Raw genomic sequence first — 956,131 nt, forward strand, 5'->3', positions numbered from 1 at the left:
CAAGCAACTCCAGGAAGCTTTAAAGAAATTCAAACTCGAAATAATCTCCCAGATAAAAGAAGAAATGATAAAAGAAATGAAAGAGATTCTAAATATATCTAAAGAAAACACAGATAAAAAATTGGAGGAACTAAACAAAAAGATAGAATCCCTAGACGAGCAATATAAGAAACAAACAGAATACATAATGCAGATGCACAGAGATATACAGGAAATAAAAAACTCCACTGAAAGTTGTAAAAACCGCCTTAATGAAAGTGAAGATAGAATTTCAGACCTTGAAGACAGGATTGCAGCTAGTGAACAGGAAAGGAAAGATCTTTTGAAAATAACAAGGAACCAGGAAACAACAATTCAACAACTGCAAGACGATGCAAAGAAGAATAACATAAGAATGATAGGGATTAATGAAAGAGAGGGAGACAACATGAAGGATGTCAGGAGGATATTTAGAGAAGTAATAGCTGAAAATTTCCCAAGCATGAGATCAGAAACTGACATCAGGATCAGTGAAGCATATAGAACTCCAAACAGTCATAACCAAAATAAAACTACACCCAGACATATAATAGTCACCATCCCAGAAATCCAACACAAGAATAGATTATTAAAAGCTGTCAGAGAGAAAAGACAAATCACTTATAAAGGAAAACCTATCAGAATCACAGCAGACTTCTCAGCACAAACGATAAAGTCAAGAAGAGCATGGAGTGAAGTATTCCAGATCCTAAAGCAAAATGATTTCCAACCAAGACTGATATATCCTGCAAAACTATCATTCAAAATAGATGGTGCAATATGATACTTCCATGACAAAGAACAGCTGAAGAACTTCATGAACACCAAACCAACCCTGCAAAAAATATTGAAAGACAGTTTAGATACACAAAGGAAAAAACCACTAAGCAAAGCAAATAATTAAACAGAACCGAAAGATAAAGATGCAACAGCAGAGAGATAACATTCCTACAATTAACCAGCATTTAACAGTAATAACCATTAATGTAAATGGTCTCAATGCACCAATCAAAAGAAACAGACTAGCAGAATGGATCAAGAAACAAAATCCAACCATATGCTGTTTACAGGAAACCCATCTAACCCAGAAAGATACTCACAGACTGAAAGTCAAAGGATGGAAAACAATTCTTCATGCAGCAGGAATCCAAAAAAAGGCAGGAGTAGCCATTCTGTTTGCAGACAATGTGAACTTTAAACCAACAATGACCATAAAGGACAAAGAAGGTCACTACATACTTGTAAGGGGAAAACTCCAAGAGGAAGAGATAACTATCTTAAATATATACGCACCAAACTCCAGAGCACCCAGTTATATAAAACAATTATTAACAGAAATGAAAACTCAAATTATCAGTAACACAATTGTAACAGGAGACCTTAATACACCACTGACACCAAGGGACAGATCAACCAGACAGAAAATGAGCAAAGAAATAACAGAACTGAATCACACCTGTGAACAAATGGGTTTGATAGACATATACAGAATGTTCCACCCAACAACATCAGAATACACATTCTTCTCAGCAGTACATGGATCATTTTCTAAAATAGACCATATATTAGCTCACAGAACATATTTAAGCAAATGCAAAAGAGTTGAAATCATCCCTTGCATATTATCGGATCATAGCGCTCTGAAATTAGAAATTAATGACAAAGGATACTGCAAAAATTCCGCAAACACATGGAAACTAAATAACACACTCTTGAGTAATCAGTGGGTCACAGAAGAAATTAAAGAAGAAATTAAACAATACCTAAAAGAAAATGAAAATGCAGATACAACTTACCAGAATCTGTGGGATGCAATGAAAGCCGTTCTGAGAGGAAAATTTATTGCACTGAGTTCCCACATCAGGAAAACAGAACGAATACAAGTAAATAACTTGATGCTACACCTCAAACAGCTAGAAAAAGAAGAGCAAGTCAAGCCCAAAGCCAAAAGAAGAGAGGAAATTATAAGAATCAGAGCAGAAATCAATGCAATAGAGACTAAGAAAACAATCCAAAGAATCAACGAATCAAAGAGTTGGTTCTTTGAAAGAATAAATAAAATCGATAAGCCCCTAGCCAACCTTATTTAAAAAAAGGAAAGAAAAAGCTCAAATTCATGCAATAAGAAATGAAAAAGGAGAAATCACTACAGACCCAATAGAAATACAGAGGATCATCAACACCTATTTCGAAAACCTCTACTCTCAAAAGTTTGATAACACAGAAGAAATAGACAGATTCTTAGAAGCATATGAAGTACCAAAGCTAGATCAAGAGGATATAAAACTGTTGAATAACCCAATCTCTGCTAATGAAATTGAGAATGTAATTGGGTCCTTGCCCACCAAGAAGAGCCCAGGCCCAGATGGATTCACTGCAGAATTCTACAAGAAATATAAAGAAGACCTAATGCTGACACTCCTCAAACTATTCAATGAAATTGAAAGGGAAGCAATCCTTCCTAAGTCATTCCTGGAAGCAAATATTACTCTAGTACCAAAACCTGAGAAAGACCCAACTATAAAAGAGAACTATAGACCGATCTCCCTAATGAACACAGATGCAAAAATCCTCAATAAAATATTGGCAAATAGGATCCAGCAAATCATCAAGAAGATTATACACCATGACCAGGTGGGATTCATCCCAGGAATGCAAGGATGGTTCAACATACGCAAATCAATAAATGTAATCCACCATATCAATAAAGCCAAAAATAAGAATCACATGATCATCTCTATAGATGCAGAAAAAGCCTTCGATAAGGTCCAACACTTATTCATGATAAGAACTTTACAGAAAATTGGAATAAATGGTCTTTACCTCAATATAATAAAGGCCATTTATGACAAACCAACAGCCAGTATCATACTAAATGGCCAAAAATTGAAAGCCTTTACTTTAAAATCGGGTACAAGACAAGGATGTCCTTTATCACCACTCCTATTTAATATAGTACTGGAAGTACTAGCCAGAGCAATTAGGCAAGAAAGAGAAATAAAAGGGGTAAAGATAGGAAAAGAAGAAGTTAAATTATCATTGTTTGCAGATGACATGATACTCTACATAGAAGACCCCCTAAACTCCATTGAAATACTCTTAGATACAATAAATAAATTCAGTAATGTGGCTGGATACAAAATCAATACTCAGAAATCAATAGCATTCCTATACACGAACAACAAAATTACAGAGAGGGAAATAAGAGAAACTGGACTATTCACATTAGCAAGCAAAAAAATGAAATATTTAGGAATTACTCTTACGAAAGAAGTGAAAGACTTATACAGTGAAAATTATAATACACTGAAAAAGGAAATTGAAGATGATCTCAGAAAATGGAAAGACATCCCTTGCTCATGGATAGGAAGAACAAACATTGTGAAAATGGCCATTCTCCCAAAACTGTTATACAGATTCAATGCAATCCCAATAGAAATACCATCAACATACCTTATAGATCTAGAGAAATCACTCCTAAATTTCATCTGGAATCAGAAGAGACCTAGAATCGCAAAGGCAATTCTAAGCAGCAAAGACAAAGCAGGAGGCATCACAATCCCTGACTTGAAGTTATACTACAAAGCAACAGTAGTAAAATCAACATGGTATTGGAATCAAAACAGAGCTGAAGATCAGTGGAATAGATTAGAAGATACAACCACAACTACGAACACACTCAACCACCTTATTTTTGATAAAGGAGCCAAGCAGGTTCACTGGAAGAACGACAGTCTCTTTAATAAATGGTGCTGGAAAAACTGGCTCTCCATTTGCCGAAAACTAAAGCTAGACCCATGTCTATCACCATGTACTAAATTAAAATGTAAATGGGTCAAAGATCTGAATATTAAAACAGAAACACTAAATCTATTGGAAGACAAAATAGGTAGAAACCTTGGAGACATAGGAGTAGGTAAAGAATTCATGAACAGGACTCAAACCGCACGGGAAATACTTCCCAGAATCAATAACTGGGACCACTTCTTATTAAAAAGTTTCTGCATGTCAAAAGAAATCTCCAGCATAGTGAAAAGAAAACCCACAAACTGGGAAAAGATTTTAGTGAACTCTCTCTCAGACAAGGGCCTCTTGTCTAAAACATATAAAGAATTAAAGAAACTCAGACCTCCGAAATTCAAAGATCCAATCCAAAAATGGGCATCTGAGATGAATATGCAATTCTCAGATGAAGAAATGCAAATGGCAAATAAATACATGAAAAAATGCTCATCATCATTGGTCATTAGAGAAATGCAAATTAAAACCACACTGAGATACCATCTCACTCCTGAAAGAATGGCCAGGATCAAGAAAACCGACAACAAATGCTGGAGAGGCTGTGGGGAAAAAGGAACTCTCCTGCACTGCTGGTGGGAGTGTAGACTGGTACAGCCTTTGTGGAGATCTGTCTGGAGATTTCTCAAAAAGTTGGGACTGGAAATCCCATTTATTCCAGCTATTCCACTTCTAGGCATATTCCCAGAAGAACTGAAAGCATCATACCACAGTGATATATGTGCACCTATGTTTATAGCAGCACAATTTGTAATCGCCAGATCTTGGAAACAACCCAAGTGCCCATCAACTGAGGAATGGATAAAAAAGTTGTGGTATTTCTATACAATGGAGTATTATTCAGCTATAAAGAAGGATCACATTGAGATATTTATCAATAAATGGGCACAGCTTGAGACCATACTCATAAGTGAAATAAATCAATCTCGCATGTGTGAATACCGAATAGTTTCCCTAATGTAAGTAATGATTCAAATATATAAAAATATGTGGTAATCATGATTCCCCATTAGGTGGCCTTGAAGCCTTATAAAGTTTTCACTCATTAATTAGAAAGGCTTTATTCTGGGCTTCTTGATATGAAAATATTTGAAGCTAGAGTATATGAAGTTTTACCCAAATATTTCAAGGAAAAAGACACTATGGTAACTACTATTAAGTCAGGTTATAAGGTGGTGAAGTACTAGGTTATTGAAACAGTCATGCTGTGACCTCTATTGTTATATTGTTATGTCCTGTTTTATCTCAATCTCCCCCTTATTGTTTCAAAAAAAAATTATTTAGTCATTTCTTATGTTTGTCTTAATTAAAGAAAAAATTCAAAAAAATTAGGATAAATAGTAACTCTTTTCGATCTCCTATTAACTTGTTTTGAAGTCCTGTAGTACTCCCACGATCTTGTTTTGACTGATTAGACTCTGTTCCATTCTATATGATAGTATCAAGTTTGAAGACATAGGCAACTACTTTGAAGACAATAAGATTCACTAAGATACCCATTCTGGTTTGACTATTGTCTTCTTTGGAAGTCCTGTAATGTTTACAACGCCTAAGTTTTATTGGTCTTGTTCTCTACTGTTTTGTCCAACTTTATAATATCTAATAAGATAGACAATTCTTTTTAAGGAAACAAGGGACAACGTTGATAACCATTGTTGATAAACTTGTACTCTGTTCTACACCATGTGCTACGTCTATCCTTGGTATTGACTGACAGCTTTGTTTTGCCATATTTGACTGTATTCTTCCCCCCCCCCACCAAAGAAAGTAATAAGCACTAAGGAGTAATAAAATCCAAGATGTGTAAATTTTGTTGTAAAAAAGAGAGGGAAAAAAAAAAAAAGAAAAGGAGCTCTAACGGATATAACAGCAAGTGTGTTTGGGGGTGTTAAATAGCTGACTTTATCAATGTTTTTGGAACATTGAACACAGCTGTTTGCAGTCTCCCTGTTTGAATGTCCACCTTGTGTTCTTTGATACTGTGATTTGAGGAACTATTTTCAAGAAAATAGTGTGTAATCTACTAGCAGGTAATTTCTTACTGTTATGGTTTTTTGTTTTGTTTTGTTTTGTTTTGTTTTGTAGTTCTGTATTGCGTGTACCCTTACGCCGCTTTGGTTTGTTTTGTGTTTTTCTCTTTTTCCTCTTAAATAAAAAAAAATGACATTATATAACCATAGTTTATATCCACAATTTGCAAGTTTTCTTAAGTGGAATACCTTGGGAAGTGAATCCCATTTCTATCACACCTGAAAAAAGTCCTTCTTTCTAGTCAGAAGAAATAAGAAACCTATATTTTGTAGGCAAATGCCTACATTAGAGGAACTAACAAGTTTAACCACAATATTTATCTTGTGACTCATTTTGGCTGTGAGAGTTTGACTGTAATAATTATCACTTTCTCAAGAAATACTTAATGAACATAATAAGATAATCCTGTGCACCACTGTACTTTCCTGTTGAATCTTTTTAATCCATTATAGTAATGATAGGGAAAAAATGAAGCTGTTATTAGACTAATTCAAGGCTGAATTTTCATATATTTTGCAAAGAAATGTACTTAGTGACACATATAATTTTAAAGTACTAGTAGTCTGTATTTATTTGTATAATGTGAGTACCTTGATAAGCTCCCACTCCAGTTGACATAGGACTAGTTAACAAACTATGATTAAGCTGACCTATGTTTGGGGGTAAAGAAAAGCAGAGGAAGAGGGGAGAGAGAATTCTAGGAGCAGAAGGGCTCAGGGGCCTTCAGCATAGAAGTGCTTAACAGTCCACTTGGAGTTATAGTCATTTCCATCTTCCCAACATTCCTGCAGCTCCATGGCCCCTGCAGGCACAGAGTTGTTCACTCATGTTGACCTCTAGCACAAAGACCCCTGCAATCCCGCAAAAACCTTGGTGAGCAGGCAGATAGAGGTGGCTAGTTGTGGGGCTGTCCTATCAGTTACAGTTTATCTTTCAATATGACCATTCATTTCTTTTAGAAAATATTTCCCACTGGAAAACTCGTCTCTGTAATTTTAGGAAAGTCTTTATTTTGTTTTTTGTTTCTGGTTTGTGTGTGCCTGTGATTGGAAATGTCCACTATGATTTCCCCCTTAACATCTCCAAGGAAAGACCTCACAGGGAGTCATGCACAAAGGAATTGGGGAAGAAATGGGCCCTTCCTCTTCATGTGTCTCCTTGCAATATATTCATATGTGATACAGGCTGGTTAGATACCCTGAACATCCAAACCCCACAGAAAAGTATGAACCTTTTTGGACAGTAACTGCCAGCCTCTTGTTCATTCATAGCTCAAGTTCTTATGGCTCTTTTTCTCTTTTGTCTCAAACTGTGCCGTAGAAATCTTATATACATCCATGAAGCAGATCTTCTCCCTCAGTTTCCCTCCTGTCATGGTTTATGTTGGTGGCCCCCAGGCCTCATGCATTTGCATTATACATTTGTGATTGGTTCATTGTCTAGTTTGGATTGATGGTGTCAGTGCTACACCCATCTAGAGGTGGAGCCAGCATACAATGTAATGGCAGGAAGAACGTGTGTCTCACTCTCTTGGCAGTTTCCACCTTGCTGTTTGTAGCCACCATGAACTGCGGCCCTGCCATGGCACCCTGCCTTGGAGCCAACTGAGTATGGACTGAAACCTTCAAAAACTGTAAGAAATAAGCCTTTCCTTTCCCAACTTTGGGCATCAGATATTTTGTCTCAGCGATGAGTGAAAAGTAACCAAGACAGAATTCGGTACCAAGGAGTCGGGTCATTTGCTGTGATTATACCTGACCATGTTTTTTGAGAAGCTTTGGAAATGGCTTCTGGGCAGTTTGGAAAGGTGCAGACATGTCCCCTGGATGCATAGAGCTGGAGCAGCTTACGCTGTTCTGTAGAGGAGACTCTTGTCGGTACTCAGGAGATCAGAAGGCTGATAGAAAGCCTGATGGTAAAAACCAGGCATGGGAGGTTTCTGCTGAGAAGGATTGCATTGGTTGTTGGACTCCCCATGATATATGTCATGGCTTAGCAGAAAGTTTGTCTGTATTTTGCTCCTGCCCAGAGACTTTGTCTGAGACTGAGACAAAAGGTAATGGACTGATAAATCTGGAAAAGGAAATTTCAAGGCAGTGGAATGTTGAGGATATGGCATGGCTATTGTCGGGGGCTTTTAGCCAGCTTTATACTGCAAATCAAGAACAAAGAGGCCAGCAGGATAATTTACAATACTGTGAGTTTGGCCAGAAGGAAAATCCCAGGAAAGCTGTGGATTGTAAACACAGAGATGAGACTTTGATTGCTGAGGAGAAACAGACAGATAAGAAAGATGGCCCTGGGGCATCCCAGGAAGCAGCGGGTCTACACCCTTTGCAGCCTCAAAACCGCAAAAGTGAAATAATTTGCTCAGAGGAGAAAGCTGCAGGGCACCATGCTCCAGAATGGTGACAGAGGCCACATGATGTTCCAGAATGGCGACAGAGGCCACATGAGGTTCTAGAATGGTGGCAACATCAAGAAGCTTTTCTTCATAATCAGATTCACAGAGCCCAATGATCCAGGCAATCGACCCCTACAGCCGAGAGAGAAAAACCTGGCTTCTGCTCCAGCTGGCAGCAAACTTTGGTGGAACCCACATGGTGCTGATTTTAGGTGCAAGGAAAATGCACAAATTCTGAGGGTAAGATGGCTTCCACTTCAATTGCAAAGGGTTTGGGAAGCCAAGGACTGTGCTCTGGAGAGGGCAATTTGTAAAGACATAAAGGTGAAGCCAAAAGTGCAGTGGAGACCTCAGAAATTTGGAAAAGCCAGGAATGTGGATTATCCAAGGAAAGCTGCAAAAAGTGAGCAGAGAGGGTTTAGGAGAGAAGATGTGGGAGCTAAAATCCCTGTAAATGCCATGGGGGTGGAATCACCCAAGCCTTTTGGAACTTTACAACCAGATTGCTTCAAATGCTGAGCATGGAACTCTAGGACTTAATGTTTTCCCTGCTGGATGTTGGATTTGCTTTGTTTCCAAAGCTTTATATTCCCCTGTTTGTAACTTTTGGAATGGTAATGTTTATTTTGTGCCTTTGTATTTCAGAAATGTTTAACCTTGTTTTATTTGTTCAGGGGGTTATAGTTAAGAGTTTGCCATAGATCTTGGAGGAGACTTGGGACTTTTTAGCAATGCTGAAACTGTTAGGAATTTGGCAACTCTTGGAGATAGACTAAATGTCTTTTGTATAAAAGATGTACATGAGTGCTGGGGGCCACGGGTGGAATGTCATGGTTTATGTTGGTGGCCCCCAAGCCTCATGCATTTGCATTGTACCTTTGTGATTGGTTCATTGTCTAGTTTGGATTGATGGTGTCAGTGCTACACCCATCCAGGGGTGGAACCAGAATACAATGTAATGGCAGGAAGAATGTGTGTCTCACTCTCTTGGTGGTTTCCGCCTTGCTGTTTGCACCCATCATGAACTGCGGCCCTGCCATGCCACGCTGCCTTACAGCCAACTGAGTATGGACTGAAACCTTCAAAAACTGTAAGAAATAAACCTTTCCTTTCCCAACTTTGGGCATCAGGTATTTTGTCTCAGTGATGAGTAAAAATGTAACCAAGATATTTCCCAACTGTTATCTAATTAAAATGTGAGTTGTCATTTAAGTATGCCTTAAGACACAAAATTCTAGGCAATCTTTCTTCAGTGAAAATATTTTTAGCAAGAAATTGAGAAATGACTGACAGAGGAAAACATTAAGTCAATTCATCCACTAGAGTAGTGATTGTAAGTAGTTAATCATCATACATAATAACATGATACAAAGTTGTAAATTAGGAGTCTAAGGCCTCCTGCTCTGTTAAAACATAATATTCTACCCCACATTCCACCTTGGTAAATTCTAAAATCACTTGGTCTAAATTTCTGGACAATCCCTCCCAGAGCCTGGAAGACCATGGCCAAATACATTTTACTCCAGAACCACCTAACAAGGTAGGTAGCCTTAAGTGAAATAGGTCATTACAGAATCTCTGTACCCAGATGAGAAATTGGAAAAATTCCTTTATATGTATAAATTTCTTTGTTAACCAAAGGAGGATTTTGCATTTTGATGTAATCTATTCCTTCTTTCTAAAGAAACCAGTTCCATGAGTATGAAAGCTGCAGAATGTGACAGCTGAGTGCCTAATATTGTTATCACACAGAGCTGAGTCTGTTCTCAGAGCAGTGGCTGGATGGTGAGAATGGGATGTCAAGTTCTACAGAAAGGGAACGTAGGGCCCTCTGTCAGCTGGGCTCACATCATCCCAGCCCAGCCTAGACTTGAGGTCAGATTTAAGATAGGGCCACCTGACTTAGAGAGATGTGCCGCTGTCCTGGGCTGCTGGCAGGCAAACCAGTGGTAGTAAAGAGATCAAATCTGGAGAAACATTATACTAGGAAGCAGGCAAAGAGTGTTCTCCTAGTTTAGGAGCCTAATGCCAGTTTGGGAAATAGAGCAGCCATAAGGAAGAGCACTGTGAGCCCAGGTTGAAGGGCCAGTAGGAAGCCTTGGTACTGGCTGCCTGTGATTCTACTTACCATTTTTGACCAGGTATGATTAATGCATGGATTATGCATTAATGTTTTCTAGAAATCAGAATTTGGTCCCTTTACTTCTTCTCTAAGAGGACCCAATGAAATCAAGACAAGTTGATGCAGCAAGAAAAAAAAATTTATTCAGTAAATCAAGAAACTGAAATGGTGGACTAGCATCCTAGAAAAAAAAAATCTATCTTAGCACAAGTTTCAAGTTCCTTTTATCTTAAAGCAAGGGGAACCACTGAAAGGTGCTCAGGTTCAGAAAGGATTGATGACTGAAATGTCTAGGAAACACTGCAGTGGTCTGGAATGAGACGTTGCAAAGCCCAGTGCTTGGCTATCTGTCATTCATGATAGCTACTCTTATCTTGTCATGTTCAGCCTTGAAAGGCAAAGAAAGTGATTGGAGATATTTCAGGTGAGTTTGATTCCAAGCTTATGCTGCTAGTTTGTGATAAATATTTCTTAAATTACTAATATGTTTATATGAAGACTTGAGCAAAAACATTCTGACCCAAAGGTCAGGTTAGCAAGAGACACAAACACAGTTTGAAGGTAGAGGTGCCAACCTTTACCAATGTGTTTTACTCATTCATCAGATGCCTGCATGGGCCAAAGTAAGGAGCCAGTGCATTGGATAGAGGCAGGCTCTGAGTCCCTAAAAAGTAACATAGGCAGCCATCTTCATCCTAACTTAAACGTTACAGGTGTCATTGACAGCAAAATTAGTGGGAGACTAATATATCACACAGTTAATGCAACCTCCCAAATTGGGAATTTTTAAAAGCAACTAAAAGTAAGTAAAGCTTCTATTTATATTTCAGGTTTCCCTAAAATTCAGCAGGACCCAGAGGAGCCAAGGAGAAAGTCGAAGTATTACATTTCTCTTGCTTCTGTAACAAATTGCCACAAATTCAGTGGCTTAAAAGCAACACAAATTTATTCTTACAGCTCTGTATTTTGAAAGTCCAAAATAGGTCTCAAGAAACTCAAGTCAAGGCCTGTGTTTCTTCCAGACATTTTAGGAGAGTGTTCCCTTATCTGCTTCCTCCCCCTAGAAGGCTCCTTGCTTTCCTTGGCTCCAGACTCCCCTTCTCTGACCCCTATTTCCCTCTTCACACCTTCTGACACTGACCTGCCTATCTTTTACCAGGACCATTGGGAATACTTGGATTTACCCAGATAATTCACAGTAGCGCTCCCAGGGTGAGAGCCTTAAACACATCAGCAGAGTCCCTTCTGCATGTAAGATGATTTTCAGATTAACAATTAGTGACTTTTTAGTACAATATGATCCCAGTGTTGTACAAAACATACTAAAAATTATTTCTTATTTATCTGATATTCTAATTTAACTGAGTGTTCATTACTTTTGATTTGCTAAATCTGGAACCCTTTGAAGAACTCACAGAAATAGTCTGGAATCATCTGGGAAAGATCTTTTGAAAGAGCTAATGTCCTACAATTGAGCCACTCGAGGATTTTGCTACTGCAATTTACATTACATATAAGACTCATCAATTTTGTAAACTACAATCATAGTATGCTTAACACTTTCATGTTTCCACATTAATAGTTTTCTAATCTCAGTTTTATCTTCTCTGCATTTTTGACATTTATTCAGCTTTACCCATATATAAAATATATATTTTAAACCTGGGATTCTAATCAATGTAGCCAACTGGATTTTTTATTTCATAAAGACAACACCTGTTGCATTAAAAAAAAACAGATGTGTGGCTCATTTGAACTCATTTGCTATTAGAATTCCTCTTTGACTTCAATAAGATCAAGCTAATGCTAATAACCAGCTATATTCCTCATGCAGCAAAACATTCCCAGGGGTCTTTCAAAAAATGCTATAACTTTTCAAACAGCATTATAGCCTGGATATTAAAAAGAGTTTCTACCAAATTGACAAATCATGTAGGTTTTCTTAGCAGTGGTCAAACAGAAGTGTGACTCAGCCCAGAGATTATCTGACATTATTTTCAAAGAGATTTGTATCCTTGATGCACTGCATAATAACATGAACCATATAGACTAACCCTGTAAAACCAAAGTCTTGCTAGCCACATACATGTTATACATTGTCCAATATCCATGTAGAAATCAGTGAAGTGAATTTTATTATATTTTATTTTATTCAATATATCCAAAGTGTTATCCTTATAATATGCAATCAGTATAAGTATTGATGAGATGTTTTTGCATCTTTCTCCCACTAAGTCTTTGACATACAGGCTGTGTTTTACCCTCACAACACATTGCCAGTGCTCTATGGCCACATTCAGGTGGTAGACTTCAAATTAAACAATATAACCTAGATAGTACCATGTATTCACCCAGTCCAGTGATTTTTCTGAACCTAGGAACCCAAGCAATCAGAGACTGCCAGTGCTGATGGAAACTGCAAGGGTTTCCATCACTTCTGAATCCTCCCAATCATCTGAGTATTTATGAAATCCTAAACAGACACCCCATTTGTTTGCACTGTCATTCCCTCAAACATAAAAGATGAATGCTGAGATGCACAAAGGCAATTAATTGGAATCAAGCAATTAGGAGAGAACTGTATGTTAATTTATTTGTTTTCACCTACAGGAAGAAGGAAGCAATAAATTTAACAGCCTAAGGCTGAGGACCAGACAACTCAGCTTACTGAAAAACAAGTTTCCTACCTGCCTCCAATGTGAAATGACTCTTGATCCTGCAAAAAGACTCACAGCATTTTAAGGTGAATTGAAGTCTGAGGGCTTAGCAACCAGGAGCCCAGGGACAGGGAGTCAGATGGTTCCTTGGTTTTCCTAGAAAATGTATCTGAAAGTAAGAGCATCAAGGCTACAGAGAAAGCAAAAATGGCTTGTAGACCCAAGGGAACTCACAAGCCTGAGCTGGCTCTCCAGGAAGGCAATGGCCACAGGCCGGAGCATGTGTTTAATTTTGCTGCTGTTTGAGAATAGGTCTAAGAACTCACTGACATGTCGAGCAAATGCCCCTTTGTCTACGGTTCACATATTGCATTTTTTAGGTTAATAAAATATACTGTAGGAGTTATACTGTTTCCTTGGAACCCAAGCTCTTAAAGCATGAGGGTTTTCAGCATTTACAAGATCACTGTGAACAGACTTACACTGTAGAACATTCCCAAGTGACAACAGGAACAAAACTCTCGTGATACCTATTGGACAGAACAGCTGTGCTCTACAAAAGATAGGCAGATCGAACACTCCAAATACTCCAAATGCACTCCAGATGCCAGTGACTCATGCTCTGAGGCTGACTTGCTCTTGCCAATGTATGTGACATTTGGCCTCATTTTCTATGTTTCTAAACAAGAAAACTGCAACAATGACTGAGCTATCAATAGTACTTTGAATGGTTAGATTTTCAAAGGCCCAACTGTGAGAGGAAAGCACAGATAAATAGCCTTGTGGCTATCGGCTAACATCTCGTTCTGTGTCATCTACCTACTAATAACAGTTCATGTTATATCTAAATTATAAAATGGGAAATAGAAGCTCCTCAACCAGGTAACTGCAGGATTAAAGGTTATCTCCTACTGTCCCAAATAAAGGGATCAATACCAAACCACTAATTCTAGCATCCTGAATACTCATTTTCTTTTTGGAAGATTTCATTTGAAGGAGATATTTGGAGGAGGAAGTAAAGAGATATGACATTCTGCTTTTAGGCTTCTTCTCGTGGCATTATAGTCTCTGAAGTTCATGCTGCTGTCTCTTTTAGGGTGTGAAGAAAGTCACAGACTCACAGAAGTCTTCTGCTGTCTTTGCACAATCCTAATCCTAGAGAGACTACTGATACTGAGGGGCCTAACTCTTAACTCATTCTGGATTTGGGGACTGAAAGCTACTTAGATTTGTGGTTTTAGCACTTTGCCAATGGTTGTGACTACTGGGATTAAATAACCAGATATTGGCCCAGAAGGTGAAAATGACAAAACAAAAAACCAAAATGCAATCTCAAACATCTAGTCCATCACATGCAAGAACAGGTGACAGGTCCTAGTGTGGCGGAACACTCTTGCTCGCCTGGGGGCCAGCCTGTGGTTCCCTGCCAGGGCCAGTGAGTGGGGACGAGGCATGGAATCCTGTCCCAGTGTAGCAGAACTCTCTTCCTCACCTGGGGGCCAGGCTGTGGTTCCCTGCTGGGACCAGTGAGGGGGGACAAGGCACAGAATCCTGTCCCAGCCTGGCGGAACTCTCTCCCTCACCTGAGGGCCAGACTTCGGCTTCCTGCCAGGAACAGTGAGTCCCGCATGTGGAACCCCATCCCAGCCTGGCAGTCCTCTCTCTCTCACTTGGAACAACACTTAAATCTCAAAAATATAGGAAAATGACAAAAAAAGACCAAAATGAAATCTCAAACATCCAGCCCATCCCAGGAAAGCCTAGGAGCCATGTGCGTAGAAGAAAATATGTGCCACATAACTGAAATATGTGAAATAATAGTAACTGAAATAAAGAAGCAACACTGGGAAGCCTTAAAGGAATTCAAACTAGAAATAAACTCTCAGGTAAAACAAGAAGTGATGAAAGAGATGCTGAACATATCTAAAGAAGAAACAGTTAAAAAACTGGAGGAACTAAACAAAAAGATAGAATCCCTGGATGAACAATATAAGAAACAAACAGAATATCTAAAGCAGATGCAAAGAGATATACAGGAAATCAAAAACTCCATTGAAAGTTGTAAAAATCACCTCAATGAATGTGAAGATAGAATCTCAGACCTCGAAGACAAGATTCCAGCCAGTGAACAGGAAAGGAAAGATTTTTTAAAATAACAAGAAATCAGGAAATAACAATTCAACAACTGCAAGATGACGCAAAGAAAAACAACGTAAGTTTGATAGGGATAAATGAAAAAGAAGGGGACAACATAAAGGAAGTCAAGAGGATATTTAGTGAAGTAATAGCTGAAAATTTCCCAAACATGAGATTGTAAAATGATATCAAGATCAGTGAAGCATATAGAACCCAAATAGCCATAATCAAAATAAAACTACATCTACACATACAAGAATGACCATCCTAGAAATTGAACAAAAGAATAGAATATTAAAAGCTGTCAGAGAGGAAAGACAGATCACCCATAAAGGAAAACCTATCAGAATCACAGCAGACTTCTCAGCACAAACAATAAATTCAAGAAGAGCGTGGAGTGATGTATATCAGTCCTAAAGAAAAATTATTTCCAACTTAGGCTGATGTACACTGCAAAATTGTCCTTCAAAATCGATGGAGAAATATGATACTTCCATGACAAAGAACAGCTGAAAAACTTCATGATCACTAAGCCAACCCTGCAAAGAATACTGAAAGACAGCCAAGATACATTTAGAAAAAAACACTAAACAAAGCAGACAATTAAACAGAGCAGAGAGATAAAGATGCAACAGCAGAAAGACAACATGTCAACAATAAACCAACATATAACAATTATAACCATTAATGCAAATGGTCTCAATGTACCAATTAAAAGAAACAGACTGGCAGAATGGATCAAGAAACAAAATCCAACTATATGCTGTCTACGAGAAACCTGTCTAACCCAAAAGGATACTCATAGACTGAAAGTCAAAGGATGGAAAACAATACTTCATGCAACAGGAACCCAAAAAAAAGTAGGCGTAGCTATTCTGTTTGCAGACAATGTGAACTTCAAGCCAATAATGATCAGAAGGGATAAAGAAGGTCACTACATTCTGGTTAGGGGAAAATTCAAAGAGGAAGAGATAACTTAAATATATATGCACCAAAATAATATGCATAAATATGCATCTTAAATATATATGCACCAAACTCCAGAGCACCCAGTTATATAAAACAAGTACTAACAGAAATGAAAAACCAAATTAGCAGTAACACAATTCTAACAGGAGATCTTAACACAACATTGACACCAATGTACAGATCAACCAGACAGAAAATCAACAAAGAAATAAAAGAATTGAATTGCACCTGTGAACAAATGGACTTAATAGACATATACAGAGTATATCACCCCAACAACAACATAATACACATTCTTCTCAGCAGTACATGGGTCATTCTCTAAAATAGACCATATATTAATTCACAGAACATATTTCAATAAATGCAAAAGGGTCAAAATTATCCCTTGCATGCTATCAGACCATAGCACTATGAAATTAGAAATAAATGATAAAAGATACTGCAAAAATCCCACAAACACATGGAAACTAAATAACACACTCTTGAATAATCAGTGGATCACAGAGGAAATTAAAGAAGAAATTAAACAATACCTACAAACAAATGAAAACACAAATACAACTTACCAGAATCTGGGGGATGCAATGAAAGCTGTCCTCAGAGGAAAATTTGTTGCACTGAGTTCCCACATTAGGAAAACAGAATGAATACAAATAAATAACCTGATGTAACACCTCAAATATCTAGAAAAAGAGGAGCAAGTCAAGCACAAAGCCAAAAGAAGAGAAGAAATTATAAAAAAAAACAGAGCCTAAATAAATGCAAAAGAGACCAAAAAAAGAAAAAAGCCAATTCAAAAAATCAATGAATCAAAGAGCTGGATCTTTGAAAGAATACATAAAATCGACAAGCCCCTAGCCAACCATATTTTAAAAAGGGAAGAAAAAGCTCAAACTCACGCAATAAGGAATGAAAGAGGTGAAATTACTACAGACCCTATAAAATTCAGAAGATCATCAACACCTATTTAGAAAACCTCTACTCTCAAAGGTTTGATAACACAGAGGAAATAGACAGATTTCTAAAAGCATATGAAGTACAAAGCTAGATCATGAAGATGTAAAACTGCTGAATAACCCAGTTTCTATTAATGAAATAGAAAACATAATTAAATCCTTACCTACAAAGAAGAGCCCAGGCCCAGATGGATTCACTGCAGAATTCTACAAGAAATACAAAGAAGACCTAATGCCGACAATCCTCAAACTATTCAATGAAATTGAAAGGGAAGCAATCCTTCCTAAATCATTCCTAGAAGCAAATATTACTCTAGTACCGAAACCTGAGAAGGACCCAACTGAAAAAGAGAACTACAGGCCAATCTCCCTAATGAACACAGATGCAAAAATCCTCAATAAAATATTGGCAAATAGGGTGCAGCAAATCATCAAGATCATACACCATGACCAAGTGGGATTCATCCCAGGCATGCAGTGATGTTGCAATATACATAAATCAATAAATGTAATACACCATATCAATAGAGCCAAAAGTAAAATCACATGATCATTTCTATAGATGCAGGAAAAGCCTTCAATAAGGTCCAACATATATTCATGATAAAAACTTTACAGAAAATTGGAATAGATGGTCTTTACCTCAATATAATTAAGGCCATCTATGACAAACCAACAGCCAATATCATACTAAATGGCCAAAAATTGAAGGCCTTTATTTTAAAATCAGGCACAAGGCAAGGATGTCCCTTATCACCGCTCCTATTTAATATAGTACTGGAAATACTAGCCAGAGCAATTAGAAAAGAGAGAGAAATTAAAAGGTGTAAAGATAGGAAAAGAAGAAGTTAAATTATCATGATTTGCAGATGACATGATACTCTATATAGAAGATCCCCAAAACTCCACTGAAAGACTCCTAGATATAATAAATAAATGCAGTAAAATGTAGCTGGATACAGAATCAATACTCAAAAATCAATAGCAGTCCTATACACTAACAAAGTCACAGAGAGAGAAATAAGACAGGCCACACTCTTCTCACTGGCAAGCAAAAAAATGAGATATTTAGGAATTGCTCTCATGAAAGAAGTGAAAGACCTATACAGGGAAAATTATAATACACTGAAAAATGAAATTGAAGAAGATCTCAAAAAATGGAAAAACATCCCTTGCTCATGGATAGGAAGAATAAATATTGTGAAAATGGCCATTCTCCCAAAACTTTTATTCAGATTCAATGCAATCCCGATAAAAATACCATCAACATACCACATAAAACTCAAGAAATCACTCCTAAAATTCATCTGGAGTTAGAAAAAACCTAGAATAGCAAGGGCAGTTCTAAGCAAAGGCATGCAGGCATGCAGTGATGTTGGACAGTTCTTGCAAAGGCAAGGCAGGAGATATCACAATCCCTGACTTGAAGTTATACTACAAAGCAACAGTAGTAAAATCAACATGGTACTGGAACCAAAACAGAGCCAAAGATCAGTGGAATAGATTAGAAGATACAACCACAACTACAAACACACTCAACCACCTTATCTTTGATAAAGGGGCCAAACATGTCACTGGAAGAACGACAGTCTCTTTAATAAATGGTGTTGGAAAAACTGGCTCTCCATATGCCAAAAACTAAAACTAGACCCATGCCTATCACCATGCACTAAAATAAAATCTAAATGGATCAAAAATCTAAATATTAAAACAGAAACACTAAATCTATTGGAAGACAAATTGGGTAAAAACCTTGAAGACATAGGAGTAGGTAGAGAATTCATGAACAGGACTCAAAATCGCACGGGAAATATTTCCCAGAGTCAATAATTGGAATCGTCTCTTACCAAAAAGTTTCTGCACATCAAAAGAAATCTCCAGCATAGTGAAAAGAAAACCCACAAACAGAAAAAATCTTAGTGAGCTGCCCCTCAGACAAAGGGCTTCTGTCTAAAACATAAACAATTTTTAAAAATCAGACCCCCAAAATTCAAAGACCCAATCCAAAAATGGGCATCTGAGATGAATAAACAATTTTCAGATGAAGAAATACAAATGGCAAATAAATACATGAAAAAATGTTCACTATCACTGGTCATTAGAGAAATGCAAATTAAAACCACACTGAGATTTCATCTCACTCCTGAAAGAATGGCCAAGATCAAGAAAACCAACAACAACAAATGCTGGAGAGGCTGTGGGGAAAAAGGAACTCTCCTGCACTGTTGGTGGGAGTGTAGACTAGTACAACCTTTGTGGAGATCAGTCTGGAGATTTCTCAGAAAGCTGGGACTGGAAGTCTCATTTGACCCAGCTATTCCACTTCTAGGCATATTCCCAAGAAGAACTGAAAGCAATATACCACAGTGATACATGTGCACCCATGTTTATAGCAGCACAATTTGTAATCGCCAGATCTTGGAAACAATCTAAGTGTCCATCAACTGAGGAATGGATAAAAAAGTCGTGGTATTTCTATACAATGGAGTTTTACTCAGCTATAAAGAAGGATCACATTGAGATATTTATCAATAAATGGGTGCAGCTTGAGACCATACTCATAAGTGAAATAAATCAATCTCATATGTGTGAATACCGAATAGTTTCCCTAATGTAAATAATGATTCAAATATATAAAAATATGTGGTAATCATGATTCCCCATTATGTGGCCTTGAAGCCTTATAAAGTTTTCACTTATTAATTGGAATGGCTTTATTCTGGGCTTCTTGATATGGAAATATTTGAAGCTATAGTATATTAAGTTTTATTCAAATATTTCAAGGAAAAAGACAGACACTATGGTACCTACTATTAAGTCTGGTTATTTGATGGTGAAGCACTAGGTTGCTGAAACAGTCATGCTTTGACCTGTATTGTTATATTGTTATGTCCTCTTTTATCTCAATCTCTCCCTTATTCATTAAAAAAATTATTTAGTTATTTTTATGGATTTTTTTTAATTAAGGGGAAAATTTTGAAAAATTAGCAGTATATTTTATAGTAAATTTTTTTGATTTCCTATTAACTTGACTTGAAGTCCTGTAATTTTCCCACTATCTTGTTTTGACTGATTAGACTCTGTTCCGTTCTGTATGATAGTATCAAGTTTGAGGGTATAGGCAACTACTTTGAAGGCAATAAGATTCACTAAGATGCCCATTCTGGTTTGACTATTGTCTCCTTTGGAAGTCCTGTAATGTTTACAATACTTAAGTTTTATTGTTCTTGTTCTCTACTGTTTTGTTCAACTTTATAATACCTAATGAGATAGACAATTCTTTTTAAGGAAACAAGAGACATTATGGTAACCATTGTTGATAACCTTGTACTCTGTTTTTACATCATAGGCTATGTCTATTCTTGGTTTTGACTGACAGCTTTGTTTTGCCATATTTGACTTTATTCTCCCCCCCCCCAAAAAAAAAGTAATAAGAAGTAAGGAGTAATAAAACCCAAAATGTGTAAATTTTGTTGGAAAAAAGAGAAGGAAAAAAGTGCTCTAAAAGATACAACAGCAAGTGTGTCTAGGGGTGTTAAATAGCTGACCATATTAATGTTTTTGGTTGGATCATTGAACACAACTGTTTGTAGTCTCACTGTTTGAGTGTCCACTTTGTATGCTTTGATACTGTGACTTGAGCAACTATCTCTAAGATGCTAATGTGTGATCTATTAACTGGTGATTTCTTACTGTTTTTTTTTTTTTTTGGTTCTGTATTACTTGTACCCTTACACCACTTTGTTTTGTTTTGTTTTTTCTCTTTTTACTTTTAAATAAAATTTTAATAAAAAGTATTAAAAGAGATAAAGAAGGCCACTGCATACTTGTACATGGAAAACTACAAGAGGAAGCACTAATAAGTATAAATGTATATGCACCAAATATAGGAGCACCCAACTATATAAGACAAACACTAATGAACATTAAAATCCAAATACACAAGCACACAATTGTAATAGGAGACCTTAACACTCCACTGTCACAAAGAAATAGATCAACTAGACAAAAAGTTGGCAAAGAAATAACAGAACTGGGGGCTGGGGATTTAGCTCAGCGGCATAAGCGCCTGCCTTGCAAGCAGGCAGTCGCGAGTTCGATCCCTGGTACCGATAAAAAAAGAAAAAGACAAAAAAAAAAGAAATAACAGAACTGAATCACATCTGTGAACAAATGAACTTAGTGGACGTTTACAGAGTGTTCCACCCAACCACATCAAAATATAGATTCTTCTCAGCTGCACATGGAACATTCTCCAAAACAGGCCATATATTAATTCATAAAACATTCTTAAGCAAATGCAAAGGGAGTGAAATTATCCCATGCATCATATCTGATCATAGTGTACTAAAATTGGAAATCAATGAAAAAAAACTGCAAAACCTGCATAAATGGAGGAAATTAAATAACATCCTTCTGAACAACCAGTGGGTTACAAATGAAATTAAAGAACAAATAAAGCAATACCTATAATTCAATGAAAATGCAGACACAACATACTGTAACCTATGCGACACAATGAAAGCAGTCCTAAGAGGAAAATATATAGCAATAAATAGTCACATCAAGAAAATGGAATGAGCACAAATAAATAACCTAATACTACATCTAAAGATCCTAGAAAAGGAAGAGCAAGTCAAACCCAAAGCTCATAGAAGAGAGGACATTGTAAAGATTAGAGCAGAAATTAAAGCAATTGAAACAAAAAATACAAAGAATTAATGAATCAAAAAGCTGTTTTTTTTTTGAGAGAATAAACAAAATTGACAAACCTCTAGCCAAACTTATCAAGAAAAAGAAAGAAAAATTCAATTCCATGCAATAAGGACTGAAAGGGGGGAAATTACTATAGATCCCATGAAAGTTCATAAAACCATGAATACCTGCTTTGAAAATCTCCATTAACCTAGGGTGGAAAACACAGAGGAAATGGACAGATTTCTAGAAACATATGAACTATCAAAGGTCAATCAAGAAAGCATAACAATTTTCAATAACCCAATACCAGCTACCAAAATTGAAAATGTGATTAAAAACTTACCAACAAAGAAAAGCCCAGGTCCTGATGGATTCACAGCTGAATTCTACAAGAAATTTAGAGAAGACAATGCCAGTACTCCTTAAACTCTTCAATGACATCAAAAGAGAAGCAATCCTCCCTAACTCATTCCTGGAGGCAAGTATCACTGTGACACCAAACCAGAGAAAGACCCAACCAAAAAGGAAAACTATAGGCCAATCTCACTAATAATCACTGATGCAAAGATTCTCAATAAAATACTGGCAAGTAGAATACAGCAAATCATCAAGAAGGTTATACACCATGACCAAGTGGAAATTATTCCAGGAATGCAGGGATGGTTTAACATATGCAAATCAGAGCCAAAAACAAAAACCACATGATCATTTCAATAGATGCAGAAAAAGCTTTTGATAAAGTCCAACACTTGTTCATGATAAAAACCCTACAGAAACTTGGAATAGATGGTATCTACCTCAATCTCATAAAGGCCATTTTATGATAAACCAATGGCCAATATTATACTAAATGGAAAAAAACTGAAAGCCTTCGCTCTAAATGAGGAACAAGACAAGGATGTCCACTATCACCACTCCTATTCAATATAGTTCTAGAAATATTAGCCAGAGCAATCAGACAAGAGGGAGAAATAAAAGGAATAAAAATAGGAAAAGAAGAAATTAAATTATCATTATTTGCAGATGACATGCTACTGTACATAGAGGACCTCAAAAACTCCATTAAAAGACTACTAGAAGTAATAAATTCAGCTGCATATAAAGCTAGATATAAAGTCAACAATCAAAAATCAATAGCATTCCTGTACAAAACAAAAACTCACTGAGAGAGAAATTGTGGAAATATCAACTTTCACAATAGCATCTAAAAAAAATCAGATATTTAGGAATCAACCAAACCAAGAATGTAAAAGATCTATGTGCTGAAAATTATACTACTCTAAAAAAAAGGAGATTGAAGATGATATTAGAAAATGAAAAGATATTCCTTGCTCTTGGTTAGGAAGACCCAACATTGTGAAAATGGCCATACTCCCAAAACAGTTATACAAATTCAATGCAATCCCAATCAAAATACCATCAACATACAGATATACAGATTTACAACATACAAATATAGAGAAAATATTCCTAAAATTCATTTGGAAACAGAAGAAATCTAGAATAGCAAAAGCAATTCTGGGCAACAAAGGCAAGACAGGAGGCATCTCAATTCCTGAACTTAAACAATACTACAAAGCCACAGTAATAAAATCAGCATGGTACTGGCAAAGAAATAGGCCTGAGAATCAATGGAACAGATTAGAAGATGCAAACACTATTACAAAGACACTCAGCCACCTTATATTTGACAAAGGAGTTAAACATGATCACTGGAAAAAAGATAGCCTCTTTTAAAAATGGTGTTGGAAAATTGGCTTTCCACAACTGAAGACTGAAAATAACCCATGCCTATCACCATACACTAAACTAACCTCAAAATGGATCAAGGATCTAAATATTAAAACAGAAACACTAAATATACTGGAACACAAGATAGGTAGAAATCTTGAAGACATAGGGGTAGGCAAAAAAATCATGTATAAAACACAAACTGCACAGGAAATACTTCAAAGAATCAACAACTGGGATCTCATATTACTAAAAAGTTTCTGCACTTCAAAAGAAATCACCAACAAAGTGAAAAGAAAACCCACAGAATGGAAAAAATTTTAGCCAACAATTCCTCAAAGGACTTATATCCAAAACATATAAAGAACTGAAAAACATCAAACCCCCAAAATTCAAAGACCCTCTCCAAAAATGGGCATCTGAGATGAACACACAGTTCTCAGATGAAGATATACAAATGGCAAATAAATACATGAAAAAATGTTCACCGTCACTGGCCATTTGAGAAACGCAAATTAAAACAGCATGGAGGTTTCATCTCACCCCAGAAAGAATGGCTGCCATGAAGAAAACAACTGATAACAAATGTTGGCGAGGCTTCGGGAAAAAAGGAACACTTCTCCACTGTTTGGAGTACAGACTGGTGCAACCACTGTGGTAATCAGTATGGAGATTCTTCAAAAAACTAGGATTGGAAGTTCCATTCAATCCAGCTATTCCTCTCTGGGTATTTTCCCAGAAAAATTGGAATGGTCATGTCACAGAGATATATGTGCACCCATGTTCATAGCAGCACAACTTGTGATAGCTAAATCTTGGCAACAATCAGAATGCCCATCAACTGCAGAGTGGATGAAAAAAAATGTGGTATTTTTATACAAAGCTACAAAAAAGGATGATCTTGAGGCCTTTATAGGTAAATGGAGGCAACTTGAAAATATCCTCATTAGTGAAATAAACAAGACTCACATTAGTAAATATTACATTGTCTCACTAGTGTAAAAAAATAATAAAAACTGACAGAATAATGTGATCCAAAAAATATAATAGATATTGTGAAAGTGAAAGGGAAGGACAGTGCTCTAAAGAGTATAATGATATATATAGTGTGTAAGATAGATGACCATATTACTGAATTTCTGTTGGAACATTGTACAGAAGGATTTGCACTGTCAATATTTGAGTGTCTAGCCACTATTTATGCTTTGATTTTGTGACTTTGGCAACTATTTTTTAAGATGACAATGAGTAATGTATCAACTAACAATTCTATGATGTTAATTTTTTTGAATTCAGTATTGTTCTACCCTTTGCTGTTCTTCTATTTTCTTTAATTTTCTTTCTTTGAAAAAAAGGAGAGAATAATATGCAATATAACAGCCATTGTTAAATTTCTTTCATTCTGTTTTGAATTGTTATTGCTTTGATTTTGCTGTTTATGTTTTTTGCCTTTTGTTTTTCTTTTCTGACATTTCTAAAATAAAAAAATAGAATGCATGATTTGTAGGGTAATGTTTAGACTAAGGGTGGGTGATTGCTAGATCTATCCAATGATTGGACTAGCATCCAGGAGACTGGATACAATATAAGGGACAGAAAATGGCTTGTATCAGTCTGTCACTTGTTGCCTCTGCTGTACCTTCATCACCATGAACTGTGTCATCCCTCTGCCATGTGTCATCCTCCCTTGCAGCCAGTGATTAGTGACTGTAACCTCTGCAAACTGTAAGCTAAATAAACCTTTTGTCCTTTAACTTTGGGAGTCAGGTATTTTGTTTCAACAATGAGAGAATAGTAATTAAGACATTTGTTAATGACTCTAATAGAAAAATGGATAATATGCAAGAACAGATGGTAAATGTAAGCAGAGAGAAATTCTAAGGGAAAAATCAAAAGAAAGGATTGGGGATTTAGCTTAGCAGCATAAGTGCTTGCCTGGTACCAAAAAAAAAAAAAAAAAAAGAAAGAAATAGGAGGAATGAAGAAAACATAGTAACAGATATAAAGATAATCTTTGATAATTGTTTTCTTAATTAGTTTTCTTAATTAGTTCTAGTCTTATAATTGATTTTATTAATATTAACAACCAAACTTACACATACAAATAATGTAGATAATAAGGAGAGATGAAACATGATCAAAAATGAAATCAGTGAGCTTGAAAATAGATCAACAGCAATTTCCAAATTGATGCAAGGAATGATACCAATAAACAGAAGAGCACAACTAAGAATGATGACAAATTTTCAGAAAGTATAACAAATGCAAAATAGGAAAACCACAAGAAACAAAGAGGGGAGTAGAAGAAATATCTGTGGTAATAATGGCCAAGAATTCTCTAAAATTCATAACAAACAGTCAACCTCAGATTCTAAATTTCAGAGAACATCAGCAGAATAAATATCAAAAATTATGTACAGATATACAATATTTAGACTGTGGAATACAAAAGACAATGGAAAAAACCTTGGAATTCAAAGAGGGGGAAAACTACTTTTGTAAATAAATAAGAATTATAGAGGATACTTTATTAGTCTAAAGCAACCATAGCAATCTCTAAGACCATCTGAGCATAGGATGAAAAATTTTCTGTTGAATATGGGGGGGGCTTCACTAATTTAGTATTATATATGCAGAGAAATTATCCTTTTAAAGTGAAACAGAAGTAAAGATTTTTTACACAAACATAAATGAAGGAAATTCACCAACAGCAGATCTGTCTTAAATGAAATGTTAAAAGATTTTTTTAGAAGCACAAAGAAAAGATAGAGGTCAAAGAATTGAATCCACACAGAGAAAGGAAGAAAGTTGGCAGTATACAAAATCAACATTAAAAGATCAATAACTTTCTATATACCAATAATGAACTAGCTGAGAAAGAAATCAGGAAGACAATTTCATTCACATTAGCTACAAAAAGTGAAGTAAAATACCTGGGACTCAACCTAACCAAGGATGTAAACTATCTCTACAGAAACCTGATGAAATAAATTGATGGAAACACTATAGGTTGGAAAGACCTCCCCTATCCATGAATCAGCATAATTAATACTGTTAAAATGACCATGTTACATAAAGCAATATACAGATTTAGTACAATTCCAATAAAAATACCCATGACTTTCCTCATAGAACCTGGAAAAACAACCTTAAGATGTATACAGAAGCACAGAAGTTCCAAAGTAGCCAAAGTTATCCTGTGCAAAAATACAAAGTCTGGAGGACTACAATACCAGATTTTAAAACACAGTACAATTTCATCTTCATTGCAACCCATGTGAAGCCATGGAGGGTGGCCCCTCCCATTCCAGGTCCACCAGGACCCAGATGAAGTATGCTGGAAGGCCCAGAAAATGGCCCCACCCCTCGCTGCTGCCACAACTGAAGTGAACTGATGGAGATGACCCAGACTAGGGGAAATGCCAGTGTTATGGGTGATACACTGTGCTAGCTTCAAAAGTCTAGAAGCTTAACCAAGTAACTAGCAGTTATCTACCCTGGGGTGTAAAAGACATGCTATTACCTCAATAGAATATTACCCACTGTGGCCATTTGAGAAGCTCAGAAGTTTAATTAAGTGCTTTCCCCTTTTTGCTCTTTTGCTTTTGTCACTTTTGGTACCTGCTGCAACTGCCATGAATGGTTACCCCTCAGGCACACCACCCTGCCTTGGAGCCAGCTGAGTATGGACTGAAACCTCCACAAACAGTGAGCTAAATAAACCTTTCCTTCCAGCCAGCAACACAACATTGTTTCAATCAGGGTTCATAGGATGGTCAAGCCAGACAAGTGGCATAAAAAGTCTAAAGCAACCATAGCAATACAAGCCCACAGGTTGTAAGTTAGGTTGTTACTCAGAAAACTAATACCATCCCCCACATCCAGAGACCAACTTCAGACAATCCCTTCCTTACTCTCTCATTCTCTCTCTTCTGCCCTCTCCTCTAGTCTCCCAAAGTATGTGTGATCATCCTGTGTCCTCCAACCATGCTTCTGCTTTCTCTTCAGTTATCTGTGTGTCTTAGTTACTTTTTACTCATTGCTGAGACAAAATACCTGATGCCCAAATGTGGGAAAGGAAAGGTTTATTTCTTACAGTTTTTGGAGGTTCCAGTCCATACTTAGTTGGCTCCAAGACAGATTGGCATGGCTGCAAACAGCAAGGCAGAAAAAAACCAGCAAAAGAGCGAGACACACCTTCTTCCTGCCATTACATTACATCCTGGCTCCACCCCTATGTGGGCGTAGCACTGATACCATCAATCCAAGCACTAGACAATGAACCAATCACAAATGCATAATGCAAATGTGTGAGGCCTGGGGGCCGCCAACATTAAACCATGACACTGTGTTTTATCCACTAGCCTTCTTAAATATTCCCACCACAGGGTAAAATCATTCTACCAAGGGAAACACTTTGACTACAAGTTAACAATTTGCAATCAGTTCTGTTATATAATTGTAGATTTTTCTTCTATAATTTAAGGTATAAAATATACTTTAAAATTGATATCTTGTCAGTTTCTAAACTTTGCTTGATGCTATCATTATTGCTAATTATACTACTTTAGCTAGGATGTTATAACTGCTGTAATTAGTTGTTCTCCTATCTGTAACAATAGTGGGAAAGTCTGGGGTAATTACTTCAAACAGCCCAGCACTAAAGAACTGGGGACTGAACCAAACTTTTGGTTTGGTTCAGTCTTAATTAACTGAAAAGATAGGATCTCAGAACAGACACAAGCCAAGAACATCCCACACATAGAAGACATCCCTGAGGAACAGATTTTTCCTGAGGAGAATTTGATAATAGTGACATGGCTACCTATTACAGAAAACCACAAGGATTATCACAGAAAACAAAATAAAAATTTTTGAAATAGAAAATGGCAAGACACAGAAGAAAATGGCAAGATGCAATCTCAGAACTCCAGCCCACTCAGAACAAGTCCAAGAGACAACCAGATAGAGGAAAATGGAAGACACACACGAAATTTCTGAAATGATAGCAGCTGAAGTAAAGAAACAAATCCATGAGGCTATTTAGGAAATCAAACCAGAATAATCTCTCAGGTGAAAAAAGAACTGTCAACATTTATAAAAGAATTGCTCAGAAAATCTAGAAGAGAGATTTTTTTTAAAGATGATGTTAGGAAGAGAATAGAAATGAAGAATAATTAATATAGGAAAGACAGATAATGCATGAAAAGGATTTAAAAAGATATCCAAGAAAGTAAAAATGAGACTGATAGCTGGCAAGCCCACTTGAGCAAAATTAAAGATAGATTTTCAGACCCATCATGGGTAGCAATCATGAAAGGAAAGATCTCTTGAAAATAATAAAAGGTGAGGAAATAACAATTCAATAGCTGCAAGAAGATACAAAGAAAAACAATATGAACCTGATAAATGTTAATGAAAAGTGAGGAGTCAACACAAATGAAATAAAAAGTCTATTTGTAGAAATAATAGCAAAAAATTTCCCAAATATGAGAACAGAATCTGATATAAAGTTAAGTAAGGCAAATAATATTCCAAGTGGACATATTATCTACAATCAAACATATAATAATCAAGATCCTAGAAATTCAGCACAAAAACTGAATATTAAAAGCTGTATAGATATCATGTATAGATCTTCTATACAGGAAATCCCATCAGAATCATGACACATTTCTCAACACAAACCATCAAATAAAGAAGAGCTTGAAGTGATATATTTCAAGTCTTGAAAGAAAACAAGTTCCAACTCACACTGATGTATCATGCAAAACTATCTTACAAAATTTATGGAGAAGGGCTGGGGATTTAGCTCAGCAGCATAAGTACCTGCCTTACAAGCAGGCGGTCATGAGTTCAATCTGGTACCGATAAAAAATAAAAATAAAAAATTAAAAAAATTAATGGAGAAATAAGATATTTCCATGACAAGCAATAACTGAAGAAATTCAAACCAACACTACAAAGAGTACTAAAAGATATTTTAGACAGAGATAAAAATGACCACAACTCCCAGAAAACACACAGAAAGAACAAAGAACACAGAAACAACAGAAAGAAGTCATCAAGCAGGACAAGCAATTAAACAGAGGGAAAAAATCACAAAACTAACAAGAGTAAAATAACATAACAATATAAGCCAATACATATCAGTTATCACCATTATTGTAAATGTCCTCAATTCACTAATCAAAAGAAAGAGATTGGCAGAATAAGTCAAGAAACAAGATCCAACAATATTCTGTATACAAGAACACATTTAACTAGAAAAGAAACTGAGACTGAAAGTCAAAGCATGGAAAACAATACTCTATGCAACAGAAACTGAGAAAAAGGAAGGGGTAGCTATTCTGTTTGCAAACAATCTGAACTTCAAACCAAGAATAATCAAATGAGATAAAGAAGGTCACTACATACTTGTTAGGAGAAAACTTCAAGAGGAAGATATAACAATCATAAATATATATATGCACCAAATACAGGAGTACCCAACTACATAAGAAAATATCAACAGACATGAAAAATCAAATAAGCAATAATGCAATTGCAAAAGGGGGCCTTAATACCTCATTTTCACAAGAAGATAGATCAACTAGACAAAAAAACATCAAAAAGGAAATAACAGAACTGAAACAAACTTGTGAACAAATGGACTCAGTAGACATTTACAGAGTGTTCTACCCAACAACATCAGAATACATATTCTTCTTAGTTGCACACAGGATTTTCTCTAAAATAGACCATATACTAGCCCAAAGAACATACTTCAGTAAATGCAAAGGAATTGAAACTATCCAATGTATATTATCTGGCCATACTGCAACAAAATTGGAAATTAAAGACAAAACCTCCAAACTGCAAACTGCAAAAACTGCAAAACCTCCATAAACACATGGAAATTAAGTAACATACTCCTGATCAACCAATGGGTCACAGAAGTAATTAGAGAAGAAATTAATATCTGAAATTAAACGTAAATGCAGATACAACGTACCTGTATGAGGCAATGAAAGCACTCCTGAGAGGCAAATTTATAGTGGTAAATTCTCACATCAAGAAAACAGAATAAGCATAAATAAACAACTTACTATTATACCTTAAGAAAAAGAAGAGCAATGCAAACCCAAAGCCCATACAAGGGAGGAAATTATAAAGATCATAGCAAAAATTAACCCAATTTGAACTAAGAAAACAATACAAAGAATTCACAAATCAAAGAGTTGGTTCCTTGAAAGAATAAATAAAATTGATAAACCCCTAGCTCACCTTATTAAAAAAAAGGAAACAAAAAACTCAAATTCATGCAATGAGGAATGCAAAGGTTGAAATCACTGCAGACCGCCTGGCCAGGGCCAGGAGGAGAATCAGCACTGTTGAGATATGGCCATGGTGTGACTCAGGCAGCTTATTCTTCCGCCCTTTTGGTAAGTGCCCCTGGTGTGGGCCAGGAGGAGAACCAGCACTCCCAATATCCGGCCATGGTGGGACTCAGGTAGCTTATTCGTGCACCCTCTTGATAAGTGCCCCCGGCAAGGGCCAGAAGGAAAACCAGCACTCTTGAGACTGGCCATGGTGGGACTTAGGCAGCTTATTTACCTGTCCTCTTGGTAAGTGCCCCCAGAATGGACCAAGAGGAGGTTCCTGTGAGCTTACCTGCATGTGGGTAAGCGTGGTTCCTGTGAGCTTACCCGCATGTGGGCTGAAAATTAAACGCCCTCCCCAACCCCCATAGCTACTGGGGATAGCTGTCTCAGCATCTCTTTGGGAGGATGACCATACACAGTATAGAAAATATGGGGGATTTCCTTCTATCTTCTGTTTGAAGGCAAAAGTTGTTTTCATTGTTTTGTTTTGTTATGTTTCTTATGCTCTATTCAGTAGTCTCAATTGGTTTTATAATGTTCTGTTTTTGGTTTGATTTTGCTATACCTAATTGACTGGACAACTATTGTGACGTTAACGAGATATACTATAGTACCTATTACTTCCATCCCAGTATCCTAACGTGAAACTCTGCACCAATTTCACTGCATTGTCTCAATTGGCTTTGTTCTGTCTTGTGATGTTGCATTTTTACTACTTTCTAAATAAAATTTTAAAAAAAGAAATCACTGCAGACCTTGTGGAAATGCAGCAGCTCATCAAGGCCTACTTTGAAAATCTTTACTTGCAGAGGATGGAAAACAGAAAAAATGGACAGATTACTAGAAATGAATGACTTACCAAAGCTGAACTAAGAAGATATAAAAATTCTGAATAACCCAATATCAGTTAATGAAATTGAAAATATAATTAAAGCTTACCAACAAAGAAAAGTCCAGGTCCTAATGGGTTCATGACTGAGTTCTACAAGAAATTTAGAGAATATTTAACAACAATAGTCCTCAAACTATGTAATGAAATTGAAAAGGAAGAAATTCTTCTTAACCCTCCCTAACTCCTAAAATTTAATACCATTACTCCTCAAACTCTTTAATGAAGTGGAAAGGGAAGAAATTTTCACTAACTAATTCCTAGAGCAAGTAACACATGGATACCAAAATCAGAGAAAGACCTAACCAAAAAAAGCAAACTATAGATCAAACTCTCTGATTAAGATAGATGCAAAAATCCTAAATAAAAGGAGGAAACAGAATGCAGCAATCCATCAAGAAGATTATAATAGCTAAACCTTGGAAACAAACAAAATGCCCATCAACTGCAGAATAGACGAAAAAGAGATGGTATTTCTTTACAATGCAATATTACTCAGCTCTAAAAAAGGATGGGTTTGAGGCTTTATAGGTAAATGGAGGCAACTTGAGACTATCCTCATAAGTTAAATAAATCAGACTCACATTTGTAAATATTGTACTGTCTCTCAGGAATAAATATAACAAAAAAAAACTGAGAGAGTAATAAAATCCAAAATGTAACATAGATATCCTAATAATGAAAGGGAAAGAAAGTGCTCTAAAGGATATAACTGTGTGTAAGTTTAAGTGTACAAAATAGATAACCATGCTAGTAAGTTTTTGTTAGTTTATCAAATAGAATAGTTTGTACTGTTAGTGTTTGATTGTTGTCTTGTTTTCATGCTTTGATTTTATAACTTGAACAACTACTTCTAAGATAACAATATGTAATTTGTCTACTAGTGATTTCTTATTGTTATTTTTTTGAAATCCTGTATTATTTCTACCCTTTTTTCTGTTTTGCTTTTCTCTCTAAATACAAAAATAGATATATACCATGACCAAGTGGGATTCATCCCAAGAATGCAGGGATAGTTTAATATATGAAATTCAATGAACATGCTACACCATATCAGCAGAGCTAAAAAGGTTTTGATAAAGTCCAATATTCATTCATGATAAACCCCTTCAAAAATTGTAATAGATGATCTTTACTTTAATCTGATAAAAGCCATCTATGACAAACTAATAGCCAATATCATGCTAAATGAACAAAAACTGAAAGCTTCCACACTAAAATCAGGAACAATACAAGGTTGTTTACTACCACCACTCCTATTCAACATATTTCTGCATACGATAGTCAGAGCAATTAGACAAGAGAGAGAAACAAATGAAATAAGAAAATCAGAAGTTAAACTATCATTATTTGTGAATGACATGATACTCTACATAGAAGATGCTAAACACTCTACCAAAGACTTCTAGAATTAATAAGCAAATTCAGTAGCATAGCCAGATACAAAATCAACAGTCAAAACTCAATAGCATTCTTGTACTCAAATAACAAACTCACTGAGAAAGAAATTAGGGAATCCATGTCCTTAACAATAGAATCCCCCAAAAAATGAAATACTTGGGAAAAAGTCTAACATAGAAAATTTAAAAATCTATAATCTGAAAATTACAGCACTCTGGAAACAAGATTGAAGAGGCTATCAGAAAATGGAAAAATATCCTTTTTGTCATGGATAGGAAGAAGCAAAATTATGAAAATGGTCATACTTCCAAAACTGTTATATACATTTAATGCAGTCCCAATCAAAGTACCATCAGCATACCTCACAGATCTCCACAATACATTCCCAAAATTCATTAGTACCAGAAGAGATCTAGAACAAAAGTTATTCCAAACAACAAAGATAAGGCAGGAGGCATCACAATTCCTGACTTGAAATTATACTACAAAGATACTATGACAAAAATCTGCATGATACTGGCAAAAAAAAAAAAAAGACCTAAGGACCAGTGGAACAGACTAGAAAATGTAAACAAACTACAAAAGAACTCAGCAACTTATCTTCAACAGAGTAGTCGAATAGGTCCACCAAAGCAAAAGTAGCTTCTTTAATAAATGGTGCTAGAAAAACTTGCTTCCCACATGCTGAAGTCTAAAACTAGACACATCTACCACTATGCACCAAACTAAAGTTAAAATGGATCAAAGATCTAAATATTAGAGCAGAAACACTAAATCTACTGAAAGACAAAGCAGGTAGAAATCTTCAAGACATAGGCACAGGCAGAGAGTTCATAAACAAAAAGCAAACTGCATGGCAAGCACATCAAAGAATAAACAACTGGGAAGTCATCTTATTAAAACCTCTTTCACATCAAAAGAAATCACCAGTGGAGTGAAAAGACAACCCAATAGGTGGAATAAAATTTTAGCCAGCTGTCCCTCATGCAAAGGACTTCTATCTAGAACACACAAAAACTGAAAAACATCAGATCCTTAAATTCAAAGACCCAATCCAAAATGGGTGTCTAAGATGAATATACACTTCTCATATGAAGAAATCTGAATGGCATATAAATATATGAAAACTGTTCAACATCATTTGTCATTTGACAAATGCAAATTAAAACAACACTGAGATTCCATCTTACTCCAGAAAGAATGGCTATAATCAAGAAATCAACCAGTAACAGAGCTATCCAGAAAAAGGAACAATTCTCTATTGCTGGTGGAAATTTAAACTGGATAACCACTGTGGAAATCAGTGTGGAGAGTCCTTTAAAAACTAGGTTTGGAGGTCCTGTTCTATCTAGCTATTCCTCTTCTGAGTATCTTCGCAGAAGAGTTGAAAACATCATACCACAGCAATATATGTGCGTTCATGTTTATAGCAGCACAATTTGCAACATCTAAATCTTGGAAACAACTCAAACATCCATTGACCAAAGAATGGATAAAAAAGATGTGGTATTTTTATACAATGGGCTATAAAGGACAAACTCAAAGCTGTCATAGGTAAATGGATGGAACTTGAGACCATACTCATAAGTGATATAAATCTGACTCATATTATGTAAACATCAAATTGCTTAGTTTTAAAAAACTGAAAAAGTAAATAAGGTCCAAAATCTACAAACAGATATTGTTAAAGGGAAAGAAACTGCCCATAGGAAAGAACAACTGGGATAGGGGAAAGGAGAAGACAAAGGGAAAAGAAAAATAAATAAATATACATTATACACACACTCATAAGATAGCTAAGGTAATTATATTACTAATTTCTATTAGCTCATTGAAAAGAACAGTTTGTGGTCATACTGTTTGATCATTTTTAAATTAGTTTTTATTTTAAAGAGAATAAAACTAAACAAAATAAAACAAAATAGAGCCAATCAAAACAAAGTAGTGAACACAAGACTTCAAAACAAGATAATAGGAAGTCAACAATAGCTACCATAATGCCTTTTGTTATCTTCAAAATAGCTGTCTATACCATAAGACATAATAAAATCAAACAAAACGAAACAGTATAAAATCAATCAAAACAAAGCAATGAAAATGATACAGGGATTCACAACAAAATAATAGGAAATCAACAATGGCTACCTTAAAATATCTTATCTTTGAAACAGTTGCCCATACTATTAAACACAACAACAACAACAACAACAACAAAAAACAGAATAAAACCAAAAAAAAAAAATCAAGGGCTTCAAAACAAGATAACAGGAAATTAACAATGGCTACCATCTTCCATTTTTAGATGTTTCTTCCTCTTTCACTTTCACAATATCTGTTGTACGTTATGGATCCTGCTAACTCCTTCAGTTTTTTGTTCTAGGGAGACATGATGTTCACTCATGTGAATCCAAACCATTTCACCCAGGAGCATGATCTCAGTTGCATCCATTTACCCACAACAGGCTCATGATTATCCTTCTTTAAGCTGAGTAGTTTTCTAATATATAAAAACGCCATGTCTTTCTTACCCATTCAGTGATTGATGGGCTTTGTTCTGGTTCCTTGTCGCATGGAACATTGTTTTCTCTCCTTTGATTTTCGGTCTATGTATTTCCTTTTGAGTTAAATGTGTCTTGGTTACTTTTACTATTCTCTCATTGCTGGGATAAAATATCTGACATCCAAAATTAAGAAAGGAAAGATTTACTTATTTTACAGTTTTTCAAGGTGTCAGTCCATAATCAGCTGGCTCCAAGGAAGTGTGGCGTGACACAGGGGCAACACTTCAAGACAGTAGCCAGAGCAAAAAGGGGAAAACAAGCCTCTTCTCTCTTATATTGTTCACAGCCCTCACACACACACACAATTTCAGGATGGTGTTTATCACAAAATCTCCCTGCCCTCCTCTTGCACAGGATGAGGATGTTTATAAAGAGCGAGCCCTGGCTCCCTGCCTAGTCTCTCAGTTAAATTTCTAAACTTCTCAAGTTGACACAATGTATCAACCATAACAATACATCATATTGATGAACACTGTTTCTCAATCCATTCTCTCTATGTTTCTTTATATTGGTGAACTGAGGCCATCCACATTAATGGTTATGACCAACATGCACTGGCTTATCTCTGTCTTGCTATTTTCCTGCTGTTGGCTCCCTACTTTCCCTTCTGTTCAATTGCTTGCCCCACTCGGTGGTCTGCCTCTGCCAATGTGATATTATTTTTTATCTGATTTATTTTATAGTCTCATGAAAGAGTTTTTTTACTTCAGTTGCCATCATCCCAGAAATTTCAAAAGTATGACTTGTAATTTCTTCCATGTCTATTTCTCCTGGACTTTTTCTGCGTGGGCTAGAGACCAGAGATTGCCTTTCGATCTTCCATCTTGACGTTTTCCTGATTTCCTCTGGACAAGCTAGTTGTGGGTCCCAGGCACTCCTCACTTTAGCTACCCATCCACAGTATAGGGGAGTGAGTCAGGCTACCTGAGTTTCTCCTAATGTCGGTTACTGGGGAGCTGGTGGGAGCACGGTGGGCTTCTCTGGGGTGTGGCTGGCTGGTCCTATCAGCCCACGTTGGCTACAGGTCTGTGAGGGTGGCCTTCAGGCTTACAGGGCTGGCATTGGCTGCTTCTTTTTCCAGCCTGAGCAATCTGTCCGCGGGAGAGAACCGATGGTGGCCTGCATGCATGTGGGGGCAGGACTGGCTCTGTTTGATCAATTCCGCATACCTATATAATAAAATCTGAACAACTACTTTGAAGATAGCAATATGCAATATCTCAACCATTGTTAATTTCCTGTTGTCTTATTTTGAAATTCTATACCATTGGGTTTTTTTGTTTTTCGCTCTTTAAATTGAAAACACAGAGTACAGAACTCTAGTAATAAAAAGAATATGGTATTGGCCTTAAAACAGATATATAGATCAATGAAGTAGAACAGAGGACCCAGAAACAAACCTATGCATCTGCAGAAATCTGACTCTCAGACAAAAAAGCCAAAAACACAATTGGAAAAGAGGCAGTGTCTTTAAAAAAATGGTGCCAAGAAAACTGGGTATCAAGAAATTAGATCCCTCTCTCTTTCCCTTAATTAAAGTTAATAAAAATCAACTCAAAATGGATCAAAGGCCCTTAATATAGAACCTTGAGCTTTAACACTGCTGGAAGAAAATATATGGAAAACACAGGAAGTAATAGGTAAACAGTACAGAAAAATAATCACAAGAATCAATAAATGAGACTACATCAAATTAAAAAGCTTCAGCCGTACAGAATGAAATTGTGTTATTAGTAGGAAAATAGAACTATAGATCATCATGTTGAACAGAATAAGCCAGGATCAGAAAGACAAGTATTACATATTTTCCCTAATATGTGAAATCTGAAGAAAAGAATGATAGAAGGAAGAGAGAAAAGAAAGGTACACAGGAGGGTGATATGAGAGAGTCATATGATTATAATATAGTATTTATAACTACATGAAAACACCACACTGAAACACAGAATTTTATGAAATCAATAGGCAGTAATAAAATTATTTTTAAAAGTTAGAAGAGAAATAAGTAAATGAAAACTAAAATATTTTGTTTCCTAATTTTTAATTAATCGAAATGATAACTACATGAAGTAGCAATAGTAAAAATCTATTGGGAGATTGTAGCAAATGAACAAATTAAATAAATGTCAGCAATATTACAAGGATAGGAGGGAGAAACTGGGAATTCACTTCTAGAAGATACTCACATTACACATAAAGCAGAGTAATTTTATTTGAAGTTGGACCTCGATTAAATTGTAAACTCTTAGAGCAACCAGAAACTTTTTGTCAAAGAAAGAAGTATAACTGATACCTTAACAGACTAGATTAAAATATAATCATATTAAATTTTCAAATAAAATCATAAAAAGTAGAGGAAATCCCCTGACAATGAAAAGGTTACAAACATGACAACTATTAATATTAATACAAATATATCAATAACATTAATTATGAATTATTTAAATACCATAGTAGCAAGAGAGATGGGGAAGAAGAGGTATCGTTTATGTTGTCTATACAAAACTGACTTTTTAAAAAGTTCAATGTAAAAGATGGAAAGAACACACGAATAAAGAAAGCTGGAGTAGCTATGTTGATTCCAAGCAAAGATTTTAAAATGAAGAAAATTACATAGAATACTACATAATGATAAAGGGGTCAGTTCTCTAAGATAACATACCAATTCTAAATATGAATACACCAAACAAAAGAGCACCAAAATATTTAAGGCAAAAGTTGATACAAATGAATAGAAAGATACAAAATATTTGCTAATAAAGTTGGAAAGTTGAATATTTTCCCATTTATATGTCAGACACACTGAAAATCAGAATAAAGTAGACCTAACCAGTAGGGTAACTTGCTCTAACTACCCCACTCAACAATGACAGAATATGCATTCTTTTCATGCTTAGATGAAATACTCACCAATATTAGTCATATTGTGGGCCACAAAACGTATCTTAACACGTTTCAAAGCCTAGCATCTGTGTAAAATATGTTCTTAGATCACAAAGATATGAAACTAGAAATCACTAACAGGACATAGGTTGAAACATGCAAATATTTGGGAATTTAACACATTTCTAAATGATATATAGTTTAAGAAATACTGAGAGAAATTTTAAAATATTTTAACTTAATGAACGTGAGTATATTATTTATAAACATACAGTATAAGTAGTGATTAGAGACAAATATGCAGCATTAAATGCAAGTATTAGAGATAATAGAATCTATAGAAATTTGACCTTCTACCATAGTAACAATAGAGAAAAAAGAGAGATTTAAGCTAAAAGCAAGAAAGGAAAAAGAAATAAAAATTAGACCAGAAATCAGTAACAAACACATACTTGTGATGCAGTATGACGGAGAATGACTGTCATATTTAGACACACACAGCTGGGTAGGCTTTTTCTAGGAAGGCTGAGACTTTGGGTCTCTAGGAAGCTGGGGAGAACAAGTGTAGCATGGGCTTGTCTTACAGAACAAGGAGCTAGTACTCCCAAACTCTCCAAATTCTCACCAAAAGAGAAGGCTGACCTTCATTTCCTGTAAGTATTTATAACAGAGCAGAGTCAAAGTGAAGCATATGACGTGACAGTTGGAGAGGTTTTTTTGAAATCCACTGTTCACAAATGTTATGACTTCTAGTAATAGGAGCATTAGAAATCTTGGCTAGGTAACATAATAGAAATCATTAGCTCCAAAAAGTAAAAATAACCAGTAGTATTCATTGAACACTTACCATGTGCCAGGAACTGAGCTAAGCATCACATGTGTGTTCATTGTCTAACTTCATGCTCACAATTTCTCTAAGAATGAACTGTTACTCCCATTTTAGAAGTGAAAGCACTTCCTTAGGATCTAAGGCAGTCAATAGTGAAGCCAGGACAATAATCAAAATGTCATGGTTCCCAAGCCTATGCTCCTATGCATTCAAAGTAAGTGGGTACATGTTCTGAGTTGGGCTCACTATATCACACAGTGTCATAGGTCATGGTTTAAAAGCCTTAATCATGGTCACACTGTGAGGGTGTTATGGTTAATAGCTAGCTGTTCGCCCAAAGTCGCATGTCATCATCTGTGGGGCTCTTGGAAAGTGATTGGGTTTTGACATTGTAACTGACTTGCTGTAGGTAGGGTCGGGCCAGATTAAGCAGATCACCAGGCACAGGTCTAGAAGTGGTTAGCACCTTTCCTGGTTGCTCCTTTTGCTGTATGCTTCCTGAATGCCGTGCGGTATGCAGCTTTCCTCCACTCAGGCCCTTCCACTGTGCCATTCTGCCTTGAGTTGTCCTACTGTGGACTAAAACCCCTCCACAAGCTGTTAGCCAAAATAAACCTCTCCTTTAAGTTACGGGTGTCAGGTATTTTGTCCCAGTAACGAGAAAGTAACAATACATACAAAAGGGTATGTCTCAGGCAGAGAGGGAGGGAGCACCCTTCCTATCTTTCTAGGATCACCCAGCATTGCAAAGAGCACTATATGAATACTGTCTCTTGAGAATTAGATTATGGGGATCAGCTTCAATCCTATAGGTCAGGAGAAGGCCAGGTACCTCCATATTGGTGATGCAGGAAGGGAACCTTGTATGCTGTGTACATGGACTTGCTGCTCACTGACCCGTATCAGAAAATGTGCAGTGTTGACTCCTACTTACCTGGTTCTCTCTGTCTCTCTCTCTCTCTCTCTCTCTCTCTCTCTCTCTCTCTCTGTCTCTCTCTCCTCTCTCTCTCTCTCTCTCTCTCTCTCTCTCTCTCTGTCTCTCTCTTCTCTCTCTCTCTCTCTCTCTCTCTCTCTCTTTCTCTCTCTCTCTCTCTCTCTCTCTGAAATGCAGTAGATGACAGCTTGGCCCTGTGAGCTTGTTCAACTCCTATACTTGACCATGGCCCCCTAAAGTTATATTTCAGCCCCTCTCCCTGTTAGCAGCTATCTACTCCAAAGAAAGGGGCACAATGGAAGCCTCCAGACTCTACCCATCAGAGGATAGTTTCAGTTTACGGCATTAAAAATGTGGTGACATCAAGACACCAGTTCAACTCGTATTTCTTGTTTTATTTTATTTAAAAGAAAACAAAACAGTAAAAGGGTACCAGTAACACAGAATTTCAAAAAAAAAAAAAAACAGTAAGAAATCACTAGTTAATAGATTACATATTGTCATCTTAGAGATAGTTAAGTTACAAAATTAAGCATACAAAGTGGACATTCAAACAGTGAGACTGCAAACAGTTGTGTTCAATGACTCAACAAAAACTTAGTAATATGGTCATCTATCTTACACACCTAAACACACTTGCAGTTGTGTCCTTTACAGCACTTTCTTTTCCTCTCTTTTTTATAATAACATTTACACATTTTGGGTTTTATTACTCTCACAGTTCTTATTACTTTCAATTCATATTTCTTAGGCATCAGTCCTTACTCAAAAGAGTCCAGAGAACAGCCCCTTTGCTAAGTGAATGCTGTCTTTAGGTGGGAAGTTTCCATGTCACTCCAGTAGCACTGCTACCTGCCGGGCACCATTCTGACATGAGTGCTATGGAGAATACAATGTATTGCATCTACCACAAAAGAGCCATCTGACAGAGGTCACTGTTATGTTAATACGTGATACTTGAGCAAAAGCTCCTGAGTGCTACCTGGGGAGCATCGATGACCTCACCCAGTATTTCACCTGTGCACCCAGGGAAACACAATGTGCAGCTAAAACACCATGGAGAACAACAGAAGGCCGTATCCAATGGCACAGGTGAAAAAGTTGGGTCCAGACAATAAGAAAAGGAAGCAAAAGAACAAACAGGAAGTTATGTGAGCTGGAAGGGAATGCAAGTACCTGAGGTTTAAGGCATCACAGATTAAAGGCACAATGGTGTACTACATGAGCTATATCAGAGAGCAGAAACCAGACAAGGTCCAGGTCCCAGGCTGGAGCCTGAACCAGTACTGACTTCATGCATGGGGCAGAGAAAGACAGAAGGTTGGCTGAGGCCTGAACACTGTCGAGGCCAAAGGAGCAGCAGTAGAGTTGAGAACAACCAGAGCCAAGTCTTGCTTCTGTGCTCACAGACCCTAGGCAGGTTCAGGAACTTGGCCACGTTCCCAAGCCACGTTCCCAAGGGGGCTCTGCCCCTGAGCAGCTGTTTGACCGTACATGAGAAGTTTGGATGAGCCCAAACTCTCAGATCAATTCAAGGAAAGCTAGAAAGTTCCTCCCCCAATTCAGAAGCCATCTTTGCAAACAATCCTATTCAAAGTTCAGAACAGAACAAACTAATATCAGGAGAGACACCAAAACTGATGATTCTTCTAAATCTAGTAAGAAGTGCCTTAACATTGGTCTGATTACACCTCTATTCTTGCAGGAGGTGGAAATAGCCACACTATTTTCTATTTGTAGGGACAGAGGTATGCAATGTGACAAACAAAAAGCAAAGAAAATTTCTAGCCTCAACTCTGGCCCTGCCCTGAAGTTTGCTCCTATTGTGCCAGGTGTTTGGGGAATCCTGAGATTATAAAAGGCAATAAAGGAGACAAAACCTCCTGCCCTTCCAGTACTTAACATTTTAGAGGCATTGTAAATGGCAGATAGTGTGTCTATGTGTAATTATCATAAAGTTAAAATAAGGTCATGTACCAATGATAGCTTGAAAAGAAATGTCCACAGCTGGTACATAATCTCTTTATCTGGGACCCTACAAATATGAAAGGTTGGTGGTTGAATGCTGGAAACTGATGATGACCCCCAGTACATTCTCACTGCCACCAACCACAGCTTTCCCAGAATTCTTCAAAGCTACTGAGGCACTCTAAAGCACATCTTTTTCAGGTGGCTTCCATCAGACTCCCAAAAACTATTCTTTGTTGACCAAAGAAAAAGAAATTGGTTTTTTGCCCATTATTTTTGTAGAATTATTTTGTAGCCTTTCTTTATAGATGCTTCCATTTACACCCTGTAGATTTTAAACAAAGAAACCTAAATAGATCTTTCAAGGCAAAGCCAACTGGTGTGATGGAAAGTTATAGTTTAAGCACAAGCTTGTAACTGAAACATGCAGCTCACCAAAGAGACCAAGTACCAGTTGCCAGTGGAGTCCAGAAGATGAGCTAGTTCTCACAACACTTCTGCTTCCTTACTTTCAAGTGGCAGGCACTTTAGTGCAATGCAGCCTCAAAGTCTTACACAATGTGTCTGGCAAATCACCAATCCAAACAGCCAGCAAGGAGCTTGCCTGAAGGTGATCCTGTTGGCAGTCACACGATTCTCCTGCTACGCCTTTCTGCTTCGCTGTACTAAGGATTCCAGGTCTGGGACCCACAGTTCCAAGAGAAGAACTGCAGCAAGCTGAGGCCCACCCAACAAAAGCCACATGTGTAGGTAAGCAAGACAACTCCACAGCACCCAGGCTTCCACCCACAGCCCCCTCTTTTGTTTGCTGAACTCTGTGGCTCAGCTGTGAATTACAACCTAAACTTCCCAACAGCCAATCAACCTCTGTGTCCCCTTCATAAATGTTTATGCTGCTCCTAATGACAGTGGTAGACTCACCTGAGCCCTGCCAGCCAGAAAAACAGCAGTGGTAGGAAATCTTGCCATACCAATGCTTCTGTGTTTCACAAAAAAATTCTCCTTCTCCGAAGGACTTGGATAAGACCTGCAGATGTCTCCTTGTCCACTCATGGCAAAGCCAGACACAGACACCCTCACAAACACACAGATTCCCCTTCTGTCTCATCAGTGACTTGCTGTTTATCCCTACTAGCTGGTCTGGACAAAATGCCCACTAACTTGGCTACACTGCTGTCAGGATGCTCTCCAAAGGCCCCTGAAATGAGGTTTGCCCTTGAATGATCCCTCCTAAGAATGAGCTGCCCTCAGAGAAAAGCATCTGTCACAGTGCTCCTGTTCTCCAGTGCTCAGTCCTTTCCAGCCCTGCTTACTCCTCCTTCTCATTAAGGGAAAAGCATTCTGCTGCCTGACCTTGGGGAGCTTGGAGATGGCATGACCAGAGAACTACTGTTATGGTATGGTCTCTCCAGGGTGCCTTAACAAACACCATACACCCAGTACCTTATAAATTATAAATTTGTTTCTTGTAGCCTTGGGCACTGAAAGTCCTAGGTCAAATTGCCAACAATTCAGTAATAGGTAAGGCCTGTTTCCTAGTTCATAGGTTGCACCTATGTCCTCATTAAGTGGAAGGGGTATGGTGGTGAGGTAGGGGGCTCTTTTTTCCAGTCCTGGGGATTGAACCTAGGACCTTTGCATTAAACTATATCCCCCAGACCTTCTTTATTTTTTATTTTTCATTCTGCAACAGAGTCTCACTAAATTGCCCAAGTTAGGCTGGAATTCACAGTCTTCCTGCTTCTGCCTCCCAAAGCGCTGAGATTACAGCTGTGTATCACCAGCTATAGGGCACTAACCCTATCTTCAGGGTTCCTGACCTAAGTTGAGATTTATTTTTTATCTGGCACTGCTAACTCCAATCTCCCACATTCCCTTTCAGTTGCTCTCTTATTATTTTGTTAATTTTGTTTTTTGTTTTGTTTTCTTGCAGTACTGGGAATTGAACCTAAAGTATGAGGGGTTTTGTTAATGACCACACCACTTCATGCAAGTTTCTTCACTTCTCAGAGCTGAATTTGCTCCTGAACTCTACATTAGATCCCTTCCACCCAGGAGGAATGAAGGACAGGCCAGGCCAGCAAACCAAGGCCAGCAAACACACAGCAGCATGCATGCCTCAACCTCCTCTCTCAAGATGGCTAGTGGCCACCGAGTTTGTCCTGCTGCAGAGAGGATGGGGCAAAGCCATCATTGAGAGCCTGCTCACTACCAAAAGAAGAAACCAACCAGGTAAGCTGAAAAGCTGCGCTTTGTGATCCCAGCAAGAGATTCCTAGGTGGCCAAAAAAGGTGCAATAGGCTCTATAAGCAAGTTAAAATATTGTTTTAAAATCGCTTTACATAACAATTCATTGTGGCTGCACCAACTATCAACTGCTGCTTAATCAATGCACTGTCTCTGCTAAGATCTGTGGGGAGGCACAGTTCTAGAAGATGCCTTGAGATGGACAAACGTAACTCCTCTTATATGGAAGCCCAGCAAAACCGGGAGGCTTGCCAAATTTAACATGTAATAGGGTTACAAAATTGCCTTGAGATAAGTCAGCACAGGAGATTTATTAAGGTTTCCTATAAATTTGAATTTGAATAATCTCACCTGCAGTGAACTTTCCATTCAAAGTTGCTTTCTCTCTTGTTGCACATAGGCCCTCAAACTCATCCCCACCTCACCCCACAGTGGCACCCCCTTCTCTTCTCAACCAGGGACTCCCCTGTGAGACGCCATGTCCCTGGCCAGCTAGAAACACCCTCAGACATTTCTCAGGGAGCTCTACTTCAAGTCTGCACAGATAATCCATCAGGGACTCAAGAAATTCATTCCAAAGTCTAAGACATAGGAACCTCACCTATTCAAATTTAAAAGGCACAATATTCCTCTCTAACCTAGCTTTTCTACCTCTAGAAACTTACCCTGAGGAAATGTGGTCCAACAAATGCATATATAATAATGTTCATCAGAGCACTGCTGAATTCCAAAAAATTGGAAATGATTTAAATGCCTAGCAATGTTGCATTAGTACCTAAGTCACCACCAATGACAAACTACATAGCCATTAGAAATAATATATACACTATAATAAAATCCATATTTAATAACACAATAATGCATACAGTTAAGTGGGGAAAATGTTGTAAAGGTTCAGTTGCATGGATCTCCCACCCAGGGAGGTTGACTGCTTATTCATCAAGAACCTCAGCTGCTGCCACCATGCCCTAGTTTCCTGAGGCCACCTGCTGCCCCAGCCAGCAGAAGCAAGGGCTGGGCTTGGACTCAAGCCCTGTTGCTCTGGTACCAGGTCCACATCAACAAAGCAACACAAGCCATGGCCCTTCTTCCCACTTCCAGACCCAGGAGAAGCTCTGAGCTGCAGAGTAGGAGCTGGCTTCTCCTTTGAGGTTACCACCTAGCAGGCTGGTAACAAAGCACAGAAAGGCCAGGGACTGATGTCCTGTGAAGCATATTTTAGCCAATAAGAAGGAGGAAACCAGAAAATTAGATTGGCTAAGAAAATCTCTCTTTTCCAACCCCCAGCCAGTTCTTCTGACATAGGGGCCCAATATAGCCTCTCAGAAAACAGTAGCTATACTTCTTATAAAGTTTTGATAGCTCAGTAATTTGAGGTTTTATCTTCCCTTTCTTCTTACCTTTCCTCCACCGTCATTGCCCTGAAGTTGTACTTCTCAGTAAAGTCTAAGTAAATAAACTAGATAACTAGTTATAAACTAGTTAAAACTAGATAAAAGAAAAATAATTGAATAGTATGTGTGTATACATACACATCTGTGCAAGAAAGAGAATTATAGGCAGATGATTTTTGCTTTCATTTTTTACTTTAAATACTTTTCTTATTTTTAATAATAGATATACTCAAACATAATATTTAAAGTTTACTAGTTAAAGTGCTAGCCACTGAAAATCTTGCCCCTCTCCCCAAGGTTAGTTGACCGCAAAGTTAGAAGAAACAGTCTCTGAGATTGCCCTCATATTTGACACCAATGGCTGATTTGGGAGATTCCCGCACCCCAGGTTTGATAATTCTCTGAAGGATTCACAGAATTTGCTGAAAGCTATTATAGTCAAGGTTATCATTTATCATAGAGAATGGATACACATTAAAATTGGCCAAGGGAAGAGAGAGGCTTATGGGCAGAGCCGGAAAAGGGCCAAATGTGGAGCTCCTTTGTCCACTCCCTCTAGAATGAGAGACAGTGTTCCTTTCCTGGTATCAGTGTGTGACAATATGCACAAAACACTGCCACCTAGGATTACTAACCCAGGTCTCCGTGCCAAGAGATTTTATCAGAGATCCATCCCATAGGCACAATTGACTATCCGTGAAGCTGATCTCAATCGCCAACCCCTACAAAAATCAGTTGATAAAACATGATCCAAAGTCCCCACCTAACACTGTATTAAACTACAGTTGCCTCCAGACAAACAGACACCCCACACAGACATGGCACTGCAAAGGCTTAGAGATGACCACCCAGATACTGGGCAAAGACCAGACCTCACTTGGGACAAAGTTAAGTTCTATACTTCAGAACCCCTGTAGAATTCTTCAGTGGTCCTCTACTGCCTTCATGGTAAAGATAAATGTCTTAAAGACCTTGCTGCTGCTGCTTCCTCCGAATGCCCACTCAGTCCCTCGTTTCACCTGCACTTCTCTGCTCTCATCAGTCTGCTCACCCTGCCTCTTGTCTCCAGGCACCCGCACAGCCTGCATCCTCCACGCAGAGCACATAACTATCCCCAGTCTCTGCTTTGCCACCCGGAAGGGCTGCAGGTCTGTGCCTGGGACTCCTACACCCGCAAAGCTTTCTTTTTCCGATGGACCATCTCTCAGTCAGCAGCCCTCAGGAAGTGGTTTTCTGTTTTGTTTTGTTTTTGTTTTTGTTTTTGTTTTGAAATATTGTTTCTTTGGGGAAAATAATACCAGGAATAAAATCAGAACTGGTGATGGAGGTAAATAATCTAAGAAATTATTTTATTTGCTAAAAAATGGAACTTTGGGATAGATTAAGGAGTGAACTATCTAACGTAGCAATACTTCATATAACACTTTTATTCTTTTTCAAGGAAAGTAGCTCATGAATAGATTCAATAAGATGTCTTACCCCCGTAAACAAAATTATACACTGAGTTAAAAATGAAACTAGTGATATTTGAAAAAACAATTAAGTTATGGTGTGTTATGCAGAGAAAACAGGCAACTATTAAATACCTTATATAAAACTATATTTATTTGTGCTTTTGACTCACATAACACCTGTACGTATTTATGAGGTGCAATCTGACATTTTAATGCATATATACACTGGGTAATACTCAAATCAGATTAATGAGCCTATCTATCATCCTAAACTTTAATCATTTCTTTATGGTGAATGTATTCTAAATCTTCTAACTATGCTTATATTACAATGTATTAACTGCATTCACCCTACCCTGTTAAAGCACATTAGAATTTGTTCCTTCTACCTAAATATAACTGTACCTGGTAAGCAGCTTCTCCCCAGCCTTTGTTTCCCTGCTAGCCCCAGTCTTTAGTAACCATATTCTGTCAACATCATGACATCAACTTCATTAGTCTGGGTATAACTGAAATCACGTAGCATTTCTTTTTGTGCTTGCCTTAGTTTATTGAATATAATATCCTCCCATGTCTACCCATGTTGTCACACATGACAGGATTTCATGGTTTTTATGCCTGAATGATGCACACTCCACATAGTGATATACCATATTCTCTTTATCCACATGTTTGTTGATGGACACTTAGTTTGATTCCATTTGCCAGCCACTGTGAATTGTGCTTCAGTGAACATGGAGGTGCAGGTGTCTCTTCACCTGCTGATGTCATTTCCTTTCGGTCTATACTCACTCTTGCAACACAATAATGATCATATACATAGTAGTGGTACTTATAGCTTTTCGAGGATCCTTCACACTGTTCTGCATAATGTCTGTGCTAATTTACATTCCTACCAACAGTATGTAAGAATTCTCCTGTCTCTACGTCCTCTTTGCTCTTTTTTGTCTTTTTAATAATAGCCATTCTACCAGTATGAGCTATTATCTCATAATGATTTCAATTTGCATTTCCTGAGGGGTAGCGCTATGGTTCGGTTCTAGCCAAAGGCTAGTCACCAGCCTGTGGCACTACTGAGAGTCAGTGGAACTTTTAGAAGGAAGGAGCTAGTGAAGGGAAGTTGGGCTCTTCTGGGGCTACTTTTGAAGGAGGTGTTAGGGCCGCAGCCCCTACCTCTTCTTTTCTTTGCTTTCTGATAGCAGTGAAACAAACTGGCCTTCTCTGCCACAACTCCCTCCGTGAACTATACAGAGCCACCACAGATGCAAAGCGACAGGGTCATTGACCGTAGAGTGAAACCTCTAAAACTGTGATCAGCCGAAACATTTTCTCCTTGTGTTTATCTCAGGTATTTTGTCACTGGGACAGAACCCTGTCTAATACAGTTAGTGATATTGAATTTTTTATATATATTGACCACTTGTATATCTTTTGAGAAATATCTATTCAAGTCTTTAGCCCCCCTTTTTAATTGAGTTTTTTGTTTGTTTGCTTGTTTGTTTGACTGGTTGATTTTTTGCAAACTTAAAAATGCATTTTGTGTTAGATATTGACCAAAACACTTTCCAAAGAATTTTCCAAATAGCTTATTTCTCCTCCTAATTACCCATTGAAGTTAATATTATAAATATCTTGCATTTCCTTCCATGGAAACAGATACCTGGAAAGATGAAGTCACCCAGGCTCACATGGCTGTAAGATATGAAGCCATTGTGAGCATCTGAATTCTGGTCCTACAGTAAGGACGCAATGCACGAAAAGTGCAAACTTCAAAACACCATGAGATGAGGTTAATTTGTTCAATACTGTACTCCCTGCTATTAGCATAGTCTGTAACAGCAGAAAGATACACAGCAAAGGTTTATTGTTAATTAGGAGGACTCAACATTTTTGAATGTCCATTCATTAATTAGACAGTTGGTCTAATATGTGGTACAGTCAATTGACATTTGAAAACAGAAAACTGCTTATCCAAACATAAGGATTCTATCACTTGAGGACCATTTTATGGATGTGAGGGAAAGCAAATAAGTTAGAGACATGAGAAAGTGATCCACAGAAAGAAAAAGTTTGAGAATAAGAGCTGGCAGATGACTTTCTGGGATGAATAAGTTAAGATACAATTAAATAAGTTTCCTGTTGAATTCTTGAATGTGCTGTCAGGTTCATTACTCAGTGCCTTGAAAGCTTAAATTGAAAGAATTCAAGAGTTTAAAAAATGAAAGTGACCTAGGAGGTCATTAAATTTAGCTTTTTCATTTTGCCTGTGATTTTCATAAAAAGAAGCCAAGATTTAGCCATGAGTGACTACTTAAAAAGGGTTATTGCTCCCTGTGTGGAAATTACCTCCTTTGTCTCCTCAGGGCATCCTGTTTGAACCCATCCCACAAGGCCCTTCTTTACTGCTCGCCGCCCCACACGTGTTTTTCTGCACTCTGCAAGCAATTGAAAGCCATTTAATCTCCTTCTAGATCCCACAGCACATGGTTTGTAGTATCCTTTGAGTCCTTTTGAATGCTTAGTACATGCTTATATATATGTTAGGTATGTTAAGTATGTGTTAGGAATCAACAATTATGTGTTGCATAAATGGCTCAACCATCCACGTTTCGGGAACTGTCATGCATACCAGGCTTCATGTCCCATGACATGAGAGCTCAGGTCTTGCAGGGATACGGCTTTGTGCTTATTTTGTCTGGTCATCTAGGAGTAAGTAGCCACAGTGGTAAAGACCATAAACTTTAGAGCAATCTTCCTGGATTCACTGCTTTCCATCACTAGCTGACTCACTAGCTGGCATCCACTTCACTTTGCTCTCCTCCTTTGTCTAAAATGAGACCAATAATCACACTATCTCATGGGGTTTTATGAGGAGTAAACAAGTAAGGAGTAAACACTATTTTAACTTAAAATAGTATTTAGCACATACCAAGTCTTCAACAGCTGCTAGCAAATCCAATTGTTAATTTCTTATTACTCTGCCTAGAATAAAATCTAGTCTATAGCAAGTACACACCACACAATAACTGCTGCCAGTTCCCTTGCATCTAAAAATTTTGTCACTACACTTCACTATAGAAAATTTCTAATTTTCAGAAGAATAAAGAATTTAGAATAGGCTGTTGAAACTGCTCCACAGACAGTCATCAAATAACCAGGAAAATGGTAGAAAGGCTTATCTATGCAGGAGAAATGCATATAACTACTACAGACTCTTAAAAATTCCATAAAGTTGAGTGAGCAATTAAAACACATTAGGGACCAATTCCATATTTGCTCCAGAACCAACTACTGTAATTGTGTCACTATACTAATATCATCATTTCCATTTAGTAGAAAGAGTTTCTCAGGTCATAAACACAATGGCTTTTCATTCTGCCATAGCCAACTGCGATATGCATAACAGAGACCTAATGAACCAGTCAGCTTAATCAAAGCAAAGAATTTTTTTCTAGAAGCTTCTGTCGCATAAATTATATAATCTAAACTTAAGCTTATGGCACAGCTCAAACACAAGGCAATATACACTCACCTTTATAAACATCTGGCTATGAACATTTAAAATGCACTGAGCCAAATCCTTTGAACTCAAGAAAACAAGAGTTTCCCCAGAGTGAGTCATGGAGGGGAATATCAGTTATGAGGCATGATTAACCTTTTTTGCCCTATGACCACATTTCACTGATGATGAAAAAAGAATCTACTTTCTAACCCTGGTATCAGTGTCTTTATTCTAATTTTAGATATTAATCTCAGCCTCTGTGGTACATGACAAGAAATCCAAATTTTATCTTGTTTTCTTTCCATCGTTATTGTGCCTGTTTACCATATGTTGGCAAATAGTCTAAACATCCAGCTTTGTCAACAGCAGTGGGGGTTTGGAAGATCTTCAGATTTTCCATTTCTTCTGCTTTGCATAATCTTTGACAGAATAAATGTGTGGCTTCAAGGTCTTTGTGTTCAACCTGCTAAGTCTGCTTGACAAGTGAGCTGCACTTATCTCCAAAAGGGAAAAGCAGAAGTCCTTGTTAGAACTAGCTTCTTCCATAGGGCATTTATGAAAAGAAATGAGACCATTTAATTCCATTGTTAAGCCGTGTGATCAGGGTGACTGCCTTCTTATTCTTGGGGAGGAAAGTTTCATCGCCAGAGATGTTCTTGATGTATTTATGTCTGAATTTTATTTGAAGGTGAATCTTTTGTGCTTGTAAAAAGTTTCATTTTTCTTCCTTGAAGGAAAAGAAGCTCTGCTGTAAAATTCTGTTCTTTCTAAAGAGGAAGGGCTGGCACCTGTTGTGTGTAGTATAAGAGAGATCCGAACTTCCTGTGAATACAATGATTTAGTAATAGTAGACTAAGGATGCAAATGAATAGCAGAATAATTTGAGACACCCTGAGGATACATCAGCACAAATGGTTAAATAAATTATGGCAGCCATACAATGTGATATCAAACCATCTTAAAAGGCGGAGGCAGTTTTTATACTGATGTGGAATGTTTTCCAAGTCAATATATTAAAATATTAAGTGAATAAATGCAAAAAGTAAGCTCTCTCTGTGAGTCGGTGCTGTGCACAGGCCACTGTGGAGAAATCCAGACACCAGCCTCTTCCCATGAGTTGGTGGCACTCACAAACTGAAGGGAAGGAGAACAAGAAGCAAACAAGAAGCCAAGTGCTTCCTGCAAGTTGACAACATGTGTGCCTCCTGGGAAAAGAACCAGATGCCAGCCCTTTTCAGCACCCAGGCTGGGAAAGAAGACCTAATGTCGCCCCCGCTCCCCACCCATAAGTGATCAGCTGATCCAGAGAAACATAGGCTGCAATGATAGTGATTGAGGTAAAATACAACTTAATGTTGAGTGTTCAGTGTTTGCAGGCCTAAAGCCTATAGTCTGATCATCTATTCAGGGGATAACAATACATAAGGTAGCACCTATTAAGGATCACCCTCTGAAAGTCGTAGCCATTGTTAATACCCTATTATTTTCTTTTGAAGTCCTATATCATTTTCATTGTTTTGTCTTGTTTGATTTTATTATATCCAATGGCATGGGCAGTTATTTTAAAGATTATAAGATATATTACGGTAGCCATTTTGGCTTTACCATTATCTTGTTTTGAAGTCCTTTCTTTTGTTCTCTGTTTTGTTTTTATTAGTTCTATTTTGTTCTGTTTTGTTTGATTTTTACTCTGTCTGAAGTTAGGGGCAGCTATTTTGCAGACAACAAGAGGCATTATGGTAATCATTGTGGATTTCCTATTATCTTGCTTTGAAGTCCTGTAACACACTGGTTTGTTTTGATTGGCTTTAATCTGTTTTATTTTGCTTGGTTTTATTCTCTTAAAAATAAAAATTACAAAAAATAAATTCAGGCCACAAACAGTGAGTACCACATGCTATCACTGTGTGTGCATAACGTGTGCGTGGTTACATAACATTATTCTTACATATGCATAGTTTCACTGGATGAATCCATGGAAATTGATAGCAATGATTGTCTCTGGGGAGGTAACCCAGGGATTTAGCTCACTGTGGTGAAAAGAAGTCTTGCTTTTTTACTTGCATACTCTGCATATTTTACTGTAATACAGTATTTTATTCTTTTTTTTTTTTCTTTTGGTACCAGGGATCAAACTCATGACCTTGCACTTTCCAGGCAGGCACTTACACCACTGAGCTAAGTCTCCAGCCCTATAATATACTATTTTTTGGAAAAAAAAAAAAAAAGCCCACATTTTTTTTTTAAATTGAAGGTTGATTCTATTTTAAAAATTAGAAAAATTATCATTCATATGTAAAAAAGTAACAAATCATGGCCTGTACAAGGATTAACTTCAAAAGGATTTGAGGTATAAATGTAAAATACATAAGTGTAAAATTTGGAGAACAAAATATTGTAGAAAACAATCAAAAGCTGGGGATAGGTTAAGGGTACCTAGAAATGGCACCAAAACCATGATCCACTTTAAAAATTGATAAATTAAACTTCATTAAACATTAAAAATTGTGCTCATCAAAGATTTATCAAGAGAGTAAAGCAAGCTATAAACAAAAAGAAAATATTCACCAATGGCATATTCAACAGTGGACTTTCATCCAGCATATAAAAAGAATTCTCAAAACTCAACCATAAACAAGTAATTCAACTGAAAAAAAAAGTAAAAGACTTGAACAATTTACCAAAGATTTTTTTTAAAGAATAAAAAATAAACACATGAAAAAAATTTTAACATCATCAGCCACTGGCCAAATTAAAACCATGGTGAGAGAGACCAGGCCTGGCTGGTGAGTGTAACAGCAGAGGCTGGGACTTCTGCCCAACCTGCAGGAACTTTCTCCCTGATGTGGGGACCAGAGACCAGGCTGGGCTGGTGAGTGTAACAGCAGCAACTGGGAGTTCCGCCCAAACTGTGGGAACTTTCTCCCTGACCTGGGGACCAGGCCAGTTCCCCACCGGACCAGGGAACAGGACAGATCAGTGACTGTAGCAGGAGCGGCTGGGAATCCCATCCAGCCTGAGGAGACACTAATCCTGGCCTGAGGACCAGGCCGTGGTTCCCTGCCAGGTCCAGTGAGTGGGGCCATCGCAGGGAACCCCATCCCAGGCTGGCGGAAATCTCTCCTACACCTAGAACAACATTTGAAGCTCCAAAATACAGGAATATGACAAAATGGAAGACCAAAATACAACCTCAAATATTCAACCCATCCCAAGAAAGCCCAGGAGCCATGTGCATAGAAGAAAACACATGCCACATAACTGAAATACCTGAAATAATGGTAACTGAAATAAAGAAGCAAGTATGGGAAGCCTTAAATGAATTCAAACTAGAAATAATCTCTCAGATAAAAGAAGAATTGATAAAAGAAATGAAGCAGATGCTAAACATAGCTAAAGAAGATGCAGTTTAAAAAATGGAGGAACTAAACAAAAGGATAGAATCCCTGGATGAACAATATAACAAACAAACAGAATACAACAAACAGATGCAAAGAGATATACAGGAAATCAAAAACTCCATTGAAAGTTGTAAAAACTGCCTCAATGAATGTGAAGATAGAATCTCAGACCTCGAAGATAAGATTGCAGCAGTGAACAGGAAAGAAAAGATCTTTCAAAAATAACAAGAAATCAGGAAATAACAATTCAACACCTACAAGATGACGCAAAGAGAAACAACATAAGGTGATAGGGATAAATGAAAAAGAAAGGGACAACATAAAGGATGTCAAGAGGATATTTAGAGAAGTAATAGCTGAGAATTTCCCAAATATGAGATTAGAAACTGATATCAAAATCAATGAAGCATATAGAACTCCAAATAGTCACAACCGAACTAAAACTACACCAAGACATATAATAATGACCATCCCAGAAATTGAACAAAAGAATAGAATATTAAAGGCTGTCAGAGAGAAAAGACAGATGACCTATAAAGGAAAACCGATCAGAATCACAGCAGACTTCTCAGCACAAACAATAAAGTGAAGAAGAGCATGAAGTGATGTATATCAGATCCTAAAGGAAAATGATTTCCAACCTAGGCTGACATACACTGCAAAACTGTCCTTCAAATTCAATGGAGAAATAAGATACTTCCATGACAAAGATCAGCTGAAAAACTTCATGATCACCAAGCCAACCCTGCAAAGAATACTGAAAGACAGCTTAGATACATTTAGGAAAAAACCACTAAACAAAGCAGACAATTAAACAGAACAGAAAGATAAACATTCAACAGCAGAAAGATAATATGTCAACAATAAACCAATATATAACAGTTCTAACTATTAATGTAAATGGTCTCAATACACCAATTAAAAGAAACAGACTGGGAGAATGGATCAAGAAACAAAATCCAACCATATGCTGTCTACAAGAAACCCACCTAACCCAAAAGGATACTCACAGACTGAAAGTCAAAGGATAGAAAATAATACATCATGCAACAGGAACCCCCCCCAAAAAGCAGGGGTAGCTATTCTGTTTGCAGACAAAGTCAACTTCAAGCCAATAATGATCAGAAGGGATAAAATAGGTCACTACATACTGGTTAGGGGAAAACTCCCAAGAGGAAGAGATAACTATCTTAAATATATATGCACCAAACTCCAGAGCACCCAGTTATATAAAACAAGTACTAACAGAAATGAAAAACCAAATCAGCAGTAACACAATTCTAACAGGAGATCTTAACACACCACTGACACCAATGTACAGATCAACCAGACAGAAAATCAACAAAGAAATAAAAGAACTGAACTGCACCTGTGAACAAATGGACTTAATAGACAAATAGAGAGTATTCCACCCAACAAGAACAGAATACACATTCTTCTCAGCAGTACATCGGTCATTCTCTAAAGTAGACCATATATTAACTCACAGAACATATTTAAATAAATGCAAAAGAGTTGAAATTATCCCTTGCATGCTATCAGACCATAGCGCTTTGAAATTAGTAATTAACAATAAAAGATACTGCAAAAATCCCACAAACACATGGAAACTGAATAACACACTCTTGAGTAATCAGTGGGTCACAGAGGAAATTAAAAAAGAAATTAAGCAATGCCTACAAACAAATGAAAATACAGATACAACTTACCGGAATCTATGGGATGCAATGAAAGCTGTCCTCAGAGGAATATTTATTGCACTGAGTTCCCACATCAGGAAAACAGAACGAATACAAATAAACAACATGATGCTACACATCAAACAGCTAGAAAAACAAGAGCAAGTCAACCCCAAAGCCAAAAGAAGAGAAAAAATTATAAAAATCAGAGCAGAAATCAATGCAATAGAGACTAAGAAAACAATCCAAAGAATCAACAAATCAAAAAAGTTGGTCCTTTGAAAGAATAAATAAAATCGATAAGCCCCTAGCCAACTTTATTTAAAAAAGGGAAGAAAAAGCTCAAATTCATGCAATAAGAAGTGAAAAAGGTGAAATCACTACAGACTCAATAGAAATACAGAAGATCATCAACACCTATTCCAAAAACTCCTACTCTCAAAGGTTTGATAACACAGAAGAAATAGACAGATTCTTAGAAACATATAAAGTACCAAAGCTAGATCAAGAGGATGTAAAACTGTCGAATAACACAACCTCTGTTACTGAAATTGAAAATGTAATTAAGTCCTTACCTACAAAGAAGAGCCCAGGCCCAGGTGGATTCACTGCAGAATTCTACAAGAAATACAAAGAAGACCTAATGCCGACACTCCTCAAACTATTCAATGAAACTGAAAGGGAAGCACTCCTGCCTAAGTCATTCCTGGAAGCAAATATTACTCTAGTACCAAAACCTGAGAAAGACCCAACTGAAAAAGAGAACTACAGACAGATCTCCCTAATGAACACAGATGAAAAAATCCTCAATAAAATATTGGCAAATAGGATGCAGCAAATCATCAAGAAGATTATACATCATGACTAAGTGGGATTCATCCCAGGAATGCAACGATGGTTCAACATATGTAAATCAATAAATGTAATCCACCATATCAATAAAGCCAAAAGTAAGAATCGCATGATCATTTCCATAGATGCAGAAAAAGCCTTCGATAAGGTCCAACATTCATTCATGATAAGAACGTTACAGAAAATTGGAATAGAACATCTTTACCTCAATATAATAAAGGCCATCAATGACAAACCAACAGCCAGTATCATACTAAATGGCCAAAACTTGAAAGGCTTTACTTTAAAATCAGGAACAAGACAAGGATGTCCTTTATCACCTCTCCTATTTAATATAGTACTGGAAGTACTAGCCAGAGCAATGAGACAAGAGAGAAAAATAAAAGGGGTAAAGATAGGAAAAGAAGAAGTTAAATTGTCATTGTTTGCAGATGACATGATACTCTACATAGAAGACCCCGTAAACTCCATTGAAAGGCTCTTAGATATAATAAACAAATTCAGTAATGCAGCTGGATACAAAATCAATATTCAGAAATCAATAGCATTCCTATACACTAACAACAAAAATCACAGAGAGAGAAATAAGAGAAGCCACACTCTTCACACTAGCAAGCAAAAAAATGAAATATTTAGGACTTACTCTTATGAAAGAAGTGAAAGACCTATACAGGGAAAATTATAATAAACTGAATGAAGAAATTGAAGATGATCTCAGAAAATGGAAATATATCCCATGTTCATGGATAGGAAGAATAAACAATGTGAAAATGGCCATTCTCCCAAAACTGTTATATAGATTCAATGCAATCCCAATAAAAATACTATCAACATACCTTACAGACTTAGAAAAATCACTCCTAAAATTCATCTGGAACCAGAAAAGACCTAGAATAGCAAAGGCAATTCTAAGCAGCAAAGGCAAGGCAGGAGGCATCACAATCCCTGACTTGAAGTTATACTACAAAGCAAGAGGTAGTAAAATCAACATGGTATTGGAATCAAAACAGAGCAGAGAATCAATGGAATAGATTAGAAGATACAACCACAACTACAAACACACTCAATCACCTTATCTTTGATAAAGGAGCCAAGCAGGTTCACTGGAAAAATGATAGTCTTTTTAATAAATTGTGTTGGAAAAACTGGCTCTCCACTTGCTGAAAACTAAAACTCAACCCAAGCCTATCACCATGTACTAAATTAAAATCTAAATGCATCAAAGATCTGGATATTAAAGCAGAAACACTAAATCTATTGGAAGACAAATTAGGTAGAAACCTTGAAGACATAGGGGTAGGTAAAGAATTCATGAACAGGACTCAAACTGCACAGGAAATACTTCCCAGAATCAATAACTGGGACCACCTCTTATTAAAAAGTTTCTGAAGTCAAAAAAAAATCTCCAGCATAGTGAAAAGAAAACCCACAAACTGGGAAAAGATCTTAGTGAACTCCCCCTCAGACAAGGAAATTTTGTCTAAAACATATAAAGAATTAAAAATAACTCAGACCCCCAAAATTCAAAGACCCAATCCAAAAATGGGCATCTGAGATGAATACACAATTCTCAGATGAAGAAACACAAATGGCAAATAAATACATGAAAAAAATTTCGTCATCATTGGTCATTAGGGAAATGCAAATTAAAACCACACTGAGATTCCATCTCACTCCTGAAAGAATGGCCAGGATCAAGACAACCAACAACAACAAGTGCTGGAGAGACTGTGGGGAAAAAGGAACTCTCCTCCACTGTTGTTGGGAGTGTAAACTGGTACAACCTTTGTGGAGGTCAGTCTGGAGATTTCTCAAAGAGCTGGGATTGGAAGTCCCATTTGTTCCAGCTATTCCACTTTTAGGCATATTCCCAGAAGAACTGAAAGCATTATACCACAGTGATATATGCGCACCTATGTTTATAGCAGCACAACTTGTAATTTCCAGATCTTGGAAACAACCCAAGTGTCCATCAACTGAGGAATGGATAAAAAAGTTGTGGTATTTCTATACAATGGAGTACTACTCAGCTATAAAGGAGGATCACATTGAGGTATTTATCAGTAAATGGGCACAGCTTGTAACCATACTCATAAGTGAAATAAATCAAACTCGCATGTGTGAACACCGAATAGTTTCCCAAGTGTAAGAAATGATTCAAATATATAAAAGTATGTGGTAACCATGATTCCCCATTATGTGGCCTAGAAGCTTTATACATTTTTCACTCATTAATTGGAATGGCTTTATTTTGGGCTATTTGATATTATGGCCTGTGATGCAATCAACAGCTATTTTGAAGAAAACAAGACATCATAATAGCTAGTGCTGATTTAATACCATCTTGTTTTGAAGCCGCACCAAACTATGGCTCTTCTGTCTCCATTGATTTTATCATGTTGTATTTTGCTGGATTTTATCGTATGTGGTAGTATAAACAAAAATTGTTATAGGCAGAGAGACAATATAGAAACCATTGTTCATTTTTCTGTTAGCTGGTTCTAAATACTCTACAATGCTTTCATCCACTTGAATGGTGTTACACTGTCTTGATATGTTTGATGCTATAGCATATGAAGTTATATTCAAATATTTCAAGGAAAAAGACACTATGGTAACTACTATTAAGTTGGGTTATTTGGTTGTGAAGCACTAGGTTGCTGAAAGTGTCATGCTTTAACCTGTGTTGTTATGTTATTATGCCCTCTTTTATCTCCATCTCTCCCTTATTCATTAAAAAATTATTTAATTTTTTAAATTTCTAAGGGGAAAAACTAAAAAAAAACTAGAAGGATGTATTATAGTAACTTTTTTGATTTCCTATTAACTTGAAGTCCTGTAATATCCCCGTTATCTTGTTTTGATTGATTAGACTCTATTCTGCTCTGTATGAAAGTATCAAGTATCAGAGTATAGGCAACTACTTTGAGGGCTATAAGATTCACTATGATGCCCATTCTGGTTTGACTACTATCCTCTTTTGAGGTTCTGTCTACAATGTTTAGGTTTTATTGGTCTTGTTCTCTACTGTTTTGTTCAACTTTATAATGCCTAATGAGATAGACAATTCTTAAGGAAGCAAGAGGCATTATTGTAACCATTGTTGATAACCTTATACTCTGTTTTTACAACATGTGCTATGTCTATACTTGGTTTTGACTGACAGCTTTGTTTTATCATGCTTGACTTAAGTTTCTTACAAAAAAAAGTAATAAGATCTAAGGGAGCAATAAAATCCAAAATGTGTAAATTTTGTTGTAATAAAGAGAGGGGAAAAAAAAGTGCCCTAAAGGATACAACAGCAAGGGTGTTTAGGTGTGTTAAATAGAAGACCATATTAATATTTTTGATTGGATTACTGAACACAACTATTTGCAGTCTCACTGTTTGAATGTTCACTTTGTATGCTTTGATTCTGTGACCTGAAACACCATTTCTAAGATAATAGCATGTAACCTATTAACTGGTGATAGCTTACTGTTTTTGTTTTTGTTTTTTGTAGTTCTGAATTACTTGTATCCTTACACTGTTTTGTTTTGTTCTGCTTTATTTTCTCCTTTTCCTTTTAAATAAAAAAAACATGATGAAATATCACTGCGTGTCTATTACAGTGACTGATGACACCAAACGTTGGGAAGGATGCAGGGCAACTGTAACTCACACACAATACATTTACAAAACAAAGTCACTCTGGGAAACAGTTTGATAGTTTCTTATGATATTTCACATTTACTTACATATGGACTCAGTAATCTCAGTAATCATTTTCAAATATTTGCCCTAGAAAAAAATGAAACAAACATTCATGTAAAAATGTATACACAAACTTTATAGTGGCTTCATGTCTGATAGCCAGAAGCAGGAAATAATCCAAATGTTCTTCCTTAGCCAAACAAATAAACAGAATGCAGTACATCCTTCAACATACCATCGTTCTACAATAAAAACAAAAGGATTGGAGACAAATTAGTAATACATGGAACAACTACAATTCAATGAATTTTAGAGTCACTCTGCTCATCAAAAGAAGCACATTTCAAAAAAAAGAGATGTGTATCTGTGTCAGAAGGCATGCTGTGGAAGGATCATCTTGGAAAATACTGGAACTGTTCTGTTTCTTGTTTATTGATTATATAAAGAGACATATTAAAGCTCATAAAACTTTACAACAAAATAAAATTTGGAATTTTATTGTCTGATAATTTAATTGGAAAAAAACACTGTGGTTTCTACCTTCCAGAAGTGGTGGAATAGCTTGGTAGAACTAAGTTATTGTTGCAGTGTTCCAGTATTACATATGAAATAACAAAAACTGAGTAGAAACCAACTGTGATGAGACATAGATACATAATAGAGGAACCACTGACAAAGTAAAATAGAAATAGTAACAAAAGTCTAAAAAAGAATCAGAAGAAATATTCTATTAATCCAACAGAAGAAAGGAACGGAGAAAAAGAGAAATCAGAAACAAGATGAGTAGAAAACAAGTAGAAATTTTTTAGCTAAACCCAATTACATTAATATTTATATTAAATGTACAAACATTTTTTTTGTCTTTTTCTTTTTTATCGGTACCAGGGATGGAATTTACGACCACACACTTGCAAGGCAGGTGCTTATGCTGCTAAACTAAATCCTCAGCCCCATATATTAAATGTAAATGGACTAAAAACACAAAGATTTTAGACTAGATAAAAGCTAAGACAAAAGTATATGCAACCTATAAAGGCTACATTTTAATATAAACACATAAATAAGTTGAAAAGGAAAAGATGAAAATAAAGCACATCATGTAAATACTAATCACACAAAAATTGAAGTATTTTGAAATAAATTTCTAAACAGGAAGCACAATTAAAGATTAAAAGGATCACTTGAAATGATTTTTATAACAATGTATCAGGGAGTTAAAATATGATTACTTATCATAGATTTAGAATATATAGCCTAATAATGCTATAAAATACAAGAACAAAACCTCATTAAGTCAATTTTTAGAGATAAAAAAACTTGTGACTGCCTTCAAAATATGTATTTTCCATATATCTGCTAAACTTTACAAAGTTAAAGTGTGATTTTTGTGTTAAAATTATTGAAGTTTTAAGTATTTCCTTAAATAGTGAAGGACAACCCTTATTTATTACCTAGCACAATTATATAATTTGCTGTTAACGGGACTGGCTCATTGGTTAAGCAGATTATTATACAGTATTAGAGTCTTTAGACAATACACATAAGGGAACTTTCAAATAAAAGTTAATTTTTTTGAAAATAAAAAAATACCTGACAGAAATAATGAAAGAAATAGACAAAGCCACAATCAGAACTTTGGTGTTTCTAATGCCCATCTTTAACTAATTTAGAGAACAATTAGAAAAAAATTCCCAATATGTGATATCTCAATGGCTATAAAATTCTCTGACCAGTCTGACATTTATAGAACACTGAAGCTATGAAATATCCATCTTTTCTAATATATGTGGAATATTCATGAGGATAGAATATATATGCTGTTGTCTTAAGCAAATCTCAATTAATATAAAAGGATAAAACTTTTAGTTTCCTTAGATCAAGGATCATCTTCAGCCTACATTTAACTTTTAGAAACAATAAAAAGGTGCTAAGGGGAAAAACATTTATTGTGCTCCTCTCAAGCCTTGTAAGGTGAAATATAAAATACATCTCTCTCTCTCTCTCTCTCTCTCTCTCTCTCTCTCTCTCACTCTCTCACTCTCATATCAGGGCCTTTACATTGAGCTACATTCCCATGTCTCCTTTTTTTAATTTTGAAGATGGTATCATTAACTCTTGAGTTGTCCAAGATAGATTCAAACTTTCAGTTCTCCATCAGTCTCCCAGAGTACTGAGATTACATACATGCACCACTATGGTTGGCTATAATTTTCATTTTTAAAAACTTCCTTGAACATTATGCATAGAGAGCCCTCACTTGTGTAGTCTTATAACTGAGAATTATATATATATATATATATATATATATAATTTCCATGCAAAAGCAAAGACTGCCACTACCATTACTTAGTAATTTATGACTGTTCAAAATTGGGAAGGGCAGTATTTGATTTAAAAGAATTGAGTAAAACAACTTCCTTTCGGGGCTGGGGATTTAGCTCAGCGGCATAAGTGCCTGCCTTGCAAGCAGGCAGTCGTGAGTTCGATCCCTGGTACCAGTAAAAGCGAAAAAGACAAAAAAAAAAAAAAAAAAAAACAACTTCCTTTCAAAGCCATCCGAAACAACATAAAGAATGAACTATAGAATAAATATTCCTTAAAAGGAATATGAAAAGAGCCACAACTCTAAAATACAAAATGATACATATCTGAAAAGTACTGTAAAAGACGGTCTCAAAGGGGAAAGATTGACAAGGACACAGTTTCATACTGTATTACTCACAAATGTCTGTGAAAGCTGGTGCTGCTACAGTCCTGAGGGACTAATCTATTCATCAACTTGGTACTGGATCTATGAAGAGGTTAGAGCATCAGAAAAGAATACTGGCCAGTAGACAGAAGAGGTTTGTATAAACGAGAAACCAAGACAGAGATCACTTCCATTAGCAGACAGCAACTCAGCTGCAAGAGATTCAGATTGCCAAGGAAAAAGAAAGAGGAGGCAGCCCTTGTCGACTACAGAACAGAGAGGTTAAAATTGGTGGCTTTTTGAAAACTCCACAGAGTGCTTTTTGGTTACTGAAAATTGGAAAATATTTTTATCTCCAAGATGCCACAGATAACCAGGTTTTCTGATAAAAGGTCAAAAAAGAGATATAGAGACTCAAGATAACAGCATCAGAAGAAAATAAATTTTAATAATTAAAAGCCATATCAGAAACAACCAAAATTAGGATTCAGAAACAACAGAAGCAAAATAAAATACAAAAACTAAATAAAGCTACAACTGCATTCAGTTATACAGAGTATCTAGTATCAGGTTAACTTTCATATTTGTTACAGTAATTTTAAAGTCTGATAATTTTTTAACATTTAAAAGTACTGAAAAGCAACAAAATTCAGGAAAAAAACTGAAAGGAACTTAAGTCTTGGAAGAAAGAACTCACATTAGGTATAATTCATGCTTTTTTCTTTTCCTCCAAGGGTACCCAGTCTCCATGGTGAGGATCAGGTAGATCTCAAGCAGAAAACCATCACCCTAATGACCACGAGAGCCAGAGAAGAAATTTGGAGTTTCTGGGTGATTAAAGTTTAAGGAGAAAACTGAATAAACAAGGGAGGTACAGAATGGGGAGCCCAAGTGTCTGAGTAATCTTTCCTCCAAATGAGTGACCGGCCCTGAACCTCAGTGCTACTAAGTGAGACTCAGTAACAGGAAGGGAACAAAAGAAGGCTAAGGAGAAGATCAGAGATTCCTACAAGAAAGCTTGTAATTTTAATCTCATCAAGTTAGAAGGACTTGATAATCAGGTCAGAACCTCTGTTGAAGCACCAGAAAGGTTACATTGAATAGAAAGCCCATGTTCCAAGAATAAGAAGTTTCATTAAAACTGAAATAAATTATTCTTAGTCTAAAATCAATCCTGAAAAAATAAAATACAATAAAATAAAGTCTGTACAATTTTAAACTTGTTGGTCAGCCGTCAAACTGCTTTCTGTAACAAAACCAAACAATCTTCAGAGAAAAAAATAGCAAAATCCTGACTCTTTACAAAAGCACAATGTCTACTACTAATAAAAGTTATAGATAGATAGATAGATAGATAGATAGATAGATACATAGATACATAGATACATAGATACATAGATAGACAGATAGAAAAAGGAAATGGGATTCACAGTTAAAAGGAGAAAAAAAAACGGTGAAGAGAAACAGAGCCATAAACCCTCAAGTGTTGGAACTGGCAAAAAACTACTTCAAAACGGTTAAAATAAATATGTTAAAAGAAACTAAACAGCATTTTTCAACCTTGGCACTATTGAAATTTGGGGCTGAGTAAATTCTTAATAGCACAGAGATCTCTTGTGCCTTGTAGAATTTTCACTACTATCCCCAACCTATACCCACTAAACATCGCCCTGTCCAAAAATACCTTCTGGCGTTATTAAATGTGGGAGAAAATAAACATAATATCTATTTTTTGTCAATGTTGGAGATTGAATCCAGGGCCTTACAACTGCAAGTCAAATGCTCAACTACCATGGGTACTGCCGGTACCGATACCTAATTTTTTTTAAAAGAATGATACAGTCATACCTTGGATTGTAACTATTTTGTAACTTATTGAATTTGATACTTAACACAAGTTGATGTGAAATTTTTGTCCCACTATTCATTTATTTGGCATGAAAGCTACAACTTGTTAATGTCAATGTCCTTGTGACTCACTATGTCTTCCAACCAAAACAGTGTATTTATTACCCTTTGGTTTTGTACTTGTTCCATCTCCCAGAACCAATTAACATTTACCAGGATACCACTGTATTATTAAAAACATTTTGGATGGGATAAGAAATTAGCCTTAAAACAAAAAACAAAACAAATCAAACAAACAAGTGAAAAGCACTAAATTTGAGTTGGGTCAACAAAATAAACCTAAAACAAAAAGAGGGAACAAAATTTCAAAGCATGACTAGAGATTCTGTGGCCTTTTAGTCTGTACTACACTGTCTAATATATTTATAACTGAAGTCCCTGACAAAGAAAAAGCAGAAAAATATTTTTGGGAAAATATTAATGCAAAATATTCTGTATGTGATAAAGGAAAATAACAATTTAGCAATCCAAGAATTTGTGACTCTCAAACAGGATGATTACAAAGAAAACTACACTTATAGATTACAAAGAAAAATTATAGTTGAGATACTGAAAACCATAAGCAAATTTTTAAAAATCTTGAAAGAAACCAAAGGAAGGCATATTATACACAAAGAAATAACAAGAATGACAGCTGAATTCATATCAGAAATAATAGAAGCCAGAATACATTTGAATGACATATTCAAAATGCTTAGAGGAAAAATATCTCCTACTAAAATTCTGTACCACATGAAAATAACCTCCTAAAATGAAGGTGAAATGAAGGATTTTTCAGATGAATGAAAAAAATGAGAAAACAATAGCACACACACAGTAAGAAATGCTAAGGGAAGATTTTCAGACTGAAAGGTAATGAAACTAGGCAGAAACTCAGCTTTATAGACAGGAATGCAGGCTACTGGAAATGCTGTGTGGATAAATATGAAAGACTCTGGAGAGAGGAGTGTAGCTCAGTGGTAGAGAACATCTTTAGCAGCTCCATAGTCCTAAATTCAATTCCAACACAGAATGATGATAATAACAAAATGCTTATTTTTTTAAATTATTTAAAATTATAACAAAAATGAAAACATGATATTGTATGTTTATAAAATAGAGAGAAGCTGTCATGGTTTATGTTTGTGTCCATAGGCCTCATGAGTTTGCAAGGTGTATTTGTGATTGGTTCATTGTCTAGTGCTTGGATTGATGGTGTCAGTGCTCCACCCACCTAGGGGTGGAGCCAGGATGTGATGTAATGGCAGGAAGAAGGTGTGTCTTTCTCTTTGCTGGTTCGAGCTTGCTGTTTGCAGCTGCCATGAACTGCAGCCCAGCCATGCCCGCCTGTCTTCGAGCCAACTGAGTGTGGACTGAAACCTCCAAAAACTGTAAGAAATAAACCTTTCCTTTGCCAACTTGGGTTTTAGGTATTTGTCTCAGTGACGAGTAAAAAGTAACTAAGACAGAAATTTGGTACCGAGGAGTGGGGTCGTTTGCTGTGACTATACCTGGCCATGTTTTTCAAGAGGCTTTGGAAATGGCTTGTGGGCAGAGTTTGGAAAGGTTTGGACATGTCGCCTGGATGCATAGAGCTAGAGCAGCTTAGGCTGTTTGGTAGAGGAGATTCTGGTCAGAGCTCAGGAGACCAGAAGGCTGATAATAGAAAGCCTCATGGTAAAGACCAGGCTTGGGAGGTTTCTGCTGAGAAGGACTGCATTGGTTGTTGGACTCCACCTGATGTGTGTTATGGCTTGGCAGAAAGTTTGTCTGCATTTTGCTCCTGCCCAGAGACTTTGCCTGAGACTGAGACAAAGGGCAATGGACTGATTAATCTTGAAAAAGAAATTAAAAAGCAACCCAACATTGAGGCTGTGACATGGCTATTGTTGGGGGCTTTCAGCCAGCTTTATGTCTCAAATCAGGAGCAAAGAGCCCAGCAGGATAATGTACAATGCTGTGAGTTTGGCCCGAAGGAAGATTCCAGGAAGGGTGTGGATTGTAAAGACAGAGTTGAGATTTTGATTCATGAGGAGAAACAGAGATAAGAAAGATGGCCCCAGGACATCCCAGGAAACAGGTCCCCACCCTGTGCAGCCTCACAGCAAAGATGAAAAATTTTGCTCAGAGGAAAAAGCTACAGAGTGCCAAGCTCCAGAATGGCGACAGAGGCCAAGTGAGGTTCCAGAATGGCAACAGAGGCCACGTGACATTCCAGAATGGTGCAACACAGAAAAGCTTTTCATCACAATCAGGTAAACAGAGCCCTGCGATCCAGGCAACTGACCCCTACAGCCAAGAGAGAGAAGAGCCTGGATACCACTTCAGCTAGCAGCAAACCTGGGCGGCATCCACAAGGTGCTGATTTTAGGTGCAAGGAAAATGCATGAATTCTGAGGGTAAGACAGCTTCCACCTTGATTGCAAAGGGCCTGGGAGGCCAAGCAGTGTGCCCCTGAGAGGGCAATTTGTGAAGATGTAAAGGTGAAGCCGAAGGTTCAGTGGAGACCCCAGAAGTTTGGAAAAGCCAAGAATGTGGAGGATCCAAGGGAAGCTGCAAAAAGTGAGCAGAGAAGATTTAAGAGAAAAGCTGCAGGAGTTGAAATCGCCAGAGGTGCCCTGAGTGTGGAATCACCCAAGCCTTTTGGAGCTTGCAACCAGATTGCTTCAGATGCTGAGTGTGAAACTCTAGGACTTAATGTTTGCCCTGCTGAATGTTGCACTTGCTTTGTTTCTAATACTTTATATTCCCCCATTTTTGACTTTTGGAATGGTAATGTTTATCTTGTGCCTTTGCATTTCAGAAATGTTTAACCTTGTTTCATTTATACAGGGGCTTACAGTTAAGAGTTTGCCATAGATCTATCTTGGAGACTTGGGACTTGGACTGTTCAGCAATGCTGAAACTTAGGACTTTGGCAAATCTTGGATGTGGACTAAATGTCTTTTGTATAAAGGATGTACATGAGTCCTGGGGGCCAGTGGTGGAATGTCATGGTTTATGTTTGTGTTCCCCAGGCTTCATGAGTTTGCAAGGTGTATTTGTGATTGTTTCATTGTCTAGTGCTTGGATTGATGGTGTCAGTGCTCCACCCACCTAGGGGTGGAGCCAGGATGTGATGTAATGGCAGGAAGAAGGTATGTCTTTTTCTTTGCTGGTTCGAGCTTGCTGTTTGCAGCCGCCATGAACTGCAGCCCAGCCATGCCCGACTGTCTTGGAGCCAACTGAGTGTGGACTGAAACCTCCAAAAACTGTAAGAAATAAACCTTTCCTTTTCCAACTTGGGCTTCAGGTATTTTGTCTCAGCGACGAGTAAAAAGTAACTAAGACAGAAGCACATGACCACAGTATCACAAAGACTAAAATGAGTGAAATTACACAACTTTAAAGTCCTTGCTTTTAATTTTAAGTAGTGTGATAAATTAAATTGTTTATCCCTAGAGCAACCAAGAGGAAAAAAAAAACACTTCCATACAGAAGTCACTTAAAAAACTGATAGAAGAAATGCAATTGAATTCTATAATGTGCTCAACACCAAAAAAAGATGGAAAAGTAGAACCAAATTATGAAAAAGAGTCAACAAATAGAAAATAAGTAAAAGCTATAGATTTAAACTCAACCATATTGATAGCTACATTAAAAGTAAATGAATCGGGGCTGGGGATTTAGCTCAGCGGCATAAGCGCCTGCCTTGCAAGCAGGCAGTCATGAGTTCAATCCCTGGTACCGATAAAAAGGAAAAAGACAAAAAAAAAAAAAAAAAAAAAAGTAAATGAATCAATGCAAAGCCATGGATTGTCATTATGGACTGCAAAGCAATATTCAATAATATGCTGTTAAGAAAAGACCAGCTTTATCAAAATATATACAGATCAAAAACAAAAGGATAGAAAAAAAACACTTCCACGCATACAAAAATTACACTATGTCTTTGTCTACTTCATTCACCAAAGCTGGCACTGTGCATTTTCTGGATCTTATCCAAAGTCAAAATGACCATGAAAGGTAAATGTTTCATGTAAGTTTAAAACATCAAGGTAGTTAGGACATGACAACAGAAAACATTCATAAAAGAAGATTTCCAAACAGTTCAAACGTTGGCAAGAATGATGGTGCCTTAGTTACTTTTCTCACATTGCTGGGACAAAATACCTGACATCCAAAATTAGGGAAAGGAAAATTTATTCAGCTCACAGTTTGTGGAGGTCTCAGTCCATAATCAGCTGGCTTCAAGACAGGGCAACTTCTAAACTTATCAAACTGATACACTGAATCAACCATTATAATATCCTAGAGCATGAACAGCCACCCTAAGGCATGTCCTTTATGCTCCAGGATGTAGAACTGCTGAGTTACTTAGTTAAGCTCCTAAACTTCTCAAGTTGACACAATGTATCAACTATTGCAGATGGGATAAATGTGTTTAAAGGGAGAGTATTCTGAGGAAGATTAATGGTAATGTGTCATTTACTATATTTTATTTTTAAAATTTAAATACTTACTGTATTTTTTAATCATGTTTCATACTTGAAGCAGCTAACTTATAACAAATAAAGGCTTATTTAGAGGTTCGTGGTCTAGGTGGTCCCATTTTTCTGGCCTCTGACGAGGGTTGGAGATGCATCATGAATTGGTTGTAATGCATCATAGATGGAGAATGTTCAGGAACTGTTGGAACATGAGAAGAGCAGAGAGGATGCCTGCAATCCTAGTGCCCTGAGAGGGTGAGGCAGGAAAATCACAAATTCAAACCCAGTCCAGATACTTTAGAGACTAACCAAAATCCTATTTCAAAACAAAAATAAAGAAAGAAGAAAGAGACGAGTTGTGGAACAGGCTTGCTCCTTTTATAACAATCACTTCATGAGAACTCAAGAAGTTGAAAAAAGTTCCAGTGGTCACTCATAAACTACTTCAAGTCTGCAGAAACATAAGGACCTCCAATAAGGTTCCACTGTGCAAAGGTTCCACCAGCTTCCAACAGCATCACCTTGGGGACAAAGACTTTAATCATAAGGAACCTTGGGGAACTTTCAGACCACGTCCAAACCCTAGCAACAGTGCCAAAAAGTGCCACCATGGGGCACACAGCACAGCTGCCAAGCCTCCATGGAGATGGTGACTAGAACAGACTATTTTGTACATAATCAATGCTATCAACTCCTAAGTCTGAACTATAGACTACAAAGATGACTACAGAGGATACGCACTGAGGTAGTGCAGTTTATTTATGGCCAGTAGGAATTATGAAAAGAGCAGATGCACACATCAAAAAGACTAAGTGCCTGAAATGAAAAGATCTCCAAAATATGTCCTTAATGGAAGAAAAGCAAAATGGAGACCAGTTTCAGAATATTGTTTTTCTTGAATAAAAATTAAATTATACATGTATGACATTAAAACATTTTAAACCAGGCATGGTAGTGCACACCCATAATCCCAGCACTTGGGAGGCTGAGACAGGAGGATCATTGCAAGTTCAAAACCATCCTGAGCTACAACATGAGCTCAAGGCCAGGCTTAACTACATAGCAAGACCCTGTCTCAAAAAGAAAAAAAAAATTAAAACATTTTAGACTCTATGAAATATGTGATTTTAAAATATCCTGCAATGTGTATGTATGTGTATATATACATTAATAAATATACATATTTATACACACATATTTTAGGAAATACATATATACATATGCATAAAAAATGGTTACTTCAGGGAAATGGGGCTGGGATCAGGAATGAAATAATGACTTACTTCTTACAAGCTTTTTCTTGTTGTTTATTTTTTACTTAAATTGTGTGCTATTAGCAAGACCCCAGTGCTATACTCCAGAGGTAAGTCCTGGCTACTGTGAAGTCTGGAGGTTTTGAACTCCTCTCAGCCAGGTGCAAAGACCAATCATAGTTTAGGAGTGTGCCCCAATTAACTGCATAGGTCCCAGAGGTTCTGAACTCTTGGGAACAAGGTTCCCATGCCATACAACAGAAGTGTGTTCCATCTAGCTGTTCGGGTCTCAGAGGTTCTGAACTCCATGCAGCCAGGCACAAGGTACTGGTGTCACCCTCTGGGGATACATCATGCCTAGCTTCACAGGTGCTAGAGGATCTGAGCTCTGCTCAGCCCAGCATCCCAGCATAATCCTTTGGGGGAATGACCATCCAACCTCACAGATCCAAGAGTTACTGAACCCTGCCGAGCCCAGAACCCCAGAGCCATTCATCAGGGAGCAACCAGCCTCACTGATGGATGTCCTGGAGATTTCAGGCTCTGCTTATCACAGCACAATTCCCCAGCACCGTAGTTTGGGGTTGCACCTCAGCTAGCAACATGGATATTAGAGGATCAAAGCTCTGCCCAACCCAGCATCCCAGTGCAATCTATTGGGAGGGTACCTGGCCAGACACACAGGTTGCAGAGGAAAATGACAAAATGAAAGAGCAAGATGCAGTCTCAGTTCTCCAGCCCACCAAGAATAAATCAAGGAGGCGCTGAAAATTGGAGACATTGGACATTGCAAAACTCAACTTTCTCAAATGATAGCAACTAAAGTAAAGAAACAACTCCATGCAGCTATAGAGGAAATCCAATCAAAAATAATGTCTCAGGTAGAAAAATAAATGACCAACATTATGAAAGGAATGTGGAGTGTATCTAAAGAAAATGTAGATTTTAAAAAGATGAATATACCAAAATAATGGAAACCTTGAATGAACAATATAAGACACAATTAGAATTCATGAAACAGATTCAAAGGGATATTCAGGAAATTAAAAATTCCATTGAAAGCTGGCAAAAGTGCCTGAATAAAGCTGAAAATTGACTCTCAGACCTTGAAGAAAGGATGAAACTAATGATCATGAAAGAAAAAAATCTATTATAAATAACAAGGAACCAGGAGACAATTCAACAGCAGCAAGATGATGCAAAGAGAAACAATATAAGACAGATAGGTGTCAATGAAAAAGCAAGGATCAACACAAATGACATAATATTTACTGAAAAAATGGTAGAAAATTTTCCAAGCATGGGAAAAGAATCTGATACACAGATAAATAAGTCAGGCATAGAGAACTCCAACTATGCATAACTAAAATAAATCTTCATCCAGACATATAATAATTAAGATTCCAGAAATTCAGCATAAGAACAGAATACTAAATGCTGTCAGAGAAAAGAAACACATCACCTATGAAGGAAAACCTATCAGAATCACACAGACTTTTCAACACAAACCTTCGAGTCAAGAAGATCTTAGAGTGAAGTATTTCAAGTCCTAAAAGCAAACAACTTTCAACCCAGGTTGATTTACCCTGCAAAACTATCTCTGAAGTTTGATGGAGAAATGGCATACCTCCATGAGAAAGAACAACTGAAGAAATTCAACTCACCAATAAAAAGGAACACACTAGCAGAGTGGGTTAAGAAACAAAATACAAAAATATGATATACAAGAAACATATTTAACTCAAAAGGAAATTCATAGACTAAAAATCAAAGGGTGGAAAACAATACTCCATGCAACAGAAACCCAGAAAAAATTGAGGGTAACTATTCTATATGCAGAAAATGTGAACTTCAAACTCAGAATGATCAAAAGAGATGAAGGTGATCCTGAAGAAGATGGCAGCTTGATAGGTAACTGAGTGGAGAGCCTCTCTGAGAAAAACAGCTCAGATGCAGAAATTTGGCAACATGGAGAGGGCTGCATGAGCGGAGAGGGATTCTCACAACCCAGGATGAAACAGGGAAAAAAAAAGTGGGGGAAGAGGAAGGAAAAACGCTTGTGGAAGGCTAGAGCCAGACGCACTCATTGAGACCAGTCCCACACTGTGCTGGGCATGCCCTGGAGTTGGACTATTCATGCTCGCATTGAAACTGCGGCTGCTGCAATCAGGAGTTGGTGAGTCCTGGGCCCTTGGCAGGAGTACGCAGCATAGCGTGGAGTAGAGCCAAGGTGGAAAACTGCATTAAATCGCGGTGAGTGCTGGACATTGGGTCCCATGGCAGGTGGTTGGCTGGAAGACATATTGGAGTTGGGCAGGATAGGTCTGAGTCCGGAGCCACAGTGGCATCAGTCAGCTGTCCCTGGCCCAAAGAGGACTGGTGGGACCTGCTTGGGCTGAGTCACACCCCTGGTCAGGACCCAATAGCCAGGGATGAAACTGTCCCAAAACTGTGCTGTATGCAAAGCACAGGCTTAAGATGCTGAAGGCAATCACCGGTTGACTGGCTCAGAGGAGAGGAGATAGCCCACAGTCCCTGAGTGCACCTCAGATAACAGCAAACTGGAAAAGGCAGCAAGCCCCCAGCCAGCACTCTTCAGAAAAACCTTGAGCAATACAGAGAGGGCCTGAGACCTCTGCCACACACCTGTCTGACAGAAACCAGAAACATGACAAGAGAAAGAAATAAGAAAAACCTCCAGTCACTGATCCTGGGAAAATAAGTCCAGGAGAAGTAAATACAGAAGAGACCCAGTGCAGCAATCATGCAATATTGACAGGGCAGGTTCTTAAGCCACTGAGCTAAATCCCCAGCCCCCTTTCATACAATATTGGCCACAACATCAGCAGACATAAATACCTTCATGACATCATAGATGAACTTAAAACTGAAATTCTAATCCAAGTGAGGCAAGATATAAAAAAATTAATAAAAGAAATGCTAAGGCCCTCTCAAGAAGACACATGCAAGAATGGAAGAACCCAGAAAAGGAAGAGAAACCTTTGGTGAAGAATATAAACAAAATCTAGAAGACATGAAACAGATCCAAAGAGATTACAAGGAAATTAAAAACTCCATTGAAAGCTGGCAAAATGCCTTTACAGAAACTAAAGTTAACCTTTCAAAACTTGAAGATACATTTACAATGTGTGATCATGAAAGAAAAGACCACTTAAAAAAACAAGGAACCAGGAAGTAACAATTCACAAGCCAGAAGATGACAAGAGGATATATAACTTAAGAATAAAAAACATGAGTGAAGAAGCAGGAGTAACCACAAATGAATTACAAAAGCTATTCACAGAAATAATTAAAGAAAACTTCCCAAGCATAGGAAAAAGAAATGATATTCAGATAAATGAGACATACAAAACTCCAACCAACTACAACCAAAATAGATCTACACCCAGATATATGATAATCAAGATCCCAAAAATTCACCACAAGAATAGAATATTAAAAGCAGCCAGAGAAAAGAAGCAGATCACCTATAAAGGAAAATCCATTAAAATAACAACACACTTCTCAACACAAACTATCAAGTCAAGAATAGACTGGAGTGAAGTAGTCCAACCCCTGAAAGAAAATAACCTTCAACCCAGATTGATGTACCCTGAAAATCTCACTCTCAAAATTAATGGAGAAACAAGATGTTTCCAAGACAAGAAAGAACTATGGGAGTCCATGGCCACCAATCCAACCCTACAAAAAATACTGAAGAACATTCTAGGGAGAGATAGAAAAAAATACCAGGATTCCAGCAACAGTGGCAGAGAGGCCTCAATGAACAGGGCAGACAGTGGAATGTAGGAGAAAAGGGGACAAATAGTAGCAGAAAAATAGAATAGCAGAGATGAGGCCGAGAAGGTGGGCTATAAACTCTAATATAGATAGCCTTGGTACACTAACAAAAAGAAACACAGGCAGAGTAGATCAGGAGACAGGATCCATTGAGATACTCTGAACAGAAAATATACTGAACCTGAAAATGGGTTAATAAACTGAAAGTCAAAGATGAGAAAACGGTGCTCCATGTGACAGGGAACCAGAGAGAAATAGGGACAACTTATCCAGCAGCTGCAGATAGGCTGGAAAGTCATGACACATTTGTACAGTAGACAACTACTCAGCTATAAGGAAGGAAAACCTTGTGGCTTTAGTAAGTACAGGAATACAGCTTAAGATTAAGCTTAGGGGTAAAAAAAGGCTCAATATCACTTAGATAGATAATGGGTTGCCCCCCCCCAATCTAAAAACTAAAGGAGTTAGTGGGACCCAAAATATACAAAGCACCCTGAGAAAGGTAAAGGGGAGGAATTGCTTAAAAAAGGAAGGCAGAGGACATTGTTAATAGTGTATCAGGATTTAAAAGCCACATTGGTATTATCACTCTGTTTAGTCTGATTCTATTTTGTTCCAGTCTATCTACTCATGCTGGAATTGATGGCATAGACAGCTATTCCAAAAATAGCAGGACATACTACAATAAATATCCTCAACTCCCTATTAACTTAAACTGAAGCTCTGTATTACTTACATTGTCTTACTATGACTGATCTTATTTGAATCTGGTTTGTTAGACTGCTGTTTTGTCTTGAGTGATTTTATTTGAATTTGGTATGCTTGATAGTATCAAGTCTAAGAGTAGAGGCAACTACTCTGAAGATGACAAGATGTAATAAGATATCCATTCCAGTTTGATTATTAACTGTTTTTGAAGTCCTATGTCTCCAATGTTGTGTTTCTATTAAAATTGCTATGTAATGCTATGTTCAATTATATTATGTCTGATGATGTAGACAATTCTATTGAAAATAACAAGAGAAAGCATAGTAACTACTGTAGATAACCTACTTTTGTGGTTATATGTCTTTTTCACTTCATGTTTTTCTAGGAATTTGTTTTGATCTGTTTTTCCCTCTGATACAGAAAGGATAGGTATACACGTAGAGATTCACACATGTGGAGAATCTCTAAACAGTTTATGGGAACAGATTACATAATGCATGATGTAATGAACAGATACTCTAAAGAAGAGATACTAAGATACCCAGTGCTAATTCTGTAGCATTATGATATAAAATCTAGCAATACTATTATTCACTGTTCAGAGTGATATTAGTCTAGTCTCTTATGTTTAATTTCAGCATACATATAAATATATGGACAGTACTTAGAAGAGAATGAAAGACATTATAGCAACCATTGTTGATTTCCCTAATGTCAGGTCTTGAAGACCAAAAAGGCTTCATCATCCTGTTCTGATAAGATTAGTTCTATAATGTTCAGTACGTATTCACTATGTGTGAAGATGGGGATAACTCCTTTCTGCTGGTGAACACCGCGGAGGAAGCATCGTCAGTCTCTCTTCCAACTGCTGTCATGTCTAAGTCAGAGTCTCCTAAGGAGCCTGAACAGCTGCGGAAGCTCTTCATTGGAGGGCTGAGCTTTGAAACAGCTGATGAGAGTCTGAGAAGCCATTTTGAGCAATGGGGCACACTCACAGATTGCGTGGTAATGAGAGATCCAAACACCAAGCGTTCCAGGGGCTTTGAGTTTGTCACTTACGCCACTGTGGAGGAGGTGGATGCAGCTATGAACGCGAGGCCACACAAAGTGGATGGAAGAGTTGTGGAACCAAAAAGAGCTGACTCAAGAGAAGTTTCTCAAAGACCAGGTGCCCATTTAACAGTGAAGAAGATCTTTGTTGGTGGCATTAAAGAAGACACTGAAGAACATCACCTACGAGATTATTTTGAACAGTACGGAAAAATTGAAGTGATTGAAATCATGACTGACCGAGGCAGTAGAAAAAAGAGAGGCTTTGCTTTTGTAACCTTTGATGACCATGATTCTGTGGATAAGATTGTCATTCAGAAATACCATACTCTGAACGGCCACAACTGTGAAGTAAGGAAAGCCCTGTCAAAGCAGGAGATGGCTAGTGCTTCATCTAGCCAAAGAGGTCGAAGTGGTTCTGGAAATTTTGGTGGTGGTTGTGGAGGTGGTTTTGGTGGCAATGACAGTTTTGGTCATGGAGGAAACTTCAGTGGTTGAGGTGGCTTTGGTGGCAGCCATGGTGGAGGTGGATATGGTGGCAGTGGGGATGGATACAATGGATTTGGTAATGATGGAAGCAATTATGGAGGTGGTGGAAGCTACAATGAATTTGGCAGTTATAACAATCAGTCTTCAAATTTTGGACACATGAAGGGAGGAAACTTTGGAGGCAGAAGCTCTTGGCCCTATGGTGGTGGAGGCCAATACTTTACCAAACCACGAAATCAAGGTGGCTATGGTGGTTCCAGCAGCAGCAGTAGCTATGGCAGTGGCAGAAGGTTTTAAATACTCCAGGAAACAAAGCTTAGCAGGAGAGCCAGAAAAGTGACAGGGAAGCTACAGGTTACAACAGATTTGTGAATTCAGCCAAGCACAGTGGTGGCAGGGCCTAGCTGCTACAAAGAAGACATGTTTTAGACAGTACTCATGTGTATGGGCAAAAAACTCGAGGACTGTATATGTGACTAATTATATAACAGGTTATTTTAGTTTCTGTTCTGTGGAAAGTATAAAGCATTCCAACAAAGGGTTTTAATGTAAACCTTTTTTTTTTTTGCACGCATGCTGTTGATTGCTAAATGTAATAGTCTGATCATGATGCTGAATAAATGTGTCTTTTAAAAAAAAAGATGGGGATAACTATTTAGAAGAAAACTAGAGACAATATGATAGACAGTAAAGATCTCCAGTGGAGATGTTTTGAAACTTGTGTTTCTTAAAATTGTTTCCTAATGATCTGTTTTGTTCTGTTTTGTTATGTTTAATCTTCCCTCTTTAAAATAAAATTTTTACAAAGAGTAAAAAAGAAGAGATGAAGGTCACTACATACTTGTTAGGGGAAAACTTCAAGAGGAAAAAATTACAATCATAAATATGTGTGCACCAAATATGGGAGGACCCCAACTATGTGAAACAAATCTTAAAACACATGAAAAACCAAACAAGCAATAATACACTTATAATGGGGGATTTGAACACCCCATTGTCACAAAGAGACAGATTAACCAAACAAAAAATCAACAAAGAAATAACAGAACTGAATCAAACTTGTGAATAATGGACCTAGTAGATGCGTAGAGTATTCCACCCAACAACATCAGAATACACATTCTTTCAGCTGCCTATGAATCATTTTCTAAAATAGACCATACATTAGCCTACAGAACATGCTTAAGAAAATGTGAAGGAAATGAAATAATTCCATGTATTTTATGTGACCATAGTGCAATAAAATTGGAAATTAATGACAAAGAAACCCCCAAGAACCCCATAAACACATGGAAATTAAATAACACTCTCCTAAACAACCAATGGATCACAGAAGAAATTAAACAAGAAAAAAACAATATCTACAATCTAACAAAAATGCAAATACAACTTACAAGAACCTGTGGGATACAATAAAACAGTCCTCAGAGGAAAATTTATAGCACATCAGGAAAATGGAACAGACACAAATAAACACCTAATGCTGCAACTGAAACCTATAGAAAAAGAAGAGAGAAAAAAAAAAGAAGAGCAAGTAAACACAAGGCCAACAGAAGAGAAGAAATTATAAAGATCAGAGCAGAAATAAATGCAATCGTAACTAAGAAAACAATACAAAGAATTAACGAATTGAAGATTTGGTTTTTTGAAAGAATAAATAAAACTGATAAACCCCTAATCAACCTTATCAAAAAAAAAGGAAAGAGAAAACTCAAATCCATACAATAAGAAATGAAAACGATGAAATCACAACAGACCCTGTGGAAATATAGAAGCTCATGAATATCTACTTCAAAAACCTTTACTCTCATAGGTTCAATAACAGAAGAAATGGACAGATCCTAGAAACATATGAATTACCAAAGCTGGATCAGGAAGATACAAAACTGATGAATAACCCAGTTAATGAAATTAAAAGTGTAATTAGAACCTTATCAACAAAGAAAAGCCAAGATTCTCATGGATTCAATGATGAACTCTACAAGAAATTTAGGGAAGATTTAATTCCAACAAATTCTTCAATGAAATTGAAAGGGAAGCAATTCTCCCTAACTCATTCCTGGAAGCAATTATTACTCTAATACCAAAACCAGAGAAAGACTCAACCACAATAGAGAACTACCGGCCAATCTCTCTAATGAACATAGATGAAAAAATCCTCTGTAAAATACTAGAAAATAGAAAGCAGAAAATCATCAAGAAGATTATATACCATGATAAAGTGGGATTCATCCCAGGAATGCAGGATGGTTCAACAAACAAAAATCAATAAATATAATACACCATATCAACAGAGCCAGAGACAAGAATCACATGAACATCTCAGTAGATGCAGAAAAAGTTTTTGATAAAGTCTAACTCTCATTTAACCCCATGAAAAATCAGAATAGATGGTCTTTACTCAATCCAATAAAAGCCATATATGATAACCCAATAGCCATCATCTTACCAAATGGACAAAAATTGAAAATTTTCAACCTAAAATCAGGAATAAGACAAGGTTATCCATTGTCACCACCCCTATTCAATATAGCTCTGAAAACATTAGCCAGAGCAATTAGACAAGAGAGATAAATAAAAAGAATAAGGATAGGAAAGGAAGAAATTAAATTGTCATTATTTGCAGATGACATGATACTCTATATAGACAGCCCCCAAAACTCCATTGAAAGACTTCTAGATGTAACAACCAAATTCAGTACTGCAGCTGGATACAAGGTCAGCACTTAAAAATCAATAGCATTTCTGTATGTAAACAACAAACTCACTGGGACAGAAACAAGGAAACCACACCTTTCACAATAGCACCCCCCAAAAATGAAATGCTTAGGAATCAGCCTAACAAAGGAAGTAAAAGATCTATACACTGGAAATTACAGTATTCTGAAAAAAGAAATCAAAGAGCATAAAGTGCTCTTTCTAAAGGAAAATGAAAAGCCATTCCTTGTTCATAGTTAGAAAACAAACATTGTGAAAATGGCCATTCTTCCAACATTGTTATACAGATGTAATGCAATTCCAATCAAAATTCCACTGGCATACCTCACAGATCTAAAGAAATTATTCCTAAAATTCATCTGGAGCCAGAACAGATCTAGAATAGCAAAGGCTCATACTGAACAATAAAGGAAAAGCAGGAGACATCACAATCCCCAACTTGAAATTACACTACAAAGCTATTGTAATAAAAATCAACATAGCACTGGCATAAAAACAGACCTGAAGATCAATGAAATAAATTAGAAGACACAGCCACTACTACAAACACACTCAGCCAGCTTATCTTCAACAAAGGGTCCAAACCTGTTCACTGGAAGAAAGATAGTCTCTTTAATAAGCAGTGCTGGAAACACTTGCTTCCCATATGCCAAAAATTAAAAATGGACCCATGTCTGTCACCATGCACTACAGTCAAAATGGATCAAAGATCTAAATATTAAAACAGAAATTGTAAATCTGCTGGAAGAAAAAGTAGGTAGAAATCATGGAGACATATGGGTAGACAGAGAGTTCATGAACAAAAATCAAACTGCATGGTAAATACTTCCCAGAATCAAAAACTGGGATCTCGTGTTATTAAAAAGCTTTTTCATGTCAAAAGAAATGTTCAACAGAGTGAAAAGAAAACTCACAAATTGGGAAAATGTCTTATCCAACTGTCCCTCAGACAAAGGACTTCTGTCTCAAACATATAAAGAAATTTTTTAAAATGAGGCCCCCAAAACTCAAACACCCAATCCAAAAATGGGCATCTGAGATGAATATACACTTCTCAGATGAAGAAATACAAATGACAAATAAATATATGAAAAAATGTTCAGAATTATTGGTCATTAGAGAAATCAAAATCAAAACAACACTGAGATTCTACCTCACTCCAGAAAAAATGGCCAAGATCAAAAAATCAATCAATAACAAATGCTAGAGCAGCTGTGTGGAAAAAGGAACACTTCTCCACTGTTAGAGTGTAGACCAGTGCAATCACTGTGGAAATCAGTGTGGAGAGTCCTCAGAAGGCTAGGATTAAAGGTTCCGTTTGACGCAGCTATCCCACTTCTGGGCATTTTCTCAGAAGAACTGAAAACATTATACCACTGATATATGTGCACCCATGTTTATAGCAGCATGATTTGTAATAGTCAAATCTTGGAAACAATCCAAGTGCCCGTCAACTGAGGAATGGATTTAAAAACATGCAATATTTTTAATCAATGGAGTCTACTCAGATATAAATAAATATAAATTTGAGGCTTTTGTAAGTAAATGAATGCAGCTAGAAACCATATTCATAAGTGAAACAAATCAGACTCACATGTGCAAATACTACGTTGTCTCCCTAGTGTTAGAAATTGAACAAGTAAATAAGATCCAAAATCTACAATAAATATTGCACAAGGGTAAGAAACTGCTCAGAGGGCAAAAGTAACTGGGATGGGAGAAAGGAGGAAAGAAGAAAGGGAAAAGGAAAAAGATAAAAATTTGTGTATCTGTATACATAAGTTAGCTAAAATGATCATACTACTAATTCTATTAGTTTCTGGAAAAGAACAATTAATACTCCTATGATTAGATCAATTTTGTGTGTCTCTGTCTGCTAACTTAAGCAACCTTTTTGAAGATGGCAATATACAATATTACAACCATTGTTAAATCCCTATTGTTTTGAAAGCCTTTATTGTTATTGTTTTGGGTTTATTTTTGTTGTTCTTTGGCTCTTTTGCTCTTTTTCTTTTCTGTCTTTTTTTTTCTCTTTAAAAATAAAAAAATTTATTATTTCACTAATTGTTTTAAATTCAGCAGTTTTCTGGGGTATGGTGGCACATGCGTATAATCCTAGCACTTAGGAATTTGAGGCAGGAGGATCACCAGGAGTTCAAGGCCAGCCAGGGCTACATAATGAGTTCAAATTCAGCCTGAGCTACATAGTGAGACACTGTCTCAAACGAACCAAAAAATTAGTTAATTAATTCAGTGATTTCTGTTGTAATACATTTGACTGGAAGAACTTGTAGAAAATTTTAGGACAAACCCACCACTTCAAAGTAAAAAGATAAGGCAACTAGAAGGTTGAGAGTCAATTTGGAAATTAACAGTTATCCTAAATGCCAGAGACAGAGTAGAGGTGGTCTGAAGAACACACATCTTCTTGTTACACTATAACACATTTATACACGTCTATATAACGTGCCAACATAGTACCTACAAGTAAGCCAACAAGTATTAAAAGTATGCAATGTCCAAGGGAATTTCTTCTTTAAAGATCCTGATAGGAATGTGAGGCAGAAAACTGTCTGGCAGTTTTAACAGAGTTATCATATGATCCAAGAATGCCCCCAGCATACACCAAAAAGAAATGGAAACAAGCCTGCACTAACACTTGCAAAAGAGGGTTCCAAGAAACAATACCTATAACAGCCAAGACAAAACAACTCAAATACCCATTTTATCTAGCAATAAAAAAAGGGAAGAACAACATGGCACAATGTGGATAAACCTTGAAAACATTGTTTGAGTAAGCCACAAAAAGGACCACAAACTATGATTCTATTTACTTGAAACATCTGGAATAGGCAAACCTAGAAAGACAAAAAGAAGTGGTTGCTCAGAGCTTGGGGTAGAAAGTTAATGAGCAGGGGATGTGGAGTTTATTTTTGAATTGATAAAAAATACTCTAAAATTGATTGTGGAAATGATTGCATAACTTGTGAATATATGGTAAGGCACTGAATTGTACAGTTTAAGTAGGTGAGTGGTGTCTTAAAAGTCTTAGTTCCATAACTTCAAAGGGCCGGGGAGAAGGTCCAAGAAATAGGAGTTCTTCCAAGGAAGAGGTGCCTGTCTCAGACCAAAGCCCTGAGACTTGAATGAGCAGCTCTATCACCATCTTTCTGCCTTGGAAAATGGGAAGGGGATGGAGCCGGAGGGAAGTGGTGGGGAATGACCTTTTAGAAGATCAGGGAGCCACACTGAGAAGTTAGATCATGAGGGGTTTGAGCTCCATCTGCAGATATCAAAGGATAAGACCAAAGACCAGCCCCAGATAGGAGATGCCCGACCTTTCTTCTCCTGGCACACGGGTTCACCTCTCTCTAATGTTACTCTCATTCACCCTCTCTGACATCTACCGTCTTTCCACATTCATCTTTCTAGGTGCTTACTGAGTAGTTCCATGTGCCAGGCCTGTGCTGGCTGCTGGATTTCTTCCAGCTGGTCCTCTCTTGCCCCACGCTTCGATTTTCATTTCCACTTCAGAAGGGACATCATTTTCCTTTAGGATCCCACAACCAAAAATCCTTAGATACAGCCCAAATCATTGACAAGCAGAGCCCATCTTTACAACACACCCCAAAGGTGTGAGGGGCATTATTCAACTGGTGACATGTGTAAATCCAAGTAATGACAAATACATAATGGATGGGTCTGCTCCTCCACAGGGAATTTTTTAAATTGTTATTTTCTCCCAAATATATATCTTTCCCATTAAAAACCAACAACTGGGGATTCTCCCATGAATTTAACACTCTGTTTAAAATATTAATTTTTGCAATGAGGATGAAGAGTAGAAACATATATTAGATTTTTCTGGAGTCCAACACATCTAATCACTTTTAAATGTATCTACACAGTTTTAAGAAACACAAAAATACATTTTTCAGAGACAATCTTCTCTAATTCATTCTCTAATTCAAATACTCCATTTACCAGCACTTGGTCTAAAGTGCATACAAAATGAACACAATGGCTTAGCTGTATGATTTTGAATAATCTAAGGCTCTATAAAATGAGAATAATGTCACATCCTCAATAGAGGTATCTGACAAATAAAATAAAAAATATATGGGAGCATTTGGCTTATGTTTGGTTAGTTGTTAGTTTAGTTCATTTCTCCAGTAAAGGTCGGTGAAGGAAGGAGGAAGAACTGGAATCCAGGACCACCTGGCTCTAGAACTCTTCAGAACCATGTTACTTTCTGCTGAGCAGATAAACCCCTCAGTGCAAAGCCCAGCATTTGGGAAATGCTTAGTAAGCTGTAGTTCCTGCAATCATAAGCCTGGCCCTACTCTAAACAGGATTTACAGCTGTATAAAAATAAACACACCAAGATCCCTTAATAGCAACAAAATTTGCTCTAAATGATGAATTTCTCTTTTTTCCCTTAATTTCATAAAATTAAATAAACTGTTGGGAAGCAGAAAACAATTGCTGAACATCCTAAATATCAATATTTTAAATTTTAAATACACATTCTGAAGGATGTGACTCCCAAGAGGAAGCTAAGAGTGTTGAAGGGCTTTGGTTTGAAGTCCACAACCACCTAGACTCTAATGCAGTAGTGCTCCTTAGATAAGTTCCCATGCAGGGAAATAATGAAATCAGCTCTGCAATTTCAGCCTGCCAGTTTCAAGGTAGACAACAATCATAAAGAATTAAACGTCACTTAGCGTTTCTCCACTGGGTTGTTACAGGCAGATTTCAATTACTGTGAACAGGAATGAAACCTAGTAAGAAAACTTATAATAGGAATTTTAAGAGGAAACATTTAGTTCTTCAAGGGTCAGAACCCTAGGAACTCAGTGGTATAGATTATGTCCTTTCCTCCCTCTAGAACTCTAAAATGTTTCCCCTGACAAGTGTCTAGCCCAGTGGTGGTAAGCCTATGGCACTTGTGCTACAGTGGCCACGTGAGCCAAGTCACCCCAGCATGCTGCTAAACGTCAGATATCAGTTGTTTTTCTCTAAATTAAAACTTCAGTATTCAACTTTAATTGCAGTGTTAACACTTTGCAATAAATAAGTGGGTTTTAGGTTGCAATTTGGGCACTTGGTCTCTGAAGCTTTCCCCATTACTGATCTAACTCCACATGGCTACTGTTTACCCAACACTTACATTCTCCCTTAGCTATGAGTTTTCTTTCTGTGGTTTTGGTTGCACACTCAACCAAAAATACAGTGCAGGACAAATTATTGAGAGACAGAGAGACAGACAGACAGACAGACAGAGACAGAGACAAAAAGGAGAGCACATTCACATAAACTTTACTAAAGCATATTGTTATAATTATTCTTTTGCTATTAGTTTTCATTAGTCTCTTCACCTAATTTAGACGTTAAACTTCATCATAGCATGTATGTTTTTTTTAAATAGAGTATATAAAAGATTTGGTACTAATCAATGCTTCAGACATCTACAAACAACTTGGAATATATCTCTGGAGGATAAGGAGAACAATTGTGCTATATGCTAGATGGTGCTGTGTTAAATGCCCCCCCAACATGGTTCTTAGCACCAAGTCACAGTGCTGACTAAAGTCAGAGCCCAGATTCAGACTTGTGCTGGTCTGATTTCAGCACAGGTGTCTCTGCTACCTACCCCAGAGCACACAGCTGCCTGTTTAGCCTCACGTCCTATTATTAAGTAACACTTTTTAGCAGCATCCAGAGCTTTCCTGCCACTGGCTTTCTGCCTCTCTTGTTCTCTCTGCAAAAATACCACCAGACACTTAACCTTTCAAAAGTCAGTCCTCCTCCAGCATAGCATTCACAGCTCACATACCTCCTCTAGAGAGACATTTTTCATTCCTCCCTGAGTCTCTTAACCGTGCCCACACCTGCGTTTCCACACCCGTTAACACCTAGCAGCTGTCTGCATGAAACCAGAGGGTGTATGGAAGCTCTTGATGTCCTGGGTAGTGTATGGTCCTTCCTGCTGGGGTTTATGTCTTGGTTCTGCACCTTGCTGACTCTATGAGTGTAAATGAACTCCTTGGGTTTCCAGCTGTAAAGCAGACAGTCATTCCCACATGGAAGGGCTCCCAGGAAGTCTTGGTATAATTATTCTCCTCCTCCTTTCCCACTGGAAGCACTCATACTATCTGCCTGCAGAGGACTTAGATGTTTTCCTTGGGGCCTGTGTTAAGTTGTATGCAAATCAGAGATGAAAGCTCTGTACCTCGTCATTTGTTTCCTAAGCAGTCCAATGTATAGTGTACTAAGACTGCATCTATTACTCTCTCTCAAGCTGAACTAAATTCACATCTCCCTGGAACATGGAAAGGGATACTGAGATACCTCTCTAGTCTTCAGTCTGGCTCTCATAATATACATTTTTAATGCAATAAGAATTATTCAGAGTTATTAACTCTTAGAAATAGTCTTTGCAAAGAGCTTCTAAATCTTTAGCAGGAAGCTGTGTTTACACAGATATTTATTGAGTTAAAAGCTTTCAGTGCATATCGTAAACAACATTTCCCAGCATAGATCCTATTATTGCTCAGAACAGACCAAATTTAATTTTTCATATTCTGTTCTTAGTTATTAAGGATGCATCATCCTACTCTGGTATCTCTGGAGCTACCAGCATAAAGAAGGCAAATAGAGAAATAAAAAGAGCATGATTCCCGGATCCTTGGTCAACATTATTACTCAGTCACAGTGGAACCGTAAGTCAATAAATTCATTGAAGGCTATATTTCCCATCAATAAATGGGAATAATAATAAGATGGTCCTGACAGACAGCCATGTTGTAAGAACTCAATCAGAAGTTATATGCATGCAAGAAATAGAATGTTGGCAGTAATTATGGGAGCTGATTATTACAGATGTTCACCAAACACAGCTTGGAATTTCCTGGATATTTAATCTCTAAAGAAACCTAATTATGTAGTCTTTAATATTTAGTAAAAGAAAGCTCAGTAGTTTTTTGAAAGAAATTTTCACTCCATATACTCAAAGGAATTTGTCCTCTGGATATACATGGGAAGCCAGCAGTTCCCTGCCAAATGATGCGTTTGGGACCATTTTGGAGGAACAAAGATGTGCTCCTGAGAATGCTTCACCTAGGACACATGATCAAAGTTGAGGGTGTAATACCAAATTATCATTCAGGAAAGGGATTCCTGAGCAGCTGGGCTTCTGCTCCTTGCAGAGGATTTTCTCAGGCTTCAGAATTTCTCAGTATCAGAGAATGGCTTCATTAGGGATGGATCTGCCATGTGACTGGAGAGAGAGCCACACAGAGAAAGAATATTCTCCAGTTGTCAGCCTCACCTATTCATAAGACAGAGCATCAAAGATCCATGATTTCCTATAACTGTCTTATTTGACAAGCTAGCAAGAAATTAAATCTTTGCTAGAATATAAAAAGAGAAAAATGCCTAACTAAAGATTTCTCACCAACAGAAAAATCTCTACCTAAAATATGTTCTTGCTCCAAAGCAAATTATTGAGCCATAATTTATATCAATGAGCACAATTCTCATTTACCTAATGTTCAAATACTTAGCAAATATCTGTTGGGCATCTACTATGAGTCTAAATAATATTATTGATGAAATCATACATTAAAAATAATAACAAACTTGTCTTTCTATGAGTCAAGAAACAATTGTGGATATTTATGATCTTTTTAAAAAATACTGGCAAAAGGCCTGGGGCGCAGCTCAGTGATGGAGCATTTGTCTAGCTTGTTTAAGGACCTGGGTTCAGTTCCATGCAGTGTAAAAAAAATACTGGCACACTCATGGGTGTGTGTGTGTGTGTGTGCGTGTGTGTGTGTGCTGAAACCTCTCTAAGCTATGTGATCCACACTGCACTCAGGCATAGCCTTTTCACTATACGTGCTGCAAACAGAATCTTTCTTCTGGTTGTGGGTGGTTGGTTCTTCCCCTTTGCCAATGTCACCGCCACATAGTGAGGCAACACCAAGGGGACTCAGTGTCCCCTTCCTCCCAAAAAGGAAAAGCTCTTCCTTTGCCCAACAGTGGTTTCATATTTGAAGACCAGACAGAGAAGCAGCCTCTCATGGGGTAAGGCATTGTGCTGAACTAGGTCACCAGTGGGCTCTAAGGCATTCATAGGAGGATTTCACTTACCTGGATTCTCACACAGGTTCAAGGCTGACAGAGGTGTCTGTGGGCCTGGAAGAAAGATAGGAAACCTGGTGATGCCAACACATAGGAGAAACAGAATTCTCTCACACACACATGCACACTGGGCCTTGAACAGCAGAGTCCTGGTGTCTGCCCTTGGGAAAAGAAAAAGGTAATTGTTGTGACTTGGAAGACCAGCTGGAGTGGATGGAAATGTGCCTAGTCATCCAAAGAATGATGGCCAGTGTGCACCATCTGAAATCAGTGCAGGAGAGGAGGACCATTCAGGCAGGGAAAGATTACACATGCTGGCAAAGTGGGGATTTCACTATTGGTCGGCCACACATCCTTGGGAAGAGCAAATTTGTACCAGACTGTCAAGTTTCAGTTAAATATCACAAACATGTGCCTGCATATCTCAGATCTTCTTCTGGTCTGTCTAAACTGCCTCCCTACGCCCTTATAGCCTTACTGAAATCATCAGCCTCTCTGCTGGGCAGTGATGGTGATGACTGCTTCCTAATTCCCCCATCATCCATTCTCAGAAGAGCAGTGAGAGGAAACACTCCAGACTGCAAACCTGGCCTCACCCACCAGTGCCTTACAACAAAGCCCATAGGAACCTAGGTAATTTGAGAATAAAGGTAGACTTTTCACAAGAATAATAAGATACTGCTTGTTTCTCTTGCTTCATTGAGGGGAAATTTTTGTGCTGGTAATTTTCTGGACAATGTTTCATGCCTGTATCTTGTACTCTGAACAACTACTGTGAATATAACAATATGCGATATATTGATTACTGTCACTCTCCTACTAGCCTGTTTTGAAACCATTTACTGTTATTATTTTTTCTGTTTCATTTAAAAAAAAAAAAAGAACTATAAGGTACTGACCTCGTCTATCTTGCCAACCTCTCCAGGATTGCCTTCTTGCAGACCCACTCAGCCCTTGGTAATCCCTCTTTGGACTCTCACTTCCCAGCCTGGCAGAAGCCTCATCCACTCTTCTCTCACTTTGCTCATCTTGCTTCTTCTCATTCTTAAAGCCTCTGAGTCACATCCATAGAGAATCCCCTCATCCTAGGGTATCTTCCCTTTGAACTTGACACAATGATGATCTTTATCTCTATCTCATGGCTGCTGCACTGTGTAGATGGGGATGGTCCTATGGGGGGCACAGTTTGGACTCCTAATGGAGGCTCAGGAGCACTGAAGGAATGAACATACTAAAGAAGGCAGGCTGAAGATCACTCAAGAAGCCAGATCCTGACCAAATCTACACAAATACAGGAGCAGATTGAAGGCCATGGAGGAAGTGCCCATCCTAGACCAACCAGCTCCTCACCTCCATCTAGGGCCAGACTCATCACAGGTAGTTCCCTGAGGGAGGTCAGGGACTAGGACACGTGAAACCCTCCTTGTCCACTCTGACTGCTGTCAACATGAGGCCCGAAATCCTGCTCACATGTACCGTCCTCTGATTTCAGAGCCTCAGTCACATACTCATGAAATGTACTATTTCAGAGTGTCTTCCCTCACAAATTGTCGTCTGGTGAATAATATGATATAGTCCAGGCCCTCACAGCTTGGGAGTTGGGAACTACATTTCTGAAAGTCATTTTTCCTTTATTGACAGACACCTCAGAACAATCTTTCACTTAGACTATAAAATATTGACATGCCAGCATTTTGATGCTGAGAGCACATTATAAGGAAAAATAATACAGCAGGAAGACCTTTGATTCATTCAATCAGCTAGACCCTCCCCCTTATCCACACCACCCCCCTCCACACACACACTCAGGATCTGACACCTCCAGGGCAATGCTTCATGCCAATTCAGCGAGCCTGGCAAAGCTCACTGGAGAGCCCAAGGAAAATGGACTAGTCTCACTCCAAATATGACCCACAAACTCTAAGCAGAAAATACCAACAATGCTTTGTTTCCACACAAAACATAGCCCCTTGGGAAATTACACTTAGATGATTTATGGAACATGGGTCTTTAGCCGTATTATACTTTGCAATGCCGACAAAGACAACAATAATGTATAATTGATTCCACTTGGATCTCAGCAAGTCAATAAAGAACTTTGTTTATACATAATTTTGTTGGGCAAATCTCCCAGATGGTACTGAAATGTTGCATTTTTAAGATGTTGAGTTTGGTCCAGGAGGAACATAAATTATAAAGATAATGTGTCTTTTGTATCATTACAGTCATCTAATTGTAATCACAATTATAGTCACCGAAACCTAACTACATTCTATTTCGGTATTACTCTTGACATTTTTAAAGCTTCATTTATTTAAGAGGCAAAGGTCAAAATAAGGAATCCAGAATCCCAAAGCTCCACCTGCTATGCAAGGGCAGTTTTATAAATTAAAACCTATCATGAAAATAAAAGTTTAATATTCTTATAATAGGAATTGGCAGTACAAATATAAACTTTTCAATAGGTTTTAGGTTAACTTTCTCAGTATACAGTAAAAAGCTTTGTCAAGGTTCCTGGGAAACTGAAACTTTCATTTCTGCCATAATTTTTACTATACAAAACATGTAATTCATTCCTCTATTAAAGATAAAAATTATGTTTTTCTTTCTCATTGTTGCTTCACCAAAAATTATTTGAACGTATTATTATAAAATTGAGACAGCATGATTAAAATATAGGTATTTGCTTATGAAATGGCTCTAGGAGACCCTGATGGGTGTACCTCCCAGGCTGGCGTCCGGTGCAGCTGAGACCAGAACATTAGCATGGCCCATGTGACTCCCTCCCAAAGGAGCAACAGGGTCTGCATACTAAGACACTGTGGACAGAGAAAGCAAACAGTAGTTTCCAAAATGAGCCTCAGATGGAAAATTACCCAGGCTGGGGCTCCAGATTGCAGACATTCATTTATAATTGAGCTGCTTCTCCAGAGAGCAACCCACATCACCTGCTCCAGGTGAGAATCCCCAGGGATTTAGGTATCAAAGAATGGATAATAATTCTCTCAAGGAATGGCAGGAAACCCAGGTGGCTTCTGAACAGACTGGGAGGAGGCCAGGGTCAGGAAAGAGGACACAGAAGAATGAATGAGAGCAGAGGTTCTTGAATTTGACTTTGGTCCTAAATCACCTGCAATGTGGTTGAGCTCAGACCGCAGTGCTGAACCCGCAGTTCAGAACCACCAGTTTGCGACAAGACCTGGGTACTTGCATTTCTACTGTGTGCTAGAGGCTGCTGGTGCTGGCCCAGAAATCACACAGATTGCAGCAGCAGCTTCTCTTTACTCCACTCTTGTCCTCAGCCCAAGGGCATCAGCCTCTTGTTTGAAATGCACAATCTCAGGCCCATCACAGGTTTATGGATTCTGAATCTTCAGTGAACAACACCCTCCAAATAACTACAAAGGTGCACATTACAGTTTGAGACGCACCATATTAGAGGATGCAAAGACTCCGATTCCATGTATAGAGGGCTGATGATAACTGTGTATGCAACATTCATGAACACTGCTTTTGGAGGGAGAAAATGGGATGTGGTTTTCTTTTAACTCCTAACTTACTCCTGCTCATTCCGTCTGCCCCCAAGAAAAATAAATTTTGCATATGATGCAAGTGCAAAGCATGGAAATGAATACAGAACTGATTGTACCAACAGAACAATAGCTGTCTGTCTTTGAAATGTACCCTAACCTTGTGGCCAAGAGCAAGGTGGCAACTGTCTTGATTCCAAGATCAAGGAATCAAGACAGTTGCCACCTTGCTGTTCCCACAGTGCAGTTTAGTTCATGATCGTATGTGCAATAGATGTACAATAAATGTTAGTGAGTTAACTTAGAGCTGCTGTCAAGGAACATGTAGTAAAAATACGCAGCATTGGTTTGTGCTATAATGGTCCTCAATTGTCCTGCCCTACTCATTGCTGTCTTCATACCAAATGCCCTCACCCCCAGGATACACTTAGAGTAAAGTTCAGCCTGTTCCCAGCTTATCGCACACAATAAAGTCTCTCTGGAAAGACTTCTGGCTCTATTAGCAGGGAACCTAAATGTTAGGACCTCAGTTCTTTAGAATAAGAGGAGGAAAACTTTCTTTGACAAACGGTTAATATTTTAGATGTAGCAGGCTATATAGTCTAAGGTGCACAACTTCTCAACTCAGCTGACGTAGCTTGAAATCATCTATGACAAGACACAAACAACGAAGCATAGCTATGCTCAGTAAAACTTTATGGGCACTGACTCCTCTCATGTAATTTTCAAGTGTAGTGAAATGCTATTCTTCTTTTGAATTTCTTAACCATATAAAAGTCATTTCTTGTCTTGTAAGCAGTACAAAAAAGATCATGCCAGATTTGGTCGATGGGTGGTAGTTCCGAGTGCAAGCAGAAGGTCAAAATCATGTCTTGTCTCTGTCTTTAACTAGCACTAAAACTACTTGACCTATTCTGGTGTTGATCTCAGGGGGCTGATATCAATGTCAAATGAGAAAATACTAAGTGTGTGGCCTGTAGTAAATGTCCAGTAAATGATAGTGATCCTAGTGGTTGTGACTAAAATGAAGAGTAAGCCAGTTGAGATAAAGGTCAGAAAATGACTCCAGTCAGGGAACAGGTACCATTTCAATAAACATCAGTGGGAAGAGAGACTTCTTCAGAGGACAGTGGGCTAAACTGGCTTTGTAGACAGTAGGCACCTGCACAGTGGTCACCAGGAAGCTGCCAAATAAACATCCAGCAGAGCCAAGTGGGCATGATGGCACATGTCTACAGTCCCAGCATTCTGGGAGGCTAAAGCAGTGAAGCTCAAGTCCAGCCTTGGCAACTTAGTACCTTAGTGGCAACCTGTTTCAAAAATGAAAAATATACGCATAAAGAGTTGGAGATGTAGCTCAGTGCAAAGACCTGACGAAAGAAAGGAAGAAGCAGGGAAGGAAGGAAGGAAAAAAGGAAGGAAGGAAAACAGTTAAATGAACTGTAACATGTCAGAAAGTGTAACAGAGTAAAGAGAGAGGTGCTACTCTGACCAGGACATGCACTACTCCAACATTTCAATATGAGAGACAGTCAAGAAGTCCCTAAGAAGGCTAGTCTTTGAGTCTGGGTTCTATTTATAAGCTTTAAGAATAGCTGGTTTCACTATCTAGAATATACTAGTTAATCAGTCTGAAGAAATACTTGCTATGTGTCAGGTACATATTCTGGGCTGTATTATAAACACAATGTAACCAATTTTTTAAAAGATAGATAAGCTAGATAGATGATAAAGATAGGTAGTAGATAATGACAGATAGACAATATACATAAACTACCTCCTGAGGCCTCTGAGTCAGCTGTGACTTAGCTGGTCACCTAGGCGCCTCTCCTTCCCCTGGGTGAAGCTGTAACTGGCTTTTCAAACGTACTCACTTGGATCCTGCACTGGTGACCACACCAAGGGGTGGACTCTTGGTGTTCAAGAGAACTGAGGCCATTTGCAGGAGCAGGCAGCTCCTCTGGTGGTCAGAGTACTCAGCTCACTCACTTTGGTGGTTTCTGCCTCTGATCTCATCTTGCCTCCAAGTAGACACTGCTCTCTGTTGTCCCTATGATCCCAGGCTGTTTCATTACATGCCTCTGTGCAGTGCTCCAACCTCCAGACCTGCAGTGACACAGATATGACTCTGGTAACATGCCTCCCAGCAGGCACATCGTGCTCATCTGGGTAGAGCCTCTGGTGTTTTACTTCAAATACCTAAACCTGAAACTGGAGAACAAATAATGGGCTCTACTTGTCACTGTGGTTTTAATTAGAGTAGGAAGGCTTGTTCCAGGCTGGCCACCCACATACAGAAGTGATCTTTGTCAATGTTCTCACATTGCAATTTCACATGCACTGATAATAAACGTTTCATTTTTAAAGATGTCTTGCTTTCTTAAGTACAATCACTGGCCATGTACTTCACCATGCATTGTGACCCCACCTATATCAATTTGTATTTTTGGCCGCCAAGGGGCAGCCTGTGCCAAGCACAATAACTGTGTCCTTGAAAAGGTTCATGTGTTCAGAGGTGGAGCTTTTGGAAGGTGATCAGATCGCGTTGGCGTAACTTCATCAATGTATTAATCCCCTGAAGAGTGTATAGCCAAAGTGCTGTTAGAAGTTAGACTGCAGAGGGCACAGCCTAGAAGGGGATCTTCTTGTCTCCAGCCCCTTCCTCTCCTTCTCCTTGCCCTCTTTCTCTCTCCTTCCTGACTGTCATGAGGTGAGCAGCTTTTCTCCTCCGTGCCCTTCTGCTGTGATAGTTCTACCTTTCAGCCAGACAACCGTGGACTGAAACCTCTGAAACGGAGCCAAAATAACACTTTCCTCCTTTAAATTGTGTACAGCAACCTTTTTGTGCCAGCAATGAAAAGTTAACTAACATATCCCAAAACCACAAGTACAGGGCAGAGGACCAGGGCTGCAGGAATGCATGGCCCCTGTCCACTTCTCTCCCTGTTCACAGTTCATGGGCTACATCAGGCCACTCAGCCACCTGCATGCATTAAAAAGAATGGATCTGCCTGCAAACCACCTAAAGCCATCTTTCACCACACACACACACACCACATCTGGGAAACACTGGCCTATGCTGAAGAATAAATAACCCATCAGCTGTGCTTCCTTTTCCCACTAATTTTGTAATTCAATTTTTAAAAGTCAACTTTGCTTGATATGAACCATCTTTTACATACCTAATAGATAAGCATTACTGTTTTAACTTAAATCTCATTTTGGGATTACACCACCTGGATCCTGTCCCCCTTATACCTTTTAAACTATATTCTCTTGGAAATAGTGTGACATTTTAGCTGAACACGTCTCTTTTTTTTCCAACTGTAAATGAGCGTTTTATGCCCTCCAAAAATCAAACTGATATTTTTACTGTTATGATTTTATTATGCTGCTTTATAGGGTAGTTTGCTTTTGTGAAGTTAAAGAAAGCAGTGAAGTGGAAACTAGTAACAAATAGGCCATATTGAAATTGGGCTCCACAGTTTAAATTTTCCACTCATTTAATTGGGGAGAAAAGTGTGTGTTTGTTTAGATATCTAATTATTGGGAAAGGAGAGGTTCATTTGTCTAAGTTAATATCCCTTAACCAAGTTAAAATTAGCATACATCTCTTTAATTACTCCTTGGAGTGACAGTTAATGTATCAGCCCCTTGCACAGACCCATTTACCACGCTTCCCATCCACCTAATCGAGGAACAGGAGTGGAAGGCAGGAATCCTGATCACCTGTGTCCCCACACACTGCCCTCCTACCGGAGGGACACCCCAGCTCCCTGAGAAGAGTCCAGTGGGCCTTGTCCATTGCTGACTCAGAGCCTTCAGGGCCCCCGTATGACCAGCCTCTCTCAGTGCACTCAGCCTCTTTGACTTTCTTGTGGTCTCAGGAAGCACCAAGCCTGGTTTCCAAGTCAGGCTCTGCCCTTCCCCTTCTTGGCCTTGGCAGCTCCAACGTAAGGCTTCAGCTAACCCCACACACTATGAGAGGCTCCTTATTTTACCCATCTGTCCCAGCTAACCTGGATTGTCAATTGGACTGCGTCAACAAACTCTGGGAGACGTAATTGGTGTGAGGACCCTAACCTCATCAATGTGTTAATCCATTGTTGGATTCATAGCTAAATGGGATAGTAAGGAGGTGGCATCTATTTGGAGGAACAGGGCCATAGGAGGTGTGACCTTGGGGAATATATCTGGTCCCTGGCCCCTTCCTCTCTGATCCTTCCCTGCGCTCAGCTTCCATGGTGCCATGAGTTGAATGGCTTTCCTCTACCATGCCCTTCTGCCATGATGCTTTTGCCTTGGGGCCAGTCAACCTCTAGGTCAAAAACAAACCTCCCCTTCTATAAATTTGGGTCAGATATCTTATCCCAGCAATAGAAAAGCTGACCAACAGATCCCTAGCCAGATCCCCCCCCCCATCATTACTTCATCATTTACATTCCCAGCCTCACCTCACTCTTAATGAGGTCATGGACTTCCCAAAGGCAGGGGCCTTTCCCATCCTACCCCTCTAATTCATGCATCTTTGATGCACACATGGCTGCTTCATGCATAGATCTCTCAGGAATTGTCTATTGAATGATTAAAAGAACAAATGATGAGCAAGTGAGTGAAAGTTGAACTAATGAAGGCGTGCAAGCTCTCCTCTGTGGCATCACAGGAGAGGGGGATTAACACTCAAGTCAGAAGCCACATGGTAACTTGTCACATGGAAGCCACTGTGGCTCCTGGGCCTGCTTTCCATGGATGCTGGGGATGGAAGGCATCTCTAACAGTGGAGGACTATGCATTCATTTCTAAGTGCATCATTAGGAGGTTCCATTCATTCACTTGTGGTTTATTATTTCCCTAAACAAATATCTGTGAGTTCGACAATGGAGAAATGGTTGAGGAAATAATAGAATTGCAGTGTGCTCAGTTACTATGTAAAATGATGTTTATACAGAGCTTATAACAACATGAGAAATTGCTTATGATGTAATATTAACAGGAAACAAAGTAGTTTATGCCTTACACTGTTAGGTGGAGGCTGTGATTACCAATGTACTTTTTTAAAACCAGAGAATTCTAATATTATGCTGCAAGAAAACAGCAAGAATGCTGCTCATCTCTGGATGATTAATTTAGGATGTTTGTTACTCTTAGCCCTTCTCCCTACTTACTGGATTTTCTGCAGTGAACATATACTACTTTTAGAATATAAAAAAATCATAAACTTTTTCCGTTAAAGAAGAGGACTTTAATAATCACTGCGTCCACACTGAGCTTGAAATTGCAGTTTTCCTGTTTCCCAGGGAGAAGCCTTGGTGACATCAATGTCCCAGAGGTAGTCCGTTTCTAGAGGGCTGTGGGGCCCGAGCTGCGAGCTGCAGAGAGTTTCTGCCGGCTCAGCAGACTTCCCCAGGCAGCCACTCCTTCCCAGTCCACATACCTTTCTCAGTGTGAGGACTGAGTCAGTTCCAGGCCAATAAGGATTGGGGAGAACAGGAGAGAATTGCTGCTCCCACCCTTCTTTTTAATTATTTAGGCCCATACACGGAGCTGCCTCTATGTTACACTTACAAGGTGTTTGGAAATCAATAAGTAATTAATATATGGCCCTCTTAGAAATAGGTATTATTTTCCATCTCATTAAAATGCAATGTGAACTTGATCCATGACTGACCCTGGGATACAGTTCTATTCTGGGGCCCCTGGGATTGGGTGTCCAACAGGAGATGGTAGGGATGGAAGAGAAAGCCCTACAAGGCTTGGCTCAGTAATAAAATCAACAAGGTCACCAGCAAAGAGACCACTCAGTCACTCTTGGTCTAGTAGCGTGGTTATTATGTAGAACTTTTTCAAGGTCCTATAGTGTGAGTTTATTTCTGGAATTACAGTAATCAGTAATAATTATTAATGAGTATATAGGAAGGGTTTTTCAAGATCCTGCTAGAGGTCCTTCCATAGCCAGAAACACATAATGATACATGGCATTAATGTGCATGGAATCCCATGTTGCATCTTCTTAATTGTAAGCCCAAGCCTATGATGTTTCACTTTTAAAGAAAAACCTTTGACGTTTAATAGCAATATGGACACGTAAACATAACCGTCACAGGGAAAACATTCACTTTTAAAACCACTTATTGAAACAGTCATTTGAGTTCACAAACACATGATAAAACTGTATCAAAATATTATCTCAATAGAAGAGCACTGGAACACAGCTACCCCAAAACTCTCAGGGCATATTTCCTTTGATTTCTGAAATGCAGCAACTAAACTGCCCCTTATTAAACAGAATGTGTCTGCTTGTCACTAAGCATCAAGTCTCACCATCTCTGAAGACCCTCTTCCCTCACTTCACCGCCTTCCTGAAGGGTAGTGACCCTTCTCTAATACCGGTGTATGCAACGCTCATTAGAGCTAAGCATGCGCCCATGACACATCTGCCCTCCCCAGGTGAGAAGCATATCCCCTTGGAAAGCAGAAAATCCTCAGCTCAACTGGATTCAGCCGGGGTCTTACAGGTGCACTGAGCTGGTTCCTTTGCAGACAGGCCTCTTGCTGGGCATCTGTCCTGTATCTCATGTTGGTGCCATGTTTCTCTGTTCAGTCTGCTATCCCAGGGAAACTGAACCTGGCTGAGATCAGTTTTTAAAAATTCCTCCTCCATACAAATACTTGTGAAGAAACTGGTCTGAAAACAAAATGTGATGTATATTAGAAAAAGGAGCCAGGCACAGTGGTACATGCATGCCTGTAATCCCAACTACTCAGGAAGCTGAAGTAGGAGGACCTCAAGTTTGAGGCCAGCCTGGGAAATTTAGTGAGACCTTGTCTCAAAATAAAGTGTTTTAAAAGGCTTGGGATTGTAGTCCGGTGATAGAATGCTTGCCCATCATGCACAGTGTTCTGGATTCCATACCCGATTCTACTGAAAAATACTGTAGAAAGCCAGGGGTGGGAGTGGGAAGGAGTACAGATTCATTCTCTAACTTGTGTACACACTTACAAAGAGCCTGTGCCCAAGAATAGTTATTACTACGTGGAAAAGAAAACTATTTGGAGAGCTGTAATAATTGTATTATGGCATAAAGGAAAGTTTTAGGTAGCATGATTTGCCTGCCATTATGTTATTTGTACTGTACAGATTCAGAATTCCAGAACCAGGTGTTTTATGAGAAATCATTTCAATTCTGAAAATGTGACTGAACTTTTCTTAAATATATCAAAAATGGAACAGTCTACGATCATACACAATTGAAAACAAAGCATATGAGGTAGTAGATGTATATGAATAGCAACAGAAATTTAATAGAACTGTATCAAAATTTGTATCTTTATATTATTATTTGCATCTGAGAAAGATGCAGTGGGCAATGCTGAGCCCATGTGCAGATGAGTAAATGAGTCAGTGGGGTTTGAGGCTGGTGGCATCACCTTGTTCAGCTCTGTAGGTTGTGTCCCAGCAACTACATACAGACAACTGGTATTCTTAATAGAGGATGATGTGAAAGGCACTGGCTTCAGTGACATGCTGTCTAACCCCCACAGATGCAGAGTTCTCCATAAATGATCACCTCAAAGAAGTAGAACCCACATTTGTGTCCTCAGAGAAAATAGCCAAGAAGGAAAGTTCCAGCTCTTACAACGAATTGCACAGGGCTAGGGTGTAGCTCAGAGGTAAGCACTCATCGTGCCCGTTGTGCTGGGTTCAATCCTCAGCACACAAAAAACTAAAACAAAATGTGTGTGTAGTCTAGTAATCACAACAGCACGCACTCACTTCCGTGTTTTACATTCAACCCTTACAGTTATGAGTCCCTCTTTACCTCAGAGCTTCACATGTGCTGCCAGAGACCCTGCATCCAGGAGAGAACCAGATTCCTCTACCTTCCCTCTCCCTGCACCAGGCAGTGCTTCTTGTTCCACTTTCCTACTCCTGGACTCCTATATTTCTTCGAGTCCAGCATTTATGGATCAAAATCCATGCTGCCCCCCAACTGCGATGGAAGTTTTTCTTAGTTTCTCTCTCTCTCTCTCTCTCTCTCTCTCTCTCTTTCCCTCCCTCCCTCTCTCTCTGTCTCTCTCTCTTTTTCTCTCTCTCTCTCTGAGTTTCGGAATCTCTTTTGAGAAAACCTTCAGCACTTCCTCCCCTGTCATAAACAATGGGTTCCTAACTCCAACCAGCAAAACACTAAATGCTTTCTCCAGAGCTGCCCATTCTAATAGCCTGGAACAACCTCATAAAATATGCTCTTATTTTGAGCCTAGAAAAAGAAATCCAATTCCAACAGACAACTCAGAAATGATTTTTTAAAAAGTCTTGCAAACAGGACAAAAATGAATATGCAATGAGTTGACACCTATTATTGCCTTCTTTCTTATTCTTGACAAAATTTGTTTTCTGTTTGACACATAATTGAACACATATACAAGGTGAAGTGTGATGATTTGATGCATGCATACAATAGATAATAATAAAATCAGGATAATTAGCTTTTTTCATATCTCTCATTGCTTTATGTTTGGAGTCTATGAACTCCTGTTATTATGCTTAAGACTGTCCAGCTGGGTAGGGATAGACAATGCCAACCTTCACAGCACACAGCCTCTGGGAGGCCCCACTCCGTAGCCAATCTCATGTATCACTAGAAATTTTTTTTGCTGATTGTTTCCTGCCTCCTAATAAGTACTTACAACTATCTTACATTCATTGAATTATTTCAAGAATTTGAGTCTGGTTTTTTTTTCTGTTCCAGAAAAGAAAGATGCTCAGGCAATTTAGAAATGAGAAGACAAGATCCAAGAAAAAAGAAAAGTTACACAGAATTAGAACCACTTAACCCAGAGAAGAAAAAGCCTGCATTATGGCTCACTAATTCCAGCAAATTTATTAAAGATATTTGACATAGGATACTGACCATCTGGTTCTCCTTTCCAAGCACAGAGAGGAAATGATTTTCAATTGCCTCAGGAAAGATTTCGGTTGGAAAATGAGGAAGCCTTTCCAGGTGCTGAAGGTCATTACATGCTTACCGCTCAGAGATAGCATGACCTTTTGGAAATGATTCAGGGAACTAAGTTGTCTACCTCAGCCATTTTAGGAACAATATGGCCAGGAAATGGGGTGCACAACATTACCTCTCTGAAATACTCCCCAACCACATTTGTCATTGGCCAGTGCCTGCACTTTCGGGCTTCCAAATATTGTGACCATGTAGCTAGTGTATACTCTTCTTAGAGAAAGAAAGGGAGATTGAAAAAGTGTGAATATCCATGCAAAGATCTGGTTTTGGCCTCCCTTGATTGAGAGCAAATCCTAGTGCCTGAAGCGCTTAAGCCCTACACCCCAGTTTCATGACTGGAGCTATCTGTCAGTGGAGATGAACAGCACACTGAGCCACCTTCCTTACACATCAGCTGTGCTTGTATTCCTCCAGAATCCCCTTGTCTGGGCATGGAGATTGTTTCCCTAACTGGCCACAGGCCGAGACTAGACAAGTCATGAGACCCTTTCTCCTGGATACTATGATTGGTCCAGAGGTGGGGTAAGGTGTACTAAAATCAGTATATTCTAAGTTAGAGCCTTCACCCTAGAGTGGGCTATCTGTCAGCTTCATTTCCAAATGTAAGTCTGCAGCACAGCCATGTCCCTGGGGAATCCCAGAACCTGTGAAACTGACTGTAAACATATTGGAAGAACACTCAAGCTTTAGAATCTCCCTTTATATAGGCCCTACCTCTGCTTTTTCACATCCTTTGGTCTTTATGGTAGAGTACTCCTCCCCTCCCAATATAGGGAAACTGAGGCAGGAGGATCATGAGATTGAAGCCAGCCTGGGCTACATAGTTAATTTAAGGTCTCTCTAAGCTACACAGGGAGACCCTGTCTCAAAAACAGAAGAAAAAAAGAAGAGGACAGAGTGAGAATGAGGATGAGGACAAAGATGAAAAGGAGAGGAAGGGAAGAAGAGAAGGAGGAAGAGGATCAAAGCACAATGATACAAGACTGTGCTACACTGCACCAGAAAATGATAGCAATAACTACTCACTCCTTAGAGGAAAAAAAAACAGGAAAAACAGCCAGAAATATAAGGAAGAAGAGAGGCTCTGGGAATATGGAAGGAGGTAGGGGACTACCCTGCATGGAGCAATGGAAGGTCCGAGGGCCTCTTGGGTCTCAGATCAGCACTGTAACACATGTGCTGAACTCGCCCTACTCCACAAAAGTGACTTCCCCATTACATCAAACTCAGAAAGGCCTGCTATGTGGAACCGGTTTTGGGGGGCAGTGAATCAAGAAGGGCAGAAGTCACAGTTGGGCTCTCCAAAAGGTACATATAAGGAAACATCACAAAAGGCAGAGTTCAGAACTCAGAGGTAGGATATGAAGAGTTCTGGTCAGATTCCCTCACAAGGGAGGCTATATATGCTTTGTAGAATTCTAAGAGTAGCTTTTGATTTCTAGTGGGCCTGGAGCTGAGACAGTAGGAAATCACCCAAAAAGGAGTTCAAATGCTGAAAGGAGACCCTGGAGGCATTATGCTTATTTTGTGCTTTCACAGCAGAACCAAACAAAGATGGAAATGGAGATACAGGGCTCACACACAACTCCACAGTTAAAAACACAACAGCAGTGAGCACATTATATTAACACAGATGTAAGTGAGAGGAAAGCTCTGCATACCCAACTTACCTTAGTAGTCAGAGCTGCCCCGTGGTCCAACTGCTTAGCACTGAGCTTAGGCACTGACTAGTCAGGAATAGGCACTCTGCAAATTTGAATCCCTGGTTTGCATGCAGGAACTGGATGGGAAATTTTAGTGGAAACTGTATTAACTATCAATTTTCCTTTGTTTGGGAATCAAATGGCCTGATCTGCCTTTAGTCAGAACTGCATTTTCTTTTGCCTGAGAAAGGCTGCAAATAAAAATCATGCCTGTGTTCCTTTGGGCTTGATCTTGTTTCTAGCATTTCTGGACCCAAGAACTCTGTTATGATAATAGGATGGGAATCTTAGATGTTATTAGTTGAATGTCCTTGGATCTAGAGCTCTCAAAAGGCACCTGTGTTACAAGGGAATACATAGTTCTTGTTAGTCTATATGACATTAAAATGTAGAGCAAATAACCACTTCGAGTGTAATGATTTATTCTAGTCTATGAAAGGTGTAAGTAAATAATTTATCCTCTAATGAAATAATCTAGGATATAGACAGGAGCATCCACTAAGAACAGTGAAGTCCCTTCCCATTCTGCTCAGAGTGTCCTATAACCAGAGAATGAGAAAGAAGAGGGAAATTTTTCCCTAAGTCTATCAGGAGCTGAGCAGGAGCCAGCAGGAAACAGGAACTGTGGACAGGAAAATGTGAGTAAACCAAATGCAATTATTACACCTAAACTGTGGAACAGAAGGAAGCTGCTTCCAGAATGAAATTGATCAGGACTAGAATTGCAGAGAGCACTGCTTGGAAAAACAAGCTACCTCTTTAGCACACTAAGCTTATTCTGAAACTACTTTACCATTACATTTTAACAAAGGAGATTTAATATGAGAGAAACTACACTTCCATTAAGTCTTCCCAACACCCTGGATTCATATTTACTACTAATGATGATTTCCAAAAGCTCATTCCTGCAATCAAGAGCAGGCAGCACAGCGGGCAAAAGGCTGTGCATGGAACAGTCTCCACAAATAATTGCCTGTCAGCTCAGCTCCTTGAAGAGAAACAGCACTGGATGGTACTTGAGTCTGCTGCCCAACTTGAAGACAGAGAGAGAACATAGGCTCAAGGAAAATGCTTTTAGACTTTCAGAGTTATTTGAAATGTAGGCTTCTTAACCACCAAGCAGTGGTTTAGAAGAATGAATGGAAGTCTTGAAAATTTATATTAGATTTTTATATGTTTATATTATATGTATTTTTCTGGGAAGAGGATCTACAGAGGGGGATATTTCCAGTAACACTCTTGGACAGAATCTTCTACAGTGATGGAAATATACTACAGCTGCATTGTCCAAACTGGTGACCAACAGCCACATGTAGCCATTGAGCACATGAAATGTGATTCATGTGATGGACTTTTTATCCTATTTAATTTTAATTAATTTAAATTTAAAAAGGCAAAATGGAAAGAAAAAGAAAAAGGAACATATTCTCAAAAGAGTGAATTTTAACTTATGCAAATGGACAATTGTTTTGAAAAGATTTACTCAGCCACATGTGTCTAAAAGCTGCCATATTGGTTGTCCAGCTGTTGGCCGTTGCTTTAAAAGCTTCTATGTCCATGCATATGCAGTGATATCACTGAACTTTTGTGATGTTCAGATTTGGTATCTCAGACTTTGTTTCTTTATGTCACTGGAATCAACATTTCTGTCTCCCTGAGAAGGCAACAAGCTATGTACATGGTGACTCCCTATCCCAAACCTCCATCCCAACAAAGGAAGGTCAGATTTCCTTGGCAAGAACAATGGTGTCCAAAGTCTCAGACTAGTGCCCCAAGTTTTAGCCTCCAATCCTGGAACAGAGCACCTGCTTTTGTAGTGTTCCAACATTTATCCAGGCCAGAATAGCAAGCAAGGTGACCTAAATGTGCACCTCCATCATTGGTATCCTCCAGTGACAAGAAGAATTTTTCTCAAGCAACACTAAATTCCCAGGGTCGTGGAAACTCTTTCAAATACTACTCCAATTCTTTCCCTTTTGCCATCTAATAGTTTTCTCAGGGATCCCCAGTACAGCTCTGCAAGCTGGCTGGTATAAAACAACAGAAGTATATTCTCTGATGGCTCTGGAAGCCAGAAGTCTGAAATCCAGGCACCAAAAGAGTTGATTTCTTTTTGGGAACTTGGAGAACAAAATCCATTCTGAGTCCCCTTCCACCTTACAGGGGTTCCTTTGCTCCAGGCTCTGCCTCCATCTCGACATGCATTTGCCTCTTGTGTCTCTCCTCTCTGAATCTCTATTTACAAGTTTTCCCTTTCTTATAAGGACAGCAGTCATTGGATTAAGGTCCAAACTAGCCCAGCATGACCTCAACTTAACTTGATTACAAAGATCTTATCTGCAAATAAAGTTATTGTTTTAGTTACTTTCTGCTTACTGGGATGAAATTCCCGACACCCACAAGTTAAAGGAGAAAAAGTTTATTTTAGCTCACTGTTTGAAGACATTTCAGCCCATAGTCAGCTGGCTTTAAGGCAGAGCAGCATAACTGGGGGACAGGGCAGAGGAAGACCAATCCATGGCATTGCAGGCCAGAAGAAACAGTGAACCTCTCTTCCTCTCTTCATTCCATCCAGGCTGCAAGCCTATTTGTTGGTGCCACCCACACCCAGACTAGGCCTTCCTATTGTCCACACTAGAACTGTGCTAAACCAATCAGTGAACTAATCCAGTTATCACACACCCATGATCCAGTATCACACAGCCATGATCCAGCCTCCTCCCAAAAGCCCCACATATGATTGCCTGAGGCTTTGAGGCATATAAGTCGTAAGTTATATTCTCAGGTACCAGAGTTTGAGACTTAAATATGCCTTTGCAAGGGAGGTCAATCCATAAAATCACAGTCATCTCTGGAACAGAATCCTTCCTCCAAGGTAGGACACATCTGACCAGGTATGGCTTCACGTCTGACAATATGTGTGTGTGTGTGTGTGTGTGTGTGTGTGTGTGTGTGTTTGTGTGTGTGTGTGTGTGTGTGTGTGTGTTTCTATTGTAGTGTTTTTACCATGACAAGAGTGTCCTCTTTATAACAAAGGGAACAGGGCCTAACCAGTGTGCACCATCACTGAGACACTGAGTCTTCCTCCCCAACCCCACCACCACCACAGCAGGGCAGCTTCTGGGCAAGGATTACATCTGTTACATCTGTGACTCTGGAGCTTATTTGCAGAATAAAGTGGGCACAGGGGTGTGTGCGATGCATAAAGTTAGAGAAATTTGATTTACTTCCCAAATCAGATGTTCAACTTCTTTTTTTTCCACTGTTATAATTAGTTTACAGAATTCTATGTATGATTTTTTAAAAGCACTTCCTGACCCCATCATGTTTCTCTGATAGTTGTTAAGCTAGGCAATAAGTAGGTCAACAGTTTAAGCATCCACAAGGATTTTAGATCAACTACTCACCAAAGAATTTGGCACGTATTCTGTCTTGTTTTGGATACCATGATGTATCCACTCTGAAGGTACACCTATCCAGCCAATTCCTCAGGATATGCTTTGCAAAATCAGTGGTGATCAACAACTTAGTTTGCCTTGGCACAGATCTGTGCTCACTTGCCTGTGACAGACAGCCTAGAAGTCAGTTTTGATACTAGCAACAGAGCACTGAGAATGACATGTTTTATACTATAAGAAATAATGCCAGGTGTCCTTCTGCAGATTTGTGTCCAGTGGTCGGCATGTGTGACGTGACATATTCTTCGGTATATCTTCTTAAGACATATTCTATCTATTTCTGTTGGAATCTGCCTTTGATTACAAGTTGATTATTACCATGAATAGAATCACTTGTACCCAAAACTCAAGATGTTTGGGCTGATGATGTAACAGTTCACAGATATCTGTAATGCTGACAAAAGAAGTTTTCTTGGTTCCTACTCAGAAGACCTGTGTCAGTTTCATGGCAAACTTTCTTTTCTCTCCTGCAACCATATCTGGATTCTTTTCCCTCATGATGTTGAATGCTCAATTCAGTAGCTCTTCATATGTGTACTTTCTCTCTCTCTCTCTCTGCCTGCCCAAGCAGGGCCTGTCTTGTTACTGAATGAAATACCATCATTTTTTTTCCTGTCTTCATCTTCTAAAGCTTCATCTTTTTTTAGTATTTCATTCCCATCTGAGAACTTGACATTCTTCTTCTTCTTCTTTTTATTGCCAAGCATAATATCAAGGACATTCTCTGGTTCAGCTGGCTCTTGAATATCATTGTCAGTCTTAAGATCCTTTATACCCCTTTCTGCTTCAGCAATATCAAATATCATTTTTCATTTTTTCCTTCTTTTTCTTTTGATTAAAGAAATTCAAGTCATCTGGATCATCAGAAGCATCTTTCTTCCTACTGTCCTCTTCATCAACTTCCATATCTTTGTCTTCAGTTGGTTCTGGTTCTATTTTTTGTTTCTGAGGGCTAGGTTTCTTCTTCTGGGCATCCCCTTCCTCATCTAACATCTTCCTCCTCCTCCTTCTCTGCTTCTTCTTCCTCCTCCTCTTCTTCCTCTTCCTCCTTTTCTTCCTCTTCCTCATTCTTCTTCTTCTTCTTCTTCTTCTTCTTCTTCTTCTTCTTCTTCTTCTTCTTCTTCTTCTTCTTCTTCTCCTTCTTTTTCTTCTTGCTCATAGTAGGAGTTCAGATGGACTTCACACAGATCCATGCATCATATTTCAAGTGACATTGAACAAGTTCACTTTTTTAGTCTGAATTTCTTCCTTAGTCATGTGTGAATATAATGCTTCCTTTGTAAGGTTATTTTGATGCTTAAATAATGTGCACATGGAGCTTTTAACAGATAACTGTTAAATGTTACTTCTAAATCCTTCTGTTTGTATTTCCTTTTCATACTTCCATAACCTTAGGGGCCTTATAATATGAAACATGATTTCTATTTAATATAAAGACACAGACAAGTAAGAAGGATACTTTAAAATATCTGTAATTCCCTCATCCATAGATCATTATTATTTAATTTGTGGCATGTTTCTTTAGTCTTTTGAAATACATATATTTATACATACTATTTCTGTAAAATTTATTTCATTCTGTACATATTTGTTTTGTAACTTCTTTAACTTAGGAAGATACTATGCTTTCATATTTAATTAAATGGTATTCTAAAACCTAGTTTATAAGGCTGCAGAGTAATCTATCATGTGTGTAACATAATTTCTTCATTGACTACCCTCTAGTCTGCCATTTGGATTGTTCCAAATGTTTTACTGTTTTAAACACTGTGGGAAACTTATTGACAGAAGAAACTGTGCAACTCTGATATTCCATTTTGAAAAAGTATAAGAAATAGTACTACTTAAATCTACTCTCTGAATGACTATTTTATTTCTTACTAACTTCCTGCTTCCTCTTCCTCACAGCTGATAACCATCTCTCTTTATTTCATAGAGAGAACAGAAACCATCAGAAGGAAACTTCTTTATGATCCCTTGACCAACTAACTCCATAACATACCTACCTCTGTGCCCACACACTGTTTGACCTCCTGCCCTCACACAAGCTCAGCTCAACCCTTACATCTCAGCATTAGACCCACATTACTTGCCTCCCAATGCATTGCAACTGTGATTGGCATGTTCCTCCCCTGTATCTTAGAAGTTTTCCTCTTACTAGGTCTAGAGCATCATGAAAACATGATAATTTTTCTTTGATGTTACTTTCCTATCACTATTGTAATAAATAACCATGAACCTAGCAGATTAAAACAAGCATTTATTATCTTACAATTCTGGAGGTCAGAAATCCAAAATGGGTTTAACTGGGTTAAAATCCAGATATCCAAGGTTGCATTCATTTCAGAGTCTCTATGGGAAAATGTATTTCTTGATCATTTTCCAGCTTCTACCTGGCCCCTGAATTTCTCCATATCACTTGGCTCATGGCTCTTTCTCCGTTATCTCCCTCTTGCTCTGAGCTTCCTACATCGCAAGGGTAAAGATGCCTATAATCTGGCTGACCTGGAAGATGCGAAATAGCATCCCCATCACACAATCCTGAATTTAATGATATCTACAGTGACTCCTTTGCCATGTCAGGTGACACACAAGCTTTGGAAATTCAGACATGGAAAACATGGAGAGTCATTATCTTGCTGATCACATTCCTACCCCGGCTGGACCATTATGTCAGTGTCCTGCTTCTGATGAGGTTACTAGTTATTTCCACATTGCCACATCCAATGGTCAGGTCCCAGTCCTGCCATGAGACATGATACAATGAGATATGGTATTATTTCTTTCATGAAATGCTAACATTTTTAGGATGCCACAAGTCTCTGGTATCCCCCTTATTTCAATTTCATTGGCTGCTCTTTCTCTCTCTCTCTACATCCTCCCTTTCCTCTTGACCACTAAACATATATACTAGGAGTCACTTCAGATGCATCCACTTGCTGGTGACCTCATTTAGCTATATGGCTTAAATATTTACTGGGCACATTCAGATTTCTATTTCCTGTCCCAACCTCCCCTCTTTAGTAATCTCATTAGTACAATTTCTCACCTGACATCTTCCCTGGGATTCTTCTCCAATTCAACTTATTCAATACTGAATTCAAGGTCCACGTACTCTCCGCTTGTGTAACCTGTCATTCTCCCCTCATAAAGGGACAGTGCACCAAGGTGCTCAGCTTGATGATTCTTTTCCTCAAAACTGCATCAAGTCCATCAGCAAATCTTTAAGGTGCTCCCATTAGCTACTACCTTAGACTGATTCTTTTACCCTTACAATCCCCTCATTCTGTCCTTCCTTTCCTGAATCTCTGCAGATCCTCCTAGCTACCCGAATGGTGGTCACCCTGCTTCTAGTCCCACCCAATGTTCTGTTTCCCATGCAGAAGTCAAAATGGTTATTAATATCCTAAATCAGAGTATGTTGGAATTGTACTCAAACCCTTCAATCTTAGCTCAGGTGAGTAGTCAAGGGATCTCAGGTGGGTCGCAGGGATCACAGGGTTTTTCTGATAACAATGAACATGAAGAGGACTCTGTGAATTTGTATACGCACATCACACATCCCAGGACTTTTATTTCCTTCTGCTCCTTGCTTCCTCCAACTCATTTTTTTTTCTTCAATTCTGTTATTGTGATCCCTTTTTCCTTCCTTCCCTCTTCTCTCCAATTCTTATTCCCTTTTCCATTTGAAAAATATCTCCCTACTTCCTATTACCTATCCTTTACTTTGTTTTTCACTTATATTTTGGATTTCTCATGTAAGAGAAGCCAAATGGTATTTAAACTTGTGTGTCTGATTTATTTCATCTAACATTATGGTCTTTAGGTGCATCCATTTACCTACAAATACCTCATGTGCATCCTTATTCGTGGCAGAACAGTACTCAGTTACGTATAAGTACAAAACTGGGAAATGTAGATCAGTGGAACAGGATAAAAGAAGCAGAATTAACCCCACACATATTAAACTATTTGATCTTCAACAAAGGGACCAAAAGCATACACTAGAGGAAAGACAGTCTCTTTAATATATGGTGTTGGGAAAATGGGACACCCACATACAGAAGATGTGAGCCTAGGCCTATATCTCTCACTATGTACTAAGCTGACATAAATATTGATCAAAGGTCTAAATGATAAAGCACAAATATTTAATCTACTGGGAGATAAAACAGGTAAAACTCTTGAAGACATAGATATGACTAAGGACATTCTGAACAAAATACCAATGGCACAAGAAATTATAGCAAGAACCAAACAATAGATTGATATCAAATTTAAAATTTTATGCACATCAAAGGAAACAACAGAGTGAAGAGACAGCCCCTTCAGAATGAAAAAAAAATTTTGCCAGCTATTCTGCAGATAGAGGACAAACATCTAGAATACATAAAGAACTCAAAAAAATTAGTGACTGCTCTACACATATGTTTGTCCTTTATTACTTGGACTTAGTCATTTATCCTTTGGGATAGTTCCTTGCTGGGTTTGTAGCAGGGCAGATCATTTCCCTGCCTCTGTAAGTTTGATTTTAATGATCTTACTTACCTTGGCTCTGGATTCTCGGTGTCTCTGCTGACTGCACAGTCTTTAAAGGCTGAGCTGACTTCCTACCTTCCTCCCTCCAGGTGTGTTCCCTTAATTGCACAGCCTCGAAGGCTCATCCATTGTTTAACTTTCAATATCCTAGTATGTTTGTTAGCACTATAAGACTGAGAGCTAAGCTTCCTAACTCAGTGGCAGTAGCAAATGTGGTCCCACCAAGGGCACCTGGGCCTCTGGCTAAATCCCTCAAATTCTTAGGTGAGCAATGATGCAGCCAGGAGTGGTGCAATCTACATAGAACCTCTCTGAGATCTGTGGTATTCTGTGTGTATACAAGTGTAGGAATGCTCCCTCCATACTGAAAGATATGCACATCCTAATCCCCAGATCTGTTGACTGTGTTAAATTACCGGACAATGGAGGTTATAGAGGTTGCAGATTAAATAAAGATCATTAATTATTTGGCTTTAAAAATTGGGAGGCAAGACAGACAGAGTGGCACACATCTATAATCCCAGCTACTCAGGAAGCTGAAACAGAAGAATCACTTGAGCCTACAAGTTGAGAATAAACCTGAGCAACATACTAAGACTTTGTCTCATAAATAAATAAAAAAATAAATAAATATTGAGATGCTATGACTTGTATCTAAATATTCCCCCAAACCCTCCATATCTTAGGTGGAACCTTTCAGAGATGGCTGGATCTAAGGTGCATGAATATCACACAATGGTGTGTGATACCTAAATTAATCCAGTGATTGGTTTACATAACTCTGAGTGTGAATGACAGGAAAGCTCACCCTCCATCAATAGGCTTGTGGCATGAATGGAATAAAAGGAAAAGGGAGGCTTGCTGCTGGCTGCTTTCTGCCTGTCCTGCCATAGACCATTACACTGCCACCTCCCTCTGCCATGTCTCCCGCCTTAGAGCCAGTCAGCTATGAACTGAAACCTCTACAAACTGTGAGCTAAAATAAACCTTTCCTCCTTTGACTTTGGGTACCAAGTTTTTTGTCTCAACAAGAAAAGTAACTAAGATAGGAGATTATTCTGAACTATCCAAGTGGACCCAATGTAATCACAAGTGTGCTGGACTGACTAATGATCCCCAAAATTCATGTGCACCAGAACCTCAGTATGTGACTCAGGGTTAGGGTTAGGCTGTGGATAGGTATATTTAATCTGTTGCATATGACTGGAGAGTTTTCTCTACACCATTTATTGAAGAGGTCTTTCCTCCAGTATGTATTTCGCCTCTTTGTTAAATAGTTGAATGTGTTTGGAGTTGTTTCTGTATCCTCTATTCTAGTCCATTGACCCTCATATCTGCTTTTGTGTTTTTAGACCTATTTTCTTTACTGTTTTTGTCATGAAAGGATGTTGCATTTAGTTAAAGGTTTTTCTGTATCTATTGATATAGTCACATGGTTTTTGTCCTTGCTTCTGTTTATGTGATATATCTACATTTATTGATTTTCTTGGATCCCTGGGAGAAAGCCTATTGGATATGATGCAAGTTTTTTTTTTAATGATGTGTTGCATTCTGTTTGTCAGTATCTTGTTGAGGATTTTTGCATCTATAGGAATTGAAGACATTGGTCTACAGTTCTCTTTGTTGACTGGATCATTGTCTATCTGGTTTTAAAATCAGGGTAATGCTATTTATGGAAATGATTGTAGAAGTACTGTTTCTCTTTCAGTTTCGTTAATGAGCTTAAGGAATATCGGTGTTAGATTTTCCCTGAAGTTTTTAAGAATTCAGTAGTGAATTCATCTAGACTTGAGCTTTTCTTACTTGGTAGGTTTTTACTGTTTTTGTAACGTGAGCATTTGCAGCTATAAATTTCCCCTTAAGATTGCTTTTATTATGTCCCATAAATTCTGGTATGTTGTACTCGTATAATCACTTATTCTAGGAACTGTCTTTCTAGACATTTCTTCCTCGTTTCCTTTTATAAACCACTGTTTATTTGAGTATATTATTTAATTTTTATGCATTCACTTAATTTTTTTCTTTTGTCATTTTTAGTTTCATTGCCATGTGATCTGATAGTATGAATAGTGTAATTTTAATTCTTTTACATTTACTTAAACATGCTTTATTGGCTAACATGTGGTCTATTTTGGAGAAAGTTCCATGTGCTTCTGAAAAGAATGTTTATTCTGTTGTTGGATGAAACACTTAGTACATATGTATTAAGTAAATTTATTCAACAATTTTGTTTAACTCTGCTATTTGTTAATTTTTTATCTATTGATCTGTGCATTTGTGACTTGGGATATTGAGGTCCCCCACTACAGTTGTAGTGACGTTTACCTGAACACTACAGTTGTAGTGATGTTTACCTGATCTTTTGTTTTTTATGTAATTTCTTATATCTTTTGGATCTTTTCTTATATCTTTGTATCTTTTATGTAATTTCTGAAGTATATTTCTGTAGTGTTTGTTTTATGAAGTTGGATATACTGATATTCAGTATATGTATGTTTATAATTCTTATCTCTTCCTATTGAATTGTTTCCTTAGCCAATATGTAGTAATTTTTCTCTCTTCTGATCAGTTTTGAAATTCACACTGTTTGCAAATAGAGTAGTTAGCCCTGCTTGCTTTTGAAATCCTGTTACCTAGAATATTGTTTCCATCTTTTTTTAGACAAAAAGAGAGTGATAAATATATTTCTTGTATACAAAATACCATTAAATGTTGTTCCTTGATCCACTCTGTCAATTTTCACTTTTAACAAGGAAATTGAGCCCGTTCATGTTGAGAATTATTAATGAAAGATATTGACTCATTACTGTCATTGCATTATTTATCTGTGCTAATTCTCATCCTTTTCTCCATCTATCTCACTGTTCACCCTGCCTCCTGTATTCAACCTATTAAATATTTTGGCATCATTAGTTTCATTGTCTCTTTTTAGAAAATCCTTGATAATTTTTTGGAGTATTTCTTTGGTGGTAGTGAATTTCACCAAGTGCTCTTTGTCACAGAAAGACATTACTTTACTATCAGTTTTGAAAGACAGTTTTTCAGGATATGTCAGTATAGGTTAGAAATTTTTGTTTTCCTCTAATGGTTAAAACACTTCACTTGAAGCTCTGGACTTTAAGATATGTGTTGAGAGATTTGCTATAATTGTAATGAGTTTATATTTATAAGTAAGTCATTGTTTTTCTCTAACAGCCTTAAAGATTTGGTCCTTGTGTTGGATAGCTGGGATTTTGACCATCATATGTTGTGGAGTTGGGGAAAATGTATTTTACTGTTTTATTTTTTGTTTTTGGATATTTTGAGTTTTATTTGCCTCACATATCCGTATGTTAAATTCTCCATATTTTGAATTTTTCAGGTTTTTAAATACCATTTGTGCTATTTTTTGATTTTTCACTAACCCAAATCAATCATAGAACAGTTTTCTTTATGTTATCCAGCAACTGTTGCATTTGTTTTTCATATTTTCTTACTGTTTTTAAGATACCTCTGAACAACTGGTCTTTAACAGAAGCCTAATCTTCTATCTTTTATACACTTGTCTTCACTTTAGCCACTTCTGCCGCTTTCATACTTTCAGTAGAATTTTGAATCTCCCAAACTTCTGTTTGGTCCCTTTTCATAAACTCTGATTCTTTGCTGAACTGGTCATTCATGTATATTTCATTTAGGTCAGCTAGATTTTTATTAGTATCTTCTGAAAACTCACTGATCATTTTATTTACTAAGTTCATTATCTGTTTAGTTAAATCTTCTTTGCACTCTTTTAGCACCTATTAATCTTATTTTTGAAATTTCCTGTTATTCTCCCAAATAATTTGGCTTCCTAGCTTTTAGTCCTCACACTCAGTGCCCCATGAATCAGCTTTGGGGAAGTTGGGAGTTTTGGGAGGCACTTTTCTACCTTGTCTTCTCACATTTCTATTTTTTGTTATTGTTTTGTGTTTTCCTTTTTTGTGCTGAGGTTTATGAGTTGATTGTAGTTAAGGCTGCAGTGCTAGTATAGAGACCTCTTTAGTTAGTGTATGATTTTCAGTGATTCACTCTGAGTTTGGCTGACTACAGACCCTTGCTTCTGTTTCAAGATTGAACCACTTCCATTTATTTGGGAGGGGAGGCTGCAAGGTATTTGACCCAGCACCCAGATTTCCAGGAATGGGTTGCACTATTGTTATGACACAAAGGCAATACAGATATTAACATACAGAAAAATCAATAATGGCAACAACTATATCACCTTGACACAAGCAATAAAATCATCAACAATTATAGTATCAAAGACAAACTAGATATTGTCATGCCAGGAGAACTAGTAGTATATCACCTTTACCATGGAGAAGAGATCTATAATGATAATACAAATCCTAAGACGAATCAAGTATTCATATGCAGTAGACATCTACTAAATGCAACAACTATAGCTCCACTAACAATAGAACATATTCATCAATAATAGTACAGAGTTAACTATCTAAAGGTTCATTAAGCTTAATGACTAAGGATAAAGAGATAGGGGTCTGGAGATTTAGCTCAGCGGCATAAGCGCCTGCCTTGCAAGCAGGCAGTCGTGAGTTCGATCCCCGGTACCGATAAAAAGGAAAAAGACAAAAAAAAAAAAAAAAAAAAAAAAAAAGAGAGAGAGATAGGAACCTGAGGAATAAAAAAAATAGAATTTGAAAAATTAATCAATAGAAGATGAGAGGGAGAGAAAAGTAAAGTAAGGGGTCCCCTTGAGGTGTAAAAGGGAATAAATACTATTAGAAAAAAGTAACAAAAAGGACCAATGAGAAAAAGAAAAAAGTAGAGAAAAATAACAAAGGAAAAAAGAATTGAAAGTAAAAAGGAGGGAAAACCCTAACCTACTCCCCAAAACACAATGAAAGAAGAAAAAACCTATCTTTTATGTTTATTTATTTATTATGTAATTCAGGCTGGCCTTGAACTAACTGTGTAGCCTAGCTTTACCCTGAGAACATAGCAATCCTCCTACCTCAGCCTTTTGAGTGCTGGGATTATAAAAGCCATGTCCACCACCCCAGCTCCTCTGTCCTTTTGAATGAGTGATTTCTCTCTAGGTTATGCAGTCTTGGAATTCAGTAAGTCAATATTTGCTCCACTTAACTTTACAAATCATGGGTTTTTGAGATGTCCCCCTTCTCCAGAGGCCCTTCTGCCCATATAGCTCAGACTGTGACAAATGTCCAGTGTCCTTACTCAATTGATAGATGACAAAAGCAATCAGTTCACTAGTCTCCTCTGGGTGTAGATAGCAGGTCAGGGGATCAACCAGACTGTTTGACTTAATTCTGAAATTTTCAGATCCAGCTATCTCTGAAAGTTGGGCTCACCAGGCCTGGTTTCTCACCATGGAGGCCAGGGCTCATGTTCTTCCTGACCTCTGTTTAACCTTTTCAGAGGTTCTATGTTTAGCCCACATCCTCTCTGCAACTGTCTCCCTTGGCTGTCTCTCCCTCAATTACTGTGGGAGGATAAAACTGGAAATCCTAAAATGAGGTTGTTCGAAAGTTGTTCTGTGGCTCAGTCTTAAACAATTTACCCCTCCAGAAATGGTATCTGATTAAACACTCTCTGGCAATACAGGGAACACTGCACTGGGTTTCGTCTCCCATGCTAGCCTACCATGAAAGAGCCACTTTCTAAGTAAATCTCATGCTGCTTTTGTAGTTGCCAATAGCTGTGGGCTTTTGTGAGGGCTAGCACTGCTAGCCCAACCCATTATTTCTCCTGCAGCTGCTGGCTATCTAGAGCTTCCCTTCTCTTCTGGAACATCAGCCTCAAGCATGACCACTTGGTCGGTCACTCTGCTGCCCTGTGCTAAGGAAAAACAAAACACAGAGTAGAGTTGGGCATGGCAGATGGCTGTAGCCAGGACATGGGCAAATGCCATATAGGGGCACATTTCATTGCAAATTCTATCTGCCATGAACAAGGAGAGATCAGTAGTTTTTCTGTTTGTTTTAACCAAACTGCACGTGTGTGTGTGTGTGTGTGTGTGTGTGTGTGTGTTGAGATCAAACTCAGAGGTCCTCTATAAAAGAGACATATCCCCAGCCCTGTATTCCTGTATTTCTATTTTTCTTTCTTTCTTTTCTTTTCTTTTTTTCTTTTTTTTTTTTTTTTGTACTGGGGATTGAACTCACGACCTCACACTTGCCAGGCAGGAGCTTATGCCTCTGGCCCCTCTTTATTTTTCCACTTTTTTTTTTAGACAAGGACTTGCAAAATTGTTTGAGCTAGCCACAAACTTGAATTCTTCTTGTCTCAGCCTCCCAATTAGTTAGGATTACAGGCAATACTACCATACATAGCTTAACACAATTTTTTAACAAAATTATTTTTAAGCAACAAAATACTACATTTCTGTAAAATCTTCTTGAGTTCTCTCTGATGCTTGACCATACATCTGTGAACACATTTGCATTAGCTACCATGCATTGGCTACATATTCACCATGTTCACCAAGGTAACTACATTCTAAAGTGTTTACTTCAAGCAAATAGAACCTCTGGAGAAGAGCACGGCCTGATTCTTTCTGGCTTTTGCAGCGCATGCCCTGACACTATTACTGGTCCATAGCTTGGCTCAGCATGTCATTGCTTATCAATGAGGGCTCTAAATAGGATGTTACCAGGAGGTGTCAAACCTGCCCTGGCTCGTCGGTATGATCATGGGTCCATGGAGACTCAACCTGATGCCTTTGCATCTGACAGGTCATTTATAAAGAATTGACTTGATAGATTGAATGCTTTCTCCTTGAAAAATGGAGATGAATACAAAAGTACTGTGCATCCTGAAGCAATCTACATTTTACAGAGATATTAACAAAAGCTGAGCCCTTCCCACTTCTACTTTGTATCGTTGGCATCTGATTTGCCTCCCTAACTCTCCTCTTTTTATCAAGATCTACAATCCACAACCTAAACCTGTGGTATGAGCATATGACCAGGGATGTCAGGAATGTCTGCCATGGTGATAAAGATGTCTAAGGAGCTTGAGGGTATGTCATGGTGAAGGATGGGTCAGAGACAGGGAATGGTAAGTGTTTGTTTCAGGACGGGTATTGGATGCAGGTGTAAGGACAGCTTGTCACAGGCAGAAGGAAGCAGCAGCCTGGAGAGCTGCTAAGGTCAGTCCCATCATGAAACCTTTCCACCTCCTGTGTACCAACCAAACAGCTGCTCACTGTCCTCAGTGCTTGGGCTTTGAGCTAATATTGAGGATATAATTGGGTGAGACCCAAGTTCTGCACATTTCCATTGTTTCTCAGTCCTTGTATTACCCTCTATCAGCATCACCATCTCCATCAATCTTCTGACATCAGCCAGGGGTGGGAAAAGGAACAAGCATGAAATGGGAATGTGTCTCAAAGAGGAGCAAACATGATACCAAGACAGGAAAGGAAAGGGGCAGTAAGTGGGGACCGGGTGAAACATTTGGAATCAATTGTAATGAGTGTCTCAGAGCCAACAGTACCCAGATGGTCTAACAGCAGTCACACAAAGCCTCCAGAGAGAAGAAGGCTTTAAAAGGGATCCAAAAGCAGACAGAAACACAACATGTAATCAAATGGCTTCACCGGCAATAACAATCATAACTTACATTGACTGAACACTTACTCAATGTCAAGGTCTGTGCTAAGCATTTTTAAATGGACCACCTCATTTAATTTTCCAGTTCCACAGTTGATTCCATTATCTCCACATTCCTGTTAAAGAAATTAACACATGAGTAGGTCAGGTGACCTGCTCAAAGACTTAAGCAATATCAAGATAAAGACAAATGTAGGGAGAACAGATAACAACCTGCAGAAATCTACATAGAAAGCTGTAGCTCTGGAGCTGGGTCACCGTGGAAACATGTGTGGCATCACAAGGAAGGGAAGCAATCATCAGCACCACCAGGCAGATGGTTAGAAGCTGGCACCAAAATATCATCTGGTTATGAAGCATACCTGATTCCTCAATAAAGAGGGTGGGAGAAGAAGTGGGAGAAAGATGGGCAGGCTGCTCTCACTCCTAACTTGAGGTGACAGATTCCAGGCAGTAAGGTCTGTGCCTGTGTGACACAGAGCAGCAGGAAGACAGTTTTACCCCACACTTCAAGCCCACACTACAGCAAAACGCTAGCCACATGTCAAGAGCCAGCATGAAACGCACACCTCTGGTTGTGCAACAGCAGATGAGGAACCTGGGGTAGTGGTGCAGCCACTCTCACTGGTCATCACTGAGCCTCCTTCCAAGGAATTTCATTTCCCTGGATATTCTCCCCTGGTACATAGCTAAAACAGCAAGCACTACTAGCAAGAAAATCCCACAACAGAAATCCATGTCTGGTAGTCCTGGGTGACTGGCCAGTATATACCAGTGTGACGATGAGCAGAAGTGGGCAGGACACTCACTGTAATTGTCCAAGGATCATACCACTCCCAGAAGCTACTTTTAGGGAATATAAATTTGGTCAAGAACAATTCCGCTCTTACATCCCTCAGCATCCAATCACATAATATTTCCACATGCTTGTCTAATTCCCTATGCCAAATATCAGATTGAGAAGTTTATATGCACAATTCTCCTGCCAATTCTGGACATGAGATTATGAGCTCTATTTCACCAAGAAAGAAATAGACTCATTGAATCAGAGCGGCTATATGTTAAGTGTTGTCCACAGCACAGTCACAAGAGGTATTGTTGTAGACTTCTCCATGAATAGAGCCTCTGAAGTTGTGCAGTGTACAACCTGTGTAACATACATAGGACCCCATGTAAGAAAGATTGCATCACTTGCCAAATAGCCCCTGCTAGGAAGCACTGAAGTGGAAACCTCACCTGTCTGCTGCAAAACTTGACGCCTACTCTTCAGCCTCCTTGCCACCACAGCCTGGGGAAGGTACTTCAGAAATGCCCGATGATACCACAGTGTTCCAAAAGAAACACGTCTTAACTCTTCCAGTCCCTTGGGGATGTCACTGAGTCATCTGGTTTCATAGCTTAAAGGATTTGCACATGAACCAAGGAGAAACCAGACCCAGCCACAGGGCAGTATGAGTCATGATAGGCAAAAAGAAAGAAGCAAGAATCAGAGACAGGAAGTGGGTGGAAGAAATAAGCAAAGTACTTTGCAAGACAATGAAACTGAAGCTGTTTAAAGGTAAACAGATATCAAAAGAAAAAGCAAAGGGATACAGGAAAAATGAGCTAGATTATGAAAGAGGAACCCACGGCATTCCAAGGGTGCAGAGCCCTATGGTAGCAATGGTTTCTTTGCCTGTGGCTCCCAGTAGATATACCTCCCTTAGGGCCATTTCTATGAGCAGAGTGACATGATCAGAGATGTGCAAGGCCATCTGGCTACCCAGCCACAGTCCAAGTTTCATCATTTTGGCAAGAGCTTCATGCAAAATTCAGCCTGACTGGTAGTGTCTGAGGGTTTTGGCTAGTGAGTCAGTGAGAGCAGATGCCTGGTGTTATTGGCCACCTGGAGCACCATCTGCAAGGACAGAGACTCATAGGTCCCTCCACTATCCAAGGATTCTCCCAGTTCAGGAAGTTCCCCTCTTGAAATTGGGGCCCATTGCCCTGGTCATCTCAAAGCCTGGACTCTGTACTTCCCCCACCACACACATACTTCATAAATCTCTTCTCCAACATCATGAAAATATGCAATTAATTAAAAACAGTGTCCCTGACTCCACCATCTGACCTTGTTCCAAACAAGCCTCCAGCCTCCCACCCCAATAAGACCAGTCTTACAAAGGTCACACTTCAGCTTCATGTGGCCAAAACAGGACTTCTTCCCAAATATCCATTCACCCTTCCATCAACCTTGCCATAATGCACTATTCTCTCTTGCTGAAATGCTTTTTTGGCTTCACCCATCTGTGCTTCCTCCTGATGTTCATCATGCTCCCTCCAAAGCCCTGTGCTGGCTCTTCCCCACTATGTAGGCAGCGGATATTTGGTTCTGCCTGGGCCCTTCCTTTCTCTTTGTGCAGTCCTCTCCATAATCCCACCTCGATCCAGGCTCCACATATCAGTTAATGGACTTAAACAACTCCTACCTCATCTTCTCTCAATATTCCAGACATCTGGACTCAGCTGCCTGTGTATGTGACTCCTCGGATGGACTCCTAAGAACGGCATCACATCTGACAGGTAAATAAAACCATTTTTCCTTCCCTCACCAATAGCCTTTGCTTTCCTTTGCCTCCTCCATCTTAGTAAACCCCATGACCCCTACCAGTTTTTCAAACCCAAACTCCAGGAATCCACAAAACAGCTCTCTTTAGCCTATTCATCCTTCCTTGCAGCCTATTATGCCTTCACTCAGATCCAGATGATCAGAAGATTTGGAAAGTCATTCTCAGTTCCAGAGACCTTCAGCCCGTGGGATCTTTCTGCTTCCACATATAGTCCTTCAGTCTGCTCATAAAAAGAATTTTTATTAAAGTCAAAATATGCTACTCTTAGCTTAAATCTCGAGGCTTCTCACTATACTGAAAACAAAACCTAACCCTTAATTCTATCCCCTCTCACCTTTTCTTACTTCCTATCTCTGTCCTGTCCTGCTATCCCCTTGCCTGTGTATCACCAACCATGAGACAGTTTCTTCTCTTTCAATATGTGGAGGATAATCCTCACACTGCATGCAGCCCATTCTCTTTCCTTGCTCCACAATTCATTCTTCTAGAGAAAGTAGGTAGACATCTTTGAGACATCGGTGAGAGTTCATGAACAAAATTCAGATCATATTGGAAACACTTCAAATAATCAACAATTGGAATCTCATTTTATTAAAAAGCTTTTGCACATCAAAACAAATCGCCAACAGAGTAAAAAGAGAACACATACAGTGGGGAAAAATTTATCACGTTGTTTCTCAAAGGACTTATATCTAGAACACATAAAAATCTGAAAAAAATCAGACCTCCCAAATTCAAAGACCCAGTCTAAAAATGAGCATGTGAGATGAACATGCACTCCTCAGCTGAAGAAATACAAATGGCAAGTAAATATATGAAAAAACGGGGGCTGGGGATTTAGCTCAGCGGCATAAGTACCTGCCTTGCAAGTGTGTGATCATGAGTTCGATCTCTGGAACCGATAAAAAAAGAGAAAGACAAAAAAAAAATATGAAAAAACGCCCAACATCATGGTCATTCAAGAGATGAAAATAAAATCAACAATGAGATTCTATCTCACTCCAGAAAGAATTCTTGCCATCAAGAAATCAATCAAGGTGCAGGAGCTGTGGGGGGAAAAGAACTCTTCTCTATTGTTGGTGGGAATGCAGATTGGTGTTACCACATTGGAAATTCACATGGAGATTCTCAAAAAACTAAGAATAGGAGTCCCATTCAACCCAGCTATACCCTTCTGGGTGTCTTCTCAGAAGAACTGAAAACATCAAACCACAGTGATATAATTCCACCCATGTTTTAAGAAGCACAATTTTTAATAGCACAATGGGTTGGAAACAACCCAAATGTCCATCAACCAAGGAACAGATAAAAAAGATTTAGTGTTTTTACAGTGCAGTACTATTCAGTTGTAAAGAAGGATAAACTTAAAAATTTTATAGATGAATGAATGCAATTTGAGACCATACTCATATGTGAAATATATTGGACTCACATGTGTAAATTGTCTTTCTGATGTGAGAAACTGAAAGAGTCATTAAGTTCCAAAATGTACAAGAGACTCTGAAATGGGAAGAAATTTTTTCAAAAGGAAGAAGGATCTAGGATAAGAGAAAAGAGAAAGAGAGAAAGGGAAAAGGAAAACATACAAGTTAGCTATATTACTGGTTTCTTTTAGTTCATTAGAAGAAAGGTTTGTGCTAATATTATTTGGAGAATATTTTATTCCCACATCTTGTGCTCTGAGTAACTACTTTGAAGATATAAATATGCGACGTATTTACTGTTGTTATTCTCCTATTACACTGTAATGAAATTTTGGTTTTTCCATAAAGTAAAAAAATTTACTCTTCCAACTTATCTTTTATGTCCTCTCTCAGTATATACTTTCTGTTACACACACACACACACACACACACACACACACACACTTCAATTCTCTGAAGATCCCTTATTGCTAGCTCATTTGCTTTCTTGTTTACTTTTTATTTGTTTTTGTTGTTGTTGCTGCTGTTCATATGTCAGTTTAACCACTATACTTGGAACAGTGACTGAGTACAAAAGCCACTGAGAAGCATTTGAGAACTAAGAATGACTAATGCTTTAATTGATCTAAATAAAGGATAATTTGAACTTAAAGATCTTTCAAAAGGGGACATTCAGAGCTCCACTGAGTGACCTCAACAAGCCAGGGAGTGTCGGTGCACAACAAAGGGCCTGCTAAAGGTCTTCAAAGCAACCACAACCAGCCAGGGAGCTGCAGTCCACCACATGGGACCTAGTAAAGCCTTGCCCAATGACCCCAACCAGGGAGGGAGCCTTGGTGCACCAAGCAGAACCAAGTAAAGCCCCACCCAGTGACCTCAACTAACCAGGGAACATTGAGGCACTGTGCAAACCATGGCTAAGGCTTGCCTGAAGACTCTAGCTAGCTGGGGAGCCTCAGTGAGCCACACGGAGTCAGGGTAATGCCCACCCGTGAAACCCACTCAGCCAGGGAGATTCTCTATAGTACAGATAGCCATCACCAACCCAGAAAGCAACTTGGACTTTGCATTGAGATGCCCTGGGAGAGCACAGGAAAACAAAAAAAACAAAAGAGCAAAAATGCAATCTCAAACCACTAGCACATACCAAACAATCCAAGAGACATGAACATAGAAGAAAGTGTAAGTCACACACCTGAAATTTCTGAAATAGCAACTGAGGTAAGGAAAGAAATCCATGAAGCTGTAAAGGAAATCAGATCACAAATAATCTCCCAGGTAAAACAAGAAATAATAAATGTAATGAAAGAAATGATGAGTACATCTAAAGAACACATAATTTAAAAAATAGAAGATCATTGGAAAATGATGGAAACCTTGAATGAACCATATAGTAAAGATTTAGAATGCATGAAACAGATTCAAAGAGATATCCAGGAAATCAAAAATTCCATCAAAAACTGAGTAAAACCACTTAAATGAGAAGATAGATTTTTCAGACCTTGAAGACAAGACTGTAGCTAGTGATGAGGAAAAGAATGATCTTTTAAAAATAACAAGGAATCAATCTTGAAGACCTAAAAAGCCTTCATCATCCTGTAATGATTTGATTAGTTCTATAATATGCAATATGTATCCAATGTGTGTGAAGATGGAGACAACTATTTGGGAGAAAACTAGAGACAATAAGATAGACAGTGAAGATCTCTAGTGGACTTGCTTTGAAATCCACATTTCTTTAAATTGTTTCTTTTCTTTTTTGTCTTTTTCATTTTTATCGGTACCAGGGATCAAACTCACGACTGCCTGCTTGCAAGGCAGGCACTTATGCCGCTGAGCTAAATCCCCAGGCCCTAAATTGTTTCTTTATGAACTGTTTTTTCTGTTTTGATATGTTTAATCTTACCCTCTTTAAGATAAAAAACAATTGTGTAGGACTGATAACCATATTACTAAGTTTTCATTGGATCATGGAGCAGAACTGTTGACAGTGTCACTATTTGAATGTCACTTTATATGCTTTAATTTTTTAACCTGAACAACTATTTCTAAGATGGCAATATGCAACTTACCAACTAATAATTTTTACTGTTTATTTTTCTGCAATTCTGTATTATTTCAACCCTTTTTTCTCCATGTGTTTTTTTTTGTTTCTATCTCTTTAAATAATAATAAAAAATAAAAAAAATAAGGAATCGTAAAATAACAATTCAAGAGTTGCAGGACAATGCAAAGAAAAACAACGTAATATTGATAGGTGTAAACAAAAAAGGTGTTAACAAAAATGATATAAAAAGACTATTTACATAAGTAATAGCAGAAAATGTCCCAAACGTGAAAAGAAACTGACATATAGATAAATGAAGCATATAGAACTCCAATTAGCCATAACCAAAATAAATCTATATTCAGACAAACTATAACCAAGATCCCAGAAATTCAGCATAACCACAGAATGCTAAAAACAGTTAGCAAAAAGAAACAGAAGGAAAGCCCATCAGAATCACAACAGACTTCTCAACACAAACAATCAAGTCAAGAAAAGCATGAAGTATTCCAAGTACTAAAGAAAAACAACTTCTAATCCAGATTAATGTACCCTGCAAAACTATCTTTCAAAATTAATGGAGAAACAAGATACTTCCATGACAAAGAACAACTGAAGAAATTCCTGATCGCCAAACCAACCCTATGAAAACTACTGAAAGTTATTCCAGATGAAAGATATTCTAGATGAACATGAAAATGCTTATGATTTCAAGAACAGCAGAAATAAACCAAGCAGAGAAAACAATTAACAGAGGGAAAAGATAAAGAACTAACAGCAGAAAGAGAACATGACAGAAATAAGCCAATATATATATATGTCGGTTATAACCATTAATGTAACTGGCCTCAATTCATCAACTAAAAGAAACAGGATGGAAGAATGGGTCAAGAATAAAAATCCAAATATGCTGTATTCAAGAAACCCATCTCACCCAAAAGGAAATTCAGACATTGAAAGTCAAAGGATGGAAAGCAATACTTCATGCAAATGGAACCCAGTAAAAAAAAATTAGCTATTATGTTTGTAGACAATGTGAAGTTCAAAGCAAGAATGATCAAAAGAGACAAAGAAATTCACTACATACTGCATAGGGGAAACCTTCAAGAAGAAGATATAACAATCTTAAACATACAGTCACCAAAGATAGGAGCACCTGACTATATAAGGCGATTATTAATGGACATGAAAAATCAAATAACACAGTTATAACAGAAGACATTAACACCCCACTGGCATACATAGACAAACTGACTAGACAAAAAATCAGCAAAGAAACAACAGAATTGAAACAAACCTGTGAGAAAATGGACTTAGTAGACACATACAGAGATTTCCACCAAACAACATCAGAATACACATTCTTCTCAGCTGCACATGGGACATGCTCTAAATTAGACCATGTACTAGCCCATAGAACATGCTTAAGTAACTGCAAAAGAATCAAAATTATCTCTTGCATATTATCAGACCATAGTGCCATAAATTTGAAACTAATGATAAAAGAAACCACAAAAACTACATAGATGCATGTAAATTAAATAATAACCTCCTAAAAATCAATGAGTCACAGAAGAAACTAAGCATTATCTACAAGCAAATGAAAATGCAAATACAACTTATCAGAACCTGTGGGACACAATGAAAGCAGTCTTAGGAGGCAAATTTGTTACAGTGAGCACTCAATCTGATAAAAGTTATATGTGATAATCCAACAGCCAATATCTTCCGAAATGGACAAAAACTGAAAACTTTCAACCTAAAATCAGGAATAAGACAAGGTTATCCATTATCACCACTCCTATTCAATATAGCTCTGAAAACATTAGCCAGAAACAGGAGAGAGAAATAAAAGGAATAAGGATAGGAAAAGAAGAGTTAAATTATAATTATTTGCAGATGACATGATACTCTGTGTAGAAAAAACCCAAAACTCCATCAAAAGATTTCTAGAATTAATAGGAAAATTCATAGTGTAGCTGAGAACAAGGTCAACACTTATAAATCAATAGTTTAAAAAATCAATAGTATCCTTATACATGAACAACAAACTCACTTACAGAGAAATTAGACAAACCACATCCTTCACAATAGTATCCAAAAAATAAAATACTTGGGATTCAGTCTTACAAAAGAAGTAAAATATCTATACCTTTATAATTACTCTGAAAAAAGAGATCAAACAGAATGTTAGAAAATAGAAAAACATCCCTTGCTCACGAATAGGAAGAATGAGCATGGTGAAAATGGCCATACTCCCAAACTGTTACACAGATTTAGTGTAACTCTAATCAAACTACCATCAGCATACAATTAATTTTTAAACAGAGAAGACCTAGAATAGCAAAGGCATTTCTGGGCAACAAAGGCAAGGCAAGAGGCATCATAATCCTGAATTGAAATTATATTACAAAGTTACTGTGATAAAATCAGCATGGTACTGGTAAAGAAACAGACCCGTGGATCAATGGAACAGATTAAAAGATGGAGATACAACTATAAACACACTCAGTCACCTTATCTTCAACAAAGGGGCCAAACATGTTCAATGGAAGGTAGCTTTTTTTTTTCAATTTTATTTAAAAAAAGACTAAACAAAATCAAAAATAGGTAGAAATAATATATACATTCAGAGAAAAAAATAAACAGTAAGAAATCACCAGTTGATGTTTACATATTGTCGTTTTACAAATAGGTGGTCAAGGTACAAGAGTGGAACATGTAAAGTGGGAATACAAACAGTGAGATTGCAAACAGTTCTGTTCAACTGTCCAACAAAAACTTAGTAACATGCTTGTCAATCCTATACACTTAAACATACATGCAGTTATCCATATCTTCATTTATGTTGAGATTAAATGAACTAAAGCAGGTTAAAATCTTCTGAAGAAAGAATAATAGTATTGCTGGATTTCACATCATGAAACACTGTGATCAGCACTGGGTACTGTAGTGTCTTTTTTTTAAAATTTAACTTAAAGAAAGACCAAACAAAACAGAAAATGAGGAGAAATAATACATAATTTCAAAGAAAAAAATAAACAGTAAGAAATCACTAGTTGATGATTACAGATTGTCTTCTTACACATAGTTATTCAAGATACTAAAGTGGAGCATATAAAGTGGGGATTCAAATAGTGAGATTGCAACCAGTTCTGTTCAACTATCCAACAAAAACTTAGAAATATGGTTATCAATACTATACACTTAAACATACATGCAGTTATCCATATCTTCAATTATGTTGAGATTGAATAAAGCCAAGCAGACTAATACCACTCTGAACAAAGAATAACACTATTGCTTGGTTTCACATTATGACACTCCAGGATCAGCACTAGGTATTGTACTGTCTCTTTTTCTTCAAAATATCTGTTCATTTCATCATGTGTCATAAGATCAGTTCTCATAAACTGTTTATAGATTCTAGACATGCATGAGTCTTAACATGTATTTCTATCCTTTCTATATTAGAGGGAGAAACAAAACAAAGCAAGGCAAAACAAAACATATTCCTATAAACACATGAAATGAAATAAACATATAAGACCATTGAACAAAGAGTTCTACCATGGTTCTTATGTTGTCTCTTGTTATCTCCAATAGAACTGGCTATATCGTCGGACATAGTATAATTGAATATATCAGTACATAACAGTATTAATAAAAACACAACATTGCATATAGTATAAAATTTCAAAAACCAGCAGTTACCAAACCAGAATGTGTATCATAGAGTCTTGTCATCTTCAGTTGCCTATATTCTCGGACTTGATACTATCAATCATATCAGTTTTGAATAAAATCTTCTCTGCCTCATTTCTGTTATGCACTTTTTTGCCATCAGTTGTCTGCTTATCTTCTTCATTCTGTTTTCTGCTGCATTCATTGAGGCCTTTCTGCCACTGTTTCTGGAATCCTAGTACTTTTCTCTCTCTCTAGAATGCCCTGCAGTATTCTCTGTAGACTTGGATTGGTGGTTGCAAATTTCCCAAGTTCCTCTTTGTCTTGGAAGCATCTTGTTTCTCCATTAATTTCTAGAGACAGTTTATCAGGGTATATCAATCTGGGATGGAGGTTATTTTCTTTCAGGGCTTGGAATATTTTGCTCCAGGCTCTTCTTGACTTGATGGTTTGTGTTGAGAAGTCTGCCATTAGTCTGATGGGTCTTCCTCTGTAGGTTATCTGTTTCTTGTCTCTAACAGCTTTTAATATTCTGTTCTTCTATTGAATTTCTGGGATCTTGATTATTATATGCCCAGGTGTAGCTCTGTTTTGGTTGTAGGTGGCTGGAGTTCTGTATGTCTCATATATCAGAGTATCATTTCCTTTTCCTATGTTTGGGAAGTTTTCCTTAATTATTTCTGTGAATAACCTTTGTAGTTCCTTTGTTTGTACTCCAGCTTCTTCATTCACATTCTTTATTCTCAAGTTATAGATCCTTTTGTCATCTTCTAGCCTTTGTATTGTTACTGCTTGTTTCCTTGTTATTTTTAAAAAGTTTTCCCTTTCATACTCCCACATTGAAAAATTGTCCTCCAGTTTGGATAATCTATCCTTAGTTTCTTTCAAGCAGTTTTGCCATCTTTCCACAGAGTTGTTAATTTTCTAGTGATCTCTTTGAATCTGCTTCATGTATTCTGTATTTTTTATATTCTTCATCAAATGGTTCTCTCCTTTGTTTGAATTCCTCCCTTCTGTCTGTGTCTGCTTGAGGGGTGCTTAGTATCTCTTTTATTAATCTTCTTATATCTTGCTTTATTTGGCTAAATATTTCTCTTTTGAACTCATCTATGATGTCCCAAATATATCTCTTTATGTCCACTGGCATAAAGACACTTTGTGTCTGATACTGCATGTTTGCTGTTCTCATTCTCCTTTGTATTTACCTGTGCTGGGTCCATGTCCTCAGAGTTGGGGCCTGGGGACTTTTTGTTGTTGCTTCCTCTTCCCATCTATTTTGCTTCTTCCAGGAGGCCCCAGTTTCTTTCTTTGTTGGTTACAATTCTTCTGAAGTTTGCTGGCTAGATGACCCTTCACTCTGCCTGTGCTAGTGAGTTGCAGACAGGGACAGTGTATGCTGGACCCTCCCTTCCAGATCATTCAAGCACTGTGGCCTGCACTGTATTACTTTGGGCCACCTCCCCTCCAGGTGGCAGCAACTAGAATGGCGGCGGACTTTGCACAGCCTCCCCTCCCGGTAGGCAGTGCCGGTGGATGCTGAGTTGCTCCCAGGCCTGCAGCGACAGGTCTCGCCAGCCGCCCTGGAAGATAGCCTTTTTAATAAATGGTGCTAGAAAATCTCTTTCCACATGCCAAGGACAAAAACTATACTTCTGTTTATCACCATGCATTAAACTAAAGTCAAAATGGATCAAAAATCTAAGTATTAAAGCAGAAACACTAAATCTACTCAAAGACAAAGCAAGGATAAATCTTGAGGACAGTTATTAGATGGAGAATTCATAAACAAAAATCAAATTGCACAGGAAGTACTTAAAAGAATCAGTAAGTGGGATTTCATCTTATAAAATAGTTTTTGCATAGCAAAAGAAATCATCAACAGAGTGAAAAGGAAACTCATAGATTGGGAAAAAATTTATCCAACTGTTCCTCAGACATAGGACTTCTATATAGAATATATAAAGAAATGAAAAAAAATCAGGCTTCCCTAATTCAAAGACCCAATCCAAAAATGAGCAGCTGAGATGAATACACACTTCTCAGGTGAAAAAATACAAATGTCAAATTTATGAAAAATGTTCAGAATCATTGGTCACTAGATAAATGCAAATGAAAACAACACTGAGATTCTATCTCACAACAGAAAGAATGGCCAAGATCAAGAAAACCACCAGTAACAAATGCTGGAGGAGCTATGTGGAAAAAGGAGCTCTCCTCTACTCTTGATGCGAGTGTAGACTGGTGCAACCACTGTGAAAATCAGTGCTGAGATTCCTCATAAAGCTAGGCTTAGAGCTTCCATTTGACCCAGCTATCCCACTTCTGGGCATTTTCTTAGAAAAGCTGAAAACATTATATCACAGTGATATATGTGCACCCATGTTTATAACAGCATGATTTGTAGTAGCCAAATCTTGGAAACAACCCAAGTGCCCATCAACTGAGGAATGGATTAAAAAAAAGATGTGATATTTTTATACAATGGAGTACTACTCAGCTGTAAATAAATATAAATTAGAGATTTTTGTGGGTAAATGGGTGCAACTAGAAAACATAATCATAAGTGAAATAAATCAGACTCACATGTGCAAATACTATATTACATATATACTATATTGCATATATACTATTTATGTATACTATACTGTATACTGCATATATACCAGACTATATTGTCTCCCTAGTGTAAAAAATTGAAAGAGTAAATATGATCCAAAATGTACAATAAATATTGCGTAAGGGTAAGAAACTGCTTAAGGGAAAAAGTAACTGGGATAGGAGAAAGGAGGAAAGAAGAAAAGGAAAAAGATAAAAATTTGTATGTGTGTGTGTGTGTGTGTATATATATGTATATATATATATATATACATATATATACATATATATATACATATATATACATATATATATACATATATATACATATATACATATATATACATATATATACATATATATACATATATATACATATATATACATATATATATATATATATATATATATACAAGTTAGCTAAAATGACTATATGACTAATTCTATTAGTTTCTGGAAAGAACAGTTAATACTCCTATGATTAGATCAATTTTGCATGATCTTGTCTGGTAACTTAAGCAACCTTTTTGAAGATGACAATATGCAATATAACAACCATTGTTAAATCCCTACTATGTTGTTCTGAAAGCCTATATTGTTATTGTTTGGGATTTATTTTTGCTGTTGTCTCTTTTGCTCTTTGTTTTTCTTTTCTGTCTTTTTTTTCTCCTTTCAATAAAAATGTATTATTTTACTAATTGTTTTAAATTCAGCAGTTGAATCAAAGAAATTATCAAGGAAGAAATTACAAGTTTCTTAGAATCAAATGCCAATGGCAGCACAGCTGAGAACCTGTGGAACACAATGAAAGCAGATCTAAAAGGAAGTTTATAGCTGTGAATGACCACACTAGAAAAACAGAATGAGCCCAACTAAATAACCTACTAATGCATTTCAAGGTCCTAGATAAACAATAGTAATCCAAGTCCAAAAGGTATACAACTGAAGAAATTATAAGATCAGAGCAAAAATTAATTAAATGAGGCTTAAAATAATACAGAGAGTCAATGAGTGAAAGAGTTAATTCTCTGAAAGATAAATAAGATTGATAAACCCTGAGCCAAACTTAACAAATGAAAGAAAGAAGCTGGGCATCGTGGCTCACACCTGTAATCCCCAGCCAGGGAATCTGAGGCAGGAAGATCCATAAAGTTCGAGGCTAGCCTGGGCTACAAAGTGAGTTTAAGGCCAGGCCATACTGCATAGCAAGAGCTTGTCTCAAAAAACCAAAAAGAAAAAAGAAAGAGAGAAAGAAAGAAAGAAAGAAGTTTAGTATCAATGAAATTAGAAATCAAAAAGATGACATTATATCAGACAACACTAATACTCATAAGATTATAAGGATCTTTGAAAACTTACATTTCAATAAATTAGAACCTCAAAAAAACAAATTCCTAGACACATATGAATTACTAAAACTGAGCCAAGAAGATATAAAAACTCTGAACAGATTAATAAGAGAAATGAAATAGACACTGATAGCAACCTACCAAGAAAAGCCCAGTACTCTTATTATTTCATCACTGAATTTTATCAGAACTTAGGGGAAGAACAAATACTAGCACTCTCCAAACTTCCCCACAAAGTTGAAAGGGAAGGAACGCTGCCAGTCTCTTCCTTGATACCTTGATGCCACAACCAGACAAGAACTCAATAAAACGGCCAATTTCCTTAATAAACATAGATGCAAATATCCTCTACAAGTTACTTACAAACAGAGAGCAATAAATCATTAAAAAGACCATATACCACAACCAAGTTAACTTCATTCCAGGGATGCAACGATGGTTCAACATGCTTAAATCAATAAATATAATACATACATAAAAATAAGAATAAAATTCACATGATCATCTCAATAGGTGCAGAAAAATTCTTTGCCAAAACCCAACATCTATTCATGATTTTAAAAAAAAATCTGATGAAATAGGTGTTGAAGGACTTTACCTGGAGTTCATAAAAAGCCTTCTATGACAAACCTACCACCAACATTGTACTAAATGAGAAAAACTTGAAAGCATTCCTCTAAAATCAGGAACAAGACAAAGGTGCCTACTCTCAATATTGCTGCTCTTTGATTCAACTGCTGAATTTAAAACTTTAGCCAGATTAATCGGGCAAGAGAAAGAAAGAAAAGAAGTCCAGCAGGAAAAGAAGAACTCAAACTAGCCTTACTTGTATGTCCCATAATCCTTTAGAAGACCCAAAAAATTCCACCACAACTCTACAAACTAATAAATTCAGCAAAGCAGCAAGATATAAACTCAATACACAAAATCAATAGTGTCCCTGTACATCAACAATGAACCCACCAAGAAAAAAATCAGAACAATCCTATTCTTAATAGCTTTTTAAAAAACCTAAGAGTTAATTAAGGAAATGAAAGGCTTCTATAATGAAAACTGTAGTGCTCTCAAAAAAAAAAAAAAAAAAAAAAAAGACTGAAGAGAATGTTGGAAAATCCTCTATTCCTGGATAGGCTGAGTGAATATTGTCAAAATTACTGAATTACTATGAAAAAATATATAAATTTAATATAGCTCTAATCAAAATACCAAGATCACTTTTCACAGAACTAGAAAAAAACAATTCCTAAATTTATACGGAACCAGGAAGGGACCCAGAATAGCCAAAGCAATTCTGAGCAAGGAGAGAAGCAGGAGGCATATTGTCCTGAATTTTAAGTTTTATTACAAAGTTAAAGTTAAGCAGCACCATACTGGCACAAAAGCAGACGTGTTGACCAATGGGATAAAAAGAGCATGGAAAAACAAACTCCAGGAACTTTCACCCATAAAAGGAGAACTCTTTTTAACAAATGGTTCTGGGAAAACTATTTATCAACATATAAAAGATTGAATCAAGATGCTTGTCTCTCACACTGTACTAAAATAAGATCAAATGGATCAAAGACTTAGATATAAAACAGAAACACTGAATCTGCTGGGAGAAAATATTGGGGAAACTCTTGAAGATATAGGCATAAACAAGGACTTCCTCAACAGAACTTTTAATTGTACAAGATATAATACAAAGAATCAACAAATGGGATCATATCAAATTAAAAGCTTCTGCACAGCAAAAGAAAGAGCCAACAGACTGAAAAAACAATCTATATAATTGGGCAAAAGTTTTGCTAGCTACTCCTTGGACAGAGGACTAATATTTAGAGTATATAAATAACTGAAAATTTATAGCTCCAAAATAAAATGCCCAATCAAAAAGGGGCAACTGAAATGAATAAGCACTTCTCCAAAAGAAATACAAATTGTCAATAAGTACATGAAAAAATATTCAGCATCTTTGGCCATTAGAGAAATGCAAATCAAAACAACAGAGATTCTATCTCACTGGGTATCAAGGATTCAAAAAAACAGATGTTGGTAAGGTTGTGGAGAAAAAGGAAACCTCCACATTGTTGGTGGGAATGTAAACTAAAATAATCTCTATTGAAGGCAGTATGGAAGCTCTTCAAAAACCTAAAAACAGAAGCTTCATCTCATCTATTTATACTTCTGGGTATCTCCCTGAAAGAGTTAAAGCCATATTACAGCAATATATTCAATGCCTGTGTTTATGGCAATGCGATTCACAATAATTAAATTATGGAAGTAGCTCATATACCCATCAACAAATGGATAGATACAAAGAAGTTACATATATATACACTATATATATGTATAAAATATATAACAAAAAGGTCATATATATATGTATATATATATATAATTTATATATAACTCTGCCATAAAGAAGCCTAAAGTCATTTGTAATAAAATGGATGGATCTTGGAACAATAATGTTAAATGAAAAAAATCAAACACAGAAAGTTAATTATCATGTGTTCTCTAACATGGTGAGCCTGAAGTCTAAATAATGGATAAAGGGAAATAACAGTGAACTGGTAGGAAACAGAGAGGTAACTTCTGTGGCGATGGGAAGGGGATCTGAGGAAAAAGGGAGGGTGGAATAGTAGGGGAGAATTACAGTGATCAAGATGTGGTGTGTATATTTACACCAATTTCCCAAGATGAATGTAATTACTGTATAGTACCATTATTGAGAGATTACTGAAAATTAGGAGGCAAGGACCAGTTGAAAGGAATGGACTTCAAGGCATGTCCTTGAGAACTATATCTTATCCTTGGCATCTTTTTCTATGTGTTTCTGTCACTTTCTGCTCGTTGGCTGTTAAGTAGTGAACGGCTTTCCCTCACCACATCCTGTATGGTGGTGATTCTGTCTCACCACAAATCTAAAAGCCATAGAGCCTGCCAACCATGGACTGAAATCTCTGAAACCATGAACCAAAATAAGCTCTTGTACCTTTAGTTGTTTATTGTCAGGTAATTTTTCACAGCATCAAAAGCTAAACTATCATGCTCATCATTGAAATTAGAATGTTTTATATTGCAGTTTCAGCCAGTGACACTGGGAATGCGGATAGAAGAAGAAATAGGCTCAGAGTATAATTAGAAAACTTAAACTTCAAAGAAATGTTGATTTTAACCTTCACTTTTTAACTTTTGTAGCTGGCCACTCAATGCCACGTAATGAATAATAGCTTTACAATTATGCCATTGATCAACTACCTAGGTTTTCTTTCATCAGGATTTGGATGTTGGTCAGTCATTTTTCTATAATTGTATGTCACAATTCTATTTCAGTAAGAAAAGGCCCAATTTGAAGCACAAAATATAGGTCTTCAATTAAGACATTAAAAAAATGCAACAACCCAAGAAGTGCATTTGAACCTTCATCAGGCAATAATCCAGAAGTCAGAGTGGTCCAGGCAAAAGCAGTGCTATTCTTGTTCAAATGAACAATCTCTTTGTGAATGTAAAGAGAACAGCATAATAAGAAAAAAAAATGTCAGTCTCATCACTTGAAAAAAATGAGATATTTCCTCCCCAGAAAGAGCTTTTGTCCTTTGGCGTCCACTGGGACTCTTAGACCCTGTACGAGCACTAGTTCTAGACTTCCTTCTTAAAATTCTGAATTTGAAACCCTAGAGCATCATATGGCACTAAATAATAACCCTCCGCACAATACTGTATCCCATAGGAGGATTCTGTAACTTACGGATGACAGTTATGATAAAGCAACCAATCTATTCCTCCCTGTGTGAAATCTTGCTCCAGGATGTGACCACTCCAAACTGGATGAAGGACAGGGTAAACTATTGTGTCAACAACTAGGGTCCTATTTAAAAGGATCTGAGCTATTCATCATCTGTATCTTATCTCCCATCTCCTGGCATTTAGCAGCCTTCCTTGCTACTCTAGTCCGGCTCTCATCACCCCTTTGAGGTAAGACTTAAACAACCTTACTTTGCCCAAACTCGACACTCTGGATCAGCATCCTCTGTGCAGTCTTACCACTGTAGTCAGTACCTTTGTTCTAAAGCACAAGTCCAATCACAGATGGGTGAAATATTAGTCACATTACCATCACTGGACAAAATATGCAACACTTAAAGAAGGAGAAATTTATTTTAGCTCACAGGTTTTAGAGGATTCTGTTAATGGTTGGTTGACTCCAAGGCAGAAATGGTACGACAGAAGGGCTTGGCAGGGAAACTGCTCATGTCATAGAAGCCAGGATGAGGTGGGGGGGGACCCTTTTAGCAATAATGCAGCCTTCCAGGTTATGCCTCAGTGATCAACCACTTCTGACTAGGGCCCAGCTCCTAACAGCACAATCAGTTATTAATTCATCAGTGGACTAATCCTCTGATGAGGATAGTGCTCCCATGATCAAATTATCACCCAAAAGCCCCATCTTGAATCTGAGAGTTTAGGGAGATATAAGGTCTAAACCATAACAGGAACCCACAGAAGAGGTGATCAGAAGACCTTACCGAGGCTGCCATAACCTTTTGCCTCCCTACCCTTCTCTAAGCACATTTTCTTTCCTGCATTATCTCCCTGCCCAGCTCCCTCTGACTCATCCCTTAAAGCAGAGCCTCGTCTCCTCTGCTGAGTCTTCCAGAACCTTAGACTTTGTTCCAGGACTCTCTCCATTGGTTCATGTTTCTCCTTCAAGGCATTTATTGTCAGCTCTGCTTCCAAACTCTATCTTTGTACATACAAGTTTCCTTTCAAGTGCCAAAGAAACCCTCCAATAGAGGGAAAGAGAGAAACCAGAGTTCAAGGAGTGAAATTTTTAGAGCCCTGGGAGTAGTCTGAAGTATGGTGCATTCACAGGGACCTGCTTAGTATAGAACAACAGGGGATTCTCAGAGCACTCTAGCCACAATTTATAACCAGCTAAATTGCTCTAAAATGGTAATTGTGTGATACTTGATTCTTTTTTTTATTCCCCCAAAGTAATAATTTTCCAAAAACCTTTGTGCAGGGCCCAAGCTCGAGACTCTACTGTATTCTGTCAAAGAATTCTTTCCATAATGTTTGCATTTACTGTGGAATATGAATGATTCATAACTTGATTATCCCCACCTGTCAAATAATATGAAGCTTTATTTCATCTTAAAGATTAATTTTAATCTTAAATTAGTTCCTTAAATTAGTAGAATATTTAAAATAATCCCTTTTCTATTTTAATAGAGATTAACAAGCACTACTCACGATTTAAAATTTTATCTTTTTGCACTATTAATATCTTGAGTTAAATATTTATTATCAATATTAATGAAAACTACAAATTATTAATTGTACCTAAATCATAGTCAAGTCAAAATTTTCCAAATTAATATGTAATATTAAAACAAACATCACTCTTGAGCTCATAACATAATTACAGAGATAGTCAATGTACAATTTATCTAGAATATTCACTCAACCATATTATAATGTATTAATCTGTAGGGGAAACTCAGCTGCCAAAACTGTAAGTTTATACTTGAGCACCTAGAATAAATTCTTTGCTCCTCTATCCACTGTAATAGCAAATGACAGTGACAAAACTTCTGATGTTTGCTACTTGTACTGGAGTGCAATTATGAAAGGACTAGGCCATCATAAAGACCAACAAAAAGCAAAGATTTTGGGGAATTCTGAGTGCAGCAAGTGAAATCAGGATAATTTCTGAGTTACTTTCTCATTACTGGAACAAAATGTACGACACTCACAAAGTAAAGAAGTTTATTTTAGATCACATTTGGAGAGAGTTTAGTCTATAGTTGGCTAGCTCCAAGGTAGGGCAACATGGCAGAGCAGCATGGCAGAGAAGCAAAGTTCATGGCTTGACAAGTAGGAAGCAGTGTGCCTTCTTTCTTCTTTCCCTTTTTATTCCACCAGTCTGCAAGCTTCATGGTTGGTGTGCCACCCACACCCAGGGCGGTCTCCCTGCTTCAGTAAATCCATCATCAGTAAGTTCACACCCAGACTATGCTACACAAAATCAGGGAATAATCCAGTATCACATATCCGTGATCGAGTCTCCTCCCCATTGCCCCACCTATGAGTGCATGAGGCTTTGGGGTGACATCTAGGAGCCATATAGATAGATAGGTTTTGTCCCCTTCAAGAACTGGTAACTGCAAGAGGTCCAGAAAGAAGGTCAGAGGAGTTGAAATAGCTGAAGCCCTGTGGACTCATGAACTGCTTTGCAGAGTTCTTTTCCTAAACAGGGCCTGCATGGAGCAGAAAATTCAGGGAGTGGGAGCAGAATTGATAAAAACAGGGATAGCACAGACAGGGAGAAGAGGAGCTCCAGACCCCAGTGGAACAAGGTCTGGATGTCAGAAACTCAGAAAGCAAGCTGCACCAACTCAGCAGAGAAGGGAGCCCTGCAGAGGCAGGACAGATTTCCTGAGCATTCTCTAATTGGAAAGTTCTGAAGAATGGATTTCACTTAAAAATGAACAAACAAGTGTGAGGATCAATTCCCACACAAAATGACTGCATAGGAGAAAAACAGTAAGGGGCAGAATAAATATCCTTACAGACAGTCAAAGCATGACAGAAACATGAGATCACACACAGATCAAAACTAAATCACTAAAAACAATTACTATTTAAGAATCAGCTAAAACAACACAACACAAAGGCTAAATAACATTTACAGAAATGCAAAAACGAGATAACATAGTTCATGAAAGAATTGTGTCTCCCTAAAATGAACATCACTAATCTCTATTACAAATGCACTAAAAGAACAAAAATCAAAGAAAAGTTTGTATCAAAATTAAAGACTAAATTCGAAGGAATGCAAAGATGTTAATAAACAAGAGACAATGTCTGAAAAGAAATAGCAGATTAGAAATGAAAACAATTTTAAATTAAAAAGAAATAAAAAATGTAAAAAAATATTTGTGAAGAAGAAATGATTATTGAAGATAGGCAAAGAAGGATTAAGCATGCAGATAATAGGAGTTCTTCAAGAAGATAATCAAAGTAAAGAGAGGAAACAAGTATTAAAAACATAATTCAAGAAAAATTCCCTGAAATAAACAGAAGAGATATGAGAGTAGTTATTGAAAGAGCATACTGCACATTTGAGACTGCTGACTCAGAATGACCAATAGCAAAATGTAGTTTAGTAAAATTACTGAGTTTAAAATATAAAAGCAAATAAACAAAAACTTTGGGCATTAATGGGGAAAAAAAGAACATGGAACTTACAAGGAAAAGATAATTAGTTAATCTTAAAATTTTACCTGCAACATTTTACACCAGAAGAAAATAGAGCACATCAAGAATCTGAAAGGAATGATAAACCAAAGATTTTATAGTCAGCAAAATTGGCTGTAAAATATGCACACAGATTAATACAGACTTCCAAGAATAGTGAGCCCTTCTCATTAGCTCTTCCTGAGGAGTCTAAAAAGGACGAGCCTCAGGTCATTGGTCATCAGCACTGGAATGGTGGTGATGAGTATAAAATACAACTTTCCAAGATGAAGTGAGCACCAACAAAGAAAGATTGTGGGAAGCAGAGGGAGTGTACTCTGCAATATACACACAGACACCTCTCTTTTAGAACGGAGAGAGAAGGGAGAGAATATATATTCCAAAACAATTTCAAACTCACTCATGGTAGCATTAGTACTATTATTCTGAGACTGTTCTGTATTCAGCTTGCACAATGACAAGGCATTATTAATTAATCATTCCTGATGTCACTGGCCACCGGGATTCTTGGTATTGAAAAAGAAGGTATAGTGATGGAGGCATATCAGATATCACCCCCCGCTTTATAAAAACAAAGAAAGAGGAGGAGAAAAAGATGAAGATGAAGACAACGAGAAGGAAGGAAGGAAGGAATGGAGAAAGGAAGAGAAAGCAAGCCAGTAAGGAAGGGAAGAAAATATTTTACCGATAAACAGTAAAGAGACTGGAGAAGAGGTTATTCAAATCTCTGTAGTATTGAATTTGGAATGGATGATTAGCATGAATGCAGAAAAATGATTTATCTTTATTTTGATTTCTGGAAAGACCTAAAAACAATAACTATTCTTATGACCCTAAGCACCCCTAGAGCTCATATGATCATCTTGAAATGCAGTTTCTCACTGAAAATCAGTGCATCTTAGAAAAATGACTGACTTCAGGTGAAGATAGAAAACACTTAAGTGATCTGAAATATCTTTTAGTTCTTGTTGGCACTGAAGCTACTAGGTACCACTAGGGTAGTGTTCCCAAGAGCCCAGAAGCCAATATGGAATACCTTCCACTGATGAATGATGAAAGATGGAATGATGATCTTCCACTCTGACGATAAAAGCCAAGAACAAAACCCCACCCAATATATGTATAAATCCATAATTTTACAATGTCAAAAAAGGAATCACATTTGGAGGATGACAGAAAAAATATTTCTTATCTGGAGAAAAAGAAACTGGAAAGGAAGAATCAGCATCATCCTTCTGCTTTTCCTATAGGCATTATTCCACTGGGGAATCAAATAGCAGGTGAAAGGAGTGTCTCCTTTAAAATGTACTCCAATTAACACATAAAGAAAAGGCACACTAGAAATTATCACATTGCTTAACAGATAAACAGATTAATCATTGGAGCCAGCTAACCTCACAGGATGGCAGAGCAGCAAAGAGACCTGACAGATTGCAGAAAGGGGCCAGGTGGGAAGTGGCTTAGCCTCACAGCAACCCTTTCTCACTGTGCACACTGATCCCCTTTGGGATTGGGGCCCATCATGTCTTTTCCTCCCACCAGGCCTCATCTCTGAGAGTTTCCAAGTCTTTAAATGGACACACTAGGGATCAAGCTATGAATTTGGGGGAAACAAACTGTATCTGACCCATAACAGATATACACTTGGGTGACAAAAAAATATATTAAAAAGCAAAAAAAATGTTATAAAAGTCAGGATAATTATAGGGCTCATTGGGCTGGAGATGAGCTGTGATTGGGACAGTAGTATGGAAGGGCTTTCTGGGGTAGATGCAGTTTTAGTTCTAAACTTCCTTTCAATAACTCATGAAACCATCACTTGATATGTGATGTTTTCTGTGCTTGGAAACAATGAAAAATTCAAAAGAAAAACTACTCACACATGTAAGTAGTGGCTCATATGTGTGATCCCAGTGTAAATTTAAGCCCAGTCTGAGCAGTTTGATGACTTGTCAAGATACTATCTCCAAAGGCGGGGGCGGCGCAGGACTGAGGAGGTAGTCCAGAGCAAAGACCCTGGGTTAAATCCCCAATAACCACTCTCCTCGAAAAAGAATGAAATAAGACAAAGAAACAAAAGAAAGATGGGATGTAGTTCAATGGTAAAGCACCCACCTAGCATGCACAAGGTACTGGGTTCAGTCCCCAGTTCTTTAGAAAAACAAACAAATCACAATCAAAAACCAAGGTAGAGCCTAGAGAAAATTTTGTTTTTGAAAGCTGAAACCTAATTTGTCTCACCTTCTCTTACATTATATGAAACAACTATTTCAGCAAAACAAAGAAGTGAACATAACCTCTAGGAACATGTGTCTAGTGCCAGAATAATATTTCACCAGCTCTGTGTTGCTTTTCCAGTCTGTAGAATGAGAAATTTACGCACATAGCTCCTATTCCCAGGATTAAGCCAAGTTTCCTCAACAAAACAAAAATAGATTTGTCTTTTATCTAACCCTGACTGTGAGACCAATGGTCTGAGATTCTTTAATTTCCCCCCAGATCCCATCACTCTCAATTCTTCAGTGTCTTTTTTCTGAATCTAGAACCTGAGCATTGTACTTTCTCTGTTCTTGATTCTAAATATGATGTCCCCAGATGTTCAGAAGGCTCTTTCTTCCCACTTATGTTTCAACTCAAAGGACACCTCCTAGATGCATTCTTTAAGTGCTGAGAGTGTAGTAGTTCAGGAGCAGAGTGCTTGTCTATCATGTGTGAGGTCCTGGGTTCTATCCCCAGCACCGCAGAATGTAAAGTCTTCACATATGTGCTACATACACTTCACACTCTCCCATAGTGTACACACACGCATACATATCACTCACCACACCATACAAAACCAGTGTGGGAGGTCTTTTTCCCATACTGGTTGATTTTCTCCCTTGCATTTAATTATCTTCCATGAGCTACCTGGTCTATGTGTTTGTTGGCTTATTTCCTGTACCCTATGGAGGATAAGCTCCCTGAGGGCATGAACCTTTGTCATTGTCTCATCACCTTTCTCTGTCACACCCCATCTTTCATCTCCTCATGTCTGTGAGTTACAGACTGTACCCTCTGTCCATACAAATCCTGGGGAGCTTGGACCTGGGGTCCTGACTCTCTTGGTCTCAGTTAAGGACCTTCTATCTGCCTTCCAGCTCCACAGTCACCCTCTGTTGTCATTTGCTTTCAGGATTCAGCCTCTTACAGAATATGTTTAGTCAGGTTCTCTAGGAGTAGAGACAGAGGTGGGAAATTGTGTTTAGCCTTGCATCAAGGGCTAGGTCAGGAGAGAGGAAGGAGGAAGCAAGAGACAGGGAATGCCAGCATGAAGTGATTATCCTAAAATCTAGCTTTACCTGTCCCATCTGCAGAGAGGAAGTCTTTGTCCTGCGACTGCCAGCCTGTCATTGGCCTCGAAATGTGGTGCAGTAGAGCAAGATCTCCCAAAGGGCTGTTAACCCACTGCTACAGGGGATGGCAGCACTAGGAGACAAGTTCTCTATGTGATGTGCCATCAATATCTACTTTGATGAGTTTACCTAAGTACAAGCATTCACAGGACAGTTGACATCAAGCATCCTCTGTACCCTCTGCCAAGCCCCTGGTGAGAGGAAATAACAAAAACTTGGTCTCTGAGTGGCAAATAAGAAATATGTAAGAAACAGCCCAAATCAATATCTCAATTTCCTGCTGTGGCAGTAAGTGCTCAATGAATGTTACTTCTCAGCTGTAGGTGTGCCGGTTGTCTGTTGCAAGGAACACAGAGCTCTGGGCTTCCCTCTTGCCTACTCAGGCGCCCCACAGCTGCCCTAGCCAGTGTGCCAACTCATCTAGCTCATGGGCATTCAGCTCAGTGAATGGGGTGAAAGTGATCCCCTTTCCCTGCAAAACCCTGCCCTGCTCAGCTCCCTCTTTTACTCCTTTCTCAGCAGCAAGATCTGGAGGTACATATTTCATAGCCCTAGGAAATCCCACTCAAGTGGTGCTGTTCTTGCAGAATTTCTCTGTTACTATTTTTGCTTGCAAAAGGAAGAGACAAAAATTACAGATGCCTAAAATATAGCAGGAGCACCTGTTTCTTAAGTGTTTTATTCCACTGATTAAAAAAATTAAATGAACTTCAGAAAATTAAGATCTGATTAAAACTGGATTCATCAAGAATAGGAATTGTGTGCACATTGTGATTCATCTAGAGGGGGGCTTTTGTACAAATGTTGGAGCATCCAAGCTCCAACATGCATGTCAGGGGACACATATGGGTCAGGGCAGAAATCAAGAACCAGGAGGTCCAGGCATTTCATTTCTAGGGAGTTATCTCCTTACATGAAGAGTTCCTAAACTGTACTGAAGTCAGCCTGGCCCTGTACTCTCTTGGTCTCTGTAAGAGAGTGAAAACTGTTGAAGAGTAGGTATAGCCAGTGCCTTGGGCTCTGGGTCAGAAGTGGTCTGTATTCAGACAACCCTGGTAGATTCTGTAGCCTGGATTCCTTTTACTGCCATGCCTCCTCCAGTCCAGCAGAACAGCTTTCTAATTCATGTGTTATTGAGCATGCCACTTCCTGCTTTAACACCTAATTCAGCCTGTTTATAAGTCAGAATCCAGGTGGCTTATCCTGATATCCAGGATGCTTCAGGAAGCAGCCCTCCACCCAAAATCTGAGATCCTTTTAAGGATGTGGAACCTCAGGGACCTGTAATGAACACACAAATACATGTATACACACATACATAAACACAAACACATGTGCACACACATAGTTACACTGTCCAGTCTGTATCTTAGCCCATTGTTTGTTGCTGTAACTAAATTCCTGGAGCCAGGTAATTTACAAAGAACAGTTAATTATTTGGTTCACAGTGCTAGAGACTGGAAAATCCAAGAACCTGGCAATGTCATTCGCTTAGCATCTGACTGTGAACTTGAAAGAGCTTGCATGTTTCCACTTCTATGACACTTCTGGTGGATATAGATCCCACGGTTCCTCTCTTAGGCCTGTCTTGCTTCCTCTTTGCAGTTTTACTTAGATGGTCCAGGTAGTTTCCAAACTTCTGGGGTCTCCATTGCACCTTTGGCTTCACACTCACAACTTCATACACTGCCCTCTAAGGGGCACACTGCCTGGCCTCCCAGACCTTCTGAAATCAAAGTGAAAGCCTTTTTAACCCCAGAACCCTTACATTCTACATGCACCTAAAACCAGCAGCAAGTGGATACTGCCAAGGTCTTCTGCCAGCTGGAGCAGTAGCCAGGCTTCCCTCTCTCTTGGCTGTAGGGATTGTGTGCCTGGATCACTGAGCACTCTGAATCCAATTCTGAGGAACAAATTTTCTATGTTGTCACTATTCTGGAGCATGGTGCTCTGTGGCCTTCTTTTCAAAGCAAAGTCTTTCATTTTTGCAGTTTTGAGGCTGCAAAGGGTGGAGACTTGTTGCTTTTTGGATGCCTTCAGGCCATCTTTTCTATACTCCTGTTTATTCTCAGCAATCCAGATTTCTTCAGTTCTATCTTTCCAGACCACAGCTTTATTGGAGCTTCCTTTCTGGCCAACTTACAATGTTTTAAATCATCCTTTTCAATTCTTTGCTCTTAATTTATAACATAAATCTGGCTAAAAGCCCTCAACAACAGCCATGCCACAGCCTCAACATTTGACTGCCTTGAAATTTCTTCTACCAGATTAATTTGTCTGCTATGCTTAATTTTAGTTTTAAGCAAAGTCACTCAACATGAGCAAAATGCAGACAAACTTTCTGCCAAACCATAGCATACATCATCAGGAGTCCAACAACCAATGTGGTTCTTCTCAGCAGAAACCTACCAAATCTGGTCTTTACCAGATTTCTGGTCTTCTGAACTCTGACCAGAATTTCCCATGCAGAACAGCTTAAGGCATTTCAGTGCTACTCTTTTAGGTGCCATCTCTGAACCTTTCCAGACTCTTCGCACAAGCCATAACCAAAGGCTCTTAAACCACATGGTCAGATATAGTCACAGAAAGAACCCCACTTCTCTGGTACAAAATTATGTCTTGGTTACTTATCTTTCATTGCTGAGAAAAACTACCCAACATGGATAACTAAGGAAGGAAATGTTTATTTAGCTCACAGTTTGTGGAAGTTTTAGTACATAATTGGTGGTTCCCAGGCAGGGTGGCATGGCACAGGGGCAATACACCAAAACAGCAGAAGACAGTAAAAGCATCAAGAGCAAAAAGCGGCGGGAACAAGACTGTTTTTCTCCTTTGTATTGTACACAGGCCACACCCCACTCCAGGGCCAGTATAGCACTCAGGCCATCTCCTTGCCCTCCTCTTGCATAGGCTTAGGATGTTTAGCAAGTAAAGACTCTGGACCCCTGCTGAGTTGGTTATTTATAAAGTTCTCAAGTTGACATAATGTATCAACCATTACAACAACTAAGTAATACTGTTCTCTTTTTTAAAAAAATTCAACTATGTTTTCACTTTAAGAAAAATATTAAGCAAATAACAGTATAGGTAATACTGCATTGGTGAAAATCTTGAGGCTATTGAAAGAGTGACTTTTTTTTTTGGATATTTACCCCATTTGTGTGAATCCTATCTTGACACATACACCTCCACTTCATTGTTGCCAGCTCCCAGGAATGGGCACAGCTCTTTGCTATCACTGTGTCCCTAAAGCCCAGCACACAGTCTACCATGCCTAATGACTGCCCTGAGCTGGCCCTGTGTGTACCAAGGCCTTTCTAACACCTGGCACATCTTTTACCTGACTCAAAAGTGATGTTCTCATTTTCTGCAGTCCTTGTCCTTGGATGATGTCCAAGTAGGGACAGTATGTTTCCTCGCTGCATCTTACTGCTGGCACTCACTTTACTGGTTGAGCTTGGATTTCTGAGGCAGCCATGCAGAGCCTGTCTTAGAGCCCAGGCAGAGGAATTGGGGAAGACAAAGCTCAGCAATAGCATGCAGAAAGCTTATCTAACAAAATTTTTAAGGTTTCATCTTGTCCTTTTATAGGAGTAAGTCTTGCATGATGCCTAGCTTTCTGGGGCTTCTGTAGCTTCACTAAAAGGTTCAATGGGATTAGTACTGGTTTTCCAGCATCACTTGTCTATACCCTTGCACAGGACAGATCAGTGGGTCTCCAAGACAGGGGACAAGAATTTGTATCATGCTGACAGTTCATGCCTTGCATGGACTGCAGCACCCAGTAAGAATACTGAGTTGCTCTAATTGCCTTGGTTATTCACTCACTCACTCACTGTTTTGTTCAGTAAAAATTTACTGAGATCCTAACCATAGTAGCTAACCATCATGAGGGACTCTTCACTTAGCAGCTCAGTCTGAGGAGCATCCATCCCTGCGAAGAGGAAATCTGGATGCCTGAGCTGTAGCCTGGCATCCCCATTACTTCCTCACCTGTAAGGTGAGCACAGGGCAACATCCACCTGTAGATTTATTGCTAAGACCAAATTCTTATAGTTGGTGAAATGTCTGGGTCCAGGGGCTAGAGGTGTAGCTAATGATAGAGTGAATGCCTAGTATGTGGAAAGTTCTTGATAAAATCCTTAAAAAGGAAGAAAGAAAGAAAAAAGATAGAAAGAAGGAAAGAAAAAGAAAGAAAGAAAGTCTGTGATCTGAGATGAATGTGATTAGGGTCAATCTTGATTCTGTTTTTTTTTTTAACTATGGCCCTGGGCAAGTTACACAGAATCCTCAGAACCTTAGTTTCCTCTTCTGGCAAATGGAGACAACTTTAGTACGTAACTGGTGGGTGCCAGAGCATTAACCAGAGCGAAGCTTAGAGAGCTCTCAGTAGTTTAGTGGGCACATTCTCAGTGATTTTGCTATTAATGTATGTTTTTAATTTTATAACATCAAAATTCTACAGTACTTCCTGAATTTAACTTTTATGTCCTGCCAACTTATATCCTAGACTGCACGATCCGTCTTCTCTACTGTCACCAGGCAGTTCCCCAATGCACAGATTCTTGTCACGCTTTACCCCTGGGTTGTAGTCTTTGTCCTTCACCCTCCAGTCCTAAATCTTGCTACTCACTCTCCTTTAGCTGAAGACACCGATTGCTTCACCAGCGTGGACCGTTTCTTACAACATTCTCTCTGCTGCAACGTCACCATCATGTTCCCCCTTTGCTTTCGGATGTCACTTCTTGTTCACTTTTCCTGAGTTCTCCAGTTATGATGACTTGTTATCTTTCTGGACACACTAAGGCCCTGCTTATGTTTGTGGAGAGGCAGGGCTGCAGGGGTAGGAGTTGGGGCCTATTGGTTGCCATCCTGTACCTGTCCACAGGGGTATTTCCTAGATGTTTACAGAATCACTGTGTGGACTAAGGGGTGGGAACACAGTAGGCAGTCACCTGACTCCTCTCTTGAGTTGCAACTTTGGCGCACACACAGGGACCCTGCAGGCAAAGGGGTCAGGCAGTGAGAATCAGAGAGACTCCCATCCTCCCAGAAGGAAATGTCAGACAAAGAAGCCAGGCCTGACACCACCTTCAGGGAAGATCTGTGAAACTGAGCCTACACCTGGTGAACACTTGTTTTGTGTGCCAAGACAAGAACAGAATGTCTCATGACACTGTGAACCTCATACAGAATAAATAGTAGCTTTGAGAAAGAAAAATTCTCAAAAAAAGAGCAGAGTCACAACTGGCTGGGTGGCCTACAAAGGTTTGCATTATGACTCCATGGCTGCTTGTACAAGAGACTTCATTCCAGGTGAGGAATTTGATGCTGTAGCAGTTTGAACCATCTGATGTTAACAGCAAGACATGAGTAGAGCCAGCATCGAGTGCTGTAGTTCACAGTCTGGTTTTTGCTTTTGGGAGGTGTTAGGTGAGGATGAGTGACAGCAGGAAGCTTCAGCAGCTGCTGGGCATGCAGGAATCTACAGGAAACCAGAAAAAAGGAATGCTAGTCATGTTTGCTGAGCACCTAATATTTGCCAGGAGTGTCTTGTTGGATCTTTCCAACTATGTCTGCAGTTCAAGAGTGGAAATTGAGGATGACAGGTTAAACCATCTAGTTATAGTGTCATAGATAGGTAGAGGCTGAAGTAGAGTCCTGTCCATATCCATCTGACCCACTGTCTGACATAATCCCAACTTGTTCTATTGTTACTGTATAAATCCAGCCCAAACTGCCTTAATAATAATAAAAAAAGTCATCCATGACTCATAACTGAAAAATCCAGGGGGCAGATGGAGTCTCTCTTCCCTAGATCTAATAAAAACCTTGAATTAGGGTCAATGGATAGGTCCTTGAATTTCAGTGTTAGGGCTAGAGATATGGCATTCATTGCTTGACTGGATCTAGGCCATATGATAACACTTAAAGGTGAGGGATCTGCACCCTGCATCTCAAGGAGCAGGAGTGAGGAAGGAGGTATTTGAGTTTTCTGGAGCTTCCATAATAAATATAGTTTGGGCACTTGGACAGTCCAAAACTCCCAGGTGAAAGTGTCAGCAGGATTGTTTTTCTCTGAGACTTTTCTCCTTGGTCTGTAGGTTTCTTACAGACTCCTCATGTGGAATTCCTCTGTGCATGTGTCCCTGGGGTCTACTTGGGTGTCCAAATTTCTTCTGATAATGATACCTGTCAGCTTGGGTTAAAGCTCATTCTAGTGATCTCATTTCACCTTAACTACATGTTTAAGGGCCCTAAATCCAAACAAAGTCACATGCAGAGGTTAAGCGGATTAGGGCTTTGATACACGAATTTTGGAAGAGTACAGTTCAATTCATAATAGTGGATCCCCAAAGGACAATTGAGATAAGTTTACCCAAAGAAGCAGACAAAGAACAGAAAACCCAACAGCCAATAGGTATCCAGTATAATTCCCAACCATCACTTCACATGCCAAGTAACAGGGAGAAGGAAGTATCTTTCCCTCCTGAGTCTAAATTGAAGAGGCTGCAATACCACAGTCTACAGCTCAAATAAGGGATCTTTGAGGTCATCTGCCACCAATCCATGACAATAACAACTCCATTTATGAGCATGGACTTTGACTTCTTCAGTTTCCACTTCTTTCGTCATAATGTATCTTTTGGACACATAAAGCATATTTATAATACTGTCTTAGCAGTTAATTCCATTAGTCCTGTTATTTCTGCCTCTTTTCCTCATTTTTCCCTCTGGTTAAAAGCTGTATTTTCCTGCACCTTTACTTGACATATAATTTTTTTATTGGATGCTGAGTTTTTGTGAATTATACACTGTTGGGTACTGGATTTCACTGTATTCTTTAAAATAATCTTGGACTTTGCTCCAGCATGCAATTAAGTTACTTGGGCTTAACTTCATCCTCTTGAGCTTTATTATTTACCAGAGCAGCCCTTGATTTAGAGCTGAATTAGGCTTTGTGTGGGAATATAATCCTTGGGAAGCCCTTGCCTGATACCCTATGTCATGAGGTTTTTCTACAGGGGCTACAGCGGACATATAACACTGTGTGGGCCCTAAGCATTTTTCCAGGCCTGGTTCTTTCTGGTGCTCTTTTAGCTGTCAGCCTCACGGAGCCGCACTACACATATGCATGGGTCAGTATTCAGCCAGACACAGGGCCACTCTTCTGCAGATCTCTGGACTTAAGTCTGGTGCAAATAGCTCTCACTTTCTGGGATGCTGACCTGCACATGTTGGCAGCCTTGAATTCTCTGATTCCAATATCTATCTCATTTCAGTGAGTTCTCATCCTGTGCTGCAGCCCAGTAACAGTCTCTACAAAGCAGGCCTGCTGGCACAAGGGGTACCTTGTTTTTTCCTTCCAGGGATCAAGGACCTATATTACCTGATGTCCAGTAGGAAAATCATGTTTCTTCTGGAGTCCTTTCCATAGTAAGCTTTGCTATCATTATTTCACAAAATCTTCACAATACCCCAGAAGGCAAACTTTTAAATATGGGGGCCCAGAGTGGTGGTCAGGTAACTTTCTAGAGGGACAATTGCCAAGGTGTGAAGTAAGTCTGGATTGTCAACGTGATAAATCATGGAGGGTGACTGGGTGGTGAGGGTGCTACTTCATTAACGGATTAATCTATTGATAAGCTTATAGATGAATGGGCTATTAGGAGGTGGGGCTTATTAGAGGAAGTAGGTCAAAGGGTATGAGCCATGAATGGTGTACCTTTTCCCTGGCTTTCTTGCTGTCTCTGCTTTCTGACTGCCAAAGGCGAACAACTTCCTCTGTACATCTTCCACCATGTTGTTTCTGTCTTGAAGCCAGGGATCACAGACCTTGTGGTGGACTGGCAACTGGTGGTCAATTTAACACCCAGATGAACTGAATCAGCATGATTCTGGGTGTAGAGGGAAACCTAAAGATTGTTGCCAACATAAAAAGGAGAACTGAAGAGGAAAGTGTGGTGCTGTTCGTTCTCCTGTTGTCATGGGTTCTCCTGCAGAAGCCTGTCAAGCTTCTTTCCTGATATGAACTTGGCTGTTCTCATCATCAGAGGAACTGCAGATCTTGTTGTTGCTGAGGATGGCCCCAGTTCACTTTAGGGGAGCTCTGGTCCTTACTTTGAGCATTGCTTCCTGGCTCTAGTGCAGAACCTTCAGCCTACTGGTTCAGGTCCTTCATCCCACTGGCAAAGATTTCCTAGCTTCCATCACTGACTTTAGGTCTTTCCAGTGCAGATCCTTGCAATAGACTTGCATGAGTCATTGTTGTGGGCTCTAGGTCTCCAGATGGACTTGTGGGGGACACTGTCATGGGCTCTAGATCTTCAGTTGGATTCATGCAGCACATTGCAGTGGGATTCAGGCTCTCAGCTGGATTCCTTGGGTCTTAGAATGTGCATAGATCTCCGGCACTTCCTCATTTGACTCTTTGACTGTTATAAAATAATTTTATAAATTATGAGTCCTGTATTAAGTTTTAGATGCAAACACTGACTACAACAGACCCTGTATCAAAATAAACCTCTGGGACCGTAAGTCAAAATAAACTTTTCCTTCTTTAAATTGTGTCAGGAGTTTTATCTCAGCAAGAAAAAGCTGACAGAAGCTATCCAGTACAGTCATGGACCCTGAGGCCCAGTGGTGGGCATCCGAGAGTACACAGCCCCAAGATGCAAGGCCTTGCAACCTTTAATTTCAGGATGCTCTTTTTGCAGGTGTTGTGGTCCCCAGCTCCAAAACTAATTGCTTTGTGTGTACAGTGTGGGAAGGACCACTTGATCTGTATTTATATTCACTAGCATATTTGCCCATGGGGCACCCTGACACAGCATATAGCATCCTCTATTTAACCAAACTACTTGAAGTTTGATGCCCAGGATCTGCCTTAATAATCTTCATGGAGAATGCTGATGAGTACCCTTTGGGTATTGAGGCAGAGCTCAGGCTATTAGCATGAGGCCAGTCCTGGTAACTGTTTTAGATTTTAAATCTCAAGTCTCTCTTTTCTCCATACTGACCTTATACCATTAAAAAAAAAAAAAACACCTAGACTGAACAATTTTGCCTGATCTTTTATTTTAAAGAAAATAACAAATGTGATGACAATTCATTTCTAAAAACCCACCATACATTTCTAAAATACAAGGGAATTTTCCATGATAGTATAACTTTCATATCTCTAACAAAGTAACCAATAATTTAATATCACCTGATATTGGTCTATAGTTCAAATTTCCCTCTTGTCCTAACATCTTTTAGGGTTGGATTATTAGAAGCAATATCCAGTTAGGGGTTGAACTATTGATAGGCAAAGCTCTATCCTGGAAGCTGCTTGCTGCTCTCACCCCCACACCTAGTGCATTTGAATGCTATATTTCTTTTCTCTTTTAAAATCTAGAAGTTTTTCCCCCACCTACTGCTTGTTCAGTAATACAAGAGATCAGACTAGTGTCATAGAAAGTTCTACCTTCTAGTTTAATCCTAACTACATTTCTTATGTCTTTTCATTTGCTTCTCAATCTCCTCTCTTTCTGTAAAACCAGGTCACACATTTGGGTGCTGTGAGCATTGTGTATTGTGACCACATGCCTGATCATCAGATGATCAACAGATTTGATGCCCAGATCTGCCATTGGGTCAGAGGGCCAACAACCAGCTGCCTCACAGCAAGACCATGTTCCTCCCCTTTCAACTGGCAAGCAATCTGTTCTCAAACCATTTTGGGGTATACAATCTTTTTTTTTTTTTTTAACTTTTAAAAGCAAAAACAGAAAAAAAGGATAGGAATGATACAGACTTTCAAAAAAATTATATTAACCCCAGTTAATATATTGTATATTGTTATCTTAGAAGTAGTTGTTCAGGTTACAAGATTTAGGGACAAAAAATGATCAAACAATCAGACAGTGAAAGCACAAACTGTACTTTTGGATGAACAGAGATCAGTAGTATTGATCTTGTGTGTGTGTGTGTGTGTGTATATATATATATATATACATATATATATACCTATATATATGTATACCTATATACATATAATCTTTTCTTCTTTTCCCTATTGGGGTATATAATCTTTATATCTCTGCTCTCTTCTCATCTGTTCCTCTCCCAACATGTTCCTATTGACTCATAGAGCCTTTTGGCACCTCTACCTAGCAAGATTTTTGCTGAATTTACCTCCTTGGGTTTTCATGGTGAATGCGTAAAATTTTTTTCTTTCAAATTAAAAAGCTGTCCTAATTTAAAACCATAATACCATAATATTGATTCACAATTCTGCCAGATCTTTGTGGGGGTTGCTAGTCTGATCTTCTATTAATGACCCACTGGCAACTCCAGCATTCTTGGGTGGTCTGTGGGGCCTGGCTTATTGCCCTGTGGTTACATAAGCTTGGAACTGGTGTCAGCTCTGATTCCAGGAGCCTTGAAGGTTGTAGCCAGTTGGCACAGATACCATGCCTGGCAGGTGTGGCTTACAACTGTGGCCAAGTCATGTGAGGAGTTCAAAGTGACACCTGGCCACAATGCCCAGGCCCTTGGAATGGGCCAGTCCTGAACTCATGCAAACACTCTATTGACTTGATTTAGAGCTGCAAGATGACACTCCAGGCTGACCCAGCCAAAGAATACTGATGAAACTTCTTAGCGCTTTAAGGACAGTGGCCACATGCCCAAGTTCTCAGCCATGCCTGAATATACACTGCAAAGTTGGAACCAAAACTATATTGTCTCAAACACAGGGGTTATATTCCTCCTGGAGTTTTAAAAGTCTGATCTATAAATTTATTGTTACAAAAGTATACACATTCAGCATGAGTCATTTATGTATGCAGCACATCATTTTTATCAGGGCAAAAGGGGCAACTGTTCTAGAAAACATGAACCAGGAGGTTAAGAAAATAAAGAACCTGGAGGGAGTGTCAGGCGAAGGGCAGGCTGGCCACACTAATGCTGTCTTACACACAGTCACATTATCTCCTGGGACACCCAGGATGACCCAGGAGGTTGGTATTGCTACCCCTAGTTGATGTGTAGGAGGAACAGTAGAGTTTAGACATAGGAGAATGGTCACACTGCTGGCCTCTGCTCTTTCACTACAACATGCTATTTCCCTCCAGTGTAATCTCACAAACAGAATTGAAAGGGGGAATGGAAGAGTGTGAAGTGTCACCAAAGTTCGTTATTCTGATTTTCTTTGCAGAATTCTAAATCCCTAGCAAGACCTGTAAGTCCCTTCTGTCTCTGCAGCCTACTTATCTCCATGCTTTAGCCATACTGACCTTTCCTATTTATCTTCACGCTTTGGTTATATTGACCTTTTTGTTCCGTGAAGAATTTATGTTCCTTCCTATCCCTCTGCACATGCTATGCTTCCTCTAATTCACCTAATTGGTTTCTGCTTATCTTTGAAGTCTGGGCTTATAGTTTTTCAAGCTAGCCTCTCTCGACCTAGAATAGGTCAGGCCACCATGCCATTCATCTTGGAGCACCCTACTTCTCTCTTTAGCACCTTCATAGTCACTTCTCCTTTGAGGGGTCTGAGTCATCAATCCACAGCCACAGGATCTGAACCCCTGGGATTTCTGATTTCCACAGAAATCTTTTTGCATGCTTGAAACTGTGTGGTACGTGAGGCTAGGCTGCTTTCTTCTAAGGGATTTAAAGCCCTTATCAGAAATAGAAGGCCTGTAACTTTCTATACATCTGTGGCACCCACTATCTTCTTGGCCCTCTCACGTAGAAAAGTGGAAAGCTCCTTGGTCATCCTAGAATGTTTATTTCTACTGTAATGTGGGAAGGGTGCTGAGACTCCCTGGCTCAGGGTGGCTCCCGGGGGAGGTGGCCTTCTCTAACAGCAGTGGAGGCCCTGCTGCTACTCCTAGTTTATATGAAGACTCTGGCCTTTGCAGAGTCTGTGGCTGGCGCAGGTAACTCTCTTACTGGTTTCCCATCCCCAATTCTACCCAAAGGAGAGCTGCATCCTTTTTACCTTTGTTTCTTCACCTCTCAATGGTTTCCAGGCTACCAGAGTTGCTCTTGTTTCTTGAGGAATGAGAGGACATCCAGTTACTACAAGATGGAACTATCTTTCCTCTGTCTAATGGGCTGCCTTCATTTTGAAGCTATATTCTTTTCTTTTATCTTGGTTTTAAAGTATTCTTTTTGAAATTATAGTGAAGTGGGTGTGTACTCTTCCTTTGAAGAAATCTCAAGTCATCCACTGCTACTTGCACAGGATCTGGAGTCCCAGGACAGCTCTCCTATAGGGTGAAAATGACATTCACAGGAATCCTGCCACCTTTCCCTGCCAGCCCATCTCCCCAACTTTTTTTCCTTCTCCATTTCAGCAAGCTTGGAGTCCCACTGAAGTGGTGAAAGTTTCTGCAAGTTCAGGGCCTGGGATTTCTGGGTTGCCGCTCTTTCTCCTGGCCTCTTTGCAGTAGCCTAGCTGCAACCAGTTAAAAAGTCAATGCTGAGTTTACAGGGTCTGCCACACTCCCTGGCTGGCACCTCCATTTCTTCCTAGTCCTTTCAACAGAGTGCCAACCTGTGTCGCTGTACTTTTTCTCTCTTCAGACCAGGAATTAAACCCAAGGCTACATTCCAGCCTTTTTTTACATTTCGAGATGAAGTTTCACTAATAAATTCCCCAGGCTGGGCTCGGACCTGGGGTTCACCTGCCTGCTGCGTGACTTGCAACGCCATAAGATCACTTCTCCAGGCAACGGGAAGGTTCTCTTCAAATCTGTAGAAAAAGAATGAACCACGTGCTCCAAAAGGCCCTTCCAGGGGACCCTCTAGGTTCTGCACCGGGACGCTCCACTAGGGTGGAATCTGAACTGGGAACTTTGCATTCTTCAGTGTAACCACGTGCGACGCGAACTGCACGCTTCCTAAATCCCACAGGATCCCCCTCATCATCCTCCCGGATCCCAGGGCCGAGGACGCAGCCCTCTCGTCCGGTGCGATCCAGTTCCGAGGGTCCACAGACTCTGGGAACCCGCAGGTCACCGGGCAGCGCCGCCCGGCGGGTCTGCGGGCACAGCCGGGGCGGCGGGAGGGGGGGGGCCGAGGGCTCCGGACCGGCGTCGGCGAGCTCCAGGGCGGGCGTCCCGCCTCTCGTCGGCGCTCCCGGCCTTTCCCATCCGGCCCGCGACGCTCCGCCCGGCCCGTCCCACATGACACCGCCTCCGCCGCAAACTTTTTCCTCCCCATCCTGTCGCGGCGCGGAGGGAATGGAAAATGGCGGCCTAGGCGCGGAGTTTCCTGCCCGACCGGCGGCGGCGGCGGCTCTCGGCGGCGCCGACCCCGCGTGGCACCATGACGCGCTGGGTGCCCACGAAGCGAGAGGAGAAATACGGCGTGGGTGAGCAGCGCACCGCCCGCCGTCGCCCTCCCCGGCTCCGCTCCCCAACTTCCCGGGCCGCGGCGGGCGGGAGCGGAGCCTGTTGCCGGCGCAGGGCGGGGAGCGGGCAGCGGGAGCGGGGCGGGCACAGCGCCTCGCCGGGGAGTGCGCTCCGGCTGCGCCCTTCGCCCGGCGCTACCCGCGCTTCTGCCGGGCCGGGGGCTGCGGCCCCTCCCGAGGGGCTCCCTCCCACATCCTGTTCCCGGGCACCGCGGTGGCGGAGCGTCCCTGAGTCCCGCGCGGTCACTAACTCTGCCCGCGGCCAGGGCCGTCCGTTTTGGTGGCCCCACGCGTGGAGTCCCGGGGGGGCGGTCATTGTTCTGCATGCTTCATGGTTTCTTGGGTAAACTTGTGGATGGACAGTTTTTATATCACAGTGGTCAAAATGAAGATCTGTTGGTCTCCCGTGGAGAGTGCCCGTGCGACCTGCGCTGGCGGGTGACCCCTTCACGCCCCTTGGTGGGTGGGCCCTGGATGGACGGGGACCCGCGGAGCGCTTCGGCGTCCCCGAGTCTCCTAGAACATTTGGGGAGGGCGGGGACCTGGTTTTAGGCAGCTCCTTTTTGTCGTTCGTTTTGGAGGCGGGTAGAAGGGGGTGAAAGGAGTAGGGTTGCAAGTTTACAATTCTACCCTAGTACGCATTCCAGAGAGTGAGGCTTTTCTTAAAGGCAAAACAAACAGACCCCTTGGGTGCTGCTGCGTTGTCCTGCTGCCCTGCTCACTAGGCTTTGCAGCCCGGCCTGGCCTGCCCAGGCTTGCGGGTTTCTGTCTCCTCACAGCCTGCCCACCGCGTGTCAGGTCTGGGCCATGCCACTCTCTGGGATCTCAGGACCATCCCAGTTCCTGTTAGTCTCACTGGTCTCCTGCCCCACACGCAGAGGAGTCCTTGACTGCCTTACCCAGGCCACCCTCTGACTTGGGAAGCATTTGTGAGTTTGTCTCTTCTTTTAGGTGCCCTCACACTATCAGGAGCCTGCCTTCTCCCCAAATATTTTGGCCACCTCTCTGCTGACCTGTGCAAGTCTAGCTCCTCAGACTTTTGAGATGCTTCTTGGGTGATCTTTGGCCTTAGGACTCACTCTTTTATGTGAACACTGGTTTCTTATTTCTGTACATGTTAGTGATGGTGGCAGTGGGAACAGCCCTGGGACAATTCAGATGTCTTCTGGCAGCATATTTTTCATTTGAGAATTGAGGGGCCTCCTTGCTTCAGGAGTACTGCTGACTGCTCCCTACTTTGCAGATGAAGAAACTGGGGAACTGAACATTCCTGAAGGTCCAGCACAGACAGGAATGCGTATTGCTTGCATGTTGCACTCCTGATAGGCTTAGTCTTGGGTACCACATGGTGACAGAAAGGACCTTGGCATCTGCATCTCTGGAAGGAGGGTGGGGGTGCTAACAGTGGGTGGGCCCTGCCATGGGGATCCTCTTGAGGGAACATTTAGAGGAGAGAGCTCATGACCGACTGTAGGGAACTGAGCACAGAGAGATGGACAAGGAATTGGAGCTGGCAGGGAGAGGCAAGAGGTGGGAGCAGAGTGGAAGCAGTATCCCATATTCCTGGTGCAAGCAGTGAGCAGCTGTAGCTCTAGTAGGTGGTTCCTGTGTGACAGGGACTGTCATCACTTGTATTTTACAGTGGTAGGGGAAGGCACATTGCTTGTCTGTGCATATGCCACTTTTTTCGGTGTAGCCTCAATTTGAGCGTTGGCTGCTGGGGGTTCATAGGTGTGTGCACCAGCTACCACCATTCCCTGTGCTCATCAGAGGAGAGTTAACTTTTGGGATACCGTATTTTGAAAGAACCTTGATATCCTTCCTCAACTTCCAGGGGGAGTAGGATGGTATTGACGAGCACCTTGTAGTATGGCTGGCCTAATCTGGAAAAGACCAAAGGACAGCTCCCAGATGCAGCACATACATTCTCTGCACTGAGGATTTGGTCAGCCAGAGGCCAGAACACGGCTGTGAACTTTTCATTAATTCACACACCCTTCAGAAGTATCTGTTACTTGTGGTTGTGACTTTTAGCATCACATCTCTTATACTTTTGGTTTTAAGAAAACTATATTGGAAAGTTCCAAAGGAAAAAAGGCTATGGGGTAGTTTTGCTAGGAAATTTTAGCAAAAGTGTGAATGTGTGCAGTGGAGAGGAGAGTAGGTTTGTGTTTCCCTTCAGGTGGAGATAAGATGGCTGAGATAGGGAGAAATGGCAAGACAGCATCAGAAGGCATTTGAAGACTAGAGCCCTCATCTGCTAGGGCAGTGAGGCCAGATCTTCTGATCAGGAGAGCTGAGGATCAACCTTGGAGATCATTATCTGGGAGTTTGCACTGGGTGGACTTTAGTGTTTTTCAGGACAGGTGCTGACTGGAGAGGACATAGGTGTTTGGATGTAGTTATCTAGTCTAGATAGATGATTGGCTCTTTCAAACTAGGGGAAAACTACTGAAGATCCTGCTTACCAAGTTCAGCATTTTTTGGGGGGCCTAACAACAGGGCTGTGTTTCCCTCCCAGGACTCTGGTGGGTGAGCTACTCAGGCCTCTTGGCCCATGAATGAATCACGAGGGGAAAGAAAATGATAAAACTCCATCTCATTTAGAAACATGAATCACAGCTCATTGTTTGCAAGTACTTGGAATCTGTTAGAAGCATTGTTTGTAAATGAGACACTCATTTATTTATTTATTTTCTAAAATCAAGAGAGGAGTAAACAGCTGATTTGTGACTCCTTGGGAAAAGACAGGAAATGCTATTTTCCTTGATTGTGCTGAGGGCTGCCCCCCAGAACTTAACCAGCTGTTTTGTTTCCCTACCAGCTTGAGTTTGCTGGGTCATGTTTACAGACCTGGCTTATTAACATACATCTTGCATATATCTTGACTTAGCAGTCACATTGGAGGGTTCTTTTCCATCACCTCATGACTGGGCAGAACTGTATATTCCAGTATCAATATGATTAATTTCCTATGGATCCTTTTCTTAAAATTAGGTAAACAGATGCAAGTATGTTCTTAGAGACACAGTTGGGCGCAATATACTTATATTTCAGTGACAGTGCAGAAGTAAAATAATGATCTTAAGGTTTTCTCAGCTTAATCCCTAGACTAGTGATGGCTAATCTCTTAGAAATGAATGCCTACACTGCAACCCAAAACCCACTTATATATTGCAATGTACCAACTCTGCAATTAAATCTGAATACTGAGGTTTAGTTTAGAAAAAAATAACTCACATTAACATCTTTTATCTTAAAAAGAAAAAAACATGGCTGCCACAGATTCGCCTCCTCTGTCTTAGACCCCGTGGATATGAGGCATTACATGGCAAAAGGGGCTTTGTAATTTATGCTTAAGGTTATGAACATGAGGGTGGGGAGGTTATCCTAGCTTCTCCATGTGAACCCAGGGAAATTTGGCCTTGGAAAATGGAGTGAGAAGAGAGATGCTAAGAAGGGGAGCAGATTCCAAGTTAGGGAAGGATTTGATGGCCGTTGCTGGACCTGACGGAGAGGACTTCACTTGGCAGGACCAGAACTAGATTCAAGGAGTAAAGGGTAGCCCAAGACAGCAAACACAGGAAATAGGACCCCAGTCCTACATTCAGAAAGAATTGGAGTCTTGCCAACACCCTGAATGAGCTTGGAAACTGATTTCTCCCAGAACTTCTCTTTGGCCAAAGCTTTGATTGGAGCCCCAGAGACTCTGGGTATCTGACCTGTAGAAATGTGAGATAGTAGTACCTTTGTGTGGTTTTAAGGCTGAGGTTATAGTGATTTGTTATGGCAGCAGTAGAAAACCAATGAAGATGGAATGGAGAGCAGCTTGTTATTAAGTTTGTGGAGCATTCTCTGTATTGAACCTAGTATTCCATTGTCTGGCGTCATCCAGCTAGAGGTCTCAAATGGGATGGGTATTGGCGTGTGTGGAGGTTCTGCTTCTCATTCTTAGGTGACCCCTCAGCACATTGCTGTCACTTTCTTAGTCTCGGTTTTCATGTCTATGAAGTAGAGCTAAGTCTGTCTGCCTGCTACAAAGATATACCAGGATTCATTGAGATAATGTTGGCAGGGTGCATATTTGAAATATGCCAACCACTCAGTGGAAGTACCAATGATTTTTTTATTTGAATAAAGCCCAGAGTTTAGAAATTCAATGACAAGTGACTTTTGTTTGGATTTAACAGTCACAGTGCCTGAGATAATGGTTTGCTTCAAAAGGTGATTTTTTAAATCCTTATTGTGTTTGCCCCTTGATTGGGGGAGGTCACATTTTCTGTGTGGAGAACTTGACATGGGTGTGTTCTTATTGATAACAAGTATAATAAGTATCATCATTGAGTGATGACACTTATTAGTATAAGATAATATCCAAGGAAATTTGGAAGCGAATAAGTGCAAGAGTGATATCTTTTTTGAGTAACAAGCCAGTTGTTAACTTTGGGAAAGAATTAGGTTTGATCGTAAGTAAATACAGATGCAGGTATTATCATTCACTGGAGTTGCAAGAAAAATAATTTAGAGCAGATTATATTTCTACAAATCCAATTTTACTTTGGAAACAAGCATAAAATTTTTAAATTTATCATTGTACCAGGGGTTGCCTAGAATATCAGACATCTGATGTGGATCCTTTTGGGGTGTGTCTTTCCCTTGTTCACTCCACACCTATGTGGTTGCAGGAAGGGAAAACAGGAAGAAAGACTGTGTTGAGTCCTTTGCTGAGTGGTAACGTAGCACTTGAGCACATGTTCCCTTTCTCTCTTCTTTCATTAAATTGTATATTCAGACAGTTTTAGTCACATGCCGTCGTAAAAAATAATACAGAGAGGGTCCCATGAATCCTTTATCAATTTCTTTCAATTTTACGTCTTCCAAAATTGTAATGCAATCCTAAAAGGCAAGGATACTGACATTGATAGGCAAGATGCAGAACATTCTCTCTTGAAGACCACAGATGCTGTCCTTCTTGTGGCTGTACCCACCTTCCTATGACTTCTGCCTCAAATCCTGGCAACCATTAATTTGTTCTGTATATTTTGTCACAGCTATTAATCTGTCTCTGTACTTGTGTTGTTTTCCGAATGCTCCAGAAATGGAATCGTAGGATATAACCTTTTCGGGCTGGCTTTCTTCCTATCCAGCATAACTCTGGAGATCCTGTGGGCTGTTGCATCTATCCGGTCTGTTCCTTTTCCTGGCTCAGTAGCGTTCTCTAGTATGGATCTGCCACAGATTGTTTAGCTCTTCGTCTGTCAAAGGACATCTGGGTTTTGGCTATTACAGATAACACTGCTATGAACATTCATGTACAGGTTTTTACTGAACATAAGTTTTCATGTCTTTGGGATAAATGCCCGGGAGTGCAGTTGCTGAGTGGTATGATATTTGGATATTTAGCTTTTAAAGAAACTGCCGGAGTTTTCCAGAATGGTTGTCCCAGTTTATATCTTCACCAGCCATGCGCGTGTGATCCACTTCCTCAGAATCCTCATCATCTTTGTTATTAGCCTGTCAGTCTGTCTTAGCCAGTCTGCTGGGTGTGTAGTGGTCACTGGAGTTTGTAGCTCTCAATGTCTTGGTTTATTTGTAAGATGAGAGAGCATATTTGTGGCCAAGCTGAAGTACAGGAGGCAGTTGCTGAAGGTAGTGCTTGAGGGCGGGGAAGCAGGCGCTGTGTCACTGAGCTATGAAATTGTCCAGGGTATTTGGTAGAGGGATGTGCATCCACCTTGAAAAGGAAACATCCTGGTTGGGGGCAGGAGTGGGCAGAGCCAGCATTGTGCCAATTAACAGTGCTTTACATTTCAGTGATTCAGACATTCGCTTTCTGCAATGCTTCAATGTGGCAAAAAGGTCTTGAGGAAGGAAAGGATTGAGGAGGTGACCCGTTAGGGGCCAAGAGTTTGGGTTTTAGTACTGACAAGACTAGTGTTCATTTGTGCAACCTAGGGCTCAAAGCTTGGTTTCTGCTTTTCCCAGGAGAGAGAGAATGCTTGGACTTGCCCGTGAATTTGAGCTGATGGGAGGTTTGCAGGAACTAATATACCTTCAGGCAGTTTAGAAACGTTGTTAGGCAAATAACAGTGTTATTCCAAAGTTTGTTTTTATTAGTATGGTGGGTGGCACCTTAGGGCTGTCATTAAATCTAAGTGCCTAGTAGGTGTGTTCGTTTTCAGGGGCTGCTATAACAAAACTATCACAGGCTGGTGGTTTAAACAATGGAACCCCATTTCCTGACAGTTCTAGAGCCTGAACTTTTATGATGGGTATGGTCAGGGTTGGTTTCTTCATCTTGTCTTTTCTTCTGTGCATAGTTGTGTCCTGCTGTTTTTTCCTTATAAGGACACTAGTCCTGTTAGGTTAATATCCTCCCTGAAGACCACATTTTAACTTAATCACCTCATTTAGTGCCTTAGCCACTGTCATTCTGGGCCACTGAACTTCAGAGATTAGAACTCCAATGTGAATTTGGGGTGCAAACAGCTGAGCCCATTACAGCATGACTATGATAATATAAGATGTTTCATCTGTGGTTTCCCTGTCTTTGATCTCCTGTAGGGGTTTGATTTCCCTTATAAGGTTGCAAGTTTTGGGGGCTGCAGGGATGCCAGGGAGGTTAGGATTAGGGCTCACAGCTTAAGCCTCTCCTTCTGTTAGATTCTAATTTGCTTCTGTGTGGAGACCTAAAATGTCTCATAATCAAGTTACTGTGAGAACAATAATGGTCAGGTAGTTTGAGATCCAAACAGGAACTTGAGCGCTCTTTGAGATTGCTGATGCTCTGAGAAAGAGTTCTGCTTTTAGATCATTTGCATTGAGTTTTGAGCACTACCATGCCCTGCTTGGATTTATTTCTGGTTTCTTGGTTGACCAGGTGTGCTGTGATTCGGGATCCCAGTTTGGTAGACTGGCAAGGGCAGTCTTTGGAGGTGTCCAGTTCTGCCGTCCAGAACTGTCCTGCCATACAGTTCTAGAGAGCAATCATCCTTTAGGCTGGCTCCTCTTGCAAATCATACCATACATTGCCCTCAGTGGCCTGAGACAGTCATATGAGCATTTCAATTTTAGGGGCTAGTTGGGGAAAGGAGGGAGCTTAGATTATGTCATATGACACTGGGCTCCTTGGTCATGTACAAGCAGTGTTGGCTCAATACTAGGAGTCATCCACTTACTGCATGCAGGTGGGAAACTTTGTACCCACAGGGAACTCCCTGCTTTCAAAGCGCAGATGGTTTCACCCAGACAGATGTCTGTCAGCTTGTTAAAATTTTCATTTGAGTGCCTTGAGGGAAAAAAGTTGCTGTCTCTTAGCATATGGCTTCTGCATCAAAAGATCCCAGGTTTGGGATGATGGAGCTCTGTTTAAATCCTAGCTTCATCTCTTATTAACCAGGTGACCTTGGGAGAAGTGTCTCCCTTCCTTCCCACCCCTCCTAGGTTTTCATTGTAAGTTGGTGACAATTCCAACCTCTCTGGACAGTTCTGAGGATGAGACAATACAGCATAAATCTCTGGTGTGTGCATGCTGGCCGCCAGTTTGTTTCCTCCTTTATTGATTGTTTTATGAATAGAAGCCTGTTGCTACTGCTATCCCTGTATGTTTGCAAAATGAAGCTGGGTGAGGAGCAGTGTTTGTTGGCTTCCCTATTCATAATTTTAACATCAGTTTTGAAGTCAGGTCAGGGACTGCAGTTCTTGTGATTTCCAGAAGCTCCTGAAGGGACCAAGTGAAGGCTAAGCTCTGATTCCTCCTTAGATGAATCTCTCAAGAATGTTACTCGTTCTTTGGAATAGTTTAGATCTGTGCCTTGCTACTGTATTTCCTCAGGAGTGTGGTACAAAATTTATAAGCCACCTTGAATGATATGTTCAGCTTCATCAGATACTTTACACTTTTATAAATAACTGGCAATCATGATTTCCTTTCTCTGAATTAGGGTTAACCAGCTGCTGAGAAAAAGACCCCTAATATTTGGCTGCCTTCCTACTGAAAAGTTCCGTTTTACTTTGGTGATCTTGACTAAGAGGGTGGGGGAAGAGGGCTGGTCTCTTCTCTGCCAGGCTGTTCTGGGGATTCCAATCCTTCCAGTCTGTCTGTACACAGTTTCTCCCTGGCTGGGGATGAGGTGGTGCCTGTTATTTCTGCTCACGATCCTTTGCCCTAAACATAGTCCCTGGACAGACGTACAGCAAGCTGGCTCATGAATGTAACCAAGTTGTGTGACATGTAGGAAGAGATCTACTGCACCTGATCCTATTGGTGATTATTTTTCATTAATCAAGAAGCTTGTGGGGTGGACCCTTGAGCATTTTTGGCATTGAGCACAGGCACTGTATGTGTTCTTGCCTTTCTGTTCCCATTTTCATAGCTGTTGACTTCTTTGGACCTTAGAAAATATTGTTCTAAAGCCTGCAGCTGAGAACTGTGCCTTTGTTTCTAGGTGTTTGTGTTTGTCTCTTTACAGAATAATGTCTTTATATTCTGAAGTAGCCCTTATGACCAAGCAGGCCTTGAAAAAGGTAATAATGTTACTAATCAGTGAGAATTACAGTGTTTAATCAGGAGGGCACCAAGAGCACTGCATTGGGAGGGTGCTTCCTTGTCTGCCCCCTTGGATCCTGCAGCCCCTCACCAGGGCACAGGTCAAAACAGCACCAGTTCTTTGAGAGGCTGGTGAGCCAGGATACACGGGAGAGCTTTGGAGGGAGAGAGCACTACTCAGTGTTAGGTTGACCACACTAAATTACTATGTTATCAGTGTTAACATCACAGGGAGAAAAAACTTATGCCTTCTGATGATTACTTAAGTTGGAAAAGGACATTGTGAGCTTCACTTTCCCTAAAGTTTTATAGCTTTTGTTTTATTACTAGTGAAGTTGTCCAGTGATTGGGGTAAGCAGATGAGTACTCTACATAAGCAGCTGAGTGGGGCAGATGCACTAGGTGTAGAGATGGGTGGGGATGGAGAGCATGTGTCCCAGCCTCTGCTGTAAACCGTATTGTTTGAAACCACAGATGAATGAAAGGCAACTGGACTTTTAGATAATTGCTTCCCTCCTCTGCTCCTTGCTTCCTTCTGTACCTCCTTCCTCCCTTCCTGTTTGTGTGCTAGCTCTTTTCTTACATTTTGCTGATTCAGAGCTCCCCTCAGGAGGCTTAAATTCTGGCAGGGTCCACAATTCTTTATCTGAAGTCCTTGAGACCAGTGGTGTTTCAGAATTCTGGTTTGTCATAGTGTGGAGAGACAGATGCTGGCCTTACATATTTTGAAATGTCACTCTTCCTCCCAGCCACTGGTCCAGGTGCTATGCAGAGTCTTAGCTGAGCACTGAGTGTGTGAACATGCACGTTATGGGCAGATGGTCCATACTGAGCTGCTTTTTCTGCTCAGGCTAGAGTTTTGCCATTGAATGAATTCTCATCATGTTTTGGAGCTTTGAGGGGATTTCAGGGTTGGGGATAATGAACTGTGTTCATTGCCATGTTTTCATGGCAAAATAAGCACATGTAGCTTTTGTGTTATCAGAGTCCATCATCTGTGCCTGGCTCCTGAATTCTCTGATTCAGATTCTCAGACTCTAAGTGGCTCTTGTCAGCCTGAAACTCCATAAAATGCCCTTCCTGGCCTTTCTGTGCTTATTTCCTGTTGTCTTCCTGTCCAGCTGAGTGCCTGGCTTGTCCTAGGTCATGGTCTGTAACGCTGTCTGTCGTCTTGCTTTCTCCTTTCAGCTCTTTGGTGGCTGAACCTCCTTTGGCTTCTTTACCCTGTCGCCCCAGGCCAGGAGAGACTAATCCCTTTGTTTTGGGCCTGGGCTGTGGGGACAGGTATGAGAATGAGGGCTCAAGCCCCGTAAGAATGAGCCCGAGTAACCTGGCCCAGGAGTCCTGAGTCAGAAGGAATGAGGAAGGGCTGGAGGTAATGTAAGTGTGCAAAACACACCCAGTGGCAGGTAGGGGGTTGGGATCAAAAGGGCAGGGGCCTGCCTTCCCTAGAGCTCGTGGAGCTGGGATTTCCCCTTTGACTCTGTTGGTTTTCCTAACTAGAGTCCTCTCACCAGGTGCAGGGGGACAGAAGTCAGTGGCAAGGTGGCTGAGTTCTCCTCCACAGGACAAGGTTTCCCTGGGTCTGGAAGGCAGAGACCGGTTCTGCCTGGCCCTGCTGTGCCCTGCCCAGTACTGTCTAACTCTTGTCAGATTCTGCCCAGCTCTGCTCACTGGTACTTCGTGCCGCCTGCAGAGTGTGAATATGAAATGACACCAGTGCAAAGAAGCGAGTCGCATCTTGAGATAACCAGGGTACTTACTATGGGGACTGCTGTCACGTCCTGTGGCTTGGACTTGCTTCCTCTGTCCGACTGCCCTTGATGAGTGACTTTGGCCCTTGGTGCCTAGCTTTGACACTTGTCGAACCTGCGTGACAGAACTTTTTACCTAGTAGAGTTGCTTGAGAGTTATATGAGTTCATTCATGCTGAGTGGGCTTCTCAACCGTGTCATCGTTGACATTCTGGGATAGGTAGGTTTTTGTCATAGGGAGCTGTCCTGGGCCTTGCAGGGTGCCTGCCAGTGCCAGTTTTCTCTTCCAGCTAGAACAACCCCACTGTCTCCAACATTGTGAAATGTGTTCTGGGGGCAAGATGGCCAATTCACCAGTAATCAGTGAGTTGTTGTATTATTTTGTTCTGTGTCACTTGACAGCAGTCTCTTCTATATACAGATGCTGACACCTAGATAAACCCTTTCTGAGTTGAAAATCCGGTTAAGGTGAAAAGACATGGAACACACCTGACATACCCAATGTCCTGGTTAATCTACATGTCACACAGTGGAGTACCAGTTATTTCCTTTTATAATCATGGAGCTGACTGGGACTTGTGGCTTTCTGCCGCCATCCAGCATCACCACAGAGGATCAGGTCATATGTATTAGCCCCGGGAAAAGATTTAAATTCTCAGGGATGTATGTCACTTTCACACCTTTTGTTAAGTTAGAAAAAGAAAAAAGCCCTCAGTTGAACTCCTGTGAGTCAGTGGCCTTCTGTAAGATGGAAGTTAGAAATTTGAATGGCTTGATCCTTGAAGGGTGTGCGGAAGCGGAGAGGACTTTGTAGAAGGAGACCAGGAAGCCAAGAGTGACTTGGGGGCCCTTCGGTCAAGCTGCTGGGTTAAGGGTTCATAGGAGCTGCCTATTTCCCTTTCTAAAAGATAAGCACGAGTTTTGCTAGAGGTCAAGTCTGAGGAATGATGTATAGATGACCAGGGCAGTGGTGGAGCTTGCTAACATTTCCTGTAAGAAATACCATTCAGACTGCCTGGAGACCCTCAGGAGTATAGAACTCCAGCTGGAATAAAGGCATATACCAATCCTCTTTTTTTTTTTTTTCCTAATTTTTCTAAAATAATAACTTATCTTTTTTAACATAATTGACTTTATCAGGGGCAAATAATGGTTTAGCAGGTGGTAAATGTGTTTATTTTTCTTCCAAATTGCTGTGTTTCTATTAACTTCACAAGATTTATTTCAAGTCTTTTCAACGTCATGTGTGCTCAGCTGCCCATTTTTCAAAGGCAGGAGTGTGTCTTGGGTCCTTTAGGCACTGTGACAGGCTGCTGCATTTCTTCAGATTGTTTTTGGGGGCCATTCCTGTGAGGACCAGCCGGGCGAGACCAGGGTGAGGTTTCGGTAAGGATTGGGAGCCCCACTGTGGACTCCCAGTGGATAGAAAGGAGGGGACTTGGATGATGACCCGAGGCTTGCCCTGTGATTGTTTGCATACTTAGGCACTGTGGCCACCAACCTGTGGTTCTAAGGAGCCCAGTGCTACGTGTTTTGGTGGGCCACAGTACATGGCAGATGATTTTCCGGCTGCCTGGGAATGACTTTATTTCTATCTGCCCAGTTTTTCTAGATTCAGATTTTCTTTTTTTCTTATGTTGTACAGGTATCTTTTTTTTTTTTTTTTATTACACTTGTTAGTAGCACATAATGATTACACTTATTGTGGGAAACTGTTACAAGTATATAGCACATGTTAATTCTTTGTTCATTCCCTTCTGCCATTCCTTTCTGCTCCTTCCAACTCCTGGTCCCCTTTCCCATTTATAAAAGCTCTATTTTCATTTGTTTGCTCAACTTTTTTTCCATCACCTTTCCCTGCCGGTCCGTTCCTTCATTTCTTGTTCCCTACCCCATTTGAGGGAGATTTTTCCTCTACCCTCCCTTCTTCCCCAGTTCCCCTAAAGTCAGGCTAAATTGCTTTTGTTTCTTTGTTTGTTTGTTTGTTTTCGTCTCACTGGACTGGGTGAGAAGCTTCCCCCGTGGTGCTCCCTGAAGTTTCATAACTTGCTTCTACTCAGGGTCCCTAAGGAGGAGGATGCCTTTGCCTTAGAGGACTCACCTCAGGGCCAAGGGCTGAGTTTTGACCTTTTTTCCACACACACAACCTGATGTGGCCCCTCCTCACATTGTTGAGTAAAGGGCAGGTGACAGATTTCATCTCAACAAAATGTCTTCAGTGGCTGAGAGCTGCACGTCTCCTGTTGGTGTGTGCTGTTACTATGTCCTTGGATGGGTCCCCACTTCCAGGACTGTGGCTGGACCAGCAGAGGAGTCCAGGGGGCACTGGATCAGTGCCTTAAAGCACCCTCCAACGAGTCTGCACAGCTCTCTGCAAAGGGACTCTGCCTGGTCCTTGATGTATAAATACTTGGTAACATTGGTGCATTTGGTTGTGCATCTGTACAACTTAATGGATTTTTCAGATAATTTGAGGATATCACTAGCATTTTGTGACTTTCTTGGTCCTGGAATTTTTCCCTAAGTATTTTCCTTTGGCATTGTTAGAAGATCACGTTTGGAGTTCCTTTTAAAGATAAAAACATTTCCTAAGTTTGGATGTTGGCATATTTGACTGTGGTATCTTGGAGGGAGGAAAGAAGGAAAACTGGGTTCACAAAGAAGGATGGTGGTTCAAGTCTGGCTCCAGTTCTTAGCAGCATTGGGACCTTAATGAGGTTCTGAAGAGTGTTACTCTCTGATCGCTCCATAGTGAAAGTTCTGCCCTCAGCCTTTTCTGTCCCTAAATGAAAAGCCAAGGAAATCAAAGGAAATAATGTGTGCTAAAGTCCTTTGTAATTGTATTGAACAGCTGAAAGGAATAGTCAGAAGTTTCTGTTCAGTGTTCTGTGGCACACTTTTCCTGCTGAGGCCTACAGGTGAGTGCTGGGGCCATTTCAAATCCAGAGGTAAAATTATTGAGAACATATAGGTCCTCCTATAGTCACTAAAAGACTGTTTAGAAAGGTGAAAGCCAGAGAACAGCTTAACGGTTTCTAAAATAGTTAAACATAGAATTACCACTTCACCTTATAATTCCACTCCCAGCATTTCCCGAAAATAAGTTAATTCTCAGACGCTCAAACAAACAGTTTGCACAGTCGTTCAGGCCAGCACTATTCACAGTACTCAAGAGGTGGAGACAAACCAGATGTCCATAAGCGGGTGAATGGATAAATAAAATGTAGTGTATTTGTGATGGAATACTACTCAGTGATGAAAAAGAATGAAGCCCTGATTCATGCTGCAACATGAGAGAACCATGAGAACAATATGCTAAGGAAAGAAATCATCACAAAAGAACCTATACAGTAGGACTCAGTTTCAATGAAGCGTCCATTTACATGAACAGCAGGTTGGTGGTTGCCAGGGACTGGTGGAAGAGGAATGGGGAAATGACTGTTTAATGGTTATAGAGGATCCTTTTTTGTTGCTATTTTTTGGTATTTTGAGACAGGATCTCACTATATAGTTCAGACTGTTCTTGAACTCACTATGTAGCCCAGGTTGGGCTTGAGTTTATGGCAATCCTCCTGCCTTACCCTCTTGTATGCTGGGATTACAGTGTGTGCCACTATGCCTGGCAAGGTTTCTTTGGATGTAATGGAAATGTTTTAGAGCAAAGAACAGATGTGGTTGCACAAGCTTGGGAATATAGCATATTCCTTATTTAACACTGGATTAATCACTGTTTGGACGTATGACCCGGTGCTGAGACTTACAAGGAGTTTTTATTTTATTTATTTTAGGTGTAATTCTGTATATCTTATTTATAGAGCCCTGATGTCTTTTTTTTCTATTATATACCTTGTTTTTATAGTGCTGTAATTTTTGCTGACCGTATTGTCTAGTACAGTACTGTAGTTTTATGTTTTGTTACACATTACAGTACTTCATGTAAGAGTTACGCAAATGAAAGCCAACTCATCAAGTTGGAGTTTCCTTGTTCTGAATATTGTAAGGTACATATTATGTACAATTCTTCACTTAGTGACCAGCTCATTTAACGACAGAGTTGTAGGAACAGAACTTGGTCATTAAACAAGGAATGTCTGCACATTTACTAAATGTTACTGAATTATGTATTATGATAAAATTAATGTTATAGAAGCTTTACATCAGCTTAAAAATGTGGAAACTACTCTTAGCTTGTGGGCAGTAAGAAGCCAAGCCCTGGGTATGATTTGGCCTGTAAACCATAGCTTTCTAACTTCTGATTTAGAATCTTAAGGTCTTTTAATTTTAAAATAAAGACTATTACTTTTGTAATAATATTGTATGATATTGTATTATTGTATAATTGTAATAATATTGTATGGTACTTATTGAAAGAATGCAAACAGTAATGGAAGGTATAAAGCTGTAAACAATGCAAACAATCTCCCACTCTCCAAATAACCTACCATTCAGAAATAACTCATGTTCTGGGCACATTAGTGCTCTGTATCATATGCTTGTATCATATGTTGAAATCTAATTATAGGATGGTGTAGTTGGGACATGGGGCATTTGGAAGGTGAGGAGGGCTTAGTGCCCTTATCAAGAGACCCTAGAAAGCTCTTTTATCTCTTCTAGCACATGAAAATGTGAGGAAGAAGGGACACTCAGTTTTCTGGTGCCTTGATCTGAGACTCCCTAGTCTCCAGAACTGTGCTTATAAAATACCCAGTTTATTGTATTTGGATATAGCAGCCCAAATAGGCCTAAGGAACCATGAAGGAAGTAAAGAAATAGAGAATCAGGGACTCTTAGGCCTGTTGGGAGCTCACTGCCTTCTGTTTGATGGGGTGGAGCTGATGGGCTGGGCTAAGGAGCAGCATCAGTGGACATATCTGTCCAGAGCCTTAAGAAAGGCAGGAGACCCTTGTGATATTGGAGATGGGGAGATGGAGATGGGGGCGGAGTGCCTGTTAAAACTTGTGTGAAAGGTTAAAAAACAGTGAACGGAAATCCAGTTCTTTACAATTCCTGCTTCTCCAACCATGTTGCCTCTAGATGAACAGAAAATAGAATATCCATTTTGCAGTTTTCAACCAACAGGCGGTTACCAATGGGGACCAGATGTGGTCAAGGGCTCTAAAACATTTGTCTGTACAATTTCCGCCTTTGATCTCTGTGATTTATGGGCAGGCAGTTAAAGGTGGGATTAACATGGAATGAGCTTTCAGAGTGAAAAATCTAAGTCCCTGGAAATGAAGGATTGCACAAAGTATTTCTTAAGGACAAAGTTTGAATAATTGAACACATAGCACAACATTAATACTGTTTCCATTCTTAAAATTTGATATGTTATTTAGCTGCCTAAACCCATTGTTTACTTGTAAATATGTGCAGCAGCTTTGCAGTTTCTTCTGAAATGTTTCACCTGACAGCTTTTTGTTCTTAACCAAAATTTACAGAATTTTGTTTTTAACCAAAATCAATTTTTACTGTGTACCCAGCCTCTATCAGTAACCTGTTAATGATTCGTTTTAGGATTGGGGATGCATCACTGACCCAAATAAATGAAGTGTTGCTGCTGAGTCTTGTTTCCTGTTTTAATTCACATTTCTTATTTTGTACCGTCTGCCTCCCTAGGTGGTAGGCGCTGAGGATGTTCTTGGGTATGTTTCCAAACATGCATACATTTGCTGTGTGCAGTGGGTGCCCCTTGTCCAAGGTTTTGCTTTCTGTAATTTCAGTTATGTGTGCTCATCTGAGATCTGAAAATACTAAAAGGAAAATTTTAAGTATTTCCTAAGTTTAAAATAGCATACCATAGTATATTGTTATGATTGTTCTATTATTATTGTTGTTAATTTCTTAATGTGCTCACTTTATTTACTTATTTATTGGTGCTGGGGATTGAATCTTGGGCTTTTACCTTTTTAAAATTTTTTTTTTTTTTGTCTTTTTCCTTTTTATTGGTACCGGGGATCAAACTCATGACCGCCTGCTTGCAAGGCAGGTGCTTATGCCGCTGAGCTAAATCCCCAGTTCCACCTTTTAAAATTTTTTTATTTTGAAACAAGATCCTATTAATTTGCTAAGTTGCCCAGGCGAGGCTCAAACTTGCATTCCTTTTACCTCATTCTCCCAGTGCTGGGGTTATAGGTGTGTGCCATCACACCCAACTTACTGTGCCCAAGTCATAAATTAAACTACCATAGGTAATTATGTGTAGGGAAAGTAGTACATATAGGAGTTGATACTGTCATGGTTTTAGGCATCCACAGGGCCCTTGGCACATGTACCTCCCACAGAAGTACGTGTGTGGAGGAGGATCGGAGGCTTTGTGCAAATGAATCTTAAACTGAGGGCACAGCTTAGATGAAGACACATTGTTAGGGGGTCTTTTGCACACACTTCTAAAGCGTGGGGCCATTCCTTCTTTCTTGAGAGGACAGGAGATGGAAAGAACACCAAGAATAACAAAGCAAGATGACTCTTAAGTATTAGATTTCCTTAACTGCTATTTAGAAGGGAACTCCTGTGTTTTCCTCAGAGTGAATTGAGGCTCCTCTTTCTCATGGGAAATAAATGAGAATCCAAGGAAAGCTGGGGGCCATAGGTAGACTGCTGACAGTGTCCTGAGGATTGACACCATCAGAGAAGGCTGTCTGAGGGCATCTGTGAGGGACGCTGTGACCTGGAATGAATACTATGGTGATTTAAAATCAAGGATCATGAAGTCACTACTGGCCATCTGCATGCACAGAGATGTGAAGGATCCCTGAAGAACTAGGGCACTAATTTGGGGGCTGAAAAGCTAGGCCAGGGCATCAAACTCTGGAACACTGGAGTCTAGGGAACCATAGTTGACAAGATTGGAGATCTTGATGAGGTTGTCTCAAGTCACGGTGTAACATCTGATGGGCTTGCTGGTGGGCTTAGGTTTGGGCCATGAACAGTGAGTTCAGGCCCAGAAGCGAGCCCTTGACTGAGTTTGAATCCCTGAATTTCTGTTTGACTTTTAGCCCATTAGTTAACTTCTCTGAGTCTAGGTTTGTACATATATAAAGTGGAGAAGAACAAACAGTACAATACCTGCCTCCTACATTGGGGGAGGAATGATGTGGTATGGGGTGTTTAGCTTCCTACCTGGCACCCAGTTACCACCTGATGAGGTAAAGGAACACATCCCAGGTACAGTGCAAACCTGGAAATCAATTTCTTGTGACAGGCCTAGCCAAGGTTTTTGTCTTCTGTTGAGGGGGAGGGGAAGAGAAAAAAGAAAAGAAAAGGAAAAAAGTACTAAAGAGCTGTTAAGTAGAATTTTTAGATTTCCATCCAGATTAGATGTTTGTTCTCAGTTCAGAACTACTTACAAGTATCAGTCTGAATTGAGCTTTTCAAGGAAAGTAGACGAAGAAAAAAATAAAGTATTTTTCAAAGTATTTGCACATAGTCACATCTCAAAGAGAAACCACAACGCAACTACTTATGCTTGCAGTCCCATTGGTGTGCCATGTAATAAACAGACTAAACAGTCTACAGTGGAACAAAGGGTATTACAGGTTAAATTGTGCTCCACTTTCTGCAAAAAAAAATTGGGAGTCCTAACACTTGAGTGTCTCACAATATGACCTTATTAGGCAGTTGGTGACTGTTGTGAGTTTAGATGAGGTCCTACTGCAAAAAGAGATGTCAGGATATCCAGATCCCAAACTGAAGAGAGTAGATTTTATTGGTGTAAGTCGCCAAATTTATGGTCCTTTGTTTTAGCAGACACAGGAGATTAATACAGAGGATTAGGGTTGGAATGCAGCTGAGAAGCCTAAAAAGAGGTAGCCATTGGAAAGGAGAGAATTGTGAACTTTTTAATGTCCTTCCTCTCATGAGACTTTGTCCCATCTCTGATCTCCAAGGAAACTAAGGCACCAAGAAATTGTACTCTGTTTCAGTTTGCATCATTTTTGAAGAAAATGTTAGCAAAATCTGGTGTCTGACCTGCTCTTCTTTTTCAGTTTGGATTTGGTGTGAATTTGTTGAGCAGCACTTGAGGTGAACAGAATAATTAACTGCTGTGGCTCCAAGGGGCCAGGCCTTGAAATGTACCTTGGAGAGTCTCCTGGTGCAGTTAACTGCTGAGTATAGGAGTGGATGCTGTCTTCTTTTCCCAACTAAGAGAATGTTTGAGTAACTGTTCATTCCATCAGGCCTTCTTTCAGCTAGCACTGAGTCAGAGCTGCCTAGGTGGTGCCACCCTTCTCAGGGAATAAGGTCACCTTAGTCTGTGGGGCAGGGTGCTTGACTGTCTAGTGGGAGAGATGGCTTGGGACAGGTATTGTTTCTTCTCTGCCCTGTGTGTTCCTAGAGAAGTAGCAACCTGGGAATTCTGCTGTGAAAACAAATGCTATTACTGAGATCTGAGCAGCAGATTGTTTCTGGCAGAGGGGTCTGTGTGTCCAGGGCTCTCAGGAGAAGTAGAGCACCCTCCTGGAGAAGGTGGAAACGTAAAACAGGAGTGGAATGTAGATGTTTGTACCACATTCAGAATGAAGTTTGAATGTGAGGAAGGAGCCAGCCAGTGCTTCCTAGGGAGAATGAAGGGGTGCAAGAAGAGGTGGGCTGCGGGAGCTTATTTCACCAGGGCTACGCATGTTCCAAGCTGTACCCTGACTTTCAGCATGATTGGTTGCTGAGAGCTGTGTCCTTAGGGGCTTCATGGAGATGAACTTGTAAACTTGCCCTGCATTGCTAAGTCTACAATTCCCAATTTACCAGAAACTGAGAAACTGGCTTCCTTTCTTTTCTTCCATTTATAAGCATTATTTTGCACAATTGTGCAGCCAGCATGGCCCTGAGCTGTGGGCTTTGATCTATTGAGTCTAGACTGGTATTGCGGGTGAGTATTTAATCAGGTCACTTTCTGAGGTCTGGCTGTGGGTGTTTAATCTCTGGAGGCATTTTCATGAGTCTTGTTTGAGGAAGGCTTCTCAATCTAGAATGACTGCAGGAAGGAACACATACTGAATATGAAACCAATGTGTCTGGTGGAAGGAGCCAGAATTTCTATACATGTATAGATTTGTCAGGTACAGGTGAAAATCCATGGAAGCTGATTTGCATCAGAATTGATTCTGCACTGTTTCAGGTCCTGTTATGGGCTATGTGGTCCCTGGCCTGGAAGCCCAGAGGGTTCAGAGACTGCAGGGCGGAGTGGCGGGGGTTGAGGATGCTGGTTACAATCTTTTGCTGGTTTTATAGTTTCTAGAATTTACTGGGCCCTCCACCCTTTGGTTTGCTCATCTGTAGACTGGAGGTGATGGTATATTGGTAGCCCCTTTGTGTTGTCATGAATATTAAACAGTAACACTAAGAGTTCTTGGACTTCTCTGTAGTATAGTCTGGTAAGGAAGTGAATAGCCAGGGGGATAGTTGTGAGCCTGGGACTACAAGGTGCTTGGAGCCTGGTGTTCAATGTGGGTAGTAGTGGGGAGATCCCAGTGATCCTTAGAAGATAATGAGGATTTGAACTCAGCAGAGAGGGAGTAAAGACAGCAGCGAGCATGTGGGAGATGCTGGGCTGCAGTCAGATGCCTCTCCAGATGGGCCAGGGCAGAGCCAAGAGCACACAGGGTGGATGGGGAAGCAAGGGAGAAGGCACAGATGATTAAGATTATGAATCAGTTGCAATATTTAAAAAAACCCTTTGTAAAGTGAACAGTTCTATGGCATTTAGGACATTCACTGTTTGTGCAACTACCACCTGTATCTGGTTTCAAAACATTTCTGTCATTCCAGAGTCAAACCCTGTACTCACTAAGCAGTTGCTTCATGTTTTTCATCCCCTAGCTCCTGGCAGTCACCAAATGGTCTTCTTTCTCTGTAGATTTATCCATTCTGGATATTTCGTATAAATGCAAATTTTAAAATATATCGCTTTTGTTGTCTTGATTCCTTTCATTAATGTAATTTCAAAGTTCATATATATTGTAGTATTCCTTTTTGTGTTTGAATAATGTTCTATTATATAGGTAGACCACATGTGTCCATTTATCTGTCCAAGAACATTTTGGTTGTTACTATGTTTTGGCCACTATGACTAGTACAGCCGTGAATATTCATTCACATGCACAATTGGTTTGAACCCTTTTTCCGTTCTTTTGGGGTTAGACCTGGGAATAAAATTGTGGAGTCATGTTCATTCTGTTTCCTTCAGCTGCACAATTCTTGAAACAAGAGTGAAGGTTGCTCAATCCAGGACGAGCCCAGTCCACACTAGGTTTCAGCCTTCACTTCCATAGCCTTCCCCAAGCTCTGGGGTAGTTTGGGAGCTGCCCCTAGGTTGTCTTCCTAGTAATTTTCTTCCCTAAGTATTCTTCCTCATGTTTTGTTGTGTATCCTAGAGAATAGGCAGGCACCTTCTCCTTCATTTCCTCCCTGGCTGGGGGTCTGGGGATTCTTATATTGTCTCTGAAGACCTGGCAGAGTTAGAATCTGGCCTGGGTTCCCTTGCCTTCTTTTCAGGAGCTCAGGCCCATGCAAATTTTGCTAAGGTTCTCATCTAAAACACCAAAATACAAAGCTGCCTACACTACGTGCATTAGCCCCTGCAGGGAAGTCCTGGGGGATGGCCCAAGGCTCTGGGTCTCCAGAGTCCCAGATCTTGCATTTTCCCTCTGAGTCCTTGGCTCTGTGTCCTATTCCTGCCCATCTGGAAATTGGAGTGTTTTTTTAGTGGTTGAGATGTTTGACCTGAGCATAGGAAACAGAATCCAAACAGATGTATGTTTATATCTTGTCACCTCCTCTGTTGGCATCTGAGCCTGTGCATCATGGATGGTGTCCAGAGGAAGCCAGTTTATTTTGGAATTAAGAGTTCTCTTGGGCTAGTTACTGTACACATTCTTTTGTAGGAGGCCTCCTTATGTCCTTGTTATGGGTACAGAGCCCCTGTCTTGTCTGGTGCTGTAGGAGTGAGCAACTTCAGTATTTGGGGTTGGTGCACAGTTCCTGCATTTCACGCAGAAATTTAATGGGAGAAGGATGAAGGCAGTCCTTGGTCTCAGCTTACGTCTTGGCTTAGGCTGAGTGTGTTTAGGGCCAGGGGTGGCTCCTGCAAAAAGGAGGCAGGTGTGTGCTAGATACAGCAGGGCCTGGTGGTAGGACTGTGATTGGAAAAGGGAGAAGTGGAAGATGCTCAGGAGGGAAAGGCAGGCCCACTGTAGACAGATCATTGTGAGTGAGTTCCATGTCTTTATTTCTTTCTTTCACCAGTGTGTGATGAGGAGCCCTGGTGGGCCTGACATGAGCTAGTATGTATAAAGTACACAGAGTTTGCCTGATGCGTGTAATGAGATTGGTGAATGGTGACCACAGGAACAGAATACCATGCACACTATTGCCTCAAAACAACAGGAGTGAATTCTCTCATAGTTCTGAGGCCAGAAGTTTGAGATCAAGATGTTGGCAAGGCTAGTTCTTGAGGGGACTCAGAGGTAATCTGCCCCTTGCTTCTTGCCTAACTGTTGACAGTGTCCCTCTTTGTCCATCAGCTTGTGGCAGTGTCACTTGAATCTCTTTTTCTGTTTGTATGCTAATATTTTTCCTGTGTGCCAACATTTTCTTTCCTAATCCGTTGGATTAGGGAGTACTTGTTTAGTAAGCCCTCATCTTAGTTGATTATACCTGCACAGACTTTTTTCCAAGTAAAGTCACATTCATGAGCACCAGGACTTAAGGTGTGCATATAACCCTTTAGGAGATATAGTTTAACCCACAATAACTAATATTTTTTTTTTAAATTTTATTTAAGGAGAAAAAAGAAAAAAAAAACAGAAAAAGGTTACAAGTTATACAGAATTTCAGAAAAAATAAACAGTAGTAAATCACTAGTTAATTACATATCGTCATCTTAGAAATAGTTGTTGAAGTTACAAAATTAAAGCATACAGAGGGGACCTTCAAACAGTGAGACTGCAAACAGTTTTGTTCAATGATCCAACAAAACTCAGCAATATGGTTATCCAATCCTACACACCCAAACATACATGCAGTTATATCCCCCAGAGAACTCCCCTCCCTTCTTCCATACAATGACAATTATACATCTTGGGTTTCACTGCTCCCACAGTTCTTAGTACTTTTTTTTTTGAAGAAAGTAAAACCAAATGTGACATACCAGGACAGAGTCAGTCAAATCAAAAGGATGGACATAATACATAATGTAAAAACAAAATACAAGGTGAATGGTGACCACAGGAACAGAATACCATCAACAATGGTTACCATAATGCCTCTTGTTATCTTAAAAAGAATTGCCTATATCATCAGTTATAATAAAATTGAACAAAATAGTAAAGAATAAGACCAATAAAACCAAAACATTGGAGACATTAGAGGACTTCAAAAGAAGATAATAGTCAACCAGAATGGACGTCACAATGAATCTTATTGTCTTCATAGTTGTTGCCTATACTTTCAAACTTGGTACTATCAAGCATAACAGAATAGAGGAAAATCAGTCAAAACAAGATGGTGAGAGCAATACAGAGTTTCAAAGCAAGTTAATAGGAAATCAAAGTGGGTTACTATAATATATCCTGCTATTTTTATTTATTTTTCCCTTAATTAAAAGGATAAAAATGAAAAAGTAGATAACAAAAAGGAGATTGAGATAAAAAAGAGGGCATAACAACAAAACAGCGCAGGTCAAAACATAGCCATTTAAGCAAAATAGTGTTTCACCACAAGATAATCTCAACATAATAGTAGTTACTATAGTGTCTCTTCCCTTAAAATCTTTGGGTATAACTTTGTATACTGTAGCATCAAACATATCAAGACAATGTAAAACCGTTCAAGAGAATGACAGTATTACAGGGTATTTAGAATCAAATAACAGAAAATGAACAATGGTTTCTGTATAATCTCCCTGTCTACAAAAGTTTTTGTTTATATTATCACATATAATAAAATCCAACAAGATACAACACGTTAAAACTGATGGAGACAGAAGAACAAAAGCTTGATGGGACTTCAAAACAAGAGGATATTAAATCAGCACTACCTATTATGATGTCTTGTTTTCTCCAAAATGGCTGTTCCTACCATCCAATCTTCTCTGCCTCATTTCTGTTGAGCTCTTTTTCTGTCATTAGTTGTCAGTTTGTCCTCTTCCTTTCGCTTTCTGCTTCATTCATTGTGGCCTCTCTGCCATTGTTTCTGGAATCTTGGTATTTTTCATTTTTAGAGTATCCTGCAGTAATCTCTGTAGAGTTGAATTGGTGTTTGCAAATTCCCCTAGTTCCTCTTTATCCTGGAAGCACCTTGTTTTTCCATCAGTTTCTAGGGACAGTTGTGTAGGGTATATCAATCTTGGCTGGAGGTTATTATCTTTCAAAGCTTCTTTGTATTGCTGTTTGTTTTCATGCCCCCCCCTTACAAATCTGTCCTCCAGTTCTGATAATCTATCCTTAATTTCTTTCAAGCTGTTATGCCAGCTTTCAACAGAGTTTTTAGTTTCCTGGTAATCTCTTTGAACGTGCTTCACGTATTCTATGTTTTCTCTATTTTCTCCATCAAACAATTCTCCCCTTTTTTTCTGTTCTTCCATCCCACCATCTGTTTTTTCTTGGGTGGTGCTTAGCATTTCTCTAACTATTCTACTTATTTCTTGCTTTATTTCATTAAATACTTCATTTTTGAACTCGTCTATGAGGCTCTGGAGATACCGCTTTATGTCTATAGGTGCTGTGTCTGATACTGCATGTTTTCTGTCTTCATTCTCTTTTGCATTTACCTTTCCTGGATCAGTGTTCTCAGGATTGGGGACTGAGGACCCTTTCTTGTTGCTCCCTTTTCCCATACTTTTTGTTCCTTCCATACAAGCGTCTGTAGGAGGCCCAGTTTTTTTTTTTTTCTCTTTGTCCTTTGCAGTTTGTTTAAATCCCTCGGCTAGGTGTTCCCGCCCATTGCAGTGTACTAGGGAGACACAGACCTGGGCAGCCTCTGCTGGGCCCGCCCCTCCAGGTCAACCTACTGGAATGCTTCACTGCTAGGGTGCACCGCCAGGCTCAGGGACCTGATTTGGGCTAGCCTACTGGATCTTAGTCCGCGTCGTCACCAGGCTAAGCACTCCCCACCATTCCTGCTTGAGAGAGGAATATGTGACTAAAGTCACTGCAGGGCCCTGTTCCGGCTAGTCTGCTCGTTCCCAGTATGTCCTCTGTTGGAGCCTCCTAGTCTATGAAAGGGTCCCCATTTCTCTCACTCACCGCAGGTCGATGCAGGGCTCCCTGTCAGTCCTGCTCTCAATGCCCTTTGGTTTGCGATTCCAGCTCTCAGAGCTTTCTCACGTCTTTCTCCCTGCTGTGCGGATTGGGACGCAGGATCGGCAGCAGGAAATTCAAATCGTGGCTTCCAATGGCACGGGATCCAGCTTCCGCACGAGATTTTATCTGTTCCTGTTATAGCATCAGGATTGCATTTCCAGTTGGTTTCTCTCAGCTTAGATCGTTCCTGGGTCGGCAGGGTACATCTCCCCTCGCGTAGGACTCCTCACACGGCACCGCTGCTGGATTCTAAACTGGTAATCTCAGAGAGCCTCCCTGGCTGCTGTTCTTTGTCTGCCATGTTCTCTCAGAAGTCACAATAACTAATATTAATATTCAAAAGAAATAGATCTAATCAAAGGCTGTGGAGCAGGTGGAGGACTTTAGACCTGGGTCAGTGCTGACTCTTTGCAGGGAGAATGCTTCAGATGGGTCAGGCTTTTGTGATACTGACTACATTCTGGGTTGCATAGCAAAGACTGACAAGTTCTTTCATCTGGGCACGTGCCTGGTGCTTCCTTTAGCTGAAACTGAGCATTTCTAACTCTGGATGTCTGGGCTGGTAGTTGCATTTCATGGAAACTTGAGGGATGATGATGGGAAGTAGGAGAAAGTTATCCTGTATCTCAGAGGGCCAGGTAACAATGGAGGCCAACCAGAGCAATAGAAAGAGATTCAGACAGCTTCAGAGATGATGCCAGTCTTGACTGATGAGCAAAGATCCTGGAATATCAATGACCCAAGACAAATGGGAGCAGCTCAGATTATGGTGTGGGAGAAATGTAACACTGTGTTCTCCCTGGGATTCACTTCTGGGCTCAGATTTGGAGAGATCGGGGTAGAAGTCAAAGGGAGAAGTTCCTTTCCTGGGCCACACCTGCCTCCTGTTGAATAAGGGCAGTCAGCTTTCCAGGATTTCCCACTACTTTTGCTTTCTTTAAATGGAAACCTGGAATAATAGAAGGGGAATTCAGCACAGAATTCATGGTCTGGAACAAGACTTTCCTGTCACCACAGGAGCCAGTGTGTCCTTAACTACTGAGTGACATGACTTTACCTCTCTGGGTGTATAATGAGTGTAAAATGCTAAGTCCTGTACCTGGTACAGAGTATGTGGCAACCATTAGCAGCCAAACCAGCCCCAACCCAGCTTTGTTTCCAGAAGTTACTAGAAAGGTAATAGAAATAGAAAGATGTTAAGTCTTTTGTTAACAGAATGGGATAAAAGTGAGCTGAGGATGACTGTTCATGGAATATTGGTAGAACAGGATGACTGGGCGATCCTAAGTGTTGAATTTGTGGATTCTGAAAGGACAAGGAGCTCTAGAATCAGTGTTCACAGACATCTTGACTGTCTGAAGCAACAAGCCTAAATGTATCAACCGGTTGGCGAGATTTCTAGAAAAGTAAAATTGACATAATTGCAGCTGTCCTGGAGGAGCTTTTGAACAGGAACTTTTGAACAGTGCACATCTGTGAGGTTTGAAGGAAAGAAGACACACATACCAGCACCCATGCTCTTCAACGTATGGATGAGTGTGTGTGTGTGTGTGTATGTGTGTGTGAATCTAATCTTATGGTACCAGAGGAAGCAAAGCCACGTGGTACAGGTTCAAAGAACCAGAGCTGAGCTGAGTGTAAGGAAACGCTGGAGTGAATAAGGATTGAGTGTCTCTTGGGTTGCCACTCTTGCTGGTGGAAGGGCCACACGGGCCACCGACTTTGATACATGTGGTGGGTAGGACTGCAAAATCTGATGTAAATCTAGTTCTTGTTCTCCAAGGCCATTGCTTTCTTCTCTACCCACCTGCTTCTTCCTTTTGTAGTACTAGAGATTGAACGTAGGGCCTCTGAACTGAACTACATACCCAACTCTTGGTTTTATTTTAAAATTTGGAGACAGGGTCTTGCTAAGGCACTAAGTTGCCCAGCCTGTATCTGAACTTGCAATCATCCTTCCTCATCCTACAGAGCACTAGGATTATAGGCATGTGCCATCATGCCTGGTTTCAAGTTCCTCTTTTCTTCTATGATTCAGTTTGGTTATAGCTTATCTTGGGGGAGATTTCTTAGCTGTAGATACTGGGATCTAATGTTATACTGAGATCCTTGTACACTGTTGCCTTTGGTTCCTGGACAGCATTTCCTCTGGTGTATGTAGTATGTCTTAATTATTTTTATTTTTGCTGAGACAAGATATCCAACCACTTAAAGGAGGAAAGTTTATTTAGCTCACAGATTGTAGAAGTTTCAGTCCATAATCAGCTGGTTCCAATCAGCGTGGAATGGTAGACAGGCACCGCAGAGGAGAAACAGTTCATGGTGGACAGAAGGAAGCAAAGCAACAGGGGATGACCACAGCTCTTTCTGTCCCTTATATTTTATCCAGGATTCTTGAGCTCTCAGACTGTTAATCCTAGTGTCCTTAAGCCTAGCATTGTACCATGAATCAATTCCAGCATCCCATACTCTAGATCCAGTCACCTCTGCAAAAGTCCCACCTATGACCACATGAGGCTTTGGGGGCATGTTGAAACACAAGCCATAACATAGTATATGTTCCTTTTTCTACTTTCCAAAGGGCAACTGAGATGTGATTGAGGGAGTGTCTGGAGGCATCTTTTGGCTGGAGTAGCAGAACATGAGGACTTTGATTTTGGATAGCTAGAGGAAAAGAACTTGCAGGAGCCAGGGAACTGTCTATAGTTTGGGATTTTGTGGGGCCATGAAGATGTGTTGCTGCTTCAAGTATGTTGAGGTGAAAGTGCCACTTTAGTTTGGGCAAACAAATGTTGCTGATAAAGATGGTTCATGTTCTGTGTTCTTGCTGCTGTGCAACAGACCCCAGCACATGTAGCATGTCAGGGCAGCCTGTGCACCTGACGGGTGAAGCTTTTTCTATAGGAAGCAGCAAGCAGCAGAATTGGTTCTGGCCCTCTTTAAGGGTGTTGCTCTTGCCAATGTAAGAAAGGTAAAGAAGAAGGAGGCCCCTGGTCAAAACCGACTTGGGCTGTTTTATATCCTGTGGAACACTTAAAGTTATGCAAGGATTCTGGATACACCTTCATGCTTTCTGGGTTGTGCACGTGCATTTTCTAAAGGTGTCCTGTTCTAGGTGCCGGGCTGGGGGTGAGGGAAGTAAGAGGTGGAGGAGGCACAGTCTTGTTCTTGGGGTATTGTGAGTTGGTGTAGCAGTGCAGAAGGAGACAGTTCCAGGATGAGTGATATTTTATCCAATCGTGGATGATGATATGCTTTGCTGTGCTTCCCTCTGTGCTTTGCAGGAAGCAGCTGGCATGCTGGGGATTAATTTGAACCTTACCAATGTGAATTTATTTGCAGCCTTCTTCTCATTTGTGAATGTGAAGCTCTTTTATTTATTCTTAAAGTGATGGTGTTTATTACATGTAGGCCCAGAATTTACCTAGAACATTTCTGTTGTCTCTATTCGAATATAGATCCTGTTTTTTTAAAATGCCATGAGAAGATGGAACAGACCAATACCTGCCTTATCATCCATACTTTTGAAAAAGGGCACTCTCAGAATTACCTATCAGAGTGACGTGTGTTTGTGACAAGTGTGGATTCTCAGGGTGGCCTTGAGTGGGTGTCACATGCTGGCGAACTATTCCTGTCTCACCATGATGACTCTGGTGACTCCCACCTTCAGAGAAGTCACGCACCATTTGATTCAGTTTTTCATAATCATAGCACTTGATCACTTTGGATCCAAACTTGATAAATTCTACAAATACCTGGGTATGAGTTTTAGCTTTATCTTAAGAGAAATCACTGATACCTGAAATGGAACAATAAATTGGAGCAGCACCGGGCAGCCATTTTAAATCCACATTGCAGATTTTTGGACTTTCTTTTTCCATTTAAAAGATGAGTGTCAACTTTATTTTTTCACCTGCGGTGCATCCAGTCTTGTACATGGCTCAGTGGTGTGAATAGCAGAGCCTGTTTGCAATTTACAATTTGTTTTTTTTTTTGTTCAGTTTTGTGTTATCTTCTTGATGGAGTCTGTCTGATTATAGAGAATATTATATGACATATAATATGATCATAAAGGTCACGAGAAATTGAAAGATTTTTTTTGAAATGTAGACTATTGTACCATAATGTTTTTGTTTTTTTATCTAGCATTTTCTCTTAAAAACTCCTAAAGGTTTGAAGAGCAGTTATAAATATTAATGCGTTCTGCTGGCTTCTGGTTGGTGACTGTGCGGCTTTAATTTACAAATATTTGTGGGTGCTGGACTGGTGCTGCTCACTGCAGAAGTGCAAGTTGGAGATCATTGTTGCTTTATCCTCCACCAGAATGATAGGGCTCAGACCCTTGTTTCTGGTTTGCATCCTAGTGTGAGGGCCTGGGGGATGAGATTCGAAGCTGCTTCTTTAACAAGGCCAGAAAACTTTCCTTGTCCTGATCTGGCCTGATCGTAGCTCCTGGCAGGCTTCATCTTCTGTTTTGCAGTTGTACCAGAGTAGGCCCTGTCTTTGAGGTGTCAGAGAGACAAGGTGTGGTGGACAGTATCTAGAACACATCTCTGTTATCCGGCACCTCCTCTTCCCTTTCTCTTTCTCTTCACTCTCTCCTGTCTTCACCTGATTGTGCCCTGTCCCTCAGACACTTGCCTTCTTTATTACTTAGGTGTCACTGCTGTGTGTTGCCCCCGACATCTGTGGAGCACACTGTGTGGTGCTGACCAAATGACTACTGGGCTGTCATTTTTGCTACTAAATCTAGAAACTCCAGAAGGACAAGGATGCTATCTCACTTATAAAGAATATAAAAATATACATGTAAAATTGGAGATAAGTGATTGAACCTACTGGGAGAAGCAGATTCCCGATATTTTCCCTGGAAAACACACTTCTTTCTTCTTTCTTTTGTTATTGTGTAAAATATACATGCCAAAATGTACTACCTTAACAGTTTTAGGTGTATAATCAGGGGACAGTAAGTGCAGCCATCACTACCCTCCATCTCCAGAACACTGTTCATCTTGGAAATCTGAATCCATAACCCTTAAACACTAACTCCCTTATCTGTTCATTGTTGATAGACGCTTGGATTGCTGACTTGTGTTAGCTATTCAAGGATGTACTAATACCTACTCAAGATCCTTATCTCAGTTCTTTTGGGTGTGTATGCAGAAACGGAATTGATAGTTTGGTAATTCTGTTTTAAAGTTTTTGAGAGGAGCTGTCAAATTTTTTTTCCTGTCTTTCTTTTCTTTCCTTTTTAAATTTTTTTCGCTGACAGGGTCTTGCTAAGGCACTAAATTGCCTGGACTGGGCTCACATTTGCAGTTCTCCTGCCTCAGCCTCCCAGAGTGCCAGAGACCTGTACCACTAGGCCCAGCCTGCTGTATGTTTTGCACAGAGGCTGTATTATTTTACATTTCCACCAGTAATACAGAGTTCTAGTTTCTCTACACTGCTATTTTATAACACTCATTATTGTCTTAAGTGTTTGGTCTTCAAGTATCACCTCTTGCCTGCAGTCTTTATTTTTGACACATCATTCTAATGGTTATGAAGTAGTATCTCCTTACAGTTTTGAGTTGCATTTCCCTAATGCTTCATGACATTGTGCATTTTTTCTTGTGAGTGCTGGACATTTAAATATCTTCACTGGGGAAATGTCTGCCACCCCTCCCTTGCGTGATACTAAAGATTGAACGCAGGGCACACACATGCTAGGCAATGACTTTAACACTGAGCTACATCTCCAGCTCCTTCCATTTTTAAATTAAGTCAATTTTTTGTTGAGTTATATGAATTCTTTAATCTGGATATCAATGTCTTGTCACATAAGTGTTTTCCATGGTGTTGCCTTTTCTCTTGATTGCTTATGTTATTTTATGCACATAAGTTTTTAATTTTGTACAATAGTTTATTTTTCTTCCCTTGCTTGTGTATTTGGTGTCATTGAAGAAATCATTGTCAAATCCAGTGTCATGAAGTTTTTCACCTGTGTATTTTAAGAGTTTTACAGTTTTTAAGTCAAGTTTTAACCTTATCTACCATCCATTCTGAGTTAATGCCATGAATGATCAAGAGTTCCACTTCTTTTTTTTTTTTTTGCTTGTAAATATCCATACCATTTGTCGAAGCCATTTGTTTGGGGTTTCCTGTTGAATAGTCTTGACACCTTTATTGAAATCATTTGATCTTAGGTGTGAAGGATTGCTTCTGGACTTCGGTTAGTTTATGTGCTTGTCTTTATGCAGTGCATGCTGTCTTATGATTTCTAAGTCTTTGTGCAGCTATATAACAGTTTGTGCAGCTATATAACAAAATACCTGAAACTAGGTAATTTACAATTGTATGAGTTTATTCCATGCAATTATTTTTTTAATACTTTTATTTTTTATTTTTTTATCAGTACCAGGGATCGAACTCACGACTGTGCACTTGCAAGCAGGCACTTATGCCGCTGAGCTGAATCGCCAGCCCCTTATTCCATACAATTATTAAAGTAGGAGGTCATTATTATTATTTTCTGACATAGTCATTATTTTTAAAGATTCAGCCTCCTCATATTGTTGCATTGGTGACTAAGTTTCAGCACATCAATTTTGGGATTGTAACTGTAGCTTTGTACTAAGTTTTGAAATTGGAAAGTTCTTCTTCATGAGTTTTTTAGCTGTTGAGAGTCCCTTGAGATTTCATATAATTTTTTTTAACTTTGCACATAATTCTGCGATACTTCCTAGTATTTTGACTTTCAGTAAAATTCATCTCTCAGTTTTCTCCTCAGTGGCAATAATTTTGTTAAACTCTAGTAACCAGCCAGGCTAGTATTTAATATTCTCTGGTAGAATTTAAGTTCAGAGAACTGAATTCAGACTAGACTAGTATTCTCTGGTAACCTTTAGCTCAGGAAACTGGATTCAGTATTTTGCTGTTCCTCTTCTTAAATGTTTTGGTTTGGTATTTTATAATCCCAGAAATCCAATGTCAGGTCTTTCCATGCGGGGTCCCTCTCCTAATAGCAGTGATGCCCATAGGCCTGAGAAAGAGCCTGCCTTACTTGGTTTTTTTGTCCTGTGTGGGCTGTGCCCAGTGGCTGGCCTGGGAAGCAGCCTTGGGGAGCTGGTGGCTAGATTTACTGTGAATTAGAGCTGGGTTTGGGAGTGGGGTTTGGAAGAGCAGGTTTGGAGGAAAGATGAGGAAAATAGGAAGCGCACTCTCTAATGCCTTTCCAACCTTTGAAAGTTGCACTAGAATGATAGTTTTGCTTTGCATTATTTAGTATATATTTACCAAATGCCAAAAGAATGCAGGCGGTGTGTGAGGCCCTGGAATACAACATGAACCAAGGGAAATGTGGGAGAATAGCAAGCTAGTGGACAGCCACAGGAAAATGTGATAAATTAGCAAGAAGTTTACACCGTGAATTAAGCATTGTGTATAGGAATGGTGGTATACTGTGCATATCTACGGACTTATTGGCTTGCCTCCTTCAAAATTCTGGCTTAATTTAATAAGAAATGATTGACAATAATTTTGGGTCAAACAGTCATAGAAAGAAGAAAGCCATATAACCATTCTGCTTGTTCTTTTAAATCACAGTGTTTCCCCAAATTAGATAACAGAAGGAATCTGGGGCATTTCATACTCAGTATTAATTTTCAAACTACCTTTGTTAGTAAATAAACTCTTCAGTTCAAATAAATCACAGCACCTCCTTCTGTCATTGACTAGTGTTTGTATGATTAGTTTATCAGGTAAGATTGACTAGTATCGATAAGAACTAGAGTTGAGATAACGAACAGTAATAGTTGACTGTATTATTAGGGAAATCAAAAGTGTCTGTTAAATTACATAGACTCTATTATGTCTCTCTGTAATTTCACCAAGATAATTCTTTTGAGGGTGATTAAGTGTAACCATGAATCCATACATACAACAATGCCATCAGATGGATAAATAACCAAAGTAATTATCAGCTGTACATTTATAGTTTTCTGTCATAGAGTTTCAGGGACCCGCTGGTTCAGAGTAATCTGCATGGTCATTGTCTGGGAAGAAGACATTCCCTGTAAAATTTTCTCAGTTGGTTCATCTGCCCTGCAGTCTTGTCAGAGGGCATTTCAATAGTTTTCACATTGTTTTTGTTTTTATCTACTGGGCAGAGGGACAAAGGGTTTGGTGCTGTATATTGCGCTGTCATGAAAGGCAGGTGCTGTCTTAGTCCCTCTTACTATAATAGAGTGTCACAGAGTGTGTAATTTATAAAGAAAAGGTACTTATTTTTCACAGTTCTGGAGATAGGGAAGTCCAGGATTAAAGGTCAGTGTATGATGAAGTTCTTTTAACTGCACCATAACATGGCAGAGGGCGTCAGATGGCAAGGTGGGAGTGTACTCAGATCTTTCTTTTTCTAAAGCCACTGATGCCATCAAGACCCCCCCCCCCCACCATCATGACTTCATCTAACCTAATTGCTTCCCAGAGTTCCCCTAACATTTGAATTTGGCGATTAACTTTGAATGTGGGGTACACATTCAAACCATAGCAGATGCTGTACTTTATAAAGAAGCCCCTGAAAGAAGCAGGAAAAGACGCTATGCTTTGCAGATAGATTGTCTGTCTTTAAATCCTACTGAAATATGCTCATTTTGACTCTAGTCTTTTTTTTTTTTTTTTTTTTTTTTTGTCTTTTTCCTTTTTATCGGTACCGGGGATCGAACTCACGACTGCTTGCTTGAAAGCCAGGCGCTTATGCCGCTGAGCTAAATCCCCAGCCCCTTGACTCTAGTCTTTTAAAACGCAAAACTAAAAGAAAATCAGCTAAGTAACCCAACAACAAGAAAATCTTGCAAAGTCTCAGGCAGCACGTGTGGATTTTAACCCATCTGCGTAGGTATAATCGCCTTTTCTGGAAAGCTATTCTCCTTTCAACTTGCCTTTGTAGGTGGGAGGCTGAGAGTTGAAAGTCCCTAAAGATCCTGTTGCACTGTTCTCTGTGTATCTTTTAAGTGGCTTTATGTAAAGGGTTGTAAGCTCCTGCTGAGAAGAGGGTTTTGTGTTTGCACTCTAATGTTTGGTCAGTTTCCAAGTGCTTCCTGAATCTGGAGAAATGAGCATGGGAGGAGATGGGCTCAGCTCTTTTGAATTTATTTGCAGTGGAGTGAAGTTAACTTCAGTTTCAGATTGGAACTGTGCACTGGATTCATTTGGGATCACATTGGCTGATGATGATATAGCAGAAACAAATCTTGGAAGACCTGCATGCATTAGAATAGAAGAGTAATAGATGGAGCCTGCTTCTTATTTCTGATATGCAGGAAGTTGCCTTAATGGAATGAGCTGGCCTCCAAGGATTAGTCCTCTGGGACCTGGGATTTATGATGAAGCACAGAAACATCATTCTGCTGATTTTTACTGTAAATACACTCAGCATTACAAAAATATTAAAAGATAACCATGATCTGTCCTTTTGGGAAGCTTCTAATGGAAGGTAGGGGACAGTGGATAATTTCTCTGGTTAGGCATTTATTCATACCACATTTCTTTCCAGAAGATGCTTAAGTCGATCACATGTTTTGCAACCTCAGTATAGATTTAGTTTTCTTGATACTTGTGATTTTAATTATTATTCTAAAAATTGATTTATTTTTCTTGTTCATCTAAAAATGATCATTAAAAACAAAAATTAAAAGATTTAAGACGTTCTTGATCCTACTTGCTTCACTTTCTTGGAAGGGCTAATTTTTCTGTGGTCAAGAGCGTGAGTTCTGGAGCCAGACTGCCTAAGATCAGATCCCACGTCTGGCCTAGGAGTAGCCTCTGCATGCCCTCAATTTCTTTCTTTGTACAATGGGGATAATGATAGTGATTGTAGCATAGGGTTGAGGTGATAGTTATATGAGTTAGCATATGCAAGCATCTCCTAAGTGTTAAGCTTGCATTTATTTAATGGATTTTGGCTAAATCTATGTGCTTAGTGCATATTTACCAAATGCTGAAAGAATACCAGCGGTATGTGAGGCCTGGAATACAACACGAGCCAAGGTAGATGTAGGAGAATAGCAAGCTAGTGGGCAACCTCAGGAAAAAGTGTGAATTAGGTAAGAGGGTGAAAGGACACAAAGGAGGCTTCCTGGTTTAGTGGGTATTTTGAAGAAAAGGACTTTGGAGTGATCTAGTCTTGGTGCTTAGACAGGTGGGTAGTCGCTGAAGGGCTTGGAGTGATAGAGGACACCATCAGATTTTGTTGTAGGAAGATCTCTTGAGTAGAAAGGAGAAAGAAGAGTACATCTAGGAGCTTGTGGCAGTAGTTCTGATGGGTAGCCGTGGGAGTGGCAGAAGCAGATAGAATTGGCACGAATGAGTTGAGGATGAATGACATGGTGTCACAACTGACTAGCTGTGAGGGGCTGTGAAGGAGACGTCCAGGCCTCTGAGCTGCTGGTCTCTGGAAGGTCCAGCCTTGGAGAAGCCTGAGTGCTGAGGCAGCTGCCATGTGCTAGGATTTGAGGAAGTCTTTGCTGCTTGAGACCTGCAAGAACCAGCTCACGGTGACAGGGCTTGGCAAGGACGTTTCTGGAATGTGCAGATATGGCGAGGAGACACTTGAGTTCTGGAGAAGTTTACAGAGATGAGTGGTAGCAAATAGATGGTGATAATGCTCTGGACAGTGCTTGGGCAGGAGGTGTGGAAAGAGGAGAAGCAGATAAGGAGCATGGGGCAGTAGAGGTGAGGCCAAGGACTCTCGACATGAAGGACGAGGAGGAAGGAATCCAGAGCTGATGCCCAGGGAAAAGGAGGGGGTGGTGGGGAAGAAGGGAGATGGGGTATCTGTTGTTAGGACAGCATTGATCTTGTGGATATGATTCAGTGGCATGGTGGACCTGCTCCGGGGAGTAATGTGGGCTCAGACCTTTGGCTGAGACACGGAACACAATGACTGGAAGGAGATAAGGGTCCAGGGGAGCTCTCAGGGAATGAGGTGAGTGGTTGTGGGACTGGAAAAATAAAAACCAAATCCTGGATATTAGTGGCTAATAATTCTCAGTGGCTGGAAACATTTCCCATCCCACAGTTTCTGTGGCAGGTAGCAGGTGTAGCCTCACTGTGTCCCTGGTCAGTCGTCTCTCTTTGCATTTAAGGTGCAGGGCTGAAGTCTTCATTGACCTTTTTATAAACTATCGCACATTGATTGGCAGTTACATGTTGGCTGTGTAGGGGGGTTTGGCAGGCTTTGGTGGAGGCACAGCTAGGATGCACTGACCCTAGGAAGGGTTGGGTATGTTTGTTTAGGCTGGAGGCTGTTCTTTTGCCCAGCAAGTCAGACATCCAGAATCCATTTAATGTGACCGAGACCTCCCCTTCTCCCCTGACTGTTTCCCTCTTAAAATTGAGCATTTGCCTTAGCTGGGATTCACTGCATTCCCTCTGATCCTGGCCCTCCCTTTTCAGGCAGTATTAGGGGTCCTGCGGGGGGAGGTGGGCCCACCTCTTTGCTCCTTGCCTGGCCTTCTGGGTCACTCTGCCCCTGCTCACTTATTCATCTCAGTTGACTCCTGAATAGTGTATTGAATATGTATTGTGTGCTGGTCTCTGGGAAGCTGTGGTTAACACATTCTAGCTCCTGCTTCCATGCAGCCTCCTCTCTGGACAGCTCCCAGACCATGCAGTGCTTTTGTGCATTACAGAAAGGCATCCCCTTGGGTGAACGTGCTGCAGGGAAACGTAGCTTGAGCTGGATTTCAGCTCCTACTTGCCCCTTCAGCGCTGAGTCTTTGTGTGGCGAACCGCCTACCAACTGCTCCCAGCAGTCCTGAGTGCTCAGGTGGACAAGGAGTGTTCCTATGATGGATCTGGCCTTGCAAGGCCCCTCTCCCCAAGCTCTGTGAGCTTCCCTGCTTTATTTCAGAGGAACGCGAGCAGAGTGGAGACATGGATGAATCTCTGTATGACAAGAGCGTGGGGTATTGAATGTCCTTTTTGTGCTGTAACTATAAATTCATGTTGGACAGGAACGTGTAGGAATTTGACTGATGGAGCAAGGATCTGGAGAAGAAAAGTATTGCTAGAAAATATTTCACCTAAAAAGGACTTTATGACAAGGTTTGCTTGTGACAAGCATTGTGTGGTAGTGGATGGTATTTTGTGTGACTTCCGTTTTGGCATGTCTTGGCTGGTTTTATGAGAGCTATTCAGGGTGTCGAGGGTAGGGGGCACCAAGGAGGAGAAGCTGTGTCTAGCAGGCTGTGGTGGCTGATGTTCTAAAGATGTGGCATAGAGCTGTGCAGCCATACAGTGTGCTGCTGAGGACACCCAAGTGGGATCAGAAGGCCTAGGCTTTTCAACACCTGACTTCTTCCATCTTCTGTTCCTGTGACTTTGAACAGCAATTTAACATGTTTTTGAAGCCTCAGTTTTTCCGTCTGTGGAATGGAAATCAATATTAATCCATCCCTTGTGACATGCCCTATGGACCATGTTATTGGCTGTTCGATGGTAAGGGTTTCCCAGCTTTTCTTACAGTTTTGGCTGGTTATGCCTTATTTGGGGACCTGGTTTCTAATTAAGTCTTTCTTATATCAGTCTTGCCTTCTTTCTCTGCTTTAAGCACCCTAGAGAGGTTATTAGTTTGTGACCTTTGGGTGTAGGAATCCTGTATTGTTAATCTCCAAATGCCCTGCAATGCTTGCCAGAGGATCCTGGATGGTAAATTCAGTGTTTATTGGGTTGAATTGACCTAGGAATCTGAGTCTGTTCCGTGGGGTTAGCTTTAGTCTGGATATGACGTGAAAGGCTGTGTCTCCTCTGGACTGGGTTCTGTTCTTGAGATGAGTGGAATTGTTATTTCCTCCTGTCTTAAGGGCTTTCTGAATAAGGCACAGGGCCTTTGACACTGCACAGTTGTCACAGCTCCTTTGAAGACAAGAGGAGTTGGCTACAGAGAGGGATGATAAAGCCTGCATTGTAGGGGCAGTAAGAGAGTCACTCTTTGTTTAAGATGTGCAGGAAGGGTGTTTCCAGAGCACAGGGCACAGAGGCCTTCCAACTAGGTGGCAGTGTACCCTCCTTCCTCCTGGTGTCGTCGTCAGTGTCTGTGGGCAGAAATAGGGTACTCACTGCGTAGGGTAGATTGGGGCTTAAAAGACAAGTTTAATAGAGTTTCTGGTCTCATTAAGTACAGAATTAGTTTAACTGTGGTTATTTCCATGATTATAATAGTGGTTAATGGTAGTAACAGTGATGGTGGTGGTGGTGACATTGTTTTTTATAGTAGTATTTTTATTGGTGATGAGGGCAGAGGTGAAGGTGGTAGTGTGATGGCTTGGTGATGGTGGTGATGGTGGTTTTAATGGTGTTGGTTTTGGTGTTGGTGTTTTCGTAGTGATGGTGGCAGTGGTAGTGATGGAATATTGTGGGTGATGTGATAGTGATGATGGTGGTCGGATGTTGTTGTTGACGGTATGGACGTGGTGAGGATGATACACTATTGATGTAGCCTTTCTCTTCCATGATGGAAACCTCTGGAGCACAGGCCTTGTGGGAATTAGTGTAGGTGGTCCTTGTCTGTGCTTGGGAATTTTCCTGGTCACTGTTCTGGCAGAAGAAATGTTTCTCTATGTATGTTGGGGTTGGAGGGTATTGTGGCTCCTCAACAGGCAGCCCTGATACTACTGCTCAGAACACATATAAGTGGTCAAGTAAGGCAACAGAGAATTGCAGGAAAATGAGTGTTTTCTGTTGTCAAATCTGATGAAACTTTAAAAGTTAACAATGAAATAAAGCCAGGAGTGGTGGCGCATTCCTGTAATCCTAGCACTTGGGAGTCTCAGGGAAGAGGATCACTGCAATTTGGAGACCAGCCTGGGCTACATAGTGAGCTGAAGGCCAGTCTGAACTATATAGTGAGACATTGTCTCAACAAACAAACATGAAACAAATGAGAAACAGTGAGATGTTTGGTAATTTTTGCTCAGTGCATTAAAAAAGTAATCCCGAGTGATCTTGTCTGTTTGGGGTGATGGTAATGTACTGTGGTGTGCATTTTTAGGGCTGCGTTCTCGTCTGCCCTCCCTTTATTCTCTCTTGCTTTTGTCTTGTTCAGCAGCAATTTCCTAAGCAAGCAAATAGGGCTTTATAGCCTCTTGCTAAGTATTTCTACTGTGGTGCAAAAGCAATTTTATTATGTGATGCTGTATTTTTATAGTCAATTGAAATGACTATTAAAATATAACATTGCAAGTTTGGGCTCATGGCAGCTCTACTGAAAAGCCCTGCCCTTGCAAACTAGGGCCGCCATGTCCTGGAAAGAGAAGACCTTTGGGAAACTGGAGCCCGCATTCTGGGCCCAAGGCCTATATGATTACAAAGGCCCCATTTAGAAGGGTCCTGTGCTTAGTTCAGTGCCTTAAGGTTGCAGGTTGAACGTCTTTCTTCTTTTTTGATGTGGTGAAATAAACATAACATCAGCTTGCCTGTTTCAGCCATCAGTTTTTTGTTAGTTGTATAATTCGTTGGTGTGAAGCATGTTGACATTGTTGGGTCATCACCACTGTCCATCTTCAGTGCTTTTTCTTCTTTCCAAGCAAAAACTGTACCCATTAAACAGTAGGTTCTTTCTTCTTCCTACCTCCCATAATTGGCAACCAGTCTGCTTTCTGTCTGTGAATTTGACTGCTGTAGGGATCACATGTAAATGCAGTTTGTGTCAGGCTTATTTCAGTTAGTACAGTGGTCTAAAGCTTTATTCTTATTGTATCATAATTTTCTTTTTAAAACTGTGTAATATTCCATTACATGGATATACCATATTTAGTCTCTTCATCTGTGATAAGACATTTGAATTATTTGTACTATTTGCCTATTCTGAATAAATATATGAACATCGATATGCAGATATTTGTTGAAGTCTTTGCTTTCACTTTTTGGCATATTTTCTAGAAATGGAATTGTTGGATCGTATGATGATTCTATGCTTAATTTTTTGAGGAAGTATCAAAGTTTTTTCCACAGTGGCAGCACTATTTTACATTTCTACCAGCAATGCACATGGGTAATTGCTACAGATTCTTATCAATACTTGTTATTAGTAATAAGATAGCCATGCTATCTTTATATTCTTCAGTGAGAAACTTTGCACTTTTTCTTTGCATTCGGTCCTTTGCATGTGGCCTTTCTTGCTGGGACAGATACTGATATGGTCTGGTTGAGTGTTCTGTGATACCCTATCTGTGTTCAAGAGCAGAAAGTTTTCAGTCAGGTGTGGTGGCAGATGACTGTGTTCCTGGTGGCAGATGACTGTATTGCTACTTGGAAGGTCGAGGCAGGAAAATTGCAAGTATGTGGACGGGTTGGATAACTTAGTAAGATCCTGTCTCAAAATGTAGAAAAAGGTTGATGATGTAGCCCGTGGCTTCTGTCCCTAGGAAGGGAAGGAAGGAAGCGTGATAGAGTGAGAGAGAGCGAGAGTGAGAAAGAGAGAGACAGAGACAGAGAGGTATTTTTGAGCTAAGAGGTTTCTCTAGAGAGAAAGCAGGAAGTTTGGGCTGGAATGGTTCACCAGGCTGATGGGGAGGATAGAGGCCCTGACTTATGTTGTCTGGGGCTTTAGGCAGTTCCTGGGTCTGGGGTCCAGTGGCTTTTTTTAGCAGTGAATTGCAGGCAGAGCATGACTCGACGGCCTGGTCTGCTGATTTATTAAATACTTCTCTGTGAATCTGTATTCATGCCGGGTTGTCCCCGCTGCATAAAGTTTGTGATTGAATCTTTGGCCCTCTCTCTACAGGCAGCCCACCCACACACAACACTTGGAATTATCACATGATGTCTTTTTCCCTGTGTTTTTGTACCCAGTCCAGGGAAGGCAAATTTATCAAGTCTTAACTAAGGAAAGATTTGTCTTATGTCCTCCGGGAACTTAAAGCCACACACTAGCTGTTTCCAACAGCTGTGCCAGAGAGCAAGGGTAGGGTCTGCCTTGTCTTCGTGCCTAATAAAGCAGGCAAGAAGGGCAGGTATCTAGATCTGGCTAAATCAGGACCTTAGCTGTCTCTCTCCAGGCTGTGCTGGTACGGGCTCTCCATGCCTTGTTCCAGCTCCTGCTTCTCCCCAGCAATGTGTCTGGGCCATACCCTGCCATCGCTCTCCAGGGTTGATTGTCCCTCTGGATTAAGAGGCCAGGGTCTGCACTGCTTCGCTGGGGCTTCAGGACTCTAGCCAGCAAGTGTGCGCACACAGCCAGCAGAGAAGCCTTTACCATTCTGCAGTGTGGCCCTCTTCCAGAGTTTTTGGAAGCCTGTGATTACCCTGAAGGAGTTGATGGGGGAAGGGCTTTTGCTGGTCCTAGCCTGTAGGTTCTGAGAGCAACCATGGACCTTCTCAGGCTGAGGCCTGGCAGCCTACAAGTGTCTTTCCCTCTGTCGTTCAGAAGTGACTGCTCTTTGGTGGTCCATCTAATTGAGGGCCAGGAGGTGACAGGCAGGGGGGGCAGAGGTGGTGGTGGTGGTGCAGGAGGCTGCGATGTTAGTAGTGCTCCTGTCCACTTGCATTGCTGCAAAACAGGTCCTTACCTTATACTCCAACCCTACTTAAATTTAAGCTGCTGAATATTGTGTGCAGTCTGGCAGTAGCCCCTGACGGGGTAAACCTTCATATTTACTGTCCCACCCCCACCTAGTGGTGCTATCTTCTCTCTCTTGATCTAGTTTCACAGAGCAAGAAACCAAGCCTCATAGAGCTCCAGCTACTTGTGTGAATGTACAAATCAGAGGCCTGAGCTGAGCTGTGTTTTATTCCCATGCTAAGTGTGGAGCTGGCCAGCCTTGAAATGATACTGTATAATGACGGCCCATGGGGAGCAGTTAGAAGTGTGGAGGGGCCCTTTTGGTTCTCAGGTGCAGTGCACAGGTGTGTCTGTCTGTTGTTCCCTGAATGTGCAATGGAAAAAGGACAGATGGGTCAGTTCTGTGGTGTGAAGCAGGCTGGGGTCAGCACAGAGGGAAGAGGCAAAGTGCTTTGTAATCTGACAACCAGCCACGTGGGGTAGAATGAAGCTAGAAACTGCTTTCCATGCAGAGAGAGAGAGAGGAGGGTTACAGGGAGAGCTCCCTCCAGTAGCCTGCGCCTTCCTTCATTAATACCCTGTGTGTGCCTTGCTTTATTGTTTTCTCAAAGAGGGCTTGATTGTTTTTTAATCTTCAATTTTACTTTTTGTCAAAACTAAGTAATGTAACACTGCTGAGGAAGAATTTCAACTAACTACAAAAAAGCCAAATGTTTCCTTGGTGATAAGGGAATCCTTCCCAGTGGCTGCCTTTTGCTGCCTTCTTCCTTGGATCTGCAGCAGACAGGGAAGTCACCCTCTACCCTTTGGGAGTTTTTGCTGCCCCCGGATGCCTTTGCAACGCATAGTTCTTCAATAAATTGAAACCCCTTTGATCCTAGAACTGCCACTGGCTGAAACCATGTTCACAAAAAAAGTTTATTGTGGAAGGTTTGTTGTGGCCTTATTTGTTAATAGTTATAAACTAGAAATAAATAACCCAAATGTCCATCCATAAGAGAATGGATAAATATGTCGAAAGAATGGTATAGTATTCAGCAATTAAAAAGAAAAAAATGCATGAATCTCCTAGTATTAGGCAAAAGAAGCCAGACATAAAGAAGTACATATAATTCCACCTGTATGAATTCTAACAATTGACACAAATTTCATCTGTGGCAATAGAAATTAGAAAATGATGCTTGGGAAGAAAATTTACTAGCGTGGGCATGAGAGTACTTTCTGAAACTCTTCTTACCTTGGTGCACATGGCATATGGAATTAATCCAAAATTTAGGCAACTGATCACCTAAGATTGTGCATTTGATTTTATCCACTGGAAGTATATATATGAATATAGGTGTGCAGATGGATCTGAATATATTTATAAATGTATAAATATTGTTTGTTGCATGGCTTACAGCATATAGGTAGAGCTATTGGATGCCCTGTCTTTGTGTTTTACCCATACCTATCACTTCTTTTACTGAGTAGTTTTTAACTCATGAGGTTTTTTGGGGCTTCAAAAGCCAACCACATGGAGGTAGGTTTGAAAGGAAACTGCCAGCACATGGGGACCACGGGAGGGGCACTGTGTTTTTTTAATTTGGGCGTGGTGTCTTTGTCCTAGTTTGAGTAGATACTGTTCACGGATGATGAGGTCATTTTGACTTAGATGACAGGAGGATGGGGTGTGTATAGTTGAAGAGAGACCTTCAGGACCTTGCTTGATAAGGAAGGTTTTATCTAGAAGGCTTGGTCTTTTGTGTGCCATAGCATTAATACACTGCAGTGTGGGAATAAGGCTCTAGTGATAGTTTCCTAATTTCAGTGGTTTGGGGATCCTTATCAGATTGGCACTGCTTAACTGTTGCTGTTTCTGTCACTTGGACCTCTTTTCTGGAAGGTTATTGGTGGGTGTTCCTGGGACAGGAGACCTCTGACTGAGCTGCTAGACCTTGTTTTCAGAATATTTTTTAATATTCTGAGTATTTTCAGAATTATTTTCAGAATTTCAGAGGCAGACTCTCTATCAGCTCTGCCTTTGCAGTCTCTAGGAGCCCCAGGAGGGTGTGTAGTTTATTCAGGAGGCTGTGGAAGTAGGTGCCCTGGATGATCTCAGGTACTGCTTGGCCAAGTGATGTCAAGTGTGTTGTATTTCTTGGTTCAGTGGTTGACCTCCAGGACATCCTATCTCTTTAGACCTTTTGAAGTTGTCTTTGCTGGCAGAGACCCAGGTTTGATAGTTTCTAATATGAAATAAAGGCAAACAAAATCATGTTGTTTTCCAATGTATATAGAATCCAGGTGATAGTTTTGCCATCTTGAGTTCCTGCATTGACTTATTAATAAACATTTGTGTCCCTTTGGGTGCCAGGCATTGTGAGGCACGGATGCTGAAGTGAAGAATGCACAGGGCAGCTGTGAAGGTGGTTGGTGCAGACAGGAGAGGGTCAGAAGCCCTGGGGAATTCCACGGGAGCTGTTTCTGCAGCAGGAAGCTGGGGTAAGACCCTCAGTGAGTGCTGCAGTTCTGTGACATATATTCCTGCTCCTGGTACTGTGCACCTGTTCTGCGATGGGCACATCTAACCGTGATCAGCAGCCAGTGGCAAGTGTCCAGGGCATTTTGTTGTGTGTGAGGATGTCTTACTGTAATAGGGAAGAGTTCTCAGATGGCCTGGAGACCCAGGCAGGCACTAGTAATCTCTGAAAGAGGTCACATGGGGGTGCCTTCGTGGTTCAGTCTGATGAATTACTCAGTTTACATAGTGACAGAAGTTTTCCCCAGGTTGATCACTGGCTTTGTGAATTGACCACATACACACACACGTATATTTTTTGGTACCACATGCATAACATTTGCCATTAGGAAGAGCAAATTATCTTCTTGAATTTTTCTTTATTTTTCCCTTTCTTTTTTGACTACTGTTAATATTAGGCTTGATTGGCTTGATACCTGTGTAAAAGAAGAGAAGAAAATATATTGCAGATCATATCATCTGCAAGTTTTCTCAGAAGCCCAGGAAGAGGAGATGAGAGGTGATAAAGTACCTTTTCACCTAGTATCACAAATAAGTGATTCTAAGCATAGTATTTCTGTTCTTTCATTGTCTTTTTCTCCTGTGTGTTCCCTGTGTGGAGACTCAGCTTGAAGCTGCTATTTAAGGTCACCCGGGCTGTGCATGTTTTCATTGCACTCTTTATAGAGAACTTTTTGGCTGGTTGTGGGGAAGTGAAGGTCCCAGGCCAGGTTTTTATGGTGGAGTAAGTTGGATGCTGTCTGCTCAAACGTTGAAAGTATTTGCCTGCTCCTGGACCCCAAAGGGGATCTCACTGGGACCATCATCTGGAGTTTCCTGGGGTTGTTGTACTCCCTGGCTTGTACTTAGCTGAAGAGTAAGTGCTTTTTCACTAGTATATATTTTCCTAGGTTGCAGTAACCTTTCTGTCTTGAAGAAGGATGATTAAAGTGATTAAATCTTTCCCCTATCTTGTTTTTGCATCTCTTTGTTGCTGAGCAGAATTCAATGTAAAAGTAGATAATTTTCAGGTCAGCCAAGTCTTTTCTTATTTGTGGGTGGATTTGTAAAAACCCATCAATAAAGGAAGCCAGCAGCTTTCTATTCCAGAACTGACTTTGTGAAAGACAAATATGTAGGAAAGTGGAACCTTACTTTTGCTGCTGTGGAAAAGCAATAAAGCCAATACTCAGCACCACCCAGGGTGTTTCCTGCAAATGCTGAATGTTTTGGCACTGAGACCTTTTGGACTAGATAGAAATAAGATAGTTTCTGGCTAGTTGTGGATAAGGTGTACAGTGATATTTTATTCTGAAGAAAGATATTAAAATGTCTTTGAATTGTGTCTATCAGTTCAATTAGAATTTGAGAAAAGGCTCTTTTCCATTTTTCTTTCATACTCTTATCTTCACCGTCCTCCCACCTGATTCCATCCAAAAGGCAGAAAGAAATATTGAATAACAAATGGCAGTTCCTTTATCCTGCCATGCCCCTGCTCTGATTCTTTAATTATTTAGATGAATTCCTTGATTCTAATATCCAAACAGTGAATGAAAAATGGCCGCAGGGGAATTTATTGGCAGAGTAATAATCTGTGTTCCTAAGAAAAAAAGATATACAGACCCACAGGGGTTACCTGGTGACTTTGTGGAACTCACACATACAGAACCATACCTGGAGGTATTCTTTTACCTTGAGTTCATTTCCCCTGGTTTCCCCTTGTGCCTCTTGCCTTTGAACCTGATGTGTTAAACTGGGAGGAGGGAGGCTGCTGAACTCATTGGAGTTCATATGTGGGAACCACTGAGTGTTTCACAGTTCTCACTGGCAGCAGATGCTAAATCCAATAAGGAACATTCTTTGTTTACTTTAGCATCCTTTATATTTCTTCATTGCATATTTTATTTTTGTAAAATTGTTGAAAAATATGCATAACTTAAAAATTGCCCTTCTAGCCATTTGCAATTGTGCAGTGCAGTGGCAATAAGCACATGACATAGCTGGGCAACTGTCTCCACCACTCACTTCTAGAACTTTCCTTCATCCCTAGTGAACTGCATCCATTTCCCTTTTCCTAGCCCCTGGCAAACACCGCTCTTTCTCTATGAATTTGACTATTCTAGAGGCTTCATGTAAGTGGAATCATGCAGTATTTGTCTGTTTGTGTTTGGCTTATTGCATTCAGCATAATGTCCTCACTGTAAAATACTAAAATTTCTTTCCTTTTATGGTCAAATGATATTCCATTGTATATATCTATCACATTTTGTTAGTTCATTGTCCTATTAGTGGACACTAGGGTTGCTTTCACCTTTTGCCTATTGTAAATAATGTAGCTGTGAATATGACTGTGAAATACCTGTTCATATCCCTCCTTTCGGTTATTTTGGGTGTGTACTCAGAAGTAGAATTCCTAAATCATATAGTAATTCATAGTTTTCCACAGTAGCTATACCATTTTACATTCCCGTGAGCAATTTCTTTACCTAATTGCAATTTCTTTACCTAATTGGCAAGACTTTTTTTTTTTTTTGGTAGGGGGTGAATACTAGCAATCTTAGTAGGTATGAAATGATAGTTCTTTATGTTTTTTGAACAGACTGTAGATATTTAGCATTGTTTTGTGTGCTTATTGACCATTTGTATATGTTCTTTAGAGAATTGTTCTCTCTCCACTTTTATTGTTCTTTACAGAAATTCTTTTTACATTCTAGGTAGCAATCAATTTACCAGATAAAGGATTTACAAGTATTTCTTCCATTTTGTCAGTTGTCTTTTCACTCTGTTAATATTGTCTTCTAATGCATGGGAGTTTGTGATTTTGGTGAAGTCCAACTTTTGTTGGCTGTACTTCTGGTAAAATAGTCAAGAAATCATTGCCAAATCGAATGTCATGTTTTCTTCTAAGAATTCTATAGTGTTTGCGTTTATGTTTAGATTTTTCATCTGAGTTATTTTTAGTGAATGATATAAGGGTCTAGCTGCCCCCTTCCCTCCCCAGGGATATTTAGTCTTTTTCAGCACAGTTTGTTGAAAATTCTGCCCTCTCCCCATTAACTGGTGTTGGCACCCTTGTTGAGATCAGCTGACCTTCCATGTGAGGGTTAATTTCTGTTCTATCCCACTGACCTGTGTTTGTCTTTGTGCCACTATCACACTTTTATTACTGTAGCTTTATTATAAATATTGAAATCATGGCATGTAAGGCCTCCAACGTTGTTCTTCCTTTTGGTTATTGTTTTGGCTATTCCACTGTCCTTAATATGTGTGGATTTTTCTTTTTCTTTGAAAAGCATTGCTGGAATTTTGGTAGGCATTGCATTGAATCTGTGGGTGGGATTGGCATTTTGGCAGTATTATGACTTCCCCTCAGTGAAACATGGATGTCTTTCCATTTGCTTTTTAAATTTCTTTCAGCAATATTTTGTAGTTTTCAGTGTGCAGATCTTTTATGTCTTGGTTAAATTTATTTCTAAGTAATTTCATTATTTCTATTTCATAGTTACAAAACATGAGAGACAACACTTACTTAGTAGCACTGTTAGAACCAGTCTCTGCAAATTTTCCGACCTTCCCCTTTCTTCCCTTTTGTCCTGCCTTCTTTCTACTTCACTTGCAGAAAGTAAGACAGATTTTGAACTTGAAGAACTCACAGTTGGGAGGTGGGAGATAGAGAGGTCAGGTGAGGAAGGATTGCAGTGTGATGTAGTGAGTGCATAGATTTTAGCAAACAGATTTTAGCAAATAGATTTTAGCAAACATAGTTTGCAGTTCCAATTGAGTGATACTTAATGCTGATTGGTGCATGTGGCCCTTTGTGAATGTTAGTACCCAGTTCCCACTAGTACTGTTGGTAGTGTGGGTTGTTGTACTATTATTCATCATATAAGTTGACTTTGTTATTTTGTTCTCCAGTTTCACCAAGCCCTGGGTATGAGTAGCTAACCTTTTCCCTAGGGTCAAGTTCAGGGGATGTGTATACTGTCTTATTCTTTCTAACCAGTATTTGTGAATGGTTCAGTGTGTTCCTTCGAGGTCTGGCTTTGGGGCTCTGTTTCCTGACGGTGTGTCCGGCTCAACTTTACTCTCTAACCCCAGTGGCAGCTCAGAGAGAACTAGAGCAGGGCTGACAGGGGCTTGAAAAATGCAGTGTATATTGCTGGTACAGAATAGGCAGATAGGTAGGGTTTGTGAAACGCAAGGTCAGACAGGTGGTCCTGGGCAGTGAAGGCCTCCCAGTAGGAGCACCCTCAGGTCCCAGACCTCTTCCTTTAGGGGATAGTCTATATTTTCTGCAGTCTGAGAAGCATGCATGCCCTTGAGCATCTTTGCCAACCAAAGACAGGACCAAATGAACGAGGCTACAGAGCCCCTCATTTCCACAAATTGATTTTTAAAAGAATTTAATTAACTTGTAAGTTACTACTTGAAATCCTGAAGTCATGTTTCAAGGGTGTGTGGGATAGCTTGAAGAACTCAGAGGCAAGTCAGTTTAGAGAAGTAATGGGTACTCAGCCCACAAAGGCTAAAAGGAGATTCTATGCACATGATAGTGCGTTGACTGATTGCATTAAAAGACCCTAAACAGATCCTAGAAAGCCGGTATTTGTGTCTCTCTTATTGATTGGAAAAATCTCAGTCACTTACAATGTTTTACAGAGGACAAGGACATTTTAAAGAGGAATAAATGATAAAGGTTTTCTTTCATGGTATTGCAGAACCACACAAGAGGGAGTACATTGTGATCTGGTTAAATTTACCTGCAAGGCATGGTGTTAGCTGCTGTGGGAAAGTCCATGATTAATGTGCATTTACCTCCCTCAAGGAGTTAGTGATCTGGTGGGAGAGACAGATGCATACATAAGCCAACTCTGCAAGGTCCTAGGCTGGTGCAGAGGTAATAGGAAAGTTCAGGAGCAAGCATTTACTTCTGGTATGTGTATAATGTTTTGTTTTTGTTTTTATTTTTGGTGCAGGGGGAGAAAGAATTCAGTTAGGACCTGGACAAAGATGCAAAATTAAGATGAGCTTTGTAGACTTGCAGTAGTGGTGGTTGTGGTAGTGTGAGAGGTTGGGAAGAAGGGCATTCCCAGTGGCGGAAGAATAATTTTTGGTTGTCTTTGGAGGGAAGGTGGAGCCAGGAGGGTAAGTGGGGTGTAATAGAATTGCTGGGTGGGTTAAGATCAGATTCCTTGGGGTTTGGAACACCGTGCAATCATTCCCTTCAGAGAGCAGAGGGCAGTGGCATTGCTGCTGAGTGAGACAACAGAGAGGTGGAGGGTGGAGGGAAGCGAGTAGAGTTTCTCTCTATAGCTCAGAGGGAGGTGGTGAAGAATTGGGCCAAGCGATGTGCCTGGTAAGACAGCATGGAAGGGAAGACGGAGGGTCCCAGGGCTGCTGTTGGCTCGCTGTGTCACTTTGGGTATATCAGCACTCCTCTGCAGGCTTCTGTGTTTTAATCTGTTGAGTTGATAGGTGTTTTTTCTCATAAGAATAGTGACGTAGACTTTTTTTTTTTTTTTTTTGGCTTACTCACAGTTGCTTTTCATGAGATAGGTTTTTCTGTACCAATTAAGATGATCATTCTGTTCTTTATCCTTTATGAATGTGATAAATTGCATTACTGATTTTGATTGTGATATAGGAGAATGAAATTCTTGACCTACCTTATTCTATATCTGTTCATGCGCTCTAAAATTGAAGAATGAATCTTAGGAATAATGTAGGTTAGGAGCAGAAATATTTGAAAGAAAGCTTCTGTCGGAGAGAAACAGAAGGGCTCCCTAACTGGGTTGCCAAAGATTCTGTCTTTTCTAGGGATTTTTATAGAGTAAAACCTTGAGGTGAGCTGGGGCTAAGTGGGGAAAACTGGGAACTCGCAAGGCAGGTGGGCATGATGTGGGACAGAGCTAGGGTCAAAGAATAAACTTAATTGTTCAGATAAAATTGACCAAATCAGGGACAAATGTAGCAAGCAATCATTCTTTATCTATCAGTGATTTTTCCTGTAGGGGGTTGGGATGGTGACTGCTGGCTTCTCAAGGTGATCCATACCTAATCCCTAATGTTTATACTTAGGATGTGGTCGCATTTGTTTTGCCTTCTGTTTTGAGATCTGGCCCACAGCAAGAAGTGTGCTTCTCCTCTAAGGTCACAAGACATTTGATCTTCTGTGCCTGCTTCTTTGAGGGCCCAGCCCTGTCTGACTGCCTATGATATTTGTAACTAGATCAGCTCCCTGTAACAATTGGTCAACCAGCCTTTTCTTTTTTTTCCTTATAAGGACTGAGTGGTTCATTAGCAGAATGTTTTAAGACATAGGAGATCCTTAGGAATGGAGCGTGAATGCATAGGGGGATTTTGACAGAGAATTCCAAGCTGAGCGATATCACTTCCAGGGGAGCCTTTGGGAGGACAGCCTGAGGCCCAAGAGGGCTGTGCCTGACTGTGGCTGAGGGCTGAGAAGAGACCATCTGTATAGAGGTTAGAAACCCAGCCTATATCCAGGCTGGCCTCTCACTATACAGCTCCTCCAGTGGATGCTTGTAGATGGTAGATACTGAGCTGTTGTAAACCCTGAATGAAGGAACTGGGGAAAAAGTATGTATCTATCTTACTGTACTGCTACAAGGGATATTTTACTTTTGAACATACGAATTTTTTACCTCATTGCCTTGTTCCAGGAACATGCTCAGCAGGCATCAGTCAATACTGCTGTATCACCATCATTTTTCTTATATCACTCAAGAATAAGCACCATAGTTTCGGATACATCTGGGTTTGGATGCCAGCAGACAAGATCCTGCTTCTGTAGGAGTGCATTCATTAAACCACAAAATATGACTTTTAAATAATTTTTCACATATCTCTTTGTGTTAGTTTTCTATTGCTGCTATAACAACAACAACAACAACAACAAAACTATCAGAAACTGTATTTGTTTTAAAACAGCACAAGTTTATTCTTGTCCACTTTTAGAGATCTGACGTCCTAAAATGCAGGTGTGTGGGCGGAGTGGAGGCTTCTCCAGAAGCTGGGGGGAAGCACTCCATTGCGTTTTCGGCATCTAGAGCCTGCTGGGTTCCTGGCTAGCTTTGCCTCCTTTCTTATTATGCTTGGACCTCACTTCCTCCTGTCTGGACTCTGTCCTTGCTTCCTCTCTGTTTTGAGGATTTTTTGATTTCTTTGGGTCCACTTGAATAACCTGAGATTCACATCCCCATCTCAAGATCCTGAACTTGATTACACTGTAGCATCCTTTTTGGCCCTGTTGGGCGAACTGCTGACAAGTTTTGGGGATTTGGGTGGGCATGTCCTTGTAAAGCCATTATTCTGTCTTCCCTTCCCATCCTTCCTGTTAAACTCTTGTTCTGTTGAGTCTTGTAATTTGTCTTTATATCTGGGAAATTTTAGCCATTGATACTACCTGGTACACAGGGCCAGGAATAGGCAGCTAGTGTTGGGGTGCTGACCCTGTTCTGTGATTTAGGGCCCTTTGTCTGCCTCACTTGGTTTTTTTAAAATTTCATTTATGAAGTTATGTATCTTTAGGCTGATTTCATAGTTCAGCTGTAATTTTTGAATCCATGTGTGAGATTTTTATCACCTTTTTCACTTTGTGCTTCTGGAATGAGTATGGGATAAAGTACTTAACGGTGGAAGGGAAGACATTTTGTGTATGTTCTTTACCAGTTTATAGGTGCCTGATGTATTTTTCAAGAGGTGATTCAAAGATACAGTGAATGTTTAAATTAAAAAGAACAAAATGCTTTTCACAATACAATACACATTGCCAGGAATGACAGGATAATTCATTTAAAGGAAGGGGCATTTTAAGGGAGACATTGACCATGGTTTTTGATTACCATTCATTGAGCAAACATTTATGACAGTCTCTGTCAAATAAAAACCTGGGGGTCCTCATTGACCTTTTTCATCTAATCTGGCACCATAGAACTTCTGCCTCATCCCCAAACTCAAAATGATCATTAAAGATAAAACAATTTTGAACTGATTTAGGAATCAAAGCAGCCATGACAGCACACTACAGATATTCATGAAAGTGGTCATCAAACTGCTCAGAAAGTGGCAAGAATGATGGGGTAAGCATGTTCAAAGCATGGTGGAGAGTAGTTTGAGGGTGTTTAAATGGCAGTGTACATTGTCTTAAAAAATTTGACCACCCACTGTAGTTTTTGATCTTATGCACTTGCCATGCTCATTTTATTTCATTATTATTATTTTTGATATATATTTTTTCCCTGTATCTGTAACAGAAAAGGCGTATTAGTGGGATTGTATTAAGGATGGTGATAAATATACTTATGGTTACTAAAGGCTTAAGAATATGGTTATGCTTAACTGGGGAAGTTTAGCATATGCTCAGGGCTTACCTTCTGAAGTTATTTCCTCTCAAAGACTCATCATAAACTGCTAAATAAACTCTATAACAGCTAGTAACCATCTCTTGTCAGTTGAAGACACTTACATTTTATGCATTTGGAGAAAATGGAATTTTTTTGGATATGTATGGCTTTTGGTATTTTAGAGTTTTTGTGAACAGGTAGCAATATCTTTGCTTGAGTTTTTAAAAGGGATTCTAGAACATATATAGTCTTCTTAGTAAGGGCCTTCAGCGTGGAGTATTTACTGTGGGCTCCATTGTGTCACCTTCCCCAATGATACTATTTTCTTTAAGAGACAAAATACACAATTCTGTGATGTTGGTTTTGTTATTCTTTACAGCCTGAGAAGGTGGTGACAGGGCACATGGTGTACTGTAGGCTACACAGGTGTTCATGGGTAGAGGTATTGTCCTGCTCATCTTGTCTGACACTTAGAGACTATGAACATGAGTCCTGTGGAAGCTACAGGGTTCCTGAAATTCTAACCTGCTTTGCAGCCTGGAACAGCTCAAGCAGTTTAGGTTTACGAGGCTACCTTTTGCACAGCTAAGCGTGGCTCTGTTGCTGAAGCTGGAGGCATGCAATAGTGAAAAGTGTGTGATTTTTTATGTGGGCACATCTTAACACACAGTCTGAAAGGTGATGGACTCATACAGAATAGGACACAAAAGTAGCAAAATGTGGGGTTGTGAGGAGCAGGGCTGAAAGAGCAAACACATTATTGCTTGGCAAGTGTCCCTCCTGGGAAGCCCATTGGGTGAGGGAGGGCAGTCTGGGACAGACTGGTGTGGGTCAGGCTGGCTTCCCCTTCAGCAGGAAGAGGCCCAGGGAAAGGGAGTGTGTGGTGGGAATGAAAATGAGGTCAGGTAGTGGAGGGTTTTGTTGCAGGAGTTTGCAGGTAATATTGTAAGAGAGAGCTTTAGAGATGCAACCCAGGAAACTTAGAGTAACCTGGTCTGGCAGGGATGTCCTGCATAGACAGGCAAGAAATTTGATCAGAGGTTTAAAGATGAGTTTTATACTGCATGCTGCAGTTTTTCAGGTATCATGACTTGTGCAGGAGGGGTGTGTGTGTGTGTGTGTGTGTGTGTGTGTGTGTGTGTATGTGTATTTAAATTATAAGTAAGCTGCTTGAATATCTTTTGTCACTTTGTGACACCCTTTACAAGTGTGAATTGCTTTTTCTGAAACACCGGAGGACAAATGCAGCTGAACGATGCATAGTTGAGATTGCAGACGTTTGTTGGGTATCATTAACAATTTTAAGGATTTCTTTTTAATTTTAAGTTTTGTAGTGCTGGTAATTGAACTCATCACATGCTAGAAAAAGCTCTTTACTATTGACTATATTGCCCAGATTTTAAAGATTCCTCCTTTAATGGGGATGCTGTTTTGTTTTCTGTGATTTTAGTGTCACCAACTGGCTTAATATCAACATTGATTATATACTCATCAATTTGCTTTCCAAAAATATGGTTTTGGTGTAGTTGGTGGGAAATTAGAAAAAGTCTATTAATGGAAATAAGAGACAGCATCTGAAGTTAGAATGCTGTTAAGAATATCCTTCATATTATAAATACTGACTTATATGGAATACTAATTCAGGCATGTGAAGCAATGAAATTTGGATACATAGTATGGGTCAGCCTATAGGGCATTATAGTAAGTGACAGAAGTTAGACATAAAAAGTCAAATACTATGTGATTCCACTTAAATAAGTTGTTAAATTCATAGGGACCCAAAGTAGATTAGAGGTTCACAAGGGGCTCTCAGAGGGAGGTTTTGGGAGTTTTTGCTTATGATTATGGGGTTTGTGTTTGTAGTAATAAAAACATTTTGGAAATATATGGGTGATTGATGTACAGCATTGTGAATGTGACTTAAGCACACTAAATTGTACTCTTAAAAGTGGTTCAAATAGCAAATTTTGTTTCATTTACATTTTGCCACAATAAAATAATTTATGGAAGTCTAGTGTTTTTGGTGGTTATGAATTTGTCCAGCTTAACACTAGCAGCCTTTTGTGTGGAAGCAAAAGCTAATTGTGTGGGTGTCAGACAGGATGATACAGGGAAAGACTGAATGTATTTCGATATTCAAAATGGTAAAAATAAATAAAAACAACCCAGCGTTGTCATTTCTACTGTTAATATATTCCTCTGCTTTTCCAACAGCATTTTATAACTATGATGCCAGGGGAGCAGATGAACTTTCTTTACAAATAGGAGACACAGTCCACATCTTAGAAACGTATGAAGGTGCGTATTATTTTGATGTCTTTCTTCTTTTGCTTTGGGCAGTTGAAATACTTCTTTTCATGAAAAAAGTAACCAGGCAAAGTGTTTTTTTGTTACAAAGAGGTAGGTAACTACTTTCTCTTCTTAGGATCATTTCTTGCAGAGGGATGCCATTTCAGGTAAGCACAGTAAGGCAGGTGTCCGTTACTTAAATATGACTTTATGGATATCAACTTAAAACTAAAAATTTCCATTTTTAACACCTGCAAAAAACTTTCCTTATTTCTTTGTTTTGCAAGTGTACATAAATCTTGATTGTTAGTAATCAGCTTATTGATTAAAAAATAGATTGAAGGTATTCTGGTTTTTAGTTTGTTGTTTTGATGTGTTTGATGGGAATTGTTAAGTTTTTGGTGCTCTCACTTTGATTTGTTAATAGCGCATTTCAGAGGAACCATGATTGTCATTTCTTACTTCCTTTCCTCTTGCATTTTATCTGTGACCCCCATTTTCTCAGGAGTGAACAGACTGTCACAATTACGTGGCACATAGTTGAATGAAGCAATTGTTATAGTTAGTTGATATACTACTGGTTACAGTGGCTTTTTGGTGGCCTTAGTTTTTGCGGACAATTGCCTTTCATATTTAATGTTTTGTAAGTTGTTTGAGAGGACTATCTTTCATTTTATATTGTACTTAGGATGGCTTACAAAGGAAGTAGTCATGAGTTTGACTTCTTTTATAGCATTTTTCTAATCTGTAAATTGTGTCTTACTGTTATTGGCTTCATTTTCTGCTTGAAACAGTGATTCCCATATATGATATGAATAAAAAAATAACTGATTAATCAAAGGATAATATAAAAATAACTGATTAATCAGAGGATAAATAGCAAAAGTGTTTTTAGACCAGGTTTAACTAAGCTCTTCCAAGTGGGAGAGGAAATTGAAGACATCTTCTAGTAATCAGCACATTGAACCTTAAACTCAGTTTTTAAAAATCACTTTGCACAGGGATGAGCTGTGATGAACTTTTGTGTACCAGAGAAGTTGCAGCTGGCTGCAGTGTCCTGGGAAGACGCCTCTGAGAAGCATAAACCTGTTGACAGGCCATGTTTGTGGTCCTCATTTCCCTATCTGAGGCATGCCAACGCAGAATTCCATTCCATTTGTACCTTTTATCTTAAGAAAATCTCATCTGAAATTAAAAGAATTCTGTTAGTGGCATATGCCTGCAAGCAGCCATAGCTATACAAAACAGAGCCGGTCTTTAAGCCAATGAGTAGTTGTGCAAGGCACTGTCTGCCTTGCAGTTTTGACAGCTGACAGTTGAATTTTCTTATCTACTCTTGGTGCGTATTGCCAGTGGCTCAGAGGAAACAGATAGAAATTAAGTAGAGGTTAAGGATCAACCTTCTCATCTGAGACACTTTTCTGATCTAAGGGAAGTGCTCTGATATCTTTTTTATCTTTGCCGCTGGTCAGTTGAACTTGTAATCCTAGGTAAGAAACACTGGGCAGTGACATCATCCTTGAATAGCTAATGATTTCCTGTGGCGCCTAGGTTTGTCAGAACTGCAGTGTCTTATTCCATGCTTCAAAAGGAGAATGTGCTCTTTAAAGTACCATTTTTAGGCTTGTCGATGGTCCTTTGTTATATACTTAACTTAAAAATAATCTGATAATGGTGTTTGATTTTTTTAGCTCACATAAGGGATCTTCTGCAAACTATCATTTGCAAGCTGGTCTCTTACTAGATTAAAACATTTCAGACTTTATAGAAACTAATATAAAATGAATTTTCCGTCTTGACAGCTAACTTTCTGGTTTTAATCAGAATCTGATCAGAGAATTGCATTGAGGGAGCTAGTTTCATCTTTGGAAAATTTGGTGTCTTTATTGTTATCAAATAAAAATGGAATAATGTACTTCCATTTGTTTTCCTGAGTCTGTCTTGTGTTCAGTTTACATTTCATAGGATTTATCTTAGAGTTTAAACTCCCCTCTTAAAAAAATATTTTCTGTTTGCCAGCCTTGATTTTCTTTTTTTCTGTGATCCTCTGGGACTACTACTTTAGCTTGTTCCAAATAATGTAATTTCTAGATGGCCACCCTTACCCTGACTTCTCCCCTTGCTCACTTCTTTTAAAAGATAATTATGCTTGATTAAAGAATACATTTACCTTCACATTTCTTTTTCTTGGACTCATGAAAACTTAAGAGCACAGAGCAAAGAAAAGGCACCTTCCAGGTCTCTGGGGGGAGGAGGGTGGGAAGATTTCTGAAGGGTGATTCAGTGTGGGCTTCTCCCTTTACGCAGTGTCCAGAGCCCGCTCAACAGGGCACATGAGGCTACATCCTCGGTGTATGATTCTGGTGTGCCTAGGGCAGTACCAGTTTGCTATCTGCTATTTCTACAAAGGTCCTCAGAGACTGGGTGTGAGGGAATCTGTAGGCTTGGCACACAGATTAGGAAATTATTTTTTTGATTTAGCTATGATGTTTGAACCTAATTTATTTAAATTTTTAAAAGTCATTTCTTAAAAAAAAAAAAAAAAAAAAAAAAAAAAAGAAATGGGCTGTGGCCTGCCTGTCATCCCCTCTTGGGTAGCTGTCTCTTGTTGGAGCAGGTTTGTTGACAAGGTGGAGGCTATTAGCAAGCCCTGCTCAGGACAGTTCAACCAACCAATCTGTTAATTCTTGCTGAGAATCTCTTTGTCCTAGCCTCATCCTTTGGGGTCAGCTGGCCATTGTGTCACAGCCCCTTATTCCCCACAGTGACATCCTCTTCCTCTCATATTGAACTTTGTCATACATAAGAGTTTGTGGTTTGCCTTAGGAGCCCTCTGGGTTATAATCATGGAGGGCAGAGATTGGGTCCAATCTGTTTCTGTATTTGTGTACCTGGTAATGTTCTGTCTGGCACATAATGTGTGGGCTCAGTTAGATGAGGGAACAACATATGCAAAAAATTGGGGGAACAGAACTGTGTGGGTTTATATTTTGTTTAGAAAGGCCATTAAAAAAGACACCAGAGACTACTGACATTATGAGTGAGACCAAAGACTTCCTCCACTCCCTAAATTCTCTTTTGTTTAAAGTGTTTCTGCCCTATTTGGGGGTGCCTATGCTTTGTTCTCATTCTGTGTCTCACAGTTTTACTTAGGCTATACTCTCTAGTGTGTTCCTCCTGTCTGTGTCTCTGTAGCCTGTGGCTCTAATTGCTTATCATCCATGTTCCACATTTTGCAAAACACCCTTCCCCGTTATGGGGGTTCAGATTGTCTGTACTTCCTGCCACCCTGGATCATGCTACTTGAGTATCATAAGTTACTTTTAGTCCTCCTGGGTGTGCAAATGTCTTTGGGCTGTCTTCCTAGGAGGCAGTTGGTTGCTAGTTTCAGGTGTAGGGACTCTCAGTTTGGTGAGGAGAGCCTGCTACACCCTCACTGGTAGCAGTAATCCACACTCCACCTTTAATTGGCAGGGAACTGCTGTGTCCTATAGCATTCTGATTTCTCCCACTTCTAATAACTATTCTATGTTTTAAGTTTTCATTTTTACTTAAGTTTTATCATCTCTTTGTACATGTGTATGTCTTCCGGGTTTTTTTGTACATTGTTATACGTTTTGCTTTTTGTTTTTACTTGGCAGCTGACTTATCTCTGTGGTATCTCCTTAACATATTCTAGGACATTAATCCTTTGTCAGTTGTAGAAAAGAAAGGACATATTAATGCTGAAAATGCAAGAAAGGATGGGATAAAGGACAATCCTTTAAAGTGAGTGAACAAAGCTTTTGAATAACTTACTTTCCCCTTGCCATTTTGCTGTGAACACTATGGCATACATAGGACTGATTCAGGGCTGGCATATGTAAAACCTTTGCACAGTAGCTGACTAAGTGACTTAGCAGATAACTCCTCAGGTATGTTCTCGATCCACCCTTGCAACTTAATATATACACTATCCCTATTCAACCTGTTTAGAAACAGGAGTATGTTCAGTGTTCTTAGCTAGGTCTTAGCAAGTCCTTTGCAAGGGTCCTGAGAGTTCTTGTCTTCTTGTATGAGTTCTTTGAGGATAAGAATCCTTTGAGGATTTTATTTCTGGCTCATAATCATCTTATTCACCTCTGCTTGTTAAAATGACTACTTCTTGAGAGGGTGTAAGGCCAGTTGCTACGACATCTGACCATTTTCATTTCTGCCTAAACTGGTTTTCTCATTCATATGTCATTATGACATAGGCTTTGGCTTTTTGATTGTATATACAACCCAACATTTGGTGACTGTTTGGGGATTTACCCAGGCTATGTTATCCAAGTAATCTCTGCAACTCTTTATCAGGACCCTTTTTGTCCAGTGGGGTGAAGTTGAGATTTGTCTCTGACATTTTGGTTTGTTCTCTGGAAGTGAGGAGACCTGGAGTGCCTTTCAGATATTTGGGGTTAGAAAACATCTATCAGTCATTATGCCATGTAAGAGTCCATTGGGTATTTTGTTATTGGCCATTGACCCCTTGGCATTTCAGAGAGAAGTCATTGCACTTAGCCTAATGGGTGGTTCCAAGGGTGGGGTCAGATCTGGCCTCCTCGTGAAACAGCTCTTCCATGCAGCATTGGATGTGAATAGTTCTAGTGTGTTTGTCCTTCTGGTCTCCCATTTTCTTTGTCTCTTGATACGGAAGGAATAGGAAGTTGAACCCAGACCCGAGGGCCTGAGTGCTTGGTCTCTGACCTTTGCTTCCTGTTGTGGTGTGAGTCTGCCACAGAAGAACTTTGTGAGATCATAACTGCCCCAGAGCTAAGCTCTTCTGAATTGAAGGAGGAAGTTAGCTCTCAATAGATTTTCTGTTTAGGGAGCTCTGAATGATATGAGGATGCTCGTGTGTAGAGAGACCATGAACCAGGATGGGTAGAGGGAGTGATAATTGGAAAATGCATATACAGGGAGCCTACTCAGGGATGCTAGTTAGAAGGATAAGCATTTTTGATATTGGACTTAATTTCTGATTGCTCTTCAGGGTCAGGTGAGGCAAATATAAATGAAAGCAGAGAGGTCCACCTGTGAAATTGCCAGTTATCACTCAGTGTTAGGCTTATTAAATTCAACTGACTCGTGCAAAGCAAAGAATTTTACATACTATACTATAAGGATATTGCAGGCCCCTTTGTGTCTCCTTGTGCTAACTGTTTCAACTTTGTCTCTGTTTAGGGTGGTACAGAGGTTACACCTTAAGGAAAAAGTCTAAGAAGGTAAGACCTTCTCTTTAAACACAATGCATGTTGTTTCATAAATCAAACTGTGAGAAGAAATCAATTCTGTCTCATTTGTGTCTGAGAGTTTTACTTCTATATCTCTTTCTCTGACAGTAACAGATATATAGGTTGAAATGTGATGATCTTGAATTGTATTCTTCTGAACAATATATGTGTACATAGAAATTGCAGTTTTGGTCCATGAATGGGTTGTTGGTCTGTTGTTTTGAAAAGTGTAGTCCTTTTTGTCCTAGTAGAATTTTGTATCCTCTTTATGCATTGTGTAAAAGAGAATGAGCTGAGCAGGATGACTTTGGAAAAATAAAATGTTGCTAACCATTTTCAGTCTTTTATTATCCTTGATCAGTTTGTGCATTTGCAAAGCTCATGTATGATCATTTCTTCCTTGTTTGTAACTGATTTACACTCTTCAAATTGAGTCGCAAAAAACTCCTGTTTCAGGGCATGTGTGGTTCTTCAAATATCTGAAAGTGAAGCCTGTCATTGTACCTCAGATCATTGTGGTAGACACTCCTGTCCGCAATACTGTATAGTTTTAACATTCTTAGCTTTGCAAAGCCTAATTTTGGCTCTTCTGTTTTATTCTATGGCATTATAACTTACAATTAACATCCATGCTAAGTTGTGGTTAGGCTGTCCATGTTACCTTATACGTTTTAATATCTAAATATGCTTGACAGATAGTTTGTTTTACTTTGCCTATCATTATCTCCATTTCAAGCTGGACTCTACCATGCCTGAAGTAAAGCTTTGGACAGTACCATGGCTGTCCTGTTCTACCTTTGTCAAGGCCAGGTTGTGCTGACAACTGGAGCTCTGTGAGGGCTGAGAAGCTGCTTGGAAGTCACTTGGAAGGGGTATAGTCATATTGAAGTTCTAACGGAAGAGTCACCATTGGGTGTACTGGTCATGCAGACATGCAGATTGGTGTAAGGACCTCTTACTTTGGCCTTGCTGAGCTCCTACTGGGCTGTGAATCTCTCTGCATATGCAAGGTTATGCAGCTTTAGAGTGTGGACAAGATAGCTCTCAACAGAGAGTAGAATAAATTTCTCCAAGGAAATTTTTCTTTTCATATTAAATTTCCCTATTTATAATTAAAGGTATATTCTTGTGCAGGAAACTCTTGAGTTCCTTCTGGGGAATCCACAGTTTAAGACTTTAATGAGGCAGAGATTAGGGTTATGGGCTACCAACCCCTCCCTGTAGTCCACCTGTAACAGGACAGAAATGCCGCTTCTCTGGTAGTGTGCGCCCCTAGTGGGCTATTAACTTCCTTGGGGTTTGTATTTGGCGTTTGGTATATCAGTTTCCCCAGCGTGAGATCTCTCTCATTTTTCAGGGTCTTCCCTTAAGCCACAGACCTATCCTGGACCAGGGTACCTAGGCCTTATATCACACGGACACAGTGAAACTGTGGAGTGTGGTTATTTTAGTAAGACTCTCAAGGCAGATAAGGGAATTGAAGCCTCACAGAGGTTGTAGTTCTGCAAGGGGCTCCCAGAAGTGGCATGGCCCTTAGAATTGTGGACTCTTGAGTGTTCTGCAAACATCGTTTGTTTGTGTAAATGCTTACAAAGGTGCAATTGATCCTGGTAACATAGCCAAAATTGTTTATTTCAAACCTTTAGATATGTCCAGTCTCATCCAATCACTCTCTCTTCTGGCTTTATGATTTGGAGTGGATTTGTTTATATTGAGGGAGCATCTCTGCCTGTGGACTTGTTGGGGGCAGGGATTGGCATGTTTGTTTATCCTCCTTTGGGTGTACACCTATTGGCATTATGGAAAGTTGCCATCTGTATCTGTAGGCTGTCCTGGGATTGGAGGCACCTGGGATATATGGGACTGGGTCTTTTTTTTTTCTTTACTCTTTATTTCCTATTCTATTCCTCCCCTTTTTGTAATGGTACTTTTTTTTTTTTTTTTTAACATAGAGTCCAGCCACTTTCCTGGTAGGCAACTGGGATGAGTGGTACCTGTTAGCTAGCCCTGTTCAGCCCTCTTGGTGCTCCATGTCCTTCCAAGCATGATTGGCAATCTGGGTTTCTGGATTTCCTGTGTAGATATTTGGGGAGCAGATGCCAGAGGAACCTAGTTAGAAGCTCCTGTTTCCACAGCAGATGTGTTGAAGCCATAGTGTACTTAATGGATTTTTGCTGTGTGCAGTAGCTCTCTTGCAGGAAAAGTGGTCTGTGCTTATGCTGCCCAAGAACTCAGCCTAGTGGCCCCATTGTGTGCCTTCTTTGCATTTACTTTTGCTTTTTTGTAGTAAGCATGTTATTTTGGTTGCTCAGGGAACAGGGCCACTGTTCTTGGTAAAACTTCTCCTGGCGATTTACAGACTGCCTGACACTGTACATCCTGTGGAGAAATTGTCTTCTGCAGGCAGTGTTCACCCTGGAGGTGTATGTGTTACACTTCGGAGGTGCAGAGCCCCATGTGAATGTAAGCTCTTGTGTTGCTCCTACAATTGTGCTGAGTGGATAGAATTCACACCCTCTTCTCGTATTTTACTATTGGTCTCTCTATTTGGAGATTTATGAGATTATGGAGATTTACTCAGTGGTGTAAGTCAGTGGTCAGTGCAAAGTGATAAGCAATGGCTTAAACCAACTTTCGATGACTATCTTACCATTTTGAAAGGGGAATACTGTCAGAGACCATCATCAAAAAGTGTTATTTTTAGCATCAGTTGGCTTTTGATGTGCCTGTGTAAAGGTCAGCACTGGCAATGAGGGCCAGCTTATAGACAGAGAACTTCTTGTGTCTTTGTAGAATTTTTCCTTTGCGTACACATTGTCTCTGTTTTCTTCTAAGATGCTTGCAGACTGAAATGCAAACTGAGTTACTACTGTATGTGGGGCTTAGCATAAGGCTTGTGAAATTAGTAGTGATGTAACCACTTCTATCCCTACCTTTTGGAGGTTTATTTGATTTGTCATCAATATGTATGTTGAAATAAAAACTGCATTTTTCCTTTTCTCCAAGGGTATATTTCCTGCTTCATATATTCATCTTAAAGAAGCAATAGTTGAAGGAAAAGGGTAAGTCTGTTTTTCATGTTTAATGAATCACAGTAATGTACTTGGCATAGCTGGTAGATATAGGTAGCGTACTGTTAAGAGGTTTAGATAACAGCTGTGATTGAGATGGTTCAGGAGCTTTAGGGTAGGAGGGGGAAGTTGTGATCGAGAGCTGTGTATATTGCTTTGGCCCTTGAAGAAGTCTGAGGCCAGCACCATAGCTGCAATCATTCTTCATGAATTTAAGGTTGATTTTAGAAATTGTTGGCCTGGGTGTTCTGCTTTCTCTCTCAGCTACCCCCATTTGGCAGAGACTCCATAACCCCCAGCTCTGAGTCCATTTTTCTAGCCAAGACTTAGTGTGCTATGATACAAATGCAGTTTAGAGGGGAAGCAACAGTTGTTAAATTAAGACATGTATGAATTTACATTCCATCTTATTGTGATGTATGTTTCTTAGAGGTCATCATCAAATGATGTATAAGATCATTATAAGGACATTTGTAGAACAGGAACCCATTAGGCAGGAATGGCAAATGAATAGCCAGGTGTGAACTTGAAATAAGGAACAGTATAATGTTTTCTTTTTTGGTCTCTGCTACATCTTCACACTCAGTTAAATATGTAAATTATAAAATTACTAATCATATGATTACTGCATAATGACATCTCTTTGGCTGATTACAAAATTGCCTTTCCAAGCACTGTACTTTTACCATATGAAAAGGATTTCTTAGGCTCTATAGTCCCATGATGCATAATTAAAATGAAAATAATTTAGAGGTGTGAATAGTGTTGGCCTGCAATATGGTCTTTTCTTTCTTTCTTTTTTTAAAGACAGGTAAAATGTTTTGTATGCAAAATTCTAGGGGGAAGAAAAAGAAAGTTAAAACTTTTACCCATTGACAGAAATATGGGCATCAAGTATACACTTAATGTTTGGTTTACTAACTTTCCTTATTGCTAGGACAAAATACCTGATACCCGCAATTTAAAGGAGGAGAGGCTTATTTTCGTTCTCAGTTAGAATTTTCGGTGCATAGTTGATCTGATCAAACACAGAAACAGCGTAGTGGAAGGGCCTGCAGTGGAAGAAAGCTGTTCATGTCTTAGGAGCTAGGAAGTAGAGAAGGAGGAGAGGAGCTGGGGAGGCAGATACATTCTTCCAGCTTATGTCTCCATTAAGCCACTTCTTCCAGCTAGGCACTGCCTCCTAATAGCACATCCAGTTACTAAAACTCCTTGATCGATGAATCTATTAATGTATACAGCACTGCCCTGAACCAATCACTTTCCAAAAGATCTGCCTGTGAGCGCATCAAGATTGGGGGTATATACTAGGTCTTAATCAGAGCTATGTTCTCTATATCTGTTTTAGAATCCTTTTACAGATCACCTTACATATAACTAATAGTTTTGAAAGGCATTGTGATCTCTATAAAATAATATGTGTAAAAATGTAATTATAAAGTGAACAAGTAGTTACTTCCATTCTTAATTAGTAGAGCCCCAGTCACCCAGACAGACTGGCAGACTGGGACACATTTGGTTCCTGTTCCTGAATCTTCTGGTCTATGGTGTCCTATTGTGGGCAGATGGACAGAGCCGTGGTGAGACAGGCTGGAAATGTTGTGTTGCTTGTGCTGTGGGTTTCCTGTCACTGCTTCTTATTACCTGGCTCTGATCTCTCTCCCACCCAGCCTGCTTCTGTGTTCTCCAAGTTCACAATCTCATTCCTCTTGCAGAATGTCTCTCTCACATTATCTCTTCATGTGTTCCTTTTCTTGTAGGATCCTGTCCTCTGTGTTCTGTGTCTTTCACGGACTCTGTCTTGCTTGACCTTTGTCTGTCAGGACTCTGGCCCTCTTTCACTATCAAACATCCTCAATAATTGTTATGTGTCTGTTGCCACTGATTCTATGCCTTTAGCCCCTTAACAAACCTCTTCTGATATTGTGCTGTCATTTCCAGGCTTTGCATTTCACGTCCAGCCCCTTAGCATCAGTGCTCTATTATCTTCTATTGATACCTTGCTACTCAGGCACTTTGGCCCCTTCTTCCCACTGCCCACTGCTCTTAGGTGCTAGGCTTGGCTTTCTCTGATTTCTGCATTGTCCCTCCCTGTTGCCATGGACTCTGGTTCTCTATCTTGAGCTGGATCTGGTCAGGCTGGTACATGGGTTGGGACCTACAACACTGCCCTGTCTTTGGTTATCTTCTTTAATTGTGCAGAAACAAATGACCAGTGAGAGTCACCACCATTGGCTGAGCATCTACTATCTCACTCATTCTTTTTGTTTTTTGTTTCTGAATTTTAATTTTTATGCTGGCAAAAATTATATAGTAATACCTTGGTTCACAAACTCTTCTGTATGCAAACAATTTGGTTCACACACAAAAATGTTTGACAGAATTTTGCTTTTGTTTGTGAACTTCACATCAGGTGACAGACACAACCACAGCCATCTTCCCTACACAGCCAGCCCAGTTGCTGACGAGTGTTCCCACACTGTGACTAGAGAGCACCTTCTCCCTGAAGGCTGTGTAGAGATGATGTGTAGACTTTATCGAGCCACATTCGTATCAACATCCTCACTGGGAAAGCTTGGTGACAGGTTTAGTTGGGGGTATTTTTTCACATCTCCCAGTAAATCTGGTGTTGTCCCACCAGAGGGAAATGCCTAGCAGCAGTGTAGCATGTAGTTGAGAGTGGTCTTTCATGTACTCTTTTCCCAGACATTGGTCCAGACATCCCCACTGAGACCAGTGTTCATCTGAGAACTCCTCCACCTTCAATATTGAATCTCAGTTGGGCGCCAGAGTAAGGGTTCTTTCCACAGTTCTATACCCCAAGTGATCAAGGATGTAGAGGCCTTCTGTGCTGGCTGACTTCTGTTCCATTCAGGATACACGGTGGATCCCTGGGGTCAGGTAGCCTAACTTGGAAAATTACAGATTTAGTCTCTCAGCCTGTCCCAAATTGTCCCCCTGTGATTAGCACAGGGCCTGACCCAGACTACTACCTAAAAACAATGATGGATTGGATAAAAAGCCAGTGCATATGTAGGTAGTTAAAAAGAAGTTGAGGCTTAAGTCTTTGGGGTAGAGAGAAAGGGCCAAGGATAGTCAGAATTGAGACTGTATAAAATACCTATGCATACTTGAAAGCTATAACGTCTTTCACATTTTGCCAAAGATAACTGCTTCCTGCATTCTCGTAGGAGTTTTATGCATGATGGAAATGTAAAAATAATCTTAATCCAAACCTGCATTTTAATACCACACAGTCTAGTTGTAATTTATAGTCTCTCTAAGATAGATGGATTTGCATGTTACAAATATACTGTACTTTTTAGACCTGGACATTCTGAAGACTTTTAATGGGTATTATTTGCTTCCTTTATCTTACCTAGACATATGAGGTAGTTGACTTCCGTGTGGGATAATGTGTGAAAATGCTCAAGCTCTGAACAAATAATACTCGTTATTCTTAAAATTTTTGTATGTCTGACCATAGTCTAATTGGTGTATTTTCTTTCCATTTGCTTAAATACTGCACTCCATGGATTGGGAACGTGTTAGCCGCCACTCAGTGGTTAATGAAGCAACAAACTCAAGTACTTCTTCCTTTCTTCTTTCCTCATCCCAGGCAACATGAAACGGTTATCCCCAGTGATCTCCCGCTCATACAGGAAGTCACCACCACCCTCCGTGAGTGGTCTACCATTTGGAGGCAGCTCTATGTGGTGAGAAAATGGGATGCTCATTCAGGCTTTCGACTGGTATTTGTAGAGCTGACTGTATCAGTGGGATGTTTGTCCTTGCTTGGAGAAGCTTAAGAGAATTTCTGGCACTGAGTCTTACAAAGGGCAGAGAAAGCATTATGTCCATTACTCCAGCACTGTTGGGGATTGTATGCCCTTTGACCTGCGTTTTATTAGGCACTTACTATGATGATGAAGTGTCATATAGTACACTCGAGGTAGAAAGGGAGTACCTTGAGATGGAAAGGGAAACGTGATTTTTTTTTTTAAGCTTCTATTTTGATAATGAAATTAAAACCTACACAGAAATGAGTGGTTTTGTGTGGCTCCCATACAGAGTTTTTTTTTTTTTTTTTCTTTTTGCCATTGGCTGACTGTAGATAATGTCTCTAATGTTTTAAGAAAAGTTACATAGTCCTCTGGGTTTAGCTGTATTTGTGATGAAGTAGAGAAATATCACAGATTGTAGCTTTGTGTGCAATTGTCCAGCTCTCTTGATGGTGGAAGTCTTATTAATGCAGAGAGCTTGGAACTCTGACATCTTTCATTTCATATTCCCTTAGGGCATTTCTTTGCACATAAATTCATATTTTCAGAAGATTACCTTTTGTTAAGCCTGTATTTCTATTCAGTGTTGATTTCTCATATGCTAATGTTATTATCACCAAGCAAGGGCTGTGGAAGGAAGTCGGTACGTTAATTTCTTGGGAACATAGAAAACTTCCTAAAGTCCCACAGCTGTTCGTTGGGCAGGCTTGTTGTTTTTGATTATACAGTGGTTTCCTATAAATGCACAGTAATAAGCAGTTGCAGTAATTGTTCATCAAATGCACTCAAAAACCTAAAAGCGTAAAGTTAGCCATGAATGTTTTGGGTAAATCTGAGCAATTTCATAGTCAGTGTTTCATGTTCAACTTAGCAATTTTTAAACAAAAATATGGCAGCAAAACAAACAGGAGTTTGATGCTGACTAATATGTGAGTGGACACAGCTTTAGCAGTACCATCCAGGAATAGGCATGCTTAATGATCACCTGGGTTTCCTTTTACTATTTTACATTTGGCTTTATTCAAAGCCAACCCACAGAGGTTTATAATTTTTTATATGCAGTTTTTTGCTGTGCTCTGTGGTTATAAGAAGGCAGCAAGATACTAAAGATTTTACATGTTTGTGATGACTTTAGGGAAACGGATTAGTAAGGGGAAAAGGAACATAATAGAAGAAAATGAAAGTAATTTTGCAATAAATCATTAATTTTTATTACATAGTATTCATTTAAGAAATTAAAATTAGGACTAGGAGTATAACTCAGTTGTACAGCATATGCCTAGTATGCATAAGGCTCCAGGTTCAAACTCCAGAACCACCTTGGCTACCCTTTGCCCCAAAGCAAAATTAGAATAATATTACAAATATTAGCTCCTGAAGTGCAAAACAGCTTGTTAGGATGCTGAATGATGGGTGAGTGCTAAGGATCTTAATCCTAGAAACAAGGTCAAACAGTAGGCTCCTGCTTCAATGTATGGAATGGCGGAAGCCATTTAAAAAAAAAAAAAAAAACAAATAGCAGTGACCACATTTTACTTTTTTAAAGGAACTGCGGTGATCAAATATATTATTAGACTCCACCTAGATTTCTTTTCATGGAAAGAACAGCTGGGTCATTTTTCCTGTAGGTAGCCCCTAATCCTGATAAATTGTATTCCTACAAATGTAAAATTTTTGTTTTTTCTTTTTATGATTTTTATCAGAATATGTAAAAGATGATAAGAAGCATGACTTTTGCATCTTACTTGAATTTGAATTTTCCTTTTGGCACAACTGTTCTGAGAGCTTGTAGATTGGAATTTGGTGTTTTGCATGCAGAACTCTGTGTATACTCTATGGGGTACAAGGCCTCAGGGAAAGGAGACCAGTATGGGGCAATTTGTGTTGCTCGTGGGACATCTAGGCCCCAGAGTCTAGTTCCTCAGAGTGCCAAGAATGGCCCACAGTTTTGTGAAGATTGTCTTCAGGTTATCAGGGAGGCAGAGCTTTAGGCTGGAGCTGATTTAAAGAGAGCTGTAAGCATTGTCTTTGTAGCTCAAAGTCAGGCTTTGAGATTCAAAGTCCAGCTCTTGTTGTGCTCAACTTCCTGATTCAGTGGTATTTATGTACTTGGGTATTGAATGGAGTCATGATGGTATGAATTCTTATTCTTTTAATCTTTTAATATCTTATAAGAACCAAATTATATATATGTTCCATTTTATACTGAAGCACTTTTTAATTTGACTTTAACTAAATCCTATGGTATAGTCCAGATACCACATATATATATGAAGAAATGTCTGTTCAGTATGATTTTCTTCCACAGTGTTACTTTATACCCCAAATTCCATAATTGCCTTAATGTTTTTCCTGTTCAGCAAGATAACAGGGAGATGTTTCGAAGTGTGCGGCACATGATCTATGACCTTATTGAGTGGCGATCACAGATTCTTTCTGGAACTTTGCCCCAGGATGAGCTCAAAGAACTGAAGAAGAAGGTCACAGCCAAAATTGATTATGGAAACAGGTTTGTTTGTTTGAAAGATGATTTTATGCTTAAATTACCCAGTTTAATAACATGCACATAAACCTCCAGGACACCAAAATTATATTTTATCATAAAACAAAATTTCTAACATCAAAATCATGGCATAGTTTTCATTTTAAAAAGGATGAGATATTTTCTGTCCTGTTTTTGAAAACCAGGAATTCACTGAATCTGGTTGAAACCTGTTCGTTTTGTCCTCACAAGTGGCTGCAGCCTGGGTAGCTTGTCATTTTCACCGTTTCAGAAGGGTCACTATAGTGATTTCCTTCAATGAGGTAGCAGCGTTTACTTGCTGCTCCGTGTGTACTTTGAATCCAGACATGGAGATATCTTGTACACTAATGGGCATCACATTTTCTTATGTGGACTGCCTTAGTTCTGACAATTAGAGTAGGCATTAGAGGTGTCTATTTAATTGTTCCCAGGGCAGGCATGCCAGATTTCACAAACAGAAATACAGCCATGCTACATTTGAATTCATATGAACAACGAATACTTGTTTAAGTATGTCCTTTGTAACTGTTTTCATTAGGCATCCACCAGGTCCACTTGAATTCTTTGAGTGACAGTATGCTCAGTACCGCATAGAGTATGTTCCAGTGTTAGCCGGGTGCTATCAGGAAAAGAGCTGCTCTGATCCTAATCGTTCTATAACCAGAATGAGGTCATGCAAACAAAGGCCTTCAAAAAAATTTTGCTTTTTTTCTTATCAGGTGACAGACACCTGACCACAGACATCTTCCCCACACAAACACAGCGATCTTCCCCAAAATCATAAAATGAATTGTTTGTAAACTGAGGTACCACACACACACAACACACACACACCCACACACACACAGAGGCTTTGAGATCACTATATTACTACAATAGATGCCCACATGTCACTTTGCACTTTCACAACTCTAAGGTTACCATGGATAAGTTTCTTTGAACCAACAAACTGCTCGCCTGGGAGATAAGGCCCTATAAAAGACAAACAGGTAGAAAGAAGTTCACAAACCCCACTGAAAGAAATGTATGCATAGGCAAAGGGGCCTGCCTTAATCTAAGGGCAGTCCAGAGAGCCAGCCAAATTGTATCAAGTTCCCAGCAAGGAGAAGAGTCCCCCACATTTGGAGAGCTGAAGGCAAAGGCCCTTGGATTTGCCATCCTTCTGGAGCCTGCTGCCCCCTCTTTGGGGTAGCTTTCTGTCTTCTGCTGTTTTCTGCTTACAACGAAAGTGTCTTTCTTTAAACTCCATCCCTTTAATTCATTACTGGTGCTGAGTTTAAGCTCTCGGTTAGCTGCTGATCCCTGTGGAGCAGTGGTACTCATTCCTGGATGAGACACACTTAATACCTTCTTGGTTATTCCTGTAAGTTGGAGCTCAAAGAAGCCTCAAAAATGATCTCTTCACGTGGTTCCCAAACACTTTTAATGTCTGCAGTACTGGCTGGAGATCTGTCTTTGTTTGAATTAGACTATATTGGATCACAGGCTAGAAAACTTTGGGTTTTGACCATCATTCCCTGTTTTATATACCGAGATGTGGAGATTAGAGTAGGAAAAGGGTTTGCCTCTAACTAGTTACCTGAAAGGAGCCCTGGTTAGACTAAAGTGTCTTCATATAAAATCAGAGTTAGCACATAATTTTGTTTTCTAGTCATTCCTTTTTTCTGTTGTGAAAAGTTTTTAAAAGGCATCTTATGACCCATATGAAAGATCTGAAGTAGGTATATTATAGGAGGAGGTTTTGGGGTTTGTTGTGTTTGTTTCTTCCTAGCAGGTCATCTACTGCTAGCTACATGGTATTAGATGTCACAGTATAACCTATTGCAAGAACTCCTGCTTAAAACACAAAGCTTTGGGTCTTTGATTTTATTTTCTATTGAAGAATTCCATTTTTGAACTTGTGTTCCAAGACCACCTGCTTATTTTGGTTGCAGGAAACTACCTAAGTACATTATGTCATGGAAGAATCTAGTTAAGAAAGAGTTTCCAAATATAATTTACTACTTCAATAGGAAATATAATCCTTAATAAGATTAATATTTTGTTTGAAGACGTCAGTTCTACTCCATAATCTCTCTAAAGCCTAAGGCTCCGTGTATATCTTCCTGTTCTTCATTCAGAAAACAAAATAGTGAAAAGTAAAACCTTAATGTTAAATGTTTGATCTGAAGATGGATAAATTAAACATTGAGTGGTTTGTGTCTTATTAATCACTTGCTTATTATTAGCTTTGTTTTTTTCACTTGGCGGAGAGGAGTTCTGGAAGTTATCACCTTTGAGAACATAATGAAAGTCATGGACTATCCCTCTAGACAAATGCACATACTTAATATACACACAGCTCACACACATGAACACAGAGCCACAGACATACTCAGTCATACACATGCATACACATAGGCATACTCAGAGCTATAGACACATAGACACAGCCACACACTGTTTTGCTGTAATTTCAGAAGGGGTTCTACTATCTTCTTTGTAGACCATTTAAGATTTCATGGATCAGTTTTTATTGGTGTTGGTTCATCTAGTGGTGAGATGTACTTGCATGACAGAAACCCATTCCAGATTTAGAACCAGCTGCATGCTGCTTGTTGAGAAAAGCATGTAAGATGGTTAGTGTAGGCCATGTTCAATGATGCCTTGAGGGAGTTTTCATGCAGCGTCCAGGCTCTGGGTCCTTTACGGGTTGGACAAGATAAATAATTCCTTGGAGTTTAGGTTTTCTGCTTTGTGTGGTGGGTTTGATTAGGTTTCCTGTTAGGACTGACATCTTTAATGGAGTCTAAATCTTTTTGAACTTCAGGACCTTGTGGCTAGCCCTTCCAAAGCCAGGTGCTGTGTAGCTAAATTCACACTACCATTGACTCTTGCCCACACCTGCCTGCCCTGGCTCTGATGAGCCCACAGTATCCATCCCACCAAACCAGCACTGACTCTTATGGAGAGGAGCATGGCTGGGGAAAGTCATGTTTGGGCCAGAAGACTTTACACATTAGTAAAGCATTTTAGAGGCAACCAGTGAGACTCTACAAGGTTTTTTTTTTTTTTTTTTTTTTAATGTCTTTGTTTTCGTAAGAGGCACTCCACAAGTATTGTAACTATTCATGCTGATTTTATGGCAGTGCAGAAAACCTGTGATTATTTGTTTAAAAGCCCAGGTCCAGTGGGGTCTGTTTCACCTTCAGTAAAACTTACTCAGGAGATATAAAGAGGAAATAAAGAGAGATTTGCAGTTGTGTTCCAAGTGGTGTAGTGACGCTGCTTGTCAGGAAACTTACCTCTAGCTTTAGGGCATGTATCCTCAAGAGTAGCCCAAGTCTAGCTTGACTGGAAAGTTTATTGGTGATTCAACTTTTTACTGAAACTTGTGACTATTAAAGATGTTCTCTGATTGCATTTATCATTCTTTGACAAGGTTCTTTTTCCTCTGCATTACAGGTAGTTTGCTTCTATAGACTTGTCAATAGCAGGAATACCATATAATGGCAGAATATGAGACATCTATTCTATGGTTAATTACTTGCCCTAAAGTCTGCATTGTTTTTAAATAAAAAATGAGAACACACCACCGTAACACAAATCTTCGTTTCTTGATATATAATTGCCTTTTTTTTTTTTTTTTTTATTAATAAAGACTGACCAAGCCAGGTGTTAAACACCTATAATCTCAGCACACAGGAGACTGAGGCCAGCCTGAGCAATAAGTGAGTTTAAGGCAGGCCTGAAATACATATTGAGAGCCTATATTAACAAAAAATAGTAAAGTTACCTGATAGTTTTATTTGATTTGGGGAATTGGAGAGAATGTTGCCCAAAAAATGTTCACAGTACAGAATGGACAGATTTATTAGCCAGATGTTGCTTAGGTTTTAAGTTGGCTACTATATTTAGCCATCTGGCCAGGAAGTTGCTTAACATTATTGTAGATAACAGCCATATGTTCCATGTTCAAACATAATAGAACATCTTTATTGAAAATCTTCCGGTGGCTTAATGAAGGGATTAGAGCTCTGACACTAGACAGAAGGAAAGTCTTGATGGGGATCCTGCTAGGGATGGTGGTGCATATCACTGTGTGATGTATGTGTCCCTACATCAGTTTTTCTTTCTTTTTTCCCTCCCCAATCCAATGATGGTCTCACAGCCAGCAACTTAATGTGGGCCTACAAGTGAATGTGCATATAAATGAATATGTGTACACAAACATGTTTTTGTTTAGATAGTATGCTTTAACTGTCCATAAGATTATGCATGTGACTTCATGTATATATGGATATGTGCACATAACCACATTTTATGTAAGTATATAAATAATATGCTTTAAGTGTCATACTTTTAATAGTTACTAGTAATGCATATTTCTCATGGGCTTTATAGTCCTGTAAGGTTTCTTGTTAGAAGATGAAGTCATTATTTCATTGGAAGTAAAAATTAAGAATGTTTATATTTCTCCAGTGTGTCTCATTTTCAGTAAATTGTGTTCCCTGTGTCAAAATTGCATTCCCTAATATCTTTTTTTCATGTTTACATCTGGTCAATGACTGGGGGTTGAAGTTGTGCTAGAAAATTCAAATCTCTTGGTTTGTGTTCATAAAGTTCTGAATTCTCGTTCTAGAATTCTTGATTTGGACTTGGTGGTTAGAGATGAAGATGGGAACATTTTGGATCCAGAACTAACTAGCACAATTAGTCTCTTCCGAGCTCATGAAATAGCTTCTAAACAAGTAGAGGAAAGATTACAAGAAGAAAAAGTAAGTTCAGCTCTCAAATATGCTGTTCAACTGTGAACCACATTTTCTCAGCAATATTTCTCAGCTTTCAATATTAATAAAATATCAAGGGAGCCCAGAATTTTCACTAAAAAAACCTGACAAGGAGCAATGGCACAGTGTGTTTTAGACAGCAATGCATGGAATGGAACCTGGTGCTGAATGCGGGAGCAAATTTCATCCCTGTGTGAGATGTGTAAACCACTGTGCTTCATTGTAGAAGACACGATCTTAGTGACCTTGACCATGTCCTCATTTGTCAAGTGGGAGATGATACTTGATTCTGAATTTCTTGTGAAACAGTGGTAGGGGGTGACATAGTCCAAGCTGGATGAGGGCAAAGAACTCATATTTGATTGATCTTTTTATCTTTTGCATTATGCAGTGCTATTATGTGAATAGCAGATATTTAGAAATTAATGGTTTGATTGAATCATCTATTAATTTAGCAAATGTTTATTTGGCATCTGTTGTATGTTAGGTTCTGAAAACATAGTGATGAATAAGACAGAGATGTCCTTGGAGGATTTATTCTAAAGACAAAACCAAAAATTAAGCACCTCCACATATAATCATCATTCCAATTAATTGATTAAACACCTGAAAGTTTTATGCCTCTGAAAACACTGAGCACAAGCTCATACGGGAGTGTGACCACACACAGGGTACTGGTTTTTATCTAGATTTGTGTGATTTGAGAATGTGAAATACAGAAAGGGATGTGGCTGCAGGAGTGGCATTGCTAGTGGAACCTGTGAGTTGAACCCTTTTTTAATTCTATAGGGAGTAAAAAACTCAAAGGTTATCTGTGAATGTTGCTCCTGTTGACTTTCTTTCCATTTATAGTCTCAAAAGCAGAACTTGGATATTAACAGACAGGCTAAATTTGCTGCCACTCCTTCTCTGGCCTTGTTTGTCAACCTCAAAAATGTGGTGTGTAAAATAGGAGAAGATGCTGAAGTCCTCATGTCTCTTTATGACCCTACGGAGTTCAAATTCATCAGGTGGGTGACTTCCATGGTTGCATCTTTGCTGTTTGATTGTGGTTCAGAAAATGGCACCAGAATCTGCTGAATGCCCATTCTTACTGAGAGCCCTTGAGACATTTGGCTTCTGGCTGCTCCTCAACCAATTCAGGGAGAGCAGGGTGAAGGTGGCTACCTCAGGCTCTGGGCTGGGTAGAAGCCTGCTTAAGTGAAAGTTGCTCTTTGCATATAGAGTTACCAAAGATCTCAGGGACACTCTTGCGGTATTTTAAGGACCCAGCTAAAGGTTGAAAGTAGATACTGTTTCTTTCCTATGTTGTTACCATAGGACTTTATACTGTGAGATCCCCTGCTTGTCACCATTCTCATTTTCAAATTTTTGATCAAAATGTCATTTCTGTGACTTTTGTCCTGTTGATATTTCTCTCAGTGGATAGGTGGAATACAGTTTGTAGAATAGTCTGTGCTTCACAGGCTCACAGTTAGCATCTGCTGAATAAAACTGTTGTGAATCCATTGTTTTCGCTTGGCCTTCAATATAATTTTCTCTTTCTCTAGATGGAAAAATTGCAATTAAACTGTACGAGAAATATGTATGTATAGGTCATATATCCAGTGTCCTCACTTGTGTTGTTCAGGATTAGTGTATGACTGACATAGAATGAATGGGTAAATTTATTCTCACTTCTGATAAGGACATTATTTCTTCTTGACATGAGATACAGTTTATGTTTTACAGCATATTTTGTTTGTTGTAAATTCTGAAATAAATATACATAGTGATGAATTTAATACTGTTGTCATTCTCAATTCACAAATGGCATTTCAAAGGTTATTACTTGAAAAGCCTGTTTGTGAAGGGTTCCATTACAATTATAACCCAAGACATTTGAAATTAAAACCTCCCTAGGTGTTTGTTCATTACTTGTTCACAGATGAGTTGCTGTATTTTATATTGTTGATATTTATAAGCTTATGGTTGCCTGGTATAGGTAAACCTCAGCGGTATTAATTATAAAGCAATGTGGATGTACATGTGTTTCCCTGTTACATCTGGAAAACTAATTTGCTTTTATTTCCTCTTTTTTAAAGTGAAAACTACCTGGTTCGCTGGTCAAGCTCAGGATTACCTAAAGATATAGACAGATTACATAATTTGCGAGCCGTCTTTACTGTAAGTGTACTCACAGATACTTGGTTGTCTTTCACCCCGTTCTAATGACTGTTTCAGGGACTTATCGCAGAGGTTTTTCTGCACTCATACATGGGTGCTGGGGATGTCTACGATACAGATTACTCTAGGATTAATAGTGCACTTTCTGAAAATACAAGGTTTTAGTTTCCATTTAGAATCTCTTTGGCAGGTGGGCATGGTGGTGCCTTTCTGTAATCCCAGATTTCTGGGAGACTGAGGCAAGATACTCACATTTTTAAGTTAGGCTGAGCAAATTAGAAACATATTGAGACCCTGATGGCGGGGGTTGGGGTGGTGGGCTTAGGACATAGCTCAGTGTGAAGGCCCTGGGTTCAGTCCCTAACAACACTAGCAAAAAAATCTCCCCCAAATAAAAAACCCACAACAGAGATTTACTGTTACCATGGAACTGTCTCCTCAATTTGTAGCTTAAGTTCACCTAAGTTTAATTGACTATTGTTACTCAGTTCCTTTCTGTTAAGTGAGTAACATTAAAATGCTAAAATTGGAGAAGACTCTGTTTTTTACTGTCCTTTTTAGTTGGACTTGTATTGAATAATGCTTCTCCAAAATAATTTATGGAAATTAATATTTCTAGGACCTTGGAAGCAAAGATCTGAAAAGGGAGAAAATCAGTTTTGTGTGTCAGATTGTTCGAGTGGGTCGTATGGAGCTAAGGGACAGCAACACAAGAAAGCTGACCTCTGGGTTGCGGCGACCTTTCGGCGTGGCTGGTAATCTATTTCTCTCTTTTTCCTTGAAATTCTCACATCCTAACTTTCACTTTGAATAATAAGCACTGCTATTGAATGTTGGACAGTGAGTACCTTTGATTTATAAGCTTTCCTAGTAGAAAGAAAAATTATCTCTTTGTTCTTTTTTGTATGGTTTCAAGTCAGCCTGCTAAATGATGATTCGGTGCACAAGTTTCATCTGTAAACCTTATATTTGATTTTAAAGCAGGTTCCATCTTTCTCTGGGGAGACCTTGACCCATTCCCCAGCCTGTGGGAAGGCTAATCATTGGCGGGTTTCAGGCTTTCAGGAGTTGGCCATTGATTTTGCCACAGGTAGTGGAATTGGTGCAGTGGCAGGAGGTGCAAACCACGAAGAGGCCACAAGCAGGTAGACACAGGGCCTCTTTACCCTCCGTATTTCTGCTTTACTTTCAATGGCAGTGGAAGGAAAGTAAGACATTGTTTTTCTCCTTTGAGGAAAATTAAGTGTCCCTAGGAAGTTCCGTAGTTGACGACTTTTAGCATCTCACTCTTTTTCATAATTTTGGGAAATAGTTTTCTCACTATTTTATGGTTGCAGTGGAATTTATTTATTCTTGTCCTTTCTCAGACATTTGGGAACCATACTATTTGAATAAATATGTCGGCACAATTCTTGAATCTTGATATATTGCAGGATTTCTTATATGAATGACAGGAAAACATTATTTACTTTGCTGATCAGGAAATTCAGAACTTAGTCTCCCCCCCCTTTTGGGGGGTATACTGGGGATTGAACTCACGACCTCACACTTGCCAGGCAGGCAGGCGCTTGTGCTGCTGAGCTAAATCCCCAGCCCTCCTTTCTTTTAAAAGGACTTTCCTTTTTAGTGATTCTATTTTTAGAGAACTTTTTAGGTTCAGGTAAAATTGGAATAAAATATCGACAGTTCTTGTATGACCTTGCCCTGTGCCCTGTCTCCTGTTGTGAACGTTGCCTACCAGTTGGTACAATTACGGCAATCGGGACCTACAGTGGCATATCACTATCACCCAAAGTTCAGGGTTGCATGAGTGTTCACTCAAATTGTGTGGGCCCTGTGGTTTAGACAGATGAACTGTATGTATCCATCATTATAGAATCACATAGAGTGATTTCATTGCCTTTAAAGTCCTCTGTGGTCCGTTTAGATATTTTAGAAAAACTACATCAAATCATTTAAATGAATGATTTCTACTTTATAAAATTTAAATAATAAAATGTGATAAGCATTGTGAGGCAGAAGCACATTAAGTTGATTTCTGTTTCTTAGTACTAATTAGTATGCTATTGCAGTGATTTTATTATTTATGAGTAAAATCTTGAGGGTATGTTGCCCTATTGAGGTCCTTTGGGCTTTGTGCTGGGGAAAACAGTTACATTTTTATCACTTGTTACCTCTATCAAGTGTTCCTCTGTTTTTCAGATCCTGTAGCATCTTGCATGTATATGTTGAGATACCTATAATTTTTCAGGAACTTTCTCTTTCCTACCTCTGTGGTATTTGAAGAAAATATTTTGTATTTTTCTTGGGTGTATAGGCTTCCCTGAAGTAATCAGAGAAATCTTTGACAAGATTTGTAAGTTTAGTATCTTTCCAACACTGGTGCTATGGATTCTTTGATTATTAGATCACCAAGAGAGATTACAATGATAAATTACTATGAGCCACAACATTAGATTGTTAAAAATGAAGGTGAAGTCTGGTCTGGACACTGGAAGTTTCCTCTATCTTTTGATCAAAATAGAGATTTTCTAGCTTGCTTTGGTTCAGTTTTTATGTTCCAGGAAGTCTTAGGGAGGAAGGCATGAGAGGATTTGTTATCAAAGTTCCTTATACTGCTGCCATGGCCTCTTGCTGTTATGAAGCAAGAAGAGAGGTCAGGCATTAACTTGAAGTCTCCTAGTTTTTGGACTTCTCCTGGTGTTGTGGAAGCCCAGGCTGGCCGCCCTAATAATACTTTGTTCCTGGAGGCCTTACATTGATGGAGACATCTGGGTCACTGCCCAGTCCCTGGAGCTTGGATCTCTAGTTGTGATGTTACCACCCTTTTGTCCCCTCATTTTGGATGACCATCTCTTCTTCCCTAATTGCTTTTCTCTAGATTGGCGTTTGGCTCCTTCGTCTTCTATCTTGTGTCCTTGGTACCTAACAGCCTTGGGGTTGCTAGAAACTGGGTCTGAGTGCTATCCCTGCTGACCCATCTTTGTCCAAATACTTTGGAGCATGGCCTCTCCCCCTGCAGTGCTCTGCTCTGCTCCAGCTGCAGCGTGGGTCCTTGCTCTGCTGTGAGATTGGGAAGTCCCAGGTGAAATACTGCGGAGACTCTTGGTTGCCTTTGCCTTCTGTTTTGGTGTATTTTAGGCCTGGATTTGTTAGCATTGGTTCCCAGGTCCCTGATTATGGACCTCTGCTCCTTTCCACCATTACAGCTGCCCAGCAGTTGTTTGCTTACTTTGCTCAGTGAGACCTCTGGATGGTGAGTTCCCATTTATTCCTGGGTTCTAACACTGAGCACTGTGTCGCCTGTGGTCTTCCTGGAGAACTAGTTTTCTGAGACCTGCTTAACTGATGTCTTTCTGTAAATTCTAAGTTAGGAAGTGAGCATTCTGCTTGTTTAGTGGCTAGTTGCCTATTGGTCACTTGGTTTGTAGGCTGCTCTGCCTCTCTCGTTAGGTGTTGGCATTCAGCACCAGGAATTAGATTCTTCTTCCACAGTAGAGGCTCTGACTCTTACAACACATCTTTCAACTGTACTTTTTGTCTCTTGTTAACAAGGAACACTTCTCACATCTGAGAAGGGTGATCAACTTTTTGGTAATCGTATTCTACATATTTGTATGCAGCTCCAATTTCCACATGCAAATTTAATTCTGAGGCTTTCTCTAGAATGATTTCTGCTTGTCTGTGTCAACAGAGCCTAGTTCCTTCAAATGAGAAAGTGTTTGTGGGTCTTTAAACCTATAGATTTTAGTTTTTTTATTGAAAATAAAATCACATTCTTTTAAACCTTTTGATAAGAGTGATAGTTGTAAAAAAAATGGAAATTTTATTGAAAAGATAAGTATAATTAAATAAATACATCATTCCTAATTTTACATAGTCAGGGTAGTACCTTATGATTGTTCTAGTATGTTTCCTTCTAGTTTTTATATGCGTGCGCAGGCATACATACATGTGCATATTTTTGCAGTACTAGCAATTAAATCCAGGGCTTTATGCATATTATATAAGTGTTCTGCCATTGAGCTGCAACCCTAATCCTTTAAGATTTTTATTTTGTGACAAGGTCTAACTAAATTGCCTAGGCTGGCCTTGAACTTGTAATCCTCCTGTCTTAACCACTCATGTAGCTAGGATTTCAGATGTGTACCCTGGCTTTGGTGTGTTTTTATGGTGTATAAATTTTATAATGAAAATCAATATGTCATACTAAGGCTTGAAGGGGGGCTTTTTCAGTGGCAGAGCATATACTTAGCACACCTGGGCTCTTCAACCCCAGCTGCTGAAGGAAAAGGAAAATAAACACCACCCTAAAAAACCATCATTTATCATACTATTTCCCTTTTGTTTTGTTGTTTTTTTAAAATTAGTTTATGTGTCTTTTTACCAGTTTAACTACTTTTAGGTATAATTAAGGGTATTAAGTTTATATACCATCTATATGTTTACTTTTTACTTTCTAAGAATCTTTACATTATGAACATTTCATTTTGTTAGGTATTATTCAAGAATTAGGGTTTTTGATGGCTGCAGTCTGCAGCTATGTCATTATCTCAGCAATCTTTTACTTTTGGTCTCATGGGCTTTTTAGCTGAAGGTGTGCAGTGAGCACTTTTGAACATGAATGGAAGCACCAATCCCTCCCTGCTGGAGGAAAGCTCCTACTGGTGGCATTACTGGTTCAGGGGCAGTGTGGTTTTGTACTATCTCTGGCTGGGGCAGTAGGTTTCTTACTTTCTCGTGCTTCATGCCCAATTGCTTTGAGCAAGTTGTCCTGACATATTGTCCCACCAGTTAGATGGAGCCATCTGACCTCTTTCTCTGCAACATGTTTCTCGTGGTTTCCCTTCTGTGTTCCTGTCTTCATTGTTCTTGGCCCTTCTTTGCTATTGTCCTGGTACCACCACTGCCTTCCCCTCCTCTTACTGTATCAACCGAAGCCCCCATGTCTCCTTGACCTTCCACATGGTGTGATCATGGTGGCTGTAGCTGCACTCTCCACTTCTGTCAGGTTGCCCCTCCTACCTGAGCATAGTTAGCTGGGCTGTTATTCTGGGCTTTTATGTTGGCTGTTATTTTGGGAAATCCCCTCCAGATTGTTTATTTTGTCCTTTGGCAGTGGGGGCCTGGGCACAGGCCTTCGTGCTGGCTGACGGAGCAGTGAGGAGTGTTCCGTAGACGGTGACTTCAGGACTTCCTCCAGAGCCTGGGATGAGTGGGCCTGAAGAGTCCACTGTTAGTTACTACTAGTAGGACAAATGCTGTTTTCAACATAGGGTGTTCAGGCAGAAGCTGCCTTTTTTCCTTACTTTCTTATTGTCTTCCTGCAAATGGTTACTGAGACTGCAAATATCCAAGAGTTGAGTCCTGGAGATTTGGCATGGGGGTCAGATGATTGAGGAGACACACAGACCACTGGTGTGAGAAGTTGTGTCACAGAAGAAAAGGGCTGTATGCACTCGTGTGGACCACCCAATGGGCTGGCATGCAATGGATGCTCAGTTAGGTTCACACTCACTTTGCCCTGACTATAGCTGGTTGAATAACTGCTGCTAATAAGAGCTGTGTATAGTGATTCTGTAGTGGTGGGAGGAACGTGGGCTTGGGTTTGTGGAAATCCTGGGAATGGGTGAGTGCTGGATTTAGTGCCAGTTGCCTGCAGTAGTGTTTGAGATTGGGAAATTCTTCAACCAGGTGAGTTGAGGTCTGACCATTTGTCTTTGAGAGGCCATTTCTTGATGTTCTAATGTTTATTTGGGATACTTTGGCCTGGATCTCTGAACACATTCATAGACTCTTTGGCTTATGGTCCTATTGGTTCCACCCCCATGCCAAATCTCCAGGACTGGAGTAGTGTGCCAGCTTCCCTCAGCACATACTCTGCATACACCTTGGACTCTACCATACCAAGCAGGAGACCCTGTATGGCTTTTTTCACCTTGCAGTCCACCACTCCTTTTGATGGGTGATAGTGCAAAAATGAAAATTGTCCCCATTTTCAATATGTGGTACTAGTCTCTAGTAAAGTTCATGCAAAGAGAAGAAAGCAGGTGCTCTTCAACCAAATATGGTTGCATGGATACACAAGAGGCAGAGCTTGTGTCCTGCACCTTCTAGAATTATTCTTGGGTTTTGTTGCTCTTGTCATTGCCAAGGGTAAAAAGAGTTTTGTTTAAAAAGTAAAAGTAACTCTGGGTTAATCCCTGGATGCCATCAAGTGGTAACTTCTAATCCAGACATGATGTAAAGCCTATCAGCCTTTCTTCTGATTTCAGTGAGCTTGGACTACGCAAGGGATGCATTTGTGAAAGCAGCTTAATTAAATGGAAAGAACCTGGGCACTAGAGACTTTGTTAGCATTGTGACTTTGGGCATGTTGTTTTAATTCTGCCTGTGACCTTGGTTTCCTCAGCTGGAGAGAGAGTAGGTTGCTGAGGGTCAGTGTTGAGTGACCCCCTGAATTGGCATTCACAGACATATGTGTGCATGGGATCTCTTGGAAAATTGTAGCCACATGCTTATTGTGCTGTTATTTGGTGGTGTTGTGTTATTATGAGTAGGGGAGCCACTTGCCACATGTGGCTACTTGAATTTAAATGAATGAAATAAAAGTAAAAATTCAATTCCTCCACCATGCTTGCTATTCTTTAGGTGACCACCACTGCAGAACATTTCCTTCATCACGGAATGGTGTATTAAACATCACAGCCCCAGAGTGACAACTGGATAATTGGCAAAGGAAATTATTCAGTGGAACTCTGCCATTTGAGCTCCATCCCATCGGGGCCAGCATGTTCAGATGACTTAATTTGTCTTTCAAACATGGACGCAATTTAGACTTGAACAGTAGAAAATTCCATCATGTGGCATATGCTATGGTTGGCCAGAAGATAATCTCATGTTCCTTGTTTTTTTTTGGTTGGTCTTCTGAGTATAGCACTTAAGTGAAAACAGTCTTTTTTCTTTCTTGTCCTTAGTGATGGATGTAACCGATATAATAAATGGAAAAGTAGATGATGAAGATAAGCAGCATTTCATTCCCTTTCAGCCGTAAGTATGGAGCAATACAAGTACTTAACTAGATATACTGTGGACATCCTCTGTTTGTAACAATTATCTTTGTAATTAAGTTTCTGCATTGAATCTAAGTTGGGATGGATTATTTCACAGTAGTGAAAAATCTGTTAAGTCACTGTCTTAGCCCATAGAGTTTGGTAGTTACATAAATTCAGGGTTAAAGTTTATTTATAATTGTGGGGGTAGATACTCACATGTGTTCACTGAATTACCTTAAAAGAAGAATAATTACAATTCTGCCTTGAGTGGGAATGTTTCTTTACATAATTCATTTATCCTAGTAACAATTTACCTTTTGAAAATATAATACTTGCAAAAATAGGTTGCTATTTTAGAAAATAGAAAATCAAAATAATGATGATTTTTTTTTTTTTTATAAAGCAAGAGATAATACTTTAAAGCATATATGCATGCTTCTGATTTTCCCATCTTGAGTTTTGCTCAGAGTGGACAGTATGTGTATTTTTTTTTTTTTTTAAAGTATTGCTCCTTCTGATGAGTCTTCAGAGAGGTTCAGGAAACATGGAAAGAAGTACTTGGGAAAGATGTACTAAACTGATTATCTGATTTGAACCTAGAACCTGTGGATTAAGTGGAAAGAATTGGTGTTTATTTCCTGGTGATTGAAGCAAGAGGGTTCCTCGATCGAGGTCTTTTGCCAGTTTAGGATCATTCCTATCTCGAGAAGAAGGAATTAGAATTTGAATGTTTTAGGTTAATGGCAAGAGACAACTTTCTCCCTAGGGTTGTGACATCTTGGAAGAAGAAATAGAGTGAGTTAGAGTGACCTGTCACAGTGCTCTGTGTTCTTTTTGCTTTTTATTTTGTTTTTGTAGCAGAGATTTCAGGCTTGAAACAAATTTTATTTTTAGAAAGTTTATGCCATTTTCAGGTTTTGGCTAAATGGCTTTGGGGACAGCATGTTCAGATGACTTAATTTGTCTTTCAAACATAGAAGTACTCTAGACTTGAACTGTAGAAAATTCCATCATGTGGCATATGCCATAGTGATTGTCCTAGAAACCCTGACTTTGGGAGAGTTCAGAAGATAGGAGATTGATTTACCCAATCTGTCTTCCGGAATGAATTATGCCATCAAGTGTCTCTTAACATGGACCAAGTGTGGCTTTCTTCAAAGCAAGATGATCTGTATAGACAGCCTCTTAAGGCTTTTTGTATAGCTCAGGAGAAAATTTTGCAGTCCTCTTGAAAGGAGAATAATAAAACTCTGCATTATCTAGCTTGAAGCTAGTTTGGAGCTGCATGTGTTTCACCTTAGAAACTGGAGGCAAAAGATGCTATGTCACTTACATGCTTACACTTTAATTTTCTGTCTGATATGGTAACCACTCATCCTGTGTTGGTAGTTTAAATTGACTAAAGTGAGAGAATTAAAAATTCAGCTCCTTAGTCATATCAACCCCACTTCAAGTGTTAGGACCCCGTGGGGCCAGAGGTTACCATATTGGACAGGGCATATTACATAGCAGATTTCCATCACTGCAGAAAGTTCTGATGGATAATGTTGCTGTGTACTGTCATCCAGTGAAGGCAGAGGACATTCTGTAGAATCTGGACATTATAAGGAGAGGACATTCTGTAGAATCTGGAAGCTCTCTCAGCAAATAAGGGGAAACTTCCATCATTTTGGAACCTGGACAAACACTGAAATAATAAATACAATATGCCTTTGTGAAATTGTAATACAAAGTTGCTTCTTTGGCCCATGAGAAATAATGCAGCCCTTCTGCTGTTTGGAATACTCTATTATATATTGGACTCTGAGTTTGTTGATGCCCTAATGTGCCACTAAGTTGAAATTGCCAGTTGCTTGCTAGTGTCTTCTATGAAAAAAATCAAGGAATAAAACCTTTGGGTGTTGAAGAGTTAAGGAATATATCAGTTGAAAAACACTGATTTTTCACTGATCATGTATTAAACCTTTTGAAATCACATGGTTGTTGCTACTGTCTTCTTGTACCTTGTAGTGAATATCCACTTTAAAAAATAGTATATGCTTATCTCTTATGTAATTTGTGACTTCTTGCTCTATTAAAGAAAGTCTAATATACAAATTAATATTTGCAATATTGGAAGCAAAAGAGCAGCATGATTTTATAGTAAAATAAGCAATGAAACCAGTTCTTTGGGAAATGTCATGCTAATGAAACCGTTTTTTGCTCCATTAAAACTGATTTATTATCTCACAGGCTTGGTTTAGGGGAGGAAGCATAGTGCACCTCTCTCTCTTTCTCTGTGTCTGTCTTTTTTTTTTTTAAACTTGGTGAAGTAAATTAAAATGGCCCTCAGCTCACTTGAGTTATGTGGCTCCAGTGATGGATAATTTCATTCCTGCTTCCAGAATTGATTTTAAATGTTATGGACATGATACATGTTTTCTTACCCATTTCCTGTTGAACTCTGTGGAGTGCCATGATACTCCTCTTGGCATGCATTGCCTGTTTGGCTTCTTGGTTCTGTGTAGTGCAGCCTCTATGAGCGGTTCCTGGATCATGACCCCTGAAAACACTGAAGATTTGCATTCCTGACCATGTCCTGATTTCAGGTTTCAGACCTGATAATTATTAGTTGTGTTCTCCAAAGATGGTCCCGCCCTCTCCCATGTAATCATTTGAGGCTCTTTTGAGTACACACTCTCATGGAACAGAGTAGAAAGCATCCCCAAACTATAAGGTTCAAGGGAGCTTCTTTTGGGAGGGGTAAGGAGCCTATAATTTGCTTTTTCTTCATGCTACTTGCTCCTTGACCTAAAACATGGTCAGAATTATTGACATGAGATTAATGGCCTCACATACTCTGGAATGGTAGGCCTTTCAGCCCCCTTCCTTTCCAACCAGTCCCTTGTTTAGTTGTTTATAGAACTGGAGTAGAACCTGGTGTACCTTCCTGGGAAGTGGGTCGCCCTTGTTTGCCTGACTTCTCCCTGGTGTTCAGCATTTTCCTGATTGATGCTTTTCCCTGTTTTTCTTGTTACCTATCCTGCCCTTTGTCGTGCGTTGACTCATGACGACTCTCTCCCAATGGTGATGATACTGTCTTGTGTTCCCTTGTTACTGTGACCCATGGGTCTTGTGCCTCTTTGTCTCCTGTGGTCTTGGTCGTCCCGTGCCCTCCAGGCTCGCATTGGACGACGCCATTCGACACAAGCCGCTGAACATGTCATCCCGTTTTTCACCCAGGGTGGCAGGGGAGAATGACTTCCTTCAGACTGTTATAAACAAAGTCATCGCTGCCAAAGAAGTCAACCACAAGGGCCAGGGTATGTATATTATTGTTCAGTTTTTCATCTATATCTGTTCACGTGAATGTGGGATAGTGCTCTCTGGCTTGCAGTTTAGCTTGATACTCATAGTGATGATGATGGTGATGACAACAGTGATAGTGCTGGAACGTGTGCATTGCTTGTCCCCGTGGCACAACATGTGCGGATTTTCTTACCTATCACCTCTGTAAGTGCTGCTGAGAGCCTCTTCTAGATGAGAAGGAGCCTTGTGGTATGTGACTGAGTATTTGGGATGAGCACAGTGCTGATAAAACCGGGACACAGCTCATACTGTGCTGCCTCTGTCTTCTCTAACCCTGTCCCCTCATCCTAACCCTGTTAAAAATGCTTGACTACAATCTCTGCCCTCTGGATATGGCTCTGCCTTACTGTACGGAAGAAGCAACTCCCCTTGTCCCACTGAGTATTCTTTTCCCTTTTGTCATCACCCGTGTCCTGGGCCAGCCACTTTGTTTGCTGGGTTTCCCTCTGTACCCCTGGGGAAGGTGGCTTCAGTTATGTAGACCATTCCCTTTCGTGTTCTATTATCAAAGTGATTTCTCCTCCTTCATTCCCCGTCTGGTGCGCATCATTTTTAATCCTGCACTGACACGTCCGAGCAGCCGACCTTCTGCCAGCAGGGCTAATGAATCAATCACCTCAGATTGGTGACAGTTGGCACTTGGGCTGCTCCTGGGCTGCCAGAAAGCAACTGTTTATGGAGGCCCCGCCTCCTGCCTGAGGGGAAGTCACCTTCAGAACGTCAGGTGTCTAACCCTGCCATTAACATTGGTGGGAAACAGCGCGCATCAGTCCTTGACCGCCTGTGGAAATGCTGCAAACTCCACAGAGCTTTGGAGCATGGGTCTATTGCAATGGACAGTCACCTGCAATCTCTGGACTTGCAACAGTGTTGAGTCGGAGGAATGTTCTGCAGAACTGAATCCTTCTTAGGGCTGTGCAGGTACCTTATCTGCTGTGAACAGTCCCCCTCCCTGGCCAATAATAGCAGAACATACCCCACCCAGAATGATGATGAACTGTACCCTCTGCAGACGGATTTTCAGCTGACCCAGGCACTTAAATCATAGCCATCTGCATCTGCGTGTTGAATGAAAATCACGGGGAGGTCCAAGCAGAGCTGTTTACACTAGAGCTGTTTTCAGGCTGACGCTAGTCTCTGCCTCTGGCTGTGCCTCAGTCCTGGAGCAGGGCCCTTGCATCACCAGTGCCCTTGCAAGTCATCTGTGCATGGTCAGCCTTTCTTAGAATCACACAGGAGAACTGTGGATTGGTGTCAGGCCTGCAGGAAACGGCTTAGAAAGCGGCCCAGAAATCTGCTGGGCTCATGGGTATCATAGGCAAAAACCGACTAAGCCAGGGAAGGATGGGGTCCATGTCCACATTGCCTTTAACCCTGGGAAGAAGTGGGGGGGGTTTTCAGATCTGTGATAACTGATAAGACAGGAATGTTGATTGCATTGCATTTGCAGGAAGCCCACCCAGTGCATTCCTGAGTCAAGATCCCCTGGGCTCCTCACTGGCTTAGCTTTGCCTCCAACATTATCCTTGCCCCTTGGTTTCCTATTAGGGTAAATCTAGGTCATTCCAGGAAGAATTAAGAGAGAGGTGGCCCAGGAAATGCCATACAGAATCTGCTGTTAGGTGTACCTGGGGTCTTGCTTAGTGAGGCTTCAGTTTCTCTATTGGAAGTGACCCAGGCTCAGCTTCACGCTGTTTGTCTATCAGACCATACTCAAATGCCCTGAGACCATATTCTTCTCATGTAATAGGTCTCACCTGAGCTCATTCTGTGCTTGGCCCATTCTGGTTACACTGACAAATTACCTGATCACCAATGTACCCAAATTATCCTGATCCCTGGACCCAGAAGTGCTACATGTTTTGTTCCCATGAAGCTACCAGGCCATCACATCAGATCCTGGACTCAGGCTATGGTCCTGCTGTCTCTCAAATGCAGTTCCTTGGAGTGGGCACAGGCCTGCAATTCCCTTGCCACTAATGAGGGCTCAGAGGAGTCCTGTGAGTTCCAGATGCAGATTTGAGTGTGTCCCTTCAGCTTGATCAGGACCCTGAGAACACTTCCTACTTGCACAAGTCTCTGAGGGACTGTGGATTTAGTGTTTGATTATTGCAGTGAAGTTAAGTCTGTGGTGGAATGTTTATTGTTTCCACCCTGTGTTTTAGCACCCTGTGAGTGCCTGGCACACAGTGCTTATTAGGTATTTCTGAATACATTGAGAGTCTCACTGGATGGCCAAGAAAAGGCACTTTCACTAGCTAACAAAAGACAAAATGTCAGTGACTTTTTAACTTTCTCAACCATTAATAATGTTGATCTTTTGATCTTTGTGAAGGGAAAAGACATTTCTAGGACATCTACTACAAGATAGGTAGCCTGAGGATAGAGCAAAGTGGGTGTGGGGTCAAAGCAGGCAGAACTGCTGTAGTGATGTCCTTTGTATGCACCATGGGACATTTCCTGGCACTGCTTAGAATGCAAGTTGCTTGTGGCCAAGGTCTGTGGTTTTCTCATTTTTCTCCTACCAAGTACAGGGTCCTGAGCTAAACAGTGATGAATGACTGGCCCTGTGTTTGTGGAAGTATCCAGGGAGGGAGCAGCTGTACATACAGATTTACATGCTGGCACAAAACAATTACAGATATATCTGGCTATAAATAGATATGGTGAAACAAGTATGGCTAATATGCAGACATATGCATAGACAGAAATACGTATTTTACACAGGCACATATGCACATGTGCACAGATATGCACAACACATATAGACACACACAGACACACTGATATCCAGCCATATATAGACACGAGTAGAGAAACACATATACACAAACATAGGTATGTGCATACACACAGATATGCACACCACACACAGACACATACAGACATGCATTGGTGTACACAGATACAAAGTAACACAGACACATATGAACACAGATACACTCAGGAGCACACACACACACGGCACACATACAGACCCACATATTGATGCTGTGACGGGCACCAGAACAGAGTAATTGGGGAACAGCAGCCTGGGCCACTCACCCACAGTCAGGGACTAAGCACCCTGACCTGCCAGCCTATGATGACACCTCTTCATTGATATGTGGGTGACAAGCACTGCCCTTGAAAATAATCTGCAGAGCTAAGCAGCTGCTTTGTCTCCTGCTTTTGGTGTTGCAAGTGTCTACTTTACTCCTTCTTGCTCCCTCTTATGTCAGGGCTTCTCAGGAGTATTTATTCAGGGCAGCTTTCCATTTGTCAGTCTGTCCACTTGGCAGACAGGAGAGCCCAGGTCATACTCTCTCCAGGACATCCTCTGTGTCTTGATTTAGAAGAAGGCAATCTCTTTTCCCCCTGGTTGGGAAGGGCTGAGTGTCAGGCAGAGCATTTGCTCCTCCTTTGCTTCGACAGTGTCACAGGGGATGGCTCTGCAGGCTGTGCTGTGCCAGGCTGCGTGGAGTTAGCCTGCTAGTGCCCTGAAACCCCGTGCTCTGTTACTCACCTGGGCAGTATAATGCTGCTTAGCAACCTGAGACTGCCCTGGGTTTAGGGAGCTGTGTATTTGCCTCTAGAGTCCTCCTGTTGTCATCCTTCGTGAGAGGCTGCAAAATGACAGCCTTCTCATTGCACTCCCAGATAAGGGCCACCTTTTCCTGTATCTTAAATGTATGTCAGTTCACAAGAGCTGCTTTTCCTTGGCACATGTGGGAAGTACTCACTTGCCCCTTGGATTGGCTCATCTGTCACTGCTTACCCCCACCGAGATTCATATTGCAGCTAACCAGGTGCAACTGTTCATTTGCTCAAATTTCTTAAAATGTTGAATTGTGAATGAGAAGTTGTTCATTTATCAAAATTGCTTCCATGAAAAAACTTCCTATTAAAATGTTTATTTTTTTAAATGTGACTTAGGTATTCATTGTTTCCCCAGGTTTGTGGGTAACATTGAAATTACTTCCTGGAGATATTCATCAGATTCGAAAAGAGTTTCCCCATTTGGTGGATAGGACCACAGCTGTGGCTCGCAAAACGGGGTTTCCAGAAATAATCATGCCAGGTAAGAACTGACTGGTTCTGGGCTGTGAAGCATGCGCTGATGTAGGCAGCCACTGAGATTAATGTGTGTAGAGTAACATGTGTGGCTTCTGGCAAGGAGAAGGGGCTGGGTGTGTGGTCCGTGACGTATGAACCCCAGGGTTATAGAGTACTTCAGTGGGCGAGGCTGCGCCTAGGCTGGTGGGATGTGCACGTTGCTCCCTGTAGAATCAGCTTTCCCTCTACTATCATGTGGTTAGAAATGGACACCTAACAAACATACAAGAAGACATCTGATCAAAAGAGAAAACAAGGGTTGGAAAGTGAGCTGTCCAACATGAAGCCTGCCATTGCGTAGTAGAAGTTGTGGAAGATAATGCTTTAAATGCTCATGCTTGGTATCTGCTCAGTTAGTTAGGTTACCAAACTAATGTTGCTCTGACCCAGTCACAGATTTTAAGCTGAGTAAACTGATCAGTGGAGTTCTTGTTAACAGTAATCTCTCATGTATAATACTTTCCAGTTTCCAAACAATATTCATATTAGTAATCCCACTTGATCCTTAAATATTGGGGAAGCTAGTTGCTATTTATTTATTTGCTATTTATCATTTGTACACTTTTTGGTTTGTGAGTAATGTTCACATTAAGACTAAGTTAGTCCACATAAGTCATCTCGGGAGCCTATAAGTTGGTATTGAACTGATTCCTATCAAAGTTAGCCCACAGCCTGAAGTCACACAGACAATGAATGGTAGAAATGGGCTACGCTACATTATTAGCCACAGTCACATACAGCCTTCTTTTGCAGGCCTCTGCTGTGGTTTGGTGGCGGGGGGGAGCACACTGGAAGACTCACTGGCCTTATTTTCTTGAAACTCTGAGACACTGGGGCTGTCATTCCTTTCTTTTTTCTGGGCTCTTGTGGGCTGTTGATTATTCTGCTGGTGAATGTGCACTAGCCTTACCTGAAAAGGAAACGAAGGCCAGCCCGCCCCAATGAGACTCTGGGGTGGCTGTTGCTGCTGCTGCATCTATCCAGCCAATTAATTTAAGCCTGTTAACGAAAGTGGACTAATTTGTGGATTTTTTTCTTCGCATTTGGACTTGAATTACAAATTTATAGATGAAGCAATTGACACTGTGCATTAATCTGTGTGCTTTAGGATGTCCTCAGATTCTAAGGGGAAACCTAGAAAACTTCTGTCACACTGATGGAGTTTCCTTTTCAATTGATGGCCTCAGTAAGCCAGAGACTATTCCATTATCCCATGATAGATTCCTAAAGAACATGTACAGCTGCACGTTGTTTGAAGGTTCCACGTGGTGAGAGCCAGCGGAAGGTCCCTAAAAGGGATTCTGGCTGCAGTGAGTCAGCGCCATTTTTGTTGTCTGTGTAGTTGGGCTGTGGGCACCATAACACAGCGTGGGTAGTTTCAACCCCTCAACGTTAGCCCAGCAGAACCTGTGCATTGCCCTGTTTTGTCAGCTGGCCTTTGGAGAGGTGCCTCTTCCTTAGACTGGGAAAGCCTGTCCTGTTACCTTCATGACTTTTGCCTTCTTATGATTCCCCACTGTTTTTCTGGAGTCTTTCTGAAGGATCAAGGCAGAAAGCACATTTCTCCTTCCAGTTAGAAAGGTGACTGGCGTCCTCTACATTTTCTCTAGTTCCTTCCAAAATGTGAGCCCTGCAACACAAGGAAGCATTTTCTGAGGGCCTTTTGTGAATACCCATCTTGGAGTTTTACCTTTTCTAAGTGAGGTCTTACTTTGGGAATGACCCCAGAGAACCGATCTCCAGGTGAATACAGGAGTGAGACAGTGTTATTGTCCTGAGCCCCTGTTACCTCACTGGTTGATGACATCTTTGGAAAACTTCTGTAACTATTTTGATTATAGTTTTTGCGCTTTCATAGATTTTTTCAGACTGAGATATCATAAAATCTATATGGCTGCCTTTCCGATGAGGGTGTTTAATGGTGGTGGCCCAAGAGGTTAATCCAAGGTGACACTGCTTAGTAGCAGGTCTTGGATGGGCAGCCTTGCCTCCCACTGCCATTCTTTTTCACTTCTCTGGCGGGGAGCATCTGTGGCTGCAACCACATGTCTCTCCAGCAGTCATTGCTGTGGGAGCAACCCACTGGGACTATTATAATAATGACTTTTAAATGAAAGTGTAATTTAATAGTTGGATACATTAAAAGCCAAAATAAAAAAAGAGTAAAAAAATAGAAAAGAAAGAAAACGATAAAATAAGAATACAACAGGAAGTGTTTTCTTTAAGCAGTCCCTGTCCTTTAGACAGACTGGACCCCTTTGCTGCTCTTAATGGACCATTTCTGGTCCCCTGTGCAGAACAGGATCAGGCACAGGAAGGGACCAGAGGCAGATGGCAGATGAGCAGTCATTGGCCCAGTGATGCTTCTTCTAAATCACACTGCTAACGAAGCTTGCGAAGTTTTCCCAATTGGACCATTACCAGGGGCTTCGTATGTTCTTAGTAGGAAGAAACGTCTTGAGTCCATTTGTTGTAAGTTTTTCTCTGCAATTAAAGGCCCATCTTACTTTAAAATGCACAGGTCTCTTTTGCAGTCATCTTTGTGTAGTCCTTATTTAGGATCTTGACAGCAGCTTGCCAGAAGAGAAGGGCTGTGCAGAAAATTTCTCTTATGACCCATCCCTTGGCCATGATCCTAAGTTTGTGGTTTTCATTCTTAATCGGTTTTCAGTTCAACTCCTGAATCATGCATTTTTGAAAGTTCCAGAGGAGGCTGACACTGCTTGTTATCTGCTTGGCTGTGCCACTTTGAGGTGTGATATTCCTTGCTCCTGAGAACTCAGGTGACCACAGCCAGTATGTGACAAGGGATGATAATGTAGGTCGAGATGGGCTGTGAACACAGCCCCTCAGTGGTATTGTGGCCACGTTGAGCCTTCACTGATCTCAGAGGTGCTTAGAAATCTTCTGCCCACCTGAGGAACAAGCAGATGACTAGAGGGTTTGAATGATTCCTACTATTGTACAAATCTGAGGCTGATGATACTTGCTTTTGTTATGTCTCTAAATGCTGAGACTTTTGTAGAAAATACTTCGTAAACATGAAATGTAGTACCCAATTTATAATATTCAGTAGAATAGCTAATATACTAGATCGTGTTTTGTAAAATTTATGGTTATACTGTTTGCAGTCTTGCTGTTTGTATTCCCACTTTATATGTTCCACTTTTGTATCTTGAACAACTGTTTGTAAAAGGATAGTATGTAAACGTTAACTAGTGATTTCTTACTGTTTATTTTTTCTCTGAATGTATGTATTATTTCTATCCATTTTCGGTTTTGCTTAGTCTTTCTTTAAATGAAATTTAAAAAAAAATTATGGTTATAGTATGAGTAACGAATACTTTAAAGGTATAATTTTTCCCCCAGGTGATGTTCGAAATGATATCTATGTCACATTAGTTCAAGGAGATTTTGATAAAGGAAGCAAGACCACGGCAAAGAACGTCGAGGTGACGGTGTCTGTCTATGATGAGGATGGGAAACGACTTGAGGTATTTCTTGTTACAGAGTTATTCTGTAGGGTTGTCCAGATATCCACTGTTACGGAATACGGAATATCCTACAGGGACTGGGTAATTCTGTTTGTTGGGCCAGGCATGGGGTTTGGCTTTTCTGCAGCTTGCCTTGGCATCTCCTGTGTTTTGGTAACCAGATTACCTCCTGGGGTTTTGACAGTGTTCTCTTTTTGTTTTGAGACAGAGTCTTGCTGTGTAGTTCAGGCTGGCCTTGAACTTGTGGGAAGCTTCCTGCCTCAGCCTCCCAGGTGCTAGAATCATGGGGATGTACCACTGTACCTAACTACCTAAAGTGGTTTTTCAGGGTTCTTGTCAGGGAGCCTCATTTACTGGGTTCCAGCATCTAGGGGTCTAGCAGTCCTATTGGAAGTACACAAAGCAGTGTCATCACCATTTTAAGAGTGGAGAAATTGAGACTGGAAGACATTAGCTATTTGTTCAGGATCAGAGAATGAGAGTGAAAAGTAGACCTGTCCCACCACCCCACCTCTGCCCTGTGGTAACCAGCATTTGTTTCCTTTATGGTCACAGCGGTCAGCAGGGTCCCTCCGGGTGGGCCCAGAGACTGTGACTTCCTCTGTGCATGAATCACCAAGCACAGCAGGTGTCCCTTGGGGTGTGTCTGTGTCCTGTGGCTGGAGAGCAACAACTTAGTTTGTGCCTGGTCTCAGCTGTGAGGGTTGTGCTCCCTTCCTTCTGGGGGGCCGTGTCCACTGTCACTGCCCAGTCTGTTTCCCTGGAAGTGGGGCAGTACTCTCTTTGCTTCTGGGGTTTGATCAGTGTGACTTTGCTTCTGACAGTTCCAGTGGCTGACAGCTCTCTATCCTTGTATTCTAGACCCATGGAGTGAATCAGGCCACTGTCTGCAGACCCTGATGTTAAAGTGCTTGGGGAGGAGCAAGGACAGTGTTATCCCCACTCTCATAATTGTCGCAGCTCCAGTGTCTGAGGCCAGAGGCATAGGCTGGCTGTTGTAACAGAGCCATCCTTCTGTCACTGGGAGAACATTACTGTCTCCTCCTCTGGTTCAGGGAGTGAGTGTGGTGGGAGATGGATGCTGTGTCACGTCCTATGAGGTCTTATGTGAACTCTTTATGTCTTCTTTTAAAGCATGTGCTTTTCCCGGGTGCTGGTGATGAGGCGATTTCAGAGTACAAATCTGTGATTTATTACCAAGTGAAACAGCCACGCTGGTTTGAGACCGTGAAGGTATTGTTTGCATAGCCATTTTATCACCTAGGGTTGATTATGAAATGCTCATTTGTTTCCTAAGGAAATCTCTACCTCTTAGCCAGCTCAGAGGGCTGCGTGCTGCTGGTGCCATGCGGGCAGAGTGGCCTCCTAACAGTCAAGTCAAGGTTGCTAAGGAACCACGTTGTCATTTCTTGGAATGCATTTACCCTCATCTCTTTTTGGACATAAAAATAGGACTTTCATGGAGGCAAATGACAGAGTCTTTTGAAGATAGTTATTGTCTTTCTTTTTCCACGTCTGTTTTATGTGTGACATGCTGCCTTACACTAAATGGGAAAAATGGGCATTTCAGTCTATGGAGCTTATTGCTGGGGGCATGGATGCTATGTGTAGGGCATCGATACTGTGCATTTCCATAGTACAGCAGGCTCACAGCTCCCATCAGCCCACTACCAACAGTTTGAATATTGGAAAAGTAGCCCAGGGGTTGTTCTGGAATAACAGAAGTTAGAAGTGAGAATTAGGGAAAATCTTTGCATGTATGAGGTCTCTTTCTTTTAAGATACTGTGACAACAAGACTTTCTTGGTGCAACTCTGTTGGGTGTATAGACACCTTTGTGTTAGCCCTAAAAAGGAAGACAGGCACTTTTAAAACAGAATTTTACAGTAAAAATTAGAACATTATAAAACAAAAGTCCAGCTGTCTAGTCAAGTTATTTTTGTGTCCTTTTAATTGAATTTCAAAAGACATTTTGCCTTTGGAAAAAACATGGAGAGGATTAGATATACAGTATTTCCACTACTGCAGCATAGAAATATTTACAGTTGTACGTGAGGAAAGCTGTTCCTGTGAGAAGGTGTTAGGCACAGTGCTGTACCTTTTTTTTTGGTTCTTCCAGGTGGCCATCCCCATCGAGGATGTTAACCGCAGTCACCTCCGGTTCACCTTCCGCCACAGATCGTCGCAGGACTGTGAGTAATGAAACACTTTTTCCCATGTGGTTTCTTCAAGTGAGAAAACTAATGAAAGGCTCAGGAGGCCACTCTGTTCTGGATCACTTCAGGGCTCTCTGTTGCCCACAGTGAGCTCTCAAGATCTCTGCACCTGGCCCTTTCTACCTTTACCCAATCCTGGAAATGTCATCAGACAGGTCTTGGGAGGGCTTCCTTTTTTTTTCTTGCCCTCCTCTGATAAGGTGCCACTGCTTCATATTCTTCTTTTGCCTTCCACTTTTTTTCTTTTCATACAGGAGATGAAAGCTGGATCCTGGCATATGCTAGGCAGGTGCTTTTCATCTACTGAGTACATTCTCCCCAGATGTGTCTTTTTTAATGACTTATACTATTCTGTCCATCAGAAAAGTTGTTGAGAAATAACCAGTTTATTTTTAAATTTGCACTGGAGACCTTGAAAGTTTTCTGCTTTGCTTAGTGGCCATGGAGCCGGAAGCTTGAACAGAGCTTTCCTCTGGATGTTGGTACGTGATTGACTATGATGGCAAAAGTTGAGGAAGAAACTGGTGTTTTAAATCACTTATCTTTGAAACAGAACTTGTTGTTGATTAACTTTGTCCCATCACGTTTGTTGAATGAATTGCTTGATCAGGGTGTAGCCTTATGCTAGACATGAGGGTAGTACAGATAGAAGACATAATTTGTGTCTTTATTGATCTGTCTCCTTTTGGCAGTGGCTCATATTTGGGAAAATAAGTGACAGTAAGAGCTGGCTACAGTTGTGTGTGTTATAGGGAATCGTTAATAAATGTTGGCTTGTGTAGTTGTACGTGTCCCTGATGACACAGTAGGGGTCACGAGTGGGTAGTCAGTCTTTGGCTCTGTGTCTCCCCTCAAGGATGCCTAAAAGTAAGATTTTTCTAATCATCTCTTAAAGGTATGAATATGTTCTCCCTCTGAAACACAGTACCTGGCTCAGTAGAAGCCTATTGCCTTGTTGAGGTGCCCATCTTCTGTTTCCAGGGTCCTGGGCCCTCCATATGGTGTGCTTTTTCTGGAGAGGGGTACAAGAGAGCAGTCTGGGAGTGAACCTGAGCAAGTGTGGTATTGAGAGCATGTCAACTGTTATAGAGCCTCATAGAAGCCTGGAACTGCTGTTTCTCAGAAGAGCGGGAGGGGCTGTGTATGAGGTCTGCAGAGCCCGGTGCCCCCTGTGATCAGCTGGGAGATGTGTACATACGTGCTAAGGCCAGGAGGCAATGAAGCAAGAGTTCTAGGGCCCAGGGTGGCGGGATGTGTGTATGTGTAGAGGGAGATGAAGAGTGGCAGCCCTCTGAATCATCTTTCCCTGCCTCATCTCATTGCAGCAGTGTGAGCAGGTCAGGGATCCAGTTAAAAAGGCATTAGGGGTCACTTGAAGTGGGAGGAAAAGGGTGTAAAGACTAGCTGCATGAGCAGGTGGTGCCCCACCGTTGCGTATTCATCTTAGGGCCAAGTTCAGGCACCAGCTGCAGATCAGGATCTGTTCAATACACGTGGCATCCTTGATGGCTGAGGCTGCAGGATAATAGTAACTGTCCACAAATACTAGCTAATGTTCCCAGTGTTCTTGTGTGCCTGACAGGAAAATTTTGCTGTATTACTTGGATTCAGCCTGGCACGAGCAGCCTGCATGGTATTGCTGTTATTAGCATGTCTTCTTGTGTTACATGAGAAACTGGCACTAAGAGACCCCATGTCAGTGGCTTGAAATAGTGGTGCTTTGGTATAGACCTGGAGGCCTGTGCTTGAGCCTAATAATCCAGTGTCTTGGGAAATGACATGGCCACTTTTTTTACCTGACTTTCTTTAGCACTTGTTATGTACACAACAAGTGACTCGGTCCATTTCTTTTGCAGAGTTGAGGGCTGAGTGGAGGTATGAGGTTAGTTTGTAGCAATCAAGGAGGAAGTGACAGCCAAGCGTTTGACTTGAAGTGGGCAGAAATGGAGTGTGAGTAGATTGGGGTCAGGTGAATGGGGTGCCTCAGGACACAGGTGTGTTCTCAGCCAAGGTATGGGGGAGAGGTGGTTTTCACAGGATATACAACTTGGGCAAGGTGGGAAGGCTACTCTGATTGAGCTCAGGCTCCTGTGCATACCTCACCCTGAGACAGTGGGAGAGGAGGGACTCCCAGGTCCAGCGAGGAAGGAGGGAGGGGACAAAGTTCAAGAGTCTCAAGAAGATTGTCAAAATCATATGCTCTCTTTCTAGCAAGCTCATTTTCTGTAATTAATAAATTACTCTGGGGCAGAGGGATATCTTCTCTAGCATTTTAATTTCCAAAATCCTTGTTTTTCTTGTCAGTTTTAAGTGCTCATTATAGACAAGATGCTATCACCCAACATACCAAGGCATATTTGCATAATTAATGAAGTCTCCAAGGCCACAGCTTGTGGGGGTTTGGAAACATGCTGAGCATGGCAAATGTGATGCTGACAATGAGGTCTTGGGATTGCTGGTAGTGTTTGAGGGCCTCTCCAGCCAGGCCTGTGTGCAGCTAGTCTGGGCTGGGGACTGTGGGAAAGCACTGAAGCCATATTGGCTTCCAGTAGCCAAATCCAAGTTTCTTTTTTCCAAGCAAAAGCCAGCTAAGGGAAGGAGTGAGGGGATTTCTCACACCCTAGTCTGTTATTGGGTAGGAGAATTCGGTGCTGATGTGGTGACATGATACCTACCAGCTGGCACCTTGGTGGCAATCTAGATGCAGCAGTTCCTGTGTTATGTGAACGTCAGTAGACTCCAGTTCTGGTTTTGGTCTGGAACTGAGTCTCCATAGATGGCAGTGGGCTTAGCTGGGTGGACCCTGGGGAATGGACAGCCCTGGCCGTTCTTCCAGAATGCCATGGTTTGTAGACAAACTATCTGCCTGTAGTGACCACTAGGAAGGCTGTGATGTAGAGATGCAGAATGTCAACAAGAGGTGCCCTTTTCTTAACGTTGCTTCATAGCAGGCTCAGTGGAAGTCATCTTCTAATAGGTGCCAACCTGTGTCTTCCAGATGCAGGCTTCTTTCAGGAGTGCCTTCTTTCAGGGGTGTCTTCAAGTCAACACAAGTTTAAGAGAGGTGTTCTTTGCCATTTGTGCACTGAAACAGTGTATTTGTTTTGGTACCCTTCTATTTTTTAGATTTCTGGTTGCATATATTATTTATTTAGTATTTAGTATTAAGGATTGAACACGGAGCCTCTGCTACTAAGCTACATTCCCTAATCATATATTTTATTTCTATCCTCTCTTGATTTTTGTTTGGTTGATCAAATATTCAACTAATTAATTAGCTGGCATTTATCGAGCACCTACTATTTCCTTGAACTACAGTGGAAAGATAGATGAGGTATGGCATCTTATGCAGTAGGGTCTTAGAATGATTATTTTGAATTCTTGACAGAGCGTGGTTGCATGGTTCTTCCTTGTCTGACCTCAGTCCTTTCATTGCTAAGCAATGAAGGAACTGAATGTAAATACTTTAAAATGAATATATACTTAAAATGTATTTTTTTTAGCTCCAAAATTAAATGCTTCTGGGCTGGACTTAGGTGGAAGTTAAGGAAATGGTGGCAAACAATTTCTTCAGTCCAGTTTTTTTTTTTTTTTTTTTTTTCTGTCCCCACCTGCTTAGCTGTCACTGCCTCATTCAGTAGCCATGTTTCTATCCTCAGATAAGCTGCCCTCTTGCCCACCCCCAGTTAGGACTATCTATCTCTCTTCCTGGAACATTTACATCTTAGCTCATGTGACATTTGCTTTCTCAAACAGAGCACCCTCTAAAGAGGGTGCACTCTACTGCATAAGATGCCATACCTCATCTATCTTTCCATTGTAGTTCAAGGAAATAGTAGGTGCTCGATAAATGCCAGCTAATTAATTGGTTGAATAATTGATCAACCAAACAAAAATCAAGAGAGGATAGAAATAAAATATATGATTAGGGAATGTAGCTTAGTAGCAGAGGCTCCGTGTTCAATCCTTAATACTAAATACTAAGTAAATAATATATGCAACCAGAAATCTAAAAAATAGAAGGGCATAGAAGGGTACCAAAACAAAACATCATTTTGTTTTCTTTATGACCTCAGGGAATGTATTTTGTTCTTAACCCTTTCCCTAACTAGCCTGAATATTTGTTTGTTCATGGCCCTGAAATTACTACATTGCCCAGCTGGCCTCGAACTCAGGTCTTTTTGCTTCAGCCTCCTCATTGCTGGGGTTACAGGCGTGAGCCATTGTGCAGAGCCACAAGTAGCCGTTGCATGTTAGGTACAGTTTATACACTGGAAAATAGCAGTAAAAAATTGTGGGCCAGATCCTCCTTCTCTTCTACAGTACAACCAGTTTCTCTCTCTTTCTCTCTCTCTCACACACACTCACACATACACACACACATGCACGCACACACACAGATACACACACCTGTCAGTGATAAGGATTTTAAAGAAAAGTCAGTCATGTGAGAGGAAAAGGTCTGACGTGCTGCTAATGTAATGTTTTAGTTGTGGTATGAAGGAAGGTCATGAGCCTTGAATTATAGATCCTGGAAGATGAACTTCCTTGCTAAAGGAAAGAAAATTTCACAGTCAAATCTTTTGTCCATCTGTGATTTATATGCAGTGTGGGGTCGGAATGTATTTTCTTTTACTATTTTGTGAACAGTTTTCCTTCCTTGCATCTGTCACTTCCCATGGCACTGGGTCTCTAGGTGCTGTTTGTCCCTCTGCTGTGTGTGTCTGTTAAAGCCACACTGTCTTAATTATTGCCACTTCATATTTACTCTTGGATTCTGGTATTGTGTGCTTCCTTGCCCCTTCTTCTGCAAAATCTCCTTCATCGTATTCTGGAATCAGTATTGAAGGTTCAAGGACAACCTCTTCCATGAGATTTGCACTGGGATTGCTTTGAGTTTATGGATTAATTTGTGTGTAGCAGGTCTTGCAATAAAAGTCTTTCTGTTGGTGATTGTGGTCCACTTCTCCATATCTTTCACCTGAATATAACATGTCAACACAATTTCATAATATTTTTCATAAATCTTTCGTAGCATTTTGAAATGCTATTTTGTTTTGACCATAGTTATAGGTGATTATTGATTTTTTATTACAGCTAAGGATAAATCTGAAAAAATATTTGCACTCGCATTTGTGAAGCTAATGAGGTACGATGGGACGACTCTGAGAGATGGAGAACACGATCTGATTGTCTACAAGGTATGTGTGTCGCTCTTGTGATACTGTGGACATTGACTATTTCAAACCCTTCTGGGCTTCTTGACTGAGCTGCCATTTCCCATGATTGTGAGGAAGTGGCTTGGTAGCTACATTTAAGTATGTAAATGAGGATTTATGATGACCAGCCTTTTTGTTGTCCCTTGTGAGATGATAGGCAATAGCATTTTATTTGCTATATGAAAAGCTGTAAATAGGAGCGAATCTTTAGGAATAAGGGTAGTCATTAAAATACATCACAAAGTAAAAATAAAAAACAAATATGATGGTCAAAAGGAGTATGAATAACAAGTCGTGGAAAAAGGATGTGACTGTTTGTGATGCTCTTTGATATACTGCATAACCAAACCCACAGGCTGAAGCCAAGAAGCTGGAAGATGCAACCACGTACTTGAGTCTGCCTTCAACAAAAGCCGAGTTGGAAGAAAAAGGCCACTCAGCCACAGGCAAGAGCATGCATAGTCTTGGAAGCTGCACCATCAGCAAAGACTCCTTCCAGATATCAACGCTGGTGTGCTCCACCAAACTGACCCAGAACGGTGAGTTTAGAGTAGAAACACGCTCACCTTTGCAGTTCTACCTCAGTTCTACCTTTTCAAGTTGCTTTTGATTGCGGTGGGAGAATTTTCTGTAGGTGCGTGTGCTTCATCTGCTGTGTCCCTCAGTAATGACTTGGACTGATACATTAGGGAGAAGGAGGTGGGATCCATCATAATTTACAGTTCATTCTTCTGTTTGGTCTAAGGGTTAATTTTACAGGGAGACAAAACAGTAAAGACTCCTTCAGTTGCTTTATGACCAGAGGAATTGGTGTGACATAAGGGAAAATGCATGGAATTTGGAGTCTGTAATAATGACCTGGGATTGAACTCTGACCTTTTGTGAACCCTGGAAATGACCTTAAAAGAGAGTCCTCTGAACGTTATTTTCCTCATCTTGACTTGCCAGCTTCCACAGCTTTCCAAGTGTAGGATGTGAAACATTATCTCTTTGTGTCTTCTTCTCCTGTCTCAACTTCTTATGGAGATAATTGTCACCTACCTTTCTTTTGAAAGGTCGGTTTGCATGATATTTTCTAGGCCCCGTGGCAGTGTGAGATAAGACACCATCTGCTGACTCACGCAGACAAAGTTTAGACTAGCCTAGTAGATCACTCATTATCTGCGCCTGGTCCTGCCCTGGCTGTGGTGGGCGGGCTGCTCATTTACCATTACTTGCAACCTCCAGAGTGACATGATCCACCTACACTTCTTTTTATTCAGGGCACACAGGTATTATTGCTGTCACTCCATCTGAAGGAGACAGTGTCTCCTCTGCACAAATCTTTCATTTAAAAACCGTATCCTCCTAATGTGACCATATCACAGCTGTGCAGAGTGACTTTATATTCTCTTGAAACGGAGCTTGAAAATCCAGTTTTTTCTTCCTAACTACCTGATATGGATTGTGATTATTAATGCCTGTCACTATCAAGCATTGCATCTTGGAGGGTTGCCTGCCAGTTATGAAGGTAGTTTTGGGTTGGCCAAGGGATAAGCATCCTTTAGGCTTTGACAGTATAAACAGAGAATGAAAGGAAGCTCATCATTTGGAAGCCTTCACAATACAGTTGAAGTGTTGGGTGTCCCTCAGGTTTGGGCATGTCAACTCAGTGTCATATGTTTTTCAAACTTTCTGAGCCAGCCAGGGTTTTTTCTCTCTTGTTCACAGATATACAAGATAAGAATACTTTCTTGTCACTGACCTTGTACATAAACTGCTTCATGTGTGGGGCATTTAAGTCCCTCAGATGCTTTAAGGTCATTTAGAGTTAGGTGGGTACAAATGCTTTAAGGCCATTTATATACATTTCTGTCCTGTTAGCTTTGTTAGCATGTTTTGCCTGGAGCATCTGTGAAGTGTGCTAGCTTGTAGCTGTGTTGTAATCCCCATGAGCACAGGAAAAGCCTTCCCTGGGGACCTGGATCTGTGTAAGTTGTGGGAGAGGGATGGAGATTACACAGGGAACTTGGAAATTTGTCGCTTAGGGAATGGGTCATCAGTGGTGCAGCCCGTAGCTTGGGACTGGGTTATAGAAGGCACGTCACAAATGTTACTTTCTGCTTGGAGCCCTGGTAGTTTCCATGTGCCTGACATAGTGCAGCTTTGGGCCTCATTTCACCAGGAAAGGGTGACATCTCCAGATGGGTTGGCATCTCAGATATGTGGGATTTTGTTTTTCAATAGCTGCTGAACAAATGCATTGTTTCTGTTTCCATTATGTAGGAGGTCATAGGCTTGCACATGGGTCATGTGCCCAAAGCATACTTTGATATCATTATCTGGAACTTGAGCCTACTTCCCCTTTAAAAACACAGTGTCTGAATAGCACATATGACCCACATATCCCTGGAAAGAGAATTAAACCAGGAATGACCCCAGATGGTATTGATCTTCCTCTCATTTTCTAGCTCCTAGAACCTCATTGATCCCTGGGTGATTCCTCGCTAGAACCCTGGGGAAGAGCACCCTGGTTTCAGCAGCAGCTGTTGCCGGGCAACAAGGAAATTCTAATGTGTTGCACCTCTTTAGACCACAGGAGGAAATTGCTAGGCTTTCATTTGATACCAGTAGTGCTGCCCCTTTTGGGGCTGGTCGCATGTTAGGTTACAAGACACAGCTGTCTCATTGGAATTAAATGATTGAGTACCACATTCTCATTTGAAAGAGTCATTTTTCCAAAATCATGATTTGCTACGGCAAAGTTGCATTACTTAGTGAAAAGTGGTGGCTGAATTATTCATTGAGGTTTGTATTAAATATTTCTGCCCTGAGCATCATGCTGGATGCCATGGGGTATATGATATGTGATTCCTCTTTTCATTTAGCTCACCATAGAATGAGAGGGAAAGGGGTCCTGAAATAGAAAATAATCACGGTCCTGATAAGTCCCCAGGAATAAGGAGAGAGCTTGTCTGACGTGGCTGGCCCTGTAGGGCTAGACAAACAGTTTTCTTCAAACACACTCCTCCTTCTCCAGGGTGTTCTACTAATCTGCCCAGCTGAACTTTGACTCAAATTTTCAATATACAGCTAAATTTTAGCTCAGTCATACCTTAGTGCTACCAACTTTGCCTGAATGGAATCCTGATTATGAGTTGATCTCCATCTAAGAAGCACTGAAGGCTGAGGCTGTAGCTCAGTGGTGGAGCACTTGCTTCACTTACTCAGGGGCCTGGACTCAATCCTCTCTACCACGGCAAAGGGAAGAAAAATTACAACTTAAAAGTTGAAAGCTCTGTTAGTCTCTTGGGATGAAGAGGCTGTTGGAAAAGGATGTGACCTTTCTCAGTATTTTACTTTCATTTAGAAATTAAAACATGTCACACTTAATAAGTGCATTTTTAAATTTTAGATTACCTCTCTGAATAGATTAATTTGTTAATATTTTGGGCTAGGGATTGTGCTGTGTTCCCTCAGATATACAACATTATGCCCGTTGTTTAGATGAGAAAACTGAGGTGAAATTAGCTTGCAGAAGGTATTATAGTTGCTGTGTGACTCAGCTGGCATTTTACTCACACTTCAAGTATTCCATAGTACTTGTGAGTGCTGCTCCCTCTTTGTTTTATCAGTCATATTTGGGTGAGGTCAAATTAATGAAAATGTCACATATTCAGGTGTTCACTACACATGTTCCTTTTGTATGGTTTGATCCTGAGATTGTAGTGGGTGTCTCTGTCCATTGAAATCCTACGACAGCCATGGTAATATTTTTCTTTTCAGCGGTAACTAAGGGTGGTGCTGTTTTAATGGTGATAATTTCTGTAGCTGAAATTAGTTCCAGGTGAATTTAAATAGCAGATTAGATGCACTTTGCTAATGGCATTTTTCAAATAATGGGATATTAATATAATTTCAAGGGAAAATGTGTAGGCACATGTATGCTCCTAGAGAGAGCTTGGGTTCTGTCTTCCCACTTTAAAAAACATCTTTATGTCTTTAACAAAAATCCTTCAAATTATTAAAAAATGCCTTAAGCCTTTAAAACCTAGTATGTTTGATCTTCCGTTTTTCTGTTAAAAAAAAAAATTCAGCAAACAAAAACAAGCACAAGAACTATCAACAGCCGGAGGAGGGAAGCAGGTAGCTCCGTACAAGCAGGGTCACAGTTGTGCAAGGTGATTGTGACTCCGAGGGCTGCCATAGCACACTCACGTGGCAGTTTCAGTACTTGAATTTATGTTAATTGATGCATGTTATTTTATATAAAAAAGGAGACTCATTTTTGGACTTGAAAAACTCACCTCATAGAAGGTGCTAGGGTGGCACGTTGTGGGAGGATGGCCATCTTTTAGTTCTCTGGGTGTCAGCATCTGCTTCTGGTAGATGGGAAGACCAGCCTTTTTTTTAAGGTACCCAGATGGAGTTTTAAAGCTTCTACATGAAAGTCATTTCATGGTAAATGTAGTTGAGGATCATGAATTCAACCACAATAAATGCTAAGTATGTTGCCACCAAGTAATTAAATATTTAACAGGTGAACTTTTGAAAAAGCGTTGATTTTTCATTTCAGAAAACTTACAGTGAAGCTCACATAATGTATGAATAAAAGAGTGCTCTTGTTGGGGGAGGATCTGACCGTGTTCTGTTTGCAGTGGACCTGCTGGGGCTTCTGAAGTGGCGATCTAACACCAGCTTGTTGCAGCCAAACCTGAGGCAGCTGATGAAAGTTGATGGAGGAGAAGTGGTGAAGGTAACAGACCTCTGAGGGACACTCTGTCTTGTCTTGTCCTGTTGTGCCCTGTCCTTTTCCCTCTGCTCCTCTCCTCTTTTCTCTTACTTCTTTTCTTATAGTTATTGACAGATGCAGGCACTGACCCTAAAGTACAGGTTTCTAGTTCTGCTGCCTTTGGCACATCGTGACATGCAACTCTAAATGAATAGAGTATCACTGGGTTGTGGTCTGGAGGGCCATCTCGTTGGCTGCAGAGAAGCGGACTTTGGAGCTAACGTGGTCTCGAATTGTATTTCCTCATCTGATGGGTCCTTGCTGCAGCAGTCACAACAGCTAAATGGGCCTCACTTTTTTCCCATTGAAAGAAGAAGGCAGCACTCAGTGCCTTTGTCACAGGTTGCTGTCAGGGCTGGAGGAGATGTGAGTCTCGGATCTGGCATGTGGAAGATGTCCTGTGTATGGCAGGCTGGCTGACTGGTGATCATTGGTCTTACCCTCATCCTTATCATCAGCCGTGGCTTGTGACTCAGTAAGAGCCTTGGAGAGCTGTGTGTGTGGTAGCAGTGTCACAGCACCGAGAGTCTTGTCGTGGTCACTTTTTTCCTATATGATTTTGAATGTATTTTGTAGGCACCCACATGGGCTCTGTGGACATGTCAGCTGATACTAGCCCTTTTTGCTTAGCACCCACTAAGAGACTGGGCAGTGAGACTAGGACGATCTGAGATCCCTTGGGGCACGAAGGTTCTGCAATTCTGTGTTCTTTCATTTTTTGTTTTATGTTTTTCCCCTAGCATTGGGCTCTCCTTTTTCCTTATGGATCATACAGTGTGCTTTATTGATTTTCCTTGTACATAGGGACATGCATGATGATTGTCACTGTATTTCATGTGCATGCACCAGGGACACTAAGCAGGCCACTGTCATGCAGTGCTTTATAAGCAAGATCTCTGCAGCCTGATTTGTATGGTGCCTGTGCACATCCTCACCTTCTGTGAGAAGTACTTGCAAAAAGAGACTGCCTTATCTCTGTAAAATTAATTACTTAAAATGGCTGTAATTAACCAGCAATGTACTTAACTTCAGTGTGAATTAATTTAGTTGCACTACTTTCCTAAATTCGTTATATAACCATTCAAACATATCCTCACTCATCTTAAAATTTTAATCATCTTTTCAGTCCTGGTCTTCTACAAATGACTTAGATAGTGTTAATTGCCTTTACACTTCACAGGATTTCTGGAAATTCCCCAGTTCAGATGAAAACTGGATGAATAAATGAACATACTTTAGAAGATACACAGTTAATGAAATTTTGTGCTTTTTCATTTTAAGGTCCTTGTGTCACATGAGGAATTGGTTGTATTTATGTTGACCTGCTGTCACATGTACCATGAAAAATCTGGAACCATCTTGTCTCTTCTCCATTTTCCTACAGAATATGTTATCACCTCCCATAATTCATCCCTCAAAGTAGTTTTCTCAACTCTGCCTTGTTCTCATGTGCACTGGTACCACTCATGCAAGGGTAACCTTCTGCTCTTACCTAGCCACACTGACTTTATCCTTCCTTTTTGCCTGTCTACCTGTGTGCCTAGAGAGGTGAACTGATTGTTTCAGTACACAGTTGGTAATGGGCAAGCAGGATGTGAGAAATTCCCAGGTGGGGCAGGGTTCCTATTAATTTATTTAGGGACACTGCTTGATTGTGGTTTTAATTCTTTTTTATTCAAGATCTTTCTTCTGTATAACAAGTAATAGAGAGTTGGCATTGGTTGATAGATTGAGGAAGATCTTTTACATATTTAATAATAGGAACTGTTTTCCACTGAAATGGAGAATGAAGATAGAGATTTTCATCCTACATTGGATGTTCTCAGAGAGAGGGTTGTATATCCAGGGAAGCACTTCTGTGGCTCTGTTTGGGGATAGTGGGCAGGTGGTTGTCCCTGACTCAGCTCTGAGATTCTAGTTCTCTCCACTTTTGCTTCTGGACTACTGACCATGTCATTGGTCTGGGTGGGCCTGGTAGGCCTCCTTCAGGGACTTTGCATAAATTATGATGAGCCAAGGCTTGGCATGTGGGGAGTCTGCTGGCAAGAAGAGTGGGCTGTTAAGCAGATGGTGTCATGTTTTGACCTTTGAAAGATTCACAATCTGAAAATGATGGAGAAAGCTAAACAAGTAACAAGGTGATGAAAAACCAAATAAGCAGAGCTTGTTAAACCCTCTTGTCTAGACTAGACTGCTTGTTAGTCAGGGCAGATTTAATTCCCTGCCAGTTGTATGTGGCATTTTCTTAAAGAAACTAGGGGTGTGCAGCATAGGTGGGGTATAATGAGGACTTGTGCCTTGGAGAGTCACCTCGTCCTGCTAGTTTGGGAGAGCTGTAAGGTTCCACAGTACAATGGTGGGCATGTGGACTCAGAGCTGGTCTGCAAGCATCATTCCTTTGGTTTTGTTTCTCAGTTGTAGGGCTGTGGCACGTAGTATGGTGTGGAACGTCCTTTGGTGTTATGCACAGACTAAAATGTCCAGGAAAACTCTCAACTGCGCATCTTATTTTGATGTTCTTGCTAGGTTGCCACCTCACCCATTCCCCGCTTTTAAAAATAATAGCTTCACTGAGATGCAATTGATATACTCCTAAAATTCATACTTCATACTGTTGTGTTCTACTTGTGTAATTATAACTACTGCCTAGCTAATACTTGTATCACCCTAAAAAGAAACCTCATATTAACGTCATTTCCCACTTTTCCTGCAAGGAATAATCTACCTTCTCAAGATTTGATTATTGTGGTAATTTCATGTACTGTGGAGTTGGACAAAATGTTTTTTTTTTTTTTTTTTTTTTGAGGTCTGGTTTCTTTTTTTGCCTGTGATATTTTCTAGATTCATCCATGCTGTAGCATGTGTAAGGTCTGCATCCCTTCTTATGACTGAGCAACATTCCATTTATGGGTAGACCACGTTTATATATCCATTCATCAGTTGAAGGATATTTTGTTGTTTCTACTTTTTCTGGTTGTATTTATTTATTTATGAGAAGTTAGGGATAATGTTGCGTTGCATATTTGTATATAGGATTTCATGTGAACATAGGTTTTCTTTTCTCTTGAGTATATACCTAGGAGTGAAATTGTTGATTCATATGGCAAAGCTAGGTTTAACCTTTTGAGAAATTGTCGCACTGTTTTCCAAAGCTGTCGCACTGTTTTGTGTTTCTACTAGCAATGAATTCACAGGGGACTCCAATTTTTCCACATCCTTTTCCACGCTTATTCTAATCCATCTGTCTGATTATAGCCATTACAGTGGGTGTAAAGTAGTGTTCATTATAGATTCAGTTTGCATTTTTTAAATGACTGACGGTGATATATGCATGCTTCATTCCGTTTTATGGCCAACATCCCACTTTATGATATTCTTTATGATTTTTTTTTTTGTCTTTTTGAGACAGAGTCTCACTATGCACTTCAGGATGGCCTTGAGCTCACTTTGTAGCCCAGTCTGGTCTTGAAATTCCAGCAATCCTACTGCCTGAGCCTCCCAAGTGCTAGGATTACTGGCATGTGCCACCATGCCTAGCCCATTCTGCCTATTTTTGCTTTCCTCCACTAACAGGGATCACATCACTTACTATATAACCTTTTTCTGTCCATCTTTTGCCTCCTGTTGGTGGGGTGGGGAGTGGGACTTGATGATAATTTTGAAGGTTAGGTTTTTTTCCTTAATTTATGATGCTTTGTCAGCCTCTGTGTGTGTATGTATCTGGTAAAGTTTAGCAGACCTTACAAGTAATTCATCAATTCTTGAATAAATGAATACTATGTGGTACTTTAGTGTATGTATCTCTATAGGAATCATCCTCCTCTTTCATTCTTGGAACACTTAGTTGGTAGAAGGTCCCTTGTTATTCTCAGGTGGAACCTGTCCCTGTCTGACTATCCTGCACTCAGCTGGTATCAGCACATCAGAACCCATCTTCCTAAAACTTTGTCACCAGCCTGATAGAAACCAGCAGGAGGGTTGGGAAGGCCCTCTTTGGGGACATCTTGGGCATCTGCCTGTGGTCCTTTCAGCCCACTTGGCTCAGGGTGGTGTATCTTTGTTCAGAATTCATTCATGTACAGTTTTTATCTCATATACCACATGACTGAAAAAAATAATAAAGTTCAGACATTAGTAGCTCTGTACGTCTCATAAGGGAATGGTGAGCATATAGTCTTGCTAGAGATGCCAATGAGTAGCATGGAGTAGTGAGCTTTGTCATCTGATCTCTGTCTGTGCAGTTCCTGCAGGACACTTTGGATGCCCTCTTCAACATCATGATGGAGAATTCGGAGAGCGACACTTTTGATACATTGGTGTTTGACGCTCTGGTAAGGGAGCCTTCCTTTTCATCTGCTTAGACAGCTAGAAGCTCTTTCATGCTGTAGCCTTTGAAGGGGGAGGGGCTCTATCACAGTCACCTTGAAAGCCGATCAGTTGTAAATCCAATCAAAGGAGAAGCTTTGGAGAAGTGGAAAGAAAATGTCTTTTAATGTGAAACTATAGTTATGCAAATGTCATTTCTAAGATAGGAAGATATAAACCAGGGACCAACTTGACTGAAAATGTTAAGGTTCTTTTCTTGCATAGGCTGCAAAGGGCTAGATGAGGATTCTGAAATGGTTTTCATTATGTTGCTAATGAAAATATTATCGATTATTTTGACAGGTCTTTATCATTGGGCTAATTGCTGATAGAAAATTTCAGCATTTTAATCCTGTTTTGGAAACTTACATTAAGAAACACTTTAGTGCAACATTGGCCTACACGTGAGTCCTCTTATTATCTTAAAACTAGTGCTTCTTTTTCTAGAATGTCAGATATGTATCTTTTTTGTCAGTGTTTATTTTCTGTAACTATAAATTTTCCCCTCAGAACTCCAAATTTATTGATGTTTTTACTATTGTTTGCCTCTTACTATGCTAAAAAAATTTCTAAAATAGATATGTGATACATCATTATAACATGCTGGAATGAATTCCTGTTCCCCTTTATACCTTCTGTTTTGCTTTAAAATTTTTACTTTATGTTTGATGAAACTGATAAATGGATGCAGATTGCCTACCACACTGTGGGCTTCCCAACAAGCGTTTGATGAATGAATAACTGCATGTATCCTGTTTAGAGATTATTGGTTACTTGTACTCTTGAGTATATCTCCTTGTTTTTGAAGGGTGCCTTCTCTCCAGCTTCTTAAGCTTCCATGCTAACTGATTTGGATTCTTGCTGCTTGCCTGGTGCCCTCCTGTTTCCTCCTCTATTTACCCTAGAGGGCTGGTAATGCACAGAGGGAACATCTGCGTCTGGGCCTGAGAGGCAGCTTGCTTTGTGTCCTGCATGGTCCTGGCTCTGCTTGGACTTGGGTTACATCTCTGTCCGTTACAAGCTTGGAGATCTTGGGCAAGCTGCTTAACCTCTCTGGGCTTCATCCAGCTCATCTGAAAAAAACAAAAACAAAAATAAAAAACAACCAAAAAAATGGTGATGGTAGGTTTTCTTGGGAATTTTAATCAGCTATTACATGTAGAGTGCTAGGAATAATGTCTGAAGCTTAGAAAGTATTAAGCAATTGTTAAGTCTCTTTTATTATTAAATATATTACAGTGCATTGTTTGCTCTGTCATTTTGATATTTATTCAAATTTTGTACTGACTATATGGAAGATGAAAATTTATATCATTTCTTTCAGAACATCCCACTTAGAATCATCACAGATAGTGCTATTTAGTGTCTGTATAAACTGAGACAAACTTGTGTGCAGCCCTCTGCTCAAGGTTAAGTTTCTGGCTTCTGGAAGCCAGTTGGTGTTACACACGAGCCCGTATCCTGCTTTGCCTGCGTATTCACTGAAGGTTGGCAGTGGAGCTTCCAGGAGGGCAGACAGCTGCAGGGTGTCCGCTATCCTGGAGAGCAGACTGGACTGGTTTTTTGGTTTCTTCTTCTTCTTAGTCTTTTGCTAGTAAATGTTTAAGACACGTAAGACACTTTGTTCATTTAGTGGAGATAGTAGTTTGTAGACCTTTATAGACCTTGGGGAACGCAGGTCAGATATTACTTTTTGGCTGTTCAGGCAGAACAGAACTGTGCAGGGTTTGTAGAAGTGGCTTGGTGAATGTGGTGTGATTGCTATCTGTGGTAGCTTTAAAAAACTCCTTATCTGAAACATGGCCAAAGAGCTCTTCTTGAATTAGGCTTCCTACTTTAATTTCAGAAATTGAGAGCACACAGCCTTCTTGTCCCTTTGCTGGCATCAGCCCTGCTGTGCTGTGCTGTTGGGTAGAATGGGTGTACTTACTCTCATTGGAAAAAAATGGAGATGGGAGTATTTGGCAAGTTGCTCAATGGGAGAGAAAGTGTGCCATGTAATCTTCAAGCTATGCCGAGACCGAGATAGGAATCAGTATTCTCCCACTGAGACTCTAGTGTGCTGAAAGGATATTTTTATTTTGGAAAATAAGTATCCTTATTATATTATGTTTTGATAAACTACTAACCTCAGGTGACTCCTTAGCAATTGGAGTAAGAGATTTTACTCCTAAAATATCAAGGAAACCAGTTTTGACCCACAGATCTGACAAGTCATGAAGGTTCTTCTGCAGCTGATAGCATCCTTTTGGTATTCTGCGGCCTTGGTGAGATTCAGGTACTAAGTATTGTCACTAGTCTCCTTCTCTTGAAGGCTGTGTTAGGTGCAGGCTTAGAGAGAAATTTTTGCCAGTGGGCATTCTCCAGCTCCCTGCATGGATGATTCATGGAGGATGGAGCACCACGGATGTGACCAGCAGTGACCAAGTACGAAGTAAGGGAGGTGGCAGCTTTGGGGATTGTCCTTTAGAATAATCAGCATGACTGGGCTCCTTTGTGTCCATGGAGCTCCATGTAGGCTCCTCACTGATGTAATTGATGCTTCCTTTGATCTGCCCCTCTAGCTCTTACCAATGATTTGATTTTTTGTAAAGTTATAAAATACCCTGGCAGATTTGTTTTCTGGTTCTGGGCCATTGTCTTCATAACTTATTATTACATTTTATTCGTTTCTTTGATTAATTTATTGGAAGAATCCCCAAAGTATGTTCTATGGAGTTTTTTTTTTTTTTTTTTAAAGAAGTATTAATAGGAATGAAAAGAAAAAGTGTGAAGTTGGGAAAATGAAAGATTATGCTAAGACTTCAGATACTGCCTGTGCTTTGAGAAGCACTAGGAGAGGCATGACCTATGCTGTACTTTCCATTGTTTGGGCTATAACTCGATCTCATAGCAGGAGGATCCCATAGGCTGAGCTTCAGAATACACTCAGACCACACTGATAAGCAGCTGTCTCTGAGAAGATCAGGCTTCCTATTGGAATTCCTGTAGCCTGATCAGTTATAGAAATGCCTAGCATCTGTTCCCTCACCCGGAAAGCTTCTTATTGTGAGTTCTTAGTAAAATAGTTAATCTTAGGTCACCCATGTAGCAATTACAGTTGATCTCAAACTAATCAGAAATGCTGTTAGTGCCTGAGCAGATTACTTTTGTGAACATGATGCATGTTTAAAAGTCACAGTGAATTCTTCAATACATAAAAGTTTGATGAAAGGAGGAATTTGTGTGATATATATTCTCCTTGGTCTGTGTAAAACACAGTGCATGTGTGCTGCTGGATTTTGGAGAATTGTATTTTAGCCCCATATACTTGAACTAAAGCTATATTGAAGTCAATTGAGTCATTCTTGTATAGTTCAGAAGACAACGACTTGAGTGTTATCTTTCTGATAAAAAGATTATTATAGTATGAATCAGAATCAGCAGGAAGTCTAGAAATTTGAACAAAATTAAAAATTGCTTATTTTTACTGTCTTCAACATGTATATATAACACATGCCTCATGTAAAAAAAAATTTTGATTTCAATTTTTATTACTACATATATGCTGTCTTAGTTACTGTTCTCTTTTGCTAAGACTAAATACCCAATACCCAAAGTTACAGGAGGAGGGGCTTATTTGGCTTACAGTTTGTAGAGGTTTCAGTCGAAGGCAGGGTGATGTGGCAGAGGGGCAACAGTTTATGGCGGTGGAAGACAGCAAAACCAACAAGAGTACAGGGGAAATTAAGCCTCTTTCTACCCCTTTTTATCTTATCCAGATTGCTGGGATCAGGGTGCTGCCAATCCAATCAGTGAAGTGATCTGGCAATCACCTAGGCTTAATCCCAGCACCCTTAATCCTACTATTGCATATAAATCAGTTACAAACTCTACATTCAGCTACTTGGAAAAAATCTGCTTTCCATGGCTGCATGGGTTTTGGGGGAACATCTAGACACAAACCATAACACAGATTATATTCATTATGGGGAGTTTCTACCTGAACATTATACATTATTTTAAACTTTGCCTTCCTCTCCCTCCATCTCTTAGTTCCCTCCCCATTTGCAAAAGATCTCCTTGTTTCCTACTGTATTTTGTATTATTGTAGTCTGTTATGTATTTTTTTTTAAATTTTATTTAAAAGGAAAAAGAGAAAAAACAAAACAAAGCGGTGTAAGAGTACAAGTAATACAGAACTACAAAAAAAAAGTAAGAAATCACCAGTTAATAGATTACACATTATCATCTTAGAGATAGTTGCTCAAGTCACAGTATTAAAGCATACAAAGTGGACATTCAAACAGTGAGACTGCAAACAGTTGTGTTCAATGATCCAACCAAAAACATTAATATGGTCAGCTATTTAACACCCCTAAACACACTTGCAGTTGTATCCTTTAGAGCACATTTTTCCCTCTCTTTTTTACAACAAAATTTACACATTTTGGGTTTTATTACTCCTTAGTTCTTATTACTTTTTTTTTTTTGGAAGAGAATAAAGACAAATATGGCAAAACAAAGCTGTCAGTCAAAACCAAGGATAGATATAGTACATGATGTAAAACAGAGTACAAGGTTATCAACAAGGTTGATAACAGAGTACAAGGTTGATAACCATAATGCCTCTTGCTTCCTTCAAAAGAATTGTCTATGTCATCAGGTATTATAAAGTTGAACAAAACAGTAGAGAACAAGACCAATAAAACTTAAACATTATAAACATTACAAGACTTCCAAAGGAGAGTCAAGGAGAGTCAAACCAGAATGGGCATCTTAGTGAATCTTACTGCCTTCAAAGTAGTTGCCTATACCCTCAAACTTGATACTATCATACAGAATGGAACAGAGTCTAATCAGTCAAAACAAGATAGTGGGAGTACTATAGGACTTCAAATCAAGTTAACAGGAAATCAAAAAAAGTTACTATAATATATCCTGCTAATTTTTAAAATTTTTCCCCTTAATTTAAAAAAAACTTAAAAAATAATTAAATAATTTTTTTAATGGATAAGGGAGAGATTGAGATAAAAGAGGACATAACAACATAACAATACAGGTCAAAGCATGACTGTTTCAGCAACCTAGTGCTTCACCACCAAATAACCCGACTTAATAGTAATTACCATAGTGTCTGTCTTTTTCCTTGAAATATTTGAATATAACTTCATATACTATAGCTTAAAATATTTCCATATCAAGAAGCCCAGAATAAAGCCATTCCAATTAATAAGTGAAAAATTTATAAGGCTTCAAGGCCACATAATGGGGAATCATGATTACCACATATTTTTATATATTTGAATCATTACTTACATTAGGGAAACTATTCCTTATTCACATATGCGAGATTGATTTATTTCACTTATGAGTATGGTCTCAAGCTGCACCCATTTATTGATAAATATCTCAATGTGATCCTTCTTTATAGCTGAGTAATACTCCATTGTATAGAAATACCACCACTTTTTTATCCATTCCTCAGTTGACAGACACTTGGGTTGTTTCCAAAATCTGGCGATTACAAATTGTGCTGCTATAAACATAGGTGCACATATATCACTGTGGTATGATGCTTTCAGTTCTTCTGGGAATATGCCTAGAAGTAGAATAGCTGGAACAAATGGGACCTCCAATCCCGGCTTTTTGAGAAATCTCCAGACTGACCTCCACAAAGGTTGTACCAGTCTACACTCCCACCAAGTGTAGGAGAGTTCCTTTTTCCCCACAGCCTCTCCAGCGTTTGTTGTTGTTGGTTTTCTTGATCCCTGTTATGTATTTTGCTCTTCAAATTACTTACACTTTGTGTATCTCATCTGAGAGAAACCATGTAATACGTTTGTGTGTCTAATTTATTTTGTGTAACATGGTTATGTAGCAGAAATTGAAAGTTTTCTGTATGTAATGCTGTATGTAATTGGAGATAACCACTATCTCTGGATTTATTTTCTGTACTCACAAAATTGTATTATTATTATTATGATTTTATAAAATGGCATCATAATAATTGCATATTTACTTTAGAGCCATTTCTCTATGTACATATAGTAAAAATCATTTCATGAATTTAGCAGTTATCACATGAGTATACCATGATTCGTTTAGCCATTTTCCTATTGATAAATGAGTAAGCTGTTTCTAATTTTCAATCATTCTGAAAAGAGCTGCTAAGAGTATTTTTGTCCAGTGTTTTGCAGCCATAGTTTTTATATCCCATGAGTAGTAGCTACTTAGGACCAAAGGTATATGTAGTTTACTTGATAAGAAATTGCCAAGCAGTTCTCTAAGATGTTTATACATTTTGAATTACCACCAGCCATCTGTGGACATCCCATCAGTATTAAGTCTGATTCTTAAATATTCAGCCTTTGTAATGGAGGAAAATTTTATCTGGTGAATTTAATTTGTACTTAGTGACTGATGATATTTAGTACCTATTTATTTTTCATTTGTCATTTATGAAATGTTTTATGTTCTGCTTTCATTGTTTATTTCACGATTTATCTCTTTATTATTGATTTGTAAGATATGTGTAACCAAACACAAATTTGGAACCTTTTCTCCCTAACTTGTAATGTATATGTATTTACAAACAAATTTTGAACTTTTTATTCTCTGCTTTGCTTATCTTTTTTTCCTAATGGTATTTTTTGATGAGCAAAAATGTATAGTTTTGTTGAACATAATTTATCATTTTAAAAAATGCTATCAATTTTAGTTTCATGGCTACAAACATCTTTGCCGAAAGTCACAGCAGTACTAGTATTATCCATTGTTACAGCTTTTGACTGATGCATCTATTTAAATAGAATTAATTTAAAATTCTACTTTCTGAGTTACACTAGGTCTGTTTCAAGTGTTCAGTTGTCACTCATTTGAAGAGTGGCTGCCGCATTGGACAGCTCAGTTACTGATGGCTCCTACCACTACCGAAACCATGTTGGGTACCATGGTTTAAGTAATTGTGTACTTTTTAAGTGTTAGAGTGCAGAAAGTGCATCTAAGGAAATTTAACATCTATTTATGATAAAGTCAAATGGAAAAACTAGGAATAAATGAGAATGTTCTCAACTGATTTGAAAGATTCATAATACAGTTATGGCTCTTTGGGGTTTTTTTGGAGGGGGAGGAGGGGTGTCTTGAGACACAGTCTCACTATGGAGTTCAGGCTGGTTTTAGTATTATGGTTTCAACCTAAGCCCAAGCAAAATCCTGGTGTGCTTTGGTGAGTAAACTGACTAGGTTCTAGCTGAATTAAAAATTAATATGAAAAAATAAAGTGTCTAGAATATCCAGATAGGTTTTCAGAAAATGAATTCCAGACCTAGTATAAAAATATAGACTCAATGCAGAGGAGTATTGGTATAAAGACACAAAAATACCAGTGGGAGAGAATATAGAATACAAAGTGATACAGAATAGACTCGCAGTAGACCTGATGATGTGTAACTATTGTTTTCTTTTAATAAAATAACATCATAACTGGTATTTTTTCCATGTTAGCCATGATAATTTTCCCCTCCGGTGCCTATGTTTTGTATTTAACAGCCATGCACTATTTTGTTGTAGGAATGTATTGTAATTTATTTAAGTGGTTTTCAAATAATGGACATGTTCATTGTTTATATATTTTTCCTACTACACAAATCTGCAGTAAGCATCTACTTGTACATTTGTAATTGCTTCTGTAGAAGATATTGTTAGAAGTGGAATTGCTCATGTGTCTTTCCCATCTTACAAGATGGTGGGTGTAAAGGCTGAGAGACTAGACAATAAGGAGAACAAAGCCATGCCAAGAATGCTGGCGCCACTGGCATGGTTAACCAGAGTGGCAAAAAGCCAAAAAAGGGCAGTCACACTGCAGGTGAATCCCTCTCTTCGTCAGAGGGATTGGTTGATTCTGTCTGCTATGTGTTCTATAAAGGTTTTGTATTAAGAGGAGATAACAGGCTCCAAGGCTGGAAAGAGAAAAGAAAAGGTTCTTCGCATTCTCACAAGGCCAGTTGGTAGTGATATGAATGATCGTACCTAGGTGGTTAACATGTACATGGCAAGCCATTGAGCCTTGACAGAAACCCTTCAATCAACATGTGAAACTAGCATCACTCTTGTGACCATTTGGATCATCCTCACTGGGCATCAAAGAGACAAGACAATGGTTTTCCTAAGGAACAGGCCAGTGGCCTGCTACTGTGACCAGCCTCTTAATTGTGTTCCTCTGTGTAGAACACAACAGAAATTTCTCATTTTTACTTCCATAAAAATTGAATCATTTAAAACCCCGTTACCTTACCAGTGCTTACTTTAAGGAGCAGTGGCTGTAGAAGCCCAGTTACCAGGAGGATGAAATCTTTGACATGAAGAAAGACAAATACCGATTTCAGAGTAGCAGGTTGATCAGAAAGCAGTGGACTCACGAATTTTACCAAAAGTCAAAACCTGTTGCTCAATTCCAGCACTTTGTGATCTACTTTTGCCTTGTCCAGTGGAATTTATCCTCACAAATTGCTCTAGATTTCTCACTTAGAGGCTAATTATGTAACTGATACTTAAAAAAAGAAAAGTGGCTCATGTCAAAGAATTTGAATATTTTTAATTGTAATAGATATAACCAACAGCTATTCTAATACATATTCCTAGCTTACCCTCTAAAAAATATTGTCCCTGTTTATTTCATCAGCAGTAGTCTGACTCTGAAAGTCATGAGCATACTAGGCAAAAATTTTATTTGTTATTTAATCTAAAATTTTTTACGTGAGTATGATCCGTTCTAGTGTCTGGCTCACGCTAAGCAGAGGTTCTGCAGCTGAGCTACATCTTTATTCCTTTCTTGTTACTTAAATTTTATGTATTTATGTTAGGAGTTGGTTATTTAAAAATATTTCTTAATTTTTGTATTTTAAATTTACCTTCTCACAGGCACTGAAGCTTTAACTACATTTGGTATCATTTGACTTTTCTAGTTACTTACATTAGAACAAAATAGAGAAATTTTTATACCTTCATTGTTTTTATTTAAAAAACCCCGCAATTACGAAAGACTGTCTGTGGACTTAAGATAACTTAGGAAGTGATGAATTACAATGAAGTTTCCAATATACAACGTATTTGCATCAATGCTCTATAGTTATATCTTTATTAGGATAGAAAATTTAAGGGTAATTCAGATCAATTTTTATATGTTAAAAATTGTATACTTTTGTTTTGGGCAAGGCTTTTAATGCTTTCTTGTTAGGGAGTTGCTTTCTCAGTTCTCAAATTTTATAAACTATGGCACAACTATAGTAGACAAATGCAGTCTTTATCTTTTTAAAGGAAGCTGTTTGAAGGGAATTATATCAACAAATGTAAAAAAAGTTTTAAAGTCTTTTCATGTATCCATTCATCTTATTTTCACATATTATTTTTATATTTTAAGTAAGAATTCTTAGAAAATACCTTCAAAATTGAAGATTGTTTTATCTTTGAAGATTGTTCTCTAAACCTACTTTTTCACTTGAAAATTCGGGTTTTAGAAAAATCCACTAAAATGATGTTGAGATGATTTTCACTAACACTGTATTGTATCATACCTTTTTTTTTTTTAAGCAAACAGGTAAATCCCTATAATATAGAATTTGCTTATTTGCTGTAAAGGGCATAATTCACTGGCATTTAGAACATTCAAAACGTTGAATTACATGACATTTCTTAGTTCTGGAACACTTTTAGAATATCTTTGGAGAAAAAAAGTGTTACGGGTTTGGTGGCTTCTACTGAAAAATCCTCTTGGTTTTGTTTTACTCCAAGAAAGCTAGTTTACCCATCAGACCCTTTGCTTCCTAATCTGTAAAAAAGGGATAGTACTACCAGTTTGTGTTCTTATGAATATTAAATTAGTTAATACATTTTACATGCTCAGAAAAACAATCTCAGGGTTAGAAAATGCTTCTTAAATGTTCATACTTTGTGCCTGAGAGGTACTTTTGTCAGTTAATCTGATTAGAAAATTTTCTATGAAAATTTTCTATGCATGTATTTATAAGTGGAAATCAAAATCAACTGTTTTGCAAATGTCTTTATCAGTTAAAAATGTAGATGTTGCCTTTTTTCTGGGTGTTAATGTGTTTTTAATGTGTCTTTCTCTTGTGACTAGGAAGCTGACCAAAGTACTGAGGAACTATGTGGACAATGCGGAGAAGCTGGGAATAAATGAGCAGCTGTATAAAGCGATGAAAGCTTTAGAGTACATCTTCAAGTTCATCGTGCGCTCACGGATACTCTTCAATCAGTATGTATCCCAAGAGATGCAGACCATCCTGCACATCTTCCCTTTTCTTTATCTCTTGCTCTTCTCTCTTCTCTCTCTTCTTCCTGCTCCTTTCTAGCATGACAGAGCACTAATAGTTACTCTCATAAAATAGAAACTTTTAATTGCTTCTTCTGCAGCTCAGGGCAGATTCTGAGGAGGATGCACTGATGTGAGGTCTGGACATGTGCTTGTAGGCCACACACTGCTGAAAATATCCATCATCCTGCACACACCGGGACAGGTGTCCATTGGCACTCTGTAGTTCTTTTATATAGCAAATATCCCCAGAAGAACAAACAAAAATGATGCAAGCGACAACAGCAAAAAGTCACTATCCAGGGAAGTTGTCTCAATTGGGAAGGCTGTGAGGCTTCTTCCTTTTCTTTTTGTTTAACCAGAATGTTTTATTTCTGCAGAATTATTCCTTTGTATGCAGTATTCATGTAAAAGGACACCCACGTACTTTAGCTTAGTGAAATTTTAATATTACCTGGATTAATTTAGGAATTATTTTTGAACTTAAGGAAAATTGGAGGTATTTATGATTTCATTACTTTATAGAGCATATTGACATTTTATATATTAATATTTATGATATTAAGAGCTATGGTGCTAAAACAAAGGCACCTCTTTTGGCCCATAGTATTTCACTTTATGATTGCAGAAATGTGGAAATGGACTCTTTTGAACTTTAGCATATTGCAGTGGACTCACTGCTTGTTTCAGAGGATGACTCTGTGAATTACCTGCTCTGAGCAGTATTAGTTAATCATGGTAGGTTGATGCTCTTTGTGTGGTGACTTCTACATACTAAAATGATGTCTTGGTTACTTTTCTCTGGTTGCTTGGATAAAATACCCAACACCCAAAATGAAGGAAGAACGGAAGGTTTATTTAGCTTACAGTTTGTTAAGATTTCCATCCATAATCAGCCAGTTCCAAAGCAGAGAGGCACATAGCAGAGAGCAGCAGTTCATGGTGGTGAAAAACTCCACAAGCAACAAGAGAAAAAGGGAGAGGAGCACCGAATGAAGACTCTTTCTGTTTCTTATATGTATGTAAGCCACACTGAATTGGGTATAGCACCCATACTTACAATCCCAGCATTGGACGATGAGTCTAGATACCCGTCTCCATGACTGCATGAGGCTTTTAGTGGACCTCTAGACTCAAACCATACCAGGTGGGATTCAGGAACCCATGTTCCTCTGAGTCAGAGAATTTCTTATCTTGCCTTTGAAGAGCAGAGTACTCCTGACACATTATCAGTGAAAATGTTGAACTGAAACAGAGTGGACCCAAATCAGTACTTTCCTGTTTCCTTCATACTTTATTTTCATCTGTTTGGGGCAAACATGTCCAGAAGGGCCAAGCACATAGGGAAAGGATTCATATTTACTGTTAACTACACCTTTCTAGAAATAAAGCCATAGAAACCTATTTTTGAGTATGGATAGCCCAGTAGCAGTTGCAGTGCAGTAGCCATCATTGACCTGGGGTCCCAGACCCTTGTTGCTGGTGAAAACACTGAGTGCCTCTGTTCACACTGGATGATGACTTAAACAGCATTCTCTGTGCTACCATTTTGTATATGAAAACCCCAGGGATCGGCCTTTTATCCTTAACTAAGATCTCCTTGCTTGTTTATTGTATCTTTTATAGATAGCTGTGACTTTTTAAAAATTTATTCTTTAAAAAGTTTAAAAGTAAACATAACAAAACAGAACAAAGCAGATCAGAAGAAAACAATGTAAGTGACACAGATTTGAAAGCAAGACAACAGGAGCTCTATAGTGGCTACCATAATGTTTCTTGTTTGCTTCTAGATAGTTGTCTATATCGTCACACACAACATACTCATACAAAACAAAATAGTATAAAACTGATCAGAACAGAGTAATGAAGGTATTACAGGTCTTCCAAATCAGACTATAGGAAAATCAACAATGGCTGCTATAATGTCTCTTGTTCTCTTCAAAATAGCTGTCTCTGTCCATACCTTCATGTATATTGAAATTAAATAATACAAAACAGACTAAGCTGCGACTCTTAGTGTGGACAAATGCTTTCTTTTTCCTAAGAGTCTGAGCCACCTGTGATTTTCACATTGTTAGGATGAAAAGACAAGGTAAATTAGGGTGTTTCCTTACATTTTGTATTATTTCAATAATGTTAATTCTGTGCAGTTGAACTTGTTGGACTCCCCTTCCCCGCCGTCATCTAGTGCCTCGCTTTTATATTTTCCCTAATGATTTTTAATTTCCAATTATTGTAAGCCATAAATCTACACTAGGGTGAAAAATTGAACCTGAAAGAAGGCAGTCGTCCTGTCATGTGGTTTCTTCACGTTTTATTTGAAAAATTTTCATGTTTTGCAATTTGTGATACTCATCTCTTCTCTAATTATACCGAGGATGTCCAGGGCTTCATCATTAAAACAAATATTTATTGATGATCTGTGTTTCTGTTGTAGTAAATATGGTATTAAGTCTTTTGGATAACAGTGCTGCTTGGGAAAAGATTGAGGTCACTCGGGTAGACCAGTGATACATTATTTCTCTGTCTTCCTCTTTCAATTTCAAGTTACAAATGGCTTAAGATCTTAAGACTCATGCTTTATAAAATTGTCTTAGTTTGATTAGTCACATAATTGTTAGGAATATTACTTGTTGTATGCAACTGTAGACTCCAGTTTATGGGGTTTCAACAGATGTGGTTCACTTCTTTTTTTCTCCTGCACTCAGCTTAGAGCTCAGAGGAAGCATCTGATCTTATGAAATTGTCCCACGGTATACGTAGGTTCTTAGCTCCTTTTTGCTGTATACTTTACCATCATAAGGATCTGTTTGTGTATCTTCTAATCCCAAGATGGTTCCTGCCCCTCCTGCATCACATCTACACTCTTAGTGAGGAAGGGAAAGCAAAGGGGTCACAGCTATGCCAGCCCTTTGCCTTCCAAAAGGCCTCCTGTCATTGGCAGAACTATGTCATGTGACTACTGAAGCTACAGGGGATGCTGGAAGGGTATTGTAGATGAGTTGATGACTGCTCAACAAAACTATAGTTACTGGGAGAAATAGGTATTGGGCAGAGAATTAGCATTTTCTTCCTTATACTTTTAATTCAAGCATTATGCTGCCTGAACGCTTAGACCTTCCCTAACCCATTTAAGGTTCTAAATCCTTCTTAAGGAGGCTTACTGGAGCCTTTGTTTCCTATTAGTAACACTCCTGTCACAAGTATCTTTTAAATGTTAAATCACTGGAGCCCTGGTTGATCCTAACAAATGTTTATGCCACTGAGTTACATAAGACTGGGTGAAGTACTCTGTTGACTTTTGCACATAACTCAGGAAACACTCTTAAAGTGCTCAGGCCTGCCTTCTTTTATCTGCTGGACATAGACCAGGATAACTGGTTCCCAGCTAGGAACCAGGAGGAAACATCTTGATCCACAGCTACTGTGAAGTAGATTCTTTGCTAGGGTAACTTGTTTGTCAGAAGAGCTGAGACCTGTCCAGGACACAAAGTGAGGAGCAGTAATCTCTAAAAGACAAGGAAATATCGTAGTAGCTATCACAGTCCCTGTCTCAGCATCCCTAGCCTTTCTAGCCAGTACCTAGGGTTCGTGTTTGTATTAATAGTCATGATCTTTTTTGTCCTTCCACTCTCACATTTCCTCCTTTCTTTCCCTTTTCTCCCCTCTCCTTTGTCCCTGCCTCTGTACATACAGAAGTTTTTCAAACCTGACAGTATCTCAGATTTTAATTGTTTCGTGACTTCATTTTTCCCCCCTCTTAAATATGGATCTTGGCTGCCTAGTAGGATTTTTGAGGGGAAGGTAGGACATACATCCTTTGTGATACGCAGAATGCAATTATAACCACAATTGTGGGTGTGATAAATACTTTTTCTGTTTAAATCTGTGGGACTAAAATTGGTGAGAAGATGTGTTAGTACCTTATTGATTGTTTGGGAGGAGAAAACTCACTTTAAAGTTGTGGATAATAGGGCCGGACTCTTGGTTTTGCTCCTTGTTGTCCTGGTCACTCCAAGTCCTCATTGTCCTGCCTTGACATTCACTCTTACATGAAGGACCTGATTGCAGAGGCATTCAGATTCCTATTCTGAGCAGATTCCTTAAGCAGCAGCCTGGTATCCCACACAGATGTCTAGAATATTGGATTATAACAAGCCTTAAGCAGGCCTTGTGTGGGCTGTTTTCAGAGGTGTGGAAGAAAACAAAACAGAGGCCCTCATTTTCTTACCTTCAACATATTTATTACCTTGGGAGAAAAACAATTGTGCTCACAGCTGGATTGACAAGTAAGTGTATTTTTCCTTTTGCAGTTGGAAAAACTTTTGAGATCTATTATTTTTTTTCTTTCACCGTGGTCTGCTGTGTTTTCATATAATGCAGTAGCTTTGTTAAATTTTGGGATAATTGACAATAATTACTCTTTCAAAGAACAAAGAGGTGAAACTTGGGAGATGCAGATATTGAAACTGATCATAGTTATCTTACTATTTTTATTGCTATGCAATTCCATACTTTTTGTTTTGTTTAAAAGCGCTTTTTTTTTTTTTTTTTTTTTTTGTCTTGAATGAGAACAGAAGTTTAGAAACTATGGACCAAAACATTTGGTTAGTAGGGAACCCACCATCACATTCTTCGCAGCAAAGAGTTCTTCTCCTCTGGTTTTTGTTTATCTGTGTTTTCTATGTAGGCAGATCAAATTAGCTGGAAGCCAGAAAACAGACACATTCCGCATCAGCCCTACTGAATCAGATGGCAAAATCTATTTACATTTGGCTTCTTGCTTTTCTGTGTTTTGTAGTTTTTGCCTGTCATCTGGTGTTAGCTTTGTGAATAATTAATTATTGCTCATGAACAAGTTATACAGTTCTGACTTAAAATTACAGCTTGGGTCACAAAGTGAAAGGTAGTTAAAAGACAAAGATCATGTTATTCCTTGTTAGTGACTATTTATTTATCAAAAAGCAAGGAATAAGAAGGTTTTATTCCTCTATTTATCAATAAGTCTCTTAGTTCAGTCCTTCTTCCTTTTTTTTGTTAAAACCAGACTTCTCCAGTACTCTTTCATCATAGCAAGTTGCTTTAAAGAGATTTATGCAAAAAGCTAACCATTTACATGTAGTAACATGTTAATTAGCCTCAGAAAAACTGATTATTACGTTTTTATCCTTGAGAGGTTCTTGGTAGAAGAATATTAAAGGTTCATTAATTATGCTTTATAGATTATGACAGTGTTATTATAGGGCTAGAAATTTATAATTGTTATGTCTTAGGATTCACTCTTGATATGAAAAGTTTATGATTTTATTACTGGCTGCTGGTGTGCCCATAGATCTCTTTCAGGTTTTTGGTGTCCTGTTCAAAGAATTGGACAAGATAGCAGGAGAATGTAGAAGTTTAACATTTACTAAAGGTCATAATAGAGAGAAAACAAGAGCGAAGACATGTTTTGAAGAACAAGAAAATATGCCCTGGCTGCTGGAGAAAAATGACAGTGGTCAAGGACAGTGGTTCTCGTGTTGTACACTTCCATTCTGCATCAGATGCAGGCCATCCTGTGAAGGATTTGGAAACTGTTCTGTACCTGCATCTGCGCTGCACTTGACAGCTCTCTCTGATGGGCAGGTCCTGTCCAGTTGCCCAACTGCTTTGCCATGCTCTCTAGTCTCTTGCCTTATTTTGATGAGTATTTGCAAACAACACAGTTTTAATTGTTTTATTTTCAACTTTTCTGGGCCTTTATATTTAAGATGTGCGTCTTCCAAGCAGTATATAGTTTTATTTTTATTTAACCCCATTCTGAAAATACTTTAAGCATTTCATTCACTTACATATAATGTAATTAAGAAATATATTGGGTTTGTCTACCTAAATAGCAAAAACTCAGAGTATGTCTCTGAGAAATAATGATACTGATTTGGGAATTACATTGTATTAAAAATAGAGACTATTCCAATGGGAACATGCACATCATGTTAAATTAGTATGGGTGTATTCATAAGGTTAAAGCAAGGAGAGCTGCTTAGAGATGAAAATCAGGAGGATTACACCAGATATTTGAAATAGTAATCCTTGGCCACAGCAATTAGGCAAGTGTAATATGTATTGGAGATTCAACACAGTAATTGCTAGTCAGATACACTGGTGTAAGTACCTTTTTACAGTGTTGGCGTGTGTGAAAGCTTGGGGTTCTGGCAGGGGTCTTTTGTGGTAGTCACTATGGGAAGATGTGTGCTGTTTAATCTCCTGGAGAGCTCATGACTCTCTTTCTGACATGTATGCCACTGTTTTCATCGTTGGAGGAGCTCAGGACCTTACTTTTGCTGAGGATGGCTGTGGTACTTTTCAGGGGAACCCTGTTCCTTATTTTGAGCATTGTTTCTTGGCTCCACTGCAGAATCCTAAACCTACTGGCACAGATCCTTCACCCCACTAGCATAGACTTTCTAGCTTCCACAAATGGCTTTTGGGCCTTCTCAGTGTAGGTCTGTAAAGCAGATTTGCATGAGTCATTGTCGTGGTCTCTAGGGTTCCAGATGGACTCATGGGGGACACTGTCATGGCTTAGGACTTTTTTTTAAAGTTTATTTAAGGAGAAAAAGAAGAAGAAGAAGAAAAAAAAGAAAACGGATACAAGTTATATGGAATTTCAAAAAAAAAACAATAAGAAATCACTCGTTAATAGATTACTTATTGTCATCTTAGAAATAGTTGTTCAAGTTACAAAATTAAGGCATATAAAGTGGACATTCAAACAGTGAAACTGCAAACAGTTCTGTTCAATGATCTAACAAAAACTCAGTAACATGGTTGTCTATCTTATACACTTAAATATACATGCAGTTATATCCTTTAGAGCACTTTCTTTTCCTCTCTTTTTTACAATGACAATTACACATTTTGGGTTTTATTACTCCTATGGTTCTATTACTTTTTGTTTTTGAAGAGAATAAAACCAAATGTGACATAACAAAACAGAGTCAGTCAAATCAAAAGGATGGACATAGTACATAATGTAAAAACAGAATACAAGGTGATCCAACAATGGTTACCATAATGCTTCTTGCTATCTTAAAAAGAATTGCCTATATCATCAGTTATAATAAAATTGAACAAAACAAAAAGAACAAAACCAATAAAACCAAAACATTGGAGATATTGCAGGACTTCAAAAGAAGATAATAGTCAAACCAGAATGAGCATCATAGTGAATCTTGTCTTCACAGTTGTTGCCTTTACTCTCAAACTTGGTATTATCAAACAAAAACAGAATAGAGTAAAATCAGTCAGAACAAGATGGTGAGAGCAATACAGGGTTTCAAATCAAATTAATAGGAAATCAAAGTGGGTTACTATAATATAACCTGCTATTTTTTCCTTAATTAAAATGACAAAAAAAAGAATAATAAAGGAGATTGAGATAAAAGAAAACATAACAACAAAACAGCACAGGTCAGAACGTAACCATTTAAGCAAAATAGTGTTTTACCACTTTTATATCCTGACATAAAAGTAATTACCATAGTGTCTCTTTCCTTGAAATCTTTGAGTATAACTTCGTTTACTGTAGCATCAAACATATCAAGACAATGTAAAACCATTCAAGAGAATGACAGTATTACAGGGTATTTAGAACCAACTAACAGAAAATGAACAATGGTTTCTGTCTATGCAAGTTTTTGTTTATATTATCACATATAGTAAAACCCAGTAAGATACAACATGTTAAGACCGATGGAGACAGAAGAACAAAAGCTTGATGGGACTTCAAAACAAGATGATATTAAATCAGCACTAGCTATTATGATGTCTTGTTTTCTCCAAAATAGCTGTTCATACCATCCAACCTTCTCTGCCTCATTTCTGTTGATCTCTTTTTCTGTCATTAGTTGTCAGTTTGTCTTCATTTTACTTTCTGCTCCATTCATTGTGGCCTGCCTGCCACTCTTCTGGAATCTTGGTATTTTTCTCTTTTAGAATGTCCTGCAGTATTCTCTGTAGAGTTGAATTGGTGGTTGCAAATTCCCCTAGTTCCTTTTTATCCTGGAAGCACCTTGTTTCTCCATTAATTTCTAGGGATAGTTGTGCAGGATATATCAGTGTTGGCTGGAGGTTATTGTTTTTTAGAGCTTCAATTATTTTGCTCCACGCTTTTTGTGATTTGATGGTTTGTGCCGAGAAGTCTGCTATAATTCTGATGGGTGTTCCTTTGTAAGTGATCTGTTTCTTGTCTCTGACAGCTTTTGATGTTCTGTTCTTACATTGGATTTCTGGAATTTTGATTATTACATGCCTGGGTGTAGTTCTGTTTGGGTTGTAGGTGACTGGGGTCCTATATGTGTCATAGATCTGAGTACCTTTTCCCATATTAGGGAAGTTTTCCTTGATTATTTCTGTGAATAGCCTTTGTAGTTCATTTGTTTGTATCCCTGCTTCTTGCTTTACATTCTTAATTCTTAAGTTATAGATCCTCTTATTATCTTCTAGCCTTTGTATTGTTACTGCTTATTTCCTTGTTATTTTTAAGAAGTTTTTCCTTTCATGCTCCCACATTACAAATCTGTCCTCCAGTTCAGATAATCTATCCTTCATTTCTTTCAAGGTGTTATCCCAGCTTTCAATAGAGTTTTTAGTTTCCTGGTAATCTCTTTGAACCTGCTTCATGTATTCTACATTTTCTTTATTTTCTCCATCAAACAATTCTCCCCTTTTTTTTCTGTTCTTCCATTCCACCATCTGTTTTGTCTTGGGAGGTGCTTAGCATTTCTTTAACTATTCTACTTATATCTTACTTTACTTGGTTAAATACTTCACTTTTGAACTCGTCTGTGAGGCTCCAGAGATAACGCTTTACATCTGTTGCTGCCATGTCTGATATTGCATGTTTTCTGTCCTCATTCTCCTTTGCATTTCCCTTTCCTGGATCAGTGTTCTCAGGATTGGGGATTGAGGACCCTTTCTTATTGCTCTATCTTCACATATTTTTTGTTCCTTTATTCAAGCATATATAGGAGGCCCAGTTTTTTTCTTTGTTGGTTACAGTTTGTTTGAATCGCACCGGCTAGATGTTCCTGCCCACTGCAGTGTACTAGGGAGACACAGAGCTGGGCAGCCTATGCTGGGCCTACCCCTCCAGGTCAGTCAACCTGCTGAAGGCTTCCCTGCATTAGGGTGCACTGCCAGGTACATGACCTGGTTGGGCTAGCCTATTGGGTCTTAGTCTGCGGCGTCACCAAGGTTAAGTGCTCCCCACCAATCCCGCTTCAGAGGGGTATGTGACTGAAGTCACTGCAGTGTCCTGTTCCGGCTAGTCTACCTGGTCCCAGAATGTCCTCTGTTGGAGCCTCCTAGTCTATGGAAGGGTCCCCATTCCTCTCACTGCAGATCGATGCAGGGCTCCCTGCCAGCTCTGGTCTCAATTTGTTTCGCAGATTCCCGCTCTCAGAGCTTTCGCATCTCTATCCCTGTTGTGCTGATTCAGATGCAGCAGCAGTGGCAGGAAATTCAAGCCGCAATTTCCAGAGGCACGGGTTCCAGCTTCGGCACTGAGACTTTAGCTGTCCTAGTCATAGTACCGGGATTGCATTTCTAGTTGGTTTCTCTCAGCTTACTTCGTTCCTGGATCGGCAGGGTATATCTCCCTTTGCTTAGGACTCCCCACACTGCACCATTCCTGGAATCTAAGTTGGCTATCTCAGAGAGCCTCCGTAGCTGCTGTTATCTATCTGCCATGTTCTCCCGGAAGTCTGGCTCTAGGTCTTCAGCTGTACTCATGCAAGATATTGCTGTGGGGTCTAGAAAATCCCTTGGCTGAATTTTCTAAATCTTTATAGTGTTGTAGACAGATTTCTTGAACATTGTTATGTTTAACTCAGGGTGACCATCATAAAATAAATGTTATAAATTCTATGTCCTGTATATTGTTCTGCTTGCTATCCCTGACTACAACACACACGTTCATGTCTTTTCTTCATAGTCTTCTGGTTTTATTGCTTTGTGTAGGGTTAACATTGTAATTACATTTAGTTTTGACCTTTTTCATGGTCTCCCCCTCCCCCTCATTCTTCCCCTTTGAGTTAAAATTTTTTTTCCCCTCTGAAAATACTGACAAACCATCTGGTAGATAGGATTTAATTTTCTCCTTGCTGAAAAGAACTTTTCCTTGTTGCTGGTTTTATTACCAGAGAGGTGTCTTATCTCAGCCTGTATTCAGTTCTTTGTGTCCTGACCAAAATAGTGAGCAGGAGATACAGCAGTTGTAAGAAAGATGGAGATTTATGAGAGGAAAGCAGTAGAAATGGACCAGTGAATATTTTGACTCAGACCAGCCCCAGTCTGTTTTAAGTATGAGGTTAATGTGTGCTTGGGAAAGTTTTAAACAGGCAGAGCTCAGAGATGGTGACTGTCAGTAATGGTCACTCCATAGAACTGAGGTTGGGCAGCGCCAGAAATGCCAACAGCAGTGTTTTATGGTTCCATTTTCTCTTGTTTTCATAGAAATTGGAGTGTAGCAACTAACTAGACTCTGTTATTAATTGAGAATCTCTACCCTCACACCAGGATGGGGTGTTTCTGATCTTATTTGGGCCTGGACCAAATCAGCATGCTTACTAAACCCCATGATGGGATGTGGGTCAAAATTGCAATGCTAATAATTACATTGAATAGTAATGCAAAGATCATACTAACCATGGGCCTCCCCTCCGTTATTTTGAAGCAGTTAGGTGTACGCTCTTCTAGCTTAATGTCTAAGGAAGTGTGATAATGCCAGGAGCATATTTTTAGGCTGTGTCAGCATGTTAAGGAAATATGGTGAGGGTAGGCCCATGTCTTTGAGGCTCAAGTCAATATGTTAAGGAAATTGGGTGAGAGCAGGACGCTTTGTGGTTTCCAAGAACTAGAAGGCTCTTTGTGACCCTAAAGCAAAGATGTCTCACTGTTTCCTGCTGTGGTCTGGTTCCCCTTTGGGGGTCAAGGTGCTGGTGACTCTGAGTCAGATTGGCCATATTGGAGGTTTAGAAAGAGGAGTGGGTCTCAGGCAAAGTGTACCTGGGGTCCATTGTTAAGTTTGATTTTGCCTGTGCTGTACACACTAATTACTACCTTAGTATAGGACCAGGTTATTATATCAGGAATTGTGCTTGGGCATAATTTTCACATACCAGAGCCATAAAGTTTAAAAGAGAAATTGTAGAACAAAACCAAGAAGAGCAAAACATTTTGTTTAATAACTTGAACCAAATAATGTTGCATTTTTCATTATAGTTACAATAATTTTTACACACGATAGTCAAATAAGAATCAATTTTTTAAAATAAGCTTCATTTTATGAGAAAATTGTAATTAAGAGTACTTATTACACTCCTTTTTTATGACTAGTTGCACAAACTTGAGGGAAGAATCAGAACTGTAGATATGCAATAGTCATGATTAAAATTTGATGTGAGTTTAACAGTTGACCAGAAAACTTAGTTATTTTTATCACAGCATTTTAAAGGGACAGTCACGACAGCATGGGTCACTGGGCTTTTGTAAATTTTGTGTAACATTAGTATATGTATGAATATATAGAAATATTTAGAATATTTATGTTTATAAATATATCAAAACATTGTCAGAAAATAATAATGACTCGTTTAACCAGAGTTATAGGCCAGATTTAACCAGTTACAAAGTGATAACTTGGAAGACTTTAAAATAAATAAATGTTTTAAGAAACTGTCAAACTAAAGACTTTAAACAATACACAAGAAATTATCTAATAAAATACAGTCTTTGTTGCCTCAGCCAATTGTTGTAAATTTTACTGAGAGAAGATCACTATTTTAAGAAAATGTAGAAAATTAGAATCTGGTTTTACATTGAGGTGTTAATGTTCACTTTTTAGAAAATCATATGTATATGTACATTTAGATTGATTTGGTTTGGTTTTTTTTGAGACAGTGTTGCTGTGTGGTTTAGGGTGCTCTTGAACTCACTATGAAGCCTAAATTAGCCTTGAATGCATGGTGATCCTCCTGCCTCAGTCTCCTGAGTCTTGGGAACATAGTGGTGTACTATCATATCCAGGACCTATGAGTATTTTTAAAAACCTATAGTCAGTTTGTCACAATTTGTCAATATAGTCACAAACAAACTTCCTTTTTAAAGTTTTAACCTTGAAAATTTCCTACAATTTGTTCAGAAACTCTAACTTGCTTAAGTCTTCAGTATTCCTCTGGCAATCAATTGATTGATTTTCCTTCCTTCTCTCCCTCCCTCCTTTTTTCCCTCCCTCCCTCCTTCCTTCCATTCTTCTGTCAGTCTGTCTGTCTGTCTGTCTGTCTGTCTCTCTCTCTCTCTCTCTCTCTCAGTTTTGGAACAATCTAACCCGTTTATTTTAGGATAAAGTTTGTTGTCTTACATTAAAAAAATCCTTTTTTCACCTTGTAATTTTTTAACCTTTTTTAAAAATAAACTATGTGCCTTCATACTCATAACTTTGTTTTTATCTCTTTCTCTCTCCAATTATTGGTTTCATTTTGCCTCATTCTTTTAAATGTACATTTTGAGTGTAGCTCATTGGTCGAGTACTTGTCTACTATGCAAATGAGGCCTTGGATAGCAATGCCCAGGCCCAAGTAAAACAGTAAGACAACAATAACAACAAAGCAAACACAAAATCCTCTGAATTTACATGAATTACTCTCATTAAAAGGGTGTGGTTTATGTGTTACGGTTTTTTCTTATCAAAACATGTTTTAAATTCATTTTGTGATCTTTGTATACTAACTAGAATTTTAAGTTGAGTAACTGCTTTGTAATGAAGACCTGAAAGAAAGCAATTTTGGTTTTTATTTCCAAATACTATTTGTGAAAAATGTGTCAACAGACCCAATTATATATTATCTTTTCTAAAATTTAAGAAATCAGGAGTATTTGAATTTGTATTTATCAATTGATATTTCAGTATTTTAATTAGAAATGATTCAGATGTTTTCTGTCTTTTATTTAAGGTAACATAAATTTAAGGCTTAAATTACTTAAGTTTATTTGAAAAGATTCAGTCCAGTTGCATTCATCTGATTTATGTTTAAAGCAATTATTACTAAATTATGAAATCTGAGATAATCTGTAATATAACTTATTTCTTATCAAGGAAAAAGTAATTTTTTTGTTTTTTTTGGGGACAGGGTCTCACTATGTAGTTCAAGCTTGCCTTGAACTCACTTTGTAGCCCCGGTTGGCCTCCAACTCATAGTGATGCACCTGCCTCAGCCTCTTAAGTGCTGGGATTACTGGCATGTACTACCACGCCTGGCTAACATTTTAAATTTAAGGTGTTCATATACAGACAGCAATGAATATTACTTTGTACTTTCATTTTCTTATTTGTTCATGGGTCAGACTTACACTTGTGTTTCAAACATCCAGCAGAGATAAATGTAATCCTGATTAGCTGTGAAATCTAGGCATAACTATAGGCTGATAATTCTGGATATCTTTCTTTTATTTTATCAATATACTGCTTAGAAAAAGCAATCTAGTTATATGAATTTATCAGTTTACAAATAGACAATTATGTGGAAAGTATATTTATGACAAATGGAAAAAATTAACATCTTCTGAAAGATACTGATCTAATTTATTGGGTAAAAAATTCCCAAAGCAGTGTGGTTTTTCAAAAAACCTCTTCTTTATTCACTCAGTCATTCATTCATTCACTCATATTTTTTTAGGAATTTAGGAGTCAACTTTCAGATGTTTAGATTTTAACTAACATTAGCATTAATAATAAACATCCAAGAATCTTGAATAATTAATATTAGAATAAAGCAGATTCAAATAGAGAAAAGAAGGAAGGAGAAAGTGAAACAAAAAGCCGTTACATGTTTATTTTATGATTGCAGTTTAAGAATTACCTTAAAGGTGTTCACCAGAAACTTTTAAATTAGATGTGCAGGTCAAAGGAAAAAAATTAAGTCAGGTGCATAAAAACAAAAGTATATTAACCAGAAAAAGTCCACAAGATGATACCATGGACTCAATTACATTAAAAAGCACAGGAGAAGTGCCTGCCAGTCAACAGTGGAGAGGCAGAGAGAGTCCTCACCAGTGCTATCCTTTGGAAATCCAGAAGAAACTTACCATGACAGGTTTGAATTAAATTCTGCCCGGTACTGCCACCGGCAGCTTACCTTGACGGCTTTGAATTAAATTCTGCCAGAGCTGCTGCCAATACTCACAGCAAAAATTACCTTCACCTAAACTCATCTCTCAGAGAACAAATGGCACCTGCCAAAAGAGACCCTTAAGGGAAGTAGTATTCACCCAAAATACAGCCCACAGGAGGTCTGCCTTACCTTTCAGGGCAAGATCCGTTCTAGAACTTCCTAAATAAAGTTTAGGAGGAGCTCTGTTAAAAAGGGAGCTCAGTCAGCAAGAGGGAGTTTGCCCAAGAGAAGAATCACCATGTGAGAAAAAGGCAATCCATGGAGATGGAGTGCAGATGGGTTAGTATATGTACCACACCAGAGTCCTCAGGTCCCTATGGAGCTTTTTGTTTTTGCTTGAAGTTCCTTTCAGGTCACCATATATATCAGCCAAAAGAAAAAAGAGAGATTCTTAAGGAAATAATGCTTCTTATTTTTGAATTCCATTGCAATGGGAATAGCAGAGTGCTGCAACCAGATCATGCATTTCTTAGTAAACTATGGACATAAGTAAAGAGATTAAGGCAAAGGGATGTTCTGAAACCAAAATAGGGTGATTACCTGAGCTGTTTGAAACTGTAAGCCCGGTCACATGGTTAGAAAATGGTGACCTCAGTTTGAGGTTGACTAGACAGTTGCTGAGTGGATGTCCTGGTAGAAGTACCGTATTGCAGTAGCTTCTGTTGCAACTTGCCATCCTAGTAACCTTTTGTGACAGTTAATATCAGGAGATTGTGGGCAAGAACTCCTCTATTTTAGTCACTTTCCTTGTCCCTGAGACACAGAGGAAAGGTTTGTTTTCAGTAGTCTTAGGTGGGTGCTGGCTTGAAGGTAGGATCGCATGGTACAGTAGCACAGTGAAGGAGACGGGGAGAGGGAGAGAGAGAGAGAGAGAAAGAGTGAGCGAGCTGGGGAAGGTGATGACCCTTCCAAGCCATATCCTGGGTGACCTGCCTCTTCCCATCAGATTCTACCTCCTCACAGCAAGTTTACAGGAAGCCTGGTAAACCAGTCATTATTGAAAGTTCCACCTTTGAGCACATGAGGCTTTGCGGGGACATCTAGATATAAACCATAACATCTTTTCTTCGCTACTTCTTGCCTTTATTTCCTTGTTTTTGATAAACTTAACACAAGTGCCTGCAGTTTGATCCTTTCTCATTTTACGTATTTCTTGTAAGTTTGTGTTATATATTAATTTTCTCTTTCAGAAATTTTTCTTATGTATTCCTCCTCTTTTTTTCCCTTTTTCAGTACTAAATTTTTTCTAATCTGTTAATGTGTTAGCCAAACATTGTTTTGTTAGTCTTTTAATTATTATCCCAGACAATCCAGACACAACAGTACTTTATATATGCTCTCTCTTATATAAAATTAAGAATAATTTAAAATTAATATAGGGTTTTAGAAGTTGGAAGAAAAGTTCCCTTTGGAGAGGAGGAGAAAGAAGAGAGAGTGATAAAGAAGTATACTGATAATATTTATTGTTCTGAATGATGTTCAAATACAGTATATATATTACAAAAATTTTTGAGCTCATACTTATAACTTGTGCACATTTTGTATGTATGTAAATAATTTTATTAAAGGAAAAAGACAAATTTTGCTTGTTGTACTTAGAGAACAGATATTACTGGTTATTGCTAATATGGCATTTCTTTGATAATGCTACATGTAATGTATAAAAGAGAATACTAACTACATATCCTCCCTCCTCTTGTTTTCGTATTGTCTTGCATTTTAATTCTACAATCACTTTTACCTTCATCAACATTCATGACTGTTCTGTGTGGTCAGCATCCGTTGGACATGCTTTGTGATTGCTCAGTTTCCTACAGTTACATCTTTCTTTTGGTCATTCTCCAGAAGTCAAAGAACTTCCTGTAAAATTTCATTTTAGTAGAAGTTATGGGTAGGCTTTGTTTATATAAAATGATTCATCAGTGTGTTTGAAGAGTGTTTTCATTTCATATGGCTGTCTGGTTGGCAGTGATGTTCTTCCTTCTATTCTCTTTTGGTTTTCATTATTTCTGATGAGAATTTGACTTTCAGACATGTCCTTGAAGGTAAGTAATGTCCTTTTTTTCCCCCTTTTAATGCCTGTAGCAGTTCATCTTTCTGGTAATCTACAGTCTTGCTGTGGATCACATGGGAATGCCTTTGTTTTTTATTTGTCCTGTACTTGCTTTTTGAATTTGTGGGGTTGATGTCTTCCATCCGGCTAAGAAAATTTATGGCCATTTTCTATTGTAATGTTACATTTGCCACTTGTGTCCCACCTTTTCTTCTGGAATCTGAATTGGATGTGTCTTAGATCTCTTCATAGCCCAGAAACTTTTTTCTCCTCTGTGCTTTTGTCTAGTTATGTTTCTGTAATTATCTTCTATTTCACTAATTTTGTCTTTTACTGTATCTACTCAATTCCAAATTTTAGATTTTCCATTTAATTCTTTTTTATAGTTTGATTTCTCCATAAAATGTTCTGTTTTAACTTATGCTTTCTGCATCTTTCTGTTTTCCAGAATTCCATCTTTCCATTTTCTGTGCTTTAAAATATGATTGTTTTATTAGCTAACTACAGAGTCTCTGTCACCTGTAGTTTTGTTACTGATGTCTTTCTTTCCTTCTTTGATTTTACTGTGTGGTCTGGACTTTTGCTGAGTTCAGTAATTTGTGTTTGAAGGCAGGACTGGGTGTATAAATCTGTACAAGTTCCAAGTGATACACTGTCTTTCAGAGATTACTTGTTTTGGCTTTTTCGGCTTTGAGAATGCATGGCTGAACCTCAGACTGTTCTTCTTTAAGACTGTGTTGTGGCCTTGGTAAGCTTCAGACTGAACTTGTTTGGCCCTAGTTTCTCCAGTGATTTCTATTTATTTATTTTATTATTATTTATTATTATTATATATATATTTTTCTTTAGAGTATGGCATGTTGTCTGGCGCTTCTCTCCTCGACATTTGCCAAACTCAAGTCATTTTTCCTGAATATTGATAAAAATTCCACTCTGGTCTACAGAGGTTTTCATTTGCTCTTTTAGTCTTGCATCTGATTCAGCTTCCAAAATTGGTGAATGTCCCGGGGTGGTGAGAAGATTGCACATGTGAATCCTTAACCACATATTTACACTAGTCTGCCAAGTACATTGGCACATGCACACAGAAGTTCATGACTTTGTAATTTTAATTGTTTGGCAATGTTTAAGCAAACCTCTGTTTGGAAACCTTTATTTACAAAACAGTTACTCTAGGTTGTAATTTTCCATTTTACACAACATTTTTTGCTTTACAATGAGACTCATTTAAATGTAAGATTACCTCTAGGGTAATTAATTATCACTTGGTTTACAAAATTTTCTATTGTATTCAAGTTTTCAGGTGGAGTATACTTTTAATTAGGCAGAAAACTAGTTTGTATTAATAAAACATCTGAGTTGCAACATTTTAAAATTCAGATGTGTTGCTTTTCAGTAACTAAGCAAGGTGAAGTAACTGCTAATTATTTTTACATGAAGCTTATTTACAATTAGGGACATATTAGCATTCACATAGCCGGTGTATAACTTTCTGATTATCCATTTATTGAATATGCTTCAGTTCTTGAAAATTTTGCCGTTACTGTTAACTGTAACATGAATGAATTTATATGGTGTCATTTCTCTGAAATAAAGTAAGTTTGAATTTTTTTTTTACAATGTCGTTTTCAGATGGTTATAAAATCATACTAATTTTGGCCAATTAAATTAATTGTTAATTATATAACATTATGAGTTTCAAGATACCAAGCATGCTAGATGAATAGTATTATCTGTGGGGTAAGATTACAGCTGAATTTCACATCTTGTCTACTTTTGTTTTTCTCTGTCTGTCTTTACCTCTTTTCCTCCTTCCTCTCTCTATGTATAATTTTTGTAGTTTTTAGATTTATAAAATGTGTCGTTACAAGTCATATAGTAACAAGTAAGTAAACAGTGCATTATGAGTCTGTGTATTCATTCAGAGACATGCCTCTATCACTGAATGATCTGGATTTATCTCATTACCAGATTTACTTCAGGGATGCATGGATGTGGGGGAGCTGGCCTCTCACTCTGCCCTGCCCCTCGGCAACTGTGAATGACTTGCAGATGTGGGATCCAGCAATGGTGAGGTGTGCTCACAGGTTCCACAGTTGTGTGTGTTTCCTTGCAGACTGTATGAAAACAAGGGGGAGGCTGACTTCGTGGAATCCTTGCTGCAGCTCTTCCGGTCCATCAATGACATGATGAGCAGCATGTCCGACATGACAGTTCGGGTGAAGGTAGGTGCCTGCTATACTCAGGTCCACTTATGTAAGAACTTTTCCCACTGCATGCTGAGAATGGGGGTTGTATGCCCTGCCACCCTGAGCTTGGATGGGGATAAGAGCCTCATCCAAAATGAACATAGTCATGCTCCACGTGTACTCAGTTCTTTTGTCCTTTCTCCCTAGGAGTACCTGAATATGTCCTGTGTATCTCCTGGTTCCTTAGCGAGGGGAAGTTCTAAATGTGCAGGATGAGAGCTGTGTTTTCTACTTAACTTCACAGGGTATTTCAGTATCTGGGACTTTGTGGATGGTGCCACAGTCATCAGGCTGTGTCCTGGCGGTGGTGTTGGATCTTATGCTCCAGCGGCTTATTTCTTATATTGGGGAGGAATTTTGTGGTATCAAAAGCAGGACAATAGAATCCATACTTTTGGAAGTTTTGGGACAAGGCAAACTTACTTTTGCAGAAGGATGTGTTGCTAGAAGAAGGCCAGCAAAGGGCAAGCATCCCGAGTGGCTGTTTATCCGCATTTTATCCCTGATGTGCTGTCATCACTGTGTCCCACTCTATTGGTGGGTGCATGGCCTTCTGATCTAAACAGATTGACTAGTTTAATGACATCATGGATGCTAGGCATAGCAAATTCTTGGATCTGTGTAATATTGTTACAAAGTTGTGGTATAGAGGCACATAGTCCTTTAAGTTTTCAAGGAATGGTGAGACAAGTATCTACATTTTACAAAAATAGTAATTCTTATAAAGTGGACTTATTTTAATTATCTTTTTGGGGGGGTGAAAAGACTTTTTTCCACACTTGAAGAAGAATGATCAATTCAGTGGTCTTAGCATCACCCCACTTCTTATCACATGGTTTAGTCTATTGTCCTTCAGAAGAAAGATACCTTCTGTTCCTGATGATCTGAATGTTCTTCAGGACACTCGCTGGCATGGAGGTGCCCGAGAGAAAGGATGTGGGAAGAGGTCATGTAATAGCCCCAGGTTCCTACATCTTGAGTATCCTTGGTAGGATGACTTTTACAGGTTGACTTATTAAAGAAAGGGCTGTACACTTTTCAGTTTGCTGCCTCTGATAATTCATTGAAAGAACAAGAATCTTCCAAGTGATTAACTTGCACATCTATTCCACTGCACATTGTAGTCTCCTGTTTTCTTATTTTCTTCGTTCCATGCTTTTTTTTTTTTTGTCTTTTCCTTTTTTTATCGGTACGGGAATCGAACTCGTGACTGCCTGCTTGCGAGGCAGGCGCTTATGCTGCTGAGCTAAATCCCCAGTCCCGTTCCATGCTTTTTTAATGTGTAATTTCAGAAAAACATCCTTATAAGTCTTTGCCATGTGCTTTGGAGCAATATGTGAATGGGTTTAGAAGCTTTTTTGCAGTTGCTATGACCAAGGGACCCAGCCTAACGAGGTTTAAAGTCATAACTTCCCTCTAGCTTCCCAGATGGTTGAGCTAGCAGGGAAGGCCCTTAAATTCTTTACCATAATTATTTGATCTTTACGTGAATTTTTTTCTAAAAATCAGTCATCAGTGGTAGAAGCAATGTGGTGCCTATATTAAAGTTCTAGGTTATTTTTGCAACATTTGCCTAACGTTACTTTATTGTCTCAGCGTTAAAATTAGTGGTGTACTTGGTACATTTACTACTCAATCCAGTGAAATTTTAGAAAAACAGACGTATGTTGTGTAAGAATAGATAAAAATTACAGGAAGTTTCTTGCACAGAAGCAATTTTAGATTGCTAGATATATTCTCTCATTACTCAGTTTGATTAGATTTGACTTGTGACTGCCTGCTTCCCTCAAAGTGAAATCACTTAGTAAGTGAAGACCAGGATGATTTTACTTCACTGGGTGTTTTTTGGTAAGACATGAATGAATTCAGTGACTTTCTTACATTGATGCAAACCTTACATTAGCAAGACAGAGACATGGGTTTTCTTTTACATATTGCCTACCTTGCTACTAATTTGGTATTATATTACTTCACAGTAGTTGCTTTCTCAGCATCAGAGATTTTAAGGATTCTCACTGTGGGGTCCTGGTTTTTGTATTGGGTTAATATTTTAGGTTTTGCTGGGTTGTTATAGAAATACAGTTTCGAACTGCAGAGGTAGAGAAAATACTTTTAAGACTGCTATTTGTGAAGGGTTAAATGCTGTTTACCAAACAGTGACCCTTGACTGTTTTGATTTGAGGTTCTGGCCCCTTGCCTTCCTTTGTAATTTGGAGGTTGGAGTGCTCTAATGCCTCTGTGGCTTTAATTTTGGCAACTGATATGTATGATCAGATCATAGGACCAGCCACTATGTGCGAGTCTGAAGGAAACGGGAGATAAAGTTGGGTGGGGCTGGTCATACCTGAGTGGAGAATACCTGAGTGGTGGTTTCACTGACGGCAACAGGCAGTATTGTCCCTCAAGCTTAGGATTCTAGCCAAGCCTTAAAAAAAAAAAGTACATGGTAAAAGTAACGTGAAAGTTCTCATTTTAGGCATGCAGTTCTAAGTGGCATTAAGTACATTCACATTGTGTCTTAACCATCGCAGCTATCTGTCTCCAGAACTTTGTCTTCCTAACCTGTATACTCAGCAGGCTATAAGTCCCATGTCCTCCCAACCCCTGAGGTATTGTTTGGATGGAAACCATCCCCCAACGGCTTTAGGCACTCATAGGCAGGACACTGGGAAGGTACTTTATCATAGGGATGATTTAGCTGACTTGATGTGATGAAAAGGGGCCTGGTTGGAAGAAGGGTGTCTGCAAAGCACCCAGATTCTCCTGAGCAAGTGTCTGGGAAGCAGGGATGAGCTATGGAGGCTGCCTGGTGTCAGAGGAAAGGAAAGCAACATTGATGCTCACTATAGCTTCCTCTCTCCCACCTAAAAGGAAAACCTGTCCACATGTTCAGGCCTCTTTGTGTCTTCTCCCTTAAATTAAATGACTTTCGTTAAAAAAAAAAAAAAAAAGTGTCCCCTAAATCAAGTTAAAAATAATTTGAAAACATTCTAATTTGAGAACATGTTTATCCCACAACAAGTATGGGTGTGAAGCTCCACTGCCCTCCCTTCATTACTGCATGAAGGCCCATGGCTGACTCTCACGTGGGACATGAGTGAAAGTGGTGGACTGCGTTAGAAAAGGGGAGCACGTGGTGGCTGGTCCTATGAGGATTGAGGTGTTTATGTGTCTTTAGGTGTATATGTACATGCATAAATATGCTGTGTGTGTGCACACGTGTGTGCACATGCATATGGGATATGAGTATATAACTACTGTATATGTCTCTTTGTGCATGCATGTGTGTGTTTAGTGTGTATTGCATTTCTGAAGCTGAAAAATGGTTTATGAAAAATGTGTACCTGCATTCTGTGGGAGGCATTTTGATGTTTCCTGTTGTATTCTAGATCCTTTCAGTCTACTCTAGACTAACACTTCTCACTAAAAAATGGCTGCGTGATAGACACTGTGTTTGCTCTCCAAGAGACATAATTTTAATTTCCTTAAAAATAATGCTCTGCATTGAAGAATTGAACTGTATGTATGTGCCTTGTATTCTACCCCCTCTCCCAATTCTTCCTCGTTTGACAGTTTTGCTACTTTAAAGAAAACCATTTCTAAGGCTCACACTGCTGCTTACAAACTTGTAAGTTTAAAGTGTTACTGCTCTCAAGAAAACTTTAGTATGAATGTAGTAGAGATGATGCCAAGTAAAGATCAGATGGATTATGATTTCCCTGTGGATGAGGAAATCAGGCTTCACTCAGGAGCACTGACTGATGCAGAGCCTCACTTCTGGCAATAGCAGTCTCTGTCTAGCACTTTCTCCAAGCCCCTTGGGTTTTCCTCTTCATGTACAAGTTAATTAAGATGAAGAAGAATCTTTTGTACCCCTCAGAGAGTACATTATCTATATTTTATCTTTATAATTGTATTTTTTTTACCTCATTTAGCATCATCTGACATATATCCACTCACACAGATCATAGAGAGACAGATAGATAGATAGATAGATAGATAGATAGATAGATAAAGATATAGTATATTAATTGTCCCTCACTAGTCATGGAGGATTGGTTCTGGACCCATCACAGAATACCAAAATCTGAGAATGCTCAAGTTTCTCGTAGAATAGGACATATGAAGTCTGGGGAGATAGCCCAGTGGTAGAGTGCTTGCCTAGCATGTATGAAGCCTTTGGCTTGGTCCCTGAGTCCATGAAATAAAAAGTCAGTCTTGCTAGTATTTGCATATGTCTTGCATATCACGCCACATCCTATAATCTATCTTTAGGTTAATTGTATTATCTAATATGATATAAATGCTATGTAAATAGTTGTAAACTATTTTGTGTAGGAATAATGACAAGAAAAAGTATCTATTACATTCAATAAAAGCATATTTTTTCCCAAATATTTGTGGTATGTAGTTGATTCAATCCATACCCAAGAGTATAGAGTGCCAACTGTGTATGAAATGTGTACATATATTCTTATGTACACAAACATAAACTTTTAGAACTTTTACCTTTTCTGCCTTTATTTCCTTATACCCATAGGTATTTTTAAGAACTTATTTTTTAAGATAATATGTCACTTCATGATTGTTGTACTTTATTTAACCAATTTTTATTTCAAAGCATTTACATTATTTCTGGATTCCATTTCTGTAAACAGTGCTTTATTAATCCTCTCTGACTGACGTTCTCCATTTATCCCGAAGACCTTGTTCCATCTGGTTTTCTTGGAGACATCAGTTTTCCCAGTGCTCTGAAGTCCTGTGTAAGTCAAGCCAGGCTCTCAGTGTGGGCCTCCTAGGTGAGGAATCAGTGTCTTTCATCTGGTTTGCTGGTGTTCAGCGAGACTAATGAGACCTGGTTGTCTGTTAGAGCTCTGGTTCTCTTTGTGCTTTCTCTTTATTCTGTAATTCTTGGGATAGAGCAACTCAGCTGTAGAACTGTAAGGCGAGGAGCTGTTGCATGTCTGAATACCTGCTTCTGTGACCTTTGTTTTTCTTGACCCTTGACTAAGGGCCACAATGGGGAAGGAGAAGCAAACTCTAGTAACGTCTGCTCCTTCACCCCAGGTGAACCGGGGCCTTAAGAGACCAGCCAATGGGATACTGGACCATCAAAGAGTAATAAGCAGCTTAGATAATTAAGAAGTACTTTGAGCTGAAAGTTTTGTTCAAAGCAAGCAAGGCAGTCTTTTCTTCACACGTGAACAGTCCAGGGAAGTCATGGACTGGTTAGGGCTTTACCTGAAAACTTCTTGGCTTGGATGAGAACTTCCTAGGATGTGCCACCACGTGAACCAGAATATCAGGCAGCTGAGGGCAACAGTTTATGAGCATTCAGCTCTGATAGTGATTAGCTACTCTTGTTTAAGAGTTAGCAAGAGGCCAAACCTTTTGGAGCACTGTCTTCCTGACACAGAGAACAGAGTGGATCCCAGAGTCCAGAATATACAATGTAAGGACAGTGTCCAACCTGAGAGTTACAATAAACTCCTTGGACTATAGAAGCAAAATTCCACAAGTATATTTTACAACTTCAGAGATTTATTCTCCCATAGTCCTTAGAAATCTGAACTCAAGGTGGTGTTGGCAGGGTTGGTTCCTTCCTCGTGCTCTGAGAGTCTGTTTCTTGCCTTGCTGGCCACCCCTTGACTTGTAGGCACATCTCTCCAACCTCAGCCTTCAATTTTACAGGGTGTTTTCTCTGTGTGTCTGTGTGTCTTTTCTTCTTTGAAAGACATCAGTCAAGTGGAATTTAGGGCCCACTCTAGTATAATCTCACGCTGTCTGAGTCTTTAAAAAGACTATTTCCAAATGAGGCTGCCTCACAGGTACCAGGGCTTAAGACTTTCACATATCCTTTTGAGACACATAATTCAACCCACAGTACGAGTCAGCATGATCATGAACATAAGGATTGGTGGCACCAGTCCAGTGGAGGAAAAAGGGCTAGAGAGGAGGTGTCCCTGAGTGAGGTGCCCACAGTCACCTCGACACACAAAGAGTAGTTGACCAGAAACTTTCCAGACCTTGGTGCGCACAGTCACCTGGAGAGCTTATGATGAGGCAGATTGTGACTCCTGAGTTTGTAAAGGGCACAAACTTTCCTTGCTAAGCAGCTCCCCAGGGATGCTGATGCCACTTTTAAGTTGGAAGTGACCGGGTCTAAATTGTCATTAGAGTGTTCTGGCTGCTATGAGTATCAGCAGATAAGTACAGGGGGTCTGAGCTGGTAGGGTTTTTATGGCTAGCTGCACTTGGGCCACCTTCCCAGTATTCTAGATTATTTGGATTTGACAGTTTGGCCCTGCACACAGATGAGACATTTGTAAGTGAAGTCATTGTTCATGTCAGTTTAGTAGCAGCCACAGAAAAGAAGGTGAAGAAAATGTTTTATGGTTTGCTGTTAGTGAACCTTTGGTTCAGAATTCTCCCAGTTTCATTATACTATTTGCTGCTGTGTGGCTATGCAAGGAATTGCACATTCCGGCTGAGAGATCTGAACTCACCAGATGCTGCAGCACTCTATAGTCTTCTCGCTTGCATTGCTGACATTTTTACCTTCTTTGGGGATGAGAGATTCAGACTTAATCTAGAGCCTCTTGGATGGATGCAGGCATCCTCTGGGAGAGATTAACTCAGGACCTGTGTACTGTGCTACATATGCAGCCCTTTTGGCACTTCATTTTGAGACATGGTCCTGCTGAGATGCTAAATATTCTAGACCAAGCTCAAATTTATGAACCTTCGGCCTTGGTCTCTCAGGGCCCCCAGTTGTAATGTAGCCCATGTAGTACAGGTAGAGTAGCAAGTGCTACAGAATTACAACACCGGTAGCAATGAAAACCCTTCCTGTCTCACCATTTTTCTTTAGTAAACCTCTCCTTTGTATTGGTCTTCCGCCCATACTGGTATGTGTGCATGAGAATTTTTATAGTTCAAATACCAATCATTTTTATTTTACTGCTTTTTTATTGTTGCAGCCCAAGCATCTTTCTGTATGCTGAGGGGTAAGCTTAATTATGTCAACTTGACTGCCATGGTAGCACCAAAAGATTGAAGCATACTTTTAGAGTGTATCTGGGGGGATGTGTGGCCTTGGGTATTACAGGGTTCCTGGCCCCTTTCATCTGGCACTGTTCCCTTGCTGTGTCTCCCAGCTGCCCTGAACTGAGCAGTTTTGACCTATCAGCCCCTTCTACCCTGTTGTTTCTGCCTTGGAGCAGCTGACCATGAACTAAATACCCTTAAAACATGAACCAAATTAAAGCTGTGTTCCTTTAAGTTGCGGGGGGTTGGTACTGTGTCCAGCAGCCGGAAAACCGACTAATATACCACATGAATGTGTAGGCGTGATTATATTGGCTGTATTCAGGACATGTCTGAAGTGTTCATTCACTTGCTTAATCAAATTTCTTTTCATTAATTTAATTTTTCTGCTGTTGAGTACTAAGATTTTGCTTTTAGGATTGTAAACCTGCCTTGAATGATTTCATTGATATGTAGTAGATGGTGTTTATCTTTTCCTTTCAACTTGTGACTTGTCTCCTTTGCATTGATTCCAAAATGAGTTACAGGAGAAGCCATTAATTTGTGATTGCAGCATTCTGGTCACTTCCTTGCCATCCTCGCTACTCTGCTCTTCTAATGCAGCTCACTGACAGATAAACTCTCTTTCGACAGTGTAGCTTCTGCTCAGGAACCCAGGGTAGTTTGCTGCTGCTGCATGACCTTGCCCTTCAAATCTCTCTCCATTGGTGTCCCTCCTATGTTTAGGCCCTCCTTGGATCCTGCTTCTGGCCACCTTACAAGGTACCATCCAGTTGTATTCCAGAAAGGTTGAAAGGAGGAACAAGGTAAGGAATTGTAGAGTGGGATAAATTCAGGTAGAAACAGAAGACAAGAAGGTGTTTCTGCTTTCAAGAAGTAAGACATTCCGTTGTGATTGGGACTGGGTAGAGTAAGCAGGGAGGAAACAGTACCCCAAAGAATAGTGAGCCAGGTCTGGGTGAATGTGGATCCCTTCTAGATATGTGGAAGCTACTGAAGAGGGCTGGCTCACCGTTGGCTTTTCCAAGAGACATTTGGCAGGGGGTGCTGTCAGCAGAATGGGTTGGAGAGGTGAACAGAGGAAGTAGGAGGTGAGATACTGTTATATACCAAGATTATGGACATGAGGCAGAGCGTAGTTTGTTCCCTCAGCCCTGCTGATACTTGGATCTGGTAATTCTTGTGCATTGTATAGTATTTAGTAGCATTTCTAGCCCCAAACTAGTAACCCTTCCCAGTCATGATGATCAGAACTATGTCTGCAGAAATTTCAGTATTTCCTAAGTTGGGATTTGAGTGAACTGCTCCTGGTTGACAACCACGTGGCTACAGGATTGCTGCTGGAGCTTATAGAAGGAGATGCAGGCATTTGGTTTAATCTACAGATTATGAGTGGTACATCTGATGTGGAAGGGGAGGAGGGAAAAGGTGGTGTCACCGTCATCTTCCAAATCTTTGACTCAGGCAACTGTAAACGTTAGAGAAGTAAGCGGATGAAGCCTGCAGGATACATAGACTTTGTGTGAATTCTGCTCTTGAGATCCGACTGGGAAATTACTTCTTCTAGAAACCATAGTGTCGTCCTCACGGCCTGCCTCACCACAGGAAACCTGTGTCTGTGTAGTGAGTGTGCTGATCTATGCTTGTTCATGCTTACATTTTGAAAACCGTTTGTGCCACTTCTAACTATATTACTTTCATTTTGGGCTAGGTTCTCATTTTTGCCAGTATCCTATTTCCACCCCTTACCTGTTGTCTACTTAGTGGCTGCTGCTGGCTTTTGGGGTCTGTGCAAATGCAGAGCTAGTTGCCACTGAACACATAGTTACATAATACAGTGGAGGAAAGCACCAAACTCAGATTCCCATATGGTTTGGAGAGAATTTATCTGCTGCTTTTGTCCCAATTGATTATACAGCATGAAATAATCCTAATCCCTTCTATTTGTGCAGCTTCTCAGTCATGAAAGCCTTTTGATGCATGTTATCTCTTAGGATCCTCCCAGCATCACTGTAGTGGCTGTAAAAAATAATAATGAAAAAGCTTTTTAAAGCCACAAGTAGAGAACATAATCGCGTAAAGTCTGTGTTTTAATAGCTAAACTGTTGATGGAAAGATTTCTGTTCCATATCCTCTGACTGTTATCTGGGATCTTCAGATGCACTTGTCTCTTGAAGCTCTTCAGAGAGATGCTAGGGTTATTGCAGACCAGTTTAACAGAAACTGAGGTATCAGGCCCACAAGGGCTAGCATGCAATTCATTTATAAATGCAATTGCTATGAGGGATTGCTGATTCTTTATATATTTTCAGTTTCTATAGTATTGAGCCTATTTTGATTATAAATAGCAAAAACTTTAAATATATTCTAAATAAAAGGAAAGAGATTGCCTGTTGATAGATAGGTTAACTCAGTATTGCTTAGGTGCCAGTTCTTCTCAACATGATCTACAGATTCAATGCAGTTCCAATCAGAGTTTGTGGTTATTGACAAAGTGATTCTGAAGTTTATGTGGAAAAGCAAAAGACCCAGAATAGACAACATGGTATTGAAGGAGAAGAACAAAGTTGGAGGACCAACATTACCTGACTTCAGGTCTTGCTGTAAAGCTATTAGAACAATGTCATTGTTTAGACTGAACTAAAATTTGCTTCAGAAAGAGGAAAATTACTTTTTTCATTTTTTTTTTTTTTTTTTTTTAATCGCTACCAGGGATCGAACTCACGACTACACACTTGCAAGGCAGGCGCTTATGCTGCTGAGCTAAATCCCCAGCCCCGGAAAATTACTTTTTTGACATAGCTAGGAAGTCCAAAGCATTGGGTCTAAGTTTTTCTGGAGTTCATACTTATCCCCTGCTTGGCTAAGTCATCGCTTCTCTCTATTGGTGAGAAAAATGACCACCACTGGATAGATGCTTGTATTTTTCTTATTCTTTACTAATCCCACAGGATGCAAGGTGAGTGTCTCTCATTTTAAGACCATGTCAGTCCTCAGAAAGCACCTGCTCTTAACAATAAGGGCCATCCCTTAGAAGAAAAGACTATTCAGTTGAAACAGAAGTGGAGGCTTTCTCCTGCAGACAGGAGAGAGAGAGTAAGATGAGAACAGCTAGCAGGAGGGCTGGGGATATTTACAAATGCAGCTGAAGCCAGTGCAAATTTGTGGCTTTGTGGAAGTGGGTTCTGCAGCTATTCTTTGGAGCTGTCTACTGAGTTGATGGAAGGGGTTGTTAAAACCTTCATTTAGGAGAAGTGTTCAGCCAGCATGTCAAGTAGCCCAAACTGAGGCGTGGGAGGAGACTGGCTCTTAAATATGCCCATGAAAAATTTTATTGAGAAACATGTCAGCTAGTGCTATGGAATTAGCAAGAATGAAAAAGGAGTATTTTATATATAAACTTGAAATACCATTAGCTCTAGTAAGGTTAGATCAAATATTTTAAAAACTTCATTAAAGCTATTTTGCAGAACTTTTTGATGAAATAAATTATTTTTGTGTATTTATTAATGAAATCATAGATTTTATATAAAGTTGAATTTCTAAAGTTAGTTAACATCCGGGAATCAGGGGGCTGGGCAGTAGGCAGTCAAGCCTGCTGCGTATTTCCAGGGCCGGAGGGATCCTGGAGGAAGAAGAACAGTTTTCTGTTCCTTGCCCCAGTTTTGTTTCCATGACATTATCCCAGGCAGATTTTACATTTGTATATTGAATTGGCTTTCTTTAGAGTCCTGTGCCAGGCAGTATAGTTTTGATGAGAACCTAAACAATATTCTCCATTGACTGTGAATGTGACACTTTGATAGTTCAAGTAGAATTATTTTACCCTTGAGAAATCCTATACATTCAGTATGGTACACTGAATTAGGGAAGAGGTAAAGAAAACAAAAGCTATAAATGACATGTCTTATTAAAACAAAGCAGATTTGTCATCTTCAGAGTTACTGTTTTCAGCATAAATTCTGCTTTTTTCTAAATAAATCATCAAAGGAAGATAGTAGCCTTCATCAGCAGATTAGGTAAAACTTAACAAGGTATAATTAACTGACATTTTCACAGCATTCCAAGAAATGTACCTTCTGACTTTAAACGTTTCATATGATCTGCATTGCAGATAAAAGCAGAGATGCTGTGTCCAAGTCAGCTCTGTCACCTTAGCAAGTATATAAGATACTCAACTTAAAAAGAAAAAAGCTTGTAGTTTCATGTTCGTCAGTGATGGGATGGCCTTGATGCTTTGGTCCTGTCTCCAAGTAGCACACCATAGCAGAAATGCATAGCATAGCTAAACTCCTTTTTTCATTCCTAGGCAACTAAAGAGCTGAGGAGGATTGGGATCCTACTCTTCTCTCTCTTTTTTGTTATTGTGCATCAAACTCTCATGACCTTACACTTTCCAGGCAGGCGCTTTTGCCACTGAGCTAAATCCCCAGCCCCTACTCTTCCCTTGAGGGACATGTTATCAGTGATCCAAAGATCTCCCTCTAGGCTTCAACTCTTTTTTTTTTTTTTTTTTTTTTTTTGCGATAGAGCCCAGCTATGCAGTTCAGGCTGACCTTTAACTCACTGTGTAGCTCAGGCTGGCCTGAAACGTGCAGCAATCCTCCTGTCTCAGCCTCCTGAGTGCTAGGATTACAGGTGTGCACCACTATCTCCAACCAGGCTGTAACTTTTTAAGGCTCCACCATCTCCCTGTTGAGCCACACTGGAGAGCAAGCCTTTATTCACCACATGGACCTTTGGGGCCACTTAACTATAATGTGCTGTGCCTGAGAAATGAGGTGAATGCCAAGTTCTTTTGTTGTTTTTCTTTTAAACAATCCAATGTTCATGTTTAAATGGGAAAAGATACTAATTATGCTTCCTCTTTTTCTGAGCCCATCATCTAGGGCAGGGAATATAGCTCATTCCCCGCCAAAAAAAAAAAAAAAAAAAAAAAAAAAAAAAAAAAAAGAGCCCAGTGTGTGTGATAGACCTGATCTGCTGAAGTGTTCAGTAACTGCATCCTTCAGGAGAGGAGCTTGCACACCCACTCCTTTGGCGGTTTCCCTGCTGGTCTGCCAGTTGGTCTTGCTTGTTCAAAGTCCATACAATGACACAAGAAAAGATCATTAGTTCAGCAGGATGGGTTCTTGCTCCAGACTACATGATACACTTACTGAAACCTGCCCTTTGGGTATGCCCATTATGTCCTGCTCTTTGCCACAGCTGGAAATGTGGGAGTGGGAGGTGACTGTAGGTGAGCTGGGGTGAGGCTGTATGCTCTTTGTGCTTTATTGTTATCACTGGACCTTTCGTAGAATCTGGAGTCAACAAAAATTATAGGATTACTATATTTTAATATGATGTTTCTATTTTTAAATTTTAATTGCTTCTTAACAGCAGGCAAATAATAACAGCAGGCACCAACAGAACAGAACTTGTGACTCTATCATTCAGAGATTACTAGTCCTTTGATTATGGTCATTTATGAATACAGGCTGTACATGGATATACATGGGTAAAATTTTTCTCCGCATGGTATGTGTGGGCATCTTGGCATGTGAATAGGTTGTGCATTTCTGCTGTCGCAGAGAGACTCCAAGGGTGGGCTCAGTTGGCACCAGTGAGTTGGTGGTAAATGGAGACCTCTCTGATAATAAGGACACCGAAAAGGACAACCAAAATGATGAACAAAGATACATTAAGGAAGTATAAATAACCAGGCCTCAGTGGGAACCTTCACTCTCAAGTTCTAAGACCAAGTCTGTTCTATTGGTGTGATTAAGGTCCCTGAAGATCTACTGGCTGTGTCTCCATGGCGTCTCAGCCTCTCCTGTAGCCCTCAGCTCCTTCACAGTCCTCTCCATCCCTGTCGCTTCCCTTCTTCTCACTGCAGTGTGGTTCTGCCTCATCTGTCCCAGCCGCTTACTCCTAAGCTTGGCCTACACTCATCTCTGCCCACTGCCAACTAATAGGCTTCTTATCTTCCCCCATGGCTTGTCCTTCCTTCTTTCCCCCGGGTGTCATCTCGATTGGCATCTCCCCCGCTTATTCCTCTGTAGACACAGGACACATAGGAAGCCCTCACACTTTCCTTCTTGCTTTCCTTCCTTCAATTTCACTGTGGTCTTCAGACTTCCCTGAACAGAGGCGGGATGGTGTGTCTGCACTGAATAGGGGGCTGATGATTCCATAGCGTGGGCCATGGCAATGATTCTTGAAAGAGACCGTTTACCACATCCTCATTAAATTCTCCTGAGAAAGCAACATTAAGTGTTGCTTTTTTTTTTTAAGCTCTTAAGACATTTGATTTCTCCTGGATAGTATTGTAAAGTTTAGTATTTTAATATATATGTGCTTTTAGCATGTAGTTAAGGGTAACGTGCATTGAATTATTTGACTTTATAGTATATTAAGTGTCCATTTGGTACCAGCTCTGGACTCATACTGGCCGGTGGCTATAAATAATAGACAATGAAAGATGTAACGTTCTATCTGCAGGAATGCAAGCCGGGCATTTTACCTTCTGGACAGGTAACAGATGAGGTGGTGGATCATTGCTTTCTTAGGTGTTCAGATGAGAAACTGCAGGCAAGACAAGGACCCAAAGGGTTGCCTACAGCAGAGAGGACTGGTTCTGAGTTTTCAGGGTCCGGCAAGTGTTGAGGCAGGGAAGATTCCAGGGAGAGTACAGAAGGGTGGGGGTGAGAGGGAGAAGGAGAGAGTAAAGAGGAGGCAGGAGTGGATTGTGTTTTGGAGAATACAGGAATCTAGGCACTGGAGTGCAGAGCTGAGGGTGGTGAGGATACAGGGGCAGCCCTGTTCCACCCTGGGGCCTGCTGCTCAGAAGAGGAATGTGGATGTATTATGGAATCTGAGATCCACACCTGGCATACTGAGAATTGACATATAGGTCTATATTTTAATTACATTTTTTAGAAAAGGTTAAAATCTCCTAAGGAAGAAGGGGAAGGTGGGGGCCCCTCAGTATGAAAATGTCATGAGTTCTTAAAGATTTTATCTTACAGAATTTTTCTTTTATTTTTGTCATGGGATAACTTTTCATTTATATTTTTAAGTAAAATATGCTTTTAGCTGAAAAGGCTTTTGTAGAACCTTTACCTGTCCTTTTCAGAGTTTTGTGGCTCTCATTAGAAGCCCTCTTCTGGGGTATATGGCCGTTCCTTGGGGTAGGTCCCCTGGCCCAGTATGACTGGCATTCCATCCCAGGAATCTCCTGCCTCCTGGGCCTCAAGGTCTGGCACCTGCTCCTCACCCCGGGTGCCTCTTCCAGCTGGAGTGTGGATGAAACAAATGGGACATCCTTTATGTATGAAATACATTTGCAGAGCGAGGTGTAGTGACATGCACCTGGAGGCTGAGGTGGGATGGTTGCCGTGAGTTAGAGGCCTGCCTCAGTTATACAGTGAGTTCAAGGACAATGTGAATTACATAGTGAGACTCTGTCTCAAACCCTGCCCTCCACAAAATATATGTTTGGAGAATAGAATGTTGGTCGTTTTCAAAGATGTTGGTCATCTTGGCTAGAGGATGTGGAGCATCTGTTAACCTGATGAGCACTCCGGCCGTAAGCTCTGGGTTCTCAACTCTCTCCCACTCCTGGGAAGTGTAGCTCCCAAGCCTGCTTATGTGGGCTTTTTACTCTGTGTCCAAAGACCCCTTCCAACTTGGCAGGGTGGGAAGAAAGCTAGTTGAGGGGTTTGGGGGTAAGTCTCTTCCTCTCCAGGCACAGTGTGTGGGAGCCACTTTACTCAAGGAATGAGGATGTACATTGTTACTTCTTTCTATAGATGGATCCATCTCTAAGGATGACTCAGTCTGCGTCTAATATTACTCAGTGGCACCAGCTTTCTTTGAGTTAGTGTTTGCATGGGACATCTTTTTTGTCCTTTATTTCTTCTTATATGTAAGCACTACATATTATGTACAACATGCTGTTTGTTGGGTTCCTCAAACTGACTGCCTTTGTTTTTGATTTGGAGTACTTAATCCATTATATTTAAAAACAATGACTTTCTTTACAAAGGTGAATTTTACCTTGAGGTATAATTTGTAGGCACTGAAATGACCACATTTGAAACACAGAACTTAATGAGTTTTGACAGAGTCTTACCCTCTGTGACACATCAAAGTAAAGAACATTCCATCACCAGCGTCATTTATCAGACGTGTTTATTGGTGGTGGGGGGTGTATGTCTTCTATCCTCTCCCAGAGTACCAGTCTCTAGCAGCTCTGGTTCCCTTGGACAGAAACTTTGTATTCCTCTGAATATTCTTGTTTCCATTTGCAAAACAAAGGGAAGGGTTTAAACAGTGTTTCAAGGTTTCATCTGTACTTAATTTCCTGTAATCCGTTCTCTGGAAATATAATGGTCACTTCTAAAATTGGCAATGAACATCAGAGCAAAGCTTTTGGAGTTTGCAGAGGGCAAAGTGTCATCATTTGCATGCACTGGGAAGTAATTTCTTTTAATTGTACACAGGCAGATTTTAAAAAATATGGAGTGTGTAATGCAAGAGTCAATCTTGGGAAGTGTGATGCTTTATTATTCTAAACTAATCATAGCTGGCAGAATCAGCACACCAGTTGTGTGATATTTATGGTCTTCTGCCTCACATTTTTTTTTTTTTTTTGACACTGTGTTAAGTTCAGTGGAGCAAAGTCTCCTTCACACCTCACTTATTCATAATTTGGCATAGATAGTGTGGTGCCTGAGCTGCCGTGTACCTCTTCCAGTTAGGAACGTGGGGCTTTACCAGGTACACAGGTCAGAGGCAGGACTGAGTCATTAGTGATGTGCTGACACAACCTAAGAAGACAGTGTTGTTCAAGAAGTATGGGGCACAGTGCCCTTTCAGTCTCCTCTACCACGGGTCTCCCAAGCGACATTGTCCCATTGTAGCTCAGTAATTCTGATATCTTGCCAGTACCTTGTAAGCTGGGTTGTTAATTTCCTTTGAAAACTTGAAAATAATGGCATTTTTTCTTTTGAAATGTATCAATATCAATCTTCCTACTTTTCTACTAATGTTCTCCTCACATAGTGGACTCTAGGCTTTGATTTGTATTTGTTTTTATGATATAGCTGTTATTTAGCATCTGACTTTCCTAAGGTTTGCTTCACTGCAGCGACATTGTCATGGATATGGAAAGCGTGACATTGCCTGGAGTTGTATAGTGGTGTTCCAAGTCCGATCTGTCATTTTTGGCTCACGGGATCGCTCTCAGCTGAGTGCACTGTGAGATGCAAGGAAACATTAAGTATGTATTTTAAATTCTGTGTCACAGTTTGCAATGGGTCTGCCTCTGGCATCCTGTCTTGAAAGGCAGCTCTTCTAAATTGGTTTTATTTATTGTGTTTGAATTTGCTTTTCAATAATTTAATATTTTGAAAAATGACTCCTTTGATCTTTTGTTATGATTGAGGGTGCTATTAGCCAGCCTGCAATTTTCCCCTCTGCCCTGCCGGTGTCTGCTCATTAGCTCTTGATTGTTTTCATAACCGTCCAGAGCCTAGTGTGATCTGCTTCAACCCTTCGTGATCCTCCAAGGTAGTTAAGTAAGGTTTTGCTTTCTCTGTAAATTAAATATGTCATCTCGATTGGAAATGTTCCTGAACCTTTGTGCTATATTTTGGCAAAATAAATGCTATTTCCAGACAGTCTCAAACCCATCCATTAAAACCCATATTTTTTTTTAATTAGGAGATAAAATTGTTAGATGAGGCAAGCAACTACCAGCTAACTGAAGTTCTCCTTCATGGAAGAAGTGACTCCTGGCACTTTAGCTGTCTGCATATGAGACAAGTTTTGCTATTGATTTGGAGACCTCATGGGCAGGGTTTTGGTGCCTCTTTGAGACCTCCTGCCTTTGTGTGAACTTTCACACTGTTCAGTGCTTTCATGGTATTTCCCTATGTGACATCTAACCCAAAGAAGGGTCAGCCAGCTTTTGCTTGTTCTGTATTTGCTCTCCTCTGTCCACTTTCATCTCTTTTTCAGGAAATCCCCGGTGTTGTCACACAAAAAAAAATCACTGGAATTTTCTCCTGCTCAGTAACAGCAGCTTCAATTGCCATGAATTTTCTGGCCTTGTTTCAATATGGAGAGTGGGGAGGAGGGAGGGTACCTGAGTCCGAGTCAGAATTAGGAGCAATCTTTTCTATTCTATTTTACTATGAACAAGCCAAAATATGGTGTCTTACAAGTTCCTTTAAAATATTATATTTTATTATTCCTTTATTGAGAAATAATTTACATTTTAAAACCATGACCATTTTCACAGCAGGGTTGGAAACATTCTGAAGGTATGAACACTGCTTACTCCGGTCTTCAGCACCACAGTAAGGAGTTGGACCTTTTCTCTCCACTGTCAGCCCCTTACTTCCAGCAATGCTTATTTAATTGATGCCTCCTCCAAGCATAGCATTTTACCTGCTGGAGGGTGAATGGCAGGGAGCCTTTTGCCTTTCCCTGGACTTTTTCTGAGGGTCTACAAAGATCCTCAGGTGTTAGTTCTTCTTTGCCATCCTTTACCAAGAAGGGCTTCCCACCACTTAGACCAGGTTAAGCTACCTGTAGTGAGGAGGGAGAAGGTTTACCCACTGGGAACCAGTTTATGACCTAGGAACCAAAGAGATGCCTTCCTCTCACTCAGTCATCTGCTTCTGTAAGTGGAACTATCCAGTCTTACCTTGGCTTTCTAGGTCCCATGGGTGATGTCTGCCCAGATCTAGAGAGGATAAGTTGAAGCTTCTCTGGGAGAATAAGAGGTGCCAGCGTCTACTTGGCAGGAGTGGAAGGAACTAGAACCTGCCTCGGGCCTCCATCTGCCCAGCTATACATGTCTCTTTGTACCACATGGGGTCCAAAGAGTTCCCCCAAAGAAGGCATGGGGACCCTAACTCTGCTTGCCAGGTAGAAGCAGGTTCTTGACCTTTGTCACTAAAAAGAATTTCAGGGCATATCAGTGAGAGGCACACATTTTACTTGGTAGAGTTAAAAAAAGCACACACAGAGCAAGACAGAATTATGGAGTTAGGGATATACATGTTCTTGGGAGTGTCCTTTAACATGGATGATCTAAGCTCTTTTGGGTCAAAACATTCTTCAAGCCCTTTGGATGTTTTTGTTCATCTTAATTAAATGAAAATTGCCACCTTTTTCCTTATCAGCTAGGTCAGTGTATGGCTTTTAAGGGATTTGGATATGATGGGCCTCTATGAATAAAGAAAGCCAACCTGGCAGGGGACATCAACAAACCTGAGGAGGAAAGAAAGGGAGCTGAGATGTGGATAACCTTGGAGAAGTTTGTCTCCTGAAGTTTCCTTTCTCTTTTAAGATTACACTTTTCTGTATCTGCTTTTTAACCTGTCTTTATCTCTTGGGCCTCACTCTCATGACTCGCTCGGAGACCCTGGCAGCTCTGTCCGTCTTTGTTCCCTTTTGTGCACTTGACTTTGCTCACAGTCTTCTGTGCTTGTTTCTTTGCAGTGCTGGGCTTTAGCCTTCCCTGGTGGAAGCATAGGTCTGCCTCCCTGGGAAACCTGTCATCCAGACTCTGTGTAAGGATCGATCCCCCCGGGGTACCTGTCTGTGAGCCCGTCTGCCTTTCCCACCTGGTGCAGAAGCCACTTGTTTCTCCACATTTGTCTTGGCATCATGTCCTTCCTTCCAGACAGCTCCCAGAGTTCTCTGCAAAGGACTCTCTTGGTAATAAACCACACGGAGCAGCATGTCTCTCTTGTTCAGCTGTGGGCACAAGCACTTCATGGACAAGTGAATATGAGTCAGTGGCCCGGAGATCAGAAAATTACCCCCAGAAGGCGCCTTCCAGGGCACAGGAGGAGATGTGAAGTACCTGGTGTTGTAGTGTATGGTCCAGTAGCCTGCCCAGGTGACTGCGCGGGTGTCTCCTCTTGAGTGACTCTGTGCCCTGATGCTTGGAGTCTCACCTGCCCTTGCTGCCTTCATTTTTCACTCCTGCCCTGATTGCTTTAATTTGAGAAATCCTGGGCCTATTAAAGTGTGAGTTAATCATATAAGTAACTCATAAAGTGAACTTCAGAGTGAAGAAGTATGCTTCCTGTGATAGGTAATAAAGCAGAGTGGAGTAATTTGAATTCTTTATAATGGGTGTGATTATAAATGATTTCCCTATTTACTCATATAAAAGGCTAAATGGAAGATGATTAGTGAGTTTTGTTTTCTGTTTTTCCTAAGGTGATTTCTTAATCTTCCTAACAAATTCCTGTGATACAGAGAGGAAAAAGAAAAACCCATTAAAAGTTACTGAAAACCTTTAGAAGCTGTTTAAAGCTTTAGAGGGGAGGAATCTGGCTGTCTCTTTAGTATATTATGGCAGAGGAGTGAAAACAAATTACAGACAACAGCTATGCTGTGCTTTGTTAACCCTGGGTCAGCATCGCCAGAAATTGCTCTAACCACACTATTGTGCTGGTGATGCTTGTCATAAATACGGTAATGAGGTTTTTCATGTAAAACATGTATAATTTTCCATCTTTTGCTGTCTCATCCCTAAAAAATTAATATTCTTAGTGGTTTTAAATCCTTCTGAATCTCATTATTACATATCATCTTGTAATTTGATGATTAAAGAATTTTTTTCTACCTCTTTTTATCCTTAAATCCTTCATCCAATAATCTCTTGTCTCTAATTGTGGGGATCTCATGACTTAAAATTAATTAATCTTTTGTTGGTAAGTGACTGTTACATATTGCAGTTGAGAAGATAATATATCAAGCCAATTTTAGTTAAATATGTGTATGTTCTCCACTAGGTTTGGGTTCAGGAGTTCTCTAGGTACCAAATTTTAATTATCTTTGACTTTATTTTTGTTATGTAATGGGATCTGGGTAGAAAACAATCTCTTACCAGCACGCCAAGGAGTTAAATGTCAGTACTTGGAAGGCCCTTTCTTACATGGACCTCTGAGCAGTAGCACCCGGGTTGGAACTGTCTCAGGGTGTCTAGATACTTTGTTTTGATAGCCTAAATGGAAAAACATTAATGCAAGTAAGAAAAACATCAATGCAGGTAATTCCCTCTGTGAGCCAGTGTGCTGTCTGACAAAGCTTTCCTGGGACTGGAGCTAGAGATGTCATGTATTGTTTCTTGTGTCATATGTCAATTGGAACAAAACAAGTTAATAATTTTATTTTTTATTTTTTTATTTTTTTATTTTATTTTATTTTTTTTTGTCTTTTTCATTTTTATCGGTACCGGGGATCGAACTCATGACCGCCTGCTTGCAAGGCAGGTGCTTATGCCGCTGAGCTAAACCCCCAGCCCCACAAGTTAATAATTTTAACAAAATATTAGTTTTGCCATATGTTTCCAAAGAATTTTCATGAAGAATTGGGTGGGCAATAAGAGTGTGTCCTTTGTAAATTATTCCTTTCTCCCATGATGGTCTTTTATTGCTCTTACCCCCAAGACATTCTAGGATTACACAGAATCTAAGAAAGGTAAGGAAAAGAGCCAGGATTGACTAGCATGCAGGTTCTCTCAGTGAAAGATAATTGATCAGAAGCATCTTACCTCCTGAAAACTTGGGATATTGGGTATCTCCACCCAGGGCAGCTGCCAAAGTTATCAACACTGTGTTAGCTTGGAATGGAACCAAAGACGAGAAACCTTCTTCCTTTTGTTCCTGGTTTATTTCCTCTCCTGTCATCTAGTCTCTGCATTCTAGCTTTTGTTTTTCTAAATCCAGATTCTCCCTTATATATTGCAATTAGGAAGGTACTGTATAAGCCCCCTTTCCCTCTTTTTACACGCTGGTTTCTACAACCAGAAGGAAGCCTTGGGCTTGCAATGTGGGGAGGGGAAGAGTCAGTGGTTATTTAGGTTGGGGGACCAGTAGAAAATCAAGGATTCTTCTTAGCCTTCTGCTTTCTTTATTGTGTGGTTCCTTAGATCTTTTTGCACACAGTGGCTTCGTGAGACAATAAATATTAAAAAATGAATAACTCTGTTTATATCAGGCAGTAGCATAAGCATGGAATTCTGTCAGTGGACAGAGGATGCGGTGAGATTAATACAAGTGGGCCTTCATCCTCTAATCACGTTAAAGAGACAGTAGAGAACTGTGTTAATGCATCAAGATAAAACAGCAAAACCAATTCTTCTCATTGTCACTATCATTTTAATTAAGAAAAGACTCCCTGAATTTATAGGAAGGCAGGAGCCTTACTCTTCATAGGGAATGGACTTTAATTTTAAAGGTTTTGGTCTTTTTTAAAATTACAGTTTCCTTATTTTATCCCAACAAGGTGAGGGGTGTAACTTGTGCCAACACATTTGAGATACACTAGTGGTCTTACGTATATTTCCTAGCCCTTGTATCTAAATTTTGAGCCTTTTCAGTTTTTTAAGAAGTCTTTTGGTGATCTTATACATTCATTTGTTCATTCAGTAAGTATTTCCCAGCATCAGGTAAAGCCCAGATTTTATGGGAGGTGGTGAGGAGGCAGAAAGATACATGTCTTTGCATGTGAGGAGGTGGTAAGCCAGTGGGAGATTCAGAAGGATGCAGGTGTCTGGCCCTCTCCATCCTGGATAGTGCTGAATTGGAGGAAATGGCTCTGCAAGTCTCCTGACCAGATCTGGATAAAGCTCCCTTAGTTCAGGAGAGAAAAACTCCACTTTGTCTCCGAATATAGTTGTCCAGCAAGCTGAACTTTCGTATTTCCCTGAAACTAGTCCTTCAAAGTTTGGTAGGCTTTTAAATCCCTGCAACACTTTTTTTCCCCTTCATTTTTATTTACTTTAAAAAAACAGTGAAATATTTGTCTTACATCTCCTTGTTGGTTTGGCGTGGTATCAGAAGCTACCTGGACAAATGATTTAAAAAGAAGCAAGAAAATTTAACATATATTTGGCACTTTCCTGCTGGCATGAATACAGTTGTTGGGTGTCGTTTTAAATAGCCTTTGAAAGGTCACTTTAAAAATAGAATAATTGACTGTTTTGTAGAAATCATGAAAGATCATGAATATATACCCAACAGATAAAAATTTTAAAAAGTCATCCACTGTTAATATTACCTGAGTATTTATGACTTTGGAGAAATTTTCCCATGATTAATAAAAGGTGCTATAGCTTAAGCACTTTAAATTGGTGTAAATGATGATCAGGGTGTGTTGGTAATGATGAATATGCTAGTATCAAGAGGTGTGCATGTGGGAAAAGTTAATTCAGAATAGTTTTCAAGATGGGAGTGTACAAAGTATTTCTAAGTTAATGTTTATGTACTCTAAATATGAGCAATATAGGAATGCACAGTTAAATTAGTAATGTACAGTGAGCACTTAATCTCTTATCTGTGTGCATAACAGTGTATGTATGTGTGTGTGTAAGTATATATATATGTATATATATATATATATTTGAGGTTATCAAAATGTAAAAATCTCTCACTATAATATGAAACCTTCATTACCTTCAGCCTCACTTCATTCACAAGGACAAACAGCATTTCTCTTTGGCTGACCAGGTGGGAGTGGATGTGGTGGAAGATGTTTATAGTTGGCTACAGAACCACTTTACGGCAGTATTTAGAGCGCCTTGTCCAGTAAATGCGTCAGTGAACATTTCCTTAAATGCTGGCCTTCATTCATGACATGTGTATGGCAGATTCAAAGTATACCTGTTAGAATTAGGGGAATTTTCAGGAGTTAGGTTTGTAATTTTAAAAGCAGCATAAGAAGCTGTGGCCTCTCAAGTGGGTACTGAGTTCTGTGATGGAGCAGTGAGTTTGTTGGTCAGTGTGTTATGACACTGAATGTGAATTGACTGAGACAGAAAAAATCATGCTGGGCTGAGAATGTGGTGCTCACGGGGGCAGGGCTGCCTTGTGGACCCGTTGAGGAAGGGGAATGTTGACCAGGGGATTGGTGCCCCTGTCTCTTAGAATCCATCGTGGTTTGTAAGAATCTCTGAGAAATCCTAGGTGCTCATTCTTTCAGAAACCAATCAGAGATTACCCCGAGTCATTGTTACTTTCATCGGTGAGACACCACACTCAACACCCTCAACTTAAAGAAGTTTACTTGGACTCGTGGATTTTAGGAGTTGCGTTCTATAGGCACCTGGCTCCGAGGCAGAAACTTCTTTTCAGAGAGGTTTACTGGAGGAAAGCTGCTGAAGTCATCGTGGCTAGGAAGCAGAAGCAGGGGGAGCAGGCAGGGAGAGAGAGACACTGGTTTCCAGGGCATGCCCCCGGTGACCTACTTCTTTGTCTAGACTCCACCTCCTAACATTACACCCAGCTTTGTACATTTTAGTGGACTAATCCACTGATTAGTGCCCCTCGGATCCATTCACCTTCCAGAACCTCTGAATACACAAAGCTACTGGGGGATATTCTAGATCTAAACTGGAACACACTGTAGTGGGGTTGGGGACTTCCTGAATGTTCAGGAACCTAATGAAGGTTAGCATTGACTTCATTCACTGTCCCCCAGCACCTCCTCTTGCTCCAGTATCCTGTGGGGTTTGGGATTGCAGCCAAGCCATTGCAAAGCTACCCTGATGAAATGCAAGTACTACACCTAGCTAGGAACTGGCATCTTTGAGAAAGCCATGTATGTAAAATTGAATGAAAGTAATTTTCATATTAATTGATCATTAAATAGATAAATGAGGCTTTGGTTGCAAATGTAAATCTTGAAAATAAATGGAGAACTGCATCCTGAGATTTTTCTTCACGTCTTTATTTTTACACATTATGGTCAAATTCTAACTCTTTCAAGATCTAGCGCTGAATTATTTAATTTTCTCTGATGATCATTTCATTTTCCAATAAATGTAATTATTTCTTGCCATTGCTTTTGTATTTAATTTCAAAGTTTTCTCTGATTTGCTCTGAATCATTTTTTACAAATGCAAACTGAAAGCAAACAGGTTTTCTCCTCTAATGTTGGCAGTCATCAGTATCATTGTAAAATTTATTCCAAATTTTATTTAACTTGATGACGAGTTAGCTGCCATCCAGTGGCCCATATTTTTTATTATCATATTTTCAGGCTCATTGTGAAATCATCAACTACCAAGTCTTTTATAAATTGGATGTTGAGGCTCTTGTCCTTTTCACTTATTATTGCTCAGTTTATACCGTCATTTCTTATGACATTTTCTCTTCAGTCAGTTTTGTAAGCAGGTACATTCTTCTAGAGCAGAATTACAGTTTTTGCCTTATTAAAAACAAGGATGTGGTTCCTTATCTGTATTAAATATACTCATCAGAGCTTTTTAAAAAAAATTTTTTTTTTTTTGCTGTTTTGTTTGTGCTCTTGCTTTGGTTGAAATTAATCTATCACTTCTGTTCCTGTATCTGAAAATAACTGTGATTATGGTACTTTTTGGATAACTTGTTTGGACTGTATAGAGGAAACTGAACATGAAAGGTATGCTTTATTTCCTGTAGTGTTACCCAGAAAAATGAACTTGAAGCAAGGTTCTGGGTGAAGTCCATTTACATTCATTTTTGTTGACTTTACTGTGAGTCTCACGTTTCAGTGTATCACACTTCAGAAGCACCCAGCCTGAAAGAGACTTAGAATCCTGTGATTGCAGAGTGGTTTGTGACTGCACCTCTTTCAGAGGTCAAAACTTCTATTACAAAGAAAAAGGAAAAAACCCTGTATTAAGAAAGTTCCTTTCCCAGGGGTCAGCAGCCTTGTTGAGCAATCTTTGTGTGGAATATAAAGTAATGTTTTCAGTTAACCAAGTACATTCAGGTTGAAAAAGTGGATAAGTGAAAATATATGGACTGAAGACTTACTGTCTGTTGTAGTCAGGGGTTGTACATGAGAACAATTCAGATCAAAACATGGAGTTTATAATATTTTTATAATGGTCATCAGAAGTTAACACAGGAAAATGCAGGAAATCTATCCGCAACACCAACGACATAAATTATTTAAGTCAAGAGCCTAAACCCCACGGCAATGTCCCACATGAGTCCAGATAAAAACCCAGAGCTCAGGACAATGCCTCCACGAGTCCAACTGGAAGTCCAGGGCCCACAAGAAGGACTCACGCCAGTCTCTTTTACGGATTCGTGCCGGGAAGACCCAAGGGTCAGCGGTGGAAGCCAGAAAGTCCATGCTAGCAGGATGAAGGAGCTGTGCTAGTGGGATGAGGGCTCTACACTGGAGCTGAGAAGTCACACTCACAACAAAGAACTGGCTGTCCTGAAAGGAACCACAACTGTCCTCAGCGACACGCAGGCCCCGAGCTCCTCCGACGACAAGCACAGTCAGGAACATGCCAGGAAGCAGCGTGACGAGTTCACCCTGGAGACCAGGCAGCACATGTCTTCCCCTCCGGAGCCAGGAAGCAATGCTTGATGTGAAGACCAAAGCTTCTCCAGGAGAACCAACAGCTCAGACAGCAGCTTGTAGGAGAACTAACAATGCCTCCATAACGCCTCCATAACGCCTCCATAACGCCTCCATCCCTCTCCACACCTCTCTTCTTCTCCACCTATTTATCCTGGCAACCCTTCTCAGGTGGAGCATCTTCTCTCAATGCATGCTGATGTAATCCAGCTGGCGTTAAGTTGACCACTAGTTATCAAACCATAACACTGTCTTAGAATGGTACCTGAGCATTTATTGGTTTTGCCTAACTTCTATTAATTAAGACTGAGGTTGTGGAACACCTGATCCATTCTGTTCTCCAGTTTTTCCTGAGTGTCCCACCAGGGGTACAGACAGTGGGGAGGACCCCAAAAACTGGATGCAACTTTCTTTCCAGGTGTGTATGGCCCTGTTCTGAGTACTCAGGTCAGCTCATGCAGGGCTGTGATGGAAAAGTGTCCAGAGGTATGGAGATCCAGTGTCCACTTGGCAAAAAGAACTGTTATCCAAAATCTGGCTTTTTATTTTCCTGGCTTGTGATGCTAAAATGTTACCAGGTAGCTAAAAGTAGCTTGCCAGTCATGTTACTGAATTTTGATTGTTTCCTCTCTTTTTGGAGTTGGACTTTCAAGTTCTTCTTGTCTTGAACAAAGAATTCAGAGTGAGAAAAAGTGATGGCAAAGCTTATTTGAAAAAATAAAAGTGATGAGTGAGAGAAATTGGCTTTGTAGAGAAAGCTTGGTTTGAGTAAAAGAAGAAAAAGCAAGATAAAAGAACATCCTGGAGGAAGCAGGGTGGGCTGTTGTGAGGAGTAACTACAATAGCAAGAGTAACCACCTCTTCTTGATGTTCGTGTCCCTTTTCACTGTACCAATCTCAAGGAAACCCATGAGAACTTTAACTACAAACCTGAGAGATGGTGCTGGGATCCCATCCCTTAGGCTGACAGGTCTAGGCCATGTTACTGAAAACCTCGAGTTCTCACAAAAAAGTCCCTGTTCAGGGCTTTGGGAACTGTTCTTCCCATATGTCCTGGATTTTGTACTTCACAGCTCATATCTACTTCCCCAGCTAGCTCTGCTATGCCCCGATGTAAGAGAGAGAGGCTGGGAGCTCTGGGGGAGGAACCTCAACTTCTGTTTTTCACATCCTCCAGTGGACTGCATTAGGCTCACCTGGCATCCAGGGACGGCTACTTACAGCAAGTCAGCTGACTGCCAATGATCATTCCACCTGCAGGTCACCTCCACAGCAACACCTACACTAATGGCATATAGGGGCCCTATTGCTGACTCCAAAAATTGGCTTTACAAGGAGACTACAGACATGATTAGGTGCATGTCTCTGTGTATGGATTGGGAAGTAGGACAGAAGGGAAAAGGTGGGGAGGGACAGCATCTACCTAGCTTCTCAGGAAGGTGGGAGCAGTGTATGTCCCTGGAGCAACAGGGGTGGAGCAGCAGCCAGGTGGTGGGCTCTACTTTGCATGTGAAGGTACTTTGTGTGTGTGTGTTTTATTGAGACATGTACTCACTGTGTAATTCAGGCTGGCTTTGACCTCATGGTAATCCTCCAGCTCAGCCTTCTGGGTGTTGGGATTGTAGGGGTATGCCACCACACACAGTTAAAAGAGACATTTGAAGGGAACATAATCACTGATGGATCTTGAACAATTCTTACTTCAGACTGTTTTTGATGAGGTCATCAGTGTGGGTCATCCTTGAGTGAGTTAATGTCTTTATGAGAAAGGTAGGATACAACATAGGCTTGCAGGAAGACCCTGAGTCAAGATGGCTGTCTGTGTGCCAAGCAGAGGCCTACAGAAAAATCCTTCCCTCACACCCCTGAAACAAGAAACAATCAATGACTGATGTATGAGCCACTCAGAAGGTGGTGCTCTGTTATGGCACCCAGCGCAAACTAGTGAAAACCGAACCAGACTCAGCAGGGTGCTTGGGTGTGCTTCCAGACCTCCTGTCTCTTTTTTCCTCTTCCTCATCCTGCACCCTTGTTGCCTCTGGTCTCTGGATGGCTCTCAGCATCTCTTGTGACTTGCTTCTGCCAGTATTTCTTTCTCTCACTGCTGGTCAGTCTGTCAGTCCTTCCTGTGGGCTTCTCTTCTTGCAGTCGTTGTCAGTGTTCTGTGAGCCCTTGCCTGTGGCCCTTCCCTCAGTAGTGTCTGGCCCCTGGCCCCTAGCAACGGCTCCTCCAGATAGTCAGAACATTTTCCTGCTGCCTTTTCTTCTTTCACTTCTTTGTACCACTTTGCTTGTTTCTATTTCTCTGGTTTCTCTGGCCTCAGTCTCCAGCTCCCCAGTTAGTTTCATTTTTTTCTGGAGCAGCAGACATTGAGGAGTCTAAACTCTAGATCCAAGATGATAAGAGCTAGCTTCCCCCAGCCCGGAGTTTAGGCCATCTGTGTTCCCTGGGCCTGGATCCCACCCAGGCCTCTGCCTTTGCAGGTCCTAGTAGGATCTGGTGGTAAAGATGTCATTCGGCCCAGATGTCTCCTGGGGTGCTAGTGCCTAGGGCTGATATCTGTCCTTGGTGATGGCCAGTGTTTCCTGATCTGCCTTTCCTTTGTAAGAGAGAAAAACTGACCTGTGGAAAAATTTTTAATTGCCTTACCCTGAGCTTTTCTTTCTCTGTTTTGGCAGTATATAAAATTCTTTGCTGTACAGTTCAGAATACTGCTTTGAAAAAGTAGGCCTAATTGAATCTGGACTAATTAGAGTGGTGGCATTGATAGTGATTTGCTTAGGAGGTATTGTGATTCCAGTGTACTAGGCAGTGGCATCAGAATTCATTGGTAAGGTGACAGATCTCAGTGACATAATTGAATGGTAGTCTGAGGCGTCCTGATGTTTCCTAGTTGTGTCCATCACTGTTGGAGACCATTGTGTGGGTTGACTACATGCTGCAGCTGAGGGCCAGACACTGACTCAGAGAGGAAGTGAAGATCTTGCAAGAGGACATTTTCATTTCTCCTCTAATTTGTTTTTACTTGCACTGAAACATATATAACATGAACTTCACCATTGTAACCACCTTAATGGGAACAATTTTGTGGTACTGAGTACAGTCACAACCTCCATAGACATCATCATTATGTCATTCCAGAACATTTCTGTCTCCCTGCAAGGAAACATTGTCCCCTCAAACATCTGCTCTCTTTTCTGTTCCTGTGGGTCAGACTCTTCTGTGTATTTCATTTAAACAGCACCATAAGAGGTGTAGCCTTTTTTGCTGGCTTTTTTTTTTTTAATATTGTTATACAGTGTTTTAAGAATTTCTGTTTTGTCTTTTTGAGATAGGCTCTCACTAGGCTGCTCAGGCTGTCCTTGAACTCACTTCATAGCCTAGGCTGGTCTCACGCTCATGATTATCCAGCCTCAGCCACCAAGTGCTGGGATTACAGGTGTAAACCACCATGCCAGGCTCATTTAACACATTTTTAATTCTGCGGGTTACATACCTAGGCGTGGACCTGGTAGGTCATGTGGTAACCTAATTTGCTAAGAAAGGACACTCTTTATATTATATTGTTCTATCTCTCCCAAGTTTCTCCTTGGGTTATGAGGTTGCTCTGGAACTTTTCCATGTATTTTTGTTATTGTTTTTAATTGTACTGGCCACAGTTTGCATAGTGAGTGTCCCCAAAAGCCTACATGTTAAAGGCTTGGCCTTGGACGGCCCTGTTGGAAGGTGGTAGAACTTTCTGAGAGGTGAGACTAGTGGGTGATGCTTAGCTGCTTTGGACTGTGTCTTAGAAGGGGTTGTAGGACCTTGGAGTTGTCCACTTTTCTTTTTGCTTCCTGGCCATGAGACAATCAGCTTGGTTCACCACATACTCCCTTCACCTACCACTGACTTTGCTATCTGGCACTGGACCGGAAACCCGAAGCAATATATCTACCCATTCTTAGTGTGAAACCTCCAGAACGATGAGCTAAATAAATATTTAATCTTTTTAAAAATAATTTGTTTTTGAATTTAAGTTTATTGGTGCAGTTTAGGTATATATAAGGACCACATTCATTACAGGGAATTTGTATATGTATAGGATATATATCTCGATTTTCCTCCCCATTCCTGTGTCATCTTATCAAGCATCCTTCTCTTTCCCATTCACAAAGCTGTTTTTATTTTATCCTTTTCTTTTTTTTTTTCTTTGCCTACCTTCTCCCTGTTTCCCTTTTCTTTTGAAAGGTTTCTTCCAACTTCACAAAAACTCCACCAAAAGACTTCTAAATTTAATAAGCAGAATCAGTAGAGTAGCTGGATAACAAGTCAGCACTCAAAAATCATTGGCATTCCTGCACACAAATAACAAACTCATTGAGAAAGAAATTATGGAAACAACCCCCTTCACAACAGCATCAGAAAACCTGAAACACTTAGGAATCAAATTTAACAAAGGAAGTAAAAGATCTTTACTTTGAAAACTACCGTACTCTAAAAAAGGAAATGAAAGAGAGTATCAGAAAATGGAAAGATAGCCATTACTCTGGGGTAGTTTATGGTTAATACATTGTGTCAACTTGAGAGTTTAGAACTTTAACCAAGTAACTCAGCTATTGCTCCTAACTTTGTAAACATCTTTAGCTTGTGCAAGAGGAGAACAGGGAAATGGTGTGAATGTTACACCCATGGAGTGGGGGTGGGTGGGGATAGCCAGCTTACAGTATAAGGGAGGAAAGAGGCTTGCTTTGTACCCCTTTTGCTCTTGTTGCTTTTGCTATCTTCTGCTGCCTTGGTGTTGCCCCTGTGCCATGCTACCCTACTTGGAGCCAGCTGATTGGGGACTGAATCCTCCATGAACTGTGAGCTAACAAACCTTTCCTTCTTTAATTTGGGGTGTCAGTTATTTTGTCTCAGTGAAAAAAGTAACCAAGAGAGTGGGAAAAGTGAAAAGTAACCAAGACAGTGGGAAGAGCCAACAGTGAAAAATGGCCATACTCCCAAAATTGCTATACAGATTTAATACACTCGCAATCAAAATACCATTAGCATACCTCACAGAACTAGAGAAAACAATCTGAAAATTCTTTTGGAACCAAAAGAGACCTAGAATGGCAGAAGCAATTCTGGGCAATAAAGGCAGGGTGTAGGGTAGCACAGTCCCTGACTTGAAATTAATATTATAGAACTACTGTGATAAAATCATGAATATGTGAAACAAACTAGAAGATACAGAAACAACTCTAAAAGTACTCAGCCACTTGATTTTTGACATAGGAACCAAACACATTCACTGGAAAAATAGTGTCTTTAATAAATGGTGCTGAAAAAACTGATTTTCTACATGGTGAAAACTAGATCTATGTCTATCACTATGTACTAACTTCAAATTGAAATGGATCAAAGATCTAACTAACAAATGTTTACTCTTAACAGGTAAGAGACAAAAAACTCTTCCATGGAATGATGGCTGGATGAGCAATGCAGTAGCTTTATCTGTACGTTGAATACAAGGCTGTCTTTCACATTTCCAAATAGTTAAGGACATTATGAGAAGACAAGGCTCAGGGAACCAAGATACATGCTGTTTGTCCCTGAGTAGTAGAGAACATCACCTAGAAGAGTGCTAAAGATGAGGGTTAAAGTATAGCAAATCAACCCTGAGATTCTAGAAACTATATGGATCTATGCCTGTTCCAGGAGTGCAAGGTATCAGAATGCAGCATTCCTAATCAAAGAGCTCATAATCACTATTAATTTAGAATCCCTAAATCTTAGAATTCTTGGCATGGAAGATTCTTAATCACAGGTACCAGGAGTTTTGTTCATTTTGTACTGTTGTAACAGGACAGCTGAGACTTGGAATAATGAGCAGAAATTTATTGATTAGTAGTTGTACCTTGGTGACCTGAAGAAGGTGCCAGAATCTGGCAAATCCTTTTTTTATTTTTATTTTATTTTTTTTTATTTTTACTGTGTGTCATCACTTTGCAGAGGAAAGATGAGGGAGGGTGAGAGGATGATACCAACCCTGCCTATGAAAGTAGAGCCCTGGTAGCCTAATGGATCCTTAATGTTGTTTCTCTTAATGCTGTCACATTGGTGACTGAAATACTTAAACATGAACTTTTGAAGGGTCATTCAAACCGTAGCACATGGGATTAGGACTTGAATAAATTTGAATTTTGACATGAGCTGCAGGGCAGCAAGATGCAGATGGACTGGGCCATACTTATCTGGGGAGTGACATAGTATCGGGCCCCTCTTCACCTGTGCAGCACCTCTGCCTATTGGAGTTGTCTGTATGCCTTGCATGTCCTTGCTGAGGACTAGGACCATGGGCTGGCATGGGAGTACAGTGAGGCATTTGCTGTGGTTGAGGAGGTTGGTTGGATGTGCCTTGATTCAGCGGGCTCACTCCTTTCTGCATCATTTCTTTCACCCATTTCTGTCCCTGAAAGGATCCATTTTGTTAGATTATTCAGAACACGAATAGAACACAAGTGTAGCTGGTTATATCCTCTACTTGCCAGTTTCAGAACTGCATCGCTATGGTTCAGGCCCTTCAGATGCAGTGGAACTGGACCATTTTCCTGCCGTCAACTTCTGAATTTCAAGTGTTTTATTGAAAATCTCTATCATTTGGAAGTCCTCTGTCTCTTGGGAGCTGTCTAGACAGGTAACCAGTTTTCACCAGTTGGGAAGCAGCTTTAGAGGCCTTTTCACAGAATCGCTGCCCTCTTCTTTAAGCTCTTGGTACATGATTTAGCTGGCATAGCATTTTAAAAGGAAAAAGAAAAAGTAGTAATTTAACTCAGATTTGTTTTTACTAGATTTCTGTAATACCCCATTTAGCCTGCTTTAATTCCTGAGGCTTGGATTCTGGTTGGTTAAGAAAAATGCAGTAGTTCCAGAGATGAGGGAAATATTCTTGTTGTGATGTGGTTGGTCATTTGTTCCTTTCTCTTGCATCTTTTTGTTTCTTGGTTCCTGGTTCTCAGTCTGTAACCTGCTAGATTTCTGCCTTTTGCTGGGTCACCATCACTCTTTCCTGACCATCTGATGTGGTAGCTTCCATCCTGGTCCTTTTGTGTTGTTACTGTTCATTCCATCCTTGATCACATTTGTTTTGGTTCCCCCTTCCTTCAGCTCTGGAGACAAGGGGATGAACCAGGTAAAGGCGCCCATTGCACTTCCACCAGTAATTCTTAAGGGGTTACAGAAGGCATGTGACAAGAGAAAGGGTGTTTACTTAGCCTGGAGCTGGACACACAGAAGTGGTGATCATAGCCAAAGTAGAACAACCTTTTGATTGCCCAGAGCTTGCCAGGCTGACCTAAGGGCTGAGGACTTACATGCTATGGGGACCCATTTGTGACAGCCACACTGGCCAGGAAGCTACTGGGGTGTGTGTGTGTTTGTGTGTGTGTGTGTGTGTGGATGTGTGTGTTTGTGTGTGTGTGGGTGTTCTTTAGTGGACAGGATCCTGAGATCCTAAAGGCATCAGTGAAGACTACATTCTTCCCTGTGAAACCCAGGTGTAGTGGTTGTGTCAACTTGAGACCCACGGCTAGGATAGCTCATCACTTGGATGGTATAAAAGGAAAGGAGAAAGGACAGATGAATTCCAGTCTTTGGAGGAGCTCCAGTCTTCGCCTTCCACTTAGATGTTGTGTCCTGGCTTCCAGTGTAGACTCTTTGGCTTCTGCCTTGGGTCTTTCAGCATTCCTGCATAGACTCTTCAGCCTTCTAGTGTAGACCCTTCGGCCTGCTGGTGCAGACTTGTATGGGACAGTAGGGCAAACTCTCCAGACCTTGGATTGAATCCTTCGGCCTCTGGCAGGCAGATACTCTCTGCACACTTCCTCATTCGGCTCTTTGGCTATTTTAAGCCAATTTTGTAATTTCTTATACATTTGTATATCTTGTGTTATATTTGTTTTTTGTAATAAAACCCTAACAAAGACAGACTTTGGTAACAGTGAAATGCCGTGGACTATAAAGATAGAGCTGAGACCTCAATTGCTGTGAAGAAACAGAAAAATATAAAAGATGACTTGTGGGCATCACAGGAAGAGGCACTGGGTCCCTAAACTTTGCAGCCTCAAAATTGCAAAAGTAAAAGGCTTTGCTCAGAAGAGAAAGTTGCAGAGCTCCATGTTCCAGAATGATGGTGAAGATCACATGAGGTTCCAAATGGAGGTAGCTGCACCAGGTACCAGAATGGTGGTGATATAGATAATCTGTTCCTTAAAATAAGGTTCAGAGTGTTCAGTCATCCAGGCTCTTGGCCCCTACAGGCAAGAGAGAGGAAAGCCTCACTACTGCTCCAACTGGCAATAAACCTTGGCAGTGTGCACTTGGTGCTGATTTTAAGTGCATGCAGAATGCATGTGTTCTGTTTTAAAAGCCTCCACCCTGATTCAGAAGGCCTGGGAGGCCAGGCAGTGTCCCTCAGAGTGGGCAGTGTGTGAAGCTGTGAATGTGAAGACAGTGGTGCAGTGGAGACTCCAGAGTTTGGAAAAGCTAGGAATGTGGTTTGTCTAAGGAAAGCTGCAAGGAGAGAGCAAAGCAGGCCTAAAAAAGAAGCTGTGGTAGCTACAACCAACAATAGAGCCACGGGGGTGGACTCACTCAAGTTTTTTGGAGCTCCCAACCAGATTGCTTCAGATGCTGAGCAAGGAATGTTTGCCTTACTGGATTTTGGACTTGTTTTGGTTCCAATCCTTTGTATCTTATTTGTACCTTTTTAAATGGTAATGTTCATTTTGTACCATTGTCTGTTAGAAGTGTTAAACTTTGTTTTCATTTGTACCAGGGGTTTACAGCTATGAGTTTGCCTTAGATCTTGGAGGAGACTTGGGGCTTGAGCTTTTCAGCAGTGCTAAAACTGAAGATTTTGGCAATTCTTAGAGATAGACTAAGTGTTTTTTGCATAAAGGATGTACATGAGTCTTTGGGTGGCCAGGGGTGGAATGTTATGATTTGTGTCTGGGCATCCTCTGCCTTAGCTTACTTATGAGCCTTATGCAGTCATAGAGGCAGCTGGATCTAGCATTTGTGATTGGTTCGATGTCTAGCACTGGGATTGGCAGTGTGAATGCTGCACCCTTCCAGGGGCAGGTAGCTGGCATACAATATAAAGGCAGGAAGGAGCTCTTGTCACTTGCGGCTGCCATGAACAGTTCTTCTTGTGCCATAGCACCCTACCTTGGAGCCAGCTGAGTATGGACTGAAATCTCCAAAAACTATAAGCTAAATAAATCTTTCCTTCCCTAATTTTGGGCACCAGGTATTTTATCTCAGCAACAAGAGAAAAGTAACGAAGACATCAGGGCACTTCTCCCTGGTGTTGGTACTGTCTCAGGGAGCCCAGCCAATAGGCTGTTATGAATGAGACTTTGAGCTGAGTTCATTAAGATATGTTAGCAGGTTTATACTTTCTTCATTAATTTTTTTGTTTAGAACTTAGTGATGGATAGTGATGGGTATCTGTAGGATCAGTATTCCCAGCAACTCAGTTGACACATGGGGTTGAATGAACTACCATGGGTTGACGGGAGAGAAGAGCAGTATTATTTTTAAAGACCAGAATCTGTTTCAAGGAAGCTTGATGGCAAAGGGGAAGGATTATTTTAGATTTGAAATAGTTAAGATGTAGATAGTCTTAATTTAATAGGATACAAAGAACTGGAGCATTTGTCATTTTTCTTTTTGTTCTGGATTCCTACAATTTGTGCACCATAAATAGTGCACACAGGAATCCCTTGAAGTGTTGTATGCTTTATCCTCACCAAGCATCCATTTCTGGTCACATGACCCGTCTCATCAGGACCCCTTCTCTGGGGTCTTCTGACATTACCTTTTTTTTGCTTGTCAAGATTATCTGGTATTTCTAAAGGTTTTTGGCTCTGTCTTAAGAAAGATGGAACACTTAAATCTGAGCAGAGAATTTGTGGGCCATATATATTTTAGCTCAAAATCTTCAAATGAAACAATTTTAATATGCATTTTCTGTAGAAATATTAATAATTGCTTCATACATTATTCAAGAAAAAATTATTTTGTATCACCAATAGCTCTCCTAATCTTACATAAAGATATGGTAATGGATTTAATTAAAATAATTATACTGAATAATGTAGCCTGAACTTTACCCTAAAATAGTGTCTATTAATCATCATCGGTAGTAATATTTTTAGCCAGAGAAACACTTACAACATTAAACTGATGCTACATGCAAAATGCATTTTTTGTTGTGTTTTACGGTTTATATTAAGTTGGCATTCTCATGAGATGCATGACAATTAAATTTGTTTACAGTATAAAATTTATTTAATTTCTTTAACCTGATCTATTTCAGCAATTAAAAAGTTTTAGCATTTTCTGCCCTTTCATACTCCTTTTATGAGTTTTCTTTTTTCCATTTAAAACTTTAGTTTCAATGGGTTTCTTGTCCATTTGATTCGGTTTTGACCTTACTTTTCTTCCTAAGAGTTATGATTGCTGAATGCCATGAGTACCCCAGTTGCTTAGATATTAAGAAATGAACCCAATTTTAAGACATCCAGCAACATGAATGTCTTTTAATCTAAGTAGAAATAGCTTCACCACCAGCCATGATTCTCTCTAATTTTGTTTGTGGTATCTTTCCATGGATTGCTGGCTTTGAGGTAGTGCTCAGTGGTGAAAGCCCTATTGCTTTTCATATGCCTGAGTGTGTATGAGACTCAGGTATGGCTTCTGGTTGAGTCTGTGGGCCAGTGTACATGCATAATTGCCCTAAGCTCATGTGCGTTTAGAATTGGACTCATCTACCCTCAGGAAGACATACGAATACTTCATCAAGTTCAAAGAAAAACTCTGAGAATGCCACTTGGGCATACTAGGCAGGATAGCTATGGGAAGATTCCAGCAGGGGAAGCCTTTGGAACCCTGACCCTTCCTTGGGACTCTGCCTGTCCTGGTTAACGCAGTATCAGATGTCCTCATGACACAAGTGAGAGTAGACTATAAAGACTTATCTTGTTTGTTGCTGTCTGCTTTACTCTTGTGAAATGATATTTATGAAGTTGCTGCAGGCAGATGTTGGATACAGTATAAAATGCATGAAGCCAATTTGTACCTTAACCTCTGGTCATCCACAAACTGAACAAGACACTTGGAGAGATTGAGCAATTACTAAATGTCATGATAAACATTGTCTAGCTCTTTCAAACCAACTTTGAAGTGTTTGACACAGAATGTTTGGAATCACTATAAAATTATTTCTATTTAATTCTCTTTTCAGTTTCACCTTCCAGCAGATAATTGGAAACTCTTGGCATTGATGGATAGGGTTAACACCTTTAAAGAACAGCTGTCACACCTATAATTCTGTAGGTAAAATCAATGCATTGAAGTTACTTTTCTGCATTTTGTCCCCTGGACTACCAAGTGTTAAGCTTAGTGGTGAAGACTATAGATGTGGTGCTTTCATAGGGACAGTGTTAAACCAGCCATGGAGGTAGACCTCCCTTAATCTAGCAATGGGAAGCTGAACAAATGACCTCACTGTTTTGTGCCTCCACACCTCATCTGTGAGTGAGGCTGATCATGAGTTTCCCTCTAAAGCTCTTCTTGAGCATTTAATGTTTCAGTATAGTGGAGCACCTAGAAACATGGCTGATGCTATTCACATTTTATAGATTAGGAAACTTGAACTTGTCTGAATTGACAAATATGTAAGTCTTACACATGAGAGTCAAAACACATTTTAGCATTGTTGGAGGCATTTTGCATATTGAATAGTTGTGGATGTACTTTCAGGTAATATATTTTTGATCATTAAAAAGTTCATGGTCTAATTATTCTCATGAATATGCACTTTCTTATTGGACAACTCACTGGCTTTCACAAAGGTATAGTGTAATCATGCTGTGGAAGAGTTGCATAAACCCTTGTATTCCTCCACCCAGTCCTGGAAGACTCTACCCCTGCCCCTGGCAATTGATTATAGGTTTTGGTCTTTCCATAATGTTATAAAGTAGAATCAGATAGTATGTGGTCTATCAAGTGTGTCTGATTTTATCTTAGTGTATGTGAGATTCATCACCTGTGTAACAGTGATTTGTTCTTTTATGGTACCAAATAGTGTTCCATTGCATGAATTCACCTCTTGAGGGGCATTTGGGTTGTTTCTTGTTTCTGCTGAATACAAATAAAAGTCCTGGAAAATTTCATGTACAGTAGTTTTTATGAACACAAGTTTTCATTTCATTTGATTAATCTGACATTCAGGAGTGCGGTGTTTAGGTTTTCTGGATCATTCCTGTCTCATGGTAAGGAGCTGCCAAGCACTTTTCTAAAGTTTCTCCACTATTTTTGCACTCAGACTGGCAGCATATGCAAACAGCACAATGGTATAGTGTTTGTTTTGAACAATTCTAGTAAACATTAGTGGTATCTCATTGTTGGTTTAGTTTATATTTCTCTGATGACTTATGATACTGAGTATCTTTCTGAATGCAGAGTTGCCATTCTTGTATCTTTTTGGAGAACTTTCTTTTCAAAACTTTCATCCTCCTTTGAAGAAGGTGCAGAGAAGATGGTTTTCCTCTCTCAGAGTGTAGCTCTTTTTTGTTATCTAAGTGGTGTGTTTCAAAGTGTCTAGGCTTTTTGTTTTGGGTGTTTCCTTTTATAGATTGTGCAGTTTAGTACCACATGGAAGAAGTCTTTGCTTAACTCAAGGTCACAATATTTTTTTCTTGAGTTTCCTAGTTTGACATTTTTCACTTAAAAACACTGTGGTATGTAAAGTTAATTTTTGTCCAGTGTGTGAGGCATGGAATGGAATTCATGTGATGACCATGTTGAGGCACTATATATTTTGTTATGTAGTCATTGACCATATATATGTTCAGGGTAATATTTTTAAAGTGAGTTTCTGCCTATTTGCTTTGGAAAATAGCAGTAAAAATTACTTATATAATAGATACTATATTTTCCAGGGTTAAAGTATTACTTTTTTCTCTGAGCTTTAATGCAATTCTTTGAACTATCCTTCATGAGTGAGGTTTAATTCATGGAGATGGAGTTCAGCCTACTATGTGGAATTACTTAAGGGTCACTAGAGAAAGTGGCAAAACATAGTTAGATTATTTAAAGTTCATAACTTTCTGTAACAGGATATAACAAAACAGATTCACCAAATTGAACTTTAATTCTAGCTCAGTTCAGTACTAGCTGTGTGATCAAGGGCACAATATAATTTGTGTCTGCATTTTCAAGTTCTTTATTGAACACTGGTAACTCACCAGAAAAGAACTGTTAGAATTAAAGATAAACTATTGCAAGGGTCTTAGCATAGTGCATAGCAGTCAGTAGGACCCATTACTCTGTTGAGCATGTGTATTTCGTGGGAGGACATGAACTTAGGAAGTAATATCACTAAAGGACAAAATGATTCATAACTGTACCAGGAAATACTTTTGGAGTAGAACAGAGGTTTTAATTGTTGACTGTGGAAGCACTGTGGTGGATTTCATGCAAGAAGCTACCTCTAGGTAGGGCATGATCTGCATTTTTTTAGGAGACTTGAAATAACACGGAGGCTTAACATACATTGTAACTGCTTGGTCTGCAGATGATAAATGTGTTTTTGTTAGTATTACTTTTATTATTATTATAGACAATGCAACTGTGTGACAAATTATGAATTTTTGTGGATTAGAGATTTTTTTGCTGTTTTCTTTGTGTTTGGCCATCACCTCTCATGAACTGATCTTTCTCCTCTTGACATTACGATTTCTTCATAAGAATTACGGATTTTCATTAACTCCCACTAATCTGCATTTGGCTCAGCCTTCATTTTTCTTGGTTTGCAGGGTGCGGCATTGAAATACTTGCCAACTATCGTCAATGATGTGAAGTTGGTGTTTGATCCCAAGGAGCTCAGGTAACTGTGCATGTAAGGTAAACGCTCGCCATTCATAGCCTTATGGTGCATGCAAATAGTTTGTGTCTTGTCTGCATAGATCAGTGTGCCCTGATTATTCTAAGAAAGGAAAGGTAACAAAAGAATAGCACAGTTCCTATGTTTTGGGGCTTGTTTGTGTTTATTTATTTTTAATTTTTTAATGTTTTATTTTGAGACAACGTCTAGCTAAATCACCAAGTTGTGCTGGTGGTATCTGTGACACTTTGCTAATTTTGACTATATGGAAAATGAATTGGCTATCACCCGCCACAGTGATTTCTTTAAAAGGTAATTTAGAGCCCTGTGGCCTATTATTATTGATAACATAAATCTGGCATTTTGTGCATGTTTGGGTTTGGATTTCAATGTGTAGTTTTGATTTTGTTTTAATTTGCAGCAGCTGAAAAATTTAACATGGGAGCAGCACATGATAGTCCATGCCTGGAATCTCAGAATTCTGGGAGGGTGAGGCAGGAAATTTGCAATTTCAAGCCCAGCTCGTATAACTTAGTGACTTTTCTAGACTGTCTCAAAGTAAAACATTGTACAAAAACCAAACCAGACCCAAACAAACCCTAAAACACAGAAGCCATACTACTCTTCTGTTATCTCCCCTTTCCTTTAACGCATAAGCTTTGCACTTCATGTATGGATATACAGGAAAACATTTTTGGAAAATAGTAAACACTTCATTTTAGTTAGTGAATGTGGAAGAGCTACAGTGGATTTAATACAACAACAGTCTTATAGGGTACAGGTCTTCATTTCATTCTATGAGACTTCGTTAGAGTTAAAGGAGGAAAAGTGCATAGATGATTAGAACACAGTGAAACACTTAGTCTGCAGGTGATAAATGTCAGTTTCTGTTAATACTACTTTTACTGTTAATGTTTCCAAAATGAGTGGCTACAGGCCTTAAGAAGAAGGGTTGAAAGCTGGCCTCTAAGATGAATTAATGAATACATCTATAAAAAGATGCAAACAACTCCCAAAAACATAGGAGGAAGATGTTCATTATGCTTTCAGGCAGAGGAGGGTGATTGGGAACCAAACCTTTTTTTCTCAAATGTGCCGCTCATATCCTAAGTTGTTCACACTCAGTGTTTGATGTGTTGTCTCTGGCTATCACTACTTTTGGAGAAGCACTATTGGGATCAAGTTGGGGAGCGGCCTTATTAACTATTAGATTGATCTAACAGCAAGTCCTCATCTCCTTTTGATTTTGGTTTTGGTTTTGGTTTATACAGTGAACCACCCTTAAAGTGTGAACCAACACTATTCGTACCAGCTTGAGAAGCTCACCTAAACATTAGTAAAGTAGTGTGTGACTCTGAATGCTTATTAAACTGAACCCAAAATGGATTCTTCCTGTACTTGATGGCCACCCTAGATTTCCAATGTATGTTGTGTACAATTTTGTACCATTATAAAATATGCTGATTTAAAAATATGGTCATATAAAAATGTATGTAAATTATAGAATGTACTCTTAAAGAAGTAGAATTACTTGGCTTTACATTATCTTTAAAGATTTTTAATAGGTATTACACATTTGCCCTTCAAAAGGCTAAACCAACGTTCTACAAGTGCCTGCTGAAGTCTGTTTTTTAAGTCTTTGCCAGTACTAGGAATTAGTATTTAACCAAATCATATCAATAAGATTGATGAAACAGTCTCTTACCATTTCACTATGTATTTCTTTAGCTGCTAACAAGCTTGCTTCTAATATCCTTCAGAGGTCTATTGGCCATTTGTAAAAGTAAAGTTTAAAAAAAGTGTAGTGAGATGCTATTTTTGTACACAGTCACCTGTTCAGAGTTCTAGGTATGTTTTTGATATGTTTATAAGGTTGTACAAGCATTTTCACAGCGTGCAGTTTTAGGACACTTTTATAATCCCAGTTAAATCTGTTGTGTTATTTCCAGACATTTCTCAACCCTGTCCCCCACTCTAGGCAGTCACTAATCTGTTTCTTCTATCTAGTTATGTTTTGTATTCTATCTTCTATCTGTAAAGTTATATAAATGGTATCCTATTATATGTGGCTTTAACCTAGCAGCATATTTTGAAAAGTTCACTCATGTTACAGAAAGTATTGGTGCTTCCTTCCCTTTTCTTAGACGAGTGGTGCAGATGAACTGCATTTTGTTTATAAAGAGTAATGCCACTGTGAGTCATGTGCAAGTTCTGCTTGGATGCATTGATTCAATTTTTAAATACCCGGACCCTAGGAATTAGAATTGCTGGGACACCTGGTAATGATTTAACATTTTGAGGAGATTTCAAACTATGTTCCAAAGTCAGTGTACCATTTTGCATTCTCACCATTACACTGTGAAGGTTTAAATTTCTTTATATCCTCACCAACTCTTTGATTATCATTTGCATCATAGATATTTGTTAGTGATTTTGGAGTAAAAAACAGCATTTTAAAACAAACTTTTGGGGCATGAAATTTTGTCAAGTACGGTATAAGGGGTGTTGTCTCATATGCCAGTGGCATTTCATGACAATTTATTGACCTTATGTTTCATTATTGTCTTGGAATGGCATTAAATCATTTTGCTATGTATGTCTGATTTATTTTTTACTTACATTTTTCCTAACAGCAAAATGTTTACTGAATTCATCCTAAATGTGCCGGTGGGTTTGCTGACCATTCAGAAGCTCTACTGCTTGATTGAAATTGTTCATAGTGACCTTTTCACACAGCATGGTGAGTGGAACCTCAAGAATTATTAAATTGTCACATTATCCATTGTCTGAAAATTGGGACTCTCTGAATTCTGTCCTTACCATAAGGAGTGGAGCTTGCACCTAATTAAAACAATTTCATTGCAAGACAGGGCAACTTAGCTTTTAAGAGAATAGTAATTGACACATAGCCTAGGTAATAGATCATTGAAAATGAAGGCAACATCTCGTAGTTTATAATTTAGGTGCACACCAAAGCTCCTGTATAATCAGCAGACATTGTAGCCTTTACAATGTGTGATTGTCTATCTTGGGGAGGCAATCACTTGCATCCATTGAGATGATTGCAAAGAAAAAAAATTCAAGTTTTCTTTAAATTCAGAAGTAATGGTTCTGTGCTATTCTGAACTCTGCTTTCTTTAGCAAGGGTTCTTAAGACCCTGCTCAGAGTAATAAAAATTCTAATGATTCTTCAATTCCTTTATCCTGAGGAACACCTTACATATTCTCTCATTATCTCCCCACCATTTTGATTAATCATTTTCTTTCTATTTGGCAGATTGAATTAATATTATACATATGTCATGCAGTTTTATTGAAAGTTTAAAACTATTGCATAGTTCCACAACCTTTCTTATTTATTTGAGGTAAAGATGGAGTCGATAGAGTGATATCCAGACTGACTGGTTCAGATTAACTTTGTTCATTTGTGCCTAGACATCTCACTGTTCCAATCATCTTCTTCAGTTCCATGCACAGTGATGTTTGTAGTTCTTTTGGCTTGGAAAGTCCTCATTGTGTCACTGCTGGCCAGGCTGAGAACTTTTTACATCTGATTTAGTGCTTGGTACTTTCTTGGCTTCTGGATGTTTCTGAGCTAATCTTATTTCTTGACTTAACTTTATAAAATGAATTGTACACTTGTTGCTAAGGTGTATGTTGAAAAAAATACCAAGACCTCACATCTGGGTGGGAACATTCTTCTCAAGAAAAACTATCCACCAAGATGTGGGTGGCTTTCTACAACCTCTCCCTACAAATCTCTCTTTGGTCAAAAGCCCATTTCTCTCTCCCATAAAAGAAAGCCAACCCTCCCCCATTGCTTTGGACTTGAAGAATATGAATCTGCCTTCAACTGTTAATCCCAACTATCCATATTTCAGGTTTTCAGTGGAGGGCTCGGTCCTGAATTGTCTGTTGTTTAGATACCTTCCACCCTGGGATATCCTGATACTTTAGGAAAGTCTGCTAAGAACATGTTGTATAGAAACGCTGCTGCTGTCTTTGCTTCCATATAGACAACACAATCACACCTTAGTTGTCAAAATCAACTCATGCCAAATTCATTTTTGAACACCAAAAAGTTCGAGGACTGAGCATATTTTTCCCATAAGAAACAAAGTAAAACCAAAAAATTGGTTCTGAGACCCCGAAATCACCACTTACAGATTCATTTTTTGAGGATTTTAACAATTTTTGCAATGATTTCTTTACCTCAGTTGTGGTTCTCACAGTTTCCTTTTAGCTTTACTGCTGGCATCACTGACTTTCTCTGGAGCTATGATTACCGTAAGTACAATTTTGTATATAAAGTGAAAAAAATGCACGATAATGAAGGTTTTAACCCACGAACACCAGCACTGTGCGTTGTCTGCGTGAGAGCAGTGCTTAGACTGAAGCCCACTCCTTTATGTCTTTTGGGACTCACTCTCTGCCTGGACACACTTTTTGAAGTTGGATTTTCATTTGAATTAGCCAGCAAAGTTATGAGCACTGAGTGGTTTCTTTGGATCTTTGCTGTTTGAGTCATGGGAAGTTTGAGTTTGGAGCCATTTGACTTTATTTTATAGTAAAACATATAAAACCCTCCAGAAGCTTTATATCTAGGCTTTATCAGGTAGATCACTGACGTTTGGTATGTCCGCCATCCAGTGCCAAAGATGCACACATACAAACAAAACAAACACAGAAATGAATCATCACCACCAGTACCATCATAGATGTCTTTAATTAAATTAGTTCTATTAGGCTCCCTCTCACCCAAAAAATACCAGGGAGAGATTTTGCAAAGAATTATGAAATTGATTATAGTAGAGTTTTGCATTGGGACTGCGTATATCATAGTAAATTATGGTCTTAATCAAAGAGATTGACACAAGGGAAATGTTTAAAGGCAAAATCAGGAAAATTACCTTGGGTATTTGAAACAGTAATGCTTGGCCACAATGGTTAATAACATATATGGTCTTAGTTCAGTGTTGAGCAGACAACTGCTGTCCTTGTAGCAATACTCTGAGTAAGTTTACAGTGACATCTTTGCAAGTTTATGGTCTTGAACTTTTTTGTGATAGTTATATCAGGAAATAGTATGAGCCCATATTCTGCAACATCCCCTCTATATTTTATAATAGACTTGATACCAGTGGCAGTTTGTTCATTTTGACAACTTTCATGTTCTCCACTTTTAATCAACATTATTCTTTGAAAGCCTCATTGATCAACTATTCTGTAGTTAGGGTCTGATTTTCTGTGTATACTAGGATGAACTGTTTTTGGTTGTGGTATTGGGCTCAAACTGAGGGTGGAAGTGGTTAATGACTGTAAGTCACTGTCAAAACCTTTTGAGACACACTTGAGCCTCAGAGATGTAGAAAGAGTAGTCTCATGTAAAGTTTACCTGGAGAATACTTTTTTTTTTTGGAGACTGGCTCTCACTATGTTGTTCATGTCAGGGTTGATTTGAGTGCTGGGATTATAGGCAGGTGCCACCATGCCCAGCTGGAGTATCATGTTAAAGTCAGTTCTGTCTCTTCTGTAGGCAGTAGGGTATCATCTTTTAAGTGCAAGGTTAGGTGATTTTGTTATTAGTTGAACAGTTTTGATTCAGAACAGTTAGAAAGTTTAAAAAGAAAAATGTAAAACCACCAAGAGCAAAACAGATCCTATTTGTATAGTACTGTGAACCAAAGAAACTTAAGGTTTTTCTTTTCACAGTTTCTGAACCAGAAAAATCTTTTTCTTTTTACAGTTGTATCAATTTTTACCAAGGGTAATCAAAGAAGGACCAGGTTGGTTATGAATTAAGTCTACTTTTTTTTTTTTTTTTAGAAAAATCATATTTGTGTGTACTTGTGAGAATCTTCCATTTTTATGACTCAGATTATAAATGCCTTTAAAAAGAATCAAAACTATGGATGAGCCAGGTGCAATAGCACAATGCCTATAATCTCAGCACTGGAGAAGCTGAGATAGGAAAATTATTTGCAAGTTCTAGGTCAGATACATAGTTTATGGCCAGGCTGTACTACTTAAGGATAACCCATTTCAACCCACTCCCCTCACCCCCAAAGACAAATAAAAAACAAATACCCCAAATAAATAAATGAAAGACAAAACAAAACTGTGACTGACCAAAAATACTCAAGAGTCATGGTTTAATTTTGATGAAAGACTAGTAACCAAGAAGAAGATTCAGTTATTTTATGGTTTACAGCTTTTCAAGATAATAATCATAAATGGTTACATTACATTAAGATCATCTGACCAAATTTTACATAATCTTTATTACATTTATATCAGTAATATGTATCAAACATTACTGTTAAATAAGTCATTTATTGAGCCAAAGTAACAAGCCAGATTTAACTAGTTTTGTGGTCATTCAGAATACTTTAAGACAAATAGTTAAAGAAGCTCTAAACTTTTTAGATTTTTTTCCTAAGTGATCCAAAACTGAGTAAAGGCAGCAAAAAAAAAAAAAAAAAAAAATTATTTATATATTAAACAAAACAGAAAAAAGGAAAGAAATAACAGAAGTTTTTAAAAAGTAAGAAATCAACACTAGTTAATATATTGTGTATTGCTATCTTAGAAGTATTTCAGGTGACAAGATCTAGGCATAAAAAACGATCAGACAATCAAGGACAGCAGCATTCTTTTTGATAAACTAACAGAAGTAGTAGTATGGTTGGCTCACATATACATACATACAGGTATAGGTGTAATCATATAATCTTTTCCTTTCTTTCATTTTTCCTTTCCCCTATTCCAGTTGTTCTTTCCTTATGAGCTCTTTCTTTTGCTTTTGTTATTACAGTATCCATTTTTACACTTTAGGTCTTATTACTCTTTCAGTTTTTATTGTTATTATTTATTTTTTACACTAGGGAGATAATATGATATTTACAAATGTGAGGCTGATTTATTTCACTTATGAGTATAGTCTCCAGTTGCCTCCATTTATCTACAAAATCCTCAAGATTATCTTTATAGCTGAATAATATTCCATTATATAAAAATACCACATCTTTTTTATCTATTCTGCGATTGATGGGCATTTTAGTTATTTCCAAGATTAGCTATTATAAGTTTTGCTGCTATAAACAAGTGCACATATATGTCTGTGACATGACCTTTTCAGTTTCCTGGGAAAATAACCCGAAGGAGAATAGCTGGAATGAACAGGACTTCCAATCCTAGTTTTTTGCGGAATCTCCATGCTGATTTCCAGTGGCTACACCAGTTTACACCCACCAGCAGTGGAGAAGGGTTCCCTTTTCCCCACAGCCTTGCTGACATTTGTTGTCAATTGTTTTCTTGATAGCAACCACACTTTTCTATAGTGAGATGGAATCTCTGTTGTTTTAATTTGCATTTCTCAAATGACCAGTGATGGTGAACATTTCTTCATGTATTTGTCATTTGTATTTCTTCATCTGAGAAGTGTCCATGTTCATCTCAAATGCACATTTTTGGATTGGGTCTTTGAATTTGGGGGGCCTGATATTTTTCAATTCTTTATGTGTTCTAGATGTAAGTCCTTTGAGGGACGGCTGACTAAAATTCTTTCCCATTCTGTGCGTTTTCTTTTCACTCTGTTGGTGATTTCTTTTGAAGCACAAAAACTAACTTTTTAATAAGATGAGATCCCAAGTGTTGATTCTTTGAAGTGCTTCCCGTGTGGTTTGTGTTTTGTTCATGAACTCTTTGCTTACCTCTATGTCTTCAAGATTACTACATAAATACCTTGTCTTCCAGTAGGTTTTGATCCTGATAAAGCATAAACTCTGTATTTTCTAGGCCAGTTTTGTAAATTTCATTAAGAGCATTTTAAGAAATGCTCATTAGTTTGAACATAGGCAATTAGATTCTGGTTTTATGTGAGTGCATTAATGTTTAATTTTTAGAAAATTTTATAAATAAGTTCTTAAAATCATTGCTGACATATTCACGCACAAATTTTCCTTTATAAGATTCAGTGACTTGTCTAGTTCTTTGTGAATTTTCTGAAATCTTCATTTTGGGCAGACTGTCCTTCCTTCTTCTTTTCCTTTCTCTCTGCCTCCCTGCCTGTCTTTCTACCTTAGGAAAAAATTCTTATTTTATTACACATACTCTTTTTTTTTTTTTTTTTTGTCCAGAAAATTCTCTTTAAAACTTTTCTCACCAAAAATATTTATCTTCATACATAAAACTCATCTTTTCTGCCTTCTTTCTTTTCTTAAATTTCTTTTTAAACAATTTCATTAACTTTTTTATTTTAAAGAGAATAGAACCAATCAAAACAAACCAGTGCAAAAGATACAAGACTTCAAAACATTACAAAATCAACAAAAGTTACTGTAATGGCTTTTGATGTCTTCAAAATAGCTGCAGATAACTTCATATATAGTGAAAATCAAACAGAGCAGAATAGAATATAAACAGTAAAAACAAAACAGAATGCAATAAATGACTTCAAAACAAGCCTATGGTAAATCCAAAATTGCTACCATATTATATCTTGTTATCTTTGAAATAGCTGCTCCTGCCATTGGATTTAACATAATGAAACAAAACAAAAGTGAATAAAACCTAACCCAACAAAACAATGGGTATGATATAGGACTTCCAAAACAAGACCATAGGGAATCATCAATGGCTGCAACTCTCAGCAGGAGATCCCCCTAGATGCTACACTGCATACCACTATCCTCTGACCCTATGATCAGACCACTGGCCCTAGACCGGCAAAGTTAGTGAATCACCAGAGCACCACAGGTATCCAATTGCATTTCACTTCAATAGGTATCATCACAGCCTGCATTTCTCTGGATCAGCTGGTGACTTATGGTGGGGGGTAGTGGCATGAGGTTAGTACTTCTTTGCCAGCCTGTGGGTCAGAGGCGCTGAGGTCTGTCTGTTCCCTGTCTGGTGGCAGCTCATGCATGGTGCGGGTTCCCAGATGGGCTTGCTTATTGATGCAGCTTTGTTCTCTCCACCTCCAGTCCGCGAATGGTGCTGACTCATGGAGAGAAGCTGGAGTCTGTCTGTTCCTGGTTTGCCAGCAGCCCACACATGGCGCTGGTTCCACACAGGGTTTGCTTGCTATGTGGTTTTGTTCTCTCTTCCCCCGTCCATGAATCTCCTTTCTTAAATTTTTATCTGAAAACATTTCATTAAGGAACTTCAAATTTAAAGTTTTTTTCTCAATAAAAATATATCTTCTCACAGTTTTGTCATCAAAATACTTCTCATTTTAAAATTTTATTTGTATATAAAGTTATGTACGTTAAATAGAAATTTTAATGGTTAATAACGTTGATATTTGATGGATACTGAGATATGAAGTAGTCCTGAATTGTGTTTTTCATCAGTAAATTAAGAAAACATATTTGTTAAAAGGCCCACACATATAATCTGTTAAAAATAGTTTAAAATACTGAGAAAAGTTAAATTTATTCTTAGAAATAATTGTCTCATTTATAGTTACCTAATGTATTTTTTCTTCAATTACTTGTGAAAACTGAGAAGATAAGCATAGCATCGGTATTTTACACCATTTCTTTGTAAAGAAGAGCTCTAAATGTTAATTCATTTACTAGATACACAGGAAGCAGTAGATATTGTATTATAGTCTTTTATAGCACATTCTTAGGTCAAACTTAGGCCTTTATGATCTTAACCATCCAATAAAGACAAATGTAACCCTTCTTATCCTTTTTTTTTTTTTTTTTTTTTTTTTTGTCTTTTTCATTTTTATTGGTACCAGGGATCGAACTCACGACCGCCTGCTTGCAAGGCAGGTGCTTATGCCGCTGAGCTAAATCCCCAGCCCCAACCCTTCTTATCTTTGAAATCCAGACAAAAGTGAACTTATTTCGACAATAAGTTTTGGTGCATAGTAACAGAGGAATGTAAATTTCTCACTTTATAAAAAGTTTAATTCAAATTATACTAAAATGGAACAAGATAAGGTCATCTCTCATATGGCTAAACTTTTAAGGTTTTCATTTTTAGTTTAAGGTTTTCTTATTAATAATGTAGACCAAATTTTTTAGGCAAAACAGTTCCCATGGCAGCATGATTCTAAAAAGTTTCTCTTGTCTCCTGGTCCCCCACTTTTTCAGTCTCAAATGAGTGTAGTAGTTAAGTCTTAGACATTTGCATTTTTGTTAGAATGGTCTGAAATAAACTTTTAGGCAAGTGTAAATCCAAAATTGTTTTCATAATAGTAGTAGTCAGCAAATTCAAAATAGGAAAGGAAAGAAAATGGTGGGCAAAGTACTTCTTAACCTTGTAATTGTACTTTGAGAATTATCTCCTGATAAGAAATTCTTAAACTAGGCACACAAGTTAAACACCGTAATGTGTTACTATGAACTCAATTATATTAGCACAGGAGATGGGTGTCGTGATGTAAGCCTGTAATCCCAGCACTCAGGAGGCTGAGGAAGGAGGATCATTGCAAGTTCAAGACCAAGGTGGGCTACAAAGTGAACTCAAGGCTAGCTTCAACTGCATAGTGATACCCTGTCTCAAAAAGATAAAAAAAGGCCAAGTAAAACAAAGCAAAACAGGGAAAAGAACTATTGTAAACAATAGTTTACAGTGGCCCCAAGAGGTCCCTCCCCCCACCCCGCAGAGCTCTTTCTAGGAATTCTTAGGGCAGCTTACCTTGACCAGTTTGAATTAAATTCTGCCCAGTGTTATTACCCAAGGAAAGCAAAAATTATCTTTTCCTCAATTCATCATGCAAAGACCAAATGGCAAGAACCTAAAGAAACCTTGTGTTATGGTTGATTCATTGTGTTAACTTAGGCAGTGTAGATGTTTAAGAGACTAAGCAGGGATCCCAGATTCTTTGTTAATAAATATCTTCATTCTGTGCAAGAAGAGGGCAGGCAGATTTTGTGAGTGCTACACCAGCCCTGGAAGAGGGGTGGTGGTGGCCTGTATATAGTATAAGGGAGGAAAAAAAGGTTGTTCTGTCCCATTTTGCTTTGGCTGCTTTTGCTGGCTTCTGTCTTGAAATGTTGCCTCAGTGCCATGCCACGCTGCCTTGGAACCACTGATTATGGACTGAAACCTCCAGGAACAGTGAGCTAAATAAACCTCTTCTTCCTTTATTTGGGGTGTTGGGTGTTTTGTCCCAGCGAGAGAAAAATAGCCAATATACCCTGTTTAGAATACTTACAGTCGATTCTCTAAAGCAGGTCTACCTTATTTCTTAAGAAATATTTCAAAACATCCCAACGAAGTGAGCAGGGAGCCACTCTTTCAGTGGGGCTCAAAAGGAATAAAGACTGACCAGGCCAAGAAAGGCCTGCCATGGAAATGCAGAGTACAGAAGGGCCTATTTAATAGTTGTTGGTTTTCTTTGAAGGTTGGTGTTGTATTCTTTCCTTTGTGGTTGCCAGTCAGCAAACCAATCAAATGCTACAAAAAGTGCGTACCAAAGGATTCTCCAAAGAATAGTTGATTTGGAAGTGGCAGAGCTTTGCATGCAGTGAGTGCGTGTACCATAGTAAGTGATGAGCATATTCAAAGAGGTTGATACAAGGGGAAGTTTCTAAAGGCAAAATGAGCAGGGTTATATCACATATTTTGAATAATAATCATTGATCACAGTGAGTAATAACAAAACGGGCAACAGTCCAAGGCTGAACAGAGAGCTGCTGTGTGGATGGATGTTCCTGTAGAAGTACTTTTGCTACAAACTTGTTGTGACATCTTTGCATGCTTGTGCTTTTGGTAGAGTCTCTTGTGATTATTAACTGCAGTTACAGGTCTGAGCGCTCCCAGCACAACTTTTTCTGCCTTTATTTTGTTTATTTGTAGATTTATTGACTGATCGTTTTGGGTTGATATAGGCAATAATTATACTTTATTTAGATGATTTCCTAGTTCTTCCGCATTCTTATATTATCACATATAGTAAAATACAATAAGATACAACCTGCTTGATGGGACTTCAAAGCAAGATGATATTAAATCAGCACTAGCCATTATGATGTCTTGTTTTCTCCAAAATAGCTGTTCCTACCATCCAATCTTCTCTGCCTCATTTTTGTTGAGCTCTTTTTCTGTCTGTTGTAAGTTTGTCTTCTTCATTTCGCTTTCTGCTCCATTCATTGTGGCCTCTCTGCCACTGTTTCTGAAGTCTTGGTATTTTCCTTTTTTAGAATATCCTGCAGTATTCTCTGTAGAGTTGAATTGGTGGTTGCAAATTCCCCTAGTTCTTCTTTATCCTGGAAGCACCTTGTTTTTCCATCAATTTCTAGGGACAGTTGTGCAGGATATATCAATCTTGGCTGGAGGTTGTTATCTTTCAAAGCTTGAATTATTTCTCCCCATGCTCTTTGTGATTTGATGGTTTGTCCCGAGAATTCTGCTGTAATTCTGATGTGTGTTCCCTTGTAAGTGATCTGTTTCTTGTCTCTGATGGCTTTTAGTATTCTGTTCTTATATTGGATTTCTGGAATTTTGATTATTATATACCTTGGTGTAGTTCTGTTTGGATTGTAGGTGGCTGGGGTCCTGTATGCCTCATACATCTGAGTATCTTTACCTTTTGCTAAATTAGGGAAATTCTCTTGGATTATTTCTGTGAATAGCCTTTGTAGTTCATTTGTTTGTATCCCTACTTCTTCTTTTACGTTCTTAATTCTTAAGTTATAGATCCTCTTATCATCTTCTAGCCTTTGTATTATTGCTGTTTGTTTTCTTGTTATTCTTAAGAAGTTTTTCATTTCATGCTCCCACATTACAAATCTGCCCTCCAATTCAGATAATCTATCCTTAGTTTCTTTCAAGCTCTTATGCCAGCTTTTGATAGAGTTTTTAGTTTCCTGGTAATCTCTTTGAACCTGCTTCACATATTCTATGTTTTCTCTATTTTCTCCATCAAACAATTCTCCCCTTTTTTTTCTGTTCTTCCATGTCTGTTCTTCCATCTGTTTTTTCTTGGGTGGTGCTTAGCATTTCTCTAACTATTCTACTTATATCTTGCTTTATTTTATTAAATACTTCATTTTTAAACTCGTCTATGAGGCTCCGGAGATATCGCTTTATGTCTGTTGGTGTTGTGTCTGATATTACATGTTTTCTGTCTTCCTTTGCATTTCCCTTTCCTGGATCAGTGTTCTCAGGATTGGGGACTGAGGACCCTTTCTTGTTGCTTCCTCTTCCTATACTTTTTGTTCCTTCCATACAAGTGAATGTAGTAGGCCCAATTTTTTTCTCTTTTTTGGTTACAGTTTGTTTGAATTGCACCGGCTAGGTGTTCCCGCCCACTGCAGTGTACTAGGGAGATGTCACAGACCTGGGCAGCCTCTGCTGGGCCCGCCCCTCCAGGTCAACCTACAGAAGGCTTCACTGCTAGGGTGCACTTCCAGGCACTGGGACCTGGTTTGGGCAAGCCTACTGCGTCTTAATCAGCAGCGTCACGCAGGCCAGACACTCCCCACCAATCCTGCTTGAGAGGGGAATATGTGGCTAATGTCACTGCAGTGCCCTGTTCCTGCAAGTCTGCCCGGTCCCAGTATGTCCTTTGCTGGAGCCTCCTACTCTATGAAAGGGTCCCCGTTCCGCTCACTCACTGTGAGTTGATGTAGGGCTCCCTGCTAGTCCCACTCTCAACTCCGTTTGCAGATTCCCACTCTCAGAGCTTTCACACGTCTCTCTCCCTGCACTGCAGATTTGAACGCAGCAGTGGCAGCTGGAAGTTCTAATTGTGGCTTCCAGTGGTGCGGGTTCTAGCTTCTGTGCCGAGATTTTATCTGTTCCTGTTATAGCACCAGGATTGGATTTCCAGTTGGTTTCTCTTAGCTTAGTTCATTCCTGGGTCGGCAGGACCCCTTGCTTAGGACTCCTCGTATGGCACCATTCCTGGATTTTAAGTGTGGTATCGCAGAGAGCCTACGTAGCTGCTGCTATCTATCTGCCATGTTCTTCTTCTTCTGCATTCTTGTTGTGTGTTCATTATCAGTTACTAAGAGTTGTCAGTAAATTGTCAGGGACTTGTGCTTGATATTATTAAGGGTTGTCCAGGACGTCTTTATATATATTAATATATATCTTAAAATAACAGTTGCAAAAGTCTATTCTGTGTGTCATTTGAGGAAGGACCTAAAACACAAAAAGTTCAATAAAAGAATTTAACATAGAAATTTTTTTTGAGTATTTCAAGGCTCTACTTTTCCTTTGTGGAAACATGCTGTTCCTATAGCTAGTGAAAAAACTTGAGAGGAGTCTCACTACTTATTTTTTGGTGATGATTTCAGTCTTGGTGTTTGGCCATTGTTTATCTTCCTTTTTACTGTGTCAATTTTTGTATCACTGTTATTCTATGAGTCCTTATTCTTCTCTTCTCTGAGTCTTTTTATCAGCAACTGCCTCAAATCTGGCTTCACACTTATGCTACACATAAATAAATACTTAGCTCTGTTTTATAAGGAGTTGTCTAATATTTTGAAATTAATTCATTTATCTTTTTAAGTACAAAGTTAGGCTTTTGATCATAAATAACAAGTTTTACCCAACGTAGTAAATGTGATTGTATGAAATCCAGGAATCCGAAATTATCATAGGCTAAGAGAGCTGAAATTAGACTGAAACTTCACGTCTTACAAGTAGTTGCAGAATTTCTCTGTTAGTAGCAGTTGTCCAACTCATAATCAGCAACCTAGATGTGCTTCTTAACCCTCAGTGGCCGTCTAGAATTCTTTCAATACCTTGGCCAATATGAAAATTGTCCCCTTCACCAGCTTTGTGTTTTATGAGTCTTTATAGGTAAGGTTAGCATAGACAGACAACTGCTGTCTTACTTCCTTGTCAGGAAGTATTTATCAGCCAAAATCTTGTGGTTGGTCTGTTCTTACAAAGATGTTATTACTTTTGCAAACTATTCCATGCCAAATTTGGTATATATATTTAAAGTCAAACCATTTTCTGATGAGAAATTATGATTTTCATGCTTTGTCCTGTTCCTTGTTAATTTGTAAAAAATATAGTTTTCTTTGTTCTGTTTCCTGGCCCTAGTGGAATGAGTCAAATTAACTTTCCATGTGTCCCGATGTTTAGAAATTTAAGAAGTAGAGTTAACCGTGTGTGCTACTGAATATGCTAAACCTTCATGAACCTGTTCTACGATGTGGTCAGAATGCATCTGTAAGCAGGTCTTTGGGGTTCATTTGTAGTTTTCTCCAGTGTAAAAGTGGGGTTTCTAGATATGCTACTGCATTTGTATTGTCTGATTCACTAAAGAGGACTCCTAGTTTTGTTCTAAAGCATTTAAGCCTCTCTAGAATTCTCTTCTCTTTTCTCTCCAATCTCCCATCACAGACATCCTCCTTCTCCCCCATGATCAAGTCATTCAGATCCAAAGCATCTATAGGGGCTGGAGATTTAGCTCAGCGGCATATTCGCCTGCCTTGCAAGTGTGTGGTCATGAGTTCATTCCCTGATACTGATAAAAAAAGAAAAAGACAAACAAACCAACAAAAACAGCATATATAGCCAAAACTGAGCCCAAAACTTCACCTCCCTTAGATCAAATGAATCAGAGACACATGTGGCTGTCATGTGTCATTTTCTGCTTGCCATCTGGGATTTGGAATGTCCATGTCCATCTCCTTCCTTTAACATATATGCATTGAAGGAGAACAGGAGCCTTGGATAGTTCCATTGTCAACCAGGAGTAAAATCAACGTAGTTATAGACCAGGAAAAAGGCTTTATTTGGGGTTAATTAGGATTGCTATCTTGGGAAAACAGATCCAATACATTTTGAAAATGTACCCTGAGTTTTATAGAAATGCAGCTATATTTATATATTTATACCCCTAGGAAGGTTGGAAAATACTCATTAGGAATTGTGATAGATGCTGTCAAAAATCATGCTGTCTTATAAGGAAGGAATTGGGTGTGTTCTTATTCTCTGGGTAGTTTGGAAGAAGGGGCCTGTTGTGTTTGAGATCAACAGAAGTGACAAAAAGTTACAGGAAATTGAGGTTTGGCTGAGTTCAGGTTTAGCAAACTAAGGTTAGCTTGCATGGGGTGGGTCTCATAGGGTGAATATCTGTAACCCAGTTTAAGGATTCACCTGCACACTCTTTGAGACCATATTTGATAATGATCTCAAATCTATTTTAAGTGCCTGGAATAAGTACCACTCCATTATGAATTTCTCCTTTGTCACTGTGTCTTCTTGAAACCAGAGCCATTCATAGCTGCAGGAATCTCACTTTAATGGAAATGAGAAGTAGATGTATGTGCAAGAGGCTGGCAGTGATTTCTGACCCTGAATAGCTGCTCTGCAGAAAATCCTTCCTTTGCCAGATGTGGATTCTAGAAGCCAAGGATTACAGTGTCCTGGCTGTTTCCAGCCTCACCTTCACACTTGTCTCTCTTTGAGGACATGGAAATGGAAGATGCGTCTAGCTGATTTTGTTAGGCTATAACAGGAGATACATCTTTTGGCACAGAGGATTGTGTTTGCCCCAGCCTATGTGGATCTAGCCCAAAAGAGAACTCTGAGTGCTATCACTACCATCCTCTGCCCTTAGAAGAGTTCAGCCATCCTCTCCTATTTTCATTTGCCCTCAATGATTACATTAGATCTGCTCACATTGCAGAGGGTGGATTTGCTTATTCATGCCCTTCATTCAAGTGTGAAACTTTTCTGGAAATACTCTGACAGACTCATCAGAAGTAATGCTTAACCAGCTACCTGGGTGTCTTGTGACCCAGTCATTTAACATGTATAATTAAACATCACAACGCATTTTCTCTGAGAAGCACTCTTATTCTTCCTGTGCTCCTCCTGCTACCTCTATACAACTGCCCTGTGAAATCATTGTGCTTCCTTCTCCATGACCTACTTACCCGCTGTGCCTGTCCTTAGAATTTGAGCTCCTGATTAAGGAACTTTTGTTTGGATTTGCTGTGTTGCCAGGACCAATAGCTATCCAAGGACTCCCGTTCTCCTTCAGTGCATATATGTTAAAGGAAGGAGATGGACATGGACATTCCAAATCCCAAATGGCAAGCAGAAGATGACACATGACAGCCACATGTGTGTCTGATTCATTTGATCTAAGGGAGGTGAAGTTTGGGTTCAGTTTTGGCCATAGATGCTTTTGGATCTGAATGACTTGATCATGGGGGAGAAGAAGGATGTCTGTGATGGGAGATTGGAAAGAAAAGAGAAGAGAATTCTAGAGAGGCCTAAAATGGAGAGTCATCTGTGAGCAGCCTTAGAAACCTGGATGGTCCTGACATACTGGTTTTTCAAGGGTATGAAACTATGATTGGGGTGGCGGTGAAGAGAGATCAGATTACTCTGTCTCTCCATTCAAGAGATCTTTTTGTCAAAATTCCAGAAAACTTCTCAGACACAGAAAAGTGGAGAATGCTGAAAATGCACCATTATATACACATTGCCCAATTTCAACAATTATGAATTTATGTCTTTATGCTCTGCCCCCATATTCTTAGTGCAAAGCTTAGTCTTCAGAGCATTTTATTAGGGTTGTAATACTCAGAGAATAGCATTGTTCCTGAGTCAGAGAATATGTACAGGGGCTGGTCTCCTGCAATCCCCTTGGACATCCCATTCCTGCTCTTGTGCTAAGGGGAAGGGCCTTTGACTCATTAGCATGCTGTGCAGGAAAACCTATGAATGGGCAGTAATGGCTTCTGAGCCTACTCCTGTTATGTGACCTGACTGCTTGAAAGCTGGCTAAATAGATTATGTGCTGCAGAAAAAGATGACTCTTGCATATAATCTGTGGTGTGGAGTGAGCAGACTCCTAAAGCAAGATACAAAGAGAAAGAAAAGTCGACCCTTCGTAATTTGTGCATTTGTTGCTTTTTTTCCCCATGTGATTATGTTGTTGTCCACATATCTGACAAAAGCTGTGAAAATTAAAGCTTAAATCCTATTATAGAAATGAAAAGTTTCAATGTAATTAAATTAAGCACAGGAACACTGAGGTTTAAGATTTATGCCCATAAAATGTTTTACATTAATCTTATCGAAGTTGGAGTAGAGTGAATCAGCATTAATTAGTATTAACTTTTAAGTTAGTTTATCACATTGGCTATACTTGCAAGAAGGCTTTGAATAAAGGTGAGTGACCTGATGGAACTTGTACTCGTATTTCCAAGGCCTCCTTTCCTGCACTGCTGTAAAACTGAGACCTTTGGGAGGTTTAGTTCAATTAACCCTGAATCAGTTCTTTGTTTTTTAAGATGTAATCTTTCCACACTGTCATGTTGACAAGGACTTGAACAACTAATAGGTTTTATTTCAGAGATTATTGTCTACTTTTTATTCTGTCTTTTGTTTGTTTTTGTGGAGGAGTATAGGACTTAAAAAGTGGAAGTTTGCAGGCTACATAATAAAGAATAAAGTTTAAAGGTTTAAAGAATAAAGTTCAATCCAATAGTAGTAGAATATTCCTGATGGATTCTTTTTGTAAGTTTGCCATTCCTTGGTAGCTGTTTGGTTTGTTTGTTCGTTCATTTTTTCGTCACTTTCATTTTTTCCTGGTGGTTGGAACTTAGTGGTAAGCAGGAATGAGAAATGTGCTATTCCCTCAAATCCTGGAATCTTGTGATCTTTTCTTCACTGTGACAAATAGGCTTCTTTTGGACAGTGTCCATTAGTTAGCCTTTTGCAGTTTCATTCATGTTTCATTTTTTAAATGAAGGCTATAGAGTTTAAATTCTTTCATTTTCCTTTTTAAGGTGAATTATTCTTGTAGTTAGACAGCAGTCAAATTTTCCATGTTAATGGTGAGGACATTAGTTATAGCACCGTTATGAAGTCTAGGGCATAGTCTCAGACCACGAGTGGGGACTTCCTTTTAAGTCATATTCCTTTTTCTGTAGTGATTACGTCTGTAAGAGGAAATTTGTGTCTCTCAAAATTGTCCTGTTAATCAGTTTCCTTTACTTTAAGTCATAGTCAAGAAAAGCTGAATATTTAATTCAGACTTATAATAAAATATAGCTTATAATCTCTCTGACTGACCAGTATGCAGCTGCATTTTTGTAAACAAAATAATATCTCTTGAGCTTACCCACTGTAGAACATAAATCGTAATCCCAGAGGTACTTTAAAGTAGTTTTATTAACTTGATGGATGTTGTACATAGAGAAAAATTGGGGTTGGGGCTAATTTTGCCACAGTCACTTATTGTACCAATCGTATAGCATTCTGGAATACTTTAATTAGATAGCTGTGCTGATGACTTCTAATGAATGCTGCCAGCTGTGAACCCAGAAGAGTGACTCTTTTCAATACTAGTGGAATATAAACATCATTTTCTTTTCTGTTTTTTCATATCTTCCAAAAACTTTTATTCTTTATCTATGATATGGTACCTTTTCATCTCATTCTGTTTATCACTGTATTATAATCTTTTATTATTTATGTTTTTGAAAAGGCCATTTGTTTAAACAGGTAGTATCTTAGAAATGCCTTATTGGATCCAGAGAGTCCACTGAATTTCAGTTTCTTAAAACTCAAGTTTAGTTTTCATCCTATCATAATTTATTAATCACCTACTAGGTGTTCAGGACTATTTTTTTTTAATTTTAAAAAGAAAAAAAGAATAAAAACAATCATACAGAATTTCAAAACAAGATAATAGGAGATTAAAAATGGTTAATATATTGTGTACTGTTTTCTTCAAAGTAGTTGCTCAGATTATAAGATACAGACATGAAAAATGGATCAAACCATGTAAGTGCAAACCTTTCTTTTTTGGTATTATAATTATCTATCTTGTATATATAGCTCAGGACTATTGGTTAGTAAAATTGATTCCTCTGAGAGTCTTCAGCATCATCAACTTAAAAATGTAGAATTGGAAGAGTAAATGTTTCTTTCAGATTACAGAGCACATCAGAGTTAAGCAAGAAGCCTGGTGGGTGGGCATAGTGACATACAGGGAGCTGTCCACGACCTTGGTGCTGATTAAGGAGTTGGCTTGTTCCACAAATACATCATGCACTGTGTTTTTAAACTGTGTCATACACACTGCATGATTAATGTATTGTGAGAACTGAATTACTTCAAATTCTATGTGAAACAAGATAGAATACACATAAATGGATAAACTCATGCATAAATTAAACATAAATCATATAGTGAGTGCCATGTCCATATGCTCATAGAGTATTAACAATTTTTCTCTCTTCTTTCTGTGTGGAGATGCTAATCTATGAGCAGATTTGCACTGTTTGCAATTCCCATCTAGTGTAAACTTCATCATCCTCTTTGGACTCTCTGTTTTTGGCTAGTGAATGAATGACTTCTATACCCATTGCTTGATTTTGAGTACAGAATCCACCATTCTGAGATTACCTCGACTGTGCCATTACTTATTCTTTACACACTTGGCATCAGGACAGCAAGTTTTTCAGCTCTTTAGTCCATCCTTCCTTTTAATCTTCAGAGCTTAGCTGTGTACCTCTGTGATATATTGATTGGGACAGTAGGAGAAGCCCCAGGTCAGCTTCAGTCTTCCGTGTTTTGTTTCCCTCCATTCTTCTGCTTCTTCATAAACCTCTCCTGAGGGCACACCGATAAGGTGGACCATGTCACATTTTTAAACAGACAGTTCTCATTGTTAGGGCAACCAGGGTGTATATGACAGTGACCACGATTTATTTATTTACTTATTTATTTAGTACCGGGGATTGAACTCACAACCTTGCACTTCCCAGGCAGATGCTTGTTCTGCTAAGCTAAACCCCTGGCCAGACCACGATTTTACTTCTTGGTTACTGTCATTTTCCTGGTTAAAAGAGTGCATACTTAATATATAGCCCTGTATAGTCTTTGTTTGTTTTCTTGTCTTCCATTTGATGAGATTCTCTTTGTGGCATGGGAGACCTGTAGAATGTCTTCTGACCTTGCATAGCCACCTCTTTGGCTTGTCCAAACATTTAAACAATAAATTTCCTTGCCTGACCAATGTTTAGCACATTTTTTCCTGGTTTTTAACTTAAGTCCGCTTTTTAAAAATTATTATTGATTAGTTGATTGAATCTAGAGCTTCATGAGTGCCAGGAATGCACTAGACCACTATATCTTTAGCTTTTTTTATTTTGAGATAGGATCTCACTATGTTTCCCAGGCTAGCCTTAAACTTGTGATTCTCCCAGCTCAGCTTCCTTAATAGTTGGGATTGCAGACATGCAACACTGCATCTTGCTTTTTTTTTTCCCGCACTATTTAAAAATGGGATTCTTCTATGATGTTCCTCTGTTGGTTCTTCCTTCACTTACACTGACACATTATGTGTTACTTAAGTTCAAATGTATATTTGACCCCTGTTATTAGTTTTCCAAACCAAAGCATACAGAAGACCTGGTTGTCCCAAGCTCTTCTTCTGAAAGGTGGCTGCTACTTTGCAAGGCCTGTGGGGCAGCGTTCAGAAGACCTGTCTTTGGGAAACTTTTTCTCCATTGTTCCACAGTCTGCATATTGCAGTGCCCTTCCTTCCAGCTTTCATTATCTTTTCTACTTTCTCTGTCAGCCTCTCAATTAGAATTCTGTGACATTGGGGTACCTCAAGGCTGAATTGCAGATTGCCACATTTCTGATCATTTCAGCATGTGGCTGAGTAGCACTGTTCTGATCAGAATACTTTAAAAGATGTTACCTGGCTGGCAGGAGTAGAAATGTTGTGCAGAGCACTTGTGTTTATAATTTTACAGAATAGGAAACTAACTTTCAGAAAGGAAAAGTGATGTACTAAGAATGACTTCATATTTATTTCTTCTAAGCACTATTAACTTTCATGGCTTACTACATTAAAATGATTCTTGGGAAAATTATTTCACATTTGATGTGTAAATGTGCCTGAATAATATAACCTTACATACATGTGCACTTGCATGCATCATTGCCCAGGGGCTGTAGCTAATTTTGGCTCAACTTCTGCTTAGCAGTGCATTTTGTGAATGTGCCTTTCCTCCTACTCCAAATTCCTACATCTGGACAATATGCAGATAAGTAGATAGTTTCTGTGACCCCTTCCAGTGCTGGCATTGTCTTTTTTGCATTTATGCTGCTTAAGAACTTATGTGGAGTGAAAAAATCACTTGAACATGTTGAAACATGCGTATGAGATTCATAGATGGTTGAAAAATAAGATGATTGTCCATAAAAGATGAATAGCAAGCATTCCCCATTTATATGGCTCTTACTGTTTAATTCTCATTAAAAGTGTTATTCTGGCTCTCAGTTCTGTGCAACACATACTAGGTTATTAAATGCACTTTATGGATCATTTGTTTAATGTGACTAAACTAAAAATTAAGAAGCACATTACTCAGTGTTCATAAAAATGAATGTTTTAAATGGACAAATTCATTCCATTTTTGTATTTTACTTTAATGTAGAATTGTAATGGGGTTACAGACAGATATTCTGCTTGGACATTTATAAGCCGATGATGCCTGTTGAATACCTTTTATGAAGATTAATATTTTTTACTCTGTGCCCATTACCAGACCATCAATCATCCTTATTTTGGCCCTTCCAGCTGAGGATGAGCAGATGTCGAGTGATTGGAGTCTGTAATCATCGTAGATCACATTGGGGAAGCAGGGCATACAAGGTGGCTGAAGTGATACCCATAGCTGATTTGCATGGAGTCTGGACCTACTGAACTGCCTGCTCCTTTTCTGTCTGCCATGGCTGAGTTGCCTCAGTTGCTTTCTGTGCATAGGAAAGAAAGCAGTAGAAAACTGCTAATTTTAGTTTTTGTTGCCCCTGTGGCTTAAGTTGGTGCTAACATTTATTAAGAAGTCCTAAAGCCACATACATGTAATGGTGTAGCTGGTTAGGGAAGGCTGTGGCTTTAACTTAAAGGAATCAGTTAATTTTAGTGCAAAATCACACATTTGGGTTGTTAGCATGTTTCTCTGCATATTTAGAGTGTGCTCTCCAAGGGAAACAGTGTGAACCATGAAAATATTCTAGATGCCACATTAAAGAACATATAAAGCAATTGCTGAAATTTGTTTTGATAATAAGTCATCTAAAATATCATAATGGGAATTTAAAAATTTGGCATGCTTTATACTCCATTTTTGCATCAAACCTATGAAATCATCGTGTATTGTACACTTACAGAACATCTCAGTTTGGATGCTGTATTTTCCTCAGAAACTTGATTCTTACTCTTTAATAAAATTTGCATTGAAAAATTAGATCCACATACTCAAGTTCTTTAGTTGTTTTTTAGTTGTTTAGTTGTTCTTTAGTTGTTTTCAGTAACTCAAGTCAACTGTGCTTTTTTTTTTACATTTGAGTTTAAAGTATATTAATTAAATGAAAGTAAAAATTTTATTCTTCCATGATACCAGCTAAATTTCAAGTGCTCAATGACTACCGTATCAGATAGCATAGTTGTGAAGGATTAATTTTTCTTAGTGTATGTTTACTCAAAAGGATAGACTTTTGTACACTGTTATTTCTATTGATTTTAACAGCTACCATTGATTGTGTGCTGTTTGCTAAATGCACACCTGGTATCATTTAGTTCTCAGAATAATCCTGAGAGATTTGCAGTAGTCCCACTTTGCAGATAAGAAAAATTGAGACCTACAGCATTTAAGTAAATTGCTTAAGATCTATAGTGAACAGTGAGCAGACATATCAGCATTTTTTGATACATATGAATGAAATGAATCTGATTATTGGCTTTTCATGGTTTGAATCAGTTTACTAGACTTCTGACTAGTTTCATAGTTTTCAAAAGGTTATGTGTGATTTTTTTTTTTTTTTTTTAATCAGTACTGGGGATCGAACTCACAACCGCATGCTTGCAAGGCAGGCATTTACGCCAAGTTATGTGTTAGTGGTTTGTTTAAGAATACGTTTTTCCTTTAAAACATAAAGTCTTTTTTTAATTAGCCATGTGATTTATACCTAATGAGATTATCAGTGCAACTCTTTATGTAGAATTTACATTTTGTGCATGGGAAAGGATATTTAGTGGTTCATGTTGTGACACCCATAATCTGATGGGAGTTCCTCTTTCATAGTACAGTACTTTGCTGCAGGGAGGGATATGGGGTGTGGGCTGTGCTGATGTGGTGTGCTTTTCTCAATGCTCCTAGTGTTGCATCTTGTTATAAGATAAAATTTGAGAGGCTTACTGTTATTCAAACCTGTGCCCTGCCACTTCTTGAAGAAACTTAGTCTGAAGACTGTAGTACAGAATAAGAGAAATGCTTTCATAATTGGGGTTTTTGTGATACTTGTGTTAAGTTCTTGCTGTCCAGGATAGAAACTGAGTGGATACTATGTGTGTTAAAGTCATCCACATGCAGTAGGTGTGTGTATGTATGTGTGTGCACGTTTGCACATATCTGGCTGAGTCTAATTTCAGTTGAAAAACCTGACTTTGAATAACGTCGTTGTTTGTGTATTTAATAGTCACTATTTATCAAGAGCTGAGCACTAGAACTGCTTTCTTACACAAGCTTTAATATGACACCTTAAGCATGTAATTATAAATTAAAACCAAATCAGCACACATATGCACACATGCCTCTGTATGCACCTATTTGCTATCATCTAGATTGGCTTGGAATCTTTTTAGTAAAACTGGATTCCCAGAAACATTAGACAAGGCCTGTTAATGATACATTGTACTTCAGTTGTCTTTCAAGAACAGAACTCTGCTGCTCCAGACTGGGGCTCTCCTCACCATTTAACAGGTGTGAATCACCATAGTTCACAGATAAACAACAAGTATGAACAAAAGTAAATACCTACCAACTATCCGCAAAGGAAGAGGAGTCTCTTCTCCATATTGTGACTATGAAACACACACACACACACACACACACACACACACACACACACACACGAGAGAGAGAGAGAGAGAGAAAGAGAGAGAGAGAGAGAGAGAGAGAGAGAGAGAGCTAATGTCAGATGTTGGTTTTATGCTACAACTGTTTTCTGCCATCGCAATGAAGAAAATAGACAACTAAAACAATGAGTGTTTCAAGTGCCCAGGACCTTGGCCTTTGAGGCCTATTGTACGTAGATGTATGTGGAGAGGCCTACAGATAATGGGTCACCAGCACATCAGACTGTGTGACTCATGTGGCCTTTGGCTTTAGTCCTCCAAGCTTCTCTGAAGGACACTGGGGATTTGCCTTTCTTTCTCTAGGGGGCTGTAATGGGGTTGTGTGGACGTGGTAACAGGCAGTGCTGATCCTCTTTTTTGAAGACCTGTTTGAGATCCCTGACATGGGCAATGTGACATCTGACTCTGAAGGAAATGTACGGTCTGGCTGCTTAGTCTTGGTAGTCCTGTCTTGTCCTGTGGTCATCTAGAACTCTGTACTGTCAGAGATTTCTCATGCTATTGGTGCTGCGGCAGGGGGTTCTTTCATAGTGGCCTGTTAGGTTGCTTTCTGCAACCTCATCCATCAGGTTTCGTCTCATTTTATCTTCTCAGCCTACACCTGTCCTCATTTCCTGCCCTGGATGGATGGGTAATGAAGGGTGAGATGCAGTTGGCTATCAGTCCATCAAAAAGATTGCAACAAATCCCTTTTTTAAAATTTATTTATTTTTACTTAGGGGCTTAGTGAATGGAATGCCTTTAAAAGTACCAAATTGGCAATGATGGTTCCAAAGGTAATTTTTTTTTTCTTTTTTGTTTTTTAATCAAGAGAAGCTGGATAACAAAGTTAACAGTCCGTGGTGCTGAGTGGGTGTTGGGTAGCAACACCCACTCATATGTATATGATATGTAGATATCACCTCCTTCACCATGGAGTAATTCTGACAAAATGAGACCAAAACACACCCAATTAACTCTGAGAACAGTACAGTACATAACTGCCTGTCCAGCATGACAAAGAAGTGGTACTGTAATGAACAAATGTAAGCCAGGATGTCTGGGTATCACAGCCTGAAGAACCAGTTCCCTTTTTCTGAATCATTCATGAACATACCCTTCCTTCAAACCTTTATTGGACAGGCCTTCTATTCTTTTTAGGTCCCTGCTAAGCTGGCTTCAAAACACATTGTTGATAAGCTTATGTCATTGGTGTTTCCTAGTCACATTGTCAGGGATTATGATCCCTGCTAGCTCTTAGTGACATTAACTTCTCCTTCAGAGATGCATTGGAAATTGACATGTTCTCTAGAATGGTGGCAGTGATAGGGATGGATGTGGCTTAGGGCTTGCCATATGTTGAGGGTGAGATATAGAGGCTAGGTATTTCCAGAAGGGAGAGATTACTCATCTGGAGAGTCCAAATGGGGACCATATGGAAGGAGATGGCAGGGCTGGGCATGGATATGGTTAGTCAAGTAATCTTTTTAGTCCACTGAACCAGCACAGCTGGGGGGAGAGGAGGAGTTGGAGTGCTGCCCTGCACTGGATGTTGTATGCAGATAAGGACAGTAGATCTAGTTACTGAGGTTTGATGTAGCTTGTGGATACTGGAATTGCACAGGAAGAGCATTGGGGTTTGATATATTTGTAGCAATAGCAGTCAGTGTGTTAGTATTTTCTAACCAGGTTTAGTCCCATGACTTCACTTTCTGGTGTGGTTTCCCTTGGTTTGGCCTCATCTCTAGGTGATTCTCACTCTGCCACAATCTCCTGTAGAGATAGCACATTGCAGCCTTTTGAATCACTTCATTAAAGTTCAGGGTCTCCATGAGGGCTTCAGGTTTTTCATGGGTTTCACAGTGAGAGTTGGGTGAGAAGGTTAGGGAATTGGTTTAAGGCCTCCCTGACATCAAAATGCCAGGCACAAAGGGGCCCTCCTGGTCCTTCAGGCAGCCTCACCTTTGTGCTTTGTGTTTCTGACCTCCTGCAGGATTCCAGAGGTGCAGCAGTTAACATCTTGTGCTTTACTTGTGCCCAAGGATTATTGTAATTGTGAAGTCAGCAAGGAAACCCATATATTCACATACTCTTTGGACAAAATTCCTTCTGGAAATGAATAAATTGAAGGAAAGTTTGAAAAAAGCTTTGGCATAATCTACCTACTTATAGCCTACTGGGAAACTGAATAGCAGAAGAGTTTTTGTTGTTTTATGAATCTTTTTCCTTGCCTGTGCTTTTTTCTCAATCAAGTCTTTCATTACTGTGTTGTCCTTGGGAAAGTTCTGAGTATCCTTCTGAATCCTTACAGGAGCCATTTCAATGTTGCTGGTTTTTTTCTTACATAAAAATGTCAGGAAACGTAAATACAAGCATGCTTTTCTATATCATTAATGCTGTAAGTTCTGAAATGTACAATCCTAAAACCCAGCTACAGCTATTTAATGTTGCAGAGCACTGCTGCTTCTCTCCTGCTTTGCATCTTGGAGGAAGTAGCCATGGCCATGCTAATGTTAAAATTAAAACTGTTATTGGAATCAGGCCATGTTGGGAGAGTGGCTGATGCGAGTTATATTGGATTTCCCATTTGTAAGAAACAATTAGGGATTTCCTTTCATTTTTAATCTTACTTGTATCTGTCTCTTTTTTGCTGTTTTATGTTATGAAATCTCTTACTCTGTTCCTATTTAAAGAAAGGAAAACCCAAACCTTACTTGACTTGGTCCTTGGCCTCCAGTGTTCCTTTGTTTTGTAGATGTGGTGGTGTTCCTGCATCTGAAATTGCCATTTCCTCCTCCCTCTTTAGTCTAGTCTACACACTTACTTGGAAAGGGATCTCTGTGTATTTGTCACATCCCAGAGCTGGACGACTTTTGCCTAGAGAAGCAGACCATGTCTTGGTTTTTCTAGGAACAGACTAAAAAATCTACCATTAGAATAACTTTTGGTATGAGAAGTACTTCATTAAATATAACAAATCAATGAATTTACAATAGAAAATAACATAAAATCTGTGCATATATTTGTATTTTTATGTACTCCATGTTATGTATGTATATGTGTATTTTTATATGTTGTATATGTTTATGAATTACTGGTTCTGTATTTGTATGGAGGGGTATGTATGTATGTATATAGGCAAGTACGTATGAATGTTTGCATAAATTATTGATATAGCAATAGAAATGATACAGTCATATAATTGGCCCTCTGCAGTTGTCAGTTTCCATGTTGGAGAATGTGAATGCAAAATGCCTGGAGAAAAGTGCACAAGTTTCTTAAGAAATACGCATTGTGCCTTGGTGGCTGTCCCACTGACTGGCAACTCTGTGTCCCACAGACTGCAGAGAGATCTTGCTTCCCATGATGACCGAGCAACTCAAGTACCATCTGGAAAGACAAGAGGACCTGGAGGCCTGCTGCCAGCTGCTCAGCAATATCCTGGAGGTGCTTTATAGGAAGGACGTGGTGAGTGATGTGCTACTTGGCCTGCTGCCTTCTAGGATTGCTCCGGCAGCTACATTCTGCCATTTGCTTAAGCGCCAGCCCATGTGCCATGTGCCACAAGGTTATACAAGATTTATTTGAACAGTATTGGTGGATGTCTGTAATCCTGGTGCCCCAGGAGACCGAGGCAGAAGGAACACTATTGCAAACCATGCCTGGGCAACTAAGTGAGACCCTATCTCCAAAAAACAAAAACGCTAGGGATGTAACTCAGTGTGAACATCCTGGGTTCAATCCATAGTATAGCAAAGCAACAATAATACTGGCCTGAATTTTCAGATTTAGTGTCTTTTCCCTCGATAATGGTAGAGTTGTATACTATAATGGAGATCCCTCTCCACAGGCCTTATTGTGGTCTAGAGGAGCTCACATTTGTAATCCCAGGGAAAAGTTATTTGGATTCCAGTAAGTCCTTCCAGCATACCACTTCTGGTACAACCCACAGCAAGAATAAAGAGATAATCACATACCTCTAGTGGTGGGGAGCCAAAGGGATCCTAATTCCAATCAGAACAATAGCTAACCAGAGTAAAGGCCTCAAGCCAAGGCCAAACCCAGCATTTATTAATTTGTGAAGAAGGATGTGGCTATGGGATGAGTGACTATGAGAAAGGCAGGAAGTACGTGAATACTAGGAGCTGGGCTAGTTAGGAGGTGAGGTAGCACCTCTGCAGTATGCAGAGAGAGAGAGGTATACAGGAAGAGGTATGCATAACACACGTTGCAGAAGTGTCTTGTGTTTTGGGGTTGGTACTTCAGCTTTGATGTGTAGGCTTCAAGCCCTGAGGCCTCTTTCTTAGGCTCAATTCCAGCTGACAGTGAAGCTCACTTAGCTTAGCTCATGCAAACTAGTTGAAAGCTGTAGGTGGGACATCATTGATTTGTGGGGTTGCTTTAAAGACTACTTATCAGCACCTGGCTAGACCCATTTAGATTGCTTAAAGCCACTTGGGGGCATAAGGCAATATCCTAGCGAACTCTTCACATAAATACAAGAGTCAGGGCCAGATTTAGCCAAAATGGAGACACTTGTTCTTCATTCCAGGAGAGCCATATTGGTGGTCCTCCAGGAACCTTAAGTTATCTTTGTTTGTGTATCATGATTATTGACAGTATTTATCATTCTGCATTGAAATCAGTTCCTTTTGGCCTATCTCTTCTTAGTAAAATACTCCAGAAGGCCTACATTTTAATTCTTTTTTTTTTTTTTGGTCTTTTTCGTTTTTATCGGTACCAGGGATCGAACTCACGACTGGCTGCTTGCAAGGCAGGCGCTTATGCTGCTGAGCTAAATCCCCAGCCCCTGTTTTTTTTTTTTTTTTTTTCTACATTTTAATTCTTAAGATTAGATAAAAGGATTTGATGCTAAAACTTGGCTAATTACCTCTGTTTTTCTTGCAAATCTTATTTTTTATTAAAGTAATACAGGCACAAAGCTTCCTTTCTCCCTTCTTCCTTCCCTTCTTTCTTTTCTTTCTTTTGAACTGATGGTTCTTCTGAGAGTTTTAAAGGGAAGGAAGGAAGAGGCCCCAAGTGCATTTTTAGCTCTAGAATTTTCTTTCCCATTTCTAAATTATTGTGCTTGTTCCTTTGTCTCCTCTTTTGTGATCAGAATTTGCTGTAAGCACATATAAAGTCTTAGCCTCTGCTTCCTGTCCACAGCCCAGCATATTTGTTTATACACATATGTATGCACACATGTATGATGCCATTGGTTTCCCTTGTGTGTCTAGAAAGGTGGTAACTGAATTCTGCCTATCTTTATGCCTGGCCCTGGTGGGTTTTAAGTATACAGGATGTGACAGGAACTCCCTCATTCCTGACCTGGATATCTTTCTGCTCTACACTCCGAGACATGCTCTTCGTCTCCAACATTGGCTTATTCTCTCCAAGCCTACTTAGTGCTTTTGCTGAAAGGGATCAGATTCAGTCTATGTATAATGATGACTTCTGCTTTTCCAAACACCATCTTTTTGGGAAGGGTTTGGAAGGGTCACCCAAGACCAGCCTCTGGGGTCCCATTCCAGGCACTTCACTTATCCTATTTGGAGAAAAGATCAGGTAAAAAGCTATAGGCCAAATCTCTGGGAGGAAGTTAGAACTGCAGGGAAGAGCCCTAGCACACCTCTAATCAGGTCCACATTCATGGAGATGAATCCAGTATCCTACTAATAGGAATGCTATTTTACAGCTAGAAAATTACACGGCAATGTGAGTTTGAAGTAGTTTACTAAACGATATTTGAGCACTGTGCTGTATGTGACTTAGTGATTCTTAACATGCAGAGCAGTGTGGAGTTACTTATCTGTTCATGTTCCACTTACCAATGCCCAAGAATCTTTAGAAAATTGGTGGTCTAATCAGAGTTGATAAATAATATATTGTTTAACTGGGTTTGATTTTCGTTTTAAGGTTTACTTAAATTATGATGATGATATAACACATTATCATAATGGACTGTGATTAATAAAATGCCCTTTGCTTTCTTGGTGAAGGCTTTTGCTTTTGACAAGTACCATTTTTCTTCTCTTAAGGGTTATAATTGATTTACTGTTTATAGAGTAAGTAGATCCAATCACTACCGTTGGGCTTGCATGCCAGCGATTGTCTTTGGTGTTGGTTTTCATTGTTGTGTCTTCCTCCAGGGCCCGACGCAGAGGCACGTTCAGATCATCATGGAGAAGCTGCTTCGTACGGTGAACCGAACTGTCATTTCCATGGGGCGGGATTCTGAACTCATCGTAAGTGCTCAGTGGCATATGCTTGGGTGCTTAACTGTGGCTGAGAGCATCTTCCTGGGAATGACATATATTCTCGAGCCCCAAATTCCATCTGGTTCTTATCCAACTGCCATTAAAATGAGCTTATTTTCTGAAAATATAGTGAGCTAGTCACAACACAATCTAAGTATAGAAAATATTCTTATTTTCCATGATTCTGGAAGCAAGTATCAAAGTTGGAGGGTAAACATTTAGTAATAGATTTCTTATTACTTGACCTCTGGAAAAATACCCATTTTCTTCTAAGTTCTCATTTCTGCTGGCAGTTTTTTTCTTTATGTTTACATTTAAGGTGTTATTAATAAAATTTTATGAAGGACCTTAAAAAGTAATTGAGGAATTACAATGTGGCTATTTTATTGTCTATTTGAATGTGTTAAGGTTGTTTCTCTAATGGACAGTAGTTATAACTGGAAAACTATTAATTTTTGCAAGAATGTTTTAAGTATAATTTAGCTAATCTAAGTTCAGATTATGATGTGTTTTCTCCTAAAGTCTTAACAATTCCTTACCCCTAGTGTTTTTAAATTTGATTATTCAGGTGAAAGACTCACACATAGGTCCCATTTACCCTTTGTCATTTGTTGTATATATTACCATCCTACTGACCTTGCTGAATGGCCTTTGTGAGGAGGGCGACTTTCCTAGTCAAAGAACAGAAAGGACATTCAGTATTTTCACTGGCTGTCAGACAAGGCATGTTGGTCTTTCATTGTGTGTGACCTCGGCTATTACTAGATAGCTGGGAAGTGAACAGCTAAGTGGAAGCATGTTTTCTTTGGACAGTTTGGAGATGAGTTTCCAGAGTGCAGCACTGGGTTCAGCTCCGTGTCTGTGCCTGGTGTCCTAGGATGATGCCATTGGGAGTCAGGCAGCTACTCTTGAGTGCACAGAAGGCCAACAAGCATGGCCTGAATTTATTTCTAGCTAGTGAAATAGTCTAGTTCTTGTCTCAGAGTTCAGGACATGCAGTGATCTGAGTTTTCCTGAATGTCTCTCATTTAAGTTTCAATTATCATGTATGTTCAAATTAGGAAACAAAATATTTTCATGAACTTCATTTGCAGTAGACTTTTCCATTATTACATGCATGTAAATATTTCTGCTTCTACATATTCTGTATTGTGCCCATTCTTTGAGAGGAGACAGAGTCCCATGCAGCAGTAGTGGTAGCCCTGGGGGTACACCTGAGGTTTGGTGTTCCTGGTGCACCTGCTCATGTGGGAATTAGGACAAATGGTTCATGGTGTGTGGCTTGGAGGTGCACCAAGTGTTGTGTCTTTCTGTTACGATCCTCCTTGGAAAGGTCTGAATTAGAAATGCTAGAGAGGCGAGACACAGTGCCACCTAAGGGGTTACAATGAGTGAGTGAGGGCCATCTGGAAGTATTCTGCAGGAGAGATGGCAGATATGGAGACAGAGAAACTGATGAGATAGTCTTGTCTCTAGTTAGGGGAGTGTAGTCCTGCTTGTGGTTATGGTGGCACAGTCCTATCTTTGATTAGGTTGACATGGTCCCACTTCTGGTTGGGTGGGACAGTTCTGCTTCTAGTAAGGGTGCATTGTCCTACTTCTGATTAAAGTGTTCTGCTCTTGGTTAAGGGGACACAGTCCTGTCTTTTGCTGTAATCCAGGACCTGGCACATGCTAGGTATATGCTATACTACTGTGCGATCTCCTCAACTTTTTGGTTAGGGATTGCTTCCTAGGTTGTGTTCACTTGATTAATAGCCCACTGACCAGCAGTTAAATAAGGGAGAAGAGGGCAAAGAAAAAGCTGATAAAAACTTAGACAGGTACTTTAGAATATGAAGAGATGATGAAACATGCTAATAGTGTGATCAAAAGGTAGAACAGAGCATGCAGGACATAATACTTCTTTTCAAACCACGTAGTCCAGGAAGTCTTTGGGAAATTTCTCCTATCTCAGTCATGAGGATAACAGTAGCAACAAAAATAGAAATTCCTCATTGAGTACCTATCTATGTTCTGGGCTCTGTATAGCTAGTAAGTAGAGTCTCATTCAGTACCTGTCCTCTCCTGCATATGCAGCTACAGAAAATGTCCTAAAGACAGAAAAATTACTGGAGTCCTTCATGCAGCATGGCAAAACTAGTGCAGAGCCTGGGCATGGTGCCAGAGTTTGCTCCCAGTCTCTGCTGCAAGACTTAAGACACACGGTGCTTCTGAGTGTGTCCCATTCAGCAGGTGACAGAGAGCCATGAATTGTTTCCTGATCTCTGCTCTAGTTAGGGAGGCAGTTTTCCAGGGAAATAAGCTCCTTTCTATGTTCTACCTTGTGTCATTTGTATTGGACCAAACTCCAGGGTATCTAGAAGGTAGAAGGGCCAGACCAAAAACTGAGTGCTCATGTTATGAAAGCCCAAGAGTTTGGGGATGTCTCAGCTTTGAGTGCCCATGTGTTCTAAGGAACTTTTAAGAGATGTGAGACATGGGGACGATAGTGAGTTCCCATCCTCAGTCTTACCCAATGGGAGCCATGTTTGTATTGGACGATTGGCGTGAATCTAAAATAGTGTCAGGGCCTCAAGGAACTCTGCCTAGCTCCACATCCAGAACCGTGCTGCAAAGCCCCGGCCCTCCGAAACAGAAGTTTAAAGAGACAAGAAGTATATTGAAATCTCAAACTGATTCCTCTTCAATTCTAGCATCTATATTACTTATAAAGTTTGTAAAACTAAGCTGCTATTAAATCTCAAAAAAGAAATAGTCTGAATAAAGTATAATTATTTAGTTGGTGATGACATTAAGATACTTTAAAAATGACATTTGTTACATAAAATGTAGGTTCTTTAGAAGGATCATTCAGTCATCCACCAACTCCAAGTTCTCTTTGGAAGTGAAGAGAGTAAGACTGAAATGCTTTCCCTGGTTAGTATGCTTAACCTTGCCCTGCCAGTTTGCAGCAGATGTAGATGAATGGATTAACTTCTTAATGTCACTATTGCTCTGTGAATTTAGATTAAAGGAAAATCAGCACAAAAACAGCCCTAACAAGGTGGACAAAACCTTAATCAGTGCATCTTCTAGGATGGAAAAAGAGCAGACAATACCTTCAGATCTATTTTGGATTAGCTATACCATTTCCTTGTAACTGGGAAATTTCAATCTTTATGTGTTACTCAATTTTGCATAAGTGTATTGGATTTTATAACTGTGAATCAGCTGGAAAGTTCTAAATAATTGCTGAAAATGGATTTTTTAAAGTGAAAGTGATTTAAACACTTTTGAATAGAGATGGTTCCCCAATTACATTTATTCCATAATATTGACAACAGTAATGCTAGGAATGTGACCTGTTGCCATCCTGGATATGAAACTAATTGGGAATGCAGTTTTATATTTCTGTTTGCCCTGTCTGGTTATGTGTGCAATAGAGAACCAGGGTTAAGCTGTGATACACAATGAGGCGTCTTTTATCTGAGTCTGTAATATTTATAATAATTATACTTTAACTCAGTTACATGTCATTTGTTCATTACATTTGAAATGGTTGTGGAAATGTATTTCAGGCATAGTCCCACGAATATCCCATGATTCTAAGTATTTTATTAAAAAACAAAACAAAACCTCAATAAAACTCTACTTGTTGGATGACCAAGAATCAAAGGTCTTTTTCTGTCTATTCCACTGTAGTCTAATTCTGTGGTATACTTAAGTAAACTACTTAGTTTTATATTACGTCTGATGTCAGATTATTTCTGTTTCCTATATGAAAGGCCACTGAGGCCCTCATAGGCAGCATTGTTCATCAGTATGTGCGGTTTGTGGCTGGGGTAGGGACCCTCTGTTGTGTGCAGGTGGCCAGAGCACCCATCTGGTGGAGACCTAGTGCCCCTCAGTCCCGGCGTCTTTGCTGCAGTAACACACAAAGGATGGATGCTGACAAAATGGTTAACACAGGAATGTTCCCTCGCCTTTCATATTAACTGTGTTGCTTCCTTCAAGTGATCAGATTTATAATGTTACTGGATCTCTTAAAAATGTAATCAAGTAGGAAGGATTGTTAAAGTTCCTTGGCTGGGATACACACCAGAAGACTGAAAATTGCTAATTCAGCAAAGTGGAAATGTGGGCCTGTTCCAAGGAAAATCCTTAGAAGCAGAATTAGAGAAGGGAAAAATTCTGCCTGGACTCTGGAGTTACTCTTGTGACTACTGGAGCCTAGTGACTCATGGACTCAAGTAATGGACACAGTTTTGTTTTTACTCTGGACAACTGCTTTTGGGAACAGTGGTCCTTTGAGGGAGTTCTTCATCAGGATGACACCGTCATTACTTGGGAGTTTGCTGTTAATGAAAACTCGGTGTTTGCTCTGAGACCGGGTGATTTATAAGGACCTGACATGCTTCCTCATTTGGAAAATAGAGAATTAGAACAGGTTTTTGAGTGAATTGTGCCTTTTTTACTACAACTCATAGCTATTTTCGCAAAGCTATTCATTCTCCTGCACGAGATGTTTATTCTCATGGAATTTAAGTATGAATGTGCTCTTAAAAGTTGCTTTTTTGTTTTAAAGGTCAGTTGAAACACGGAAAATACATTATAAATGTTCCAAATGGTCAGCGTCTAGCTTTTGTATACACATACAAAGTGTGTCCAATTACCCTGTTTGTAAGTCTACATGAGCCTTATAAACATTAAGCCTTCAGAAAATATTCTAACACATGTTTATCTGTAAGTACTGATGCCTTTTTTTTTTTTTAGTTGATACAGCAATTTTTCTTACTGTATTCCTGTGGCCCTGAGAATTGTTTTCAAGTTGGTCAGCAGAAATAAAAATCATGTTATCGTGTGGGTAAAATTCTTGCATATTCATACCACATTGCAAAGGTACTTAATTATGGAGCAATTTATAAGGTAATAAGCAGCTTTCACATGACTGTAAGCTGCCTAAATATACACTACACATTATAGGATGATTAGTTTATGCCAATTTAATGAACAGGCTGTTATTTCTGATCTTTGCATCATATAACTGTTTACTACCAGTGAGTAAACTGGCCGTATACTTAGCCTCTCCAAATGTGCTCAGGATAGTTTTTATAGTTAAAAGAAGATATGTTGGTTTGATAAGTGGTTGTTTTGATACTTAGGCAACATTGCACTCATGAAGCTGCCTTGATTAGTAATCAAGTTAAATGATACTTGCTGATAAAAATGTTCCCAGTCCATCATTGGTGGGTTCTGTAAATGTGCCCTATTACATACAGCATGAAATGGAAAAATTTATGACCCTTTGTTTCTAGTTCTTGCTCTCTCCTATGAAAGACAAAAAGCAAAATACTTATTGGACAATAAGTCTTGTAAGTTTTCGTTAATGATTGTGTCTCTTTGTTATGGCATGTTTGCAGTGATCTTTCAAGGAAAATGATGTTGTGAAGCATTCTCCTTGTTTTCATCAGTGAGTAGGCCACTGTCACTGATTCTGGGCCACGGCTCCTTACCCTTTATACCTTGTTGACCTGGCAACTCAGCTCTATAGACAGACAGTATAGCAAAGCTGCAAGATGCACAAGAAACTTCTGCCAGTTGCTAAAGCTCTTTCTGAGGTAGCACAGTTTTCCTGGACTCCGGTTTCCTCCTATTTACCCAGATGGCTTTGGGAAGAATGAGTATCTGAGATCCAATGTGCAAGGCAGTGGTCCTGGACTGTTTGGAGCTGAGTCACACACTTGTGGTGTGACAGTGAGCTCTATGTTTAGTAACCGATGTCCTTGGTTATATCTAGGTGTTATAGGAGAGGATCTCTGCAGTGGTACCAGTAGGTGGCTCACAGCTGATTATAGAATGAAGATGGAATACTCCCCCTACCTACCCTGGGATAGCACACTGGGCCTGCTTGCTTTTTCAGCACACGGCGATTGCTTTATCTTCTTCTTTCTTCCTGAGGAGCATGTGAGGGTAGCAAGAGCCTCATGTTCATGTCTGCAGTGCCCCTTCCTTGCAGGTAGATTGTGTTGTTACAGACAAGGAGTGGGGTGGGGAGGAAGGAGGGAGGCACTTCCTCCCATACGCAGCCTAGGTGACACTGCTGTTTCCCTGAGGATACTGGAGCAAGGCTGGGCTGTTCTCAACAGGCAAAGCAGGGGCTCAGCCAAGATGAGGTCCTTGTCTCTCACCTGAGGGTGAGAAGAGGGAAGAAAGGAAGAAGCTCGCCCTAGGGCTGGAGACGGGCTTGATGTCACTTGAAGAGAAGCTGCTTGTTCTGGACTGTGGGAGGATTTGCATAGCAACAGAGGATGAGTTTAGTTGTATCCTTTGAGTTTCTTTAAAAATTAGACTTCAGTAAAGTGCATCATGCTGTGAGGCTCATCTCAGTGACCAGGTTCATGCCAGAGCACAGCAGTAGGCAGGCCTGAGAGCGCTGCCCCTCTGGAAACTGTGGACAGTGCCTAAGCCACACAACGCTTTGACCTGCCTAGGATCCATTGTAGTGCCTTTCAGCCCAAATACGCTTTTTGCTTTATTTTCTTAATTTTATTTTCCCAAAATATTAAGGGCATGAAGTAAATTTGATAGCCACACAGAACATTACCTTTGCTTTTTTATTTAAAAATTAATAAAGAACCTAATGACAAGTATAATAATTTAATCTCTATACGTAATGCCATGTGTACATCTACATGTGAGGGGACACTGTGTGTTCCACCTTGGTTTTGTATCAAAGTTTTTACTTAAATCTTTCCAAGAGAAGGATCACTATCTTTTAGTGACACATTGCAATTAAACTATGAAATGATTTTGAAAACACTGTTTTCTGTTTGGGATAATACTATTTTTAGAGCTGAATTAATTTTTCTTCAGTTTTTTTTTATTCTAGAAATATAAATCTTTTTACATTTTGGTCTAGACTGATTTGAAATGGAGACTCTTCTGTAATATGATGTCCTCTCACTTGGACAGATGTACAGTACTAGTTAGAAAGCTGCTTATATACCCTTGTTCAACACACTGAGATGGTTGGGATTTTTAAAACATAGGAGAGATAACTTGTTGCAAACATTTTTATAACTTTAGTTAAAAACAGTATAAAAACATGAAACGTTTTCAAATTTTTCATTTTTCATCTACATGAAACAATTGCACTTCCTTCATGGTACGGGATCAACTTGCTTGTTCTTCTTGCACAAAAATATCTCTCAGTTCTGTTTCCTGCTCTTCAGGGATTTGAATCCTTATTTAGTATTTCACTAAATAGGTATGTTTGTGTGTTTTAAATTAAACATACCTCTCCGTAGAATGTGTGTATAGTGTACTGTTAGTTTTTAAGTCCTGAACTGACTGCTGATCACTGGGTTCCCATAGAGCCTAAACCCTAAAGCTAAATTAAAACTGCTGTTGAGTCAAAAGGAACATGAACTGCAAGAAGGAGCTCTAATCTGAAAAAAGCAGGTTGAGATCCTCTTACCAAGGTGAGCCGCCTTGGTGTTTGGCATCTACTCGGCCTGGTATGCCTTTCTGTACACACATATGAAACTGCTGGACAGTAACTTGAAGGCTAGGTTTTCTGGTATGTTCACAAACTATTCAAAATTTAAGTTGTACAAAAAAAGGCAAAATAAGATCCCTACTTCCTATTGTGAAAAGCAAAAAATTGATAGACAAAGTCAGAAATAGACTAGGGGATTTTGATTTCTATAAAAAGATACTTGCAAAGGTGCAAAGAAATGAGTGAAAAAATAAAGGAACTAAGATTTACATAGCAATGTGTAATCAAGAGAGAATTCCAAGTGTTCCTGTGGATTTAAAAAATACCTAAAAACATTTGATTCACAGCTTTCCCCTAAGTATGTCATTTAGTACAATTTACTAGTAGGTTAAATGTAGATGACATTAAGTCTGTCTGTTGGTAGCAGCTAAATAAAACACAGTTTCTCTTTGAGATGGTCAGATCTTGCACAGTTGTTACAAAGCATAACGAATTATATAAAACGTTTGGCTGTGCTAACAGGGCGAACAATGTCAAGGATTGATCTGCAGAAACACTTTCTGCCATGGTGTGGGAGCCTGTGATTTATTGGTGACTGAATTATCCACTGTGTATCTCTATGTGTGTTTTCAAATTCTTGCCAGAATTTATCATTTGGCCTTTGGGTACCAAAAGATTAAAAACGAGATCTAAGAAAGCTTAATGTCCAATAGCTCTGACCCTGTCAACTTGCAGTTATTAAAGGCATGTTCTGACTTTGGGGACTCCTGGCTGGTGGCTATTTGGAAAATGAGGAGTAAACATGTGATTGGTCTGGAGATGAACTAGATGCTAAATTTGAGGTGTCAATGTGACACTGAGATGTGGTCACTTGGTTTAGCGCTACAGCACATGAAGGCAAATATACATAGAGTCACATTTTAGAGATTATTCATGGTCTCTGACCACTTGAAAAAATTGTGCTTTCTCCGGAATTTGATGTGCTGAAAATTGCACTCGCCCCCTGCTTATTTGCAAAATGAAACATAAAAATGAAGTCCTTTGCAAACATAAGGCTTGCTTTTTCTTCTTGTAATTTAAAAAAAATAATAAAGGCTTGGAAATAATTATGAGTTTTAGCTGTGTACAGAGTGACAGCCTGATACTTGTAGATCTGGGAAGGAAGGGGATAGAATTTACTTATCATCCTTGACTATATAAGTTTCTTTTCAAATTTTTACATCCCACATCAGTGAACTGCAAAGAACAGCTGGCAAGGCGTAGCATTTACTACCTTGCTCTGTTAATGATCTGTTGGTACAAAAGGCCTTTTTGGTACGCAGGGCGAGAAGCAGGGAGTGCGTGTATCTGCACCGCAGTTAACTCCAGTGGGTTTAAAGACAGCCTTGAGACTACACATCAAGAGTTTTAAAGGAACCAGAGTTTCCATCTTCCGTGCTTTTTAGACTCAGTTTTAGATTTTTGCTTGGGCGTTGAGGAGGAAGTCTCCTGAGTGTAAGGCGAAGGTGCGACCTGAGTTTCCTCAATAGGATGCAGTTTCTTCAGTACAGGCTGGAGTTTGTCTTCTTGCTGCTTAAAATCCAGCTCCACACTAGAAAGACAAAATGAAAGAATTTAGTGCTCAATCTTTCCAGTATCAAAATTCCCCTTGGGGATGGCAAAATTCAGCAATACCATACCAGGGTAATGATCATTCATCATTTGTTTATAGTGTAATTTTATGACAACATTATGCAACTGGTAACATTATATTTTTGCTCTACACTGCTGTAGAATGTTTTAAACAGGCTAATTTTCTTTGGAAAGTAACTTATTTTCATGGGTGAATCTTTAAAGTTTGGTTAATGTACGTGGTCTCCAAGTGTATAAGTATTTAAGGTATCAGTTGAAAAGAAAAGTGTGAACTACAAATAACTTCACTGTTTATTCGTAGACTGTCCCCATGTGCTTTATGGAATAAAATAGATAACCCAAACAGGTGTAGGTAGAAGTCACCTTCTTACCTGGAGAACGCAAGCTTTGCTTCTGTCCAGCCTGGCACAGGGCTGGCAAATCTGTGTATCTCCCCTGAAGCCATTGTGAAATGACATGACCTTGTCTTACATTCTCCTTGAAAACCTTATTCCTCTAAAAAGCTCCTAAGAGCCATAGTGTCAGACCTATACTGGGGAGAATAGTATGTTTATCCAGTCAACACCATTGATGTTATGGAGTTGTTATCAAACACTGTTTTTCAGGTAGCAGCACAGATAGTCTATTGAGTAAGAACTTTACAAAAATATAATTATATCACTGGAACCATAGTGTGTAAACATGTAGCTAGGTGGGAGAACTTTTGCCAGGAGTGATGTTTGTATTAGAAAGATGAGAGTAAAGATGAGTTAAAAAATAGTTGTTATTTCTTAGTAAATTTCTCTGAAGAATGCTGTCAGCTTGTGTGGAGTCCTTCCTTCTTGCCATGTCTTTAGAAAGGTACATTCTAGGTCTCCCATCTCTTACTCTTAATGATGTTTCTTGGCATAAGGTATACCCTTTCTCCATGTGCTATTTTTCTTTGGTGATCCCAGCATTGGGGAAGGTTTTCTCCCTTCTTGCTTATCCCTACCCTTCCAAGAACCCCTGTGGTTTGGGGCAGGATGTTGCTTCATACCATGCTTGGGAGAACTGTGCTGTGTCCTTTTCCTTATCTGCTCTGGACGCCAGACTAAATGTCAGTAGATTTCAGTAAAGTCTTGGCGAGGATGATAATGCATGAGCTCTTAACATTTTATAAACATTGGAACCATAAACCATTTATAAACACAAAATCCTGTTGATTTAGAGAACCATTAATCCTATCCAAATTTTGACATTTTGGGAAGACAAAACAGCAAACCTGTATTGCCTAGAGTTCTAAATATAAGTTCAAGCCCCATCTCATGGACCATTTTATATCTTAAGCTCAGTGCTTCATTTTTCTTATTGTCAAAGACTGTATAACATTACTCAAAAATTAAAAAAATATAGTGTAGTTTATGGCAGTGACCCTCTGTACCCAGAATGACTTACTCTTTTCCCCACTTCATAGGCTGTGTTTTGATGTACCATAGTTTACAAAAATAAGACAAAACCTCAAGAACTCAAGTATTGCTAAGGTAGACTGTGTGATGATGGCCGTGGAGTCCCTCGTAGAGGCAGCTGCGAGGAGTGCAGGCCTTAGGATGTGCTTCATATCTGAAAGTTTCACACCAGCTCTGTGAGGCAGTGCCACAGAGAGAACATATGATTTCTACCCTGGTTTAGGAGGTAGGAGTGGGGACTCAAGTTCAGTCCCTTACTGCTCTTTAAGCTCTATTCTTCCACTTCAAGGAGAGGTAATATTTTTTTTTTCCCTTTGGGAATTGTAGTTTGTGATAATATCCCCCACTTCCCAAAGAAAACTATATGATGCAATCCAGCTATCTTTTAATTTTTACTTATCTGTGGATCACTAATTTTATAATGGGAACAAGAGCAGACTCATAAAGATATCTATTCTTCTACTTGAAAAGTTAAGCAGGAAGCTAACCATTTAGGTCGAGTCTGTAAGATGTAGTGTGTTGAGTACAGAAGAGACATTTTACCAAAGTGCTTGGTGAATACAGAAAGCGCGCCCTTCAGGTCACAGCCATTTCAGCCTGTCCTAGATAGGTTTGAGTTACACTGATTACGGACAGTGCTTAGATTTCCTAGGCTAATAATACTATCCTGGGTACCTGTCATTATTGAATTCCTATTAAGCAGCTACACTGAGAATCTTGTTATTAACCAATTTATCACATCGCAGAACCATATAATCACAGAGTAATCTAATATGAGTTCTTGTTAAACTTTATCTGTCAAGTGGGTTCCTGTTTGCGCTCCCCCAATACACTTCTCTGGGAAGCTACAGCTGGGGTGCTTTGTTAAGTGGAGGGTGACCTGAGCCAGGTACCCCCCAGGACATGCCTACAGGAGAGGTCAGTAAGTTGACAATGAGCCACACTCTTTCCCCCCATCTGCAGCATTCAGATGGCAGTGCATCTACTTTTAGGATGATGTCTGCTTCAGCCAGGCACACTACGAGGGGTGTACATTGGCTATTAGGTAGGAATAATATGCAAAATCGTATGGCACTGTCTGCAGGGGAAGAGGTACACCGGGTTACTAAGGGTCTGAAGCAGACAGCTCACTGGATAGGGCACCACCATAAAGTTAAGAATCTGGTCAGCTTTGGCTGCCACAGAACAAAAATCCCTGTGGTTTTATAGCCAAGTGGCCAGTAGAAAGTGATACCTGCTGTCCTTGTGAGAAGAGAAGATCTGGACATTCCTGAGCACTTGACACTTCTGTGCATAACCCTCATTCCCTGATGGCCACCAAGTTGTCCAGATAGGGCCTAGGGTTACCTACCCAAGCACCAGTGTTCTGTGCTATGGCCTCTCACCTTGACATCAGAGACCAGCCTCTGCCTGCCGCCTGGACATGTTGATAGGGACAGTGCTGTGCCAAGTGTTTTCTCCTCGTCTCCTTCACAGTCATCCTTTGCCTACTGAGAAAACCATTCCTGGCTCTATGGATGGCTGGCCATTTGCAATTTTATTGTCTCCTATTTATACTGCTGACTACCTTCCCACAGATCCTCTGTCCTCTATACTTTCTGAATTCCTTATGTGCATTAACCTTGAAGAATTACTGTATTTGTTTTTCTATTATTTTGCCTCTATTTTCCCAAATGTGGGTGCCATGATCAGGGAAGAGCATTATCTGTTCCCAGGACTCAGAGAATCACCTGAGTCACTCAGCTGCCTAAGTCATAGATCCAGAAGGAATACACAGAAAGAAAGCCTTAAAGGCAAGCCTGGTCTGTCCTGGTCTCCACCTGACCCCTGCTTTTTCTTGCACAGCTCCATAAGAATTGTTCTGGAGGAGCATTGGGTGACTGCTGTAGGTGGAACCTGCAGCCTGGCTCCACTCTGTCAAGCGCCATAGGGCAGAATACTGGAACATGTTCTGTGAACACACACTGGGATCTTTTGGTGCCTGGTTCCTGCATTCTCTGGTTTCCTTCTCCCTCTTGTTGGTGTCTATAAGGGCATCATTGGTAGCATCAACTGTTTATGCCTGCAGGTAGCCAGCTCTTGGTATTATGTTTTGGGGAGCTAGACATCTCGTTTTATTCCTTTTGCATTTTTCCTGTGAACTGGGGAGACTATGGGTCCAAGTTCTTGTTGTTAATGTGACGTGGCTGGTCCATCTGTCTTTCTTTCTCTTTCTCTCTTTCTGTCTCTCTCTCTCTCTCTCTTTCTCTCTCTCTCTCTCATGTTGCTTTGAAGTGTCATCAAAGGCAGCATGCCTCTATCACATGGTTTGGACCTGCTGTCCCAGGGTGGTACGGCAACCAGACAGATGGGAGATCTGGGCTCCAGACCCTATTGTCTTAGAATTACCTGTAACCACTTGAGTCTCACTGTCTAGTAGTACTTGAGGCAGGAGACCATTGGTGGGCTGCGCAGCTCATAGATACCACCCAGTCTTCTTAATACTCAAGCCAGTCTTTTTAATACTTAGCAGGGGAAGAACCCTTGGAAAAAGTGCTGACTCATAATTTTAAAGCACAAATCTGAGGACTGGGGCTAAGCCAACCTAATCTGGACACTACATGTTCTCCCCTAATGCCCGAGTCAGATAAAGCTTGCAGATTGTGTTGGGAGGACAGAAAGATCCTTGGGCTGCTAGACATATTTATAAGACATGAACTCAGGAAGAGCTATTATGGCCAGACGTATCACTTGTCTCCTTGTCCTTGTCACCATTTTCCTTTCTGAACTGTCTAACAAAACGCTTTGTGTTAAGAACACAGGAATATGAGTGGAAACCCTGTGGCCGCGCACACCACTGCAAAACCTTGGCCACATTCTGTGACACATCGTGATGATTAAAGCAACTGGGAGTAGGTTTAATTTTTGTGGTTAGTGTTTTGGTGTTAAATGTGGAATTTAAAGAGTAAAGACTGTCTTAGAAAATTACTATTTTGCACATTTCCTGAGAAGCAAAAATTTGCCTTAAACCTCAGGCTTCTCTTTTACTAGGAACTGTGCTGTGTTTCATACTGAAGCATCTCCAAACACTTCCCTGGATGCTGCAGAACAGGATTCTTCTTCCTTCTCCAGTTTCTCCTCAGTTTATGGTTGCTCCTATAAATACTTAGCCTGTGCACATTTCCTTCCCATCCTGTCACTAACTCCTCAGGTTAATTTAAGACGAATGTATTAAACAGTCTCTTCAGTCATTTCTGTGTAGCACTTCAGAGTTAAAAGCAGATGAGTTTAGCTTGCAAGCACCTGCTTGTTTTCTAGAGTGAAAGAAAACCTGAAGTCTTTGATTTCTCCATCCAGGGAAGGCCACGTGGCTCTGTGGGCTGGGGATCTGAGGCCTCCACTTTTAATTCTCTTTGAATTAGATCACAGAGTCCCTGGTGCTAACTCAGGCTCTGTACTGACTCACATTCTACCACTGTGGATAAAACAGCTCACCTTGGGGGACCCAAGTTCCCTTGGTTGTGAAATGATGATCGAGATTCCCTACCATTCACAGGGTAGTTCTGAGGAGAAGCCACGTGGGGCACAGAGAGCATGGCTTTGGATAGGACAGAGAATGTCCCCATCGCACAACCCTTGATGTTAACTGGCTCTCTCTCATATGTGGGGGAAGTTTGGCATGTTCTTTCCTTTTGACTTCCTTTTATTTATTTGTATGATCCTGGCCGCCCTGTAATGGAGGAACCAGGACCCAAAGTAGCCACCAGTTTTTCCCAAACACATTTCTATTAGACAATCTGAGGGGTACTAAGGACTCCAAATGTCCAAATCTTATCTTTCCCCTCATCTGCATCTGTGACCTTTCACACATAGCTGGCAGGCACTGTTCCTCCAGCAGGCCAAGCCTCATCCCTGACAAAATCCCACTCATCCCTCCTGCACCTCCTTCTGCTGGGTCCAGTAGATTTGTGCTCAAGAAAGTCTGCTGTGTCCTTTCCCTTTGGTCACACTTGTCTGTCCTAGTCCAGAACCTCACCATACTTGCTTTGGCCACTGGAAGTGCTGATTCTCTGTCTCTGTCTGTCTGTCTCTCTCTCAGTGACTTGCTCCCAATTTCTGGTTGCCAGAGTCACCTCAGGAAAACTAGAAAATTCATTAGATTTTTTGCTTATCTTTCAAAACTGTCACCTGTCTTTCACTGCATATAATAGAATAATCAAGTTCATCTAGTTGGTTATTTACAAACAACCCTTGAAGGAACTGGCCAGTTTTCTCCTCATTTCTACTGGGAATGTCTTTTATTGGATGGCAGTGTTTTCTCCCAGGTCTATAAACTCCATGAAGTAGCAACCATATTGAATCCGTCTTTTGGATGTGGTACATTTAGCACAGTGCTAGACGCAGTGTTTCTGTGTTTATTGAATTGAAATAAACTGATGGACTATACCAAAGCCCCTCACTTCTAATCTCAGGAAACTCGGTTCTATTTTCTGTTTTACATTTAACAACTGTTCAATTTATAGAATTCTACCTATACAGTTTATTATATAATACGTATATATTACATGTCTATATTTCTTTACATATATATTCAATATGTATCTTACAGCAGAAAAGGATTAGTGATGCATAATTACCAGGTTTTTAATACTCTAAACATAGAAATGATCCAATACAACTTTGTATCATTTCCTCAGCACTACTGCATGTAGTAGTTACATAATCATATAATTGGTGCATATTTATAGAATCACTATAAGTTTTAAAATACCAGAAATGGATGGTTAATCATTAATGCTAATACTAGAACTATAATATCTGTCCTCTTTTCCTGCTGTACAATGAAAAGGAAGTTATTACAATATTTTTTCAAATATTAGTCAGATGTTATCATTTATATTATGAAGTATCCAAATTTTATAGATAGTATTAGAATTAGATGGTGATCTTCCTGAGTGCATCCTAGAGTTGTTTCACCATAGTGGAGGTCTTGCTTAACCAAAATTCCATCCTGTTTTCTCTATATCTGGTGTCCAGTCCTTGTCTGACTGCCCAACTTTCAGGCTAGGTTAGATATACATGAATCAGAGAACTAAATCTTACTCATGACAACGCAAATGCAAATTCATTTTTATAACTTCTGCTCATAATAACTTCAGTAGGAAAGAAACCAGATGACTAACAAGATTATTATATGTGTATAAAGCATATCTTATGCCATCCTCCTAGAAGCCACAAAAATAAAACACTATAATTAGAAAAGATCATTAACTTATAAAGTAAAACCAGTCAATATACTGCTGTCCCCTCCTGTAATGAAGAGCATGCAGCTTTCTTTACTGCATTTTACTGCAACTGCAGTAAAATGAAGAAAACAGGAAACTAGTATTGTGTCCACAACTGGTTCCATTGAGCCCCTCAGGTGCTAGGACTCAGCCATGACTTTGGGCATTAACTTTGCTTCCCCTTCTCAGTTTGAAGATGAATATTCTTTAATTCACTGAGGCAGATGGCTTCTGGAGTCACTGCGCTGGCGCAGACTTCCAGGTTGCCTCTTTGGTGTGCTGAGAAGTTGCTCCTCTGTCTTAACACTAGCTGAGAGAACTGTTTTGACAAGTGGCATGTAATCATAGTGTCATCACACATAGAGAGCCATTAGCTGCTTGTGCATGTTGTCTGGGGTTGCCACAGACTCCTCATCTCCCGCCTCCCCATGTGCTTCCAGGATGTTACCTTTAGAAGTGAGTTTTTCAAGAGGTAGGGAAAAAGGCAGCCAGACAGACCCGAAACCACTACATCCTCATCTGTAAATTCCCCAGGGAATTTGATTAGACATAACTCGGCATGACAGTAAGGCTGACATCTGTATTTAATTCTTAGAAAAGTATCAATTTTTTCATCTGAAAATGAATTACATTTATTTCTCCATGAAATGGGTAAGTTTTCTTCCCTTACTGTTTTGGACATTGGTGAAAGGCTCCTTAACTTTTTACCTTTGGACATAACCAAAGGCAAGTGATAGTGGTATAATTAGCCTTTCTCTGCTCACTAAATTTTAAGTATGTAATTGCTTTACAAATAATATGTTGAGATTAGTAATCAGTTTTAGAGTTATAATCAGTTTTAATAGCATCTATGTAAAGGCGGTAAGGTGTTCCTGAAGGGTACTAAAACAAGTAAACCTTAAATCTTCATGTATCAGGAGAAATAATAATAAATAAAATAATAGATTTTAAAAATTCTAATAGAATAGAAAAGTAGCTGGGATTATTAGCTTTGGGAATTTTCAAGGAGTATTTTGATGCCTGTCAAAAATCATTCCTTTTTTATTGATTTCTAATTTACTTTATTAAAAATATTTCCTTATGCTGGCGGAATGTTGTATAAGGCATTATCCAGGGATTCTCTTTCATCTTCCCACCCTGTCCCTTGCTGTATTTTCTGAGAGCAGAGTGCTAAATACAGAAGTGTTTCCCCCACACCATTTTGTGTTGTGGAGGAATTTAGTATGCACAACTGGTTGTAACTGAATCAGGACTGGAAGGGCGCTGCCACCCTATGATAATCACTGGATTACAAAGGCTGCAAAGACACTGCTCACAGAGGCCCTGGACAGGCTAGGATGGGCACTGCTTTTGCATACAAATGCAGTCACCTCTCTCAACAACAAGACTCCATTAGTCACAAGGCTCTCCTTTCTGCTGGCTATCTTGTTGGCACCACTCTGGCCAGGTCCCTTCATGCAGAGCACTCAGACGCAAGTGCCAGATCGTTGCACCTGTTCATCTGAAAAACTTTATATTCTATGTTCTGATTGGGGCTGCAGTTATCATTTCTCTGCATTTGTCATTCATTTTCCTAATATTAGGGTATTTTCCTCATCTTTCCTAACACTTCCAGTCATTTTGGTAAAGAATGTGCATAACTGAGAAGCTTTCTACTTGAGATGGAGTAAAAAACTGTAGTGTTCTAGAACATTCCACAGCTGCTGTAAGGATGTGTAGCCAGGCATCCCCTTCCTTCCTTGGAGATGCTCTGGCTGTTCTTCCCATTGTTCTTGCCAGCTTTTCTTTACCCAAGCCAAGGGAACTCTAGAGAACACATCTAAGTACCCCCACTTTGGCATTCCTCCACAGTGACTTTGGCTCTGTGTCTGCATTCTGCCAGGAAAAGCTTGCAGACTTTCTCCCCCACCTCCTCATCTGCCTTTTGGGCCCGTGCATCTGTGGTGCATTCCTTCCATACCAAAGGCTGCCCTTGGCCCTAGACCCACTGTTCCTCTCCTTCCCAGGCTTATGGTGGGATGTGTACAGGGACATCACCAGTCAGATTCAGATGCCTGCCCATCACCTGGTACCTGGAGCACAGGCTCTCTCCCCTAGGAGTCTCTTGAAAGCTGCTTGTTCAATAATTGTATATAAGTATAAAAGCAAAGGATTCAGACATTTTACCAAAAAGATCTTTTGAAATCCTTGACCATTAAGGCTCCTATAAAGATGACAGAAGTATGACGTAGCCAGGACATTCAAAAGCTCTTTCACTTTCTGTTGTAAACAAAGTGATAAGCAGAATACAGCATTCCCATCCATTTAGTTCCAAGCCCATTCACTCCATGATTATTAATGTCACTTGAGGCCACCTGTATGGTAGCCTTAATGATACAGAATTGAAGAAGGTATCGACAGTATTTCTTGGAGAGTGCATTTGTTCATGTCTTATAACCAGCAATGTAAATTCTAATATTGCAGGAAAACACTTTAAATTCTGGGAGCGATAGTCTTTAATGTGTTTTTTCCATGTTTGCTTTTGTTTTTTTTTTTGTACTACTAAGGATTGAACCCATTCTAGTACATTCTAGGCAAGAACTGTCACTGAGCTATACCCCGAAACTTTCTTTAATTAACTAAGTCACCATTATAATTGTGTTTTAACTCTTGCTTCCATCTCTAAAATCTTTTTTTTTTCCCCCATGAAAATATACCAATTCAAATTTAGGCCATTTTCTTGCAGTATAATTTTACAAATTAACCATTCCAATAAAAGAGGGAAAGGATGGATTAGCCAGTGTTATCTTTCATTGTTCCTTTCTGAAACAAAGTCTGAACAAAAGGTGAATCAGCCCTAGTGTGACTCATCAGATTAGTCTGACAAAGGAGCTACTAAGATAACTGGAGACAAAAGATTTCAAGTGCTTATTAGCAAAGATTATATTAGTAATTTATCCTTAAAACATTTTCTGAACTAATTAAAGCATATTTTGACAGGAAATATGGATTACAGGCAGAAAAGTTTTACATAAAGAATATGGCAACTTGAAAACCTCTTCATCTCTTTTCATTCTGACTTGCTTCTTAGTTTGAATATCTCAATCAGTCTAGATCACAATCCAAAGGTTGTCATCTCAGGAAAAAAAACATGAGTATGTCAGCCATTTCCAGTTATCAGAAATAGCCTTTTGGTTCGTGGGGTTGCAGTGCCTTAGTGAGCACAGCCATCCATTCTTTGCAGAATATAGAAATTGATTTGCCAGTACAGAAATGGATGTTTTGTGGTAGAGAAATGCCTGTGACTCCATGATTTTACCCCCATATACACACGCCATTAAAATTCTCAGATCCATTCCCCCTGCATAATTCAAATAACCTTCTTTTGTTTTTTCTGGGCTGGAAAGGATCCCTGGGTGCAGCTCTGCAGGACTCTAGCCTACAATAAAGGGTGGAAGCCCAGTCTCTACCTCTGGGCACCCAGATCGGAATGGTAGGTTCTGACAACTACCAATGGTAGGTTGATGCATCCTACCTTTCACTTGTGGTACTAACAGCCTTTGCCTGAAATTGCTTCAAGACCTTTTGTCCTTTTGTTGTTTTTTCCAAGTCCTATATATGTCCATGACAGAATCATTTTTTACGGAGAAATATGTACTGCCATCCATGGCAAAGGTACACATTTATTACCGGGCTGTGTTTATAAAACTGCATACAACTGGGTCTTGAGTGTGGCACCCTTTTGGCTTCCTCAGCAAAGTGTTACTGTAAGCACAGGTACTCTGATTCTGCTTCAAGAAGGCAGTTGAGCTTTGAGTGAAAAGCAATGTTTAAATGCAGGACAGAGGAGGTCAATTGCATTGACCTCTAGGGCTGCCTGCCTGCCAGCAAGCAGGTATGACAAATTACAACATGGGGACACTGGCAGCTGTCATGGCCTTTCTTGTGCTCCAGCTTTTGGGAACACCACACCTGTGTGGCATTTAAAGATTTCTTTATTCTGAAACTCTTTTAACCTCCTCAATCCCAAGGTACTCTAGGTTTCCAGGTTTCCAAGGTACTTCAGGGAGGGAGAAAATGTTGCTGTGGGGATTCACAGCAAATTTCCTGAGTTTGAAAATGCACACCTTTGTACCCAGAAATCTAGGTGCTGAAGCCAGGTTTTCAATTAACTGCAAGGAGTCTGACCTTGAGATAAACTTTCCCTGACTCCTGGGTTTATCTGTGTATAAGACATACTGTTTCCCTGTTCCTCCTAGTATTCCAGTCTTCAGTATTTGGGAGGGATTATAGAAACCCCTTTAAGTGAAGTGCTTTGTTAACCACCACTACCTTTTCCTTCTGTGACACTGCTGACACCTGCACAAGGCCAGATGCTCCTGAGAAACAGGCTTCTTTCATACTGACCATAATGCTCTATGCTTACTTTTTGAGCTATATGCCTGCCAAAATGTTTTATCTGCAACCCAGACTTACTTATGCCATTTGTATTCTTTGTGGAAATGATTTAATTATTCAAGTTTACAGAAATCAATGCAGTAAGAAAGAATTGTTATTTCCATGAATCTTTGGGAAGAGTAGTTTGCTGATAAATATTGGGTACGGTAAAAGTAGGCCAACTCAGGTATGCTTCCAGAAGGAATCCAAAGTCAGGTTCTGTCACAAGGAATTTCTATACATTAAACAAAGGAAAGGTATTGTGATTCATGGGAGACAACTTGGAACTCCAGTTGAGCAGTACTGCGTTCAATTGAAACACTGAAGTCTCACTGCAGAATAACAGCAAAACTGTAAATCAGGTAGACTGAAAATTTTTAGTTTCCATGATTTAAGTTAAAATAATTTGTTTATGTCAGGTACATACTACTTTTGATAATTTCCTCATGGGCTGGGTTTTCAATTAACTGAACATAGTAAACTTTCCCTCACTGTATCATGTTTTTAGAAAACTCCCTTTTGTCTAACATTACTAATTGCAGTCAGAGTAACTGTTAAACTTCAGTTATTTCCAATATAAAATGATAGGAACGTTGGGAATCAGAATCTGATGAGCAGTGTATATTCAACTTGGTGGGAACAGTAAAATCTTACAGAAAACTAGTTGCAAGACTCATTGAAATAAGGACTTCGGAGTACAGGGGGGTTCCAGTTGCAATGTCACCATGCAGAATGGCCTGGAACCTCCTTGCTAACTTAGTAACTTCTGTTTGCAACAGAACTTTGGGTGTTATGGGAATTTTTTATGGATGTTACTACTCTTGAGTATTGTGGTTTTAAATTAATTTTCTGGAAAAGAGACACAAAACTCCACTTTTTCTCTAGCATAACTTCTCTAGTACAGTTCCACATCTAATTAGTGCAATGTAGGTTTTTGTCAGACTCCAGAGGCTTCATCTCTGTTCAGTGTCTGAAGATGCATGGCACCCTATCAATAGTCCTACAGTTGTGTCTTTAGTGGACCAGTCTCTGTGAGTAGACATGCACTTCCTGTTTCATGCAAAATGACCACAGCCCTCCTTCCTTCTACCTGGTGATTCCTCCTCAATTTCTGCAAATTCCTGTGGGCTTCGGAGATTCAAAATTCTTTTGGGCAAGAATCTAATGACTGAGGTGCTGGGATTCAGGCAGAATACTCATTGAGGCAATTCCAAATAGTAACCACTCCAGGGTATTTCCTGAAAGGATAAATTCCTGTTCTTCTCAGACTTCTTAAATCACTTTTAATATCACATGAACGTTCTCTGGAAAGTTTTGTTCATTTCTGTTTTGTCACATTAAAAGGTTAAATGTGCTTTAGCTCCTTAAGTAATAAAAGTTAGACTCATAGAATATTCCTGGCAATTTACAATACCTCCTCTTTCCTAATTTTTTTTTTTTTTTTTTTTTTTAATCGGACCAGGGATCGAACTCAGGACTACCTGCTTGCAAGGCAGGCGCTTATGCTGCTAAGCTAAATCCCCAGCCCCCCCGCTAAGCTAAATTCCCAGCCCCCCTTTTCCTAATTTGTTGATGTTAGTGAAGAGTTAATTTTAGGTCAGTGTCACAGTCCTTCACTGGTGATTCAAAACTCTCTTCTGTAATGTGAAGGTAGCTAAAGCTTCCCACCAAGTAAAAGTCAATGTCTTGGAGCCTAAAAGTGGGAGTTCTTGAAGAAAAATCTTAGCAAAGTTGCATGATTTTCACCTCCACACTGGCAGCAGCCAATAGTAGGCAATGGCTTTATGTGTTAAGCAGGGCTACTGCAGAATCCTTGATTTCTGTCTGCTGCCAGGGGGCCCTAGCAGTTTGCATGTGCCTTTCACAAGGCCTTAAGATGGGGATGGTTCCAGTAAGGCAGGCTTTCCAACATCAGCCCTCTCGATATTTTGGACCTGATCATTTTAGTTATAGGGGCTGCCCTCTGCAGCATAGGATGTTGGCTGCAGTCCTAACCTCTACCTTAGATACCAGCAGCACCTCCTCAGTATTGACAAATTAGAGTATCTCCCTTCAAGCTTGGAAAGGTAATCCCTGGGAGGTTATCAGAATCCAAAGGAATTTGCAGAAATTGAGGAGGAATCACCAGGTGGAAGGATAGAGGGCTGTGGTCATTTTGTATCTTCACCCTTAAACAACAACTTCTACTATAAGGAACTGACCACTGTGGCAATGGATGCCCATATATTCTTGTGGCTTCTTCTACTTGTCCCCATACAAAGCCTCCAGGGAACCTTGTTCTTTCTCAACAAACCTGGGCCTTGTGTGGCATACTCTGCCTGTGTTTGAAGAGGGGCACAGCCATATGCATGCCTTTTCTCAGGTGACAAGATGATGGGGCCAAGATTGAGTGGTCTAAAGCTTTTCTGTTCCCCTCATTTGTCTTCTTGATGCAGAGGATAGAAACCTTGAAGATTTTTTTTTAGAGGGCTGTTCGTTTTTGAGAGAGAGGTGGGGCCCCTTTATGCATTTTAATTTTAGGTATGTAACCTTTCAGCTATAATTGTGTTTTGATAATTTGGCAGACCACTAATAAAACCATTTTTCTCAGAAGGCGATAAATAAATGGCCAACAAGTATACGCCACTGTCACTAACCATCAGGGAAATCCAAGCATACTACCCCTCTCTAGTTAGAGTGACCATTATCAAAAAGATTAAAACTAGCAGAAGCTTATAAGCATATGGGCTAGGAGTGTAAATTAAAATAGCCATTAGGGCAGATAATATGGCAGTTCCTCAAAAAGCAGAACTTAATGTACCCTGTGATCCTAGCCACTCCGTGACTTGCGCAATGTCCAAAGGAAAGGAAACTAAAATCATTGGGAAACACCTGCAACACTGTTTGCAGCAGCCCAGTTACACCTGAGCCCAGGTGTCTTCTGTCTTAATTTTTTTTTTCTGTCTTAATTTTTAAAACTGAACAGAAGTATAACAAATTCCACTGCTGTCATACTTTGTGAAAATTGCATTTTTGAAAAGTTAAAAAAGCAACCCCTTAGAGGATTTTCATATTTTAAAATACTACATTATTGTGCAAAGCCTAACATACCTTTGCCTATAGAAAGTTTCTGCTGTATACTTGATGTTGGTAATAAAAACAAGCTTCACACTAAAAATACAAAACAAAACATAAAGAACATCTGTGCAGGCTCCAGAGAGGGGATTCTGCCTCAGGGGATTTAAGTGCCATAATCCCTGTGAGTTCCCAGGATCTAACTGCACATGTAGTATGAGCAGCCTCGGGGCCTTCTGTGGCATTCCTAGCACATCCAATGTCATTTCAGGCCTTGGATCTACGCCATCTAAAGGGCACAGAGTACAAAGTACAGTGCTCATGGCTAATGATTCCAGAGGAGCAAGCTGTTGAGCTGATAGAAGCTCTTCAGACTAAGACGGTATATTTGCAAGGTGAATGGTTTAAATTCTCCTTTATCCATGGTCCTATACCTGAAGTAGAGTCTTTAGAGATAGCTTAGAATTATGGTCAAAGAAGGTCCTTTACTTTTTTGCCTGATAGAATCATCCCAGATGGCCCCAGATGGTTCTTGCATTTGTGGGTAAGCATTATTTGTCACTCAGAATAAAAAAAAGTGGGAAGAGGAGAATGTTAACATACCTATAGATAATACATGCACTGTTCCTGCATGTGTCACAATTAGCTGTGTCTTGCCCCGTCCGATATGAAAGCCTACAAGATAAGAACAGGAGAGCATTACAAGCGGTGACTGGGGGTCGCTGGCCTCACAGAGCAGATGCCTCAAACCAGATGCTTTCCCGATGCCAAGCTTGTCATGGTTATGGAAACCGATTATTGTTTCCCAGTTTGCTTCTGTCATTGCCTTTATTATACGCAACCAATGCAGTACCTATAGCTTCGATGATATTTAAATTAAATTTATAATGTTAACATAGGCTACTAAATGAAGTATATTATCTAATTTTGCTGTACGTACAGGGAATTTAGGATGTTTCAGTTCAGCTGCATATTTATGATGTTTTAAAGAAACTTTGAGGGGAAATCAACCTTAAGTTGTAGTCTCCCCCACCTCTTGTCTTACTAGAATAAGCGTTGGGCAACTGTGACCGAAGGCAGTGCCTGATATGTTCAGCACGGTGAGTGGGTTTTATGTTTTTAAACACTTGAAAAAAATGAAAGAATAGTATGCATGCCTGTGTGCCTTATGGAAATTATCTGAAACTCACATTTCAGTGTCTATCACTAAAGTTTTAAATTTTGACAGTAAGTAGAAATACCTATACACTATCCTCAGTTTTGCCTCTTTGTCTACAAATTCTATAGTGTTTTTCTATCTGGCTCTTTAGAGAGAAAGAGGAAAAAAAAAATCCTCATGGATAATAGAATATCATTCGGCCATTGTCCAGACTTCTGATTTAGTTTCTCTGGCTGTATTCTCTGGTGAGTTCTGTTGGCCCTGTAAGACCAAACGAATTAGCCTTTGTGTTTTTGTACAGAGTTGCTAACTCTTCCTCTCCGCTTTAAAAAAACAAACCCTTGGAGCATTTTTGTATCATAGCCTTGAATGTTGTAGAATTATAAAAGTTTGATGGGGAGAGGTTTTTTGATCAGGTTAAAATTGACTGGAATATGTTTTAGAACCAGTGTGAGGGTACAGTATATATTTAGCCAACTACTTGGCTCTTTCCAATTTTTCAACGCACAGGATATTTTTTCTGTGTATTATTTTGTACTCAGGACAAACAGGATAACTCAAGTCTGTTAAATTTGTGGCAGAGAAAAGCTTCCATTTGAACTGGCTTGTAATCACTTTGGGGGCAAATTTACAGACAGGGAGTTGCTCAACAAAGTAACAGTATGCACAGAGGTTTTCTGTCAACACCAATAGTCAATATTTTTTTATCACTTTTGCTATGTACACTTTTCTTGTATGCATCATGGGTTTTAAATTGAAACTAGTTTTTGTTTCCTCATTATATTTTGCATTACATAAACATTTGATGAAAGGATTGTCGGCACAGTGCTGAGGTTGTCTCAGTGGGCTTCAGTAAACTTGGACATGACCTTTGAATGCTATGCAGTTTATTTGTTAATCAGGTGACCATATACTGCACCAGAATCTTGCCAAGAGTTTCCTGTGATTCATTATATTTGAAATAGAATTGGAATCATACCATGGCTGCCTTTATTATCCTTTTTCTTTTGTCACATCCCATATTGGGTACCTTTCGATATCCATGCTCCCTTTTGGCTTTGCTGAATGAATGACTAACTTACTTGTATCTCCCTCTTGCTCCACACCACCTGTGATGAGTTTCAGTTCTTTGTCCTTTCCTTGGGATGGCATGTCTCAAGAATGCAGACTTCCTGACCCTACCTACCTGGCTCCAAATTTGTCCAACTCCTGTTCAGGTTCCTAGTTTATGACCTTGCCTTTTCTCACTCTCCCAAGCCATATACATGCCTCATGTCTTTCTTCATCAAGTGCATTATACTTGAGCTTGGCCACAAGTTCATTTGTGACCAAGGCTGACACACTGAAATGAAGGTGAAAGACTTGAAATTCAATCCTAGCAATGATGTGAATGTGTTGTTACACTTTTGGCTTGGTTGCAGATGAGGTGCTTGCTGCCTCTCTATTATGTTGTCCTGATGTATGCAAGCCAGTGGGTGAAAGACTACATGATAGTCACCTACGTATGTTTATGGCATCCAAACTTTAGGTGATTAAATAAGGAAAAATCGGGGGCATTTCTTAACTATTATTTGAAGGCTTTCTTTCAGTGACTTTCAAATACATAGCCCTTCTTGCCCTAGACTTGAGGCCAGTCTCTGTCATGCCTTATCAACATCAACACCCCCTCTTTGCCCATTAACCTTAGAATTTTTTATTATCTCACTTGCATTAGAGCCTCGGATCTTCCAATTAATTATGCTATCCTTATTTTATAGAGGAGAATACTTCAGGTCCAGGGACTCATTATTCTTTGACCCCAGGCTTCTGATGCTTCACGTTGTTTTGCTTGTACCATGGGACCTATGTTTTCTGTGCTATGTAATTGCGGCTTAGGATAGTCAGTGCATCTGGAAATAACAGGCCAAAGGCTTCAGGCACTGGAGAGTCCTACGAGGACCTTCATCCTCAATAGTATAGTGCCTCAGTGTGAAGTTGTCTTTGTAAAGCCCTTGCTGAAAAGACTATTAAAATCACTTTGTAAAATGCATCCATTTCCCTCATTTTAGTAAGCAAGTAGTTGTGTCTCCTGTCAGACATTCTTCTAGCTACTGAGAATACATTTTTGAGCGAAGTAAGAGTGCTTGTACATGTGAAGTTTACAGCAGAGTGAGAGGTAGGTGGTCAACTCCTAAGTATATGAATAGAGGAAGGAATGAATGGTAGATCATTTTGACACTGCTATCACTGTTAAGGAAGTAACTATGAAACCATTTGAAGTGACTTTGGCTTGGCATCTGACGTGAGACCACACTAATATTGAAGCAGTCAGTCACCTGATGACCCAGGGTTAAGTGATGCAAGCAGGACCGTCCATCAGATGTTAACCCCAACTCCTGTTAACATCCAGCAGTGAAAAAGACAGTGGCATGTGTGTAGGACACTGTGCTTAGAGTGCCTACAGTAGCTGGAGCAGATGGGAGTGGAAGGAGATGAAGTTGGATCATTGAAAATGGGAAAGGATTTGGATATTATTTTAAGTTTAATGAGAATCCACCATGGAGTTTTTCTTACAGGTGTCTAAAAATATGAAAAGGAAAATGCCTCCTCTTACCCCTTTTGCAGCACAGAAGTCGTTCTATTTCCTTTCTTCTGTTTCTTATATTTACATGCCCACCTAGCTTCCTTCTTCCTGAGAAAATGGCTTTCTCTGACTGATGTCTATTGACAATAAACAGAAGAGTCATAATGCCCACACTGATGGAGACCTATCTGGGGTCATGCCTATTGCAGCTATTTGGGGGAAAAAATATAATGGCAATCATGTTTCTATAGCATGTTTCTGCATGGTAAGAAGTACATGTATTACCATGAGCCTTTCTTAGAGATCATTCAGTAATCCCTAAGGTGTGTGTGTATGTGTGTGTGTGTGTGTGTGTGTTTAAGATCCTCTGTGATTGTAGTCCAAAAAGTCAGTGAGAAATTAACTTGCGGATGGAATTTAAAATGTTGACCCATGTCATATGGCTGACTCAAAGGCTGCTGCCACCAGTTAATGTCAGTCACACTGTGCCTGCTAATTTTTTATTAAGCACAAGAGTATTCTCAAAAGAGGGCTTAAAACTGTGTAATCCATTGTGCTTATTGCTTTGATAATCCATCTAATTGTCCTTGGAGCTTCAAGCTGTAGGGTTTGGCTTCACTGGTAATTTTATGGTCACATTAATAATTGGGCTGCTGCATCTGAATGAATGGGCACTTCAAATATAGATAAAACAGTTAAGTTCTCCTACGGGCAGGGAACACAAAGTACTGTTCTGGAATTTCCCTAGTTTTTCCTTCTCAACTTACAAACATGTCACAAAAAGCAGTACTAGAAATAATTATCTTTCTGTATTACCATTGCTATGAAAAACAACAATGCAAAACTTTCAAACTACTAAATCAGATATTTCTATGACAATAAGGGAGAGCTATCATGTGGATTATAAATTTAGAGATATAAGAGCTTAGTTTGTTGAACAGAACCTTTTTTAATAAAAAATATATTATTTTTCTTGGAAGTTAATTAGTAACTTGTAAAGCTTTCTTTCCTTTTCCTTTGAGGAGCCCATACCTTATTTGCTACCGTACCTGATATTAAACTGGTACTTTGTGAATGATCAGTTAATACTAATTTCATAAAATCGTCCAGTCAGTCTTTGTGTTCTGTGGAAATCCAGAGTAATAACGTATTCTATTGGAAGATTTTCCATGGTCTGCAAAAAGTATAAATTGTGAAAAGTTCTAATCCTTATTTTTCTGCCAATTCAAGAGCCTCTGGATTTCAAAGCAGTCAGAATTGACTCATTGTAGTTTGAGTATTTTTGCCTCAGCAGTGGGAGGTGGACGGCACCTAGCATTCAACACCAAAGACAGTGCCAAGAATTCAAGGTCTGGGCTTTGGTGTTTTTCTCTTCTGTTCTTTTTACCCTGTAGCTTCCATTTCTCTAGAGTACAAATTCTAACGTAGGGACCAGATTAGGAATTTTGAACATACTCTTTGAATGCTCCACTGTCAGACTGGGCTTTCTTAAAAGTTAAACTAGACATGGTTTATAAAGTTAATAGGAATATAAAGAACATGGAGAAGGAATCGATACCTTTTTAAAGTAGTAGGGATTTGGATAAATTAACTGTCAGATAGTGGTGGTGGAGGTATCAGAAAATAAAACAAGTGTGGTTTATAGAACACAGCTTAGAATTCAGGGCATCCCCATTCAAAGACGTTAGAGCTGCCTGCCTGCGATAACCTGGGCTTCACACATTAACTGAGCATGCTGCTAACACGTTTCTGTACGTACTTCATGCTTTTACAGCAGTCTGCTCCAATTCCTCAGATGCCATTATTAAAAAAAATACTGAATATATTTATATATATGCATACGTATCTTCTTACTTGGAAACGTGTCTATATTTCTATAGCTATATTTCCACAGTTACTAGAAAAAACATTGGTGACAGTTTCATGAATATGTCTTCAGTTATTCCTTTTACAAATCATTAGCAAAAGAGAGGTCAAGAGAATAATTTGTAAAAGAAACGAAGGCAAGGCACTGGGCAGAGCTGGTGCAGTGGTTCTTCCACACACCATGGCACAGTGATAAACGAAACAGGCTGGCTGCTAGCTTCCCCTTGAGCTGCACCACAGTCCTATGGGGGAGGCAGAGATCTGAGGATCCAGGGACAGGGGTGGCAGACTGCTGTTCTTCTGAGAGCAGCAGGGAGAGCAAAGTTAGCAGAGCCATGGGTGGTAGCAAAGGTTCTAAGAAATGTCAGAGAAAGGTCACTGAGATCTTCTTTTGTGACCACTTGTTCAGTGTCTCTGAGACCTTGAATAGGACTGAGAAGCCAGAATCGCAGCACTGGGTAAACACCACAAAACAAAGCAACACATTAATTGTTTGATTAAAAGGTCAGAAAAGGAAAGAAAAACAAAACAAAAAAAAGAAACCTCTCTCACATTGCAATGCCCAGCAAACTTATGCACTCTCAGAGGAGAATCCTTGGCAAGTAGATCTTAACTTTCCAGTATCTAACAGTAATTACTAGCGTCAGTTTACTGGATTGGCTGGATTAGGGTGTTCATGCAATCACAGTGTTGCCTAATACACAAATACTTTTTTGTTCTTAGTTTTGATTTCTGCCAGGAATGTACCCTAATCTTTGCCTGAGCTACACAGGTATCACTCAGCTCTATGATTTTAAAGTCCCACCAGGTGGTGGTGATAGCAGGTACCCATAGTCCTAGTTACTCAGAGGCTGGGTAGGAGGATTTTTTGAGCCCAGGGGTTCACTAGCTTGGGCAACACAGTGAGACCTCATTTCAAAAACAAAATATCTAAAACTCTCAATTAAAAATTCTCTTCTTACCTCCCTGTGTGACTGCCTGGAGTGTCTGCAGTGTGGCTGCAGAATTTAGAAACACACCCTCCCTCCTCTTCAGTGCTACATGTGTGTTTTTGTGCAATTGTGCTGTCTTCTTACCCTGAAGCTCTCTGCACAGTGCAGGGGGCAGTAAGTGACCCTGTGGTCTTTTAAGTGGGATATTAATTTTCAACAAGCTCACGATTTCTAGTATGTAAGCAAATGACATTTTGGGTAATGCTAAAGTAGAGTATGTTACTCTAAGCACAGTCTTCAAAACAGGGTATCAAAATTGTCATCTGAATTAACTCAAAGGTGGTTTCCTAGTCCTTTTGGGTATGGTTCTCATCTAGGGACAAGAGTCATTGTAAAAATGAAAAAGGCAGTCTTTTCCTCAGTGATAATTTCATGTTGTTTAATTTATTTTCTTAATTCTGATTTCCCCTTTAATTTTGATCTCTCTTGTTTTATGCTTCACTGGTAATCAATAGTAGTTTTTCCTTGTGAATTCTTACCCACTGTCTCTTTTTGATAACTAAAATATTATTTATTTCAGCATCTAAAAGGGCTTTGTCAGTTAATAGTCTCAAAGTGATATTAATTGGAAGCATGAAATGATATCTCTAACTATTGGGGAAAGAAATTTCCAAAGTAGAGCTCTTAAGTTTTAAAGGTGTTCTTAGCAATAGATCTTGATTGTTCCTAAATCCATATCCTCTTAGGAATTTGATAGATCATGTCTTGGAGGTATAATTGGTTGATCTGTCAACATACCAGGTGCTGTAATGAATTTTGACTTTCCTAGTATATCCATGGAAACTCAGTTACATATGTTGTAAGCATTTGTGCTATTAAGTGCTAGGATTTGGGACCATCCAGTTAAGGATTTTAAAAACAATATGAAGAGCTGGTGGCTCTTGCCTGTAATCCCAGCATTCTGCGATGATGCTGAGGTAAGAGGATGGCCAAGTTCAAGCCCTGCCTGGAGAACGTAGCAACTTACTGACACCTTGTTTCTATATAAAAGCCCTGGTGGAGGATGTAGCTCAGCGCACAGCCCCTGAGTTCAATCCCCAATACAGCCATCCACCAAGTGAAAAAAGTAGATTTTCTCAACCATGTCTAAATTCGTGGAATTCTGATGCAACCTGGCAGTGTTATTTTCACAGGTGATGGAGTGGTCAGCTTCTCCTTCCCTCTGTAGCTGTTAGGAGCTATTGTTTAGCCAGAGCCCAACTTGCCAAGCCAAGCCAAGCAGCTTTGTGATGCTTGCTGGCCTAGGAACTCCAAGGCGACAGAGTAACTGTTGGTGGTAAAAGCTGAAGTTGTGTTTTGCAAAACACAAAGTTAAAGTGGCCACCAAATTTGGCAGAGTTGTTTGAAGTACCCCATTTTCTCGTGCTTTGAGGATGTCTACGGGGTTTGATTATTGATGCCTACAACAGCTGTCGAGCTTTATAAAACTCACTGGGAACATCTGCATTACCTGCTCTACACATGGCCTTTGGGTGGCTTTTAGCTACCTTCCTCCACTTGCCTTCTTCTGTCATAGCCTGAGCTGCACTCAGAATAGCTTGATGGCCTTCTTTTCCTACTGCTGTCTGGCATCCCAGTAAGAGAAGAAAGGGCCAAAAGGGCCAAAAGGTTTGCAGATGCATGGAATGAATGAGCAAATGAAAAATAAAACTGAAAAGTAAGTTCGTCTTAGCCAATCTTTCAATGTTGGTTTGAACTCTGTTCCACTGACATTTAACAGCGCTTACTAGGCAATTAAAAAAACTCTAGAAAACCCACTTTATGTTTTCTACCTAGTAGCCTGTATAGGAATAGCAGTATATCGTCAAGTCACTTTATCACAGTTACCAAATGACATGTGTTTAGAGAATGTTAACTCAGTTATTAGATACTCTGTCACTCTGGTTTCTCCATTTTCCATTTCTTGGCCTGCAAATACAAAGTTAGGTGGAAAGGCCATTCTTTCCTAGTAACTATGTTTTCCTATATTCATGATTGTTTTGTGGGAGATAAGGTCCTTACAGAGGTCAAACACTTCTTTTTTTTTTTTTTTTTTTTAATTTTTTTCTTTTTTAATCAGTACTTGGGATTGAACTCTCCACCGCCTGCTTGCAAGGCAGGTGCTTATGCCACTGAGCTAAATCCCCAGCCCCCAAACACTTGTTTTTTGCAGACACTCATATTCCCCCAGAATATGTGTGTGTTGCAGACATTTTAGCATATAAAACACAGTCTGTTCCTGGTTTATTACACAACAGAGATCTGCTTTTGGGGGTCTCACATTAGGCCTCAGAAGGAATATCCTTCTACGAACCTGATGGTAGATTTTATAGCATCCTATGACTGAGTCTCCATATAGTTTAAGGGATTCTGAGGTTGAGTACAAATCTCCAATAAAAACAATGCTTAGGTGTACACCCCACTCACGGGTTGAGGTGACCTTTATTATCCGTCTGTCTTGTCTTTACTTTTGTTATATCATAGGATGAATTTTTCAAAATCACACATATTTCTTTCCTCCAGATGCAAGAATAAAGATGTCAACCTTTGAAGGACTGTTTTCACATGCACATCCCATGCAGTCTTAATAAATCTTCAATTATCCTGCTTATTTCTACTCTGTTCCTACATTTCAAGGAACTTTGCTATGAAGTCACCCAGAGATCAGCCATGCTTGTCAGCACTTGCCCTGCCTCATGTTGGGTGAATAAAACAGAAACCTTGCCCCAAAGACACTTAAAATCTAGAAAACATGTTTTTCCAGGATGAAGGAATTGCTTGTGTGGTAAAGAAATTAACCTGATGTCACTGAAAAGCCTCACTCCTGAGGTACTATTTCCAGTGCTCATGGAAAAGCATTCTTCCTAGGTAGCTCAGCACACTGACAGCCCTTCGTGAATCTCATGCAGAACACTTCACAGCGGACTCCGCTCTGATGGGGCTCCTGTGACTCCAGCTGAGATCACATCTTTGCTCATCTTCACAGTCTGAATCTGCTGCTTTGTACCTTCCCATGACACACTCTCGTTCATTCATTACTGGCAGAAAGCAAGTACCCTTCCTGCTCCTATCTCCTTTCCCTGCTTCAAACTTCTGTACAAGTCCCTGTGAAGTACGTCTTACAGTGTAGTTGGTAATTTTTCCTTCTCTGTCTCCCTTTACTAGATTATAAACACAAGAATGAACTGCTGAGATTTTTTTTTGTCCATGTTTCCTACTGAACTTTTACAGCCTGAGGTTAGGGGTATAATAGATAATAAATGCATAATGATTGGATAAATGAATGAATGAATGAGTGAATGAATGAGCATCTGCATAAAAATCCTTCTGAATTAACAGACAAAATACCCTTTTTTGTGAAGAAGAAAACAAGGTTGTCAGTTGTATGACGTTCCCATCTGGGTACTGAGCATCTGTCTAAACAGGATTTGCATTATCCCATTTAAAAATTTGTCAAGCAGGTGGAGAAAAGGTCAGTCATCTTCTGTCACCCACACCAACTTATGAAAATAAATGGCTTACTCTTGCACCTCCACCAGTTTCTTCACTTGCCTGGAAAAGGTCACTGCCTGAGCCCAGGAGCAATCCTCTTGCCTGTGTTTCACTGAGAAACACCCTTCGTGAACTCGGTTGCATTCTTTAGATAGTGTTGACAAATTAACTTTTATTGGCCTAGCAGCTCCCCAAAAGTGGTGACACTAATTCTGGGTAGGCTCTGGCTACTAGGGTAGCTCTTAATGCGTATTTTCCTTGAAACGAATTAATGTGAAACAGTAATGGAGGTGAATGGAAGAGCATTGTAGCTAGTGTGGGGCTCAAACCCTAGTGGCTGCTCTTTTCTCCAGAGGGAGTACGAGTCAGCTGGTCTCCCTTGCTTCTGTGCTCAGTCCTCTGTCTCACTTCCCTACTTTCTTTGTTTCCTAAAGGCCCTGGCCATCTCTCTGCTTGCTTGGTAAGACACAGAGCCATGCATGATGAAGAAAAGAAAATGTATTAATAGTATTACTGCCAGAAATGCATGCATATTTGGATAGAGGCAAACAGAGATGAATACTATTAAGGAAGGATTGTTTTTTTCCTGTCGTGTTTTTATCGTATTTCTTAATGTAAAATCATAATATTCAAAGGTGAAAAAGTAGTTATCACCTCATGTGTGAAGTGCCTGGCTATAATATAAACTTGGAAAAGTTTATAATTTCTTTCACACATATTCATGCAAACAAAGAAATACTGAGTATCCAAATGAAGATAATATTGGTACAAACAAGACACTTATCCCAGAAGGAAATCAGGAGTAGGTATTAATAAGAAAGACAGCTGTTTAGAGCTGAGCTGAGGCCAAGTTGATTAAATTGATTAAAACTTAAGCGATAATTTGTAAAAAATTAATGAAAATTTATTTTGGTGGCATTGGCTACTATACTAGAAAGAAATATGTTAATGCAAATTTTCCATCTAGGGTGTCATTTTTCTCCTCCTGAAGTACTACCACGCAAGGTATAACTTGTGGAGGTTTAGATGTGGAAATATTAATATTGTGCATTTTCCAGTCATTCTCATAGTAAATATGCACAAAGGCTTCTATCTTTTATTTAGAGTTTCTTTTGATGTGCTTGTTTTAAATCGGCTTAGTTAACAATTTTGAGAACTTATTGTTCTTGACTTTGTTTCTAATGCCTGACATTGCCTTTGTTTTTATAAAATGTTTCAGAGCTTGTGTTGCTGAGGTTAACAATCTTTAAATTTTGTTGTGATTATCTGTAAAATCCTTGACGTCCAATTATGAAATTTTATCTGGGGAGACATTCTTATACTATACCCATATGAGAAACTGATTTAAAAAAGAAGTTTTTTGGTTGAAGTGTATATTCTTTTTAAATTTCATGATTTCCAAAGATCTCAGTTCGTGTGCATGAGCAAGCCTTTAAAATACTTTTCTATCGAAAACGTCACCTGAATTTGTTGTTCATATGAATTTGGGATCAACTTCAGAAAGTTAGGTAGGTACTTGGTGGTCACTTGCTGGGCCATTTGTGCTCTAAAGATTCTGATAAGCTGGTTTTGTAAGCAGACTGCTCATAAGTGAGTTTGGTGTCCTGCTACTCAGGTTACTGGACTTTAACAGCACTGGCTTCAGTTTCTCTGAAACTGTCCCACACAGGGACAGCCTCTTAATAATTATCAATTCTTAAAAGTGTACTTTATCCCTGGGGTCCCTCAGGGTGGTTCCTGCTGCCTGTATCCCTGGCCATGTGGTGGCAGGGCCCTCTGTAGTACTGCAAGTGAAAGGAAGGACCCAGAATTGCGGTAGCAAGAAAACAATGCGTATTTTTGTCTTTGTGTGTGCAGTTACTAGGTTCTTCATTTTCAAGAAAGTTAGAAAATGCATGTTCAACCCTGACAGACCTAGATGTGAATTCTGGCTTTGCTGTTTCTTTTGACCTGAGGGAAAATATTTAAGCACATCGAAGCTTTAGTTTCCTGACAGACTCACTCCTACCTGGAGCTGTTACTGTATGGACTAAATTACAGAATACTGAATGGCTGGCACATTGTAGGCAGTCAAAAGAGGTAACCTTCACAGTTGCTCTGCTAGAGGATACTCGCTGTGCTGGAGTGTTTCCTCAGATCCAGTGAGAAATAGAATGCAAACCACTTTTACATAGTTTATCAGAAATTGCATGGGGCTTTTAAAAGTATTTGAAAACTAGAACTTGCATTTCATCTTTTTTTTTTTTTAAATCCAGATTCTAGGACACAAATCCATAAATTCCATAAACGTTCATGTCATGCCTTGAATTGCTCATTTTATCTGTAAATGGGGTGTCTGAACCGCCTAGTGGCTTGGTTGTGAGGTTCTTTATTCACTTACCAACTTGAAAGGCTAGGGAGGTATTTGAAAGCTATTTTGGCATTCTGCACAGGCAGATTATTTAAATTACATTTTCAAGTATGTGTGATACCTACATGAAGCCAAAAGCTAGAATGTGAAATGTGTTATACTTTGCCTTATTTTTCATATTAGGTATGGGAAGGAATATTTTTTTTTCAAGAACTTAAGAACAGTATTTACAAAGTTATCTAAATATAAGCTATAGGAAAGGTTCACTGTGACCCTGTAAATAAATGAAGAAAACGTCAGAAATGATATGATACTCCACTTAAAAGATACAAAAAAAAAGTAATAACTAGCGTTGGACTTTAGGACTTAAATATTCTATCCCAAATCTATAAAAACCATGAGTTGTAACAGTGGTGGGGCTGGGGATTTAGCTCAGCTGCGTAAGCACCTGCCTTGCAAGCAGGCGGTCGTGAGTTCGATCCCCGGTACCGATAAAAATGAAAAAGACAAGAAAAACAAAAACAAACAAAAAAACCCAGTTGTTTCCCTGAAAACTGTTCAAGGATACAACCTCGACGGATGAAGGCCAGCAGCTCTGGAACAGATAAGGAATTGATGAAATGTCAAGAGGAGAAAAGGAAACAGAACACGAGGATCACTGTACTCTCTGAAGGAGCTCTGTACAGAGGGCTTTTCTCTTCTCTTCTCTGTTAACTTTTACGATTATATTAAGATGGCTGAGATTGTGATGTTTTTATACTTTACTGAAGAATACATTCTTCAAACAGAACAGAACCTATGAGATCCCTTTGGCATTTGGACCCCTCTTCATTTCATGTCAGAAAATGTAGTTCAGAGCCTAGACCAGGGTGAACTGGAATTAAATCCAGGTTTCAACTTCCTTGCCTGTGACTACAAATAAAGGCATCTTGTATTTCTTTTAGATGATGAACTCAAAGCATAATGTCTTCACTTCGTGATCCTCACCTCTCCTCACCTGCTGAGGTGAATCAACCTTATAATAAGGCCAGAAAATAGCACTTAGTGTGTTCAAGCCTGCACCCTTGTTTAACCTCTCTCCATCTTTGCACTTGGAGAAGTAAGAAAATAACTACTAGAGGAAAGGAGTGACTAAGGGCAGGAAACTTTGGGAACTGAGATCCTTGTCTCTTATTTCATTTAATCTCCAAGAGCAACTCCTGGCAGGCACTTTTGGACTCCATTACGGAGAAAGCGGCTGAGGTTCAGAGGGGTGGAAAACTGTCCAAGCAGTGGGAGGCAGGATCAGCGTAGGGAGGCAGGATCAGCGTAAAGATCCTAGCTTTGGACTGGTTGACCCAGTCATTCTACTCTGCTCTCCTTCTGAATCTCTTTCCCCAAAAATTAAGAAAGCAGGTGACCAAGAAGCTGGCCTTAAATGTTTTGAGTGTAGTAAATGTGGAGAGAGAGACTGAAACATTTATTAAGAACATTAGAAAACCAAGTGCTGACATTTCCATCTGTGCAAACAGTGAGTGAGAAGGGACAGAGAGCAATTGGAAGGAATAAGAATCCTTTTACCTCTGAGTGCTGATTTCTTTCTGCTGCTTGTAATGCCCTGCTTTTCTGTGATACATCATGCCAGATATGGAGAAGGCAGTACTCTCCATCCTAGAGATCCACTATGATGGTTTTTAGGACTGCAGAGACCAGGCAGAGACTGTATGATGCTACCCACACCCTCTCGTCCAAATTTGGCCATTCCCCACTAACCAGGTGGAAGACTCTGATCTCAAGTGGATAGATTTTGGCAGGAACAACCAATCATCCTTCTAGACAGCACATAGCCAAATTGGGATGGGATTGCCTAACTGTGGCCAGTGTTTCCCTTGGCTCTCAGGGTAAGGAATCCAGGGAGTTAATAAGTCAGAATCTAAAGGAAGATCCTTGTGATTCCTCAGCGTTTATGCCATAGCTGCTGCAGTGATGCAAAATTCTCCATGTGCTCCTTTCTGCTCTGTGACTTAAACAAATTAAACTGTCCCCTTATGCTTCTTCCATTATTGTGATGCAGTATTTATTCTGTTTGGGTATGGGTAATTAGAGCAAATTCAGAGAGATTTTTCATACCCTGGCAGGTCCTTCTGCAGAATGCTTGATTGTGAATGATTTGTCAATATTAAGACATGAAATAAAACAAGTATATCATTCCTATCCATCCAGCATCAGTATCTAGGTTAAAAGCAAATCACATATCCTGTAATGACCTTTTATTTTGACAGTGGCAGAGTGAGACCTTTGTTATGGTGTTGAGATGTTGTCATATAAATTTATATGTGTGCTGTGTACACACACACACAGGCACACACACTTTAAAACCAAACCCCAAAGGCTGTACAGGTTGGTAAATAATAAGCATATACTTGAACAAAATGAATGTCAATGAACTGTAAACCTCCAAAGGCTAGGTCTGAATTCATGCTATTCTCACATATTGTTCATTGCCTGGTCCAGAGACCAGCACATAGGAGACATTTGGTACAAGTCTTCTGAATGTAGAATGAATGAAGCCTCGCATGTATGATAGTTACATACCCTGGAGTGCCTCTGCCTATATTCTTACTTGGATTTCCATTGAGCAAATGGCTCACTTCACTTTCACACCATGTAATAGGAGACCACAAACTATATATAACTCATGACCCAAACCTGGCTTCCTGATTTTTATACATAAATTTTTATTAGAATACAACCATGCCCATTTGTACATGAATTATCTATGGATGCATTTAGAATACAATGGCACAGTTGGATCATTAGGACATAGATTGTCAGACCGTTAAAGCCTCAAGTACTTACTATCTGGACCACTATAGAAAATGTTTGCTGATTACCATAGAAGAGCTGGCTTTAGATCCCCCAGGAAACACAGGTTCTTATTTCTGAAATACTCGTGTCTGCACGTGACCCTTTCTATCTCTGTGGTTATTCCCCTTCTGTAGTGACTGAAAGGAAAAGTGAAGTTGAGTAAACAAGATAGGATACTGCACTGGGTGTATATTAACTCTCATCCCTATTCCCTTATGTCTTGGGTGCTGCTCTCAGAGCCCCTGAGGGAGGCCTCCTATGGCTTTTTTTTTTTTTTTTTAAACCACTGTGTGTTCTGAGCTAAGGGAAGCTGAGCCCAAGGCACTGAGAAGCCACCTTTACTCTGTGAATTGTCCTCCAGCCTTCCGGGAGAAGTCCCCATGATGGGGCAGCAGGAGACTGTGAGTCACTGGGTTTGTACCTTTCCTACAAACCATTAGATATCTTGGGTCGTGTTGATACGTTATATTTCTTTTTAAGTCTTGGTCCTGCACTTGTTCTGATTCAGCATAACTACAAAGCTCCCAATGCTTCATGGTTTTGTTTGTCTCTACCTGTTGGAGGTAGAGGGCCTGGCATGGCCTGAATCCTTTTGGCCCCCTACTGACACTATCCCCTTTCTGTTTTACTGCCTTTGACTGTAAGCACCCCAGGAGCTTCTGGCAGAGACCTGACCAGTAATAGAACCTGCTTCATTCTGGTCAAGGTGGATGTTAATCTTGTACTGGATGCTCTTTAATGTAGCTTCCAGACTGGTTGCAGGTCTCCAAGTAGCAAAATATTGTTAGACCCTAAATCTTTGGGGATGAGACATAGTAGAAGCAAGCCAAGTTGTCTCTAACCAGGGTGTTGTTACTGCTACCACACCAAAGTGGCTAGCAAGTCTGCCCAGCAAGCACTGATGGCCTTCAGCCAGTTGGTCTATAGCTGCCCTGCCCAGGCAGCCCATAGCCCTATAAGGAATTACCAGTGTTTATAAGATTTCATTGAATTTTTAAATTCAGTGGTCCAGTTGCCCATTTTTAGCCTTTAATAACTACAGTACCCACTTATATAGATAGCCTACATAACTCCAAACTCCCTGAGACAAGAATAATATCGAGAGCTCTGAAATAAGCAGAATAATTCTTGGCATTCATGCTAGCTGACTGATCAGATGCTGTCTGCACTGCATAAAGTATGGAGACATTAGAGAACTGCACACACATTTTACAAAGGACTAAAAGCATGGTTTTGAATACTTTTTTGCATTTCTACCTACTCACAGAATGCATCCCATTGAAATGCTCTTAAAAGGACATGGCTTTGTTCAGTACCCACTCTGTGCTGGTTATAGGTAGAAGCTTCTAGATGCAATATTTAGACTTCTCTTCCTATTTGATGGAAGACAAATTGAAGCTTACCATGGTTAAGTAACATGTATGAGATGTAAAGTTTCTCAGTTAAGACCTTCCAGAAGTCTCCATAAGCAAGTGAGATTAATGACAGGATATCATATGAAAAATAATTTGGAAGCTACTGAAATTTAGTTGTGGCTAGTGACACAGAAATCCTTCTACCAAGTAAGGACTACTAGGAATAGCTTGGCGTCATAACTCGATAGTGAAAAGATGTGCTGTTTATAAGATTACACATTAAATAAATTCAATATATAGAAATAAATCTTAATGGCTCAGGGCCACAAGCAGTGCAGGGAGTGCTGGCATTGCTTACTCTGACTTAATACTGTACACAAGAGTAGTCTTGGACCCTCACAGGCCCAGGTTAAAGCCTAGTCTGAGTGGTATCAAATTCTGAGAGCAAGATTTATCACATGGGTTCAGACTCATAAGCTCCAACCTTCCAACCTGCACCAGGATTCTTCCTAATGCAAGTGAAATTCTGTATAATGTCCTTCCATGCTTGACTGAGGGTTTTGGATGGGAAGAGGAATCGATTCTACCCAGCTTCTGAGCATTTTCTGTAGTTAATAACTTGTAGGCTTTAGAATCTTTTACAAGGAAAACTGTATTTTAGTTCAGTTATTCAATTCCTGTTCATTTCACAGAAAGATTATATAATAGCCAGGCATGGTGGTACACACCTGTAGTCCCAACTACTGGAGAGGCTAACAGAGGAGGACCAAGAGTTTTAGGCCAATCTGGGAACCTAGAAAGATGCAGTCTCTCAAGACAGAGGATGTAGAATGGGCTCAATGCCTAGTATAATAAAAAGAGAAAAAAAGACTATATAAATGACTATGTAATAATCTACATAGAGTGTACTTTCTTGTATTCTACCTAGAAATACAACTAAAACATGTATTTACTTCCTAGATAAAATATATAAAGTTAAATCATCCTTCTCAATTGACTGTCCTGAAACCTGTCTTTCAGCGATTGGTTGGGTGCCCAGAGGAACAGAGTGATAAATTTTCCATATTTGATAGCAGACAGAAATTAGGAGTTGTTGCAGTATTTACACCAGGGAAATGTCCCTTACAGTGAGTGGTCGGAGATGCCCAGCACAACACTGGCTGTGGCTCATTGGCCCACTCCCTGGGACACTGTGGGACCCAAGCCTGGGCGAGTGTGAATCGTGAGCTTGCTTCTGCTCTGCCTTCCTTAGAGACTTCTGCTTTGTCTGAAATTCTGATGTGGAAAAGAGGTGAGAAATTTAGATGTTCACTAATGACCTTGGGAATGGACAGAAGGAAGAAGTATTAAGATGGACTCAAAGTTCGAAACCACTTCATTCATTGTAACCTGGACCCAGAGCACTCAAACAGCAAAGTAGATAGAAAGATTATCTGCATCAATGTGGGAATCCACCTTGCACAGACCTTCACTTCGGTTTGTTTTGTGTCAGCAGCCACTGAACCAGGGACCGATTTCAAAGTCAACCTTCCTTCGCCTTGGTCAAAGTTCCCGAGTCCTCAGGTGACTGGGAGCCAGACACTGCTATGATTTGGGGATACCAGAGTGAAGGACTTTTCATGATGAGGGACATGTTCTCTAGCTGCTTTGTTTTATCTATCTTGCTACTGAGCACTTGAAATGTGGTCAGTGTAATGGAGGAACTGAATTTTCAACTGTGACTAATTTGTAATTAATTGGAGTTAGAGGTTTCAGTTGCCGCAGTGTCAGACATAGAAGCCCTGCCACTTTTAGGGACAAGAATGGGTAGCATCCTATGGGCTAGCTTACTAGTGTGTGTGTTTTGGGGGGGCTATATCTATTATACTGGATTCAGACATGGGCCTTTCAATGGTTCCGAGACTTGCAATTCTAACTACTGTGTCATTGACCAGCAAGACCAATGCTTACACCACATTGGCAGATAAAAACCTGTGCACTGGCCACTGGGCAAGCACACAAGAATATCACTCACATAATCCTCATTCCTTGTCCTCATTCTTGGTTACAATGATGTCCTCTAACTTAGAGGTGAAAACGTGAGTCACTCAGAGATACAGCCCTTGCCTAAGTCTTCAGACACATAATTCCCACCCAGACACACCTTACTACACTAGAAGTTACACTTAGTTGGACACAGTCTTAACAGAACACGGAGGACTCTGAAAACAATCTTCCTTTCCTTGTTCCAATACAAGAACCTACATAAATAATGTGGTTTTCTTTTCACTGAGTGTTTATCACAGGACTTTCCCCATGTGAGTTTGCATATTAACATATACATGTGGTTTTACATCATTTATTGAATTTTACTTCATACCTGTTTATATTTGTATCTGTTTTGCTGTGTGCTTTAAATCACTGCTATCTATGTCAAAGTCAGTGACAGGGTCACTGTTTGGGCTTTTAAATTCTTGCATAGGAATGTGGTCTGTTGATCAACAAATTCCTAGCATAACCCTTGTCTTCAGTGTGTTGCTTTACGTTATGTACAGATTCAAGTATAAATGATTGAAATGGGATGAAAATGGATATGTAAGCCCAGGATTGAACAAGGCTTTCTGAAAATTCCCTAGTATTAATTACCTACCAATCTTTAAATTATTTAACATTTACCTACTAATTCTTACTTTTTAATCACAATGTAATTTTACTGTGGAAATCAGAGTTGAGCAGTAGTAAGATATGTTCATTTTGTAGACAAGCCACCTACACTTGGCTTTTGGAACAGCCAGAAGCCAAGGGCAGTACCCCTGCCAGACACTGGATCCACAGCCTTACTTTTTGTCATGGAATATACAGACCTACACTTCTACTGTGCGCTTGTTTCGTGTCAGCAGCCACTGAAACCCTCCCACCCCCTTGTTTGCAGTAAGCACAAAAAATTAAAATTCAAAAAAAAAAAAAAGATGTAGAGCAGTCCTCTTGAGGAACTTTTGCTCTGATACTATATTACCTGTATTACCTGGCTTATTTTCTCCACACTGCTTGCTACCTTAACCACCAAAGTAAAGATCACATAGGGCAAAAGGGCACTGTTCCTCAGCCTAACCTCAAAACACAGTCTGGGGGAAAACCATTTTTAAGGAGGAGTGGTAAAGAGGACTTGACAGGTCAAGTTCAGAGGTTGATGAGCCATGGGTACTGCTTAGAGAATCGGACACAGAGTAGTGTTGGATGTGTCATTCTTAACCCATTATCTGGCTCACAGCTAGGGTGGGTGGCTGGCTGGCTGGCTGGCTGGCTGTCTGGCTAGGGAGCTCAACAACGTGGTCACAGTTTCAACTTCAAAATATGGTCAGATCTAGCTAGGTTTTACCAATGCTAGTCAGTGTTGACTATAAACTTGGTATTGTTCTCTCTGCAACTCAACTGGACATGCAGGGCACCCTATCAGAATAGGCATCTGTCTTTTCTAGTAAGGGACACTCTTTTGTATTTCAAGAAAAGAATGAAAAACATTGTCTGTTATATAAAACCTTATGCAGCCTCATTGTCAATGTCATTCCAATTACTTATTCGCGTTTAAGTCAGCATTCACTTTTCTCAATACCATCTGAAATTTTTTCTCTTCTGTAATGATTCCTAAGAGGCAAACATTATCTTAAGTATTTTGGACTGGCATATGTATTATGTATTATCAAGATCATAAACTCTTAGTTTTACTAGATTGAAAAAGAAAGGTTCACCAGTTCATTCACAATATGGGTATGGTTTAAATCCAAGGCCAGACAGATGCTTACTAACCAGAAGTATACCATGAGATGAGGATGCCATGAGGGAAGCTTAGTCTTTCAATACAGTCTGACCTCTTGCAATCTGCTGTTTAGTATACAGCTTATCTGCAGAATTGCTGACTTTAGTCTCACTATGCACTTGAGCTTTGGGGCTTCATAGATGGACACTTGGGTGATGAGGTATAGAACATGTAAGACACAGTGTATATACATACCCTTCCCGATGGGCTTCTCCTTTCTCTAGCTCCTGAATGACTCCCAAGAGCACTTTGATGGTCTCCTGACTTGAACTGATTAAGTTCTCCATCATCTGAAGCTGTGCCTTGAGGTCCACCACTTCTGTGTGAGGCACAATTTGTTGGCATTCTTCACCTTCAGCCATGGCCATGGCACTGGGCTGAATCTGCAGGGGCTGCTCCTTACATTCCGGTGACTGACACTGCACTGGGGGCGAGCGGGCCAGTGCAGAGCTGGGGGTTGCCTGCAGTCCATTGAGATGTGTGGCTCTCCTCTGCTCCTCATCTGCAGGGCAGAGGGACCACTGGCTGGCTGCAGCAGAGTTCGACAAGCCAGGGTCTGGGGTCCTAGCACTGATGACAGGTGTATATAAGGTGGCCACCTCTGTTTTAAACACCCTCCCGTGGGCCAGTGGAGCAGGCTCTTCTGAGTCTGGGGTCCCCCCTTCGGACTTTGCTCTCCTCTGCAGTTGGTGCACAGCCTCTTCCGAGAGAGGCTGTGAGGAGTTCTGGAGTAGAGCCTCTGCATGGCTGAACACATCTGGGTCTTTGCAGGGCTCTGCACAGTTAAGCCCAGGGAGCAGGTCCATGGCGTTCACATGCTCATTGGAATGGAAAACCAAGGCCGTTGTCTTGTATATCCTCCCCGCGCTGCAAGTTTGGATCTCTTCCATGGGAGCAGCCTGGCTCTTCTCTTTCACATCTGTTAGGAACCCATTGTTTTGGCTTTTGAAGGGCTCTGCAGCTGGGATGTTTTTGAGATTCCCTTTTTTTCGGTCCAGAGGAAATGTCTGGTAACACTTCCTAAGGTCTGGTGAGGTCTGCACACCTGTGCTCTTGGTGACGTTGGGAATGGAGCGGCGTGCGGGTACCGTCATGTACTTGCGATACGCTGCTCTGCAAGACACGGGTTTGGCCTCTCGCTTCTCGCCCAGCTGTCCCGAGGAAAGGTGTGTGTCCCTCTGCTCATTCTGGGCCTCACAGATATCCTTAAAGCGCACCTGCAGGGCTTTGTTACGCTTTTTAATCTGCCGATTTGGATCCAGGGCATATTTCATCTCCAGGGCCAGGCAAGCAGCCGGCTCCACTTCACTCTCGGGCGTCGGGAGTGTGCATTTGCTGGTTTCCTTACTGACCATGGTTCCTGCATTCAAAGACAGCAACAGAGGTGTCAGTGGATCAGAAACATATGAGAAAACACAGGCAGCAAGGACTTCTAGCCAAAATTATGACTGCCGGCTTCCTAATTATTTTTATGCAGGTGAGGTCGGCCTTTATGTTAAGTAAAATCAGACAGGCGAGAAGTTGCTGGCAGGCACAGCATGAAATGCTTCTCAGATATTAAAACCTATGTGCGTTTCCATGTGGGATACATTTGTTTTTCTTTTGATATTAATGCATGTTTCCCCGTTAGACAAACCTGGTTTACTATATTCATCTAGAGGCCCCATAATAATGTCTTGTCTTCTTTGCAAATTGTCTTTTTATACGTGTGTCTCTACTTTGTACGCTTTACCAAATGCAACTTACTTGGTTTGAGTTTTTACTACTTTTTGCAGATGACGTGATTAACCTATTATTGGAATCAAGAAGTGCTGTTTTAAGGACTTATTGAAGAATCTAGGTCCTAAGCAGATATATCCGGAGAGCCTATGAGGAGGATCTGAATCAAATATATTTAGGTTAGCCATCGTGGATTCTGTGGGAGCTGGCCACAGTCCTGCACTGAAATCTTTCAAGGGTACATTGTGGAGGGTTGGTTTGCTTCTCATGGGTTAATACCAGTTGGAAAAGGAACCTGGGTTTCCCTGCATCCACAAATACAATGGTAGCGACTCTTTTTTTGCTCCCATGGAACAGAATTTGAAAATACTTCTAAAAAAATTAAAAGAAATTATTTATTCTAGATTCAAGTTTTGTGTTTTGATCATAGTCTTGGAAAATGAAAACAATGGTAGTTGTTTCCGTACTTAAATCCTGAAAGAAAATAAAATCATGAGGCTTTATGTTAATCACGCAAATTCATCCTGGGCTGAATTATTAAATGCAGCTAAAAAGATGCAGGTGGCCAATGATTCCTCTCGGGGAATACCAGTGGGGTAAAATGCCTTCACTTTATTAGGCAGATTCACAGCTGCTTATTGCACATGGAAGAACTTTCCTGAGGGCTAAACTTAAAGCAAGAAAGCACAATTTTTTAAAAAAATCTTACTGTTGTCATTGGTAAGCTGCCCTTTGCTATACCCCTTGCCTTTGAGAACATTACTGTGAGATGGGAAGTATTGGAGATGTAGCTACTGTACAGGGCTCTGGCATGGCTAGTATCCAGAGAGGAAAGGTTGCAGTCACAAGTGGTGACTGCAGTACTCCTCAGCCCAGGGTTGTTAGATCTTGTATCCTTTTCTGGGGGCCCTGAGAACTGAGCCTGGAGACTTGTAGTAGCAGTTCTTGAGAAATGCCACAAGGACTCCAAAACGGTGGCTACCACTCATGAGTCAGATGCTATGTTAGGGCTCTCCTTAAGATATCCCTAAAGATCAGTACTATGCTTCCTATTTCAAGAGGGAAACATGCGGTCAAACAGGCTCTGTCACTCATTCAGTATCACACAGTAAGCACAGGCAGGAGTAAGACCCTAATTCATCCGACTTAGAATCCACACTCTTTGTAGACCCAGGTGTCCAACAGAGGTCCAACCTCTCCTCATGTCCTTAGTCTTTACTGAGTCAGCACTGCAGGCCAGTATGAGGTAGCTTGGTGTAGGGGAAGAAGAGAGGAACCTGTGGAGCCCCTGACTGCAGTCTGGGTCCTCCATAACTGACCCTGGCATCTAGAGCCAGTATGGTCCTGCCCCCATGCAGGCTGCCACCAGTTGTTACCAAGTGAAAGGCTTTACAGAAAAATCAAGTTCTTCATACTGTGCAGTGAACTAACTGGTAATAATGTAGAAGGATAACAAGAGTAATTTCTGTAGGATTTGATTGAGTTTAGACCATGGTTTCTTAATCCTGCACTGCTGATATTTCAGTCCAGACCACTCATAGTTGGAGGCACTCTTGTGTGCAGTGTAGGATATGCAGCAGCGACATCTCTGGCTTCTAGCCACAGGAAAGAAGTAACATGCTTTCCTCCCTGCGGCTACTAGAAAGGACTCCAGAGTTTGCCAAATGAGTGCAGGGGGCAGACTGTCCCAGTGGAGACCACTGCCTTAGCTATTTCCATCCCAGATGCCTAAGTTCCACTATCTCTCATGTGTCCTGAAAGTCAAGGCTCTTAGAGAAAGCAAAGCAGGTCTTTGCTTCTTTACTGGGGGCTATGCATATCTCAAGCTTCTATAATTTGAAACTACACCAGCAGGTCAGTTTTAGCGTGAAAAGGAAAGGAAAAAAACCTAGAGATTTATCTATATCCTGGCTCTGTTCTGCAGAAGACTAAATTGTATATAGTGGGTGGGACAGGCCAAGCTTGCTAGAAGAGATAATAAATAGCTATCTTTTAGAGTCACTTATCCCTATAGGCTAAAAAGATGCACACAGATGAACTTGGTGTGGGGGGCAGAGTATTGGAAACTAGGGGCATATTAAGAAAATTAAATCTTAACTCTCATTCTTATCTGGTATTCATTCTTGAAGCTGCCTTTGCTGTCCAGGTATGTCAGAATGTATTGTGCCATCATTGTGCACAGGGCCTTCGTACTAGGGAAAATTTGAAAGAGAGAGCATTTTTACAAAAAGCAATTTACTAGTAATTTTTCAGCCTTTTCCCTGCCACTACTAAAAAATGTGTGTCTGAATAAGTTTGTCCTACCATGCTATTCATCATCACGATTTGCCAGGAACTGCACTGAAATAATTTTCTTATATCACTCTACTGGTTTGGAAAGATATCCTGAGTGTTGGACCAACCATTGCACCCATAAAACAAGTCAGAAGAATTAATTGCTAGTGGCAAAATAATAATAGTAATAATATTCTAAAGCTTTTTTCTGCCTTACAAGTATTTTTATGTACTTAGGTACATAAAAATAATTCTTAGTAAAAAAGATGACAATGCTTAGGACTTTTAATCAGCCTCATTTGTTGAAAGTAGAAGTAATTGACTTGTCCTGATTTCACTGATAGGGAAGACACCAAGGGACTTCTGCAGTTGATTTATTTTGGCCTCAGATGAGATTATGACTTTCTTTTGATGGCTGAATGGAATTTTCTTGGACATTAGGAACAAGGTAGACACATCATTATAGGGCATCCACTTACAGTGTATTGGGAGGATCAGGCTTATAGTAATCACCATTAAGGAAATTATTTGTCTTGAAATTAAACGGTACATTCTCAGAAGACTATCAGATAAATGGAATTGTCTCAAATTGTTTCATTCATTATTCCTTCATGCATCCATTCAGGAAATGAAAGTAAGTGTGTTACAGTGTTGAATTAACATTCTGTACGTATGTGGTACAATTCTGTGTCCTAACTGGATGCCAGCATTCCTGTGTGCCTCATTTGCATTTTCTTATCTGAAGATTATAATACTCTCACAGTGGAAAGATTAGCTCCATACTGTAGACTGAGATACTGAGGCATAAGAATTTTTTTTTTTTTTTCCGTAAGTTACTTGGAGTCACAGGGCTAATGGGTTGCACACATCCACAGTGTCATGGAAATCCATGCAGCAAAATCTTCAACCTGAAATGAATCATGCTCAACTTAAATAAGCATCACATCGCTGATATTCATCCAAGTTATTCCTTGGCCTATTCCCATGATACTTCTGGGTTGGTCATGCAAGGACTTCCAGGTGATCTCTGAATACATCTGGACTTAAAGCACAAACAGGGCTACTTTGAGGTTTTTAGTGAGCAAGAAACCCCAGTGGCACCTGTGGTTGTAGTGTACCTTGTCTGGGTCACACCTAGAACCATGGATTCTGGTCCTTGTTCTTGATCTCCTGGTTGTAAATCAGCATGAGATCCTGAAGTTTATTTTTCATACAAAAACTGTGGTTTAGAATTCACTGGACTATGTGGTCTTGGGTGAAACTGGCTAGTCATGGTTGTGCCTATCTGGCATAGGGAGAACTATATGTTGAGGAGCTGTTTGGAATATAAGTATCTTAATTACTCTCAAATGTCATAATCAAATGTGAGTTGTAAATATATAAGCCCTGTATTTTTAGATTAGTGATATAGTTATCTTTGTATGTGGCTTTAAATTAATACCTTGTATAAAAAGTGTTTATCCCAACTTAAAGGAGTGAAAAATAGAAGGAAAAAAGGCCCCACAATAGCATTAAGTCAATTATGGTACACATTCACTTGGTAGAGCCATTAACAATAATTATAAAGAAAAAAGTCTTATGAAATAATGTTAAGTGAAAGAAAGCAGCCTATCAGATTTTACTGGAAAAATGATGAATAAATGTGGCCAGTATTTTGGGATTAAGATTGTGCATCTGGAGAGATGTTTGTTCATGTTTCCCAATTTTGGGGTGTGGGGTAGAGAAAGGCACAATGTTTTATTTCACCAATTAAAAATCACGGGGCAAAGGTAATCTGCATTTTAAGTGGATCGCTGCAAAGTCTGTGAGAACTTAATTCCAGAAGAGATAAAAACAGAATGATTAGATTTGTACAGTCACCAGAGCCATCTTTTATACTTTTGAGGAAGCCCTGAACAAAGAAAACAATTTTTAAATGATAGGATATGCGTGTGTCTATCTTACCCTAGGTTTATTCTTTTACATGTGTCCCTAGTTGTGTAGATATATTGAGTGTATGTTTAATAGAAGATACGTTAATATTTAGAAAACTTACAGATAGGAAGGAAGTTGCCATTGGTTTTAATTAGGAATAAAGCAGACTTGACCTGCATATATATAGTCTGCTGTTCATAGGATTTCACTGGTTGACAAGAGAGACTCTTATTTGAATTCTATCCATTCTTAAAATGTTAGCACTAATTCCCAGGATCCCATTCAGGTCTCATGATATGTATGTCATGATGCAGTGCACTGCTAGGTAAGACTGGTAAGAAGGGAAGCATCTCAAAACACTCTTACCCTGTCAGTGGGTGGAGTTCAGAAATTAGGCAAGCAATCTAATGAATGTGGGAAAGGACTACATGAAGTTTATTGGTTTTCCCTGCCCACTGCTGAGACACCTTGGAGTGAAAGATGCTGGCAAGAATTCAAGATTAATTGGGTCGGCACTTTATCCCATATGCCGAGGGAATGCCTGAGCATCATCAGGCTGCTCTGAGTGGGGCTGGGGTAGAGAATGAATGTATACACAGCTTCCTGCTGAGAAAAGGAGGAAGACAGACCCTCAGTCACCCAATGAAGTGGAGACCTGTTTCACTGCCACAGATCACTCCTCAGAAGTGAAAGTTTTTTCCTCATGCAGAGCTAACTGCTACAGATTCTGTACTGTGTCTTACATTCATTATCCATGTTAATTTTCTTTCATACACTACAATGATCTTTTGTCAGTCATGTGTTCTCTTCTTCAGAGGTCACTGATGAAGAAGCCCGAAAGGGGCAACCAAAGTTCAGGTTCCTCTTGCAAAGGGAGCAGTGGTGGGACGGGATGTCTGCTCAGGTTAAGAGCCAAGGCATACCAGAGCACCAGGGAATTCAGGCCCTGTTTCCTCAGTGTGTGGAATGTGGCAACAGAGCCCTCGTCACTAAGAACTAATGCTCGGCTGGCCTGAAGTCAGGGATACCAACACTCCTGCAGCTTACAGGCAGATTTTGAGGCTGAAGAAAACCCACCTTAAGTTCTGCCTTGGTTCATTATCTTTGATTTCAGAACATATATTTAACCAACAGAAAGCATATGATCAATGACAGTACGAGATAATGTAAACTGCTGCCATAGATGCACTGGCTGGCCTCTTAAGAGTGGAAGCAAAGGGAACAAACCATCTGTCTTAGGGGTGTAAGTGGAGGCTTTAGAAAAGCCAGAAATGGCACCATTTAATGGGCAAGTCTTGTCTCTTCATTTATAATTCACTGTTTACTTAGTTTTGGATTGATGTTAACCTTTGCTTATGCAGTGTCCAAATGAAGTCTAAACTAGTGAAAATAAATTAGCAAAATTTTGTCATTGGCAAAATTCAACAGGAAAATATACCTTCTCCAAAAGAGACATACATGTACAATATTCACCTTAATGACCAGCAAGAATTACATCTCATCCAGGTCATCTGCACGATTAGTAAAAAGAACCGATTTCCCTTTTCCTCTCTCTTTGCCATCGGCATGACAGTTAGAACATGAATGAGCTGAGCATAGCTCGTAAGTACACTTAGTGAGTACCCCACTTGCCTTTCTGGATATGTTCTAAGTAATGAAGTAATAATCATCTGGTCACTTAGGCCTCACAGTGGGTCAGCGCTTGTAGGACACTGAAGAGCTGGCCTCCTTACATATTTCCTGATACTTTCACTCCAATTGGGCTTTGCCTTGTATTGATTATGCTGAATTCACACCATCATCATTTTTATTTACTAAATGACATGTCTTAAAATTAAAGTTAGAACTATTTTTCCCCCCAAAAATGACATAGGTGAGAAAAATATAGTCTTTTCTGCTCATCACTTAAATCTCAGGACACCATATTGGAACACCAGGACAGGATTTCTGCTTGAAGGTAATTACTCGGTACAAAATTATTTAGAGTTGCTCAGCTGAAATCATTTGGAGTAGAAGATACAATCTGTCTTTCTGGCAAGGCCATGTGAGTGCCATTTATTACCAGCAAAAGGATCCCTCCTGTATTTTCCTTGGTTTGGCCAAGACTGTATAGTTCTGGGTTCACTGCAGAGACAGTTAAGCCAAGAAAAAAGCCATACACATTTCTTATAATCAGCCTGTATTTATAAACTGATAGGTGAATGTAGACAAAACACTCTCCCCAAGAGCCCTTGTGCACAGTCCCAACAAGGCTACAGTGAATTAAGTGTTTGTGATCTTCCTAGCTTTGATCTGTTTTTATCGGCTCTGGTCAAATGTAGAAACACTGTCAGTTTGAATTCTCCAGCTTTTCTTTTGATTCATAAACTGTAAATGATGCAGGAGTGCTTTAATTTGGAGTGGAACCATAGACCATGAATTCAGACCCACAATGTGAAGTAGAGAAACCCTTTTCCCCCTTCTATTGGAGCTGACTGGTAAGCAGGTAACCTCAAGAATACTTCATCACCACCCCGAAGCAAGTTGTTGTCAGTCTAGACAAAATTTAGGGTAGGCAGAGGAAATGAACACAGTTAATCACTGGGATCTGGAAACTGGGGGAATGACTGATATCTAGTAACTGCAGGTGTGCACAGGGCAAAGTTTTAGTATTTAAATCCAAAATATCATTGTTGGTGAGGAGGAGGAAGAGGAGAGAGAGTGTCTATATGTTATACTTAGATTTTGACACTCTAACAGCCGTAATAATTTATCCCTTAAAACAAATCCCACCTCTTACCAGTCTTGGTGTTATTTCTATTCTGTCAGGCCAGTTGGTTAATCCTTTCCTTGACCAACAGCTACTGTGAATGTGTGTTCTCTGTGTATAACAATAATTAGCTACTCTCAAAAAAACACAAAGCTGCAGACTTCTTCCTTCATGAGGTCCCGGTCTGTTGTCTTTAAATGTTTGTCTCATTCTGCATGAAAACCTTAGCAGTGGCTCGTGTAGCATGGAGGACTGCATTGTCTTTCTTGTGAGCTGCTGAAACACAGCACAATGGTCATGACCAGGGAATGGTTCTTCCTCAATCAGAGGCACCACTACTATGTTCACATCAGCTGAGCTTGGAGCAAAAGGTACCCAGTGTTAAAAGAAGGACTGAAGTGACTTGCAGTGGGATCAAGAGAATAATTCCCGAGTGAGAATAGTGCAGTGTCTTGCATTATATTCTGAAGATGCTTGTATGGAAACTACCAGTAGTTTGCTTCATTTATTCCCTAGTTTAGTCCCTCCTACCCAGCCATCACCACAGCCTACTGATTTTGGTTTTCTTGTACCTTCTGTTTATTTCTTCCTTTCTGTCCACGCTGTTGCCACTCTGATCTTGGTCTTTTTGCCTTTCTTACCCTCTACTTTCCATCCCACATTTGGCCTGTCTTAAGCTCTGAGTGCACACACATTTCATCTCTGCCAGGCACTGAAATGAGCTAGTATAGTAGCACTTCCAAAAATCATGCCTTTTTTTTTTTTTTTTAAGGTCACCTTTTCTTTTTCCCACAGTTGTTGTCTCTGTAGGTTTCTCATCACTACTCAGAATACCTCCTTCTGGTGAAATTATTCTCTAGAAGAACTGTGGTCAGCTCTATTACATCTCCAATTCTGTTGGGTCACTTTCCAGGATTACTGCTCCTGTATAGTTTCTCTTTGATGGTCCAGGTTTCCTCTTGCCACCTGGCTTTTCCAGTCCTCAGCTACGACCTTTATATGCTTAGAGAATAGCAACTGCTTGTCAAGAGTAATCAAGGCACTATACTGAGCACTGAAACACTGTTAGCAGTGTGTATTCCAGGTGGAGAGAGACACACTTCATGGATGCCTCCAGCTTCTAACTTCAGGACCACCATGGACATATAAGATAAGAGGAGCTGATGGTGCTCCCTGGAAGGTGAAAGCAGCTTCACCTTGAGGCTAGTGGGAAGAGGCCTCAAAGACAGTTTGACTTGTGTGTGCATGCTTGCTGTTCTGAAGAAAAATACAAGTGTTGTGGGATAGCGTCCCCCCAACCATTCCCTCTCTCCTAGGCCCAGTTATCCTTCAATTGTTGGTTGATGTAAGAATGTGGTTAGTGTCCTTACAGTGGAAGCCTTGTCCATGATATGTCAAGAAAGCTTAGGAAGTATGTGCACTATTAGAGGTTTTCAAAGATGCTTTCTATATTACCTGGACCTCACATTAGGTGCAACATAGCAAAACTGAGAAATTTAGGAATAGGAAAGGAGAAGAAAAACAGTTTCACTCCCCGCTTCCTATGGTACAAGGGATCGAACTCAGATGCTTCCTATTGAGTTGGATCTCCAGCCTTTTTTTAAGAAGTTTTTTGTTTTTTAAATTGAGACAATGTCTTGCTAAGTTGCCCAGAAATAGCCTTGAATTTGAGATTCTCCTGCCTCAGCCTCCTAGATTGCTAGGATTACATGTACCACCATGCCTGGATCATTAAGTTTGATGTAAACCATATCCTCTGAATCTTGGTAAAGCTAACTGCAGTTTGGTTATTATTATTATTATTATTTTTTTTTCTGCACTGATGGAAGAGAATGAGATGATACAAACATCAAAGTAAATGTTAGGGGGATGAGGAAATAAGGAGAGAAAACAGAAGGGAACACTAGCCTGATGGAATGGCCCAAATGGACAGACACACAGGCACATGCACAGACAGGCAGGAAACACTTAGGAAAGACAATGCAGGTAAAGTGTAGCATATCCTGTTTTCCGATTACATTGGGAAATCGAGGAGAGTTCTGATGGCCTTGAAGCACCACTGTCAACTGTTGGGCTATGCTTTATGGCAACTACAGGAACACTTTCTCTTCCTGTCCAGAATGAAACTCATCACTTCATCCTGGGGCAGGACCCAGAGCAAGGCTAGGGCAGGCATCCCAGCACACCATGAACTCAAGTGTAAATTTAATGAAGAGTCAGTGTAATATTCCTGTTTGCCTCTATCTTTCAGTCTCCCCAGCCGTTTTGTTATTTCACAAGGATTATGGAAAAGGGAAAGAGAAAGAGAGAATTAACACTGTAGTTTCTGACTAGAAGGTAACATTGTAGTGAATAAGCAGGACTGATAATCTGTGAAAGGATTTTCTGCAGACTCCAAAATCTTAAAAAGTTTTTTTTTTTTTTTTAAGTTTCCATAAATCATTCCCAAACCTCTTCCCAAACCTTCTACGCTTTGATTTTTTGTAAAACTTTGGAGGAGGAGGTATGCGTTGAAATACAGGAATATTACATATTTTGTTTGTTTTCTTGTGTGTTTAAAGAAAGGGATGCCTGCCTGAACACCAAGAGGATGGATGATCTTCCATAGGAAGGAGAAAAACATGTATTTTTGTTAAGGACTGTGTTCCTAGTCTGGCTCTCTGGAAGAAACACTTGTAGACCAGGAACAAATCCATTAAAAAAGAAGAAAGAAAGATAATATATTGGCTCCCCATGCTAGCTCCAGTAAACCAGAACTTCTGGGGATGAAGACTGGGTGGCAGTAGCTTTTTTTTTTTTTAAACTCCTTTAGATAATTTTAAGAGCACATCCCTGAAAAAGAATCATTAGGCTGTGTGTTTTATTTTTCTTCCACACACCCTCATTCTCGTCTACTTCTTGCCGTATTCCTAAAGATCAAATCAGTATGTGGCACATAAAAGTCACAGAAATGCTTATCGGATGAAGGGCGAACTGAATGAATGAACCAGTGGAGAGTACTGGCCCCTTGCGTTTTTTTCTAGAAGGTGAAACACAGGCAGGTGATGGCTTTGTCACCAATACTGACAGAACTCACAAGAGGAGGACCAGCAGCGTGTCTCCCATGGCCTTGCATAGTCTGTCCTGTACTGCAGCAGTCAGAGCAGACTCACATCACAATAAATTGTGGGGCAGGTGCAGAGGTGGAATACTGCATATACTCATGCTTAGGATTTATAATTTATTTTTTTGGTTAGTATTTCTAGTTGGGTATACAAACTGTCTAAAATCCCATCTCTTTCTAGGAATGATGTTGGCAGGACAGTTCTTTAACCATGGTCAGGAGGCTGAGATGTGTTATTTAGTACATTATTAGTTTTTTCAGTGAATCACTTACTTTTGGATTTTATAACATCAGGAAGTTCATCTGCTTAGCATTTTCACAGTCTAGGATGTTTCTTTGACCTGGTGATTCCTGGCTGCAGTCTTTAAAAACTATAGTTAAATGACCAACTGGTTGATTTTGTGTTCTGTCCCTTTCAGACTGCTGAGGAAGTAACAGAGCCTCAGAGGGTAAAAGATGATAATAAGAAGTAACACTTACATAATGTTCACTACAGGTTAGGTCCCACTCTGGACTTCGCATATTTTTAGACACTGGAGTCTCCAAATACTCTTGAAAAGACAAATTACCCATTTCAATAAAGCCAGGGAAGCTGAGGCATAGGTGGTCAAGTCATGTGCCCCAGGGTCACCCAGCAAATTACTGGCACAGCTGGAATGCAGGTGAGGCCAGTCTGGCTAGGAACCTAGGCTCTCTGGTATTCCTTTTGGAGTCATACTGAGAACTCAGGAGGTCAGAACCCATGAAACCTGAGTATTGGGCCCTGCTGATGAAGTAGATGTTGACAAGGATATCATACTTGGAATTATGTTATACAGGTAGATAATGCTGTGTTATTATAAATTAGCTGAAGAAATAACCAACAAGTTTTCAGCTTTGAATGGCACATTGAAAATTGTATAATTGTTCTAGACCAGTGATGGCGAACCTTTAGGAGCTTTCAATGATAACAAACTGCCAGCTGCAGCACTCATGCTATAGGTTCGCCAGTACTGTCCTAGACTTAAAATCACTCGGGCCTGTTATCTGTCACTTCTTTAACTCTTTGAGTACAGAGTTAGAATTGACACTTGTGTGTACAGTTTAAATCATTACCAGGAAAGAACTGATGTCACTAAGCAGTGTCTACTACTCAGCATTTGATCCTGCCCTTGTTTTTTAAGGAATAACTGCAGAATAAGACTGGGAGCTGTTTCCATGGGTCTCAAGTTCTGTCTTGAAGTCAAACCCTGAGTATTTTTGCCACCTTGACAAATATAATAAACACAGTAAAGTCGAGATACATTTGGGGAAGGGCTAATATTATACATGGAGACAGATATAAATGGCAAGAATTACAGAAATCAAATGGGGATACAAACTATTTCAATAAAGCCATTGAGCCAACAACTACCATGAAAACAAACACAGAATACATAATTGAAAAAAGCAGTTACCATCGGGCTCTTAAATGGCCCGAGAAATGAAACGAAAAGTGTCATGAAAGTGAGAAACTGATTATTTTCAGAATTTAATTTCAAACTCTACATTTACATATGTGGCACACCAAGAACTCTTTTTGACACTAGGTCCTGGCTGTATCATCCAAGTTATAAGGATCTCAAATTCATAATCATCTGGACACTAATCATTTATGTTATAAGAGCTCAAAAAGAAAAATAAGGGAAGACTCTGTATGTACCACTGTAGTACTGATTTTTTTTTAAAGTGATTAATTGATCTGGCTCAGAAATCAATTAGGTTGATGTCACAATGTCAAAGTGAGATTTGAGGTCAAGGCTGACAGGCAGAATTTTGGTGTTTCTGACTGGCCTAGTGAGCTCTCTAGTTTTTTCATAAAGTTCTAGCAAACATTTCTTTAATCTCAAAATCGCAGCATTTTGGTTATGTGAGTATTAATCTCTGATGCAGCACCATGTTGTTTTTCTCGTCCTGCCTTGTTTGTTTCATTTACTCTAAAAATGTACCACTAAATTTATAGTCTTTCTTTCTTTAAAAAACTGAGCTTTGCTGGGGATTATAGCTCAGTGGCACAGTGCCTGGCTGGTAAGCAAGAGGTCATGAGTGCGATTCCTGACACACACAAAAAGAAAAACAAACAAACAAACAAACTCAGCTTGTACAAAAGTGAATTTTTACCAGAAGAAATTCAAGAGGATGAGTTTGGTAGCAGAAAACCCAGTCCTTTGGTACTGTTTATTTCCTTTCTTTCCACCACTGTCTTTGTGGTTCTAGGGACTGAAACCAGGGAGTGCTGAGCTACATGCCCAGCTGTTTTTATTTTGCTGAGACAGAGTCTCATTAAGTTGTCAGACTGGCCTCTAACTTGTGATGCGTCTTACCTCAGCTTCCCCAGGTAGCTGGAATTTCAGGGGTAGAAAAACAAAAAACAAAAAAAAAACCCCTTAGAAATGGAGATAATAGTCATTTCCTAATTAGGATTTCCTGAATTTCTAGCAAAGTCAAGGACTGAGCTTACTGTTAATAGCCTCATTAAATATCTATAAAGCACCTGTTACTCAATAGTACTATGCTTTGTCTTTTAAAAGATTTCATTGCTTTCTGAATCCTTTGGTCCTTTTTTATTTCCTATTTGAAAGCATTCCCCACAGAAGTTCTGCAAAGTAAGAAATGATGAAAAACTTATTTTAAAAATATTTTCAGTTGAAAACTCATACTCAGATTTCAAATTGACCACCATGTTCCTTTCTGTCCCCACCCTTGCTAGCTCCTAGACTCGTTTCCATTAAATTAACTTGCTGACCTTGGGCAGCATCTGCAAGTCCCTTCTTCCCCAGTTGCCACGTTACAAGTATTTTCCAACTGGGATGTTCGCTCATAATTGCCCCTTATTCCTACCCCGGGTGCCACCAGTTACCTCCACCATTAAGTTACTTCTCATCTGTGGCATCTTCTCAACTCTCCTCCAGTTCCTTTTACCTGGCTTATTTCTGGATAGTAAGCCAATATTCTGGTAGTGTTCGTTCTCCTTCAGAACTTTCAGTAAACAAGCCTCTCTTGTTCTGCTTGATTTCTCCTCAAACTGGCTTCAGACTGTCTTCACTCTGCTTCCTCACTCTTCCTGTGCAAGTACCTTGTTCTGAGCCTCCTACCACTTCGGCCCTAGGACCATCCATATGCTGGGTGCAGGGGCCCCAGCTTGATCTTCACCCTGCAATCTAGGCAAGACATCATGTCTTGAAACCTCATGGCCTGAGAGTCCAGCCTGTAAGTCTTCAGGTGCTTCCATCGTTTATTCTCCTCCCGGACTGTTTCCTGAGTGTCTCTCACTCAGTCTCAAAAGACCTTGCTTACTGCCTTGGCCATTGCTGTCACTGCTCAGTACATCATTTCCGTGAATGACAAATCCTTTCCAAACAAAGCCATCTGTGTATCAAGCCACCTTCTGTATGCCTGCCCCATTTTAGGAGACCAGATTTTATAGTTCCACTACATTTCCAAGGATGCTAAAATCACTTATTGCAAAAATAAGCAGATTTAGTGAAGCAAAATGCAGACAATATGAAGCATGTAGAACCTAACCACTAAGAACATATGGAAGAGATTTTTTTAAAGGGCAACTGACCAGTACAGAATACTTTCCTGGAAATGAGTGTGCAGGGACTCATATCACCAATGGAATGATCTAGAATTACAAAGACTGTTCAGTTTCATCAAGGCTGCCAGGGGATGAAACATACTCCGATGGAGCTGCTCAGCAGAGCCACTGAAAACAGGCCCCCATGCCACGATCCTGCACTGTGTCCCTTGTCTCTGGAGCATTTGCCCAGAGAGAAAGTGACTTTTATTGGCAATGCTGCTTGTACTGTTTTCAGCATTCCATACACAGTCTCCTTTGCGTGTGTCTTATATGGAATAGTTTACTGCATTTCATTTTATGCCCAAGGCTAGATTATCAAGGATTGAATTGGAATTTTCCATAGTGACTACAATATAAACTTCAACCAACATTTGGACATGCTGTTATGATATTTTAAAAGTTTCTTTACTGCAGTATTGGCTGAAATAGTGTCACTTATGTGGATGTACACAGTGTAAAGATGAATGTCTGGCCTTTTTCTTTCTCAGACTTCCTAATATCAGGATGATATGGTAAAGAGACATGTCTCTAGATGGACAGTACTTGAATTATCACCATGTACTGTATAAAAGCAATATTCACTGATAATGACTTTGGAAAGAGTTATTTCTAAATCCATCTGAAATATGATGGTAGGCAAAAGGTTTATAGAGTAAGACAGACACATAATTCCTTTTTGTCCCTAATAGCTGCTTTTCGGTATTCACTGTCAATTGCTGGGAATACGTAGGCAGTAGAAAGACACAAGGCTTTGGGTCAGTGTTTTGTTTTAATTTAGATAGTGATTGATACTTTGATAGTACTGTTAAATACCTCAAGATCCTTCAGCTTACTCATGGTTTGAATGAAGTCTGGAGTGGGTACAATTCACATTTAAGTCCTGATGACTTTAAGCAGAGAGGTTCTCTAAAAGAAACTGTTAGGACCAGGAGATGTCTCTGCGGTTACAGGGTGCCTTAATCTAAGAAGCAAGATACTTAGTTGACTGGAGATATCTTAGTGTTGTAAGGATCTCAATGTATATATTTTCAGATATCACCCAAAGATTAAAACTGTCCGTCAGTCTGGCTTGCAGAAAAATAGCACAAATATTTTCTAAACATCTTGTTTTTAAAAATTATGATGGGGTCCCTGCTACTAGTTTGAAATATGTATTTTGTCTTTAATGTGTAAGATAGATACATTATAAAAATAACTGATTAAAATCATGAAGTTTACTCTATTTGCATTGATTAGCTCGAGTGTGGTAAAGGCTTCTCAGAATGTTGGTATTCGAACTTCATGGGAATGCACGTGTTGTCAGGTAATATCAATCATATTAAAGTTGTGCTTTAAAATATTGAAGGCACTTCATAATGTTATGAAATATTAAAATCAAATATGTGAGGAGACTAAAAAGGATCTGCTTCATAAATTATGTCAGCTAATTTTGGGTTGGAGAATGTAGATCTCAGTGGAATTATGGAGGATACTTCACATTTATGAACAAGCTGCTTAAAATATTGGTGCGTGTTTTATCTAGGGAGCCCCTGTAACCTCCTCATTCCCCACATGATCATGTTTGCCTTCGCATGTACAACTGGTGTGCTTATCCAAATGACTGTTAGGGTAGCATCTTTCATGTGTATCTGCTCAAATGTCTGATGGACTGGCTCAGCATCTTAGGATAAAAATCCCTAGTGAAACCTACTGCTCTTCTGAGTGAATGTGTGTCCATAGAACTGCTGCTTTGTGATATGGCTGTGATCACATTTGTATCATTCTCTGGGAAACAACCCAGCCCCAACATGAGTCTGCCTCTCTCTGAGAGAATTCAGTTGTTTCTCTAAATGAGACAGCCATGGGTCGGAGCAAATAAGAGAATACAAATGTCCAGCCACTTAAATAAATCTGTCCTACTGCTCCACTGTGATCAACTGTTATATGAGAATATTTTTATTTTCTGCTTATTTCATTGTGTAGGACCCTTCCTTTTAGATGGATGTATTTCATGTACAAGTCTTCCACTGCATCATTTATTATTATTTTTTAAAACAAAATTTCTCAGCAGAGGGAGAAACAAAGGACAAAAACTTATCTATGCTCTCACAGGGCCAAAACAATTGTAGCAAAATAAATAAACAGATAAATACATCAAGTAATGGAATATCCAGGGCTTTGTAAGCTTGTTGAGCTAATGTGGAACTTTGTAGCTTCAGCCTTGTAAGCCTATTTCTTTATTAATAAGGTTTCTCAATAGAATAATGGATCTGATTTAGTAAAAGTTTCAAAGTCTTAATTACAATAGTAAAATAAAAGTCACAGCAACTAGTAAAGTTTAAAGCCATGCTTTGCTTTTCAAGGGCATCCTATCTTTTAGAGGTCTTTCCATTCACTATAGAAATGAAACTGAATCACCCTATCATTTTAAGGAAATGATAGATTTAGTAAAGAAACCAAAACTCTGTAGATAACATAATTTATGCTAAATCATGTAATTAGTGATAGCTGTGCTAGACTTTTTCCTCCAAATGTGCCTTTGATAAAACGCATCATGAGAGCAGTGCCATCTAATGTAAGTAGTAAACATGGATAGTAAATTATTAATATCTGGTGAGGCATGCAGATGGCAGGACTTCCATATTTTTCCTTGAGCTGCTTGTGCATGTTTGTTAATCACTCTTGCAAAAAAAAAAAAAAAAAAGAACCGCAAAGATAAATATGTACTTTGAAAAGTAGCATTCAACAGGATGTGAATATAATAAATAGCACAATGTGACCCCCTCTGCCTAGTAAAATGATGGGAACTTTCTGCACAAGCTGTAGCATAAGCTATTTTAGTAAGGTTATGCCATTTTCATACATGCACTACTCATGAGGAATGGCCTGAGTCTTGTGATTTGGGTGGCATTTTTAAATCAAGCCCCCAGCACAGTAACCTTGACAGCTCCCTGTATGGTATATGGAAAGGTAACCCCCAGGCAAGTCCTTGTGCAGAGGAAAACCTTCAAGCCACTGACCTCGACCCTCTGCTAGTCAGAGCTAGCTAGCGATCTTCTGAAATGATCACTTGGTTGCTAGCCAAGGCAGGGCTTACCCAAAGTTCCTTCCCACTCTTGCCAGTTTCACCTCGGGATGCTTGGGCAGAATTTCAGCACCTAAGCAGACAAGGTCAAAAATAAACTGCTTCACTGCTGCTTCTGGCTCAGGGGCCCAAGAGGGCATCCAGCCCCTCAGGAGAGACCTGCATCAGGAGAGGAGAAACAGGGACCTGTGCCTTGATAGGGAGATAATTTTCTCCCTTATTTACTCCAGGGGCAACTCTCCTCCCCCACTCCTGGCATCTCTTTATCATGGGCTCCATCTCCCTGTGGCATATTTCTGGGTAGTAGAATGCTGAGGTCACAGGGAGAGACTCTGAGCAGTGGAGACGCCAGCCAGAAAGAACCCTGAGCATGAACCAGCAAGACGCAGATTCTTGCTCTTGACTTTGAGTTCCAGTCCCTGCCTGGCCCCTCGCTGGCCCAAGGCTCTCTCCTCTTTCCTGCTCCACCGGCTTGCCCACTTGCTTGGTCTGCAGCGTTGGTTGGTTTCCCAAGATTGTGCAGATCAAACTACTGAGTGCCAGGGATCCGGGAGTCCGCAGGCGCCGACCCCAGCCCGCAGCCCCGTAAAGGTGCCAACTGGAGCAAGCTAGGAGATGGACATTTCACGTGGGATCTGATTTTTCTGCTGCTAGCGCTTCATCTGGGAAACCGGCGCCTGGGGTCCTCTGCTCCGACTTATCCCCTGCCCTTCCCCCAAGTTAATCAGCCATACTTGGCAGTTCGCTTTAGTTTGGAAAATACTTAAAAGCCTCGAAATGTTCTGGGGAGACGACTGCCCCTGGGTCCCCCCCAGTTCTGCCTCACTAGGGTTGTCGGGCGTTCGTTCACGAGATTGTGGCGTTTGTGTAGAATCCACATCACGTACACGCATCCCCGCTCCTCGCTGGCGCTGGCCAAAGTTGCCAGACGCCCCTAGGCTACCACGTCGCTCCAGTTGCAGTTGCATAACCTTGCCCCCTGCCCACTGCCGACCTCTCGGTCAGCTCCTGGCTGCTCAGGCGGGTTCTGGCCCAGGCGAAGCCGGTTTGAGGGCAAGTGCGTGCACCTGAGCTGGGGTCGGTGTCTATCCCGGCGGTGCTCTGCCCACGGCCAAGTGCAGCGGGCGCTGGGGCGCGGGAGGAGGGAACGCGGGGCTCGGCTTACCTTCCGCTGCTTACAGATAAGTCGAGGTCGGTGCAGCGCCTGGCTCGGGCATGTCTCGCCGCGGACCCTGGCAAGCCTGGCGCGGCAGGAAGCACTCGGGGCAGGGCATCCGCGGCAAAGCTCGCCCGGCTCGCGTGGCGGAAGGCTCGGCTCTTGGTACTTGGCCGGCTGCGCTCCCGCCGCCCGCCCCCTCCACTACCGCCGGCCCGGCCCGCCTGGCCCGGCCGGCCCCCGCGCCGCAGCTCGCGTTCCTCCGGCCCGGCTCAGCGACGCCCGCGGGGAGGTAGCGGCTCCGCCGGCTTCGGGGACACCCGCGCGCTCGCTCGTTCGCGGCGCGGCGGAGCCAGCCACAGCCACCCGGCTCGATGCTCCTCCGATGTCCTCATTTACTGCAATTGTCTTCGGCGAGATCTCAGAGCCCGGGCTGGGGGACGGGAGCGGGGGCGGAGGGGGGAGGGAGCAGGAGGGAAATCCTTGCCACGCTCCTGGGTCCCAGCTACTCCGCGGAGCCCGGCGGCCAGAGGAGAGGGCGTCCGGAGCCGCACGCCAGTCTGTCGCCTGTGCGCTCCGCTAGCACCGAGGCGGGCGGAGCCCCGGGCCCGCGGAGGCGGGGCGGGGGCGGCGCAGGGCCAGGCCGGGGCGCGCGCGTAGGGTGGGGGATCTGGCGCTAGTGGAGGAGCTCCCTCCCGCAGACGCCCGAGTAGGAGCTGGAGAACGTGGTGGAAGGAGCTGCAGCTGGCTGCTGCCTGCGCGCGGGGCTCCACGGCGGCGCGTCCTCGAGGTTTTCGGGCTGCAGGCGGCGCTGCGCAGCCCAGGAACTTGTTGAGTCTGTCCTGGAGCCGCCTCCAGAGCCCTGGCAAGCAGGGGACCCTGTGTTTTCTCTTAGGAGGGGTCTCTGGGGCCTGGTTTGATGTCTTCATGCGGTGCGCGCTGACCTAGCCTATAGGGACTTTGAAAACTGGAGGCTCCAGAGACTTAGCTGGGGAGTGTGGGGAAATAGATACTGGCTCCTTTAACTGTAGATTGCTTTTTTGTGGAGGCTGTAGTCAGTCTCTTACCTGTGTTGGGTCAATCTGGAGTCTGCTCCTCCAAATGAGGACTTAGAGGCAGACTAACTTCAGTGCTCTGAGGATAGAATGGGAATACTGTGCTCGGAGTACTCCAGAGCGGGCACCACTGCTGCTCCTACGCAGAATTCTCCTGTCCATTTGCCACATATACCACCCACATGCCTGAAGCCACAGGATACTTACTGTGTTTGTTAGGGGCAGAGTTGAGTTATTTTGGGCAAAAGATCTTTCCAGGCTATACAAGGCGCCTACACAAGAATACCCCTATCCACAAGTCCAGAGTATTGTGTCATCTGAGCTCTGACCACACAGCCTATGGTCCTCCTGATGCCTGGAAGTCTCTAATACCTGGGCCTGGGACTATGGATGTGGCAGACTCAAGTCTTCAAGTCCCCTAAGTTTCCTTTCAGAGCATTCTTGAAAGTAACTACATTTATTAGTATGAATATTTGCAAGGAAAAAAACAGAGAAATGTTGGACCCAAGAGCAGTGATGGGTTGGGGAAGATGAATTTGAAAGACAAGTGGTTAAGGCCCTCTGCCCCAACTTCTGCAGACATGTCAGGGTTCTCACACTTTTACCTGTGTATCCTTGAGTCCCTGCCCTGAGCACCAACCCTGTACCCCTGTGACCTAGCCAGGCTGTTGTTCCATCCTTGGTCACTGAGCTGAACTGAGCTTAGCACCCTGCTTTATGTAGTGTCTGTTCTTTACAAATGGCTTTATATGAAATATTTTACTATAAATAAGCACTTTGGCATGATGTGTGCAGTCATTAGAATATCCTCCCTTTCCATGTCTCTGCAGCCTTTTGAGTACTACCCTCCCTTGGAGATCTAGAAATTCCCAGGGAGTCCATGCCTTCAAACTTTGGCCAGCCCTCTTTTTTTTAAAAAAATGTCTTAACTGAATCCAGATCTCCTAAGTCTGATTCTCATCCCTTTTACTTTTCTCTGTGATGAAGGAAGCAATTGGGAACAGACTGAAGAGGCCTATCTGATTATGCATGAACAGCCTGCAAACCTGCAGCTGCTTCTGTTACCCAGAAGGCTATCTAGGATTTGGGGACATTTAACACCAGATGGCAGTGGTTCCTGCTATTGACCCCCTTTAAATATTCCTTTTGTAGATGGGCTTTTGCTACTGTAGGCTCCAGGGGTTTTCAGGAGGATAGGGAACTTTCTATAAAACTTGTGTTACTGTAGATCCATAGAATCTAAATCTGCCTTCCATCTCTTAAACATTCCACTGTAAATAAAGCTCTAAGGAAACCTGGAAATGGTGCTGGGGTAATAGAAAACTAAAGTTTTAAGGTCCATAACTGGAAAAGGTTAAACAAAAATGCATGTGCAGAAGGGCAGCATCAGCCAGTGGTGGCACTGTGAGGTGACAGGAAAAAATCTCTGAGGAAGGTGTTTTTTGAGATCCCCCTGGTGTATGCATCTAGTAGGAAAATGAAACACTGTAATTGGCAGGCTATAAAACCCACTTATATGAAGAGGAGGATTTAATTGAGCTTTGTAGCCTCATCAGGACTGTTTTGAGTTGTTCAGTTGCCCAGTAGACTTCACTTGCATCACTATGTAAATCATTGGTACCCTTTCTCTTTTCTGAAAAATTCATTTACCTGTTGTACTACCAAAATACCAGTCTTTAGCATCACAAGTTAGAATCATGATGATAATTTTCTCACCAGACCTTTGGCCACTGATGGGTGTTCCAATGGATGACTTCCTTGCACCATCATACTTGCATCTTTAAAACAAAAGGCGTTAGAGGCTGACGAAGGGTAAGGTAGCTATTTCCCATCCACAGACCTTCAGTGTGTTATCATTATTTTAGTGGACAGAATAAGTGTATAATTTTAGAGTGTAGAATAAAGTTTTTTAATTCACCTTCCTCAGAAAAAGGAATGATATGATAGTAGAGTCATTGTAGGAGTCAATAAACTTTAAATTAGTTTCTTACATTTTGTTTCAAATTTTTGCTTAAAAAATGACAGGCTTGCAAAGGGAAACCTCCTAATAGGGATTTCCTAAACACAGAAGATTCTAGAGATAGAAATAAAAGGAAGAACAAGGCAGCAAGCTGGTCAGAATATTCCAGTCTTCTTTTGCCTTCTTGGAAGTATAAATGGGTTGTTTGCACAATTGCTGGAATTCCAATCCCATATTATACTATGTTCTGAGCCTTGATTTCCACAAAACACCAAGAATATACAAGTAAAAGATATTCAAGACTGTTCATAATAATTTTGTTTGTATTAGTTCCAAGCTAAAAAATAACCCAAATACCTATATACATATATAGGAATGGATAGACATTTTTGGTTTATCCATACTGTAGCAGCAGTAACAACAAAATCATTAGCTACTATACATGCACAGTACGGAGGGCTTTTAAAAACATTGTACAGAACAAAGAAGCCAGACTCAAGAATATATATCCTTTGATTCATTTAAGATGAAGTCTAAGAATGCAAAAAGACTCATGTGTCAGAGTGGTGGTTGCTTTCAGGGAATGGTATTGACACAAGGCCATGGCACCTTCATTGGTGCTGGATTGTTTTGTGTCTTGAATTTGGTACTGTAGTCTCATAGTTGTATGCATATATAGAACTTCATCAAGTTCTCTTGTTTCAGTTTGATTCCATTTTGTTTGAGCATAGCCACTGAGTCATTGCAGTGTCTACACTCTAGTAATTCATCCCTTTAAAGGAACCAGCTTATCAGTCAGTAAGATTAACTTGTATCTACTGAATTCACTTCCTCTCCAAAATCTGAGGTAAGGGAAAAAGAGAGATGTTTGCAGACCAGCAGCTGCCATGGATAAAATGTCTTAAATAGTTCTCCATGAAGCTGTTGATGGACCCTTGCCTTCCTTACTCTTAGATGCATCCAGGCCACAGAGTTCATGTGGAAATGATTTCCCCACCTTCCTGCTTTAATGTTCTGGAGTGACTCTAGGTAAGCCTTAGACTGTGATAAGCAGGTTATATCCTTCACTTTAGAAGCTGCAGTAACCATCAACCTGGGTACCATTCTACAAAGGAGAGGGAACTCACATCCAGTACACCTGTAGGGTCAAGATTAGTAACATTAGAACGTTTTACTTTATCTTTCAAGAACAAGAGGGGTAGAGTGTTCAAAAGGCACTCCAGCCAGCCCCCATCTTTGTCTGAGAGACCTGTGAGAAGCCCTTTAGGGTGATTCCCTTCATCATACTGGACTCACACATTCACTGTCTGCTTTCTGGACTCCTTCTTATAGTCTCCCTTGTATAAAGTTCCCTGCCTATGACTCTACCATGGTCTTGGTATCTAAGTTTTATTTCTTTCCATAAGATACAAAGCTATGTTTCTGTGTGCTGACCCATTCTGTAGGATGTTTCTCACCCCTAGTTTTCTTTTCTTTTTATAATGAGAGACTAGGGATGACTAGAGTTAGTCCCAAATACAGTTTGGGAAAACTTGAATGTTACAAGGATTGGTTGAAATCCCTGGGTTACTATACTATTGTGAACATAATTTTCTATAAGGAATGGAATTGTTTCGTTTTTAAAGAGAACAAAAGCGATTCTAGGTTCTCTTTAACATACCATAGAACAGTAGTGGTGACCAATGAGAATGAGCAGAGGGCGAATATATGCTTCTGGCTTCCCCTGCTACCTTCAAAACTCTCATGTGCAAGACTCTCATCAGACATAAAGACTTCTACTCCAAAGTCAATTGCCTCTTCTTTCTCCTAGGTTGACTCACCAAGGAAATAAACACATACACTCCATTTTATTGACCTTAATTTGGTCAGTCTGTGAGATGAATTCCATAGGGTTTTCTTAGTATCCAGTGGTTTTCTTATTATCCAGGTCTAATCTATTAAGGACCAAACCTCTTCAGGCAGAGGTGGATGGCTAATGGGCTTTTCCTAATCCCTGCTCATAATGCCACCCATCTCTCTGAGCCTGCCCAAGCCAACTTCTCAAAAAGAAGCTCATATGCCCAGGCCAAAGAGTGATACCTTTGACCAGAAATAGGTTAAGAAGGGATAAAAACTGCTTTCAAATTCCAGTGTCCTGCTAATCCACATTGTATATGTTAAGGCTGTTCACTGCCCTCGTTTTTGCAGTCTATCCTAGCACATGAGAGGTCTAGGTTTGGCTTGAGGGGTTACAAAGAGGCTTCAGGTGTTCTTACAGCTGTGTAGTATGGCAGATAATTGTCTTGAGGTGTTTGCAATCGGAATTTCCTTGTTTGCCCTTTTTTCTCACCTTAGAAGTCATAGAAATGGAGGCTGGATGGGAGAAAGAAGATGGAATAGACAATGGAAGCCTGCTTAGAGTCTGCCCTTCCCCTGCCTCATATCCTGTTTGGATATGAAACTAATATGATAATCCACCTTTGCTGTAGGCCTGCAGCATGACAGGCGTAAATGCATTGTGCATTGTTGTCTTTTGTTCTTACAAGACAAATAGGAAGAAAAGTGTGGAAAACTTTCTCCACAGATACAGATCAGATAAGGCCGGCAATTTTTCCAAGCTTACACGGTTAGGAAACAGTGGAGCTGAGATTCAAATGCAATTCTGCATGTTGTTGCAAAACTACCTGCTCAGGTTTATTATTTTTGTCTGTTAATTTTGTCCCATTTGAACTAAGCATTACTTAGCTATTATGGTGCTAATTGAGGAGTGGCATTAAAACTACTGGAATCCTTTCCTGATTCTTACCTGGCTCTAAGCAACCTCAGGTAAATATGTCCAAAGTGAATGGCATCCCTTCAGGTACTTACTGGACCTGTTGTGGGCTTATGGGCTCCCAAAGAGTAGATAATACCTCTGGCTCGTGTGTGTGTGTGTGTGTGTGTGTGTGTGTGTGTGTGTATTTACCTTTTTAGCCATATCTTCTCACTGTATCAATTGCACGTTAAAATAAAAATGGTCACTGCAACAGGAATAGATCATAGTGATTTTGCATTTCAGTAGCATTGCATGTTTCTCCCACATAATTTCCATGTTATTATCACATATTTTCTTCATTGAATAACAGCTATTAAAGTGAACTGACACATACATACCACAGAAGCTTGATTCATGTTTTTCTGGTGCCTGGTGTAAGGACACAGTGTTACTATGGCCTTTCAATTGCCCTGAACTATCTGTGAGTGCTCTCTTGGCTGAGCCTCTGTCACTATGCACAGGACAGGTGCTCTTATTTTTAAATAAGATGCCTAACACGTTGTATATAAAATTCTAATTATCTACCCTTGACAATTTATACTCTCAGTTCAGTGAATTATTTTGCTGATTTAGGTTACCAAACTTTAGATACTGTAATTGCTACCAGGAATGTGAATCCTGCATGGTGTGGTGAGTTCCTAAGTATTGAAAGTCAGACTTTCACTCTTATATGCCAATTTTCAAATGGGATGAGTATCCAGTTTTTTTTTAAAAAAATATATCTCTAGTTATTAAATTCTTATTAACCGATAGTTATTAATATAGTTGATAATCTCTAAAGCTACACGCAGACTTTCAGCTTTATGTTTTTATCAAAATTTTTTTCATATTATTTAATCCTTAGGGAATTAAATAGGTCATTACTGTAACTCCTCTGTTCTGTGGACTGCAGTTCTTTCTGTTTCCAATTTGCCTAATTCATGTTTTGGCACATTCTACAGTCATGTTGTACTCTAAATATGTATGTGACTTTACAAGCTACTTCCTAGGTGTCAATCGATTAGTACTGTTCCACCTTTAAGTAATGTCCAGGAAATAATCCAAACATGTTAATACATTTCATAAGCAGTTTTCATTTCCTCTAGAATTGAAAGGAAAGCAAGCCATTTTGTTTTTAAATTTTGCTTAGTATTACTTGTTCTTTAAAATTAATAAAACAATAGGGTTTGTAGTTTATAACACATATACATAGAAAGTTTTTCATAGTTATATCAGAATCAGAATCTGTGTATGTCAGCCAACACAAGTCTCTGAATTTTTCCCTTGGCCTGGAAGGAGACCTCTGAGCAGTTCCCCACGACTTCCTAGGTCTTAGGGGAGGGTGTTGAGTTTCCTTGAGACTCATTTCATTCATGGCAAATTATACAGAACTTTTTCGTATTTGTGTACATTGATTGATTATTTCACTGGATTGAAGGAAGAAATTTGAAACTGTTTTTGAAAACAAATGTAATAGGAATTTGGAAATTGAGTCACAAAAATGATGCACTAGCATTACTACAGGAATCTATTACTGAAATAAAGGAAATTTAAGTTCATTTTGTGCATTTTCTGCATGAACACCAAATAGTCATTTCAAAATTTGTTAAATATTAAGCATGATACCCTATGGTAGAAGAGTTAAAAAAAAATGAGGATTTGAGAGAGTATGATCAATTGTGCTATAAATGGCTACTTATAGCACCAATTCAGCCTGTCATCACTGCATGTTGTCTTCTTGGTACCTATCTTGAGTTTAGATTTCTCTCCCCCCTTGAACATGGATCACCACATTCTGTTTGATCAGCATGTACAAATGTAAAATTACTCTTCTGTTAGGATATTTCAACCTATGTGTACTCTCCCCTGAAGTTCTAATAGAAGTTGAAATTTATTGATAATGTGTTTTCTTCACTGAATCTGAGTATGAAAATGAAGGAATTAATTTTAATGGTGTTTTTTGCCCTTTCCCAGAGGAGTAAATATTGTCACATGAAATTGCTGATGATACTTCCGACTCCCTTAAAATAAAACTTGTGATTCTCTCACACCATGAAAATAGTAAAGAGCCAACATCTTCACCTGCGGATTCATGAGTTATTGGCTGTTTCCTTTTTGGTCCCTGGGTGTTAATGAACATTTTCGCTTCTGGAGTTTTCTCTGCTGCTGACTCTACTGTGGCTAAAAGAATGTGGTTCTGGCTGCCTGGCTGATTCTCTTGAGTCTCAGATCTAGGAGTTTCATATTCTGTCCCCAGTATTGTAGGCAAATTGAAGGTAATTAATTTGATATTTTAGACAACTTCTCTTAAGTAAATAGAGCAAGCAGATTGGAGTTGAGCTTTGCCAAGCCATAAGTTGGTCGACAGCCCCTCCTGTTTGAGCAAGTGGCCAATTCCAGTGCTCCACTGCACAGAATGTGTCCTGTGGTTTGGGGGCCAAAATGCCTTTATTCATTAGGCTCATGTAGAGCGTGTTGTGGAATTTTTACTTTTCCAATGGAAGTATATACCTTGTTAATATTTAAAGGAAAGTTTGAAACATTGCTGAAATGAAAGCAGCTTAAGTTGTGACACTTTTGACAAGTGCTGAAATGAGGAAGATGTTTGTCATGAAATTTAAAGAAATTCTATTTAAGCAGAAATAATATTTGCATAACATGTACAATGCATAGATCTCCTTTAGACCTCCCTCATTTTTACTTCTTGACATGCATGCATAATCTTTACATTTGAATACAGACCACAGTCCATACAGTGGGCCCTTGACTAAGAACTCAATTCAAGAGCTGGTTGTAACTCAGGTTCTCAACAAAGACTCGGGGCTCCTCTACCCAGCTTTCAAAGTCTCACCCCTGTGCCTCCTCCACAGCAGATCTCAGTGTCCTTAGAGACACACTGGCCCAGGATTTCTCAGTTAACGCCATGCTGGAAAGCATGTTGTAATGTTCTTTCCAGAACTCCTTCAAGGGTTAAATCTGCATCTGAGACCATCTGGAAGCACAGGAGGCTGGCATTCAGGTTATAACTCAAGACTTTGGCTGTAAGTTAAAACTAAAATTCTGGTCCTAACCTAAGTTGTTTGTATCGGAGGCTGATCATAACTTAAGAGTCTACTGAATTTCCTTTTTTGTAAGAGATTAAAAGAAAACAATGAAAACAAAATAATAAAAATGATACAGAATTTCAAAACAAAATGATAGGAAATTAACAGTGGTTACTGTATTACATATTGTTGTTGGTCTACTGGATTTTAAGAGGTTTTGATCTATAATTACCTTTTTAAGCAAACTTGCTATATGAAAGTGTGGCTTCCCAATAAGAGAGTTGACAGATTTTACTATATAAAAATGTTCATTTTGAGTAAGGCCACCTTCTCATATCAACTGCTACCCTTGCATTTAGAGGGATTCCATTTGTCAAAACTTATTTAATACACGACTTTATACAAATATACTATTGCACTTAATGTAATCATATTTTTGTATGTATGCATATATAAATTTACTTATGTGCTCTTTCCAAAATTGTGATGAATTTCTGTAAACTATAGATAAGTAGAAACATGAAGTTGATGTGATTTGGGTCCTGATGCAGAATACAGGTGACCTGGGTTATTCAAGCCCCCCTTCTACCTTCTGGATTAGTGTTTATTTAATGGAAAGCATTTCAATAAATAAAGAGGTCAACATAGCTCCTAAAGAGCCCAACACCATACTAGATGCTTTGCATGGTTTTTTCTTACTTTAGTAACCTTGATTTACTAAATATTTTGTTTAAAATGTGTGCCAGTTTTTCACCTGGATAAATGAAAAGTTTTGATGTGTTAGCTTCTGTGCTGTGAGATACAAACAGATTGGGAGAGCAATTTCTTCTTTGTTCATCTTTTTCTTTTATTTTGTTTTATTTTGTGGTATACTAGAATTGAACCTAAGACCTTCCCACTGAACAACATTCCTAGCCTTTAAATTTTTTTCCCCAGTTTTGTTTTAAAAAACGTTTTAGATGGGAATAGTCTCACTAAGTCACTAAGGTGCCCCGGCTGATGTTATTCTTGTGATACTCCTGCCTGTCATCCAGTGCTAGGATTTCAAGCGTGGTCATCATGTCTGTTTGTTTGTTCTTTTATAGCCTGGAGTTCCTTGGGAAAATCGACATCAGAATCCTCCCTCATTGTCTTCCTTTAAATGAGCTAGTGCCGTTTATGACATTGTGTTCTTCTGTATGGGTCATGGAACTAAAACTTAACAAAAATTAGTATCTTAGTCTTTCTAGAAGTTTTGTGGAATCAGGTCATTGTTAGTGTCATGTGTCAGATGGGTAAACGAGCAAAGTCAGTGAAAATGACTGAGTCAAGAATCTCCAGTAGAAAGTCCCCCAAGAAGTTACTGGTCTTTTGGAACTGACTCCAGACATACCAGATAAAAGTGTCCAACTTTTGATGAGGCAAAAGATGGATGTGTTAGGGCCCTGTTTTAAAGTTTACCTCAGTGAACCAATATTACATTTGGAAGACTTGAACACCATGTTCTCTTTTCCTAGGAAAGCAGAAGAATATTGATTCTCGCACATGTTGAGGATATACATGTTTCTCAAATGTTGAGATTGTCTTTTATCAGAAACTCACTGGATGTCTACCTACTGCTTGAGATTCATTTATAGCAAGTGAAAATTTGTCATAAAGAGTTGACTATAAATATTTTGAACTTCGGTGATGATAATGGTCATAATATCAAAACCTATCTCTGCTATTGAAGCACTGAAGCAGAAAAACACCTTAAACGTTTATTTGTTCAACTGAATAAATGGCTGAGTTCCAATAAAACTTTATTTACAAAACTAAGAATTGAGTTAGATTCAGTCCATAGTCTAATTTCTTGACCACTTTTTCTTTTCTTCGCTTTGCTTTTGAGACAGTCTCACTGTGTCATTCAAACTGGCCTTGGACTCATATGTAGCCCAGGGTGGCCTCGGACTCATAGCAGTCCTTTCTCAGCCTCCTGAGTGTTGAGATTACAGGCATGTGTTACCGCACCTTGCAGCCACTTGTTTATGTCATAAGTTATTTGTAGGATTTTAGTACTGTAGATGGACCCTGATTTTAAGAATGAATTAAAGCATTTGATTCATCACAATAAAGAGAGTGCTTTTGAATTTTGCTTCTTGTTACCCTGGATCCTAGCCTAAACCTGCTGCAGTTGGGATTTGAGCAGAATTATAATAGTATATCACATTAGGGATTACGCCTGGTGAAGGATATGGTGGTGGAGGCATTCATCTGTTAGTATTTGGATAACAAGTGATAATTCTGTGTCCCGAGAATCACACTCTAGGTGGCGGACCCCTCCCCCCCAGGTCCACCAGTTTCAACAACAACAAAAAAAATTGAGCATAGCAAAATCTTTGTCATCGTGAACCAAAAGAATTTTGCTTTACTTATGATGAAAATAGTGTACTGTAATTCTTGGAGCCAGAACACAATTAATCCTTTTAAAGGAGTTTGCCCCTCGAGGACACAAAATAACGCTCAGTGATTAATATTGTATTTTCATCTCTGGCTGATTTATTTAAATGCCTCATGTATCCAAAAAGTATATTTGCTGTAGGGCACGTGCGCACGCATCTGTGTGTCTATAGTGCATATATATATTTGTTCTGATGATGTGAAAACAATCGAGGTAGTTAAGTTTCTATAATTGTTCTTTATAACCACAAGAAAAGTGATGAAATATTAGCTCCTTAGGAATGTTTTCACTAAAATAAGAATCAATATCAGTCAAATATTCCTTTCATGTTATGTTTAATGATGTAGACTTGAATATTATCAGGGAGTCAGGATTATATGACCCTGTATCTTGTTAAACATGCCAAAAATGTCATATAGTGATTATCAAACTTACTAGATGCCATTATGTGTTGTCACCCCATTTTAGGGTTTATAGGTATTTTGTTATCTGTTAGTGATTTTCAGTATTCCCTAAGGTCATAAGACAAACTTAATTTATGTAGCAATATCTTTGGATTGGCTCTCATTGAGATTATGTAGCTCCTGCATTAATTAAAATTAGTTTACTGTGCATACTGCTGTAACATACTAAGTAGTAGTTATTGCAGTCTCTTTTAGGTGATAGTTGTATGTTTACTTGACAGTGAAATATATAAAATACATTGCATTTTTCTCAAATGTGTTTAGCCGAAGGAAGCATTTTTAAATTTATTTCCTCACTCCATTACACTTGGAAGCCCTGAAATTCTTCCATAGGAAGTTCTTTAGTTTTTATTTTGTTTTGTTTTTCCCTTTAACCAGTGAGTAGCAGCTTTGTGAATCTGTTTTATCTTCTTTATATTGAAATTTTACTTGCTGAGTTAGAACAGTCAACTCATAGAAGTAAGAGTATTGAACTTGCCTTTGGGAGTTTAAAGTGAAAAGTCAAGCGTATATAAGCATGTTTTGGGGCCTGACTTGGATGCTATAAGAGAAAACAAAATCTGAGGCCTTCTTGTGTTGAAAATCTCATTTGAGTTTGAAGATTGGAAAGGCAGGCAAGGCCCAGGTGAGGCCACCCTTAGAGCAGAGTGGCAGAGTGAGAGACGCTGTGGTCCTGTTCTCATGCAGACAGGAGGGTTAGGGTAGGTCTCATCTCCAGAGTCTGAACAGAAAGCTCAGCACTGTGATGCAGTTCCCATTATACTGTTAGGAGAAGATGTTATCAAAGCCATTCTTTTTTTCGTTGAGTAGTGCTGCCTTCATTTTAAAATCATGGATTTTAAAAAAGAGATGTAATAAAAGCATAAGAAAATGATTCATATCCATAAGTACTCTCATCAAATATGGGGTAAAAATAAATACTTCTCACAGTGGGGCAATGAAGTATACATGTAGAGTTTACAGAAAAACCTTGCAGTGTCCCAAGGATTGGGATAGCAATTCCCAATGCATTTGTTCCGTCTTGTTAGCATATGACTCAAACACGAAGCACTTCCAAGTAGGGAAATTCAGCTAAGAGTGGAGCTTACATATCTCGCTGTTTGAGTTCACCTTAGTAGGGCTGCAAGATTTTGCAAATTCCATGTGCCCCATATTCCTAGGACGCGGTGACTTGGAGTAAGGAGATCTCATACTTGCTTGCTGAGCCCTGGAGCTATGTTATAATTCTGTCTTCATAATCTCTTGGATGCATTACAGTGCAATGTTCCCCCACCCCCAATCAGGAAGAAAAGATGGGATTTCTGGTCTCCATTTCTTGGTTCCCTCACTGAGAGAATGAAATTTTTTATGAAGTCTTAAATTTGGTGGTGATTGCTCCATTACCTATGGAAACTACTGTAAAGACCTCATTCAGCTGCCATCAACACGAGCTGTGGGTATCATCGGTGCTGCATAAGGTTGCCCTGGTGCTCATCCTGGGAAGAATAGTTCCTGCTTGTCTCTGCAAATGACTCCCACTGAAGCTATGGAGAGGCAAGGAGTCGCATGAGATGTTAGACAAGCTGTAAAGGGACCAGGGCCTGAGAATTTCTTCTGAAGGATGTGAGACCACATGCATTTGGATAATCATACGAACAGAAGGGAGCTTTCTGTGATTACTAGGAAATAATTCTCTGGCTGACATCAGGAAACAAGAATGTGTATTCACTGGCAGCAGTTAGGCTGTTTCTTTTCCCCTCCTTTTCAGTTCTGTATGATCTTCAGGTATGTTCATCTTTCAGTCTGGCCTCTGTCCTGCAGCCTGCATGGTGCAGGTCATTGTCTGCGAGTGAATTTTGTCTTTTATCTTCTCTGTGTCTTTTTCCCAAGGAAGATTCTCCAGTCTCTTGCAATTTAAATCCTATGTGAATTACCACTCTTTCCTGCATTTTTCTAGATTTTCCTAAATGTTTAGAAAAGAATAAAACTCCAACTATTAGTATTCTTCTGTGTCATTACTATGTGACAAGTGATTTAATGACTTAAATATAGCCAGCATTTTATTTTGTTGTATTTTACTATTTCTTTTCTTTTATTATTATTACTTTTTAATTTATTGAATATGTTACATGAGATCCACTCTCATCACAGATTTTTTTAAGTGCACATTATGGTATTGTTGGCTCTAAGCACAGGGTTATGCATGGCAGATCTCTAGAACTTATGCAGCTGAAACTTTATGCCACTGTATAGGATTACTTAAAGCTCCAGCTGGGCTGTGGAGCCCTGTATGCTAATTGTGGGAAGGTTTGACTAAGGAAAGCCAAGAGTAACTGGCTAGGTAGATGGGGTTTTTTTTGTATCATCAGACAGTATATTTCTCTGAATGGGTTCACTAGGTGGATGGGCTGATAGGTCTCAGATAATAAAAGAATAGTATTATTACAATACTTCTAATAATCCTCTAAAATACTCCTGATAAGCATTTACTCTTTAACAAACAAAGCAACTCTCTCCTATTTTCTAAACATATCCATTCCCATTTATCAATTTAGGGTCTGAGGAAATGACCTGGTGAGCATCTGGCATTCGGTACAGGAAATACAGTTGCCTGTATGCATTTCACTATTGCCATATTTGCATTTACATTTCACAGCTTTTGAAGACACTGATATTTTAATAGAAATTATGTTAGATAATTGCTCAAATAAGAAAAATTCAGGTGTCATTATTCTTTAGAAACACCAAAAAGAATGCATGTCCTTTGAGAAAGTGACAGTGACAGAGCAGGACTCCTGTTGTCCAGGCTGCCTCTCCACAGGGGCCTTGAATGTTTCCTGGGATTTGCAGAAACAGAGCAAGCAGGTTCCAAGAAAAGTCTGCCCTTCCTAGAATCTGCAGCCATTGGCCTTTTTATGTCTAATCTCGCAGATCTATGGAATCTGGCTGCATCTTGTAAAGTACTGCACTCTAGCTATCATTCTGGAATTTCTTAATGGTGCCACTTAAATCATGGATGTCCAACCTTTTGGTTTGCCTGAGTCACACTGAGTGACAAGAAATTTTCTTGGGCCTCACACATAATACATAAATGCATATAAGTAATGAAATTTCCCTTAATTTTTAAAAAATAAATATTACCAATATTAATGAAATGTACATCATTATAACAATTTCATGAGTAAAAACTGATACATTTTATACTTCTGTAGCACAGCTATTAAAGAACTTTAACTTACTAAATTGTTTTATACAAAACACAGCAAGCTTAAGTTTAATAACTAAGAATAATCAACATGTCTTCTTAATAATAGGAAAAGACCATCTTCATAGATACACACAAGTAAGTGGTTGAAATGTAATGGTTTTACTTACCATGTCACACATGTTCATGTGACCTCTGATATAAGCAGTTTCCATTCCTCTGAGTGGCAAGGGAAGCAGAGTTAGCACAGCACTGAGCTCTACAGAAATGTTGTTGCCTATGAAGGTTCCACCTGAGAACCCTGGAGTCAAGTTATGAGAAACATTGCTAAGAGTCACACCATAATGTTAAAGTTTACATTCTTGTGGAGCTGCATTACTAAATTGTCAAGGGCCACATGGGGCCTGTGGACAGTAGATTGAACATGCCTATCAGTGATTTACACCTGCAAATAAAATTAGATTTACTCTTGAGAATCAATTTGTTGCCTTCATGAAAAAGTTAATGCTTTTGAGAATAAGCGTATTCTAACAGCCCCCAACATAAGGTGGTTCAGCTTACAAGTTTTAGACTTTTCAATGGTGGAAAAACAGTAATGTATTCAGCAAAGACGAGGCTTCGAATTAGGACTTTTTCTCAGGCTATTACTGTACAGTGAAATCTTTTCTTGCAATGCTGAGCAGTGACTGCAAGCACAGCTCCCACTCTGCCCCTGGAGGAATAGCGCAACGACGGGTGCTCCACACTGTTCCATAGTGCTGTGCCGAGGAGTTCGGTAGGTTAGGTTTGGGGAATGGGTGATAGGACATGACCCTACCCTAAGCTGAGGAGCACATATACTACAGAATTACTCAAAACAATTTGTCTTTGCATTTAACTCCATTCCATGTCATTTTTAAAAATAGGCACCACAATTGAATGTACAGTATAGGTTTGGTTACGTGCATTCTTTAGATGACACTGAGGATAATATTCTTAAAAAAAAAAAAAAAACATTGTCTAATTCCAATTCACTGACTTTCTCAGTGTTGTCTATGAAGTTGTCTTCTGTTATGTACCTGCTTGAGTAAAATACTAAGTTATGTTAGGAATTTTATATCATCTGGGTTTTTGTGCTCATGATAAAAAATATGTTCAGAAGCAAACTTATTCTAGACTACTATGCAACAACACTGGCTGCATTGCAAAAAAAGTCAGAATTCATTTTTACACATTAACTTGTATTTATGTGTATTTGAAGGAGTATGCAAATGTGTGGGACAATCCATACAGAATTTGTGAGTATGCCTCTGTTCAAAAGTAAAGAGCCTTTCATGTCATAAATATTCAATCCAACAGGTGACACTAACTGTGGAAAACAGTGCTTCTAACTTCCAGACTCTTCCTTTCAATTTTCACTCATCCCTTCTGTTCTTTCAAACTGCCGGCATGAGTTAAGCCTCTTTCTGTAATGATTCGCAATGCCTAGCAATTCCAAAGCTCTTACTGCCTTTATCAGTATTCTAGATATTTCTGCAGGCTTTTCTCCAATGAAGTATGAATATCCCAAATCTATAATTATATCCTTCCTTGATGGAGGCCTTTCTGTTAAAGAATTGGAAGGTATTTTGTTAGCTGGCTGATATTTTCCAAGTATTAGTTTTGCTTCCATGTCAGTTTCTTGAATCTCATTTCTCTGACAATTTCTTGCTTAACCCAACTTTAGAGCAGTTGGTTTCACTTTGAAAACAAAACTCTCTTATTGAAAGGTTTAATGCTTTATGTAAAGAGTAAAAAATAAAGTAATACAATAAATGGAAGTACTAATTATCTTCACTGAAAATACATCTGTGTCCATTGCTCCTGGTGGAAACATGATTCTAAGATATTCCTTACAAGGTAAATCACATCACTGTTCCTCCCTTATCCCTGCTGACAGTTTGTCTTCTCACTTCTTCCTGCTGCTTGTGTGTACACATAAAAGTTTTTGTATGCATGCATATTTCATCTTCATGGATTTCAAGAAGCTCAGAACATTGTTGGGAGGGGAAGAGAGAGAGAGAGAGAGAGAGAAAGAGAGAGAGAGAGATTTGCTTTCTTTAAAAAATAGAATACAATATTCACATTATTCTGCAAGTACCTTGATTTCATTGACAATGTAACAGGCATCCTTGTAGCTTCATAGAATCCCAGCAGCTCCATAGATACAGATCTTTGCATTTTGTTTCTTCTGCCAAAATATTCTTTAAGCATTCTTCATCTGTTACACACTGAAGGCTATGATTTCTCCCTTAAGCTTTTGAGATCAAATTTATTAGTACTAATTATCTTCACTGAAAATACATCCGTGTCCATTCCTCCTGGTAGAAACGTGATTCTAAGATATTCCTTGCAAGTGAGGTGTTTCAGACCATTGTTAGCACCAAACAGCATCTTAGAGATAGGAAAAACAAAAAACAAACTAGACGATTACCTTTTCTTTTTATTCATAGAGATGATATATTCTGATGCTTTGGAAAGGTTTGTATATCTCGAATGTTCCCAGGAAAATCTGATTTATTCTTCAAAGTACTTTTGTGTAGCGAAGATAGAATTTATATGATTTGGAGTCATATTTTGGAGTGTTTTCAAGCTTTTTCTAGGAACAGTAATAAGTTCTACATAAGGGAATTGGTCACATAAGATTGAGCAACACCAAATTGAACAAAATGAAAAATGTTTCTTTATAACAGAAACTTTGTAGGTTCATGTTATACTATGAATTTCTAGAAGAGGCAATCTTAGGACTAAGCTTTACAATGTTTTCTAACTTTCCTTACCAGCAGACTCTTTAATTGCTTCTTAATCAGCAAACTATGGTCAGTGTTCCAGGGCATTACACTATGAGAAAGAGCACCCCTTTGGTTGTGTATTTCATTAGGGCCATGAGCTTTCTCTTGTTGAAGGTTTTGCCTCCTTCCAACCAGTCAGTAGCTCATCACTGTCAAGTCTTTGTATCACTTCAAATCAAAGTAGTTCATGCATGTGAGAGACTGAGTACTAATAGTACATACAATTGGAAAAATAGTAGAAGATACTCAGTCTACTTTCAGCTGTAGTCCTTCAGAGCCTCCTGAACCACAGCTGCATCCCTCTGTCCCCTTCTGATGAGGTCTCTACTCCTGTATGTCTCAATAGTTAATAATCCTCTTGCATTTCTTTTTAGTTTATCACAAACTTACAGACTCCCACCAAAGTTTTAAGTTTTGCCTACTTTTATCCTTATATGAGCAGTCAGAAAGAGTATATTTTTCTGAAACATACTTTTTACTTACAACACCATGGGTTTTGCAGTTTACCCATGTTGTTGGGTACTGGTGCAATTCATTCATCTTCCTAACAAAATAGCATTCCCATTGTAGAAATATATCACAACACACCTACAGATATTGTTGGTGTCTCTTGTGGAAACAGTAATATCACTATCCTCCATCTATCTCTATGTGTGTGTGTGATTGTGTAATGGAACTATAGGGCCATCACTTTCAGGTGAATGCTTACCCAAGGTAAGAGAGCCCTCAGCCACTCAGATTCCTTTTTCAGAGTATGAATTCTCCTCTTGTCCTCATCCAGCATTATACTGATGGTATTACATTTCTGCATGCACACATACAGCTTCTATGTTATGAAAACACATTGCTAAATGTAGGCGTTCAGCCTGGAAACTGTCTCCTCTCACCCCAGGAGCAGAGCACACACATGTGTGGTCAGCATGCTCTCATTTTTCCATTGTATGTGATTCCCTGCAAACTGAGTCCTATACCAGTTCCCTAGAGGTCCCTTTCATTTCCTGCTTGGCTGTTTCCTTCTTCTATGACTCCTCCCATCATTTGCCTCAATGTAAATCCTTTATGAGTAAGGGGAATCGAAAAACCCTAATGAATTAATGCTGTATTGTCTCCTGTGTGTCGCAGGAGGAAAGTGGCACGTGTAAAGGTCAAGAAGCTGTGCCTGTAGGCTTCCCAGTTTTTATCCTTTCTCTCAGTCCAACTGGTCTCTGGATTTTCTGTGGGATTCAGAGAGGCTGGGAAATAGCAAGGAATGAAGATATAGGTGACCCCTCCCTATTCACCCTCATGTCACTGTGGGATGGAGCAACTTGGTATAGCCCTGGCCTCTCTAGATTGCAACTCCAGTGACAACGCATTGCATGTAGCCAACTTAAGGTAGAGCACAAGCCACAGCTAAGTTGTGAATGCAGCATGAGTTCCTCCTAGCAGGAATGAGTGATGAAGACTGGGGACACATAAGCTGTGCTTTTGTTTTTAGATTCTGAAAGAGACAAGATGGCTTTGATATAGCTTTTTGACTGATAGGCACTTTTTGTAACCAAATCTTATTCAGAGACTTTAAATATGCTCCTATTATGTAGATTTCAAGATAAGTTGAATTATAGGAGAGGAAGAACAACTCTGTGTACATATGCTATGATTAATGGACATTTTTAAATTAGTCATATTCCAACTTTACTATAGCAAAAATAAGCAAACAATTCAGAAAACAACAAAACCGAAAACAAGAAAATAGTATTCCGACTGAGAATAGAATTTCCTTCTTATTACCGTAGACCTTATTCTAAAACTGTATGACTGTGGTTTCGGTGTGGCCCCAGATATTCTTTTGTTTTAGCTGCTGAATTATCTAACTGCTCCTTCCATCTGAAATGTACACTGATGATGTTGATTCCTACGAAATGTGTCTTAGCTTTGACAGAGGCTTTATTCATGGTGAATGAGTATAATAGAATCAGGGTCGGCTGTGGAATTCATGAATGAAATTGCTTTCTAGAAAGTATGCAATCTCACATACCCTTAGGCACATATCCTTGGAAGACAAAAACCCCAAATCCTTTAGACTCAATCACTTGGGAACTGATAGAGCCCTCTGTGAAGGTATTATTTGTTCTACAGACTCTTCCAGTACTGAAGTTAGCAAGTCGCTATCTGTGAGCCTGCCTGCCCAGCTTCATATAGAAGTGATAATTCAAGACACAGAGAACCTGCGAGTCTATGAAACCTGTCAGGAAATGTGTGCTGCTAGCACTCCTCGGGCAGAGAAGTTACTGCACATCTTTAAGAGCATTGCCAGTCAATTCAGAGAAGATTCCCACTGCTGCATCAGAGGGGTTGAGCTCTTTCAGAGCAAACTCATAATGGTAGTAATGTCTGGGTGGCTTACCTCACTTTTCTCCCTGCTAGAGGAGGACACCCTTGTTCCATCTGGCAGCAAAAGTTTTCTTTGCTTTCTCTTACACTTAAGAAAAATGCCTGTTTTTGTGGAAGCCTTCTATATTTTCTGCATTGGAGAAGGAAATGTGTCCTGTTCCCTTCGAAGCTAGTTCTGCCTATGTCTTGCAAGGCTGAATTCTTTCATGGTATTGGACTTGCTAAGCAACATTCATTAGTCCCACGCGCCCTTGCATCCTCTGTCCTTACCTCCTCTGCACTTCATTCTTCTCACCCCTGTAGTATAGAGATGCTGCATCTATCCTTTATTTTCACCCCATCTTTCTGTTTGGTGCTGTTTTAATTGTGTTCACCATTTGGCTCCTCCCAGATAGTTTCCAAACTGCTGCTTCTACCTCTGATCATACCTACTGCCCGCTTACCTGTCACATCTGGGAACTGCTCTGTCTCGTGCCTTTAGAGAAGCCCTCATCCTCTCCTAGGCATTTGGTTACCTCTTCCTTCTCAGTGGTAGACAAACATTCAACATAGAAGTCATTACTGGAGAGTTACATCGTATTTGAAAGAACTAGAGGTCTGCTTCAAACCTTGTTCACATTCCAGGTTTTCTGTTTACACTGTAATCCTTTATTTATGAACTTAAGTCCTGCTTTCCTTTTCCTCACTGAACACTTGTTTTGTCTTTTTTTTTTTTTTTATTAAGGCACCATCTCTCTGTGCAGTTTAGACTGGGCTTGAGCTCACTTTGTAGCCCAGGCCGGTCTTGAACTTGCAGTGAACCCCCTGCCTCAGCCTCCCAAGTGCTGGAGTTACAGGCATGCACCACCATGTTGAGCTAACATTTTAATTGTCTTCTGAGGACATTTCTCGATTTCCTTGTCCCCCCAATCAAATATTAAGTGATTCCCTTAATATTTTTCTTTCAATTCATCACTTTTTTTCTCATTCTCTCCTTGAACAAATCTTGACCCTCCATGCAAATTTTTATGTGCATTTCCCATTATTTAGGCACTGTCACCTGCACTTGATAATTGGGTTTATATCTAATATACTATAAGGACACTTTTCTCCATGGGACTGTTCCATTTTATTAACAACTGTTTTAAATTGTAAATTTTGTCAGCTAAAAGCGTGTTTCTCATTTTTAAAAAACCTTTTGTAAGGTAAACAGACTCCTGCTTCCCAGTGAGGGAGAAGATACATAATACCAAGAAGAACATCTTCCTGCCTAAAACATTTCTCCATTTAGGCATTTCCTTAGGACTAACTCACATAGTCAGTGTTACTGAGTCAAAGGAACATGGGAATATGTGTGTGGGAGATTTGAAGAGTAAAAGTGGAACAACAAAATATAAGTGTAAGCTAAAAGCTGGAAATAAAATGCCATTTATAAATCAGAAAAACATTAATTTTTATGTATCAAATGTTATGGTTTGTCATACTTGTAAATGACATGTTACCTTGACTTTATGCCATTTGTGGATTTCAGTAAATGGTTATAGGCTTGCATTTTTCCAAGTATGTTTGAATTCTACCAGTTTACTTCCTGGTAATGCTTCAAATCCTCTTTTGTCAGCTATCCAATTACCTAGTTCTAAAGCACACACCCAGACTGGGTATTACTCTGAAGCTACCTTTTAGTAGTGATAGAATTCTGGTTTGTTAATTTCCTGAATAATCTTTCCTACTGCTGGAAGCTTTTTGATGCCCAGAAACATGTATTCAGACTGTCCTCGGACAGAGGCATTTATAGAATTCTTAGGTTTTCAGAAAGAAACGTTCTCCAGGAAATGGCTCAATTGAGTCATGTTATTTGAGGAGCATTTTGAAGGAGGAATGGCTTATATTGATTGGCAGGAAAAATCATACAGGGCAGTGGCCTCTAAGTTACAGGTTGCATCTCACATTTTCTTCTTGCTGTCTGTATGAACCACAGGGTTTTGGTTCAGGTACAGTTTACAATATAGCTCTGATCTCCTCACCTCTGCAGACAGGTGCATACTGGCTATCATTTTCTTCTTTCCTCCACCTATTGGCTGTAGGAGGATAGAGGGAAGGAATGCCAGTTCATTCATTTTTCACAATCAAGTGCTCTTCACATGACCCCATTTTATGCACTGGCATTCAGTGCTGTACCGCGTAACTTTATTCCTTTTCCTCAGGGAGGCTGTACTTAACAGAAGTGGGAGGAAGGGGACACTAGAAGGAAAAGACCAGGAGCGTCCCTAGCTTACAGATCTCAGGACACTAACTAAAGACCAGTTTCTCTGCCAGTGGGATGCCTGCATACACCATCTTCTCTTACTTCAGCCCACGTTGGTCTTTGATTTCCTGATTAACAGATGAAAACTGGTTTTTTAAATTGGATTCTACACATTACTTCCACGAAACTGCATAGCATAAGTGGTTTAAGTAGTTTCATGCAGAGTTTTATTTCATTAGCGATGCTGTGTGTGGATTATAATTCTCATAAACTGTAATGTGCTACTTTGTTAAAACCAAAATGATGCAGACCCTACTGGGTGTAGTGCGGCCTTCTGAGTGTGGTGTGCTTTGCTAGGGGCTCTGAGTGTCTAAGGATTTGTTGTCCTACTCTTAAAAAATAACAAAGACACAGCTTCTGTAAGTATTCCCAGTTATTAAAGTTTGAGTTCATTTAATAGTTTATCTGTTGGGCAAACCATATGGAATAATGGCAAAATAATACTTTAGATACATAATGCTAACATACTGGCACTTTGAACATGCTCAAATATGCTATTTTGTATTGAAAATAAAGTTTTCTTGTAGCAAAACATTTATTTGGGGAAAAATGCTACATGGAAAGCATTTTATGTGTTATAAAATTCTGGAATATAATTACTCTCATTAATCTAAGAGACTCCTCATTAAGATATTTGAATGGGGATCTCCTTTATAGAACTACAACCATAATTTGACTTAATATTCAGTAGTATATATGAAACTGTACAATTGAAAACATTATGGTTTCTAAATAGAATCTGCTAGTGTTCTTTTTATATCAGTGAGGAGAGACAGAAAACGTTGGTTCAAAATGGAATTAACAAGTCATAATATGTTTAAACTGTAAGGCATCTTTTTACATTTTTTGTTAGCAGTGGTAAATTGGGAAATCATTAAATGACAGAAACTGGTGGCTTTCAGAGTTTGCTTGCCAGAGTCAAGACCAAGACAGAAATCTTCTGACTTCTAACCCATCTAATATTTATTCCATTGAAATTATGATTATCAAATTTCCTATGAGTCAAGAAAATCACCTTTGCAATGACCACCTATAGTTTGTGCTAAGATAACACAATGTTGTTTTAAAGTTCTCACGACTATGTTCTCTCCACAGTTCATATAATATTGAATTCAGTCTTTTCCTTTTTTTCTCTCTGTTAATTCTTAAAGTAAAAGCAGCATTAAAGTTTATTTTAGTCCTTTTGTGCTGATACAACAAAATACCCGGGACTGGATAATTTATAAAAAACAGAAATTTTATTTCTCACATCTTGAGGCTGGAAGTCCAAAACAAGGGGATGACAGGTTCATTTGTCTGGAGAGGGCTGCTCTCGGCTTCCAAAAACAGTCTTTATGCTGCATCTTCTGCAGGAGAGAAGGGCTGTGTCCTCACTTGGCTGAAGGCCAAAGGGCAAGTAAAGCAACACAACAGTATGAGTCCTCTTTTATAAGCTTACAGATCCACTCACCAGAGTAGCTCTCCTGGCCTCATCACCTTTTAAAGACTGTACCTCTTCCTACTATCACATTGACAGCATGCTGGAGGGGATCTAAGTGAATCTACTCAGGTCTAACTACTAGTACCTTGTTCATTTAATTCTCAAAAGTGGAATCTGCTGACCTGTTTTGAGGTGCTTTGTTTTACATGAAAATAGGACAGAAAGGTCAAGAAGTAACCTTAGTTCATGTTAGTTGAGCTGGACTTCCTGACAGTGCTCAGCAGGTCTCAGGAATGTGAATATAAACTTCAGCATGTGTTGGAAAGGAAGGGTCTGAGCAAACCCTTGCTATTTTAGGATTCCGAAACTTTTCATCAGCTTCTTCAACTTCTGTTGGTCTCTCTACTTCCCTTTTGGTGATTTTGTTGTGGTAGTGCTAGTCATGTTGCAGCTGGGCTTTTTTTTCTTGTACAAAAACCATTTTAGTTGCTGTAATATATACGTAACATAAAATATACCATCTTCACCTTCTGTAAGTGTTCAATGAATGAGTGTTAAGTATAACTTACATTTTTTATGCCACTAAACCTCCAGGACCCTTTTCAATTTGCAAGTCTGCAATTCTACCCAGAAAACCATTCCCCGTTTGTACCCCCCACCCCTTGCTTACAGAACCAGTGTTCTAATTTCTGTCTCTGAAAAATTTGAGTATTTTAGAACATCTGGCTGATTTTGACAGGTTTTCTTCTGTGGAGTCTCCTTCTTGTCTCATGTCTTTTCATCACTGAATATGACTCCTTCATGTAGCCTGCTTTGCATCTTCCATTCCTCACTGTGCACCATGGCTCACAGCATAGTCTCAGCCTACCCCTGGAGAAGGTGTAGGATGTGGTATAGTTATATCTAGATGTGCCCCAAAGTGTCATGCATTCGTAGGTATGGCTTTGGGGAGGGAGTGGGATCATAGGGATGTAGTACTCCACAGTACTCCACAGTCCACTGCTAAATTTATAACTAAATATAAAACCTACTTGGAGGAAGTGCATCACTGGGAGCATGGCCTGGAAGGGTATTTCTCCTTCTCTCCTCCTTTGATCATTCTCTGCTTTCTGCTGCCTTGACATGAGCTCATTCTCCTCTGCCATGCTACCTGGCCTTGGAGCTAGCTTACTATAGACTGAAACCTCTACAGACTGTGAGCCAAAAGGAACTTGTCCTTCTTAGAGTTGTGGGTGTTGGATATTCTGTCTCCGTGTTGAGAAAGTAAGTGAGACAGATGGTGCTCTCTCTGACTTTCATCCACACAACCCTATTAACTTCACTCCTGCACCAGCTACTCACATCCTTTGATTTGCTGCTCCAGAGCTCACAGTGAATGATGGAAATGTTGAAATGTGGGTATCTGGAAAGTATTCACAGTTCAGGTCAATCTCCCTTGTTGGTGGTGTCCCTGTGGACAGCACACATGGTCACATTTTTGGGAAAGTAGAATTACAGGAAGGAATCAGAGTCAGAGTATAGTTCAAGATGCTCTCTTGTGTAGAACCTGCGATTTATGGCCTGTCCTTACTTTAGTGGGTTTTCTTCAGTTATCCCCTTAATTTAATATAGAGTTTAGTACTGTTTTAGTTAGAAATACTGCCACTGACCATTTGGAAGGGTTTTCTGCATCCTTGGATGCTCAGATTTTCTGTTTTGTAAAGTGATAGTGGTGTTAGCCTCACTCAAGAGGAGAGTGGAAAAATGTTCATTCAGTGTGTAAACTCGCTTGCTGAATAATAAAGTGCTATTATGGGAGTGTGTTGGATGGAGACTCTTTAACTTAATGAAATCTGATCAGGGAAATCCAGTTTCAGTAGCATCATGCATTGTTTTTTGTCCGCATTGTTTTCAGACACAGGTGCCGGGAGGTAGATTGCCTTGCCTGAGCCTCTAGGAGTGGCCCAGGAAGATTACAGATGTTAAATTTTATATACACTGAAATTTCAAGCATTTATTTTTGCTTCAAATTTATGCCTACCAATGGCCTGTTAAAAGTAATTGTGTAATTAGCTCAAAATCACCCTTTCCTCATCAGTCTTTCTCATCTCTAAAAACAGCACTATATCACTGCTGCTTACAGTCTCTGAAGGTAAGCTTGTAGGAACTTCAGAAGTATTTAGCATATTGGGTATGCGAGATTTAAGTAGCTCTTTTGAATTAGATTCCTTATGATATCCAGGCTTTTAGAAAAATATTTAGATTGCTTTTGGATTCTCATGCAAACATTGTAAACAAATTTCTTTGGGAGGTGAATTTTGTGGTTTCCTTATGTAGAGACTGCTTTTATTCAATTTTATTTCCCCTATTTTTAAAATAATTAACTTTATAGTTTTGTTTTTCACAAAAGATGCAAAAGTCATTCTGCTTATTCATGTGTGTCCCTCACTGTCTTTCTCCATCGTTATTCTCCTACATTTCAGCAGTGTATTGGTCACCACCAAGAATTTAACACTGAAAACGTCTCTGACTTTATAAAATTGTTTATGTCACTCAGTGATCTCTAAAAATTTTAGGATCACACAAATCAGCATTTTTCAAGGATTGTTGAAAATAGCTTAGGGGCTGGGAATATAACTCAGACGTGCAGTTCCTTCCTGGCAAGCATAAGGTTATGAGTTTGATTCTTGGTGGAAAAAAAGAAGAAAGTAGTTTAGAAATATATACAAAAGCAATTTAACTATTAAATTCTGTACTTACTAGATAGTTAAAATCACTTATGTTCATTAATATAATCTTCTAATGTCTTTTAACTTAATGATATGTAGTATTTAATTCTGGATTTTCCTGAGCTTTCTAATTTCATTTCAGTGATGTACTTCAATATCTATTTATGAAATAGAATATTAATATTATTCTTTCTTAACAAGAAACCAGAAGGAAGACACAGGGTATCAGATATAACCTTCTAATAAGTCCCTTGCTTCTTTGGGAGTGATGTGTCTATTTAACTAAGTTGCATTTTTTTTTTTTTTTGTTTTTATGAAGTGACATTTTTAATGGCATTAGTCCCTTCTCTTTAGGCCCCATCCATTTGTTTATCTCAGCACTGTGTCCTTGTATGTGGGCTGGACCAAGAAATCTTCTCTGGCAATGAGAGTCAATGTTGATTTTGTTCCTTGTCTCACTCAGCAAGGAAAAAATACTGTGAAAAGATCCCAAGCTGAGCTGCAGGATAAGAAATGCGGTGACATGGCCCTTTCTGCTTGGTTAATTTCTAGGCTTTGCTAAGAAGAGCCAATCTAAATAAGTTAAAAAGCTCCCAGCACAAAAGAAGAAATTGATATTTTCTTGATTTGTATTTATAACCATAAGATTTGCCTGAATATAGTTTTTAAAATATTTACTTATTTACTCTTTGTGAATAATCCATTGTTTTTCCCATGAGTCATCAATTACTTAATAAGACTAGATCCTATTTTAATTATATCCAGAAACAACTTTAGACCATGTTATTTAAGATGAAGAAAACCTATTTAGAAATTCTAATGTTGAATGTATTACCTCTGGCTTAAATTATTTGAGTAGAATTTTGAAATATGAATTTAGGAGTAAGGGTGAAGAAGAAAACACGAAATAAAAATTCCTTTAGGCTCAAAAAGATAGCATGTTTAAATACCTTTTAATGAATCTGAATGTTATCTGGACTCAGAATAGAAAGAAAAGATTATGTTTACTCAGTAAACTAGAAATAACACAATAATTATCACTTGTTCTTTTGAAATCTACTGTTTACTAAATTACTGTAATATACAAAATATATTTTTAAAAAATATATCCTGCGATTCACGTTTTCTACCAGTTAACTGTTTTCCTATTAATAAATCTGAATTAGAGGGGTTTGGAAGTGATATGTTGTTATGTGTCAGAGGTATACAAAGTCACTTATGAGGAAGACAAGAATCATAATTTATTACAAGGAACTCATGTAATCGAGATTTCTAAGTGCTAGTCTGACGGTGTTTCATAATTTTGTCTTTCTTAGGGATGTAGAAAATGAGTATATTTTAGTCAACCCAGTAAGAACTTCCCTACTTGCCCTCAGTGCATTTGGGCACAAATGGCCCACAGTGACTTACAGGCAGGAAGAGGGCAGTTTGTACTTGGTGTGGCCCCTGGCTTGTGAGGTCTTACGTTTCCCCTGAGATTCCTTCTTTTAGATCCCAGAGACCTGACATCATGTAGAGTGTAATAGAACCTCCATTTTTCTTTACTTACATTCTTTACCAAGTCTTGTTACTCCAGAATGCTAGGAATCTAAAGAGAAGTTTCATTAGTTCTATCTAATGTACACATCAGGTTGAATTTAGAGAAGTTAGCCTTTTGATTTTTAGCAGTTAGAAATACAGCTTAGAAAATTTCAAGTGTCTTTTTCCCCTTTTCACTCTATAGTTTCCAGGAACAGAATTTGTGTCCAAGAAAGTGAAAATGAAAAACCAAATAAAGAGTTATATTCATGAGAATTAGTGCACAGGGTACGCTTATTTTTGAGTGAAGATTCAAGTTTTTGGAGTTTCCCTAATAAGCAGTTTTTCCCCCATTTCAGTGAGTATGCTCTTGGACTGCAGTAAGACTGGATTTGCAAGGAGAAGGCTTACGCATAAGACATACAAACTTTGAAAGTAAATAAAGTTGAATAATGATTTAGCCTGCTCCTGGTCCTGACTACAGTGATTCTTGACATTTGCTGATGGGTCAGACATAAGAAGAGGGTTGGCTGACGTTGCCAGGCAGGCCCTTTGGCCAACTGAAGTTCCTCAGAACCCAGAGCCTTCCTGTCCCTCCTAGTGCTGCTTTCTCTGCCTATGCCTAACCACACTGCAGGGCTTAGCTGTCAGGCTCCTGATGTCACAGCCATTGTGATGCCACAGCACTTCTACTGGAATTTCTTTCCCACCCATCTCACCTGCCCCTGGCAGCTATCTAAGCCGCATCATGTTGTGTCACGGCAGCTGTGGTCTTGCAAAGTTGCTCCTTTGAAGATTGTTTCTCATTAGATGCAGGGGCCGGAAGCATGGGATACATTTCTATTCATATTCCAAGCCCCATCACAGACTTACCTTAGAGCAGAGAAGAATGCAGGTACTTTGGAATAGATAGATGAGTAAATCATTCCCAGAGTATATGTTTACGCACCTCCCACATGCAGCCACCCTTCTCCCTTAGGTGCTACCCTGCACTTGTCACATTCTGCTCTAAAGAACAGTTGGGTATTCTGATACCCTAGCCAGACTGGCTCTTCACTTCTGCACTTAGCCTTTAGTCTGGTTTCTTGCAAAGACAGTTTCCATCCTTGTAAATTGGCAGCAATGTTAGCAACTTGAAGATAGTAATCCCTCAGTATCCATGAGGGGTTTGTACCAGGAGAATACCAAAGCCTGTGAATGATCAATGATTATTTTATGAAAAATAATGTTGTGTCTGTGTATAACCTACACACATTCTCTAATATGTCAAAAAAACATCTCTAGGTGTCTTTTAATACCTAATGCATATAAAGCTATGGAAATAGTGGTTATTCAATAATATTTAGAAGAAAATAACAACGTGTACATTTTCAGTACACATCTAGTTTGTTTCCCAAATTTTTTCTGTTGGTTGATTGAATCTGTGGACATGGAACCTGACGTTCCAGAGGGTAACTGTACCTATCTTTAATATTTCACAAATAAGCAACCTTTCCTGCCACCCATGAGGCTGATATCAAATCATAGAGTGAGCAGAGTTAAAGTATTTTGGCTTGTGACTTCCTGCTTTCCTGACTGGCTGTAGATGAATGTGCTCTTGCTAAACATTTCAGAACCTTCGTAAGCACCACACCAGGGCTGCTGGCTCCAAAGTTACTGGAAGATTCACTTTGCTTTTGTTCTGTTGGACACTGGCTGGCAGAGAGACCACTGGGCATAATGAACTCTCAAAAGCTACATAAACCCATTAACAAAATGAATATTTTTATTCCCAGATGCTAGATTACCATGTCCCCAGTGTGCTTCTGGTTAGACACAAGGAAGCTCTGTGGACTGGGCTTAGTTTTGCCTGTATGTTTTACCTGAGGCTTATGAATATCCAACAGGACTGACCCACCTGAGTCCTTGTAGTTGACAGCTCACCATGAAGCTGGAAATGTACACTGGGTGGGACAGGACCTCAGTGTTACTGCTGACTGATAGACTCACTTCTCATGGTGCAAGAAGATCAGATGTTTTTGTGGGGAGAATCACACAAGTTTTCAGCCATATTACATTGTCATTATCATTGTAATTATTATTTTTTAAATTGACAAAGTTATATATGAGGTAGAGCACGATGATTTGACACATACATACATTGTGAAGTGGTTATCAAGCTAATTAGCATATACCTCAGATACCTATTTTTTGTGGTAACACTTCAAATTTACTCGCAGTAGTTTCCAAGTATATATATTAGTAGCTAAATCTGGGTGATGTACCATAGCTTTCTTAAACTGACTGCACTTGCTTAAGTGAAATTTTATATCCTTTGACCAACATCATCATAGTACTCCCATGCCCCAAGTGCTGATAACTACTATTTTACATTCTACTTGTAGACCCTACACTTAATTAGGCCATTCAGTGTTGTCTTTCTGTGCCTGCTTGGCTCATTTCACTTAGCATTATGTGCCCCATGCTTATCCATGTTGCTAAAAATGACAGCACATACTCCTTTTTGAAGGCTGAATAATATGTCATACTGTATATACCCTCCATTGCCTTGATCAATCCCTTTATTGATAAACAGGCTGTATCCATATCTTAACTACTATAAATAATGCTGTAATAAACATGTAGGTACAGATATGTCATTTATACATCATTTATAAATCATTGCATAAATTTCTTTTGGGTGTAGGTGGTACGAAAAAGAGGTTGTGTGCAATGTGTAGATAGCCTCACAGGCCTAGACCATGGACCACATTAGTGCCTCAGTTTATTTATCGGTTCATTCATTTTTACTGACAATGCCTTTATTCTAAATATGAGGATTTTCCTATCAAATTTTCATGTAGTAATGTTGGAGGTTTCTGATTCTTTCAAACAAATGCCTTATATTGACTATTTCAGTTTAACCGATTGGCCTGAATTTCTCCTTTTTTTTTTTAGCATATGATGACACCAAGGCAGCTACTTTAAATTCAGATCAAGTGGGCTTCATTTCATTATCTTGTAAGCTTCTTGTTAGACAGGAATGAAGAACATTCCAGTTTGCAAACTTTTAACTGTGTAGACGGATAATTAGCTTGTGAAAAACATACTCAATTTTGCAAACAAGTACTGATTTTGGAAAGTAATTAAAATTAGTCATTATGGTACCACTTTGTGGATTTACCTTCCACTGCACGCTGTTAAGATCTTGTCTAAGCAAGATTAATAAAAAATAAAAAATCTTGACTGAACATCTGTTGCAAAATGAGTTTCAATTTACATCTTCTCTATGTGACTTCTGATTAAAGTTTTAAGTTCAGGTAGCAGGAAACTGATTTGATCTGTTATGATCTCTTTGTAACTTCATGTGTGGAGCAATTAACTAAAATGTCTATGATTGTCAGAAGTAAAAATAAACTAAAATATATGGATTTTTTTCAAGCAGATAAGTCTCAACGTAGCAGTGTTCTGTATTTTCTAATTAAAATTATGACAGTCACCAATATAATCAATGTTAAGTGTATATTTTATTATTATGTAATGCAGATCTAAATTTCAATATTATTAGAGTGGCTTCTAATACTTTCATCATTTTAAGGCTATGTAAAAATACTGTAGAAATTGGAAATAATGAATAATGTCTTTGTGACATTGGATACATTGATATATATTGAAATTGATATTCCTTTAAATATTTTCCGCAGTGAGTGGATATCTGAGAGATTTTTGTTCACAAACCATAATGTGAAAATATCTACAATTTATACTCCCTGTACAAGAGACTGTTGATGTTACTCCTTGTTCCAGATGTTCATTTTAAGAGACTAATTAATATCAGCTTTGACAAGGGAAAATGATGTGTAAATTCAGCTGCCAATAAGCCCCCTTTCAGTACACTCCCAAGAGAATGGGCTCATTTTAAAGGTATTAAGTCAGTGCCCATTACACAGTGTACCAAGCAAGAATTGTAGAAGATATTACCTGTTAAGCTTTGCTCTATTACATCTTGACTTTACATAATTATATCTTTTGGGGAACTACTTACTCTTACCCTGTTAACACAGATATAAAAATATCAGAATGATGTGTTCTTGATGCTCCCTTTTGGTACTGATCCATTTGCCCTTCAATAATAAAACTCATTTTGTAAAAATATTCATATTTATGCTTCTTTAGCTTGGTAGAGTTTATTACTGCTGGTCCCTAGGTTAAACTGCTTGCTGAACATAATACCTAGGGTCTGTATTAAGCTAACTTTCAAAATAATAGTTAAAAATTACCTCCTAAAGGCATGTCCATTAAAAACACTAATTAAGCGAAGACTTTGCTGTCATTGTTATCATTTTACCTTGTTCTGATAGTGCTACTTCATGCAGTAAGGCTGCAAATAAAAGGAGACTGACTACAATTAGAAAAGATAATCCAAAAGGATGGATAAATGTTAATTTATTAGAAACCTTCCTCAAAATAAAAACCTTCCCCTTAATCTTGTTGATAAAAGAAAATTTTATAAATTCAATTGCAAAAATATATTTACCAAACTCAATTATATATATATATATATATATATATATATATAATATACAGTAGAACGCAAGTAGTAACCAAAATAACAGAAGGTATATAAGATCAATATGATGAAACTGCAAAATATTCCTGAGTGGCATGGAAACAAGACATGCCCAAATAGAGAAACAGTTTATGTGTCTAAATGGGAAAGCTGATATTGTAAGCCTCTTCAATTAATTTAAAAATTCAGTGAGCTTCCAATTAAATCCCTGTGTGATTTGTTTCTCTCAAAACATGGTCCAGTCATTCATGTGAAGGAATAAATGGTTATGAATACTCAAGAAATATGAAAAACAAGAACAGAGAAGTAAGGTTTGCAGTATTCAATAGCAAAACCATTTGAAAGCTGCAGTGTTTAAAGTATTAATTAAATTGAAAGTTCATTTCTTTCTATGTGTAAAAGTAAGAAGAAATTCTCTAAAATGTCAACATTAATTTTGCACAGCTTATAGGAAATTGCAGTTTGAAATGTATGTGCATACGGGGCTGGGGATTTAGCTCAGCGGCATAAGCGCCTGCCTTGAAAGCAGGCAGTCGTGAGTTCAATCCCTGGTACCGCTAAAAATGAAAAAAGCCAAAAAAAAAAAAAAAAAAGAAATGTATGTACATATGGCTAAGGTTAAGTAAAGATATACAGTGAAATCCACCCTTTCTAGTTCTCAACTTTAGCCAACTTATATAGTTATGTAACCATTACCATAATCAATATTTCTCTTCTAAACATATCCACCAGACTCTATTGTCTTTGTTCACTCTTTTATCATTTATTTTGCCTTTTCAGGATGACACTGAGTAGGTTTATACAGTATATGGTCTCTTTCACATAACACAGTAAATTTTGAATATATGAGTTTTTATTCCCAAGTAACATATCCTTATATGGATATGCCACAATTTTTCTGTTTCCTACCAAGTAAACATTGGAGGGTCTCCAGTGTTGGACAGTTACAAATAAAACCACTACAAATACTTGTATGGAGGTCTTGGTGTGGACATAATCTTCCCTTTGTCTTGTGTAAATACCTAGGTAGGATGGTGCCTTTGTATGGTTGGTAAATATTAACCATGAAGCTGCCAAATTGTGTTCCTGGAATGGCTTTACCATTTTGCCTTCAGATTAGCAGTGTAGGAGATTTTCAGTTGTTTTTTCATATTTTAACCATCTTTGTATGGATAGTAGTAGTAACTCGATGTGGTTTTAATTTGCATTTTCCTTTTTATTAGTAATATTGAACATATTTGCATCTGTCTTCGACATTTGTGTTTCTGTTTTGGCGAAGTGTGTTTTCAAGTTTTTCGCCAACTTTTTTTATTCTTTTAAATTGGTGTTGAGAATTCTTTATTCTGAAAACAAACCCTTGATCAGATATTTCGTAACTGTTTTCTTTGATTCTAGGCTAGTCTTTATAGTTTCTTTAGAGTCTTTTAAAGGCTAAAATTATTTGATTTTTGTAAAGGTCAATTTATTTTTTTGTTCATGTTTTGTTGTCTTAAATATATATGTCTGTGTAAGCCAAGGGTACAGAGGTTTTCTTCTGATACTTTGAAAAATATCATTGTTTTACATTTTGCATTTAGATATTCGATACGTTTTTCAGCTAATTATTGCAGCGTGATATCAGGTGGTGGTGTGCGAACCTTTTAGAGCTTTCAGTGATACAAACAGCCTCATCAATTTAACATTGATGTTTTTCTTAGTACCTTTGTTAAATACCAATTAAGCATTTGATGTGGTCCATTTTTTTCATCTGTATGTCTGTTCTTTGCACTACCAATTTTCTTGGATTCTGAGGTTTTATAATCTTAAAATCAAGTAAGTGTGTCCTTTGAATTTGTTCAAAGTTGCCCTTTTTCCCTCTGTTTTCTTTTACTTTCCTTATATATTTTATTTTACTTTTATTTAGAGAAAAAAAGCAAAATAGAAAAAAGTGTAGAAATAATACAGAATTTCAAAAAAAGTAAGAAATCACTAATTGATTAATTCCATAGTATTATCATAGAAGTAGTTGCTCAAGTCACAAAATGAAAGCATAAAAAGCGGACAATCAAACAATGACAGTACAAACCATTCTGTTTGATGGACTAACAAAAACTTAGTAGTATGGTTATCTATCTTGTACACTTATACACAGTTCTATCCTTTAGAGCACTTTCTTTTGCTTGCATTATCACAATACCTATTATACACTTTGGATCTTATTATCTTTCAGTTTTTTATTATTTTTACATTAGAGAGACAATATGATATTTACAAATGTGTTTATTTCACTTATGAGGATAGTTTCAAGTTGCCTTCATTTACCTATAAATGCCTCAAGAACATCCTTTTTTATAGAAAGATAATATTCTCCATATATATTTTAGAATCAGACTGTTAATGTCTACATAAGTTTTGCTACTATTTTGAAATTGTAGCTCTATTGCCATTTTAAAGATCTAAGCTATGAGCATTATATACTTTTCTGCTTTTTGTGATCTTGATTCTCTAATCCAACATTTAGTATATTTTTATATTTTACCATCGCCATCACTACCACCACCGCCATCATTATAGCCCTTTGTTCACTTCTGTAGCCAGGTACCATGCTAATCTCCTTAAATAATAGCTAATTTAACCTCTCAAGAATCTCAGATTTCAGAATCAGCATTTCAGTTTTACGGGTAAGGAAACTAGGACTCAGGAAGGTTACACCGCTGCCCACCTTACACAGCATTCCTATTCTTGGTCATGATAATTCGAATTGCGCCCCTGTGGATTTCAGTCTTCACTTCTGAACTAATTTTCAAACATGCACTTCCATAACTCTTAACATAAGATAAAACTTATTAACTGAGGATAAAAGGGGCAAGAGTTATGTTGGAAATCTATATTTGGTAGCGAAAAAAAGACCTTTGTACATTTGTATTCTTTAACAATTTCGCTGTGGCGTCTTTGTTAAGGACAGGATGCATCTGTGCAGTGAATGATCCAATTCTATTAACCATTCTTATATTTAAGAAAAATGCATATGATGAAATTTTATATGCAAAAAATAAAACTGTCGACTTAAGTTAGCCCCTCGAACATTTTGCTGTGTCAGTATATCTGTTTAAGTCTCTTTGCAGTAGCCCTCCTCTCAAGTGTGAGTTAAAATATCCAAATCATTGCTTATAGTCCTGTAATTATATTCAGTAGTAGTTCAATTGATTGGAAAACAGTTCCTCTCAGAATTGCCTTGGCAGTCTGTAATCACTCCTCTTTATAATATTCGTAAGACTGTATCTTAATTAATTGTCAGTGTCTGTTTTCTCACTAGACTGTCGGTAGACATTGTTTTCTCTTATTTTTATTTTGGAATTTTTTATACAGATAGAAATATTGAAAAATACTCCAATAAAACCTGCATAGACTCACTGCTTGTTCATATTGTACTATGGTAGTATTACTTCCTTCTCCACGCTGCCCCTGGCCCAGCATGGGTTTATATAAAGGATTAAAGAAAACTTCTAGACCAAAAGTTGATCACGCCATGGTACCACATCATGGTACATCATCCCTTATACTTTTATATATCCCTCAAGGGTAATATTGCTACATTGTCACAATAATATTGATACTTATGAAAATAATTTTTATTCTCTAGTGTGATGTAATATTTACTCTTAGAAAATTTCCCATTGACCTTTTTTCTTTTAAAGGCTCCATATCACTAATCTATTCTTTTCCTTGTGATTGCACATTTTTCTCTAAAAATGTTACCTAAGTGAGAATGTATATTTGGCATCCCATCTCAACAGGTGGCTGAGGCTGTAGTTAGGGTGATACTTTCAGATTATCTAAATGTCTTGGTCCTGATGGATGTTTCACTTAAAGGTGTCATTTCTCTTTGAGGATCATTGCTTGGATTCACATTCTGTTAGGTGTAGAAACTTATCTCCTCCTTCTGTGTTCCTTAGCTTGCAGATTCAGCTTTACCTCTCAACTTTACCCAGACCTGATATGTGCATCTCAGGTTGTTTTCCTCCCTCATTCAGTGTATTATGATTCTTTGCTGTCATTGTTCATTTTGACACTCAGCTTGTCCCACCTACTTCGCATGTGGTGAGGTGAGCCTTAATTCTCCCTCATTTTCCTGATATGGATCTGCTATTCTTGAAGACAGCTGGCTCCTTTGTGGTTATCCAAGTATGGCCCTTTCTTCATTCCTCTGCTCCCGACTCCCAGGAGCTCAGTGCTTCCAGCAGGGCATACCCTTGACTGTTCCTTGAGTGCTGCACTTTGTCCTACGCTGCCCTCTTTAAATCTTACCTTTCCTCCTTGTCTCCTCCTTTTCTTGAGACCCCTTGCATCTTAGGAATCTGAGGAATGTTCAGTTTTGTGAGTGCTGTGGTGAGGGCAAGCAAGAGATGGCAGAGGCACTTATGGGACATGTGTCTATTTCAGTGCTTTCTTTACACACCTGCTAAATACAGGACTTTATCACTGCGGTCATTCTTGGGTCCCTGCAGACTGAGTTATGCTGCATCGTAGTAAATGATTTCGAAAACAAAACTCAAAGCTTTTACTGCCACATTCACTTTGGTACTTCACACATTTTTAAGCAGAAAAGCTTGGGTGATCTATTGTGATGTGTAATATTTGAGCATATAACCTTATACATGTGTGTATACTATGTATAAATAGACATTTTGTAAGAAATGCCTTCTAGCAGATTATGTATGTTCTTTTATGGAACAGTCTCATATTTCAAAATATATGTCCTCCCTATGATTCGTTGATTCTTCTAATCCCTTGGTGTGTGATTATTCCTCCTTACTAGATCATCCAGCCAATGTGAATTTCAGTTTAAAGACCTTTTTATGACATCTACATTGTATTTTACCTAAGAATGACCTTTAATCTGTAGTGTGATAGCAGTAGTGTCCCTTTCTATACAGAAGTTCATTATAAAAGTGTGCAGACTTATTGATCCTGTCTTCAATAGCAGGAGTTTATTAAGATGGAATGACTCTTGTTTTTCTTACATAGTGTATACTGATAATATCATATGATTAGACTTGGAAATCCTAAACTCTGAAGCTCTCTTACCTGATTTATTTATTTATAAAACAAAATACAGATTTTTTTTGCCTTACTATCTTGTGTTATTATGAAAAGAATTACATTAAGAAGTTGTATACAAAGTACATATGCCTTATTGTACTATAAAGCACAATTTTTATATTTTTATCCTTTATAATAAAGGTTTATTATATTGAATAAGGAGCAAATAATTGTTATGGGTATGTTAATATCTAAATATTCCCTTTTGGTATATGTCCTAAAAATGGCTTCCTACAATTATTCCCACTTTAAAATTGAAATTGACTTTACTTCAAATTAGATTTCTTTCTTTGTTGTATCTGAAGAGACATTAGATATTAGCTTTCTCTGAGTTCAACCAACCACTCAATTTAGATTTAAAACATGTTTTATTTTGTAGCTATTAGTTGAAAATAGTGATGTTAATGTAGTTTGCTAATGTAGTTTATCAACTGTACTGTTTTCAGTTCTGTGTTTCATACTACATACATTTTTATGCTATAATTCTTTAAGGAAATCAATATTTTAGAAGGTATGTGCATGAAAGTTAACTGATATTTTCAATAAAAACATCATAGGACTGAAATCACAGCCTCTTATTTTATTGTTGTCTGTAGGTCTGAGGAAGTTCAAACCATATGAGGAAAACACTCTTTTTCTTTGTTTCTTTAGCTGATTTTCAAGACAAATTTCAATTATTTACCTTTCTAAACTGTGTACATCTGGAATTATTTCACATTACCCTTTACTTTTACTTGGAAGATCAACTCTCAATTATATTACCTTTTCTTGTATTTTATTCTCATAACACTGCTTTGCACTACTGGTTCACTGGCTTAAATGTTCCTCCTAAAACCATTCAGAATTCACCAAACTGTTTAACTTCCCACCTTCATCACAGTTTTTCTTCAGTGTCGTTTATTAACATATTAAAAACATCACTGAGCAGTTATATTTTCTTTAATTTTAAATGATAGTTATGAGTTAGATTTATTTTAATCAGTTTATTTGAAATTTAAACATTTAAATGAAAATTCCTTTCAAAGTGCTTGTCTTGGTGAAAGAGAACATGGTTAAAAATTCTGCCAAGACCCACCTGGAAATCATCCAGTATCTGTCCATTCTGTCACTGAAATTATCCTTTTATTCCGTGTCAGTGCCTGGTGTCCCCACTCAGACTCCGGGCTGGCTGGCTGTTGCCCCAGCAGTTTCTGGGGTGTGCAGGTCTACCTGAAGATCCTGTTGAATTTTGATGGCTCAGGGTAGTAGTATTAACATTTCCACTTTTGCCGTGTTCCCCAGGAGGCAGATGCACACTGCATGGGGTACAGAATCTCTGTGATTGAGAGCATCAACATGTATCTCGTTATTGGAATTATAGAGCATTTTCATAAAATAATTTCAAATTTTGTGACTAAATTGAGGACTCTTCAAGACTAAGAATTAAAACTCTTGGATTTTGCCTTCTAATTCATGCTTCCATTCTTAGACAACTATGCAGCACTGACAGAGACATTGAAAGCTGTGTCTCATCTTGGTTCCATTCTCCAGTCTGTCTTTTTAAAAATTTGTTAGTTTTCTGTCCACGACAATTATCTTATTGCCAAGCTTGCCTGACACAGCATGACCCCTGCTCCACCACTAGGGCCCCATTTCACCTGCCCCGGCTCTGCCTTTTATCTACCTCTCCTCAGTTCTATCTTCTGTTCTGTGATCACTTCTATTTTTCTTTCTATATGTTCTCCATTCTACCTGTGTTCCCTTCCAGCTTTCCAGTTTTCTGGTACACTGGGGCTCAAAGAGACTTAAAAGTTGGGCTACTGAGAGTTGAGTGAGGGGTTCATGAAATGGGGGTTCAGATGAGGTATTCAGGAATGGTGTAAAGCAGGACCCTAGTCTACACAGATCAGGGGCTCTGAAAGATTTTTAAGGAGGAGAAGATAGGAAATGAATGGCTCCGGGCAGGGAGTGCTGTTTTGCAGGGCTGGTTTTCAAAGTAGTAATATGTTTTCTGCTTTTAATAGTAACATAGGTACATTCTTTCCCCCCTAATGACTAACTAGGCTTTTTTACCCCCTACTCATTTGTGTTTGTTTGTTCCTATGGTATTTATGCCTTATATACCCAAAATGTTTATGCATAATTACCTCCATTTTTTTCTTCAGCTGTTTTCTCATGTTATTACAGTATCATATTTCTTGATGAATGTTTAAGATTTGTATAGTTTCATCATAACACTATGATAGGATTGCTTGATTTAACAAAGAAAACTAAGGACATTCACTTTATTTTGAACTTCAAGCAAACCACAAATATTTATGTGTATATAGTAGTTATTTATTTTTTCTTTTTTTACCAGACGTGATAAATTAAGGTGAGCTTTCCTGTATTTTATCTTGCAGTCCTACAAAATAACATCTTATTTACACATTTCTTGTCTTGGACACATATTTTCAGTGATGCAGAAGACATTTTGAGACATAAAATTTCCTATTTTGAAATACTTTTTAGGTGGGTTGTTAGAAGTAGAATTACCAAGGAGATGAGTGTTTTTTTTTTCCTCTCTCAAGACTTTTCAAACCTATCACCAAATCGCTTCTAAAAAGGTTATAGCAATTGATGCTCTCACCAACAGTGTTTAAGAGTCCTCATTCTCTGTACCCCTTCTAACACTATCATCACTTAAATAGTTATTTGCTATTTTGGCAGACAAATAATGATACATCATTTTCCTCTTTGACTACTAATGAGGTTCACATTTTTTGTTGTTGTTATTTATTAAGTATTCAATGTCCTGGTTCTGAGTTTTCTGCAAAAGGATCCTATCTTATTATGTCCCTGATTTGCATTGCTTTGAAGTCATAGGAATATGCCTTATTTTTATTTAGTTAATTATTTTTATTCAGAAGTTGGGGTTGAAGCTCAATCTCCAGGCTCATGTTCTAAGATGAGCTTTGCAAAATGGCTTGCCACCAGCCTACCTGCCAGCCTACCCATTGTTTAAAAATAAAAGCTTCATGTGATTCCTGAATGCATTTAAAATAAATCAATTAAAGCATAGAGTATAGTAGTTTTCTTCTGAGACTGCAGGATTAAATTTTTCTTTTCACAGTTCTCCCCCATTTTTGTTCCTAATGTATGACTGGTTTAAAATACACTTCTATAAATATTTCTGTATCCACCCTTATAAACCCACTACCACAGAGTATAGGGCTTTGCTGTTTTCATGGTATAGTACTTTCCGTATAGAAACACCAGTTCCCCAAGGATGGTTCTCCAAACCCAAAGGACAGTGAGAGAATAGGGAGCACTTCCACGAATTTCCACAGGCCCATTACCCCTTTTTAGTGGTCCAAGTCCACTTTAGAAAAGAGCTGAAATAACAAGACTGGCTTCCTCTAAGAAAAGGAAAGAACAGGACAAATTGCTTTTGGCCCATTTCCTTAGGTTAAGTAAAGAGGGCATGTGCTTTCCAGGCAGCAGTCCTCTAACTCACAATGATGATGACCGATCCTTGGCCCTTGCTGGGCCTGCTTTAATTAGTCCTCATTGTTGTTAAATAAGGGGGCACTTGACTGCCTTCTCACTGACATGTCTACCCAGAAGACTTCCCAGCTGGCCATTTAGTATGTATTCCTCGTATTTACTTTATGGATATTCTCATGTCTTTTCTGTTTCACTTTTGGTATCCTATCAGTTCCCCTATTCTTTGCCTTGCATGAATTTGTTGGCAGTGCATGACAATTTGCTCCCTAAATTGGATCCGTCCCTGTTATCTGTTCAAGTACAGGGCCTGACCCTGAATGCATGGGCTTTTCTCATTTGTGTACTTGATGCTCATGTCTCAGCATTCTCAAGATGCCTCAGGAATCTTTATTTTCTATTTTCAATTTGATGTTTTAAATTAGATACAGTGCTAGATACATGGTGATTATATATAGGGACTATATTTATGGGGATTATAAATAGCTGACTTGATAATTTCAGTGATTCTTATGCATAAGTCTTCATTGTTGACCTCCTTTGGCCTGAAAAAACTACAGTAATTTGAGTACCTACTGGGTGATGTGGGATGCCATAGGCTACTGCTTCTTTTAGAAATGCTCTTCATCTCACAGGGAGAAAACTGAATGCATTAAGTTGGAATCTGGGGCATAGCATCTTATGAGCCTTTCTTTTCCATCCTCTTCCAACTTTCTCTGATGCCTGTAAGAATGGATAAAGGGAGACTTCAGCTTGTGCTGGTCATCAACAATCTTCTCCAACTTCTAGGAGACAAAATTAAAACACACATCTGGAGAAGAGGGAAAGAAATTAGGTCAGCCACTAGGTACTTGGCTTGTAGCCTTGTAGTGCTGGTTTCACATGCAGCTTTCCCAGGTATTCAGAGGGCGAAACCCCTGTTGTATGGAACAAGAAGACAGTTTCCTGTGATCGAAAGAGGCTTTGGTTCTTACAGCCTCAGCACAGCACCTGATCAATACATGTTATTCAGGTGATTGTCCAGCACAGTTATGTCATGAAGAAGAGGGTATAACAAGGCAGCTGGTCTTGAGCCTGATGGGATGCCAAATATTTATGCATTTCAAAAGTTCATATTCATAAATAGACATTTTATCATTTTACTAATCATCCCTCCAGTGCAACGCAAGTATTATTTAGCTCTTTTCCTGAACATCACCAACTTGGAATGTAAATCTCAGCAATTATCATCATTCACAGATAATTTACATTTCTGGGCGAATGGATGATACCATATCATCTTTATTGTATTTGTTCAATTTGTGTAATGCATCCTTTGAGGACTCATTTGGAAGCATGTATGTGTACTGTAGATAGAAAATGCATTGAAGAAAATATTGGACTTTAACATTTTACAAAAGACATTTAGACACTCAAATATATTGCTGCAAAAGGTAAAGTTAGTAAAAGAATGCAATTTGGGAGCTCATTTACTGGAGGAAAAAATAGCGATACATCCCACACTGTGTGTTACCCTATAATTCTATCAGACTCGTACTGGCTTAATGGGAGAATATATATCCTGTGTTTCTTAAAATGTCATTAACTTAGGAGTACATGTTTAAATGCAAGACGGTCTCTATAGTATTGTTACCCACAGCCTTACAATGAGACATTGCAGTTAATAGCAGGAAGACAGCCATGAAATTAAACACTTTTAGAGACACATGCACACACATGTATGTGCTTAGCTGCTTTGGCCCCTTACTTTCTCCAGATTGTAATTTTTTTTTTCCTTTTTCTTCTTTTCCCCTCCCTCTTCCTTTTCCTTCTCAGTCAGCTCTCTCTGGGTATAAGAAATTCCCATCTCTCTCACTTGACATTCTGATGAGGCTGCCTCTCCCCCCTCCTCCATGCTTCTTCAGGAAAAGAATTGGACCATAACTCATTGTGGAGTCAGTGGTGATTGCTTCTAAATTGGCCATGGGGGACATGGGCAGATTTTGAGAAATAAAAGACCTCTCTTTGCATGGCCCAAGAGGACAGGCTAGGCACACATTTCACCTGATAATAAGGGACACAACTTTCTAAAAGAGCACAAAACATGAGTGGTGGTGATTTCAATCCTATCTTTAGTTTTTGTATATTTAGTTTAAAAATTCAGAGCTTATTTTTGTAGTCTAGACAGCCTTGTGTCCAGAAGCATTTAATGCATCTACAGCAAAAGAAATACAGTTTTCTACCCTTCTCCCACTCCCAAAAAAGTCCTGAGGTTAAATATAAGCAATGTCTTATATTGCTCAACTGAGACCAAGGTGTGGAGGACTCAGGGCTCCCAGCCCAGGCCCCATTATCTCTCCCTGGCAGTGTAAACACCACACTCTCAGTTACAACAACTTTTCTCCTTAAGGATTCTTTGCTCCCCATCTAATTCTATCTTTGATCCATTTGCAGGGCAACTTTGTGGCTTGTATGACAGCTATTTTACGACAGATGGAAGATTATCATTATGCCCACTTGATCAAGACATTTGGAAAAATGAGGACTGATGTCGTGGTGAGTCTCGTTTTATGCATTTCATCTACTAGAGTTTGGAGCCAACTTTATTAGCAGTGAACTTGCCTCTGGTTGATTTCAGAAGACGCTTAGCCTACACAAAGCCTTGTTTCTAACAAGGTATAGTTCTTGACTGCAGAATTAGAATCTCTCACTGCTCTGAAGAATTATCCCAACTGGGAGTCCAGAGAAACCTCTTATCTTTTTGGTCACAGTGTCATCTCTTGTACCTTGAGGTCATTACCAGGTTAGAGATGTTATTTGGTGACAGCTCATTAACTCCTGTCATTTGTAGATTAACTTTCCATAACAGAAGCCTGAGGATTTTTATGACTTTAAACTGCACTCCATTATTTTTGTTGTTGTTGTTGTTTGTATGTTTTTGTTTTTTGATACAGGGTATTGAACTCAAGACTATGCGCTTGCAAGGCAGGCACGTATGCCACTGAGCTAAATCCCCAGCCCTTTACACTCCATTATTAATTAGCTTAAATCATGGATGCTCATCAGCATTTCTCCAAATAATTCTGTGGTCAACATTAGTAAAACTATGATACAACTTAATTAGGAAAAGTACAGTAGGGGAAAATTTATTGCTTAGGAGCTACCTCCCTAATGACCAAAAATTACATTACCATATGGCAGATATGCTCAGTAAGGCTACAGCCAAACTTGTTGGCATGGTTCCCAATCACAAGTTGACTTGAACTCTTGGATTCCATTTCTAAGGACTCATCAGCATCTCACAGATTCTTGTGGAATATACCAAATTGTAGTATTCCAGAATAAGATTTGTTACACTAGATAGAAAGATAGATAGATACATTTCTAAGAACAAAATGAATCCATATCTAAAAATCTTACCAATTTCCTTTAAACAAAAGGCAGCAAAAATGTGTGTCACCTGCTGGGCATGATGACATTCATCTGTGATCCTGGCATTTGAGAGGCTGAAGCAGGAAGATTGATATGATTTGTAGGCCAACCTGAGCTACGTAGTGAGTTCAAGGCCAGCCTAAACTGCATAGTGAGACCCAGTCTCGAATGAAAAAAAAACTGAGGATATACGAGGATATAGCACCTGCCTGGCAAGTGCAAGGTTGTGAGGTCGATCCTTGGTTAATAAACAAACAAAAGGAAATGTTTTGTATATTTGCCAGTGTGTTTCATTTTCTGAATATTAATTGGCAGTTATAGTAGAAGCATATGCAAATATATAACATATACACATATATATTTCATATTGTATAATTCTCTTAAAATACTGGCATATTAAATTAGATTTTACATTTATTAGCATTAAAAACCTTAATTGAAGCTTAAATATTTCACTAGGCTCAGCCTTGGTCAGTGGAAAGAATATATGAAGAATTTCATAGATAACATTCTAAGCTGAATAATAAAGTTTTCTGAATGAGAAAAATTACCCATCCTGAAAAGTAAAGACTTCAATTAATAATTTGACTTTATCAAAACAGTCACATTGTCAAAGCCTCCACAGGCAAAAACTGTTAAAAACATCTAATCTAAACCATTAAATCATAGGGAAGCTTTAGTGTATTGTGAAAAGTGACTGGATAACATGATGTTTAAAAATTACTATAATTCACTGAATTCCAAGTGTGTGCCTTCTCTTCTTGCTCAGAGCAGCGAATCAGATATATTTATTCCATGTTGTAGTCCTAGTTTCCCAAGAAATTCTTTTCCCTTATACACAGCAGTTTGAAAATCAATTATTCGCAGACAATTTGATTTCTATTATAAAATGGCATTTCTGATTTGGATATCTCAAATTCATACTGCAAGGAGAGTAAACCTTTTTTGTTGTTAAATCTGTCAGAACCTCTGTAAAATATGTTCCTATTCATTGACTATAGGTAAGGCATTTGACTACTTTTATATTCTGATAACTATCAAAAAGTATGATCATTTCATGTGAAATAATTGGGAGTTAATTAGTATTTAAACATGAAAATACCCTAAACCATTTCTGAATATTTGCTTCCTTCTAACAAGCACTGGACTTCAGGTTTTCAAATTTATCACCTCTAAGTTTTAGTGAGTTTTTTCCATTTTAAAAAGTCACCACTGTTATCAGCACCAAAGTGATATGCATAGAACTATTACTTTTGTAGCTCTCAAATGTCCCTTGACCCCAAGACAGTGAGAGCATAGGTGGGAAGACTGATCCAGAACAGAATCGCAATGACATGGTCCACGTGAATCTCCCTCACAGTAGAAGCAGTCCTATCTCTCCTTTCAGAGCCACCCATGATCTTCTGACTCTTGTGCAGTAGAGACACTGACTGCCCCATGATGCTGCTTGTCCTGTGTCCAGGACTCAGGGTCAGGAAGGGGAGCAGAACACCTTTCTGCAGTCAGCTCTGGGAACCCTTTTCAGACAGCTGTCTTGGTCTCCACAGCTGGATGTTGTCTCTCCTCTTCATAGCAGCTTACCCACGCTGTCCCAATTTATCGTCAGCCTGAACTGTGGCAGTTCAGGTTGGTGTGTGACATGCAGGATGTGGCAAGGGAAGGTGCTCGTGGGGAGTGTGAGGGAAGGAGTATGATAGCCAGCATTGTTTTGCCTAAGAACTAGTCAGCTGTTGAGGCATGCAAGCTATTAAAAAGGCCTCAGTTCCATGTGGACCAGGCACCAAAGAGTGCTGTGCTAGTGCTGGTCTCCCTATTGTGGGTTTATCACCATGGCTGGGAAAAGGAGCCAGTCTCACTTACCAGCTTCTTTACTGCTCATGACCATTTCCTTGTCAGTGCAGCTGCTTGCACTGGTCCGTGAGTCTAGAGGCTTCACTCAGTGGCAGTTTACTCATGACAAACTGTGTCAGCACCCCAGAGAGCCAGCACAGGCAGACCTACCTCTCAGAGCTCCACGGTCCAGTAGAGACTCTCTCAGTTAGTCAAAGTCCTTCCAATCCACCAAAATCATCTTCGCTCTGAAAGGATGGCTGTGCCAGCAGGCAGGCTGGGGTGACTCAGTGCTTGGGTTCCTTGTAGGCAGAGGGGCAGATGGTGAGGGGAAGTGGCACCGCTGTGACTTGTGCTGGAGGCAGGAGGGTCCCTGGTGTAGCGTGTGGAGAGGGTTTGAGGTACCACAGCACTCATAATCTCCTCTTAAGCCATGCTCAGAAGTTTTTTTTATTCTTTGTCTGCTTGGTTGTTTTCAACCACTTTCTTTTTTTCCTAATTATTTAAAAATTATTTTAATGTATTCATTTGATTTATTTTTGTGAAAATAGGGATTGAACCAGAGACCTTTGCAGTGAACTACTTAGGTTTCCCTAAGTGGCCCAACTGTCCAGTCTGAACTTGAACTTGTGATCCTTTGGCCTCAGCCTCCCAGAGTACTGGGATTATAGGAATGTACCATTACATCTAACTCGCACATTGTTTGTTGTTGTACTGAGTAAACTTATTTTGAGATCATTGTAGAGTTTTACATGTACCTATAGGAAATAACAGAGTTCCAGGTATCTTTAACCAGTTTTTCCCATGAGTAAAATCTTATAAAACTAACAGAACATCAAAACCAGAACTTTAACATTGATGTAATCCACCTAACCTAATTAAGATTTCCCAGGTATTATTTGTATTTTTTCAGATACAGGAAAGCTGAAAGAACAGTACAGGCAAACGGTTAATCCTGTCACCTGAGTTTGCAAGTGCTTCTGCATAAGTGCATCTTCTGCATACCTCAGTGTGTCTCTGTCTGCACAACAAATCTATGAAGATGAGATGCTTCTCTCTATGGGGCTCAGCAAACATCTCTGAGAATGAGAACATTCTTCAGAATTCTTACTTTGAATGGACAACAGTCCTCTCATAACACTGGATTCAACTTTCCTTCTTTCTCTCCTTTCACTAGCAGCTTTCTTAAATCAGAGTTGCATCTAGATCAGCTTAAACCATCTGCTGATTTGAGTTTATGTCTCTTTATGCTTTTCTTTTCCTGAAATAAACCCATCACCTTTCTTTCTTCCTTTCTGCATGGCATTGTTTGTTTATATTTTTGAGGGTGAGATCAAACAAAAGCTTGGCAGACTACCCCTCATTCTGGATTCTTTGAGTACTGCTTCATGATATCTTTCAACTGCTTTTTTTCTACCTACCTTTACATATGTCCTGCATACCAGAATTTTGCCCTAAAATTCAAGTTCAACTTTTTGATAAGAGTATCTCAGAACACTGTCGATGTCGAACACTTCTTTATGTCCAGTCAGGAGACTGGGAATGGTGTGTTGACCTGTGCTGCTGTTTGACCACTGGGTTAAAATGTGGAAACTTCCAGATCACTCCATTGTGAAGAAACACACCTCTTTGCAATTTTCGAGTGATCTTTTGCTGGAAACTGATACCCATGGAAAATTGACAGAGAACACACTCCCCAATAGGTTTTCATCAGATGGATGGAATATCTATTGATAGACGTAGTCTGGAAATGTTATTCCTTTGGCATGGCAGAATGTCTTTATTCTGACCATCTACACATTTTATCTTTAGTCTAAGAAAATTGGGAAGCCATTATAAATGTGGTTTAAGTGCAAGATTGGGAGAATAATCGAAAAGCTCCCTCTGAGTGAAGTGAGGGGATAAAAGGGCAAGAATGGACATAGTAAATGTCCTGGAGTAGATGCCTTAAGAGTTTCCTGTGGCAGTCCAGGTACAAGAACATGACTATTCTTTTGAGATGATGCAGTTAGGAATGGAGTTAAGCTGATAGATTTCTGAGAAGAATTTGCCTCTGGAGTGCACTGATGGTTACTGAGCTGCCCGCTTATTATATAAGAAGCTCTGTGTATAGTCAAACTAAAGTATTCGACAGGAAGAAAATGTGTTTTGTGAAATGATGAAATTTTCACAAAATATCTCTTGCTGTATTGAAGGTCTCAGTATAAGTTTGTGAAGCCTCATCATCCATGCAGGGCAACTGCAGTTGTTTGGACCACCATGGCTAGTGAATCATGCAGCCCCACAAGGAAGCCTTGCAAATCTCATCTCCCCCTGTATGCAGCATTTTGTTTGATCAGCAAAGTCCCAAAATTTAACAGCTGAGCCATGCTAATGAAGTATGGGACTGTGTCTCCTAGAAAAGAAAAGGAGCTGGGGAAAAAATGCTTCTCCTCTAGAATAATGAAAAACAGACCCTGCATCTCAATTATTAGGCTTCAAGGAATGATCAGCAAGAAAGCCAGAAATTCTATGCAAATAGAAATGTGGCTAAATTATAGCACTCAGCAGGCAAAATGTGCAACCTGGTCATCAAAACAGGAAGCTCTTGTGAAAATAGGAAAACTAGGTAGGGAAATACGAATTTTAAAGAATAAAATGAGCAAAGAAGAAGCCAGTTGTATATAAGGGTGCCCCCAGGTGCCTCTGCTTCTCAGGTCTGAAGATTACAGGACTCATGGGCAAGGTTTGGAAGGCAGTTTTGGCCTCTTGTGTCAGAATTGAACATCTACCCCAATTTTTCTTTTGGCCTTGTCAAGGTCCCTAAACTTCTTTCCTGGCCTGGAGGCCTCCCTTGTAAAATGGTAATCAGGGTCAGTTGCTCCCTGAGTTTTATTTCTGGTCCTCACACTAAACTCCTTCCTCCCCAGCAGATATGACTTAAAACAAACCTGTCTGGCAGTTAAGACTGCAGAGAAAGTATGGTACCTTTAAGAATTATCTGACAGTCATCAAATTTAACTTGTATTTCTTTGCAAAGTGGTGCTGGTGCAAACTTTGCCCTGGGAATTGCTTTCCTGGCTGCTTAAATTCCTTTCATCACCTTGGCCTTTACAGCCATTGCACCTAATTATGATTCAGTAGATTAAATAAATGAGAAATATCCACTCACTTGGTAACCTGTGATCACAGCCTTATTTTTCTAAGTCACTTCTGTTGCTTTTTTCTTCCCTTCTCAGCCCTCGAGTCTACGTAGGTTTACTGGAGATGTGTGTTTTCCTAGAAAAGCACAGAATAAGTGGCCAGTCCTCCCTCACAGAAGTTCTCCTACTTTCTACAGGCACACAGGGAGCTCCTAGTATAGGGTATCCCTTGCAGATGCCAAGAACATTCTATCTGCGTGGAAGGAGGCGGGGCAACAAGTCGTTCATTGAACCTTATTGTCTTTTCAGTAGAACTGAGTAGTATAGAGAAATTACCTGTGAGAAGTTGGAGCCATCACTGAGCTCCTTGGCAGGGATGGAACTGCCACATTGAAAAGTTTGACATAGAAGCCACATGTTCACATGTTTTATGTCATGTTGCATATGTGCAGATGGCCAGGATATGCCTTTTTTCTTAATTACATAAGAAAAAGGAATGAATTGTACTATGACATATTCAATATGATGGGAACTATTCAGAATAAGAAATGGATTTAGAGTAAATATAATAAAAAGCTACAATCTACCTGTCCATTAGGCTTTCCTTATAAGCATGTTTCCTTATAAACAGAAAGGATTCTGTAACCTTTAGAGATGGACCTTTTTTAGAAAAACTGTTAGGGAGATATACCCAAGGACTATTTCAAAACATCCTTGAGAAAGCCATCTCAGCTAAGAGGTGCCTAGACAATCACAAAGACAGATTTAATACACAGCTTTCATGAGTACATCTTCATTAGGTTTCAGATATTTTCATTCAGTTAAAAACAATGGAGTCTTTTATAATCTCGACATCATGCCTTGTTAGGGGTGGGTCTAGTTTTTCCCTTTTTCTTGGTGCACTTTTTCAGTGTTGTATTTTTTATTTCAGGATTTTCTGATGGAAACATTCATCATGTTTAAGAACCTCATTGGGAAGAATGTCTACCCTTTCGACTGGGTGATAATGAACATGATGCAGAATAAGTAAGTACAAGGGACTCACTCTCACCTCATTCGTCTCTGGTGGGAACAGTGATGTGGCCGCGGTACGAAGGTGACCAGTATCATTCCCTCCATGAGCAACTAGTTACTGGGGTAATGGATGGGGAGACTGTGGGAATTTTTTATGCTAATGCAGAGCTCCTGCACAATGCACACGGGCCCTGTTCTGAGAGAGAAGCACTGTGAACCAGTATGGTATAGTAGCTTCATCAGCCTAATCATGAACAGAGAGACACTGTTTCCCATCAACATGCCATCTTCTTCTTTTTTTTTTTTTTTTTTTACTTTTTTTAATTTGTTTTTTAACTTTTATCGGTACCAGGGATCGAACTCACGACCTCCTGCTTGCAAGGCAGGTGCTTATGCTGCTGAGCTAAGTCCCCAGCCGCCATGCCATCTTCTTTTAACCATGTTTTTATTAGCTGCAGTGATTCTCTGCTCTATGCTTGGCTTTTAAAAGTCTTTGCATTTTTGCATATTTCAGATTTTTTAAAAATTATGAGCATTTTCTCCATACTTATGAAATATTCAATTTGTGTTTTGCTTATCCTCTCCTTATGAAGGCTGTTGGTTAATATTCTAGCTCTGTGGGTTTTATAGTTTCTGTAGGCTCCAATGACGATCATAGTCTTGGCAAGTGCACGAAGTTTTTAGTTGAATTTTCTTTCTACCATTTTGGTATTTCATTACTGCATTTTATGAAATAATCATTAATTTTCAATGTACTTAAAAGGAAGAATGAAGGTATCATATATAAACCTTATTCAATATTTTTCTGTGAAGACATTGCAAAACTATAATACTACATTAAAACCAAAGAGTGGACTATGACTAGGTCACCAATCTGTACCCTTTGATTTAATTCTAAAATGTGTTCTTGTGTCTACTGCCACCGTCAAGCTACTGTGCAACTGTTACCATGTCACCCTTCTTACCCGTTTAATAATAACATTTACCTTTCACCTTCATCAGCCTTAATCTCTGGGGGTCACTAATTTGTTCTCTTTTTCTAAAGTATTTCTCATCTCAAAAATGTTGCAGGAGTGCCGTTTTATACTAATTAATTTTCGGAGTTGTCTTTCTATACTGTGCTTAATTTCCACCATTTTCATATATCCATAGTTTGTTCCTTTTCATTTCTGAGGAGTATTCGATGTTGTAGTTTGGTCATGATGTGCTTAAACATATCCCTCTTGAGGGATGTGTAGAACTACTATAAATAATAGTGCTACAAATATCTATGCTCAGATTTTAGAGTTAGCACAAGCCTTTATTTCTGTGGCATATACGCAGAGGGCTACAAATGTTATTTTTTATAGTAATTGTACATTAAGTTTTATAAGAAACTATCAAACTATGACTGTACCATTCTATATTCTGACCATCCACAGAAGATGGATGCAGTTGATCCACATTGAGCCCTTATAAAATTTTTTTGGTTTAGCCATTTTGATAGGTCTGTATTGTTTCTCTTGGTATTGTTAAAATTTTATTTCCCTGATAAGCTTTGTATCTTTTAAATGCCTTTTGTCCACCCCATATACAAGTCCATAGCAGCAGTTACCTTTCCGATGGTGTCTTCTGTGACACCAGGGATGACACTGGCCTTGAGTTTCACAGGCTATGGGATTCTTAACAGGCTTCTATCAGGGCTAAGCATGAGGCAGCATCTAAATCAGATGCTGCCATGATTGAATCATCTTTCATATGAAGAGAGCACGTTAGACCAAAGTAAAGAAGCCGAGGAGGGTTGGGCATTGCTGGAGATTCAGCGCTGGCCTGGGGAGCACAGCCCAGTCCTGGTGTCTACTTCTCACCTTTCTACTTGCTGTGCAACTTCAGGTTACACAAGTGGCCCTTCCTTAGTGTTTGAATTCTAATCTAGAAAATGAGGAACTTATTCTTGATGTCTGTTTCTTCTTTCTCTGTTAAGATTTACTTTGATGATTGGCAATTAAGAATTACTTTGAAGTGCTACAAAAGGGTTTTTAATGGACTTCTTTTTCACACAGTGAAAACAAACAAATCAGCAACAATAACAAATGACCCACTGACTTGGAACCATGAATCTCATTGTACTGGGGATCAGGAACTAGGACATCACTTCAGGGGACACAAAGAAGCTCTGAGCATAGCATGAGGAGACAGGGGCTGAGTTCTATCTTCTGCCTCATGACCTTATATGTAAGCTTGACTTTTGGGTCTCCTAAGCAGAGTGCCCATATGGTGATGCTAGTTGTCAGCTCCACCCCTCTGGGAATTGCTGCACCCAAAAGCAAGATGTGACCTGCTCCCTGCAGTTGTATTTCATGGTATCCCTACCCTCGGTGTTCCCACTAAAGTGAACTCATTCTATTTGAGGTGAATGCTCTGTTTACTGATCTATATGATGTTTTTATGATGAATAAAAGCCTGTTTGCAGATTTTACATCCTGGTTGTAGCACTCCCTTTTCCTCTTACCCCATCGAGTCCCCCTTTCCTGAGCACTGTGGGGGCTGGTCCATTACTCCACATGATCAGTAAATGTGGTTGAAATCTGGCAGTGTTTTGGCTAGAATTCCTGCTCTAGGGATCCTGTCCAGCTTTTTCTAGGATGTTCTGCTGTTTCTGGGGCAAGGATATTAACTGGCATTGTCAATTTACAACAGAGAGAATTACCTCCTTGCCCACTGGGCACCTCCTCCAGTATGGCCACTTGCAAAGCTTCAGGTGCTCTATGGCAGATTGGTGTGGTAACTCATAGACCAGCTGCACCTTAAGCCAGAAAGGCAGGCTTTTTGCTCTGAGGAAAGGGACCTCTATGCAGATAGGTCACGGACTGCTCAGTGTCCTCTTGCACTTGTACCAAGTAAGACTTTAAAGGGTAAATTTTGTGTATGGTGTAGCATAGTTTGGAGCAACTGTGTCCTCTGTGTCCTCTTATTCATTGTGCACAGAGGCTGCAGCCCTGAAAGACATCTTGATAAGGAAAGCCACTTAAATGTCAAGTCCTCACAGCTTTTGATATGTTTTACATAAAATGTGCACTGAACTATCTAATCATGAATTTAAGGCCAAGTGCATCAGCATTGTTTCCTTCATTGGCACTTTGTGAATAAGTTGTCTGTTGGCTTGTGTGTGTGTGTGTGTGTGTGTGTGTGTGTGTGTGTGTGTGTGTACGTTCCTCCGAGTGGGTACATTGGTTCTAAGTAGAAGCACTTTCATTTGTAAGCAAACCCACATCCCTTACAGGTGACCCATTCCTCAAGAACAAATCCCCCTGTCAACGTGAACTGGAAAGAGTAATCAAGAGGGAGATGTTTTAGCCATCGCTCAAAGGATGGGTACTGACAAATGTACCCATTCAGGTACCCTCTGACCCCACAAATGGTGTCCTTCAGTGGGATAAACCTTTTGGAGCTACTTGGATTGGTGACCCTTACGTATTCTTTAAAGTCTTTGCTTCAATGCCAATTTTAAATGGATGAACATATGTCATTTTCATGAGGTGTATTCTCTCTTTGTGATGTGATGCATGCTGGCTTCTGGGACTCTGAGTGGGTCACATGTGACATACTGCTTGTGTGACAGGCATGCCGTGGAATTATGCATGCCGTAGTAATAGTGTCCTTGACAGCCTCAACAACCCTCTAGCCATTTGTGTGCCCACTTTACACATGAGGCAGCTGAAGCTCAAAGGGTTGTAATTTGCCAAAGGATACACAGTGGAGGTGGTAGGGCCGGTGTTTAAACCCAGGCCAGCTGCCTGGCACCACGCTCTACATCTGCTTCCATGACACTCTGTCTCAGCTATTCCTTCTTTTTCCTCAGAGAGTAATGGAGGATTTTTATTCTATTGTCTTTAACTTTTTCAAAGGTTTATCTCTTACGTGAGTGTATTTTGAGCATGGAATCCACACCATGGCTGCTTTGTTTTTTCTCATTAGAAGTGATACTTTCTATTACTATTCACTGTACTTGTCCTGCTGTGCATATCTGGAAAAAGGAAAATGTTACAATATTGTGAAAGAATGATTTTCCTGTAGACACTTCATGGGTACCTTACAACAATGTTCCTATGTCATTTACTGTTTTCATTTTTCAACCTGTGACTGAATAGGTTAGCAATGTACATAATGCTTGCTAGCCGTGCCTTCTCCCTTTTGCTGGCATGGATCAGAGACTGTCCTGCCTGGGATTCCCAGAAGCTTCTGGAGTCTATGTTTAAGTTTTAATGGCAGAGCTGTACATGCAATTTTACCACCCATGGTTTAGAAATTGAGAAAATCGCCCTGTATGACCTTTTAAATTTTTGTGTGCTTTTTCAGCTTTGTCTCTGTGAACATGCTGTTCCCCAATACATGAGGCTTGTAAAATGTAATTAAAGACAGCATCCATTAGATGGGGTGCAGCAACTTGTAAATCAAGAATCCAAGGTATAGGACTGAATGAGCATCCCGAAGGACAGCGTTTGCTTGGCTGCCGTGTTCAAGATAATGACTGACTAGCAGTGGCCTGACATTATAACTGTACTCAAGGATATGCTATTGCCATATGGCAAGATGACATTTAAGATAAGCGCAGTTCAGGAATGGTAGAAGTGCGTTTGTGTGTTAGCCTCAGAAGTGCTTTATCATCTTCCTGGATGGGTGTGAATGTGAAGTCTCCTTCAAAAAGCTGAGGCCATACTGGAAATGCAGACCTCCCCCATCAGCAGCTGAGGGCAGTTGTCTGTCCTGGGTCTCACATTAGCTGCTTTTTCTAGATTTATGGTTCTTGTGCTCATAGCACAGTTCTGTAGTTATGCTCTGGCTGTCATGGGTTCTCACCTGCTAAAAGGGATGTGACCATTTGCATAAATGTTGGTGTCTCTTCTAGTCTTAGGCTTTTGGTTCAGACATCTGGATGCTCTTTGTATGTCAATAATCTACTAGAATTTTCACTCATAGGTATGACCTGATACCAAATTAGTCTGTCAGGTTAATTCAGTTTCTTCTTCCTTTCCAAGAAAACATTTCTTATTAACTGCTTTATTTTACTTGAGAAGGACATTTTTGGAACATGTGTTGGGTAGAGAAAAGGTAGTGCTAAATGTAATTTTCTGCTTTTTTAGAATTAGACTTAGATCTTCATTTTGACTACATAACAAGTGACAAAGTTTTGGCATGTTTGTCAACTATTCAGACTTGCAACAGAGTTTTGAAAAATTCAACTCCTGCAAGTCAGATTCTCTGTCTTCTCTATCAACTTCCTCACACAATGCGCTTCTCATTGAGGATGAAAATGAGTGAAAGCAATGTGTCACATCCTCAGACCTGTCATAGTTTACAACTATGATTTTCATTCATTATCAAGTGTCCTTTTATATCAATGTAGGTTTTATGTCTTGGACTAACAAATGTTTTCCAGATTGAGTTGAGAACTAAAGGAGAATTTTAGACTTTGTGGTTTACGTCCTACATGCTTCCATAGACAACTTGCTATGTGTTGCAAGTAAGGAGGAAATACGGAGCTTTCTAGAAGGTAGGACACTCACACCTGACTAGAGGATAAAGCAAAAAGGAAAATAAGACACTTAACATAAAATTCTGGTTAGATAGTGAGAAGTATCCTAGCCCCACCTCAGAGAGACTGACTACTCATAGTGTAGATTGTCACCTGTGAAGCATTGAGCAGGTGATAGCGTAGGAAAGGAATCAATTGGGGAAGCAAATTTCTGCCCACAGCAAATGGAAGAGATGATTCTTTCCATTTTGACATGCTTACTGGTTCTCAATCAGCACGTAGGCTATAGTGATAGTTGTCTATAAGTGGACCTGTCTGGAAGACTAGCATATGAAATGGAATGAATTTTATTGACCTGTTCATTTAGTCTTGTCTAGTTGTCGACCATGTCAGTATTGGAGATCATTAGCTTAAATGTGTTGTCTGATATCATTATCTTTGGAATATTGAGTCAACTTGTCTTTGTCTTTTTGTACTCTGATATCTCACATTTTCTCCCACTTAAAGTTTATGTTTACTTCGTATGTCTATTTCTTACTCACTTAAAAAAAAAAAATGGTGACCATGTGGAGACTGTCCTAGCACAGCCCACGGTGATGTTTGTGACCTCTTCAAAATGTTAGATTCTGCTACTTGACCAGGCTTTCACTAGAGCCTGGCTCCTTTATATATGGCCGCCTCCTTCTCCTCATCCTCCTCCTTCTCTTTGTCCGGTTCCATTTCCTCCTCCTTCTCCTGCTTCTTGTCCCTGCTTTCTTCATCTTCTTTCACTTCCTCCCTCTATCCTGCCCCCCCACTAATGATGCACAGATCTTTTGACCAGGAAGCATTTTCCTTTGTATATTAATGTATTGCCCAATATTTTTAGCAACTGAACTTACAAGATATGTATTGACACACACATTATTACATTTCATGAGGTAAATTTTCCACGCCTGTTTTTGTAACTTAGTGATTTCTCTCCTTTTAAGTATAATACATTCCCCCCCTCACAAACAATATCCACCAGACATATCAGAGTCCAGAACTGCAAGCTCACTGATTTTTCTGCCAAAGTTAATTTGGCATATAGTCCAGACAAGAAAGAGCCATAGGCCTTAGAAAGGAATTCCACCTTGGAGATGTCAGGTTTCCTAGGAATAAATCATGCTACTGCTCAGAAAACAAATTTTCAGGGTTGGCTGTTTGCAGGCATCACCATTTGGTTTCATGGCTGGGGAAGAATTTTAGCCTTTAGCAACACTGTGCCAAGAGCTTAAGATAGGAGAGAGGGAGGTGAGATGCTCACATGTTGGGGAAACTGCCTCCAGGGCCATGACCCTAATCACAGCCTGAGGTTGGCTAGAAATGAAGGTCAATGTGTTTGCTTTCCGTTCAGCCTCCCTTCAAAGAAATACTTCTCTACTCCCCAAAAAAGGGCACACAGCCGAAAACTCCTTGTGTAATTTGAAAGTCTGGTTATACTGCATTTAGAGCTCTGCAGACTCTTAGATTATGATTTTCTTCAACATCTTTTTCCCTTTCTTTGAAGACTAGGATTTTAGCTGATGTTATTACTTAATTAATTTATGTTTAAAATTTCTTGGTTTACTGTTTGAAGTTTTACACATCTAACAGTTTGACGCTTTTAAGTTCACCTAAGAATTATTTTTCCTTTGAAACAACCAGAAGTTGTTGACATAAACACTGTCACAACATAATAAGCTAAAGACCAAAAGGCGAAAAAACACCCATATTGTTTTTCAGGGAAGAAATAGAAATTCAAAGTCAGAGTAATGAAAGCTTTCCGGAATGACAGTTTCCCTAGAGCTCAATATGCCTGCATTTTGTCCCATCCTGAGACATTCTGTAGTCCAGGGACCCAGTTTGCAGGCACTGAGACCATAAGGTCTGTCCCCTAGGTAGAGTGATCTGAACTGCCCTTGCATACCTTTCTGACACATCTCCTAGAGAAACTCAGGGGACATTTCTTTGAAGTTGTGTTGTCCATCTCATTGCACCATGATTTAAGACAGATAATGTTTTCTATTCAATAATAGGACTCTGGATCTCCTAGCACAAAAAATATCTTACATGCACTATACTTTGCTATGGCCATCGATTTATTTTTATCCCCAAAGGATGCTTTTGAGGAGCAAGTATTGGCATCTCTCCCCCTGTAGCTCTTGGGCCTGAATGTGATAGTAGAGAACTCTAGCAGAGACAACTTCCCCAGCAGTAGGAACTCTCAGACCATCATAAGCTACCTCTGATATTTTATTTATGTTTATGGTGTTTTCATAAATTATTTCTAATAGGTCTCTTAACAGTTACTTTATGGCATATGTGCTTTTGCTCTTTGCTTTGTAATTAAAACATAATTTCCTGATTTTACCTGCTTGTTTATAACCAATTTCTTGCACAAAGCTTAGATATTTTATACCGTGTGTTTGATTCAAATTGCCTCTTTATTTAATTCTGAGATGAAAAATCAAACTGCTCTCAAAAGGAATGGCAGTGATGAAGAGCTCTCAGGCAGGACTCTTATTTAGGGATGCCAGCTTTAGAGGAAAGTTTTAAAAGGGCAAAATCTGTTTAAGAATTCTCAAGACTGTGTGCAGCTCCTTGTGAGCTCCTGGCTGTTGTGGCTGTTGCTGTCCTGAAGCGCTTCACGCTGAAGGATGCACTTTACTTTATGAGGAACGAAGCTAAGTGTCATCCCTATTTTATGCATGAAACATCTCTCAATGCCAAACAAAGTAGAAGAAAAACATTTCATTAAGGCCATAATCCAGGTCCTTCCATCCTAAATCCCCAGGCCCCTACGATTCCGAGATTTAGATGAAACCTTTGCAGCCTGAGACCCTTTGGTGTGAGCTTCTGTCCTAAGACTAGACTAGGAGGAAAAAGCAGCTTAATGTCTTAGATCTCATTTTGGCAGCTCTCAGCCAGAAGCAATTTTGCCCCCTAGAGGACAAGTGGCCAAGTCCAGGCATATTTGTCTTCATAAATCTGGAGGAAGGAATGCTGCTATTACTTACTAGATGAAATCAGCGAGGCTGACAAGCATCTTTGAATACACAGCATCAATGGAAATAATCATTTAATTTGAAGTGTCACTAGCATCTCCGTTTTATGAATGGAGACAGAGTCTTAGAGATGCTAAGTAACTAATAGAAATATATGTTATTCATTATGTTAACTCTCTTCTGTTTTTCCATTCTGCTTTTCCATGCAACCTGAGAAGAACAGTGCCCTTTAAAATTAATGATAGCAGCCATGCACTGAAGATGACAGCAGTGACCTTTGCTTGTCAGGGTGGTGACTGATCATTGGAGGCAATTTTATCAAGATCTTCTGCTAGATTTTGCAGGTTTGCAGCAGATTCTTGTGGATCAAGGTTACTGAGTTACAGCTGTAGGTTGCAAGCAGGATACACATTGGAGTCATACTGACTCAGGTTTAGCTGTCAGGGCTGACCCCTAGTACCTGGCAGAGAGGATGTGTACAGAAATATTAGCATGTGTTTCTTCAGTGCTTACTTTCCAGTCTGCATGTCCTCTTGTGCAGAGTCTGTGATGAGAAGAAGCCACACGCTTCTACCTCTCCAGCCAGAGGTAACCTTGAGCCAGAGGTTACAAGATGGAGCAAGCCAGAGATTTGTGAGTGTCTAGTCAAATCCCCTCTCTCTTGCTTGTTAGCCTTGTTGTGTTTGGCAAATGTGCCCCAAGCTGTAGCTTCCTCGCTGTAAGTTGGAGACAGAAGTGTGAGCTTGCTGAGGTGTGGTGGGAAATAAACAAGATGATACACTCAGAGCTTTTTGTCTAGAGCCTGACCTGAAGTTACTGTCCAACAAACAGTGACTGAGGCCTTTTCCATTTCTGTGAAGATAACAGCAGATCGTGCTTTCTCCATTCCTTAGAATTCTGGCCGTAGATAATAATTAGAAGCATAAGCAATTTTTTCTAGATTCAAAATACTTTATACACATATTGAAAAAATGTTTTACAAAGAAACAAAAACTTTTTGTTTTTATAAATTCACTTCAAATTCAAATTTTAACTAATTTATAGGAAATTAAGTCAACCAGTGTTGCTTAGTGTCTTTATAAAAGTAGCATTGGAATTGCTTTTAGGTGTGCTGGCACTCTGGCAAGCTTACAGTGTCATGCAGTTGTCTTTGTTCTAAAGCCCCCATATACAAAATTACAATCCCATCTGTATCCTAGTGCATTAGAGCTATGGATCTCAGAGATATAACCCAGGGGTGTGATTGGCAGACCACATTGAGAACCCAATTCTTCTGATCTGTCTAATGCTAGTACCTGTTATGTGGGTTGTGACGCTCACCCCATCCACAAAACTCCTTGGGAAGAATAGTGAACTAATAAGAGTTTGGCACAGCGAGGCCCCCAGTGCATGCTGACTCCTATTGTCATGGTGGTATTGACTATGCTGGATTTGGTAACAGTGTCCCTGTCAGAGAACCATCCACCCTTCTTCTCTCCTTTCCTCCCTCCTCTTTCCCTTCTTTCATCCTTCCTTCCTTCCCCTTTCCTTCTTTCCCTTCCTTTATTTTTAGTAGGCACTCATCTCATTGATATGTTCTCATGAGGTCTGTGTAGCTTCACCTTCCATAGAGCAGGCTATCTCACTTCACAAGACTTCAGAGAAAGATCTGCTATTGTGCAAAGTGGTTTATTACACTTCTGTGCTTAGATGCACGCACAGTGTTCCTGCTGCTGGAGCTTTCTGTATTCTCAGTAATACTTGAATCGGTCAGATAATTTTTCTTTATTTTAACCAATCTGGTAGTATGTGGTAGGACTGTATCAAACTCACTTTTCTTCAATATCTGATTAGCTTGAGTATCTATTTCATTTATTTATGATAAATAATTGTTGTTGTTTCCTCTTCAGCTCAGGCCTCTTGTTCTTTTCTCCCCTCTGCACTCTAGGTAAGAACTTTGGAACCGGTATATGTGTTTCAGGCCTGTTTCACTGCTCAGTAGCTGCAGTATTTTTCTCTTTTTAGTAGGACTTCTGTTGGATAACAGTTAAAATTCCTTCTGAAAAATTTGCAAAAACAAACCAAATAGACTTACCTGCTAGTGACTACCTGCTAGTCAGGTAATGTTTTAACATGCTTCTAAAGTGAAATCTCCACAAAACTCCATATTTTATAATGAAATCATTTTAAAAACAAATATGAATTGTACCACTTTATCAGTACACTGCTGAAATTGAATAATGTCTCCATCTTTAGTAAAACAGACATACTTTAATTTTAAAATTAAATTCACATGTGTATTACATCTTCAGATATACTATATAAAGGAATTATACTAATGTTTAATGTAATTTCTTTATACACGATGTTAACCAATTTGTTACATTTTCTAACCATTTTTACTTGCATAATATCTGTGTGGCATTTACGAAGTTTTATATGGAATTCTGTACATTTATAATGTGGCTACTTGTGGGAAATCTCTCCTGATCATTTTAGAACTTGCACAATACATAGTAACCTTGCTTGGAACATAGTAGATGCTCATTGTTAAACTAAATAGGTAAGTAGCTACCTGTCTGAAAGAATGTATGTCAACAGGAAATATTCTTTATCACAAAATAAATTGAATACCTCTGGGAATACCTGTAATATTTTGGTAGCAGTTGTAGCTCAGGAGTTAGATGCTCTTACCTTTTTATATTTGGATCCACAAAAAATTAATTCCAGATGTGATTATACAAAGAATAGCTCTTATGTTCTTGATGGTGTTGCTAATAGCCAGTACACTTCTTTAATTGAAAGTTGTTCTAAAGTTACCATCAGAGCCTATAAAGGAGACCGTGTTTTTATGTTCAGCCCAGCATGCTAGCTGCAAGTCCAAGTCCGTAAGCTGCAGAGAGCTGCTGTGTGTTGGGGCTTGCTGTTTGGTGGTTAACCTTTCCAATAAGACTTCAGAGAAGGGTTTTTACTTAATATTGTACCTGTCAAATTCCCAGAGCTGCAAGTAAATTGAAGATACAAATTATGTTGTAAAGTGAAATATTTTGTGTTACTCTACAGTTTGGTTGATTTAGGAAAAAAATGAACTCTGACAGCTTGATCTTTTCAGTTCAGTGGATTCTAATGGTCCAAAACAAAAGCCCGGCACCACAAGGCTCCTCTTCTGTTGTTGCTTGTCAGAGACAGTGCTGTAAGTTGCTTTTCATACTGCAGACCCAGGGTCCACTGACTCTGTGCTGTGAGCACACAGGCTCTCAGGACAAGTTGGACAGTGCTAACTGTTAATATTTGTCCTTGTAAATATTAACATGCCCACAAGGGAAGGGGTGCTTTCCTTGTCTGGCTGCAGGAGTAGCTGCTTAGCACCTGCCAGTTTTCTCAACACACATCTACAGAAAAAACTTTCTTTCCCACTTGCTGATTTGCTCAGGGACATGGTTTTGTTTGGGATACAGAGAGAGGGTTGAGGTAAGGATAAATGGGTCCCTTTTCCTCTTCTTTTTCCTGAAGTATGCTACTCAACCGTTTCTCCTAATTCTTTGTGTTATAGGGAAAATACTTAATGAAGTTTCCTGTAAGAGCTAGAGGATCCTAAATTACCAACCTAGATTCCTCAACTATGATGCAGTGGAGCAGGAAGTGGGTTTTGAAAAGATGGACAGAGCAGTGTTTTGCAAGGCTGGGCTCCTTTGTTGGTGACTGAATGTTTAATACCTTCCCCTTTGGGTTTGCTTTACAAAAGGGTCATTGGTCCCTCATTCCTTTGTTAGGATTCTTCCTTTGCCTGATGTGAGGAGGGTCCAGCTGCTGTGCAGGCTTTGATTGGCTGTGGCTATGGCTAAGGCTCTTCCCACTGAAGCCGCACCCCCCCCCATCCCACTCTAGTTCTCCCAAGCCAGAGTTGATTCCTTGCTGTTCAGCACCCTCCCCTCAGCTCCCAGATTTAAGGGTCAGGAATTTGATTTGCTTCTTCAAACTGAATGTTATTGCCTGACTAAAGTAAATGACCATCTCATTCCCATGTGATGCTGCAGCCTATTGTGTGAGAGGTGTTTTTAATTTGCTATTAACCTGTGGATGATTTGAAATAAAATATAAGAAGCAAATTGAATAGTGGACACATTTCTTTATTTTTGATATTAAACCTAAAAATTGAACTGGGTTCAAAGAAAGTAGAGTGTTTCTCTGTTATGAGATGCACTTGGAGGTAAACATGAATTGCATGTAATTCTTGGGGCTGGCATTTCTGAGCAGCATTCAAATAGGGTGAACAGTAGGCTCTCCAGTAGGCTCCATTCAGTGTGTGATGACATTAATGTCTCAGGCTGACCAAAATGGTAAAGAAATGAAACATTCTGCGTATCATTGATGCTCTGCCTCTAGGATGGATTTAGGGTGTTTTTTCAGCTTTTTAAAGAAACCATATCTGCATAGATAAGTGTGTTAAGGTGGGGACCCCTGACTGAAGAGAACTGTGAAGGGAACCACTCTATCAGGGTTGATTTTGAGATGGAAAGGTGCTGGAAACTTAAAACCAGACTAATGACATCACTGAGTTGGTTTTCTGGGAGACTATTTGGGCTTCTGTGTAAAACACAGGGTGTAGGAATCATTATGCCTGCCAGGGGGCTGATCAGAAGCCTTCACAATAATGTGGATGAGAGATGGTTTTCTCGTAGGCCGAGCTGGTCTTTGGGGAAACGAAAAAATAGGAGATTTGGGACATGTTTTGCTGGCAGGACCAAATGGACCTGTTACAAACTGAATTGAAGAAATGAAGAGAACAATTAAGGAAAACTCTTCCCATTTGTGGTCTGAGCCTGCAGTGATTGGTAGAACTTTTAATGGGATCCAGAAGCAGCTTTGCAGGGTGAGAGTAATCACAAGCTCTGCTGTGACCTAGCTCAACCTTTTTACCCCATTATCACCCTCCTAAGAAGGAGTAAATTAAATTTAAATTTAATTAAAAAGAGAAATTAAATACTAGGAAATCAGATTTCGTGGAGTAGGGTATACTTCAGAGGGCCACAAACAGTATGATATCTCAAATGTTTTTGCTGCCCCCTCCCCAAGGACCAGTTATCTGGGAGACATTACCCCACTGAGAAAGCATGGCCTAGTTTATTACCAGGACCCAGGAGACAGCCAGGTAGAGAAGTTTAGGTAGCAACTGGAAATTCAAGGCTCAATTCAGAAGAAAGGGAAGGTTGGAAGATTACAATTCTGGGTGTCATTAGCATTTAGATGATGATACAGAGACCACCTGGGGAGGAGGTATAGGTAAAGAGCAGAGGCAGGTGGCAGAATCCTCAGGGGATTGACAGTTGAAGCTAAGTCAGCAAAAAGACAGAGCAGCAGCCAGTGATGGAAATAAAATCAGGAAAGACAATGATGAGTTCCCAAGAGAGGGCCTGCAAATTAACAGAAAAGTGGACCCAAAGGTGTGGCTGTGTAAGGGTCAGTGCTGGTGCTAGCCAGTGCGTTCCCCCTGGAGAAGCCACTCTGCTGTGTGTCACAGAGAGTATGGAACAGGGGAAGTGGGCTCACTAGCTGTGATGCTTGGAGATGGCGGAAGGAGGTGTGTAGGGAATTTGCTAGCAGAACAGTTTGTATATACTTCATGTTTACTTAGGGAATAATCTGGTGAAGGGAGAAGCAGATGATGGGCAGGGTGGGGAGGACAAGGAAAGCACTGTAGTTCAGAGAAAATAATGGAAGGCAAGGACTGGCTTGGATGGGAACAGGACAATCCATTCATATGGAAGAAGTGGAGAGAACATATGTACAGAGGTGTTTGGATAATGAGAAAACATTCTATGCCCTTTCTGTTTCCTCAAGTATGCAGTCAGCTCATTAGCAAAAAGAGGGGCAGGAAGCAACTTAAGATCAGGGTATATCTGTAGAAGGTGCTCGTGCTATCACAAGCCCTATGCCACCTTCTCCGCTGTGTCCCACACAGAGGACAGCCTGGCCATGAGGGCCCTGAGATGCCTGCTGCTGTGTTACATAATGACCAGGAGAGCCTCACGTATACAAGACTCTAAAACGATATATTGCTTTAAATAACTCCTGCGAAGTCATCCTTCTGTGCATATTTCCAGATAGATCTTGTCTTTTAAGCTTCAACAAACCCTAATAGCCATCAAAACCGTCTGGTCTCTCAAAATAGCTCTCCAGACTTCCTCCCATGCAGGTGCGGCATGGCTGTTTTGACTCCTAGAGAGGCTGGACTGGGATGGGGGACCAGAGCCCAGAAGGGAGTTGACCTCTGTCAAAGTCCCATCACCATTGTGAAACTTCTCTGCTTAGTTTGCACAGAGCTTAAGAGCATTCCTTTTTGGCAGTGGGGCATAACTGTCTGGTTGCCAATTCTCTGCCCTCAGATCCCAGTTCTGTGGTGCTCTGGCATCTCCCTTCCATCTGCACTGTGCTCCACCTTTACCGTCTCCTTTCAGAATTTCTTGAAGACTTGGGCTCCTGTTCTTTTTCTTGTATCCCATGTCTTTTGTCTCCCTCACCCTCTACTCCTTGTGGACTCCTTTACTCCTTGACTCCTTTGTTAGCAGAGGCTCAGGATGTACCATGGTTCCTGAGTATTTCAGGTCCCAGCTATGATTTACTTCACATGGACAGGTCTCCATCCCTTTTAGTTTGTTTAGAAGTATAGAATATACACCTCTAGTGTGAGCTTCTTCATCAGGTTTGGGAAATCCTGAAAGCAGCAAAAAGCTTGAAAACCAGATTCTTCCTACATGATTCAATTAATCTTTGATCACCATGCAACTATTTTATCTCCAGTTCCTCTACTGAGCATGTTTGAAGGGAATCTAGAAATCACATGGTAAGCGTTATGGGCCATTTCCTATTGCTGACTTCATCTTCACGGTTCCTCAAAGACATAAGATGAATGTCTGTGGGGCCAGAGAGCAGCCAGTCAGCTTGCACAGGGCTTGGAGAGCTAATAGACTGGATGTGTCTTGTTGATGACATTCATACACAAGAAGCGCCTGGTCTCTCTGGTCCAGCTGGAAATATTAGAGCTAACCTAAGGGCTTCCTGTCTCAGCCATGTCTCTGGAGAGGTAATCTCAACTGGAACATGTTTAGTTTCCCTTTTAGAAAAGAATGTTAGTTTAGAAATATCTTGTTACCATGAGTGATTCTAGTAGCCATTTGAGCTTTAAAAATTTCTGCACTTACTGTAAAAGCACTGCATAAAATCAGACACATCATTGGCTGCTAATCAAAAAATTTGATAAGGTGGATGTTATTAAAAATTTAATACATACATAGCTTGCATACTTTGTTCTGATTTATAATACATAAATGGACATCTGTTTCTTGTCAAGTTGTTCTTCCTGGTTGTTTATTGATTTGATTTAACATAGGTGTTCCCATCAGTCATGACTGTCAGTTTGACTAGGATAAGAGAGTCCCAGGGAGGTGACTGGATCTCAGGAGCCCTGTACTCATTAGTTGATTATCTATTGATCACAGCTGAATGTGCTGAAATGAGGTGGCGCCCCATTAGAGGGGGCAGGTCACCGCAGGTGGGCCTTTGAAGGGTGAATCTACCAAGGCACTGGCTCCTTTCTCCCATCCCCTGCTTCCTGGCTGCCATGAGCTAAGCAGCTCTGCTCTGCCCCACGCTTTGCCACCAGGTTCTTGGCTTGAAACCAGATAATCAGGACTGATATTTCTGGAACTGTGAGCCAAAATAAGCCATTTCTTTCTTTAAGTTTTATGCTAGACATTTTGTCCCAGCAGTGAGAAAGCCAATTAATATCATAAGCATTTCACATGGCCTTTTTGGTTAGAACATCTACAAGGACCTAATTTTGGTACTTTTTAAAGTCAGATCTGAACTAGAAAAGCAGTTGAACATCATTCAGATTTTTATGACTCTCCTAGTTGTCTCACACCCATCTGAGTTGACAGCAGCTTTTAAAATGAGTCATCTTTTTAATATTTTCAAAGCTTTTGAGTTCATTTTTAAGCAAAAGTCAACTTTCTTTTCATAGCCATGACTTATTCTACATCTGATTTCAGTAAATAAGATAGTAACAACAGATTTAATTGATAAGAAGCAAACAAGGACAGTGCACACAGTGTGTCCACATATTTCATGTGTATGTAAGCATTTTTCAGGCACAGAGCTAAACGTCACTTGAGAGCTATTCAGTGAGACCTCACGGTGTCATTATTATGTAAATTTTTTAAAAATTCAAAATGAAAAATTAGGTTCTCGTTGGTCAGTGCTAGGCATAAGCAATTTTATCTCTGTGTCCCTTAACGCAGCCCACTTACTTTTAGAAGGAAGATACCTGAATGGCATTGTGTTTTTCTATCTTCAAAAATCCACCCACGTATTTAAATTAGCATGAAGTGCAGTTCTGTTAATTGTGCAGCTGTGGTGTTTGCTATTATTCATTATCTCCTTTCCAAGATGACAGGTTGGGAACTCCCAGATTCTCAGAAAGTGAGATCAAAATTTTGTAAGATCTGAGGGAAATAATCAATAAAAGAACCAGAAGTAGAATTCAGTGGACCAGGTTTTGTTCTGTCTTTTCCACTGCCTCTCACTCTGATACTCTGAGGGAGAAGTAGGTGAGAGTGAGAGTTTGAGGTGATAGTTCAGAAAATTATAAAAGAAGGCCAATTGAACTTCAAAGATTTCTATTCTTTCTTAACCTTAGGACATTGAGCCAGCACCCGCAGGCTCCCTGGCTGGCAGGGGAGAAGAGAGGCTGGGTGAATTAACAGGTTCGGTCCTTTTTTCTCTGGGTTTACTCCGTACTTGCAGCACTGTCTCAGGAAGGAATACAAATCCACACACATGGATTCTTCACAATACAGTAACATTCCTGTTGCTGAAAACAGCTTAAACATACACAAATTGTTAGATTTATGAGTGGATTTCACACAGATTGTCATCAACATTAACCAAATTTGCGTCAAAGAATTTAATATTTACTAAGCACTTTAACCCAAGCCACACCCTTTATTTATGTCACATGGTCATTTTGCAGCTGGGGCAGCTGACTAGCTAATGGCTTCTTAGCCTACACAATATCTCAAGAGCTAATGAAACAGTAATGAAATCAGGTTTGCATGGCTCCAAGGTCCATGGCCTCTTTTATCTCCAGTTTTTTTTTTTTTTCTGTTTTTCTTTTTACCTCTGTTATAACTACTTTACTCGTTTTGCAGTGATTAGTGGGAAAAACAAAAGGGCATAAGATCATCTAGTACTGTGTAACTGCATGAGCAAATGTTTTCTCCTGTGTTGTTTTGAAGTGGAGTTTCTATTCCAATCTTAACCCTTTGCCAGTTGAGTGAATGTTTAGGGATAGACACAGGACTAAAATTGAGATAAGTCTTTTGTTCACTATTGGGTCTGTCCTCATCTTTTTATAGTGTGCTTTGGAAATGGTGGAGAATGCAAGCCCTCGGCTTAGCATGCTCAGGTCCAGACTTTTGCTGGACTGCAGCTGCGGAAAGGAGCTGGAGTTCCCTTCCCTACCCTCATACACTCAGGAAGAATAGGAGAGCATGGCAATTTATAAAGGATTATGAACATGCAATAGCAATATTTGTTTTAGGCCATCACTTCTCATTCGCCCACTGTGTTAGCTTTTTCATATCTTCATGTAATAGAGTTCTAAGACAGTGACCTTAAAATTGAATCAAATGTCATACTTTGAGAACACATTCATTTTTAAAGAAACTTTTGTGATCTTGGAAATTCATTCCGTGTATTTTTACTTTTTAAAAAAGAGAGAAACCTTTGTTCTTTGAGTAAAATGCCCTGCTAGTGAGTTATCTTTATATATATATATAAAACTTAGACAAAAATATCCTGCATTTCACACAGCACAGTATTCACTAGTTCTCATCACCTTGCATTCAGACAGCTTTCAGGCACCTGGAAAATTGAAGGGCAGGATGAAGGGGATTCACTCATCCTTGACAACTGCAAGGGACAAATTTGACAATTTGTTCATTGTTCTTGCAAGCACTTAGTCTCTTCTCTTGCTAAGCACTCTGACATCAGAGGATTCAGGGAATAGATCAGAAATCAATAGCTGTAGAGGCAAATTATGTGCTGGTAAGTTAGGCTGTACTAGAAATGCAAAATAACATTAATCTTCAATGTCTTCTGAGCATTTTAATATTGCCATTGATGGCTATACTGGTTTATAATTAGAGATATCTTTCTTTTCATTCTTTCACAGCAAGTGAGGGAAAATCAAGAATATATTCAGCTTTTCTATTTGTAAAAGAGTGCAAAGAATTGAAGATCACTTCATTCTCCTGATTCATATTTTTTGAGTTACAAAAGTAGCAACACTGTTTACTTTAGCAAGTTACTCCCTTGGAATTTATAGTGAAGCCATATTTAATATAATTCCATTTAGCAAGTATGTGTTTTAAATAACTGCCTTGGTTTCCTTGTTTGGTTTGTAAAGGAGAAAAGTCTTTGTGCTTCCCATGTGGCTGGAGATGGATGTCACCTGACACAGTTTTATTTTTTAAACTGAAAAGTGGATTTTTAAAACATCCTTCAAGAAATAAATTTATAAAACTCTAGCTTTCCTAAAATATGTTGCCAAAATCATAATTGGTAGGAAGTTAGCAAAAAAGAGGGATTAGCTCGTTGAGCCATAGCATAGCAAATTGTCATGGTCTCCAGTAGTTTTGTGGCTTGTTGAGAAAGTGATCCAGAATTTAGTATGTATAAGCACACACCGCAACACTGGAGCACCTGCAGGTAAAGATAGTCTTTGCACAGAAGAATCTGTGATACGCTGGCTCTTGACTCTGCTGGAGGAGCATTCAGGGACATACTCCTATAAGGATGGGGAGGGAGATGTCACCCTACCTATATGTGTGTTCCAGTGAGCTGAGTTGTTGACACTTTGCAGGCACGTGATGGCCTAGAGAAGCTCTCTCCACTTATCAGGGACTTTCTTTTCATCTTCTGACCCAGTGCTTTGCTAGGATTGCTGTGGATAGAACCTTAAGAATCCATGATAGTCAAAGGCTTTCAGAAAATACTTGGAGCTCACTATGTGTGGTCTCCTCATGTAGTTCATGTTGGCCTTAAACTCATTATGTAGTCCAGGATGGCTTCATGTCATGGCAGTCCTCCTCCCCATGCCCAGTTTACCTGAAGCAATTCTGTGGACACAGCTCTAATTTTATTTCAAGAGCTAGATGTCCACCCCACCGTATGCTGATACCAAATGAATAAGGCAAGTTTTGATTTAGGTCAGCAGGTACCACCTTAGCACTTTTGGGGCCCGTGGTCTCGTCCCTGAGGTTCAGAATACAGGAATGAGGAGGGCACTGAGTACCATGTGGTTTAGTGATTATATGTTACTATGGTTGATTTATGGAATATTTTGAAGCTTTTGGCTTAGTTGTTTGCTCATGTGTGAGTGCTCACTTACTCTGGAGAAAGTCCTATTTTATGGGTGATATATAAATAAGGCAGGCTAGCTCACTGGGACAGGGGAGAAATGCTTGCTGTATAAATGTGCACACCATGCACTGTGGTATGTTTATAGGGTCTCCTGACATAAGACCTCAGCGGACGCATCAGGTAGAGTTGATGTGGGATGTGGGTTTTAAACAGAAAACAGGAAATTTTCTTTACAGTTCGTGGACTTGAACCCAGGGTGTTCTGCATGCTATGCACGTGTTTCACCATTGAGCTACACTCCACCCCGATAATGGAATTCGATGGGCAGAGGTCTAGGGGTTAGTTCTTGTGTTTTAGGGGAGATGTGTGTGTGCATATACCCAGGGGTTCATTATAGATTCTCTCATGGAATTGGTTGGTAATCTAGCAGGGGTGAAAAGATGGACTGCAGAATTTAGCAAGATGCATCCTTGGCGGGCCCTCAGGCCAGATCACCGGGGCTCTTTATGACAAACTTTGGATGTACAGTAGGAACTGTGAAATTATTTCTCACTTGGTGAAAGGAGTACACTGGTTTCTTGTCATTGCTGTAACAAAGTTTCCTAAATTCAGTGGCTTAAAACAACATACTTTTATTCTTTATAGTTCTGGGGATCAGAAGTCCAAGATGGTTTCAGCAAAATGAAGCTTTCAATTAGCTACATTCTTCCCAGAGAGTCTCAGAGCAAATCCATTTTTTGGACCTTCCCTGTACCTAGAAGCTCTCTGCATTTCTTGCTTATCGTAATGCTCAGTATTTGTTATACTGTTCCACTCTTAGCACTGATTCTCTTTCCTCTTTTTTGTAAGGACCTCCGTAATTTCATTGGAATCACTTGGAAATTCCAAGATCCGCTCCCCATCTCAATGTCAGCTTATTAGCTACGTTGCTCTCCCTGCATGTAGTATAACATAATCACAGCTTCTGGGGTGTAAGACATAGGCATCTTTGGGGTCCATTTTCCTGCCTTCCAAGATAACCATTGCTTTTCTTGCTTCTCTCATGTATGAGAGTATAGAACAGGACTCAAAAGTACAAACTCAAAAATGCTTCCAGAATGCGTAGTTGGTATACCATGAATGCTTGCTCTCCTCTCTCCCTCTTCTTTCCTGCCACTGAAACTGTCCCAGGAGATAAAGTTTATGCTAGCAAGTCCTTGTGCAAGGTTGATAAGGAGATACTTTCCCTTTCTGACAAAGCAACACCATCCAGTCTTTAGTGGAAATGGTCTTTCTGCCTTTGAGTTGCCTAGAAAAATGTGATTTCTTTCTTGAAACAACTGAATTAGAGTCTCATTAGCTAAATTCTTAATCAATTCTAGACTTTTCCACACCTGTTAACCGTTACTAAACCATGACACTACCAAAATAAAGTCAGCATGACATTTCTCTGGTAGTTATAAGACTTTTACCTTTTTACAAGACCAGTGCCATCATTAGATTTGGTTAGAATAAGCAAAGTTGTATCTATCATAAATAGGGATAGTTAATATCTGAATGGATATACCATTCTTCCTTCTTTTGCTTCCTTCCTTGATTTTCCCCTCAGCCTCTTCCCTTTCTCCTACCTTTCTTTTTCTTGCTTTTTGGGTTTACAGGTTTCTATGTGAAATCTAAGGGGGAAGAGAAAGCATTCTCTTTCTTCCAAGGAATAAAAGGATTGTTTCTTAAAACAGCATGCCTGTTCAAAAGAGTTTGAGGTAGTCTGTCTTTAATTGACATTTTTATTTCATCAGTTTTATTGAAGTATAATACACATTTACTAAAATTCATTTTTTGAGTGTGTGGATTATTTTCAAAACCTAGTCAAGATTACACTAGGGGAATAAGTTTCATCTGCCGCTGCCCTTTGTATGACTCAGTGGAAACATACGAAGTTTGTGATGAAAATCCTAAGGAGCATCCTTACTGTGATTCTGATCCTTTGGTTGATAAAATCAACATGTAACTGAAAATCATTACTTTATTTCAACTTCCAGTGATATTCTGTTCATCAGCACACCACATCAAAGAGATCTCAGAGTTTCTGGGCCTGTAGGGGCTTTGTGTTTGGCTGCAGTGACTTCTTGCAGCTTTCTCCTATATTTTTTCCTCCTTACGGAAAAAACCAGAGCCTCATATAAGCTGATTTGAATGAAATTCTGTGGTCCCATGATGTAGTGGGGGTGGTTTCCGACTAGCAAGACAAGGCTGATTTTCCTAGTCTTATGCTTTGTAAGTTATCAGGCATCAGCTTATTGCAGTATAATTGTTATCAGAAAGATTGAGACTTTGGCCACCAGATGGTGATCTGACCAGGAAGATATAGTGGTAGGAATTGTTGCAGGCATTAATTTGGAAAGACCAAGCCAAGCACAAAGAAGGGCACCGGAGAAAAGCTACACTCTCCTCTCTTTCTAGCACCCACCATTCTCTTCAGTCACTTTTTAATGTTCTTCTCTTTCTTGTGTCTTTCTTTGCTCCTTTAGTAGACAAGATACAATTGGCTCCCTATTCTTTTTACTGCAGCTGGCTCCTAAGAGCGAGCTGTGTTCTGGTGACTTCCGGTGTATTTTATCCATTATTTCTTAATGGAAGATGTTTTTATAAGACAGATGATAACCAAGCAGTATGCCTGGTGGTTATGGGCAGCTTCTAGAGCAGCAACAGTTAATCAGAAGCTTTTCCAACTGTTTCTACACCCTCTTGCCTCCTCCTGTATAAAAACAAATAAATGGAGAACTTTGTAAGAAAGTTTTCCACAAAGGAACAGTGTGTCCCCTAAGTTTAAAACGTGACAGTAAAGCAGAACAGTCCTAGGGAGCTGTTTGCAAAGACAAGAGTGTGAGCCCTTTGCTTAGCTCCTGGAGTCCTCAGGGCTTCTGCAGCTTCACACTCACTAGGTATCACTCAGCTGCCTTGAATTGTTAAATCATCATTTTCTCCCTGTGTCTGTGCCTCTCATTCCTGCTCTGCACTTGGGTGGGACTGCTAGGTTCCTGGTCTGCCACCAGCAGTGACTATTGGAAGTAGTGGTCAGACAAGGGAGAGGAGTGGACTGCATAGGCAAGAAAGCCAGTGGGCCTGGTGCAGCACTGGCCGTGGCTGAGCCCAGCCTTGCAGCTTGACCTGATTTCTTCCCATGGAAGTTACAGAAGCCTCCAGAAAGCGCACTGCCTCCTCCACCCTCACAGGGAAGAGGAAAAGCATTTTTCTTCCATTTATTACATTATTTAGTTAGAGAAGGAGTAAGCCATCCTCTACCGAGTCTGAAAAATAGAATAGTGAAATATCCAGGTACAGTCCTACCACTGGTGCGACTCTATTGTTTGGTTTCCTGCAAATCTATTTCCATACAGTATTTTACTTTCTTATAATCCTAATATAATATCATCTGCATGCTGCTCTTTTTCCTTAACGGTGCACCATGAGTATTTTTCCCTGTTACTGTAGAATTGTCATTACCAACATTTTTACGACTGCTTAAGAGTTTATCCAATCATAGGTAATTTACCAGCATCTTCTCTAATTTTTGTACATTTGGTTGCTCTCCAGCAACTTCTGTTATAAGTAACATTGTAGTGGATGTATTTATGCATCTGGTTTATATTTGGATTATTTCCTAGGTTTCCTTCCCAGAAATGAGATTATTAGGGCTTGATATACATTGTCAAAGTGATTCCCTAAAAGGTTTTTACTAATTTTATTGTGTCCTTACCAGATTCTAATGCAGTGGTACCTCAGTTCACAAACCTAGTTCCTTCCACAATTAATTCATCCCAATCATGAAGAGATCCTGTGACTAGAATCGTGGGAAGAAAAAAAATTTGTGAACCGAGGTACCAGTGTATTACTCTAAACCAGAAAAGTGTTTTTTAATAGTCCCATCTTGATTAACTTTGTGCTTCCTCAGTTATTTGCAAAATAAAAGTATATCCCACCCATTTTCTTTTTTACTGCAGTTTCTGCTTTGAAACCATTAATGTCCTTTGCCCATTTATCTATTGAATTTTACTACTGTTTCTTAAGAAATCTATCAGTATTTTGTGTAACTGTCATATAAACTTAGTTATTTTTTTTTGTGTGTGCTGGGAATCAAACTTAACATCTTGTGCTTGCCAGGCAGGCGCTTACGCCACTGAGCTAAATCCCTGGTCCTAACTTATTTCGTATTTCCACAAATATTTTTTCTGTGTTAATGTTTGCCATTTCACTTGGCTATGGTTTTCTAAAATTCACTTTTGTGTTTTCACATACAAATGTTTAACTTACAAATCTCCATCACCTTCTTTAGATTTCTCCAAAATTGCCTCTTCTCTCAGCAAATGTAATATTCAGTTTCACATTTTACTATTTTATCATCATACATATAAACTTCTAGTTTATCTGGAATTTGATTCTCGGTGATAAATATATCAAAACTAACTTTTTAAATCTCAGTGGTTTATTACATCACTAATTATGAAGTAATCCATCTGCATAGTTTAAAAGTGATTGCTTCAATTACATTTTTGAAATAATGGTAACATTCCAGGCAGTCTGTTGTTTCAACAATATAACCCATAATTCTTGCATTAGGACCACATTAGACTGCTTTATGGTATGGATTAAATACCTGATAGCACTTCTCCTTCATTACTCATTTTCTGTGTGAAATCTATCAAAAGTAGTTTTTTTTTCAAATTCAGATTGGATTTGCTTCAAAGCTTACTGTAATATATGCACGTCCTCTAGTGCTGAATTTCATACTCAATGTACTTGCTCCTTTCTTTGGATAGGCAGTCAGGTCAGTGTGTATTATGGAAAACACGGAAGATGAAAAAGAAATGGACTCATTGTCCCAAAAGGACCACTGCTGACAGTTTCACAGAAAGCTTCCCAGTATTGCTCATGTTTTCGCTTTGTATGCTTTGGTGGTATTAATATTGCTCCACAGCTTATTCTCAGCTCCGTTTCACCTCCAGTGTGAAGGATAGACAGGAACACTCTTTTGGGGTCCCAGACATTCCTCTATCTCTTTCCCAAGAAATTGGGTCGAGAAGTGAGGCCTGTGGAAAGAGTGCCATAGCAAAGAGTGCCATCAGTCCACCAGGGTCATGCAGGCCCCTGGGCATTGGTGGTCTTTATAAAGCACCTGGCAGGGCAGCATGGAGGCACGTGGGGGATTTGAGGATAGATACTCTTGAATGAATATGAGTCAGCCGCCCTGGCATGGTTCTTCACAGTATGTTATCTGTCAAATGGTGTCTTTACAACAAGCAGTTACCTGAAAGACTTCCACTTGGGCTCACTGAAACTTTGTAATAAGCAGATTGTTTCTTGAATCGATATCACTGGGCTTCTGTGAGCCTTGTTGCATCTTTCTGCTTTCAAATCATCCATTGGAAGCCAGGACAGGTGTTTCCCTCCGAGTAGCAAGTGGTCCTAACACACCCTTTTCCAGCCAGTATCACACTGGACTTGGCCCCACCTTCCCTGCATCTTCCAGGTAAAGCACAGTGAAGACCTCTATCTCATTCTGTCTTCGGAAAGCAAGTGAGGACCCTTTATGTATCTCTGCCTTCCCATCTGTGGTCATTTACTTCTGGCTTGAGGAACATCTGGGTCTGCTGGTTTTGAATTCTCTTATAATCGTCTGAAAATGTCTTTGGTCTTTTTTGAAGAAGATTTCAGATTTTAGATTTGATCCTGAGTTCATTTCCTTCAGCATCTCAGCAAATAATTATTTTACCACTTTCATCTTTTATTGTTTTCATTAAAAACTGTGTATCTTTTGTTCCAGGGAATTTAATCCAAATTTTTGTTTTTATTTTTTATTAAATTTGTATTAAGGAAGCTTTCTTACAACCATCATTCAACTTCAATTACTGTCAACTATGGCTAAACTTATGTTTATCATACCTGCCTTCTTTTTCGTTATTTTGAAGAAATTTCAGGCATGTCATACCATTCACAAATATTTCACTTATATCTCAAAGTAAGAAATTTTCTGACACCACTATTACCCCCTTAGAAAATGTTGACCTATGTATATTTTCTCTAGTTTATTCAATTAGGTATCTAAACAAGGTCCACAAACTGAGTGTGGTTGTCATATGTAGGATGCTTCTTACAGTCTTGAGGTTGGCTCTTCCTCCTGTCTCCCTTTTCTAATTTTGATACCAATATTTGTCCTATAGGAATTTCTCCATTCTGGAATTTTAGAGTGGATCTCCCTGCATGTTCCTGGCATCATTTACCATGTTCTTCTGCCTGCCATATTTACTATAAATGGATCGAGCTACAGAACCTAGACTGTCTTGTTTGGTGATGGCTTTTTGGCAGCCACACCTGACAAAGATAAGGTGGTCTTCCCATCACATTCCACCAGGGAGCATATCATGTTTGCCGTCTCAAAATGTGGAGTTTGAGTTGTGGCTTCAGGTGTTATTATTCATCTGTTTACCGAGATTCATTTAATATAGAGTAGTTTTTCACTGAAGGGATATTATAGTAGCCAGTGATGATTATTGATTATATCCATTATTTCCTTTGGGGTTACAAAATATGTTCTTTTAATTATGTTTTCCTACCTGCGCTGGAATTTATAAAGTAGAATATTCTGCCACATGGTATTTGGTTGTCCTTGCAAATAGTTCTTAAAGGAAAGCAAGTATATATATTTGCCTCTTTTCTTTTATGAACTTAGTTTTCAAAGTTAATTGTTTTCCTAGTTTCCTGCAAGAATGGTAAGTGGGGGTTTCTTAATTTAATATTTTCATGAATTAGCATGTGTTTCAATATACTGCAGCAATCATTCCTACCTTGGAAAAACGAGAGGCTTTTCAGGTAGATTGCTGGATCCTTCTCATGCAGCCCAAATGGTCTTAAATAATCACTTTGCTTTCACATATGACAAAATATCTCAGTGTGACCTGTGCATTTTCTGTTCCAGATGTGGAATAAGCCAAGAAACTGTAGTTGCTTTTGGTAGTAAGCGGTGCTTACGTATAATCAGTGCACTAAGTGTAATCCTTGTAACTGAGTTACTCATTGTTCCCCAGTCTTTTAGTGAGCCTTACATTTTCAATAGCAGCAAGCAAAATACACATTCATACTAAAATAGACTTCTGTTGTAGGATTATGCAGATTTTACATATTTTATTTTGTAATTCATTTTTTTCTCACTGAAAATCCTTGTCCCTGATGATAGTAACAATTACATAGTTTTGTCTATACATCCAAGTCTGTGTCTATCTTTCTGTCTCTGTCTCTCTGTCTCTCTCATATATATGTATATATAGATACATTTCTAATTCACAGCATGTAATGTACAATACATGTAATATCTATTATATATATGCATACATAAAATTGTTTAAAAATGCCAATACCAGTTGTGTTTGCAAAGTAACAAACTGAGATAAAATCAAGGGGAAATAATTTGAGGGGGATTTAAGGCAAAGTGTCTTTTACTGCAGTAAGTTTTTTTTAAAAGCATTTACTACATTTTTTATCACACCTATAGCTTATAAAAGTCTGCCTGTGACTGGAGCCATTAATTTGATATTCAGAATAATTTCATTTTGTTTTTTACTTTTAGTGATTATACATTAATTATTTTTGTTGTAAGTACGTGACTCAAAAAGTACAAAGGTGTTTTTGTGTAACTTTTATTTCCTTTTCACATTCTCTATAGGAAACCATTTTATTAGTTTATTGTTCATGTATGTATTGTTATTTAACTTTCTATATAAATAAGTACATAATGTGTCTCTTCCTCAGGGTTGGGTTTTTTTTTGTTTTTTTTTTTTTTTTTTTTTGGTCTTTTTTTTTGGTCTTTTTTGTTCCTTTGTAATAGGGTCTTGATATGCACTTCAGGCTGACCCTGAACTCACTTTGTAGCCCAGGCTAGCCTTGAACTCACAGCAATCCTGCCTCAGCCTCCTGAGTGCCGGAATTACAGGCATGCACCACTATGCCTCCGGCCTCCTTTCCTTATTCTTAAGAAGAGTTAAGTTACAGGAACCGGTGTGATCCCTGCCCTCCCTTCCAGCCTTTGTCTATTTTTCTTGCTTTTGCTTGTTAAGGAATAGTCTGATCTTTGTCAGCTCCTCAATGTAAAAGCTTTCACTTTCTGATTAAGGCTTTTATGTAAGAGGGCGGGGGGAGAAATAAAAGTTAACTTATAAATACAGATTTTATTTTATTTAGATTTTATCTAAATTTATGTTCTGAACAACAGTAGAGAGACATTTCTCATCACTTTTTATCGTGGCGTGGGAGTTTATTATTATGTTTCCAAATTTTTATATTTGTTGCCAATCTATCAGGTGAGAAATGTCATCTGAGTATAATTTTGTAGTTTGCGGGTGTGTGTGTGTGTGTGTGTGTGTGTGTGTGTGTCTTATTGGTGTGTTTGTATGTTGCTTGAACCTCACATTTTGGAGAATCCTTACTCTGTACCTCTGTTTGTATTCCTCATCCCCATTCCCTTTCTCTTCCCCTTGTGGAGGTCAGCTGCATACATATTAGATCTTTTCATCACATCGCAGAATTATATATCTCTCATGTTCTTTTTAAAATTTCATTTTCTTTTTTATTTTAATCTTATTGTCTTTTGGAGATATATGTTGTAGTTGTGTTTTTCCTTTTTTGCTGTATAGTCTACTGGTAAACCTATATATTGTGGCTGCAGTTTCTATGATGGAGCATTTTGTTTGTTTGTTTGTTTGTTTGTTTGTTAATTAGAAAATAAAATCATCTGACTGGTCTTTCAGTCCCTTAAATTCTCTTGATACTTCTGTTTCTGTACGTCTGTTTCTACTGACTTTTGTTGAAGAAGTAAATCTTGGTTTATAGTCGTCCATAGGTTTCTTTTATTCCTGAGTTTTTCTGATGTGAACATCAGAGATCTAGTATAAAAGGAAAAATACAGAGCTAATTAAAAGTATTGAGATAGTATATTAAAACAGACAGCATCCAATTTTTCTCTATGTGGTCTGTTTATATTTTGCATATTTACATAACACAAGGCAATTCTTTTCTGTGATATTCAAGTGAAGGTGTTTATTTTTAATGGAAAAAAATTTTTAACTGTATTTTTAGAAAGTTTTTCGTGTTCAGATACTTGTGGATTTCCTTAGGGTTATGAAATATAATAAAGAGGAAGCCTGTATATCCTTCACTTACTTTTCTCCAGTGCTAACATGTTGCATGAATGTGACATCCCAACCAAGAAACTAGTTGACACTTTTTTGTCCAGAGCTACATTTGTCTTCCTCACCTTGCCTGGTTCCTGTTCATGTTTAATCACCTCTGCATCTTTGTAATTTTTTTATTGTAGGACTGTTCTTTAAATGGGATTATGCAGTAGACATTCTTTTGAAATTAGCTTTTTCCATTCTGCCTATTTCCCTTGAAATCCATTCAACATATAGCAATAGTTTTGCCCCATTGTGATTGTTTTTGAGCACCATCCAACAGAATGGTTGGTGTTTTTTGTTCAATTTCATTTTGCCTTACCATTGAATATGTGTGTGTGGGGGGGTCTATCTGTGCAAATAAAGCTACTATGACCGGTCATGTATCAATTTTTATACGTGGACATAAATTTCCATTTCCCTGGGATAATAGGAGTACAGTTGATAGGACCTATGGCCAGTGCATTTTTCTACTTGTAAGCATCTGGGACCCAGGATGTCCTAGTTACTAGGGCTTCAGTGTACACACTGTGCCTGGGACCTTGTATCCCTGTCACTTCCAATGCAGGCGTGACACAGCCTTCGTGTTCCTCACTCAGGTGAGAAGAAAGAGACATCACTTGTCCTCCCATCTGAAGCACAGTGGCTGAGCAGCTTAGGCACAATATGAATGTCCTTGAAGATCTCTTAGGCATGGGTAAAGTAGCTACACTAGTAGCCCTAAGGTGACTATCAGAATTAGAGATTTAGAAGTTGACCTTGTTGACTGTTCATGTATGCCAGCTACATTCCTTCTTGCCATTGTTCTCTTCATCTTTGGGGCATGCAGAGAATATGGCAGTTGGCATGCTTAGCCTGAGGCCTTAGGGACCCTAACCCAAAGAGGTTCATTTTGTTCCTTTGTTTATTTTTGGAAACAGGGTCTCTGCTGTGTCGTTTAGGCTGGCCTCAATTTTGCATTGTTCCTCCTGCCTCAGCCACCCAAGTGCTGGGATGACAGGCATGTGCCACCACGCCTGGCTCATGCTCATTTTATTAGTTTGAGTTCTAGAAATCCTAGTGTGGAAGTCCGCTTCCTCTGTGGGTCCAATGCCTGTCTGTGTCACTGTGGCCAATGTGAGGGTCATAAACTACAACCCTGTAAAACAGCAAGTGCCAGAGGTGAGGGACTTGCCAATGGCCAGCAGTGCCTCCTTTTGGTCAGTACTTCATGAAAACTCCAGAGGCAAAGGAATTGCTCAAACAGGGCTGCTGGCCCAGACTGCCCTAGGTCTGTTTCCTGCCCTTAGCTTGATTCCCATCCTTAGCAAAACAAATTCACGTGCTCAATTTTTACACTGGATTCTATTGTACTTTAGAAGCCTAAATAAATCTGGTGTGGTGGCACATGCCTGTTTCCCCAGCTATATAGGAGGTGGAGGCTGGAGAATTGCAAATTCAAGGCCAGCCTGGACACCTTGGTGAGATCCTGTCAGTGGTAAAATGCCTGCCTATTATGCTACTGTGTACAAGCTACTTATCTTCTATGTGTCAGGCCCTGGGTTCAATCTGCAACCCCTCCCCCACAAAGCCTAAATAAAGAGAACACAGGATAGATAGGATTTTTAGTGACAAGCCAAGAGAAGTGAAATGTAGCCCATAAATAATCTGTTAGGCAAGGGTTGATTTGCAGTAGGAAGTCCTGAGGGAGGAAACAGGCTCTGTGTGGCTTCCTCCCACCTTCATAGTGAGCTCCCCCCAACCAGGGCTGTGTACCAGGCACCAAGCCAGGACCACCCTGGAACAGCAGCCTCTGGCTTCACAAGAACACCAGAAGCTGCAAATCATTGGAAAGTCTGTGTGTCCAAAGTGGATATATTTCATCCATGATGTGAGCTGAGTCACAGTTGGCCTCTGACAGTATTTCTGATAGACCTCTGATTTTGGACAGTTTTTTTTATATGCATCTCCAATCTGATCACTCCAGCTTTCTGAATTTTTTTTTTTCCTTTTAGAATGCTCTGTAAAATATATGATGGACCTTCATGTCTCTCTGGAAATAGCATCAAGACTCTGGGTTCTATTCACCTAGTGTGTCAGCCCCAGGGAATGAAGTTCAGAGTTTTGCCTGGGTCCACGATTCTAGAGGTTGAGGTAGCTCTTCTACTGATTGAAAGGAGTCACTTTCCTAGTCATTTCTGCAGCAAAGTTCTGTTGTGTACTTCACAGAACACAGCTGTGTGAAAGGGTGCTACCTGGCATTTATGGGTCTATGAGTCAGCAGTATAAGTCATGGGGGCTTCAGGATAACATGCCTAAGATAGTGAAAAGCAGGTCCATGAAGCAATAGAAGTCATGCTGCAAAGAAAAGAAAACTGTTAACTGAAAAATGCCAGGTGTATGATTACTCTCTGTGACTCATCTGTTCTTAGGTGCATTGTTACACACATCTTTTTGTGATTTTGCATTCCTGTTGATTGGTTAAAGAAACAGCATGGCTAGTTGTCAGGTGTGCTATGATCACATTTATTTAAGAAGAAATAAAGTCATTCACGCAGCTCACCCTAAGTGATGGGCTTTATGTTTTGTGCTTTCCGAGGAAAAGCTGCCGATGATGTGAAGTGACATTCCACCCGCTGAGAGTTGATATTGGCAGACAAATTTCATGCCCTGTCTCCTGGTCACCAGTTTGCTGCCTCGGAGTTGTTAGGGATATTAAAAACAGACATTGAAAGTCTCAACTTGACAGGTTCAATTTGTAACATGAAAGACTCAGAAACAAAGCAAAGGCCCAGAGAGCTCCCAGCCAAACTCTTTGCCAGAACTCTGCAAGGCAAGAGAAGAGAGGGTCTGTTAGAGGAAAATGTTGGAGTGAGCCTGTGTGGGATGCCAGAGGGCTATGTGCTTGGCGTTGAGCAGAGTCTGTGGTAGCCAGAGTCTCAAAGCTCAGGAGTCATTGGCATCCTCTTGGCTGCCCCTGCTGCTTTGAGTCCTCCAAGAAGCATGGAACTGGCAGAAGTGGCCTGTTTATCAAAGCACAGTGCACTGCAGCTGGCATCTAATCTGTTATATCACAGGAGAAGTTATTACAGGTGGGAAAAGAAACAAGTACCCACTTTTGCAGAAAGAAACCCAATGGCCTGAGGGTGGCTGCTTTCTCTCTTATCTATGGCTCGAACCCATGCGAGGCCATCATTGTCTGTGGCTAGACCTTGGGTAACCCCAGGTTTCATGTGCTGCTTGTCTCCTCCCTTAGTGCACAGTCCAAACTGAATTCAGTCTCCCTTCTGCATGACATAAAAGTGACTCTGCCATCAAAGTGAACATATGTCTCTGGCCATAGCTTTCTTCTCCTCGTTACCACCTCCAAATAGACAGGATGTCCTCTCTTCAGCCTGCTTTTTGAGGGATAAGTTTTAGTTCATGATGTACAGACAGAAGGATAAGTGCTTGCCTGCTAGTGACCAGCCCTTCTGAAACTAGCCAACAGGTTTTGTAACCACACTGCCATCCATAAAGAATGTTGATGACACACAGTGCATATTTTTGTGATGATTTTGCAAACAAAATGGAAACCAAAAAAAAAAAGGAAAACTCTTCAATTTTACAACCTTGTGAAGACAGAAAGCATCTTCTCTTGCCAGAGCTCATTTGCACCCATTCCAGCTTCCTGCCCACAGCAAGCCTTCCCCGTCATCTGGTCTACCTGCAATATTCAGCAGTCTTGAGCTCATTCATTTCTCAGGAGAAGCTATCTAGGGGTGGTACCAGGGATCTGCAGTATGAAAACCTCTATGTGTTCTTACTTTACCATCCAGCAGAGAAGTGGGTGTCCACTTCTCTTAGCTTATCTGCCCTTTATTTTCATTTTCCTTGCGGAGATCATTGCTATTCATTGTAAGGCTTATCTCAAATATACTGGTAATGGCATGGATAGTTCGTATTTATAAATTGAAATCCCTTTTCCCCAAGAGATCATTGTTTTCACCATGTTTCATTTTATGTGTTCCATTAAATAAGGATGTGATGTACAGAACCATGATGAGAAGGTTTTGGTACCAGGATGAGGAGCCCCTTGAACAAGCACAACTCACAGCTGTGTGTTAATCGAGATTCACAATTCTTGCCTGCCTCCTAGAATGCCCACTGTAATATCTATGTCTAGCTATAATAACCATAATATCTTTTGTTCTTAACAAAAAGTTTTAAGTGTAAGTAAGGTGTTGACAGCATGAAAACATGAAACCAGCATTGTGATAAATATTTGCTTCTTCCCTTGTACACTGTTAATTTTACTTTTAAATATAACAAAACTTAATGGGATTGACTGTTTTGGGTAGACAAGTTCTGGCTCTCTCACAGCATTCTATGTAGTTTTGGGCACATTTCATAACAACCATTGGATTTCCTTTTCTCATCTCCAAAAAGACTGAATGTTGTACCTGCTATATGATTCCCAAGGTTTCCTCTCATTAAAAAATTTTGCATGGCATTACCTTTCTAAACCTGGCCAAGTATATGCCATCTAGCAGCAGATTTTGTTGTAGAAGGTTGCCCAGCTAATTTTCACATAGATCTTTACAAACCAAAGAAACATCTCTATTACCATGGAAGGGAGAAGAGGAGGATGTGGTGCCTGAAGCCAGCCCCTTCTGCAGTGTATGGCTGTACCTGCCCTTCTACACCAAAGCCCCCAAAATGCAGGCCTTTTATTTGCATATCATTGCCCAGAGAATTAATTCAGACTGTGAGAGAGTTTACAAAACAGACAGTTGCTCCACAGTTGAGTTTGCTTTTTCTCTTTTTATATGGCTGCTTAAGCCAACCAGAAACCTGCCATTTGAAGTGAAGTTTGGTAAGCTTCATGGAATGCTACATTGAGGCTCTATCAATGAAAGGTGAAGATTCTTCCCAAATCTGTGTTCTTAGGCCCAAATTCAGCACCTCCCAGAAAAGAATTGTGCAAAGGTTGTTCTCTCCTCCATCCACCTCAACACTTAACTTCCAAGTGCCTGGTCCAGAAAGATCAAGTGTATGCACTACCAATCCCAGCACAAGTGAGAGCAGAGAAGAGAGGCTAGCAGAGGTGGCCTTTACATGGTATGCATACAAGGGGGCAGGAAGCACTCCTGATGAGAGACGGGCTGGGGCAGCTGTACCTCAGGATGCATGAGGAAAGAGAGCAGCTGTCTTTACACATCCTACAGATCCCTGCCAGCTGGGCCTTATGGGAGGTGTGTCTAGTCAGTGGCTAGAGGTATTGTCATCTGTTTCCCCCAGGACAGAGACATGGCCAAGTGTTCTAGACTGCATGCTCTGGCCTTGTATGAGGATGGCCAGGGGTGGAGGAGGAAAGGCCAGCAGAGAGGGGAGGGCAGTAAATCCCAGTTCACAAGCCAGCAGCAGCTGCGAGGATACAAAGGAGGACTGAATGCAAGCATGCTTGGGAGTTAGAACGTTCTGCTTTGCCAGCTGGCTGGTTGTGGAAGGCAAGCCAGACCAAGGGGAGCTGTAGCTGAACATGATTATCAAAGACAAAAGGGAGGGGGGTTGCTGGAAAGGACACGCCTAGTTTGCAATGCCTCCAGAACAGTAAGATAAGCTGACCAGCTGGAATGTGGTACTGCAGTCCACAGCTCAGAAGCAAGTGGTAACTAGAGAACCTGGTTTTTCTGAGGGATAATAGATAGTGGATGGGTCATTTGAATTAAGAGTCCAAATTTCTGAGGTATCATTCAATAAGATGTATCATAAGAGAGAGAGTGATGTCCATCGTGGGACCTGCGTTCATGGAGCAAAGGAAAGAGGAGAAAGGAAGAGAGCAGTGCACTGGAGGAGGGCAAGACCTACAAGCCACACGAAAGAAGGGAGTGTTAGGTGTGGAAGTTACCACCAGCTTTTCTGCATTGTAATGCTTCTAAGAATATCAGAGCATTGCTCAATCACATTGTATTTCTTTCCTAATTTTACTGTAATACATTTTTAAACCCTCTGAAGTGATAAATATTGAGAACATAAACCAAGCCCTCAGAGCATTAGTTTGGGAAACCCTTGCAAGGGAAATCAGTTCAGTGAGAAAGGAAATGAGGATGCATTTTTAGAAGAAGGCTGCAAGGATCCTGCAGTGATGCATTATTCAGGCAAGTTGAAGTCAGGGCACCTGCTTCTACCACCCTTCCCCCAGCATTACTGTTGGGATGGCTTTTTCTCTACATCTACATCCACACATTCATTTCAAGGTTTTATATTATCTCAAGAGAAAACAAACACTACCTAATTATCCCACCAAACATAGTAGTAGAAAAGCAATTATTCCCACCATGTGTAGTAACCCATCTACAGGGAAAATAATCCATTAAATGTGAATCAGTGTGAATTTAAAAACTATTATTAAGATTAGATTGGTTCCTAGTTATGAGCATCATAATTTCAGTGTTTGCTCATGCGTACTTTGTACTACCATGTTCTGTGACCTTGGATCTTTAATTCCCAAATAAATAATATCCAAATGGTGATTAGTGTCAAAAACCACAGGTCAGCCAATCAGATGTTTCACAGGTGAATGTCTTTGTTGGGGATTAGCTTGAATCTGTGATTAATTAGATGGTAAGTCCCCTATTTTGGAATTCTAGTAATTGTAGCAGAGGGCTGCATTTGTTTGCATTTTTAATAAATCATTCATTAAATGAAATCTGTTGGTTAAATTACCTCTCCTAGTTCTGTTATTAGGGAGTTTTCCTTTCTTTTTTAAATTTACTGGAGTATCCTTCAGTTTTCCTTAAGTGAACCAAGCAATTGCTTTGACCATTGTCCACCAGAAAGCATTTTCCCTCAGCCTTTCTCTCTTCCCAACTGGGCCATAAATTTCCTTCTGACCGAGATTACTGTCTGCTTCTGGGGAGCCTGGAGGCTGATGATCTGAGAGCTGGGTTGAAGAAATTCAACCTTATGAAGACATACAAAAACTGATAGTGTCAATTTCCAAGGAAACACATGACACACATTCTAGGGTTGTATCACAAGGCCCAGAGCCTGCAGTTAGAAGATCATCATTTTTGGAAACTAGTCCGACACATTTATCAGAACTTTCCTACATCTTGACTTTGGAAGTCATGTGAAGGCTCTGCTCATGACACAGACTGCTCAAGGGAGGTGAAATGCCCTGGTGATTGTTCTGTTCATCTAACCTGGGAGATCTTGGGGTGATTGGGGGGTGTGATATAGCCAACTCATCTGCTGTGGGATGAATTGTATGCCCTCCAAAAGATGTGGTTACACTGAGTCATGGTGAGGTAGTGTGAGATCTCAGTCCAGTAACTTATGTCCTTATAAGAAGAGAACACAGATACAAGGAGAATCTGTGCAACCAGAGAGGCAGATGGTAAGAGTGCTGTGTCTATAAACTGATTGCTCCCAAGATTGCCAGCAACACCAGATGTTTAACAATACCCAGACAGGGTCTGTCCTACAGGCTTCAGAGGAAGCTCTGCCCTGCTGATACCTTGATTCTGGACTTCTGATCTCTAGAACTGAAAAAATTTCTTTTGTTTTAAGCTACATAGTTCTTGGTTATCTTTAGCAGCAGCCTTGAAAACTAAGACATCATTTCTTGTGTGCCTCGTTGAATCCTGCTATAAACTTTCAACCCATTCCTGCTCTTTGGGCATCTCAGTACAGTATGATCTGAGGATAGCAGAGGACTTGATCATACTCATTTTTACCCAGGAAAAGCAAACCTTACTTCCTGAGCCTTTTCTTTTGCCTTTCCAGAGGTTTTTGTTTTTTCTTTTTGAGACAGGATTTCACTATGCACTACTGGCTGGCCTTGAGCTCACTTTATAGCCCAAACTGCCCTTGAACTCCCAGTGATCCTCCTACATCAGCCTCTCCAGTGCTGGGATTACAGGCGTGAGCCACCACACTCAACCTTTACAGAGGTTTGGGGAGGAAAGTACGCCTGGAAAGTTACACATATCAGAGTCCCTGTCATTTCCTGCATATCCCAGATTCAAGTGCAGACTCGATTTCTCCAGAGCCAGCTCCCTCATATTAGTTGTGTCTTTAAGCAGAGATAATAAAGATGGGAAGGTGATCAAGTGACTGACTTGGTTCAGCAAGTATTGCCTTTTATATTCCTGAAATATATTCTACCAGGCCAGTTGAACCTCTGGACTGTGCTGACATTATCCCCTAAAACAGGAACCAGAGAGCTGCAGAGGGAGTTCTTGTCCTCTCCTGGGCTCTTGGATTCGCCAAGCAGAGACCACAAAGCACAGGGACAGATTGCAGGTCAGCAACTGAAGGCCTCATTGGCATCAGATAGTGCTCTCTGCGACTACTTTCCAGGGTCCCTTCCTATCATTCTTGTCTTTCTTATGTTTTTGATTCTCTTCTCAACCACCAGGGAAAATAAATATACAAATGAGCCACTTAGAGTTTAGGTGTGGGGAAAAAAGATGGATGTTGTGTGTTTTAACATGGAAAACCTGGAGCAGACAGGCCCTCTTTGCCGGGGACCTACTGAAAGGCATGGGCAGCAGACTCTTGGAGCTCACCCCAGGAGTGGTGCTAGGCCACAGAAACGAGAAAAAAGATCTCCCCTTCCATTTTACCAGCCATGCCAGTACCAAGGATTATGTTCCAATTGTTTTCTTTTTTTCTTTCCATGCCTTGTGATTCCTTTATATCCACCTCAGAATTCTTTTAACTGTTTAATTTCACTGGTTCTTGACCTACTCAGAGGCCCACCGGTGACTTGTCCCATGGCCCTTGTCCCTGCTGAATTCTGAAGGCTGGCCTGCCTGTGCTCTTTGTCTTTGGGTTTGGTGAGCTTATTCCTTCTACTTGTCCTTGCAGGGGGCTGCAGACCCATGTCTTCATGGTTGAGCCACCATAAGGCCAAACCAGGATGACATGAGAATGAGCATGTTTGTTTGCTGTGATCTCAACACAGCCATTAGCTCCTCTGACCTGGGAAGTTCAAACCAATGAACTGTATGAGAAATGGCAGATCAGCAGCTATGCTGGAAAGAGGGTCCAGATTTCTACCTTAGCAAAGACAAAAGGCATCCGTTTGATTGGGTCTTCATAAAAACACTAAGACTGACCAAGGGGAGACCTTTTGAGTTTTTTTTCTAGTTACAGTGAAATGCTAAAGTCCATTTCTACCAAGAATTAAACTTCCCTATTATTCATGCTGCTTGAATGCAGGGGCCAAAATGTAGGTTACATCTGGATCAGAGAGTTAATGACCAGCTTTCTCCACAGCTGCTTTCCATACCGGTGCAGTTCAGTAAGAGCTTTTAAAAATAAACTTTGCTTCATTGTTGCTGGCCATGTGTATTGGCCCTTGCAAAATGACCCCAAATATTTGGATGATGTAACAAATGAGCATAAAACAAACTTCAATGAGTACTTTATCAACAACTTTTTTTTTTTTTGATGAAGGTAAATAATGAGGACTGTTTGCAAAACTTTCACTGTGCTGTTTTTCATTTCTGTGGAAAAAGATCTTCTCTGGGATTTGTGCTCATGTGTGAATATGTGGCTGTGGTTTGGATGAGTGTCCCCCAAAAGTTCTATGCAATACCGGGAGGTGCTTGGATCCTTAAGAAGTGGACCCTAGAAAAAGGTCCTTAGCTTACTAGAGGTGTCCCCTTCAAATAGGTTGTGTGATCTTACATTTCAGACTCTGTGCTTCCTGGCTTGTGATGGGGGCACTGTACCATGTGCTCCTGCTGTGATGCCTGCCCTCATTCAAGGCCCAAACCAATGAGGACGCCCGGTCTTGGACCAGAACTTCCACAATAATGGGCTAAATAAATCTCTCTTAACATCATAAGTAACCTATGTCAGGTATTTTGTTCTAGTGATAAGAACCTGACTGATAGACGTGTGCATCTGGGCTTTAGTACTTGTAAAAATTCCTGTTTTTCAGGCAAGAGTTTCTAAGTCAGCTACTTAAAGATCCATGGATATAAAATGCAGTCTCTTGACCAAGCCTTCTAGCCCGACTGTCTATGCCATGTGCGTTTCATGCCAGGCCCTTATTAGTAGACTTTGACATCCAGGGTCCCTTTTGCAAGTAGTATGTGCTTGTGAATGCTGGTCCTGGTTCCTTACTGGCATAGCTCTTTCCCGTTGGAATTTGTGTCATTCTTTATCACTAGATTCAGACTAAACCAACAAGAAGATGTCATGCCCTTGAAATCTAGGAGTGTCTGTCCTCTTCGCAGCCACCTACAGGAAGACAGGCCTGTGGCCCATGTGGTGAGGAGATGTCACTGAGTGGACAGGATAGGAGTTTAGGATACTGAAAGACAATCTCTCAGAGGCAGTTCCTATGGGCTCATGAGCTGCTCCCTGAGCAAGTTCTAAGGCTGTGTTGTAATTCTTAGTTCCATCTACCTGCCCTGGATGAAACCTGTAGTTGCTTTGCATTGCCAAAGGCAATCAAAGACAGAAAAGATCCCCTGCCACAGAATCTACTGCTAACTGGTGCTGTGTCTGTAGTTCAAGCCACAGCATGGGAGGTATAGCTTAAGAAATAGAATGCAGAAAGAATGGGGTCCTCAAAGTTTTGTTATCTATATTTAAATCTTTAGTCAAAGACTTTGTTTTTAGTGTTGCTAGTCTTTAGGTTCACTATACATAGGTGAAGCTTTTCCTAACTCTTTGCCTGAAGGATGTGCGTGTGCATGTGCGTGAGTGGAGGGGAGGGAGGTGTGTATAAAAACTGATGTAAAAGAAACATTTCATAATGAGTGCTGTCAGAAGAGCATGCAATGCAGATAGCTGTTCCTGCAATAAAAATGCAGATCTGAGATCATTACAAAAGCCATATTGTTCTTCTACTTTCTAATTCTTGACACACTAGCGTCATGTTAAATTTTTCACGGAAGTGTAACATGTTTGTTTGTGTTTAAAAAAACAAGCAGCATGTAGAGTTAAGCAAAAATTATCCTGACACTTGCTAAAAGAGGTAAATAAAGCTTCATTGGGTCTGTTGATTGCCACAGGTGCTAAGACATTTGAAGTAAGGTAGAGAGAGTTTGATCTCTACTCTTAGTAAAAGAACAATCGGGATTTGTGGCCTAAAAGTGGGTGAAGTGGGGGTGAGGGGCTGATGGACACAGTATTATAGGAGAAAGCCGAGTGACTCTTTTTTTTTTTTTTTTTTTTTTTTTTTTTGTTAGCAAAGTTACTCTTAACCAGACTTTCATAGGAGTCTGCTGAAAGCAGGCCATGGACTCAGGCATCAAAGGTGAAGCGTGAGGTATTTGATCAGACATTGAGAAGGAGGGATTTCTCTGAACTGATTTGAAAGGACAAGGTCAAGGTCAAAACCTAGAGAAGAAGAGAACCCAGGGGAGACTGATTGTGGTGTGACCAAGAAGAGAGCCTTTGTCAGAAATTGATCGAGTTTATTACTCAGTAGCTCTGGGTCAGGCACAGAGAAAACCACTCAGTCACGATCCGCTGGGAGAGCTCGTTCCCTGGAGGATGCGCTCTGAGCCTAAAGAGGAGGCCAGCAAAGGACCTCCCGTGGGGATTGTTCTTAACTGTTTTAACAGTTTGTGAGGGAGAGAGTACTATTTCCTTCCTCCCTACAGTTTCTGTTTCTTCACTTTCATTTACCTGTGATTAAACATAATCCAAACATATTACATGAAAAATACCGAAGTGAACACTTCGGAAGTTTTAAACAACTTTTATCGTAGTACATAGTTCTAGTTACTCCACTTTAGGACCAGTTATTATATGTCTCTTACTATACCTAATTTATAAATTAACCTTTATCATATAGAAGGATGTGCAGGAAAAAAAACACAGTCTGTGCAAGTTTCACTACTAGCCATGTTTTCAGACATTAGCTAGAGGGTCTTAGAATGCGTGACCTCAGGATTAGGAAACACAGCTATGTTTGAGGACAGAGGAGCATCAGGTGAGGGGACAGTATGCATGAAGCAGTGACAAACACTGACCTTCCTTTGATGTCCCTCTGGGCACACAGTCCCATTGAGGCCTGCAAGTCACTGCAGGGTGGGAACCCACACTGAAGAGAAGGCTCTGACACTGGCAAATGCATGAGAGCATATTCTAGAAGATGCCACTCTGGCCACTGCATATTCAGCCCTCTGTTGCTAGGGTTGAGTCCAGTGGCCTTTAATGCACTTCTGAAAATAAATTCCTTTTTAGGATGGGCAAAATTCTAGAGTATTTTGGCATTTTCACTAACCACACTCAGCTCTTTTTCCTGAAGTTTCTTATATCTACTTATGACTTTCAATTAACTTTTAAAACCTTCCAGAGTAGAAGGAATCTTCAACAATGTGTGGTTAAAATCAGAATTTGGCTGAGTAACTTAAAAAGAGCTGTTTTTATGATTATCACATCTCTTAACCTTTGTATTTTAAACATGTAAATATACCTTTTGGTTTTTGTTACTCTTGCTGTTATTGTTGGACTCTTCCTGATTTTTAAAAATGTAATTCTAAAGCATATTTTCTTTGGTTTGGCTTTGTGGTTTTGTTTCTGTTTGTGTTTGTATGTGTGGTGCTAAGGGTTGTACCAAAGGCTTTTGCACTCAGCTATATCTATAGCCCCTTTTGAAACAGAGTCGGGCAAAGTTTCCTACATCAGAACTTGTTTTTTTTTTTTTTTTCCATGATCCTCCTGCCTCAGCCTCTCAGAGTGTTGGAATTACAGACATGCGCTGCTGTGCTAAACTCCAAATCTTGTTTTTGAATGTCATTCTACATTTTATAATTAGTAGCCAATTAATTCCATCTAATTTTTAAGCAGGGTTAGAAAATAATTTTTACCTTACTCTTGTATACTTTTCTTTAGTTACTTTATAGACTTTCTAGAACATTTCATGTAGTGTTTTCAAAATAGTTATTCCGTTTTTCTTTCAAATCTATTATTTCATATCTTATTTTATTGAGTTTTATTACATATTTGCAGTATCAAGGAGAATTAGCATACAAAATTTTGAGGTGAAACCCAGTGACTTTGGGAATGCTGATATGTGGAGTCAAAACAACCCCAGGATTCTAAGAGGAACCAGTTGCCAGTTGACTACAAAGTACTGGTTTAGTTAGGGAGTTGCCATTCAGAAATCATTTAAGAAAATTTCACTTGTCCTTGAGTGCCCAGCACATGTTCCTCTAGGCCTTGAAGGGAGCTCCATCTAGAAATTTGTGACCTGAAAGATGCACCACTTAGGAGACAGCTGGCATTCTGGTAGCAGTATTCAAAATGAGATGTGCCCTCGGGGATACATCTTCAAAGAGTAAACAGAGAGAAGCAGTGTACATGATCAACTCTCCAAAACTGATCTTGGAACAGAATTTTATGTTTGATTGACAGTCTGTAATCAGAAAAAAAATCCATAGGGACCACATGTAAGATGCAGCATTGACACGTCAATTTGATGTGGCTTCTCTGTACTGAAGCAGAAGTTTATTGATTTGTTTCCTCTGATTTCAGAAGTCATTTCAGTGTGAGGTTCATCTGAAGTTCATGCCTTAAACCAGGTCTCTAATTTTACTCCACTGGGAAGACCAGGTGGCTTGAGCCCAAGATTGTGGCATCTATATATGAAATATGATAAATGAAGATTGAAATTTTTTTGTGGTTGGCTTAAGTTTGTATTTGATTTTGAGTTGGTGTGTGGAATTGAAAATCTCAAAAGTAGGTTATCAGAAACATCACTTCTGGGGAACACATTTTCATGTACACTGATTATATCCGAATAGACTTTTGATGTGTGGTGTCCTGGCTCATCGTTCAGGTGTAGTGAATGTTTGTGTTCATTATTGTGTGTAGAAGCACAGCCTTTGGTACGAGAGGGGCTCTCAGAGTTACCTGGAAGAGTAACTGCCTGAAATTTCTTTGTGCTGGTAACAGTGACGACGTTTTTCTTTCATGCAGCTGTTTGTCCCCAGGTCAGAAGCATTAGATCAACTTTCTCTGGCTTTGGCATGATCTTAGGAATTTATCAGGGAAATGTGCTTTGTTTACATTGATTACATTATAACAAACCTGTATATGTGTTTAGGGGGCTTTAACATTTATCTCTGTGATGGATTTTCAGCTATTACGAAAATAAACAAAAATAAAGCAGTGGGGGGGGCATTAAAGTAAAATCTGAGAACCTGAAAGTCTTGATTTCCTAAGAGAAATTTTACCATAATCTCTCTCTGGATAAGAATAAAGAAAAATATTTACGTATATTTTGTGAAAAGTATAACATATATTTTGGGCAAAGTTAAATTAGCCATAATTGAAAAGATGCAATACACTGACAATACTTTCGGAAATAGTTTTAGGACTAAAGGGAAGATCCATTTATTAAAAAAAGATATTTGTATTAGTAATGCTAATTTGGTGACTTCAAGATATTACCTTGAAAGTAGGTATAAAGAGGTTAAAAGCCCATAAGAACCCGTCTAATCAGATTTATGGTACTTGTTATTTTCTTGGCCTTCTATCAGTTTGTTTGAAATTTAAGTCTTGTATGTTGACAACTTTGTCATTTTGTGAAAGATGAGTGGAAATCCTGCTTTCACACACACTTAGGCAGCTCGGTTCCTAACGTGGTGTGGCAATTGTAAAGTAAAGCACTGTACTATTGTGTCCTTGTGCATTTTCAGGTTCTGTACTTTCCCTATTGGCCCATTCACTCTTCCTGGTTGACCCTCTTCTCTTGTAGGGTTGTTTTGTTTTGTACTGTGGGTCAAACTCACAACCTTGCACTTTCTAGGCAGGAGCTTATGCTGCTGAGCTAAATCCCTGGCCTGGTTTTTTGGTTGGTTTGTTTGTTTTAATAGTCTCCAAACCTGGAGGCAAAACTCTCAAAGGACATTCTTGCATTCCATGCACCATGATATCAAGCAGTGCCTCACTGAAAAGCAGACATCAAATGTCTGTGGGCTGTATGTCTTTCACAAATCCAAAGAAGGTGCCATGGCAGTGACCCCTTCTGCAAGCCCAATACTTTAGCAGGTGTTGAGTACCTCTGCAACTTTGGGCAAGAGCCATCCTAGGGCAGCCTGGCTCCATCTGGTACTTGTCCTGATACTGTGACCCCCATTCCCAGCACAGGTCCTGATCCACTCCCTCCGTCTCCTGGACTTATATTTAGAGACCTGTCTTCCCCTCCTCACTCTGATTGCCTGCAAATACCCTAGGTATAGACACGACTGTCACCAAGACATCCACTTGTCAGCCCTTCCCTGTTTCTTTTGTCTCTTGCCACTGGCAGTCTTTTCTAAGAGGATTTCTCAGGGAATTCTCACCTTTCAGAAGGGGCCCAGTCTCTCCTGTACACTTGCTCTGTCTCTGGAGTTGTCACTGTTTGGAAATAGAAGAAGCTAGTATGGAGCCTCCTGGCTGCCTCAGTAAATGGCCCCTGTGTGACAGTGGGACACCTACCTGGTGGGCTGGCTGTACTTGGGACTGTGTTTTGAGCTGGGGAATCTTCAGGGAAGGGGCTAGAGTTGTCCTGTTCAATTCCTGGGATAAGGTGGGTCTGTATCCAACAGCCCCATGGGGTTGCCTCTTGTTCCCTTCTGCTAACCTCGTGCTCTGTGGACATACAAAGACTGCTTGCCTTTTCCTCCTGGCATGTTGCTTGTGAGCTTGCACCCTCCCCTGTAATCTTATAAGTGTAGAAGGACCTGGCTGGGGCTTTGGGCTTTGTGTATTAGGCAGCAACTGCAATCTCCTTGTCTCTCACTATAGGTGGAGGGAACCTGTGATGCTAGGCCCACACTCTGAACTCAAATCAGAATTGCCTCCATCTTCTCCCAGTTACACCCCTGTGATCAAGTATTTCTGACCAGTACTAAGGATTTTCTTAATTACTATTAAAAATGCTGTTAATCAAAGAGATGATTCAAAACTTTAAGAAATTCCCTATTCGGACTATGTTTTAGGGTACTGAAATATCATGTCCTACAGTTTAATTAACATCCTGGTGACCACTGTAATTGAAAGCCTGAACTTGGAACTTTCTATCAATGGGAGCTGATAATCAATTACATCCCACGCAGCACACCCCAACCACACTGCCTTCCTAATACAAGGAGGAGGTGAAGCAACTCGTCCAGTGTGAAGCAAATTACCCTGGGACATGAAGGGGATGGATTTAAAACTCTCCCTCAGTAACTGAGCCCAAACAACTAAATGACGGATGCCAAGTATGTAGTTGGGTTTTGTTGCTGCCTTATTGTGGATTTGTTGATAGAAAACAACTTTTCTGACTGTTTACATAATGGAAATTTGATAACCCATTTATATTACTTAAGCTGCATATTTTGCAAGTATTGTCAAAGCGAAAGAGTAATTTGTAACAGAGGCAGAGTATGTAGAAACTGTTCTTGTAAAAGTGTTCTCTAAATTGCTTTGCGTACAGCTACAGAGGTTGCCATAAAGAATAATTTCTCATATTGGATTTTCAAAGCCACAGGAGTGGCCACAGAACAGGCGAGGGACAGGCCAGTGATTTAAGACTGTGTAATGCCCCAGTTGTCATGATATACTAGGAAATAAACTCCAGTAGGCTGCTACAACACATTACTACCATCACATAATGCCCCAAACTAGGTTGATTTATCTGCTGTTATGTCTTATTAGATGGTATTCAGAAGAAGAAGGAAAGAGAAAGGACAGCCCAAGCCTCATGGCAGGAAATTAGTCTGAAATGAGTGTAATGCAGGGAAACCCCTTCATCCCCCTCTGCTGACCTCATGCTCTGGACGTAGAAACTGCTTGCCTTTCCCAAGTCAAGCTTGGACTCAGTGGCCTGTTGGTGGATTTTTGTAGTACATATATCTTTGGTATAGCAGAATATGAGTAATGATGGTTCTAGAGGCTACCTACTCTGTACTTCCCAAATTGCATCATGTATACCAATCCCTTAAGGGTCTTCTTCAGTGAAAGTGCAAGTTCAAAGGACCTAGGAAGGAGCCCAGAACTATGCATTTCTATCAGGTTCTAGATGTTTCCAGGGTGGCCATTCCACAGCCAGCTTTAAAGATCAAGGTTCCATCTATCCCTGCCAACAGCAGGCAGGTCCACCAGACAGCTGTGAGTGGGCTTCATGTAGAGTCCTCCTTTCTACAACCAACTCTGAACAAGCAAACCAGCCAACCCATTCTTCCTTTTTGGAGAGATTTTCTCGTTCCCCTCTGCCCCCTGCCTGATCAGTTGGGGAGAAAGTGAGTTCCCCTCCTTTATATGCAGGGGTGGCGCAGAATCTACTTCAGCTCCTTAAATTCTATTTCCTTACCAATTTCCACAAGCCAGAGTCATGCTTGCCTTTTCCTCAGGGATTTTGGAGCTTTATTTTAATCAAGCAATGAGTGGTCCTTGGGCCACACCCACCCCATTTATGCAGTGTGTTTGGACACCCTCCTATTTTGCAGCCTACAAATACCACCAAGTCTCTTTAATCTCTGCCAGTACTTCTGGTATCCATAGCAGCAAAACTTTCTCTCACTTTTTAGTGCAAACAGGACATTTCTCTTGGTTCTTACTCCCCTAGGAAAGGAACCAGTGATGGTCAAGGATAATGGGCTGCTTTGGTACAGTATCAAAAGCTACATGCTGCTAACACAAAACTGTGGGTATTATTTATTGAGCTCTTTTCCTTTCTCCCCTCACTGTGTCATGCCAATGCTACAGCTCCCATGAGGCCACAAAGAAAGAAATTCAGGGATATTGCAAAGGGAGAAAAAAAGGCAGTGATTTTGACTGTTAGGTTTTTTGAAGCCACTGAGTGTAGAAGCATTTCTGATATTGCCAGGGCTCTCCATCCTTAGCATAACAGAGAGTTGCCACAAGGACCTACTCCATTTGCTTGCAGAGTTGACCTGGAGTTAGGAGGCAAGAAGCAACTAGAAATTATCCAGAGGAGGTGAGATCCAAATTGACACCTGTGCTTTCAGTGTAATTCTTGGTTGCTTTTTTTCTCATTTTTGACGTGTCCTAGTTGGGTGACCAATTAATTGGTCTCTACCACTGTTGGACCCAAAGCCTTTACTACATTGTACACCACCAAAGAACTAGCTGTTCCTAAGAGTTCTCATTTTTTCAACAACTTAGAGATTCTTAGTCATGGGGTGAAAATCATCAGATTGAATCATTAGTCCCCATGAAGAGACAAACCCACTGATGAAGGAAATAGGTTAACTGAATCCCAAGTTAGAAAAAAAAAGTGCTGCTCAGATGATGAAACAGCTACTGAAAATAGTGATTTAGTGTATGGCCAATTGATCCATTCTAGCAAAATGCAGTTAAATCACAGGTGTGTGGGTAGTTTCATAGATCAGAAGAAAGCTTAAAGGCTACCTATTTATCCATGCATTTATTTATCCACTCAACAAAACTCGTTTGTCTTTGAGTTGCCTGATGCCCCAGTTGGGACACAGCAGTGACCAGCCTAGCCAAGAGCAGACACCGGCATCTCACAACATAGTGGAAATGATTGGGGACACTCACGTGGCTATGGAAGGGTGTGCCCTTCTGGATTATACAAAGACAGTGTTCAGGCTTCACAGTCATCACTTCCACCTCTTTTTTACCTGTGGGGAAACTGAGGTCAGAGAGGTGAAGTGACCATTAGGGACCCACAAGGAATTAGGAACAGAGCTAAGATCAGAAACTACAGCCAGGCCAGGTGTTCTGTGTTCCTCCACACTGCACATGTTCCTGCGGGATTTTGGACTGAACAACAAATTCGTCCCATTTCTTACTTTGGCTCCTGAATTCTCAACATGGGTTTCAACATGGTAGTAGTTAGCTGTTTTGATAGTACTGAGTATTGCCCAGGCTCCTAATGGGACCATCATTATCTAGAAAGAAGAGAATGAAGGCTGTTAAGCTTGCAGGTTTCTCTGGTTTAAAGACCAACACTGGGGGGGGGGGGGCGAAGGGGACATGAAAATACCAACCATAATTGCTGTCCTCTTAATGTGGGTTCCTAGTACAAGGAGTGGAATAGTTTATTTTTGCTGTATACTAGATAGCAACAGAAACTGTCCCTATTCCTTTGGGGCTGCTGACAGATTACGTTTTGAGTCTTGTACAGTTCTATGGAGTACACGTGGCTTCTTGTAATTTTTAGTTTCCATAGACTGAAAAGTGTAAAGGTAGTCCCCATTGAGGGATTCACATTTCCTTTACATGGGGCATTTTATGTTTTTTATTTTTTTTATTTTAAATAAGAACAAATAAAATCAGCACAGAACAATGTAAGCAACATAGGACTTCAAAACAAGACAACAGGATATCCACAGTGGCTACCATAATGTCTCTTGTTTTGTTCTGAATAGTTGACCATACCTTCACACACAATAATATCAAACATAACAAAATAGTATAAAAGCAATCAAAAGAATGAAAGCATTACAGTACTTCAAAACCAGGTAACAGGAACTGCACAGTGGTTACTATAATATTTCATTTTCTTCAAAAAAAAATTGTCCATACTATCACACATAATAAAATAAAACACAACAGAATAGAACCAATCAAAGCAAAAGAATGAAAGCATGATAGGACTTCAAAACAAGATGATAGGAAATCAGCAATGACTATCATAATGTCTTATTTTCTTCAAAATAGCTGTTCATACTATCGTACATTTTAAAATCAAACAAAACAGAATAAAACCAATTAAACAAATGAATGCAAGCATTGTAAGACTTCAAAACAAGATAATGGGAAACCAACTATGATTACCATAATATATCCCATTATGTTCAAAATAGCTGCCCATACCATCAGACAAAGTAAAATCTAACAAAACAAGATAAAACAAAACCAAATCTGTCAAAATTATGAAAAGAATACTAGAGTTCAAGACAAGACAATAAGAAAGTAACAATAATTATCATCTTTCTCAGATGTTTCTTCCCCTTTCACTTTTACAATAACTATTTTGCTTTTGGGATCTCATTAACTGCTTCTGTTTTTTATGGTAGGGTTCACTTGTATGAGTTCATACTGTTCCACCCTTGAACATGATCTCCAGTTGCATCCATTTACCTACAAGAGCTTCAAGATTATTCTACTTTATAGCTGGGTAGCTTTTCATTATAGGAAAATATCTTTCTTACCCATTCTGTAGTTCATGGACAAGTTACTCTTGCTTTGTTTGTTTTTGGGTTCTAGTGGCATGAAATAATTGTTTTTTCTCCTTTGATTTTTCAGTCTATGAATTTCCTTTCCAATTAAATATGTTTCTTGTGTACAGTGTATTGATGGGTTTTGTTTCTTGATCCACTCTCCCTGTGTTTCTTTTTATTGCTGAATTGAGGCCATCTACTTTAATGGTTACAACCAGCATACATTGTTTTGTCCCTGCTATGCTATTCTTCTGCTGTCGGCCCTCCACTTTTTCCCTTCATTCAATTGCCTATCTTGTTTGGTGACTCTCCTTTGCTGCTGTTCTGGAACCATGGTCATCTTTATCTCTCTCTAGAATATCCTTTAGCATTGTCTGTAGTGTTGGTTTGGTGGCTATAAATTCCTTCAGTTGTTCTTTATCGTGGAAGTTTCTTATTTTCCCATCAGTTTTGAAAGATAGTTTTTCAGGGTACATCAGTCTGGGTTGGAAGTTGTTTTCTTTCAGGATTTGAAATACTTCACTCCAAACTCTTCTTGACTTGATGGTTTGTGTTGACAAGTCTGCCATGGTGATTCTAATTAGTTTTCCTTTATAGGTGATCTGTTTCTTTTCTCTAACAGCTTTTAATATTCTGTTCCTGTGCTGAGTTTCTGGGATCTTGATTATTATATGTCTGGGTGTAGATTTACTTTGGGTATGGCTAGTTAGAATCCTATATGCCTCACTTATCTGTATGCCAGATTCTTTCCCCCTATTTGGCAGGTTTTCTGCTATTACTTTTATAACTAGCCTTTTAATTTCATTTGTGTTGACCCCTGCTTCTTCACTAATACCTAGCACTCTTAAATTATGTTCCTTTGCATCATCTTGCAACCATTAAATTGTTATTTCCTGGTTCCTTGTTATTTTTAAAAGATTTTTCCTTTCATGACTGCTAACTGCAATCCTATCTTCAAGGTCTGAAAGTCTATCTTCAGTCTCTTTCAATTGTTGTTGCCAGCATTCAATGGACTTTTTAATTTCTTGGATATCTCTTTGAATCTATTTCATGCATTGTGATTCCTTTCTATATTGTTCATTCAAGGTTTTCATCATTTTCCTATGCTCCTCTTTTTTTTTCTATGTCTTCTTTAGATATGTTGAACATTTCTTTCATTGTGATTTATTCTTTTACCTTAGTTACTTTTGCTCGTCCCTGAGACAAAACACCTGATGCCCAAAGTTGGGAAAGGAAAGGTTTATTTCTTACAGTTTTTGGAGGTTTCAGTCCACACTCAGTTGGCTCCAAGACAGGATGGCATGGCGGGGCCACAGTTCATGGTAGCTGCAAACAGCAAGGCGGAAACTGGAGAGAGAGAGAAAGATCTTCTTCCAGCTATTACATTGCTGGCTCCACCCCTAGGTAGGTGAAGCACTGACACCATCAATCCAAACACAAGACAATGAACCAATCACAAATGCACAATGCAAACACATGAGGCCTGGGGGCCACCGACATAAACCATGGCAACCTGAGACATTATTTCTGATGTGATTGCTTTTACAATCTCATGAAGTTATTTGTTTACTTCAGTTGCTATCCTTTCAGAGATTTGAGGTGTGTGACTTCTGTTTCCTTCCATGACTGTATCTCTCAGACTTGATCTGTGTGGGCTAGAGGTCTAAGATTGCCTTTTGTTCCTTTATCTTGACATTCTTCTGGGTTCCTCCCAACAAGCTGATTGTGGGGCCCCATGCACTTGCCATGTTGGCTTCCCCTCCACAGTTGGGGTACAATGGGGCTTGCCTGGCTGCGTGTCCACGCTACTGCTGGCTGCCCACAGGAAGCAGCCATCTGGTGGCAGCAGCTGGCAGGTGGAGGTGGATCTGCTGGCTCTCTCTGCCTGTACTGCTGCCCGCAGAACCTTCTGGTGGCTGCAGCCTGTAGGTGAAGGCCTCATGGGGCATAATAGATAGGTGAATTGCTTACACTGGTCACAAGAATCCATTGTGCCCCTGTCTTCCACCCCAGATGCCTGGATTTTAAAGACCAGCCTCTCTGAGGGCTCAGGTTGGTGGACTTCTTGAAGTTGGAATGTTTTTCCCTGCTCCTTTGATTGAAACTCAACTCTATTTTCTCCTCCTCACTAGTAGGCTTATCCTCTATTCCTGTGCCTCCACTACCATCTTTGGGGCCGCAAAACTATCCACGTCTCCTCAGGCCTTACTGCCGCCCACCTGCAGGCTCATCTTCTGGTCTCTGGTACTTAAATACTTATTCACACACCATACCCACTTCTCCCTCCTGATGGAAACCTTTCAAAAATTATTGCTCAGTAGAGAAAGAGATCAGTTGACTCCTCAGTCCTTCAGGATTGAAGGCCCTTGTCCCTTGGCCTCCCTGATCCTGGGCTGCAGACAGGTAGAAACACTGGGTTATTTTTGACCTTTAGCCTTTTCCCACACTGTTTTCCCTGGTAGGCTTCTCCTGAGGTTGGTGACCTACTCCCAATGCAAACCTCCCTTCAAGATCTTCCCATCTGACTCCAGCATACTGTTCTAAATCCCCACACTTTCTTCTTTCTCCATTCCTCCTCGGCAATGTGGACCCTCTTTCCTGTTGCATTCTGCCTTTGTGTCATGGCATCCCTTTTTTTTGCCCTGATAAACACAAGCAGAAATCATATCCAATGATAATTTGCTAAGCAGGTAATAATGACAAAATGGAAGAGAGGATGCATGAATGATGTATTATTACTTGGTGTTTTCAACTACTTTAAGTGCTGGATTTGAAAATGACTAATGATATTTTCAAAATTCAAAGGCATTCTTACCAGGGACTTTGACAAATGAAATACTTGTCCATTGAATCAACGAACTGATTTCTTATTTGTAATACTGTTGTACTTCTTGTTTTGGACTTAGCCACATTCTCTGGAGTTTAGAAAACGAAATCTTAAAGACAATGCTATTCATTCTCTATCTGCTTGTGTTTTCTTCCACTCCACCCTGTCTTGCTTGCTTCCATCCCTCTCCACCTTTGAGGTCTTCTTCTTCCTGTCTGGTTTCCCGATGGAGATCCTACTCAGAGACTGTTGCATAATATCAGCTCCCAAGGAACAGATACCCCAAGGTACAAGGCTTAACTGAGCACCACAGCCCTCTGTGTGATCCCAGGGACCTTGGCTTCCATGGCTCTCTAACATGGCTCTAAGTTTTCACGTGTTTGATACATGTCATTATTATAGGAACTCCCTCTGATGTACACATTAATTTGTTCTACTCTGAAGTTTTGTGTGAAACAGATTTTATGTTGTGTTTTTAGAACCCTTTAGAGAAAATAACTTTGCATACCCACTAATGTTGAAGTGAAATATTTCTCTTAACTTAACTCCCCCGCTTTCACCTGTTTTCACACTTTGGCTGATAAGCTTGCACATGGTATGACATTCCTCTAGAGACCTGAGTTATCCTAATATTGTCTATTTTTAGTGTGTCCTGAAAACAAGCAAGGACAGTCTATAGGAATGCTTTCCTTCATAGTTGGGGATATTCAGTGTTGGGCAGGATTGTGGGGTGTGTGTGTGTGTGATAATGTGACAGATCATTTTCCTCACCTACAATCTGAAGAAGAGAAAAAGGAATACTAAAAGGCCAACACCAACAGCCACTTGGAAAGGAATAAATGCTCCCTGAGGTTGGTCAGGAGCACAGTGTTTAAGCTCACCTGCTGATTTCTGAGATGAACATGACATCAGTCTCGAGAGAGTCCAAAGCAGCTCAGACCATTTCCATTATAAATGGGCTTAATTCAGTTGTGAGTCACTTTGAAGGCTCACTGTCTCAAAGCTGCTGCACCTCTTAGTAATTGTGCATGGAAATGTATACAAGTATATATACTGTGTTAGACCATTTCCTGTTGCTAAATACCACAGTCTATAATACTGTATACCACAGTATTATAGTAGGTATAATACTGAATACCACAGTCTGGGTAATTTGTAAAGAGAAAGGGGTTTTTGGCTCAAGGTTCTGAAAACTGGAAAATTCAATTTTGGGCTACTGCATATGGTGAGATCTTCCTTGCTGGCTGGAATACTCTGCAGAGTGCAAGCCATGATGTGGTGAGAGAGACACAATCGCCTAGCGCATGTTCTTTCTCCTCATATAAATTCACAGCCCCATTAGATTAGATTTTCATCCCCACGACATCATTTAGTCATTTTCCATTTCTCAAGCATCTCACCTCTAAATTCCCACAGTTGAATTCAATTTCCATCCTTCTAATCAGCCACTCCCAGGAGAGGTTAAATTTCAACATGGTATTTGGCAAGGATGTTCACAAAGCCATGTGTCCTCTTTTCCCAGCATTAGGTTTCTGATAGAATTCAGGAGTCACAACATGACTCAATTCCTGTGTCTCAAGTCAGAAAGAACCACCTGGACAGGGAAGCGTGTTCAAAGGAAGCCAGCAGTTGGAAACACCCAAAAAGTGGATGTGGGGCAAGAACCTTTTCTCTTGGCCCGTAGAAGCTGGTTTGTGTGTACACACGGACCTGTCACCCTTCTTAGACAGGCAGGGGCTTTGGCATTCATGATTTGATATTACACAGGTCACTGACATTCAGAATTAATACACTGTAAGAGATGTTTTTAGGAGGCATGTGTTGAGTCTTCACCCACTACCTTTGGTATTCTGAAGTGAAAGCATTTGCTGTACTCTCAAGGCAATTACTATTCAGATGGGAAGATTTAAGCATAGGTTAATAACTGCATTGCAGGAGAGTACCCCAAAGTGGTAAGAGTAGCCTCTGAGAGGAACAAGTCTTTCCCCTGGCCTAGCTGATCCTAGACTGCTGGTCTTAGAAGGGATGGAGCCAGCTCTTTCCTCCTTACGCCAATGGAGTTATCTAGTGGGCAAAGTGGAAAGTTGGTCCATTTTCAATGACAGAGAATGGGGAGGAGGTACTATGGGATGTTGACAAAGAAAAAGTAGTTAATGCCAAAGGTATACAAAGATACATCCATGAAACATGGACTATTAAAAGCAAAAGACAAAGATTCTCAAAAAGTAAGCTTGATATGGTCAAATTGTTTATGTTCCCCAAATGCATGTGTTGAGGTCCTAACACTTGGAGCCTCAGATAGAGACTGTTCAGGAGGACATTGAAGTAAGTATTAGTCTAATATGACTGGTCTTCTTAAAAGAAATGGAATTTAGAGGACAGCCAGGTGACAGTGGCCATGTACCATTGACAGAACAGGTCTCAGTAGAAATAAGCCTGCTCACACTTTGGCACTGGGCTCCAATAACCTCATAGCTGAGAGGCAGACTTTCAATGCCTTTGCTCCCTTTTGCACAGGGTTAGATGCTTTGACATACATAGAGAAGTGACTGCAGTCAGGTAGATAAACATGCTATCTCACAGGTTTATTTTTTATGGTAAACATATCTAAAATCCCCTCTTGATGAATTTCCAGTATATAAAGCAATATTAAACTGTGGTTCTCATGCCATATTAGATCTCTAACTTACTCTTCTGATGTAACTGGGCTTTTGTACCCTGTGATTATGTCTCCTTTTATTCCCCACTCCCATCCTTATAAAATTTGGGAAGAAGGGAGGCTAATGGATTATTTAATCAATAATTAACATTCTAATGTTGATTATAAAGTAGGAGGTACCATCCGTTTTCCTCTCTGGAAACCAGAAATCATTTTGAGGGCGTTTATGTTTGAACTCCTTTTGAATAGAATATTAAAAACAAAAGACTCTTCTTGGTTTCTTCTATCATTACCATATTGAAAAGCATAATGTTTGTGTTATTTCTAGGTGGTATCTTGGGCCTATTTTTTGGAACTGTGGATGATTTGGGCCAAGATACATGACCTTACTTATCTGTAAAGGATGAGGTTGACAAGAGTCCTGACTGTGAGTTTATGAAATAGAATCATTCTCCTGGAAAAATGAAATGCACAGAAGAGAATCTACAGAGTGGGCCTGAGAGCCATTAGTGAAAGCTCACACCCAGCCAGCACCCACAGCTTGCACCCCAGGGCCCCAGCCTGCAGTGGTACAAATAGTCTTGTATGTGAGCAGACTTAGAAATAGCCATTCCTCACTAAAAGCAAAGACTTCTCTAAAGCCAAGAAGAATGTCAGCGTGAAACATAGGAATGTCCCTCAAATAATCAGGTGTATCACCCCAAACCTTGTTCCCTTGGCTGTTATTAGCTAAAATGAGCTGACTTATCCGTGTATACATCTGCATCATTTTCCTGGATTATTTCCCAAAATTTGACAGACTTTAGTAAAGCTATTTTGAGATCCTTGACATTTTTCTAGGTCCAAACAGTTTATTTCAGGCCTCTCAGTATTAACTCTATAACCTCATTAAATGCGTATTTTTGCTTAAGCCTGAGGATATGGATATAAAGGCATACCTCATATTCTTATTCAAAAAGCTGAAGTTAAAACAACCAACTCTATAGGTTAGTGTCCATACCTTGGAATTTTCCCCGAGAGAGAAAGGTCTAGTCCACTATCACCTGTTATACAAAAGCGTTAAAACAATGCCTTTTTAAATTTTGGTATAATGCAAAAACAGAGTTGTTAGAGTAATACAAGTTTTTTGTCTTTCATCTACTTGTATTTTCATACAGATAATTTTCAAACTCCCAATTTGGAGTACAGGTGCCCTGCTTTACATGTGTGACACAACTCAGGAGTTCACCTGAAATAATTCATAATCACAGAATTTTTAGTGAGGTAGAGATAACTAAGTATCTGGAGTTAGGAGCTCTGGATTCAAGTTCACATTCATTCACTTTAGAGCAGCCAATTCACTCAAAATCACCTTGTGCTACAGCTTCTTACGTAGACATTTAAACAGATACACTGGAGCCATCTCATGCAGTTTGCTTCACTGGAGTGATGAAATTGCCCAGCTTTGAAAATCCTGTGACATTAAGCCTTTCAAACTTGTAAACACACCTGTATATTCTGTTATGCCTCTCAAGTGGTGCCTTGCTTGGTCTGTGTGTCACTGAGCAACACCTGAGTTCTTACTTGACCCCACCAAGTGTTGAAACAGTAGCACCTGCTCTACTGCTGTGTGCACAATAGTTGACACCAGTGGAATTTGCAACCAGAACTCTGACTTCCCTGTGTAGCAGGATAAGGGAGATAGTGGTCTTGGGGAGATGGAGTCTTCGATGCTGCCGGCAACCTGCCTGGGAATAGTTGTTGCTCTCAATTCTTTGCTTGCTCTCTTCCCTTAAAGACCTGCCTTAAAGTGGAAGTGTGCATAAACAACCAGATCCTGTCTTAGGTTCAGACATTCAAACTGAAACTGATAAATGAGCTTCTGGATCATTCCATTGCAATTTTTGTTGATTCTTTCTTGATTTAAGAGTGCATTGAGTATCCTTAAGGTCCAAATAGAGTGCTAGATAGCAGGGTAAATGTGAGCCACAGTAAATGTGGAGACTTCTAAGAAAGCTGGGCATCTTCAGGTGCATCTCCTGCACATTGCCAAACTGGTAAATTTGTTATTGCACCTGTGATGGGGGTCCTTTGAAGAGAGGTACACAGCAAATGGGTAAAGAGACCTGAGTCAGCTTGGGAACTGAAATATGGAGGTGTACAGAAAGCGTGAGTCTCCCAGGGTGAGGCAGTGGCATTATAAAGGCTCAGTGCAAGAGAGAGACAGAAAATCAGGCAGACACTTTATTCACCCTTCAAATCCATGTGTCTGGCCCTAAGGAATCTTTCTCTCCCCAGCCTCCTCCAGTTGGAATGAAGCTTACTCTGCTTTGAGGTCAGAATGCAGGCGTTCTCTCATTTTTTAGGTGTTTCTCCTTGTTTTAAGTTCAAAAGAAGATTGAGCAATCTTTTACCTTCGTGGAGTTTCCCTTCTATGTAGGCAGGTCTACGACAATAATAGTCCAGCAAGCCTGTCAACAGGTCAGATGTCAGTGACTATTGAAAGTGTTATGTAAATAAAGCATGGCAAGGGGGAGAGAACTCTGTTGCTCTTGGATCCAGGTCTAGGAAAGCTTTCTGGAAGATTGGGAACAAGGCCCTCACTTGACTAGGAGCTAAAAGGGTGAAGCCAGGTTTATGAAGAAGACCTCCTCTCAGAGGGAACTTTCCTTCTGTCTCTGGCACATTGATAGGCAGGACACTGTCTCCCTGCCTCCTCTCTACCATGCACACTAAAGCCTTTCTCAAGGACAACAGAGGGAAAGAAAAGACAGCTATAAAATCAGAAAAGATAAAAACCAATAGAGATTGCCAAAGGCATATGGTGCAAATACTGATCACATCAGTAAGAAAATTGTTTCTATCCCTGATTTGCTTTTCCTTTAAATAGGACATTCAGTCATAACTTCACTATAAAATTGATTTATTGTGTTGAAATAATTTCTGTAGCAGGGGAACTAATTTGATTGTGTAGCATAAAGAAAATGTATGTGGGACAATGGGGAAGAATAGAGCCAAAATGAATCCAATATATTTTAATCTCTGCAATACAGATTATATTTTCAATTAAGAAGCTTAACTTGCATGTGTTCGGTTGGAGGGAGCTTCCCAGAACACTTCCCCTTTGTGTTTATGGGTAATAAGTCACTTAACATTAAGAAAGTAGGCAATCATTAGCTCATGATCACCCAATTGCCTCCTGTTAATAGCAAAGTCAATGAACACAATCACTGTGGCTGTACTTGGGTAGTAAAAGTATAGTAAAAGTGGAAAATGGAACTATTATACTGGTAAATACAATAAATTAGTCAGAATAAGGAAATCCTCAATTTCATCCTTGACAGACCACATAATGACTGGTTCCAAAATCCATGGTCAGCTGAGAAGGTGGCTCTTGTGCTTTCTTTGCCCTCATCTCCAGAAGCAGAGTGGAGCATAACAACACAGTCCAGCAGCTTTGCTTCGTCAATTGCATCAAATCCTGACTTTGCAATAGCCAGACTCTTTGCCCTATGGCTGTTTGCAGCTGATCTTAGAGTTGTTCACTCACAGTCTTGTGGACTCTTAGATGCTACCCTTGTCTACTTGTCCTGGATCTTATTTAATCATGAATCAGCCCATCAAGTGGACCCATCCTCATCATCACCTTTTTATAAGTAGTGGAATCTGCTTTTCAGGCTCATTATAATATTAATAAATAAGACAGAACCCAGTCCGCTTCTGCACTCATCAGTGCTCACAATTCCTCAGCAATTCTGTTCCCTTTCTTCCTCCCTGTAGCCATCTAAGGAGCAGACTATTCTGGGACTTGGCTTTGCCAACATTGGCCCTTTGACTCACCCTCGCCCCACTTTTGCTCTGTGATTAAAATAAAGAAATAAAGGGGTTGAGAGAGATCAAGAAAGAGCATGTGTGAATCTGGCAGAAGAGCAGAGGCAGATGTGGAGTTGGTTTAAAAATCTATTTCAAGCCTTTCCAGAGGCAGGCTGGGAAGCACAGACGAGGCAACACAGGGCCAGTGCTGCTGAAGAGCAGTCGTGTAAGTAGAACAAGATGCCCAGGGCTCCCTCATGTGCAGCCATGCGGCTGGATACATGTCAGGTTTGATAGCATCAAATAGAACAGTGTGGACCAGGGTGGAGAACCTGGAACGAGGTCAGAGGCGGGAAAGGGAGGCGGGTGCTGTACACCAAGGAGCAGAGTGAGGGATGGACTGACGCAGTGCTGAGTGACTGCCATGAACCCTAAACTGGACATAGGAAGAGAAGTGACAGAGACAAAATCAACTGTGGAGGTATGGTATCAGCCATTAAGTTTACAGTCTGGCCATTCATCCTTCATCTGAGTTCTCATAACTAGAAATTTTTATCAAGCCCTGGAACAAGTCAGCCCCAGATCCAACACACAGGAGCACCCAGCCTAGCATCAGAGGCAGAGGCCTGCCCTTATGAACTGCCCTTCTTCCTCCAGTTTCTGCAACATTTACACAAATCCAAATGCACCTTTCACCCCACTCTCACCCCACCTGTCCTGTTTTTCTGCTTTTCACAGCCAGCTTCTCCCTAGGTCACTGCCTTTGTTGCCTCCTGGGCTTCCCTCACCACACTCCAAGGTCTGCTGTGGGTAACAGTGATGTCCTTGTCAGCAAATGCTTGGCATCATGCTTGCTGGTCCTGGCCATGGTGGTTGATGTCTTCCTTTTGAAATACTCTTGTCCTCCAACTGCCACACCACTGCAGTTGCCCTGGATCCCTGTCTCTGATGTGCCTGGTTCCTCTTCTCTCTTCTGCACCTTTCCTTCCCTATTTCTCTCCCCATCTCATCCCTTGAAGGATCCTTTTCTTCTGCTCAGAAGAAATATGGGAGTTCCCCCATGTTCCCTTCGCTGTTCTCTTTTCCCACCTTAATCTGAAAGCCCTTTGTAGTGGTCTTGCCTCCTTTCCCAAGCTTTTATTCATAAGAAAGACTCAGATCAGGTTCCAAATGTTCCTCCCACCCTTGACTTTTCAGCTGATCCCAGTTCTCCTGGGTGCTGAGGTCCCAGAGGCTGAGCACAGGGCTTTGCCCCTCACAGGTGGCTACACTTACAAGGCTGTAGCCTCTGATTCCCCTACCTTGCACCAGGCAGAAGGCCTCATCCTCCTTCCTTTATTCAGCTTGTCACTCCTTCCAAACCGGACAGTTACAAGCATTTGCACAACCCCCAGTGTTTTTAAAGAATAAGTGGATGATGAGAGGCCAAGACAGATTGGTATATACATGATTTTTAAACCTGAAAATTTGCAAACTGTATCCTATGTGCTGGGGGTGGTTCGGCCTTCCTCTGTGTGAATGTGTGTGTTTGTGTGTATGTTCTACAAGCTAAGAATAATTTCTACATTCTTACCAGGCTGGGAAGAAAGTCAAAATTATATCTCATGATACATGAAAATTATGTGACATTCAAGTATCAATGTCTATGAATAAGATTTTATTAGCACAGAGTCACACCCATCCATTTATTTATTATCTGTGACTACTTTTGTATAAAGAGGGACCATGTGGCCTGCCAAGCCTAATTTATTCACTATCTGGTCCTTTACAGAAGAAGTTTGCTTATCCATGGACCAAATTGTTCAATATAGAAAATACTGTGTTAATAATAGCAGCATTAATCATTTTCTGTGAACAATAATAGTAATCTTCTGTTAACTAAAAGACTATCATGTACCAAGCATGGTATTAAGGATTAAAAAAAAAAAAAAAAAAAAAAAAAAAAAAACTCACATATGAACTGTGCCTTCCTGGAGACAGGACCTGCCCACAGAAGACATAATAACACAGAGTCATTAGAAGTCACTCAGGTGGCTGCAGCAGGGAAGAGAACGTTACATTGGTAATTTTGACTCAGGCAGGTGTTATAGCTGCTAGATGATGTCCTCATTAATGTAGAGCAGGCTGAATAAGAGTTCCTCAAAGATATCCATGTTGTAATCCAGATCCCACGAATATGTTACATGACCTGGCCAGCGGTATAAAGGCTGTAGTTGGAATGTGAAAAACCTCTGCAATATTTCCCTGAGAATAAGACCTAACTGGAAAATAATCTCTAGCATGATTTTTTTCATGACACTCATAATATAAGCCCCAGTTAAGAGCATCAGCCAGATGGATGTATTTAGTACATCTGTTGCAGCACGTAATCGACATATTGAATTATAAAATAACATTAATATATAATATTAATAAATAACATTATTGACATTAACACTTAATGCCATTAACATTAACACTTAAGATAAATGATAATGTAAATTATAATTTAGTATTTATAAACACCCAAGCAGGTGCCTTTGCATCAGAGGTAAAAACTATGCAAACAGATGAACTCAAGACTTACTGCTGAATGACCAATTAGTGTATACACACAGGGCAAAAATGATGTGTGCACTTGATAACAGAGAGACATGGTTTTGTCTAATATGAATCTTCATAATTCAATGTGTCTTGTGTTGTAACAATGCACTAAGAGCACGCTACATGGACTAGAAGTGCTCATTTAAGGAGAGCAGTATTGCTGGACATGAGAGATACAGGACAGTGGTACTACAGAAAATCGAGTCGCAAAAAATTTAGGCCAGAATTTGGGGTTTGAAGAGTTATGATGACTATGTTTGAATAAATGCATATTTGTATAAATGATAAACATAGATTTGTTGTACATGAAAAAATAAGACATCACCTAAAAATAAGCCCTGTTGTATATCTGGAACAAAAATTAATCTGAAACCTGGCCTTACTTTGGGGAAAATATGGTGGTAACTAGATAAAAGGAAAAAACTGGTTTTCCTGAGAAACTGTAGTAGGAACTCAACTCTTCTGACGTTTGGGTTTGGCCAGTTTTCTGACCTGCAGAAGCAGAAGATAATAAATGCATCTTATGGAAATGTATTTTAGCAGTACAGGATGCTGGTCCAAGAAGATCACCACATCCTTTTCGAGCTTTTGGCTAAAAATTGAATGCCAAATCTGCTTTTTTCCTGCTTTGTGAGGAACCGTGACTGTTCCCCTTTTCCTAACAGTCTTTCTTTCTGTGAAAGACCAGGCAGGCACTGTGGTCTACCTGGTGCCTTCCTGCTGCCTCAGGAAAAAATTGAAAATAAGCAAGTGTATTGCATCTTTTTCTGCTTTAATTTGACATTTGAGGATTTCTCCTAAAGAACAGTTTCATCAGGGTTTCCTTTATCTCAGCATAAATTATCGCTGTGTTCCACATAACTATAATTTTGATACTGCTTAGTGTTTTAAAAGAGTGGGCCAACTCAATCTGGATAATAAAGAAAGAGTATTTCTTTTCCCCACCGCCCTCAGCTTTTCTGAAAGACTGCCTGACCTCATGCAGACCCCCTCGCTTTCTTCTGGCCCTCTGTCCTCCTTTGGGATGTCCTGCTCTTTTCTAGGACAGGGACATAGAAAGCAGAAAACATCATCAACCACTAAGCATAGATGAGCACTGTGACTTGCACCTGGTCCAGATGCTGTCACCAAACCTGGTGATGCATGTGTCAGCTGGTCACCCCATTTTAGAGTCCAGGGATCATAAAGAATAACTTAGTCAAACACTGATGTTCATGGTTACTTTATTATTTATTTTATTTTAAAAAGCAAAACAGAAAAGAAGGATAGAAATAATAGTTTTTTTAAAAAAAATTAAGCAATTAACAATAGTTATAGTTGTTCCTGTTACAAGATCTAGGCATAAAAAAATGATCAATCAGTCAGACAGTGACTGCACAAACTGTTCTTTCTGATGAACTAACAGAGATGACAGTATAGTTATCTACCTTGCATACATACAGTTATATATGTATACCTGTATACGTATAGTCTTTTCCTTTCTTTTCTCCTTTCTCCTCATGGTTACTTTTTGACCCAGACCTCTCTCCAAGCCTACTCTCTTCCCTGCTTTCTACCTTTGGACCCTGGTATAAGAAGAAAAGTGTCCACATGTACTTGCCTGTGCCCGCCTGGAGACCTGTGGCTCAGTCAACTTGTACTGATAATACAGGGCAGACCATGCAGCTAAATGGCTCTTCCAGTGGGAATGATGGTGCCTGGCAAAGCTCGTGCCTCAGACCTTTCCGGCTACTATAGCAAAGTCTTATGGACTGAGTTGCTTATAAACAACAGACATTTAGTTTTCACATTTCTGGAGGTTGGAATGTGCAAGATGAAGGCTTCAGATTTATTCCTGGGAGCCAGATTCATGGTTAACAGATGAGACTCTGGCTGTGTTCCTCCGTGTTAGAAGAGAAAGCAGACCTTTCCCAGGCTACTTTTACCAGGCACTAATCCCATTCCTGAGGGCTTCATCCTCATGATTTAATCACCTCCCATGCTATCAGTGGCAATGAGGATTTTGGCAAGTTGTGGGGACACAGACATCAGACCAGAGCAGCTGAAGTATTATCTTCCCCATAGCATCTATGCCATGTATATTTAACGACACGCCATTATTCTACTCTCTTGTTCCTACCCTCCTTCCACTTTCTCAGAATGTCCCCTCTGCTGAGACTGCCCCTCCCTTGGATACTTCTGGTGCAAGAGCAAAGTGCTTATAGTTTCTCTCAGTCAGTTGTACTAATGCATAAGCAGGCCTTTAAATTACGGTTTTGTTGATGTATCTTTTATAAGCTATAGTTATCCACAGTTAGCACTGTTGTGACAATTCCAGGCAAATGGTTAAATATGTGGGGTGCTCCCTATTGGAGATGGGATCTAGGTTTCAGCTCCCTTTTTTCTATAACATGTAACCAACAAGCCATGAGGTGCAGAGAAGATGCAAGACTTGTCTTATTTCCTTTGCTGCCTGCTAGCTAAGAAACGTTCTTGGGAAAGAGGTAAACCTCTTAGATTGTAGGTTTCCTTCTATAAACTAGGGAGATTAAACATGTGAGCTCCTGGCTCAGCAGGTAACGTGGAGAAGCTGCCCAATTGATGCTGCTTCTTTATGGGAAGAACAAGGGCCTGCCTCTCTCCTTGGGTGTGTCTTAACATTGAGCTAGTGTCTAGCAGTCCCCTTCTGCTGGGTAATGCCAAAGCCAGCTGTAAACTAAGCCTCTGAGTCCCAGCTTGTGAGACAGTGAGGTGATGTGTTAAGCAGAGGAGGTAAGAACTAGCAGGGGGTTATTCACACAGAGCTTTCCTTAATTCACTGAGAGGTGGGAGCCATGCTTTCCTTGGCTTAGCTGTGACTTGCTGGTTGTCATGGGATCAAGAAACAGCAGGAAAGTGAAAATATTCTCAAGGCTATGGAGAAGTGTGATGTAGACCTGACTCACAGAAGCCCCTCTGGAAGGAGAAATCTGCTTCCACACTGAACCCTTGGACCTCAGATGGCAAAAAATTGGCTGAGCAGAAAGCACCCACCATCAATTCAGTTGACAACCTACTATTCACTGTATCTCCTGGGGAACATGAAAGGGTTTCACTGTCATCTGCCTGCCATTTCATACTTGTCATTAATCAGCAATCACTAACACAGCCTGTCAATATTTGTATTCAGCAGTGCCTGGAAACTGGATTTCCCAAGGGGCAGATTGAAGACATGGCCCTCTTGTGGCCCCCAAAGGCTCTAGGGCAGGACTGTAGTATCTCAAAGCAACATTCTTTGTAGATCCACTGTGCACATGTGGGAGCTGAAGTCCTCTCTAACTCCAAGTCATGCCTCTCTGGAGAAATGTCCCTACTGTAGGGTCTGACCAAAAGCTACTTTCAGGTGCTTTCTTCGGAAACACTGAGCTGCCCATCCTCAGAAACAGGTGCAGTTCTGAACTTTTCTGAAGAAAAGTTCCAGATCCAAGCCTGCCACATAACCAGATATCTATGAAGCACGTTTTAAGTCAGTGCACACAATCTGTTTTGGGGCTTTCTGAAGCCCTTTTCTGTCATGTGAGGTGTTCTGCTGTTGCCTTCAATGGTTTCGTTTGAGGCAAATGTGAAAGTGCACTGTAGGCAAGATTGATTGGAAGTGATACTCATTATCAGAACAGAACCCTCCAAACCTGGGCCTTGATGCTGGTTATGGTTTGGATCTAAAATGTACCCCCAAAGACTCATGTGTTTGCAGTGTGACCGGATCAAGGAGCACTGTACTCTGTATGGGATTAGTCAGAGCTGAGTTACTGTTAGGAAGTTGGCCCTGGTTAGAGGCAGGTTACGGGGACATTATGGAAGGTTATATTTGTGTCTCTAGCTCTTTCTTTCTCTCTCTGCCTCCTTGCCACCTTACCGGAAACAGTTTTCCCCTGCCATATCTTTCTCCCATGCTGTTTCTGCCTTCGCACCCACTAAGCATGGACTGACCCATGACTCTATGAGCCAAAGTAAGCATCTTCTCCTTTAAGTTGCAGGTGTCAAGAAAGTGACTAGCACACTAGGACATAGGTTCTGGTCACTCTTCTTGGCCATTGAACTCCTTAGATGTGTGCATCTTATTCACACACAACCAAGGAGAGGTCTTAAAATATTTCATCTCCTCCACACCTCATATTGCGTTGATTTCAACAAGATCTCCTTTCCCCTGTCTATTCTGCTCACTTAGGTGCTACAAAACTCTAGCAGTTGTGCTTTTAATCAAGATGAGCAGTACCAAAATACTTGTCCAAGCCATTTTGGAATGTGATTGTCTCATGAAAAATCAATAGCTAACAGACTCATTATAACTTGTTTAACTAGCTTCACCTCACAACTGAAGTGCTGGAGAACAATTTGCAGACTCCTTAACATGTACATTTTGCTTACTGTTCTCCAGGCAGTGTTCTAATAACTGCGTACAATTTTAGGTCATTTAATTGTGGTCACCTAGGAGGTCACTGCACTGCTGATATCCATTTCCCAGTTGAGGAAAAGAAGAAACCTGGCCAAGTTATACACATTTCACAGGACAGTGGAGACACTGGATTGTGTCTTAGGCTGTTTATCCCTAAAGTCTCTGTTCTAACCATTGTGCTAACGTGTCTCTCAACACCAAGAAAGGATTGAATTCCAATCTCCCTGATGTCAAGCCAGGGCTGTTATTGAGAAAGCTCAAGGTCAACTGGTAACTGAGCTATAGGATACAGAGATACTGCCTATATGACTAGCAAAGGGGAAGTGAGATCAAATGGTATTAACAGTAAAAGGTAGAACATTTTAGTTGAAAATACGAAAGGGTCAGTGAATTTACAGGGAGTAAATAGTGGACGCTTTCCTTGGGCTTAGGGCTAGAGAGTCCTATCTCTTTTCTTGGATACCTTTGTTACAATGATAGACCATATCTTTAGCTCTATGAGTAGACCCATAGGGTCTCTATTAAATTATTTAACTTTGATGTAAAGCCATAAGTGATTTATAAGTAAAGGAGTGGGTGTGGCTGTGTGTTAGTAAAACTTTTTTTACAAAAAAGGCAAAAGGCTGATTTTGGCTATACTTTCTCAATCTGGGATATGCTTGTGTACAATTTTCTATTTCTCTGCTTAGGGTTATGATATTGTACAGAGAATGCTGGTTCCATCATAACACTATTTGCAGTGAAAAGAAAATCTCACCTCTTTAGTGTAGATGAGAGGAATTAGGTAAATATAAGTGACTCTTTAGGTACATTTTATTATTACTATTATTATTATTATTATTATTATTATTATTATTATTATATGGGGAAGAACATCATTGTTCATCTCCTGAGTTCTCACGGTCTACTTAGCTACAGTGAACAGAGAGTTTGGAATCAGATGTTAGCACAGGCTTAAAGTAAGTGTATCATTGTTAATGGTAAGTGCCATACAGGTGGATTGCAAGACAGGGGCTTCCGAAAAGTGTGCAACTTAGTATTTCTTGCTTTACTTTTCAGCCTCCCCTCCACAAAACTGTCTTTCCTCGTGACCCAAAAATTCAGAACAGCATTTTTGCCAACAAAGTAATATAACCCTCTCTAAGGCTAGTGATGGGCTGGAGCAGATTGTGAAGGGTGCCCAAAAACAAGTTTGCCCTCAAGGTTTGTGGCTGTCTGTGATTGAGAAAAACAGTAAATGCACTGTGGTCTGCAGAGTTCTATTAATGATGTGAAGAATGAACCCTCACCCTAGGATAATCTTTTGCAAATGTGAAAATGAACTCTGAATATGATGCATTGTCACTTGTATGATTATATCACTTTGCTTTGAAAAGGGAATCTCACAGGTACATATAAGGTCACTAAGGGACTGGCTTTAGGAGATTATGCAGTTGGCCCTAAGGTAATCATACCAGCCCTTTCAAAGGAGAGTTTCCTCTGGCTGGAAGCAGAAGAAGGAAGGTAGAGATTAGACTCTTAACAACTATTTTTGCCATTGTGTGTGAGGAAATGGAGGAGGCTATAAGAAGAAGCCTAGGTCACCTCTAAGAATTTCCTGTCAGCAAGGACAACAGGACCTCAGAACTACAGCTACCTAGACTTCAGTCTTAGGAACTCTAACCCAACCCCACTGAACTTGAATTAGAACTGTGAGATCACCAATGAATGGGATTTTGGTTTGTTTTAGTTTTGGTCTGTTTAGGTTGGAACCCAGGGCCACCTGCATCCTAGGCAAGCATTCAACAGTTGTGCCCCTAGGCTTTTTTTTTTTAAGACAGTCTCACTGAATTGGCCAACTTGTCCTGCCTGAACTTTATAATCCTCCTGTCTCAGCCTCCCAAGCAGCCGAAATTACAGTTCTGTACCACTACACCTGGCTCAGTGAGTACTTTTTAAACCACTAATTTTGTGGTAATTTGTAAGGCTCCAAAGGAAAACCTAGCTGGATGGCAGGCTCCTAGGCAAGCCCTCAGCCAAGGGCAAACAGAAGTCCTGGACTGATGTCCTGTGTCTGCAGCACCAGTAGGAAACGGTCTCAGAACTTGAACTGATACATCTCTGGGCCACTTCTGTCCACATTTGGAAGTGCCTTGTCTGTGAGTGTGGTTGACACTTGCATATGTCTGGTATAGGAACAAAGAGTTGAAACCTGAAGCCCCATATATTCAACAGTAGAAGGCTAGTAATTCTGAGCAGTCCTGAAATCAGAACTGAAAATTCTCAGCTGGGAGACGTTTTTCTAAATGCTTTGACAATAGCAGAGTTTTGTAGAACATTAGTCCCCTAAATTCTCATTTGCCCACTAAATTTTTAAGAGACTTTTTGACACAGAAGGCAATAAAGGTCTTTGTCCTATCTGTCTTTATCGCATTTTTGGGGGGGGGTACTGGGCATCAAACTCAGGACCTCACTCTTGCCAAGCAGGCATTTGTGCCACAGTGCTAACCTATGGCCCCACCACTTTTGACAGTAGCTGCCAGCTGTTGGACAGCTGATACACTCAAGCTCTTTACCAACACAGTTTCCTTAGAGCTGCCTCCTCTGCCCAGAGCCATCAACTGATTTGACCAAGACTGCACAACCTGTACCTGACAGCATGTGATGGCGCCTCGGGGCTCCTACCCTTCCCATTTCTCCACCTTTGTGTTTTTCCCCAAGTTCTTCTCACACAGAGATCCACTGGCCCAAGAAGGGGAAAAGTAAGTGAGTGGTGAGTAGAAGTTTCCAGACACCAGTGAGGATGGGAAATGTAAAAAATGTCCCCAGCACTGAAGAATGCCAAGTCTCTGCTCTCAGAACACTCTCAGGCACCCAGGCCTCAGAGTAGCAGAGAACCTTGTCCCAGTTTTAGCCTGTGGCAAGTGAGCCTCCAGCAAATTACATTAGCTTGCTAAATGATTAAAGTGCCCTTAAGCAAGTCTTGAAAATGAACCATAATAAATTCTAGGCATCCCTGGCAGAGTCTAAGCGTGAACAAACTGGAAAGAAGGTTTCTTTTTTGTTCACCCAGTTTCATTTTATCATTTCTTTCTTAAACGATATAGGTTTAAGAAAGGTGCTAGGCTTCTTAGGTGGATCCATTTATTCTATTCTTTATTTTGTTCAGGGTTTATTACTGGGGATCCATTTATTCTATATTTTGTTCAGGGTCCTTTACTGGGGAGTCACAGTCAGCACAGGTGTGCCCTCTAGGCATGCGGAGAACATCAGAACACATGGCATGTGGCTGGTCACCCTCCTGTACAGAGTCATGGCGAAGTGGCCCACTAGACCCACTGCGGGCTCTGGGTGGATGGTTTTTGTGTTTGTCAGATTCCTTTTTGTGTGTCTGTGCTTATTAATGCCTCGCTTATGCCTAAATAGATCTGAACAGCCTAGTGCTTTGGGGAGTAAAGTCCAAATGTCCTTATTCCTAGGTGTGTTTGTTTTAATCTTTTAAATTATTGAACTGAGTCACACTTATCATACTGATATAGACCAAAAAATCATTCCTCCAACTGCCACAGTTTCTGGAAAATACCGTTTCTGTTCCGTCAATTATGAATATATAATTAAAAATTATCATTTTAACCATTTTTAAGTGTATGGTTCAGTGGCAGTAATTATATCCACAATGATTTATGAGCATCACCACTGTTACCAAAATGCTTTGTCATCTCAATCAGAAAAGCTCAATCAGACTGATCTCCAGTCCCATCCTCATCCCCTTTCCTACATATCTGCACCTCAGAAAATGCCGAGATAGGTGACAGTATACACTCTCAGGCTCTGGCAGGCCCTTTGCCCTCCAGCCTGCCCTGGTCCTTATCTCAGTTAGTGACTGGGGAATGACAAGAAGACCTGTCTTGAAGTAGAGTGAGGAATTAGGGGTTTTGTTAAGGTGATAAAGATTTTGGAAACAGTCTGAGTTGGAAAATGTAGATATGTTAAGAATGCATTTTTAAGGCATCTTGTCCTTCAGTAATCTTTCAGTTATTATAAATTTCCAGGAACATCTGTCTTGTAAATTGTCACTTAGACCTCACAAAAAGACTCTTTCCACTTAGTTGAGGGTATCTGTATACCTTTAGGGCAAACATATAACATTAGCTGAGGTGTATTTACTTTTATCTTGAGCTGTTTTTAATTCCTCATTACTGCAGTGCTTTCTGAGTGTCCATTACAAAAGAATTTTCTTTTTTCTGTATCTTTGACAACTCTTATTATATTTCCTTTTTTTTTTTCATTCTGGTTGTCTTCAACTCAACATCTGACTGGAATAAGGTGCTATCTCATGGAAACTTTGATTTGCATTTTATTGATTGACAATGTTAAGCAATTTTTCATATACCTATTGGCCATTTCCATGCCTGCTTTTAAGAACTGTCAGTAGCCAGGGATATAACTCAATAGCACAGGCACAGCTCCTTCCTGAGAAGTGCAAGGTCATGAGTTTGATTCCTGGTATCAAAAAAAAAAAAAAAAAACAAAAAAAAAAAAAACTATATAGGTATGTTTTGACCATTTTTTCACCACACTATTTGTTTTTCTGATACTGAGTTGTTTCAGTTCCTTATAATCTGGATATTAACACAAAATTGTCAGATACATAGTTTGCAAATATTTCTTCCCATTCAGACTATTGTCTCTTGAAGAAAACACAAATTTATAATTTTTAAAAATAAAATGCTGAGGTGGCCTGGTGGTGTGGTACTCTGGGTGGTTGAAGCAGGAGTTTTTGAGCCTAGCATGGGCAACTTGACAATTTCAAGAGACCCTGTCTCCAAAAAAAAAAAGCCCACTAGGAGGCGGAGGTGGGTTGGGGGATAGCTCAGTGTAAAAGTACTAGGTTCATTCTTCAATATAAAGTAATAAATAAATAGATACATAGATACACTGTAACACTGAAATAAGACCTGGGTAAGACAAATCTGTGCTCTGACAAGTGGAGGGAACCTGCCTTTTTTTTTTTCTTCATTGGGTTTCTCCCATTATTTGATGCTACCTTCTCCTTTGGGGTTCAGAGTGACCTATTACCTCTGCTAGACTTTGGGAATGGATTTTCAAAGTTTTTTTGGATAACCAAGTTTCATTTTCTGACAACCTAGAATTAGGTGTGAACCCACATATACCTCCACTGCCACCTCCACCACCAAAAAAGAAAAATTCTCCAAAGATCTTTGTATAGGACAGACCAGAATTCAATCATAGCCTTTCTTTCTTTTTTTTTTTTTTTTTTTTTTGCGGTACTGGAGATCGAACTTATGACCTCGTGCTTGCCAGGCAGGCACTTATGCCACTGAGCTAAATCCCCAACCCAATCATAGCCTTTCAGGAATTAGCAGATGTTCTTTAAATTGTAAGTGGAAGCTCACTATTCCTTCTGCTGCCCTGGAGAAGGGACCATGGGCAATCCCTAAACCATAAGTGAGTGAATACAGCTATGTTTCAATAAAACTTTATACCACTATTGAGTAGCTAAAAAGGAGACATATATATATATATCATGTGCTGATGAGGAAAATTTGAAACACTCATGTACCCCTGGTGCAAATGTAAAATGGTGTAGTCACTCACCATGAAAACGGTATGGTAGATCCTTCAGAATAGAACTATGTGATTTGGCCATACCACTTCTGTGTATATAGCCAGAAGAATTGAAACCAGGGACTTCTAGAGATAGTCAGATAAACACAATGTGGTGACTCCATGCAATAATATTATTCAGCTTCAATAAGGAAGGAAACTGTGGCAGTAGTACCAACATAGATGAAATTTGATTTTTGTTAATAAGAGAAATAATAAACTACTCACGAAAAGATAATGTGATCCCACTCATATTTGGAGCCTAGAGTTGTTGAATTAATATAGACAGAAAGCAGAATGGTGGTTGCAGGGGCAAAAGTTGGGGTGATAGGGACTTCTTATTTAAGAAGTGGGCATGAGTTTCACTTTTTTTTTTTTTGGCACGGAAGATCGAACTTACAATCTTGCGCTTGCCAGGCTGGCACTTTGCCACTGAGCTATATTCCAACTATGAGTTTCACTCGTGCAATACACAGAGTTGTATGAAGGGATGATGGTGACCATTGTACATCACTGCAAATATACTTAATGCCATTGAACTGTGTACTTAAAAATGGAAAGATTTATGTTATATGTAGTCTACCACAATTTTTAAAAAGCCTTAAAAAAACTTCACACAGAAAAAAATAAATTTTGAGCCACTGTTTACTGATCCCTGATTCACAGAATAGAGAAGGCCTTTGTAGCCAGTGTAGGAAGCTTGATTTCAATCAGGAGAGCCTGGGGCTGTTGAATTGCAACTGTGACACATTACAGACAAGTCCTGACTGTGGAGACAATAAGATGATTAGGGGTTGCCAAGGACTAGGAGGGAGGGATGAATAGGTAGAGCCTGGAGAGTCATTTAGGGTAGAGAAAATACGTTTTATGGTACTGGGGGCGGGGTGGGGGGGATACCTGTCATTATATATTTCTTAAAACCCATGAAATGTGCACCACCAAAGTGAGGCCTCATGGGAATTTTGGCCTGTGGGACTCTGGGTGGTAAACTAGCATTTGGGTGTCAGTAGAATTAATTTTCACAGAGGTACTAATCTGCCAGGGAATGTTGATAATGAAGAGGCTGGATGTGGAGAGAGCTAGGATAAATGAGAACTGTATTTTTCACTCAGTTTTGCGGGGAAACTAAAAAAAAAAAAAAAAAAAAAAAAAAAAAAAAAAAACATTTTTAAAAAGTAAAGACTTTTAAAAACTAATGTAGGATGGGAGGTACAGATGGAACAATTGTAGGCAAAATATACTAACAGTTAAAGGTGAGTGAAGAGTCTGTTATCATGCTTTCTGCATTGGTCTGTGTTGGAAATGATCCTGGATACAGTCTGTAACCACAACAGTTGTAAGGATTTATTGCCATCATCCTGGCCACACTGACTGAAGTTCCTAAGAAAGGCAATGTGATACGTGGCAAGAGTTTGTCCTCGGTCCAGGCCTGTCCTCTCCTTTCAGAATATGATCATCTGTCCCACGAAGCCTCAGTTTCCATATGTGTAGAATATTACATGGTTTATAACCCAGAAAGCTTGCAAGCATCAAAACACATAGTTTATATGAAAGCATTGTACTCCCTGGAACAGAAAAGGGGCTTGGTACACACCAAACTATAGAGCAGTAGGAGAAAGAAAATGGAAGACCCAGTGCTCTCAGGATTACCATCCTGTAGCCCACGGTGACTCTTTGGTCACAAGTACTGTTTGAGGCATAGATGGGACTAGCGTGTGAGTCCTGTGTGCCATTGCATTGCCTTCTTGAGACTTCTGTATTCCTATAGCTGATAGAGGGGAATGAAACTTCCAACCTATTAGATGTCCTGTGTGAGTTCATGTTCTCTAAAATTGAAGAATGAATTTTAGGAACAGCGGAAGTTAACAGCAGAATATATTTATTGAGAGAAACAAAGCTTCTTTCTGAGAGAGAGACGGAGGGATCTCAAGTGGGTTGCTGAGTACCCCTCTCTAAGGATTTTAATTGAGCAAAACCATAAGGTGGGGTGGGTCCAAGGTGGGAAAAAAATAGGAACTTGCAAGGCAAACAGGCATGAGGTAGAACAGAATAGTGGTCAACCAATAAGATTATGGTGTTAATTACTCAGGTAAAATTGATTAAATTGGGATCAAATGGGGAGGCTAGCAAGAAGGCATGAATACAGAATAGGGTCTTTGCCAGTTAGGGGTTAGGTTAATGGCTCCTTCTGGCTGCCTAAAGGTGATAGATGTAGAATATCAATCCCTGATGTTTATATTTAGGGCATGGATGCATTTATCTTGAGATCTGGCCCACAGCAGAGGTGTGGCTTCTCCAAGTTTGCAAGATATCTGATGTTCTGCACTGGCTACTTCAAGGGCCTTGTCCTATCTGACTGCCTATAAAATTTCTAATTAACTGAGCTGCCTAGAACATAGGCATCTCAGCTGTGCCCATTTCTACCGAGCTGGGCATCAGAAAGGGTCAGTGCAATTTGGGTCTTAGGAGTTTGATGGATGCTTAAACATTGATTGATTTGAAAAAGAAATTAGGAAATCATCATGAAAAGAAACTAGAGCTAGTACACACAGGAAATAGTGGCAGTTGATTAATTTAGCTTCAGGGCTTCTGCCCACAAATATTCCTTCCCAGCCCTGTCCTAAGACTCCACTCCCACATCCCATTACCTACTGACAAATTTATGTAAATTCTCTATTCCACATTCCTAGGTGCTTATAATCTGGCCCCAACTGATCCTCATTCCCAGAAAGTTCTGTGACACTGATCTTTCTACTCTTTCCCAAAACCCAAAGACTGGAGCATGTCCCTCTAGGTCCCCATCTTCTGTATGTTATTCACTGTTCTTTCTCTGGGGGATTTGTCAGAAGTCACCTTGTCAATATGCTTGGCTTCCATTTTCCACTGAAGGTCCCAGGATAGGAACCTTCTGGCCCTGTTTAGTCACTGAATCTGCAAACAGGCTACACTGCCAACTGTGGGCTGTGCTAGAGGACTAAATAGCTGAAATGAAACATTCATTATCTCTCTTTCCCATTTAATTGAAGTGACATTCTCTGCATCTCTTTTATCACTTCACCTCAAGTTCCCTCTTCTTCCCAGCATTCCTGAATTATACAGAAATCATTTGAAGGCAGATTTCCAACTACTATCATTTGACTCATTGTCCTGCAGGAATGGAATCTGTCACTTTTAATTTGTTTCTTTTTTCCACCCATTTTGGGCAAAACATTTTGTTAAAGATGTATATTCTTTCCCAAAGTGACTTGTTTTAATGCCAGAAATATTTAAATGCCTCATATTGAATGGTATAATCTAATTATGTAATTTAAAGTAAGTTTAGGGGAGAAATTTAAAAAAAGGTCCACAGCTTCAAAATTTGAGAAATGGAGCTTTATGTTTCACTGGAAGTTCAGAGCTTTTCTCTATATTTTCCCCTCTTTAACAGTGAGGCACCTCATCTTGAGTTTTATGGGCAGCAAACACTGTGTAACAGAGATGCTAGAAATGCCTGAAGCTCCATCATAATAAAGTCATTTTAGTGTCTGCGATTGTGCCAGGAGCTTGTAATAGTTAAATTGGTTTCTGATTACTTTCCACTTGCTAAGTTCCTGTCTTTTCAATTAACACATAATTATTTAGGACTATGCTACTTTTATTGTTTCATGCATATTCCAATAGGCAGCTTTTGGGGGATGCTTTCCTACTGGAGCTACAAGTCCTCCCCAGCCCTTTTTGTGCACGGACACAATAGCATGTGGGTCAAGAGGCTGCCTGGATGTGAGACTCTAGATATGCCATCATATAAGAGGCTTAGCATTCAGCAGGTGCCTGCTGCCTGCACAACCTCACCAGGCTACCTGTACCCTGTGTCCTCAAGATGTGCAGTGTGTGCGAGTCATGGGCTCTGTCTCCCCTTTGCTAAATGTGACTTAAAATCTTATAAAGTATCAGTGGAGATCAGTGGTGTTTAGTGACTTTATCATGTAATGATAGCTCTCATCTTCAGTCTCAAAATTAAGAATGGAACATAACCTAGATTCAAAGGTCTTGCTTGGGAGCTTAGAAGGGACCAAAGTATAATGCTTTCATCTGTTGGTAAAAGTGTGAGAATCTCAAGAACTTACCATCTCTTTTGGTTCACTGTCACATTTAAGCTATTTTAAATTGGAAAATAATAATTTTATCTATACAGGCAATACAGTGTGATGTCATGATGTATATGCAATCTGTGGAATGATTAGATCAAACTAACAGACCCATCACTTCACATTTTTATAATTTCTTCCGTGTTGAGCAATTTTCTGAAGGTCATGTAACTAAATGTTTACATGAATATGAAGACATTGATTGACAGACAAAGCAGGATTAAGACTTTAATTGTATTTCATTGTATGAAGGAATTTGTCAACTACAATTAAACTCATGTATGACATTATCAGAATTTTTGCTGTGAGCCCAATAGGAGCTCACCTGGTTAAATGTCCAGGTCAGAAGAGATGGTTAGAAAACTTCCTAGGTTGGGTTTTTTGTTTGTTTGTTTGTTTGTTTGTTAGAGGAATAAAAGCAAAACAGAAAAAAGAGTAGAAATAATACAGAATTTCAAAAAAAAATAACAGTAGGAAATGACTAGTCAAAAAAAAGTAGTGGAAATCACTAGTGGATAAATTACATATTGCTATCTTAGAAGTAGTTGTTCAAGTTACAAAATCAAAGCATAAAAAATGGACAATGACAGTACAAACTATTCTGTTTGATGAAATAACAAGAACTTATTAGTATGCTTATCTGTTTTGTACACTTAAACATGCATACATTTATATCCTTTAGAGCACTTTCCTTTTATTATTTCAATATCTATTATACACTTTGGATCTTATTACTCTTTCAGTGACAATACAATATTTCACTTATGAGGATAGTCTCAAGTTCCTTAAAAGCCTCAAGATCATCCTCTTTTATAGCTGAATAATATTCCATTATATAAAAATACCACACCTTTTTCATCCATTCTGCTATTGTTGGGCATTTTGGTTGTTTCTAAGATTTAGCTCTTACAAATTGTGCTGCTATAAACATGAGTGCACATATATTGCTGTGACATGACCTTTTCAGTTTTTCTGGGAAAATAACCAAGAGGTGAATAGCTGGGTTGAATGGAACTTCCAATATAGTTTTTTGTGTTTTGGTTTTTTGGGGGGTTGATGGTGGTAGTGGGGTTGTTTTGGGTACCAGAGATTGAACTCATGACCTTGCGCTTGCCAGGCAGGCATTTACATCACTGAGCTAAATCCCTGGCCGCCTCAATCCTAGGTTTTGAGGAGTGTCCATACTGATTTCCACAGTGGCCACCCTAGTCTTACACTCCCACCAACAGTGGAGCAGTGTGCCTTTTTCTCTGCAGCCTCACCAACATTTGTTATCAGTTGATTTCTTAATGGCAGCCATTATTTCTGAAGTGAGATGGAATCTCAATGATGCTTTTTTGCTTAGTTATATGGTCTTGGAAATGGCCTGTCTCTGTATCCCATGGACTCCACATTTTTAAAAAGTGGCTCATGTTTTAACAGGTTGAATAAACATACTGTTCGGACTTCCTGGAGACATGTAGTAGATTACCCAGAACAGAGAGATTCCTTTTTTTTCCCATTGGAGTATTAGAAATAAAACTGACTGGAGATATAGTTCCATGATAGAAACTTGGTTATCATCTGTTAGGTCCTGGGTTCAAACCTCAGCACTGCACAGAAGCAAGGAAAGAAAGAAAGAAAAAAAAAAAGAATAAAACTTGGAGGTTTCTGAATCTATTTGGCATTTTGAATATTTTTAGGAATGTCATTTTCTTGTAATTCTCTCTGCATTACCTATATGTGTGATTGGGGTTTTTTTTCTCCTAAAGTTTTAGATTATAAACAGATTCTTCCATAGATTAAAAATGATTCCAAAGAATTGCTTTAAATGCAGGCTTATCCTTTTTAATCATTTTGACTGTTTAGGATAGCATTTATGAAATCATTTAATTCTCCCATCCTTAGCTTTGCTTTTTTTAGATGTTACCTAATTTTTCTAGTTCAGGATAAAATATAACTTGTTGGGTTCACAGAGTGATTGATACCTTCCCCTGGGATCTCTGAGTTTTCTGGAAGGGTAAGACAAACCTGCCAGTTCTATTTCCTCTATTCAGCTTTCTATTCCCTACAAGCATCTGTCTCCAGACCCATGCATTTATGACTTGCCTGTGTGCATCACATCCTGATGCTTACATATTACCATGCTGATTGGGGAAATGCAAACTCAGATTGCCACAGAGAGGATTCCACCGTCCCGAGGGAAGAAGCTTGAGGTATTTGTTTTACTTCTGGTGGGCTGGTAGTAAGACCTGGACACATACCCTGGCTTATAGCCATCTGTGAACACAGCTATAAACTAAAGGTTCCTTTGCACTGGGCATTTCAGAATATTGACATTGGTAAGGGATCCTTTTAGATTCACTGGGGAACTCAATATTTAAAAAAAAAAGATTCTTGCCGTCAAGGAACAAGCATCAAGAGAGAGAAGGAGCAATGCCCAGCCACAGATACAAAAGCCTGAAAAATTTGAGGAACAAGACTCTAAAAAGAGTTGAAGCCATCACAGAAAATAAGTCTGTATAAATTGCAGACACTCCAGAAAAGCAAGAAGGCTTCCAAATACTCTGACACCAGTTTCCCTCTAGCTGGGGTCAGAACCTGATCTATAGGCAAATCCATCTACTTATTCTTCATTTGTTCCTGTGACGGTTACTTAGTAAGCATGTGCCCTTTTGCCAGGTCTGAATGGGCTTCGAGGGCACTTAGAAAACAACATGACCACTGCCTTTAAGATCCTTACCATTTGTACACAGTCAGGAGGCCAATTACACCAGTGTCCAGCACAGATACAGTTATCAGAGATGCAAAGGGAGGCCCATTTGCACCCCGCCATCCCGCCAGTTGCCTGCCTGAAAATTGATTGCGATCTTGCTGCATGGAGCTCAGCAGGAGCCCTTCATTTAAGTCTAATGCAATATACTGTCCTCTGTCCAATTGCATGACTTGGCTCGTGGTCCTTTTTGTATTCCTCTGCTTCTGGAAGGTAATTGTTATGCAGACGCTTCTAATATGATTTTTAAATTTGTGTTCTCCTGTTTGACATTTATTAGAAATAACTTATGAATTATATTGGGTAATAGATACTCTTACCTAAAAGTTAGCCTCTATTTATGTTTCTTTTTGCCTCGTTAGCTAATTGATTTATCTTCAAGTGGACTTGGGGGAATAGCTAGGTTTTTAATCCCATCAAGTGTAAACAGGAGGATATTATTTATGTATTCCCTGGATGGTTTTATGCAAGTGATGCCACTCTAATGCATCGAGCTTGAGCTTCATCTGATCTTTGTTTACTGCATTGATTATGGTTTTTATTTGATCTTTCCTTTAGTTTTCCTCATGCAACTTGCATTCTGCATTATTTGTTTTTTGTCCTGGCTTTTTAAAAAATTTATAGGGAATCTAAATTATAGAATCTATCTCTCAGCACTGCTCTTTCTCAGTTGACAGTTCATTAAAAAGTTTTTGTTCAGTCTTCATATTATTTCAGCATGACATGTTTTTTAAAAAGTCATTTTGAGAAATCTCTTTATTTAACTAGCTGAAATTGCTCCAGAGTTTAATTAGAAGTAGCATATTGCAACTGTTTGGGTGCTATCTTGAGGCAAAATAATTACTCTGTAATAATAATGCATATTCTAGTAAAGTTGTCATTATTGTCATAGAAGGTTGGAAACCATCTTCCTAAAACTCATAAGGATCCTAGGGTACTCTTGGAAATAGCGAAATTCTAAAGCTTAAGGAAAAAAATTAAAGAAAAATTGTTCTGGTCATAAGCTCAGTGCTCTTGAGTGTCATGGGAGCCCACCCTTGTAATAACAGAAAGTTGCTGTGTTCTGCTGGCTTTTGGAGCAGGCAGTGTGATTCCTGAAAATAGTGCAGTGCATATCCCATTGGCTATCTGCACAGTTGCCAAAGAGGTAAAGTGGACCATAGTGTTTACCTCATGTTCTTTATTTCACAGGGTTGAACATGTCCTGGTAGACCCCAGCCCAAGACCATAGGACTGACCAGATAGATAGACAGATAGATAAATAGATCATGTCCTGAATTCTGTCCTGGGTCTTATATTTGTTTGTCAGAATGCCCAATTGTCATTTGTTCATCTTTACCAAAAATAAACAAAGTCAATTACAAAATGCAACTGGAGCTAGTTTTCAAATTTGATTGGGTGACCTGTATTTGCAATATTTACCAGTCCCATGGCTGATGAATATTGCTGCCCAATCTTGGCTCCTGTTTAATGGACAAAACCGTGATCTCCATGGCCCTCCATTAAGAGTTACTTAAAAACACTAATTCCTCCATTTTAGATGTATTTTAATGCCTGCAGAAAAGCTCGGCAACTTCTGTAACTGAGATAGAAAATTGTAGCTTGGGCCATGTGGCCCACCGGTATGGGTTCCTGCCTCCCACTGATGGGCTTCCTGACGAAAGTCTGCAGAGATCTTTTCGTAGAGCTCTGTGCTGGAGCAGTGAGAGAAACTGCTGTGACAGTAGGTGTTGGCAGAAGATGCCTGGAGTCAGTACTGATAGAGTCCTCTTTACAACCCCAGGTGGTAAATCCCTTCTTTTCTCCTCCCGGGGTCACTACCCTTTAGCAGCTGTGGGATAGCAGACACAGCCAACTTCTCTAGGCATGCTTAGCTAAAGAGATTATGTTGTCAGATAGCAGAAGTTACCACTAAGTAACCTAGATTCTCCTTATACTCCAGGCTGCTTCCTGCTGTCTAAGTAGGGAAGTGTAATTAAGTTTATTATCTGTGACCTGATGCTAATTCTTCTAGCATAGGCGATTTACAGTGAAGTGGCTGGACTGAGCTTTATTATTGTTAACACTTTCAAGGGCTATAAAACAAATTTACTGAGTGAACAAGCTTGACAGTACTCTGGAGTCGTTTTGTGACAGCCCAAATTGCGTATTTCATCATAGAAAAGTACTTCGAGGTGTTGAAGAATACTGTTAAAATTGTATAATATCAATGAATCAAATAATTAAAACCCTTGCTGAAATTGTTGTCAGATCACTTTCCCATTGACTTTTAGCTTTTTAATTTTCCTTTAACAAGTAGAGTGTGATTAAAATTAACATGTGGAGTATGGGTCAGATAATACTAGAGTAAGCTATAGCTCCCAACATAATGATACTGAACCAAAACATCCCCAGCCTGCGAGCTTGTCTTAAGACTGCTTTGAGGCTCAGGGGTTTAGCTCAGTGGCACAAGTGCCTGCCTGGCAAGCACAAGGTCATGAGTTCAATCCCTGGTATTAAAAAAAAAAGCTTTCAAATTCATAACTTAAACAGGCCAGTGAAACAAAGAAACAAAGATAATTTAACACAATAACATGACATTTCAACTTTAGGGCAGGGTTTTATTTGTATATTTTATTTTTTCAATTAGATTTCTTTTTTCCTTTTTTAGTGATACTTTTCAAATGTTGCTTTCAGAAGCTATTATTTTGATGTTTTCTTCATTTTGCTTATGCTGATTTCCATGATAATTTGGAAAGTATGTATATCTAATTCTATGAGTTTCTCATGAGCAAAACCCCCCAAATTCACACAGAACAGGGAGACTTGGCTTGATCCAAAAATCGCAGAGTCTAGGGTGTAGCTAATTGAAATGCCAAGCCCACCAAGATGCCAGAGCCTAATGTGTAATTATGTTATTTTCTCTTGATCTTTCAGAGTCTTCCTGAGAGCAATTAATCAGTATGCAGATATGCTGAACAAGAAATTTTTGGATCAAGCCAATTTTGAGCTACAGGTAAGAGAAGAGGCAGGCACATCCTTTGTGGAGGAATCATGGTAAAACAAATGGCCAGTGAGCACCAGTAGTTTATTTCTAATCTTCGAACTTAATTGGTCTCCCATCCGAGATGTGGAAATGGAATTTACAATATATATTATTGGAAGCCAGGAGTGAAAATTATGCCTTGAGGGCGTTTGCTCAATTTAACAAGTTAGGAGATGGAGTTATTTCAGAGAGAAACCACTGAATCAGAGTGACAAGGAGGGACTCTCCAGCTAGGCAGGCTACTGACCCAGTGTATAAGGCTGCCAAGTTTGTCTTACTCCTAAGCATGGAGAGTAAGGGGTCAGTGGAGAAGCTGGCTTGCTTCACTGAGCTCAGCTTGCTTCTAGAATTTTTTCCCCCTGATTATTCTACCGACTTTCTGCTACTGGTTATGTTCCCAAACTTAAAATCTTTACCAGGTGGTTAGTCAGTTTCAAAAGCGCCTGTTAGATGCATGCAAAATACATGTGTGCATGCATGCATGCATGCGTGGGTGCATGCATATGTATTGTGTCTCCACAAGGATTGATTTTTGTTGGGCATGATATTTATGCATTGTGCATCTGAGATTTATGGCTCTCGGTTTGTTACACTCTGCAGACATACCTGCTAATAATGATTTTATTTGTCATTATTAGTACTTAGACTATTTTACTGAAGTTTGCAACTAAAAGGAAGTCGTCTAAATCCTAACAGTATGTTTTATTTCCTGGGTAGGATCGTTCTCTGAGGAGGAACTTAAAAAAAATAGTCAATGGATGATCCAAAAATGTGTTACCACATAACAAAAATTAGATGCCCATATACTGTCCCATTTGAATTGCCTTCAAAAAATTTGAAGCTAATACTTGGTATAAAAAGTATCTGTGGTCTTTTTTTTGTTTTGTAAATTTAAAATTATCAGCTTCTCATTTATGAGCATTATAGAATTAGATAACAATATAGCAAACACAACATTTAGACATGTTACTTTTTATAATTTTATCATTTTATATGCTTAATGTCCACTTTCATATGTCATAAAGAGATACATTCTCACTGTAAAATATTTATGCAAGGTAGGTCAGTATACCAAGTTAACATGAAACACTACTTCTAACCCTTTTGCAACTCTCATTCCCTCTCTGCAGGGGTAACTTAAAACTATTTATTGTATGCATTTACTAAAATTTTAATCATTTATATGGGCCTTGGAAATGTTTTGTATTTGCTTTTAAAATTGGTTCCTACCCTGTATTTATAGTCCTGTCATTTCCAGAATCCAAAGGTAACAACGTACACTGAGCCATTTCTGCACTGATGACCTGCAAGCTTTTGTGGTTTTTCATTATCCTAAGCCTTACTACCATGTTCTGGTGAGACATGTGCACCTTAGTAAATGAACTGCTGTAGAATAGTTTGATTGCCAGGCAAAACGGTGTGAGAATTTAAACTTGACAGATACTAACAAATTGCCCTCCTAAACTGCATTCACAATTTGCAACTTTTCAACCTTCCTTGAGAGCAGCCAGTTAGCTCCCAGCTAGGTAGAGGATACTTACCAGCAGTGGACATTTCTGCTACAAACTGCCTGGTCATTTTGTCTACTTATTTTTCTTTTGGACTGTTTGTCTTTTTTAAAATTTTTGTTATATATTTGGAATCCTAAAATAATCTCTGTTTACATTAATTAAATGTGTATGAGCTATATGAAAATACTTGATTTTTCTATAGATAAGTTAGTCATTTTGTGGTTATTTTATTTTATGTTTTATTTGTAAATTCTCTTCTTGCATCAATATTACATTTAAATATTTTTTATAGTTAATACCTTTCGAGTCCTGTTTTTTTCCTTTTAACTTTCAGATTTTAAATCTTTGTAGAATTTCTACAGCTAGTGTTAGGATAAGGTCTAACTTTGCTTTTTCCCACAAATTTTGTTCATCGGTGTTTCTTGCCCAGTAAGTGCTTTGATTAGCATAATTGCAAGAATACACGCACGTCCTTTCCATTTTCTGTGTTATTACCTTAGTGGCTTCATGCTACAGCTTAAGCCAGCTAATACAGCCAGTATTTCTCTGTTAGTTTTGTGCTACAGAATTATCTTGGCCAGTTCTGTGCATTTTTGTCTTTCAAGTGAAGTTTTAAAAACAGTAATTGAGTTTCTTTTTTAAAAACACATAGCACTTATATTTTCATAAGAATTCTACTAACATAAATAAATCTTAGGTGAATCTTATACTACTGAGAGAATACTACCTTGTTTCTTGTTGTTTGGCAATGGTCACACCGTAAGTGCTTCTGGCTCTGTAATAATCCTCTTCCTATAAATGAAAAGAAGGAGTAAGGAGTTAGTGACATTGTTGTTTAAAAAGAAATATTCCTGCATTGTTGCTGGTATTGTTTTCAAAGGCATCATGTATAAATTAAAATGTGTTCATGCTATTTGTGGCACAGCGATTCTCAAAATGCAACCAACACTGGCTAGTGATTGCCAGTGCATTGGCGATGAGAACACAGGTGAAAAGTGTGAGTTCCAAAACCAAGAGCGAAAGAACAACTTGAATTTTCTGGACTGGAGTCACTCAATTTACAAATGAGACCAAAAGACAGAGTACCCTTCCAGACAGTGATGGAGTGTGATCTGTGAGGTTCAGGGAATCTGGCCAACTTCACCCGCTATCTGTAGTTTTGGGCAGTTCCCAGTCTCCTCTCAGTCTCAGTCTCAGTCTCAGGGAGGTTACTGCACCTCCCTACTAGTTCTGTAGGGCTCAAAGACACTGTTGTGTTGCCCTAGAAAGTCCAGTACCTAATCCAGTTTGGATAAATGGAGTCCAGCACACCCTTATAACATATGAAAACTCAGAGGTAATTAAATATAGAACCAATAATGTTATTACCGTACTGCAATATAACTTTGCAGCTATCTCATTTGATTATCATCTTTGGTTAATAAAAGAGAAAGTTGACACAAATTTCTTTTAAATGACATTTTGCTTTTTAAACCACATATAATCCATGAGCTCTCAAGATAAGAAGTGTTTGATGTTTGTATGTTTTCCTGTATTGTTTAGCATGTGGATAACTTTGGTATAATAAAGAAATCATAGGACAGTGGTGTCATGCATGCTAAGGTGAGCTGTTTGTATCATTGAAAGCTCTAAAAGGTTTTCCATCATTTTTATAAGGACTGGAATGGGAAAGTACTTGCCTAGCATGCCCAAGGTTGTGGGTTTGATCCCCAGAACCACCACCACCACCAAAAAAAAAAAAAAAAAAAAAAAAAAAAAAAAAAAAAATCAAGTCCATATAAATAATCAAAATCTATATTTTTCCTCAGTAAAAGTCTGAAAGATATGACAGTAAGAGATGATATTCACTGAGTGTCACATGCTCTGTGCCACTGTACTTATATATTCCGCCTGTGAATGCCTATATATATGTATATGTATTTCTTTGATCCTTCCAGCAAGCCTCTAAGGTAGGTGATACTGAAGTTTCAGTTTTCTCATTAAGGAAACTGAGACACTGAGACGTCTTAGTTTCCCTTGTGGACTACATTGCCAAGATTTGAGTAGACACACCATGACCCTGAGGTCCCATTCTTAACCCTAAGCCACACTGTAGGATTTCACTAGTAGTTCTTTGAGTTTTCTTTTCATAAACACTTTAGAAGTATGTGTTGAACAGATGATAAATATCCCAGAGCCTTTTTGAGATCATGTATTAAGTTTTCAACAACTGTGCATCGCCTATATTTGGTTTTCAGCTATGGAATAACTACTTTCACCTGGCTGTTGCTTTCCTCACTCAAGAGTCCTTGCAACTGGAGAATTTTTCAAGTGCTAAGAGAGCCAAAATCCTTAACAAGTAAGTCCTCATCCAGCTGTAAAACTGCAGGAGCCTCCAACTGTATTAGCATAATTTTCATGTCATCTTTAAGCCAACAAGGTACAAATGGAGATGTAATCACAGTGTGATGAAAGGGTGGTTTTAAATCATGTATTGGATATTGCCTTTTCTAGACCATGAATCTAAAATTGCAGGATTCATCCTGGTAGGTTCAACATCAGTTCAATTCAATACAATTAGCACAACACACACTTTAAGTTTCTGAAGATAATGACTTTTCCTGTGCACTATTCTGATGTCATTCCATATGTGGTTTACTTTATTGCTTAATTTTCCAGTTTTGCTTCTTAAAAGGAGGCTTCTGATGAAAGCCCTTGGTAGTGTTGGGACTGTCTTAACAAATCACAGTGGACTTTGAATTATTAGTAATTTCTTTCTTGGCAGCAAACAATCCCTGTCTTCTCCTAGGTAGGAAATTTAAGTGAACTGAAAGGTTCCCTGTGTCAGTGCAAGCAAACCTCACTGAAACTCCATGAAGGCCAAGGTCTTTATCAGGGGCTTTTGGCTCTGTCTGCCCGTCTGCATCCTATACTGCTCCTGCTCCAGTATCAAGGAAAATAGTTGTTTTCAAGTTTCCTGCTAATATCTGGGTGTCCAAAGGCCTAACCTCTTCTCTTTTTGCCTCAGTTTCACAAATTTTCCACTGCTGTGAGTGTTCCTTTCATAAATACTCTTGTTAAAAGTGTTGAACTGGCACTACTATTGCCAGGTCATTGTATTTCTAATTGCAATATCCTAACTGCACCAAGGCTTTGGTGAGTCCCACCGTTCCCTGGGGTTGGGGAGGAAGCCCCAGAAGATGGCAAATTTTCAACCTTCTTTATTTTTTCTAATTGTTTATCTTCCCTGCAGGGCAATAGGAAAGCATACTGTCCTTGGAGAGTGAGATGTATTTTAGAAAGTCATTTACTGGGCTTATTCTACGTACCATGGATCTTCTAAACATTTTGTGTGCATTTTTCATATATATTCACTAAAACACAAAGTTACACATTAATATCTCTCATCATCTGTATTCTCCAAATGAGCATGGTGAACTTCAGGGTGCTCAAGTAACTGGCCAAAGCAGATTCCCAAGTTCAGGCAGCTTAGAGCCCAAGGTTTTAATTTGTGACCCACTTAAGACCTACCAGCATTTGATATACCTGTCTAATTGAATGTCAGCTTTCACCTGGCCAGCCTTCCTTCTCATCCCTCCCCCAAGTTGGGTAACTGCATTCTAAGAGCCAAGATGTAGGCAGTGGACATTGTAGAAGATAGAAATGTACTACCAACCCATATACTGGAGACTGAGCAGGTCCCACCCATGAATGCTGGCCCAGTGTAGAGCTTATACAGGTGTTGTTCACTTACCTCAAATCACAGCATCCAATAAGACTTTTCCAGAATGAACCTTCTGTAGACTATCTCAGCATAGAGCTTTTGCTTCTCCACATTCATGTCCTCAGGATGAAAATGAGGTCTGGCTGCTTATGATCCTCACTGTCCTTGTGTCAGTGCTCTTGTGGAAATTGCTGTCATAGAAACACTAGTCACCAGTACACACTGAGCATCACGCAATGTAGCTCACATAGGGTAGTGAGAGCTACGGACCCTTTTATCTGTCCCTCAGAAGGAAAGCTTAAGTCTCAGCTGGGGATCGCTGCCCACGCAGGCTCTGCTTACTGAGGGTTCACATCAAGATCCCAGTTTGCTGCCGACTCCCAAATCCATTTGTTGCCAAGCACCTGCACTTCCTACTTGTAAAGGTGCACATGGGGAAAAAGAGGTGCATGGTGATCGAAAACCTGCCTAAAAGAACTATCAACACTTTGATGCAGGCACCCTCCAGGCCAGGGTAGGTGGCTCTGCAGTGTTCCCTCCTATTGCTGTGCCAGCAGCCTAAGCCAAATTGGTGTCAGCAGATGTTAACCATGCAGTGCCCCTCTTTGGTTGACAGAGAAAATGTTCACTTCCCATATAGCTGTGTGGATTTGGGGGCTTCAAAGCCAAAAAATACTAAGTAAGCTCCTTGATGTCTGCCTTTCCTTAGCTGGCTAGCCTGGAAAGAGACAGAAGAAATAAATTTCATGATGAAGACATTTACAATTTAGTGGGTAAAGTAGAGAAGTAAAAATAAGGAGTGGAATGGAGTAAAAATGGATGCCTTTGGAAGCTGGGAAAGGGACTTAGAGCATGCAGCCTGGGGAACCACGGATCTTCCAGGGGAAGCTAGCTGAGAGGTCTGCCACTTGAACAGCCAGTCCACAGGGGGACATCACATGCAAAAGGACATAGCTCCATTTATAAGTATGGAGATGCTCTGAGTTTAGAAGCTAAAAGTAGAGTCTAGGGACCTTAGACTTGGGGTTGGAAATATAGGGATTGATACCTTGAATTGGAGCCATTAGAGCCACGTACTAGATTCAGATGTGGAACTCAGTGGAGCACTTTGCACTCACTTAACTTTGTCATTTTGTAGCCTCAGGACTGTCTCCATGTGCCCTGTCAGTTACTGCAGGAGTCATGAATCCAACCATGGTCATCTGAGTGGGCATCTTCCACCCCTTTAAGCCTAGCTTTCTCATTGTTCCTACCAATCAGGCAGCTCCTTACATCTACCTAGTCTGTATAATTGTGGCTTACAACTGTAGAAAATTCTCTTGTCAGAAGACTTGCCTGTTTAGTGCTCTATCCTCCTGATGATGGAGATCAAGGGGCAGGTAGGATGCCCATTCCAGCAAGATACCCCAAAAGTGCCTGGGAGTAACATAAGAATGATCCCTATGATGCAGAGAACTGATGAGGTCAAACCCAAATTCAGTATAAGATTTTCCCGCAAACCACAAAATAAATAACCCCTAGAAATCAAAATCTGTAGTAAGAAAACATAACTACCTCAAACTTCAGACATCTTTGATGCTGAGGACTCCAAAGGAGGGACAGTTGTGCCCATGCTAATTCTGACTATCACGCCTCCCTCCCACCACTCACCAGGCATTTTACTGTACTGGGGCTCAGGAAATATGAAAAAAGTAAAAAAAAAAAAATGACTTCGTTTGTTTTTCAAGGAAGGCGAATTCTGCATTGTTTTTATTTTTGTTTTGTTTTGTTTTTCCAAATGCTTCTTTTTTTCAATGAGAAAGAGAGGAGAAAAAAAGAAGGAAAAAAAATCTCAAACAAAATTTCAAAACATGTAAATGAAGGGGAAACAATGGAACATACATTGCACATTGTGATCCCCAAATCATTCACCCAGAGCGCAAGACTTCTGTGTTCAACTGTGCAACGATACTAGCACAAATTTCTCTGTTCAGTGAACTCAAAAAAATCAGTAGTACCTAGTTTGTTTTTTATACATATACATATATATATATATATACATATACATATGTTGTTTCTTTCAGCTTCTCACACTGAGACAATAGGATGTTTACACATGTTTCTTACTTATTTCACTGATCAGTATAATCTCAAGTTACATCCATTTACCTATAAAAGTCTCCAATTTATCCTTCTTTGTGACTGAGTAGTATTCCATTGTATTAAAATACCACTTCTTTTTTATCCATTCCTCAGTGGATGGGCATTTAGGTTGTTTTCAAGATCTAGCTATTACAAATTGTGCTGTTATAAGCATGTGTGCACATATATCACTGTAGTATGATATTTTTAATTCCTTTGTAAAGGCACTCAGAAAGGGAATAGCTGGATTTAATGGGACCTCTCATTCTAGCTCTTTGAGGAATCTTCAAATTGATTTCCACAGTGGTTGCCCCAGTCTACATTCCTACTAACAGTGGAAAAGGGTTCCTTTTTCCCCACAGCCCCACCAGCATATGTTATTGCTTGATTTCTTGATAATGGCCATTCTTTCTAGGGTGACATGGAATCTCAGTGTTGTTTCAATTTGTATCTCTTGAATGACCAGTGATGTTGAACATTTTTTCACATATTTCTTTGCTGTTCATATTTCTTCATGTGAGCAAGATGTATTCATCTCAAATGCCCATTTTTTGATTGGATCTTTAAATGTGGGAAGATTGATTTTTTTTTTTTTTTAGTTCTTTATATGTTCTTGATAGCAGTCCTTTGTCTGAGAAACAGCTGGAAAACATTTCCTCCCACTTCGTGGGTTGTCTCTTCACTCTGTTGGTTGTTTCTCTTGCTGTGCAAAAGCTTTTTAATAGGATGAGGTTGTCGATTCTTTGTGAAAGTTCTTGTGCAATCAGGGTTTTGTTTATAAAGTTTTTGCCTACACCAGTGTCTTCAAGAGTTTTATGTACTCTATCTTCCTCCATATTCAATGTTTCTGCCTTATTATTAAGATCATTGATCCATTCTGATTTTAGCTTAGTACATGGTGAAAGATATGGGTCCAGTTTTAATCTTTGACATATATAGAGCCAGTTTTTCCAGTACCACTTATTAAAGAGCCTATCTTTCTTCCAGTGAATGTGTTTGGCCCCCTTTATCAAATACAAGGTGGCTTCATGCATCTAGAGTTGTTTCTGCATTTTCTAATTGATTCCATTGATGTTTAGATTATTTTTTTAACAATACCACAGTGTTTTTATCACAATAACTTTATAGTATAATTTCAAGTCAGGAATTATGATGCCCCCTCTTGTATTTGTTGCCCAGGATTATCTTTGCTATTCTAATCTCTTCTTGTTCCAGATAAATTTTAGGATTGTTTTCTCTAATTCTGTGAGATATGCTGTTGGTATTTTCATTGGGACTGCACTGAATCTGTATAACAGTTTTGGAAGTATGGTCATTTTCACTATATTGGTTCTTCCTATCCAAGAGCACAGGATATCTCCATTTTCTAATTTTTTCTTCAGTCTCCTTTTTCAGAGTACTTTTTAGTATAGTGGTCTTTTATACCCTTTATTAGATTCATTACTAGGTATTTCATTTTTTCATGCTGTCATGCTTTGTGTTCAGACGGCCCCAACACCACCAAGCCTTATGCACTCATGGAGGCAGCTGCATCCAGCATTTGATTGGTTTGTTGTCTAGCACTGGGATTGATGGTGTGAGTGCTGCACCGGCCCAGGGGTGAGGAGCTGGCATACAGTAAAGGGGAGAGAAGGAAGCGTGCTTTTCCCCTTTTCGCTTTTTTGCTCTTGTCAGTTGTGGCTGCCTTGAACAGCTACCCCTCAGTCATGCCATTCTGCCTTCTTGGGTGGAACACTCTATAGACATATTCTAAGTCCATTTTTTCAAAATTTTGGTTTAGTTTTAATATTTCATTGTTAATTTTTTGTCTAGTTGATCAGTCTTTCTGTGACAGTGGAGTACTGAGGTCTCCCAGTACAATTGTATTGAGGCTTATTTGATTTTTAATGTCTGTTAGTAATTCTTTTATATAGTCGAGTGCACTAGTATTTTTTGCCTATATATTTGTGATTGTTATCTGCACCCTTTTTGAATTGTTCCCTTTATGAAAATGTAGTGAGTTTATCTCTCTTAATCAGTCTTGGCTTGAAATTTACTTTGTCTGCAAATAGAATAGCTATCCCTGCTTTTTTCTGAGTTCCTGTCACATAGAATATTGTTTTCTATCCTTTAACTTTTCAATCTATGAATTTCTTTTTGAATTAAATGTGCTTCTTGTATGCAGCATATTGTTGGATCTTGCTTCTTGATCCATTCTGCCACTGTATGTCTTTTGATTGGTGAATTGAGACAATTAACATTGATGGTTATAGCTGATATGTATTGAGTTATCTTTGTCATGTTATTTTCCTATTATTGCCTCCCCTTCTTTTTTCCCTTCCAATTGTTTGCCTTCTCTGGAGGATTCCTTCTGTTGCATTCTTCAGACCTTTTACAGGTTCTGATTTCGTGATCATAAATCTCCTGAGATGTTCTTTGTCATGGAAGTATCTTATTTCTCCATCAATTTTGAAAGGTAGTTTTGCAGATTACATCAATCTTGGTTGAAAGTTGTTTTCCTTTAGAATTTGGAGTACTTCACTCCATGCTCTTCTTGACTTGTGAGTTTGTGCTGAGAAGTCAGAAGTAATTCTGATGGACTTTCCTTTATAGGTGATTTGTTTGTTTTCTCTAATAGCTTTTAGGATTCTATTCTTGTGTTGAATTTCTAGAATTTTGACTGTGATATGCCTGACTGTAGATGTTTTTGATCATTATTAACTAAAGTTGTTTATGCCTCATTTCTCTGTATGTCAAATTCTTTTTCTCTACCAGAAAAGTTTTCTATCATGATGTCTGTGAACATTTTTAAAATGTCATTTGTAGTATCTCCTGCTTTTTTCATTGACTCCAATCTTAAGTCATTCTTTTTTGTTCCATCTGCCATCTGCTGGATTGATTTCTCATGGTCCCTTGCAATTTTTGAGAAATCTTTCTTTTCCTGGTCACTAACTGCACTACTTGTCTTCAGAGACAAGGATCTGAGATCCTGTTCTCACATTGGCCTAATCTGCTTCAAATACTTTCAATGGAGTTTCTGTTGTCTTGGATATCTGCTTGAACCTGCTTTATGGATTCCATTTCTTTCCTATGCTGAACTTCTATAATTTCCTTAAACTTGTCTTACATTTTGTCTGTATCTGCTCTAACGCTGCTAAGCGTGGTGTGTATTTTGGTAATCTCTATAGTTACCTGAGAGATTATTTCTGATTTCGTTTTTTCCAGAGCCTCATTCAGTAGCTTTGTTGTTACTGCTTCAGAGATACTGGGAGGGTGCGGGCTTTCAGACTGTCCCACCTCATTGCCTCTTTGATTTGCCTTTGGTGAACTGGATGCCTGGGGTTACATTTCACTTATGTGTCTTCTCATTTTATTTTCTCTCTCTTTTTAGTTCAAATCCTGTGGTGATGTTTATAAGTGGCCTATCCTTATCAGTTGCCAACATGCTTTATTGGTGGTGTTTGGGACACATAAGGGTCCTAAAGGTATCTTCCAGGTGTAGCTCGTCTTTGGATTTTGAGTCTGTTGGAGGATCTTACCTCTTCAGTTTGTTGGAGATGAGGTGTGTTGCTTGTTTAGCCTAATTCCTTGTTCTTTGGCATCTTGCCACCATATTTTCTGTGTACCTTATTTAATCTCAGTTATGGAATACCAAAAAAATAGCCATTTAGAATAATTATGTCAATTTTGGTTGTAGTGGTACCATCAAACCTAGCCCAGAAAATAACGGACTGAGGTAAGCCTTCATTTGCACCTTTAACCATATGAATTAGATTTGTAATTGTGTAACAAAAGATAAAACAAACCAGATAATTATATATAATATAAAAGTCTGTAGTATGTCAATTTTGCCTTTCAGGGTTAAAATTTGAAATGGATTAAGGAGAAAATAGAGAAGTGAAAGAGGAAAAAGAGATCAGAAGTAAGGTTGGAGGACAAAGGGGGATCATGCCAACTGGTGCGGAAGACTGAGGGAAAAGAGAGATGTAAGTGTTAAAAGGAAGAACAGAATCATGCCCTCAAAGAAGTTAGGAACCACTTTCATACTCATAGAAACAATGAAGGAGAAAGAGAAAAAAAAAAGGGAAAAAACAAAGCCAACTTACAGGATTCTCTCTGGTTTCACTAGTGGACAACCTGTGGGGACAGAGTCCTGAAATCGTGCCAATCTAATTGTAAGCCTGCATTTGCTTTTAGGCAGCTTAGTGGATAATCTCAGCAGGTCTGCCAGGAGACCAGACTCATTGGGCTTTTTGCAGTTTAAGCAATTTCCTTGGGTCTGCACCCAGCTGGGAGCTGCTAGATGAAGCCAGCAGCAGTTCTGGGTTCTGGGTTCAGCCTCCCCATCTCCAAAATGGCTCCTGGCTAATTGCTCTCTCTCTGCAAGAGGACAGAGTCCTCTGCACTCACTGCCAGCCAGCCAGTGCAGTGCTCCATGTCCACTGCTCCCCTCCACTGCTGTGTCTCTCTGGAGAGGCCTCTGCAGTCACTGCCACTGTGTCCGTGAGTCTCCAGGTTCAAACAGCTCTTCTTGCACAGTGAGTCTGGTCCCAGGATGAAGGCACCACCAGCTACCACCTTCTTCTTAGTTGAAGTTTTTCTTTTGCTCTCTGTGGGCTTCAGTTTGTACTTCAGATTATTTCTGGGTCCTGGGGATCCACTTCCTTCCTTCTTGGACAATGTGGCTAGAACATGTCTATCTTCAGGACGGCTCCAGAAGAGGAGAGGAGTGTTCATGAATTGGGGCTCCAGGCTGAGTTTAAGATATCTGTTTAGAATGTTCAATGTAAGACGGTAAAAAATTCAGTGGCAAAATCCTAGCCCTGTATCTGAACCATATATACACATCACATACACACCACACACACACACACACACACACACACACACACACACACACCCTTTCTCTCCCATGCGTACCGAGGCTATTTTCCTTTTTTAAAAAATTCTGTTCAAGTCTACCACATAAACACACTGAGGTCCCAAATGCCTGGTTGTTAAGTTAAACTGTAGGCATGACTTTTTATGGAAACTGAAAATGTGCTGTGACAAGCCCAATTTTGTAATGTGACCTAATCAGAAGCTATGATTCTATATTACAGATCATAACCGGAAATATGATCAATTTAATTTATGTTTGTGCTAATTATTTTTTCAAGAGGCTTAAATTATTCAAAACAAATTCACTTTAGGAATTAGAAGGGGACCTAGGGAGACAGACTTTATAAGCAGTAACTCTGTGTCAACTTCATGTTGGCAAAACTAATTAAGTGTCCCACATGCACTGGTAGTGATGTGTCCAGTAGAGGATGGTAAAGCTTGATGCAGACAGGCCAGTCCTGGGCCTAACAAGGTTAATTGCTGTTGGTCTTTTCTGGGTCCCATCCCATTCACCTTCCCAAGAAACTACCATCTTTCCCATTAAAACAAAATGCCTCACTCTGCAAGTTAGATCCCTCCTTGTTTGTCTCCAGTCTTTCTTCCTTTTATTTCCTCACCTTCCATCACTCATCTAAGCTATAGACCCTGTATTCCTCAGTACCTCTGGCCAGATCAGAAGGCACTAAATTGGGAATGGGGATGTCCATCTTTCTCTTTGCTGTCTCCAAGTCCTTTAAAATGGTTGTCCTTTTCTCTATGTATCTTAGTCCATTCTTTGTTGTCATAACAAAGTACCTTGGCTTGTGTACATTGTAAAGAAAAGTGGCCCATTTTGGCTCATGGTCTTGGAGGTGAGAAATTTCATGTGTGGCACCAGCATTTCCTTGGCTTCTGGTGAGGGTCTTGTGCTGCAGGTATGCTTGTGTAAAAGAAATATAGGCTGACCTGCTTTCAGACAGCCCCCTCTCAGTAATGAATCCAGTCCTGAGAGACCTACCTCTGTTCCAGGAGAGTAACTCCCTTAATACCTTGAGACTTAATCCAGTCTCATGAGAATTAACCCAGTCTTCTGATGGCATTTAATCCATTCCAGAGAGTGGTGTTCCTGTTACCTATCACATCCACTTGACCTTGTGAAGTCTCCTCCTCCCCCTCAGTTCCACTGGAAAACAAGCTTCAGCACATGAACATTTGGGGCCAGACCACATCGAAACCACAGCACTCCATCTTTAGCATTCTCCTTTCTTCACCCCCAGCACTCCAGGCTAGTTTTTCCTCCTTGCGTTTTAGCCTATTTCCTGGTCAAGTTTAGACCCCTCCATCCAAATATGAAGGGGTGGAGCTCCTCAAGCCTCAAAATTAGGTCTCATTCTTTTCCCTCTCCCGAAGAAAGCATTTTTCAGGCTCTGCATCCTCATCATTTACTGAGCAAAGATATTTAACTGAATGATCACTGTATTAATCTAGTTCTATCTGTTATAACAATGAACATGGCTTGAAATCACAAAAATTGGTTGACTCACAGCTCTGGAGTCAGAAGTCTGACATCAAGGTGTTAATAGACTGAGTGCTTCTGGGTTTTCCTAGGGAGAATCTCTTCCAGGTTACTACTCCTCCAGCTTCTCGCAGCCATCCCCAGTTGTTGATGTTCTTTGACTTGTGACTTCATACTTATGATCTGCTCCATCTTTTGATCAGATGCTCTCCTATTTCCTCCGGTATACCTATGTCTCTCAAATTCCTCATCTTCATAAGGGTACTAGTCATTGGATTTAGGGCCCATCCTATCACCAATAGGACCTTGTCTCAACCAGTTACATCTACACAGCCCTGTCTATAAGATCACATTGACAGGTGTTATACATAGAAGGTGTGTATATGTCATATGTGATTGTTGAATTAATGTCTGTCTCTCTTGCAATGCTGATAGCCCTCTTTGGTCTGTGAGTATTGTCTGAACACACAAATGCTCACTAAATGATTGGTCTACATGACCATGACAATGATGAGGAGGATACTGAGATGAGGTACAGCCTGAGATTTTAAAGAAAGGACCTAACCTGGCTCAGATGCTTTCTGAGACATACAGAGGCATCATCTCTTTCATCTTTCACAAAAGCCTGGGAGATAGCTATCACTTATCAGTTTCCTACTACTGAGGACAAAAAGGTCAAATAACTTGCCCAGTTTTGTCTATATTTGGACTCAAGTTGACCTCACTTCAAAGAATGGGCTGGCTCTGGCAGACACAGGGTTTTTGTTCTTGGGTTAATGATGTAAGAAACCATGTGCTGGTGTAGATCCTATGTCTCCCTGAGCATTGGAAAGGCTGCCTGCTTCACATACATTTCTATGCTTCATCTCTTTGTAGGTGGATACAGGTTAGCTTGGGTGTGTGTGTGTGTGTGTGTGTGTGTGTGTGTGTGTGTGTGCGTGTGTGTGTCGGGGGGAGAACCAGAAAGGCCATGCTGATTTAGTTGTGTGGCACCAGCTATGTCTCAGTGCCTCGGATCTCAGCCTTCTCATTGGAAGAGAGTTGCATCATTCTTTGCTTGCTTATCTCATAGTCTTATAAAATGAAATGAAAGCAGCAGGTAGGATATGACACAGCGCTGGGTCCTATATAGCATTTGCCGATAATGAAGGCGATGCATCAGGGAAGGATGTGAATTTGTGGTCTGAGGTTTTGGACTCTTTTTCTCTCCTTGCCCTGAGACTGTAGCCACATCATTCTGCTTCTTCCTACAGGACTGATCCAACTCCTTCAACTATAAAATCTATCTAGGAAAGGGGAACTGAGAGTATGGGTCCCTTGCCATAGCCTCCTTCAGCAACTGTAGGAGAGGCACCCTTCCTGGAGCATCCTACCACCACCCAGGTTTCCCTGCCAGCACTGGAGAATTGGTACCTCATCACCGTGGGCCACTCAAGAATCACCCAAACTGCCATGCCACAAGTCTCCTGGGCATGAATTTCCTTTGACTCATTACAACTGTCATCAAAGGCCCAGGACGAGTTCATTCAGATATCAGAGAGGTAGTGCCACTGATGAAGATTTCAATCTAGGATGAAAAGTGAACCCCATGTAGCTGAGAAGTCAGGAGGTTTAAAGTTTGGGTTAGTCAATTATCAATAGGCCCACCTCAGTGCTCATGATTTCCACTACTTCTTTGATCAGAGCCTCTTTGGTGTGTTGAGAGCCTGATGGCATGTTTACAGGGGTTACAAAGGCTTGGATTTATCCATCCTATCCATAATATATACTGGGCTGTTCAGTATCTGCTTGGCTGACAGGGAATTCATCATCAGAGGAAGTTAATACTGGGCTTAGGTGCAGTTTTATTTTCTATTTTTCTCTCTCCTTGGCAAGTACCAGGGAGAATGCCGAGTTTTCAGGCCATCACGCAGCCAACTACAGCCTGAGCTGCAATATGGCTGCTGTAGTGCCATTTTCATTTGTGCAAGAACAAAGTGAGAATTAGAATACCTGAAAAGAATGTACAACTTAATATCCAGATTACATAGCCATTGGGCAATTGGGGATGCCCATTATACATGGAAGGGTAGACTCATAAACTCAGGTCTAGCAACTTTGCTGATGGTGCATGTTCACTGCCTGTGACTAGCCTCCTCACTTGTGACTTTGGTTACAATTGAGACTCGCTTCATTCACTGCCTGTATCAGTGCTTATCTGTGCTGGACTTGTAAGTAACCATTTGTCCTCAGAGGAAGTAGCTTACACTCCTAGGTCAGTTTCTCCATCTGTACCTGGGGCTTCCCCGACACATGACAGGCTGCCCTGGGGAGGTGGCTCTTCTGTGGGTAAACTGAGCAGGCTGGTTATGCCCCTTCTGTTGCGCATGACAGACAGGTGCTCAGAGCTTCAGAGACTTTAACCAGGCAGCAGTAGGCTGTGGTTGTTGATTCTGTGCCTGAGGAACCACATGCAATGCCTGTAATCAGCTTTCCGTGGCACATCAGCTGCCACAGGATGAACAGAGCAGAAGCCTGATGACACAGCTGCTCAACTGCAATACCCTATGATAATTTTACAAATTATTATTTTTAATATAATCAGCCTTTTCCTTAGGCAATAAAGGAAAAAGTTAAATTGCTCACAAACTAATAAAGGTTTCTCTTCTGAAGCATCAAATTCTGTTTACTCATGAAACACACACCTCCTCTGTTTGCCCACTGGGAGAAAAATTAGCATTTATTTTCCCGGGTAAACAAAATCTGGTGGAATATTTGTTGAAATATTTCAGCATTGAGCCATTCCTTACATTTAAGATGATATAGAAGAATGCAAAAAAATTTGTAAGCGGTCTTCCCTGACTCCGGGGTTTAATTTTACTATGGAAAAACTACTTACTATATACAATAGGATGTTATTTGGTACCTATGTGCGTGGAAAACAGACTTCCCCTTAGAGCCAGGAGCCAAGAGACTGAAGAAAACAAAATGTTCCCCGCAGCTTACTCCAGGCTCCCATGAGGATATTGTATCAACTACAGGGATGAGAAAGTATGATTTCATGTCTTGATTCCTCTTCCTTGAATTCTTTTGATGACAGATGAAGTTAGAGCTCTGTCACTTTTTATTTGTTTCCACAATGGAAGACTTGGGTTGCACTTACACATAGTATGACTCTGATTTTTGATGCTCTGCAGAGTGACTCAGTATTTTCCTTTTCCTGGTTTTCAGGTATGGAGATATGAGGAGACAGATTGGCTTTGAAATCAGAGACATGTGGTACAACCTTGGTGAGTAGCTGGAATTTGAAGGTTGAGCAAACATCTCGAATCCCTTCCAGGTCATGACATTGGCCCTGTTTGTCAATGTTGAGATTTCTTAAAAACCTTAATTCCTTTCATTCCTGGAACAGCAATTGTTAACCATTGTAGTAACACTTTAACATAATTAAGAAATACCGTACCAAAGAAAAGGAGACAAAATCTGGTTACTGGGGCAAATAGAAAAATCAAGAATGACCTCTTGGGTGAACATATAGCTTTGAAACCTGCTTGCTCCCTGGATTACTGACATCCCATAGTTTCTCTATTATCCAAAAAGGTACCTCATTCTGCTGTGATATTTGGCATCACTTATCATATTAAGTTTTGTAGATTTTAACACCTAAAGCATTTACAGTATTTGCCTATACAATACTAGGTCTTGTATTTAGATATATTTCCATCCAATGGTCATAGCATAATACACTTCCACAATTAAATAATTATGAGTAATGTATGTGTTTATGCAAATGATTAATACAACTTTATCGATTAATATTTACCCACTTACTTTCATCATTAAAAATAACAGGGAATACTCTCAAAACCTTAATGTGATATGTAGTTCTTTTAGATGAGCTCCTGAGAGATACGAGTAAGTGATCACAATTTGTTACCTTCTCACTGTCTTTAATGTGCTCTCTAGGAAGCTGGGTTCACTCCTAGTTGAGATCATGCTCTTTCTGGCACCTACACTCTGTTTACAGGCTTGCCTTATGTTCCAGCCCATGGAGAGGCTGATGGCCTTGCCCAGGTCCTGCACAAGTCTTCATATACGTTTCTAACTTCACGTGCCTTTCCTGCCTCAGGCCTGTCAGGGCTTGACTTCCTCTCCTCAGAGGGGCACCAGAACCCTACAGTTACTTTTACCAAGATGGCCTTTGCTCTCTTTTCTACATCAGAAACTATTTTTCTCTACTAAAAAGAGACAGAAATCTGCATTAGAGCATGGAAATGACTTAGCTACAGCAGCCTACATGTCTCTAGGACCCAAGTACCAGCTCCTGGCTGTCCATCCTGTCCTCCATCAGTCTGCCTTTCCCTGTGGCAGAGTAGGAGCCCTGGGCTGGAATCTATAGGCTTCATAAGTGCTACATGTGAGCTTTTGTCTCATGCTGCCCATACAGCTCAGTCAAGTGACTCCATCCTTTTGTGTTTGTCTTACTTAGATCTCTCAGTTGTAAGATAAAGCAGCCAGGGTGAATTTTTCAAGAGCCTCGTAATCCTAAGGCTCAGTACATTTATGACATGTATATATGATGATCTTAGTAATAAAATGTTAAGGCTTTTAGAAAAGAGAGGAGGACCGTTCATGATTCATTCTAATTGATCTCTCCATGTTCTTTCTTAAAATCACCATCTGACAGATGCATTCATCATTTTTCTTGGCAGGCCAGATGGCAGGACTCACACCAGGCAGAAGTGGTATATAGTGCCGTGAGAAAGGCAGGCAGGAGACGTGGAAGAGATCGTCAAAATGGCCCTTACAGTAGATTAACTTTCTGCTAATTATAGGGGGTCCAGGGCTTTTCTAGGCCCAGTATCCAAGAGGGAAATGGTATGAGCCTCACTGCCAGGCCAAGTCTCAACATGGTCCTTGAATTCCTGTAGACATAGGCTGTTTCTGATACCACCAAATGCACTGGTACTTCTTAAGAGTGGAACCTCCTACCCTCAAGAGGTGCTAAAGTAGAGAGAGAATAATTTTCATTCTACTTATGATTAGGAGAGATGCCCATGGGTCATTATACATGGAAATACTCTTTTTCTCTTTAAAAGTAGCTGCTGCCACAAGATAGCTCACCCTAGATCTCTGAGTTCCTGGAACCCTCGTTTTCTTGGAGTGACCTCTCAACAACAGAGTTAGTTACTGCCTAGAAAAGAAGAAACTTCCAGGCTTTAGCTTAAGTTTCCACTGACCAAGGGTCATTTCTTGTCCATTTTTTGTTGTTGTTTTCTCTTTTCACAGTGCTAGCTCTATGACTAAGCTACATTCCTAGTTTTAAGTATGTTTAAGTAAGTACAGTGGCACACAACTGTAATCCCAGCCACTTGGAAGCCTGAAGCAGGAGGATCGCAAATTCAAAGCCAGTCCAAGGAACTTAGGCTCTGTCTCAAAGTTAAATATATAAAAGCCAGTGTTCTTCAATGGTAGAGCACTTTCCTAGCATCCATCAGGCTCTGGGTTCAATCCCCAGTGCTGGAAAAATATGTATATATATATTTAATGTCACCTTTGGAATCCATGAGATTGAAGACCTTGGGAACTGGCTCTATTTCATTTCTTGCCATTTGCTATATGGTAGCAGTGAGAGAAACACAGGCCTGCGGGCAATGAGTTTCTTTTCCTCCAAACCCTTGGGAAGGTCTGGCCTTTGGAAAAATATATTCTTGGGTCTTACTCAGATTTCCAAAGCCACTTCAGAACAGTTGGTTTTATTGATATTATCTATCATTATCCCCCAAATAAGCTGAGCCCGGCAACAACACTTTTGATTTGCAATGTAAAAATGCAGTTAAGAAAGAAAATTTCCTCATTTCAACCTGTCACTTGCTGATTTGAATGCAGTGATTAATGTGTAAGACATCTGTTCTGCACCTCTTGAGCTAGGAATATTAACTGTGCCATGAAAAGTGGCCAAGGGGTCAAAAAGTACCTTGACCAATTAAGAGTAGGAACATGAAAACAGCAAGAAAGAACCACCACCAGAATTGGTTTCCTTGCTACCAGAATAATGATTTTTAAAAGTTAAAGAAACAGTAATAAAAGCATCTGTTACTTAATGGGAAATTCCATGTCAGCCCCCAAGTGGCTCCATGCGGTCACCTCTGGCAGGGTGGCCTCTTCCTGTTGCAGTCTCCAGGGTTTACACCTGCCTGCAAGTGTCACTGTGCAGGAACACACTGGAAGTTTATGACAGCACATCTCAATTTCCCAGGATGTGCACAAACTATTTTCTACACCATTTTTTATTTTATTTTTTCCAGTGAGCTCAGGTTTCAGAGTAAGTTGGCAGGCTGATAGAGTTGGCTGTGCCAAGAAAATAAAAATAGAAGTCTGATCAGATATATTTATAATCTTACAGTTAATTAGGAACTTATCATTCAAACAGGCCTTGTACTGAATATTCCAGGACACCAGTTATTCCTTGAGTTTCCCCTGTACCATGTGTGGTCCTTTAAGATGGGTATCCTCAGATCCTGCCCCCATGCTAAGCCCCACAGCAGGTAAGAGGGTCTTTCCAATCAATTTGGTATAAGTACAAACCCACACTGGCCCATGTGATAGAGCAGTGTGGTGTTTTCCCCTAAAATCCTGTCTGATTTTCAGCGTGAAAGGGAAAATCAAAAGCAGATTTTCTTTCCAAAGAAAAAAGAAGAGAATGTGTGTATTTATTAGCTCTTCAGTTATTTATCAAAGCTCACACTGAGACAGCCTGCTGGGGTACCTCATCTCTCTCTCCTCTTCACCACCTCAATTTACATTTTGTTTATTGTGTCCAGCATGAATGAGCCAGCACACACTGTCCAATCCAGCCAGAACAAATGCAGTCGCAGCAAGATCTTTTTTAGCCTGGATCTCTTTGGAATATTTTTCATGCAGGGATTCCCTTCATGGGTATTTGGGGGAACTGGACAAATTGTATGCTTTTTAATAAAACCTATATACTGTACAGTGTGCCCAGATTATTATGGATAACAGACCAAACACAGGAAGAAATGGCACCAAGGAGTATTAGGCAGTTTATTATACCAATAGGCCTGACTGACTGGTATCTCTCCCAAACAGTCAGAGCCTCACCTGGTGGGATTTCAGGGCTTTTATGGGGAACGCAAGCAGGAGGTACAGAAGCAGACTTAGCATATTAAGATTGCAGGGTTTTGTGACATCGTGGCTTGTCAAGAGAGTGTAAACATCTCAAGTTACATTGTAGGGCCATCAGTTAAATAAATATGGGTCACATAAAGGAAGGAATGTTTGATTACCAGGCTTGTCTGGACATGTCTGTGGGTTTTTTTGGTGGGTAGTCTTGGTGGACTTTTACTTACAATTTTAATTTCTACTTCATGATCAGTTTGGCTTACTGGCAGAAGGTTTCACTTTGCCTACTCTTATACATGCAAGGCCACTAGTGTTTATAAAACAATCACCTGATACCTGGGCAGGCTGCTGATTACAGTGGAAATGCTTTGGTGGAGGAGCATATCCTCACTCCTAGTGAAGCCTGCAACATGTTCTGTATGCAGAGTAGAGAATCCTGATGTATCTAAGGGACTTGGAGAGTCACCAGGGGACTGGTAAAGTGACCAGAAATGAGCTTGTCACCTGACATTAGCTTACTCTTCTTTCATCTCAAAAGGAAAGGTATATTCTGTGTGTGTGTGTGTGTGTGTGTGTGTGTGTGTGTGTGCGCGCGCGCGTCTACAGGCATCTCCCTGACCTTATTGATCCAAAACCAAGTCCATCATTAAATTTGAGTAGAAGTGCTTCAGGGGAAGCCTGTAATGCAAATGCCAAAATAAAATAAAATACATATGCAGCAGATAACATCACCCATCACTATCTCATGTGTCATCCCCAGGTACAACAATCGTCCAAACACCCTAGGTCAGCTTCAGATCAGTGTTTCTTCTATACCAATGAGGAGGGTGATGAGAGGGATTAAGAAAACATCATTTTTTGTAACTTTGTTTTCTGATCCTTGCATCTACAACCACTTGTTTCTGCTTTATATTCCTCCCAGCATGAAACAATAAAAACTGATGGTGACAGACAGAACTTTATGACACTGGAATTGTGGTTGATGAACAACTTGCTGTCACTATCATCTGTTTTCTGAAACATTGGCTCTGACATTTTTTAGGTTTAATACGACAAAAGTGTCACCTGCAAGACTGAATATAATGGCATTTTCAAGAGAATGCTTTGCAGCAGTTACACGCCTTTCAGAAACATTAAGCATTTCAGGAAGTGATGAGAATCACACTATTATACCTTAGTCAAAGTATTAATTGTTTAGTAAAAGTTTAGATAAGATTTTAATGAAATTCACATTTTTTATCGAAGGTTACATTTTGCATGTTTTGTCTATTCAATAAAATATGTTCAGTATGTGAGGATTATATATTTTCTACAGTATTGTTATTTATAGTAGCCTGATTTGCTTAATGATTCTCTTTACAGGATTCTATATTAGTTGCATTGCAAAGAAAACCAAATTCTTCATGGAACTTACCATGTTTCCTAATTGGATAAAAGATTGGTTAACTCTAGATAAATTGCTAGTGTTAATAACAAAATGTCACACACAATTCATTGAAGCATATAATTTATTGTGCATCCTGCTATTACATGTTGGAAATAATGTTAGTCATAGTGGAGTAATAGGGAGATCAATGAGTATTTTTGAAATTAAAGACAAAGTATAATTTTAAAAGATAACTTCAGTAGGCCCTGCCTCTGTGTTTTAGTGTGTCATTTGAAGGAAAGCTAATCCTAACCCTTTGTGTAGAAGTGGCATCCCCCTAGCTTAGTTCAGAGGCACAGTGTCCAGGCAGTGAAGTGAACATGAGGTTTGCTACTGCTTTTTCTGTCTGCCTTCCCTGGCTCAAGCTCTATATGAGGTAACCTTGGTCACCCCTTTCCCTCCATAATTGAAAAGCAACACAGCCAAAAGGTATGGGGAACACTGCCAGGGTGGGGCACCACGGGAACAAAATACGCGACTAGCACGAAGAAGGTAAGGGCCCCTGGGTCAGCCCAGCTGCTGGGTCTCTATTCTCAGCCTTCAGATTTTCCAGTAGTGACTCTCAGTGTCTGCATCAGACAGAGGCCCGCAAAAGCAAGAATTCCATCAAAAACAATCAAAATAGAAAAGATTTGATGATTATAAGAGGCCAGCCTACTTTCCAGAGGATGTATTTTAAAATTGTAATAGCTCAGCAGTGCTGGCGAAAATGGCAGGTCAGTGACCTGTTTTACGATGGCAGAAGACACATCAAGGAGTGGCATGTAAAGCTCACCGTGTCACTACTGCAGAAAAGTGGGCAGGGCCTGAGCGCCATGCAGAACTCTTGTGACCCAGAAGAGGGAAATGATTCAGAAAATGAGGTCGCAGCAGAGCTTTGGGACCTGCAGACCCACCTCAAGTCCTCTGTTTACCCCTAAGTCCACCTCAAGTTCCTCTGTTTACCCCTAACAGCTCCCTGAGCAGCCATGGGGACTGTCTCATTTTTTCGTCTGTGGAACAGGTTAAGAAGGTGCCCATCTCACAAGACTATGAGGACTCAACGAGATCGTGCTTTCTTCTAGGCTTATGTTGTAGTAATATGTGGTTACTCATGTTAGTTAATATTATTATTCACAGCTGTGTTAGTTTTTAAACCTATTGAGAAACATTTTCCTGAACTCTTTAAAAATTACATCTGACAAGATAAGTGAGATGAGACTAATAAAGTGGTTTTTTAGATAAGTATTTACTTATCAGCCAGGAGCCCTGGAGATAATCAGTCCTGTTTCCAGTTCCATAAGTTGTTGGCAGTACTTTGGTTCACTTCGTATTACAGAAATTATTCTTTTGTTTAAAAATGTACCAGATGGTAAACTCTTCTTCGTGCAATGTTTGAGATAGAAAAGACCCTAGAGACTGTCTGTGCATGCTCTGTGTTGACTCCTGTCCTTGTCATTGTCTACAAAGCTAGATGTTGACTGTCCAATCCCAGCCCCTGCTTGGTCCACACTGGATATCAGGTGTCTGCTCATGCCCTCTATCTATCAGATGTAATTATGTATTGTCAAATGGTAGTCTATTTTCTGTAATAGGCAAATCACAGTTATAGACCTTATGTTGGATTTTTTAAAATAACTTATGTAATATTGGGAATACAGTTCACTTCTAAAGCTGAAAGCTACAAATATTCAAATCATTGCGTGCAGATGAGACTTGGATACACATGCTCAGTATCTCTTGTTCAAATGCACATGATCTGCTTTGTTTTGTCTACTTGAACCTATTTTAAAATCCTTTTTATTTCTGAATAAATACATTTCTTTATTTCAAGGGCAACACAAGATAAAGTTCATTCCAGAAATGGTTGGTCCGATTTTAGAAATGACGTTAATTCCCGAGACAGAACTGCGCAAAGCAACAATCCCCATCTTCTTTGATATGATGCAGTGTGAATTCCACTCAACTCGAAGCTTCCAAATGGTAAGGACACAAATGTGCTCAGTGGCCTGGGGAGGGGAGTGGCAGAGCCTAAAAATTTTGAAAGAAACGAGTAGATGTTCTACTGCTAAAGATGTTAAATTTAGAAACATACTCTGCAGCTCTAGAGAACGGAAGCCTATGATTTTTCCAACTGAAATAGTTAACATCCTTTTTCTTCAACTTTAGCAGGGATTGTTCTCAGTTTTTAACTATTGCTTATTTAGTTTAATCTAAATTTACTTATCTGAACCCTGGATAAAAGTCTCTTCCTTCCTCTCCTTGTTATATGTACATGTAGAATTTAATCAAACATTATTTATTGTATTTTGGAAGCCTGGTTGCTTGTTGCAGAGTTATGTTATTTTTAAATCTAAAGTCTGCTTTTAATTTTTTAAGCATGTGTCTGGATCTTTTATCTGTGTAATGAAACAAATGAAAATTCCTCTCAGTGAATACACAGTACTCAGCTAATACATTGTAATAAGAAATACAAGATCTGAGTAACTTATGCTCTAGGAGTAACAACATCTCCTTCCTGTATCCCATGAAAATAAGCATAGTATTTTTGTATTCTTGAGTTGATGCAAACATACTACTTGTACACACACATAGGCAAATGCACACACCTATCCTGGTATGTTAGATCTGGCCATGGTACTTTGCAGAGATATGAGAAGAACTCAAGAAATAAGTTGAAAGCAATCTATTAAAAGTACAGCAATTCAAGCATAAAGTGATTATACCAAACAGTTTAGATTTTAAGAAGAAATTCCTGTATTAAAAGAAAATCAAAGCTGGTTAATTAAGATGGTATGATTTTAGTAGTATCTATATTTAAAAGGTAGATTTTCCTTATCCACTTTTATATTTTATCGTTTCAAGGACTTTTGAGTAATTTACAGCATTTCATTGGTCAGTCTTCACCATCACTGCACAAAGGCAGAATCCATAAGGAACCATTTTTCTATTTCCTAGGACAGAAAAGAAAGACACAGTTAAAAGAATCTCTATGCTGTGAGCAAAGTTTGAGTTCCAGTCCCCAGGTCAGGTAGTATCATTGATTCGCAGGCGTTCCCTAGGTCTTGAATCACTCAACATCTTAGTGTCTGTTAAGTCAGATTTATAACATTGGCCTGAAATAGAATCTGCTTACACAGTCAGACCTGAACACTCTTAGCGTAGTACCTGACAGCGTAAATGACGTCTCTCGGTTGTTGTGACTGTTACAAGGCCAGAGTCCTGGCTTTGATGTGAGCCTCTGAGCTACACAGAGGCCACCGTTCAGAGAATGTCCCCCGCATCTGCAGAACCATTTGGCCCAGCGCTTTGCACAAGCCGGACCATGACCTTCCCTGTGGAGTTAGCCACTGAAGCTTAGGGGAGGTGGTCGGTACATAAAGATGGAGTCTGACTGTTGGAGGAGCCATTTCTGTGATGCTGACCCACACAGGGTGTACTCCAAAACCTACTGGACCTTGTCTTAGTACACAGCTAGACTATCATTGTTTTTGCACTTTAATCCTGCAGGAGGCTTTTATAAAATGACTGGTGATTTTTATTTTAATATTAAGCCATTGGTGGATCATAGAGAAGGCTTGATTTTATTTCCCCAAATTAATGCCTGGTAGGGAGGGATTAGTGGTATTAGCACTTCTTGACTACACTCTTTCTTCTCTTCCTTACTTTTTCTCTTTCCTCTTCTAGTTTTCTCTTTTTTTTTTTTTTTTTTCTTGATATGGGGGAAGAAAGTCTCATTTTTAGATAAAATTAAAGACAATACATTTAGAAAAACAAGAGTATGTTTCTTCGGCTTACTGTCAGCCTTATACTATGATAAATATATCAGACATCTTCCTTGAATGCAAGGTAGGATCAGTGATTTTAATGAGGGCGTAGTGTTTCATAAAACAGTTTTTTACTGATTGCTGTCTTATAGCTGGACATTCAATTTCTTTGCAGATCTTCACTATTATGTGTAAGAAAGTATGCAGTGGACTCATTCATGTATATTAATTGATTACACTTTTAAAGTTTTCTAGTATACATTCTCATCAATGCACCTATTGATTCAAAATAATTTTGTATCTTCTGACATTGTTGCCAAATTGTTTGATATTCCTCCTACAAGATTTGATCCCATCTTCATTGCTGCTGGCTTTACCTCGTGGTCCTGACTGCACTGCCAATGAAATAAAGCTACAAATTATAATTTAAAGGACTTTTTCCTAGGCAGAAAATTTGTCTGACTTTTTGAATTTTATATAAGTTAAGCCCAAAGACAGACTTTGTGGAAACTATTAAATTAAAGAGTCAGGGAAACAGGAAAAATATATTTATATAGATAAATGTCATTAACCTAGAAACTAAGATCAAAAGCCTCTAAAATATTATACTGTTCATCATTGGGTCAAAATAAAGGTCAAGAGTAGGTGGAATGAAGATGAATCGAATGGTTCCTTTAATTTCTCTCCTACTGTGGCATTGCTGAACTGTAGCAGGGATGGCAAACCTTTTAGAGACTGAATGCCCAAACCAACTCAGAACCTACTTACTTATCACAAAATGCCAGCACTAAACTTGAATAACTAAACTTGAAAACTGAGGTTTTAGTTTAGAAAAAATAGCTCAAACATTAAAAGAAAAACACAATAATAGAGCTTCCAATGATACAAATAGCTCAGTGTGGCACACACACCATAGGTTCACCACCACTGTACTATATCTTTGAAACATCTCACCACAATCTTGAGGAAATGCTTCATATTCTCCAGTTTAACCCACATTTGCTGGTAAATGATACAAGTTAACACTAACCACCAATGTTTTGCCTTCATTCTGAACATTATCGCTGGTAGGGTCTTCACTACCTGCCAGTGCCTTTCCAGAAAATCTAACTCAAACCATAAAACAGATATGCATATTGAATTTATCTCGTAAAATACAGGCAATTTCACTAGCATAAAATATGTCTGATAGCCAGACATGATGAATCTATAATTCTACCTACTGGGAGGGAGAGGAAGACTGAGTTCAAACTCAGCCTGAGCCATTAGCAAGGCTTTATCTTGGAAAACAAACCAAAATTGCTTGTTTGAATGTAGATGACTTAAATGAAGATGCAGGTCTGTACTGTGGTGCTAATAGCCATTGACCCTTTGCCCAGAGAGCTGTCATCTGCTTATACCACTGCAGACAAGAGGCAGCAAGCTGTAGAAGTTCTTTTAATGGAAAGCATAAAAGCTAAAACTCATTTTAAAAAATTCATTCGCTTTTGATCACTGGCACAAATACCTGAGATACTCAACTTAGAAAAAGAAAAGATCAATTTTGGCTCACAGTTTGAGAAGTTTTGGTCTATTATCCCATGACACCATTGTTTGGGACATTTGGCAACATTGGCAGGGGCCAACAGCAGAGTAAAATCCACTCCATGGCCAGGAAGGAAAGACAGTGAGTAGGGGCTGGAGCCCCACCGTCCCCTTCACAGAGACTCCTCCAGTGAACTCAAGACCCTCACTACAACCTCCTCTACAGTGTCTGCCATCTCCCAAAAGTACTACCCCAGGGACCAGATTTTTAATACATGGGCCATTGAGAAAAAAGAATCTAAGCTAGAGCAACTCTCTTTCTGTTCATCTGTTCCTGTGAATTGGGAAAAGATTGGCTCCCCTTTTGTTGGGTTGGCCTACCTCTGCCTGCTGGGAGGAGGCCAGGTGTTCATCTTTTTCAAATCTGCACGTGGCCCTTCACCTGGCTTTAAGCAATCCTCCTTGGCACTTGATTTTTCTGGGTGTGAGTTACACTGCCTGGCCCTTTGATCTTTAAGACAACCAGATGAGAAGACTCATGACTCTTTCCTCTGTCTCATCATCCACTTTTCTCCAGCATTATGGCTCTGTGCTGGGTCTCCTAACTGATTTTCTGTCTTTTCTAATTCATTTCTCCGTGCACTCCAATTCATCCACTATGAGCTGGTTTTCTAAAGCTGGAGGCGCAGCTCCTGTCCCTTGTAGGAGATCTCTGTGAATATGTCCTGGCTGGGCATGTGTACAAGTGTACCAGTGAGTCCTGCCTGCTTTTCATCCTAGGACTTCTGGGATGGGGACGATCAGCTGCTCTTTAACTAATTCACCAAAAATTCAATTATCTAACTTTATTAGTCACACCACCAAGGGCTTCAATTGCCTCTGCTTTCATAGAAGATGTACAAATGTGATAGAATGAGGGGAAGATATTAGAGCTTTTTGCTTTTACAAAACTTCAGTATTTTGAACATATGATGTTGCTTGTTCTTTCAAATGTCACTGTCTTTTGGGGTAGAGCTGTTAATATTCTGCTATTTGAGAAATATGGATTGTGTTCTAGCAATTGGAGTGCGTAGGGGATCTGCTGGATCCAGGGGGCAAATCTTCCATTTTGCTCAAGATTAAACTGTGTTCCACCACTGCAGGGCTCTCTTGATAGTGAGATAAAGTGTCATAGAGTTACCATTCAGAAGCATGTCCTCTTTGTGTTCAGGGTTGCAGTCAGTGCCTTAGATCAGCTTGACTGCATCTTCTTTGGGGACATTCTCACAGATGGGAGTAAGCCCTTCATACATCTGTAGACTGAGTTTCTACAAGGGATGCAATGTAGAGAAGCATGAACTAGGCGAGAACATGAGGTAGGAGGCCCCAGTGTTTAAACAGTAGCTGCAGATTCTTCCAGAAATGCCTCCCACCTACAAAATAATATGCTTTTTTGATGACTAGTGTTCACAGCTATAGCAAAATTATTATGTGATGAAAGGAAAACGTAATGACCCCCTGGATGCTGTGTAACTGTCCCGTGATGGAACTGGCTGTGTCCCATTCCACCACTGTCCCATCCCATCCCTACTATGCAGTGTTGTTCCATCCTATCTCTACTCTGCAGTGACAAGAGACTGCTGCCTAGAGAGCTGTTTTGTTTTGCTTTGTTTTTTTTAACCTCCTTATACCTGTTTTGGATACTAAATGCAGCAGGGTGATAAGAATACATGCTGGAGCCTCAGTTTGCCAGCCTCTCTGACTGTGCTGTAACTATGCAGTGACTATGTTCACTACCTTGGTAGCTACCATTGGATCAAGGGACTCTGGCCAGGCTCCTGCATCTCCTGGTACCCCTTGCTATTTTTCTGGCCTATCCATGTGAGTCTGCACTCAGGAGTACATTTTTTGTCTTCTCTCTTTTATCTCCTTGGAGTGCTTCTAGTATTTCAGCAGCCTTTCACCATCCTGGTTCTTCCAGCCCCTTTTAAGAATCTCTTATGATCAGGATGCCCCACTCATCCTCCTATGTTATTCATTGCAAGTGCTTTTATCTCTCATAATCCTCAAAAATACAATCTCTGCTCCCTTTCATTTTAACACATCACCTCCTCAAAGCCAATCCTGCAATTGTGCTCATTTTCACCTGCCCTGCCTTGCTCTCCACTAATCACAGAGTAACACACTTACGGTTAACCTGAAGATCTTAAGTCTGCATTTTAAAAAAAGAGAATATTCTATCTGTGAAGATTTCGGAATATGACACACGAGTGCGGGGCAAGTGGGAGGTGCCCCTTTAATCCCCTTTTATCATCTATGTAGACACACCTTACCTTGGTGATACGATGAGGCCTCACCTGGCCTTACACTGACCTTTCCTCCATCTCACTAGAATGCTGCCTTCCAGATGCATAACTGAAAGTCTCAACCTCGCACTGGATTTTGCTTCATATACAAAAGCATGCTTTAAATTCTTTCCTGGCATCTTCTTAAAGAATTCCATTTGTTATCCCTTTGGAAAATACAGAAATAACAGCTGAGAATTGTAGCAAATGACCATATGGGGCCATATACCATTAATAAAAATGGAATGGAAAAGGCTGCACAGCAAAATAATATTTTCAATCATGGAGCTATTTTATGTCATCTTTGTGAGGCTCAGTAAATTGCTCCACAACTTCCAGAAATTCCCATTTAGCTGTAACAATATTAGAACATGAGTAATCTTTGTGTCATCAGTGTTTCCAAATTCTTGTTTGAATAATCTATTCCTACTGCCCAGGCTGGTAACCTTAAGCAAATAATTGAATAACCCAGGAGATGTAGGCAGTTTCTGCCACTTGGTGGAAAAACTAATATATTTTGGTTTGTAATATGAATGTGCATAAATTTGGTGGCAATTTCATCTTGTGTATTTTCCAATTCATTTGGGATTTTTATTTGTTGGTTTTGTTTATTTGTGCTTTCCATTTGAAAATAATGCTTGATTTTACTGCATTGGGTGCTTAAAAGGAGGCATGGCATAAGAATTAGGCTTTTATTTATAGAGTTCATACTAAAAAGTGTCTGAGAGATCGTAGAACCCAATACTCTAGACTCCAGGATTTTTCATTACATTGAATTCTATTTTTAAAAGCCTTCCAGCAAAAAAATAATACCCAAGCTCCCATAATTTCCTTTATGCAAATTAAACCAGACTTACTACATGAAGCCCGAAAGTCACTCCTTGCTCTGTGTGATGCAGAGTTAGGGAGCATCTGCACTTGCCTGAGGTGTTAGTGAGATGTCACATCTAGGCAGCAGTCACCCAGATAACCTGTCCGAAGTGTATGGCTGTGAGGTCTCCAGGCTCTTGAGAGTTTCACAAAAGCTTTAATGTCAAGAAGCTGGCTGTTTGGTAGACATAGGAGAATGTGGAGGTTTCAGAATGTGGTTTGGAATGCCAGAGATTAATTAAGTGTGTAATTAAGTTTATAGAGAGGTTAAGCAAAAGGACAGCAATACACATTTTTTATTAAAAATGTGTCTGAGCCCAGGAATAAATTCCAACTGATAGACTAGGGGATCAGTAACTTGTAGGATATCAGCATGGGAGCCCAAAGTCCGAGGGTTCGGAAATGCTTGTTGCTCCTGATCCTTCTTCTTGGCCATGTTGTTCACTTAGATGTGGTCTAGCATCATTTCCCTCTTTTCTCAGCCTACTGATGGTAAAAAAAAAAAAAAAAAAGACCATAATTATGTGGTTCCATCAGATTTTCTGGTTCCATTGTGAAGTGGGGTAAGCAAAGAGAGTCTGATTGTTGGTACTATGTAAAATAGAAGTGATCATGCACCATATTCCTTGAGAGCTTGTTGAGAAGTTCTAGCACGGGAGTGCAGCTACTTGCATACCCTTGACTGAGGCATGGTCTCTCCTCTATTGAGAGTGGTCTTCCTCTTCCACTGAGCATTTGGGAAGGACTCACATGAAGGATTGAGGGAGAAAGAGGACACCCTCTCAGCCAGCCAGATCAGCTAAATCAACCCCAGTGATCAGTAGGGTGGCACATGTTGGAGCCAGATCACCTACACATCCACCATATTCCTACCTATAGAATCTTTGGTGCATTTTATCTTAAAAATCAGAAGAAAACAGTGCTTTTTAGACAAAAAGCAACATTTTACTAAGGTTTGTTTTTAAAGGGTTGGGATAACCCTTTGCTATTATATAGAGACCACAAGTTAGATTCCTGATTTACCCAACTCTTGATAACCTCTAAGCCCTTTGTCATCTGCTGAATTATTTTTGCCAAGCTTCCTCATGCTACAACATAACCCTAGTTCTTTTTTTTTTTCTTTGTTGTAATTTCTAGTTTTTTGTTTGTGCTTTGTTTTGTTTGAGACAAGGACCTACTGTATAGTTCAGACTGGTCTTGAACTCACTGGGTACAGTGGACCCTTGACTTACAAACTCAGTTTGTCACATTGGCTAGTTGTAACTCAAGGTGATTGTAAGTCAAGACTATTTTTCACATGAGAAATAGTGGAAATAGCAATAATGTGTTCCAAACCTCCCAAAGCACTCCTTAACTAACCTTTTCATAATAAAAACGGTTGTAAAATTTGCATAATTTACTAGAAACACCAATAATTTTCCTAGTGTATTCACCAAAAAGTTATAAAATGTGCCTAGTTCACCAGAAACAACAATTTCACCATTCTAGCTGACAGAAAGGGAGGATGAACTGGAAGGTGGTTATTGTGTGGAATGAGAATCCTCTTCCATAAGAACATCAAGAATCCGGCTTGCTGGTGTCCTTGCTCTCCTTGAGAGGTTCTGTAACCCGCTAGGACCTGCTTCCGGCTTTCCAGGTCTCAACCTTTACAGAACTCAGAATTGACCTAAGGTTGTCTGTTTCTCTATTTTTGTAGCCCTGTTCTGTCCTGTGGCATGAAAATTGTCATTAAGCAAGTGAAGTGGCTTTTTCTGTGCCTGAGTGGGTTTCTCTACAAATGTTGTAGCCCGGTCCATTTTTGTAGGATTTCCTTTATTTTAGAAGAAGTTTGCTGCATTGATTGTTGGTATTCCTGCTCCTCTTCAGAAAGCTCCTCAACTCCCATTCTGTTTGCTCATCCAGAAGTTGCTGAAGTTCCTCTGACTGCTCTTCCACCAGTTCCTCAACATCACCACTGCTTACCTGCAAGCCTATGGAATCTGCTATAGTGACAGTGTCATTAACCATAGGGTCAGCTGAAGATCTGGGCTGCTCTACACAGTCTTCAAAACCTCTCTCTTGTATAATTTAGGCCATACTTCTTCCAGGCAAGTCTCAGTGTCCTTAGAGAGACACTGGCCCAGGATTTTTCAGTTAACCTCACATAGGAAAGAATGTTTTAATGTTCCTTCCAGAACTCTTTTAAGGGTTAAATCTATGTCTGAGACCATCTGAAAGCACTTCAGGAACAATTCCTTAGTGTATAGCTTCTTAAAGTTAGTTATAACCTGCTAACCCATCAGCTACAGTAGAGAAGTTGTATTAGGCGGGAGGAACTTGACTGAGGGCCATGGAATTCTTCTGAGAACTGAGATGAACTGAGAGCCAGTTCATCTTCCATTTTGATAGCAGTAATCCTGACAATAATATAAAACACTCACCAAAATCACATAAACAAACATGCACATCTGGGTGCGTATTGATATGTATACTACATATGATTTCTTGGCATTGTGAGTCTTTATTTACAAGAGCACAAGTGGTCGACATTTGGGTTATAACTCAAGACTTTGGTCATAAGTTAATCCAAAAAGTCTGACCATTCCCCAAGTTGTTCATATGTGAGGCCAGTTGTAACTGGAGGGTTCACTGTACCACAAGCTAACCTCAAACTCATGGCAGAGCTTCCTGAGTGCCAGGATTACAGATGTGGGCCACCATGCTCAGCTCCAGATCTCTTTTATATAATATTTTCATATTATTAGAGGACCTCTGGTATCAGATACTTAGTGATGCTCTGCTCAATATTTTAAGTTGAACACATTGTGAATATTTTTGTAAAAACTGGTGATTTAGAAAAGAGAAGAAAATCTAATGATTTTCTGCCACCTCTGCGAAGCACAGTAAAGTCTTTCTAATTTTATCCTAGCTACTCAGAACCCTACTGCAGATCACCAGAGAGCATGTACTTAAGAGTAACATAATAAACATGATTTTTATAAAACCAACTTTGTTCTACCAGAAGGTGAGCTACCTCCAATTTATTTGGACAGGATCATTTAATTCTGATTATGATAATAGGTCACACCAACTAGCCAATTGATTCTAGTATGGTTTGTAAAAATTAACAAAGACACTGGAATTCATTTGACTGCTGATGTCTCATATTGAATCATTGCTGATAAACAGAATGGAGTTGCCAGGTGTCTGTGCAAATTACTTAGTTTAGGCTTGAGGTTAGTAAAATTAGAATCAGCTGTGTTCTTACGTACTTATCATTCATCCACTCTTTTTAGAAAACATTAAGTTCATCAGTCAAAATTTGATAAGCAGCATACTTAAGGAGCTGGAGCCTCCTTATTGCCTGTGTTTGTGACAGCTAGATTTTCATAGAAGCAGAAGTAACATGCCATTTTCTCAAAATAGACTATATGTTTAAACCTTGTGATTGACTGGCGATGAATAGTTTTAGGTGACTTTGAGTGCTTGCCCATGGTGGAATAAGGCATAGTTATCTGTATTCTGTATACCTCCTCAGTTGTAAGTACTCATTTAACACATGTACAATTGAACCATAATGTTTCGTTAAATTCAACCTTACTTTACACCTTAATTATTTTTTCTGAAACAACAATTTTTTATCATGTAGTGTCTGGCACCCTGATTATGATGTCACCTGGAAGATAGGGCTCTCTTGAAATGCCATCTTTAGGGTTAGCTGAAGGTGATCTCCCTTGTGTTAGGTTCTAATAAGGATGACCTCTTACAGCACTTTATTCTGTGTAAAGAAGAGTGATAGTGGGTTAGTATCAGAAGATTGCTATTTTACAGGAAAAGTCATTATTGTGACATTCCAGTTGAAGGGGGGTACAAATCATTGTGCTTATTTTCATGGAAGCTTCTCTCTACATTCCTAAAATCCCTGAGCTTCTTAGGCCAAATAGAATAAAAGAGAGGTGTTTATGTGGGAAGGAGATCATGAGAAGATCAGGAAGGGACTTAAGGAGACTTACAAAGGTCTGGGCTGCTGTGAGGTTGCTGTGTCCTTGGTGACATGCACCAACCAGTGCACCACTCCAGCCCTGCTCAAAGCTTTGCTTGCATCCACAGCTGTATAAGTCATGGTGATGTGTCCTGATGGGAGATAGGAAGGTCTATGCCAACTGGAAGGCCCTTTCTGGGTCTTGCTTTCTGCTTCTCAGGGGATGACAGCAGTTGCCACTGCAGCCAAAGCACCCTGAGTCTCCAGCTCAGAGACTGGAGCCCAGGATGTCTGTCATTGTCTAAAACACTGTTCACTACTTGGTTTGATGAGGCTCAGAGAGAAAGTTGTGTTTCCGCAGCCCATTGGCTACTATGCTGACATATTAAATTCCCCCAGCTCCATCTAACTTATGGCTCACTGTATCTACTAGGGTCCTGGAGACTCTTCCATATACAACACGGTGTGCTTACTTTCTGAACCCTGAATTCGATTATTATTTTCCTCAATTCTCCACTATCCCACTTTCTTTCCACTAGAGTTTGAATATCTATATCTATATAGAAGCTAGTGCTCTCATGGCCTCTTATTCCTGCAACACACCTTCATAGGTGATCTCAGGTCCTTCTGTGGCCAATTAACTAGGATCTCTACTCTCGGGGAAAAGGACAAAGAAAACATGAATATTATTGTGGTTATTATTTTCAGCCCCACCTGGCCCTTGAAGAAATTTTGAAGATTTGAAACCCCCAAGCCCAGCCTGTAAAATTCAGGCTTTTTTTTAAAGTAGAAAATCTGGATACTTTCAGTCAGTTCTGAGGACCCTTTCCCACACTGATGCTCAGAAAATCTCTTCAGAATATTTTATGGGTAGAGAACAAGTCTGGAGATGGACATTCTTGAGGTGGCTGCTGATCTGTCTTTAGGGACTTTGCCCTTCTTGCCTATATATAATATTATATAATATATATTTATATATTATATATAAATATATTTACATATTATATATAAATATTAAATATATATATATATATATATATATATTTTTTTTTTTTTCCCTATCTGAGTTAGATACTTCACTGGGATCCATCACAGAATGACAGTGAAGTGGCCCAATGGATGTTTTCAAATTGCTGAAAATTCCTTGGTGGCAAATGAATTGCCATCTGTTCCATCCCAGGAAACAATGTGCTATTTCAGATGTTACTTGTTCATGGAGATGAAGTTTGTGACAGTCCTGTTACTCCTTGATTATTTTCCCTACAGTTTCCTTGTCTGTCTTTCTCTGGTTCTTATTTCCACTACTAGAATATACATATTCAGGCTCCATTTCCCAGGAAAGGAAATGAAGGATTCCCCTGTGGCCAGGGATCATCAGAAAACTCCAGGAGTCTAGGGATGGCATCTCTTAAATGAAATCAGCCTTCAAAGGCAGAGGGTAACTGTTTGATGATGATCCTGCTGATTTATATACTATTGATACTCAAGTCATAAAATGAAATATCTGCCATGCTGATTATTTATGCTTCCTCTGTTTAATTATAGTTTGAAAATGAGATCATCACCAAGCTGGATCATGAAGTGGAAGGAGGCAGAGGAGATGAACAGTACAAAGTGTTATTTGATAAAATGTAAGTGTTGATTAGCAGTGGGATTTATGTCAGAATAGAGACAGAGAGACTGTAATTAGACTACAATGAACTTTGTAGCCCAGAAATAATTAAAATGTGTTAATAATGGAAAATATTTGAAATTGCACCTCCATCAAGTTTGTGTTTCTGAGTGTGATTAACAAGGTGTGCATAATTATTTTTCAGCCTCCTGGAGCACTGCAGGAAGCATAAATACCTCGCCAAAACAGGAGAGACTTTTGTGAAACTCGTCGTGCGCCTGATGGAGAGGCTCCTGGACTACAGAACCATCATGCATGACGAAAATAAAGAGAATCGCATGAGTTGTACCGTGAATGTGCTGGTGAGTGAAAAGTTAATTAAATCTTCAATCTTCACAGCATGCCAGAAACTACAGCAAAGCATTCTGGAGTCCTTAGGATGCTTGGCCATGGAGTTTTTCCATGGAAGAACTCAGCTTCCTTTGCTGTTTCTCCTCTGCTGCATGGAAGGAATGATAAAGAATTATTTGCAGGTACACTCTAAGGTAGTCTGTGAAATCGGCTCCCCTCTGGATGCTTCATATAGTTTTTGATGTTTTGGAATGAAGAGCCAGCTCATCGTGTAACCAGGGTTGCAGCTTATGGTTTACAAGTCTTAAATCTCTGCTGTCAGGAGACTTAAATCATGTCCTATAGTGAATAGTGTCCTATAGTGAATAATATCCCTTAAAACACACATGCGCATTTGAATCCTTATGTGGAAAACAGAGAACAGAGTCTTTGTAGATTGTGTTGAATCTTGAGATGAGATCACTCTTGATTACCAGAGAGTGAGAGACAAGTGTTCTTATGAGAGACAGATAAAAAGACCCAAACACAGAGGAGAAGCCATGTAAAGACAGAAACAGAAATTAGAGTAATGCTAAGATAAACCACACAATAGCTGGGGCCACCAGAAGCTGCAGGAAGCAAGGAAATACTCTCTCCTGGAGCTATCACGAGAAATATGGCTCTCATGACATCTTGATTTTGACTTTCAGTTTCCAGAACTGTGAGAGAATACATATCTATTGCTTAAGCCTCCCAATTTGTGGTCTTTTGTTACAGTAGCTCTAAGAAGCTGGGCAGGGTTGCATGGGTGGCAGATGACTGGGTGAACTTGACCACCACTATCATCTGTGGAGTCTAACGCATTCCTGCTGCTACCGTGCTATGGCTGAGTCTGTGGACAAGCCCTGCCCGATGAGTGAGGCAAACCTAGGAAATTCCATTGGGTCAGCAAGCTTTTAGGAAGCTTGATGACACACAGTCTTGAGTCCAGGAAGTAGCTGGCAAGCCTCATCATGATCCACAACTGGGTGACTCCCATGCTTGGCTTCTACACCTTCAGCTTCTTTCTCTATTCCCATTCTTATAAGGAGCGCAAAGGGCTGACTTCATGCTGAGCTGTAGAGTTTTCTTCCACCTTCCTCACCTGTTCCAAAGCAGGAATTCAAGAAAACACTACTACCTTGCCTCACTTCACTAACTTCTGCTCCCAGCTACCGGCCACTGGATTTCAGTGTCATCACTTGCACGTGAGCCATCGTTTGCGTGGACTTGCAGGTTCTTTGTGCTCACTGAAATGGGCTTTCATGTAATAGGGAGTATTAGGGTTAGGGCATTCATTCTTCAAAAAGTGTTTGGAATAAAAGAACAAGCAAAAAGGAATAATTTCACTTTCTGCCTATTTTAGTATCAGTATTGAATCTGTTTCTTGGCATGAAGAACTTCATAGCTAAAAGCTCGTGAGAAGTCTTAGCCCCCTCATCCTTTGACTGTATAACCTGCTTACATTCATGATAAACATTTTTGGTAGTAAGTTTTCTGTTGCTTAAGAATCTAAGAAGAGGGGACTTCTGGTGTCTGCCCCAGTACACAGAAATTGAGAATCATCATCCCCGTTCTTCTCTTTTTAAAAATCCATTTATTCAGAATGAAAAGAAAAAAAGAAGAAAAACTACAACAAAATTTCAAAATACATCAATCAGGGGCAGTAATGGCACATACATTGTATATTGTCATCCCCAAATGATTCACTCAGAGCTCAAGACATCTGCATTCAATTGTCCAAGCAATACCAGCACAAATCTTTCTGTTTAGCAAACTCAAAGAAATCTTAACTATTTTTTATATACATACACATGTACATATGATTTTCTTTCAGCTTGTCACACTAATGAAATAATGTAGTATTTGCACATGTGTGTCTTATTTATTTCACTATGAATATGATCTCAAGTTGCATCTATTTACCTATAAAAGTGTCTAGTTAATCTTTCTTTATAGTTAAGTGGTACTCCATTGTATAAAAAAACACATCTTTTTTTTTTAATCTATTCCTCAGTTGATGAGCATTTTTGTTTCCAACTTCTAACTATTAAAAATTGTGTTGTTTAAACATGGGTGCACATATATCACCATAGTGTGATGTTTTTAATTCTTTTGGGAAGATACTCAGAAGAGGAATAGGTGGGTTGAATGAGACTGCCAATCCTAGTTTTCTGAGGACTCTTCACACTGATTTCCACAGTTGCACCAATCTGGTTTCCCACCAACAGCAGAGGAAGGTTCCTTTTTCCCCACAAGTCCTCCAGCATTTGTTATTGCTTGATTTCTGTCACTTCCATTCTTATAAGTAAAAAGCTGAACAGACTGAAAATGAACAACACTTCTTAGGTCCTTCCTCTTGGGCAAATGACTGCCCCCAAATACAGAGCAACAGGATGATGTAAAGAATCATAACTTAGTAGAAGTCCAGGAGAACAGTAACCAGCTCTGGAGCCAGAACTAGCTACCTTTTACTAAGTACAACATGTCCATTTTCAACACAAAATTATTAGCTATACTGAAGATAGCACAGTTTGAAGACAGAGCACAGCCATTAGATCCAGAATCATCTATAGGAGAAGTTTTGGAATTATCAGACTGATCATTTAGAACAACTGTGACTAATACAGAAGGGCTTTAATGAAAAACAGAGGGAAACAAAATACATGAACAACCAGACAATATGTAGGATAACCAAAGAATCAGAAAGAAATAGTAAAATCTGAAGCATATTAACATAGAATATCTTAAATAGAATCATCAGTCAAATGGACAAAAAGAGGAAAGAATAACCAAGCTTGAAATCAAATATATTTGAATATGTATCATAAGAGTCTTGGGCAACTGCAGAATTTACTGACTTCTGGTGTCTGTACCTGCAATCTGTCCCACTGGCACTGTCTTGATGTTCACCCTAGATTGTGTGAACACCACAGAACTGGCTCTTCTCAGGGAAGCTGGTCTTGGCTTAGGCTCAGGATAATACCTGACTGTAGCTTGTGTTCTTGCATTCTTGCATCTGTCAAAAGTAATTGACTACTGGTTGATATGAAATATAAGCCAGTATTTTCCTGTGGGAGAAAAATGATGACCTTTTCAAAATAACTCCCTACTACAGACATAATTTTATAGTGCTCCCTCTGCTCCTAAGAGGGATTTAATGGGCCAATTAGTGTGAATTGTTAATAAGTGCAATAAGTTTCCAATGCTGATGATTAAGACTTTTATTTTGTTGTAAGGAACATCTCGTATGCTCACTAGGATACGAAACCTGGTGGGAAAATGGCAATGTGCCCAGAAAATGACTTCTTACCACCAAAATCAAGGGTTAGAAAGCGGACTCCTATAATGACAACTACAATCACAATTTCTGAAGCTACTATATGCTCTTCCTTTATTGAATTATACCTACTGTTACTGTGGTCAGTAGTAGTTTGTTTTTAACTACGAAGCACCGAGAATTCTTTAGATTATTTCATGTTATTAACTTCTCTCAACTGGAAACATCCTGAGTCATTTCATGAGAAGTTAAATATTCTATGTTTAACCTTCCTTTAGGGATGATAGGATGGATACCAACCTATTACAGAATTTTCACCTAAAAAATAAGTATATGGGACAAAGCAAAATAAGAAACTAAAGTATTTCTTCATATTTTATATTTATGAATAGCTGTACTTTACAAATAGGTATTCTGCTTAACTATTTTCACTGCCGCGCTCATGGTCCATTTTTACCTTCTTTGTACTTTAATATAGAAACCGGTCAGATTTTATGAATGAAGGTATATGTCTATTTCTAAATGAATATAGATATATAAATGTATATTAGAAATAAAGAATAGTCACTAGGCAGAAATTACCACCAAATCTTTAAAGTTAAAACTAAAATGGAGAGATCATGCATAATGGATATAGAAGTACAACTAGACTGGAAGAATAACTTCTAATATTTTATAACACAATAGGATAATTACAGTTGACAGTAATTAATTGAATATTTCAAAATAGCTAGTAGTGTTGGAACTTCTGGGAAAATGGCAGAATGGCAAGCAACAACTCAGGCTGTCTGAGATTTAGAATCCAGACACTGGAAAATAACAATTTGGAAAAGAAAAAATAGAAGTAGATCCCCAGTAGCCAGGAAGAACCTGACAGGAAAAATTAAACCTACAGAGAAGCTGAAGAGACAGAACACAGCGTGGAGAAGAGAAGAGATATTCTGCACTTTTTCTCCCTGGCTCCAGGATCAGGGGAATCAGATTTATAGGGACAAGGCACAAGCTGGGGACTCCAGAGGGCCTCAGAGGAAAATGCAGTAGTCTAATGGATAAGCAGGTGCTGTGAGCTACAGCGAGAGCACAGGATTTTACTGCCACTGAGACTCCTTCAGCAGGCAATATCCGGTAAGTGACACCAGTCCAAGCACTCACATGTTCCCTGGAGAGCGTTTGGTTGAATGTCATTCTGGAGAAAGGTTGACTGTTTTAATCTAGAACTCACGCAGCCATAGAACAACGTCAGCTCAGGACTCCCAGCATTATATTCTTTTACTCAGTCACACTGCCACACTGACTGGGTAAGAGAAGCCACAGTAGGCAGCCAGCCGTGGGCAAAGAGCTGAAGTCAGGCAAGAAGGATGCTGCCTGAGAAGTTTAGCTAAGGGACACAGACCCCACCTTTGTCCTTCTTCCTTGCTTCTAATCTCTTTTTTTTTTTTTTTTTTTTACTTGTTTGTTCCTCTTCCCTTTCTTAATTTTCACACTTTAATTTTGTCACTTATTTTTACTCTTTCTTTGATTTCTTTTTTCTCTCTTTCCTTTTATCTCTATTTCTAACTAGTTTTTTCTCTTACCTTTACCTAATTGTGTAAATATCCTTCTGTTCGCCAATAGGATTTACCATTTCTCTTCTTTCTCATATCATATAGTTTAAGATTTCAGATTTTTCTGGTTGTGTTCCTCATTTGCAAACTCTGTATATTTAATTGTATAACAATAAAGCATTGTTAATCATTTGATAGTTAATTCTGTAAAATTACTGTTGAATTATTTTATTCAATTAGTGCTATATGCATTTAGTGCATATTGTCTGTAAGTCAATTCCTGGGTTATCCTAATGTCTACACACCATAATGGTGGATTTTTTTTTCTCTATAGTGAAGGTTGATATATAATTAGTTCTTATGATATGTTAATATATAATTTATCTTGGTCAGTATTACTGGTTTATGTGATACTGCATGGATCACATAATTGCCGTTAGTACTCTGTAAGCCAACACTTAGGTTACTTTTATAACATTCACAATACTAGAGTCCATTCCGAGAACTCAGTTGTTGGATTACACTGCACTTCTCTTCCCAAATTAACCAAGTTGGTGAGGTCTTTGGGCTGAAGCAAAGTACTATAGTTAACTGTGCCCAAAGTACCTCACTGAAAAGGTACTAAAGATATCTATATTAGCAACTAAAGATATCTATATTAGCAACAAAGTCTTTACCCACAAACATCAGCACAAACAAAAAATAGAAGACGATTCAAAAATGCCTCCCAAAATTTCCAACTCAGCCAAAGCCAATCTAGAAGACACCAAGGGGAAAAATAGCATAAGTTACACACCCATGTTACTCAAAGAACATTACTCAGAGAACATTAGAAAACAGAAGAGATACTCAGCAGAATTACAGAAAATAAAACTAAGTAGATAACGGAAGTAATAATCAAAGTGATCCAGGAGCTTTCAAATGCCACTGTTAAAAAACTAGGTGAACTAAACACAATGATGCAAAACATAAATGGCCAACTTAGAAAGAAATTAGTGTCCATGAAAGGGCGTCAATAAAAAATCCAGATTAAACATACCAAAAGTCTAAGCAGCAAAAGCAACCTATGTGAGAGCAGCATTTCAGAACTAGAAGATAAGGATACTGTGAAAGACCAAAGACACCTTAAAGCCAGCAGGAGAACATGAAAAATGGATCCAACACAACTGCTAGGTGACACAAAGAAAACAAACCTAAGAATAATTGAAATAAGTGAAAAATCACAAGACAAAACAAATGGTATAGAAAACCTGTTCACACAAATAATGACAGAAGATTTCTGTATAGGGAAAGAAATAAACGTACGGATAAGTGAAGCATATAGAACCCTGAATAACCACACCCAGAAAAGTACCTCTGTTAGAGGGATAAAATCTTAAAACAGTTATTAGCAAAGGCATTGAGTAACATACAAAGATAACACGTGATAATCACAGCTAACTTCTCTACACAAATCTTAAAGGCCAGGAAGATATGGAGGAAAGTGTTTCAAGCCCTAAAACATAACAATTTCCAACCTCAATTTATGTATCCAACAAAACTTCCCTTCAAAATTGATGGAGAAATAAGGTATCCCCAAGGCACAGAGCACATTGAGAAATCTATAACCACCAGCCCACATAACAAAAATTGTTAAGGATATCAGAGGAAAGAGACAATGAAATCAATATTTCTAATAAGTCAAAAAGAAGACTACACCTAGTTGGATAGCAGCTAAGAAAAAGAAAAAAGAGAAAGAGAAATAAGCAATAGAGAAATAATTCAATGCACTGACAGGAGTAAGTCAGTACCTCTCAATAATACTTCTTAATGTGAATGGTCTCAATTGTCCAAAAGACACAGACTGACAGAATGAAGCACAAAGCAATACCCAGCAACATGCAATACACAAGAAGCATTTAACTCAGAAGAAAGCTCACAGATTAAAATTCAAAGGATGAAAAATAATATCCCATGAAAACAGGAACTCATAGAAGCACAGGAGTAGCTGTCCTAATTTGGATTATAAGCCAAGTTGGATCAGAAGAGACAAGAGAATTGCTGCATACTGATTAAGGGAACAATTCAGCAGAAAGAGATCAAATACTGGTCCACTCAACTTTATAAAACAAATACTAATTGACATGAAAAATCAAATAAATACCTGTTAGAAGTAATGGGAGACCTCAATACCCCATCACAAACGAACAAATCAATCAGACCCAAAAAAGTCAACTAAGAAATATCGGAGTTGAACCGATCCTTTAAATTAGGAGACTTAATAGATAGACTATTCCATCCAGCAACAACAGAGCACACATTCTTCTGAGCAGCAGATAGGACTTTCTCCAGAATGAATCATATTAGCCCATAAAGTATACTTAAGTACAGTGAATACAAAATAATCCAAATTATCCCATTCATGTCAGATCACAGTGCAGCAAAACTGGAAACCAGTGCAACAGAAACTATGTAAACATATATATCAATACTTTCCAATCCATGCAGTTTTAGTACCAGAATTCTAAAACTGTTACTAGAAGAGTCCTCCTTTGTTGGTCAGGGTATAAATTGATACAACTACTGTGGAAATTGTTATGGAGATTCTTCGAAAAACTAAAACTAAAAACTTCATTTGACCTAGATATTCCCCTTCTAGGTTTCTTCCTAGAAGAGTTAATAAATACCATGATGTATGCCTACCCATCTTCATACCACAATTTTTAATAGCTAAATATTGGAAGCAGCCTATGTGTCCATTAATAGATGAACAGACAACGAAAAAGTGGTATTTATACATAATGGAGTCCTACTACTCTGTGATAAAGAAGGATAAACTTGAGTCATTTGTAGAAAATTGGATGCACCTTGAGATCATATAATGTTATAACGTCTCAGTTAACATGTATCTGATGTAAGTTAGACACAGAAGCTTGAATATGGCATGGTCTCTTGTATATGAGCAGCCCAATGTATAAATAAAATACAAAATAAATGACAGTAGAAAAGAATAGAAAGAATGTTATCTGTAGTCTAACACGATCGAAGTATCTAAAAGTGTACCGTTATTTAGTATAACTGCCTTATATGTTTTTTAGCTTGTTACTCTGGCTGTTAATCTATATTTATGATAATTAACTTAATAAAGTTATGGAACAAGTGAATCTGATGCTGCTCAAAAACAGAAATAGCTAGTAGAGATTATTTTGAATGTTCCTAGTATGAAGAAATGATAAATGTGGCCGGGCGTGGTGGCTCATGCCTGTAATCCCAGCACTTAGAAGGCTGAGGCAGGCAGATCATTGTGAGTTCGAGACCAGCCTAGGCTACAAAGTGAGCTCAAGGCCAGCCTGAACTGCACAGTGAGACCCTATCTCAAAAAGAAAAAAAATTTTAAAAAAAATTTTAAAAAATGATAAATGTCTAAAATGACACAGGCATCATTAATCTAAATCTTATACTTACATGTGACATATATATATTACATAATATGCATGGCCATACTATAACCCATATATGTGTACAATCACTATGTGTGTGCTAAAAATATATTTATAAATAAGTAGGCAAATAAAGATCACAGAATGTATCAGTCCCTTTAAGTCCATTGCCAGATTTCCCTTATAACCAGTGCTATGATTCTTTTAAAGACAGTTTATGGAACATGCTAAGTTTTGTAGGTTCATTAATGTCCTACTCATCTCTGCTCTTACCAAAACAAAAATGAAAATGCAAATTTCAAAGACATGAGCAGACACTGGACCCAACGCTCAGTCCCTGAATGTCCACCGTAACCATGTCACCATGGTTCCCATCTGACAAATACACAATTGTGATTCTCTAAATAGCATTTCCTGTCACTTCCTAATCAGAAAATCATTAATTATTGATCAATAACTTGGTCATTTGTCACTAATTCTCCTGTGCAGCCATTAACACAGCCACTTTTCAGACTGCTAGAGCCATCCTTATTTACCCATCATCAGTTTCTCCATTCATGATCCCTTTCTAGGATGATGCTTTTGTTCTGTATGAACAATTCAGTACAGTAAAAATGACTCCATGAAACTTATCTATGCCACTTTTGGACCAGAATTCTAAAATTCTTAATATCTGTTTGAGTTATTAAGGAGTCAAAAATTGAAATACAATGCAAACATCTAGGCTCTGGAAAATCAGTGTTTTGAAGTGGATTAGTGTTGAAGCCCGGCCCCAATGAGGCTCCTTTGGAAGTCATTTCTCAAGCTGCTGATCTGGGGTGCTGGTGTGGAAGGAACTTGAGAGACAAACTATTGGGGGTCAGGAGAGAGCACTACTGCGGAGCCCAGAAGTGGAGCATGGGAGCAGCGTATATTTTGACGTAAGAAGCACAAAAGTTTTATATATAAATTGGGATTTGAGATGAGTGTGCTTTGGCTCTTAAGGGAGGTTTTTGAAATCCTAGGAAGAGAACAGACCTCAGTGCAGTCAGAAAATAGAAGACATTCTGTATCTCTGAGAGAAATGAAGGTCACACAGAATTGGCCTTGTGAAATAGTAAAGGAGAATGATCAAACCTCGGGAAGGTTTAAAAATATGAGTACAGAAAGGCATAGTGTGAGATTGTAGCTTATAAATACTGGCAAGTTGGAGTTGAAAATGAAGGGCTTTTTCTGTGCCTTTGATGCGATTCTCTTTGTTACGTTGCTCTGATTTTTCAGTTGAAAATATCCTCATTACTGAGCTGCGTCACAGAAACTAGAGCACATTAAAATGTCAGAGGATAGTTTGGAAATCTTGATATGCTTTTCTAAACGTATCCCTTCTTACTTTCTATACTTAGCATTTCTTTGCAGAGATTGATCTTGGAAGCAAGCCCCTTTTTTGTTAATGAAATTGAAGAGCCTATGGTATCCTATTGGGTCATTGTCTATCTTTGTAATATTGATACTATCTAGTTTCCTCAGGCATTAGTCTAGATTTATAACATTATTTTAGGCTCTAAATTTCACATTGAAAGTGGTGAATGATGTTTCCATTTGATGAACCTTCTTAGGTGACTCTTGTACCTTTGTGGTATCCCAAACATGTTTAAAATTTTTAAATGTTCACAAAGATATTCACATAAAGAAATATAATTTTGGTAGAAATGTGTATGCTCAACCAGAATTTGTAGAAATAGCCCATTGGTTGCAAGGTGCTTACTAACAATTCTAATCAGCGTTGATATCAAAGGACTTTTTAAATGGTGTCCCATCTTCTTACTGTGGTTTGGAAGATCTGTCTGCCTTTTAACACTAAGGTTTTCTGGGATGATGCTTTTGTTCTGTATGAACAATTCAGTACAGTAAAAATGCCCCCATGCAGCTGTTGAGCAAAGTATGGCTGAATACTACTCATGAGGTAAATTCATAATTTTATATAATACTCTTTAAAATTTCTTTACCTTTAGTTATACCTGGCCTGGGGCTACCGTTGTGAACATCTAAAGTTAAGATATCATATTTCCTGACTCTTATTAATGAAGCCTCTTTGTGTATTCTCAGATTTGGGTTGTTTATTTTAATGAGATTACAGTTGTTAAGAGATCATATCTTTAATAAGTATCTTGTTTTAGTTAAAGATAGGATCCCATTAACAGAAATAGACTTTAATTGTGTCCAAAGTATAGGAAAGGTAGTCATTAGAAAAGCAAAAATACAGAACAGTGTGAGATGATTTCACAACTTGTGTGAATTTATTATTCTAATCCAAACTCTTGGGTCCATTTGGCTGTGTTTGACAGAAGTCAAAAATCATTGAATTGTTAATGTATGTATAATGCCTTCTGTGAAATAAACTTTTTAAAAGTGTGTGGTTTAATTTTTCAGAATTTCTACAAAGAAATTGAAAGAGAAGAAATGTATATTAGGTACGTAAGCATCGTGCTTATCTGCATACCCTGCATGTTTGCTATAAGTGCTGTTTATCAAGTCCACGTTAAGAAATGTTTTATAACCATAGGGATTCATTGTGTAGAAAACTGGGGTGCCTATGAGATTGAGTTTGGTAGAGTTCCCAGTTGTACTCTCATTACTAATGCTGCTGTTTTATACCAGTGAGGTATTAGTGGGTCACAGTCTAAATCATTAGTTTACAGGGCTGTTGTACCTCTTGGCCAACTCATATAACCTTTTTGAAAAAAGATAACACCACAAAGTTTAACGTTTCACAGTGAGTCATATGATCCAATGAGAAATTCAGCTACAAATGACAAGAAATAAATGTCCTACCTTCTTGTCATTGACACAATACTCAGTACCCATGAAAGAAGGATTTTTTTTTTAGTCCACAGTTTGCAGAGGTTTCAGTCCATAGGCAGCTAGTTCCAAATTAGGCAGGAAACAACAAGATTTCCTTCTTCTTTCCCTTTTTATTTCATCCAACCTACAAACAAGCCTATTGTTTGGTGCCACCCACACTCATACTCTTCACTAAGTGCATCACCCACACCTAGAAATACACTAAACCAGTGATTGAACTGATCAAGTGTCACACACCCATGATCCAGTAACACACAGCTCTCATTCAGTCACCTCCTGAAAGTCTCACCTACAAGCACATGAGGCTTTGGGGGAACACCTAGATAAAAGCCATACCATATTATGTTTCTTTCAGTCTTCTTACTCAACACACCATATCTCTATGGTTTCTGTGTCTTTCTCCTATGAAAGAAAAACATGGGTTTTGTTTACCTGCAAAGATTTTGCCTCATTTACCTTTGTATCTAGAGTAATGTAGGACTGAGAGTATAGCTCAGAGGTACAGCACTTACCTACCGTGCATTAGGGACCAAATTCAGCCCTGCTGCAGCACCAGAAAGAAAATAGTGCTGGAACAGATACACTATGATTAAGCCTTTCTTTTCATGGTCACTTTTACAAACCCACTGTCATATAATTAGCAAGATTACCAACAAAATAAACCTATGTTATGTGTGACATTAGCATTTAATGATGTACTTACTATACTCAGTGTGATTATGCAATTTTTTATTTTCTTCTTTTCCCTTTAAAGCAATATTATTTGAATATAATATAAACTTGAACACTTTCTTTCATCTAAAATATAACCTCCTTCATATTAAAAAGCAACTTTTATTTCTTCATGGAAGAGAAGTTCTTTTGATCACTGATTTTTGGAGTTTTTTTTTCCTTGTGGATTTGAATTTCTATGGATCTTTGTACAGTTGGATTCACTAGAAATATAGGAAACCATTATCAAGATTGTGTAGTCTTGTTTCAGGTGCTTGAATAAAAATCTGGAAAAGATGACAAGGAATAAAATACCTTGCAGTAAAATTCTACCTTTGTATATCACCTTCATTTTTATTCAGAAAGTAGGATGCTGAAAGTTAAATATATTTGTTTTATGTACATATATATGACATATACACATGTATATATTTTGTCTAGTTGGTTCTTTTAGTGTTCTCTGCACAGGAAGTTTTCAAGGCATTATGAAATATGAACACTGTAAAAATAGTATAGATATGAATTACTGTTGAATATCAAACATAGTTCCTGCAATCCTTAACACAAATTATTTTGTCACATTTTAAGAAAGTACCTCTATTTCATCATTTCAGGTATTTATACAAGCTCTGTGACCTGCACAAAGAATGTGATAACTACACTGAAGCAGCTTATACCTTGCTTCTCCATGCAAAGCTTCTTAAGGTAATAAAAGTTATCGTGCACTTTTATGGTTGTTATAAATTCTAAGCTTATTCTAAATTTTATTTTTCTTTGATAAATTCTAGTAAACCAGTAACAGAAGATTTTATGAATTCTGACTAAATGCTGCAACCTAAACAAAAATATTTAGGAAGTATGCTGATTATAGATTTGATTCTACCAAATGCAGATTTAACAGGATAGCAGGTATTTCACACTCCCAACATTGTGCTGAGAGGTAGCAGCAAGTTAGAGATTCTACAAGTTCTTATTCACGTTGGCAAGATTCAGTAGTGGTGAAGAATGACATCAATAAGAACGAATGTCCCCAGTAGAACAGCTAGGAAAGAGAATGAGACCTGCTCCTAATTATCCCCTCAATGAGTAAAGAGACCAGATCTTGATTTATCTGTTGAGCATCATGCCGTGACTACTTCCACTGTTCTCTGCCTGATTCTCTTGCGAGTGTTGCTCATGAATACAGGCCTGGGATGACAACTTTTAACTCGCAGAGATTCTTTTCAAACACAGACAGCTTTAGGCATCAATTTTTTTGTTCACAGTGTCATTCTCATGTTCTTCCCCCCTGTCCAATTCCAACACAGTTAATAATGCAGAGTGAATTCTTCGTAAGTAATAGAAACTGGGTAGATGGATACATGGGTGGCTAGATGAAGGAGTGCGGGAGGAATGGGTGGATGGTTGGTTGGTTGGTTGGCAAATTGTTAGATAACCTTTGTTTTATATTTTAGAATTTCAGCAAGCCATTAGATTATCTTCTTGATGCTATCCTTATAAAAATTGGGAAATTCTGAACAGGCTAACCAAGTACACTTTTGAGACTTAGAATTTAGTTGAATGACCTTACACAAGAGACTGCTTCTTCAAAGAATCCTGTTTCTAAATGTAGGCCAGCTTCACAAGCGCCAAAAGTAGAATGACCAAATAAACAGAGCAAATTATATTAATATAGGCATTGAGAAATGCGTATTGGGTAATGTGAGTTAAGAAGGGCAACAGTAGGGAGCATAATTCCAGTAAGAAGGCTTCAGCCTTTGTCTTGATCCTAAAATCCTCCATAGCTTCTGTGACACAAATATATGCAGGCTGCTCAACAGCACTTGAGTGAGGAGGTTTGCCTTTGCCTGCCAACCAAAGGGCCCAGGGCAAATGAAACACAAAAAGTGCGCTCAGTCTGGGAGCCTCGTCTATAGTCGTCTGAGCTTTGCTGCCGGAGGTCCTCATGGGTCTCTTGTTTAAAGTTCTCTGGAGGTGCATCCTTTATGAAGACAGATATCAGGGGCTATATCTGATAGCAACCATCCCACTATGAATATATTAGAAACTCAAAATTCAGTAACAAGGTGTTTTTGCAAATGTGAAGGCCTTTCTTTTACACCACAGAAATTAAAATGAGGCTGACAAACCGCTTCGTCACTCTTTTTCTTTCCCAGATCATAAACTTTTATATCTGTGTATGAATGTAAAACATACATATGAGCATGTATGTGTACATAAACATATCATTTTTTAAATCATTGGATTTATTGAGTACAGATGGGTCTGTCATATCTATGATGACTTGTTTCCCAGACCAAATCAATAGGCACAATTATATTACCTTTTTTACTGGGTTCTAAATTTTCCAGTTAAATGGTAAATAATCTTTCTATATATCTTTTACTCCATTACATTTTGCAACTCTTCCCATTTTTGAATTGCTATAAATGTGATTTCATGATGGTTAATCAACTCACTATACAAAATGATTTGTATTGTTATGAAAATGCTTCAGTATGACAAGTGTTCTATTTGTTAATGAAAATTCTCAAATAGTATCTCGTTTTTTTTTTTGGCTGAGTATATTTTTGGTCAAACACAAGAGCAATAAAAACATTAGCTTTTGACCCGGAAATCAAAATATTAATTCTTCACTGTATTAAATGTGGAAATTTTTTTTTTGCTTCTCTATTCAACATATTATTTTTTACCAAGTAATTTTTTGCAAAGATATCTGAACCTTTTTGTTCCTTTTTATTTTATTGTTGTTACATTTAAGAATCATCTGAAGTTTTACTTTTATTCCCCCCACTGCCTGATAAAAGTAGCTAGAGTACCAGCTGTGATGCACAAATGCCAGCATTAACAGGTTGGTCTCTTCTGGCTGGGGCGAGGATCTGCAAAGCCCATTGTTAAGGTCAATCTTGTAGCCCACACGAAGGTTGCTCACTCTCACACAGCAGTTCTTGAGCTGGGGAGCCCTTCAGGCCCACGGTCTTCTGTCTTGCCTTGGAGCCCTGGGCTCCACCATAGTGTACTCCCCATGGCTCCATACCTTTAGGAAGACATGTTACACTTGTCTCTCGCAGCACCTTGCCATACTCCTGGACCCCTGCTTCCCACCTCCTCTTGGTCCCTGTGACTCTTTGCCTCATGCCACAGTTGTTCCCAGCTTCCTACCCCTTGTCCAGCTCCTCCCTTTTGTCCTGCCCCCTTACATGTGTTGCCACAGCCCGTCCCATTTACCAGCACTGAGTCTGGTGAGACATCCTGCCACCTTCAGTTCAGTTAGGAGCTCTCCTGTGGCCCAGGCAGCCTGGAAGTCGATTGCCTTCTTTTCAGTATTGTCACCATTCTGTCTTAAAACAGAGTCACATTCCACCCCCTAGTTTCACCAGAGAAGCAAACCCAGGTGCTTCTGAAACAAACCCTTGAGCAAACAAGCTCTGATGGCCTCCCCACCATCTAGTATGAAATCATGCCTCCTTCCCTTGGATTACTATGAAGTCCTTTTGCAGGGCAGTTGTGCATCATGATGCTTTATATGGAATCACACATCTCTGTGTGGGTGGGATCTTCTGGAAGGCAGTCCTCTTCTGACCCATTTTTGACCTATAGCCTGGCACATAGGTTCTTACTAAATATTTGCTGTTTGTCGCTGAGCTGTACATTTAATGCCATTGATTTATGGAGCTGAAATTCAGGAGTTCACATGTTTCATCCATCAGATAATCTTGCCTTCATTCTGTCCTCACACTTTCACTTGCCCGTGCTCACATTTTATGCCCTGGGCAGACTGATGATAGCACTCGGCCACATCCCTGGAATCTGGGCCCACACACGTGCACCAAGTGTGGAGCTCATGTTGCATTGCAACCACACAGGGCACAGTGATACCACTGGATGTACCCCTGCCTTAGCACTGCTCTTGCTTTGTTTTTGATTCAGTGGTCAGAGGATGTATGTGCAGCCCACCTCACTCAGCGGGATGGGTACCAGGCGACCACACAAGGACAGCTGAAGGAACAGCTCTACCAAGAAATCATCCACTACTTCGACAAAGGCAAGGTAAAAAAAAAAAAAAAGGAATGCACTTTTTTTTATGTGTCTCCCTTCAGCAGTGTAAACACATTTTTTTCACACATGATGTTTGCAGAACTAGACCTTTGTCATAAATTGTATACGGAAATGTTTTATGCATGTTCCTCCAACTTGTACTTATCAGTAAAAATCATTTTTTAAAAAAATTCAGTAGCCCTTTTTTAGTTGATCCGCAGATAGTAACTGAAAAAGCACAAGTATTTTTATAGTCCTGAGCCAGGGCGACCAGGTCTGGGACTGGAGTTGAAATGTATCTCTGTACTATATCCCTTTAACACTTTGCTTATTTCTGTTGTCACCAAAACTTCTATCCTGTGGCAGGACAGGCATTGCTTGGTGGCTTTTAGACTAATTTATTTAAGCAAAATTATATATTCAATTGACTTCTCCCCAGAGAAAATTTGCCATCATTGTACTCAGTCCATCTTCTATCTCATCACTGTATCTCTTATGATTCAGATATATAGTTACCTCAGAAAACTGGCTTCAGAAGTTTTTAGAATCTGCCACCAAAATATCTAAGTTTATTCTTTGGCTTTGTCTGAATTCTTCATTCATCTCGGGAACTGCTTTTTTATACTTTGAGAAAAAGTGAACAGTGGACTCCAGGAAGGAACTTCTGTTGGTTTCCTAGGGTTGCTACCATAGAACACCACACAGTAATGGCTTTCAACAACAGAAATTGATTTTCTCACAGTCCTGGGAGCAATAAACCAGAATCAAGGTGTTAGCTAAGCCATGCTGCCTCTGCCAGCTCCCGGAGAAAACATGGTGGTGTGCCTTTGCCTTGTGGGTGGTAATCCTGGGAGTCCTTGGCGTTTATTGCCTGGTGGACTCCTCATCCCAGTCCCTGTCTGTTGTCCCACGGCATCTTCCCAGCATATCTGTGTGTACACCTTCCCCTCTCCCTGTAAGGACACCAGTCTCTGGATTAGGGCCCATCCTACTCCAGGATGACCTCATCTTAATTTGATTCCATCCAAAAACTCTGATTTCGTAGCAAACAGGGTTTAGGACTGCACAGGGGACATTTTCTACCCACAACAGCACTAGTACCAACAAAGATGACAGACGGCCCCTTTTGTGGTTGTTCACATAAGCCAGTCTCTTGGGGAAACAACCACTGTTAGCAGGGTCCCTATGGACATGGGCTCAGGAGTCTCTTAAATGGCAAGTGATGGTTAGCACTGGGTTTTTTTTTGTTGTTGTTGTTTTGGTTTTGGGTTTTTTTATTTTTTAACACGGGGGGGAAAAGCCCAAAATCTTCATAGGAGCTGGTAGCCTATATAAGGGCCACTTGGAAAGAAGGTCCAGAAATGTTGTGTGGATTGCACCCAGTGTAGAATATATTTCTTCATAGAAATAAAAAGCTTTCACAATTATGGCCAGTTATTAAAATTTTATTGGCTTAGCCTGGGGAATCCTGTTTCTCAGCAAACTACTAAAGAAATGGAGCAGATTCACCCATTCTTTTCCCTCAGTAGATCCGAGGCACTGTGGTGTTCCAGATAAGGGTTATCAGGTACTGGAAAGCAGGCAGAGGTAGATTCCTGGGGAGACCCAGGAAACTCAAAGCCATGGGGGCTGCGAAACATGTGCCTTTGCAGGTTCGCCATGGGCAGCACAGCCTCTGACAAGCACTGGCTCTGCAGCCTGTCTGACCTTATCACAGCCCTTATTCCTTCCTTGCTCTGTGTTCCAACCACTGTCCCCTTTTGGATCCTGGAATGCAGCAGCCTGGCTGCCCAGCAGGGGTCTGCTGCTCACTTTTCCCACCTCAGCTGAAATGTTAATCCTCTCCCCAAGACATCCCCTGTTTGCCTTTATATAGCTACTGCAATTTACAAGAGGTTTGAATGTGTGGGTTTTATTGTTCTTGTTGCAGCATTGATGATTAAACCCAAGGCCTTCATACTGAGCTACACCTCCAACCCTTTGTTTATTTTGAGACAGGATATTACTAAGGTACTGTGGATACTTGTGTGCTCAGTTTGGCAAGCCTCCTTCCTTAGCCTCCCAGAATTCTGAGATTTACAGGCATGTGCCACCACACCCCGTTTCATCTGTTTCTTTAATGATTCCCCCCAACATTCCTATTGCTCTGGCAGCACCTGGCACATAGTAAGTGCTCACTGGAACAACTACATGAATATTCAGCATTTAAGAGTGTTTCCTGACAGACAAGAAGCATTTCTAGCCCCAGTTGGCCTCCATTAAATAATAAATTGAAGACCGTCAAAAAAGTTGTATCAGCTTGGGTTGGTGGAACACAACAGTAATCCCAGTGTCCTAAGATGCTGAGGCAAGAAAGCAAGTTAGAGCCTGCAGTGGTCAACTTAGTGACTTAGTAATAGTCTATCTCAAAATAAAAAACATTTTAAAACAGCTGGGTTTGCAGAAGGTTAACCTTCTAGTACTGTAAAATAAAATAACGCAAGAATGATGATAAGGGTAAAAAGAAAAAAATTATTCACTTTAGAACATTTATTTCTAACCAGGATTTGCAGAGAAATTATGGTTGTCATGAGTGGGGAATAGGTGTCGCTGGAGTCTTATTAAAGCTGGAGATGTTGTGAAGTCCCTCTTGGTACACAGGACACACAGCACAGAGAGGATCCAGCCCAGCAGATCAGTAGTGCTGAGGCTGAGAAAACCTAATCCATGACAGAATAGCAGGCAAGGAAAGCTGACTGGAAGACTGTCCTCGGATGTCCTGGTGTTTTGGTGAAGACAGAAAGGCGATCATGTTGGTTGACTTTGAGGCAGCCTGGATTTGAGAAGGTTGTCTTCCCAGCAGTGGTTCACATTGTATTGATAAAACAACAGGAAAAGCCATTTTGGAGTATTTGTGATATTTCCACGGAACGTTAAAAAGAAAAGAGCATAAACTACCTTGATCCAGCTAAAACTACAGCGAGCCAGGGTATAGGTACTGGAGAGAAGTTGGTGAGATGAAAGTAGAAGTGGGTGATGACCTACAAGGTACAGTTCCTTTACATCATGTATATCAACATATATTAAACTGTCTGGGCAAAGTAGCGGTAAGAATAGCTACCATGCCACAGAGTTGGCTGGAAGATGCTGGAATATTGGCCTACACATCTCCAGGGCTCCAAGCAACACGTGTGTTTCTCACTCTTCCTCCAGCTCTACCCTCCTCCTTCAGAACCTAGGTGAGCAGAGGTTCTGCCACATGGATACAGCCAGGAAGGGACACTAGAAGTGGGCTAGACCTTTTAGTGTTTTGCCCAGAGATGACACTTGTATTTCTCATCATGTCATCCACTGAAGCAAGTCACATGGCCACACTAAACTTTAAGCATTGAGGAAGTTTGCACAACGATGGGTGGGTGGGTGAACAGCATCTATGTATACTATACCATTTCATTAGATAGTTGAGATGGGATTTCTTGCTTCTTAGAGCAAGAAAGCATGATGCTCTTGCATCATAAATGCTGAACAATTTGAGTCTTTGGCAAGGAAAAGTTAATCTAGAAATTACTTAAATATTTGCATATTCTAAGAGAGAGAATGTTCACACCAGTCCCCTAAGTAATGCAGCTTCACATAATTGGAGATGTGAGAATGAGATTCTTGTAAAACTTGATGTTGGGCCTTGATGCTGGCCTCTTCAGAGCTGTTTCTTTCTTCCATTTGAGCAGGCTTGGTAGGCAGGACACTGCAGAAGTGCCCAAGAGAATTGGATGAAGATACTGAAATCGCACCAAGCGGCATGTGGGATATAGTACATAGACACTGTCCAAGATCAACATTTGACACTTGGAGCAGACTTAGAATCACTTTAATTTAGGGAATAAAGCCAAGGTATGGGAGTCTCTGGTGGGTTGGGATGTATGTTATAATTTGAGAAATGCCTCTGAAAAGCAGTGGAATTAGAGAAATAGCTAAGGCCACTGCTGATGATTAAGAAGCAAGATATTGGTGGTCGGGGGCAGTGACCACATTAACATGCTCCATTCCTAGACTGCAGTTCCTTGGGGGAAAATATTTCAAGGTGACTCAGAGGTGATGGCAAGTAGGTGATATGTCTAGTGGAAACTTGTGGGGCCCTGGAGCAGATGGGTACCCAAAGAACCAGCTTTCAGGAAAGACAAGGGCACAGATTCTGTGCTGTCTTGGACTGAGTCATAGGCCACATGCAGCCATGGGGCACCAAAGGAACCAGCACAGCCAGTAGCTTTGTCTTGAACTTCTGCCCTCCAGGTCTACAAGAACGTAAATTTCTGTTGTTTACAGCACCAGAGTAGCGAGTCAGGACCTGGTTACTGTAGCCTTTGACACAAATACCAAGTATCTCATTATATTTTTGTGTTGATTACATGTTGAAAGAGTAATATTTTATTTATTTTGGTACCGAGAATCAAACTCACGACCTCACACTTGCCAGGTAGGCACTGTGCTGCTGAGCTATGTCTCTGCCCCCAAGTAATATTTTAGGTATACTAAATATTGCTAAAATTAATATCTCATTCTTAATGTAACAACCACATTTAAAATGACATTTATGGCCGACATTGTGTGTCTGTTGGACAATGTTGTTCTGAGACAAGAAAGAGCACTATCTAATTGGAGCATCCCTCTGTCTACTGGAGGGAAAGTTTATTTACTGTCCTCCGGGGCTATCACAAGTGGCCAGAATTCTGTTTGTGCCTGTTCATGTACATTTCATACACTGAATGCATACTTCAGATGCTAAAGTATGCATCTAAAACAAGTATGCAGCTAAAAGAATTTGTAAATTAAGACAAAGCCAGGAAAGAATAGAATTCATACCAGAAGGACAAGGAAAATATAATAAACACCAGAATGCTTTTTTTCTTATGCCCCAATGTTATTTCTTTCATTTTGAAATAACTGTTAGATGCCTGATAGTTACCAGTGTTAGGGAATTTAGAGCAAAGTTTAAGCTAGGGGCTCCTTCTGGTCCTGAAGCAAATACAGACAAGGCAGAAGGAAGAAAGGCAAGGAGAGGGTAGAAACAGAAGCTACTATAAAGGTAAATTGTGAGAATCATGGAAAGGCAACATCATTCTGTGGAAACATGGTGGGGTTTTCCAGTACTTAGCTATTTTTTTGTTTAGATTTACACCCTTCAGTGATGTATTTGTTTTTTACTTGACCAGAGCCCATTATAATCTCATTTTTCATCTCCCGGGTTTGAAAAGATGAGTCCCATTCTGATGATTTGTATAACCGTGTGCCATAGTGGATGAAAGACTCCCATCATCTACACACTTGCTCAATAATCCACAGTCTTCACCCCAGTGCTGCCTTGGGTGCTGCAAAACAATTTGAGTCTTTGGCAAACGCACTGCTATGGGGTATAGTTCATCCTGTATTTGCTTGTAAGCCCTCTATCTGAGAGGCTTTGTTCACTCCCTTCTCTAGTGGTCACATCCTTTCCCTGTGGTTCTGCTCCTTGGGATGCCACCTTGGTTTCCTAAGGATAACAGTTTGAGTCCAAACATTATGAGTCTCCTTCCACTTCACAGGCAGAAGAAGGCCTCTCTGCCGGCAGGTGAGGCCCTGGACAGTGGTGACTGAACCTACTTCTCTACCCTGTCTTCATCCACATCTCGCCTCTTTCCAAATGTGCTCTGTGAGTCTGTCCCCCTGGACTTCCTCACCATCTCCATTTGGTGTGGAATAGCTCCTTCTCACTTGCTGTCTATATGGTGGAGTCTTTCACTGCTGTTGGGCATATTTTAATGCTGCTTCCTCCTTGGGAGTTTTTCCTGCTTCCATAACCCAGCTCCATTTTCCCTGAGCACCAAATGCCACTAGTCTGCCTCCTTCCAGGCATGCTTTGTACCTGACAACTGTTTTCCCTATTCCCTACTTTGTGTATCTCAAACTCTTCTGGCCGCCAAGCCCTCTGGCAATGTTGCTTAAATGCAGATTCTAATCTATTAGGTCTGACAGGTCTAGTGAGAAAATTTCCACATCTCAAGGGCTCCTAGGTAACCATGGTGCAGGCTGACCAGAGACTACCTTGACTCATGGGCCCTGCTGACTTGAGCTACTGGACAACAAAGACAAGAACTCTGTGCTCACTTCTGTAGACCCCTTGGAGTGAGTCCAAAGCTGCAGAGTCTGGGGGTTACTCAGTCTTTTTTTTTTTTTTTTTTTTTTAAATTTTAAGAGCATTTTTAGATTCACAGCAAGATTGAACAAGAAGTACATTATCCTCCTGCCCTGCAGACAGCATCCCCCATTGTCAACACTGCCTTTTTTTCCCTTGAACTAGCCCCCACTAGGCAATGCTTGAGCAAACACTGTACAGTTGGAAAGGTGGCCATCACTCGGACATTCTGTAGTTGCTTGTACATGCGTTAGTATAGATCTTACCTCTGACCTAGGCTCTGAACTTCTCCCTCCTTCGCACCCCTCAGTGCCTTGGCAGGTACAGACCTACATCACTTCTGCCACACGTAGCATCGTCTGAATATGTAATATAGGACTGCTCCATTCCTGAGCCTGACACTGACTTTGTTTTAGCACCACATTCACCACAAAGGTTACAGATCAGATAAAGACAAATTCTTGCAAGGAAATGGTTGGCATCCATTCTGTCTGCTAAGAATAACAGTCTGCAGTCCAAATGATTACAGCAGTTTATTGAGTAGGTGAACAAGCAGACAGGCATGTAGGAAGGGCTCTGACATCGGCAGGATTTACAGCTTAACTGATGGCACAGGTTCCACTCGGCTCCCATCTGAGCATGTGGACAGCAGGACCTGAGGCATTTACATCCCAAACATTTCCTTGGTCTGATTTAACACGTAGTAAATTTTAAGGAACCAAATTGCCACTCTGTTTTATTACAATGTATTAGGTTAGAGGACTTAATGCCTGTTGAAATTGAAAACCAAGGAGCCCCGGAGTCCACAAGATTATGTAACACAAGCTAAACATTACCTCAACCTGACAACATATGATTCAGCCACAGCTCCATTTATATAGCTTGTCACTTTGTGACCAGTTTCCTCATGTAATTCCACACTTACCTTGTGGACATGATGTGCATCCTCCAGTTAATTCACTGTGTGACATTTGTACAGCTACCAAATGGAAGTAAGGACTTGCAGAATCCAAAACCAGTGTCAGTCCTGATAATACTGAGCAGGCAGGGCAAAGAGCAGGGTCCCAGTTCCCAGGGGCAGGCATTTCATGCATGTGCAGGAAAGCAGAGAGACAAAGAGATGTGGCATTGTATTAAAATTTCTTTACCTTTGTGCTTTGAAACCAGCAAAGCTGAAAGTGTTTTCCGCTTCTTTATATTGGACGCTCTCCCTGTTGAATTATGTTCTGTTATCTTTCTATATTTCTTCTGCCCAAAATCATCCTTCTATTCTGCTTTTCCACTGTTTCACAGTTTTGAAAGTCTTTCAGTCTAGCTCTTGGTCGCTTAATCTTTTTCTTTCTCTCCATAAAATGTCATTTCCATCTGTTCTCGTTTTCATTCTTTAGCATTTCTTCCTTCCTAGACTAATAATTACTCCTCGCTCCTCTTGTATTCCATTTTTACCACCTGCTTGAGCATCCCCCTGAAAGCCTTCTGTTCAGTTTTATCAAGAAGACAAGTGTTCTTTTTTGAAGGTGTTCTGAATTGTCTGTCTTATTGTGTTTGGATGAGGCCTAGTAATTTTCAATGAAGCCCTTAATCCAAGTACTTCACTGAAAATTAGCAGGCTTCTCTGCGGAAGATGAAAGTCAAAAATAGCAGCCACTATAAGAAAAAATGTAGTCAGGGTGCAGCAGCCTGCCATAGCCCAGCACTGAACCACTTCTGAAACCAAGTGTTGACAAGGCACTATATAATTTACAGCCCAATGGATGAAATGATGTGTGCAACTATTTCCAACCAAAGTTCTGTTTTCTTTTACCTTAAAATAACCTCCTTTCGACAAAGTTCACACTTTGCCTTGCACCAAAGTTGAAAAAATGATGCATCTTGCATCATCTAGTGAACTAAAAATAGGAGTTTGGGAATAAGTTTCCGTTTTTGGTGAAATGGCTAGATTTCTTTTCTAAAAGAAGTTTTCTCATCCTATGAGTTTTCCCTTAAAAACACAGGCATTATTAAGAAGACCTGTGCAGGGCGTAAAGAAACCCCATGATGAGTTAATTCTCCGCATTTCTAAACTTTTTAAAAATCTCCGTGTTAGCCAGAATTTGACCCTAATAGTCAGAGATTGTATGTTCATTATGATTTGCTACTATTAAAGAGTCATTTTTATTAATAATCCAGAACAGTGAAGTCCATCTTGGTATGTTGCTATATCTATGTAACATATTTTGATTATTTTCAACCCTGTGCCTTCTTCTTATTCCCTGATCCCTTCTTTTGGATCCCTTCTCCATCTCTAAAAGTCTACCTTCTAGTTTCCTAAGAAACATAGTCTTTTTTTAATCAGTGTGAGACAGTCCTTAGAGTCAGGAACAGTGCTGTCCTTCTCCCTCTATAGGTTCTCTGGTGAGACTTTGCACTAACTGACAAACTATGTACCAGGTGCAGCATCCAATCCGAAGTGCGGGGTGGAGACAGGGCCAGCCTCAATGCACTTGTGTCTAATGTCAGGCCTCTCACACAAGCAGATAAATAATATCTGAGCCATCTGGTAAATAGATAACAGGTCTACCTTATCGTAGGTACAGGTGTAATCAGTTTCTCTTGGGAATTGGAGAGGGCATCACAGAAGTAGTGCCATGTAAACTGCTTCTATTTCCCAGGTGATTGTGGGGAGAAGAAGAAATCTCAGCGTTTAGCAAGAGCAAAGTAAAAGCAAGGGCTTCTGGAGACATGTCACTGTTCTGGAGAAGCAAGAATGTCCTGTGAGGTATAGAAATAAAGGACTTAGTCTGATTGGGCTAAAGTAACATGCTATGAATAGAGAAATTCATTGTAAATTCATCATAAAGAGAAATTCATTGTTTACAGTTCCAGAAGCTAGAAATCCAAGATAAGGTCTCACTAGATTTGGTGTCTGGTGAGAGCTCACTTCTTAGTCCACATTTGGTGCCTTCTCTGCCCCCTCATATGGTCAGAGAGGAAGGAGCTTTCCTTCAGGCCTCTTTGATCACTGCATTAATCTCATTGGTGGGCACCACACCACACCACCCCCATTCATAATCGCCACCTTGGAAGTGAGGATTTAAACGTATGAATTTAGAGTGACACAGACACAGCAAGAACTTTGAAGCCAGTTTGTCAGTGACCTTGTCAGTCTCTAGAAGATTATATGTACTCCAATAAAGATTTGACTTACAAACCATCAGTGGAGGTTTTGTGAAAATAGAGAATGATTACTTCATTTTCCTCTTTTCAAGGAATAATTCTGACCACACGGTAGCAGAACATGTAAAGGAGAAAAGGGAAGGAGGAGCCCAGACAGGGGCTAGAACCAATGCCTAGGCTGGGAGGCAGAGACCCCACAAAGTCAGTGGCAAAGGGAGAGGGCAATTCAGGATAGACTTGCATTCAGCCAATTATAGTGTCTCTTTAGTAGGATCCAAGCGAGAAGAATGATGCATCAAGGGACAAGGCCTCACCCTGCATATAGCCAAGCATCCTTGGTGGGAAGAGGAATTAAATGATTAACATGCTACAGAGAACAGACGGGGGATGTTTTATTCATTTGAATATTGAGCAAGAAAGCAGGTGTGTTAGTCTAACAGTTGCCAGGCATCAGAAGGAGAAGATTATGGAGAGAGAGAAATGAGCACGGTAACAATCAGAGCAGTGCTGGGGAGCAGTAGTGTGTCCGGGGCCAGGTCTTCAGTGTGCGCAGGCGAGACCTCTAAGAGAATTTCCTTAATACATTTGGTATGTTGGTGACTCCCCATGAAAAGATACATAGTAATTCATGGAAGATGAATGTGACAGTATTTGGAGAAAGTCTTCACAGGAATAATTAAGGATCTTTAAGAGATGATCTTAACTCCTTGAGAGGAGGTACCCTAAATCTAATGTCAAGTGCCCCCTTACAAGACACAGGGGGGATGACACATGGAGATGCCCAGGTGAAACAGAGATTGGAGGGATGCTGCCATAAGCAAGGGAATACCTGGAGCCACCAGAAGCTGAAAGAGGCAAGTAGGAGGCTTTTCCAGAGCCTTCAGAAAGAGTATGTCCCTGCTGACACCTTGGTTCAGGCTTTGAAAGTACTCACTTTGTTTTCAGCCACCTACTCTGTGGCCTTTTGTATGGAAATTTGAGCAAACTAACACATATCAACAAACTCTAAGAACTGAGTTTAGAGAGGTTGGAAGCAGCAGACATTTAAAAAAAAAAAAAATGGGAAGAGCACAGGCAGGCAACTGGGGCCAGTAATGGCATGGGAGTCACCAAGGGCAGAGCCGAGTAAGGAGCTGAGTCCAGGGGAGATGGTGACTTTTCTCGATGATGGAAAGAAAGTATGAGCAACACACGTGAACAGACTTTAAGACTTGGAGCTGCCCAAATGTGAAAGAGAAGATAAATTTTCACAACAACTAGGGGATTAGAAGAAAGCTTATTGGTCTGTCTGTTCTTTTTAAAAGTAACTATCAGTCAGCTGTGGCCCAGGCTTTGTGAGCCAGCTTTGCCCGCTATACACCCCCACAATGCCTTCATCCCTCTGCTCACCTCTACCCTGCATATCCTGTTTCCCTTCTGCCTTTGGGTTGAGTTCTCCATCACTCATCCAAGACAGGTCCTCCCTCCCATTCCAAGACTCCCCATGGCAGGATCACACCCCACATTCCCTTTCTGTCCTACTACACCATCAGCATTTGCTTTTTATGGTTAACATTCACTCACCAGTGAGCATGGTATTATTTCTCCTATCTTTAAGAAAAATCTGTGTTATTCCAACTTCCTTCTTCAGCAGCTGCCTGTGTCTCTATCTGCAATCATCAATGGGATGGAGGAGAGAGTGACAGCAACATCTATTCTCCTTCTGACCTAAGCACTGAGCAAGAGGCAGCCATAACCCTTTATTCTACATCCTGTCTGTAGAACTATACCTGTCCTTACCTGGAGAGAAAAATACAAAATCTCCAATAAAAGAAAGGCTTCCTTGTTCTTCCTTCCAAGGCATTAAAAACTGAGCAAATAATTTTCTGTTGGCTGATAAAGAATTGTGGTGGAAAAAAGAAAACAAAAGTCATATTAATGAACCTGAGTTAGGGTGGCAATTGTTACTGTGTGGAATGGGCTTTCTTGAGTATGTCATCACAATGCAGGCATTTGAGTCAGTGAGTCTCTGAGCCATTTCAAAGACCTTTTCAGAAAGGCTGGCCAACCTTTGTGTGGTCAAGGAGTCCCCATTTTGTAGGAGAGGTTACCGGCAACTATGAGTTGAACTGGTCCTCTATCAGCTGGGTCATAGCCTGGGATTGCTGTGGTCTTTCTTATGCCACACTTGGGACCTGGGAACTGGAATGGTGGTACTCATTCTCAGCACTCATTGTCCTGAGGTGATTGAACAGGTCTGCTGCTGGTCTTGGGCCACTTTGCTCTTTCTGGTGCTGAGGGACCTCGACAGGAGCTCTGGATTCTTCCATAGCATGTATCCTAATCCACTTACACTCAGAGAGCTGTACAAATCTTTGGAAAATCGGTGGGTGAATGAGTATGACTCTTGCACCAATGACTGCCAAGAGAAACATATGAATTAGAGAGGAATCACTGAAATTCAAGCTCCCCAGAAAGCACTGTCCCTGGTGAGATACTCACAGTTGGTAAGCAGACGACAGCAGCGTCACTCACTGGTGTCCTGGTGAGTCAGCCAACCTGCATCAGTGGTGAGGGATCATCGTCCCAGCTGGCGTCTGTCCCTTCTTCATCTGCTGCTGTGCCTCCATCCTGCAAGATCAGCATTGTCATTCTATCAACCAAGTCCATGGTCATCTGTAAAAAGTCAGTATCTGCGATGTCCTCTGCCACCACTCTGTTCATGGGACTTGACAAAGTGGAAGGTGTTGAATGTAGGAGGTTCAAAAAAGATGGGAAGGATTATCATCTCGAGAAAATGGAACCAGTCATCATCTGCCGAAAAGCCACAGAGGGACGGTGTGCTCTGTGTAGCCAGAACTAACAATTCCAGAATGCCATAAACTGGATTAAGTACTTAAGATCAGAAAATAAAGTTGTTTGCGGATAATGAGCTTTTCTCTGGGGGCTACAGAAACCTCCTGAGCCCCTGGCTCTCTTAGAATGGAGCCAACAGGGTGTTCACTCACAGTAAAGCGATCCTTTCACAAAGATAATCTAAATCTAGATCATATTGAATCTGATTTCTCTCTGGTGCTGAAATATTTTCTGAAGTATTCACATTACTCACACTGTCTTTAGAGCCCTGTCCAATTAAAAGTAGATGAAAATCTCCTTGGTGCAAAATCCTTTAACACACGTAAAAGGGAGAGGAGAAATATATATTTATAGAAAATCTGGTAGAAAATGCAGCCACATAACCTCAGGGTGAATGGGATAAGATATTTACTCAAGATTTATAATTCTGTTAAAAACAATTACTTTTGATACAGATAGTACCTCATCTGTCATTTAGGATAAAGATAGATTAAGCTTTTACTTTGGAATGAATTAGAAGCCCTACTGGTTTAGGCGGCTAAAAGAGTGTGTATTAGCTTGCAGAAAACTAGAGAAAAATCCAGTGAAGGAGACTTACAAGAAAAGGTAATGTCTTTGAAATGGAAATATGCTAAGGGAGGCATGGGTCACTGGAGCTTAAAAGAAACATTAAAAGTGAGAGGAGTTTTCCCTTCCTGGGAATGGGAGCTTGGGCTCTCTTGTAGGAGATAAAAAAGATTTAGAGAATCAGGTGTAGCTATTCAAAAAATGTGAGGCAACATAAACCAAAGAGAAAAAGACAGTGTGTGAACCTTGGGCAGGACATGTCCACCATCATCTCTGCTCCCTGGATACCCGTCCCATCTCTGAAATCTACTCCAAGCTTGTTTTTACTATTTTTCAAAGTATTAAAATGCAACTCTTACCCTAAAATAACTTTTTTCTCATTCAAAATAGCTGATAGTTTCTTTTAAGCAGTAGCTATGAAAGGTGTATTGTTGAAGCATTTAAGTAAAATAACATTCTTCAGTTCATTGGATAACTTAGTAATCAGTCAGGCCCTGGCAGGGCCCATTGTAACAAGGCAAAGAGGACCACATATTAGCTCCATGCCAGGGTGTGCCAGGTCCCCCCCCACCCCGCCCCACTATAGCCTATATAGGGCATAGGATTGTGAGTTAGAAACCAGACAGGTATCTTTTAAAACCTACCCCAAGGACTGGGGATTTAGCCCAGTGGCATAAGCGCTTGCCTTGCAAGCGTGCAGTCATGAGTTCAATTCCTAGTACCCTCCCCCAAAAAAGAAACAATTTTAAAAAATAAAATAAAGCCTCCCCCAGCAGCAGAGAGTAGGGAGCAGCTGGAAGTGCTGGAACATTATCCTCAAGAGCACAGACTTTGGCAGACAGCCACTTTTCTGCTGTGTGTCCTCAGACATACTATTTACCTGCTTGACCTTGAGCTGTCTTATCTGCAACATGGGCATAAGAAAGATAACCATATGACATGGTGGCTTAAGGGCTTCAACAAGAACAAGAAGGAAGTGCAAGTGGCTGGATATTATGCCAGCGGGGAAGACCTAAAAGCCATAAACTCCCATGGTAATAGCTGCTGCCCTCCTGGAGATAGGGATGTCCGGGCGAGGTCTTTAGCATCCCTGTAAGAAGGGAGTCAAAGCTGCATAACTGTGACTGCAGCTGTCTTGTGGGGATGATGGCAGTGGAGAAGTGGGGGTTCGTGGTTGGGAACACAGTACATGGGATACTTTCAAGTCAACAACCCTCACTTCATTTTACTAAGCCTTGCTAGGCAAGCTTGTCCAGGGGTTCCTGAGGGGACGAAGTTTGGCCCCTGTCCTCCAGGAGCTTCTAGTTTCTGTGTCAAAACATTGCAGAAGATTTTGAGTTCTCAGGTCAGTGTGAAAGTGCAACAGAGGAGGAGACTAGAGAGCAACCAAGAAGTCTTCCTAGAAGATCCAGATTCTCTGAATTTTCCTGTTCTCCTCAAGTAATCCAATTCATTTTGTTTCTCCCAAGAAAAAAGTAAGAGACCTACAGTATATGAACAGGTCATTATATATGTGTCAAAAGTTTACATTTTAAAAAATAAGTTGCATGGAAAGGCACCCTCAAATTATTTACATCATGGGGTTCCCCTTTCTCAAAATGATGGCACAATTTACATTTGCCCAGCACTTGCACATATAAGGCAAGCTTTTTGCAAGCTTTAGTTTGGGACTGAAATACACCTTGGTTTTTTGCAGCTGGTGCTTTGGGCATGGTGTTTATTAAGTAGAATGATTTGAGAAAGTAACCAACTCGGAATGTTGGTTCCCACTTAAATGCCCCCTCTGCTTCGCTTTTTTAGCCTGCAGTTTCTTTTCCTTGACCCACCAGCTTCCCCAACAGTTTTGCCATGGCAAATACAGCTGTCATCAGAGGAGCCAGGACAGGGTTGGCAAGGACGAGCTGGCAGAGCACTATGCTGCAGGCTGAAGCCAGGTGATACGTGAGCCAATAGTTGACCAGCTTACTCAGTGGACCAGGTCCTGAGGCAAAGCACGGGGCCCTCTAGAAAATACTTGTATTTTTCCAACATCATTTCCCTGCTCTTTCAATTAACCTGACATGTTTTTAAATTGTTTTATTATGAATGATTGCTTTACTCTGACTGCCAGATTTAGGTTTGAATCTCTTTTTTTCTTGCTTGTAATTCACAGATGTGGGAGGAGGCCATTGCCTTGGGCAAGGAACTTGCAGAACAGTATGAAAACGAAATGTTTGATTATGAACAACTCAGTGAATTGCTGGTAGGTTTTCTTTTTTTTTTTTTTTTTTTTTAGTTCCTCCTCCCCTTCCTCCACCTATTTAAATGAACAGTCTAAGATATTTCTGGTACCATTTTCTCACTGGAATTCACCCCAGGTATTCTCTGGTTCTGGCTTGGTCCTCTGTACTGTCCAAGAATATGGTCTTCGTATATCTGCTGGTTGATTCTGGCCCCATGAGTATCCACTTTTTATTCTCAGGTTAAAGACTTCTGTGACTGAATGATACATAAATAATTACTGGTGATCTGTGTCTAGTGGGCTTGATAACACAGGAACTTTTGAGTGTTTGTATAATTTAACATTGTGACCCTTTCTCCAAGATGGGGTGAACAGATCGTAGCCAGACTTTTGTCTCTGAAAGTGCCTGATTATTGCCTTTTAGGCTATGCTGTGTCACTTGGTTTTTTTTGTTTTGCTTTGTTTTGTTTTGTTTTTTAATTCAGCAGGTTACATTTGTGATGATGCAATGTTTGTCATTAATTTGAAGCAAAATAATTCTGTCTTTTTAAGTTTCCCTGTATTTTATTCATACCACTGAAAAAACACGAAGGGCCAGTAGTTTAATCAGAAGAGAAACCATCTGCATGCTCCTTTGTTGGTTATTGAAGATGCCCATGAGTCACAACCAGTTGCTACATTTGCCTTGTTTATTCTAATCTCCTGCTGAATGGTGAAGGGTTTCTGACACTATCAGTAAATACTGAATTCAGGTATAGGCCTGGGGTGGGGAGGGCTTCTTCGTACCTTATGAGGGTACCAAAGCTTAGAGAGCCCATAGGAAAAATATAGAAAGACAGTTGTTCAGATACTCTGGTTGAACCTGAAATGTGTTTTCTTTTTTCCTTCCAGAAAAAACAGGCTCAATTTTATGAAAACATCGTCAAAGTAATAAGACCTAAGCCTGACTATTTTGCTGTTGGCTACTACGGACAAGGATTCCCCACCTTCCTTCGGGTAAGTCTGGACTGCTTAATTTGAACCAACTTGGTGGTTGCATGGCAAAGTCTGCCTGCACTCTACCACCTCTGTGATTTTTCAGGTGCCAGAGAGGGGCCAAGAATATTTTCTTAATTGTGTATGAATTTCCTGTGTGATTTTTCCTGAAGAGAACTCTCTTTCAGAGACATGTGTATTTTTTAACTGTGTTAGAATATCATCGTCATCAGATTTACCTTTTTTTTTTTTTTTTTTTTGTACTAGGGATTGAACTCATGACCTTGCGCTTGTCAGGCAGGCACTTAAGCCACTGAGCTAAATCCCCAGCCCAGATTTACCTTTTGAACCATGTTTAGGTGTACAGTTTAGCAGCATAAGCACATTCACAATGCAGTGCATTCTTTTTTTTTTTTTTTTTGTCTTTTTTCTTTTTATCGGTACCAGGGATCGAACTCACGACTGCCTGCTTGCAGGGCAGGCGCTTATGCCGCTGAGCTAAATCTCCAGCCCCTGCAGTGCATTCTTCAACACTCTCCATATACAGGACATTTTCATCTTTCAAAACTGGAGCCCTGTTTCCCTTAAGCAACTGCTCCTCATTTTTCCTCCTCTATCTCTATGCGTTTTCTCAGTCTAGTCTAAATGGAGTCATGTAATATCTTTCCTTTGGTGTCTGGCTAATTTAATTTAGTGTAATGTCTTTAGAGTCCATCTATGTTGTATCATATATCAGAACTACATTCCTTTGTAGGGCTGAATACTGTTTATGTACGGACCACATTTTATTTGCCCATCTGTCTGGTGATGAACATTTGAGTTGCTTCTACCTTTCTGCTATTGTGAATAATGCTGCCATAACATGTATGTTTTAATTATATAAAAAATAAGAAATGGATTTCCATGGTCATGGTATTCATCTTTGGGACACTGTTGTTGTTGGACTCATGATCTAAGTGATAACCATAATCACCCATTTCCCAGGTTTCACAGGAGACTTGAAAAGTCTTCAAATAAATTCTTCTGACCTACTGACAACACTGTTTTAGGTTTTTCAAAACTACATTCTTACATACCCTTGGGACATTCTTGTGGTGGCTTCAGATGTGTTTTTGGAGCACATGATTTTCTCTCATCCTGGGAGTTCAGATTCTGCTCTCCTTAGTGGAACAGAGCTCTATGCTAGAAACACAGCTAGCCTAGAGCTTGGAATTAGGGAAGAGATCTTCTGGCCCCAAATGTACACTCTCTGGCTCCTGTGTTTTTTGATTCTACAGGACTGCTGATTGTGTGAAACATCTCTTCACACTAATACCCACTGGATGCAAATGTTCCCCTTCCTGCAGACTTGTCACTGTTTATACATGGTCTACACTTTTTCTGGTTTGTCCAGAGGTCAGGTCAGTTGACACTGCCACCCATTGTCCTCCCTAGATGACTGAGGCATCTGGCTCTGTCCTGTCACTACTGGTTGTTTCTCCTACTGTCTTCACGTACAGCTGAAGTCCACCTGAAAACCAGATGCTAGAAAAACATCTTCTAGTCCAAAGAACAAAGCAAGATTTTTCAGACACAGTCTATATTAGGGAGGATTCTAAGTGTAACCTTAAATACAAAAGGGGCTTGGGATTTAGCTCAGCGGCATAAGCAGGCAGTTGTGAGTTCAATCCCTGGTACCAATAAAAATGAAAAAGACAAAAAAAAAGAAAACACACAAACCTTAAATACAAAAAAAAGCTGAAGCACAGAAAGAACTTGGAGTTGAAGTTCCTTAATGTTGCAAAAGGCTTTAATTAGTGTATGTTTGTCTTCCATAACAAAGACAGAGGCTGATCCTTCACTGTGCAAACCTGTGATACGCTTTGTATTAAATTCTTGGGGGAAGGGAGCCTGTGGGAAGTAGTCTGCTTGTGATATGGTGGCCACCAACTAAAACCTGTGAAGAATGATTATTCCAGCATCTGGAGCAAGCCAGAAGCCTTCCCTCGATATGGAAGTCAAATGCCTGGGGAAAGACATGTTACAGTACAGCCAATAACCACATTGCTCCTGGAGCTCACAGCTTCAGATTGCAGGGACCGCCCTGGGTCATATCTACCATCAAAGGACAAAATGCAAAGTATGAATAACGGGCCTGATTAATATTGAAGTGACTTTCCCGCTACACCTGAATAATTTTGTGGGCCTGTAGCAATATATTTATTACGCTTCACAGATCACCAGGCAGGGGTCAGTCTGACAATGACATTAACAGATACTAAAAAGTGGGTGGTGTGTGTGGCACCTTAATTCTGTGAGGAGAGCAGACTCACTGTCCATTCGGCTCTGTTTTCTCCAAAATCTCATTGGTTTTTTTTTTTTTTTTGCATCCATATTAATATTTATAGTTCTCACAAGGAATGAATATCTTTGGCTATACATATGTTTTCCCATTTCCATGTTTGAAAAGACCACTTCAAAATGCAAAGTAATCGACATTTCTAGAAAATGTTATTAGTATTTTCATCTATAACTCACTGGTAGTTTTCTATTAAAGCCTTTATATACATTTTTATTATCACGCCTTCTATTGTAAAGCATAATAAATGCACACTAGTTTCATAGGAACCTGTTGTATGTTAAATCTCTCTGAATTTCTGGAATGTTTGACTTTATGTAGCATTATAAGATGCCCATACTGTGTATTTATATTTCTAATTAAGTCTACATATTACTTTGGTTTCTGCTTGGTAGTTTTTCAAAGAAATATAGCATTTTTCTCCAATAATGGTACTGGAAGATATACATAACTAGAAAGTAGGGAAAAAAATTCAATTCTTAAACTGTTTCTTGTTTAGTAATTTGCAAAAACTAAGAATAAATTGGAACTAAAGAAGGGGTCTGGCTCATTCAACTCAGGCCGAAATAACAAAATACCTACCCTGGGCAACATGTAAACCATGGAACTTATTTCTCACAGTTCTGGAGACTGGGGAGCTCAAGGTGAAGGTGCCCAGCAGATTCAGTGTGGTGAGGCAGAGGAGAAAGAGCAGGTCTCCTTGTGACATGTTCTCCTCCCAAAGATCCCACCCTTAATACTACCCCCTCCATGACTAGGTTTTGACCTATCAATACAGGGGCATCTAAACATCCAGACTGTACAGGAATCCATTAATTGGATGTGGCAGGATCTCTTCTTACCTCTTTGAAAACCTAATAATTAGGCAAATTCTGAATCGACTTCAAGATTAGTGTCTGAGAGAAAAATCTAAAATGTAAAAATATGCAGAAAATTCTATTTTTGCCTACCTGTCTGTCTGTCTATCTGCCTGTCTGCCTCTTCACCACCACCACCTCCAGCATCTGACTAAGGACTGGCACAGATAAGGCAGTGCCACTCCTGACTCATGACCAGCCCATCTGGAGACTCATACCTGGTGTCTCTGGGTTGAAATGACACACGCCCTGGTGTCACCAAGTCCTACCATAATATGCTTGACCCTGGAGCTTGTCTGGGCCTCCATGACTTCTGCTCGGTGTTCTTTCCTTTCTGTGGTTTCTAGTTAGGCAGAGAGAGCCCAAAGAGAGGGCAGCAGGAGGCAGAGGATTTGTAAAACCAGCAGTATCTTTATACTGCCTACCCATCCACACTGCTTTGTGATTCAGTTGACATTCAGAAGACACTTGTTAAATCCATAAAGGGACAGAGATATGTTGAATTTCACAAGAACTTCTATGATGCATGTACAGAGTGACTGTGTCACACCCACACAGAGATGGCCTTGAGAAGACAGCCTGTTATAAAAGAATGCTTCCCCTCAGGGTACCAAGTCTAGCCATCTGTGTCAGCCCAGAAGAACTCTCCAGTGTGTAGTGTGTCATTGGCATTGGAGCAAGCACAGCCCTTCGAAGAAAAGCTCTATATACTTTGTCTTGTCATTTGTTGATAAATAGTGGTCTGCCTGGCAGCTGATTATAGTAAAGGAAGTCCTTCCATCCACCCATCTCTAGCCACTTCCTACCAGGGGAAGCCAGGAGCCCAGTACCTTCCTCTGAATCCCTTTTCCTCCTGTTCTGCTGCTCAGTTAATGTGTCTCCCAAAAGTTGACTCAGGGTGGCCCCTCTCAAGCTGTGAGTCCCACCTTTATCTCATGCAGTTTCAAATTCTTTTGGCAGGACTAATTAGGGCTAGAAGGAAGAAGCAGGTACTCGCTACACCCCTAAATTCTTATGTAAGCTGTTTGGCCAGATCTAAGAACCCAAGTAATATAAGAGCTGATTAACATGAGAAAAGCATAAAAGTCTTACTGATTTTATACGTACATGGGAATTTCACAAAGGAATGAGGTCTGAACAAAAGACCAAAGCAAGAAGCTTTTGTATTTTTTAGACAAAGAATAGATCTATAAAGGATAGAAGAGGGGTCCATGGACTAGGATAGTAAACTCTACAGATAGAACTAAAAGATAGGAGGGGCAGAATGTAAAAGCTAGTGGAAAAAGTGTCACCTTAGAATTCTTTTTCAGATTCACTGCAGCCCCTGTTTTCCAGCCTTGTATGGGAAGGACCTCTCTTCCAGAAGGTACCACATGGCTGATAGGAAAACACAGGTCAAATGGCCCTTTGAGAAGCTGTCATTTCTCAAGTGATTTGGGCTGGGATATCCAGTATACTAGTTGCGCATATTTTGAGATGGCACAAATTTGACTCCATCAGGGCCTACCTGAGAAATATGATCATCATTTCCACCTTGCCCTAGTTGCCTTAATCTTTTTCTATGCCTGAGACTCTGACTGTTCGTGTAGTTTTTCAGAATTTTTTAATTGGTTTTCACTGTTAAGACTGAAACATGTTGCAGGATTTCAATACTGTAAGGTTCATTGCTTTCTAAGCAACATTGACTTAGATAGCATTTCTCCCTGTGTCCTTCATGAGTATGGGCAAGGCAATTACAAGTCGTTCTTAAATACAATGACATAAAAATAAAAACCGTCAAGCGTATTCAAAGACCTGTGCTTTTGCATGTGAGCTTCTCCCAGCCCTTCCCCGAGATGTTATTTAATGAATGTCATCGTTTTCAGGGGAAAGTTTTCATTTACCGGGGGAAGGAGTATGAACGCCGGGAAGATTTTGAAGCTCGGCTGTTAACTCAGTTTCCAAACGCTGAGAAAATGAAGACAACATCTCCACCAGGCGATGATATTAAAAACTCTCCTGGCCAGTGTATCCTTAAAGACACTGTATGAACTCATAGTGTCCAAATACCGTTTGGAAGGCTGAGGCGGGGGCGGGGGGTCTTTTATGGTTCACATCTATAGTGCCTTTTGATCCTTGACCTTTCTGACCTCAGACATTCAGTGCTTCACAGTAAAACCCAAACTTGACTTGCCCCCCAAGTTTCACCGACCAGTGTCTGAGCAAATTGTCAGGTAATCATTGCAGTTTCCTTACCTAACAGGAGGATGCTGAGTGAGTTTGTACAGGTCTCCTGCTAAGGACCCTACCTTTTGAAAGGTGCATTTTAACTTTGATTGAGCATTCCAGATGCTCTTTATGTTCTCTACAAAGAGCAAGGGAAGCTAATGATTTCTAGCACCCACATGAGAAAAGGAAGAAAGTACACGCAGAAAGTGCAAAGCCCACCCCTTTCCAGAGGTCAGAAAACAACTATGAAAGCTCACAAGGAAGGAGATGGCCTTCTTGTCCTTTAAAAGATACTCATGCAGGTAGAATCCCTTGTGGAGCTTTTCAACAATGCCCAAACCAGCCCTACCTCCAGTCTGTGTTCACATGCTGGGGTGTGGCCTGTGTTTATGCTCTATGAGGCGGGAAAAGAAATTGGGACATTTGTTCCCAATGAAGCACAAGATAAATACTGTGCCCACAGGACCACAGTTATGTAAGGTGAGATCACGAGGCGGTTTATAAACCTCCCAGGTCAGCCATCCACACTGGAGTGAAATTGCGTGATTGCTGTGGGATTGCATGGGACATAGCAAAGTTGTAGAAACAATTGCATTAGCATATGATTCTCTGATGTGAAGAATTTTCTACGTTCTACTGAAGGGAAGGGAAAAAATGAACTCCTGAGGATCTGCCTATTTTGCCTGCTGAAGTCTGGTGACTTTAATTTGTCATCATGTCTTTGACTTTTCATCAGCAGTAATAGAAACAAATTAGGACTCAATGTGTTTGCAAATGACTGGCTTCTCGTGGCACACATTTGTTGCAGGAGTTTTTGTTTTGTTTCAATTTTTGAGAGAGAGGCATTAACCAAATAGAGAACTACACAGTTGCTTAGTTCTTTTTGACACGTTAGTGCAGGAGGGCAACAAAGTCTCCCCACTCAGCCCTGCCATGAAGCTGGGGACCCTAACCCCAGTGAGAAAGGCAGGCTGATTTTGCTGTATGTGTGCTACTTTTCGGGTGGGTGCAAAATGTGTGTTCTTCTGATCTGAAACTAATATATATGATTCCTTTTTAAAAATAATTTACACAACAATTTTTCATTTAAAAATAATAAATTATTAAGTTATCTAAATAATGTTGTTAAATTATTAAACCAAAATGCTAGGTTATTAATTAATTTTTTAAAAGTACCAAACATATACGCTGAATATAGGCCCTTCTCTCTCTCCTTTGTTTCACCTTTTCCTCGTTTTTTGCCCGTTTCCCTCTTACTCAGCATCTCTTCTCCCTGGAGGGTTGGCAGGGACAGGAAGGAGGTAAAAATCTCAAGTTAATTTTTCCACCTGCCAGCGTGTGTCTCCAGAGGCCGCAGGGAGAGGAAACAGAGGCTGTAGCTGCGAGTCAACACTGGGGAGACTTTGTGAGATACAGTGCCCAGTTCTGAGGCTAGACTGTGATTTAAAAGCAAATTAGCTATTCTGTGGGTTAAATATCTAATAATCTGTCTCTGCAGTTTTTACAGGGTAAATGAGGTCCAGCGATTTGAATATTCTCGACCAGTCCGGAAGGGGGAGAAAAACCCAGACAATGAATTTGCGGTAAAAAACAACAACAACAAAAAATTAATCTGTCTCTCCCTTCTGTGTGTGTGTATGTGAGAGAGAGAGAGAGCAAGCCGAAAGATAGAGAGAGAAAGAGAGAGGGAGGGGAGGAATGAGGGAGGAAAGGGAAGACGGGAAGTGTAGCCTTTCAGGACTATCAACTATCATATCTATAATATACACAGAATTCCTGATCCATTTCCCCTCCACATTTGGGAAAGCTAGTGACATTTCACAAATCACTAAGGTGATCAAGATAAATAATAATAATATGACCCATGCCATTAAGGTACTAGGTTCTTCATTGTCCCCTTATGTTTCTGTGTTGATCTTCTTGTGGACTCTGGAGAGTGGAGCAGATGCATATATCTCTAATTAAAAGTGAGTGTACAGAGGTGCTGGGCAGTTATTATGTGTGTGTCTGCAGGTGATGACATAACAATCAGAAGATGAGCTAGATATAGATACAGATGCATGCTCCCTGTGCATTGCCTGCCACTGAATTTCAGTGTACCTTAATATACTGCAGCAGGGGCTCCACCTCAGTACCTGTGACATGATAGGTAGGGTAGTTGTCTGTGATGGAGACTGTCCCATGCATCCTAGGCTATTCAGTAACATCCCATGAGATGCCAGTATCTCCCCAGGTGTAACAACCAATCAGAAAGATTCCCAAACTTATCCCTTGTGGCAACATTTATCCCTTGTTGAAAACCATTGCATTAGAATCATGGAAATTTTAACACACATCCTTGTAGAGCCTGGTAGAAATTATACACACAGACTGGTTTAATGGATTCCATTTTATAAAGGTATCAAATGAGCCAGCGTTTTAAAAGTGAATAGCTGTTTTTACTGAAACCATCCATAAGAAACCTCACTATAAGCCAGTATTACAAGGAGGCATTAGCCCTGGTGGCCCCAGGGAGGACCACCATGCTGGAAATAGCTTTCACTTGTCTGTAGCCTGAAAGCCTCTGGAATACAGGAGATAGAGTTCAATTAGCTGCTCCTGACCCAAAGCAAAGCCCAGAGCACATCCTTCAGGGAAGACTCAAGTAAAGAAAGACTTCTGCCTTCTTCCCTCCATATCCTCAGGCTCTTCCTGTCATCTGAGGCACAGGGCAAATCCTGTAAGTCTCCTATCAAAGGTCTTGGGAGCCATCGTGGGGAACTGCCTTCAGCCTTGAGGTCAACGTACTTGTATGTCAACAAAAGCTTAGAACTGGGTGAATCCTGAACTTTTTCTACAGTTCTAACATGACGTTAGAGTTGTTTCAAACCAAAGCCCTGTTTCTTAGCTAATGCCAGTATCCTTGGTGACTGGCCCCGGCAGTGTCTGTATAACTACAAAAATGGGGGCACAGCCTAGGCATGTCCAGTCCAGGCACTGCGGTAAGAGTGGCAGCTTTCTGAGCAATCCATATCATAAGCAACCATGTCGTTATTATGTGGTCTGTCTGCCACCGTACCCATCTGGCAAGTGTATAGGTTCTTATGCTATAAAGAAGTAGAAAGAAGTCAAGTGAATTGCCAAAGGGTAAGCAGCAAGTCAGGAGCAGAGATAAGAATAACCAAGACTCCTGACATTTGAGGAGGCAAGGCCGCACTAAGCCTTGGAGGTCATGTTTTTTCTAGATGGCGCTGGAGTCCACTGATGGTCCCCTTTAAACTTTGCACCTGGATGGAGTGTTCAGGAGCTGTTGGACTTAGTGCTGCACATTCCTGACGAAGCCTTGGGCTTCTACAGAGGCACAGGAATGTTGGTGGTATTGGGAAGCCCATTCTCAAAGGGCAGAAGCTAGGAAAGGTGCTCTGCCAAGCCAAGAGCTGGGTGAAGTGACTCAGTACCTCTAAGCCTTGCAAGCAGTGAGCCTCCTGGACCCAGTGGTCATGCAAAGAGGAGACAAGAATGAGATCTGAGCTGGCCACGCAGCCAATAGACTCTAGAAGACCATTTCAGGGTTTGTTGAGAATGCACTAGATGTCTAGTCTAACCAAGCTCTGAAAGGGCAGACCTGCTTCCTTCCCTCAGGCAAGCACATGGGAACCATCCTATGGGACAAAGGAGTCCCAACAGGAAACAGGAGGCCAGGCTGTGCCCTCATCCCCACCCCCATCCCAGCCTCTGCAGGGCCCTTCCCTCTCCTTGGGAATCTCAGAAGTTCCTAGGACACAACCCAGCCTTCTTGAATTGTTGTCACTCCGTGATCCCATCTGTTTATTGTCGAGGTTACTACTGATGGACTCAAACTCAGCTCCTAATGATCCTGCAATAGAGAGACTCACAGTGGCAGGCAATGATCACAAGCCTCACAAGCCTGAGCCAGCAGTGGTGTAAAGGTTTGCCCTTGCATTGGAGCTCTGTGCTGCCTTTAAAGAATTACAGTTATATTTCCTGGCTTGAGGCAATTTCCTGTGATATATAATGGACAGTTTTACAAATAATGCACTTTGTGAAACAATGTTTTTATTTAAAATATACATACTTTAAAAATACATGAATAGTACTTGGTAATAAGGTGATAATCTAAGCTACTCAGGAGACGAAGCAGGAAGATTGAAAGTTTGAGGCCCATCTAAGCATCTTAGTGAGACCCTATCTCAAAGCAAAGTTTTAAAAAGGGCTGGGGAGGTAGCTCAGTAGTAGAACATTTATACAGCATTTGCACAGCCCTGGGTTCAGTCTCTAATAACACACACACATACATACAGTATTCAAGTTGTCATCCATGCATAGTGTATATCTTTCCTCCTTTCCGTATTTTTATGTTAAGTAAACATATTAATTATATAGAAATAAGCTTGAAGTACTGATTTTATTAAAATATGAGAAGTCATTTTGGTTAAACTCCTTCTTCCTGAACGCATTTTCACCTTTGTGTTTCTTTTGAACTCTGTAGGGCTATAAAACTCATTTGGACCCTTCCCAAAAATCCATCGATTTAAGAGGAAACTATTCTCTTTTAAGATATCTATATCTTCCCCGCTCACCATTTTCTTTGTGAAATACTAGAGAACTGTGAACATTTCCCAGGAGACACTTTATATGTGCTGAGTGTCTGTTCAGCAGAGCATGGCTCCTGGGGAACCTGACCTATCCTGCCCTGGACTCTTAGCAGAAACATGCCCTCCAGGAGACCTCCACTGAAGGGAGACACATATAAATCCCTTAAGGGGCAAGCCATGCATCTGCTGACCTATTCCTCCTAACATACTCTGTGTGTTCCTTTTGCAGAATATGTGGATTGAGAGAACCGTATACACAACAGCATATAAATTGCCTGGAATTCTAAGGTGGTTTGAGGTCAAGTCTGTTTTCATGGTAAGGACACTCCCCAGCAGAATCATCTGTTCCCTCTCTGATAGGGCATGACACACCCTCTTCACCCTTGAGAACCTTGTCACTTCAGCTAGCCTGTAGGCCATGGCCCCTGCAGTGCATGTAATCACCCTGCCTGTTCCCCAGAGCATTAGCATCTCCTCGCCCACCTTCAGTATTTTAGTGGAAAAGCTATGTAATCACCCACAGTGCTGGCTGATTAGGAAACCAGGCGAGGCCTCATTTCTGCTCACACAATATTTAATTTCAGCCATAGGTTTGCTATTTTGACAGTTCTTTCCCTGAACTAAATGAAAAGTTTAAAACAATTTCCAATTTACATAAACTTTTTACAAAATCTTTCTTCCTGATGGTTTTTCCATTTACATGACAAACAACTTAATTAATCGTACTTTCTAATTCTCAGTAAAAATAGCCTGAGAATATACCCCTCCCTGACATTTTTTTAAAGGAGTGATGATTCCCATCTCATTAGCTAAACTTTGCCTTGCTAAGAGACAGTTTCACTTATGTGAAACTCATATTGATGGTAAACTATAGGACAGTTTCATTTACATGAGTTAGGCAGCAGATTTATTGACTATACTAAAATGTCAGAGCTGTGGCAATTGCCAGTATAAAAATATCTGACTGAAATATGTTTTTGTTCCTGTGTCTTCACTGGGCATAATCCTGCCCAGGGAAATGGTGCTTGCCATTTAGTTTACAGTGCGTTCTGCGAAGCACCTGCTTGTTTGGCTCTAGGACTTGATTGGAGTCTTTCTCCCCAGCGCTGTCTCCACCTTTCTCTTTGCTGGTACCTTTTGCTGCTGCCAGTATAGCTCAGAGTGCTTCTAGGAGCATCTCACTGCTGCCCCACATCTCCCAAGCCCACACAGCTACCAGATTGGAGTCCTTTCCTTGTGTTCATAGATCTCTACACTGCTGGTCCCTCCCTGAGGGTGTTTTCACCTTCTTCCCTGGCACTCCAGTTAGAGTCCTCAGGAGAATAAACAACTTCAGGAGTTAGGTGTGAGGTGACAGAAATTCACCCCTTTGCATTTGAAGCAGGTGAGAATGTGTGAGACACAGAGAAGCAGGACCTTCACATAAACAGGTATTAATTCTTATGAGCCTCTGTCCTAAGCTCTTTGTCACTGAGATTCTGGGATCCTGCTTGACATGGGGCTTAATGTCTGAGAGGCAGAAAACCTTTGTGAGGATGCAGCTCCTCCTCAGGCTGCTCTGGTCATTTTTAACAGACTAAGAGACCTGGAAACCAAATGATCCCAGAATGGCCTGGCTGAAATCTTGCCATGAGACCCCCTCCCAATGCTGTTCCTCATTGGATAGATGCCATATCTGTGGGGCAGCAGCTAGCCCAGACTGTTTGATGAGAACAAGGGACCATTCTTTCTTGAAGCAAATGAACCCAAGGCCAACAAATAAGCTTGCAGCTAAATGGAACCCTACTTTGAAGTATCCACTTGAAGGTGCATGTCTGTTCTGATGAAGCAAGGTGTCAATGACAAGGTTGTTCCTGGATGAACGTGTGACAAGGGGACACCTTCATCAGTGTGCACACAGTTGGCTATGTTTGGACATTACAATCTCTCTCTGGCTATTTCTCCATCAGTTCACAGACAGGTACATCCTCTGAAAACCATTTCCTCCCCAAACACCAAGGACATCCTGCTAGGAAATGAAAGTTCACAGTTGTCCCTTTTCTGTCTACTGGTATCCCCTTCCCTACGTCTCAGAGAATCCCCTAAATGCTTCAGCAAAAACAAAGTAAGAGTCTTGCATTGCCATTTGTTGGGGATGTCCAGGATCCCTGGGTATAGGCAGGGCCCTATCACACTTTCTTTTGGGAGAACCAACATTATTGTTGTCTCTGTTATTTTTCTCTCAATGCTGAGACACGATACCCAACACCCAAAATGAAAAAAGGAAAGATGTATTTAGTTCACTGTTTGTGGAAGGTTCCAGACCATAATCACCTGGCTCCAGGATAGGATAGCATGGTACAGGAGCAACACTTCAAGTTAGCAGCCAGCCAAAGCAGCCAGAGCAACAAGGAGGATGAAAAGCAAGTCCAAAATCCAGCAGGGCAAATATGAAGTCCTATAGTTGCATATCCAGGATCTGAAGCAATCTGGCAAAATGTGAGCTCCAAAGGACTTGTGTGGTTCCACCCCTACAGCACTTCTGGTGGTTGTAGCTCCCAAAGCTTCACTCTTAGGTCTGCTTTGCTCTTCCCTTGCAACTTTCCTTAAGACAATCCACATTCCTGTATTTTCCAAATTTCTGGGGTCTCCATTGTACCTTTGACTTCACACTCACAGCTTCACATACTGCCCTCTCAGGGCAATACTGCCTGGCCTCCCAAGCCTTCTGAAATCAAGGTGGAACCTTTTTTAACCTCTGAACTGTTGCATTCTGCATGCACCTAAAACCAGCACCATCTGAATGATGGCAAGGTCTGCTGCCAGCTGGAGCAGTAGCCAGGCTTTCCTTTATTTTGGCTTTAGGAGTCAAGTGCCTGGATCACTGGGCACTCAGAATCTAATTCTGAAATGTTCTATGCTGCCACCATTCTGGAACATTGTGCTCTATGGCTTTCACCTCAAAGCAAAGTCTTTCACTTTTGTAGTTTTGAGGCTGCAAAGGTGTAAGACTTGCTGTTTATTGTGATGCCTTCAGGCCATCTTTTCTATTATGCTGTTCCTTCTCAACAACCGAGGTTTCCTCAACCCTATCTTTACAGTACACAGCTTTATTGGAGCTTCCTTTCTGGCCAGACTCACAGCATTTTAAATCATCCTGCTGGGCTCTTTGTTCTTGATTTGCTATGTAAATCTGGCTACAAGCCCCAAACAATATTCATGCTATCGCCTCAATATTCAACTGCCTTGAAATTTCTTTTGCCAGATAAATTATTCTAATGCCATTAATCTCTGTCTCTGGCAAAATCTCTGGACAGGAGCAAAATTCAGACAAACTTTCTGCCAAGCCGTAACACACATTATCTGGAATTCAATAACCTATCATTCTTCTAGCAGAAACCTCCCAAGCCTGGTCTTTAGCAGCAGGATTTCTATCAGCCTTCTGGTCTCCTGAACTCTAACCAGAATCTCCCATACAGAAAAGCCTAGTGTGTTCCAGCACTACTCCTTCAGGCAACAACTCCCAACCTTTCCAAACTTTAACCACAAACCATTCCCAAAGGCTCTTGAACCACATGGTCAGGTATAGTCACAGCAACAACCCCACTCCACTTCTTTCTTGGTTACTTTTCTCTCACTGCTGAGACAAAATACTTAATGCCCAAAAGGAAGGAAGGAAAAGTTTATTTTGCTTGTAGTTTGTGGAGGTTTCAGTCCATAGTCAGCTGGCTCCAAGGCAAAGTGGCATGGTACAGGAGCAACACTTCAAGGCAGCAGCCAAAGCAAAGTTGGGGGAGCAAGCCTCTTTTCCTCCCTTATATTGTACACAGACCACCCCACCCCCCCCCCAGGGGTAGGTACCTCCTTTCTCCCTTCTTGCACTGGCTGAGGGTATTTACAAAGTAAAAACCCTGGCTTCCTGCTGAGTCTCTTAGTTAAACTTCCAAACTTTTCAGGCTGACACACTGAACCAATAATAACAATTGTTGAAGTCATCCTAGACATGGTCCACATGACACAGCCTAGAGAAAGGTGTTCTGTCTGCTAGAGCCAGTTCTAAAAGGTGTAGGTCATGTTTTACTCTTAGCATTGCTTTCATGGTACCTTAGAACTGAGCCAGACAAGACTTGAGGGCCCTCAAAGGACGACAGAGGTACAAGAGAGGAATGCAAGTCAAGTTCCTTTCCTTCTGCCTCACAGAAGGTTTGCACTTGAGGCTGTGAGGGTAAGTAGAAGCAGCAAGAGCTCATATTGACATGGAGGGTGTTCTAATTAAAGGGGGGCAGCAGGCTCTTGGCTTCTCAAAGTGTTTATCCTTCTTCACACACCCTCAAATTCCTTAAAACTTGACGCTCTGTAAAACAAGCAGAGAACAGCCAGGCGGGCTCATGCCTGTAATCCCAGCACTCCTGAGGCTGAGGTGGAAGGATTGTTGTTAGTTCGAGACCAGCCTGGGCTACAAAGTGAGCTCAAGGCCATCCTGAACTGCGTAGCAAGATCCTGTCTCAAAAAAAGACAAAAAAAAAAAAAAAAAACAAGCAGAGAACAGGATCTTGGTTGGAAGGACTCTTTAGGAAAATGGATAATGATCAGGCACCACTTTGGGTTGTGTGTTTTGTGTACATGTGCACAGTAGATACATCTGTACATGCACATGCACACATCCTTATAAACCCCCCTATCGTGGGCTGAGTGGTCTTGCTTTGCTCATCTGCAGTATTCCAAATGAAGGTCCATCTATGAGAACAAACCATAATAAAATGTCCAGTTATCCTTGGCTGGCCCACTGATGACCATGCCCAAGAAGAATAGGAAACTTGTTCTACCATGGCACAGTACTCCTCTGGTGAGACCCCTCCAGCAGATGTGGCAACTCCAGGTTGACGCTGCCACCTTCTTTCCCTTACAGGTGGAGATCAGTCCCCTGGAAAATGCCATCGAGACCATGCAGCTGACAAATGACAAAATCAACAGCATGGTGCAACAGCACCTGGATGACCCTGGCTTGCCCATCAACCCCCTGTCCATGCTTCTTAATGGCATTGTTGACCCTGCTGTTATGGGCGGCTTTGCAAATTATGAGAAGGTTTGTGAAATATCTGCTTTCTCTTTGCATCACCCAACTCCCAGATAAGCTAAAAATTCTAGACACTGGCTCAGAGAGCCACAGCTAGGCAGGAGTACCCAGAGGCAGCCTCTGCAGGCTGCAGGGACATCAAGATCTGATCTAGGGCCCCAAGCCCCAGGCATTGTCAGGCAACAAGGAAGGCCCACTGAACAACAACACATGCTGGGATACTGGGACTACAGAGAGTGACCCCTTGGTAGCTTTCAAGAGGCCTAGGATCATTAAAGGCCCAAAATTCCATTTTAGAGACAGACAAAAGAGTTAATAGTAGGGAAGTGGCTCTGATCTAGTACAAGGATCCTGGCCACAAATTGAAGGCCATGAATCCAGGCTAGACCCAGCATCTGCCAACTACAGCCCACTCCCTATTTTGGTAAATGAAGTTTAATGGGAACCTGGCCACACCTTTTCCTTTACTTGTTGCCTGTGGCTTCTTTCCTGATAGAGTAATAGTAGGGTTAAGCAGAGGCCTGTTTGGGTCACAAAACCTGAAATGTTTACAATCTGGCCCTTCCCAGATAAAGCTTGTTGACCCTTCATCTAGACAGAGTAAAAACTGAGAAAGGGCACTGCTAGAAAACAGGCTATCGGGATGGTTGTCTTTGGAGAAAAAAGGGACATGTTGTGTGTGTGTTGATGTGTATCCGTGTGTTTTACTAGAGATTGAACCCAAGGCTTTACACATGCTAGGCTACACTCTACCACTAAGTTATATCCCTATCCCCCTCTTTTAGTTTTTCCTCCGAGACAGGGTCTTGCTATGTTGCCCAGGCTTGAACTTACTGTCTTCCTGCCTCAGCCTCCTGAGTGGCTGGGATCACAGGTGTGAATCATCGTGGTCAGATATAGATGGTGTTCTTCTAATGCTCTGTAGCCTTCAAGTGCAGATCAGGCCTAAGGGAGGTGCAGGGCTGTGGGTCAGGGCCAGTAGCACAACAGGGAGGAGTAGATTTGCTGTCACGCAGCAAGACGAACCAATCCAGATCAGTGGTGGCTTCACTGTTGTACAGCTGTGAACAACCACCTGGACTGTCTGTGTGCTCCATTTATTGGGTCTGACTTCAAGAATTTTGCCTTGGGTCTGGGGAGGCTCTATTTTATGCATAGCTCTGTCTCCAGGGCCTGGCAAACAGGAGGTATACTAAAGTCTATGCTGGATGACTAGGTGCACTGAAAGGCTCTCCAATATCTCCACAGGCCTTCTTTACAGACCGGTACCTGCAGGAACATCCTGAGGCCCATGGACAGATTGAGAAGCTCAAGGACCTGATTGCATGGCAGGTAGAGTGTCTAATGGCAGCCTTTCGTATTTGTAGAGAAGGGGAAACTGAGTCTAGGCCCAGATCTGTTTGAGCATCCTCATACACATGCCTGTCAGCATGAAGTCTGTGGGACCATGGTCAGAATGTGCCTGACTGTGTGTGTCCCTTGGGAAGTGCCAAGTGTGCCCCAGTCCCCACCTCCACTATGGACTCAACACGTGATTTGCCATTGTAACTCAAGCATCCAGAAGATACTCTCTTGCAAAGAACAAGGTCTCTTGCCTGCCTTTGGTCAGTTATCCTGATTGCTGGAAAATCTCTGATAGAAATACAAAAAAAAAAAAAAACATTGCAGTGAACTCCGAGCCAAGAAGCCCTTAGCCCCAGCCTGTCCCCAGGAATGGTGCCCAAGCACTGCAGTCCTTGAGAAGTGCATAGGTTGGAAGAGATAGTGCCCCCTCTCCCTTTGCTCTAGGTTGGTGTGTGTCCTCATTTATGTTTTCACAGCTGAGATTCTACAAGTTGTTTTGCCTCTCCTCTTGCTCTTGAGGCCTGATGAAGGCCATCATTTGACAGGGTGGGTAAACCTTCCAGAGGGTGCTTTATGTATCAGACCCTATTGAGCTCACTAGTATGGAACCATCCTGTCCAGTTCTCATGGGACCTCTGCCTGCGCTCACTCTTCTACTGGGGGCAACTCACTTCTTTAGGCCTCATTTTCATATGCAGGTGGTACATATGAGGAGCGTGCAGTCTGCACACACCAAACCTAACCTTTGATATGAAGCTGAGCAAGGTAGGGTGAGGACCCTCCTATGGTTGGGCCAGGCACTGTACCTCAGGCCACATTGCTAAGCCAGACTCCCAGTTGAAGCCCAAAGATTCTGTGCAGCTTATCTTGCATGGTGAGGTATGTCCTCTGCAGGGGCCTTTCTGTGGGCTTTTTTATTCTGCCCATCCTCATGGAACTTCATCTTTGTGGCTTATCTCTCATCAGCACATTGACCAGTAAGGTCACTTAGGGTGGCAACGCTGAACTTGAGTTTTAAACCAAATTCCTCCTAATTTGCATTTTGAGATACAATGTAGAAATATATAGAACATAAAATTTACCATTTTAAGTATTCTTTTGTGTACACTTTAGTGGCTTTAAGTATATTTATAGGATAGTATAGCCATCACCATCATCCATCTCTGGATCTTTTTCATCTTACAAAATTAAAGCTATACTCATCAAACAATTCACATTCCCCACTATCTCCAATCTCTGGCCACCACCAACCAATTTTTTTTACTCTAAAAATATGATTACCATAGGAACCTCCAATAAGTGGAATCATATATTATCTGTTCTTTTCTGTCTGGTTAATTTCACTCAGCATGATAACTTCAAGATTTAACCATGTTGTGGCATGTTTCAGTTTCTTTTTAAAGGCTGAGTAATGCTTCATTATATGAATGGACTACATTTTCTTTATTCATCTGTTGTCTAGATTATTTCTAATTTGTGGCTCGTGTGAGTAATATTGTTAAGAACATGAGTGTACACATATATGTTCAGGTTCCTGCTTTCAGTATATGCCAAAAACTAGAATTCCTGGATCATATAAAATTGTTCAATTTTTTTTTAACTAGTCCCAGAGTTTTCTATAGTGCCTATATTATTTTATGTTCGTATGAGCTATAATGTATGATTCTGGCTTTTCTAAATTCTCACCAAAGCTTGTTATTTTCAGTTTTTATATGTTTATGATAGCCACTGTGCAGATTTATACTTTTAACAGGATCACATTTAAAAGGAAATACTTAGATTCCATCGTAAATCTATATGCATTTGAAATCTGTTTGCTCTGAAGTTGTTTTGTGATAGAATCTCTGCAAATGGCAAAGAGCATTGTTGGCCAGGAGTGGTTTCTTTGCATGGAATATAAGCTTCATGTTGGCAGTCTCCTTGCTTCTCAAAAAGTGAGAAAGAGTTGACATTTTGAATGATGTTATAGAAACTAAAGAGTACAAAATTCAAAATTCCTCTGAATGCTATAACACAAAAAGTAGTTTGGTCTGCAAAAGTTTTATTGATTTTTTTCCCCTTGTAAGCTTTTACAGCAAATTGGATTTTAAGAGTTTCAAGTCCTACAGAGGAAAATAATTTGTTCCCCGGAGAGTAACTTTGTGTCAGCACTATGTCATCACCCCTAATGACTATATTAAGGATGAATTTTAAAGCAGCTCACAGGAAAGTTGAGTCAGTTTTCTAGCAACTTCGTTAAATCAAAGAGTGAGAAAAATACATATTCAAAACATTACCTATGATTTTTGCCTTCATTTGCAAATGTTTTGAAAACATGTATCTTAATATCAGTAATTGAGTCTTGTGTTCATTAAAAATAAGAAATTTGGGGTTATCGGAATACTTCATTCTCTTTTTATTAGTTCCCCTGGTATCTCAGTTACTTTTTGTTGTTGTTGTTGCTGAAATAAAATATCCAACACCCCAAATTAAGGAAGGAAAAGTTTACTTTGCTCACAGTTTCTGGAGGTTTCAATCCTTAATCAGCTAACTCCAAGGCAAGGTGGCATGGCACAGGGGCAATACTTCAAGGAGATAGAAGACAGCTAAAGCTGCAAGTGAAAAAGGGGAGAGAAAAAGCCTCTTTTCCTCCCTAATATTGTAAGCAGGCTACCCCCACTTAAGGCATTTATAGCATTCACTCCACCTCCTTGCCCTCCTCTTGTACAGGATGAGGATGTTTACAAAATAAAGGACCCTGGCCCCTTTGCTGGACTGCTTAGTTAAACTTCTCAAACACTTGGTTTTGGTTTTTCCTTGAAACTCTCAGAGGGGAGTTTTACTCCTGGGAGTCCCAGGATTGGTTTTGCAGAGTTTGCATCATCTTTGTAACAATAAGCAGATCTCCAGGGCCCACAGATGTTGGTGGAGGATGGCTAATCAGTTGTAGGATGCTCCACAGCTCTGCTTCCTCCCTCTGTCTAAAATGAAGTGTGGTGTCCACCTGCCCCTCTGCCCCACTGGGAGACAGGAGGAAATGTAGGTTGCTGAAGTCTGTTAGGTTTGCATCTGACACCCAGTGATAAGCCACTTTCTCAAAGGCACTTCTCCCAGACTTACTTGTCACTGTTGAGTATCTCCGCCGAGTGTCCAAAGTGGATGAATCTAGACAGTCTCATGTTAAACTGCTATGATGTGTGTATATTTTTCCTTTGAAACGTACAAAGATGAAAGGCCAGACTCACTCATCAGGACCAGCTGACAATGGAGATCACCCTTTTGGCCAAGGCTGATACTCCTGGAGTACTGAGCTCAGCTTCCAAATGTTCTGTGTTCCTAGCAGGGCCTGAATTTGTGCAAGAAACAGACAGGAGCAGATTTCAAATGTAGCACCTCCCATTGGGAAGGCACTGTCTGGGAACAGGCTGCAAGTTCACTTGGAACAACTGGAAATGTGACGTTGAGGAAATCCTCTCCCCTTTCTAGGCTCTGGGAAACTTTAGGGCCCTTTCTAGGCTCTTGGAAACTGGGAATGCAGATTTTAGGGCCTGCCTACAAGAAGTCATGGCTCTGGAGGAGACGTGAAGAAAACTGCCCAAGAGGTTTTGGTACTCAGCCAGATTGGAACCCATTTCAGACCCTAGATCTGTGGTTTTTCCTTATAATCTAAGCACCTGATACACTGACTTGTATTTACACAGACTGTCTTTGTATCTTTCATGTGGAATCTAGCTCCAAATAGACATAAAACTGGTGACCAGATCCCATCCTATAAGAAGATTTTATCCACTTAATGTCCAGGATCATTGAGAGGAATGAATTTTTGCACCTTAATGTCACAGTCCAAATTGCAATTCAAGGAGTACCAGTGCCTTAAACCAAGTAGCCTCAACTCACATCTGGTAGCTTCTTCAATTAAAGAATCTGACTAATTAAGAGTTTTAATCATACCACCACCCCTAACAACAAAAACCATCATCATGATTAGATTGCATTTTGCCTATCTGAAAAAAGCCACTGTAAACCAAACATGTTTCAGAATCTAAGGTGGATGTACTTTAACCTTGAGACAGCATTCTTGGATATACCCACCTTTGCACTTGGACAGACACATTTACCATGCCACCAAAAGTTGTCCCAGCATGCTTTTCATCCCCCAAGGCAGATCTCAGTAAGCAAATACATTACAGTGAACATTTTCTACTGCTGGTCGGAATAAACTGTGGCTCACCCCAGGGAAACTGCCATCTGCATGAGAAAGTCATATGGAATATTAAAACATCCCATCTATTTTGAAATCTCACCTGCACACTGTCCTTTCAGTAATAACTGGCTAGAAAGGGATAACAGGCATGTGCCTTGGGTCTAAGCCCAACTGTTAGCAAAACAGACTTTTGTACAGTGCAGCCTGAGAGCAGCCTGGGAGGGCTGTGAGCCTGGGGAGGCTCACTTACTGTGCCCTTTCCTGGAGTACCAAGAGAGGCAGCAGCTATGCGCTATAAATGGCAAACGAATACATTTTGTGTGTTGATTCATCTTGATAAGATGTCTTGAATTTGTTCACATGAAATTCAATTGTGTACTTATTATCCCTCTTATTAATAAATCTGCTCATTCAGATTGGTATTCCGTCCTCTTAGGAAACTCTGTTTTTAATCAGTATTTTGATTTAATTATAAATTATTAAGAGGAAGCCTCTTAGCTTGATTGCATTGAAGAATGGCTAACTCCCAGCCCAAGCACAGGAAGGAACAGAGGCAAGGGACAGAAAGGGAACCTCTTCCTGTGCCCACCCCAACAGCACAACTCTGGGAGGAGGCCTGTGCCGCTGGGAGCATGAAAATGTCTCTTATGACAGTCTTAAAGGTTAGCGTCATCTCCACTCTCAGAAGTGAAGTGTTGGCATGGATATCTTATGACAGCAGTGTCTGCAGAGAAATGATTATTTTTAGTTTTAAAGAAGAATAAATTTAGTTTTCCTTTCTAAATAAGAATATCCTTCAGGACTATAGATCACATATAATTAGATTCCTGTGTTTTGGAGGAGAGTTCTCAATTGTCTGTAAAGGCAGTATTCTTAGCTAAAAAATGTTTGCACTATGACATGGCTCTTTGGTAGCAGAACAAGTGACATCTAAAATTCAAAACATAGTTCTTTCCACAAGTGAGTCTGTTCTGAGACTGATGGCCCACGCAAAGTAGTGGGATATCCCTTGTTTGGGGAACCCCACCCTAGACGTAAGTTGGGAACACAGTGATTTCCACTTAAACAGTCTAGTCTTTCAGGCTATGTTCCTGATGATGAATTGAATCAGTCACTTTGATATGGAAACAAAAGCAGCGCAGTTTGCAAGGTGCCTTTTTCCCACTGGTGTGGAATGCTTTCTCTAGACCATTAACCAAGAAATAAGGAATGTCAACCTCTGTGTTTCTCAGATCCCATTTTTGGCTGAAGGGATCAGGATTCATGGAGACAAAGTCACAGAGGCACTGAGGCCATTTCATGAGCGAATGGAAGCCTGCTTCAAGCAACTAAAGGAGAAAGTGGAAAAGCAATATGGTGTCCGGACCATGGTAAGTGGGTATGTTTGCAAAAGATGCGGTGTCCAACTGTGCAAGGTACACAGGGCACATGAGCCAAGATATGCACATGCTATGTGCTTAGCAAGCAAGCTGTAAAGGAGCTCAGCCCCCTTCATTAGTCCACTAACCAGTCACCAGTACCTGTCAGTACCTGGAAATATCGGCATGAACAAACACTCATGGATTTTCTTGGTCACCAAGTGCCGCAGTCACTTCCTCTAAACAGATTTCCCTTGATGTTATAGAGACACAGAGAATCTTCACAGTGGTCCAGGTGACTTGGCTGATTGACAGAACCCACATGTACAGACATGCAACACATACATAGGGTTAAATGACACTCAGATGACAGCACTTGTGGTGTCCCAAAACAGAAATGGAGTCCATGATCAATCCAGTCAAAGTCTACAAACTGTAGTTTAGAGAGAAGCAACAGATTACTGAGCTTTGAAATTGTTATCAGATACTACTTATTCATGGAAGTGGGCCAGGCAAAGAAGGGAGTGGAGATTTCAGTGGCCAGTGAAGACATGGGCATATCTTGGGCAGTAGTTAGAAGAACCCAGCCCTCAGGAGTCACAAGGTGTGAACAAGGTGCTCATGATGAAGGGCAAACCTAAGTTTTTAAATGAGTTTGTGCAAGATTTCTGGGTTGGCACTGGGACCAACAGCATGACAGAAAAGCAGCTTGTGATTTTAAGTAATGCCAAAAAGCCTTATAGATGAGCCCTTATCGAGCATAGCTGAGCCTCCATATCTCCAAGCCTGGTGCTATGTATCTTAGTCTCGGGCCCAGCAGGGCATGAACCTGACAGTCACACAGCTGCCCAGCCCTGGTCTGGAAACCTAGCAGGTGGGAATCTGGGACTGACAGCCCAGCAGGAGCTGCTACAAGTAAACAGGCTCAGAAACCAGGGTGCTATCCTTCACAAGGTGCTGGAGTACCCTCTGTACAAGTCAGAATCCTTGAGTAGTGCTTGATAACTTGGAAGCCTGCAGCTCATTATAATCAGAGTTGAGTGGCAAAAAGAGTTTCGGAGTGCGTCACAAGGCGGCTGTTTCAAAGTTCCATGCAACTTCTAATTCTTTCTAAGAAATAAACACTTGTGCCACTTCTGAGTTTCTAAGTGAAAAACTTCCTGTTTCATCAGTCATTAAATGCAAATTTCAAGACTTACAGAAAGCTGTCAGACTCACCAGGCAGCTTTCATATCCTTTTCTCTGCTGAGAAGCATTATCTCTGAGCAGGTTTATTCCAGGGGTTAGGTGGGGAAAGAAAGGAAGGACAGGAGGATGATGTGTAGGTAACAAGGGTAAATCTCTACTGAAGGAAAGCTTTCCTCAGTTCCATGCCAGTCATCCTTGGCTGGAGGGGAACAATTTCTATCATATCCAGAGGTAACATCATCACCAAATTTCCTGCCTGCCTTTCTCTGGGCAGCCATGAGGCTTTTTGGCAAGATGATACAGGAGCACAATTAAAAGAATATTTCCCACCATCGAGTACTTTGTTCCCAGGAGCTGCCTTTCTGAGTTCTCCTCCATCTAGGGACCATGAAGGGAGGCTCTGTAGTCTTTAGCATATATAAGGGCAGGTGAGTGGTGCTCTGATTCTCTGAGAAATGTGACATTAAAAGCAGTGTGAGGGGTACTTTTCTTGTCTTACCTACTTTGGAAATTTGTAAGCATCCCAGAATACCTTGGAAAAGCAATATGGTATCATCCTGTTTCCAAAAGGGGAAATTTAAAAATAAAATACCCATAGAAAAGACAATAAACCATTCCATCAATGTTTTGAGCCATTCTAAGACTCAGAGAAAATTTGGACACCCTCTGACATAGTAATAAGGGTGATCTGGCCCATTCCATTTTGGCTTTTATTTTGCCAGTCCTGGAGCTCCAAGGAGGCACCATTCCCATGAGTGAGGGATCAGTGGACCCTCAGGTGCCTGGGAGAAAGACCAGGAGAAGAGTGCCTTCAGCACTGGCATACAGCCCCCAGAGGGATTCTGCCTTTATCCTGTAAGCTCATGAAATTATTTCTGTGTTTCTTGCCCCATCTACATCCCCATCTTCATTTGCCTCTTCTGAGTCTGTTGAAGAGCCCAGGATGCAACACAGGAAGCCAGGTGCTGTCTCAGGACCTCCCGACCTGTCTCTTCTGCTTCCTCCTACAAACCCCCAGGGGTCACCTCCAACCACAGCCTAGCATATGTTGTCCCACTATACTGGCCACTTGCACACATACACTCTTCAGATGGATGAGAACCCCAAGTCACCCCTCATTCCATACCCTGCACCAGCCCTAGGAGTACCTTCCTGGTGGTGCTGGCCTTTACCCACCACATGTGCATTACCACAGACCCCTGACCTGTCTCCTTGCTTCCAGGGCTTCTCCTGTTCCTGGACCTGGACCCCGCAAGCCTTCACAGAGCACAGCATGTCACTGTATGAGTCTCAGTCTGCAACTGGCATTTGAGTAACATGTGGAAAGGCACATTTTCAGAGAACAATAAAATATACTGGCTTCTCGTCCTCAGAGAGCACTGATTACCGTGCTTAAATTCAGCTAATCCTACCCTTTACTCCTTTTCTTGACTCAGTGCACAATTGACACCCATGATCAAGGTTCACCTGGGAAGCAACAATGTAAAACTCAGAAGTAGTGAACAAAACAGAGAAGTTTTTCTTTCAGGCTCTGTGGCAACAGCAGCAAAGTAAGAGGAGCTGCCATCCATAGTGTGCCAAGCCCTCTAGCTTTACCCACAACACTTCATTAATCCTCATACCACCCTCAAGGGAGAGGATGATTCCCTGTGTGCTGGAGAAGAAACCGAGGCTCAGGGTTGCTCCTTATTTTATACAAGGTCACACTTTTGATGCCAGAGCCCAGGCTCTGGCCCATCCCAGCACATGCACTCCTAACCTGTCGGCCCTTCTGCTGGGACAGGCAGATGCCAGTGTACTCACAGTGTCCTGGACCAGTAGCTTCACCTGTAGGGACTGTGGGAGAGTCTAATTGCTTCAGATGAAACTGATGAATGTGCTATTTCTTGTTTCTAGAGGCTTTGTTCAATAAAGAAAGAATTGTGAGACGAACAGTGGAAACTATAACCAAGTGGGTACCCTGCAAATGTGGCACCCCAAGAGTGGCTCCTGTCCCTGCTTGGCCAGAGCTACCCCTCTCATCCTCTTTTATTTATTTCCATACATACTAAGACAGCCTGGCCAGGACTCAAGGTCACCTTCCAGGCAACATCACAACCCTTGGTGGTAAATAGAAGGCTGAAGGACTGCTCTCTGGCCCTGCTGACAGCTAGAGTGAGGTTACCCTCACTGGATATCCCCATCTCCGGGTCCCTGACTGTGTCCTTCCTGTGCACTCCTACTCAGTGCTCAAGTTCTCCTGATGTTGCGATGTGGCTGCTACGAACCATTTTATCACAGAGGTGCGGAAACAAGCTGGATGCTCTTAAGTACCAGGCTCACAGCGCCTGGGCTCCACCCACATGTCAGACGGTCAGGTTTCTTGTCAACTGTAGTCTCAATATCATTTGATGCTACTTTTCCACCTGCTCAATATGTAGTGGAACACAAAGGCAGCAACTTCCAAGCTACAGAAATCAGCTACTGGCTCTCTTCCTTTTCTCTTTCCACCTTATATCTGAAAAAGATCATGCTGAAGTCAAGCCAGAGGCAGTTCTAGGGGAGGCAAGATAATAGCCCTCCCCAGCAGAAGGCTTGATTAGGTGAGCATTCAGAAACTCAATCACCTTCTCAAGATGGTTTCCACCTCTCCACCTGAGAAAGTAATGACCAAAGATGATGTTGACCAAAAATGATGTGGAAAGACCACAGCTGCCAACAAATCTCATGTAAAATGTAGAGGAAGTCAGAGTCCCTTAGACATGGCAGAGAGAAAATGCAGCAGCCCAGGTAGGTGGGATGGTGCTGAGCATAGCAGATCAGGTGGTCACAGGAACCTAGAGGAAATGATAGAACTATTCTTGAAGATCAGTGAGGATAATGAGGACACAAAACTGGTCGTTGGGTGCAGGAAAAGCTAAGAGGAGAAACCCTTCGGAGAAAGAAAGATGGCAACTGGGCTGCCCTCCAGTAGTGTTGCAGAAAGGCTGTGAAGAGGATCTGGGAGACTGTGAGTCTCCCAGATTTTGTGTAGGAAATGTTTTCACACATGGGGATAATCTATAGGTAACTATTTCCCTTTCAGTTTCCTCATAAAGGTTAATCAGTTATAGTAAGCATCTTCAATATACAATTTCTACATGCATATTTCCTTGAGCCAGCAATCAACAAACTGGCCCACCACAGTTTCTACAAATAACGTCTTACTGAAATGCAGCCATACTCATGTCTGTATTTTCTGTGATTGCTTTTGTGTTACCATGGTCAAGTAGAGTACTTTTGATAAAGGACATATGGCCTGCATGCACAGAATATTGTCTGGTCTTTTCACAGAACTCCTGCCCTTTTGCAGTTTTGAACATTTTACTGTTCAGGAGATAGTTGACAAGTCAAGTTTTATTTTGAGATCATTTGTGTGAGAAATGGGTTCACTGTTCAGAGGTAGCAATGGTATTAAGTAACTGTGATGACCCTTTCTTACCTCTGAGGTCTGGAAGGTCTTACAGCAGGTCTCCTACAAGTACCTGACTGTGTGGGATACTAACAATGACAGAGTGGGATGAGTATGTTGAAAAAGTACTTAGGTGTGACCTATAGGAATGTGGGTTCCACATCTTCAGGTTAGAGGAAAATGCTTGTGCAGCAGCTGAGGTCCCAGATGTGCCCACATCTGGCTCAGGAGGCAGACAGTAGCATTTTCTAGCTAATTAGAAGTTGACACATGCTACGTTTCAGTGACACTTGTTTTCACAATGTGCACAATGTCAGAGAGAGAATGGAAAACTCCACCCACAAATCCATTTTTTTCCAGTATATCATTAGTCCACTACTTAACAAAGAGAAAGAGCTTTCACAACTTGTATCCCAGCTCTGTCTAATCTGTGGCATGGTCATTCGCCTTTGCTTAAATGCAGGATCCTCTCTTGTAGTGAGAGGAGTTCGGTCATTAGGTCTCTGCACATCTGTGATCTGCATAGTCTGTTAACATGCAAAGATGTATAGGTTTGTCAAAAGATCTTGCAGATTCTTTAATCACATCTAGATGTTATTCTTTATGTTAAACTTGCTAGTCACTGTGTTCTACTGTGAAACAGGGTGGTGCATTGTGTTCTCAATAAAGGGAATTACATTTAAAATAAAAAGGCCACAGGTTCATTTTGGTAATTTTTTTTACATGAAATCAGATGTAAAAGATGTTGAAATGATCATCGCTTTTGTCCTCAGCTCAAAACAAGGATATGAACTGTTTATAGAATTGGACACTTGCAATCTATATGCTGTACTTCTCAGACCACTTAGTTGCGGGAATCATGGTAGGTGCATGCATCAAAAATTATCTCTCTCTCTCTCCGCCTCAGCCCTCAAGTCTGGATGACAGAAGAGGCAGCCGCCCTCGATCTATGGTGCGGTCTTTCACCATGCCTTCGTCATCCCGGCCTCTGTCCGTGGCTTCAGTTTCTTCCCTGTCCTCCGACAGCACCCCTTCCAGGCCAGGCTCTGATGGGTAAGTTGGGCTTAGCAGCAAGGAGCTCTGTGGAAGGAAGGACTTTAGAGCCTTCAACCCATGAGGAGCCAAGAGCTTATCACAACCAAGGCTTATTTTTTTCTTAATATTATCTTTGAAATTGAGACCTTCCAAGACTTTATGACAACAGTGCCCAGTGTGATGTTCAGAGTCTTGTGATTGTTGAGCAAAAAGATCTTGGTGTGCATAGCACTTCGGGTAAAGTTTCCATCAAATGTTAAAACTTTCAGTGAGCATTTGGTCCCCTTCCATGTGTCATGGAAGAGGCAGTCCCTGCAGTCCTGCATGTGGCCCTTTTACCTAATGCCGTCCTGCAGAGTGCCGTCCAGAGGGGGCTAGTGTGTTCTGAGCAGATGCTGTCGTCGGTGCCCCCATCAAGTCTGCTGTCACATGGTGAGCAGTTATATGACAACTAGCTGATCCTCCTCCTCCTCCTCTTTCTTTGTTTTTTTTTTGTTTTGTTTTATTTTTGTAAAGCAACATTTTTTTGGTTTTTGTTTCTGATGAGATTTATTATCTTTTAAAGGGAGAAAGGAACTGCTGCTTAAGTTGAGTACTTCTGAGAGTAACCATCTGTCGCATACTGTCTATGACCACCTTAAACAGTATGATGCATATTACCCTTTTTATTATGCCAAAATACATATGCATTAAAATTTACTGTGTTTCAGTACACATTTCAGCGGTATTAAGCACATTCACATTGTCGTGCAACCATCATCATTATCCATCTCTACAGTTCTTCTTATCTTACAAAACTAAAACTCTGTACCCAGTAAACAATACCACCTGGCAACAACTGCCACTGTGCTTTCTCTCTCTATGACTGAACGATTCCACCAAACCCCAGCAGAGTGATGGCCATCTTTTTGCAAGACCACGTTGGAGACCTAATTTTACTTCTGATAGCACAGAGTAATTAAGAAGGGAACATAAACCTACTAGTTAGACTAGTTAACGAACATTGTGCATTCACTGTGGCTTTTACATTAGCTCAGGTTATTGTAAAGACACCCTCATGTTGGTTTTTTTGTGTGTGTTTTTGAGTGACAACCATGTAAAGTTAGTTCTTATACAAAGCGAAAAAAAATGGGCATGCAAATTAAACATCAAAGCACTTGTAATTATTTTACTGTCAGAGTTCTGCACAGTTGTGTGTTTGTCCAAGCTCATTTGGTTTATAATCCATCACTCTTATCAAACTTGCCGGCTCCCGATGCCAACCATTCAGGCACCAACTTCCAGAGAATCCCCAGGGACAGTTCCACTCAAAGTACCCTTTGTTGCCAACGATTGATGTGCTCAATGGAGAACTGCAAGCTACACCCACATTTTTTTTCCTTAATAGTCATTTTGATCAGTGTCTGATATTTATAAGGCCAAACCCATATGGAAATTCTCAGTTTAGTGGTGTTTAAATCATGAGTGCCTGTCATTTAGAACAAGATTACTGAAGAAATTTAATGCAACTTCTCTTCAAGAGAATCCCCAGGCTAGTTAGAGATGGGTTTTCTATATTTCCAAGAACACAGAGGTTAGGACCGAAATTGATGTAGAGATTTTAGATGGAGCGTGGTATACTGCAGTTGGCTTTTCCCTGGGGGGCATTTGTTTAACCTTTAACTGGAAGGCATCTTTATTAGAGTTCACATTTTTGTTCATTCTTGGGATAAGCACCCTTCATTATGTAACCAGCCTGGGGAAATGAGGCTTGATTTCTGATGGCACAGGTGATGTGCGAAGTTCATCCCATCAATAGTTGTGTCTTTTCACGTGAAACATTGAAAACATCCTGTCCTCCTGGTTCTTAGCATGCTCATCGGGACTGTGCACCCTAGATTTCCTCCCTTATCCAGAAAGAGTTCCTTGATCCTTTTTTTGATTACATTAATCATCTTAAATTCTCCAAAACTCAAAGTAAAATCATGAAGATTTTGGTTGTATGTCTACCCTTATAATGTATTACATACAATGTCGAACATTTATTGGATATTGATTTATTGATATATCCAGGTGTCTAAAAATGCTTTTGTGATCAAAGTCTTTTGATCTATTTCATTAATCATTAATTTATAAACTTCATAGTAGGGGAATATTTCAGGGGCCATCTACAAAGTGAACAGAAGAGTATAATGAGGTACCATGTCCCATGTGCCAGCCTCACCCAGTATCAACTCTTAGCTCACCTTCTTTCTGTCTGTATCCCACCCAGTCCTACTCCATTTTCAGCAAATCTCAAACATCACATCATTTTATTTATAGCTAGTTCAGCATGAATGTCTAAGAGGTAAGAACTTTATTAGAAAGCATAACTGTTCCACTTTATTACCACACATAAAATATTAACAGAAAATGTATATTATCATGATATATTAGTGTTAATGTGTCATCCTCACAAATGTTATGTATATTTAGTTTTTTTGAATTAAGACCAAATAAAGGCCTCACCTGGACTTGGTTATTATCAAGTCTCTCCCAACCTACTTTAAAAAAAAATTTGTTTCCCTCATAATTTATTGTTCATAACTCAGGTTATTTCTGCTCTGGGCACAGTCTGGATTTTCTAGATTGTAGTTCCTGTAGTATTGTTTGACGTGTGTCTTCACCCCCTATATTTCCTGTGTTTTGATAGTTGAATCTAAGGGTTTGGTCAGATTCAAGTTTGATTTAGAGGCTAGATGATTTCATAGTTAACTGTATGTTTTTGTATTTAGAGACAACATAACAGGCTTTCTCTCCCTTGGTGACATTAACAGCTATAGATAATCAATGCTTAGGTGCCTTGCTGTTATGATTCAGTCTCCATCCCTTTCTGCTTGACCCTGTTAGACTGGAGGAGTCACAACATAGAGATCTGAATCTTCAGTGGATTTTAAACACAATTGTGTGAATAATCCTTCCCTTTCTGGCCCAGCTAAGGGTTATTTCCATGTTATATAGCCCATATTAGGGATCCAGGATGTTGTGGGGGCTTCTTCTTATTCAGAGTAGTACTTAGGGTTAGGGTTAGGATGTTCCACTAAGGAATCAGCTTAAGAAAAACCACAGATACAACAAAAATGTGACTCATTATAGAAATTTCTCTCTCCTTGAAAAGCCTGTGAATTTTTCAGGTAATTAAGAATTGAGATTTGAAAGTTGCTATGAGGTCCAGGAGCACCTGAGAGCCAGATCAGGACCATCTTGGTCTGAATTATGAGCATGTGAGTTTCCCCTACCACCTAACTTGGGGACTAGCTGGACTTTGGGCAACTAGAGGACAGGGAGCGTCTTCTATTCTCATTCCTTTGACCACGTGGAACTAACATGGAGACCACCACTGAAAAAGACATGTATCTGAAATCATAGGATAGATTCTTTTTTCAATATAACTGTTTAAGTGGAACTCCTTTTAAAATACAATATCCCCTTAACAACACCTTGCACATGGGCCCTGCAGTTAGATTTTTAAGCCATTTCATACCTTTCTCCATCTGGCCCTCTCTGCTAACTCTGTTCTTAATGCAGGAGCTGCAGAAGCCTAATGAGATTCCAATGTTGTATTTCTTCCCCTTCTTAGTATGACTTACGAGTATGAGAAGTACTAGCCAGGTGACCCTGTGCTGAAATAGCAAACTGTAGTCATGTGTAGCTGTGAGCGCAAACATACACATTATGACTTTTGACATATGCCTTGTATTTAAAGCTAGTCCAAACTCCATATGCTTAGTAGTGTAACCTTTAAACCAGTTTTACACTAACTGTTTGCTGTTCAGTAAGCAGAGGGCAATGGTGTCCTTGGTCCCTTTAGTGAATAAGAACAAGAAAATCCCAGAGATTAGAAAACATTTAGGCTCACAAGCAGGTGCGAGAGCAGGTCCTCTGTCTCTAACTCAGATCTGAGAACCCAAGTGTATTTTTAGGCACCTGGGAGATAGAGTCTGCTTGCTTCTGGCTGATCCATCCAAAGAACTTCACATAGGAACTGCTAAAATGTCTAGAATCAGAGAAACTTGGTCAGAATTAAGGTATTAGAAATCTCTACATTGGCATATGCGCATGTTTTCCATTGCATTGTGAATATACCACTATAAATTTCTAAATGTGTGTAGAATGCTATCCTATCATCATAAATCAACCAAAATTCCTAACATCATATTGAATTACCTGGCCAGGCTTCACTTTTCCACAAGTCTGGCCAGCTATCCTATGATATTATTGTCTTATAAATATTCTTTTTCCAGTTAGCTTTTATTGGAAACCAAATAAACTCCTTACAGTTGGTCATTATATGTCTGATGTCCCTCTGTACCTCTTTCTGAATCATTCCTTCCCTTTTACAAGCCTGCAGTTCCCTGGCAGCGCTGAAATACACCGTGAGTGACTTTACATATCTCTGCAGGGTAAAAAGCAATTGCTGTCCTATTAGGACATCACTGATTTAAAGAACCATTTCCTTTAGGTTTGCTCTAGAGCCTCTGCTGCCAAAGAAAATGCATTCCAGGTCCCAGGACAAGCTGGACAAGGACGATCCAGATAAGGAGAAGAAGGACAAAAAGAAGGAAAAAAGGAACAGCAAACATCAGGAGATATTTGATAAAGAATTTAAGCCAGCTGACGTCTCCCTGCAGCAGTCGGAGGCCGTGATTCTGTCAGAAACAGTAATTTAACTGGGGGGTCTTCTTTTTCTCTGGGATTTGCCTCTGCTCTACATTTAGCCAACGGGGCTGTCAGTTTTATTTTACTGAATTTTTGGTAAAACAGTAATTTCAAAATCTGAGGTCCCTCTACTAACTCTGAATAACTGAATACTATAGGACAATCAGAAATGAAGAATAGGGCGTCTTTTCTCTGGAGAACATGTCTAAGCCTTCATCCTCTGTTCCAAAGGATCTCTGGTGGGGGCAGACTCCATCAGAGCCCTCATATGTCTGGGCTCCTTGCACTTCTTTTGGACTCAGTTCCCATAAATGATGCTCTAATATCTCAGAAGACAAACCGCATGTTTTTGTAGTCAGAAAACCATATTCTATATCAACTAATGTGTCTCCTTTGCCCCTTCCCGACTGCAAATCTCTAAGCTACAGTCACTGCACAAGTGTTATAATCCGCTCAGTTGGAATCCAAAAGCCTCTTCTCTCTGGGTCTCTAGCAGCTGGACTCAGTGTCCTGTTATCCTCCCAGCTTCCTCTGCTCCACATTTAAATCTCTTGGCCATCTTTCAGAAGGATTTATAGAGATTTAACGTGACGCCTGTTGGAGAGTTGACATTAGAAGCCGATTTCAGTGACTTGTGTTCATTCCAGAGTTCTGGTCATGCTGGGGCAGTGAAATCAATGGGGTATTCTGTATCTGATATGGACCTGGGGATGGGCCTCCCCACAGTGCCATGTTTGACTGCTTCTGAAAGTACTGTTTGTACTAAAACAAAAATAGAGAGATAGTCTCACAGCCTGTCCTCTTTGAAGGTGAAATCATACCTCCTTCCCACAGCAACAGATGAGCATCTGTATGGTCCATGGCCAGCTATGCACCTCTGGCCAGTAGCCTATGACCTGGCCAGCTCTGTCTTGGCTGGGGATGAAAGGAAAGTTCCTTCATTAAAAGGCACAGATGGGACCACTGTTCAGTAAGACACACTTCCTTACTTGTATAAACTAGAGATTATTTTCCAGCTCCAAAAGGGGTCATACGTTGCTTGCTTGTCTAGAAGTGGAAGGCAGATGCCAGAGCCTTGACATGGCTTAAGAAGGTGAATGCACCTCTGAGGCCTGTGGATGGACACTCTAAACTGCAGTTGGGCTCCAGTGTCTCAGTATAGCACACGAGTGGCCTAGGACATTAGTCCTAAAGGAAGCACCACCCAGTGGCTGTCATTGGGTACCTGGGCCTCAATAGTAGACCAAGATTTTCTTGAATTTCCTTGCATTTTCTGTCCATTATCTGGAATTCAGGGAGGCAGCAGCCCTAAAACATCAAGACCTCTGTCTCTTAAGCCTCAGCTGGATTCCTCAGGCCTCACAATGTTACAACTTGGTAGGGGAATTAACAAAAATATGTTTTGAGTATTCATCGAGGGTCAGCCATTGTGTGTCTTTCAACATTCTTTTAAGCTCCATTCAAAGATACTAAAACAGAGGCCTCTGAAAAGTGCAGCCAAGTGATAGAGTTGCCCACAGAGTGTTGTGTGAATGGAAGCCACAACATTCAGCAAGCAGGGAGCCATCACAGTGCAATTTCTATACCTGCCAGCGGTGATCCAGTTTCTATGAGGAGCTTCAAATGACAAGGCTAGATGCAATACTACGTGAACATCCCCACAGCTAAATTCCCAGAACACATCCACAGGAGCTCAGGAAGGACAAGCATAGGACCTTGTCCATACTGTCTGCATGTGACCAAGGCTCCAAATGACCCCTGCTGTTATACCAGGAGATCAGGCATCCTACCTTCCCAATAGACCCAGTCTTAACTACCCATCTTGCACAGGGACTAGCGAGGTCTGTGAGGACACTCAGGCTCCTGGAGTTTCCTAGGCAGGCCTCAGAGGGCAGGACCAGCCCTGGGAGGAGTTTCCCTCCTGAGAAGCAGCAGCACATTCTTTGGGCAACACTAGTGCCCCCTCTAGTGTTCCCTGGGTACCTGGCCCTGCCATTACCCTCCCCACACTGGCCTCTCCAGCTTCTGCACATATTTCCCTCTTTGCCTCCCTGGGTCCGGGCTCAGCTGCCTACCTGATCTACATAATCAACAGTTTCATGACCTTTAACTGAGTGCTGTGAACTGAGGCCTCCAGGCTATTTGCATCACCCTATTAAAGCCTCTTTGCATGCCCTGACTCAGAAAGCACCCATTATGGGACAGGAAGGAAAGGGTGAAAGAAGCTCCTGACAGTCCCTATATCCCTGTCATCAGCCCACATGAACAGCCATCCTGAGAGAGCCTGTCATGCAGCCAGGCATCTCTAGACCTTCTCCAGCAGTGAGGCTCTCAGGACTCACCATGCTGTACAACAAATGGGTGGCCATTGGGTGTCGGCCTTCATCAGCAGGGTGCTTCTAAAGGGGCTTTTGGCTGAGGCCCTGGGTCACTCATTACCTAAGTAACACCCAGGTGAGCACTGGCTTTGTAGGAATCTTCTGGGGTGGATGCTTACCCACTCCCCCTACGCCAAGGCCCCTACGCAGGCTGCAGCACCAACTCAGAGCTGCCACCTGCCTGCCCTTGCCCAGGAGGACAGTCTTCACTCCTGCTTTTTGTCAGAGTGAATAACTTCTGATTACTCCTACCTCAGAGTATTCTGTAATTGCTGACGTTCTCTGAGGCCTAATGAACTGAGACCAAATTGCAAGAAATATATAAATAAAATTTACTCATATAACAAACAAAGGGAAAGGGCTCAGGTGGGAAAAGGTCAAGTGCATCTAAAAGTCAAGAGACCTGAAGGGCAGAGAAAAAGAATTCCTGTCCAGAAATGATACAGTGAAAAAGAAAAAACAAAAACCCAGCAGGAAGTTTCTAAATGTTACTCCACTCACAGCCCTTTGGGGGCTGATGTGGATGTGTTTTCTGGCTTCAGAATGGTTTCCTACAGCTCTGCCACTTTTATATTAGGTTCCCAAAGGCTGTGAAGTGCCATCCATCCCCAGGCTGAATGGACAGGTTAGCGTGAGACCCTGTGTTAGTGTGATCCGGCTGCTTTAACAAAGTACCACACATCACACACATGTGGCGGCTGACTTTTACTCTCTCTTCTGGGACTAGCGGTTCAAGATCGAGGTGTCCACAGTGGTGGAAGGGAGAATCTGTTTCATATCCCACCTCCTAGCTTATAGTGATGAGTGGCAGTCTTGCTGTTCTTTGACTTGTAGAAGCATCACCCTGCCTTCATTTTCATAGGCCATTCTCCCTGTGTACACATCTGTGTAGAGACTTCACTCCTTTATAAGTACGCCAGTCTGATTGGTTTGTGGTCTGCCCTAATGACATCACCCCGACTAGATAGTTGACAAAGCCCCTATTTCCAAATATATATTATGAAATACTCAAGATGGAGGGATTCATCACAGGAATTTTGGAGGAGTCACAACTTAGAACTTAACACACCTTAACTATGCTCTCTCTCTTCCTCTAATACAGATAAGTCCTTTGAGGCCGCAGAGACCAAAGAGCCAGGTGATCAATGTCATTGGAAGTGAAAGACGCTTCTCTGTGTCCCCAGCATCACCATCCTCCCAGCAGACGCCTCCTCCAGTCACACCCAGAGCCAAACTCAGCTTCAGTGTTCAGTCAAGTAAGTGGGGCCCTTCCTACCTTGGAGTCTGTGGCATTGTTCTGTGGTGTTCCCTTGATCAGTGGTGCAACACTGAGGATCTCCCCCTCCTGACAGCAGTTCAGGAGTTGGGACAAACCCTTGATATGGGGCGAAGTCCCTGTGACCAGGGTGGAGAATCTGGACTTAAGCAAATCAGCCAAGACATAAGCATCAGAGCTGAGTCAACAGAGTGTGTGGTGTCTCTTCCAGGCACGGCAGCAATCCCTGCCTTGGAAGGGGCTTGACAGCCACATAGGTAGCCCCATTTTTCTCATCATGAGCCATCAAGGGATCGGAAGGCCTTGGGCATTCACGTCTAGAAAGAACACACAATGGAGAACCCCTTCTTCTCTGGTTTTGCCTGATTTCTAGAGTTGCCATAGCAAAGCACCACAAACTTACTGGCTTAGTGAAATGTATTCCCATAGTTCTGGTGGCCAAAGGTCTGCAAGGAGTTGGCAGATTGGTTCCTTCTGGAGGCTTTGAGGAGGAGTGTGATGCATGCATCTCTCCCAGCTTCTAGTGGCTTCCAGTGATACTTAGTATTCCTGAGCTTATTGCCAAGTCACTATGGTCTGTGCCTCCATCTTCATGTGGCTTCCTTGTGTCTACTCTCCTTATAAGGACACCTGTAATAGGATACGGGACCTACCATAAATCCAGGATAATATCATTTTGAGAAACTAATTGCATCTTCAAAGACTGTATTTCTAAGTAAATTCACATTTGGAGGGTCTTTCTCTGGGTGGACCTTCGAGGTCCACATTTTGTAGGGATACTGTCCAACCCACTGTAAGTGGTAACCAGATTTTCACCTCTAAATTCAAACCTATCAGAGAGGAAGACTCCTGGCAAGAAAATATGGGAGGGAGTGAGGGACACAGCAAAACAGAGGGGCCCACTCCATCCTGTGCCCAGAAAAGAGTCCCAAGACAAGAAAGCATGTGCCTCATGGGGTGGATTGTGCAAGGCACCAGACGAATGTCCTCTGTACTTGATTTTCTTACTGAAAGGGCAGCAGCGATGATTCTGGAAACACACAATGGGTAACGTGTCTTGGCTGCAAGTGTGGACACTAGAGAAAATGTGGCCTCTGAATGGCACATCTCTACTTCTTTTATTGCCGAGTGATCTTTTTCTAAAAATATCTTTTACATTTCTTTAAAATATTTAAACCAGGTACCACTACAGCAATTACACAAAATAGTTGCTGCTCCAAGGTCTTAAATGTGGGATTACCATATGGCCCAGCAATTCTATCCCTGGGTCTTTATTCCAAAGACTTGAAAACAAGAGCTTAAACAAGTATTTGCTTGTGAATGTTCATCAGCATCACTATTCATAATGGCCCAAAAGCAGAAATAACCCAATGTCCATCAAAAGTTGAACATATCAATGACTCTGTATCCAAAAAATGTCCATGCCGTAGGCAGCCATATAAAGGGATGAAGTCCTGACACATGCTGCAACATGGATGAACTTGAAAATCACGAAGTTTAGTGAAATAAGCCATTCTCAAAAGTATATGTGTCATGATTTGCATTATCTAGATTAAGCAGACTCAAGAAGGCAGAGAAGATGGAGGTAACCAGGAGCTGGAGGGAGTGCAAGATGGGGCATTGTTGCTTAATGGGTGTAAGATTCCTGTGTGGAATGATGAACCTTGGAAATAGACAGTAGTGAGGATTGCACAGTATTGTCACTGTAGTCAGTGCCACTCAATGTACAGGCTAATGTAATGTACAATTACATTGTACATTAAAGATGGGCTAAGACAGCAAATATTATGTCATGTCTGTTTTGTCACAATAAAATTCACCACTGCTGAGGACACTCTCCCAGTCTTCGTGCCCTCCCCAGTTCTGTGGCACAGCTTCCAACCTGGGAAGTGTTTTCTTAAAGAAGGATTTCTCAGCCAATGAATCACTGCTGAAAACTCCAAAAGATACACATCAGTAAACATATCAATTTTTCTCTCTTTGATGTGAAAGAGAACAAATTATTTGCAAGAGCCTCAACAAGGGTTGTGTGAAAATACTCTGCCGCAGATTATTCCTCCTTTGACAATGGCCATTTTCCAGTTTACTTTTGCAATCAAGGGTCCTTTGCGTCAGCTTACATAAAGCAACAGTGACTGCAGCTGCTGATACCTTTGTTCCACACATTTGTGAGTTTTCCTGGTGAGAGAGGTGAAGAGTCGGAGGCTGACTGTGTGCGGCCTCATTCGACTGCTTGCCGAACCACTTTAGGTAGTAGCTATGGCAGGCTGACAACAGAGCCCTGGCACGATTTGAAAGCAGCAGCCACAGCCAGTCCTTGTGATGCCAGCTGTGTAGATGCCACCAATGAAGAGGGGGTCAAGAAAGGCCAGAATGACATCAGCATTTTGTAGTGGATTGATGCTCTGGTTTTAGGTGTCTCGTGGTACTTTTTATTCCCTTTGTAGAACGTTCCGTTTGGAGAGAATGTTACCCTTTCCATTCTTTACCCCTCATGGCCTCTGCTCTGCTGGTAAGTGATGATGCGGTATAAAGTGCTTCTCCAGGAGTGAGGAGAAAACAAAGAGCAACCCTGTGAGCCATTGGGTTCCCTGAGTGTGTGGAGCAGATTTTAAATAGATCCTGACTTTCCAGGTTTGGAGCTGAATGGCATGACAGGGATGGATGTGGCCGACGTCCCGCCCCCACTGCCTCTCAAGGGCAGCATGGCAGACTATGGGAATCTGATGGAAAACCAGGACCTGATCGGCTCACCAACACCCCCTCCGCCTCCTCCACACCAGAGGGTAAGTGTAGATCAGTAGCGGGGGGACTTTGACAACATGTTAGTCACCTGTTTCAGTGGTTAACAGGTTTACCATCGGTTAAAAAGAAAAATTATAAGATGGTTCTAGATTTGATTTTGAGAGAGGAAGTCAAAGCAGAAAGGACTCCAGTATGTGTGTCCTGTGGTTCTGTGTCATCCTCACTGCAGTGAAAACCCTCATCTCAAAATCGTGCTTGGAACAAGGACAAGAAAAGGAGACGTTCCAAATGACTGGCATGGCTTCAGAGGTCATTCCAGTGGAGACGCAACTGTGGGATTCTGATTTTGAGAAGTAGCTTTCCCACCAAGACATCTGTCGGACTGGGTTAAGTGTTGGTGATGTTGCACCACAGGGGAGGTGACTCCTCCTGGCACTTACATCCCTGAAGCAGCTCTTGTTCCAGCAGCTCCTCTGGCTGACATCACACTCTTGCTGGTAGCCTGTGGGCACAGCTTTACCTAACTGAGCCTGAGACCTCCTACCCTTTTGGTTTGAGGTGCTGGCCAGTAATAGTGACCTTTCTAAGTGTGAGCAGCTGGCCAAACCCCTCTTCAGCACCATCCCCAGGGGAGCACTCCTTGCACATTCTGTTGTAGTCAGTAATCCTGTCTGATACTGCTCCTGCCAGGTGTCCTCAGGAGCTGTCCAGTAATGCAAACATTAGTGACAAGTGTTAATCCTGTTTAAACCAGGGCTCTGCTACCAGGTGCCAATTTTAGAAGCATCCTTTTCAGCTCCATCACACTGTGTTCCTGGATTGCCTCGATGCTGTCCTGCCTATCCCTGAGCTCCCACTTCCTCAATACATGGTTTAGGGTGCAGCACATGCAGAGGCCAGTTTGGGGAAGAGGGGTGGTGTGTTTACATAATAGCCCCTGGAATGTGCACTTCTAGGCCCACCTCTCTGACTAAGATAGTCACAGCTTTATAAAACTAAATGAGCATAAATACCTTATTCATGTTTCTGCAGTTGGTCGTATGTTTTGCTAGTTAAGCTCCATAAAGTAATTATATGGCCACAGCACTTGTGTAGGACATTAAGGATATGATATTGTTAGATGGCTATCATGATGTGTGTGTGTGTTTCTCTCTTAATAAGCATTATAAATTGTTCAAGCTATTTCTTTTTCTTTTTGACTCAGTGCTTTCCAAAGTTTTAAATCTCTCTTGTGAAAGACATGGAGGAGAGAGGGTATTTATTAATAGTGTGCATTTGACACTTTCTTCTGTGTAAGAAAACTAAAAACCTCTGGTATTAAAGGGACAGGTAGCTTTTATTAAGCCAAAGTGTTATTTAACTAGATGCTGTCTCTAGAGATACCATAGTACAGAACTAGCTCTGGATGAAGAGGGCTTTATGGGGGCAAGAACGGTTCTGGAGTCATGAAAATGTAAACCTGAGCTTCCTGGGCACTTGTAACCATGTGTATGTCATCACAAAAGGAGAAGCAAAAATGTCCCCTGGGTCTCTCTACCCTGTAAGTTCTGAACTTGGAATCAGTGCCAGTTTCATTGTTGGTACAGATAAACTCAGGGGTGACATTTCTCAAATACATCACTCTAAGTTACTCATGCCACATGTAGTTGATTAAAAAACTCATACGCATGAGCTTTGGCTCCATTTATAAAAGGGGTGTGACTTCAGTTAGGTTAACTGCCCAATCCTTTGCTATTCATTTCTTATTTAATTTATTTGCAGTGTGAAAAAATGTTCAGGTGACAGTCTGGTGGTTAGCATGTCATAATTAACAATTGTGTTTCCTAGGATGTCTCCCATTGCAGAGGCCCCGGGAACCACTTAGGATAATGATCATTCTCCTGTCTTGAGGGGCGGTGATCAATAGCCACCTGTCACTCCCATTGATCGGCTTCAGATTTGTAGGCAACTCTATCTCGGGTTGCTGCCATTTTAAGCTGAGATTTTCTTAGCAGTGGCTATCAGTGTACTTACTGGTGAAACCCCATGTACCTATATCTGGCACAAAGGGCATCTCTAGCATCATTTTGTATCAGATTGTATTGGTCTGACCCACTATCAGTCATGTAAACTCATGTTATCAGACCTCAAAATAGCTGTTTCTATTAACTGTTCTTACCAAGCTTAAAAAAGATTTATATATCTGTAACTTGACTTTACTTTTTACAATATCTAGATATCATTTTATCCATTTATTCTGTTTTCCTCTGTGTGTTCAGCACTAGGTCATTTTGGCACTCTATTTACTTGTTTATGAATCAGAAGGAAGTTGGGGCAGTGAGTGAGAGATGACTGTGTCACTGTTCTGTCCTTGAAAACTACTTTTCTCACATTCAGCTAAATGTGCACCTACACTAAGAGGCTGCAGAAATCCACGCTTGTCCATGAGTTAGTTGGTGGTGGTTTGGTATTCCACCCTGACTCCTCCCTGTGGCGTGCTCCTGCCTTTCTCATCTGTTCATTTCTTCACTTACTATAATTCCTTCTTGGGAGTCTGAGGCAATCTGTGGCCTATAGGCCACATCCAACCAGCCACCTATTTTTGTAAAGTTTTCTTGGAATGCAGCTACAGCCATTCCTTTACATACTATCTCTGGCTGCTATCCAGCCTCAGAAGAGATTTTAAGCCTCACAAAACTGAAAATATTTACTTTCTGGCCCTCTCCTCTAAAAGCTTGCTGACTTGACTTTTGTTCAGAAAGCAAGAAATGGACTCTCGGCTGACCCTGGAGAACATCTCCATGGACATGCCTGTCCTCACACAGTAGGTCAATTGCTAGTTTAATAGCACTGAGTTTAAAACAGCAAAGAGGTAGTTGTGCTTCTTGGAGCCTATGTAGCCCTTGTGAAAGGCACTCAGAGACATCAGAAAGGCCTGTGGCTGCCAAGCAACCTAGCAGCAGACCTGCCAGTGCTGAGGCAAGCAGGATGGGGAGGCCCTGTCACATAGAGGGGCGGCCACAGTGCGTGGAATGCAGATGCACTGTGCCAGGTGAAACCATGGCACTGCGCCACGGGGTCACCATGTGGAGACTGGTGCTATCCTGAAGGGACATCTGTAATTTGATGTCTTCTGCATATTCATGTTTTCCAGCAACTGCCGCCTCCACTGCCCAGCAAAACTCCACCTCCTCCCCCTCCAAAGACAACCCGAAAGCAGACCTCTGTGGACTCCGGGATTGTCCAGTGAAAGCAGCGAGAGTCTCGAAAGAGCAACCTGTCGTCTTTCCACCCCTCCTCGAATTCTTCCATGTCTGATGTTTACCTCATTGGGCCTGCAAAGTCTGACCTTTAATTCAATGGCTTTTCCCTAAGAGGAGCTGTTTCTAGCCCATCACACTGTGGGGCATGGAGGGTATGGGACCAGGACATTTACCATTGTGTTTTTCAGAGTTGGGGGTTTCCAAGTGCGTCATTCTCCGAGACAGCCGCAGTCTTGCCCAAACATCGTTCCTTGTATGTGCCAAATGACTCATATTAGCAAGCAGTTCAGCCGATCTGAGGTTAGCTAAGCACGAAAAGCAAGACCATCCCTGATGAGAAGCTGCATAGTAGGCTGTATTAGAATCCTTGTGTTCCCTCGGCAGCCCGAGTTCACTCTCCTGGGATGTTTGATTAGACTCCTTTCTGCATCTGTGGTGATTTTATGTTGGTTGAGCATGTCTTCAACCTGTATCCGGCAACTAAGTTCAACCCTTCAGGGAAGATCCTGATTTTTCTCTTGGTATAATTTAAAATAGGATATTTCTCAGCTACTGAACAGTTACTAATTTATGGAGTAGAAATACCATTATGAATACTGGATCAAATGGAAAAATAAATATGAGTATAGCAAAATAAACTTTCATTCTTTTTTGCAAAAGAGTATGTATACCACAAACGATGGTTTTAATTGGATGATTTCTCTGTGTCCTCATTGTGTACAGAAGTTTGTATATATGATGGTTCTTAGAACTTGTTTAATTTTTGTGGTCTGTGTGTCTATTGTAATAGGCATCTGCAAATGATTCTCAGTAAGTGTTCTTAATTTTTAACTGCTGGAAATGTAAAAACAGCAACCACAAAAAGGCACCACAAATTAAATTGGCTTTTCAGAACTCCAAACTCCTGAAAATGTTGGTGGATAATAATGTTTTAAAACTAACTTTGTATAACCTAATATTTTTATTCTGTCATCTATATTTTTTTATTCACTATGACCATGATACTGTTCTAGTAGACTTGAAAGTTAATCATTGACAATGAAAAATAAAATGCTACTTTAAAAGAATCAACAGGGTCTGTTTTGCTTTTATTTTTTTATGTAAAATACAAATGCTGCTGTCTGCTTTTTTAAAGACAAAAAACTATCTTTCTCTAATATAATTTTACCTATTTAGTTGTGTCTGGTTTGCATTCCTGGTAGAAAGCGTCCAAGTCTGTATGTATGTCTGCCCGTCCTCGTAGAGAAAGGCAGAGCAGAGTCTGTGAAGTTCTCTTCGATGCCAGGGACTCTCAGGCTGCACATTATCTAGGCCTCACCTGCTTTTGTAGCTGCGGTTTTTGACACAGGGCTCTGGTCTGTAGGATATGTGGTTTGAGTTGAGAAGCCTAGACACTTGAGAGCTTTTTCCAAGACCTGCAAAGGAAAAAGCTGAAACTGAAGCTTAAAGGACAAGAAACCAGACAGTGGGACCCTCAGCTCCAAACAAGGACTTTCACCTCCATTCCTTCCAAGTACTTTTAAGCTACAAGAGTGTGGGTCTCTACCCACCTAACAAGGCTCAGAGGAAGCTGCTGCCATGCCTAGGAAGCTCAGGGTATCTTTTTTTCTCAATAGTTGTTCCACTTTACTGTACCAAAACTTACAACTTAAATGCAACAGTTATCTTATACTTGTAAATATCCAGTCCACTCCAAGAAACTGCAGACACTTTCAAATAAGAAATTTTCTTCTTTACAAATGCATCCTTTGTCACCAAGATACATATTCAGTCCAGTATGTTAGAAATCCTAAAATATCACATTGGCATACCAGTCTGGGAGAGTATGAGTCCAAGTAGACTGGGTCAGTTTTCAGCTGCCAGCACTTAAGAATAATTCCTGACCCTACAGAAATGGTAGATGGATATTTTGTGTAGTTCTTTCCAATCTCTCCAGATTTCTCTCGTATGACACAACCTGGACTTGAATCCATACCCCCATGCCATCCCCATGGCTGTGTACCCCGTTTGACTTGAGAACTAGGAAGGACAGAATGCAGAAAATATTGTGGAGGAAAAATAGAAGACAATCTACATGTTGCAGAAATTTCCTAATATGAAGTATAAATATATTGATATATTTATAAACTAAGGAACTTCTCAAACTATGCACAAATGAAATTTCCTCACTGTGTGAGTCAGCTTTCCATTACTGTAAAAAAGGCCTGAAATAAATAATTTTAAAAAGAGGAAAGAGTTACTTAGACTTCCAGTGGTGTAGGTTTAGATCTATGACTGGACCTGTGATAGCAGAGTGCATGCTGGCCAGGAGCTTGAGGAGAGCACCCCCAGGTAAGCACAGGCCCTGCCTCTTAGGGTTCCACCACCTCCTGATGGCATCAGTGGTTGAGGATCAGACCTCTAACACAGGACCTTTAGGGGACAGCAAAACTTACTGGAAAAGAAGCTGTCTACTATTATTCAGTGTTTTCTGGGCCCAGGCCTTCCAGAATAGAGTAGTCATGGGAAGATTAGCCTCTCGATACAGACATGTGCCTATTCTCAGGAAGTCTTTCTTTACCTTTTCTTCACAATTTTCTTTCAAGGAGTCTTTTTAGATGCTTTTCCCACCATTTTAGTAAAACAGATATATACTATATATGTATTTTATGTACCTTATGTATAGTTATGCTTTTGTATCAAAAACCAAGACTTTTTACCACTTAAGAAACAATTTTTACCCCTTTGGAGATAATAACACATGAATCTGTGCTCTAAAGCCGGTGGGTGAGGTTCTTGTGTTTTGTTTTTGGTTTGGTGGCCAGGAAACTCAAAGCCAAATTTAGCTTTCATGCAGTCAAATAGTTTTTGATCTTTTAAAATGTTGTTTGACCCATTGAATTCTACCTTTTTGGTACTCTTATTTAATGTGTGATTTTCTCACAGCTTCATACAAAGTAGATAGTATATAAATTCTAGTTTTTTAACGAAAAACTTTTTCCTATTAAAAAGCCACCCTTAGTGCTTGAAGATTGCTTCCTAGTATTTAAGGAAATTATTTTTAATCAGTTTCCAGATTATTCTTTTATGTAAAGATCTGATCTTTTTAATTCCTTACAGACTTTATTATCGTGTGCTCTAGATTCTTTTATGGTGTTGAACTTTGTGTCATGCTCCTGGAAGTCTTTAGTGGTTTAATGGATTTAACTTTTGCTTTTTAGTTCTATCTTTAATTGCTTTTTTCAATATTTGACTTACTTTTTAAAGTCTGTTTGGGAACTTCTACCACTGTGAGGGCAATCTGCCTTTTCAGAATTATTTAAACATTACTTTCTTTTTGATGATGACTCAGAAGAACGAAGATCCTGTAAGGCCAGTAAATCTCTGCACCTAACGATGTTAAAATCGTCATTTGGCCTTTGTGTTTCATACACACAAAGAAGCTGCTGTTCTTTCTAGGCCCTAAAGTGGTCTCAGTATAATGTCCCATGCACAAGAGGGGAGTAGGACTTCCTGGATGTGTGATGTTGGGCAAAGCTTATTCTAATAAGTACAGTAAAACTTGTGGTGTTGTTTCATGTGCCAATTTGTCTGGGTTAAAGTTCCCAAGCAATAAAAACTAATTATAGGTATTTCTGTGAAGGTATTGGTAAGGTATAGATGTGGTTAATATCTATAGTCAGTAGACTTTAAGATCATGACCTTTGATCATGTGAGTGGGTCAGTCTCATACCATCAGTTGAAGGTCTTATGAGTGAATCAGTTTGCTGGAGAAAAAGGAATTCTGCCTCAACACTGCAGCATTGGGAGAAGGCTGGCAGCCCCAGTGCTAAACAGTGGATCAGCAGCTTTAACCAGGAACAGCCCACAGTTAGTGGAAGCAGTAAATTCACTGTATTTACTTTGTATGGCAGGTGAGCTTTGGAGAAATCCATTGCAACCCTCAGCCTATCTCAGAGTGGTGGGGCCAGGAATTTCATTAAGAGGGTACTGGGATAGAGGAGCTTCCAGAGCAAGGTGGGCAACTGACTAGTCGGTGGCTGCAAAACTAGTTGGAGACAGCAGTGGCTCAAGGCACACAGACATTCACTAAAACAAACACTAAACCTCTCTAGAGTGAATATATCCAAGAAGAAAATACCACTGGCTGGGCCTGCTGAGCAAGAAATGCAGGGCAGAACTGAGCATTCACACAACAGCAGCCTGTTAAGTGGATTTGGAACCACAATAGTCCCCAGTAACAAATCCCTGTCTGTCTCCCATACTTGGCCAATTTAAATATTACAGGTTCTGGAAAGAGTCTACCCATCTAAATACCTCAGTGTGGAGGCATAGTTGTGGACTCTGTCTTTTGTGTGTGTGAATTTTTTTTTTCTTTATGTTTTTTTTCCTTCTATTTTTTCTACCCCCATCAGATTTATTTATTTATTCTTCAGGTCTTTATCAAGTTAATTACATAAATATAGATTAACATCCAGGCTAACAGACCAAAAACTATACAAGACAGTTATACTAAATCAAGGTACACTTTTTGATACATTGGCTATGTTAGATTTCAATAAATCTGTTTTTATTGCCTTTTATGTTACACTTTATTTATATATTGAGTTTCTCATATAAGACAAACTATGCAATATTTAAGCTTGTATGTCTGATTTCACTTAGCATTATGGTCTTAAGGCCCATCTGTTTTCCTTCAAATGACTCAAGTGTGTCCTTTATAGCAGTATAGTATTCCATTGTGTATAAATGCCATATTTCTTTACCCATTCATCTGTGGATGGACATACAGACAGCTCCAAAGATATTATGAATTGTGCTACTATCAGCATACATATGCATGTATTACTGTAATATATCTTTAACTATTTCAGAAAGATACAACTGGAATAGCCAGGTCAAATGGAATTTCTATTTTTAATGTTTTTGAGGAATCTCCATAGTGGTTGTACCAGTTTACACCCACCAACAATGAAAAAGAGTTCCTTTTTCCTCACAAGCTCTCCACCATTTGTTATTATTTAATTTTTAAAATAATCATTTTTTTCTAGAGTAAGCTGGAATCATAGTATTTTCTAAATTTGTTTATATCAAATGACCAACAATGCTAAACATTTTTAAGTATAAGCTATTTGTACTTTGTGTCTGAGATGCATTTATTCATTTCAAATGCCCATTTTGTGGTTGGTTCACTATGTATTCCAGATATTAGTCTTCTGTGAAGATTAGCTGGCCAAAATTTTCCCCATCCTATAGGTTGTCTCTTCACTTGACAAATTCCTTTGCTGTACAAAAGCTTTTTAATTTGATGTGATCCCATCGGTTGATTTTGGTATTATTTCTTCTGCACCTGGAGTTCTTGACAGGAAGAACTTCTTTGCCTGTGCCTGTGTCCTGAAGAGTTTTACCTGTTTTAACGTCCAGCACACAAAGTGTTTCTGTTTTAATGTTTAGATCTTTGATCCATTTTGTTTTAATTTAGTGCATGATGAGAGCGCCTTCTTTTTCTTCTTCTTGTTGTCCTATTACTTTAGCATAATTTTCTTTTTCATTCTTTAACTGGATTTTTTATTTCACTTGTTTTCTCTTCATCTTTATTCTCGTTTCCTTGTAAATTTTACCTTTTCCAATTTATTCTTTCTCTGCCCATTCCATTTTTATTACCTTATTATTATTATTTTTAACCTTCATGTTTATGTCTTTTTAGTTCACTTGATATTGTTATTGCTAATTTCTGCTGTTAATGGTGGTATCATTATTGCTTTTAATTGGTTTTTACTGTGTGCCAATGTTGAGTTTGTCTTCATGGCATTGTCATTACTGTGGTTTGTTTTCTCCTTTGTGAGTGATGCTTGAAATCAAATCCTCAAGAGAAGGGTGAACATTAAAAAGATCCTCACACAAAAGTGGAAGTCCATTCAATAGATGCAACAACATCAACATAAATATGAAAAAACATTGCAAAATATTCCATGATAGGTTCCTAACTAATCAGTAATTGAATACAAAGATATAGAAGTAGATGAGATACTAAAGAAAAATGGTGTCAAATAAGATATAAATAAGGAGCTGAATTAATTAAACAATATAGGATGTGAATGAACAATTCAACAAAGAGACAGAGATCCTGAAGAAACAATCAAATCTTGAAAACAAAAAATAAAGTCAAACTAAAAACTAAACAGGAAGCCTCTTCAGTAGACTGGGTCAGGCAGAAGACAGAATTTTGGGAACTGAAGATAAAGCTGATGAATTATCACACTCAGACACTAATAAGGAAAATATAAAAAATTCTCAACAAAACACCCAGGAACTGTCAGACACAAAAGATCAAACATACGAAGTTTTAGGTAGAAGAGGACACTGAGGTACAGGCTAATGGCATACAAAATCTATGTAATGGAAGAATAATTAAAAAATTTCCCAAATCTTGAGAAAGAAATGGACTTTCAAGCAGAAGGCATTTAGAACCCCAAACAGGCATGACTAGAAAAGAACCTTCAAAGCCAGGCATGGTGGCACACTCCTGTAATCCCAGCAGTTGGGAGGCAAAAGCAGGAGGATCATTGCAAGGATCAACCTGGGCTACAAAGCGAGCCCAAGGCCAACCTGAACTGCATAGTAACACCTTGTCCAAAAAGACAAAAAAAAAAAAAAAAAGAAACAAATATCAAGACACTTATGGAGGTATATTCATTAGAATAACTTCAGACTTCAGAAACCCAAAACCAAAGAAATGTGAAGTGATGCATTTTAAGCCCTAACAGAAAATATCTTCCAATACAGACTACTGTACCCAGCACAGCTATTCTTCAAAATAGATTAAGAAATACTTTCCAAAATAACATAAATTTAAGAAGATCATTATCATTGTCTAAATTTCAGAAGACACTTAAAAGAATTCAGTAGACAGAACAGGAATAGTACATAAGCTATTGAGAATTAGGAAACAATCAAACATTAGAAAAACAACAAAGGATTGGACCTAGTATATATCTTTCTATAATAACTCAGAATGTAAACGGTCTTACTTCTCCAATTAAAAGAAACCAACAAACTGCATTTTTTTACGAAGACCTAAATCTTTGCTGCATGTCAGAAACACACCTCATTAGGAAAACATACACAGACCTAAAACAAAAGGCTAGAAACAATATTCTATGTGAATGAAATATGAAAATAAGTAACAACATATAGTAATATCAAACAAGCAGCACTTAACAACAAAATTAGAAGAGACAAAGAAAGAAACTACATATTAAAAGGGAAAAAGACACCAAGAGGATTTAGCAATTGTACTATATATATATATACCAAGTATTGATGTGCCCAATTTCATAAACTAAAAACTACTTTACATAAAGTGAAACATAGTTTCCAATACAACAATAGTAAGTTATTTCAGTATTTCACTCAAACCGATGGACAGGTCATCCAGACAAGAAAATCAAGATATTAGTGGTAAAATATACGATAGAACAAATGAGCCTGATAAATATCTGAAGAACATTCTATTAAACAACTACAGAATATGCATTTTTCTTAGTAGCTCTTGAAACATTTTCCAAAATAGATAGTATTTTGGTTCATAAAGTAAGTCTTAATGAATGCTAAAAATCTTGAAATAATTTCTGTGATAATAAATCACATCATAATGGTTTGAAACAAGAAATAAATTGCAGAAGAAAATAAACATACTAAGGGTGACCAATCCACTTTTGAACCATCAGTGGATAGTCAGAGAGAGGCTTAAAATTTTTCTAAACTCAAACATTAATGAAAACTCATGTACCAGAATCTCTGGAAAATTCTAAGGGATTTCTAAAAGGGTTGGGGAGAGCTTTCTATACTATTAGTGGGAATATAAAATTAATATAGCTATGGAAATTAGTGTGGAGGTTCCTTATATATCTAATATGGGACCCAGCTATACCATTCCTTGTTATATGTCTGAAGGTATTAAAGTCAACACACTACAGGAATATCAGCATATCCATGTTCATTATGTATTAATTCACAATAACTAAGACAGAACCAGCCTAGCTGTCCATCAATGGATGAAAGAATAAAGAAAATATGACATGTACACACAAGCGAATATTATTCAGCTGTAAAGAAGAATGAAATTATATCATTTGCTAGAAAATGGATGGAACTGCAAATCATCCTGTTAAGCAAACTAAGTCAGAGTAAAAATTGTCTACAATATGTGGAATCTTAAAAAGATGATACGAAAGTGGAAGAGAAGCAATTGTTTGTTAGTCAAGGGTAAGGGAATGGGAGGAGGAGAAAGGAGGTGAAAAGGAGTATTATGGAGGATGGAAAAAAAGTAATTACATCATTTTGAGAATATGATTTTGACATGAATTCATTGAGATGGAAATGTGTCCACTCTGTTCAATTTAAAAGCATATTGTAGAATATTGTAAGTGGAATGACCAATTTTTTATTTTGAGAAATGTATAGAAATATTAAGAAGTCATCTAGCATGGTGTTCACTTAAATATTTTAATCTATCCCTAGGAATGAAAGGCTATGTACATTTTTCCTTCTTTAAGAGTATTTTTTCACTTGTGCTATTACAAAATGTTTCTAAGCAAAGAAAATTAAAAATTGCTTGAAGTATGCAAGGCAGTGGATACATTAATCAGCCTAATTGTAGTAATCATTTCACAATGTACATGCATCTCAAAAAATGTGTACACTTTGAATATATATGATTTTACTTGTCAATTATACTCAATAAAAATCAATATGTTAAGTTTTTTTGGGTTTTGGTTTTTGTTTTAAGAAAGATGGCACCATCAAATTCTGGCTAAATTTCCAGCCTGATGATCTGTTCTGTAAAGTTTGGACTTTCCAGCTCCCACAGTGGCACAAGCAGTTCCTTACAATAAGCCCCTCTCTCCCTCCATTTTTCCATATTTACCCTCAAGGGAAGACTTAGCAAATCTCCTCTGTAAGGTGACATTTAGACAGAAAGAAATACACTTAAAGTGGAGGTACATGGAGTAGAGTCACAAATTTAGAGACATCAAACATATTTCTTTGCTTCTCCAGTCATGAATTTCTTCATTGGCTAATGACAATACCAGCATCTTACATTGTCATTGTTTCTTAGTGCTAGACCATCCAAAATGATTTCCTTCCTGTGTCTGGTGGCATTTCAGCTGGCATTCTCAATGATATTCTCTCTCTCTCTCTCTCTCTCTCTCTCTCTCTCTCTCTCTCTCTCTCTTTCTCCCTCTCCCTCTCTCGCCTCCTTCTCCTTCCTCCCATTGCTCACTCCTCTCTCCTTTTTTTCTCTCCCTTTATCCCTCTCCTTCCCTTGATCCCAGCTGTTTTTTTACCATCCCAAGAAAGCCTCTTTGTATGGTCAAGTTTTCCTGTTTAAATTCTAAACAAAATTTATTTTTTCTGGTAACCCATTGTGAGCTTGTGACTATGACCTTCCCAGATGTGGCACAGGGTAACCTCATCCAATATCAATTAGTCACATTTTGCATTTTTCATTGTGCTGCTGCCTCTGGCACTGAACTCTGGGCTAACGGTTCTTACCATTCCACTGAACACTTCGGGCTGCTTGTCCTAGGCTTTTATACAGCATGTACTATTTCATTTGTCTTTTCATCTGCTTCCTAAATTTGTCTGCAATGCTTGAAGCCTCCAGTCAGACACTACTCTACCACTCATGCTGCTTTCTCCATCCACAGGAAGGGATTCCATTCTTCTTCGAGTTTCAGGGCATTATTTCCTCACCTCCTGTAACTTGGTTCACCTCTTTGCACTTTGGTTTATGCTGTTGCTACTCATTAATATTTACAGAATCTTCAGTATTGCAAAGCCTCAAATTCCATCTATTCTTTGGCTTCTTATGATTCTTCAACAAAAGAAACTTAGGCCTATTAAAAAATAGTTGCTTCCCAAACTGGAAACACATAGTAGCCGAAACTGTTTTGCGTCCAAATGAAAGGAAATGTTGAACGATAGGAACATGTTGAAAAGCCAACACGAGATGGTTTCTGTAGATTAGCTACATCTGGAACAATTCAAGCATCAATATAAGTGATCACAACAGATGCTTTACTTATTAATTAAGAATTTCCTAAGACCTCTGCAGCCCTGCAAGAGTACCAGTGAGCCCTCCCCCAACCCGGAGGTCCTTGGTGGACTGGCAAGAGTGCAGGCAAACCCTCCTTCCACCTGGAGGACTTCAGCAGGCCTTCAGGGGCACAAGTAACTCCATCCTCACCCTTGAGGGCCTTGGAAGGCCTGTGAGAGTGATGATGATGCCTCCTTCCATCTGGAGGACCTCATCAGTCCTGAAAGAGTATTGGTGACACCTCCTCTAACCTGGAGGACCTCAGAAGGCCAGCAAGACTCCCAGTGACACAATAGGGCCCTGACTGGGGATCATACCATGAACAGGGGTGTCTGGCAACCTGGGAAAGTTTGAAGCAGCAGTAACAATATGAGTTAAGGATTGGTTCACATCAGTACTCTTAGTCTACTCAGTACAGGAAGAATCCAGGACTCAGCCAACTGGTCCCATAGGACGAATTCAGGTGATTGGCTCTTCCCCTACACTGTGGGATCTGGCAATGGGGTGAATGCCAGCCACACAGTAGGACCATGACTAAGAAGCACACAATGGACAGGCAAGACTAACAAGATTGAAAAGACAAAAATATGAACCAAGAGATAAAAATTACAAGACAAAAAGGGAAAATGCAATTTCAGACCTTCAGCCCATCCTGAACAAGTATAGGAGACACTGGCATAGAAGAAATCAGAAGACATACACCTGAAATTTCTGAAAAGATAGCTTGTGAACTAAAGAAACAAATCTACAAGGCTATAGAGGAAATCATATCAGAAATAACCTCTCAAAAAATAAATGAAAATGTTAATGAAGGAATTACTCAGCCTAGCTAGAGAAGACATAGATAAAAAAAAAATACAGAAGCATAGGAAAATGATGGAAACCTTGAATGAACAATATAAGAAAGAAACAGAATGCATGAAACAGATTCATTACTGCATGAATGTAACTGAAGATAGACTCTCAGACCATGAAGACATGATTGGGGCCAGCTATCACAAAAGGAAAAAAAAAATCTCTAAAAAATAAAAATAACAACTCAACATCTCCCAGACAATGCAAAGAAAAATGATATAAGATTGATAGGTGTCAATGAAATAGCAGGCATCAACACACATATTGAAAAACTATTAGCAGGAGAAACAGCAGAAAATTTCCCAAGCATAGAAACAGAATCTGACATACAGATAAATGAGGAATATTGAACTTCAAACAGCCACAACCAAAATAAATCTACAGCCAGACATATAATAATCAAGATCCCAGAAATTCAACACAAAAAGAGAATGTCAAAAGCTGTTAGAGAAAAGAAAACAGACCAGCTATCAAGGGAAGCCCAATTAAATCACTACTGACTTCTTAACACAAGCCCTCAAGTCAAGAAAAGCTTGTAGTTGTATTTCAAGCCCTTAAAGAAAACAACTTCCAACTCAGATTGATGTACCCTACAAAACTATCTTTCAAAATTAATGGAGAAATAAGATACTTCCATGACAAAGAACAATGGAAGATACACCTAGGGCAAAGAGCAAATGAAGAAATTCATGTCCACCAGATCAACCCTAGAAAGCATAGTAAAAGATATTCTAGATATAAATAAAAAAGACCACAATTCTAGGAACAATAACCTAAATAAACTACCATGCAGCAAGCAATTAAACAGATGGGGAAAACAGGGAACAAACAACAGTACAATAACATAACAAAGATAAGTCAATACTGGGGTTCTAGAAGATGGCAGATCAGTAAGCAGCAAAATAGGGAGCCTCTCTGAGAGAAACAGCTCAGATGCCAGAATAAAACATCCTGGAGAAGAACAGATGGAGGGAGATGGATCCTCTTGACCCAGGAAGAAGCTAAAGGAAAAGGAGCCAGTCAGACTTGTGGTTGCATGCTCCAGTCGGAGCTGATCCAACTGAAGGTCATGGCACTCTGACCTGAGCTGGTTAGACTCACAGTCATGGCACTCTCATTGGAGCCACAATCACGCTGAAGCCAGGGGCTGGCAGCCAATGAAGAACAGAGCTGGCATGGAGACCAGCACTAACCCACAGTGAGTGCTCAGAATTTGTGCCCATGGGAGGGGGATGACCAACCAGATGACATGTTGGAATTGGGTAGGAATTGGGAAAGACAGGCCTGAACAAGGAATGGTAGTGACTTCAGTTTGCTGCTCCCTGCCCAGAGCAGATTGGTGGGATCTGCTTGGGCTGGGTCATGCCCCTGGCTGGGACCCAATACCCAGGCACAAAATGGTTCCTGAAGTTGTCCCAAACCACTTCTGTTCATGCAGCACACACTAATGTGGTGAAGGCCTTCACTTGTTGACTGGCATGGAGGGGATGGGTCAGCCTGCACTGCCCCTGCTTGCACCTCAGAGACCAACAGCAAACTGGAAAGGGTAGCAATCCCTAGCTAATGCTTCAGAAGAACCATAACCAATACAGGAAGGGGCTGGGACCTTCACCATATACCTATATGGAAGAAACCAGAAAAATGACAAGAGAAAGAAATAGGAAAAAGCCTCCAGCCCCCAACCCAGGGAATATTGGTCCAGAAGAAGTAAATGCAGAAGAGATCGAGGGCAGCAAACATGCAATACTGGACATGGCATCAGCTGAAATAAAGAAATATCTTTGTGACATTATAGATGAACTCAAAACTGAAATATCCGTACAAGTAAAGCAAGACATAAGAAGAAGAATAAAAAAGTGCTAAGTACCTCTCAGGAAGACACAGATGGAAGAATGGAGGAACACAAAAAAAGGAGAGAACCTTCAATGAAGAATATAAAAAATATCCTCAAATACATGAAACATATTCAAATAGATTATCAGGAAATTAAAAACTCCTCTGAAAACCGGCAAAATTGCCTGAAAGAAACTAAAGGTAGATTAGCAAAACTTGAAGATAGGTTTGCAATGTGTGATCATAAAAGGAAACATCTCTTTAAAATAACAAGGAAACAGTAGCCATACAAAGGCTAGAAGATGACAAGAGGATCTATAATTTAAGAATAAAAAATATGAGTGAAGAAGCACTTGTAAAACACAAAAGAAATACAAAGGCTATTCACAGAAATAATTAAGGAAAACTTACCAAACATAGAAAAAGGAAATGATATTCAGATGTATGAGGCATACAGAACTCCAGCCAGTTACAACCAAAACAGATCTACACCCAGACATATAATAATCAAGATCCCAGAAATTCATCACAAGAACAGAGTTCTAAAAGCCATCAGAGAAAAGAAACAGGTCACCTATAAAGAAAACCCATCAAAATCACAACAGGCTTCTCAACACAAACCATCAAATCAAGAAGAGCTTCGAGCAAAGTATTCCACGCCCTGAAAGAAAATAATCTCCAACACAGTTTGATGTATCCTGAAAAACTATCTCTCAAAATTGATGGAGAAACAAGATGCTTCCATAACAAATAGGAACTGGGGGAATTTCATGACCACCACTCCAACCCTTCAAAAAATACTGAAAGACATTCTAGAGAAAGAGAGAAAAATCACCAGGATTTCAGGAACAGTGGCAGAGAGGCCTCAATGAATGGGCAGACAGTGGAATAAAGGATAAGAGTAGAAAACCAATGGCAGAAAAATAGCATAGCAGAAATGAGGCTGAGAAGGTTGACTATAACCTCTAACATAGATGGCCTTGATACATTAACAAAAATAAACAGAGTAGATCAGGAGATAGGGTCCATTGAGATGCTATGTGTAGGGAATATAGTTAACCTGAAAGAGGATTTATGGGCCAAAAGTCAAGGATGAGAAAACAATGCTGTATGCAACAGGGAACCAGAGAGAAATAGGGGCAGCTTGTCCAGCAGCTGCAGATAGGTTGGAAAGACATGATACTTTTGTGTAGCAGAGAACTACTCAGCTATAAGGAAGGAAAACATTGAGGCTTTTGTAGGTAAAGGAATACAACTTAAGATCAAGCCCAGGGATAAAAAGGTTCAGAACCATTTAGGTAAATAGCAGGTTGAACCTCTAACCTAAAAACTAAGTTAGTGGGACCCAAAATATACAATGTACCCTGTGAAAGTGAAAGGGGAGGAATTATCTAAAAAAGGAAGACAGAGTACATTGTTAATAGTGTATCAAGATATAAAATCCACATTATTCTCACCACTCTGTTTAGTTTGATTATATTCTGTTCCAGTTTGTCTACTTGTATTAGATTTTAGGGCACAGACCGCAAAAAATAGCAGGATATATTACAGTAACTATCCTTAATTTCCTATTAACTTAATCTGAAACCCTGTATAACTTATACTGTCTTATTATGACTGACCTTATTTGAATCTAGTTTGTTAGATCACTGTTTTGTCTTGATTGATTTTATTCAAGTCTGTTATGATTGATAGTATCAAGTCTGAGAGTATAGGCAACTACTCTGAAGATGACAAGATTCACTAGGAGGCCCACTCTGCTTTGACTATTACCTGCTTTTGAAATCTTATAATGTCTCCAGTGTTTTTTATTAATATTGTTATATACTGCTATGTTCAATTATACTATGCCTGATGATATAGACAGTTCTATTGAAGATAACAAAATACATCATAGTAACCATTATAGAGCACCTTGTATTGTGGTTTTATATGGCTTTTTCATTTCATGTTTTTCTAGGAATTTGTTTTGTTTTGTTTTTCCCTCTAATACAGAAAGGATAGATACACACGTAGAGACTCAGGCATGCATAGAACTTCTAAAACAGTTTATGAGAACTGATTATATAGTGCATTATGAAATAAACAACTACTTTAAAGAAAAAGAGACTCTTTCTTCAGAGATTTTAGTCTTTTTTGTTTTGTTTAATTTCAACATACATGAAGGTATGGACAGCACTTTTGAAGAGAATGAGAAGCCCTATGACAGCCATTGTTGACTTCTTTATTGTCTGGTCTTGAAGATCTAAAATGTCTTCATCATCCTGTTTGGACCAGTTTTATACTATGTTGTTTTGTATGAATTGACTGTATGTGAGGATATGGACAACTATTTGAAAGAAAATAAGAGATAATATGATACATAGAGAAGACCTCTGGTTGCCTTGTTTTGAAATCTGTGTCTCTTACATTGTTTTATTATGTTCTGTTTTGTTGCGTTTAATTTTACCCTCTTTAAAGTAAAATTAAAAAGAAAGGTAAGTCAATATGTAACAATTATAATCATAATGTAAATGACCCCAATTCATCAATCAAAAGAAACAGACTAGCAGAATGGATTAACAAAACAAGATTCAACAATATGCTGTATACAAGAAATACATTTAACTCAAAAATAAACTCATAGACTAAAAGTCAAAGGATGGAAACAATACTCCAGGCAACAAGATCCCAGAAAAAAAGGAGGGGTAACTATTCTGTTTGCAGACAATGTGAACTTCAAATCCAAAAATTATTGAGAGAAATGAAGAAAGTCTCTACATAGTTGTTTGGGGAAAAAATTCATGAAGAAGAGATAATAATCATACAAGACCACCCAAGTATGTAAGACAGAAAACCAAATAAGCAACAACATAATTGTAATGGGAGACCTTAATACTCCATTGCGACAAAGTGATAGATCAACCAGACAAAAATTCAGCAAAAAAAAAAAAAAAAAAAAAAAAACAGAACTGAATGAAACATGTGAATAAATGGACCTAATAGATATTTACATTGTGCTCCACTCAACATCAGAATACACATTTTTCTGAGCTGCACACAGGATGGTCTCTAAATCAGACCATATACTAACCCATAGAACATGCTTCAGTAAATGCAAAGTAACTGAAATTATCCCATGCATATTATATGACCATAGTACAATGAAACTGGAAATCAATGGCAGAAGAAACCACAAGAATTTCATAAACATATGGAAATTAAATAGCACCCTATTGAACAACCAATGGGTCACAGATGAAATTAAAGAAGAAATTATACAGCTTTTACAGTTGAATGATAATTATAATACAACATACCAGAACTTTGATCCAACCATTCCTCTTCTGAGTATTTTTCCAGAAGAACTGAAAATATTATACCACGGCATATATGTGCACTCATGTTTATGGCAATACAATTTGTAATAACTAAATCTTGGAAACAACCCAAATGCACATCAACTGCATAATATATAAAAAAAAGATGTGGTATTTTTATACAGTGGATTACTACTCAGATATAACGAAGGATAAACTTGAGACTTTCCTAGGTAAATGGATGCAATTTGAGACCATACTCATAAGTGAAATAAATCAGCTCACATGTTTACACATGTTTACATATATTGTCTCCCTAGTGTAAAAGATTGAAAGAGTAAATAATATCTAAAATGTACAATAGGTATTGTGAGAGTGACAGGGGAGGAAATTGTTCAGAAGGAATAGATAGCTGAATGGGGGAAAAGGAGAAAGAAGAGAAAAGTTATATATATATATATATATATATATATATATATATATTACTAATACTAATCTCTGTTGCCTCATCAAAACAGTTTGTGTTTTCACTGTTTGATCATTTTTTCCTGCCTATGTCTTATAATTTGAAAAATTACTTTGAAGATAACAATACACAATATATTAGCCACTGTTAATCTCCTATTACTTTTTTGAAACTCTGTATCATAGCTTTTATTCTTTTTTGTTTTAAAACCAACAAAGGACTTCCCATGAGTCCATATTGATACAAATCAACAAATGAGTAAACCGAAAGTCTGACAATGAACCAAATTTACCAAGTTTAAAAGTATCTTTTCACAAAATACTTATTAATGAAAGAAAGAAAGCCCTTTAACAGTGGAAAGGGCTGGTGAATACTATGCTGATCAAGAAATAAAGAGAACATCATCAGTAGTGAGACAAATGCACACACATGGATATGATACGCTGTGATATTCTTAGAAATGTGGAGAATGAAAATGGAATCATAAGGAAACACCAGCCTTAAATTTAGGAACATCCTATAAGGGAATTTATCTGTATCATAGGATCCCATTTCTATGAAATGTCCAGAGCAGTCAAACCCTGAGAGACAGAAGGTAGCTTAGTGGTGGCTAGGGGGCTTACAAAGAAGTTGCTAATGTAGGAGTTTCTTTATAGAAGACAAATGCTCTAAGATCACATAGTGCTAATTGCCTGGTTCTGTGACAGTAATAAGTGTCATTAAATTGGACACTTACAAGAGTGAATATTATGGTTATTGAATTACATATCTTACTAAATGTGTTACTGGAAAAAGAACTGACTCATCAACTTGACCAATGACCTATTCCAGACTAAAGAGACACAACAAGCATGTGCAACATGTGACCCTAAACTGAATCACTTGCCCCACAGAGTTGTACTGGGACAACAGGCAAAGCTTGAATGGAGTCTGGGGATTGGTGACAGTGATAGATCAACATGTACATCTCAGCCTCAATGGTTGTATTGTGGTTAAACTGGAAGATGTCCTCAATTTCAAGAAAAGACACATTAAGCCAACAGAAATAATGGGGTATCACGTAAGCAACTTACTTTGAAATGACTTGGGGAAAACGATGTACTGCATCTTCCTAGAGTATCTTTCATCCAGCATAGAAATGCACCCCTGTGCCTCCCATGGAATAATGAAGCAGTTTTCACCATTTTCTTTAAGAAGGTCTGTTGACTATGCCTAAAACTGGGTTTCCTTAGAGCAGTCCTAGGTTCAGTGTCACCTGAACAGGAAAAACTACTTCCCTTTTCACACAGTGAGGTCTCCATTTGGAACCCAAAAGAAGCAAATATGAATCCCAGTCTCAGAAGCCATAGGAGGTCCTTTTTTGTCTGTGTCACACATTTACATAGCTCCTGCCTGGCCAGGCCCCTTTCAGAGTGCAGGCTGCTCTGAGCAGGACAAACATCATCTCTGAAGTTCCTCAGAGAGAAGACAGTGTTCAGGGAAACCAGAAATAGCAGGGCAGGAGGGGTCTCTGATGTAAGAGGCAGGAGGAGTGGTGGGGTGGTCCTCTGTCTGGAGTGCCAAGAGCTGGAGACCTGAGCTGCCGTGAAAGCAGCTGAGCAAGAATGCAGGGCACAGCGTGACTGAAGAAGGGGCAACCACAACACCCTTGGGTGGGAACAACGTAGGAATATTTAGAAAGGGAAGCAGAAAATTGAGGAAAGTTGTAGGGGGAAAAAGAAGCAGGCAGAACCTGGGCCCTGGGGTCCACACTGTCTGTTAGTGGATTCTGGGCTTTATGTCAAAACTGAAAGGAAAGAGAAGAGGAGATATGGGAAAGAGCTCTCCCCAGGCCCATGACAAAGCAAATGAAAGGGACAGCCACAGGGTCTCCTAGACACACACAGCGAAGCAGTGTCCACACTCTAGTGGAAGCAACCCTTGTCCACAACAGTAATTGGCTTTGGGTTTTTGCCTCCTTCTCCCCAGACGCCACGACATTCTTCTAGGGAGTGAGCAGAAGAGAGGAGTCCCTTCAGGAGGGGTCAACAATTGCCACCTAGACTGCTCTGACCCTTGATAGAGATGATGCTCACATGTTCTTGGTACTGTGAGCTTCCACCAGGCTGCCTCTTTTTCCCAACAGGCATAGCAGATCAATCTACCTTTCTATTGCACACAACTAAGCAAATCTGAGTGTCACCCAGCAGTTCTAAAGCAAGTTGCACAGAGGCATCGGTGAAAGCCATTTGCAGAACAGACATGGAATCCAGAAGTCACTCAGAAAGACGCTTGATCACGGAGTCCTGACTCCTCAGCTACAAAAGGAAAAACGCAGCCATTTGGAAGGTAAAAATTATCAGTTTGTGAACGGGAATATTTTTGAATTAGCATAAATTAGACTACTTAAAAATACTTGTTAACAGTTAATTTAGCATTATGAATACTCGTGTTGGAGAGAAGAACACTTAATATTGAAGATGAAGCTACCTGCAAAATGCAAGGCTATTTTTAAGTGCCTGCATATTTTTGGTTTCTCTGCAGGGTACACAGACGACATCTGTGGGCTTTCACTGCCTTCCTAATGCTTTTTCACATGAAAAGCAAACTTTGCTTTATAAAGGCAAAGCAATTATAATGGAGAAGCAGCATTGGAATCATCCCTCAGTTTTTCAGAAGTGCTACTGAAATGAGTGTTTTTGATAGAAGCACCATATTATTTTAGCTGTGGAGTAAAGAGCACAACTTCTTTTGCCTTGACAGCTTGACAGCCTCCACTAGAAGCTTGTTTGGCAGCCTAGAGGAAAAGCGGGCAAAAGAAGAGGTCTAGATGTCACTGCTTTTGTGTACTTTGGATAATGCCTCTCTAAAGGAGGAATGCCAAGAAGGGAGTGTAAATGTGGACAGAAGATACTTTGAATCTCACTAAGACAAAAGATCTACAGAAAATCAAATACGATGCTCAAGGATGTGGGCTTAGCCTCTGGAAGCTCAGGGTCAGAGTTGGGCCAGAGACCAAACAGGGCTCCCAGGGCCTTGCTTTATCTGCAAAGCAACCTGGGGCTTTCAAAATCTGTCATGCAGGTAGCTGTGTCTTGATGCGTTTGTCACTACAGTTCCGCTGGCTAATTTTGCCATCAGAAGTAAAAGGAAACGAAACATTCATAGCCAGAAAAGGCTCATGTTTTGGAAAAGTAGAAAATGAATCCCAGAATTTTGTCTAAGAAAAGACTCTTAGAATTCATGCAGGTTAATGCTTTCAATTTTCAAATTTTTCATTCATCACAATACTTATGCAAGCCTCATAGACACAAGACACAGAATGATCACAGAGTTTACCAAGGTCACACAGCTAATTTTCTATTTGATGGCTTTTTGGAACTCATTGAAGATTAGAAGTGAAACATTTATCAGAAAAGTTCTTTTATTTTTCTTGAGGCTTCTAGTCTTCTAGAATGTATTCAGCACAACTCAGTATTAAACAATCAGCATCAGATTGAATGCCAAGCTACCAGTTCACACTCTATCTGCCAGCAAGACAAAGCAACCCATCAGGTTGTGGTTCTTTTTCAACAGCACTGTTAGTGTAAGAAAAAGCTGAAGTTACTGAAAAGTATATTCAGTATCATCTTGTGGTCTAAGCAATTACTTTGATTGCCTATCCTGCTGATGATTGGGTAACAGTTCCTTCATATCCTGTTCATGGATAGTCATGCAGTAGGGAGAGGTGGCATCAATGCTGTCCTAGGCTTCTACCTGTCACTTTTGTTGGGGGAGGGGCTGTACCACTGCAGGGTTTCACACTGAAGCCAGCTGGCTTGAGTTGGAAAAGTTAGTAAATATGTGAAAAAAAATTTTCAGCATCTTTAGCCAGCATGGAAATTAAGTCAAAGTGCACTGAGATTCCATCTCACCCTAATCACAATGGCTATCACCCACCCACTCACACACAAAAACAGTAAATGCTAGCAAGAATGCTTTGGTGGGAGTGGGGGCTTATACTCTGTTAGTAGGAATATTAATAGGGATAGCTACTATGGAAATCAGTAGCAAAGTCCTAAAAAAACACACACACTAAAAATAGAGCTTTCATTTGAGCCAACAATACCATTCCTGGATATATTTCTGAAAGAAATGAAGTCAGCATGCTATAGAGACATCCAAATACTCATGTTTGTTGTAGTACAATTAACAATAGGTACAGAAAATAGAATCCTTAACCCAGCACACTGCTCCTAAGTAATCTGAATGTTAACCCAGGGCATCTGGGGAACCAGTCTTGGAGAATGCTGAATGCAAAGAATCAACATTTGAATAGAAAAATGTACTTGAAATCAACAGTCTTGCAGAATTTCCCTGAATTTAAGGCAGAGTAAGGAGCGTCAGTCATGTTTTTTTTTTTAAACACCCTTTAAACAGCCTAAAAATACTTCCCCTTTCCCTGTCTCTGTCTTTATCCTTTATCCCAATGAGAGGTGTGTTCTGACACTCTTTGGTTTCCTCTATATCGCTCTAAGAGCTCTCACTGCTTTATGTTGTTAAATGTTTAATTTATGTTTTGACCTGTTTTCTTTCATCTTCAAAGACCTCCTCCTTCTGGATCACTACTGTTCGTTCGTAGGTCCCTGTCAGTCCTCCTAAAGCTCACAGGGTCAACACTGGAAAACACAGAAAGGTTGCATATTACTCACTTGAATCCTGACACAAGGATGTTCCACATAGGGGGATAATAAAAAGGGGGTGCCACCATGGGAGAAAGGGCTCTATGTCCCTTGATTTGCTCCTGTTCTGGTTTGTGCGCTCCCAGTGCCCTTGTGCCAGCCAACAGCCCCTTTCTCCCTCCCCTCCACTTAAGGCAGCGTCTCTGGGACCCTCTGAAAATCCTTACCTCCTGTTGGGGAGATTGAATGGCTGCCTACACTTTCCCATTGCGGAGGAGAAACTGTCTAGTCCTTCCTTAGGGATAAAGTGATTGAATGAATAGCTTGGGTCAAATTTGGAAGTTCATTACTTGGGTTATAAAGAAATTCCCAATCTTGGTTATCTTGTACTACGTGAATTCTGCGGAGCTCGGTAACTCCCTCTGCCATGCATTGGCTTATCCTTATCATCAGGCCCTAGATCTGCCTGACAGATTACATACAATCAGTTTGGAGGCAACCTAAATTCCAATGCCATTGGTTAAGAGTTGTCCCTGCAGTTAACTGCTCAAAACCTCCAGTGTAAGGAAAGCCTGAACAGCTTCAGAAATGCCATACTGCATGAAACTAAGACAAGGCAACTGGTGGTTCTGTCAGTTGAAGTCACAGTCAGGCCAGAGGACAAGACATGAAGTACTGAAGGTAGCCTCAGTACTTTTCAGTGATGTAGAAGACAGCATCATCAGCTATGAGTATGCAGAGTGATACAAGGAGATTCAGCAGAAGCAGTGAAGACTCTGAGGATAAAGATATGTGTTTTGTGGTCTAAAAAACAAAGCATCAGCTTTTCTGGAGTTGTGAGCAACCAAAGGAAGAGGATAAATTTCAAAAGAGGTAAAAAAAAATTCTAAGAGACTGAGATGGTGGAACCTGCTGAGATGTGGTATCAACTCCCATGTATAATTTGAGACCAGGTGGTCATGGTGGTTATGGTTACTATGGTGATGGTAGGAAGGTACCTTGTCCCTCATTGCTTCATCCTCTCTGGGTTACAGAGAGGAAATGGAGGGGAATGGTCAGGAAGTGGTGACTAGGAGCAAAGTGGATGAGGAAGTCATCACAACCACTACTCTTACCATCACCATCACCATCATGTCTACAGCCACCATCACCACCATCATCACTATCAGCACCAGCATAACCCTTCTATCACCATTATCACTACCAGCACCACCATCTCCCTTACTACTATAACAATCACCATCACCACAGTCACCACTACTACTACCATCAATACTGCCACTGTCACTACCACCATCACCACCACCACCACAACAGTACCTCACCACTTCTGACCCAAAGATGTACAAGATATGAGAGGAAATAGTTTCCAGGATCAGTGTGGCAGGAAACAACCCATAATTCTGTCCACCTGTACAGGTGCCAAGGAAGGCCTTTGGAAGTAGCTTCAGTACAGACACTTGCATTTGCAAAGACAGCACAGTTACACTGGGATGATGTGTATCTGAAAGAATTATTCTCATGACAAGTTCACACAGAGAGAAAGTAAAATTAATAGAAATGTGAGAAGACAGAGAGGGGAGATGGGGAAGGTAAATGGAAAGGAGGAAGGAAGAGAACTGGAATTCAGAAGATAAGGAGAGAGAGAGAGAGAGAGAGAGAGAGAGAGAGAGACATGCCTTGCCCAACTGCATAAGTACAGCTCTACTTAATTTTCACACACTGGAGAACCTGTTGTCAATTTTGAAGACTCAGGATGAGCAGATGACAAAAGAAAAAGAATGTCCCAGTTGCTGCCCTCCAAAATGCCCAGGCTTGCCTCTTTCTGACAGGGCTAATTCTCACCCTTTCCAGCACTTTTCTCTCTGAGATAGATTTCTTTGGTGGGACAGGAAATGTTGTCTTGAGTGTGTAGAAATGAAAAGTGGAAAAATCTTACCAACACTTTCAATCGCCACTATTATGTTTCTGGAGGCACTTACCAATGGGCCAAGGGGATTATAATGTTGATAAATTATTATTTTGTATAAAATATAATTCTTATTTTTATTATGAAGTCCTGTACATTTATTTCACATTGATTATCTCATCAGATTTTCATATCTGCAATGAATAGATAAGAGAAGTAAGACATTTCCCTTCCCATTTTATAAAGAACTAAATCCTGACAAGTCTGAGTCACATGTGATTTTCTATGAGCCTAGCTAGGTGTCTCATGACACGTACAGATACAGGATCTCACTGAATCCTCTCAATAACCCTATCCTATGGCTAGAGGATGACTGGTCTATTTATTTGACATATCTCTTTTCCTAGGTGCTGGAGCTCAACCAATGGACATTGGTTTCCCGTGTTGGCTTTTGCATAGTCAGGACCCAACCTCTAAAACTTAAAACTCTAAAATACCAATTTTTTTAGCAGCATCTTTACCAATCCTGAAATAAGCACTATGAATAGAAATACGAATCTGTGTCTTGGACATTGGGGTTCAGAGTCCAGCAGATGACTCTCCCAGTCAATCAGTGTAGGCATCCCCTGGCAATATTTATTGCTTCAGAGATGGACACAAGCCCTCCACTGACCTGATCAGTGAAGGGAGACATTTATTTGTATCCTTGGGGAAGAGTCTTTCTCACTACCCTTGGATATGGGAAAGACAGATTTTGTTCCCGTTTATGACTGCGTGGACCATGCCGTACGGCTTGTTATCATGAGGAAGCCAACCTCAGCACAAGGCTGGGCCTGTGGGTAGTCTATTTTATATGCTTCATTAAGCATCACTAACCCCTAACTTAAAACAATACACATGTTATTCTTACTCACGTTACAGGGGCCTGTATCAGTCCAAAGCACCCATTTAGAAGAGAAGGGCTGCTCACTGCAGCCACTCAGTGGTCCCAGCAGATGGAAGCTGCATTTCAATGCAACACTTGCACAATTGGCATGTTGCTATCTTCCTCCCTTGCCTGGTCTTGCCTCTGGACATTATGTGAAGTGATCCTGCTGATGCTTTGAGCCAGCTCTTGGTTTCTTAAAGGTCCTTTTAGCAATATCCCCTTTGTCCTGCCTGACTATAGTGATTTGAGTCCTCTCTCTTTTATTTTTGTTCTGCCTAGCTAAAAGTTTGTCAATTTTGTTGATTTTTTCCCCAAGAATAAACTTTTTGTTTCGTTGATTTTCACTATTGATTTTCTACTTTCAGTTTCATTTATTGCTGCACAGATCTTCGTTATTTCCATCTTTCTGGTAGTGTTTGGTTTAGTTTGCTCTTCTCTTAGATGTTTCTTATTTACAGCTGTGGCACCCTAACTGGTCATATGGCTCATCATGGCAGAAAACTAAGTGACAAAACATACTTGTAGCACTTAGCTCTGTGCTTGGAATAGTGAAGGGCAGCTGCATAGCTGTCACCACACTTATCTTGTATACTACTGAGGGAGGTGGGCTGGCCGTAAACCCCATATTTCAGGGGAGGCCGCTATGTGTGAGAAGGTTATTGGCCATGGTTTAAGTTTCATGGATTCAAACCTGGATGATAGCACTAAGCTGGACTGTCTAGATTGCACTGCTTGGGATTGCACTGAATTCATGGGCTCTCTCACTGTTTTCAGGCAAGATGTATCCCCGAACAGAGTGACAGCCTCCTTGTAGGTAGAGGTGGAAGGAAAGGCAGTTTCACCTGCTTACCCCTGCTGATCTGCAGCAGTGCTTGGCAGCTCATCATTACGTGTCTCCCGGGGAATGGTTGCTTGCTCTTCAGGTCACAGTTGTACTAAACAAGCAATTTTCCCATTCAAACTGCCTTGCTGCCAGTGCTCTTGTATCTGCTTGACAAAGAGTATTAAATGACAGAGCAGCATAATCGGAAGTGACTTGTCACCAGGCAGTCATGTGTAGGTGGGCCTACTTTCTGGAGAAAGACACTTGGACGGAAGGAATACCTCTGCCTTCGCAGGATGTCAGGGGTTGACAGTGGGTCTGCTATTGTCTGAGATGGAGGAAGGCTCTTATAGAACCATGGCCAACCTGTTTGACTCAGGCTGGTAAACAAAAGTTCCTTGGAGGTCTGATGCAGCCCAGCCCCATTCGTCTAGAAATCTTTGAGCAGGTCAGTGAATTTCCCAAATTTTGAGGTCAGTTGGCTTCCACATTGTTGAGATTTGCTTGCTAGTGAAATCCCAAGCTTACCAGGTCTCCCTTGATCTTAGATTTCACCAAGGATGTAGACTGTGCTTCCCACTAAGGCAAGATCCACCTTACACACCCATACACTAGACAATGTTTTACACAGGGCACATAAAAATCACAAGCAACTTGGCAGGAGTTAATGTACTTGCACTCCAGAGCAGCTCAACTTTGCTCCTCCTGCAATGTTTGCATGAAACACCTTCAGGAGAAGCCACCAGGGCTTATGCCCTTCAAGTGGAGTCATTCTGGAATGTGCTATAGTCTGCTCTTCCCTCTTTAGATGATGGCCTTTAATCTATGGCCTTGGGTCTTTGTGTGTGTGTGTGTGTGTGTGTGTGTGTGTGTGTGTGTGTGTGCATGCATACGTGCATGTGCCTATGTATCTCTGTGTGTGCACACTGATGTGTGTGTCTGTCTCTATGTATCTTTGTGTTTGTGTCTGTGTGTATATATTTCTACATGTGTTTGTCTCTGTGCAGGTTATTACATGCATCTATGAGTGCCTGTGTGTGTGCATGTCTCTCTATGTGTGTGTTTTTATGTTTCTGTGTTTATGTCTATGTGTATATCTGTGTGTATCTCTATGTATGTCACTGTGTGTCTACGTGTGTGTGTGTTTGTATGTAGGTTCATGTATGCTTACACAGGATGCTTTAGAAATAGTTGTAAAAAAATGCCTTATATGCATTATCAAGGCAAGATCACATCCACTTAGCAGGAGAGCAAGCTGTGTGCAAACCAGATACTTCAGCCCTTAGATATGGGCCCCCACTCCGCCTCCAGTGGTTTCCAGGAGTAAACAATAAATGCCAAACCTCACTAGGAGACAGTGGTGATCTCAGCCTTTGTCTCGCCTTTTCCCAGGTCTGAGCTGCATGCACAGGGACTCAGCTGGAGAATGTGTCATGAAGAGCTCAAGGTGTGGGAAAACCGCTTCCACTGAGTGTATGATAGGCTGAAGAATGGTGCTCCAAGGTTGCCAATCTCAGCATCAAATAGAATCTTCCTGGATTGCAGATGCTCCTCTGGCAGGCTGGTACAGTGAGAACTGGTTCTGCTACCTTCCAAGTGTGCATAGGTCACTTCCAAAAGAGGCCAGCTGCTCCAGGCTCTGTGTTATGGGAGCCTTGGCCTAAAACCAAGGCTGTAGCCCAATGAATTAGAAGGCAATGCAGAAGGAGACCACAGAGCAGAAGCCTCTGACACACCTGGAGGCCAACTACATGGGTTAGACCAAATATATGGTGCCAACACCGGTCAAGCCTGCCTAGGCACAGATAGGATCTAGGAGCAGGAAGACCAGGTTACCAAACAGCAGCCCACAGCACGTACTCTCAGTGTCCACCTACAGGACATCAGTGTGCACAAATGCCTTCCTGTATATCAGCCCCTGCCTCTAGAAACCAGCAAGGAGTCTCACAACCTGACCACTGTGGTGCCGTACAGGACACATTGGAGTAAAAGAAAGCCATTAAAACTAGGTGACCATATTCAGGACAGGAAGAGAGAATCTGGTCTCAGGGACCAGTGGCCCCCCTGTAGCTCCTCCTTCCCTGTAAGCTGTCCTTTGTGTTTAGAGAGTGCTGAAGCCCTGCTTTGGTACCTTCTTTGTGGTGCTCTCCCTTACTCCTATGCCTTCCTGTCTGTACCCTTCTTAGTAGGCCCATCACTTCCTCCACACACAGGTTAAAACTGCAGTAGTCCTTCATGCAGCATCCAGAGGTGCTCACTTCAACTCCATCTCCATCTAGAACTTGTTCCACATTCCTCTGGCGTTTTTTGGTTTCCTCTTAACATCTCCTTGCTAACTCCTTTATATATCAAGCACTCCACAAATAACTGCTGAATGAGTAAACACATGCTATGTTATGAGGATAAAAAGAAAGAAATTGATGCATTAGTACCGATATTTTAAAAAGCATATTATATCTAATATAAGCCTCCAACCCCAGGATATCAACTGGAAATATCCAAGTGCCTATTAAGCTGAACTTGTATAATAAAATATTGAACTCCCTGGTAGTAATGAGTCCCAGAATGTAAAACGTCTTTATTGAGCTCTGCCATGCCTTGACAGATAAAGTGAGACTTGCCAATAGATATACATTGGACAAAGTCTTTTCTTCTGTTTAAGAGAATGCATGAATCCAAGGTCAAATCATGCATTCAGGGAAGCACTTTGAACTTCATGATCTAGAGCTTTCGTCTTACAAACCAAGTTGCTGTCCAATCTCCAACTCTTTGCTTCTGCCCAGTTAGAACTTCCTTACCTGAGACTTGCTTTGACACCTGAGCAGATGATAGTATTATATCCTGGAGGCTGGTTATAGATTTGGATGGCCCCTCCATGGCTGTTAGGAGGACAGTCATTCTGGTCAGTGCCAGCCAGCATCCATGCACACTGCCATCATAAGAGCTTATATCCTCTGACTCCTGTCTTCCTTTGAAGGATTTCTGTAGGCCTCCAGCAATTTCATCTCTCTCTGGTCATAGAACAGGCCTCTGGGGCTGTGATCTTTGAATCAGGAGGCTCTTCAGAAACTGTTCAGAAGCCTACAGGGAAATCTGACCCAGCTGGACTCAGTACAGAGAAAGAACTGACCCAACAGCCTAGATCTGTGGGCACTGATTCATCAACTGAGCCACACAGGCAGGGAGGTTTCCCTGGCATTCCCTGCTCTCTAATCTAACCTTTCCTTTCAGCCTCCTGAGATTTACCTGATCGTTAAGTGCACTTTCTGTCCAACATAAAAGCAGCGCTCTGAGAAGACAGCAAGCTGTGTCCTCGGGTAGTATTAATAGATCTAATCTCCAGGGAAGCATGTATGGTACTAAGGCATAGATAGAATTTGTCAGTGAGAAAAAGGTTACTCTAGAGTGTGTGTCACTTTAGTTCTTAGAGGATCAAGCACATGAGGTCACCTGATTTTAACCTCAGAGAAGAAAGATCTGCCTACCAGGGAAGGTCAAGAGCTCATCTGTCCAAGAGCTCCTTAGCCTCTGGATATGTGTCCATGATGTGTGCTTGGTTATGATGACGGGCAAAAGAAATACAGGCTTGATTCAAATGATTCCAAGACAGACCAATTTGAAAGAGCTTCCTACTCTCTTCTTTGATCTGAGAGCTAATCCAATCAAGTTATCAAGTTGGACAACTCTCCTGTAAAGGATTTCAAGGACAAATGACCTAGACAATAACTTGCTATTCCTGGGGCCATGGACACCATTTCATGTATGAAGGTCTCATCTGTCCCAAGTAAGAGATCATCAAAGCACAGAAGTTTAACTTTGTGATAGTACCTGTTGAAAGTTATCTCAAAATAAAAGTAACTTTTGTCTTTCATGTATCCAGGAAATCTACATGTAGGTAAATCAAATCAAATTCTATCTTGAGACATAATAATAAATGAAGCATAAATAGAGATTTATCCACATACCGGTATGATTGCATATATTTTTCCAGCATCTTTCAAAACAATGACATATTATTAAAAATGAGCCAAAGATTGTAATTTAAAAGAAGAATGTAGGCTAATTCCCATAAAATAAGTAAGAAGATTCACATATACAATGCCATTTGTTTACACAAGTACATGGAGCTGGATCAATATGGTTGTGAAGGATACTATGGAAGAGGGAAGGCTATGTCAAAAGATGAATGATGATGTTGAAGAGGATGATAATTTTTCAGTGGGGGGAGTCAGACAGATGAGGGTAGCAGAGAAAGGGAGGAGTATAGTAGCTTTGCAGTAGAATAATGAATAGTCAACTTGTAACACCCATTTGAACTGAATCAGCATGGTTCTGGGTGTGGAGGACCTATTTGAGGATTGTTGCCAAAAGCATAGAAAAGGAATTGGAGGGGAAGGTGGTATATAGTTGATTCTCCTGAAGAAATTTGTTATGATAGCTTTCTTGATATGAACTTGGCTGTTTTAATTATCAGAGTACTCAGGCCCTTGCTGTCTTTGAGGATAGCTTCAGTTCTTTTTGGAAGCTTTGGTCCTTACCTTGAGCATCACCTGGCTCCAGTGCAGCTCCTTCATCCTGCTGGCACAGACTTTCTAATTTTACCATGGACCTTTGGGTCTTCCCAGTGCAGACCCTTGATAAAGATTTGCATGAGGAATTGTCGTGGGCTCTAGGCCCCCATTTAGATTTGTGGACAACATTGCCATGGGGCTAGGTCTTCAACTGGACTCGTGTAGACAGTGCTATTGGATTCAGGATCTCAACTGTATTATTTGAGTCTCTAGTGTGTAGACAGATTTCCTGCACTCTTTTGTATTTGACTCTTTGGGTGAAAATTATAAAATAATCCTATAAAGTATGTGTCTTGTATTAAATCTGTTCCCTTATAAATCCTGACCACAATAAGTTTATTTATGGTAAGTGGTGTGTTAGTTGGCTTTCCACTGCTATGACAAACTACCTTTTTAAATTTTTTTTATTTTTTATTTTAAAGGTAGTAAAATACAACAAAACAAGACAGAGCAAAGCCAATCAATGTAGTGAAATTGGTACCGAACTTCAGAGCAGGATACTGGGATAACAATAATAGGTACCATATATCTTCTTGTCTTCAAAATAGTTGTCCATTCAATCAGGCACAGAAAAATCAAACCAAAACCAGAATATTATAAAACCTATCAAAATAGAATAGTGAATAGAGCAAAACAATTAATCAGAACAAAGCAAAAAGATGAAAGCAATATTGGCCTTCAAAGACAAGATAGAAGGAAATCCCCCATATTTGCTATATTGCATAGGGTCATACTCCCAAGAGATGCTCAGACCTCTGGCCCCAGGTCAGCATAATCAACCAAACAATATGAACATTTAGTTGCTTTATGTACCTTAGCTGCTATCAACTCAGGCTGTCCTTGACACCATCCAGTTGCTAATGGGGAGGTGGGGGCTGGGCACTGGACGTTTGATTCTCAACTCACGCAGGTAGGCTCAAGGGAGACTTGTTCCCTCCATGGTACACTCCTGGCTCTCTCATGCTGCTTACCAAGAAGGATGGCTTGTTGCTTTCTTGGTTATTGCTTTCTTGGTCAGTCCCCCAAGTTCTAGCATGGCTGTTTCTCGGGAGACACTGACTTGTCCTCTCCTTGGTATGCCTGAGGCTCACTTGCGCCACTTACCAGGAAGGGTGGGCTATGAGAAAAATCAATCATGAAAAGGAAGAAAGATTTATTTTTGTTCATGGTTTCAGAGGATTCAATCCATGGTCACTTGACTTTGCCGCCTTTGGTCCTGTGGCAAGGTTGAACATCATGGCAGGGAGCACATTTTGGAGCAGACCTGCTCACATCAGGAAAATGAAAAAGAGAGATAGAAGAGGTGCTAGAGTTCCAGAAGTCCCTTTAAGATCACATCCCCAGTGATCTAACTTCATTCTATGGCCCCAACTCCACTATACTAACAGCACCAACCACTGACGACCAAGACTTCAGTCCATGAGCCTTTGGGGGATATGCTAGACCCAAACCACAAGAAGTAGGGTCATCATTGCCTAGGGATGGTGATGAAATAGAGAATGATGAAGAGGCTAACCTGGGGGAAGGCTTCAAGGAAAGTGAAGAAAAACTTACTGAACACATGAGGAAAGGGCATTGTTGGAATATAATGGCAGGAAGTTCAACAAGATTTTCACTGTGGGTAACATGGAGAGTGGAACAACACATTAGATGGCCTTGCTGGGGATAAAGTGATAAAGACACAGCCTGGTTCTGTATTGCTGTGTGCAGTAAAATGGGAAAAGACAAATAGAATCCGAAGAAAGTGATATTTAACATTTAAGGGACTGAGCTAATGTTTGTAAAACTATTTGGCCTTGCTACATGACAAAATGTACTAAAATTAAGAAAAATTACTTCTAAGTAAAGATCAAATTCAGGGCATAAGAGTAAAACTTACTGATTAATTCAAGGCCATTATTCTAAAACTCTTATGTTTATACCTCAGAAAAATATAATGTGATACCTTAGAGAATTGTTTAACTTAATAACAGGCTCCTGAGAAGCTTCAAGATGTTCCAGAACTGGACCAACTAGAAAATAATTTACTTGAAAGTATGTGTAGCCATGGTTTTTGCTTAATGGAACAAGTTTCCAATATGATTTGTAAGACATTCGCAAATTTAAAAAAAAAAAAAGTATTGTTGTAACTGATAATAGCTCGGACCAAATGGGACAGAGACGATAGAAAAACATTCTCTGAATTCCACTTAAGCAGGCTGAGAAAAATTTGCAGGTATAAACTTGATTGATTGCCCTGAAAGTGGAAGGATTCAGAAAGCAGGAAGAAGAGTCCGGAGGATAGCTCTAATAGCCCAGGGAGGAGTAAAACTGAGTTCTAAGCAAGACAAAATAAAACAACCCCATAATTTGCCTGATTAGAATTAAACATTGATATTGCATTTCCCTCTTCAAAAAGGGGCACCAATAACTATCATTTTATCCATTATATGTTGGAAACTTTGTTCTTTAGTTCATGGGTTTTCAATCAAGAGAAAATGTGTTTGAGGAGCTATACTTAAGAAACTTCATCCAAATAGCCTGCTTCAAAATGTACCTGACTTATTTGAAAATATTCTGGATTTGTAAGCTATAAGAATGCATCAAAGTGAGTAAAAAGAGGTGTGTTTTGCAATTGGGAGAAATGTAAATAGTTTATTGCCAGTAGACAGACTATGTTGGTATTCTAAAATATATTCGTAACATTTTGACACACTTTCTTTTCTTTTTTTATTTAAAAACACAAAACAGAAAAAAGGATAGAAATGATACAGAATTTCAAAAATTAGTAGGAATTTAATACTAGTCAATATATTGCATATTAAAGAACAACTGGGATAGGGGAAAGGAGAAAAGAAAGAAAGGAAAAGATTATATGCATGTAGGTATACATATATAAATATATATATATGTAGGTATACATATATACATATACATATATACATATATATATATGCAAGATAGATAACTATACTACAAATCTCTGTTAGTTCATCAAATAGAATAGTTTGTGCTGCTTTGTTTGATTGTATGATTTTTTGTGATCTTGTAACCTGCTACACTTTAAAGATGTGGAATCTGACTTCTTACTTCTTAAACATATACTGTATTCAGTGATTCTCTTTTAATGAATACAACAAGGGGGAAATGTCACCATGTGATTTCTAAGCCTAGGTCATAAAAATCATTGTAATTTTCCCCTTGTTCTTTCTTTTGGGTTACTCATTCTGGGATAAATTGTCTTCCATGTCATGAGGATACCCAAGTAGCTATTGGACCCTTACACAGTGAAGAACGGAGGCTACCTGCCAACACCAGAGAAGCACGAATGGCCTGCCAATGGCCATGAGAATAAAACACCACAGAATTGCACCCTGCAGTCCCACTCTAGCCCTCAGCTGGTGGCAGCCCCAGCTGATGCACTGATTGCAGCCTTCTGAGAATCTCTGAGGCAGGATGAGTCTCCCAAGCCCCTCCCTGGTTGCTACCTCACTAACACTATGAGAGGATGAATCACTGCTGTTAAACGTCATAGAGTTTTGGGACTTCGATGAGACTTAAAAATCCATTTGGAACAAGAAGTTTTGTTTGCTTGCTAAATTTTGGAAGTAGATCCTTGACAGACTTAAATTGTCTTTTTGGCTTCTTTGGGTTGTCAGCTTCTTGATAGATTCAAAAATTCTGTTGGCTTAGTTGAGCTTTGAATCTTTTTTGCATTCATTATGGTTCATGTATATTTTCATTAAAATTACTTATTCTATTCAAACTTAAAAATTTCTTATTGTGGAATTCTTTATACTCTGCCTTTAAAATTACAGTGTTATCGTTCTGTTTTATCGTTTTTTATTTGTAGTCATGTGGTTTTGTTGACAATTTTCTTGATTAGATTTGCCGGAGTTGCCTGCTTGTTTTTAAAAGAAATATTACTTGAATCCATCAATGTTCTGAGCTTTTTTATACATTACAGTTTCATTATTTCCCTTTGTATCTTGATTAATTTTGTTATCATGGTTGCTTCACATTTTTTCTCTCTCTTTCTTATTCATTTAGCTGAATGATTTAAGGATATTTTTAGCTTTTTGGTTAACAATTAAAAACATAAGAGTATGACTTAGTCTAAATAAAATTTTTTGTACTTAGAGTTCCCATTTCTACTATATAAACACTGTGTAATTGAAATTCTGATTTCCTTTTGTCTCAGATGTTATTTATAAGACTGAAACATTTTACTTCCCTGGTTGAATTTTTTATTATTATACACTTGCAATTTTATCGCATTGTAGTCTAAGAAGATAATCTAAACATTTTTACTTTTAAATTACTTTTAATTTTTGCACACACATGAATATTCAAAAGCAATAAATAGAAAGAGTATAAGCATTATGTATTTATGTTTATATGTTATTTTATATATTGACTTGTGAGAACAAATATAAATCTGTAAAACCACAAGTCATTTGTCTCTATAATCACCTTGTTCCTCCTGCCTCAACGTCCCTCTCCCCTGCTTTACCTGTTGTATTCCCAGTCTCCTTTCAGGGACCAAATCAAACATTGTCTCACCTATAAAGTTTTCCTGGCCCTCAGGCACAGGAAATAATTCCCCCAAATCATCTCTGAGCCTTCACAGCAGTTAGTTCCATTAAACTGACTGGAGTGAGCCTATCCTATCAGAGTCCACATTGTCACCCCTGAGCAGGCCAGATCTCCCTGCTCTTGCATTCCCAGGTATGAAAACTTCTCAGTATCCATTATGAACCAGTAAATTTAGCACCATACTTTTTCAAGGTAGTGTCTGTTGGGTTCACATTTTCTTTGTAAAGTGTTGTACTTTATAGAAAACTTTTCAATCAAAACATGATGGAAGACCTGTAGCAGATCAGTTAATATAAACTCATCATCAAATTTAGTATTATTGGTTCTCTTTGTTCTAGCTGGAAAGTCCAGTCTGGTACTCATAGGTGAAAAAAGATGTTTACTACCTTCTCCAAATTACCTGGCTCCTTCACATTATGGACTAGATGCATTGCTACTTGCTACTGACTGCGTAGATCATGTGTGCACACTGGATTTAAAATCCTGATGCATGTTCAGTTTGTAATTATTTACTCAGTCCTTGAGTAGTAGTATTAGATGCTGTTTCATATTGTATATACAAAATGTTTATATTTTTAGAAAAGTTTTAGGTTCATAGAAAAATTTAGCAGAAGGAACAGAGATTCCATACACCTTTGGCAACCAAATGCAGGATAATTTCTACAAAAAAAGTTCACCCTTTTCTTGAGTGTTATATAAGGAAAATTCTTTTTGTCTATTCTGGGACTGAGGTTATGTGATCTTTAATTGTGATATATCAACTTAATTTGAATAAGAATAATCTGGTAGATTAGTAAACTTTGTGTGTTTGTGGATGATAGACTAGTAGACCAGCAAACTGAGAGGGGAGCACCTACCCCTGAGGTGAATTGCACCAACCAAGAGGCTTATAGTTTGGACAGAATGAAAAAGGAAAGGAGGAGGAAGGGAAAATTTCGATTTTGGAAGCCACTCCAACCTTCATCCTAGCCTTGGGACATGAATCTCCAGTTTCTTCAACTTGTAATGTAGATTCTTCAATTGTCCATACAGATTCATTTGTCTTCTGACACACATTTACACCTGTGACCCTACAGTGAGCTTCCAGGCCTTCACCATTTCATGGCTACTTTATTTTCTGGCCCTCCAGCATGCAGGAGGCCATCTTGAATTCTTCTGCCTCTTATCTGGCAGACTGTGTTGGGACCCTTCCATTTCTGATTCTGTAGACCTACCCAATAAAACTCTTATATAACCATACATATATTTTATATTGAATCTGTTCATCCAAGAACCTTAAATAATACAGGTTTATATTGTGTATACAAAGACAATCAATTTTGTCTAATGCAAAGATAATCAACTCAAAGATCTTTATCTATACAAAGATAATCTATTCAAAGATATCTTAAAATGTAGACTTTCCTTTTGAGTTTATTTTCATTCACAAAGGGATCATGGATCGAAATATAGAAAGGCAATTGATGTTCTGAAGGAATTATTGGGTTGACTGAAGGGTTATTGGGTTGACTCTACCCTAAAAGGTGCTGTCAAAGGGTCTGTATGCATCAAGCATCTAGTCACTGCCTGAAAACTTGACTTGAGCACTTTTGTTCTGCAAAGCAGAAGGAACTATTTGGCTAAATATTTATACTCTAATTTCCATCTCAAAGACTCATGTGAAATGATGATGTTTATATGTGAAAGAAAATGTTTCAGCTTGCCTCCTTGTGCAGTAAAAATGATAGTGGGATGCATAACACAGTTCTCTTGTTTTAGAACTCTCTGACAAAGATTATTGCCCAAAGAACACAATGTAATCAGCTTGTGGGGCACTTGTAATTCTTTTTCCAATAGTTTGTAATAGATGCAGTTATGCCCTTTACAGAATGTCAGAGGTGAATTTTGGTTAAGTAAAGTGCATTAACTAATAATTTTGGGGTGTTTTGACCAGTGATGGAATATCAAGTGTTTAAAAAACGTTTCCATAAAGCAAACTTCATTTGCTCTTATTTTTTAATGTGGTCACATCATTCCTTTCACTTTCATAGGTCAATAGGCACGAATAATCATACAGCACTTCATTCTATTTATTGTGTTATGAAGATGACTTCTAAATGTCCTAAAATATTGTGCCCACCCACAGACGCAAGAAATGGTTCCCTGAAGTTTGGTGGAGTGCAGCATCTTCCCTGGAACTCTCTAGAGAAGGAGGGGAGCTGCCATGGAGGAATCAGCTTTGCACAATTGCTTCAAACTCTACACAAAAACGTTTCAAGTGCAGCAGAAAGAGGTTAAAATGGTTCATAAATTTGTAATAAATCTGTTGACAATAAAATAATTCCTGTCAAACTAGAACAGTTAAGAGATTCTAAAAAAAATAGACCTCCCTTTTCAATTGTTAGCTAGTAGCTAAATATTGTTTTTAAAGTAGGCTTGGTGTAATTTTTTCCTCTGATAAATTAGGTATCTAGAGATTGAACTAATTAAAGCAAATAATGAAGCAAAGATTGAAATACCCAACAGAAAGGTTTATTCCATTCAAATTTTACATACCAGGTAAAATGCTATCCATTAAAGCATTTTCTTTTTTTGCTGTCCTTGTGGCTCTGCATCATTAAAGATTTCCATTGTCAGAATGACTGCTGATTAAAATGTCCCTCCAAAAGAGACACTTGGTTTTATTATTATCTTAAAAGAAGGGTGAACTTTTTTCTACCTCTGTTCCCTTATCTTGGTGCTTAGTTATTTCTCTTGAGTTTATAGGTTTAAAGTGTTCTTTGCTGATGGAAAAGGCAAAAAAAAAAAAAAAAGCATCTCTAGAAACATCCATAGAGGCAGGAGAAACAATTAATGTATATTGCACACTTTCATATTCTACTCCCTTCTTTCTGGCTCTTGACAAGCATCATCTCTCCCAATTTTCATCAAGTTAAAAGGGACTGAGAAGGGCCATTGAATTTTTTCAGGGTCACACTGCTTCTTTGTGGCTAGTGTCACTGGGGTTTTGGCATAGCCAGGAAAATCTCATGTTCATATAACCAAAGTTCTTCCATTTTCTAAAAGCGTGCTGTATCATCCTGTACTTTCATTCTCATGTGCCACAAGAGGACCTTTCTTGTTATCTTCAGTTCTTATAGCATGAGACAGATGAGATGCTCAGCTGTCCTCACTTAATACTTCAGATTTCTTTTTAATATTGAAAACCCCAAGAAGTCATGGAGTTTCGTGCCACAAAGAAGCAGAGGCAACTGTGGTTTCTGCTTCTGTGCTGCTAAGCTCAACAAGGAAGACAGGAACCTCATTCTTGACTGTACTCCACCCTGGGCCCCACCCTGCAGGCTACAGTGGGACTTTGCATTGACATTCACTTCAGCCACTCTGCAACACTTTTTCATAAACCGTACCTGATGCCCAAGTGAAATCACCCCCCACTACAACTGAATACAAATGACAGTTTCCCTCCCACAATGGGCAAAGTTCACTGAGGTCACCGACAATGTCACTTATGTTATATCCATGGGCAATATCTAGTTCTAGCCTTCATTTGTCTCCAGTATTCCGTATTCCTTTCCATTTCAGGAACATCCTCTTCTGCATGTCTTTGGGAAGCCACACTGTCCTGTTTCCCTCCCACTTCATGAATGCTTCTTTCAGTACAGCCTCAGTTACATTCCCCATCACTAGGACACAATACTGGACGCTCATAACAAGCAGCAGCTTATTTTGGCTGGAGGTTTCATTCCATGGTTGGCTGGCTCCAAGGCTGAAACAGAATGGAGAGCAGCATGACAGAGAAAAAGCTGCTCCTGCCATAGAGGACAGGAAGAAGACAGAGAAGAGGGAAGCTGGAGACAATAATACACACTCTTCTGGGTCACACTCCCAGTGACCTGTCTCCAACCCATCTCCTAACTGCACATGTAGCTACTGAATGAATACAGCGTCCTCATGATCCAATCACCTTTCGCACACAAGAATTTGGGGAAACATTTTAAATGTAAACCACAACAGTTACCTTGGTAGATCTTCTATCCTTGCCCCCAATCCATGCTAATGGCTTCTCTCTCTTTATGTCTCTATTCCAGACCTTTGTCCTGAGCTGCAGTTGCATGTATTCTACTCCCAGCTCCATTACTATGCCCCGCCAAACCTCAGAATTGCCACGTTTGTGCTGGATGATCTTGACACCCCTCCACCTGTGTCCCCATTCGTATGTTCAGTGTCTGGGCGGCTGACCATAGTATACTATGCCAGCCAGCTCCCCTCTTGCCAGCTCCTGCAGGGGACTGTGGGACAGCGGGAGGTTGAAGTCAGGGGTCTTCTTCCTCTGGGGCTGGGGATTGACTTCGTGGTTCCCTTCCATGTGACTCTCTGACTCTGGCCGCAGATGCTGTTTCACCTGCACACATTGAAGTGCTTCTGGCTTCCTGTTCCCACTTTCCTGAAACTTTGCCTTCTGTTAGTGCCCCTTCGTCCAGCAACACCTCTACCATTAGTGCATTTGCTGCCCTGGCCTCAGTAACCTGAAGGATGTACTTTCTGCTTCTTTCTGATCCGTCTGATCATCCCCACTCACTCTCTACCCCCTCTTGACCGCTTTTCCTTTTGTTCATTCACCTGATAACTCCTATTCCTTTTTACTGAATGATGCAGTGAAACTCGCTTGTTCCAGCCGAGAAACTGGCTTCACCCTTGTAGCTTTTCTCGCTCTTGCTCCTTGTCTCCATGGCTCCATTCAAGCCCCTCGGACCCTGTACCTTTCAGCAACCTGTTCCACAGGTCTTGTGTAGAACACCTTCATCTTTCGCCTCACAGACACTCTAAAGACTGGCCACATGGCGCCTTACTCCACTCCTGCCCTCTGACACACTCTACACAAGCCCACCAAAGCAATTCCTCCGAGATTCAACCCTGATTATGCCAAGTCCAGTTAATCCTCTGTTAAATTTTCACTTGTCTCTGGATAGAGCCCATGTGCCTCGGCTCCTCCAGCTGTGACCCTTCAATGTCATCTCTCAGGGGCTGCACTCTAGTTGTGCCATGCCATGTGAGAGTGTACCATGCCTTTCTCCCACTTCTGGCTCATGCACAGTATTTCTACTGCCTGGAACTGTAATTCACCTGGCTAGTGTAAACCTACTCCTCGGATAGCATCTTAGTTATCATCTTTTCCAGGAAGCCTTCCCTTATGCGCCATATAATTGCTCTTCTCGTGCTCCCATATTATTCTATATATCCACGTCCTTCTCTTCCTCAGCAATAACTATGATTGATCAGATACCATGTGACAAGAGTTCTGGGAAACATTCAATATGAATTATCCTTTAATCATCATAAAGTCCCTCAGAGGTGAGTGACACCTATGTGCTGTGTTGTAAAAGCTCGCTTACTCCTTTAGAGAATGAAGTGGCAAACTTGTCCTGAACATAAGTACTTTAGGTATTGTGGACCTACAATTTCCTTTCTGCTTCCTCAACTAGCTTCCCATTTCCCAATGTCCCCCTGAAAGGACATGGTCCCCTCTCTCCAGAGGGAAATAGAATCATTGGTGCTCCCAGGATGCTGTGGTCTAGTCATTGTCCTAGCCTGTGTTTAGTCCAGACACTTCAAGAGGTCAGTGGCAGGGCCAGTGTCTTGACAATTCTCACCCTATCCTCAATGGAGCAACTGCTCTGAAAGCAGGGCTCCCCTTCATGTTGCTGAGAATATTTTTCAGTTCCATTGATTTTTAAAAGAACTATAAAATGCAGGGTCACAGCAGGATTTTGATCTGGGGGTGACATGTGAAAATAATGTTGAGAACATTTATTCAGCCCTGGATTTCAGAATGGATTGTTTAGGGGAGAAAAGGAAGCAGATTGGATATCTAAATGCACAATCACACTTTCGTAGAAGTGGTGTTAAAATGATTTCATGCTAAAAAAAAAATAGGTAAAGCCATCTTATTTTCAGAAAGTTGTACTGTAACATCCCCCCCTTTTTGGGAGTCATTCTCATTGGCCAGGGGCTCAGCAGAAATACCAAGGCTTCTGTGGAACTTCCAACAGCACTAGACTCTATCATCCTTCTCTCTTATCCCCACTACTCTCAGCATCCATTTATTAACATCTTACCTGGGCTAGAGCTTACTAAGCATGTGGTTTTCAGATGTACAAGTTAGTTTGAGTTCAAGAACAGGAATTGCTCACACTAGTATTGGTCCAGACCAGGAACCCTGTACATAGCTATGGACTCAAGCGGCTGTCCAGAATCCTGCCTCAGATTTTGCTCAGTGCTTCTCCTCAGAGCAGCTCAGCATGACTGCTCTCCCTGACCCTCTGCTTTCGTGGTTGGGGCCTCTGGCTCAGCTCAGCTTCCCAGTTGGTGCCATAGTAGCTGACCAAGATCCTGAGTCACATCATATGTCCTGAGTCACGGCCTCCACAAGTCATTCCACTGAACTGATTCATATTGAATCATGATACGTCCTGGCTGAATATCCTGGCGAAGAAATTTTGCAAAGATGACTTTTCTGTTCCAAGATGAAATAACACAATTACTAATCCTTCTCAATGCTCATGACCATGCTTTCACCATGCTTTCTGAAAAGCTGCTGCCTAAATGTTCTCAAATTGACTCTATGGGCAGCTGAGTTATTCCTAAAGTGTGACACTTAATCAAATTTTATGTATAATCAACACACCTGCCTAGCACATGATATGGTCTTCCATAAATATGGATTGAGTGGATTAGTTGATGGTCAAATGAATCCTTTCTGATGATGTCTCTTTTTGCAATCAGTAGCCTTACCTGGGCACAGCACTGAACAGCATTAAGTGTGTGTCATATCTCAACATCAGTTAAACAGCTTCTAATTTCTTCCTTTCACTGGGCTCTATTTTTTACTTAAAAATCTATGAACTAATTACTGCCCTTACATCCTGTACTGATGTTTCAGCTTTTCTCATGTCTTCTCAGATAGTGCAGCTAGCAGGTCAATTTTCCTAGGATACAACTACCAATCTTGAATTGTTGGATTGCTCCTTTGGAAATTTCCAGTGATCTTCTTCCTTACTGCTTGTCTCATTCTCTGGAACACATCTTATTAAGATTTGAATCTGGATGTCCCCCCAAAGTCTTATGCAGTCATGGAGGTGGGCTTTTAGTTTGTGAATGACTCACGGTTCAGAGTTGGGATTATGAGTGTGAGTGCTTTATGCCAGTGGGTGGGGCCCACATACAATATAAGGGACAGAAAGTGCTTCTCCCCTTTGTTTTTGCTCTTTAAGCTGTTTTCTGCTGCCATGTACTGTTACCCTCTGCCATTTGCCATTCTGCCTCAGAACCAGCTGATTATGGACTGGAATATTCACAAACTGCAAACTAACCCTTTCCTCCCTTCATTTTGGGCATCAAGTATTCTGTCTCAGCAACAAGAGAAAAGATACCAGCACATATCTTAAAGACCCCAGTCATACCCATGATACTTCTCCATCCCTGTCTCAAGCATCTCCTTTCTTATCTGAGCAGCCATGTACCTGGACTTCTGTGTCCTAAGCCTCCAATCTTGACATGAGCCCTTCCAGGTGCTTAGAGGGCCCCTGTTACTGTCTCCTGCTGTCACAGTGCCTTAATGCCTCACCCATACTTGTGTGTCCTCATCTCCTTCTATGTCATACCTCAGCTCTTGGTATCATTATGGGGCCTGAAACAGTTGTGAAAACATGGGATTCTAGACCCAGGGGGCCCATACACCTTCTTTATGACCTGGGTGAGTCTTTTGGCTCTCTGGGTGGCATTCCTCAAGTGTAAGGAGATAGGTTTGAACAGCTGCTTTGTGACTGTCCATGTTGGCCTGCGGTTGATACAACACTTCTTTCATTATGATTATCTTTTTTTCTTTGTCACTGGGGATCAAACTCATGACCTTGCACTTTCCAAGCAGGCGCTTATACCACTGAGCTAAATCCCTGGCCCCTACTATTCTTTTATAACCAGAAATATTTTAAGGTTATAAATGTAATGTATAATCATTAAAGAACTTAGAAAGATCTGAAAGTTTTTAAATAGAACATTATCTTTGAATGTTACCACCAGAGATTTTTTATTGTAAAGTTCATTATCTTTGGAGGACTTTCTCTCGAAATTCTCATTTTATATTTTGGTACAGAAAATGGACTTATGCTAGGAACTCTTATCTCACTTAAATACATCTTTTCATGTTAAATATTGTATAATTGGCTTATCTCTCTCGAGAATTTTTAGAAAATGCTATAGTAGGCTGTCCAGAATCCCTTTTGGCAAAAGGACCCTCATGCCCTGGTTGTTATCAGCCCCTGGCTCACAGTTGAACCAAGTCCAGATACCAGCTTGGTGTCCCAGAGCCTCCAGACCAGCCTCACCTTACATCCCTATAATGGGAGAGCTCAGGGGCCTTTTTGCTTACCCTTAAGGTTCTTCTGAAAGGCCACCAAATCTCTACAAAGGTCTGTGACCTCTTCTGAAGCTGCTTCTATATGTAAATTGCTTGTGTCCTTGTAGGAGCCATTCTTAAGTATATCTCCAGGTGCAAATCTGTCCTTTTCATTTGATTCCCCTGACACAATATTGGCTTTACAGTATTCTGTTGTGTGGATGAACCATCAGTTAGCTAAGAAGCATCCTACTTTCTAGTTCTTTCCACTTTTCACTGTTTTAAGCAATGTTGGAATTAATAATCTAGTCAAGCTTCTTTGACCAAACTAACTACTTCCTTGAAGTAAGATAGTACAGTGTATCAGAAGGTTTGGAGCATGTGTAGCCCTGAGACATTTTTTGGGAGGTCTCTGAGGTAACACTTTTCATCAAAATGCTTGGATATACCTGGCCTCTTTCGTTCTGTTTATATTTGTACTTAAGCTGTAGAAGCCATGGTAGGAAGACAACAAAGCTTAGCAGAAATCAAAGCAATGGTGTCACATTCTATTCCTGGACACTTTAGCAGTCATAATTTAAGGCCAATTTTAGTCAAAATGTTTTTGATGAAGCAGCAGAAAGTATAATGAATTAACATGATGAGTGTGGCCCTCATGAGTGTGGTATGGTGACTTGGAAGTAAGCACAAAGCATTTCTTTTTTTAAAAATTTAAATTAAAATTATGTTATTTCTTTTTTGTACCAGGGATCAAACTCACAACCTTTCACTTGCCAGGAAGGCACTTATGCCTCTGAGCTAAATCCCCAGCCTCCTTTTTTTTTTAAAATAAATTAAAAAAAAGATAGAAACAATACAGAATTTCAAAAAACAGTAGGAAATTAACACTAGTTAACATATTGTATATTGGGGCTGGGGATTTAGCGCAGCAGCATAAGCACCTGACTTGACAAGCAGGCAGTCATGAATTTGATCCCTGGTACCGATAAAAAGGAAAAAGACTATATATATATATATATATATATATATATATATATATATATAGCTATCTTAAGTTTAAGCATAAAAAAAATCAAACTATCAAATAATGAAAGCACAAACTGTTCACACAAAGCATTTATAATGCCCACCTAGTCTGCGAACTACTCCAAGAAGTGTGGGCATTCACACTTCTGTTTTGGTCCAAATAAACTTATTTCTTTGAGCACCATTTATACTTCAAAGAATGACTGACAGACATACCTCTGCTCTTGAGTCTTGAGTATTTGCTAGATATTTTCTCAAAAATGAACAAAGCCGGCCTGTCATTTCAAGGAAAGCAACTGACAACTTACAGTAGTATTTTTCTGTTTTTCCCTTGTTTTTATTTTTTCTTTTGCGTAGTGATAAAATTTGAGCTTTCAAGTAAAAAATTGAAATGTTGAAATACTTATGTCAGCCACCATTAACTTGACAGTTACAGGTATAGAGATCCTTCTTGATGATATTTGTGGTGATTTGAACCAAAATGATCTTTTAATATTTTTTTATAGGTACCAGGAATCGAACTCACGACTGCCTGCTTGCAAGGCAGGCACTTATGCCACTGAGCTAAATTCCCAGCCCGATCTTTTCATATTGCATAATAAAATATATCAACATTTGGAAGATCTGACAACACAGAGATCTAACATTTTCCATATGACCAATGTGTGATGTTAAGTGGGCAAAAGATTCATTTAAATTATAAAATGGATCAATGGAGTTTGAGGTTAACAGAGCAAAATAAATTCACTGGTGAGTTTCTTATTCCATGTTAAATAGGCTTCAAAATTATAACTTTCTGAGTTTTGAAACAATATGTAAGAAAAAAAATCACAATTATCTGAAAGGGGTATTTAAAAACTTCGGCTTTCCTATTTGGAGGACACCCGATTTTCTTCACATAATCAACCAAACAACATATCACAACAGGTTATATCTAAGAACTCAATTGCCTTCCTCTATGTGGTTTTCTTCTACAGTCTTTCAAGTGATAGCGAAATTAATAGGAGGATATGCAGAAATTCTGTTTTCATTTCTTTAAAAAAAAATGGATGCACGGAACTCTGCCAGACTGGGAACAGCTAGATCTAAGCTCTTCCTGTGAGTCAGTGCCATTCACAGATTGCAGGGAGAGAGAACAAGGCCACGCCAGGAAGCAAGCCCAATCTGGGAACCAGTGTTGTGTGTGGGCTGCTGCCAGACTGGGAACAGCTAGACTCTAACCCCTTCTGGTGCTTGGGCTGGCAAACAAGAAGTACCAATCCTTCCCATTCCATAAGCGATCAGTTTATCCAGAGAAACACAGGCTGTGATGATAGCTATGGAGGTAAAATGCAATTTGATGCCTGTGGTGTTCTGGTGTTTCACTAACATTGCAGATCTAGGGCCAGTGGTCTGATCAGAGGATAGTAGTATACAATGTAGCATTTAGGGGTGATCTCCTTCTGAGGGTTGTAGCCATTGTTGGTTCTCTATGGTCTTATTTTGAGGTCCTGTATCATTTTCACAGTTTTGTTGAACTGGGTTTTATTCTCTTTCATTTTGTTTGAATATGTTAAATCTGATGACTGGAGCAGCTACTGTGAAGATAGCAAGATATATTAGGGTAGCAATTTTGGATTTACTATCGGTTTATTTTGAAGTCCTTTGTTGCATTCATTATTTTGGTTTTATTGTTTCTGTTCTATTCTGTTCTGTTTGATTTATACTATATTGGAAGTTATCTGTAGCTATTTTGAAGACATCAAAAGGCATAATGGTAACTATTATTGATTTTGTAACGTTTTGAAGCCCTGTATCTCTTAAACTGGTTTGTTTTGATGGAATTATTCTGTTTTATCCTCTTTAAAATAAAATTTAAAAATTATGCTTTGGAAAATACAGCTACTTTTTAATAAAACTGTTCATTTGTGTGGACATATCTTGGCTATATCATAGTTATTTTAAAAATGCATTAGTGTACAGTATATTAGTATATACTCTATTATAGAATGCTTTAGTATATGTATTCTCTGTGTTAGTTTCTAATACAGTAAGCACTAATAGTTATAGGACATAAACAACAGTTCTTTGAGATTCTTAACAATGATTACAGTGCAAAGAGCTTCTATATCCAAAGGTCTGAGAACTGTGGGAGAAGTTCTTCCTTCTCTTCACTCTACATGTTTATATATACTGCTGATGAGAGGGGTCATCATGCACTGAGCTAAGCACATCAGGGTAGGATGTTCTCTACCCCAGCTGCTGTCAGTGAGCACCCAGTGTCGGAGCCTTCGTCCATCTCCCCTTCTACTGTCTGTCTTCCTGGAAGCACGTGAATCTGCATGGATCTATATCTCTGCTTTCTTAGTTCTTAAGCATCCTGAGTTCCAGTAGTTTTCTATTTTCATGAAGCATCTTAGGACAGTATTTTTGAAAGGGTCTCATTGTTTGCCAATTGTGTTATGACTGTCCAAGTTTACAGCTTGTTGGTTGCAAGTATGAGAAAAGCCCTCTACCACTGAGCGTAATTCAGCCCAGGTGGTTGTTTTTAAACTTTTTAATGAGTCCTTTGATATATAATCATTTAAAATTTTTTTACAATGTATATTTTTAATCTTATAATTTATAACTTTTGCTTTACTCAATCAGGTTATTTGTACCATAAAGTTATAAGAATATTCTTCTAATTTTTCTTTTTTTCTTTTTTTTTTTTGTCTTTTTCCTTTTTATTGGTACCAGGGATCAAACTCACGACTGCCTGCTTGCAAGACAGGCGCTTATGCCGCTGAGCTAAATCCCCAGCCCCCTAATTTTTCTTCAGATATTTTAATATCTTTGTGTGTGTGTGTGTGTGTGGTACTAGGAATTGAAACCACACTAAGCTACATTCCCAATCTTTTTTATTTTTTATTTTGATACAAAATTTTGTTAAGTCAATAATCTGGACCTAAGCTTATTGTTCTGTTGCTTCACCCTCTTAAAGTTGTTGAGACTTAGGTACTTTTTAAGATTCATCTCTTCAGCAAAATTGGGATCTAAAAAATATATTTCTTGAAATCTAGTTTATATGTGATAAAATAAATACACCCATCTAAGTGTATTTTTATCAATTTTATCTCTCATTGAATCTATTTTTGAAAATATGTATATACTGCCCTTGTATACATTAAGTGTAACTATTATTATAAAACTATATCACTATTCATGCATTCAAGTGTTGATAAATATTTATACTGCTTTTATTTTGAGATAGACATATTATTTGGTTGCATTACTAATAAAGCTGATATGAACATTCATATACAAGTTTTTGTGTAAATATGGTTTTAAAAATTATATATTCAAATTGGTTTCCTTGATATAAAAGAAAGCAGCTTTGAAACTATATTAACATTGCATGCAGGAATCTGAAGGAATTCTCTTGTTAAGGAGTTTTAATAGTTTCCGTTAAAGCTCTTACATTTTTCACGTATAAAATAAGGTAATCTTCAAATAATGATAATCTTGTCTTTGGCTTTCCCAAATTTAAACATTTTCCTTCTTGTTCTTGCTGTATTATATTAGGTAGAGACTTCAGGACAAAGCTGAATAACAGCAACTATTTCTGTTCCCAATGGTATGAATCATCTATTGTTGTACAATGTCACGGTTGGTTTGTGTCCCCGGAAGTTCATATGTTGACTTCCTACCTTTGGTGCCTTTGAACTCAACCTTATTTGGGAGATGGCATTTTTTCAGAAGTAGTAAAATTAAAATGTCATCCTTATAGGAGATTGTAACCTAGTCCAATCCTTATCTTTTTACAGAAGGAAACTTTGACACAGACATTCAGAGAGATCATCATGTGCACATGAGGATGTCATCTGCAAGCCTAGGACAGAGGCCTGGAATAGATCTTCTTTCATAGTGTGCAGGAAGAACAACCTTTCCAACAGTGATTTCAGACTTGTGGACTCCCATGATCATTGTTGTTTAAACCACATAGTTTGTTTTGTAATATTATATGACAACCCTAGAAAACGAATACATATTACAAATGTCTTAGTGGCTTAAAACTGCAGTGGATGTAAAGTTATCTACTCATTCGTGGGTCAGCAATTGGGCTGGACTATCTGTTCTGTTTTTATTTGTTTTGCCCAAGATCCCTTATATGAAATCTGTCACTTGGCTGGGGCAGAGTGGTATAAAATGTCTAATGACTGGTAACAGCTCTCATTTGGGACAGCTCATCTCTACTCCGTGATGTGCTCTCATATTCTACTGTGGTCTGGCCAGGCTTATTCAACAGGATGCTCCCAAGAAACAAGAGCAGAAAGCAAATAACCACGAGGGTCACAGGCTTAGACTCATAGAATATCACCTCCACTGGATTCTACTGAGGCATGGCACAAGGCTGGGCCATGGTCAGAAGCAGGAGACAAACACTTTGCAACTTAGTGGATGAGTGATAAAGCCACTCTGCAAAGGAATGTACACAGACAGGGAGTGGATTTCTGGCCATTTTTAGGCAACTTGCCACTCTTATTAAGTGTGATGTTTGCTAGATGTTTCTAATGTTTTCAAAAATGTATTTCTACTTTCTGGTTAAACTTTGTGTCTGTGTTGGATGTGAGATTTTAGTAAATGTTTTCTGGCACTCACATGATGACCATATGGTGTTCTCATTTAATCTCAATATAATAAATTGTGGTGATGGGTTCTCTGATACTCTGATTCTGTTTGTAGTGCAGCTTACCTTATTTTCCTATTAGGCATGAGCTTTTTGAGGTTGTAGCCATGTCTGATGCCCTGTGCCTGGTGCTGGGGCCAGCACACAACAGATTCAGTTAATGTCTGTCAAATGTATAGTATTGATTTTAAGGCGATGTTCTCTGAGTTAAATTAGATGGAGCTCTAAAGATAACATTTTTTTCTAGTTTTAAGCATAACTTTCCTGGACATCTCTGAGCACCTGTGCATATCACAGGTGCATTCTACCATGTGGCTGCAATTCCTCCTTTTCCCTTCCCATAATCTTAGCCTCTGTTGTTGGCTTGTGTTTAGACTTCCCCCCAAAGTCTCAAGCAGTCATAGGTGGGACTTTTTAGAGGTGACTGGATCTAGTGTGTGATGCTGGGGTTGACTCCCAGTGCAATGCTAGGATTAAGGACATTAGGATTAAAGGCACTAGGATTAAGGGTGTGAGTGCTACCCACCCTTACGGCCGGCCAATAGCCTGGGTAGGATATAAGGGACATAAAGAGGCTGGTTGCTTGGTGCATTGCTGTCTTCTACCTGCCATGTGTTTCCTCTGTGATGCTCCACTGCCATGCCACCTTGCCTTGGAGCCACCCAATTACGGACTACAACCAGTATAAACTGTGAGCCAAAAGAAACCTTTCCTCTTTTAACTCTGGGTGTCAAGAATTTTGTCTCAGCAATGAGAGAAGTAACTAAGACAGTCCCCATTTCCTGCCATGAATGGTGGCACCTTCCTATCTGCAAAGGCAGAACGGTGTCTCCTTTCCTTCACCATCATATAATTGTTGGCACAAAAAATAACAGGTAAAACTGCATCACTTATATTTCAATGGTGCTTTTCTCTAACCTAGAGGTGAATTTGCTTTTCTTTACTAGTTTTAGGTATTAAGTCATTCTCTATAGTAGTTCAAAATTCACAAAGAAGGAACTTCTATGTATATTCTATGGGAATTTTAGTTCCTGGGTCTGTCTTTTCTCTCTCTCTCTGTCTCTGTCTCTGTCTCTGTCTCTGTCTCTCTCTCTCTCTGTCTCTCTCTCTCTTTAGTTCTTTCATTATGAATTCGTTTGTAAAATTTCGTAGGGAAAAATATTATGAACAAAGTAATGCAGTTTCAAGCTCTTTTAAAACAAAGAAAACTTTAGTAACCGTTTCCTTTCTTCACTAGGATAACAGGATATTCTTCCGTCACCATGAGTGTGAACCTGGGAACAGCTTTCTGGGAGGACTCTGGTATTAGGTTTCTTGCATCTCAGCTGGCTGCGCAGACATGTCCTTGACCCCAAACTGTGGAGGAGGTCTAGAATGTGCTCGCAGATTTGCTCTCAAGGGCAGAGTGGGAACTGAAGCCTGCCATCCTGATTCTGCACTTTTACTCTTCTGAGTTCAACACAGCAGGTGTCTGCAGAGCCAGAAGGTAGCAATCAAGAGTGGATTTGGAGGAGGTTTTGCTGTGAGCTCTCGGGGCTGAGGAGAGCCAGGCAGCAGAGAAAGAAACATTCTGTGAAAAAACTCATAAGAGCTAGGGGCCAGAGGCCAGGGCCATCAGAGCAAAGGATCCTGCTCATGTCCTGCTGGCTTAATGTCTTCCCCTTTATGGTTATGGTTTGAACATGTCCCCCAAAAGTCCATGTATTGGAAATTTAATTCCTAAATTTGAATGTTAATGTCCTTTAGGTGGGGCTTTAGATGACACCATTGAGGTGGGGTTCTTATGACAGCATTAGGTCTTTAGAAGAAGAGAATGATAGACTCATATTTGCATGCTTCCCTGTCTCCCCAAGTGATGCCTCTAACATACTGTATAATGCAGTAAGAAGGCCTCTACCTGGATCCATGCTTTTGAATTTCCTGTCTCCCGGTACAGTAAGAAATAGATTTTGTTTATAAATGATCTAGTCTGTGACAGTGTGTTATAACAACACAAGATAAACTAATACAGCCTCAGTTGGTCTCTTCAATGGGCCCAAAAGATTCAGTAATGTGTTTTGAGCTGCCCTCTCTTAGTCTCTATCTCTGTGAATTCCTGAAATAGGTGGACTTCACACATCCACATTCAGTAATAACTTCTTTATGACTCAGTGTCCTCATCTCCGTAATGGGTGAATACAAGGGTTGACCTTTTAGAGTTGTTATAGGATAGAATGAGAAAATGTAGAAGGACCTCATAGACAGCAAGCACTCAAATAAGTGGCATTCACTATATATATTGGTTTTCCACTGTTGTAACAAATTATTAGAAGCACTGGAGCTGAAAGCAACACGAGCTTATTCTTTCATACTTCTGTGGGCTAGAAGTTTGATATGGATCCCCCTGGGTTAAAGTCAAGCCATGGGAAGGATGTTTTACCTCCTGGACAGTCCAGAGAGCAACTCACTGCCTTGCCCTTTCCAGCTTCTAGAGGTTTGATGTATCTCTGATGTGTGGGTCATTCCATCATCATCATCATCAGTCCTTCACCAACAATGGGCGGGGGCTCAAGTGTTTATAGAGAATTTCTCTTCTCTCTTTTCCTGTTTTGGTCCATGCTGGATGAATTAGCAAAGTGCCATGGACAAACAGCTTACAGAAAACAGAAATTTCACAAAATTCTGAAGGCTGGGAGTTCAAGATAGGATGCCAGCTGTTACATTCTGATAAGGTCTTCTTCTAGGTTTCAGGCTGGAAACTTCTCCCTGCATCCTCACATGGAGGAACCAGGGGAAGAGATCTTCTTGGGGTCATATTTATAAAGTCCTAATCCTGTTCGGTGGGCTCCTGCCCTCATCACCTTCATCACCCTCAGTGTGATCCCTTTGCCACAGATCTGCCCCCTTCAGCACCCAACGCGTTCAGAGATAATGAAAGAGACAAACTCAATGTTGTGGCCAAAGTTCATGAACAGAGAAATAAAATCAGGAATTTACATGTAACTGTGGCTTAGTAAAACTAAAACTGCTTTGAGATGTTCATTGAATACTCATGTCAGTGACATAAAACAGGATTTTTATGTATCTTTATTTTCAGCGAGTGAAGACTATGATAAATCATGTGAGTATTTGTGAGTTGACTACATGATTGATATTGTATTTTAGAAATTTTGATAAGTTTCTATTTAGGCTTTATGATTTCTAATTGAAAAAGTGCAATGACAAAGTACAGTTTTAATGACATATTTGGTAGGAGGAATTCCATCTCATTTTGGGAAAGGCAATCTATATTTTTCTCACAAATGAAAAAAAGATGGCATATTTTGTTGGCATTCCCTAGTATCTGTTATATTCACATCTCTCACTGGTGAGATACATTTTTGGCAGTTAGTGAACTACCACTGATGTGTTACTATTATCAAAGGGTCTTCTGTGATATACAGATCTTTGGCTTTTGATCAAGGCATGATGTCATGAATGTACCATCACGTTATCATATGGAATAATTTCACATTTCTAAAAATTCCATGAAGAGTGCACTTGTGAGAAACTCTATTCCCTCAGGATCCTTGTGTCTCTTCTTTGGTCTTGGTCTCTCTCTTAGCTCTTATATGTCATACTATGCTTTCCTGCTCCAAAATATTCTGAATCTGACTCTTCTTTGTCACTCTTTGATTCCTCTTGCCCCTCACTCGTAATTCCTGGTTCCCTCTTCAGTCTCCTTGGGTCCCTTTCTCTAGATAGCAAGACCTCTCAACTTACTGGGTTTAGTTTGAGTCCTGCTTTGTGCCTTGCCTGTCTTTTCATCAGTGGCCCTGACAGAACTTCAGCTTGGCTTTCCATCGATAAGTAACATCTGTTTTGTGTAATGACCTAGCAATTTCTCCATTCTCATGTCCCCTTTTGTTGTTTTCTCTAGACTTTTTTGGGGTGGAGGGTTGGTACTGGAGCCTGCCATGAGGAACAGTCTTATCAGTCCTGAAGTATCAAAACAGTGGATTTTGTGTGCACCATCACTGGCCATGCTTTCAATCCACTTGAGACTCAGTGTCACTGGTTCAGCTCCCTGTGCACTCCTACCCTCCTTGGTGGTACCCTTGCTAGCTCTTTCCAGTCAAGTGCCTTTAATTGCTTTTCATAGTGCTGAAAAGTAAGTGACTGAACCTGAGTTTATTCTTAGAATGCACATTCAGGCCGTGTCTCAGACATGGCTTTCCTGTCACCATCCAATTGCCAACTAGTAAAATTTAAATTGATTGTGCTTGTGGCTCTGAGCCTAAGGTTCAGGGTACAGATCTGGGCCATTGGGAGTGGTCCCAGAACTTGTAAGAATTTGTGTTCTGTAATGAATCAACTCTTCTGAGAACCACGGTCCATAGAATTTGTCCTTTTTTTCCCTAAGTGGTCCTTGCCTCTTGAAAATTAGTCTTACCTGATTGAGGGGGTTTCTAGCTTCTGGACTGCAGCCACTAGAAGAGATAAGTCTGGAGATGTGAAGTTTCCCCAGTAGCCTTTGTAAATCACAAGTCCTCAACACCCACTTTTGTATCTCTTGCGGCTGGAACTGGTACCGCTCGACACAGCTAAGCCCAGGTAGAAGCCAATTTGGCCAAGGCCAGTATGTCACCTCTCCATGAATGCTGGTTGTGAGCATGCTGTGAAGGTTTTCAGAGATGAGACCATCTGTCTGCTCAGTGAACCCCATGGAACTTGTGACTCCATATGATCCTGTCATAACTCCCCGTGGGGCCGCACATCTGCTGAGCAGCAATTAGCATCTGGCATGGCCATCAAGGTCACAGGAGGACACAGTGAAGATCCCTGACCTGACTGAATGTTTGTATCCCAAGTGCAAGTAGAAACATCTGCAGCAGTGAAAAGGAGAATCCAGAGAGTGGGAGATTGGTCATTTCATTACTCTTGAGTTAGATTTTGTACTGCAACAAAGACAGAAAAAAAAAACTTATCAGGAAGATCTGGGAGGCAAAGGGTGTTGCTCATATGGTTCTGCAGGTAATGGAATAAGGATAGTAGTTAGGGCAGAGATGGAGGAAGTTTTGAGGTCTCTCTTTTTACCCTAGAAAACACAATACATTTAAGATGGAGAAATGACTCAGGAGGGCTCTCTCTCTTTCCAAAGATAAGTAAAGGTAGGAATGAATTACTTTCCCCCATTTCTTCCATTGCATATCCAAGGGCTGGAAAAGTGAGAATAATTGTAATGGAGCCAAGACATGGACAGCTCCAATGTCTGCCCACAAGGGAGACATAAAAGACAGCCAGTTATATCTGAGCAGGAAGTTGACCTAATCCATAACATGAAGCAATGTGTGGGACATATTGAGGCAGGCAAATGGATGGTGCAGGTCTAAACTAACCAGGGCAATATCAACGGGAAGGAATAGGGATCCTTAACAGCCTTGGTGGGACAGGCTATTATTCCCAGTAAACTATCAGATATCGTGGAAAGAGTTATCAGTGACCCCTGGGGTTTTTTTGAGGAAGATGGCAAGATTGTGTCCAGAACTAAGAGCTCAAGATGAATAGAAAGGGCCTATATCAGCTTTATGTTACTGAGTCAAAATACTTAACACTTACAACCTAAATGAAGAGAGGTTTGTCTTTGCCTCAATATTTAAGAGAAGTCAGTCTATGGTGAGCTGGATTCAAGGAAGAAACATCATGGCAGAAGGGTCACCCCTCAGGAAAGCTTCTCAATTCATTATGGTCAGGAAGCTGAGAGAGCAGGAAAACATTCAGAGAGAAAGGACCAGAATCAGACACAGTTCTCAAGGTCATACTCCCAATGACTGACTTCTTCCAATTAAACTCTAACTCCTTTTTCCATCATCTCCCAGTAATACATCAACATATAATATCATTAGTGGATTTTGGATTAATCTATTGATGAAGTTAGAGCCCTCATTATTCAATCACTTCCCCAAAGCCCTTCATCAACGAAGAGTGTAACATAATGAGCCTTTCGGGGAACATTCTGGACCTCAAATGAAACAGGGTGAGAGAGAAGAATGAGAGGGAAATATTGTTGGACTCTCTATGTGGAAACCTCTGCTAGGGCACTAGATACAGAATTCTAGTAGGTCAGCAAGATGGCAGGGCATGATAGGCAGATGTTAGGGCCAGTAGAGGAGCTCCATGGGTTAAGCTATGGGGCAAGCATTCAATTTGCTCCATGACTGTAGTCATGTAGGAAAAGTTGATGAAGAATGATACAAAATTGGGAAGGCCTCCATAGAGTAGTAAGGTCCATGCAGCAAAACAGTGATCACAGAGGAGGGACGAGGGCCAGACGGGTGACGTGGAGCTTGCAAGAGGCAGGGTAACACTTCAATGGAGGACTATGCCAGTCTTGTCCTGTGATTCAGGACATTAGCAGAACCAGTCTGAAGGTGACCTTGGGACAGTTGCCTCAGCATCTGATGGGGCAGTGATAGAGGTCAGAAGGGACACAGGAACTTTGAACTGACATATGGCTCGAGTCCTCCAATGAATATCAGTGAAGCACTTCAGAATTATGCAAATCACTGGAGATACAAAGGAGGACACATGAAAGTTCCATCCCTCCTTCCCAAGGCTGCAGTAGACACATCTCTGAGGAGGCTGAAGGAACGACCACAGAAGATGGAGCAAGGTGCCCAAAGCAGTCTTTTCCCACTTCGAGATTTAGAAGAGGCTGCAGAAGAAAATGTCCCTTTCACTAAACTTGTAAGGCTTGGTAGCAAAACCATAATAAACAAACCTATCTGCCAATACCATAGATCCCTGGTGTGTGAGCTTCTGGGGTTTCTAGCTTTCTGGTGATGGAGCTGCTCCGTTTAAACTGTGAAGATCTGACCTAGGTTCTGGATGGACATTTTTCCTTCCAAAATCAGTAGTTTTAAAAACTTGTAAATCACACAAAACAGTATGGTTGATCCTGAAAAAGTAAAATAGAATTAACACATCTAGAAGTTTCATTTGAGTATACAAACAAAAGAGTTAAAAGCAGGGACTTGAATAGGTATTCATGTATTCATCTTCATTGCAACAGCTTTCAAAAGGTGGAAGAGACTCAAGTGTCTAGCCACATGAGAATGGGTAAACAAAAGTGTGTTTGAGACATAAAATGGAAGGCAGTGTGGCTTTAAAGAAGGTTACCACAGGGGCCAAGGGTTTAGCTCAGTAGCATAAGTGCCTGCTTTGCAAGCCTGAGGTAGTGAGTTCGATTCCTGGTACAAAAAAAAAAAAAAAGCTACCACATGGGTGAGCCTCAATGACAGTTTGTGAACTGGAATAAATGATCAACAAAAACAGAAAATATTGCATTATTCCACTTATAGCAGGGACTTACAATAGTTCAATGCATAGAGAAAGACTAAAACAGTGACTTCAAGGAGCTGCGGGAGATGGAAGGAAGAGTTTTTGTTTTGCAGGTGCAGAGTTTCAATTTTGCAGGGTTAAAAGGTTCTGAGGATGGATGGTGGTGATGGTTTCACAATGTTAATTTACTTCGTGCCACTGAGCACTTTAAAAAGATTAAGGCAGCAAATTTTATGTTTATGTATCTTTTTATGATCATAAAATATTGTAAATACAGACAGAGCTCATTAAAATTTCAAACTTTTATAAAATTGGAATTTGGGGTTTTTATGAACAGTAAAACTATGGAAAAAGACAAAGCATACTAAACTAGGTACAAAAATCTTTTGCTACAAACGGTAGGGGTAGATTCGTGAATCCAGATGGGGTGCAGACAGACGACCCTGTCAGCATGAGCCGCCTGTGGCTGCTGGCTGCCCATTGGGTACTGGTTTTATTCACATGCTCCTTGCTCCCAAGCTACCTGGGGCATGGCTTTCTCACTGTGTGCAGCACAAGGGAATATGCCCACTGCACTAGCACAAATAAGGTCTCTGCTTATTCCCTATCCTCTAGCATGCCAGCCACCAAAGTAATTCAAATGGCCAGGGCTGACATCCTGAGGAAAGAAAGATATTCTGCCACAGTGAGAGGGTTCTGCAAAATCGTCTGGGAATGGGCCGAGATGTGTAGAATCCTGTAACAGACAGTAAACAGGCAGGGTTAACAGTCCAGTCTATGGCAACTATATTCTAAAACTCCCAATTCAGAAGCCTGCTGCTATCACATAGTGAAGATGGCCGGGTCTTCATGATGTTCATATTCATTTGATTTCTTGCAGTCTTGTTTATAATCAACCTTTAGTTCTAATACTGCATTTATTTTGCATTTGAATAAACAAGTCATAGCTTCTCAGTTCTGTTTGTTCTGTTTTTATGAGAGTGGTTTATGTTCTGAACTGTCTGACTTGATGTACTCCACTTTCTGTTTGCTGAAGCGACACTTTTTAATTCTTAACAATAGTGTTTTGATTTCCACACTACATCATTTTCGTCACAGTGCAGTAGCCTGACCCCAGCGCCTAGCTCTTGCTAATATCCTAATACCATCTTGATCATTAGTTGGAAGTATATCAAGACATTAAGCATTGCTGATAATGCCTCTGACGTGTAATCATTTACCAGACCTGTCATTTCCACTTCCATTATGCTACATATCAGGAAAGTTCCCCAATTAACTTTGGGAAGTCTGAAGTCAGACATACTGTCATCACAGCTTAGTTTTCCTATCAGGACTTTCCTGTTTCAGTGTAACAGCATGAGACAACATACAGATGGTGGATTTTTTTTTAGATGGTAAGGCCCCATTTACCCATTTATATGGTTTACAAAAAACCAAAGAAACAGAAACTCTCAGGAAGAATATAAAATGTTAGTACTCTTAGTCAATCTTTCATCTCCAAGAAATACAGGCAGACATCCAGATGCCACTTAAAATTTTTGCACTCAAAGTTTCACCTGCTGATTCTGGACTTTAAAGCCATGGTTTTGCACAGGTTGGCTTGGTTTATTGTGGAATGAGTAGACCACCAGAGAGAATGCTTCCTTTTTGCCAGAATGCAAACATTGCTTAGGGAGGATGCACCACCTGTGTGCATGCTAGTTTAACAGCTGTAGAATGCACCATGAATGCCAAGAAAGGGTTTTGACTTGCAGATGCTTGGCAATAAACAGAGTTCTGTAATATCAAGTGGCTAAACCAGAAATACCTTGTGTGGAACGATGGGTTTGAAGTGGAACATCTTGAGCACACTGTGAAACTGAACAGTTTTGTTGGAGGCTATGCTGAATGAGACCTGGGAAGATGTGGTATCTTTGAGAGGAATTTATTGCATGAGTATCATGGTGAAAGAGAGCCAGTTGGTAAGGATTAGCTCTGCAACTGTTGCTCTTGGTCAGAAGACAGGATATGAACATTTGCTTACTATTCAAGAATCTTTAAATGCTGTGACTCAGCAAGGCAAGCCCAAAATGGAGATGCCTTTCTGGAATAGATACCTACTATAGACAGTATTCTCCAATTTTTGTTCCAACCTACTACCTGCTACCTACTCACAATCTACACTGTATTTGCTCAAATGCCCAACCTTGAAAGCACTCATGAGACACAACCCAAATGAATCCAAGTCAGTCTCAGAAAGAGCACTGCAAAATGAAATGATAAAAAAGAACATTATAAATCAAATGTAGGACCAAAATACACAGTGAAGAACTATGTCCCAAAACCCAGATATTTGTGGAAAAGTATTTCTCTATGACAACAAAGAAAAGGCTATATAAGCATACTGAAGTAAAAACATATAAATGAACTCTAAAAGCTCAAACGCAAATGATAATACAGTGGAACATGGTGAAACGTGAACTTTGATAGATGGGAAAAGAAATGGAAAAGAAAAACAGGTGATTACTGAAATAAATATCAAATTAGAATCAGTAAAAAGGAGATTGACATTGCCAAAGTCACAATCAGGGATAGGAAGGAGAAACTTGAGGCAATAAAAGAGAAAAGGGAAAAATGCAAAAAATTCTAAAAGTGCATACAGAATATCAAAAAGGAAATATGAACTGTACAAAATTTAGTGTTCTTGGGAGTGGGGGAGACTAAATGGACCTGAAAATGTATTCAAATACATAGCAGAAGACATTCCTGGGAGACGGCACTGAGTGTGTAAGAACCTGGGCAGGAAAACAAGGAGAGCTGCCAGAGAGGGAAAACCTCAGAGAGAAAGTAAGTTATATGGGCATCAGGCAAATCACTCACTTGGTAAAACAACAGCACTGATGAAATTTGGGTTTTGAGCAAACAATCTCAGTCTGGGAACCAGCGCTATGCACAGGTCACTGCCAGACTGGGAACAGCTAGACCCAAGCCTCTCCCTGTGATCAGCGCCATTTGCAGACTAGGGGAAGAGAGAACAATGCCACACCAGCAAACAAGTCCAGTCTGGGAACCAGCACCAGGTACGGGCTGCCACCAGATTAGGAACAGCTAGACCAAAACTCCTTCAGGTGCTTGGGTTAGCAAACAAGAAGTACTAGTCCCCATCCACAACCCCCATAAGTGACCTTATCTGGAGAAACACAAGCTGTGATGATAGCTATTAAGGTGACATGCAATTGGATGCTTGTGGTGCTTTGGTGTTTCTCTAACATTGCAGGTCTAGGGCAAGTAGTCTTGTCATAGGTTCAAAGGATAGCATTATGCAATGTGGCACCCTTCTGAGGTTTGTAGCTATTGTTGATCCCCTATGGTCTTGTTTTGAGGTCCGATATCATTTCCATAGTTTTGTTGGGTTGGATTTTGTTCTCTTTTGTTTTGTTTGATTATGTTAAATCCAATGGCAGGAGCAGCTACTTAAAAGACAGCATAATATATATATAATATATATATAGTATTATATATATATAGTAATACAGGTTATAGTAATATAGTATATATACTATATATACTAGTAATATAGTATATATTACTAGTATATACTAGTAATATATATATTATACTAGTAATTTTGGATTTACTATTGACTTGTTTTGAAGTCCTTTATTGCATTAATTGCCTTGTTTTTATTCTATTCTGTTTTGCTTGATTTTTACTATGTCTGAAGTTATCTGCAGCTCTTTTGAAAACATCTAAAGGCATTAGATTTCATAATGTTTTGAAGTCCTGTATCTCTTACACTAGTTTGTTTTGATTGATTTATTCTTTTATTTATCCTCTTTAAAGTAAAAAAAAAAGAAATTTAGGTTTCTATTTAAATTATTACATGACAACAAAAGTCAGAAAAATAAAAAAACTGAAAGAATTAGCAATAAGCATTGAATATATTAAAATATATTAATTATGAATGTAAAAATGGAATAAATAGTATAAAATTTAAAATGTAGCCTAAATATCAGTCTATGTAGCATGATCTAGGTGTTAGTAGTGGATAGAAGAAATGTGAAAGATATAAATGCATGGATTCTTAATCTTTCTATAATAGATGTTACAAAGATGATATATCATGAAGTAAAGGTTTAAGCAGTTAAGACCTTAAAATATAAAATACATTCAGTGTCTTCCTTTATAATCTCATAACACGTATTTCTTCTGTGACCTCTGGCTACTAAAACAAGTGTGTACTTCTCCCTACCAAGCAAGTAGTTCAGCAGATCTGCAGTGAAACCATCAGGGTACCCTCTAATTCAATTGAATTCAGTATTGACACCTTCCTAGAGTTAGAATCAGATCCCACAAGTTGAAGTTCAGTTCTTTAAGACTGAGCCCTACTTCCCCTGCTAACCGCAGGCTTCAAGTTTAGTTGTGCTTCCATTTGACCACATATAAATCTGGATTCCCAGCAGCCCCTCCTGTGTTTAATTTGCCAGAGTAATGCTCAGATCTCAGAGAAGCATTTATATTTTATTGCTTTGTTATTACAAAAGATACTCATTAACACCAAATGAAGAGATGGGCAGGTCAAGCTATGTGGGCAGAACAGAACTGTGGAATGTCTATAACTTCTAGGTATGTCACCTTCCTGGAACACTTTTGTGTTCAGTTTTCCAGATTTTGTCTTTTTTGAGTTTTTATGGGCAATTCATAATCAACTCAGCCTTCAGCTTCTGTCTCTCTTCTGAAGTAGAGGGATGAGGTTGAAAACATCATGCTAAGTTTTTCCTGTAATCAGCTATCTTGCTGTAATTATTTAGGGGCTGCCAACCACCAGCCAACTTACTGGCACACAGAGAGACTTAGCACTCCGAAGATTGCACAAAATTTTGTAGTCATGCACTAAGGAATGAGGATAAGATCAACCATATGCATCACAGTATCTCATAAGGTTGTACAGGTAATTCCCAAGAGAGTTACAAAGCAATATAACTAAAATTCCAAAGAATATATAAATAACACAGCATGCTTACTCTGATAGAAATAATATAAAACTATACACTAATAAATATTTGTTACAATTTGGAAATTCTGTTAATCCCACTTAAAGGGGAGAACACATCGAAAATTATCTGGAAAATTCTAAGAATTATATTTTAAATCTCATGTGTAGCTAATGGATAAAAAAGAACTTTGTAGTTTCAAATACCTGTTATCAAATAAGAAAGACCACAGATAAACTTTTTACCATTTAAATAATGCAGTGTAACTGTCCTATGTCTGTGCCATTCACAGACTGTGAAGGAGGAGAATAAGAAGTCAACCAGAAGCTAAGACCTCCTACGAGCTGGCGCCATGCGCAGGTTGACTGGGGAAGAGCCTGACACTACCCACTTCCAGCGCACTGGCAGGGAGACAAGAAGAGCCAACATTCCTTTCCTCCACCCCCAAGTGACTGGCTGCTTGAGAGAAACACAGGCTGGAATGATAGCTAATGAGGTAAAATACAAGCTAATGCTTGTAGTGTTTAGTATTTCATTGAGTTTGTAGGCCTAGAGCTGGTAGTCTCAGTGTCTATTCATAGCATAACAATATGCAATGTAGCATATATGGGGGATCTTCTTCTGAAAGTGGTGGCCATTGTTAATTCCCTATTATCTTGTTTCAAAATGCTGTATCATTCACATTGTTTTATTTGATTGGGTTTTATCTTGCTTGATTTTGTTGTATCTGATGGCACAGGTAGCTACTTTGAAGATAACAAGATATATTATGGTAGCTGTTTTGGATTTACTATTATTTTGTTTTGAAGTCTTGTATTACATTCATCGCTCCATTTTTATTAGTTCTATTCTGTTTTTGTTTTGTTTGATTTTACTATGTCTGAAGGTAGGGGCAGCTTGAAGACAACAGGAAGCAGTATGGTAACCATTGTTGATTTTCTATTACCTTGTTTTGAAATCCTGTGTCACATACACTGTTCCGTTTTGATTGGCTTTGTTCTGTTCTATTTTGTTTGGCTTTATTCTAAAATAAAATTTTAATAAACAAATAATGCAGTATAAAACAGGCAATAAGTAAGAGAAATGAAATATTAAAGATAATCGTAGAAATTAATGAACCAGAAACATAAAACAAACTAATCAATTACTTCAAAAGATGGTTCTTTACAGTCAAAGAGATAAACTCTGGATAACAGGAAAAAAGAATAAAATCATAAATATAAAAAGTCATAAATTAGAATAAAAAAGATCAAATATAAACTTAATTTTAAAATAACTATAATAAAAATATACTGGCAATAGCATGTTTCTATGTTAAATATATGAATGACACAGATTATTTTCTGGAAAAGCATAAATTACTGACTATGGCCCTAAAAGATTGTGGTAGAAAAATCTGAAACTCATTCCCCACCCCAACGATGTTTCACTTGCATCACTAGAATCTGTGAATATGATGAAAATCACTCCTATGATTAAGTTCTGTTACCGGCATAGCTGACCTTAAGATAGGTTACTGGGTGATCTAATCACGTGGCCTTTTAAAAGCATACAGCTTCCTCTTGGTGGTGGTGTAAGAAAGTCAGAAACAGGGAAATCAGTGCAGATGAAAGAGGACACATGAGAAGGAATGCCAGTGGCCTCTAGGAGCACAGAACACACCCCCACAGACAGGCAGAGAGGAGATGGGGTTATTAGTCCTACAACCTCAAGGGACCAGAGTCTACCAACAATTTGAGCAAGGTTAGATGCAAATTCTTTCTCAGAGCCTTCAGGTAAGAGATCTGCTATCTGACACCTTGGTTAGAGTTTCAAGCAACTCTAAGCTGAAGATTCAGGTGATCCCATATGGAATTTTGGTGCACAACTGTGAAATAGTAAGTGCTTGTCATTTTAAGCTGTTAAACTGTGGCAATTTGTTATAACAGCAATAAAAATAAATGAAAATATACAGTACATAAAATTAGGTACTTTTTCAGGAGTGAAACAATTATCAATAAGTTTCAGAGGCAAATTTTGTTACAACTTCAAAATACACATAATCTGATTTCTTTAGTGAAACCAAAATAACATAGAAAACAAAACCTAACTAATGAAATTGAACGAAATAAGACTAAGACAAGTTTTCTTATGACTACTAAGGCAGTAACTAGAAATTAAATATTAGCCACAGTTCCAAAAAATTACAAAAATCTAAATGTATTGGTATCAAGTATTTTTTTCCAAGAATATTCAGATAATACTACGTAGGAAATCCACTAACATAAGTTAGACATTAGTTGATCAAATAAGAATGATCATCTGAACTCCACTGGTGGCAAAATACATAAATTTAAAGTTAACATTGTCTTACCAGTATGAAAATCTCTTAATGAAACACGAAATGATGAAAGTCTTCCTACAACGGGGAACCAAAACTTTGCATCTAGCCAGTGGGGAAACACTAGATGCCTTTCCAATAATGTTATGATAAAGATTTGATGCCCATGGGTCAGTTTGGTAGGGCTGTTCTAGAAGTCCCATCGACTGGGTGGCTTATACAATAAGAATTTATTCACTAACAGTTGTGAAGGCTACAAGTCCACGATTAAGGTGTTGTTATGTTTGGTTTCTTGCATGGCCTCTCCTCTTGACTTCTAGATAACTATCTTCTTCCTGTGTCTGTACATTACCTCACCATAGCCCAGTCTGTGTTGTCTCCATCTTAATCTCCTCATCAGTCAAGGTGGATTAGAGTCCACCCATATAACCCTGTCTTACCTTAGTAATTTCTTTAAAAACACTGTCTCCAAATATATTCTGAGGTACTAGGGTTGAGGGTTCAGCATGTGTTACAGAATGCTACATTCCTTGTAGCTTTCTTTGAATAGTAACTGTCTCTACGAAATTTCCATCATCTGAAGAGGAAATAGACACAGTAAGATATATTCATACAATGGCATATTGATGAACCATATAGAGGAATGAAGTATAGATATACGCTAAAACATGAATGACCCTAAAAGACGCTAAAGGGAAAAAAACCACTCACAAAAGATCTGTAAGGGTAGGTGTAAAGTTTCTTCAGGAAAAATGTTCTAAAACTATACTGTGGCTGTAATTATACAATCTTGTGAATATACTAAGGGACATTGAATTTTACACTTTAAATGTGTGGACTACATGGTACAAAGCTTATATTAATGAAGTCATTATTTGAAAATAATGAATGACTGGGAAAATGTGTTTCAAAATATGAGTCCCTTAAAAAAGATTAATGTATATATCCTGATGTGACATATCCATAACACACTAAATGAAAAAGGAGGAAAAGGTATTTGCAATTTGTTAAACAGAGGCAGTATTCACATATTTGTAAAACTTTAGTAAGTCAGTAATAAAAAGACAGACAACCCAGCAGACAACAGATAAGAAAATGAAGAAAAGATAAGAAAAATGAATAGACTATTCACAAGGAAAGTTGAATAGTTAATAACATACAGAATTTTTGATTTTTAGTGCTGGAGATTAAAGCCAGGGCCCTGTGCATGCTAGGCAAGTCCTCTACCATTTAGCCACACTCCTAGACCTGAGAAATTTTTAAATATTGGAAATGCAAATTAAAACCACCATCATCAAAATAGCTAAAATTAAAAAGATTGGCAGTATCAGATGTTGGTAAGAATGTAAGGCAATTGGGTATGGCAGTGGGAAGATATACTGGTACAGCAAACTTGAAACCATCCTAGCATCATTTACTGCCAGTGACTGGGAAATTCTCTCCTGTCTATATATTAAACAGGAAGGTAGCACACACAAAGAAAATGAACACAAGTACTGATGACAATTTTGCTCATGACAGTAAAGAACTGAGATAACCTGAAAGCCCACCCTAATAGAAGGGATAAATATTTTAACATGACCATACAATGAAATATATCTACATAATCAATGTATGAGGTGTGATTCAAAACATGAAGTGTTTTTACAATGAAATACGCATTACCGTTACCCCTCACTCCAGTGCTCTCCGCTGTTTCAAACACAGTTGCGTCATTACTCTCACTACTTTCTGAAGCAATTCTGGAAGTCTTTTATGTGTTTAGGCTGTCTTGTCCTAAACTGATTCAAAATCTTTGTTTTTTCATGGTCACTTTGATTTTGATGAGCCAGAAGTCTTATGCTACAAATTACAGTGAATAATATGAATTGAACACAGTATAATATTTTTGTGAACCTGATTGAATTCACCACATTTTTTAAATCATACTTTATAAAGACACTTAGGAAAGAGAACTTCCAGAACTACTTAAGAAAATGCAAGAATGATGGGTTAAGTATGTCTGAAGCAAGAAGGAGTATTTTGAAAGGAAGTAATGTCTTTTTTGCAAATGATATGTAGGAAAATGAAGCCACATACAAAAGGTTAGATACTGCATTTGTCCATGCAAAATAGGCTCAAATACTGGCAGAACGATATGATGTTGGAGATAAATTTTTGTGTTATGAACGGAAGTGACTATCATAAAAGATTATTGTATTAATGGTTACCTTTCCGGGTGGTCATGTGCTGCTTCTCCATATGGATGGCTGTTATATTGGTGTTTTATTATAATTCATTAGGCTCTGTTTATATTTTTTGTATTTTTCTGTGGATGAATTTCACAATAGAAAATAGTTTTTGAAACAGCGTTAAGAATTCTAAGGTGTGTGGCATGCTACTAAATGTGTAAAATATAGATAAATGTCTGTACATTTCTTTTATCAACAGAGTCAGTGTTTGAAAATATCTAAAAGGAACTGCTAACAGTGGCTTCTTCCAAGACTGAGTTGAGTAGAAGACTTATGTTTTATTGAGTACTTTTTGTATGGCTTGAATTTTTAAACATTTCTTAAAATGCATAACTTTGTGTCCTTTGTGATGCTCTGCCATAAACAATCCATTAAAAAATAAATTTTTAAACTTTGGGCACAGGTCAGCTTGTGTTCTCTTGCATTTGGCATGCAAAGGGAGTTGGGGTGAGTTACTTGATACTCTTCACCCTCCCCTCATGGGTTTCAATTAAGAGTAACTTCAGAGAAAAAAAAAAGAGTAACTTCAGAGAGAATCGTAGGCAAAACTTGGAAGGCTAAACTCCTCTCTCTACCTGTATTGGTCAGCTTTCCTATTGCTAAACAAAATACCTGTTGCCCATAATTTAAAGGAAAAGAGTTTATTTGGCTCACAGTGTCAGAGGACTTAGTCCATGGTCAGTTGATTCTAATGCAGAAATATGATGTTAGTGGGATGCAGCAGAACAGAACTGTTCATTCATGGTGGTCCAGAAGTGAAACAGAAGAAAAATGCCAGAGAAGAAAATGCAAGGAATCAGATACAGAGCACAAAGTCATGCCTCCCTGACCCAGCCAGACACACTCGGAAGTGTTCTTTACTAATCTCTTCTGCAGTACCCAAACCAATCAAGTTCACAGTTAAACTTAACTCTTACTCTCTCAGTTGCCTCTACCTATTCCTGCATGTATATAAGCTACACTTCCAGGAAAGGAGAATCAGGGTGGAGATAGAACTAGTTGCTGCTTTGGGTTTTTTGTACTAACTCAACACAAAAAGTCATTGTTCACGCCAGACAAGGGAACCACAACTTGAAAAATTGTAATTGCTTCCATTCCTTTATCATTATCTCCATTCAATCAGTCACATAGGAAGAGATAATTACAATGAATAGGAAAAAGAAATAGCATCTTTTCCTACATGCCTGAATTTTTCAGTCAGTCCTGCATGTTTCTGTCTGAAATCTGATTTAAAAATCACTGAATATACTACAGAGAACAACATTGCTGACTTGCTGGACACAGGTTTTAAGCTTGTCTATGAGGTTGAGTTTATCTTCATGTAATATTTAAATATTTCCCCCCACCTATTACTCCTACAACCTTGTCTACCAGTTGGAAGCAGCAGGTAAGGTGAAACTTGTTACCTCATCTATGATAAGCTATGTTATGGTTTGGATTTAAAATGTCTCCCCAAAGGCTTATGTGTTCACAGGTGGGGCTTTTGTAAGGTTATTAGTTCATGGAGGCACTGTACTCAGTGCACTAGTTAATCGGTGAGTTCATAACTGAATGTGTTGTTAGTAGGTGGAGCCTGGTTGGGGATGTAGGTCGATGTGGGTGTGGCACTGACAGGTATATCCCAGTGGTGGTGAGCCTATGGCATGCATGCCACAGTGGACTGTTTGTATCATTGAAATCTCTAAAAGGTTTGCCATCACTGACGTACTCTATCCATAGCCTCTTACTCTCTGGTTCTCTTGATCTTTCTGTTTCCAACCTGTCATGAGGCCACCAACTTCCCTTTGCCACACCCTCCCACCATAATGTTTTTGTCTCACCACAGGCCTAAGGCAGTGGAGCTTTAGTGGACTAAAACCTGTAAAACTGAGCCAAAGCAAGCTTTTCCTCCTTTAAATTGTACATGTCTGATATTTTGTTCCACCAATATAAAGGTGATCATTGCAGCTGCTGACTAAATCCTCTACAAATTCCATGACTTTCAAGCCTTTGTGAGAGTGGGAATCAGAGTAAGAAAGAAAAATTATTGAATCTTGAACTTGTGCTATGTGTGCTGCACGTACTGTCTTACAGAATTCTCACTGCAATTTGTAAGACATACTGACACTTCCATTATGTTTGGTCTTAGAAGTGCTTGCTCACTTTCTCAAGACCACAGAATAAATGATTACACTAGGATTTTTTCCTCTACTTCATCCCACCCATTATGAGAATCATCCTTTTGTCCAGCATAACCAGGCTGTATGCACCACCCACTTGGAAGTCACTTAGTAACTATCTCAGTGATCAGATAGACTGCCATGGAGCTGCAGTACTTTCCAAGTATCACTTCTGTAACAACCTGCAGTGCCGTATCAGAGTGTCATTCATCTCACTTTATCTCATCGTGTAGGTATTGTATCATCTCACATCATCTCAAGAAGGGTACATTATACCCTTATAATGTGAATGCACTGTAATAATGTTACAAAATACTGTATTCACATAATTTTTATTACAAGATACTACTATACTTTTTCTATTTCATTATTAGTTATTTTTGTTAATCTTTTACTGTATCAAATTTGTAAATTAAACTTTCTCATAGGTTTGTAGGTAGAGGAAAAAACAGATGTTGTTCAGGGCTTGGCACTATGGGCGGCTGCAGTCGTCACCAGTGGTCTCAGGATGTAGCCCTGCAGATAAGGGAGGCCAGCTGTGGTTGGGAGAACTACATTGGGAAACTACATTGCCAAACTGGTTTGTGGACAATCTAGCCTATCTCTCATCACTGGGAATTATATTTCAAATAATTGTTTCTGCCTTTCAATTCATGTCTCATTTTATTGTTCTAATATATTGTCTACTTCAATTATTTGTCTACTCCATCCAGCCTCGTGGTATTTGATTTCATGGCTTCTTCTCCCTGACTTTATATGCATGCTTAATTTTATCAACCAAGTGAACTCAGGGGATTACTGTTAATCAGATAACGAATATCCCTTGAAATAGGCCAGGGAAACCCTCCAGCTGACACCAATGACATTAGCAAATGGTTGTGGTCCACCTTGCATTTATCAGATCTCTTTCATAGCTAGTTCTGGGTGACTTTTTTTTAAATCTTGAAGGTTGAACTCAGAGCCTTCAGACTAGTGAGATGCATCCAAGCCCTTTTATTTTTCATATTGAGACAAGGTCTTCCTAAGTCATTAAGTTGCCCAGGCTTGGCTCAGACTTGCCATCCTCCTGCCTATCCCAGAGTGCTTAGGATTATAAGCACACATGTGCCACTCTCTGTGCCTAGGTATTTGTACATTTTTATAGGGCTTATGATTGTAATTCAATATATATCTCCAAAGTACAATATTTAAACCAGGCTAATGAACATTTTCATTTCTTCAATCATTAATAATTTTTGTGTAATGAGTTCTCCTTACTCTTTTTTCTAGTCACTTTGAAATACATCATAGGTTGTTTTAACTAATAGTTGCTCCATGTTACTAATATAAGAATGAGAAATGATTCCTCGTCTCTTAACTTCTTTTGGTGCCCTTTATTAAATTTCTCTGCCATCTGCCCCTGTCCTTTCCATCTCTATTATTGCTGTTAATCTTTTTCTATGCAAGATTTATATATTAAACTTTATCATGGGTTTGTACACATAGGAGCCTTCTATCTTATTGTTCTTTCATGAAACTGGCTTAATGGTTTCCAAAAATGAATGCCAGCATGTGGTATTTATCTTATGTGTCTGTTTTGGGCAAGGATTTGAGTCTTTTCTGTCTCCACAACCCAAGCACTCTGCTATCTTCATGTGGGTGTGTTCCTACCAGAGGACAGGGTCTTTGAGGGTGAAGTCCATCCTAACTAACCTAGACTTGCAATATGGGTGCAGCACTCCTGCCTCAGTGCAGGCTGAGCACTGTGAATAAACATAGTCTTCTGTCGTATCCCATAAAAGCCCTATAATATTGTGGAATTGTATAAATATTTCCTGTGACATTGTCTGATATGTTTCTTCAACTTTTAAATTTGCTGTACCCTGGCAGTTAGATCTAAGAACTTACTTAGATTCTGGGTAAGCATTTTGGGCTGAGAGGGTTTTAGAGTGATATTGTGTAGGTCATGTTAGATCATATCAACAGGCCCAAGATGTCATCCTGAGTCCTTATTATGGATGCTGAGTTTGATCACTTGGTTAAGCAGTGACAGTGGGATCTGTCCTTGTAAACATCAGTTTTCTCCCTAGTGAGGAAAAAGCAATCCATGAGGGCATACTTTGGTGCCATGCAAACACTGCTTCCCTAGAATTTCAGAATGCTTTAGTATCATTTGAGTCTCCTTGCCTATGCCAGCTACTTTTTGAGGACTATGAAATGGTGATTTCCTATTTTACTACTACATTTATAGGCGCGCATTCTTCTAAAGGAAATACCTTCCCAGTATAAACTAGAGATGACTATAGTTTTTCAAAAAGTGCACAATGCATTCTTTTCCCCTACAATTGCCAATTTTCAGAGTAGTTGGGGGTCAAGCCAACTCTAACACTGGAAAATTATACTCTGCTTCCTGGACCTTCTTAGTCACTATGCATTCATGAACTTATATTTATTCTATGAATAAGAATTTTTCTTTTTTGAAAGTTCAGATTTTCCTGCATTTAACCAGTGATGCTTGAGGATATGCCCAGTGTCATTTGATAAATTCTTATCAGTCTTTGAATGTTTCGATGTTTTCTGGTTCAAAATGGATAATCCAAGCCCACCATCCATTTTCTTATCTATATTCATACTTTTAAAATCAATACACTTTATTTCTTCTTTAGAAGGAAATGGTATTTGGACACCAAGGTCTGGGCACTAAATACATTTATCTGTATTGGAGTATCATTGTCTTGAGGCTCCTGCATTAGCCAAAGGTACGAGTCTTTAAATTATAAGTTAATATTGACGCTCCAATTCAGTTTTAACAGTGCAGAGTGGAAAGCGATCCAGGCTGATATCTCTGGAGACACCACGATTGCAACCACCTTTTTGCCCCCAAGGTGACCATCACACACATTCCAAAATCTGTAGAACAAACGATGTCAGCTGAGGATGTTGTGCTGGCCACCAACACTCAGAAAGCTTCTTAACTCACACTGGACATGTTAATATATTTTTTGAGAAGGACCAGGTACATTGTGCTTGCCCCTTGCCAGTCTTTGTGATCTCACCAAATCTTTCCTCCTGCCTTACATGCAAGGATTATCTTGTGTAGCTGCTGCCCACCACATGCTTCTTTCTAGACGTCCCTAATAGATGCACTTTGGGCAACCCTGAATTTGTTTGCCTCTTCTTTCCTCACCACAGCAATCTCTGCCTTTGGCCACTGGTGCTCATGTGCCCAGACTAGGTTTGGTAGAAGTTTTTCTTTGTTTTTGTTTTTTGCTTTGGCTTGATCTTTTTTCTTACAATGACATCTTTGTTACTAATAATACATATTTCATATTTGTTTTGTACTATGGTATAGATTAAATCGTTTTGAAACTATACTACCAATGTAACATTCATCCATGAAGTCATTAAGTGAAGCCCAGAGTTCTGCTGTCTTCTTTTCGAGGTTCAGGATCTCACTGTGTATGGAACGTCTGAGTACTGTGCTGTTTCACTGGAGATAACTGAGTTCTTGTGGCTATTTTAACAACACGCCAAGCATTTCATTTCACTGATTCTATTTGATCTGACATTTTCCCCCTTCTGGGTTAAATGTAGTTTTTTTTTTATTGACATTAGTAAACACAAAGAAATCAGTTTACTTCAGTAACTAATAAATATATCAAACAGCATAAAATACATAGCAAAAGAAGGGAAAAAACTTTGAGCCAAGAAGTACGTTGTTTCTTTTTACCTAACACTGGCAAAGTTACATTCTTTTTGTCTGCCCTTGGGTGCCTAAAGTGAAATCCTACAGATATTTCCATGTAACATGAGGTTTTTCCTATGTAAAACCCAGCATATTAGGAATTCTTCTGCTCACTGTGTCCCTGGGGTTTCAGACAGACACTGTCTTCCCTCAGGAATAATTCATATGTCAAGCTTGTCATTTATCACTGTCTCTCGTCACATTTTTCTCCCTGTCCCTCAAAACTAACTTAGTACTCAATGAATAAGGTGTGCAGGTGTCTTTTCCAGGCTCATGAGATTTCTGGTGATCCAGGTTTAGCAAAACAAATCCTGCCTTTTGCTGGCCTTTCTTTCTTTCACATTTCATTTTATTTTTTCAATTTTTTATTTAGAGAAAAAATCAAAACAGGAAAATGGGTAGAAGTAATACAGAATTTCAAAAAATAACAGTAAGAAATGACTAGTAAAAAATTAACAGTAAATCCTCAGAAGACTAGGATTGGGAGTTCCATTCAGTCCAGCTACTCCTCTCCTCAGTATTTTCCCAGAAAAACTGAAGAGGTCATATCACAGTGATATATGTACACCCATGAATATAGCAGCACAATTTGTAATAGATAAATCTAGAAAACAACCAAAATACCAATCAAACACAGAATAGATGAAAAAGATGTAGCATTTTTATACAGTGGAATATTATTCAGCTATAAAAAGGATGATCTTGAGGATATGACTCCAAAGGATAAGACTGCATGTATGTTTAAGTGTGTAAAATAGATAACCATATTATACTAAGCTTTTGTTGAGTCATTGAACAGAGCATTTTCCACTGTCATTGTTTGTCCACTTTCTACGCTTTAATTTTGTGACTTGAACAACTATTTCTAAGATGAAAATATGTAATTTATCAACTAGTGATTTCTTAGTGTTAATTTGTTGAAATTCTGTATTATTTCTAACCTTTTTTCTGTTTTGCTTTTTTTCTTTAAATAAAAAAATAACTATAAGAAATCACTAGTTGATAAACAACATATGTTATCCTAGAAGTACAAGTTACAAAATCAAAGCATAAAAAATGGCAGACAATCAAACAATGGCAGTACAAACCAGTACTGTTTGATGAACTAACAAAAACTTAGTACCATGGTTATCTATCTTGCACACTTAAACCTACACGCAGTTATATCCTTTACAGCACTTTCTTTCCCTTTCATTATTATAATATCTATTATACATTTTGGATCTTATTCCTCTTTCAGTTTATTATTATTATTTATATACTAGAAAGACAATGTGATATTTGCAAATGTGAGTCTGATTTATTTCACTGATGAGGATAATCTCAAATTCCCTTACCTATCAAAGCCTCAAGATCATCCCTTTTTATAGCTGAGTAATATTACATTGTATAAAAATACCACCTCTTTTTCATCCACGGTGTGGTTGATAGGCATTTTGGTTGTTTCCAAGATTCAGTATTACAAGTTGTGCTGCTATAAACATGGGTGCACATTTATCGCTGTGACATGACATTTTCAATTTTTCTGGGAAAATACTCAGGAGGGAAATAGTTGGATTGAATGGAACTTTTAATCCTAGTTATTTGAGCAATCTTTTTATTGGTGTTCATAGTGACTGCACCAGTCTACACTCCCACCAACAGTGGAGCATTGTTCCTTTTTCCTCACAGCCTCACCAACGTTTGTTATCAGTTGATTTCTTGAGCCAGCCATTCCTTCCAGAATGAGATGAAATCTCAATGCGGTTTTAATTTGCATTTCCCAAATGACCATTTATTCATGTACTTATTTACCATTTGTATGTCTTCAACTAAGAAATATGTGTTTATCTCACATGCCCATTTTTGGAGAAAGTTTTTTAATTTGGGGGGGGTTGATGTTTTTCAATTCTTTATATGTTCTGGATATAAGTCTTTTGTCTGAGAGACTGCTGGCTAAAATTCTTTCCCATTCTGTGGGTTTTCTTTGTACTTTGTTGGTGATTTCTTTTGAAGTGCAAAAATTTTTTAATAAGATGTGATCACAGTTGTTGATTCTTTGAAGTACTTCACATGTGATTTGTGCTTTGTTCATGAATTCTCTGCCTGCCTCCATGGCTCCAAGATTTCTACTTAACATGTCTTCCAGTAGATTTAGTGTTTATATTTTAATGTGTAGATCTTTGATCCATTTTGACTTTACTTTAGTACATGGTGATAGGCATGGTTCCATGTTCAGTCTTTGCCATGTGGAAAGCCAATTTTTCCAACACTATTTATTAAAGAGGCTATCCTTCCGGTGAACATGTTTAGTTCCTTTTGTCAAATATAAAGTGACTGAGTGTCTTTATAGTTGTGTTTACATCTTCTAATCTGTTCCATTGACCCTCAGGCCTATTTCTTTGCTAGTACCATGCTGATTTTATCACTGTAGCTTTGTAGTATGATTTCAAGTCAGAAATTGAGATGCCTCCTGCCTTGCTGTTGTTGCCCAGAACTGCCTCTGCTATTCTAGGTTTCTTCTGTTTCCAGATGAATTTTAGGAGTGTTTTCTCTAGATCTGTGAGGTATGTTAATGGTATTTTGATTGGGATTGCATTAAATCTGTATAACAGTTTTGGGAGTATGGCCATTTTCACAATGTTGGGTCTTTCTAACCAAGAATAAGGAATATCCTTCCATTTTCTAATGTCCTCTTCAATCTCCTTTTTTTAAAGAGTAGTATAATTTTCAATATCCTTTTTAAAGAGTAGCATAATTTTCATATAGGTCTTTTACATTCTTGGTTAGGTTGATTCCCAGGTATTTCATTTTTTAGATGATATTGTAAAAGATGCTATTTCCATAATTTCTCTCTCAGTGAGTTTTTTGTTTGTGTAGAGGAATGCTATTGATTTTTAAGTGTTGACTTTGTATACAGCCACACTGCTGAATTTGTTTATTACTTTTAGTAGTCCTTTAATGGAGTTTTTTGGATCTTCTATATAAAGTATCATGTCATCTGCAAATAATGGTAATTTAACTTCATCCTTTCCTATCTCTATTCTTTTATTTCTCTCCCTTGTTGATTGCTCTGACTAATATTTTCAGAACTATATTGAACAGGAATAGTGGTAGTGGACATTCTTATCTTTTTCCTGATTTAGAGTGAAGGCTTTCAGTTTTTGTCCACTTAGTATAATGTTGGCCATTGGTTTATCATAAAATGGCCTTTATGAGATTGAGGTAGATACCATCTATTCCGAGTTTCTGTAGGGTTTTTATCATGAACAAGTGTTGGACTTTATCAAAAGCTTTTTCTGCATCTATTGAGATGATCATATGGTTTTTGTTTTTGGCTCTGTTGATGTGGTTTATTACATTTATTGATTTGCATATGTTAAACCATCCCTGCATTCCTGGAATAATTCCCACTTGGTCATGGTGTATAATCTTCTTGATGATTTGCTGCATTCTATTTGCCAGTATTTTATTGAGCATCTTTGTATCAGTGACCGTTAGTGAGACTGGCCTATAGTTTTCCTTTCTGGTTGGATCTTTCTCTGGTTTGGTGTCACAGTGATACTTGCCTCCAGGAATGAGTTAGGGAGGATTGCTTCTCTTTTGATTTCATTGAAGAGTTTAAGGAGTATTGGCATTGTCTTCTCTAAATTTCTTATAGAATTCAGCTGTGAATCCATCAGGACCTGGGCTTTTCTTTGTTGGTAAGTTTTTAATCATATTTTCAATTTTGGTAGCTGGTACTGGATTATTGAAAATTGTTATGCTTTCTTGATTGACCTTTGGTAGTTCATATGTTTCTAGAAATCTGTCCATTTCCTCTGTGTTTTCCACCCTATGTCAGTAGAGATTTTCAAAGTAGATATTCATGATCTTTTGAATTTCCATGGGCTCTTTAGTGATTTCTCTCTTTTCAGTCCTTATTGTGTCAATTTGAGTTTTTTCTTTCTTTTTCTTGATAAAATTGGCTAAAGGTTTATCACTTTCATTTTTTCAAAGAACCAGCTGTTCAGTTTGTTAATTCTTTGTATTGTTTTTAGTTTCAATTCCATTAGTTTCTGCTCTGAGCTTTACAATTTCTTCTCTTCTGTGAGCTTTGGGTTTGACTTGCTCTTCCTTTTCTAGAAGCTTGAGATGTAGCATCAGGTTGCTCATTCTGCCTTCTTTATGTGATAATTTATTGCTATATATTTCCCTCTTGGGACGGCTTTTATTGCATCCCACAGATTACAGTATGTTGTATCTGCATTTTCACTGAATTGTAGATATTTATTGATTTCTTCTTTAATTTCACATATAGCCCACTGGTTGTTAAGAATGTTGTTGTTTAATTTCCATGTATTTTTGCAGGTTTTGCAATTTCTTTTACCATTAATTTCTAATTTCAGTGTACTATGATCAAATATTATGCATGGGATAATTTCAGTCCCTTTGCACTTAAGAATGTTTTATAGGTTAATATATGCTCTATTTTGAAGAATGTCCCATGTGCAGCTGAGAAGAATGTATATTCTGATATGGTTGGGTGGAACATTCTGTAAATATCTACTAAGTCAATTTGCTCACCAGTACAATTCAGTTCTACTATTCCTTTGCTGACTTTTTGTCTAGTTGATCTATCTATTTGAGACAGTGGGGTATTAAGGTCTCCTATTACAATTGTGTTCTTGTGTATTTGATTTTTCATGTCCATTAGTATTTGTCTTATATAGTTGGGTGCTCCTGCATTTGGTGCATATATATTTATATTTGTTAGTTCTTCTTCTTGAAGTTTTCCACTAACAAGTTTGTAGTGACCTTTTATCTCTTTTAATCATTTTAGGTTTGAAGTTCACATTGTCTACAAACAGAATAGTTACTCCTGTTTTTTCTGGGTTCCCATTACATGGACTATTGTTTTCCATTCTTTGACTTTTAATCTATGAGTTCTCTTTTGAGTCAGATATGTTTCTTGTATACAGCATTTTGTGGGATCCTGTTTCTTGATCCAGTCTGTCAATCTATTTCTTTTAATAGGCGGATTGAGGCCATTTGCATTGATGGATATAACTGATATGTACTGGCTCAACTTTGTCATGTTATGTTCCTGCTGTTGGTTTTCTGCTTTTCTCCCTTGTTTAATTGCTTGCCCTGTCTGGTGATTTCTTTTTGCTGTTGTTCTGGAAATTATAGTCACTTTTATCTTCATCTAGTATGTCCTTCAGGATTCTTTCTAGGGTTGGTTTGTTGGATATTAATTTCTTCAGTTCTTTGTCATGGAATTATCTTATCTCTTCATTAAATTTCAAAGAAATTTTGCAGAGTAAATCAATGTGGGTTGAAAGTTGTTTTCTTTCAGGGCTTGAAATACTTCACTCTAGGCTCATCTTAACTTGAGGGTTTGTGCTGAAAAGTATGCCATGATTCTAATGGACTTTCCTTGATAGGTGAGTTGTCTTTTCTCTAACAGCATTTAGTATTCTGTTTTTATGCTGTGTCTGGGATCTTAATTATTATATTTCTGGGTATAGATTTATTTTGATTATGGCTGCATGGCATCCTATATGCCTCACTTATCTGTATATCAGATTCCTTCCCCAAGTTTGAGAAATTTTCTGCTATTCTGTGAATAGTTCACTGATGTCATTCATTTTGACTCCTGTATCTTCATTGATGCCTACTACTCTTATATTGTTTCTCTTGGCATCACCCTAAAGCTGTTGAATTGTCCTTTCATGTTGCCTTGTTATTTTTAAAAGTTCTATCCTTTCATGATCACTAGCTGTGATCCTGTCCTCAAGGTCCAAAATTCTATCTTCAGTTTTATTTAAATGATTTTGCCACATTTTAATAGAATTTTGCATTTCTTGGATATCACTTTGAATTTGTTTCATGCATTCTACTTATTTTCTATATTGTTCATTCAAGATTTCAAACAGTTTCCCATGCTTCTGTATTTTTTTTAATCTCTGTCTTCTCTAGCTATGCTGAGCAACTCCTTTACTAAAGTTATCATTTCTGTCTTTATGTGAGAAATTATTTCTAATTTCATTTCCTCCTTAGCTTCATGGCTTTGTGTCTTTATTCACTTGCTATCTTTTCAGAAATTTCAGGTGTATGACTGTACTTGTTCCTGATGGACTAGATGTTTGAGATTGCATTTTGCTTTTTCATTTTGTTACTTTCACCTTTTGGGCTAATATTTGGTCTTTCAATCCCACTAGTCTCAACTGTTGGTAGTGTATATCTTAGGGTCCTACTGTGTGGTTGATGTTTGTCCAATTGTTGGGTACCACAATGAATAGGAAGGCCAGTCACCTGAATTTCTCCTGCAGGGCCTGTTGGGAGAGCCCTATATTCTTCCTAGGCTGACTAGCCTAGGAATATTGATGTAGGTCAACCCTTAGTATCTGTTGTTACTGTGTCTTCAGGTTGTTCCAGGTCACCAGATCTCCCTGTCTATAGTGTTTGTTTCAGCTGGGACCCTACTGTGTCACTGGGTGTCTCATAAGCCCTTTTAATTTCTTCCAAGGTGGGGGAGGTCTTATTGGCACACTCCTCAACCCACTTGATGTTCTCGGTATGGAGAAAGGACTCAGCCATACTTTTACCAGGCTTACCAAGGTCTTACAGCTGAAGGCAGCTTTGCTACTGCTCCTGTTTACCCACTGAAGACCTCTATTTTAGAAAATTCACTACATTGACGGAAGCCTGCTTAAGTCCTCTGTTTGGATAAGGGGTTCTCCCATCAACCCAGCAAGGTTAATCCACTGCAGTCCAAAGATCTGGGAGGAGGAGGGGCAGCCAAAGATTCACAGTAGTACTAGGTCCAAGAGGCCAGGGGGAAGGTGTGGAAGGGCTGAAGTGGAAGTCTGGAGTCAGAGATGGGAGGACAAGTGCCAGAGCAGCTGCCCTCTGAGGTAGAGATCCTGGGTCAGAGGTGGGAGGCTAAATTTAGTCTTTGAATATGTAAAATATTTTTAGGATTCAAAATCAAAACTATAAGCCAGGCATGGTGGTGCATGCCTATAATCCAAGCACCCAGGGAGGCCAAGGCAGGAGGATTACAACTTTAAACCTAGCCTGGGAAGTTTAGCAACTTAGTGAGACATTGTCTCAAAATAATAGAAAAAAAGAATGAATGGGGATAGATCTCAGTGCAAGGACCTGGGTTCAATCCCCAGTACTGAAAAAAGGAAAAAAAAAAAAAAAAAAGGAAAAGAAAAGAAAGAAGGTCCAGACTATATAACAAGATTTTCTGTGAGAAATGGCATTTTCATTTCAATTTTACAATTTTCATTCATTTCCAGCTATTCTTGTAGGGGTTTCATTTCAAACATAGATAAACGTGTACTTAAAAATTTTTTTTCCTTCTTTACCCCTAAAGTGGCACTTAAATATAATAGTCTGTGCCTTGTTTTTTTTTCCTGTACCAACACTTGCTTGAGATCACCTCAAACTATTTCCCAGAAATCTTTTCTTTCTTGCTTTTTCTTGGGAGCAAAGGCTACTTTGCATAGTCATATCATAATCTACTCAAGTAGTCTTTTGTTCAAGGGACTTGGAGTGATTCCAATAGCACAATACTGCAAAAGATTGCAAGATTCACAAAATTGACAATATTTGCTTTTGTATTTGTGGAGGTTTGTCTTCAAGTTAGCTTTTTAGAAAGGAGTTTAGCTAACGCCAAATATAGTGATTTTATTTGTTGTATACATCTGTCAGAAATATAAAAGGGTCTATCTGTTCACTGGCTGTCCAACAGAGTATATTGTTCAACATCTGCATTTCCTGCAATAGGTGATAAACAATATATCAATATAGTTTTTATTTGTCTTTCTCTTGTGACTGAAGTGGGACATTTTTCTCGTGTATCAAGTGGCCATTTACTTTTCTTTAAGTATGAACTGGGTTTGTTATCTATTTGTTGTTATTTATTTATTTATTTTTGTCTCTTTGAGACTGGGTCTTGCTATGAAGTTCAGGCTAGCCTTGCGCTCACTTTGTAGCCACGGCTGGCCTCAAACTCCAAGGATCTTCTTGTTTTAGCCTCCCAAGTGCTAGGATTGTAGGTATGAGCTACCATGTCTGACTGTTACCTATTTTTGTAACTGGGTGAATAAGTTCCCTTATTTTTGCTCTTTTGAAGAAATCTTTATATTTTACCATATTGTCTTACTTACTTTCCTTGTTGTTGAGACAAAATACCCAACACCAATGAGTTAAAGGAGAAAATATTCATTTGATTTATAGTTAGTAGAGTTTTCAGTCTACAGTTGGCTGGCATTCAGGCAGGGTGGCAAGGCAGAAGGGCTTCACAGATGAGAAATAGTCTATTGCAGGGCGGGCAGCAGCAAAATGCAGCACCACCAAGAAACAGTAGCAGCCCTCTTTCTGTCCCTTATATTCCATCCAGGTTACCTAGGGTGCGTAGCTCTCACACCCAGAGTGAGGCAACCTTAATCACACCCTTAATCCTAGTATCACCAACCTAGAACCAGTCACCTCTGAAAATCCTTACCTATGACTGCTGTGACTTTAAGGGGAGCATCTAGATATAATCTATGACACATATTAACCATTTATCTTAGATTTAAAATATAAATTTTTTTCTCAAAGGGTATAGAGATGGAATATAAAAATCGCATGATTTTTAAATGTAAAATATGAAATTTAACACAGTGGTGCATGTCAGTAACCCCAGCCACCTGGGAGCTAGGGCAGTGAGATCATAAATTTAAGGTAGCCTAGGAAACCTACCACAATCTTACTTCAAAATAAAAAATAAAAAAGGTCTCAGTAGTAGAATGCCCTGAGGTTCAGTCTCAAAAGCTGAGGGAGACAGTGTGTGTGGGGTAGATAGGGGTGGGGGATGTGGCTTTTTCTTAGAGTCAGTGCTAAGGGTCACAGATTTCTTTGCAATACTTTGGGGAGTGTTTAAGAGGTAGGGTACACCATGACTTCTCAGTTTAAACCTCATTAAGAGAATAATAATAGCTATATTTAGTTGAGCACTTACTATGACCCTAATGCTACGCTCAATACTAAGTTTCCCACTAAGTCCAAGTAAGCAATATTGGTCCCTTTTCATCAGTGAAAGAACTGTGGCATGAAAAACTTAAGGAACATGCATGCCCATGCCATCTAGCTAGCCAAGGGACTGAGAGCCTCCAAATCTAAACCCTTAACTTCTAGGCTACCTGCATACCACTTTGAGAGAGAAGCAGTCAGTTAGAATAACTGTAAAAATAATATGAAGAATCCATCACTTTTCACACAGTAGCAGTCTACTTAAGTGTCACAATAGAGATACAGTAAAGTGTCATACAGTAAAGTGTCATAATAGAGAACAGTAAAGATGACAAAGAGATCCAAGTGCTGGGAATGCTGTTTCTCTATCACTGCAGAGGTCCAAAGAACAGCAAATTCTCCCAAGGGCTGAAACAAGGCCACGGCTGCAAGGTGAGGCTGACCTGAGGACAGCTAGCACTGCAGGGGCTGCAGGGTAACCTGTGTCCCTTCAGTAAAGTGTTCTCAGGGCTGGGGCTAGAGGCCGAGGAGGGGAATGGTGGATAAAGTATGATGAGATTTTGTTTTTCATCTCCTGTTTCTTCCTTGGGCTTCTTAGAAATGAAGAGCTGGGCCATGTTGCTAGACAACCTGAGATTGAATCCCACTCTGTTCCTCAGTAACTGTGGACCTGAGTCTGTGGTTCTGTCTGTGTGACTATCTCTCCAACCCTAAGCAGGGATGGCAATACCACTTCTTATGCTTTGAGCCAAGGAAATTGTCTCATATTGTACCTGAATCCTAGAAATTGATCAACAGTGGTTTCCAATTTTACCTTGTCTTTCATCCTTTAAAAAAAAAAGTGTCAATTTGAAAATTCATGCAGACCAGAGAGAACCCTGGGACCAGCAAATCTAGGGTCAGGATGGCGATGAATATAGTTCTCTTGGGGGAGAAATGGACATGTCACTACATATCTATTTCTTTCTTCTCCCCTAGTTGTCACAATCACCCTGTCCACTGGTATCACTTTTATTTCTGCTTTAAAGTTCATCACCAAGGGTAAGACTGGCAGACCCAAAGCTCTTGTTGCAAAGAAAAGCTGTCTCTCAACATTAAGGATTCACATTCATATTCCAGAATCGTTCCTCCAGGTCTCATTTCATGCTAGTCAGTGAAGCTCAGTGAAACTTACTTACGTTGCCACATTTTTTTCCATATTCTTGACAAAAATATGGAGATAGGATGCACTTTTTACCACTACCCAGAAAGTTGGTCTCCATTTTGCCAGTGGAAAAAATGAAGTCACAGCAGAGTTAAGTGACTTGCCCAAGAGAAGAAGGCATTCAGTGTGGGAGCTATGATGTTAATCCTAGGTGGCCTAATATCAGGTACAGCATTCTTTCTCTCTTTTTATTTTTATGTATTTATTTATTGAGTAGCTTAGTGAATTATTTTAGGCAAATAATCTTGTAGCCATCACCTCAGTCAAGTATCAGAACTTTGCTGCTCATTTTATAAACCCTTCCACATGCCCATTCTTTCCTTGCTCTGAAAATCACCACTAACTTTTACAGTGATCAAATCATTGGGTGTCTTTGTGTTTTTGTTATGCAAGCTGTCATTGTAGTTTAATCTTGCCCATATATTGAAATCTGATTTTTTTTAACTTTTTCATAATTAGTATCCTTTTCCTGTTCTTATGCAAAACCCAGACCATTTGATTTATCGACTGCATAGATGGGATTTTGCTGACTGTATGGTTATAATGATTCAATGTGTTCCAGGTCCTCTGTATTTCTTGGAATTGGGCAGCTGGCCCTCAAGAGTGCATCTAAGCCAGTGTGAATCCTTTCCCAAGACCACAAGTTGTGTTCTTTCCCCCAGAAGAAGCAGAGTATCTGATTTTAAATCAAGCTCTTTGAAAGCAACCTGTCTGCCTTCCTGGTAAGCAGCCGTGGTGCGAGCCAGCAGTGGGCAAGCCAGGAAGACAGTCAGCGTCTCCCAAGATCCAGCCATGTTGGAACTTAGGGTGCTGAATGAGAAAGCAACACACCTGGTTTCCTAGTAAGCAGCTGTGGCTCAAGTGAATGGCGGAGGAGCCAGTAAGAAAACCAGTCAGCCTCTCCAACCCCTACCTCCCGTTAGTAACTGGGAGCCAGAGGTCTGAGCATCTCTTGGGAGAATGACCATATGCAACAGAGCAAATATGGGGAATTTCCTTCTATCATCTCTTTAAAGGCAAATATTGTTTTCACTGATTTGCTTTGTTTTGATTGTTTTGCTCTATTCACTATGCTCTTTCAATTGGTTTTATAATGTTCTGTTTTTGGTTTGATTTTGCTATACCTGATTGAATGAACAACTATTGTAAAGATAATGAGATATACTATGGTACCTATTACTGTTGTCCCAGTATCCTGCTGTGAAGTTTTGTACCAATTTCACTGCATTGTCTCTATTGGCTTTGTTCTGTTGTATTTTATTACCTTCAAAAAAAAAATCATGCTTTTTGTTTTAACAGCCATGATGTTTAATGATCAGATTCACTAATTTACTGGGGCTTAGAGAATGATGAAATGTAGTTTTTGTCTTTTATTTACATATTTTCACTGTGGTAATTTTATAAGGAGATACTTTCTTTACACTCTGTACTATCTAGTTTTCCAGTAGCACATTTCTTAGAAGAAAAGCAGAATAAATACATCATTCTTTTTCTCTCTCTGTCTTTTCTCCAGCTTTCAAGATAATGAATTGGTTTCTGTCATTCTCCTAAAGGTGACAAATGGTTGTTTAAAAATTCACTATACATTCATGGATTTAAACATATCAATTGGAGTTCAGTCCATTGCAAGTCTTATTCTTTCTGAAGCTCATTTTAATGGTTTCATATTTGTCCAATGGAAATAGTCTTATTAGCTTCCTTGCTATCTGGTATTGCATGATGTTCCAGATTAGTTTTCTACATTTCCTGTCCAGACCTGGAATCAATTATTTCTCTAAGCCCCAGTTTCTTTTATTGGGAAATGATGTTTCTGCATCATTATCTACATTCTTGGAATTATCATTACTGTTGGGCATTTATAGCTACAGTGCATGTAGTTAGAAGTGAGATACGCAGGTATTACTTTTCCAGCTACCAAATGAATGACAAAATAACTTGTGAGTTCTACTGATATTTTCAAGTTATAGTCAAAGCAACAGAGTTTTATTTTGATCTCTGTTATATTGCATCTTAATCTTTCTTTTGCACTGAATCTTGGTTTATAGGATCTGGTAAATTAGAATATCGCATCATTTCTCATTGGCTCCATCCTCTTACACATACCAAAATCTGATGACAACAATTCCAACATGATCACTACCATTATAATTATAGAAAACATTTAAATTCCTTCAAAATATTTATTTTCTAGCTATAACCACTATGTACTGTGGTAGTTCTCTTTTTGCTCTAACTTAGCCTTTATTTTCAAACAAAATATACTTAATACCCAGTGCGAGTCCTTAAGGGGAAAACTGTATTATTTGTCTGGGCCTTTTTCTCTACCAGATTTTGTAGGAAGAACACATGAGCAACATTCTTGAATTCTTTTATTTGGGTATCCATTTGTCTGTGCTTTATACTTAAAGATCAGCTTTGGTGTGTATTCAAATCTTGGCTCATAATTTTCTACTTTAAATATCTTGAATACATTTCTTCATTTTCTTCTGGCATAAAGTAGTGCTGGAAAACATCACTTGATAATTATCTAGTTTTATTTTCCTTTTAAATCACATTTCTTTATCCTGAATTAACTACAGGATCCCCTCTTTTTTCTTTTAATACTTCTAGTAACTTTACTGGGCCAAATCTTCTTATTGGTTGTTCCATGTCAATATTCTCAGGTTAAGAGTGTGTTGTTTCAATAACTAGTTTCATATATTTTTCTTTATTTCAAGGAAGTTTCTGTATCTTTAGTTTTCTTCTTTAGGAACTACTACTATCTGTGTGCCACATCTTAAATATTACTACATTGGGGGCTGGGGATTTAGCTCAGCAGCATAAGTGCCTGCCTTGCAAGCAGGCAGTCGTAAGTTCAATCCCTGGTACCGATAAAAAAATGAAACAAAACAAAACAAAACAAAAAAACAAAAAAATATTACTACATTATATCAAATTGTTCTTTATTTTTGGAGAATACTTATCACCTACCATTTTAAGATAGTGTCTTTTTTCTTATTTATTTTTTCATTCTTAAACATTCATTTCCCATTAAACTTTTAGATTTTAATTTCTAGTTGTTTACTGAGTTCTGCTGCCTCATTCTGTATTTCTCTAATTTTGCTATATATATTTTATGCTGTCTCTTGTTGCTTTCCTAATGTCTTTTAGCATTTTGAAATTGTTTTTCCTAGTATGGCTTTTTGGAGTATGTTCATTATAAAGACATTATTCTGTTCCACAGTTCATATTTCCTTATCATAATATTGTGTGAGATTTGATGTTGAAAGTATTCTTGTATCATTTTTAACGAAATTACTTTTCTTGAACTTTGCAGAGAGACACGGTTTGGATGGAGCTTTCTAACTGCACAAAACTCCTCTCTCTGTTAGTTTCATGTGGGGCTCAAAATATGGTTGCTTGATTTCCAATATTTTATGACTCTGTTTCCTCCACTTCTACACATTTGTCTCTTTTTTCTGCTGTCTCAGGGCTCTCTTTTGACTGCAGTACTAATAGCATATATTCTCAACCTGAAGCCTTCTCTTATACAGGTGTCCTGAGGGTTAGTTCCAAGGGTCCACAGAGGTTAGACAGCCTCAGACCCATCAAACCTTTTTAACTCAGATCTTCTGCATCACTCATTTTTCCAACACTCTTAAAATCTTAACTATTTTCTTAAATAGTTATTCTGTGCTCAGTGGTGAAGACTTCTTGATTTTTTTGGTGGGGCGCAGGGGAGGGGCGTCTTCCTCTTCTCAGGTTTTTTACTCTACTTTCTCCTATATTGATACCAGAACTCTGGTGGTGTATTGGAGTTTTTTTCTCCATATACTTAGATTTTAGAGATTGCAAGAATCCCTGGTTGTCTTGTTTTGGTGGAAATTTTATCCATGCATTTTTACTTACTACATAATTGCTTTGTATATTTTTATGTGCAGATTCTGAAACATCCAAAAAAACCTTCATCTCTGTCATCTGTTTGAATTGCACTTTTTCTTGTGTGAATGAAAAAGAAACTGTAAGATTTTTGAAATATGCAAAAGATATGGAAACAAAGCAACAGAGTTGATCCAATTTAATTGAAGCATCACAGATGCAGTAGGAACCCACTTGGTGATCGCTTCTGTCATATGGCATGGGATCCACACCAACCCCACCACCACCTAGAGGTGATCAAGGGAGTTCGTAAACAAATTATAATATATTCATGAAAGACAATAGATGGCATGAATGTGAGAGACCAAAGCCACAGGAATCAACCTTGTAGATTTCAAAAGCTCTAGTGGCTTTTGAACAGTTCTCTCTTTTGTCATTTAGGTAGCCATATTCATATTTTATCCACTGAAAGTTCTTGTTGTCCATGTGCAAAGCTGATGACCTTGTCAGTGACCAGAAGTTTCCACCAGGGAGGCCTCACGGTGCCAGTTAATTCACTTTGATTGGAATTTTCAGTAGGCCAAATTTGGTATTTTCCCATTAGAAACACAGACTTTTCTTACACTTCATGGTTTGTAATTTCCACAGGTTAATATGCTTTGCACCAAGAAAAAACATAATTACTTTGCACCACGCTGTACGGAGCTGTACCAACTCAAAAACATAATTATTGCTGTGTTGTGAGCATAGTGGAGTTGATTCTTATTTGTGATACTGAGTTATTATGCTGCAAGTTTGCAAAATTATTTAGCTAGAAATAATTATACCCAATGTAGTCAGATTCAGAGAATCACAGATTGCAGTAAATTAGAAAGTCTGATCCTAAATATATATATTATGTTATCTTGTTTTTGCTCTCTCTTTTCCTGAGTCATTTATCCCTTCCCTTGCAAACTTTTGACTCATTTAACTGCTTGTCTTTAAAGGTTTTTTCTATTCTCATCATATTTTAATAAGATGTAAATTGTGAGCATCCTAGAAAATCAGTCCATCTTGGCTGTCTGTCTTTTATGAGCTATGCAATTGTGCAGAGCTATCTCCAGCCTAGACACTACCTGCCACTCAAAGTCAGGTTGAGAGACTCATAGAGATCTTTAAAAGGCAATAGTTAAATAACTTCTTGAAGCTCAGCAGTAAAACTCTCCATGTTTGCAAGCCATATGGTACAATAGCAAGACCACCACCCAGGAGCTGTACCTTAACCTGCAAGCCAGTGCCTCTTGTGCGACTGTGCCAACTCCATACTACACTTCTCTCCATGAAGATCACTTTCTCTGTAAAATGGAGTTAAGTAATTTGAAAAGTATAGGCTGTCATTGAGTTAATTAGGATGACCACCCCATGACTGTGAAAGTTGTCTAACAGTGACTATAAACTGATGTGCATTTGAACAGGGTTTACTCCCCTCAGTTATTCTCAACTTTGGCTACTCTGGGATTTTCTGAGGAAGCTCTAAAAAAATTAAAAATGCTCTGGTCTCACCACAGAGATTCTGATTTCGGCAGTAACGAAGGAAGGCAAGAATACTGTTGTTATAAAGCTCCCCAGTCATTCTAATGGGCACCTGAGACTGAGATGCTTTGACGGCAAAGCTCAGAGCTGAGTTCATCTAACATTGCACCTTGCAGTGAATTAATCTTCTTTCAAAGTCTGCTGACCCTGCCATTGGCTTTGAATAATTATAAGTTTGTGATTCCCAAACAGGTCTCTGCTCAGAATCATCCCTAATGGTATTTAAAAGATAAGATTTGTGAGCAAAATCCCAGGTCTGCTGAATCAGAATTTCTAGGAGCAAAGACCTGAAACCCAGAGTTTTAATACACACTACAGTGTTTGATGATTAGTGGAATGCCAATAGGGCAGGTTTAGTTGCTCATGGAGGGAATATTTACCAGGAAAAAAGAGCATGGGTTTTGATTTCTCCTTTGAAAAACCAAACAAGGTAAATGAAATTGAGTGGGCTATTTGAATTCATGCTATTATTCTTTTCATATCTCATTTTCTCCCAAGAAGTTTCACTTATTCAGCTTGGCTTTATCAAGGACCTAAGCAGACACTTTTCAGATCTCTGGCAGAAGACATCAGTGAATCAGATTTCAAGATCTTTTCTTTATAGGAACCTGCAAGAGAAACAGTGATCAAAGAACATTGGGAATATTTCTGCATTTTTATTCTCTTTTGGAAATCATAGTAGAAAATAAAGTTTTTAATGTCCTGAAAGTGCACAGTGTGATGCATAAATACCTCTCTAGTTGTGAGCAATATGCCATCACTGCTCTGAACCATCATGAGCTGAGAGCATCCATTCCATGGTTGTTGAAGCATGACTTCCTGTCACCTGACCTGGCAGGCAGAGAGGAGCTCATCATTACTGCGTGGGTTTGTCTATCTCTGTCTCCTGTGAGTTATTGAGAGAAACTTCATTGATTGATCTTTCATAAATGCTCTTGCTACATTCAGGGTTAGCTTCTATTCATGCTTCTAAATCATCTTCCAAAGAACCAAGGGGGTAATGATAGTGGAGAAATAAAATGTCTTAGAAAACAGGAATCTGGGACAAGGGTTTAAGTATCCATCTAATAACTTCTTGCAATTCATTGTTTGAAAGACCTGTGATATTTTGAGTTTTACTTTTTTGTTTTGTCTTTTTCGTTTTTATCGGTACCAGGGATCGAACTCACGACTGCCTGCTTGCAAGGCAGGTGCTTATGCCACTGAGCTAAATCCCCAGCCCCAAGACCTGTGATATTTGCAAAAGGGTTACAAAATTAAAATGAGATCATTGCTGTCGTTCAGAAGATGAAAAAGTTTTCTTTGGGGATGGCCTTATCTAATATCTGTGCCAGATATTAGAATCAGTTCTGTTCATTGTTCTCTCACAAGTGTTGAATTATAAGGAACATTAGATCTTCAGGGTTTAATTAAGTCCCAACCTATGGTCTTTGACTCATTCACTAATTCACCTGAGTATCCTATGTACCAGCCATCACTAGAGGGATAGCTGATGTCTATATTCATTCAGTATTCTTGTTTCTGAATCTGTCCTGAGGCAGAGGGGTTGTGCTCTATTTTGAGAGTTTTGAGAAGACATGACATTATCCTGTAAGGAGCCTTTGTTCTATTTGATTACATGGGTATGAGACTCATCCTGTGTTTGTAATTTGGAAATAGAGGAGGGTGATAATCTCAGTCCAAATATTTCTCCAATAGCACTAAGAAAGTAATTGAACAAAGACCAGTGTCCTCATTTGCAAAATGGATACAATAAAAATGTCAGGATATTTTCCTCATAAATTTCTGTGATGATTCCACAAGATAACACATGTAATCATAAGTGCATCTACCTGGATTAAGGTAAATTCATGTCATTCTTATTATAATTATATATGTTGTGAAAATTACAGAAAGTACAGTATCAAAGCATGATTTATAAAAGCTTAGTAGTCTGTTATGGTTTGTGTCTAGAGGACCCCCAAACTTTCATGGGACCTTAGGTTTTTTTCAGAGGTGGTTGACTCTACAGTATATGACTGATTTGTAGTGCAATCCTGGGATTAAAGGTGTGAGTGCTGCAGCTACTCTTGCTGGATAGCCTGCATACGTTGTAAGAGGTTCATTCTCTCTTATTGCTTTTGTTGTCCTCTTTGGTCACAAATAGTTGCCCCTCTGCAATGTGCCACCCTGCCTTGGAGCCAATCATTTATGGACTGAAACCTCTACAAACTGTGAGATAAACAAACCTTTCCCCCCTTAACTTTGGGTATTGGATATTTTGTCTCAGCAACAAGAAAAGTAACTGAGGTATATTGTTCATGGGAAAAAAAATTAATACCTCAAGGAAACAATCAGACAAGTCTAGAATATGGTATTTTAAAAACAGCACGGTGGAACTTGAATTGTCAATATCATTAAAAGCAATTGAGGAACTATTCTATTCAGGGCCATAAATTGCCTACTCTTGTTTCCCTCAATCCCATTAAAGTAACCCAGGTACTTCCTGCTTTAAATGTAAGCAAAATGGGACTTATATTCAAATAACTCCAGGTCCTCTCCTTTCTCTGCCTCCTGCTGTTTTGGATTTCAGTGGAGACACCACACCAGGGTAGGGGAGGATTTCTGTGTCCCTTGGCACAAGGGCCGAGAGCCTGGACTGCTTTTGTTTTGTTGGCCTCTCCTGTGGTGACACATCCATCTCATCTTCATTTTTATCCTTGTGTGGCCTCTGAAGGTTCACTTCTCACTTCACTCTAAACTTTATGCTCTCTTGTTCCTTTTTAGACCTTCTGCTTCCATCTTGGGAGATGAGAACATTCTAGGTGCTTTTCTGTAACCCTTGGGGCACACAGAACTCGATGGCCTAGAGAATGAGAATCTGGAGAAGCACCCACATTGCTGTCCTTGGGGAGGGAGAAAAAAAGTTATCCAGCCCCCTGGTGACCTGTGGCCCTCATGGCCTGTCCTTGTCCTACAGTTTTGACTTTGGCAGTGGATCAAGTCTACAACCTCCTCAGGAACACACTAATGCTAAATTTATGCCAGCCCCTTATGGTCTTTGTCTTTATCCCCTTTTGGACAGAAACAAACAAGTTCTTTTTCTAATGCATTCTATATGGATTAACTTTATGACCTCATCCTTCAGACTTTAGCTTTTGATTTTTTCAAACAAAGATTTTTGGAATTCAGATCAGCCTCTTCTCCCTCAAGGGCTTGCATTCAGCAATTGAATGCCACGGGTGTCAAGATTAGCAATGGCTCCAGCTCCTTGAATCATCTCATAGCTACTCCACAGGCATCAGGGGGGCTCCTCAAGAAAGCGCTCTGTGCCACCTGAGTGGCAGAGGCAGGGGGGAAAAAGTAAAAGGAATCTGAAGGACAAACAGATTCTTGTTATTGTAAACTGAGTAGAGACCACCCCTAGATGACCAAATCCGAATCTCTGGAGCCAGTGAGTGTACTTGGCAAGAGTGTTTGCAGATTTATAAATTAAATGTCTTGAGATGGTAGATCATCTGGGATTATCTGGATGAGCTCAATGTCACAAGGGGCTTATAAGAGGGAGGTGTGAGGGTCAGAAAAAGGACACGTGGCAACAGGAAAAAAGTGACAACAGAAAATGGACATGTAGCGAAAGAAAAAGTGGTTGGAGAGATGAGCTTTGAAGATGAATTGAGAATTCATAGCCCAGGAATTGAGGCCCCTCCACAAGATAGAAAAAACAAGGAAACATATTTTTTGGAGACTCCAGAAGGAATACAGCTCTGCTGCCCCTTGATTTTAACCCTCTAACTCATTTTGGACTCCTCCACTCTGCAATTGTAGAACAATAGATTTTAGTTGTTTTATAGATTTGTCACTAAACATATAGCATGGTACAGGAATAGATCATAATTACTGTCATATGCTCACCATCATTCCCTGTGACATCTCTGGAGGGGGTGGATGAGGCCAACTATCTATCCCTTACTGGACTGCAAACCCCTAGGGGGTAAATTCAGCTCTATCCTCCTTGTTTTGAAACCCACTTATAGTGGAATCCAGAAGATATCTGTTGAGTAAATGAGTGACTCTTTCCCTTTCCCTAAGTCAGCTTGTGTCCTGGAGTTGATGCTCCACTGTTTTCAAGGGCCTACTACTTTCCACTCAGGTGGGATCCGGCCTCTAGTCTCTGTAAAACACGGCAGTTTTAATTTTAGTGATGGTTTCTGTTTTCCAAGCTCAAAACATCCCATCTCATGCTTCCTCTGAAGGTTTAGGATCATGCTTTATCCCAGCCAAATGGTAAGATTGAGATGCTAGACATGACAGTGCAAATGTTGCTCCTGTACAAGATCACACCTAATGTTTCTTTGGAATTTCTTACGGGGAATAAGATAAGGTGCCTTATGGTACTCCATATTAAAGGACTTGGTCTTTGTGGCCTGTGTCCTCATGACTTGGCAAAACACATTAGCCTGTACAAGCATGACATGAGAAAATCTGATCTTCTCAGAGCAGTTATGGCCATCCATGCACACTCAGCCAATAGGATTATGTCCTATCTCTGCCACTTTTGACTCATCTCAAAAGAGGTAAGCTGACTAGTTTCTGAAATATCAACAGATATGATTCCATGGAGGTGTCTCTACCTTCTAGTATGGACAGACTAATCTAAGTTGTCCTTGGCACACAGATGTCCTTATGCATGACACCTACAACCTATCCATAATTGCTGGAGGATCATACTGGGGAAAATAATCAGCTTATATACAGTTCAGATAAAAAGAGTACCACAGTCTATTAGTGATGCCTTATGGATGTGAGGGATAGGAGGGTGAATTTCCCATTCTTACACCACACTGCTGGTATTTGACTCTGCATTGAAATACCTAAGTTCTTTGTGCATGCCTCTCTCCAGCTATGTTATAAATCTTTTTGAAGACAGGAACCAGAACTTAAACCTCTTTGTGTCCCTAGACCCCAACATTGTGCTTGGCATATTGTGAGGTTATATAGACATACATTGTTTTACTGACCTCAGAGATTAACATACAGACTTACATAGAATCGGTTTCTTGCTGTATGCATAAAACCCTGAGGAAAGGAATCTTGGCTGGTTTCAGCCTTCACTCAGCTGCAGGGGACCCCGCACCAAGGGACTTGTTTTGATCACTGTGGCTGAGGTCTTTCAGCTGAGTTTTCCCAGCTTTACTTCAGCTTTTTATTCTGTCCTCCTTGAGTCAGAAGCCTCTCTCTTATTAGGGTTCAAGGCACGTGCCAATAGCACAGATCCAATTCTGTGTTTGAGAAGTTATGCACAGGTTAATTTTCTAGGATAATATCTCTAAATTGGATAGAGACATTGGTAGTTAGCAATTTTGGGGAAACAATCATTGAAAATTTATGCCCACACTAATAGAGTTTTTCATTACATATTTTTGAATTGAGCACATGAAATAGGATGGTGATAAAGTGGCAACTGTGATTCTGGATTTAGCAGAAATAATGATCCCCAATTCTTAACCATGTTATGGTTAACAATGAATCTACTATCATGCAAATGTCAGTGTAGAAATTTGCCTCCCAAATGATCCTCCCATATTTAACTGTCATTCACAGATGACTCGGCTAAATGAATGGGAGGTTTAGTTCTCCCCAAACCTTTCTTTGGCAGGACTGTTAACCAGCTGTCTCACCTCACGGAGTTCTTCCTGGTTTGCTGAGTATACACCCCATGGTTTAAACCCTATTTTCTCCTGTACAAAGAGGAGAGGAGAGAGGCTGTGGCTTAGATATTGTATTAATTGTTGAATCAGTCAAACTCATACTTAAAGCTTTTAATATTGTTTCAGATGTCAGGAAGTGACATTCAGTACTAAAAAGGGTTAATCAGATTTAATGGAATGCCATCCAATTTTTTTAAATGTCAGGGTTTCTTGATGTGCTACACTTTGGCAAGATGAGAGTATCAATGAGAGGAAAATTTATAGAATATGTCTGTACTGATCCCAGGACACAAAGGGAGTTGTTACCAGGCAACAGAAACATCTTCATATTCATCATAGGGTTCAGGGGCCTTTCCCGGCCTCTTTCTTCCCTGGGTCCTGTTGGGAGCAGGACATATCCTCAGGTGGGAGGCACAGTGTCCTGGTTGGCATGGCCTGGGCTCCCAGCTTTCTATCCTGAGTCTTCTCATCAGTGAAATGGGAAAGAGTGAGCGGCCAGCATGAGGGGTGGATTGAATCCAGGCCAGAAAGGTTATTACCCTCTTGTTCAACTGCAGATAAGTAGATTTTGGAAACAGATGGTACAGTCTGCAACCCAAATTACAGTCAGAAAATACAATGAAAAGGGAAACAGAACCTACCTTCTTTGCCAACAGATAGACAGGTTCTCTCCACTTACTACCTGGCTACAAGATACAGTTTCAATTAACTGCACTTAACATTTCAATTGGGAGTAGCTCTATGGATATAAAATAAGAGGAGGAATATCCAGTGAGAGCTCAAATACTTGGGAAAAAGAAAGAATTTTGAAATTAATGCTACTTGCTTACAATTTCAATCATAGGTTTCAAAAAATGGATATCCAGAAAGAGGGCTTCCGTGACAACAAATTCAAATGCCCACTTCAAAGAAGCTATTCTCCCAAGGCTACAGAGAACAGATAGTGACCATGGTTTCTTGGAACAGACGTGGCCTCACTGAAGTCTCTCAGGTGACCGATAAACTAAGTCTCACAAGGTAATCGCACTGAGTGCTTCAGCTCAAGCTGAGATTCTTGACAGGTCGCTCCAAGAGCCTCAAGATTCACATTATGGCAGAGAAGCCTTTTCTCCATCAAAACCCCCTTTCTTCTAAGTTTTTCCCCACCTGCAGTACACAGAGTACCATCCTGACACCAAGATTTTCAAGAAATACATAGTTTACTTCGTGGGTCTTTTCTCCTTCTGCCAGCTAAACATAAACAATGTCAGGTCCTAGATAATTTCAGAGTTCTAGGATGGAAGTTAGCTTTGGCTCCTTAATCATCTCAAGCAGGAAAGTTACTAACCAGGAATCACCTACTACCCAGGAGTAGCTTAGAGGGTGCCTGAGTGAGGTCTGTTGTGTTTGTCCCATGGTGTACATTTGTGCCTATTTGTTACTGCAGCACACCTACCCTAATTAATATGCACATAGATTTTGTATGATGTCCTTGTACTTTTGTTCAACAAAAATTTATTGTGTATTTTTCCAATTGCCTCTGGAGATAACAAGGTGTTTAAAGAGAATGTGATTTTTGTCATCATGGATATTAGAATTATGTAAGTGCAGTCAGATAAAAATCATATCAGTAAGAAAATACAAAATAATTACAAACTGCTGTAAAAGCTATAAAATAATGAGAAAGGAAACTAAAAATAAATTTATGATTTGGTGTTTAAGAAAAACGTTGCTCTAGAAATAGTATTTATACTTCTCTAACGGATGCAAAGGAGTCAAATTTATGGAGAGACAGGGAAAAGCACTTTAGCAAAAGGCATAGCATGTGAAAAATCTGAGGCCGAAATGAGTAGAGGAATAGAGAGAAGTTAGAAAGTGGATCAGGCTAAGAACAACAGACAAGGTGATGAGGATCTTACCAGAAAGGCAGAAGAATCACATTTGATTTGTGATTTACAGGAAGATGTTTGGCAACTGCATGTTAGGAGATGGGTTGAGAGGTGCCTGGAGAAGCAAGGATTCCAAGTAGGAAGAGAATCATCAGCTGGAACAGTTTGGACTGGTTTGGACACCAGTTACTAGCAGAGTAAAATGTGAGCTATGTTTTGGAGGTAAATGACCAGGATTTGTTGACATACTAAAGCGGGGGTGGGGATGGGTTCCTGGGTTTTCAGCGTAGATGGTTTTATTGACACTGAGATGGAGAGACAGGGAGGCAGGAAAAAAAAAATCAAAGTTCAGTTTGAACATTTTAAATTAAGATTTTCCAGAGATATTTTTGCAGACCTGCCAGAATATGAAGATGAGCCTGGAACTTAAAGGTGAAGCTTGAAACTCTTAGTACATGCATCCCAGGTCAAGTTCCAGGGATGTAGACAGCCACCTAGGCCTACTGTGCAGACGGAATAAAGAGGGCCAGTGATGACCCCTGACGGGCATGCACATTTTTAGCACATACAATAAGGAGGGGTCATCAAAGGAGGAGGAAAAACAGGAAGAGGGAAATTTGGTCAGCATAGTGTTTTGGGAACCAAGAGAAACCTTCAGTTTTAAGAAGAGAACAGTCTTTTCCAGAAAAGGTAGGGATCTGCACAGTAGCACATGGGGGAAGGGATAGGTGAAAAGGAGACACAGCCGTGGTACATGTAGGGCCCTAGGATTAGGCTAGAGAGGTGGACCTGACCAGGTGTAGAAGTCCTTACTGGCCACAGTAAGTATTGTTATGTGACTCCAGGGCCATGTGGCACCACCTACAAAGTTTTAAAGCCTCAAGGCAATGAGGTCAGACCAGTGCTTCTGTATGATCACCTTGTAGGTATGGAAAAGGTAGACAGAGGCAGAAGGGAAGGCAGTGAGGAAGCTGCTTTCATCCACATAGAGGAAGAAGGGCATTGAAAGTAGCACCGTGCTAAACAAGACATTAAGACCAGTGCAGGTACAATATCCTGACTGGATGTGGGGACAGGCAAAGCTTGGGGATTGTCATGGTTTATGTTTGTGTCCCCCAGGCCTCATGAGTTTGCATTGTTCATATGTGATGGTTCATTGTATGGTGGTTGGATTGATGGTGTCAGTGCTCCACCCACATAGGGGTGGAGCCAGGATGTGATGTAATGGCAGGAAGAAGGTGTGTTTCTCTCTTTGCTGGTTCGAGTTTGCTCTGGTAGCCGCCATGAACTGCAGCCCAGCCATGCCTGCCTGTCTTGGAGCCAACTGAGTGTGGACTGAAACCTCCAAAAACTGTAAGAAATAAACCTTTCCTTTCCCAACCTTGGGATTTAGGTATTTTGTCTCAGCCATGAGCAGAAAGTGACTAAGACAGGGGTCAACAGTGAAGGAGGCAAGCAGGCCTGAGGTTTGAAATGTAATACTACTAAAATCCAAACCCAGAAAGCCAAATCTCAAAAGGTCTGATAACAGCTCAGTCACAAGAAAGGAACAGCAAACCAACTTGAATTTGTTCTTTGCATGAACAGTATTTGTAGTGCAGGGCAAGGTTCCTTCAAAGTCCCTCCTTTCTCCTTTTGTCAGATGCTCCTGGCCCCCAGCATCTCCACCTTCACATGCCCCTCCTATGACTCCTCATGTACCCACCTCACCTCTTTCCACGTCTGCAAAGACACTCAAGAACGGTTTGGAAATTCTACAGGGAATGGAAACCAACTGAATTCACAAAGCCATACTCTTCTAGGAATGAGAAAAATTGTACCATCGAATGAGCAGCTGAACTTCCAGAGCCAAAGTTTCCTCAGGGAATGGAGAGCACCTCTATCAACCCTGAAATTTTCTCCTCCTTCACCTGTGAGGAGTGAAATGGTTGTCAGAGTACCAGCCTCAGCAACAGAACCCCAAGTAAAGTCATGAAAAGATGTCTGTCAGTCATTTTGGCATCATGTAGAAGGCTGTGCCTCATTGTGTGAGGCAGCCACGTGGGGCTGTAAGGTGGCAGCCGGGGTCTTCAGAGCCAGCAGAGCTGCTGGGCACTGAGTGAGCCAGTTGTGGGCAGAACTGTGACAATGGGAACCTGCAGGAAGCCAAACGGTACCAAATCCCAGCAAAGAACCTTTAAACATGTGGCTCTGACTGTGAGCTGGCTAAAAGGAGAAAATAATACAGCAGTTATCAGAATGTGGAAATAAGGCTTGAGAATGTCAAATAGTTGCTATTAATAGAGGGACGAACAAAAACTCTTTGTTACATTTATTTGCCAAAGTGAAATAAAGATTTAGTCTTGCTGTACCAAAAATAGCCTGCATGCGTTATCGACAAACAGAAGCATTTCCTCTTCTCAGGAATGGGTGCTCACTGAGTGAAGCATGGTGCTGGGTGTGTTTGCGTGTACGTGTGTGAGAGCGAATGTCCACTGTCCTGTAGAAGGAAGGAGTCAAAGAGGCTCCAGGTCCTTCTTAGAGATCACCAGTGTGTTGGATAAACTGATTTAGTTAAGTTGGAAGAATACATTATAGTTTTTAGAGAACTGTGAGACTGTCAACATGCACTACAGTTTAGATTTACTGAGATCCGATTCGAATAGAATGGGAGTGTGTTTGTTGAATTCTTTTTGGTTTTTTGCTTTGTTTTGTTTTGTTTTTTCCAGCGCTGGAAATGGAACCTAGAGTTTGTTACACATAAAAGCATGTGATTTTTAGAATAAAATCAACTGATTCTGTCTTGGAAACACCATCTCTTTCCAAAATCATCATTCTTTGACTCATATTTTCCGGTGCTTCTGAGATTGCTCGAACAGTTGTTTGATCTGGTGTGCAGAGCCACATTACTTGAAACTCCAGAAAATCACTCTCATGGCTTCCCAAGCATGCCTCTTTTTTCCCCTAATAGTGTTGCTTGGTTTAATCCTCCACTGAATTCATAGCCCTGATTCTGAATGATTTTTTCTTCTTGAAATTTGACAGCATCTAGAGCTAAATAGTTGAAGTGGCAAGGAAATACAAAGTTGTCATTTTTCTTATTTTTCAGAGCTTGATATTAAAGGTCTACTTCTTGTTTCTTTTGTTTCTTATTTTTGTCTTTAGATTTTAATTTATTGTGAAGAATCATTCATGAATGAATGACATTAATAAGCTTTTGTTCAGTATTTTTATGTGTCCTTTATCATAAGTCAGCATTATCTTGGCATATGCCATTGGACAAGGCATGATTCTTGTCTGCCCAGAGCCCCAGTGTTATTGTGATTCACATAGGGGTGAGCTCTGTGAGGCATGGGTTCCGCAAGCCCCTCAAGGTGTCTTAGCCAAAGAAAGCAGAGGTAGGATAGAACTTCAGGAGAGACCAGTAGGTTGGAGAAGGCAGACCATGGAAGAGAAGATCCAGTAGGGCCTTGAGGTTCAGCAAAATGCCTCCCAACTTCTTCCTTGACTGGCTTCTCCACGTGGCATAGTAACAACAGTGCTTGGGGCTCATGAATGTTTTTAATTCTAAAATCAAAAGCATATAACCCAATTTGGACTATATTTGTCCCTGTCCCAATACTGTTCTAAAATATAATTTTATAGTATTTTAAGAAATGCAGCCGCTCTTTCCTGAGTTCTACCAGGTTTTGAAATCACTCACATGGGAAAAATGTGACCTGTCTCTCCAGGGTCTGAGAAAGATGTCTGCAGGGCAGAAGTCTCAGACTTGTTGCAGAGAAGCTAGGAGGAGAGGCTCCTATGTCTGTAGCTGTATGATATTCTTGGACAAATGTCTCATCCTACACAGAAACCAGGGCAGGAACTCAGAGCCAGATGAGGCTATCGCTGTGGCCAGGATTATGCCACTCTGATGTTGGCTCCCTTCTCTAAGAGAGACCTTTATGCAGATGGTGATAGGCATAAACACCTGGGCTCCCCCTGATATTTACAGTTGCATGGCTCTTGCTCCTGCCTGTCACTCCTTAATAAAGCACGTCACCTACAGATGGTGAGATGCTGAGCTTCCTCAGGTCTTTCTGCCTGCCCTTTTTCCTATCACTTCCTCCTTGCTCTCAGTCCACAAGTTTTTCCCCCAGCTTTCAACTCCTGGAAGATTTCAGGTGATCCATCTGATCCTGTTTCCTGATCCACAGAGTAAGGGCACAATTATACAAATAGTCAAGGCACGGCTATAAAATAGCAGATTTACAGATATATTATAGCGAGTTAAAAATCAAATAGTAGCTTCTGTCTATGCTTCTGCTGCCTGTCACAAAAACTCCCTGCTAAATTCAGTCAGCTTTGACTATCTGGGTCCACCTGCTTTTCTTCTGATAATGTGCTGGGGCCAATTTGACTGTTCGAGCTTGCTTCAAGGACTTCAGTTGGGACTAAGTGACCTAGTCAAGAACACTTCTAGCTTTTCTTACTTCATTTAAACTCCCTCCCCTGGTCCCCAGAATATAATTGTAAACAATTCCTTTTAAGAATATTTATTCAGAGTTAAATTGCCTGACAATATGTGGCTTAATTCATGAAACAGTCTGCCTTCTGTCTTGTAATTCCTGGTTGCAAACTGTATTTAAACTAGACTCAAAGCAAAGTTCAAATCACCAGCAAGGAGCCGCTTTGAGTGTAGTTTCTGAATACCTATGGGATTATTTGAGTTGCATACCCTCAGAGTCGGCTCTGCTTGGTTACCCAGACAGACAGACAAGAATCCAAAATCTGGACTGTAACCTTAGGAATCTGGGCCTTTTCTGCTCATGTCACCTCTCTTTAAGGTTTGGCATCTTAGTCCCAAGAAACACTTAAGAAACTATCTGCTTCACAGAGAAGCTCAAGAATAAGTAAACACAGCAGAGGCAGAACCAGAAGCTAACTACACTCAACACTCTTCAAAAAGAGGAAGGCAGGTGTCCAGAAGACTGTGCTGTTGTTGCAGAAAAACCAGTATCTAACTGAATGGAAGACTCTTTGCACTGAGGAGTCTGGAAGACAACTATTGATTTTACACCAGTGGGCTCCTCCAGCCCCTCTCCAAACATAAAGGGTATAGAGAGTAGAAGTCCACTGTTGCAGCACAGGACAGCTGGCTCAGGGGAAGTACGAGTCCCTTGTGGGGCTAGGGAGTGAGCAAGCCAGGGGCAAATGGAATGGTTAGGATGGGTACAGAGGAGAACAGATCAGCCATAGGCATCTACAGACACCCCACCCCAGGACACCAGCCCATAGAACAGCAATCTTTTCCCCACTACCTGCTACAAGGCAGTTTCTACCTTACCTGGACATCTCCAGGATAGGGGCATGAGGTGGCTAAAGAAACCTTCACAGGTGAAATCTTCATCCCAACACAGCAGGTTGACTTAAGCGACTTCTTAAATAGGAGATGCTTATTAGCTAAAGAATTACTTTAATGGCAAGTTTAAAATGTTTTTAGAATCCTCCCTCCTCAAGAATATTAGAAAAACCTAAGGAGGAATAAGACAATATCTTCACTGCTCTATTTGCAAAATAAAAATAAGCACTCTCAAATTTACAAAGTTGTTTTAAGGGCTAACTGCCTTAAACTGCTTTTAAGGAAATGAATGTGCTCTCTAAATGCAACATTAAACACTCTATTGTTATTGCTTTCAGGTTGGAGCCCCTTAGGCACATTGTCTATGTATTTTCTTGCTTTTCTGGTGGCATTAAGCAGAGAGAGGGTGATGGCCATGACCAAATTTCTTGTTCCCTCTTTGGGAAGGAAGCTGGAGGTAGAGTTTGTGGATTGCAATGACACGTCCTCAGCTACCAGAAGGAATAAAGACAAATGCTCCCCAAAACCCCCTCATAAGAAGGTTTCTCCTGCCTTCCTGGGCAGGGGATGGTTGATATTCTGCTTTGGTTTTGTTCCCAGCCTGGTGAAGCAGCCATGCACTGAACATTTCTGGTCTTTCTTTGCCCCCAACACATCTACCATTAGTAAGGTTTTTAATATTTACACTCCTGGTCAGCATTTGATTTGTGCTTAAAGTTTTTTTAGTGAAGCTTTTGGCACAGTAAGAAAAAATGACATATATATTTAATACAAATGAGATGCTTTCATTGGACTTGGCAACCATTCATTTGTTTAGGAGAGAATTATAGTATCTGTTACTAATTATGCAGTTAATATATTAGCTGGATGCCCTTGAAATTTTCATAGGCAGCTGCATTTAAATAACTACTATAAATATCCAAGATAACACCGTATAGCAATAATATTGGGACCTTAAACAATAAACTCCAAACCCAAACTATGGGAAATGTGCATTTAATATTTGTAATCAGACTTTAATGTTCATTTTTACAGGGAAATTAAATGGGTTTAATTGTCACTGATAGCTTCAATATTGGAAATAAAAGGTTTTTTAAATGGCTAAAAAAAAAACCCTCACCATAGGATAACAAGAGTTTGAGTCAGATAGAAATTTATCTTTAGTCTGTTGAGGAGTGTGAAATTCAGAAAATCCTATCTTTCAGAGATAATGACATGAAATTATTTTAACTGGGAGATCAAGATCATTTTGTAGGCCAAAGCAGAAGCATCCAGTAGATAAAGTTTCAAGTGTTTGGCATTTATTTGTCCATGAAAACAACCCTAATAAAAGACCATAAAGTTTAAATGGGTACATAGTTGGAAAATAACTATGGTACTCATAAAAACTAGGTAGTAGAATCTATGGGTGAGAAGTCTAAAACCATGGGGAAAAAGACAAATTCTTGAGAGGTTAAAAGCAAGAACATATTCATCAGTTTCATCCTAAGAGATAGAATTAAGGATATTACTGAGTCCCAGAGGGCCAACTTCAGGAAAGAACAAATCTCACAGATCTGCTCTCATGTCAGCATCCCTGAAGATTCTGAAGATTGCTTTTCTCCAAACCTTGTACCTGGGGAACTGCAGCAAAGCTATGCTAGGGTTGTTGCACAATGCAGGCTAACTGGATCTCAGTGGCTAGGTAGGGAGTGTTTCCTTCCCTCTCTCCTGCTCACTCAGGAAGGCAAGGTAGGGAGTAGAAAGGAAGGCAAGGCTGGGACCCGGGACCTGAGGTGGTTCTGAAGACTCTGATCATTCCTTGGGCGCAACTATGTGGTGTTATGCCCCAGTTGGGGCATCATAGGAGTGACCTTGAGATGTTGGTCCAGTGCTGAGATGTGCCTTGGGTTTATACCCATGAACAAGGTTCAGAACAGATCCTGTGTCACAAGGCCATCAAGGCTGAAATTGGTTGATGGATGCAGAACGGTCTGCACAAGGACTGGGGCAGATGTTTCACCATCCCCAGTCAATCTGAATCTAATATCTGACAGCTACACAAACAAGAGGACCATCCTATGCCTTCCAGTAGAACCTTGTACCTGAGTCAACTCTGCCCCTAGATTCAAAACACAGTGGCTCAAGACAGCTATATGTTACTAAGCCTTTCCTGTCTCAGCTGTGGGTCTTTTATCTCTGCTAGGCTTCTCCTGTTTTGCTACATCAGATCAGAGGGTTCCATTACCTCCTTTGACCAGGTTCAATGTGCCTCTTCCTCATTTCTGCTCCTTCTACATTAGGGTGTCCCTTTTTCCCCTAAGCCCACCATCCCATCTAGCTGTATTTTGCAGTGACAGTGTATCTGACCATCTGGTCAACCACCTCAAAATGTCCTCCTGGGCATGCTACATCATCTCTAAATATTCTCAGATACATATTGCTAATTCCTAGAGGCAGGAATGAGTCATCTTCAGTGCTCCTTCCAGTGTCTTCCCTCTACTTGGGACAATATGCTGTCATTCCACACTGGTGAACATGACTCCTATAAGCTCCTACTGCTATTTGATCATCCATCTCAAGCTCTGCCTCCATTAAGGCTGGAAGAGAGTGTTGGGGTGAGTGACTGCACATTAGGCAAAAGAGAAAGGTGTAAAGAAAACATCCCTGACACTCTCATTGTTTAAGTTTCCGCATAGTCTATCTGTGGTCAAAGAAGGGAGGGCATGATCTGGAGAAAAGCTTAAAAACTATTTTCTGAATAAGTGAATATGGTTGCCCTCTAGAATAAAGCCAAACACATTATTTTGTAAGACACAACATTGTGATTCCTTTAGTGCTTAGAATGTACCCATCCTCTCCTTTTTATTTCTTCTTTCATTTACTTAGAAAATAAGTGAAGTCCTACTTGTGTGGAGAATAGAACAATGAGCAAGATAGCCAACTCCCTGTTCCTGGCTGACTGGGGCAGGGTGCCAAATAGAAATGAAGTATTAGGTGATGTATTAGACAGTGATAGTGATAGGGGAGAGGGCTCCTGTGGATGCTCAGAGAAGGCCTTATTGTGAAAGTGATGTTGAGAGAAGGATTTAGACTAAGTAGGGCCAACCATGCAAACTCAGAAGGGATTGCATTCCAGGGAAAGAACTGCATTCTCAGTTCAAAAAGAGCATAAGGCTGGTGGGGTTGGGAGGAAAGGGAGAGGAGACTGGAAGATGGGCTGAATCCAAATCATGGCGCTTCTCCATAGTTGGTCATGGTTTATATTTTGGTAAGGACAATTTCTCACTGTATGGGACTATCTGTGGGACTTTTGGCCAGAAATGCTAATAGTACTTACAAGTTATTGTGACAGTCAAAAGTTCACACTAATATCCAGTGCTTCAAATAAATCTCTGTGCTCTGACTTTCAAATGTGTATCTCCTTCTTATCATGCCCAAGAGTACCATATCTGTACAGTCAACTGTATATTTGACATAGCCCATGTGGGAACAGCATAGGCAAATATACATGGGCAACTACATGGCTATGTCATTATACACATTAGCCCACATGGGCTATGTCAAAGATGCACATTTGAGAGTCAGAGCATAGAGATTTCTGTGAAGACTCAACCTGTATGTGGTTCTGTAGGAAGACTGTACAGAGAAACAAAATAGAGGGCCAGAATGAAGCCTGAATACCTGGGACATTCAGAATAGACAAGACAGTAAGAAGTGGCAAAGAAATAGTTAGAATGGAGGAAAATAATGGGAGAGAGTAGTATCATGAATGGAAAGAGGAAAAAGTATTCTAGAGAGAACAGCATTGGTCATCTGTGTCTCTGGCACTGAGAGATCAAGTGATATGAGACTCAGGAGGTGTCCTTAACTTTGGTGGAATGATTAATATTCTAAACAGGAGTTATGTTAGAGGAATCATATTGGAATGAGAGAAGGAGCTCCTGTGGGCTATATTTGAAGTTGCTTTCTAAAGAAATGAGCTACAACATGTAGATAAGCTGATGGAAGGAGAGAGAGAAAAAGAAACACACACACACACACACAGATCTTTAGAATTGGGGACATTAATCAATTAGAATGAAGCAGGGGATTGTACATGGGTGCAGACATGATTTTCTTGGTAAAAGCATAAAAGAGACCCTGATAAGTTGTTTGTGTTTCCTAAGAAGCACAAAACCAATTTGTAAGTGCAGGTTTGTGTGCACAGCAATGGAGTAATGGGAACATGATGATCTCATAGGCGGCTTCAGTGAGTGAAGGTATGAAATCAGCCTCTTGTATATGGAGATGGTGAATCTCCTTACCAGGTAGCTCATATTCATTGGCCAAGGTTGGTCTCATTGGAGATTTGTGCCTTTGAACTTTTGCATGAGACCTGCCTTCCTAGTTCTCTCATTGTCATTTGAGTGAGGCTGCAAGGTGGGCTAACTCAGCTTCACTCATGGTTAAGTGTTTGAAGTTGTAGTAGATGGAGGGAGAAAGGGCATAAGTATGAGCATGGACTCTGGGCTCCAAGCTGGGGGAAGCAGGGAGACAGGCCTCAGATGGCAACCGCAGTGAGCATGTGGTCAGAGCAGACTGGGAGGCATGCGCTGTTGAAGAGGCCCTGAGAGGGAGAACTGGAGTAGAGAGGCAGGTGATAGGGGGCTGTGGTCAGGCATGGAGTTGATATTTTGAAAGTGACACATTTTTGAGTGACTGCCATGAGCTCGTGAAGAAAGTCTGTTTGAATCATCTCATCAAGCTCACATACCTAATTCATAACTGTGCTGGTTAGTTTCTGTCTCCACCTCCATTTTCCTCAATAAGGCCCCCAGTCCCATCCTCTCATCTAGATCCTACCGCATCCTACACAGCACCTCCTGTGGGCCACACTATTCTGACAACTTGATTAGGCTCCTGACATTGATTATGGACCTTTGATGATGAGAATCAAGTCTAGATGCTCTGGCCTGACACACATGCCTTACACAATGACGGCCAGTTGTGTCCATCCAAATGAGCCCTTTTGGTACAAATGGAGCCAATCACAGGTCTCTAGATTCTCACAGGCTCTGCCCCTCCTCAGCGTCAAAGCCAAGTTCTGTTAAAGTCTGCCCTATCCAGCCCTGACTTTGATCTTCTTGATCTCCTGCATTTGCATCTTCATGTTGTTAGTTTAACGCTACAGTCTCCAGAGTACAGTGGAGTCTCACTGATTGTTTGACAAAGCCGTAAGTGCGATGTTGGCTGCTGCAAAGAACATTCCCCAAAATGCTTTTAGAAGGTGCGCAGCATCAGTTAGAGCAAGGAAATTTACAACAGCGTTTCCCTTCTTGTGATGAATCTTTACAAAGGCTACTTAAATTTCCCCAAAGATCTAGCCGCGGTTCACTTCGTGCCTAAATATTTGACTGTAGAAGAAATATCATTGATTAAGGAAATGTCCTACACAGAATGCTATCCATGACATAATGAAACCATGTGTGACATAACATCTGCTTCTTAGAAACAAATTTAGAATATCATTAAATTAAAAATGAAGTGTAGGAAAAATAGGACCATATGCAGAAGTATGTAACTAAGGACATATGTCAGTGAAAAGAAATCTAATAGCATGGTTTATTACCAATTATTTAAATCAACATGTAAGCCATTTCCCCCAAATGCTATTGCCTTGCATGGCATCTAAAAATGAGTAGCATTTTTATGGATTCTAAGGCTCTATCAGTTATAAGATATACTATTATGTTATGCACCATCAAGGAAGAAAAATATGTTGAGAAATCACAGTGATACCATGATTGTGAAAGACACACCCACTCCAACCGCTTGAGCTGGGTAAGAGCTAACACAGAGTTTGTAGCTATAATAGTGTTTCTGAACTAGAAGTTTCTTTTGTATGTCTCCTTTCTGTTCTCTAGGGTTATTTGGCAGTGTCTAGAGACATTTCCTTTGTCGCAGCTAGGGTAGTAGTATCTACTGGTTCGAGGCCAGTTATGTTGCTATATATCCTATAAAGTAGAGGGAAGAGTCCCGTGATCAGTAGTCAGATGAGATCTGGAACAAATAAAAATTACTTGCACTTTTTGCACTCTGGCATGATGAGTATAATTGCTTTCTGGATTCTATTTGCTTTTTGCTTCCATAGAATAGTGACCTTAAGCACTGGACTCTTCAGAATGCAATACAAGAACTTAGAACAAAGCATTCTAGGAGCAACCATTAGTTGTAGCAATGATTTATTTCAATAAATTAACCTTAGCTCTGCCTTTATTTCTTCTACTCTAACATAAAACCAGGATATACACTTGGGCACTTTCTACATTTTAATTATACTTTTAGAGCATATAAGAATTGTGTGAATTAAGAAGCAGTAAAATTAAATTGATTTTTCCATATATGCAGAAAGATGTGGCACTTAATATGTATTACAATTAGGATCAATGAAGCCAATTGCAGAATGGTTTTTAAAGAGACCAAAGCACTGAACAGCACTCAGCTTCTAAACTTTTCCAGCTTGTCATTAGGTTTTTAAAATTTTATTTGTTTATTTTATATAGATACATATTTTAACTAGTATGTGTTTTCAGTAGCAGTTTACAATCATCTTGGGGAGCAGGCGCATGCACATAATACAGCTTGATTCTTTTTTTAGCCACTTTACCCTTCCTTCTTCTTTCTCTCCTCTTTTTCCTCTAATTTCCCCTTTCCCATTTTCATTCTTGTTAATATTATTAACTTTAGCTCTTGTTTATGAGATCTGACATTCACATTTTTTAACATTTGCCATTAGGTTTTTGAAAATTCATTTTGATCCCTTTCTATGTCTTAGCTTTGGCAAGTTGCTAAACCCACTGCAGTATGGTTGGTCCTTGAAAGAAAGTTCTGGGTGCTGTAACACAAAGCTCTGGAACTTAGAAAAGAAAACATCTCTTTTGATCCTTGCAATGTGGAACGTGTCTGACTTGACAACCTTGAACTTCCAAGGAAGAATGCAGAAGCCTTTCTAAATGTTTCAGAGTTGACCAAGGAGAAGAAAAAGTCAAAAAGAATTTGCTCATTTCCCCTTGTATTCACGCTGATGTCATGAAAAAAATGTGTGAAAAGGGCTTTGGTAACTCTAAGACAGTTTCATTATGACAAATAGGAGAGTAAACTTTTAATGAAAAGGTCAATAAATTTCAGGTCTGAGTTGGTGCTAAGCTTCGCTCCACCTGTTGGGAATGTGGAGTATGTGTACCCTAATTAACTGCCCCAGATATCACACTATGGGGTCAGTCTCCTTGACAGACACCCAGTACCAGTACCAGCAAACCCTGGACCCCTGCCCTGGGAAGAATTCTACAAGGTTCCTCACTACTTTCATTTCCATGCTCCTTGGTGGACACTCCGTGGCCAGCTACATTTTTAAGTACTCAGTGTTTGATGTTCTCTTTTTCTCTTCTCCACATAAAACCTGGTTGAAAGAAAAATCATGCCTTAGACATTTGCAAGTTATGGAGATTAAGCTGTGAGCTGAAGAAGTGTAAGGCTCTGCTTCCTCTTCATTGGAAGTCAGGTCTTGGGAAGAAGGTTGAGGTATTAGAGATTTAGCCCTGCATCAGAACTCAGGACCATATGTATTTCCTGGAACCTACTTTTAATAAGCGCAAGATCAGAAAGTAAATCCTACTAATGAACCTTAGCTGGTAATTCCACTAAGACAACAGAAGGGAGTTTAAATCCTTATCATTCAGCACAGGGCCCAGTATACAGTAGTCAACTAGAAAATATGCATCCAATGAGCAAATGATAGTCTGAATGCCTCTTAAACAACTCTATTTGCTGTGCTTGATCTATGTAGCAAAAGTTACTTTCTGAGGTAGAAAGTCCCTGCATGTCATGAGATCATTTGTTTGTTACTTGGAAACGCAGAAGAGGTCCCTAGCCTCTAATTGTGGTGCAGGTGTCTTTTAAGTTTGGAGAGGGAAAGTCAATATGTCAAGATGAATCACAGGAAAAAATTGAGGAGGAACAGCATTTAAAGATCTTTTTTGTCATTTCCTTCCTTTGGTGAATGTTTTTCTGAGCAATCACTCTATCAGTTTGCTGCTTACCAAGATACCCCCAAAGTTCAGTGGTTTCAAGCCCCAACCAGTCATGCTTCTATGCCTGCAAGGATAGCTGGGGGAATTCTGCTCCGAATTTCTTGGGAGCAGCAGGCCCCATGAGGATGCTCCTCTCAGGGCAAAGGCCAGGTGTACACAACAGGTGCTTTTTAGGCCTATTGTTGCATAATATCTATGCTCCATTACCCAAAACAAACTTCATGGTTAATCAAAAAAGTTGAATCATGGGAAAGTACAATCTGTCCTTGGGATGGCAGAGAGGAGGAGTGAATGTCTGAACAAGGATTAAATCCATCAGGTCAAGCATGTTCCAGAAATACCTATCCGCTTCTCCCATTGCAAGTCTCTATACTCTGTTCCTTTTACTGTTCAAATAGGCAAATAAATGAGAATCAGGAGGGCAGATGCTACATCAGGAAAAACTGAGGGCTTTAGTAGTTTATATATTTGTGGATAAGAGAACTTGGATGTCTATAGTCTGATATCAAAGCCAGTAGCTATTACCTTGGAGGGCAATAGGTTATGGGCTTTAGAAAACCTTTAACAATCAGATGATATCTTTGCTTTCTTTCCTGATGTGAATGTCCTCATGAACAGAAATATAATAATCTATATACAATTTCAGAGGATTCAAGGGCTTAGAATCCTGCCTCTGGATCAGTGTGGGAGCTAATGGGTGTCTATTGAAGGGCATCTTGTCTAAATGTCTCTGTGTAAATTATGAGAAGAGTTGGGTCAGGCCTGAGTTATCAAAACAGCCTTCTGAAGAGCAGGCTGATCTCAAACTCTTATGAGGCAGGCAGATCTAACTGAGAACTAGACTTGAAGAGATCTCCTGTAGCCATGTTCCTGTGCATATTAGACTATTTTCAAATAATAGGGATTTATTTAAATAGATAAATGGAGCATCATCATTTTTTCTACCAATTTCCTTGGAACTGTGAGAGGTCCAGTGAAAAATAGGTCCTCAGGATAAGGCATATAATCCAGAAAACCGGAAGGGAAGATACATCTTAAAGCCAGGCAAGGCAATGTATGGTTAAGCACCCAAATGCTACCACTGAGGTGACAGGCAAAACTTACCTTGCATAATTTTCCTATAGGCTCTCTGAGGATGAAGGAGACCCAAGCCCTTTAAAGTACATACCTGTCCTGCCCTGGGCACATAAGAGAGCAAGGGATAACCAGCCAGTACTGTGCCAGGTCTGGAGGAAGGTCTAGGCATTGAATGGGTGATGATGATTTCTGAGAATTTTTAAGTGGTGATGTGGGAGAATTGGGTGCCTGAGACTCAAATGTATCATATTTCAGAGACAGAATTAAACTTTGTGTGTGTGTGTGCGCGCGCGTGCGCTCATGCTGCGCTGCTTGATTGGGACAAGGTACGGTCTCTACTAGCCCCAAGCGAATGAGCTGTGTTCAAAGCCAATGCACAGCAGAGTAGTCATTCGGTTCCCCAGAACTGGGGTCACCATTTGGCTCTAGCCTTCACAACCTGCAAGGCCTTTGGAAATTGTCTCTTTGAGACTTGGATTCACCTGAGAGTGGGATTCGCAGCAGTGCCTTCTTAGACTTGTAGTGATGACTTACTGAACTCATCCACAAAAGGCAGCTGAGAAGCGCTCAGTCTGTAGCGAGCACCTAGTGAGTGCTGACCATTATTATTTTGTCTTCAGTGTCGGGCGTGTTAATCAAAGTTTATAAGCTAAAATATAGAAAAGGGCTTACTTTATGTAGGGGGTATCAAAGGAAAGAAATGAGTTGCAAGCATGTTTAAATCTCAAACTTTAGATATCATTCTCATTCTTTCTTTTCTTCCTCTCTCTCCAGTCATCCACCACCCCATCTCTTCTTCCATGTCTTTTTCTCCCCATCTCATTCTCATCCTCTGGTCACCTGTTCTCCATTTCTCTCCATCTTGTCACATCTCTCTTTTCATCTCTCTTAATCCACCTTCCCATCTCTTTCTCCATGTCTGTTTCTAATTACCTCCCCATCTCTCTGTCCACATCTCTTTCTCTGTCTCTCCATTGCATAAATCTCTCCATTTCTCTGCCTCTGTCTCTGTTTCTCTGTCTCTCTCCCTTCTCATTTCTTCTTTCTTATCTCCCTTTCCTTTCATAGGTTCTAATTTCTGGCATGGGCCTTGTTATCAGACAGCTTTCTCTTTGTAGTAGGAAGGATGACCCCTAACATCTTCAAAAACTACCCAGTCCGCAATGCTATAATTTTCAGAGCTTTACTTTTGTCACAGCTAGAGTACATTATATTTAAAGAATAGAATTGTTCTAAGAAGCACTTTATGAAAACAGCAGTCTCTGTTCCCTGTTCAATTTCTTCCCTCAGAGCCATCACTTTCAAATTTTTAAAACTGATTATCTTTATATTTATCTCTAAATAACATGATGCATTTTGATTTTTTACTTTTCTACATTATATGTGGAGCTCTCCAAATAGAAATTAGGTAATTCATGTTATCGCAGAATATACTTATTTTTTGATCCAATTCTTAATATAATTAAATTACTCTTTTTGGTAGGTCATTATGCAGTAATTACACTATTATTGCTATGCAAGTACTCCTCCTAAGCTGATTTAGTTTACTTTTATTGCATTTACTTCATATATAACATTGTTTTCATTACAGTAAATATTTTTTCCTCTTTATCTTTTGCTTATTTTTCAATGGATTCATCAGCAATTCAAGCCACCACTCTCCAACTGCACCTTCTCTTCCCAAAACATTCGGTTGTACTCTCTGTCTTTCATCATCTTGCAGAAGTCTCGCCCAGGGGTTTCTAACCTACCTCAGTCTTCTTCTTGCCCTCCAGGCCTGATGTACGGATCTCTTTTGGTATTTATTTTTTATTTTAAAGAGAATAAAACAATAAAACCAATCAAAACAAACCACCGTATGAGATATAAGACTTCAGAATATTATGAAATCAACAACAGTTACCATAAAGCCCTTACATGTTTTCAAAATAGCTGCAGATAACTTCCGACATAGTAAAAATCAAACAGAACAGAATAGAATAGAAACAATAAAAACAAAACAATGATTGCAATAAGGGACTTCAAAACAAGCCAATAGTAAATCCAAAATTGCTACCCTAATATATCTTGCTATCTTCAAAGTAGCTGCTCCTGACACCAGAGTTAACATAATCAAACAAAATGAAAGAGAATAAAACTCAACCCAACAAAACTATGGGAATGATACAGGATCTCAAAACAAAACCATAGGGAATCAACAATGGCTACAACCCTCAGAAGGAGATCCCTCCTAGATGCTACACTGTATACTGCTACCGTCTGAACCTATGATCAGACCACTGGTCCTAGACCTGCAATGTTAGTGAAACACTAAAGCACCACAGGCATCCAATTGCATTTCACCTCCATAGCTATCATCACAGCCTGTGTTTCTCTAGATAAACTTATGGGGAGTGGAGGGTGGGGAGGGGACTGGTACTTCTTATATTGCCAGCTCGTACCAGAAGGAGCTGGGGTCTGGTTTCTCCCAGTCTGGCAGCGGCCCACACATGGCACCGGTTCCCGGACTGGGCTTATTTGCTGGTGTGTCTTTGTTCTCTCTTCCCTCTCAGCACTTTTCTTGACTGCTATCCTGAGGCTTCTTTTCCTTCATCTTCCATGTTTATCTCATATATATGTGTATATATATATATATATATATATATATATATATATACATCTCACATTTTCATCTTTATAAGTATATGCACTTGCTTTCATAGAACACACCCTGAAATAGCTTTCTAAGAAAGATTTTATAGAAAGAAATCTTATATACATACCTGAAAATTTTTATTATCGTCTCATATTTAATGATGGGGTATAAATTCTTCTTTTTCATGATTCTTGTAACTAAATGCTAACTGGAAGCAATTTTTTCTCTCCACAATTTTGAAAGCATTGCTCCATTATTTTTTAAGTTATCAGTGTTATTTTTAAGAAGTAAAATGTATATGTAGCATAGGAGTTTTTGTGAGCAATCTGGAATCTAGAGGGTCCCATTGCTGAGATTTTATGCTGATAGATTTTGGTAGCATTTGAATTTTATCCATTGTGCTGGTCACTTGGTATGTTCTTTCCACCCACACTCTCAGTTTTTTCTATTCTCTTTTCTAGAAATCCTATTATTTCTATGTCAGAGATATTACCTGTTCTTATCTTTTTTTGTCCTAATTTTTCGCCTTTGTTTTTTCTCTGAGAAATTCACTTAACTTTATCTTTCTGCACTACTTTTTAGTTTTAATTTTCAGTTTTTTCTAACTTTTGCTATATATATATATATATATATATATATATATATATATATATATATCTGTATATCTTACTTTTCAAATTTTATAGCTATAGTACCACCTCTTTTCTCTCTGAAAATATTGTGTGATTCTTTTAAAATTGCTTTTTAAAATTTTTCTTATTTCCATCAAGTTTCTTTTTCTTTCTTTTATTTTAGACTCTGTTTTCCATGATAAATGAGTGCTTTGTTGAGCTCTCACTTGTCTTCTTTATTCTGATTGGTTTATGATTTCATAAATATCCCTTTTATTGGTCTTGTGGGTAGGTTATCTGTTTAAGAGTAGAGCCTGAACAATCCAGTGAAGGATTTGTGTGTTGATGGGAATTGTCACCTGAGGACATTAATGGGTTGCAGGTGGATGAATTGAAATCCTGATATCTATATCTGCAAATTCTCCTTTTGGACTGAGGGGAGAGAGAGAGAGAGAGAGAGAGAGAGAGAGAGAGAGAGAGAGAGAGAGAGAGAGAGAGAGGAGAGAGAGAGAGAGAGAATCGTTCATTCATTTATCTAGAGGATAAAGAACTGAGTGTCAGGGGTATGCTGAGAGTTGGGTCATGAATCTGAAAACTAGGTCAAATATTTATCTAATCTTTGTTTCTGGAAAGGTCCTGCTCTCTTCACTATACCTGTTTCCCTCAGTCGGAGATCCTTTTTATCCACCCCTGAGAAAAAAATCTTTGGTATCCTGCCAAGTTCAGGTACCTAAAAGTAGGAAGGGGAAGAAATGTGGCATTGAACTGATGTAAAACAAACTTCTATCTGATTCTCCTTTTTTGGTGCCATCCTCACCAAAAAAGCAAATGAATCTGGTTCTACAAGTATTTGCATCTTAAGGGCGTGTTAGCATTTTTGTCAGTTCTACTTAACCAATTACTTGTGACTTAACAAAATATTGTTCTGCCACTTTCTTCCTTATTCCTTTTGTTTTTATATGCTTACTTTACCTGAGTTTAAGGAGAAACCAAAAGAAAACATGTTTACTTAACTCCTTGGTGCTTTGGAAGGTCCTTTGTCTCTTGATGTCGGTCAGATGCCCTTGACAGAACCCTGATCAAAGATGTCTGGATCACCTGTCCCTAGTCCCTGATCCTGGGATCTGGGTTCTCAAGAGTATAGGTGACCTGCTTTTCCTTATGTTAGGAAAACTGGGACTATAAGATTGACAGTTGCATGAAAATCATACAGAGTGACAATTACCAAAAGAAAAGAATGCATTACTGACAAACAGGCAGCAAATGTCTCAGACACAGGGCAGCTTTGTCCTCCAAAAGGTGCTGATCTTGAGAAGGCACGAATTTTCCTGTTTCTTTGTATTCAAAAAGTGTTGGCACCATGTCACAGACACTAGTTCCCCAAACGGAAATCAACTCCTTGTTATTTTCCTCCATTGTAAGCCTCAGCAACATCTGCTCACACTTAGCCCTCCTGAATCAATTGATTAATGCAGATGCCCACTGAAGTGAGAAGGTATCACACACACTGCCAGGAGAAGTCCCACATCCTGGGGAGGAAAGAAGGCCAGGTGGGCAGGTGTTCATAGTACTCTGGATCTGGGGCTTGGGGAGAATCCATGGAAGTGACGACATGGTGTTCTATCTTAGACAACATGAACAAAGGGGCATGCCATTTTAAAAATTTCCCTTCTTTAACTGCTGATGTCCTAAAGGAAGGAAACTTAACTGGACATTTTAAATATCTGCATGCATCATTTGTATAGCTGCCTTTAGATCTTGTAATGATTTCTTTTGTGTCAGTCTCTGAGGTAAGATATTTGAGACATTCAAGGGAATAGTGCCATCCTCCTTAAGTGTTTAGACAGTATGCTTCCAAGCTAAAAAGGAAAACAAAAACAAAAACATTTTGAGTCTCCTGGCCATGATATCACAATGATGCAGTGTAGAGGGGATAAAGCTTTTGAAGGGCATTCTTAATGGCAACCTTTAAATGAATTGAATCCTTGGTAACTCAATGACAAGGCCTATATGTTACTGTCCTTTTCCCACTTAACAAGAACAAAAGGCCACATCCAGAGGAACTAGTCACTTGTGATGGGACATGATGACATTTTTATTTCTGAACTTTTCTCATATAAAAAAGCCATCCAAGGAGCATTCGAAGGTACATGTGAGGAATTTGGCAGTAAAACCATCTATCTGTACAGATTTTGGAAAGTCCAAGATGATTAGGTAAAATACAGCATTTTTAATCTAAAGAGAAGCATTAAATTTTTATGTTTTTTGACTTAGCCTTGACTACATGAAATTAAATCTGATATTTTCTCCTCCTACTCTGCAGCTCATTAAAACTCAACCTTATCTTAATTTTGGTGCTTTCCACAATGCCTGTGTTTTGGTGTTATCCAGCTCTGTCTTCTAAGGTAAGAGTTTCACCTCTGTTTTTGATGGCTAAATAGATGACTAGCCTACAGACTATCTAAATTCAAAATTGCCTCAAGAAATATGCAATGGAAAAGCAGTTTATTTTATTTTTAGAGCTTTCAATGAAAAATAGCGTAATCAGATTCAGATTCAGAAATCAGTAAAAGGAAACATTTATGTGATAGGAAATAATACTGGACTACATTAAATTTGTTATGAATTACTTAGGATTGGTCTCTACATAAAGAAATACTCATTTCTATGTAAAATGTTAATTTTTTGCTCATGAAAATTTATTTTTTCATATATATATACATCTACTCATAATCACAGTGACTATTTAGCCATTGAAATTCCATAACTAAGATACAGAGGTCATTTTTCAGAAATGGTGAATGTCCTAAATTTACAAAAAGCAGCTTTTTTTCAGATACAAAATAGAGACAAAAATGCTAAATCTCTGTGAAACATTACATAAATATTAAACGATATATTTATTCAAGAGTATTGATTGAGTTCTTAACTATGTTCACTGAACTGCTCAAGATATTCAGAAAATAAATGTCTTTCTTTGGTATATTTAACACTATTTCCATATGATATTTTACTTTATTTTTATGTCAATATTTTGCTTAAAATTTAAAAACCTTTGGTTGCTGATGACATTTGGAAGTTTTCTTCACTGAAACTTAACCTGTCACACTGTGATTACTAAATCAATGCAATTTATGAAACTATTTTAGGATAAAGAAATATCATATAAATCCTAAATGATAAATCTGTGTTCAAACGTAATACTCCAGTTATTTGTGTTATTGGTCTTCTCTCTAATCATCACATCTGTCATTTTTCTCTTTCTTGTTTACCTAATACAGCTTCTCTTGCTCTGGTTGTCTTCCTGGGAGCACTCAGCACTAATTTAGTCATTGATTCTATCAGACAGCACATTGATCAAGCTGATGAGTCACAATCCATAAATTGGTGTATTTTCTCAAGTGTCTTCCTAATTGCTTTTTATTCTTCCCCCAAAGGTTTACTTGTGACATTTCTGTTGAACAAGAAGCACTTGTGTGTAACTTTAAAAAAAATTAAGCATATTTGTTCTTCTAAAGCAGTTAGGAAATCATGTTGCCCATAAATGAAACATTTCTCCTTTGACTGCATTTCCCATATTTTTGTTTTTGAAGATGACAATTTTGTTTTCTTTATAACTCCATCATGTTGTAATGGTGTGGATGGTATTTGTATCAGTTTGATAGTTTGGGGCAAATGATTGTGCAGTCAAACGAAGTATAGGATTTTTAAATATTTATTTCAAACTTCATACAAGTCCACTAGCCAGGCTAGTACTTTAATGATCTTGTTCTAATGTGAGCTGTTTTTGTATCAGCTAGGTGCTTCAGCATCTTTTTAGTGATGGTTTAAGAATTTCAACAGCTAAAACTGGCATGTTCCTTTTGCAATACAAACATGGCATGGAGAGTGTTTCTGGAAGGAACTGGATTGCTTCCCTCCCTGCAGTGACTCACATGCCCCTCCTGCGGAGATGTAAAATGGATTGCATTTATATTTAATGTTAAGGTTTCCTCTGTTAACACAAGGGAAAATATATAGTAGCACCCAACTAAGAATTTTTATAGATTTTTCCATAACAAGTATTTATGAAATTATCTCCAACTATGCACAGATCAAAAAGAAAAAGACAAACGAGCACTTATCCCCCCCCCCCCCGCCCCAAACCTGGTGGGAATGGTTTGTCTGAACCTCTGACAGTTTTCAGTAGTTCACCCAGCCAGGACAAAGAGTTGCAGGAAGCATTTTATGTGTCCTGGTCCCATTTCAACCTTCAAATACAGTAATGTGAGGCCAAGCTTTTCTTTCTGCTCCAAGATAGAGTGTATGATTTTTACTTTGTATGTATCTTTATTTATAATAAAATTGTTCAGCTCTTGCCTTAATAGTACAGTTGAGAAACCTGAGCTTGTAATCCAGTTGCTCAGTATAACGGAATTTACTTCCAACTTACATTTCCTCATCTGAAACCGAGGAATTGAAAGTATTTGTTTCACAGAACTTTTTGGGGCATAGACTAATATGAGCTACCCAAAGCATGTGTCACAAAAATTACTGATAAATCACTACTTTTATAATTGATGAGATTTGTATTAGTTCCTTTTCAGTGGACTGTGATTCTTCTAAAGCATATAACAGAGAAAAATGACAAATGTTGACCTCTCACCTGAGTCAGAACTGAGAATTTGTCAGCTGTGCCAAGGGGTATGAATTGTGCTCTGGTATTTGATCCCCCAATCTACAAATATGGGGTTGAATCATAGGTTCTTTAAGTCTAGTGAGAGCTCTGAGGTTTCAAACCTATTTTTTCTACCATCTAGTGCCCCAGTATCAGCTTTTACTCTCTGGCCTTGAGCCACTGATAAGGAATTGAGCAAAATATAAAAGTTAAAGATGACAGGGTTCATGTACAGGAGTTCCTTGTGGTCAGCTGGCAAGTAGCCAAGGCAACCTGGGGAACTGTGCTCCTTACCAAAACCTGGGGTTTCATCACCCTGGGTATTTTTGTGTGAATTTGAAACATGATTTCCAAGACTCATTAGTACCACTTGAAATGTTCCTTATAAAAAATAGCAATAACTGTGTTCAATGCATGATGTCAATGCTGAATAACAGCAATTACATAAGTAGTTAAAAATTAGGCAGGTGAGTAGATCATTCCAAATAATATGCTGTGTCTAGGTAAAGCATACATTGCATTTTAACAAAATTTCCACCCTTAAAACGATAAGATATATTAGATTTGTTACCATAAAACTTTGGAAATTGTTACTGTTGGAATAAACTTGCAACCCTAAAGCTATGTTCTGTCCTTCCTCCCCCATCTGAATTGCCAGGTGTCTGGAAAATCTGATTACTTTCTCATCCTGCAGAACAGCTGCCCAGCCAGGCTGGACGGAAGCGAGGGACTAGCTTTTCTAAAGCCAATTTTGGAGAAGACATCAATGAAAAGATCTTTTCGCAATGGAGTTGGCACAGGGATGAAAAAAACTTCCTTTCGAAGAGCAAAACCATGAATAAGTGTGGGAAGAACTCTGGGAATTAATCTCAAACTATGTGGAGTGTGACTGATATGCTAAACGTCAGTTGTGTCTTTATCATTAAGTGTTGGTTTGCTCTCAATTTCCAAATATCTTTCCTTTCCCAACTGGCTCACAGTAGATTGAGTTTTTCTTTTCTTTTTTTTTTTTTTTAAAGAATAAATCTGTCCTAAACTTCTGCTTGTGAAAGAAAAATTTATCTATGTGCTCAGTTAATAACTTTCTCAAATAAGAACGGATGCATTTGCTTTGATCTTGAAGTGGCTGGAATGTGTATTTTTACAGCATAATAGTATATTTTCCTTCCCAAATAGTATGATATCAGGATATTGATCTTTTTTAAATATGATTGTCTTAAATAACTTAACTGTATCAATTCTGTTGGGCTATGCTACTTCAGTCTGTAAATCTTAAAATTAGAAGAAGTTAAGATAGTGGTATGGTATGCTAATCCACTTATCAAAATTTGCAACAAACGTTGCCACAACCCTCTGGATATAGTTCTGGTCTCTGTTTTCCAATTCCAATTAAAGTAAAAGATGGACTGCTGTTTCATCTTGGAAATTTTTTTTTGTGTTTTAAAATCTTACATGAAATGCTACCAGTAACAATGAGAGAAGAGAGATTCTTGCTTGCCATGTGGGGTGGGGGAGTTTGGGAACCTGCTCCTCAAAACTGGGCCTATTGACCTCCTGCTCTTCCTCTCCTAGGAGAGGCCTTTACATTCATTTCACAGAAATGCTTGGCAGAGTTTTTTTTTTTTTTTTTTAAGGCTAATGGCACATTGGTTGTTGTGTCATTGTGTGGTTGTTGTGTTCATACATGTTGAATTCTGCCACACACTAAATGACATTCACTGAAACCACATGCAGTTCGCACACTGAGAGCTTCAGAAGCTGCAGAAGGACACAGCCTTTGGTCCCTGACTTCAGACAGAAACAGAGAGTTCTCAGAAAATTGTACTCAAGGTGAGCAGGTATCAGAGTAGCCAGGTAGGTCTGCTCACTCAAATGCATCCTAACAAAAAGAAGCCTTCAAATACACTCTTATTGAGCAGTTTCCAAGAACTCATTCACACACATTAAGCTTCTAAAGTTCTATGGTTTGTCCTCATCTTTTGTGAAAACAGGTGGTCTCTTAATTTGGTGTGTATTTGTTGAAATTAGGGTTTCAAAGGGAACAGATTTAATATATGACATATGATTTATAGGATTATTTTATAATACTAACTCAAAAAGTCAGTTAAGTGCAGAAGAGTGTAAGAGATCTATCTTTGGTCTAGAGATCCAAAGAATCCAGGAGAGGCTATGGATGTCCCACACGAGTCCAGCTGAAGGCCTAAAGCCCATGGTGATGTCCTCTGTAAGTTCAGCTGCATGCTAAGACCCACAGCAATGCCTCATTCAAGTCTGTATCAAGAATACATACAGGGAAGGCCAGTGGTGAAAGCTAGAAAGTCTGTGCCAGGGGGATGAAGGATCTGTGTCATCTGACTGAGGGATCTGCACCGGAGCCAGGAATGCTCAAGGTAAGGACCAGTGCTTCCCCAAAGAGAACAGCAGCCATCTCTGGTAACAGCGAATACCTGAGCTCCTTTGACAACAAGGCCAGCAGAGTTGGTATCAGGAAAATCAGCTACAGCAGTCTTCTCCAGGGAAATCGACAACATGCCATCTCCCCACTCCTCCATTCTCCTTTTATGTCATTCTGGCAACAATCCTCAGGTGGGCCTTCCACACCAGAACCGTGCTGACTCAGTTCAGTTGGCCATTCCAAGTTGCCCATTAGTTAATGCACCACAGTACTTATTTGTTCTTGCTATCCAGACCAGCACCAAGTATTTGGAGATAAAATAACAGAGTATTGCAGATACTTGTTAGAGGAAGAGTGCTTATTTGTTCTTGCTATCCAGACCAGCACCAAGTATTTGGAGATAAAATAACAGAGTATTGCAGATACTTGTTAGAGGAAGGGACACTGAAGAATCAGAGAACATCAGAGAGACATGCTGTGGGAGGCAGAGAGTGGGCTTCCAGAAACAGAAGACCCTAGACAGTGCTCTCTACCCCATCCTGGTTGCAGACTCTCACTTGTTCCCTCCTGGTGGCATTTTCTTCCTGTCAGGCTGAAAATCTGCAAGACCCCTGTGTCTGTTTTCCCATGACATCAATCTGCCTGGGGCTTTACATTGCTTTACACAGTGTCACAAGCCCAGTGTCTAACACCTGGACCAACACTTTTTATTTTTCTTTGGGGACATGGATCTTCTGATGATACTCTCACCAGAGTCAGAGTTTCGGGGTCTGTGTTTGAGGATGCTGCCATGGGCTGTAGGAAAGAAGGAGAAGGAAGAGGACATCACACTTTCCACTGTGTTTCCTGCCCTGCTCTCTCACTGTTCCCAGGATCCAAAAGCAAACCTGTTGCCTTTTGATCTGTTTTTTCTTTTATCACGTAGTCAAGTATGGGGCATGAGCAGATGAAATCTCCAATAACTCTTCACGATTCTTCTTAATCTAATTCATTTTATTTTCCTCCTTCTCCTTATTCTAACTCTCCTAAATACACACACAAACTCATACACACATGTGCACACAAGGAAGAGAGAGAGGGAGAGAGAGAAAAGAGATAGAATAGGGCAGCTGAGGGTTAGTTTTCTAGATCTAAAAGTGTAATTTGGGTCTGAATACCAATGTGGCCTGTCTTCACCCCTTGTACAAATGACAGAGGTGCAGGATATGGAGACAGTGGAGGACAGACTGAATAGAGCCTAAGTGGCTCCTCTGGCTGTTCACGCATCTGTCCTCGGGCTTGGCCTTCCCAGGGTCCTCATCATTAAACCGTATCTTGGTAGGTCCCCTAGTACCTCCTCCTCCTAGCAGTGCATGTGAGTTTACTCCTGCGGCGTCACAGCTATTGCCTCTGCTCCCAAGACTTGCGGCATAGGGCAGATGGAGGCTCTCATGCAGGTGTAGAATGCAGGAATCAAGCTGGGAGCACGTTCAGGATTAATAAATGAGCTTGCAACCATTGCCTCCTTCTACTATTTGTGTCAAGTTTCTGTTCTGCATGGGGGCTTCAGAGTGTCCGAAGTCAATGAGAATATATATCCCCCCTCTTCCTCTCTCTCTCTTTCATTTCATGAAAAGAACAATAGTATGATTTATTTTAATAGATGGCATCACCCTCATATGTGGGACCCTAGAGAATGTTGTAAATCACAGAAAATCCACGACACTTCTGGCCCTTAGAGAAGAAATTAGAAATAAAGGTGCAACAATCTCCATCACCAGGCTACTCAAGCAAAAGAATTCACCGTGCTAGTAAACATCTGGAAGCAAAGGGCCACAACTTTGAATAGCACCTCTGATAACTGCAAAGGCCAAAGGTAACTTGTATTACTCTCATGGTGTCTCAATAAATTTGGTATTAAAATATTTCTACAAGTCTTTCTTTTCCTTAATACAGTTTCTGATGCCTGACCAGTGACAGTTGCCCTCTCCTTTCCCTTGACCTTCACACTTGCCTTCTCTCTTAGATCAGCTGGATTCATTCCTTAGCTGTTGCTGCCAGGCTCTGCAGCACCGCAGACCTAATGGGTACTGTGTGAAGTATTTCCAGTAAAATACAGAAGTTTGTCAGGGAAATTGGTATTTCTTATCTGCCCAGCACTATTGGTGAAGAAGCTAATTAGGTAGTCTGATAGGCATTATTTACCACTTCAAGCAGAAAACAAGTGACTGCATTAATAAGTCTGTGGTAAGTGTAGTGTTGGTGAGACACCTTGTGAATGGAAAAGGGACAATTGCTACTTCAGGGGAATCTTCCTTATTTCCTATTATTTGCATTTATATGTATTTGTTGGAATAATAAAATACCAAAACCACAATTGGAAAAATTCTCTTCCTAGTTCTAGATCTAAATTATCTTTTTAACCACAAGAGGAAAACATTATTAAAAAATTATTTGCATTCTAAAAATCATAGCAGATTACAAATGGATAGACAAGAAGGAAAATTTGCTCTTGGAGGGAATATTATACCTCTTACTAAGGTTTTAGGAGCAGAAATATTTCTGAATCATGATGAGATGAATCACTGGAGAGGTGACCAACGCCAACGAAACGTTGAAGGAACATGAGTCCCAGGACCGTGGACCATTTTCAGTTACTGGCTTCACTTTCAACAGGTTCCAGAGCAAGCTTGTGCTCCTGGGACTGGACAGGCAGGGGAGCAACTTGTGGTGACAGAGGGCCACACCACGTGGGTTATGACAATCCTTTACCCCAAGCCTCATTATTAGAGGTATTGGTGGAGGACTAAACTTCACCCTGGAATTGCAAGTATCCCAAAGGATGTGCTTTTAGTTAACTTCCCTCAACTCTATAAGGATGTGGTTATTTTCATGTTATATCTAGAGAGATGTTATTGAAGGGGAGGTAAAAGAGCCCATAAGAGCCATAGTACTTGGAAAGAGAGAATGGTGGCATGGGGGTGATATGCACAGACATACTTGGGAGGTTGGACTTCAAGACCACCAGATCCTAGATACTGGAGCCCAGTGTCACTGTTTGCACAATTGTGTCACCTTGCTCAAACTTCTGGAATTCTTTTGAGTCAAAGTTTCACCATCATAGGATGAGTTAATGTCTTGGTTACTTTTCTCTCATTGCTGAGACAAAATACTTGGCACACAAAGTTAGGGAAGGAAAGGTTTGTTTAGCTTAAATTTTTTTGGAATTTTCAGTTCATAATCAACTGACTCCAAGGCAGGGTGATGTGGCTAAAGGGCAACTGTTCATGGTGACTGCAAGCAACAAGAGCAAACAGGGTAAAAAAGGGGAAAACATGCCTCTTTTCCTCCCTTATATTGTATGCCAGCTATCTGACCCTGGGCAGGTGCAGCGCTCACACTGCCAATCCCAGAGCCAGACAACAAACCAGTCACACAAATGTTATATTTAGGTGGCTCCATGACTGCATGAGCCTTGAGGGGCATCCAAACACAAACCATAACAGTTAGTGTGACTCATCTTACAGAGTTGTCTCTATTTATCAGTTCATTTTATTGCACATCAGTTATGCTTCATGGAGAATGTTCTAGATACTGGTATTATGTCAGTCAAGATAATGGACCAAAATTATTAGGGTGGAGTTGGGAAACATAGTATACATGTAATACAATACATGCATACCCTTAATAAATGTGGAGAACTTAACAAAAGTTTTTCAGGGAAATTGATATGCTGTGTCTGACTAGAATTACTGCTGGGGAAGCTAAATAAATAAAATGGTGAATATTATTCAACATGTACATATACATATAATGGCATATTTCCATGTAGGATGTACATACATACTATTACAGGTAGTAATAATATGCACATGTATATAGGATTCTAGATGATGATAAGGAGAAAGATCAAGAAACAGAGAAGGTTGTTGGGTAGAAGTAGGGATATATGTTCTGAAGCAGTGTTTAACAAAAGCATTGCTACAAAAGATGAGTAAGAACTCCAAAATTCTTGGCGCAAAGCGAGCATGTAAAGAATGAAAAGAAATGAGATTAGGCAAATAAGGGAATCTCTGAAGGGCCTTGGGAGACTTTTGCTTTTTATCTGAATGACGCAAGAAGCCACAGAAAGTTTTCAGTAGGCAAGTGCCAAATGTAGCTTTTAGTTTTCAGGAATTCCCAAAAACGAGAAATAAAATAAGCACATATAAAGTTTCGAAAGGAATTACTACAGGAAAAGTAGTAGTAATTCTGCAGACAAACCTAGGGGCATAGATTGCCTTCTTTCCTTGTCTGCTTCACAATTATGCCCTGAGAAAACACAGGCTGTGACTTGCAGAATTTGCCTGGCCTGGAGCTGAGGGAAAGGCCAGGTGTTCTCCATGGTGCCAAGGGCACTTGGGATGGTGGAGTAGTCCTGGTCCAGCTCGGAAAACGTGCTTGTGGTGGAATGCTATTGCACCCAATACTTCTTCATGTAAGAATAAAGTGCTTTTGTTCTTACAAAACATTCCTGAAAGTTTAGTGGAAATTATATTCTTTTTTTTTTTTTTTTTTGACACAGGAGCTCATTTTGCAATTCAGGCTGGCCTTGAGCTTGTTTATATAGCTCAGGCTGGTCTCAAGTTCACAGTGATCCTCCTGCCTCAGCCTCCCAAGTACTGGGATTACAGGCATACACCACCATGCCCAGATTTCCATTTTTTGAGATCCATGAATATGAGTGGAAAGCCCAGGCAAAGAAATGTGAGAATTAAGACTAAAACTTTACACTTGATTTTTAAGATGCTCATCTCAATTTTTTCCTGTTAGCTGTTTATTTCTAACATTGAATCTTTAAAAACACCCAACAAAGGTGTCTGTTGCAAAAGTTTTACTACAATTACTCTATTTCATTCATCTTTGAGCAACTCCAGGTGCCAAAGAAATCAGTATTTTAGGGAAGAAAAATCTGAAAAACAACTGAATATCTTCTCGCATATAGTATGACTAAGAATATGACAATATGATATCATAGTCTCATTCCTATGCTCAATAGTGTCATCTCTCCCTTGGGCCATCAAATCTTGACAGCAGAAAAGAAATATCTAAGAACTTGTCCCTTTCTTGACTCATTTCTTTGCGAATTTTCATAGATGTGCACATGTTGGGGGAAGAGATAGGCTTCTCTGTTGATGGAGATTATTGTTTTACTGCTCTGCTATAGAGAGAAGTCTTCTGCTTCACCTGGATGGCTCTTTCTGATGCACCCTGTGATCTCTAGCTCTTCCTCTTTACCAGGCTGGTGCACACTTTCTACTTCTTCCAGTGTCATCACTCCCTAAACCAGAGATGTAACTTCTATGAAGACCTGAGACCCCAGAAAAGTCTGTCTGCCCCTAACTTCTGAGACATTTTTCATATTTACCTTACACAGCAGGGCAGGCATGATCTCCTTTCTGGAGAATGGACCATGACGAATTCATGGGTTCACTTACATAGGTGCTGATCTGTGGGATGCCAAAGACCAAGGCCAGGTCCTATAGCAATGGTGCGACTTCCGAGCTCCTATTTGTGAGCTTCATCTTGCAACTTATGGTGTTGAACATGCTGAATGTATACCTGGGCCTCTGGCAGCTTCTGCCTATGAAGTGCTAAATTTGGCTAATGCCTTAAGTGGAGAAAACGTGCCCCAAAATTGAATATAAAATCTCTGCAGGGTAGAACCTACTACTTAATTATAAAAAGGTTCCTTAAACAGGATAGTTTAACTTGCACTTAGCAGGTTTGAGGGTTTTTGCCAAGTGCTTTCCATGTAGTGTCTCATTTACCCTGCCATGCTATGGGCAGGTAGGTAGCTGCTATTTCCATGTGCAGTAAGCAGACAAAAGCTTAGATAGATGCAGGGATTTTCTCACAGTCACATACCAGGTAGCAGGCAGGTACGCCTAAGTTCGAGACAGGTGCCCCGCAATCCATCCTTGACTGGCAATTGTGTACAATATGATGCTAGACACTATATAGGAGGAAGAAAAGGAGAAATCTGAGAAGGTGCATTAGTTTTGTATTACTACATACTAAATTACATGAATATGCAGCCTTAAAATAACCACATATATTATCTTCAATAGGTCAGCCATGCAACCCTTTCTTAACTGGACCTTTGCCTCAGGGTCTCCCAAGACAGCAGGACAATCATCAGCAGGCCTTTGGGCTCATCTGGGACTCAGCTGGGGAAAGATCTCTTTGCAAGTTCAGGTGATTGTTGGCAGAATTTAATTCTCTGTAGCATCAGTTTCCTGCTAGCTGTTGGCGGGAGGCCATCCTCAGTTCCTGGGGCTACTTTCACTTCTTTATGTGGGACCACACCATGACTGGCAGCTTCGTCAAAGCCAGCAAGGCAGAGATTTCTCTGGCAAAGTGGGCATTGCAATCTTATGTCACATAATTATGAAAGTTGCAACAAGTCACTTTGGCCATATTCTTTTTTAAAAAATTTTTATTTAAAGAAAGACTAAACAAAACAGAAAACAGGTAGAAATAATACATACCTTCGAAGAAAAAAATAGTAAGAAATCACTAGTTGGCGATTACAGATTGTCCTCTTACAAATAGTTATTCAAGATACTAAAGTGAAGTATATAAAGTGGGTATTCAAACAGTGAGACTGCAAACAGTTCTGTTCAACTATCCAACAAAAACTTAGAAATATGGTTATCAATCCTATACAATTAAACATACATGTAGTTATCCATATCTTCAATTATGTTGAGATTGAATAAACCCAAGCAGGCTAATATCACTCTGAGCAAAGAATAATACTATTGCTGGGTTTCACATTATGACAGTCCAGGATCAGCACTGGGTATTTTAGTGTCTCTTTTTCTTCAAAGTATCTGTTCATTTCATCATGTGTCATAAGATCAGATCTCACAAACTGTTTATAGATTCTACACATGCATGAGTCTTAACATGTATTTCTATCCTTTCTATGTTAGAGGGAGAAACAAAACAAAACATATTCCTATAAACACATGAAACAAAAAAGACATATAAGACCCATGTACAAGGAGTTCTACATAGTTCCTGTGTTGTCTCTTGTTATCTTCAATAGAATTGGCTATATCGTCAGACATAGTATAATTGAATTTATTAGTACATAACAGTATTAATAAAAACACAACTTTGTATATAGTATATAACTTCAAAAACAGGCAGTTATCAAACCAAAATGTGTATCGTAGAGTCTAGTCATCTTCGGTATAGTTGTCTATACTTTCAGACTTGATACTATCAATCATATCAGTTTTGAATAAAATCTGTTGATACCAAACAGCAATCAAACAAATCAGAGTTAACTAAGATCAGTCATGATAAAACAGTGTAAGTCATACAGGGCTCCAGATTAAGTTAATAAGAAATTAAAGATGATTATTGTGCTATATCCTGATGTTTTTGGATGTCTGTGCTCTCAAATCTAATGCAATTAGACAAACTGGGACAAAATAAAATCTATCTAAGCAGAGTGGTGTGACTAATGTGGGTTTTAAATCCTGATGCACTATTAACAATATCTTTTGCCATCTTTTTTAAGACTCTCCCTCCCCTTTCACTTTCCCAGGGTACACTGTGCATTTTTGGGTCTGACCAAGACCCTTGGTTTTAAATTGGTGAGGGGGACAACCGGCTATTTATCTAAGTGGTTCTGAACCTTCTCTCTCCTGGACTTGATCTATAATTGTATTTCCTTACCTATTAAAGCCTGTCTTTACAACCTATCCACAAATACTGGTCTAGTTGCCCCTATTACTCTCTGGTTCTCTTTCACATAGAGCATTGTTTTCTCATATTTGATTTTCAGTCCATGTACTCTTTTTCTTGTTAATTATATTTCCTATAAATAGCATCTCGGTGGACCCTACCTCCTGATCTACTCCACTTGTGGTTCTTTTTTTTTTTAATTTAGTATATCAATGCCATCTATATTAGAGATTATAACCAACCTTCTCTACCTCATTTCTGTTATGCTCTTTTTTAGCCTTCAGTTTACTGCTTATTTTCTTCATTCTGTTGTCTGCTCCATTCATTGAGTGTCTGGTATTGCCTGTTTGCTGTTCTCATTCTCCTTTATATTTACCTGTCCTGGATCAGTGTTCTCAGGGTTGGGACCTGGGGACCTTTTGTTGTTGCTTCCTCTTTCCATTTTTTTTTTTTTTTTTTTTTGTTTCTTCCAGGAGGCCCTGGTTTCTTTCTTTGTTGGTTACAATTCTTCTGAAGCATGATGGCTCGGTGACCCTTCCCACTGCAGTGTGCTAGTGAGTTGCACACAGGGGCAGCGTATGCTGGTTCCTCCCCTCCGGATCAGTCCAGCTGCTGAGGCCTGCACTGTATTACTGTGCACCGCCTCCTCTCCGGGTCAATCAAACTTCTGAGGCTACATTGCACTAGTGTGCGCTGCCATGTAAGGAATTGATTTCGGAAAACCTATTGGGTTTCAGTCAGGTCATGTGACCCTGGCTTAGCTCACTCTACCAATCCCATTCAGGAAGGGAACAACTGACTGCAGTCACTGCTGCCCCTTGTACTTGCCAGTCCTGTCTGGTCCCAGAATGTCTTCCTCTGGAGCTTCCCTTTCTTTAGAATGACTCCACTCCTGTCACTCACCACAGGTTGATGCAGGCTCCCCACCAGCTCAGCTCTCCATTTGGTTGGGTGACCCCTGACCAAAGTGTGACTGTGCCTCCAATGAGTCAAAGCAGTGGGACCTTGGATGGCTTAGCAAGTCGCCCACTGTGGCGGGAGCACTGATCCTTTTGCTGTTCCAATAATAGCACCGGGACTGTATGTTTGATTGGTTCTTCTCACCTTAGTTTTTTCTTGGGACAAGAGAATTCATCTCCCTCTGTTCAGGTCTCCCCATGCTGTGTTAAGTTGAATTCTAAGTTGACTATCTCAGGGAGCCTCTGTAGCCAGCTGTTATCTATCTGCCATCTTTGCTCCACCCCCCTTGTGGGTCTCTTTTGCAATATTCTAATAGCTAAAACAAGCGCTAAGGTCCAATTCCCACTCATACCAGTGTAAAGACTAAAAGGTAGGGATCAAGAAGGATCTCACAGAATCTATGGGCCACAGAAATCATGGGTGACACCCTTAGCTATGTAAGATGACTACCCCACTCTAGACTTGAACTTTAAGAAGAAAGATGTATGCCAAATATGACTGATAATTTAGAAACAAAGCCTGCTAGGGAGGATCCATGGGGTGCCCTATCACAAGCTTACAAATGTTGAGAAATTTTTTTCCCTTTATAAGACTAACCTGTGCATCATGTCCTGTGGAATAACCTGGAGGTTCAGATTTAGATTGATTTTGGTAGCTAAACACTTAAGAATAACTGAGTTGTCAAAATCTCACTGTGTGTCAGGTAGTGGCTAAATTTAGGTAAAGAATTTTTTCAATTTCTGAAGCACACTTTTTTTGTTTCTTTAAAAAATTAGTTTTAATGGTACATTTTAGATATACATAATGATCACATTCATCATAGGTAATTTGTACCTATACATAATATAACATGATTTTTCTATTTTTCCCAATTCTCTCCCCTCTCTTCAACCTTTTCCTTCTTTATTTGTTTTAATTTTTCCTCTTCTATTCTTTTATTCTTTTCCCTTTCTTCCTCTCTCCCTTCCCATACTCTTGTTCCACATCTTAGTTAAGCATTTTCCTCTTGTTTCCCAACATCGGTTACACATTTTGGTCCTTATTTACCCTTATTTACCCTTAAGTTTCTCAACCACAGAAATAACATGATATTGAAATGTGTGTGTCCAATTTTAGAAATAGAAATTTTAAAACAAAGTTGATTCCCCCACATCCATGTTCCTCTCTCCAAGCCTGAACATTTTCATCATTAATGCTGAGAGGATTCAGTACAATAAGAAGAGCTGATTTCCTACAAAGATGCCATCACATTGGCTTATTTCACAGGTCTCACATTTCTTTTCCATACCTTTATAACTTGTAAAATAAGAGAAAAAATAGTTTTGCCATCCTCCCTGCTCACAACTTCTATAGCTTGTTAGGATAATATATTAGGCTGAAATAGAAGGGAATGATCAGAGACTGATGGCTTCCCTCAGCCAAACTGTGTTCTCTCTAGTCTAGGCCTGTATTTACATAGAGGAAAATGCTATACTACAGCCAGAACCTATGTAATTCTTTTTTATATAATTTTTTTATTTTAAAGAGATTAAGACAGAGGACATAACGAAGCAGATCAGAACAGAACAATGTAAGCCACACAGTATTTCACCACAAGACAACTCATAATTAACAGTAAATATTGTAATATCTCTTTCATTGAAATAGTTGAGCATAACTTCATTTACAATAGTATCAAACATTACAAAATACTATAAAACCATTCAAGAGAATGAAAGTATTACAGGGCATTCAGAATCAAATAACAGAAAACAAACAATGGCTACTATATTATCTCATTTTCCATAGAAAATTTGTTTATATTGTCACACATAGTAAAATCCAATAAAATACAACATGATAGAACCAATGGAAACAGAAGAACAAAAGTATGGTAGGAATTCAGAGTAAGATGATATTAAATCAACACTGGCTATTATAATGTCTTGTTTTCTTCAAAATAGCTGTTCATACCATCACAGATAATAAAATCAAACAAAACAGGATAAAACCATTCCAACTAATGAATTATAAGGCTTCAAAGCAATGTAATGGGCAATCATGATTACCATAAACTCTTATTTGCTAATCATTTCTTACACTAGGGACACTACACAGTATTTCTACATGTGAGTTTGATTTATTTCACTTATGAGTATGGTCTCAAGTTACATCCATTTATTTATAAATATCTCAATGTGATCATTCTTTATAGCTGAGTAGTACTCCATTGTATAAAAATACCACAACTTTTTAATCCATTCCTCAGTTGATGTACACAGGTTGTTTCCAAGATCTGGCTATTTCAAATTGTGCTGCTATAAACATGGGTGCACATATATCACTGCAGTATAATGTTTTCAGTTCTTCTGGGAATATGCCTAGAAGTGGAATAGCTGGATTGAATGGGACTTCCAATCCAGCATTTTGAGGAATCTCCAGACTGACCTCCACAGTGGTTGCACCAGTCTACATTCCCACCAAAAGTGCAGGAGAGTTCCTTTTTCCCCACAGACTGTTCAGCATTTGCTGTTGATAGTTTTCTTGATCCTGGCTATTCTTTCTGGAGTGAGATGGAATCTCAGTGTGGTTTTAATTTGCATTTCTCTAATGAGTAATGATGATGAACATGTTTTCATGTATTTATTTGACTTTTGTATTTCTTATCTGAGAACTGTGTATTCATCTCAGATGCCCATTTTTGGATTGGGCCTTTGAATTTCGGGGGTCTGATTTTTTAAAATTCTTTATAAGTTTTAGACAGAAGTCCTTTGTCTGAGGGACAGTTCACTAAGATTTTTTCCCCCAGTTTATGGGTTTTCTTTTCACTATGCTGGAGATTTCCTTTGACATGCAGAAACTTTTTTAATAAGATGTGATCCCAGTTGTTGATTCTGGGAAGTATTTCCCATGTGGTTTGATTCCTGTTCATGAATTCTCTACCCATCCCTATGTCTTCAAGATTTTTACCTAATTTGTCTTCCAACAGATTTAGTGTTTCTGTTTTAATACCCAGATCTTTAGATTTTAGTTTAGTACATAGTGATAGGCTTGGGTCGAATGTTAGATTTTGGCATATGGAGAGCCAGTTTTTCCAACACCATTTATTAAAGAGACTGTTGTTCTTCCAATGAACATGTTTGGCCCCTTTATCAAAAATAAGGTGGTTAAGTGTGTTTGTATCTTCTAATCTATTCCACTGATCTTCATGTCTGTTTTTATTCCAGTACCATGTTGATTTTATTATAGTAGCTTTGTGGTATAACTTCAAGTCAGGGATTGTCATGCCTCCTGCCTTGCCTTTGCTACTTAGAATTGCCTTTGCTATTTTAGGTCTCTTCTCGTTCCAGATGAATTTTAGAGTGATTTCTCTAGATCTATGAGGTATGTTGATGCTACTTTTATTGGAATTGCACTGAATCTGTATAACAGTTTTGGGAGAATGGCCATTTTCACAATATTTATTCTTCCTACCCAATAGCAAAGGATGTCTTTCCATTTTCTGAGATCCTCTTCAATTTCTTTTTCAGGGTATTATAATTTTCCATCTATAGATCTTTTACTTCTTTCATGAAATTAACTAAGTATTTCATTTTTTTGGATGCTAGTGTGAAGGGTGTGGCTTGTCTTATTTCTCTCTCAGTGATTTTGTTGTTAGTGTATAGAAATGCTATTGATTTTTGAGTATTGATTTTATATCCATCTACATTGCTGAATTTATTTATTATATCTACGAGTCTTTCAATGGAGTTTTGGGAGTCTTCTATGTAGAATATCATGTCATCTGCAAATAATGATAGTTTCCTCTTTTCCTATCTTTACCCCTTTTATTTCTCTCTCTTGTCTAATTGCTCTGGCTAATATTTCCAGTACCATGTTGAATAGGAGCGATGATAAGGACATCCTTGTCTTGTGCCTGATTTTAAGATAAAGGTCTTCAGTTTTTGGCCATTTAATATGATGCTGGCTGTTGATTTTCTCTAGATGGCCTTTATCATATTGAGGTAAAGACCATCTATTCCAATTTTCTGTAGGGTTCTTATCATGAATGAATGTTGGACCTTATAAAAACCTTTTTCTGCATCTATAGAAATGATCATATGACTCTTACTTTGGGCTTTGTTGATATGGTGGCTTACATTTGTTGATTTACATATGTTTAACCATCCCTGCATGCCTAGGATGAATCCCACTTGGTTGTGGTATATAATCTTCTTGATTATTTGCTGTATCATGTTTGCCAATATTTTATTGAGGATTTTTGCATCTGTGTTCATTAGGGAGATTGGCCGGTAGTTTTCCCTTTTAGTTGGGTATTTCTCAGATTTTGGTACTAGAGTAATATTTGCTTCCATGATTGACTTAGAAAGAATTGCTTCCCTTTTGATTTCAATGAAGAGTTTGAGGAGTGTCAGCATTGTCTTCTTTGTATCAGTGAATCTGTCTGGGCCTGGGCTCTTCTTTGTAGGTAAGGACTTAATTACATTTTCAATTTCTTTAGTAGAAACTGGGTTATTCAGCAGTTTTACATCTTGACCTAGCTTTGTTACTTCATATGTTTCAAGAATCTGTCCATTCCTTCTGTGTTATTGAACCTATGAGAGTAGAAGTTTTTGAAATAGGTGTTGATGATCTTCTGCATTTCCACAGAGTATGTAGTGATTTTTCCTTTTTCATTCCTTATTGCATGAATTTGAGCTTTTTCTTCCCTTTTAAAAATAAGGTTTGCTAGGGGGTCATCAATTTTATTTATTATTTCAAACAACCAACTCTTTGATTCATTGATTCTTTGGACTGTTTTTTAGTCTCTATTGCATTAATTTCTGCTCTGATTTTTATAATTTTCTCCCTTCTTTTGACTTGTTCTTCTTTTTCTAGATGTTTAAGGTGTAACATCAGGTTATGTATTTATATTCATTCTGTTTTCCTGATGTGAGACCTCAGTGCAATAAATTTTCCTCTGCGAACCAGTTTCACTGCATCCCACAGATTCCATTAAGTTGTATTTGTATTTTAGTTTGATTGTAGGTATTATTTAATTTCTTTTTTAATTTACCCTGTGGCCCACTGATTGCTAAATGCATTTATTCAATTCCCATGTGTTTGTGTGGTTTTTGCAATTTCTTTTATCATTAATTTCTAGTTTCATGGTGCTGTGATCTGATAACATGCACGGGATAATTTCAATTATTTTGCATTTACTTAAGTATTTTTTGTGGACCAGTATATGATCTATTTTAGAGAATGTCCCATGTACTGCTGAGAAGAATGCATATTCTGATGTTGTTGGATATAACACTCTGTATATGTCTATCAAGTCCATTTGTTCACAGGTGTGATTCAGTTCTGTTATTTCTTTGCTGATTTTCTGTCTGACTAATCTGTCCTTTGGTGTCAATGGTGTGTTAAGGTCTCCTGGTATAATTGTGTTATTGTTTATTTGATTTTTCATTTCTGTTAATATTTGCTTTGTATAACTGGGTGCTTGAATTTGGTGCATCTATATTCAAGATTGTTATCTCTTCCTCTTGAAGTTTTCCTCTAACTAGTAGATAGTGACATTCTTTATTTCTTAGGAGCATTTTTGAAGTTCGCATTGTTTGCAAATAGAATAGCTACCCCTGTTTTTCTTTGGGTTCCTGTGGCATGAAGAATTGCTTTCCATCTTTTGACTTTCAGTCTGTGAGTTTCTTTTTGGGTTAGATGGGTTTCTTGTAGACAACATATGGTTGGATGTTGTTTTTTGATCCATTCTGCCAGTCTGTTTCTTTTAATTGGTGAATTGAGACCATTTACATTAATGGTTATAACTGTTATATATTGGTTTATTGTTAACATGTTATCTTTCTGCTGTTACATCTTTATCTTTCCATTCTGTTTAAGTGTCTGCCTTGCTCAGTGGCTTTCTCCTATGTGTATCTAGACTGTCGTTCAGTATTCTTTGCAGGAATGGTTTGATGATCATGAAGTTCTTCAGCTGTTCTTTGTCATGGAAGTATCTTATTTCTACATCCATTTTGAAGAACAGTTTTGTAGGGTACATCAGTCTAGGTTTGAAATAATTTTCCTTTAAGATCTGAAATACTTCACTCCATGCTCTTCTTGACCTCATTGTTTGTGCTGAGAAGTCTGCTGGGATTCTGATAGGTTTTCCTTTATAGGTGATCTTTTTTTCTCTCTGAAAGCTTTTAATATTCTATTCTTACGTTGGATTTCTGTGATGGTGATTATTATATGTCTGGCTGTAGTTTTATTTTGGTTATGGCTATTTGGAGTTCTATATGCTTCACTGATCCTGATGTCGGTTTCTGATCTCATGTTTGGGAAATTTTCACCTATTACTTCTGTAAATATCCTCTTGACATCCTTTATGTTGTCCCCTTCTTTTTCAATAATCCTTATCAATCTTATTTTGTTTTTCTTTGTGTCATCTTGCAGCTGTTGAATTGTAATTTCCTGATTCCTTGTTATTTTTAAAAGATCTTTCCTTTCTGTTCCCTAGCTGCAACCTTGTTTTTGAGGTCTGAAATTCTATCTTTACTTTCATTGAAGTGGTTTTTACAGCTTTCAATGGAATTTTTGATTTCCTGTATATCTCTGTGCATCTGCTTTATGCATTTTGTTTGTATCTTATATTGCTCATCCAGGGAGTCTATCTTTTTGTTTAGTTCCTTCAATTTTTTAAACTGTCTTCTTTAGATATTTTCAACATATCCTTCATTTCTTTTATCATTTCTTCTTTTACCTGGGAGATTATTTTTAGTTTGAATTCCTTTAAAGCTTTCTGGAGTTGCTTCTTTATATCAGTTGCTATTATGTCCGATATTTCATGTGTATGGCATATATTTCTTCTATGTACATTGCTCCTGAGGTTTCTTTGGATGGACTGGAGGTTTGAGATTGTAATTTGGTCTTTCATTTTATTATTTTCCTATATTTCTGTGTTTCAAGTGTTTCAAGTGTTATTCCAAGTTTTCCCCAGGATCTGTTAGAGATTCTCTTCTATCCCCTCAGCTCCTGGGACTCTGGCCACCCAGCTCCCTGGATTGAGAGAGGGTTACTGGGGTGGGGCACGCCAGCCCAAGCCCATCCCCCGGAACTGATGACGCTCACTCACCCAGGTGTAAGACTGCTCACGCCGGGTGTAGTGAAGCAAACTTAAAAATATAAAAAAAAATACATGTACAGTAGGTCTCTCCTCATCCCCATTTCACAGGTAAGTCAGTAGGCAGGAGAGGTAGCTTGGGAGCAGTAGAGTCCAGTAGGGAACCCAGGCCATCCCCTCAGAGAGGTTAAGCATGTCCTCACCTCAGCATCAAACCCCTTAGATTTAAGAAAGCCACCATTGTACTAGAGTGTTCAGGAAGTATTGAGCGGTGAGGGAAAGCTAGCTGAGTGTGTGGTAGGGCAGACAGGGTGGAGAGTAAGTAAACAGAAAATACAGAAAGGACACAGTGAAGAAAATAAGCTATATTAGGAATTCTCAAAAATACTCTACCCAGGGTGAAATGTATTCCCAGAGGAGAGAACAAAGGAATAACTGGAAAATGACTGGAATTCAAACAGAAAATTCTAAAATTACAAAGTAGCTGCCTATGCTCTTGGAGAACACTGACATACTATTGTAAAGTACTTGTTCTGCAAATAGTAGGGAAGTGGTACATTTCCTTCTGCAACAGCAATGGTGCTGAAAGTTACCCTGGAGAAGACAGCCTACAGGGAGTTTGGAACTTTTGTTCTCTGACCCATAATAGGACTTTGTGCATCCTTGGGCAAGCAGGTTAATAATTATCAAAGTGAATTATGGTTACTGCCAAAGGATGACCTTAGCTAGAATCCTGCTTCCTGCTACCTTGATGGAAATCCTCCAGGTAATAAAAGAATTATGGGTTGAGATGCTTTATAGTTTTTTAAAAACAAGATCTGCAGCTCAGAATTGGTACACTGTGTTCTCTCCCAGATTCTTATGGACTTTGTAATCCAGGCTCTATGTGTGGCAAAATCTTTTCCAGGGGAGGGGATCTTATATTTCTTGCAATTTGTATACCCCAAGATTTATTATCAGACATACCTGAGCTGAAGTGGCATTTCACTTAAAGAATTGTGATTATATTCATGGACCTCTCCAAGCTTTGTAAAATAGAATATGTGCTGACATCACAATAAAGTTGTAAGAAAAAATGAAATGATATATGTTATGAACTAAATCCAGTGGTGATCTCATGTGAGTGATCTATAAAGGGAACATTTAACAAACATTTCAGAATAACATTGAATAAAAATTAGAAATGTAACTCTCATTTTGATTCCATTGATAAAGAATTAAAGACAGGAAATATTTGTTGATTCCAGAAATATAAATTGGATATTATTCCATAGACGTTGGTATAGATGAGTCCCAAGGGAGAATTCTGTATTCCTTAGAAATGATGTGACCAATCATGTAGATTAATTGAAATGCACCGAGAGACCTCATGTACAAGTGTGTAATGGCCAGGCCACCTAAGACCATGCACCCCTGTGCCACTGCAACCTACAGTACAGCCAGACAAGCTCTGCGGCAAGAGTCTCAGAACAGATAGGACATGGTCAGTAACTGTCAGTTTTTTTGATTTATCCCCAGTTTCTACTTAGAACTAGCAGACAATGCCAAATGTGTTTTAGGACTAATCTCTTAAGATGCCTTGCTTGAAGTTAACCACCTCTAGCTCCTCCAATCAACACCTTCCAGAGTATTCTTGAATGTTCCCTTCTTTATACTTTATAGCTTTCCCAGCTTTCTACCTGCCTTTCAGTCTTTGCCAAATGCAAGCAACGGTGCCTGACCCTGTTGCAAAAGCCTGTTCAGAATGAATAGCTTCCATTTCAGGTAGGCGGTTTCTGTTCATTTCCACAGCATTGGCAGAATCAAGGTAGAACTTATCAAAAACATTTCACAAGAAGCCTGTGATTGTGGTTGAAAATCAAAATCTAAGGGCTGGGGATTTAGCTCAGTGGCATAAGCGACTGCTTTGCAAGTGTGTGGTCATGAGTTCAATCCCTGGTACCGGTAAAAAAAAAGTCAAAATCTATCAGCATAAACTTGTTGGTATTTGTTTTTCATTACATTAAATATATTTGTATTTATTTATCTTGCTGTATAAAGTTTAAAATCTGACATTTGGGAAGCTGACACAAATAAAGATCAAAAAAGCAAAAGTGCAACCCTAATCTCATTGTCCAGAAGGACCTACTCTCCATGCTAGATATCCACATAAATGGTGGGAGCACAAGCACATACATTTTTGTGTAAATGTGGGTACACAAGTCTCATTCTGATATCTGATTTTCAAATCCACAATATGCATACATATCCTTACATGTCAAATAATGTTGAAATATACCTTTGTGCTTAATAACTGCATAATATTCTATTAAACGAAGATGCCATAATTATTTAAACCTTACTCAACTAACGGGCATTTGAACTGCTCATGATATTGTATTAATGGAAAAAATTAATACAATATGAACTGATAAACCTCAGTCTGAATGTTTTGAAATGTTAAAATGCTAGAAGTGGAAAAGATATTCAACAGGTATACTTACACCTATACTGCTTCATTGCCCTGCAGAAGTTATATCACCGAGCATTGTTGTCTTCTTCAGCTTTACCAATACAGCATGTAGAAAGCAATGTCTTGTGCTTTCTTTTTCCTTTTTCTTTTCTCCATTTTATTAGTCCATGTTGGGAGTACCAATGATTACATTTATCTTGGGGAGTCGAGACATGTACATAACACATCTTAATTCTTTGTTTCATCCCCTACCTCTCCAATGCCTCCCTGATCCTATTCTTCATCGCCTTCCCATTTCCACAAGCACTATTTCCATGGTTTTCTTCAATTCTTTTTCCCCACCATCTTTCCCTCCCTTTCTCCCCATTCCTCCATCTCTTATTCTTTTTTCCATTGTGAAAGCTCTTCCAACTTCCTATGATCTATTTTATTTTATTTTATTTTATTTTATTTTTTGTCTTTTTCGGTACCAGGGATCGAACTCACGACTGCCTGCTTGCAAGGCAGGCGCTTATGCCACTGAGCTAAATCCCCAGCCCGATCTATTTTATTTTTATCTTTATTTATATTTGGGGTTTCTCATATAAGAGAAGTAATGCAAATACTCAAAATTGCATGTCCGATTTACTTCACTGAGAATTCCCAAAAAACTAAAAACAGAAATTCTGTTTGATCCAATTATGCTCCACCTTGGTATCTTTTCAAAAGAATTAAAATCAGCATATTACAGAGATACATATGTGCCCATGTTTAAAGCAGCATAATTTATAATAGCCAAATTTTGGAAACAACCTATATGCCTACCAACAAACAAATGGATGGTTAAACCTATTTGTCATATTTGACAATTACATTTTTGTGTTATTTGTTATTGTTTGATAATTATATTTTTGTGTTATTTGTTATTGTTTGATAATTATATTTTTGTGTTATTTATTATTGTTTGATAATTATATTTTTGTGTTATTTTCCTTAAAGATATCTCAATTTTTCCTTTTATAGTTTCTAGCCATTAGGTCATGGGAAAGAAAATATGTTCCCATTTCAAGATCATAAAGGGTTTTAAGGATTTATTCAAATCTTTGATCCAAGACATCATCTCTTGCTGAGCTAAGGGAGTATCTTCAAGTATATATTCTTAAAGGTTTATTAATCCTCTGTGCATGTTTAGAATGTCTTTTTGCTTCTGCTCCATAATTAATAGCTTGTTGAGAGTATACCATTTTGAGTTAGCATTTTTTTTTTCTGCAAAGATTATGTAGGTATCTGATGGCTCCATTTTCTCCTGGAAACCCATTTTTTCTTAAAGTTATAGCCAGTATTTGTTTCTTGTTCACTTGTTTCTTATTGAATATTTATAAGACAGTTTTGATTTCTTTAAAGTTCAGTAAATTTATCAAGAGAAATATTAATTATTTGTTCTTACTTTTCCAGGTCACAGCACATTTCTTGAAATGTCTCTTACATATTTATTATTGTTTGATTTTATCAATCTATTCGTTAGCTCATGGAGGCTGATATTCATGTCACCACTGTTGTCTACTACATTTTGATCACTACACTAATCAGAATTCCCTCCAGAATAGAATAGGAGCTTCATGGCAGTCCTCAGACAGCAAAATTGAAAGAAAAATAGAAATGAGACAAAGAAAAAGGAAAAGCACACACATGATTGTACTTTACTGAATTGGTCAGAAAACACAGCTGCTGTAATGTGAGCCATGGTGCCTGGAACAATCCACTGAGGAAGTTAAGCTATTGGTAACTTGTGTACAAGATCTTCAGTTAACTTAGCTGCTTGTTCCTTCCCATCAAAGTGCGCCCCATGGATACTCCTCTGCCTTCCCCACTGCCAGGCTCCCCCAGGAGCTACCAGGGACAACATATCCCTTGTCCTTCCTTCTCTTTTTTTCTTCCCTTCCTTTTTGGTTCCTTTGTAAAAATAAATTTGAAGGAGACTTGGTACATAGCTCGGTGGTAGAGTACACGCTTAACATAAATGAGATCCGGGGTCCAATTCCCAGTATCTAAAATGAGGTTTAGAATAATCCTACATTTTGAGTGCTTACTGTGGCAGGCGTGTATTTTAAACACTTAACATAAGTTGTCTTGTTTCATCCTTACAGCACAATTCTAATCTAGAAAGTATTACTTTACCAACATAGAGATATCCATTAAATTGTCCATGATCACATGGCTAACGTGTAGAGGAGCCCTTATATCCAGCTGTGCCAGACTCCAAACCTGTTCTCACTGGTTGAGTGTTTTCTACAAATCAAACCAGAGCTTCTCGTGCCTTCCAGAGTACACCATCTATTCCCTTATAACCTGGTTCCATCTCATTAGAGGCAGAACCTCGACCAAGTCATGGCTTCTCTTATGCTCAACTTTCTCATCTGTAAGACAGAGTTTAAATTAGTTTCCCTCTGGCTCTGAGTGTTCCTGTTTCACTGGCTCCCTACCCTGCATTGATTTTAGACACATAACTTGCAACTTCAGTTTCACTTTTACGTTTCCAGGACTAAATTGGTGCAGCTGCAACTCTGTTCTGCATCTGCTAAGATGAAAATTTCAAAACCAGATGCAAATGCCATGCTCAGTCTCTTGCTTAGGTAGCAGGGTGCAAGAAGCAGGACAACAAAAACAACAAGAAGAAGTAGAATTTTTCTCTTTCTTTGTTGTCAGATGGGCCACTGAGGGCTGTCCTCGTGACCCACAGGTGAAGGTCAGGACTCCCTGTGTGCACTCAGCATGAGTGGACGCAAATCCTTGCACAGGGTCTTAACATCCAAATAAAGAATACTCTTGCTTTAACATTAAACACTGTTCCACAAGGCAGGGCACATCTCTGCAGATTCAAAGACATTTTAAATCATTTTAATTGATGATATCCTCTAGTTTTCAAGAACTGACATTTAAGGATTCTGGGATGTGGGTGAAGACACAGCTGATAAGATGAGTTCTTCACTAAAAACTTAAATGTCTTTGATTTTTAACTAGAAAGTTCAAGATACAGACTTGATTTCCAGAAGTCAAGAGCAATTGTCATGAAGTGATTTTATGTTCTCTTGGTTTGCATAGTGGATATCAGCTGTTGCTCACCACCCAGTATCCATTCCTGCTTTGGCTACAGTAACATAAGATTGCACTTTGGGGATTCTGGGTTCTGTTGTTTCTGTAGGGTAAGTCCTGCTTTCAGGAGTGTAATCAAGTATGACCAATCTATGTTTCCCCTATAGAAATGGATGCAAAGATGAACATGGAAAGCCCAAACTTTTGTAAAACCTGCCTAGAAGGAAACTTCTTTTCTTCGATAGTCTTGGAGTTGTAAGGACAGGAGATGTTGGCAGTCATTTTTTCATGTCTAAGAGACCTTTTAGTAGTGAAAATAGTACAGGAATTTGGGGGATGGAGTGCAGGTGGGGTAGGGGGTGTATACTAGTCCCTAAAGACAAGGACTTGGGTCCTAGAGTCCATCATACTTGAAACCATATCTGCCTTAGGCCATCACTTGATGTGACACAGTGCATTTTCTTTTAACTTCAACATTGAGGTGAGTGCTCTGCACCTTGTAATCAAATGTTTCAGCCACTCATTCTGTACCTTTGCTGCCTAGACGCTGCCTGAGCAAGAGATTTATTGTTCTTCATTTTCACTGAAGTCAGATGTCAACCCTTTGCCCAGTGTCTTGGTTTCTATTAAACAATTTTGATGTTCTCTAGTAACTCAGCCATAGTGTATCATTTGCCTGAGGAACCTGCCTCAGGATATTATTGCACCTGAAACATTACATAAATCTTTCAACAAGCAAAATTAAGACGATATTACCCTCTCCTTAAGTAGGAAACTCCTTTTCTCAATTGGGAGCAAATATTAATATAGTCCCAAGGCCAGAGTGGGTATAAAACAGCTCTGGATTGCCCTCCACCTCTGGAGTGCACTGATTATCTCCTCATAAAAATTGGGATCAGTGAGGAATAATAAAGGCAGTTGCATCTCCAGTTGAAACTCCAGCCAGTAAGTGTGAAAAATGGTGAGATTGTGGAGAAGACCAGGAAGGAGAGTCGGATGAGGTTCCTAAAATTCACTTGCTTTGTTTTGTGGCTATGGCCACAAAATAGTCACTTCCATTGGGATACAGCCCCGCCGCCCCCGCTTTCATATCTCAAAGGTATTTCACATCTATATCTGAAATGATCCTTCTAATTATGTGACAGATAGAAAAGATATTGTAATTTTGGTTTTTATAGTTGATGAAAGAGAAATCCATACAAATAAGCCAGGGATGCATAACTAACTGTGAATCTGTATTCTATGGGTTTGCAGGATAGGCACTGTTTCTGTTTCCCAATTTACACATAATTTTGTTATGTATAGTTCAAAAGGATTGTGCATAGACTTGCCACGAGGGCTATGTTCTCTCTTGACAAGAATCCCAGAGACTTCAAATTACATAGGGAATTTGTGGGGCATTACATGCCTATAATCCTAGTACTCAGGAGGCTGAGGCAAGAGAATCACCACAAGTTTGAAGCCAGGTTGGTCTACATATTGAGGTCAAGGTCAGCCTGAACTACATAGCAAGACCCTGTCTCAAAAAACAAACAAACAAACAAACACACACACAAAGCGGCGGGGAAAGACTTTGCAAAAAACTAGTGTTACTACTGATGTTATGTTTTCATTAGTAATTCTTAAAATGAATTACCAGTAAGGAGTATATTCATTTTTTACAAGAACTTTTGGGACATTTAAATAACCATGTATTATCCATTGTCTTTTTAAGTTTACCATTTCAGAAGTAGTAACTCATGCTAGGTGGGAGCAACATGTTGTAAGCTCCTAGTTGAAACAGAAACTATAGTTTTAATAAATAGTCACCACTGCTTTGTTAAGAACTGACTGTGGTAGGTGAAGCTTCTTGGGCTCTTAATCTGAGATCAGTGTGCAAAACTGGATGGGACTAGAACACAAAGGATTCCATCTAATCCTTCTCAGGATCATGGGCTCTGGCATCGTAGACTCAGGGTCCCAGCTCACCACTTTCTAGCTGCCTGTCTCAGGAATATTACTTAATTCTGCAGGATGTAGCTCCTACTCCATAAAAAGTAATAACAACAACAATAGTGAAACTATTTTGCATAGTTTTATAAAGCTTAAATAAATTAATGTATTTTCCCAACACTGGAAATGGTAGTAAGTGCTCAAACATTGCTGTTAGTTTCAGCATCTTTTTGAGCACAGTCAGAGTCCCAGAACTAAGGTGGGGCTTTCTTTTGGGGAATCCAGTTACCGAGCATCCTGTGAGTTACTGCAGCTTACTGTGTTAATCCCAGTGGTCCATGACCTTGCCAGTCTGCTCACAGTGTGGAGATGTGCTTTGAGTTTCATGCTGCCAATGTGACCCCCAGGAATTGGGATAAAATATGACAAGAGATTTTTTTTTACACTGACATTGGGTCTTATATAATTCAAGCAAAATGACTCAATAACTCTGCAAACCTTTCAGGAACAAATTATAGAGTCCTGTGGATGCTGCCCATTTTATAGCTATAATCCTAAAAGGTTTGAAGTTGGCTTTACTGGCTGGCTGTGGCTTCCAATCCACTTTTCTTCCATTCTGCTTCTCACAAGATGCTAATACTGCTTAATCCAGCAGGAAGTTCAGGACTCTTCTTAGGAGCCTGGGTAAATTTTACTTAGATCCACTCTTAGATCTAAATCTGATGGCTTCATTTGTGGAAGTCTTGCTAATTAATACCCCTTTGTAGTGATTAAATATGATACATACATATATATATATACCATACACAACTGATGCCCCTTGTAATAATCACATGTACATATATAATAATCAATACACATATATACACATTGCTATATGACCATATATATGATTTTCCATATATAATATATATTATATGTATTAGGTATCTCTGGCTTGGAAATAATTTCCTTCTAGGAGACCTCTCCTGCGTATTTTCACTAAGAAATTCTTATAAGTGCTCCTAAAGCTTTTGAATTTTCAAAATGTAATTTTGCTTAGAGAAAGGAAAGAAAATCTTTCTATGTGATGTAATGGTCTCAGAAAAAAACAAGCTAAAATCTTTTAAAAATTGACTTAAAAATATTTCATTCCTCCTTTGTTTGCTTCCCTCTATAGTAAGATTTAATTTCTGGAAAGAAAAACAAGCAGTTGAAGAATAAACCACATATTTTTAAGAAAACCATAAGGGTTCTAGAGTTCTTACAGTAGTATGATTGTGTAGGATGCCTATTTATTTTAGCTAAATTTTCTCTGCTTAAGTTATATGTACAAGTTTCTTTTCCTACATTAAATTTTAGGATGACACTCAATTTTGCAGGAAACATTTACACATTAAAAACTACTCAATACTGTATTATTATTAACACCTAATCCTGTTGATATTCATACCACTTCTTTGTAAATACAAAATTTTAGTCCTGAAACTTTGTGAGTCTGCAGCCATGTCCTTCTGAATTTTATGTGTTGCTTTTGTTTTGAGTGTAGTATACTGGGTTTGAGGATTTTATACAAGAAAGGCCATTAATCCAAACATCAAAACATAACAGTTCTGGTTACTTAGAAAGCAGGCATAAATAGGGTACTTTTTAAAAAAATGTGACTGGGCATCAAAAGCAGTTAGTTTATTGAATGGTAATTAGATCTTTGGTGAAAGAAAACACTTGACAATTTATTAAGGTACTAGTATCCATATATATATAATGAAATTTAAAGGCAAAGGAGGAGGAGATGGAGGAGGAGGAAAAAAATGCATCCTTTGTCCCCAAGCAGCTGCCATTGAGTAGGAGGCATATTGAAATAGTGCATGAGCTAAGTAAGACAGTGAGCCTCTAAAGAGTGAAATGTGTTGCAACACTCTCTATTGGCTCAAAAGTACCTTCTTGCACACAGAAGAGGAAGCTCCTGCAGGGTGGCTTGACCGCAAGTGACAGTTTCATGCTCCTCATTGTTTGATCCACTGACATTCATTGTGTATTTCAAAGCAACTTGAATCCCAGTAGATTCCCTTTTCCTTTTTTTCTCCAAATTTTCACTTTAATTTGACATGCTGCTTCATATGAGCTCTGGAAAATAAGCAAGTCTCAAAAGGATTTTGACTTTGCATCCTAGTGAAAGAACCATAGGGAATTAAGAATATTAAGTCCTGAGGAAAACAAAATGGCATTTTTAAGGATAGGTTGGACATAAGTTAAGACTACTTTGGTGTCAGATCAAGGGAACCAAAGAAAATTAACTTCAAGGATAAAGAATTTGTCATGGGGATATGGTGTAAGGAATGTGCTGGGCTATAGAATCCACTGGAACTAGAGCTCAGCCTCATCCAGGCCATCTGCATGGACAAATCTATTCCTTCTCTGTGTTGTCTCTTTTAATGTAGAAGAGCTTCTCTCAGATAGTTGCTGATGGGGCCAGGCCATCTTGGGTTCATCTAATAGCTTTAGCTACTCAGGAAGAAAGGGATTTTCCCTCTGAGAAATTTATGTTTGAGGATCCTGACTAGAGGGTTCTGGTTGGTCTGGTTCCACTCTAATTTTGTCAGTTGTGGCCAAGAGGAAGACTTTCTTATCTGGGCACAGGGTGCGTGATATGTGAACTTTGTATATAAGCTATGCAGTATGTATGAATGAATCTCATTTATGAATGATAGCATGAAGCCAGGATGTAGAAAGTCATTCTCAGTAGGGAGTTCTGTAGGGTAGAGAAATCTATGGAAGTCACTAGAAGGTGGAATGGCCACTGGTCTTTCCTTTAGAGATTATTTTTCTCTGCGTTTTCCAATGTCTACAATCCATTAAAACATCAGAAACTATTTTTTTAAAAATTTATTTAAAGAAAGACTAAGCAAAACAAAAAATAGGTAGACATAATACGTATGTTCAGAGAAAAAAATAAACAGTAAGAAATCACCAGTTGACGTTTACATATTGTCATTTTACAAATAGTTGTTCAAGGTACAAGAGTGGAATATGTAAAGTGGGAATTCAAACAGCAAGACTGCAAACAATTCTGTTCAAATGTCCAACAAAAACTTAGTAACATGGTTGTCAATCCTATACACTTAAAGATACATGTGGTTATCCATATCTTCATTTATGTTTACATTAAACAAACTAAAGCAAGTTAAAATCATTCTGAACAAAGAATAATAGTACTGCTGGATTTCATATCACAACACTCTGTGATCAGCAGTGGGTACTTTAGTGCCTTTTTTCAAAATTTTAATTTAAAGAAAGACTAAACAAAACAGAAAATGGGTAGAAATAATACATACTTTCAAAGAAAAAATAAACAGTAAGAAATCACTCGATCATTACAGATTGTCTTCTGACAAATAGTTATTCAAGATACTAAAGTGGAGTATATAAAGTGGGGATTCAACAGTGAGATTGCAACCAGTTCTGTTCAACTGTCCAACAAAAACTTAAAAATATGGTTATCAATCCTATCCACTTAAACATATATGCAGTTATCCATATCTTCAATTATGTTGATATTGAATAAACCCAAGCAGGCTAATATCACTGAGCAAAGAATAATACTATTGCTGGGTTTCACATTATGACAGTCCAGGATCAGCACTGGGTATTTTAGTGTCTCTTTTTCTTCAAAGTATCTGTTCATTTCATCATGTGTCATAAGATCTGTTCTCATAAACTGTTTATAGATTCTACACATGCATGAGTCTTATTATGTATTTCTATCCTTTCTATATTAGAGAGAGAAACAAAACAAAGCATGTCATAACAAAACATATTCCTATAAACACATGGAACAAAATAAACATATAAGACCATTGTACAAAGAGTTCTACCATTTTCCTGTGTTGTCTCTTGTTATCTCCAATACAACTGGTTATATCATCAGACATAGTATAATTGAATATATCAGTACATAACAGTATTAATAAAAACACAACTTTGTATACAGTATAGAACTTCAAAAACTTGCAGTTATCAAACCAGAATGTGTATCGTAGAGTCTTGTCATCTTCAGTGTAGTTGTCTATACTCTCAGACTTGATACTATCAATCATATCAGTTTGGAATAAAATCTTCTCTGCCTCATTTCTCTTATGCTCTTTTTTTGTCATCAGTTGTCTGCTTATCTTCTTCATTCTGTTTTCTGCTCCATTCATTGAGACCTCTCTGCCACTGTTCCTGGAATCCTAGTACTTTTCTTTCTCTCTAAAATGCCTTGCAATATTCTCTGTAGACTTGTATTGGTGGTAGTGAATTTCCCAGGTTCCTCTTTGTTTTGGAAGCATCTTGTTTCTCCATTAATTTCTAGAGACAGTTTAGCAGGGTATATCAATCTGGGCTGGAGGTTATTTTCTTTCAGGGCTTGCAATATTTCACTCCAGGCTCTTCTTGACTTGATGGTTTGTGTCGAGAAGTATGCCATTATTCTGATGGGAATTCCTCTATAGGTTATCTGTTTCTTGTCTCTAACAGCTTTTAATATCTTGTTCTTATATTGAATTTCTGGGATCTTGATTATTATATGCCGGGTGTAGCTCTGTTTTGGTTGAGTTCTGTGTGCCTCATATATCAGAATATCATTTCCTTTTCCTATGTTAGGGAAGTTTTCCTTAATTATTTCTGTGAATAACCTTTGTAGTTCCTTTGTTTGTACCCCAGCTTCTTCATTCACATTCTTTATTCTCAAGTTATAGATCCTTTTGTCATCTTTTAGCTTTTATATTGTTACTGCTTGTTTCCTTGTTGTTTTTAAAAAGTTGTCCCTTTCATATTCCCACATTGCAAAATTGTCCTCCAGTTTGGATAATCTATCCTTAGTTTCTTTCAAGCTGATTTACCATCTTTCCATAGAGTTTTTAATTTCCTGGTGATCTCTTTGAATCTGCTTCATGTATTCTATATATTTTTAATATTTTTCATCAAATGGTTCTCTCCTTTGTTTGAGTTCCTCCCTTCTTCTATCTGTGCCTGCTTCAGGGGTGCTTAGTATCTCCTTAATTAATTTTCTTATTATCTTGCTTTATTTGGTTAAATATTTCACTTTTGAACTCGTCTATGAGGTCCCGAATCTTTAGGTCCACTGGCGCTGTGTCTGATATTGCATGTTTTCTGTTCTCATTTTCCTTCGTATTTACCTGTCCTGGGTCAATGTTCTCAGGGTTGGGACCTGGGGACTTTTTGTTGTTGCTTCCTCTTCCCATCTTTTTTGCTTCTTCCAGGAGGCTCCAGTTTTTTTCTTTGTTGGTTACAATTCTTCTGAAGTGCGCTGGCCAGATGACCCTTCCCACTGCAGTGTGCTAGTGAGTTGCAGATAGGGCCAGTGTGTGCTGACCTCTCCCCTCCCTATCAGTCAAGCCCTGTGGCCTGCACTGTATTACTTTGCATCACCTCCCCTCCAGGTATTGGTGGCAGTGGCAGCGGCAGTGGGCTTTGCACCACCTCCTCTCTGGTCAGGGGTGGGGGCAGCCGGTGGTGCCCCATCACTCCTGGGCCTGCGGCAACACGTCTCACCGGCCGCTGGAGGCGCCACAGGTGGCAGCTGGAGTGAGGTGGCCTGGGGATCAGACAAGTTGCTGAGATGTGCACTGCATTTCTTTGTGCCGCCTCTTCTCCAGGTCAGTCAAGCTACTGTGGCCTGCACTGTCGGTCAAACTTCTGAGATTTCACTGGGTTAGTGTGGTTAGTGTGCGCCACCACTGTAGGGACTTGATTTCAGATAACCTATTGGGCCTCAGCCAGGTGACATGACCCAGGCCTAGCTCACTCCACCAATCCCATTTGGAAAAGGAGCAACTGACTGAAGTCCCTGCTGCCCCTAGTACTTGCCAGTCCTGCCTGGTCCCAGAATGTCGTCCGCTGGAACCCCTCTATTTATGGAATGGCTCCACTCCCATCACTCACCACAGGTCAATGTAGGCTCCCTCCCAACTCAGCTCTCCCTTTGGCTCGCCGTCCCCTGAATTCAATGTCAAAGCAGCGGGAGCTCGGACAGCTTGGCAAGATGCGGCAGGACTTGGCAAGCTGTGGTGGGACTGCGTCGGGATCTCAGATGGTCGGCCAGTTGCCCTAATTTCTTCTTGGAATGAGAGAATTCATCTCCCTTTGTTTGGGTCTCCCCACTCTGTATTATGTTGAATTCTAAGGTTACTATCTCAGGGAGCCTCTGTAGCCAGTTGTTATTTATCTGCCATCTTGCTCCTGCCCCTCCTAAAACATCAGAACATCAGTTTTGGTGTTATGTAGACTAGTAGTTATGTAGTCTTCAGGATAGATTGTTTTTTATTTCTAACTACCTGTCCATTTGGGCTAGGGCAATAGATGTAAGAGATAGAAGTGAGTACCACCTTTACAATGCTTCTTATGCCAGCTTCCTTTCATAACTCTCCTTAGAGCTATAAGCTAACCATATACTGCTATACTACTGAGCTATACTCCTAGTCCAAGATGATTCTTAGTGAAAGGGTAGAGTCACTTCTATTTATTAATATTTAACAGCTGAGTAGAGACTTGAAAATGTACACAAAGAAGATAATGTTTAGCTGTCTTTTGTTTTCATGGAAAATGGGACAAGAGATGCAATATGTAATATTAGAAGTAAACATAAAGAAATGATTATGAATGACACCAACGTTAAAAGTTTAATCAGGGAAATATTGATTGGCCTTCTACTTAAAGGCACTCATATGTCTATGTTAATATCTTCCAGAAACTTCCCTAAAATAATAACAAAAATGTTTAAAACATAAGCTATAAACTCATAAGAACAGGGATAATGAGAGAGGAAATGACAGCAATCAAGTTTTAGATGTGACAGAAGATAGAAAAGGGGTCTATGACCTATCTGACTTTAGATAATTTAATCCAAACTGTCTGCATGAAAAATTTAAAAATTCAGAAGATTTGTGGCTCAATTACCTTCAAAGTTTAAGTAATGAGTGAGTTTAAACACTTCTAGAAATAGGTAGGGTTAAAATGGGATGATTGAATCAAGGAGTATTTTTAAAAGTCTTCTTAAGTTTCCCTCTTATTCTAGGTGACCATCACTTTCCTGTATCCCTTTCACAGTATGGTATTCATTTCTTGTCAGTGATGGAAAAGATGGCTTCTTCTCTGCAGGAAGTAGGTGTGCTTGAATGCAGAGGTAGCTACTAAGCAAGGGGTTGGATGAAGAGCATCCTCAGGCTGAGAATCTCCCTCGCTTGCGTGGAGTCTCTGTGAGGCTGGAAATTCAGCTTCTAATCAGGGGATTAAAAGACTCTTGCACTTGGTTACTCAGCCAAACAAAGGAAAGACTCAAAGATATTAACAATGGAGGGTCCCTAATTAGGTGATCAGCCAGGCTGTCCAGCAGTGAAGCTCATAAAACACAGTCTCCATCTATATAGCCTTACAACTAAGGGTCAGCTCTGCCATGTCTCTGACTAATAGGAGCAGACAACCAAATATTAAGAGACATCTGGCAACAGCCTCTGGCATAGAAGGTAAATATTGACACAAATAGGACAAAGGCAACTTGGAGAAAATATAACTATGCAGAAAGAAGAAAACAGCAACAAAAACCCAACCAAACCAACAGCAGAATACTATCAGTAATATTCCTAACAGAGATAAGATAATAAAAGTGGTACCTCAGTTCATGAATTTAATTCTTCCCATGATGCTGGTGGCAAACAGAATTGAATGAGAACTGAATTAAATTCAATGGTTAGGTTTAATGTTGACCTTACGAGGAAATTGATTCAGTTCTAACCCAATTTGGTGTGTGACCAGAATTAATGAAAAGATTTAAATTGTGAACTGAGATACCACTGTAAGAGGAAACCATGAAAGAACTAGATACTACAGTAGAAGATTTGAGGAACAGTGACAAATGTTGGTCTCTTAGTTACTTTTCTCATTGCTGAGACAAAATACCCAACATCCAAAGTTAAAGGAGGAAAGGTTTATTTCCTTTACAGTTTGTGGAGGTTTTAGTCTAAAATACGCTGGTTCCAAGACAGGATGGCATGGCAGACATGAATTGCAGAGGAGAAACAGTTCATGGCAGGCAGAAAGTAGCAAAACAAACAAGAGACCTTAATGGCATCTTTCTGACTCTTTCATCCAGGCTACTGAGGGTGAGTAACACACCCTTAATCCTAGTGCCCTTGCACCCAGAATTCCACCATAATCAATTCTAGCATCATGCACTCTAGATCCAGCCACCTCTGAAAAAACCCCACTTATGACCTCATGAGGCTTGCGGTCTCTAAGCACAAACCATAACAGTTGGAAACAAAAATACCACAGTAGGTGGATATAAGAAGTCAGTAGAAATGCTGCAATATTAAGTCAAAAAAGTATCCCAGAAGGCATAACAAGACGAATAAGTGTAAAATAGGGGAAAATAGAGGACTAGGAGATTTGGTATTTATATAACAATACAGTAGTCCCCAACTCATTCATTCAGATATGTTCTAAAATGTTCTGTGACGCCTGAAATCATGGCTAGTCCATGCTACAGGCATTTTAATGTTTTTTCCTGAATACATATAACTGTGATAAGTTTTAATTCACAAATTAGCCACAAAAATATAACAATAGTAATAATAAAACAATTATACCAGGGTGCGGCAATGAAATTTATTTAAAATTTATGAATTTTCGAACGAACTATTCCATTTCACATTTTTAGACTGCAGGTAATTGCAGGTAATTGAAACCATGGAAAATGAAGCTGCAAATGAAGGTGGAGAGGTGACTTAGTTCTAGAAAAGAGATAGGTAAAAATTACCAATAAATAACATGAGAAAATGTCCAATAATGGAAATACATTCTAGTTCAAAATGATATACCAAATATACAGCATGACCATTGAAAACAGATCTGCTAAGCGAAATTAGATAGCACAACATTTCAGAAAATTTAGGATCAAAAAATAGAGAAAATAAAAAAAATGTAAATGTCTCCAGTCTTTGTAATAACAATAAAACCGACTGAAAACCAATAGAGTAAGATCTTCATAATTCTGAAGGAAGTGGTTTTCTATAAGAAATTTTATACTTAGCCAGTCTATCCAGAGATCACAAGAGTGAAATATAGATATTTTTAGATAAGCACAGTTTCAGACGGTACACTTACACACTCTTTCTCGAGGCTCGATACACAGGTGTGCTTTATATTTAAACAAGAGCCTAGATCAAGAAGGACAAAAGAGAAGTGGTAAAGGCAAGAGGTACATAAGGAAGCTCTGTGAATGCCGGTGAAGGAACGTTTCAAGGATTAGGTAGGCAATGGCCCCAGCTGCAGCCTCAGGTGTCCTGGGTTTCTGGGATGAGACTTTTTAAGAAGTCTAAACTAATAAAGAAATTCTTGAATGTCTGAATGCCTTGAAATTATACCACCAATGAAGATTTTGTGTTGGATTAACAATAAGTACATAGACCATTAGTCAAATCAGGAAGATAAAATTATTAATTTCAGGGAAAACAAGGTTTGCACAAGAAAAGAAAAAAAACTACACAGTTTGCTTATGAACAGTGTTATAAAACCATACTGTGTAAACAACCAACATCAATCTCATTATAATTATTTAATTACACAATGATCAAAATTTAAAACTTAAGATGGACTATAAGGTAGGTTCATATATACATGAACACCAAAATAATGAGTGGATGATGTTAAATATGACTGCCCCTGGGAAGGATGGTGAAGTGGGCAGTTACTACATTTTATTTATTTTCTTTTTTTGCAGTATGAGTCATTTTTTTAGATTTTAAAGTGAAAAAAGAATAAAAACAATGATATAGAATTTCAAAACAAGTAATAGGAGATTAACAATGGCTAATATATTGCATATTGTTACCTTTAAAGTAGTTGTTCTACTTTTATAGAAAAAGTAGTTGTTACTATCTTTATAAACAAATGTGGGTGATTAATAGGCCCCGAAGCCTATGCACATATATTGAGTATGATAAAACTAAAAGCTAACTGACAAAAAGAAATGGAAAGAAGGGAAGATAGAAGAAAGGGGGAAGAAGGAGGGAGGAAAGGAAGATAAAAAAATTGAAAAGGAGAGGAGAAGACAGAAGAGAAGAGAGCCGGGGCTACCCAGATCCTTTCTCCTGGACACATATGACTTTGCTTGATAGACACATGGTCTTGATCATATAGAGCACTCTGGTCTTCAGGCAGAAGAATTTTCACTGCATGAAATGGTCCTGTTTTCGTGAGACTAATTGTAAGGTTTATCTCACTCTCATACTGTCTGCAGTCATTCATTAGCAATACAAAGGAATACCCCAGAAAAAGCTTTTCTATCCAGCCTATAAGACACACGTCTGAGGTGAGTCAATTAGCACCACTGTTGCTTTTGCCCAGCTGTTCACACATTCCTGGTACACTTGGGAAATCATGGCTGTGTCTGTAGAATTTACAATTCAGATTAAGGAGAATTTTACAGCTATTTGGAGCATATTTTAGAAGACAACCCTTTGATCTTCTCAATCTTATACACTTGTAGGTTTGGCTACTACACTACAGGGGAGCTTCCCAGGGAAGCACCAGTGAACAGTCAGGAACAAAGCATCTTTAGGTGGCTGTTGATCATCTACGTGTTTTAAATTTCAGAAGGTGGAGACTTGTAATAGATGTACACACAGCACTGAATATAGTGGATCACATTTGTAATTCTAGCGCTCTAGAGGCCTGAGGCAGGAGGATTGCAAGTTTAAGGCTAGCCTGAGCAAGATCCTGTCTCAAAATAAAAGGTTAAAATAAAAAAGGATCAGGACTGCTTGTCAATGTGAAGGCCCTAGATTCAGTTCTTAGTCCTGCGCCCCTCCCCAAAAATATGCACAACTTTCTACTATCCTCCTCCTATTCTGCACTGCAAGTGGTTCTGTTGCAAACCCTGGATGCCTAGGTATCGACTTCTTCCTTGATGATGGATCATGATGCATGAGGGAGACCAAGAGCAGCCCATGCAGAGGGGAACTGATGTGAGTTCCAATTCCCAGCATGTCGCTGCAAGCACATTTCAGTGCTGCCATTCATTTGGGTCATTTACTTATTGTCTCTAAGCTTCAATTTCCTTGTTTACAAGACACAAATTTCAGCATTCTTTCAAAGATTCTTGAAAGAATCGTCTGAAATCATGTAAATGGATGTGTCATACTACAGTATTGGGCATTCATTGAAAAAACCAACAGTTCTTTAAAAGATGACTTGTCCGCAACCTTAGTGGTCACACTGGCTCAGTCTCTTCTTAAAAATGATGACCACTTTGGATAGTAACATGTATATAGTTCAAACTTTGGTCCATCCATGCATTCTACTAGGACCAGCATAACAATCCTAAAATGTAGAAAAATCAAGCAAAGTAGAAGATCAGAGGGAGTAAACAGTCATCTGAATGCCAGTCAGCTAGTTAAATATGGAAGTAAAGAGTGGAACCCACACCCTTCAAAGGCCACATTTAGGGATGTGTTTTCACTCATGTGATATTAGGAGCAGTTTGAATTGCTAGAACACTCTGAAATGGCATTGATTACTCATTGAAGTCAGCTCCTTTCTTCATGTGTTGGCCCTTCCAGAATTTGAAAAGAGCAAGTTACCCCCATGGCCCTCTGATCTGCCACAAAGCAGCTTGAAGCTAAGACTCGTTTATCCTTTGACAAGTCAGACACTGAGTATCTTCCAGGCAACAGCACCCACAAGAACGAGAGCATCCTAGATCATTGGCCAAGGGCACACTCAAGGGCAACAGAACTTTCTCTCTTTCAGTGGCTATTTAATGCTATAGGATATTGAATTCTCAGATCCCTCCGAAGCCTTTGCTACAAAGCCATTTGCAACAGCTTTTGTTACATGTGTGAGGCTTAGTCATCTTTCCAAGCCTTCAGGAATCTGGCCAGTGTGAAGATTGGTATAATCACCCAAAACTGTTCAAGGCCCATTACTCTTTGGCCTTGGGGCAGATTTTGCATTCTCAAATGATGAAATCAACAAAGTGCACTCCACTCGTACACAATAGTTTTCATGGATCGAAAACTGCAAATCTAAGACTGGCAGTTTCATCTTCCTGTCATTTGTTGGCAACCTTCATCTATATGCGTATGGAGGGCTTTGCATTTTGGGGGCAGCAGGAACAAGGGAGCTTTAAAATACTAATTACTAAGGACCATCCTAAATGTCAGAACAACATAGCCTTGGAAATAAAACTCTGAACACAAAACAATCCAATTCTTGTTCCTTTGAGAGAGCAAGAATTCTAGATGAGTAGGGGAAATACAGACCGAGAAGTTACTTTGTGTTGCTCTGTGTTTCCTACTAGGCTGGGGGTCAGAGGGTCTGCTGGGCACAGGCACTAGTTTTCAGTGTGTCTGTGTGGGCTGAGATTCCAATTCCCAGCTGGAGATGGTGCAGATGGTGCCAGCAGCACACAGGGTGGGAGGGTTCAGTCCCTTGGAGAAGAAGTAAACCCATATTCCCAGATGGAGAGGTCAAGGCTGTGCATATTTTTGGCTTGTTTTAGTAGGAGGACAACGTTATTCCCACACCTGATTGGCAATCATTTTTGGCATCACGGAACTTAAATGTTGGCAAAGATGCCATCATGTGATTGTAGTACAGAAATAAAACTCGGGGCACGCTGCTTGTCTGACGTAGCACTCCCTTCCTTACAGGCAGACTTCCTTTTCTTCAGGGAGTGAGTGATAAAGAACTCATTGGCTAATTTTAGAGAAGAAAGCTGATTTGCCTCTCCTTCTCCTCTGCGATAGAACACAGGGAAGGGGAATGGCTAACGTGCCCAAAATACACTATCCATACAGCCCAAGGCGCTAACTGGTCAGGTGAAAGGGGAACCAATCAAGCAGTCCTATTTTCCACTCCTGTGAACCTCAGCAAAGGAGTCAGTCATAGACAAATATACCAAGCATTTAAACTTTGCCCCATTATACTTTATTTAATTTTCTGTTGGTAGAAATTTCCTCAAGAAGTATCAAAATCTCTGTTTCCTCTTGGAATGGTAACTTCTTTCTGAAATTCCAAACATTGTTGGAATTGTAAGCTTATTAGTGTAAAGGACCTAAAATCTATCTTCTTGAATGCTTCATAAAAATGGATCAGAAAGTGGGGTGTGTAATATCACTTTATCTTAATGAAAACACTGCCACCAGCTGGCTAATAAATGATTTTGATGAGCTTTTATTGACTAAAATAAGCAAGTTATTTTTCCTTCATTTAAAAGGGAATCACAATTTCTATTAAAGGTAATTTTTTTCTTTTCATAAAAATTAATAACATTGGGGCTGGGGATTTAGCTCTGCAGCATAAGTGCCTGCCTTGCAAGCGCATAGTCATGAGTTTGATCCCCGGTCCCTCCCCAAAAAAGATTTAGGTTAAAAATTAATGACATCTCATAATGCTTACCATTCTCCCATCATTTGGAGAGTGAAGATGACCTGAAAAAGGCATACGCTTGCCATTCCCTGGGCATCTGTGGGCATCATTAAAGGGCACTGATGGTTTCTGGTGAATTGATGAATCTCACAACTTCAGTTTAGAAAATCATGCAGCTCAGTTCATTGAGTCAATGGATCAGTTGTCCTTAGTTCAATAAAAGTAGGAAAAGGCTGGCTTACAGATGATCCTAGCAAATATCCCGCGGCAGATTCAAGGTAGCCTAACATTTGGGGAGGAAGTTGTCTTCGATCTCTATTGGAACAGAGTCCAACACTATGCCTGTATCTGAATACAACATGCTTCAAAGGAGTTATTTTGGCTAGACAACATCTTTAAGAGACCAAAAATTTCTTGAACTATTGAGCCAGAGCAACTGAAAAAGAAGAACAACAGCAACAAAAATCAAAATAACTATGTTTGCTTAGCATGAAATAGAACTCAAAGTTCATCAGACTTTGTAAAACTGAAGCATTGTTTCAACATCCAGATGCCTTCATTTAGACTGAAAGGGCCAGAGGAGCAGAAACGCTGTGCCTATTGCTTTATTGCAAGTGGTCCTGAGGGAGCAAAGTGGAAGACTGGAGGGAGCTCAGGCTCATTGCACATCCTGAGCATGTTCCCTGCCAGGCACCACCCACGCTTTGGAAGGAGGTCTGAATTGGACCTTCAAGGTCAGCAAATGTGAATTGTAGGAGAGGGCGTGAAAAAAGTCCCGTGGGCGCCCACTCTGTACATGGTGATGTTAGCCAGGTTCAAAGAGGACCCAACAACGAGCTCAGGGAGGAGGGACCCCCCCCAGGGTGGGGGCTGAGTGTGTGAACCCCAGCAGCAGCTCCTAGGAAGTTGGGAAATAAAAGAACATGGGTTGTGACCACAGAGGGGTTGGGTCTAAGAATCTCAGCCACAAAGTAGCTATTGTTTTGTACTCATGAAATCTGACTTATAAAACCATAAGTACCTCTAACTGGGTGACAATGCAGGAAGTATTCCTGTGTATACGTTGGTGGGAAGGGTTCAGTTACCTGGGATCATTTGAACTACATAAAGTTGAACAATGGATAATGGTCCTCAAAATTGCTCTTTTACAGTCTCTTTTCATGGAGCATAGGGCTGGAGCTTATGCTGGGAGACTGATGGTGCCATGCCTCTCATCCATGTGTTCCTCCACCTCCATCTACCTGCCCTCATCATCTGTTCACCCCAGCATGGTAGGCTGAGTGCAAGGGGCTGGTGACTGCCCTGGCCTTCCTAGAATCTGCTCCCACTGAGGCACGTCAGAAGTCTCATGAGGCATATGAGTGCAGCACAGAGATGCAGCATAGGGGACTCCAGCTGCATCCTGGGGTTGGGAAACCAGCTGACATTCAAACGTAAGGCCAGCCCCTTCCATGTCCCATGGTGCCAAAAAGCACAAGGGTTCTGAGTGGTGCCCCGAGACACCTATGGGTTACCTTGACCCCTGTGTTTACGCTCTCTAAACTTTAGTTTCATCACATTCAAAAAGAAGGTGCCAGGGCTGGGAATTTAGCTAAGTGGAATTTAGCTTGTCTGGCAAGCGCAAGGTCATGAGTTCGACCCCAGGTACCAGAAAACAAAGAAAAAAAAAGAAAGAAAAGAAAAAGAAAAAAGAAGGTATCAAGGTTGAATGATCTCTTAAGGACCTAACATTTCCCATGTTCTAAGGTTCCCCACATTCACACCCACTCATAGGCATACACAGGGAGCCCACCACAGTAAGCACTCATAGGTAGGACTATCAATAAACTGCCCTTACATCAAGATTTTTTCAAAATTTACACTAAAATTTAATTCTAGTTGTTTCAGTTGATGGCAGTAAATATTCAGAAAGGCCAGCAGACACAGAGAGATCACATCCACTGGAGTCCTTTTCCTTCTGACTAATGAGTAAAATGTTAAGGAATTACCAAAGAAAAAGGTTCATTTCTCCAAATGGTTTTAGTAGGAAAGGAGGTAGGATCATTAAGAATTTAAAATATGAAGATAAAAGCTCTCAAAGGTTCCTAAGCACCAATATTAAGCTGTAACATCATTTATTAACTACACAGTTTTGTAGAACTCTTTACATTTAATATTTAACTCAGTTGAGTTAATAGGCATAAAAGTATGTATGCAACACAAGTGCATTATTTAAGGGCAGGTGTCCATTTCAAGGTATTATAAATGACAGAGGAATCGAGTTACTACAGCAGAGTTAAGGTTAAAATAAGATGCAAAGCAAACAGTTTGACTGCTAAGAATTTGCCACAGGCCTTCAGAGTGATCCCTGAAACACAATGTAGAAAAACATCTATTTGAAAAGTATCTATTTAAAAAATAAAATAAAGCTTTATAAAATTTTTATAGGGCTGTTTAATTGAAAAATTCTTAGTAGGCTACCAGTTCTCTGTTCAAATTTTAATACCACATCAGTCTGATAGTTAAATATTATTATTACTTAAAAGAATTGATGATATTAGTTTTACCAAGAGATAGCACCTGCTCATCTGCTCACTTGCTGGTTCCTCTGCAGCTTGGACCTCGGTTTTCCATATGGATCATACCAGACTTAGAGGATGAACATGACCTCCCTAGCTCTGCTGAGCACTACCGTGGCTTCCTCTGCTCCAGTAGTCAAATCCCTCATCCAGAGGAAACAAACACACCTGATAGCTCCCCCGAAGAGCACTTTCCCAAACGGGGTGCTGTAGCCTCTGCTTCATCATCCCATGACTTTGCTCAAAGCCTGAGCAAAGTCTAAGCAACATCCTCTGGTGCTTCCTGAGCCCAGGCTGACATTGCCCTCCTTTGCAGTTGATAACAGCCTTTTCTGAAATCTGAAACCCAAGGACTTCAGCTCATGACTTAGCTTTGATCTGCAGAGGCAGACATTCAGGCTCCCAGAGCTGTCTGGGGTGGAAGATTTTGACAAATAGCTCCACTTTTTCACACACTTGTACTTGGCCTTTTCAGGGTTTCTTTACTGTTTTGTGACTTCAGGAAAGAAGTTCTATTACTTGTATGTCATCCAGCCGCCACAGAAACAACCTTGGGTTTGGAGATGTATCAGAAGAGGAGATTTCCCACACCCCTGCCAGATGGATAAATTATCAGACCGGGGATGCAGATGCCAAAACAGCACTGGCAAATGGAACCACTTGAGGTTTTTTTTTTTTTTTTTTTTTTCTTTCTCTAATTTTAAGGTCTACTTTTGTTCTGTTCTCAGATTTTAAGAGTGTTACACAATTAGAAAGGGTTATTTTTTTATTAAAGTACATTGTGACAATATTTTCTTGACAAAGAGGAAGACAGTTCACTGAGTCCAAAAGTTTTGGTGTAAGAAGGGAGAGAGAGGTATGAACCGATCAATCTATTCAGAACCTGGTGTCTTTGGTCTCAATGCTGTTGTCACCTCACCTATGCATACTTGCTTTTAGAGAACCTTCTAGATTAATTTGTTTCCATTCAAATGAATTGCCATTGCCAAACCCAAGCACATTTTCAGCTGCTGCAAAATAAAGAGAATACACTCTATAGAAAATTGAAAAATAGGACAAAGTATAAGCAAGAATAAATCCGACCACTAGAGACAACCTCCTTTAACTTTTTGGTTTATTTTTTCTCTAGGTTCTTCTTCCATGTAATAAAAATTGCTTTTAGAAAATAACTTCATGTATATGCATATATGCATATGTTTTGTGTCCTCAATCTTTCATTTAATATTGAATAAGGATTTCCCAGGCCATTAAATATTTAACAAAGCATATTTAAAATCAGTATAGTATTCCATTATATTTATACATAATAATTTATTTATTCATGATCTGATAATGCAAACGCCCATTTGTTCAATAAAAATGTATTGAATTCAACACATTGTCAAATCTTGCAGTACTTTTTTGTCTTTATGAACTTCACAGTGTAGAGTATATTTTGCCTCACATTTCTCAGGATAAACTTCTTCAATACTTTTGAATGAAAAGGGATTACTGCATTTTTCTGCCAACTTTTTATTTGAAAATTTTCAAACCTACAGAAAGACAGAAAAAATAAGATAATGAGCATTCCACACAGATTTTCCAACTGTGAACACTTCTCAAACTTTCTCTTTCTCCCTCCTTCTCCCTGCTGTCATTACTTAAGGATTTATACGCATGCTTACATACACCCGCACATGCACACACACTTTTCTCTGAACAATGTGAAACTTGGCAAAGTAACTTGCAGACACCAGGATATTTTTGCTTGTCCTTAAACACCTCAGTTTATGTCTCCAAAGAAAGGGTACTCTCTTACAGGTCCATGCCCCAGAAATTAACTTTTAACTGAATAGATTGATTGGTTCATACCTCTCCCTTCTTACACCAAAACTTTTGGACTCAGTGAATTGTCTTCCTCTTTGTCAAGAAAATATTGTCACAAGTACTTTAATAAAACAATATAAATAAATATATAGTGCATGTTTTCCCCCATCAATAGTATCTTTTATAGCTTTTGGCTTTTTAAATGTTTTGTTTATTCACTTATCAGATTTTCTTAGGATCCAATTGAGTTCATATATTACACTAGGTTTTCATGGCTCATTCTTCCCTTCCTCATACTTGCATTGTGGGATAATTTTCATTGAGTGAAATTCATTCTTTTTAGTATACAGGAATGCAACTACTTTGGAGGCAGTTTCAAGATATAGAACATTTCCATTATGCCAAATAGTTCCCTTTAGCTCATTTATAATTAATACCCAGCCCCTTTTGCCCTTCTCATCCCTGGGAACTATTGGTCTGGTTTCTATTCCTAAAGTTTGCTTTTTTCCAGAATGTCATATAAATGGAATCATATAGTATCCAGTCTATTGAATTTTGCTTCTTAAATTTGCATAGTGTTTTGAGAATTATCCATGTTGATGCTTCTATCAGTAGTTTTTTACTACTTGTCATTCAATAGCACTTCATCCTATAGATGAAACATAATTTCTCTATCAAATGATGGGCATTTGAAATTTTACAAATTTTAATGGTAATAAAACTTCTACAAACATATATCCAAGTTTCTAGGTACTTCATTTCTTTTAGGTAAATACATAAGATTTGAATTGCAGGGTGTAATACTAAATAGATATTTAGTTTTCTGAAAGACTAAGAAACTGTTTTTCGAAATGGCTTCCTTATTTTGTATTCCTCCCACCCCCAAGGCCCCAGGAAGCCAGTTGCTCTGTTTGCTAGGCAGCATTTGAAATTGTCTGTTGTTTTCAAAGCCATCTAACAAGATGTCATGAATCTTATGGTAATGTTAATAAGCATTTTCCTAGTGACTGGTGAAGTTGTCCATTTTCTTATGTTTTTATTTTCTATTCATGTATTTATTTGGTTAACTGAAGAGCTGTTCAAAATCTTTTTCTAGAACAAAGTGAATGTTAACAGCTCTTGAACCAGCCATATGTTTACAAATGTGTGCTTAGTATGTGACTTTTCCTTTTATTTTATTAATGATGTCTTTCAAAGAACAAAAATGTTTAATTTTAATGTAGCCCAATTCCAAGTCTCAGGATTTTCTATGGATCCTACTTTAGATTGTGTCCAAAAACCTTTGCCTAACCAAAGATCATAAAGGTATTTTCCTGTTACAGTCTAGTAGTTTTATAATAAGGCTATACAGTTTGTATAGATTTTCATAAATAGTGTGAAATCAATGATTATTGATTTTGAATCAATATTTATTGTTTTGCATATAGATGTCCAATTATTTCAGCATTGTTCTTTGAAAAGAACATTTTTCTTCATTATATCATTCTGCTTTATAAATGAAAGGGTAGGAAAAAACAAAGCTATGTAAAAAAATGCAGATTCAGAGCTATTAGATTCCATCCTATTTATGTGTGAGACACTTGAAAACGTAATTGTAATTGATGAGGGGTGCCGGTAGAAGATTGAAAGCTACATGACACATTTTTTCAAGCTGTTCATGTACTTGATGAGAGTTTGGTTTAAAAGGGCATTTAATTGCCAATCCTTTAGTACATAGAATTTAATATCATGCCACAAAAATTAATAAGCTTTGATATAACTTTTGTACCTTCACAAGTGTTTGGGCTACTCTTCCAGCCTTTACCAATAAAAAGAAAGTTAATATATATAATGATGCTCATTTTTCAGCAAAGCTTCTAGATTTGAGGAAGATTTTATATCCATTTGGTTGTTTTACATGTCACCATGTACTTAACCTTGGGGATCCAAGCTTATTCTTTCTGCCTCAAGGGGTAAGGACTGAAAAACTTTCAAGCTCTTTTGGATTTTTTTTTTCTAGTTTTCTTTCAGAAATTTCAGGTTGCCACTCAGTAACATAATTCTGCATGATAATTCAGCATTTAGGTTTGCTTTTCCTGAAAAGTAATGGTTTAATTTACAACAAAGAAAATTTGGAACCAAATGTTTCCTTCCTGCATCATTGTGAAAACAAGACAGAATCAAAAAAGCCATTTATCAGACACTATATCCAGGTCCTTCCTCATCCTTCATATGTTAGCTCAGGGTCTCAGGACCTGAGACTAACATAATGCACTAATACCAAAAGCACCAGTGTGTTTTTTCCTTCTCCAATGTGGGAGTCACTGCTGATTGACTGGTGAGCTGCCTAAGAGATGGCATGATGCACAGCGTCTGGTGTCAGTGTAACGGGCAACTAAGATAGAGATATTAGAGGCAGTCAGACAGGGCTAGGTCCTCCAAGGATCCAGTGCAGAAGCCCAGATTCCTTGCAACTGTGAGGGAGACAGACACCTTCTTCTGTGGGCCAGGTCAAGACAAAAGATCAAACAAATGCACCCACATCCTAAGAATTGATAGTCTATATAGGTCTGTATCACCCAGAGAAAGCCAGGAGTCCCTATCCCAACCTGCTATGGAAAGAGTCACTGCTCTTTAAGCAAACCATTTGCTACATGATTTGCTTCCTCATTTGCCCCCAATTTAATCAATTTTACCTGAGAAATTAATCTTATTGCTTAACCATAGTTCTGTCCTGCCCTTGAACCCAACTCACCTTGTGGTTTTGCTCTACGAAAGACTCTAAAAAGAGTCTTTGTCAACCTGCTCATGAACCTTTATGTCTCTCAGACAGAAGTTTGTTTCAATCAATAAATATATTCTGCTCTTAACCTATGTTGTTCCTAAAACACATTCTTTGATTTTAGAGAACACAAACTTGTACCGAACATATAGTAGGTTGGGAGTTTTGTTCCCCTATATCATCAGGATTTCAACAGTGGGTTCCTCAATGAACACATCTCCTGAGTGAGAGGTCATGTGTTGTACAAATAGCAGACAAAAAGGATCTCTACCCTCTATGTCTACCCTCTATATATGTCTTCTATATATAGAAGCCCGTGATATGGCCAAGGAGAGGATAAAACAAGAAGTGAGAGAGACTTGGCCTACTCTCCTGGAGCTCAAGGGCTGGTACGGAAGGCTTGTGACCACTGGAACTGAGATCACTGGGGGCTCTGAAACACCAAGGGGAGTAACCCTGCTCAGTCTTCACATGGTCATCCTGGCTTTCTCAGTGAAGGACAGTGGATGGTTTCAAACCTCAGTAAATCTTATCCCATGGAAATGAGCCAGGAGTCTCAAGTGATTAATTGTTCCTGTGATCAGTTGTCTTCTTCCAATTCCCAAGCTCATCTTCATTTAAACAATCTAGTCATCTGCAATAAACATACTGCATTTTGCCTTGCAGTTGTTAAGTGTGTTCAACATCTGTTAAAATAGACTAAATCTGTGAGCAATTCTTTATCATTTGGATGAACAATGAATTCACTCCTCTTATCTAAGCATTACGTTTTCTCTTTGAAGAAAAACAATGATCTAACCATGAATTGGAAAACCAGGACCAGTTACTATTCATAGAGCAGGACAAATGTTTAATTGTATTACTATTTGACCAAAGACTAAAAAACTCACCTATTTTATTGTGTGTATCATTTTTATCATATCCATTTACTGCAGAATTTTTCATGAATACTTTCAGTTGCAAATGTAACATCATTTAATTTAGGATACATTTCATGAGGATCAGTAGTTGGCCTCTAGTGCTGACACAGGTGCCCTAGGACCCAGGTACTACAAGTGTCTGCACCTTTCCATCTTACAGACCACTATCCTTGTTACCCTGATTTCCAGCTCTTGCCACAACCTGATGTTTGCAACAAGCAGGAAAAGACAGAAGAAGGTGGAGGTATGAAAGGACATTATACCAGGCATCTCTAGCTATCAGAGAACCTAGAAATGTGGGCTTTAGTGGGATTTCTTGAGCGTAAAATGTGATCAAGCTCCCACTAGGAAAAAAGGGCAAAAGAGACATTGCTAAGCAATTAGCAGAATTCTCCATAAACCCAAGAAATCAAAGGATTAAGCTTTTTAAGGCAAAACATGGGTAATGTACTGTAAGAGCACAGTGGATTACAGCAAAGGAATCAGCTCCACTGGTTCTCAGACCTTTATTATCTTCATACACACCTGCTGTCACTCCTACAAGAAAAGCATGCGTGTCTGTTTGATGCAGGGCTGCCTCAGGCTGTTGGAGCACTTTCTTTTAGTGCAGGGAAAGAAGGGATGTACTTGGGTATTTACACAGGATCAGGGTATAACAGCATAAATGTTTTTCTTTTTCTCTTTATGCTAACAGGATGACTGAGAAGTGAGTTTCATAGCTCCACAGTGTCCCAGGGACTTGAACCAGTCACTCTGCTTGAGTCTCTGCCTGGTGGCCACTTTCTTTAGCATCCTCTTGCTTTGTCCCTTTCTCATTCATCTACCAATGTTTCCTGGAATTGCTTCCTAATAAGCTACTTCCAAAGCCTCTTCACTTCATGGGTTGCTTTTGGGAAACTTAAACTAAAACATCAACTGTCAGAAGGCTCCTTCAGTACATCCAAACACATGGGTGTTCCCGAGTAACCCTGAAATCATTAAAACACTCCCACATTGTTGAAATTTTTTGTGTCATTATCTAACCATCAGGAATATTGTAAGGTAATTAGTGTTTATACAAATCATCACCATGAACATTGTCAACACACATTGATATGATGTTTATATCATTAATGTCTTTGAGATCAACTGACTGCAAGGTAAAGAACTGAATGAGGAACTGGTGATAGGGCACTTGCCTAGCATATGCAAGGTCTTGAGTTCCAGCACCAGGCAGACAGACAGACGGACACATCATAGACACCACACATACTCAGTCAGTTCAATTTTTCAGCCATTTCTGTGAGCACAAAGTGACTATTTTGGGGAAACTAAGGATTAGAGCCAGGTCTTAAACACTGAGCTGTAAATTTTCATTTAAAAATTTTTTTTTGAGACAAATTCTTGTTAAGTTACTAAGCTGCCCAGATCTGGCTGGAATCCTTCTGCCTTAGCCTCTCAAGGTAGTGGACTACAGATGTTTTCTACCAAGACTGACAAAAGGACACTTTTAACTGTAATAAAATGCATTTTTAATCATTCTATTTGAGAAGGGTGTTCTTTCCATCAAGGTTACGGATGTGTGTTTAAAACCAGAGTCAATCACACTGGCGAGGTAGGATGTCACCTGCTCTTCTTTAATAGTGTGAATTTCCCTGTTCAGGTAATTTCTGAAATCAGGTTTGATGGAAGACAGTTTTATTACTCTACTTGTACTTTTCATTTGCTATTTGCAGTCAGGAGGTTATTCCTTCTACATTTGAACTATTCTTGATTTTACTTTCAAGTCTGCAGGTTTGTTTGGTCATGATCTCAGTTTTCCATAAGTTATTGGAAACTTAACAATAAGATAAGAGTTTGCTTTCATTGCCACGGTGATAAAATTTACCCCTGAAATAACTTCCTAAGGACACCCCTCCTGTTCCCAGTCAATTATTGCTTCTTTAGGTGTGCAAACTGGGCTTGAACTGCTTTCTGCTATGTAAGTTCAAGGTCTAACACTTTATGTGCAGAAACCGTGTCTATCCCAGTGACTTCAGAACTCTCAGAATTTTTTCATTCTCTGATATTTTCACTAATTTCAGCCTCAGATTTCTAACTTCTTTTTTAAAAGTAGCATGTTTCAAGTTCTCAACTAGAAATATACCTTTAAAAATTTAACAGGGAAAATAAAGAGTGATACCAACTTGACAAGAACAAAATTTGCATTCTTTTTTGTCAGGAGAATTCATTGCTTCTGGAACCAGACAAAGCTGTATTTTGGTCAATAAATGTTTGCGCCAAAACTGCACTGCCAGGAAATTACACTGACTTATGTGGGCTCATTTTATTTTCTACAATCAAAAACTGGCCCCAGAAGTGACAAATTCACTTTAAAATGGCTTGCAGCTCATGATATTTTTTAAAAAACAGGACATGTTTTTTTACTTTCTGAAAATAAATCTCCAATTAGGTTTTTGTTTGTTTGTTTTTTAAAGCACAAAAGATAACTACATTAAACATTATATTAAAATGCCAAATAAAAAGTGATCTAAACTCATAAAACTCATCACTTTTAGATTTTTTGATGCTGCCAGGAACTCGTGTGGGAACCCTGCACTAAGTTATGACGTTTGTAAACTATGTATTCATAGGGGTACGACTCCTTCTAGAAAGTGAACTGCCTGGGGAAAGCCGATGTCTTCTTCTGAATTTAACACCAGCTTATTAGATGACGACCTCATTTCTTCCACACCTTAGCTTTCAGTCCAATGTGGAGCCCTGAACCCCATATTTGCCTACCTGAACTAGGATATGTGCTGGATTGACAGGAAACAATTACATGAGAAACGTAAGAGGCCAAGAGTCTCAAGATCTAGGGCAGAGGGTCCCACAGGAAGCACACGTCTTGGGCCCTGGAATCAGGGGAACAGTGTATTGTTCATCTAGTTCATAGGAGGAGCTGGAGGCTGGGATGGGAATACACAAAGGACCCTCTGTGCATGGGTAACCTCTACTTTCCTTTGAGCCCTGCTGCACACCTCCTAAAGTACCAGACTGAGACCCCTCCCTCAAATAACTGAATCATCTGGCAGGAAAAAGCTTAGTTTCTGAGCATGTGCTCTGCATAAGGTGTGTGCATAGCCCAGTAGACAGGAAAGATGAGACCAACTGACCTGCATCATCCCAGGCGGCACTCAGGGTGGAGAGGGCGTTCCAGTCCTCCAAACAGGCAGATTTAGCAATTAGGAGCCATCTCCCAGCCTCCTAGATCTCAGGACTGTTAGTCATTGATAATAGCAAGAACTCTCCAAACATTATCTCTTTCTAGTGAGTGTCAAACCATCTGCTGGGGACCTCTGTAACCACTGCCAACATGCCAGAAGCTCCATCCAAATTTATGTGCATCAAAGGGTTACTCGCCCATGCCAATCCACAAAGAGCTCAGAAACTCAGCTCGCATCAGAAAACGGAAGGACTCATCAAAGAAATGTGTGCTCTGCCCATCTGTTTTGGGGGGAACCTAAAATATCCCATGGCATGAATAATGATTAACTAGGAGCTTATGACTAACACAGCATTAGAATCCAGTTTGATTGATTGTTTTATGTTTGGAATTCAACACACACCAATACACTCCTCTGATCTGCAATTTTTCAGGGAGCTGTTAGTCCTCATTAAAAGCTCAATGTAGAGTGGACAGTGTTCTCACCCTGCTGAAACTCAGTCCCAATCAACGGGGCTCTCAGACAGTCCTACAGAAATGGAGGCATCTTATGGAGAATTAAGAGTGAAAAAGAACTCTGCTTTCTTAGTAGCATCATTTTTTTTAAAAAAAATTAACATTTAACATATTAACTGTATTTGTACAGTTAAGTGGCTCTGTATGATAGCTCATATATATACATGCAAAATATACATGCAAATATAAAGTATATGTATAAAGTACATATACACTTTATAAAGATCAAATCAAGGTAATTAGCATTTCTGTTTCTTCCAGCATTGATCATTTCTACATGTTGAAGAACTTTGGATTATTCTGGTGATTTTGAAATGTGGTATATTATTGTAGACTCTTGTTATGCTGCCACACTAAAGAGCACAAGAACTAAGTCTTGCATTTTGTTACCTATTTCTTAACCCCCTCTCTGCTCACCCTTTTGTTACTATTCCTATCCTGTAGTGATCCGTGTTCTATTTTCTTCTTTTATGAGAGCAACTCTTTTATCTTACCACCCACAAATGTATCTTTTTGATCCTGGCTTTTTTCACACACGTCCTCCAGTTACATCTATGTTGCTGCAAATGATGAGATTTCATCATTTTCATGGCTGAATAATATCCCATTTCTTTTTATATGAAAGAGATTTAAAAATCATGTTGCTATGAGGTGTGACTGTAACACATCGTATTTAACTTTAAAAATTAATTAAGCAAAAATCTCTTGGCCATTCATCTCCCTCAAAATGTTTCTTGCTCTGTGCACACTGATCCCATCATTCTTACCGCTTTGTGAAGCAGTTCTGAAACTCCTTTTTCATTAGCATCTTTCGCTGTGTTCTTGTGGCTGCCTTGACATCTTGAATTTGTGCATGGTATTTCCCATTCATGGCTCTTTGACTTTGGGGAAGAGTCAGAAGTCTCACGGTACCAAATCCACTGAATAGGTGGAAGTGACACCCTGTGGTGTTCCCATGAGCCTGCTTTTGCAGTTGATAGCAGCGTTCACATCTCATAAGGAAACTCAGGAGAAGGCTTTCAGAACAGCTTTAGAAAGTGGCAAGAACGATAAATGTGTTCTAATGAGCGGGATGGTCTAAGGGAGAAGATCAGTGGCAATATGCTTCTTGCTATAATCAAATTTTAAATATGTAAACAGTCACCATATATTTTTATTATACCTTTCTATTATACCTTGTAAATCTATGACAAATACAAAAACTTGGTCACATATCTTTCCCTGTACTTAATCCTCACCCGTATTTTTCTCTGAAAGTTTCTTTCTCAAGTTTGTTGTCAAGACAGCTTGTGACTTATCCTTCTCTCTCTCTCTCTCTCTCTCTCTCTCTCTCTCTCTCTCTCTCTCTCTCTTTGTCTTTTTCCTTTTTATCGGTACTGGGGATAGAACTCAGGACTGCCTGCTTGCAAGGCAGGCATTTATGCTGCTGAGCTAAATCCCCAGCCTGACTTATCCTTCTCTTTATCCTCTTTCATGATTAGCATCCTGAAACCTTTCAGGATTTGAAATAACCCAAGGAACATGTCTGATAGGGTTAGAAAAGCAAAGGTTTGGTGTGTTTGCTTGGGTTGTTTACTTACTGTCTTGATGAGACAATGTGGAGCGTGTTTGGTGGTTATGTGTAGACTTCTTCAGTGGAGTGGGAGCATCTGATGACTGGGAGGAGGGACAGGCTGGCACACTCTCCTGAGTGGGAGAGAGATGGACCACCACAGACCAGTGCATGGCTGGCTTCAGATAAACAGCAGATGGTTCTTCCATGCTCACAAGGAGGGCCAAGCAAATGGTCCTCCAGCCACAGTGTGTGCAGCTGTGGAAAGTAAAGAACACCACAAAGTGTGACTTTGAGGTCTCATAGAATGTCACTTCTTTTCCCCTGATCTCAAGCGGCCAGTATTTCGTTATAGTTCTAACTTTTATCCTAGGCTTTCTAACAAGGTGCAAAGACTCTTCCACACTGGATTTGACACTGGGAAAGGAGGAGTGCCACTGTGACATGAACACAGTTCTGTGCTTGATTTTTTGGTTTTGTTTATAAAAAATAAATTTTTCTCTAGAGCATACTTACAACGCGTAGTAGGAACATTAGAGGTGACTTAAAAATAGTTATTTTCCAATGAACAGTTGTCATCTTCACAGTGGGGAACAAGATGAGGAGAGCAAACTTATAGAACAGAGAGGTTAGGGATTTTAAAAAAAGTCAATCTGAAAAGAGTACATACTGCATGATTCTGCCTATGCGACACCCGGACAAACGAAAGGCTGCGGAGATCAGCGGGTGCCAGCAGCTGGAAGAGGATGGAATGAATAATGGGTAGAGTAGAAAGAGTTTTCAGGGAAGTAAAATTATAGTAGTGTCTGTGATACTGTAATGGTGGACACACATCATTATACATTGGTCAAACCCAGTAGACCAGACATCATGAAGAATATCCTAAAGCATTAGAACCCTCATGTACACTGGGGACTCTGGGTGGTAATGGTGTGTTGAAGAAGATTCCTTTTTTTGGGAAAAAACTCTCCATTCTGGGGGAGATAGTAAGGAAGCTGGGGCCCCCGGGAGTGTGTGGGAACTTCTTTACCTTCCTCTCAGTTGTGCTGTGAATTTAACACTGCTTGAATAAATAAAAGTCTAACTTCAAAAAGGAAAGGAAAAATAGAGGAAAGATGTAATTATGTACTAAATTAGATTTCAGAATTTTAAAAATATATAAAAATTCTGCAAATTAAGAAAAAAGAGCCAAGCATCTTAATGTAAAAAAATAGATTACAAAGTTTTAACAGGCAGTTTACTTATAAAGAACTATTAAGTGTCCCATAAACCAATGGTGGGGGAGGAGAAAGGATCTTTACAATCAGGAAATTATATATAAAATGTTAATGAGATTTTCTTTTCTCATCTGATTGACTAAGACAAAAATTGATACTGTCAAGTGCTGGTGAAGGTACATTACCTGGGTAACTCCACAGGCTATTTAAGGAAATTTCAATTGGTAGAATCCTGCAAATGCTTTGGAAGCCTGGAAAAGTTCCTAGGTTGCATGGAACCATCATCTCCCTACTGATCTAGGTTTTCAGGTTTTACTGAATGAACTCTGGTGAGCTAATTTTTCAAGAAGGAAGATTTTCTTTCAATTAGTTGTTCTGTTAGAGGTTATTTCTAGATAAAAGGTTAAGCTGAATTCTGAAAACAAACACTAATCCTATCTTTTCTTTTTCAAATTCAATTCCCTTGATTAAAGCATTGGAATATCAGAGAAACTACCTCACGAGAAAAGTGCTGCAGTTTTATAATTCTGAAAAGAAAAGTTCTTCAAACTCCTACAGTAGATCCAGAATGCTGGGCAAATGGGCACAGAAACCTGGGAGACTCATGATCAAATCTAGAAGCAATCACTTCCTACATCTGCCCCTGTTCCTGCTACAAACAGATTCAAAGATAGTGGATGTATGAGATGTATGATTATTATCAAGTGAGGATAGCCTATTCTGTGTGCAGTACTAAAGAAAACTCTAAATTCATCAAGTCTATCACAACACCTTCAGGACATGCATTTCTACTCCTACTAGTGTGGATATTACTTTAATTGTTTTAAAAAGCACAGAATGTGCAGGCACAGTGCCTTACTGGGACTCTAAGTTCTAGAACAGAGTGACCAAATCTACTTCTATAGGTTTCTAGATCTGTAACAATGTCCGCCATGGAAATTGAACAAGGCATAAAGAAGCCATTTAACTAGTTTGTGATCATTAAATGGATGAATAAGTGGATAAATGGGTGGTAGGCAGATGAATGATACCAACAATAAAAAAAAAAAAAACAGAGTTTTCACTACAAATTTACTTCCAAAAAGCACAGGCAAAACCTGGCTCCAAAAAAGCCTGGGAGAACTTGGGTCTAAAGAAAAGAAATACACACACACACACACACACACACACACACAGAGCAAGGCATCATAAGTACATAACATTTTCAAAACCCACTCATTGGAGAAGTTAAGCTTTTAGGCTTTCTTGTAGTGACCATGCTTCTGCGAACTGCTTCTAATTTTTTGGATTTAATTGTGAAGGTGTTTCTCAAATTTACACAACTGAATAAAATAAAGATGTATAGGTTTACATCCTAGTCTCTTAACTTTCTTTTCAGAAAAAATATTGACCAAGTATTGCATCTTTATTCTTATGAGGTTACAGAGAGAGGCAGGGACAATTTGGAGTTGTGAAGCAAATGCCATTTTTATCTTGACCTTATTAGTTCAGTGATGCATCTAGCATCTTCTCTTTGTTGGGCAAATTTAGTTTAAGGACTGTTGGCAAATACACATGGCATTGTTAGCCTTTTCCCCACAGCCTATAGCCATGCTTACAGAGCACAGATGAAGGAGGTGTGAGCAATTCTTGGACACATTGCTCTTCTCTGTGATTGATAGCTCTGTACCTTCCATGGAAACTTCTGGAGGAAATCTAGCCAAATTTTGCAAAATCAAATTTTTATAATGTTATAAAGGATAGAAAGAAACTGGACTGAAAGCAAAAAGGCAGCTTCCTTTCTTTCCTTCCTCTTGCAGAATAAATGGTTTTGGAAAGGAAAACTCAAGCTGTAGAAGCCAAAAATAAGATAGGCTTCTCAGAGCATGTTTCTGGCCTTTAAAACAGTTTGTTTTGTAGCAGAACATAGAAGGAGCTTGCAGAGAAATGGACCAGCTCAACACTTTGTAAAAGGTGGTTGCTAGATAAGATTCATTTATTAGATTTGAAAATCTTTGGGGGGGTCTTTTTTAAACACAACATTTTAAAGACAAAAATCTTAGTATCTTTGTTCTTGCATAAATCCTGGAAATGAAATATTCTGACCAGACATTAGGGATGCCAGTCATAAACTGTAGGCTACTGAAGAGCAGATATGGCTCATGGTATGAAATAGTGCTTCTCAAACAGGGGCGATTTTCTCGCCATGGGGTATTTGGCAATGTTCAGAGACAGTAATCATTGTCACAAGCTAAGGAGTGGGAATAATACTGCAGACCACTTCTCTCTGGACATAGCCCCACTCAGAGGTGTGTGGGTTCTAATCCTGTGCCCCATTCAAGTCAGCTGACCTGGGTAAGGTGCACCCCACCCTGACCCATATTCTCTTCACTTGGCTGCTGCCGCTGACACCTAACACAGAGGCTGTTATGGTTAGTGCACAGAACCAATCTCATAGTAAGTATTACATCCAATAAACAATAGCCAATTCCACTGATAAAACATCCTATAATGCACAAGATGGTCCCATAAAATAAAGAGTTAACTGGGCAAATGTGACAGCAGTGTAAGACTGCAAATGCCTGATTTAGAGAGTTACAGTGGAGTTAAAGGCAAGGGCTGTGGGCCAGCACCTTCATTGCCAGAGATGGTACTATGGGTCACTTGCTGTCCTTATGGTGGGTGGGAAGGTCAGAGGAGTGCAGCTATAGCAAATACTTAATAACCAGCCCATATTTGAGTGCACATTTTTCAGTCCTCTACCCAAAAATGATATTATGTACTATTAAACTTTTTCTCTGGTAAATTATATTTTTCTTATCAAATTAATGAAATTGAACTAAAGTACGCAGGTCTCTTCTTAAATGGAAAGAAGCCAGGCATACTCAGGTAATGCTCATGATTTCTTAAAATGAATTTGATAATTAATGTCATTGTAAAGTAATAATATACTGATCAAAGAGAAAATGTTCTACATTTAAAAACATTTTAAGATAATATACTTAGAGAAAAGTTAAAGAGTTACATAACTTATGGAGTTTCATAAAATGTTCCTGGAGAATGAGATTAATGGTGAAAATGTTAAGATATCTTATTACAAAGGAAGCTGGAAAAGAGAGGGGTATGTCTAGGCTGGGTTGGTCTTCCATTCCACATCATAGGTTTTCCTCTGCACCACACTCCCATGCTCACACCGGCCTGCTTTGCACACAAAGATCTTTAGGGGACTGGACAGGCTCGCTTATCAAAAACTAAAAACATCATTGTCAAAGATAAAACCATTATCAAAGGTATTAAATTCAGCAAAATGAACATTTCCAGTGTAGGTGAAGTTCAAGAACATGACCTTTGGGAAAATAAAATGTCATTTAATGTGAGCCAAGAAAGACACAATCCACATCAGTCTTTTTAGTTTGGTGGAATAAAGTAACTTTGCATATCTTGTAACCTCTTTTCAACCCAGAAGTTTTGTGTTTTTTTTTTAACAACAGAGGGAAAAAGGTAGCTGTTGCTCCAGGACAATTTTTCATAAAAGCAACCATTGCTATTGTGTGGCACTTCGAATTGTATATGAGGAAGTACTGTAAAATTAATAAATTGCTGAAAATACAAGGCTGTCTTATTGGTGACTATTGATGCCAATATCCATTAGTTTCTCTTTCATCTCAAGTTCAATAGAATGGTGTTTATATAGGGTACCATTGTGATTTCATCATTGTGAAATCACTTCATTTATGCATCTGTTTATTATGAATCATTAATATTTTCTAAAATTATCAAAGATTTTCCATTATCTCACTGCCACACTAAATGGGAATTTCTTAAATGAAAATGTATCACATGGTTTGATTGCAAAATATTTGCAAATAATAAAAAAGTAACTGTTGTCAGTGTTTGTAGTGTGGTGGTCGGGTAGTGGTGGTGCGTGTGTGTGTGTGTGTGTGTGTGTGTGTGTGTTTGTATGTGTGTGTGTTTGTATGTGTGTGTGTGTGTGTGTGTGTGTGTGTGTGTGTAGTTTATAACCAAACTTGGGCACCTGAGTTCCCATAGCATGGACCTCTCTCTGCTGGTACAAAATCTTCAGCTGAGTGAACTCTCTGGTTGTCAGGGAAGTTGATGTGCATTTCTGGAACATAACTGAGCAAGAGAAGCAGTAAATAAAGCTTTTGTCCTAATTTTTGTTTCAGGCTCAAGTGCTCACACAGAGTTTCTTTAGGTACCATTTTTGTCTCCAGAGTATGACCCTGCATTACTGGTAAAGTAAAATAAAGACTGAGTGAAATTTTGAAGATAACTGGTACGTGAACAGAAGAGAATTAAAAACAAAAGATTAAGAGAGTCTTTGCTGTTAAAGGAATCTCAGACCACTTCTCTCTGGACATAGCTCTAATGAGGGTTGTGTGAGTTCTGGTCCTACACCCCATTCAAGTCAGCTGACCTGGGTAAAGTGCACCCCACCTTGACCCACATTCTCTTCACTTGGCTGCTGCTGCTGCTGACACCTAACACGGGGGTTGCTATGACTGCTACACAGAATTGTGCAGCACAGGACCAATCTCACAGTAACTATTGCATTCAATAAACAGTAGCCAGTTCCACTGATAACTGTATTGAAGCAGTCAGAGCCTGTGCCTGTTACGGGAAGCAAAGTTGTAAAGAGAATTCCTGAGGCACACTTCTACCCCAGCCTAGAAATGGCTCAGAAGCTGGATTGATGTTTTCTGAAGATGAATATGGGTATGCATTTACATTATTCACAGCCCATTTCTTTAAGTTACTGGGGAAAACTTTTCCTTATCCGTAATGGGAAAAAATCTGTGTCTTAGGCACATTGTTATACAAAAAAGCAAGCAAACAACGAAGGCAAGAGAATCTGGTTACAACACTGTATTGTTAGAACTAAAGTCAGCAAATGGTTGCTCTTTTTTTCAGTTTTTACTTGTTACTCTTATTGGTACATTTTAGGTACACAAAATGATCATATTCATCATAGGGAATGTGTACTTGTACATGATATATCTTATTTTTTTTTTATTTCTCTATTCTCCTCTCCTCCCCTCAACCTCTCTTTCCCTCAGTTCTGAAAGCTTTGTTTCCATTTTTCCTTTTCTCATTTGTTTCTCATCTTTCCTTCATTGCTCTCCTCCCTCATTCCCCTTTCCATTTGACTATTTATTTTAATTTCATAATATCTATTATATATTCTGGTCCTTATTGTTTGTTACATTTAAGTTGTTTAATTGAGGAAATCTATGGGGTAAACACTGCTTTGAAACCACTAAGATTCAAAATGAATTTCAAGCAATTCATAGGAGGGAGGGAGGGACAAAGAGAGGGAGAGGGAAGGGAGAGAGAGAGACAGAGAGAGAGAGAGAGAGAGAGAGAGAGAGAGAGAGAGAGAGAGAGAGAGAGAGACTCACATTGCTCCTTCAAGAAAAATCATCAGTGGTGCTAGATATTGTCCTAGCAAAACAGTCATCATAATGATGAAAAGGAGGAAGTTTGGGTGTGATTTTCACTATGGATGGGTGACTCCTTATGTATACTGCATAGAAGGAATTCATCAAGTCCTCCCAGGGGCTTCTTTGGGAGGCTCATACGCTCTGCTTCTTCATCAGTTTCTGTCCCAGGACCTGAGATCTTTGGAAGTCTTGGGAGACATTTCTAGATAAGTGCTCCCTGTGCTAAAGTAATGGTGACAAATAAGAAGACTATTACTCAAACAAAAAAAGAAGCTCAAAGTGCTGAGGTCTGTGGCAGCTTACTTTAAGGAAAAGCTTTTTGCTACTTGATACATACAAGCAAGAAACTGAAATTTTTTTCTACAGGACAATGGAGAAAACTGAAATCACATTAGATGCTAGTAGATGATAATTCGAGAAAAATCTGAGGACATTTAACAGACACACCCTGATTACATGATTTTTAATGTTGCTCCATGTAACATTTTTGTGCTCATGATAAGCAGGCACATTCAGCTACTTGAATGCAAGGAGGGCATTGCTTGGTGAGCATTGTGTTCATCTCTCTCTCTGGTAACAGTACTGACTACTCCTATTCCACTCAGCCGGATTCCTCCCTGACTTGTCATGAGGGTGGGTGTGGAACCCAGGTCTAGTCAATTCTCTTTCCAGGAACTAGCAAGTGATCACCCAGGGATGAGCTCAGAGGTCATATATGGTCACCAACAGGGAGAAGCTGGCTGGAAGGAAGTGTCAAAGTCTAAGGCCTGAAAGCCTGGAGGACCTGCGAGACCAGCACAACACAGGGAGTAGATCCAGAAGGACAAAGTCAGAGAGAGAGAATCTTGGCAGGTCAGAGTCATCACAAGTTGTAAAAATAAGACATTCACTGGAAGTAGTGGGAAGTACCATAGGGCTCCAATTTGAATGGTTCCCAAAGCAAGAATTAAGGGAGGATACAACTGCAAGAGCCAGTCCAGACATGCAAGTGGGTTAATGAGTGGAAGAAGATGAGCTGGTGGCTGAAGAATTGAACGTTTGCACTGATGGAATGATGAACTGATGGAGTAGACAGGTAGAGGATTGAGAGAGGCAGATGAAATGTGCAGGAGGAAAAGGACTTGGACTCAGAAATGAGCAAGATATATTTTCATGGCTCAAGTGGACTTTCATAGTGGAAAAAGTTCTAGTTAAGGCTGCAGAGAAATGGAGAGAGCATGATTTTTAGATACATTATCTTATAAACAGACACAGAGAAGCTGAAGTTCCTGATTGTCCCTGAGGCAAACAGACAGGCAGTTATGATGATGGTGATGAGGATGATTGCTTTTCTGAATGAGTATCCACCTCACTATCTGCCAGGGAGCAGGCTTTTCAGAATAGATGACAAAATGAAGGCTCCTGAAGTTCTCTTTGCAGAGGAACCCATTCTGTACAGACACACACATATGACAAACAGATAGCAGTTACCAAGCCACATTCACAGCAGTAGGTTGTGTCCTCAGCAGAGTGGTAGCTGTCCACCCTGTGTCCAGCACTTCATGTAGGCAGAACCTGAAAGAGTCTGCTTCCTAAGCTCACATCAGGTCCCATGCAGCCTTGCCTTGACCTGCATCCCCCATGAAATGGAGATATCACAGAGAAAAGAACAGATACCTCCTTTTCTGGAAGTGGTAGCCAGTAGTCAAATTGGGGAGAAATGTTAAGCCAGGAAGAGCAACCAGATTGTTGAGTCCATAGTCGGCAGACTGCTATGTGTGTGTGAAGGATACTTCACAGCGTTCCAAAGCTCACTGCAACCACTGCTGAACCCATGGGTGGCCCTGTCCAAGGTGCTGCCCTCAGCAGCAGAAGAAGAAAAAGTGGGAGAGATGCATACAGAACTCTTCCAAACGATGGATAATTGTGTGGAGGATGAAGAAGAAAGAGGTAGGGTAGAAGACATGTCTGGAGCCACAATAGCATATCACGCCTCAGGAGTCATTGCTTGGTCAGGTATGATTACTGCAATGGGGTTCACTGAATGATATGTCATTGATGTGTTCCATTTCCTGACAGGTATCACAAAGTGCATGATCAGAATCTTTTGAGTTCTCTTCCTTATAAATTGGAGAAATTATTCATCTATCATAAAATTATTTATATTTCTTCTTTTGCTGCAATCATTTGAAAGTATACTACAAACTGTACTATGTGTACTTAGTATACAGTGCAACATAAATATGTACAATATACCATTCTATGCAAATATACTACATATTATGCTATCTCTATGTACTATGCACTGCTCTATATTCATGTATTATATATTACACTTTATATTCTTATTATACATTATACCACATATGCGTATGCAGTTTGTTGCATTGTGTTATGTTCATTTACTAGTCAGTGCACTTTGTGCATGTATTTTGTACTGTAATGCCTATGTATATATATGGACTACACATTGTACTGTATATAATGCTACATACTGTGCTTTATATGTATATTTCACACTGTAGTACATATGTTATGTGCTGTGCTATACATGCATAGAATACACTGTGTCACTCAATGTACTATGCACTATACTATATACATATACTGTAGACTATACTATCATGCCCACTGTATGACCAGATGAACTAACATGATAGTAATGCCTGACATCCCTTTGTAATTATTTTTGCTATTTTTCTCCTTCTTACAGCTCCAATACCAGGGTATTCAAGCTCAGTCTGAGGAAGTTTTTGATGCAGTGTTATCTGCTCTCTTTTAATTACTACTTCCGGTGTTTCCCTTAAATTCAATCATTAGAAAATTTCCAATGGTCCTTCTGCAGTAAAAATTTGAACTCATAAATGATGTTTGATTTTCCTCATTACTACTCCTGCCCACAAATTTGCTCAGCATCTTTTGTGATAATATTTTTTTTTTTGGTCAGCACTATGGTCTTTCCTCATCTGTGCAGACTGAATTCCACCAACTCATTCCTCCTAGTTCTTGTAAAGTCAGTGGTGATGAAAAAGAAGGACTTTATATTGGGGTCCAGTCTCTAGGGCAAATGTTTTTCTCAATAGTTTCCTGACTTCTTCTCCTCCTCTTTTCCTTTCCCCTGTTCTAACCTTCTATCCAGCCCTGTCCCCATCTTCTCTCAACTCTTCTCTTCCTACAGCAATTTAAATCTCATGAGCAGCAAAGTGGAATCAAAACACTCAATTATCTCTTAATTCACTCGCAGGAACAAACCTCCTGGACCATGAAACTCTCTCTTGCCCTCTGTAAAGTTTGATGCCTTATACCCAGGGTAGATTCTGGTTTCATGGGATGTGACGCTTATACCCCAAGGGTACTATTTTTTTCCCTACCTTTGTTCTATATGTTATGCCTGTGTATGAGTTTGGGGTGGAACATTATCTTGATAAAAAAAGGAGGTGAAACCTCAGATGTGTGTGCTATCCTGAAATGCTTCACTGGTACCCAGACCGTTGTCTTTAAGACTCAACTCTAGATCACCTGTTGAAGGTTGATGAGTTGTTACAGACCTTGTCTGTTTTCAAATTCAATTTTTATTAACATGTATGCATATTAATGGGTCACAGTGGGATATTTCAATAGATAACATGCAATATGCACTGATCAAATCAGGATCATTAATGTTTCCCTCTGCTTATCATTTCCTTATGTTTGGAGCTTTTGAGTTCCTCTTTTCCAGATATTATAAATACAGTTACTAATGTGTACTGCTTGATGAAAATGCAGAATTATAAGCACAAATAGGTATGAAAGTATTTATTTCAAATGAGTAAAAAATCCTAGCATGTTATAAATTTTGAAAAACACACATTACAAAATCTAGAAAAATGATACTCTCCCACATATTTCAGACAAATATTCTAGTCATCTTTTAACCAACAAACAATTTTGAAATATTTTCTATAAAGCAGTATTATTTAATAGAAATATACAACCTCCAAATGTGAGCCACATATATCATTTCAAGTTGCCTAGCTACATTTGTCATTTAAAAATAGAAATACATAAAATTAATTTTAGCAATACATTTTATTAATGCAAAAGAGTCAAACATATAATTAATATAATACATACATGAGATACTCTGTATTCTTTTATTCCTCACTAAGCCTTCCAAACCTACTATTTTATAATTATATCAGCTCTCAGTTTTCACCAGCTACAAAAGTGACCAGAAGTCACATATGGCAAGTAGCTACCATGTTGGCCTGGGAAACTCCATCTAGACTAGAAAGATAAGCTGTTTTATCAGGCCAAAATTTATTTTTTATCATAGATAATTTAGAAAGTTTCTTTTAGCTCCTCAAATTCATTATTTGCAATGTTATTAAATATTCAGTATTAACACATTTGGAAAAACTTCTATTAGCTCTTTCATGTATAAGTTTTAAAATTTCAAGACATTTAAAGATGATTCCTATAAGGATTTAGTTTTTAAAACTCTTTGAATTGAAGACATTTGTATACCATTTTGTTGATAATAGTCCACATTGTAGTAGCTTATTATTTTATCTTTGATGTCAAGATATCATGACACACGAACAAGCAATTGAAAAACCACCTGCATAGATTGAAAGAGACCCTCCAAGTCCATTTGCATGAGCGGGGTGTAGGGAAGTGGAAGGTGATGGACTAAGATTAGGAAAATGCATTGAAGCCAGGTAGACAGGTAGGGAAGGATATCTGCTGTCAGTGAGGAACAGAGCAGGGACTCTCCTGCTCAGGTTCAGGAGTTAACACTTCTGTACAGAGACACTGCTGGAGACAGATCTCCATAGCTGACCAATACAACTGCCCTTCTCAGCAGAATAACTGAGGACATTTTTCCTGGACGATCTTTCCAAGAATATTTGCATAATAAATGACTTGTGGAAGAAAAATAATCTCCTTTCAGGAGAGAGAGTAGCTTTGTTTCCTGACCAAGATAAAAAGAATCATTTCTCCTTCTCAGCAGAGGTTTGTTAATAGTCCTTCAGGAAATGCGTGTTCCTTAAACTTGGGATTTCTCAGGTGTGACGCAGACCCACTGTGTGCACAACAGCCATCATGGCCACTCCACTGCATGTTATCTCCGTGAAATTGGGAACAAAGAGAGCTGATGGGAACATGCACTTGGGCTGCCTGGGCTCACATCAGTACTGAAGACTTCTGTCTGACTTAGAAACTTGTGTTTGCTACATCTATGAAATGTGCAGGTTCACTTGCTACCTTTAAAGTGGGGTAAAATATCAGACTTTTCACAATTCTTTGCACACCAAGAGCATGGAAAAGGTCTTTGAGTGTAGTGGTTTGAATCTTAGTATCTGAGACCTGGGTGTGGATCCAACTCTGCATTTGAATGTGTGGCTGCGATAGCAACGACACACAAAATCCACTGCAAATCACAAATCCCATCAAACTCCAAATGAAAGAATTCACAGCTCAGCTTTTTCAGCAAAGCCAGAAAATGCTTGCAGTCACTCAATACTAAGCAAAATGAAAGGAAATTGGAGCAGAAATAGACAATAGTCTAAACTGATTGGACATATAAAATGTAAGTATTTTATTGTAGCAAGTTTGCAATCACATGAACACATTCACAGCTCCATTCCCTGAGAGAGCCCCTGAGAGACAAGATACATTCTAGGTGAGCTGCAGCTGGTTGCACTTCCGAAATGTTCTCAAAAACACATCTCCCATGCAAGGCTTCAAAGGCTTTCTTGTTCTCCCAGCTGAGTCACCTTCTCCCCAAGCCTCAGTTGTCTCTGTTCCCAGATCTGCTTCTGCCAATTGTCTTGAAATTTTCATTATCCATTTACAAAACCATTGAAGTATAAATACATAGACAGTTGTGGTTTTTGTGAAAACTAAGTTGAAAGCTTTAGGAAACAAGATTTGCTTTGGGAAATACAAGTCACTTAAAATTTGCTGTCAAGAAAGAAGTATGAGAAGATGATTGTAGAAGTTTTAGGGAATATATATATATTATATAAAGTCTTAGTTACAAAGTATCTTCTGGCTTCTATTTCTCTCTGTTTCAAAGTCTCAGAAGTCAATATTCCAAACTCAAAGCACTTCAAGATAACCACCCCAATAATGATTTTATTTTTCTTCTCTTCTTATCCTTTTTCTTTTGAATAGAAATGCCTGGTCAGGGTAAAATCAACTCCATAGGAAAAGTAGTAACTTTTCTTTAAAAGCCAAGCAAGGTTAATCTGCTTCCTACATGTAGCTGTGAGAACCAACTTCATTACAGAATAGTTAGGTAAGCCAAGCTATTACAAAACCTTGGGTGTTATCTCTTCTACGCTGTCCTGCCACTTACTCATTTTGACAATACTTGTATCTGTATTCTTTTCCAAGGCTATTACAACATGTCACCACAGTTTAGTGTCTTAAACCATACAGCTTTGCTGTCTCATAGTTCTGTAGGACAGAAGCACTATGTTAGGAAGCCTTGCTATTTGCGACAATGTGGATGAAACTGGAGAGCATTATGCTGTGACATAACAACTGCGTATCATAACTATCAAACAAAATAGATAGTATTTGGTACCAGTTACAGGCAGAATATTAATAAAATAAAACAAAAAAAACAAATTCTCAAAAATAGAAAGTAGAATATGGTTCTCAGAGGTTGTGGATGGGGTGAAATGGGGACATATTTGTCAAACAGTACTAACTTTCAGCTATAGAATGCATAAATTCTGGAGATCTGATGTGCAGCCTGGGGGTTTTACTCAACAGTATTGTATACTTTATATTTGCTAACAAGTTAGACCTTTTGCATTATCATCAAAATAGAAAAGGTAATGATAAGACAGAGGTGACAGACCTATGGCATGTGTTGCAGAGGACGTTCAGGGCCCTCTCCATTGGCACCTGAGGCAAGGTGCCAAGCATGGCCCCAGAACTAGAGGACAGGATAATAGCACACACAGGGACAATGTGGTACATCCTCAGAAAGGAATAGTGGCACCACGCCATGATGAGTAGTTTGGACACTCAGTCTCTAAAAGGTTCACCACCACTGAGAGGGATGAATGTTAACTGACTTGCGGTGATCATTTCACATTGTGCACTTATAACACGGGCTGCATTTCTTTTCTGGTGGCTCAAGAGGAGAATAGTCCTGTCATGACTTCTTGAAGTCACCTACATCAGTTGGCTCCTGGCTCTTTTCTTCCACTTCAAAGTCATTAATATGTCTCTCTGCCCCAGCTTCCATATGGTGATGCCATCTTATTCTCCTTGTCTGTCTTCCTCTTCCACTTTCAGATCCCTTTCGATCGCAAGGAGCCCACATGGATAAAACAGGGTAGACTGTCTCGCTCATCAGTGGTGAGTGACTTGAACTCCGTTTATAAACTTAAGTTTCCCTTGCCTTGTAACATAACATTCAGATGTAAACATCTTTAGGGATCATTATTCTACCTGACACCACAGAATTTGGAACAGTGAATTTTGTGTCTTTTAAAGATAACATCCATCATTGCATGCTTCAGGCTCCTGCTATCCAAATCAGCAAGCAGCTCCCAAAATCTGGAAAGAATGGGAAAGGATCTGCAGAGCAATGATCAGACTGTATCTACATATCCTGACTTAAGAATACTACACAGCTGATTCCCACAAGCAGAAGGGGTGACATGGAATTTGTGCAGTCCAGGAAGAAGATCTCTTGCAATATGCCATTAATGTATGGGTGGAAAAATTTGAAAAAGAAGATCACAATTGTTTCTTGCACTCTGAAGCAGGTTCATATGAGGTGTACAGTTTACCTTTCTCAAACACAATAATTTTAATAAAACCCTACGAGGCTCCTGTCTTTTATGAATACTGTACTTTCTGAACTCACTTTAACTGACAGTTTGGGGTCTCTGTGAAAGCTACTAAGTTCAGACTCTTAAAATTCACTATACGTTAACCACCATTTTAGAAATAATATGCCTGATACTAAATGATAAAGAAAAAGAACAATTCCTGACCAGAAAACAGTATTCATGTTTTGTATTAAAAGATTTTAAAAGTCAGTTCGTTATTTTTGCTAGTAAAGTGAAACTAACAATGAGAATAATGAAGTTTTAACTCAATTGCAGAGGTGTATTCTATTTTCAAGGGTTTCCATCTGTAACTATTCAATGACCAATACTGCTTTTTAAGATAGGAAAGGGATAATATGCAGTGATCTCAGCCTGCAAAAAATACAGCCTGAGGTCCACAAAAGCAGTGATGAGTTGAGACAAGAATTCACAGTGTGCTTATTACTTGTGTGTCACTGGAAAAATCATTGAGCGTGTCAGAGAAGTTACCACAGAGATCCTGTCCAAACAGCTTGCAAACTCATTGATGAAAAGACAAATGTAATGAAACAGAACTCCTAAGGACTTGGTAATAAACCTGCTCTGTGTTATTTATTAAATCTTCACAAAAAATCATGAGGTGAAGTAATGATAAAGGAGAGACACTCCTTTCATTGTTGAAAACATTCTCAAAGGGAGCATTTGATTGGCCCAATGTCACAATAGCTGCATGTAAGCCAGGAGCAGGAGGAAGGATTCTCCTCTTCTGGGGCTGGATCAGACTTGGGAGAGAGGGATAAATTCTGTCTTAGTTTCCCCAGAAGAGGCTCATGGTGAGAAGCCAGGAGGAAACACAAGTCTGGGCTGAATCAGAGTCTCCAAACCTGGGGAAGGTGAATGAAGAGTCTCACAGGAAGACGGCATAGCTTGAGCAGGAACGTCAGTCATCACCTAGGAGTACAAGGTTTAGGGCGAGTGAGCAAGAGATGAGGTCATGGCTGCATTTCTAGAAAGCTAGGGTAGAAAAGACAAGTTGTAGAGAAAGGAAAAAGTCAGAATTGGGAGATGATCAAGCTAGGAAAGATGACATTGAGTAGCACCTTTAAATGTTGTGTTCGTTGTCCCAGAAAAAATTTAGTATGTTGTATTTTCAGATCTATTAACATGATTTCATTCTGTTAAAAATTTCTGATTTCTTTTTTAATTTTTTTAATCCATAAGATATTCTTAATCATATTGTTTACTTTTTAATACATGGGGATTTACTTGATATCTTTCTGTTACAAATGTTTAATTTAATTCCATTGTAGTCAGATAACATCCTTTATAAAAACCGAATCCTTTTAAATATACTAAAGTATATTTTGTAGCTAAGAATTTGTAAACCTTGCTAAGTATTCTGTAAATGCTTAAAAAGAAAGTAGATTTTGTTGATATTGGGTAAACTGTTTTAAGATGATAAGTGTGCCAAATCCTAAGAGTGTAAATTTTCTAAATTTTAAAAATGTAAATTTGCCAATTTTATAACAGAGTCAACCATGTGCTACCTACAAAGAATCCATGGTAAGTAAAGATACATGTAATTGTTGATACATGTGTGGACTTGAGAAGTCTAGAAGTTTAACTAAGCAATTCAGCAGAGGGTAAGGATTCGCACTTTAAACATCCTCATCTTGTGCAAGAGGAGGGCAGGGGGATGGTGTGAGGCTTGCACCTGCCCTCGGAGTGGGTATCCTGCTTACAATGTAACGGAGGAAAGAGGCTTGCTTTTTCCCTCCTTTTTCTCTTGTTGCTTTTGCTGTCTTCTGTCACCTTCAAGTGTTGCCCCTGTGCCATGCCACCCTGCCTTGGAGTCAGCTAATTATAGACTGAAATCTACACAAACTGAGCTAAACAAACTTTCCTTCCTTTATTTGGGATGTTGGATATTTTGTGTCAGCAATGAGAGAAAAGTAACTAAGACAATACATACAGTATTTTAAATAGTGGATGGTAGAAGATGTATTTACACTGATCAAGAAAAAAAAAAAAAGCTGGTCTGGCTGCACTAATACTAAAATGAATTTCAGATTCCCTGTCTATGTGCTTTAGCGATTGCTGAAATTGAGGGCTTAAGTTTCTGATAACTGTGAATTTTCCTCTTCCTCCCTCCAGCTCTCTTAGTTTTGCTTCGTATGTATTGAAACTGTCTTAATCATTGCATAAATGTTTGGGATTGTTGCATTTTGTTGATTAATTGACTCCTCTATCATTATGAGGCAACTTTTTAAAATCTCTGGTAATTTTTTGCTGTAGAATCTACATTATCTATGAAATGGAAATTTGAGACAATAGTTCTTCAAACGTCGTTTCAGTTCCATTTTCACTGCTTCTTCAAGGACTTCCATGGCACATGTAGTAGAGCACTGACATTTTCTTGCTACTCACTGATTTACTGCTACTCTTTTTCAGTCTTCTTTCTGTGTCTATTTTGGAGAGTATTGATCCTTACACCCTTGAGCACTCTTCACTTCTGCAGTGTTTTATCTGCCATTCGTGCCATCCCCTGGCTCTGCCAGGCCAGGCAGCATAGCCTGGTTTACAGCAGGCAGCCACCAGAGGTGAGAGATCGCAAGTCACAGCTGAGCAGCCTGGTGGACTTGGAGGGGCCGACCATAGCCCAGCAGGCTCAGATGTGTCATGTGTGGGGTGTTAAGAGGTGCAGCAAAGACACAGACTGGCATATGAGTAACAACTTAGAGAAACAGAAAGGAAATTGCTGTAGTCCAGATCCTAAGCATTCCCTAAAATCCCATACAGGGATTTACACTGAAAGAATCAGTCTCCAGCTTGCATCCATTGGAGGGTATTGAACATTTTAGCAGCTAGGTCTAGAGGAAGGTCTTTTGATCAGTAAGGCCATGTCCTTGAAGGAGATACTGGGACCTTGCCCCACTCCTCCCGCTCTCTCCTTGCAATTCTCCGTGAGATGAACAGTGTTTTGCTCTGGCACAGCCTTCCTCTCGCTGATGTGTGTTGCCTTACCACAGACCCCAAAGCAATGGGCCGACTGACCATAGATGGGAACCTTCAAAGATGTGAATTGAAATGAACTTTTTTCTTATTAAATTGATTATCTCAGGTGTTTGCCATGGTAATGGAAAGCTAACACAGGGACAAGAAAATGAGACCACAGCAAAATTAAAGACACCCCTAATTTAGAGAACACCTACATTGTGCTGTCTTTTTTTTTTATTAAAAAAAATTAAGATTAACGAGGACATAACAACACAGGTCATAATAGAACAATTTAAGCAACATAGTGTTTCACCACAAGACAATCTGACATAACAATAACTACCATAGTGTCTCTGTCTTTGAAATATTTGAGTATAACTTCATATACTATAGTATCAAACATAAAATGACAGTGTAAAACCATTCAACAGAATGAAAGTACTACGGGGTATTCAGAACAAAATGAACAATGGTTACTATACTAACTACTTGTCTATAAAAATTTTTGTTTATACTATCATATATAATAAAATCCAGTAAGATACAACATGATAAAACCAATGGAGACAGAAGAACATAAGCTTGGTGGGACTTCAAAACAAGATGATATTAAATCAACACTAGCTATTGTAATGTCTTGTTTTCTTCAAAATAGCTGTTCATACAATCACAGACAATAAAATCAAACATCCCAGAATAAAATCATTCCACTTAATGAACGAAAACATTATGAGGCTTCAAAGCAATATACTAGGGAATCATGATTACCACATACTTTTAGGAATTCTTACCATTTCCTACACTAGAGAAACTATTCGGTATTTATATATGTGAGTTTGATTTATTTCACTTATGAGGTGGTTGATTGTGTTTGTAGTTGTGGTTGTATCTTCTAATCTAATCACTTGATCTTCAGCTCTGTTCTAATTCCAGTACCATGTTGATTTTATTATGGTAGCTTTGTAGTATAACTTCAAGTCAGGGATTGTGATGCCTCCTGCCTTGTCTTTGCTGCTTAGAACTGTCTTTGATATTCTAGGTCTCTTCTGGTTCCAGATGAATTTTAGGAGTGATTTCTCTAGATCTACGAGATATGCTGATAGTATTTTTTTGGGATGGCATTGAATCTGTATAACAGTTTTGGGAGAATGGCCATTTTCACAGTATGTATTCTTGCTATCCTTAAGCAAGGAATGTCTTTCTATTTTCTGAGATCTTCTTCAATTTCATTTTTCAGCATATTTTAATTTTACCTATATAGATCTTTCACTTCTTTTGTGAGAATAATTCTTAAGTATTTCATCCTTTTGGATGCTAGTGTGAAGGGTGTGGCTTGTCTTATTTCTCTCTCAGTGATTTTGTTATTAGTGTGTAGAAATGCTATTGATTTTTGAGTATTGATTTTGTATCCAGCCACATTGCTGAATTTATTTATTATATCTAGGAGTCTTTCAATGGAGTTTTGGGAGTCTTCTATGTAGAGTATCATGTCATTTGCAATAATAACTTAACTTCTTCTTTTCCTATCTTTACCCCTTTTATTTCTCTCTCTTGTCTAATTGCTCTGGCTAGTATTCCAGTACTATATTAAATAGGAGCGGTGGTGAGGGATATCCTTGTCTTGTGCCTCATTTTAAGGTAAAGGCCTTCAGTTTGGGCCATTTAGTATGATACTGGCTCTTGATTTGTCATAGATGGCCTTTATCATGTTGAGGTAAATGTCATCTATTCCAATTTTCTGTAAGGTTCTTATCATGAATGAATGTTGGAACTTATCAAAAGCTTTTTCTGCATCTATAGAAGTGATCATGTGATTCTTACTTTTGGCTTTATTGATATGGTGGATTACATTTATTGATTTACGTATGTTGAACCATCCCTGCATGCCTGGGATGAATCCCACTTGGTCATGGTGTATAATCTTCTTGATGATTTGCTGCATCCTATTTACCAATATTTTATTGAAGATTTTTGCATCTGTGTTCATTATGGAGATTGGCCTGTAGTTCTTTTTTAGTTTGGGTCTTTCTCAGGTTTTGGTACTAGAGTAATCGTTGCTTCCAGGAATGACTTAGGAAGGATTACTTCCCTTTCAATTTCATTAAAGATCTTGAGGAATGTTGGCATTAAGTCTTCTTTGAATTTCTTGTAGAATTCTGCAGTGAATCCGTCTGGGTTTCGGTTCTTCTTTGTAGGTAAGGATTTAATTATGTTTTTGATTTCATTAATAGAAATTGGGTTATTCAGTCATTTTACATCTTCTTGACCTAGCTTTGGTACTTCATATGTTTCTAGGAATCTGTCAATCTCTTCTGTTTTATCAAACCTATGAGAGTAGTAGTTTTTGAAATAGGTGTGGATGATCTTCTGCATTTCTACAGAGTCTAGTGATTTTGCTTTTTTCATTCCTTATTTCATGAATTTGAGCCTTTTCTTCCCTTTTTAAAATAAGGTTTGCTAGGGCTTATCAATTTTATTTATTCTTTCAAAGAACCAACTCTTTGATTCATTGATTCTGTGGATTGTTTTCTTAGTCTCTACTGCATTAATTTCTGCTCTGATTTTTATAATGTCCTCCCTTCTTTTGGCTTTGGGCTTGAGTTGCTCTTCTTTTTCTAGATGTTTGAGATGTAGCATCAGGTTGTTTATTTGTATTCGTTCTGTTTTCCTGATGTGGGAACTCAGTGCAATAAATTTTCCTCTGAGGACAGCTGTCATTGCATTCCAAAGATTCTGGTAAATTGTATTTTTGTTTGCTTGTAGATTTCATTTAATTTCTTCTTTAATTTCCCCTGTGACCCACTGATTACTGAAGAGTGTGTTATTCAGTTTCCATGTGTTTGTGGGAATTTTGCAGTATCTTTTATCATTAATTTCTAGTTTCATGGCACTATGATCCAATAACATGCATGGAATAATTTCAACTCTTTTGCGTTTATTTAAATATGTTCTATGAGCTAATATATGATCTATTTTAGAGAATGACCCATGTACTGCTGAGAAGAATATGTGTTCTGATGTTGTTGGAACACTGTATATACCTATCAAGTCCATTTGTTCACATGTGTGATCCACTTCTGTTATTTCTTTGCTGATTTTCTGTCTGATTGATCTGTCCCTTGGTGTCAATGGTGTATTAAGGTCTCCTGTTATAATTGTGTTATTGCTAATTTGGTTTTTCATTTCTATTAATACTTGCTTTATATAACTGGGTGCTCTGCAGTTAGGTGCATATATATTTTAAGATTGGTATCTCTTCCTCTTGAAGTTTTCCCCTAACCAGTGTGTAATGACCTTCTTTATCTGTTCTGATCATTCTTGGTTTGAAGTTCACATTTTCTGCAAACAGAATAGCTATCCCCACTTTTTTGGGGTTCCTGTTGCATGAAGTATTGTTTTCCATCCTTTGACTTTCAGGCTGTGAGTATCCTTTTGGGTTAGATGGGTTTCTTGTAAACAGCATATAGTTGGATGTTGTTTCTTGATCCATTCTGCCAGTTTGTTTCTTTTAATTGGTGCATTGAGACCATTTAAATTAATGGTTACAACTGTTATATATTGGTTTGTTGTTGACATGTTATCTTTCTGCTGTTGCATCTTTATATTTCCGTTCTGTTTAATTGTCTGCTTTGCTTAGTGGTTTTTCGCTAAGTGTATCTAAACTATCTTTCAATATTCTCTGCAGGGCTGGCTTGGGGATCATGACATGTTCAGCTGTTTTTTGTCATGGAAGTATCTTATTTCCCCATCAATTTTGAAGGACAGTTTTGCAGGGTACATCAGTCTAGGTTGGAAATCATTTTCCTTTAGGATCTGAAATACTTCGCTCCATGCTCTTCTTGACTTTATTGTTTGTGCTAAGAAGTCTTCTGTGATTCTGACAGGTTTTCCTTTATAGGTGAGCTGTCTTTTCTCTCTGACAGCTTTTAATATTCTATTCTTATGTTGGATTTCTGGGATGGTGATTATTATATGTCTGGGTGTAGTTTTATTTTGGTTATGGCTATTTGGAGTTCTGTATGCTTCACTGATCCTGATGTCAGTTTCCATTTTCATGTTTGGGAAAATCTCAGCTATTACTTCTCTAAATATCTTCTTGACACCCTTGTCTCCTTCTTTTCCATTTATCCCTATCAATCTTATGTTGTTTTTCTGTGCATCATCTTGCAGCTGTTGAATTGTAATTTCCTGATTACTTGTTATTTTTAAGAGATCTTTCCTTTCCTGCTCACTCGCTGAAATCTTGTCCTCGAGGTCTCAAATTTTATCTTCCCTTTCATTGAGGCAGTTTTTACAACTTTCAATGGAATTTTTGATTTCCTGTATATCTCTTTGCATCTGCTTTATGTATTCTGTTTGTTTCTTATATTGTTCATCCAGTGATTCTGTTTATTTCCTCCAATTTTTTAACTGTGTCTTCTTTAGATATGTTCAGCATCTTTTTCATTTCTTTTGTCATTTCTTCTTTTACCTCAGAGATTATTTCTAGTTTGACTTCCTTTTAAGCTTCCTGGAGTTGCTTCTTTATTTCAGGTAAATGGCATATGTTTCTTCTATGTACATAGCTCCTAAGGTTTCTTAGGATGGGCTGTAGGCTTGAGATTGTATTTTGGTCCTTCATTTTGTCATTTTCCTATATTCCCATGTTTCAAGTGTTATTCAAAGGCTTCCCCTGGGCTTGTTGGAAATTTTCTTCTGTGTTCTCAGCTTCTGGAACTCTGGCTGCCCAGTTCCCTGAATTGAGTGAGGGTCACTGGGGATGAGGTAGGTAGGCCCAAGCCCTGCTGAGCTGGTTCAGTGTGGCAGGAAGCTGTAAAGTTGCCTTGCTGGCTGGAGCTAGGATCTTAAAGTCCCTCCCCGGGCTGGGGATGGTGTGGGGACACTCACCCCAAGCCACCTGGTCTCCAGAGTTGAGGGTGCAGGCAGGCAGGCCCAAAAGTCCCTCCCAGGGCTGGGGATGGTGTGGGGACACTCACCCCAAGCCACCCGGTCTCCAGAGTTGAGGGTGCAGGCAGGCAGGCCCAAATTCCTGGAGCTGGCCCACACTGTGCTAAGTCTTCAATGATTCACTTACTGTTTTCCCATGCAGATTGACCTACAAAAGATAGGCCAGGGTTTGGTTTGTTTATGAGAAGAATTTGGTCTATGAAAGCTGCTTAGGAAATACTTCAACATAATTGGGAGAAGCATTCTGTGGACAAATGAAGCTCCGAGAGATGTGTTTAGGATGAAGACATTGACAATGGCTTTCGGGTTCAAGATTTAGTGACATGGAAGCAAAGAGACAGTAGAGGGCAATGCCATCCATCAGCTTTTCCTTCTAAGAATTTATTCTAATTCAAGTTTTCTGGCAATTGTTATTTTTTTACGGGATGAGAAGGACATGAATACAGGGTAGCTGTAATTATGCCCATAATAGCTACCAGACTGATTCAATGTAAATGGATTATGTTTATTATTGTAGCAAACTATAATTTTAAATAAAATGAAAATTGGGGTTATGCAACGCATCGCAAAATATCTAATTACCAGAAAGCAATTTTATGAATAAATGCCCTAATCTATTATTCAAAGCAAGCACATTTATAAAGTAGAATTACTAGTCAATCACAGTTGTTCTGACATTATAACACAAGTACCTTTCAAAGGCTTTCAAAAGCATTTCAGCAATGTTGGAGACTTACAGTTTTCTAAGAAGCGATTAGAAATGGGAAAACCGACAAGTGAGATTGATAAGAAAGGAGACCATGAAACTTTCAAGGTCATCAAAAACAAAAGTCAGAAACTGCTACAGTCAAGAGTTATGCAGGGGTCAGCAGCCCAGTGCCTACCTGGCAAGCATGAGGTCATTAGTTCGATTCCTGGTACAAAAAAAAATTATACAGAGTGACATGAGGACTAAAGTGTAATATTGCATCCTGGGACATAAAATGAATATTAAGAAAAAATAAAGGAATCTGAATAAAAATATGCTTTAGTTTAATAATACTGGTTAATTAACTATAGCAAATATATCATCACTATGTGAGATGCGTAAAATAGGAAAAATAAATGTGAGGTATGTGGGAATCCATTATTCTATCTTCCCAAGCTTTTCTGTAAATACGAAATGTTAATAAAAATAAAATCAATTGTGAAAAAAATGGTATCTAAAATAATAACTCGTGAATGTTTGGAACCACGCATAGCTGCCCTAAAGTGGTTTTAATTCTTTAGTTTTGTTTAGTTCCTTAATAGGTTATATTGTGTTTTCTTGGGTGTTGTAGTTGTACATGTATTTTATGTACTAAAAATCACCCTGATTCCATTTTGCTTTGAACTTCAGGTATGTATTCATATTTGTCCATGTTTGCAAACATAAACCACAACTACACACGCCCTCCATGTAGTGCTAAATTTGATTTAGATCAAGATGATTGAACACTCATAAATGTTCTGTTAAACCAGAACATTTCCTGGTTCCACAAGACACCGTTTTATAGGAAGCAGGGGGATGACAAGAACATCAAAGTGCACCAGGGGAAGGATGATTTTTTTAAGACTTTCTGATCATCTTCAAATCAATCATGTCACATTTATGGTGAGTTACTATCACATGGAAAAAAGTTTAATTTGTTTAGAAGCAGTAAATTGTTACATGGACAATGCTGCTACCAACTGGGTCGGAAAAAAAACCCAGTTCCATTTTCACACCTTATTTGCATATTTTTTATTTCAAACCGAATGATTACACCACTGAAGTTGTCAACATCTGATCTAAATATTCAAACCCTGCACCCCAGTGTAATTTGAGAGGTCTTTATGATATATCAGGCTGGGCAGACAGAGTGCAGCGAGCTGCCTAGCTGTAACTCAGCCCTGACTGGAGGAGGCCAGGGCGGCGGAGCCCTTGGGAAGCTGCTCTAATGAGTCTGAAACACTGTTCATCGATGCAGGTAAGAAAGGGGCAAATGGGACACAGAAATAGGGAAGAATAAAGCTTAATCATAGTAATAAAAATCAGAATAACCATCAGTACTTTTCCTGAGTCATTACACCGTGTCAGGTCCCACACTACGTGCGATAGATGTATATTTGCCTGTTTTTCCTACAGACCTGTGTGGCTGCCAGGCCTAATGTATCCATTGGAGAGATGCAAAAACCGGTATCCAGGTGACATAAAGTACCTTTTCTGAGGCCCATAGCTCAGGGTTGATGGACCTAGGATTCTTAGAAAGCAGTGTTTGCAGGTGCAGCTGTATTCCTGGGCCCAGGATACACGAACTTTGACCATGCTCTTTGGAAGAAGGAAGGCATTATTTTTTATTCACAGTCTTCATTGTGAGAATTTGAAATCTTTCAAAAAGAATAATTAACAGACATTATCAAAAGTAAAGTGAGAATAAACAACAATGAAATCCCTTGAGTTTAAAACAATAGGTCTTGAAAGAAACTAGGCAGAACATTACACTATTCATTTTGAGAACAAATTCTTGTTTATTACATTCTCTTTGTACCTTTTGTATACTTGAAATTTTCATCATAAAAAAATAAGAATGGGAAGAAACTTCTTAGTGTGATATAAACTATTTAGCAAAATCAATAGCAAATATCAACCACTTTAAGTGGTAAAACCCTAAAGCCATTATTGAAATCAAGATCATCAAAGGCATATAATGAACACTCGGGTAGTCTTGCTCCAGACTTGACCTTTACCAATGTTTTGCTTCTTTTCTGTGTCTGTGTGAGCATGTGACTTTTTCTCAACTATTTGAGACTAAATTGCAGGCATCTGTGAGACCTTACTCCCCGATTCCTCAGCAGACCCTTCCTAAAGATGAACTGTTGAATGGAGGCGATTCTGACCCAATTTTTCCAAATGGGAAGTTGATTCCATGTGAGCATGGAGAGTCCAACTGCTTTTGGACATTTTCCCATCTTCTGAACTGTTGCTACAGGTTCTCCTAAGGTGAGACCCCCAATAACGACATCCTCTCCCCACCCTTTTGCTGCACCCACAAGACCCCTCCCTACTCTCTATGTTGTTGATCCTCTGCTCTCCCATTCCTTTCCTGGACCATGCAAATTCTAGTCCCCTTCAGGGTTTCTCTGAGCAGAGTTTCTCTCAGTGTCTGTGTGGGTCCCTTAGCCCTTCCCTTCAATGTCAGAATGTGCTGCTTTGCTTTTTGCCTATTTCCTGATCTGACTCTCTTAATAGATAGCATATTCCTTATAGGCAAAGGTGACCCATTTGTCTTTGAATCCTCCCTAGTGTGCCATGTAGCGGTGTACACACAAGTGGTTAATAAATGCAGAACTGCCTAGCTATACTTGCTGAAGATAAATTATACATCACAGTCACTCTAGAGTCCAGACATTAGAAATATTCTTTTTTGTTATTATAAGAAAAACATCACTGAAACTAATTCAGAAGTATAAGCAAAAAAAAAAAAAAATCCAGAGCACTAAGGATATTATTGGTATATCACACAGTAGAACTCAAAAGACGGAAGCACTTTCATTTCTCTTAAATACCATCTGATGAAAAGAGCTGACTGTGATGTGAAGTCATGAAAGCCACTGAGCACCCACAGGTATCACCACTCCATTCTACCCACAGTGGAGATTTTAAACAGGAAGAAAAAGGAAATGCCATTAAAAAGAAAGTCATGACTGACAAAACTCTGGAAGGGGGAAAGATTTGTTCATGGGAAGTGCCTGTAACATGAAAAGATTGCCACAGAACTGAGGTTGTTAACAGCAATGGTTCAACAGCTACATTATTATATCCAACTGCCAAAGTTGTAGAAAAGGCAGTAAATGAAGCAGTTGAGAGGAAGAGAGCCCATTTAGAAGGAGAAAACTATATTGTATTTCTGAATGCAACAGCTGCATGTGAGTGTAACAAGAGCCTGGCTCAAATTATAGGTTTGGATTCTGCCCCCTTTGTGTTATCTAATCTGCTCCCCTAAGACTGGCACAGGCAGTAGTGGATGCATCAAGGACATTTTCCCCAGCAGGAGAATGTGGCAGCTGTTTGTCAAGCAGCTGCATCATGTGGATTTCAGGTCAGGGTGCATAGGAACACAGCCTTTTCTGTGGCTCACTGCAGGGGAAGTTAATGCCAGCCTGTACCAGCCTGCTGGCTCTCCCCGGCAAAATCCTCTGAGATGACCCCATTCTGTACAGCTGGGAAGCCAGGGCTTATTTTTTTTATTTAAAGACATAAACAATCTGTGCCTTTTTAAATGTGGGTGAAGGAGGAAGGACTTTCAGTCTGTAACACGTGAATGGGAAAGGATGATCATCATATTGCAATGTATCTTTTGTGTTCAACCTGCCATCCTGGAAAGAACTGCCCCGGAGAGACACCCTAGAGCCTTGTCACTCCTCAGAATGGAACACTTATAAGATAGAAAGAAATAATTCTCAGCAGGCAGACACATGACACTCCCCAAATAAATGATTAAAAACTCTTTCAGCAGTTGGATCCTGCCAGGCTAATCACTCCTACTTTACTCCTACTTGCTCGGTGGAATAAAGGACAAAGCAGAGTAGAGGATCAGAATTAAGATGAAGAGAAGTGTTGTGGGAATGAGAACCATGTGATAGGGTGCTCAGATTAACATCCCCTTCCTGGGGTTGCAAGTCATTTTCACCTCTTTCAACTCTAATAGAAGGTTGAAGCTGAACTTGTTTGTTTAAATGTGCCCCCAAGACTCATGGTCATGGGAGGTGGGCCTTTGGAGTGTGATTGGTTTGTCTTTTAGCTCTGGGGCTGGTGCTATGAGTACTGTGAGTACCCTACCCACCCAAGCGTAGGTAATCCACATACAATACAAGGGAGTGAAGGAGGCGTGCTTTCCCTCCTTTTACCCTGTTCACTCTTGTTGCTTGGGACTGCCATGAATGATTGCCCCTTAGCCACGCCACCCTGCCTTGGAGTCAGCTGAATTTGGACTGAAACCTCCAAAAACTGTAAGCTCAAGAAACCGGTCCTTCCTTAATGTTAGGTGTCAAGTATTTTGTCTTAGCAATAAGGAAAAGTAACCAAGACATTGCCCTTTTTGTTCAAGGACTAGGAACATGATGCCCAGTAGCAAATTTAAATCCTCTAAGCAATTATGATTGGTTGGGAAGAAAGCACATGATCAGACCAGACCAATAAGAATGCTCTGCATCTGACCAAACCAGGCCAATGAAAAACTTCCTTGAGATGTTGCCTGGATCTTCTTGGAAGACTCCTGCTCTTTATCTGAGAAGGGACATGTAGGTTGGGCCAGAAAGTATCTTGTATCCAAGGTGGAGGAAGAATTTGAAACAACCTAAGCATGACAGGCTGAATGATGAAGAAGAAGATAGAGACTCTGTAACATTGTTTCCCTAAAAACCTAAAGCTGATTCAGCCTTTGGACTTTCTCACTGCATGACCTGTCAATTCTTTTAGTTTTAGTTGCATTAAGCTTCTATGCAAGCCTCTGAAATCATATTTAAATTTTTACTTCAAGTTTTTGCCTGTTACGAGGATATGAGCTTCATTAAACAAATACTTGGCCTTATTCATTTTTCTATCCATCTCCAAAATCAGTGAGGTTTCTAATGTCTTGTAATGTATAGAGGGGGAAGAAGGAACCATAAGGAAGGGCTGGGAATGAAATGCATGTTTCAGGCTTACATTGGGGGTTTTGAACTTCTGGTGGGAGGTAAAGTTTTTGTAAACTTTGAATCTATACAGTGCGATTGTCACCAGGATTTCCTGAGTATAACAGAAGCAAAACTGCCCCTCTGTAGATGTGGCCAGCCAGTTCTTCAGGCAGAACAAGAAATCCAAAGATCTGTTCTTGTGACAGCAACCAGAAGGCTTTGTGTCCTTTGATTTTGATCATCATGGATATCTAAGGAAACCTGAGCCAGCCGGGATTGAATTATCTCCAGGCACAAAAATACTTGATTCCAAAAGGATTATGATAGCTAGTGACCCAACAAAACTTTTCAATTAGTTTTCTAGGGCTACATAACAAATTTCTACAAGATGAACAACTGAAAACAACAGAAACATATTCCCTCATTGCTCTGGAAGCCAGAAGGCTAGATCAAGTTGTCAGCAGGATCATGCACCCTCATTAGTCTCTAGAAGGAGGAGCTATTTCTCACATTTTTCCTTTTCCAGTACTGGAGATGTCACATGGCTAATGGCCAGACCACTCTAACCTCTGCCTCCATCTTCACATCTGAAAATCTAGTTATCTCCCTGCCTCTGTTACATGGGGTACTTATAAAAATATAGCACCTGCCTGGCAATGTGAATTCGATTCCTGGTACCAAAAAATGAATAAAAATAAAATAAAATGAAAAATAAAGATACATGTGATAGAATTTAGATTTAGGGGGACAATACAGGGTAAGATCTTACCCTCCAGATCCTTATCCTAACCACAAATTTTGCCTTGCAATGTAACAAGTACTATTTACAGGTGAACATTTAATATTAACTTTTTGGGTTTTTTTTTTTTTTTTTTTTTTTTTTTACCTTTTTATAGACCCTTGCCAGAGACAGAATGAGAAGGATTGGGAGAGCTAAGAGTGTGGTTCAGGTCCTAGGTACACAGACAACCAGCAGCACAGAACGTATCACAACCCAGCTTTCACAGTGCGAGTCTCTTGAGGTCTCTTGGGATGCCTCAGTGATAAAGATGTCAAGGAATTGCCTAAAATTTCTCATTGCCTGTGACAGCCCCTGGCCACAGTCCTACCCTGTGTCTAGTGGAACTGAGTTCACATAATTGCACTCTGTCTTATAAGAGTTGGCAATAATGGCATGATCTCTGTAGCAGACAAGGTCAAAGGGGCTTGGGCATGCAGAGTAGCTAGGCCGTGAGGGGCTGGCAAGTGGTTCAAGCAAAGGGCACTCCATGGCTGCCTCCTTGCTGTAGAAGTGGGCAGATCATGAGCCATGAAGTGTGTTCTACAAGTGGACCATGACAGGTGCCCTGGCTGCCCTTCCTCTGTGTAGACAGGGGGTGAAAAGATAATCCAGGTAAAACTGCATGGCAGATAGAACTTGTCCCTTGAAAAACCAAGAAAGGAGAATCCACCTCCTCTCTTCCTCATCTTTACTAGGCTGATGAGCACCAGGATGACAAGAGGGTCCAGAGATAGGAGACAGCTGAACAGGACACCTTCAGAGGAAGCAGGTTGTACTAGACCAAACTTGAGAAACTCTGCTCACTAGGAGTATGATCTTGGGCCAGTTACTTCCCTTTTAGTTCAGATGTAAAACAGAGATAATGACATTCTATGCATCACTGGGTGAGTGAGACAATCGAATGAAATAACACAAGTACTGAACTAAAAACAACAATTGGCAAATACCAAGCACTTACCTAATATTTACTACGATAATTGCTAGGGAGAGATCAGAGGTCCAGACCAATAACTCAGAGTGTTGATTAAGCACTAGCCAAGGGCAAAGTCCTGCAAGAAACGCAAAGAAGTCTACTGTATGTATTTTCAAGCCACTCACAGGGCGGATCACAGCAGTACATACAGATACAAAAATTTCAAAGAAGACAAAATATAAAAGTAGTTCAATGCAGCAATAGCTGAGCAAACCTACAGTACTTGGCTCTATTCTAATTCTGCTCACCTCTTACTGCTCCCCATTCCCATGGAAGTCCAACATTTCTAACTAGACCATTACAACAGCCTTCAGATGGATCAGTCCTTACTATAGTCCTCTCCTTACAGAGGTCAGATTGGTCCTTTTGAAATGCAAGTTGTGTTTTACCTTCCTTTCAGTAGTCTTCAGAGATATTCCCTTTCCCTCTGCAGTCAGTTTAAGAATTCCTACCGGGGCTCATGATGACCCTGCTGTAGTCCTCTACCTGTAGCCTCTCTGTCCTCACTGCTCATCACCACAGTGACCATCCCTCGCCACAAGGTCCTTGCAATTACTCTCTTCTGCCTGGTCCCTGATCTATCTCACTCCCAGACAGAGTCATGGCTCCCTCCCTGTTCTCCTCACACTCTTCTCTTAGCAGAAATACCTTTCTTGATCACTTTAATTTAAAAAGCACAAACCCATACCCTTCCCTTGTTCTAATTCTTTGCCTCCCTCTATCAGTATCTAACATGATATTCAGTGTTTGTTTTGCATTTGTTTCCCCCAAGTAGTGTATAAAGTCCATAAAATCTAGGACTCACTTTTCTTGCCCTGTGCCATTAATTCAATGAAAAGTTGAGTATTTTAATGCCAAGGTACAATATTCACACATTTAGGCAACCATTAAACTTTTCACTTTGTTTTTGTGGTGCTGGAGATTGAACGCAGGACCTTGGGCAGGCTGGACAAACACTTTACCACTGAACCCCTTAGTCCTCAACATTAAATTTTTATTAAGCCAAGATCTTGCTCTCAAGTGAGCTCCAGTGAATAAACTGTAAAATGAATGAAGACAGCATTAAAGAAGATAAAAGAAAGGAAATCTTCCAGCAGCAGGAGAGACTCCCAGAGGTTCCTGACACAGGGCAGGCTAGTGGTCAAAAGGATTTAATGGTTTTAATCAAACAGACACCCACACTCTTACTCTGTGTGAGGGTCGAGGCAGACACAGGAATATTGGAAAATAATCTAAGATTACTGGAAACATGAAAAGAGATACCGTTGGGGGCAAGTCAGTTCCATACTGAAATTAATATTTACCTATAGTGTATTCTGCGTTTTATTGGGGATATACTCATAATTGAGGAGCTCACCCAAAAGTTGTTTTATTCTTTTCTGTGTTCCTCATAACATATCCCTATAGCCCTACAGAGAAAAGTCATGTCGATAATTTCTGCTGAAGAAGCCGTTGGTACCAACACGGAAAAGGCAGATACACAAAGAGCAGGGTGAAGACCCAAGAAATCTGTCAGATACCTGGGGAACTTCATAACTAAATTCTTCTCTTTAAGAAGCCATGAAGGGAGAATCAGCCATGGTGCTGATTTGCCTGCCCTCTTGGTAAGGGCCTCTCTCGGGCATAATCCAGGAGGAAACCCAATCAGCGGTTCCCCAACCCCTCTCCCCCAGTTAGCAACTGGGGACAGAGGTCTCAACATGACTTGAGAGGATGACTGTATGCAATATAGCAAATACGGGGGAATTTCCTTCCATTTCTGTTTGAAGGCAAAATTTTTTTCACTGTTTTGTTTCACTGTTAATGAATTGTATTACACTATTCAATATTCCCTTTCGAATGATTTTATAATGTTCTGTTTTTTATTTGATTTTGCTATACCTAACTGACTGGACAACTATTGTAAAGATAATGAGATATATTATGGTACCTATTACTGTTATCCCGGTATCCTGCTGTGAAGTTCTACACCAATTTCACTGCATTGTCTTGGTCAGCTTTGTTCTGTCTTGGTCTGTTGTATTTTTACTATCTTAAAAAAAAAAAAAAAAAAAGAAAGAAAGAAAGAAAGAAAGAAACCATGAAGAACATAATCTAAATATGAGATATGGGGAAAACTCATTAATTCAGATATTTCTGTTCTCAATTTTTGGCCACTTGAATTTTATCTGGGTAATGGAAAATTCACAAAGCAAATTAAGAATGTAAATAAGATTAGAGAAGGAATGTTTAAGCTACTCAAGAGAACAAAGTGTTTTCATGCATTCATTTACATATAAAATTGATAGGCTAATTAAAATATCTTCTCATTATTAAAGACACCTATTGCTCATAGCTTGAACAAATAAGTTTATTTGAAAGTGAAACCATCTTATTATTCATAAAATAGTCGCAACTCTTTAAATGAAAATATTTTAGTTTTCATAAAGTAGTCTGTGACTCGATAAATGGAAGTTTTTTTGATTCTTCTGTACTCAGAATCACTTTCCAAATCACTGCAATATTTCCTCTTTTGTGTTCTGATTATGCTTTTTTGAACAATTTTGCATTGGTGTTTTTGCTGTTGTTTTCAGCTCAGCTTTACTGACCAGTTGGGGAACATTAGGGCTGATCAGAGTTTGGGGTTATTCTGAATACAGTGGTTCTGAATATTCCAGGAAATGCCTTGGGGTTTTCATCTTTCTTGGGTAAGTAGATACCTAACAGGGGAATGGCTGCATCACATAGTTGGTGAGTGATTGGTTTGTAGGGTTCTTTGTTGCACTCTTTTCTGAAGTGTGTACACCATTTTTCTTTCTTACGAGAAATGTGCAACAATTTTGTAATTTCAGCTTTTAAAATTTTAGTTATTCCTCTAAGTGTGTGGTCATATTTCTTTGTAGTTTTAAATATGCAGTTCCTAAATAGTCAATGATCTCTCTTGGCATCTCTTTTATACTAATTTGTCTTTTAAATACCACTTTTGATAGTATCCAAATCTTTTGCCTATTTTTATTTAGATTATGTATCTTTTTAAATCGTAATATAAGAATTCTTTAGGTATTCTGATGTATGTTTTGCTAATATTTCCCCAATTTGTAGCTTGCCTTTGAAAAGCAAATATTTAAATATAGTCCAAATTACACATTTTAAAATATTGCTTTCTGTTTTCTATTTAGTAATTATTGTCTAATCAAAGATCATTAAGAATTATTTACATTTTGCTTAAAGTTTAAAGTACATTTATGTGGGTTTTTTTGTTAGTTTTTGTCATACAGAATAAGAATTTTTTGTAGGCACATATCATTATGCATTTGTTCTAGCACCATATATTGAAAAGATCATCTTTTCTGTTGTTGAATTTCTTTGGCAATTTCTGATTAATATGGCTGTGGTTTGCCAATATGACACTGTCATAATTACTGTAACTTTTAGTAAATCTTGATACCAGGTATGGTAAGTCCTCCAATTTTTTTAGTGTTTTGGATATTCTTGGAATCCATTTGTTCATTTAAAACAAAAAAAAGCTGACTTGGATTTTAGTTCAGCATGTTATACTTGTAAATATATTTGAGGATGATTGACATGTCTTCATTTATTTACTCTGCTTTAATTTCTCTCAATAATATTTTAAGATTTTCAGGATGCAGGTTCTTCATACATACTGTCATATGTATCCTGAAGAATTTCATGTAATTAAGCTATCGTAAACAATGCAAGATTCCAATTTTTCAGTGCTAAGAAATGCAACTGAGTCTTTTATGGATTTGTGGCTTGTTAATCTGATTAATTCTTGTAACATTTTTTTGTAGATTCTTTAAGATGCTGTACAAAGAAAATCACATTCTCGATAAACACTTCTATGTCTTCTTTTCCAATATGCAATTGCTTTCTTGTTTGTAGTTTATTTTTATCTTACTAGACTGACTAACACAACAGTGAACAGACAAGATGAGAGTGGACATCATCCACGCCTTGGTGTTGACCGTGGTGAGAAAAAAACCAGTTGTTAGTTTGATGTTATTTATGAGGTTTTGTAGATGTTTTTTATCAGACTGAGAAAATTTCTTTATACTTCTAGTTTGATATGGAATTTTTTTAAATATAAAAAAATCATAATTAGATGCTAAATTTTTTCAAAACTATTTTCTGCCTCTCTTGAGGCATGCTTTTTCTTTTTTGGTCTACTTATATAGTAAATTGCATTAATATTTGAATTTTATACCAATTTTATGATTTTAAGATACTTCCAGCTCAGGCATCATGAATTCTTCTTTTGGTAAGTTGCTGCATATATATGATGATATTTTCTGAAAGATGTGTGTAAGGGTCGGTGCATGTGTGCTGACACACCTATTTTTAAGAGGGAAAATGGCTTGAAACGTTCCCCCCGCCGTAACATTAATATTATTTGATATGAATGTAATTCTCATAAAATTAGTTAGATGGTCTTTTTAAAGAACTTTCTTCTTTAAATTCTTGGCACAATTTGACAGTAATGGCATTTTGGCCTCTGCCTATACATAGAGCTCTTCAGCTCATTTTATTTTTATTGAGAGAATTTTAATAGCTTATGTTTTTAAAGATTTTTTTTCCAGTTCCATCCAAGTTATTAAATTTATTGATATAAATTTCTTCTTGATATTTCCACATTATGTGTTTAACTGTAAGATCTATCACAATGTCTTCTATTTCATTCCTGGTATTGAAAATTTTTGTCTTTTGGGTCTTTTTCCTATGTTTACTCTCAGTAGACTGCTATTGATCTCAAACAACTAGCTTATTTTATCTTTTTCATTTTTTTCTGTCATTGATTTCTGCTCTAATATTCATTATTTTCTTCCTGTTGTTTTAATTTCCTTTATTTCTGGAGTTTTAATTTGGAAGATTCAGTGACTGCTTTGAAGCCATTTCTCTTTCCTAACCTTTTTGCATGCTGTTGTTCTGTAATTGTAAACTTAATCAAGTTGGTTGATAGTGTTTTCCATGCTTACCAGATACTGTAGATTTTTTTCATCTTCTCATTCAATAAGTAACTGAGAGATGTCTGCTGAGCTCTCCAGCTAAAAATGTATGTTTTTCTGTTTCCTACTTTGGTTCTACTTGTTTTTGCTTTTGGTATTTTCTGTCTTTTGCATTAGGTTTATACACTATTTGTATTATTTTTATATACCATATTATATGCCATAAGTTTATATAAGTATTATTTATGTACCACAACTATGCACATTTGATTAATTAACCCCTGTACCATGAAGAAAGCAAGCTTCAAAAAGTTCAAACTGATTTCATGTAGCTTTATTGCAACTTAAAATAAACCTCCCAAATACTTGAAACTTAAGACCCTACAATGCAAAATTTCCAATAATAAAAATTACCATGTATGCAAAGCAGAAAAAAATACAATCTATACACAGAAATAAAAGTTAATAAGTAATAATAGACACAGAAATGAAAGTAATGACATAATTAACAAAAATATACATTAAGACAACTGTTATAAATATTCTTTGTTCATTTAAGAAGATGGAGGAAACCACGAACATAATGAGAACAGAAAAGTAAAAAGACTCACATCAGGAGCCGGGGATTTAGCTCAGTGGCACAAGTGCCTGCCTGGCAAGCATGAGGTTGTGAGTTTGATCCCTGGTGCCACAAAACAAAACAAACCCAAATCAAACTGAGAGATAAAGAGCAATATCTGAAATGAAAATTACACTCAAGGAAATTATCAGCACTTAAGCACTGGAGAAGAAAAGATTAGTCAGTGAACTTGAAGGTGGAGGAAGAAACCTGGCTCCTGCATCCACAATCCACCATGTAGTTGCTCAGTTCCAAAGTACGCATTCAGAAGTATCACACACTGACAGTTTAGGTGCATCTCCTGGGACGAAGCTAGAGTACATTGCTTAGGCACAGGTTTGTTTTTTTCCTTCACATTTAATCCTTCAAAGGCTACTCATTTCAAGAGGGATTTAGGTTAGCACCTGCCCTACCTCAACTCCTTCATGGGTATCGTTTTATGTATTTGCAATACAGTCAGAGTTAGGTACTTTCTTACTTTCTACATTACTTCCTGGGAATCCCTGACCTCCTAATTGGTATTTTAAAGATATTCATACATGAATTTTTATTCTTGGTTCTGTAGTCTTACAGATTTTGACAAATGCTTTGTAGTACCATACAGAATAGCCTCAGTGCCCTAAAAATCCTTTTTTTTTTCTTCATTCATTCTATTCTCCCCATCTACATCATTAGAACTCTGGCATTCACAGGTCTTTTCACTACTGCTATAGTTCTCTTTTTAAAAATGAACATAACGCATGATAGCCTTTTCAGAGTGACTCCTTCATTAAGAAAAATGTATTTTAAGTGTCATCTATATCTTTTTGTGGTTTGCTGCCTCATTTCTGTTTAATTTCTTTGTGCTATTTTTTAAAAGCCCAAGTATTTACTTGTTTCAAGGGAACAGAATATATAAATGCATTGTGTCTGGAAAACAACACAGAATATCTTCTTAGCTCAAAAAGTGGTACCATAATTTATGGAATCACACAGTTCAGAAAAATGAAAGTGTTTCCAGCATCTTCCTCTTTCCCTTCTGCTCAATCCAGCATTAGTTTCCATGGTTTCCTTTCTAGATTCATCTGATGCATTGATTTCGTTCATTTTTCCATTTCCACCACCCCATCAAAAAAATTCCCACCATCTTACTGAGGCTGCTTTAATGGATTTCTAATCATTCTTGCTTCTCTCCAATCAGTTCTCCAGGCAGCACAAGTGAATGATGCTGTACCCTTGTTCAGGATTCTCCTACCTTCTTAATTGCTTGGAATAAAATTCAAACAACCTCACATAATTTTAAGATCCCTTAAACCTGTGTTCCTGACCCCACTCAAAGCTCCATTGCTGAAGCTCCTGCTGTACTGATGTCTTAGCTCCTGAGAAGCTCTTCTGGGCCCCAGAGCCTTCCCACATCAACTTCCCTCACAAGAGGGTCCCTTTTCAGCTGCATGCATGGCTACCTCCTCATTCTTTGAGTTTCCCACTTGAAGTCACCACCCCAGGCACATCTTCCTGGTTCAGATCTAAAAGGGCATCCTCTAGTTATTTTTGTTTCTAAGCTTATCACCAATTTTAATTATATGTATATTACTCTGCTTGCCCTTTCCATTATCTTGTGAGAGCCTTGAAGGCAAGGCCATGCAAATTTTATCATGGGACTCTAGCATCTAAGATTGTCACTGGCCATCATGAGTGCTCAAGAATTATAGATTGAATGAAGGATGGATGAGCTATAGTGATAGGAGAAAAAGCTGGGTCAGTATGGTCTTGAGTCCTTGTTCTTTCTAGTATCCTTGAGCCAATTTTCTTTCATTCACAGTCTTACTATATTAAGTTGTTTCCTTTTATCTGGAAGGCCTAGGAAAAGATCAAATATAGTGTATATATTCCACCAAAAATATATGCATATTTCAGGAAGAGAAAAACTTATAAGTACTAAATTTATTGAGACATCATGAGATTAAAACAATTCACTTTGGCCTCCACTATTGCAAGAGGTACTTACAGGGGTGGTCATTGGCTTCCAGACATTTACTAGTATGGTGAACTGTTTAGCTATCCTTGGTCACTGAGATTGCCACATATGTAATTTTGGTTCTTTTCTGGGCCACCAGTGTAGTGAGTTTTCTGTGATACATCATGCCATCTAGAAACTCACAGATGAAGGGAGCACCATCTGTTGAAAAAACTTCATATTATTTTTCTATTCTTGAAGGGTATATACATTTTTTGGCAGATTCTGCATATATGCTTGATCCTCCTTACATTGTAACCAGATTACACAGATACTCTGGTTCCTGCTTACATTGTAAGAATTCAATTTCTGCTAGATTAGAATATCTTTCTACTAATGTGTCTTCTAATAACAAATGATGATATAAACTATATCTTTTAAAGAAGTTACTGAATTCTTCATGTATTCGTTGTATTGTATACATAGGCCCCTAACTTTTGTAAATATTTGCTAATTTTTTGATACCAAAAAAATACTAGAGAGAGTAGGGAGAGAAAAGCTGGGGATTCTTGTAACAACTTCTTAATACGTTGGTTAATATATTTTATTTACGCTAACATGGTTCTTATTTTTTCTTGTGAATGACTCCTTTTACCAATGTCAACTTACTCTGTCCTATTTAATTCTTGTGGCCTTAAATTCTAGGTTTTAGGTTAATATAGATACCTCTTCCCTTTATGATTCTACTTGCCCAATAAATTTTGTATTTATCCATGGACTTTAGCAATTTATGTGATTTTATTTTAGGCATGTAACTTTAGACAATAGGAAATTGAATTGTCTTAAGTGCAATCCAAACTCTTGGAAATACATATGGCAAGGTCTCAAATAGAATTTCTAGGGGAATTATTTCCATCACATATTCTTGTTTCCACTTATCAAGCCATCATGGAGTCTACGGGATCCCATTTTCATTATGAAAATAGTTTTTTTAGAAACATCCAAGGATCCCTAGAATACAGATTGTAATTATAGGCTAAGGTTTCAAGTTTTGCTACAAGTGATAGCTCCTACTTCATGTCTCTCAAATTCTCTTATGTTTGGCTTCATTTTATGTTTGTTTCCTTCTGGTTTTTTCTATATGGGATAACTATATTTAATTACTTTTTCTGTCTGTTTTAAAAGGTACTCTTAAAGTTATGTATTTTTAAACCTGATTATAATGTCAAGAGTAAGTTTATTCTTTTCTGTCCTTCATTGTCTAAATAAAAGAGTTTAGCTTATTCTTGGTTTGAGATAATTGTCATTATTATGATGGATGTATACACTTTTATGATGTAGCTCTCTGGTTTCAAGAATACCTGTCTATATTTGCAGTCTGTCTGGAAGCATCATGACAAATGCTCCCAATTTGCTTTCTGTTTAATTGGTTTACCCCCGTAGGCTGTCCCTAAACAACTTCCCCATCTGAAACTTTTCATGAAACTGTATCTTTCTATTAATAGCAGAGTATGCATCAAAGCAAATTTCTAAAAACTTTTCCTGAGACCTTGCACAGCCAAAGAAATTGCTACATCATTTCTGCATATGACCAAATTTTGGCTGCGTATAAAATTAGGCCTTGTTACATGCATCTTACCCTTGAGAATCTGTGGGAGGTTCTTTAGTTTCTGGATTATAGTTTTTCAAAGAAGCCTGAGGCCAGTTGAGTTTCTCGTCCTCATGACCAACATGTCTTTTTGATCTAGATGCTTTTAGGATTTTTTTGTGAACAACAGTATTCAAAACAGTGACAATTTTTCCTATTTATTTGTTTAGAACATGGTATTTCCAATTTGTAAACAATCATAAATTTTTGGCTGACGAAGTATTTCTCCAATTAACTTTACCTCTAACTATAATAATATTTCAAGCATTCTGGCTTGCTCATTGAGTACACTTCTAGTGTTTAGGGTTGTTCCCTTCTGTTCATACAATGTGAAGTTTTTCTATTGAAACAACCAACTGATAGAACAGTTAGACGTTCAAGCTCTTCCACTGTAAATATAGCAAAAGAAACCCACCACAACTCTCACATCACCTCCCAGCCTGCCATCTTCAGGGACAAAGGACAAGGAGCATCGCCACAATCAGAAGCAGAAATGGTATCACAGAGGATGGCTTTAAAAATAAGCAAAGTCCACTTCAGAGGACACAGATTCCTCTATCTGATTGATTCAGAGAATGTTAGACAAAGTGAAAGACATCTCATCGCTCAGATGAGGGCAATTTGGAGGAAAGCAATACACCGTATAAAGCAATAAATCTGTGCTAAGGATAAAGATTAATTAGTCCATCGTGAAGAGATGATCTCAAGAATGTGGTATTAGTTAGGCTGCCTGAACAAATCAATAACAATGGCTTACAATACAGGGCATCTCTGGAAATGATTTTGAAAGACTGTTTATCCTCTTTGTATGTCTTAAGCTGCTTTCTAAAAATTTTAATTCTCTTCATACACTTGAAAAGAAAGTAACTTCCTGCATATTTAAAACATTAGCATAAATGCATCTATATTTGAATGTCTCCAAAGGAATCAGAATGCTGTTACAGCCTATCATGCACAAAGTACGTGACGAGGTGTGACTCTTTTTATCTAAATATATTTTTATGAATAATTTATTATTTACCTCATTATTATTGCTTATAAGTAAAATAAGGCACTTAAATTGAATTCTTTGAATCTTTTAAATTTTTTGAAATTATGGCCTCGAAAATTGTCTTCCAGTTTGAGGTATAATTACAAACCATGCTAGTGTATAGGTTATAAAAGACAGACACATTACAAATTAATTTTCAACTTGATACCAATAATTGCTAACACTAAATACATAATTTATCAGAAATATATATATATATATATCTCAATGAGATAAATAGAGCTTTATCAAATGATTTCATATAGCTATTTGTGAATAATATATATATACTAGAATGAGACAGGAATCACATAGTTTGTTCCCCAGTTTTATTTTCATATTTGTAAGTATGGAGGAGTGACATAAATGAATGGATTGCCATAAACTAGAACTTCAATGATTAATCAGCTTTTGTTGATTAGATATTAGATCTTCATTCAATTTCATTGAAAATAAAATTGTTGGTGACTATCTGATGTGCAAGAAAGATACACTACTCTCTAAAAATGGAGAAAAGAGCAAAAAAGCATATTTAATAAATATTAAGTACCTGTATTATTCTTTCACTGAGAGGTTTCAAGTAATCTTAATCAAAACATGAGCTATTGATTGAGATCATTAAGTTTTATGAACATAGCCTACAAACACTCAAAATCAACCCTAGGGCAAAGTCAATCTTTGCTACTAAGCAAACAGGTCAAATCAGATTTGCTTTCTATCACCACTACCTAACTTCATTTCTAGTTTTTAAATGAATATGTTATTTAACACAGATTAGCTTCCTTGTCTGTCAAGACAAAGTACGTGACTATGTCTTCAAGCAGAGATTTATTATCTCGCAGTTTGTAAGTCTGCAAATCCAAGATCAAGGCATCAACAAGGCCAAGCTCCTTCTCAGCTCTGGGGTCTTTGCCTCTTCCTACTTCTGGAATTTGCTAGAGATCTTTGTAGTTCTTTGTCATGTAGCTGTATAACTCCAGTCTCTGTCTTTTTCATGCCATAGAGATTTTCCTGGGCATCTGTCTTTACATGGCTGTTTTCCTGTAAAGACAAAATCATAATGCAATAGGGTCTTCCTACTCCAGGATAAATTATCTTAATTAATTGTACTTGCAAAGATCCTAGTTCCAAATAATATATATTCTGAAGCACCGAAGGCTAGAGTTTTAGAGTATTTTTATTTTTTATTTTTTTGGTGGTAGGGAAGGGGACACAGTTCAATTCTAAATAAAATATTAAGAATATTTTTTACATAGCCAAGAAGTAAATTATAGAATCTACCTCACAGAAGAGGCAACTAACTTCTTATCTAAATAATTTGGATCTATAGGAATTGACTTGTGTATTAATTTTTAAAACAAAATGGACCAGCATGCCATGTCTCATTACTTAATATGTGTAATACAATGTATGCAGCTAAAATTGTAAGTAATTATATTTAATAATTAACTAACATGTAACTACAATTACAAGTCAGTTACAGTGTGAAGAGTAAAAGCCTTGGCATCTTTCAGTAAATGTGTTTACATGCTCATGTGTTAAATGTTGGTATTTGGCTTTGAGGCAAAGTTATGTAACAATTAGATATAAAACAGAAATAAAGCCATTAACTCCAATGTATTTCCTGATTACATTTTTCCTACATGTTTAATTAGTGTGAAAATAATATATTTTCCAAATCTAATCTTCCCAGTGGCTGGCTTATTGTATTTTTCTGTTGCCAAGTGATTGAAAATATAAAACATTTTTTGACTTGCAGTAAGAATGTTTGTGAAAATAACAAATAATTACATTTGGTTTGAATTGGACAAGATTTGACCACTTGCTATGGTTTAAATGATGGTGTTCCCTCCAAAACTCATGCTGAAAAATCCTCCAATAGTATTAAGACCTGTGGCATCCAGGAGATGATTAGGTCACAAGACCAGAGATCTCACCATTGGCACTTGGATCCTTATATCAGGGCACCAGGTCGTAGGTCCTTCTTTCTTGGGACCTTCCAACCCCTCTACCATAAGAAGACAGTGTTCTTGGCCTAAATGATGCAGCAACAACACCCATTTTGCAGGTAAAAATCAGCTCTCACCAGACATTACTTTTCTTGAACTTCTCAGGCTTCTTAACCATGAGAAATAAATCTATAGCTAGAAACAAAAATTTATATATGGAGGTAAATAAATAAATGCACAAATAAATCTCACATATCACTCAGTCTTGAGTATTTTGTTATGGCACATATGATACTACTACAATGCCTTATTGAATAATATCTACCAATTTCTTAATACCACAAGGGTTATCTATGTGCTTTTTTACATGTATGCTGAAAAACTATGGTACTCTCAGAAAATATTCTAAGTGTATCCAAAAGACTCGTTGTTTTTGTTGATATGGTTAGAGGGAAACAAGCATTTTCACCTACTGTTGAGGGCACAAAAGTATTGAAAAACTTTTAAGGGTATTAAGCAATATCCATGAAAACTAAAAGTGCATTACTTTCCCCCCCAACAATCCCACTCCTAAGAATTTACCTGAAAAACATGTCCATGAGTTTGAAATGACTTATACTCAAAGTTATTAATCTTTATAAATGTTTTTTTTGTTAGCACATGATTGCAGTACACTCCATTTACAGTCATCCTGGAGAGTGGACACAGGTGCATAATACAGCTTGATCCTTTTTATGGTCACTTTCTCCTTTCTTTCCACCTCCCTCCCTGCTCCTTTAAGTTCCTGTCCCTATTTTCATTCATGTTGATAATACTAATTTCATTTCATGTTCATTACACATAATGTTACTCATTGAGATTATCAGGTTCCTGTACTTGACATATCTTTATTCTACTTAATTCTCCTTACCCTTCACCTCTTCTTTTGGTCTACTGGACCCCTTTCCACCTGCAAAAAAATTGTCCTCTCATTTCCCTCTATTTATCTTTTATTATGTTCTTGGCTTGCACTTGGTTTCATTGAAATGGAAGATACTATATGTACTTAAGTTTGTGTGTCTGATTTTCTTCACTCAATGTTATATTTTCCAGGTACATGCATTTTTTCTACAAATGTCTCAAATTTCTTTTATACCTCAGTAGTATTCCATTGTACAAAGATATCACACTTTCTTTACCCAGTAAACTGTTGATGAGTATGCAGGCTGTTTCCAGGATTTAGCTATTATGAATTATACTGCTAGAAATATTGGTATGCATGTGTTGCTGTATGATGTTGTCTTTAGCATTTAAGGGAAGATATCTAGAGAGTAGCTGGGTCATAGAGAATTTCTAGTTTTAGTTCTTTGAGGAATCTCCATACTGATTTCCATAATGGTTTTACTAGTTTACATTCCCACCAACAAAGAAGGATTCCTTTCTCACTGCAGCGATGCCAACATTTGTCATTTTTTTTACTTCATGATGATTGCCATTCTTTCTAGTGTAAAATGAAATCTTACCTTTGTTTTAATTTATATCTGTCTCATAACCAGAGATGTTGAACTTTTGTACTTCTTCCTTTCAAAAGTGTTTGTTCATTTCATTTGCTCACTTCTTTACTGGGTCTATTATTTTATGAGGTGTAATATTTTTAGTTCTTTATAAATTTTTTAGTGAGAAAAATTAAATGCCTAGAAAATAACCTAGTCAAGGAATTGAAAGATCTCTACAAAGAAAACTCTGAAAAAGGAGATTGAACAAACATCAGAACATGGCAAGATATCCTCTGTTCCTGGATATAAAGTCAATATTGTCAAAATAGTAGAACCTTGACATAAGAACTCAATTCATTCCTGAGGGCTGGTTGTAACTCAAGTATCAAAACAGGCTCAGGCTCTTCTATATACCCTTTAGAGTCTTTCCCATGGATACAGGCAGATCTTATGGTCCTTAGAAACACACTGGCTCAGAATTTTCCAATTAACCCCATAAAGGAAATGATGTTATAATGTTCTGTCCAGAGCTCTTTAAGGGTTACATCTATATGTGAGACCATCTGGAAACACAAGTGACCAGCATTCAGGTCATAACTCAAGACCTTGTTCATAACTTAAAACTAAAATTTTGGTCCTAACCTAAGTTGTTGGTATGTCAAGCTAGTCAAAATGCAAAGATACACTGTACTTTAAAAACTGTTATACAAATTCAATGCAGTCCCAGTCAAAATTCCAACAGCACACTTCCTAGATCTAGAGAAAATAATTCTAAAATCCTGAATCTAGGAGACCCAGAATAGCAAAAAGAATCTTGGGTAACAAGAGAAATGAAGGAGGCATCCTAATGCTTGACTTCAAGCTATATTGCAAAGCAACAGTGATTAAAACAAAACAAAAATAAACTTAAAAAACCAGCATGGTACTGGTGCAAAAACAGACATATAGATAAACAGACAGGCTACAGAAACAAAAGGACCAAAAGTGTATGTTGGGAAAAAGCCTATTCAAAAAATGGTGCTGGGAAATCCATTTGCAAAAGAGTAAAACTGAACCTATCTCTTATCATGTACTAAACTAAAATCAGAATGGATCAAAGAGCTAACCATCATAACAGGAATACTGAACCTACTAGAAGATAAAAAACTTTAAGTCATAGGTGTGAGAAGGGATTTTCTAACCAAACTTACAATTGCATAGGAAATAATGGCAAGAACTAACAAATAGGATTATATCAAATTTAAAAATTTCCCAGCAAAGGAATGAATAGAGTGAAGAGATAACCTACTGAATGGGGAAGAAAAATGTGATGTGCCCGCTAGTCCTCAAGCAGAAGACGAATATCTAATCATGACTACTTGTAATAGACACAGGTATGAAACAACCCAGATTCCCTCATCAAGAGAGCAGCTGAAAACTTCATAGTGCACCCAGTCACAGAAATAATGTAGAGCTATATAAAATGCACACAAAATCATCTGCACAGTTAAATGCGGCAATCTCCAGAATATATTGGTAGGTGATAAAAGTGAGATTTAGAACAATGCATATATCAAACTGAGTCTGTAAAAGAGTAGAGGAAAATAAGACCTTATTACTCTAAAAGGAAAGCCTACAAAAGATAGAACTCACACTGCTAAAAATGTCCCCTATATGGCAAACAAAAGAAGCCATGTGGAATTCATTTATCTTTGAACTCAAATACCTTGGGCTTTGAACCCAGCCAACATTTTACTTCTTCAAATCCTGAAATTAAGTCAATAAGTAAAACCTTAAAGTAGGAAATAAATGGGATCAAATAGACTCAACAGTATCTGAAATGAGAAAAATAACTATATAGTTAACACATTATTTCAGTTAACTGTTGAGCTCAGTACATGTACATTATTAGCAGAACATAGTCTAAAGCCAAAAAATGCCATTTTCCACTAAAGAGAAGCCAGAGTCACTAGGGGTAGAGTGAAGGGGATATTCATCCTAGACCTGGAGCAGAAAAAATATAACCAGTTACAATGTCAGAAAGCGAGATAGCACTCAAATGGTAACTAGGAGTGGGACAAAAATGTGGAAAGGAACTATGAAGATTTGAATCATCATACCATTTATGACAAAAAGTATAACATTGTTAGAAGTCAATTTAACAAAAGACACGTAAGCCTTTACATGAAAAACTACAATACACTGCTGAGAGAAATTAAAGATGAAAGCTGGAAGAACATTTGCCATCTAGTCCTCAAACAGAGGACTAATATGTAATCATGACCATTTGTAACAGCCACAGATATGAAACAACCCAGATGTCCCTCAGCAGGAGAGCTGTTGAAAAATAAATGGAGAGGTACACCAAGCCAGATGGGAAGATTAAGATGCCACTCATTTCTCTGGGACATGCTCTACAGATTCAGTGTAATCCTTCACAAAATTCTAGTCAGATTGTTTTTTTAGAAGTTGAAAAGTTGCCTTATGAAATTTATGTGGAAGTACAAATGAACTAGGATGGGCAATGCTATTTTGAAAAGAATAAAAGAATTGGAAACTTAAGTTATGTGATTGAAGGCTTGGTATAAAGTAATGACAATACAGGCAGTATGACATTGACAAGTGGAGAGGAGATTAACAGAAACAAACAGACCAGAACCAAACCCTCATGTGTATAGTCAGTAGATTTTTGACAAAATTACTAAAGGAATTCCATGGGGAGAGAAAAATCTTTTCAAACAAGTGGTGCTGGAACAACTGGATAATTATTTAAAAAATGGATATTAACACTTCACTTCTTCACTACTCTTATAATTAGATTCTGAAAAAACTAGGTTTAGATGTGAAGTCTAAACTTCTAGAAGAAAGGAAAAAAGGTTAAGTTTAATGACTAGGAAAACATTTCTTAAGTAGAAGATAAATATTTGAATAAAGGTAAATAATATATCATTCTTTAACATCTAATGATGTTCACATTTGAAAGACACTTTTAAGAATGTAACAAGTCAGATCATACAACAGAGGAAAATCTCACATATTTATATATAATGTCATATATCATATATCAGGTGTGATAGAGTGAGAAATAATGTAGGTCTTTGGACACATATGTTATTATCAATTATATACATATTTTATTGCCAAAATAGTATATTCAAAATGTGTGAAGAACTTTTGAAATCTAATAATAAAAGACAAACAAACCAAAGTAAAATGGCTAAAAATTTAAGCAGATGCTGTGCCAAACAATCAAATGTGGAAAAGATGTTTAGCATCAGTAGTCATCAGGGAAATGAGACATTGGTACCACCCATAGGATGGGCCATATTAAAAAGAATGGTATCTAGGGTCTGGCAAGCACATTGGCAACTGGAATGCTGTGCTGTTGGTGAGGATGTGAGATGGGGAAGCCATCCTGGAAAACTGTTGGGTGGTTTCTTTAAAATTTGAACATATACTTACTGTGTTACTCAGTCATTTCAAAAGTAGGCACTTTCTCTGGAGAGCAGAAAGCATAAATCCACCTAAAAACCTGTACACAAATGCTCCTAACAGTATTTCCTTAATAAGAAAAGTTCAAAAGTGGAAATAACTCAAATATTCACCAGTGGGTGAATGGATAAAAAAAATGTGACATGCCCACACAATGTAATACATACTGCAGAGAAATAAAAAGTAACAAACCAGTGAAATGTGAAACACTGTCTCTCAAAAGCATTACACTGAGTGAAAGAATCAAGACACAAAAGACTATGCACTGTATTATTATACTTATATAAAATTCATGAAAAATCAAACAAATCTATCACAACAGAAACCAGATCAGTGCTTACCCAGGATAGAGGAGGGGATGAGAATGAATTCAAAAGAATAGAAAGAAGTTTTTCCTGATGAAAATACACTATATCTTGATTGTGGCAGTAGTTTTATGGGTATATATCTGTTAAAGATCTTCATATTGTATGCCTAAAATGAATGTAGCTTATTGTTGCACCTCAATATAACTGACAGAAAATATTAACACACAGGAGCAATTTAATAGGACTTTCATTAGCTAAATAGAAAAATGATTTAATTGGTGGTAAAGTGTGCAACACATTTTAAAAAAATGAACCATAATCCAACTAAGCCTCTAGGTCTAGTGATTAATCTTCAAGGAAAACAATGGATAGAAAAAAATTAGTCTAAGAAACAGGTGTGAAGAGTAAGGGAGCTCATGTAGGATAAATGAGTCTGTTTCTTCAACAAATTATAGAAGAGAAAATTATGAATTAAAAGAGAATTAAGAGATTTATCAGTGAATTGCTATATATTGACCTTACATGAATCTTGAATCAAACACAAAACCTTAAAGTAGCTATAACACAATGCAAAAATTCAAATCCTGGATATTTCATATTAAAGAATTACTGCTGAAGAAAATATGGTGACTTGCTAGGAAGCTGGATAGAGAACCTCTGTGGAGAAATCAGCTCAGATGCTACAATTTGACAACATGGAGAGGGCCAGACGATTGGATAATGATTCTTATTAACCAAGGCGATAACTGAAGGGAAAATAAAACTAGGAAGAGGAAGGAAAAGCACAGGTGGAGGACTGAAACCTGACGTGCTCACTGAGACCCATTCTGCGCTATACTAGGCGCACCTGGACGATCCAAAGTAGCGCAGAGACTGCAACTGCTGATAACAGGAGTCCTGGGCCCTTAAATGGGAGAACACAGCGCAGTATCATGGGAGGACACAGCGCAGTGAGCAGTGGATCCAAGGGGAAGAGCTTTATTGGCTCTTAGTGAGTGCTAGAAATTGGGTCCTGGGTCCCCGCAAAGCAGCCAGAGCCACCTGGATGTGCCAGAGGAGACCACGAGAAGACCAGTCACCTGGGCGCTGAAGCCGGGCACTGCACAGTTTTCTGACTGATCCGCACTGTGCTGGGAGTACAGTGAAGACACACAGTGCAGTGTGGAGTGGACCCAAGAGGAAGAACTGCACTGACTCCTGGTGAGTGCTAAGGATTGGGTCCCGCAGCTGCTGTCGCTGCTGGAGGACATTTTGGAGTTGGGGAGAGCATGGTGCCACAGTGATGTCAGTCAGTGGCCCCTGGTGCAGAGAGAACTGGTGGGATCTGCTGGGGCTGAGCTACACCTCTGGTTGGGACCCAATAAGCAGGTAAAAATTTGTTGTGACTCTGTGACATCCCCAAGGTACAGCCTAACTTGTGGATTGACTGGCTCAGAGGCTCTAGGCTAGCCTGCACCATCCCTGCATCCTTGCGTGTACCTCAGATAACAGCAAATTGGGGAGGGCAGCAAAACCCCAGTCAGCATGCTCTGGAAAGACCCTAAGCAATACAGAGAGGACCAGAGACCCCCAGGACACACCAGTCTGAAAGAAACCAGGAAACATGACAAGAGATAGAAAAAAAAAAAAAAACCCTCCAGTTGCTGGACCTGGGAAAATAAGCCCAGGATAAGTAAATACAGAAGAGAACCAGTATAGTAATGATCCAATGCTAGACACAGCATCAATGGACATAAAGAAATAACTTCATGACCTCATAGATGAATTTAAAGCTGTACTTTTGATCCAAGTGAGGCAAGATATAAAAAGATTAATTAAAGAAAGGATAAGCCCTTCCCAAGAGAACACAGATGGAAAAATGGAGGAAATCAGAAAAGAAAGAGGAACCATTGATGAACCATTTAAACATAATCTCTGTTTTAAACATGAAACAAACCCAAAGAGATTACCAGGAAACTAAAAACTCCATTGAAAGCTGGCAAAATGCCTTGACAGAAATTAAAGTTAGCCTTTTGAAAATTGAAGAGAGATTTATGATCTATGATCGTGAAAGAAAAGATCTCTTAAAAATAACAAGGAACCAGGAAGAAATAATTCAAAGGCTAGAAGACGATGAAAGGATATTCTTAAGTTATAACTTAAGAATAAAAAATGTGAGCAAAGAAGCAGTAGTAACCACAAATGAACTACAAAGAATATTCACAGATATAATTAAGGAAAACTTCCCACGCATAGGAAAAGGAAGTGATATCCAGATAAATGAGGCATACAGAACTCCAGCCACCTACAACCAAAACAGATCTACACCCAGACATATAATAATCAAGATTCCAGAAATCCACCAAAAGAACAGAATATTAAATGCAACCAGGGAAAAGAAGCAAATTACCTACAATGGAAAAATTATCAAAATAACAACAGACTTATTATCTACACTAACCTTCAAATCGAGAAGAGCCTGGGGGGAAATAGTCCAAGCCCTGAAAGAAAATAATCTGCAACCAAGACTGATGTACCCAGAAAAACTCTCTCTCAAAATTAATGGAGAAATAAGATGTTTCCAAGACAAGGAAGAACTTGGGAGTTCATGGCCACCAACCCAACCCTACAAAAAAATACTGAAGGACATACCAGAGAGAGAGAGAGGAAAAAATACCAGGATTCCAGCATCAGTGGCAGAGAGGCCTCAATGAACAGGGCAAACAGTGGAATGAAGGAGTAAAGTGGACAAATTATAGCAGAAAAATAGAAAACAATACTATATGTGACAGGAAATCAGAGAGAAATAGGGATAACTCATCCAGCAGCCTTGGATAGATTGGAAAGCTATGACATTTTTGGGCAGTGTAGAACTACATAGCTGGAAGGAAGGAAAGCCCTATGACTTTAGTAAGTAAAGGAGTACAGCTCAAGATCAAGCTCAGGGGTAAAAAGGTTCAGCAACACTCAGACAACAGGCTAGCCCCCTAATTAAAAACTAAAGGAGCTAGTGGGACCCAAAACATACAAAGCATCCTGAGAATGGGAAAGGTGAAAAATAGCCTAAAAAAGGAAGGCAGAGGGCATTGTTAATAGTGTGTCAGGATTTAAAAGTCACAGTAGTCTTATCGCTCTATTTAGTTTGATTTTTATTTTGTTCTGGTCTGTCCACTCATATCAGATTTGAGGGCACAGAAATCTAACCCCAAAATAGCAGGTTATACCATGGTAACTATCCTTAATTTCTTATTAACTTAAACTGAAACCCTGTATTACTTACATTGTCTTACTCTGACTGATCTTATTTGAAGCTGATTTGTTAGACTGTGGTTTTGCCTTGGCTGATATTATTCGAATTTGGTATGCTTGATAGTAGGCTCCTTCTACAGGCATCTCCATTGGGTTACTCAAAATGAGCATCTGGCTTGGAGAAGTTTGAGTTTGCTCACAGCATGCACAGCTGGCCTGCAGAAGACCTTGCAAAGGAGTCTGACCAGGGGAATCCATGTTCTCTCTCTGATTTGGGGGCTGGATGCTTCTGTACCTTTTCCCCTCCATAGAAGATAGAATCCCACCAGCTAACGACTTTTCAGCAAGGAGTGCCCTGTGAATGACAATAAGCCAGTGTCCTTGTTTACCCTGGGGATTTAGGAAAATTTCTCTAGGTAGAGAGAAGGGAGCCTGCCTCTGAGTCACCAGGTGACAGTGCTCACACTTCCTGAAACTTCCTGTCTCCACCTGCTAGAAGTCTTTCAAGGACAAGGACTGTGTTTTTTCACTATAACCTGCAGGTACCATAAGCATGCTAAATGAATTGGATTGATTAAAAACAGAGCACTTGTGGGGACCGTGTGTGGGAGGACTGGGGAGTGATGTCAGGGGCACTGAATCACTTAGCGACACACCTGAGTTCTTTTTAAACATTTTTAGTTTTTAAATTTTAAGACAGAGTCTTGGTTTTATCTGCTGGTTGGGATACAGCGTCATGGACTGTTCTGTTGGTGACAGAGTAAAATGACACCACACCTTTAGAAGAAATTTGGCAATTTGTATAAAAACTTTAAAATGTACATGCTCTGATTCAATAATCCTACTTGAAATTTGGTGCAAGGTAATTCTAAATGGGTACTGATGGTAATAAATCCATAGGACAAACATCACAGCATTATTTATAATTAACAAAATTAAACATAGTTTAAATGTTAAACAGTGTGGGAGGGGTTAAATGAACTTTTAGGCAACCTTGGAAATTTAGCCTTTGTGTCTATGCATATGTGTAGGCTAATCCAAGCAACAAGGAAAATATGTAAGAGACATATTCCAAAGTAGGGTTATATTTAATGTTGGGGTCATGAGAGTTTGGATGATTCTCTCTATTTTTGATTTGCAACTCTAATTGTTACAAGATTCACATTCTAAACTATACACAATATATTTAGAAAGATGGGGAGGGGAAGGGAGAGGAGAGGAGGGGAGGGGAAGAAAGGGAGAGGGAAGGAGGGAGGAAGAGAGTGAGAAAAAGAAGATAGAAAGCTAAACTATCGCGAACCCAAATCCATCATTTCCCCAGCTATTTTAGAAATTTATAGGACACAATGTCAAATGAGAGAAAGTGTGGCCCGGGCGAATTGCCTGTGCTTCACATTTTTAGCCAAGTTTGTTTTATATAACCTTTCTTTGGGGCACGGCAACACTCACCCTGTCAGAAAATGTCCCACTTCTTGTTCACGCTATTCTATTTATTACACACAGAGCTGCTTGCTGTGTGAGATACTTAAGGGACTGTATTTTAGAAGCACTTATAAAGTTTTAAATAATCTCATTGTTTATTTCTCTTTTTTTGAGTGTTTTTTAGAGAATGTGTTTGAAATATGAGGTGAGAAACTTTGAAGATGAGAACTAATTAGAACAGCTGTTCTTGCTTAGCGCCAGTTGTTCTCCCCTCCCCCTGTCCCAACCACCAGGATATGTGCACTGGGCACCCTGGTGGGGGCGCTCGGAAACCTCAACCCATTCCTGGGCTTGGGGGCTGGTGCATGTGCTCTCTCCTTCACACCGTGAGCATCCATGCCGGTGACTGTGTGCGGAGGGTCATTCCTAGCCATCAACCCAAATGCCCACACAAAGAATGCTTGGTGCATTCACATTGTTAAAAATCATTGTTTCTATTATCTCTCATGTACAAACATAAAATAAGTATGTTTGAAATATGCTAAATAAAATTTAACTTATGGTCAGCTTTCAGAGTTGAAGCTTGATAAATTATTATCCATCTGGATTTTTTAAACATACTTGGATTCTGATGCTATAAATATAAACTCAAAAATACCGGAGTAAGAGAGGCAGAGAGAAAGAGACTGATTTTTTGGTAAAAGCTTAAAAATAATCTTGGGTTGGGGATGTAGCTTAGTGGTAGAGTTTTTGCCTTATATGAATCAAGTCCTAGGTTTGATGCCCAAAGCCACCAAAAAAAAAAAAAAAAAAAAAAACCAAAGAAAGAAAGAAAAGAAAAAAGAAACAGAAAGGAAAAAGAAAAGAAAAAAAAAAAAAAAAAAAACATGATCTCTCTCCCTCACTGCTCCAATCAGTGAACCATAGGAAAAAATATGCTTTTCTAGATATAAATGCACTCTAAAATATACAGAAACATGTTCAAATAAGACTCTATAAATAAATCTGACTAATGAAAACAGAACACTTTTTAACACATTTATATAAAATATTCAAACACGAAGGAATATCCATTTTTTATACCAGTTGTGTGTAATGATCTCTGATTTTTGTTTTGATTGCTTGAAACTATAGCTATTGCTCAAAATAAGCTTTGAATTTAAATTTTGTTTAGATACAAACATATAGAGCATGTCAAAAATACTACATATACTAAACTTATATATTGCCATAAACTAGCAACTTACATTTGAAGCTGCACTTGCCCTTTGTATGTCTTTAGATTTTTTGTAATATCTGACCCAAAGGATTCAAGTTAAGCAGTCCCAGCTAAAGTCATCCCTCTTAATGCTACAAATCCCTACAAGTCGGGAAGGCACTGTGCTGGCCCCTGGGTGCAGACGAGGTACAGTGTGAGTAACACACAAGACAAAGCTTCAGCCTCCAGATTTCATCTCCTTCCGCTTCTGGTTGAATTCTCATTCTCCACTTAGTGAGGGTTTCTCAAGCTAGTTCCTTGGATCACACACTGCTGTGGTACTTCAGTTACAAAGGTGACTGAAACAGCCGCGCTGCCCTTCCTTTCTTTGCTTCCATTAGAGAAGTCTATGGTGGCTTTACAACACTATGTATGGTGTGGAGTTTCAGTTTGGCAGGATGAAAATGTTCAGGGGATCTACCACCCAACAATGTGAATGTGACACCACTGAACTGTACACTTGATAATAATTCAGATGGCATTTTTATGTTAGGTGTTTTTTTAAACCACAATTTTAGAAATACTAGAGAAATATTGATGCATAAAAAATGACATATAAAATCTTTTCCACATTTCTCTCTCTAGACCAGAGACTCTACTCCCCTTCCCTTTGAACAAGGGCCACAGAGCCCACATTAAGCCATGCTTAATGTGTATAATGTGGTGGGTGTGATACTGTCATCTTCATGCATAGGTCACCCAGATTACACCTGCCCAGCTAACTAGCTCTGATGCCCTGCTGTGCAGGTGCCCATCAGCCCTGTGGAGAGGTTCCTGACAACAGGAGCAAAGGTCTCCTACCAACGCCAATACTAATCTGCTGGCCTTGTGAGCACATCTTCCAGGAAGCTAAGCTTGCAGTCCTGTATCAGCTGCAAATGGCTGCAGCCCTGTTCAGCTTCCATAACACCAGAGAGTCCCTGCGGGAACAATTCACTGACTACCCCTGAATTCCTCACCCAGGGAAGACAATAAGACATTCAATCCTGAGGTGGCATTTTATGTAGCAGATAACCTATGTGGGAAGCTACTGGCAAGAGAGGAGGGTCTTTGCCATTGACCAGACATGGGTTCAGTTTCTTTTTTATGATATCACTCATGATCTGTTCCAACCGTGCAGTTCCCCTTTTGAAAATGGCAGAACTGCTGTTAATAGTAAACAGAATGATGACAGCCAAATACAGAGTACAAGCAGAAGCTGAGTAAATGGTGGCTTTTGTTATTTGTACCTATGATTTCTAAAGATGAGAAATCATATTTAACTGACCTGATGTGGCCACAAGTGACCCAAGGGAGGTTACACAACCCCGAGTCTCTGCCTGGTCATGTGCTGTACCAATGGAGTCAAACTCTGACAAGGTATTCATTCCCTTTGCCTCACTCCTGTCCCCTCAACCCAGAGCACAAAAGAAGTCCCACCATGACTGTCACATGTCAACACCCTTGACCATCTGCCCACAGACTCTTCTGGAAAGTTCTGGTTAAAAAGTTAAATTTGGATCAAGAGCATGATGAAACTAATTCTGTGATGCTTTTGAAGAAATCAGAAAATTTAATTTAATTCATTATTTCTAAAATTGAAAATCAACTCAGTGAAAGTATTTTGGAAATTTGGTATCTTCTAGGTTTTTACCTGTAAAGGATTTAAATATGATTTCTCACTTTATACTTCCTCCCTCTTTCCCCTCTTCCTCTCTTCTTTCTGTCTTTCTTTCTTTCTTTGTCATGCCTTGGTGTCATGCCTTTTTACAACCAGTAATTTTTACTTGGATATTTATTTTATCTGGTTATTAGTTTACTCATATTTCTCACACACTCATGGGGATTGAAGGCAGTTTTTATTAATTTTATTTTTTGATTTTATTTTCTTACTGGAGTACATCCTCCAATAGTATTTCCAAAAATCTTTGAGAAATAAACTTTCTGAACCATATATATCTGCAACTATATTTTGAGCCCACCCATTGACCTTTTAACTTAATACTACATGATCAAACATACGGTGAATGTTTAACATTTTCAAATATTATTCCATAAAAGACACATTGTCAAGAGTCCCCTTCAAAATACTCCACTTCAAATACACTTATCCCATCATTCTTGCCACTGTCTGAAGCTGTTCTGGAAGCTCTCTTTGATGATTTAGTTGCTGTGTTGCTGTTCTTATTTATTCAAAACAGTTAGCTTTGTGATGATACTGACTTTGGGGAAGACCAGAAGTCGCACAGTGCCAGGAGCAGGGAATACAGTAGATTAGGGGAACATAACGTACTGTTTTTATAAGCCTGTTTTCACTGGGCAGCAGGCTACAGCAGCATTGACTGGATATTTCAGCAAGCCTCACAAAGACATTATGTATTTTATTGCAATAAATTTCATTTAAACATTAACCACATATTTAGGCCACACCTTGCAGCAACTATGAGGTATGTGCTTATTTCTAGGACCCCCCTCGAGGACCTAGAATCAAGCCAATCTTTCTTGTCTTGGAGGGGATCAGTTCTTTCTATGTAGAGGCCTTTAGAATATTCTCTGTCTTTGATGAATTAAATCACATATGTGAGGACTGTTTTTCACAGTTTGAATATCATAAGTTTTATATCTGAGATTTTTTTTTTTGGTCTTTTTCCTTTTTATCGGTACCGGGGATCAAACTCACGACTGCCTGCTTATAAGGCAGCACTTATGCCGCTGAGCTAAATCCCCAGCTATATCTGAGATTTTAAACATATAAAGTCATGGAAATTTTTGTACTTCTCAATGTATATTTACATTTTTTCTGGAAAACACACACACATATATACATATATACTATACTTTTTGCCCAACCACTTTCTTACTATGCACAAAAATCCTGCTGTCTCAACATTTCTGTCATATTTTTCATCTTTTTGTTCCTTTCTGATGTTTTCAGGGAATTTTCTTAGTCCAGATTTCTAGATTGCTAATATATCTTTTTTTTTTTTTGCTGTACCTACACTTTCTTTACTTTCTTTTTTGTTATTTATTTCAACTATTATAGTTTTTGTGCAGAATATTTCTTCACTTAGTCCTATGTGTTTCTTTTTCTTGTCACTGATATGCTCTCTAAATCTCATCACATTTATTTCAAACTCTGGATCGTTCTGCCCCATTTATTCTAGACTGTACAGTATACTTTGTGAAATTTTTTTTTCTTGTCTCTTTTCCTTTGATGATCTCCTTAGGCATCTTGCCAAGTTCATCTTCAAAGACATTTTTCCTTTGGACATTTCAACTTCTTAGGTCAACTTTATGCTGGAGTATGAGGCCAGGGTCATAGTCTGCCCCACTCTGGGTGGACTAAGGAAAGATACCTAAAAAACTGAACCTGTTTTCATGAATGAAACTCCCGACCTACTATACGTCTAGTATGAATTTGTGTTCTCTAAAATCAAAGAATGAATTTTAGGAACAACAGAGGTTAAGAGCAGAAATATTTTTTGAGAGAAAGAAAGCTTCTGTCTGAGAGACAGAGAGAAGGGATCCTGAGTGGGTTGTCAAAGATTCCATATTTTCTCAGGATTTTTATAGAGTAAAACCATGAGGTAAGGCGGGTCTACAGTAGGGAAAACCTGGGAACTGGAGAGGTAAGGGGCATGAGATGGGACAGAGCTATGGTCAACCAGTAAGTTTAATTGTTCAGGTAAAATTGACCAAATCAAGGACAAATGGGGAAGCAAGTCATGTAGCAAGCAAGCATTCTTTATGGATCAGTGACTTCCTGTAGAGCATTGGGATGGTGACTCCTGTCTTCTCAAAGTGATCCAGATTTAATCCCTAAGGATTATACTTAAGGGTGTGGTTGCATTTGTTTTGCCTTCTGTCTTGAGATCTGGTCCACAGAAAGAGGTATGTACTCTTCCAAGGTCACCAGACATCTGGTCCTCTGTGCTGGCTTCTTTGAGGCCTAGCACTGTCTGACTTCCTATACTATTTCTAACTAGCTCAGCTGCCTGTAACAAGCCCATAAGGACACAATCTGGCCTTGATGCTAACGCTGCCCCTTCCTGGGGCCCTCAATACTCAAATCCCCATTTACTTCTACCCAAGTACTAGTACTTTTTTAGAAAGAGACACCACTTGTATTTTAATCATCCATCCCCACAGGGGTTCAGGGCCTCCAGGGTACCTCCGTTTTCCATAAAGGGTTCTTCTCAGTCCAATATTTGTCTGTTACTCTCATTCTCATGGGATTGGGCTAGTGCTACTGTTTTTCTGTGCTGCACTGGTGATGGGGAAGACAAAAGCCAACCTAGGCCAATTCTTCAAAGGGGAAATTGAACCCCTAAACCACCCTTCCCAATCTATGCCTCTCCACCCATCTCAGCATCTGCATCTCATCTGCTTGTTGTTGCTTTCTCCTTGCAACAGGTCACAACACAATTTGGTTTCCCAGGGATCCTTGTGGAGTTTATATTCATTTTCTAAAAAGATATATTTACCTTCCTTCTTCAGCATCATCAGTCTGAGACCAGGAGAGAAGCCAGAGGCCCATTCTAGCTCTTCTTCTCTTCCTGTTGATAAACAGTCATACTATTACCAGTGTGTCTGTCTCTTCAAGGTTTTTTATTCTCAAGACAAGTTATTAATTCAAACAAAGCCTTTGGCATTGATTGAGCTCCAACCCACAGAAAATTTCAAAGGCTTGTGAAAGTCAACCCCTGCGTTTATCTGCTAAAGATTATGCCTCAAGCAGTCACAACTTATTCAGTGAACAAATATGTATTGAACACCTACTAAGTTTCAGACACTGCTGAGCTATTTGGGATACACTATTGAACCCAACAGTCAAAGTCTCTAGATCTTGTGAAACTTAAAATCAACCATGAATATGGGAAATTAACACTCATGGGGAAAGATGCTTGTTGGTTTTCCCCATTTATTTTATTTATTTTTAAAAAATTATTTTATTTGTACATGTTTGCAGTACATGCATTTTACAATCATTTGGGGAGTTGGTACGGCTTGTTTCTTTTAAAATTCTTCCTCTATCTCCTCTTTTCTTCTTTGCATTCTTGTCTATAATGTTAATCTTAGATTGGCATGCAGTGTCCACAGGCACTGAGATTATTAGAACCTTGTAGCTGGCATATCTTTGCTCTATCCATTTTTCCATCTCCTACCCTTTGTCCCTTGTCTTTATTTCACTGGGGGGGGGGCTCTTCCCATCTGTAAGAGATTAATCCCTTTATTTGATCTGAACTTCCTTTATTTTTCTTTTAGTTTGTACTTTGTCTTACTTAGATGAGAGTTACCATATGGTATTTAAGTTTGTGTATCTAATTTATTTCATAGAACATTATATTTTCTAGGCCCATCCACTTTCATACAAATGTTTCAGATTTGCCCTTTATAGATGATAGTATGGCACTATGTATGGATACTGCAATTTCTTTATTCAGTTATCTGTTGGATATACAGGCTGCTTCTAGGCTTTAGCTGTCACAAATTGATATGCATGTATCAGTGCAGAATATCTCAAAATATTTGAAGAAGATACATAGAAGACGGATATTTCCGTCATATAGAATTTCTAATTTTAGTTTTTTGATTTCCATACTGATTTCCATAATGATTTTACTAGTTTGCATTCCCAAGAACAATTAAGGAGGGTTCGTTTTCTTACCACAGCCACTCCAGCATTTGTCATTGTTTGATTTCACATTTATCAATCTTTCTGAAGTAATATAGAACCTTAGCATTGTTTTAATCTATGTCTCTTTAATGAGCAGAGACGTTGAAATTTTTTTCATACATTTGTTGACCACTTGTACTTTTTTCCTCTGAGAAGTATCTGATCATTTCATTTGCCCATTTCTTGACTGTGCCTTTAATTTTAGGTGTTTGAATTTTTTTAGTTATTTATATATTATAGTTATTTATATTCTAGTTCTCTATATTCAGCAGTATAGCAAGATAAAAAAACCCAACATATAGAAATCATTAGCATTTGTATACACCAATAATGAACTCAGTGAGAAGGAAATTATGAAACTAACACCACTTACTGTAGATTCAAGAAAAATGAAATACCTAGGACTTAACCCAACCAAAGAAATGAAGGACTTCTACAAAGAAAACTATAGTACTCTGAAAAAAGAGATTGAACAGGACATCAGAAAATGGAAAGATGTCCTTTCTCCTTAACATGCAGAGTAATATTGTCAAAATGACTGTACTTCTAAAACTTATAGAGATTCAGTGCAGTCCCAGTCAAAATACCAACAGCATACTTTACAGAACTAGAGAAAACAATCCTATAATTAATATGGAACCAGAAGAGACCCAGGATAACAAAACCAATTTTAACTAACAAGAGCAAAGCAGGAGGTCTTATAATACGAGGCTGCAAGCTATGCTACAAAGCAATAGTGATGAAAACAGCACTGGTACTGGAACAAAAACAGATACATGGATCAGTGGAGCAGAATACAGAATGCAAAAGCGTCTTCAGACATATTTAGCTATTTGATCTTTGATAAAGGATCCAAAAGCATACGGTGGATGAAAGCCTATTCAACAAGTGCTGCTGGGAAAACTGGTTATTCATTTACAGAAGACTGAACAAATTAAAATCAAAATGGATCAAAGATTTAAATGCTAAAAGAGGAGCACTAAACTTACTGGAAGATAAAAGTGTTAAAACATTTGCAGTCATAGGTAAAGGAAAGGATTTTCTAAACAGAACTTCAATTGCACAAGAAGTAACAGCAAGAGTCAACAAATGGGATTTAACCAGACTAAAAAGCTTTTGTATACCAAAAGAACCAGTTATTAAAGAGACAACCTAGAAAATTGGAAAAAAAATTTCCAGTTTCCCTATTTTGACATGAAATCAGTGGTTGTGAAACCATCTATCTTAGGGTACCTCAGAAAGTCTCTGCAGAGTGGAACACTCAACACACTGGTAGCTAGCTCAATGAAACCTCACTTCCCCTCTTCCTTGGTCTGACTGTTCTCTCACATCCTGAGATCATGTTTCAAATAAGCTACCTACATAAGCCTTTGTCTGAGGCCCTGCCTTTGGAAGAATCCAGACTGAAGCAAGAACCCAACTTCAAGGAGAAATGTTGGGATTACAGGGTAAGTAGCCCATCTTATCAGGCTATGCTCACCATGCCCCCTTCCTGACTCTGCATCTTCCTCTTGGAGTAAGTATAGCAAGCATGACCTCAACACAATTCTTCAGTGAGATAATAGAGTTCATTACTAAAAAAACAACCTGAACTCACCCAGGAGAATGGGAATGCAGTCACTTGTATATTTCTTAACAGAATAATGGTGATATCAGATTACTGAGATATCATATTCTGTTAGTCCATTAAAATGAATGAAAATTATTTTATTCTAAAATGTGCATGTATAACACACTGAACCTTATACATGTTTGCATCTTTTATACATGTTATGAAAACATTTAGATATTGAAATAAAAATATTTTAGAAGGTAAGATGTTTTTCAAACTTTATTTGTTTATGTTACGGTAAATGACTCAAACCATGTAGAAACCATGGACCTGCAATACTCAGCATTTGAGGTCTGTGGGATTCAATTTACTGAAATAACAACACGTATTAGGCATAATGCATTAAGAAATAGAAGTTGGAGATTTAAAATGTGCTCATGAGACCCTAAGGCACATCTTTGAGTCTTGAGATGACAGATTTACGCTTGGAGTCCAGTTCCTACATTGTTGTATGATGAATTCAAGAAAGATGAAAAATGATCCCTGAAAAAGGAAAGTTTGAAATTCTTAACTTAAAGGGCAGATATGTAAGCTGAGTTATATCTAATATAAAAATTCAAAGTCAGATTTATTTCAGAAGCATTATAATAATGTACAAAAGAAGCTAAAGCAAGAGCATATCTACATCTTACATTTAAGAAAAACTATTATGATTCATCAGTTTGAAGCACACACATAAACAGACTTAATCAAACTGTAGAAAAGTACATCATGAAATGTCTAAATCTTCCAACCTGCTTAAATGGAAAAGTGTATTTCCAAACATTTCCTTTTTCCTAACCATTTTTAGTTTATCATGCATATCAGAATGCCAAAGTCCAAACATCAGAAAATGAATTTTTTTTGATTAGAAGGATTTCAGTCACAATTCTAACATTTTAGAAATTCAGTTTAAACCTGAATAACTACTCAAAGTTCTGGAAAGATTACTTTATGACCTATGTATAAATTGAAACCTCTACTTTTCCAGAAAAGTAAACTTTTAATGCATATCAAAAGGCACATATATCTTTCCTGAGATGAGCCTGCCATATACAGGAGCAAGCTGTTTCTCTGCATCCAAATTATCATAAGACCAGAAGAAAAAACAAGTTTTTTTTTGTAATTATAAACTTTGATCAAAACACTATTCTAAAACATGCTGGAGAGATTCATTTAAAAGTATTAATTATAGCTGCCATCACAATTCAACTAGTGATAAGTTATTTAAGATATTTGGCTTGACTTCTCAGATAGAAAATTGCTATCTCTGAAAAATGCATGAAAGAGATTTTAGTAAATCGAGGGTTATACTATGGGTCAAGTTTCCATCTGAAATATATTCCTGTAAGTAAGTTAAGAATCTAGAAGTTAACTCTTAACTTCCAGTCACAGCTCCCAGAACTGCATAAAAGGAGTAATAACTTAATTCTTTTTGACTAGTATGTGTGAAAATACTGATGTTAGAGCTCAAATTATGGTATAAATTAGAAATACTGGTCTTATGCCACGAGTGTCTTAACATCCCTTTGTCTACGCATGTGTGGGTGTGCTCTGTGTGCGCATGTGCGAGCCAGCGCCTACGCATAGGCGTGTACATCTCTGCTTGCCCGTGCTCCTGTGCGCTGGGTTTCAGGAGAGACTGAAAGCACTGACCTTGGTTAAAGAACTCTGGTTAGGGATTTGAAACCTGTAAGCTTCTTTCTTTACGGAAATCAAATTCGACTCTTTTTTGAGTGAAAATAGTGTGTATCACACATGACAAAATAAAGTGATTCTGTGTGTGCACTATTTTGACTTTGGTAAATGTACTTTGCCAGTATTTTAACTATAGATTTTCTATAGCTGAAAAAAAAAAAAGATTTCAATGAAGGTACTAAAAAACATGAGCACTGGTTCCATACTGACCCAATCAAAACCTACGAGCACAGATGAAGTCTGATCCAGAAAGTGGTTTGGAGGGAAATTCACTCAGTGATTTCCAACTCCATCAGAAATCGGTGTCCCTCTGTTGACTGAAAAGTGGCTAGTTATCATCTGAGAGGTCCAGAAATTTCCAGGACTTTGACTTCTTTTCCTGACTATCTGGATCTCAGCTTCATCGCAAAATGGGAGAAAACTACAACTAGCCACACTGGGTTTGTGTAAAGATTAAATGTCTACCTCTACCCTTAGTTGGGAGATCAATACCCATTTGCAGTCCGTCATTCTCTGTTTTCCTCTTTTCATTCATTTCCCAAACCTCTCTATGATGTATAAGCCGTTTAGAATCTTAAGTCAATAAAAACACCTTGGCTGCCAGTGAGGCTTTAGTTTCAGCTCCCATAGGTCCTTTAATTAGACAATGTTACGTCAGTCTTCCAGAGCGAAGCCAACCGATGTAGTTTAGGGTTTTTTTAAAATTGAGACATAGTATTTGAACATGTTTATGGGTTACATTATAGTATTTCAATATGTGTATACATGAATTATGGTCAAAGCAGGTTGATAAACATTGCTTTCTCTTAGGCCATTCATTTTTTTTTTTTTGGTTGGGAATTTCTTTTTTAATTTTATTTTTAAAAAGATTAAGATAAAAGAGGACATAACAAAACAGATCAGAACAATTTAAGCAACATAGTGTTTCACCACAAGAGAACATGACATAACAATAGCTACCATAATGTCTCTTTCTTTGAAATATTTGAGTCTACCTTCATACACTATAGTGTCAAACATAACAAGATAGTATAAAACCATTCAAGAGAATGAAAGTATTATAGAGCATTCAGAACCAACTACCAGAAAACAAACAATGGTTACTATATTATCTCCCTGTCCTTAAAAATTTTTGTTTATACCATCACATACACTAAAATCCAGTAAGAAACAACATGATAAAACCGATGGAGACAGCAGAACAAAAGCTTGGTAGGATTTCAAACCAAGATGATATTAAATCAGCACTAGCTATTATAATGTCTTGTGTTCTTCAAAATAGCTGTTCATACCATCACAGACACACCCAGAATAAAATCATTCCACTTAATGAATGAAAACATTATGAGGTTTCAAAGCAGTATAGTGGGAAATCATGATTACTACATACTGTTATGTATTCTTACCGTTTGTTACACTAGGGAGACTGTTTGGTATTTATACGTATGAGTTTGATTTATTTTGTGTAAGAATATGGTCTCAAACTATGTCCATTTATTTACAAATATCTCAATGTGATCATTCTTTATAGCTGAGTAGTACTGCATTGTATAAAAATACCACAACGTGTTTATCCATTCCTCAGTTGATGGGCACTTAGGTTGTTTCCAAGATCTGGCTATTACAAATTTGCTGCTATAAACATGAGTGCATATGTATCACTGTGGTATGACGTTTTCAATTCTTCTAGGGATATGCCTAGAAGTGGAATAGCTGGAACAAATGGGACTTCAAATCTCAGCTTTTTGGGAAATCTCCAGACTGACTTCCACAATGGTTGCACCAATCTACACTCCTACCAACAGTGCAGGAGAGTTTTCCCCACAACCTCTCCAGCATTTGTTGTTGGTAGTTTTCTAATCCTGGTCATTCTTTCTGGAGTGAGATGGAATCTCAGTATGGTTTTAATTTGCATTGCTCTAATGAGTAATGATGATGAACATTTTTTCATGGGTTTATTTGCCATTTGTATCTGATAACTGTGTATTCATCTCAGATGCCCATTTTTGGACTGGATATTCAAATTTTGAGGGTCTGATTTTTATTGAATTCTTTATATGTTTTAGACAAAAGTCTCTTGTCTGAGGGGGAGTTCACTAAGATCTTTTCCCAGTTTATGGGTTTTCTTTTCACTATGCTGGAGATTTTTTTTGGCATGCAGAAACTTTTTAATAGGACATGATCCCAGTTATTGCTTCTGGGAAGTATTTCCCATGTGGTTTGATTCTTGTTCATGAATTTTTACCTACCCCTATGTCTTCAAGGTTTTTAACCAATTTGTCTTCCAATAGATTTAGTGTTTCTGTTTTAATATTTGGATCTTTGATCCATTTAGATTTTAGTTTAGTACATGGTGATAGGCATGGGTCTAGTTTTAGTTTTTGGCATATGGAGAGCCAGTTTTTCCAGCACCATTTTATTAAAGAGACTGTCATTCTTCCAGTGAACATGTTTGGCCCCTTTATCAAAGATACAGTGGCTGAGTGTGTTTCTACTTTTGGTTGTATCTTCTAGTCTATTCCATTGATCTTCAGCTCTGTTTTTATTCCAGCACCATGTTGATTGTACTACAGTTGCTTTGTAGTATAACTTCAAGTCAGGGATTGTGATGCTTCCTGCCTTGCCTTTACTGCTTAGAATTGTCTTTGTGATTCTAGGTCTCTTCTGGCTCTAGATGAATTTTAGGAGTGATTTTTTTAGATCTATGAAATATGTTGATGGTATTTTTATTGGGATTGCATTGAATCTGTATAACAGTTTTGGGAGAATGGCCATTTTTCACAATATTTATTCTTCCTATCCATGAGCAAGGGATGTCTTTCCATTTTCTGGGATCCTCTTCAATTTCTTTTTTCAGTGTATTGTAATTTTTTTCTATAGATCTTTCACTTCTTTTGTGAGAATAATTCCTAAGTATTTCATTTTTTTGGATGCTAGTGTGAAGGATGTGGCTTGTCTTATTTCTCTCTCTGTGATTTTGTTGTTAGTGTATAGAAATGCTATTGACTTTTGAGTATTGATTTTGTATCCAGCTACATTGCTGAATTTATTTATTATATCTAGGAGTCTTTCAATGGAGTTTTGGGAGTCTTCTATGTATAGTATCATGTCATCTGCAAATAATGATAACTTAACTTCCTCTTTTCCTATCTTTACCCTTTTTATTTCTCTCTCTTGTCTAATTGCTCTGACATATACTTCCAGTACTATATTGAATAGGAGTGATGATATGGGACATCCTTAGCTTGTGCCTGATTTTAAGGTAAAAGCCTTCAGTTTTTGGCCATTTAATATGATACTGGCTGTTGGTTTGTCATAGATGGCCTTTATCATATTGAGGTAAATGTTATCTATTCCAATTCTGCAAGGTTCTTATCATGAATGAGTGTTAGACCTTATCAAAATTTTTTTCTGCATCTGTAGAAATGTGATTCTTACTTTTGGCTTTATTGATATGGTGGATTACATTTATTGATTTTCATATGTTGAACCATCCCTGCATGCCTGGGATGAATCCCACTTGGTCGTGGTGTATAATCTTCTTGATGATTTGCTGCATCATCAATATTTTATTGAGGATTTTTACAACTGTGTTCGTTAGGGAGATTGGCCTGTAGTTCCATTTTTCAGTTGGGTCTCTCTCAGGTTTTGGTGCTAGTGTAATATTTGCTTCCAGGAATGACTTAGGAAGGATTGCTTCCCTTTCAATTTCATTGAAGACTTTGAGGAGTGTTGGCATTAAGTCTTCTTTGTATTTCTTGTAGAATTCTGCAGTGAATCCGTCTGGGCCTGGGCTTTTCTTTGTAGATAAGGACTTAATTACATTTTCAATTTCATTAATAGAAATTGGGTTATTCAGCACTTTTACATCTTCTTGACCCAGCTTTGGTACTTCATATGTTTCTAGGAATCTATCCATTTCTTCTGTGTTATCAAACCAATGAGAGTAGAGATTTTTGAAATAGGTGTTGATGAACTTCTGTATTTCTACTGAGTCTGTAGTGATTTTGCCTTTTTCACTCTTTATTGCATGAATTTGAGATTTTTCTTCCCTTTTTAAAATAAGGTTTGCTAGGGGCTTATCAATTTTATTTATTCTTTCAAAGAACCAACTCTTTGATTCATTGAGTCTGTGGATTGTTTTCTTAGTCTCTATTGCATTCATTTCTGCTCTGATTTTTATAATATCCTCCCTTCTTTTGGCTTTGGGATTGACTTGCTCTTCTCTTTCTAGGTGTTTGAGGTGTAGCATCAGGTTGTTTATTTGTATTTGTTCTGTTTTCCTGATGTGGTAACTCAGTGCAATAAATTTTCCTGTGAGGACTGCTTTCATTGTATCCCACAGATTCCAATAAGTTGTATTTGTATGTTTCTTTGCTTGTAGGTATTGTTTAATTTCTCCTTAATTTTCTCTCTGACCCACAGATAGCTCAAGTGTGTGTTATTCAATTTCCATGTGTTTGTGAGATTTTGGCAGTTTCTTTTATCATTAATTTGTAGTTTCATAGTGCTATGATCCGATAACATGCATGGGATAATTTTAACTTTTTTGCATGTATTTAAATATGTTCTGTAGGCTAGTATGCTCTATTTTAGAGAATTTCCCATGTACTGTTGTGAAGAATGTGTATTCTGATGTTGTTGGATGGAACACTCTGTACATGTCTATCAAGTCCATTTGTTTACAGATGTGATTCAGTTCTATTATTTCTTTGCTGATTTTCTGTCTGGTTGATCTGTCCTTTGGTGTCAATGGTGTGTTAAGGTCTCCTCTTATAATTGTTTTATTGCTATTTGATTTGATTTTTTATTTCTATTAATACTAGCTTTGTATAATTGGATGCTCTGGAATTTGGTGCATATATATTTAAGATTGTTATCTCTTCATCTTGAAGTTTTCCCCTAACCAGTGTGTAATGACCTTCTTTATCTCTTCTGATCGTTCTTGGTTTGAACTTCACATTGTCTGCAAACAGAATATCTACCCCTGATTTTTGGGGGGCTCCTGTTGCATGAAGTATTGTTTTCCATCCTTTGACTTTCAGTCTGTAAGTATCCTTTTGGGTTAGATGAGTTTCTTGTAGACAGCATATGGTTGGATGTTGTTTCTTGATCCATTCTGCCAGTCTGTTTCTTTTAATTGTTGAATTGAGACCATTTATAATAATGTTTATAACTATTATATGTTGGTTTATTGTTGACATGTTATCTTTCTGATGTTGCATCTTTATTTTTCCACTCTGTTTTATTGTCTGCTTTGCTTAGTGGTTTTTTCCTGAGTGTATCTAAGCTGTCTTTCAGTATTCTTTGCAGGGTTGGCACGGTGATCACGAAGTTCTTCAGCTATTCTTTGTCATGGAAATATCTTATTTCTCCATCCATTTTGAAGGACAGTTTTGCAGGGTACATCATTCTAGGTTGGAAGTAATTTTCCTTTAGTATCTGAAATACTTCACTCCATGCTCTTCTTGACTTTATTGTTTGTGCTGAAAACTCTGCTGTGATTCTGATAGGTTTTCCTTTATAAGTGATCTGTCTTTTCTCTCTGACAGCTTTTAATATTCTATTCTTATTTTGGATTTCTGGGATGGTGTTGTAGTCAGGGGTTATACACAGAGAACATTACGACCAGGACATGGAGTTTATATTATTATTTTTATAATGGTCACTGGGAGTTAATACAAGGAAAATGCAGGAAATCTATTTGCAACACCAAAGGCATAGATTATTTAGTCAAGAGCCTAAACCCCACAGCAATGTCCCATATGAGTCCAGATAAAAATCCAGAGCTCAGGACAATGCCTCCACGAGTCCAACTGGAGGTCCAGAGCCCACAAGAAGGACTCTTCCCAGTCTCTTTTACAGATCCGTGCTAGGAAGACCCAAGGGTCAGCAATGGAAGCCAGAAAGACTATGCCAGCAGGATGAAGGAGCTGTGCTAGTGGGATGAGAGTTCTACACTGGAGACAAGAAGTCACACTCACAACAAAGACCAGGGCTATCCTGAAAGGCACCACAGCTGTCCTCAGTGACACAGAGGCCCCAAGCTCTTCCAAAGACAAGCACAGTCGGGTATGTTCCAGGAAGTAGCGTGACAAGTTCTTCCTGGAGACCAAGCAGCACATGTCTTCCCCTCTGAAGCCAGGAAGCAATGCTTGATGTGAGGACCAACGCTTCTCCAGGAGAACCAACAGCTCAGACAACAACTCGTAGGAGAACCACAATGCCTCCTTAATGCCTCAATCCTCCAACACCTCCCTTCTTCTCCACTTATTTATCCTGGCAACTTTCCTCAATTGGAGCATCTTCACTCAATGCCATGCTGATGTAATCCACCTGGTGTTAAGTTGACCACCAGTTCTTAAACCATAACAGATGGTGATTATTATACGTCTGGGTGTAGTTTTATTTTGGTTATGGCTATTTGGAGTTCTATATGCTTCATTGATCCTGATGTCAGTTTCCATTCTCATATTTGGGAAAATTTCAGCTATTACTTCTCTAAATATCCTCTTGATATCCTTTGTGTTGTCCCCTTCTTTTTCATTTATCCCTATCAATCTTTTGTTGTTTTTCTGTGCATCATCTTGCAGCTGTTGAATTGTTATTTCCTGATTTCTTGTTATTTTTAAAAGATCTTTCTTTTCCTGTTCACTAGCTACAATCTTGTCTTCGAGGTCTGAAATTCTATCTTCACTTTCATTGAGGCAGTTTTTATAACTTTCAATGGAATTTTTGATTTCCTGTATATCTCTTTGCATCTGCTTTATGTATTGTTTGTTTTTTATATTGCTCATCCATTGATTCTTTTTGTTTTGTTCCTATAATTTTTAACTGTGTCTTCTTTAGATGTGTTCAGCATCTCTTTCAGTATTTTTGTCATTTCTTCTTTTACCTGGGAGATTATTTCTAGTTTGAATTCCTTTAAAGCTTCCCAGAGTTGCTTCTTTATTTCAGTTTCTATTATTTCAGGTATTTCAGCTATATGGCATATGTTTCTTCTACGTACATAACTCCTAAGGTTTCTTAGGATGGGCTGGAGGCTTGAGATTGTATTTTGATCTTTCTTTTTGTCATTTTCCTATATTCCCATGTTTCAAGTGTTATTCAAAGGCTTCCCCTGGACTTGTTGGAAAGTTTCTTCCTATGTTCTCAGCTCCTGGACCTCTGGCTGCCCAGTTCCCTGGATTGAAAAAGGATCACTGAGTGTGGCACAAGCAGGCCCAAGACTTGTGGAGTCAGTCGAGTGTGGCAGGAAGCTGGGATGTTCCCTGTGCAGTGGGAGCAATGATCTTAATCTCCTGGGCTTGGGATGGTGTGATGACACTCACCTCTGGCTGCCCAGTTCCCAGGTTGATGGTGCAGGCAGGCCCAAGATCCACAGAGCTGGCCAAGCATGGCAGGAAGCTGAGAAGTTGGTGCAGGCAGGCCCAGAACTGTGGAGCTGGTCAAGTGTGGCAGGAAGCTGGGAAGGTCCTTGACAGGTAGGAGCAATGATCCCAAACTCCCAGGGCTCAGGATGGTTTGCAGACACTCATTTTTGGTTGCCCTGTTCTTCTGCTCTGGTCTTTATTATTTCCTTGTACAAAATTTGAACTTGGTTTCTTCTCGCTTCACTAATCCTTTAAGGTGCATTGTTACATTATTTGGTATATTTTTATTTTTATTTTTTGATGATTATACTTTTTCTGTAAACTGCCTCAATACTACTTTTGCTATATCCCCACTAGTTTTGGTATGGTGTGCTGTCAGTTTTACTAGTTCATAGTAAATGTTTGGCTTCTCTTCATTTCTCCTGTTACCAGTTGGTCATTGAGAGGTTGTTATTCAGCTACCATATATTGGTATTGCATACTTTTCTCCTTCTTCATCTTCTCCTTCCACACCTCCTCCCACTCCCTTCCCTGTCTCTTTTTTGTCCTCTTCTTCTTTCTTCTTGTGGTATTATGGATTGAATCCAGGGTCTTCACACTGAGTTACACCCCCAACTATTTTGTATTTTTTTAAATTTTGAGATAGTTTCTTGCTAATATGATAAGTTACCCAAGCTGAGATTACAGATGTATGCCACGAGACCTGGTTTCAATTCTTCTTGTTTTTGATATGTAGTTTTAATTTGTTGTGGTCTCAGGAGATACATGACATGGTATCAATTTTTAAAAATTATAGAAACCTAATCTGTGGCCTAGTATTTAGCCTACCTTGGTGAATGTTTCATGTGTTTATCCGAGGAATATATATTCCACTATTTTGGATGAAATGTCCTGTTAAATCTTTTTGCTTTATAATATGGTTCGATTTAAACATTCCTTTGTTTAGTTTCTGGCTTGGTGATCTGTCCATTGAAAGTAGGGTGAAAAAAAATCTCCAACTATTATTGTATAGGAAACTACCTCTCTATTCAGGTCTAATAATATTTCTTTATATATTTGATTGATCTGGTATTGGATACATACACATTTATAACTGTTATATCTTATTGATTATTGTAAAATATGTAATGATCTTGCTTCTTTTTACAGTTTTTAAAAAATATGCTTAATCTGAATATAGCTACTCTTGCTCATTTTTGATTTATGTTTGAATGATGTACCATTTCCTTCAATTTTCGTCTATTTGTATCTTTACTAGTGAAGTGGGTTTCCTGTAGATATCATATAAATAAATCTTGTTTTTAAATCCATTTAACTAGTCCATATCTTTTGATTCATGAAATTATTCCATTTATATTTGTGGTTATTACTGATAAATAAAAACTTCTATGTGTCACTTTGTTATAATTATATTCTTGCTTCATATGGTCTTGTTCCCTTCTATTTCTTTTACTATTTGGTTTTGTGATTTCGTGATTTCCAGTCATGGTTTAGTTCTTTTCTGGACAGGTGATTTTTAAATTTTTTTTTACATTTGTGAATGTAATTGTATTCATATTAATGGTACAAGCGAACATATTTCATTGTTAAATTTTCATTTATCATATATCAAGCTTTAATCACATTTCCCCTTTATACTACCCTAACTTGCTCTGTTTTCTCTTCCCGTTCCCCTGGTCTCCTTCACCTAATAGCTTTATTTCTACTTTCAGGTTTTTGTTGTTTTGGTTTCTACATATAAGAGAAACAGTACTTTTCTCTCTGTGTCTTAATCAGGTGATCTTAAGAAGCCAGTTCAATTTTTGGTCTCAATCTTGAAATGGTGGTAGTGGTGGAAAGGTGATACTCTATTGTTCGTAAGTGACAGGCTTTAGGCAGTTTGCTTGGCTGTTGCATAAATACATTTTTAAAATTTAATATAGCACGGAAAGAATTTGCAATTAAATGTTCCTTTTTTATTTCTTTCATTTATACATTTTCATTTCAGGGAAAGATGTGATTTAATATCAAGTGAAGTGAAGCTGTAGTCAACACTTGATTATCCATGGTTAGAGAACAGATGTCAAACACTGATAAGTGCCTTTCAGTCAATAAATTTAACTTTCATCTTCAGATGGCATTCAGCTAATTTGAATTATGCCTCTTGTGAGAAATTATGACGGTCCAAACGGAAGGTGCATTTAGTCAAGAGTTCTCTATAGCTAGAAAGAAATATCACAGAAACCTACAGGCTGCCAGATGTTGTACAAAATTATTTTAATCAAAATTTCTGCCAAACCTGAAGATTCACTGCCTCCCAAATGACTCCAAATTCTACTCATGTACTTTACAATTACAAATTCTTCTAAATTTATTTTTCCTAATTCATATTTTAGCATAAAATTATAAAATGGCCTACAGTACAGTTATAAATGTGTCCTTTATATTTCAGTTTTATTACTGCTAGAAACTACTCTCATGAGGTGCCTATTTGTGTGTGAATGTGTGTGTATAAATGCAAATGTGTGTTTAATACTAATATTATGCTGTGGGAAGAAGTCAAGGAAGATTAATAGGGTATAAAATTTCTAATAACAATAGGATATTAGAAGAAAATAGGAAAAAAATTACTTGAGTCCATAAATAATATGCTTCATATTATTATTTTGCATTTGTTGAAGCAATAATTTATATATTTAATAAACTTCAGCATTTTCTCCAAAGTGCATCCCAGTTGTCTTTATGATCCATATAATGGGAACACTTATTATAAAATATAATTATATTATAAAATAAAGTTCTAATCACTGTTAAGAAATTATTTGTGAGAATGAACACCGAAGAAAATCTCAACAAGGTCAAGTCCTGAAGATTGTAGTTTATTCCTGTGCAATCCTTTTTGTTTCTTTTCTATTCATATCTCTAGAAAGAATGAAGAATATTATATTTTTGAATCTTGTGTTGAGACCTAATCAAACTATGTCAGAAGATTTCACACATAGCCCAGAATGTCAAGTGTCATACAACACAAATTTAAACCAAGAATGTGCTTATGACATTGACTGCTATTATGATTTTATTAAGTTAAATATCTTTTTATGAACAAAGTTTATTAAATAAGTTTTTGTCTTGTGAAGTATTTTTGCTGTTTTTCACAAATCAGGTTTTGAAGGAATGTAGTTCCACTTACTCTATACATATAACTTTCTCTTTCTTCCACAATGCTCTTGAACAGACAAAAGTTAAAGAGGGAATACATGCTTGGCTGGAGATATAGCTCAGCAGTTCCTCGCCACAATGCCTGTCTGGTAAGCACAAGGTCCTGAGTTCGATTCCTGGCATATACCCACATGAATACCTGCTAATTAAAACTACATTGAGGGATTTTTCTGGTAGCCAAGGTGATGGACACTACTTAAATCTGAATCTCCTCACACATTGTCTAAAAAAACTTACCAAACAAGAAGAGCAAATAAATGACATAAATCCCTTGAGCTATTTCTAATTTACATGAAAAATAAACATCTAAATTCTGTAGCACTGTTTTGTAAATTTCTACTCTAACCCACTAGTAACATAACCTTCAGAGGCTCTGGAAAAGTTTTACAGGAATGAGCAAAGAGGCTAGGATAAATTGTCTGCAAAAATAGAAAGTGAAAAGTACTGAAAAATAATGTGTTTAGACAAGAGAATTGGTTACAGGGGACATCCTTAAAACTGAGCATAGAATTGGAAGAGGCAGTGAAAAGCAAAAAAAAAAAAAAGTGAAGACTTTGGGGACTAGGTGATGAAAAAAATAAAGGCACAAAGGAGGAAATTCAGGACTTTTCAAGACAAAATAAAATTAAGGGTGCATACTCTGCCTTATCAAAGAAAGCACACACTAAAAAAAACTGTGCTATATAAGAAGAGTATGCTCTTGTCAATCATTCCAGGCCATCATTGTGTGCCTGAAGAACAGCAATATGAGGATTCTTCATCTGTCAGGCTCTTGTAAAAAGAAAACTACAACTTCTTCAAGAACAGAGCATGTAGACTTGTTGAAGTCCTCCTACACACTAGCCTCAAATAACCATAAAGCATGAAGAAGTCGATAAAACTTCTACACTGAATTAAATATTAAACAAGCATTTGGAGATATCCAAAAGCTACAAGAAACAGAAATTTTGAAAAATTTAAAAGTTTGAAGAACTAACACTGGAAAATTTTAAAAAGACAAATATTATATCAGAAATACTTATTCTAAAAGTGTCTACAAAAGCATATATTTGAATGAAAATTCAACAAAAGGCATATGAGAACAGAAAATTACAAACCCAGAGATAAAAATGAGATTTAAAGAGAAAAGGAAGGAAAAGAAGAGCTTACAATGAAAGTGGTTGAAATGGGAGAGAGGCAAAGACAATCCAACATATATGCAAATGGAAGTCCTGCATTTGGAAATCAGAGACTGAAAGAAAACTAATTCTACAGCAATAATCCAGACTTGTGGACCCTGCTTACAGAACAGAGCAGCCAAAAGCTATTTTAAAACCCCTTTCAAAAGAGATTCCACATGGCTGAATAAAGAAGTCACATTGCAACTTCTCAGAAAAATCAAGTAATTGGACATACACCCTGATGCAAAAGTTAGTCCAAAATAAGAGACTTGTAGATTAAACAAAACAGGCATAGGATTTTAGAGAGCAATAATCCAGCCCATGGGGCTGGCCGTGGGTTTACAGTCAGCAGACTCATAGAGGTAGCCACCATTCTCAGGAAGTCGCTCCCACAAACAATAAAACAACAAACACCAAAGAAATTGCAAATGTGTGGTAAATTTAGCCCATACAGGATACATCTAGAATATCAGGCCCCTTATCTCTTTGGATTTCCTGCAAACAGAGGACACTGCAGCCTGGCAAAAAATTCCTCTGGCACACATAGGGGTAAGTGACTACTCCCTCCCTGATGGGCTACCAGGGATTTTTTTTTTTTTCCTAATTGGTACCAGGGATTGAACTCATAACTGCGCACTTGCAAAGCAGGTGCTTATGCCCCTGAGCTAAATCCCCAGCTCTGGGATTTTTGTTTTGTCCATTTTCTTTTTCCCTTTTTACCTTTGTCTTTTTCTGTCATGCCCATAACTGCTAATTGGAACCTCTAGCAAAAACAATGTTACGAGACTGGCTGTGGATTGAGGATTGCTGGTAAAATAACACACAACCTCCTGTCCTACCACTTGTACAAGAGGAACTCAGACTGGAGACACATCTGTGGCCTGTGACAGCACGGACAAAGAGTGGGAAACAAACACTCTCCCAGCCTGTGACCAGTGGCATAAGCACCCTTAAGCTGGGAAGTCAGCACTCCCCCTGAATTGTGACCACCAGCATGGGACAAGTAAGGCAGCACATGGGAGGAGCCAGCGGTATAGAACAGAGCAGGCTGTACAAGGCCTAGGAGCAGCTTTGGGCTGTCTCTGTCTGAGGAGGCCACTGCAACTAGGAGAGCAAAGCAGAGACAAACAGGGTAAGCAGACATGGGCATGCCATTTAGAAAGCTGCTGGCTAAAGTCTGGTCATAGCCCCCACATCTGAGGCCAAGATCAGCCACTCATCTAATTCAGCACTAATCCTACAGCAGACATAGTGGGGCTCTGATTGGACAGTGGACACTAGAGGAATTTTATTTAATTTTTCCTCCTTTGTTTGTGAGTATTGTTTTCCTTTTACAGTCTGGTTGTTGGTGTTTTTTTTTTTTTTCCTGTTTGTTTTCGCTTTGTTTCTTTTTAACATATGTTTCTGTTCTGTTGTATTCCTCTTCTTTTTCTCCTCCCTTAACTATCTCTCTTACTCTCATGATATCTTTTATGAATGAACACTATCTCTAATCTCGCCAATTGGCTTCAGTATTCTTTTGCTTTCTTCTTATTTCTTTCTCTCCTGCTCTCTCCTCCAGCTTTCCAAAGCTTTGTGTGTGAACATCCTTTGTCTTCCAGTCTTGCTTCAACTATGTTTCTTTTCATTTATCTGTCTGTTTTGTCCCCTAGACCTTTTAAATTTCCCCACCACAAGGGAAAATCACTCTATTATGGAGAAATTCACTGTATGCAGTTCCTGATTTATGTTGGGTTTTGATATATAACTGTAGGTCTTGCCTCTGTGGTTAAAGGTACTGAATCAAGAGTTACCACAATTTGTCATTTTCTAGGTGGTACTTGATGCTATTGTTATTGCTAATTGTACTACTTTATCCAGGATGTTGTACTGTTGTAATCAGTTATTCTCCCTTCCATAACAACACTGTGACTGTCTGTGGTCACAACCATCACCAAAGTATAGTACCAAAGGACTGGGGTGCTGGGTCAAAAAGATAATAACATCTCATCCTTAATAAATTGGAAAGATAAGATCTTGGGACAGGCACAAAACTCAAGAACTTCCTGCACATAGAAAATACCTCTACAGAACAAACATTTCCTAGGGAGGCCTCCATATCAGTGAAAAATCTACCTACTCTAAGAAATTTATACACATGAATATAGAAAAAAAATTTGAAAAATACAATGACAAGACACTGAAGCAAAATCCACCCCTAGACCTCCAGCCTTCCCAGGACAAGTCTAAGGGACAATGAAGTAGAAGAAAAGAGAGGTCACACTTCTGAAATTTCAAAAATGAAAGCAGCACAAGGTCAAAAATAGATGTATAGCACTTTGACAAACAGACAAGTGACACATATAGAAATCCTATTAGTGCTGACCAAAATAAATCTACAGCAACACATATAGTAATCAAATTCCAGGAATTCAGTACAAGAACAGAATATTAAAGCTGTTAGAGAAAAATAACAAGTCACCTACATGAGAAAGCCCATGAGAATTACAGCAGCCTGCTCAACATAAACCTTGAAATCAAAGAGAGTTTGAAGTAAAATATTCCAAGTCCTGGAAGAAAATAACTTCCAGCCCAGATTTATGTACCCTACAAAACTGTCATTCAGAATTAATGGGGAAATAAGATACTTCCATGACAAAGAACAACTGAATAAATTCTCTACCATTAAACGAGCTCTACAATGTGTTATGAAAGATATTCTAGAGAGATATAACACTGAGCACAAATCCAAGAACAATAATAAAAAGATACCACCAGGCAGGGCAAACAATTAAATGGAGAGGAAATACAAGGAACCAACAAAAATAATATGATAAGGAAATAATATGATAAGGATGAAGCCAGTACATGTCAGTTATACTTATCAATGTAAATAGTCTCAATTCACTAATTAAAAGAAATAGACTGGCAGAATGGATCAAGAAAGAAGATCCAACAATATGCTGCCTACAAGAAACACATTTAACACAAAAAGAAATTCATAGACTGAAAGTCAGAGGATGGAAAACAATATTCCATGTGACAAGAAACTGGGAAAAAAATCAGTGGAAGCTACTCTATTTGAAGATAAACTTCAAGCCAAGACATTAAAAAAGGTAAAAAAAGGTCATCACATTCTTGTTAAGAAAAGCTTCAAGAAGAGATAAGTTAAAATATATATGCACCAAATACAGGAGCATCCAACTATATAAAACAAGTATTGTAGACAAGAAAAATCAAATAAGCACTAACACAGTTGTAATATGGGACTCTAATACTCCACTATCAAAAATAGATATGTCAACTAGACAAAAATATTAACAAAGGAATATTAGAACTAAATTAAACCTGTGAAAAAATGGACCTAGTATATGTCTACAGACTGTTCCACTCCACATCAGAATATACAGTCTTCTCAATTGCATGTGGGATGTTCTTCATAGTAGACCACATATTACCCATATAACATACTTACGTAAATGCTAAGGAATTGAAATTTTCCCATGCATATTATCCCATGCATAGTGCAATGAAACTGAAAATCAATGACAAAATAAACCACAAAAGCAAAATATATGACAATTAAATATCCTACTGAACAACAAATGGGTCACAGAAGAAATTAAACAGTACCTACAAATACATGATAATGCTGACACAACATCCCAGACCCAATGAAAGCATTCCTAAGAGGGAAATATATACTGAAGAATACTCTTAACAAGAAGACAGAATAAGTTCAAATAAGCAACCTAATATTGAATCTCAAACTTCTAGAAAAAGAACAAGTCAAGCCCAAACCTTATATGAGGGGAGAAATTTTACATATCAGAGTAGAAATAAATGCAACAGAGACTAGTAAAACAGTACAAAGAATTAATGAGTCAAAGCATTGGTTCTTTAAAGATTAAATAAAATTAATAAATTGTCAGTCAACCTTATCAAAAAAAGAAAATAAAAGACATATTAACAAAATTATAGCTGAAAATGATGAAGTCACATCAGATCTTAGAGAAATGCAGAACTTCATCAATACATTCTCCCAGAAGCTTTATTCTAATAAAATAGAAAATGCAGAAGAAATGGATAATTTCCTAGATACAAATGAATAGCCAAATCAGAATCAAGATGATATGAAAATTCTAAATAAATCAATATGTCAATGCAATTGAAAATGTAATTAAAACATATTAACAAAAGAAGTCCAGGTCTTGATGGATACACAGCTGAGTTCTACAAGAAATTCAAAGAGGATCTAATGCCATTACTCCTCAAACTCTTCAGTGAAATTGAAATGGAAGAAATACTCCCAGACTAAGTCTCAGAAGCAAGTATTACTATGCTACCAAAACCAGAAGATCCAACCAAGAAAGAAAACTATAAGCCAACCTCCCTAATGATCATAAATTCAAAAATTCTCAGTAAGATAATGGCAAACAGAATGCAGCACATCATCAAGAAGATTATATACATGAACAAGTAGGCTTCATCCCAGGAATCAGGGATGGTTCAATATATGCAAATCAATAAATAATAATATACTATATTAACAAAGTCAAGGAAAAAGCCATATGATCATCTCAGTATATGCAGAAAAACCATTTGACAAATTCCAACACCCATGTATGATAAAAACTCTGAAGAAAGTCAGAATAGATGGTCTTTATCTCAATATGATAAGTCATTTATGAGAAATCAATTATCAACCGCATAATGAAATGTTAAAAAACTGAAAGCTTCCACTCTAAAATCAGGAAAAACACAAAGATATTCATTATCACCACTTCTATTCAATATAGTCCTGGAGACATTGGCCAGAGCAATTAGACATGAGAAAAACATAAAAGGAATAAAGATAGGAAAGGAAGAAGTTAGATAAACATTATTTGCAGATGACTTGATACTCTACATTGAAGATCCCAAAACCTCCACCAAAAGGTTTAATAATCAGATCCAGTAGCATAGCTGATACAAAGTCAACACTCAAAAGTCAAAAGCATTCTTATACACAAATAACAAACTCACTGAGAGAGAGATACTAGGGAAAAACACCTACAATAGAATAAAAAAGAGAAATACTTAAGAATCAGTCAGACAAAAAAAACAGAAAGATCTCTACATCGAAAACTAATAAAATTGAAGAGAATATCAGAGAATGATAGGATATTCCTTGCTCTTGGGCAGGAAAAAACAAGATAATGAAAATGTCTTTACTTCCAAAACTGTTACGTGGATTTAACGCAATTCTGATCAAAATTCTAATAGCATATCTCTTGGAACTAGAGAAAACAATCCTAAAATTCCTCTGGAACCACAGGAGGCCTAGAATACCAAAGGTAATTCTAGAGAGCATAGGCAAGGCCGGGAACATCAAAATCCCTGACTTGAATTTACACTAAAAAGCTACTGTGATTAAAAAAAAAAAAAAAAAACAGCACAGCACTAGCAAAAGAAAGAAAACAAAAACAGACCTGAAGATCAGTGGAACAGATTACAAGATACAGAAACAACTCCAGACAGACTACGCCACCTTATCTTTGACAAAAGTGCCAGACACACTCACTGGAAGAAAGATGGCCTCTTTAACAAATGATGCTGGAAAAAATAACTCTTCACATGCTTAAGGTTAAAATTGGACCTATATGTTCCACCATGTACTAAACTAAATTCAAAATGGATCAAAGATCTAAAGATTACAGCAGAAACATTAAATCTGGTGGAAGCGAGAATAGGTAAAACTCTTAAAGATATTGGTATAGTCAAAGACTTTAAGAATAAAACCCTGATAGTACAGTAACTATCACAAAGAATCAACAACTGGGATCTTACCTTATTTAAAAGATTTTGCACTGCAAAAGAAATTATGAAAAAAGTGAGAAGACAATTCAGTGAGGAAAAATTTGTGCCAGCTCTTCTTTAGATAAAGGATTAATATCTAGAACATTTAAAGAGCTGGAAAAAAACCCCAGATCATCCAAATTTGGAAACTCAGTTCAAATATACGTATCTGAGATAATTCATTTTTAGAGGAAGAAGTACAATTGGCAAGTAAATATATGAAAAAGTATTCAACATCACTAGTTATTCAAGAAATGCAAATTAAAACAAAGCTGAGATTCCATCTCACTCCAGAAAGAATGGCTACTATCAAGAAATCAACTAATAACAAATGCTGAAGAGGCTATGAGGAAAAAAGAACACTTCTCCAATGTAGGCAGGAGCGTATAATGGTACAACCACTGTGGAAATCAGTGTGAAGACCCCTCAAAGCACTTGGATTAGATGTCTCATTTGACCCAGCTATCTCCCTTCCGGATATCTTCCTGGAAGAATTAAAAGCATTATCCCACAATGATATATGTGCACTCATGTTTATAATGGCATAGTTTGTAATAGCTAAATCTTGGAAGCAACCAAATGCCTATTGACTGATGAATGGATAAAAAGATGTGTTTTTAAAATATAATATAATATAATATAGCATAAGTTAACCATAAAGAAGGATAAAATTGAGACATTTATACCTAAATGAATAGACCTTGAGACCATAATCAAAAGTGACATAAATTGGACCACATGTGTAAATACCACATTATCTCTCTGGTGTGAGTAGTTACAAATATAAATAAGAACCAAAATGTACAATAAGATATTGTGAATAAGAAGAAAACTGTTCAAAAGAAAAAGGGACCTAGGAAGGGGAGTGGCGGAAAGGAGAGAAGGGACAGAAAAATGAGGTAAGAAGGATAAAATGAAAACAAATCTTTGTGAATGGGAAAGGGAAGAGGGTTTGAAGGAAGTGGACAGAAATGGGAGGGGGTAGGAATCATGTTCAGGTACAAAATGAATGTGATCATGGTATATACCTAAAATGTTCTAAAACTGTAACATAGTTAAAATGTCTAGAAAGAAGTGAAGACCTGATTCTATTTGGTAGAGTACTTGGGAAAATTGACTCCCAACAACAAATTCTGAGATATATTTAAGTAAACCAATTAGATTTCAAAGATATAGAAAAACATTCAAAGACTATCCAAATAAAACTAAGATTTGAGGTTCTAGTCAACCCAAATATTCTTCTTCTAGGTACTTTCCCAGAAGAATTGAAAACAACATGCCACAGTGATATATGTGCACTTCTGATTATAGTGGAACAATTTGTAATAGCTAAATCTTGGAAACAACCCAAATGTCGATTGATCAAGGAATGGATAAAAAAGATGTGGTATTTTTATGCAAAGGAGTACTACTCAGCTATAAAGAAGGATAAACCTGAGGCTTTTATAGGTTAATGGATGCAACTAGAGACCATACTCATAAGTGAAATAGATCAGACTTGCATGGGTATGCATCGTATTGTCTCCCTAGTGTAAATTAAAAAAAAGAGTAAATAAGATCCAAAATGTATAGCAGATATTGTGAGAATGAAAGGGAAAGAAAGTACTCAAGAGGAAAAACAACTGGGATAGGGGAAAGGAGAAAAGAAAGAAGGGGACAGATTATATATATGCATATGTCAATACATACAAGACAGATAACTATACTACTTGTCTGATCACTCTTTCATGTCTAAATCTTGTAATCTAAGCTACTTTCAGGATAACAACATGCAGTATAGTAAGTAGTGTTAATGTCCTGTTTTTTGAAATTCTGTCATTTTTATCCTTTTGTTTTTAAAATAAAAAAATCAAAAAACTAAAAATATTACTCATAAGGATAAAATAATCCAGCTAGCACAAGGTTTCCAAAGAGCAATAGGTAAGACAAAGCAAAACAGTATTAAAAAGCACTGTCAAAGAAACCAGAGAAGAGGAATGCTGAGTCAACGGCTCCATTTTTTAAGAATTGACTCGTGAGAAAACAGCTATGTACGTGAAAGAACTTTGAGAATTCTGTAGCCTTTGTCCTCCTTGAGAAATAAATGAAAATTTATTGTACCAAGGAAATGCTGAGGAATTAACAACAAAAAAGCTGATTTTGAGCATTTAAACAGATAAAAGATCAAAGCAAAGGTAGGAAATTAATATCCAGGTGTATTATCTTATGATTAAGTAGAAATAAAACAACTAAAAAGAAAGGCACAGGGAAGAGGAAAAAGAAAACAATCTTTTCTAATTCTATAGGTACTAAGTGGAGTCAAGGATACTGCTAAAAGAATCAGCAAACAAAAATGTAGGAGCATAAGTACATTAAAGCAAGCATTCAGACAAAAACTCATTCTAGCAATTAACAAAAGAAAAGAAGAACTAAAATACAGTCTATGAGAACAGAAACACAGTAAATATTGCTTAACATTTTTAGCATTATGGTGATATCTACTAAGACAAAGTAGAAACCATATGTATTGGTAATATTAGTAAACGTGAATGAATTTAATTCACTTGTTAAAAGAAAATATTTTAAATTTTGCTCACAAAGCATGACCCACCCTTATGATGTACATAAGGGAAATTCCTCCAAGCACATCCACAGCTTGTGGGTTAGGAAGTCTAAAAGGAAGGTCCTAGAAAAAGAATACAAAACAAAAAGGGCTTGTAATCTATTTTAGAAAAAAAAATATTGTGAAAAAGGACAACTGTGGATGTTGAAAGCCACAATTAACAATAAAGATGTAAAAATATGAATGCCCAAGCACAAAATAGAGTAACCACTTCTACTTTGATAAGTAATACACAATAAAAGATGATAAGAGCTACAGAAACACACCAATAACAGATTTAAAATATTATAGTACAAATCAAGAGTACAAAATGAAACAAATAAGGATATAAAATAATTAAGCAATATAATAAGATACATTTTACTGTACAAACTAAAATAGAGAACAGCTCTGCACAGGTGCATAGAGAATATCTGTGCTTCAGACTGTTTGTACCCCTGATCCCAGCCCACAGTCATATGTTAAGTTCCTAAGCCTCCACCTAACTGTCTTTACAGGTAAGGCTTTGTAGGAAGGAGTAACGTTAAATGAAGTCAGAGCATGTAGCTCCGATCATATAATTAGTGTTTTTATAAGGTATGTAGCTCTCTGAGAATATACCGAAGAAGGACCTGTGAAGACAGGCAGAAGATCTCGGCAACTTCAATGAGCAGCTGAATCTGGCTGACTTTTATAGAACACAAATGCAAACTGTATATATTTTTATGTGCACATGTAATATTTGCCAAAATAAAGCAACTTTTAATAAATTTGGACCTGCATGTGGACTGAAAACATACAAAATGTATTATATGACCACAGCAGAATTAAACCAAAAGCCAATAACTGGAACATAACTAGAAAAATCTCCAGAGTTTTTTTTTTATTTTCTTTGTTTGTTTGTTTTGTTTTGTTTTTCTTTTGTCTTCCTAAGACAAGTTCTCACCACGCAGTTCAGGCTGGCCTTGAGCTCACTTTGTAGCCTAGGCTGGTCTTGAGCTTGCAACAATCTTTCTGCCTCAGCCTCCCAAGTGCTGGCATTACAGGTGTGTGCCACCACACCGGGCTTTGCTGCCCACTGTTAAAGACAAAGTTGCACTGGAAATCAGAAAATGTTTTGAACTAAATTAATATGAAAATACAACTTATTAAAATCTGCAGAACACAGCTAAGGCTACTGGAAGGAAGTTATACTTACAAATTTGCATGATAAAAAAGATTAAAAATCAATTACATAAACTTTGTTCTAAAGAAATTAGAAAAAGTACAGCACATTAAGCCCCGAAGAAAGGCAACAATAAAGATTAGAAAAAGAATCAATAAGCTAGAAATCCAATGCACAACGGAGAATTAAAAAGCCAAAAATTGGCTTTCTTGAAGATTAATAAGATTTATAAACCTCTAGAATTTTCAAGATAAAAAAGAGAAAATCTTATTTTTCAATATCAGAAATGAAAACCTCACTGAGTGTTACAGATATATAGGTGATAGTAACAGGACGTGGTTAATAAATTTATGCCAACAAATTTGACAACTTCTATTATACACCAACTTTCTTAAAATATAAGTTTCAGGAAAACTGACAAAACAAAGAAATACATTGCCAACAATCCTTTCTTTAACAAATTATATTCATTGCATAAAACCTTCACCCAAAGAAAACTTTGAACTTGATGGCTTTACCAGTGGATTTAGCCAAACACTTACTGAGGAAAAAATATTGATTTTACCACAAGTATTTCAACACAATATGGATTTAATATTTCACAGAGCATTGCAAGAAGCCATATCCTTGCAAGGACAAAATGACAGTGTAATGCTGTGGAACAAAGAATCCAGAAGCCAAGCCATATACCTGTGCTTATGGGTCTACTACAATAAACATCTCATGGTAATTTCTCAGGAAAAAAATCTTTTCAGTAAATAAAGTTCTGCCAAACAAACAGCAGAGCTTTCGTTGCTATAACAAAATGCTTGAGATTGAGTACTGTAATTTATTAACAAAAAAAAAAACAGAAATGCATTTCTTCACAGTTCTGGAGAGTGGGAAGTCCAAGGTCAAGGTGCCAGTGCTGGTGTCAGGAGACAGCTGCTCTTGATTTCCAAGGTGGTGTCTCGTTGCTCCATTCTCCTGGGGTAGCAGACAGATGGGGAAAAAGACCAGTCCTGGCTGGAGCCTCTTTTATAAAGACCTCAATCCTGTTTCCTGATCCCAGAATATTTTAGTATGATCATGTAGACGACTAAGTTTCAACGCATGAATTTTGGAGGGAACATAATTTTGAGTACAGTATTCATATTAGAAAATAATCCATTTCTCATAATATATGTGAAACAAATTCAGACTATTTCAGAGGGAAGAGTATTGTGCTCAGGGGTATAATATTTCCTTAGCATGCACAAAGCCCCACATTTGGTCATCAGTACCAAAAAAAAAAAAAAGTGAGAGAATTGAGAATGTAGTTCAGTGGTAGAGTGTGTACCACTTGTGAAGTCTTAGGTTCAGTCTTTATCATTAAAAAAATACTATCCCCTTTACTTGCATATTTTTAATATATTTGACATGGAATTTTTATCCTTCACTTACAATGAGTTCCTACACATTGAAAAGAAAACGATATCATAATGAAAAATCAGAAAAAAAGACAAGACTCATACTTCATGAAAGAGAATATCCTGACAGCATTTAAAAACTGCTTATTTTCAATATACATCAGAGAAACACAATCAAGTCAGAATCAGTTACTTCTGCACTTATCATTGGATTTGGGAAAACTGGAACAGTCACAGTCATGATAGGTATACGAACTGACAGAGCCATGTTCCATGGCTGTTCTATGGCAGTATCTATTAAAGACTCACAAACCCTGCCTCTCAGCAATTGCAGTGCTGGCTAAGTGAATGCAAGTGTCCAATAAATGACATGTATAAGAATGCTTACTGCAGAAATATTCTTAATAGCTAAAGCTGGAATAAATCTAACTGCTCATTGGGAGTAAAACATATACATAAACTGTGGTATATCCACATAATAGAATATCATGTAGCAATGAAAAAAATGAACTAGGACTCAGGCAACAACTTGGATGGAGTTCATGGAGATAGTCTGGAGGGAGAGAAGTCAGACACAAAATTGTGTATATTATGGAATTCCTTTTCTATCAAGTTCAAAAGACCAAACAAGTCTAAAGTGGTAACTGAATGGTAGTTTCCTCTAAAGGAAGAAAAAAAACCAAACAAACAAACAAAAGAAAACAAGGAAGGTGCCTGAATGAAGCTTGGGTTTACTATACATGGTCTATTTTATTATTGTTAGTGATGTCTAAAAAGATGTATAAAGGTGTACCAATTATTAGATAAGAGTAGCTAAATAATATTCAATTTTTAAAAAGCAAGTGGCACTTTATGTATTAAAAAACACAGAGGCAAAAGAAAGATATTTTCAGACAAAAACAAACATGTTATCAGCAGTATACTTCATTATAAGAATTCTGCAGCGGTTCTTTTTGGCAGAAGGAAAATGATACTGGATGGAAACGCAGCACTCCAGAAAGGGAGGGAGCGCTTCCTCAAGGTTGAATGTGTGGGCAGAAAAAAGTCAAAACCAGAATGGCTCTTGTGGAAATTAGAGCATCTGTTGTCAGGGTTTGCAAGAACAAGACAAAACAGGGCACGTAACTTATGGTATAATTTTATAATAGTCACTCAAAGAGTCAAACACCAAAAGCTCAGGAAATCTGCCCACACACTAAAGACCACAAAAAATCCAGCTGAGGGCCTGTATCCCATAGCAACAGCTTGCTTGAGTTCAGCTGAAGACCTAGAGCTGGTGACAATGCACCCCCCATAAGTTCAACTGGAGGCCTAGAGCCCATGACAATGACGCATGCAAATCTGTTTCATGGATCTGTGCTGGGAAGGCCCAAAGGTCAGTGGTGGAAGCCAGAAAAGCTGTGCCAGAGGGACGGAGAATCTGTGCCAGTAGGCTGAGTATTCTGCACTGGAGCCAGGAAGCAACACTCGAAGTAAGGAACAGGGCTCCCCCAAGAAGTATCACAACAATCCTTAGTGACTAAGTTCCAAGCTTCTCTGATGATGAGAACAGCTAAGTTCATATCATGATGCCAGCACAACAAGCTTCTTCTGGAGATTGATGAGCACACGTCTTTCCCACTGGGGCCAGGAAATTATGCTCAAAGTAAGGGGCAGAGCTCCCCAAAGTGAACCGCAGCCATTCTCAGTGACACGGAGGTCCTGAGCACCTCCAATGATAAGAATAGTAGAGTACATGCCAGAAAGCCAGCATGACAAGTTTCTCCTGGAGATTAAACAGCACGTCTTCCCCTCTGGAACCAGGAAGCAATGCTCAATGTAAGGACCAGAGCTCCCCCAAAGTGAACCACAGCCACTCTCACCAACAAAGTCCCAAGCTCCTGCAATGACAATGGTCCAACTCGCACTGGGGAGGCTAATCATGAAGAGCTCCTCCAGGAGAACCAACAGCTCAGAACAGCAACAGTTACAGAAATCCACAATGCCTCACTAGTCTTCTCCAAATCTCTACTTATGTTGGCAACTTTCCTCAGTGGAACATCTATGCTCAGCATCATGCTGATTTAACTGAGCTAGTGTTAAGTTGACCACCAGTTTTTAATCCATAACAGCTACATTCTTTTTTTAAAATTTACTCTTACTGTGTACCTTTGGAGTTTGTATATAGAACACTTACATAAAATTAATTTTGTTCAAAAGATGTTAGCTGAATTGTTGATTAAATGACTATCTGAACCAAATTTTAACCCCACAATCATTCTTGAGAAAGAAGCATGTTCCAGAAGTATAGCTTTTCCTGCATAGCCACCATTTCTGAATCCTCCTATGCTAAGCAAGGCCACTCCAAAATATGCCAGTTTGGGATAGAGCTACTTTGGGAAACTGAGAAGATGCCAACAAAAGCTCTCTATTCTACTATTTGCCTCAGAAAAACAAAACAAAACAAAACAAAAAAACCGGGTCATAAATTTGCAGAGCATCCCTCCCCTATGCAGGGCAGAGAGTAGGAAAATGTCAGTTTGTCAAGTTTCAAGACTATTTCCAAGTATTATTTCTAAGTGAATACAGCATGAATTTTAAATCAGCATGTGTTTCATTCTCATGTGACTTTCGGAACTTTAAGGTATTTCAGGTGCTCTGAGGTTCCTGGTTATTGCACTTGACAATTTTAGTTTTAGCTAAAATAACTCCAATGACTCCAGCAAAATACTTGTATCCGTAACTGTATTTCGCAATGATGATTTTTCTACAGATGTCTCTTTGAAGGTCTGTTCAGGGATTCAGGGATTCAGTGGTGCTGAAATTGTTCCTTAGGTGGGGATGGCAGGCACACAGTGCAGTGAGGAAAGGCGGGATTTGTCACCACACTGGAATATTCCCTAATTTAGTTCAGACCGAAGGTGCACGTGGGGTTAGGCAAAGCCCTTAGCCCCTCCTGCACCCTCTTTCTGCAAAAGAAAGACATTCACCCAATCTAGGTGATGAATGGATGTGAGGAAAATCATCAAAATGATATGACTATGTTTTCTAGAATTTAAACAATCCTAAAATAATATTACTGTCATTTAAAAAATTTATTTTAAAGAGAAAAAAAATGAAAAATCAAGACACAACAATCAAAAGTCAACAACAAAAGCAAAATGACACAAAAAACAATAGCAATATAGGATTTCAAAACAAGATGATAGAATTTAACAATGGTTGTTATACTGCATATTGTTATCTTGAAAATAGTTGCTCAGGTTATCAGATCAGGCATGCAAGATTACTGTAATTCTTAATCATTTTAGTTAGTGTTATTCAAATGTAGAAGCAAATGTATTAATATATTTCATAGTGTTTGACCATTTTAATAGTCATAAATTAAGTATGCAGAGCAATATTGAAAGCTGGTGTCAAAGGAAAAAATTGCAACAATTTAATTTAATGATCTTAATTGACTTTATTTTTGATTCTAGAATCAAGAAAGACTTCATTTTCTAAAATAGATGAAGTGCTAAGCAGAAGTTAGTTTTATAAAGAGAAGAACTGAAGAAAGTAGATACAAAAACAAGAGGATTGATCCTTTCAAAATTACCTTCATTGTAAGGCAGGAAAGAGCAGTAGAAAAGTCGTTAAGTGATCAACAGCAGGTTACCTTTTTGTACAAGAATCCTCTATTTGTACAAGAATCCTCTTAAGGTAGAAGGAACTTTATATTGACAATTGAAATTGGCTTGTTTGGAAAATTTAGTTCTCTCTGTCTGTCTCTGTCTCTGTCTCTGTCTCTCTGTCTCCATCTCTATCTCTGTCTCTCTCTCTCTGTCTCTCTGTCTCTGTCTCTGTCTCTCTCTCTCTCTCTCTCTCTCTCTCTCTCTCTTTCTCTCTCCCTTCTTCTCTCCCTCTCCCCTGATTTCTTAAAAGGTCAAATAATAATTTCAGTTGGGTAACATGACTCCATTTTGGTTTTCAGTCTAATCTGTTGCAGCACATTGCTTAAATAAATGACCTGCTGTAATGATTGTTTTGTTTAATACTGATTAAAAGATGCCTCCACATTTTGCCTTGCATGATGGTCTTCCTTTAAAACAATTCTGCAGAGATTTGGGAAAAGCTTATTGACTGATTTGTTAAATGAGAAGCTCAGGGATTTGCGATAAGAAAAATCTTGATAGAGTAAAAAGAAACACGATACCTACGAGAACAGAGTGCCATTGTTTCTGACCTCCAGTGGATCTGCCTGGAACTCACTGACACACAGAAATTCTGAATGTGTTAAAGTTAATTACAAGGGTCAGAGGATGGAGGGAAGGAGATGTGTGGAAGGTTAAACTGTTAACAAGATACTAGCGGAGAACAAAAGAATATTTAACTTCACTCAAATTCCATCATGACCCCAATCTGCTTACAACCTCAATGATCCCAAAGCAACAGTTACTTCTCTTCATGGACTCTCTTCCTATCCCAAAGCTTTCCCACTTTATGTAATTCCATTCCTTTTAGCTATAGACTCAAGGAAAACAATATATTCCTTCCTTCTCCAATTTTTTTTTTTGGAAAGCAATGTTTTAGTTCTGATCTTGTAAACATATTGCCAACTGCTATGCAGCTCTGTTGCTATGAATTGTGGGGAATTTTTCCTAAGATCTAATCATTTTTCTGGTTCATATCTGCAATGTCTTAATAAACATTTTACTTTCAGAAATCCATTTATCTCAAGAGTTTTAACACCACAGCTTAAAATGGCAGAAATTCAAGGTATGCTTATAACTCATAAAATTCAACTTTTAGAATATCTTGAAATAAAACAAGAAGAAAGAGGAAGAAGAGGAGGAGAATGGAAGAGGAGGAAGAGCAGGAGGGAGCAAAAAAAAAAAGAAAAAAGAGAAGAAAGGAGGGAGAAGAATGAAGAAAAAAGGAGGGAAAGAGGAAGGAGAATTCTGTTTCCACAATAGTGTTGTTAGATTTTTAGAAAATAGAACTGTCATAGCTCCCTATTAACAATAGGTATGGGCCACAGTGGTGGAGAACCTACTAAACCATTCAGTAAGACTTACCTACGGTCTTGGCTTTTAAAAGATTGCTGAAGGCAGAATTTATATGTTTTTGTTCTTTTATCACCTCATGGTTAGACTATAAATCACATTCTGGGACCATCTACAAGGAATCTGGAGTATTGAGAGCTTCGTTTGTGCTTCTTTAAGCAAAACCCACTCTTGAGTCTCTCCCTTCCTCTTCAGGAAGGATTCATAGAGCAGTTCTGTGAGTATACATCAGAGCAAGGGGCAAGATTCATTGCTGAGTGAGTGGCACCTCCCAAGCTCTATTACAACCATCCGTCACCAAAGCAAGTTGTTGCTCTAATGATATATTAGTGTAATAATCTACGCAAGACACATCAGTGATGTATTACTCAGAAGATGGCCCTATTTATGGAAGTGTGGCTCCAGGAAGCTCCTGGGTACTTTTGGAGAAGTTGGACAACTTCCATGGAATCGAATCTCCGCCAAAAAAGCAAAACACAGTGGAAGGCATTTTCTGAGCAGCGGAGAGGAATACTGGTTGGAAATAAATCTCCTGTCATCTTTGTAATAAATCTACAGCCCTCTTTAACCTTGGTGTCTAATTCTAATTTGCAGGCACCATCTTGCTCCGCAGAGAAGAAGCTGACTTTTGCAATGGGGAGCTTCTGGCTCAGAAGACAGACAAACTCTCCTTTTTATATCTGTTTCTTACAGAGTCTGTAGTACAGAATACCTTAGAGATTTTCAATTAGCTTGAAATAATTGAAATCACCTATAATGACAATCTCATTGAACACTCATTTGGTATTCTCATATATTTCATTGCTCCTCTTGCTCTATAAAAATAGATTTATTTCCCTCCCATTTCTCTTTCCTCACAATGTTTCTTGTTATTAAAAACAGAAGATTGCTTGTCAAATGTTTTATTTGCCACATGTGTGAAACCATCCATCATCTACTCCCTCTGTGTGTACATGTGCATATGATTAGTTGAACTTCACTCATCATATTCGTGTAAAAAATACTGCTAATTGGATGAACACATACATAAAAGCTAATTAAAATGTAGCATTTACATCATAATAACTGTACTTGGTAAAGGCTAATAGAAACATAATGGTAAGTGCAAAAGTCTACCCTACAAATTGTACCCTATTCACATAATTGCTCTTGCACTAGAGGTGAGTTCCTTAGACAAAATTTATGACGCCAATCGCATTCATCTCTATTTGGTAATGAATTAAATGTACAACTTCTTGAAGGAAGCAAAAGGTCAAGCAGGAAAGAAGGACAGCACATCAGTCCAATGGCTCTCAGAATGTTTCTGGGAGTGAGGCTGGTCTTTTCTGTCTCAGTTTCTTCGTCCAAAGTGTACAGGAAATAGGGCTCTAGGCCATGCTCACAGCCAGAGAACATTAGGCTCTGTGATGGGTTCTCAGAAAAACCATCCAGGATTGCTGACCTAATACAGATAGTGCTTTAGGCTGGTACTATGTTTTGAATGTGTGTGCAGCTAAATTTCACATATTGAAATCTAAGACTACATGTAATAGTATTAAGAGTAGGAGCTTTGGAAGATGATTAAATTATGAGGAATCTACTCTCATTAATACATTAGTCCTTGTAAAAGGACTCAGGAGGAACTAGTTAATTTTCCTTTTTTTCCTGCCATCTCTTCTGCTATATAAGGTGTCATATTGAAACCAAGCAATGGGTCCTTACCAGACACTGAATCTGCCAGAAATTTAATCTTGGACTCAAGCCTCTCCAGCTCTGAAAACTAAATTTTCATTATTTATAAATTATGGTCTCAGGGATTTTTTATAACAGCACAAACACTACAGATATTTCAAATGAGTGTAAATCCATGAAGTTACCTATTTGTGCTTCAATTTGCTTGTGGTTACACTCTATTGAACAGAACCACAGTGTCAATGAGGGACTGTGTTCATGGTTATGAACATCTCTGGAACTCTCCTGTCTCTTCCTTTTGCTTAGCTGCCTTAGTCTCTATTCCCTTTTCTCTTCACTCCCAACTGACATCATTCCAGTTCTTCACAGGGTCAGCCCAGCTCCAGGCTTCTTGTCATATTGTCTCTGACTAATGCAGAAACTAGGAAAAACTAGAGGAATTCCCCCCATCCAGGCTACAGGACTTCCCTGGCAGCCTGCCTATAGAGCACTGGGTGACCCCTGCTCTCCAGTGAACATGCTAATGAGGATGATTATGCTAACAGTGATTGTGTCTTTAACAGTTACAAAGAAAGGAAGTCATGTTATCTCTCTAATAATTATTAGTATTCAAAGACTAATTTATCTTGATGAAACAAGATTTATCCCTGGAAATTGAAGATGGCTTAAAGTTCTGGATACAAATAGACTTTAAAACCTAATAGGATCTACTTATACAATGTTAATTTTAGTATAATAAATTGGTGCAGTCCTTTGGGAAAAAATTTAGCCATAGGCAAGACACATGAAATATATATGAGCTTAACCCACTGATCTTACTTCCTAAGAATTTCCCTTAAGGGAGACATTCTGAGGCATACATTATACTCTTTCTTGCCATATCACCCCTTCTCATGTTTTTTTTTTTTTTTTTTTTTTTTTTTCACACAAGACGCCTTTGCTTCCCTCCAAAGCTACTGACTCTGGAATAGGCAACTCCAATTTCATCTTGAGGGTCTGTTTCAGGCTTATAACTGACAAGGAGCTTTCTATATGGATTGATTTTTTTCTCATAAAAGCAAGATTTCCAAAATGAAGTCCCAAAAACTGCTCCCCTTTACTCAGGGAAGGCTGAGACCTTCAAGCCTAGTTCACTATCTTTCTTCTAAATCCTCAAGTCTGTCAGCAAAAAAGGCTCCAGTGCCGTTATACTGCTGCTCTTCCACTTCCTGGACCATGGAAGAACTCACAAGTCTATTGGCTTGCCATTGTACTTTGCCAGTTGGGTCTCCAGATGCCTTTCCCTGCACTGCAGGGTGTGTTACATTTTTTTCCTATACGAGACTGCCAATCTTATCTTCTTTGCACGACATTCTTACATGAAATATTCAAGTTCCTTCATGTAGTCTGTATTGCTTTTTTAACTACCTTTTCTTGCTCTGCTCTTGTCTTCCTTTGCCAGAGCTGCCACAAGCGAGGTGATAACAATAGTCATCCATTCTCCTACGCTTCTGGGTGCTGGAACTCCCAGATCCAAATATCAGTAGACTGGTTCCTTGTGAGGGAAGGATCTATATCAGGACTCTGTCCTTGGCTTATAAATGGCTGTTTTTATGTTCATGTTCATAAGAACACCAGTTGTATTGGATTAGGAATCAACTGTACTCTCATAGGAACTCATTTTAACAAATCACATCTTCAAATTCCTATTTGAAAATATAAGGTTATGCTCTGGGGTTACTGAGATTAGGACATTTAAAAGAGGTGTCAGTTCAACCTATGACACAATGACTAGACTAAACTTTTTGTCTCAATATATTTTCTCATCTCGTTCCAGAGCCTAATACCCCACCCAATGTGTCAGGTGCATATACAAATATTCCTTTTTTTGGTTGATGACCAAGTATACAACATATAGGATTTTGTTGGGTGGATGTTAGAGTTTATTGATCCTCTGTGATACAGTATACACAAATGAGAACTCTGCAATGTCTCACCCAAGGCTAATGTTAGATAAGTGTTTACAAATATTCCATAAAATAGACATTTTTAAAACATTTCTCCCAAATCTGGTACTTCTCTCTTCTACACTTGTTAGTCCCTGAATAAGAAAGTGACCCAAAATATTCTGACATGAAATTACCCCATCATATTAGCTTAGTTATTAAGAGCCCAGTGTATATAACAGCAGCACTAAATTCTATGCAATGCTTTGCTGACCTCAGGTCCACCTAAATCCTACACAAAATTGGACTGAAGCAGGGGAAATTAGTGCTTATGGTGGCATTTCAAAAAAAACCTTAGTTGTAGCAATGAGGAGAACCATAATTCAGCAAAAAATGGTTGACATTCTGTCACATAAGCGGTAGAAATGTCAGTGGAAATCAAACATTGTCTATGTTGACCTCTAATTATCATTCAGTGTTATACATGGTTAATAGTCACTCTCAACAATGTTCTCCTCTGTTTTCCTAATCAGAGAATTTCTACTTCTGCTGTCCTGTTTTGAGAAGTTATTTCATTGGCTTTGCTGCATTTCATATTGTTTCACACCTGTCTCCCAGAGAGACTCCAAACATCTTCAGAGCAGAAACCCAGCTCTCAGACTACTCACTTTACATATGCCAACAGCATTGTTGGTTCTGGAGAGGAATGGTTGGTGGATGTAGTTAGGTGAGCTTTCTGTTCCCACATTTGCCTCCCTCTGGAGTGTTCTCCGTTACTACAGAGACTGGAGATGTAAGAACTTGCATTTAGGCATCTCTGGAAGTCAGAAATCTGGATGAAAATTAGATCCAAATGATGAAATATATTTACATGAGGCTCAGAAGGCAGAAGGAGAGTGGGGGCCATTTTGTATCTGTATTTTGGCTACTCCTATTGTTCTGCTACATTATAAAGACACAGAATTTAAGACGTCTGAAGCGTTCTGCCCCCAGCTTCTTGGGAAGTTCTCCTACTAAATACAGTGGTTCCCATGCCATTTTTATGATTCTGACTCTTTAGACTTCGTAATTGTCAAAGCATCAATTTCCCTATATTAAACCCCTTTCTACTTAAAATACCTAAAGCACTTTTAGTTTGTATTGAACTTTGGCAATAACAAATGGTAAATGAGATTCTGTTTTGCCATTTTAGGGCTTGCAGTCAGGTTTAAGGGGTTAAAATAAGGGAAATACCCTAGTATCCCATCAGTGAAGGAGTACCTTAGGAATTACAGTGTATTAACACTAAGTAGATAACCTATGAGACATTTTGTTGACATCAAAGTTTATAAAAGTGAAGAGAGCATGAATTATATTTTGTTGGCCAAATATTGATCTGATAAATAAAAACCAAAAATATTGATGATGGTTAATTGTCTATGTAAAGTTCTATACATTGATAAATAGAAGTAAACTAAAAGTAAAATGATTATTTTGTAAAATGATTATATTTTGGTAATATAAGTGAAATTCTTAACCACTTGAAGTTTTACTCAAAGGTTATGCAAAATTGTTTTGGTAAAAAGTAAAACAGAAACATGCAGAAACTGACATATAAAAACATCAGAAAGAGGACAGACAATTATCAAGAAAATAAACCAGAGAAACAAGACTTAAAGTAATTAGGATTCATGTTATAAATATATTAATCAAATATTTAATGTAATATTATGCATTTTGTATACGGCATTTCCAACTTTTCATCTAGCAAGCGAGTATTTGTCCCATACAGTGCTCCACGTGAGGCTGTAGCCTTGAGCACAGCAGATGCTTCTCCTCACACTTATTCTCACCTGCTGACATTCTCTTATTAGCTCACAGTGCACTGAATCTATCCCCATTTTGCACAGAGGAAATGGAGCCCGCCAAGACCAAGGGGTTTTCTAGTCATACAGTTGGTTGATGACACAGGTGAAATTAAAGCTCAGTGCTCTCAGCACATTCTCTCTTGAAAACGGGGAAGGTTTAACCCTGTAAGGATGGCTCTCGGATTAGAGACGGGAACATGCACAATGACAAGTGCTATGAGACATCATTTGAACTCATGAAAAGTGAAACTGATGGATAAAAAGTGACTAAAGAGAGGAAAACAGGCAAAAGAAGAAGGAATCACAAGAGGGGAGTCAAAAATGAGAAAAGCTGAATTTTGTGCATTAAAACAGTATTGACTAATTTCACATTTTTTGTTTTGTTTTTATGTGTAGGATAGAAAAATAATTGCAAATCTATGTAATGTGTAAATGTAATTTAGAAAACTCTATCACATTTCTTTAGGTGAGAGCCATGAGAAAAAGATAAAATGTTCTTCTCTCCTGGGAAGCAAGGTGTATACCATATTTTCCTTCATATAACATGTTATCTGAAAGTTTAAAGGTTGCAGAGATAAACATCTAACCAAGCCAATGATCTTCTTTTTTGCAAGCTAGCTCCATGTCCAGCGCTGGGGATGGGAGTCAGCTCCTGTCTGACGGTTCAAATGAATACGACCCCTGTCTGGGCCAAGAAAGGCCAAAGGAGCAGGCTGTTGTTATAGAAGCCTAAGGCATGGCTCATTCTGTCTTGGTTTAAGAAAAGAATCAAAGAGCAAAGCTTCTTGTCAGTGCCAAGAGATCAAGACTCATCTCTCGAGGCTCCATCTCCAGCCAACTAGGAAATGATCTCTGTTCCTGAAGGGTTCTGTGATCCACAGGCTGCCAGGCCAGCAAGTGGTATTCAGTCCCTTACCTGGGCTAGAAGCTTCTGACTATAGATCACATTCCAACTTAGCCGGCAGACACAATTTTCTTGATTCAAACAATATGGTTCCAATTTTTAAGTCAAAAATAGATATTGATATTTGAAAATTAAGAAATTCCTTAGAAATATATAGCTTTTTGGCTTCTTTTGAGTAGTTGGAAGAACCAACACCTTGTAAATGCTCTCTGATAGGGTACAATTTGGCCAGGATGGAATAGTGGCTGTCCCCTTCAGATAAGGCATGAGGACTTGGGTTGGCCAAGTCCTCACCATGCCCTATTACCTCCCCAGCATTAAGAATTCCCTTAAATCTTAAATGTTACCTCATATCTGGCCAAATTCACTCCTTTGTTTTATATTCCAGATTCTATATGTCATTTAATCCCTATCTCTTTGCCCCCAGAATTCTTTGCTACCTGCAGTCTCTACAGCTTGTAAGAAGTTCAGGCCTCTATACACAGTGATGGACAATGTAAGGATATGACCCAAAAGGTGAACTTGCCAGGTAAGCAGCAAGTGACTTCTCTACCCAGGAGCTCAGTGCCTTCACCCATGAGATGGGATAGACATCCAAAAGACCCCCAGAAGCCTTTCTAGTTCCAAAATTTTATGAGTTAATCCATCCTATTACTATTCCCTTGTCTGTGTACACCAATGTTACTAAAATTCCAAGCCCTTAAAATTAAAATCCCTCTGTCTCTATCCTCTTTCTGACATCTGCTAAAATCTTTCAGGTACTTTACAGCTGGATCCAGGTGTCAGAGACAAGATACCACCCTTATAGGCAACCAGGACCCTCCTGGCATCCCATAGCAAAAAACTAGACAGCAGTTTTTTCCATATGCACAGAAAATCACTTTAGCCTGTCAGGGAGCTCTTCTGCAGAGTAGCAGGTCACAGAGACAGGCCAGAGAGTCAACAGGCCTGAAAATTAAGCTTCCTTCTCTGCTTTGGAATTCATTTGCTGTGGTCAACTCTGAGGCAGCTTGACACAGGGGAAATGGAGTCTTCATGTGTGAGTTCTTGAAGCCAGTGTTTCAGTCCTTCACAAAGGTAGCTGATCTCCCAATAGTTATTAAATGCCACCGACAGCCCTGGCACTCATTCAAGGCATTGGGGGAAGCAGATAGAAGTCCTAGCTCCTGCAGAGTGATTTTTGAGAGAGCTGCTGTGAGAAGAAAGGTTCCATGGGACATCACAAATATATTCTGCCTCACATAAAAACATTTTTATGCCAAGTAATGTCCTTGACTTTTACCCTTCAACAAATGTTCCAAGAGTACAATACATTTTGTGACTTTTCACTAGTTATGCAGCATGTGGTAAAGTATGAATTAAAAGATAAAATTCCAAAGAGCACAGCAGAATGAATCTTCTTTCTTTGAAATGAATTTATTTGGTCTTTGTCCAACTGAAGTCTACTTTAAACAATTCTGTAATCCATACTTCTGACAAGGAATTGAAAATGATTGGGGGAAAATGTATCACATTAAATGCAGGATCAAATGGCACAGGTTTATTTTCTGTGCCAAAAAATAAATAAATCTAACGGGAGCAGCAATATCTAGCTTCGGAATAGTTTGGGGCTCAGAGTATTGCTCACTGTACTATTCAATAAAAATAAATAAACAAACAAACCATTTAAGTTATTTCACTGTACTCCAAAATCACTCTGTATAATGATATGTGGGACAATTGTTTTTGAGTAAAATAAACAAAAAGTTTTTAAATACTGGCTTTAACTCGTATAATACATTAGATCAATGTTTATCTGAAGAATTTTTTCCATTTGGAGAAAAATACATAAAAACTATGTTGTGGCTTCCTTGCAAATAAAAATGCTCATAGTATAAATTTTATCTACCGAAGTTATCTATAACATTTGAACTAAAAATGATTTATTTCCCTCGTTCCTCTTTAGATCTGCTTGCTCTGGCTTCTTCTCTGTTATATATCTGCCTTCAACAAATGGCTGGATTTGCAGGATAAGGAGTGAATGGTTGTTTCTGGTGAAAAATGCTTCCAAAAACAGTACAAAAATCTATTCTGACACTTTAGTCAATCATAAAAGAAGAATTATCCCAGGACCTTACCCTTTAAGTAAAAACAAGTGTACACAGGCCATGAGTTAAGTGAAACTGAATCCAAGACCGTTTCCATCCATTCTGCCATCTTTAATCTTTTGCTGGTTGATGAAAATAGGAATTATCTCTTGGCAGAAGAGTTCTGTGGTAAAGAGACAGTAGGGGTGTGTGTGTGTATGTGTGTGTGTGTGTGTGTGTGTGTGTGTGTGTGTGAGAAATGGAAATGAGCATATTGAGCTCTCTATTGTCACTTCAAGCTCTGAGATTCCTTGACTCTCGCTATTTCCCTAATAACCTCAAACTTTAAAAAGAATTCATTTACCTTCCCTGATATTTGAATTAGTTTCTAAAACATTTCATTAATTGAGAATCACTGATATTGATTCTTCTCTAAATAAAGCAATTTTACCTTTAAGGAGGAATTAATGATGTACTTGATTTTCATGTTTCCCTCCTTGTAAGTGATGACCTATTTTAACTAAATTTTGCCAGTCTCTTATTGGAGATTAATAAAAATACTAAGTCTTAAAGAAGAATTGTGTAGGTTGTGGGCTACGCTTGTGAGAACCCCAGAGAAATCACCTCATTGTGTTCAGCCTATAAAATGGTGATCATGGTATCACTCGTCTGTCCTTGGATGACTGTAAGGCTCAAATGAGGCAACAGGTGAAAAATGCCTGGAACCTAGCTCAGCATGCAGGAGCACTTGTGTATTGTGGGTGTTAGAATTCATCACTATTTACCTGTAGAAGCCAGACCTTTGGAACCACAGGAAGTCCATACAGCGCCCCCCACCTTGCCAAGTTAAAGTCAACACCACCTTGAAGATCTTTATGTATAATGTTAGAGGGCTTTTAAGAGGGTTGTTTATTCATCACATTTGAGATCTAATAATAACATTAATAATTATTCATGGGGGATCAAGATAATCAGAAACAAACTGATTGCTGGTGACTCATCAAGGCCATGAAATGAACCTGATAGTCTTGCTCAGGGGAATCAACACCAGAAACCCCTGAATTTCCAGGGGGATCCTGAGAAAAGGACCAGAGGTATTGAAGTCACCTCTGTCCACACTCAATGTTCTCTGTTTTGGTCTTGAATCTTGGTCAGTTCTCAAAGCCTGGAGGTCCTGGACAAATGGGTTTCTGTTAGATTTTTCTAAGGGACCTATTTCTGTTTCATTAAGTCACCCATTTATTTATTCATTTGTTCAATCTTTAAAAGCCCAAAAGCACATTCTAGGACCAGCACTCTGTGTTGGGAAAGAATGAAAAAGAACATATACCTGATCCCTGTCCTGATGGAGAGCAGGTAGTTTCCTGAAGAAGACTGATCATGTTGCACAAATAATAATTGCACAAATAAATATGCAATTACAAATTGCATTAAAAGCTGCCAAGGAAGAGGAGGTATGTAGAGAGAGCAGAGGGCGTGTGTTCAGAAGAGAGTCAGGGAAGGTCACCTACATAGAGGAGAGATTTCTAAACAGAGACTTGAAGTATGAGTCAGAGGAAGTAAATCCTAGAGAACATTCCAGGCAGATGATTTCAGAACAGAGAGTGGCATTGAGGGTCTTAAAGTGCTGGCAAGCTGCCAGTGTGTCTGCGGCCTGAAAAGGGGGTAAGAAGAGCTCCCCAGGACAACACAGGGCTGCTCAGAGCCAGGAAGGGAGGGCTTTGTGGATAAGGTGAGAGCTGTGTATATAGAGGCAACTTGAAGCAATAGAGAGAGGTCTCAAGAAGGAGAAGAAAGTGATCAGAAGTTTATAAGGAGCTCAAAGGCCTTATGAATGCTGATGCAAAGGATCAGGATAGCAAGGAGGGGCCAGCTAGGAGACCATTCCAGGCGATGGGAGGAATGCAGCAGACCCTGAAATCATTAGCTATTATTTTTGTTATTTAGTCCAACCCTGACAGTCATCCCTAGAATCATCAGAGGAGTATGAAAATGATCCTGCTCTGGAAAGCCTAAGATCTAATTCTAACCAGGTAATGAACAGCCCCTTAAAACTCTCTTCTGGATTCTGAGGTGTCTCACATTCAAATCCTGGTGAAGAGATGTCCACAAGGTACTTCAGAATGAATATTCTCTTCCTGACTCCTGGCACCACATTGGATTCCTTCACCAACTGCTGACTCAACCAAAAGAAGAGAAAGACACCTTTTCTCCTAAGTGCGGAAAACATGGCAAGTGGGTGGTGGATTGAGAGAAAAGTGTAAGGATTTTACCTGTTATCAAGATGACCAATAGGCAAAAAGTCACTGTAGTTATTTCAACATGAGAATTTAATACAAAGAATTATGGGCCGGTCATTACAGAACCGATACTAAACAATGAACTGTGGAGGTTAGGGGTCAGAAAGAATCAGAGATTATCAAAATTTAGAAGCTTGGATGGAGGAGGGGCCCTAAGATTGGGAACAGGACCTTTAAGGTGGGCTCACGACCTGGCTGATGTGGCAGGTGGACTGGAAGGATTCAGGATGAGGTTGATCCTGTGCATGTAAGGTCTGGAAATTAGGACCAACAAACTCACATGAGTGGGAGCAGAAAACTTTCCTGGCTCCATCTCCCTGCTTGGTAGGCTTCCACTAGCGCCATCTATGGGCAACATCCGTTTTGCTCCCTCATAGTGAGCCGCCAGGAAACAGATCTGAGGGTTTGCAGTCAGCCTCAGCACAAAAACGGGAGGTGTGGCTGAGAGGCAAGGACTTCATTCCTGGCAGCGCCCTGCATGATGGGCTGGCAAATCGTAGCTCCAAGCTCAAAATTTTAAAGACTTTCCATTATTCTGTACATACATTTTTGATAGACAGTATTAATAAAACATTAGTTTTCCCATTACCTCATTAGTATGCCTGCTTCTGGGAGAACACTAAGTATGTAGAGTACACAAAAAACTCTTCCAATTCAGTAAATGGGCAGATAAAAGTGTCAGGGAGACATTTCTCCAAAAAAGATATCCAAATGACTGAACAGCATATGAAAAGACGCTGAACAGTAGTAATTCTGGAGATGTAAATCAAAGCCATTTCACCACTCACTATATGACTAAGATCAAAAATGCAAATGAGGACGTGGGAAAATTGGAGCCCACATGTGTACAGGTAGTCTGGTACAGCTACTTTATAAAACAGTCTGGAAGTTCTTCAAATGGTTAAACAGAATTGTCGTATACCACACCTAGTTCTATTCCAGGTTTATATCGGAGAGAAAAGGAATCATATGGCCACATTCGAGGCACTTGCAGGCAGACGTCGGCAGCAGTCTCATTCATTCCCAGTTTAATTCCTGTTATGGTTTGTATCTAAGATGTTCCCCGAAAGCCTCATGCACCATGAGGTTGGGCTTCTAGTCTGTGACTGATTCATGGTCTAATGCTGGGATTAACACTGTGAGTGCTGCACTCACCCGAGGATGAGTAGCCTGCATGCAGTATAAGGGACAGAAAGGGGCTTGCTCACCCTCCTACCTTGTTGCTTTTACTGTCTTCTGCCACCATGAACTGTGCACCTCTGCCATGAGCCACCCTGCCTTGGAGCCAGTGGGTATGGACTGAAACTTCTACAAACTGTGAGTCAAATAAACCTCTTTTCCCTTTAACTATGGGTGTCAGGTATTTTGTCCCAGAAACAAGAAAAGGAACAAAGATGATTCCCACGTGATAGCTCCCTTCAAATCAAACTTCCGTTAACATTTCCTATATTGTACTTACGATGGCAAAAAAAAAAAAAAAAAAAAAATCTTTTGGTTCTCATCTATTTTTAAATGTCCTCATTTGTTTTCTTTTTTAGGTAATATCTTTTGGGTAAAGAATTCTGGGCTGACAATTTACTTTGTTTCTGATGCTTCAAAAATATCATTCTGGTATCTTTTGCACTTATTTATACTGATTACAAGTCAGCTGTCATTTGTACTACAGTCATAGGTTTTCTGCATGCAATACATCAGTTTTCTATGACTGCTTTGAAGCTTTTCTTTTTCTCTTTGGGATTCTGAAATTCGGTGGTGACACATTTAGATATTTTGGGGTATATATTCTGCAGGACATTTGCTAATATTCTTGGGTGTGTAGTTATGATTTTTACTACTATTTTAAAATTTTCTCTTATTTCTTCAAATATTTTCTCTCATATTTGTTTGAAACTACCAATATACATCTCTTGGATTAATTGATATCATTCCAAAGATCACAGGCAATCAGTTTATATTTAATGATTTTTTTATCCTTTAACATGCAAAATTTTTCATTTGTCTTCAAATTTATTATGTTTTCTGAGTTCTCCATCTGTTGTTAAACCCATTTTGTAAGTTTTATATTTCAAATATAATTTGGTTCTTTTTTAAATTTTATTTAAGGAGAAAAAAAAGCAGAGAAAGAGTACAAATTATACAGATTTACAGAAAAAAATAAACAGTAAGAAATCACTAGTTAATGGATTACATATTGTCATCTCAGAAATAATTGTTCAAGTCACAAAATTAAAGCTTGTAAAGTGGACATTTCAACAATGATACTGCAAACAGTTCTGTTCAATGATCCAATAAAACTCAGTGATATCATTTTCTACCGTAAACACTTCAATATACATGCAGTTATATCATTTAGAGCACTTTCTTTTCCTCTCTTTTGTACAATGACAATTACACATTTTGGGTTTTGTTACTCCCACAGTTCTTAGTACTTTTTTGGAAGGAAGTAGAACCAAATGTGACATAACAGAACAGAGTCAATCAAATCAAAAGGGTGGACATAATAGATAATGTAAAAGCATAATACAAGGTGATCAATAATGGTTGCCATAATGTCTCCGCTATCTCTAATAGAATTGCCTATATCATCAGTTATAATAAAATTGAACAAAACAGTAAAGAACAAAACCGACAAAACCAAAACATTGGAGACATTGTAGGTCTTCAAAAGTAGATAAAAGTCATTGAGAATGGGCGTCATAATGAATCTCACTATCTTCACAGCTGTTGCCTAAACTTTCGAACCTGGTACTATCAAGCAAAACAGAATAGGGGGACATCAGTCAAAAACAAGATGAGAGTAATACAGGGTTTTAAATCAAGATAATGGAAAGTCAAAGTGGGTTACTATAATATATCCTGCTATTTTTATTTATTTTTCCCTTAATTAAAAGGATAAAAATAAAAAAGTAAATAATGGAGTGGAGATTGAGATAAAAGAGGGCATAACAGCAAAACAGTGCAGATCAAAACATAACCATTTAAGCAGAATAGTGTTTCATCACAAGATAATCCTGACATAAAAGTAGTTACCATATTGTCTCTTTCCTTGAAATCCTTGAGTACAGCTTCGTATACTTTAGCATTAAGTATATCAAAACAATGTAAAACCATTTAAGAGAATGACAGCATTGCAGGGTATTTAGAATCAACTAACAGAAAATGAACAATGGTTTCTGTATAATCTCCTTGTCTTTAAAAGTTTTTGCTTATACTATCGTACATAATAAAATCCAATAAGATACAACCTGTTTAGACCAGTGGAGACAGAAGAACAAAAGCTTGATGAGACTTCAAAACAAGATGATACTAAATCATTATTACCTATTAAGACGTCATTTTCTCCAAAATAGCTGTTCCTATCATCCAATCTTCTCTGCCTCATTTCTGGTGAGCTCTTTTTCTGTCATTAGTTGTCAGTTTGTCTTCTTCATTTTGTTCTCTGCTCCATTCATTGTGGCCTCCCCGCCACTATTTCTGGATTCTTTGTATTTTTCTTTTTTTAGAATATCCTGCAATACTCTCTGTAGAGTTGAATTGGTGGTTGCAAATTCCCCCAGTTCCTCTTTATCCTGGAAGCACCTTGTTTTTCTATCAATCTCCAAGGACAGTTGTGCAGGATATCTCAATCTTGGCTGGAGATTATTATCTTTCAAAGCTTGAATTATTTCCCCCCACACTCTTCATGATTTGATGGTTTGTGCAGAGAAATCTGATGTAATTCTGATGGGTGTTCCCTTGTAAGTGGTCTGTTTCTTGTCTCTGACAGCTTTTAATATTCTGTTCTTGTATTGAATTTCTGGAATTTTTATTATTATATGCCTGGGTGTTGCTCTGTTTGGGTTGTAGGTGGCTGGGGTCCTGTATGCCTCATACATCTGAGTATCTTTACCTTTTGCTAAATTAGGAAAATTCTCCTGGATTATTTCTGCGAGTAGCTTTTGCAGTTCATTTGTTTGTGTCCCTACTTCTTCTTTTATGTTCTTAATTCTTAAGTTATGGATCCTCTTATCATCTTCTTGTCTTTGTATTATTGCTGTTTGTTTCTTTGTTACTTTTAAGAAGTTTTTCATTTCATTCTCCCATATTACAAATCTGCCCTCCAGTTCAGATAGTCTGTCCTTAGTTTCTTTCAAGCTGTTATGCTAGTTTTCGATAGAGTTTTTAGTTTCCTGGTAGTCCCTTTGAGCCTGCTTCACGTATGCTATGCTGTCTCTATTTTCTCCATCAAACAATTCTCCCCTCTTTTTCTGTTCTTCCATTCCACCATCCGTTTTTTCTTGGGTGGTGCTTAGCATTTCTCTAACTATTCTGCTTACTTCTAGCTTCAGGTCATTAATAACTTCATTCCTGAACTGATCTATGAGGCTCTCTAGATGGTGCTTTATCTATTGGTGCGGTGTCCGCTATTACCTGTTTCTCAGGATTAGGGGCCGAGGAGCCTTTCTTGTTGCTGCCTCTTCCCATATTCTTTGTTCCTTATATATGCAAGCTTATATAGGAGGCCCAGCTTCCCTCCCTGTCAGCCACAGCCTGATCCAATTGTGCCGGCTAGGTGTTCCCGCCCACTGCAGCACACCAGGAAATTCCAGGCCCCTCCAGGCCAAACTCAGGCTCTGGGATCTGGGTTGGGCTAGCCTACTGGGTCCGCCAGCAGCGTCACGTAGGCTAGGCACTTCTCACCAATCCCGCTTGAGAGGGGGATACGTGGCTGGAGTCGCTGCAGCGCCCTGCTCCCGCAAGTCTGCCCAGTCCCAGAATGTCCTCCGCTGGAGTCAAACTGTGGTAGAGTGTCAGTTTCTCTCACTCACCTCACCACAAGTCAGTGCACGGCTCCCCACCCGTCCTGTTTTCGACTCCATTCGCCAATTCCCATTCTCAGAGCTTCCGCGCATCTCTCTCCTTGCCGAGCCGATGTAGACGCAGCCGCTGCGCGGTGGGAAACCCAAATCGCGGCTTCCAGTGGCGCAGGCTCCAGCCTCCACACTGAGGCCCCTCTGTTCCTGTTCTAGTGCCAGGACTGCATTCCAAGTTGGTTTCTCTCAGCCCAGTTCATTCCTGGGTCAGCAGAGCATATATCTCCACCTGCTTATGACTCCTTACTTTGCACCATTCCTGAATTCTGAGCCATTCAGAGAGCCTCCGTAGCTGCTGTTATCTGTCCACCATGTTCCCCGGAAGTCCTCAATAATTTGGTTCTAAAATGATCATTTTAATTTCATTCTTCCTCCTAAGATTCCTACCAATTTATTCATAACACTTCATTTTCCTTTAAGTTTTCACAAAATTTTATATGAACTGTTTTAAAAATTGTGTATACTAATTCCAATATCAGATCACCTAGGAGTGTTCATTTCTATTGTCTTTCTTTCCTCTTGACTATGGGTCATATTCTCCTCATCCTTTTTACATCTAGTAAGTTCTGATTATATGTTGAGTAATATGAATGATGTACTGTAGAGACTATGGATTCTGCTTTATTTCTTTGAAGATTATAGATATTTTTTCTAGCATGCAATATACTTAAATTAAGCTGATGAGTCTGATTTCTCTGGGCAGGCAGAAATTAAAATCTCCACTCATTTCTTTCAGATTTTCTTCTGAAAGTTCTCCAGTTCTCCTAGGATCTTTCTCTTGCATATGTATTTCAGGTGTGAGCTTGGATTTTAGAGGATCTTGTATTCAGTTTTTGGGTCTCCTCTCTCTACAGTTTCCCCTTTTCAGAATAGACTTCTCTCTTTGTTTTCCAGCTACTATGGGAAATCTGAATTCTATCTTTGAATATTTAAAGCAGTAAATTAAGGGAATTTTGCTTCATTTCCAGCTATACCATGAAAACTTGAGTTTGTAAGCAAAACCTTACACAAATATAATTTTCACACAATATATTTCATTTCAAAAACCATGCCTCTCCATTTTCTGCCTTCTCTTAGTCACTTTCTAGTTTATTCAAATAGCTATTTAAGAAATATTTCGTAGGGACTGGGGATATAGCTTAGTTGAAGAGTACTCACACTCATGTAAGCCAGCGCTGGGTGATATAAAAATTTAAACAACCTGGTGATGGAGAAGATGGTTTGCTGTTATATTTATTCTTTTTTTTTCAATTATGCGTAAGATTTTCTTGGGTTAGTCAACAGGCTTTTGTCATGAAATTTGTGATTGCTTAATCTCCTATTGAACTATTTATCTTTCTGTTTACCTTAAGAGCTTTCTGTAGATTTAGGAAGTTTATTTATCCATCACTTTGTCAGAAATACTTCTTCAGATTTGCCTGTTGCCTTAGACTTTACTTAAGATGTTATTTTCATATTAAAATTTTAATTTTATAGGCAGTAAAATTTCCCAATTTTCTTTTATGAGTTCAATACTGTGCTTAAAAGCCTTTGCACATTACACAATTATAAACAGACTCATATATAGATTTCTTCATTCTTTGAGAGGTTTATTTCTTTATTTTATTGTATTGTTTTATTACTTAATCTGCCTAGAACTATAATGTGTGAAGTAAATATTCTGTTTTTCTAAAGGCAGTCATAATTTCATTGTACATTTTAACAATCCTTTTCTCTATATATTTGAAGTTCTTACCTATATTATATTATGTCATGTTATATTATAGATACATTACCTTTCTGAGTTTGATTGTTTGGCACCCAAGATTGAACTCACAACCTTGCACTTTGTAAGCAGGTGCTGTGCTGCTGAGATAGATCCCTGGCCCTGAGTCTGATTTTTTTTTATTAACTTGTTGCTCTGCTCTGTGTGATATAATCTTTGTTCAGCAATAAACTGTCTTCATTGCTGGGACTTCATTTCCTATGTTAATAGTCACTGGGGCTAGCCTCATGGGGCAACTGCCTTTAAATGCACTAACAATGGTTTAAAGTTGACAGTTGTTTCTGTGAACATTTTCTTCATTTTTTACAACAATGATGGACAGAAAGGTGGTATGTCTTGGTGACTGCTGATCTTGTTCATGTCGTGAACTGCAGATACCCTTCAGAGCTTCCTGCCTAGTGAGAGCTAATGGCATTTTAGATCAAAGAGCACTGTTTTTAGAGTACCCAAGCAATTATCCTGGCTATACAACATCAGTTACATTTCCCAAATTCACACTGTAAGTACTGTATAATAAAAATAATTCTAATATAAAATAAAAAGATCAATGGGATATATTTTAGTTATAATAAGATATCATTATCAAAATTCAATTGAAAATAATTTAATGTTGCCATAATAAATATTCATTAAGTAATTGAGACAAATATTCTACCAATCTACACATCATACTAAAATATTCTGTATGCTAGAATCATAGTGTAAAAATTTTTTTTAAGATTATAGACATGCAAACAATATTGAGTTGTGCATACTTTTAGGAGGTTCTATTTCATTCAACATGAGAAGTTTGTTTGCTGACATTTACTAAGATGCAAAAGCATTCACACTAGAGAATACAACTAAGGGACTGAGAAAGACCCAGCCCAATTAGTCATACACGTTCAAGAAAATTCTATTTGTAAATGAAGTCTACTTCTTGGAAGAATTGCTTAAGCCATGAATTTTAAAGGTATCAATCCAAGCAAACTAAATAAAAGTACATATTTAGGTGTTGGGGTGTAGCTTAGTGGTAGAGCATTTGCCTAGCAAGTGTGAGAACCTGTATCTAATCCACTAAATAGTTTTTTAAATGCATATTAGTCCATAGAGGGGAGAAGCCATTTTCTTGTTGATGTTTACTATTTTAAATTACCCTTCAAATCTAGCCTCAAAAGAGAGTTAGTCAGGATTTCAACACCAGCAAATAACAGGTAATAAACCAACCTAGTCCTTCAAGGGTGACAGATGATTGAGATTCTGTAAAATTAAAAAACTGTTATGTCAAGTAAAAGACATAATTTTTTAGAAACTACATATGTATGTACATCTCTATGTTCATGTAAAGATATGCTAATGTCTATGTATGTATTTATGAGTACATATATACATATTTTAACTTTTATTAAAGAGCACATGCTTTTAATTTTATTAGCACATATCTGTTAGTACATAAAGATTAAATTCATCCTGGGAAATTTTTAAATGGTATTTCATATTTTACTTTATTCTCTAAAAGATGTGTTAATGGGTACTCACAAACATCATCTAGTCTAATTATATTAACATGCTAATGCTATAGTTTATAGGCATTACAAATGTCTATCAAATTATAATAATATTTGGTAACTAACACATTAAGTATTGTTGACTTCATAACAGCTATTCAGAGTACAAGATATAGACATGATACCTTGTCCAAACGATATTAGAACAAACCTATGTTTTCAATGAACTAAGAAAAATTAGCTGTTTATCTGAACTATCATGAGTTTAAAAATAATAACCTGTTTTCAAACTGTTTTACTGTCATTTTTATTTTTCTCTTTTAAATAAAAAATATGGCAAATACAAAAACAGAATATTTGATAATGGTAGATTATGCCTAGGAATACATTTCTTTCTCTTCACAAAGAATAAAACTTACTTCAAGAAGGAAATTAAAATGATCCACTTATCAACTCCTAATTACTAATTTTGAAGAGACTATTTCCAGCATTTTCTATAAATACTGATTTAGATAATTCTCTGTGCTTTCCTATGTGTTTCTTTTTCTTCACAAAAAGAACCCAATGTGCCTGAAAGGTATCAGGTAACAGGGGCAGCATGCTCACACACATAAAATATAGTGCCAAAGTTGCTAAGAGTTACACATAGAGTAATAACCAGATGAAACCACTGGGTTGCAAGCTTAAAAGAATGTTAGAGGGCCCCACTCAGAAACATGACTGTGTGCATGTGCAGGAATCCTAAGAAAGGGGAAGGAGATTAGAAAAAAAGTGAGTGCAGGATGACAGTGAAAAACATGACTTTTCTGCCTCCTGGCTGTCAAAATGACCCCACTGAGAAATCAGAACTACCCTTGCCTAATGTTAGAAAACAAAGTGAAGAGAGTCAGCTCATGTCACAGGAGCATGGCAGTCATAGCTCTAGGAGCAGGCAGCTTGGGCCATGCATCCATCGGTACAAACTTCCAGAGCAGGTGGGAGAAATTCTGCAAGGCCAAATGCATTATGTCTTCTTCCTACTTCCTGAATATCCTGAGAATCTTTCTCGAACCTTTTTCCTTGTTATAGCAGATTCATAAAATGAAGGAAAATAGGCACCAGGCATGTGACTTTTTTAACATCTCCAGTGGTATTAATAATCCCAGGGGGTTTTATAATAATGGCACATTCTTATCCCCACTAAGGATCTTCTATGGTTCAGCTGAATGGTGAAGAACCACCAATGGCCATAGAATTTGAAGAGGGCTCCAGAGTGAGTGTCTACTGTCCTGTGCCTAACCCTCTCCTATTGTAAAGGTTATGGAGAAAACAGTGCCACTGCTTTGTCTTGGAACTTGGGGCCCATGCAGAACATCCTCTATGGGTTGCTGCCTCTGAGATGCTCTTCTCTGTGCTGCTTTGGTCCTTGAGTGGGCAGCTTAAGTCCATCTGCCTGGTGAGACCCAGCCTGGTTGCCAAAAGTTTCAGCAGAAGTCATTGCTACTGTGAAGTTTTCATAGGCTAAGGGCCAGCCAGATGCAGTGGAAAGGAAGAGTGAGGAGAGAGATGTCTCTAATAAAATCTGCAGTCATGCCCTAGAAGCACAGATGAAAGTGATCACGGTCATTAGCCACATATCTAGACCTGCTTCATGTCTGATGCAGATGTGCCTTTGTCCTCCTGACATGCCTGGGCTATATATTTTAATTCTTGTCTTTGTTTAAACATTGATCATCATGCATCACTTCCCAATGCTCCACAAAATGAGAATTCTGCAGTTATCATTGAGAAATTTTATGACCATCCTTTGCAGAGAAATTGATCATACAGCGTTTACTAGCCAGGGAGATGGATGACTTGTGGCGCCATAGCCTCAGCATCAGGAGCTCAGAGAGGCTGTGATTTAATGTGATGCTGCTGGACTCTATCCAGCCACCTAGTGTCCTGTTTCATCTAGAAGATAAAATATAGGGCTCACCTGGCTAAACACTGTCATTTTTACTTCAATGTTACATGTAACTGTAGAATGCTGAGTTTTATTCAGTTCCCCAAAGGTTTGTGTTTGGCACTCAGGACGTCTTCTCTTTGTGTAAGGTCAAACTATACTGTTGCTTAAGGGACACAGAGTGCATGACCGACTTTCACCTGGCAGTGAGAGAGAGGGTAGATGCTCTCATCTCTACAGCTCTGTTAGGGATTTTTTTTTTTTTTTTTGAAGGTTCATTGTGCCCAGGAAAGAATTGTGGAGGAGGATGCTAAATGGCTTCATTTGTTTATCAGCTTCCATTTTCCCAGCTCCAAAGAGCAGGTAAATGCACCATTTATAGGTAAGTCTAGGGATTTATGTGTAGGAGACATCTGTGGTTTCTTGCTTGGACAGAAACACGCTCACTTTTTATTTGAATTTACCCATCACAGGTGATTTTCTGTTTTCCAATTTTAATAAAGCCACAGATTTCTGGAATCAGCATACAATGAGTGAATTCCAAATCTATGCACCTCTCAAGCAATTTTAGCACTGATGTGACTTCTATATTGTGAGTTCTTTACTTGTAATTAATATATTTGCATATTTGTTCAAATCCAAGTGATTAAAAAGGGGCTGTCAAGGCTGATGGGCCTAAAGTTAGATCTCACTGTTCATTTTGAATGTACACATTAATGTCGATGTCTCTACTTCCTATTTCTCTGTGAACCTCCAGGGAAGGAAACTGGAATGCATCAATAGAGTGGGGTATTTTATTCTTAGAAAACGAAAAAAGACACATAGAGAGAAAATTCCAAAGAAGACATTAACAGCATGTAAATATATCAGCAATGAAAAGCCACTCCATTCCAAAGTATCAACAGGACATTTTTAAAAACTCCATTTTACAAAACAGTAAGTTTCTACCAACCCAACCTAAGTTATACTCTCCAATTATTTTCAATACAAAAAGAAATAACAGCAACTCTTACACTAAGAAGTACGGTAGATAGATTTTTTAATCATTTTATTCAATACATCCAATCTATGAAAAAAATGTTTTAACATGTCTTTCAGCTTATAAAATGTATTCTGATCACATCACCCTTTATAGCAATTTCACATTCATTCACCCACCAAAAAAATGCCTATAAGTCAGGCTTTTAAAAAAGTCATTTCTTATTTCTGTTTGGAAAAGAAAAGTAATTGGATATTTACAGAAACTAGACAATACTTACGAACACTCTTTAAGATACAGATTGCAAAAATAACACTCCATAAATAGAGATTTGAAGTTTTTTCTTTATTTTAGTATGGTTCTGACAATGTGGGGGAGGGTGAAAAAAACAGCTAGTCTCTGCCAGTGGGGTGGAGGGGTGTGAAGCTGCTCAGGCCACAGAGCCAACGCACAGCTGAACCCCTGCCACGTATATGCTGTTCAATTCTGCCTCAGATAAATTCAGAACCAGAAGGATCTAGCCTGGGTTTTGATGGCTATTTAATCAGTTATTGTACAGGAAACACAGTGTGACTGTTGACTTTTTTAAAGAAAGCACAGTTTTGTAGAGTTGAATAAGGTGCAATCCACTTTCCCTTAGGCAAAGGTGAAGCCTGTAACCTTCTCTTTTGGAAAAGATACTGCCCCTGACTCAAGCATCACTGATGCTCAATTAGAAGGCAGGAGATTCAGCCCGAAGTTCTTCAGGCATGCACATAATTGCAAGGTGATATTGCCACAGTTCAGAGTGATTGGGTTGTTAATTCCAACCTGCTCCAGTGTCCTTTGTAATATGTAATTTGGTTATGCTTGGTCTTAAAGGAGTAAGAAGGAAATAAAACCATGACTCAAGGCAAAAGGAAAAATGCGAGTCTAGATTCTTTTCCCTTTTGAGTGATTATGCTTAAAAGAGGAGACCTGCTCTAGGGGACATCAGCTCATTAACGTGTGATACTCAGTACTGAGTGTGAGCAATTAAAGTGTGTCTGTCTTTAGGTCTCCCATTCACAAAACTTGGTATCATCAGTTAGGGTGACAAGACGATTAAGTTATCTGTGGCTTTGCTGAGGGGGTTTTTCATTAGAAACAGGTGCTGTAATGAATTGCTAAGGTCTCCAATAGGGCCATTAATTGCTTGGGAATTAGTCTGGGCTGCTTCCTTGAGACAGGATATTCACTCACCTACACCCTGTTGGGCCCTGTGGTAGAACCAAGTAATACTCCTTCCTAGTGTACAAGGGAAATCCTTTTTCTGTTCCTTTCCCACTCTGTAACACTAAGAATTATATTTCTCTCTAAGAGAAGGTTACAAATACTGGCTTCACTCAATACATAGTCTGGTTTTCCCACATAATATTATTCTCCTGTTACATGGTAAAATGATTCTTGAGTCTCAACATGGGGAGATTTTTTCAATTATTTTTATTTTAAAGAGAAAAAGATAAAACAAAATTTCAAAACAATAGGAGGGTAACAAAGGTTAATACATTGCATACTGGTATTTTTTAAATTATTCAAAGTAGAAGGTATTGGCATTTAATTGCACAAACAATATCAGCATAAAACCTTTCTTTTCAATGAACTAAGAAACTAGTAATATAACTATCTTAACTGTCATACATATAATATATATTATATATATAATATTATTTTGCTTTTCCCTTTCTTTTTCCTCCATTCCCCCACTCCAGTTTCTCCTTCCATTTGAAGTTTCTTCCCATTTTAGCATATCTATTGCACATTTCGGATCGTATTTACTCTTTGAGGTTATCACACTAGGGAGACACTACGATGTTTACACATGTCTGTTTTATTTCACTTATGAGTATGGTCCCTAGTTGCATCCATTTGCCTATAACAGCCTCCAGTGTACCCTTCTTTATGATTGATTAGTATTCCATTATATAAAAAGACCACATCATTTTTATTCATTCCTCAGTTGATGGGTATTTGTATCTATTCCAAGATCTAGCTATCACAAATTGTGTTACTATAAACACAGGCACACATATATTGCTGTGGTACCGTGTTTTTAATTCTTCTGGGAAAATATCCACAAGGTGAATATGTTGGTCAAATGGGACCTCCAATTCTAGTTTTTTGAGGAATCTCCACACTGATTTCCACAGTAGCTGTACCAATCTACACTCCCACCAACAGTGGGGGAGGGTTCCCTTTTCCCCCACAGCTCTCCAACATTTGTTATTTGGTTGATTTCATCATAATGGCCATTCCTTCTGGGTTGAGATGGAATCTCAGTGCTATTTTAATTTGTATTTCTTGAATGACCAGTTTTAATTTGCACCTTTCGAATGATGTTGAACATTTTTCATATATTTATTTGCTGTTAGTATTTCTTCATCTGAGATGCATGTATTCGTCTGAGATATCCATTTTTGGTCATTAAATTTGGAAAGTCGGATTTTTTAAATTCTTCTATATGGTCTCTAAGAAACAGCTAGAAAACATATTTTCCCACATTTTGGGTTGTCTCTTCATTCTGTTGGTGTTTTTTCTTCCTGTGCAAAAGCCTTTTAATAAAGTGAGATCCCAGTTGTTGATTCTTTGTGGTAGTTCCTGTGCAATTGAGGTTTCTTTCATAAAGTCTTTGCCTAAATCAGTGTCTTCTTTAAGAATTTTACCTATTGTATCTTGCAACACACTTAATGTTTATGTTTTAATATTTAGATCTTTGATCCACTTCAAATTTAGTTTGGTGCATGGTGAAAGATATAGGTCCTATTTTAATCTTAAGCATGTGCAGGGTCAGTTTTTCAGCGCCATTTATTAAAGAGGCTATCTTTCTTCCAGTGAATGTGTTTGGTATTTTTGTCAAAGACAATGTGGCTTGGTGTCTGAATTTGTTTCTGCATCATCTAGTCTGTTCCATTGATCTTCAAGTCTGTGTGTGTGTGTGTGTGTGTGTGTGTGTGTGTGTGTTTCACTTGTATCATGCCATTTTTATCACAGGAGATTTATAGTATAATTTCAAGTCAGGCATGGTGATGCCCCCTGCCTTTCATTTGTTGTCCAGAATTCTCTTTCCTTTTCTAGGTCTCCTCTGGTTACAAATGAATTCTAAGACTGTTTTCTCTAATTCTGAGAGATATACTGTTGGAATTTTGATTGGAATTACATTAAATCTGTACAATAGTTTTGGAAATATAACCATTTTCACTATCTTGGTTCTTCCTACCCAAGAGCAAGAGATGTGTTTCCATTTTCTGATATCCTCTTCAATCTCCTTTTTCAGAGTACTGTAGTTTTCAATGTAGAGTCTTATATTTCCTTCATTAGATTGTCTCCTAGATATTTAATTTTTTTATATTATTGTGAAAGGTATTGTTTCCCTAATTTCTCACTTAGTGAGTTTGTTATTCATGTACAGGAAGGCTATTGATTTTAGAGTGTTGATTTTGTATCCAGCTAAGCTGCTGAATTTGCTGATTAACTCTAGTAGTCATTTGGTGGCATTTTGGGGGCCTTCCATGAACAATATTATGTCATCTGCAGGTGATAGTTTAATTTCACCCTTTCCTATCTTGATTCCTTTTATTTCTTTCCCTAATCTAATTGTTTCAGCTAAAGTTTCCAAAACTATGTTGAATAAGAATGGAGACAGTGGGCATCCTCGTCTTATTTCTGATTTTAGAAAGAAAGCTTTCAGTTTTGTCCATTTAGTATGATGTTGGCTGTTGTTTTGTCATAGATGGCTATTATCAGATTGAGTTAAAGACCATCTATTCTAATTTTCTGTAGGGTTTTATCATGAGACAATACTAGATTCTGTCAAAAGCTTTTTCTATATTTATTGAGATGATCATGTGACTTTTGTTCTTGGCTTTGTTAATATGGTATACATTTATTGATTTATGTATGCTGAAACATCCCTGAATCCCTGGAATGAAACTCATTTGCTCATGGGGTATAATATTCTTGGTAATTTGCTGCAATCTACTTGTCCGTGTGTTACTGGGGATTTTTGCATCTATGTTCATTAGGGAGAGTGGCTTGTATTTCTCTTTCTTAGTTGGGTCATTCTCTGGTTTAGGTATCAGAATAATGCTTGCTTCCAGGAACTAATTTGGGAATATTGCTTTCAACTTCATTAAAAAATGTGAGAAGTAGTGGTGTTAGGCCTTCTCTAAATTTCTTGTAATATTCAGCAGTGAATCTGTCAGAGCCTGAGCTTTTCTTTGTTGGCAGGTTTTTAATTACATCTTCAATTTCATTGTTATTAGTTTATTTAGTATTTTTTTTTTTGTCTTTTTCATTTTTATTGGTACCGGGGATCGAACTCACGACCGCCTGCTTGCAAGGCAGGTGCTTATGCCACTGAGCTAAATCCCCAGTCCCTATTTAGTATTTTTATGTCTTCTTGATTTAACTTTATTAATTCGTAAGTATCTAGGAAACTGTCCTTTTCTTTTGCATTTGCCATCTTATTAGAAAACAAGTTTTCAAAGTAGATATAGATGATCTTCTGGATTTCTGCAAGGTCCATTGTGATTTCATCCTTTTCATTCCTAATTGCATCGATTTGAATCTTTTCTTTCCTTTTTTTGGATAAGGTTGGATAAGGGTTTGCCTATTTTATTAAATCTTTCAAAGAACCGACTCTTAGATTCATGGACTTTTTGTATTTATTTTAGTCTCTAATACATTGATTTCTTCTTTGATCTTTATAATTTCTTATATATTAATGTAATTATATAATTAATTGTATAATTTCTTATATAATTTATAATTTCCTTCCTCATACAAGATTTTGGCTTAGCCTTCTCTTCCTTTCCTAAAATTTGGAGGCCAACCATTAAGTTGTTCATATGCACACCCTCTGTTTTCTTGATATGAGTATTCACTGTTATAAATTTCCCTCTCAGGACTGCTTTCCTTGTGTCCTATAACTTCTGGTATGTTGTATTATCTTTGTCGTGTAATTTTTTCTTTAATTTTATCTGTAACCCATTGGTTATTCAGGAGGATGCTATTTAATTTCCATATGTTTATGAAATTCTCCAGGTTTCTTTTGCCATGAGTTTCCAATTTCATTGCATTCTGGTCTGGTAATATGCATGGGATAATTTCAATTCCTTTGCATTTACTTAAGCATTTTCTATGAGCTAGTATGTGGTCTGTTTTGGAGAATGTCCCATGTGCAGCTGAGAAGAATGTATATTCTGGTGTTATGGGACAGAACACTTTATAGACATTTACTAAGTCAATTTGTTCAAAAGGTTGGTTCAGTTTTCATATTTAATTATTGATTTCTTTTTGTTGAGTAGATCTATCTTTCTGTGACAGTGGGGTATTGAGATCCCCAGGACAATAGTATTAGTGCTTATTTGATTTTTCATGCCCATTAATATTTATTTTATATAGTTGGGTGTACTGGTATTTTTTGAACATATATTTATGATTATTTCCTTTTCTTCTTGGATTATTCCCTTTATAAGGATGTAATAGTGATCTTCTTTATCCCTCTTAATCTGTCTTGACTTGAAATTTACTTTGTCTTCCAATATAAGAAGATGGCAACAATGGTGAATTTCCTGTTATTTGTTTTGAATTTCTGTATCCTTTTCACTGTTTTGTTAGGTTTGTTTTCATTTCATTTCATTGTTTGATTTTACTAAGTCTGATGGTATGGGCAGTTATTTTGAAGATAAGATATATTATGGTAGCCACTGTTGATTTCCTATTATCTAGTTTTGAAGTCCTGTAATACTTTCTTTGTCTTGTTTTAATTGGTTTTAGTCTGTTTGGTATTGCTTGATTTTATTATGTCTGACAGTATGGACAGCTATTTTGAAGAAGACATTATGGTAGCCATTGTTGACTTCCTATTGTCTTTTGAAGTCCTGTATTGCTTTCATT

General features: G+C 39.3%; 4 protein-coding genes and 1 pseudogene across 7 annotated transcripts; 3 read left to right on the forward strand and 2 right to left on the reverse strand.

Moving 5' to 3' along the window:
• The first annotated feature begins 76,200 nt into the window (after nucleotides 1-76,200).
• Nucleotides 76,201-77,485, forward strand: LOC100732533 (heterogeneous nuclear ribonucleoprotein A1-like). Its single transcript, XM_013143207.3, has one exon. The coding sequence runs from the start codon at nucleotides 76,255-76,257 to the stop codon at nucleotides 76,927-76,929; it is 675 nt and encodes a 224-aa protein (XP_012998661.2). The 5' UTR covers nucleotides 76,201-76,254; the 3' UTR covers nucleotides 76,930-77,485.
• Nucleotides 77,486-105,559: 28,074 nt separating this feature from the next.
• On the reverse strand, nucleotides 105,560-106,508 carry LOC100734597 (eukaryotic translation initiation factor 2 subunit 2-like; annotated as a pseudogene).
• Nucleotides 106,509-155,179: 48,671 nt separating this feature from the next.
• Nucleotides 155,180-671,212, forward strand: Dock1 (dedicator of cytokinesis 1). Of its 3 annotated transcripts, none has more exons than XM_013143418.3 (52): nucleotides 155,180-155,357; nucleotides 209,622-209,705; nucleotides 214,899-214,939; nucleotides 217,955-218,010; nucleotides 221,639-221,735; nucleotides 224,162-224,310; nucleotides 228,947-229,082; nucleotides 229,947-230,104; nucleotides 231,179-231,260; nucleotides 231,880-232,015; nucleotides 238,238-238,310; nucleotides 241,475-241,617; nucleotides 245,598-245,723; nucleotides 249,128-249,252; nucleotides 250,387-250,485; nucleotides 251,371-251,443; nucleotides 256,565-256,668; nucleotides 257,042-257,225; nucleotides 261,324-261,421; nucleotides 265,699-265,788; nucleotides 266,126-266,226; nucleotides 275,940-276,074; nucleotides 294,514-294,622; nucleotides 333,910-333,980; nucleotides 336,611-336,717; nucleotides 362,177-362,304; nucleotides 364,989-365,084; nucleotides 471,887-471,988; nucleotides 478,748-478,842; nucleotides 559,748-559,826; nucleotides 563,605-563,705; nucleotides 576,757-576,815; nucleotides 583,908-584,056; nucleotides 596,065-596,150; nucleotides 596,337-596,493; nucleotides 607,153-607,193; nucleotides 608,910-609,000; nucleotides 612,226-612,345; nucleotides 627,192-627,281; nucleotides 628,152-628,256; nucleotides 633,296-633,437; nucleotides 633,565-633,643; nucleotides 635,137-635,221; nucleotides 638,463-638,549; nucleotides 643,122-643,298; nucleotides 644,538-644,621; nucleotides 650,049-650,186; nucleotides 655,700-655,845; nucleotides 660,308-660,506; nucleotides 663,985-664,138; nucleotides 666,793-666,944; nucleotides 670,037-671,212. In XM_013143418.3, exons 1-52 carry the CDS (start codon nucleotides 155,312-155,314, stop codon nucleotides 670,130-670,132), a joined length of 5,661 nt encoding a protein of 1,886 aa, XP_012998872.1. In that variant the 5' UTR covers nucleotides 155,180-155,311; the 3' UTR covers nucleotides 670,133-671,212. The 3 variants fall into 3 exon arrangements, with proteins under 3 accessions (XP_012998872.1, XP_063100999.1, XP_003479660.2); XM_003479612.5 differs by having other exon boundaries at nucleotides 155,181-155,357; nucleotides 241,538-241,617; XM_063244929.1 differs by lacking the exons at nucleotides 559,748-559,826; nucleotides 563,605-563,705.
• Nucleotides 371,679-429,157, reverse strand: Insyn2a (inhibitory synaptic factor 2A). Of its 2 annotated transcripts, XM_003479810.4 has the most exons (4): nucleotides 428,358-429,150; nucleotides 408,964-410,128; nucleotides 388,973-389,044; nucleotides 371,679-374,167 (listed from the first exon to the last, which is right to left on the reverse strand). In XM_003479810.4, exons 2-4 carry the CDS (start codon nucleotides 410,121-410,123, stop codon nucleotides 373,984-373,986), a joined length of 1,416 nt encoding a protein of 471 aa, XP_003479858.2. In that variant the 5' UTR covers nucleotides 410,124-410,128; nucleotides 428,358-429,150; the 3' UTR covers nucleotides 371,679-373,983. The 2 variants fall into 2 exon arrangements, with proteins under 2 accessions (XP_003479858.2, XP_023417304.2); XM_023561536.2 differs by lacking the exon at nucleotides 388,973-389,044 and having other exon boundaries at nucleotides 428,358-429,157.
• Nucleotides 671,213-784,071: 112,859 nt separating the features above from the next.
• Nps (neuropeptide S) lies at nucleotides 784,072-787,774 on the forward strand (the record flags this gene model as incomplete). Its single annotated transcript, XM_023561513.2, has 2 exons — nucleotides 784,072-784,158; nucleotides 787,069-787,774. Coding segments are annotated over 2 exons (267 nt in total), but the record flags the coding sequence as incomplete, so codon positions are not given.
• Nucleotides 787,775-956,131: the final 168,357 nt, after the last annotated feature.

Source organism: Cavia porcellus, unplaced genomic scaffold, assembly GCF_034190915.1.
Source record: "Cavia porcellus strain 051 isolate PalLab524CR breed Dunkin Hartley unplaced genomic scaffold, mCavPor4.1 scaffold_2, whole genome shotgun sequence".
Taxonomy (NCBI): domain Eukaryota; kingdom Metazoa; phylum Chordata; class Mammalia; order Rodentia; family Caviidae; genus Cavia; species Cavia porcellus.

Coding starts and splice junctions, on each gene's coding strand:
- LOC100732533 (XM_013143207.3), top strand. CDS start 76,255: ATGTCTAAGTCAGAGTCTCCTAAGGAGCCTGAACAGCTGCGGAAGCTC.
- Dock1 (XM_013143418.3), top strand. CDS start 155,312: ATGACGCGCTGGGTGCCCACGAAGCGAGAGGAGAAATACGGCGTGG. Junction 232,016..238,237: donor GCGACCTTTCGGCGTGGCTG/GTAATCTATTTC, acceptor TCTTGTCCTTAG/TGATGGATGTAACCGATATA. Junction 559,827..563,604: donor AAGCCAATTTTGAGCTACAG/GTAAGAGAAGAG, acceptor TTTGGTTTTCAG/CTATGGAATAACTACTTTCA.
- Insyn2a (XM_003479810.4), bottom strand. CDS start 410,123: ATGGTCAGTAAGGAAACCAGCAAATGCACACTCCCGACGCCCGAGAGT. Junction 389,045..408,963: donor GGAGAAGCCCATCGGGAAGG/GTATGTATATAC, acceptor CTTATCTTGTAG/GCTTTCATATCGGACGGGGC. Junction 374,168..388,972: donor AGTGCATGTATTATCTATAG/GTATGTTAACAT, acceptor TTGTCTTTCTAG/TGTGGAGCTGGATTTTAAGC.